Here is a 1,153,433-nt window from a genome sequence, read left to right as displayed (position 1 = left end):
AATGAAGAAAAAAAAAATAATAATAAAAAAAAAAAACAAAAACAAAAAAAAAAATATGTGTAAAAAAAAATTATTAATCAGTGGACTATTTTGTACACACCTCCCCTAGATGGGTAAATCAAATTCACAAAAAAAAAAAGAAAAAAAATAACCAATCAGTGGGCTATTTTGTACCCAACTCCCCTATACGGGCAAAATTGCACCGGGAGAGAGACAGAGGAGAAGCGAAAAACAACCTTGAACTCAACACTGTTGTTCGGAGATGCGAAAGCAATTCAATAGATAATGTATACTTATCCGTTCTACAGCAGGAGAACGTCCACGCGCCGTAGGTAGTAGACCGACCGGGTCGGCCTTCTGCCTTGTTGTTGTTCTCGGTGCGGGAGAAAAATCAATCACCGATAATTGATGATGGGCGATGATTTTATTGCGGTGGAACGATACTAGTTTCACTAGTTCGCTTCCTTCGCAAAGCGCAATCGTCTAAGCACTCACTTTGCACAAAACTGAAACTTGTTTAACTCACTAATTAAACCAAAAACCCACGCGGGCGGTGGGGAAAAAGGCCTAAATGAACTCTGCAAAAAGTGCCGTACGATGAGACCGGGATCCTGTCGACCGACTCGTTCAAGCGCTAAGCAAGGAATCTAAAGCAGCAGAATCATTAGCAAAATGCAAACAAAATTTAAATACAAATCCAAAGGTAAATCCAAAACCAAATTCTAAGTTTAGTCTAAGCCATATAGTTCAAATCCAAAGCAAGCCATATCAACAACCGAATCCTTGACTAAATCCAAAACCTCATTCAAAGTGAGATTCATAGCCAAAGCTAAACCCATGAACAAATCCAAAGACCAAGCACAAAGCTGAATTCGAAGCCACGTACACTACCCGTCATAAATACGGAGTCATTGAAATAAGTATTGCAACACTCAGCTGAATAACGAATCACCCCCAAAAAGTTTAGCATCACCTCAAAACAGGTTAATTCACATTGCTATATCTCGAGATCCTTACGACTTGCAAAGAAGCGATCTTCAGCAAAGTTGTTCAGGGGATCAAGGACATCTGGAAAGCAAACAGTTTGGTTTGCGAATTTGCCGCTAGGTAGCGCTAAATAGCATGCAAAAATGAGCATTTTGAACTAGTTCTAGCTTGTGATCCATTAGAGATAGAAAGTTCGAGTATTCGGCATAGTTGTTCAGAAGGTTAAGGACATCCGGAAGACAGACAGTTTGGTTCGAGATTTTGCCGCTAGGTGACGCTAGTGGGCATGTAAAACTGAGCATTTTGAATTAGTTCTAGCTTGTGATCCACAAGAGATAAAAGTTCGAGTCTTCGGCAAGTGAAGAACAGAAAAAAAGTAAAGGACATCCAAATATCAATTTGTTTGGTTCCTAATTTTGCCAATAAGTTGCACTAGTACGCATATTTAATTAAATATATGAAACAAATTCTATCTTTTGAGCCAGATGAGATAGAAAGTTTGAGTCTTCGGCAAAGTTGTTCGGAAAGTCAAGGGCATCCAGGAAACATTTTACTCTGGAGGGATGACTGTGCCTAAACATTATGAATTTGATAAGATAGAATTTCCAGAATGCTGTTCAGAAATCCTTTGGCATTTGGAAGTTGAAGTGATTAGGGACGGAATCATATTAAATTGAAGTGATTCAGGTCTGATCAAATGTATATTCAAGTGTATCATATCCGATTCATATTCGGGTGATTCTGGTATGAACTACTCCATGTGCGAGTGACTCAGCCCGGACTCATATTCATCATATTCAAATTATTTAAGTCAGAACCTCTTCAAGGTTCATGTTTGATGAAGTCAATCAAACATATCCAAGTGATTGATGTCTGATTCTCTTTATATTCATGTCTTTCGGGTGTGATTCACTCTATATTCAAGAAATTCAGGTTTGACTTGAATATGAAGTAAAGAACAATCATGTCAAATTCACTCCATGTTCAAGTGATTCTGGAATGGTTCATTTTATATTCAATAGATTCAAGTTTAGTTCTCTCCATACCCGCAAGTGTTTCACATCAGATTCACTTTATTATTAAGTGATTCAGAATTGATTCATTTAATATTCAAGTGATTCAGTTTGCTCCATATCCTTGTGATTTTTATCTGATTCACTCATATTCGAATGTTTTAGGTTTGATTCATTGATGTTCAAATGATTTCAAGTGATTCACTTCATTTTCAAATGTTTCAAGTTTGATTCACTTTATGTTCAAGTGATTCAGGTCTGATTGATTTTATATTCAAAAGATCTGGGATTTATTTCCAGTGATTTATGTTTGCTTCGCTTCATATCCAAATGATACATGTCGGATTCGCTCCATATTCAAGTGATTCAGGTTTGATCGCTTTATATTGAAGTGCTGCAGGTCTGAAGCACTTCATATTCACCTATTTCAAGTACGAATTACTTGATATTCAAGTAGTTCAGGTTTGATTCATCTAGAATTTTCCACTTCTACTGGTATGACTTGATGTTCAAGCAGGTTAGGGCTGATTCACTTAATTTTCAAGTGATTTATGCTTGAATCCAGGCATTGCATTTCATCTCATCTTTTGATCTTCTGAGAAAGATACGGATCGAATAATGAGATATCATCTAGAGCTCTAAGATCGATCTTTTATCAATATCTTTGGTTCATTTGATGCAAGATAATATCCTTTAAACTCAGCAGTCCACGCGCAATAAACCGTTGTGAAAAGCTGTCGAAAACAGTGACAGTGGTTGATGGCGGATTAATAGTGGATTACTTTGAAACCCAAAAAATGCAATTGAAAGTGAATCCATTGAAGTAAGTAAATGATACACTTTTAATAAGATCAAATAATCATTGGATTTTATTTTTAGATTTATAACCAACCAAAAGATGCCGTTGATGCCCGCTTCCTTCAGAATTTTACAACCTTGGCTGGTTCTCCGGAAATTCTGAGCGTAAGACTCCCGTTGGTTTTGAGAAGAAAAGATATGTGCAATACTAATGCCAAAAACTTCACCAAGAATTCTCATTCTTAAGCCCACGAATTTTTAAAATATATGCTATGATTGAAAAAAAAAACCAACAAATAGAATACTTTAAGATCCAGTCAAGATTTAAGGCACCAGCAAAAACTCGTCATTAATTCACTATCAAATCATCTCATTGAAAATAACTGAGAATGCACTGTGAATATTCTTCCTTCCACCAAATTCGTACAAGTAATCTGCACAAAAACTGGGTTAACATCCGCTAAATCTCTTGCAAATGTTCACCAACTAGCTCGTCAGGAATCTGCATACAGGTTCCCTTCAAGAATGTGTAGAAAATCTAAAATCGTCTCTCGATCCGCGTTCTTACCCCCAAATTAAACTACCAAACAAGTTGTAGAGAATAGAAACATTGTGTTTTTTTTTTTAACTACAGTAATTAATAACTGCACCAACATTCGCATTCGACATCACATTAATCTGAAATCACGCGTGCCTATTCTGCGCGGCGTGTGAGGTGACACAAGTCGAATGAGGTGACAATTGTCGACTCGCTCCCATTTGATTAACATTAGTCGTCTCACGTCACTCGCGGTGAGAGCGAGTCGTCTCGACTCACACGCCGCGCAGAATAAGCACAACGTTTAGAAGGAGTGTTCACATTTTTGCTTCGATTCACCGTGTAAGTAATCTGCAACGTATTTCTAGAAACCGAATATGTGATTTCGTTTTAAACATTTAGCAAGAAAACCATAGAAAATCTTAGAAAACATCCATGAAGAATTTTAAAAGTACCTCAACCTGCCTAATAATTCACTAGGGAATCGATTGAACTGTCTATATGATTATTTTAAGTATTTTGCCTAAATCCACATACCACATTGTCTGACTAACATTAGCTTTTCTTTCACCATTCATTTCTGTATAGTTTACCAAGCAATTAGAGAATCTGCTACTACTACTAAAAGTCTTGCAAAGAATACGTTTAAAATGCTCAAGCAACTGTCAAGAATATCTATTGAAGTATCAGATCGAAAGATGATATCACATCAAAGCGCTCTTGGATTGAGGATAATATCTCGCCACCATCTAAAGATGATCTTAGTGATCAGATGAGATTGTACCCAGACAACCAGAAGTCGCATAACAGTTTACGAACAAAGTCGTTTATTTATTCAAATTGCATCACACCCGCACTACATGGTGGATGAAATCGTTTGATTGATGGGTTTTCTCGCATAAAACGTTATTTTCTGAGTTCATATGTACATTTTGTTTCGTTCCGTATACTCGTACAAAGTTAGTCGGATCAATCCGTAGCAGCTGTCAAATGAACTTTGTTATCATAAATTAAGTCGCATAAGAGTACACATTGATTCGCAATAAAATCGATACACTCGCATTGCATGTTACTTTTCATCATATAAAAATGCACGCATATCGCCTCCACTTTTGTACGTATAAAGCCTTTTCGCACCATCTTATACGTGAAACTTTCCACATATAAGAATCGCATAACGCAAAAGGTGATTCCGTTATACGTACATTCTGGTTGTCTGGGTAATGCCTGCTTGAATCACTTTATGTACGTGTTTCAGGTTTGATTAGTTCAATATCCAAGTGATTGATGTTTGGTTTTTGAAGTAAATTTAAGGCATTCAGGTCTCATTCACTTTATATTCAAGTGTTTCAGATTTGATTAGATCCATATCCAAGAGACTCATGTCAAATTCACATCATATTCAAGTGTTTCAGGTGAAAATCCCTTCATGTTTGATTCACATCATAGTCAAGTGTTTAAGGTAATATTCACTTCATATACAAGTAATTCAGGACCGATTAACTTCTTGTTCAATTTATTCAGATATGATTCGCTTTATTTCTAAATGATTCATGTCATGTGACACTTCATTTTTTAAGAATGCAGTACTGATTCATTTTATATTCAAATGATTCAGGTCCGATTCACTTTATTTTCAAATGTTTCAGTTTTAATAAGCTCATATTCAAGGGATTCACATCTATAAGTTCATTCATTTTCATCTGATATCAAAATTCATGTTCATATTCAAGTGAATCGTGTCTGAGTTACTTCATATTCAATTGATTCAGGTGTCATACACTCAGACTACAATTATTCCGGTTTGTATCGTCTCGTTATTCATTTATTATGGTTTATTTTAATTCACGTCTCAGTACTTCAGAGCTTATTTACTCATTTTAAAGTGGTTTATGTCTGATTCATTTCATATTCAAGTACTTCAGATTTAGTTCACTTAATATTCAAGTGATTCAGGTCTGATTCACTTAATGTTGAACTAGCTTGAAATGCTCACTAGCGCCAAACCAAACTTTTTGTGTTCCGGATGTCCTTGATCTTCTGAACAACTTTGCCGAAGACTCGAACTTTTTATCTCTCATGGATCACAAGCTAGAACTAGTTTGAAATGCTCAATTTTGCATGCTCACTAACGCCACCTAGCGGCAAAATCGTGAAATAATCTGTTTGTCTAACTGTTTAAACCGGATGTCCTTGAACCCCTGAGAAACTTTGCCGAAGATCCGAACTTTTTATCTCTCAATTTTGCATGCTCACTAGCGCCACCTAGCGGCAAAATCGCGAACTAAACTGTTCCCTTTCCGGATGTCCTTGAACCCTCTGAGCAACGTTTCCGAACACCCGAACTTTCTATCTCTTATGGATCACAAGCTAGAACTAGTTTGAAATGCTCAATTTTGCATGCTCAATAGCGCCACCTAGCGGCAAAATCACAAACTAAACTGTTCCCTTTCCGGATGTCCTTGAACCCCTGAGAAACTTTGCCGAAGACCCGAACTTTCTATCTCTAATGGATCACAAGCTAGAACTAGTTTGAAATGCTCAATTTTGCATGCTCACTAGCGCCACCCAGCGGCAAAATCGCGAACTAAACTGTTCACTTTCCGGATGTCCTTGATCCCCTGAACAACTTTGCTGAAGATTGCTTCTTTGCAAGTCGTAAGGATCTCGAGATATAGCAATGTGAAATTACCTGTTTTGAGGTGATGCTAAACTTTTCAGGGTGATTCAATATTCAGCTGAGTGTTGCAATACTTATTTCAGTGAGTCCGTATTTATGACGGGTAGTGTATGTACTACGTTCCCAACATCCAAAGGCAAATCCATTGGAAAGCCCTAAGTCAAAACCAAATCCAATACAATCCAAATCCTATGAAAAGACATAGAATTTCTTTTGTTGTTAGAGCAGCCGTCAGTACTGTTTATGTGCATACTAAAGACCAAGGCGTTTATTTGTGAAAGATTATTTCACATTGAATTCATTCGCGTCTTGTGCTGTTTAATATGGAGCGTAATAATTCTTGAAAAACCAACTTACCATGTCGTAAATCTTCTCGAAAGCTAGAACCATCCCTGTAGGTATGCAGAAGATGCTATTCGATTCCAAAGCGAGCAGCGAATTGCATTTTCCAGCGATGCCAGCAAGTGGCACTCGTTCCATATGGCGAATGGAAAGCGCGACGTGATTTTGTGCACTATTTCTGTGGGCAAACAAAATTTAGTGTCTAATGGCACTGACACCAGCGTAAGTAAGCATGTGTCCGACGGTTTTTTGGTTCGGGGCTGAATGCTGCAGTCGGGGTCGGTTGTGGAACAATGAATGCAAATTCATTCATTCGCAGAAACTGGGGCGCAATCCTGCAATACAAAATACACATTGTCTCTCTATTTCTTGACAATTTATTTAAATGCAATGCATTTTTATGATGAATCGTTTTCTTCTATTTTCAGGTATGCCACTTAATGGAGTTTCTAATGATCTGAACATAAAGCGGTATTCCATTAGAGAAGTACTTATTTCTACTTGACATTCGCGATTGGTAAGTTTATCTTAATTCTTAGACTGATGACGTCAAAAACAGCTGGCAATTTCTCACATAGTTTTATTGAGCTGTTTCATTACATAATGATACCAAGGGTCTTATAATATGTATTCCATACAGTTGGACACAGTGAACCAAACCACAACGACATGGATCGGAACCGATACTAGATTGATAAATCTCTTAGAGCAAACCGATATATTCACAGCCACTTTAGCGTGACGATCCGATTATAGCCGAACAGAGGACCTTCATTAAGCCGGATATACAAACCCAGTAGACAGTAGACAACACTTCTAAATTAAGTGCCAAAATAAAACTCACCTCGAATACTGCAACAACCCAAATGAACGTGTCCGAGAAACATGTTAATCCAGTCCGAAAAATCCTCGCAACCCCAGGTTTTCATTCTTGACGGGAGTGCTTGCTGGTCGGGTCGGAACCGTTTCCCGAGAGCGAGTTAGTAGGTATGTGTCTGAGATTTTAAGAACTCGCAAGCACATGGCAGAGGACTGATTATATTGTTTCAACCCGGAGAGGGAAGTCGAAATCGGTGCCGGAGACGATGACTAAGCAAGGCGTGCTCGACCGAAGCTGAATTTCGTTCGTGTTGTGTCGTAAATCCCGACCTTATTCGATACCATGCCGGTTGAGATGGAGGCTATCGTCTATTTATAACTGCTTGTGGGTTCTCAACTATCAATTGCCCTAGATGGCTGAGTTTTTATACTACCGAATAACAGGTTCATATTACTCGAATGTTAGCGAAATGTTTTTTATCTTTATCAACGAGATTTTTAGCCCTGGGCTCAGTTCATCTCGGGATCAACGACTTGACTTCCCTTCCGAAGGAAGTCGTCATTATAAAGTTTCGTCATAAGTGGCTATCTTGGGATTCGATCCCAGATCCTCAGCGTGAGAGGCGTGTGTTCTAACTACTACACCAAACTCGTCCCCATTAGCGGAATGTTTAAACGACAATATTTACAATTACATATAAGACGTTTCAAACAAGAATTGGTGCTTACAATGAAGCAGTACGAAATTAATTATTTTTTCAGACAAAATGGATGGATGGTATCTTCAGCAAAGTTGTTAAAAAGCTCAAGAGCAGTCAAATATTTTTTTTTAATTCAGATTTCTTCCACTAAGTTGCGCTGTAAGTATACAATATTTTAATCTTTATGCCACGGTTCTCCCTTGACCATTATCATCAGAAAAAAATCTCTAACAAATCTGTGCTCACCAGTCGTTTTCTATAGCTAAGCTGCATGCCTGAGCAAAATAAAAAAAAATCGTAGGGCCTGTGAAGCTCAGAATCGATGTTGGCAAGCGGGAGCCCCACGAAAAACCTTTCATTCCATTCTGACGTTACTATAGGAGTGAGTGCGTCAAAGTTGTGCCATGCCTACTAGATCGTTTGATGTTCGATCCGCTGCTACATTCTCGGATATCTTTCAACAGGCTTTTGATTGTCAGCCATCATAACAGGGTTGGGAGACAAGATCTATGACAATGTTCATTCAGTACCACACATCCTCCCTCTTCTCAGGAAAAAAAAGTTTTAAGTGATGAGTTTTCACATCGTTTTCGTCATCACGAAAGCTTTTAGGAATTCAGGATATAGCTTTCACATCGCTAAGAACTTCCCCGATGTATACTGTCTCATATCTCAACTGTTCACTTGTACATGCGACTTGGAAACATTTTTTTCGCTGTAGGATACGGTGTTGAACTTATTGATCGGTTGAATGTCGTTCCATTCATTAGAAACGGCAAGCTAATTCTATGCAATGACATCTCTAAGACGAACTAATTTTGAACAAAATATTGCTATTAATAAACTGACATATACATGTTGAACAGAGTAGCATCAGCGTTTGACTCTCATCTTGTTGTACATTCAAACCACCGTACTTTCACGGAAATACTCACTCGAAGACTTATTTGGCTGTTGTTACTTGTTTTGATATAACATACCTTGATCTACTAAGTTACTAGACATCATTGGGCTTATATATATATATATTATTCTATAGATACATTTTCGACCGCCAGTCGCGCATGCATGTGAGCATCACTTTTATTAGGAACCAATTTGTGACCACTAGTCGCGATATCAAGTGTACACCACCATTGCTTAGAGCAAATATACGACCACTAGTCGAGCTTAAAACATCAATAATACTTGATAGGAACAAGTATACGACCACCAGTCGAGTTAACAACATTATTAGCAGTTACTAAGAACAAGTATGCGACCACCAGTCGCGGTAGCAAGTGTACACCCCCATTGCTTAGAACACATATACGACCACCAGTCGAGCTTACAACATCAATAATACTTGCTAAGAACAAGTATGCGACCACCAGTCGAGGTAGCAAGTGTACACCACCATTGCTTAGAACAAATATACGACCACCAGTCGAGTTAACAACATCAATAGCAGTTACTAAGAACAAATATGCGACCACCAGTCGCGGTAGCAAGTGTACACCACCATTGCTTAGAACAAATATACGACCACTAGTCGAGCTTAAAACATCAATAATACTTGCTAAGAACAAGTATGCGACCACCAGTCGAGGTAGCAAGTGTACACCACCATTGCTTAGAACAAATATACGACCACCAGTCGAGTTAACAACATTAATAGCAGTTACTAAGAACAAGTATGCGACCACCAGTCGCGGTAGCAAGTGTACACCACCATTGCTTAGAACAAATATACGACCACTAGTCGAGCTTAAAACATCAATAATACTTGATAGGAACAAGTATACGACCACCAGTCGAGTTAACAACATTATTAGCAGTTACTAAGAACAAGTATGCGACCACCAGTCGCGGTAGCAAGTGTACACCACCATTGCTTAGAACAAATATACGACCACCAGTCGAGTTAACAACATCAATAGCAGTTACTAAGAACAAATATGCGACCACCAGTCGCGGTAGCAAGTGTACACCACAATGGAACAAGTATGCGACCACCAGTCGAGTTAACAACATCAATAGCACTTCATAGAAACAACCATGCGACCACCAGTCGCGGAGGCAAGTGTACACCACCATTGCTTAGAACAAATATGCGACCACCAGTCGCGCTAGCAATATCAATAACATTGATTGATAGGAACAAGTTTGCGACCAACAGTCGCGTTAAGGACATATTTTGCAACCATTTGTCGCGTTAGACATTACTTTTATATTGCAACCACCAGTCGCTTTTAGGGACATTTTTTTTTTTTGCAAACTCCAATCGCGGCAAGAATATTTATTTTTATTGCAACCACCTGTCACGTTAAGGACATTTTTTTTTTTGCATTGCAAACACCAGTTGTGTTAAGGACATTTTTTCCATTGCAACTACCAGTCGTATTAAGGACATTTTTTTTGCATTCATACATGCTTTTTAACATGGCATTTATTTAGAACTAATAATGAATTGAACAGATTTGAATAGTTTGGATCTCACCGATTATCGACACAAAATTCGCAAAAAATTACCGATTCAGTATGCTTCACACTTAACTTGTAAACATTACTGGATACACAATGTACTGAAGCAAATAGGAAAGAAAACAATCATGTGCACTATTGGGCAAATTTGACCAAAACATCGATAATACTGAATCGATTCAAATTCGATGCGTCGAATCGTTTCGTTTATTCAATCGAATCCTTTGTACCCATTTTTTTTTTAAATCGATTCGATTTTTCCAATCGTAAGCAAATTTACAAGAACAACGGCTCAAATTAGGACCAAATCCCTTGAATTAGGATTTCATGTAGTGCCAACATAAAAAAATCGATTAATTGGAACGAAAAATCTACTTTTGGAACATCAATTCAAAATCGCCCATGGCTAGGAAAATTTGCACACACTAACATTCAAATATTTTCATCGAAGTAATCTGTTTGAATACAAAAGCAAAACAAAATATTCACTACAAAGCCTGCATCGCGCAACTCAAATAGTTGAGGTGATGCTGGTGTTCAATAAGAACAACAACAAGCACAGAGAGAAACATTGCTGCTTCAACGAGTAGTGAAGCGGCTAATACATATTCATGTCATATTTCCTCTTCAATCAGTTTTCTCTTGTTCATAGAAAAATACCACATTGCTGTTTACTTACAGATATATGCCTTTTTATCAGGTTCAAACTTCACTCCACAATCACTCTGAACACATATTTTCACACGCGGTTTAAGAAGCACTCGACACAAACACATTTTCTAGTGGACACTCCCGCTTGTTAACGAATCCAGGCACTCCAGGAACACGAAATATTATTTAAAATTCTGGCAGGATCGCCAAATGTGAAGCTCAGAATCGATGTTGGCAAGCGGGAGCCCCACGAAAAACCTTTCATTCCATTCTGACGTTACTATAGGAGTGAGTGCGTCAAAGTTGTGCCATGCCTACTAGATCGTTTGATGTTCGATCCGCTGCTACATTCTCGGATATCTTTCAACAGGCTTTTGATTGTCAGCCATCATAACAGGGTTGGGAGACAAGATCTATGACAATGTTCATTCAGTACCACACAGGGCCCCTTTTCGAAATTACGCCCTTTAGATTGTACAAGTCCACAAATTTAAAGGAAATCTTAAATAAATATAATAGTGAAAGAATTGTATAAATCAATCAAGTCATCCTCACGCCAACACGTTAAGAGTAAGTCTCAATAGTTGAAATGCGTTTAAGAAAAGTAAGAAATATTCGGTATCGTTTGAATTCATTGGTTTTAAAATCATAATACTTTCAGAGCTTAATTTTTCATGTCTTCCTTTAAAATAAATACTCAAATTAAATACTCTTGAAAAAGTTTCTACCCAATAACCCCGAATTTGATTTCTCCAAATGTAATTTATCCGAGAGTTATCACTCTGAATGCATCATTACGCTAAATTCTATTGTCCCGAATTTGTATTAACCTTGTTAACATTACCCCGTAATAATGGGATTCGAAGTAATATTATTATAGGAACTGAAATTCGAGGTTATGGTCTTCAGGTTTATGGTATTTGGGGTAATGAAATTCAGTGTTAGGGGTATTATTTTAAAAATATATACAACATATGATTAGAACATTGTTTGAATCCTACGCAAACTGAAGAGTTATACGTAAATCTTATTTTTTTTCGATCGCGAACTTGAGAACAAAGTTGAGACTCATCCGTTGAAATGGGAAGACATACGAAAATAAATCATACGTTAATTTTATCTTATTCCATACCATGCTACCCATAGCAAAAAAATGAATTCCGAAAGTAACATGAATGGCGTGTAAAATGGTCTGAATCGTGCTTAACCAAATTATCCAGTATATTGTTGTATAAAAACTAATTTGTTTGAATAATAAAATTTGCTCCGTAATGCTTTATGGCACTTGAGCCTATGGAAATTCAGTTAATTGTGAAAGACTTTTGAGGGATTCCACGGAGGCATGCAAGTCGATTCTGATCGACCATTTCAAAAATATCTGAAACTTTGCACAGTTTTTCAGTTCCATCTAAATCGTCATTTTCCGATATCAAATCTTCAAGTTGAGTCACGACTAACTTTTCAAAAGGGTGTATGAGAAAATGGTTCAAAAATATTCAAAAAGCTGCACAGCAAAAACGGTTCTTTCGATTGTTAGACAACTAAAGAAACAAAGTTAGACAACTAAATAAAGATTCCAAAAAAAATACACAGTAAAAAACTTTTTTTTTTGCATTAAAAAACATCATTTTTGTCACAAAAACTCAAATATCTCAAAACCCTATCGGAATACCAACGTAATTTTTTGAGGGAAAACGGTCTATTATATTAGCTATCTACCATAAAAAATTGGTGATGGTAAGCCAATAAACAAAAAAGTTATGACATTTCAAATATTTCACAAATTTGACACTTAGTGAAATTTTTTTTTTTCATTGTTAATTTTTTTTAGGACCGCAGTTTGTTGCTGAATTTTTTGTTAAGGGTACCACATGAGGTTAACAAGTTGTTTTCATGATATTTTATTTAATTATTCATAACTATTATAGCATCTATTAGAAAGTTAGACGCGATCCAGTGTTGTGATGTAAAGTCTTGATAGTGTCATATTTTTTATTGTACGTAACTGAAGAAAAATTCTCTCAATAGTGTTGAAACCTTTTGATAAAAGAAACCTATAAGAAATCTAATATTGAAGACAAAAGCTACAAAAAAGTTTTCTATACAGGTATACGACTAGTTTACCTGCAAAAAGTTTACCTAGTAGAGAACAAGGCGGGTCTATACCCAGGTGATCTAGTATACGTAAAGCAGGTCGGTTTTCTCGGCGCTGGTTTTCTCCACAAAGTTAAAATCTGATTACACCTGGGTATAGACCCGCCTTGGTAGAGAATAGACTTTGTTAATCATATTTGGGAGAAAGCGAGTAACTTCAACAACATCAAAAACATGATAGGTACATACCATGAACATACTCACGAAAAAGCTAAAAATATACTACCACTATGGTTATAACAGATTTAATTGTAAAATTTTTCTTCAGTCAAGCAAACGACACCAAACTAGTCAGTAAAAACTTAAAAGTGATTTTGTTTATTAAAATCTAACGAGCAACATGAGTAGTCGCTTTCTCAACTGTTGCAGGCCGTTTGCAGAAAAAAAGTGTTCGAAAGAGCTACGAAATCTCACCGAAAGCACCATAGATAAACTGAAAGCGGCTGGTTATGCTCCAATGTCTACATTGAATACAAATTTACGCATTTGTACGTTGACAAACGGGCAATCTGTACATCATCGGTGGATCAGGTTGCAGGAAGTTCGAAAACAACAACAACTGAGGAATTACTAGATGCACCGACAACAACTGAGGAGTTACCAGAAGTACCAAGTGCAGATAGTCTTGCCACGGTACCATCAGCGACATCTGTTTCAACAAATCAATCAGAAGATGAGTGCATCCAGAAGGTCAACATCGAACGCTTCAACGAAGGGATAGCTGGAATAAAAGTGACTCCGATTAAATGGACGAAGATGGGTTACGTCAATTATCCCGAGAAAAATACCGTGAAATCAACGAAGCTGTACGAAGAAACCTCTTCAAATTAGGACCTGAGGATGTGGAAAATACAGACTACGATGTGGTAATTATGAATATGAAGGAAAGGTTCTCGAATCTAGCCACGACAAGGAAAGAAAAATTATTGATTTTGTCGATGCTGCCAAGCTCCTGGTCTATTCAAGGCGCCATTGATGAGTTCAAAACCAATAGAAATACAGCAAAAGAGGCAAAACAATTCAAAAATAACTGTCTTGCAACCAAAAATGCTAGGTCGAGTACTTCATTAACAGATGAGACAAAAGAAAAAATAATTCAATATTTTGAAGACGATGAAGTAAGTAGAGCTATGCCTGTCCAAAAAGATTATGTATCTGTAAAAAAAGATGGAAAGCGTCAAGCAATCCAAAAACGATTAATGATGACTACTTTGAAAGAAGCGTAAACACGCTTCAAGGAAATTAACGAAAATATTAAGGTAGGTTTTTCCTCATTTGCAAGCCTTCGTCCAAGGCAATGCAAGCTTCTATCCAATTCAGGAACACATAATGTTTGTGTGTGCACAACACACGAAAATATTAACCTAATCTTACATAGTTTGAAAAGAATCAATTTATCAAAGGATATTAAAATGTTAACTGGTAGTCTTTTGTGTGAAAATACAACATCAAATTGCTATCTACGATCTTGTTCGGATTGTCCAGATTCTTCATCATTGGAAAATACTTTATTCGCTGAGTTTGAAGAAAATTATATTGATCAGTTATCATTTGAGCAATGGGTGACCACGGATAGGTGTGACCTAGAAACTATTGTAAAACCTGTAGATGAGTTTGTGTCATTTTTTTGCTTGAATTTAGAAAGTTTAATTCCTCACGACTTTATTAAAACAGAGCAATCCCGCTTTTTAAAAAATACGAAAAATACATTACAAGATGGTGAATTTTTAGTCATTTGTGATTTTTCTGAAAACTATAGCTTTGTATTGCAAGATGAAGTGCAGTCCCATCACTGGAACGTACAACAAGCTACAATTCATCCATTCGTTATTTATTTCAATGGAAGTACGCAAATTGAACATTTTAGTTTTATTGTAATTTCCGAAGATTTAAGACACGACTTAGTATCTGTAAATTTGTTCATTGCCAATATGATTAACTTTTTACGCGTTGATAAGGATAAAGAAATCAGAAAGATATATTTCATGTCTGATGGAGCAGCATCGCAGTACAAAAACCGTAAGAATTTTTCGAGCCTATGTCAATTTAAATCAAAGTACGGAATTGATGCAGAATGGCATTTCTTTGCTACGTCACATGGCAAAGGTCCTTGTGATGCTATTGGAGGAACCATAAAGCGCATGGCCACAAGAGCAAGTTTAGCCAAAGAACGTGAGCATCCAATTAAAACTGCAAATGAACTATGTGATTGGGCGAATCGCAGAAAAGAAGAAGATTTAACAAAATTATCATTTTGTTTTACTACTACTGAAGAGTACGAATTAACGGCATCAGAGCTCAGCGAGCAATATAATAACGCGAAAACGATCCAAGGAACCCAAAAATTTCACTGTTTCATTCCATTGTCAGAAAATAAAATTAAAGCAAAACTATACTCGAACTGTACTGATAATGATGCAAAAGTGTTCGATATTGTAAAAAAATTGAATAACAATAAATAAATAATTAAGTATTAATAAAATGTTTTCATGATCTCATAACGCATACCCAAATCCAAAACTTTTAAAGTTTATATATAACATTTAGAAACTCATCGATCATACTCTAAAAAAAAATATCCTGGTAAAAAAAAATATTTTCGTGTAATCTGTTAATTCATTTTAATTTATACATATATACATATACATATTATATTTATATATATACATAATATTTATACATATAATATACATAATACTAATGAATACATGAAAACGACTTGTTTAATTCACGCAAGGCCCTTAACAATAAAATCAGCAACAAACTGCGATTCCCGTAATAATTTACACCGAAAAACAAAATTTTTTTTCTACTAAATGTGAAAATTGTGACATGTTTGAAATGTCATAACTTTTTTGTTTATTGGTTTACCATCACCAAATTTTAATGGTAGATAGCTAATATAATGGACCGTTTTCCCTCAAAAAATTACGTTGGTATTCCGATAGGGTTTTGAGATATTTGAGTTTTTCAATGCAAAAAAAAATTTTTTTTTACTGTGTGTATTTTTTTTTTTGGAATCTTTATTTAGTTGTCTAACTTTGTTTCTTTAGTTGTCTAACAATCGAACGAACCGTTTTTGCTGTGCAGCTTTTTGAATATTTTTGAACCATTTTCACATACACCCTTTTGAAAAGTTAGTCGTGACTCAACTTGAAGATTTGATATCGGAAAATGACGATTTAGATGGAACTGGAAAACTGTGCAAAGTTTCAGCTCAATAGAAAAAAATGAATTAAAAAATTTACCAAATTTTGGTGCTGTTGCTTGGAATCACTCTTTTGCAGCATATGAGTACAACGTGTCATTGAAAATATTTGATCATGATAACGGCATAATGATGCCTAATTAATGTATTTAAAACTAGTGGTCCCGGTAAACTTCGTCTTGCCATCAAGTAGGCTGTTGAAAAACGCCATGGAACGCCCCGTGCAAAATGGAAGTTCCGTTCACTCCTGTTTTTTTCAACTTTCCCGTTAAATATCCTTTACTTTTTATATACACAAACACGTCGGAACACTTCAGGAACATAACTATTGAAGAATTTTCCAAATCCGTTAGCCCGTTCTCAAGCCATTTCGTGACATACAAATACCATTCCATTTTTATTTATATAGAAGATAAGTGTATTCAAAGAATACACCTCCAAAAGGGCGTAACTCCATATTTTGTTGATCTTCAAATTCAAAACTCCACCTAGAAATGACAAATAACTAAACTTACCACCTTTGAAACAAATTTAAATGGATTATTTTTTTATGATAGGTCAAAGAAAACCCGTTTAAATATCTCAAATTTCTTTTTAATTTGAAAACTTATAAAACCAAAGGGCATAACTTCAAAACAGGCCCTACGATTTTTTTTTTAAATTTTGAACAGGCATGCTGCTTTGCTATATAAATCGACTGGAATGGAATTTCATGGAGATTTTTTTTTTTTTGACAATAACGGTCAGAGGAGTTTATTCAACTGAAATAAGCTTTAGAGTGATATGTTCACCTCTTATTCCATTACAATGTTTGCTGGGTAGCACAGTGGTTTCAAAACTAAAAACACGATCATCAGTTTTTGCAGTGTCAAATAGTGAAAATATTGCCATACTTTGTTCGGTACATCCGGAAATTGTGATCCGCGACATGCAGTGACCATGATGGTCTTGTAGACATCCGTCCTCATCGTTATAGAGCTATTCATTGTAAAAAATCAGCTGATTTCATAATGCAAATTCACTTTTTCGAAAGTGGGCATTTCGAAACACTCATTTTGATTCCGGAATAACTCCGGAGCCAGGTGACCAATCCCAAAATTCTGTTCAAGCCCTCAAACTAGAAGGATATGCGCTTTTTGTGTCAAAATTTAGTTTAAAAATATCAAAAAAAAAAAAACAAAAAAGTTACAGAACAAAACGTGTTTTTTCCAACACTCGTTCAGGGGGGTTGGAAATAGAAGGGATAAGCTCGTCACCACTAGATCCGACGACTCTACCTTGCGATTAAGAAGATAAACTCTTGCATTTCCCATTATTTGTCTGTATTTTCATATAATAGGGTTTAAGAACTGTCAACGACCATTCTAAATTGAAGGAAGTATGGATTCAACGGTTTTTTTTTGCATAATTAGTATGGGTAATGGGTACACGTCAGAGAAGATTATGTGGTTGCTCTTACTATTGCAGCCTTATCAATTTTAATGTCTGATTGATGTCATATATGAGCATTAAAGGCACTGAAATACGTCATTTTGAAATATCAAAAACCTAATCAAGGGATATTAATCGTGCCGCTCTAAAGTTTGCTGCGGTATAGGTTGTAACATTTTTAAAGAGAATGAGGGCAAATAAGCGGACTTGTTAATTGAAGAAGCTTGTTAGTGGAACACCTCCAAAGAAACTAAACGGTGGAGATGGTTCCAAATCGAATCGAAATACTAATAGATAATAGATAAGTTTTTTTTTTAATATCTGGAATTTCAGTATTGGCATGATGTGCTAGCAGAAATGTGTCCATTTAGATAGCCTTTTATTATATCCAAAGATTGCAGAGATCACCTTGTCAAATAGCACCTGAGCAATAAAAGCAAGCTGTAGGTCCGTTAATAACAATGAAATACAGTGACTTTACATTGTGTCACTAGAAGGAAGTATAGTTAGATTGCTGCAAATATAAGGCACATTAGTTGACTCAAAAGTGACAAAAACACGGATGAGTCCACCTGGAAAACATAGTACACTAAAACCTCAATTTACAAAGCCTTTTTTTACGCTACCTCAATTTAAGTCACTTTTTTACAAAGTAAACTCAATTTAAGTCACTTTTTTTACGCAGTGCGTAAATTGAGTTTTGACAATTCTATGGGAAATTATTGACCTCCGGTTGAGGAAAACCGTTGGAAACCCATACAATATGGGTATTTTCGGAATGGGCACGATGAGGGGATGACGAAAATCGATGTCCGACGCCATTTTGGAATCCAAGATGGTGACCTCTGGTTTGGGAAAACCGTTGGAAACTCATACAATATGGGTATTTTCGGAATAGAAACGATGAGGGGATGACGAAAATCGATGTTCAACGCCATTTTGGAATCCAAGATGGCGACCTACGTTTGGAACCAAAACCTCAATCAACGAAGTCTGTTTTTACGCAAATTCAATTGACGTCACTTGTTTAACGAAGTAAATTCATGAACATCAGTACATTGATCAATTTGCTTATATTAAGGCGAAACAGGCCGTCATTGAAATTTGTACTGGGCATCGATGATTGTGACCAATCCGTCTCACGATTGCGAATTCAAGAAAATCACTAGGTTTTGCACTGACATTGCTGAAAATGTATCAGCATACTTTCTATATGTAAGCGCAAGTAGTGATACTTTTATGAATCAATGTTACTTAAGATGACTGAGTTTTATAACTTTGAAATTGGAATCTACAAAATCAACAAGGCTACCAAAATGAATGACGGACTACTTAGCCTTTAGAGTTTAGATTGTATGCTATAAATAAGTATCATCAATGTACAACTACTTAAGTTCTTAAGTTTGTAGATACTCAGGCCTATATATCGTGGAGTCCTCGGAAGTACAAAAACATCGACATAGCTCAATACAACATTTTGTTTGCTAATATGGACAGTAAGAGGCCTTTGCAATAATGAAGAACTATCGATTGTTGATTGGTTACGCTTGAATATCCTAATGCCCATATTCGAAAGAGATCTTAGAGGACCAAGGACATCCGCACACATTCATACAATAAAGTCAGTACAATGTCCCGATTTTGTCAGCCCCATGCTGCATTTAGGGTTGACAAAATTGGGAAAGAGCTTAAATCGGGAAAAATTTTTTCGGCAGGTTTCAAGTTTTATTTTAACTTTAGGACTTAGCTCTATTATTTCGTTAATATAAACATTGTTTTTTACTCTTATTTTCTATGTACCGTAATCCAAGGTATCATTGATGAGTTTTTTGGATAATTATTCAAAATTTCTGTCTTTAGATGATTGTCTACTACGAATTTCACCACTTGTCATATTAATAGAAATTACATCCTGTAGTATGTTGATGTCATTCATAAATCTAGCTGTAGGCTCATGCCGGGTGTAGTTTCTCGACCTCAATGGGGGATCAAACACCCTTCTGCGGCGAAGTGAAACTGGACTGGTGTTAAAACAAAGCCGATCGTTGAAAAGTGTACTCCTTATGCGTCCACTCAAAATATTGCAGAAAAATACAATGTCTGCGATCTGATGTCTGTTGCTTATGCTGTCGATATCTACAAGGCGGCATAGTTCATCGTTATCAGGCATTTGCTCTCTAGTCCATCCTAGGTTTCTCAGCGCAAATTTCACGAACTCTCTCTGGATTGCCTCAAGTCTCTGCACATGTATATCATATTGGGGACGCCACACAACGCTCACAAAATCAAGCTTAGTCCTAACTAGGTTGGTGTAGATTGTTAAAATAGCATGAGGATCATCGAAATCTCGGCCAAAACGTCGAGTCAGCGCGAATAGTTGAAGTGATTCCTTAACAACTGTGTTGATGTGGTCGTTAAACGTTAAGCATTGATCCATCGTCACACCTAGATCTCGAACAGTTTCTACGCGCCGCAAGATCGTGTGTCCCAAGCTGTAGTCAAATATAATTGGTTGAACTCTTCTTGCGTACTTTATTACAGAACATTTGCTTGGATTAATGCTCAGCCTATTCACGTCGACGAATCTTTCAAAGTTGCGTAGGTCATGTTGAAGCAGAAGCCAATCATCGATGAGCCAATCTTCACTGGCAGGAATATTTTTACATCGTCAGCATAGATCAGCACAATTTCCTTTGTCATAAACGAGGGTAGATCATTCATAACCATAACGAAAAGCACTGGACCAAGATGGCTACCTTGTGGAACTCCCGAATGCACACTAAACGATTCAGACGTATTATTGAGCACTCTAACGTACTGTATTCTGCCTTGTAAGTATGTCCTTATCCATTCGAACAGCATGCCGCTGATCCCGAAGTTGGTCACAGCGCGCATAATACTGTCTATTCCCACGACGTCAAAAGCCTTGCTCATATCTGTATATACACAGTCAACTTGGTATCCCTTGGAGACAAAGTCGGTGACCATGGAACTGAACACACACAACTGACTTACCTTTGAGAAAGCCATGCTGTGCAGCAGAAACACGTTCACTGACACGTTCGTAGAGATGGCAATACACTAATCGTTCGAACAATTGTGGTGTCGCGGACTGAAGTGCTATTCCCCGGTAGTTCTCAGTGTCTGAACGCGAGCCCTTTTTATGAACCGGAGTTATATGAGAGATTTCCCAGAGATGTGGAAAGTAGCCGGATGAGAGCGATGAGTTGATCAGAATGGATAGTGGTTCACAAAGCTCGTCCTTGAATTCTTTGAGAATCTTTGCTGGCAATTTGTCCGGACCTGCTGATTTGCTTGAATCTAGATCTGCCAAACCTTGATTCACTTCATCTTGAGATAATTCCATTATATCACCATGCGCGTTGATTGGAGGATTATAGTCGTTTGGAATATCGTCGCGATAAACACTCTTGAAATATTCGGCGAAAAGTTGAGCTGTGTCTAGTCCAAGATGAATTTGAGGAGGATCTGTTACCATACTTCATGACCTGTGGAACTCCTGCGTTCTTACGCCTACCATTTACGAATTTCCAGAATGATTTAGGATTAGCTTTGATCCCATTTTGAATCTTAGAGATGTAAACTTGATACGCTTCTCTGTGCAGCACCTTGAATGTTGCCAGAAGTTCTTTATACGAGGCAATGTTCTCTGGGGATGGATTACGACACTTTTTCTTAAGTATCTTCCGCTTATCTTTAAGGACTTGAATGAGGATCGGAGGGAACCATTCAGGATATCGGCTTTCCCGAATCGACCGACTCCTAGAGAATGGAGCAAACCGTGAAAAGATGCTGAACAACACGAAGTAAAACGGCAAAACGTTGAAGTCTATTATGTTGCTAACTATTGCGGAAAGTTCAAGTTCGCAATTCAAAAGTACTTACCCGATTTTGTCAGCCCCCGATTTTGTCAGCCCCCGATTTTGTCAGCTACACACACTTCGTAGTTTCTGCGTTTTATCTCTTCAAGGAACGTGTCTCTGGTGCCGACCTTCTGATACGTGATACTTATATTCTATCGAACGGCCTTCCTTAGCCGAGTGGTTAGAGTCCGCGGCTACAAAGCAACACCATGCTGAAGGTGTCTGGGTTCAATTCCCGGTCGGTCCAGGATCTTTTCGTAAAGAAAATTTTCTTGAATTCCCTGGGCATAGAGTATCATCGTATCTGCCACACAGCTAAAAATATGTTGTAAATTTAAGTTTATTTTCATGCACATATTTGGAGCATCAAAATAAACGTAAATTTCAACGACCAATCCATTATTTTTCAATTGAATTGACTTTAAATATACACGATCATGTAATATTTAACCATTTTTAGTTGAAAATTAAATGTATAATAATTTAAATTTACATCATACTGTAAAAACACACGAATTTGATTTATTTTTATAGTAGACTTCAGTTTACATCACATTGAAAATTAAATATTTTTTTCTGTGCACACGATATACGAATGCGAAAATGGCAACTTTGGCAAAGAAAGCTCTCAGTTAATAACTGTGGAAGTGATCATAAGAACACTAAGCTGAGAAGCCGGCTCTGTCCCAGTAGGGACGTTAATGCCAAGAAGAAGAAGATCAATAAACTAAGTTTGGTATTTTGCAAATATGAATCATTTAATTTTTTTCATGTAAACTTTCATGATTTTGAACGAATAAACTGTTATTAAAAATGCTCAAATTGATAACGCATCCAGCTCGCTTAAAGAATCCATCGGTGAAACTACGGATTCTTCACTTTTCCACAATCATATTCGTTTAAATTCATTCAGATTTGAACAATTCAAGTCAATCTAGAATCTACCAATAAGTTTGAAAACTTCTGTCGCTGAATTTCGACGCACACGTATTTCGAGTGTAGAAAATGTGCTGCAAATTTGCTTTCAATGACCGTTGTCGCAATCCCCCAGAAAGGATAACTGAAACGTCGTCCGGTAGTGTTCGTTCAGTGTTTCAGTGCGTGCTCTGTGTGGGAAAAATTGTTCTTTCCTTCGGCCGCCCCCACCTAATTGAATGTCTTTTAATATGTACCAAAGCCGTTCGGGTAGGCTCGATTCAGCTCTTTCCTTAGTATTTGGCAAAAAGGCTGGTTGCTAACCACACGTGTGCTAAACCGAGCAATGTTATGTTCCCAGATGCAATAATTTTTCTTCGGCTGATAGTTTCGATCCGGCAGACTAGCTTATTTCTGAAGGGTTCTTCTGTGGAGATATGGTGACACGCCCCGGCACAATCGGAAAGGAAAAATTGTTATGGCAAGCCGTTAAGAGGAATTGCCTTCTCGGAAAATGCGTCCTCTCAGCATAGTTGATTTGGGGGACGGAACCGAAAGCGAAACGATATCCCATTGCCATAATTTTACATTGAGGCACTTGCTGAACTTTTGTGTGCCTTTTGTTTGGAGCCAAGTACGGAGGAGTTATCTGTTTAGGAAAGGTTAAAAACAAGAACATACGGTTCATGGATTCTTTTAGCTTATCGAGCTGATATTATTGGAAGTGAGTTTGTTGTATACATAGGGTTTGCACTGTTCTGTTTAGAGTTGGCAAAACAAATGATAGAGGACACACTTTTAGAAACAACTTGTGGTTTACTGAATATTACGTTATACTCTTCTTTATTTGGAGATCTTTTGATTACATGACGTTGCCCGCGAAGTGAAAAAGCGTGTGCTGCAAATCTTCAACTTTTCGAAACAATGATTTCCATGATTATGAATGACAGTACTAATGATTCTTTGGCATATTTTCATTAATTGTACGAATTATTTGTACTTGACAGAATTTCGCGATTCAGTGACTTTACGAAATAATCGTAAGATGTACGATATACAGTTCGTAGATGTGCGTTATCGTGTTGTTCGTATTACGAATTGTTTAGTATTACGAAACTGATCATTTAATCTACGAAATCATTCGTTGTTTTCTGCAACGAAAGGTTTCGTAGACACATTTCGTAAAATACACCATGACACGACCGCAGCCAAGGGAGGTAAGAAGAAGCGCGTATAAATGTTCGTTCTGAATACGAAACAAATGAATTTCGATTACGAAATGTTTAGTAGATTATAACAATCATTGTTTGTTTTGATTTCGAGCTTGAATCATATAACGAAGCTGGTTGCATACATTTTAAGAAACTGTTTCGTTGCAAAAAACAACGAATAATTTCTTAGTTCAAGCGAACGATTTCGTAATATAAAACAATATTTATTTTCAGTGTATGCTCGTTCGAAAGTTCACATCGAGTAAATGAAGAACTGCATTTGAATATTCAAGTTAAAGAAATTCTCAGTGGGATTAATTTTCTTTTATGTCATCACACCCCCCAAAAAGTCGAAAATATTGAAAGGGAGAAAAAAGTTCTTTTGCTTTTGGGGATTTTTTTTTTTTAATTTTCGTACGGGTTTGGGCCGAAAGGTCTCAGATTTTCATGAAACTTTTTCCACACATCAATATATGAATAAAAAAATATTGAGAAAAATTCAGGGTCGCTTATTTTCCCGGAAAACTCAGTTAGATTTTTTTTTGTATTCCCCTGACACTACTTACTTTGGAAAATCATAACTCAAGAACGAAGCATCATAGAAACAAAGTTTTTTTTTATGAAAATGAAAGAAATTTTTCTCAAAAATAAAAAAAAATTATTAACTGGAAAAAGTTTTCCACAAAATTTTCAACCGTTGAGAAAATTCGTAAAAAAAAGCCGAAAAAACTATGCTCCAATCGTGGAAAATTTTCAAAAAAAATATTTTTGAGAAGATAATTTCAAAAGCTTTAATCGCTGAAATTTTTGAAATGTACTTTGTTTCGTTTTTGAGTTATGGCCAATTTTGTAAAAAATGTGCAAATGTGCCATTTTCAGCCTTTTCTTTGAAAAATTATGACCCAAGAAAGAAGCATCGTAGCTTAATGTTGCTACCGATACCATCACAAGGACCTTTTCCATGTGAGGTTGGGAAAAAGTAGGGGGAGATCCCCCAGTACCGGACAGTACCCAATACCGGACACAGTCGAAACATTGAGAAATCATGGTCCAATCAAGATGGTGTATTAGTAGTAATGGAAGCTATTCTGGAGACTAATGTTTGCGTAGAATAACACATCCCTGAAATATGCATGTCTTTTTAAAAAAGTACAAAAGATTGAAAATTTCAAAAAATTTGATGTATTGCCTTAACTTTGAGCCTATTTAGTAATTATTTTGAATATGAAAAAATACTTTGGATCATGCAAGCATATTCGAACATAATCCTAATTTGATAGTATGAATGTATTTTGAACCATAATTGGACTAAATATGGACAAATTACAATTTTGTTTAAGCACCTCATGTCCCCCAGTTTCGGACAGCCTGATTTGTTATATGATATCATTGTAATTATTGCACGAGTGTCTCAAAATACATTCATTTTACATGGATTCCGTCGATCATGGTATCAAACATGCAGTAAAATTAAGAAAAATGAACATTCAGTACAACATCGTGAAATGTGCTATTTTTCATCATATAAGAAAGAGGTTTTTGATGGACATCTTGCAAACTATGATATACTCAAATTTTACTTGTAAATGTTGCAAATGCATTGAATTGGCAATTATATACTATTCCTAAAGTAAACACATTCAATGATATTCAAATTTACAGAATTCGAGGCATTTCCAGATTGTGTCCGGTATTGGGTGCCACCTTTCAAGATCGATCAATTAGCTACTAGAATACATCATCAAAATGCAATGTCAAAATGCATACTTATATTTTCAAATTTATTTTTGTACACTATAAAAATGATAATATTTATCATAAATGGGTAACACGAGCACATAAAATCAATATTTTTCTAATTATGAATTTAGTGGCTTAAGTGTCCGGTACTGGGGGATCTCCCCCTACCATTTTGCTTTAATTTTAAAATAATTTTCATGGTTGCATACATTTTTGAAATTTGACATTATGCGAATGGATAGAGATGCTAGTATTAGAAAGTCATCAGAAATTAATAACGCAAAACAATTTTTCGTCTGGACTATATCGCAAAAGGTGAAGGACCAATTTTAAAAAGATTGGGAATTTATCTATGCAACTGAAAATGACTATTCAGAGGCTGAAAAATTTCTTCAGTAAAGATTTTCTAACCTTGTTCCAATTCCTGGAACAAAAAAATATCATTTATTTATACCAAAAGACGAACGAAGCATTTTCGCTAGTGAATTCTCAGATGCACATGAAAACCAAGAAAATACAGCATGCTTTGTTCTTAATAATGCAAAGAAACGAAGATCTTCTGGTGTTAGCAACCAAAAACAATCTTCCCGGATGAAAAAATAGATAGTATTAAGATGAAAATATAAGTTATATACTGAATAATTGAATAAATAAAATTAAAAAAAAAATCTTATTTGTTCCATAGAAAAGAAAGAATCCCTTTTAAGTGTAATGAAAAATTGAGGCAGAAACAGTTTTTTTTTTTCAGTTGTTCTTAGCGGTGTAATTTTTCATAAAAAATATCATCCATTCCGACTTATACTTCATTAAAACCAATCCCATATATTTTTTCAGATGTTTTAAAAAATTTGCAATTGCTTTGATAAAAAATCTTTGTTTATTCGATGCTTCGATTGAAATATGGGTTTTCAAAGAAAAGGCTTATATGGTCATTTTCCACAAAATTGGCCATAACTCAAAAACGAAAAAAAATAACATTTCGAAAATTTCAGCGATTAAAGCTTATGAAATTACCTTCTTTAAAATATATTTTTGAAAGTTTTCCACTAATTGGAACATAGTTTTTCCGGCTTTTCTTTACGAATTTTCTCAACGGTGGAAAATTTTGTGGAAAACTGTTTCCAGTTATTTTTTTTTAATTCCTGAGAAAATTTTCTTTCATTTTCATTAAAAAGATAAATTTTGTTTATATGATGCTTCTTTCTTGAGTTATGATTTTTCAACGAAAAGGCTCAAAATGGCACATTTGCAATTTTTTTACAAAATTGAAGAACTTTTTCCAGTTAATATTTTTTTTATTCTTGAGAAAATTTGATTTCATTTTAATAAAAAAAAAAAATTGTTTCTACGATGCTTCGTTCTTGAGTTATGATTTTTCAAAGTAAGTAGTGTCAGAGGAAAACAAAAAAAATCCAACTGTGTTTTCCGGAAAAATAAGCAACCCTGAATTTTTCTCATTTTTTTATTCATATATTGATGAGCACTGCCTGTGGAAAAAGTTTCATGAAAATCTGTGACCCTTCGGCCCACTTTGTACGGAAATAAAAAAAATCCCCTTTTGTTTGATTTTATAAGGTTTTGGAGGCGAAGACGATGAAATAACTATTCTATGGTAAACCGAAGTGAATGTCAATGTTTATTTATTGTTACCTTTTCAAAAAGTAGAGAAGGTGTACCGGTATTCGCCATGTACCAGTTATTCGCCACCCCAGATTATCTACCGTTTTACGACATATATGGTTGCCAATTGTTTAGTGTTCGCTAAATTGCTTTAAGATAATACGGAAACATGCTTATAAACCGCAAAATTTTCTCACCCTCCATAAGAAATCAACGTAAGTGGCGAATTCAGGAACCGAAATTAAAATCGTGACGAATACTGGTACACGTGGTCCAGTATTCGCCACCAACATTTTCAATACAAAAACAAAGTTTCTGATTAGTTTTTATATTTTCCCCACTGAGCATGGATTGAAAGCTTTCGTTTGATATATTGACAGTAACCTAAGGTCGTTTGAGTTACGTATAAACAATATTTTTCCTTAGGGTGGCCAAAACTGGTACACCTACCCTAATTAAACACAAAAAAAATGCGGATTTACCTTTTTTTTGCATTTTATATTATTTTTTGTTCCTTATTTATTTGTATCTCCCTCGTACCTTTCAAGTGTACGAGGGGGATACAAATCGGACATAAAAGAAAATAAATATGTGCATCAGCCTTATTATTATTATAGAGTTTTGGCACTTCTCAGCAAAAAAAAAATCTGTAAACTGTCACCTACCCCGGGCAATCTGTATGCCAAAGGGGATTAGGCTATGTGGATCTCATTTATCGGTTTACTTATCCAAATGAGTCTGCTGGATAAGCTTCTCAGCTGTGGTGGTTCAGGAATTGTCTAACTATGCTGCAAGTTCCAAGAATCACCGCTTTCTGGATGCTGTGTAGGTCTTTTTTCAATTCCAGCTCGTCTAGGGACCTCAGTTGCTGAGAGGACTACCGGAACTATACGGACGTCTTCTAGGTGCCACATCTGCTTCAACTCCTCCGCCAAGTCGTGGTACTTCGTTATCTTGTTAGAGGACGTTAGAGGACGTTGTGGTCCAGCGGTACAGCGATGTCGATTATTGTAACTCGTTTCATCCTTTTGTCGTAGACTACAATGTCGGGGCGGTTGGCATGGATGAGGACGTCCGTTTTGATCTCGCGATCCCAGTACAGCGTTATGCAACTATTTTCCAGAACTGGGTCAGGCAGGTACTTGTAGTAGGGCACAAATCGATCCACCAAGTTGTGCTTAAGGGCAAGCTGTTTTGGCAGCTTCGTTGTGACGATCGAGTTAGGCTGATCCAGCTATTACTGAACAGCCAGCAATGACATGCTCGATAGTCTCTCCTACTGAATTGCACTTCCTACAGCGGTCTTCTACATCTTTGTGCAATATGTAGTGCCGATAGTTTTTCGTCGCAATTACCCGGTTCTGGATGGCTACCATGAAACCTTATGTTTCTGAGAAGAAGTCACTCCGCCACGTGTTTGACGCCACCTTATCGATGTGTTCGAGCTCCAGTTGATGGGGGTGCGTTCCATGCAACTCCTTCTGCTTCCACGTTGCGATCATCTCATCGACGGTTTTGATGTCGCAGTTCAGCTGATAATCCTCCTACGCCAGATGCAGGGCGCTGAAACCGTGGTCAGCTTCGCATACAGTGCGGTAAATTTCGTGGCTGTTCTGGCTTTCTACGAAATATGCCCGCAGCTGCTGGATCTGGGAGATGCCTCTTCCTCCTGCTGCACGTGGCAGGGTGACTCTCTCAATGGACGATTTTGGGTGGCGCATTCGATGCTTGGTGAACGCTACTCGTACTGCTCGTTCGATCGCCTCCAAGTCAGTCTTGGTCCACTTTACCACCCCAAAACTATACGTCAACAGGGTCACAGCAAACGTGCTGATCGTCTTCACCTTGTCGCCGGCAGAAAGCTCTTCAAAATACAGTTGACACGAGATAAGAACTTTTCCTGCAGCTCCTTCTTGATCATCGTGTGGTGAATATCTCTAAGTTGCAGGAATCTGAGATATTTATACGTTTCGCCTTCAACCATATTCTGAATCTCCTCCTGCTCGTTGACGCGGAAACAGCTGGTATCCATAACTTGACCCCAACGTAGATGAATTGACCAGCATTTGTCCACACTAAACTCCTTCCGGATGTCGTTACTGAATGTCTTAACTAGCTACAACATCTGATGCAGCCTATGTACTGATTCCGCAAATAGCTTCAGGTCGTCTATATAGAAGGTGTGGGTAACTTTTGTACTCTTTTCCCCACTTTTCAGTTGGTAGCCATAGTTACATTGGTTGAGTGCTTTGCTGAGGGGGTTCATGACCAGGCAAAACCATAGCAGACTAAAGGTATCGCCTTGAAAAATCCCCCTTCTGATGCTGAGAGTCCTGGACCGTAACACAGCTGTACCGTCGGTAATGTATAGGGATAGAAAGTTCTGCAGTACCTTGCGAAGGTACGAGTGCGGTACTGAGTCGCATGCCTTTTTGTAGTCGATATACGTCATACTCAGGTTCCTTTGAAAAAGCTTACAATGGTCATCACGTTGTTGGCGTCGCAAAGGGCTTGCAACCTCCTCGCTATTTATTAACGACGATAGCACTTTATACATACTTGAAAGGCACGTTATTGGTCTGTACTACGCTGGGTCAGCTGTGTCTTGGTCCTTTGGCAGAAGAAATGCCATAATATATAATATACCAAAAATTGTGCACAAAATCAGGTCCTGGTTCAGCCCAATCCCTGGTGTGCCGGGTAGCTTCACGTGTATCCTGAGCGGTCACCACGATTGCGGCCATGTCTCCAATTCCATCACATTGTTTCTCTTCTTCTGCTAACCACATACCATCGCCGTTGTGTTCGGCGGAGTTCTCCCATAATTCGGCCCAAATCGGTCGACTTCGTCATTAAGGATGCGGTTGTAAAACTCCCTCTCGTTTATGTTGAACATCCGGTTTTGTTTCTTCCGCTTCGAACATTCTCCATGACGTCGCAATCGTTTCGCAACAGCACTCAACCGCTGCACATGGGTGTCGAGGAGCTCAGTAATGTCGACTTCTCTGAGATCTCGGAGCTCTGGGGCAGATCGCTGTATTCGACGGCCAGAAACTCTAGTGCTCAGGATACGCATCCTAGAGGTTTGGTGTCCTTGACAAAGTATTTTGGAATAACCTGCTTTTCAGCTTCGTGTCCTTATGAGCACTTCCACAGTTATTAACTTAGAGCTTTCTTTGCCAAGGCTGCCATTTTCGCATTCGTATATCGTGTGTTAGGTACGATTATACACTATGCCCAGGGAAGTCAAGGAAATTTCCATAACGAAAAGAGCCTGGACCGACCGGGAATCCAACCCAGACACCTCCACAGGCTTTGCATTGAAGCCGCGGATTCTAACCTTTCGGCTAAGGAAGGCCCCTCGGCTAAGGAAGACCCACCTGGAATAACCTCTACAACCTTTTGACTACTTAGGATTAAATCTAAGTAAATTGTAACTGATCTAGAACAGTTTTATCTTTTGATACCAGCGATCTCTCAAAAATCTTCCATCAGCAAAGTGGTTCATTAAGGTATTTTTGATACTTCTTTAGAAGACACTTATGCTGTATCTCTTTCGTGGATAGCGCTGTGTGGCACAAAGTACAACGCGCGACTACTCGCGTTACAAAAATTCGCGCGACGACCAAAAGGTTAATCAATGCACGGAATCTTTAATACAAAAGTAGATCTGTTTTGTGTTTCATAATGAGCTGCTGCTCCATCTCACATAAAAATAACTCTTGAGAAATTTATTTTTTTTTTTCAACAAAATTTATCAATTTTGAAATAAATAGCTGAATTTCTACTGTGTCATGGGTCAACATTTCTGTTAATATAATAAAACTAACGTTTTCCAATTTATTATCTTATTATGGTAAATCTCGAATGGGTGTATCGTTGCTTGAGCAGCGTTTCGTATGATAAAACTATAATTTTCAGAAAAGTCGCTAATTATCAGTATTTCACCTTGTTTGAAGGAGTCTTTTTTGTTTCGCAGAAAAGAAGACTATTCTTTGCAATTAAAATCATGAGTTATGAGCTTATCAACTTTCGCCACGAAATACGTAACAAATTCTTTAACAGGTTTTATTATAGTTTTTAAGTTACAGCGATCGGTGGTGAGCCATTGCTGAAAAACTACATCTTCTTTGTCGCTTTCCTCTAAAAGCGAGATTAGTTCTCCTGTAATATTTTCTTTAGAATAACAATTTTCACATTCTCAAAAAAAAAAAAAATAAACAATCAGTCCTTCTTACTAAAACATCGCATAACAATTTTTCACTAATTTCTGCCTGAGAGACGATTCCTAAACTGTTAAGCATTAATTTCACATTTTCATTAATTTTCTCATAGGCAGAGACGAAGTCCATTGATTGCCTTGATTTAAAGAACATAATCACTGTATAATTATTTTTTAAACTATTCTCAATAAAAAATACTATCTATTTTCTGATTCAATCTCATTTATCACTTGAAAACACGATCGTATTTGACGGTTTAGAACAAAATATTTGAAAAAAAAGTTTCAGGTTTGGACTAGAAAAATTCGTTGTTAGAAAAAAAATTTCCCTTAAATATGCCCAATTTGCAATGTATGGACGACTTTTAGTTAACTTAATTGCGAAACTTTTTGCCTAAGAGCGATCAAAATCTGAAATAGCCGTTTTTTTAAATCGATTTTATAATTTTGAATCATTGATTTTTCAGTGTAGAAAATGTTTTTTTTATTTTTTCAATATGTTTTTCTAAAACTTCAAGAAACTGCACGACAATCCCCCATACAACACTTTTTTGTAAGTCTTACCGTTTTCGAGTTATACTGGTTTATAAAAAAAAGTAAAAAAAAACTTTGACCCTTTCCAAATGCTAGTCTAGATCGATTTTGAAAAAACAAAGTATATGTAAAGTATCTTAGTTTCACATAGTCTTCACGCCCAGAAAGTTTCATGGAATTCTGAAGGGGTACTGCCAATCACGTGTCGAGTTGGCGTGAAATCCGTCATATCTGTTGCTGGCCAACTAAAACTGTCGTTTGGTGGCCGGATTTCGATTTGCACCATGGAGGGCTATGAGCGGCTTGATGTGATGGACGTACAAACATTTCCAAACACAATTATAGGACATAACGTAAAATTTTTATTGATCATGGGCATAAGCGTCATCAATAATGGGCATTGATCCGAAACATCTGTAAAAATTGTCATCTCGTGAAAAGCGACCACATATTTTGAATAACGTCAGAGTTTATAATTTACAAGCATATTGGATTCTTGGTATTGTTCATGTACAAAAATACCTGTCATGGTTTATTTTTATGAATTGTTTACAATCGGAGCCAATAATTCATCAACAAGTGTTTAATGGTCCCTTCACTAAACGGCTCCTGTCGGATAAGATTTTGTCACTGACCAACAAGTCTGTTGAAAACCCAGTTACCTAGGCACCAAAGATAAAAGTTGGTACATATAATTATTTCCTTCCACTAAAAGCCAAACATTTCATATATCAGTTGGAGCATTGCTGAGAACGAGCATTTTGGAAATTGTAGTTTCGTACTGGAATCTTCAATTTAAACTAACGTAACGCGACACTATGATGTCGCACCTAGTGTAACTATTCAAAAGATTGTACGAAAGTAGGTCCTTTTGTATAGACACACGTATTTTGACGAGTTCTAAGAGAATCCAAAATATAAGAGTTATTTAAGAAGAATCTATTTTACAAGGTCAAAAATTAGGCAGTTTTTGTAACGCCACACCATAATAATGCGACTATTTAAAAAAATCCATATAACCAATAATTCATTTGAAACAATTAAACCCGTACATGACAATGCCATCAAATACCCTTTTAGTTGATTGGTTCTTCTCCTTCTTCTTGACATTACGTCCTTACTGGGACAGAGCCTGCTTCTCAGCCTAATGTTCAATGAGCACTTTCACAGTTATTAACTGAGTGCTTTCTTTGCCATTTCCGCATTCGTATATCGTGTGGCAGGTACGATGGATCTCTATGCCCAGGGATGTCAAGGAAATTTACATTACAAAAAGATCCTGAACCGACCGGGAATCGAACCCAGACACCTTCAGCATAACTTTGTTTTGTAGCCGTGGATTCTAACCACACGTTTAAGGAAGGCCCCTAGTTAATTGATAAGACCGTCATTTAACGCATAAAACTATGATACAGGACTTTTATACATATGTTTCTAATTGTTTGAATTTCTCACCAATAAATTATAAGGTACCGTGGGGTAAGTAGATACAGAAAAATCAATAGTCAACTTCATTGTTATGTACAGTTAACGTTAATAATGTTAATCAAACTTTGTTCTGTGGATGACAAGTGAGGGACTTTTTTTTTTTTTTTTAATTTCTTTATTAGTATCATTCCAAACATTACATTCATTTCTTATATCTAGGTGTTCTGTGTTATTTGACAACACTATCATCCTAATTTGGTAAAACAAATTTAAGATTTTATTAACATTTTGTTAACAACATATTACATTTCATTTGCCGTAGCAGTTCAGTTTTTTTTACAGGTGAGTTGATTTCACCTGCTTATAAGAGAAAAAAAAACGTTTTTAATATACTTAACCTAACTTAACCTAAACATATAACGCATTAATCGTGGCAATAGAAGATTGTAACGATTTTTGCCTGAAATTATTAATGATTGTATTTGACATTTGTTCCAATGTTTCAACATTGGATATTCTATGTAACTCATTGGTACTATACCAGGGAGGAAGCCTCAGAATCATTTTCAAAATTTTATTTTGAATTCTCTGCAGAGCTTTCTTCCTGGTATTACAACAGCTAGTCCATATTGGTACAGCATACAACATGGCTGGCCTGAAAATTTGTTTGAATATCAACAGCTTGTTCTTAAGACAAAGTTTTGATTTTCTATTAATAAGGGGATAGAGACATTTTACATATTTATTACATTTGGCTTGAATGCCCTCAATGTGATTTTTGAAAGTTAAATTCTTATCTAGCATGAGCCCTAGATACTTAACTTCATCTGACCAATTTATTGGAACCCCTCTTATCGTGACAACATGTCTACTTGAAGGTTTCAAATAAAGAGCTTTTGGTTTATGTGGGAATATTATTAGTTGAGTTTTGGAAGCATTAGGAGAAATCTTCCATTTTTGTAAGTATGAAGAAAAAATATCCAAACTTTTTTGCAATCGACTACAGATGACACGCAGGCTTCGTCCTTTGGCGGAGAGGCCTGTGTCATCCGCAAACAAAGATTTTTGACATCCCTGAGGTAGCTCAGGTAAGTCAGATGTGAAAATATTGTATAATATTGGTCCCAAAATGCTGCCTTGAGGAACACCAGCTCTTACAGGAAGTCTTTCAGATCTGGAGTTCTGATAATTAACCTGAAGTGTACGATTTGACAGATAACTTTGAATTATTCTAACAATGTATGTTGGAAAATTAAAGTTTTTTAATTTTACAATCAAACCTTCATGCCAAACACTGTCGAATGCTTTTTCTATGTCTAGAAGAGCAAGACCAGTAGAATAGCCTTCAGATTTGTTGGAACGGATCAAATTTATTACACGTAAAAGTTGATGAGTGGTCGAATGTCCATGGCGGAATCCGAACTGTTCATTGGCAAAAATTGAATTTTCGTTGATGTGGGCCATCATTCTGTTCAAAATAACCTTTTCAAAAAGTTTACTGATGGAGGAAAGCAAACTGATTGGACGATAGCTAGAAGCTTCTGCAGGATTTTTGTCTGGTTTTAAAATTGGAACAACCTTAGCATTTTTCCATTTGTCAGGAAAATATGCTAATTGAAAACATTTGTTAAATATATCAACTAAAAATGATAAGCTACTTTCTGGAAGTTTCTTGATGAGGATGTAGAAAATTCCATCATCGCCAGGAGCTTTCATGTTTTTGAATTTTTTAATAATAGTTCTCACTTCTTCCAAATCAGTCTCCCAGGCATTTTCGAAAACGTTCTCTTGATTGAGAATATTTTCGAACTCCTGAGTAACTTCATTTTCAATTGGACTAGTAAGTCCTAAATTAAAATTGTGCGCACTTTCAAACTGCATAGCAAGTTTTTGAGCTTTTTCGCAATTAGTTATTAATAATTTGTTTTCCTCTTTCAATGCCGGTATTGGCTTCTGAGGTTTTTTCAAGATTTTCGATAATTTCCAAAAGGGCTTAGAGCCAGGGTCCAATTGAGAAATTTTATTTTCAAAATTTTTGTTTCTTAATTGAGCAAAACGTTTCTTGATTTCTTTCTGCAAATCCTGCCATATAATTTTCATAGCAGGATCGCGAGTGCGTTGAAATTGCCTTCTCCTCACGTTTTTAAGACGGATCAAGAGTTTAAGATCATCGTCTATAATCACGGATTCAAATTTTACTTCACATTTTGGAATTGCAATGCTCCGGGCTTCAACAATGGAATTTGTTAAAGTTTCAAGAGCATTGTCAATATCAAGTTTAGTTTCTAAAGAAATGTTAACATCAAGATTGGAGTCAACATACGTTTTATATATATTCCAGTCGGCTCGTAAATAATTGAAAGTGGAGCTGACAGGATTGAGAATCGCTTCTTGGGATATTTGAAATGTAACAGGGACATGATCAGAATCAAAATCAGCATGAGTAATCAGTTGGCTACAAAGATGACTAGAGTCGGTTAAGACCAAATCAATCGTAGATGGATTTCTAGAAGAGGAAAAACATGTGGGGCTATCAGGGTATTGAATTGAGAAATATCCTGAAGAGCACTCATCAAATAAAATTCTGCCGTTGGAATTACTTTGAGAATTATTCCATGACCGATGTTTGGCATTAAAGTCACCAATGACAAAAAATTTTGACTTATTGCGAGTCAATTTACGCAAGTCAGTTTGGAGCAAATTAACTTGCTGCCCAGAGCATTGAAAAGGCAAATAGGCAGCTATGAAAGTATATTTACCAAACTGTGTTTCAACAGAAACACCTAAAGTTTCAAAAACTTTAGTTTCAAATGATGAAAACAGTTGATGTTTTATACGCCTGTGAATGATGATTGCAACTCCCCCACATGCCCCATCAAGTCGATCATTACGATAAACAAAAAAGTTAGGATCTCTTTTGAGTTTAGATCCAGGATTTAAATACGTTTCGGTAATAACTGCTATATGCACGTTATTAACCGTAAGAAAATTAAACAGCTCGTCCTCTTTACCATTCAGAGAACGAGCATTCCAATTTAAAATATTTAAATTATTATTTGGATCCATTAGAAAAACGTAATCCAATAACAATTTGATTTGTAAATTTTACACCTACTTGGACTGCTTCAGTCATAGTGGTGGCTTTGAACATTGCATCAATCATTAGATTCAATTGTTCAGTTAAAAAATTAAAATCAGAGGCAGACATGTCATGTGATTTCCCATTGGAATTTCCGGTAGACGAAGAAGCGGAGTTACCTGTGGCGGTAGGGTTTTTCCATTTGATTTGAAACAAGTAGAATGGGTACCCATGGATCGAACAGGGGAGGAGTTCGAATTTCCTGCTACGATATCGGCAAAGGATTTACCGTGGGTAGATACATTCGAAATAGAAAGATTCGAACGGCTACCCGACGGATTAAAATTAGTTTGTGAATGAGCATGATTATGATCTTCCTGATGGGTATGATTCATGATCAAGCGATCGTTAACTGAAAAATGAGCATTGTTCGATACTCTACCAGGCAAATTCCGGAAACGACCGTTATCGTAACGGATATTATCTTTCATCTGCCTGGCACGAGCTTCAATGACCTTTTTGCGTGAAGGACAATTCCAAAAATTGGACTTATGGTTAGCCCCGCAATTACAACATATGAATTTGGTGGTATCTTCCTTCACTGGACAGACGTCTTTGGCGTGAGAAGAACCTCCGCAAATCATGCATTTAGCATCCATGCGACAATTTTTTGTACCATGACCCCACTTTTGGCACCGACGGCACTGAGTGGGGTTCTGGTAATTTCCTCCAGGTTTCTGGAAATGTTCCCATGTCACACGGACATCAAACATAAGTTTTGCTTTTTCTAAAGCTTTAATATTATTTAGTTCTTTTTTGTTAAAGTGAACTAAATAAAATTCTTGAGAAAGCCCTTTCCGAACAATGCCAGATTGGGTTCTCTTTTTCATAATGATTACTTGGACTGGGGAAAATCCAAGTAAATCATTTATTCCATTTTTGACCTCTTCAGGTGATTTATAGTCACTTGAGAGACCTTTCAAGACAACTTTGAACAAACGTTCAGTTTTGTCGTCATAAGTAAAAAATTTGTGCTTCTTCTCTTCAAGATGTCTGAGAAGAAGCTCACGATCTTTAAGAGTTTCCGGCAAAACGCGACAGTCTCCTTTCTTTGCGATTTGGAAGGAAACCTTGATTCCCCTAATGGAGTTCAAGATCTCCTGCCTAAATCCCCCAAATTCGGAACAACTGACCACGATAGGCGGCACTCTTTGCTTCCTCACTTGAATCAAAGAGCCTGGGCTAGAGGCTGCTTCGATTTGGTGTTCGGAAAATTTGTCTAGAGCATCGAACTGATTGCTCATTTCGATACAATTATTCATTTCACCCTTGGAAGAAAGTTCGCATTCCGGGGAAGCGTCCTTTCTTCCATTCTTGCCACGTGTAGTGACAGTTTTAAAACCCACTTTTTTGGAAGGAAGTAGTGAATTCAGAGATTCACCCTTCCTTTTGTTTGTTGTTGATACCATGTTTAATTAATAAACGAAAGAAGACGTGACCTTCGAAAGGTTTTTTCCCAAGACGGTGTCCAAGAAGGATTACCACCGCTAGCTTTCGCCAACGGGTCCAACGAAAAATCGAAGGCACGGGTCCAAACAAGGATCGTAAAGGGATCAATAGTAGAAAAAATAGTACTGAAAAGTACTGTTTTAGTAGCACTGAAAAGTACCGTTTTTAATTTTAGCACTGAAAAGTACTGTTTTTGTAGCACTGAAAAGTACTGTTTTATTGCTTTAGGTAGTTTTTAAGAAAACTTCCAAGAGCAGAGAGAATTCGTGTACGCACAGCACGAAGGTACGATGCGCACTACAAGTGAGGGACTAATATACTGCAAATCACCATTTATTTTGATTTTTTTATTGTTATGTAATGAGTATGATGAACTTGAAAATTTGCGCCAAATGATCCACTTGCCCCACCATGGTGGGGTAAGTGGATCACCAATAAAAAAAATCTATGAAAAAAAGTATGAATGACATTACTCTTGTTCTTGTTATTAGTGCTATTTATGTTACATTTTGATACCTTTAAAATTAAAAAGTAACTTTATTTTACCAAAATATTATGAAAAATATTTAAACATTAGTTTACACTAATTCGACCAAAAAAAATATTGTAACTAGAGAAATTTGGAGAAAATTCATCCATTTAATACTCATAAGTTGTACAGAAGTATTGTAGGATTATTCCCAACGATGTTTTTGAAAAACATTCATAGTTTAAAAATATTGGCCACTGAGACAAATTTAAGCTAGGAATGGACAAAGTTAAAGGAAAGCAACGTTTGCTGATATTGAAACTTGTTTAATTTCTTGTAAGTAGTCGGCCAACAAATGATAATAATACTTGATCCACTTACCCCACCCCATGAAGAAGTAGGGTAAGTGTACCATGTCCAATATATCTGTATTTATTTATAAATTCACATATTTTTCATCGATATTCATTAAATTAGAATTGAAATGCTCAACATGTGTTGAAAAAACTAATAGTATTCGAAACTTACACTTATATTGAGCTGTTCGGTAATCCAATCCGCATGGTTATTAAATTAATTAACTCATTACGCGTGGTAAAGATGGACAAATTATGGGTGAAATTATGAAAAAAATCCACGTGCTCGGCTGGGATTTGAACCCAGGACTCTTGTATGCTAGACGAGCGCTTTACCAACTAAGCTACCGAGCCACTTGGTGACCCAATAACTGAGTTGGTTACAAGTTTAGAATTCAAATCCCTACAGACCACGCGGACCCCTTTCATAACCAATATCCATCCATCTCTTGTTCCTACACACGCGGAGCGAGCGAGTGCGATTTATTTAGTGTTGAAACTGTTTGCCTATCGTACCTACATCGCTTCCACAACAACTGTATTGTGGAAGAGTAAAGATGTGGGAAGGCTATCAACGTGTCGTTCTCACTCAAGTGACGACATGACTACTACAGAGAGGCAGTACACTCTAATATAAACTTACACTTATATTGAGCTGTTCGGTAATCCAATCCGCATGGTTATTAAATTAATTAACTCATTACGCGTGGTAAAGATGGACAAATTATGGGTGAAATTATGAAAAAAAATCCACGTGCTCGGCTGGGATTTGAACCCAGGACTCTTGTATGCTAGACGAGCGCTTTACCAACTAAGCTACCGAGCCACTTGGTGACCCAATAACTGAGTTGGTTACAAGTTTAGAATTCAAATCCCTACAGACCACGCGGACCCCTTTCATAACCAATATCCATCCATCTCTTGTTCCTACACACGCGGAGCGAGCGAGTGCGATTTATTTAGTGTTGAAACTGTTTGCCTATCGTACCTACATCGCTTCCACAACAACTGTATTGTGGAAGAGTAAAGATGTGGGAAGGCTATCAACGTGTCGTTCTCACTCAAGTGACGACATGACTACTACAGAGAGGCAGTACACTCTAATATAAACTTACACTTATATTGAGCTGTTCGGTAATCCAATCCGCATGGTTATTAAATTAATTAACTCATTACGCGTGGTAAAGATGGACAAATTATGGGTGAAATTATGAAAAAAATCCACGTGCTCGGCTGGGATTTGAACCCAGGACTCTTGTATGCTAGACGAGCGCTTTACCAACTAAGCTACCGAGCCACTTGGTGACCCAATAACTGAGTTGGTTACAAGTTTAGAATTCAAATCCCTACAGACCACGCGGACCCCTTTCATAACCAATATCCATCCATCTCTTGTTCCTACACACGCGGAGCGAGCGAGTGCGATTTATTTAGTGTTGAAACTGTTTGCCTATCGTACCTACATCGCTTCCACAACAACTGTATTGTGGAAGAGTAAAGATGTGGGAAGGCTATCAACGTGTCGTTCTCACTCAAGTGACGACATGACTACTACAGAGAGGCAGTACACTCTAATATAAACTTACACTTATATTGAGCTGTTCGGTAATCCAATCCGCATGGTTATTAAATTAATTAACTCATTACGCGTGGTAAAGATGGACAAATTATGGGTGAAATTATGAAAAAAATCCACGTGCTCGGCTGGGATTTGAACCCAGGACTCTTGTATGCTAGACGAGCGCTTTACCAACTAAGCTACCGAGCCACTTGGTGACCCAATAACTGAGTTGGTTACAAGTTTAGAATTCAAATCCCTACAGACCACGCGGACCCCTTTCATAACCAATATCCATCCATCTCTTGTTCCTACACACGCGGTACGATGTAGGTACGATAGGCAAACAGTTTCAACACTAAATAAATCGCACTCGCTCGCTCCGCGTGTGTAGGAACAAGAGATGGATGGATATTGGTTATGAAAGGGGTCCGCGTGGTCTGTAGGGATTTGAATTCTAAACTTGTAACCAACTCAGTTATTGGGTCACCAAGTGGCTCGGTAGCTTAGTTGGTAAAGCGCTCGTCTAGCATACAAGAGTCCTGGGTTCAAATCCCAGCCGAGCACGTGGATTTTTTTCATAATTTCACCCATAATTTGTCCATCTTTACCACGCGTAATGAGTTAATTAATTTAATAACCATGCGGATTGGATTACCGAACAGCTCAATATAAGTGTAAGTTTATATTAGAGTGTACTGCCTCTCTGTAGTAGTCATGTCGTCACTTGAGTGAGAACGACACGTTGATAGCCTTCCCACATCTTTACTCTTCCACAATACAGTTGTTGTGGAAGCGATGTAGGTACGATAGGCAAACAGTTTCAACACTAAATAAATCGCACTCGCTCGCTCCGCGTGTGTAGGAACAAGAGATGGATGGATATTGGTTATGAAAGGGGTCCGCGTGGTCTGTAGGGATTTGAATTCTAAACTTGTAACCAACTCAGTTATTGGGTCACCAAGTGGCTCGGTAGCTTAGTTGGTAAAGCGCTCGTCTAGCATACAAGAGTCCTGGGTTCAAATCCCAGCCGAGCACGTGGATTTTTTTCATAATTTCACCCATAATTTGTCCATCTTTACCACGCGTAATGAGTTAATTAATTTAATAACCATGCGGATTGGATTACCGAACAGCTCAATATAAGTGTAAGTTTATATTAGAGTGTACTGCCTCTCTGTAGTAGTCATGTCGTCACTTGAGTGAGAACGACACGTTGATAGCCTTCCCACATCTTTACTCTTCCACAATACAGTTGTTGTGGAAGCGATGTAGGTACGATAGGCAAACAGTTTCAACACTAAATAAATCGCACTCGCTCGCTCCGCGTGTGTAGGAACAAGAGATGGATGGATATTGGTTATGAAAGGGGTCCGCGTGGTCTGTAGGGATTTGAATTCTAAACTTGTAACCAACTCAGTTATTGGGTCACCAAGTGGCTCGGTAGCTTAGTTGGTAAAGCGCTCGTCTAGCATACAAGAGTCCTGGGTTCAAATCCCAGCCGAGCACGTGGATTTTTTTCATAATTTCACCCATAATTTGTCCATCTTTACCACGCGTAATGAGTTAATTAATTTAATAGTATTCGATTTTAGACTGAGATACAATGGATTTTTGATTGGTAGAAAACAATTTTTAAACTAGTTGATTTTTGCTGCTAACAAGTTTGCTTGTGTTAGTGTATATGTAGTACCAGTTTTGCAATAGTATTAGTGTGGACGTAAGAATATAACCTAAAACGAAGCAATGGTGCGAAAACATTCAACATATTCAAGTATTTATGCTTAATATGGACAAATGATCCACTTACCCCACTGATACACTTCCCCCACTGTACCTTATCTACTTGGTATAACTATTCAGGTATGTTTTTTTGTGTTTCTTTAATTCTAAACACATTGTCTTTCATGTTTTGAGTAGCTTTGGAAATATTCCAGAGTTTGGAATTTTGATATCATGGCGAAGATCCAATACGATTCATGAAATATATGGGATACTATTGTGTTACGGTAAATTTTTCGTGAGTTGATATTGATGAGACCATCTACTGATAGAACTATCGGGTTATATAACAAACAAGCTTTGTGAATCTGATTGAGTGGGTCATAACAGTAAGCCAGAAAGTTTGATTTGAATAAGTACGGTACCATGAGTTGATATCGAATCATGGAAGGGTATGCTGTATCTTATGTTTTTTTTTTTCAATCAGGTATTTTCTGAATAACCTCTTTCAACAAGATAAAGTTTTGCCAACCCTCGTTCTCTAAGCTATAAGCTTTCATCCAATTGAATCACCCATATGGAATAAGGCAGAGAAAAGCAATGATAAGAATTTCTTATGATTGGATGTTGAAGCGCTGCCGAGTGTGAATGAGCTTTCGATAATGTTGTCAAAGAGGGGAACTTTGATCGTTTGCCTGTCTTCACCCCCCTTGTCGTCGTGTCGATCGTATCTTATGATTACCAAAAGCTCTGGCAGCTGATCCGGACTGCCGCCAGTAGTAATGTCAATTCCGTTAAATTGAATACAAAAACGAAAGCGAAAATAAAGTGGCAATCCAAAGATTGTGTCGAGTTCATGACAGTCCCCCCTCAGCCAGTAGAAGCTTACCGAGTGGGGAGAAATTGAGTTTCCTCTTCGTTGACAACTGATTATTCCGAGGAAGGTATCCATTTGTTCGAGAATAAATTCATATTTATTGCACAGTCAGCATCTGTTTACTATCCCTCTCCTCTGAGATTCTCGTGTAGGGCTTGCTTCCGGTTCGCCCGGTGTTCGATAGGAAAGGGTAGAAAAATCTCGGTCGATTTTCTTCTCTGGGAAAATCCTACAACTGGATTACACTGTTGCTAGCTAACAACCTTCCTTTAACTACGTCGCACGGAACAAAGACAAGACGATGGCAAAGACACCGACTCTTCGCTTCTCCGGTCGGAACAATTGCAAGGGTAGGTGTACCAGCAGGTTGTAGATTACATTAAGCCCATCCTGTGTGCTGTTCAGAGGAGGGAAGGAAATTAATCCCCTGAATTCCACTTCGCTTTCATTTGTGTGTTCCGCATTTCCCTTTCTTGGGTCAGCACGGGCGCCAAGAGCTTGGTTACAAAACTGATTTAAACTAGGATTTTATCTTTTCAAGCCCGTCGTCATCCGGCATGTTAATTGACACTTTTTGGCGCCATTGAAATTACTTTGAGGCGTCCGATTAGAACCTGAGCGTAGTGTAGTGGGATGGATGTCTCAGGTTGACGATGTACGAAAAGAAGACTGAGGCCGGTATCGTCTGATAGCAATAGCGACTCCTAGATGATGGACGATAATCTCTCCATCAACTGTAAATCCGGTCTCCTCCCGGCGTCAGAGAGCACCTGCTTCGTTTATTAATTTTAACCCGAATTTTAATCCCCGAAAGATCTACGAGTGTGAGAGAGCAGTTTTCGTAAACCCATTCAGACTTTTGGAGGTGGTCAGACGTTATGCAGGTTAGTTATCAGGTATGGAATATACTTCAGTTTGAAATTTGCAAATTGCAAATTATGAAGCAATTCTTTTTTGACGTTGGATAACGTCTTACGGCAACATACTGGGGTACAATTTCGAAAAACAAAAAATCGCTCGCGTCACGAAAAGTGGTTAGATTTTGACTGTTAATAACTTACTAACGCCCGGATAGATTTTCAAGATTCTTGCACCAATCGATTGGAAATCTTTCTACGAATCTACTCCAATAATGTAAACTATTGATTTTCATGACTGAACTATTGAAAAATTGGTTAATATTGAGGCATGTCTTATGTTTCATGGAGAAGCACATTTTTCTTGCTGTTGTTAGGTTTTGACGTTTCGAATTTTACATGTACCGTAAAACGGGGTAACTTTGATAACGCGGGTAACTTTGATAGTGCGAGACCCACAATATATTAAACGAAATAACGAAGTTTCTGTAAATCAGTTAAGCAAAACGAATGCAGAAATAAAGAGTACCGTAAAACGGGGTAACTTTGATGATGCGGGTAACTTTGATAGTACGAGACCCCCAACATATTAAACGAAATAACGAAGTTTCTGTCAATCAGTTAAGAAAAATGAATGCAAAAGTAAAGAGTATTAGTATGACACTTCATGTTAAAGCTATTTTCGTTAGAATCAAGTGCATTTGAGGATTTTTATGCAAATATTGAAAATTTACAAGATTTTAGCATTTTTACAACGCTTACAAACAATCTGTTCTACGACCTCTATTTGAGAAAGTCATAATGAGTTCGTCACTTACCCACGACAGCCTAGTTATAGTAGAACATGAATTCGGTCTCAAATCTTTAAGCGAAAATCATTTTTACAAACTGGGACCATTTTTGTAATCTAAGTCAGAAATTTCCATATAGCGTTAAACGCCTAGAGGTATGCAACACCCTATAAATGTTCCGTAATTCATTCAATCTTGTTCGATTTATACTCCATTATCAAAGTTACCCCAAAACGGACAACCGACTTTCGATTATATGAAAAATTATATATCCATTCAAAATAAATCCTATGGCAACCTATCTACTGCAATCTATAGCTATGATATCAGTACTTGTTTCAAAAATATAAATTGCAATTCTTTGAAACAGCATGCATAAATATTGAAGTTTTCTTCGAAAAAAACTATCAAAGTTACCCCGTTTTACGGTATTAGTACGACACTTTATGTCAAAGATATTTTCGTTTGAATCAAGTGCATTTGAGGATTTTTATGCGAATATTAAAAATTTACCAGATTTTACCATTTTTGCAACGCTTACAAACAATCTGTTTGGGCCCAGATAGCCGTAGCGGTAAACGCGCAGCTATTCAGCATGACCATGCTGAGGGTCGTGGGTTCGAATCCCGCTGGTCGAGGATCTTTTCGGGTTGGAAATTTTCTCGATTCCCAGGGCATAAAGTATCTTCGTACCTGCCACACGATATACGCATGCAAAAATGGTCAATTGGCAAAGAAAGCTCTCAGTTAATAACTGTGGAAGTGCTCATAAGAACACTAATCTGAGAAGCAGGCTTTGTCCCAGTTGGGACGTAACGCCAGAAAGAAGAAGACAAACAATCTGTTCTACGATCACTAATTGATGGAGTCATAATGAGTTCGTCGCTTATCCTTGACAGCCTAGTTATAGTAGAACATGAATTCGGCCTCAAATCTCTTATCGAAAGCCATTTTTACAAACTAGGACCATTTTTGTGATCTAAGTCAGAAATTTCCATATAGCGTTAAACGCCTAGAGGTATGCAACGCCCTATAAATGTTCCGGAATCCATTCAATTTTGTTCGATTTATACTCCACTATCAAAGTTACCCCAAAACAGAAATCCGACTTTCGATTATATGAAAAATAATATATCTATTCAGAATTAATATTTTAGCAATCTATCAAGTGCAATCGATAGCTAGGATGGCAGTACTTGTTTTAAAAATATAAATTGTAATTCTTTGCATCAGCATGCATAAATATTGAAGTTTTCTTCGAAAAAACTATCAAAGTTACCCCGTTTTACGGTACCGTAATTACCGTAATATCGGGTGAAATTGATCATTTTCATGTCTATTTTCTATAATGTTGAAAATGCCAAACAACTGATTGCAGGAAAACAAGTACGACGATCAGCCTCTTTGGCTCATGTGCCAAAAGTTTCTAACAAATGTGTTTTTAGTGCTAAAAATCGTCCTATAAATAAAAAATCGGGGAATCCCATTTCGGGGTGAAATTGATCACTTGTCAATGCGATTATTGTTATTTTATGAAACGACTCTACATAATAAACATGAGCTCCCTGAATCCAAATATGCTTACTAAATTCTTAATAATGCAATATTTAAAGAAATAATGAATAGTTAATTTCAAGAATTGCGATGAAAACGCCTAAATGTAGGCAATTTCCTAAGGAAATCCCAGATATCTAACCGAAATTTAATTATTTCAACCGTATGAGCTACGTGTTTAGAAGATGAAATCGGGCTTGGGGATATATTTTTAGCACCCTTACAAACTTTGAATAATTCCGTTGTCGACGTCGCTACCTACATGTAAATGCACACAGAGAAGACTGCAAAAAAGCTACCGCCGCCCGACCCGAGCGCCGGAAATTAAAACTTTGTTTACCATTTATCTCCATTGAAAACTAATCAAGCAAAATTATAATTGATAAATGAATAAATTAATTAATCAATTAATAGCAGTAGATGAAATGTCTCTGATTGTAACTCTTTTACGTTGCATGCATTGTTGTGACCCTGAAAAGGGCCGTTTTGTTTGAAATTCAATTTAAGCATGTTCTCCACGGATACGACGAGTCAGCTGGATGTCCTTCGGCATGATGCTGACACGCTTGGCGTGGATCGCGCATAGGTTGGTATCCTCAAACAAACCGATCAGCTAGGCCACTCACTTCCTGCAGGACCATGACGGCTGAGCTCTGGCATCGCAGATTTGCCTCTACGGATACCATCTTCATCGTGCGGAACTTCTTCGAGTATCAAAAAGAGGTCATGCCAATCATCGTCACTGGCAACTTTAACATCGATTTGAGCAAAGAGGAGAACATGGAGCTTGCGGACTTCATGGAGAAGTACCTCAACCTCAAACTGGCTTCAGAACCCACTAAAGCAACCATTCTTAGTGGACCACGCGTTGACCTAACGTTCAACCGGAATATTTGTTTGGGAAACAAGAGTTACCGCTCATGCTTCTTCTTCCATTAACCGATTCTATCGGTGTTGAAAGTGTTAACCGAACCAATAATTGACGTGCAACAAATAGTATGAAAATTGATTTAATTTTTATCAGTAGCAATCTTCCATAAGTTCCTGACGGTCTCAAGCCAGGCAATAGAAGAAGCTAACGTTATCCAACGTCAACTTGGCGGTTGTATCACGGAAACAACCTCTTACTTTTTTTTATAAGTTTTGTTCTTGGTCCACTCTGACTTAAGGTAATGATGAATCGGAGCCAAAACTCAAATTTTCAAGAGCACGGATCTGGAGAACTGAACACCCATTTGAGCTGAAAACTTAATCGATTGGTCACTTGCTGGTGATGACCAATCGATTAAGTTTGCAGGTCAAACGGATGTTCAGCTAACAAAAGTTAAAAGACTTGAAAGGAGAGTGTTCAAGATGGATGGAGTTGGTGATCGCCTCTACTTCATGAGATAAAGGTCATCAAGCATACCTGGAATCACGATATTATGAAACATGAATGAACCGTAAATTTGCCTTCTCAGGACGTGGCCTCAAAATATTCCACCAGTGAACAAATTAAATATTCGAGATTCAATATTTTATGTGAAAATGTTCTAGTGGACGACTCATCATACAGAGTAAGAGAATACCTTTCTTGACTCTTAGTTTTTATTATTTTTTTTAAGAAATCTATAACAATGCAAACAAAAAATCTATAACAATGCAAACAAAATCCTTAGTCAAGCATTTTATTACTTTTAACTGACAGTTAATGAAGCATTTAGCATTATAGAACCGAATAAGGTTCAAAATTATTTCTATTTTAATCTTTTCATCTTGGCTTTCTTTGTTAGTTAGACGTACAAAGAATATATACTACCTGTTTTTTTTTTCGAAACATATGCTATATCAAAGCGACAGTGAAATGCATTCCACTACATTTAATAGTTGTGTATGTTAGAAGAACATTTGATTGTTTTTTTATTGCAACATGTTACAGATTTGCAATGGAAAGTATTGCAATTAGAGAAATAGCGATGTTCTAATCTTCACTTAACTACAGAAACTATGATCATAGAAAACTACTTAAAAATTTGATAAATGGAATCTACGAAATAAAGAACCTAAAAATGATGTAATATTGCCTTAAAACTGACAAATTGGAAACGTTTATTTTGTATCATACGCTCTTCAAAACATTGGGATTGATCGTGATTATTTATTTTGTATCATAGGCAGCTCCAAACATTGTGATTGATCGTGATTTCAAAGCTATCGAAAGTTTGTGGCATAATTATTGTCATCATCGCTAACATTTTTAAAACATGATTGTAACTCAACAGAACATTCATAATTAGTTTTAGTAGCAAAATCTTTGACTTCAATTCCAAGTACTATTCCAAAACTCAGCAGGAATCGATGTGAGGATAAAAATATAATAATATTGTTGCATAAATTATCGCTGAATTGTAGACCAGATAAAATGTATGTATTCTATTACTGATTTTATAAATCGTAATAGTGATTTCCAATTATAGCTTTAATGCCCATGATGCAGTCAGAGCCGTAGCGTGGCCTCACGGCGCCCTTGGCAAACATTCCTTTGGGCGCCCCAAAGCCAATTTGGTTTTCATGATGCAAGTTTGAATGTGATTATATTTCGAGCTAATGTTATGAATTATTACATCACGCTGTCCCATTTTAAATCAACTTTTATTGTTCACAATTAAAAAAATGTTACATCGAGTTGCATGTAGCAAAATGACCTTCATCGCATTTACCACAACTTTCCATTTGTTTTTAAAATGAAGGCAAACTTAAATTAAATTAAATATAAATTTACACGTTCCAATACTATCAATACGGATCAATTCGATCAATGATTTTTTGACGACTATTTTATGAAATGATTTTCGAAACCCACATAAATATCATGTTCAGACTTAAGTATTGACTGTTGTCTTGGGTCGTGTTGAAAACTGAGTAGTCACTAGATTTTCTCGAGAACTGTTGAAGATTATCTAAAAGATGCTTTGAAAAAAGTCATAAGAAAATTATTGTTTATGAGATACGTTTTGCAGAGTTGTTTCTATGAGCATTGCATTACACAAATTCTTCTTGAATTCGCTGGATAATATATTTTAATCTCTTAAATACAATGTGCTAACCATATTTTCATTTGTTTCAAAAATATATTGAAGAAGCTTCTAGAAAAAATGTATAAGGATTATGCTCAGCAACTCCTTCCGAAAAAAAAAACACATGGAAAATTAGGAATTTGTTTTATTAATTAATAAAAAGCGCTTGGAAACAAGGACAGGATTCGCTTTTTCTTTGGCCGCTGCAATTGTTCTGGAACCCCCCGCATGAAATTCTCTGAAAATGTTATTCAGATTTCTGTGAGAGTTTTTGCCTGGTTCTGATTTTTTGAATGTTTTACCCAGCTGTAAAGATGATTCTAAAAGTAATCCGCCCTAAACTCAATTTTGCATCAGGCCTGTTCAGGGTTTTCTATGATAATTATGTATGGCGCTCTGACCCTGCGAAATATTCTGTGTTTTTATTTCTAGATTTTGTGAGAATTCAATTTGTAATTTACTGTGATTGTAGTTGTAAAATATATCTTTCAATAATAGACAATAACTTTCGTTCACGCTCAATAGATTTCTTGTTTGGTCTTCTCTTCTTTCTGGCATTACGTCCCCACAGTGACAGAGCCTGCTTCTCAGCTTAGTGTTCTTATGAGCACTTCTACAGTTATTAACTGAGTGCCAATGACCATTTTTGCATGCGTATATCGTGTGGCAGGTATGAAGATACTCTATGCCCTGGGAAGTCGAGAAAATTTCCAACCCGAAAAGATCCTCGACCGGTGGGATTCGAACCCACGACCCTCAGCTTGGTCTTGCTGAATAGCTGCGCGTTTACCGCTACGGCTATTTGGGCCCCTAAAATTCTTGTTTGGTGTTGTGTTTTCAAAAGTCTTTACAAACCTCACCAAGTTTATTTGAATATTTCCTTATTTCTTCTCAGTATGAACTTAAAATTGAACACCACAATCTAAATTTTAATAGCCGGTAAAACTGGCATTTTGGCGCCCCCAAAGTCTGGCGCCCTTGGCGGGTGCCAACCTGGCCAACCGCACGCTACGGCACTGCATGCAGTATACATTACAGGATGAATCAATTAAGCATTCATCACATTTTGAACAACTGTCAAAAATAAAAAAAAAAAACAAACAGCAATTATTGCTGCCATGTTAGGTAAATAAAACATCAATCACGTTATTTAACTCTGTTTAGAATACATGAAGTGGTAAAACAAACTTGGCTGTATAATGGCACTATTGTTTATTTATTTATTTTTGTGTTTTTTAAGAATTCCGGAACATTAGAGAATGTGAAACATTTGACTTGCATGGGTGATCCTAGCGCACACTGTGTACAACCTTATGCAAGGCAAAGGTCGTCACACAGCGTTGCAGCTGAGTGTGCATAAAATTCGCTAATTCCTCTAGTTTCTATCGTTTCAAAGGAGCAATAAGTCCACAATTTGTAATTCATCTGTTTTAAATTATTCAACAGAATGTTGATGAAAATCTTAATGTCGAGAAAAGGTTCAAAAACTGTTATCCATTTCAGTTTCTATTGAATCTTTTACCCAAACAAAAATACCGAGAACATTTTTCTATCCCATCCCTTTCCTCGTACTTTTTAGTAGTATCCTTTCAGTTGCTTCTATCTTCCACAATGCATCAAACTCAAACGAATTGTTCACAGCAAACGCTAGAATTAGAGACGGACAAGAAACCGTTTCCCCACGCATCCATTTTTCCAAAATTATAGCACGCCTTTGCTTACGCCTTATACATAGGCAGTCTGCTAACCAAACAGCAAGCCTCTCTGCTATAAAATTATACCTGCCCTACACCTTCCCGCGTGAACTGCCGTAGATGCAGGGGTAAATCCGGTGTACAGCTCAAGCTCCATAGTGGATACGAGTCACTTACACTGATGAAGACTACATGTAGTAATGGAAATACGCGTATCTGTCAAATAAAATCAATCATTGTGGAATTAAATGGTAAAAGGTACTCAATTCTTTTTTTTTATTCTCTTTTTTGATATTCTACTCAGAGGGTTCAAATACATAAAAAATAGTTAAAAATCTAGTTATTATTTTTAGGAAACTCACTGGTCGTTTTGAAAGAACTAGAAGTTCCTATTTCGGACATATTACACTCCTATTTCGTCATACATACGTGGTAATTTTGTTGCTTTCGATTTTTTTTTTACATTTTTTTTGTGTTTAAATTGTTTGATATCAATTATGTCTTAATGTTTAAACATTTAAAAGTTTAATTGTTTAAGTTTAGGTTTAAGTTTAATAGCCATAACTTATATACTATTCAAAATTTGTTTTGAAAATTGAAAACATTAAATTGTTTTCAAACTTGTCCCATCGGCAAGAAGGGCAACAGCCTCCTCATGTCCCCCGCTGGCTATGCCTATGATAGCAGCCGCAACCACCATCACCTTTCACCAGATCCAGATCTGGTTGTGGGAGAGAACATGACGAGGGCGATAGAGAGTTTATTGCAAGGCGTCACATTAATTATTCCGAGTAACGACTGCTGCTGCTGCTGAACATCTCGCATATTCCGGATTGTGCAAGCAGATGCATATGCAGAAGTATCTCATGTTTGAGGATGTTTTGCGAATGTGAACCGTCTCGGTATTTACATATCAGACAGGCAATCTTTATTGAGCCATGATACATATGGTCGTAGAGGATGCGTGTGCATAATCTTTTGCTTTGCCGTTGCGGGTCGTTGCATTGCAGTCTAGTGGCGTAACGTTATCTTGCAAATAATTCATCAGTCAGTGTTGTCTATAGAGTGACATAAAGATTGAATGTTGTGATATGATCCCTGATATAATGTGGCATACTCTATCCTGGGGCATGACAGGCATTTTTCAACAATCATGCACAAAAAAGCATCCAATGAATAAAAAGAGGTATGGGAAGTGGTGGTAAAATGAACAGGGGTGGTAAAATGAACACCGTTCCTTTTACCGAGAAAAAACAAATTTCGATGATTTTTTACCAAGCACGGACGATTGAGAGTATAAATCTGAGTGTTTGAGTTGATACAGAGGTCAATTGAAGTGAAAATATTCACGAAAACTAAGATTTTAGAATACCACGTTTGAAAATTAGAACTGACGTAACTTTAAGCTCAGAAGACTTGAGATTTTTCAGTGAGGTGAATATCGTTATGATATGATGTCAAATCTGATACCTTTAAAATTCTTTTTGAATGGGTTACAATCCTTAATGGATGTATTTTCGGTGGGTGTTGCTTGACTACCGGACCGCAGGGGGAATTCTTTCGTATTAATAACCTCCAGAGCAAATGTGGTTTAACTCTGTATTGGGAGATTATAAATTTCCTACATGAGAAAGTTTGGAATACATGGGATGGAATGGTATATAAGTTTTGTAGCCTAAATCCGTTATGCAACAGCATAAGTAGCATTCAGTCTTATTGGTCTATAGTCTTAGTATTTGTCACTTACGTTTAATATCCGTTTTAGTAATATATCCGTCAGTCCTGTCAAGTCTAATGTCGTTATGTGATCTGGGGCGGCTGTGAATGTTTTATAATTGTGTTTTAGAAGACATTCTACACATTTAGTCTTGGTAAAAATAGCAGCTCACCAACTTTGCAATGCACGAATTCTACAATTCAGGTTTGACACGCACTGTCACTTATTGCTCCCGAGTAGTTCGACTGCTAATCGAACTAAACAAACTATTTTCAATAATGTTAGGTTTCAATTCAATAGATTACTAATTACCTGGTATTTTATATCGATTTTAACAATTAGAATAATAAATTTAGGTAGAATAATAAATTTGATAATATAATTCACTTAGGATGTTTTGATGCCGTCTACATTCATCCGTTTCTCTCTTCAATTTTCGCTACTCACGGTTTATGACACCTGTCACTGTCGCTCTAATCCAGGGCCGTTGTTGGTTTTATTCAGTTGAAGTTCAAACTTACGAAAGGGCGCGTGCTGTCTAACAGGGGCAGCTTACAGTGGGGCAATGAAAATTTCAAAAAATATTTGATTTGCTCACGTTTTTTGCGTGGTGTACATTTTACCGCTGTTCATTTTACCCACATAGTGCAGGTAAAATGAATATTTGCATCGTTTTTTGATAGCGATGAAAATATGTGAAAATTTTGCTATTTTAGTCTGAATCCATGTCGCTACTATAGATTACATCCCTAGTTTTGAAGTTGTGCGATAGAACTATACAAATTCCTCGTTTTTCTATCAGAAACAAGATGATTTCCTTAAGGTGTTCATTTTATCACCCCTTTCCCTATGAATTGCACTAGCTCAATACGATGAAATGGATGGATAACAACAATTTAGGATATCAAAGCATTATGCAAAAATAAATAACAAAAGGTGAAATATTAATACCATTCGTTTTGCCGATTTACCTAGATAGCTGTGAAGCGTTGGTGCAGCTTAACCAAACACCAAGAGGAGTTAAAAACCTCTTTCCAGTCCTAAGGCTGAATAAAAATGGATTTTTTTTAAATCTGAATTGTGAATATATACTAGTAACACCTTACACAGTGTTTTAAGTACTTCTTTACCTCGGGCGACTTCCTAAAGATAAAGATCACATTTATTAGCTGATGTTCTTTTTGTTACAAAAAAAAGTAAGAGGTTGTTTCCGTGATACAACCGCCAAGTTGACGTTGGATAACGTTAGCTTCTTCTATTGCCTGGCTTGAGACCGTCAGGAACTTATGGAAGATTGCTACTGATAAAAATTAAATCAATTTTCATACTATTTGTTGCACGTCAATTATTGGTTCGGTTAACACTTTCAACACCGATAGAATCGGTTAATGGAAGAAGAAGCATGAGCGGTAACTCTTGTTTCCCAAACAAATATTCCGGTTGAACGTTAGGTCAACGCGTGGTCCACTAAGAATGGTTGCTTTAGTGGGTTCTGAAGCCAGTTTGAGGTTGAGGTACTTCTCCATGAAGTCCGCAAGCTCCATGTTCTCCTCTTTGCTCAAATCGATGTTAAAGTTGCCAGTGACGATGATTGGCATGACCTCTTTTTGATACTCGAAGAAGTTCCGCACGATGAAGATGGTATCCGTAGAGGCAAATCTGCGATGCCAGAGCTCAGCCGTCATGGTCCTGCAGGAAGTGAGTGGCCTAGCTGATCGGTTTGTTTGAGGATACCAACCTATGCGCGATCCACGCCAAGCGTGTCAGCATCATGCCGAAGGACATCCAGCTGACTCGTCGTATCCGTGGAGAACATGCTTAAATTGAATTTCAAACAAAACGGCCCTTTTCAGGGTCACAACAATGCATGCAACGTAAAAGAGTTACAATCAGAGACATTTCATCTACTGCTATTAATTGATTAATTAATTTATTCATTTATCAATTATAATTTTGCTTGATTAGTTTTCAATGGAGATAAATGGTAAACAAAGTTTTAATTTCCGGCGCTCGGGTCGGGCGGCGGTAGCTTTTTTGCAGTCTTCTCTGTGTGCATTTACATGTAGGTAGCGACGTCGACAACGGAATTATTCAAAGTTTGTAAGGGTGCTAAAAATATATCCCCAAGCCCGATTTCATCTTCTAAACACGTAGCTCATACGGTTGAAATAATTAAATTTCGGTTAGATATCTGGGATTTCCTTAGGAAATTGCCTACATTTAGGCGTTTTCATCGCAATTCTTGAAATTAACTATTCATTATTTCTTTAAATATTGCATTATTAAGAATTTAGTAAGCATATTTGGATTCAGGGAGCTCATGTTTATTATGTAGAGTCGTTTCATAAAATAACAATAATCGCATTGACAAGTGATCAATTTCACCCCGAAATGGGATTCCCCGATTTTTTATTTATAGGACGATTTTTAGCACTAAAAACACATTTGTTAGAAACTTTTGGCACATGAGCCAAAGAGGCTGATCGTCGTACTTGTTTTCCTGCAATCAGTTGTTTGGCATTTTCAACATTATAGAAAATAGACATGAAAATGATCAATTTCACCCGATATTACGGTAATTACGGTACCGTAAAACGGGGTAACTTTGATAGTTTTTTCGAAGAAAACTTCAATATTTATGCATGCTGATGCAAAGAATTACAATTTATATTTTTAAAACAAGTACTGCCATCCTAGCTATCGATTGCACTTGATAGATTGCTAAAATATTAATTCTGAATAGATATATTATTTTTCATATAATCGAAAGTCGGATTTCTGTTTTGGGGTAACTTTGATAGTGGAGTATAAATCGAACAAAATTGAATGGATTCCGGAACATTTATAGGGCGTTGCATACCTCTAGGCGTTTAACGCTATATGGAAATTTCTGACTTAGATCACAAAAATGGTCCTAGTTTGTAAAAATGGCTTTCGATAAGAGATTTGAGGCCGAATTCATGTTCTACTATAACTAGGCTGTCAAGGATAAGCGACGAACTCATTATGACTCCATCAATTAGTGATCGTAGAACAGATTGTTTGTCTTCTTCTTTCTGGCGTTACGTCCCAACTGGGACAAAGCCTGCTTCTCAGATTAGTGTTCTTATGAGCACTTCCACAGTTATTAACTGAGAGCTTTCTTTGCCAATTGACCATTTTTGCATGCGTATATCGTGTGGCAGGTACGAAGATACTTTATGCCCTGGGAATCGAGAAAATTTCCAACCCGAAAAGATCCTCGACCAGCGGGATTCGAACCCACGACCCTCAGCATGGTCATGCTGAATAGCTGCGCGTTTACCGCTACGGCTATCTGGGCCCAAACAGATTGTTTGTAAGCGTTGCAAAAATGGTAAAATCTGGTAAATTTTTAATATTCGCATAAAAATCCTCAAATGCACTTGATTCAAACGAAAATATCTTTGACATAAAGTGTCGTACTAATACCGTAAAACGGGGTAACTTTGATAGTTTTTTTCGAAGAAAACTTCAATATTTATGCATGCTGTTTCAAAGAATTGCAATTTATATTTTTGAAACAAGTACTGATATCATAGCTATAGATTGCAGTAGATAGGTTGCCATAGGATTTATTTTGAATGGATATATAATTTTTCATATAATCGAAAGTCGGTTGTCCGTTTTGGGGTAACTTTGATAATGGAGTATAAATCGAACAAGATTGAATGAATTACGGAACATTTATAGGGTGTTGCATACCTCTAGGCGTTTAACGCTATATGGAAATTTCTGACTTAGATTACAAAAATGGTCCCAGTTTGTAAAAATGATTTTCGCTTAAAGATTTGAGACCGAATTCATGTTCTACTATAACTAGGCTGTCGTGGGTAAGTGACGAACTCATTATGACTTTCTCAAATAGAGGTCGTAGAACAGATTGTTTGTAAGCGTTGTAAAAATGCTAAAATCTTGTAAATTTTCAATATTTGCATAAAAATCCTCAAATGCACTTGATTCTAACGAAAATAGCTTTAACATGAAGTGTCATACTAATACTCTTTACTTTTGCATTCATTTTTCTTAACTGATTGACAGAAACTTCGTTATTTCGTTTAATATGTTGGGGGTCTCGTACTATCAAAGTTACCCGCATCATCAAAGTTACCCCGTTTTACGGTACTCTTTATTTCTGCATTCGTTTTGCTTAACTGATTTACAGAAACTTCGTTATTTCGTTTAATATATTGTGGGTCTCGCACTATCAAAGTTACCCGCGTTATCAAAGTTACCCCGTTTTACGGTACATGTAAAATTCGAAACGTCAAAACCTAACAACAGCAAGAAAAATGTGCTTCTCCATGAAACATAAGACATGCCTCAATATTAACCAATTTTTCAATAGTTCAGTCATGAAAATCAATAGTTTACATTATTGGAGTAGATTCGTAGAAAGATTTCCAATCGATTGGTGCAAGAATCTTGAAAATCTATCCGGGCGTTAGTAAGTTATTAACAGTCAAAATCTAACCACTTTTCGTGACGCGAGCGATTTTTTGTTTTTCGAAATTGTACCCCAGTATGTTGCCGTAAGACGTTATCCAACGTCAAAAAGAAAATATAATCATTCTTTCATTACATGCGAAATTACCTTACCTCACTATCACTTTGATTAGATTCGATGAATGTTGTAAACTGCGAGAGATAAGTAGCAAATTTACTTTGGATGATCAATAAAAATCCATTAAAGTGTGCAGTCAGAGTGTACCAAGTGCTTACTACCATAACAGTAAAAATAAGCAGCGCATCAGTGCGAGAAAATGAAAGACATTTCAAGTGATTTGTCAATTTTTTTCACATCGAATGCTTCATCTTATCATCCATCGATTGAGATTGAATATTACCTAATTCGATGCATTTAATTTTGATTTGACCATAATTGGATGGGTAGTCTAAAATGGTTGGGTGACAAAACGTCAAAAGACAAAATGTCGAATGCCAAAACGTCGAAAGGACAAAACGTCGAAGGGACAAAACGTCGAAAAGACAAAACGTCGAATGCCAAAATGTCGAATGCCAAAACGTCGAATGCCAAAGCGTCAAAATCCAAAACGTTGAAAAATATGAGTAATGCCTAACAAAATGCCGACTTATTCGATTAATAAGAAAAACGATGAAAACCGATAAAACTGTAACGAAAAATCCAAAATCTAATCAATGTTTTGAGCAGTTACAGTAGTGAAAAATACAGTATTAGACAGATTAAAGTACAAATTGGCCATTTTTTCATACAAAATAGATAAATCTCGGCTTCCAATGGTCCTATTGACATGACATTTTCAGATCAGTTCGGAAATAACATGAATTTCACTGAATTGGAAAATCACAATAATTGAGCAACAAAATTTTTATTTTTTTAAAATCTCCCATTTTGGAAAGCAATCAACTTTACTCAAAAATCTTATGTTACAAACTTGTGTGGCTTATCAAATGAAACATTTTTTTTTTTGCAGAAAAGCATATTGCTCTGAGTATTTTCATTTAAAAATTATTTTTAATTCAAGACTTTTATCGTTTTTTTTTTAATTCCTGATTTGCGATTACTTAGAAAATTGATTATGAAAAGTTCTGAAATTTGAAGCTACGGTGAAAATTTCACAAGACTGTGCACTAGAAGCCGATATCCATGTCTCCAAACTTGCCCCTTTTGTATGAAAAGAATGCCCTATACTTAACTTTTAGCTAGACTCGGAAGCGACAATCAAAAATCAATTGAAAATTAGGCTCGTCGATTCAATTATTCTTTTTTGAGAGAAGAACGAGTAAATTCATAAAATCCAGTTGTTAATTTGTTAAAAGAATGAGTGTATATTAAAAGAATAAATAATACACTATTTATCAACAGATAGCTCAACCAGAAGCAAATCCAATTCACTTCACAATTCACAGATTCTGAATTTGAAAAATATTTTTAACTGAAAAACTTTTTTTGACCCGGGCCTTTCTACCCCACTCCCGCATGACGATCAAAGTTTTGAATGTTAATTTTTAAGGTGACAAAAAGACCATTTTCAGCTGGTAGAAACTTTACAAACCATTTTACACCTATCAAAGTGGAGGCTATCTAAGCACTTCGCACGACTATTCCACATCACATATATCAGACATATGATGTCACAAAAATTTGATGAAAATTAGAAAAAAAGATTTCACCTGGTCTCGAACACGTGACCTTTGGATTCAGAAGTCATCACCTTATCATTACACCACCAAGTAATGCATAGTGGAGTTGAGATTGTTCACCAATATAAATGCAAGCAATCTATACAGTAGCACATGCTCTGTTATTCTTTGAAGTCCATCGTCATCACAGCTCAATGAGTTACAGAACAGGTGGCGCAGTTCCGTATAATAGTGTGTGTGACAACTGTATAAAGTTGAAAATGACACCTAACACCAATACATCGCTGATCTTGCCTACGTCACTATTTGTGTTTACAATTTAAAATCCCTTGACGCGAAAGCAAAAAGTGCGCGAGTTCAGAAGTTTTTCCACTTTATTTCGTACAGTTTCAACAATTTCTGGTAAATTTTGATAGAATGCCACAGTGTGTATTCAATGTGTGCAAGATAACGACACAGGAAGCGAAGAACAGTGATATTTGCATAAGTTTTCACACTTTCCCCAAAGAACCTAGCAAGCGATCGAAATGGGTGAAATTTTGTGGGCTCATCAAAGATCCGGGTACATCGCTTTATGTATGCTCCCAGCATTTCACATCTGACGATTTTGTGTTCAATGCTTCGATCCGAAAATCGTTGACAGGTGCAGATCGAAATAGTCTGGTCCGAGGCGGCAAGATTTCTTTGTCCAGTACCAAGAAACGTAATGCCAATTACAGCTTTTCCCACCATTCGTACTCCGGAATCGTCATGCGTTGAGAGTAGAGGTCGTTCCCAACGTTATCAACGGAACGAGCGGAAGGAACTTGCGGCTAACCTTTTGCAAAATTACTGTTCACTGGAGGCGGAGAAATCGAAAAACGTTAATAGTTGAAAATGGATCATCTTGCGATGTTTCACCGTTCCAAAAGGAACAGAACAAACGTGATTTCGACTCAAACATGGATGTTTTGTTAGAGGCGATTGAGCTGGCCAATCCCTCTACCGCTGCGAAGTTCAGATGTTGATATCCTGAACGATTCCGGTTGGTCAGAGTTCGTCAGTCATGATGGGCTCAATCCTACTCATGTCAGATTGGTAATGCTGAAAACACTACGAACGCTGATTAAACGCAAGCAAGATATATAATCCAGCCAATGACAACCAAGTTTTTGTTTCTGAGCATTGTTTCACCACAGTGTTGTTTAATAACGTGTTAATCTATTCATCTGCTCAGAAACAACAAGCTACACACTTGGTTACTATTACTAATAGTTTTTACGGCGTCATCAAAAAGTATACATTAGTTATTTATACAGATGGAATACCCTATTTCGTGCTAGTCAAACCTCAATTAAATATATGATTATTTTGAATATTTTTATGTCTATTGTGTTGAAATAGTCCAACGATAAATACAATAATCAAAAATCATCTAGTTCGAATTAAATTTCATGGTATGCACCACAATTTTTTATGTTCATTCAATTTGTTTCAAATATCCCATATCTACTCGTGCTTGCAACCAAATAGTGACGTCACCACTTTTTTGGTTACCAATACATATGCAAAACATGGTCTTCTTCACCTGTACTGTAGCTCATTGATCACAGCTGAGCTACAGCAATTGCATTCGATGCTATTCGAGATTGACATATGATGTGTTACAACAGTATTATAATCCTATTGAAAAACATCTTGTGGTGAAATACAGTCATTATAAGGTTTGATGATTACAAGTTGCCTCACAACGTTCAATCAAAAAAAACATATGTTTCTGATGCGTTATTGATGATTTATGCATGTTATTTTTACGTCTTAAATACGTTGTTCAAACAAACTATACTAGTGCTTCAGTTGCCACGTGGCACGTACGAATGCAAAGTAAAAATTTGCCGGGGGCAACATTGACGGTCCAAAAAATTGCCACGGCACAGTATATAAAGTCGTTTGATTTATGCTGTCCGAATGCTAATTTGAGAAGTGAGCGCAATAAACACATTGTGATTATCCACAAGCAGTGTGTTATTCAGGGTAGTTCGATTGATATTAAAGTGGATGTTCTTAGTAACATGATTTTCATAAAATAGTTTAGAATATTTAATTGATAAAAATCCGAATATTTTTTGACGGCACTGCAGGCTTCGTGAGGAAGACACCATATTGTGTTTCTGACATTGGGAATTGATCCGATGAAAAATTCTATGATGACACACATATTTTTAGGATAGTTGGTTTTGTTTTTCCATTTCATTGAGGCGCATGGATTAACAATTAATAAAATTGTGCATTTCACAATAAATCTGGAGCCGCACACAGTTTGAGTACACTATTGGGAATCAATAGAAGAAAAGTTAATAATCACCATAAGCAATTCTCGAAGAGAAAAAAAACATTCGCTTTCATTATACCGTGATGCATCAATACCCGGACGCTTAAGGCGCCACAAATGTTTAAACTCTGATATGAGTGTGTTGTTTTAGGATATCATCAATGTAATATTGTTTCACAGATTGTTTCAAACCTGATCTTCACGAAAGTGATGAACTTTTTGGTAAAAAACATGATTTTAACATAAAATCAATCAAATTCTGAAGCATGTCTTGTCTATAAATCCGGACACCTCATGCAAATGATGTTTTTTAATCCGGACACTTTTGGATAGAAATCCGGACAACTGTGTTGATGCATCGAATATCCGTTTGATTTTAATGGAAATAATATCAACACGCAAATGAATAACAATCTTCAATAAACTAGATGTCCGCGTTTGCCCTACAGTGGCAAAAAATAGCACTTTTGTAATAATAGTAATTTGATTGCCTGAGTTGAAGCACATGTGGCTTAAAGTACATGAAATGCGGCTCGAACTGTTATTTTTGAAGATATAAACAATTTATTTAACAATAAATTGAATTCTGAAAACTCACTAAGCTCACTATAAGTTATTTTTTAAGTTTTCACTTATGTTTTCTTCCAGAAATCCCACTTACACTAGTTGAACGAGGGCCGTTATGGCGGTGTCCGGATTTTAAAACACTGTCTCTTATTCCCGGACAATCTTTTTGCACACCGATAAACGTATATTTCCCCATATTCAACAGTAGTGGAGTCACTGAACTTTCAAAATATCTCTTTGTAAACACTTTTGGTTAAAAAATTCTATGAAAATATACTTCACAAACTTTTTTTTTCCATTTTTCCTTGTTCGCGCGTTCATTGATCGTTCAACTTGAGTTGAAGTTGGACCGCGACGAAATGACGTCCAACATGAGCAAGTTATTTGTTTTTACTTTTATTAATTATTTGACAGTGGTTACTAGATTAGAAATGAATGTAAAACGATCATCAATGTTAATAGAAAAGGGAGTGAATAAAAATCAAACATATTATCACTTAATTTTAACTCTAATTAGTTAATATAATCAGAGTGTCCAGATATCGGTACCGTCTGGATTTTGATTCACCACGGTATTGATTTTGTTTCGAAATGATGCTATCAAAACACAAATAGATGTAATTTGTAAAACAATACATCTTCTTAGCTTCAATATAACAAGTAAGTATTAGTGATGCTATGTAGTACATCTTTAACACATAATTGTATGTTCTAATGATGTATTGGGAAACATCTTCTATGACATGAAAGATGTTTTATAAGCCGCCATTTTTTGCGCTGTTTCGGTGATACAAGTGTACAAAATAAAGTTATCCATATTCACCACAAAACATATCAATTTGTATGAATCAAGTATTTTATTCATTTATAAAACAAGTTGTGTCACTTGGGTATATGCACCCAGTTTGACCAAGCAAGCATTGAATGATTGTTATTTTCCTAGAAATTGTTCAGTCAGAGTGAACCAAATCACTTAACGATGGTATTTAGTTCAGTCAGAGTAGACCGAGTGAACATAATCCTTCGAAAAATTGTTCTAAAATAGGTTTCAACAGAGCTGGTTTATCCATTTTAATTTAGAAAGGAATTCCTATAGGATTTTCAGTCCCAAATGTTTTTTCTATAGCAAAACAAGAGGCATTTTTGAATATAACATGAAAATTCTGAATACTGTGAAACAAGGTAATATTGATCGGAATGACCCTCGTCGTAAAAAAATCGTATCAATATTTTTCGATGATACAATTTGAATATATAAATGATGCTTCTCTTTTCTATATTCATGAGCATGGTTGCGTGGGTAATTAATGTGACCCCATATCAGCTCAATTAAAAAATACTTTTCTTGAACATTTAACATTTTTCAAATAACAAAAAATATAGAACTTGCATCATTTGCATTTTCAAATAAAAATTTGAAGAAATATCCAGAAAACTTATCAATGTTACTCAGGATTATAGAAGGTACTAACCGAAAATATTGTCTGAATTTTAAAGCAATAATTTTCATGGAATACTTCGAAGAATTCTTGCCAACAGGAATACTTGAAAAAAATTCCCTACCTAATTTCTTCAGTAAATTTCTGTAGGATTCCTTTCAGTAATACTTAGAAAAACTCTACGAGGGACAAGATAAATCTGAAGTTATTTCTGGGAGGATGTACAGAAGAGGGTATGAAAGTTGTCAAAAAACATCGGTTTCGGATAAAAATTTGTCAATTTTCGTTTGATCGAGTATGCTTGCTCCCCCTGGCGGCGCCCTCGGTTGCTATCCATTGACTTCTGTTGCAATCTTGAGCCCAACACTCAACTTGGATGGGAAGGCTCAAATCGAATCCGCAAGTAAGTGATAGAAGTGAGGCGCACATTATGAGAAATGAGTCTGGCTCTCGATGGCAACTGGAGCTAACGAACGGTAAACTCCTTCATCCCAGGAAAAATGATATCATTCAGCTGCGAAGAACATGGAGAGGGCACACTGGTTGTTGTTTGTGGCTCCAACGGGAAGATGAGATGTCGTTCGATGATGGAGTGAATCTTGCTGCCTTGCTGTGTGGAGACCATTGCTGTATTAATATTTAGACTAACGCAGCACATTAAGGCTCCCTAACGAGATGCTCCTGTTTCAGATTCTTGTTCGTTCGCCTACACAGTTTTCGTTTGATAGACAGCCAACAGTCGTTGGGTTGTCCTGTCGCACGGACTATGACGTTGAGGTAGGTCATATAACGGCATTATATGGGACTGTTATGCATTCAAGAGGTGAAAATGTGCATTTATGGTTATAAGTAGAATCATTGTGTGCAGCCAAGTAACCAAAGGCACTGATAATAAGCCCCATATCAGCATCAAAAATGCATAAAGGCATTTTAACAGCAAAACAAATGCAGAAATGTGTAAAAACAGCAATTCCAATGCTTGAGGATCATATTAATGCATCATTAATGCGTCTAATCCTAATGCATACAGGCATTGAATAAACATCAAATTGATTCTATATTCGCATAGAGAACATCATTTAATGTTATCTTGAGCGTGGGTGAGCCATAATCTCAAACGCTATGGTAACGTTAAGTTAAGATTTGATGACTTCCATCTACAATTGATTTGGTCTTAACCGATTCTAGTCACCCTGGTAGCCTGGTTACTCATGCTGATTTTTATTCTGATCATGTCCCTGTTACATTTCAAATATCCCATAAAGCGATTCTCAAACTTATCAGCTTTAAATTCAATTGTTTTCTAACATATTGGAATACATATGGAACATACAGGTGATAGGCAAAATTTTGCTTAAATTTAAATAACTTTATGAAAAATTAATGAAATTGGAAGCATCTGGAAGCAGTCGACTCCAAATTTGGTCTAACTTCAGGAACTTGCTTGGCCATGCATATTGGCCACCGGACACCGGAGATGTTCCGGATTTCCCGAGGACATGTACAAATGTAATTTTTTTTGTCGCCTGTATTTTTGTGCGGTATAAAGTTTGATAGATGTTTACAATTTTCCTAGAAACTAGAACTAATAGGAAGTTGAATGCCCCTGGACGCATAAGGATTGGTTGGAAATCTTCAGAAATATGACCATTTCCGTAAAATGGTTCCGGAAAACATGGTCAGTCATGTTTGTATTTAAAATTATGTAAATATTAACCGGAACTATATCCAAGTGGGCATCAACTTTTAAAATTATGGTTCCAGTAGCATATTCAGAACCATTAGATGCACATACAACTCTATAGAAGGTTCCAGGTGCCCTGGGGGAAGTGGTCAATTAGGAACATATCTGGAACCATATCAATATGGACATCAAACTTCATGATTTTCAAAGGTTATGCTTTCCGAAGCACTTCCAGCACCACCAGCTGCCATGCCCACTCTATAGTAGGTTCCAGGTGCCCCCGGGGATGTGGCCATTTCCAACATGTCCGTTCACCATCGTACACTTCATGATTATTATCAAAATTCCAGGTCTGAAAGACTTCCTGTAAGAGCTGGTGTTCCTCAAGGAAGCATTTTGGGACCAATATTGTACAATATTTCCACATTTGACTTACCTGGGGGATATCAAAAATCTATGTTTGCGGATGACACAGGCCTCTCCTCCAAAGGACGAAGCCTGCGTGTCATCTATAGTCGATTGCAAAAAAGTTTGCATATTTTTTCTTCATACTTGCAATAATTGAAGATTTCTCCTAATGCTTCCAAAACTCAACTAATAATATTTCCACATAAACAAAAAGCCCTTTATTTAAAACCTTCAAGTAGACATGTTGTCACGATGAGAGGGGTTCCAAATTGGTCAGATGAAGTTAAGTATCTAGGGCTCATGCTAGATAAGAATTTAACTTTAATAAATCACATTGAGGGCATTCAAGCCAAATGTAACAAGTATGTAAAATGTCTCTATCCCCTTATTAACAGAAAATCCAAACTTTGTCTTCGATATTCAAACAAATTTTCAGGCCACCCATGTTGTATGCTGTACCAATATGGACTAGCTACCAGGAAGAAAGCTCTGCAAAGAATTAAAAAAAAAAATTGAAAACGATTCTGAAGCTTCCTTTCTGGTATAGTACCAATGAGTTACATAGAATATCCAATGTTGAAACATTGGAACAAATTTCAAATAAAATAATCAATAATTTCAGGCAAGAATCGCTAGAACTTTCTATTTCTACGATTAATGCGTTGTATATTTAGGTTATGTAAGGTTAAGTAAATTGAAAGCTTTTTTTTTCTCTTATAAGCAGGTGAAATCAACTCACCTGTAAAAAATCTGAACTGCTACGGCAAATGAAATGTAATATGTTGTTAACAAAATGTTAATAAAATCTTATTTTTTTGACGTTGGATAACGTCTTACGGCAACATACTGGGGTACAATTTCGAAAAACAAAAAATCGCTCGCGTCACGAAAAGTGGTTAGATTTTGACTGTTAATAACTTACTAACGCCCGGATAGATTTTCAAGATTCTTGCACCAATCGATTGGAAATCTTTCTACGAATCTACTCCAATAATGTAAACTATTGATTTTCATGACTGAACTATTGAAAAATTGGTTAATATTGAGGCATGTCTTATGTTTCATGGAGAAGCACATTTTTCTTGCTGTTGTTAGGTTTTGACGTTTCGAATTTTACATGTACCGTAAAACGGGGTAACTTTGATAACGCGGGTAACTTTGATAGTGCGAGACCCACAATATATTAAACGAAATAACGAAGTTTCTGTAAATCAGTTAAGCAAAACGAATGCAGAAATAAAGAGTACCGTAAAACGGGGTAACTTTGATGATGCGGGTAACTTTGATAGTACGAGACCCCCAACATATTAAACGAAATAACGAAGTTTCTGTCAATCAGTTAAGAAAAATGAATGCAAAAGTAAAGAGTATTAGTATGACACTTCATGTTAAAGCTATTTTCGTTAGAATCAAGTGCATTTGAGGATTTTTATGCAAATATTGAAAATTTACAAGATTTTAGCATTTTTACAACGCTTACAAACAATCTGTTCTACGACCTCTATTTGAGAAAGTCATAATGAGTTCGTCACTTACCCACGACAGCCTAGTTATAGTAGAACATGAATTCGGTCTCAAATCTTTAAGCGAAAATCATTTTTACAAACTGGGACCATTTTTGTAATCTAAGTCAGAAATTTCCATATAGCGTTAAACGCCTAGAGGTATGCAACACCCTATAAATGTTCCGTAATTCATTCAATCTTGTTCGATTTATACTCCATTATCAAAGTTACCCCAAAACGGACAACCGACTTTCGATTATATGAAAAATTATATATCCATTCAAAATAAATCCTATGGCAACCTATCTACTGCAATCTATAGCTATGATATCAGTACTTGTTTCAAAAATATAAATTGCAATTCTTTGAAACAGCATGCATAAATATTGAAGTTTTCTTCGAAAAAAACTATCAAAGTTACCCCGTTTTACGGTATTAGTACGACACTTTATGTCAAAGATATTTTCGTTTGAATCAAGTGCATTTGAGGATTTTTATGCGAATATTAAAAATTTACCAGATTTTACCATTTTTGCAACGCTTACAAACAATCTGTTTGGGCCCAGATAGCCGTAGCGGTAAACGCGCAGCTATTCAGCATGACCATGCTGAGGGTCGTGGGTTCGAATCCCGCTGGTCGAGGATCTTTTCGGGTTGGAAATTTTCTCGATTCCCAGGGCATAAAGTATCTTCGTACCTGCCACACGATATACGCATGCAAAAATGGTCAATTGGCAAAGAAAGCTCTCAGTTAATAACTGTGGAAGTGCTCATAAGAACACTAATCTGAGAAGCAGGCTTTGTCCCAGTTGGGACGTAACGCCAGAAAGAAGAAGACAAACAATCTGTTCTACGATCACTAATTGATGGAGTCATAATGAGTTCGTCGCTTATCCTTGACAGCCTAGTTATAGTAGAACATGAATTCGGCCTCAAATCTCTTATCGAAAGCCATTTTTACAAACTAGGACCATTTTTGTGATCTAAGTCAGAAATTTCCATATAGCGTTAAACGCCTAGAGGTATGCAACGCCCTATAAATGTTCCGGAATCCATTCAATTTTGTTCGATTTATACTCCACTATCAAAGTTACCCCAAAACAGAAATCCGACTTTCGATTATATGAAAAATAATATATCTATTCAGAATTAATATTTTAGCAATCTATCAAGTGCAATCGATAGCTAGGATGGCAGTACTTGTTTTAAAAATATAAATTGTAATTCTTTGCATCAGCATGCATAAATATTGAAGTTTTCTTCGAAAAAACTATCAAAGTTACCCCGTTTTACGGTACCGTAATTACCGTAATATCGGGTGAAATTGATCATTTTCATGTCTATTTTCTATAATGTTGAAAATGCCAAACAACTGATTGCAGGAAAACAAGTACGACGATCAGCCTCTTTGGCTCATGTGCCAAAAGTTTCTAACAAATGTGTTTTTAGTGCTAAAAATCGTCCTATAAATAAAAAATCGGGGAATCCCATTTCGGGGTGAAATTGATCACTTGTCAATGCGATTATTGTTATTTTATGAAACGACTCTACATAATAAACATGAGCTCCCTGAATCCAAATATGCTTACTAAATTCTTAATAATGCAATATTTAAAGAAATAATGAATAGTTAATTTCAAGAATTGCGATGAAAACGCCTAAATGTAGGCAATTTCCTAAGGAAATCCCAGATATCTAACCGAAATTTAATTATTTCAACCGTATGAGCTACGTGTTTAGAAGATGAAATCGGGCTTGGGGATATATTTTTAGCACCCTTACAAACTTTGAATAATTCCGTTGTCGACGTCGCTACCTACATGTAAATGCACACAGAGAAGACTGCAAAAAAGCTACCGCCGCCCGACCCGAGCGCCGGAAATTAAAACTTTGTTTACCATTTATCTCCATTGAAAACTAATCAAGCAAAATTATAATTGATAAATGAATAAATTAATTAATCAATTAATAGCAGTAGATGAAATGTCTCTGATTGTAACTCTTTTACGTTGCATGCATTGTTGTGACCCTGAAAAGGGCCGTTTTGTTTGAAATTCAATTTAAGCATGTTCTCCACGGATACGACGAGTCAGCTGGATGTCCTTCGGCATGATGCTGACACGCTTGGCGTGGATCGCGCATAGGTTGGTATCCTCAAACAAACCGATCAGCTAGGCCACTCACTTCCTGCAGGACCATGACGGCTGAGCTCTGGCATCGCAGATTTGCCTCTACGGATACCATCTTCATCGTGCGGAACTTCTTCGAGTATCAAAAAGAGGTCATGCCAATCATCGTCACTGGCAACTTTAACATCGATTTGAGCAAAGAGGAGAACATGGAGCTTGCGGACTTCATGGAGAAGTACCTCAACCTCAAACTGGCTTCAGAACCCACTAAAGCAACCATTCTTAGTGGACCACGCGTTGACCTAACGTTCAACCGGAATATTTGTTTGGGAAACAAGAGTTACCGCTCATGCTTCTTCTTCCATTAACCGATTCTATCGGTGTTGAAAGTGTTAACCGAACCAATAATTGACGTGCAACAAATAGTATGAAAATTGATTTAATTTTTATCAGTAGCAATCTTCCATAAGTTCCTGACGGTCTCAAGCCAGGCAATAGAAGAAGCTAACGTTATCCAACGTCAACTTGGCGGTTGTATCACGGAAACAACCTCTTACTTTTTTACCGAATAAGAATGAAATTGTTGTCTAACAACACAGAACATCTGGATATAATCGTTCATTTCAAAGGGTAAACAATGCTGCTGAACAGGGATCGAAAACACGAGGCACGATTAATTCTCCTAGGCATCAAAACATAATCTGCTAATGAACACGAACAACCGTTCGGGTCCTTCATTCGTTCGTGTTTCATTTTCGGATCGCTGTTTGTGATTGGGTGATTTGCCATCGCTTGGTAATGTGATCGGTACGATTCACGCTGCTTCGCGAAGAGCAAGAAAATATTCACTTCGATCATCTTCATGCGGGTTCGCAACAAGCTGATGCGCCATTAAAGACGTGGTTGTCAAAAAATATACATGGAAAAATATAAAAATTTCTAGTTTTTTGGAATTTTTTTTTCCAGTTTTATATTTTTTTTTTCTAAAAGTTGAATTCTTATGCTTTCATTCCATAAAAAAGATTGGAAATCAGTTAAGTTGTTCAAAAGTTATGATTTTTTTTAATTAAAAAATCTTATGCGTTGCACACTGTAGTGCTGATAAAAAATGACTGATATTTTATTAAAAAAAAATATATCTCAAAAACTGAAATTTGACAGAAAACGTAAATTTGTTTTAACTTTCAAGAACAACAGAGAACATCAATAGCCGTTCCGAGGCCATCAATACACGAAAAACGGAAATTTTTGATTTTTTTGCATGTAAAAATAAACAATTTTTGTGTTATTATATATTTTTTTGAAGAGGCAAAAAGAAAATCAAAAATCGGTTAAAAAGCTATGATATTTTAAATAATACAAATGTTGCAAAGTCGCGATTTTTCTGGTCATGCTATTTCGGAAATGGTCACCCTAATGAAACAAAAACACGTGAATCCTTATTTCGGATAAGGAACAAAATAGCAATTTTTTACGGAATTCGGTGACCCACTAGATCGTTTTTTCATGGAATGGCTGCTGTAGTTTATTTGAATGGTAGAAAACCTGCAATCACCCAGACCTCTTATGTTTTAGGTTAATTAAATTTAACTCAACTACATAATATTTTGACATTTCATCAAAGGTGACACAAATCGAATAGGAATCAAGCCATGCATATTTAAAAATACTGCCCCGATAGTTCACAGATAAACATATTTAAATGTCAATGAAGTGTAAACTGGAGAGTGCCGTAAAAAAATAATCATATTCTTGTATTGTCACAGCATCATGTAAACGTATTGGAATATACATTTAGTTTTCAACTGAGAAAGCACATAACATAAGTGGAACTCGAGCTCAAAAACTGGCACCCACTTTAATACTTGCATTCTGGTATAAGGGCATCAAATTGTCAAAAGAGTTATACCACCAATACATCAATCGACATGAACCAAAGATAACATATACCCAGAGTAGCAATGAAGGTAATGGAAATAATTATTTATGGTACAACTTTGAGATTCGATTTACACCGCTCGTACACAAGATTATTGAGTCAATTTATAAGGTATCTATGTTACTTCTAGCATATTGTATTTTATAGGTGAATGGATGGAGGGATTTTGTAAAGCAAAAGTTTTTTCAAGTTATGAAATAGGAAATTTTTTGATAGGAAATAATATTTTCGAAACGATTACATTCTGTGGTTATGAAACATGAGTATTAGATAGGGTAATTTACGACTTCGGCACCATTCGAATACTATCGGCAAATAAATTTCAAACGCTACATACACAGTGTTTTTCTATCAAAACACACCAATGAAAACATTCAGACGATTCTTTGTTCTATCAGCTTCCCGCTGACGAGATTTCCGAAATGGAACGAACAGTATCGCCAGAGATGTAATCAATTTAAATGAACACGCCTCAAAATGCGACTGATTTAGAGCTGCCGAAAAGATTCGCCTGCAGTTCTTATGGGAAAGCTGCCGAAGAAAACGAGGCTGACGACAGTAGTCACAATGACAAAAGATATTCGAAGATGTTGTAAAAACGTTTCTATAAAAAGCTTCTATCAAGTCTGTCGGTGTGAATCGATAGAGGATTGAGCAGCGCATAAATGTTAACAGAAAATCACGTATTTTTTCTGCTAATGTTCGAAAAAATAACAAAAGAAGCGCAGCATCAGCTTAGACTGCCGAGAATACGTAAATTCCCCTAGTATGACAGAAAACATTTACATTTTATGAAAAATAAATTTGTTTTATCTTCAGACATTGCTTCCCAACGTTGTCGACCGTCTTCCGATCTTAATGTATGTAATCTTCGCAGCAACTGGTCTACTGCTCGAATCATATGGGTTTTGTTTACCATTGGCAATGACAATTCTATGTCTTCTATACTAGATATACAACTTGCCGGCAGCTGGAAGTGGGTACAACTTTCCAACTCGCTTTCACTTTTAAGTTCCGCATATGTTATGTGCAGAATGCTTGGATGTTACATGATCGTGTAAGTTTCAATAAAATTCAATAGGGTAACGACTGTTTATTTCGCTCATAACCGCTAACAGTTGGCGCCAGCGGCAAAAAGTACAGACAATAACCTTTCGAACATTCGAAGAACATTTCAGACGCTGATGTTTGTATTCCACTCGCTGATCGCGCTACGCTGGATTCTCAAATTTCTCAAACTTCCAACACAAGCGCATGGAAGAATGTCAAAAAACGTATGGAAAATAATGAAAAACGTAAATTACTAGCAATTAGAAAACTGGATCGAAAAAGTAGTGATTAGAAATCAAGCGTAATGTAAATAGATAACTTTTTGTTTTAAGTTCATATTCCATGGTGCTCTCTTTGCTTTAGGATTTCGTTTTTACTACAACTGAAAAAGAGCCATTTATTGGCTTTTCAGTTTTGAATATCGCCCTATTGAAATACAATAGCTTGGTCGTTGAAATTTGCCTTTATTTTGATGTTCCAAATATGTGCATGAAAATAAACTTAAATTTACAACATGCTTTTAGCTGTGTACCTTCTATTATGATTATATATAAAGTAATGAAATACGCATCTTTTGGCTCGGTCCAATATAAATGAAAATTAAATGAAAAGAAAACTGTGGCCCTTTTCCCATGTTTGTCCAGGTCGAAGGTACACAACAAAAGAAAAGTAGAGATCATCATCAAGCCTGTCTTCAGTTGATAGTCTACACTCGTTTACGTCGGACGTCTACACTTTTGCTCGCGAGCTCCGTTTCGGTTGAAATGTTCAGTATTAGGAAGAATACACTAGTGGTGGACTTGAGCGTTCTTCCAGCGAGACCTGAAGCTGGAAAAGTTCATCAGTTTTTGGAGAACGAAATGAAGCTGCAACTTTCTGATGTTAGAAGTATTCAGCTTCATAATACTCGAAAGTGTGTGTTCATTGAAATGGTGGACAATGACACCGCGCTGCGCTATCAACAAGCGCACAATATAAAGCGGATTTTTGTTTGCAACAACAAAGCATTCAAAATTCCAATATACGTTGATAGTGAGGCTGTTACAGTAAGGGTACATGACCTCCCTCCCTCTGTACCTCACAAAACGGTAGGTGATTTCATGGCTAAATTTGGAGATGTAATATCAATCCAAAGCGAGAGATGGAGACATTTTTTTCCGGGTATACCCAATGGAGTGAGAGTGCTGCAAATGCGATTAAAGGGCTCGATTCCGTCGTACATCACGATCGAGAACGAGGTCTGCTTCGTTGAGCACAAAAACCAGCTTAAGACATGCAAATGGTGCTCCAAGGCGGTTCATCCCAAGCAGAAATGCCTGGAGGTAACCGCAGCTAAACACGCAAAAACAGCAACCACATCAGCCACACCATCATCACCAACCGAAAAGATGTTCTGCGACGCTGATTTCCCCCCGATCAGCAGTGACGGACTCGTCGAAATAATCAACTCGCTTGATGATCAAGAGCCACAAAACAACGAAGCACGTGACGATAAGGCAACCACCGACCCCATATCGATAATACTACCTACGGACGCAAAACATCATAGCACCAGGATCGATGACGACGCTGACAACGGGAGCGACTCTTCTTCACCATACGAGATGAACGATTCTACATACAAACGAAGGCTGTCAACTCGGCGTATGAAGGAGAACAAAAAGATGTGTGCAATCCAGGGTTCACATAATGGTTGTGATCCCAAGTAGTTTATTATATTTTGTGTAAAAGATTTACTAATCGAATTGAAAAAAAAGCCTGTCTTGAATGTCGTTAGCAAGCTGGAGTTATCTTGCAATTTGTGTCATATATCGTGTGTAATATCTGTGCCTCCCTCCCAGTGACGGACCAATGGATTACATACATGACCTAATTCGCTACTCGCCACATAGTAACGCACATGTGCTAGCGTCTATATGCACGAAATATCACTAAAAAGTAACGCGAAAAATATTTGTATTACGAAATGCATCCAACGAATTATTTCTCAAAATTCGGCGATATTCAAAAGTGAAAAGGCAATGATGGCTTTTTTTCAATGGTAGTAAAAACGAAATCCTGAAACAAAGAGAGCATGGAAGATAAACTAAAAACAAAATGTTATCTACAGTTGTGTTCAGAATAATAGTAGTGAAAGCCGATTTACATACAAAATGCTCAACTTTGGCATTCTGTAACTTTGTTTCCATATGAGCAATCGGAAGTGAACTAAAATTATACTCAATTCCATTATCACAAAATTTGAAAATTTTCACACTACCGGCTATAAAGTTAAGCACCAGGTGAAATCGCTCAAAATAATAGTAGTTTTTCTTTTGTAAATTTTTGTTCAGCAACAATTTTATAAAAAAATGGCTTGTTTATACATTTATAGCTTCGGTGCAAATGATTGAAACGATGAATAGAGAAAAATTCAAAAACTCAAAATACAGTAGATATTTAAATTGTTAAAACTACTATTATTTTGAGCGATTTCACCTGGTGCTAAATTTTTTAGCCGGTAGTGTGAAAATTTTCAAATCATGTGATAATAAAATTTAGTATATTTGTAGTTCGCTTTCATGTCGATTGCTCATATGGAAACAAAGTTACAGTATGCCAAAGTTGAGCATTTCGTATGAAAATTAGCTTTCACTACTATTATTCTGACCACAATTGTATTTACATTACGCTTGATTTCTAAACACTTCTTTTTCGATAATTGTTTATTGCTAGTAATTTACGTTTTTAAGTATTTTCCATACGATTTGACAGCTCTCGACTACCATTCTTCTATGCGCTTGTGTTGGAAGTTTGAGAAATTTGAGAATCCAGCGTAGCGCGATCAGTGAGTGGAATACAAACATCAGTGTCGTTACTCCGCGGCCAGTGAGAGAAACTGAATGTTTGATAGGTTATTGGCTGTACTTTTTGCCGCTGGGGTCAACTGTTAGCGGTTATAGTGGTTATAAGCCCTATTGGGAACTATTTTCAAAAAAATATTTGGTATCGATTGTGCGTAATGACGGAAACGACAACAGCAGACCCGCCTCTTTCGGGAGAAAAAATGCCGCCTGGAGGAGACGGAGTGCGAGGCGATGGAACAGCTGTGCCGGTCTCAGGAAACGCGTAGGTTCTATCGGTAGCTCAACGCATCCCGCAATGGCTTCGTGCCACGAGCCGAGATGTGCAGGGATAAGGATGGGAGCATTCTGACGGACGAGCATGAGGTGATCGAAAGGTGGAAGCAGCACTTCGACGAGCACCTGAATGGTGCTGAGAGCACAGGCAATGAAGGACGGGACAACGGAGGAAATGCCTTCGTCAGTACTGCGGAAGATGGAAACCAACCAGCCCCCACTTTGAGGGAGGTTAAGGATGCCATTCACCAGCTCAAGAACAATAAAGCTGCTGGTAAGGATGGTATCGGAGCTGAACTCATAAAGATGGGTCCGGAGAGGCTGGCCATTTGTCTGCACCAGCTGATAGGCACAATCTGGGAAACAGAACAGCTACCGGAGGAGTGGAAGGAAGGGGTAATCTGCCCCATCTACAAGAAAGGCGACAAGTTAGATTGTGAGAACTTTCGAGCGATCACCATTCTAAATGCGGCCTACAAAGTATTATCCCAGATCATCTTCCGTTGTCTGTCATCTGCAGTAAACGAGTTCGTGGGAAGTTATCAAGCCGGCTTCGTTGACGGCCGATCGACAGCGGACCAGATCTTTACTGTACTGCAAATCCTCCACAAATGTCGTGAATACCAGGTCCCAACGCATCACTTTTTCATCGATTTCAAGGCGGCATACGACAGTATCGACCGCGTAGAGCTATGGAAAATCATGGACGAGAACAGCTTTCCCGGGAAGCTCACGAGACTGATAAGAGCGACGATGGAAGGTGTGCAAAATTGTGTGAAGGTTTCAGGCAAACACTCCAGTTCGTTTGGATCCCACCGAGGACTACGATAAGGTGATGGACTTTCGTGCCTGTTGTTCAATATTGCGCTAGAAGGTGTTATGCGGAGAGCCGGGCTTAACAGCCTGGGTACGATTTTTACGAGATCCAGTCAATTTGTTTGCTTCGCGGATGATATGGACATCGTCGGCCGAACATTTGAAAAGGTGGCAGACCTGGACACCCGCCTGAAACGCGAGGCAGCAAAAGTTGGACTGGTGGTGAATGCGGCCAAGACAAAGTACATGCTAGCTGGTGGGGCCGAGCGCGACAGGGCTCGCCTAGGTAGCAGTGTTACGATAGACGGGGATACGTTCGAGGTGGTCGACGAGTTCGTCTTCCTTGGATCCTTGCTGACGGCTGACAATAACGTTAGCCGTGAAATACGAAGGCGCATCATCAGTGTAAGTCGGGCCTACTATGGCCTCCAGAAGAAACTGCGGTCAAAAAAGATTCACGCCCGCACCAAATGTACCATGTACAAAACGCTCATAAGGCCGGTAGTCCTCTACGGGCATGAAACGTGGACGATGCTCGAGGAGGACCTGCAAGCACTTAGAGTCTTCGAACGTCGGATGCTTAGGACGATCTTCGGCGGTGTGCAGGAGAACGGTGTGTGGCGGCGAAGGATGAACCACGAGCTCGCCCAACTCTATGGCGAACCCAGTATCCAGAAGGTGGCCAAAGCTGGAAGGATACGATGGGCAGGGCATGTTGCAAGAATGCCGGACAGTAACCCTGCAAAGATAGTGTTCGCTTCGGATCCGGTTGGTACAAGAAGGCGTGGAGCGCAGCGAGCTAGGTGGGCGGATCAAGTGCGTATCGATTTGGCGAGCGTGAGGCAGAACCGAGGATGGAGAGATGCGGCCACGAACCGAGTATTGTATCGTGAAATTGTTGATTGATTGTGTCGTGAAATTGTTGAAATTGTTGATTTTTATCTGTGTAGATGTTAACTAAATAAATGAATGTGCGTAATGATGTTGGCTATATTCTTCTTCTTCTTCTTCTTTCTGGCATTACGTCCCCTACTGGGGCAGAGCCTGCTTCTCAGCTTAGTGTTCTTATGAGCACTTCCACAGTTATTAACTGAGAGCTTACTGTGCCAATGACCATTTTTTGCATGCGTATATCGTGTGGCAGGTATGAAGATACTCTATGCCCAGGGAAGTCGAGAAAATTTCCAACCCGAAAAGATCCTCGATCGGTGGGATTCGAACTCACGACCCTCAGCTTGGTCTTGCTGAATAGCTGCGCCGCGTTTGGCTATCACGCCTACCAAATACTTTTTTCGATTGAATCTTTCATTAACAAGATATTTGAAATTAAATGCCTTTCTCTATACAAAACAAAATGAGAAAACTTCTGCTGAACAAAGGTGGGCAAGAGCAAAGCAGGTAATCCATTGTGTCCGGTTCACGTTCGAAACCAGGATCGTGTCTGGTAATGCACTATCGGTATTGGTCATCCGTGTTTATGCTCACGTATTCATTTCAATTATATCTTTATCGTTTACCAAAACGAATCCTCTCCCTTGTCCAAACTCACAGTTTTCTCTTGTGGTAGTGCAGAGGACTCCTCGGCTTCCATATAGCAAATAACACGTCAACAATTCCGTCCTATCCCCAAATTTACCTGCATTCGGACGCATCCAGCATCGTTATTGCTTGTTATAATAAGGAGAGCACTGCTGGTTCCCTGTAGCACAGCAGTTTGTGCAATAACGGAATAGCAACTGCTTTCATGCTCATAACAAAAACATGTAAAATGTTCTGCAAATCGAAGATAATCGAGTTTGGTGAGTGGCCGATTCGACAATTTGTCTAGAGAATTCAGGAAATTTCTAGGTTATGTCCGTTAATGGAGACTACCTTCCAAGATTTCTATATTTGGTTTTAAAATACATCATCAAAATGCTATATAAGGGAAATTGATTTTTGCATGCTACAGAAATGATAATGTTTAGATATCATAAATTGACAACAAGACCGCATGAAATTAACTATTTTTCAATTATGCATTAACCGACTTAGGTATCCGGCACTGAGGGATGTCCCCGATGTGCTTTTGGTTTTAATAACAGAAGTATGTCTTTTAAGCATCCTCCATCTTTCAGTGTTATTCAATCAATTAAAACATACCTCATCTAAGTTTGTGCACCGCTGCAGGAGAAACGCATAAAGATTGAACTGAAACTTTAGCCTCATTGCTAGCACACCTGCACTAAACTTTCCATCTGACGAATGCAGGTGGTCTTTATTGATTTTCTGTGATGATGTTATGTTTCTCGCTAAACTGTTCAAAAGGACCTGTCTAACATTGAGAGGCTTGGCAATGTTTTGTATATCTTTCTTTTAATACGAAGTCTAATACACGTACTAGGCGGTATTTCTGTATGGATCGCTAGCTAATTTAATTGCCATTCTTTGAGAAACATATCGAAAGTTTCATAAATGTACTGTAATAATTAGAAGAAAATGAAAATAAAAGAAGAAATATGTCATACCATTAAACAGGTCTGATTGAAAAGTACAGCAAGATTTGTTTCTTGCAGACACTGTGCATGCATAAGGTAAGGTTCTCCTGAAATTTATCAAACTCACTAACTACCCTCGCTGCGATTCTCTTCGTACATCCGAGCGTACCTCCAAACTCGATACAACTAATAATACCCCCATATTGGCTGTTTCTGGCGTACATGATACCGCCTCAAGGACCGAGAGACGCGTGTTTGGAAGATCTAGTGACATGCCTATTAGATTTCACAGGCACGTTTTCGGGTGGCATCTCATCAAGCCGAAGAGACGTCAGAAACATTCTCAGCCAGCATCTTGGCAGACCAGAGAGCGGCACCTACTTCTTGTCTCCGCAAGCACACGCAAGAAATATTTCGTCTTGACGAAACCTAATATGGTGTTGTCGTTGTCGGTTACTCTTGGAACAACCAAGGAGGGGGTGTGCGATGCAGTTGCTCCTGGAGCAATAGGAAACGTTTGCTCCGATTATCAAAGCAAGAATGTGTTTCTGTGGTGAAAGGATTCTACTGGTAGTGAAAATGTGCACCAGGGGTCCCAAATAGTCGCAGTAGTAAACGTTCAGCGTGATTATGCTGAAATGGGTTCGAATCCGGTCGAGGCTTATCATATGTGGGATTTCAACCCATAACCCTCAGATTGGTATTGCTGAATAGCTGCGCGTTTATCGCTACGCTATCTGGCTCCCCAGATGCAAATGTTACGTGGTTTTCGGGAGCATACTTTTTGTTATGGAAATTTTCTCGACTCAGAGAATCTCCTTACCTACCACACGATATACACGTGAGCGATTCCACAGAAAATGACGACTTTTTTCCCAAATTTCATTTTTATATATTTTGATTTGGATGAAATTTTGCACATGCTTTCTTTATGCCCAAAATTGCCTTTTTGCATCATCGGTTCGCCATTTTGACTCTAGCCTTACTTTTGAGAAGGGCCTAAGAAAAAATTCCTTAATAATTTTCAAAAAAATATTCCGTTTTGACTCATATTCCGAACACTTAAGGCCAACAGTGACTTCAAATGCATCTGATTGGTATAAATTGGCTGATATTTGTGTAAATTTTAATTTCTTCGCAAATTCTAACTATTAGTTGTTGGGTGTACCAGTAATAATGTTGATTTAATTAGTTTTCGTATTGTTTTCACGTAAAAGTATGAAACAACATTTTGATTCAAATGCCGAACACTGTGTTCATTCTGTCTCATATTCCGAACACCTTGATTCAAATTCCGAACAGCACGAATAAATCGTATTCAAATGAATAGTTTTGCAAATAAATTTATCTGAGCTTGTTCTCCTGATCTCAAATAAGAGAATCATCGCTACTCCCGCGGTGTAAATTTTATTGGAGTCGTTAAAATTGAATTGCAATTAATTACCGTTTCCTTGTTATTTGGTGACATATTTCAGCGAAAAATTTCAACCAAAATTGCCATACAAAAACCGAGTGTTCGGAATACGAGTCTGTTCGGAATTTGAGACAAAACGGTAACTTAGAAACGTTTTGTCCGATCAGTTTGGTGTCTTCTGCAAAGTTTTAGATTATTGTTGGGACTATCTGAAAAAAAATATACACTGTAAAAAAATGTAATTTTTTATGTTTCGAAAATAAAGCTTAAAAATCAATTTTCTCAAAAATCTTATTTTTGATTTTTTTTTATTTTTTTAAATGCTCAAGGAGATAAAAAATGAAGTCTTTTGCACAGTGGGTCAAGATGGAGACATCATGGACAAAAAAGTTATGATTTTTTAAAAGAGGTGAATTTTTGAAAATGGTCATAATAAAATTTTTAAATGTTTTTCAACTCGATTTTATGAAAGTACGCAAAATTTACAATAAAAAAAGGTATACGGGAAAATCAGGCTAACTTTTACCGTTTCAAAGATACAGCGATTTTAATACAAAATTATGATATAATTTTCAATTTTCGGTTATTTTCGAATGTTTTTCGAGGCTCATAAGCCTAGAAATTTGTTCATTGTCTGAAAGAGCAGATAATTTTTGACTAAAATGTTTGAAAAAGTATTGATTTGGTAATTTTTCATGGTACGAGGCGAAATGAAAAATGTGCCCTGTAAAATTGATTTATTTTTATTTTTTAACGAAACACAACTTCAACATTCAACATTGTGATATTTTGATATGTAATTATCAAGAAAATATGGAACAAAATGTCAAAAGTAAAAAAAATAACAAAATAACGAATATAAAGCAATCAATACGTGAAATGCATTTATATCGCTATAAGATAATGAAATATTTCCATTCGAAAACAATTATGAGTAGAGGAGTAACGTGCCCAGTTGTCTCACACAAATATACCTGATGTTTTCTTAAAGTACAGCACGTTGGTATATTTTTGTGGTCGGACAGAAACGTACCTAGTAGTTGATTCAAGTTGGTATAAAGAAGAGCTGATGCAGCAAAGACACAAGCAAGTGATAAACAAGCAAGTGATAATCAAGTGAAAAGTAAAAGATAGCTTAGAACAATGAGGTATAAAATGAACACCATCAACAAAGGTTGTGTAAATGTGTTTTCAAAAAAGTGTTCAAAAAGTTACCGAAATCTTACGGAAAGTAATATTGCCAAATTAGTTGAACTAGGATTTGCAGATGAAAATCAGCTTAATGAACAATTTTAAAATTTGCGATTCGTGTCGTTTACAATTGGCCAAAAGAACAGCATTATCAAGTAGTGAAGATGTTTGCATGGAAGAGGAAACAATAGAAGCATCAGCAACTTCAATACAGTCAACGGATTCCAATATGAATATTCCTACACACTAAGATCTTACGGTGAATTTCACCGTAATCTCAACAGCTGAACAGTTCGATGAGATAAAACACCGTAATTTCGTCGAAATTTTACGGATTCCGGTGATTTTTCACCGAATACTGTAAAAATTTACCGTACTCCGTTAATTTATTTCACCGAACTGTTCAGCTGTTGAGATTTTACAGGAATCCGTAAAATAATATAAGTGTGTAGTCAGGAGTCATTGGAAGCAACGTCAGCAACTTCAATAGAATCAACGAACTCCAACTTGAATGTTTCTAGTAAGGAGACATTAGAAGCAACGTCAGCAACATCGATTGAGACAACGGATTCCAACGTCCCTGAATACATCCTAGGCTAGTCTAACTAAAGAACGTGAACATCCCATCAAAAATGGCAAGGAGTTATTTGATTGGGCTCAAAAGCGAAAGGAGGAACAACTAACACAAATTTTCTTTTCTTATGCAACTACAACAGAGTATGAACATATCAAGGAGCAGCTTAATGAACAATATAAGAAAGCATTAACTATTGATGGAACACAAAAATACCATTCATTCATTCCAGTTTCCGTAGATAAAATAGAAGTTAGGCAATTTTCAAACTGTAATGATAATAAAAATATTGTAAACATTGTGAAAAAGTAAGAAATCTGTATCAAAATAGGACGCTCCATCATTGTATAAGAACATGAAATAAAATGCTTTCAGAAAAAAAATATTCTATATTTTCCGAAAACAACCAAAAGTTGTGAATTTTCAGTAAATTTAATTTTAAAATCGCTGTATCTCGGAAACGGTAGCAATTAGCAAAATTTTCTCATGCACCTTTTTTGTTGCAAATTTTGCGTACTTTCATAAAATCGAGTCGAAAAGCATTCAAAAAGTTTATTTAGACCAAATTGAAAAATCAACCTTTTTTAAAAAATCTTAACTTTTTTGTCCATGATTTCTCCATCTTGGCCCACTGTGCAAAAACTTCATTTTTTGTCTACTTTGAGGTGAAGATGAATCGAAGCCAAACTTCAAATTTTCAAGAGCACGGATCTGGAAAATCAAACATCCGTTTAAGTTGAAAACTTAATCGATTGGTCACTAGCTGGTGGTGACCAATCGATTAGGTTTTCAGCTCAAACGGATGTTTGGTTCTCCAGATCCGTGCTCTTGAAAATTTGTCCTTTGACTTCAATTCATCTTCAGCTTAAAATATAAAAAAAATAAAAAAAATCAAAAAAACGATTTTTGAGAAAATGGATTTTTAAGTGTTATTTTCGAAATAAAAAAAAATTACAACATTTTTTTTACAGTGTATATTTTTTTCCAGATAGTTCCAACAATAACCTAAAACTTTGCGGAAGACACCAAACCAATCAGACAAATAGTTTCTGAGTTTTAATTTTTTGAAAACTGTTAAGGCTTTTCTTAGGCCCTTCTTAAAAGTAACGCTAGGGTAAAAATGGCGAACCGATGATGCAAATAGGCATTTTTGGGCATAAAGAAAGCATACGCAAATTTTCAGCCAAATCAAAAAATACAAAAGTAAACCGACATTCGAATTCAAATGGAACTGCTCATGTACGAAATGATCAATTGGCAAGCAAAGCTCTCAGTTAATGACTTTGAAAGTGTTCATAAGAGCACTAAGTTGAAAATCAGGCTTTCCCAGTTGGGACGTAATACCAGAAAAAAAGAAAAATATAAGAACATGACCATTTTTTTTATTTGGATATCTTAAAGTGGACTTAAAGTGCACCGATTGATATAAAAACGTCCAATGCGTAATTAATTCTGTCCAGTACGCTAATTGAACAACTCTCAAAACAGGCTAATCTCTAAATCGATTTCCATCCATCGATTAGCATTTCCATCACGGTTAGTGCCATTCAACGTCAATCTTAACCGCAGACAAACGGTGAACAGAATACCGCGCCATTTGGAGCGCCGTGATTTGCACATCTAATCCCTTTGCGGACATCCGAAAACGAAGTGCCAGGCAATCGTAAGCGTGAGCCGTCTCCAATTATAAGCGCTTATAAATCATTAAACGCATAAACATCCTTCATTTCGAATCGCTCAATTCATAAATATTCATAACGACATCACGTCGTCGTAGCGATGTCAGCAAGCCAACAGACAACGGTCGTCACTCCTGGCCGGGCCGAAACACGAAACGGACGGTCTCTATGATAAGGAGTTGGGGAGGTTTTCCTATCCACCCACGCCCCCCCGGATTCGTAAGAACGTCAAAACGGAATCCAGGACAGTTTCGGTCCCACGCGCGCTCGTCTACAATTACCAATTGTCACGATGTTTATTTTCATGCGATTCTCATTCCTTTCCGACATTTTCCGGTCTGTGCCGGACGAGTTTGTCGGAATGTCAGTTTATGATATTATTTCGGGAGACTCAGTGACGTAGCAAGAGGTTTTCGAGGCCCTGTGCGGTGTTGAATTTGGTGGCCTCAAAAAAGGGATGTACTACGGGGACCACTGGGGACCTTCCTTTGACGAGTGGTTACACGCCGCGGCTACAAAGCAAAGCAATGCTGAATGTGTCTGGGTTCGATTTCCGGTCGGTCAAGGACCTTTTCGTAATGGAAAAATTTCCTTTACTTCCCTGGACATAAAGCATCATCGTACCTGACACACGAATACGAAAATGGCAACTTTGGCAAAGAAAACTCTCAGTCAATAACTGTGGAGGTGCTTATAAAAACACTAAGCTGAGAAGCCGGCTCTGTCCCTGCGTACACAATGCTAGGAAGAAGAAGAAAACCACTACGGCTACAGTACTGCCAAGAATACTCAATTGTCATGTTTGGAGACCTGCTTCTCTAGTTCTGGCAAATTCTATGCAAGAATTTTAAAATTATTATGAAAAAAACGTTTTGTCAAAAAATTACCAAATTAGTATTATTAAATGAGGGACCCAAATGCAAAGGGATTAAAGTGCCATTTTGGCCGTTTTTGAGTTGAGTATACTGGAAAACTCTACTGCTTCTAAGCTTTCCACCGGTAATTTTTCCGTCTAACAGAAAAAAATACATTATTTCTAGAACATTGGCTTGTTTTTTTGGGTTTAGTATAGAAAGGAAAATAATTGTAAAAGCTTCAAAGCTTTGACAAAGCTAAAAACTTCATCTAAGTAAACAATTTTGAAGAAGCATGTCTTCTTATATTCTTTTATTCTTCATCTTCTTCCAAAATATTTTAGTTTGAATATATCGGAAATTCGCAAAATATTTTTTATACTTCAAAACTACTGCATAGAATTCAATTAATTCATCATATTTAAAACTTCGAGTTTTGAATCAAAAAATAAACTAGCAACAATCTTAAGGTACTTTCCTCAAACTTGTTCATTTGGGGATTTGAATACTGTTGAAATTTCTAATAAAATCTCTCAGAGGGTCTAAACAAGTTTGAAGCATGTACCGTGCTGCATCAATACCCGGACGCTTAAGACGACATGAATGTTCAAACTCCGATTTCAATATGTTTAGTTAAAATTTTCTTGAAGTTATGAGACTCTTGAATTCAGTGGCCCGGAAACCACTGAGCTCCAGAAGGGAATAAACAAAAGCTCCAGACTACTGGTCTTAGCCACGGCAACCTATTGGGGTGGGTACCTTAAACCTCTTTTGGTTCCGGGTCTCAGGGCGTTTTTGGCGTGGGGAGGATTCGGATGCTCGGAGAGTGTGTGGAATACCTATCAATTGGATTTACCTTGTATTCGAGCTTTTGAGGATGATTGGATTGGGCAACGGATGTGGTAATGTACGTCGAGGAGCTGGGGGTTGATACTGCAGAAGAGATGCGACGGGTTGTAATTGCGGGCCCCCGACTGGTGTGGCGAGATGAGTACGGCCCTAGGCCCTTGATGATGCGAACTGCCGGTGGGATCGGCCCTGCGTGTTGCCGCGATATGCTGGCTGGTGTATCGAATGAATGCATTTTGGCCGCTGGCGGTGATGGTGGGCCCACCCGGAATGGAGCTTCTTTCGGGGCTGCCTGTCCGGCGTGACGGGGTGGAACTAGCGGCGTGGCGGTCAAAGCAAAGCCGCTTGTTGATTTTGTTTGGGTGCGGTGGCGACTCCGATCTTACAGGCTTCCAGGATCTACCAAAGATGTCAGCCAATGGGTATTCGGACCTTCGAAGCACTGTTAACCTACAACTGGGCGGTAGTTGTCGAGGTCTACACGACTACGATTGCTAGGCGGTCCGATGATTGTAATTCCCGGCGATCTTCTTCAGAATTGGGTCGAAAATGTGCTTTTGGAGATGCCGCGCGGTGACGAAAAACACTTCGGTCCTACGTTTTTACACAAGCCACTTAACATCTCGAGCTCTAAACCGCAACCGATCCCAGACCCTTGTCGACGATTTCGCACCTTTCCTTCGGTTTTTCTGTTTCCGCGAACATCTCAGCCAACTTCACGCGATCCAATTACCAGGCCATTCATCCCAAACGCAAATTTGCACAGTCGACAAACGATTTCAAATCCACCGTTGGCTGCTTAACAACTTAAATTCCGTAATTCCACACAAAAAAGGAGCAAACATATCGCAATGGTACCCGCCGGTAATAAAGTTTTATTGTTTAGCACATTCACATACTTTAGATCTTCATGAAAGTGATAGAGCTTTTGCGGTGGTTTTAGAAATATATCAATAAAATATTGGAGTCTATCTTATATTTAAATCCGCAAACTTGCAACAAACGATGTTTTCAAAACCGGGAACTTTCGGATCGAATTTCGGACATCGCAAACTTGTTTAAATCGTTCTTCTATTAATTCGATGTATGTATTCTTCCTATAATGCCACAAAGATTAAGACATAACTATTTTAAGTGTTTAAAATATCTGATATGAAACGCGTGAAGTTTGAGCTTATTTACATAGGTTTGATTCTGATAACCAAACATATGCACAATTCATTTAACACTGATCTGTCTTCTGAAAACTCAGAACGCTGCTCATGAATATTTTTCATCTTTTTAATTTCTAATATGTTTTGTTCACGAAGTGATAGTTAAACAGTTCCGTGGTATCACATTCCTGAAATATGCAGTAAATATCAGCTAAAATTGGAGAAAATTGTCTGTACGGTTTTGGAGCCAAGTGGTTTTAAATCCGGACATTGAATATAAATCGTGTATTGTAGGGGTATAAGAACATTATCTACGATAAAAGCGAAAAGGAAACTTCAAAAACTATCAATATATATGGAATAAGTGTTCAGAACAATGCGATGCTCCGTTTTGTGTAAAAAATGTTAGAATCGGTGATAGTTGCAGCGCGGATCACAGGCGTTTCAGTTCAGGTGAACAAATAATAAATTATTCCTATACTTCAAAACCATTTACTAGTACAGGATATATGCATTTCATAAATTTTAATACACAATTAAACTTCATAAAAATTACGTGATTCATTTTTATTATTCCATGTTAATATGCAGCTGTCCGGATTTTGATTCAAAAGTGTCCGGATTTATAGACATGATTTGCAACAGGTGTCCAGATTTTAAAACAAGACAACCCTAATTGTTTTAACAATTTTTAAGATAAAATCTCAACTTTTATTAGAAAGGTTATAAATTTTACTTAGATCTGGCATAAAATCGTTCGCTAGATGCAAAGATTTTATTTAAATATAAAAAAAAACTTAGAAATAACGGAGGTTGACGTTTTGTGCCTTCTTAAGCGTGGATATTGATGCACCACGGTAGTGTTATCCAATATTAAAATTATCTTTCTGGACTTATTGTGTTCAAAAAATCCACAAAAGTATGCATCAGATGTTTTTTATTCAACAAAACGTATTTGGCAATGTTAGCTTGATTCAAAATGATAGAAATTCATTTATTTGTTGATTAATTTTTATCTGTTTTAATGTTTATTACTAAACAGATAAAAATGAGTCAACAATTTCACTCCACAATACTCGGTTTATGGCCGCATCTCTCCATCCTCGGTTCTGCCCCGCGCTCGCCAAATCGATACGCTCCTAGCTCGCTGCGCTCCACGCCTTCTTGTACCAACCGGATCCGAAACGAACACCATATTTGCAGGGTTGCTGTCCGGCATTCTTGCAACATCTTTTTTGACCGCAGCTTCTTCTGGAGGTAGGCCCGACATCCACTGATGATGCGCCTCCGTATTTCACGGCTAACGTTATTGTCAGACAACAGCGAAGATAGACGAACTCGTCGACCACATCGAACGTATCCCCGTCTATCGTAACACTGCTACCTAGGCGAGCCCTGTCGCGCTCGGCCCCACCAGCAAGCATGTACTTTGTCTTAGCCGCAATCACCTTTGCTGCCGTTTCAGGCGGGTGTACAGTTCTGCCACCTTTTCAAATGTTCGGCCGACAATGTCCATATCATCTGCGAAGCAAACAAATTGACTGGATACCGTAAAAATCATACCCCGGCTATTACCCCTTCCTTCCACTCCTCCGGTAGCTGTTCTGTTTCCCAGATTGTGCTTATCAGCCGGTGCAGACAAATGGCCAGTCTCTCCGGACCCATCTTTATGAGTTCAGTTCCGATACCATCCTTACCAGCAGCTTTATTGTTCTTGAGCTGGCATCCTTAACCTCCCTCAAACTGGGGGCTGGTTTGTATCCATTGCCCGCAGTACTGACGAAGGCATTTCCTCCGTTGTATCGTCCTTCATTGCCTGTGCTCTTCTGATCTGATAGAACTTACCCGTTTCTTGAGACCGGCACAGCTGCTCCATCTCCTCGCACTCCGTCTCCTCCAGGCGGCGTTTTTTCTCCCGAAGGAAGCGGATCTGCTGTTGCCGTTTCCGTCTATAACATTCCACGTTCTGCCGGGTCCCTTGCTGCAGCATGACCGCCCGCGCTGCATTCTTCTCCTCCAGAATCTGTCTATATTCCTTGTCGAACCAATCATTCCGTCGACTCCTTCCCACGTACCCGACTTTGCTCTCAGCTGCACTGTTGATGGCTGCTTTTACTGTTCTCCAGCAGTCCTCAAGAGATGCTTCATCCAGCTCATTCTCTTCCGGTAATGCAGCTTCGAGGATCTGTGCGTATGCATCTGCGACACACACTGGGGCAGAATCGAAAAAACGCGGAAACAACTTGTAGTTCTTCTGAATGAAGAGTTAGATGTTTGGTGTCTTCAGCGAAAATGGTCCTTTCAATGAGACCGATTTTTTGACATCAAGTCATATATTTTTGTATTATTCGCATAAATGGCTCATGTGCCATTTCGGCCAAATGTCATTTTAGGTGTATAGTTTCTTCGGCAAAGTTGTTCATTGCTTTATGCTGAAAATTATTGCTGAATACGTCAAATTTCCAAGGCCTACTATTTTTAAAATATAGACAATTTTTGAGAAAATTTTGCTCAAAAACGTAATATTTAAGTTTTGCATGTATTTTTTTCAATTAAAATGCCATATATAGCCTATGACTATGAAATGTATTGGCATAAAGCAGGTCTGGTACAAATTTGATGGTAAAAATAAAATTTTGTTTGATTTTTCAAAGAATATTTCCAAAAAACAGAGATATTGCGAATAGGTCATTCTTGCGGTCGGGCAATTTCGGGCAGGTGTTTTCATCGCCATCCACTTACGAAAGGTCAGAGCATTATTGTCTATTATTTTCTAGGATATGATATTCGATATATTTTTTCTAAGCGATCTTAAGTATGCTAAGCTTATAAAAAGTTTTAAAATTATTATAGCAGTTTTCCAATGAGAACGAAAGTTCATAATAATAATTAACATCTTTGCGGTTTACTGGTGGTTACATTAACTTAAATATTTATTACATACATTGATTATGTATTTTCTATTCGCAAAAATGCCATAAGCACCAGATATACTATGCCAAACAATATCGTTCGATTCGATATATAAGTAGCTATATGATTTCTTCTGAAAAGTTGATCGTTATTTTATCCTGAAAATAATTGCTATAGATGTCAAATTTCCGAAGCCTACTACTTTTGACAAACAGACACAATTTTAAAAAATTTGTACAAAATATTTATTGTTTTGCTTGTAATTTTTCAGTTTTAATTCCATATTTCACCTAGGCCTATGTCATTTCTTGGCATGAAATAGAGCTGTTTGTTTGTTTGATTATTTTACGAAAGTTTCAATAAAAAAACAGGGTCGTTGTGTATAGGCTATTCTTGCGATCAGTCAAGTTCGGGCCGGTGTTTTATCGCTATCCACTTATCCATTTTTGCCAAGGGCATAATGTTTAATATATTTTTTCAATGCTATCTAGAAGTTGACGAAGCTATAAACATGCTTGAAGTAGAAGGTTTCCAATTTAAAAAGCTCCAAATAATGATGAATATTCTTGCAGTTAACTATGTCAAACCTTGCACAGCTTTCCTATGTTGGACAGTTATTCATACCGCGTGCATGAAGTAATCGTAGCATATTGGATTTCAGCTAATGATTCCAAAACGAAAACTTATCGCAATGCACAGATGCATTCACTCTAATCAAAGACGAAATAAAGACGATCATTTCGCTTCCATTTGCCTAAAATTTGATGGCAGGTTAGGTAATATACAAACATATAAAATACTGAGAGTGTAACGAACAAACGAGTGCAAGTGTAACACAAGTATGCCAAACTTCGGTACTGAGCGTAGTACGGAGAAACCGAATATAGTACTCAAAACAATTTTAACAGTTTTTCAAAAATAGTGGGCTTTAGAAATTTTACATCTTCAGCAATTAATGTCTTAAAATAACGATCAAATTTGCCGAAGAAATCATATAAGTACATACCTAAATTGCGTCTGGCGCTTAGGCCATTTTTGCGAATAGAGCAATGTAAAGGCAATGTATATAACACATATTTGAGTAAATTTAGCTACCAGTGAACCGCAAGAATGTTAATTATTATTTTGAACTTTTGTTTTCATTGGCAAACTGCTTCATTGTGATGTAGAATAATTTTTAACCTTTTTATAAGCTTAGCATACTTTCAGATCGCATAGAAAAAATATATCGAATATCATATCCTAGAAATTGAAAGACAATAATGCTCTGACCTTTCGTAAGTGGATGACGATGAAAACAACTGCCCTAACTTGCCCGATCGCAAGAATGGCCTATACGCAATATTCCTGTTTTTAGGAAATATTCTTTGAAAAATCAAATAAAATTTTATTTAAAACATTAAATTTTTACCAGACCTGCTTTATGCCAAGAAATGACATAGTCATAGGCGATATATGGCATTTTAATTGAAAAAATACATGCAAAACTTAAATATTACGTTTTTGAGCAACATTTTCTCAAAAATTGTCTATATTTTAAAAATAGTAGGCCTTGGAAATTTGACGTATTCAGCAATAATTTTCAGCATGAACAACTTTGCCGAAGAAACTATACACCTAAAATGTCATTTGGCCGAAATGGCACATGAGCCATTTATGTGAATAATACAAAAATATATGACTTGATGTCGAAAAATCGGTCTCATTGAAAGGACCATTTTCGCTGAAGACACCAAACATCTATCTCTTCATTCAGAAGAACTACAAGTTGTTTCCGCATTTTTTCGATTCTGCCCCAGTGTGCGACATCCGGTTACTTAAGCCGCTCTAGGTCATACCGGGGCGGCCGACGGTACCGTACGCTGTTAACGACGGAGAATTTTCGGCGCAGTTTGACCATCAGCAAATAGTGGTCAGAGTCGATGTTAGCGCCACGATAGATCCTGACGTTGATAATGTTGGAGAAGTGCCGTCTATCAATCAGAAAGTGGTCAATTTGTTATTCGGTCTGCTGTGGTGATCTCCAGGTGTATCAGTATGGAAGGCTGTGCTGGAAGTAGCTGCTACGGATGGCCATATTCTTGGAGGTGGCAAAATCTATCAGTCGTAGATTGTTTTCGTTTGTCAGCCGATAAGCGCTTTCCAATAGTCGATCTGAACTCCTCCTCCTGGCCAACCTGAGCGTTTAGATCTCTAATGATGATTTTGACGTCGTGGCTTGGGTAGCTGTCGTACTCGCGTTCGAGCTGCGCGTAAAAAAGCGTCTTTATCATCATCAGTGCTTCTGCACAGCCCTCAGCACGTTTATTATGCTGAAATTGAAAAAACCGGCCTTTGAACCTAAACTTGTACATTCTTTCATTGATCGACCACCACCAGATCACGCGCCTCTGCATATCACCCATCACTATAAAAGCTATTCCCAGCTCGTGTGTGTTGCCGCAGCTCTGGTAGATGGTAAAGTTACCTCTAAACGTTCGCACCATTGATCCCTTCAAACACACTTCCTGCAGCGATACGATGCTGAATCCGCGGTCCTCCAGCACGTCGGCGAGTATGCGTGTGCTTCCGTACCGAGCTTCCAATCGCTAGTCCCTTTACGTTGCTGGGGTCTTTTTCGATTGTTCCGGTTCGTATTCTCTCGTTGATTATTCGTTGCTTGATATTTTTACGGCTCGCTCGCCTGACACCAAGCCCCTAGATTTCCGGAGGACCATTCCCCCTAAATGTTCGGCAATAGTGCACAGTTTAGCTTAGAGTTCTTCTCTGATACTCGGAAGATAACGTTAAACGCCTAGAGGTATACAATGTCCTACAAATATCACTTATTCAATCAATTTTGTTCGATTTATACTCCATTTTCAAAGTTACCTCTAAACAGGAAACCAACTTTCGATTAGAGTAAGGTGGGGCAAAAGTTCGACCTTAGTGGTATAATCAAAGTTTCCAGGAAAACAATAGCAGTTAAAACAAAACAAATACCATACAGTGAACCGTCAAAATATTGGCTATAATTTTGCTGAACAAACTTGTGTCAAAATATTTACCCATTTTTAGTTATAACAGTTTCAAAATTAATTGTCTAATTCGAACTTTTGCCCCACCGGAGGGGCAAGAGTTCTAATCTAGTGTGGGGCAAAAGTTCGCTGGCTAAAACACAAAATATCGATCCTTTTATGATAGGCATACTTTACACCAGCCGTAAACTTAAGTTTGACGAAAAATACACATTAAATTTTCATCAAAAAATTGCCCAAAACCGGATTAATTGTAATTTACTTAAAAATAGCAGTTTTTCACAAAACTATGTGGAAATGTAAAATTTTGGTGACAATTTTCACACGATCAGACAAATTTAACTGAAATTGAAGATAATATGTGGATTTAAGGCAATTTGCAAATTTATCCATGATTTTATACATGGGTCGAACTTTTACCCCACTATGGGCCAAAAATTGTTTTCAAGCATCTATGCAAAAACTAATACACCTCAAAGCAACCTTACACACTTAAATTATTTTACGGATTCCTGTAAAATCTCAACAACTGAACAGTTCGGTGAAATAAATTAACGGAGTACGGTAAATTTTTACAGTATTCCGTTAAAAATCACCGTAATCCGTAAAATTTCGACGGAATTACGGTGTTTTATTTCACCGAACTATTCAGCTGTTGAGATTACGGTGAAATTCACCGTAAGAGCTTAGTGTGTATGATAGGCCTAGAAACGCACTTACATAAAATATTGAAAAAGATTTTATCTTTAATTGGTTCCATGCAACGAAAGTTTGACCAAAAATTACAATATTAACGTCGAAAAACAACAAATAGCCATAACTTTTCCAAATCTCAATAGATTTTTATGATATTTTGATTGAATGTCTCTTACTTGAATAGCATTCGAACCACCATGACATTTATAAGATTTGTTTTGAATTGAGCTGGAAATCATAAAAAGAAACTCTTACCCCACTCGAACTTTTGCCCCACTTTACTCTATATGAAAAATTATATATCCATTCAAAATATATTTTTTGGCAATCTATCAACTGCAATCGATAGCAAGGATGCCAGTACTTGTTTTTAAAATATAAATTATAATATTTTGAAACAGCATGCTTAAATATTCAAATTTTCTTCGAAAAAACTATCAAAGTTACCCCGTTTTACGGTACTTAGTATATTCAATTGCATACGAATAAAAGTTTTAATTTGTTTTCTTTGAAATTACTCAGTAAAATTCTGAAAACGAACAGACGTTAGAATATCCCGTTTCTCTGAAAAGTGATGATGTCCAAAAAGAAACACAACCCTGTAAGCTATCCTAGTTTCTAAGAAAATGAATTACCAGTGTTATGAAAAATTCTCACCCCTAATTTGGGGCTCTAGGAACCCGTGAGCCGGTGCACACCGCACCCCCCTCAGTACGCTACTGAGGAGACGTACCCCACTGGATATGGCCCGGAAAGCCTTTAATTTCGCCCCAGCCGAAGGAATGCCGGGTACGCCGTTGTCGTGAACCTAAAAGTTAAATTGCCTCCGGGCTACGTGCCATAATTCAAATCCGATGCGAATAGCTCTTAAGCTCGCGAAGTATGTGCGATGAATTGGGGGGTTGGGTTGGGTGGCTGCCTTTGCCTCGATTGACTGCTGTGTCCTTTTCCCTAATGAGGGGAGGGACACTTTTCGCGAACGCAGTTTTCGCCGCAGGTCATGAGGTGCCAGAGCGGAAGGATTTCATATTCTGTGTCAGGATGCTCGCTCTCCGGCTACACGTCCCCTGAGGGGTGATGATGGTATTCAAACGGAAACCGTGTCTCTGGCAGGATGACGACGCTGATGAAGCTGGGGATGACAACGGCAAGACAAGGGCGATGTGATAGTTAGTGATGGGAATGATGAGTGATGTCGTAAGGTATTTTCTCTAAAACCGTTGTTCGTTTAATTAGCGTATTGGAGATCGGGTTTGGGGTTTTGAGGGTGCTGAGTCGGCGACGGGTGAAAGACGGTGAGGATTTATTGCTCCCGGGATCCCGGAATTTCAAGCGCAAACATTAGATTGAGATTGGCCTTGGGAAATGTTTCTGTTCCATGTTGGATCGAGGGAAACACTTTATTAACTGCACCAAACTTTTCAAATATTTCATCTAGAGGTAAAATTATTTGTTGAAATCCTATTGTTATTTGGCAGTTTATAAAATTATATCCAATGAAGTGTTTGTTAAAGCCAACTCGCTAGGCATAGATTTTTAGATACATATTGAACCCTTTAAAGTAAATTTGAGGAGTCCCGGAGAACCCGAGAATAGTCATTAGTAATATGAATGAAATGCAAGAATTGTTTTCAAAATATTCACACTGATGCGTTTTTATAAAAATTCTTTGATATGGTGGCCAATTTTAGTTACTATTTGTGTCTTGAATTTGCTGACTTGCAGGAGTACAAAAGCACACCACTCCTTTATCCGACCTCACTCACGCAACAACAGGAACATTCCCGAGATCCTTTGGTCCCTTTTATCTTCTTTTTATCATTAGTATCATTCCAAACATTACATTCATTTCTTATATCTCAGTGTACTGTGTTAGGAAACACTATCATCCTGATTTGGTAAAGCTAAATTAGGCATTCATGTCATTTCAATGTTTCATATTCGTTATTTCATTATTGAGTTTTTTCTTCCTTTCTTATAAGCAGGGGCAATTGCTTATAAGAAAGAAAAAAAAAACTTCAATTTACTTAACCTTAATATATAACGCAATAATCATGGCAAATGAAGATTGCAACGATTTTTCTCTAAAATTTTTAATTATTTTTTTTTTTTTGACATTTGTACCAATGTTTCAACATTGGATATTCTTTGAATTGGTACTATAACAGGGAGGAAGCTTTTTGACGTTGGATAACGTCTTACGGCAACATACTGGGGTACAATTTCGAAAAACAAAAAATCGCTCGCGTCACGAAAAGTGGTTAGATTTTGACTGTTAATAACTTACTAACGCCCGGATAGATTTTCAAGATTCTTGCACCAATCGATTGGAAATCTTTCTACGAATCTACTCCAATAATGTAAACTATTGATTTTCATGACTGAACTATTGAAAAATTGGTTAATATTGAGGCATGTCTTATGTTTCATGGAGAAGCACATTTTTCTTGCTGTTGTTAGGTTTTGACGTTTCGAATTTTACATGTACCGTAAAACGGGGTAACTTTGATAACGCGGGTAACTTTGATAGTGCGAGACCCACAATATATTAAACGAAATAACGAAGTTTCTGTAAATCAGTTAAGCAAAACGAATGCAGAAATAAAGAGTACCGTAAAACGGGGTAACTTTGATGATGCGGGTAACTTTGATAGTACGAGACCCCCAACATATTAAACGAAATAACGAAGTTTCTGTCAATCAGTTAAGAAAAATGAATGCAAAAGTAAAGAGTATTAGTATGACACTTCATGTTAAAGCTATTTTCGTTAGAATCAAGTGCATTTGAGGATTTTTATGCAAATATTGAAAATTTACAAGATTTTAGCATTTTTACAACGCTTACAAACAATCTGTTCTACGACCTCTATTTGAGAAAGTCATAATGAGTTCGTCACTTACCCACGACAGCCTAGTTATAGTAGAACATGAATTCGGTCTCAAATCTTTAAGCGAAAATCATTTTTACAAACTGGGACCATTTTTGTAATCTAAGTCAGAAATTTCCATATAGCGTTAAACGCCTAGAGGTATGCAACACCCTATAAATGTTCCGTAATTCATTCAATCTTGTTCGATTTATACTCCATTATCAAAGTTACCCCAAAACGGACAACCGACTTTCGATTATATGAAAAATTATATATCCATTCAAAATAAATCCTATGGCAACCTATCTACTGCAATCTATAGCTATGATATCAGTACTTGTTTCAAAAATATAAATTGCAATTCTTTGAAACAGCATGCATAAATATTGAAGTTTTCTTCGAAAAAAACTATCAAAGTTACCCCGTTTTACGGTATTAGTACGACACTTTATGTCAAAGATATTTTCGTTTGAATCAAGTGCATTTGAGGATTTTTATGCGAATATTAAAAATTTACCAGATTTTACCATTTTTGCAACGCTTACAAACAATCTGTTTGGGCCCAGATAGCCGTAGCGGTAAACGCGCAGCTATTCAGCATGACCATGCTGAGGGTCGTGGGTTCGAATCCCGCTGGTCGAGGATCTTTTCGGGTTGGAAATTTTCTCGATTCCCAGGGCATAAAGTATCTTCGTACCTGCCACACGATATACGCATGCAAAAATGGTCAATTGGCAAAGAAAGCTCTCAGTTAATAACTGTGGAAGTGCTCATAAGAACACTAATCTGAGAAGCAGGCTTTGTCCCAGTTGGGACGTAACGCCAGAAAGAAGAAGACAAACAATCTGTTCTACGATCACTAATTGATGGAGTCATAATGAGTTCGTCGCTTATCCTTGACAGCCTAGTTATAGTAGAACATGAATTCGGCCTCAAATCTCTTATCGAAAGCCATTTTTACAAACTAGGACCATTTTTGTGATCTAAGTCAGAAATTTCCATATAGCGTTAAACGCCTAGAGGTATGCAACGCCCTATAAATGTTCCGGAATCCATTCAATTTTGTTCGATTTATACTCCTGTTACGACGAGACCCCCCGTTGCAGCTCAACTGTGGCGTAGAGATCTAGATAGGCCAACAACAGTACCGATCGCTGTCTTGCTGTCGCTGATGCGAGGAAACGTCTGTTGAACAATACCTAGTTAGAAATCAATAACAATGATCATGCATTCTTGAAATTCATTTCGATTGCCTAATACTATTCTTAAAGATAATAATTCAAACCTAAAAGTTAATATTCGTGATCTTAATCTACATCTATTTATGCTTAAAATTGAATTAGTGGCAAGTCACAAACGAATTTATTGAAATAGTACGGTTTATTATACATGCGAGAGTGAAATCAATGAATTAAAACTATGATCTTATGTATTCTTAACTCTAGGGTAAAAGGGAGGACATACAAAGCTACACATTAAAACTTAAGTTGACTACCCATTCGTGTACACAGGAAATTGAGTTGTAAGTACGATAAAATTATTGTAATAGCCATAGTTAAAAGAACTTCAAATTGATATAGTGATCCAGACCATTTGACCGACAAGTCGTGATACGATCTTGAGATCCAAGGTTCAGCTAAAAATGTAAGTCACAATTAACTCAAGTTCTACGAAAAATATTAATTAAACGATCGTTTTAGCTTAAAGCTTACTCTCACCAAGATACTGGTATTCGGTTTGCTGTTAAGAAGTTGAAGAATCTTCCCCACCACAACATCCTTTAAGATTTTTAGCTGAACCTTGGATCTCAAGATCGTATCACGACTGAGCTTCGAACTGCCTGGTTATCAAAAGACTCCAAGGAATGAGAAGTTGCGAGTTAAGGAGAAAACCATGGTTGTTCAAACACACTCATTCGGTGGTTCTTCTGTGACCAAACAAGTAACGTCGACGGGAAATTCGCGCAAAGCAGCTCGAACATGCGGATCTTGTGGTCAAGAAGGACACAAAATAGTCGAATGCACGAAATTTAAGCAGCTGAGTCTAGAGGAACGGTGGAAATTAGTTCAAGGCAATGGATTATGCAGGACATGTTTAAACAATCATGGAAAATGGCCGTGTAAGTCGTGGCAGGGATGTGGTTATGAAGGATGTCGTCTCAAGCACCACACACTCCTTCATTCCCCTCCTTCACCGCCGTCAACTTCACATTCTGTGAACGTTTCATCCAGTCAACTTTCTTCTGGTGAGGAACAAACGTTATTCCGCGTGCTGCCCGTTGTCCTATATGGAAAAGAGAAAAGCGTAACCATATTTGCTTTCGTCGATGAAGGTTCCCAAATCACTATGTTGGAAGAAAAGGTCGCTAAGGAACTTGGCGTTGCAGGCCCTAGGAAACCGCTCACTTTACAGTGGACTGGGAATGTGAAACGCGATGAGGCGAAGTCTCAAGAAATCGATCTGGAGATAGCGGGGAAAAACAGTAGCATCCGTTATAATCTGCGTCAGGCTCGCACGGTGAGTTGTCTGGTTCTGCCTGCTCAGCGGCTGAACTACGGAGAAATGAGCGCGCGTTTTCCGCATCTAAAAGGTCTTCCGATCGAGGACTACAATCAAATTCAACCGAAACTGTTAATTGGTTTGGACAATCTTCGCCTAGTTGTCCCATTGAAGCTACGTGAAGGAGGGTTGTACGACCCCATTGCCGCAAAGTGTCGTCTTGGCTGGGGAATTTACGGTAGCTCACCAAATCAGTCAGCACCAAGAGCTCTGGTTAACTTCCACACTGCTGCAGCAAAAAGTCAAGACGATTTGCTCAATGATCAGCTGCGAGATTACTTTACACTTGATGATTGTGATGTCTCCGCTGCTGGTAAAATATTGGATTCGGAGGACGACAAAAGAGCAAAGCAGCTACTTGCTGAGACAACTCGACGGACAACTGGTGGATTCGAAACCGGTCTGCTATGGAAGGAACAGGACTCAGATTTCCCTAATACCTACCCTATGGCAGTCCGACGGATGAAGTCTTTGGAGAGGAAGCTGCGTGGTAATTCGTCCTTGATGCAGAGAGTACAACAGCAAATAAGTGAATTTGAAAGGAAAGGTTATATACGAAAAGCCAGTGAAGCAGAAATCTCCTCCGTTGATACGCGGAAAACCTGGTTCCTTCCCCTTGGAGTTGTCATCAATCCGAAGAAACCAGAAAAGATCAGGCTCATCTGGGATGCCGCAGCGAAAGTTGACGGAGTTTCATTCAACTCTCACCTGCTAAAGGGCCCCGACCTACTAACTCCCTTGCCGAAAGTGCTCAGTGGTTTTCGTCTGTTCCCTGTTGCGGTCTCGGGCGACATAAGGGAGATGTTTCTTCAAATTAAATTGCAAGAACGAGACCGAAGGGCGCAGATGTTTGTCTTCCGTAGTAATCCTGATGAACCATTGCAAACCTACGTTATCAACGTCACTATGTTCGGATCCACTTGTTCACCGTCATCAGCCCAATACGTGAAGAATCTGAACGCTGAAGAGTTTGCCCAGGAGTACCCACGAGCTGCTATTGCCATAAAAGATCACCACTACGTTGATGACTACCTGGACAGCTTTAAATCTATCGACGAAGCTGTTGACGTAGTCAACGAAGTAAAATATGTCCACTCCAAGGCAGGGTTTGAAATCCGAAACTTCCTTTCCAATGAAGAAGTTGTGCTGCGAAAAATAGGAGAATCTGAACGAGAATTATCGAAGGATCTCGCACTTGTCCGCGCGGAAATAACCGAATCTGTTCTCGGCATGAAGTGGGTGCCAAACTACGACGTTTTCACCTATACCTTTGCGATGCGAAATGATTTGCAGCCGATTCTTGATGAGTACCATACACCAACGAAACGAGAGGTTCTGAAGGTGATAATGAGTTTGTTCGACCCTTTAGGCTTTGTATCGTTCTTTCTCGTGCATGGTAAAGTGCTGATGCAGGATGTATGGGCCGCCGGGACTAATTGGGACGAACAAATCAACGATGAATTGTGTCTGCGTTGGCGCCGATGGATCCAGTACTTCCCACAGCTAGACACAGTGCGAATCCCGCGATGTTACTTTAGCACGCCTTTCCCCACAAGCTTCGATCGACTAGAGATTCACGTACTTGTCGATGCTAGTGACGCTGCTTACGCATGCGTAGCCTATTACCGCATTGAAACCGAAAGCGGTATACAGGTGGCGCTCATTTGTTCCAAAACTAAAGTAGCTCCACTTAAGGTTTTGTCAATCCCCCGATTGGAATTGAAAGCGGCAGTTCTAGGAACCCGTCTTCTCGAATCTATTCAAGGCTACCACACCTATCCAATTAGCAGGAGAGTTATCTGGAGTGATTCCAGCACTGTATTAGCCTGGATACGGTCGGAACATCGGCGGTACAACAAGTTTGTTGCAGTACGTATTGGCGAAATTCTCACAACAACCAATGCCCGGGAGTGGAAGTGGGTCCCATCTAAGCTGAACGTAGCTGATATTGGCACGAAATGGAAAAACGGGCCTGATTTCTCACCTGCTAATCCATGGTTTTTTGGCCCTTCATTTCTTCATGAGCCAGAAGAAAACTGGCCTCAACAAACTCCGAGTACAACTACGATAGAAGAACTTCGAGAGAGTCACACTCACATGGCTGTCTCACCGTTTATCGATACTACAAAATTTAGCTCTTGGTCACGACTTCATCGCGCAATGGCATTTGCGCTTCGATTCGTGGACAATATACGCCTCAAACAAAAAGGATCGATGCTTCGCTTAGGAGCACTTCATCAGGATGAGTTGAAGCGAGCCGAAGAAGCCCTCTGGAAAATGGCACAAGCTGAAGTCTTTCCTGAAGAGATAGCCGTCCTTTCTGCAACGCAAGGGTCATCAGAAGCTTATCACGGGCGTATTGCAAAGTCAAGTCCGATTTACAAAACCTGGCCGTATCTTGACCAAAGAGGAGTACTTCGAATGCGTGGCCGAATTGGTGCTGCTCCCTTTGCGCCGTTTGAAGCGAAGTACCCTGCCATCCTTCCAAGGCAACACTTTATGACGTTTCTGATAGCAGACTGGTACCACCGTCTTTATCGCCATGCTAACCGTGAGACCGTCGCAAATGAAATGCGTCAACGATTCGAGATCTCAAAACTACGCTCTTTGATTGAAAAGGTGTCTAAGAAATGTATGATGTGTCGATTGAGAAAAGCAAAGCCAAGCCCCCCTGTGATGGCACCACTTCCTATAGCCCGACTTCAGCCGTTTATCCGTCCTTTCACTTACGTTGGACTTGACTATTTCGGACCTGTACTGGTAAAAGTCGGACGTAGTCAGGTAAAAAGATGGATAGCTTTATTCACGTGTCTTACTATCCGTGCTGTGCATTTAGAGGTCGTTCACAGTCTATCCACCCAATCATGTATTATGGCTGTACGTCGTTTCATCGCCCGCCGCGGCTCCCCAGCTGAGTTCTACACGGACAATGGTACTTGCTTCCAGGGTGCCAGTAGGGAATTAGTACGAGAACAAGTTCTAGCCAGGAACGACGCTCTAGCTACCGTTTTCACGAACGCCAATACAAAATGGCGTTTTATACCGCCAGCAGCCCCACATATGGGAGGAGCATGGGAACGATTGGTACGATCGGTAAAAGTAGCGGTAGGAGCTATTACTGATGCCCCTCGCAGACCAGATGACGAGACTCTAGAGACGATTATGCTGGAAGCCGAATCGATGATCAATACCCGACCGCTCACGTACATCCCTCTCGAATCAGCGGACCAAGAGGCGCTGACTCCCAACCACTTTTTGTTGGGGTCTTCCAATGGGCACAAAATTCAACCAGACGGTGTAATCGAAGGACAGACGGCTTTGCGAAGTAGCTGGAAGCTAGCACAAGCCATCACCAGTGGATTTTGGACTAGATGGATCAAGGAGTATCTTCCCGTAATTACACGAAGAGGAAAGTGGGTCGAAGAAGCGCGGGACTTAGTTGTCGGAGATCTGGTCCTTATAGTTGGCGGATCAACAAGGGACCAGTGGATTCGAGGCCGCGTAGAGGAAGTCATTCCTGGACGGGATGGAAGAGTTCGGCAAGCAGTCGTTCGGACAGCTTCAGGGATTCTACGACGACCAGCTGCAAAACTAGCGTTGCTCGACGTTACGGCGAGTAGTAAACCCGACCAGAGTTCCAGAGAACCAGGAAGTTCACCAGGGTTTACGGGAGGGGGGATGTTACGACGAGACCCCCCGTTGCAGCTCAACTGTGGCGTAGAGATCTAGATAGGCCAACAACAGTACCGATCGCTGTCTTGCTGTCGCTGATGCGAGGAAACGTCTGTTGAACAATACCTAGTTAGAAATCAATAACAATGATCATGCATTCTTGAAATTCATTTCGATTGCCTAATACTATTCTTAAAGATAATAATTCAAACCTAAAAGTTAATATTCGTGATCTTAATCTACATCTATTTATGCTTAAAATTGAATTAGTGGCAAGTCACAAACGAATTTATTGAAATAGTACGGTTTATTATACATGCGAGAGTGAAATCAATGAATTAAAACTATGATCTTATGTATTCTTAACTCTAGGGTAAAAGGGAGGACATACAAAGCTACACATTAAAACTTAAGTTGACTACCCATTCGTGTACACAGGAAATTGAGTTGTAAGTACGATAAAATTATTGTAATAGCCATAGTTAAAAGAACTTCAAATTGATATAGTGATCCAGACCATTTGACCGACAAGTCGTGATACGATCTTGAGATCCAAGGTTCAGCTAAAAATGTAAGTCACAATTAACTCAAGTTCTACGAAAAATATTAATTAAACGATCGTTTTAGCTTAAAGCTTACTCTCACCAAGATACTGGTATTCGGTTTGCTGTTAAGAAGTTGAAGAATCTTCCCCACCACAACAACTCCACTATCAAAGTTACCCCAAAACAGAAATCCGACTTTCGATTATATGAAAAATAATATATCTATTCAGAATTAATATTTTAGCAATCTATCAAGTGCAATCGATAGCTAGGATGGCAGTACTTGTTTTAAAAATATAAATTGTAATTCTTTGCATCAGCATGCATAAATATTGAAGTTTTCTTCGAAAAAACTATCAAAGTTACCCCGTTTTACGGTACCGTAATTACCGTAATATCGGGTGAAATTGATCATTTTCATGTCTATTTTCTATAATGTTGAAAATGCCAAACAACTGATTGCAGGAAAACAAGTACGACGATCAGCCTCTTTGGCTCATGTGCCAAAAGTTTCTAACAAATGTGTTTTTAGTGCTAAAAATCGTCCTATAAATAAAAAATCGGGGAATCCCATTTCGGGGTGAAATTGATCACTTGTCAATGCGATTATTGTTATTTTATGAAACGACTCTACATAATAAACATGAGCTCCCTGAATCCAAATATGCTTACTAAATTCTTAATAATGCAATATTTAAAGAAATAATGAATAGTTAATTTCAAGAATTGCGATGAAAACGCCTAAATGTAGGCAATTTCCTAAGGAAATCCCAGATATCTAACCGAAATTTAATTATTTCAACCGTATGAGCTACGTGTTTAGAAGATGAAATCGGGCTTGGGGATATATTTTTAGCACCCTTACAAACTTTGAATAATTCCGTTGTCGACGTCGCTACCTACATGTAAATGCACACAGAGAAGACTGCAAAAAAGCTACCGCCGCCCGACCCGAGCGCCGGAAATTAAAACTTTGTTTACCATTTATCTCCATTGAAAACTAATCAAGCAAAATTATAATTGATAAATGAATAAATTAATTAATCAATTAATAGCAGTAGATGAAATGTCTCTGATTGTAACTCTTTTACGTTGCATGCATTGTTGTGACCCTGAAAAGGGCCGTTTTGTTTGAAATTCAATTTAAGCATGTTCTCCACGGATACGACGAGTCAGCTGGATGTCCTTCGGCATGATGCTGACACGCTTGGCGTGGATCGCGCATAGGTTGGTATCCTCAAACAAACCGATCAGCTAGGCCACTCACTTCCTGCAGGACCATGACGGCTGAGCTCTGGCATCGCAGATTTGCCTCTACGGATACCATCTTCATCGTGCGGAACTTCTTCGAGTATCAAAAAGAGGTCATGCCAATCATCGTCACTGGCAACTTTAACATCGATTTGAGCAAAGAGGAGAACATGGAGCTTGCGGACTTCATGGAGAAGTACCTCAACCTCAAACTGGCTTCAGAACCCACTAAAGCAACCATTCTTAGTGGACCACGCGTTGACCTAACGTTCAACCGGAATATTTGTTTGGGAAACAAGAGTTACCGCTCATGCTTCTTCTTCCATTAACCGATTCTATCGGTGTTGAAAGTGTTAACCGAACCAATAATTGACGTGCAACAAATAGTATGAAAATTGATTTAATTTTTATCAGTAGCAATCTTCCATAAGTTCCTGACGGTCTCAAGCCAGGCAATAGAAGAAGCTAACGTTATCCAACGTCAACTTGGCGGTTGTATCACGGAAACAACCTCTTACTTTTTCAAAATTTTATTTCTTCCTGGAATTACAACAGCTAGTTCATATTGGTACAGCATACAGCATGGCTGGCCTGAAAATTTGTTTGAATATCAATAGCTTGTTCTTAAGACAAAGTTTTGATTTTCTATTAACAAGGGGATAGAGACATTTTACATATTTGTTACATTTGGCTTGAATGCCCTCAATGTGATTTTTGAATGTTAAATTCTTATCTAGCATGAGCCCTAGATACTTAACTGCATAAAGAGCTTTTGGTTTATGTGGGAATATTATTAGTTAAGTTTTGGAAACATTAAATTTTACATTTTTGCAAGTATGAAGAAAAAATGTCCAAAGTTTTAAGCAAGGTACAACAGAAAACATAAAGAGAAGCTGTGTCATCCGCAAACAAAGTCCAAGACAGTCTCCGAGGAATCTATAACTAATTACTGTGGTGTCCGATTTGAAAAAGGTCTTCGGCATAGTTGTAATTGATGATGGGCTATGACTGATTGAACGAATTGCTCGCTTTCCCCATAGTAATTCCCATATAAACTTTGAAGGTCTTGTACAGTTTCAGTTTTCATCCGAATCAGCTCAAATTTTGGGAGGGCACTCAGAATTTGATCTAGAATCGAATGAGCGGTGTGGAGCAAAAACGAATTTTTGAACCACTCTAATGCACACGGCATTAGAAAAAAAACACATAGCTAGGTCTTCTTCGAGCATTGTCTACATTTTGTGCCCGTAGCGGACAGCCAGCTTTATTAAGGATAAGAGCACATGGTACGATATGAAGATGAAGTTTTTCAGAAATCAAGGATTTGATCAATAGTAAGCATGAATTCTGGCGATAATGCGCCTCTTTGCTGCAGTTTTTATCCGAAGTCATCAATGATCCTAGATATACAAATTCGTCCATAACTTTGGAATCATCGCCGTTGGTTGTCACACTTCTGTCAATACGACCTCTGTCGCGCTTGGCTCCTCTTAATAGCAGATAATTTTTATCGTTCTTACAACCAATCTCAACTTTTCTGATTCCAATTTCAGCTTAACGAATAAAAATGGGGCACTCAACCAGAAGAGTCATGATTTTGGAAAAAAAAATGTATTTTCATGTTATGAAAAAACACCATGATCAAAAGTTATGAATTCATGAATTATTTTACCGTAACGCCACCTGTACGTTACGTTTCCAATTTTTAGCAAAGACAAGTGACAGTTTGAATCATTAAATCATTAAACTTGTATTCTCGAACCATTCATAAAATTCATGAAAGCAGAAGCACTACTCATGATTTATGATTCCTATTTTTAATATTAAAAGAAGAAATTTTGGCCATGAAATCATGAAGCAGGATCTGTAATAAAATAACACATGAAGTGGATTAGTTCCGGCTATTGCGCCGGTAGTTTCGGTATAAACCGTGAAAACATTCAAAATGTCAACCTAATTAGTGCCACATTACTGGCACAACCTCGAATATCCGTTGGTTAAACGCAAATTGTCCCTGGGCTCACGAAATACCGGTGGATTCATGGACGTATCCAGGATTCTCGTCAGTGAGGGGCAAGCGATCTTGAAAATCAATTCACGATTTCAAAGCAAAAGTACAACCTCTGCATCCTTTTTGCATGAAATGTTAAACTATGAATGACATATATCGCCCTTTTTCATTCACAGTTAGAAAATTGTAGTCAAAAACACGTATTGGTTCAAATTATTTTCTGAGCAACACGTTCATTGAAAGTTTAAAAAAAATTCTAACATAAATTCCAGAAACACTTCATCCAAAACTAACCTCCGAGTTTTTTTAGACATCCGTAAAATAGTTTTTTGAAGTTGGCTCTAAGAAATCCGTTTGAAATTTGTGTTGGGATTCCTGTAGTGCTTTCTTCAGAATTTGATTTTAGTTTGCCTCTGGTTATGTTGTCAATCAAATGAAAAAATCCGAAAACACGAAGCATGATATTTATTCTTACAATAGTTGAACCCTGGGAGGGAGAAACCGATACAAAATTGATGTACGTCATAGTGAGCCGAGATTCTGCTGTCACGAACTGTCACTGTGAGCCCAGATCTTAAAAAATGGACAAACATGAAAAAAGCGCGTAATTGATCTAAACATATTTTTGCATTTCAACAAAGTTGACAACAATCGATTAAAAATCAAATCCTGCACACCCAAAAGCAATGCCACGATAGCACATTTTAATTTGATCGAATATAAAGTATTGAAACACGCATCTTTTTACTCTTTTCCAATCAAAATTATAATAAAATGCACATAAAACTATGGCCCTTTTTCCAAGTTTCTCCAGAAAAATCAAAGGTACACACAACCAAAGAAAACTAGTCGTTGGTGAGCGGGAGTTATCTTGCAATTTGGAAAAGTGTTGTTCAATATTTCGTGTGTAGTATCTGTGCCTCCCTCCCAGGTTGAACCCACAAACCTTGTTTTGTCACACAGTAGGCTGGTTAATAATACGAAATTAATTCAACATTTAATGTCCAAATTTTCTTCCTCTGCATCGCATTTTTCTTGGGAAGTTCTTCGACATTTGTGCACACAATCACTTCGAAACACGCCAAGAATCTAACTGTGAAAGAATAAGGTGATTCCGTTGACTGGTTCTAAAACCATATCGTGCCATACAAACACCATTCCTTTTTTATTTATTTATACAGAGAGATAGATATATTGCAAAGATTTCTTTGTTAACTACTCGTAAGGTTTCTCGAGTATTTTTTCCTGGATTCCTCATAGTATTTTTCAAAGAGTTTTTTTTTATAAATTCTATCAGTTATCAGTTATTAAGTCAAGATATTTATTTCGACATTATTCCAAGTATCTTTACTGGGACCCTGCCATACATGTTCCACAATTCTATCAAGAATTCTGTAATCGAATTCTTTGGAGGTATTTCATTAGAGATGTTTGGTGAAAAACATCTAAAGATTTAATTAATAGTTTTTTTCAGTGATATAATTAAAAAACTGTACAAAATCTTTTGATATTTTTTTTTCAGGTTATTCTTCTAGAATTCTTTTAGAATGAACCCTAAAAGTATATAATAAATTTTTACTAGATCACCAAAATTTCTAAAGAGATCCATACAAGAGCTACTCTGTGGACACCCCTAACAGTTACTTTCTCATAAGCTCTCCTTAATATTTCTTAGAGCATAATTTAACACATACCTCCAGAATTGTATCCATAAATTCCTTCATAATTTTTCACAAGAATTCCTGAAAAATCCATCCAAAAACTACTTCGTTCATAAATAATCAGTTTTTTTTTCAGCAAGGTTTCGTAGATTTTTGTTCTGAGCATAATCCAGGAATTAATATCTAAAGAAATTTTCTTTGTATTTTGTTGACAATTTTGGTATTTTCTCAGGGAAAATCATAGATTTATTATATATTTTGCTTAGAGAGGCTTTACGCGGAAGGGGCATTTGGCTCTAATAAATTATAACATCACAAATTAAACCCAAATGACTCATCGAATGAAGTCCTGAGAAAGTCTATTTTTCCAAGGATCGCTGAAAAAAACATCCAGAAGTTTTTACGTACGTTTTTTTCCTAAAAGGCCACATAATTTTTACAGAATGTCCTTCAAGGATTTATCCCGGATGATTTCTTAGAGAAAATAACTTCTTGAGAAATATTCTTTGGATTCTGCAGATTAATTTTTGGTAGGGATTCTAGAAATAGTCATAGATAAATTATAATAACAAAAATAAAATCCAAATGAAATTTGAAAAATCTTGTTATCTGCGATCTATGTTCTAATGTTAACTTGGAAGTATTGCTGTTTCAATATTTGTAGGAATTCTAAAAAATATTCAATGAATTTATTGCTGGAGAAACCAATATGAGATATTTGAGATGAGCTTTTTTGTATAAGCTGGCAGAAATCAAAACAAAATACTTTAGGAAGTCCACCATTTCTGTTGAAATTGCACGGATAATATCTGGAAACTACTTAGACAAATTACTGAAAAATATTTTTTGAAGAATCCCTGCTATGACAATGTTGGAAATATTTTCCATGGAATTCCTGGTTAATTATGAATGTTGTTTAGATTCTAGAAAAATAACAGGAATTTTAGAAGGATTTTCAAAAGAGTTCTTGATGGAAATCTTACACGTTATTCAGAACAAGCTTTTTGAATAATCGCAGGTTGTATTTCATTGTGAATTTCAGAAGACAATGAATTTTCGAAGGACTTTATGGAGTCATTAAATCCAGAGGAGTTATCTTAATCAATTTATAAAGAGAAAAGGCGAACTAATTCGAGAATTTATTTTCAAAAAAATGGTGACGAATTCTTGGATGTAGGATCTTAGATTAATAATTGTAGGAATCTCTACAAACTTTCCAGTATACTCTTTCCTAGAATAACTGAAACATTTCCTGCAGTAATTCCTTACGCTTATCTTTATCAGGATCCCATAGTAGAATTTTTGGAAGTTTTTTGAGATAAATCCGTGTGAACTATATGTCGACATTCTATAGAAATTCTCTAATGCAAACAAAACAACTTCCATGAAAAAAAATTAGAGCCCAAAATTTTATTTGAGATATTGCTGAGAACTTGATGGAGAAGTTCGAGCTAATCTCAAGAAGAATTTGTGGAATAAATTATTAGAATGTTTATTGAAGAAATATGGGGCCCAGATAGTCGTAGCGGTAAATGCGCAGCTATTCATCAAGACCAAGCTGAGGGTCTTGGGTTCGAATCCCAACGGTCGAGCATCTTTTCGGGTTGGAAATTTTCTCGACTTTCCTGGGCATAGAGAATCTTCGTACCTGCCACACGATATACGCATGCAAAAAATGGTCATTGGCACAGTAAGCTTTCAGTTAATAACTGTGGAAGTGCTCATAAGAACACTAAGCTGAGAAGCAGGCTCTGTCCCTGTAGGGGATGTAATGCCAGAAAGAAGAAGATTGAAGAAATATTTTGAACCATCTAAAAAATGCATAATGTTTAAAACTAAAAGGAATCCCAAACAGAATTCCTGGCGAATATGTGGAGTATTCCCTTTAAATAAGTAAAGCAGATGCTTCACAAGATACATAACATTTTGATAAAACGTTCAGCAGAAGTATGATTTTAATCGAAATCCTAGAGTAGTTCAAAAAGTTTTTCATGACAAAATTTTACGTTAACATGAATTCTGAAGACCATCTCCTAAAATTTAAAAGATCTATTTTGCAACGAGTTGAATTTGTTTGTTTTTTTTTTTTGTTAGCCAAAAGGGGAGTACGACCATGAGTGAATTATATTGGTGATGGAACAGTCCCTAACGGTTCTTCGGATATGCAAAATGGAACTGTAAAATCCAGTTTCCTGGTACTACATAAACAGGATGAAAGCTTGCAAGTTCTTCTTCTTCTTGGCATTAACGTCCTCACTGGGACTGAGCCTGCTTCTCAGCTTAGTGTTCTTGTGAGCACTTCCACAGTTATTAACTAAGAGCTTTCTTTGCCGAAATTGTCATTTTCGCATTCGTATATCGTGTGGCAGGTACGATTATACTCTATGCCCAGGGTAGTCAAGGAAATTTCCATTACGAAAAGATCCTGGACCGACCGGGAATCAAACCCAGACACCTTCAGCATGGCTTTGCTTTGTAGCCGCGGACTCTAACCACTCGGCTAAGGGAGGCTGGGGATCATCACCGATTGCTAATAAAACGTCGACAAGGAAAAAACAAGTGAAAATTAGATTTATGTTCCGCTCTGAGCATATAAATTGAATAATAGTCATGGTTTCATGACTCGTAGTCATGCTGTGTACTGTTTGGCAGCCGGCTGAAGCATCTTTCCGATGATCGTCAGCGTAGCAAATGACTGGCTGGACCTATTGAAAATCGTACTTAGCTAGTTGAAGCAATTCATGAAATTGACAAATAATTGCGGTTTAACACAGTATTTTGAAGCCAACAGCCGACTTAACAATACTGGCTAAATTATCGTCAGCGTCAATTCTTTCACTCTGCCATGATTCTTTTTGAACATTCAGGGTAACCGTTGGCAAAAAAAAAATAATTCCAAGTTACAGTGTACAATAAATTTACCTATTCCTCAAAATGGAATCGATACCACTTTTCACTACACCTTACAGCGCAATGTTGAACAGGAGGCAAGGCAGACCATCGCATTGTTGTTATCCTACGCAAGTTTACAACGAGTACGATAGCGTACTCAAAATCTTCACACAACACAGCACGCCATCCATCGTAACCGGAATTAATCTTGTCAGTTAACCTGAAAACCCGTTTCCGTACATAATCTTCCATAGCTTATCACGATCGAATGTATCGTATGCGGCATTCAAATCATTGAATTAATAGTGTGTAGAAACCCCACACATTTATTTTAACGCGAAACTTTTTTTTTACCTTTTTAACTTGTTCTGACTTCCGTTTTAACCTTCCAGTCGTCGCGCGGTTTGCCACGGTCAGAACCACCGCGCTGCTGTTGTGAACGAAAAGCGAGGTTTTTTCAGCAGTGTTGTGCAAAATACAACAGCGTGACGACTAAAGTGTTAAGGCGAAGTAGGCCGTCATTGAAATTTGTACGCGTCGTTGATGATTGTTTCTAATTCATCTCACGATTTCGAGTCAAAGAAAATCATTTGGTTTTGCACTGACACAGCTGAAAAAGTATCAGCATACTTTATGTATGTTAGCGCGTACAGTGATACTTTTTCTAGTCAATATAAGCTATCAAAACTGAGTTTTATCACTTTGAAATGCAAGTTGAAAAGTCAACATTGTTGCCAAAACGAATAACGGGCTACTTAGCCTTAATACTATCTTTTCCAGCTGGCATATCGATCTTGTTCACCATACGGATATAGCTATGCCTTCTGCAATCGTGGTGTTCTACCTTAACGCCATTCAGGTTGTCATCGTAGTGCTGCTTCCACCTTTCAATCACGTCACGATCATCCGTCAAGATACCTTCACCTCCATTCTTATCCTGACGCATTTCTTTTCGCGCCATGAAGTCTTTGGGGGATACGTTGAGTTTCTTGTAATATTTGTGGGTTTCCTGAGAGCAACACACAAATGGAGCAATTTCTTCACAATTCATCTATTCCAAGCGGCGTCCTTTATCCCGTAAAAATAGGGTTTGCCTTTCTTCTTTCTCTTCTTTTTCTTGGCATTACATCCTCACTTGGACAAAGCCGCTTCTCAGCTCAGTAAGATTCTAAGAGTACTTCCACAGTTATTAACTGAAGGATGTCTTTACCAAAATTGCCATAATCGCATTCGAATATCGTATGGCCGGAACAATAATACTTCATGCGCCGGGGATACCAAGAAAAATTCAATTACAAAAAGATCCCTGACCGACAGGGAATCGAACCCATTTCTTAAGCTTGGCTTTGTCATAGCCTGCTATAGCCACTAAATTTACCACTAGCTAAGAAATGCATGTCTAAACCCTATAAATTCTCTCCATTGCCATTGATGGAGAAAGTGACATGGAATGACCACCAACTGCAGACATAACCTTTGCACCCCCAATTTCACAAACACGAGAATGATGACGAGTCGGGAGCACAGGATTAGCATCTAACAATGAAAACAGCAGCGCATCCGCGAGCAGGACATAGAAGGCCATAGATCCGAAAGAGGGACATCCGCTTTATTATTCATTGGATGGGGTAACATGTGTCATAAAACTTATTTGGCCTCCCTCAAGCCATGAAAAGATAATTTACTGCCTTCGGAGTGTCGCCTGCGACGACAATTGTGCCACCATCGACGACCAACCGACTGATTTACGTACGATCAGTCCAATGGGAAAGGGCACCTGCTCTAACTCTAAACAGATCTGCGATGCTGGAGTGTACTGTACACTTCCGCGCAAAAGTAAGGGGTGACTTGAAAAAAAAAAGAGCAACTCTGTATGCCTTATTCGAAAAGCAATATTCTTACATGGTTTAAATGTTGATAAAAACACATTTCTGTATTTTGTTTACTAAATTTATGCATAAGGTTGTGTTATTTCTTAAAGCTGCACTGGTCAATGTGGCTTTTTTCTCATCATCCAATGCTAAGAAAATCAAACATGTTGTTAGTGTAATTTAAAAAAAAAAAGAAAATCAATTTAAAGTACAAATTTAGTCAATAAATTTACAAAAATGTGTTTGTCAAGATACACATGAAATAAGACTCTACCATTGCCTTCTGAATGAGCCATAGACGGTTTCAATTGGACGTGTACTCGCAGAAGTTTGAAGACAACGTTTTTGCATGTTTCTTAGGGGGTGACCCGAAACTTTTGCACGGGACTGTGCATCCCGCATAGAAGCAATAAACATCCCCGGGAATACAACGGAAACTGGAGTGAGATACGGTTCTCGGCCTCGGACGAGAATCAGTCGCTTAACCGAGCCAAGCAGCTGAGAGGTCTATAAAAATAAAAGTTGGTGAGTGCGATGACGCCGGGGTCGCCGCAAAGTTCTCAATCGCCTGATTCGAGGGTTCTCTCTTGCTCACAGTGTCGATTGTGTAAACTCTCTGCGGTCAGGAATTCATTTGTTATTAATGAGCACAACATTGTTACTGCGGCAGTTTTCCGGATAAGTTCCGTCGTAAAAGCCGGCCATTTCGGCGGCAATTGTCATATATTTCAATGGAGATCGAGGATTTAGTACGGAGACTTTATGAACTTCATTTGGCACAACATAGATAAGCTTATGGTGGGTTTAGCGGTTAATGAACGTCTGGAAAGAAAGTCGACTAAACGCTTTCGCATTTCGTCTTTGAAGGTATTCCTTTATTATATACAACGAAGTGGTTCAAAAATAAAGTCAGGGGCCAGTTTACATTTCAATGTAAACTGTTGTTCCTTGTACAACAGTTGTAATTTATATGTAATTTTTGTTTACAATGTGGCCCTTCAGCATTAAACCATAGAGCAATTCCACCGAACATGACGATATATTTTTAAAATTTATTTGTATTTTTCAAATCGCCTGAAAATTTGCATACAGATTCTTTATGACCAAAAATGCCATTTTGAACCTTCAGACCGCCATTTTGAATTTCACCTTATTTTTGAGAAGGGCGTATCGGAAAATGCATAGCAAATCTTTAAAAAACTGTAACTCGAAAACGGTTTGTCCGATCGATTTGAGATCTTCTACAAAGTTGTAGGTATTGTTTAGGACTAAATATTAATATGGAGAAAAATATGCACGGTAAAAAAATGTTACATTTTATTTTAAAAACAAAATTTTAAAATCGATTTTCTCCAGAAACGCAGTTTCGATTATTTTTATTTTTGGATATGTTTTAGAGGACAACTTATGTGATTTATTGCACAATATTTCAAAATGGAAGAACTATGGACAAAAAAGTTATGAATTTTTTAAAAATTACAGATTTTGAAAAAAAAATCGAAATAGAGGAAAACAATATTGTTTTATGTGATTATTTGAAAGCACAGAAAAATTGCAATCGAAAAGTACTTAAGTAAATTTTTTCTAGGTTGCATCAATTTCGAGATATACTCATATTTATATAAAATTTTCAAATAAAAACAGTAAAATAGGCCCTTTTCAAACATATTTAGTGTTTCTCCATTCCAGAAATATTTTATTTTGATTGAGTGAATTGTAGCTGAATTGTTTATTGTTTGATCAAAACCTATATACTAAAGTATTTAAAAAAACATGCAAAATTTGAAGTTCATTGTTCTTAAAAACCGCAAAATTGATGTTTTTAATTTTTGGATATGTTTTGCAGCATATTGTTTGTAATTTCTTGCACAATGCCTCAAAACGGAAAATTTTTGGATAAAAAATAAATTATTTAAAAAAATAAATAAAACGAATTTATGTAAAACGATATTTTTGGTGCATTTTTTTGAGTACAGAAAAATAACTATACATTTTTAAATATGAAAAATTTCTATCGAAAAATACTCAAGTAAAATTTAGCTGAGATGCATCACTTCCGAGATATACACGGTAAATCTAAACGTGGCATTAAAAATGTGATTCTATCACAACGGTGTACCTTTGGTCCCCAGGGCTAAGCCCGGCTAATGGGTAAAGCCCTCTCATCGCGGCAAGATCGTACAACCATGGAAAAGGAGTTTGTTTTTTTCTTGTTTTTTGTTATTTTTGTGTTCTTTTTTGTTTTTTTTTTTGTTTTTTATTTCTTATTTATTTTATTTCTTAATTATATCAACTACTTTCTTGTTATCGTCACAGCTCGAAAATTGTCTAACTTCAATTTGTGTTTCAGAGATAGAGATAAACGAGTGATATTTCTGAGTGCCTTGAACTGTTTTTGCACTTGAAAATAGTTGGTTAAGTTCTTGTGCAATGACATCATATTCCTCAGTAGTTGAATAACAAAAGAAGATTTGTGTAAGCTGCTCTTCTTTCCGATTTTGAGCCCAATCATATAGTTCCTTAGCATTTTTTATCGGATGTTCACGTTCTTTGGCAAGACTGGCTCTGGTAGCCATATGTTTTCGTGTCCCTCTTATGGCATCGCATGGCCCTTTTCCATGTGACGTTGCAAAAAAATGCCATTCAACTTCTATATCATATTTGATTTTAAATTGCCAAAGAGTTGAAAAGTTCTTCCTATTTTTATACTGTGATGCAGCTCCGTCAGACATAAAATATATCTTGTTGACAGTTAATTTGTGATCCAATCCAATATGAATAAGTTGACAGATACAGAATCGTGGCGCAAATCTTCTGAAATAACAACAAAACTTAAATGATTGACTTTGCCATCTTGACGATAATACATTACAAACGGATGCAAAGTAGCTTGCTGAGCATTTCAATGATGGCTTTGAACTTCATCTTGAAGAATAAATGTGTAGTTTTCCGAAAAATCACAAATTACCGCAAATTCACCTTCTGTCAAATTGTTTTTTGTGTTATTTAAAAATGTAGCTTGCTCTTTTTTGATGAAATCATGAGGTATTAGTTTTTCCAATTTACGAGTAAAATATGATACAAATTCATCAGGCTGCTTTGAAAAAGTTTCAATATCACACCTGTCGGTTGTGACCCACTGTTCAAATTGTAATTCGTCAATGCCATTCTCGTCGATTTCTGATAACAAGCTTCGTTCAAAGGTTGTAGAATCTGAACATTTTTCACAACAACGTAAGGTGCAATCCACTGTTTTTGTTTCACATAATAAACTATCAGTAAAAAAATTTAAATCATGCAGTAAATTATATTTCTTTAAACTATGGATTATCAAATTAACATTTAGTGAATAGTACATACGCACACATTGTGTGTTCCAGAGCTAGTTAACAATTTACAATTCTTCGGTCTCAATTTTGCAAAAGATGAAAATCCTATTTGAACACCACTATGTTATTCAGTAAATCAATTAAACGACTCTCTTATGGTGGTAAGCACCATCGAAGTTAAAACGCCAATAGCGTATCATCCTCGATTTTACTATAATAAAATCGAGGATAATACGCGATTGGCGTATTAACTTCGATGGAGCTTACTACTATTAATGTAGTCATCATTAACCTTTTTTGAATTGCCAGCCGCTTTCCTTCTCTCATTACAGAAACATAATCACGTTGGCCAGGCATCACTCGGCTAGTTTCATCATCTTCGTAAAAGTTTACTACAATTTCTTTTGCTACATTACTTAGCCTGAAAGATGTACGAGATTTACTTGTTCCTTCTAATGACTGTTTAGCTTATGTTGCCAAATACCTGGATGTATTAAATGTATCCATTATTTTCTGAACCGTCCATGTCCTCGGCAATATTGAAAGTAGTTGGAGTTTTTCGTTCCTGGTGATACCGTCTTTAGAAAATTTATCTTTAATTTGTGCAATCATTTCATCAAACTCGTTAACCTTATCTCTGTCAATTTCATCAATTGTATTTAACTTGAATATTTCTCTTCTTATTTTTTTATTAACTTCTTCATATTTTCGCTTTACATAATTTATTGAATTCATTATTATTGTTTTCCTCTATTTCTATTTTTTTTTCAAAATCTGTATTCTTTAAAAAAATCATAACTTTTTTGTCCATAATTCTTCCATTTTGAAACATTGTGCAATAAATCACATAAGTTGTCCCCTAAAACATATCCAAAAATAAAAAAAATCAAAACTGCGTTTCTGGAGAAAATCGATTTTAAAATTTGTTTTTGAAATAAACAATAATCTGTAACATTTTTACCGTGCATATTTTTCTCCATAAAGTCCTAAGCAATACCTACAACTTTGTAGAAGATCTTAAATCGATCGGACAAACCGTTTTCGAGTTACAGTTTTTTAAAGATTTGCCATGCATTTTCCAATACGCCTTTCTCAAAAATAAGGCGAGGTTCAAAATGGCGGTCTGAAAGTGCATAATGGCATTTTTGGTCATAAAGAATCTGTATGCAAATTTTCAGGCGATTCAAAATATACAAAAATAATCGGGTTTTCGAAACGGCGTGGAACCGCCCCATAGAGGTCGCATAATAATGAACACACTGCACACTATATACGATTCGAGTAGGCCACAATTTGGTATATATCAAAATCCAGATAATTTCATAACTTGGGGTAATTTAATGCGGAATTGGACCGCTAGGTGGCACAAGTGCGCATGAAGCTTTTTCTTCTGTTCTGCGAATATCTCAAGACAGGTTATTAACCTTCGGGCTGTCGCGCTGTTGTACTTTGTACAACAGTTGTGATTTATATGCTACCATTTTGCAACAAAGATATCTATCGACACCAAACCAAAATGTATTTCTCAAAAGTCTTCTTAAGAACAATATTCGAAGTATTTATGTACAGTATGACATAAAAAATGCGAAAATCGTCAGATCATGTTAAATGGTAGTTTTTATATAAAAAATGGAAATCAATCAAAATTGTTATTTATTATATGGATTGCTTAATCTGGTTAGACTTTGTTTTTCGCTTTGGACATATATTTTATCTATTACTTTTTCCTTACAAGAGAGGAATTGGAAGCATACCTTCAAAGTTCATTATGCAGACATTTAGAACAATATCTTTGTGATGAAAGCTTTTAAAACATCAACAATAGAGTGAGATCCTTCACAGGCTTTGTCTCGAGCATTCGCCCTTTCAAATGATAGAATGGAATTATATCTGGAACACAGGAGCCTTAAAAATATAATCCTGGGTTTGCTGGCGGTTCGGGCTTTTTCACAAACACTCAACTGATTTTCCTCACTAAATCACTTTATTACTTAAGCCGAAACGCAATGAAACACGGATAAAAATAAACTGAACACCGGTCACGGTCAGTCCGGTGATTTTGTAAAATTGAACTGCTGACCTAGCAATTCCGGCTGTTGGGCATAAAGGTGTTGACGTTGCATAGCACGTGGCAGTGGTCCGATCCAAAGTTGGTGATGGTGTATGTGACGTTACACCTGTAATGGCCGGTTCATGTCCTGACTATATATTTGTATAAACGGCTTATTCTGGACAGCCATGGTTGACCCTACATATACAGTGCTGTTCTGAATAATAGCAGCGCATGTCGATTTTCATATAAAATGCTCATCTTTGACATGCTGTAGTTTTGTTCCCTTTCAAGCAATCGAGCTGAAATTTGCTCCACAGAACTACAAATATGCCCAACTTTGTAAACACAAAATTTCAAAATTTTCTAAGCCCCTGCCGGAAAGTGAGAGGTGAAATTGTTCGAAAAAATAGCAGTTTTAAAATTTTGAATTTCGGCTTGACATTATAGTTTTAAATTGTATATCACTTACCATTGGAACAATCTCCTCTTACTTATCAAACCTACACCTAAACCGAAAATGTTTAAAATATTTGTAGAAGAAAAATTTTGAAATGAAAAACTGCTATTTTTTCGAAAAATTTCACCTAGTGTCTCACTTTCCGGCAGGGATTCAGAAAAAACTGAAATTTTGTAGTTACAAAATTGATCATATTTGTAGTTCTGTGGAGAAAATTTCAGCTCGATTGCTTGAAAGGGAACAAAACTACAGCATGCCAAAGTTGAGCATTTTGTATGAAAATTGACATGCGCTGATATTAATCAGAACAGCACTGTAAGTGCTCCGTTTTGCTAAAAGCCTGTGAGTTAGTGTTCATTTAAGTTGTCTACAACCAAATGAACAAACTTCTTCCTCAAAAATCTCTTATAGCCCTCTGCGTTAATTTATTATTATATTGTGCTCTACAAGATAAATCCACGTAATGCGATTATCTGAATATGTCAATATACCGTCGCAGTGGTAATGGAAATCACCAAATGTTTCAGATTTAGCAAATTTGAAACATTTGTGTCCTTGAAGGACAAAAAAATCCAAGCCTACTTGAATTTTGACGTTGCGTTTGAATTGCGCGCATATCTTCTGCGCGTTACCGCCGCCGCTGGATGTGGATTTAATATGAGCGCCGCAATAATTTAACAAAAAATAAAGACACGTCAAACCCATAAGACACAAATGCTCACAAAACCATGACCCTGGTAAAATATATTATCGTGAATATGAAAAACACGTTGTCTAAGAACTTCTTGATCCTCTGAAACCAAACAAACTAATATTTTAAACAATTAAGTTTGATTTTCGTCGTATATGACGGACAAATGCTTTTTCTAATTTTTAAAAAACAAACTCTTTTCTGCTTCAGTACATTATTTAAGTTTTTATAAAATTATAATACAATTTGTTCTATACAGCGAAGTAATGTCGAAATATTCTACAGAAATCAGAAATTACTTACACTCATGAAAACAATGAAAATAACGCATGCGAAATTCACGATCAAAAAATTTTCGCATTTTTATGGGCCATACTGTAGATGTCGCATAATAACGAACGCACTATATGGTTCGATTAGACCACAGTTTGATATCCGTATATCTCAAAATCCAGATAATTTAGAAACTTTGAGTCTTCAGTGGAATTGTTCTGGTGCTTACATAAGATTTTTTGCCAGATTTGAAAATGGGAACAAGGTATGAGCTTTTCCACAGTTTTGGAAATACTCCAGACTCCAGTGACATATTGAAGAACCAAAATAAAGGAGTAGTTAATTCAGTTGCAAAAGTCTTCATTAAGATTGGTCGAACTCCATCCGGTCCATTTCCTTTGGTTGCTTCCAGGTTTTTAAAACCATTCAATATCTCATGCACATTTATATGACTGATACCAACAAACGCCACTACCCCGAACGCCATTACCCCGAATGCATAACATTTTGAGATTAATTCTGATTAGAAGGCAAGATGATAATTGTACGTTTCTTATGAGGTCAAACGACTTTGACTTAAACAATTAACTTTTCAAATACTAGAAGATAAGAAAGGCGCTAGGGTTTCAGCAAATAATACTTAAATACTATGTTTTATTCGGCATTGTCCTTAATTTTTTGTAAGATTCGCACAGATAAAATGCAATGCTCTGAAGAACAGCCTATTTCAAAAAGATGGGTGAATTTATTATGAAATATATCAAAAGATTTTGTTTTTATAACGATTGCAGTGGATCACCCACATATTATCGCTGCGAGTGTTTTTCTACGGGACCCGCTTAAGGTGACGATGCATTTAAGCCAAACCTCGAATTTTCAAGTGCACAAATCCAGAGAACCTGACCTGACAACCGTTCGCGCTAAAGATTTGATCGATTGGTCACCAAAACCAGCGAGTTACATTTTCAGCACAATTGTCTGATTCTCTAGATTCGTGATCTTGAAAATTCTAGGATTGGCTTTTGGCCTCAAAATTCGAGGTTTGAAGATGGCATCTTCATCTTAGAGACTATCCTGATAGGCAACCGTTCAGCTGTTGCATAGTTGAAACAAGGCGGTCTCTGATCGTCGCAACAAAAAAATATTCGTTGGTTTATGGGATAATTTTGCTGGTTTCGATGAGATAACCAAAAAAAATTGCTGTTTTTGATTCAAGACAATGGAGAAATGATGATGTTAGAAAAGTGGTGAGCAGTTCCAAAAGAGACCTGACTGATTTAGCAAGTTTTCTCCCGAACAGCCAAAAATTCTAGAAAAATTAAACCGTCCGTTTCTTCATTTTGTCAATTATGATACACGGACTTCTTGTTTTTTTTATTTGTTAATCAACCAGGAAAAACGGGTTTTTCAGTTTTGACACATAATTGATTTTAACTAGAGCTTCAACTTTAATGAAAACTGTAAAGATATCCTGCTTTTAAAAGAATTTTCTGTTTCATATGACAATATTAGTAACTGGGTTTTCCAATGACAACTTGAAAGAACAGATTATTTAAGAAAGAAGGGCAAATTACTGATAAAATGCTTGAAGTCATGGCGTCAATAATCACTTTAACTCGTCATTGTATGGCGCAATCTTTGATCATAAGAAAGTATTAGTTGAAAAATAAATAGAAATATGGTCCACCGTCAAGGAGCCAAAATAACGGTGAACACGCTGCAGTTCAGCAAGAACAAATTGAGGGTTATGGGTTAATTTCCCTGGGCAGAAACAGGACTTACCCCAGAAAATAAAAGAAGATAGTTGCTAACAGGATACTTTGAAAGAAAAGCTGACATATGGAAGAAGGAAATATTTTCGTTGATTTTTTTTCCGTCAAATTTTACGAACCATTAATTACTTGTTTGCATCATTATAGTGTCGTCAACAATTTTTGGCCGCAAAACAAGATACTGCGCTATATTTCATACTATTCGGGGTAGTGCCGGTCGGGGTAATGACTTTCGGGCGCTCACATCTGCGGCTTCCAAGCAACGTCATGCTGAAAGTATTCGGATTCTTCTCCCGGTCGATCCAGATTCCCTTGATTTCTCTGGGCATAGACTATCATCGTACTTACCACACGATATACGAATGTGAAAATGGCAACTTTGGCAAAGAAAGCTCTCAGTTAATAACTGTAGTAGTACTCATGTGAACACAAGCTGAGAAGCAGGCTCTGTCTCAGTGAGGACGTAATGCCAATAAGAAGAAGAAGACAAATTGTATGGTGGTGAACTGACCGATAAACATGCTTTGTACATGTTAAATCGAATAACCAGAAAGACAGCAAAGGACTTCTAATTCACGTTTGGTTTTAAAAATTCAGCGAAGTGCTTTAAAAAGATCTTTCTATGGCAAAATGACATCTTTTCTGCCAAAACTGCATTCTCTGCACGTAATCCATCGAAACGGTCCCTCATATAAAGAAAGGTAATTTAATCCCCCAAACGGCAGCAGAAGCAGCAGCAGCATCGAGTATATTTGTTTGCCCGTTGGGAAACCCCGCAGATATTAGGTAGATATAACCGCATGCGGGGTCTGCCGTCCAAACCTCGCTGAGCCACCGCAATAATGAAGAGGTTAAAATATTCACCGAAAAAGTGGCTCGGCCTTTATAAATTTTTAAACTACAAACCTCTTTTATTCGGTGCAGCTCTCACTCGGACCTCGTGCCTCTAACTATATGGCCAGTATTATGGGAGCATGTGTGTGGCATGGCACATCAAAACTCCCAATTTATTTCCCTGCACAGACCATATGTGTAGGCAGGAGGGCGATGCCTCTCCTAGCAATGAAAAAAAAATCACTTTTTAATTTAATCAAAAGAGCTGATGTTTCGTATTTTCTTTTTTTTTCAATAATTCAACATAATAATTCAAAATTCATATATTTCTATAAAATTGTATCACAACAAAGTTTTTGATAATTATCAAAGTCAAACTAAGCATTAAACTTTTGCCAAGCATCTTTCCTAGTCAAACGTTTGAAGCAAAAATGGTGCATGTGGTGTGTTAATATTCGTTTTTGCGTGAAAGCCATAAATGGACTTTTAAGGTCGCTCGTTTCTTTCCCTAGATGGAAATCCTAGCTACGCCCATGCAGACGGCCGTGAAACTTGCAGGGGTTTTGGATGGGGAAGATGCAAGCGCTGGTTCTCTTCTAACCGGCCGGTTGTTCTGTTCAGCGCCGAGTAGGTCACTCTCTATCCAGACGATACGATGTGGTTTTCCAGAGTTCGGATGAGTTCGGAGAAGAAAGGATGATTGTCAACGAGAACCAGATTCTCACAACCGCAAGTAGGCAGGACGGGAAGGGAGAGAGGCAGGCTTAACGATGGTTTTCAACATTCTTGTTTTATTTCATTTTGGTTTGGGTTTTTTATGATTATGTCTCGTCTTCTTTGCTTGAAGGAGCGGTATATGGATACAACATCTTCATTATCTTTTGCTGTTCGCCTGAAGAAAACTTTTGCTTTTATCGTTTCAAGTATTGAAGAACACTTACGCTATTTGAGATCAGAGTATGATTTCGTGTTTATTTTAACTTGAACGACATGTTTTGTGTTTGCTAAGCTTGAAACAAAAACATTTATATCACAATCATAATATGTCAAACCTATTTGAAGCTTAATATACTTTTGCTAAAGCAAATATACAAACTGAAGTTAATGGAACTATTACCATTCCTTTCAATTAGGTTACATAATATACAACTAGTCATCAACTTTTGCAATCATATATTACAATTAATGCCCAAACAGCTGTAGCGGTGAACGCACTACTACACAGTTCGACAAAAAAGTCGATCTGAATGCACAGAGACCGGACACCCCGGGCTTGAAAGTATAAAAATAAACAAAAATAATGGCGCTTTCAGAATGTTCGTGTCTGCTCCAGGTCACTTTTAAAATATACTTGAACATTTTTCATTTTTTTATTTTAAAATCTAATCTAATCAATAAACCGACACAGTGTTTTATATTCAGGACAGCGGAATTCATGTGCCATATTATATTTTAAATACAACATGAAGAGTTGTACTAAGATTTGCATAATGATTACGTAGACCCTGGAAAATCCAAGTAGATCATATACACCGTATTTGATCTCTTCAAGTGTCTTATAGTCACTTGAGAGACCTTCCAACTCAACCTTGAACAAACGTTCAGTTTTGTCGTCATATTTGAAAAAAATGCGCTTATTCTCATCAAGATGTTTGAGAAAAAGTTCACGATCTCTCAGAGTTTCCGACAAAACGCGACCATTTTCTTTCTTTGCGATTTGGAAGGGGACCTTCATTCCCCAAATGGAGTTCAAGATTTCCTGCCTAAATCCCCCAAATTCGGAAGAACTGATCACGATTGGCGGCACTCTTTGCCTCCTTCACATGAATCAAAGAGCTTGGGTTAAAGACTGCTTCGATTTGGTGTACGGAAAATTTGTCTAGAGCATCGAACTGATTGCTCATTTCGATGTAATTATCAACATTACACATTTCACCTTTGAAAGAAAGCGCTCAATCTAACCATTTCTTCCATTTATTCCACGCTTAGTGACAGTTTTAAATCCAACTTTTTTGGAAGGAACATGTGAATTCAGAAATTCTCCCTTCCTTTTGTGCGGGGTAGCAACCATATTTATATCCATGAAGGCTTTCGCTAACGAAATGGTATTAAGGCTCCTCCAGATCTAAACAACTTTTTACGGCGACAGCAACAAATAATCGTCGCGTTTTCGCTTATGTTTCGCTGCGAGCACTGTTTGATAAGCGCGTTCAACTTCGTAACGATTCGCGTCACGTCAGTCAAGATGGTTCCATAGAAGAGCGCTTGCAGCGACACAACAACGGAATCGCAACGATTTTTTGTCGTTGTCGCCGTAAAAAGTCGCGTAGATTTGGAGGAGCCTTTAATCGATATAATAAGTAGTACAGAAAAATACTGTGTAATTGCTTTAGATAGTTTTAAAAGCTCAGGAGAGCAAAAAGAATCTGTGTACGCACAGCTCAAGGTTACGATGCGCACTGAGTTTAAGTTCAATATAAAGACGTTTCTCTATTCTCTTATATATTTCTTATAATGCTTATAATGTGAGTTTTATCTGCAAGAAGTTGAACTTTATTTTTTTTTCCTATGTCCGCTGGAAATATGTATTTACCCTATTGTGCTTGCTTCTAGGGTTATTCCGTATCCGTCAGCATATGATTCCCAAACGCGAAATTTGCACAATTTTCCGAAAAAGTTTTTTTTTTCGTTTTTCTATCACGTTCCCGTACACCATACAAGCTGCTAACACCACACGAAGATTAGGCAGGGACTGCATGCTGCTAAAAACAAAGAAATCGAGAGTGCACAACTCCTGTTCACTGCTATCAAAATACGCTCAACGAAACTCCGGTTGCACGCGGATGAAATCCCAAAACCAGATGTAGGATCGTTTCAACCGCGGCTTCACATGATAAATTCTGAAACCGTCGAAGCACGTAGAGTTCGTTTTTTTAGTTTCTCATCTTCGCTTCAGACAGACACTCGCTCGAGAAATTCAACCACGTGGAGATTTGAGAGAATTTCAGGCTTAAATGAAACCGTAATTAGGCGTAGAGAGGCGCGACGACGATGAAGAAGATGTGTGGGATGCTGGTGGAAGGATTTAAACATCGGCAGTGAGAGCTCTCGGGCGGCGGCGGGGCCGTGACCGATTGGATCGTTGCTCCGGCGCACAGGGGAGTAGCTAGAACAAATTCAAATTTAAACTCAGCAAACCAAGCTGAGGGTCGTGGGTTCTAATACCACAGGTCGAGGATCTTATCGTAAAGGAAATTTTCTCGTCTTCACAAGGCATCCCCATAAACCAAAATCTCTTTGAAACCTGCAAGTAGGCATTTTGTCACGATGAGAGGGGTTCCAATAGAATGATCAGATAAAGTCAAGTATCTAGGGCTCATGCTAGATAAGAATTTGACTCTCAAAAATCACATTGAGGGTATTTAAGCCAAAAAAAAAAATAAATATACAAAATCTCAGTATTAACGTATTAACAGAAAATCGAAACTGTGTTTGAAAAACAAGCTTTAGATCTTCAAACAAATTTTCAGACCAGCCATGTTGTATGCTGTACCATCGTTTTCTATCACCACGATTAATGAGTTATATATTTAGGTAAAGTTAGGTTAAGTATATTGAAAGCGTTAACATTATTTTTTAATTCAATATTAGGGTAAAAGAAGAACAAGAAAGGTAGAAATTCTTTTTGGCCAAGATAGAACCCAATTACTCCTGTGTGTCAGCGGCTCTGATGTTGGGCCTCGTGGTGATGATTGCGATGGTGGCGGCGTTGAATGATTTTTTTTTCTCTCGTAGTCATAGGTACGTGTGGAAAGAGGATTGAAAGTAAATAATGCTGAAGATATTTGAATGGATGTGCCCAACTTGAGGGACGAGACGGGTAAAACGAACGGGGTTTGTTTGCTTGATTCTGTTGGGCTGATGAACTAGATCTCTTGTGCTCTGAGTTGATGAAATTCGATGGCAGGGAAGGGAGGCAACGTGTGTGAGGAGGAAGGAAGATGCTACTCATTTCACGCTGATTTGAAAAGAGTTTTTGCTGAGATTTGTTTAATTTGATTTCGGTTTCCTTTCTTTTCAGAAATGAGAATAGCACTTTGATGGGATTGCATTTGAGTCGATCTCTAGAGTCAATAAAATGCTTTTTTAGTGTACTGGATAAAAAGGCAGGACGGTAAGAGCGGTCTTCTGCGAAAACTTTCAATGTTTTGCGTAATGGAAGCTGAATTTCTATCTTTTTATTCTAGAAAAAGATGAATAAAGTGGTTCAGCTGAAAACAGTGCAAACTGTTATGAGCAAGAAACTTTCTGATTTATGATTTCTGGAAAAATGATGGTTTTAATTTATTTTGTCTAATTAGTTCATCTATGCAAATAAGCTGAGCAGCAAGGGCGAAATACCAGGGGCTTCTCGAGCAAAGTCAAATAACAACCCTTTGTGTCAAAGAGGACGAACTGTTTAATTTTCACAGCTAATAAAATACATATAGTAAATATTACTGAAACTTATTTGAAACCAGGAACTAAGCTAAGCGTAATGATCGATTTGATGGGGCATGTGGGGGAGTTGCAATCATCATCCATAGGCGTATAAAACATCAACTGTTTTCGTCATTTGAAACAAAAGTTTTTGAAATTTTGGCTATTTTTTGTTGAAACACAGCTTGGTAAATATACTTCCATAGCTGCCAATTTTTTGTTTCAATACTCTGGGCAGCAAGTTTAATAGCTTTCCTTACCTAATCTAGCGTTGGAGGTTCCACAGCCGGTCCGTCGTCATCAATTTGCACAGGTAACCAGACAGCACTTTAATTCGCCTTGCGTGCCAATGTAGAGCTATAATCAGAGTTGCTCGCTGATAAGTTGAAACTATTTGTTGGTCACTGAAAAACAGTAATAGCATGGATAATTACTTCGTGGTCACTCATTCCACAGTGATTATGATCTAGAGTGCGATGTCGCATCACTGCTGTTGGTTGTCAAATCAAAATGATATTGATGGCTCGCAAGTGATGGTGATAGTTTTAGACCATCAGCCATCAGCTGATATGATGGATATTAAGCAATTCTGGCTATAATAAAGCTGACATGCCCTATATTAGCCGTATAATTGGCCAAAGAAGCAAATTAGCTAGTGGTTACTTGGGTGAATTCTGCTACCAGATCCACTTCCGTTATCTTCAACAATGTCTGTTCCACCTGGCGGCCACCATTGTTTGCCCGTCAGCAAGTTTCCTTCGCGGTCGTTACACATGGCGAGAGACGGCGCCGTTTTTTCCGCACACCATTAATAGATTCGTAGAACTGTCACATTTCGTTCTGTTCCATAACTTCTTGCGCCTGAGCAATTACTGCCTCTTTATGCTCCTTTTTCTTTATATGATGTATCCATTTTTGGGCTGCCCTTGCTTCTGTGTACCGTTCTCTGCTCTGACGGGTACTAGACACCAGCATCCGGCTTCGAGCCACGATCTTCTCGTCCGTTATTCTCTGGTACTCCTCGTCGAACAACCGTTCCTTGGTCTTCGTTGAGCATTACCTACCACTGCTCGCGCTACTGTGCACACCGCTCCGTGGATACTCCCACACGCTCGTCGAGCTTTTGATGACAGTATGCTGCTACACCATCTGCTGACAGTCGTTGAATATTGGAACGCACATGCCGATTTATAGAACTCAGAACGGTTGACACCCAAGCTCGAATTTTGCTTACAACGAGATAGTGATCTGAGTGGATATTATGACCGGTGACAGTTCTAACATCAATGACATCGGAAAAATGTCGCGCGTGTACCAGAACATGATCCTATTGATTGCAAAGATCGCCATTTGGGTCTCGACAGGTGTGCTTACGGATATCCTTGCGTGCAAAGTCGATGCTGCTGATGCAATGTCGTATAGAACAGGTCCGGTTCTTAGTATGTGTTTACTTGTATTATTTACGAAAAAAAAAATTAAAAAAATGATCACCTGATGAAAACGACAAGCCTGTTAAAAATTTCTTACGTGAATTGCCAATATGACGTCATATTCGGCAACTTCGAGAGCTTTCGGCCTGCCGAAGTTGGCATTGCACAACTACCACTTCAAAACTGAAGTTACCACAAATACCTATTTGAAGCCGCACCTCCAAATACCTCATATTGCTGCTGATGGCCACCCAGGGTTCAAATGAAATATTCATAACTTGTTTGTCTCAATTCAGAAAAATGATTTTCAAAATGTTTTGCATATCTTGCCATATATATATATATTTTTTAGCAGCAACAGAAGCAGGGGCCCAGATAGTCTGCTATTCAGCAAGACCAAGCTGAGGGTCGTGGGTTCGAATCCCACCGGTCGAGGATCTTTTCGGGTTGGAAATGTTCTCAACTTCCCAGGGCATAGAGTATCATCGTACCTGCCACACGATATACGCATGCAAAAATGGTCATTGGCAAAGTAAGCTCTCAGTTAATAACTGTGGAAGTGCTCATAAGAACATTAAGCTGAGAAGCAGGCTCTGTCCTAGTAGAGACGTAACGCCAGAAAGAAGAAAGAAGAAGAAGCAGAGCCACTTGCTTCAATGATTAAATGAAATTTTGTTTCTAAATAAACATTATTGGCAAGATTACCAACGATGTATGTTGTAAACATATTCTAGTGGGCTCTCTGTTAAAAAACGGAACTGTTGGGATTGAAAATCGCTTCATTTGTTTGTTCATCTTAGAGCGTAAATGCGTTTTCGATTCAAACAAAACATGAATATAAATGTTTCCCCATTTATACCACACCCACAACTAAATTCCAAATTATTCAAGGAAAAAAATGTAATCACATAACGGACAAGCGTAAAATATCCAAAACGAGACCAAAACGCTGAAAACCACAACCAGAAAAACGACACCAAATTTCACATCCTTAGGCAAAACCACCACTTGTGCTTCATTCTTCACGTCCTTCATAGAGCCAAAACGACGGCATTGGTATGCAATTTCACGGTCTCCGTCGCCTTCCGTCGCCATCTGTCACTCCGGATATGGGAAGTAGGAATTTGTACGCCTGTGTCGGGCTTCGACTCCCCCTCCCGCCCCCAAACCTCGTGTCGCATGAAATTCAAAACAAATTAGATTATTAAACATATCATAACACCACTCACTCATTTCGCCTTCAGAACAAGGAACACAAACCATAAGTCTAAGCGGAGTGGTGGACACCGGAAGGGGGTGGAAATGGAGCCCTACAAATCGAGGTAGTTTTGCATTGGTTTTGAGCGTCCACCCCCCTGAAGCACTCTGGCTGTTGTGAGACGAGTGGTAAATGCAGGAAAAAGCAAAACAGCAAAAAAGACAGCGGCGGCGGTGTTGATTTCAGCTCAGCAGAAACCATTTCCAAGCCAGCCAACAGCAGCGGCAGCAGAAGAAATTGGAACGCAACGACGATGGCGATGACGGTGACGAAGAAAAATGAACAGCAGTCATGTAAATAAGAATTATGGCTGGCAGCTAGCTAGGTTTGCACTAACCACAATCGGGACAGACGATGCACATTTTATAATGCATGATACAATAAAAAGAAAATAAGGAGAGCTAAGGTATTTATAAGGAATTAAATAACACTTCTCCCTCCCACCTAACCGAAAAAAAATCGAGATCAATTGTTATGCTAAAAAACCTAATGAATTTTTTTTTTCGAAAATTGTCGACAGCATTTATATTTCATTAAACCATTGCGTCTTCATCTTCTTGGAATTACGTTCTCACTGAGACAGAGCCTGCTTCTCAGCCTAGTATTCAATGAGCACATCCACAGTTAATTACTGAGAGGTTTCTTGGCCAAATTTTCCATTTTCGCATTCATATATCTGTACCGTGATGAATCAAAATCCGGACGGTACCAATATCCGGACACTCCGATAATATTCATTAATTAAACAAAAAATTAAATTTAATTCTGCCTGTTTTTAAGCCTATTAACTTTTTATGATACTTCTGATCATTTTACTGATAGTTGTAATCTAGTTATCATTGCCAAATAATTAATAAAAATTAAAAACCAAATATGCCTCTCTGTCTTAACGTCATTTTTTCGTATCGTTCGTTTATTTGGTATAAGTGTTAACAAGTGTTTACAAGTGATGTGGAATTTGAATTCAATATAGTTTTCGTGAATTTTGTGCAAATAGTTCAAGTTATAACAATTGTCCGGATTTCGATTCAAAAGTGTCCGGATTTAAAGACAACACTTACTTCGGGTGTCCGGATTTAAGGACAAGACATGCTTCATTATTTTAACGATTGTCATGATAAAATCGTAAATTTTAAAGCAAAATTTATCACCTACATTAAAATCTGATTAGAAGTTGTTCATTTAGTAACAGAACTTTGATTGTTTACCCATGATTCTCACCAAAAATATAATTTGAACATTTATCGTTGCTTAAGTGTCCGGGTATTGATGCATCACGGTAGTAGGTATGATGATACTCTATGCCCAAGGAAGCCAAGGAAATTTCCATTACGAAAAAATCTTGGACCGACCGGGGATCGAACCCAGACACCTTCAGCATGGCTTTGCTTTGTAGCCGTGGATTCTAACCACTCGACTAAGGATGGTCCCAAAATGAACTATGTACAAGACATAAAATGCTTGCTCGTGCACTATTTTCCCAAATGTGGAAACAATATTACTCTAGCATTATAACCCATATTCTAAAACTTCCAAGATCGTTTGCTTCACGGAAGACACTGTCAGAAGCTCCCACCGGATGGCACGAAGAGAATCCTGTGTCAACGAAAGCGTTCCGATATGCTTAACGGTTCATTAAATTCCGCTCAACAGCACTAAATTTCGAACTTAAGTTACCGTGCCTGCCTTCGTTAGAATACTAATCTATAATTCCTTTCGTTCTCGTTCGCAGGTACGTGCTGTAGTTATGGTGTGCCTTTGCAGGCAATTCAAAGACAACGTCTATCGTAAGTACACAGCCTCCTCCACCAGCTGGAGCGTTAAATTTCCAGATCCATAGGCAAAGCACCAGCATTCCGTCTCTACGGTAGCTAATTTGAAATGCATCGCTAGTTGCGCTGCTGAACACACCGTAAAACTTCTCGGGAACCAAACAAAATTCTCACATGTTCCAGCTGTGGGGTGCTAAACTTTACCTCGCAACGGAACACTTGTTCAAGCTACGCAGTTTTCGGAAATTCCTGTTGGTGCTTTTCGGGGAAACCTGGGAGAGAGAAACCAATACAAAATTTCTGTACGTCATAATGAGCCGGGATTCCGCTGTCACGAACTGTCACTGTGAGCCCAGATTTCAAACATTGGACTAACATGGAAAAAGCGCGTAACTGATTAAAACACATTTTCGCATTTCATCAAAAGTGACAAAAATTGAATGAAAATCAATTCATGCACATAATGCAAGTAATGTCACGTGAGCACCTTTCAACTGATTGAATATAAAGTATTGAAAAACACATGGTTTTACTTTTTCCAATGAAAATTAATATTTGGTGCATAGAAAACTGTAGCCCTTTTTCCATGTTTGTCAGAAAAGATCGAAAATACACAACAAAAGAAAACTAGCGATTTTTCCCAAGCCTGCCTTGATTGTTGTTGGCAAGCTGGAGTTATCTTGCAGTTCAAACAAACTTTGTTCTATATTTCGTGTGTAGTATCGGTGCCTCCCTCCCAGGGAAAACCAGCTTCGTCCCAGATAAGGCTTAGTCCATAAATTACGTTACGCTGACAGGGGTAAGGTTAAAGCGTAACGGTGAGGGGTGCAGTTTACAATTTACGTTACGTAATAAATTGAAGCTGTTTAAATAGCATGTGCATACATATAGCCACGGCATAAAAATTAACAAGGCAGGCACTTTACTGATGTAAATATCAAGTTTAATGGAAACATGTGACGTCACTTCTATCGTACCATAGGCGGCGTCCATTTATAACGTAACGCTAAAATTGGAAATTTTCGAAATTTTTTTCCCTTAACGATCCTACCCGTGCCTTCGATTTTTCGTTGGACCCGTTGGCGAAAGCTGGCGGTGGCAATCCTTCTTGGATACCGTCTTGGGGACAAAAACTCTTAGGAGGTCACTTCTTCTTTCGTTTATTCATAACAAACAAAAGGAAGGGTGAATCTATGAATTCACAACTTCCTTCCAAAAAAGTGGGATTTAAAACTGTCACTACACGTGGCAAGAATGGAAGAAAGGACGTTTGAAAAGACGTGAAATGAATAATTGTATCGAAATGAGCAATCAGTTCGATGCTCTAGACAAATTTTCCGAACACCAAATCGAAGCAGCCTCTAGCCCAGGCTCTTTGATTCAAGTGAGGAAGCAAAGAGTGCCGCCTATCGTGGTCAGTTGTTCCGAATTTGAGGGATGTAGGCAGAAGATCTTGAACTCCATTAGGGGAATCAAGGTCTCCTTTCAAATAGCAAAGAAAGGAGACTGTCGCGTTTTGCCGGAAATTCTTAAAGATCACAAACTTCTTCTCAAACATCTTGAAGAGAAGAAGCACAATTTTTTTACCTATGACGACAAAATTGAACGTTTGTTCAAAGTCGTCTTGAAAGGTCTCTCACCTGAAGTCACCTGAAGAGATCAAAAATGGAATAAATGATTTACTTGGATTTTCCCCAGTCAAAGTAATCATTATAAAAAAAAACCAATCTGGCATTATTCGGAAAAAGCTTTCTCAAGAACATAATTTAGTTCACTTTAACAAAAAAGATTTATATAATATTGAAGCTCTAGAAAAAGCTAGACTTATGTTCGATGTCCGTGTGACATGGGAACATTTCCAGAAACTTGGAGGAACTTACTAGAACCCCACTCAGTGCCGTCGGTGCCAAAATGCATGGTTTGCGGAGATTCTTCTCACGCCAAGGACATCTGTCCAGTGAAAGAAGATACCGATAAGTTCTTATGCGCCAATTGCAAGGGCAATCATAAGTCAAATTTTTGGTCTTGCCCTTCGCGCAAGAGAGTCGTTGAGGCTCGTGCCAGGCAGATGAAAGATAATATCCGTTACGATAACGGTCGTTTCCGGAATTTGCGTGGTAAAGTATCGAACAATGCTCATTTTTCATTTAACGATCGCTTGATCATGAATCATACCAATCAGGAAGATCATAATCATGCTCATTCACAAACTAATTTTCTTCCGTCGGCGACCCGAATCTTTCAATTTCGAATGTATCTACCCACGGTAAATCCTTTGCCGATATCGTAGCAGGTAATTTGAACTCTTCCCCTATTCGTTCCATGAGTACCCATTCAACTTGTTTCAAATCAAATGGAAAAACCCCTACCGCCACAGGTAACTCCTACTCCGCTTCTTCGTCTACCGAAAATTCTAATGGGAAATCATCAGACAATGTACCCACTTCAAGTGATATGTCTGCCTCTGATTTTAATTTTCTAACTGGAAAATTGAATCTAATGATTGATGCAATGTTCTGAAGCAGTCCAAGTTGGTGTAAAATTTACTAATGGAATTGTTATTGGATTACGTTTTTCTAATGGATCCAATAAATAATAATTTAAATATTTTAAATTGGAATGCTCGTTCTTTGAATGGTAGAGAGGACGAGCTGTTTAATTTTCTTACGGTAAATAACGTGCATATAGCAGTTATGACCGAAACGTATTTAAAACCTGGATCTAAACTCAAAAGGGATCCTAACTTTTTTGTTTATCGTAATGATCGACTTGATGGGGCATGTGGGGGAGTTGCAATCATCATTCATAGGCGTATAAAACATCAACTGTTTTCGTCATTTGAAACTAAAGTTTTTGAAACTTTAGGTATTTCTGTTGAAACACAGCTTGGTAAATAGACTTTCATAGATGCCTATTTGCCTTTTCAATGCTCTGGACAGCAAGTTAATTTGCTCCAAACTGACTCGCGAAAATTTACTCGCAATAAGTCAAAAAATTTTGTCATTGGTGACTTTAATGCCAAACATCGGTCATGGAATAATTCTCAAAGCAATTCCAACGGCAGAATTTTATTTGATGAGTGCTCTTCAGGATATTTCTCAATTCAATACCCTGATAGCCCTACATATTTTTTCTCTTCTAGAAATCCTTCTACGATTGATTTGGTCTTAACCGACTCTAGTCATCTTTGTAGCCAATTGGTTACTTATGCTGATTTTGATTCTGATCATGTCCCTGTAACATTTCAAATATCCCATGAAGCGATTCTCAATCCTATCAGCTCCACTTTCAATTATTTTCGAGCCGATTGGAATATATATGAAGCATATATTGACTCTAATCTTGATGTTAACATTTCTTTAAAAACAAAACTTGATATTGACAATGCTCTTGAAACTTTAACAAATTCCATTGTTGAAGCCAGGAGCATTGCAATTCCAAAATTTGAATCCGTGATTATAGACGATGATCTTAAACTCTTGATCCGCCTTAAAAACGTGAGGAGAAGGCAATTTCAACGCACTCGCGATCCTGCTATGAAAATTATATGGCAGGATTTGCAGAAATAAAACAAGACACGTTTTGCACAATTGAGAAACAAAAATTTTGAAAATCAGATTCATCAATTGGACCCTGGCTCTAAGCTCTTTTGGAAATTTTCTAATATTTTGAAAAAACCTCAGAAGCCAACACCGGCATTGAAAGAGGAAAACATATTATTACTAATCAATTGCGAAATAGCTCAAAAACTTGCTATGCAGTTTGAAAGCGCGCACAATTTTAATTTAGAACTTATTAGTCCAATTGACTATCAAGTAAGTCAGGAATTCGAAAATATTCTCAATCAAGTGAACGTTTTCGAAAATTCCTGGGAGACTGATTTGGAAGAAGTGAGAACTATTATTAAAAAATTCAAAAATATGAAAGCTCCTGGCGATGACGGAATTTTCTACATCCTCATCAAGAAACTTCCAGAAAGTAGCTTATCATTCTTAGTTGATATATTTAACAAATGTTTTCAATTAGCATATTTTCCTGACAAATGGAAAAATGCTAAGGTTGTTCCAATTTTAAAACCAGTCAAAAATCCTTCAGAAGCTTCTAGCTATCGTCCAATCAGCTTGCTTTCCCCCATCAGTAAACTTTTTGAAAAGTTCATTTTGAACAGAATGATGGTCCACATCAACGAAAATTCAATTTGTGCCAATGAACAATACGGATTCCGCCATGGACATTCGACTACTCATCAAATTTTACGTGTAACAAATTTGATCCGTTCCAACAAATCTGAAAGCTATTCTACTGGTCTTGCTCTTCTAGATAAAGAAAAAGCATTCGACAGTGTTTGGCATGAAGGTTTGATCGTAAAATTAAAAAAAAACTTTAATTTTCCAACATACATTGTTAGAATAATTCAAAGTTAACTGTAAAATCGTAAGCTTCAGGTTAATTATCAGAACTCCAAATCTGAAAGACTTCCTGTAAGAGCTGGTGTTTCTCAAGGCAGCATTTTGGGACCATATTAAACAATATTTTCCCATCTGACTTACCTGAGTTACCTCAGGGATGTCAAAAATCTTTGTTTGCGGATGACACAGGCCTCTCCGCCAAAGGACGAAGTCTGCGTGTCATCTGTAGTCGATTGCAAAAAAGTTTGGACATTTTTTCTTCATACTTGCAAAAATGGAAGATTTCTCCTAATGCTTCCAAAACTCAACTAATAATATTCCCACATAAACCAAAAGCTCTTTATTTGAAACCTTCAAGTAGACATGTTGTCACGATGAGAGGGGTTCCAATAAATTGGTCAGATGAAGTTAAGTATCTAGGGCTCATGCTAGATAAGAATTTAACTTTCAAAAATCACGTTGAGGGCATTAAAGCCAAATGTAATAAATATGTAAAATGTCTCTATCCACTTATTAATAGAAAATCAAAACTTTGTCTTAAGAACAAGCTTTTGATATTCAAACGAATTTTCAGGGCATCCATGTTGTATGCTGTACCAATATGGACTAGCTGTTGTAATACCAGGAAGAAAGCTCTGCAGAGAATTCAAAATAAAATTTTGAAAATGATTCTGAAACTTCCTTCCTGGTATATTACCAATGAGTTACATAGAATATCCATTGTTAAAATTGAAACAAATGTCAAATAAAATCAATAATAATTTCAGGCAAGAATCGCTGGAATCTTCTATTGCCACGATTAATGCGTTATATGTTTAGGTGAAGTTAGGTTAAGTATATTGAAAACGTTATTTTTTTCTCTTATAAGCAGGTGAAATCAACTCACCTGTAAAAAATCTGAACTGCTACGGCAAATGAAATGTAATAATGTTAACAAAATGTTAATAAAATCTTAACATTGTTATACCAAATTAGGATGATAGTGTTGTCTAATAACATAGAACACCTAGATATATGAAATGAATGTACCGTAATCCGGGGTATCATTGATCAGCGGGGTAACATTGATCGGAATGACTCATCTCATCAAAAGTTCGTGTTATCATTTATTGATAAAACATTTTCAAATTATGAATGGTGCTTCTCTTTCTCATATTCATGAGCTGATGAAAGTGCAGATTTTTGCAAAAAATGCGTTTACCTTATGCGTAAATTTATCAACTTTTCGAAACAATGATTTCAAAGGTTAAGGATGACACTAACGAAGAATCATGTCTCACATAAGTTCTGCAAACGATATTAACAAGAAAAATGTGATTCTTACTAAAAATGGCATCGCCGAAAAAGATTCCGTTGTCAAAACTTTTATAAGTATGCTCAATTAGGCAACATTACCGAATTAATATTAAGAATTTAAAATTCTCTTAGGAAATTGCCTACCTTTAGGCGTATTCCGTGGTTCGGGGTGTATTTAATTTTAAAATAACTCAAAAAGTAAATGACTTGCAAGCGTTTGGCCTTCATAATCGGCTTCAAGGGCCATGATTTAAGTAAGTAACGATATTCTCAGTATAACCGAAGGTTGTTTACGTAGGTAATCAATGTTACCCCATATGAGCTAAATCAAAAAATCGCTTAAAACATTTTTTTAAACATGCTTAAATCTTTCAATAAACAAAACACATTACTGTAAAATCGGGTGTAATTGATCAGTAGGGTGAAATTTATCATTAGACTGATGCAAATTTTGAAATTTTTGCTCCCCTATGCTTAAACGATGTCAATTATGATGAAAATGATCCTCCCAAAATTTGAAGTGATTCGGAAGAAATTTGGTTGTGCACACGCTATTTGAAGTTTATATGGAAATTACTATGGAAAAGGCAAATATTTTGTGTTCAGTCCTCTAACTGCTCGTCAAAATAATATATGGAAAAGTTAACACACTCATCTTATGTGAAAACTTCCCAGCTACAACTTTGCCGAAGACCACATTTCGATGGGACAACAAAGTGTAAATCATGCTGAGATGATCATTTAATTACTTTCAGAGCAACACTGCTTTTTTGCTGTAGAACATAGTAGCCTGGATTACTTTGATCTATTCTTTCCGCCAGGAGCACCACTGTTGCCTGCCGAACAGTTGATGAAGCATGCTACATGCAAACCAACTTTATGATGATGAATAACAATTTATCCTGAAGTCCAATCAAAAAGTGGTCTTCGGCAAAGTTGTAGCTGGGAGGATTTCACATTAGAAGAATTTGTTCACTTTTCCATAAAATATCATGACGAAGAGATAGAGGGCTGAACACAAAAGATTGGCATTTTCCATAGTAATCTCCATATAAACTTCGAATGGCGTGTGCACAGTCAAATTTCTTCCGAATCACTTCAAACTTTGGGAAGATGCTATTTACTATAATTAAAATCGTTTAAGTATAGGGGAGCAAACATTTCAAAATTTGCATCACTCTATTGATCATCGTATCACACGATTCTATTTATTCGTAATGGAGCACAAATATCAATGTAAATTGCAGTAAATGAACGTTGCTTGTCGTAACTATTGTCGAATTGTGTGTTGTGAAGTTTTTTGCGTTAAAGATTGTTTATTACTATGAAAATAAAATTTCAAAATCATGCACAGTGCAGTATTGACAAACACGTATGAACTTCTATTAATAAGCAAGGATTTGAACATGACATAAACCTGAAAGCTTGTGAGGATGCTTCAGATATATCTCCAAACCAGATTTCATCACCAAAACTCGTACCAATTTGCTCATATGGTTTAAATAATTGAATTTCTGTTAGATATCATTGAATTCCTTAGGAAATTGCAGACATTTAGGCGTTTTCCTCGTTGTTCTTGAAATTTAACTATTCGTTATTTATATAAATATTGCATTGTTAAGAATTTTACAAGCATATTCGGATTCAGGGAGCTCAAATTTATCATATAGAGTTGTTTTGGAAACTAACAATAATGGTATTGACAAGTGATCAATTTCACCCCGAAATGAGTTCCTCTGATTTTTTTATTTTAGAGGTATTTGTTAACACTAAAATGACATTTGTTAGAAAATTTCGGTACATAAGTCGATGAGGCTCACCTTCGTACTTGTTTTCCTGCATTTAGTTGTTTGGCATTGTTAACATTATAGAAAACAGACTAGAAGAACCGTGAAAAATGATCAATTTCACCCGAAATTACGGTATATAGTCTCGAGCTATAAGTGGCAGTAATTGTTTTAAAAATATAAAATTTGTAACATTTGCATTTTCAAACGAAATATTAAAGAAACACTCAGAAAAATGATCAAAGTTACCCCGGATTACGGTAATATTTAGAATAAAACTAATAAAGAAATTAAAAAAATGATAAATAAGGTGCGGCTATAGAAACTGGACAATGTGTAGAACAATTCACTCACGAAAATGTTTTAATCCTCTAATATACAACCCTGCCTTTAGACGGGTACCTTGGACTATAACAAACTTATCAGATTTTTTTGTGATTTTTGAATCATTCTTGTATTTTACAAAAATGTTTGTAAAAGTGACATTTTTTAACCTACAAATGCTTGATTTTCATATAAATCGTAATCCAAAAATTCAAACAGTTAATATTTTTTCACAATCAAACTGTCACATAAGTAGAGCTTGGTGGTTCTACTGACAATTTACTCCAAAACTGTTTTATTTCGTTAGTTAAACAAAAAATAAAATAGGCTTCAGAGAAAAACTGAGAAAATAATATTTTCAAAAGTATTGTTAAATCTCAAACTTCTAAAATTCTCTAGCCTGTCGACAATACCGACAATACGACAGGCTAAAAGTTTTAGGACAGAGCGATCATTTCTTTATCCCTGAGTAAGGTCCCAATCCATGACCGAATCGTCGGAGCGAGTTAAATTTAGCTCGCTTGATTTTTTAAATAAGACTGCCGAGCCAATCCACATGACACGTATGTCAAATAGAGATCGGAGAAAAGATTGTTTATAAGCGTTTAAACAATTCTAAAATCTCCCCAGTTTTAAACACTTGTACATAGATTAAGGTGCTTCAAAACTATCTTAAATTTTCCATGCTTTCAATGTTTCAATTCAATTTAGTTTGAATTATTGCTTTTATTACTTAAAATAGTCCAGAAATCCTAAATCAGCTGTTAATACCTCCAATACAAAATCAATAATCAATCTTTGCAATACATCCTGCTCAACCGACTGCCCCAGAATCCGCACAACATTCAATGACCACCTTCGGTGGTGATTGTGTTTGTTGATTTTCATGATTTCTTGGCCTCACTCGTTCGACCTAGGACAAATACTGGTGTGTCAGGCATCCACCGGACAGCATACCGGTCAGCCAACAAACCAACCAACCAAACGGACCGAACCGAGGAAGACACACAATCAGCAACATTTCCGGAACGATTACAACAGCTTTCGGGCCCTCCTTCCTGGACGGACGGACGCTTCCCTCCAAAGTGGGACACGGGGAGCACCAGAGTGTATCCAATCACCGTCATCGCCATGGTGCAGGCGCAGATAAACAGACGTAGCACTGGATGAAATTTTCATCAAACACGATTCAAAGGATCATTTTAAATTTACGCGCATTGTATTTCTTTACATTTTACATTTTACAATAGCACCTTCTGCAAGTCTTGTTGCCAGTGCTGTTAAATGTTATTAATGTCACGTGACTTTGACAATTTAATACAGTATTTATAGTAACTGTGAATATCTTCGATCTCCGTAGAAAATGTTTTTCCTGGTAATCATTTCAAAATCTCTCTCAGTTGGCTATATTTGCTGATGTGGAATATAGCATGGAAGAACGCTATGAGTATTTGCTTGTTGCACATTGTCACCAGAGGTCGATGGTCTGTAGTGGGTATATTTGTAAAAAAAATCGTGTAACGTCTTACGTCCGTTTGTCTGTGATGCAGTGTTTGTGTACGTTATGGATGATTCAGTTCAGTTTTCGTTGTCGGTGAGGTGAGCCTGACCTGGTCAGCAATCTGCTTGCTCGAGCGATGTTTGAATGTTCAATATTTGCCCGTACATTTATTTATTGACCAAAGGTCACCATTTTTCCTCGACGAACCGTCTGACTGACTGAGTGTTGGGGTTGATAGAGTGGGTTAAAGGGACGGTTGCATAATCGGTCCCGGATTTTCGCACATTCATAACAATTCTTGTTGGGGCAGCGCAAAAATGAAACTCCAATATGTTGAAGCTGCGAGAAATGGCATCCCGATTGGAGGATAATAACGCTTGAATAGGGCTTTCTTTAGTCGAGTGGTTAGCGTCCCAGCTACAAAGCAAAGCCATGCTGAAGGTGTCCGGGTTCGATTCCCGGTCGGTCCAGGATCTTTTCGTAATGGAAATTTCCTTGATTTCTCTGGACATAGAGTATCATCGTACCTGCCACACGATATACACATGCAAAAATGGTCAATCGGCAAAGAAAGCTCTCAGTTAATAACTGTGGAAGTGCTCATAAGAACACTAATCTGAGAAGCAGGCTTTGTCCCAGTTGGGACGTAACGCCAGAAAGAAGAAGAAGAATAAACTGGTCAGATGAAGTTAAGTATCTAGGGTTCATGCTAGATAAGAATTTAACTTTCAGAATCAAGCCAAATGTAACAAATATGTAAAATGTCTCTATCCCCTTAGTAATAGAAAATCAATCACATTGTAACAAATGTCGAATGAAACTATTAATGATTTTAGACAAAAATGAATGCGTTTTATATCTAGGTAAAGTTAATCGAAAGCATTTTTCATCTTATAAACAGGTGAAATTAACTCACCTGTAAAAAAATTGAACTGCTACGGGAAATGAAATGTTATATGTATGTTGTTGACAAAATGTTGAAAAATGCTGAATTTAGTTCTACCAAATTAGAATTTTAGTATTTTCTAACACAGAACACAGATATAAGAAATGAATGTAATGTTTGGAATGATACCAATTAACAATTTAAAAAAGAGAGTTAACCAAATTGATGGAAAGTAACCGGTAAATGAAACCTTCTTGAATCACTAAACAAGTAGCCTTGTATTTCCTAGGCACAAATCATTTGAAAAACATGCTCTCCTTCAGTGAGGACGTAATGTCAAGAAGATGAAGAACTAGAAACAAGAAGCACATGTAACCGACCAGGAACATGAATACACAGAATCCATCAATGCCAGTCCAATCGGAAATGTAATTCCCAACACACATTTTACCAGTTACAGTCGCCAGTTTGCGCTTAGTCCGACTCTCTCATCTAACAGACTATTATCATCGATTTTAATTAATTCCGTTAATTTCTATCATCGGTAATCATCAGCTGTTTGTGCTGACGCTGTTCATCCACTCGTATTCAGTCCATTCCAGCGAATGCAAACACCACAGACAGCTAGCGTGTATGTCAAGCCGGCCAAGCGTTGGAATCTATGGATAGCCCATTACGATGCTGTTCGACATTGTCATTTAAATACACGATCCAATGTAGTAAAATTTTATACTCAAATCGATTTCCTTTCCTTCTGTGCTTACGTATCCAATCCCCAACAATCCGCCGTCATCACCCGGGAAAGACCTCCGACATGGTTCTGGCTATTGGCAGGTGTAGTTGGTAATGACATCACTGACTGTGTAGAGATAGCTTCCCTTATTAAGCAAAGACCCCGGTCGATCTATCGTTTGAATGGTCATTCATTCCGAGGCGAACGGAGCATGCCGTCTGAGGTGGCCCATTTTTATATGGAAACAATCTTAATTTACAAAATTGGTATATTTGGACCTCAAAAAGCTCCTGTGAAAATTTGAGTAGAATCTGTCCCTTCTAAAGGGAGCTAATTGAGCTTGAAGTTTGTACGAAGAAAGTTGACCAAATATACAGGAAAAACTGTTCTAATTGCATTCCGATTATGGCATGGTTTGTCGATTTTATGCGCTTATATTACTTTTCATCAAGCAGATGATCTACATAAGAGCCTTCTTTTCCTACAAAAAGAAACAGTGCTGAAAAGCACTACTTTTCTACGTTTTGTTGAGGCTTAAGATATTTGTTGTTTGATGATTTTGAGCCACCCTAATCCCGTTTCTTCCCTGTCCTGGCCATCAACAGGCTGCATTGGTTTCAAGGAACAAACGAGACGACAGTTGGACGGAGAACAAGCAAGTAGAAAAAAAACTGTCATCGGCATAGATTGATGAGATAATGGGCCACGAAGGGCACAACGAGCGTCACTGTGAGTGTTTTTATGTCGCTTCACTTTCTTTGCCGGTGGTAACCAACCATTCCAACCATTCTCCGGGAACCAGCCATCGAGTTTAATTCCACCCGACTATTCGCTAATTAGATTAGTGGGCTGTGTCTGCGGTCGGTTCAGTGAGCAAGTTCTTTTTTTTTTCTTTTTCCACTCGCTGTTATATTGAAGGGAATTGGAGGAAAGGGTCACAGCGGAGGCAGCGTAATTAATTTGAAAAATTATCTCTGTTGACCCCAACAGCTTGTGTAAATTTGGTTTTGCGTTGACCCGGTGGGGGATGAAAAAAAAAACTATGAAGTTGTAGTGACCGCATGATTGCGCACTATTTTATAAAATGTTGACGGGCGAGGAAAATGTCACGCAGTTGATAACATTACCACGACTAGAAAAAAATGTACAAAGTTTAAAGTGACTTTACTGTTAAAATTATCGAACTAATAGCAGATAAACAGTGTAGTAAGAGCACGGCTAAATTTTATTTTAATTTCATTCATTAATATCGTTCCAATCTTTATATTCATTTATTACAACTAGGTGTTTTTTAAATTATAAGTATTCCAAATAATACATTACTTTTTATATCTATGTAATCTGTGTAAGAAAACACTATCATTATAATTTCGTAAAACTTAATTAAGCATTTATTAACATTTCGTTAACAACATATTACATTTTATTTGCCGTAGCAGTTCAGAATTTTTACAGATGAATTGCTTTCTCCTGTTTATAAGAGACAAACAAAAATTAAACTTAACCTAACTTAACCTAGATATACAACGCATTTTTCGTGTTAATAGATGTTAATGTCTGATATTTTTTAATGATTTTATTAATTTTATTCGACATCTGTAGCTTATTATTACTATACCAGGGAGGGAGCTTCAAAAGCAATTTCAAAATTTGATTTTTAATCCTTTCTGGTATTACAACAGCTAGTCCATATTGGTACAGCATACAACATGGCTGGCCTGAAAATTTGTTTGAATATCAAAAGCTTGTTTATAAGACAATGTTTTGATTTTCTATTAACACTTGTCCGCCTAAGATATTCGTCACTTACACGGACGACGAAGCCTCAAAATCAGTTGGAACGCTAAATTCAACCCACTATATCTCGGCTGTCCTAAGCCCGATTTACAAAATTTTGGCACCTACAGAAATGTATGGGCTTCTAGATTCATGTCAGATTTTTGAAATATTTTTGGGAACTACTGTTTGATTTGTAGTACTTAAAACACCGGAGCAAGTCCTAAAAAAATTTCTAACCGGCGGTAATTTGTAGATAACTTAGAATTTATCGCGATAACCTATAGATTTTTTTTATTGTATGATGATCGTATTAGTGTAGTCTAACAATTGGCATTGAATTTTTGATTGTTAGCCTTTCAAAGAACTACAATATATTCACAAAACTGCGTAGAATACAGAAAAAATACATTTTCAATTATAACTTGAAATTTATCGCGATGACCCAAACATTTTATGATCTTAAAATATACTCATATTTAAGGCCATTAAATTTGCAGAACACTGATAATGAATTTCTGTTGGAAAAACTACAATATTTTCACAAAATAGTGAAAAATACAGGAAAATACAGGTTTTCTACAGTAATTTCATATTTATCGCAATGACTCATCAGTTTCATAATTTTAACCTCTTTGTGTGTTCATGAGAAACAAATTTCCTGAACATTGTTGATCGCTGTTTGTTCAAAGAACTACAATATATTCACAAAACTGCGTAGAATACAGAAAAAAATACATATTCAACTATAACTTGATATTTATCCCGAAGACCCAAACGTTTTATGGTCTTAAAATATACTCATATTTAAGGCCATCAAATTTGCAGAACACTGATAATAAGCTTCTGTTAGAAACACTACAATATTTTCACAAAATAGTGAAAAATACAGGAAAATACAGGTTTTCTACAGTAATTTCATATTTATCGCAATGAGTCATCAGTTTTATAATTTTAAACTCTTTGTTTGTTCATGAGAAACAAATTTCCTGAACATTGTTGATCGTTGTTTGTTCAAAGAACTACAATATATTCACAAAACTGCGTAGAATACAGAAAAAAAATACATTTTCAACTATAACTTGAAATTTATTGCGATGCGCCAAACATTTTATGATCTTAAAATATACTCAAATTTGCAGAACACTGATAATAATTTTCTGTTGGAAAAACTACAATATTTTCACAAAATAGTGAAAAATACAGGAAAATACAGGTTTTCTACAGTTATTTCATATTTATCGCAATGAGTCATCAGTTTTATAATTTTAAACTCTTTGTTTGTTCATGAGAAACAAATTTCCTGTACATCGTTGATCGCTGTTTGTTCAAAGAACTACAATATATTCACAAAACTGCGTAGAATACAGAAAAATACATTTTCAATTATAACTTGAAATTTATCGCGATGACCCAAACGTTTGAAGATCTTAAAATATACTTATATTTAAGGTCATCAAATTTGCAGAACACTGATAATGAATTTCTGTTGGAAAAACTACAATATTTTCACAAAATAGTGAAAACTGCAGAAAAATACAGGTTTTCTACAATATTTTCATATTTGTCGCAATGAGTCATCAGTTTTATAATTTTGAACTCTTTGTGTGTTCATGACAAACAAATTTTCTGAACATCGTTGATAGCTGTTTGTTCAAAGAACTACAATACTTTCACAAAATCTTGTATAATACAGAAAAATCTTAAATTTCTGCTGCAATTTATTGATTGCCTCTAGATCAATTAAAAGATTTGAAGTATTTTTAGTTATGAAATATATTAAATATATTTACAGAACATTTTTGATGTTTTTAAAAGAACTACAACAGTTTCACAAAACTACGAATAATACAGGGAAATTACGATCCTAACAACAGTTTGAAATTCATTGCAATGATACATGTATTATGTGATTTTAAAATATTGTCATATTTAGGGTTATCAAGTTTTCACAATATAATCGATGAAATTTTATTGAAAGAACTACAATATTTTCACAAATTACCATATAATACAAAAATATTCTGTTGCTACCGAAGTTTGAAAATTTTATCATCTATATAATTTTCTAAATCGTTGTGTATTTTCAATAAAAATAAATGTGCTCAAAATTATAAGATGCTGTTTGTTTGTTTGTTCCTTTGGAGTATTGTAAAACTTCCCGAGCAAACACGGATAACTGGATGATATCAACATGATAACATCTTTTATTATCGCGGTTATCATTTTGATATTATGTTATCAATGATAACCGAATGATAACAACATTTGTTATCAGTGTATCAGTGACAGACATTTTTGATAACAGGTTGATAATAAAATATGTTATCACACATCTTTCCTATAACTTTTTAATAGAGCGTGTGTTATTAAACAAAGTTGACTTTTCGTCATACATAATTTTGTAAAATTATTTTAAGCGTAAGTTTATTCCAAAACACTCATCTCTCACAATTTTTCTTTTATTTAAGACCACAAAATTCAAAAATATATGATGATGCAAATTGAGTTATCAACTTGAACTCAGTGATTACACAATTTGCTATTGCTTTGTTATTTGACGAACAAATTTGAGTTCTCAGTTTTGTTATGGTGGCTGTTAATTCAGCCAAGGTGATAACAAAATCAGTTATCAAATGATGATAACCAGATAACAAAACCTGTTATCATTTTGCTATTCAACTTTGCTCGGGTTTCTAATTATGAAAACATAACCCAGTTACTGAACTGTAGCGGAAATAAATCCAAGGTACATTCGATTTGCATAATCTGCTGATTTAGACATAGCGTGATATATTCTAGCAATATTAACAACTTTCAAATGAAGTCGTCTGACTTTATTTTTATGTGGTTAAATTATTCTTTATATTAAAAACACAAGACGCCGTGAGCGGCTATTGGATCAGTTGGTATTTTTTATGTTTCAATAATCGCTCATTCAAAACTTATTATGTATACTAATTCTTTTGGCTGAAGTAGGTATAATTTGACCATAAAAAATAGCAGAAAAATAACACTTTCTAATTATGTAATGCTTTTTATCCAGTATGTTCGTCACGAAATCTGTTTACCGTGAGCGGAATAGGAACATTTAGATGCAGTAACGCTGATATTAATTAATATTAATATTAACGCTTATCATCTTTACTTGGAGCTACATTGTTACATAAAAAAAGTATTGATCGACTCAATAGTTATTTTAAAATGAACCTTCGAACACCTTACTTCCCTTAAATGAGGGGAATATGGTGCACAGATGGTACTCTATTTCTTTTCCCTGCGAAATAGGAAAACTACGGTGATAGTAAACAGTACGATGTGGTTAAACATTAAAATAACTGTAAGTTTTCCATAGCAATATGTAAAGAAAGTTTTTTACTGCATTCAACATTCTATTGTTTTTGTAGTTCTTTTAAGAATAAAATGATAGTATTTTGAAGCAGATTTTTTAAGATGTGTCGTGTTCAAATATTATTAAAGTAAAGCTGGTTGAATCGATTCTTACTGTTTAACTTACTACATGGTAGTTAAAAGTATATGCTATTAGTACAAAATAAAAATGGATCTGAAAAAGTGACATGAAAATGGGTTTTCAATCAAGCCCTAGCTGAGACAGTGATTAGGGTAACTGTATATTTGAAATATTTACCTTTATATTTTTATTCTTAATTATTATTATAGTTTATTAGTTAGATGGCATCAAACATGTTCTTGTTATTTTATGAGAAAGTTTTGAACCATAAAATATAGGTCATTGCGTAAAATTATTAAATTACAAAAGAGTTCTTAGTTTTGAATAAATTATAAATTATTTAATGAAAATATTTTAGTTCTTTGAACTAACACGTATCAATATTCATTTATATTCTTTTCTCGTGAACATGAAAATGGTTTGAATTAATAAAATCAATGCGTCATCGCAATGAATATCAGATATGAGAAAATTTATAATCATTAATTGCGTTATTATAAGTAAATTAAAAAATGATGTTATTGCGACAATAATGGATAAGCTACAATTTGTAATTGTAAGTCTCAAATATGAGAATAGTTTAAAACCACAAAATCTATGGGTCGTTGCGGTGAATATGAAGTAAGATTGTTGAAGGTATTTTGTCTGTATTATTTACAATTTTTTGAGAATGGTTTAATGCTTTGGAGAAACTATAAAATTTGCTCAGTTAATTATGGTTTATAATATGAAAAAATATAATAAAAACAAGAAAATGATAACTCTTTGCCAAAATTATTATATTACAACGGAAATCTGATATATTTCTGTTATAATACGTAATAATACATAGATATGATTTGTGCAAATATTATCAATAAATAGAAATTGTTATATTACCAATTTTTGTAAACTGTTTGTCGTGCTTTGAAAACAGAAATAATAACTGCTCCATTTTTTATATTTATTACGTTGAGAAAATTTCAAATCGTAAACACAACTACTATGAAAACGCAACCATAGTTGGAGACTGTTCTGTATTATTCATGATTTTGTGAAAATATTGTTAGTTCTTAGAGCAAGTAGACATTATAATTGTTGAGAAAGTTTTTTTTTTTTTCAAAACTTAATAACGGATTTGAATAATAAAATCAATTAGTCATCTTGAATAATATGAAACAAGAGCGGAAATAGTATATTCTTGTATAACATGGTATTTTGTGAAAATATTGAAGTTTTATAACGAAATTTCATCGGTTAATTTATACAAGCTTACCAACTCTAAATGATAACATTTTATTCAACATTTTCAAATAATAAAATCCATGGAACATTGTGGTCAATTTCAGGTTGTTATTACGATCTAACTTTTCTGGTATTTTCCACAGTTTTGTGTAAATGTTTTAGTTCTTCAGAAATCACCAAAAATGTTCTGTAGATATATTTACTTTTATATATAATTATGCTCCAAACCCTTAAAAGGATATGGTCTGGAGGCAATCAGTTATTTGCATTTGGCAGACAAAACGTCGAAAGGTGGGAATTAGAAGAGAACGAAATGATCTTGGAAGAATTAATCTCTTCCGAAAGAATAAATAATTCGATATTTTTTTCTTTTCGATGTGTTATTCCTTTCGACGTTTTGACATTCAATGTTTGTTGTGTTTTGATACGTTCTATCAATTTATATATGAATCTGAAAAATTTTAAGCCGTGGAGATTATAAGAAAATGCGGCAATTTCGAAATTATAGGAAAAATTTTAAATGTTTCTGTATTATACATGATTTTCGAGCACACTTATTTTTCTTGAAAATTTACAACAATTTAGAAAATTATACAGATGATAAAATGTTCAAACTTTGGTAGCAACAGAATATTTTTGTATTATAAGGTAATTTGTGAAAATATTGTAGTTCTTTCAATAAAATTTCATCGCTTGTGTTGTGCAAACTTGACAACCCTAAATATGACAATATTTTAAATAAAAAAACCCATGGATCATTGCAAAAAAATTCAAACTGTTGTTAGGATCGTATTTTTCCGATATTATTCACAGTTTTGCGAAAATGTTGTCGTTCTTAGAAAAACATAAAAAATGTTTTAAAATATGTTTATTTTTTATATCTCACAATTGAAGCATTGTCTTTAAATTGATAAGGTCTAGAGACAACCAATAAATTGTAGAAGAAATTTCAGAATTTAATACAGAAAATTACAATACAAGATTTTGTGAAAGTATTGTAGTTCTTTGAACAAACAGCTATCAACGATGTTCAGAAAATTTGTTCCTCATGAACATACAAAGAGTTTAAAATTATAAAACTGATGACTCATTGCGATAAACATGAAATTATTGTAGAAAACCTGTATTTTTCTGTATTTTTGACTATTTTGTGAAAATATTGTAGTTTTTCCAACAGAAATTCATTATCAGTGTTCTGCAAATTTGATGACCTTAAATATGTGTATATTTTAAGATCATAAAACGTTTGAGTCATCGCGATAAATTTCAAGTTATAGTTGAAAATGTATGTTTTCTGTATTCTACGCAGTTTTGTGAATATATTGTAGTTCTTTGAACAAACAGCGATCAACGATGTTCAGGAAATTTGTTTCTCATGAACAAACAAAGAGTTTAAAATTATAAAACTGATGACTCATTGCGATAAATATAAAATTACTGTAGAAAACCTGTATTTTCCTGTATTTTTCATTATTTTGTGAAAATATTGTAGCTTACCCAACAGAAATTCATTATCAGTGTTCTGCGAATGTGATGGCCTTAAATATGAGTATATTTTAAGATCATAAAATGTTTGGCGCATCGCAATAAATTTCAAGTTATAGTTGAATATGTATTTTTTCTGTATTCTACGCAGTTTTGTGAATATATTGTAGTTCTTTGAACAAACAGCGATCAACGATGTTCAAGAAATTTGTTTCTCATGAACACACAAAGAGTTTAAAATTATAAAACTGATGACTCATTGCGATAAATATGAAATTACTGTAGAAAACCTGTATTTTCCTGTATTTTTCACTATTTTGTGAAAATATTGTAGTTTTTCCAAAAGAAGCTTATTATCAGTGTTCTGCAAATTTGATGGCCTTAAATATGAGTATATTTTAAGAACATAAAACGTTTGGGTCATCGCGATAAATATCAAGTTATAGTTGAAAATGTATTTTTTTTTCAGTATTCTACGCAGTTTTGTGAATATATTGTAGTTCTTTGAATAAACAGCGATCAACGATGTTCAGGAAATTTGTTTCTCATGAACACACAAAGAGTTTGAAATTATAAAACTGATGAGTCATTGCAATAAATATGAAATTACTGTACAAAAACCTGTATTTTCCTGTATTTTTCACTAGTTTGTGAAAATATTGTAGTTTTTCCAACAGAAATTCATTATCAGTGTTCTGCAAATTTGATGGCCTTAAATATGAGTATATTTTAAGATCATAAAATGTTTGGGTCATCGCGATAAATTTCAAGTTATAATTGAAAATGTATTTTTTCTGTATTCTACGCAGTTTTGTGAATATGTTGTAGTTCTTTGAACAAACAGCGATCAACGATGTTCAGGAAATTTGTTTCTCATGAACAAACAAAGAGTTTAAAATTATAAAACTGATGACTCATTGCGATAAATATGAAATTACTGTAGAAAACCTGTATTTTCCTGTATTTTTCACTATTTTGTGAAAATATTGAGTTTTTCCAACAGAAATTTATTATCAGTGTTCTGCAAATTTGAGTATATTTTAAGATCATAAAATGTTTGGCGCATCGCAATAAATTTCAAGTTATAGTTGAAAATGTATTTTTTTTCTGTGTTCTACGCAGTTTTGTGAATATATTGTAGTTCTTTGAACAAACAGCGATCAACAATGTTCAGGTAATTTGTTTCTCATGAACAAACAAAGAGATTTAAATTATAAAACTGATGACTCATTGCGATAAATATGAAATTACTGTAGAAAACCTGTATTTTTCATTATTTTGTGAAAATATTGTAGTGTTTCTAACAGAAGCTTATTATCAGTGTTCTGCAAATTTGATGGCCTTAAATATGAGTATATTTTAAGACCATAAAACGTTTGGGTCATCGGGATAAATATCAAGTTATAGTTGAATATGTATTTTTTTCTGTATTCTACGCAGTTTTGTGAATATATTGTAGTTCTTTGAACAAACAGCGATCAACGATGTTCAGGAAATTTGTTTCTCATGAACACACAAAGAGTTTAAAATTATAAAACTGATGACTCATTGCAATAAATATGAAATTACTGTACAAAAACCTGTATTTTCCTGTATTTTTCACTATTTTGTGAAAATATTGTAGTTTTTCCAACAGAAATTTATTATCAGTGTTCTGCAAATTTGATGGCCTTAAATATGAGTATATTTTAAGATCATAAAATGTTTGGGTCATCGCGATAAATTTCAAGTTATAGTTGAAAATGTATTTTTTCTGTATTCTACGCAGTTTTGTGAATATATTGTAGTTCTTTGAAAGGCTAACAATCAAAAATTCAATGCCAATTGTTAGATTACACTAATACGATCATCATACAATAAAAAAATCTATAGGTTATCGCGATAAATTCTAAGTTATCTACAAATTACCGCCGGTTAGAATTTTTTTTAGGACTTGCTCCGGTGTTTTAAGTACTACAAATCAAACAGTAGTTCCCAAAAATATTTCAAAAATCTGACATGAATCTAGAAGCCCATACATTTCTGTAGGTGCCAAAATTTTGTAAATCGGGCTTATGACAGCCGAGATATAGTGGGTTGAATTTAGCGTTCCAACTGATTTTGAGGCTTCGTCCTCGGTGTGTTAATAAGGGGATAGAGACATTTTACATATTTATTACATTTGGCTTGAATGCCCTCAATGTGATTTTTGAAAGTTAAATTCTTATCTAGCATGAGCCCTAGATACTTAACTTCATCTGACCAATTTATTGGAACCCCCCTCATCGTGACAACATGTCTACTTGATGGTTTCAAATAAAGAGCTTTTGGTTTATGTGGGAATATTATAACTTGAGTTTTGGAAGCATTAGGAGAAATCTGCCATTTTTGTAGGCAGAGGCGTCGCGTGACCAAAATTACCACCTGTTCAACATGAAATATTTTTCACATAGCTTATTTAAACAGTAAATTGGTGATTAACTAGCTATAAAACTTATCAGAAAAAACTAAATGTATCAATGTGAGCAAATATGCATTTTTGCATTTATTATGATAACTGTGCGCTGCAGCGACCGTTTGTTTTTCAATTTCCTGTGAGTTAAGTAAAACAAACTTGGATATATTTTCAGCTACACATTAATTTTTGTGTATTCGGCAGAAATTATGTATATTAAATATATATAAAAAAAACGAATCATGCACACTATTTAATTCCATTAGTGTGTATCCATACGTGTATTTCGACCTCAACTGTAAGGCCGTCTTCAATGTCGTGTACTAGATTTGACTTATTTATTTTCCCTATTTTCAAATATATATTTCTCGTTCTGCAAGCACTGCAACTAATATATAAACATGCAGTGCACTGTGTACGTGGAAAATTTAAGAATACAGTGTCATACTTCAAACATGATTACAAATCAAGGCAAGTTCGAGCGCACAATTTTGTTCTGTTAATCCCTCTCCAATCAACAACATCGATCTCTCAATAATCTATAGAGAAAATAAAAAAGAATAATCATTCTATAATTCATTTATTGAATATTATACAAAACATGTTGGTCGGAGTAGTGCATGAAGAAAAAAATACGCTACCCTATTCAGTAGCGCAACCAGGATTTGGTTTTGGGGGGGGGGGTTTGAAAATTTGAATTTGAGGGAGTATTTTTAATTAGAAAAAAAATCAACTTGAAGATTTGAGTGAACTTCACTATTTTAACACGCATAGTAAAAATTTATTGAACAAGTCTACAATACATCGACACGACACCGTTTAGTCGACCATCTGTGTTGTTCTTCAAACATATTTTCATATTTTTAACGATGAGAAGGATCTTTAAGCGCAAACTTTTGCTTTAGAAATCATTGCAACTACTGTTACAGTCGGTCGAAAGCAAACCAGCATTGCAACATCTAACTTCCAGTGCGAGCATAACTGTCTCATATTAAATAATCGACGATTAAGAGGATCGATTCTAAAAGTCGAAAACGATTTTTGCTTTCACTGTTAAGATTGTATAACCAAATATGTGCGAACATCTTGTTTGTTTTCAATAGGACCATCAAATTTTATTTTTGGATGATTTTGTAGTCCTATTGGTTAACCCCTCTACTAGCAGCATCATTTTTTCACTACAAAAAATATATTCAAATTGCAATAACTTTTTTGTTTTTCTATGTTTAAGCACCATTTTTTCACAAGTTCTCAAAAAACTATTGATCAAATATTGATGATTGGTCATCTAGATCTAGAGATATACAGAAATTTCTTTGTGGACCGACGCGTAGCCATAACCCACTCATCGCAGGTCACAGATTTATTATGTTTTTTCGGATATTCGCTCTCCGAAATAATACATTTATGAGTGCCTGTTGTGAAAAAATAAGCAATTTTGTGCAGTCGTTTTTGAGTAATGAGCATTTATGTTTCTGGCACCACGTTGGCCAAATGAAGATCTTGAGAACTTCAAAGAACATTATATCGTAATTTTCAGATTTCCCTAAGAATACTTAACTGATTACTAAATATTTGACAAACTTCTCACACAAAGCCCTCAATTTGGTATTAGGAAAAAGCAAGAAAATTTCGTTATTTATGAGCTTGTTTAAAACAAATACTAATAAGAGTTGAAAAAAAAACACAATTTTGAAGATGTAACCTTAAAACCACTGAAACTCTTAGTGTTTGTAAGAACCAAACTGAGTTACTGCTGCGTGGTTGCACGAGATGTGTAGTAATGAGTTTCAAAAATATACTTGGTAATCCTTAATTTTTTTCGGCTCTGGGGGGGGGTTTTGACCCCCAAATCCCCCCCCTGGTTGCGCCACTGACCCTATTCAATGATATCATCAATGAGTTTTAATCATCTACCTCAGCCCGTTCACGCGGTTGGTTGAACGGTAGAGAGAAGCAGACGTCGTATTGCATAAAAGTTTGCATCAACCTTGCATGCTTTACACTCTAACAATTTTCTATTTTGGCAGTGCTAAGTTCGCCAAAGCCCAAAATTTGATTCTCTAACAATAGATGTAACATGTATATGGTATGCCTTTAATTATTGTTATCATTTTGATATTGATTATTAAATTACCTCTCAAGCTATAGGGAGCCGAATAATATTATTGGCACTTTTGATTCACTTCGAACATGGGTTTTTTTGGAAGCTACAGAGTTCATATTTGGCCACAATATGCGTCGTAATTAAGCGCCTCTTATAGCAAAGTTTCAGGCAATTCGGCAGAAAAAAAAACCATGCCAAAGTGAGTCATGGAAGTGCCCAAATAGCTCTGCACCATAATATCCTTCTAATATGGTGATCGAACACTTGATCTTTTTCGAACAAAATATATTTAATTAGGAATCTTTTAAGCGTGCACGAATCTGACAAAAAAGTGCAACCTGTGCAATTTATTCGTGGAAAAGGTTGGTTCCACACATGTATGCTTCAGAGCATATACGTATTACCAGGTTGTGAATGTATGGGGGAGCTTCGATGTATGGGATTTGGTTAAACAGGGGCAGTAGAACAGGTTGAACGCACAGAAGAACGGCATGTCTTTTCAGCTTTTGCGCTGCACCACGCTCGTACTATGGATATCAAGCAAGCTATTTTCATGATGGATGGAGAGAATTGCCGTGCTATTTTCTCTCTAGTGAATAAGAACCAGCAATCTTTTGAAAATCCTCGTGCTATTTTAAAATTATGTGTTGAATTGGAATGGGTTTTCTAATATATTTGCACACTTTAAATTCAAATGGTCTACCTGTTCTATGAACAGGTTAAACAGGCTGACGAGACGCCTCTGTTTGTAGGTATGAAGAACTTTTTTGCAATCTACTACAGATGACACGTGTAGTATATCTAGATAACTTATGGCAAATAGTATTTCCTTAAACAATAGTCCATTGCCAAACCAATAGTATTGTCCGATGCTATATAATTAATTATAGCAGTTAGGTTGCTCAGCACATGCTGACTTCCGCTCGGTCTCTTTCCTGACCGACCGTCGACCAGTGCAGACGCACAAGAAGAAACTATTAGAAAAATAAATTAATAAATTAGTAGTAACCGAACTATAGTCTCGCGTGTGTTTTTATTACTTCCTCCCAACATTTCAAGTTGGCGACGAGGATTAAAACGTGATTAGTTGCGCGTTGTGTGTAGGTAGTGAAAAAAATCAGTGGGGGTTGTGTACAAGACACGACCGCAAGACATTAACTACGTGTGATTTGCTGCATTTGAATTTAAGTCAATTGTCATTTTTGCAACCTTCCTTTAGATATAATTCAGAATGTAATGGTTTGTGAATTTAAGAATAGATATCGTCATCGCCACCGTAAATTTCAATTTGTCGTATAATCAATTCTTCTTCTTCTTCTTAGCATAACGTCCCTACTGTTACAGAGCCTGCTTCTCAGCTTAGTGTTCAATGAGCACTTCCACAGTTATTAACTAAGAGCTTTCTTTACCAAAGTTTCCATTTTCGCATTCGTACATCGTGTACGATGATACTTTATGCCCAGAAAATTTCCATTACGAAATTACCGACCGGGAATCGAAACCAGACACTTTCTACATGGCTTTGCTTTGTAGCCGCGGACTCTAACCACTCGGCTAAGGAAGGCCCCTATTGGCAATTATTCATAACATATCAGATATTTATGATGTTACGAGAAGAATTAAGTGATTATAGCAAGTATGTGGTATTAGGAAATATTACACAATTAACTCTTTAGTACACATTTGTTGGCCCTGAAAAAGACCGATTGAATTGTTTGATTCGAGTAACACACAGGCGTGACGGCGCACAGGCTGAAACCCTCCTTGTCTGATTAGGTTTGCGGTGCCGATGACGATGAGCGCTTCTACAGGCGGCTTTGGGTGATTTTCTTCAGTCATCTCGTACAAATCATGCGTTAGTGCACTGATCAAGGGCTAATTCTGGAAGCGCGATCTAAAATCTTGTTCGATTTCAGAAACCAAACGCTGGATTGGAAACTTGAAAATCTACATCTCAGCAGGCTTCTGGCTGCGAAGTTTTCCTCGCTGAGCAGGTTCGGAGCTCTCACCTGCTCGAAAGCGAAAATGGAATGAAACCGAATCCGACGAAGAAAGCATGTTTTATAACCTTAGAATAGCAAATGATGCTCCTCCCTTTCGTGTTCTTCAATTTCTGATCGACCAATCTGGGAAATGGGTATGTGCCAATGATGTGGGCTGAGAATTACTTGACAATCTCAGAAAATGCTAATGCGTGAGAAATGAATGATTTGTTGGAAGGGTTGACATTTACCAAATATTCAATACTAAGCTATTGATAATCAATAGTTTTATTTAATATGAAGGTTTGATCCATTATTACAATTGGCAAAATTATTACAATTGTGCAATTTGAAGTAGATTATTAAACCGAATTTAGTACTATACCATTAAATTCCACTAGAGTTTGTATCCTTTGACAGATACGCGTATTTCGACCTCAACTGTAAAGCCGTCTTCAGTGTCGTGTACTAGACTCGACTGTGAAATTTTGTTACATGCGTAATATAAGTGTTCCCATAAAATACAGGAAATCAAAGACGCTGTTTGAAATGCCACTCTATTTTACAATCGTTGTGAAATGTTGAGCACTCATCCCAATGGCACAGCAGCAGCGTCCTCGGAAACATTCTCAAATTGCCGTATTGTCAATTATTCGTAATAAACCAGTTATTGTATGATACTATGAGATGGAATCAGAGATTATAGCAAGTATGTGGTAAACACATTAGGGAATATTACACAAATAACTCTTTAAAAAACTGAAAAGGGCCGATTGGATTGTTGAATTTGCGTAACACGGACACATTTTGACGGCGCACTGGTTGCAATTCTCCTCGCCCGATGAGATGAGGTTTGCGGTGGGAATGACGATGGGCGCTTCAACAAGCGACTTTGGTCGATTTTCTTCAGCCATCTCATACAAATTGCCTTTGTGCCCTGATTCCTGCAGGGCCAATTCTGGAAGCACGCGTCCATTAAAAAATAGCGAGGAGCTGAGAAGATTTGGATGACCTCTTACCAGCTCGAAAGCGAAAACAGAATGAAACCGAATTCAACGAAGGAAGTATGCTCTATACACTTAGAATAGCAGATGCTGCTCCACCTTTCAAATTCTTCGTTTTCGTATCTGGGAAATAGGCTATATGAAACTGATGTCTTGGTAAAGGATATACAAGATGAGCATAATGCTGTAATTGCATCTCAACAGCACTGCAGCAGCGTCCTCGGAAACATCCTCAAATTGTGGTACTGTCAATTATTCGTAATAAATCAATTATTGTATGATGCTATGAGATGAATTAAGAGATTATAGCAAGTATGTGGTAAACACATTAGGGAATATTACACAAATAACTCTTTAAAACACATATATTGGCTCTGAAAAGCGCAGATTGAATTGTTGAATTTGCGTAACACGGACACATTTTGACGGCGCACTGGTTGCAATCCTCCTCGCCCGATGAGGTTTGCGGTGGCGATGACGATGAGCGCTTCAACAAGCGGCTTCAGTCGCGGCGGCGTGTTGTTGTTCCATTCGCGTCCCATTGAAAACTGAGCTGAGAATGCGAAAGGCACTTGAGACTTGCTCGCCAACCATGTTCACAGTCTGACGGCAAGAAGAAGAGTGAGCGAAGAAACAGGAATCGGTCTGCTTTTATAGTGCGAAGCGGAACGCAAAAAAAGCGTGGAAAACTGCTTGCACGTGATTGGTTGCGTAAGAAAGGGGTCAACATTTTCACAATTTTCAATAGTTTATTGTCGATAATCAATAGTTTTCTCCATTCGAGGAAATTGTTGTATACATTTCCGACCGATTGGTGGAAAAATATTGAAAATCTATCGATAAATGACTGAGTTTAGCGTTCAAAATCATACATAATTTCGTGACGGTTGCAAAATTTTAGATTTTCAATTGACACCCAGTATATTCCCGTAAGACGTAGTTAACGTCAAAACAAGTCGAAGTGAAGAACTGGTTGGAAACACGTGTTCGTGAACATAACCTCACAATCGATTAGTCGTCATGGCGAATGAGGCAGGTGAATCAAGTGGTGCAGTGAAAGTCGAAGCTGGCGGCGTAGTTCCTGTCGTTCGTGCTGGCATGTTTGGCCATGTCGTGGGTGAATATTTCGAGAAGTACATCAACCGGTTGGAGATGTTCTTCTTGGTGAACGACACGCAGGACAATCGAAAAGTCCCCGTGTTAGTCACAGTCGCTGGTCCCAGTCTGTACACGATCGCAACCCGATTGTGTGCTCCGGAAGATCCTCGTACAAAGTCGTACGCCGATCTAGTCAAGCTCCTAAAGGAACACCTTGGCCGCACTAACGTCGTCGCAGAGCGGTACAAGTTTAGGAAATGTGAGCAGCTTTCGTCCCAAAGCATCACCGATTTCATCATAAGCTTGCAAGCGACCGCGCAAACATGTGAGTTTGCTGCATTCCTGTCGGATGCACTGCGAGACCAGTTTGTCGCTGGTATTCGTGCCCAGAGTCTCCGGAAAAAGTTACTAACTGAACCGGGCCTAACTTCGACAAAGCATGTTCGCTAGCTCGAAGTTGGGAAGTGGCTCTGAGTCAAAACAAGGAGATGTCAACCCAATCGCCGTAGAAAATCGGAACGTTTCGGAAAGAAGTCCACCAGAAGCTTAAAGTCAAGCGAAGCAACCCAGGAAAGGAGGAGAGCAAAACAAGTCGTCCGTGTCAGCAACCATTGAAACCATGCTTTCGGTACAATCGTCTCCATGATCCAAACACGTTCCCAGTGCGGAGCTGGACGTGCTATTCGTGTGGAAAGGAAGGTCACGTGTCAACATGCTGTCGATCGAAGAATAAGCAAACCAAGAAGCCCGGAGGAAGTAATCGAGTCGCTGAGATGTCCGAGGCTGTCGAGATTCTACGCCTGAAAATGCTCGGTGGTCCAGTGGAAGCAGCAGCGTCCACGTTGTCGTCGTCGTTTGAAGCCAAATCAGTAGAGGAAAAATGTCAGTTTAACGTCAGTCTAGCAATCCTGGAGCAGACAAGCAGTGGTCCCACTCCCGGATCGTTGAACAAGATGGATTCACCGGAATTCGTGTCGCTGGAATGCAATGGTCGTCGAATTGAATTCGAAGCGGAGTGTGGCGCGTGCCGCATCGTAATTTCCGCAGATACGTATCGCAAATTCTTCCCATACCGTAAGATTAAAGGTACCTCATTGGAATTTGTATCCGTTTCAGGTCAGCGAATCAAACCGCAAGGTACGCTAGAGGTCAGCGTTACCGCTCCGTCTGGAGCTGGTAGTAATCCGGACCGACAGAGAAGTCAACCCGTTGCTTGGTCGTGACGGTCTCGATCTGGTGTTCCCGGACTGGAGAAGAATATTTTCTGGCAAGTCTGTGGGTAAGTTCGAACATTTCTTCGAATCAGAACTCGAGTCGCGTTTTCCGAGAATAGTTAGCAAGTCCGCGAATAACGTCATTACCGGGTTCACCGCGGAGATAGTTTTGAAGCCAGATACTAGTCCCGTTTTCCATAAAGCGTATCCAGTTCCATTCCTACTTCGTGAAAAAGTGGAGTGGGCTTCGTCCTTTGGCGGAGAGGCCTGTGTCATCCGCAAACAAAGATTTTCGACATTCCTGAGGTAACTCCGATAAGTCAGGTGTGAAAAGATTGTATAATATTGGCCCCAAAATACTGTCTTGAGGAACACCAGCTCTTACAGGAAGTCTTTCAGACTTGGAGTTCTGATAATTAACCTAAAGTGTACGATTTGACAGATAACTTTGGATTATTCTTACAATGTATGTTTGAACATTAAAGAGCAACGATTAGAGCCATAGCTTCGCTCGGTGATTAGCGGCGCAAGCAAACCGTCAACCGATGGAATTTGACACGATAGCCGGAGAGATGGATGAACAATGACAAATGAAGATATAAACAGAATTTATCAATTCTCCTCCATAAGTAATCTAAACATTTCTGATTTAGTTCACCCTAAATTTGGAAAACTAGATTGTAGGTATAATTTCTATTATTTAATAAATTGTTCGTAAAACTCACTACCCACAGCTTCATTTTTTACGACAATAAAAATTTTCAAACCTTGATAACTTCTTTGTTTCTCGATATTTTGTACCATTTTTTCACTAGTTCTCAAAAAAAACTCTTCTAGTTTAAGAATCCATGTCGATTATTTCGAAGTACTCGAGGTTTCACGATGAGGTCAATTTCGTGGAGAATCGCTAGACAGTATATTCTGTTTTGTAGAACGTCGGCGGCGAACATCGCTTTCGAGCTGTCTCTTCGTGTTCGAAGGGTCTCGATGTCGATCAACAAGCAACGGCTTTCATAACTCGGCAAACGGTAAGGATCTCGCCATGGTTATCTGCATAATGCGAATCGAATAAACCTCCGTTGAACCGATTCGATGCGTTTCGCATCATTAAGGTAAATTGGACTCCATACAGGTGAACTGAATTAAAGGATAGGACGCACTAACGAACAGTACAGCGATTTCAATCAATGGACATCGGTAAAATTTTTACATAATCGTGACATACATAATAAATGAAGCCTAATGTTCTCGAGGCCTTATCGACGATGTACACTACATGCTGTTTGAAGGTAAACTGGGAATCCATGATTACTCTTAAATCTTGCACATGGTTAACCCGGCATATCTCCACATCAGAAAAGGTGTACTTGAAACGAACAGGCTCTTTTTTTCCTGGAAAAATAAATCACCAAACACTTGTTTGGGTTCACTAGCATCCGATTTAGATCGCACCACCATGCGAAACGATCTTACTCATTTTGCAGCGTAATTGCGTCGGCGGTCGTGCGGATTTGCTGAAATATTTTCAGGTCGTCTGCGAACGAGAGCTTAGACCCTTACAACACATGATTTAAGTCATTGAAGTATATCGAGAAAAATAGAACTTCGATATGGCTTCCTTGTGGAGTTGCAGAAGTTCCTACGAAAACATCTGACTGAGAATCCCTTATGGATACGAGCATCCGTCGATCGGTGAGATAGGAGTCAATCTATCTCAGAAACGAACCATGTAGCCCAAGTCTCTGAAACTTAGTGAACATTATAGCGTGGTTTATCTTGTCGAAAGCGGCGGATAGGTCGGTGTAGATAACGTCTGTTTGATTTCGTTTTGCCAAACTTGTAGTGATATGGGACGAAAGACACAACAAGATTGTGGTAATCGATCGGCCTGGCATAAAACCGTGTTATTCTTCGCTCAAATAGTGTTTACAATGAGAAAAAAGTGGCTCCATAACGACAAAATCGAACAATTTTGATACTGCGCATAACGATGATATACCACGGTAATTGTTAATGTCATATCGGCGACCTTTCTTGTATACTGGGAACATATGAGCGAATTTCCAGCAAGATGGAAAGACGCCGTTCGCTTGCGATCTCTGGAATAAGTGGCGAAGAGGAGACAGAAACAGCTGATGTTATTTTTTAGAAGAATCGGCGGGGTATTCCATCAGGCCCAAGTTTACATGTAGACTTCAGTTGACGTGCTGCTCTGATGAGCATGGTGTCGTCCACGGTGAAAACTGCGAGTGACTGGTCTTGCATAGGAAAGATTCTTGCGGCGAGTGAAATTCGTTCTGTTGATAGTTGTTCATCGTTGAAAACGCTTGAGAATTTAACGACAAACAGTCGTCAGATATCGTCAACTTTGCATGCTGTTTCACCATTCAGTTCTAGCGACGATGGAAGGTCAGATTCTTTTCGTTGCTCGTTCACATACTTCCATAACGATTTTGGTCAGTGTTTCAATTTTCTTTGTACATTATTCTGATAGTTTAGGTAACAACGTTTACTGACTTTCTTGTATTGATTGTTGAGCCGCACGTAATTGGTTTTGGAAGATTGGTTGCGACGTTTCGTGTACTTCTTCAATGCTGCTCTTTTCGCTGTTTGAAAAGTTGTCGTTGAATGACAGATAGGCCTATTTCGCTTGCGATTTACAGACTTCTTCAGTGTCGAGTGCTCCCCTAAGAACCATCTCTCAAACTCAGTTTTCCTTCAAGAACTTGTCGAGAAGCTGCCGGGATCGCTTAAACTCAACTGGGCGGTCTACAAAAGGCAAGATCTAGTCTTCACTTTGGCTACCTTTGAAAGCTTTATGTCCGACCTAGTATCGGCTGCAAGAGAGGTAACAACGGAGATTCCCGTTTTCAGCGCATTTGCTGCCGTCCGGTTCCAGTACGGTGGTTATACAATGGTGTAAATATTGTTCAAAAGAAGGGCTTATGTAAGACGTGTCTAATCTGTCGCGGAAAATGGCCGTACAAATCTTGGAAAGGTTGTGAAGTAAGTGGGTGCACAATGAGACACCACACTTGGTTGCATACTCCAAACGTTAGTCCGCCAACGTTGAATGTTTCAGTTCCAATTGTGCAACACTTTCCTTGTTCCGAATCCAACCCGTGGTCCTGTTAGCAAATGGTCTTTCTTTAACCATTTTTGCCTTCATCGATGAAGGGTCGTCTTTAACATTGTAAGAACAACTAGGTGTATGCGGGTCAAAAGAACCTATAACGTTGCTGTGGACTAAAAATGTGAGCCGCGGAGAATCCAAATCTCAACGGATCGAAATCGAAATTGCTAGCTCTGTTTCGCGGTCTCCGTCGCATTTCATGTACACCCATACAGTCAACAGCCTGGTTCTTCCAACACAAACCTTGCGATATTATGATCTCTATGCTCGATTCCCACATTTGTGAGGGCTACTCATAGAAGAATATGAATATGTTCAATCGAAGTCTTATCAGTTCTTCTCAAAGTACGCGAAGGATCCAATCGCTGTGAAATGCCGGCTCGGTTGGGGTTAGTTTTTTCAAATTTCCCGGGATTTGATTTCCCGGGAAACGGGAAATAAAATTACCATTTCCCGGGAAATCTCGGGATCCCGGGAAATTAAAAATAAACGTGAAAATTAAGCAAATTTGGTGGAATTTTATTTTTCAAATTATTCGTATTTCGTGTAGGGTCGCCACTGGCTTTATTTTTCGATTTTATTTGAATATTTGTTCTTAGTCATGCGGCTTCATCGACCCTATATGTATTTTAATCCAGTAAATTTGTTGGTTGTTTCTCTTCTTTGTGAGTACTTTATTCATGTTCCTCTAAAGAAATGTTAGCTTCATTTCAAACGCTAGGTTTCAGAACAAGAAAAATTATAGCACTAAGCAAAAGTCCTCGTGGAGTTTATTCTTGATCCAACTAGAGTCTTTATATTAAAAATTGTGACTGTTTCATGGATGTGAAAACTTTATAAGGCTACTGAATTCATAGAAGAGATCCCTTGAAAATGTCTTTATTTTATATAGCAAAATTCGTCAAAAACGATATCTATTTTATGAACAACTTTACAAAACCAAAAAATCAGCATTGAAATATAACTAGTGATGTAGTCAGTTCATTAGTAAGAATAAGTAAATGGTGCGATGGTTTTGGTTTGAAAATAGATAGAAATTTCTTTTTTCATAGAGCTACTTGGGAAATATGAAAATCCCGGGAAATACGGGAATTCTGGGAAATACGGGAATCCCGGCAACAGAAAATCATTTCCCGGGAAACGGGAATCCCGGGAAATCTCAATTCCCGGGAATGAAAACTCTAGTTGGGTTATCTATGGATGTGTTCCATGATTTTCTACAAGGGTTGTTCTAATTAACTTTCATATTGTAGCTACTTCGGATCCGGATAGAGAGCTCAGCTCAATGAACAACTTTGAGACTATTACGCCGTGGAGTCAGTAGAGACTCCTAATTCTTCTACGCGTAGAACGTCTTGTGGATTCGAAACCGGACTTCTTTGGAGAACGGACGACGTGGAGTTTCCGAAAAGCAACTCGATGGCAGAACGTCGTCTCCATTCTCCTGAGTGAAAACTTGAGCAAGGTTTTACATTGATTCGTCTGAACTCAATTAGCAAACTTAAAAAAGATACGTAAATTGAATTAACATGAAAAATGACTTTGTTAATGAAGTGTTAAGTGCATTGTGTTAATAATGCCCTTACGACTGTAGATTTTTTTTCTGCCCTGAGTGGAAGCACGATGAAAAATTCTTGTCTTCATTCCATAATGATATGTATGCTTCATTGAAAATGAACACAGTATCTGATGATCTGAACACCCAGCACTTACGAACCAGGTATAACACACAGGTGAACCGCCATCGTTATCACTCAGCACGGGAAGGTAAATGATTGTGAATTCATCATTGTAACAACTCAGCGCGCCTCTTGAACGCATTACTGCAAACAGCGCCACATCCGAAGGTTCTATAACACTTCCCCGAATACCATTACCCCGAAAACCATCTCCCCGAAAACCAGTACCCCGAAAACCATTACCCCGAATGCAACGTTACCCCGAATGACACATTACCCCGAAAACCATTACCCCGAATGGTAAATTACCCCGAAAACCAGTTCCCCTAATTCTAATACGACACTTCCCCGAAAATCAGTGATGTATTTCAAGAAATTCTTCAAAGATGCTCGCGAATTTGAGCCTGAAAGTTTTCGGCTTAGTAACTATTACTATTCCCATTAGTGATTTTTTATTCTTTCAATCATCGGCTGTTCTTTCGAGGTTGTATAATGGCAGTGTAAAAATTTTAATCAATGATTTTCTCTTCATTGAGTTATAGGCTGTTCTTTCGAGTTGTACCGTTTGAGTTGAAGTTTAAGCGATAGCGGTAAAAAAAATCGACTGACAAAATTGTCTTGAGCGAAATTCAAAGTTGACAGTGACTTCAAGAAATAAATGAAAATAAGCCCCTGCATTACTTGTCTGTATTACATCTTGTCAGTATTACAATTTCCAACAAGAGATTTGTCCTTCTTTTAGTTATCGGCTTTTCTTTTGGAAGTTGCACTAGCAAAGTGATTGCCCCAGCAACACACATGTTATAATTGTGTATTATCAACTGATATATGACCAAAACTAGTCATATTTCAGTTGATAATACACAATTATAACAAGTGTGTTGCTCGGGTGTTGGCATCATAATTATTGACGCTTTCAACAGTGATTTTTTCTTCTTTTATCATAGGCTGTTCTTTAGATATGTACTTTTGAAATAGTGGTCAGTTTAATATCAGTTAACATTTTCATCTGACATTTTTCAAACCATAGTCTAATGACATTTTAGAATATGTTGAACTCGCATTGCCTCCAGCAATATAAAAATATAATTATGCATTACCAAATAATATAACGCTTTTGAAAGAGGGCGGAAGGGTCTCTAATATTAACATGTCAGCATTATCATCAGTTCGAAAAATGATTTATTGCTGTGAACACAATCATTCTCACAAAATCAAGTACACGCCTGTGAGTAAAATTTGGGTTCTCACTTGGCTCATGAAGAATAGCTGTTGATTAAAAGAATAATAAATCTTTGATAATATGAAGAACATGAATTCAAATGAAAATCAAAATTCTATGAAATAGGTATATGAGATTCATTTGTCGGATCTTCAATTTTTCGTGCTAAGAAAATTCGGGGTTATGGTCCATTCGGGGAAATGGTATTCGGGGTAACAGACTATTCGGGGTAACGGTTTTCGGGGTATTGGTTTTCGGGGTACTTGACCATTCGGGGTATTGACTTTCGGGGTGATGGTTTTCGGGGTAATGGTATTCGGGGAAATGTTATAGGATCCATCCGAATGGGAGCAAACCTGTGGAAATAGGTATTCCGGAACAAATGACCCTCATTTGGCATCGTTTGTGTTGTAGGCAATGTCCTGTCCGAATGCCGTGCGTAACTCTACGTATCGTTCCGGAACGGTATGTACGGTTCTATGTACTTTTCAATTTGCGCATTTCGTAATGATAGTTGATTTTAAGGGCGCTCTTCTTCCTTACTGTCGTTGTGGGCTTGCTTCTTTGCATAATAGAGCACAGGTAAACGGAACGCAACCGGAACTGACAAAACCGGTTAGACGATGCTGGATGATGGCTCTTTGGCAGGAAAAGCCCTCGGCACGTGCCTCGAATTCACAGCAGATTGGGTAATGCTCTCCGGAAGAAAACGTTGTAAACTTTGAACAAGAATTTGGAAATTCATAATTTTGAGAGCCTGTTGAACAGATAAAGTTTTTCTGTTTGTAAGAAACCCGTTATAATGTTTAAGCATCATGGACATCAGTATTTATGTGACGATAAATATTTTAATTGAAGTCATGAGCTCGATTCTAACCGAGAAGACGAATATTTTTTTTTTTTTTTTTTGAAAATTTCACTTAATTTTGTGTATATAACCCAACTGCAAAGTAAATGTAATGCTATGTTTTTCGGTAGCTGTTAAAACTTCCACTCGGATGATAAGCCGCAAAACGTTAAATCATAATTAAGAATTGAAAATATTTATAGTTAACATTTATGGCGACATGGGCAGAACCAAAATTTATATCAAGGGGACAAGTGACCTCGAACATTCTTTCATAAATCCGACACAAAAACGCAATAATTATACACAGTATTGGCACTCTTTTTGCATTCAACGTTAAACGATTAAGTATATCTACACCACTCATGCCACAGTTAGCAAAGTGAAGCTAAAAAAGAAGTAGTGTGTGGTCTTTTGATTCTGTTGCATGCTCTTTTGGGACGAGTGGCGGAGTTGCGTGGACGGTTTGTGTTACGCGAGTGTGAAAATATATTCGTGTTAAATTTACGATAGATTGCCAACAGGTGAGCTCGTTTCATGCTTATGATAACATAGGTATCACTGTGCTAATGTAGTTTTAAAACAAACTATGGATAGCTCAGATGCAGAGATATTCGCGGTCTCTAGAAGAAACAATAAGTATACACTACCATTCCATCTCTTCCAAACTGAGACATGGAAGACGGTAAAGGCTTGGCCGGCGTCATTATTGATCAAAAATATGAGAGATGCTAAAATGTGCACTTCAAGAGTAAGCGGAAAGACCTATCTCTTATTCACTTGAATAGAAGTGCAATTCATACCGGTTCCGATCTAATACGGAGTAGCAACCATTGGCATATACAGTCAGTCTATGATATGCTATGCTACTAAGCAAAGTGAAGACAAAAAAGCGTCTTGGTCTTGGTGTAGGTTGAGTATCGGATCCTTTTATTAGTTTGGGAAATTACAGAAAACTGCCCTATGCACCCAGTAAAATGGTATAGTATCCTTCGTTTCTTAATAGCGTTAGCGTTAGCGTAGTTACGGTATACTTCGTAGATTGGATACTAGCAACATTCTTAATGTACGCATACGTTGGATTTTCTGAAGATTTCATACAGTTCTTCCCAAAGGCGCCAAGTTCATAAGATCATTGAGGATGAAACGTTTGTTATTCGAGATGTTGAAGTTTTTTTATTGTTCAAGTTGAATGAGGGAAATTTACAAAGGAAATACCTTTGTAAGTATTTCTTTTTGAGACAGTGAGAGTTGAGAATCAAACAGTTTTAAAATTTTTCTTTAATAAGACCGGAACTTCAAAAACCGTAATTCTCCGTCACGGCATTTAATGACACACGTAATCCGATGAATGGGAGAATATGATTTTCCTATGAATGATCATAAATTCATATGATCCATTAGTTTAGCATTTCTACAATTTGATTTTTCTTAACAGTGCACCGCAAAGTTGGTGATGGAAACCCCTGTTCGACATATTCGAGCTTAGGGAATATTGCTTCTTGTAGTCATGTTTAGTTCCTTTCGTGCTGTCCCATACAACCAAAATGTACGTAAAACGAAATCAACTGGAGGCTTTGCATGTGAAAAATTTCACTTTTAAGATGTCGCGAAAAGTTCTTCGACGTACAAAAGTGGAGGCGATATACACTACCCGTTATAAATACGGACTCACTGAAATAAGTATTGCAACACTCGGCTGAATATTGAATCACCCTGAAAAGTATAGCATCACCTCAAAACCGGTAATTTCACATTACTATATCTCGAGATCCTTACGACTTGCAAAGAAGCGATCTTCAGCAAAGTTGTTCAGGGGATCAAGGACATTCGGAAAGTGAACAGTTTAGTTCGCGATTTTTCCCCTGGGTGGCGCTAGTGAGCATTTCAAACTAGTTCTAGCTTGATATTCAAGTAGTTCAGGTTTAATTCATCTAGAATTTTCCACTTCTACTGGTATGACTTGATGTTCAAGCAGGTTAGGGCTGATTCACTAAATTTTCAAGTGATTTATGCTTGAATCACTTTATGTACGTGTTTCAGGTTTGATTACAAGTGATTGATGTTTGATTTTTAAAGTAAATTTAAGGCATTCAGGTCTCATTCGCTTTATATTCAAGTGTTTCAGATTTGATTAGCTCCATATCCAAGAGACTCATGTCCAATTCACTTCATATTCAAGTGTTTCAGGTGAGAATCATTTCATGTGATTCATGTTTGATTCACTTCATAGTCAAGTGTTTAAGGTAATATTCACTTCATATACAAGTAATTCAAGACCGATTAACCTCTTGTTCAATTTATTCAGATATGATTCGTTTTATATCCAAATGATTCATGTCATGTGACACTTCATTTTTGAAGAAAGCAGTACTGATTCATTTTATATTCAAATGATTCAGGTCCGATTCACTTTATTTTCAAATGTTTCAGTTTTAATAAGCTTATATTCAAGGGATTCACATCTATAAGTTCATTCATTTTCATCTGATATCAAAAGTCATCTTCATATTCAAGTGAATCGTGTCTGAGTTACTTCATATTCAATTGATTCAGGTGTCATACACCCAGACTACAAATATTCTGGTTTGTTTCGTCTCGTTATTCATTTATTATGGTTTATTTTAATTCACGTCTCAGTACTTCAGAGCTTATTTACTCATTTTAAAGTGGTTCATGTCTGATTCATTTCATATTCAAGTACTTCAGGTTTCACTTAATATTCAAGTGATTCAGGTCTGATTCACATAATGTTGAACTCGTTTGAAATGCTCACTAGCGCCAAACCAAACTGTTTGTGTTCCGGATGTCCTTGACCTTCTGAACAACTTTGCCGAAGAAAACTTTCTATCTCTTGTGGATCACAAGCTAGAACTAGTTTGAAATGCTCAATTTTGCATGCTCACTAGTGCTACCTAGCGGCAAAATCGCGAACCAAACTGTTTGCTTTACGGATGTCCTTGATTCCCTGAACAACTTTGCTGAAGATCGCTTCTTTGCAAGTCGTAAGGATCTCGAGATAAAGCAATGTGAATTAACCTGTTTTGAGGTGATGCTAAAATATTTGGGGGTGATTCATTATTCAGCTGAGTGTTGCAATACTTATTTTAGTGAGTCCGTATTTATGACTGGTAGTGTACGTGCATATTTTATGTGGTGAATAATACCGTCGTTGGGGGTGACAATGGGTCAAAAAGGGATATGTGCGATTTATTTTTTGAATAACTATCGCAATTTAACTCCAATAAACTTCAAATTTACTACTTTGATGGTACATTAACAAATGTTCAAAAAATTAAAGACAAATATTTATTCACAGCGGCACCACAAGTGAATGAAAAATGACCCAATCTCACCCCATAGAGGGGGTGACATTGGGTCACTGTTATTGAAATAACTTGTTTTTGAGAATATGATTTCAAAACCATTCACAACTGAAAAATATTGACAAAAAACGATGCAAACAAGACAAAAAGATATCTAAGATGTTTCACAAGTATGATAAACCCACTTAAGAGCAAGATTACACTGAAAATTGAAGAGCTTTGAGAAAAAATAGGTAAACCCAACATTTATCGTCAAGTTTACATAAATTTTCTTGGTTTTTCCCTCAAATTGTCTTCAAAGTCTCATCCCCATTGCTATTAAGCCAATTCAGTTTCCCCAAAGGTGTACTGAAACAGTGACTGTTTTAAACCTTCGCAAATAGTTAAATTTCGGTGCGACATTCCACGATCAATAAATTTTAGGCAGAAGTTGACGTCATAATCCCAGTATTTCAGCGATCCAAATCATTTGTACTTCCGTGAGATGTTTCTATAATATGAAAACACTGATAAATAATCAAATTTAGAAAAAAAACATCCTTTTGATAAAATTTTACGATGTTGCTGCACACGAAACACAGTTGCTGGTTTGAGAAGTTGTCAAAATGCGTTGTATTGTTATTCAATGCACGAAATATTCAAGTAGATGTTTCAGAGATGCTGTATTTAGAAAGAATAAACACAGCTTAATGAAAAAAGAGAACACCTGGCACCGTAAAATGTCAAAAAAGTGGACTTGGAATTTCATTTACCATCGTTATTGCTTGACCCAATCTCACCCCCATTTTCAATGTTTTAGACATCGTACCGATAAAAATGTTTTTTTTTGTGGGAAAATCAAACAGATTCCGGAAAATACCTGGGATGTGTAATGAAAAGACTTTCAACATTCTACTAATACAACGATTGAGGCAAGAGTACATGCGTGATACTTTGTACAGGAGAAATTGAATGTTGTAAATTTTATCTAGTTTCAACATGCAAGTTTATTGATGTAGTAAACAAAAACTACTATTTCTAAAAATTTATATTGTTATGAATTATGTGTAATAATATGTTCCCTAACATATGAATTATTAATTTTAGTAATATCAGCGTTATTAGCTGAAATATTTCACAAAACATATTTTTCCGTTTTGACCCAATCTCACCCCCTAGACCCATTGTCACCCCCATCGACGGTAGCATACAATGCGAGTGGTTAAATTAGGGCTGCCCAACGTACGGCCCGCGGGCCGCATCCGACCCGCGACCTCATTTTGTGCGGCCCGCGGAGGATTCCATAATTTTTCTCATATTTGGCCCGTTAACTATTGTAACCACCGAGAGTAAAGCCTACCAAGACTAATTGTTTTAGGGGTCTATTTTATAACTCGAGTCGATCAAAATGACTCGACTGGAGTCACTGTCGACCAAAAAATTCACTCGACACGGCTCTGTCACCCGAGTTTCTCGACAGTTGTCACTCTATGTGACTGAATTACTATGGGAATCGACGGGTGACATCTGTAATAGACATGCTTACTTTGATCGACAGTGGTTACAGACGAGTCACATGAATCTGCTCGATTTACAAAATAGACCCCTTAGTTTTCAATTCATTTTTAAACTTATATTTTATCTTGGAAGTTATTTAAATTGTGTTTTGTTTTTGAGTCTTCGTGAATAATTTATTTTATGACTGATTCAAATTCCTGATCTTGTTTTGCAGCTAGATTTTAAGCAGCTTCGATTGCAATTTTAATAACGATTAAAATAGTTCTACGCGTAAATCTGTGTTGAGAAATAAAAAGTTACAAATATAAGATCAAGATAAGATATCACTGGGATTACGACAACAATGTTTCTACCATGACTTCTTCCCACACTCAATAAATGAAGCCTGAACAAAACTAATTGCCATTGTTGGCTCAATTTTCAAACTTAATTTCACTCAATTATGGGCTAATACTCTCACAGAATCCTGGAAATTAGTTTCCCTAACACGTGGCTATGATTGACATAGTACCCTTGGCAGGATTATAAAAAAAAACGAGACAATCTTTTAACAAAATCTTGAGTTGGTTCTTTGAGAATTCTGGAGACGACCTTCACCGATAAAATGAGCAGGATTCGCACAGAATCTTCAACAAAATTCCATGAGCTTCTTTTCAGGATTTTTTTCAACGTAATTTTCTAAAATCCTGGACACCGTTACAATATTACACTTTGTACGATTTTGAGAAGGTTTTTTTTAAGTACTGGTTAGCATTCTCAAGGATTTCAGGGAAGAATTACGAAATGATTATTGTGTGAGATTCTGAAGGAATCCTAGGCACAATTCTTACAAAATTCTGGACATTCCGACTATGATTTTTATTAAAGCTTTTTCAGGATTTAAACATATCCCGGATCATTCTAATAATACAAGGTCGGATTCTGACAGAATGCGGAGTATGATTTTTATAAAATCTTGGGCATTATTCTAACAGGTTCCGAAATTTCTGGGGTAAATTCATCAAAATAATCTGGGCAAGATTATCACATAATTTATAAAGGAACTCTTACAATATCCCCCAGGATGCTTTGCAGCTATTATATGTTTTTAGATTTCTCCAAATAAAATATGCTTCATTCACTGATTTTTGTTAGATTTCATTAACTTCATTTACTGCCTTTGTCAGATTTCATGCCAATATTTGCTATTAAAAATGTGGCCCGCCTCACAAAATTGAGTCTGCTATTTGGCCCGCGGGTCAAAAAGGTTGGGCAGGCCTGGATTAAATTTTGTACTGAGCTAACCTGTGATCTTATGCAACTCAACTTATGATAACAAATGTTGATTTGACAGCTGCTACGGATTGATTCTACTTACTTTGTACGAGTGTACGGGACGAATCAAAATGTACAAATGAACTCAGAATAAATGCGTTTAATGCAATGAAACTCATAAATCTGACGATTTTATCCACCGTGTTGTACGGGTTTGATATAATTGGTATGAATCAATGAGTTATTGCGTGAACTTTCATGCGATTTCTGGTTGTCTGGGGTTCCTATTCGCAATATGGGTGGTGGATCTCAATTCGTATTAGGGTACTGCTAATGTGTAATTTATTTGATAGTTTAGGTAATTCAGGCTTAAGGTGAAGATGAATCGAAGCCAAAGTTCGATTTTTCAAGAGCACGGATCTGGAGAATCAAACACCCGTTTGAGCTGAAAACCTAATCGATTGGTCACCACCAGCTAGTGATCAATCGATTAAGTTTTCAGCTTAAACGGATATTTGGTTCTCCAGATCCGTGCTCTTGAAAATTTGAAATTTGGCTTCGATCCATCTTCACCCTAAGTTAAGAAAATTCACTTCTCACCAATGCTCTTACGCAGGTAATTCAAGTAGGTTCACGAATGGTTTTTCTGCCTTGGAGTGATCTGGTTTGAAATGCAATCTAATACATATTCAATAATAAGCACATCATTCAACTAATCCAGTAAATTACGTCTTCTTACCGGTAAAATGGGATAGTACGATAATTAACTAATATCTTAGCACATGCGAAGACCTGGTTTAAAAAACACAATTATATTTGATGTAGGGTTGGTTTGAATACATTCTGCCTAGGGAAGATCCAAATATGACGTCCATCGTTTTTCAGGATTTCTAGACCCCCCTCCCCCCCTCTGTCACGCTTTTCCCAATACCTTTAACACGTTCTGTCACACTTTTGTAGACCACCCCCCCCCTCCCTCAAATTATGGACGTCATTTTTGAATGGTCCCCTACCTAATCTATGAATTTGTCACACGCAGCTTATTTGGCACTAAAAAAACTAAATTGGAACTTATTGTTTTACCGGACACTTTATATTTTAGCAAAAGATTTCACGCTACCAATGGCTTACTATTGGCTTATGCAGATTTATAATTTCTATCTTTCTATTAATTTTATCATCTTCTTGGCTTTGTTTACATCTAGTACCGAACCGGGTGGTAGCAGACACCCTTATCAGCATCCACTCACCGGTTGAAGAGTCCCAATTATTAAAGTTTGGTCGAAAGGTGCGCGAATGCCGCGTCAGCTAACAGACCTTTGTCACTCTGTAAAATGTGTGGGGGTGGGTCAAAAAGTGCTGCACCCTCTAAAGTTGGCGGCTGAGAGTTCCTCCAATAATTTTCTAAGATATATTGCATCAAAACTTTACCAAGGAACAACTCTCTAATTTATTTTTCAAATAGCTTTTCTTAGTGTTCCTTCAAAGAATCCAAAAGTAAAAAATCACAGGAATTTGTCAGGTAATTTCTGTCAAGATTCATTTAGGATATTTTAAGTTATTCCTCCAGGTACCTTGGACTATTCAAAGAATTCATAAGAAAAATCCTCAATGCATTCTTTCATACGTACTGATTTAAAAACACAAGCCATGAGTTTTACGTTATGATTTTCAGCAACAGCATAGATACTTCCATTGATATCTTTCTTGTGGAATTTCTCTGTATATTCATAAGTAAAAGCATCCAATGATTTTTCCAAAAGTTGTAGAAAGAAATGTCTCTGGGAAAGTATAATAAAATATATTAAATTTCCTCTAGAATCCTATCCAAATTGACCTTCTAAGATTCTTCTAGAATCAACATCAAAAATCTAAGAACTCTCTCATTATTGGGATGGAGAAGGAATGTTAGTGTGTTGCTTCTAGAGATCGAAAATACCTCTGCACGTGATGATTTGTGCGAGAAAGGAAACATATCTGGGAGTTACTCTTAATTGGTTATGCGATCCGTGGAGGAAAAATAAGATTCCTAGTTAAAACTAGTTTTGCATTTTTGTCTCTAGGTGAAAAGATATTGGGAGATATTCAAAGAAGATAAATAAAAATGTCAACATTAACCTTTCTTAGTTTCTAACAAAATGTTACAAATTGTGATAAAGGTTCGAAAAAAATAGTGTGTTGACCGAATTTAGTTCTGTTGGGCTTAAATGAAAGGCACACATGTCTAGTTTCAGAAACCCTCACGGAGATCCGGATTTGGTAACTGTGGCCACTGGGAACCTGCTACATCTGAAAAAAGTCCTTTTAGGGACCTAGAGGTGGTCCAGAAGAACCAAAGTGCCCATTTATCTATAATTGAACTAGCAGAGTCACAGGAATTCAAAATCATGAAGATTGAGTCGTCGTATGCCTACTTTTGGTGCTAAAACTTAGTGGTCCCATATTCCGAGTTTTTCGATGGCCATTCTGGAGCTCCAAAAGGACCAGAATAGCCATCCATTCATATTTGTGGCAAAAACATCCAAACAAAAAAGGGTAAAGAATTGGGCACAATTTATTTGGTTATTGGGTATACATTCGTGTAATTTCATCTAATTGTCCATATTGGCCACCTTACGGGACCCCAAGAACCGGTTCCGCATGGACCATACTGAACCAAATTTTTCAGGAGATATGCACCGGTAATTAGTTCCTAATTACAGAGAAATGTTATGCCATCCCGACCAGAACCACATAACAAGATTATAACACATTCCTATCAGCAGCAGTTAAAATAACAGAATTTGATATAATTTTGTTATCAAGATGAAGTTGTTCTCAATTTGTTATATTTTTAGAAACACATTTATAACAACATTTGTTATATTTTTGGCATCGCATTTGTAAGTTTGTTGCAAATACCATCCAATGTCATGAACAGTAACATAACTTGCAATAATTTTGTTATTTTGTAACATCATCGCAACACATTCGGTAATAATTTTGTTATAATTATAATAGGATTTGTTATATTTTAGTTTAGTTTGGTGCAAATTTTGTTATAATTTTTGTTATTTAAACTACTAACGGTACATGTTTTCAAAAAAAACTGGTGATATAAAAATCATATCGTTCCCCTGATTTCTGTTATAATCTTGTTTCTTCCGTCTGGTCGGGATAATATCCATCAGTACCGATGTGAAATACATATATAAAACTGCGATGGAAAGCCACTTTTCATTAATAACTAAGGGATTTGAGAATCTCTATCCACAGTCCACGTGAATACTTATTCAACAATATGAGGACGATTCAGATTACTTGTTTAGTTATGAAACTACAGGTTGTCAAAAAAAGGGTCTCTAAAGGGACTTGTTTCATATGTAACAGGTTACCGGTGGCCACAGTGACCAAATCCGGATCTCCGGGAGGGTTTCTGAAACTAGACATGTGTGCCTTTCATTTAAGCCCAACCGAAGTCGGTCAACACACTAAGTTTTGCGAGCTGCTTGAATTTTCGGGTCGAAAACGACCCTAAGTCACAAATTGCAACTTTTTTATGGAAGCTCCCCTAGGGGGCATTCAAAACATTTGTTTCCGCAATTATAAAATTTCCCACAAAACAATAATTGTCAGAAAATTCCAAATTGCTTGGTTATTTCAATCAAAAGTAACATTGATTTGAATTTTGAAATGGGTCGAAAAATACCCAAAATCCATACTAAGGTTATAATGTTGAACTATTCAAAGGAATCCCGTGTTTATCAAAATCATATGAAGCAGGAATAATGGTTCATGTCAACACTTCTAAAACCGTCCATAGTTTGTCTGAAAATTACATAAACGTAACGTTGCCATGATAAAAATCTATTACCATAAGCATGAAACGAGCTCACCAGTTGGTAGTCCATCCTCGATTTAGCACAATAGTTATTTATGGAACAAGTTGCAAAATGATGATTTTTTCAGCACGAGTCGTACATTTATCCAACGAGGCTCGCCGAGTTCAAGTTTGGGAAGCTATGAACTAGATAACTTTACTACATCATCTTCGTCTTGCTAGACGACCCGATGCCGAAACAGAATCGCCACACGAGTGGGATTCGGATCGTCCAATGGATGTAGGGCAAGCTGCTTGTCAATGTACGACTCGTGCTGAAAAAATCATCATTTTGCAACTTGTTGCATAAATAACTATTGTGCTAAATCGAGGATGGACTGCCAACTGGTGAGCTCGTTTCATGCTTATGGTAACAGATTTTTATCATAGCATCGTTACGTTTATGGTAAATACAAAACCATTCGAAAGATGGATGTAAAAGCCATTCAGATATTTAGTTGGCGATTCTCAAAAGAGTACTGAAAAGTGTTACTTTTCAGCACCCAAAACAGTGCTGAAAAGTAGCACTTTTCAGTTCTGTTTCTTTTGTTAGGAAAAGTAGGCCATTATGTTGCTCATTTAATTGATGAAAAGTAGACTTATAAGCAACGGAATAGCAAAAATATCCTTTTGCAATTTCTCATCGTAATAGGCTGTTTTTCTTCACGCCAATCTGTCATTAAACGGCCTACTTTCCTGTACTGACATATGCAGTGCGGGAATAATCATTACGCAACTGAAACCAGTGCTGTAATGATTCATTACGCAACGCTTTCTCATTACGCAACTGTTTTGAGTTTCGTAATGAATCATTACAAAACCATTTTTCATAAATTGTAAAATGATGGTGAATGCATTCCGATATTATTTCTGATACCCTCAAGTGGTCTTCTACGAAATAGCAAAAAATGTTGTACGTAACTCGTTGCAGAACTCGATTTTTACAGCACTGGTCGTAATTATCCTACGAGGCTTGCTGTAAAAATCATCATTCTGCAACTTGTTCCGTAAACTACTATTTCGCACTCACCCAACGCGAAACGAACACGATTGATCTTGATTTCGTCGCGCACCCGACAGAAGCGTGTAATGGAATCAAAATACCACACACTACTTTATTCGAAACAATAGATGTTCAGGGGAATAACTAAAAATGTTTAAAACATTCGGTTTTTGAAGGTTATCAAAATCAATGAATAATGAAGAGAGATTGACTGATGAAATTGGCTATGATTTTTTTTATTTTTCAAACGTCGGTCCAGGACCTTTTCGTAATGAAAATTTCCTTGACTTCCTTGTGCGTAGAGTCTCATCGTACCTGTCACACGAGATACGAATTAGCAAAATGGCAACTTTGACAAAAAAGGCTCTCAGTTTATAACTATGGAAGTGCTCATAAGAACACTAAGCTGAGAAGCAGGCTTTGTCCCAGTGAGGACGTTCTGCCAAGAAGAATAAAAAGAAGAAGATTTTAGTAAATATGCGGATATGTATAGAAAAGTACGAGATTTTCCAATAAAACGACCATGAAGAGCAAATTTCCCTGCTAGTCGTACCGGTAAACCCGCAGCTATTCAGTTAAACCAAGCTGAGGGTCGTTCGATCGAATCCCACCGATGCTCTTTTCGAAAATTTTCTCTACTTCCCAGGTCATAGAGTATCTTCCTTGCCACCACACGATACATACAAGCAAAAATGGTAATTTGTCAAAAAGAGCTCACAGTAATAACTGACCCATTTCGTACCGAATTTCGAGCTGTCAGAAGATTTTTTTTAAACTTTCTGGAAATGTAGACCTCGACTAGCTGGGCCACTTTGCATACTTATTTTTTCCAAAATTTATCTGAACTTTAATTTAAAAAAGGCCAAACTTTGTTACCCATTTTTTTCTCAAAATTGATTAAAAAAATGGCAGTTCCTACAAAAAGTGCTTTGCATTATTGTCTAAAGTTTTAATTAATAATATTTTTTAAATCATAAATCCGGAAAAATGGGGACGGACCTGGTGTTAACCACTACAACGCAACTCACGCCGAGGACCTGGGATCGAATCCCATCCCGAAGATACAGTAATGTCCCGATTTTGTCAGCCCCATACTGCATTTAAGGTTGACAAAAACGAGAATGAGTGAATATATGAAAAAAAAAATTCAATTGATTTCATATTTTATTTAACTTATTAGTTAAAATAAAATTAGTAGGAATTAGTTTCATGATTTTGTTAACAAAAACATTTTTTCTACTCTTATTTTTTATGTATCGTAATCCAAGGTAACATTGGTCAGTTTTTCGGATGATTATTTCGAATATCAAATTTCAAAATTTCGATCATTAAATGATTGTATAGACGTGGCTTATGTCATAATGCCCAATATTGCCAGTATAGACGTGTTTAGTCTGATTGAAATAAATATAAGTTTAAGGTTCGCAAAATCGGACATAAAAGGATGTTAAACTCGGGGGTAGACAAAATCGGGTCTTTGCTGTAGTCACTAAAAATATCAGTGATGAAAAACAAGTGACGACAAAAAAACCCTTTTGAGCTAATTTTGTTTGGGATTTTTGTAGATGTTTGCAGGGCAATAATCTCATATTGAGCTAAATAATAGCATACAAACCTCTTCTGCTATCCGTTGAATTGAATTTCTCTCTTCGGCTAATTTCTTTATTATGATTTGAAGAATGAATTTTTCATATGGGATAATAAGTTTGTACTTACATTACAGTACTAGCGTGTTTGAAACATTTCTCAAAATTTCTCCATAGTAATTTCCATATAAACCTACTTTGTCTCTGGGCCACCTTTAAATCACCACCTAGAAAGCTGAAAATTTCACAGAACTTTATTTTTATGGTAAGGATGGTAAGAAACATATGGGAGATTGGATTTTCAAACATTTTTAAATATTGAACCGCCCTAGTGTACCCGTCCGTAACTACCCACCCTTATGAAAAAAAAATATTAACCCAAGAAGGTCGCTTTAGGTAAATGATTTTCTTCGTTGCAAACGTGAAAATATCCCTTTTCCTTATCTAGCAAAAGCATTTTCTTAGGTATGTAAATTAGAAGTTTTCAATCGTTAAAATTTTTTACGTTACGGTCATTCTTAAATTCTTAAATTGAAACAAAGCCGAAACAATGTACAGAAAATCGTTAACGATTTCAGTGAATGCTCTCTTTATAATCAATGTATTATTTAAATTTGCAACTTTACCCACGACTCGTGTGTTTCAAAACTGGATGGCATTTAGGCATCATATAAAATGTGTTAATTCATATGCTTTTGGATCAATTTTAGATTTGACTGTTGCCTAGAGTGTCGGTAATATAAACTGAACATAAGGGCTGCATAGCGTTCTAGGTCAAGTTACAGTGCAGCCCAGTAACCATTGGAAGAATCGCCTTAAAAGCCCCAGTGATCGACTTATGCATGAACTCCCTCGTCCTCCCCTAACAATGCCATGTAATTCAAGTGTAGTTGTTCAACTTCTTCAAGGGGTATTGTAAACAAATAACTTGCAATCGTATCAACCCTTGGCGTAAGTTGGGAGCGAAAACTTTTACCCTTTATGACGCATCCAGTTCGATGGTAACTTTGCTTCTTATCCACTTGGATGCTTTTATTACGGGATTTTTACTCTCCCCCGGCTTAAGGCAACCAGCATGGAGGACCAATTGGCAGCGGTTAGGCTAGATGATGATGAAACCGGAAGAGGCAGTTGATGCGCAAGTGGGTTGTGACGGAGCGAAGAGAGAGAGAAAGTAAACTTTTCAACCTTTTTGCCGGTAGGTTCAACTTTCGGTTAAGGGTTTCTGTGTGCTGCATAAACAAGCAGGGGGAAAAAAGCTCCAACTACCATAGCTGGAAAAGTAAGTTCCTCGAAGAAGAACCAACCAACAGCTGCTGGAGAAGTTTACGGGAAACTTACGAACCAACAAAACTTACCATATAAAATGAACTCTCGAGCTGCAATTTCCGATGCTATTTTCCACAATTTTCTGGCTGATCCAGATCCATGCTGGTTGGTTGGCTTCCGAATTTTTCTCTCATTGATGCTGTTTGTTTTGTAACTTAAACTTTCGGAAAGAAGAACGTTCGGAAATTGAAAGCTTTTTAGAGCTAAGTTTGCTCTCTGCGTTAAATGCCACTGCAATATATTAAGGATTTCCTTGTTTCCCAGGGTGAAAGCATCGTAGCAGGGGATTTTTTATTATTATCGTACAAATTGGGCCGAAGGGTCTCAGATTTTCATGAAACTTTTTCCACAGGCAGGGCTCATGGATATATGAATAAAAAAAAAATGAGAAAAATTCAGGGTCGCCTATTTTTCCGGAAAACTCAGGTGGAAACTTTTTGTTTTCCCTTGACACTACTTACTTTGAAAAATCATAACTCAAGAACGAAGCATCGTAGAAACAAAGAATTTAAGCAAATTTTCTCAAAAATCCAAAAAAAATGTACTGGAAATTTTCATATAAAAACTTTGTTTCTACAATGTTTCGTTCTTGAGTTATGATTTTTCAAAGAAAAGTCTTATATGGCACATCTGGACATTTTTCACAAAATTGGCCATAACTCAAAAACGAAAAAAAAGTGCATTCCAAAAATTTCAGTGATTAAAGCTTATAAAATTACCTTCTCGAAAATATTGTTTTGAAAATTTTCCACGAGTTCGGGCATAGTTTTTCCGGCTTTTCTTTACGAATTTTCCCAACGGTGGAAAATTTTGTGGAAAACTTTTTCCAGTTCATATTTTTCAAGGGAAAACAAAAAATTTCCACCTGAGTTTTCCGGCATAGTTTTTCCGGCTTTTCTTTACGAATTTTCCCAACGGTAGAAAATTTTGTGGAAAACTTTTTCCAGTTCATATTTTTTTTGGATTTTTGAGAAAATTTGCTTAAATTCTTTGTTTCTACGATGCTTCGTTCTTGAGTTATGATTTTTCAGAGTAAGTAGTGCCAAGGGAAAACAAAAATTTCCACTTGAGTTTTCCGGAAAGGCGACCCTGAATTTTTCTCAAATTTTTTTATTCATATATCCATGAGCCCTGCCTGTGGAAAAAGTTTCATGAAAATCTGAGACCCTTCGGCCCAAACCCGTACGGTAATAAAAAAAAAAAAATCCCCAGCAGTGACTAAGATTTTTTCAGCTTTGTGATTCAATCACAATAACGATTATAGAGGTACTGCAAAAGTTGATGCATTTAAAAATTTTGTAATTTCCTCGAATGAGTACAACTTCATTTTGCTAAATTTCACGCTAAAAACCAATCGCTAGTTACAATTTGCTCAAAAAACCATGCCCTCCATAATCGTGTTTTCTAGTTTTTATTTCAAACAGATGAAATAGCTGAAATGGATTTTTATCAACACAATTATTCCATTTCAGGTATGGGCGAGGCATTGCTCGTCTTCTTCTGGTACCTAGAAAAGCCACTTCAAGGTTAGGCAAACCCTAGAAACCTGCAATCCGCTGGTAGTAAAAAATGGTTCGGACAAGCCATTGATTAATTTGAATCTGCTCTTTGCTCCTCTGAACGAAATTCGGGCAAAATAGGCGTAAGGGCACGTGCCCGGTATGACATCCGGTCTCTACCTACGCACTTTCCTTCGCAGATGGAGAGGATGGAAGGCATTTTGTTTCTTTTACAACGACCGGAAAGTTTTTCATCAACTGCAATGGAATGAATTGTTCATTAAGTAGATAAACTTCGGCACCGTAATAAACCAATCATGCGAACGGTTCCGGTCTCAGTGAATATTTTCAACGGTGCTAAAATTTGAAGTGGTGCTTTTGCAGAAATTTATTTTCAACGAGACATTAATTAATAAAATATTCATGTTTTGTGTAAGGCTATGCTATATGTAAATATTTCTCGTCGATACGAAATAAAACGATACACGAGCTTGGGAACCGAGTTTTACTTTCTGGCCTTAGCCTACGTCCGTTCTTCTTTTAACGCCTTGAACTGGAATGGCTAATACTGGAACGGAGATTCGAAATTTAGATGAGTTCGTAAAATGGTGAACCTAATTTGAAAGAACAAGTTTTGGATAATGCACCCAAGGAGTCACGGGGATTAACCAGCCTTGGGCTGAATTTCCCCATAATTAAGAGTACTCAAACCTAAGGAGTATCAAAAGTTCTCAAACGAAATTCAGATGTTCCCAAAGCATACTCACGGTTTTCCAAAACCTTCACAATGTGTTCCAAGGACTTCGTATCCTTCCAAGTAGTTACTTAAAGGTTATCATGGGCTTAAAACAGATTACTGGGGGTTTTCAAAGAGTTACCAAGAATTCCAAAATAATAGCTTAGCTTAGCTTAGCTTAGACTGACTACACATATCAATGGTTGCTATTCCGTGATTGACCGAAGTCAGTGAAAATGCACAAAGAATCAATTAGAAGTTCGGCTGGGATTGGCCATAATCTTCTTCAGTGTGCATAATTCAGTGCCTCTATTTATACATGGTCAATAACGGCGCCGGCCACGTCCTTGCAGTCAGGTGGGATTGGAGGAAGGAATGTTAGTGTGTAACCTTTGCTATTTGGAGACCGTGTTTGCCTCTGCATCTCCACAAAGGTTACTGGGAGGGATGTTTGTTAATGGGGAGGATCGTTGGGTCACAGGATTCACTTTGATAAGCGATTAGACCATGATAAATAATTTGTGAGATATAAACATGCTCATATTTAAATATAATATTTTCATTTGATATGAGCAATATCTATTTTGAGAAAAATTATGCCGACACTTGAGGTGACGAACCTTTCAAAGTTTGTTGAATAAAGTGAACCTTTTGTAAGCCTACACTTGTAGTGTCGAACCATTCAAAGTTGTTTTAATAAAAAAAATAAAGGTAAAAAGAAAAAGGAGTTTTGAAAAAAAAGTTTAGTCATAAATAATTTATGAATCAGAGTTTATATCGACACTCACAGTGACACAGTGAGTTTGTTGAAAAATCATATTTACGTCTCACCATTGTAACGATTAAAGGTGCAGTCAAACGTATTTTATAGATTAGAAATAGTAGCATGAAACGAGCTCACCAATTGATCCGTCATCCTTGAGCAGCAACAATCCACTTTCAGCTTCACTCGTTTGCTCGGCTATATAAAAGCACTCAGAGAAATTAGGCGCGCGACCCGAGAGGGAAAACAACTGACGACTGCTCAGGCTTTCTTGACGCACTGCCCAGGAGCAAGCGTCAACGTCGAAAGATCAAAAAGAACTAATCGAACGCGGCACTTTTTCACTTTACTCGACCGATGCGCGACATGTTTGATCTTGCCCTCATCGCTGCCCCCCGCAGGAGCAAGCGTCAAGGTCGAAGGATCAAACACAACTAAGCGATCACGCCACTTTTTCATTTTCACTCGACCGACGCGCGACATGTTTAATCCTGCCCTCATCGCCAGCCCCCGCAGGAGCAAGCGTCAAGGTCGAAGGATCAAACACAACTAAGCGATCGCGGTTTTTTTCACTTTCACTCGACCGACGCGCGACATGTTTGATCCTGCCCTCATCGCCAGCCCCCGCAAGAGCAAGCGCCAAGGTCGAAGGATCAAACACAACTAAGCGATCGTGGGTTTTTTCCACTTTCACTCGACCGACGCGCGACATGTTTGATACTGCCCTCATCGCCAGCCCCCGCAGGAGCAAGCGTCAAGGTCGAAGGATCAAACACAACTAAGCGATCACGCCACTTTTTCATTTTCACTCGACCGACGCGCGACATGTTTAATCCTGCCCTCATCGCCAGCCCCCGCAGGAGCAAGCGTCAAGGTCGAAGGATCAAACACAACTAAGCGATCGCGGTTTTTTTCACTTTCACTCGACGGACGCGCGACATGTTTGATCCTGCCCTCATCGCCAGCCCCCGCAAGAGCAAACGCCAAGGTCGAAGGATCAAACACAACTAAGCGATCGCGGTTTTTTTCACTTTCACTCGACCGACGCGCGACATGTTTGATCCTGCCCTCATCGCCAGCCCCCGCAAGAGCAAACGCCAAGGTCGAAGGATCAAACACAACTAAGCGATCGCGGTTTTTTTCACTTTCACTCGACCGACGCGCGACATGTTTGATCCTGCCCTCATCGCCAGCCCCCGCAGGAGCAAGCGTCAAGGTCGAAGGATCAAACACAACTCGAGTTACCAAGAATTCCAAAATAATCTACATAAACTCCAATTGGTTTTAAATGGGTTCCGAGTTAGTCTCGATATTTCTTTTAAGGATTTTCAGGTATTTTAAATAGGGTTTTACGTGTTTTCAGGGATTCAAAAGTTGTAAAGCCATTTAAATAGTGATTCAAAGCGATTTCACATTTTGTTAGCGATTTCCATGTGAAACAAAAGATTTATTAGGAATGTTTAAAGAGCTTCAAAGGCATGGTCAGTGATTGTCAAAGGCTTCAGTCAAACCAGTTTCGTTGTTACAAAGTGTGTCACATAAGATTTCGCACACAAATACTCTTCAGGTAGGAGCTTGGGATTCTTGCCTTTCCCAAGCGAAACTCATTCATACAACCGTATGGAATACCACCATTGGCACGTCCTACGGAAGAAGGCAGAGCTTCTGGTCCATTTGATAAAGAGCTCAAGCATTGTCTACCTAGGATGTAGAGGGGGTTCGTTGAGCTCTGTTGAATCTCTGCAAAAACCACATATCTCCAAGTAGGTCTGAACAAGTGACCTGATACTGATGTCAAAGTGCCTTAGCCCTTTGAAATGCCAATCGGCACATCAGGATGAATGCCAGTAAAATCCTGATTATGGTATACTGGCTGAAGCCAACAAGGAGACGATTACGGAATAGGGGAAATCAGGGTAAAACCGACGCTGTGGGTAAGATCGACCCTTTGATTTTTCATGATTTGAGCAGATTTTCATGCATCCACCACGCTCTATCTTAGCTCGTGAAATTTTGTATTTTGAATGACATTACAACTGATGCTCCCAATAAACTGCCAAAATAAACAACAAAATCATATTGGATGCAATATTTCGCTGTTATTCTTTAACGATTTCACATGTCATTTTGTTTAATGGTATTATTTAATCTGCGTCTACATCATCATTTACTATTATTTCGTTGATACAACATGAAGGAGAAATTATTTTTTGGTTTTTCGACAGCTGAAAACGATATTGAAAAATAAATGTCCACTCGGGGTAAGATCGACACTTCCATTTGGGGTAAAATAGACACTTTTCTTTGCTTCATAATCTAACTTCAGGGAATCTTTCTAATCGGAGGACTATTTCTGTAGGTTATGTGAGTCTTTATTTTCAAATTCCAGTGAAGTTCACGGATGGCAAACTTGTTAACATGTAAAATATGACACTATATGACTTGCCACAAGCTATCATTGAGTATTAAAAAAATATTTCTATGTTATCACGTTTCAACTTATTTGATGAAGCTTGAAGAAATTTCTCTCATTTAAAATTAAAGAATGAATGGAAATTGAAATATTTTCACATAAATTAATCTTATTGTTTATTAACAAATCGTGACAGTCGACAGTTTTTATTATCTAAAAATAATTACAATTTTCTGTTGTGTAGGAATAAAACAGTATTTATTTTCATTTATTTTGGTTGGTAAATGGCTGGACATGACGTACCATTGGTGCCTCGCGTACCTGAAGGAATGAAAAAGACCCCTCAGTGCGGTCCTTAGCCCAGCAACTCCTATCCCTACCTCCTCGCGGTACTGGCCGGGGTACGAGTAAACTTGGGGAAGATCGGGTAACCAACCCCCGGTGGGAACTTTGGTCGTATGCTGACAGGGAAAGAAGGGTTTGCTTTTGCTTTTGCTTCTGCACACTTGGAGCGTCAGTACTTTATGTTAGAAGCGGCTGTTCCCCATGCCAGAGGCGGCTGATCATCGTCCGAGTGCCAGAGAAGGACACTAAGCTAAACTGCACACTATGGCCCACCGAACATTTAGGGGGAATGGTCCTCCAGAAATCTAGGGGGTTAGTGTCAGGTCCTGCAAGCCAGCCGTAAAAACAACATTCAACGAATAATCAACGAGAGAATACGAACCGGGACAATCGGCGAAGACCACAGCGACGGAGAGGGACTAGCTATTGGAAGCTCGGTACGTGGAACTGTAAATCTCTCAACTTCGTCGGGAGCACACGCATACTCGCCGAAATGCTGAAGGACCGCGGATTCGGCATCGTAGCGTTGCAGGAAGTGTGTTGGAAGGGATCAATGGTGCGAACGTTTAGAGGTAACCATACCATCTACCAGAGCTGCGGCAACACACATGAGCTGGGAATAGCTTTAATAGTGATGGGTGATGTGCAGAGGCGCGTGAGAGGGTGGTGGTTGATCAATGAGAGAATGTACAAGTTTAGGCTCAAAGGCCGATTTTTCAACCTAAGCATAATAAACGTGCACAGCCCTCACTCTGGAAGCATTGATGATGATAAAGACGCTTTTTACGCGCAGCTCGAATGCGAGTACGACAGCTGCCCAAGCCACGGCGTCAAAATCATCACAGGCGATCTAAACGCTCAGGTTGGCCAGGAGGAGGAGTTCAGACCGACTATTGGAAAGTTCAGCGCCCAACGGCCCAACGAACGAAAACGGCCTACGACTAATTGATTTCACCGCCTCCAAGAAAATGGCCATTCATAGCACCTACTTCCAGCACAGCCTTCCATACCGATACACCTGGAGATCATCACAGCAGACAGAATCACAAATCGACCACGTTTTAATTGATGGACGGCACTTTTCCGAGATTATCGACGTCGTGGCGCTAACACCGACTCCGACCACTATCTGGTGATGGTCAAACTGCGCCCAAAACTCTCCGTCGTTAACAACGTACGGTACCAACGACCGCCCCGGTATGACCTAGAGCGGCTTAAGCAACCGAATGTCGCAGCTGCATACGCGCAGCACCTCGATGCTGCATTACCGGAAGAGGGTGAGCTGGATGAAGCCCCTCTTAATAAATGCAGGAGAACAGTGAAAGCAGCCATCAACAATGCAGCTGAGACCATCGTCGGGTACGTGGGAAGGAGTCGACGGAACGATTGGTTCGACGGGGAATGTGGGCAGATTTTGGAGGAGAAGAACGGAGCGCAGGCGGCCATGCATCAGCAAGGGACCCAGCATAACGTGGAGCATTAAAGACGGGAACGGCAACAGCAGACCCGCCTCTGTCGGGAGAAAAAACGCCGCCTGGAGGAGACGGAGTATGAGGAGATGGAACAGCTGTGCCGATCTCAAGAAACACGCAAGTTCTATCAGAGCTCAACGCATCCCGCAACGGTTTCGTGCTGCGAGCTGGGATGTGCAGGGATAAAGATGGGAGCATTCTGACGGACGAGCGTGAGGTGATCGAAAGGTGGAAGCAGCACTTCGACGAACATATGAATGGCGCTGAGAGCACAAGCAATGAAGGTCGAGACAACGAAGGAAATACCTCCGTCGCTACTGCGGAGGATGGAAACCAACCAGCCCCCACTTTGAGGGAGGTTAAGGATGCCTTTCATCAGCTCAAGAGCAATAAAGCTGCTGGTAAGGATGATATCGGAGCTTAACTCATAAAGAAGGGCCCGGAGAGGCTGGCCATTTGTCTGCACTGGCTGATAGGCACAATCTGGGAACCAGAACAGCTACCGGAGAAGTGGTAGGAAGTGGTAATATGTCCCATCTATAAGGAAGGCGACAAATTAGATTGTAAGAACTTTCGAGTGATCACCATTCTAAATGCGGCCTACAAAGTACTATCCCAGATCATCTTCCGTCGTCTATCACCTGTAGTAAGCGAGTTCGTGGGAAGTTATCAAGCCGGCTTCGTTGACGGCCGATTGGCAACGGACCAGATCTTTACTGTACGGCAAATCCTCCAAAAATGTCGTGAACACCAGGTCCCAACGCATCACCTTTTCATCGATTTTAAGGCGGCTTACGATAGTATCGACCGCGTAGAGCTATGGAACACCATGGACGAGAACAGCTTTTTTGGGAAGCTCACGAGACTGATAAGAGCGGCGGCAAAGGTTGGACTGGTGGTGAATGCGTGAACAAAGTACATGCTAACTGGTGGGGCCGAGATTGACAGGGCTCGCCTAGGTAGCAATGTTACGATAGACGGGTATACGTTCGAGGTAGTCGACGAGTTCGTCTTCCTTAGATCCTTGCTGACGGCTGACAATAACGTTAGCCGTGAAATACGGAGGCGCATCATCAGTGAAAGTCGGGCCTACTATGTCCTTCACAAGAAGCTGCGGTCAAAACAGATTCACATCCGCACACAACGCTCATTAGGCCCATGAAACGTGGTCGATGCTCGAGGAGGACTTGCAAGCACTTGGAGTCTTCGAACGTCGGGTGCTTAGGACGATCTTCGGCGGTGTGCAGGAAAACGGTGTGTGGCGGCGAAGGATGAACCACGAGCTCGCCCAACTCTACGGCAAACCCAGTATCCAGAAGGTGGCCAAAGCTGGAAGGATGCGATTGGCAGGGCATGTTTCAAGAATGCCGGACAGCAACTCTGCAAAGATGGTGTTTGCTTCGGATCCGGTTGGTACAAGAAGGCGTGGAGCGCAGCGAGCTAGGTAGGCGGATCAAGTGCGTATCGATTTGGAGAGCGTGGGGCAGAACCGAGGATGGAGGGATGCGGCCACGAACCAAGTTTTGTGGCGTGAAATTGTTGATTCAGTGTTATCTGTTTAGATGTTAACTAAATAAATGAAATGAATTATTTTCACAACCAATCATTCGCCACAACTTCATTTTCATAATCATTTGAAATATTTACATATATTTAGTGGATATTTGGTCTCCCCTCAATAATTTACGTAGTATGTGTATAATCCTTTAGAGGAAGGGGTCATTAATGTCGAAAGTCATGTTTAAAGCATTCTTTTTAATATGCAATGTGATGGTGATGTTCACAACGTATAAATTCTACTCAAAGTGCATGTGTCAGTTTACCCCAACAGGGGACTCAACGCACTCTCAATTGTCTAACCTAAGAATGATGAAATATAAATTTGATTTAAATCGCTATATAACCTTAATATATCATCCAGCGATTGCAAGGATTGATAGATATATAACCAATATGTGATTCTACAGTGAAACCTCCATGAGTCGATATTGAAGGGACCATCGACTCATGGAAATATCGAGTCATGGAACAGCAATCCTTTGAAAAGCTGCTTCTAGGGACCATCATAGTAACCTTGAAATTTTGTTTTTAGTATGGTTCCATGAGTCGATATCGAGTCATGGAACATTGACTCATGGAGGTATCACTGTACAACAGTTTTAGTTTCGTTTAACAAGCTAAAGTACACAAATTTTATCAATAAGCTTAGGGTGTCGGTTTTACCCCGAATTCTCCTACCATGGATACTGATGATGTAGAGCTGACAGCCGTTCTATTTCACTTCCCTAGTAAGGGTGCATGACACCCTCCTGAAACGTAGAGTAGGCTTATAGTGCGGTTGCCCTCGTCCCGTCAAAACTTTGACAAGCCTCCAAGTACGTTCCAAATCCACCACTTTAAACAGTGGAAGTAGGCACAGTTAAATATTTCTTGTCTTGCGCCGATCTGGCTCTGAACACGGTACTCCATGAAGGTCCGTGTCAACACTAGCATGGTTCTTACTGCTTGCAAAGATCACCATGGGATCACGAAAGCGGTTACTTACGATGGAATAAGATAGCGGCTCGGAGGGATGACTCATCCAAAAACGCCTAAACCCCCTAAGGCAGGTGCCAACAAGACGTCGAAGAAGTGTGAAAAGAGACTCGCCAGGAGAAGAAGCGGACTCGAAAAAAAAGAGAAACGAGCAGAGTAGCTATGTGCTGCACGGAGCAGAAAACGACGAAGAATGGCAAAGCGTCAGGGGCCCGGAGAAGAGAAGAAAGAAATACGGCGAATGAAGTGAAAAGAAAAAGGAGGGTACGAAGAAAGTGACTAGCCGCCCTCGGCGTGAATTATCGAAGGGGGACGACTAAACCACATACGCAGCGAATTTTCGTAAGATCAGAGATGATTCGAAGCTGATAGACGTCGGAGAGAATGTGGTCAGAACGAGGCATACTCAGAGAGGAGAGACGATCAGGTGATCAAGAGCTCGGCCTACTAGGGACCAGGGTTGTTAACGTTAATCAACGAGTAACGCCGTTAACGTTAATTTTTGTCGAGATCAACGTCAACGGCGTTTCGTTGATTTTCATGTTGGTTAACGTTAGCGTCAACGGGTTGCGTTGAATCAACGTCAACGAACAGCGGTAATTTTATCGTTGATTATGGGGCTCTGCACAAAAATCATCCTCTCTCTTTCACTCTTACATAAAATTTGTAAACAACAAGGCCAGTAAAAGTCAAAATCCCATACAAATTCAAAACAGTGCAGAGGCTTATTGGATGACCTGTGTAGCTAGGTCTTAGCTGTGTAGATGCAATGAAAATTTTATCTACTTGGATAAACAATTTGTTTCCATGCAAATGGCGAAACCAAGGAAGTTGATGCATAAAGAGAAATTAAAATTCTTGACCACTCACATCCCAGAACAAAGTGATTGAAAATGATGTTGCATGGGCTTGATCTCCTGAACACACGTATCAAGCAAAAGATCTGGTGGTCACGAAGCTACTTCCTAGAAGATTAGTTCATCTACAGTAAGTGACAATAGTAAGAAATAAAATGCTATTTTCGCATGCAAAAGTTCCAAGTTTGGGAATCTGTTAGTTTGAATTGGCTGAAAGTTGATCACGAATCACAAATAACTCGAAGTTTTAACAGAAGTGAATTCATTACATTTACCATTTAACAACGAGTTTTGGAGGATTTCCAAAGACAAAAGTAAGGCCGGAACAAATTTGAAATTCAGAAGGGGAAAATAAATAAATTATCTTATTCTCAGTGTTGATTTTCATTATTTTCCGTGTTTTTTGCTAGTTTTGTTTTTCGTCTTTACTGTATTACATGAGATAACATGTGTTATTGGATTACAAGTCCTCAATTTGTTTGTTTTACTGTAACAGTGTGGCCTATGACAACAGATTTTTTTATGATTTACATGAATTCATCTTCTTCTTAGCATTACGTCCCCACTGGAACAGAGCCTGCTTCTCAGCTTAGTGTTCTTATGGAGCACTTCCACAGTTATTAACTGAGAGCTTTCAGTGCCAAAGTTGCCATTTTCGCATTCGTATATCATGTGGCAGGTACGATGACCTTTAAAGGGCCAAATGCAATGATAGCGGAACGGCAACGGAAAGCGGTACCGGTTCACCAGCATGAACTATAACATGCTTGTCGATTCAGTATTGGTTCGCTTACGTTCGTTGACAGCTCAGTCGAAATGGTGTGGTTCATGCTGGCGAACCGGTTCCGCATTCCGTTGCCATTCCGCTATCATTGCGTTTGAGCCTTAACGCCCAGGAGAGTCAAGGAAATGTCCATAACGAAAAGACCGGGAATATTACATACATGTTGGACCAAATTGAAATAATCTAAATATGATTTCAAGTTGCATATAAGTGCAACATTTTCGCAGTCTTCTTAAAATTGTTAATAGCTAGAGTACAATTTGAGAGCCGTTTTATGAAAAATGTTATGCGATCGATGTTAAGAATAAAAAAATATCGTGTTTATTATTCAAACATTTTGATTTGACGGATATATGAATTGAAAAATGATGACTTTTCCTGAATTTCCATTTTATTATTTTTTGTCCCCCCCTTGACACATTTTGGTGGAAGGTGACAAAAGAAGATTTTAAGATTTGTTCCGGCCTAAGTAACCAAGAAATTTTTATCTTAATTATAAAACGGTAAATAGTGGGTGGTTGATTTCTACAGCAAAGTTGTTTACTTTTAGAAGTTACGTATCTTTGCAGTACACATCAACCATTAACAACTTACCTTTTTTAAATACAATTAAAATATATTGGTTACTTTCTTTTGTCATTGAACAACCAACTATTTTTTTTTATAAAACTGCAATGTAATGAAATCAGTGCATACAAAACTTTCGGTTTTGTCAGGTCATTCAAATTTCAACCAATTAGAATTACTAGAATCTGAGATACATTGACCCAAACTAGGACATTTTTAATGGTAATCTTTTATTTGATTATTAAATTTGTCACTGAATGTATAAAAAAAGCTAATTATAGTATCCAAAAATCCTTCACGTTTTGTTAAAAAGTAAATGACATAAAATACATGTGTTTTTAGTCTAAAAAAACAAAAAATAAATCAGCAACTTGTCATTTAGCTAAAAAGCTTAAAAACTGGGTTTATTTTTGCCACTCCGAGAAGGCCTTCTTGTTACATTACATAGTCTACTTCAGATAAACTAGGTCGGCGATCTGCTGGAAATTGAATGCACAAAGGCCATCATTAACGTAAAAATTAACGGAGTCGTTGACGTTAAATCAACGTCAAGCGTTAACGTTGATCAACGGCTCCAAAAAATCAACGGAAAATTCGTTGATCGTTACAGTTAACGTTAACGAATCAACGAAACGGCGTTGATCGTTGATTAACGTTAACAACCCTGCTAGAGACGATTCAAGTATGACGTCCATCATTTTTTAGGATTTCTAGACCCTTTCTTCCCCTCTCTGTCACGCTTTTTTCAATACCTAATACATGCACCGTCACACTTCCATATACCACCCCCCCCCCCTCTCCTAAATGATGGACGTCATTTTCGGATGACCCCCTGGGAGTTGATTACTGAGTCGTTGGCAAACAAGGCTAGCGTAAAAGCTTTCACTCAGGAGGCAGTGGTTGAGTTGCGATCACAGTGTGATATTGGAGATGTGGCTATGACAATCCGACTTTCAAAGTCGTACGATGGCACACAGTTAGCGACTGTTCGGCTATCAGTGGCCGCAGCCAAAAAATTGGTGGACAAGGAAAAAGTTAACATAAGATGGTCGGTTTGCCCGCTGAGACTCCTCTCCCGAGCCGAGAGGCCACCGATGAAATGCTTCAAGTGCATGGACTTCGGACATCAAAAGGCAATTGTAATAGTCCGGACAGATCCAAGTTGTGTAGGAAGTTGGGGTACAAAGGCCACTTCAGGAAAGATTGCACGAAGCGACTAACGTGTTTATACTGTAAACCGGAGGAAGGAAGCGACCATTTAACGGGTGGCTTTAAATGTCCTGTGTAAAGGCGATCGCATCACGGAAAGTAACGCAAATCAACTTGAATCACCGCACTGCAACTGTTGTGGCAATCAACAACGGAAGCAAAGTGAGACGTTTCGATTGAAGCTGATCGAGTATTGCTCGATAAGCCCAACTGGGTGGTAGACAGCACAGGAATACAGGTGCTGGGTAGTGTTCGATTAGTCAGGGAGGTCAGCAGAGCAATTTTTGTACACAAAACGTTTACGGTTCTTTCAGCACTCAATCAACCATTCTAAACACTTAGCACATAGATTTTAGACATTTAAGTTTATTGACAGACACTTATTTGTTGCATGCACTGTACATAACTTTTATTCTTAAACTATTTAATGTTTTGCTTAATCTAAGATTCAAGTAATCAAGTTTCACATAAAGACAAATGTTGCCGTCTCGCACGATAGATCGTATCGTATCTCTTGTTGTCCGATGTATAGCCTTTTGTGCACTGATCGCATGAAGTGATAGATCGTTCTTGCTCAGCCCCACAGTGTTGAATTGAAGCAGTATTGTGTTAGGCAGACAAATATGAGCAGTGATCGTGAAGGTGACTGATAAGATATTCCAATTCAAACATTACAATCGAACAGGTAGGTTCTCCATCCAAGAAGTGGTTTCTAGCACCAAAGAAAAATTTGTGATCGTGAATGTCAATGGTGTCTACGTAGGCAGCTGCTACGCTCATTCAAGGTGGACGCTCGACGAATTCAGTCGTATGTTAAAAGAATTGACTGATGAGCTTGTCGATCAGAAGCCAGTATTAATCAGAAGAGACTTCAGGGTCAGGGCAGGTGACATACCAATGCCGAGAAAACGGAAACCACTATTAAATCGGCATCCCATATACTGAGACACAAGGAAGTCCGAAAATAACGGAGAAATGTATTCCAACAAGCTAGAGCGGCTCTCAAACGAGAATTTAAGCTGATTAAGCCTAACTGCCTCAAAGAGCAATGCCAGCAACTGATGCTAATCCTTATGGAAATGCCTACCGAGTGATAATAGCGAAAACCAAGAAGAAGCGTGAGGCCAAACTGAGAGTCATCGTCTAGGATCTATTTCCAAAACATAACCCTACAATGTGGCAATGCAGAGGTAGGAAATGTCAATGCTGGCCAGATCTCCAACAATGAGCTTATAGCAGTGATGAAAGCGTTGAAACTGAACAAAGCCCTGGGTCCGTACGGAATCCCCAACGTGGCACTTAAAGCAGCGGATTTTGCATATCCAGATATGATAAAGAAGGTTATGCAGAAATGCCTGGACGAAGATCAATTCCCAGAAATAGAGAAAATTCAGAAACTGGTACTGATGCCGTAGCTTGGGTGATGAAATTCACAGAGAGAGAGAGAGCGAGATCGGACTATCAGAAAGACAGTTTGGATTCCTAAAAGGAAGGTCGACGGTGGACACAATTCGGACGGTGCTGTAAAGGGCCGAGAAATCATTGAAACAAAAACGTAGAGGGAGTCGTTACTGTGCCGTGGCCACGATAGATGTGAAGAATGCGTTCCACAGCGCCAGCTGGGAGGCCATTGCCACAGCGCTGCTCTGAATGCAGGTTCCCGACTACTTGTGCCAGATTTTGAAGAGCTACTTTCAAAAGCAAGTACTGAGGTATGAAACCGACGCTGACCCCAAGGAGTTAAAAATAACAGTTGGAGTCCCACAAGGTTCCATACTGGGTCCAACAACGAGGTCCTATCGCTGGAGCTACCCAAGGGGGTCGACTTCGCCGATGACGTCTTCCTAACGATAATAGGTGAGACGCAGGAGAAAGTAGAAATGCTGGTAACGGAGGCAAGCTGGAGATAGCCCACCATAAAACTACTATAGTTAGCAACTGCAGAGCAGTCATGCAGAGCTAGATCATTGTCGGGGGGCATGCCATAGCATCACAGCGAACACCAAAAAACACCTGTGCGTAATGCTAGACGATCGGCTGAACTTCAACAGTCATGTCGGTTATGCATTGAAGGCGGCGGAGGCGATTAATGCGCACAGGAATTATGTTGAGCATAGGTGGTCCTTGCAGCAGTAAGAGGTGTCTTCTGGCTGGCGTATCAACATCAGTACTAAGATGGAAGAGGAATGGGGAGAAGTTAAACAGCGCGCTCCGACTCATTATCATGTGAGTGGTGAGCCCGTACAGTAATCGTCGGAGGTGGCTCTGAGTGTATGGAGATTAAAGGAACGTCAGAACAGCTTGTCTTAAACTGCCCGAGGATCAACATAGTACGAAATACGATGGTGGCTGCTTTTGGTGAGTACTCCAGCTTAGAATATGAGGTGCACGGAATGATAAGCGATACCGATTATTGGAATCAGATGACCAACATGGTGGTGCCAATAATGTCTGACTTACAGCGCAACTGGCAAGCAGACGCAGAGAGCAGCGCTTAACGTCTTATCATCAAGGCGCCGATGAACCGAAATCGTTAGCCTGACTTGGGTACTCGACAAGTCAGTCTGTGAAAGAGATAACATAAAGGAGACCATCGGGTGCGATCAGAGTAAGCTAGATCCTCCGCCGGAGACTAGTTGAGTAGATCGCGAAACAGCACCGGCAAATGGTCGTCGGAGCGACTATGAACTGGAAGTTTTCCCTCACCAAAATCGCAAGATTGACCTCGGCATCTGTCCAGATAGCATCAGTTCGACAGATCTTCCACCGCCGGGAAAATCTTCGTCAGAGTAGGCTAGAAATCGCAGGACCGACTTTGGCACTCTACCGGCCAATGCTTAACGTTACCGGTTTCGAGAGATATTCCTCCGTTGGGGAACTCTCCATCGAAGTAGGCTAGCTTCACCATCGGGATCACGACGAATTGCCATATGATGCAAAGAGGATAATTAGGGTAGGTGTACCAGTTATGGCCATAGTGGTTCCCTATTTCGCCATACGTGATATCTTGTATGCTTTTACATTATGAAAAATCTTTTGTGTTTTAGCAGTAAAATTAAGGATAAATCTTGATGTTAAAACATTCAAAAAGATTAAAAATGTAAAAGTTATCCAAATTTTGCATATGGCCAAATAGGGAACCACTATGGCCATAACTGGTACACTTTCCCTATTATTAAAATTCATTGGCTTTTTTCGGTGAATACAATATCTATACTCAGAGTGAAAGGGAGTAACGAAAGTAATGAAATGACAAGATGGATAGAATCGCAAGCGAGCGACGAGAGAAATGAATAGAAGTTGAAAATTTGTTTCAACAGAGGGCCATATGTGTGAACAACACAATCGAAACGACAAATCGTTGCCTAACGTCCTGGTCTTGAACGGCTAGATGTTGTAGTGTTGGTCACTACTAACACTAGACAGGCAAAAATTTGTCGCCTCGACCTGTTAACTATATTGTTCGGCGTATGTAACAGTTCTATCGATCGTTGGCATATTTTTCGGAGATTTATACGAAATTGACGTTACTTATTGGATTTTTTTCGCGTCTAATATCGCATACCCCTAATTTGCCCAAGTGATCATTCAAACTGAAGTTAGATTTCTTTGCCAATTATATTCTACATTTATAAGGTTTAATCACCGCATGACTTTATTATTATTATTAAAATTCATTGGTTTTTTTTTTTGTTTTTGTTTTTTTTTTTTTTTTTAACCCGATACTTTCCCCCACACCAAAAAGCTCACGTGTAGCTTCCTGGTAGTGGACGCAACTATCTCAGCTCACTCTGTGCAGCACGTGAACAATAAAAAAACTAATGAAAAAACAAGCAAAACATGAGCTGAGATTGAAATTAACGTTAAACTAGATTTTAATTAATTTAAATAGAAGTACATGGCGTGACGTCCCAGTGGAACAAATGTTCCTTTTAAGGGACCCACTTATGATATAATTACTAATTAACTTTAAACAAAAAAAGAAAGATATTTAAGAAAAAAAGAATTTAATTAATCTATGATTGGTTTCTGGTAGTTGACATATTACTCAAAATACGAATATTATTTTTTATCCAAGAATGTCGTGAAGATTTAGTTTTAAGTATTGCTTTAGCTTTTGTTTGAAACTATTTCGATCGCTTATTTGTTTCAAGTAATCCGGTAATTGATTGTACAGATTAGGACCAATGATTGAAATTCTTTTTTGACCAAACATTGTAAGTGCTCTATTTTGATGCAAATTATGTGTACGTCTTGTACGATAGCCATGGGATATTGAAGGTAGTTGAATATTATGATGAAAAAGATTATTGTGCAGAGTGTCATGAACAAATATTAGAGTCTGAATTTTACAGAGACTGTGAATTGGAAGGATATTGTGAGAGACATCAGAGTAAAGTTGAAGAGTGGGAAATAAAAACGGTTTGCTAAATATCGTTTTCAAACATTTATTCTGGAGAGTTTGGAGCTTTTTCAAAGAAGACTTCGAGGCACGACCCCATGCTATAATTAGATAGCTCAGGCGTGAGTGAATATGAGCAAAATAGAAGTTTAAAAGTATTCTGCGCGATACAAAATGACTTACTCTTCGCATAATTCCACATAGCGATGATACCTTTTTTTCTACATTTTTAATGTGATTTGCCCAGCTTAGGGTAGAATCCAGCATCAAACCTTAGTATTTAAATGATGATACTTGTTCAATACAGGAAGAGTTGAGTAAGACTTGGTTTCGTTGTTGAAAAATCTTTCTAGATGAGTGAAACATCATATATTTGGTTTTCATTACATTTAAAGAAAGTAAATTAGAAGAAAAATATTGCGACAGAATACTCAAATCTTCGGTCATATGCTCCACTATTGCATCTGCATCTAAATGCGGATAGAACAGAGCTGTGTCATCAGCAAATAAACGTGGTGTTCCCTTTAATTGCAACCTTTTTAGGTCGTTCACGTACAACAGAAACAATAATGGACCAATATTGCTACCTTGAGGTACACCTACCCCTAAGGACTTTAACGAACTCTGTGAGTCACCAATTGTGACGAACTGTTTTCTATCTTGCAAATAGCTGCGCACAATTTCATTTGCTATACCTCTAATTCCGTAGGCCTCCAATTTATCTAAGAGTATTGCATGGTTCAATGTGTCAAAAGCCTTGCGTAAATCTAAGAAGAGTGCACCGACGATTTGCTTTTCATCAATCCCCTTTATTATATCGTCAAGCAATTCAACAGTCGCCGTAGCTGTACTGCTGCCTTGACGAAAACCATATTGAAAACTGTACAACACGTTGTGCTGTTTAAGAAAAGGAATAAACCTGTTAATAAGCAATTTTTCTAATATTTTATTAAATATGGATAGTGTTGAGATCGGTCGGTAGTTGCTTGTATCACATACATTACCAGATTTTAAAATAGGAATGACTCTAGCAATTTTTAAACAGTTGGGATATGAGCCAGTTTCAATAATTCTATTGAAACAATCAGATAGTATTCTGGAAAAGTGATCAGAATTGCTTTTGATGAGATCAACATTCATTTTATCGGGCCCCGGACTTTTTTACGCTCCAAATCATTAATAATCATTGTCACTTCATTAGCTGTAGCTGGATTCAAAAATATAGAACTAGACACACGTCTTACATTTGAAAGTGAGTTCACTCCAGCATCCATCTGAATGCTATCGGCTAATTTTTGGCCTATGCTCGAAAAATAATTGTTGAATATTTCACTAATTTGTTGATCGTCAGTGATTTTTGCACCATCTTCAATTAAGGTAATTTTATCAGTTTTAGCATCTTTCCCAAAAATGTTGTTTATGTGCTTCCACAACTTCGAGTGTGGTGTATTGTTTAAAATGTTGTTGAAATAAAATTTCTTGCATTGCTTCTTCGCTATGGTAACTTTGTTCGAGATGTGTTTTAGGAGATCTTTAAATGTATGTCTTGTGGGTTTCTTTTAACTCTTTTGATGGAGTTATTTTTAAGCTTTATTAACGACCACACATTGAAATTCATCCAAGGACAAAAACTGTTTTTAGTGCTTACATTCTTGGTAATAGTTTTGGAATATTTCACAAGTAAATTCTTATAAGTAGATACGATATTTTCAAAACAAAGGTTGACATCTGTTACTTCACAAACACTACCCAGAAAATTATTAAATTCGACAGCAATTTTTCGATGGTCTACAATTGTTTTTGAAATAGTTATTTTTTCTCTTTTGTCAGCTACTTTAAAGGAAGCGATGATCATAGAATGATCACTTTCACAGGTCGAGATTGTGTCATTCCTTGAGTTCTGAATGTCATTTAATCTACAAACTACATGATCAAGAATGTTCATGCTGATCGGTCTGGTAGGCATTGTATTTGTGCAAGCAAATCCATACGACTCGAGCAAGGACATGTATTTGACAACCACGTTATTATTTTTTGCATTAATAGGTATATTAACGTCACCAACAAAGAAACAAGAGCGGTTATGATTTGAATTATCAAGACAATCTTCTAATTTATTCATAAAAACATTGACATCAAATGACGGAGGACGATAGAAACCATGGACATCATACATACGGCCATTGATTGCAAGCTCGACAGAGATATGGTGAAATCCATCTGAATGAACGTTACGCACTAGAGTGAAGGTGATATCGGTCCTGATGAACATAGCCAATCCACCATTGGAGTTATCTCTGCATGAAAATACAGAATTAAAGCCAGGAATGTAATACAATTGTTTGTGTTCCTCCTTTACCCATGTTTCTCCTATAACGATAACATCGATTGGCACATTGCATTGGTCTAACGTTTCTAGAATTGTATCGAACTTCGCAAGGTCATTCATGCCTCTAATGTTCCACTGGAAAATACGTAAGTAATTGGTACTAGACTCCACGGTATGAATAGATTGATTGAATTCATCTATATTATTGTGAGAAAAGTTATCTACGAGAGCCATTTTGAATAAGAAGTAATAAAAAGAAATACATTAAAAGCTACACATATAGAACTCACATAAAATGTTTATCCTGTCTCTCGCTTCTTTTGCGCTTAGGAGATGGAGTTACGTGTGAAGATGAGTTGGATGCGCTCTCATTCACGAAACAAGCCAGGTCATTCCTATCCCTAATAACGCATGGTTTTGACTGCTCATCTTTTTTAACCAGAATTATTCCGTCCCTTCCAGCCCAGACGTATTTTAAATTTAGTTTATTTTGCAAACTCCTCAATTCATTGAGCATTTGTAGCGAAAGTGGTGTCAATTCATCCCGAATAGCAATATTCGTTGGCTTTCCGTTCATTACCATTGACTGGTCAATGGATGATGACAAAAGCTTTCCAAACTCTCTCTTTTTTGAAAAGAACGATTCCTTCACAGCATTATCTTTAAAAACGATTCGAATAGGCACAAGTTTGTTTAGAGCAGAACTAGAGACAGAAACTCGAGAAGCAGATATTATGGAATCTGATTCAAAATCAGCTCCGATGCATTCGGCTACTTTGGAGACCAATTCAGGTACACATTCATTGGCATGCACTGGAATGCCAAGAATAACCGCGTTGTTCGATAAGGACTCCTTGTTGGTCTTATCGCAATTGATTTCCAACTTATGAACAAGGGTCGTCAATGAAGTATGCGACTTCTGTAAATCTGCAACCTCAGACTTCAAACGATCATTATCTTTTTTCAAGTGCTGAACATCGGACACAATACCGTCGAATTTCGAGGATAGAAATTCTTGGGATTCTTCAATGGCTTTGACAATCGTATTAACTTCAACTTTTACATCTTGGAGCTGAGCGGATACAACGTTAATGACTGTTTTTTTCAATTCAAATTTCAGCTCATTAATCATTGTTGTGCGTTCATTTTGCATTTCCATGATTTTTTTGTAGATTTCAGAACATTTTGGCGAACAAAAGTACAAATTTTCTTTGATCTTACGAACAGCAAAACCAACTATGTTGCGGCATTTATAATGCGCGCTGGAAAAGCAATACAGGCATGTTGCAAGTTTGTTGATGTCATCTTCCTTCTTTTTGCATTCAACGCAATACATATCGTTGTCTAGATCATCCGTCATTCTTGAACTACACTGGTGACACAAGAAAAAATATATAAAAATAACAAAAATAAAAATAAATAAACAAATTTAATTAAACTACAACACAGCAGAAATTATGTACAGGTTAAAAAATACACATATCAGTAAATATAAGCGTGCACACGTTAAAACAGATTAAAATCAATTACTGAGACCCTTCAATACAACCGAAAAATGAGAACTATTCGCATGGATAATAAATATAAGCAAAGCATACGATAAGCGGTGATGTATGACTCTCAAAGATTCGCCCAGAGTGGCAAGGTTCACATAAATCTACTTGCGCAAGAGGAGTCGTTCATTCATCAAATCGTTCTTCCCAACTTCACCGAATTCTGCAATCCTATACCGCAACCACATGCATACCTACTCGCTATTTGAAAATAGGAGTAAACTGCGACGATGGCCCTTGCCGTAAACAAGCGAAACCACTATACAGTGTGCTACTGATGGATTTCTCCAACTTCGCCAAATTCTGCAGTACTAGATCGCGACCAACTTGCTTACCTACACGCTATGGATATAGATGCACTCAGCAATGGCCCTTGCCATAAACAAGCGAAACCACGAGTGTGTGCTACTGGAGGGCGTACTAGATCCACCTAAACAAATCAAACAAGAACTCTTGCACTTTCGTCTCACGGAACTAAGCACTGCCACTTAGACAAATAGTGAGTGACTCAGATCACAGTTTACCAGCACAGTACCAACACGAAATACGTTCATCAATATAAATAGCCAATTGAAGAGAATAAAGACAACTGATGATCACAACGGATTACAAATTTAATTTTTCACGTTCATGTGAGCACAAAACTCGTATTACTCGAATATGGTATAAAAGAACTAATATCTACTTGTTGACAAAAATAACAAATTAAAATCGAATTTATCACTACTAATTAATGAAATGAAATTCACAATATAGCACAATAGAACCAGCTACCAGAAACAGTGCTGCCTCGTCCTGTTAACTATATTGTTCGGCGTATGTAACAGTTCTATCGATCGTTGGCATATTTTTCGGAGATTGATACGAAATTGACGTTACTTATTGGATTTTTTTCGCGTCTAATATCGCATACCCCTAATTTGCCCAGTTCGAATGATCACTTGGGCAAATTAGGGGTATGCGATATTAGACGCGAAAAAAATCCAATAAGTAACGTCAATTTCGTATCAATCTCCGAAAAATATGCCAACGATCGATAGAACTGTTACATACGCCGAACAATATAGTTAACAGGTCGAGGCAGCACTGTTTCTGGTAGCTGGTTCTATTGTGCTATATTGTGAATTTCATTTCATTAATTAGTAGTGATAAATTCGATTTTAATTTGTTATTTTTGTCAACAAGTAGATATTAGTGCCGGTTCTTTTATACCATATTGCCTGTCTAGTGTTAGTAGTGACCAACACTACAACATCTAGCCGTTCAAGACCAGGACGTTAGGCAACGATTTGTCGTTTCGATTGTGTTGTTCACACATATGGCCCTCTGTTAAAACAAATTTTCAACTTCTATTCATTTCTCTCGTCGCTCGCTTGCGATTCTATCCATCTTGTCATTTCATTACTTTCGTTACTCCCTTTCACTCTGAGTATAGATATTGTATTCACCGAAAAAAGCCAATGAATTTTAATAATAATAAAGTCATGCGGTGATTAAACCTTATAAAAATAAAGAGGATAATTATCTATCACTGCCTAATATTGTATAGGGTGCCGGTGCCATTAGTGGACTACCTAAGGTATAAAAAATCATAACAAAATAACGAAGAGCCCTAACAGAGATCTTTTGGAGTCAACAGAAAGATTTCAACCTCTACTATATGGGAAAAATATAAAAAGAGTGATAAAACTATTTTTTTAACATAAAATCGCTTGAGCCACTATTGGTACACGTGTTCCAGTAGTTGCGCTAGTGCTCCAGTAGTAGACGTTTGCGAATGATACAAGTAATTTTAAACAAAATGGTAAATTTTTACATAGGTTTAACATTTTTCCCTAGGAACAGCAATTAATATCTTTCGAATGAAGCATAAAGATCATCTCTAGGGCTTTTCTTCATTTTTATACATCCATTTTAAAAACTGCTTCCATCCGTTGATCCACTACTGGAACACGACGGCTACTATTGGTGCAAGGGAGCCAATTTTTTACATAAATTTAATTATTTATATGACTTTTTGATAAGATAAAAAGCTGAAATTTGACAAATCGACTTAACTAGAGGCGATCTATCCACCAAAAATAGCACATGTCGTTTTTATCGAAAAATGTACGTTCTATTCCATAGTCCAATCTACTGGTACATTACAACCATTGGTACCGGCACCCTACATGGTTTAATTTAATTTTGCAAAGAAACCCGACCAGAACCACATATCAAGATTATAACACATTTATATCAGCAGCAGTTAAAATTAACAGAAATTGATAAAATTTTGTTATCTTTGTTACTTTGTTCTCAACTTGTTATATGTTTAGTAACACATTTATAACAACATTTGTTATATTTTTGACACCGCATATATAAGTTTGTTGCAAATAACATCCGATGTCATAAACAGTAACATAGTTTGCAATAATTTTGTTATTTTGTAACATCCTTGCAACACATTCTGTAATAATTTTGATATAATTGTAACAGCGTTTGTTATATTTTAGTTTAATTTGGTTCAAATTTTGTTACAATTTTTGTTATTTTAACTACTGTACCGTTAACATGTTTTATAACAACTGGTGATATAAAAAAATCATATCAGGGGAACACATTCTGTTAAAATCTTGTTTCTTCCTTCTAGTCGGGAAGCTTTCAGTCAGTAGTTGTGGAAGTGCTTATTGAACACTAAGCTGAGAAGCAGGCTCTGTCCTGGTGAAAACGTAATGCCTTGTAGAAGAAGAAGAAGGTTGCATATTATTTAGTGACATCTTTTGGTATACCAACTTTTTCCAGCATTACTGTCAAGATGTCACATATATCATAACTTCTTTTTCTATTCTTTTTTTTTCAGGTACGTCACTTTATACCAAATCGCTGTTTCCAGGATAACATTGTTATTGAAGTGGTAAGCCAAAACGTATTTCCAATGTCGATATTTTATACGTTTTCGCGAGAAATTTAATTGAAAGCAGTAGTAGTTCAGCAGTAATTGATATTGTATTTTTCCTGATCTTCCCCCACTAAAGAGTAAACCCATTATCATGCTTCCATCGCCGAACCTGAATGGTTTTTGAACGACTGTATCAATTTCAGCGAGCCCGAAATTCAAAGCACCCATTATTTCGATGGGATTCGGATCGTTACCAGGCAGGCAGCATCATCGACATCGTTCAGTGGAATTTAGTTTTCGAAGTAGACGGCTGATGGCGAAAAAAAATCGGAATCGGAAAACAATACAGTCCGAGTCGTGGAAAACCCCTTCAAAGATGGGGTAGTTTATTTAAATGATTATTACGATTGACATCGAAACAGTAGTGCTTCCACAAACAGGCAGAGGCCCTACCCGAGTAAGAAATTAGAACTAATTGAAATCGAGTTAACAACAATCATAATTTTGAATTAAAATTAACTGAATAAAAACAAAATTTTATAGCACTATATCAAAGCGAAAGCATAGGTAACAGTAGAAAAGTTGAATTAGAGAAAAATATCATCAAACCTTTACGAGTCAGTATTGTTGAATTCCTCGACTCATGAAAGTATTGAAGGAAATCATCGTTGTGTTCAACAAATGTTGTCTTTTGTATGGTCTCATGGAAATTTCGCTCTAGTATAATGGGTATAATTGGTTTTGGGAATATATATATTTTTTTAAAAATGATTCAGTTCCAGAAAATGGTTACCAAAATGTTATTAAAAACAATTTTTAATTTTATAAAGATGTATGAAGAATCAAGATTTAGAAATCAGATTCAGCTCGGGTAAACTCTCGAGTTTCCAACGCAACGAAGTGTTAGTCACAGAGAACCACCCCAAATGTTGTCACCAACGCCATCGAACTGAATCGTACCATTTTGAGCAGCAATGGAACGGGTTCAATCGAGTAAATAGCGATCCTAGTGAAGAGCGCAACAAAAAAAAAATGTCACATTGAGCTTTTCGGACCGATAGGCTTGGCTTCCATTTCATTCGAAGCATGGGTTGGATTATGTAGGCACTAGTGCATTTGATTTTGAAACCTCGACCCCAACGCAAACAGAGTTCGCTACTTTCTAACTGTAGTGTTAGTTTTTTTTTGTGTTCCGACACTTTTGCTTCGATTCAAACTGCAGAGGTTCCCAAGTGTAAATATCTTCATTTTTCTGCTACATATTTATTATTTGTTCTTTTATTGATATTATTATAGATATTATTTTTTTTCCATCAAACTGACCTTCTGTGCTAGACAATACTATCATTCTAATTAGTTAAAATCAAAAACGCTATTATTATTTTTTTTAAATAAACTTAACCTGAATGCTAATTAACTTGATCTGTGCCCAGCCTAGGGCTGAAAATCTCCTTAATAAAGCCATAATAATAATAATAAACTTGATCTAAATGCATACAGTCAATGACATAAGTTAGTAACCAAAGGCTGGTTTTCCATACAAAATGTCCAAGTTTGAGGTGCTGTATTTCAGCTTCTGGTAGTCTGAATTGGCTGAAATTTGGATGACGAACTATAAATAACTAGAAATTTTGTCTGTAAAGGAATTATTACATTGCAGTCATTTTACATAAAGTTCCAGAGGGTTGTTCAAAGACAAAAGTAGGTAACCGAGAGACTTTTTAATTTAATTCGAAAACTGTAAGTTGTGGGTTGTTAATCTGTTCCACAAAGTTGTTGAATTTCAGAAGTCAGACAAATTTGCAGAACACACCAACTTTCCACGTGCCGAAGCACTGGCAAAAACTGAATTTTTCGTAATGTGAACCATTCATTCCATTCAAAATGACCTTTTCAAAAAGTTTACTGATAAAGTAATGCAAGCTAATTGGACGATATCTGGAGCTTTGGCAGGATTTCTGTCCGGTTTTAAAATTTGTACAACGTTATTTGTCAGGAAAATATTCCAAATTAAAACATTTGCTGAACATAACAATCAGGAATGATTAACTATAAGCTAGATGTTATGATGAGTATGTGAAAAATTCCATCCTCGAAAGGGAATTTATTTTTAACAATAGTTCTCACTTCTTTCAAATCAGATCCCAGGAATTTATCGAAACGTTCTCTTTATTTAGAGCCCTGAGTAACTTGATTTTCAATTGGATTATAGAGTCCTTAATTAAAATTGTACCGCTATCAAGCTGCACAGAAAGTTTTTGAGCTTTTTCGCAATTATTAGTTATAGTTATTATAGTTTTCCTCTTTCACTGCCGGAATTGACTTCTGAGTTCTGAGTTGACGCCAAAAGTTTTGTTTCCAAAATGAGGTATAACGTTTTTAATTTCATTTTGCAGGTCCTGCCATATATTTTTCATAGCAAAATCGTGAGTGTGTTGGAATTTCCTATCCGTTCTCCTCACGTTTTGAAGAATTTGAGAGCATCGCCTGCATTAAAACCATTTGGTATAAAATTGTTTGGCATAATGGTCATTAGGTACAATGGCCGTTTGGCATAATGAGTGATTTAGAATATATATCGGCATTCTTTGAAGCTGTTACTGAGATCAACACCAACGAGCCCATAGCAAAAATTGTTGCCAGGTACTCAACATGCGTGGTGTAAGTTCAAAGATTTCCCAGGCCATGGATGTCAACAATTTTTGTGACATTAGAGAGCATAACCAAAATAGTGTATCTTTGAGCATGTTATACATACAGTACTGGACAGAATAGAGTACGTATTGGCAGTTTTTCATACAAAATGAAGAAGTTTGGAGGCCTGGATTACGGCTTCCAGTGCTTCGATTAACCTGAAATTTTAACCGCTGCTTAGAAATAACTTCAATTTTACTAAGCATAAAATTCATATTATTTTATGCACAAACTTTTAAATAATCGCGAATGTAAAAATTTGAAAAAAAAAAGATTTCTTTTATATAAAAATATTTTGAAAACAATAAATTTAACTGGAAGGTGTTATTTAAAAAAAAACTTTTCTGTCTTACCAAATTTGCAGAAGAGTATACCCGACTAGAGGCATATAATAAAGAAAAATATATCAGAACAAAATTAACATATCTTTTTATGATATAATTTTGTTAGAAACTGTTATCCACTGAAAATATTAAAACAAAAATATATCATATAAATTTGTTTTGACCAGTTTTATAATAAAATTGAACACATATCAGTGCAGTTCAATAAGATATATTTGGATTTTTTTTCCAGACTTACGATTGATTGGTTTTAAGATTTTTCATCCAATTTTTTTTTTAATCCTATCCTATTACCATATGGTAATATAATTTCATTATGTACCCATAGTCGGGTATTGCTTTAAATATGTTCATTTGAAAATTATTTCTTATTTAAAATATTGCTATTTTCGTAAAAATTGTAATTTTGTGATAACTCAGAAGTTTGTTTATGAAGTGATGTAAATTCACAACATAGCAAATTTCAACTTATTTAGAAGCAGTGGTGAAAATTTCAGGTCAATTGAAGCTCTAGAAGCCGCAATACTGTTCATAACTTTTTACTAAGATATTTAATATTTTTTATGTCTTCTTCAAAATTGTTAGATATCTTAAAAGGCGTGCTTTTTGCTGAACATCGCACCTCTCTATCCTTCGAAGTAAAGGAATTATCGATAGAAATCGTTTTAACAAGGCTTATTTGTTCGATAGTAAGAACCCATGAAAAGACGCTTATAGACAAATGTTTTTATCATCTGCCGACAGGGAAGATATGGTACTTTCATGATTTGTATGAGTTGTCTGCGCCATTTTGCGCCGAAGGCAGTTATAGGGACATAAACTACCCCTTGAAAAAAGAGTAATTCATAAATAACTTTGTTACTTCAAAAGATATCGTAATGGTTTGTTCAGCAAAAACACGGGTTTTTTCATGACAAATAACTTTGTAGAATACACAAAAAATGTCAAAATTCTCCGAAAAAAGTTATGATTTAAAATACGATTTCTAGGGGCCATTCACAAGTTGTTTCAAATTGCCAATTCTACAACTTTGCCGAAGACACCATATGTCTATCTGAATGTTTTGAAAAAAAAAATAATTTTTCTATCTCACTGCTAGGTGGATTGATCACATAACTTTTTTCATCGGAAGATGCGATTAAATATACCAAGAAACTTTCTCCGAACAAACTATATCGCTAAAATCAACGGTTTGGGCGCTATTCAAAAAGCGCATATAATCGACGAAATATAACATAGTGCAATCGTTTCATTTTAGGGGATAGGTAAGATCGTTGGAAGTGGCTTTGCTAAGAACGTTTGTGCACACTCCATTATTGCACGTTTTCCTTTTCTTGGGATGGAACAAATGTATTTTGGCCCTATGTCCTGGCTCTAGTGCCTTGGCTTAAGCGCCATTACTCGCTCTCTGAAACGAAACGAAAACTGTCCCTTTATCGTTGAGCAATGTTGTTGTAACATAGGCAGAATATCAATTGAGGCTTAGCATAAAGCAAGTACCAGAGCAATAGTGCTCCGAAAAAAAAACTACAGCAGCATATCCATACGATTTTAGTTCCGTACCAAAATTGAATAATTTTACTAATTTTTCAGATTTTGAAACTCTATTTAAACAATTTCTACAATTCAAAAATAAAATCTCTAAATGAAGCTCAACACTCAATATATGGAATATGTTGGAAAAATCTCACCATGACCATGACAAATGTGCTAATCCGATATACACCTATTTGATCTCCAACGCCGAATATTACCTCTCCACCGATTGCACCGTGTATTGAATACTGAACTTATTCGAAAACACTTGTAGAAATCATACCTGCAGCACACAGCACGTGCAAAGTGAGCCCTTAATGGCCGCGGACACGAATGATATTGAATCTTCTATATCCAATTTTTTTTTTCTTTACATTAAAATCAGAGTTTGCAAACCACTACACTTCTTCTATTGAATAAATCATAACACCATAAAACTATCTGTAATGTTTAAGCCACAGAATTATCACACTGCAGACTGAATTTCATCATAATAATATGTTTTATTTCACTATCTGTAATGTTCCGTAATAACGGAAAAGTTCTTCATCATTCTAAGAATTACTCCACAACAATCCCGTTCGGCTCACTGATTTCACCACGATAGTTTGGTAATTCTTTATCAGCCACTTAATCTTCAGCCAAAACTTCTTCACTCCAGCCGATTAACCTTTGAGAAAAACGTGACATTTTGCAAAACACACAACCGCACGTCACCAACGCTTGCTGCGATCTTTTTCACATTCGAAAATCTCTAAAGAAGGAAGACATTTCTCGAAAACTTATTCAAACAGACTCAAGTCAAAAGGGTATACAAAAAGACTATCGATTCTGCGTGTTTCGCAGACGAAATTCTACACGTTTCGCTCTGAACCACCTCTATTTTCCACTTTTAGAACGTTTAATTTCCGGATTTACAAAACGACGAAAGTGAGATTTTTAACTTTCACAACCTAACCACCAGTGTTGATAGACTCACATTCAAAATCTCAATCAATACGCTCTCCCGTGAGAGCAAACTCATTAGAGATCTGCTTCGCAAATCTCACGCTTGAGATTTTGATGCAAAATCAACTCAATCAACTCAAACCGTGAAAAATGATTCAGTCGCAAAACCCGGCAGAAACTCGTGGAACCCGAATGTTGTTGTTTACGTTAGAAAGAATTTACACAATTTTACCAGATTAACAAGAAATTATTGCCTTGTGTAAGTAAACTGTGGAAATACGAGACAATGAGTTAAAAAGGTGAGACAACTCATCCATGATTTTTTGACTGCTGAGTTGCATGATTGACAACTCACGCATGAAAAATCTCAAGCGTGAGTTGTGAGAAATTGAGTTATTCACAACACTGCTAACCACTACTTTCGCCGCTCCGCTGTGTGAAGAGACAAAGTGACTTAACCCCGAATCAAAACAAAACACTACATGAGTGGATTTCACACTGGTACAAGAACGTCGCAAGTAACTGAATAAATTGGCTTATCATTTGATCATATTTTTTTGAGGAAAATAATAGGAACTCCCTAGTTTTTGAACGTGAGTTCATTGTGTGCAAAATTTAAGCTAATGTACACGGCGAAAAAAATGTTGAAAAGGTGATTCATTTTAAAACAATTTTGGAAGACAGGTTGTGATTTTTCTGAATTAATTTTCTCAAAACCTTATGGAAGATACTTCGTCGATTTGAAAAAGTAATCAAGATTTATTTGAATATGAAATCAACAGTATTTATACTTATAATTATGGTTACATCATAGTTACGAAGAACATCCAATGTTTGAAAAAAGGGTAAATTTGTGCTAAATATATCTACATTTCTTCCAATAGCGCTTCTAAAAGAAGAATTAATGTTTGAAAGGAGGGTTATTTCTGGATATATAATAAAATACTATTGGTAGTAACTGTCCTAAAATGCATGGGTTTTTCCAAGAGCATATGATTGTTGAATGAAGTGTAATTTTTGTATCAATTGAATCAAAAAATTAGCCTGATGTCGTCATAAAGATTCAATAGAAATGTAAAAACGAATGTCATCTTAAGAAATCGTTGGTTTCGGACTCTTTCCTAAACATGGGCATATTACCCCCAGTTCCCCTACCTACAAACGTCTAACGCAACACTCCGAACAGGAGGCCGTTAACGGAGAATGTTTCAGAGGTGACCGGCCTGAAACTCCTAATCTTTGTCCGAGTCTTTCGAAACTACTACAAACCAATCAAGAACTAACTACTTCAATCCAAATAGAAATCATTCAAAATCACTTGCTTAAAACATTCATTATCAGGCACCATGTCCACAACTCAATTCAGAAATCTGTTTATTTGATTGCGCATTGTCTGGTTATTGAATTCAATCCATTCATGGATCATTCTAACTAATTCCATGGGTTTTTGAAGTACGAAATTCAAATGGAGCTCAATTTCTTATCCTACAGTGATCATTGACCTGTTTTAGACCCTTTCCGATCGTTCAGCTGCAAAGCTCCTTGACGACAAGACGGGATGACGAATTCGACACCTGTGGCTGGGTACTCGTTCCTCACTACGCGGTACGCCTGAGCGGCTCGCTCATTCTCTCGGCTTGACGAAGAGAGGTTAGGATCGATCGATTCGTAATCGGAATTTGGACTGAACAATTTTCCGACGAGGTATTTGGACACATCCAACGGAGTAGAAGCGTCTCCGAGTTCTTGGAGTGCGTTTGTAATGCTGTTTGCACTACAACTTGGTCGCTAGATTCGTCGCTCCGATCACAATAGAGAAGAAATTTTGCTCTGATACCAACTCAAACTTTATTGGGATACCTTGGTCTTTTTCACACAGTTACCAATCTAAACCTTTTCAACTTTAATCAGAGAATCTTCAATTTCTTCTCTTGTTCAGAATTCACCATATGTAGCTAAAAACGTGTTTTCCGCAATTAGCTTCAACTTTAGCTTTAAGGTGGCACATCTCGGAATCCAAACATGGCAGGCACAAAGTCAATCTTCTTATTTTAAGCTTTCTGCTAGTGCCAAGGATAAAATAGAAATGGCAATGAAGTTTGATGCTTCTTTCACGAGATTTGTGCCTTCAAAGTTTTGGTACATTATTGGATTTTGATTCCAAGCTGTTTCACCCAGTGCTGTAAAACGGCGAACAGAGTCTGTTCATGCACAACAGAAAAATGCTACCGCAACGGTGGTTCATTTTGTGCGATTGCGTTCTTGCTTTCTTTGCTCACGATCGCCCGAACACATATACTGTAGAGGGCATCGCATCGTTTTATTCTGACATGCACTCACGCATCCGATTCCCTGTGATATTTCCATAATAACACCATATATTGGTCAATTTCCTCAATACTGTCGTACATTAGTTTGTAATCTATCTATTATAATCATAATCCACCCAATTACAGGGTGTCCGCAAATTATCCGTACAAACTTTGAAAACCTGGCTCTATACAATCAAGCATAATAAATTCAATATTCTTTCATGGTTTCAAACATTGGCTTATTATATTCTTAAGAAATAAGTTTGACACATTTCCGATTTCAAATAATTGCAAAACCAACCCAAATGTATTAAGGTGTCTTAAAGGGAGCTGTTTTCCGAGCTTTATGACGGAAGAGAAATGTCCATAGAACTCACTGGAATTGAACCGCACAATTTTCTATTTCCAGTCTAACTTAATCCCACTAACGTGTAGATTACTTCAAATAATAATAGGACATTTGGATTCATCTCTTTTAGGTTTTAGGGATAACACATCCCCAGTATGACTAGCGGCCCTCAGGAAAAACGTCTCCGAAAAATTTAAATTTGCCTATCTCAGTAACAAGCAATCATTTCGAAATTTTTTAAAGTTATATTTTGTGTTAACATATAGATGTATTATAAAAGGTAAATGGACATTGATTTTTCATTGTTTTCAATATGAGATCATCTTTCCAATATTTTGCTGTTCGGATAATTTGCGGACACCCTGTATTCACAAAACTAGCTATGAACGGAAAAAAGAACGGCTGTGAGCAGCTGTTTACATTTTTTTTGTTCTGGTTCTCCAATGCAAGAATCTGTGAGCAAATCGGTCACTGTTGGTTCGTGAGCGTGTGAGCGTGGGTCCTGCTTAATATTGATTCATTTTGCGTAAACGGCATGATGCTTTCCACCACTGGTTTCACCTTAAATGATCTGATCAAAACAGGCACTCTAACCAAAGAGATCTGAGTTTGACATGACTTCATTTTTGTAGTCCCAAAACCTTAGAGTAGGCATTCAAATATATTTGCATCGCAAAACTAACAATATATGGTTATCTGCAGTGTCCTTGAGCAATACAATTGCAATACTTTACGACGTGGAGCATTTTAACTGTTTTCATCATTCTCGCCTACACATTTGTCTTTCAATTCGAGCAGTATGGATTGGACAATGTTGGTAGGCTTTCGAGTAGCTTAAGCTATTTTCAGATAGGCGAACACTTTAAAATATTCATTAGGGTTATCAAGTAAACGTTATTTAATTGAAGTGAACTTAATCATGTTCTTGGGAAAGTCCTTTTTGACGAATGCCAAATTGGGTTCTCTTCTTCATATTGATTTTTCGGACTGGAGAAAATCCAAGTAGGGTAGGTGTACCAATTATGGATGCAATATGTCAACAGGATAGATAAAAATAAAGTTTTAACCGCGTTTCTAAAACGTAGGCATGACTTGTTGGTGTTAATTACTAGTTTGAAGCCTTGCGAAACAGTTGAAATAAACAGTTTGTAACCGCTCGCGTAGCGAAGCCTTAGAAGTGGTCCGAAGCAATCCAGCTCAAAGCGCTTCATAACTCAATCTGGATTAATTGAGCGTTACCTCACGTAACGCATCCAAATTAGTCCGACTGTTATTCTAGCACGGACAGAAACCAAGCCACGCGAACCGTTTGCTTTTATTTTTGAGCACAGAAATGCTACTCTCAGAATTCTCTCAAATTAATTAACTGGATTAACCAATCAGGAGGCGACACACTTTGGCGCAATCCAGAGGTCTACTGAAACCTCAAAGGCAGGCACACGATCATTCCAAAATCGACCCTATAGTGAGTGAGTTCAAACAATAGAAAATATTCCAAATCTAAAATTCAATTGTGCGGTGTGATAGTTAAATTGCAACGGTAAATCACTTGTGAATTTGAATTAGAAAATTATATTAAATTTAATTCTTTTCCATAGTGGCACAGTGAGTGCATTTGCAAAGATAAAATATAAGCCAGCTAAAAAGTGAGCTTTAATAGTACAGGTAATATAGTGATACTAGTATCCACACAATGTGATTCTAAATCGAAAATGTGTTTCTGTTCGAAGGCCAAAACCTTCGAACGAAGGTTTTTATTACGGGCAGGTCCAAATCGGAAGTGGCCACGAGAAAAGACGGCACTCCCGTCGAACAAGCCGCCGCCTCGTGGGCGTTGGTCCCAAGCTCCATTTTGGACCACGCTCCCCATTCCACCCCATTGTTGGGGGAACAATACCGGTGCGTCGCCACATGCTTCGTAGGGGTCCCAGCAAACACCCTGAGTAAGTGAAGCCTATCATTCGCACATTTCTCGAATCGCCTGCAATTTTCCGCTAGACGTGACTGGCCCTACGCGATCCTTCACCGGCGCCGTCGCGCTAGCCCCGCTGCAATCAGGTGTGCAGTGAGACGTGTGAAGACCAGCGTTCATCCGATCTCGTGGTTCCGCTGACCACAGCCAGTCCGTTCACAGTCGAACGGCTTACAGTGACTCCACTGTAGCGGGTACCAACCGCTAGCCATTGTTCGGCCAGCTGGACCGAATTAAAGTCGCCATCTTCATCAACATCCTCAAGCCTCCGCCAGCGTCACTAGCGTCACCAGCGTCACCGACATTGCCTGACACCTGCAGCAACAGCATCGAGCAACCTAGTTGCGATTGAAGGTTAGACAAAATAGTTAATAAGTAAACCATTGTATGCACACTACTAACACCCTAATGAACACAACAAGTCGAATACAAAATCCCGATGAATACCGTACAAACTGTAGTGATTTGGTAAAGTCAGTTCCGTTAAATTGAGAGTCTTTTGAGTTTGGTTCCGCGATCGATAGACCCGCCCTGGGTAAGTTAGTCGGGCACATTTTAAAACGTGCACTGTCGCATCACGCTGCAAAGCGTGTTGGCGCTTAAGCGACAGTGTTTCTCAAATCCCTTAGGGTATTGGTTCACTCTGTCCGTAACAGAAGAGCAGTCTAGTTCGAATTGAGTTCCGTTTGAGTTGGTCGTTGAGAACTGCTCCTCTTCTGTTACCGAATCCGGTTCTCAGGATATCTACGGCGCAGGCGTACCGAAAACACAGGATTCGTATCGTTTCGTCTAGTTTTTGCATCTTTAAGGGTTTGCCCCGTATTTATCCTGTTACAAGTTTTAGTACTAAATTGACTTGAGGTTACTAAAAATGTGTTTTAAAAAGTGTTGTCTTTGTACCAATAATGGCAATAGCGTTCCTAGCATTCGACATAAAAGTGTACCAATTATGGATTATCGAATATTTGCACGAAATGAACTCAAACGCCATCCAAAGCGAATGATAATGCAACGCTCATATGTAATGAAGTGATTGCTCATATTTTTTTCCAAAAACATTGTGCTAAATAGATATTAAATCAATTTATTGCTATGGGTTCATGGGAGCAAATTGATTTTCGAAAAGGAGTCGAAATGTAGTGAAAATGCAGATTATGATACAAAACAGCATTAATGAACTCACATTACCTTTCCAGTGCATAGTTTTAACGAGAAAAGAGGGAAAATTCAAAAATCGAGAGTCTCTGAAAACCCCTCTCTACCATGAAATTAGCATCTTCCGCTTGCCAAAGTTTTCGAACGTGTAATTGAAAAATCTTAGTAATTGTGTACAAAACATGAAGATAATGCCTTACCGAACCGTCCCGTCGTGGAAGTCACCCGTAAAATAGCTTTACTTCTTTTATTTCACTGATCGAAATATGTAAACAAACCGCCTCCAGAGTATTGCCATAATTGGGCTCTCATACACTCTTTGTACCAGTTATCGACATAGTGGAAATATCACGATTTCCAACTTAAAACAGTAGATTTGATTGCTCACTACCTAAATTTATTCTTTTGTGCTCAGTAGGGAACATACATTTGTCGACTGAAGCAGTTTTTCGGGATGAAAACATAAATTTTGTAACGGGTGTTCTTTAGCAAACTGCTAAGAAGGTGACATATGTGTGAGGCAAATTTTTCAAATGTTCATTTTTCGAAGCTTATTGCACGAATGGTCTCATTATGGTTTAGTTACCATCAAATACAAATAGATTTATCATTCTTGTGAATATAAGCCGTTATGTTCTAGTGAAACAATAAGAAAAATCTCTTTTTGTTCCCACTATTGCCATAATTGGTGCTATAGCCATAATTGGTACTTCTACCCTAAATCATGTATTTAATTTTTGATCTATTCAGGTGAAATTCAATACGACCTTTCATAAACGTCCACTTATGAAAGTAAGACAATTTTTTTTTCTTATCAAAATGATTGAGAAGAAGTTCGCGATCTTTAAGGGATTCCGACAAAACGCGGCAGTATGCTTTCTGTGCTATCTGGAAGGAAACCTTGATTCCCCTAATGGAGTTCAGGATCTCCTGCCTACGACTGGCGGCACTCACATGACTCAAAGTGCCTGGGGTAGAGGCTACTTCGATTTAATGCTCGAAAACTTGTCTAGAGCATCGAACTGATTGCTCATTTCGATGCAATTATCAACATTACCCATTTCACCCTTGGAAGAAAGTGTACCTCTCGGAAAAACCATATATATTGAATATTATACGAGACCTTCTAAGAGTTTTTATTTTTCACTTAAAAATACTGTTTCTAATGAACTAAGAAGTATGGCTTCATTGCTTTAGAATGTTTAAAAACTTACGTCAGTAGAATGGACCTGTGTGCGCAACAGCACGAGAGTACGATGCGCACTGAGAACTTCTCTCTAGAAGTTTTGTCACGGTAAGGTGTTCCCAGCTACCGATAGCTTGGGAACCACTTCGCCAGGATAATGGATCCTATTGTCATGTTGGTTTCCCTCAAAAACCGGAACCGCATTGTTAGGCAGTTAGCTAAATGGCCCACACAGTTTCCTTCTCTCTTCATATGTTTCTGATGCTTTGAACTACTTCATGGCCATTTGGCGCGATGACGACGAGGACGGAAACCCAAGCTGTAATAACATTCACCAGTTAATGCCGAATAAAGACATTATTATTTTAGCATCCGCCTTTCTCCCTCGCTGTCGACGTGGCCCAACAACTGTCTCCGTTCCCTTCACCCGCGCCAAAAGGATACAGTGTGAGTCGCGTGTTGAGTTGACGCGCGTGAGGCTAGAAAAAGCCATTGGCCAGGGTTTTGATGATGGAAGACGGATGGCCCCGGCCAAAGTTGATGAGGACATTTTCCGGACTTGGACGGAACGTGACCGGATTTCCAACAGTAATTCCCAGCCAAGATTTATTGGCACTTTTCCACCACTTTGCACACGATTGGCCAGGAGAGCCAGACGGACTTGTGAAAGGGGGTGGGGAGGAGGGGGTTTTGGAGGTTTGTTTGATGGAGCGTGATGCGTGATGGTGTTCAAAGGCTTCCAAGTGGAATTGAGGAAGTGATGGCCAGATTAGGCTTCAAGGAAATTCGTCGTTTATTGCCAAGTAACAGAGTGACACATCAGTCAACTTCTCGGCTGGAACTGTTTGAGCTTTGTGTCAATACAGCTTAAAGGTTATGATTTCATTTTAAAGAGATTCGTGACAACTTCGTTTTTGCTTGACTTATTTATATTTCGTCAATCCGTTGATTCTTATACCAAATCTTATTTCTCAGATTTTAAATAACCATAAGAAATTGTTTCACTCACTTCGATCGAATACCAATCACACATTTCTAGTACATGGTGGAAAGAGAAGCCTAAAACGATAAGTGTAACGGCTTTGAGTAGGAATATAAATCAAGATTGGGCACAAATTATGATGATGGACACATTTTGGCAAGTGAGGTCGAACGTCGTCAGCACCGTGTTTGGCTGATTTCATATCAGTCACGACACGGTACACTCGCTGGTGTTGGCCTTGGATAGGTTCTATGGAGGAGAAAAATGGAAACCCGTGAACAAGTGAAACCACAAGGAAGCCATACACCGAGAATACCGTGGTTGTTGGTGGCGAAAGTGACTCTCCGCTCGAATTGGGTTGTGGAACTGATTTTAGTTTTTCTTTCTATGTCGTGACGTATTTTGCTTCGATTACAATTAGCTACGGTGGTTTTGCATACACATACCTCTAAAAGTGGAACACTTTTCGGTGTATTCGTCATAATTCCACATGCAATAAGCTATTTTGGGTTAGAAATTAGAATTTTAAGGTTCGTTCCTTAGCCTTCCAGGAAAATTTGTGTTCGGTACTAGATTTTCTAGACCGGTTTCGATAGGGCTCCAGAAATTCCTCCAGCAACCCGTTCAGGAATTTCGCCAGGACTCCTCCTGGGATTCCTCCTAGGATCATTCCAGGAATTTTTGCAGGGATATTTCTACAGGGATTGCTATAGCGATTTTGCCAGGAGTTTCTGTCTAAATGCCTCCAGCGATTCCATCATAAATTCATCCAATAAGTTTTTCATCAAATCAATGTATTCCACAGGAATCTTCTCCGGGACTTTTTTTTTATAACTTTATTTCTCCAGGGGTTCTTCAAATAATGTTGCAAGAAATTTCTCCGAAAAAATCTCTAGAGATTCCCTGAGGAAGAAATTAGAATTGCTAGACCAGTTCCGATAAAGCTTTATTCCGTTACTCCAGTGATTTTTTAAGATTTTTCCAATACACCACCGCGTGGGGTGACATTTGGTCTAAGGGGTGACTTTGACCGCCTCTTTCGATGCATCTCATGGCTAGTAGAAACGCCAAAAAACTAATCTATGACCATCTATTGGCTCTTTGTAACGTATTCTTGAAACACATTGTTTTTATTATTCTGGCATTAGCTTACTGTAAAAATATTGGCCCAAAGGCACCCTTATGGACCAATGTCATCCCGCACAACGGTACTCCAGGAATTTTCCAAAGATGTCTCCAAGAATTTATTTTGCAATTTACCCAGGTTATCCTCCATTTTATGGTTCCTATAAAAGTTGTACTTGGGATTTTTTTTTTCTGGAAATGCTCCAGAGATTTTTAAGGGTATTCCTTCAAAAACTCCGGCAAGAATTTCTGCAGGGATTTTTCCAGAGGTTTAACCAGAGATTCCTGCAGGATATTCCCCAGAAGTTTTTCTAGGAATTCTTCCGTGATTCCTTTAGTGATTTATTAATATTTTTTCTCTAGATTCCTCTTGGAATTGCTCCTAGAATTCTTCCAAGTAATTCTCCAGGAACTTATCTATGGATTTCTTCAAAAATTTCTTCTTGGAAGGAGTTTCTGTTAAAATTGTTGAAGGAATCCTTAAAAGAATTCTTCGGATTAAATGTGATAAAATTCCTAGAGGAATTAATGATGGAATCTCTGGAGTTTATTATGGAATCCTCTAGAAATCCCTTTAGAAATTCGTGAAGTAATCACATGTGATATCAACTTGAATATTAATAATGATGATTATCTTATGATGAAGTAATTACTTGTGCATTACTGTAATTACTAAGAAATTTATGGTGAAATCCCCACAGGAATTCCTGGTAGAATTTCTGGAGCAATCCGTTGAGAATTTTTGAAGAAATTTCCGGAATAATTAATTCAGGAATTTCGAGGGAACTACCTGTGGAATACACTGAATGCATCCTCGAAGGAATTTATGGAGAATCCTAAGAGAAATTGCCCTAGTGTAACCCCTGGAGGAATCCTTGCAGAAATCCTTGGGGACATCTCTGCAAGAATCACAGTAGATATTTTTGTAAATGAATGCTTGGAGAAGCCTCTGGAAGAATTTCTGAAGAAATCTCTGAAAAAAAACATCATAAGGAATCGCTTGAATAATACCTGGCAAAATCTCTGAGGAATCCGTGGACCAATCCTTGAAGTAGTTCATGAAGAAATTATTGGAGATTATCCTGGAGGAATCTTGAAATATTCCTTAGAGAATTCCCTGGAAGAATTCCAAGCATATTTTTTTGGAAGAATTGCTGAAGGTGGTAGTGGAGCTCTGTCTGATCTGGTCTTCAAAAATCTGGTTGCGATCAGAAATTTCTTCGAGAAAGAATCTCTGCCGAAATCGTTATATGGATCACTGTAGAGATTATCTTGAATAAATTTGTGGTAAAATACCTGGAGGAACCTTTAAAGAAAAATCCTGGAGAAATCTCTGGAAGAGCCTTTGAAGAAATATGCTTGTGGATCCACCGATCATAGGAGAGGTTAAAAAGGAGATCAGCAAGCTAAAGAACTGTAAGAACGCACATTGGTCAAGATTTTCAAAGAGCTGGCAAAAACCTTATTTCCAAACTTAGTTTTTAGTTGAAAAACCAAGTCAAACATTCATATACTTTATCAGATAGTTGAGAATACGTACGAGAAGTTAAAAATAATCATGTTTTTTTACATGTTCAGACGTTATGTAGCTGCATATGTCCAAAAACCTAAATTTTTGCTTTAAACCTCATCTTATCCATTTTTACCGAAACCATTGAAAAATTAGGGTTTCAGCATTTTTTTTTCTGGAACTCATTCTCATATACATTCATGTGATATGAGATAATGACGTTTCCCGCAAAGTGAAAATACATGTTGCGGATGCAAATAGGGATTACGTAATCATATTAGGTCCCGATACTTGCAAACAAATTTCACCCTGTATAAAACATTGATTCTTCCACGGACACGGAGCGTACAAAGAGCAATAACAATATCTTGACATCATCTGACGGTTTGTAAGAACTCATTCATTTGAAGACGCTTGCGTACCAAAAAAAGATAATATAAATATGGTGAAACAATTACGGAGCAGTACCTTGTCAAACCCAACCACGGCGCCTATTTGATTATTCTGTCACGTCAAAACTTCCCTTCGACGGCGACTGTCATGTGGGCTGTCAATAAAACGCGCCCCGTCCGAACGTGAACATTTGACGTCAATTTTCATTCAATTATCACTCCCCGCGACAGCAACAGGACCTTCCCAGGACGATGAAATTCGTGCGTGCCAACTAACCAAGCAACGTGCGTACAGACGACTGTTTTCCCCGCGCCCTTCCATTATCCTTATCCATTGTCGGTAACTCCGCTCGGGGACCAAATATGGCCTGGTTTATTGCGAAGATTGCCTCTTTGGAAAGAAAAATGGAAACCCAGAGAATGGAGTGGAGACGGCTTTCGTTTTCAACGGTTCGTGACCTGCCACGGTCGTATTTTTAGATCAATAAAGAAGAAATTACATTATTTAGATCAAACGACGGAGGAACAGGCACAGTTTCGGGCCCAAGAAGTTAGAAGAGTGATCGCAAATTTGAGCTCACTGTCGTCTTTCACTTTGGTGGCGTGACCAATAATAAAAATCATTAGCTATAAGTGTCCAAAGAAAAGGATAAGAAGTGAACGTGGCCTTTCATCTATTTTTATTGGAACAAAGGTTTGCAGTTTTAGGCCCGACGAAACCGAATGGACTGAAGTACCGCGTCAATTTTCGTTTATACGGCTCTAGAAGCTATGCACAGAAGAGTTACTGGAAAAATAAAATGGCCATCATATAAAGATTGAAAAAAAAATTGATTCCGCTATTTATTTTTTTAACATAGCTTAAAATTTCTTACATGTTGCGGTTCCATTGAGGAGACATTTAACAGGCAACAGTTGTCTCTTTTCGTTATAAATCTAGAGCAAGCCTGTCCAACTTTTTTTAGTCTTACCTGAAACTGTTTGAAAATTCTACGCCATAAGTTCCCAAACTTTTTCCATGTGCGACCCACTTATAATATTCATTATATTCGTGACCCCCCAGAGAAAATCTTCGAGTTTTTATAGAATAAGGCAACGGATTTTTTTCAGTTTCACATTTATTACTCATTTTTTCCCGAAAAGATCGAAAATAGATATATGTACGTTAAATGCGGGAGATTTTTTTTTACAATTCACAATTTAATCCAATTTTGAAAAGGTTTTAAAAAAGCTTGACAAGGCCATTTAAAAAATTGATTCAAAATAAAAGTAAAAGACAGTTATTCTATTTTTGATAAACAAAATAATATGGCGGACAGCGAGAGCGCACTTGGAAAAGATCTTTATAATGGTAAAGGGTCGAAAGCAATTACTATTTCCATTGAAAAACTACTAACTTTTCGTAAATTACTATGAAAACTGTATGTTCCACTACAATTTTTTTTTTAATTTTTGGAAGGGGTTATTTCTGACTCGAATTACTCCTTTGTGCTACAGTGCAAATTCAAAAGAAAAAAAAAAACAAACAAGTTCAAAGGGGTACCAAACAAAGTTTGAAATAACATGGGAATATAATTTAAATAAATACATTATAAAGGACTGGAATGTAATCTAATTTTATCCTAAAATAACCATTACGTCACAGTCTCGCAACCTGTCCAGTTCCCAAGCGCACGCCACGCGTCTAATTGCCACCAACCAAGCCTCGTGCCTGCTGCGCTTCCGAAAAGGGATGAACTTAAACCTCAAATGAAAACACCATGAATGCTTTATATGACAGCTGGATGGATGGAAATAACCTCGTACCACGAATTGAAATATAATCCAACCCTCGGCCTCTTTCGGCCAACAGTCAGTTCAGTGGTTTCCCTGTATAGCTGTGCATTTGCTTTTGCCATCGGCTGCCCGGCAAATGGTCGAGTCGAAACACATGATGCTGTAATGTAACACCGTAATTTAGATTGACAGTATAGATGAACTGGTGCGCGCTAATGGGGTAAATTGGACGGCCGCGGCGTGACTCGCGATTGATGCGTATCAGGTTGACCCTTCAATCAACCCTCTTTTCTGCTGCTAATGCGTGGCAATAATCCACCATCCGACTAAGCCAACCCAAAACCGACCCTCACCGGTTGTGACGGTTTTATTGGGGGGAAAATTGTGGAAATTAGACGCGATTTGGCGCGGTTTTGGGGGTGTCCTTTCGGGATTGAGGGGGTTGGACTCGCTTCCAGCTGTGTTGTTAAGGGTATGCGATGTGTGGTTTTTCCATATCGATACGAAACGAAACGATACACGGAGTTTCTAACACTGGTAAAAGCGAAACGAAATATGAAAAATGCATCATAAAGCCTACAAAATTCTATGCGACAATATTTTTTTTCGGAACAAACCAAAAGTGAAATCAGTTGCGTGGTGTCTTTCACGCAACGCTTCTTCAGTTACGACTGTTTTGAACAAAACAAATCCCTGCTGTTTTATGCATGTTTGTCCCGCGTTCACATAGAACATGGAATAAGTAGGTGCTCAAAATTTATGTTTTAAATCGTTCCTAATCTGAAACAAATTCTAATAATCGACTGCTATTGGCATAAAGGGTGTACGGAATCAAATTACACCACTTTTAAATGGCAGTAATTTTTAACCCGTCTATTGATATTGTTGCGACGTGGTTTGGACCGGTCTAATAAGTAAGTGAACCGGCCTAGTTGCGAGCATAACCACAACATGACAGTTCACGTTGTTTAGTGGTAGAAAGCGAAGAGAATAGGCAAGAGTACCGTTTTCTTTCATATTCCGAACAGACTCATATTCTGAACACTCTGTTGTTGTATGGCGATTTGGTTGAAATGTTTCGCTGAAATATGTCACCAAATAACAAGGAAATGGCAGTCAATTGCGATTCAATTTTAACGTTTCCAATATAATTTTTACCGCGGGAGTAGTGATGATTCTTTAGTTTTAGACCAGTAGAACAAGCTCAGATAAATTTATTTGCGAAATTATTCATTTAAATACGATTTATTCGTGCTGTTCGGAATTTGAATCAAGATGTTCGGAATATGAGACAGAAAGAACACAGTGTTCGGCATTTGAATCTTAATTTTGTTCCATACTTTTACGTTAAAATAATACTACAACAAACTATATCAACATTTTTATTGGTACACCCAAAAGCTAACAGTTAGACTTTGCGAAAAAAATACGATTTACACAAATATCATCCAATTTATGCCAATCAGATGCATTTGAAGTCACTGTAGTCCTTAAGTGCTCGGAATATGAGTCAAAACGGTAAACAAAATTCAAATGAGATCGGTAGGTTGAGATGAGCATTATTTTCGCCATTGCTTAGCTTAGCTTAGCTTAGCTTGGCTTAGACTGACTACACATATCACTGGTTGCTATTCCGTGATTGACCGAGGTCAGTGAAAATGCACAAAGAATCAACTAGAAGATCGGCTGGGATTGGCCATAATCTTCTTCAGTGTGCATAATTCAGCGCCTCTATTTATACATGGTCAATAACGGCGCCAGCCACGTCCTTGCAGTCAGGTGGGATTGGGGGAAGGAATGTTAGTGTGTAACCTTTGCTATTAGGAGACCGTGTTTGCCTCTGCATCTCCACAAAGGTTACTGGGAGGGATGTTTGTTAATGGGGAGGATCGTTGGGTCACAGGATTCACTTTGATAAGCGATTAGACCATGATAAATAATTATTTGTGAGCTATAAATATGCTTATATGTAAATATAATATTTTCATTTGGTACGAACAATATCTATGTAGAGAAAAATTATGCCGACACTTGAGGTGACGAACCATTCAAAGTTTATTAAATAAAGTGAACCTTTCGCAAGTCTACACTCGTAGTGTCGAACCATTCAAATTTTTTTTAATTACAAAAATAAAAGTAAAAGGAAAAAGGTGTTTTGAGAAAAAACAATTGGACATAAATTATTTATGAATCAGAGTTTATGTCGACACTCACAGTGACGAACCTTTCATAGTTTGTTGAAAAATCATATTTACGTCTCACCGTTGTAACGATTAAAGGTGCAATGTGCAATGTATTATTTTATAGATTAGAAATAGTAGCATGAAACGAGCTCACCAATTGATCCGTCATCCTTGAGCAGCAACAATCCACTTTCAGCTTCACTCGTTTGCTCGGCTATATAAAAATACACAGAGAAAATAGGCGCACGACCCGAGAGGGAAAACAACTGACGACTGCTCGGACTTTCTTGACGCACTGCCCAGGAGCAAGTGTCAACGTCGAAAGATCAAAAAGAACTTATCGAACGCGGCACTTTTTCACTTTACTCGACCGATGCGCGACATGTTTGATCCTGCCCTCATCGCCGGCCCCGCAGGAGCAAGCGTCAAGGTCGAAGGATCAAACACAACTAAATGATCACGCGACTTTTTCACTTTTCTGAGCATTATTTTCGCCATCGCAAATAAAAATTTGTTAGTCAATAATCAAAGTTTATTCTGGTGCTGAAAATTATTAATTTGCGCTGAAAGTAGTGGAGGCGTATCAAACATTTTAATTGAAAAGTGTATGTGGGAATAATATCCTAAACACCCCTACGTGTTCTCCCAGTTATGCACTGCAACCTGAGGAGCCTCCGATCAAGCAAAGGGAAGGCATACGAAACAGTTAGTGTTTGAATGTGAGAGCAATCGTTCGGTCGCGTTTAATTTGGTTCAATATACTTTTAAATTGATTCGCCGTCTTTAAAAAGGTTTCGATATCCGAAGTTGTCATCTGGAACGCGTATCTTTTCTTCTAGTGCGGGAAAAGTTGAGCTAGTAGTTAAGATTTACTACATGTATGTAATCCGTAAGTAGTTTTAAGAGAAAAAGGCTGTAATTAGTGCAACTGTATGTTGTTCATGAGATTGAGTTTAATTTGTATAATTTACAACCTTTCCAGTCACGGTGAATCCGATTGGGTGACATAAAAAGAGATCAGAAATCGATAACCCTTTCAGTTTTAGTTTTCCTTCGGGAACAGATATTTTGGGTGTTATTTGTTCAATTTGTATTCATTTATGCTGTGTTAGTTTCACTTGCAGATGTGCAATCGTTGTGAAGATGGAGTCGGAATAACAGCAGTGACGCAAATAAATTTTACGCACGATACCTCGAAAATCTGGATCTATCTCATTGTGTCATCAGCAGAAGGCTGGGAATGGTACATTCTACGGTGTCTCGTGTTTGGAATCGGTACAACGAACATTTAACAATCGATCGGAAAGAAAAAAAGCATCGGAAATAGATCTCCGTATAGTGTTAAGGATCGAAAACGGATAGTTCAAACTTTCAAGAGGAATCCCAGCATTTCAGTTCGAGATGCGTCAATATATCTAAAACTTTCGTGCGAATTGCGATAAAACGTATGTACAAAGTCCAAAAGGCAATTTACGGTAGGTAAAACATGTGCACGGAAGTTCTACACCCAGATGTTGACGAAACCACATTGCCTCGATAAGACGTATGTAAAAGCGCACTTTTGGCAGTTTCGAGGCTCCAGTTTTTCACTGCTCATCATAAATTCGAGAACAATGGGTTCTGTCAAAGTTTGCCAAAAATATATGATTTGGCAAGCAATTTGCCCGTATGGAAAGCGGAGCACCCCATTCGTGACAACTAGAACGCTCAATGGGCAGGTGTACCTAAAAGAATGCCTCCAAAAGCGTTTACTTCCTCTTCTGAGGTCACACGATGATACTACAATTTTTTGGCCGGATTTGGCTCCATTGCTCCATTGCTCGAAAGACGTTTTGGAGTGGTATAAGGCTAAGGATTTCAATTTCGTGCCGAAGCATCTTAACACATAAAAAAAATTGGTCCAAGTGTTGTATAGGACTTTATGAGTAGTGTGAAGAGAAAAGTTCGTGCTTATGGATATGGAATCAATTTCAACAAAACATGGAAAAATATTTATAACATGTTTTATTTTACTCCCTGTGAGTAAGAAGATGAATGGTTGAACGTGTGAATTTTGCCAAATATTTGTGTGTGTCGCAATTTGACTCCGTACACCCTCTAACACTGAATCAACAATTTCACGCCATAAAACTTGGCTCGTGGCTGCATCTCTCCATCGTCGGTTCTGCCCCTCGCTCGCCAAATCGATGCGCACTTGATCCGCCAACCTAGCTCGCTGCACTTCACGCCTTCTTATACCAAAAGGATCCGAAGCGAACATCCTGCCTATAGTATCCTTCCTGCTTTCGCTACCATCTGGATACTGGGTGCACCGAACAGATGGGCGAATTCGTGGTTCATCATTCGCAACCATACACCGTTTTTATGCATACCGCCAGAGATCGCCTTAAGCAACCAGCGTTCGAAGTGCTTGCGAGTCCTCCTCGAACATACCCTAGTAACATGATAGCACTTTAATTCGCCCTCCGAGATAATAAAGGGCTATTATAGAGCTGACAAGCCCTATGTTAGCCGAATAACAGCCCTAAAAGACCAAAAAGACGAATTAGCGGGCTAGTGGTTAATGGGTAGTCCACGTTTCATGCCCGTAGAGGACTACCAGCCTTATGAGCGTTTTGTACATGGTACATTTGGTGCGGGTGTGAATCTTTTTTGACCGCAGCTTCTTGTGGAGGCCATATACTTCCACTGATGATGCGCCTCCATATTTCACGGCTAACGTTATTGTCAGCCATCAGCAAGGATCCAAGGTAGACGAACTCGTCGACCATCTTGAACGTATCCCGTCTATCGTAACACTGCTACCTAGGCGAGCCCTGTCGCGCTCGGTCCCACCAGCTAGCATGTGCTCTGTCTGGGTTGCATTCACCACCAGTCCAACTTTCGCTGCCTCGCATTTCAGGCTGGTATGCAGGTCATCCAGCTTTTCAAATGTCTATATCATCCGCGAAGCAAACAAATTGACTGGATCTCGTAAAAATCGTATCCCGTAATCTGCCTGCATTCCTCGTCGAACCAATCGTTCCGTCGACTCCGTCCCACGTACCCGACGTTGCTCTCAGCTGCATTGTTGATGGCTGCTTTCACTGTTCTCCAGCAGTCCTCAGTCAGCTCCTCAGCAGTCAGCTCAGCCTCTTCCGGTAATGTAGCCTCGAGATACTGCGCGTATGCAGCAGCGACTTCCGGCTGCTAAAGCCACTCTAGGTCATACCGGGGCGGCCGTCGGTACCGTACGTTGTTGACGACGGAGAGTTTTGGGCGCAGTTTCACCATCATCAGATAGTGGTCAGAGTCGATGTTAGCGCCACGATAGGTCCTGACGTCGATAATGTCGGAGAAGTGCCGTCCATCAATCAGAACGTGGTCTATTTGTGATTCTGTCTGCTGTGGTGATCTCCAGGTGTATCGGTATGGTAGACTGTGCTGGATGTAGGCCATATTCTTGGAGGCGACGAAATCAATTAGTCGTAAGTCGTGTCCGTTTGTCAGCTGGTGGGCGCTGGCCTTTCCAATAGCACTGCGGAACATGTTTTTGTCTCAAGTACCAAAATATCAATATTCACTCAATTAAGGATTGCTAAATCCATAATTGTTTTGAAAAATATCGTAGCACGTTTGGTTTTTAAGATATTGGCTGTTGAAAATGCAAAAATTGACTATTTTAGCCAACTTGCATGCAAGTTTGTCAGCAAGTAAGGCAATTTATTTGCTGAAGAATTTAAACTTTATGTGTATAATAATACTTATCAACAAAGTTTATAATACATTCGATGCGGATAAGTTATTTTTTTTGCTTGTTTTTAATTTGAATCGTGGTTTACGGCTAACCAGCCAAGTGGAAGTTTAACAACAACCGAAAAGCTAAACATTACATATAATTTGCAATTGGATTAGATGGACAAATTGATGTGAAGATTTACGAAAAAGTTACACGTCTTCTCAGTGAGAATCGAACTCACGAGTCCCCGATCTCTAGTTGGGGCGCGTTAACCACTACGCCATGAGAGGACTCATGAACGCAGAAGTTAACCTGAATTCGATTTCAGCTCAATAATCACGTGGTTCTTTTTCGCAAAGTGCACCTCTTTCGGAAGAATTAGATGCCCATCCAAACACAACGCTTTCTATATATATCCAATGCTTAGCCCGAGAGCGCATTGTTTTTTAGGTATAGGAATAGCACACTACACTAGCCAGCAACTGTCGTACTCGCGAACTGTGTGTAAAAACCGTCTTCATCATTATTAGCGCTTCCGGAGTGACGACTGGGCATGTTTATTATTTTGAAGTTGAAGAATCGGCCGTTGATGCTCATTTTTCACATTCTTTCATTGATCGACCACCACCTGATCACGCACCTCTGCATATCACTCATCACTAAAAATGATGTTTCCAGCTCGTGTGTGTTGCCACAGCTCTGGTAGATGGTTACCTCTAAACGTTCGCACCATTGATCCCTTCCAGCACACTTCGTTGTGGTCTTTGCCGATTGTTCCGGTCCGTATTCTCTCGTAGATTATTCGTTGCTTGATTTTTTTAACGGCTGTCTTGCAGGGCCTGATACAAACCCCCTAGATTTCCAGAGGACCATTCCCCCAAAATGTTTGGAGTATCATAGTGCACAGTTTAGCTTAGAGTCCTTCTCTGGCACTCGAAAGATGATCAGCCGCCCCTGACATGGGGAACAGACGCTGTCGGGAGCCGCTCCTAACATGGAATACAGAAGCTCCAGGTATGTAGAAGCAAAACCCCCTATCCCTTTCAGCGTGCGACCAAAGTTTCCACCTAGGTTGGTTATCCGATATTTCTCAAGGTTGAATTTAAGTTTAACAATCAAAGCTTGTAAAACATAAATGTTTTTATTATTCTTTGTCAGGAATTCAGAATTTCGTTTTGAACTCTATTTGACGGAATCATTTGAAAAATCGCATATCCTTAGCTATTATGCTGCGTAATTCCATGCTTAGTTTCACGGCAATGGCTGACGAATACAATTCATATTTTGACGGTGGGTACCGAACCAAATTTAATTTGGGGGTTTTCCATTGCGCACATGTGTGTGTGTACAAGTTGATTGGAAAACAAATAATGATTAATAGTTTTTCGGAGGTAATCGATGTGATTGCTGGCCTGTGGTTGTTGACCAGCAATGGGTTATAAGTGACCAAAGCAGTATAAACCGCCGATCAATGTGTTTATATTTGGCTGCCTACAAACCTCGCAGTTAAGGCGATTCTCGGTGATATTAATATGTCAATCTGTGTCACATGGACATCAAACAGATTTGTACATCAAAATACAAATAACTTAAACATGACGTTGATTTGAAATTCATTTTAATTGTATTTAACATTGGTGTGCGATACTAAACAAAAGGATTGAAAATGATTTCGCTTGTAGGATTTCTATATATTTCTTCTACTATCTGGCGTTATTCCAACTGAGTCTGAGCTAGCTTCTCAGCTTAGTGATCAATGAGCACTTTCACAGTTGTTAACTGAGAGCTTTCTTTGTCGATTGGTTATTTTTGCATGTACATATCATGTGACAAGTATGAAGATACTCTATACACTGAAAAGTCGAGAAATTGTCCAACCCGAAAACATCCTAGACTGGTGGTCTTCGAGCCCACAACCCTTGACGCCTTGAAATACAACATGTTGAGTTCTTGAAAAGTGGAAATCTTGATGAGTTCTTGAAAAGTTCAAATCTTGATGGTAAAGAAAATCAAGAATTTTAGGTCAAGAAAATCAAGAAAATCAAGATGGCATCTACTTAAAAATTAGACCATGATTTAGAAAATCGTCCATTTTATAAGGTAGATATTATTGCTCACCTAGTTTTTGTAGCCTATCTCAGCTATGTTACAAGAGAAATATGAGACATATCGAGTGAAAAAAAATACACAAAGATTTATCAAAAAATGAGCTCCTTCGTAAATTGTATGAAAAATGTGATTGTTTCACATGTTAATAAAAATGTGAAAACAAAACACATGGGTTTATTTTAAGATTATTTCAATTTATTTATTCAGGTTGTAAGATTTCAGGAAAGTAACAGTCCACATTGTTCAGTAGGGAACCAGTAATAAATCGGCAAATTTTCAACAGTTCCACACTCCGGCTATCATTTAGTACCAGTCGACTTGAACGATCTGTTTCTTTGATCACGAAGGGAATGATCTTCATCTACCAGTACATGCTAAGAACTGGATCAAGCCGTTCAAAGAACAATCATTCTTCTCATACCTCTGGCAGAAACGCCCATAGCATCTCTCGAGAACAGCAAACACCATTATCTTCAGCTTGACGCCCGTCAGGTCAATTGGAATCAATTTCAACGTTCGATTGTTTCCATTCATCCTCGACAAACACTCGACTGGAGAGCACTTAGGCAGAGCCCAGATATCTGCAACTCACCTTCTTGAACTTTTGGTCGGACGCGAAAGAGTTTCCCGCGTTGAACTTGGCACGATCAATTGTTATGTAAATTAATGTTTTCATTCCTGATGTTCGTTTATGCGCAACAAAAAGGGGGTGAAAAAAAACGCAGCGTTTAAATGTTCTGTACTCTTCCGCCGGCACTTAAGCCGACACGACGTCATAGACGATCGATCAGAACGAATTTAAAAGCGAACCAATCCTAAAGCAAACCCAACGACGATTAAGGGCCTACATCTTGAGAATGTGTATCATTCTACCTATTCATTAGGATGTTCCAGAAAAAAAAAACAATGTTGGATAGTCATGATGCTCAACCCTATTATGAAATTCATGCCTGTTAATAACATTTCAAATTAACCTATAAAAACACTAATTTTTATAAGAATATACATAGGTTTTAAATACTCGTTTTTGGAGATTTGTGTGATAACATTTTTTAAAAATACAATCGTCTCCTTACATCTCGATGTTCTGTATCTCAATATCTCTCCCTATGTCGATCATTTCTTCGGTCCCTTCATTCTGAATACAGTTTCCCTCTCCATATCTCGATATCCACCTTATCTCGATATCTTCACAACTCGATATGATTTCCATTCCAGTGGTTCTCTCTTCATGTCGATATGTCCATTATCAAAGCATATTAGATTAGATTTTTGTTATTAAAAATAATTTAAGACAACGAATCTGTTTCTTCATTATTTTCGTTATTTTTCTAGCAACGGAACGGTTTTCTAACTAGTATTCATCATAAATACATTCTTGTCTCGATCTCTCCCTATCTCGATGATCCGTTCGATATCGAGATATGGAGAGTCGACTGTTGTGTTTACACATTTTTTTAAAATTCATAATCTTCAGGTCAAAAAGAAAAATGTTTTTCAAACATATTTGTAAAACAATATCGAAAATGTCATCGGAGTGAATGAGAAATATATCAGATTATACAAATGTATCATTGAAGAGTTCAGCTCAAACAAAAATAAACAATTTAATTTTTCCTGGGACACCCTTCTATCCATCCGTTTCTTCTGCCAGTGCGATTCTGCTCGCTTCAAGCCACTTAATCGCAGATGTATGTTTTCTGTCTGTTTTGTTGCGTATCGTTGAACTTATCGTAACCTTGTAACCGCCGTCTCAGCTTTGGCTGCTGGGTCGATATGAGTACCTATATGGCGATGGAACTAAACTGATCCAAAAAAGTCTACGCGAGAGCTGGAAGGGGTAAACGATTATTCTGCTTTTTGAATTTAATTTACAAACACACTACTAGCAGTTTCTATCCTTTTCTTCGCCATGGGAGAAGTTGTGCCAACTTATCCAACCCCGCATTCCCCACTGATTAATTTTAGCGTCTATTCTAAAGATTCCACGCTGCCGCAGTCGATGCGTATGTATATTTATGGCTAATTTCCTTCATCCGACCGTAAATCGCTTAGACCTGTGAGCCGTTGTATTTTTGATCGACTGCGGCGAAGTCATCATCCAAAACTGTGTACCTTTCACGGTAAACTTAAATAGTAGTTTAAAAAATCGAATCAGTACTTCCATTTAAAAATGTATTAGGCAGCAAAAAGTGATCAAGTCATTGCACGTGTATAAAGATGGACATTACAGCCACGCTCTCCAGTTCCTGTTGATAAAGCCACTTCGCTCACTGCGCTTCACGCCTTCATCTATCAACTGGATTCTACGTCAACAATAATATTGTAGGATTGTTATCCGGTAGTTTTGCAACATGCCCTGCCCAGCACACCCTTCCGGCTTTTGTCACCTTGTGGACGCTGAGCTCTTCGTAGAGCCTGGCGAGTTCATGGTTCATTTTTCGCCGCCTCACACCGTTCTCCTGCACATCTTCAAAGTTGGTCCCAAACAGTCGTTCAAAAACTCCAAGTCATTGCAGATCATTATCCAGCATGGTCCATGTTTCATGTCCATAGAGAACCACCGGTTTTATAAGTGTGTACCTGTTCAATATTATGAAATTAATCTAGGAGTCCTTCTCAAAATCAGATTTAAAATATCTTTCCAGAAATCATTTGGAGAATATGGCATTGTTTCTCTCTGGCCGATGAAAAAAAAACATGCCAAGGAAATTGAACTTGTGTTTGAACTTCTCAGAAGTTGTTTTCAGCATTCATATTTCAAAAATAATTGCGTTCTGATTGGCTTCTTGAGAATTCTTCAACTTCACCAAACTATTAGACTTGTGCTCAAGATCCCACCAGATATCATTTGAAGCCTTCAATACATCTTCTAATCTGTCAACAACATTTTAAAGAAGTAATCTTAAAACAAATTCTTCCAGGAATACATCGAAGAATATGTTGAAAAATTGGATAAGAGATAGCTCCACATATTCCCGACGAATATGCCTCCTCAGATTTTTCTAGATTTTTTTCTTTTGATTCTTCAAAGATTTCATATATAATACTGCGGAACACGTTTTTGTGTCAAGCACGATTATTTACTTAATCAAGGGGTGCCGAATCCATTGCCGTTTTCAAAAATACCATAACACGTCCAGTTTTTGAGGTATTGACTGTTGAAAATGTAGAATTTGACTGTTTCAGCTAAATTGTATGCAAGTTTGACAGCTTGTATGGTAATTTAATGGATAAATTTGCTACATAATTCAAACTTCATGTAGAGTAAAGTGGGGCAAAAGTTCGAGTGGGGTAAGAGTTTCTATTTGAGATTTCTAACTCAATTCAGAACAAAACTTATAAATGTCAAAATGATGGTTCAAATGCTGTTCATGTAGGAGACTTTCACTCCAAATATCATAAAAATCGGTTGAGATTTGGAAAAGTTATGGCTATTTGTTGATTTTTGACGTGAATATTGTATTTATTGGTCAAACTTTCGTTTCACGGAACCAAATAAAGATAACATCTTTTTCAATATTTTTTGTAAGGGCGTTTCTAGGCCTACCATAAGGATGCTTTGAGGTGTATTAGTTTTTGCAGAAATGCTTGGAAAATTTTTTGGCCCATAGTGGGGCAAAAGTTCGAATCAGCGGGGCAAAAGTTCGAGCCATGTATAAAATCAGGGGAAAAAATTCAAATTACCCAAAATCCACATATTATCTTTAAATTTAGCGAAATTTGCTTGATTTTGCGAAAAAAGTTACCAAAACTTCACATATCCACATAGTTTTGAGAAAAACTGCTTTTTTTGGGTATATTAAAATTAACCCTGTTTTGGGCAATTTTTTGATGAAAATTTAGTGTGTATTTTCCGGAAAACATAAGTTTACGGCTGGTATAAAGTATTCCGGTCATAAAAGTATCAATATTTAGTGTTTTAGCCAGCGAAATTTTGCCCCACACTAGATTCGAACTCTTCGTTTAAGACAATCAATTTTGAAACTGTTATAACTAAAAATGGGTAAATATTTTGACACAAGCATGTTCAGCAAAATTATAGCCAATATGTTGAAGGTTCACTGTATGGTGTTTATTTTGTTTCAACTGCTATTGTTTTTCTGGAAACTTTGATTATACCACTATGGTTGAACTTTTGCCCCACCTTACTCTACTTCTCAACAAAGTTCATAACACTTTCGATGCCCAAAAGTTATTTTTAATGGTTTAGAAGAGTATTGCGTTTTGCCATATAAGAGAAACAAAAAAACTTAAATGAAAACTGCAAGCACGTTGAAAAAATCAATTTAATCTGAATTAAATCGTTAATTTTCATAGATTTTTTTTGGAGTTACAAAGAACTTACAGGGAATTAATAAGGTTTCCTCGAATAATTCACCTAACATGATGCTTTCTGAAATTATACTGCACATTTTTGAAGAAATTTTTCATGCATTTGCTTTTGAACTTGGTCAGAAAATAAACCCGGAATTCTGCTTTAAAAATTATATATTTTTAGTAATCACTCATTTATTTTTTTTTTTCTTTTATTCCATAGTGGATTCAAGATATTCCTTAAGAAATTGCTTGAGATTTATGAATAACTTCATGAACTCCTACAAAAATTCATCGAAAAACTTCATTCTTTTTTTTTTAAATTTGTATATATATTCGCGCATGACGACTCACCATAGTAACATGTCCGAAAAAACTAGAAACTATTGAGAACTTGAGCTACAGGTAGATGGTTGTGATGGCTATGACCGTGGTCATCATGTAAAGAACAAACGAACAATGCTGTATCGTGTCAGCACCGAGGAAGCAGCCCTTCTAGCACGGTGTAGGTAGCGCAACCCTGGTTAGGTGGCCTATCGAAGACTCTTCACCAACCAAGAAAGGCAAAAGTAGAGCTAACGGATTGATTTTACGGCAACATACCCGGTAACGAATAAAGAACAACGATTGAAAAGTTGGATCTTGGAACATGAGAACTTTGAATGACCCGCGAATGTTGGGCTCCTGGCACTGCGGAATGTCGGCGTGAACGTGGCAGCCATCCAGGAAATACGCTGGCCGAGAACCGGAGAACGTGAATTCCGAGCGGTGGACCCCATCGCCAACACTTCATTCAAGTACCACATCTACTGAAGCTGTGGCGACCGAGCAGAACGTAGAGTCGGCTTCATAGTGATTGGGAAGCAGATGAAGCGAATTATTCGGTGGATACCGGTAAGCGACCAAATCTGTGTGTTGAGGATGAAGGGCAAGTTCTTCAACTACAGCCGGATCGGCATGCATGCGCCAACGAACGATAAGCCCGATGACATGAAGGATGAGTTCTATGAGAGCCTGGATAAGGCCTACGGAGAGTGCCCAAAACAAGATGTCAAGACAGTCATCGGCGACACAAATGCGCAGATCGGGAAAAAAGATTTCTTCCAACCCGTCATTGGAACGGAAAGCCTTCATTCCGTTACCAATGATAATGGCCTGCGGCTAGTAACCTTCGTTGCCGCTAGAGGGATGGCAATCAGCAGTACCTACTTCGCACGGAAGAACATCTGCAAACACACCTGGTGACACCCGAGTGGCGATACCTGCCCCCAAATAGACCACGTGCTGGTTGATGGGCGACATTTCTCAGATGTCATGGATGTCAGGACTTTCTGAGGCCTTAAGGTGAAGATGAATCGAAGCCAAACCTTAAGTTTTCAAGAGCACAAATCTAAAGAACGAAACATCCGTTTAAGCTAAAACTTAATCGATTGGTCACTAGCTGGTGGTGATCAGTCGATTAAGTTTTCATCTCAAACGGGTGTTCGGTTCTCCAGATTTGTGCTCTTGAAAATTTGAAGTTTGGCTTCGTTTCATATTCACCTTAATATCGACTCGGATCATTATCTCGTAGTAGGGCGCGGTAATCCAGCGTCATGAGTTCCACAACAAACAAACCGCTGCGCTTCAATATACAACGCTTGTTGACTGATGGGGTAGCTGCACAGCAGTTGGAAAGAATCAACGTTGCTATAGATGTCGATAGTTTGTGGGATCCTATCCTCAAAGCTTTGACAACAACGGCGCGGAAGTGATCGGCACTGGACAACGACGAATACGAAACACTGGTACGATGGCACTCAGAGAGTGACAGACCTGAAGAATGTCGCCAGAAGCCGTATGCTTGTGGCCGGTACCCGACAGAACAGAGAACGGTACAGGGCAGCGAGAGCCGAAGAAAAGAATCCACCGCAGAAAGAAAAGGCAGCACGAAGAAAGTGTGGTAGCTGACGCTCAAGAAAGCATGAACCGGAAAGATATGCGGAGATTCTATGCAACGGTCAATGGTGCGCGGCACAATACCGTACCAGTGCCCGCCATGTGCAATGATCGAGAAGGGAATTTGCTGACCGATAAAACGGCGGTGGCTTACAGGTAGAAGGAGCACTTTCAGCAATTGTTGAACGGTGAAAATGGAAATGTAGCAACGAACAGTATGAACATAGATAATGACGATCAAGCTGTGGACCCAACGACCAAAGGAGAGGTTAAAAAGACTATCAGCGAGCTGAAGAACTGTAAGGCTGCTGGGAAGGACGAGATCCCGGTCGAGCTTTTCAAGCATAGAAGTGAGCAGCTTTGTCAGTCGATCCACCGAGTACTTCTGAAGGTATGGGAGGACGAAGAATTGCCCACCGGCTGGTTGGATGGTCTCATACGCCCAATCTACAAGAAAGGGCACAGACTGCAGTGTGCCAATTACAGAGAAATTACCCTGCTGAATTCGGTGTACAAAATTCTGTCGCTCATCCTATTTAACAGACTGAGACCACTCGAGAAGTCCTTCGTCGGCGAACACCAAGCTGGTTTTTGGTGAGGCCATTCGACAACGGACCAGATGTTTGGCTTGCGTATGATTCTAGATAAATCCCGGAAGTATTACTTGCAGACTCACCATCTGTTTATTGATTTCAAGACGGCGTACGACTCAGTGAAAGAAATGAGCTTTGGCAGATAATGTCTGAAAATGGTTTTCCGGCGAAACTAATTAGGCTGATACGTGCTACGCTGGATGGTTCGAAATCAAGTGTTCGGATCGCAGACGAGGTGTCAACCTCGTTCGTGACGTTATACGGATTGAAGCAGGGAGACGCACTTTCAAATTAACTGTTCAACCTTGCACTGAAGGGTGCTATTAGGAGAGCTGGCGTGCAGAGAAATGGCACTATTATCACAAGGTCGCACATGCTCCTTGGCTTTGCGGACGATATAGACCTAATTGGAATTGATCGCAGGTCAGTGGAAGAGGCCTTCGTGCCTCTAAAGAGGGAGGCAGCGAGGATAGGCCTGACCATTAATTCTACCAAAACGAAGTACATGGTTGCAGGTAGAGATAGAGTCAGGCATGGTGGTGTAGGTGCTGAGGTAGTGTTTGATGGGGATGTGTTTGAAGTTGTTGAAGAATTTGTTTACCTTAGAAAACTTGTGGCATGTGACAACGACGTTTCCCGCGAAGTAAAAAAACGTGCTGCGGCTGCGAATAGAGCCTTTTGTGGACTACGTAACCAACTTAGATCCCGCAGCTGGCAAATGAATACAAAATTTGCCCTGTATAAAACATTGACTCTTCCAGTGATCCCTACGGGCACGAAGCGTGGACGTTAAAAGTGTTAGACCGGAAGAGCTCTCGGTGTTTTCGAACGTCAAGTGCTGTGGACAATACTCGGAGGGAAAATCGAAAATGGTGTGTGGCGCAGACACATGAATCACGAGTTGTACAAAGTGTACAAAGATGCGAATATTATTAAACGTGTAAAATACGGCAGACTTGAGTGGGCTGGTCACTTAGTGCGAATGTCGGGAGAAAGAATTGCGAAAATAATATTCAGCAGGGAACCAGGTAGAGGTCGGCGGCTTCGAGGAAGCCCACGAATACGCTGGCTGTACGCAGTGGAAAACGACCTGGCGACCCTAAACGCTCGGGGCAACTGGAGAAGTTTCGCTCAAGACCGACGAAGATGGAGCTCTATAATACGCCCGGCAATGGCGTGACGTTAGCCATCAAGGTACAAACCTCTTAGAACTTCTCGAAGAACTCTTTCACAGATTCCTCCAGAATTGTCCAATTCAAAGCAATTTATTAAATTGCTTGGATATAATTTCAGAAATTTCTCCCGAAATACCTATAGAGCCTCAAAAGTTTGCAGAGTACGTTCCGCAGTGTAGGTGTGTAGGTGGTGTAGGAATTTCTGCTGTATATATTTTCGCACATTTAATAAAAAAAAAATCAAAAACTATTTCTGCATGAAGTTTTCTATGCATTTTTTCGGAATTTCGTCAGATACTTCTACCTGCAGATCTTAGTTCACTTAAAAGTTTTTCGATAATCCTCAATGAGATTTCAAATTCTTTTAAGAGCCCCTTCAGAAAAATAATTTAAGAATTTATTCACCAAAAAATGAAAATGAAAGATTCCCTAGAAACAATCCAATGTTTTTTTTTAGGATTTCTTCAAATGAGCAAACAGGAATCATTCCACAGAAGCATTACAAGTTGTTTCAGAGATTTTTAAGGACTTTATCATATGCTTCAGGATCTACGAATGACTCTTAGAACACCAGAACTTCCTCTGCAGAATTCGTAGGATTTTTTTTCTTCAGAATATTGCTTTAACAAGAATCTGCAATGGATATTCTTAGGTTGGTTGGTTTGACTTTATTAACGAGATTTTTAGCCCTGGGCTAGTTCATCTCGGGACCAACGGCTTTACTTCCCTTCCGAAGGAAGTCGTCACTATAACTTTTTACGTCATAAGTGACTATGTCGGGGATGGGATTCGATCCCAGGTCCTCGGATATTCTTAGGGAAAAAAACTGTATAGATCATTGCAAGAGTTCCTTGACGTTCAACGCTCCGTCATCGTAATCATCCAAACTTCATAAGCAGTTTTTCTGTTTAAAACTAAAATTTAATTTATTTCGGTAGGAGAAAAGAATACAGTGAACACATTTTTATGTGAACTTACTTGATCTTGAACGAAAAAACTGCTTTTGAAAATTCCCAAGTTGATGACGGATCCTGCCCCCTTGAAGCATTTTTGTATTTGTATGAGGAATGCCATTAGAAATTTCTCGATGAGTTTTCGGAGTATTATTGGGAACATTTGTTTAGAAATCTGTATTCTGGGGAATTCAAATTATCTTTTTAAGTTTTAAGAAAAGTTCGTGAGGAATTTATTCTCACTATTTTAGAGAAGTTTCTAAAGAAATCAGTGAAGAAATTCTTGAATGATAAATGTGTGTAGTAATAATAGCGATCATAATTTTTTCTCAAAGATATCTTTTAAAGAAATTATGATAAATTCCTTGTATGAGTTTCATTAGGAATCTCAAGAAAAATCCCTCAGGGAAGAATTCGTTGAAAGATTGTTTTCGTAGAATTCATGAAAAGTTTTTGGCAGAGCTCCATCAAAATTACCGAAAGTAATGTTTTGGAAATTTTTTGAGTGTATCCCAAGAAAAGTGTTAGAAGAAATTTGAAAGAGTTCCTTGGAAAACCTTGAATCAATTCATAAAACACATTGAAAATAACCATAAATAAATTTCTAGAGGAATTTCTAGTGAAATTTCTGAATGAATTCGAGAGAAATTATTTGAATCCATTCTTTGGAAAATTAGATGCATTGTTAGTCAAACTCGCAAAAAATATAGGGTGGAATAAAAATAAAATAATTACGAAGGAATTTCTTGGTAAATGTTGGTAGCTAAAGAACCTTGAGGAGTTTCTGGAAAGACTTCTTGAAGATTACAAATTACTTAAAGGGAAAATCAAAATTTACGAGAGAGTTTCTGTCTAATTCCTTGATCTGATTGCTTGTAAATTTGGGAAATTTGGGTAGGCGCCTGAAAATGCGACTGATTTGGAGCTGCCGAACAGATTCGCCTGCAGTTGTTATGGGAAAGTTGCCGAAGAGAATGCGGCTGCCGACTATAGTCACACTGACAAGAGATGTTCGCAGCTGTCAATATAGTGTAACCTTCTGGGAGAAAGATCTGGTGCTGAGAATATTTTCGTGAGCTAATGCTGGATCAGTATACTCACTTGGTAGACACTGACCCGTTTTGCCGTTTGCCGAACTATTTATTGGTGTGAAAATGCCGAATGTTCGGATTGATTCTGACCGGCGTATGGCCCGTTGCCCAAACCTGTCCGGCATCGGCGTGAATAAAAAAAAGCCCTCGACGGCGCACAGGTCTAATACTGCGGCCAACGAAAAGTTCAGAACAGATACCCGCAACAGCACCGGGATGGAGCGGCGTACATGAGCCAGACACAACATTTTAATTTCGAAACGTAAATAAGTTGATCCGATTTCGTACGGTATGTAGATTTTGATCGGAAAGTTTCTCCCGAAGCGTTGAGTTATGTTGCTTTGGTCTTTGAACTGACTGCTTGACTGACTACCTGTCGGACGGAATCATCCACCTCACCGAAAGCTGGCTGCGGGTTCTGTGTGCCTGTCGTGTTTGAGAACGAAGTCAAATTTTATGGCGGCAATCCTACAAGCTGTGTGCGATGTGACGACGAGACGTTTGTGAACTGTTTGCTGTGCGTTTTGTGAGTCAGTCAGACGGAGTCAAAGCGCTTCCTTCCCCATTCCAACCAGTCAGTGCAGTGGTAGGGGTGGATTAAAAAGTTGTGAGTTGGGCTGCCATCCATTCAACCTGACGAACGGTTCGCGGCTTGGTTAAAATATTGTGAAAAGGATTAAGTTTGCTCAGGTTTCCCCCCTACTTGCTGAATTGGGTATCTTCTGCCGAGGAGCCGAGGAGTTGATTTGGTGTTCGTTGTCTGGCTGCGAATGGATGGCGTTGACGCGTTGATGCGGACCAATCGGATTAAATGCGGGACTTTGGACGTTCCAACTCTACTCCGTCTCAAGGTGTCGTCGGTAAGGTGCTAAAGTCTATGTTTTATTGGATTGCTGGTTTAATCCACTTGTTTTGGGGAGAACGACAAGTTCAGGTCGGTCCACTTGAGCCAAAAAAAATTAGTTGGCATTCACACTAGTCAAACTTTGTGTTCAACATTTCTGCCAAGGAAAGGAAATTGAGGCTAGAATTTGCCCACTGAGATAAATTTTCGATCTCGACCTGATAGTTAATTATCCGTTAAGAAAAAATAATGAGAATTACATAATTTATCACACATGAGACCCAAAATTTGCACATCAGATTGAATACCTTTTTTATTATAGTTTATAACTTTACAAACTAAAGTTGCATGGCAACTTATTTCAACTGAAGCTCTTGACCTCGAATTTGCACGAATGTTTGAAGTAAACAAGATAAACGGTATGGAAACATACCCAATATTGATGGCTTGTTCACATTTGAGTTACTAAAATAATGGGAAAACAACCAATCAGTCATAAATTCTAAATGTACGGCTGAAAACCACTGATTCCATAACGTTATGGAACTATACACCATCGATAGCTCGTCATCTATCTAAATAGAAGCAAGAATTATCTTTTTGTACAAGTAACGTCACTTCTTCTAACTACAGACTGTTCACGTCAGGGCTGCCAACGTACGGTTCACGGGTTACAATCGACTCGCGGGTTCGCTTTTTGCAGCCCGCGAGGAGTTGAAACGTTTATTAGGCCTGTTGAACGATCCACCAACTTAGAGTGTACCAAAGCTAGTTATTCAGATATTTGATTAAATTGCGAGCTAATATTTCAGTTTGATGATCCATTTCATTATATTTATTTAATCTTCTAAATTTATCTCATTGGAGAATGGATCCGAATTCATAATGAAATATATTTTTTATCAAGCTTGAACAAAATTGGTAGCAAATCGGTTGAATCAGCCAAACTCAATATCGATTCTATACCATTACCCGGAATACCATTACCCGGAATGCAATTTACCGGAAGACTATTTACCGGAATGTAACTTTATCCGGAAAAAACATTTACCGGAATGCACCATCTACTGGAATGCACCATTACCCAAATCTTCCATTTTCGACGATCTTTATTAGTACATTTGTATACAATTTTTATTCTCTTTCATTGATACTCAGCACAAATTATGTCACGCTAACCATGGACATTCTCGACTCCCTCGCTTTTCATAAACACTATTTACCATCTCCAAACAGCTATGGACCAAATATTTTGTTCTTATGGTGGTGTTACTGGAACAAAACCTGCTTCTCAGCTGTTGTAGGAGCATTTCTACAGTTAATAGCTGAGAGCCTATGTCAACAGACTATTTTTGCATTAGTTTGACAAATATGTAAGAACTAGCTCTGAAACGTCGTCAAATTTGCCAAACAGAAATAATTTTGAACAAGCGTTATTCAATTCTACCAACATCAGCTTGATCTTTCTGAATAGCTTCACTTGGTTGCAATCTAAGGTATAAAAAAATATAAGAAACGAACAAAAAAATTAAAATGAGGAAAATAAGTTTCAATATTTAACGTTAATTGTTGAACTTTTTTCAATCGTCTTCTGAATCGCCATTTGCCTTATTTTTGTGCCTTAAAAGATTTTAATATCTAACTGATTTCCAAAAAGTAATGATGGATCTTTGTTTTCTCCCCTCCAATATTTTGAACTGTTTGATGGGGGTGCTGACTTGACATAGAAGAAAATTAATATGTGTATCAGCCTCATACATATTTGATGCCAAATATTAACGAGGTCAATATATATCGAAAAAATCGCCTAACAAATAATGTAGGGTGAATTTGAGTAAATGGAACATCTCAGCAGGGGCCCAGATAGCCGTAGCGGTAAACGCGCAGCTATTCAGCAAGACCAAGCTGAGGGTCGTGGGTTCGAATCCCACCGGTCGAGGATCTTTTCGGGTTGGAAATTTTCTCGACTTCCCAGGGCATAGAGTATCTTCGTACCTGCCACACGATATACACATGAAAAATGGTCATTGGCATAGTAAGCTCTCAGTTAATAACTGCGGAAGTGCTCATAAGAACACTAAGCTGAGAAGCAGGCTCTGTCCCAGTGGGGACGTAACGCCAGAAAGAAGAAGAAGAAGAACATCTCAGCATTTAAAAATGTTTAAGGTTATGATGGTTTTCTTATTCCCTTAAGTTGAAACAGTTCAGTATTCAATTTTAATATTGTATCAAAACATTCAAAAACACCTATCTTGCAAGGGAAGCGACATACAGCAGTGCAATTCTCATTTCAGCTTTAAGGTTTGAGGAAAGCTAAAAAAAATCAAGACGAAAACTAAAAGTGCCTTGGTGATCGTGAGTGATTCGTGATTCGCCATTGTGACGTCCATCTTTGGATTTCGAAATATTGAACCTCAATAGATCTACTTTTCGTTTGAATTTGCTTGATTGTGCTATTTGTCTGTACCCCAAATTCAAGGCCAGGGTAATACACTAGAAAGAACAATAAGCAATCTAAAGAAGACGATATTTGGTCATTTTCGACTATACACATTTTGCCAAAAATGCCGAGATCGGTGGAACTTGAAATAACCGCCAACCAAATAAAGAAGGGTGCATATCAGATGACCCGTAATGGGTCGTTCTAGAAAAAGGTATGCACGGGGGATTTGCATTAGGTTGATTGACGTTTGCGAAAATGACATTCGGCGAAAAGTGATATAACAAATCGTGTTAAAAATTCTAATTATTGCTTGTTTATTAACATCTGGACACTTGGCGAACCAACGGTCGAATGTTAAAGTACAATAAAGTTACATAGCAATGAATTATGAACAATTTTGGAAGGAATTGTCTTACAAACCTGCGAGTGTTCTCATGAAGATTGGACAGATTATTTCACAAATTCTTGGGCAGAATTCTCACCAGTTTTTGGACATCATTGTTATGGAAAATGCAAGAAGATTCTCACATAATGTTGAGAGGCAATCCATTAATTACGTAAGACAATTTTCGGGGTTTTTCAACCCCCCCTCCCCCCAAGGTAATATTTTTTGTATGAAAATTAAAAATAAATTGTATGGCACGTAAGAAATCTCATTCCCCTGATTGATTTAATGGTTTTGGCAATTTTGGAATTGCTCGTACCGTAAAATGGGGTGAAGTTACTCACTTTTGAGCGATTCTGTTCTATAATCTCTTGTAGGATGCATGTATCTTCATCCAAATATTTTCAAAACATGTACTTTTTGGATGTTTATCGAATTATACAAACGACATTTATACGAAATGTTATCATAATAACAAGAGCATTTTTTTTTAAATCAAAAAGTGGAATTTTTTATTCCGAGGTGAAATTGATCAATTACTGCCACAATAAAGAGACCTGCCATTGGAATATAACTCTTCAACAGTTCATAGAACATTTCCTTAAAAATTTACCGTTAGAAAATTTAACAGCTTGTCTTTTTTACCATCCAAAGAACGAAAATTACTGTTTAAACCATATTTGGATCCGATGATTAACTATACTACATTTTTTTGTTAATTTCACGCTAATTTATTGTACTGCTTCAGCTAGACTTGTGATTCAAAACAATGCTTCACTCATTTGTAGCAATTGTTCAGATAGGAAATCGAAAGCAGTAGTAGACGTGAGACCAGATGTGGGTATACTTAGGACATTTCTTGGTGGAAAAGCGGCGCTGTTGAAATAATTTTTACTGGTGGCAACACTGGCACATGTGGCTTTTTGCGAACTGGCAAAATTCTTGATTGGTTTTAGTTTTTTGAAACAGCTCATTCAGGGCCGGGTTGTCATACACTCTCTTTTTGTCCTCAATGGGTCCTAGAGTCCTGTCCCAATTTTAGTGCCAAACGCTTAAGTTTGGGCCAAAAACACATGTGCCAATTGTTTATTGTTTTTCGTTTGTTTAAGCGAAAAAAAAAACATTTTTTTCTGTTTTTTTAGATTTTGGAACGCCCCTTGGCTCAAACTCAAATTTAGGGTAAATTTTGTTTTCCGTGTCTCTTCCGAAATGTCCGATAAGAACTACCCCAGTGTTAAAACTAAACCCATGTGGTGTTTTTGTCAACTAAGCAAACGTCAAACATGATCAAAAGTGTCAAGTTTCATTTAGAACCCCAATTTTTAATTAAAGTTTAAATATTATATGACCGTTATTTGTGCGAGAAACATTGTTTACGTAGCAGCAGTAATATGCTCTTTCGTGTTTTTGAATAAAAACAAGATTTTGTTGAACATTTTGGGACCCTATTCTCGATAGACAGTGGGTTACAATTCATAAAGAGTGCAATTTATTTTGGACAGCCTACAAAGAGGGTCAGTTTGTCTCAGTCACCATCTGATACTGACGGAGGATGGATGTGTTTCCCCAATACACGGTCCTTCGTGCGGCGTCTTCTGGTGACTGGACGGAGTTTTTTGTGAGGGAGGATTAGGAATCAAACCCATGACCTTCCGCTTACGAAGCGAAAGCGTAACCTCGAGGCTACGGGACCCCCCTACCCTTTACACTTATCAAAATAAATTTGACCACAAAGTTGAAAAATCTTCTGTCCCGATTGGGCTTTGTTTAGCATTCGGCAATTTTGAGTCCTTTACCATAAATCGATGTTTTTCTTTCTATTGTTCGATTTTTTGAATTGACGTTCAGTGCACAGAAAAATCGAGTAAATGTTATTTTGTAATTCGATGTATAGATACAAATCATATGACTGAATCAAAATCACAAGTTTTCAATCAAGTTAAAAATCGAATGCATCCGAAAACATTCATTCAAAGCATTGAATTTAACCAATCGAATCAATTCTTCAAACCAGTTTCGAATCAAACTGAAACAAAGCATTTCACGGAAAATTGGCGTAACGCCATGAACCTATCCCAGTGTCAAAATCCTTGCCAAAATATCTCCGACGATTTCTTGTTTTTATTTTGATGAGATGAACCAGCCTTTGACTGAAAATCTCTATAAAAAAGATAACAATAGTCATTCATTTTAATAACTTGTAGGGTATTAAACTTATTTCATTTTTCTGTTCAGGTGATTTATAACCCCTCGAAAAATCTGTCAATACTTTCTTCAAAAAACGTTCAATTTTTTCGTCGTGAAAGTAAAATTAAAAGACAGTTCGCAAACTCTCTAATGCTTTCTAGGAAAATGCGACTGTCTCCTTTATTTACGATTCTGAGAGAAACCTTCAATCTCTTATTGAATTTAAGATTCCCAGCCTAAGTCTAGCAATTTTAAAAATACTGTCAAGGGAAGGTCACGATGGTGTGACACAGTGTTTTCAACCGGACTATTTTTGTTAGATTCTACATGTCGAAATATGAAAAATCCCAAAGCCTTTCGGGGGCTCTACCCCATTTGGCATAAAGCCATTTGTCATAATGCCGTTTGGCATAATGGCATTTGACATAAAAGCCATTTGCAATAATTTAAAATAAATATTATTGTTCTTTCACATTTCATTTTAGTGCTTGAAATGTTTGTGTAAGACATATGAAGATTACTGGAAGAAGGTAAAAATTATGTCCATGACTTCCAATCCAAAAAAAAATGTGGAGTGCTAGGAAACACTTTAAAAGAGATTCGTTGTCACAAAGTGTGCATTTGAGTCTGATGACAAAAACTTTAGCAACATAAAGTCATATCTGAGGTTGAGTATATCGCTGTAGAGGTATCGTGCCATATGAAGATAGAAGCACGATAATTGATTTCAATGCAAGCTTTCAAGTTTGAGTGTGGTGAACCACAAACACCGAACTGGATCGTTGACCAAATTAAATAATGGGCTCCATTTTTTCAAAAAACTTCAATTGTGCATTGGTGCACAGTAATAAATTAAGATTAGTGAAATTTACCTTCTTTCAAACGTGAGCAGTTTTTTTGAGTTGACAGCTTAGTGAATCTTAACTTTTATACCGTGCTGCTTTGACTTGTTAGATGCTTTGAAAGTCGGAAAGTTGCCTGTTCAACGGTGTTTTCGGACTTAATTGCGACTTTTTTAGCGTGAATGCCTCTCACCCCAGTCGATCGGATATTAATACTCGTCGATGTCGTCAGGATTTTCATAACATAAGAGACATAAAATCCTTGATCATGACATCCTTCGGAAGGGAAGTGAAGTAGTTGGTCCTGGCCCAGGTGTTGATAGGTTCGATGTAGGGTCCCAGGTGCATGTGGCAGTCTCTCTGGGCGTCGGGATTTCAAGGCTTCGATCCTAGACCCACCCGACGTTTGTCCAAAAGTAACTTTTTTTCGTTTAATTGCGACGTTTTTCACATTGGAGCATAAAAATATGCATTTGATTAATTTAGTCAGGTGACATCGATCTTGGCGTGCCTATGATTCGTTACGTTGCAAACTAAGAAGAATAGCTTATGTTTGAAAGGAAGTAGAATATTCCAATATGCTTGCTAATTGGAAAACACGTCATTAGGAATTAAGTCTATGTTCAAAACTAGGCGATATTTTTTCGCCGATCAACAATAGGCGAATTATCCCTACTGAATTATTAACCGTGTATCAACTGGTCTTTGTAGAATTTAAGGCAGAGCATCTCTCTTGAGGTTTTCCTTCTCTAGAGCATTGGCTGTTATTCATGCTTAATTTCGGCTCCTTCATATAAAAATCAATATAATTTAGAGGCTAGGCTGTACGGTTTTATAAAACTGCGTTTCCAGCTACGACAGAATCGTGGTACCCAAGCCATGGTCAATCATTATAGGTACAACATTATCACAAATAAAGGAAGACAGACGTCAGAGAGCATTATAAGATTGATTAAAGCAAGCTGACTCTACGGTGCCAAATTTTATACTTTTCATATTACTCCTTCATGAAGCGATACCAATAAGTATTCGGAAGTGATTCAATTATAGAGTCGAAGATGACATTCATTGGATTTATCGAGTTTCAAATGTGTTCTCCAAATTATGCCAAATGGCCGTTATTCCAAATGGCTATTATGCCAAATGGCTTTTATGCCAATTGGCGTCATGCCAAACGGCATGTGAACGGAATATTGACACCAAAATGAACTGAGTTTTATTAGAATAGTATGGCAAGAAAAACCCATTCTAGATAAGCCTATGGCATAAAAAATGCAATATAAACATACATTAATGGCAACTCTGCTCATTACTATCACAATAAATACTGAGAAAACCCTTTTTTTTATTTTTAACTAGTGGTCCCCGCAAACTTCGTCTTGCCATCAAGTAGGCTGTTGAAAAACGCTATGCAAGTCCCGTGTAGAAAATGTCAGATTAGTTTTCTCCCGTTTTCCCCACTATTCCGAAGACTTTCTTAAATTTTTTCTTCGCACAAACACGTCGGAGTTCTGGACGAATTCAACAGTGAAAGAATCATGTAAAGCCAATCACCCGTGCTCACGTCATTTCATGACATACAAACATCTTTCCATTTTTATTTATATAGATGAGCTCAATAATATTATATAAGTACAAAATTGCCCTTTTCAGAGCCCCTCCTGGCTACAGAATCAACCATCACCCGAAAGTCTTTGCGATTTGTCATATTTCGTCATGTATTGTAGGTTGATTTCCTAATCAAACACGACCGTTCGTAACAGTCGTGTTTCGAATAGTCGTAGAAATAGCCCTTGTCAATTTTGACACCTCAATCTGTCAACTAGACCGACTCACACAAACAGCTTACCTCCGATATTTTCAAAACAGAGTTCCTCTTCGAAGGTAACGCGATACGATTACTGAAGTTCTACTTTCAACTAATTATTTTTTTATAAAAAATATAGCCAAATTGAACTGCTTGGAAGAAAATCTAATAATTCAAAATGTTCGGCACCAGCAAGCCAGCAGCAATACGAAATACCATTGTTTATATGGGTATTACTTTCTCGGATTATCACGGACGCAGTTGTCAACACTCTATCAGAAATGTAAATCAACGATAAATTCGTGGATTATTGATTATGAGCGAGACGGAGCCCTGAATTCCAGCAAGCGACAAATTGTTTTTCGGAAATTCAATCAAGAAAAACGGAACTGGTTAGCGGAACTGTACCTGAAGCATCCTATTTTGTACCTTGAAGAGGCTCGACAGCAGTTTACCATCCACTTTGGAACTTTAATCAGTGCTTCCTCTATCTATAAAATTCTCCATACGCATGGCATGGAAATCTTCGGAAAGAAGGGCCATGCAGATACGTAAATCCGACATCTTCATCAACTGATTTTTTTAGATGAAGTTGCGTTTGCCAATCGTGAGCTAACGAGAAACCGGGGTTATGGAATCAGAGGACAAACGCTTGTTTTTAGAGGGGAGTTTTGGGTTTCTTGTCTATGTTTTCTAGGGCAAAACGGGCTTGTCGAGTGCTTTGAAACCGATGGAACATTCACCCGGCAAAAGTTCTTTGAATGTTGCAGAAAAATGGCCCTTTCAAACGGTAACGTTCGGTCTTATCCGGGAAGGTACTCAATTTGGATAATGGATGGCGCCAAAATTCACTGCGACTCCAACATAATTCAATATTTACGATCCTTGGGTATATTACCCGTTTTCTTGCCAGCTTTTTTTCCATTTTATAACCCATTCGAAGTGGTATTTGGACTCGTAAAAAGATACTTGAAAAAAACTTACAAAGAAACAGATAAAACGCCACTTTCAGACACAATGGACCTATGCACGGGTTCACTGTCTGACGTTTTAGCGGTGCCGTGTTATTTATGGGACCATGGCAACCAGTGAATTCAACACCGCTCAAACGTCAAATAATGAACTCGTGCATTGGTCCATGGACCGATGCACGAGTTCACTAATTTGACGTTTGAGCGGTGCCGAATTCACTAGTTTCCATGGTCACGTAAATAACATGGCACCGCTCAAACGTCAAATAGTGAACACGTGCATTGGTCCATTCAGGCTGCTGTCACCAAATTCGCCACCTACGATTGTACTAAACTGTTCTCCAAATGCGGATATTCAGCCGGAGGTAAATACGATGCTTCAGTGAGTAACTTATAATAATACAAATGTTAAAAAATATATTTTAGAGTCCGCAGAAGATGGTCGTAGGCCAGTAAAACGACCGAAACGTCCGGACAATCTGGCAATTTATTTGTACGTTAATTCTCGCCGAAAACAAATCGATTATTCACTGACACATCAAGTCGCGGCGATTGAACCATTGATATCATATAATAAATAAAACAACGATTTGAGTACGGTAGTTCAGTTTTCATTTATTCAATCTTTATTAAGAATCTTCTCCCACAACTTTACTCAAAATCTTGTTGCAACTATTCTTAATGATCAATATCATCAACATCCACTACATTGGATGCCAACTTTCTATTAAACTCAGTCTCTTCTGGTGGTAAAGAAGCTTCCATTGCTTCCAGAAGGCATCGTGAAGATTTTACCTGTGACTTAAGCTCGTGGACATGTACTCGAATGTCTGAAATACTCGAAGCGATTGAGTCAATGCGCTCACACAGAATATCAATCGACGATGAAACGCTCTCCGTTATATTATACGCCACCTGCAAGCCCTGCCGTGTCACTCGAAGCTGATCTCCTTCCGAAAGTGGAACTAAGCGAAACAGGTGCAGATATTCATCTGGAGGCGCCTCCTTCATCAATTGGGTCCTAAAATTTATAATGAAATCTTGTTTTTATTGAATAACACGAAAGAGCATGTTACTGCAACTACTTTAGCAATTTTTCCCGCTCAAATAAGGGCTATATCATGTTTAAACTTTAATTTAAAAATTGGATCCATGAATGAACCTTGACACTTTTGATCATGTTTGACGTTCGCTTAGTCGACAAAAACACCACAGGGGTTTTAGTTTCAACACTGGGGTTGTTCCTATCTGACATTTCGGAAGGGACACGGAAAACAAAATATACCCAAAAATTTGAGTTTAAGCCAAGGGGTGCGACAAAATCTGAAGAAACATAAAAAAATGTTTTTCGGATTTAAACCAACGGAAAACAATGAAAAATTGAGTAAACATGTGTTTCTGGGCTAAACTTAAGCGTTTAGCACTGAAATTGGGACCGGGCTTTAGGACCCTATTCAGCACGTACATCTCCTGGTTGAGCATAAATGTAGTTTGCCCATTTCTCCCAAGATGCATACATAGCAGAAAAATGCGAATGGGTTGCTTTCAGTTGATTGATGCAACTAAATATTTCTTGGTTTGCCGGTGCACCAGTTTTATCTTTCAATTCCGGATGTAAAAGCTTCTTGTTAACCATTTCCCACAGAGTATGACTTGCAACAGCGATCAGCGAACAGAATCTAACAAAAACTAGTCTGGTTGAAAACCCCGTGTAACACCATCGTTACCTTCCCTTATGAGCACGGTTGACGGCACTGTTTGCTTTCTTACTTGGATTGAATACTCTTGACTAGAGGCTGATTCGATTTACTGCTCGGAATATTCTTCAGGCCTCAGGCAAATATATTATACAGTCAACTCTCCATAACTTGTCCATTCAAGTTCGAGTAACAAAAAACAAAACCAGTACAAATGAGATCCAAGGGGCCATTGAGTTAGCCATGAAATTCAACTTTTACTATGATTCTCTTACTCGATATCGAGATACGGAATATTGAGTAAGGGAGAGTTGACTGTATTAACTCTCTTCGAATTTCCCCATACAAACATTTGGCGACCCGTTTAGCCTTGCCAGCACCATCTATTCGTGATCAAACGTCAACATCCCACCGCAAAATCGCTAGTGTATGGAGGTGATTTTAACCTCCAAATTGCCAAATAACCTCCAAATCATCACCTCCAAATTTGTTCTAATAAACTCCGTTATATGAAATGTGGTGGCGCGTCGATCGTTGCAAGTTTATCGTTAAACAGTCAATTGCCGAGCAAGGTGATTAAAACATGCATTGGTTAATTCCATTTGATCGTGTACACTGGTTTGACGTCACCCCGGTGACATTTCTCACTGTTTTGATTTTTGTTTCCTAGAGTTCAAGCTCAACATTTGAAAACGTACTAGCGGCCTCTGAGGTGTATTGGTAAATCAGACAAAAATCAGTGAATGAAATAAATTTCTTCAAAAGAATTTGAAAATCAGATAATGGCTGCTAAGCATCCTGTTGGAGAGTCCCTTTCGAAATTATGTTTTAATCAAATCCAGAATACACAAAATGTTTGTATCCTGTGGGAATCATATCCAGAATTAAACTCAGAATTCCGCCAGATTCCGAGGTATAATTCTAAATTTTATTTGGCGTTTTGTAAATGTGTGAAAATCCTGAGTTTTTGCGAAAATCTTGTTCAGAATGTCTAGAATTATACCTATGATTCCTTCAGAATCTCATCTGATATATATATTGAAATCCTTACTAGAAATGTTTGAGAATGCTGTCCGGTATTTCAGAAGAAAAGTGCTCAAAACTCTTCTATAAATTCACCTAAGATTCTTTCAACATCTTGCATAGGGTTACTATTGAAATTTTACCAAATTTTTACTTGTGGATACATATGAAGGTGCAACTAATTCCCTTCACAAAACCGTTAACATTTTGAGAATTAGTCTATTGGGTCAAAACATATGATCAAAAACGTGAGACAAAGTCGTTAAAGTGTATTTAAATAAAATTTTTGGAGCACATTTGCATTAACCCCTTTACCGGCAGCTTTATTTTTACCGCTTAAAAAATATTCAAATCGCTATAATTTTTTTGTTTCTTTATATATTTGCACCATTTTTCACAAGCTTTTTTTGGTCATCTGGATCCGAAGATATTCCAAAATTCCTTGGGGGACCGACGCGTAGCCTTATCCCAAGTAATTATCTCAGGCTACAGATTTTTTATCGTATTCGGATATTCACTCCTCAGAATAAAGCAATTTGGTGCAGCCGTCTTTAAGTATTTATGTTTCTGGTACCACGCTGGACAAATAAAGATCTTGAAAACTCTAAAAAACCTCATATCGTCATTATCAGATTTCTTCAAGAATACTTAACCGATTTGAATGATTTTTTCAGAGTAGCTCCTTATTACCTGGCATTGGAATTAAGTACAATTTTTTTTTTTTTTTTTGATTAATTGACCAAACACAAAATGGCCGCCAAAGACATTTTATATGGAGAATGTCAGTCCCTCCAGGAACATCGGAATATCTTCAAAACTAGATCACCAATGATAAATATCGGTCATGGATTCAATTCCCAGCCCCTCCAAAAAAATAACCCGTCCAGCCACCAGAAGACGCCGCACGGAGGACCGTGCGGCGGGGAACACATCCATCCTCCGTCAGTATCAGATGGTGACTGAGACAAACTGACCCACTACGCAGGCAGCTAGCCTCAAACGACTCAGGAACACGGCAAAACGAACCACCGCAAGAGCAATTGACTATGGCTTATGGAAATCGATTGGACCAACAGCAGAGCACTCTCCTACCTGCTCGGTGTGAGAGCAAAAAGAGCAGAAGAGAGTGAAAGCAGATGTAAATATAGATTAGCTAAAAATAGAACTGTATCGGTAATGAAGATACAGATAAAACTGATTCCGGCACAGTAGTGGCCACAAGCGCGGAGTGCCTTTAAAAAAAAAAAAAAAAAAAAAAAAAAAAAAAAAAAAAAAAAAAAAAAAAAAAAAAAAATGATAAATATTGACACAGATTCTCAAACTAGAAGTTTTTTTTTTGAAGTCTTGTGAAAACATGGTGCAAAAATATTAAACAACAAAACAGTTATGGCGATTTGAATATTTTTTAGCGTTAAAAAAATGGAATTGCCAGTAGAGGGGTTAATAATGGTCAATTTTTCCCCTTTAGGAGAGTTTGATTATAGTTATTTATGCAACAAGTTGCAAAATGATCATTTTTTCAGCACGAGTTGTACATTTATCCAACGAGGCTCGCCGAGTTGGATAAATACAACGAGTGCTGAAAAAAACGAGTTTTGCAACGAGTTGTATACAACATTTTTTGCTATTTCGAAAAATGCCGTTTCAATTCGATGAACTCTAGAAGCACAAACAAACATTGCAATAGAACCCACATGGGCATACAGCCATGCGTAGTTTCAATTCAGTATTTTTCAATCACGTAGGCTGTGACACAGTAGTGCCCATAAAAGGCACAATTCTTCTCGTTCCCATCGGTATCATGCAGATCCATATTCCCTATTAGAGGAATGAACAGGTAAGAAAGCACAGTGACTACATATGCTGGACGATCCGACCCCGCATCAGTATCGCCAACCTGTGTCGGAGCCTGATCGCACAACAGATGTAGACTCTCGTGAAGTGACTCGCCATGTAAACCAAATGGAAAGTCACTTCACTCGATTCGAGAATTGTCACCTCGCTATAGGACACCGACAATTCTCACCTCACGCCAGACATAGAACAAACTCAAGAATCAGATGCAATTGTGCTTTTTCTGTGCGGCATGTAAGGCAAGACGAGTCGGTGAGGTGTCGACTCGCTTCCATTTGATAAACATTAGTCGCATCACGTCACCCGAGGTGAGAACGACTCATCTCGACTCACACGCCGCGCACAATAAGCATGGCATGAAGAGACTAGGCACTGGGTTGTTCGGTTGACGCCTACCAAAACAGTACTGAAAAGTGCTACTTTTCAGCACCGAAAAGAGTGCTGAAAAGTAGCACTTTTCAGCACTGTTTTATTTGGTAGGAAAAGTAGGCCGTTATGTTGATCAACTTCTCAATGAAAAGTTGATTGATTTGCAACGGAATTGCAAAAAATATATTTTAAACTTAAATTTCACCACCTTTCATGCCATTGTCTAATACTTCAATATTCGTATTTGACAAATAACTTTACTTTCATGTGTCGAATCGTTTTGTGGTATTTTATTTTTAAAATGAATTTTCCATAAAAGTGTTTTATTTCCCCAAATAACTTTCTTTCACTGCGCTCTTGTGAGGCAAATCACCATATAAATTGATGCTAGGTAACGACACAATCGCCAACCCACCTATCAACACATCACTTTTCCGGATGGTGGATCGATATAAGAGCACGGCAAGCCCTTTAACGATGACAGCGATGACGATGTCTGGCTGTGCGATCAAAAGTCTCAAGTTACTGTTACTGACGGCGCTCGGAAAGGCGTAAAATATGGTACGATCTTTTACGATTATGTCAACTGTCAATAATCTAGAAAGGTGGTCAAGCGTGAGATGGGGCTGCCATAACCGAGCAGCGTCGATTTCCTTCCACATGACCGAAGCGACGAGATCCGTGAGCTCCAAACTCTGCGGCATTATCTATTGGTCGGTCGTTACCTCGCTGGATCTTCCAACGACATAACGACGACAACGACGACGACGCCAAGCAACACGAACAATGCTAAATAACTTGGTAAATAAATTATACATATTGACAGAAGGACGTGTCCGCATACGCGAATCTACGGGGTGGCGGTCTGTGGGAGTCGGAGCTGGAATGTGTGAACGGAACGTTACTAGAACATGTCCTCTTCCTGGTATTCATGCCGACCGCAGTGCGAGGATGTTTCATCGCATACCAACACACACAAAACGGACATCGGAAGACAATGACCAAACGTCAGACCCGATCATTAGCATTTGACAAAATTATAGCAGCTTCGATAATTTATTTCAAATTTGGTTTCTGCTACAGCAAATGAAACGTAATATGTTGTTACCAAAATGTTAATAAAAGCTTAATTTTGTGTTACCAAATTAGGATTATTGTGTTGCCCGAAACAGAACATCTAGATATAGAAAAGAATGTAAATTTTAAACTTATATTAGTAAATAAGTTAAAAAAAAACAGTTGATTACATCATGTGTTATAATTGAGTTATCCAATTTTGATCGGGACACGGAAGGTCGTTCCTGCTGCAGATGATGATGATCCTGCCGATGGTTTCAACCTTCCTTTCCTTCCACATTGGGAACTTTTCCACCTACGGTGACCATGTGGGGTAATTGCGCATTGTAAATGGGGTTTGGCCGGTGAGTATGACGAAAAAAATCTAATCAAAATAAAGAATGTCCTTTTACACCGCTCGCTCTCTACCTTTTCTCGGTTATCCAGTTTTTATGCTTATGACGGTGGCCGTCCATTGGTCGTATTATCTCGTGAGAGAGAGCCCCCTTTGTAGAAGTCAATGCGATCCGATGGGCTCTGTTTTTGTCGTTTGCCGTTGAAACCGAAAGCGGACATCGAAAGGCAGCGATGGATCTCTGGTCTTCTTCCTAGGTGGTCGATGCTTGGTGTGGTCAGGGATTGGACGAGTGGAATGAGGGTCGTCCATGCTGACCCGACCAGACGGAAGAAACAAGATTAAACTTGAATGTATTTCTCTGATACGATTTTTTTTATTTCACCGATTGTTGTTAATCATGTACCGTAAGTAGTTAAAATAACATGAATTCCAACAAAGTTTGCATCAAAAAATACAAAAATATTATGATTACTTAAATCGAATTACTTTAAAATATGTTTCAATGCTGTTATGAAATAACAAAATTATTGCAAATCATAATGAAGTTCATAGCTTGGGATGTTGTTTACAACAAACGAAAAAAATCAAAAATAGTGTTATAAATCTGTCACATAAAATCTAACAAATTAAGAACAAAGCAATCTCAACAACAAAATTATATTAGCTTCTGTTATTTTAAGCTGTTGTTCATGAAATGAGTGATGATATTGTTATGTGATTCTGCTCGGGAAGAGGTACAGGTTGACGTCGTGTGGTGGGTATAATAATTTATTCAGATATATTTTGCCATTTTTGCCTTCTCTTGCGAGCTCAGTCCATCTGTCTGCTTGGAGTTGTAGATGGCCGTCGGCGATAAACTCGGTATATGGGTCCGTAAGTTGTATGGGAGACAGATAAGCATTCTACATTATGGGCAGCATGCTGAAAGTGATTGAGATAAAAGAACCATCCAAGGATCGGAATCAAAAGGGACTATCATTTATGGCAACCGTGACCTTCTCTACATTTCCACGGCGGATATGTTGACGAAAAATGGGATTTGATAAAATTTTTGTTATGAAAATTTCATTCAGTTACGACTGCAGTCTACATTCTATCTTCCCATATTACAGTTTATTGATACATATTATTAGGGCGATTCAAAATTTATAAAGGTTTAAAAAACCAATCCTCGATATGTTCCTTACCATCGTTACCATGAAAAAAGGTGTTCTGTGAAAGTTTCAGCTTTCTAGGTGGTGATTCAAAGGTGGCCCAAAGACAATGTAGGTTTATATGGAAATTACTATAGAGAAATTTTGTGAAATGTTCCAAATACGCTAGTACTGTAATGTAAGTAGAAACTTATCATCCCATATTGAAAACTTATTCTTCTAAACTTTATGAAGGATGTTGCATGTACATGTTTGCGGGGCTATAATTAATTCCATATTATGCTAAATAATAGCAAACAAACTCATGAATATCTCTTCTGCTATCCGTCGGATTGAATTTCTCTCTTCAGCAAATTTATTTATTATGGATGTGTGCATGTAATTTGATCATATTCCAATAGATTCTAGCTTATGATCCTGACTACCAAGAAAGTACGTGTTTTTGGCAAAGTTGATCAGAAACTTGAAAGCAATTTGGCCCAGCTTTGTTTAGTTAGAAATTTTGCCGCTACGTGGAGTGTATGTTATTTGGTCGTATTTCAAAAGACTTTAGCTCATGATCCTGATCATCTAGAAAGTTCTTCTCTTCAGCAAAGCTGTTTAGAAACTTGAAAGAAATTTGAGGCAGCACTGTTTTTAAGCTGTTTTGCCGCTAACTGGCGATTGTGGGCATGTGACTTTGGTCATATTCCAAACTCTAGCTCATGATCCCGACCTAGAAAGTTGTTCAAAAATAATTTGTAGGAACACTGTATGGTTTTGGTAAATATGATATACGCATATTTTGAAAACAAACAAATACATCATTTCATATTGTATTATATAATATTCCAGCATGTTTCGATTTTTTTCCTAAGTGTACAAGTTTTTGAAACATACTTTCTGGTAAACATTCGTGGTTCAAACATATTGCTATTAGAATACTTTGTTATTTCTCTCAAAATTATATTTTTCAATACCCTGTGGTGCTAACAGCAAAATTACTTACATAACAGCGCTGTCTCAAATTGCTTTCAAGCTATCAAATACTTTGTTGAAGACATGAGCTTTCTAGGTGTCCAGGATCAAAAGCTAGAGCATTCTAGAACATTACTTGCACACTAGCGCCACGTAGCGGAAAAATTGCTAACTAAACAGGGCTGCCTCAAATTGATTCTGAACGCTTCTGAACTACCTTGCTCAAGACACGAGCTTTCTAAGTTGTCGGGATCATGAGGGATGGTACACAAATTATGTCACGCTAAATTTCAACTGTTTTGAACCTCCCCCCCCTATGTCACGTTTTCTTGTATGAGTCCCCCCTAGGAGCGTTACGTAATTTGTGCATGATCCCTGAGCTAGAACTTGCTTTAATATTACTAAATTACATTCACACTACCACCACGCTGTCTTGCCATTTGGCCGAATGCCGTTTGGCCGAACGCCATTTACCCGAATTCCATCTGGCCGATTGGGTCATTTGGCAGAATTCAGTTTGGTTTGTGATTCGTGTTGAAAACTCAAACTGCAAATGGCTGTTCTTTCAAGAGAAACCGTAAACCGTTTTTGTTACTTTCAAAAGCTGACTGTAAACGTAATTCGAAAACCTCTGCTGGCTAGCAAAGAAATAAATAATTTCTAACTTATAGGATGTTCTTCTTTCTGCACTGACTGTTTCCTGAACTAACACTTTGAAGCTAATTGTTTGTATATCAATGATGATTTATCCTTCTTTCAGAATAAGCTGAAAATGAAAATTCATTACAAATGCATGCTAGCAGTATTTCACAATTGATTTTAAATTTCTGCCAGAATGGAATTCAGCCAAATGACCCGGAACCTCCGTCAGCGGCAAAATTGCGAACTAAACAGTGCTGCCTCGAATTGCTTTCAAGGTTCTGAACAACTTTGTTGAAGACACGAACTTTCTTGGTAGTCAGGATAATGAACTAGAGTCTACTGGAATATGACCAAAAAAATATGCAAACTAACGCCACGTATCGGCAAAATTGCGCATCTAAAACATCACTTAATGAACGCCATAAGGCTGCTGAACAACTTTGCTGAAGACCGCAACTTTGCAGGAAGTAAGGATTTCGAGATACTGCAGCATAAATATTATATTTTTAAGGTGATGCTAAACTTTTCGGAGTGCAATATTCAACGGGAGTGTTGCAATACTAAGTGATGCGATGCCATACTTATGGTGGCTAGTGTATACTTCAAATAAGTACATCAAATGAGAAAAATCACATGATAACATCAAGTCGTCACAAGCGAGGTTTTTTCACCAGTGTTGTACAAAATACAACAGCGTGACGACTGAAGTGTTAAAACATCATTCGTTAATTAAACTTGGCCCACACTATGTTTACTTCCATTCCTATCAAAGCAATGACATATTACATCACCGATAAGAAAAATCGATAAATGCAGGATTTTTATGGTTAGTGAATTGCACATTAATGTAAATACAATAACAATCTTAACGGCAAGAAAAGTCATAAAGTTGGATGATATTTTTTATCAGCATCGCGTTCTCATGAATCTAAAAGTTCACATCTATTAAACAGGTATAAATTAACCATCGCAAAATGTTTACACATGCACTGAATGAGCCTGGTTGGATCCACCATGTATCGCTTTCATTCGTTCAGAGGAAAATCTGACACAATTACATTGGATTTGCAGAACACGAATTGCGATTGCGCATCTAATAAATGGCGCAAGAATTATCAATCAGTAGAGCTCTAAGTTTCACCATAAATCTTAACCAGCACATTCAATCATGTATACTTTATGAGCTAAAGTTACCTTGTAATTAATGTATTCAAACTTGATTGAAATTCTAGTTTTCTCCATGATATCTGTGATTGATAAAATACTTGCAATTAAAATTGAAGATCAAACTTTTCGCGTTTGCTTTTTTTGAGCTGTCAAAATATTTCAAGCAAAGAAGTGTTAAATAAATATTTTAAAACATATCGTATACATATGAAGATGTAACAAAAACCTTCAGTTCTGCGCTATTTCGGTGGTAAATGGGTATGAAATTAAGTATTGTATATTCGAACTAAAACAGTGGCGATGTACGAAAGGTGTATTTTATGACCGGTTGTGTTACTTGGAAACAGCTGTGTCGGTCTCAAGAAACACGTATGTTCTATCAGAAGCTCAACGCATTCCGCAACGGCTTTGTGCCACGAGCCAAGACATGCAGAGATAAGGCTGGGAGCATTTTGAGGGACGAGCGTGAGGTAATTGAAAGGTGAAGCAGCACTTCGGCGAACACCTGAATGGCGCTGACAGCACAGGCAATGAAGGACAGGACAACGGAGGAAATGCCATCGTTAGCACTGCGGGCGATGGAAACCCACCAGCCCCCGCTTTGAGGGAGGTTAATGATGCCATTCACTAGCCCAAGAACAATAAAGCTGCTGGTAAGGATGGTATCGGAGCTGAACTCATAAAAATGGGCCTTCAGATGCTGGCTATTTGTCTGCACCGGAGGATAGGCACAATCTGGGAAACAGAACAACTAGCAGAGGTGTGGAAGGAATGGGTAATATTCCCCATCTACAAGAAAGGCGACAAGTTAGATTGTGAGAACCACAAGAAGCTGCGGTAAAAAAAGATTCACACCCGCATCAAATGTACCATGTACAAAACGCTCAAAAGGCCGGTAGTGCTCTACGGGCATGAAACGTGGACGATGCTCGAGAAGGAACTGCACTTAGAGTGTTCGGAAGTCGGATTCTTAGGACTATCTTAAGCGGTGTGCAGGAATATGGCGAAGAATGAACCACGAGCTCACCCAACTCTACGACGAATCCAGTATCCAGAAGATGGCCATTGGAGTGGTTCAAAAAATCGTTTTTACTCCACATTCAAGATTCAAGATCAAATTCCGAGTCTACTGCTACGTCGATACTGTGAGATACATTTATCAGCTACAAGTTTACCGAAGTAGGGACGTTCCGATATTGCGAAGTATCAATATTTGATTCGATATGATTATCGAATCAAAGTATCGATACCACCGATATATTGATTATAAAATATCGATATATCGTAATATCATATGATATATTTCAATGGAGCAAAATTTATTTATCCTAAAATTCGACAAACAAGATTTTGGAATACTCAAGATTGTTGCTGTTTTGACCGACATTGACATAAATATCTTCTGTTAATGTGCATTCTAGTACAATTTGAACGAAAACTTCTTTCTAAATACACACACACTTAATTTGGAATGCCGAATCTCGGCTAATTTTAACCAAGATTCGCGCAGCAAACAAATTTTCTGAGATCCCAGAAAATAAAAGCCGAGTATCACCCTACAATTGTTTTCACTTAGAGCATGTAGAGGTCTGTGAATCTCTCGTACAGCCAATCAGAGAACGTCAGATCGTTAAAAAAATTTATGCAAGCATATTTTGCGTATCAATCAGGCGAGTTTTCTGCTAGGTGTAAATATGTATCCAGGCAATTATATTTTCTTATCCCTCAGCTTTGGCAAGGGTATGGCCAACATAAATCCCGACTGCTAAAGAATGCGTCAATTTCGTCTAAGAGGGAGATTTATCTCAAATCGTTGTAACTGACGAGGCAACTCTGATACAGCGATTTAGGGATGTACCAGCTACGAATGTTTAATTATCATTATTTATTATAGAGGTTTTAACTGGTGTCATTCACCTCTGACGAATGTTTAATGCTTATGCTAATGTTAATGTTAAGTCCCTACAATTGTTTTCCATATATTAGTTTGCGATATATCGGAAGAAAATATCGATATCACCGATATATTGAACAGGAAATATCGATACCAAAATATCGAAAGCAAAATATCGATATTCCGATATATCGGAAGTATCGGAACGTCCCTATGCCGAAGACCGTTTTCAAATCGGACGCCTCAGTAATTAGTTATTAATTTGAATCCAATCGCAAATTCTTCAACAGTGCTCATGTATCTTCTGAACAGACAACATTGCTGCATCTGGCGCGAAAGATAGCACACAAAAATCAGGGCTACTATGTTTTACTGCATATATCCAGTGATGCCTGTAGATCAGCCCAATAATTATACCCACAGTTTTACAACTCATATAAAAATCAATAACTAATTACTGAGGCATCTGATTTGAAAACGGTCTTCGGCAAACTTGTAGCTGATAAATGTATCTCATTCAGGAGGGCACTCAGAATTTGAAATTGAATCGAATTAGTGATATGGAGCAAAAACGATTTTTTGAACCACTCGAATGGCCATAGCTGGAAGGATACGATGGGCAGGGAATGCTGTAAGAATACCGGACAGCAAACTTGCAAAGACAGTGTTCGCTTCGGATCCGGTTGCTACAAGAAAGCGTGGAGCGCAGCGTCCTAGGTAACCGGACTAGCGTGGGACAGAACCGAGGATTGGAAAATGCTGCCACGAACCGAGCATTGTGGCGTGAAATTGTCGATTTAGTGTCATATGAGACAAAAAAATGAAAGCAGAATTTGTTTCAATTATTTTATCCTTTAATAATATAATATTAATAATATCCTTTAATACTGTAATAACACGTACGAAATTGTTCGAATTACGTCGTTTCAAATGTTTGATTATATACATTTCAATGTCATTTTATGCAACATTGGCGAAACGAGTGAAAATATATGTAACTTGTATAATACGTCAAACATGGTAAGTCATTTTACTGTTTGCTTTTTATGAATTTCTTTAATACGAATGTACTTTCTTGACCAACTACATCTTACATCTCGTTAAGAGATACTTCATCATTTGGAGTTTCGACAAACCTGTATTAACAAATCTGTTGATAATGTTGTAGCAATCTTTCCTGTAAAAAAACTAATACGGCGGTATTGATGAAGCTGATATAGTTACGAACCCACGAACATCTTCCGCTTCCTGACATCACATTAATTGGTTCCCATCGCAAAGACTACTTTTGTTAACACCACTGACGAAAACAGACATCGTCCATAAGTTGTAAGCCGAGAATGACAAACGAAGGGGGTGGAGAAACCCAATAACATTTCTATTAGCAAGGCGTGACGCTCTCTAATCGAATGACGACGATCCTTAAATTACCCAACCGACATAAATCTTTTCCCTTTTCAAACTCGACTCGACCTCGCTGACAGATAGACCAAAATCGTTGAATGAGCCGGAATTAAATCACACACTCGCGCCAAGCTGTTCTCTAATGTAGAGATGGCAAAGGACGAAAAACCGAAATCAATGTCATTTGATCTCTTTATAACCCGGAGAGACCCCCGAATCTCGCAACCATAAACAAATGTTAAAAGATCAATAAGGGAAATATAAGTTTTTTGTTCGAATTTCGTTTGCGTCTGTTTCTTCGATTTCCAACTCGGCTCAGCGGAAGGACGGCTTAGAATCGTTTCTGGTCGATCGCATAGTGCGTGATGCCGGTTTTTTTTAGGTTAATTCACTTCTTCTAGGTATGCGATTCTGTTGCGTCTCCGAAAGAGTCACGTTTCCTCGCTCGTTCGTGGTTGATTAGTTCTTACGACGAACGGGGTGGAAACGGAGAGGGAATGCGGCAGAAATGCTCATCAGGTTTAGATCTCTCAATTTGACGTTGTTGGTCGGTGCGTGAAGGTTGTAGTTTAATTAATTATATGATTTTCTTAAACGGCTCTGGTAACTTATAAGCATTTAAATAAGACCAACAGGGGTTCTTATTCGTCTTGGCATTAACGTCCTCACTGGGACACTGGGCCTGCTTCTCAGCTTAGTATTCTTATGAGCACTTCCACAGTTATTAGCTTTCTTTGCCAAAGTTGCCATTTTCGCATTCGTATATCGCGTGGCAGGTTCGATGACACTTTATGCCCAGGGAAGTCAAGGAAACTACCACTACGAAAAGACCCTGAACTAACCGGGAATTGAGCCCAGACGCCTTCAGCATGGCTTTACTTTGTAGCCGCGGACTCCAACCACTCGGCTAAGGAAGGCCCCAGGGGTTGGATGATTGAAATAGGTAAAATTTTGTCTTAATTCGAATGCTTCAATTTTTTGAATTTATGACGACAAATCTGAACGTTTGTTTGAAAGGTCCCTAGATCCCTAACTACTTGGCTTTTTTCCATGCCCATTATAAAAAAGATAGTCCAATCTGGCATTCGTCGAACAGGGCTTTCTCTAAAACATCATTTAGTTCACCTAAACTAAATTGATTTAAGCAGTTTAAAGCTTTAAGAAAGCAAGACTTAGACTCGATGTCCGTCAGTGCTGGAAAAGTTCGCATCACGAAGCAGCTCACGCATAACAAACATCACAGACTCGGGAACTGGCTAGGTGTGAGTAAGTCCGCACCCGTCTGCTCGGGAGAACATGTCAAAAGAAGTAGCAACAAGCTCGGGAGCGTTTACTCGCGAGTAACCGAGAAAAGTGTGATTTATTATGGTTTTGGCAGACAAATTAATTGTATAATCATCATATCGACAGTAAACTACTAGGTTGTAGTAAAAAGCCTGTAAAAATTCCAATCTATTACGGCAAATGAAATGTAATATGTTGTTAATAAAATGTTAATATATGCTTAATTGTGTTTTATCTTATGAGGATAATAGTGTTTTCTTACACAGAAAACCTTAATATAAGAAATGAATGTAAAGTTTGGAATGATACTAATAAATAATGACAATAATAAAATAACAATTTAAAATAAAAAGGCCGGAAGCATCCCTCTCTAGGTTAAAACATGCAATGGATGAAGTTTAAATTTACCTCTCTAAAGTGTGAACCGCAGATCTCGTAGGTAGTCGCAACTGAACAATCTGTTTGACGCTCAAATATTAGTCTACTCCTATCCGACAATTAAAATCTCCGTCCTATTCTCCCACCATCCATCTCATTCAAAAGTTAGTTCCCACCGGATCAGCAAAAAAGAGCACGGTGCAGCGTCGAATTGACCGTATAAATTATGACAATATAAATTCCAAATGTATTTGAATTCCTTCGCTGCTTCCCCGGTCTGCCGTCAACCGTCGATGGAGTGGTATCTGGAGAATTCCGTCATTTAGTTTCCATTGCCTTCCGCAAAATTCGGCAATCCAAGCGAAGCAACCGGCCACCCACACCGACCTCTTTCTGATCCGCGGAGTTCCCCTCATTGTAGAGTAGCTTTATTCCGTACTGGCGTCATTCGAAAAAGGGTCTCGCCGTGCTCGGTTGCCAATGTCGTCCAAGCGTGGTCGCAGTTCTTGCCCCTGGAGGGGAACCAAGCGACGAAATGCCATCCTCAAAGGCCCGAGAGGAGGCGTTGACTGACCTTTGATTGTGTCGCAAGTCGCGCGTTGTCACGGACGGATGAAGAAGGCAAGGAAGGGTGGAGGTGCATTCATTGTGTTGAACGCAACTTGACACGGCTGTTTCGGAAAAAGTTGAAATCAAAGGAGAGCAAGAAATATGAATAATTCAGCTTGAGTTTAGACCGGACTGGCAGAGAAGGGATTCGCGAGTGATGAAATCATAATTTTTAATATTATCGCGCAAAATTTAGCAGCAAATTAGGCCTGGAAGAGACGCATCTCTTTTACGGCGATCTTAACTGTCATTAGCTGAGATGAAATGGACAGTGAGTTTCGTTCATGTTTCAGTGAACTTTTGAGCTGCTTTAGTTTCAGTGTTGAAACCTTTATTTACGTAGTAGGTCGGATGTACGCAAATAGAATTCTCACTCACTCACTCACGAAATACAGTTTACATGAAATGTTGTTGATTTGTATCAATCAGACTAAACATGGAACTTGTGTGACAAAACTAGTGAAAACCTGTCGGCTATATGGTCATTTTTCTTTATGTTTTCGATCAGCCACGAAATCTGCGGTAAATAAGGCTTGAGATCTACAACCGTAACTAGTAGCCTTCTGTAGAATTATTACTCTGGTTGATACCCATACAGACTCATTTAAAACAATGTCTGTTCAAAGTTATTCACTAATTCAGTACTTCCCAAACTGTGCGCCGTGGCGCCCTGGTGCGCCGTAGAACTTTTCTAGGGGCGCCGCGAGTTGATCCCTACCAAACTTGAAATTAGCTCATAAGCTAATACGTGCTCAATATTTTAGATATCAAAAATTGTTAAAACAATTGTAAAGATAATAAATCAGGTGCAAATGTACCTAACATTCAAATTATGTGATGACATCGGTACTGACCCCTTCATAGTTTTACTCATTGACTCTTATTGAACATTTCGATCATTTTTCTCATAGTATTGGCTTCCTTATTTGCTTTGAAAAAACCCTTTTATATTTCTAAGCAGTACGAGAAAGAAGGATAGTAGATTTAATCTTGTAATGTTGAATCATCATTTTTTTTTTCGAATGTCGACGACATATCATTTTTCTTCCTCAAGTTGGTTTCTGGAACAATGCATTTCCGTCAGGTCTGAGGACCACATTTTATATTTTTCTTACGAAAGTTTACCATTTTGATTGATTTTCTTAGACGGGGTACTTTTTGAAATTTTGTGTATTTTTTTTCGTAGCTCGGAAATCAAAATGATTTTATTTTTGGCTTAAACCTTGACTCATAACACGCATATAAGAAAAGATTTTTACGACTTTTGAAACTGTTTTTTATTTTTTTAAAATTGTTTGAAAAACTGTTTTCGTATATCTTCTTCTATATAAATAAAAATGGAATGGTGTTTGTATGTCACGAAATTGCTGGAGAACGGATTATCGGATTTTAAAATTTTTTCCGTAGTTATGTTCCTGAAGTGCTCCGACGTGTTTGTGTGTATAAAATGTTCACGATATTCACCATGATAGTCGAAACAGTGAGAGTGGACGGGATTGTCATTTTGTATGAGAAGTGACATGACGTTTTTTAACAGCCTACAAGACAAGACGAAGTTTGCCGGGACCACTAGTAACCTATAAATGCCTGAGGTGCATTTAACGTGTATTATAAAAAATCGTACCTTTTTTATTTTTCTACGACAAACCTATCACAGAAGAAGAGCATGATCGTTTTAAAATAATTTCAAATCTGTTTTTTCGTTAATTACACAGAACATAAAAAAATGCCAAAAAAATATAAAAAAATAATATTTTTAAGAGTACCGTAAAAATTTTTTATTATTGCTGAAAATCAGTAACTAGAGGAGGCTTCAAGAAAAAATGAAAAAGGATAGGGATGTTCAAAAATTAAAATGATACAAATCAAAAACCAAAATTCATAGTTTTTGAATAGAAATAAATCATTGCCCAAAACGTTTTTAAAACGATTTTAGGTAACTAAAATTATATTTAGATCAAAACTAAAAATTTGGGTATTAGAGGGTTAAATCAAATGTTATTTCACCTTTTCAACTTTCAATAATCCAAATTAAAATTGAACTGCATGTTAAAAAGTTGTACAAAAAATAAATAAAATTGATTTCTTCTTAAAAAAATATGAAATGTGGGTATGAAAACGACGTTTAGTTCATTGAAACATAAATTTAAACTTAATATAATGTTATTAATAATGTTTAAAGTGAGGATCAATCGAAGCCATACCTCTAATTTCCAGGAGCACAAAACTGGACATCAAGATATCCGTTTAAGCTGAAAACATGTTCGATTGATCACTCGCTGGTGGAACCAATCGATCAAATAATCAAATTCAATTTATGTCTGATTTTCCGGAAAATTTCTAGCTTTACTTCGATGCATCTTCACCTTAAAAGTGGAATATTCCCTTATAAAACACAGAAGCTTTACGTTTATTTTTTTTTTTTGCATTTCATCCTTTATATGTGAGACTAAATTCTAGGCTTAATATCAAGATATTATTCAAAGCTCAATATTAAAATTTTAATTTGTTCTGTAATTTAAAATATCACTCTTATTCTGTCAAATCAGCCTGAGAAAGCAAGCTAGCCATCATATAGAAATTCTGTTTTCAGTGATACTTCTTACCTCTAAGTTATTGTGATGTTGTTCTTGTAATAATACTTAAAACAATGAAATTCAAAAGAATTCAAAATAGCTTAAATTTATAAATAATTAAAATGTTTAACTTCCGCTTTTTTATACTGGTGCGCCGCGCCATTCCCAGAAAATTGTCAAGGGAGCCACGAACATAAAAAGTTTGGGAACCTCTGCACTAATTGAACAATTTTAATCAATTGAAGTCCAAGTCATCAGACTTACAAGCGTAACAAACGACGAATGACAAACATTTTAAAATGTGCGTGAACCGTGATCATTGAAAAAATCGCTGATCTCAAGTCTCATTTTTCATGTCTTCTACAAAGTTGTAAGATATCTTCAAACGCGTGTTTTTGCTAAACACTGCACCTCTCTACCTCCTAAAGTTATGGAATTCTCGGTCAAATTAGTTTTAATAAGGCTTATTTGTTAGATAGTAAAAACTCATTCAAAGACGCTAATAGACTAATAGAGTTTTTATCAACTGTCGAAAGGAAAGCTATGGTACTTTCATGGTTTGTAAGAGTTGTCTGCGCCATTTCGCGGCGAAGCCAGTTTTAGGGACCTAAACTAACCCTTGAGAAAAAAGTAATTCATGGATAAATTTGTTACTTCAAAAAATAGCACAATGATATTTTCCGCAAAAACACGACTTTTTTATGACAAACAACTTCGTAGAAAACACAAAAAAAATGAAAAAAAAAATATGATAAAAATATGTTTTTGATGGCTCCACATACAACGACATATATCTAAAAAAAATAAGATATAGAGATCGTGACTTTGATAAAGTTGTTTCAAATGGCCAATCCTACAACTTTACCAAAGACACCATATGTCTATCAAAATGTTATGACAAATATGTTTTTCTATCTCACTGCTCGGTGGATCAATCCTGTTTGCATCAAAAGATGCGCTCTAATATACCAAGAAACTTCTCCGAACAAACTATATCACTAAAACCATCGGTTTGGGCACTATTCAAAAAGCGCATGAAATCGAAAAAATCCAACACAGTGCATCGCAGGGTTTCGCTGAGATTCAGTTATGAATATCATTCATTGTATTAGGGGAACTGACGTAATTTCGGCCTTTTTGTTCTTTTCGCTCTGAGGGGTATTTGTCGACCAAATCGAGTAGTTGAGTGTTTGATCCGTTGAATCTGTTGCATGCTCCTTTGTGGGCGAGCGACGGAATCCGGATCAATTTTGTCCGGTTCACGTTGCGCGGAAGAAAAATCGAAGTGCGCCGGTGAAATACGAAAAAACGCGTCAGTAGAGTTGATACGTTGAACCTGTTGTATGCTCCTGTCGAGCGAGCAACGAAATCAATATCGGGTCCGGTTTGCGTAGTAACCGCACTATCGGTGTCGGTCATGTTCACATATTCATTTCGAATTATATACACAGTTCGAACGAAACGTGTAAATTTCTGAGACGTACTATGCACATAATTGGAGCGTGGAATATCATGGATATTTACATGATATGAGATGTAAACTTCAATTTTATGTCATGTAACCTAGCAGGATCCTGAGTGGTTACATGACATATAACACATTTTTACATGATTTCAAACTGAAATTTACATGACGTCATGTTTACATCGCATAAATGAAGTTTACATGACGTGTAATCTTCATTATTTTTAACTGTGTATTTATCGTTTACCAAAACGAATCCTTTCCCATATCCAAACTCCCAGTGTTTTCTTGTGGAAGTGCAGAGGACTCCTCGGCTTCTGTAGAGTAAGTAACACGTCAACATTTCCCTCCCATTCCCAAATTGAGCTGCATTCGGACGCAGCCGGCGCCGGTATTGTTTATTATAATAATGCGAGCACCGGTACTTACACATTGAGGATGCTACTGAACCCGAGTAGTGTCTGTTGGTTCCCTGTGTAAGTACAGCTGTTCTTGCAATAACGGAGTAGCAACTGCGGGCGGTCAATCATGCTCATGCTCTTTGTTCTGAGGGGTATTTGTCGACCAAATCTTCTGAAATTCGGCAGTAAGATGCGCATATTTACTAAAAGCATTGTTGCCACGGGGTAGATATGAGCTTGCATCTCTTTAATCAATCTCATTTGTGTGTATGAGTTAGCTTCAAGTTAAAACAATTAACCACAAGTAACCCAAGCTACCCAAGTAACCACAAGCATTAAGGTATTGCCGTATTTTAACTTTAATTCAACGATTGCAATGCATCATTGTTTTTATTCTGCAATATGCGTGCAATAATTCTTTAATTCCATTTTATGAATGCAATGCAGCATTGCTTTATTGTAGCAATGAAATGTGCATTAATGGGTGATATACGATCACCGCTCAATGCTTCATTGCTTCATCTTACTCAGTGCTTCATCGCAACAAAAACGGCAAAACTTCAATGCAGTATTTATCGTCGATCCTTCCCTCACTCAGGCAAATAGACTATAGAAATACTTAAATACACCCGATTCTGTTTTTGCACGGCCGTGTACGTGCAAAAAAAAGTTTCCATACATTTTTTTCCACCAAAACCTTATTTTTGCATGAAACGTCGAGAAATGGTGTTACTTTTTTTGCACGGTTTTTGAAATTTTGAACATCCCCCGTGCAAAAACAGAATCGGGTGTATCATTTATGAAAATTCGCCACAAGAAATGTGGATGAAATTCGTAGATTTGACTTATGAGAAACCAGAAATTGAAAAAAAAAAAAAAGTTGCAACAATCTGGAATTGAACCAAAAACTTTACGATTGATAGGACCGTGCGAACACCACACGGATATCGACGACTCAATGCGGCAAAATGCTAAAACTTCACCCCAAATTGGACTATCACGAAATTTGTAGAGTGCAGAAAAAGTGTGATAAGAGTGCACGCTTGTTCCTTGAACCACAAGTAATAAGTGCACTAAATACATTATCATGATTCGACGTAACCCTGAGCTGGGGTCACAATGTGAGGGAGCTTTCACACTTGTGACGGTCAAACTTGGAGTGAAATCGACAAAATTTACCACTGGCAACGAATGGGCGCTGCTTCAAGTTGCACAATTTTCCCGGCCAAGACATGCAGCATTCATGGTTTGTGAGCAATAGTTTAAACGAATTGTTCAATATAATCTTCAAACTTCAATATTTTGCAAATCCAACAACACGGTCACATTTTACCAACATGCTTGCTGGTGGGGATTTTTTTTTATTACCGTACGGGTTTGGGCCGAAGGGTCTCAGATTTTCATGAAACTTTTTCCACAGGCAGGGCTCATGGATATATGAATAAAAAAAAATGAGAAAAATTCAGGGTCGCCTATTTTTCCGGAAAACTCAGGTGGAAATTTTTTGTTTTCCCTTGACACTACTTACTTTAAAAAATCATAACTCAAGAACGAAGCATCGTAGAAACAAAGTTTTTATATGAAAATTTAAGCAAATTTTCTCAAAAATCCAAAAAAATATGAACTGGAAAAAGTTTTCCACAAAATTTTCCACCGTTGGGAAAATTCGTAAAGAAAAGCCGGAAAAACTATGCCCGAACTCGTGGAAAATTTTCAAAAAAATATTTTCGAGAAGGTAATTTTATAAGCCTTAATCACTGAAATTTTTGGAATGCACTTTTTTTTCGTTTTTGAGTTATGGCCAATTTTGTGAAAAATGTCCAGATGTGTCATATAAGACTTTTCTTTGAAAAATCATAACTCAAGAACGAAACATTGTAGAAACAAAGTTTTTATATGAAAATTTAAGCAAATTTTCTCAGAAATCCAAAAAAAAAATATGAACTGGAAAAAGTTTTCCACAAAATTTTCCACCGTTGGGGAAATTTATAAAGAAAAGCTGGAAAATCTATGCCCGAACTCGCGGAAATTTTTTAATAAAATATTTTTAAGAAAGAAACTTTATAAACTTCAATTCTGGTAACTTTTAGGATGTACTTTTCTTTAGTTCCTGATCTATGGTCAATTTTGTGAAAAATGCAAAGATTTGTTTTCAAAGAAAAGGCTAATATGGTCATTTTTCACAAAATTGACCATAACTCAGGAACAAAAAAAAAGTACATCCTAAAAGTTACTAGAATTGAAGTTTATAAAGTTTCCTTCTCAAAAATATTTTAATAAAAAATTTCCGCGAGATTTTCCAGCTTTTCTTTATGAATTTCCCTAACGGTGGAAAATTTTGTGGAAAACTTTATCCAGTTCATATTTTTTTTTTTGATTTCTGAGAAAATTTGCTTAAATTTTCATATGAAAACTTTGTTTCTACAATGTTTCGTTCTTGAGCTATGATTTTTCAAAGAAAAGTCTTATATGGCACATCTGGACATTTTTCACAAAATTGGCCATAACTCAAAAACGAAAAAAAAAGTGCATTCCAAAAATTTCAGTGATTAAGGCTTATAAAATTACCTTCTCGAAAATATTTTTTTGAAAATTTTCCACGAGTTCGGGCATAGTTTTTCCGGCTTTTCTTTACGAATTTTCCCAACGGTGGAAAATTTTGTGGAAAACTTTTTCCAGTTCATATTTTTTTTTAGATTTTTGAGAAAATTTGCTTAAATTTTCATATAAAAACTTTGTTTCTACGATGCTTCGTTCTTGAGTTATGATTTTTCAAAGTAAGTAGTGTCAAGGGAAAACAAAAAATTTCCACCTGAGTTTTCCGGAAAAATAGGCGACCCTGAATTTTTCTCAATTTTTTTTATTCATATATCCATGAGCCCTGCCTGTGGAAAAAGTTTCATGAAAATCTGAGACCCTTCGGCCCAATTTGTACGATAATAAAAAAAAATCCCCTGGTGTGTACATGAACGCCGTTACCTCACTAAACTGGGCACGGGGGGCCCATCTCGTTTCATGCGTCAATCCACATCAGTAAGTCAACCATTGTAACAATAGAGTTGACAAATCATATATATTTATTTTTGAATACATATTTTATGTAAATAAAGGATCAACCACAAAATACGTAACGATTATAAAACAAAACGTACATTTAATAGTAAGTCACATCGCACTAAATATTCCTCACTAATAATGTGAAGAGGAATGAAACATGTTCAAAATATATCATTTATAACTTATTGACTTAAAAGAAGCACGTCGACTTTCAATCATTGACGTAATTGTAAATGTGTTCCGTTAACGGCCTTTATTATTATTACGCATGGCCGAAAACCACTCAGTGGCATGGAATTGTTTTCCACCACTACATAATGTGATAGAAAAAGCAAATGAAGTTCAAAGAAAATAAAAAGGTAAAGGTTCTCATGATGCATTTCAATTTTCATCGCTGTCTTTGTTCAGTTTTGAATTCGTATTTATAAAAAAAAAACGGAAACAAAATGTATTTAAAAATGAGGCAATTTTCCTTCGTCTTGAACAATTACGTATTATGAGATTGATTTTTTTTATTTGATAAAATCATTTGTTTGAATTTTTTAGTGATGCCTGCTAGAAAAATATTTGAAACGTTTAGGAAAAGCTTCAATTCTGGTACTTGTTTAGATAGGTCCCACTTGCCCTGAGTACAAAGATATTTTAAGATAAGTAAGGCCATTGAAATTTTTATATGAAATTAAAACAAAATACCACTTTATCGTAGGCAGCTTTTAATTATACTTAAAACTGTAAATTACTGAAAGTAATGGAATTTATAATACATCACGTGTAACATGTCACAATTTATCATGCAAGTTGAAAATAGCGCTGAAGTGATAACTTCTTCGTGGAGCACATGGTAAAATAATATAATAATATTTTTCGTCCTCTTAAACAACTTCCGTATGACGGTATCCTCAACTTTCTAGAAGAACGTTTAGCTTAGAACAATGAAGTATAAAATGAACACCATCAACAAAGGTTGTGTAAATGTGTTTTCAAAAAATATTCTTTATTTTATCAACTCGAAAAACATTCGAAAACAACAAAATGTTGTGAATTTTCAGTAAATTTAATTTTAAAATCGCTGTATCTCGGAAACGGTAGCAATTAGCAAAATTTTCTCATGTACCTTTTTTGTTGCAAATTTTGCGTACTTTCATAACATCGGGTCGAAAAGCATTCAAAAAGTTTATTTAGACCATATTGAAAAATCAACTTTTTTTTAATCATAACTTTTTTGTCCATGATTTCTCCATCATGACCCACTGTGCAAAATACTCCATTTTTTGTCTACTTTAAAATATAATAAATAAAAAAAACGGTTTTTGAGAAAATGGATTTTAAGCTTTATTTTCGAAATATAAAAAATACAACATTTTTTACAGTGTATAGTTTTTCCAGATAGTTCCAAAAATAACCTAAAACTTTGCGGAAGACACCAAACCGATCAGACAAATAGTTTCTGAGTTTTAATTTGTTGAAAATTATTAAGGCTTATTTTTAGGCCCTCTCAAAAGTAACGCTAGGGTAAAAATGGCGAACCGATGATGCAAATAGGCATTTTTGGGTATAAAGAAAGCATATGCCAAATTTCAGCCAAATCAAAAAATACAAAAGTAAACCGACATTGGAATTCAAATGGAACCGCTCTACTAACGAAAAAAATAGTTCAAATTATTTTAACACCACCAGGCTCTTCTTCTGTGATGGGTTGATTGTAGTAAAATATGAAAGGTACGGCTGTTTGCATAACACGTTAAATAAACCCCAAGCATTCGTAGGTTATAAAATATACAATTTTCCAAAAATACAGAAAAGTTTCAAAAGTCATAAGAAACATTCCTTATATGCGTGTTATAAGCCAAGCATTAAGCAACAAATAATATCGTTTTGATTTCCAAGCTACGAAAAAATACACCAAATGCCAAAATGTACCCCGTTTTAAGGCGGGGTTGGGTATCAGCGGGTTAAATTGACCGATTAAGAGCTTTCTTCCTACGGTGACATAAGGTGATCCAAACAAAACTGGTTTTGTGGCTCTAGCGTTTTTGATTGAAATATCTCATCAAAGTAGTCTATGAAACACATTTAGAGCTTTGAAAAATGCGTAATTTGGTGAGTGAAGAAACTCGCTGTCTACTTCCGTTTGGGAGCTATTGTTGTTTTTTTCACAAAAACATGCCTACTCTGATTGTGAATATCTTTGATTGGGGAAATCATAAAAAATATCTTCTGACGGCATTCACAAGACAAAATAAAAAAGATTATTATGTTAAAAGAACAACAGATGTGTTATTTTTGTAACTCCAATAAAATGCATCGAAAAACTAAGGATTTTTATCACAAAAACTTTAATAACTTTAAACTAAAACAAAGTTATCCGGGGCAAGTGAGAATCCGGGGTAAGTGGGACGTTCCGTCATAGCTCACTTAGGGAAAGTTTTTCATGGGGGTATTGTTCTAGAAAGTTGAAGATACAATAACAAGGTATGTATTAAGTACAAAAAATATTGTTATTTTTATTACCTTGTGGTTCATGCAACAGTTATCAATTCAGTGCAATTTTCAACTTGCATGATAAACTGTGACACGTTTCACATCTTGCATTGACTAGCAATATATAAATGTGTTATAAATCGAATATCCATCAGTAAGCTACAATTTTAAGTATTATTACAAGCTGCTAACGATAAACCGGTATTTTGTTTTCATTTCATATTTAATTTTTGATGGTCCAATTACCCCAAAATATATAACGATAGGTGAGGCGGGGTAGGTGGGACCTATCACAAGAAGCATCAAAATCAAAACTTTTCTATACGTCTCAACCATTTTCTTATAGAGTAGCATTAAAACATTCAAACAAATGATTTTTATCAAAAAAAAAAATCAATCTCAAATTACGTAATTGCATAAAAGGGAGAAGAAATGTGCAATTCTTCTATATTTTTTATTCATTTTGTTATTTTTGAAATACGAATTCAAAATTGAACATAGACAAAGATGAAATTTGAAATACATCATGAGAACGGTAACTTTTCTATTTTAATTGAGCTTTATTTGTTTTTCCATCAAATTTAGTAGTTACGGAGAACAATTCCACCCCATTAAGTGGTTTTCTGCCATGCATATAAACAATAACAAAACAAAATTTATAATTTCGTCAATTATTGGAAGTTTATGTGATTCTTTTAATTTAAAACTTATAAATAATATATTTTGAACATGTTTCATTCCTTTTACGCTTTAATTGAGGAATTTCCAGTTAATAATAAGTGCGATGTGCCATACTATTAAACAAACGTTTTCTTCCCTAAGCGTTACGAAATTTATGGTTGATCCCTTATGTACATCAAAAATGTAGTCAAAATAGAAATCTATGATCTACCAATCCTATTATTGTACTGGATTGACGCATGAAACTGCATGTGTCCCACTTGCCCCGTTTAGCGAGGTAACTGCGTCTAATGGCTCATTCTAAAATTTTCTTCTAAAGTTTTTACAATTTCGAAAATATTCGATCAAATTCATGAACACACCAGCAAAGATGTTGCCAAAATGTGATTGTGTTGTTGGATATGTGAAAAATTGACATTTGAAAATTTTATTGAACAATTTGTTTGAACTATCGTTTTATTTGTCCCACTTGCCCCGGGGTACCTTAGATATAAACAATATTATGTCATGTAAATTTGCGTTCTCTTAAGCTTTAAAAGTCGTTCATGGACTACTTTGACGTGAATTTTTTTTTTGTTTGGAAAAACTAGAATTACGAAAATTTTAATTTGGCAGCAGCCTGGCTGCTTGTTAATTCTCAATTCACTCCCCCAGGTTAACACCTGGGAGGGAGAAACCGATACAAAATTTATGTACGTCATAGTGAGCCGAGATTCTGCTGTCACTGTGCGCCCAAATCTTAAAGAATTGGCAAACACGAAAAAAGCGCGTAATTGATCAAAACATATTTTTGCATTTCAACAAAGTTGACAACAATCGGTTGAAAATCAATTCATGCACAGCCAAAAGCAATGCCACGATAGTACCTTTTAATTTGATCGAATATAAAGTACTGAAACACACATCTTTTTACTCTTTTCCAATCAAAATAAAATTAAATGCACATACAACAATGGCCCTTTTTCCAAGATTGTCCAGAAAGATCGCAGGTACACATGAAAAGAAAACTAGCGTTTTTTCCCAAACCTGCCTTGATTGTCGTTGGTGAGCGGAAATCATCTTGCAATTTGGAAAAGTGTTGTTCAATATTTCGTGTGTAGTATCTGTGCCTCCCTCCCAGGTTAACACCATTCGTTGATGCCTTCCTTAGCCGAATGGTTAGAGTCCGCGGCTACAAAGCAAAGCCCTGCTGAATGTGTCTGAGTTTGATTCCTGGTCGGTCCAGGATCTTTTCGTAATGAAAATTTCCTTGACTTCCCTGGGCATAGAGTATCATCGTACTTCCCACACGATATACGAATGCGATAATGGCAACATTGGAAATGAAAGCTCTCAGTTAATAACTGGGAAGTGCTCATTGAACACTAAGCTGAGAAACAGGCTCTGTCCCAGTGAGGACGTAATGCAAAGTAGAAGAAGAACCATTTTTGTGAGATTGTGGTCCGGCGTTACATCGTACCCTTCCAGCTTTAACGACTTTTGGATACTGGATTCATCGTAGAGTTACGTAGGCTCGTGATTCATTCTTCTTTTCCTTACACCGTTGTCGCATACAGTGGGGGATGAAAATCCGTACAGGCTCAAAATCCGTACACTTCATACAAATAGTAGGCATTTTGTAGGTAGTGGACCAATTTAGATTCATTTCTTAGGTGTACGGATTTCGATCCCTCTCGGTACTCTGCCAAAGATCGTCCCAAGCAAACGTCGGTTCAAAACGCCCTTGAAGGTCCTCTTCGTCCTACACAGCAAAAAAAAATACAACCGCTGATGTAATTTTTGCCTTCACATCAAGAATTGGACCTAATTGAGTTCAATTTCATCGATTTTACAACAATGTTCCGCTCAAAACGTAATCGGTTTCGATCGACGAAAATGCCATTTCGAGTAGCAACACAAAACTCGTATCAAGTTCAACTAACTTCCTTCAGTATGGTGAGAAAACCGAGAGGTATCGTACACAAATCAAACTCTCTAGACCAGGGTGAAAATCCCGGTCAGACTTTCAGATCCCTGTGCCAATTTTCGGATTTTCATACAAGGTAGGCCAAAATCGTATGAATGGGTCGGTGCTAGGTCAAAAATTGGTGCTTTTCCCCTAATAGCACTATTTTCACGATGTAGACAAAAAAAAAACGAATCAAAATCGTGTTTTTTTAATTTTTTCTATAAAACATTGATCAAAATCATAACTCTTTCTGTATTTAGTTTGATAAAAAATAATAGGGGTATTCACTTAAAGCTGCGTATATAACAATCTGCGTAAAAAATAGCAAAGAAACATTTCATATGAAATAATACCTCTGAGCGTTGACAAATGGCAAATTGTTAATCTATTAACCAATCAAGAACATTTTCAGAATGTACTGCTACTGGAGGCTCACGTCAAATTTACTTTACAGTGGTCGTTTTCTTTGCGGCACCCAAAAACTTTTTCAATTCATCAACGAAAAGCGCTTATTTTCTATGTGACATAATTGCAGTTAGCACTGTTTCAGTAAGGGTAAATTTTGATTCCGAAAAATCAAATCACCACGGTCTTCACTCATCAAACAAAGTCCGGATTATTCAGCCCTGAAACCATTCTACTCAACTGTTTAGGGCCACAAAATACTGTTCAATAATGACCGAGGTATACCGTGCTGCATCAATATCCGGACGCTTAAGAGGCACCAAATGTTTCAGCTATATTTTTATCACTCAATTGACTGATCTAAGTATAAGATGGCTATCATACAATTAGTTCAGGCTCACATCCTAATGAAAACGACGAATACTCAAACAAAAATGGCAAGAATAGCATGTAAATCGCAGAAATTTTGAAACATGTTGTGTTCTTAAACCCGGACACTTGAATCAAATGCCGGACACTTATGAATCCAAATCCGGACAGCTTCATTGAAATTGAACGAAACTCATCTAATTAACTTTGTAAACTATAGAAAATGACTTTTCTGAGAACGTAATACTAGCATTTGCTATACAATATAATATCAAAGCACAACTTTCTATGAAATTTGATTTTTTTATCTGTATTCCTTGCTTGCGGATAGGAGCGGAATCCGTGTTTTAGCACTACTGAAATTATCATATTTTTAATAAGTTTTTCTGTATAGAACTAAAAAATTATCACTGACTATATTGGTTTTCAACTATAAAAATAATTTTTCGACTAATATTCTTGACCAATTATATTTACACTGCAGATGTATGGAAAAATCACGTTATGTCCGGCTAGAGAACAACTGTCTCGAAAAGCCGGACAGCATCTTTTTGCTGTTAAAACAATTAAGCTACACATAAAATCACCACTTTCATCATTTTAACTTTATAATCTATCATCACATCAACCATCCTGAACAAAAGAAGTAGAAAAAACTAACATTTATTCACATTTTCACGAATGAACCAATGCCGGTGAGTCAATGCAAAACTACACAACTGAAACTTGTACGACGCATGAAGAGTGCCAAACTGATGTTGCGAACTTGTTTTTATTTGTAATATATTTTGGCAAAGCCTACTTAATTGCAAATTATTGTTAAATGATGAAAAAATATTAAATTTAAGGATACGTGAAAACATCACTAGATAATTGTGGATTTACATCGTTAAATTAATGAATAATAATTCAGTGTCCGGATATTGGTGCCGTCCGAATTTTGATTCATCACGGTACAGCTTCGAACATTGGTAGAAAATTCGTCGAATCATGTTGGCCACAATAAATTGAACGCTCCAATTAGTTTTTTTTTTTTTTGTATTTAGCATAGTACCGTGGTGAATTAAAATCCGGACGGTACCAATATCCGGACACTTGGATAATATTGATTAATTTATGCATATTTAGAATGTTTTTTATGTTTGGGATTTTTTCATAGTCTATACTTTAAACCAGTGATTCCCAAAGTGGGCGAATTCGCCCCCCGGGGGGCGATTTTCAAGCTCAAGGGGGCAAAAATTTGTAAAACAGAATTTGGGGGGCGAAAAATCCAGGAAGGGGGCGAAAAAGCTAACACGGGAGCATTTGATAATAATTACTAATAACCTTTAGATGACACACATCTGAAGGATAATCAATTCCAAACTTGACTAATTCCAGGACTATTTTACCATAGATCGTTATATCTCTAATCATGGTCATTTTAAAGTTATCAAAGACATTACTTGATGATTGTCAAACACAAAATGTCAGTGTTATGCACGCAGGTTTTTTTTTAAATCATGTGCAATTTAAAGAATTATCGATATTTTAGGTTTTCAGAAGGTTGAACTTATTTTTCATAGATAACAATTAAAACGCCCAACATATTTTGGATGTACAAGACCTGCATCTGAGAATTTTTAGAAATTTTTGTAAATGATAAAATATTTTATAAAAGGATTTTTTTCTATGGGAAGCTTGAGGTTAGGAAGCTCACAGTATCCATTTTTAAGTTTCTGTTGCACTCATTCTTATATTTCTTATGGTATAAAACTAAATTAAAAAAAAAATGGCAGACACAAATCGGATTCCAACGATAAAACCACTCAATTTTGAAGACGAACAACACTCATATTGAAACCTTCGGAACGTCCGAAAAAATCTAAAACAAACTATTTTGGTATATTGCATTGAAAAATTAGTTGACAACCATTCTGGATTTTCAAATATTAGGGTTTTAGATTGGATGAAAAAGCGTACAAAGAAACGTTAAGCATTTATTATGCACAATTTCTGAAAATTATTGAAATAATCTTAGAAATATGTAGCAGATAAATCAGTATGAAATCACAATGAAAGAATACGGACCTTCCAAAAAAGCATAATTTCAAACAAACTCAATGCAGTTCACCCGAACTTGACATGCATAAGCGCGTTTGCTCGAAAAACATTGCATTTGGTTCAACTTTGAAGAGCTTCAACAGAAGTTGGCGCCTATGCATACATTACATTTAAATAGTTGATACTGAGCCGAACTTGTTACGAAAACTGATTGCTCTTATAAATTACAGTCCAGTAAATCATTCCTTATAATGGTGGGTTATCGATATTAAAGAATATATTTTCAAATGTACATTATAGTTGTTGTAATATGATTCTATGCGAATCGAAGACTTTTTTTTGGCGAGGACAAATATTTGAATCACATATCAGGGGGGCGATTTCAGATAAATATTGGCCTCAAGGGGGCGAAAGTTTAAAAAGTTTGGGAATCACTGCTTTAAACATTGAAGATTATTATACTATAATTTTCAATCTAGTTAACATTGCCAAATAATTAATAAAAATAACAACATCTTAATCGTTGCTGTCGGACGTCATTTCTTCGTGGTGGTGGTGGTGGTGAAGATTAACGATCTTTGAACGCACAATCCAAACCAAAGATTGAAGAAAGAGTGTGTGAAGTAGTGTAGTGGAGTGTTTTGAACACAATTTAAAACAGAGTTATATTTCTAATGTTTCGTAGCAAAGCTGTTGTGGATTATGAAGCAAATGTGTATTTAAAGGACTATAAAGAGACTGTCCGGGATTATGGGTCAGTGTTTTTAAACCCGGACATCGTGTGGAAGAACTACTTTTTACTGGTGTAAATGATGTTTTAGATATATGAAACAAGAGAAGACTTGAAATATATACCTACATATAAAGTGTTGTGAGTTATAAGAAAATGGTGTAATGTAAGATTAATTGTGTATATCTGAGATTCCAGTCACACGTTCACGAGTTCAAGCCACACGCGCTTCAGTTCAGGTAATGAAACCACTAATATTAGTTACGTGTTGTTCTCTGTGACATTATAGGGAAAAATATACGTCGAATTGATTAAAAAATATTATTTAGACGAGTTTGTATGATTTTCTTGAAAATATATGCAAAAATATCAAATAAAAACACAGGTGTCCAGATTTTGGTCCAAAAGTGTCCGGATTGAAAAACATCATTTGATGAGGTGTTCGGATTTAAAGACAAGACAGCCTCCAATATTTCGTTGATTTACTTGTAAAAATCATGAATAATATCGAAAATTTGGTCACTTTCATGCAGATCTGAAGTGTAAAAACATGTTGAATAATAGCACTTCAAGAATATTTTAACCAAACATACCTAAATTTAAGTTTGAGCATTTCTGTCGACTTAAGCGTCCGGGTATTGATGCAGCACGGTACTTTCAATGCGAACAATGGAAGTTTCGGAACATTCCGAAAATCATATCACCACGTACATGTAACAGGGAACAACTCATTCCTAGCCAGAAGCCTCCACGAAACAACCTTTTTTTAGGTGTCCTACTATGTATTTAATGCCATTTTATGTAAATTTTTCACAATTTTCTGTTTCGCATGTTTTTCCGGATATTATGGGTAATGAAGTAGGGAAAGTGTACCAGTTATGGCCATAGTGGTTCCCTATTTGGCCATATGTGAAATTCTGATTACTTTCACATTTTAAATTTTTTTGAATGTTTTAACATCAAGATATATCTTAAATCCAACTACTACAATACACAAAAGTTTTAAAAATTGAAGACATTAAAGTAATCACGTATGGAAAAATAGGGAACCACTATGTCCATAACTGGTACACCTACCCTATGTTTGTTTTGTTTTCAAATAATAGTTGTTACGACAACCAACGTGTACTTTGATCGATTTTTTGATGAATTCTGACAGTTTGAAATATTCCAATCTCAGTTTACACAGTGTCGTGAAAGATTTAAAATAATCAGTTTACCATGACTTACGCAGCATTTTACGCTGTTAAGTGAATACCTCTAATGTTTTCTAGAAGTGCTATTATTGTTATAATAATGTTGCTAACGTAGCATAGGAGGTAAAGTTTTAAAAATTCAATTATAGTAAAATATTATGAAATTTTTTTGACAAAATCAAGCTGTAAATTAACGATTCATAGCAAACCGGATTTAAAAAGCAACTAGTGTGAATAAAGGGGACTGTCTACCAAAATAACACTGACTTAAATAATACTTTAATTGATTTACATAATATGACGTTCCAGTGTATATCCCACAAGTCGTTTTACGGTTCTATTCATGTTAACTCAATTCTATGTTTTTTTTTTAAACAATATTCAGCTCAAAGTTTTTCAAATTTACTCTATTAAAGCATCGGTTTCTACCACTTGTTGGACTCGCCAAACGAGCTTTTTAAGTACCACCCAGAGGCACCGTTCAGCGTCCACATTATCTTCCTCCCCATTATCACCATCGCCATCGCTACTGCGTCTCCGCGTCCACGTGTGGAGTCTTCTGTTGCTCCTCTTCTTCCGCTCAAACATCGCGACGACGACGACAACGACAGTTGGGTCCGGAAATAGAATTTTCGATCGTTAGTGGCGTGTGCTTATCGTTTACTTCTGAGAAGAGCAAGACATCGATTCCGGGGCTTCGTCTTAGCCATCACCCAACACAGCATCAGTCCTAGTAGTGCCTTACGACGCAAAACAGCTCGCGGCCGCAGACAGTGTCTAGCATGTATTGAAACCAGTGGTGTTTCCAAGGAATTGAAACCATGGAAAAGCTGCTTAATAAAGTTTCTTGGAGTACCTGAAGATCTATAGGTGAAGGCGAGACATAGCTGCAGACATGTCTCGAAGCAATAGTAACGTTATTGTTATCAATGCTGCATTGTTTGAATAGAGATTATACTCTATTCAAATGGGTATTCAGTAGGTGAAGGTGAATTTTCAAGCAAGATGGAAGGTGAATTTTCAAGTTATAAAAAATAACCTTCAGTGAAGTAAACATAACTTTGTTAGTTTTCAAGCGATTATGAAACTTTTAGCATCAATACCTTCAAAATTCAATTTACAAAAACTTTGTAGAACATCAAATTTAACTAAAATCAAAAAAAGTTTTAGTTAAAAGTAATTCTTTCCAAATTTTTCCTCATTTTACTAAAAATTTCAACTTTGTTTGACAATAACTTCATGATTACTCAACCGATTCTAAATCTCTTTACATGCTTTTAAAGCTATTTTAATTGTTTTCAAACTGTTCATACAACACATTTCACTAAAAAATGTCTTGACCAAGTTATTCAGCAAAAACTGCACAAAAACATGATTTTTCAACGAAAAATGCCAGTTTTTTTCAAATTTTTGCCGATTAAATATTATCTCTAAGGTTGAAACTGGTTTTTCTCATTTAGAAACAAAATTATGTTTGCATATTTTAAAATAAATATGCACTATTAAACTCGTAATAAAGGCAAGATGCTTTATAAATTTAAGTTTTATAGAAAAAATGCAATTTCTGGCGAAAAAACTTAAATAATCAATAGAAATTTGATTTTTTCATTAAAAATCATGTTTTTGGAAAGTTTTGGTAAGAAACTTAGGCAAAACTATTTTTGAGAAAAATATGTTGTATGAACAGTTTGAAAACAATTAAATTTGCTTCAAAAACATGTAAAAAGATTCGGAATCGAGTGAGCATTGAAGAAGTTATGGTCCAACTAAGTTTAAATTTTTAGTAATATGAGGAAAAATTTGCATAAAAGTATTTTAAACTATGACTAATTTTGATTTTAGACAAATTTGATATTAAACAAAGTTTTCATAAATTTAATTTTGAAGATAATGATGCTAAAAGTTTTAAAATTGGTTGGAAACTAACAAAGTTATGTTTACTTCACTGAAGGTCATTTTTTATAACTTGAAAATTCACCTTCAAGACGCTTGCGCCACCCCTAAACGCTAATATTTTTGGCTCAGATTTTGAGGTTTCTCTTTTAATGTGATTAAAATTCAGCATACGAATTTTCGGTTTTGAGAACTTTTGAAAAATAAGCCGCACCCTAGCATTCAGCCATTCCATAAAAACCGATCTAGTGGGTCACCGGATTCCGTGCAAATTTGCTATTTTGTTCCTTATCCAAAATAAGGATACACGTATTTTTGGATTTTTTTATTAGGGTGACCATTTCCGAAATAGGGTGAGCAGAAAAATCGCGATTTTGCAAAGTGTGTTTTTCGGAACTCAATAGTTTCCGTTTTTTCGTGTTTTGAAGGCCTCGGGACCAAGGGGGCTAATGCTGTTCTCATTTTTTCTTGAAAGTTCAGAAAATTTTACGTCTACTTTCAAGTTTTCAGCGTTGTATGTTTTTTAGTTTTTGAGATATATTTTTTTGAAAATAAAAAATCAGTCATTTTTCATCGTCACACACTGTAGGTCTCAGCGCATTAGATTTTTTATTAAAAAAACATAACTTTTGAACAGCTCAACCGATTTCCAATCTTTTTTTTTATGGAATAAAAGCTTAAAATTTCAAATTTTCAGACAAAATTGAAAAATCTGATAAAAAATATGTTTAAACGTGGAAGAATATAAAAATTTCTAGTTTTTTTTAGAAATTTTCATATATTTTAACGTAAAAAAATACTTTTTCAAAATTTTCTATTTTTTATATTTTTTTTTTTTGAAAAGTTGAAATTTTAAGCTTTTATTCCATTAAAAAAGATTGGAAATCGGTTGAGCTGTTCAAAAGTTATGATTGTTTTTAAACATTAAAAATCTCATGCGCTGAGATTTACAGTGTGTGCCGATGAAAAATGACTGATTTTTTATTTTCAAAAAAATATATCTCAAAAACTAATAAACATACATCGCTGAAAATTTGAAAGTAAACGTAAAATTTTCTGAACTTTCAAGAAAAAATGAGAACAGCAATAGCCCCCTTGGTCCCGAGGCCTTCAAAACACGAAAAAACGGAAACTATTGAGTTCCGAAAAACACACTTTGCAAAATCGCGATTTTTCTGCTCACCCTATTTCGGAAATGGTCACCCTAATAAAAAAATCCAAAAATACGTGTATCCTTATTTTGGATAAGGAACAAAATAGCAAATTTGCACGGAATCCGGTGACCCACTAGATCGGTTTTTATGGAATGGCTCTTCGATCCCGAGGCCTTCAAAACATGAAAAAACGGAAACTATTGAGTTTTTTCATGTAAAAAACACACTTTTTGTGAAATTTTATATTTTTCCTGAAAAGTCAAAATCTTTAGCCTTCATTTCGCCCAAAAAGATTGAAAATCGGTCGAACGGTTCAAAAGTTATATTTTTTAAAAATGAAAATTTTTCAAAATCGCGATTTTTTTGGTCACCCTATTTCTAAAATGGTCACCCTAATCAAAAAATTCAAAAATACGTGTATCCTTATTTCGGATAAGGAACAAAATAGCGAATTTTCACGGAATTCGGTGACCCACTAGATCGGTTTTTCATGGAATGGCTGTATTATTGTTTATATTTAGCTCGACTAACTGATTTCCGTAATTTGAGATGTATTCAAGTTAAAGATTGTACTAGTCAGTATTGTCCCTATAATAGTAAGAAAACAATGGTGTAACTTTTCCTTCAGGGTACGTGGAAACGATATCATCACAACGATAAAGTATCATTTCAGACATAACATTTATTTCTTATGTCTAGGTGTTCTGTGTTAGGCAACACTATCATTGTAATTTGGTAAATCTAAATTAAGCTTTTATTAACATTTTGTTAATATTTCATTCAAAGTAGTAGTTCAAAACTTTTCACGTGTTTTGTTATCACCCGTTTATAAGCAAAAAACGCTTTTAATTTACTTAACCTAACTTAACCCAAATGTATAAAGCATAAATCGTGGTGATAGAAGACTGCAACAATTTTTGTCAAAAATTATTAGAAATTAATTTCATTCAACATTTGTTTCAATGTTTCAACATTGGATATTCTATGTAACTCATTAGTACTATACCAGGGAAGGAGCTACAGAATCATTTTCAAAATTTTAATTTGAATCCTCTGCAGAGCTTACTTCTTGGTATTACAGCAGCTATTCCACATTGGTACAACATACAACATTAGACTGATGCAAATTTTGAAGTTTTTGCTCCCCTATGCTTAAACGGTGTCAATTATGATGAAAATCATTCTCCCAAAATTTGAAGTGGTTTGGAAGAAATTTGGTTGTGCCCAGGCCATTTGAAGTTTCTTTGGAAATTACTATGGAAAAGACCTACCTTTTGTATTCAGCCCTTTAACCACGCGTAATAATAATTGATGGAAAACTGAACAAACTTTACTTATGTGAAATCTTCCCAGCTACAACTTTGCCGAAGACCAAATTTTGGTGGGACTTAAGGATAATTTGTTATTATTGATAACAAAGTGTAAATCATGCTGAGATGATCATTCAATTACTTTCAGAGCAACACTGCTTTTTGGCTGTAGAACATAGTAACCTGGATTACTTTGATCTATTCTACCCGCCAGGAGCACCACTGTTGCCTGCCGGGCAGTTAGTTGAGCATGCAAAATGTATACCCAGTTTATGATGATGAATACCAATTTATGCTTAAGTACTATCAAAATGTGGTCTTCAGCAAAGTTGTAGCTGAAAGGATTTCACATAAGTAGAGGTTGTTCACTTTTCCATAAAATATTATGTCGAAGAGATAGAGGCGTGAACACAAAAAGTTGGCGTTTTCCATAGTAATCTCCATATTGACTTCAAATGGCTTGTGCACAGTCAAATTTCTTCCGAATCATTTAAAACTTTGGGAGGATGCTGTTTACCATAATATAAATCGTTTAAGCATAGGGAAGCCAACATTTCAAAATTTGCATCACTCTAATACAACATGGCTGGCCTGAAAATTTGTTCGAAGATCCAAGACTTGTTCTTTAGACATAGTCTTGAATTTTCTGATAATAAGTGAATGAAGATATTTTTCATATTATTTCTATTTAGCTTGAATATCCTCAATGTGATTTTTTAAAGTAAATTTTGTATCTAGCATGAGCCCTAGATACTTAACTTTATCTGATAAATTTATTGGAATCTTCCGTTTTTGCAAGTATGAAAAACATTATCTCAACTTTTTTGCAAACTACTACAGATGACACGCAGGCTTCGTCATTTGGCGAAGAGGCCTTTGTCATCCACAAACAAATATTTTTGATGTAAAAATATTGTATAATATTGGTCCCAAAATGCTGTCTTGAGGAACACCAGCTCTTACAGGAAGTCGTTCAGACTTGGAGTTCTGATAACCTGAAGTGTACGATTACTTTGATACCTTTGGATTAATAGTACTGAGTTTAGGATGATAACGTTCTCTCAATAAATATGTAAAACTCGACTAGCAACGTCTGTGCTAAAGAATGAGGCACGTTAGAATACGCCTAACCATATGGAACGACACCCCAACCATTCATCCAAAATACGCTTCCCTTCACACGGCATTATCACATTCTACGGCAATCATCATGCGAAAATTATTGGCAAAAGAAAAACTGTTATCGAGTGAAATATTTGTGCTTCTGAGTCGGAGCTCCACGATAAGCGTACTTCAGTTTTTCTTCGGAATGAAACGATCAGCGCTAGGAACAGTCTAATTGATCCACCGAGAACCATTAGCCTGTAGGAGAGTCTGGTCGATACACATACCTGGTACCTATGGCAAATAAGAGCTTTCAGAAGGTGGAGAGATTATGTGTTTCGTTTATTGCCTGATGCGCCAAAGAGGATTAATGGGAGAATGCGGTTTGGTTGTTTGTCTTGGGTTTTAAGGAGAAATCGATGTGTTTGATGCGATTTGAAACGGTGCTTTCTCCATCTAGTATCGATTATGAAATCCTATGGAAGCTAGCTATATTTCACACCATGTACTTATAGCGTAAGAATCTAATAGACCACGTTTCTGAACCTTGACAGCGCGACTTCCTGGACAAACGCAACCCGACAAAATGACACTTTCGGTTCGAACCGTTAAGTCAGATTTGTTTTCCAGTTTCATTTGTCAGCACGCCACCGAACTGTGTCCAAGTGTCCGAAGTGAACAACGACGACAACGGCGACGGACATTGTGTGTCGAAAACGGAAATTGCCAGAAGCAAGTTGAGATGTTGTCCGGATGGGGTACTCTCACTATTGCTCTTCGTCCGTTACAGCATTCGAGGACATCACAGAGTTTCAGTTTTCCAAAAAGCTGGTGAAATTCCAATTTCCAAACATGGTTTCAAGTTCAAAATCAGAATCAAACATGCAAAATAATTAAGAACGTGTGCAAAAAACAGCAAAATAGCAGATCATCAATCCTAAAGCATGGTCCAGAGCACTTTTCATTTTCAAATTTGTAATATATTGAGAAAATCGAATTTCCGCCATGATATTTTTTAAAATCTGGACCACTGAGGGACAGCGATCCAACGATTTTTGATTCACCCGCAGACCGTCCCACTGCTCCAAATTTAACGTTACCAGCACAGTAATTTGGAGTGCACTCACTGTGACTGACAGGAGAATTGTTTGCTTTCGACAAGTGCTGCTGCCCTGAAGCTGCAACGGGGGCCGAGGCGCTACTTTCTACGCTGAAGGATTATTATCCAATCTGCAGCGGCGAAAGATTGTTTGCTCTATTGCCATAGCGTGCTCGGTGCTTCAGATAATGGATTTCGAGGATGTGGCCTCGTTAAAGCACGCATGGAAATATTCGCTGATAAGAACGCAAAATCATATTGAATTTAATAATTCTATTACAGTCACCCCACAGTTATGGATAGCACACAGATATGGATCAAAGTTGGCTTAAATGGAGAATATCTCATCAAATAGAGTTGCAATTACGCAGAACACATTTTATCTACGTGAACTATAAATCTGTACAGCATTGCAATCAATCACAACATCCTCTTGCATATTTTATTCGTTCGTATGAAATTAAAAGTTATCCCTATTCATAGAATCGTTGATTCATAACTGTGGGGCATTGAAACCCGTACCACAGTTATGAATCAGCGATAAGACGATTCCGAAAGAAATGCCGAAACGTATACTTTCACTAACACACCATTCGTTTACTTCACAGATAAATTGCTTTTATAGTGTTCTGGTCCATAATATGAGTCGATTTGATCCATAATAAGGACCCTCCTGTTCCACTGATCCACATCTGTGGGATGGACAACGTTTGAACTTTCTATCGAAATCGAAACTTTTTCGTAAATAGTTGCGATTTTTTATGTGTATTCTGGAAAACAACCATATTCCGCATTACCAGGCGGGTAATTTTGTTTTGTACAAGGCCACTATGATTTGTAATCGAATTTTATTGTAAAAAATGACCCTTAGCTGATCCATAACTGTGGGGTGACTGTACAAGCTGTATCTCACTACAATTACAAAAACGACAGTTTCTGATAAAAAAAATCTTCGAATTCTTCTTGAGTTTAGGTCGATATACGCGTATCTGGCAAAAGGATACAAACTCTAGTGGAATTAAATGACATAGTACTAAATTCGGTTTTTCGTTTATTGACATTTTTATACTCACCTGAGTTCTGTTTGATCTTTCGACCTTGACACTTGCTTTTGCCGGGGCGAGCGACGAGGGCAGGATCAAACATGTCGCGCGTTGGTCTAGTAAGTGAAAAAGTGGCGTGATCGGTGAGTTCGGTTGGAGTAACTGAAAAAGTGCCGCGATCGGTTAGTTCTGTTTGATCCTTCGACCTTGACGCTTGCTCCTGAGCAGTGCGTCAAGAAAGCCCGAACAGTTTTTTTTTATTCTTTTTGGGGCGCGCGCTTATTTTTTTTCCTGAGTGCTTTTTTATAGCCGAGCAAACGAGTGAAGCCGAAAGTGGATTGTGGCTGCTCAGTCAAGGATAACGGATCAATTGGTGAGCTCGTTTCATGTTACTATTTCTAATCTATAAAATATGTATGACTGCACATTCAATCGTTACAATGGTAGGATGTAAATATGATTTTTCAACAAACTATGGATGGTTCGTCACTGTGAGTGTCGACACAAACTCTGATTCATGATTTATTTATGTTTAACATTTTTTTCTTCAGAACACCTCTTATATACCTTTATTTTTGTAATTAAAAAAACTTTGAATGGTTCGACACTACAAGTGTAGACTTGCGAAAGGTTCACTTTATTCAACAAACTTTGGATGGTTCGCCACTGTAAGTGTCGGCATAAGAATAAGAGTGTTCTATGATGTCCCAACCAATCGAGTTTTTTGTTTCTTTCCAAATGAGTAAAATGCTTTCGTCCTGACAGCTGTAGGAATGTTACATTTAGGTATTTGTTCAACAAACTTTGAATGGTTCGTCACCTCAAGTGTCGGCATAATTTTCCTCTACATAGAAATTGTTCATATCAAATGAAAATATTATATTTACGTATAAGCATGTATATATCTCACAAATCATTGTTTATCATGGTCTAATCGCTAATCAAAGTGAATCCTATGACCCAACGATCCTCCCCATTAACAAACATCCCTCCCAGTAACCTTTGTGGAGATGCAGAGGCAAACACGGTCTCCAAAAAGCAAAGGTTACACACTAACATTCCTTCCCCCAATCCCACCTGACTGCAAGGACGTGGCCGGCGCCGTTATTGACCCTGTATAAAAAGAGGCACTGAATTATGCACACTGAAGAAGATTATGGCCAATCCCAGCCGAACTTCTAGTTGATTCTTTGTGCATTTTCACTGACTTCGGTCAATCACGGAATAGCAACCATTGATATGTGTAGTCAGTCTAAGCTAAGCTAAGCTAAGCTATTGACATTTTTATACTCACCTATTTACACACTTTTATGTCGCACTTTTTTTTCAGCTGATAGAGGCTAATATTGAAATCGATCCAGAGAACAACTTATTGTGCCTATACAAAGCAATCGAAATCTCTTTTCGGCAATTGATAGTCACGAAACCAACATGATTGGGCGGAAATTCCAGCACAACAATGATGATTCAACTCCCAACAGGCATCGCAAACTGGACCATTTTTGAATCACTCGCGTGACTTCAGTGCCCATCAATTTCCGTTTGGCAAAATCGCCCCTCTGCTGGTCCATGTTAGAACCTATATGCAACCATCAAACCGTCAGATTCGACGACGCATTCGCATATCAATTTAGGAAAAATCGTGAACCATCACGATAGGCCGTCTGTTTCGAGTTGGTCAGCCGAATTCGCTCTCATTCCCAAGCTCTTCTCCTGCCAGTTTCTACTCCCCAACATAGTATATCGGACGTAAGGGCATGCGATATGCTTAGTTTTCATGTCTATACGATGTGAAACGATACCCAGAATCTGTAGCATTCGTAATGAAGAAACGAGACGGAATATGGAAATGCTTCTTTGAACTCAATATACAAAAATGCGCGAAATTTGTTTGTACAATTATTTGTTAGTTTTGCAAAATGCATATTTTCATTTCTTTCTGTATAAGGCATGCGAAACCAACTAAAACGTCCTTATGGTATTTTATGGATCAAATAGGAAACAGAACAATACACCTTCAATATTTATCGTCTTGTCCTACAGGCTGTTTATGAATTAGATGAGCTTTTTTTTAGTACGTAACTCATATAATGTTTACAATATTGTTGCATTTGAACGCGTTCAGTTTGCGTTCCAGAACAGAACATTGATCAGTTCAAAAATTTGAACCCGCAGGAGGCGAAAATTGAACGCGCAATGAACATTGATATTATGGCAGATGCACAACATAGGTATTGCAATGCGAAAGCTTCACGAAAGATATTATGGAAAGTTTTGAATTCCATACATTTTGAGTGATTTGAATTCAATACAGTTTGATGAAGTTTTTTCGAGTTTTGAGCTCCATTGAGCATTTTGAAATCAACGGGTCGTTCATGAGCAATGTCAGAATTTTGCACGAGAGTTCAATGTTTACTGCATTCTTGTGCAAAATTAGAACGCGTTCAGTTCACTTTTGACTCGCGTTCAATTTGAAATGCATCACTGGTTTACAATACTGCACACCACCCAAGTAACAATTTCACGGCAATTTGGCATTCGTGAGGATTTATAAATGTTTCATGACAGCAGTGTTGTGAAAAACTCAATTTCTCATATTTCCACAGTTTACTCACAAACGGCAATAATTTTTTGTTAGTCTGGTAAAATTATAGTAATCCTTTCTATCGTAAACAACAACATTCGGGTTTCACGAGTTTTTGACGGATTTTGCTACTGAATAATTTTTTATGTATGATTCCTTGTATGACCTTGCATTGCTAATCCTTGGAGGTTATCGAATCCATCTTGCGACGAATCAAGCTTACATCGACCGGCTTCAAACTGCTCTGAAGTCACAATTGATTACTCCGGACTTTGTGGATGGAGTCGAAGTTGCAGTGACGAACTTCGCACAACTTTACGTTGATCCGAAATTCGTGAAGATGGTCTGTGGGATAGACATGTTTTTCTCAGTCTTTCCTCATCACCTACGTGCCAAACTCATATTCGGAACTTTGATCATGTCCCACAAAGACTGCACGGGACTGTCTGCCATCACATCAGGCTGTGAGTTAATGAATCACACCACCAAAGTATTCTCCCGATGGTTGATGACCCCGGTATTACGAGCGGATATGAACAGAATGACGGTTCCTGGACAGGAGATCTGTATTCCGTATTCCTATAGCCCCTACTTGTCTGGATTAGGAATTGTCGATAAAAGTCCTTACTCGGCCTCCCTAAACTGTGGACTTCACATGTTCACACACATGATCGGGTGCGCCGTCCCTATGGCCCGGTCGGTGAATGCAATCTATTTCCAACCGTCTGGACTTCAGTCAATAATCAATAATGCGATCTTATTCATATATGCGCACTCTTGTACCAGTTCTTTACAGATGCAGTTTTTCAGAGCTTCCGAAGTGGCAACAGTGAAGAAGGCGGAAGAAGAAGCCCGCCAATTCGTTGAAGAGATGCGAAAGTAGCTCCATCAGTTCCAAAATATCGAGGAAGATCCCAATCCAGAAGAGTCAAGAGATGATGAGCATTCCCAGGATGGGTCACGACCTAGCATACCGAGTATCATAGTGTTTGGAGGTGATGTTTACTTCAAAACTTCGAAATCATCATCTCCAACTTAGTTCGAATACCCTCTGTTATATAAATTATGGTGGCGCGTCGATCGTCGCAAGTTTCTCGTTAAGTAAACAATCCCGTAAATGATTGTATTTATTAAGCTTGATTACTTTTAGACGACAGCTTATCAGTTGCTGTCTTCTTTGTTAACATTTGTTGAAGGATTCCAACTCCCATAGGGTCCGCTTATGCACTGTCATAGTTTGCATTAAGTGCAATAAATATGTAAAATTTGACCTTAAAATAATAATCCAAGGACCATCTCGTGGGGGCAAACCCCCCCCTATTTCATAACACCAAAACATTTGTTGAATTCAAATTCTACCAAACGGATGCCACGCTGATGTAACGCGCAAACTAGAACCTTACAAATGTACATTTTCCGCAACAGCATGCATTTATTATTGAACCATAACATCAGAACAAACGCCTGTAGGTATGCAATATATATGCAAGCATGATTCAGTGCGTAAGTTTACTATACCATTAACCCGCATAAATAAACATAATCATTGTTTGGATTTCGATCAGAAAAAGCACTGATAGAAAAAATTGTGTTCAAATTGAATGACCAAAATGTTGGAGACCGCACCCTTCAGCTTTACACTTGCTATCTGAATTGCGTTGATAGATTTTTTAAAAGAGTTCTTAAAATTTGAACGAAAAACCTGGTTTTTCATTTTTGATGATTGCTGATGATTGAATGATGGATTCTTGAGCCGTAACCCTAGAAATATTCAAATGGATGGGTGTTGTTTCTAGTATTTGATAGAGCACATATTTGTATATCCGATCATAATTAAAAAAGAGCATGTTTTTCACATCTAAATCGCTACTTTCCTTATCATGGGCATATTACCCTCAGTGACTAATATTGGCACAAATTGATCAATTTCTAAATAATTTATTTGCCTTCTTTCGAGCTATTTGAGCACGTCACAAACCATGTGCTTTCTTGGATGGTTAATTTTCATACCTTTGTAAGGTTCCAGTTAATTGGCTTGGGGATTTTTGCACATTATTTAGTGATTTATCGCAAATCCATCGTTTTCCCATTAGAAGCAAGATGATATTCGTAAGGTGTTCATTTTAATACCCCTTCCCCTATTGACATCAGTGTCATTTATTGGCAGTTTCAGTATAGTTACACATCAATTTCAAAATAACAAAAGATTTCTGGGTAACTGATGTGTAACAAAAGAGTAACTTGCTGACAATGGTCAACACTACATGCCAAAAATGTTCATACGTATTGTGAATTTTGATATAAACACTTTATTATCCTATGACCAGTTATTGTTTTCTCAGATATTATTCCAGTGATGAATTAATTGTTGGACTCACAATATGCAGCCTCTTTAACAACTTTTTAATAGTTGTCAACATAAGGTCTTCAAACTGTTATTCGGAAGTGTAACTGCAGCAAGATGGAATTAAATGGCGGTTTATGATAGGCAATCAAGAAAATCCAACAGCGGGACACAAAAAAAAACATGTTTTTGGAATCACAAACAATAAAATACAAATGAGAAACACTGCTGATTTGAGTAACAGTGTTAATTTCCATTTTGTATGGCAGTTACAATGGCATATTATCTAAGCAATCCAGATATCATGTATAACTCAATTTAAAATTATGAGATATTTCATGAGCGCGTCAATTTTGAGCAAGTAGAATGATTGATTTCACGACAAATTCAAATCTGCATGTTAAATTTAATATGTACCGTAAAACGGGGTAGCTTTGATAGTTTTTTCGAAGAAAACATGAATATTTATGCATGCTGTTTCAAAGAATCATAATTTATATTTTTAAAACAAGTACTGGCATCCTAGCTTTCGATTGCAGTTGATAGATTGCCAAAAGATTTATTTTGAATGGATATACATATAATTTTTCATATTATCGAAAGTCGGTTTTCTGTTTTGGGGTTACTTTGATAATGGAGTATGAATCGAACAAAATTGAATGAATTACGAACATTTATAGGGCATTGCATACCTCTAGGCGTTTAACGTTATATGGATATTTCTGACTTAGATTACAAAAATGGTTCCAGTTTGTGAAAATGCTTTTTGCTAAGAGATGTGAGACCATATTCAAGTTCTATGATAACTAGGCTGTCAAAGATAAGTGACCAACTATTCAAAACTACAAATAGTGATCGTAGAACAGATTGTTTGTAAACGTTTCGAAAATGCTGAAATTGTGATAATTTTTAATATTCGTATAAAAAGCCTCAACTATTCTAGATTCAAATGATAACAGCTCCTCCAGGAAGTGTAATACTATTATTCTTTAGTTTTGCATTCGTTTTGCTTAACCGATTAACAGAAATTATGATATTTCGTTTAGTATGTGGTAGGTAACGCACTATCAAAGTTACCCGCAATATCAAAGATACCCCGTTTTACGGTACTTATGAATAATTACGCGTTCGAAGATCATACTTTTGTTGACATTAAACTCTATAATGGTTATTCGGTTTCTAAACTGTCAAAATGAAACAATAAATTCAACGCCGTTTTCATTATTTTGTCGCAGGAAAACCCATGCGTAACCAACAAATTGAATATCCGTCGCCAGCAAACTTCTTATGTAACGACCAACAAGTTACATAAGGCACGACTTTTTGCGCTTTTTCGGTTAGATAACAGTATTTTTTCATGTTACAATGTTTCGTAGTGTAACTATTGAACATGTTAAGTAGTCGTTGCTGTTACTTACTTGTAACTATGTGTGCTACTTGGGACCTGCTTCTGGTTACTTGGAATGCAATTATTGTTGTGCATTTGATAATTTTAATACATTTTAGTTTTTACTTCACTGACGAATATTACACACATACATACTTTTGTCAATGCCAGAATAATAAATCAGACATCCCTAGACTTTTGATATGAATTGAATTTTTAATATGAATGCAAATAGTGGATCAGAGGCGGAGCACAACTGATCGGTGTTGGTTGGGAGCAGTCGCGTTTCGATGACGCAATTTGTAATTGTCGAGGACTTAAGGTGAAACATCTCAGAATCCAAAGATGGCCGTCACAATGGCCGACTTATGCCCCTACTCACGTTTTCAAAGGCACTAAACGGGATAAATAGTTAGCAAACGTTTCTAATCTTCGTATTTTAAGCTTTCTGTTAGTGCACTAAGCCAAAATAAAAAGTTCACGGTTGTTGGATGCGTTCTTCGCGAGATTTGTGGCGATTGGCTTTCTCTCGGGTACGGCTGTTGTTTGCACGAATGGGAAGTGATTGCTTTCAAAATATTGAAAACTTGATAAAACAACCTTAAAAATACGTTATATATGGCGCAGTTATCCCGCTCGGCGGAGCAAAAGGGATAAATTCAATACAACTTGTTAATCTCAAAATATTGATCGTTACTATCATATGAATATTCAATCACAGTATTTCAAGTTCGACAAACATCTGATATAATTGAAGGTATCAATCATAAAATACGAGGCGCCTTTAGCAGAAAATCTTCGTTGGATGCAATAATATTTTTCAATGAAAATGAAAACGATTTTTTTTTTCATGATTCCTTATAAACGTTGTTTATTATGAGTAACATATAAATACTTTCTACTACTGCCACAATTGAAAAATGGCCTGTTATTGCTGTGATGTTTGACTGAACATCGCTTATTGGATTGAATTACTTTTGGCGGCTACTAAATATGGCTTAATTCAAAGGTAAGGTCTAGAACAGAAAAAAATCTCTTTTCAATTCACTTAAAACTTTAAGTAAATAGTGAAAATCTCAAAATATGTGTAATGGTATAAATAAATGCATAATTTGAGATCGTAGTAAGCCGTGCGTGCGGGTGGCTGCGTTTTGAATTTTGTGTCAGGTTTACCTCATTTCGCGTTGTTCTGTGGAAACATAATGTTCAAAGTGATAAAAATGTTTTTTTTTTTTTTCGGAGCAATTCTACTTACCTAAAGATGATTTGTGGAGTTTTGTTTTTTATCGATTTTTCGTGCGGTGCTTGCATTTTGGTGGGCAGTGCTAAGTTACGGCTCACGCTATTCTTTATTGTTAGAGGAGCGACGGATAGCAGAGGAGTTTTGAAAAAGAAATTTTATGAGTTTGTTTTGAAAGGTAGTGCATGCTCACAATGCGTAAATATAAACCATTTATTGACCAAAACGTTTACCAAATATAAAATGAAATCAATTTGTGTTTTTAACATGAGCTGCTTGAAACTTGTAGTTCCTTGTAATATTCGGATTTTATCACAATTATTTCATTTCGGGACAACACAAGACGTTAATCGTACAGCATTTACCTTGTAAGTTGAAAATTGTGCTATAATTACAACTCATGCGCAGTACACATGTTACAAAAAAATATTGAAAGAAACATTTTTTACGATGAGAGGAGTTCCACTAAAATGATCAGATAAAATTAAGCAAGACCATTCAAGCCAATAGGGGTGAGAATGGGTCAAAAAGGGATATGTACGATTTATTTATTGAATAACTATCGCAATTTAATTCCAACAAACTTCAAATTTGGAGTGTATGTACTTTGATGATACATTAAGAACTGTTCGAAAAATTAAAGAAAAATATTTGTTCACTGCGGCACCACAAGTGTATGAAAAATGACCTAATCTCACCCCATAGAGGGGGTGACATTGGGCCACTGTAATCGAAATAACTTGTTTTTGAGAATGTGATTGCAAAACCATTCATAGCTGAAAAATATTGATAAAATACAATGCAAACAAGTCAAAATGATATCTAATATTTTCTCAAGAATGATAAACTCACTTAAAAGAACGATTATACCAAAAAATTGAAGAGCTATGAGAAAAAAAATTGTAAACCCAACATTTATCGTCAAGTTTACATGATTTTCTTGTTTTTCCCTCAAATTGTCTATAAAGTCTCATCCCAATTGCCTTAAAGCCTATTCAGTTGCCCCAAAGGTGTACTGAAACAGTGACTAGTTTAAACCTTCTCAAATAGTTAAATTTCGGTGCGACTTTCCATGATCAATACATTTCAGGCAGATGATGACGTCATAATCCCGGTATTTCAGCGAACCAACTCAATTGTACTTCCGTGAGATGTTTTTATAATATGAAAACACTGATAAAACATTTAATTTAAAAAAAAAATCCATTTGATGAAATTTACGATGTTGCTGCGCGCGGAACACAGTTGCTGGTTTGAGAAGTCGCAAAAATGCGATGCATTGTTATTCAATGCACAGCATACTCAAGTAGACTTGATTGATGTTTGAGAGATGCTGTATTTAGAAACAATAAACACATCTTAATGAAAGAGAGATCACCCGGCACCGTAAAATGTCAAAAAAGTGGACTTGCAATTTCATTTACAATCGTTCTTGCTTGACTCAATCTCACCCCCATTTTTGATGTTTAAGACACCGTACCGAAAAAAATGAAATTTTTGTGGAAAAATCAAATAGATCCCGGAAAATACGTGTGAAGCGCCATGAAAAGACTTTCAACCTTCTACTACTACTACTAATATAACGATAAAGGTTAAAGTACATGCGTGATACTTTGAACAGGAGAAATTTAATGTTGTAAATTTTATCTAGTTTCAACATACAAGTTTATTGATATAGTAAACAAAAACTACTATTTCTAAAAATGTACATTGTGAAAAATTACGTGTAATAATATGTTCCCTAACATATGAATTAAAAATTTTAGTAATATCAGCGTTATTAGCTGAAATATTTCATAAATCATTTTTTTCCGTTTTGACTCAATCTCACCCTCTAGATCCATTGTCACCCCCATCGACGGTATATAAAATGTCTGTATTTATATATTAACAGTAAATCACAACTTTATCTTGAGAACAAGCTTCTAATCTTCAAACAAACATTCAGGCCAGCCATGTTGTATGATGTACCGAATTGGTATTAGAATTGGTACTACCAATATGAACTAGCTGTTGTAATACCAGGAAGAAAGCTCTGCAGAGGATTCAAAATAAAATCTTGAAATTGATTCTGAAGCTTCTACACTGGTATAGTACTAATGAAATAATAATTTTAGACAAAAATCGTTGCAATCTCCTATTGCCACGATTATGACGTTATATATTTAGGTTAAGTAAATTGAAAGCGTTTTTTTTCTGTTATAAGCAAGTGAAATCAACTTACCTGTAAAAACTCGGAACTGCTACGTAAAATGAAATGTAACATGTTGTTAACAAAATTTCAATACATGCTTAATTAAGTTTCACCAAATCAGGATGATAGTGTTGCCTAATACAGAACATCTAGATATGAGAAAAGAATGTAATGTTTAAAATAACACTAATAAAGAAATAAAAAAACTGCATTTTTTTTGTGTTTAATATATTTTTTTGTTATTATGGCTCCAAATTTCAAGAATATTATTCCCTTAAATCATAAATGAGCTATTCCTGGAATTCGCATTTACCCTGGATTCTCACTTGCCCTGGGGTACCTTATTCGAAATATCGCATACCCCTAATCGAACGTGTGATGACAAGCGGAAACCGTTTTTTATGGTTAGCCCTATTGTAAATTCTCGCATTTTCAATGATTCCTCCGGGAGTCTTTTTCAACCGCTCTTTGCCTCAACTAAATACGACGAACGACTGATTCGCAGCATCTTTGGTTCGTTGCGCCGGGCTCAAGAAAAAGGCGATCCATTCACGGAATTGTATTTAGACAAACACAATTTACATAATAGATGTTTTAGCGGTGTGATAGGTTATTTTTCGAATCTGGGGCTGTTCTCTATTTCCAGCATTGATAGCACCACTCCAGAGCGAAGAGGCATCATTAGCAGTATGATTTTCATCCGTCGTAAATTATTGTTTGTTTCGTCGGTTTTTTGATTGTGGATGACAGATTCGTTCGTTTGTGTGTTGGTTTTTTTTACGATGCTTTTAGATCCAACCTCCAATGGTTCCAGCAGTTTTGTGTGAAATCATTTAGGAGACAACAATCCAAAACAAAGAGCTTTTGAGGTGAAGTGGGTTCAAATGAGAATTCAACGACCCTCTGCTAAACACTTCAGTAATGATTGCGCGAAGAATGGAACGAAATAATCTCTCTCTTGTTTGGAACGGGGAAGCCTCCTGGAATGCGTCTCATCACCATCCAAAGCAGACCACTCAAAATGGAGCAATTTTTGAAAGTAATAAATTAATTAAAATAATAAATCTTACGCTGTCAGGAACGATAAGCGGTTCCATTAATTTCTCTTAAAAAGAAAAGAGACTTTGGCTTTTTCACAGGGCTCGTCAGGGAGAAAACTTGAACGCAGTGCGGAGTTGAGGTATCACGTCAGAGTGTGGAGGCCACATTGGACTGGAGATTATCACAAACCGCGCCGACGAGACGAAGGAAGTAAAACAGAAAAGTCAAGGAAGCCAAGATCCACTGCACCAGTTTTTGACACGATGCAGACAGAGTGGTGGAAGTGGGAAGGGTGCTCCTTCCAGGCAATCATTTAAGCATCAATCTTATATTTATTTCCTTTCGAGCCAGACGGCGATCTGTGTGCTTCTGGACAGTGTCAACCGTTAAGAGGGAGAGAAATGTGTGCGGATTTTCAGCCAATGAGGATGGACGTGATGCAATATCGAGGACAAGCTTTTCGAAATATATCCATTGGCGTAAATAGGGAGGGGCCAGGGGGGGGGGGCTGCCCCCCCCCCCCCCGAATCATGAGCTTGCCCCCCCCGAAAAAAATGGAGAAGAAATTACAATATAGTTACATTGTTGAAACATGTTTCAGAATTAGCAGAACTGGTTTGATCCATTTGTAGTTGTATTGTTAATTAGGCATGCAAATTAAATGACAGCAAAACTGTGAACATTGAAATCTCTTTACGTAGGGTAGGTGTACCAATTATGGATGCAGTATGTCAACTGGATGGATAAAAATCAAGTTTAAACCGCGTTTCTAAGACGTAATCATGACTTGTTGATGTTAATTACTAGTTTGAAGCCTTGCAAAACAGTTGAAATAAGCAGTTTTAGTACTAAATTGACTTTTAGCTTCTAAAAATTGGTTTTGAAAAACGTTGTCTTTGTACCAATTATGGCAATAGTGTTCCTAGCATTCGACATAAAAGTGTACCAATTATGGACTATCGAATGATTGCACGAAATGAACTCAAACGCCATCCAGAACGAATGATAATGCAACGCTAATATGTAATGAAGTGATTGCACATAAAATTTTCCAAAAAAAATTGTGTTTAATAGATGTTAAATCAATTTATTGCAATGGGTTCATGTGAGCAAATTATTTTTTGAAAATATGTCTAAATGCAGTGAAAATGCAAATTATTATTGTGGGGGATATTCGACCAAAGTCTCGATAGCAAACTCCGTATTTGTGTGATAGTAAGCTTCAAGCTGAAATTTTATTTAGATTAGTTCATAGTTTTTGGCTGTTGGTTGGTTTACTCACAAATTTTGGTGAATCTATGCAAGCACAGAGTGATTCTTTCGCTTCAGCCGGTCTACTAGTAAGCCTATCTAAAATTTAAGTCCAAATTTAGCAATATTTCATTGAATCTTCATATATCATACCTACTATTTGACTAATTCGTTAGGAATTACAAATTAGCGAATGATGGGACACCTTTTTAGGTTATTAGTGCAATCAATACAACTAAAATTTAGAAGTAAGTTATCTTGTACAGATTTAATAAATGATTCGGTCTTTACCTATATGCTTTCGAAACTATGGTGTGAATAAATATATATATAAAAGATTTCAATTCACTGATTTTCAATATAAACTAGAATAATTCAATAATTTGGAGTCTTCACTTCATGTGGTTTTTGAGCACATCACATTCTTCTCTTACGCCTTTCCATACAGTTCAGCAGTCGTTGACGTGGATGCTTGACGTTTCGTCGGTTTGCATGAATTTGACGGCACTGTTGTAGAGGCGCCGCTTCTACGAGGGGTCTCATCGTAACACTCCCCTTCCCGTAAACCTTGGTCAAGATCCGTATTGCTGACGTCATCCAGATCAGGTTTACTAGACTCCAAGATGTCCAGCACTGCTAGCTTCAATGCTGGCCTGCGTAGTATGCCGGTTGACGTACGTACCAGTGCCTGACGAACTCTATGGTCTTTACCGACGATCACCTGTTCCACTCTTCCGCGAATCCAATGGTTTCTAGTTGATTCGCCAACTATTAAAACAAGATCTCCGACTTTCACATCTTCGCATTCTTTAAACCATTTACACCGTCTTGTTATCACTGGTAGAAATTCCTTAATCCATCGGCACCAGAACTGATCCATAATGTGCTGCGCCAATTTCCAGCTACTTCGAAGCGTTCTACGGATGTCCACAGGTTCCGTAGGGAGCACCTTTGTCCCATTAGAACACCCAAAAATAAAATGATTTGGCGTTAAGGCCTCGTCGTCTGCTGATTCCAGGGGAACGTAAGTTAGAGGCCTTGAATTGACCATACATTCGGCTTCGTATAAAATGGTCAGTAGTGTTTCATCGTCTGGATTTCTTGGAGATTCAAGGAGAACATTAGTGGCTGATTTTATTGAACGAACTAATCGTTCCCATACGCCACCCATGTGGGGGGCGCTTGGTGGATTAAAAATCCAACGTGTTTGAGCGCTAGTAAAGGTTAGTGCCATTGCTTCGTTGGTTTCTCGCATCTGAAACTGCAGCTCCCGGTTTGCTCCGTGGAAGCAAGTTCCGTTGTCGCTGTATACTTCCGCCGGTGGTCCTCGGCGAGCTACAAATCTGCGTACCGCCATTATGCATGATTCCGTAGTTAGACTATGGACGACCTCTAGATGAACTGCTCTGATGGATAGACATGTAAAGAGCGCTACCCAACGTTTCACTTGACTCCTTCCGACTTTCACAGGGATTGGGCCGAAATAATCGAGACCAACTGATGTAAACGGTTTGATGTACGCCTCCAGTCTTGCACGTGGCAAAGGTGCCATTAATGGTGAACGGACAGACGCCTTCTTTATACGACATTTCATGCAGTCTTTTTCAACTCTTTCCACCACCGCTCGGAGTTTGGCTATTTCAAATCGCTGCCTCAGCTCGTTTACCACCGTTTCGCGATTTGCATGACGGTAATGGTGATGGTACCAATCAACGATCAGCTGTGTAATACGGTGTCTACGAGGCAAGATACAAGGAAATTTTGCTTCAAAGGATGCGAAGCGACAGGCAGCTATGCGGCCTCGCATTCGTAATATTCCTTGTTCATCGAGATAGGGACATATTTTGAACAGCGGGCTAGATTTCTTTACTGCTTCATGCCGTGCATCTGGTGGTCCTTGCGTCAACCGTAGAACCTTCATCTCATCAGAAAAGGCATCCTTCTGCGCAATTCTCCATAGTCCTATCTCAGCTAATTTCAGTTCATGTTGAGTCAACGGTCCCTTTTGAAGATGCTGACCATTTTTCTTCCGCCCTAGATTACCGATAAAGCGGTATACATAGGCCATCATACGGTGCAGTCTCGTCCACCGGCTGAATCTGAATATGTCAACTAGCGGTGCTGAGATCCAGTGAGAATGGTTTGGACGTAATTCTTCTCTAGTGGTGAATGGTTTGGGAAATTTCGGCCAATGTCCCTCCTCCATTCGCAAGAACAATGGACCGCGGAACCAAGAGTTGTCTACATTGAAGTCAGGACCGCCGTTCCATTTAGTTGCCTTATCAGCTGAGTTCATTTCAGAGGGCACCCAGCGCCACTCATCCTGGTCACTAAAACTTAGAATTTCTCCAATTCGTACGGCTACAAACTTCTGATATCGGCGATGATCAGAACGAATCCAAGCTAATACTGTTGAAGAATCAGTCCAGAAAATCCTGCGTGAAATTGAGAACTTATGATGACTCTGAACTGACTCCGTTAAACGAACTCCAAGAACTGCTGCTTTCAGTTCAAGTCGGGGAATAGACAGCGTTTTGATGGGAGCAACTTTAGTTTTTGCGGTAACTAGGGTTACCTGAATTCCAGTCTCGCTAGGCAGTCGAAAGTAGGCAGAGCATGCATACGCCGAAGAGCTTGCATCTACGAATACGTGAAGCTCTATTCCCTTCAAATCCTCTGGAAGTGGCTTATTGAAATAGCAGCGTGGAATTTTGATGCTCTGCAGCATTGGAAAAAGATTTATCCATTGTCGCCACTTAGCGTAGAGTTCATCTCCGATCGCTCCGTCCCATGAACAGCCAGCCGCCCAGATATCTTGTATTAGAACTTTCCCATGTACAAGGTAAAACGAGATCAGACCTAGTGGGTCAAATAGACTCATGACCACTTTTAGAACCTCCCTTTTGGTAGGTATGTGGTCATTTGCCAGTATCGGCTGAAGATCGTCTCGCATGTTGAACGTATAGGTGAACAAATCTTCCATAGGCAGCCATTGCATTCCAAGCACTGATTCTACCTCACCTCGCATAAGAACCAATGCTTTGCCCGTTCTATCAGGGGTTTCACCAATTCCTTGAAGCAACTTCTCGGAATTCGAAGAAAAATTTCGTAATTCGAATCCACCTCGGGAATGGATTAACCTCACATCGTTTGTCACTTCAATAGCTTCCTGGACAGTTCTGAAGCTGTCCAGGTAATCGTCCACATAGTGGTTGTCTACTATAGCAGCTGCAGCTCGGGGGAACTCCTTCGCAAATTCTTCAGCATTTCGGTTCTTGATGAACTGAGCAGATGTGGGGGAGCAAGTAGACCCGAATGTAGCAACATCCATGACATAGGTTTGGATTCGGTCTGTTGGTTCGTCACGCCAGAGAAAACATTGAGATGAACGATCTTGGGGTATGATGGAGATCTGATGAAACATCTCACGGATATCTCCACACACCGCCACCGGATATTGACGAAACCGACTCAATACTGCGACCAAGGGAGTCAATAGGTCTGGCCCCTTAAGTAGTTTTGAGTTGAAGGAAACTCCGTGAGATTTGGCAGCAGCATCCCAAATCAGCCTTATTTTTTGTGGCTTCTTTGGATTTCTAACGACACCCAGAGGTAGGAACCACATACGATTCGAATCCATGGAATCCAATTCACACATTGTAGCCTTATGTGCGTATCCCTTCCGTTCGTAATCCCAAATCAACTGTCGAACAGAATCCCGCAAGAAACTATCCTGCTCAAGCTTTCGCTCCAGCGACTGAAGACGGCGTACCGCCATCGAGTGGCTTTCCGGGAACTCCACGTCGTCCATTCTCCAAAGAAGTCCAGTTTCAAAACCAGAAGACGTTCGACGAGTTGTCTCTTCCATAATTGTTCGCGCTCTCCTATTCTCTTCTGATTCTAAAACGCAGGTAGAAGAATTCGGTGTTCCTATTGATTCCACGGCAAAATAATCTCGAAGTTGTTCGTTTAGCTCCCGGTCGGAATCTGAAGCAGCCGCAATATGGAAGTTAATTGGAACTACCCTAGGAGAACATCGTGGAGCACATCCATAGATGCCCCAACCGAGTCGGCATTTCGCAGCGATAGGATCCCTAGGCGCTCCTTCACGTATTTTGAGTGGAACTGATAAGTGCAAATTATTTATTCCTATGAGAAGCTTTGGTTGAACATTTTCATATTCTTCTATAGGCAATCCTCGCAGATGCGGGAATCGAGCGGACAGGTCTTGATATCGCAATGTTTGTGTTGGGAGAACCAGGCTATTGACTGTATGAGTTTGCATTAAATGCGATGGAGACTGCGAACCAGCGCTGGCAATTTCGAGTTCAATCCGTTGAGCCTTGGATTCTTCGCGACTCACATTTCCAGTCCACAGCAACGTTAGAGGCTCTTTAGGTCCGCATACACCTAGTTGTTCGGCTATGTCGGCCTCTAACAAAGTCAATGACGAACCTTCGTCGATGAAGGCAAAGACGGTTAACGAGAGCCCATTTGCAAAAAGGACCACGGGTTGAATTCGGAACAAGGGAAGTGCTTCACTATTGGAACTGAAATGACTAGTGGACACATTCACCGACGGCGGGCCAGCGCTTGGAATATGCAACGAGGTGTGGTGTTTCATGGTGCATCCGCTTACGCCGCAACCTTTCCAAGATTTGCACGGCCATTTACCGTGGTTATTGAGACATGTCCGACAGAGACCCTTTTTTTGAACAACTGACCACCTCTCTTCTACGGTCATCAAATTGTATTGTGTGCAGTCCCCAACGCGATGACCTTCTTTGGTGCATATGGAACACGTCTTACCTGGTTTTTGACCATCTTTACCATTGTTCACCGTCGTACTAGAACCCGATGGCAGCGTTCTTGAGGAATGTGTTTGAAGAAACCCTTTTTCTCGACTCCTTTGATGCTCATTTCGCGGCGCTCTGCTGAAGACGGGAATCTCCATTGTGACCTCACTTGCAGCCGATACTAATTCGGACATAAAGCTTCCGAAGGTGGCTAAGGTGACGATTACATCTTGTCTCTTGTAGACCGCCCAATTGAGTTTAAGTGATCCTGGTAGCTTCTCGACAAGCTCTTGAAGGAGAACTGGGTTTGAGAGATGATTCTCTTGTTGGGCCCCAACAAGATGATCGACGAGATTTTGCACAGCAAGGCCAAACTCCATCAGCGTTTCCAGTCGATCTTGACGGGGTGGTGGTACTCGTTGAATCTTCGCTAATAAGGAACGAATCAGCAACTCGGGTCGTCCGTATAACGTGCGCAGCGTTTGAATAACGTATGGCACATTTGTGGGTAACAGAAGGCGGCTTCGGACGGCCTCTAAGGCATGGCCTCGCAAACATCTTTGGAGGCGTATCAAATTCTCAGCATCCGTGTATCCACAAGCAATTGTGGATTGCTCGAAACTGCTCACGAAGAGTGGCCAGTCTTCAGGATTTCCGTTGAAAACTGGAAGCTCTTTTCCAAGCACCTGTCGAGCGGCGATCTGTTCTGACGTTAGTACTCTATGATGAATTGCTGCAGTCGTTTGGGGCTGTAGCGGCGACTGCCTTGCTTGAATATTCACTCCTTGTAATTGAACCGGCGGTTGAAGTCCCTGCTGTGGCAGCGCTTCCGGCGTTCGACGAGGGAATGTTAACCCACCGGCAGCACGAGGTGCTGGCTCTGTGTAGCTATTTTCCCTTGGATTCGAGACGACGTGCTCTCGAGGGTGTGGTGATGCAATATGACGTAGGGAGGCTGGGCCAATATTTGCTGCTTGTTGAAAAATATTAACGTTGTGCTCTTGTAAAGCTGGCTGCTGTTGATGTGCGTTTCCCGGCGGTAAACCCGTTTCATTCACCGACAATTGCTCTAGCGTAGCTTCGAGATGATGCATAGCGGGTAAAGAGGCAGGACCTGTCTGTCGGCGTGGTGATGGGAGTCGTTCTCCATGCTGATGCGGATTGCACGGAGGTGTTGACCGAATCGAATTGCTGGCCCTCCAGTCTTTGGATGCACGTTCAGGCCCCTCGGCTGCCGTTTCTAACCATTTCGTTACTTTATCATTGGAATTAGTAACCGAACCACCCAATGAACCACCTTTACTACTCGACTCAGCTATCTGACGAATCAACGCGGTTTTTTTCTCAAGGGATTCCTTCCTAATCTGTTGTTGGCGAGCACACACTTCTTTGTCCATAACCAGCTGTCTCTCTCTAAGCTGCCTTTCCGCTTCCAACAAACTTTTACGTTCTTCGAGGCGACGTTGCATCTCATCTATTTCACGCTGTTGAATCTCAGTCTGCTCTTTCAACTCCTGTTCCTCGAGCTGTTGTTGCTCCTCCACAACTTTCAGGTGTGCTTCGAGAACAGATCTTTCACTTGAGACGTGACTAGGAACGTTTACTCCTTTCTTAACGGAGGATCGTGTCGACCTGTCCGTAGGAGGGATTTTCCGAAGGGAAGAAATCTTCAACTTGCATCCATTGCAAGTAAATTTTAGATTAGCGTAGTTTTCGATAGTAGGATCAACTCCGGCGCAGCTCAGATGCTGCCATTTGCGGCAGTTGTCGCAGGCTATCATGCGAGGTTCTGCTTGATCAGGCTGATCGCAGGATTGGCAGGTATAGGTGAGCCCATCGTTGGTGCGAGATCTCTCCATTTTGCTTCCCACAAACAAAATTTCTTGAAGAATTGTGGGGGATATTCGACCAAAGTCTCGATAGCAAACTCCGTATTTGTGTGATAGTAAGCTTCAAGCTGAAATTTTATTTAGATTAGTTCATAGTTTTTGGCTGTTGGTTGGTTTACTCACAAATTTTGGTGAATCTATGCAAGCACAGAGTGATTCTTTCGCTTCAGCCGGTCTACTAGTAAGCCTATCTAAAATTTAAGTCCAAATTTAGCAATATTTCATTGAATCTTCATATATCATACCTACTATTTGACTAATTCGTTAGGAATTACAAATTAGCGAATGATGGGACACCTTTTTAGGTTATTAGTGCAATCAATACAACTAAAATTTAGAAGTAAGTTATCTTGTACAGATTTAATAAATGATTCGGTCTTTACCTATATGCTTTCGAAACTATGGTGTGAATAAATATATATATAAAAGATTTCAATTCACTGATTTTCAATATAAACTAGAATAATTCAATAATTTGGAGTCTTCACTTCATGTGGTTTTTGAGCACATCACATTCTTCTCTTACGCCTTTCCATACAGTTCAGCAGTCGTTGACGTGGATGCTTGACGTTTCGTCGGTTTGCATGAATTTGACGGCACTGTTGTAGAGGCGCCGCTTCTACGAGGGGTCTCATCGTAACAATTATACAAAACAGCATTAATGAACTCATATTACCTTTCCAGCGCCTAATTTGAACGAAAAAGTAAGGAAAAAATCAAAAATCGAGTGTCGCTGAAAACCCCTTTCTACCATGAAATTAACATCTTCCGCTTACGAACGTTTTCGAACGTGTGATTAAAAAATCTTAGTAATTGAGTACAAAATATGAAGATAATGCCTTACCGAACCATCCCGTCGTGGAAGTCACCCGTAAAATAGCTTTACTTCTTTTATTTTACTGATCAAAAAATGTAAACAAACCACCTCCAGAGTATAGCCATAATTGGGCTCTCATACACTCTTTGTACCAGTTATCGACATAGTTGAAATAACACGATTTCCAACTTAAAACAGTAGATTTGATTGCTCACCAGCTAAATCTATTCATTTGTTTTCACTAGGCAACATACGTTTATCGGCTGAAGCAGTTTTTCCGGATGAAATCATGAATTTCGTAACGGGTGTTCTTTAACAAACTGCTAAGAAGGTGTTATATGTGTGAGGTAAAATTTTCAAATGTTCATTTCTCGAAGCTTATTGCACGAATGATCTCATCAAGGTTTAGTTACCATCAAATACAAATAGATTTATCATTCCTGTGAATATTAGCCGTTATATTCTAGTGAAACAATAAGAAAAATTTCTTTTTGTTCCCACTATTGCCATAATTGGTGATATAGCCATAATTGGTACTTCTACCCTTTAGTAAAATAGTGGTGGATTCGTAAAAAAAAACATCGAACCGTGTAAAGTCGTAGATGTCGCAACATTTTTTTTTTAATGTTGTATTGACACCAATTTTCTGAAGTTTTTAGATTGATAAGATAATAAAACCATATTACTATTTGTTTTATGTAAAGCAAACCTAAAACCTTGTTTATACTGAAGATTTTTTTAGACATGATTATAACTCTTCTAGAAGCGCTTGTAATATGACTTTAGTTTTTATTTATTTTAATCACGCAACATTTTTTTTGGCGTGATATGGGATTCAATCCCAAGTTCTCGGTGTGTGTTCTAATCACTATACCAGGTCTGTCCCCAAATCAATCAGATGTTTTTTTCATGTAAAATTTCCGTAATTGGAAGACGTTGGACGTAAGAAAAAAAGATAATATTTGCTTCTAGATTGATGACAAGATAGTGATGAGTAATGCTTTTTTTATGTTTTTATTGCAATTTTGAACCAATCTAACTGCAAACAATTTTCTGTTTGTAACTCTAACATTAGAATTTTAAGCATACAAAATCACAACATTCCTTAATTTCTCTTGACCGTTTGTTAGGCGACCTTTTCTTACATCTATGTCAGTCTCCTGTATAAAAACTGATTGAATGAGCTCATGTATTTTTCGGTAAATATGTATTTATCAGTCGTACATTTATATTTTGAAACCGGTACGATTTCTTTTTCGTTTTTTAGTAGCCCAAAATTGAACAGTTCAGTAAAGTGGGGCAAAAGTTTGAGACAGGAGTTTCTTTTGAAGATTTCTAGCTCAATTCAAATCAAAGCATATACATACCATAGTGATTTTAATGCTATTCAAGTAAGATACTTTCACTACAAATATCATAAAAATCGTTTAAAATTTGGAAAAATTATGACTATTTGTTGCTTTCTGGTGTAAAAAAATGTATTTTTGGTCAAATAAATAAGGATAACATCTTTTCCTATTTCTTTTGTAAGGGCGTTCTTAGGCCTATTAATTACTTCATGAAAGCTTGGAATCAATTTTGGGCTCAAAGGGGGACATAAGTTCGACCAATACATAAACTCGCGGAAAAAAATACAAATAGCCCCAAATCCACATATTATCTTCCAGTTTAGCGAATTTTGCCTGATTGTACTAAAAAGTTACCAAAATTTCACATTTTCACTTAATTTTGTGAAAAAATTCTTTGGGTATATTACAATTAACCCTGATTTGGGATATTCTATTATGACAACTTAGTGTGTATTTTTATGTAAACATAAGTTTATGGCTGATATAAAGTATAACTGTCGCAAAAGTGTCGATATTTTGTGTATCGGCCAGCGAACTTTTACCCCATACACATACTAGATTCAAACTCTTGTCCGGTGGGGCAAAAATTCGTTTAAGACAATCAATTTTGAAACTGTAATAACTAAAAATGGGTAAATATGTTGATACAAGTTTGTTCGGCAAAATTGTAGCAAATATTATGAAGGCTCACAGTGTGGTATTTATTTATTTTCAACTGCAATTATTATTTTGAAAATTTTGATTAAACCTCTAAGGTCGAGCGTTTGTCCTACCTTACTCTAGTTGGATATTATTAAATCCTTGATCAAAATGCCTTCCATCTTGCTTTCTTCAAACAATTGTTTTCATACAAATTTGATGACGACAGCTTTTTTCAGAAAAAAAAAACTTTCAATCTTTTAATATTTATTTATTTATTTATTTATTTATTTATTTATTTCCGTATAATAATGTAGCGTAAGGAAAATCCTTTTAAATTACTACAAAAGATGAATTCATTTGTAAGAACAATCTAACAAAATCCGACGTAAAAACTCTTAGTTGAAAAAAAAGTGTTCGTCTTATTTTCATTGCTGATGTTGACCGCTGAAAAAGGCAAACCTCCCAAACTAGTTTTATTTTTAATTTCGATAGGAAGCTGATTCCAAAATATTATGCCCTGAACAAATAAAGTATTCCTATAATATGGTGATAGACAAGAAGTTTTAGAGTGTGAAGTCTTTAACTCTAACAAAAAAGGTATAATTTAATCTTATGTTCAAATTTTCGTTTCGAGAGGTTTAGAGAAATGAATCGCTCGCTACAGAGCAACAATAATTCAAATTAGCAAGCGTTTTTTCTTCAAAGGCTTGTTTTTTTTGCCTGTTTGGCTTTAAGAGGTTAGATTTTCATATTTATTTTGAACCTCAGTTGAATAGATACATTTAAAACTGTATCTTGCTTTCTAACTCTGCTAAAATTCGAGTTCAAATCGAATTGGAAAGGTAAATTTGTCTCGTGATTAGAGTCTGCTTTTAAATCTTTGTATTTTTTATTTTATTTATTTCTTCTTCATCAACAGGCTATTGAGCCCCAATGATGGTTATTAATAATTGGTTATAATACACAGACTACAAACAAAAAATATTTAAAAGTCACAACACTTAAAAACTATCTGAAAACAGTTAAAAATCTACCACGAAGCACGTCACGTGACACGTTAAAATCGAATTCTGCATCTACTCTGTTGAACGTCCTTTGTAGACCGGTTATGGCGCAGTTAACTCCGTAATTGGTGCGTTGAGTTTGCGGCCGAAGCATTGAGGTGATACGCAAAGCTCTTGGTCGTACGTATAAATTAACCTGCTGTAGGATTTCCGAGCAATCGACTCGGCCCTGCAAAACGTCAGCAACCAGAAGGGCCTTGGTAACATCTCTGCGTGTTCTGAGAGTGTCTAAGCCAATTAGGCGACATCGGCTTTCATAGCTCGGGAGGTGAAATGGGTCGCGCCACGGCAACCGGCGAAGAGCGAATCGAACGAAACGTCTTTGGACAGACTCTATCCTTTCAGCTCCATTTTGATAGTATGGACTCCATATAGTTGAACAATACTCCAAAATTGAACGAACCAACGCACAGTAGAGCGCCTTCAAACAGTGAATGTCAGTGAACGTCTTGGTCACTCGAAAAATAAATCCAAGGGATGCTGAAGCTTTGTGCAACATGTACGACAAGTGATGTCTAAAAGTCAGCTGACAGTCAAGTATCACTCCAAGATCCTTGATTCGATCAACTCTTTCCAGAATGACGCCAGAGAAGGTGTAGTTGTACAATTTCGGGTTTTTCAAACGGGAAAAGGTGATAATCGAGCATTTCTCTGGGTTTACGGTCATACGATTACTGTGACACCATTGAGCGAAAGCGTCTAACTGCTGTTGCAAAAACCAGGCATCGGCGTCAGAATTGATTTTAAAATACAGCTTGAAGTCATCAGCGAAAGAGAGTTTTGGTCCATCAAGAACGGTGTTGACGTCATTGAAATACAACAGGAATATCAACGGTCCAAGATGACTGCCTTGTGGAATACCAGATGGAATCGGAAAATATGCTGATTTAGACTCACCAATGACGACTTGTGAACGACGCCCATTAAGATAAGACTTAAACCAGCTTAAAAGTGCACCGTGAACACCAAACCTTTCGAGCTTCGCTACCGCGATTTCATGATTGATTTTGTCGAATGCTGCAGTTAGGTCCAAATATAGAACATCTGTTTGTGATCTTAGGCGCATGCTTTCAGCCACGTATGTGGTGAGACATAATAGATTAGAGGCGGTTGATCGTCCGGAAAAAATCCATGCTGATTAGGGCTGATGAATTGCTTGCAGTGAAAGAATAGTCGGTCTACTATGACCAGCTTGAAGAGTTTGGAAACAGCACACAGTGATGATATTCCACGATAATTTTCAATATTCTTCCTGTCTCCCTTTTTGTGAACTGGAAACATATACCGTAAAACGGGGTAACTTTGATAATGCGGGTAACTTTGATAATGCGAGACTCTCAACATACTAAACGAAATAACAAAGTTCCTGTTAATCTGTTAAGCAAAACGAATGCAAAAGTAAAGAACATTAGTATGACACTTCATTTTAAAGCTATTTCCGTTGGAATCAAGTACATTTGAGGATTTATATGCAAATATGGAAAATTTATAAGATTTTAGCAATTTTGAAATGCTCTCAAACAACCTGTTTTACGATCACTATTTGATGAAGTCATAATGAATTCGTCACTTATACTTAACAGCCTAGTTATAGTAGAACTCGAATTCGGTCTCAAAACTCTTAGCGAATACTATTTTTACAAGCTGGGGCCATTTTTGTAATCTTAGTCAGAAATTTCCATATAGCGTTAAACGCCTAAAGATATGCAACGCCCTACAAATGTTCTGTAATTCATTCAATTTTGTTCGAGTGATGCTCCATTATCAAAGTTACCCCAAAACAGAAAACCGACTTCCGATTATATGAAAAATTATATATCCATTAAGAATAAATCTTTTGGAAATCTATCAACTGGAATCGATAGTTAGGATACCAGTACTTGTTTTAAAAATATGAATTAAAATTCTTTGAAACAGCAGGCATAAATATTCAAAATTTCTTCGAAAAAACTATCAAAGTTACCCCGTTTTACGGTACGCATTTTTCCAGCACGCAGGAAACACTCCAGATGATAGAGATTTGTTGAAAATTGTTCGTAGGGGAACGAGTAAGCAGTCAATGCAGTTCTTCAAAAACAGGGAGGGAATTCCATCAGGTCCTAGACACGTTGAAGCTTTAAGCTTTAAACATTCCAGATATATGTGATTGGGTTGAATACGTCATCTTGGCAATATAAAACAAAAAAAAGATTTTTAAATACGTTTACTATTTTTCCATAAAAGTGACATTTGGTATCAAAGAAAGTTAATCAATCGATTTTGGGTGATTTTTAGGTTTTGATCTAGCTCTGTATGAAAGTGCGCCACTATCCAGCTTTTAACGAGCGCCAATGGCTGCCGCAAATGGCCTCGCTTTCTGGTAGGGATCAAACGATAAGCCATTAGCGGTTTTAAAAACCTGGATAATCGATTCACAAATATAATCGAAACAAACATTGTAAAGTTATATAAATCTTTCACGATTTTTATCTCTCATGAGAAAGGGCCGTGGCCCCCCTCAAGTCTGATGGCTATTTACGCCCATGAACATATCTGCCTCTTAAGATTTAGATTATCCCCCTTCTTCCGATTCAATTTATTTTGTTTTATTCATTAATATCATTTCACACATTACATTAATTGCTTATCACTATGTCACTATCATCGTTATTTTGTGAGGCAAAATTAAGGTTTTATTAATATTTTGTTAACAACATATTACATTTCAACTGCTACAGCAATTCAGAATTTTCACAGATGAGTTGATTTCACCAGTTTTTAGGAGGATAAAAACGCTTTCACTATCTTGCTGGTATTACAACAGCTAGTCCATATTGGTACAGCATACAACATGACTGGCCTCGAAATTGGTTTGAAGTTCAAAATCTTGTTTTGAAGACAAAGTTTCGATTTTCTATTAATATGTGGGTACATTACAGTTATATACATATATATATTTGTTACATTTGGCTTGAATGTGATTTATGGAAGGGTATTTTTTATCTAGCATGAGCCTTAGATCCTTGAGAAGAACCTCCGCAAATCGTACATTTATGTCGACTTCGTTTTTGAACCTAGGTTGGAACTGGCGCAACCCGTTCTGAATCACAGAAAAAATCCAATTACGTCCAGATGTTTGAGAAGAAGATCTTCAGAAGTTTTGTCAAAACGCGGCAGTCTTTAGTCTTCTTTCTTTGCGATATGGAAAGAAACCTTGATACCCGTCTTGCATAAATCCTCCAAATTCAAAACAACTGACCACGATTGGTGGCATTCTTTGTTTCTTCACTTGAATCTTAGAGCCTGGGCTAAAGGCTGCTTCGATTTGATGTTCGGAAAGTTTGTCTAAAGCATCGAACTGATTGCTCATTTCGATGCAATTCTCAACATTAACATTTCACCCTTGGAATTAAGCTCTCACTCCGGAGGAACGTCCTTTCCTTCATTTTTACCACGTCTTCAGAGATTCACCCTTTCTTTTGATCGTGATAGCAACCATATCCAGTGAATAACCGACGAGACTTTTTTTCTCTTTGCATAACATTTCCACCTACGCACTTAGGTTTCCTTAATTTAAAATACTTGATATGTGCCCTCGAGTCATTTGTCAATCTAACCAATGGGACCATTAATCGATTTAAAACCATTTAAGCTACATGACCAATGATGAACTTTTGAACAAAACTTCGTTTTATAAAAACCATATCCGTCACAGCAAATTTCGTGCAAGCAGGTGTCAAAAAATGCACCGACAAAAAACTGAAGAAGGAATTCAACGCAACAAAAAGAAAAGAAAACTTTGATGATATAATTTTCTAGTTCGCTCCCCATCACACGCAACTGTCACGCTTGATTGAAGTTCCCGGGCAGGGCAGGGCAAGGCATGGTCTCATTGCCTTTTTGGACGGTTTCCATTTCGTCCAGTTTTTGTCGGGATCAACGACTGCCGGACAACTACCAAAAACCGTCGTCTTGTCGGCCGAACAGAAGCCACTTTCAACGCAAAGGAAATTAAAACAGGTGAACCCCCGCAGCCCGATTTCGACAATGAACCGTTCAACCGGCCAAAAGATCGAGCGAAAGCAGCTGGCTTCTGTTTTTCCACGTGCGCTTTGACCTTTTTGCCACCGGGGGTTTTTCCTTCTTGTAACTTTGTTTTCAATAAATCGTTACTGTGAGAGGAAAGAAAACTCGAAAGCTCGAAAGTAAATTGGCAGAAGATTTTGTAATTGGGTCGTTCGATGAGCTGCTGGGAACCCATGGAAGGTTCGATTGGGAGTTTGGTTACATTTTTCGCAACCTTTTGCTCTTTATTAGTCCCTCTTGAGTAATTGTGTTTCACTTTTCATCTTTCTTTACAGGTAAGTTACCTTGAGGACAATATTTTAAGGATGGCACAAAAAGGTAATTATTTACTCTCAAAAAGTGTGAACGACTTTTGCAATCATCACATTAACTTCTTCCTGACCCAGTTTCTGTCAGGCCATGGATGCTTCCGGAAATATCTGCACAGATTCGGACACGCAGAATCTCCACATTGTCCGGCCTGTCCAAATATTGAGGAGACACCGGAGCACGTTATATTCGACTGCCCTCGATTCAGGGATATACGAAGCGAGATGATGCCAGAAACCGCAAGCGTTCTAAATCCGGACAACATCGTGCAGAACATGTGCCAGCATGAAAGCACCTGGAATGCGGTGAACAGGGGAATAACGGCGATTATGTCGTTGCTGCAAAGGAGATGGCGTGAAGACCAGAGAGCTCCGGGTCGCGATCGGAGTAGGCTAGATCCTCCGTCGGGGACTAGACCGAGTAGAGCGGGCGTAGCGTAGTATCGGTTAATAGTCGTCGGGGCGCCTGCAAACCGGAAGCCATCCTCCAACCGGAATTGCAGAACCGACCCTGGCACTTGGCCGACCAACGTCGAGTCGGAGTAGGCTGAGTCCACCGCCGGGGTCCAGCTGAGTAATTCGCGAAATAGCACCGGCAAATGGTCGTCGGGGCGCCTGTGAACCGGAAGTTTCCCTCCACCGGAATCGCAGGACCGACCTCGGCATCTGCCCGGCCAGCTTCGGAGTAGGCTAAGTCCACCGCCGGGGACTAGTTGAGTAGATCGCGTTGTTGCACCGGCAAATGATCGTCGGGGCGCCTGTGAACCGGAAGCTTCCCTCCACCGGAATCGCAGGACCGACCTCGGCATCTGCCCGGATAGCATCGGTTCGGGAGATCTTCCGCCGCCGGGGAAATCTTCGTCGGAGTAGGATAGATCCACCGCCGGGGACTACTCTGAGTAGTACGTAGCGTATCACCGGCTTGAGTCGTCGGAGCGCCAGCGAACCGGAAGCCATCCTCCAACCGGAATCGCTGGACCGACTTCGGCACTCCACCGGCCTGTATCGAATCATGAAGAAGCGCGTAGCCGGAGTAGGCTAGCTCCACCGTCGGGGACTAAGCCGAGTAGCATCGATCGTCACAAACCAGTTTTGGCTCGTCTGGGCGCCAGTGAACCGGAAGTCATCCTCCAACCGGAATCGCTGGACCGACCTCGGCATCCAACTGGTCAACAAGGAGAGCTCAAACAGCAGCAGCGGAGAACAAGTCGTCGTAGAGCAACGAAGTGCCAATTGGGCAAAACGCTCCAACAGCGAACTAGCAGAACAGTTAGAGGCTGAGATTGAAGAAGTGCATGAGCACAGAAGTGCATGAGCACAGCCCTCCCCCGATGAAGTAGCCTGATGTAGTTCCGGGGGAGATCGAGGCACAGGAGCAGTAGGGAAAGTTTTTTAGTGGTTAAGCACGCCTAACGTGAGTCCCACACCGTGCCAACACACAACAGGCCAGGCTTTTGAAGCTTTTTTTGAACCCTACAATAAAAAAAAAAAAAAAAAAAAAAAAAAAAAAAAAAAAAAAAAAAAAAAAAAAAAACCCCTTCAGAATCGATATACTTTTGTGGAAATGTATGGAGTTTGTAGTATAAAGTCATACAATCTCAAACGGAACTTTTAAGAATCAAAGTAATCAGTTGATCGATGAGAATCCTGCGAGGAATCCTATTAGAATTCTGACAGTATTCCAAAGAGATTTGTGAAAGGATTTCTCGCGTTCAGTATCATAAGGGCGTAACTGCATTGATCGATTTCTCTTCATCGATTTTCTCTTTAGCTAATTACTTGTCCAGGCTAGTGTTTTCGACTGTTATTTATAACTCAGTGGATAGTACTTATCGCCCTTCATCGAACTGCACCGTAAAATGTTTCAAAAACCTATAAAATTTCAAGTAATAATGCAAAGAAAAAATCGACGAAGAGAAATCGATCACTGCAGATACGCCTGTATGATACTCAACGCGAGATTTCATCCCAAGAGGATTCTCAACCTGAGAGAACTTCAATGAGAGTTCTGAGAGGATTCTGATGAGAGTCTTGAGCAGATTCTAGTACGTGAAAGGGTTTTGCGTGAATCGTGATAGAATTCTGACAAGATAATCTTGCGAGGATTCTAATGAGAATCCTTAGAGGATTCTGATTGAAACTCCTAAGAGTGATCTGATGAGAATCCTGAGAGAATTCTTAAGCCAATCCTGACTGGAGGAGGAAGATTTCGACAAGAATCCAGAGAGGATTCTGATGAGATACCTGAGAGTATTCTGATCAGAATCTTAAAAGGATTCTGATTAGATTCCTAAGAGTATTTTGATCAGAATCCCGATGAGATTTTTGAGAGTAATCTGATGAGATTTCAGAGAGTTTTTCGATGATATTACTGAGAAGAAACTGACGTGCATCCTAAAAGGATTCTGATAAGAATACTGAGAGGATTCTGATGAGAATCCTAAGAGAATTCTGATGTGAATCCTAAGAGGATTCTGATCAGAATCCCGATGGGAATTCAGAAAGGATTCTGATAAGATTTCAAAAGGATTTTGACAAGATTTTGGAGAGATTTCTGAGAGTTTTGATATTATATTCCTTAGAGGATCCTGATGAACATCCTGAGAAGATTCTGATGAGAATCCTGAGAGGGTTCTCATAAAAATGACTTAGTGGATACTAATGAGAATTCTAATGAGAATTCTGAGAGGATACTGATAAAATTTTCGAAGAGGATTCTGATGAGAATTCTAGGATGATTCTGGTGAGAAACCAAAGTGTATACTGATGAGAATTCTAAGAGGATTCTGATGAGATTTGAGAGTATTCTGAGAGTTTTTTGATTATATTTCTGAGAGAAATCTGATGAGAATCCTGAGAGGATTCTTATGAAAATCTTGAAAGAATTATGTCGTCAATACTGGAAAGATTCTGATGAGAAACCTTTGTGGGTTCTCATGAAAAATCCTTAATGGATTCTATTGAAAATCCTAATGTGATTTCTGAGAGGGTTGTGATAAGATTTCTGAGAGAATTCAAATAAGAATTCTGATGAGAATTCTAGGAACATTCTGGTGAGAATCCTGAGAAGATTCGATGAGAACTCGTTCGTCATTTAAAGTGTCGGCACCCAAGTAACCACTAGTCCGCTTATTCTCCTTTTTGGCCTTATAGGGCTATTACACGGCTAATATAGGGCATGTGAGCTGTATAATAGCAGTATATTGGCACGCAGGGCGAATTAAAGTGCTATTTGGTTACTTGGGCATACCTTTATTTTTATTCAATATAATTTTATGAGACATAGATTTTTCTTGTTATTACTAAAAATTAACCTCTTTTTTTCAATGTCGACGTATTTTGTTAATCTTCTGCCTTTGAATATTATTTCACCGTGAGATACCGTTTTGATTCATATTACGGACACTTAAGGCCTCAATAATGTATCATAGAGCATACAAAATAAATCATTCTGTATGATTTTTCAGCGTTATCAAGCGTCGAAAACCCTTAACTTTTGAATGGTGGGTAAAGAATACGCTTCCGCAACTTGAATAATTTTAAATAAATCGAAATGTGTGGCCTTTTCATGATTCTTATTCCGCACGCTTCCTCACTTTTGTCGCGTATACCGGACACTTTGATTCGAATTCCGGACAACTCATGGAAATCATTAATATAAAAGTCAAATCATCAATTGAAGTCGTCAAGCCACTAAAGAGACGTCTAAGGCAGTTGGACATTATAAGTTTGCATAGATGTTTATGGAAAAAGCTTTTTAAAAGGAACCTCGAAAATGAGAACTTTTGAACGGTAAAAAATGAAACATTTCGTGTGTAATCTTTCCCATACAAAGTAGACTGTCCGGAATTTGAAGCTTACCGTAATATGATCCAAAACGGTAAAATGCAATAATAGTTTTACGTAAAAGTCGTATTATTCCTCCTTATCCGTGGATCGCATCACCGACCAAATGTGACTCCCAGATCTATCTCCTTCCCCACAAATAAATACCCTTCTCATGGTAATTGTGGAAATGCAGAGGTATTCTCGGTCTCTAGAAGCAACAATCATTACACCCTAACATTCCTTCCCCATTCTAACTAACTGTAAGGACTTGGTCGGCGCGGTTATTGATCAATAATATGAGATCTGCTGATATTGCACTTCGAGAATAAGCGGAAACTCCCATACCTTATTCATTTGGATCAAAGTGCAATTCTTACCAGTTCCGATCAATCACGGAGTAGCAGCCATTGACAAGTACAGTCAGTCTATGCTATGCTTTAAAGCATTAACGACATCAATTTCATTGATTTGATCAAAGTAAAACCGATTTCTCTGGCACAGTAAATGGCTGGGCATGGTGTACCATTGGTACCTCGCGTAACTGCAGGAATAAAATAGACCCCTTTGTGTGGTCCTTTGCCTCTAGCCCAGCAACTCTTATCTCTACCTCCTCGTGGTACTTGCCGGGTGACATTGTCGATTTATTTATCTAAAAGAAATAAGACAATATCAACAGACTTCAAAAGCCCTAAAGGTAGAATGAACAAAAATTAAAATTAAAATTAAAAACATTTTAAAACTTAAATATACTATTCTGCGAAATGTGACACAAAGCGCCGACGCAAAGTTGACCGAGGTAGGTGAAAATCGAATGATGCAGAAACTCGGTTGAAAACGCGCTGTATTCCCCCAATCAAAATTATGGCTTGAACAGCGCATAATTAGTTCGATGAAGCGGCATTCTCAATATAACACTGTTACGCAGGGCTCGCGGTTGTACGTTTATATTGATCTGCTGTAGTATATAGCTGCAGTCTATTCGGCCTTCCAAAATGTCAGCAACCAGGAGAGCTCTTGACGTATCCCTACGACCTCGAAGCAGATCCAGACCAATCAGCCGGAAACGATCCTCATAACTTGGCAGACGGAACGGGTCACTCCAAGGCAGTTTGCGCAAGGCGAATCGAAGAAACCGTCGTTGGACCGATTCAACTCTTTCAACGCCGTTGTTATAATATGGATTCCAAACGGGAGAACAAAATTCCAGAATCGAGCGCACCAACGATCCATAAAGAGATTTCAGGCAATGAACATCGGAAAAATGTTTTGTCCTCCTAAAAATGAAGCCTAAAGCCCTAGATGCTTTAACTATGGCGTATGACATGTGTGTAGAAATCTTCCGTTGAAATAAACTGAACACCATTTTCATTTCTCACATTCACATTTATTATTTATCCTCCTCCGACGGGATTTTTTTTTAAGGTTTACACGCATCACAACTTTCTCAAACAACATCTATTTCCAAAACTGACTATTCGCTCCCAATACGACAATTCGTCCGGTGGGGTGTGCTGCTGTCGTCATGATGATGGTTGACGAGAGCAATGTTAAACTCATTCATGGTTTCAAAACATTCGGAACAAAATATTGATTTTCACCGCTTACTTCACTTATGTATGAAATAGAATTAGATCCAATGGTAGAGAATTCATTTATCTACCCAACTGTATTTTTAGGGGCAGCGAAGAATGTCCCGAAGCGTGTTTTCTTCAAGCGCAAAAATCGCTCAGGCGAAAGTTCCAATGAAACTAACCTCACATATCCTGGTTTTCCAACCTCAAACTAGTGATCCTACCAGCTGGATCTCAATTTTTATGAAAGTAGTGCAATAATACAAAAAAAACAAACGTATGTAGAACATAGAGAATGGATATTCCTACCTTTTCCGCCTAACTGTTTCACTGTGAACCGTCTTATATCAGGAAAATATAACATTTTTCCCCACAGCGGCATGTGATGGATGCGTGAAAAATCAAATCTCTCATCATCTGACTAGTTGCGCTACCAAAGTATAGATGGCTAACAGTATGTTGCGTTTTGCGATTGGAAGCGTATTCTAAACCGAACTGCATTTCAGCTCGTGCAAATCATATCTTCTGATTCTCTCCTGTTCTCTCTTTAATGTTCGTTTTGTACCTCTCTCTTTCATTCGGTCTGTACAATCGAAGTCCAAAAGATCACGAAATCGCTCCACCGCTTTCTTGATTGTTTTCACACTTCTGGTTTCTTCTCGCTCTCTCAGCATAGCAGGTACACCGAGCTAAAACGTACTATTTCGTTTTATGGATATTGATTTCGACTATTATTGACACGCTAGTAACACAAAATAATCATTATCATATAATATGCAATTCTGGTTCCTACAATGTGTTGTTTGTAGTTCAACTGCGAATGAAGGATAACTCCCAAGTCTTTTATGTAAGTTGTACGTTTAATTGTCATGTTTGACAGTGAAAAAGTAATCACCGAACATTTCTCTGGATTAACCAACATACGATTGATGCTGCACCAGTTCGCAAATATTCCGAGTTATCGTTGTAGGAAATGACAATCATTTACAGACTGGACTGGACTACTAGGTTAACATCGTTAAAATATAGCAGGAAGATTAAAGGTCCTAAATGGCTGCCTTGTGGTATTCCAGACGTGGCAGGAAAGGTTTCTGATGTGCAATCGATGGTGACTATCGGCTGGCGACCAGAGAAGTAGGATCGAAACCATTGAAGTAATGTACAGTCACCCCACAGTTATGGATAGCACACAGATATGGATCAAAGTTGGCTTAAACGGAGAATATCTCATCAAATAGAGTTGCAATTACGCAGAACACATTTTATCTACGTGAACCATAAATCTGTACAGCATCGCAATCAATCATAACATCTTCTAGCATATTTTATTCGTCCATATGAAATAAAATGTTATCCTTATTCATAGAATCGTTGATTCATAACTGTGGGGCATTGAAACCCGTACCACAGTTATGAATCAACGATAAGACGATTCCGAAAGAAACGCCGAAACGTATACTTTTACTAACACACCATTCGTTTGCTTCACTGATAAATTGCTTTTATAGTGTTGAGTCGATTTGATCCATAATAAGGACCCTCCTGTTCCACTGATCCACATCTGTGGGATGGATAAAGTATGAAATTTCTTTCGAAATCGACACTTTTTCGTAAATAATCGCGATTTTTTTATGTGTATTCTCGAAAACAATGATATTCGGCATTGCCAGGCGGGTAATTTTGTTATGTACAAGGTCACCATGATTTGTAATCATATTTTATTCTAAAAAATGACCCTTAGCTGATCCATAACTTTGGGGTGACTGTACCGCTCACCCCCAGTCTGTGTAGTTTAGCGATAGCAATATGTAGAGTAAAATGGGGCAAAAGTTCGACCTTAGTGGTATAATCAAAGTTTCCAGGAAAACAATAGCAGTTGAAAGAAAACCAATACCGTACATTGAATCTTCAACGTATTGGCTATAATTTTGCTGAACAAACTTGTGTCAAAATATGTACCCATTTTTAGTTATAACAGTTTCAAAATAAATTGTCTTATTCGAACTTTTGCCCCACCGGTGGGGCAAGAGTTCGAATCTAGTGTGGGGCAAAATTTCGCTGGCTAAAACACAAAATATCGATCCTTTTATGATAGGCATACTTTACACCAGCCGTAAACTTAAGTTTGACGAAAAATACACACTAAATTTTCATCAAAAAATTGCCCAAAACCGGGTTAATTGTAGTATACTCAAAAATAGCAGTTTTTTACAAAACTATGTGGAAATGAAAAAATTTGGTGACAATTTTCACACGATCAGACAAATTTAACTGAATTTGAAGATAATATGTGGATTTTAGGCAATTTGCAAATTTTTCCGTGATTTTATACATGGGTCGATTTTTTGCCCCGCTGATTCGAACTTTTGCCCCACTATGGACCAAAAATTGTTTTCAAGCATCTATGCAAAAACTAATACACCTCAAAGAAACCTTATGATAGGCCTAGAAACGCCCTTACATAAAATATTGAAAAAGATTTTATCTTCAATTGATTCCATGCAACGAAAGTTTGACCAAATATTACAATATTCACGTCAAAAAACAACAAATAGCCATAACTTTTCCAAATCTCAATCGATTTTTATGATATTTGGATTGAAAGTCTCTAACTTGAATAGCATTCGAACCACCATGACATTTATAAGATTTGTTTTGAATTGAGCTGAAAATCTTAAAAAGAAACTCTTACCCCACTCGAACTTTTGCCCCACTTTACTCTACTGTGGTTCAGCTTATCGAAAGCAGCTGAGAAGACGGTGTATATAACATCTGTTTGCATCGGTAGTAGGTCATTTGGCATAAAGTCGTTTGGCATAAAGCCGTTTGGCATAATGGTCATTTGGCATAAAGTCGTTTGCCATAATCGTCGTTTGGCATAATATTCGTTTGGCATAATGAGTCTGAAACCAATAATTGCTTAAGATGACATTCGTTTTTACGTTTCAATTGAATCTTTCTGATGACATCAGGCTTGCTGTGGGGTCAATTGATGCAAAATGTCACTTTATTGAACAATCATATGCTCTTGAATAAACTAAAGCATATTAGGAAAGTTATTGCCAATAGTATTTTATTATTTATCCAGAAATTACCCTTCCTTCTAATATTTTTTGAGTTCCGTTATTGGAATAGATTTTTGCACAGAAGATTTTGATATATGTAGCACAATATTACCCTTCTTTCGAACATTTTTTTTTTCTAAATATGATATAACCATAATTATAGATATAAAAACTGATTTGGAATTTAAATAAATTTCACTTCCTTTTATTCATAAGCTGTTCTTTGGAGCTAAATTTTTTAGACATTTCTTTGCTCCCAACTGACAAAATGGCGGTAATCGATAACATTGATCTGCTCAAGTTATCAGCGAAAAAAAATCAATAACTGCAGTTACTTAGATCAGTAGTGCTACTTTTCCCCGAATGTCGTTTCCCCGAACGCCAGATCCCCGAATGCCTGTTCCCCGAATATCCCGCTTCTGCCTGTGTTGGTAGCAAAGCTCAAAGCTTTGAGCCAACCCTTTTCCAGTAGAGAAGCTAGGCAAAATACAGGACGCTTCGATGCTTACTGACTTTAAAATGGCTTGCTCAATTTTCACCACCCAATTTAAAAAAATCAATCTTGTCGCTCCCTTGCGACGCCTATGCACCTATTCGCTTCCATCATTTGCTTCTATAGACTCCCTTTACCTTTGAGTCGCATGACCGCTACAGCCATAAAACAAAAATAATACAGAACAGAATATAGTGGCGTGAAATTCTTGATTCAGTGTTATCTATTTAGATTTTTACTTGAATGTAAGGAAGAACATTTTCTCCTAAAAAAATCGTTTAAGATACTGTTGTTCTCAGATTTATCACTACTATTTGTGAAGTAATTAGCAAAGTTGGCATTGATTTCATCTGATTTGAACAGAGCTATGGTTGATTTTGCTGGTTTAGTTACCGTTTTGATTCGAATCCCGGACAGCTTCAAATTCCGGACACTCTGCTTTGTATGGGAAAGATTTCACTCGAAATGTTTCAAAATGGGCCGTCAAAAAGTTCCCAATTTGAAAGATGATTTTTATAAACATTTTACATAGCAATCCATGAAAATTTACAATGTTCAACTAGTTTTGACGTCTTTCTAACGGATTAGTGCATTTAGTTAATGATTCGACTATTCTAATTGTGTTTTTCATGAGCTGTCCGGAATTCGAATCAATGTGTCCGGAATATGAAGCAAAAGTGTGGTTGTGTCCGGAATAAAAATCATGAAGAGGCCGAACATATTTGTTGATTAAAGTGAATTAAAGCTGTGGAATCCAAATCTTCACCCAGCATTCGAAATTTAAGTGTTTGCAAGGCCTGATTACACTTAAGTTGTATAGGGAACGATTCAATTCATATAAGTTTCGATTAGTTGAAGTTCACTGAAGCCTTAAGTGTCCGTAATATGAATCAAAACGGTACACCAATATTTTTTGATCTTTTCCATAGTTCTTTGGATGACAAACTATTATCCAGTTTTCTTTCATAACGTGACTTCAATTTTCATATAGACCGATTATCTGCAATGAGTTCAATTAAAAGAAAGGGTCGTAAGTTCGATCCTTTGACATTCAGGGTTCTTCACAAAATATACGGAATCACATGAGATATAATTTGAAATCCCTATCAAGCATGAGAATAAAATTAATATGTAGCTATAAAAGTAATATCAAAATTAACCAAACTCCTGAATTCATGTGAGCTTCCCACCAGGTAATTATGTATGAATTTAGTGGTATTCAGTAACGAAAAGTTGCATTAATTATCCCTCGTAAAAGCACAACTTCCCAACAGTCAATATAGCTTCATCGGAGACTTCAACCATTCATGCATCACTGGAATAATCCCCCACTTGATTGTTTTCCTCGACCAACAGTCGACACCAGACGATCATCCCCTCCAGGAGAAGTACCTAGTTGGTAGTGGCTTCAAACGGTGACGCCATGGGAGAGATTCATGGGTTTACCACTCGCTAATGATTGTTACGGAAAACTTCAGGATCCCGTTGTTCCATTGTTGCCATGTTGGGAGTCACAGTGCCAGAACCCATCCACAGTCCCTAAAGGATGCAGTAAGAGGCCCACTCAAAGGTGACGACGACGACGACGGAAACGGGTAAAGCTGGTCGAAAGCATCAATAACGAGCCAAAGCGCGCCAGCAACTGACGGCTAGATAAATCGGAAAACTTTTCCTGAATCGATTTTAATTTAAGTTGCTCGTTATCAACGTCAGGCGCCCGCTCTCCACCCACTTTTTTCCTGAAACTGACGAGTGATTTTGCTTGGTACATACAGTATTGGACAGTACATTTGAAGCTTTTTGGATTTTTCATGCAAGGCAAACCATTTTTTTTATCTTTGCTAAAGATGCAATGAAGCTATTTCCTCATTTTTTAAATTATGTCATTTAAAACAAGTAAAAACACTCAATTCAGACAAACTGTTATTGGGGCCTTCCTTAGCCGAGTGGTTAGAGTCCGCGACTACTAAGCAAAGCCATGCTGACCCGGACACCGGTTCGATTCCCAGTCGGTCCAGGATCTTTTCTTAATGCAAAATTTCCTTGACTTCCCTGGGCATAGAGTATCATCGTACCTTACACACGATATACGAATGCAAAAATGGCAACTTCTGCAAAGAAAGCTCTCAGATAATAACTGTGGAAGTACTAATAAGAACACTAAGCTGAGAAGCAGGCTCTGTCCCAGTGGGGACGTTAATGCCAAGAAGAAGAAGAAGTTATTGCTTTGAACCCTCTAATAGGTACTTTTTTACGCTTTTCGCTTTTCTACAAAATAATGTAATAGAAAAATGGAAACCCTTACAAAAATTGTTTGATGATTTGAAGATAATTGGGTAAATTTTCTAATAAAAATACATATCTCATTTGTGGTCCACACTGAAAATAAGAAATATAAAAAATTTGAAGTTGATTTAAAGAAAATGGGTTGGAGACCACTTGGCGTCCACGTACGGACTTCAAATTTTTACCTTATTGTTTTTTTTACCAAAACAAGCACTTCACAATGACGAACTTATATTTTTTCACATATTTTTAAATGTAAGGGTCGGCTTTTGAATGATTTTGTATGCAAAATCGAAAAAGTTACAAATGTTTTGCTCATTACTGTATTATATCCATTCGTAGACCGGGAAGGGTTATCATCGCCCGGTGTGCTCTCGCTTTGGTGCCGCTGATGGGATGTTGATTCTGAAACAGTAGACGTCAAAGAGATTGAATCAAAAAGTCCTGCGCGATCTCTGGAGGGAATTGTCATCGCCAAACGAGTGGGCCGCCATTCAAACGAAGGAGGACATAATGGAAGTTTATTACAATCATCAACGAGTGGATATGGTTGAATCTGAGACAGGCAATTCAAAATGAGTTTCGATCCTAAGGTTTGGGCTCTTTGAAGTATTGCTTGCCGATAGCAATTGATTTTGAGGACATTACATTCACTCATTGTGGATTTTAATTTTTCAAGAATGCAATGTAAGACACATTCAATGGCATATGAGTCATTTTATATGAAGTGCCAACAACAAAAATACAAATGTGTAATTGACTATTTTGACTTCTCCAAAGCTTTCGACAGAGTTCCACAAGATCTCGCTGTTGCGAAGCTGAACTATTTGGTATTTTCGCTGGAATACTGATTGACTCCATTCATATCTGACAAATCGCGAAACGTTCGTCAAAGTAAGTGGAGCAAAATCTCTAAGCTTTGTATTACTTCTGGCGTGCCCCAAGGTAGCGTACTCTGGCCACTGATTTTCGTGTTGTTCGTGAATGATCTCTGCTTCCGGATGAAATCAGCCAAAGTGCTGTTTGCCGACAATTTGAACATTTACTGAACCTTTTCGTCCCTTCTCGACTGCTGTGATGTCCAAGCCGATATTAACGAGATTCAACTGTGGTACGTCGAAAATGGGATGGAGCTGAATACCAAGAAGTGTACACACATTTCTTTCACCCGACGCCAGTCCCGAATCGACTTCGAATACTCGGTTGGCCCAGATATCTTGGAGCGCGTTGTATCTGTCCGCGACCTTGTTGTCACCATCGATCATAAACTGCAATTCAACGAGCATATCAGCATCGCCACTGCCAAAGGATTCTCTGCCCTCGGATTTATTCGACGTAATAGGTGAAGAGCATCAATTTTCGACCCAGCACTTAATGGGTGCTTTTTCCCAACTAAAAATTTTCGAGACATCTAAGCTTTGCAGTTGGTTATTTTCAACAGCTTTTGTTACAATACAAGAAATTTTGGAGGAATATCAGGAGGAGTCGCAGAAGCAATCTCTGGAAAAGTTCCCTGAGGAACCCTTGGTGAAATTTCTAGGGAAATCCTAGTTAAGATTCAACCGGATGAATCTATAGAGGAATCTGTGGAGGAATCTATGAAGGAATTCCTTCAAAAATTCCTGGAATAATCTTTGGAGGAAGAATTTCATGACAAATTCATAACATAAGGCTACAGCACGTGCACGTGTATACCTTCCTTACTCTGTGGTCCCTTCAATATAGTGTAGAGGAGAGTTGACTGTATAATCTTTTTTTCTAATTTAACTGTAACGGAAATGATATTCAAATATAGAGTAAAGTGGGGCAAAAGTTCGAGTGGGGTAAAAGTTTCTTTTTAAGATTTCTAGCTCAATTCAAAACAAATCTTATAAATGTCAAATGGTTCGAATGATATTCAAGTAAAAGACTTTCAATCCAAATATCATAGAAATCGATTGAGATATGGAAAAGTTATGGCTATTTGTTGTTTTTCGACGTGAATATTGTAATTTTTGGTCAAACTTTCGATGCATGGAACCAATTTAAGATAAAATCTTTTTCAATATTTTATGTAAGGGCGTTTCTAGGCCTATCATAAGGTTGCTTTGAGGTGTATTAGTTTTTGCATAAATGCTTGAAAACAATTGTTGGCCCATAGTGGGGCAAAAGTGCGAATCAGCGGAGTAAAAGTTCGACCCATGTATAAAATCATGGAAAAAATTGCAAATTGCCTAAAATCCACATATTATCTTGAAATTTAGTTAAATTTATCTGATCGTGTGAAAATTGCCACCAAAATTTTACATTTCCACTTAGTTTTGCGAAAAACTGCTTTTTTTTTGAGTATATTACAATTAACCCGGTTTTGGGCAATTTTTTGATGAAAATTTAGTGTGTATTTTTCGTCAAACTTAAGTTTACGGCTGGTGTAAAGTATGCCTGTCATAAAAGGATCGATATTTTGTGATTTAGCCAGCGAACTTTTGCCCCATACTAGATTCGAACTCTTGCCCACTGGTGGGGCAAAAGTTCGAATAAGACTATCAATTTTGAAACTGTTATAACTAAAAATGGGTAAATATTTTGACACAAGTTTGTTCAGCAAAATTATAACCAATGTGTTGAAGGTTCACTGTATGGTATTTGTTTTGTTTTAACTGCTATTGTTTTCCTGGAAACATTGATTATACCACTAAGGTCGAACTTTTGCCCCACCTTACTCTAATAATTTAATGTTTGGGAGGTCCGGCGGTAAACGCGCAGCATTTCAGCAAGACCAAACTGAAGGGCAAGGGATCGAATCCGTCGAGTATCTTTTTGGGTTGGAAATTTTCTCGACTTCCCTACATAAAGAATCTTCGTGCTTGCCAATCGATATACATAAACAAAAATGGTAAAATGCCAAAGTTCCCGTTAATAACTGTGAAAGTCAGACTTTGATTCAGTAGGGACGTAACGCCAGATGCTTGGGATGATGTCCATTTACATCTGGATGAAAAATCGTGTATTTTGAGCCATCGCATAATGGAACTATATGATGACTTTTTATGACTGAAACCAACAAAAATCTACTGAACTGCGTGGTACATCATATCTTTCAAGTATTCATGATTAGTAGACGGAAATTAATAGTATATTTATTTTCTAAATTCACAAAACAAATGATTTGAAGATTTCGATAAACACCATAGCAGGGCGAATACTACTGGGTTTTATATCAGATGTCGAAAGTTTACCTACCTTGATACCTTGATGGCTACAGCGTAGCGTCACGCCATTGCCGGGCGTATTGTAGAGCTCCATCTTCGTCGGTCTTGGGCGAAACTTCTCCAGTTGCCCCGAACGTTTAGAGTCGCCAGGTCCTCTTCCACTGCGTACAGCCAGCGTATTCGTGGTCTTCCCCGAAGCCGCCGACCTCTACCTGGTTCCCTGCTGAATATTATTTTCGCAATTCTTTCTTCCGACATTCGCACTTAGTGGCTAGCCCACTGAAGTCTGCCGTATTTTACACGCTTGATAATATTCGCATCTTTGTACACTTGATACAACTCATGATTAATGCGTCTGCGCCACACACCATTTTCGAGTTTCCAACCGAGTATTGTCCGCAGCACTTTACGCTCGAAAACACCATTTGCTTTCCGGTCTGACTCTTTCAACGTCCACGCTTCGTGCCCGTAGAGAGTCACCGAAGAATCAATGTTTTATACAGGTCGAATTTTGTATCCGTTGTATCCTAAGCTGGTTACGTAGTCCGTAAAAGGCCGTATTCGCAGCCGTAACACGTCTTTTCACTTCGCGGGAAACGTCGTTGTTACATGTCACAAGTGTTCCAAGGTAAACAAATTCTTCAACAACTTCAAACACATCCCCATCAAACACTACCTCAGCACCTACACCACCATGCCTGACTCTATCTCTACCTGCAACCATGTACTTCGTTTTGGTACAATTAATGATCAGGCCTATCCTCGCTGTCTCCCTCTTCAGAGGCACGAAGGCCTCTTGCACTGACCTGTGATCGATTCCAATCAGGTCTATATCGTCCGCAAAGCCAAGGAGCATGTGTGACCTTGTGGTAATAGTGCCATTTCTCTGCCAGATATCCTAATAGCACCCTCGAGTGCAATGTTGAACAGTAAATTCGAAAGTGCGTCTCCCTGCTTCAATCCGTCTAACGTCACGAACGAGGTTGACACCTCGTCTGCGATCCGAACACTTGATTTTGAAGCATCCAGCGTAGCACGAATCAGCCTAATTAGTTTCGCCGGAAAACCATTTTCAGACATTATCTGCCAAAGCTCATTTCTTTTCACTGAGTCGTACGCCGCCTTGAAATCAATAAACAGATGGTGAGTCTGCAAGTTATACTCCCGGAATTTGTCTAGGATCATTCGCAAGCTAAGCATCTGGTTCGTTGTCAAACGGCCCTCACGAAAACCAGCTTGGTATTCGCCGACGAAGGACTCTTCGAGCGGTCTCAGTCTGCTAAACAGAATTTTGTACGCCGACTTCAGCAGGGTAATTCCTCTGTAATAAGCACACTCCAGTCTGTACCCTTTCTTGTAGATAGGGCGGATGAGGCCTTCCAACCAGCCGGTGGGCAATTCTTCGTCATCCCATACTTTCAGCAGTGCTCGATGGATCGACTGGTAAAGCTGCTCGCTTCCGTGCTTGAGAAGTTCGACCGGGATCTCGTCCTCCCAGCAGCCTTACAGTTCTTCAGCTAGCTGATAGCCTTTTTAACCTCTCCTATGGTTGGTGGGTCCACAGCTTGATCGTCATCATCTATGTTCATCCTGTTCCTCGCTGCATTTCCATTCTCACCGTTCAACAATTGCTGAAAGTGCTCCTTCCACCTGGCAGCCACCGCCGTTTTCTCGGTCAGCAAATTCCCTTCTCGATCATTGCACATGGCGGGCACTGGTACGGTATTGTGCCGCGCACCATTGACCGTTGCATAGAATCTCCGCATATCATTCCGGTTCATGCTTTCTCAATCGTCAGCTACCACACTTTCTTCGTGCTGCCTTTTCTTTATGTGGTGGATTCGCTTTTCTTACGGCATACGGCTTCTGGCGACATTCTTCATGTCTGTCACCCTCTGGCACTCTTCATCGAAACAGCCGTTTCGTCTTCGTCGGTGACCAGTGCCGATCACTTCCCGCGCCGTTGTTGTCACAGCTTCGTGGATAGGGTCCCACAGGCTGTCGACGTCTCCAGCAACGTTGATTCTTCCCAACTGCTCGTCTAGTTGCTGACGGTATTGCGCAGCTACCCCATCAGTCGACAAGCGTTGTATATTGAAGCGCAGCGTTCTGTTGGTTGTGGAACTCGTGACGCTGGATAACCGGGACCGAATTTTAGCTACAACGAGATAATGATCTGAGTCGATATTAGGGCCTCGGAAGGTCCTGACATCACTGACATCTGAGAAATGTCGCCCATCAACCAGCACGTGGTCTATTTGGGAGCAGGCATCTCCACTCGGGTGTCGCCAGGTGTGTTTGCGGATATTCTTTCGTGCAAAGTAAGTACTGCTGATTGCCATCCCTCTAGCAGCAGCGAAGGTCACTAGCCGCAGGCCATTATCATTGGTAACGGAATGAAGGCTTTCCGTTCCAATGTCAGGTTGGAAGAAATCTTCTTTCCCGATCTGCGCATTTGCCTCGCCGATGGCTACCTTGACATCTTGTTTTGGGCACTCTCCGTAGGCCTTATCCAGGCTCTCATAGAACTCATCCTTCATGTCATCATGCGGCTTCGGGGAAGACCACTGATCAGGCTGTAGTTGAAGAACTTGCCCCTCATTCTCAACACACAGATTCGGTTGCTTACCGGTTTCCACCGAATAATTCGCTTCATCTGCTTCCCAATCACTGTGAAGCGAACTTCACTTTCTGCTCTGTCGCCATCGCTTTAGTAGATGTGGTACTTGAATGAAGTGTTGGCGATGTGGTCCACCGCTCGGAATTCACGTTCTCCGGTTCTCGGCCAGCGTATTTCCTGGATGGTTGCCACGTTCACGCCGACATTCCGCAGTTCACGAGCCAGGAGCCCAACACGCGCGGGTTCATTCAAAGTTTTCACGTTCCAAAATCCAACTTTCCAATCGTTGTCCTTTATTCGTTGCCGGGTCTGTTGCCGTAAAATCAATCCGTTTGCTCTACTTTTGCTTTTCTTGGTTGGTGAAGAGTCTTCGATAGGCCACCTAACCAGGGTTGCGCTACCTACATCGTGCTAGAGAGGCTGCCTCCTCGGTGCTGACACGATACAACAATGTCCGTTTGTTCTTTACATGATGACCACGGTCATAGCCATCGCAACCATCCACCTTTATCAGGGCTTTGGATCTGTAGCTCTGGTTCTCAATAGTTTCAAGTTCTTTCGGACATGCTACTATGGTGAGCCGTCATGCGCTAGCGGTGTTAGTTTACCAGAGAGAAATACAAAGACAGACATGGACAGCCATCCAAATGGCCACGGTCCAACGTTCCATCGATTCCGGAGTGTCAGTGAGATCTGCATTGATCATGAACCAGAATCCGAGAATCATACCGCAACCCGTTAAATTTGCAAGGTGTTCATATTACCCCCACTGCATGTTCATATTAAACCCGTTACATGTTCATTTTACCCACATGTTTAAACATTGACTCTGTGTAATATAATTTGCATTATTATAATAATGTTGATAAAATTATGTTTTCATCACAATATTTCAACTTGTTACATTGCATATACATCCTTCTTCAATTCTGAGCAATTTAGAAGGAATCTGACAGCTGAATAAGCAAGAAAATATGAAAATTGGTGTTCATTCTACCCTCAATTCCCCTATGCGCCAGTTCCTTCTGAAACAGGTTCCAGGTTCCATTGTTCCCAGAATGGCCATTATCACAAAAAAATCCAGAGTTCCACACTAGATTCCATATCATTCATATAAAGCTAAAAAAACAAAATCGGATTTTTTAGAGCGTTTCAAAGTCATGGGTCAGTGTTTGACCCTTGATGCAAAATGTGTCACTGTTTTTTTTTTGTAGCGCCCCTCTTAGTGGTTGCTGAAATCTTCTTTTAGCATGAAAATGTTAGTTTTCAGAAGCAAGGAAAAGTCAGAAATTTTCAGATTTCTATCTCATTTCTCTACAAAATTGCAACTCATTTACTGGTTGATTTGTTGGCCAAAAATGACCCCAACGCACAAGGAAGGTTAAACAAGATTGTATCAATAATTGTAGTGCCATATTGTAAGATAAAATGTGAACCGTAAATACCGAAATACATTTTCGATAGAAGATCTAGTTTGAATTACCTACAAGCTATCTTGTAAAATTTATATGAAATATAATATCACCATCTTCAGGAAAGCTTCTTCCAGTTACAAAGTCTCGCATAAAGTGGAGACCAAACTGCACGGAAAGTCGTTTAATCTGTACCACAAGAGCAGTCTCAAGTACCCCCGCGAAAGCATTATTTGCGCCGGTTGGAAACGGGGTTCTAATAAATTCATATAGCACCGAGAAGGATCTACAATCTCCGAGAATGGTTTGGAAGCTGGGTTGCCAAGCGACACGAAAGCGGATCTCGCATAATGGATGAATTTAATTAAAGACTCCGTACACCACACATCGCCTCGCGAGAAAGAGCTCCCACAAAGCTGGCCCCAAATGCGACCCTTTGCCGCTTCTCTTCTTCGGCAGCCTTGGAGCGTCGAATCTCTGGAGCACCAGCACTTTCCTCTTCATAAAATTTCAATTTTCATCTGCTGCGACATTCCGGCGTACATATATTATTCGAGACGGAAAACAAAAGTGGAATATTAAAATCAAACGACAACGGCACTCGTACACATACGCTCAACTGAGCGATGAGGCATCTAGGTCCCTTGATTGGGAGGGGGTCTAGCAAAGGAGGCCAACCCGATAATAAAAACATGACAAATAAATGTCAAATCACTCTAAATAAGGTGGGCCGTAGCAGTAAACACGCAGCTATTCTGCAATACCAAGGTCTTGGGTTCGAACCCCACTAGTTGAGGATCTCTTCGTAACAAACATGCTCTCGACTTCCCAGAGCATATAATATCTTCGTACCGAGTACACATACAGAAATGGTCAATAGGCATAGAAAACTCTCAGTTAATAACTGTTGAAGTTCTCATAAGAACACTAAACTGATAAGCAGGCTATCTGATTGGGGCAAATGTAAAAATATCTTTCAACGGCTTTACGAAGTTTCTTTTTCATAACAAAAAAATACAGACGTGTCATATCTGTATCTCTTATAAAAAATGCATTGAAAAACTGCATTCTTATCAGAAAAATATCAATAATTATAAAATAGATTGTTTGAAAAATTTAGCTAAAAACTTCAAATCAATATTTCAAGTAAAAACAAGTCTCAACATTATACCTCGGTTGGGTGTGTAATATTTAGTGATAGGTTTGCTATTTTCTTCTGATCGGGTAGGAGGAAAAAAAGCAAAGGGACAACGAACCATCATGGGAAATTGCAAGCCAATCCTTAATAGGTGCCTGACTGGGACTGGTGACGGCAAGGCAAAGCTTTCGTTCGTTGGCTGAACGGCTTCAGGCAAGAAAATCCCCAGAACATCATTACCAGACAGCATCCGACCGGCGATGCATTTCCTGGTTCCACTCTCCCTACTGCAGTGGGATATCCTCGACGGATCCCCACATATGATTATTATAACAGCAGGGCTCGAATGGATGATGCAGAATGGGGTCCCATTTTTATTTCGAAGTAAATAGAAAGGAAATGTTTGTGAATTTTCTGCATTCTTGTCGTGATGTTAAAAACAGTATAATGGCGAATTCGCACCTTTTTATATTTTTTACAGGTATAAGTATAGGGGAGCCTTACTTAGCCGAGTAGTAAGAGTCTGCCGCTACATAGCGAAGCCATACTGAAGGTGTCTGGATTCGATCCCGGTCAGTGCAGGATATTTTTGTACTGGAAATTTCCGTGACTTTCTTGGGGATGGAGTATCATCGTACCTTACACACGATATACGAATGCGAAACTGGCAACTTTGGCAAAGAAAACTCTCAGTCAATAACTGTGTAGGTACTTATTGAACACAAAGCTGAGAATCAGGCTCTGTCCCAATGAGGACGTAATTTAAAGAAAAAGAAGAAAAAGTATAAATGAAGGGTAAGATGAGGAATGGTACGAACACGTCAAAATCCCGGGCATATACAACAGCGTGGGCTTCGTAGCCATGCGGTTATCGGCGTCAGTCGTTTAGACGTATTGTGCTACGGAGTGTGGGTTCGATTCCCGCCCCAGTTGGAGAAAATTTTTCATCAAACGAAAAATTCTTCACTGGTCCACTGGTCGTTCCGTGTGTCCGTGGTCTAATGTGAGCTATGTTCAGTCTGTGCAGCCTATGGCTGAAGATATTTTTATAAGTCAGTGTCATTTTGAAACGTAGTTCAATTTCATTTGAAACTAGTGGTCGAAGTTTGCTGGCTTCGTTTTGCCATCAGGAAAGCTGTTAAAAAATGACATGCAATCTCCCATATAAAATGATCAGAGGCGTCGCGTCCACATGTGCAACATGTGCACTGCACAGGTGGCAAATCGTTCATCATAACAACCTACAATTTCTACTATTATTGAAGAACGATTCTTTAATTCTCTCAATAAAATTTAGCCTATTTCAATTATCTTTATCATTGATCATCGCAATTTTCACCTCTCAAAATATTTGTTGTTATATTTTTGCTATTCAAATTAAATGCAAAAGTTGTTTGGTGCGGCGTGAGATCTGTGCCCTAATTTTCCCTACGCGCTCAGTGCGATGCATGCTACGCAACACTTTGTTCCACGCTACAAGTTGCTGCTGTGACGATGAAACCCAACGTGTGCACTCTCATCGGGAGACGCGTTGCCTGTCGTCGTACACACAATTCTGTATTTGTGGTAGAATGTATTTTGCACTACAAATGCCAGTGTGTAAGTAACCAAAGCGTCAACTCTGGCCGGTGCACAAGAGACAAGAGACAAATCAATCCACGAGAGAGATCCATTTTGCTTGCTCTCTTTTTTCCTTCGCGCTTTCAACATCACCACGCTTGTGGTGCGGAGTACTGGCGTGATTTTTTAGACGGCTGACGGTAAGAAGTTTCTGTAAGTTTGAGACTCAGGGCCCGCGCGTTTTTTTTTTGTACAATACAGGTTGAGAACCTCGCTTCCAGCATACAGTATTAGCGCGGTGGTACTTGTGATGGTCAATCAGAAGACAATCAGAAAATGAATTCAAAAGCGGTCGTGCCCTCCGTATCGTCATCGTCTGTATAACGCTTGTGGTGTGGTTTAAAAGCGAGCAATTTTCTTGATGCGTGCACCAAGTACACGAAGCGAACGATCTTGTATTAATTCTATGTAAAAATATGTGGGTTATGATCACTAACTCTATATTGCAATATAAGTTAGAATCCAGTGCTTTATAAATCGAAACTGATGACCCGCATAATTTGAATTATTTTCATATGCAATTTAACAATTTCCCCATAATGATGACCAATCGTTAAAATTGAAAAAGTGAAAAAATAAAACTAAACAACCCGATTAGCATCTGCAATCATAAATGTTTTAATCAACTGAAAAACTAGAAAACAAATTTATTTGAAAACGAAGGTTAGTAAAGATTGATTACACATTTTATTACCTTAGAAAAAAAATGGTTTGAATTCAAGGTGTACCTGATAATGACATATATAAAATGACACTAATATTGTTTCCGTTTTTAGGAACTGGGTTGGTTATCAACAAATAAATAAACCAACGTCAAGCAAATTGTAGTTCGGTCGAGCTTGAATCGGGCTGGGGTTGAAACTGTGGTTCAGAACAGGTTGCGCCAGTTCCAACCTAGGTTCAAAAACGAATTCGACATAAATCGAAAGTGCACAGGTTGATAATTAGGCCAAGCGACGCCTCTAAATGACACATTAGTTTTCTCCCGTTTTAACGACTATTCTGAAGACTTTCCTAATTTTTTTCTTTGCACAAACACGTCGGAACTCTGGGCAAATACAACAGTAAAAGAGTTGTGGAAATCCGTTGAACTATTCCAAAGCCATTTCGTGACACATAAACATCTTTCCATTTTTTATTGATATAGATGAATAATGGATGACATACGTATATTTACTTGAGGGATACGTGATGGTTTTATTTATTGTTACGTTTTTAAGTTGTCAAAATCAATAATGTACAATTGCCATGTTGTTGAAATTGAGATTCAAAAACTGTTACAGGGACTTTCCGAATTTGGCAACACTCGTTTTTAGCAACAATATCTTTACTTCATGGCACGGTAAATGGCTGAACATGGCGTACCATTGCAATGATACCTCGCGTGCCTATAGGAATAAAATTAATCCCTTTGTGTGTTCCTTAGCCTCTTGCCCTGCAACTTCTATCCGTACCTCCTTCTCGGTACTGGCCGGGGTACGAGTAACCTTAGGGAAGATCTGTTAATTAACCCTGGTGGAAACTTTGGTCGTATGCAGACAGGGAAGGGGGGATTTGCTTTAGTTGTTGCATCAGCAAACCTGGCGCGTCTGTACTCCATGTTAGGAGCGGCTCACAACAGCGTACGTTCCTCATGTCAAGGGCGGCTGATCATCGTCCGAGTGCCAGAGAAGGACTCTGAGCTAAACTGCGCACTATGGTCCTCCGAAAATCTAGTGGGTAGGTGTCAGGACCTGCAAGACAGCCGTAAAAAATCAAGCAAAGAATAATCAGCAAGAGAATAGGAACCGGGACAATCGACGAAGACCAGAGCGACGTGAAAGGGACTAGCGATTGGAAGCTCAGTACGTGGAACTGTAAATCTCTCAACTTTATCGGGAGCACACGCATACTCGCCAACGTGCTGAAGGACCGCGGATTCAGCATTGTAGCGTTGCAGGAAGTGTGTTGGAAGGAATCAGTGGTGCGAACGTTTAGAGGTAATCATACCATCTACCAGAGCTGCGGCACTCCGGAAGCACTGATGATGATAAAGACGCTTTTTACGCGCAGCTCGAATGCGAGTACGACAGCTGCCCAAGCCACGACCAAGCACCTACTTCCAGCACAACCTTCCATACCGATACACCTGGAGATCACCACAGCGACAGAATCATAAATCGACCACGTTCTGATTGATGGACGGCACATCTCCGACATTATCGACGTCAGAACCTATCGTGGCGCTAACATCGACTCTGACCACTACCCAAGTAACACAACTTGTTTTATAAATGAATAAAATACTTGATTCATACAAATTGGTATGTTTTGTGGTGAATACGGATAACTTTATTTTGTACACTTATATCACCGAAACAGCGCAAAAAATGACGGCTTATAAAACATCTTTCATGTGATAGAAGATGTTTCCCAATACATCATTAGAACATACAATTATGTGTTAAAGATGTATTATAGCATTACTAATACTTACTTGTTATATTGAAGCTAAGAAGATGTATTGTTTTACAAATTACATCTATTTTTGTTTTGATAGCATCAGTTCAAAACAAAATCAAAATAATGAAAGAGATTTTTTTTTCTCTTCACTAATTGCTTATGGTGAATAAATAATGATGCAAAAGTGTTCGATATTGTAAAAAAATTGAATAACAATAAATAAATAAATAAGTATTAATAAAATGTTTTCATGATCTCATAACGCATACCCAAATCCAGAACTTTTAAAGTTTATATATAACATTTAGAAACTCATCGATCATACTCTAAAAAAAAATATCCTGGTAAAACATTTTTTATTTTCGTGTAATCTGTTAATTCATTTTAATTTATACATATATACATATACATATAATATTTATACATATACATAATATTTATACATATAATATACATAATACTAATGAATACATGAAAACGACTTGTTTAATTCACGCAAGGCCCTTAACAATAAAATCAGCAACAAACTGCGGTTCCCGTAATAATTTACACCGAAAAAAAAATTTTTTTTCTACTAAATGTGAAAATTGTGACATGTTTGAAATGTCATAACTTTTTTGTTTATTGGTTTACCATCACCAAATTTTTATGGTAGATAGCTAATATAATGGATCGTTTTCTCTCAAAAAATTACGTTGGTATTCCGATAGGGTTTTGAGATATTTGAGTTTTTGTGTCAAAAATTATGTTTTTTAATGCAAAAAAAAAATTTATTTTTACTGTGTGTATTTTTTTTGGAATCTTTATTTAGTTGTCTAACTTTGTTTCTTTAGTTGTCTAACAATCGAACGAACCGTTTTTGCTGTGCAGCTTTTTGAATATTTTTGAACCATTTTCATATACACCCTTTTGAAAAGTTAGTCGTGACTCAACTTGAAGATTTGATATCGGAAAATGACGATTTAGATGGAACTGGAAAACTGTGCAAAGTTTCAGCTCAATAGAAAAAAATGAATTAAAAAATTTACCAAATTTTGGTGCTGTTGCTTGGAATTACTCAATAATTGTTTCGATCGATCTAACTAAACAGAAAGGGAAATCGTATAAAAAACCACAACTTAGTCACTTCGCGGAAATCATTTGATAAAATTATCTTTTTATACATTTTTCACCAATTTGTAGTCGAACATTACAATGTTCCACCATCAATTCATGATAAATTTCTATTGTCTCTAATTGAACGATTTGAATAAAACTAAATCAACGTCCATTACCTTCCTGCCTTTTACAACAAAACCGTTCAAATTATCCCAAGGTTTAACCCATTCATTGCAGAAAACCATCAAAACAAATCACCGGCGTTTGAGAACTGGAGCAGCAATGATAATTACTCAGTACCGAGTGCACTCTTTATCGTTTATTCGCTTGATCCAAACCTCCCAACCCAATTACCGCCCATATTCAAATAATCGCCCATACACACGACAACAATGGCTTCATTGTTGCAGAAAATGGTTTATCATTTTGAGGGCTTTAAATTGAAACTACGGAACGACCATGTGCCATCGACATCAACGAAAGCCCATCCCTGCGTCGACTGCGAGTGAAGAATAGTGCGACCAATTCATTCACTCAACTTTATAGCGCATTTCGTTAAGCTACTTACCTGATGAACTGGAAAGTCTTTTTGCACCGCAGCTCGACTTACAACACCATCATCATCATTTTCACCATCGTCGCTTCGTTGTCGTCAGTCACCCAAGAAAAATGCACAAGTGTAAGCACAGAAAATGAAATTAAATTTCACTGTCTAACCTTGTCGCCTGCGTGTCTCGTCGGAGTTGAAGTACCATTTTGCCCCGTTTTGAAGAATCGTAACTCTGTAGACGACCCATACTCGAGTGAGTGCAGCACCTGTGCCTATAACGACGGCAAGCTCTGATTTCCACGCTCGGATTTCCTTTCTTTTGTGCTCTCGCTCAGGTGTTCCCCACCCTCCCCCTTTAGTCAAGAAGCTGTGCCAGACAATGGCCGGCTGGTTCCTCTTCGCGTTTTTCTCGCTTTTATTCGCGTTCTCAGGCTCATTAGTGGGGAGCTCGTGGTCTTGTGATGTCGTCGCGCTGATGCTCTAAGCCGATTGTCACACGGAACTACTTGTTCTACACAAGGGGGAAATGCAACATGAGACGATCAAACGTCTTTGAAAACGAGTGATTTAATTAGGGGAAAGTCTGATATTATTAAACATGCAAAAAAAAACAGTAGACAATAATTATATGAATGACTGAAAGTAAGAGGCCTGATAGTAATCCAAAGTTATCTAGAAAGTAAAAAATAAGAACAACTTAGACAATGCATTATGACAAGAAGGAAGATGTGAAAGGGTACGCCAACAATTTAAAACAAATTAAAAATTTGAAAACAAATGGTTAAGAATAGATTATTTTTGCATAAATACGAGAAAATTTATGTTTCCACAAATAAATACTTCCATTGCTATTAATTAAAAGCTTTTTATCAAAGTTTACATTCTTATATCTTGATATTAGCTGGGCATGTTATACTGCGTACATGCAAGGACTTCAAATTGACAACTCGGGAAAATTCTAGATCTCATTGGAAACGAACTCTCACAATTTGAGTACTGTTTTAATTCATAGCAACGTCCATAGGCTATCACATGGCCTTAGAAGGCCACTATTGTAATTATTATTTTCGATCGAACGGAAATTCACCTTGCCCTATCAAAATAATGATTTTGTTTGAAACACTGGTTCGATAGGCTCGACTCTCACGATCAAATTAGATTAGCTGGATTGGTTCGAAATACGGCTTATGTTCAACCAACATCATTCCATTCCATTCACCTCGATTTCCCCGTAGGCTATTTGTTCTGATAATTCATCAGCTCATGGATATGCCCTGGAGCACCAGTCAGCCAGCGTTGGTGCTTTTTTTTTCGGCCGAATGAATGATGAACTTTTTACACCTTGCGCAAGAAGGTGACCACGCTGAGATGTGATCATTTTTTTATGTTTCGCTCAAAGGTGGTAACGATTTCCTCCGTGGCGGAGTTGCGGCGATGGGCGTTATTTATTGTTGTGTAATTACATTTTTATTACCTTGCGGATGCTGAAAAGCTGCCGGTTTTGCAGTCGATGTTTGTAAGTAGCACTACCTGGTGAGAACTCCGACGGTGTAATGGCTCCCAGGGTGCTGTAGAAAACGTATGCAGCGGTGAGGCTCTGCGGGATCAATGTTTAGAATTTTGATGATGTTTTATCTTCTGAAATATGGGTTAAAATTTAATTTAGCAATAAATGGATATCGACTACAGAGTTTCGAAAACAATATCAGTGATTCAATCTTCTTCTTCTTTCTGGCGTTACGTCCCCACTGGGACAGAGCCTGCTTCTCAGCTTAGTGTTCTTATGAGCACTTCCACAGTTATTAACTGAGAGCTTACTATGCCAATGACCATATTTGTATGTGTATATCGTGTGGCAGGTACGAAGATACTCTAAACCCTGGGAAGTGAAGAAAATTTCCAACAAGAAAAGATCCTCGACCGGTGGGATTCGAACCCACGACCCTCAGCTTGGTCTTGCTGAATAGCTGCGCGTTTACCGCTACGGCTATGTGATTCAATATCACATGAAAATTCTTGTTCATCTCCTTGGCATGGCAGAAAGTTTTTCAGACTTGGAGTTCTGTTAATTATCCTGAAGTGTACGATTTTACAGTAAACTTCGGATTATTCTGATCATGTATGTTGGAAATTTATTATTTTTTTTAATTTTACAATCAAGCTTTTATGCCAAACACTGTCGAATTCTTTTTCTATGTCTAGAAGAGCAAGAGTAGTAGAATAGCTTTCAGATTTGTTGGAACGAATCAAATTTGTTACACGTAAAAGTTGATGAATGGTCGAATGTCCATGGTGGAATCCGAACTGTTCATTGGCAAAAATTGAATTTTCGTTGATGTGGGCCATACAACAAAGTCAGTTGGATTAAATACAAATACAAAATAACCTTTTCAAAAAGTTTACTGATGGAGGAAAGCAAACTGATTGGACGATAGCAGGAAGCTTCTGCAGGATTTTTTTCTGCTTTTAAAATTGGTACAACTCTGGCATTTTTCCTCTTGTAAGAAAAATATGCCAACTGAAAATATTTGTTAAATATATCAACCAAGAATGTAGTTGGTAATGATTTGTTGTCCTATTTCAAGGCCGGAATTGGCTTCTGAGGGTTTTTCCAAAATTGATACTTTCCAAAAGGGCTTATAGCTAAGGTCCAATTGAGAATTACAAATTTACAAATTTTCGTTTCCTAATTGAGAAAACCGTTTTTTAATTTTATTTTGTAGACCCTGTTATATCATTTTCATAGCAGGATCGCGAGTGCGTTGAAATAGCCTTCTTCTCACGTTTTTAAGACGGATCAAAAGTTCAAGATCATTGTTTCTAATCACGGATTCAAATTTTACTTCTCATTTTGGTATTGTAATGCCTCTTGTTTTTTTTATTGAAGAAAACAGTTCGTGTTTTACGAAATCATCTTAACCATTTTAGCAAACGTTCAAAAATTGTCCAAATTTCTTTGTGCACATAGTGCAATCTAATGTTTGCTTCCCCTGATTTGCACCATGCAATGCTATGCATGGCCAACCACAAAGCAGTGATTTCTTGTTCATTACTTATATTAATATTCCATTGCAAAAAAAACTTCGATTCTTTCATAATAAACTCTAACTCATTCGTTCAAAATTTTCTTCGTACATTGTCTCACTTCCAAGGAACTTTTACACTCTCTTATCCCACGCATATTTCTGTCTAGAACACCACAGATTTCACAGTTGCTACTTGTCAAGTTTCCGATACTGTATGCTAACAATTTTTCTTTGTTCGGGACTAAATCATTCATCAGTTGATGGACAACTGCCTTGTCAGATGACAGTATGACATTTACTCCTAAATTACTCCATAATATACTCCTAACTTAAAAGGTAGGCTTCTTCAGTATTATCATTCCCATCTGCCGTGTACAGAATGGTTTTGATAAAAACTGCTTTGCAATGTGATTCTGGATCAATTAGTTTGATTTCTCCCTTATCATAATCGAGATAAAGCTGATCTCGATCTACTTTGAATATATTTCCTTTCCATACAAATTTAACAACAGCCCGTTTAATTAACCCCTCTACAGGCAGCTTCATTTTTACCACCAAAAATATATTCAAATCGCGATCATTTTTTGTTTCTTGATATTACCATTTTTTTCACATGATCTCAAAAAACTCTTTTAGTTTAAGAAGCCGTGTCGATATTAATCATTGGTGATCTGGTTTTGAAAGTATTCCGATATTCCCTGGGGGACCGACATTTTCCATATAAAATGTCTTTGGCGGCCATTTTGTTTTTGGTCAATTTATCAAAAAACTAAAATATGTACTATATTATACCATGTAATAAGGAGCTACTCTGAAAAAATCATACAAATCGGTTCAGTATTCTTGGAGAAATCTCAAAATTACGATATGAGGTTTTTTAGAGTTTTCAAGATCTTTATTTGTGCAGGGTGGTATCTGACACATAAATGCTCATTACTCAAAGACGGCTGCTCCAAATTGCTTCATATTTTCACAACATACTCACATTAATGTATCATTTCGAGAAGTGAATATCCGAACACGATACAAATTTTGCAGCCTGATATATTTACGTGGGTTATCGCTACGCGTCGGTCCCTCAAGAAATTTTGGAATATCTCCGGATTCCGATAACCAATTATCAATATCGACACATATTTGAAAACAAGAAGAGTTTTTTGAGAACTTGTGAAAGAATGCACAATGGTCCGGCTCCATATAAAGGGGCGGCCAAAATTACAAAAAAAAATTTTGAAATTATCATGTTTTTTATCATTTAAAAACATACCAGCATCCTTAGATCTTTCAAAAAACGTTTAAATTTTTTGCAGAAATTTGCTGATTTCCAAGTTAGAGCACTTTGAATAATTCAATATTTACATATATTTGAACCATATTTTTCATACAAAGTTCATTTAAAATATATTCAACCACTCTTGTTTGAATTTCAGAAATAAAGAATCCATTAAACAGAATTCTAGATGAAACTTGTTCGTACAATTTTTTCATACAGTTAATGAAACCATCTAGAAATGAAAATTTGCCTAAAACATTCCACAGCCAACTGTGATTGACTTTATCGAATGCTTTTTCCAAATCAACCGTTTACAAAACCCTTTTAATGATTTAGACCCTACTGCACTACCGTGCTGCATCAATACCCGAACGCTTTAGTCAACAGAAATGCTCAAACTTAGATTTGGATATGTTTGGTTAAAATATTCTTGAAGTGTTTTTATTCAACAAATTTTTACACTGCAGATCTACATAAAACTGACCAAATTTTCGATACTATTCATGATTTTAACAAGTAAATCAACGAAATATTGGAGCGTGTCTTGTCTTTAAATCCGGACACCTGATCAAATGATGTTTTTAAATCTGGACATTTTTGGATCAAAATCCGGACACCAGTGTTTTTAAAGGAAATTTTTGCATATCTTTTCAAGAAAATTATACAAACTCGTCGAAACAATATTTTTTAATCAATTCGACGTACATTTCTCCCTATATTGTCACAGAGAACAACACGTAACTAATATTAGTGTTTTTTTTATTTCTTTATTAGTATCATTCCAACCATTACATTCATTTCTTATATCTAGATGTTCTGTGTTATTAGACAACACTATCATCCTAATTTGGTAAAACAAATATAAGATTTTATTAACATTTTGTTAACAACATATTACATTTCATTTGCCGTAGCAGTTCAGATAGTTTACAGGTGAGTTGATTTCACCTGCTTATAAGAGAAAAAAAACGCTTTGAATATACTTAACCTAACTTAACCTAAACATATAACGCATTAATCGTGGCAATAGAAGATTGCAACGATTTTTGCCTGAAATTATTATTTTTTTAATTTGAAATTTGTTTCAATGTTTCAACATTGGATATTCTATGTAACTCATTGGTACTATACCAGGTAGGAAGCTTCAGAATCATTTTCAAAATTTTATTTTGAATTCTCTGCAGAGCTTTCTTCCTGGTATTACAAAAACCAGTCCATATTGGTACAGCATACAATATGGCTGGCCTGAAAATTTGTTTGAATATCAAAAGCTTGTTCTTAAGACAAAGTTTTGGTTTTCTATTAATAAGTGGATAGAGACATTTTACACATTTGTTACATTTGGCTTGAATGCCCTCAATGTGATTTTTGAAAGTTAAATTCTTATCTAGAATAAGCCCTAGATACTTAACTTCATCTGACCAATTTATTGGAACCCCTCTCATCGTGACAACATGTCTACATGAAGGTTTCAAATAAAGAGCTTTGGGTTTATGTGGGAATATTATTAGTTGAGTTTTGGAAGCATTAGGAGAAATCTTCTATTTCTGCAAGTATGAAGAAAAAATATTCAAACTTTTTTGCAATCGACTACAGATGACACGCAGGCTTCGTCCTTTGGCGGAGAGGCCTGTGTCATCCGAAAACAAGGATTTTTGACATCCCTGAGGTAACTCAGGTAAGTCAGATGTGAAAATATTGTATAATATTGGTCCCAAAATGCTGCCTTGAGGAACACCAGCTCTTACAGGAAGTCTTTCAGATTTGGAGTTCTGATAATTAACCTGAAGTGTACGATTTGACAGATAACTTTGAATTATTCTTACAATGTTTGTTGGAAAATTAAAGTTTTTCAATTTTATGATCAAACCTTTAAGCCAAACACTGTCGAATGCTGTTTCGATGTCTAGAAGAGCAAGACCAGTAGAATAACCTTCAGATTTGTTGGAACGGATCAAATTTGTTACACGTAAAAGTTGATGAGTGGTCGAATGTCCATGGCGGAATCCGAACTGTTTATTGGCAAATATTGAATTTTGGTTGATGTGGGACATAATTATGTTGAAAATGACCTTTTCAAAAAGTTTACTGATGGAATAAAGCAAACTGAATGGACAATAGCTAAAAGCTTCTGCAGGATTTTTGTCTGGTTTTAAAATTGGAACAACCTTAGCATTTTTCCATTTGTCAGGAAAATATGCTAATTCAAAACATTTGTTAAATATACCAACTAAAAATGATAAGCTACTTTCTAGAAGTTTCTTGATTAGGATGTAGAAAATTCCATCATCGCCAGGAGCTTTCATATTTTTGATTTTTTTAATATCAGTTCTCACTTCTTCCAAATCAGTCTCCCAGGCATTTTTGAAGTCCTGAGTAACTTGATTTTCAATTGGACTAGTAAGTCCTTAATTAAAATTGTACGCGCTCTCAGACTGCATAGCAAGTTTTTGAGATTTTTCGCAATTAGTTAGTAATAATTTGTTTTCCTCTTTCAATGCCGGTATTGGCTTCTGAGGTTTTTTCAAAATTTTAGATAATTTCCAAAAGGGCTTAGAGCCAGGGTTCAATTGAGAAATCCTATTTTCAAAATTTTTGTTTCTTAATTGTGCAAAACGTTTCTTGATCTCTTTCTGCAAATCCTGCCATATAATTTTCATAGCAGGATCACGAGTGCGTTGAAATTGCCTTCCCCTTACGTTTTTAAGACGGATCAAGAGTTTAAGATCATTGTCTATAATCACGGATTCAAATTTTACTTCACATTTTGGAATTGTAATGCTCCTGGCTTCAACAATGGAATTTGTTGAAGTTTTAAGAGCGTTGTCAATATCAAGTTTAGTTTATTAAGAAATGTTAACATCAATATTAGAGTCAACATACTTTTCATATATATTCCAGTCGGCTCGAAAATAATTGAAAGTGGAGCTGATAGGATTGAGAATCGCTTCATGGGATATTTGAAATGTAAAAGGGACATGATCAGAATCAAAATCAGCATGAGTAACCAATTGGCTACAAAGATGACTAGAGTCGGTTAAGACCAAGTCAATGGTAGATGGATTTCTAGAAGTGGAAAAACATGTAGGGCTATCAGGGTATTGAATTGAGATATATCCTGAAGAGCACTCATCAAATAAAATTCTGCCGTTGGAATTACTTTGAGAATTATTCCATGATCGATGTTTGGCATTAAAGTCATCAATGACAAAAAAATTGACTTATTGCGAGTCAATTTTCGCAAGTCAGTTTGGAGCAAATTAACTTGCTGTCCAGAGCATTAAAAAGCCAAATAGAAAGCTATGAAAGTATATTTACCAAGCTGTGTTTCAACTGAAACACCTAAAGTTAAAATGACGAGAACAGTTGACGTTTTATACGCCTATGAATGATGATTGCAACTCCCCCACATGCCCCATCAAGTCGATCATTACGATAAACAAAAAAGTTAGGATCTCTTTTGAGTTTAGATCCAGGTTTTAAATACGTTTCGGTAATAACTGCTATATGCACGTTATTGACTGTAAGAAAATTAAACAGCTCGTCCTCTTTACCATTCAAAGAACGAGCATTCCAAGTTAAAATATTTAAATTTTTTATTGGATCCATTATAAAAACAAAATCCAATAACAATTTAATTCGTAAATTTTACACCAACTTGGACTGATTCAGTCATAGTAGTGGCTTTGAACATTGCATCAATCATTATTTATAATATTCAATTGTACAAATAGAAAATTAAAATCAGAGGCAGGACATATCACCCAAAAGTTAGACTTATGATTGCCCCCGCAATTGGCTCAAATGAACTTATCGGTATCTTCCTTCACTGGACAGACGTCCTTAACGTGATAAGAACCTCCGCAAATCATGCATTAAGCTTTCATGCGACAATTTTTTGTTCCATGGCCCCACTTTTGGCACCGACGGCACTGAGTGGGATTCTGGTAATTTCCTCCAGGTTTCTGAAAATGTTCCCATGTCACATGGGCATCGAACTTAAGTTTTGCTATTTCTAAAGCTTTTATATTGTTTTGTTCTTTTTTTGTTAAAGTGAACTAAATAATATTCTTGAGAAAGCCCTTTCCGAACAATGCCAGATTGGGTTCTCTTTTTCATAATGATTACTTGGACTGGGGAAAATCCAAGTAAATCATTTATTCCATTTTTGATCTCTTCAGGTGACTTATAGTCACTTGAGAGACCTTTCAAGACGACTTTGAACAAACGTTCAGTTTTGTCGTCATAAGTAAAACAATTTTGCTCCTTCTCTTCAAGATGTTTGAGAAGAAGTTCGCAATCTTTAAGAGTTTCCGGACAAACGCGACTTGTAAAGAAACCTTGATTCCCCTAATGGATTTCAAGATCTCCTTCCTAAATACTCCAAATTCAGAAATACTGACCACGATAGGCGGTACTCTTAGTTTCCATACTTGAATCAAAGAGCCTGGGTTAGTGGCTGCTTCGATTTGTTGTTCGGAAAATCTGTCAAAGTCATCGACCTATTGCTCATTTCGATGCAATTATCAACATTGATCATTTCTCCTTTGGAAGAAAGCGCATATTCCGGAGAAACGTCCTCTTCCATTTTTGCCACTGTTAATGACAGTTTGGAAGCCCATTTTTTTTTATTTAAAGATGTTGTGAATTCAGAGATTAACTCTTCCTTTTCCATGCTTGCAACCATGTTCAGGTATGAACGAAAAAAGGCGAGGCCTTCTGAAAGGCCTTTTTTTCTCAAAAAGGTGTTTAAAAAATTATTACAAATGTTAGATCAAACAGATTTACGGAACTATCGTGCTATGTATGATTGCATGTTTGTTATAGTTTTGTTCTGTTATAAATGGCCTAATTAATCTGTTTTCTTTTTCAGGTAAGCTGTATGATGAATGAGTTTTTCTTCTATTCTCAAGTAAGTGTTATGTGTGACATTTAAGAATAGAAACTAGAATACAACCTAGTCTCTTAATGGAAAGGCACGCATTTCAATGAATGTTGGAAGAACAGTTATGTTGACTTACGACGAACTATTCAAGTTTTGTTTGAAATACGTCCATAATCTTTTGGCTGCATTCCACCGTCAATTTATAGCAGTCCTGTGTTCTCGTTCGAAATGAAGTAATTAAAATAGTTTCACTATCCACTCAATCCGGATCAGCCATCCAAAAAGTTTAAACTCCATCAGACCCCAAAAAAGCGCCTACAATCAGCCCGATATTCTAACTGCCGTAAACAAACATAATTTCCCATAAATTATTTGAACTTTCTTCTTCTAAAGCAGCGGATTGGCCCTTCTTTTCGGTCTCCGCTGGATCTGTAGAGGTACGAAAGCAAGGTCAAGCCGACAGTCGGAGAGCGATAAGCGAAGAAAACAAAACACACAAAGCAATCTGCTTCCATTTTCACCTCTTATCACAAGCGGGGTCTCTTTCCGTTTTGGCCCGTCACCTATCTTACAGAGAAGGAGACCACGAAACCGCCGGCGGTGTTAAAGGCCATAAATATACCCAGCCGAAACCGATGCCGGGGTTGTTGTTGTTGCACTAGTTGATTTTAGTTCTCTTCCCCAATAATAGACGCATCCATGGATGCCGTGTTTGTGGAAAAGAGCATAAGATGATCAACGCTTACCGCGCTGCCAAGCTTGGATGTCTCGAAAAATAGCCTCTGGGGAACAAAGTTACTTTTTGGGACGGGACGGTGCAAATAAATATCCCTTCCGAATAGTGGACGTTAATCTTCTCGAAGCTATTGCTGTTGGCACTGTGAAAAATGCGGCTTGTATATGTTCGATAGATATCTAGTTAGTAGAAACCCTCGAATAATCAGAGTTCTACCATAATCTCAATCGAAATAATGAAAACTTCCAAACTTGTAGAATATCGCTTTGATTCACAAATTTTGTCAAACCAAACGAGATACTGTTTCTAATACTTTTGAAAACATATCTATTTTTGAACGTATTACTTATAAAATATGTTATTATTAAAAATTTCCATTTTCTCAGGTCCCTAAAAAAATTAAAAATTCTCTTACTTAAGAATTATGTATTGCAATAATCCTGGAAAGAATGGCACGGAATGTTTCTAACAAATTTGAATTGTTTGGAGAATTCAAAGATGAAATTATTGGACGAATTTTAGAATCATTTTTTATAATATTTATTATCGAGTTTTTTTTGGCTCTGGGCTAGTTTATTTCGGGATCAACGGCTTTACTTCTCAAATTAAGTCGTCACTATAACTTTTACATCGTAAGCGACAATCTCGGGGATAAGATTCGATCCCAGATACTCGGCGTGGGAGGCGTGTGAAAAAGTCCTAGAACAAATATTTGGAGAAATCCCTGGACGATTCTTTCAATAAATGTATTGAAATCTCTCAATTTCTTGACAAATGCTTCGATAAGTTCCTAGGAATATAACTTTAAGTACCGTCAAATGGGATAACTTCAATTAATGGTCAGGGGAGAGGGGTCTATATTTCACATTTATGGTTTCGTATTATGCTTTTTACACAGTGTATACTGTGATTTTCGACTTTGGCGACTTTCAATAGATATAATAGATTCAATAGATTTGTTTTTTTTTTGTTGCTGGCCTTTTTCGTGCTGAAATTCCAAAAAACTTAATCCCGCCTAGTTTGGGTTGTAGCTACGGTTTGAATAGCTCAGATCAATATTTAACATAGAAGAACAGCAACAATCATGCTTTGCAGACTCATACAAAATGGTTCAGCCCAAATTGCACTAATTTAAAAATCTTGCTTTCGTAAAAGGTACTTTCATCTAGGTTGCCTTGTGAGCCTAAATTTTGCTACTTTCAGCAAACATGAAATGGTAAACTCGCGTCCATACGTCATGCATGCGTGTTCGTTAATAACGCAATCGTTGCTACACTTATCTCCGAGCTAACTACCTGAGATGAATGTTGTCTACACCCAAGTAACCACTGATCCAATGAGGTCCTAAAGCTCAGTCCCAATTTCAATACCAAACGCATAATTTTAGGCCAAAAATACATGTTTACCCAATTTTTAAACGATTTTCGTTTGTTCAAGTCCAAAAAAATTTTTTAACGGTTTTTGTGAATTTTTCGCACCCCTTGCTTTAAACTCAAATTTTTGGGTATATTTTGTTTTTCGTGTCCCTTCCAAAATGTCACATAGGAACAACCCCAGTGTTAAATCTATATAAATAAAAATGGAGTGGTGTTTGTATGTCACGAAATGGCTTGCGAACAGGTCAACAGATTTGAATGATTCTTTCTCCGTTTTGTTCTTCAAGGGTTCCGACGTGTTTGTGTGTATAAAAATCCCAGGAAATTCACCGGGAAAATCGGAAAAACGAGTGTGAACGGAACTGTCATTTTATATGGGACGATCCATAGCGTTTTTTAACAGCCTACTTGATGGCAAGACGAAGTTTGCTGGGCCCACTAGTTTAAAATAAAGATATATTGTGTCTTCGAGAAAGTTTCTCCATATTTATTAGACATTTTTTCAGTGATGTTGTGAAATTAGAGTGGCCCTCAAGAATTACGAGATCAGAATACATACTTTTTTGCTGACGCATTTAGGGCTACACAATGCTTTACAATGTTTTAGAAATGCCTATTTGGAGCAACTTTGCCGAAGAACCCGAATTTCCTTCAACTTTTTTCTTAGATTCTGCTTACTGCGATCGATATTATATCAATAAAAGTGTATTCAATTTTTAATAGTTATTTCATTGTATATAAATTTTATGGTGAATATATCCTGAAGCGTTGATTTTTTATTAATACTTTGTATCGAACACTTTCAGAACTTTCAATTTTGTACATTTTTTGCTGAAGCTACCAGAAGAGCTATCTCGATTATTTTTCAAGTTATGGACGTTTTGCGTTTAAAAACAGACTATTTTCAAAATTGTGTTAGTCTCTTCAAACAGAAAACGTCCTCATAATTTCCCACCATTATTGGAGAAAAAGATAACCTTTCTAATGGCGATGAAAAATTTAAAATCCGTTTGCACCTTCCAGAGATATTGACATTTGAAAACATTTTTTTTTCGACGAAAATCTCTGATAACTCTGTAGTCATAAGAGATAGAAAAGGAGTTTCTTCGTCAAAAAGTTGTGCAATAACAAGTTCTAGAAGTGAACAAAATCGTAAAAAAAATATTAAGAAAAGTTTCCAAATTTTTGATTACACCCAAATCATAAAATACTGAAAAGAACTAAGAAATATATTTTTTTCTCATCTGTTAGCCTAACAACCAATATTCAAAGTACTGACATGTAGTGTTTTCAACATTAATTTGATTTCAGTTGTAAGAAGAACATTTTTGAATGGAAATTAAAATTCGAGATTAAACTCAAAACTTTCCCTAAAGTCAAATTTCAATGCAAAGACATGTATTTTTTTCCGAATCTATGACAAAAGGTCGAAAGACAAAAGGTCGAAAGGACAGAAGGTCGAAATACAAAAGGTCGAAAGGACAAAAGGTCGAAGAACAAAAAAAGGAGGGACATAAGGTCGAAAAATCTCCCACCATGCAAATCATTTTCGACCTTTTGTCCTTTCGACTTTTTGTCTTTCGACCTTTTGTCCTTTCGACGTTTTGTCTTTCGACTTTTTGTCCATAAACCATTTTTTCCAGCTTGTATATGTAAATGTTTGAGCAGCAATAGAAATATAGGATTACAATTAAAATTTCTTTTACTTAAAACCTACGAAGAATCCCAAATTTTCATCCTCTTTGCCTCTAAATCAATATTCAAAGAAATGACATGTACTTTTTGTTGTATGAATTCGCTTTTAAAAATTCAATGATTATTTATTTCGCAATAAACGTAACATAAATAGTAAGTTTTTGGATACACTCAAAAGCAGTTACTCTATATAAATTTCAATCATACCAAAACAGTGCGTACGATTGTATTACACTCGAAACTTCTTCTACTTAAAGAAAAATTGGTTTTGAACCTGATTGTCAGTAGATAATAATTACGCTACTTTGTTGAAGAAGTTCAGTGTGCATGTATGGGATAAAATATAAATTTTTGATTACACTCAAAAACATTTTTACAGAAAAAGAACTACGCAAAACCTTATTTTCTTAAACTATTTACCTGCAAATCCAAATTCGAAGAGACGATATAACTGTGTTCCGTTTTATCGTTAACATGCCAACAGCAGAGGCAGGTTTCGCCCGTTCTAGTATCTAACACGGGCGTAGAATCCGTAAAAAAAAGTGGCGCCAAACAGTCAAGTTCTACAACCCGGGTGGTTTTTCTTTTTTTTTCTTATTTTCTTATTTATACTTATTCTAAAATACTTTGTCAAAGATACCAAAACATCAGGAAGCATGCATATCTAGAGCACTAGAGATTTTAACTGTCGAAGTCAACGACCTACCCAAATTTGCCTCGTTGGATGTACTTGAAATATTTGTTTACAGGTACATATGTTTCTTATTATTCATGGTTACTCGAATCTGAAAAACTTAAAATAATAACTTTTTCGGTAAGATTTGAGGTGACTTTAATGCAGTTTCATTTCACAAAAATATGTGTTGATTTAATTGCCCTAAAAGAAAATCTGATCACCCCTAGGAACATCTTACACATCGTGAGGATATGGACATGAGATACGTGAAAGAATTTTGAAAATTGATTAGGCCGTTGCTGAGATACAGCGGATAATCCATATAGATGTGTTTGATCCAGAGGCTCCGCATTACTATTTGGATAAAAAAAATGTATGCATAAAAAAAGGAAAGACCTCTTTACCTTTGATTTTTCATTAAATTTTCATAATTTTATCTCATTATCCAATTTGTGAAAGGGCTTTCCGTCAAAAGATTTTAAACCGAATTCAAGTCCTATTATAACTAGGCAGGTCGTAGAACAGCTCCAAAAAGCTGAAATCTCATGATTTTTTCATATTTGAAACGTACTTGATTCTAACGGAAATAATCCTGCCATAAAGTGTTACACTAATGGACCTATGCACGGGTTCACTATTTGACGTTTTAGCGGTGTCGTGTTATTTATGTGACCATGGAAATCAGTGAATTCGGCACCGCTCAAACGTCAAATTAGTGAACTCGTGCATCCATTTTGCTTAATTGATGAACATCGTTGGTAGTTCGACTGTAGTTCCTTGTTGATGATAGATTGGCTGTTCAGTCTTGACAAAATTAAAAAATGTTATTTTATTTTGTCCAACATTTCGGTCCGTTTGGGACCTTCCTCAGGGACTCAATTGAACTGTAACAATTGAGTCCCTGAGGAAGGTCCCAAACGGACCGAAACGTTGGACATAATAAAATAAAAGTTTTCAATTTTGTCAAGACTGGCAAGCAATCTATCATCAATAATTGATGAACAAACAGATTTTTTTTTTATTTCGTTTCATAAGTTGTGAGAACCTTACATTCAAAGTGACTCGCATTATAAAACCTACCGTAAAACGGGGTAACTTTGATAGTTTTTTGGAAGAAAACTTCAACATTTATGCATACTGTTTCAAAGAATTACATTTTATATTTTTAAAACAAGTACTGGCATCCTATCTATCGATTGCACTTGATAGATTGCCAAAAGATTTATTCTGTATGGATATATTATTTTTCATATAATCGAAAGTCCGTTTTCTGTTTTGGGGTAACTTTGATAATCGAACAAAATTTATTGAATTACGGAACATTTATAGGGCGTTACATACCTCTAGGCGTTTAACGCTATATGGAAATTTCTGACTTAGATTACAAAAATGGCCCCAGTTTGTAAAAATGGATTTCGCTAAAAGATTTGAGACCGAATTCATGTTCTACTATAACTAGGCTGTCATGGATAAGTGACGAATTCATTATGACTTTATCAAATAGTGATCGTAGAACAGATTGTTTGTAAGCGGTGCAAAAACGCTAAAAACTTGTAAATTTTAAAAATTTGCATATAAATCCTCAAATGCACTTGATTCCAACGAAAATAGCTTTGACATGAAGTGTCATACTAATATTCTTTACTATTGCATTCGTTTTTCTTAACTGATTGACAGAAACTTCGTTTTTTCGTTTAATATGTTGTGTTTATAACTTTGTTATAAAAAGCAAAAATAGATTCGGTGTACCCTTGCTGCCAACTGTTCCCTATAATAGAACAAGTGGCTTTTATGGCTGTTTTTCTATCAATCGTTGCAAAATATTTTTCTACATGAAGGTCAGAAGCTTTTGTCTTTAAACCATTGATTCACAGCTTGATTCTGTTGGAAATCCGATTGAAATAAATTGTTTCGATTAGAATTTACGCTTCATTGCACATATAAAGACTGAAACGCGCAAAAATTGGTCGACTAAAAAATCGTTTCTGTCCGTCAAAATTCATAATTTTGACTGGAAGTAACTTCTTTTGGTAACTTAATTCATGTATTTCAAGGAAAACATGTTCGTTTAATATTTTGGTTTTCCAAATCCAAACTGCCGTGCCTCCAGGTTGACCCCTTCCGTTCGATAGGATGGAGTTCTGGGCTGTTGGGAGGGTTATGGTCTTTGGGTTCCACAACCACGTTTTTCGCATCGTACCACTCGATTGACATAGAGACAGCTCGCCAAATCTGGCCAGAACAGGAATTGTAGTAGCCGCTTTTCATGGCACTCCTGGACGTGGATCTCATGAATAATGGTACCCGTCACGGTGTACTATATTGAGAAGGTGGTATATTCCGAAAACTGACAGCTACTTGACGACGTCATTCCTATCCATCTCGAACATTTTTTTTGAAAAAAGAAGATCTAGTGATCCGGATGGTATATTGTACGATAGGAGTGACGTCACATGTTTACAACCAAATTCGATGTTTACACCAGTAAAGAGCCTGCCTTCATAATGTTTATGCCGTGGGTACCCGTTGTGAATAAAATGTCACTTTTTTGACCACACGAGCAAATGTCATGCCGCACGAGGTATTGTTTCGGGAATTTCGATAGTTTGAAGGATGTGCAATTTTCCCTTTCCCTGATGCGGTATAAAACTCCTGTCTCGAAAGCTGCATAAAATCCGTCTTCACGTAAGTTTCTTGCGAAAATTTTCTTGCTTCGCGAAAAAAATTTCGACACTTTGTTCCTCTTACTTGGACGTCATGTTTCAATGCATTTTCAATAGAAACATATCAATTTGAAGTTGACCAATTTTTGCGCGTTCCAGTCTTTAAAAGACCAATTGTACCTATAGTAGCACTACTTTTTACTACTATTTACATTACATTCATCAAAATAAAGGAGCAATTTGGAACATTTTTACATCAACCAAAAGCTTGGATTTTAAAGGAAAAATAAAAAAAGTTTTGTAAAAATACGATTTTGATTTGTCGTTTGCCTAGGTCGTGAAGCTAGTGCTATTATAGGAACAGAAATTAGAAATAGCGCTACTATAGGCGCATGAGTTCATATTATGGCACCAGCAATATTAAAAACGAAAATATAAGTTGTTGTTTTCATATTTTCTCCATAATAAAAAGCTTTCATATGAAGTAAAAATAATGCCGCTGGCTTTATTTTTTGATTTCATACGAGCATTAGTTCTTAGCTGTGCAACTATTGGTACATCAATCCTTAAGAGATTTTATTCTGAAAAACTACCACAGTTACCATAGTTACAGAATGCGTTTAGAAAATGGAAATATATACCGTTTTGACTCATATTCCGAACACTTAAGGCCAATAGTGACTTTAACTGCATCTGGATGCAAAAATGAGCTGATATTTGTGAAAATTTTAACTTCTTCACAAAGTCTAACGTTTAAGTGTTAAATGTGCCGGAAAACTGTTTATTCAAACTTGTTTGGTACTGTTTTTACGTTAAAGTATGGAACAATATATTGATATATAATGCCGAACACTGTGTTCATTGTGTTTTATCTGAGCAAGTTTTTCTGATCTCTAACTAGAGAATCATCACAACCCCCGAAATATAAAACATATTATAAGACGACAAAATTGAATAACAATTGACTGCCATTTCCAGGTAATTTGATGACATATTTCAGCGAAACATTTTTTCAACCATATTGTCAAAAACGAGTGTTCGGAATATGAGTCTGTTTGAAATTTGAGACAAAACGGTATGTTTAATTTTAACAATAGTAATGTACTGAACCTTCAAAAATGAATTGGGAATTTTTATGTCTCTATAAGCAGCGTAGCTAAAAAACTTAGCAATTAGAACAGAAGCCCTTACAAAAAATAAAACAGGTTCCGCTTGTTTCCGAATTTAAATCCTATTCAGCCTAGCTCCTTATGAATCACCACAATGACCTCTTCATTGGCCTATCCGCTCCCAATAATTATCTTTTGTTTGTATCTTCTGCTTTCCTTCCCATCCTTTTCAAACATCATCATCGTTCTTTTATTTTTCACCGTGCCCTCAATGTTTGTTTTCCCCGAACAACTGAATCAATTCTCACCTCACCCTCTCTTCTCACTCATTTATTGATGCTGGGCCGATCTATCATAATCCCCTGGTGCGCTCCAGTTCCAAGCATCATAAAGAAGAAATTGTTAAAAGGAAACCGCTGATAATCCAATCCCCTTTCTCGCCATCCCACACGCCACACGATGCTTCTGCTTCTGCAGAGCTGCATTCTGGTCACTCACTCTCATCGTAGTAGGTGGCGCACCACGCACGCGGTGCGGTTTCGTCGGCCACTCACTCTCTTTCGTTTTTCTCTCCATGCTGATCTGTTGCACGCGCAGCTAGACCTGGCCGTCCGGTAGGGCTCCGGAGAACCGTCCATCCGGCGATCCAGTTAGTCTGTGCTCGTGCGTAGTTCCGAGAGTACGCTAGAGGATTGCTTGCGCGCGCGCTCGATTTTCCGTTCCAAGCGAGGTGGACCACGTTCCGTCTGTTCAGTGGTAGCGTATCGAATCGATTGTTGTTTATACCGAACCGAAGAAGTATCTTGATTATCCCCGCGACCTTCTTCGCCGTCTTCGTCGGGTTCCGTCGCCGTCGGTTGGCGCGGAGTGATTTCGCTTTTCCGCCGTCTCCCGCTGCACGTGTAGTGTCTTCGCTGGTGCCGCCGTCGGGATGCATAGAAGCAATAGTGAATAGTGATTAAAATCTGTGAGTGAATAACAAGAGGGAAGCCCGTAGATAGCTGGCTTAGTGCAACGGAGGAGTGCCGAGAATATATTTCTCCTAGTGGATTACGACCCTTGGCCAAGGGTTCTGTGAAGTGAAACCAGAAGAGGGAGCCATGAAGCGGCGCTGGTGGTGGCGGCGTATATTTTTGGGTAAATATTTTGGTTCCACTCGCGCGCTCTGTGCCATTTTCGTCAATTATGGGTTACCGTCGGAATAATTACGTGGTATGAAGATGTAATGACGGGGAACTCGCGGAGTGATCCACGGCTGGGCTGGCTAAGAGGGAAAGTTTTTCAACTGATGGTGCTGCATTAGGGAGATGTGGAATTGATGTAACGGTGAACCGTGGAAAGGGCATTCAGCTTCTTTCAATCTTCGTCCAGATACGGGAGGAGGGCTGAGACGTGATGAGATGCCGAGGCCCATTGTTTTCGATGTTGTGCTACATAAAGTTCTGTGTGAGAGAGAGGTTTTGAATAATTATATCATTTTCTTCTTGTGTTGTTCGGTGGGATGGTCGGTTTTCTGAGACAAATGTCTAACCCCGGCTTTGTGGATGCGGGTGTGTATGAAGCATGAAGAGTGATCCAGCAGGGGGAAAAAAGGTTGCCGGTGCTTGAAATCTGAACCATGCATAAGCGGAATCGTGGGACTGTCGTTGGGCAACACATGGCGAACATAAGGATTTTCACGATCCGTCTTCGTTAACCAGTAATGGCAATTAACGCAACGAAAAGGACCCGAAGGATGGAAGAAACGCAAAGAAGGACGATATGTCGTTTTAGCAACGAGAGCAGCAGATCATTTACATAAATTTTCGAAAGAAAAAAGTATGCTAACAAGCGAAGAAGACACGGGAAACTGCATGTTAAGTGAAACTTGGGCTGGAGCCATCGGTACGGATGTGCTTTATGAGTGTATAAGATGCAAGCAGCCTATTTTAAGTGCCTTAAAAGTGAAGTTACTACAGAATCTGATTTAATAACACAATTTTCCGTTCGTGCATGCGCTCAAGTTTAGAAGGCACAAAATGAAGATTCTTCATGGTTAACAATGTTTGAGTTATAATCTTCAATATCTAAACTTAATTCATGTTTGTATGCATGCATTTGAATTGAATTATTGGAATTACTTGCTGCAAATATTGTCAGTAAGTACTTGGCGAAATTGACGGAAAGTGTGGAAGCTGTTTTGAAAGGTGAATTAGGAAACAAGTTACTAGTGCGTTTCTAAGTTGCATCAAAATTGTGGTCAATTTGGCTAACTAGAAAAATGTTGGAAGATTTGTCATCGATTGCAACACATGTGTTTGCAAAATGGGAAACCAAAAGTGAACAACGTTGTTAACATATGTGTTGTGTGTAGAAGAAATGCGAATTAGAAATGAGTTACTGTCGGAAAATTCATCATCGAAAAATAAAAGTTACATATTGTAAAACACCATGGAGGTCATTCGATTTTGTGCAGTATACATAAGGTTGGAAAAGTTGCGGAAAAGACCAAGATACAAGAGGAAATAAACTGGAAAATGAACCGTTTACTTTGAGAACGATAAAGCTGACTCGAAACACTGTGACCTTGATCGGAAAATTTGGTGAGATCAATCCAATTTTATTTACATTAAATGAAGCGTGCAAAACAAGGGCTGCTGCAAAACAGTCACATTCGACATTTTTGACAAAATGGAGTTAATACCATGGAGAGTCACCAAATGATAAATACTTTCGATCAACTTACTGAAATCTGTGAGATTGTTCTAGAAAATTCGAAAAAAATACCAAGTTGTTTTGTCACATTGATAATTATAATCGCATAGCAGTCACATTGAGATTATAAATGGGCCTAGTAATGTAATAGCAATGAAATTTCAATCAGAACTATTTTCTGACAATTCATCTAGTATGCAATATGAGTTGTACAAAAAATCAGCCTCAAATAAGCACTTTTGAGTAAATGGAAATTTTTAGAAATTTTAATTTCCTCCCTTACTGCCATAAAACGCACACTTGGTACTCCATTTACTCAATGCCTACTTTTGTCGAATGTTACAAATATGCAGTTACGGGCAGTGCAGACAGTGATATTAAGTTGTAAGCCTGGGCAAGCCTATTTTGGCACCTCCATGATTCACTTTGGCATGGGGAGGTTTCTCGGCCGAATTATCTGACACTTTGGAAGCACTTCAAAACGACGCATATTGTGGCTTAATATGAGCTCAGTGGCTTTCAAAAATAAAAAACCCACTGCCGAGGTGAATCAAAAGTGCCAAGAATAGGATCCAGCTCCCTACCGACCTTCAGTTGGCATTTTCAGTTTCAATGCTTTCAGACAAACCTGTGAAAACCTAGTCAATCATCTAACTTATCATTGGTTCATCAACATCTAAGATACTTTTGTCACTCAGACGGCGCATTATCCCTTTTTTATCCTTATTCTTTTCGGAAATGTAGTTTTACTAATATCAAAATTATACAAAATATGACACAGTCCGCTCATTTAAGTCATCGAGATATTGTTTTGGTTTATACGTACATTTTTGGTCCTACAAGTACTTTTTTGAATACAGGCCTTGGGATCTGCGAGCGTTACAAGTGATCTAAAGTTAATTTTCAAGTATTACAAAGGTCTCTAACCAATCGGTGTATTGTATTAGTTTATGCGGGTAATCTTTCTCCTCCAAGATCTCTATCGAATATAAACCTTAAGACCTACAAGCGTAACCAATTGTCTATTCTTATTAGAAAGCGAAGTATTGTATTGATTTGCTTCGACGTTTTTGGACACCACGGATTATAGGCCTTTGAATCTACAATCATAAGCACTTATGTATTGATGATATTCAGTTAGGGCAGGTCTAGTAGCGAGTCACTTTTTAGTGACTTGGTCACTTCTTTCGACCTGGTCACTTAAAAGTCACTATTTGCAACAAAAAGTCACTAAAGTCACTTTTTTCATTAAAGTCACATTTTTCGTGATCTGATGAAAAATCAACTATAATCTAGATCAGTTTCTTTAACTGAAATATCAGGACAGTAATGTTATACTGGTTTTTATTATTCTAATGCAATCAGTATACTCAAGTGCCTAGAAAGCCAGGGATTGTTTGCTTACTTTCTTAAAGAACTCAGGTGAATATAGTGCTGACATTTCGAACACAAAAATTGCAATTTATTTGTTGGGTTGTGTGATAAAAGTTCTGGTAAAGTTTTAAAATTTTAATTGCTGATAGACTAGCTGAGTTTATCTAGATGAAGTTTCTGGAGAAATCAACGGAGAATAGCCTGAAGGGATCTTTGATCTTGGAGGAAACTCAACAAAGAAAGAAGCCTAAAACTTCTCTAAATTTTAACCAAACATACCGTAAAATGGGGTGTTAAGGACTCGTGAGGTTTTAAGGAATTGAACTTCTCAACCAAGTTCGACAAATCACAGAAACCTAGAAAGTCGATATATAAGTCATCTGAAATGCTCGATTTGTTCAGAGGATTGTGAACTGCATTATGTAATAGGAGCTGTCTATTAATATGAAGTATAGTGGTTTCTAGAAATTGAAAACCTTTCAAGACATTTTTGTTCAAATTTTATGGTCTAAAAACATTTATCTACAAAACCACGAAATATATTTGAGAAAAATTCGCGAGTAAAGTAGAAGATATGAAAATTTAATTGAGATCATAGTACAGACAAAAACTTCTTAAAATTATGTCCGGGTTACGATTTTTAGAAACTTTTATGAAAAAGTCTTGTTTTGAAGATAAGTGGGGTGTTAAGGAATTATCTATTCTAAGTTTTCTAAGTAACTAAACTCATTAAATTTATGCCGTAATATATTTCAATATGGTTTCGAGCTGTTCCGTTAAGTTGAACTGCAACGTAAAGTTAAGGGATCTATTTAATAAGTCACTAAATATCACCAAAAATGACTTATTTCAAAATTTGGTAAAATTGGTAGGAAAATGTAGATAAAAACTGATTAATGTGAATATGGGTTTTTCATGATAATATTTTCAAAAGCTGTTCACATTGGTGAAAAGTTTGCATATAAGAATGATTATCTTATTTGAGATGGTTTTGGAGCTATTAATTATTTTATGCATTACCTAGGACCTAGATAAACAATTATAATATAAGGTTATTTCCGAGCTCTTTTTGGAAAATATATAGTGTGCGGTATAGTGTGAGAGATTTCCGCTCTATATTGTAAAATTTTCGTTAGGATTTTTCTCGATCATGCCACTGGGTGTTACATGCAAATCCGTTATTTAGTGCAGAGTTGCTCGCTGTCACTATCAACGCTTAAGGTGATTATAGAACGAAGCCACACCTCAAATTTTCAAGAGCACAAGACTTGAGAACCAAACAGCGCTCCGCGTAGAAAATCTATCCCATTGATCACCACCAGCAAGCAAGCAATTTGATTGGTTTTCAACGCGAACTGTTGTCAGATACTCTCGTCTTGTGCACTTGAAAATTCAAAGTTTGGCTTCGTTTTATAATCACCTTAAAATTTGCTGATTTGTACAGGCCGAATGCGATACAATTCGGATCATTCCATATCACATCAACATCATGCTGTCTACTTCATCACCAGTGCATTGATGGCGATAGACTATGGATATCACTGATGGGTTAAGTTTAGCCTAAAATTAGGCAAATAAAAAGGCAATTTATTAGTATGATTTTTTTGACAGTGCTGCAAACAGATTGAAATTACGTGTTGGTCACTGAAAAACCGTAAAAGCATGGATAATTACCACGTGATCACTCATTCTGCAGTGATTATGATCTAAATTGCTATGTCGCATCAATGCTGTTGGTTGCAAATCAAAGTGATATTGATAGCTCGCAAGTGATATTGATAGTTTTAGAGCATCAGCCATCAGCTGATACTTTTGATATTAAGAAACTCTGAATTTGGTGTGGTGCTTTATTTAAAAGGCAAATTGGACACTTACCCTATTCACACTTAAAGCTTGTTGAAATTATCCTTCTTTTCACATATCATGACAAGATTGCTCTGCACTGTTCTAGGATACGAATACTGCATACAATTTTAAAATCTTTTCAAGACAATTGTGCGATGCACTGATAGCTTGGCTGAAAATAGAATCAATAGGTATGAGAGATTTAGCAATTAAAATAAAACGGTTAGCGTTTTCAGGAGTTCCAACTTGAATTATATTGAAGTAATATCATCTTTAGATTGAACAAGACCTTTAGAGTTGTGGGGACACATCAACGATGTTGACCAAAATATTTTTGTTGCTGTTGGCAAAATATAGTTTTATATACAAAGCTCAAATTCCTTAACACCCCATTTTGCATTTTCGCCAAAAATCACACATTTTTATGATTTTCTCAGATATACACGCCGGGAGAACGGTAGGACTGTATTTTGTTCAATTATTGGCATACTAGAAGTTGCTCGAATTTTAAGTGAAATTTTTTTTTTTCATCCCTTAACACCCCATTTTACGGTGTTTATTGAATTTGTCTGAAATGACATAGTAGTGATGGCTATAGTTGTTCAGAACTAGTTCGCAAATTTCTTTCGGTCGAATTTTCCTATTTCAAAAATGCGTTAATATCTATAGTTTTGCATAACGTATAAAATCGTTCTCTAATTTCCATAGCACAATAATCTCTTGATTCAGTATTTTTTTGAATCTTGAGTTCTTCAAAAATAAATATTGCTTTGAAAAGTGAGGGCAAAATTCAACATGAATTCTTTTATAGGATTTATTCCTCTTTTATTATTAAATCATGGATTCTGCGAAGAATTCCACAACAATCTCCAGGAATTTATTTACAATTTTTGTAAGGATTTTGCTAAGCATCTTTCCTCTATAATTGTATATTTACTTTTGAACTCTCCCTGAAATTTCCCCAGAAATGCATAAAGAATTTTTTCGAGAAATTTGTTTCGCAACTCTGGCATATGAAAAAAAAACTTTAATGAGTTTTGCCTATTAATTTTGCCATTGATGTCAATGACTTTTGCCATAATTCAATTGTTTGAACTTGATGAATTTTCAATTTCTACAAGCCTCTCTCTACTGACTGGAATTTGAGATTTGAAGTTGTAGCGCATGCCTAGCTTTTATGCGTACAAGAATAAAATTTAGATTATAATGTGTAGGCTTGTTAATATTCTTGATTTTAAGTACCAAGTTTTGTTTTCTGAACTTATATTTTGGACTAATGTGTGTAGGTTTGAAGACACTTTTTTGTCACTCTTTGGTCACTTTTCTGATAATATTAGTCACTAAAGTCACTGTTATTTTGCTATTTGACCGCTACCACCTCTGTTATACCATATTTTCTTAACTCTTCATATAACTGAACGGAGTAATGTATTGATTTATACTGATGTTTTTGGTTCTTGGTTCTCGAAATACTCTATGTATTAGAGACATGAGCTTCTACAAGTATAATCAATACTCTTGCACTAGTTCTTAGTTATGGCATATAATCTTAACCCTTCATATGAGCGTGGATAACAGACGTTGAAGTCTGATTACCAAACTTAAGACAATTAACGTTCGCTTCAGATGGCAACACAAGAAGCAATAGTATGGTGGCGCTGGTATCGCTCAACTGTCATGGTGATGACAGTGGTGAATGGTTCACTTATCTATAGATATTCATATTCACCACTGATTGACGCAATACGTTGTATGGCGGCGCTAGTGATTTGAACGTATATATGTTTGAATATGCACACAGGTTTTCAAAAGATTTTTATTCTAGCATGAATATCTGTTATCTGTGATACGAGTACTCCGAGGACTCTATGAAATAAAGTCGTTAAAATCTACAAGGCGTAACCAATAGTTTTGGATTGTTGTTAAACACTTTTAAAGTCAAGAACTATGTATAAATGTAAACGACATATTGTATTATTTTCTTTCAGTGTTCTTTGTCATTTAAAGTCCCAATGGAATCAAGCCTTTAAAATCTACAAGCGTTAGCAGTTGTATTTTGATAGTATTTAGTTATGGAATAGAGTCTGAACCGTCATATAAGCTAATGGAGTATTGTATCGTTTTGTATGGATGATCTTGGCCCTCCTAGATCTCCATCTAATATAGACCATAGGATTTACGAGCGTTACTAGTGGTTGACATGTAATTTTTAATTATTGTAACGACCTCTTACCCTTCATACTAATAATCGTATCATTGCATTGATTCATTCAGATATCCTTTGTCCTTAAAAGACTTCATGTGGGCTTCGTGGTCGTGCGGTTAGTGTTACTAAGCATTTGACCGCATCGAATCAAGGGGTGTGGGTTCGATTCCCGCATAAGTCCGGGAAACTTTTCGTCAGAAATGTATTTCGACTGTGCCACTAGGCGTTGCATGCTAGTCCGTTGTCTAGTGTGGTGCTTCCTTCAACAAATCATATTGCGAAACTGGTTGCATACATTTTACGGAACTGTTTCGTTGCAGAAAACAACGAATAATTTCGCAGTTCAAACGAACGATTTCGTAATATAAAACAATATATATTTTCAGTGTGACTTATTATGAGCATATACTGTAGTGATAATTTACCAACATGTATGTAGATCTTACGACCTATTTTCCAGTATGTACTAGTATGGCTCAGAACATTTTTTGAATAGAACTCGAAATACTACAACAAACTCTAAGCAACATGTTGCTTTAACAAATTATAATTGAATGCTGCACAGCAAAAAAGTCTAAAATTTACATGACACGTAATTTTTTATGATAATCATGTAAAGCGAGTTGCAACTGAACATTCAACGATAATTAATGTAAACTGTCTCATTGCATTCGATAATGCTTGCAAACTTGAGTGAAACTGAAACATTTCATGATCTTCCATCCAACATTCGCCAATGTTGCATGCTTCCTTGCATCTTGAAAGTGAAATTGCAAACAAGAATTCTTGGTTTACATGATTCTACGATGAATATTCTGTCAAAAATAATGCACATGGATGGATCGACGGCTTGTCATTCCATGTGCATTATTTATGATTGAATTTTCAGCGTAAAAATCATGTAAACCGTGCCGTTTTGCATGCAACATTCTTCGAGAGAAGACGTTTCGCGTTCAATATTAAGGATTTTGGTAACAATGTTGTATATAATAGATGTGTTTATAGGTTTTATCATTGAATAATACATGAGAAATGGCTTTGCCTGATTGAGACTAATATTACGTTACGTGTAAATCTAAGATTTTTTTGGTGTGTGTATAAATCTATGATTCACGTAGATAAAATGTGTCCTGCGTAATTGTAACACTATTTGGTGAGATATTCTCAGTTTTAGAAGTTGAGTTGTTCAATCAACCATATGAAATCAACAGAAATTTGCAAGATCCCATCCCAAGAGCACGATAGAATTCTTCAGGTAGTCGTTCACAGGAACCCGCTCGGACTCTGAAATAGCTCGTTATTGAAGGGACCATGGCCCCGGGTTCCCACATTTTAAGGGCCTCCACAAACCTCAACAAACATATTTATAATTAGGTTGTTACGAACAATTAGAAAAATGCAATGGTACAAATCTTTTGGATTAACTTCATATGATTTGAAAGATTCAAGGTGATTCCATACATCCGGAATAATGGGCGCAATTTATGCAAATCTCTCAAATGAAATTACGTAAACAATATATTATAAAATTCAAAAGGGGATTTTGTAGACTTCACTAGAAACAAGAAGATAAAGAAAGATTCAAAAACGATTTGGATAAACATTGTCACCTGTCACAATCATTTTGCTTAAATTCCTAACTATTTTTAACGTGACTTTTCCAACTGAAACGAAAGCTTTCCCAAAGAAGTTTATGACTAAGATTGAATGCAATTTTATATCTGCAAATAAAGTTAGCATTAGCATTAAGCATTTCGCACAAATTCGTAGCCCGACTAGAGGCTTGTAATAAAAATATAATAAAATTTTATTTGAATATGATATACATATCATATTATGATATCATTTGTTAGGCTCCGTTATCCACAGAACATATTAAAACAAAAATATAACATGTTGTGTTTTATTTTCAAGATATTTTTTTGTTCAGTCTTAACAACTTTGTAGCAAAATTAAATAGATACTTATGCATTTCAATAATATACAATATTATCGTATATCGAACAGTATTATAATTTTGATACTTTGTATCAAACATTATAACTTGGTTTGATATGTTTTTGATATAAATAAACACATTATGTTATGTTTATGTTACTATTCATAAACTTTTTGTTATAATATTAGTTATTTTAACAACATCCTGCATCAAGTTTATAACAACCTATGTTCGAAAAAACCTTCTAACATAATAACATGTGCTGATATAATTTTGTTATGTACCTTTAGTCGGGAGGTGGTACATTCTTAGACCATTGTATGAGGGTTGCCTCCTTCCCTTCCGTTACCAAAGTCAGAAATTCGGGACTAACCTCTAACTCTTAGAAAAGATTGATGCATCCTCCAATAATCGAGAGCTGTCCTGGCCACGTTTTTGCGAAAGCTGGGGATTGTTTTCTTTGTCATGCACCCTTAGTCGTCAAGCCATCACAACAAACTTCGCTCCGCGATAAATGAATAGCTCGGCATGTGTGCTTAGGATCAATTGTTCGCAAACCGAATTCATAAATTTTGGAAGATTTTCACGCTTTCACTCTGCGATATGACTTCTAGCATACCATTTTTTATCCTAAAGCCAATCGTGCATGGAATGTGAGAAAGTTTATCGGTGAATTTTAAATTGATTCGCATTAATGGCAACTTGTTACAATATCCGACAAACCCTTTGTCCTACGACAAACAGTTTATCGGATGCTCGATATATGTATGATTAGCGCGCGTGGTGAGGTGTTGAAATCATGTTGCTGCAAGAGCGATGGCCCTCTTGGACCGTTCAAATACCGTGTTGTGTGTCGTTAGAGCTGATTTTTTTCCACCCTTGGTAGTGCCACAGGATACGTTCGGTAGACTTTCTGGCCGACAAATGGTTAATATTTAAGGAGAAGATGAATCGAAGCCAAAGATCAAATTTTCAAGAGCACGGATATGGAGATCCAAACATCCGTTTGAACTGAAAACCAAATCGATTGGTCACTAGCCGGTGGTGACCAATCGATTAGGTTTTCAGCTCAAACGGATGTTTGGTTCTCCAGATCCGTGCTCTTGAAAATTTGAAGTTTGGCTTCGATTCATCTTCATCTTAAGCATTGTAATCATGCGCTTCTGGTCAGAACAAATTCACCAAATTCCTTTTTCGAAACTCCTCTGAAATCTATCGCTGCTCTAATGATGAAGCACCGCTCGGAAAATCGACATTAAAACTTCAATTTTTGAATTAACACGCTCAACACACGTCGGAGATAAAAAAAAGGGTGGCGCTGAACGAATTCAATTGCTGAAGCCATCACAGAGCACTCTCGAACAAAACGCAAGCAAATCGAATAAAAGTAAAAAACACTTTAATCACTTTAAAAAATATATTTCCACAGAACATTTGCACGTGGCATAGCACACAATCCGCCGAATCTGATGAAAACCAGCCGAATTGAGAAAAAAAAAGCGTGGAACGAGGTAAAAGTGACACAAAAAACCAAACGCAGCCGCCCGCGAGCGCGGCTTGCTGCAGTCCTCAGGTACTTTGAAGATTTCTAGTCTGAATTAAGATACCAAAACGAGACCAGGAATTAAACAAAACGAAATCGAAAATGGAGCAAATAAGAAACAGAAAACTCAAACAAACCCTAACAGGAATCAGAAGATGAGAGTTTGATTCTTCATCAAAGATTCAGGCCGGACATTTAAATTTTCTTGTAATTCCTCATGACAAGATTTCATCAGGAATTTCTCCAACGATTCTTTTCGATATTTTTCAAGGAAGTCCCAAGACATCCAGGTCTTTGTCCAGTGCTTCTGTCACCGATTTTCTTAGTTTATTCTCCTAGATTTCCGATTAGAACATCATCAAAAACATTTTGCTAGATCTCCTACAGAATTTCGGAAATTAGTGAAAAAATATGTGAAGGAACTCCTATACAATCAAATCGAGGTAATCCATGTGAATATTACTGGAGGTACATAGTATTTATGGAGTGCTCAAAGAGAAAATCCTCTAAGCATTCTTTGAAAATTTTTTGGAAAAAAAATCTGGGAGAATTGGCAGACTTTAGAAACCATTTTGGTAGAAATAGAGACCTTCCATTAAAAATGAAGACTTTTTGCTGACTCGCATTAGAACAGAGAATATGTCTCTAGAAAGAGATATTAAATATTGAATATTAAAACAATAATAAAATAAGAATTACTTGAACTAAAGTACCATCAAGAAGAGAATCATCTAGTGGATTTTATTGTTGACGAATAAGCCCCAAAAATATAGAATTTATCTTGTAAACATAAAAAATCTACGAAGGTTGAAAAATATTGAAGAAAACATTAATTATATTAATTTTAATTGAAATGGTTTACGTTCATAAGAGAACTAAAGCATTTTTAGAACGTTATAAATAATTTGATTTCTGACAATTAAAACCATTAAAAGAATAAAAAGATATCTAGCGTATTCTCAAGTATCTAAATGTTTTTTTTTCTGGGAAAAGGCCCCCAATCAGACAATAGCCCCCAGGCTCCCACATTTGTAAATCCGGCCCTGTGTATGATACTTACATATTTCAGCAACATGCTTGATGTCAATGACAGGATGTACACTAGGTCGGTTCAAAATTAAAAAAAAAAAACAAATTAAAATTCCATCTCCTTACCAAGCTCAGGATACAAAATTTCAGCTTTCTCAGTGGTGATTGAAAGGCTGCACAAAGTCGATATTGGTTTATATGAGAGTTACTATAAAGAAACTTTGAAAAATGTTCCAAAAACGTTAGTATTGTAAGGTGGCCAAGGCAACTCTAGACAATGTTTGTAGATCGATTTCGCAGCACATCGTTTACATTGTAAATATATCGTAAAATTATATTGGAAAATTTGAAAGCTCACAGCAAAAAATAATTGTAATATCATGTCGTTTTCGCTGCACATCTCTCGCGCCATAACGTGCACGAAATGATGTGACTGGTCAATGTACATCATTTTATTTGTTTTATAAAAAAAAATCCAATGCAATTTTGTGAAATATTCACGGCTCGAGTGATATGCAACAAAAACGACGTGATATTAGAATATATGTTTTTGTTGTGTTTACTTTAATCTCGTTCAGTTTCTATGAAATTTAATTTTTCTACGAGAAAAAATAACGAAAATAATAAATGGATCAGTCGCCTATTTTAATACTGAAAGAGAACATCAATATTTCAAGGAAACGAATAGTTATTTTGGTCCTAGTATGTCAACATTGACTTCCTTCTCAATAGTACGTAGCCACTCGTAAAAGCATCCCTGAAGTCCAAGCTAGACGTCTGCCGAACGAAATAAATCCCAAGCTTCCCAGGAATCATTTGTTTCCGAGCCATTTGAATGAAACGCTTAACTTTGGTCGGATTATCTGGAAGACTGGCCTGGATGATCCACTTCTGCAGAATTCCACTCAAATCGGCCGCATCGCATTTTAACCAGTAATAATCCATATCCTTCGACCGTTCCAACTTTGGCACTCTGAGAAGGATAGTCTGCGGGGCGGGCGTTTTGCCAGTGCCAATCGCAAAAGCCATAACAAGTCCATTGCAGACGCGTTTGAAGTGATTGATTGCGTTTAATGTTTATATAAGACGGCTTGTTTATATATAATTTATCTTTCGCTCAATTCATACGCCGCCGTCCGAGTTCCCGGTTTGGCCGGCGGATGGTTGATCCAGGACCTTTCAACGAACCCGGAGAAGACGGAGAAGAAGAACTAGAAGAAAAACACTTCAGCTGTGTGAAGGAGGCTTCAACTTTATGCTTCAACGATGGTGAGGCAGATGTAGCAACAGCCTAGTCGAAAGCAGGACGAACGGTTAAATTGTAATGTATTGCTTCTCGCGGCAAACTCGGGCTCTGCTTGATAAGGGTGTGTGGTATTTAGAATGATTCCGTCAAGGAACAATTCTCGCTGAAGCAGACCACCATCGGCGTTCGCTACACATAGTTAGAAGTCTAATTTTATGTCACCAATCGCTAGTAAACTAAAGAGTCGTCGTTTCGGTTTTCTCAAATTGGTGAACCCCTCGTACGCCAGCCAGCTAAACAATTAGTGAAAAGGCTCATTTTTTTTTAAATATTTAGAAAAAAATGACAAATATTGTGAGTTTCATCCGAAATGATGTTTTATCTACAGAAATACTTAAGCAATTTTCACATTTAACATATTTTTGAAGAATAATGTAACTACATTTTACGAAACGATCTCAAATTTCGGTTTGCAATTCCGTGTATCGACACGAAAAAATTGCATATCACATACCCTTACTGCTTGGACGAACGGTGCCTTGTGGAAAAAGATTATTCTCGTTCTCGTGGCGTAAATTACTTTATTTTAGAACCACGCCGGAGAAGATAATAAGCCTCCCTGGGCTCGTTTGAGTTGGTCTTTTCCTTGATGGGCCAAATGGACAGGACGCAAATGGGGTTGTAATTCTGAACTTTTGACAAGCTGATTTATGAGTGGCAGGGGTGTTGAAGTTTCTTTGAATAAGACTGATAGTGACCTTTAAATGGAATTCAATCTATCGCTTTCAAGTCACAAAAAGCTATTTATAATACACGAGCAAATCATGGCTCAGTGAGCTGCAATATTGATTGATTTTTTAAGCCACCGTGAGATGACCGAAATAGGGTTTGCTTCCTTTCGCGATTAACTTCCACTTGAGCGCATGAATGGTTTTATAATTAACCAAATGAGCCCGGCAGCTGGAAACTTTCCCACAATCTGCATACTTTTTTACTACGCGCCTACCCAAATTGAATCCCGCTTTTCGCTAGAATGGCTCAAAATTGATTACAACTAAAATCGCATGTATCGAAGCCAAGGCGCGGAAAAACGAAAACCAGAAGCCAAAATTTACCCTACTTTGCTTCATGCCTCCTTCCGCAGGTTTCATGAGCCACGGATAGGCAAATTTCTTGCTCGCTACATTGCCGTTACACACCAAGACTAACCGACCAACCGACCGTGGATTGGTGATTGATCCGGAAAATGAACGACCTCCGATAATGACCGCCGCCTCGCCGCGCCACGCCTTGCCACTCTTCACCGTAGGCATCATCGATCGCAGTGAAATGGGAAAATCCAACGCCACTGGATATGAGGGGCAAGACCGGTGGCTGGGGAAAGTGCTTAATTTCAACTAACAGACCACTTCGCGGCAGAGTTCGACTTTTAAATGTTTGGTAGCGACCCGACGAAAAAAAATTTCCCCATCCGCTCCATTCCAACCGAGGGGGAATAAGATCCATTTTTGGTCGGGTTCCCGCTGAGACCAGCAGCGCGCCGACACGGAAAGGAAACATCAAGCTGTAGAAACGCCACTGCACATTATGCAAATTATCGCACACAAATCCTCCGCGCTTGGCATTCATAACTCACTCAACCATTCCTGGAGATGGGGGCCGGGGAAAATCTTACCAACGGGAGCAGTGAAGGCAAAAAGCTCTACACCACACCGCATCCCACAATACAGAAGCCGTCCGTTGACGTGATCAACAGGCTTACTCGTTGCCAAAATTGCTGGACCTCCAAACGAAGCTTTCGTTCCTCTCTGCCCTCAACATTTGAGTTCACGTGGATCATTTCCAGTAAGGCAGGGAAATAATTACTCGGTTCGTGATTTCAAAACAAAACATAGAGGGAACTATTTAGGGAAGTGGGTTTAGTTTGAGTTACGTACACAGTAGAAAAGTCTTTCTGTACCCTTTAACACTACAGGAAGTCTGAACTCTGGGAAACTCTGGAACATAGTCTCCAGATCTAAAAGCATATTCTAAAAACCATTGAAAAATTTTGCAAATACAAAGAAGATCGATGTAATAAATTGTTAAGAGTTCAACATTAGTTGATGTTTTCGAAAGTTTTCTAAGTTATCATGAAAAATCCTCTAATATGAGGCTTCAGATGTATTTGCGTAATAAGTATTCCACTCACCTTGTACCTTACCTTGATCGCTACAGCGTGGCGTCATGCCATTGCCGGGTGTATTGTAGAGCTCAATCTCCGTCGGTCTTGGGTGATACAGTTGTGTTCAGAATAATAGTAGTGAAAGCCGATTTTCATACAAAATACTCAACTTTGGCATGCTGTAACTTTGTTTCCATATGAGCAATCGGCATGAAATTTTGGCAGTGAACTACAAATATACTCAATTTCATTATCACAAGATTTGAAAATTTTTACACTACCCACTAAAAAGTTAAGCACCAGGTGGAATCGCCCAAAATAATGGTAGTTTTAACAAATTAAATATCTCTTGTATTTTGAGTTATTAAATTTTTCTTTATTCATTGTTTCAACCATTTCCAGCCAAGCTACAAATGTATAAACCAGCCAATTTTTTATAAAAATGTTGCTGAACAAAAATTTACAACAGAAAAACTACTATTATTTTGAGCAATTTCACCTAGTGCTTAACTTTTTAGCCGGTAGTGTGAAATTTTTCAAATTTTGTGATAATGAAATTGAGTATATTTGTAGTTCACTGCCAAAATTTCATGCCGATTGCTCATATGGAAACAAAGTTACAGCATGCCAAAGTTGAGCATTTTGTGTGAAAATCGGCTTTCACTACTATTATTCTGAACACAGCTGTACATCTCCAGTTGCCCCATATGTTTATGGTCGCCAGGTCCTCTTCCATTGCGTAAAACAAGCGTATTAGTCTTCTAACTTTCTTTGTTGAATATTATTTTCGTAATTCCTGCTTCTGACATTCACACTAAGTGACCAGCTAACTGAAGTCTGCCGTATTTTACACGCTTAATAATTTTCGCATCTTTATACACTTGATTAACTCGTGATTCGTGCGTATGCGTCACACCAGTTATCTACCGAGTATTGTCCGCAGCACTTTACGCTCGAAATCACAGAAGGCTTTCCGGTCTAAATCTTTCAACGTCCACGCTTCGTGCCCGTAGAAATCCACTTGAGAATCAATGTTTTATACATGGCGAATGTTGTTTCCATTTGCAACTTGCGGGACCTAAGTTGGTTACGTAGTCCGTAAAAAGCCCTATTCGAAGCCGCAATACGTCTTTTCACTATGCGAAAAACGTCATTGTCACATGCCACAAGTGTTCCAAGGTAAACAAATCTTCAAACACTTCCTTTTCAAAAAAATACCCCAGCCTCTACCTACACCAAGCCTTCCTCTAAATCTACATGCAATCATGTCCTTAGTTTTGGTAGGTAGCTTCTGAAAAGGATATCAGATATTTTTGTAAACGGTCCAAATCTTCCCTCCCATAGAATAAAATTCCACAGCGTTGCAGAAATATTTCCTGAGAGAGTTCCACCACCTGCCAAGTTTAAAAGAACCCATTATTAGACGTCTTCCAGTAAAAGTTTTTTGTAATAGGGACATTAATAAAGCGTACACTTCATTCACAGTGAGGTTTGCTTATTGGACGCAAGATTTTAATCCAAAAACCTGATTTTCGTTATTTTTGGATTTTTTTTTTTTTTTACTGTTGAAAACTTTTCAAAGAACATATATGATTTTTTCGCTCTCTACCGGTAGCTTTTTTTTACCTCAAGACAAAAATTCAAATCGCCATATTTTTTTTGTTTCTCGATATTTTTGCACCATTTTTTCACAAGTTCTCAAAAAACTCTTCTAGTTTAAGAATCCGTGTCGATATTGATGATTGGTGATCTGGTTTTGAAGATATTTCATTTTTCTTTGGAAACCGACATTTTCCATATAAAATGCTCTAGGCGGCCATTTTGTTTTATGGCAACTTATCGAAAACATAAAATTCTGAAAAAATCATACAAATTGGTTAAGTATTCTTAGAGATATCTGAATATTACGATATGAGGTTTTTTGAAGTTTTCAAGATCTTTACTTGGCCAGCGTGGTACCAACATAAATGTTCATTACTCAAAGATGGCTGCACCAAATTGCTTAATTTTTTCACAACATACTTCCATTAATGTAATGTTCTGATGAGTTAATATCCGATTACGATAAAAATTCTGTAGCCTGAGATATATACGTGGGTTATGGCTACGCGTCGTTTCCCCAAGGAATTTCGAAATATCTCTGGATCCAGATGACCTATGACACAGATTACAAAACTAGAAGAGTTTATTGAGAACTTGTAAAAAAATGGTGCAAAAATACCGAGAAACAAAAAAAATATCACAATTTGAATGCTTTTCTTGCGATGAAAAATTAAGCTGCAGGTAGAGGGGTTAAGATATGAAATCATTTTTACGTGTGAAAGTTATGTGGGGCCTATTGTCCCGTCGGAGTATATTACCCGAATTACCCTATATGACCTCCAAATTGGTGCGAATTCGTGAACAAAATTTTTGGCTCGGTAATTATTATTTCTAATGTATTATTATCAAATGAATCAAATCAATTCAATTGTCCTTTCCTGGAGCGAACTGACGTATACACGAAACGTACTAACAACAAATTCTCTTGAACATGAGTAGCAGTATGGATGGGATAGACGTACCTGCAAATGAGCGATACTGCTGGTTTTATATTTGCCAGATTTCCGTGCCATTCAATAATGACTGAATGGAACAGTTGTAGCCAATATGATTAGCGATATTAAGATCATTGCGTGCTCCTATTTGTTTTATCTTTTTAATTTTCTTTGTTAAATATTTTGTTAGCTTAGCTTAGCTTAGCTTAGACTGACTACACATATCAATGGTTGCTATTCCGTGATTGACCGAAGTCAGTGAAAATGCACAAAGAATCAACTAGAAGTTCGGCTGGGAAAGGCCATAATCTTCTTCAGTGTGCATTATTCAGTGCCTCTATTTATATATGGTCCATAACGGCGCCGGCCACGTCCTTGCAGTCAGGTGGGATTGGGGGAAGGAATGTTAGTGTGTAACCTTTGTCGTGTTTGCCTCTGCATCTCCACAAAGGTTACTGGGAGGGATGTTTGTTAATGGGGAGGATCGTTGGGTCACAGGATTCACTTTGATGAGCGATTAGACCATAAATAATTATTTGTGAGATATAAACATGCTTATATGTAAATATAATATAATATTTTCATTTGACATGAACAATATCTATGTAGAGAAAAATTATGCCGACACTTGAGGTGACGAACCTTTCAAAGTTTGTTGAAAAATCATATTTACGTCTCACCGTTGCAACGATTAAAGGTACAGTTATGCATATTTTATAGATTAGAAATAGTAGCATGAAACGAGCTCTTCAATTGATCCGTCATCCTTGAGCAGCAATAATACAATTTCAGCTTCACTCGTTTGCTCGGCTATTTAAAACCACTCAGAGAGAATAGACGCGCGACCCGAGAGGGAAAACAACTGACGACTTCTCGGGCTTTCTTGACGCACTGCCCAGGAGCAAGCGTCGGTCGAAGGATCAAACACTTCTAACGGACCGCGCACATTTTCACTCCTAACTACCGACGCGCGACATGTTTGATCCTGCCCTCATCGCCGGCCCCCGCAGGAGCAAGCCTCAAGGTCGAAGGATCAAACATAACTCTAAACCAAAGACAAATTAAAGACCTTCATGTCCCTTGCAAATGCCCAAAATTTTATGGCTCATAAGGTAATCTAGAATGCCGTGAAAAGTGTACTGCGATGTGTCAAACTTGGGTACCTTTTGCACCACCGAGGGACCAAATGCAGTACTAGAAGTGGTACCCAATCTGAGCCCGAGTGCGACGGACCTGTCTAAACTACTGAAAGCATACGCTTCTAGCAGAGAAATAGAAGATATTGAAGCAATCAGTGTAATTTTGTTTATATGGTATGACTGTATGTGCTGACAGATTAGGGCTACGTAGTGTGACAAATCCAGTCACTTTTCGATGTTAATACAACAGCTATTCTGACCGCTGGTCTTAATTCAATTGTCCAAGTTCAAGACACAGACGATCTTGCATTATTTGTTTTTCATTGCGTTTTCATCTATAGATCAATAATGATAAACACATTAGAGATAAATCATAACATACTTGCTTGCGATAATAGTCAATACTGATCAAGAGAAATTCCAAATAAGAAAATGACGGAAATTTTAAGGGAAGAAAATATTATCAATGCAGAATGAAACGAAGAGCTCTAAGAGTACGAAATGTATTGATTTCACAAAACCAAAGACCGCCTAAACAGAAGGCTGGTATTCAAAGATAATAAAATATCACGCTGCCAAACTTTGCAATCAGATAAAAAATAAGCCATACGTGAAAATTTCATGTAGACCATATTCTCCGTGAATATTATTGGTGCTATTATTTGGTTAACCAAAAATTCAGGTGAGTACGTCAGAAAGCAAGAACTCATTCACATGAGCTATGAGATTGGACCGCACAGACGCCTCTCAAATTAATATACCACCCACATTGCTTTGAGAATTTTAGCCACGGCTGACTGAAAAAGTTTGCCTGCATATTCTTCAACTACTTGGTCGTTTTTCTCATTAGCTCCTCCAATATCCGTTTCATTGCAGCTGTGTAAATGTAGAGGTATACGTCGGCACAGGCAACAATGGTTATTTAACTAACATTCCTCCCTTTCCCAATGGCCGTAAGAATGTTGAGCTCTTTGTAGTGCACATTGAGAATGGTAGGCATATCCCACTAATTGAATATTAATGCAGCTTCGAATGTTCTGTTGAATCACGAAGTGACAACTACGAATTGTACGGTATTGTTGTAGCTATAGACGTATTCCAATAAATATTTTATGTTTTTTAATGAAAAATTCAAAAATAAAACTTAAATTTTAAATTACACAAAAACCCCATTTTAATATTTATTTAATTTTCACCATAGAGTCTGTATAGTAAACAGATGTTTGAGACAAACTTTCACGATGAAGAAATTTTTAATAAAAAAGTTTTTCTAAGAACAACATTTGACCGATTTTCAAAATTTTATTTTCTTTTTGTCAAAATAATACGATCTGATGATACAATTAGAATCTTAAAGTGGTTTTGAACCATAATGAATATAAATAATTTCTCAAGAAGTAGTCATTTTCGAATTATATCGAGTTTAATGCAACAAATATTATTTAAATATTAACATAAGCCATTTTCATTAGTAATTCGCAATTCTACATCAATAATCGAGAGTTAAAACCTCATTTTTTCCACTTACTTTTTTTTCTTGATGGAGAATCACGAATAACTAATGAAAATGGCTTATTTTAATTTAATTTTTTTTTTTGCATAAAACTCGATATGATTTGAGAATGGCTACTTCTAGAGAAATTATTCATATGCTCATTATGGTTCAGAATCATTTCAAGATTCTCAATGTATCATCAGAACAAAAAATCAAAATTTTGATAATCGGCCAAAAATTGTTCTTAGAAAAACTTTTTCATAAAAAATTTCTCCATCATGAAACTTTGTCTCAAACATCTGTTTAATATCAAAATTCTATGGTGCACGCTATGTCTGAACTAGATGATTATAAAATTCGAATGTACATCGGATTTTTTCTCGCTCGAGATCAGTATTTGGTCTATATTTTCATAATCGGAGGGTTTTAAAATATTTTATCGGTGACATTTTTCCATACATTTTGTATGGGCTTAAATGTGTCGAAAAACGGGGTTTTCATGAGTTTTGGTATCAAAATCAGCCAAAAAGTGGAAACAAAAAAAAATTTCACCGATGGAATATTTTAAAACCTTCCAATTATGAAAATACAACCTAAATAATGAACTTTAGCGAGAAAAAACCCGATGTACATTCGATTTTTATAATCGTCTAGTTCATACATAGCGTGTGGTGAAAATTTGAAAAATATTTAAAATGGGGTTTTTGTGTAGTTTAAAATTAAAATTTAATTTTAGAATTTTTCATGAAAAAAACATTAAAAAAAATTTAGGGTATATTTTTTTTTTTTGTAGGCCAAACGGTTTCGGAGTTAGAATTTTTTTTAAATAAGTTGCATGCAAAATTTTATAGGCCATTTATGAAAGTTATTCTTGAGTCAAAATTATCAATTTTTATATGGAAAACACTTATTCTATCATATCAAAAACATGTGCAAAATTTAATCCAAATCGAAGACTATCGAGCACGATTTTTATTCTTTTCGACTCATTGGGGATGGAATTCGTCTATAGATAACTCTTCATAACTCGATGTCCTATATCTCGAGTTACGAAGAGTCACAAAACCGCAGTGAAAGTTTATTTTCATCCCTTCCACGATGGTTCCTGTAAGCGAATTTCCCTGTCTTTCAACAAATTCAACTCAACTTATCTAATATAATCGGTTTTTGAATTCCACAAGTTCACAAAATGTGAACGATTTGGTTTCGAACCATCCAGCGGAATGAAATAAAAAACTTCAAAATCTATTTTCTCAAAATAAGATTTTTACACCACTTTGCTTCTCATCCCCTCATATTGATTAATGATTAAGAAATCATCGTCTACAGCGCCACCTGTCGTCGCAAATGTATTTAAAATCAGTTTTCCCTATATACATATGTCGACCGACTTTCATCATACAAACTTCAAGCTAGTTTAGAGCTGATGGATTGCAAACAAACTTTTATAGTAGCTTCCAGGATTCCAGAAGAAAAAATTGGAGGATGTAACTTAAGATTTCTGTAGTTCGATCACTGTGGGTCATCCTATTGTAAATACAAATTTATTGGTATCTTCTTTCACAGGATAGACGTCCTTAGCGTGCGAAAAAACTTCACAAACTTTTGACATCGACAGCACTGAGTAGGGTACTGGAAATTACCTCCAGGCTTCTGAAAATGTTCCCATGTTACACTGACATCGTACATAATTCTCGCTTTTCTAAAGTTCTAATATTGAGATCACTTTTGGTTAAGTGAACCTTATAATATTCTTGAGAAACCCCTTACCGACAAATGCCCGATTAGATTTCCTTTTACAAAATGATTACATAGACTGGTGAAAATCCAATTAAATCATTTATTCCATTTTTGTTCTCATCTGAAGGCTTATGGTAACCTGAGAGACCTTAAGAGGCGACTTTGAATAAAGGTTCAGTTTTGTCGTCAAAAGTAAGAAATTTGTGACTGTTCTCTGCAAAATGTTCGAGAACAAGTTTGTGATCTCTAAGAGTATCCGGCAAAATACGGCAGTTTCCTTTTTTGCGATTTGGAAGGAAACCTTGATTCCCCTAAAGAGTTCAAAATCTTTTTCCTAAATCCTCCAAATTCGGAACAACTGACCACGATAGGCGGCACTGTTTGTTTCCTCACTTGAATCAAAGAGGCTGAGCTAGAGGCTGCTTCGATTTTATGCGTGGAAAACTTGCCCAAAGCATTGGACTGATTGCTCATTTCGATGCAATTATCAACATTGACCATTTTACTCTTGGAAGAAAGCATAATGATCCAAAAGTATGGGTCCAACGAATTTCTTGGATGTTATTTTTTTTTTACCAAAAACCAAGATCCACACAACTAAAAAAATGCATGTCCTCTGACTTATGGATGCCTCTAATAACTCACTACATCATATTTTTTATTTTCATCTCAAATAAAAAGACGACATATGCACCAGAATTTTCTCATATATTGAATACCATTGTAAAGATTTCCATAAAAAATGCATGTCGAATCCTGACATTTTATTTGAACAACCGCATCCATCACCGGTAGCAGAAAAGAATGTTAGATTAAGAAATTCAAAGACCATCTCGCTGCGGTTTACATTCATCAGGTTTGATGGTTGTATTCGCCGAGGGCTTCGGAAAAATGTTAATCTCTCGACATGAATCATGGCTTTGTGAAACAACTGCGCCCGTCCGAAGGTACATCGAGTACCAAAAGACCATCAATTTATCTCTCTCGGATCTATGTTCTTTTTTCTCCGCTGCGGTTGGGCCAGAGGAGCAATTCAATTGCACGAGTTTTAAAGGTCTTTTATGTCAATCATAGGGACGGGAGGTACGAAGACGAAGGAAAAAGTTGAAAACCACACGCTTTTATGGGTTGATTGAATCTCAGTGAAGCCGTCGTCGTCTTCGTCATCTTGGTTTTGACCATCGGAGTTCCACCTTTTTGATTGTCGTCATACAGTGAATCAATTTCATATTCGTACAGGTTCAGTGAATCACCTATGAGCTTCATATTTTATAAAGTATTATTATTTTGAAAGCTTTTACCAACTTGATGAGAAAACATACCTTGTTCGAATATCGTTTCGAGTCACTGTTTATCCGTCGAGGATAAAAAAAAACGAGGAAGACAAAAAATGGACTGTGTACCGACTCTTTGGCCATTGTGCTGTCATCACGTTTGGACAGAACTGGATCTTTTCGGTGTCTCGTCATCTTCGTTTCGTCGTCGTTGCCTGTCGTGTTTCAGTTTGTTTAGTCAGTCGGGGGTTCGATTGTCCGCCGCACGTTCCACACGTTTGAGTATGACAGTGATGCGGTCAGTCAGTCCCTTTCAATTAGGTGCTTTTAAAGGTTTGATTGGTCGGGAAAACGGACATAATCGGAAGAATTCAATTGGCTCAATCGATGGCTGGGTGGTGGAAGGGTGCAACGGATAAAGGAAGCGGTCAGGTGCGAAATGAGTTTGCAAGGCGGAAGGGTACTTTTGATTTGCTGATTGCATGATGTGAAGTAGTCGACTTATGGTTTACAGTCAGTGCTGGAAATGGAAGTGTGATAAAGTACAGTGGATTCCAGCAAAGAATCTTTCTGTTCATAACACAAAACCAAAATACTGCAAAGCTGTAAGGCGGGCTTGTTTTAGCTTTTTGAAACGCGGGCGAAATTCCAGAAACATTGTCAAACATTTTTTTTTTGCTGAAAATTGCTGCTCACCTTCTCCATAAGAATCCTGGATGAGACTGTGGACATTTTGCTCAGGATTACATCAAAATGTAGTCCGGGATGTTTTGAAGCTTCCATCTGTCTCACGATCTTGTCGCCGTCTGAATCACTACGCTTTAACTATGTACGATAAGCGTGGTTTCTCCACGTGTTGTTCAAAATACAACAGCGCACTGAAGCGTTCAAAATCCTTTCGGGGTTTTTGTAAGAATGATTTGCAGAATATTAAAGTTTTCGTTTTGAAACCCGAATTTGGTACCATACCATTTAATTCCACTAGAGTTTGTATCCTTTGACAGATACATGTATTTCGAGCACATCTGTATGGCTGTATACAGTGTCGATTTCGAGTGTAGTACACGACACTAAAGACGGCCTTACAATTGAGGTCGGAATACGCGTGTATGTCAAAGCATAAGCATAAACATTGTTGACCATACAATTCGTAGTTGCTTTTCCGTAAATTGATCAGAATAATCGAAGTTGCACAAGGAACCAACAGATGTAGCTTGGGAGTAGCTTTCCTTCTTCAATGTAAGCTTTCGAGAGCTACAAACATTACCTACCTTACCTTGATACAAGCGTAACGTTACACCATTGCCGGGCGTATTGTAGAGCTCCATCTTCGTCGGTCTTGGGCGACTTCTCCAGTTGCCCCGAACGTTTAGGGTCGCCAGGTCCTCTTCCACTGCGTACAACCAGCGCATACTTAATTTTCCACGAAGCCACCGACCTTTACCTGGTCCCATGCCGAATTTTTTTTTCAATTCTTTTTTTCCGACGTTCGCACTAAGTGACCAGCCCACTGAAGTGTGCCGTATGTCTGACGCATCTTTGTATATATGAAACAACTGATGATTCATGCATCTGCGCCACACACAATTTTCGAGTTTCTCACCGAGTATTGTCCGAAGTACTTTACGTACGAACGCCGAAGGCTTTCCGGTCTGCCTCTTTCAACGTCCACGCTTCGGCCTATAAAGAGCCACTGGAAGAATCTATGTTTTATATAGGGAAAATTTTGTTTCCGTTTGCAAGTTGCGGGACCTACACTGGTAACGTAATCCGTAGAGGCCCTGTTCGCAGCTTAAACACGTCTTTTCACTTCGCGGGAAACGTCGTTGTCACATATCACAAGTGTTCTAAACATTATAAAGTCAATAACGGCGCCGGCCATGTCCTTACGGTCATCGGGAACGAGAAGGAATGTTAGTGTGACATCCATTGTTACTAGAGATCGAGATACCCTCTGCATCTCCATGTTTGGCATGGTAAGGAGTTTTGTTAGTGGAGAGGGATCGGCTTTAGGACATTTGGTCGAATTATATTTAGTCGAAAGTACATTTAGTCAAAGGGACATTTGGTCGAATATCTTTAAAACTTTTCATTAGATGGCATTTGGTGGAATGACGTTTGGTTTGAGAAAATTTGGTGAGAGCTTATCTTGATATTATTTGTTGAAAGATCGTTTGATAAACAAGACATATTGCCGAAACACAAGGTATTTAGCGATCAAAAGGCACAGATTTCCCATTTGGCGGGTACATGCCTCTCAAATACTGAAAACATCTAAGATTTCAATGACTATCTTAATGAACTTTTTAAGACTATTATTTTGCACATTAAGAAATATTTCGCTTTATCTTTTTTTTTTAAATATCACCATTCTTTGAATAATTGTTCAACAAGTTATTAAATTACTCAACAATGTAAATATAATGATTTGTTGTATTCTTTCAAATGTCATCGTTCTTCGTAACTGCTGATCTTCATTTGATGAAAGCATTCAGAGAGGGCTCGGATCTTGAAGCATATGGACGTGCAATGCGGAAATTATACCTGCATCGTCAGGAAAAGTTTACGCAACTAGGATTGTCATATATATTACGGCTTAAACCAGCCGACGGTGTCTTGAAAAAAAAAACTGAAGTTCGTAGACACAAAAGTCAATTTGAACAAATTGAGATGTCAAATTATGAAAAATAATGGAATCGTTCTGGTGGGCTTCGATCCCACGACTCTCAAAACCCTAGTCTGCGCGCGTTAACCAACTACGCCACACAACGGGTAACGATTCGATAAGGATAACTCAAAAGTTTGTCGAAGTAAATCTTAAATCGTTTCTCTATTGTAATATCAATTGGCTTATTGAGACAGCTACAGTAAGCTTCATTCTTTTTAAACGCCAAAAGAATATTCAAACATCGATAACTTTCTTGTTTTTCAATAATTTTGCACCATATTCCTACAAGCCCTCAAAAAACTCTTCTTTTTTCAGAATCTGTGTCAATATTGATCATTGGCCATATGGTTTTGAAGATATTTAGATATTCCTAGGGGGACCGACATTCCCCATATAAAAATTCTTTGGACGCCATTTTGTTCTTAGTCAATTAAAAAAATAAAAATAAAATGTGGGCTATACAATGTCAGGTTATGAGAACCTTCTCTGAAAAAATCATGGAAATCGGTTGAGTTGGCTTCAAATCTGAAAATCACAAAATTATGTTTTTTTTTTGAAAATTTCAAGATTTTTATACGGCCGGATCAGTACCAGAAACGAGAACATTCATTACTCCAATTGATGTATTGTTTCGAGAAAAAAATGATCGTACGTAAGAAAAATTCTGTAGCCTGAGATATTTATCTGGGCTATGGAAAAACGCCGGTCTTCCAATAAGTTTTGGATTATCTCCGGAACCAAATGAACAATGATCAATACCGACATATATTTTTAAAATAGAAGAATTTTTTGAGGGCTTGTGAGAAAACGGTGCCAAAATATCGAAAAACAAAAAAGTTTTCGCTGTTTGAATACTTGTTTGTGGTGGAAAAAAGGAAGCTGCCGGTAGAGGAGTTAAAATAATTCCTAAAATAAATATATGGTTATGCTAACGGTGTTCATGTTGTCAGGTGAAAAACAGAGTTTACGGTAGAAGCTTGAATGAGAGCGCCTAGAAATAGTTTGATTTGAAAAACTATGAATTAAAATTGATTAAATGCTTATTCTGTATATCGGATGAGCTGACAAAACTCAGTTTGTTCCCATTTGAGATCAGCTCGTCTGACTCGCAGAACAAGCGTAGAAAAGCATATTAGTGATAAAATGCTACTCTCGACGATAATCGGACCACGGTGCTCCCCTAACCGTTATTACCAGAAAAAAAATGTCCATCGAATCTCTACTCACCAGTCGCTTTCTATATCTGAGCTGCAAGTCTGAGCAAAATTAAAATAAAATCGTAGGGCCCGTTTTGAAGTTACGCACTTTTGATTGTATAAGTCTACAAATTCAAAGGAAATCTGAGATATTTAAACGGATTTCTTTTTTTTTTCTTACTTTTATTTGATAGGCACTCCGTGCTCTTGGCCACTACTATGCCGAGTATCAATCTATTTATAGTTTATATTGCTATTTCTCTCATACCGAGCAGGTAGAGGAGAGTGCTGTCGTTCGTCCAATCCATATCCATATCGATGTCCATTGGTGTGCGGTGGTTCATTTTGCCATGTTTCCGTGTCGTGTGAGGCAACAGCCTACAAAGAGGGTCAGTGTGTCTCAGTCACCATCCGATACTGACGAAGGATGGTTGTGTTCCCCAATACACGGTCCTTCGTGCGGCGTCTTCTGGTGGCTGGACGGAGTTTTTGTGTGGGGGGATTGGGAATCGAACCCATGACCTTCCGCTTGGCGAAGCGAAAGCGTAACCTCGAGGCTACGGGACCCCCCTAAACGGATTTCATTGGCCGTAATTATTAGAAGAAATAAGCTATCAAAATTTGGTTCAAAGCAGATGTTTTTGGTTATTTGTAACTTCTAGGTAGAATTTTGAATGAGAAGATCAACAAAATATGCAGTTATGTCCTTTTGGAGGTGTAACCATTAAAGACACTAATTTTTAATATATTAATTAAGCATTAATTTATTAAGAATACCGTTAAGCATGATCGAATGTTTAAGCAATGACACATTGCTCTTAAAAAAACCTTTCACAATTAACTAATTTTTCATAGGCTCAAGTGCTTTAAGGCATTACGGGGCCAATTTCATCATGACTTCAAATAAGTTTTTATATAACAATATTCTGGATAGTTTGGTGATGCAATGAACTCACGATTCAGATTGTTTAACATGCAATTCATGTTTTATATCGAAACGCAAGTTGACGTCAAAAAATACTTTCGGACTTGAGTTTTCGATAATGGATGGGTAGCAGGGTATAGAATAAAATTAAATTAACAATAATGAAAGCGGCGATACAAAATGAAAAAAAAAAAAATAATTCGAGGTATATAAAATCCGTTATTATTTTTTAAATGGAATTTGAAATCGTAGCACTTACATCTTTATTTTAAATTTGTCTTTGTCACCTATGAATAGATTGCTTGACAAAGTGTGATTCATTATGGTTTGTCTTCACAGCGAGTGAGTCATAACTTCAAGTACCAAGAACCTGGAGACCATAGAATAGAAACATTTCGAATTCCATTATCATGGAGCAATGTCATTCAAGGTTATTATAAATTCGGGACAATAGCATTCAGCATAATGATGTGCTTAGGGTTATGACTCTGGGATTAATGAAATTCGGCATTATAGGGTAGAATCTTTTCAAGAGAGGTTTGATTTGAGTATTGATACTTAAGGAAGACATGTAAAATTATGCTCTGCAATTGTAATTATTTTAAAATCAATGAATCCAAACAATACTGAATATTTTTTACTTTTCATGAACGTATTTCAAGTATTGGGGCATACTCTTTACGAGTTGGCTTTAGAATGGGTTGATTGATTTAAACAATTCGTTCATTATTGTATTTGTCCAGGAATCTCACGTGTTTGTGAGATCTAAAAGGCCGACCACAGGTTAAATTAAAGATTTGTGAAAAATATATATATTGTAATGTGTACTACAAATAATCACAAAAGGATTGATAGTAGTATGTAGCATAGGGTCCAAAACTATTTGAGTGCACGACCCACCTAGCCGTCCGACATATTCTTCGCGAACCACCAGGTGAAAAATGTTAAGAAACTTGCTTTCCATTGGTTAAAATGTTAAAAAATTGAAAAAGTTTTAAGATGGAAAGTTACCATTTTTTATTTTTTCGGTAGTTAACAGCTAATTTTTGCTGAGCTGAAAATTTTAGCATTGAGAGTGCTGATTACCGCTGCACTTCCAGTGTTTGTGATAAATCCTCAATCCAAATCTACACCCGATTGTACTGCCAAGCCTGCTGAATAAAGCCTGATTTTCTACTGCTGTTCTCACTCCGATATCCGAAAACGACCCAGCATAAACCTGCCCTCCTGCCTATTCGCCGCATCGCCTGCATTCCCAACTGCATAGAAGGTAAACAAACATCATTCCGTCCCGCTCATCCCGTGCGTAGTTTGAGGCTGTGTGTGCACACTCATACATTACCCGATCAGATTGTGATTATCCGTCATCTCGCCAGTGCTGCCATTTGATGCGATTTTCCGAAGTTTTTTTTTGCGGTAAGAGCATCTCCACCCGCTGTTTCAATTTTCACCGATATGGAAATCTGCAACAGTTGTGCCGTCAACATGACTGCTCCCGAAGTCGTCTGTGGGGGTTTCTGCAAAGCAACTTTCCACTTCAAGTGCGCTAAAATATCGGATACGTTCTACAGTCAAATCGTAACTAACTCCGCTACCTTCTGGATGTGCCAGGGGTGTCGCGAGATTATGAGTAACGCACGTTTCAAGAATACTTTGAATTCAATGAACGCTGCTACTAAAGAAGTAAATGATATGTATCAAAAATTAGTCGACGATCTGAAAACCGAGATTAAGGACAGCTTGATTGCCGAGTTGAAACAGGAGATTCAAGGCGGCTTCAACAAGCTTTCTCCCGCTATCTTGTCTCCAGCGCCCGGCCGGTTTCAGTTCAACAACCGTTCTGCTTCGAAGAGATTACGTGATAGAGACGAGGTCACCTTTCAACTGCCTGACCAGCCTTCGAAAGTTTTCCGTGGAACAAATCAAGCCATCAATGCGTCTGAAGACTCCGCTGACAGGTCGGAAAACAGATTTTGGATATATCTGACGAAAATTTCGCCCGAAGTCACGGAAGACGACGTTGTCAACCTTGCAAAAAACTGCTTGCAGACCGAAAACGTGGTAGCAAAGGTTTTGGTGCCCAAAGGGCGGCCACTATCGTCGTTTTCATTCATATCGTTTAAGGTAGGTGTCAGTAACGATTTAAAATCAAGAGCATTGGATCCCTCTAACTGGCCCCGTGAAATTCAATTCCGAGAGTTCATCGAAACCAGTTCTAGCGTTCGACATTTTTGGAAACCAGGACAGGCTGCGGATCCGGGGGTTTCGAACAACCCAGAATTGCGTCCTGCTCCAGCGTCAACCTCGTATCAGCCTCATCAACAACTCACCGAATAGACAGTTCCGACAATCCTCTTATGTTATCCACACCGTACCTAATTCCGCATAATACGTCTCCGACTTGTTTTACGTCCGGTAGTCAAAGCTTCCCTACCGCACTGACAGTTTACTATCAGAACGTCCGTGGGTTGAGAACAAAAACAAACAACTTGCTTCTCTCTCTGCTTACTTGCGACTTCGACATAGTTGTGTTAACTGAAACCTGGCTCCACTCCGAAATTGCTTCCAGTGAACTAACCTGCAACTACGTAATCTATAGATGTGATCGTAATTCTTCCACCAGCAATCTTCGAAGAGGTGGCGGAGTTCTAATTGCAGTGAAATCTGAGCTGAATTGCAAAGCCGCTAATCTGACATCTCCTGTCGATTTGGAACAAACTATCGTGCAGATTGTTTTACCACATCTTTCCGTGTATATTTGTTGCGTTTATATTCGACCGAACAGTCATCCTGATATTTACACGAAACACGTCGAATCTGTTGATCAAGTACTGAAGGAAGTCAACGCCCACGATATTATTTTATGCCTTGGTGATTACAATCTACCTAATCTGACCTGGCGTTTTGATGAGGATCTTTCAGGGTTTTTACCAACCAACGTATCAACCGAACAGGAGATTGCCTTAGTTGAACCTATGTTGTCGACTGGTTTGTATCAAATCAATGACGTTCTGAACGTGAACGATAGGTTACTTGACTTGGTTTTCGTAAGTGATCCATGCATAATTGATCTCTTCGAGTCACCATCATCGCTTCTTAAAATTGACGCTCACCATAAGCCAATCATTTTATCGTTGGACGCCCGTTCTCGTCACGCAAGACTGCAATCATCTCCTGAGCTCAGTGCTGACTATGACTTCTCCCGTTGTGACTACCATGCTATTAACAACTTGATAGCTTCTCAGGACTGGAATCAGCTTCTTGACCAAGACTCTGTTGATAACTCAGTGGCTACTTTCTACCACGTTATTAATCGAATCATCAGCGAAACTGTTCCCGTCAAAGCTAAGCGGTCTACGAAATCGTTCAGGCAACCTTGGTGGACACCGCAGCTTCGTAACCTCCGCAACCGTTTACGAAAAGCCAGAAAAAGATTCTATCGTAACAGAAATCCCACAACGATCAGTAATCTTAAGACAGCGGTGGATGATTATTTGCGCCTACAACATAATCGTTTCCGGGAATACGTCAACAGCCTCCAATCGAATTTTAAGCAAGATCCATCATCCTTTTGGACGTACATAAATAAGCGAAAAAGTTCAGCCACAATCCCTGCCGAAGTTTCTTATCGCACGCGTAGTGCCGGCTCACCCGAAGAAAACGCAAATCTCTTTGCAGAGTTCTTTCGTTCAGTATACGTTGAAAATCCACCTCCAATATCTCAGGACTACGTAAACAGCCTTCCATCGTACAACATACAGCTCCATCGAGTCACGTTTGACGGTGATAGTATACGTGCAGCACTCAGCAAAGTAGATGCTTCAAAAGGTCCCGGACCCGACCTTATTCCGCCAAGCTTCATCAAACAATGCGCTCAATCGCTTGCGACGCCGATTGCATCGATTTTCAACCGTTCGTTGATCGAGGGAGTCTTCCCCGAAGCGTGGAAGCTCGCGTCTATCACTCCTATACATAAATCGGGGAGTGTACATGACGTGGAAAACTACCGACCAATATCTATTCTCTGCTGCTTGTCGAAGGTCTTCGAAACTTTGCTACACGATGCTTTGTATCCAGTTGTGCAGCCCGCTATATCTGAGTCTCAGCACGGATTCGTCAAAAAGCGATCTACGACGTCGAATCTGATGACGTTCACTCATGCTGTGTTCGACAAACTCGAGAAACGTAGCCAAGTTGATGCCATATATGTGGATTTCTCAAAAGCTTTCGACAAGGTACCTCACAATTTAGCCATCGCAAAACTGAACCGCCTTGGACTGCCTTGTTGGACCATCCAGTGGCTGAAATCTTATTTATCCTCCCGTAAAGCTTTTGTGAAAGTACAAGGAGCGAGATCTGATATATTTGGTATATCCTCCGGAGTTCCACAAGGAAGTCACCTAGGTCCACTTATTTTCGTGCTCTTCATAAACGATTTGTGTGATCAGCTGGACTGTGGCAAACTACTGTATGCAGATGATTTGAAGCTATTTCGTACGATCAAAACATTGCTGGACTGTTGCGCGCTACAAGCTGATGTCGATAGAGTTTCCAATTGGTGTGATATTAACGGTATGCAGATGAATGCTAACAAATGCAAAGTCATATCGTTCAGCCGTCGTCAGTCCACCACAGTTTTTGACTATTCTTTGAATAGCTCATCGCTGGAGAGAGTATCGTCCATCAAGGATCTTGGAGTAATCCTTGATTCCAAACTCCGATTCCATGAACATATCGCCACGATGACAGCCAAAGCCAATGCAATGCTTGGTTTTCTACGCCGCAATACACAGCTTTTCGACGATGCTTATGCACTTAAGTCACTTTATTGCGCCTTAGTTCGCAGTGTGCTTGAATACGGAGTGCAGATTTGGGCTCCGTATCATGCTGTTCATGTCGAAAATATCGAAAGAGTCCAAAAGCGTTTCATAAGGTACGCTCTTCGAGGTCTGCCATGGAATGATCCAGCTCACCTGCCTCCATATGAGCATCGCTGCGCGCTGATAGGTGTGCAGTCTTTGGCTAACCGTCGAACTCTGCTGCAGAGATTATTTGTCTTCGACGTTATCACCGGCAACATTGATTGCAGCAGTCTGCTGGCAAATGTGCAGTTTCACGCGCCAGCTCGTCAGCTCCGTAATCGACAATTGCTTTGGATACCTTCCCATCGCTCGCTCTATGGGTATAATAATCCGCTCGATTCATGTTGTAGATTGTTTAATGACGTTTGTGATGTTTTTGATTTTAATATTAGTAAATTTGTGTTTAAGAATAGAATTAAGTAAACCTAAGCTCAGTCTGTGCGGCATAATGTCGAAGATGTTGTAAATAAATAAATAAAAAAAAAATTTTCGAACAAGTATTTCACATTTCATTTTTGGCTAAATTTGGTGTACGTTTTATAAGTTTGACGCGGTAATTTAATATCTTAATCTTGACATCTATCAAAACTCCTTGTAAAATAGCGTTGATGTGAAATAGTTCACCGTATTATTGCAAACATTTTCTTTATGAGATATAAGGTTTGTTTTTTACTAAATGTTTTGACAACTGTGTTTCTAGCGTTGTTAGTTTCAATTTTCTAACATCTTTCCAAGAAAGTTTTGAATGCCACATCAATGTGTTTTCACCACTAAAACCTAATGGTTGTCAGGCAGTCTATAAGAAATGCTTAAATAATTTATAATTTCGCCCTAAAGGCGTTGGTAAACGAGTGTATAACTCGTTGTTTTCAAGCAAATAAATTGAACAATATAAAAACTATCACTACTGGTTGATAGAGAAGGAAATTCTCTCCATCGTAACATCAAATTACACGTTAAACCATTTGTTGGCTTAGTAACTACAAACTACACACTTAGTTACCAATGGCTCTTAGGGCGGAATCATAATTAAGCGAAAAATGAATAAATGAGATCAATTTCAAAATGTAAAAAAATAAAAAGTAATAAAATTAATACACATTGAGATTATTTTCACGAACTACCAAAGATCAGCTCACGACTCCCAGGGGTCGCGACCCACAGTTTAGGAAACTATGATCTAGAGTGCCATAGTTTGACCAATAAAGCATTATTCAGCAATTGAGGTTTAAGTTCTGGGGCAGTACAAAGTTAGCCAGAACAGTCGGAGGGCAGCTTGTTAAGTTATAACCTTATTTTATGACTATTAATAATACTACAATATTGGCTCCGTAATGCCTTATGTCCCTTGAGCCTATGAAAAATCAGTCAATTGTGATAGACTCTAATTGAATGTAGCTGCAATTTGTCATTGAAAACGTTTGAACATGCTTACCGGTATTAGAATGTCTAATTAATCTGACGGGCGCCCATAAGTTACAAATAACTAAAAACACCAACTCTGAACCAAATTTTGATGGTTTATTTCTTCTGATATTCACGGCCAACAAAAACCCGTTGAAATATCTCAGATTTACTTTGAATTTGTGAACTTATACAATCAAAAGGGCGTAACTTCAAAACGGGCCCTACGATTTTTTAAAAATATTCCTGGACATGCGACTTACGTATAGAAAACGACTACAGTGAGCACAGATTTGATGGCGATTTTTTTTCCTGATAATTACTATCAGGGGAGCACCGTGTGCACAAAACGTAAAACATCGTTTCAATATTATTTAGATTTGACCAAACGTATTTTCGACTTAATATCATTCCACCAAATGACTTTCGAGCAAATGTCATAAATTCTTGCTAGATTTAGGACACAAGGTCGACTGACATTTGGTCGAATGACGTCTGGTCGGAAGTAAATTTAGTCAAAGGGACATTTGGTCGTAAATCTTTAGAAATTTTTTCGGATAACATTTGGTCGGATGACTTTTCATCGAACGGAAATTTGGTTGACAGCTTATTTCAAAATAGTTTATTGAAATACTATATATATAATAAAACAAAAATACTTGTGACAGGTATGTAACTTCTGCCTAACGGTTTGCATGTTTTGATCTTTAATACATTTGATCAAATTTTTTTTTATTCGGGTAATCTGGAACAAGTCTCCCAACTGGCGGGGAGCTGCCTCCGAAAGTATGTGAAAAGCTAGGATTTCGTTAATTTTTTAAATGAACTGTTTAATAGTTATTTTTTTCATATCGACTAAAATATTTAGTTTTAATGAATTTATTATTTTTTTTAGCCTCATCATTCCTCATTGAAATGCTCATCAAATTATATCCTTACTCAACGATGTGAAAACAAATATTTTTTTTATATTTTATTTTATCAAAATGTCATCGTTCTTCACATTGCTAATCTTTATCAGATGAAAGCATTCGAAGAGAGTGCTCGGGATCTTTTTTGAATTCAGGGTCCGGGTCCGAATGTTGGTAATATTTTTGAATGTGGAAATCATACTTAAAACGAATTGCCGAATCTAAAGTGTCTGTATCAGAAAACATTTCTTTACTTATAGCCAACTAGCTTATTGAGACTATTAGCTTTATATCATTCCTTAAACAAACATATAGCTTTACTGACGGTTTTGGTTGTTGACTTCGAGTGAATAACAGAGTTTGTGGTAGAAGCTTTTTCTCGGTTTACATTCAATTGCGATATCCATACTATTAAAAATTCAACCAAATGTCATTTGTTTTCTATTCCAACGAAACTTTTTCGTCCAAATAACTATTCGACGATATGTCTGTTCGACTAAATGTACTTTAGACTAAACGCCATTCGACTAAATGTCGTTCTACCAGACTTCTTTCGACCTATTGTCATAGATTCTTGAAGTTGTAGAATCCTGCGGAATGATTTAGATGATGATGATGAGTTACTACCAGCTATTGTAGCAAGGCATCTACCTATGGCACTGTAATAATCTAAAAAGCGATTTGATCAAGATTGTACTGTTGTTTGCTGTGATCAGTAAGTCTCCTGTATGAAGGGCCAAACATGGTTGTACGGACCCACAAGCCGAGAGACTTGCACAAAACTCGCCTCAGGTGAAGAGAATCATGACATAATACTCGCAATATATGGGATCGAATAGCCCTTCCTCAATCCACGAAATGTTAACAATCATATGGATTAGATTTGTGTAAAATCAGAGGAATACGATCTGAATCCAGAAACTTGAAATTGACTTGTTAGTATTGACACACCTGAAATTCTTGCTTAACTTGTTTCGTGCCGTTCTAAAGAAAATGCATCTTGAAAATGAAATTCCGAAATTTCCACATACAATTACAAACATTATTGAATTTTAATGAAAAAAAAAAGTTTACAAAGTTTACTTCTCTGTTGATATGAACAAATAACTTTTCGAGCATGTAGTACATACTACTTTCGAACATAGAATTTGATTACATACGTTTAACAGAGAACTGTCAACTGATGTTGTATTCCGTGTTCGCCAGAGTCCATGTTAAGCTTCAAATCTTAATCTTCTATGGGGATTTTGAAACGGTATCAGTCAACCTAATAATCATATAACCATGCATATAAATTATAGGATTGTTGAAATTATTGTATGATTTTTGTAGAATTTTAAGGCTTCCAAGATTGCTGTGCAGCATTTTATGGTGATAAATATGGGTTTCTAGGCGTTCGGTTTTCAGTGGTCCATCCTGGGGTATCGGTTGCGGTCTTTAGCAATTCAGTGGGGTACCGGTTTTATTAGGATTCCATTAGACCATCTTAAAGTTTCTTAGCAATATTTCAAAGATTCCTACTGATGTACGACAATTCCTTTCCAGAAAATTCCTACGATATTCAAAAAGTTCAATTTAAAAAAAATCAATGTTAAATCACACAGCAATTTGAACTTCACTTTACTCTGCAATTAAGTATCATTTGAAAAAAAAAAAAATAAAAATACATTATATGTATTTAGTAAGATATTTTGAATTCTGCTAACGTTACAATACACAAATCAATGCAAATTTATTGATAACTCTTTTACTCTCTTACATCTACATACTCTACTTTTAAATTTCTGATTGGCTGATACTAGTCTCAAAAGGATATCTTTATTTCCTTTTATTTGTCACCTCGCTTAACATACTCAAGGAATGGGAAGCTTTTTATATTATAGTGGAATCGTACGAAAATGTATTTTCCACAATTACGTTTTGTAGGGCATGAATGAATCCTTTATTTGAGAAATCAAAATACAATTTCCTGCAAAATAAAAGTGGAATATGATACTCATTGCATTGAATATGCACCCATTTTCGCCAACCAAGCTTCGACGTTCAGCTAGGGAGCGAATATAGTGCAATAAACTTTGTTCTCTAGTAGCCTGTGGTTTGCCAAAAAATTACCCCAAATAATAGGCAGCAATCCAGAAGGAAGAAAATTGCCCCCTAAATCAACATTTCGTGCTTCTGTAGAGTTCAAACAGAACGACGAAAATAAAAACATTTCTTCGCAGTCAAAATGTGATGGGCACGAAATCGACCGACCGTCCATCCGCTCCTTTCTTCTACCACTACACCCTGCGGAAAACCTCAAGAAGCAAACATAAAATTGTACAAACAGCTAAATTAATAATGGAAAAATAACAAAGTAATGAAAGCCGCCGCCGCCGTCGCCGTCGATGGAATGGAATGAAAATAAATATTTTTCGAAGAAATTGAACTGAAAAATTGTCAAAGGTGTGGACGGACAGAGACGGACGGAAGAACGGAAGTGCATGGGAAAAAGGAGCGAAAAAACGAGAGGTCCGTCGACGACGTCGTCTTTGTCGTTATCGTTTCGTCGTTAAATGGGAAGTTCGTGCCATTTTACTCCTTTCTTTGCTTTTGATGGAATTACTTTTTGATGGTTTTCAATGTCGGATTCGATTCGTTGCCGTTCTTGTGGTACTAAATGTGCTGAAAGGATAGCATTTCCATCGAGGGAACAAGTTTTAGTTTAGAGCTCAGATCAACATTTTGTATGAATAATTTTACACGGTTATTACTGAAACTTATTTAAAACCTACAGCCTTTAGCTACCTACCTACAGCTTTAAATTCATCAGATAAAATTAGGTATCTAGGACATATCTAATGTTTTTAATCAAACTTATAAAGAATAAATAAAAGCTTGTTTTTTAGCCAAGAAAGAAATAAAAAATATAAAAAATAGTATACAACTTTTATCTATGACTACAATATGATAATTCATATTTAATTCGTTTGCGTTTTCTAATAGAGTACTGATTTTTATCCTGGTGATAAAAGGAAAATCTCATCATACCAATAGATGGATTGATCAGAAATGGTTATTTCGTTTTGTTGTTATGGCACTGAAAGTTTGCTTCGTGCTTTCAGCCAAAGTGAGACATATTTTCGTATCGAGAATGACGTTTCCCTTTGCAATTTGTTGGATTGCTGTTTCAACGTAATAATTGATGTTTTTATATCCTTCAACGATGAAGCGAGACCATTCGATACAAAACTCTTTGATATCAATTAGGGAATCATTCCTTCGCGCACTATCATTTAATTTGAACACAAGAAACGTGCAAACTAACTAACGGAAAGCTCTAAGCTTTCAGGCCTGAAATAACCATCATTATCCATTGGAAAATGCAAAATTGTTTAATCCCAAGCGTGGGGATATTAAGTACATTCCGGCTAAGCCTCACCCGTGCCGAACTTGATCCATTTAACGAAATCAATTCATCAAAACGGGGCACCCCTGCTGGCTCCCCGGGTTTTGATTTCAACGTTTTCCATCATTTGCCACTATCATCACCATCACCAGCGCCATCATCATCTCGATCCTGATTAGAAAGCCCCTCATTTACATATCAAATTAACCGCCTCGGAGTCCGGAGCCTAGCCAAGGTGTGCGGTCGTTAAGGGTATGCGATGTGCGTATTTTTCATTTTGTTTGTGAACATTCCTTTTTTCCTTCTTACTCATCCTTACAAATAAGACTATGCTTCTCGTAAGTTATGATTTTTTTTTTCATTAAAATTACGAACATATTTTGGTTAGCGGTGCCGTTATTGATCAATAATATGGGAGCTGCTCAAATGTGCACTTAGAGATAAAGCGGAAAGACCCATCCATGTTTTTTTTTGGATCGAAGTGTAGTACTTACCAGATCCGATCAATCACGGAGTAGCAACCATAGACATGTACATTGTACAATCAATCTACATTACGGAATTATTCGAAACATCGCATACCCTTAGCGATTAATCCAGAACTGACCTCGTTCATTCGGCTGCGCACCGATTCAGGAGTTAGGCCCAGTGGTGCGGAATTGTGTAGCTACAGCGATGTTGGCGTGACCTGGCCCAACTGGCCGGGATAAAGTTCGATCCGGCCGAAAAGTTACGCTTCGCCTCGGCACGGTCTTGACTGCCGCATACTGGACCAGATTTGGGAAATTGTGGCAAAAATTTCGTAAGTTTTGAACATGTCAATGCTGCCAACTATATTTGTAGAATTTTGGTGTTTATTAAACAATTGAGTTTTAAAACAAAAATGAAGGTTTGTGATATGTGCGCCTATTAATTGAACCCTTAAATGAAGAAAACCGATTTTCTTATGAAATTTTCCTATGTGTTCTTGACTATCTTATAAATGTAGGTATATGTTTGACATTGCTTCTCAACTAATAACATGATTAGATATTGGGATTTTGCCAGCTTTCTAGAAAACTGGACCCCTGTGTGCCGTCGTCGTCAGAAGCAACGACGGTGCAATTAGGCGTTACCCCTCTGCCTGTTGTTGGCGCTTCCTTGCTCCGACCCGTGTGAAATTGTTATTTTCTAATTCGGTTTTAATGAGATTTTGAATATTAACGAGCTCCACCCAGCGAACACCCGACCATCATCGGTCAGCTTGAGTTGAGGAATGAGGCGAGCTTTCAAACAGTTCTCGGATGGGATAAACATGAATGTTCCGCTTGAGGGGGGTTTATTTTGACGTAAACCCTAGAATTTGGTCTGCTTTGGAGCGTACAAACTTCTCATAACTAAATTATTTAAATATTTTGTTTTGTTGACGTCGAAATTATTTAACCCGTATATGTCTAAGTGAAAGCAAAAATACTAAACCCCTCAACGCTCAGCAAATGCTTGACGGATTCGAATATTTTTTTTTTTCGGTATACTGGTACACATATCTGTTTTCTAAAAGTGATCAGAGGAACTTGGAAATATTCTTGTGCTCGGAGTTATTCCGGTGGGTCACTGCCGATTCCAGAAACTATCCGGAACTTGAAGTTTGCCTACCTCCAAGGGCAGAAAAGCACAGCAACCTTTTCACCCGACCTGACCCAGTGACTTACGGAATAACTCCGGCTGCAGGAACATTCCCGAGATCCTTTGGTCACATTTAGAAGCTGGTTATGTGTACGAAGATACTGACAAAAAAACGATTGGAATCCTTTGAGAAACCACTGAACGGGAAGAGCTTTAGTATTTAAGCTCTCACGTAAACGTAAAGGACGTAATAGATTAGAAATGGAGATGAATTAGAGATTTCTTACGCGGCTGGCAACTTTTTTATATTTTCATACAAATAAGCTTGAAGTTTGAAGGAAAGGGGGGTTGAAAATTCCCAAAAAAATGTTTTACTGACAATATAAAAGTAACAATACCAATAAAATGTATTAAAGCAATGGTCAATTAGTGATAATGAATGTACCTACGAACAAAATGGTAAGCAATTGGAGAGCGGAGAGGCAGTTAAGTAATTCAAGAGTGTTAGAAGTGTAGGCCACATCTCATTCAAACCTCTTGAAGAACATCGTTCGATCTGCTCTTGAGTTTACATTTTTGAAAATATCATAACACATCAAGTTTTTGAGATATTGCGTGTTAAAATTGCATTAAGAAGTGTTTGATCTTTCGATCTTGACGCTTGCTCCTGGGCAGTGCGTCAGAAAAGTCCGAGCAGTCGTCAGTTGTTTTCCCTCTCGGTTCGCACGCCTATTTTCTCAGAGTGTTTTTATATAGCCGAGCAAACGAGTGAAGCTGAAAGTGGTTTATTGCTGCTCAGACACGGATGACGGATCAATTGGTGAGCTTGTTTCATGCTACTATTTCTAATCTATAAAATATGTATGACTGCACATTTAATCGTAACAACGGTGGGACGTAAATATGATTTTTCAACAAACTATGAATGGTTCGTCCATGTGAGTGTCGACATAAACTCTGATTCATGAATTATTTATGTTTTACATTTGTTTACCTTTATTTTCGTAATTATGAAAAACTTTGAATGGTTCGACACTACAAGTGTAGACTTGCGAAAGGTTCACTTTATTCCACAAACTTAAAATTATCTGGAAGAATCTTTGAAAGACATTTTGAAGTCTTCCACCGGGATATCCGAAATAAAATCTAAAGGTATACTAGAAGAATTTCCGAAAGAATCCTAGAAAGATACGCAACCAAAATCACAGTTTTCTTGAAAAATTCAGGATGCTCTTGGGAAGAGTTTCTGCAAGAATTCTCGTAAAAATTTAGCAAGAAAGATTTGGAGAATCCTCAGAAAAATTTCCATTCTTTTTTTTCCATTCCCCGAAGGTTTTCTGCAAGAATCCTTCAAAGATATCCGGAAGATTTTCAACATGATTTTTGGAAGAGCCCCAGCAGTATTTCTAGGATGTTAACGTACAAATCACTGTGGCATTTCTATTAAAATTTCAGAAAGATTTTTGGAATAATCTTCTAAAGATTTCCGAAAGCATCTCAGATTATTGCCGGAAGAATTCCAAAATTCCAAAAAAATTTAAGGAAGAATCCCAGAGGAATTTCCTTAAGGTGATTATAAAACGAAGACAAACTTCGAATTTTCAAGTGCACAAGACGAGAGTATCTGACATTAGATCGCGTTGAAAACCAATCAAATTGCTTGCTAGCTGGTGGTGACCAATGGGATAGATTTTCTACGCGTAGCGCTGTTTGGTTCTAAAGTCTTGTGCTCTTGAAAAATTGAGGTTTGGCTTAGTTCTATAATCACCTTAAGATTTCTAGAGTAATTGCAAGAGCAATAATTAAGGGTTTTGTCTTCATATAATATATATAAAAATACTTTGATTCAAATTGATTTCCTATGTAGCATTAAATTTCACAGCTCGTAATACAGCCATATTATGTATAACCGATCTAGTGGGTCACCGAAATTCGTGAAAATTTGATATTTTGTTCATTATTTGAAATAAGAATACCAAGTTTTTGGATTTTTTTATTAGGGTGACCATTTCCAAATCGCGACTTTGCAAAATTTTTATTTAAAAAATATGTAAAATTTCACAAAAATTGTATTTTTACATGTAAAAAAAATAAAAAAAATAAATCCTTTTTTTCGTGTTTTGAAGGCCTCGGGACCAGAGGGCTATTGCTGTTCTCATTTTTCTTGAAAGTTCAGAAAATTTTACGTTTACTGTCAAATTTTCAGCGATGTATGTTTTTTTTTGTTTTTTTAGATATATAGTTTTGAAAATAAAAAATCAGTCATTTTTTATCGGCACACAGGTCTCAGCGCATTAGACTTTTTATTTTTAAAAAATCATAACTTTTGAACAGCTCAACCGATTGCCAATCGGTTTTATGGAATGAAAGCTTAAAAATTCAACTTTTCAGAAAAAATATAAACCATGAAAAAAAAATTCACAAAAAAAAAAATATAGTTTCTAAGGCTTTTTTTCGTGTTTTGGTTTTTTTTCGGTTCTGGGACTAAAGAGATTATTAATGTTATAATTTTTTCTAGAACTTCAGAAAAATTTTACGTATACCCTCAAATTTTCAGCGATGTATGTTCTTTAGTTTTTGATATACATATTTTTAAATTTCAATATCACACACTAAGCTCTTACGGTGAATTTCACCGTAATCTCAACAGCTGAACAGTTCGGTGAAATAAAACACCGTAACATAGTCGGAATTTAACGGATTCCGGTGATTTTTCACTGAATACTGTAAAAAATTACCGTACTCCGTTAATTTATTTTACCGAACTGTTCAGCTGTTGAGATTTCACAGGAATCCGTAAAATAATTTAGGTGTGCAGGTATCCCTCAATCAGACAACCAACATTAATGTTTTTTTTTCCTCAATACCAGGTTCTTCATGCAGCTTTAGTTTTCATATTTGAGGGTACACGTAAATTTTTCTGAAGTTTCTAGAAAAAATGAGAACAGTAATACCCTCTTCGATCCCAGAACCGTAAAAACCCAAAAAAAAAGCCCAAAAAGTAGAATTTTTTATACTCTTAGGGGGAATTTGATTCTTTATCAAAAAAAAAAAATGAATGAAAATATCAAAAGTCTATTATAATAAAATACTTGTTGGAATTGCATGTCTTGTTATTCGCTTTTCGAAATAAGATTTGTTAAGCCGAACATGTTACTCCTTGGACATGAACAGCAACGAGCAATGCTTTGAGTAATGGGATTATTCTGTAATGCACAACCAACAAAAATATGGCACTTTGCTTGTAGACCTCTCATAGAGGATAAACACCTGTTGTCTGGACGAACATGGGGAAGTTCGTCAATGTCATGTTGTCTAGATTAAAATTAGTCTTAAAAATTTTCTAATATTTTTTTAAATTTAAAAATAATATTTAAAATTTGGTTTGGGAGTCAAGTCTATAGAATTTTAGCGGCATGTAGCCTAAAGTTAGAACGTGCTGCAACATATCCAAGCATGTGATTAAGCAAGCCCAAGTTTACTAGAGATAGGGGAATTATGAATGGTAATGAACATACGGGGTGAAATGGATACCCCCTCAATATCTGAGAATATGCAAACTTCATCAAAAGTTTATACACTGCATGAAATTTGTATTGCATTTGAAATGTTTGACGGTATAAAAGTTTATTTTTTGCTTCAGTTGTCCTTCAAAATTTGACTTTTTTTCAGTTTCTAATTGGCATATAAGCAAGGCCGTGGAAGAATCTAATATTTATGCAAAGTAACAAACCCAGAAAGGTTCTTTTAAGCTATTATTATTGAGGGAGAGCTCTTTTGCTTTTCTGACAGATGAATATGATATGATTTTTATCATCATCAATTAATGTACATCGTACTGACATCAAACTTCAAAACTAGCCGGGAGTAAATTGAAAATATTGGTCTTAAAACGAACAGTTGCTTAACGTGTCCATTATGCCCCTAATTCCCCTACATAATTTTATCTCAGATTCTCCGTCTATTCTGAGACGCACCAAGTAAGTTGAACAACAACTATGCGACGACCCGCGGAAGATGATGATCCAGATCTTGATTTGAGATAGTGCAAATCATACGTCAAACCCAAACGAAGATCAAGAGCAAACCGCACCAAATCAATTGCACACGTCAAGAAAAGGAAAAAAGAAGCACATAAATACACATTGAACCGTGACACAATTGAGCCAAATGAGCATTCCAGAATCCAGAAAAGGAAACAAAAAATCACTCCACAAGTCCGGCAGAGGAGTCACGACTCAGGATGGCTTGAAAAGCTTCGAGCCTAAGGTAAAAGCCGATTAGCAGAAGATCTGGGGGGGAGAAGTGCGCGGTTAATGTTTATACAGCATTCATCCGACCGGTAAAGGAGAGCAAAAAGTTGGAAAACGTGAACCAGACCACGATACATTAAGCTTCAATTTGGATTCTTGCTGCCACTGCGCACTCGTTCTTCGCCTCAATTCAGTCCCATTGGCGATTCTCGCGGTCGCGGTCATCGCCGAGAGTGGCGTGTCATCGTTTGGAAATGTTGGTCTTTTTTTGCCCTCAGACTGACAGACGGCCAGCCAGTCCTCAAACAGCATCTCTTCGGCTTTTGTTGGAATAGCTGACGACAGCTTTCGTCGACTCGGCTGCGATTTTTGTTTGTCTTGGAACTGGTGGACATTGCCGTCGTTAGTGACATTGCTTTTGGGACGCTGCTGCTTTGTGAAAAATGATTCGCGCATTTCCATTATTTGGTGTCGTTAATTTTGTTTGCTCCCTTGATTCGTTTTGCCGTGCCTGATTTGCAGGCCCTGCGAAAGATGACCCATGCCATGTAATAAGTGCTGCAATGTAATAAGTGCTGCAATGGTTGTGATTCAAGTTTTAAAAGGTTGCCGTATTTTTGCTTAGCCTCAGCTCTATTACACTTTTTCAAAATAAAGATGGACGGTTGGGTCATAGTGATAAATTCCGCTATAACTTTTTTACTCTACATCTACTAAGGCTTTCACTGTTTTTTTTTTAACAAGAGCCTATTTGCGGCACTGCCAATCCATTTTCTTGAATATTGTATGTCCTAGGACCTCTAAATCAACTTGAAGCTCTAATGCCCAACCTTTTAAAACCATCTGTGAACAAAATATGCGGTGGGTACAATCTAAATAAAGTCAATCAGTAAAAAAGTTTGTCTCTGAGAAATCGAAAAAAAAAAAAATTGTTCCAGACCATTTCCCTTAGAATTCTTCCTGCCCTCATCGCCCGCCCCCGCAGGAGCAAGCATCAAGGTCAAAGGATGAAACACTACTCTTCAATATATACTTTACTGTGCATATAAAAATTCACAAACTTTGTTTAAAAATTTGTGGTAGACATAGACCTATATGAACTTTCAACCAAAAAAGCAATTGCAAAACGGGAATTCTGTACAACTAAATATTTTTTCCTAATAATATGTGTGGTGCTAATCGAAAAAAGCATGCCGAAATGTACTAGAAAACAATGAATATAGGTATGGGAAGACAAACTTCAAACTTTTAGCGTATTTTTTTCAATGCCCACTTTTTGCATATGGAACAGTTATGCCTTTATGGGCTGTAAATCTTTCAGATATTATTGAGCAACAAGTCGCATTATCAAAGGTGGGTTTCGGGCAGATGTCTTCAAGAATCTCCATTTTCTAAAGCCGGTACAAATTCTTTCAGAATCCTGAGCAACATTGTTAAAAAAATTCATGACAGTGACAAGCAAACATAAGAAAAAGAATAGAACCAGGGTTGGGAACAATTTTAACTAAACATATCCACTGACCGATTGAATCGGTTGATTCTACAAAATTGTAGAATTGTAGAATGCCGACCAAAATGACGTTTCAAAAGCTTGGGGAAGCCTAGATTAGATTCGATGTCCGGTCATTTGGCCGAACGCTATTTGACCGAATGCCATCTGGCTGAACTGTCGTTTGGCCGAATAATGAACAAAATAAATCAAATTGCATCAACTTGAGGTACGTTATTTGGGACGCGACTTTCACAAATAACATGTGCGTATTCTTTTAGATTTTTACAGGATTATATGGTCGGTGTTCAGACAGACCGGACAAGATGATATTTTGGCGTTCTGAAGATAGTTTGAGGACTCCATCAGTTCTGATTTTTCAGATGGTATTTTGATACAGATATATCATGAAATAGATAAGTTCCATCATTCCAGCAAATAATGCAAATATTTTGGTATTTCGAATGGCCAGGGTACGTCTTCAAGAAACCTTTAAGAAACACTTGGTCCAGTCTGTCTGAACTCCGACCATATAGACTTCTAGCCAGGATTTTCAACGAATATAAATCGTATATTTTTGAAATACGACGCATGGTTACAATATAATAAAGCGAATTTATAATTGAATTTTGAATGTCTTTTTTTTTTTCGAAAAACTGTTTAAAATTCTCAATGATTTCAATGTCGGATTTGGAAACGATTATTGTATGGGATTCCGATGAAATTCTTGATACGGTTCTTGCATAATCCTGGCATTCTAGCCAAGATTGTTGTTAAAGCTTGATCAGGATCTTAACACATTCCGGGTCATTCTAATAATACTCGGGCGGCTTCTGACAGAACTGAGAGTATTATTTTTATAACATACTGGGCATTATTCTCACAGGCCTCAACATACTCTCTCAATATCCAGCAGAATGCTTACCAGCAATTATCTGTTTTTCGATTCGAAATTTGCTTAATTCACATTTTGTCATATATTTTGAACTTCATTATTATCAACTTTTGTCAGACTTCATGCGTATATTTGTGCATTTAAAAACGTGACCCGCCACACAAAATTGGTTCTGTGATTTTGCCCGCAGTTCAAAAAGAAAAGTCAGTAGAGTGGTGCAATTTTTTAAATATTTGTTCTCCTATACCTCAATTATTTTTATTATATGAATAGTATCATCCCAAAGTTGAAATGATTCGGAAGAATTTTGACTGAGCACACGCCATTTGAAGTTTATATGGAGATTACTATGGAAAACGTCAAACTTTTATGTTCAACGCTCTACCTTTTCGTCATAATATTTAATGAAAAAGTGATTCTATAAAAAAAAAACAAAAAATCTTCCCATGTGGAATCCTTTCAGCTACAACTTTTTCAAAGACCAGATTTTGATTCGACGTCAAGATAAATTGTTTTTCACCATTGTAAAGTGGGTTTCTATTATACATGCATCATCAAACTGTTCGTCAGGCTACAGTGATGCTCCTGGCGGGTAGAATAGATTAAAGTTATCCACACTCAGGCATATGGACCGTTAAAATATATAGGAACCCTCAATGAAAATTCGCCATAAGAAATCGGGTTGAAATTCATAGCTTTGTTTTATAAATTTGAAAATAAAAAATATTTCCGCGGCAACCTGGAATCGAACCAACAACCCTGCGATCGATAGGCCTGCGCGTACACCACGCGTCTATCGACGCCTTGATATAGGGTGATACTAAAACGATAGATAAAGCGTTCGTATTGCAATAATCGTTCCACCTTTCTTAAGAACCGATGAAGCTGAAAATTTATTGGGTTGTGCACTACTTATATAGAATCATAGTGATACATTTTTCGCATCGATATATGGGGTGGCTTTTGAGATTTGCTTCTTGAAATTGATAGGGTGATTATGATGACGTCCCATGCGGCCTTAATGCAAAATGTATGAATTTCGATAGTCACAGCTTGCAGGCTACTATGTTCTATAGCAAAAAGCAGAGTTGCTATAAAAGTTATTGAATGATCATCTCAGCATGATTAAGACTTTGTTATCAATAATAACAAATTATCCTTACGTCCCATTAACATGTGATCTTCGGTAAAGTTGTAGTTGGGAAGATTTCACAAGAGAGGAGTTTGTTTACTTTCCCATAGATTATTACGGCGAGCAGTTAGAGCACTGAGCATGAAAGGCATGCCTTTTACATAGTCATTTCCTTATATACTTCAAATGGCGTGTGCACAACCAAATTACTTACAAATCAGTTCAAATTTTTGGAGAATGGTTTTCATCATAATTGTCACCGTTTAAGCATAACTTCAAAATTTGCATCAGTCGTGGTCAGGCATGCTCTAAGATGATGGTTGGTACGTCTCTGGATCACCAATGGTGTGCTACAGTTTAGTGTTTTTGATAATTTCATTAAAAATGCTTCCTTTTTTGAAACATGGGCTATTCTTTTAAATTATGCTGGTTTCATAATTAGTCGCAATAATCTATCCTTTAATTTTAATTTTGCCTTCATTAAGTCATCGGCGCTTCTTTTTAGTTTTAAAATGACAATTAACGCCGTCTTCATCCAAAGGCTGCACAGACTGAACAATCACGAACATTAGGCAACGGACAACACAGAACACTCAGTAGCCCAGTGATGAATTTTCCGTTTGACAAAAAGTTTCCACCGACTGGAGTAGGAATCGAACCCACGCTTCGTAGCACAATGCGTCTAAACGACTGACGCTGTTGACCGCACGGCCACGAAGCCCACAGATGTACTGATATAACGTTTAATCGCATTACACTTGCTTAAATTTTACATGACAGATTTTTTCCTGTTTTGATCATAAGCTGTTCTTTCAAACGAACAGTATTTTTTTTAGTAAGACTGCATCCATTTATTACGTAACGCTAAAATTAAAATTTTTAGACCATCTCCACCCCCCCCTCCGTAACGCATTCCAAAAAATATATCTATTAATGATTGTAACCCATTCAAAAAGAATTCTAAAGGTATCCGATTTGACATCATATCATAACGATATTGACCTTATTGAAAAACCTTAAGACTCCCGAGCTATAAGTTACGTCAGTTCTAATTTTCAAACGTGGTTTTTTAAAATCTTAGTTTTCGTTGACATTTTTACTTCAATCGACCTCCGTATCAACCCGAACACTCCAATTTATGCTCTAAATCGTCCGTGCGTGATAAAAATTCAATCAAATTTGTGTTTTCTGGGTAAAAGGCACGGTGTTCATTTTACCACCACTTCCCCTACGTCACCCGAGGTGGAAAGAATAACTCGAAATAACTTATGCATACCATATTTTGGTATCATACCATAATTAGGTATTGTTCAGTTGTCAATACCTCATTTTGGTATTATAATGGTATTGGAAAAAAAATGTTTAGAACAATTTAAAATTCTTCATTCTGGTATTCGATAGCAAATGAGGACTGCTGGTGGTATTGAACTACTATTGAAAAATTTCACTTTTATATGAAAATCTATCATGTATTATTTAGGTATTACAATACCTGATCTAATTATCAGCTTGATATTTGTAGAATATGCAAAATGTATTATTTGAGGTATTATACCTCTTATGCAGGGCTCATTCATACCTCATTTAGGATGTAAGTATTGGAAATTGTCTGGTATGGAATACCTTAGTTTGGTATTCAGTAGTTATTTTATTCTGAACGGGCAGGATCGCACTACATCTCCGTTGTTAAAACTTGTAGTTGCTAGAACTATGAAATAATTTCCTTTTGTACGATTCGAGGGATCGAAGCAAACCGATCTAATAGGTAGAAGAAAGAATGACTACGAACGCAATGCAAAAACCTCTGCTGACAACTATTACCGCTAGCATAGAAGTGAATAATTGCTTACATTCAAGATGGCTGTTTTCAGCAATGAATCTTTCTTGAACTAACACGAAAAAGCTAATTATTTGTGTATCATTAATGATTTGCCTTTCTTTAGGAATAAGTAGGACTATTAAGTTCAGCTTTGAAATTCATTACAAATGCATGCTAACTGTAGTACACTATTATTCTCAATTTCGGCCAAATGACCTGGAATTATTGGATTATGATATTTCGATCGGTGCAAGTAGAATAAATTTGGGGAGTCCTCAAACAGTGTTTGTGTGATTGTCATTTTTTCAAAAAACTAAATAAATTAGAAAATGTTTATGGATGGATCATTTTCCTCTCCCACACATGAAATATGTTGGTAACATTCAGCATTTGGGCTTCTAAGATTTTGTAATTGAAAAGTAAAAAAACATTTGCCAAAATTTCCCCATATATTTTTTATGTGAAAACATTGGCTTTTCCTATATTCTTATACCTTAAAGTTGAAAAGATTCAAATTTCCACAACAGAATATTTTAAAGTTTTTAATAGTTTTTATAAGCCCTTGCCATTTTTGTGACACATGAAAATGTAGTAAGCCTATTGTTTTCCAGAGATTATAAAAAAAGTTCAGTGTATTCAATAAAACATTTCACAAAAAAAAAATCAAAGATTTTTTTGTGAACCTCAATTAGTTGTTTGTGCAGATGCGTCTCTTGGATAATTTTCTTGTGGATTTCTTCAAAACATTTCCTAAATAACTCCTAATAGTTCTCTAACAGTTTTTTTTAAAGAAGAGGTTTAAACTATTTTGTATTTGTATACTAATAGGTGATTTTGCATTTTAAGTGATAGCTTACCATATCTCGCGTTAAGTATTATAGAGGCGCATCTGCAATGATCGATTTCTTTTTTTCGATTTTGTCTTTTGATTGGCACACGAATTCAATCGATTTTCATATTTTTTTTCGGAACAGTAATACGAGGCACGATGAGTATTTTCTACTGAATCAAAAATAGTAGTTTAAACAGTCACCCGGACAAGTAATTAGCTAAAATGAAAATGGATAAAAATAAATCGATCACAGCAGATACTCCTTTATGATACTGAACGCGAGACATTTGATGTATTTTGAAATAGTAAATTACATGGTGAGACTTATAATATTTGTTGTTGATTTTGTTGAAAATTTCAAGTATTTGTCATGCTGGCATTTCTAATAGAATCTCTGAAGACATGTCTAATTTGTTTCACTTTGACTTTTTTCACATAAAAACTTGCGTAACGCAAAACAAACGAAACTTCTCACTGTCTAAGGGTCGCTTAAATGAAGGCTTCCCAAGGGTGCCATGAGGCCACGATACGGCTCTGACTAACATGCAACTTTTCAAACTTCATGATTTTGCAAACCAAATCCTAAAAACTTCAAGGAGAGTTCAAGTAAGGTTTTAAAACCGATTTAGTGCTCACTTCCCCCGAGGAAGTTAAGTTTCAGAGCCATACATATAGTGATCAATATTTTGAATCATTTTTTTGTGGATATGGTTTGCAGAATCATAAAATTTCATACGTCACAAGCCATATTAGGGCCTTGATATGAAAACGGCTATAAATCTGTGAAGGGACTGTGGGCTTCGTGGCCAGGGTTGCCACATTTAAATCTGTATTTTTTTCTCTCAATTATCTGTATTTCTGTATCCTGAACGAAATATCTGTATTTTTAATCTGCATGCTTCAAAATTTAGCTAGAAGTTGAAATTATGCAGAAAAAATCATGAAAATACCAATCATTTGTATCCACATTGCGGAATTGTCACATCAAAGGTTGAATTTCAAAGTTTTCAAAAATAGAAATTTTCGTTTCACTCAAAAATCTGTATAAATCTGTAAAATTTTGGCCAGTTTCTGTATACAGAATCTGTATATCTGTATTTCTACAAAAAATCTGTAATCTGTATGTACAGATTCTTGGTCACAAAATATTCGAGAAAATCTGTAAAATACAGATAAATCTGTATATGTGGCAACCCTGTTCGTGGTCGTGCGGTTAGTGTTACCAAGCGTTTTGCCATATCGATCCAAGGAGAGGAGTTTCGATTCCACTTCAGTCCGAAAAACTTTTCGTCGGGATTTGTATAATAGTTCGTTGCTTAGTGTGATGATTCCTTCAAAGGACATAATCATCCACTGGAAGCATTAACAATTCGGTTTCTTAAAAAAAAGGAAAGAGGTTATCATATAAGTGTCCTGCTAAAATATGATGATGATAGTGATGAACCCTAGTTGCAAAAAGGAGAACGAATTTTTGCTCCATTTTGAATATTGAACGGATTTTTTTTATTCCGTTATCGTTCAATTTTATAGTTTTCTAATACTTGTTAGAATATAAAAAAAAACATGTTGGAAAGTACGCTAGTGTTTTGCTTTGCATAAATTTTGTATAAAACGAACATTTTCAAATGCTCTCAAAACAGTCACTTGATCTATTTTGCTTCCACCTAGGCTTCTTTCCATATATGTACATATATACGCTGAATTTAAAAAAAATCTGGAGTCAATCTCTGTTTGGGTTATTAAACACCTCTTGCATGACATGAAGTCCACAGAATGATGTGCTTTGAAGGAATAATGCAAGATAGATGTTGATCTTTTAGAGAGAAACTAGAAATCTTCATTTATCTCGCAAATCGAGTCATCTGAACTCTAAAACACACTTCCAGGGTGTTTAGAGAGCAATGTTTGATCCATTGAAAAATTGATGTGTATAATGGTTAATAGATTTTTATTCTTGTTAACCATCGTAATTTTATATCGTAGGGAATTCTGTGACCCAACCAACTTTCGCACCAACAAATATCTCTTTCCGTGACCTTTGCAAAAAAAAAAGCGATTAGCAAGGGCTCCAAAAAGTAAAAGATACCAATTATCATTCCTTCCTTTATTGACCCAGTCTAAACTCAGTATGAATTATGACAACAAACAAAACAAAACAACAAAAGGCATGTGCAACAGGTCTAAACTATTATAGGCTTAGTTTATTTATAATGGAAGACCAACCTTTAGAACCTTTGAGCCAACTTGGACATGTTTTGATTCAATGGAACATCTTTGAAGTTTAAATTGCGCTTGTAGGTTGAAATAAATAAACTCGAGGATAATTTGGAGAACCTGAACATGATTTTTATCTTCCATAGGGTATCATACGTTGCAATTTGACGTAAAAAAGTTACAAGGAATTGTTTCTGAACGAAAAGGAAACTGTTGGAGTCTTGGCTAGTCTGGTAGATTGAAGGGGAATTTGAACTCAAAAACAATGGAAACTTACAATATCTTGATTACCGTCCAGGATTAGGTAAAATGACCCGTCCATCCTGAATGAGTAGATAAAGTATTCGGTACCATTCTGACAGTCACATTCCTTCTCATGATCTCGAATCTGAGTTTTCATTGAACTTTAACACCACCTTCATCACGCAACTTTTCTGACCACTATTTATCTTGTAACTGCAACATCCTTTTCAATCCGACGCGACGTGTAATCATCCTCTGCCCCACAAAGATCGTTCCAAATCCATAACGCACGAACTGCATGGACTCGATCTCGTTTCGAATTTCCTCCGTTTTTTTTTTTTACTTTTTTTCATCGGAGATACATTTCTCTCCCCACTCAGTCACGATCGAAACCGCACGCAATCGTTGTGCTTCGATCTTCAACTGGAAGATCGAAAATTACACTTAAACACATCCCAATTATTGGTTTTTCCTTTTGACCCTCTTGTAGACGCTTGCAGACTCTGCTTCGAAAGAGGTTCGGTTTCTTGCACGGCTTGCTGACGATCGAGTTCCCCTTCTCTCTCCACAGCCTCCAACCGGTCAGTTGACCTCGGAGCGATGTTTTCAATCCGAAAGCACGTACCGGAATTTTTTGTTCTTCCCTCCCGTAGTAGTCATCCTTTTTCTCGATCGTTTCGCTTAATTTGTTTAAAAGCCTAATAAACACGTTCGAGCTGTTATAAAACCGCGCCGAGGGGTTCCCTTCCCGAGTCACGCTGACCACTTTAAGTGGTCTCTACCTTGGTCCAGAAGTGTAGACGAGCAGAGGCACGGTTTCCAAATGTGAAGATTTCCTTTACGCAGATATTGGCTTCAGTATGGCCAGAGTGCTTCGAAAAAAATGACCAATTTGAGCATCGCATCTCTTGTCTGGACAGATCTCGCCGTTGACGGAGAACTTCTCACGTACATTAGGACTTGTGCGTGGTCTGAAGCTTTTAAAACGATTCCGATCGGTGATCGTGTCGTGAGAGAGAAGGAGCGACCAGGATGGGAAGGGATGGTGATTACATCCATTAGCATCTCACTTTGATATTGTTTAACTTTAAGTGAGAAACGATGTGACGAATGGTCAGCGGCAGTTTTGAAAATGATTCTGAAGCTCTCTCCCTGGTTTGGTAATAAGAAGTTACATAGAATATCTATTGTTGAAACATTGGGACAAAGTTCCAATGGAATTATTAATACTTCTAGACAAAAATCGTTGCAATCTTCTCGTGTCACGATTAAAGTGTTGTATGTTTAGGTTAAGTTAGGTAAATTGGTTGAATGTATCACCGTGAACTTCTTCTTAATATCATAAATTGGCTTTCCAATGTAAGTGTAAGTTACGCTAAGTTACTTGAAAGCAATTTTTTCTCTTATAATCAACTGTTAAAATTCTGAACTGCTACGGCAAATGAAATATGTTAATAAAAGCTTAAATTAGTTTTACAAAATTGTGATCATAGTGTTGTCTAACACGGAACACCTAGATATAAGAAATTAAGGTAATGTTCGAAATGATACTAATAAAGGAATTAAAAACAAAACTATTAGAACCATCGATCAAGAATGCAATATAGCACTAATCTAGTCAGTAAATATCAATCAATTCCCAGCATATCAATCTCTAAAATTGAAAAAAATCTTTTTAGGATCCATTTTTTTTTCCGAAATCTCAACATGAACTACTGAGCGGAATATTCATCGATATCCATTTCCATCGATGAGCAGCAATATCATCGGCTCAGGATTTAATTCAATGTGCAAAATCTAATTACTATCAGATACCAATAAAGTTCGGAATTTGATTCTAACGTTCATTGAATTTGCATTTTTGCCAACATTCATCCCATATCTCCATATCATTGCAGCAGGAGCAGCCCCAGCACTCGGTTTGATTTCAACAAACACAAACACCATCTCATCCAGCCATCATCGCAATTGCAATTCGATCACAGTTTAAAACTTTTGTTTTCCCAACTCGAGCCAAAGTGTTCTCCATCCATTCCCATGGGCGAGAATGAATGCGAGAGAAAGAGCGTCGATTCGATAGTCAAATATTTTCGGATCTTGTGTGTAAACTTAATTGTGGAACGCAATAGAATTCGTCCGGATTTGCTAGAATGTGGTAGCGCAAGAGTGTGGGTGATGGATTGTGTGTTATGTGCTCTCTAAGCTGCGTTCAAACATTTCCAAAACTATGGCGAATGGGAAAGGCAATCAAAAGTTTTTTTTCCCTGGTTGTGTTCGGGCTGTTTGCGATGCTTTGAGCTATGCCAATATGACAGATTGATGCTGGGAAAACTTTTTTGGAAAACCACATGTCTATCGTTGGCTGTTTACATTGATTTTTTTTTCTTTACACTGAGGAAAATGGACGTATGATTACCATAAGATACGCTTGTGGAATTAAGACAAAACAAAAATCTCCAAAATTCATGAGAGAATCGTATGAAGTTCAACAACTGCTCCGAGATGTTGATTCCATGACAGCCTTTAAAAAAATGCAATACACTCTCGTGCCAAACTTTGGGTTCACCCCCTAAAAAACATACAAAAATATGTTATCTATAGAGTGATTCCAAGCAACAGCACCAAAATTTGGTAAATTTTTTAATTCATTTTTTTCTATTGAGCTGAAACTTTGCACAGTTTTCCAGTTCCATCTAAATCGTCATTTTCCGATATCAAATCTTCAAGTTGAGTCACGACTAACTTTTCAAAAGGGTGTATGTCAAAATGGTTCAAAAATATTCAAAAAGCTGCACAGCAAAAACGGTTCGTTCGATTGTTAGACAACTAAAGAAACAAAGTTAGACAACTAAATAAAGATTCCAAAAAAAATACACACAGTAAAAAAAATATTTTTTTTTGCATTAAAAAACATAATTTTTGACACAAAAACTCAAATATCTCAAAACCCTATCGGAATACCAACGTAATTTTTTGAGGGAAAACGGTCCATTATAATAGCTATCTACCATAAAAATTTGGTGATGGTAAACCAATAACCATTTCAAACATGTCACAATTTTCACATTTAGTAGAAAAAAAATTTTTTTTTCGGTGTAAATTATTACGGGAACCGCAGTTTGTTGCTGATTTTATTGTTGAGGGCCTTGCGTGAATTAAACAAGTCGTTTTCATGTATTCATTAGTATTATGTATATTATATGTATAAATATTATGTATATGTATAAATATTATATGTATATGTATATATGTATAAATTAAAATGAATTAACAGATTACACGAAAATATTTTTTTTTTACCACGATATTTTTTTTAGAGTATGATCGATGAGTTTCTAAATGTTATATATAAACTTTAAAAGTTTTGGATTTGGGTATGCGTTATGAGATCATGAAAACATGTTATTAATACTTATTTATTTATTTATTGTTATTCAATTTTTTTACAATATCGAACACTTTTGCATCATTATCAGTACAGTTCGAGTATAGTTTTGCTTTAATTTTATTTTCTGACAATGGAATGAAACAGTGAAATTTTTTGGTTCCGTTTATCGTTTTCGCGTTATTATATTGCTCGCTGAGTTCTGATACCCGTTAATTCGTACTCTTCAGTAGTAGTAAAACAAAATGATAATTTTGTTAAATCTTCTTCTTTTCTGCGATTCGCCCAATCAAATAGTTCTTTTGCAGTTTTAATTGGATGCTCACGTTCTTTGGCTAAACTTGCTCTTGTGGCCATGCGCTTTATGGTTCCTCCAATAGCATCACAAGGACCTTTGCCATGTGACGTAGCAAAGAAATGCCATTCTGCATCAATTCCGTACTTTGATTTAAATTGACATTGGCTCGAAAAATTCTTACGGTTTTTGTACTGCGATGCTGCTCCATCAGACATGAAATATATCTTTCTGATTTCTTTATCCTTATCAACGCGTAAAAAGTTAATCATTTTGGCAATGAACAAATTTACAGATACTGAGTCGTGTCTTAAATCTTCGGAAATTACAATAAAACTAAAATGTTCAATTTGCGTACTTCCATTGAAATAAATAACGAATGGATGAATTGTAGCTTGTTGTACGTTCCAGTGATGGGACTGCACTTCATCTTGCAATACAAAGCTATAGTTTTCAGAAAAATCACAAATGACTAAAAGTTCACCATCTTGTAATGTATTTTTCGTATTTTTTAAAAAGCGGGATTGCTCTGTTTTAATAAAGTCGTGAGGAATTAAAGTTTCTAATTTCAAGCAAAAAAATGACACAAACTCATCTACAGGTTTTACAATAGTTTCTAGGTCACACCTATCCGTGGTCACTCATTGCTCAAATGATAACTGATCAATATAATTTTCTTCAAACTCAGCGAATAAAGTATTTTCCAATGATGAAGAATCTGGACAATCCGAACAAGATCGTAGATAGCAATTTGATGTTGTATTTTCACACAAAAGACTACCAGTTAACATTTTAATATCCTTTGATAAATTGATTCTTTTCAAACTATGTAAGATTAGGTTAATATTTTCGTGTGTTGTGCACACACAAACATTATGTGTTCCTGAATTGGATAGAAGCTTGCATTGCCTTGGACGAAGGCTTGCAAATGAGGAAAACCCTACCTTAATATTTTCGTTAATTTCCTTGAAGCGTGTATACGCTTCTTCCAAAGTAGTCATCATTAATCGTTTTTGGATTGCTTGACGCTTTCCAACTTTTTTTACAGATACATAATCTTTTTGGCCAGGCATAGCTCTACTTACTTCATCGTCTTCAAAATATTGAATTATTTTTTCTTTTGTCTCATCTGTTAATGAAGTACTCGATCTAGCATTTTTGGTTGCAAGACAGTTATTTTTGAATTGTTTTGCCTCTTTTGCTGTATTTCTATTGGTTTTGAACTCATCAATGGCGTCTTGAATAGACCACGGGCTTGGCAGCATCGACAAAATCAATAATTTTTCTTTCCTTGTCGTGGCTAGATTCGAGAGCCTTTCCTTCATATTCATAATTACCTCATCGTAGTCTGTATTTTCCACATCCTCAGGTCCTAATTTGAAGAGGTTTCTTCGTACAGTTTCGTTGATTTCACGGTATTTTTTCTCGGGATAATTGACGTAACCCATCTTCGTCCATTTAATCGGAGTCACTTTTATTCCAGCTATCCCTTCGTTGAAGCGTTCGATGTTGACCTTCTGGATGCACTCATCTTCTGATTGATTTGTTGAAACAGATGTCGCTGATGGTACCGTGGCAAGACTATCTGCACTTGGTACTTCTGGTAACTCCTCAGTTGTTGTCGGTGCATCTAGTAATTCCTCAGTTGTTGTTGTTTTCGAACTTCCTGCAACCTGATCCACCGATAATGTACAGATTGCCCGTTTGTCAACGTTTAAACGGCAGGACGTACAAATGCGTAAATTTGTATTCAATGTAGACATTGGAGCATAACCAGCCGCTTTCAGTTTATCTATGGTGCTTTCGGTGAGATTTCGTAGCTCTTTCGAACACTTTTTTCTGCAAACGGCCTGCAACAGTTGAGAAAGCGACTACTCATGTTGCTCGTTAGATTTTAATAAACAAAATCACTTTTAAGTTTTTACTGACTAGTGGTGTCGTTTGCTTGACTGAAGAAAAATTTTACAATTAAATCTTTTATAACCATAGTGGTAGTATATTTTTAGCTTTTTCGTGAGTATGTTCATGGTATGTACCTATCATGTTTTTGATGTTGTTGAAGTTACTCGCTTTCTCCCAAATATGATTAACAGAGTCTATTCTCTACCAAGGCGGGTCTATACCCAGGTGTAATCAGATTTTAACTTTGTGGAGAAAACCAGCGCCGAGAAAACCGACCTGCTTTACGTATACTAGATCACCTGGGTATAGACCCGCCTTGTTCTATACGAGGTAAACTTTTTGCAGGTAAACTAGTCGTACACCTGTATAGAAAACTTTTTTTGTAGCTTTTGTCTTCAATATTAGATTTCTTATAGGTTTCTTTTATCAAAAGGTTTCAACACTATTGAGAGAATTTTTCTTCAGTTCGTACAATAAAAAATATGACACTATCAAGACTTTAGATCACAACACTGGATCGCGTCTAACTTTCTAATAGATGCTATAATAGTTACAGTCGAAGCTCGTTATAGCGACAACTTTTATAGCGACAATAGCTCTCTATAGCGACATTTTTCGATCCCTTGAAAAATATTTTAATATTAAAACTATTCTCTATAGTGACATTTCTCTATTACGACGGTCCCTTGCGATGTCGTTATAACAAGCTTCGACTGTATGAATAATTAAATAAAATATCATGAAAACAACTTGTTAACCTCATGTGGTACCCTTAACAAAAAATTCAGCAACAAACTGCGGTCCTAAAAAAAATTAACAATGAAAAAAAAAAAAAAAATTCACTAAGTGTCAAATTTGTGAAATATTTGAAATGTCATAACTTTTTTGTTTATTGGCTTACCATCACCAAATTTTTATGGTAGATAGCTAATATAATGGACCGTTTTCCCTCACGTTGGTATTCCGATAGGGTTTTGAGATATTTGAGTTTTTGTGACAAAAATGATGTTTTTTAATGCAAAAAAAAATTTTTTTTTACTGTGTGTATTTTTTTTGGAATCTTTATTTAGTTGTCTAACTTTGTTTCTTTAGTTGTCTAACAATCGAACGAACCGTTTTTGCTGTGCAGCTTTTTGAATATTTTTGAACCATTTTCACATACACCCTTTTGAAAAGTTAGTCGTGACTCAACTTGAAGATTTGATATCGGAAAATGACGATTTAGATGGAACTGAAAAACTGTGCAAAGTTTCAGATATTTTTGAAATGGTCGATCAGAATCGACTTGCATGCCTCCGTGCAATCCCTCTATATCTCTGTGATCACACGTCTAATTGAAACTCTCGAAAGCCAATGAGTTATTCTTACTTCTTAGGTATATTTACATTTTTTTTTTTCAATATTGTTTACTCTAATTTTTACTTATGTTTTGACATTAAAAAAAAAAAAAACACTGATAAAACACGGATAATTTCCTCAGCATTGAATCAACTTAAATTTTGAATCAATAGATCCCGTATGAATCATTGGATGAAAAATGATCGTTCAGAAGTGTGATCTTATAAAAATCATCGTAGATTTTGGCCTCCGTGTAGGAATAGTGTGGGAGATTTGTTTTTTCAGCTAGAGGCACTTTCTGTTCGATTGAGGTCAAAACAGAAATAAACGATTCTTAAATATTTTATAAGAAAAAGAGAGCATTGCATGATGGACTTGTCTATTTGTAGCATTATGTTTAGCCCCAATTTATTTAAACAAGCAATCATATCAAATGGTTGACCGCAAAAATTGATGAAAACGGTACAACAGAGAACCGTTTGTAGAGACTTCAATACAAATAGTGCTTTCAATTACGTCCGAATCCCTTTGTCATTACCTGGAACGTGACCATTTACAAACAAAAACTGCCATTATCGTAAGCGGCATTTAAATTTCACTGCAAAGCTTTGTGGTTTCCATTGTCCTCTGCTAAGTTTCTAGCAGCACACGCAAAAACCCTCCCTGCGAACAAATTAAAACCCCCAAAGCAATTGTCATTCCCATCAAAACGATGGCCATTTGTTCTGCTTTCGGCACTGTTCTCCAAGGAGCGGAAAAAAAGTGTCCACCAGGCACCGTTGACAAGCGCGTGACTACTGTCCGAAATCATCACAATCACATCGGGGTTAGCGAGCAGCGAGAAATGAAAAAAAAAAACGAAGAAATATAAATGATATCTCTTCTGGTTCACCGCCATCAAAAACGACGACCTGAATAAACGAAAAAGAGCACATCAGAAAAACCATCATCTCCATTGAGTTGCTGCGGTCACTTCTAGTGCGTTGTGGACTCACGAAACGAAACCGCCATTATCAGATCCAGCTCGCGGCCAACAGAGTTCTTCCCTCTCCCCCTCCTCAAGAAGCGCGCGAACTCGTCTATTGCCAACGATAAGATCTAAACGATTCCAAATTCTATGTTTTCAGCGCTGTACTAATTTATTTCTGTTTTATTCTTTCTTTGCAGGTAAGTGATAGCGAACTGCCATCGAAGAGACGCGTACATTTTGTCGAACGGATCCCAGCAGCAGAAGAGCACCACGACTTACGACAACGAAGACGTGGTCTGCAAAGAAATACGCTTTTTTATCACCGATGGGAGATCTCTAGGCGCGAACAGTGGTTCTCAAATGGTGGGTCAAGGAATATTGGCGGTGTAAACTCGAACGGGTCATTGCTAATTGGAACTCTCAAGGTTATTGAAAGTTTCAACAAAGGATTCTTTTGGAGACCCATAAAAGCAAAATATTGGTTTCATCTGCTATAATTACATGATAAACAATCTCTCGCAAAATGTGTACTAACGTGATCCCAAAGAAAGTTGCTAAATTCTATTTTTTTTTTTGGCGTCATACACTTACAAAATGACACCTACACGTTAATGCTTCATGTGGATGATTTGCCCTTTGAAAGAAAATTCCACACTAGACAACGGACTAGCACGCAATGCCCAGTGGCACAGACGAAATACGTTCTTGACGAAAAGTTTTCCAGACTGAAGCGGGAATCGAGCTCACACTCTGCACGGCCACGAAACCCACTTCCATGCAAAAGTTTGGGGTCACTCCCTGAAAAACATCTAATAGTGTTTTGTTTAAATCAGTGTTGATAGACTCACACTCAAAAGCTCAATCAATACGCTCTCCCGTGAGAGCAAACTCAATATTTTCTTTAAGGAGCTTTTGCAATATTTTGGCGGGAAAATCTGAAACTTCTGTTGTACCATTGTTTTTCTCCATTCTGGAGCATAATATAGTATGGTGACGCTTTCTGTAAATCCCACAGGAGAGCTTGGGTTGCAAATCATTTGCCTTACGTCCTACACGAAAACAGTTTTGGCAAAGACCATTTGATTTCAGCAGTGAATCTCTGTCCGCCACGGATAGTTGATGGGGTGCATAACATTGGAATAGAAGGTGGCTATCCTTGCAAGTCACATATCTTCTTGGTATCTATTGGATAGAATTATAGCAGGTTTTCACTGCTGGTTGTTTGAGTTGTGTCGCAAGCGATTTGGTAACTGGCCTTGATGATCTTCAACGAATCAATCAGCGCTTTCGGCTCGCCTTGAAGACATCCCTTCAGGTAATGGAACTTCTCCACCTCAGGTAAGTCGGTCCTCCAATGAATCAATGAGGTAAGTAAATCCCGGAAACTTAACCAGTCATCGATTTCGCCACAGAACGTTTGGAGCTGGATCTGCGTTAACCGAACATGATCAAGAACACCCAACATTGATGGCTCATGGACTATTTGCTCCATATCAGTCGATTCATGAAGTGATTTTGCTTTATCATTATGAAACGTATTTCCTATCGTTATATCGTTCGCCGATATTGATTCGCAGTTTATCGTAGAAGGTCATGGGTTCGATTCCCAGCCCCTCCACAAAAAACCCGTCCAGCCACCAGAAGACGCCTCACGGAGAGAGTGATACTAGATGTAAATATAGATAAGTTGAAAATAGGTCTGTATTGATAAAGAAGCTACAGATCAACTGAGTCCGGCACAGTGGTGACCACGATCACGGAGTGCCTATAAAAAAAAGAAAAATAAAGAATGGTAGGCGTGTAGTATCTGTAGGACAAGCTTTGGTCTAATAACTCTGCAAAAGCAGATCCAACAGTGAAGAATGAAAACAGGGTTGGTTTTAGCAGACTTGCTGTAACAAGCATTTCAATATAAGGGCTTTCCTAGCAGTAAATGAAGAGGACACACAAAATTTCAATCAAAACGTGTATTATCTGCACTACTTGCTTCGGCAGTACAAAGGCTAAATGTTCACTCACCTTGAAGGTAGTAAGATGACGTTCCTAATGGCTTCCACCAGATCTAGGTACCCGTTGGTCCTCCGGTTATCCAAATAATCGCACAAGATGAACCAGTCTTAACCTCCACAATCATCCACGACTGAACGTTGAACGAACTCACGAATGCATCTAAATGTTACCATTAGTAACATGCAAAATATGCTTTGGCTAGACATATACCGAATTGATAAGTATTTATCTGGACAAACTGATACTCCGGCCTGTTCGGTATTCCTGTGCAAGATATCCAAAACCAACTCCCAATCTAACTTCATATTGTATTTCAGACTTCCAAACACAAAATTATGATGGTTTTGGCACAACGCGAACGGTGTGCAACTTTTCAACTCTGGTTAGCGTACTCATCGTTTTCTCCCTTTATTTGATGCTGTTTATGTAATCCCATACCCTCCTATTCCCATTCATGCAACGTACACCAAACCAACCCTTTCCCACCTGAACCTCGCACACTTCACGCAACCTGACCGACTTGCTTGAGCTCTCCATCATCTCGCCACCACCCGACGTTGCGCCAATTGTTGAGCGCTGATTTGCTTGCGTCCCTTTCCAATCGCCATTTAACGAAAAGTACATAGAAGAACACCTTCATTATAAATAGAGCACCAAGCGTCGTGCAGACGCCACCAAGGAAGAAAACGTAAGCAAGCGCGTGCTCAAACAAAACTAACCGGTTCGCAGTCCTCGCGGAAGACATGGAGAAAAAGGAACGGTGTTCACCGTTCTACATCAAGGGCTTTCCGGAAGATATCTACCCGAAGCTTGACTACTATGTCAAGCAAGGCCTACAAGTGACCCTCCGTCGGTGCACAAATGGATATAAAATCACCATCCCTTCTATCAAGCACTACCGTGTGATGGAGGCATCTCTGAACATCAACAAGGTGGAGTGCTACATCCATGACATGAAGGCCGACAAGTCCTTCATGGAGATCCTTCGGGGCCTTGATGACGTTGAGATCCGCAAACTGGAAGCAGAGCAGCAGGAAGCGGGTCTCAAGCCGGCGAAAATTTCGAAAATCAGGTGCCGTGACTTCAACAAGAGGTTCCGCGACCAGCTGTACCTATACCATTTCTCAAGGGTTCCACGTCCCTGAAGGAACTACATCGCATCCGTGCTCTCTTCTTCCACGTTGTCCAGTGGGAACGGTACAAGACAATCTACTGGGGTGTGACGCAGTGCTCTAACTGCTTGAACTTTGGCCACGGGGCCAAAAACTGCCACATCCAAAGCCGCTGCACCAACTGCGGGGATAATCATGCTTCGGCTGACTGCGCGGCCGAGGAACCGCCCATCTGCGTGAACTGCGGCCTAGGGTATGCGTCAATAAGCCGCTCCTGCTCGGAGTGAGCTGAATTTATTTAGTTGCGATGACAAGTGATCCAGCAAAACCGTCGTCCGAAAAAGCAAGAGCCATCGACCTCGGCAACTTCCCGGAGTTGGAGCCACCCATGGGAACCATCCTGGTCCCCGAATCTCAGCGGAAAAATAACACTGGATATCCTCCTGGTTTCTGAGCAAGCGCACCTGGAGCCGGGCCACCGAACTCGTCATTCCAGCAAGGGCAACCGCCGCCATCGCCTCCGGATGCCATGGCGCAAGTGCTGATCGAAATGACATCGCTGGAAATGCAGGAAATGCTCATGTAAATGATGCAGTTCTTCATGCGTTGCAATATTCAAGCCTCCAAGTCGGTCATTACGTCGTTCTCCATCCCGATTCGCCATCTTTCTTCGCGCCGGCCGGCGTAGGATCGACCCTGGACATCGTTCTCACCAACGTGGCTGAATTTTGCTCTCCCCTCCGCTCCGTGACCTACCTGTTATCGGAATACCTTCTGGCGGTGTTCGAATTGGACCACGCAACCAACCAGCGTCAACAATACCAGCGGCGCAACTACCATCTAGCGAACTGGCCCCAGATGCAGCGATTCATCGAGGACCGTGTTCATGAGGACCCTCCAATGGCGACGATGGAAGAAATCGACACCGTGCTACGGTGCCTCTCGGATGACATCGCTGAGGCGGATCAGAGGTTCATACCAACATCCCCGGCGACACGTAAATTCACAAATCTTGATGTAGATAAGAAAAAAAAACATTTTCTTCCGGAATGCCGTCAGACGGCCTGGCGCCTAGTAAAGGCATTGAAAAACAAAACTAAACCTGCTCCACCCTTCAAAAGTTCAGGTGAAACCGTGGTACACCTAACTTCTGAGGAGAACGCAAGCTCTATCTATATTCCAGTAATGATATTTTCAATATTACCGAACCTTGTTGTCATCACCCTTGAATGTTACGCCATATCAGCAAAATAAAAAATATAATTTAAAACAATTCTTCAGACATGCTTTAAAACTTCTGAAAACAAAATACAGTATAAAGACACGAGCAATGGGTGCCAGTACTTGTTTTAAAAATGTAAAACTGGCAATGTATGCATTTTCAAATGATATTTTTAAGAAACATCAGAAGAAATGATCAATGTAACCCTGGATTACGGTACCTGAAAACGATCTTTAATCTCTCTCCTAGGACGTGGACCACCGAAGCCCATCGGTTGGGAAACATCAAACCCATTGCAATGGGTGATGCATTGACCTGAGAATGGCCACAACAGATGAACTCCATGAGCAAGAAGCACGAATATCTAAGTTTGAGAGCATTAGATCTTTGTACCCATAAGGTTTAGTTAGGAATTAGTGTAAGGGAAATAAATAAACCAATATCAAATGAACTGTATCAAACAAGCTGCAGAAAGAAAATCACAATCTAAGATGAATAACTGTTCTACAGTTGAAACACTTAAAATGTAAAATATTGTAATAAAATCAAAAGCATATGAATAAAAATAATAATGTGAAATTATTTACGCTTTCTCAGTTTCTAGCCGTTGTATCGCACGTATAATAAATTGTCTAGTTCGAAATCGATCCAAAGCGTTTCCACAAATAATGTAGCAAAAACCTGAGTTGAATTCCAAAATGATTCCGCCAAATTTCATCCCAGATATCCACCTTGACTTGTGCTAAGAATTTCCCAAAAAACTTTAGAAAAATTCTTATGTGGAATCCTTTTAGAACTATCAGAACCATACAAGAAATATGCTCACATGACCATTCCTTCAAAATCCAAAAGTATGTTCCAACAAAACCGCAGTAGAATCTATGGAAAATTTCACCAAGAAGCTTGCCACGATTTGGTAAGGTACATCTGTACATACAAATGTACCGTGAATCCATTACAAAAGCTTAACAAAATATCACCAGAAGCTTGATGAAAGTTCCATACTTTTTCATGAAACCAATCACTTAAACTTTTAAATGAGATTGAGAACCCCTGTCGTGCAAAAGTTCTCCACTCGCTGCCTGTAAGCACATTGTTGAGGCAAACCAAACAGATTGAAATAAAGCCGGTCATTACATATTCGTTTGGCAAAGCGAGCCTGCCAAAAGATAGCAGCAGGACACCATCCTGCCAGCTTGAGTTCAGATCATTGACAAACTCAGGCCAGATAACAGCTTCAGTTTTTTCCCGAGCTGGCAGTTATCGATGACACAGATCAAAGTTCGCGAGTTTCACAAGGGTGACGGATTTCAGTAGGAATATTCATTCACATGCGAAGTTTTTACATGAACTTATTCGTGTGGTAAGATGGTTTATCCATCCGCTGGATAAATTGATATAAGAAAAGTTCCATGTCAAATCGGTCAGTCTCCTAATTTGACTATCTTCGATTTACACATGATTCATACCTGAAGGAACAAGTGTTTTCCTATCTTTATTGACTCAAGAGTAATTTTTGAAAAAAAGGATATGATTTTTTTAAATGAGATTTATCGATATATATTGAAAAATCGATCATCGAAACGGTTGCGGGTCATTTGGTCGAATGACAATTAGCCGAAAAATAATGAAGCTAATGTATCGTCTCGAGGAGTCCTTCGTCGGCGAATACCAAGCTGGTTTTCGTGAGGGTCGCTCGATAACGGACCAAATATTTACATTGTGAATGATCCTAGATAAATTTCGGTGATATAACTTGCATATTCCCCATCTGTTTATTGATTTCAAGGCGGCAGACATGGTTTTCCAGCGAAACTGATAGGGCTGATACGTGCAATGCTGGATGATTCGAAATCAAGTGTTTGGGTTGCAGATGAGGTGTCAGAAGCTGGGAGACGCACTTTCGAATTGACTGTTCAACATTGCACTTGAGGGTGCTATCAGCACCCAGAGAATATGCTCCTATGATTGGCAGACGATGTCGACCTTATTGGAATCTATCGCAGATCAGTGGAGAAGGCCGTCGTGCCTCTGGTGTCGGAAGCAGCGAGGATATGCCTGACCATAAATTCTACTAAAACGAAGTACATGGTTGCAGGTAGATACAGAGGTCATCTTGGTGGTATAGGTGCTGCGGTACTGTTTGATGGGGATGTGTTTGAAGTTGTTGAAGAATATGTTTACCTTGGAACACTTGTAACATGTGACAATGACGTTTCCCGCAAAGTGAGAAGACGTATTGCGGTTGAAAATAGGGCTTTTTATGGGCTCCGTAATTAGCTTAGGTCCCAGAACTTCGAACGGAAACATAGGGCGTATAGTACATTTGTTCTTCCGGTCGCGTGCATTTCTACGAAAAGCATTATTGGGCATACAGATTCCATTCCCTCACAACTACTAGCAGAAATGTTTTTAAATTGATCAGTTTCACTTTGAATTCCAGTGTAAACAGACAAAGTCCCCACAAAACACAAACCATCGCGAAAGCTCTCTTTTCAATTTCAATTTATTCCCAGCTTACTGCCCAAGATCCACTGAAGCTTCACCGCCATCAAAGCGCTGCAAAGAAACGACGATTTCAACGGACTAAGCGCGAACATTGTGCCATCATCGTAGTTTTCAAGCAGCGAGGGGTCACCAGGGAACAACAGATCCGAAAATTGAAAAACATACATAAAATAAAGCGTGTTACCCCTGACCATCCTCAAACGGGCCGTTTCCTTCCCACCCAAAATGCTTCAGGGAGCGCGGACAATGCCGCGTATCGTCACCGGAGGTCGCTCCCCGAGTAGAGGTGCATAACAAAAGAAATAAATTAATTAGTTAGAATACCCGCCTAGTGGATTTCAACAAAATTGGAGCACAATTAAATGAAGTTTTGCTACAAATAAAAATTTTTGTTAGAAGCACTTTGAATTATTACAACACATATTGTTATTATTATAACACAATTTGTTATTAAAACAATTGAGAGCATTATAACAAATTTTGTTATAATTCAGTTATGAAAAAAACAAACAAGGTTATATTTTTGTTTGATTTGCAACATAATGAGTTTGTATAAATTGTAACATATTTTGTTTCGATTTTGTTTAGTGCAGAGGAAGCTTTGTTATAATTTTTGTTATTGTAACTACTAATTAGCCCAAATTACAACATAGTTTGTTAGGGAAAGAAAACGCACTAACTGAGTAAGAAAATCTGTTTCAACTCTGTTGTAATCCACTGTTCGGGTATGATACGCACATCTTATCATGACAAAATTTTGTTAAGGATCATTTTCGAAGAAAAGTATTAAAACAAAAATATAAGATTATTGTGTTATATATTTTTTTGTAACACAATTTCATAAGCTGACATAATTTTATTATGTTCCCACAGTCGGGATCTTCTCTGGTTCACGATTCCTTTTCCGAACGACGATGGCGGCGCGATGGACACAAGAAAGTCAAAAGCGTCCGTACTAATTTCCATTATGATGATTATTTTGATTACAATATAATAGCGCATCAGAGTTTAACGTTTGCTACATATAATTTCCATTTAATGCAAACCGTCATCGCCATCGTCGCGGATCACGGCTCTCATTTAAGGCGGCTTGGGTCTCTTGGGTTCCGGCTAGGGCGACGAGGCGGGTTTCATTCGAAATGGATGGGAAAATTATTTCAGCTATATTGGAGTTTCTTTCATTCGACGGTTGCTTTTTTTTTGTTGCTCTCAAGTTCAACAGGAACTCTTCACTTCTTCAGAGCTGTGTAAATAGACTTGAGAGGTAGCCAGATCAAGTTCAAGTGCTGCTCTTACGATTCTTTTGTGCTCTGGAAAGATGTGGATTTGCTGCGCAGCGAATCGCTTGAAGACTAATTTTCAAAGTTTAAATATTTGAAGTTACGATTGACCGTGAACTGGCCGCGCAAGTACTGCATCGAAAAGTAAGAAAAGTAATTAATTACATTTTCAGCTGTTCTAGAAAACTTGGTTCGATTTTACAAACTTTTCCGTAGTTATAATTGCTGTTCATACTCTCATTACAATACAACGTCGCTATTTTTGAACTTTTTAGTTATAGTTATCATTTCCTCCAAATCAGTCCTCCTAGAATTTTCGAAAACGTTCTCTTGATTGAGAGTGCTTTCGAATGATTTTAAATTGAACTAGAGTCCTAAATAAAAAATGTGCACGCTTTTATACTGCATTGCAAGTTTTGAGTTTTTTCTCAATTATTTTGCAAGAATTTGTTCTTCTCTTTCAATGCCGGAATTGGTTCTTGAGATTTATTTTTTTCAAAGAGTGAAATTGTTACCAAAAGAGCTTACAGGCTGATTATTATGCAAGCAAGCGTTATCTAAAATATGAGAATTGTTGGAGATTCTGCCCGGGGAATTCCGGCTATGAAAAATGTTGCCAAGTTAGACTTACGGTTGGATCCGCAATTTGCACCTACAATCTTTTTGGTAATACTTACACTAATTTCGTGCTTTAAAAGCTTTTAAACGCACAAAGAACAATGTTCCAATGTTTTTTATCCGGTCAGATATTATTGAGACACAATAGGCAATTGAGAAAGAAACTTTCACCGTTAGACGAATTAACCCCTCTCATGTCTACATTTTAAAAAATCCACTCTGAATTCATGGAACGATTTGCTCCCTTTAGATTAATCCATTCATTCGTTTATCCTCTCTTACATAGTCGTACTATTATGCTAGCAAAGTGACTCTATTTTCCAGCTCCCTACCAGTAAAAACTGCGAAAGTCGTATTGAATATTGCAGAACGATCCGAGAGAAAAAGATGAAGAAAGTGGAGGATTCTTACTAAGGTTAAATAAAATGTTTCATTTCCCCAATTCAAAAGTGGAGCTGTTGAGAAGGAATAAAAAAAACGAGCAGTCAAAGCGCTTTCAAAATTGAACCGAGCTTTATCGTAGGTAATCGCTAGCTCTAGAGAAACGCCATGAAAGAACATGTGTATGATTTATACTTTTCGAGAAAATCTTTCCTCGCTTGCACACACAGCACACCACACGGAGCTTTCGGCACCAGGGAGATCGGGGTTTGGGCTCGCTTCAGCGGTAGAATGGCGAATAATTCGCCTTCATTGGAAAAGTTCTCCGGCTATGATCCGGCACGAACCAGACTCCGTACTCGGTGCCGTGTGGCAGATGCTTTTCGTGTGGTATAGTGCAAAAGCTGTGCAGTTAGTTACCTACTACTTTCGGAAGGGAACGCATGGAGTAGCAGGATTTTCTCTAACCATTCGTTGAAGTGAACTCTAGTCCTGACAGAAATGCACTCACCATGTTTAGGGATTTATGCACGGAGATAGATATTTACTGAAAATGTTAAAATTTACAGAAATTGTTTGAAATATTTGCTAAAATTTAAAGAATGTTAGACATAATGTTACAGGAATGCATAAAAACGTACAAAAAATTACAGTAAATAATTGTTATAAATTTTAACAAAAGTTTGCAGATTTTCTTTAGGAATATTTAATTTAATAAGACATGTAGGAGTTTTCCCAGTACCGAACACCTTTGCCGATAAGTTCATTATTAAAAAGTATTAGTTTTGTGCTTCCTTAGTGCATATTAATGACAAATATTATCATTTTTGTAGCAATTTCGATGATGTTATTTGGTATCAAATAGAGCAATCTTAAAAGGTGACACCCAATACCGGAAACGATTTTTAAACGCCTATAAATTTGTATGTCCTTGATTGTTTTTTGAACGTTATTTGAGTTTCCCTACAGAAACTACAGAAATTCACAGACATTCACAAAACATCATGGAAATACACAGAATTTTACAGAAGGTTACACACATTTTTGGAATTATATAGAAATTTACATAAAATTACAGAAATTTACGACAATTTATAAAATTTTTCAGAAATTTACAGAAAAATACAGTTATTTACTTAAATTTACACAAATTTACAAAAACGTACAATGATTTACAGAAATTAAAAAAAATACAGATATTTACTGAAATTTACCGAAATTTGCATAAATTTAATAAAATTCACAAAAAATTACTTCTATTTGGGTGTTATTCTTTTATGAATTTTATTTAAATTTTGTACACTGAATTACATGAAAATTGGTTTTATTTGCTTAATTTTCTCGTTTTTCATACTGATTATTTTTTTGAGATTGAATAATGAAAACAGTTGATGAAACAAGGAAATGCAGTAAGACGAGATTTTCCAATTGGTTCTCAATTTTCCAAACATTATCAGGTTTTAAGTATTCTCAAATAATTACAAAGAGATTCACAGAAATAAATTAAAAAAATACCGAAATTTACAGAAAATCACAGGAATTAACGTAAATTGACTAAATTTAACCGAAGTTTTCTGAAATTTACAACCAATAACAGAAATTTACCTAATTGCATAGAAATTAAGTGAAATTACTAAAATTTACTGAAATTTACCGAAATTAGTTAAAAACTGGCAGAAATTTACAGATTTATTTAAATTTACCGAATCTTACAGAACTTTGTCGAAATTACTTGAAAAACTAAAAATTCTCAGAAGTTCAAAGAAATTCGTAGAAATTTACAGAAATTGAATATAATTAAGTTTTTTACACAGAACCTTTGAATCACATAAAAAACTAATTTTACGTGCTATATTCTCTGGTTTCTTTACGTGAGGTGGAATAATATTCCATTAGTTAGTAAACTTGGAAATGAAGTTTGCAAGATGAGATTTTTCGTATGGTTGAATCCCATAGGAAAAATCTCGTTTCTCGTTTTCTCATTCTCGTTTCCAAAACACTATCAGGTGTGAAGCATTCCTAAATAATTATCAAGGTAACCCAAAGGAATTTAAAGAAAATTACCAAAATTTATACAGAAAATTACTGAAATTTACAGAAATTTACAGAAACTTGCAGAAATTTTACAGAAATTTATAGAAATGAGCAAAAATGTACAAATTTATGGATATTCACAGAAATTTAAGAAACATTACAAAAATTAAATTAAATTTCTCCAGGTATAAAGCTGCCAGGAAATCCTCAGATTTTTAAGCCTTTCAGAAATTCTTTCAGAGATTTCTTCTTGAACACTTGAAAAGATTTCTTAAGCTTCTTTTCAGGTATTTCCAAAAGTACTCTTATTATTACTGTGATAGTTGCAAGTGTTTCTTCAGGGATCTTTCTAGAATTTTCCCCCAAAATTCGTTCAGTTATTCATCCAGAAATTATTTCAGGTAATTCTCCAGAAATTCCTCTATGAATTACTCTGTGATTTGTTTTTCTAATCTATTGAAGAGTTCTTTCACGAATTTCTCTAGGTATTTTTCCGGAATTCTTCCAAAGATTCCATCAGATACTTATTTCTCTTAAAAACTTTTCCTGAAGTATTTCTGTGAGAATCGATCGTACAATAATTGTAATTCAAATTATTGTTGTAGGAATACCAAGAAGAATTGTTAAAGTAAGGCCTGGAGGATTACTTGAAGATATTTCTGGAATGATGTCTGGAGGAATACCTTCAAGAACACCATAATAAATCCCTGCAGAAATCGCAGGAAGAAACTCTGAAGGCATTCCAAGAATAATTCCAGGAGGAATAATTCCAGGGTAATTTTCGGAAATTTACAGAAAATTCCAGAAATTTACAAAAAATTACAGAAATTTACAGAAATTTACAGAAATTTACAAAAATTTACAGAAATTTACAGAAATTTACAGAAATTTGCAGAAATTTACAGAAATTTATAGAAATGAGCAAAAATTTAAAAATAATCACAAAAAATAATTTGCGAAATTTTACAGACAACTACAGAAATTTGTGGAAATTTACAGAAACTTACAAAAAATTACAGCAATTTACAGAAATTTATCGAAATTCATAAATATTTACAGAAATCAATTGGTAAAAATCCTCATAAATTAACAGAAATTAACTGAAACTTACAGAAACTCACAGCAATTTACAAGAAGAGTTTTACAGATATTAATATGGTCCCACATCTCTGTAAATTTAGAGACATACAAAAATCAACAGTATTTTACACAAATTTACACATATTTGTAGCAATTTATAGAAATTCGCAGAATAACTGAACTTTACGGAAATTCACAAAAACTTACAGATATTTACAGCCATTTACAGAAATTCATAAAAAATCATAGAAATTTACAAAAGTCTACAGAAATTATTAGAAACTCACAAAAATTTAGAGAAGCTTACAGAAATTAGCAGGATTTTAAAGAATTTTACACAAATTTGCAGAAATTAATAGAAATACACAGAAACTTACAGATATTTAGGGAAATTCACAAAAATTTACAGAACTTTCAAAAATTGGCGTATGTTAATAGAAATTTACAAAAAATAACATAAACTTACAGAAAACAAATATTTAGTAGCTAACAGAAATTTATACATTTGTATAAAAGAAATCAACAGAAATTAAGGTGAAGATGCATCGCCGCCAAATTTTGAATTTCAAAGAGCACAAATCCCGACAGCTGTTCGCGCTGAAAATTTGATCGATTGGTCATCACCAGCGAGTCACCATTGAGTTAAATTTTCAGCACAAACGGTTGTCTGGTTTCCTAGACTTGGGTTTTTGAAAATTCGAGATTTGGCTTCGGTGCACTTTACCCTCAACTAAGATTTACATAATTTTACAAAAATTTACAACAATTTAAGGAAATTTATAGAAATCTGAAGAAATTTACATAAATTTACACTATTTTACTCCAAATCACAGAAAAATACACAAATTTACAAATAATTACAGGAACTCGTTAATTTTTATAGAAAAATGTTAATTCTTACAGGAAATCACTGAAATTTTCAGAAAACTACAGTTTTTGTTTAACTTAAGCCATAGATTTTAATCAGTTGGTAAGTCAAGATATTAATGAAAAAAATACAGAGCTTACGAAGTGTTTCTAAAAGGTTTACAAGTTTTCCTGAGGGATTCGCAAGTGTTTTTCAGAGGATCCAAAACGATTATAATTGGTTTACAAAAACACAATAGTTCTCCAATCATTCTCAGGGGCTATAATGAGTAAACTGAGGATTTAAAGAGTTTGTTAAGGACTGCCTAGAAGTTATTTTCAAAATATTTACTGACAAAAAAATTTGAAACCTTATAAGTATTTACTGAACAGTAGGAGTTTTAGGTTTTTTGTTTTAAAGTGAAGATGAATCGAAGCCAAACCATTAATTTTGAAGAAGACACCAGCTAGTGACCAATCGATTAAGTTTTCAGCTCAAATGGATGTTCGGTTCTCCAGATTTGTGCTATTGAAAATTTGAGGTTTGGCTTCGATTCATCTTCATCTTAACTCTTATCTATATGAGATAACAATTAAATTGCTTTAGGAGTTGTAAAAATTATAGTTAAGCTGCTTCAGGTATTGTTCAAAAAATATCTCTAAGATTTCGGCCAGGTGTTATTTATTAAATTCCGACAAGGATTTATGTTTATTATAGGTATCTTCTGAATTTCTCCACATGCTCCTCCAATATTTCTTCTATGAAAACTGCTAAGAATTACTTCAGAAAAAAATTGGAATTTGTATATCTATGCATTATTCCCCAAAGAGGCGCAAAGTTATTTCCGCAAAGTATTACGATTTCTTGACAGGATTCCTCGATATTTTTTCCAGAGATAACTCCAAGATTTCTTTTAGTTTTACTTCCTACTTATTGATCAGGAATAATTATGATATAATAATATCTAGAAATGTATTATCCAGGAAATTCCCCATTACGTTTATAGTTAGGAACTCTATATCCTAAACATATTTTAATGCATATCTTCAGGAAAGGAATTCGAAGAGGCTCTGAAGAATTAGAAGGAATTACTACAAATTCTGTGAGGTATAGAGACGACTTCAGAATTTCGCCAATTTTACTGTAGGACTTCAATAAATCCATTCATGCGGTACTCCTGGAATCGTATTGGTTCAAGAAAGAATTTGTCAAGAAAAACCTTTCTTTGATTGTGTGGAGAGTTTTTGCTTAATAGTTCTTGAGGAATAGCTCCTAGGATTTCTTCCGAAATTCAAAGACTTCTGCGAGGACTTTTTGAGATATTCTTGCTACATTCTGTAAGGTGTCACTTAAATTTTATCAAAAATTTTATATGAAAAGAAAATTCCCAAGGATAGATTTCCTAGATTATTTTTCATTCTTAGGCCGCTCTTCTAGTATTCGCGATCAGGTCGATACCAATCAAAAAAACGACTTGTTCAGATTGATTTTTTTGGTGATTCTATCCCGTTAGGCCGGATGCCGTTAGGCCAAATGTCGTTAGCTCGAAAGCCATCAGGCCTAAAACCATTGGCACCATTAGGCGGAAAAAGTTGTTAGGCCGAAAGGGTCATTAGATTGAAAATGTTTGATAGTTCTAATCGGTTTTGAGGGCAAATGGGTTGTTAGATGGTTGTTGATGGCACAAATCTCCCAACTAGTGGGGAACGTGCCTTTGGAGCCGGCCTTCTGATAGATGGTTGTTTAGGTTAACTGCATTCTGTTTCTGTTCGGGATGAACCACTGCGACCAGTTTTCTTTGATCTTTTGTGGTAGGATTTGTTTAAAAGCAGGAAAAACATTGATAATGTATATACTGATATAGAATATATGTTCTAATATACTGATAATGTGTTATACATTTGAAACATTACTTTTATGTTTTATTTTAAATAGTCAAATGTTATTTCCACCTAACGACCCTTTCAGCCTAGCTACCATTTCAGCCTAATAATATTTTCGGCCCAACGACATTCGGCCTAACGACATTAGGCTTAACGCCATTTGGCCTAATGGACTGTATTCCCTCAAATGGCTTTCACCATAACCGAAGGGGATCCTAAGAAGTTTCACATGTGGAAGCCCACAAGCGTTTACAGAAGTTTCTAGGGATATCAAAGGAAATTAACGGGATTTGTAGATTTTTAAAGTATTTTTATGAGGTCTCAGGAGTTATTAGGATAGCCAAATAAAGTTTTAGAATGTATACTGATTAATTAAAGCTTTCCTTGTGTTTCTCAAAATGTTTGAAATGAAAAACCAGTTTATAATTCGCATTTAAGACTTAATATCAATGTTCCAAGCAGTTTGAGCACATTTCTATTTCAATAAAGGCTCTATGTCCACCGAGTCCCAATGATATTTCATTGGATTTGAAGAGGATTGGTGGATGAATTGAAAAACCAGTTTTCCCCGAGTGTCACATTGCATCGAAAGGTCCTTTGAAGGAAATTGAAAGGACAACTTACGCTGCGGTACCACCACCACCCAAACGAACCAACCAACCGACCGCTAAGCGCTTTCCATTTTCAACATCTTACTTTGGCTGCGAGAAGTTGGGTACCTTCCTAGTCCCTTGCAACTAATTCAGTCTCCAGTGCAGAATTGAAGTCGAAAGCTAGAAAAAATAAAAGAAGAAAATACGACAGTAGAAATGTTCATCGTCTTGTGAGTAATGTCGAACCTCGAGTGCCCTGCTTGTTTGCTTGGATTTACGTCACTAGTGGGGTTCAGACTGATTCTCAACTACTTATCTATTACGTATACACAGAGAGGTTCTTTGTTTTGAGATCTTGGAGCAATTATTACTTTTTAGCCTCGCATCTTCCCACTGAACCACGGAAGACCCCAAACACCTCCAGGACCCAAAAGGGCGGAAAACGTAACGGAAAGGAGATTTGCTCAAATTGATATGAAATTGTCGCTGCCAATAGCCATTGCTTACTGAAGGAGGGAGCTTTAAGATGGTGGGACGCGGGAAAAGGATTATTGTTTCCATCCGTGTGGATGTGCAATTGGTTCGGATGAGGGAGAGGGAGTCGAAACTCGTGAATGGATAATATTGATTCTTATGAAGAGCTGCCATTCATGATTGGAGAGCACGGTTCGAGAGTTTAAAAGTTTTTTATATTTAATACACATAATACTCAATGATAATGCTTTTGACATCTAATTAAGGTTTTGAGATATTTCCTTGCCTTGCAAGGAAATGTCAAATAATGTGAAGACAGTTACTCGTAATTGACTATTTTTATCACTTCGTTAGCAACATTTGGTAAATCATTTGTTTGCTTTTTAACAAACTAAACTTAACGAAAATCAAAAAAATATTGATAATTTATTTTACATTTGCTCTAATGTTTCTGCATTGGACATTCCATATAATTTGTGAGTACTATACCGAAAAGGAAACTTCAGAATCATCTTTTAGATTTTTGGTAGTATTTAGGTACAGATATTTTATATTTGTTTTATTTGTTTTTAGGGCCTAATTTTTGGCTAACATTTTTGCTACTTAATAACATCTCACCAATTTATTCTTCTTCTCTCTGGCGTTACGTCCCCACTGGGACAGAGCCTGCTTCTCAGCTTAAAGTTCTTATGAGCACTTCCACAGTTATGAACTGAGAGCTTACTATGCCAATGACCATTTTTGCATGCGTATATCGTGTGGCAGGTACGAAGATACTCTATGCCCTGGGAAGTCGAGAAAATTTCCAACCCGGAAAGATCCTCGACCGGTGGGATTCGAACCCACGACCCTCAGCTTGGTCTTGCTGAATAGCTGCGTTTTTAGCGCTACGGCTATCAGGGCCCTATTAACCAACCCTCACCAATTTATAGGAATCCCTTTTATAGTGACAGCATGACTTCTTTAAGGTGTCATTTGAAGGGTTTTTTGATTATGTGGGAGTACTAAAAGCTGAATTTCGCATTTCATTTTTTGACGTAGAAGTACGTCTTTCTTCTCTATACAGGAGTGAAATTGGAATTTCAAAACCAAGAGCGTTACGCTGGCATGAAATATTTTAAACGTTTATAACTTCTCGCTGGCTTAACGAAATTTCTTGATTAGCACCTCAATCGAAAGATAAAACATCAAAGCTTCATGTCGTTTACTCAATGAATCCCACATACCTGTCCAAATAGTTTAATAACTGTTTTAAAATAAAACATTGATTTCAAGCAAATCTATAAATAGGGGTGGCTAGAGAAAATTTGACGTCATTTGCTTTTCACTCTCCGATTGGCTCGCATCACAGCAGGCGACAGATCAGCTTGCTCTGACCGGGCGTGCTTCTCAGGCACAGACATCGATAGCGAAGGACGCCCCCGTTTGTCTTGCTTCGCTCAAATCAAACTGTCGAGCGAGCGAGAGAAGATGCCGTCCGAAGCTAAAGCCATCACCGATGCCGCCGCCTAGAAAAAGAAGAGGAAGCAGTCCACAGGTGAATTTGCGGTCGAACTGTGAACACGGTCGGGCGAGTCATTCTCGCTTTGTGGTTCACCGCTTGTTTGCGTTCACCCAGCCATCGTCATCGCCGCCGCAAATTTCATCGGCCGAGGAGCTGTTGACCCGCGCTTCAAAATTTCGACTCGTGATGAAATCATCATTGGTGGTCAAGAAGCAATCCCGTTAGGAGCAAATACCAGAAGCCCCCTGAGTTTTGCTGGTCCGAGCAGTGTTATTTATCCGTAACAACATCGAAGCTAACAAAGCCATCGGTTCTTTTCAGAGCCATCAAATTTATGGAAAAGAGTTACAAGAGGAATATTTCCGACTTTATTTATAACTTCGAACATTCCTAAATCAATTTCACGGCTTCATACAAAATTTAATTTGTCATGAATAATTTATGACTCAACCATTTGAGTTGTACGATTGTACTCGCGGACGCTGCTGCAGTACCGTCGGGGTGAGTGCTCAACATTTCACAACGTTTGTAAAATAGAGTGGCTTTTCCAACAGCGCCTTTTATGCTCCATATTTTATGAGAACACCTTGATTAGGAAAATTATCCCATGTAACAAAATTGCGACATATTTAGAATGCTTTTGATAAGACATTCTCATAGAACAATTGTAATAATTTTGGCACCCATGGATCCGAAATTTACCGTCATAATAAAGAAAACTATTGATTATCAATAGCTCGTATAGAATATTTAGGGAATGCCAATCATTCCAACAATTCATGTTCGACCAATTTCTCACGCATTAGCATTCTCCGCAATTTTCAAGTAATTCCAAGCAAAACACATCATTGGCACACACCCATTTCCCAGATTGGTCGATCAGAAAGCGAAGAGCACAAAAGGGAGGAGCATTATCTGCTATTCTAAGGTTATAAAATATGCTGCCATCGTTGGATTCAGTTTCATTCCAATTCTGCTTTCGAGCTGGTAAGAGCTCTTGCTTAGTGAGAAGTACCTCGCTGCTAGAAGCCTGCTGAGCTGTTAATCCAGAATCTGGTTTGTGAAATCGCTCAAGATTTCAAAATTGAGCTACGTTTCCAGATTTCAACTAAATCCCTGTGATCCGCTACCCTGTTGCTGTTGTGCACCCATGAAATATTTAGCTGGTTAGTCGAATAAACTGAGAACTTATTCACATCTTCTCATTCTTCTTCTTCTTCTTGGCAACGTCCTCACTAGGACAAAGCCTGCTTCTCAGCTTAGTGTTCTTATGACATTTCCACAGTTATTAACTGAGAGCTTTCTTTGCCAAAGTTTCCATTTTTGCATTCGTACATACTCTATGCCCAGGGAAGTCAAGAAAATTTCCATTACGAAAAGATCCTGAACCGACCGGGAATCGAACCCAGACACCTTCAGCATGGCTTTGCTTTGTAGCCGCGGACTCTAACCACTCGGCTAAGAAAGGCCCCAACTTATTCACATGCATTTGAAACTTTTTCAATTTTCCATACAAAATGACCAACTTTGGTAAGGTAGATCTCAGTTATTTATGGAAATTTTTTCGAATGAAACTTTCACAGAACATCAGATGTAACTTGAGTTTTAACATATATTTTTGAATAATTTTTCCAATCACAAGTTTATAAGTAATAACGGTTTGACTAAACTGTAATTTTCGACGAAAAATTCAAAACTTTTTATCTTAAAATCTGATAGCCTTACACAAAAACTGTCTTCAGCAAACTTATTCATTTCGTCAAAATCTACAACTTTGCTGAAGATACCATGAAGCTATTTCTTCATTATGTTTAGTTATGTCAATTATAAAAAAATCGTCAAAAAATTAACTTTAATCAAACTGCTTTTCAACGTGTGATTGGAAAAATCACTCAATAATATATGTTAAAATTCAAGTCATGTCTGATATTCTGTGAAAATTTCATTCAAATCGGTCCATAAATAACTGAGATATAGTTTATCAAAGTTGGTCATTTTGCATGAAAAATCAAAAGAGTTGCAGTTTTTTGACGTTGGATAACGTCCTTCGGCAACATATGGGGGTACAATTTCAAAAAACGAAAAATTGAGCATGGAACGAAAAATGGTCAGGTTTTGACCGCTAATAACTCAGCCATTTGTCGATAGATTTTCAATGTTTATACATCAATCGATCGGAAATTTATCTACGCGTCGATTCAAATGGAGGACACTATTGATTATTGGCAACAAACTATTGAAAAATTGTAAAATGTTGACCCCTTTCTTATCTAACCAATCACGTTCAAGCACATTTTTGGGTTCCGCATCCCACTATAAAAGCGCACCGGTCCTGCTTCTTCCCTCAGTCTTCTTTTTGCGGTCGGACTGTTCACACGGTCGGGCGAGTCATTTTCGCTTTGCGTTTGCTCCCGCCGTCACAGTTCAATTTGTGTCGTCGGAAGAGGAAGACGCAAGGTTTATTTGCGGCGGCGATGACGATGGCTTGGGCGCTTCTCCGAGCAGCGAACTACTGCCGCTCGGAAAAACGTCCAAGCCGTCGTCATCGCCGCCGCAAATTTATCCGCGCTTGCAGATTTCGACTTTGAATTCAGCATCGGTGGTCAAGAAGCAAGCCCGCTAGGAACGATATACCACAGGCCCTCTGAGTTGCTGATCCGAGGAGCTGCTTCTAATCAAGCGTCGGACTTGTGAAATCGCTCAAGATTTTAAAAGTGAGCATCGTTTGCAGATTTCGACTTATGCCCGGTAATCAACAATCCGTTGCTCTTGTGCGCCATCCACGTCACGTCATTTAGCTGGTTCGTCGTATAAGCAAATCGGCGCTTTTCAGGGCCATCAAATGTGTTGAAAAGAGTTGAAAGAATAATATTTTCGACCTTATTACATCTTATATTTCTCAATCAATCTCACAGCTTCATACAAAATTTAATTTGTCAAGAATAATTGATGGCACAACAATTTGATACTGTATTCGTGGACGCTGCTGCAGTGCCGTCACAACATTTCACAATGATTGCAAAATAGAATGGCATTTCCAACAGCTTCTTAGACTTGCCATATTTTATGAGAACATATGTAACAAAATTGCGACATATTTAGAACGCTTCTGAAAAGAAATTCTCATTGAACAATTTTCATCATTTTGGCACCCATGGATCAGAAATTTTCCTTCATACAAAAGAAAACTATTGATTATCAATAGCTAACCATTGAATATTAGAAATTTTTCTACGAATCGACTCCAATAATTAAAATTATTGATTTTCATGAATAAACTATTGAAAAATCGATAAATATCAAGGCATGTCTTATTTTCCATAGAAAAGCACATTTTTCTTGTGTGTTCCTAGCACAGACATCATTGCTCGATATCTTAGCCACTTACGTCATGCAAAGGGAAACGCCCCTTCGGCCTTCTTCTTACTCTTCTTTATTCTATCGTGTTCAGTCGAATCCAACCAAGCTTCAATGAGCCCCGCGCACATCAGTCAATCGTCGACCAGCAACCGGAGAAGGACTCCTATCGGAATAAATTTTACACATTCGTCGCTGCCGCTGCTTCTGCTCTTGTTTATTCCCAACCCAAGCTAAATGCTGCGGATTCCGTGAAATTGCTCATCATGGCCATGGGCATCCAGCTAGACCATCAAATTCGTGGAGAACTCGTCTAGAAACCTTGAAAATTGCCGTCGGAGAAGTGAGCAAACCAACGAAAACAAAGAAGCACAAAATTACCGACCGCATTTCGATTTAATCGTCTTCGGTAATCTTTTGCTGTGTTTCTGTCTAACAATGGATTGACAACCCAGTTCGATCGACGGTGATTAGCCCCAACCGTCCTTTTCAGGACGACAATTTCATTTTGAAAGAGTTGTGAGAATTTTCTACCGTGAAGAGTGACATTACTGGTGATTGGATGTGATTGATTCAGATTTTGGTCAGTAATTTGCATGCAATCATTTATCACGGCTAAATAATTCTTCTCGAGAGTCACAGTGTCAAGAAATTTTTATTTCTTCCCATTGTGCGCGCGGTCAGGTAAATCGCGAACGGCACTTGAATTAAGAATCCATCACGGTTTGCCTCGCAATTAGTGATGATTGAATGATGCCGTTGTCGTTGTCGCATGCTAGAGCGATCAGTATCAACTTGGCGAACAAAGAGCTAAAACTTATCAGCAACAGCTTTGTTGACGTTTTGATTTGGTAAGAAATTGTCGATCGAATCGAAATACACACACAGAGAAGACTGCAAAAATGCTACCGCCGCCCGACCCGAGCGACGGGAACCTAGATGAAACTTTGTTTGCCATTTATCTCCGTTGAAAACTTATCATTCAAAATTACAATTGATAACTATATATTAATTATTCAATAGTGGCCCTGTAAAGGGTTGTTATTTGAAATTGTGCTTCAATGCAATTTAAGCGCCTTCGCCACGGATACGACGATCCAGCTGGATGTACTTTGGCATAATGGTGACACGCTTGGCGTGGATCGCGTACAGGTTGGTATCCTCAAACAAACCTCTGGAATCGCAGATCGGTCTTAAGGTGAAACGGGAGACCGTGTTATTTTCCCTATCTTTTGTCTCACTCTAACAATTATCATCAAAACTTTGCAGAAGTAAATCTCTAGTTTTAGTGAACCAATTAAACTGAAAATGTAATGGGCTGTGCACTACATATATATAATGCTAGTGATACATTTTTCGCATCGATATATTGAGTGGTACTTGAGATTAACTTTTCAAATGGAGAGGGTGATTAAAACACCGTCCCCTGGCCTTAATCAAGAAGTCCTGATCGATTTCACCGCCAGCAACAACGATTCGCAAACTCTGCACCTGTTATGATGTGGATCTGGGCTTGTCAGATGATTATGGTGATATTTGCGCTGCCGAGATCACTATAATGAATTTTTTTATAATGAATTCTCCGGATACCACAATGAAGCAGAAGTAGTTCTTTATGGCGCGAAACTTCTTCGAGTATCAATAGGAGACCATGCCAATCATCGTGACAGGTAATTTCAACATCGATTTGAGCAAAGAGGAGAACACAGAGTTAGCGGACTTCATGGACCTGAGCCTCAACCTCAAACTGGCTTCGGAATCCACTAAAGCAACCAATCTTAGTGGATCATGAATGGACCTAACGTTCAACCGGTAGATTTGTTTGGAGAGCAAAAGTTACCGCTCATGCTTCATCTTCCATCGACCGGTTCTATCGGTGTTGAAGTGTTAACCGGACCAACCAAATAATAACACTCAATGTCCATCATAGATCAGAACTGACATGCAACAAATAGTTTGAACATTGATTAGAATTTTTGTCAGTACCTAGAAATCTTTCATAAGTTAAGCTAACGAAGAAGCTAACGTTATCCAACGTCAACTTGGCGGTCGTATCTCGGAAACAACCTCTTACTTTTTTTCTCAGCGAAGAATCACACCATCAACGAAAATAGCGCGAAAGCAATAACCAATCGCGTGCGAGTAGCGAACGGAATGACGAAACAACCAAGCGAGAACCCCACCACTCGCCATCGGTGAACGGAGCTCGAGCAAATAAAACCACTGGTTGTTCTGCTCCCAGCTCATTCACAAATCGAACGGCATAACGAACGGATCAAGCAGCGGAGCAGCAAAGAAGAGCGCGTGAAAGCCACAGCAGTGTGCGAGTAACGACGGAACCAGAGAGCAACGAAGCGAAAGCAACAACTGAAAAACATTCAGTGGACGGATTAGTAGTCAGCGTCAACCGGCGACCTGTTGGAAAGTAACGCCAGCGAAATATACACCATCTGCTTCTCATTACCATTCATATTCTTGTACTTGAAAAATTCAATGAAATGGTTTGGCGATGGAGCAAAGAGTTATTTAGGATGATTTTACTTAACAAAGAGTTGTTGATAAATATTCCAATCAATAAGAGTTGTTTTAAAAAAGTTCACTTTTACAATATTTTTAAGTTCCATCACGCCAAAGCAGCAATTCTCCCAAGAGGGTTGACTTGAGGAATGAGCTGCAGCGCTTAGGCAATCATCGATTAGTGACGCTTTGAGACGAACTGCGTGAAATACTGGATCATAGCGGCCCAGCCTGCATATTGATGAGTATCAATGTACAGAGCCTAAATGCTCATGCAATGGATATTGCTACAGACCAAAGCACTGGACCGATTCTATCGATTCTCACGATCGAAGCACCCGAGCTATCAAACATCTAATCTACTGGAGGATTTTGGCGAACTACAGCTGGAGCCAGAAACCGATCACCCAACCTAGCAACACAAGGAAGCAACGACCAAACAAACAAATTCAATCATCTGGCATTATTCCTGGAACACCAAACACTGGTTCTCGGAACCACAGAACGACAAATGGTGCTTTTCAGGACTACCAAAATGAGTCCAAAAAGAGTTAACTTCTGAAAACTTCATACGATCAATAACAACACAAAACTAGTATACTTACAAATTCATACACATGACAAATCAAATTATTAATCATCGTAGTTCTACGTCAACCCCGCGGTAATGTAATAGACATTACCCACCCCAAATTTTTCAGGTATGCAATATCTAAACTTTTTTTCTGCTGAAAAATGAATTACTTGAAGAGCAAAGATCTGACAGTAGATAGACTTGCGTTTTCAACTTCAAAAGAAACAAATGATTTACACTTCTCACACCCATTTGTCTAATTTACCCACATGTTTTATTCACCACGATGAGCTACAGTTTGCATTCCCACTCGCGGGATCTCGGAGCAGCGCTGCTGCGGCAATATCTACGTCTGAATTCCAAGCCTTCGTCCTGAACCTGCCACAGCGCTATGGTTTTCCAGATGAACGCCCCATGATGGGGGAGGAAAAATGCAGAAATGAGGAAAAATTGCACCCACCAGGATTAAAAACCTAATTGAGTTGGAACTGGATGCCGGCGGTGATCGCGCGGTGGGTTGGTGAAATAATGCGACTAGTTGACTGCCGGAAACCAGAGGAGAAAATTGAAAATGTGTATGAAATTATGAATTTTTGACGGAGAGATGTGTGAGTAAAGTGGGGCGGGGTGGTGTGTAATTTAATGTAGTTGTTTTATTGTTTTTCAACAGTCGGCGGTGATATGGCGTTCCAATGGTAACCACTCAGTTGTGGTTAAAAATGGGATATGTGGAAGTTGAAGTACTGTTGTGGGATGTTTGTATGCAGATTAACATTCCATTCGAACTTATTCGATGCTTCAAATTGATTTTTTCACGACAAAAATTTCCAAAAGGGCTTAGAACCAGGGTCCAATTGAGAAATTTCATTTTCAAAATTGATATTTTTTGACAAAGAAAAACGTTTTTCGATTTCCTCTTGCTGATACTTTCATAGCAGGATCGCAAGTGCGATGAAATTGCCTTCTCCTCACGTTTTTAAGACGGATCAAGAGTTCAAGATCATCGTCTATAATCACGGATTCAAATTTTACTTCACATTTTGGAATTGCAATGCTCCTGGCTTCAACAATGGATTTTGTTAACGTTTCAAGAGCATTGTCAATATCAAATTTTGTTTGTAACGAAATGTTAACATCAAGATTAGAGTCAATATATGTTTCATATATATTCCTGTCGGCTCGAAAAAAATGAAAGTGGAGCTGGATCCCATGGAGGATTCAGAATCGCTTCATTGGATATTTGAAACGTAACAGGGACATGATCAGACTCAAAATCAGCGTCAGTAAGTAATTGACTACAAAGATGACTAGAGTCGGTTAAGACCAAATCAATCGTAGATGGATTTCTATAAGAGGAATAACACGTAGGGCTATCAGGTTATTGAATTGAGAAATATCCTGAAGAGCACTCATCAAATAAAATTCTGCCTTTGGAATTACTTTGAGATTTATTTCATGACCAATGTTTGGCATTAAAGTCACTAATGACAAAAAATTGACTTATTGCGAGTCAATTTCCGCAAGTTATTTTTAAGCAACTTGCTGTCCAGTGTATTGAAAAGGCGAAATGGCAGCTATGAAAGTATATATATCAAGCTGTGTATCAATTGAAACACCTTAAGTTTCAAAAACTTTAGTTTCAAATGACGAAAACAGTTGATGTTTTATACGCCTATGAATGAGGATTGCAACTTCCCCACATGCCCCATCAAGTCGATCGTTACGATAAACAAAAAAGTTAGGATCTTTTTTAAGTTTGGATCCAGGTTTTAAATATGTTTCAGTAATAACTGCTAATATGCACGTTATAAGCTGTGAGAAAATTAAACAGCTTGCCCTTTTTAACAATCAAGGAACGAGCATTCCAATTTAAAATATTTAAATTATTATTTGTTGGATCCATTTGAAAAACGTAATTCAATAACAATTTTATTAGTAAATTTTACATCAACTTGGACTGCTTCAGTCATAGTGGTGGCTTTGAACATTGCATCGATCATTAGATTCAATTGTTCAGTTAGAAAATTAAAATCAGAGGCAGGCATATCTATGGAAGTGGGTACATTTGATTAGAGTAGAAGTTTCCTGTGCCGGCAGAGTTTTTCCATTTGATTTGAAACAAGTAGAATGGGTACTCATAGTATGAATAGGGGAGGAGTTCAAATTACCTGCTACGATACCGGCAAAGGATTTTCCTTGGGTAGATACATTCGAAATTAAAAGATACGAAAGGCTACCTGACGGATTAAAATTAGTTTATGAATGAGCATGATTATAATCCACCTGATGGGTATGACCCCTATTCAAGTGATCGTTAACTGAAAAATGAGCATTATTCGACACTCTACCAGGGGAATTCCGGAAACGACCGTTATCGTAACGGATATTACCGTTCATCTGCCTGGCACGAGCCTCGACGACTCCTCTATGCGAAAGGCCAGCCCAAAAATTTGACTTATGATTGCCCCCGCATTTTGCGCATATGATCCGTCTTCCTTCACAGGACAGACGTCCTTAGCGTGAGAAAAACCTCCGCAAATCATGCATAAGCATCTAGGGCTTTTTTTCTGCCATGACCCCAGTTTTGGCACTGACGGCACTGAGTGGGGTTCTGGTAATTTTCTCCAGGTTTTTGGAAATGTTCCCATGTCACAAGGACATCGAACATAAGTCTAGCTTTTTCTAAAGCTTTTATATTATTTAGATCTTTTTTGGTGAAGTGAACCACAGAAAGAAAAATCCATGTAAATTTCAGCGTACAATCATGCACATAAAGGGAATGCCAGATTTGTCGCAAATTTACATGTCACATCGTGTAAAATCATGTCATCAACATCAACATCATGTAAATTTATGCGAATTATCGTGTAACCGGTTAGAGCCCATGATAGATTACACGATGTATAGCGGAAACTTACATGATGTTATTATAATTTTACACGATATGACGTGTAAATTTGCGACATATCTGGCATTCCCTTCATGTGCATGATTTTACGCTGAAATTTACATGGATTTTTCTTTCTGTGAACTAAGTAATATTCTTGAGAAAGCCCTTTCTGAACAATGCCAGATTGTGTTCTCTTTTTCATAATGGTTACATGGGCTGGAGAATGCCAAGTACAGCCGATTTTGTTTTTGCACGGATTTTTTTGACACGGCCGTGCAAAATAAGTTTCCATACATTTTTCCTTCCAAAACCTTATTTTTGCACGAAACGTCGAGAAATGATGTTCATTGTTTTGCTCGGTTTTTGAAATTTTAAACTGAAAACTTTTTTTGCACGGTATGCATCCTTCCTGCAAAAACAGAATAATGGGTGTAAATTATTTATTCCATTTTTGATCCCTTCAGGTGACTTATGGTAACTTGAGAGACCTTTCAAGACGACTTTGAACAAACGTTCAATATTCGCTTCTTCTCTTCATGATGTTTGAGAAGAAGTTCGCGATCTTTAAGAGTTTCCAGCAAAAAGCGACAGTCTCCATGCGATTAGGAAGGAGATCTTAATTCCCCTAATGGAATTCAAGATCTCCTGCCTAAATCCCCCAAATTCGGAACAACTGACCACGATAGGCGGCTCTCTTTGCTTCCTCACTTGAATCAAAGAGCCTGGGCTAGAGGTTACTTCGATTTGGTGTTCGGAAAATTTGTCTAGAGCATCGAACTGATTGCTCATTTCGATACAATTATTCATTTCACCCTTGGAAGAAAGTTCGCATTCTGGGGAAACGTCCTTTCTTCCATTCTTGCCACGTTTAGTGACAGTTTTTAATCCCACTTTTTTGGAAGGAAGTTGTGAATTCAGAGATTCACCCTTCCTTCTGTTTGTAGTTGCAACCATATTTAGTGAATTAACGAAAAAAGGCGTGACCTTCGAGAGGTTTTTCCCAAGACGGTGTCCAAGAAGGATTACCACCGCTAGCTTTCGCTATCGGGTCCAACGAAAAGTAGTACTGAAAAGTATTGTGTTAGTTGCACTGAGAAGTGGAACACTTCTGATGCTTCAGGTAGTTTTGAAAAAAAAACTTCCAAGAGCAGAGATAATTCATGTATGCACAGCACGAAGGTACGATGCGCACTCGATTATAAAATATCTGATGGGTATGAACATTAAGCAAGCAATCATTAACTGAAAAATAAAAATTGTTGAAGATTCTGCCTTGGGAATCTCGGCTAAGAAAAAAATCTCGTTCTTCTGCCTAGTACGAGCCTCAACGACTTGTTTGCGCGAAGAACAATCCCAAAAGTTAGACTTATGGTTGCCTCCGCAATTTGCGCGTACAAACTTTTTGGTATCGTCCTTCACAGGACAGACGTCCTTAGCGTGAGTAAAACCTCCGCAAATCATGCATTTAGTAGAATCTATCCGGCAATGTTTTGTATCATGACCTTACTTTTGGCATCGACGATATTGAGTATCTCAGGATATTTCTTTTATTTTATCCAACGTTTCAATCCGTTTGGGACCTTTTTTTTTCCAGTGTCGGGGACATATTACCACTGCGACCATTTATTTGATCTTTTGTGGTGTCATCCTCTTTGTTTTTGCCGCGATGAGAGGACTCATCACTATAAAAAGTGACTATCCACCCATCAGTTGGCGTGTATCCCAATCAGGTACTGCATTTCGTATGAAACTTAGTACCTGTTTGGGATGAGAGTTCCAGATTTCCCAAGGCTCTAATAAGCCTTTTTCAAGATATCTACAACGCTTACGGTAAAGTGCAACACACTCGCACATTAAATGTTCAGAGCTCTCACTCTCCAACTTGCAGAAGCGACACTTATCCTCCTGCAACTTTCCAATTATTTTTAAGTGGTATTTACTAGGACAGTGACCTGTGATTAGTCCAGTATAAGTACTTAACTCATGTTTATTCAAGTTTATTAACCTTAGTGTTTTTCTGGCGTCCGGTTCTATGAATCGTTTCGCCTGACGGGAATCGGATGTATTGGTCCAGGTAAGTTTTATCTTTGTCCTTTCTAAATTCTTTAATTCTAGTTTAAAACCACATGGAGCTATTCCAAAATAAGGCTCAGGTCCAATAAATTGAGTGGATGACCCTATTTTAGCTAGCTGATCAGCTTTCTCGTTCCCTTCTATTCCGCAATGACCAGGAACCCAATAAAGATTGACCTTATTGCGACAGGACAACTGCTGCAGTAGCATGATGCATTCCCAGACCAGTTTAGATGTATAAACGTTCGACTTTAAAGCATTGAGAGCTGCCTTACTGTCCGAACAAATACAGATATTAGCATTTTTATAGCGCCTTTTTAGACAGATGTCGGCACATTCTAAGATGGCAAAAATTTCCGCCTGAAAAACTGTTGGCCAACAACCTAGTGGTAGTGAAACGTTTACTCCCGGGCCAGATATTCCCGCACCAACAAGGTTATCTTGCTTCGAGCCATCTGTAAAAAAGATTGTTGAGCCAGAACGGAAGTTCGGTTGTCCCACTTCCCAGTCCTGACGAGTTATATCAGGAACACAAAAGAGATGATCGAAAAAGTTTCGCTTCATCATGCAATCTTCGCTTATTGAAAATATTGGATTTATATTTAATGTTTTTACGATGCTCATATGTCCTTTGAGATCGCTATCATTAATAGTAGAGGACCTTCTGAGTCGTGAAGCATTTTTAACAGCATCCATTTGTACAAAATCTTGCAAAGGAGGTAGATTCAACATTGCGTCCAAAGCTTTAGAAGGAGTGCTACGCATCGCCCCAGTTAATGCAGCTGTAGCCAATCTTTGCAGCTTGTTCAATTTGGATTGAGTTGAGATTTGTTTGGTTTTTTCCCACCAAATAACAGATGCATATGTAATAGTCGGTCTCACAATGGCTGTATAAATCCAAAGTATCATCCTTGGTTTTAGTCCCTATTTTCTACCAAAAGTTCTTTTGCAGCCCCAGAAAGCATTTCTTGCTTTTTCTATCTGTTGTTCAACATGTCTGTTAAAACTGAGCTTACTATCTAAGATAACTCCAAGAAATTTTACTTCTGAAGACAGAGACAGTCTAACATCTCCTAGTTTTAGACTCGATATGGAGATTTTGCGTCTTTTAGTAAACGGTACAATTGTGGTTTTGTTAGGGTTAACGTTTAACCCTTCATTTTGGCACCACCTTAAAGTGTAGCTCAACGCAGATTGCATTCGATCAGAAACGATTGCATCATATTTTCCACGAACAATAATGATGATATCATCCGCGAATCCAATTACTTCAAACCCTTGATGCTGCAGTTTTATAAGAAGATCATCAACAACTAGGGACCAGAGGAGGGGAGAGATAACTCCACCTTGGGGACAGCCTTGAACAGCTCTTACCCTTACAACTGAATCACCAAGATATGCTGATATCTCTCTTTTTGACAGCATCTCTTCTATCCAATCAATAATACTTTTTGAAAAACCCCGACTTCTCATGGCTCTTCTCATCGATGTGAAGCGTTGTCAAACGCACCTTCAACATCAAGGAAAGCTGCCAAAAGTAGTTCTTTGTAATCAAAAGTTTTCTCTATTTTTGTAACTAAGGAATGGAGAGCCGTTGTCGTGGATTTGCCAGTCTGATAGGCAAATTGAGCTCTATTTGTTTGGGGACCTTGGGGGGAGTTTGGGACCTTTGTTACAGTTCTTTCGTTCAGTATGGTTCGGTTGAACCTGTAACTGTCTGGTGGATCGATTTTCCCGCACAATTGCAGCCAGTGGTGATCGATTTTCGACCAGGTTAGTTTCTGGATTCCGGTGCACAGCTTGAAATTCGATTTTCCAACCGAAAAATGCTTCCAAAACTGGCACCGTGTGAGGTAATCGTTGATCCCATTCCAATCGCCTTCCATCCTCGTTTTATACGGTCCACAAATGCTACATAAACACCAAAGCAGCTCATATGAAGCCTAGTGGATCGAAAAGAGTGGAAATGGTTGATAGAACCTTACGCTTGATCAAGGATTGTATGTCTTCCAATGCCGGAATCGTGAATTGGAATCGAAGAGTGTCGGTTCTGGGCATCGAAATTAACCTGAGAGTTTTTATCAACGGAGTCTAGGTTGATCTCATTGATAGGAATAGCTAAATCTTTTGTTAGAACTCCATCCAGTGCCACCGGATGGTTGGAAGCCCATTTACGAAGCCAGAATCCTCCGGCGTTCATGAGCTCCTGCAGCTGTACTCTAAATTGCACAGCTTCATCCACGTCGTTCGAACCAGTAATCATATCGTCCATGTTTGTATCTTCCCGAACTGCCTTAGCCGCCAGCGGAAATCTTCATTCATCATCATCCCAGAGCTGCTTCAGAGCACTGTCGCCAAAAAGGGTGCTGGGTTAGTTCCGTAGGTGACGGTGTTCAGCTCGTACGTGCTAATTTTTCCTCCTTCACGATCCAGGATTTGGTTTGACGTCCGCGACAAGCATCACCTGTTTCGTCCAGCTTCGCATGATGAATGATCGGTCCCACCAATAGGGCATCGTTCAACGTCACCCTTGTAGACGTTTCACTCGAAGCGTTGAATACTACGTGGATCCTGGTTGTAGTACTGGCTTCCTTCACTACTGGATGCTGTGGCAGATAGTTTGCTCATATGCCCAAGCTGAAGGTACTCCACCATGAAAGCGCAGTATTGCGTACAAAGATCGGCATTTTTCGCCAATCTACGCTCCGTAGCCTGAAGGCGTCGAACTGCGATCTCTTCTGATACACCAAAACGCTTCTAAACGTCTTCGTTCTTCGGTAGAGTGATAGTGTAACGTTCGTCCTCTCCCCTTTGTACGGTACGAACAAAAGCTCTTCGCAACGCGCTTCTTGTGGCGAATAGTTTACAGCCGACCCGACCTCGTTGCAGGACCAAAATCGTGCCATTAACTCCTCTAGACCTCCTGAAGCCATCACGTTGCAGCTAATGTTCAACGATTGATTAGGAACCGCAAACCATCCAACCAAATACAGATTCGTAGAGTGCTGGCAGTCGTTCTCCTAACGAAATCTGCCGTCCATTCTTGAAGAAATTGAAGAATTATTCGATTGGCAGAACCATATTAACCGTCATGGAAACATTGAACGATGGATCAGCCAAATCGATGCCATCTGGCAGCCTCCTGCTTGAGACGTTGATTGTAGATGTAGGTACATAGATTGACTGTCACCTTCGGTAGCACGAGGAAGTTCATCCGTCAGGAGAAATCCGAAATGCATTATCGAATGGAGGTTTCGCTCTGCTGCATAACGTTGGTTCTTGCCTGGCCGATTCCATGGGCTTGACATCTACCTTCCCGCGGGTCACCCTTAGCCGCTGGCTGAGCCTCTCCGTAACGAAATTGCTCTCTGACCCTGAGTCCAGCAGAGCGCATGCTAGATAACAATGCCAGCAGTACCCTTGAGTACTGGGCTGATCCGTGAGCCTCAACAGCATCGGTTGCATACTTGCGATGTAGAATTACCCGAAATGGTGGAACTTGAGGTATCCGTCTCCATAGAATCCTGTACTTCTCTTGAACTGTTGGACTTCGGCGGCTTCGTTGCCACCGCTAGTTTCTAAGAATTGTCTCTAAATTGGCCTGAAGCGCACCAGCGAATAATGACGCTTTTTGCAATAACGGCATTAGAACTTTGACTTTCAATCCTTAGCGTGATGACCGGATTTAAAGCAGTTTCTGCAGAGAGAATGATTATTGAGAATTGCTTCCCTTTCCGATTGCGGCATCCTTTGGAATAGGGGCTCCTGGGGTAATATGCACTGCCGAGGCAAAACGCACCCTGTCAGTTTCTCTGAAATAAACGAGTTTTGAGAGAAAAACACTATGCGGATCGATGAAACGTTGCAAATTGTTGACACCCTGAGAATTTGATACATTTTGGAAAACTTAGCAAGGAGATAGAGCAATAAATTCGAAAAGCACGATTCTGATGTAACTTTCAAGATCATTTCACTTGTTGTTTTGAAAGCGATGAATTGAGAATTTTCACCACATTTCACCATAAAACAGATGATTAGAGACTGGGTAAGTTGTCGATTACATGATTTGGCGAAATAACACAACGATTTTTATTTTACATAACATTTTCTGTTAAGCGCCCGGTTGGGGCAACATGCACTCCATCGGTTGGGGCAGAACGATCCAGTCCAAAATAAACTACAATCACGAAAGTTAGGTTATTTGAACTTTTTACCAACGTATTTATGCACAATTATATAATCTTATACACGAAAACTGTCAAAAACTCGTGTTTTTACGATAAATAAAATTACGTTTGAAACACGATGGTGCATCTTGCCCAGGCATTGCAGAATTCGCTATCATTTGAGTATGAAGCACGATCAAAGCAAGCAAAGAAAAACATCCCATCTGTTGCGGTCCACGATCGTCATTGTATCGCAAGGTGTAACAAGTCTGATAAATGAAAGCAGCGAGCGAGAGCCCCAAAGAGAGAGCGATGATAAAATCAATTTTTCGGTTCTCCGACATTACCCGGAAAACCATTACCCGGAATTCAATTTACCGGAAGACCATTACCCGGAAAACCATTTACCGGAATGAACCGTTTACCGGAAAACCATTACCCGGAAGGACCATTTACCGGAAAATTATTTCTCTATTTCTCGCCTTTTTCATTAACGTCCTTTAAACCGTTTTATTTATTTATTTATTTATTTATTTGATTACTTCCATCGGACATCATGGTCTTAATGAAATACTAATACTAACACAATAAAAAATGTAAACATAGTCAATTTATAAAACGTGTTCTGCTTAAGCGTTGTCTAAAAGTATTTGTCGTCAAGTTAAAATCAAATACACCATAAGCTTGTCGGAATTCATTGCAAATGGAATTTAACGGATCATTTGCTCCATAACCAGTATTCCTGGAAGCTATCTGGATCAGTTGCCTTGTCCGTAGTACGCGCTCTGGAGCATAAAATTGCACATGTTGAAGCAAAGCAGGACAATCAACCTCCGTACGAACAATTTTCGATCCATAAACAGCTCGGCTATTTTTGCGCCGGACGTGCAGCGGTTCCAGTCCCAGCAATCTGCAACGATGGTCGTAAGGAGGCAAGTTCAACGGATCACGCCACGGTAGATCCCTCAAAGCATGTCTCACAAACTTACGCTGAACTGCTTCTATTCTGGTTATCCAAACTGCCTCATAAGGTGACCATACTATAGAAGCAAATTCTAAAATGGATCTAACCAGAGAACAGTACAAGGAACGCAGACACATCGGGTCGTTGAATTCTTTTGTAATTTTTAAGATGAAGCCCAGTTGACGGTTCGCCTTGTCAATGATAGTGGCATAATGCAGTTTAAATGTCAATCTGTAATCCAACAAAACGCCCAGATCTTTGACCTTGTCGACACGTTCGAGTTCCTGACCATTTATATTGTAATCGTACAAAATTGGTGATTTACAGCGACGGTATGAAATCACACAGCATTTGGAAACGCTAACAGCCAGGAAATTCATGGTACACCAGCGTGCGAACTGGTTCAATAGCTCCTGGAGGTCTCTGCAGTCCGCTTCAGTTCTCACGACGAGGAAAATTTTTAGATCATCTGCGTAGATTAACAAACCACCATTTGCAAGAACGATAGTCACATCATTGAAGAACAGCGAAAACAGTAAGGGTCCCAGGTTGCTGCCCTGCGGTACCCCAGATGCAGGGTGAAAAGGATGCGATACAGTAGATCCAACCTTCACACAGAGACTCCTGTTTCTAAGGTACGATTGCAGCCAATTACACATTCGTGTTGAAACACCGAGTCGGAGTAATTTCGCCAACAGAATCTCGTGGTTCACAGTGTCAAAGGCAGCCTTGATATCCGTGTAAACAGCGTCTATTTGCGCTCCATTATCCATGGACCTAATGCAGGTCGAAGTAAAATCAACCAAGTTACTTTCTACCGACCGCCTAGGGAAGAAGCCGTGTTGAGCCTCACTAATATAGCAACAGAACGAGCTGAACATTACTTTATTAACAATGGTTTCCAAGCATTTCGCACCTGCTGAAAGGGATGTTATTCCACGGTAGTTGGCAAAATCGGTCTTATCGCCCTTCTTGAATACCGGCCGCATGTAGGATGTTTTCCAAGCAGTTGGAAACAGTTGCGATTGCAGCGATTTGTTAAAAATGCTTACCAGTGGAGCCACCAAAGAAGCACCGCATTTTCTAAAGATGCAGGACGGAATACCATCAGGTCCAGGGCAATTCGATAATTTAAGCTTCTGTAATGCAGCATAAACCATTGATTCATTGACATGAAAGATATCAAGGTCAACAACGTCACGTGGCACTATACAAGTGGCAGCTTCAGTATCCTGAACAGTAGGAATGCGGCCAACGAAAACGCTTGAAAATTGCTGTGCAAAAAGCGCACACTTTTCATCTTGACTGCTTGTGAAAACATCTCCTCGGTGCATTGTTGTTGGAAGGCCGTGCTCTTTCCGTTTTGAGTTGACAAAGTTCCAAAAACTCTTCGGATTCCGACGAAGATCATTCTGCTTCCTGGAGACATAATTTTTGTACAGAAAGCGATTGTATCCACGGTATATACGACTAGCCTCGTCCAACTGTCGTTTGAAATGTGCACATTTTTGACGATTGTATTGTTGAAGCAATTTATCACGTCGACGTCGGAGGACACCAAGATGTCGGTTAGACCAAGCCGGTTTTCTTGGTGGTCTGTTCAGCGGAACTGTTTCAGCAATGTAATTATGAATAATGGCATTAAAGCATGTTACTGCACTGTCTACATCAGAGCACTGGTGTACTTCGGACCAATCAACTTGGGAAAGAAGACTGTTTAGTGCATCAAAATTACAACGACGGAAGTCTCGTTCCGAAAGGTCGATGTCCTCGTAGAACGTCATTGATGATGGTATTTGCACGGAGAAATCAAGAGCAGGATGATATCGATCAAGTGGGACAACATGTTCTGTCGCTGGAGTTGCAAGTACACTTTTTTTACTGGAGTCATCGCTAAACACAAGGTCCAACACGCGGCCACTGGAATTACGGATCGAATTACGTTGTCGCAAGCCTTGGAATGCCGTGTTGTCGAGAAGAATTTGACTTGCCGATGAAATGTGGGAGTTTAGTGCATCAACGATAGCGTAACCGTTGCTCAATAGCCATGCCAAACGGGGTTGGTTGAAATCACCAAAAACTACAAGCGGACTTGCATCGCTGCGTGAACTGCAGACCTCGGAAATAACATCGAGATGAAGTTGCATAAAAGTTCCGTCTTGACTTTTGTCAGGAGGAATGTACAAAGCACCAATAAAAATATCAGTCACTTGAGTCGACATTTTAACCCACAGTTGTTCAATATTAGCTCGAGTAGAAACAACTGTCGTTCCAAACTTTTCTTTAACGGCGATAAGAACGCCACCACCACGACGGCGAGAACTGTTGGTAGCGCAACGATCAACCCGAAATACAGAATAATCCGGAGAAAACAGCTGACGAGATTCAATGCACTCATCAAGCCACGTCTCAGTGAAAACGTAGACATCGTAGTCTAATTCCGCCGTAGACAGGAACACATCATCAATTTTCGTTCGTAAGCCACGCACGTTCTGATAGTAAATTCGCAGATCGAATGGCATATCACTTGGGTTTTCACGGTACTTCAGGTCAGTATTTTGGCTTGAAATATTTTAAATGATCACCAACGATAATGAACAGGGGATATTCTTCCTTCAAAAAACATAAGCATTGAAGAGGAGTCTAAGATACTTCGTACTTGATCATGTCAATATGCACCATCTTAATATATTTGCATTTCATAGATAATTCACCCTTCTTTTAAAAATAGTCTGTTCTTTCAGCTTATCTTGGCTGAACTAGCTAAATTTAGCTACAACTATGTAACTTTACTTTCGACATTCGGCCGTCTATAAGGTTCACCAAGTGTCCAAATGTTAATAAATAAGCAATGGTTAGAATTTTTAACACGATTGGATGTGCTACTTTTCGCCGAGTGTCAATTCACCGAATGTTGTTTCTGTAAACGTCAATCAACCAAATGCAAATCCTTCGTATATCCCTTTTTCTAGTATAACCCATTTCGGGTCATCTGATATTCACCCTTCTTTATTTGGTTGGCGGTTCTTTCGAGTTCCACCGATCTCGGCATTTTTGGCAGCACAATCAAGGAAATTCAAAGGAAAAGTAGATCTATTGAGGTTCAATATCTCGGAATCCAGAGATGGACGTCACAATGGCGTTAAGTGTCCCTATTTTCGATCACCAAGGCACTCTTAGTTTCGTCTTGATTTTTTAGATTTCATCAAACCTAAAGACTCCCTTAAATCAAGGCGTTTTTTACGGCGACAGCGACATGCGCTGCATAGTGCATACACAGTTTGATGAGCGTGTCTAACCCACAGCGACGCAATTTCGCAGCGATTTTCGTCGTGTCAGTCTAGATGGTTCCATATAAGAGGGCTTGCAACGACTCAACAACGAAATCACGTCGATTTTTTGTCGAATTCGCTTATAAAATCGTGTTGATTTGGGGGAGTTTTAAAGCTAAAATGAGAATTGCACTGTACTGCACAGTTTTTGTTTTAATTTTTTGATGCAATATTTAAATTGGATTCTAAACTGTTTTAAGGCAAAGTAGGCCGTCATTGAAGTTTGTACGCGTCGTTGATGATTGATGCTAATTCATCTCACGATTTAGAATCGAAGAAAATCAGTAGTTTTTGCACTGACACACCTGAAAAAGTATCAGCATACATGCATGTTAGCGCGTACAGTGATACTTTTTCAAGTCAATATGAACTTTCAAGCCTGAGTTTTATCACTTTGAAATGCAAGCTGAAAAATCATCATTGTTGCCAAAACGAATGACGGGCTACTTAGCCTTAAATGAAGGGGATAAGGATACTATTATAAATCCAAACATTTTCATATGTTGGGATGTTCCATTTACTCCAATGCACCCTACCTTAATTGATAGGCATTTTTTTCGATTTATATTAACCTCGTTAATATTTGAAATACATATATATATATATATATATATATATATATATATATATATATATATATATATATATATATATATATATATATATATATATATATATATATATATATTTATATATATATATATATATATATATATATATATATATATATATATATATATATATATATATATATATATATATATATTTATATATATATATATATATATATATATATATATATATATATATATATATATATATATATATATATATATATATATATATATATATATATATATATATATATATATTTATATATATATATATATATATATATATATATATATATATATATATATACATGGTTCATATGAATATATATATATATATATATATTTTCATTATTTTTATCCTTGCCTTTAATTATTTTATTTTCATTATTTTTATCCTTGCCTTTAATGTTTAATTTTATCTATAGGGAGCCGGATCCTATTCTTGACATTTTTGATTCACTTCGGCAGTGGGTTTTTTTTTCGAAAGCTACTTAATTCATATTTGGCGACAATGTGCGTCGTACTGTAGAACTTCTTTGATTGATGCTAATTCATCTCACGATTTAGAATCGAAGAAAATCAGTAGTTTTTGCACTGACACACCTGAAAAAGTATCAGCATACATGCATGTTAGCGCGTACAGTGATACTTTTTCAAGTCAATATGAACTTTCAAGCCTGAGTTTTATCACTTTGAAATGCAAGCTGAAAAATCATCATTGTTGCCAAAACGAATGACGGGCTACTTAGCCTTAAATGAAGGGGATAAGGATACTATTATAAATCCAAACATTTTCATATGTTGGGATGTTCCATTTACTCCAATGCACCCTACCTTAATTGATAGGCATTTTTTTCGATTTATATTAACCTCGTTAATATTTGAAATACATATATATATATATATATATATATATATATATATATATATATATATATATATATATATATATATATATATATATATATATATATTATATATATATATATATATATATATATATATATATATATATATATATATATATATATATATATATATATATTATATATATATATATATATATATATATATATATATATATATATATATATATATATATATATATATATATATTTATATATATATATATATATATATATATATATATATATATATATATACATGGTTCATATGAATATATATATATATATATATATTTTCATTATTTTTATCCTTGCCTTTAATTATTTTATTTTCATTATTTTTATCCTTGCCTTTAATGTTTAATTTTATCTATAGGGAGCCGGATCCTATTCTTGACATTTTTGATTCACTTCGGCAGTGGGTTTTTTTTTCGAAAGCTACTTAATTCATATTTGGCGACAATGTGCGTCGTACTGTAGAACTTCTTTTTGCGGTTCAAAATTATTTCTGGTTGACAAACTTGACGACGTTTCAGAGCTGCAATACTTACATACTTGTCAAACTATGAACGAATGTAAAAGTGGTCGATTGACATAGGCTCTCAGTTATTAACTGTAGAAATGCTACTAGAATAGCTTTGTTCTAGTTGAGTCGCAACGTTGGCATAAAGAAACACATATTTGGTCCATAGCTGTTTGAAGATGACTTTTGAAAAAGTGTTTATGGAAACCGAGGCAAGAATGTCCATGGTTAGTGTGACATAATTTATGCTCAGCATCAATGAAAGAGAATAAATATTGTACACAAATGTACTGAAAAAGGTCGTCGAAAATGGGAAATTTGGCTCTCCGGGTAATGGTGCATTCCGGTAAATGGTACATTCCGGTAAGTGGTATTCCGGTAAATTGCATTCCGGGTAATGGTATTCCGAGTAATGGTATAGAATCCAATTTTTCTCGCTTGTTTACCGTTGGAGGAAGGTATTTTTCTTCACTGGCACGATAAACAATCCACGAACTTCCAATAGCAATAGTGTCCCTCAGGCTTGGAGCATGTTTAGAGGGGTTTTATCATGCACTACTATCCCCCCAATCTGATCAAAGTTGTAGCAGTATACGATAAACAGTCTTTCATAATGTGCAGCATGTTATGATAATTACAGAGAGCGATACTTGGGAGATTCTCTCAATTTTCTCAGGATTCAATCCCTGATCTCGCCTCATTGTTGTGGTGCATCATGCCCCTTTGTTTAGATGCGTCTTGCCTCAATGTTGTGGTGCGTTCTGCCCCAAAAAGCGGTGCATCGTGCCCCACATAAATCCTAATTCACGCAAAAGTAGTGTTTGGAAAAAGTTAAATTTTCCAACAATCTAAATTATTTATGATAAAAATTCGCTCAACACCATGTAGGGTGAACCCAAACCAACTAAATTCGTGTAATAAAACACTACATACATGTTGTTTAGTGTTCATTTCGGCACATTTTCCTTAAGTGGTGCATATAACCCCAGGAACCCCTACACTGCACTGGAACAGCTGGTGATTGGCACAGCGTTGGTGAACGTAGCTCCAAACATCGTTGAAGGTTTGTTGAACATCGCTCAGCTTCGCCATCAGGACCTTGTACGATGCCAGCGACATGATGACTCGTCGAAATCAATCGGTTGTTGAACGGATGGAAATGATGGTGTAGTGTACTGTGTATTATGCTCAAACTAACCTATGAGCCACCCTACGCAGTTGGCGGTGTTCGGCCACACAATGTTGTGGCAATCAACGTCGATTTTTCGGAATCTCAAGGGTAATTTGATGTAAAAATTAGGGAAAATTTTAGCGGTAGTATCCAAAAGTTTTAGGTTCGGCTGCATATATACTGTTCGACTCACCTAACCAAGTGAACAGCGTCTCGGGTGCAGCAATAGGGTAAAATCGTCCAACTTTGGTAGCAAAGCGTAGCCAGTTGTGGATCAAATCTAAATAAATTTTATCAAGTTGCGCAAAAAGGAGGGAAAATAACTGTAGCATCCAAAATATGGCTTCGACTGGACATATACCGTGCAACTCACCCGGAAAAAAACATCGATGCACCAATGCCCGTACCAAATTATGCCGAAAGTATCCGAAAAACGTATAATGCAGGGATTTATGGGTATAGATGTCGCAAACCAAGGAGGATAAATTTTAATCAAAATTGTGGAGCACCCAAACGCCAACGCTCGGCGGGGATACACAAAATGTTCACTAATCTTCAAATCGTTAACACTAGAATTGAATTTCATGGTTCTGTTTTACCTCCAAGGATGTATCTAATTATAACAAATCATGTTAATAAATTGCTTCCCAAATACGAAGTCACCAAACGCATTAATACCTAATTGTGCTTCCCGCGAAACGACGACAATCATAAAACTTTTGCACGTCCATCACTTTCCTACCGAAGAAATTAAGATGGACTTAAGGTCAAACAAAACGCCACTCGTCTTATTTGACGATGGGCGTTCTGCGCTGCAGAAACTTCAGACAATCATCGTGGACAAACTCTGAATCTGAAAACGTTTTCCGCGCCTGCCAACCAACGCAGACCTCCAACTTTGTTCTTGTTGTTTGAAGTTTGTTTCTCGGGGCATGTTTCCAGTTTTGAAGAATAAACGTTTCGCACCGTTGTCAAAGCAATGACATGAAGTAATTTCAGAGTTTGCTGGACGCATGTTTGATTGTTTCGGAGGAATGTTTTCTTGTCCGTGTCGAATCATTATTCCACCATGTAATTGACCGTCAATTGATCAATGCGGGACATCACTAATTTCACGTGAATTCACCCCCTTTGGATAATCATAATTCGCACGCGAGAATCGATCTCTCCTCCTACGCCAACCAGTCCCGAGCGAAAAGCTATTTGTTATTCCGAGTGGACGGTTACACAAATTGTTGCGGTGACACACAGCTGCCATTGGACAGAACCCCACAAAATGGCATTTATCATCAATCATCGTTCTTTTGGTCGAGGTCTCTCGCATTGTTCAGATTTTTGCGAAGCCACCCGCGTCAACGAAAAGTTTGTGACACTTTGCTGCCCCTCCACCCCCCTTGGCCAAAAAACTCTGACCGGGAGGAGTGAATAAATGGCGATGACGTGCTAACGTGTGAAGACAAGCCAAAGTGTCACAACACGTGCCGACGACATTGGCGTAGGGACCGGGAGGGCTGAGGGCAGGAATCCTGCAGGCCCGTTCGCGAATTCCTCAAAACAAAGCTTATCGAATTTTCTATAATGTACCCCGCAAGTGGGACCTATAAAACGATAGTTCAGAAAAAAATGTGCAATATAAATTTCAAATGTCAATATTGTTAAACCTTAGAAGAAAGTTCTAAGGCAAATGGGACCCATCAATCATTCCAATAATAGGATACATTTAATAGTATGTCACATCGCATTATATATTCATTGAAAATTCCACACAAAAACGTTAATATTAATAAACCATGTTCAAAATAAATCATTTATGAGCTATTCATTAAAAAGTAGCACGTAAACTTTCGATAATTGACGAAATTGTAAATATCTTCAGTTAGAATGGCATGGCATGGTAGGAAACCACTGAATGGGATGGAACTGTTTTCCGGTACTACTAAATTTGGTAGAAATATTTATTTATGTGTTTATTTAAAGAAGAAAATATAAAATCATTCAAATGATGCATTTCAAATTTCATCTATTTTTTTGTTGAATTTTGAATTCATATTTTAAAAATAAAAAAATATGTTGAAAAATGAGACATTTTCTCTCCCTCTTAAACAACGACGTAATTAGAGATTGATTTTTTTTTTTTTTTAATAAAAATCAATAATATGAATGTTTTAATACTACCCTTTAGAAAAATGTTTTAAACGTGTAGAAAATGTTCCAATTCTGGTGCTTGTTTTTATAGGTCCCACTTACTCCGGGTATAAGGATATTTTAGGGTAAGTTTGACCATAAAAATTGTCATATGAAATGGAAATGCTTGTTAAAATACCTAAAAATGTGATTTGATTTGTTACACTTTTTTTTGGTAGCTAATGCGTGAATCGTGTCACAATTAATAATGCTAGTTGAAATTGGCGCTGAGTTGACAACTGTTATATGGAGCACATGGTAATTATAATAACAACCCAGTGAACACACCATCGTATATGAAGGAATATAAGAGTACAAATGTGGAGGCGATATACGTACATTTTGCATGCAGCCTTATGGCGCATGTACGTATATCGCCTCCACATTTGTACTTTTATGCGCTATCGTATACGACTTTGTGTTTATTTGGGAATATTTGTAGTACTAAATACGTTCCGTATCGTTAGATTTCCAACTTTCTAGAAGCAAATTCCTTTGATTTTTTTTTCCAAATGAGCTATGACGGAAGGTTCCACTTACCCCGGATTCTCACTTGCCCGGGGTGTCTCTGCAGAGAGATTCTTCATGGAAACCCATCAGATGTTCCATAAGGAATTTTATTAGATTATCTTCTAGAAGTTTCGCCAAGTAGGTACCAAATTATTGAAGTATTGTATCGGTGATTTCAAAAATTACTATCTGTATCACTTCGGAGAGTTTTGAGAAATTCTACTAGAATTTCCTTCACAAATTTCATAAAATTTTCACCAGAAGTAAAGTCGACAACCTTCAAAAATCTATCCACAATTGCTCCAGAAATGAATGCAGAGATATTTTTTTGAATTCAAACCAGTACTTAAACTTCCGAAAAAAAAAATCCGTTAGATATACAGAACAAGTTTTCGCATGAATCATTCATGATGGTCAATAATTCAAAGCCTACAATGAATCGAATTTTTTTCTTAATAATTCGAAAAGATTCCTATTGAATACTACGGGAAATTTACAGCAAACGAGCTTTTTCCAGGTACTCGGTTAAAAATGCCACCCAAAAGTCACGTTAAAATTCTTACTGCAAGAAGTTAAGAATATAAATGCTGTCTTCAATCGGATTATGACAGATATTCATTATAAGGACAAGACAGAAGTTTTTAATGTTCAGTATTAGAAAATATATTTGCAACTTTTTCCGATTTTCCTTACAAAATTAATGATACTGATTGGTTAGATCTCCGTCAATTATGTACCGATCTGAATGAAAGTTTCAAAACATATCAAGCATAACTTGAATTTCGACGTTTAAATTTTGAGTAGTTTATTTTTCAATCACTGAAGTGAAATGCACGACGAATATTTATGAACGATTTTCTAAAAATATAAAAGCCTTACCCTTAAACAATATACTATTGTAATAGAACAGTAGCTTTTTTAAAGGGAAAACAAAAACAAATCAATAGTTAATTTGTTTATTCTATTTAGAATATGGTATTTGTTTGAGATATCATTTGTATCTGTCAATTTCTTCTAATCAGAGAGGATGGTTCCTTACATCGAGTTCAATTACTTTATGATGAAAGATTTTAAAACGTCAACTATCTAGTAAATTTCTTCACAGGCACCTGTCTAATAAGAGAAAGTTTACATATTTAGAGTGCAGGAGATATACAAAAAAATAGCTCATACACAGTATGAATTATGAACTGCGATAAACGGCTCTGTTTTAATAAAAAACTCATGAGCCGGTGTTAATCTAAGTCAAAGGAATAAATTTATTCTTAAAAAAGTTCGCACAAACCTTTGCATTTACGATTCATTACTCTTCGAAGAATAATTAAGGCGCATTTAACTTATAAGACGCAACTGCTTCCAAAACAATGATCCTACCAACATATTTTATAGTGATCATGTAAAAACAAGTATTCCATCCTCTGATTCGTTATTTCTTGAAGCTTCTTCTAGTTACTGCATTTTATCAATAATAAGAATTCAAGTTTTAACGGTACATTTAAACATATTAATGGTCCTCCGGAAATCTAGGGGATTAGTGTCAGGCCCTGCAAGCCAACCGTAAAACACATCAGCACAGGAACGTCAACGAGAGAATACGGACCGGAACAATCGGCAAAGACCACATCGACGGAAATGGACTTGCGATTGGAAACTCGGTACGTGGAACTGCAAATCTCTCAACTTCATCGGAAGCACACGCATACTCTCCGATGTACTGAAGATTCACGGTTTCGGCATCGTAACGCTGCAGGAGGTGTGCTGGACAGGTTCGATGGTGCGAACGTTTAGAGGTAATCATACCATCTACCAGAGCTGCGACAACACACACGACACATGAGCTGGGAACAGCTTTTATAGTGATGGGTGGCAAAGGCGTGTGATCGGGTGGTGGCCGATCAATGAAAGAATGATCATCATAGGAGATTTGAACGCTCAGGTTGGCCAGGAGGAGGAGTTCAGACCGACGATTGGAGAGTTCAACGCCCACCGGCTAACGAACGAGAACGACCTACGACTGATAGATTTTGCCGCCTCCAAGAACATGGCCATTCGTAGCACCTATTTCCTGCACAACCTCCCGTATCGGTACACCTGGAGATCACCTCAGCAGACAGAATCACAAATCGACCACGTTTTGATCGATGGACGGCACTTCTCCGACATAACCGACGTCAGAACCTATCGTTGCGCTAACATTGACTCCGACCACTACTTGGTGATGGTGAAACTGCGCCCAAAACTATGCGTCATCCATGATGTACGGTCCCGACGCCCGCCCCGGTCCAATCTCGAGCGGCTGAAACAACCGGATGTCGCCAATGCGTACGCATTGGCAGATGAGAGCGACCTCGATAGGGCCCATCTTGAGGACTGCTGGAGGACAGCCAAAGCAGCCATTAACGACGCTGCCGAAAGCATTGTCGGATATGTGGAACGGAGCTCAAGAAACGATTGGTTCGACAAGGAGTGCCAGGAGGTTTTAGAGGAGAAGAATGCAGAGCGGGCTACAATGCTGCAGCATGGTTCACGGCAAATCGTGGAACGATACAGACTGAAGCGGAAACAGCAAACTCGCCTATTTCGGGTCAATAAGCGCCGCCTGGAAGAGGTAGAATGCCAAGAGATAGAGTTGCTGTACCGTTCTCAAGAAACGCGGAAGTTCTATCAGAAGCTCAACACATCCCGCAAAGGCTTCGTGCCGCGAGCTGAAATGTGCCGGGATAGGGATGGGAACATCTTGACGGACGGACGCGAGGTGTTCGGAAGGTGGAAGCAGCACTACGATGAATACCTGAATGGCGCAGAGAACATAGGCACAGAAGGTCAGTGCAGCGAAGGCGATGGCTACGTCAGCGCAGCGGACAGTAGAAACCAACCAGCTCCCACGATGGGGGAAGTTAAGAATGCCATACAACAGCTCAAGAACAACAAGGCCGCTGGCAAGGATGGTGTCGGAGCCGAACTCATCAAGATGGGCCCGGACAGGTTGGCCGCTTGTCTGCATCGGCTGATAGTCAGAATCTGGGAAACGGAACAGCTACCGGAGGAGTGCAAGCAAGGCGTTATATGCCCTATCTACAAAAAGGGCGACAAACTGGAGTGTGAAAATTATCGTGCAATCACTTTCCTAAACGCCGCCTACAAAGTGCTATCCCAGATCATCTTCCGTCGTCTATCACCTATAGCAAACGAGTTCGTGGGAAGTTATCAAGCAGGTTTCATCGACGGCCGCTCGACAACGGACCAGATCTTTTCCGTGCAGCAAATCCTCCAGAAATGCCGTGAGTACCAGGTCTCTATGCACCATCTGTTCATCGATTTCAAGGCGGCATACGACAGTATTATCAAGTAGAGCTATGGAAGATCATAAACGAGGACAGCTTTCCCGGGAAGCTCACAAAATTGATTAGAGCAACGATAGACGGTGTACAAAACTGCGTGAAGATCTCGGGCAAACACTCCAGTTCGTTCGAGTCTCGGCGGGGACTACGACAGGGCGAAGGATTTTCGTGCCTGTTGTTCAATATTACGCTTGAAGGTGTCATGCGGAGAGCCGGACCTTACAGTCGAGGCACGATTTTCACAAGATCCGGACAATTTGTTTGCTTCGCGGACGACATGGACATTATTGGGCGAAAATATGAAACGCTGGCAGATTTGTTCACCCGCCTCAAACGCGAAGCAACAAGAGTCGTCCACCTCGGATCCTTGTTGACGGCTGACAACAACGTTAGTCGGGAAATACCAAGTGGAAGTCGTGCCTATTATGGGCTCCAGAAGAAACTGCGGTCAAGAAAGATTAACCCCCGCACCAAATGAACGATGTACAAAACGCTCATAAGACCAGTAGTTCTCTATGGGCATGAGTCGTGGACTATGAAAAATTACCATTAACTCAAAAGTGGTTTTTTGAGGCTGATATTTTGTACAACTCATATCGCATACTAGATGAATAGTCTGAAAATAATTCTGATAGATATTTCATTGCAATTACATTACGAGGCTCATTAATAATCTCAATGTGTTTGTTATGCAGTTATAATTACCAATGTGACAAAACAACTTGGTATTTTTTTCGAATTTTCTAGAACAATCATCTGTGCTTCATTAACTTGATTGAAAGTATTTATCACATGATGACTCTCCACGGTATTAACTTCAATTTGTCAAAAATGTTGAATGTTACTGTTATGCAGTTATGGGCACTGGGCAGTCTAGGTCTCAGCGCCTTTGATTTTTTTATAAAAAAAAATCATAACTTTTGAACAGATCAACCGATTTCCAATCTTGTTTTATGAAATGAAAGCTTAAGATTTCAACTTTTCATAAAAAATATAGAACCCCGAAGAAAAATGTAAAAAAATCCACAAAAACAAGAAATGTTTATATTTTTTCATGTGAAAATTATTCATTCCATAAAAAAAAGATTGGAAATTGGTTGAGCTGTTTGAAAGTTATGAATTTTTTATTGCTTGAAATATAGGAAATAAAGGAAGTATGGGTACGACTTTGATAACGAGAATCACAGTATATTTTCAAACTATCAAATATTTAAAAAATATTCTATTCAAAATTTTCCACCCCAGTCATTTATTCTTTGAAAATTTGATTTGATTTGAAAACATTTGACAAAGTGTAAATTTCTAAAAAAAATTACTAGTTTATCTCTCCACGTTAGACAACCCTACGAAATCGTACATTTGTAGTATTCTCAATATGAACAAACATTATTAATTTCAGATTAACTTGTGCCAAATTGCTATTATTTTGGATAGACAACAACTTTTTTTAATAATTCATGTTTTAATGGTAATATTAGGACTTGTTTTTACCCATTTTCAATTCGACCTCAGCTAAAATTAGATTTTTTGTTTCTGTTCTGCCATTTACTAAAGCTTATGATTTTCATCAAAATAGGTGGAAGTCTGATCAATAGTCGAATCGGCACAAATAAATAAATCTTTTTCAGATTTTTATTTCACGTACCGTCTGACCTAGCGCAAAATTCGTACAACAAAGACGCTTGAAAATAACGTGATTTTCGCAAAACTCGTAAGAGGTGCTTGTAAGAAATAAACGCCATCAACAAATATATAGGTAGTAGAATCAAAAATCTGCTTTTACCAGGTGAAAGAATCAAATATGTGAAAAACAAGATTTTTATCTGCACTGTTTTCGGAATGGCAGTATAGTAATGTCGTGCCTTTACTTTCTGGGACACCCTATAGTATACTGCACTACACGTTTTTGTCTCAGGCATCAAAACACTGCTCTTACTGAGTTTCAGGTTGCTGCGTACATTTCCATTTCCAAAAATATCATAGCACGTCTAGTTTTTGAGATATTCGCTGGTAAACTTACAGAATTTGACTTATCTCTAAGAGTTCATAATTCTTTTAATGCTCAAAAGTTATTTTTTTGAAAATTTATAACAATGCTGTATTTTGCAATATCAGAGAAGGAAAGAAATGGAGACTGCAAACATTTTAAAAAGGTTGATTTAATCTAAATTTAACCATGCAATTTGCACCAAAATGTATCTATAATTAAAGTTGAAGTTCTATTTAGCATGCTCAGTGGAATAGATCACTAGAAAGTTTGATCAATCATATTTAAAATTCCATGCAAACATCCATGAAACCAGTGTTTTATACAACTTTGGCGACCTGTTGCTCGAAATTGTGACGTGCTGGAACATTTCTGAAAACGGTTTTAGATTCAACAACAACAAAAAACTACTAAAGACTCATAATTTGATCTTTAGTCATCAAAAAATGTTATTTTTGTTTTGTTTTGTTTGGAATCTGCGTTCCGTACCACAGCATTCCATTTCACTTTACTCCATTCCATGAGCTAAATGATGTATGAACGATGTGCAAATTAGTGGGGTACAAATTAAAAAATGATCAGATTATTTATGGTAAAACCAACGCGGTACCTGGTAATTGAAAAGATCTGTCTTCAGGTAATTCGAGTAAAATTATGTCAGAATTTTTTTTAATGTTATTCTAAGGAGAAATTTCATTTATTTTTATCAAAATTCTGAAATAAAATTCATGTGCGGTTTCTTGACGAAAATTCCTCGTACTTCCTGGTATTTTGGAGAATCCAAAAGTAAACTTTATTGTTGGTGTTGTTAATAATATTGTTGGAGTAATGATTGGCAAATCATCTAAAGGAGATTCTGGTGGAACTTTTTGAGGAAATTATTGATAATGTTCTACTGAAATTGAAACATTCATACCTCATTCAGGTTGCTAGTATTAGAAGTTTTTTTAGTAATTTGTAATTTCAAAAAAAATTGCCGAAAAATTATTGAGGTGTTCCTAGATAAAAACTTATATGACTTATATGCGAAAACTTCCTCTATCCTCTACTGCCCATAACTGCATAACAGTCACATTCGACATTTTTGACAAATTGGAGTTAATACCGGGGAGAGTCCTCAAATGATAAATACTTTCGATCAACTTACTAAAATCTGTGAGTTTGTTCTAGAAAATTCGAAAAAAATACCAAGTTGTTTTGTCACATTGGCAATTGTAACCGCATAACAGTCACATTGAGATCATACATGAGCCTTATAATGTAGTAGCAACGAAATTTCTATCAGAATTATTTTCTGACTGTTCACCCAATATGCGATATGAGTTGTGCAAAATTTCAGACTTAAAGAAGCTCTTTTGAATTCTTAATGATTTTTTGAAATTTTAGTTTCCTCCCATACTGCAGTAAAATGCAAACTTGGTATCCCATTTACTCAATGCCTACTTTTGTCGAATGTTACAAATATGCAGTTATGGGCAGTCTATTAATATCAAACTAAAAAAAACAATGTTTTAAAAACCTCTTGAATAGACTCTTCGAAGGTAATTCTCAAGGAGCTTAACGCGCAAAATTTTTCATAATAAAACAGAAACTTGAGATTTGTTAAATGTGCATATGAGACAAAATAACATTGAATTTTAAAATCGTTATAAATGGTACGGTTAAAATTACATATCTGACATAAGAATATGCTAGGCCTTCCCCTAGAACCACCACCCTCATCTCCCAAAGGGTCCTAGCTTCGCCAATGGTCGTCGAACATCCAGTTCCCGCCAAGGACAATCCTGATGACGGATGCTTCACCGCGGCCGTTATAAGATTTATTTTCCCATCACAGTTTGTTAGCACCAACTGTTGTGCTGCTCCAACTCTCTCTCTCTCTCTCTCTCTCTCTCTCTCTCTCTCTCTCTCTCTCTCTCTCTCTCTCTCTCTCTCTCTCTCTCTCTCTCTCTCTCTCTCTCTCTCTCTCTCTCTCTCTCTCTCTCTCTCTCTCTCTCTCTCTCTCTCTCTCTCTCTCTCTCTCTCTCTCTCTCTCTCTCTCTCTCTCTCTCTCTCTCTCTCTCTCTCTCTCTCTCTCTCTCTCTCTCTCTCTCTCTCTCTCTCTCTCTCTCTCTCTCTCTCTCTCTCTCTCTCTCTCTCTCTCTCTCTCTCTCTCTCTCTCTCTCTCTCTCTCTCTCTCTCTCTCTCTCTCATCAAAAGTAGAAAACTTCGGACTCAATTTCTTATCGGTTCACCAGTTAAGAATCTGCCACAAAATTCAGGTTCAGATAAGACGCGCCCCTCCTCTACGGCAAGCCCACCGCGTTAAGTTTTGCTGCCAACCATATAAATGACGGATCGTTCCCGAATTCCGGCCGATTGCTGCAGGAGAAAACTTTGGAAATAAATCTAATCCACTCCCGGGGCCTGGGGCAGCTGAAATATCCCACTATATCAGGGGTGCCTAACTTATGGCCCACGGTTCCACATCTGGCTCGCGGCTTGAACAAATTTTCTTCGAGTTTGATAGAGATTAAGGTTGGTCTATGAAACACGAAAGAAAGTCATGTTCACTGCCATGAATATTTTTCATTCATACTTGCAAGCATGGAAGATTTCTTCCAATTTCTGCAAATCTCAACTTTTAATATTCCCACATAAATAAAAATCTCTTTGTTTGAAACCTTCAAGAAGCCATGTTGTCACGGGGTTCCTATAAATTGGTCAGATGAAGTTAAGTATCTAGTGTTCATGCTAGATACAAATTTAACTTTCAAAAACCACATTGAGGGCAAATAGATGTATTAAATGTTTGTATCCACTTTTAACAGAAAATCAAAACTTTATCTTAAGAACAAGCATTTGATCTCTAAACAAGTTTTCAGGCCGGCCATGTTGTATGCTGTACCAATATGGACTAGCTGTTGTAATACCAGAAAGTAAGCTCTGCAGAGGGTCCAACATAATATTTAAAAAATTATTCTGAACAGTGGCGCAACCATGGTGTGGATTTGGGGGTCAACCCCAACCCCCCCCCCCCCCCCAGAGCCGTAAAAAATTAGGAAAATCAAGTATATTTTTGAAACTCATCACTACACATCTTATGCAACTTCACAGCAGTAATTTAGTTCGGTTCAAATTAGCACTAAAATTTCAGTGATCTTTACAGTTATATCTTCGAAGTAATATCTCTCAGATCTCTGAAGAATTTATTAAAAAAGAGCTCATATGCAACAAAATTTTCTTGCCTTTTCGGAATAGGAAATAGGAAACTTTGTCAAATATTTAGATATATTGGAGACTTTTAGATACTTCAGTAGTGGCGCTTTTGTATTTTGTACAACATCGATCTATATTCGTACTCAGCATCAGCGCAGAGCTTGTGAAGTGTTCAACGGAAAATTAACATAAAATGCAGAATCCGGAGCATCAAAAATATTTCAGTTAGCTCAGTATTCAACCTAATTTTACAACTACTTTTAGAGCATATGAACTCCCGTATAAGCCATGCCTACAGAAAAAATAGTTTGCTATCGAAGTATGCAAAATCATCCAAAACCACAATTTGATGTTCCTACTTGAAAAAAAAAGTATAAAGGTGGTCACACATATTTGATTATCTAAATCTTCACAGTGAAAGAAAAGCTCGTTTTTGACTTTTTGACTCGATATTCTGGATTGTCGGTTCTTTAACATTAGATAATTATGTTCCCACTGAAAGTTAAGTTTTGCTATGCTGGTTTGCTTCCAACAATTCCGGCTGTAACAATAATTGCAATGATTCTATTGCAAAATTTTGCGCTAAAGATTCTCATCGTTGAAAGATTTGAAAAGACATTTAAAGTACACATATGGACGAACAAACGGTATCACGTCAATGCACTGTAAACTTGTTTTTACAATGTTATACTATGCGTGTTAAAATAGTGAAGTTAGTTTAAATCTTCAAGTCGATTTTATTCTATTAGAAAATACATTTTCAAACTCAAGTTTACAATACATCCCCAAGAACCAAATTCTGGTTGCGCTACTGATTCTGAAGCTCGGTTCTTGGTATAGTACTAATGAGTTACATAGAACATCCAATGGAGAAACATCGAAACGAATATCGATAAAATTATTAATAATTTTAGACTAAAATCGTTGCAATTTTATTGCCACGTTAATGTGTTAAATATCTAGGTTAAGTAAATTGAAAGCAATTTTTTTCTCTCATAAGCAGATGAAATGAACTTAAACTCAAATGTTTTCAATGAAATGTTAATGAGCTTGAGCTTGAGCTTGATTGGCCGCCCGTGGATGCTACTCCAGTATCGCCAGATCAGCTGCACTTACACAAGGAACCAATCGAATGACTGCTTGGGACTAACAGGCATCCTCAGTGTATAAGTGCTGGTGATCTTCTATTTTTAGGCGACAATGGTGCCTGCCACGTCAGAATGCAGACCAATGTGAGGAAGAGGGAGGAATTGATGATGCATTTATACTGGCTTCCACGTAGACCGTATATACCACTGCATCTACGCCAGAACATGCGGGAGTGTATGGATTGGGGGAAAGGCATGGCAGAGAGGTTTGCTTTTGTGGTTAGCAGACTGCCTTTGAATCAGGCGTAAGGAAGGCATGCGCGTGGAAGAATTGAAACGTTAGGGAAACGGTTACTTGTCCGTCTCTGGTTCTAGCGTTTGCTATGAACGAATAGTTTGAGTGTGATAGATTTAAAATGGAGGATAGATGCAAGTAGCAGATATACAACTACAAAGTACGAGGAAAGGGACGGGCCTGGGATTGAACCCATGACCTTCTGCTTATGAAGCAGTAGCGGTAACCATCAGACCACCAACCCCGTCCTGTTTTCAATGAAATGTTAATGAAAGCTAAATTTGGCTTTACCAAATAACGATGATAGTGTTGCGTAAGAGAATGCATAAGAAATGAATGTTATGTTCAAAATAATACTATGAAAAAACAAAAAAGATTAGACCCGCCACACAATTCTGTTCCTCAGCTGTTGGTTAGGCACCCCTGGACTAAACGACCAGGGCCGACCGTTTGTTTCTCGTGCTTCGCTGCCCGACTCGAAATGTGACAGTTTGCCTATGGTAGTGGTCGTCCGCAAATTGGACCGAAAACCAAGCTAAACGTTCCTTGTGGATGGGCCGAGCCAGTTCGATTTGGGTCATTCGAGAACCGGGGGTTCGCTCCGGTGAAATCAACCGCACAAAAGTTTATAATTTATTTCTGAGATCCTTTTAGTCGATTATCCCCACCGCAGGGCACACAGAGCAAAATTGACTTCTTTCCATTCTTGGCCGGGCGATGCGATGTCAGGGTGGTGTCGAGTCGAGAGCTGTGACCGCCCGAGAGAGCCCGGGAATGGGATGATTGAGATGTTCGCTGAAATGCACAATCTAATCAATCGTGTCCATTTGGTAAATAAGATTTGTGGAGGCGATAGGGCCGGGCATGTATCGGAAAATGGTCCCGATCGGGCTCCGAGATTGAGGCGGAAGCCAAAAGACAATTCGGACAGGGGTGAACTCTGCTGGATGATGTGATGTGGGTTAAAGGCACACGGAAATTTGTTTGATACACTTCTATAAAATTAATGGATGCCTATTTATAATACTAATCAGAGTACCAATATGGAGAAATTGCAAAAAGCACATGGTTTTCCAACAATATATTTTTTAAATCTTTTGTTTTAAAATTTTTGTCAGTGGATTGCTTTTTAACCTTTTATATCTGCGTGTTAACAGTAGCGCACTAACAATTTGTGTGATTTGTGCTAACGTAAGAACAACACGACATTCACGAAACGCGATGCAAGACAAGACATAACACTTATAGTTCTTAGTCAAGAAAGTTTAAAAAATTACCTTTCTGTTGACCGGTTTCGGGCACGATCTAGCCCATCTACGGGACAATGTCCGACTCCAAGTCCAAATCCAAGTCAGAAATTGTGATAGATACAACTATCACTTCATATTCACTCTTAATGTATCACATATAATCTATTCGTTCTTAGTAATCGTTAGAGCTAGAGACAGACAAGGAAACTTTTTCCTACGCTTCCATTCTTCATCATTATAGCACGCCTCTCTTTACGCCTGATGCATAGGCAGTCTACCAAACATTCCTAATTTTATTGGGCAACGTCAAACCTGTTTCTACTAGAATTATGAAGGATGCTTACTGTCACTGTCACGTTGACATCTGTCCTTCATTCGTATCGTACAAAATGACTATGTTCTTCAGGTTCTGGCACAGGTGATCGAGGATCTGTATTTCAGAGCAGTGTTTTAGCGGCGGTCTTCTAGCTGGAGCCGTCGAATGCGTTCTTTCTGTTTATCGTGACCAATGCGCAGAATCGATCTCCTCTTGGTTTTTTCCAGACGCCTTTTCGGCTCACTCGAGTACTGCTCGAATTGCGTCTACCGTTGATAAGCCTTTGCGGAATCCAAACTGTATTTGCGACAACCCGCCCTCACTCTCCGTACATTTTGTCAGTCTGTTATTTCCAAATGCTTTCCGAACGTCCAGTAGGCAAATGGGCCTAAAGGTAGGATCTCCCAGTGGCTTCCCTGGTTTTGGCAGTAGTACCAGAAAGGCACTTCTGCAACACCTTCCTGAACATGTCCGGATATGCCAGGATGGCAGCTTTCAGCGCCACGTTCGGTATTCCATCTGGACGAGGGGCTTTCTTCGCTTTTAGTCGTTTCGCCGCTTCTACAAGCTCGTCGTTAGACACTTGCCGTTTCTCAGCGATTGCTTCTTCACCGTACGGCATTGGTGGCCAGGGTGTTGGATCGTGCTCCACGATCAACTTCAGCTTGTTTGGGCACATCTCAGCTGGTGTCGAAGGGTTTCTGCATCTCGACACAGCTCCTTGTAGCAATTAGATTTACAAAGCTTGATCTCCCGTTTGAGTGCAGTCTTAGCTTCTCGAAAAGCCATCCTTCGCTCCCTTCTCTCCATTTCCGTTCCTGCTCTCTGAGCCCGCCTTATGGCTCTGAGACAAGTAGCGCGAAGTGTGCTGAGCGTGTCATTTCAGCAGTAAGCTGGTCGCCCGTTGTTCCTCGGCTAAAGTTTTCGCGGCATAGTTGCGTTACAAGCTGTTACCATCCTTTGTGTTAGCTCGGTGGCATCAATATCTTCGTTATCGCCGTCTTGACGAAGTGCCTCAATGAATAGTTCCTTGTTAAAGGCTTTTATCTTCCACTTCCGCTCGCTAGTAATTCTTCCCATTGTTGACGCAGGGTTGACCGATGCGATAGCGAATCGCTAGATGTTTGCTATGGGTGCACCCCTCACAAACTCACCAGTTCATAACGTCAATGATGGATTCTCTTCCGTTTCTCCGAAATATGCCAATGTAGCCTCCATTGCACAATCGTACAGTTTCACTAAGGCTTCCTGCAGGATATGTCTTCTTGCGTTGGTCACTCTGCTGCCCCACACCACAGCCCAGGCATTGAATTCTCCTACAATGAGTATCGGCTTCCTTCCGATCAAATTATCAGTTGGCTGATCTATCATCTGGCTGAACTGCTCCACTGTCCACCTCGGAGGTGCAGAACAACTGCATACATCAACACCGTTAATTTTGGCGTTGACGAAGCCCTCACATGATTTGTTCACCACTTCCTGGATAGGAAATCTGCCCATAATATGTATCGCAACCGTTCCCGTTCTATCCGCCACCCAGTTGCCGTTATCAGGTGGAACTTGATACGGCTCTGCAATAATCGCCACGTCCTACATATTTTCTGTCCTTGACTGAAGATGAAACGAAGCCAAACCTCAAATTTTCAAGAGCACAAATCTGGAGAACCAAACATCCGTTTAAGCTGAAAACTTAATCGATTGGTCACTCGCTGGTGGTGACCAATCGATTAAGTTTTCAGCTCAAATGGGTGTTCGGTTCTCCAGATTTGTGTTCTTGAAAATTTGAGGCTTGGCTTCGATTCATCTTCACCTCAATGTGGGCAGGTTATTTGAAGCCATCTTCTGGAGTGCATAGCATGCACTGTGGCTTCTCCGTGCACTCTTTGTCCCCTCTCAATTCAGCACTGCCTGCCCGGTGTCCAAAGTTGAAGCATTTTTTTTCACTTTTTGCATTCGTTCCTGAATAACTAAACTGCCAATTATAGGATTGTCCTTCAAACCTCGTTAACGATGTTACACCAATTTACTCGATCCATGGCTGTGTCCCTCAAACTTCGATTTTGGCCCACGCTCTCGCTGCTGATCTTCGGGTCTTCTCTGACGCATTTGAAAAGCGCTGCGTACGTCGTAGCATCGTTAGCCTTGACGAGTACGGCGTCCCTCTTCGGCGGCATCTGTCGAGGTAGAGGCTTTTCATTCTTCTTCTGCCCCATATGTTGTACTTCCGTCCGCTTTTGCTATCTCCCTTCTACCAACTACTTTTCTCTACTCATTCTTCCGTCGAGTGGCGTTCGTACTGCGCATCTCTCTTGAAGCGGCGTCCCTAGTATCCTGTCGCATCTGTTTCTTGGATCAGCCGGGTCTCCCATCTCGGTTTGCTTCTCTTTAGAGTCATGGAAACTGGTGTATTTTCCATCCCCACTGACCTCTCTTTCGTCCGCTTATCTATGTAACAGTGAGAGCAGCTTTAGCCGTCCCCTTTGCGTACTTCACTGTTTCGGCTCTCACCACTGCCGTATCGTACTCTTTCACCGCCGGAGAGAGGACCTTTCGGATCCCTATGATAATGAGTTTCATCTCGTTGTGGACGTTGTTCTAATTATCCACCTAATTGTGGAATTTCTCTGCAAGGCACTTCGCCACGGCTACCTTCAGCTTTTGTGGAACTACGTTCAACCCTCTGCACCCTGGATACTGTGGTACTGCTCTTTCTGTCGTTGCTGCTAAAGCTATTGCTGTACTACTGTTGCAACTGTTGCGACTGGTTCTTCTACTGCTGTCATCGTTGGAGTAAACCACTTCTTCTCCACTAAACGGATTCACCACATTCACTGCGTTGTTGTTGTTACCTCCTGTTATGCTGTAGGGTCCCCCCTCTTAACCGCTATCCCTACCCGCGATAAGTAGTCGCCCTCGTGATACCATGGTTGTCTATGCAAGCAGTGAGGTCATGCTAGGGTTGACAAGGTCCCTTATGGGATTCCATGTTCAGAGCAGGATCGGCGCTAGTCAGGAATTTGCATCTGAGCCTTTTTCCACCGACAGAAGTGGCGAGTTTTGATTTTGAACGTATTTGGAGGCCTGCCAAAATTTTCCGGGACGGAGGCAACCATACCATTACCGCATTTTTCGTTTCAGAGCGGTGTCATCCATTCTTACTAGGGTAGTGGAGTAGCACGGCAGTCAACTCTGTTGCGTCAAGTTACAATCTAGTATTCCAAAATTCAGTCTGGTTACTTATGCAGCCAGTATACCATACTTAGGACCTCAATGACATCGGTCCTAATGTGCAGGATGGCATTCCTGATGATGGGCTAGTGCTTTGAAAGCTACAAGAGTCGCTTGTACAGAGCTGCTTTTGGAACTGTTACAGATTCAACAGAGCCCAGCGTTAAACCCCCGCCATGTCTCCTAAGCAGATTCCGCTTGGGTTGACTGGAGGCCAGAAACCAGGCTCCAGGGCCCGGTCACCTGCCACACGATATAAGAATGCAAAAATGTCAACTTTGGCAAAGAAAACTCTCAGTTAATAACTGTGGAAGTGCTCATTGAACACTAAACTGATAATCAGACTCTGTACCAGTGAACACGTAATGCCAAGAAGAAGAATAAGTTTGTTAACCAGGTTTTCTTTGAAGGCAAAGCCGGCGAAGTTGAATTCAAGAGTTTAAAGAAATTGAAACGATAGTCAGATAATGATTCCTCGCCCGACACCAAGCGTTATGTTTGATACTTCTTCTTCATGAAGGTTGGATATGGCATATTAAGTAATCCAAGATTTGTACTTAATACCTACTTTAAGGGCCTCCCATATTTACATTATCTATCTATATATATATATAAATAAAAATGGAGTGGTGTTTGTATGTCACGAAATGGCTCACGAACGGATCAACGTATATGAATGATAATTGCTCCGTTTTGTTCCTCAAGGGTTCCGACGTGTTTGCATGTATAAAAATCCCAGGATATTCACCGGAAAAGTAGGGAAAACGAGAGTGCACGGAACTGTCATTTTGTATGGGACGATCCGAAGCGTTTTTCAATAGCCTACTTGATGGCAAGACGAAGTTTGCCGGGACCACTAGTAATAACTTAAATATTAGTTCTCAATACTTTTTCGAAATTATGGGACACATTCAGATAGTTTTCTGCATGTTGCAGGAATAAGACACTGGAATCTGTTGCAGCATCAACTATAATCAACCGATAGTTATCCATCGCCTGAAGGCACCTGTGACCAAATGGGACATCGTTTTTCGGTTCGTTTTTTCTTTCATCATCATCGTCGTCATCATCGTCATCATCATCCACTCCCTGACCCATAATGGCACACAGAAATCGTTCTCAGGTTTTTCTTCCCTTCGGATGCCAGGAAGAACAAAACTTTCCGTGTTCGGACAGCACAATTCTGGATAAACATTAGAGAAGGGCGCATCGGCGATGGTCAATAATGCCTCTGCAAGTCATTTTTGAGCCCAATTCATCATACTCATTAATAATTAAATCCATCTTCATGATAGTGGTGTTAACAACAACAACGTTTCCACAAAAACTCTTAAGAACTCTTGAGCCCTTCTCTAATGTTGATCCAGAATTCCTCGCGAGGATGGCGACTTCCCAAATTGACTTATCGTCGTGGTGGCATCACCAACTAATCAGGACGGATGATTGCTCTGCGGCGGCTGAACGGTGCTCTCTCCTTTTGCCGCTTGATTACTCGCCTGGTGACGCAACGGGATTCGGATAAATGGATGGATGGAGCAAAACCGACGACGACGAGATAAAATTAGAATTCTGATCAAATTGGGGATTTATTCGAGTTGCCCGATCCTTGAGGACCGATAATGGAATTTGAGTGTTGGTGAGAAATCGAATTAGTTACCACCACATTGCATGGTGGCTTTAGTCTTAAATGCCAATGAAAAGTTTATCGTTGAATAATCAGCTTCTACCTTTTTGAGAAGAGAAAAAACTGAAAACTTTACTTGGGGGAATAGTCCAAAACATTGCTAAAAGCATTAATCAAGCAGTCTACCAAAAGGTCAACGTTTCTCCCGCTCACCAACATCAATCGCATTCTCTGGAGTCCGGAATGTATGATACGTCCACGTTAATTAGAGTCAACTTCAAACATCAAACGTATAATTTACTAATAAACGACTGTCCTTCCATTAACCAGTTGTTTTTAACCCTCCTTGAGTCCGAAACGCTTCTCCAGGAGGGCGGAGATAGGAATTAACATTCGGTCTCAAAATTATACGTTCCTTGACATCGGGCGCTTCCTCCGTACGCTTCTATTACCAAAACTAATTCCGAAACCAATTCCAGAGCCATTAAAAACTGTATGCATATGAAATTCAGCTTTCCCTCTTATCCACTCCGGCAGAAAGCGGACAAATCCTCACGTGTTCGAAAAGAAGATAAACCCTGGTTCGGTTCGGAAGTCCGTCCGCTCCGTCCGGCCGTCCAGTGAACAATTAATATTCCTGCAATTTCCAGGAACCATTCTATCCAGCCCCATAAAATGTGATCATTTTTTACTATCGCCACAAAAACCACTCAATAAACGAGTTCATTTCGGCTCTCACTCCTTCTGCGAAGCCACCAGAATTGGGCAGCTCTCTGCTTGCAGCTGGTCGGTTAGGAACTATGCTGCGAAGAGAACAACCGCAACGACAAGCACTACGACTACACTGTTGGTTTGCTGGCTCCCGTTGACCGACCGCAGAGGTTCGAACCGATGGAGGCCTTTCAAAACGGAGAAACATCTTATGACGATGAAAAAGCCATTAATTACGGTCAACATGATAATTTACGGGACTGAATGGGCTGGTTGGGGGGCATGTCTTGTTTCGGTTACCGACTCTGAGTGTAGAAGCGTAAAAGCTTTTCGAAAAATCATCAAGCTCTTCGCCGTTGAAGACTTTTTGGTAATATGTTGTTACGTGCCCATGAGGATAGGAGCAAAGCAAGACTTAACAGTTTGTTTTTCATTACAACTTCTATGATCTGACTATCAATTTACCTGTTGAGGGTCATTAGTCACAAGATAAACCAGTTAGAATTGATTTTTTTTTTCAGGCACACTCTGCAAGTTCAATTCACAAACTTTCTCTTCAGTTCGTGAATTGCATTAGTTTGTAAAACAAGATTGTTCTGTTAAATATCTGTTCGCCAAAAAAAATCATTGAAGATAAGATTTTAAGAAACAAAAATATTGTAGGTCGAATAATTATAATGAGCATTGGACTATTGCAAATTTTGAAGTTTTTGCTCCCCTATGCTTAAACGATGTCAATTTTGTAGAAATTGATCGTCCCAAAATTTGAAGTGATTCTGAAGAAATTTGGTTGTGCACACGCCATTTGAAGTTTATATGGAAATTACTATGGAAAAGGCGAATCTTTTGTGTCCAGTCATTTAACTGCTCGTCATAATAATCTATGGAAAAGTGAACAAACTCTTCTTGTGTGAAATCTTCCCAGCTACAACATTGCCGAAGACCACATTTTGATGGGACGTGAGGATAATTTGTTTTTATTGATAATAAAGTCTATATCATGCTGAGATGATCATTCAATTACATTCAGAGCAACACTGCTTTTTTGCTGTTGAACATAGTAGCCAGGATTACTTTGATCTATTCTTCCCGCCAGGAGCACCACTGTTGCCTGCCGAATGGTTGGTGAAGCATGCAACATGCAAACCAACTTTATCATGATGAATAACAATTTATCCTGACGTCCAATCAAAACGTGATCTTCGGCAAAGTTGTAGCTGGGAGGATTTCACATAAGAAGAATTTGTTCACTTTTCCATAAAATTTTATGACGAAGAGATAGAGGGCTGAACACAAAAAATTGGCGTTTTCTATAGTAATCTCCATATAAATTTCAAATGGCGTGTGCACAGTCATTTTTTTTCCAAATCACTTCACACTTTGGGATGATGCTATTTACCATAATTAAAACCGTTTAAGCATAGGGGAGCAAAAGTTTCAAAACTTGCATCACTCTAATGAACATATTATTGATTTTTGTTGGTTTAAATCAGACAAAAATGTGAGCTGGTTTAGGCCCTCCAATAGTTTCATGGAGTTTAAGCATAGAAGGGGCCTTCCTAAGCTTAGTGAAGGTGTTTGGATTCGGCCCAGGATCTTTTCGCAATGGAAATTCTCAATATGATCGTGTCTACCACATGATATACGAATGCGAAAATGATTACTTTAGTAAAGAAGTCTCTCAGTCTACCTTTCAATTATTAACTATAAAAGTGCTCTAAGAACACTAAGCAGGTAAGCAGGCTATGTCTCAGTAGGAACGAAATGCCAATAAAAATAAGAAGCAGAAGAATAAATTCCGCTGTTCTTGCCACTAAGCAAATTGTTACCATTAGTAAAACAATTTTATACATCGAGATTCCTGCGGACAGGACTAGTTTGTTTGTTTGTTTTATTTTTGACATTTTACACTTGAAAAGTGCATTCTTATCGTATTTTGAATTCCATTATAATAAATTAAAAAAGGACTATAATTTCATATTTTTCTTCTTAGATCTAGTATAATGAACTTTCCATTCCGGATCAACTGTATTTCCGCTCTGCCCACACGACCGTTTTGGCTCTCCCTTCGATGAAATTGATGTTCCAGTTGACAACCGCCTTTTGCCGTATTCCAGGTCCGTAGCTGCTTCATTTTCACTGTCAGTATACTGTACGTCTGTTTCTTCATTGTTGTTCTCTGTATTGTCCTCATCTGATTCTGATTCACTGGTGTCGCTTCGCCTCGGTATTGGTGCAACAATGCTGCATTGGTTACCGTCATTCCTACTTTGCTTTTTCTCAGAGCTTTGTGGTGTGGGGAGATGTTGCTGCTTGTCATTATGAGATGACTGTTCGCTTGCCTTCGGATGAGTGACGAGTGTGGTTTGGTTGTCGATGACAATGAGACGGCACCGGTTTGTCTACCTTCATTTTTACCACTCATACGCCATTTGGTACTCCCGGAAAAAACTTCTTCCATACCTCATTATGGATGGACGGACAACACTCGGCCGTACTGTTGCATATGGTTCATTGTGACAGTATTAGACATTTGCGGAGGAAGATCGTGGATCCTCAACATCTACATACATTGGGACATGATAGTTGATACCTTCATGTGTGAACCAATGCCACAGATAGTGTTGTTTTTGTAGTCGTGGTGCGATGCCTGGGTCGTTCATTTCCATATAAACGCAGCTCTTCTGGTTGTGGATTTTGATGTTCTTCACATCGGCCATGTCAATTTTGAGAATGTCTTTTATGAATTCCTTGACCTGAGCACTTGCTGGCCGTCTTGGCAGGACATTGAAGTCCACGATAAGAGTATTTCTCCTGTGGGAAGACATTTTGCGTAAGCTACAAAACTCTTCCGCAACAGGTTTCACAGGTGATTCGACTAAAGGTTTGCAAGAGTAACGTGAAAAGGCGTCTGTCACGCACGGAGAGCGATTGTCAACTGATGGTCAATTGGCGGTCTAATGGCTGTTGCTTCTGCTTCAAAAGCAAAAAGTCATGGATTCAATCCCAGGCCCGTCCATTGCCTCGTACTTTGTAGTTGTATCTTTACTTGGATACTATCTTCTACTCTTAATCTATCGCACTCAAACTATTCGTTCATAGCAATCGTTAGAACCAGAGACGGACATGATACCGTTTCCCTACGATTTCATTCATCCATCATTATTAGTACATCTTTCCATACGCCTGATACATAGAAAGTTTGCTAACCAAAACAGCAAGCCTATCTGCCATGAAATTGCCTTTCCCTCGACCCATATGCTCCCACACGAATTGGCGTAGATGCAGCCGGACTCAATCTACAGTTGACCAGTTATAAATGCAACATAAATTCTGCCCCCTAGGGGCTCTCCTTAATCAAGTGGTTAGATTCCGCGGCTACAAAGTAAATCCATGCTGAAGGGTTCGATTCCTGGTCGGTCCCAGGATTTTCGGTTCCTTGTGTAAGTGCAGCTGATGTGGTAATACTGGAGGTACAACAACGGGCGGCTAATAAAGCTCCAAGCTAATACGTCGAGATCTATGCTTTAGCAACTTTGTGAGTACAATAGGTTTTCAACTTCCTGAGAGATAAACCTTGAACCTACTGGCGTAATTAATAATTAACCATTTATATAACTGTATTACTCTATATGTTAACGCCGACGTTCTTGGTGCTCCAAGCACTCCATGGAATATAGGACTCAGGATCAACAAGCGCAAGCAACTGCTTCACCAACTGACGAATTCAATGTCAAATGGGTCAGTTACAGAACTCGACCATCTTCGATTTGCAGTAAATTTTGCACATGTTTGATTTGAATTAAAATTTGAACATTTTTTGGCATGGTAGAATAAGTGTTTTCCATAGAAAAATCAATCATTTTGACTCAAAAATATCGAAGGGTCGTAGTGGTCCTCCAGGTTCAGATAAAAATTAAAGAAAGGTTCGCCAAGATCTACAATGGCCCGTGAAGGTCCATAACAGTGCATATGATTACAATATTTTGTAAGTCAGCAAACTGTTGCCTCACACTTGGTTCTAACTCTTGCCTCACCAATGGGTTAAAGTTTGTTGAAGACAATCAATTTTCAAACTGCTATAACTCAAAGTGATGAAATATGTTGACACAAGTTTGTTCAGCAAAATTGTACATTCCATTGTAGTGTTTTTTTTTTCAATCACTATAGTTTTCTGGAACCTTGTTACCATCATAAATCCACTAAGGTCGAGCTTTTGTCCAACCTTACCCTAATTGTGTTAAACCATATACCAACTTCGAAATTTTTCAAGAGTATAGTACTATGAACATGTTTTTGAAACTAGGAGAACGATCATTGGGGAAGGGAAGGAATATTAGTGTGATAATAGTTGTTACTAACGACCGATTATACTTCTGCGTCTTCATGGTTGTCACAGGAAGGAGTTTTTGTTAGTGGGAAGGATAAGGCTACACAATTTAGATTCACCTCGGTAAATGGTGTGTAATCTTAATTTTGAAACTTATCTATTTACATAGACTTCTTCTATTATATTCTTCTGAACTCATAATATGTCGAATGATGACAAACTGTATAAAGAGTTTGTAAATAAAATATAGTTGTTTGCATGGTGCTTCGTTTGGTAAGTGATCCGGTTCATGGAACATGAATTATAATAGTCTTCATTCATTCTATAAGAAAAGGTGGCACTTCTTGTGTCAAACCATTATTTTTTAACAACTACCGAAAAGCTAAACATTACATATAATTTGCAATTCGATTAGATGGACAAATTGATGTAAAGATTTGTGAAAAAGTTACATGTCTTCTCAGTGAGAATCGAACTCACGACTCCCCGATCTCTAGTTGGGGCGCGTTACCATTACGCCGTGAGTTCGATTCTCACTGAGAAGACGAGTAACTATTTCGCAAATCTTCACATTAATTTGTGCATCTAATCCAATTGCAAATTATATGTAATGTTTAGCTTTTCGGTAGTTGTTAAACTTCCACTCGGCTGGTTAGCCGTAAACCACGATTCATAATTAAAAACAAGCATTATTATTTTTTTAATTGCAAACATATAAGCCAGGATATGCGTCCTTCAATACGTATTATGTAATACATGGATTTTATTATGGTGACACTTGGAAAGTCGAACCAAACATTATCTTTTGAATAAATACATAAACACAACATTCATATAGTTTTCACGATGAAGAATTGTGGACATATTTTCCTCAATTGAAGTAGAATATGAAACAAGCTCACCAATTGATATTCCATCGTTGACAGGGTGACTCCAAATCACATTCAATTTCATTACGGGCTCAATGAATAACAAACTTTCTGGCTCGCCTCACAGAAATATGCAACAGAATGAAAATGCCACACACTACTCGAAACATCAAGCATCTCTCCAATTAAACAATAGTAGGGTACAAAAAAGCTTCAAAAGCCTGGCATGTTGTGTGTTGGCACGGTGTGGGACTCACGTTGGGCGTGCTTATCCACTAAAAAACTTTCCCTTCTGCTCCTGTGCCTCGATCCCCCCCGGAACTTCATCAGGCAACTTCATTGGGGGAGGGCTGTGCCCATGCACTTCGTCAATCTCTCTAGCTGTTCTGCTTGTTCGCTGTTGGAGCATACTCTACTCGGTCTAGTCCCTGACGGATGATCTAGCCTACTCCGATCGCGACCCGGAGCTCTCTGGTCTTCACGCCATCTCCTTTGCAGCAACGACATAATCGCCGTTATTCCCCTGTTCACCGCATTCCAGGTGCTTTCATGCTAGTACATGTTCTGCACGATGTTGTCCGGATTTAGAACGCTTGCGGTAAAAAATGTGTAACCAGTGGTGTGTCTGTCTGTCCGAAGATGTTGAGATTTTCGCGATGTAGTGTGTTTCGTGTATTGCTATACATAAAAAAAACAAGAAAATATGTGGGTAGATAGTAAAGTAAAGGTGTCGAGTAAAAGACAAGCAGAATGGGCGACCATTGAGGGGCGATGTAAAAGGAGCCATCATATCTGGATTCGCCCTAATCCAGATATGATTTTTTTGCCATTTTACACCAGAAGGTGAATTCGTATCGTGGGGAAAAAATCGGTCTTGGTTCAATGCATTTTTTCCGTTAAAAGGAAATTCCCTTTTTTGTATACAATCTGGTGTCTTGTAAATATTTTAATAGTGTTTCGCTGCTTTTTTAAGTTAGCACTTCTCTTAGGCTAACCGAGTCGATTTCGTAACTTTGCCTTTCCTGTTCGTACTTTCTACAGTGTAGTATAAGGTGACGTACATCCATTTAATTATTATATAACAACTTAGGCCATGGAGTTATCATTCTAAAAATAATTAATAACAAAAAAACATTAAAATTTACTATCAAATAAAGAATTTTCGAATATGTGAATGATTGTGTCATCTCAGCTTCATTTGAACAAAACCCATATTCTTTGGGATGGATAATCTCGTATCAGGTTGACGAAAGGACCCTTTGCAGCAGCAGTTCTTGAGCTTATTCCATACTCACACCAAACATATCCAGCTTTTCCATCTTCCAAGAACAATACACGTGTGCATTCGGCGGTGTGGTGTGCTTAGGCAAGAGAATTTCATCTCTGATTCCACCCCCTGATGAATCGTACCCATTGGAAGCTTTTCACTTACCGCAAAGTCTCATTCCCCCACATGGTGTTAGAGAGAATTTTGAATACATCTGTTTTTATTATATTGAAGGTAGCTACTAGCCCGGAGCCAACCGAAATCAATTTAATACGTGAGCAACATAAGCTCCCGTCGTTGCGTTGGAGACGTTTTCTCGGAAGATTTCACTTTCCCTATTCGAACAGGTTGTGTTGGTAAAAGAAGCTCTTAAATGTTAAAAAAAATTGAGGCAGCATTAAAAACAAATGGCGATATACTCAGCCATATCATGGAAAATTCACCCATTATGGTATGTTGTCCCGACTAGTGGATTACAACAAAATTGTAATAGTTTGCAATACACACCTTAGATTACAAAAACCAAACAAAATTGGTCATTTTTTTTCATAATTGAGAAATTATTTCGTAGCAATCTACTGGTCGAGGTTTCCAACCCGACCATACTTCTACGAACTTCTATATTCTTCCCCATTTATCAGCGCACGTTGTAATTCCAGCTCAGTACCAACGCACATGTCGGGCAAAATAAATCCATTCCTGGAAAATGTTTCCAACAGTAATTAATATTGGTTGACAAAGCATTTCGCGGAAATGGTGTACAGATTAGTTGGAAAACGATGCGACGGGCAGAGTTCGAACAGAAAGATCACACATTATTCGCACACAGAACCACACCAAAGCAAGTGTCAATATTTGTGCCGCGATGCATCCGAATTAATAGCATTTCTATACAAACAGGCCTGGTGTGTGCCAGTGTACCAAAATGTTTCAAACAGTTGACTTCTGCGAACTGGGGGGAATAGAACAAGTAGATATGATGTTCCATAAAATTTTCAGTGAATTTATAGAGCAAAAGGGTTGGATTGTCAATTCCTAGTTGGTGGTGGGTTCGATTAACTTTCTGATTGGAAATAATGTTAGTCAATTCCTCAAGCATGAATATTATTAGAAAGTTTTCAATAACGAGCCATGTAAATACGCACAATTTAAGGTACTTTACTAGCTATGAAAAGATAAATTAATGTCGGACCGTAAAACCATATTAAGAAGAAATGGTATACCACTCGCTGACACTGAATGATTGATCTGATATTTTCACAACGAACAATGTGCTTTAGACTAATGCTAATAGCTAATTAAAAAGATTATGTACGAACGATATGCTCCAGTTGCATTTTTCAAAATACACAGTTTGAACAACATTTAAAATCATTCATCAGCACACACAAAGCATACACTATCATTTATTCTGTTTTTTTTGTTCTCATTCCAGGTATGACATTGACCAACACTATCGATTGCGAGTTTGCGGTAAATGTACATAAATGGCACAGGTTTTTATCCCACTATTGAAATCGGATTTCAATAAAGTAATTATTGAAATATTCTATAAAGTACGTATAGGATTCTGATATTAATTTACCTTGTCTTAAACAATTCATGCCAAGATTTCTGACGTTTTTGCTGGTTGCTGATTTCTACGATAATAGAATTGTGAGTTTTACCTTTATTATGAACTACATACTATGAGAGATAGATTCATTATAAGTTTTTAAATCAACGAAAAATTTGCATGATAACATTGAATATAATCAAGTCTGGGTTTATTAACGTTTACGTCCCAACCCGCGACAAGGCATTTTTAGATATCTGTTATATTATCAATTTCCATTCAGTTTTTTAAACCACCCTCAGTGCACTTTAGATAGGTACATGTTATTTGCAATGAATGGACAATGCAGAATTCGTAAACACGTCGGAGTCATTCCGGGTTGTATTAGGGTGACCACGGTGCCTAATTTGAGAAATGAGATTATATTTTAATTTATTTCGATTACAAAACCGTAGTTTTAATGTAAAACATATGAAAATGGTTAATTGAGATCATTTGATCTTAAAATGAAATAATTGTCCGCTTCGGAAAACCGTGGCCGATTCCGCCAGGGCCCCTTTAAAATATTCGTGGCATCTACCGCTTCATGAGTTATCCAAGATTTTGTAAAATACTGTTTCGGACTGTTTTTACTTAAAGTTTACTTTAATATTGTTATATTATGGAAACTTATGGCAAAATATTTTTATCAAGTTTTTGTACGAAAAAATGATCAAAATCGATTTTGTGATTTGTATTACAGCGCCATCCACATCAGTGATAAAGTGTAAGTGTCAAAAATGCCTCGATGAACAACTTCGCAGAAGAAAGTTTTTTTTGCCAGCACGCTCCTATCAAAAGATAAAACTGATCTACAGTGACTCAATTTCATTTTCGTACGGGGCACTGTTTTCATATCAAGTTGGTATAAAACTATTAAATGGCGCATGGACTTCGATATACATTATCAATAATGAAGGTTATAGGTGTTATCTATTGTTTGGCAATGACAAACTATATTTATTTGCTTAAATCTTTGGAATAATGGAAAAGTATTGAGATTGTGTCTATAATTGACCCAATTCCATATTCGTACACCTAACAAAAAAGAAATATACAGCATTCAAAACTAATTTTGAATGGACTAGATGATTACTTAAGCTATTCGTTGTGTTGTTCAGATGCAGTAGAATACATTTGGAAAATTTATAAGCGGACACATTTGAAACTTAAGTAAATTTAAGAAAAATACCAGTTTTCCCATGTTTTTTGCTAAAATATTCGGTAAGTCGAACAATAAATTGCATTTTTTTCAACATCACTTCCTTAAGAATGATAGCTGCGAATATTGCACAAGTTTCAAAAAATTATAATCAGTTTTAAAGTAGCTAGGAGTGGATATCGACAACTTATACTTTTGAATCTAAGGTAATATAACATTTATAACAAATCCAAAATCAAAAATGTTAGTCAATTTCTTTATGTTTGGCTCCTAAATGTATATACATAATCCATAGTCAACGTTCCTATCAAAACATTGCGTAATTTTCATTTCACTACCAAACATGAGTATAGAGATTTATAGAATAAATATTATTGCCATAACCGCAACACAAACGTTTTTTAAAATGATGAAAACAACAGGATATATTCAATTAAATAGTATATTAATGCTCTCTGCTCATTCAAGTTATTTTGTATTTTTCTTATAAAATCAATAAATTGCAAAATAGGGTGCTATTTTGAATATAATTTGATTATTATTTCAAAGATAATTTAATATTATGATGACATCAATTATGTGGAGGTATGTACAGCGTGGTTTAGGGTACTTATTGTAAAACGAAGTTCGTTGTTCAAATTATTTTTACAGACAAATTCAAAATTAACTTTTACCTGTTGTTAAGCTTAGCTTAGCTTAGACTGACTACACATATCAATGGTTGCTATTCCGTGATTGACCGAAGTCAGTGAAAATGCACAAAGAATCAACTAGAAGTTCGGCTGGGATTGGCCAAAATCTTCTTCAGTGTGCATAATTCAGTGCCTCTATTTATACAGGGTCAATAACGGCGCCGGCCACGTCCTTGCAGTCAGGTGGGATTGGAGGAAGGAATGTTAGTGTGTAACCTTTGCTATATGGAGACCGTGTTTACCTCTGCATCTCCACAAAGGTTACTGGAAGGGATGTTTGTTAATGGGGAGGATCGTTGGGTCACAGGATTCACTTTGATAAGCGATTAGACCATGATAAATTATTTGACGCGAGCAAAGGATCGAACACTACCAACCTGCTTCGCGAACCGCGCCACTAATAAATCATGCCACGCGAGCGACGCGCGACACGATTGATCCTGCTCACATCACCCGCCCCCGCAGGAGCAAGCGACGCGAGCAAAGGATCAAACACAACTAACCTGCTTCGCGAACCGCGCCACTAATAGATCATGTCACGCGAGCGACGCGCGACACGATTGATCCTGCTCACATCACCCGCCCCCGCAGGAGCAAGTGACGCGAGCAAAGGATCAAACACTACTAACCTGCTTCGCGAACCGCGCCACTAATAAATCATGCCACGCGAGCGACGCGCGACACGATTGATCCTGCTCACATCACCCGCCCCCGCAGGAGCAAGTGACGCGAGCAAAGGATCAAACACTACTAACCTGCTTCGCGAACCGCGCCACTAATTGATCATGCCACGCGAGCGACGCGCGACACGATTGATCCTGCTCACATCACCCGCCCCCGCAGGAGCAAGTGACGCGAGCAAAGGATCAAACACTACTAACCTGCTTCGCGAACCGCGCCACTAATAGATCATGCCACGCGAGCGACGCGCGACACGATTGATCCTGCTCACATCACCCGCCCCCGCAGGAGCAAGTGACGCGAGCAAAGGATCAAACACAACTAACCTGCTTCGCGAACCGCGCCACTAATAGATCATGCCACGCGAGCGACGCGCGACACGATTGATCCTGCTCACATCACCCGCCCCCGCAGGAGCAAGCGACGCGAGCAAAGGATCAAACACAACTAACCTGCTTCGCGAACCGCGCCACTAATAGATCATGCCACGCGAGCGACGCGCGACACGATTGATCCTGCTCACATCACCCGCCCCCGCAGGAGCAAGTGACGCGAGCAAAGGATCAAACACTACTAACCTGCTTCGCGAACCGCGCCACTAATAGATCATGCCACGCGAGCGACGCGCGACACGATTGATCCTGCTCACATCACCCGCCCCCGCAGGAGCAAGCGACGCGAGCAAAGGATCAAACACAACTAACCTGCTTCGCGAACCGCGCCACTAATAGATCATGCCACGCGAGCGACGCGCGACACGATTGATCCTGCTCACATCACCCGCCCCCGCAGGAGCAAGTGACGCGAGCAAAGGATCAAACACTACTAACCTGCTTCGCGAACCGCGCCACTAATAAATCATGCCACGCGAGCGACGCGCGACACGATTGATCCTGCTCACATCACCCGCCCCCGCAGGAGCAAGTGACGCGAGCAAAGGATCAAACACAACTAACCTGCTTCGCGAACCGCGCCACTAATAGATCATGCCACGCGAGCGACGCGCGACACGATTGATCCTGCTCACATCACCCGCCCCCGCAGGAGCAAGCGACGCGAGCAAAGGATCAAACACAACTAACCTGCTTCGCGAACCGCGCCACTAATAGATCATGCCACGCGAGCGACGCGCGACACGATTGATCCTGCTCACATCACCCGCCCCCGCAGGAGCAAGTGACGCGAGCAAAGGATCAAACACTACTAACCTGCTTCGCGAACCGCGCCACTAATTGATCATGCCACGCGAGCGACGCGCGACACGATTGATCCTGCTCACATCACCCGCCCCCGCAGGAGCAAGTGACGCGAGCAAAGGATCAAACACTACTAACCTGCTTCGCGAACCGCGCCACTAATAAATCATGCCACGCGAGCGACGCGCGACACGATTGATCCTGCTCACATCACCCGCCCCCGCAGGAGCAAGTGACGCGAGCAAAGGATCAAACACAACTAACCTGCTTCGCGAACCGCGCCACTAATAGATCATGCCACGCGAGCGACGCGCGACACGATTGATCCTGCTCACATCACCCGCCCCCGCAGGAGCAAGTGACGCGAGCAAAGGATCAAACACTACTAACCTGCTTCGCGAACCGCGCCACTAATTGATCATGCCACGCGAGCGACGCGCGACACGATTGATCCTGCTCACATCACCCGCCCCCGCAGGAGCAAGTGACGCGAGCAAAGGATCAAACACTACTAACCTGCTTCGCGAACCGCGCCACTAATTGATCATGCCACGCGAGCGACGCGCGACACGATTGATCCTGCTCACATCACCCGCCCCCGCAGGAGCAAGTGACGCGAGCAAAGGATCAAACACTACTAACCTGCTTCGCGAACCGCGCCACTAATAAATCATGCCACGCGAGCGACGCGCGACACGATTGATCCTGCTCACATCACCCGCCCCCGCAGGAGCAAGCGACGCGAGCAAAGGATCAAACACAACTAACCTGCTTCGCGAACCGCGCCACTAATAGATCATGCCACGCGAGCGACGCGCGACACGATTGATCCTGCTCACATCACCCGCCCCCGCAGGAGCAAGTGACGCGAGCAAAGGATCAAACACTACTCTCAAAATTAACTTTTACCTGTTGTTTACAATGAAAATTTGGTTTACATTGATTAAAAATATCATTTTAGAAGAGTTTTGAATTTATGGCACAACAATTTTCTGAACTCAAAAGGGATAAAAACTGTTTAAGATTTCTGTAAACTGTATATATTTCATTTAAATTTCTATCAGAGCTTACGAGTATAATCTATAGATTGGATCCAATGACAAAAATAAACGTTATTGTTCGAATTATTGGATTTTATAGCAAAAATCAATGAAAAACTGGCATTTCTCATAATTTTACCTAAATTTCATACATGTCCACTAATAAATTGTCCAAATGTATTTCACTACATCTGAACATCATAATAAAGCACTTCAGTAATCAAATAGAGCTTCTAAATTTAGTTTTGAACGTTGTGCGTTTGAATTTTGGAAGGTGTACGAATATGGAATTGGGTGAATTTTAGACATCAATTCAATACTTTTCTATTAATCCAAAGATGAATGTAAATGGAAATATTTTGTGATTCGCAAACAATAGATGACACCTATTACCTTCAATATGGATAAAGTATTTGTACAGTATCCTGTACGAATATGAAATTGGGCCACTGTAGATCACTTTTAACTTATCTAGATTCAGATATGAGAAGTCGTAATATAGTCCAATTTACTACAAAATACTTTGTCAAAGCCACTAAACCTTTAGGATGTACAGTTAACTCTCCCTTACTCGATATTCCGTATCTCGATATCGAGTTAGAGAACCATAGTACAAGTTGGTTTTCATGGCTAACTCGATGGTCCCTTGGAACGCAGTTGCACTGCTTTCGTGTTCTGTAACTCGATACCTCCCTAACTTGATGGTCCCTTCAATATCGAGTAAGGGAGAGATGACTGTATGTTCAGAGTACTAGAGGTTTTAGCCGTCGAAAATAGCGTTCTGCCCCAGTTTGCGTGGTGAATATTCGACTGTCACTGGACTTAAGGACAAACATTTGAGTTTGAAATATATAAAATCCCAGAGTTGTCTGTCTGTCAGTAACGCTTTGAAATATTTCACCGAAAAGTTTCACTGAGAGCTACAACAGAAATTTTAGAGCACTACAGCAGTAAATTTGATTGTTTGAGCATTGTAATTTCAAATTGTAGAACACTTTAACAGTTATTTGACAGAATTTTCTAGAGTTTTATGGACCATGTTTCATCCCCATTCGTAGAATGTTTTAGACTTTTCATCGTTGTCGTGTTCATTTTTGGAAACTTCTCTTTTAAAAAAGTTAAGCAAAATCGAGCTCATCTGGACCAATATATCTATGTTCACTCAAGCTGCAAAAGCAATTTTGTGCAGATATATGCTTTTTTTCAAAAATTCCATGTTACATTGATAAGCCTAATATTTCAAAGCAAAAGAAATCAACAAAAAAGCTGTTTTTCATAATGTATTGACATAACACAAATGATGTGTTGGTTGAAATGCTCGATTTTGTGTGAATCGTTCTCAATTTTGTGTGATTTCAATAAATGTGTTTTTCGGTGATCTAATCGTAAATAAACCAACTTCAAGCAAATTGTAGTTCGGTCGAACTTGGATTGGGTTGGAGTTATATATGTGATTCAGAAGGAGTTTCAACAGTTCCAACCTAAAAACACAAGTTTTAATCAGATTATTGTCCGCCAAATAGTTTTTATTTTATTTACAGTGAAACTAAAAACAACATTTCATGTTTACTATGGTGGTCCCCCATAACAGCTTTGGAAATTCCTGTTCTATGAGTCGATAACATTACAACTGTGATTTTGAAAGACAACAATAAATTATGGAACACTGCAACAGCTATTCAGCAGAATGTTATTCTCTCTAATTCATAGAATGTTCTTGAATTTTCGAAATGTTTCACTGCTGAAGAAACACTACAACAGCATTAGGGCTGCAATTATTCCAAATTAGAACATTACAACAGCATTAAGGCCACGGGCTCAATAGAGTATGGTCTGAGCATAAATTTAGACGATTTGGCGGTCAATATCGAGTTATGTTAATAAAATTATAACCATTATCCTCTACTTATAACATTACACCTCCACTGGAACGGAGTATGCTTCTCAGCTTTTTATTTATACAGCACTATCACAGTTATGAACAGAAAAATTTATTAGTTCATGTTGTCATTTTGCAGTTAAACATAAACATTATCAATCTTTGAGAGATTATGCTTAGCTTTCAAATTTTGTTAGAGCGTGGCTAGCCAATTATTTTTTGATGATTTAGAGACATATAAGAGAAACGGAAAATTTTGTAGTGAGACTGCAAGCATGTTAAAATAATCGGTTTAATCGAAATTAAATCGTGCAATTTCAACCAAATTATATCTTGAATGAAAGTTCAAATTCTATTTTGCAAAATTTATGAATTAGATTACAAAAAAGTTTGATAAATTATACTTTAAATTTCATGTAAACATCAATAAAACCAGTCTTTTATACAACTTTGGCAACCTGTGGCAAAAAATTGCGACGTGCTGGAACATTTCTGAGAACGGCATTAGATTCAGCAACCCTAAATATACAAGAGACACATAAGTTGATCCTTGAGACACGCAAAAATGTAATTTTTGTTACGCTGTGTAATTGGTTGTGTTTTTACCGTTATAAGCATAAGCATAAGCAAAGATGAACTACAATTCAAAACAATCGAAGTTGCACAAAGATTTAATGAATGGGGCTTGGGATTAGCTTACCATTCTTCAATGTGCACAAATCTAGAGCTCAAATTTAAAAGCCAATAACGGCGCCGTCTACGTCCTTACGGTCATCGGGGAAGAGAAGGAATGTTAGTGGGACTACCGTTGGTACTAGAGACCGAGATCACCTCTGCATCTCCACGGTTGCCATGGAAAGGATATTGGGTTAGTGGGATAAGGTAGAGATCTGAGAGTCCCCAATGTTTGGTGATGTGATCCATGATATAATCACGCCTAACCGGATTCGCGGAAATTATTCGATAATCGCATTAACGCATTAATAATTATACGCCGAAGAAGTGTTCATCACTTGCCCCCGCAAGAGCAAGCGACACGATCAATAGATCAAACACTTATGACGATCCGCGGCGCTTTTTCATTTCTCTGAGCAAATGACGCGCGACAAGTTTGATCCTGCCCTCATTGTCCATCTCCGCAGGAGCAAGCGTCAAAGTCGAAGGATCAAACACTACTCTGGTTGTGTTATTACCGTTATAAGCTACTAACAAAACTATATGAAGTTTTGGTGCTTTTCTTTGAGATGGTGTTTCGATTGATTATGAATTTCATCTCACGATGTTCAATCCTGTACTGTCTGGCGGTAGAAAAATAAAATGAAATTTTGCGGCAATCGTATTAACCTTCGGGCTGTCGTGCTGTTGTACTTTGCACAACAGCTGTGATTGATATGCTATCATTTTAGAACGAAGATATCTATCGACACCAAACCAAAATGTGTTCCTCAAGAATCTTCTAAAGAACCATTCTTAACAGTTTTACACGGCCCTTCATAATGCGGTGAAATCAATAAATGAACATAGAAGTCGCAGAAAAATGAACGCCCTTTATATGGTTTGAGTAGACTACAATTTGAAATCGATATTTTTCAAAGTCCGAATAATTTTGAAACTGGGGGTTTTCAGTAATGTTGTTCTGGAGGTGTAGCGATATCTGATAATACCTCATTTAATTCGGAAATTGACCGCTAAGTGACACAAATATGCATGAAACTTGTTTTTTTTTTGTTTTGCAAATATCTCATGAGCCTGTCCATTTAGAAAGATGGCGTTTTCGACAAAGTTGTGCAGTAACTTGAGGGATATCATTGCTCGAGCAAGTTAATTAAAAATATTGCCACCAGGCGGTGCTTGTGAGCATGAAACTTTTGTTTCAGAGATATCTCAGGAGCCTGACCACTTAGAGAGATGACGTCTTCGGCATAGTAATTCAGTAGCTCAACAATCATTATTCTCGGCACGAGATTCGAAATTTTTCCACCAGGCGGTGCTAGTGGGCATGAAAGTTTTGTTTTGCGGATATTTCAGGATCCTGACTACTTAGAAAGACGCCATTTCAGCAAAATTGTTCAGTAATTCAAACGCTATCATTATTCAAACGAAGCGATTTAAGATCTTTTAAATAATGATAGCCCTTGAGCTACTGAACAACTTTGCCGAAGACGCCATCCTTCTAAGTGGCCAGGCTCCTGAGATATTTGGAAGTTGTTTGGCATTAAAATGAAAATCGGCAATTTCATAATATTTTGAGACAAAAAGTGACTTTCTTTTTTTTTTTTTAAAACAAAAATCGTTAATAACTTTGAAAGAAGATGAGACAGAAAGTTGGTGTCATCGAGAAAAATAATAATGTTTCTATTGCTGACAACTTTCCAGGAAAAACTGTTTTGCTAAAACTGTTTGAGAAAAAAATATTCTAGAAAAACTGGTTCTAGGGGTATTTTATACAAAATTATTTGAACAAAGTTGGGGTCTGAAAATAAAAAATATTATTATCTAAAACTATTTCAATTATCATTATTTGAAACTTTACTGATGACAACTACTCGATTTGAGCAAATAAAAAACATATTTTCACATAGCACTGCTAGGTGGATAGATCACAAATAAAGCTTGAGAGCTACCCTCCAATTCTTCAGAAGACACCTTTCTTAAACCATGTTCATCAACTAGCTTTTGATTCTCAATCCTTTGGACGATTCGAATTCGACTCACAGAAGGTTTCTGAAAATAGAAATACCGTTTTGTCTCAAATTCCGAACAGACTCATATTCCGAACACTCCGTTTTTGTATGACGATTCAGTTGAAATGTTTCGCTGAAATATGTCATCAAATTACAAGGAAATGGCAGTCAATTTTAACGTCTTCCGATTTATTTTATACATCGGGAGTGGTGATGATTCTCTAGTTCAAGACCAGTAGAACTAGCTTACATAAATTTATTTGCGAAATTATTTATTTAAATACGCTTTATTCGTGCTGTTCGGAATTTGAGTCAAGGTGTTCGGAATATGAGACAGAATGAACACAGTGTTCGGCATTTGAATCAAAATGTTGTTCCATACTTTTACGTAAAAACAATACTAAACAAGGTTAAATTAACAATTTTGTCGGCACACCCAACAGCTAACAGTAAGGCTTTGCGGAGAAATAAAAATTTGTACAAATATCAGCTAATTTATGCCTGACAGATGCATTTGAAGTCACTGTTGGCCTTAAGTGTTCGGAATATGAGTCAAAACAGTAATCCAATAACAACAATTATCGATAGATAAGTGAATTCGATCTAGATAAGTGAGATCAGTTTTAAATTTTGATAGGAGCATCCTAAAAGAAAACTTTCTTCTGCAAAGTTGTTCATTGAGGCAGTTTTGACATTTCTTCCGAAGACACTTACACTTTATTACTGACGTGGGTGGCACTGTATGAAATTGTAGTAAAAACAGTCAAAAATCGATTTTGACATTTTTTCATACAAAAATGAATAAAAATGTTTTGTCATCGAGTTTTGAAAGCTTAACATTAAGAAAGTAATGTAACCTTCCAGTCGTCGCGCGGTTTGTCACCTTAAGAACCACCGCGCTGCTGTTGTGAACGAAAAGCGAGGTTTTTTCAGCAGTGTTGTACAAAATACAACAGCGCGACGACTGAAGTGTTAACAACATTTACTAGCAAAATCTTCAGAGTTTTTGACACTTATAGTAACAACAGTCCAAAAATAGTGTTTCACAAAATCCTGGATAACTTATGAACCGGCAGATGGCGGCAGCTAGTTTTTTGTCCACGACTAGTCCAGAATATAAGTTTCATTTTCGTGAAGAAAACGAAGCGGGGCCGAGTGGGGCTTTTTAGCTAGAATAATTTTTGAATCGAAAAAAAAAAAGTTATATCAGTTTGTGATGATCAGATTTAGAGAATGATCAGATTTAGAAAACAAGTTATATGAACTTCTGAAAATTCAGACTTCTTCAAAACACTTTGTCGACATGCTATATATTTCTGAAATACATTTTAGAAATATAAATTCATGAAAAGCTTATCAAATATAAGCACTTTTTAACATATTTCCATCAAATTTTCAAACCGCCACAACAAAAAAGCCCCACGTGGCCCCACTTTTCTTTCATCGCGACAGTGAAACTAATGTTCTTGACTAGTCGTATACAACAAATTAGCTCCACCATCTGCCGGTTCATTAGCTATCCTGGATTTTGTTTAACACTTATTTTAGACTGTTTTTACTGAAAATATAATTAAATCTGAAAATTTTGCTAGAAAATGATGTTAATTTACTTGTCTATAGTTAAGTTTCTAAGACTTGATAACAAAATATTTTTTAACATTTTTTTTTGTGTGGAAAATGTTAAAAATCGATTTTTGACTGTTTTCACTAAAATGTCATACATCGCCATCCACGTCAGTGATAGAGTGTAAGTGTCTTCGGAAGAAATGTCAAAAATGCCTCAATGAACAACTTTACAGAAGAAAGTTTTTTGCTAGGACGCTCTTATCAAAAGCTAAAACTGAACAATTTTCACTTATCTAGATCAAATCTGAATGAGTCAAAATGTAGTAAAAATTATTCCACAATACTTTATCGAAGACATCAAACCTGTAGGATGCATATCCAGAGTACTAGAGGTTTTGGCCGTCGAAAACAGCGATCTGCTCCAGTGTGCGATGTTTTCTTCGCTTACTTAGATCGTGCTTCAAAATCAAATGAGAACAAAATCTGCAATGCCTGGTTAAAACTGTAACAAAACTTTTTTTAAACAGGAATAAATCCACTAACAATAGGCTCTTTAAACGTCATTTCTCGAAGAGTTATTCATACAGACTCAAGTCAGAAAATTTATCAAACTTACTTTATCAATCATACGTGTTTCTCAGATGAAATTCTACACGTTCCGCTTTAAACCAACTTGATTTTTCACTTTAAGAACGTTTAATTTCCGGATTTACAAAACGACGAATGTAAGATTCTCTTTTTTCGCAACCTAACCGCTACATTCGCCGCTCCGTTGTATTGGAGACAAAATGACCACGACAAATTAAAACAAAACACTACTTGAGTCGATTTTACACTGGTACGAAAACGTCGGAAGTAACTGATTGAAACGGCTTATCATTTTGTCATATATTTTTTGTGGGAAATGATAGGAACTAGCTGGTGCTTTAACGCGAGCTGATTGCATGCAAAATTTAAGGGATATACACAGTAAAAAATGTTAGAGAGGGGATTAATTTTCAAACAGTTTTAGAGAATAGGTTGTGATTCTCCTTAATTAACTTTCTCAAAACCGTATGGAAGATACTCACGTCGATTTGAAAAGTAATCGAGATTTGGTTTTGCAACCGTAAGCTGCATACGTTTTAATTTATTATTTTTAGATTCGTATTGACATTGTTTTGAATTTGTACTGCTTCACTGCAATAGCTGATTCATTCTTTCAATTTAAATATAGATCATACCCAATTTCCCTCTTGAGACGCTCCAGGGATTTGACTTTTGCTAGTTCCAACTTACCCATGGACCATTCCTCTAAATGCAATGTCCCTCCAAAACGATTTCACCGCCAGATGCTGAAAGAGGCAACGAGCGTTACCACCCACCAATGCACGTTTTGAGTGTGTGAATGTGTGGCTTCGTGTGCTTTCAACGGCTCAGAAGCTTCTTGCCCAGAAAAAAGGAAAATATGGAATAATTGAAATAAAATAATGGAACAGGAAAATGGAGCGCAGTGCGACGACGTGGGGGTCGTCAGATTGCTCCGGGAAAGGCGGGTAATGGACCCGCGGGAATGAATGCCAGCGAAAGGTTAGTTAGTTATGGCTCTGGAACAATTCTGCAAAGCTCAGACCCCAACCACTGCTGGTTGAGGTGGTTAGAGGAGAGGACTGGAACTGGAATGGATCGTCTGAAATCCAGTTCATTTTTTCACTGGAATTATTATTAGTTTTTACCCCAAGACAAAGTTCGAGAGACGAAGGAGGCTTGATGAGGCCCTCGCGCGAAGGAGGGAAAGAAGCTGTAAGTGAACAATGGGCCATGTTCTTGTTTTCAACGAGTTTGCTGCGCTGCGCTTCGGCTTCTTCCAGCCAGCGACGTACATTTCGAGAGCACATATGTCGCAGGGTTATCATAAATTAAAATTTACATGGTTGCTGGTCGTAGCGGTAGCGAGCGGGTTTTCTCGGTAAGAAAGTAAAACGAGTCTAAAAACCGGCCGAACGCGGGCTGTGCCTGTGACGCTCTTGTAGGTACCGTACAACAAAGTAACAATGGACAATTTTTTTTTATATTTATTAAAAAAAATTGTTGAAATATGCGAACTTTTTAAATGTATTAGTTTTAAACAATAACTTGCACTAATTTTTTTGGACTGTATACTCTATTTCGTTTTCTGAAAGTTTAAAGTATGTTTAGTTTTTTATATATCTGATATGGTGTAACTATGATCGCCCTTGAAAACAATAATCGGTTAAATTGAAAATGTCGTAACTGACTTTAATGTTAGTTCCTGTGTCAAATATAAAAACCAAACACTCACAATTTTTTTTTTTTTTGCGTTATTTCAAATTAAAAACTCGTTGAATCGCGAATTACCTCTAAAAGTAGGCAATTTTCCAAATACATTATGCATTCTCCAAAGTAGAAATCGCATTTTGCTTGCTTATATCATTTTCAGAACATATGTGTCATCCATAATCAAGGAAATAACTGTTTGGAAAAGTTGAAAAATTTAAAATTAACATAACTCGATTTTCACACAAAACTTTTTTATTAGCATAACAGTAAAAAAGAAGCACTATTCATGCATTAAAAATGTTCCACCGATAAATGTTGATTCGAACTTCTTACCAGGATAGACATTACGATCAATGTCACCCCGTTTTACGGTTTCTGTAGTTACCGATAACTGTGCAATGCTGTGCCGTGCTGCGGTATTGTAGTGCAACGTGTTGTAGGGCAAGGATTTTTTTCATTAAATTCTAACTTTACGTGAACGGTGGTACTGCTGCGGTTAAATTATGTTCGCTTTCATTTGTCAGATGACAAGTTTGTTGTCGGATGCAGGCTCGTAAATTATTCCTGAGGAAAAGCGGTGGAGCTGATTCGGTGTAGTTTATAGCACTGCTCTGGATAACGTGGAGTTGTGGTTTTGGGTTTAGTTAATTTGTCAATATCTGAAGTTTGGCGGTTCAAATTAAAACTATTTGTAAACTTTTTCTTATCATTATGTCTCTGAAAAAAAAAATGATGGAAGTGTCTGGAGGTTCAGTAAAAATAATCATTACAAAACAAAACCTTGCAAAAAACACAACAGTCTTTTTGAACAAAATAATAAAAAAGGATTTTTTTTAAATAATAAAAAAAAGATTAGAAAGAGTAGAGATTGATTATAGACTCCACATGATTATTCTGCCATTCCATAAAAAACCGATCTAGTGGATCACCGAATTCCGTGAAAATTTGCTATTTTGAAAATAAGGATATAGGTGTTTTTGGATTTTTTGATAGAGGTGACCATTTCCAAAATATGATGACCAAAAAATCGCGACTTTGCAAAATTTTTATTTTTTTGAAAATCACTTTTGGGCTGCTTGTCCGGTTTTGAATGTTCTTGGACAAATTGAAAGTAAAAGATTTTAACTTTTCAAGAAAGATATAAAAATTCCCAATTTATTTTTTACGTGAAGAAAAATATCAAAAATTAACGTTTTTTCGTGTTTTGCAGGCTTCGGGACCAAAGGGGCTATTGCTGAATTAAAATATGTTAAAAAATCTAGTTTTTGAGGAAATTTTCCAGAATTTTAAATTTTTGAAATCTTAAAGGTTTTCAAAGGTTGAAATCTTAAGCTTTCATTCCTTAAAAAAAGTTTGGAAATCGGTTGAGCTGTTCAAAAGTTATGATTTTTTGAACAATAAAAAATCTAATGCGCTGAGACCTACAGTATGTGCTGATAAAAAATTACTGATTTTTTTCCAAAAAATATATCTTAAAAACTAAAATTCATACATTCTGAAAAAAATGGAAAGTTTTGATTTTTTTTCATGTAACAAAAAAATATAAAATTTTATATTTTTCTTGAAATCTTTAGCTTTCATTTCGTCCAAGAAAAATGAAAATCGGGCATGGTTCAAAAATAATGATTTTTTTCAACAAACATTTTGCAAAGTCGCTATTTTTTCTGGTCACCCTTTTTTTGAAATGGTCACCATAACCAAAAAATCCAAAAACACATACATCTTAATTTCTGTTAAGGAACAAAATAGCAAATTTCCACGGAATTCAGTTAGCATTAGCATTAGCATTAAGCATTTCGCACAAATTCGTAGGTGGTACAGTCCTAGACCATTGTATGAGGGTTGTCCCCTTCAGGTCCGTTACCAAAGTCAGAAATTTGGGACAAACCTCTAACTCTTAGACAAGATTGACGCATCCTCCAATAGTCGAGAGCTGTCCTGGCCACGTCCTTGCGAAAGCTGGGAAATGGGAAAGGATGCTTGATTGAACACCTACTTAAGAAGAATGCAGAGAGCTCTACGACCTCTCATAGGTGTTACGGGATGTTGATGGAAAGGATAGTACCATAGGATACGTTCGGTAGACATTCTGGTCGACAAATGGTTAATATTTACGCATTGTAATCATGCGCTTCTGATCAGAACAAACTTACCAAATTCCTTTTTCGAAACTCCTCTGAAATCCATCGCTCCTTTAATAATGAAGCACGCTCGAAAAATCGCCATTGAAACTTCATTTTTTGAATTAACACGCTCAACACACGCCGGAGTTAAAAAAAACGAGTGGCGCGAAACGAATTCAATTGCTGAAGCCATCACAGAGCACTCTCGAGCAAAACGCAAGCAAATCGAATAAGAGTTAAAAAATACTTAAATCATTGTGAAAAATATGTTTCCACAGAACAATTGCACGTGGCATAGCCCCTATAACAAAATAGCAAATTTTCACGGAATTTAGTTACCCACTAAATCGTTTTTTCATAAATTATAAATAAATAAATAAATTCCTGGATTAACTACAAAAATATGTGCATAAATATCTGAATAAATTCCTGAAGAAGCGTTTGGAAAAATTCTAGCGGGGACGGACCTGGTGTAGTGGTTAGAACACACGCCTCTCACGCCGAGGACCTGGGATCGAATCCCATCCCCGAGATGGTCACTGACAGAAAAGTTGTAGTGACGACTTCCTTCGGAAGGGAAGTAAAGCCGTTGGTCCCGAGATGAACTAGCCTAGGGCCAAAAATCACGTTTATAATGTTGAAAAAAAAAAATCCTATCAAAATTTTACTCTGGATTTTTGTAAAACAGGCCTTATGAAGCTCTTCTGACAATCCATGTAAGGCTTGTTGGAGTTATATTTGAACTGATACTGGAGGACTTTCAAGAAATTCGTATATTGCTAAAAATAGCACTAATATGTTAAAAAAAATCATTCAAGTTTATTCGAGACCGGGTCCAATAAAAAGATTTCAACAGTAGACATATACTCAATGCAATATTGATGAATAGTTCCCCACCAAATATCAGTTGGGTTAGAATCGTATCGTTTTCACATTCTCATAGTTTTTGCATTCTGTTTCCAATTAATTAAAATGCCACGTGATGTTTTATTGAATGTACTTCAAACAAGTTTTGACCTTAAAATATTCCAGATTACGTTCCAAATCAAATTGAAAAATTATGACTTCCCGCGTCATTCCTAAAATATCCAACTGACGCAGAAGCCTAAAAAAAAAATCAAATTTCGGAATTCATCCCGGAGTTGACGGGAAAATTGAGATTGGATTGGATTTGTATTGCCTATCGATCAGCATCGATGGAATAAAAAAAAAACATCATCTGTATGTCTAGTTTTACAAGGCCCAACACGTCCATCAATTCACGGAACACGATTCGCAACTGCACCGTCACAGACTGGTTGGTGACCGCGGAGAATTACTTCTGCAAAACAAATAACATAAAATAAACCAACTGAATTGGTCAGTGAGCTGGGCGGGAGTGCCACTGCAATATTCGGGGAATGCACGGTCAAAAGTTCGACATTCAGAGCCAAAAGTGGCCTCCCGAGTTTTCCGGGAATGGATGGCAATATCGTGACTATGATGTTTTGGTGCCACCTGCCTGATCGGGTTAGGATTCAGATTTTGTCGAACCCAATGAAGGTTATTGTCGAGCTCGAACGGGTGAAAATGTTGTTATCATTGGATGTTTTGGTTCCAATGCCATCTATCTGATGACGATTAATTGATTGATATTTTCTTTTCGCAAAACCTTTCACACATTGAGAGCTTTTTGGAAACGGGCTTCCAATGAATTACAGTTTGTGCGATTTTATGGTAGTGGAACATTGAAGAAATTGTTCCAGTAGTCGATGCTTGTTGATTAAAATGTGAAGCATATACAGTAGGGTGCGGCATATTTTTTAACTCAATAGTTCTCAAAATTTCAAGTTCATGTGCTGTTGTGACCAAGCTGAGGGTCGTGGGTTCGAATCCCACCGGTCGAGGATCTTTTCGGGTTGGAAATTTTCTCGACTTCCCAGGGCATAGAGTATCTTCGTACCTGCCACACGATATACGCATGCAAAAATGGTCATTGGCATAGTAAGCTCTCAGTTAATAACTGTGGAAGTGCTCATAAGAACACGAAGCTGAGAAGCAGGCTCTGTCCCAGTGGGGACGTAATGCCAGAAAAAGTAGAAGAAGAAGAAGAAGAAGAAGTGCTGTTGTGAATTAAAATCACATAAAAAAACCTCATTGAGCATGAGCATAGATGATCGTACAATTCGTAGTTGCTACTCCGTGATTGACCAGAACAATCGAAGTTGCACAAGGAATTAACGAATGGGGCTTGGGTTTAGCTTACCATTCTTCAATGTGCATAAATCGAGAGCTCAAATTTAAAAGTCAATAACGGCGCCGGCCACGTCCTTACGGTCATCGGGGAAGGGAAGGAATGTAAGTTAGACAATCGTTGTTACTAGAGACCGAGATCACCTCTGCATCTCCACAGTTGTCATGGAAAGGATATTGGGTTAGTGGGATAAGATAAAGATCTGGGAGTCACCAATGGTTGGTGATGCGATTCATGATATAATCACGCCTAATCGGATTCGCGATATAATTCGATAAACGTATTGTACCCCGAACAAGTGTTCATCACTCGCCCACGCAAGAGCAAGTGACTCGATCAATAGATCAAACACTACTAACGATCGGCGGCGCTTTTTCATTTCACTACTCGACCTACGCTCGACATGTTTGATCCTGCCCTCGTCACCCGCCCCAGCAGGAGCAAGCGTCAAAATCGAAAGATCAATCACAACGCTACGGAGTTGGGGATTGGGAGGGGCATTAAGTCATCAGGATTCGCCTGAAAAGCCAGGGATGGACCAAGCGCATTTGTTGTTTACTTGTTTTTAATTTAATCTCTCGAATGCCGGCAATCAAAAGAGAAATTATTTATTATTTACTTTATTGATAATTATGTTTCCAGTAGTACTAATCTATTAGTATTATTAGTACTAATCGTTTTTTTTATGCTCAGTAGCAAGTATTTTTAGAATTATAAAAAAATACTGATGTCCGTTTATAAAGTATTGAATATTGATAAAACTTACCCAAAAAAATCACGGTGCTCCGCGTTTCAACTAAAATACGCATTGTATCATATCGTAATATTGCTATAAAAAGAGAGAGGTCACTAGAAAAAAAATGAAAGAAACAAAAACGTTAACAAATTTAAGAAAAAAAAAGTGGACGCGAGCTACGAGATTTTAGTGAAATTAAACCGGCGATACACAAATTTACAAACAAAACATACCCGATTCTTTCCCGTTGCTAGTAACAAGGTTTATCTATAGCTATTTAAAATATTGTTCGTTTTGTTGACGGATAGATTTTTCAACGTGGGGGAATACATACCTACACGATAGTTTAAAAGGCAGTTCAGCAGAAAAAGGGATTGACAAAATCGGGTCAGTACTGTAGTAAAAAAGCAACGAAAATTATTAAATTTCATACGAATAAATTTGCAGAAAAATTCCATATCTATATTTTTAATTTTCAACAAGGGCTTGCTGTGCAAATGCATCATCAATAAGCAGCTGCCTATATACTTCTCAATTTATTTTTGAAGCAACCATTTTCTAGACATCATAAAAACAATTTCCACTATTCTTTTTTTAAAGAAAAATATTTTGAATTTAAAAAGAAGTGAAATGAGTACAAAATTTAGGTTCGGCGTACGTCCTGACGAAATTACTAATTTAATATGAAAAATAAGCTACACAATCCCAAAAAAACATGTGATTTACGTCTTTTGGGATGCACATAAAAGAAGCGAGCCAAATAACGTGAATTCGTGTCGAATTTTTATTATGTAAGACTCTGATTCGTAAAATATCGATCACAGTTCCATCGTTCTCGTGTCTTTTAACATGTAAAATTACATTTTTTGTTCAACATATCTTCAAGGACACGTTTTTGTGTCGTTCCTTCACTTAAATCATGCGTCATTCAGACATAACGAGAATTAGGTGCAAAGTAATTTTCATTATTTTTAAGAGTGTATGCCTTTAAGTAGTTGCTTATTTGTCTCCAATTTTGAACACGCTTTTTACTTTACCTTTTTTGTTAAAAGAAAATAATGGTATTTTAGCAAACTTGGCCATAGGGTAATAGAGTGACCAAGTTTCCATTTTTTTGGGATATTATTGGTGGTTTTAAAGTTTTACCTTCAGAAGACCAGTAATGAACACTAACAAACAATTTGTTTATAAAAATGATGAATTTTGTTATGCCAAATATAAAGGTTCATTTTGAAGAACAGTTGTTCCTAGGAGTTTTTGTAAAATCAATTCAGTTCTTCAACCAGAAGCATTTTGTTAGACCTTATATTTCTATAACATCGTGGAATAGTTGTTGAATGACGCACAGAAAACCGATTACGATTTCATTATTAAATAAAAAACAAGATATAGTATGAAAAAGGTGTCTACTACAGTACTTATACAAACCTCGTCCAGCACGTCGTTAGTGAGCAGTGTATGGTCTTTCAAAACCTAATAAAAAATGCGCTCTTGCCTCTCGCCATTGTATATACAGGTCAGACTCGATTCTCCGGGATTCGATTATACGGTATTTTAGACTCGATTACCCGGAGTTTGTTTTTTGTTGTTCTAGTTTTTCAGTTTTTATGCATAAATTTGAGATAATTTGGTATTACAATATACAATATGATTGGTTTTGCAGTTTTGAACGTATGTTAGAGAAGGGGGATTAGAAAAAGGTGTTTCAATTTTTTTTCTCCTCAGGACCCCTTATGTTCGTAGAAATAATTTCTGCCTACGTCACCGCATCATATAAATAAAACAACGAAAATAGATAATATTTAAGTTCTTTTATCGCAAATTTTAATTTTTCTTCCAGTAATTCGATTATCCAGAGTGAAAAAAATCGATACTCCGGATAATCGAGTCCGACCTGTATTGTATTCTCTTCTGGATACACTCATGTTCTTCTTCTTCTTCTTGGCATCGACGTCCCCCTGGGACAGAGCCGGCTAATCAGCCTAGTGTTTTTATGACCACTTCCACAATTATTAACTGAGAGTGTTGACGCCGTAATAGACTGGCCGTACTCATGGCCGGGGATGGTAGCGAATTAAATTAAACACCGTGCATTACACTTATTTAACGTTTACTATATATACATATGTACACCGGTAATTAACTTAACGTGTATCACTCCACCCAAACCCAGTCTATGGGCGAAGGGTGCGACGGCGAAGTAGCGCGCGCGGAGCACACACAGAATGTGCTGTGGACCGTACTGATCGGTCGGCGATCAACTATCGAACTGGCTTGATCTGTTGTTGGTGATGGTTGTTGTCGCAGAAGAGAGATGGGGGGGGGATATCTGCTCTGCCTCGTATATTGTCGAATACGACTGGCTAGACGCAAATATCATTCTGCCTTCCCTGGCTCTGCGTTGTTGGGCTTATAGCGAAACAGAATCGAGAGAGTCGAGGACCATGGACTATTGTTTCCAACCTGTTTGCTATCCAATGATCGGGATGGTGCAACATACAGTGCACATCACTTTGCACAATGGGTGAGAGTTGTTGAGGATGATGACAAAAATGCAATTCAGTTCACGTTTGGCGTGAACAGAGAGCTTTATTTGCCTAAGTTGCCATTTTCTCATTCGTATATCGTGTGGCAGGTACGATTATACTCTATGCCCAGGGAAGTCAAGGAAACTTCCATTAAGATCCTGGGCCGACCGGGAATCGATCCCAGACACCTTCAGCATGGCTTTGTTTTGTAACCGCGGACTCTAACCACTCGCCTAAGGAAGGCCACTCATGTATCCATGGATCCATGGGATATCAGGAATCACATATGACACTCCATCCCTACAAACACGTAAAAAATATGTGTGAAATAAAAATTTATCTTTCCAAACAGTTCATCACCTTTAGGGAGAAAACGTAAAACCTTGCTCCTGGGATCCAGCAGTCCCAACCGTCTACGACTGTCATCCTATTTTCGTATCAGACCACCCACTCGTCCCACCCCACCCACTCAGTCAGGTAGTCAGTCGGCCATTCTGTCACCAGAAGGACCCTGTTGGGATTCGATATTCCGCATAAAGAAGATGCCTCCTCCCAGCTGCCTGAGATGCATGATAATATATCGTTCGGTTCCTTTTCCCTCTATCTCTCTCTCTCTCTCTTTCTGTTTTCCCTAGGGCTGCCATTTTTCCACGAGTTGTCATGCAAAGTCCTTCCAGTTGCGTTGGTCGTCTCGTTCGTGAATACGAAATAAGGGCTGACAAAAACATAAATAAAACTTAGGGATTTCATTTTGTCGACCATCTCCTTGTTTTCTCCCGGCGGAGGATTGGAACGTGCATATGATTGAGTGGAATTAGGACCTGGTGGAAGTATTTGGGTCATATGTGTTGAAAAGTGTAATAAATCTCAATCGGAAAAGTTCGAGCACGATTTGCAGTTTTTAAAGTTGACGTTGAATGAGTTGGCGTTTGGATTGAACGTGAAAGTGTATTTCTATACCGAGGCTCAATAAAACATTTATCACCTCATTTGTTAGAATTATTTTTTTGCCCCTGTGAATGTTTTGTTCGGTTGGAATCCATTTAACTGGTTTATTGTTGCCACATTGCGTTGGCTTTTATGAAGCTTCCATTTTTATAACAGCTTCTAATAAAGCTCACTTTTATGAAACCGTTTCAGTTGCTTTTGTTGTCACGGAGGGACTAACCTAATCAGGCGGGGCTCATTTGATATTGGGCTGGCCATCAGCGGAAATATCCGTGTCCAGTCCACGTGCCTTGCGATTGCAAGTTTAAGGACTTACTTAATGTGGCTCGTTATGTCGGTAGGCCAAAGTCATGCTAGAAAAATTTGGCGTGATAGCATCAAATTATGGCGCCAGCACAAAAACGCTTGGTCAGTTAAAAGTGTATCGGTCACATGGGATTCAAGGCATTTTACAAATTTTTTCACCTTGCGGAAAAATATCGCTGCGAAACAGACATGCCTTCTATTCGTAACCAATCCTGCAACCATTATCTTCCTCAAAAGATCAACAATACGTACTTTAGCATATTCCAAGTGATTCAACGAGAAATTTATTTTAAACTAGTGGTCCCGGCAAACTTCGTTTTGCCATCAAGTAGGCTGTTGAAAAACGCTATGCAAGTCCCGTGTAGAAAATGACAGATTAGTTTTCTCCCGTTTTCCCCACTACTCCGAAGACTTTCTTAATTTTTTTCTTCGCACAAACACGTCGGAGCTCTGGACGAATTCAACAATGAAAGAATCATGTAAGTCCAATCACCCGTTCTCCATCCATTTCGTGACATACAAACATCATTCCATTTTTATTTATATAGATTTTAGCATTGCCAACCGCACATTCATTTGCCACTGCAGTCAATTTCGAGCACTCCTGGGAAAAACTTTTAATTTTCAGTCTTTTGTGTTGGATGATGAAGAGCGGTTTTTCCCCAGTAAGCAGCTCTCAAAAACCGAAGTCCAGAACAACTCCGGATGCGTATTAAGAGACCGCACTCTTTTGGCTCCGGTGGGCAACGAGAATTTCTTATCCTCACCGAACACATAAAGTGACGATTTTCTCGTGTATAAATTTTATGGCTACGCTTGTTATTGCCAGCGACTGTACTTTGCAGTTTTATGGCCTCCCAAACAGTAAGGCACACGTTAAAAATGACCTTTTTATAAGGAGCGGCGAACAAGAGACGGGAAATGCTCGTGTAGCTGAAAAGCCGAATTCGGTATGATGCGTGCTGTTCATAGGAAATTTATTTAGTGAAATGATGTCTCTTTCTCCTCTCCGGTGAAAGTCCCCCAGCGGACTTAGCGATATCTGCAGGAAGAGAACTCTTATTTCCGATTCTAAAAAAAATGTGAAGAAAGAAATGTATGCCGAGATTTACCACATGATGCACGATAAACGGTTTGGCTTAGCGAAGCATTTTGTAAGCCAAAAATGTTCAACTTTTCTCGTTAGGCAGCGTCCATTTATTACGTAACGCTTAATTTGGTAATTTCCGACATCCTCTCTCTCATCCAAAATGCTTTTTGTATGAAAAAATTGAAATTTTTGTGTGAGTCGTAACGCTTGAACCTACTCTCCTCTCTTTCTAGAGCGTTGCGTAATTTGTGGACGGCGCCTTATTGACTTCAATGTCGGTCAATTTTGGAAGATACAGTCAACTCTCCCTTACTCGATATTGAAGGGACCATCGAGTTAGGGAGGTATCGAACACAAAATCAGTGCAACTGCGATCTAAGGGACCATCGAGTTAGCCATGAGAGCGGTTCCACGCCGTTTCGCAAACCCGATTATTTTTGTATTTTTTGAATCGCCTGAAAATTTGCATACAGATTCTTTATGACCAAAAATGCCATTATGCACTTTCAGACCGCCATTTTGAACCTCGCCTTATTTTTGAGAAGGGCGTATCGGAAAATGGATGGCAAATTTTAAAAAAACTGTAACTCGAAAACGGTTTGTCCGATCGATTTGAGATCTTCTACAAAGTTGTAGGTATCGCTTAGGACTATGTGGAGAAAAATATGCATGGTAAAAAAAAGTTACAGATTTTTTTTATTTCAAAAACTAATTTTTAAAATCGATTTTCTCCAGAAACGCAGTTTTGATTTTTTTTATTTTTGGATATGTTTTAGGGGACAACTTATGTGATTTATTGCACAATGTTTCAAAATGGAAGAATTATGGACAAAAAAGTTATGATTTTTTAAAAAATTACAGATTTTGAAATAAAATCGAAATAGAGGAAAGTAAGTAAATATTTTCTAGGTTGCATCAATTTCGAGATATACCCATATTTATATAAAATTTTCAAATAAAAATAGAAAAATAGCCCCTTTTCAAGCATATTTCGTGTTTCTCCATTCCAGAAAAAAATTATTTTGATTGAGCGAATCGTAGCTAAATCGTTTATCGTTTGATCAAAACATTTATGCTTAAGTATTGAAAAAAGAGTGCACGGTAAAAAATATAAACGATATTTTCAAATGAAAATTTTAAGCTAATAGTTCTTAAAAACCGTGACATTGATGTTTTTAATTTTTGGATATATTTTGCGGTTGTTGTAGGTATTGTTTAGGACTATTTGGGAAAAAATATGCACGGTAAAAAATAATGACAGATTTTTTTAATAAAACAAATTCAAATCGATTTTCTATGAAAATGCATCTGTGATTTTTATTATTTTTGGACATGTTTTAGGGGACAACTTATGTGATTTATTGCACAATGTTTCATAATGGAAGAATTATGGACAAAAAAGATATAATATTAGAACAAAAATTCAAATTTTGAAAATAATCGAAATAAAGGAAAACAATATCCAACTACTTTCAATATTGCCGAGGTCATGGACGGTTCAGAAAATAATGGATACATTCAATACATCCAGGTATTTGGCAACACAAGCTAAACAGTCATTAGAAGGAACAAGTAAATCTCGTACATCTTTCGGGCTAAGTAATGTAGCAAAAGAAATTGTAGTAAACTTTTATGAAGATGATGAAACTAGCCGAGTGATGCCTGGCCAACGTGATTATGTTTCTGTAATGAGAGACGAAAAGCGGCTGGCAATTCAAAAAAGGCGATGACTACATTAAGAGAGTCGTTTAATCGATTTACTGAATTACATAGTGGTGTTCAAATAGGATTTTCATCTTTTGCAAAATTGAGACCGAAGAATTGTAAATTGTTAACTAGCTCTGGAACACATAATGTGTGCGTATGTACTATTCACGAAAATGTTAATTTGATAATCCATAGTTTAAAGAAATATAATTTACTGCATGATTTAATTTTTTTTACTGATAGTTTATTATGTGAAACAAAAACAGTGACGTGGTTGTGAAAAATGTTCAGATTCTACTACCGATGAACGAAGCTTGTTATCAGAAATCGAAGAGAATGGCATTGACGAATTACAATTTGAACAGTGGGTCACAACCGACAGGTGTGATATTGAAACTTTTTTAAAGTAGCCTGATGAATTTGTATCATATTTTACTCGTAAATTGGATTAGTTTCTCCTCATGATTTCATCAAAAAAGAGAAAGCTACATTTTTAAATAACACAAAAAAACAATTTGATAGAAGGTGAATTTGTGGTAATTTGTGATTTTTCGGAAAACTACACATTTATTCTTCAAGATGAAGTTCAAAGCCATCATTGAAATGCTCAGTAAGCTACTTTGCATCCGTTTGTAATATATTATCGTCAAGATGGCAAAGTCAATCATTTAAGTTTTGTTGTAATTTCAGAAGATTTGCGCCACGATACTGTATCTGTCAACTTATTCATATCTAAAATGATAGATTTTTTGCGATTGGATCACAAATTAACTGTCAACAAGATATATTTTATGTCTAACGGAGCTGCATCACAGTATAAAAATAGGAAGAACTTTTCAACTATTTGGCAATTTAAAATCAAATATGATATAGAAGTTAAATGGCATTTTTTTGCAACATCACATGAAAAAGGGCCATGCGATGCCCTAGGAGGGACACTGAAACGTATGGCTACCAGAGCCATACCATCCGATAAAAAATGCTAAGGAACTATATGATTGGGCTCAAAATCGGAAAGAAGAGCAGCTTACACAAATCTTCTTTTGTTATTCAACTACTGAGGAATATGACATCATTGCACAAAAACTTAACCAACAGTTCAAGGCACTCAAAAATATCACTCGTTTATCCCTATCTCTGAAACACAAATTGAAGTTAGACAATTTTCGAGCTGTGACGATAACAAGAAAGTAGTTGATATAATTGAGAAATAAAATTGCAGTATATGGATATAAAAAAAAAACAAAAAAAAACAAGAAACAAACAAAAAAAAAACAAACTTCTTCTTCATGGTTGTACGATTTTGCCGCGATAAGAGGGCTTTACCCATTAGCCGGGCTTAGCCCTGGGGACCAAAGGTACACCGTTGTGATAGAATCACATTTTTAATGCCACGTTTAGATTTACCGTGTATATCTCGGAAGTGATGCATCTCAGCTAAATTTTACTTGAGTATTTTTCGATAGAAATTTTTCATATTTAAAAATATATAGTTATTTTTCTGTACTCAAAAAAACGCACCAAAAATATCGTGTAACATAAATTTGTTTTATATATTTTTTTAAATAATTTATTTTTTATCCAAAAATTTTCCGTTTTGAGGCATTGTGCAAGAAATTACAAACAATATGCTGCAAAACATATCCAAACATTAAAAACATCAATTTTGCGGTTTTTAAGAACAATGAACTTCAAATTTTCATTTGAAAATTTCGTTTATATATTTTTTCTACCGTGCATACTTTTTTAAATACTTTAGTATATAGGTTTTGATCAAACAATAAACAATTCAGCTACGATTCACTCAATCAAACTAAAATATTTCTGGAATGGAGAAACACGATATGTGTTTGAAAAGGGCCTATTTTACTATTTTTTATTTGAAAATTTTATATAAATAATCGTATATCTCGAAATTGATGCATCCTAGAAAAAATTTACTTAAGTACTTTTTGCTTGCAATTTTTCTGTACTTTCAAATAATCACATAAAAAATTATTGTTTTCCTCTATTTCGATTTTATTTCAAAATCTGTAATTTTTTAAAAAATCATAACTTTTTTGTCCATAATTCTTCCATTTTGAAACATTGTGCAATAAACATATCCAAAAATAAAAAAAATCAAAACTGCGTTTCTGGAGAAAATCGATTTTAAAATGTTGTTTTTGAAATAAAAAATAATCTGTAACTTTTTTTTACCATGCATATTTTTCTCCATATAGTCCTAAGCAATACCTACAACTTTGTAGAAGATCTCAAATCGATCGGACAAACCGTTTTCGAGTTACAGTTTTTTAAAGATTTGCTATGCATTTTCCGATACGCCCTTCTCAAAAATAAGGCGAGGTTCAAAATGGCGGTCTGAAGGTGCAAAATGGCATTTTTGGTCATAAAGAATCTGTATGCAAATTTTCAGGCGAATCAAAAAATACAAAAATAAAATTTAAAAAAAAATCGTCATGTTCGGTGGAATTGCTCATGAAAACAAACTTTTACTATGGTTCTCTGACTCGATATCGAGATACGGAATAACGAGTAAGGGAGAGTTAAATGTAATTAAAAGCAATGAGGTATTTTAAGTTATTCATGTTTTATTAGTATTTTCTAAAGCCGAATTTCATATTCATGGCTGTTGTAACCTCTTTTTATTGGGTTCGTTTGGGGGTTGAATGGTGCTCGATGATCCAACAGATTATAATTAAGTTGCTTAAGTTTGCATTACCGGAAAATATGGAAGTTAGTATTAATCTTATGCAAAACATAAATCATCCGAATGGCGTGATACCGCTGTAGTTCATGAGAGTAATTGCTCTTAAACGCTCTCTCGAGAGAGTGAATATCAACATTCATAAGGTTTTACGATTGCAATGAGTCACGAGCTGTTATGGTTTATGAACTGTTAGACTCTCTTCAATATGTTTCGATCGACTCGAAATCCAAACACTGATAAGTATGTTCAATTATGCTGAAATTGACAAATTACTATGAAAAATGCAGAATTTTCTTTGGAAATTGCCTACTTATAGGCGTATGCCGCGAATCATAGTATGTTCGATCGAAAAAGCATTCGAACGTAAACAAGAATAGGGGAGATTATCTCCTTAATTTCGGTAGTATCAGTACTTCGTTGATCTCTATCGTGTGCATTAATGAGTTTTGAAGAAATATTTTTTGAAAATAATCATTATGGTTAAAATGAATATGATGAAATTGATCACCATATAATGAAACAGGTTCAGGAATAAACAATATCCTTTATCTACTGAGTCAGTCCTCTGAATCAGAAAATAAGGACAAAATTGTTACAACTTAACCATTTTATTGCCAAGTAAAACTATGAAAATGATCATAATGATGATGATGAGGTTCTACCATCTACTCTAGCAAAGTATCTGCCTATAGCAGTGGAATAATTTGAAAAGCGATTTGATCAAGGTTGTATTGTTGTTTGAGATCAGTCAGTCTATGAAGGGTCACCACAAGCAGCAACACTTGCACGAAACCCTCCTTCCAGAAGAAAGTTTTCACAAACAACTATACAATCAAGCTCTCAATTGACAGAATACTCCCAATAGATGAAGTTGAAGAGCCCGCTCTAAATCCACGAGAGGTTAACAGAGAGGATGCAGTCTCAAGCTCTCTGTTCAAATCGCTTCAATCGGGTGTTCTGATGGCCCCATTAAACCCATTTATGTACATTGAAATATACTCAAATAAAATCTGGCATGTGAAGATCTCACCGGCTTTTCTTCATCCAAAATCATTTCGTCGAATCACAATCAAATTGGACTCTAATTCACCCACATGTTGCATGTACTCACATTTATCAATACAAGGTAACCAAAATGACGAGTGACGTCATTCTTTCGCTGTTTTTCTCTTATCTTTCACTAACTTATCACCACTAACACTTCATTAACTTCAAACGCTACAGACCAATGTTTTAATATGTGTTTGCTTGTATTAGTCACGAAAAAGATGTAAACAAAACGATCAGCTAATGGTGACAACAAGCCTGCCAAAAAATTTGTTCGCAGATTGCCAAACATGACGACATCTTCGGTAACTTCATGAACTTTCGGCTCACGAATGCTGGTATTGCACAACTACCACTTCTAAACTGATGTCATCACAAATACTAATTTGATGCTTCGACCGCACCTCTGGGGTATCACATCGGCTACAGACGCTCTGCTATAACATGAAGCACTACGGAAGGCATCGGTATCTTTCCCTACCTTCTTTTCCTGACGCCACCCAACGCTGTCACAAACGCTTTTTCTCTCGCATACAATAATCAAGCCAGACCTGCACCACTTCACACATTTTATTGCACTACAAACTGATCACGTTGCACGAAAACACCGTGCTTTTTGCATTCAGTAAATTCAACGTCGCCAGCATACTATAGAATCAAATCTGCTCATCGTATCCTTCCAGCATTGACCACCTTCTGGATACTGGGTTCGCCGTAGAGTTGGACGAGCTCTTGGTTCATCCTTCGTCGTCACACATCGCCAAAGATCGTACTAAGCAACCAACGTTCGAAGACTCCAAGTGCTTGCAAGTCCTCCTCGAGCATCGTCCACGGTTCATGCCCGTAGAAAACTACCGGCGTTATGAGCGTTTTGAGCGGGCGTGATTTTTTTTGACCTCAGTTTGTTCTGGAGGCTATAGTAGGCCACACTTCCGTCAGACTCCGTATTTCACGGCTAACGTTATTGTCAGCCATCAGCAAGGATCCAAGGTAGACGAACTCGTCGACCACCTCGAACGTATCCCCGTCCTGGGAGGGAGAAACCAATACAAAATTTCTGTACGTCATAGTGAGCCGGGATTCCGCTGTCACGAACTGTCACTGTGAGCCCAGATCTCAACATTGGACTAACATGAAAAAAGCGCGTAACTGATTAAAACACATGTTCGCATTTCATCAAAAGTGACAAAAATAGAATGAAAATCAATTCATGTACACAATGCAAGTAATGCTACGTGAGCACCTTTCAATCGGATTGATTGATTGATTTGATTTGGCTTTATTAACGAGATTTTTAGCCCTGGGCTAGTTCATCTCGGGACCAACGGCTTTACTTCCCTTCCGAAGGAAGTCGTCACTATAACTTTTTACGTCATAAGTGACTATGTCGGGGATGGGATTCGATCCCAGGTCCTCGGCGTGAGAGGCGAGTGTTCTAACCACTACACCAGGTCCGTCCCCCTCAATCGGATTGAATATAAAGCATTGAAAAACGCATAGTTTTACTTTTTCCAATAAAAATGAATATTTAGTGCATAGAAAACTGTGGCCCTTTTTCCATGTTTGTCAGGAAAAATCGAAAGTACACAACAAAAGGAAACTAGCGATTTTTCCCAAGCCTGCCTTGATTGTTGTTGGCAAGCTGGAGTTATCTTGCAGTTCAAACAAACATTGTTCTATATTTCGTGTGTAGTATCGGTGCCTCTCTCCCAGTCCCCGTCTATCGTAACACTGCTACCTAGGCGAGCCCTGTTGCGCTCGGCCCAACCAGCTAGCATGTACTTTGTCTTGGTCGCATTCACCACCAGTCCAACTTTTGCTGCCTTGCGTTTCAGGCGGGTGTACAGGTCTGCCACCTTTTCAAATGTTCGGCCGACGATGTCCATATCATCCGCGAAGCAAACAAATTGACTGGATCTCGTAAAAATCGTACCCCGGCTGTTAAGCCAGGCTCTCCGCATAACACCTTCAAGCGCAATATTGAACAACAGGCATGAAAGTCCATCACCTTGTCGTAGTCCCCAGCGGGAGTGCTTGAAACCTTCACTCAATTCGCTTACCATCGTCGCTCTTATCAGTCTCGTGAGCTTCCCGGGAAAGCTGTTCTCGTCCATGATTTTCCATAGCTCTACGCGGTCGATACTGTCGTATGCCGCCTTGAAATCGATGAAAAGGTGATGCGTTGGGACCTGGTATTCACGACATTTTTGGAGGATTTGCCGTACAGTAAATATCTGGTCCGTTATTGACCGGCTGTCAACGAAGCCGGCTTGATAACTTCCCACGAACTCGTTTACTACAGGTGACAGACGACGGAAGATGATCTGGAATAATACTTTGTAGGCTGCATTTAGAATGGTGATCGGCCGAAAGTTCTGACAATCTAACTTGTCACCTTTCTTGTAGATGGGGCATATTACCCCTTCCTTCCACTCCTCCGGTAGCTGTTCTGTTTTCCAGATTGTGCCTATCAGTCGGTGCAGACAAATGGCCAGCCTCTCCGGACCCATCTTAATGAGTTTAGCTCCGATACCATCCTTACCAGCAGCTTTATTGTTCTTGAGCTTGTGAATGGCATCCTAAATCTCCCTCAAGGTGGGGTCTGGTTGGTTTTTATCTTCCGCAGTACTGACGAAGGCATTTCCTCCGTTGTCCCGTCCTTCATTGCCTGTGCTCTCAGCGCTATTCAGGTGCTCGTCGAAGTGCTGCTTCCACTTTTCGATCATCTCACGCTCGTCCGTCAGAACGCTCCCATTATTATTCCTGCACATCTCGGCTCGCGACACGAAGCCGTTGCGGGATGCGTTGAGCTTCTGATAGAACTTACGCGTTTCTTGAGACCGGCACAGCTGTTCCATCTCCTCGCACTCCGTCTCCTCCAGGCGGCGTTTTTTCTCCGAAAGAGGCGGGTCTGCTGTTGCCGTTTCCGTTTATAGCGTTCCACGTTCTGGTGGGTCCCTTGCTGCAGCATGACCGCCCGCACTGCATTCTTCTCCTCCAAAACCTCCTGGCACTCCTCGTCGAACCAATCGTTCCGTCGACTCCGTCTCACGTACCCTACATTGCTCTCAGCTGCATCGTTGATGGCTGCTTTCACTGTTCTCCAGCAGTCCTCAAGAGGGGCTTCGTCCAGCTCACCCTCTTCCAGTAATGCAGCCTCGAGGTGCTGCGCGTATGCCGCTGCGACATCCGGTTGCTTGAGCCGCTCTAGGTCATACCGGGGCGGCCGTTGGTACCGTACGTTGTTACCGACGGAGAGTTTTGGGCGCAGTTTGACCATCACCAGATAGTGGTCAGAGTCGATGTTAGTGCCACCATAGGTCCTGACGTCGACAATGTCGGAGAAGTGCCGACCATCAATCAGAACGTGGTCGATTTGCGATTCTGTCTGCTGTGGTGATCTCCAGGAGTATCGGTATGGAAGGCTGGAAGTAGGTGCTACGAATGGCCATATTCTTGGAGGCGGCAAAATCAATTAGTCGTAGGCCGTTTTCGTTCGTCAGCCGGTGGGCGCTGAACTTTCCAATCGTCGGTCTGAACTCCTCCTCCTGGCCAACCTGAGCGTTCAAATCTCCTATGATGATTTTGACGTCGTGGCTTGGGCAGCTGTCGTACTCTCGCATTCTCTCGTTGATTATTCGTTGCTTGATTTTTTACGGCTGGCTTGCAGGGCCTGACACCAACCCCCTAGATTTCCGGAGGACCATAGTGGGCATTTTAGCTTAGAGTCCTTCTCTGGCACTCGGACGATGATCAGCCGCCCCTGACATGAGGAAAAGACGCTGTTGTGAGTCGCTCCTAACATGAAGTACAGACGCTCCAGGGTTGCTGGAGCAAAAGCTAATGCAACCCCCCCCTCCTTCCCTATTAGCATACGACCAAAGTTCCCACCGTGGTTGATTACCAGATCTTCCCTAAGGTTACTCGTACCCCGGCCAGTACCACGAGGAGGTAAGTATAGGAGTTGCGAAGGACCGCACAAAGGGGTCTATTTTATTCCTGCAGGCACGCGAGGTACCAATGGTACGCCATGTCCAGTCATTCACCAACCAACAGAACATCTAGATACAAGAAATAAATGTGTTTTGTGAATGAAGGAATTAAAAAATATCGACGGTCTGAAAATTTGAAAATTGTTGCTTTACATCTATAATACATTTCCAACTCCATCCGTTTCATTAGATATTGAACCACGACCCAATTCATTTCTGTTTTACGAAAAATCGTTCACTCTAATGCTATAGCATTTCCACGCAACTCCACCAAGGACAACGATATTCACGCTTAAAACACGCTCACTTCATTTTTAGAGCGCCAATCGCCCTTATCGCCAGGATTTTCGCAATCTGCCAAAATAACGACTGTCGACGACTTTATGTTTGTTTGCCGCTCTCCAATTGCATAAGCGCCAGTTCACCAGATTCACGGAAAATCACCAAGTATAACAATAAACGGAACCTTCATGGCGCTGTTCTCGTCGTTCTGGTACAGAGGCGGAACTGGCCTGTAAAAAGCGAAATGTTTCCGCAGTCAGAGCGTTTAAGTGGCCATGTCAATGTCGTTTTGGTGATGATGCAGTGGGATACAAAAAATGTCCTCATTGAGCCAATTTCTCCGGGAATGTTAATCAAAATTTACGACAAAAGTGTAATTTAGTGCCTTTTTTGAGTTCTATTCGCATGAATCTGTTTGAACCTTGGACAATACCAGTATTGGAATTTTTGCAGAAGAAGTAGTGTTCAAAAAAATCCTAGAACCCAGCGGCACCATTTGTTGAAGTTTCAATTTAAAAGTTGATGAAAGAATAGATTTGATCAAACTGTTTGTATTTAAAGTGTCCCCGACGATTCGTTTGAATTCTCGTCACGGTTTTGCTCTGCGGACGGAATTTTCCTTCCTCATATGTGCTTTGCAGAAATGTTAACTTGACCATCATCATCTACGCGCCCCGCCTGGAGAGCAAATATTTGCCAATCCACCTACATCCGGGGAACTGACTAACTATCGTCGTCTGGCCGTTCTTGAGTGGCTTCCGGTCAAGTCCAAGTCCGAGCTCAGGGTGCTCCTGTGTGCGGCGAATCTTAACACGTGTGTGATGTGATACTATATGGACGGCAGTGATTCCCAAATTTATAATTTGAGAGCGAAAAGGTTAGTAAGGGTGCGAAAATGTAGTGCAGAAACATATGAATCATACTTTCTCTTGCATTTGAATTTTTTGTAGGCATGGTAATTTTATGGCAGAGAGGCTTGCTGTCTGGTGAGCAGACTGCCTATGTATCAGTCGTACGGAAAGGCGTACTATAATGATGGAAGAACTAAAGCGTAGGGAAACGGTTTCTTGTCTGTCTTTAGTTCTAGCGATGGCTATGAGCGAATAGTTTAAGTAAGACGGATTAAGAGTTTGATGGATTTCAGTAGACAAATAATGAAATATTTGCCAATGTTTATGCCAAATTTCAGTAGACAGTATAACATTTAATACATTCAAGACCATTTTTCTTGGCCGTGTAGTTCCGGCGTCCAGAATAGAACTACGGACAACCCGTTCCGGTGGTAAGAGTCCACCAAACGGGGTAACCCCAATTCAAGGTGTGATGCGAAAAACCGTGCTGAGGAATGAATGGTCGAAGGGGTGAAAAAGATGTTCGGCCATTAACGGAGCCTGTGGGGCACCTGGGCACCCCTCACAGTATTTGTCCCTTACCGCGTTAATGCAGGGCTCTGGCGTGGTGGACCTCTTTTCCCGTGCTACTCGTGGGATTCAAAAATGAGTACAATATCTAATCAAAACAATAGTAGTAGTGCAGGTAGTAGCAGTAGTAGGGAAGCGAACCCCTTCGCAAGAAGTGGGCTAGCTAGATCTCCGTTGAGGAGAGTAGAAGCAGGAGGAGGCAGCAGTGCACGTAGTGCCAGTGCTGGAACCCATATTTCATCCCCGGCTAACGCATCGGGTGAAGTTATGGATGGAGCGTGGTTGATGAGGGCCATCAATAAAAGTAGAGATGGGCTCTCTGCGATGGAAGTGGCTGCACAGCAGCTCGACTCCATAATTGACTTTGCGTCCTCGAAGTCTAACATCAGCAAGGACCTCAAGCAGGCCTTGCTTAGACTTCGTAAGTCAATGTTGGCGGCCAAGCAGAACCATGCTGAACCCATGGTGACTGTGGCTGCGGCAGAACCCGTGGAACTGAAGGTGCCGAAGTCTACCCAGACGGAACCCTTCGTTTTCGCGGGCAGCCCCAAAAGCGTGGAAGCGAATGCTTACAGCAAGCAATCGCAGAAGCGCGCGAGGCAGCCGTCAGGGGAGGAGCTACCCGGCGGCGCTCGTAAGGCCAGGCGGATACTGACCCCGAAAACCGGCAGAAGTGCCGGAAAATCGGACCCCAGCCAGGCGTCCCGGAAAGCCGAGAAGGGTGGGCCCGAAAAGGCTGGCCCCTCACGGAGTGATGGGAACAGGGGGTTGCGACCTTTGAGAGGTCCTCCATCACCACAGGTCAGGGCGGAGCAGGGGGGGGACGCCCCCTGGACAACCGTAGTGAGGAAGAAGAAGAAGAAGAAACAGGAGAATCAGGAGCGCAGGGATACCAGACCTAAGAAAGGTAGGAGGGTAGGTGCCAAGCGCGAAAAGGGTGATGCGATCATCATCAAGACGGAAGAGTCCAAGTACTCGGAAGTCCTGAAGGCGATGCGCAGTGACGCGAAGCTTGCGGATCTAGGAGCCGACGTACGCAGTGTCAGACGCACTCGTACAGGTGAAATGATCCTCGAGCTTAAGCGCGACAAGGAGCGCAAGGGCGCCGCCTACAAAAGTTTGGCGGAAGAGGTCCTTGGCGCTGGTGTTGAAGTGAGGGCTCTGACGCAGTCAGTGACTCTGAAGGTGATGAACCTTGACGAGATCACTAACGCAGAAGAGCTCGTCACGGCACTGCGGCAACAGTGCGAAGTGCAGGTGCCCACCACCGCCGTTCAGCTACGGAAAGGTCCGGCAGGTACTCAGGTGGCCTTAGTACACCTACCTGTGGCAGACGCAAATAAGTCCGCTAAGGTAGGTAAGATCAAGGTTGGTTGGTCAGTTTGTTCACTGAACATACATGAGCAACCAGTGATCTGCTTTAGGTGCAGGGAACCTGGACACAAGTCCTGGGGCTGTAAAGGCCCTGATAGGACTAAGTTGTGCAGGCGTTGTGGTGAGGAAGGTCATAAGGCACTAGGCTGCAAGAACCCTCCCAAGTGCTTGATTTGTTCCGGCAAGTCCGTGAACAACAATCACCCAACGGGAGGCTCAAGGTGCCCGACCTTCAAACGAGCCATCAACGAAAAATCACAGTGCAGGTAACGCAGCTGAACCTGAACCACTGTGACGCAGCTCAGCAACTGCTGTACCAGTCAGTTGCTGAGTGGGGGACGGACATCGCCATCATATCGGACCCATACCGAGTACCCGCCGGCAACGGCAACTGGGTCGTGGATGGATCCGGAAAAATGGCGGCGATATGGACAACGGGTAAATACCCTGTCCAGCAGTTGGTGTCTACTACCTACGAGGGCTTCGTGATCGCCAAAGTAAACGGGGTCCTCTTCTGTAGCTGCTATGCGCCTCCGAGTTGGTCGACCGAGCGGTTCACGCAGATGCTGGACTGCTTGACGACCGCGCTGACAGGGCGAAGGCCAGTTGTAATAGCGGGTGACTTCAATGCCTGGGCCGTGGAATGGGGAAGCCGTAACACGAACCAGCGAGGTCAAATCCTGCTAGAGGCACTGGCCGTGCTAGATGTCGATCTGGCTAATGTTGGTGCCAAAAGTACCTTCAGCCGTAACGGAGCGGAGTCGATTATCGACGTTACTTTTTGTAGTCCTGGCCTAACGAGTAGTTCGAACTGGAGGGTAGACGATGCCTACACTCACAGCGACCACCTGGCGGTTCGCTACAGTATCGACTACAACAACAGCAGGCAGCGGGTTGAGGAAGCGGCTAGGTCAAGGCCAAGCCCTCGTAGGTGGAAGACATCGTACTTCAATGATGAAGTACTTAGGGAGGCGCTCCGCCGTGAGCGTAACCTACTCGGCCTAAGCGGGGACGAACTGGTAGCGGTGCTTACGCGTGCATGCGATGCGACCATGCCTAGAAAAGTCCACCCTAGGAATGGGAGACCACCGACATACTGGTGGACTCAAGCTATTGCGAACCTGCGCCGTGCCTGCCTACGGGCCAGGAGACGGATGCAGCGAGCACGTACCGAGCAGGAGCGTGAAGAACGACGGGCGGTGTTCACCGCTGCCAAAGTCGCGCTGAAGTCTGAGATAAGGGCAAGCAAAAAGGCCTGCTTCGAGGGACTCTGTCAGAGTGCCAACGCGAACCCGTGGGGTGATGCCTACAGGATCGTAATGGCGAAGACAAGAGGTGCAATTGCTCCTACGGAGCAGTCTCCACAGATGCTGGAGGGGATCATCGAGGGGCTCTTCCCGCGCCACAACCCTAGCCCATGGCCTCCTTTTGTAGGACAGCCGGGGATTGGGGCTGGTGATGAGGATAGAGTAACTGATGAGGAACTTGTAGGGATTGCAAAATCCCTAAGCATGGGGAAGGCACCAGGTCCGGACGGAGTTCCAAACCTGGCCCTCAAAGTCGCAATCTTGGAGGCTCCCGGTATGTTCAGATCTGCTATGCAGATATGCCTGGACGAGGGAGTATTTCCAGATGCGTGGAAGAGGCAGAGCCTGGTACTATTGCCAAAGGCGGGGAAACCACCCGGTGACCCGTCGGCGTATAGACCAATATGCTTGATTGACACGGTGGGGAAAGTGCTCGAGAAGATCATCCTCAACAGACTGTCGAGGTACACCGAGGGTGTAAATGGTCTCTCAGGCAACCAGTTCGGCTTCCGGAAAGGGAGGTCCACTGTAGACGCTATTCTGGCGGTTAAGAAAACCGCTGAGATAGCACTCCAGCGTAAGAGGAGGGGTATTCGCTACTGCGCAGTAGTGACTCTGGATGTAAGGAATGCATTTAATAGTGCCAGTTGGGCGGCTATTGCTGATGCGCTCCTGCGTCTGGGGATACCCGAGTACCTGTACAAGATTCTCGGAAGTTACTTCCAGAATCGGGTATTAGTCTATGACACAGAGGTGGGTCGGAAGTGCTTTCACATAACCTCAGGAGTCCCGCAAGGTTCCATCCTGGGTCCGGTGTTATGGAATGTCATGTACGACGAGGTGTTGAGATTAAAATTCCCGGCGGGTGTGGTCATCGTTGGCTTTGCCGACGATATTACGCTGGAGGTCAACGGTGAATCGATCGAAGAAGTGGAATTGACTGCAGCCCACTCGATCGCAATTGTGGAGGAGTGGATGAGCTCCAGGAAACTGGAATTGGCTCACCACAAAACGGAGGCTGTTGTTGTCAACAACCGAAAGTCGGTGCAGCAAGCGGTGATCAGTGTAGGCGACTGCACAATCACTTCGAAGCGCTCCGTCAAACACTTGGGGGTGATGATCGACGACAAGCTTACCTTCGGTAGCCATGTCGATTATGCCTGCAAGAGAGCCTCCACAGCTATTGTGGCACTGTCCCGGATGATGTCCAATAGCTCTGCGGTGTACGCCAGCAAGCGTAAGCTTCTGGCCAGTGTCGCCTCGTCCATACTGAGGTATGGTGGCCCGGCTTGGGGCACGGCTTTGAGTACCGATAGCTACCGTAGCAAGCTAGAGAGTACTTATAGGCTAATGTGCCTGAGGCTTGCGAGCGCGTACCGTACCGTGTCACACGATGCACTTTGTGTCATCACCGGTATGATGCCTATTGGTATCCTTATCATGGAAGACATAGAGTGTTTCGAAATGCGCGGCACAAGAGGCATACGCAGGACTGCCAGACTGGCCTCCATGGTCAAATGGCAGCGTGCGTGGGACAGTTCCACTAAGGGAGTGTGGACTCACAGGTTGATTCCGAGGTTAGATATCTGGGTCAATAGGCGCCATGGGGAACTAACATTCCACCTAACACAGGTCCTTTCGGGTCATGGATGCTTTACACAATATCTACACCGTTTCGGTCATGCGGGTTCTCCCGAATGTCCAGTTTGTGCAGGTTTAGAGGAAACGGCGGAACACGTTTTGTTCGTGTGCCCGCGTTTCCGCACAATGCGTGACCGCATGTTTGCCACATGCGGTCGGGACACGACTCCGGACAATTTGGTCCAGAGGATGTGTGCAGACGAGTTTGGCTGGAATGCCGTTTCATCGGCTATCACCCACATCGTCTCGGAACTCCAAAGGAGGTGGCGTGTGGACTCGAGGAGTGACTAGTGCAGACGCTAATCAACAGGTGGTCCAAGGGTTCGCAGTCGGCTACGTAGGTCATACCGGTGCCCTACGGTCGAAATCGACCCTTACAGCGATTAAGTGGCCGCGGGGAGAACATCCTGGTAGCGCTGCTGTCGTGGCGCCGGCCTACTGGGTGGGTACGAGCCTCTGGTTGTTCGGGGCAGGTGGAGGCCCCTTCGTCAGCAATCCCAGCTCGTGCTAGCTGATAGGGCCTGAGCCTTCAGTAGGTCAAATTGCGAAGCCCGCAGTATCAGTTCTTGATACCTGCGGTGCAGCTGGGCGCGGGCTTAGTGGTCGACCCTGCCCGCCTTCAGCGGACAACGGGAGGTGAGGACCACCCGGGAAGCTGGCAATGCGCCAGCATGCTACCTTGGTGGACCCCCATAAGCGTGTCATCGATGTTCGTTGCTGCATGGCTACGCAGCTAACCTGGAGGATGCGATGTGCAATAGCCCCTCTCCGAAGCAATGCCTTCTTGGTGGTCCCGGAGAGACGAAGGGTTTGGCGGCAATGGAAATGGTTTAGTGGGTCGGGGGTGTAGTCCTGTTTACTGCTTGTACGTAGTAAATGGTCCCCAACCCCACACTCCCGGACCTCGGTCCGGAGTCTGTTGAGCAGATTATCCCCCCATTGCTTAGAAGGAAAAAAAAAAAAAAAAAAAAAAAAGACCATTTTTCTGTCTAATGAAGACATCTTTGAACAAAAAAAAAATGATCTCAAGTGAGCGAAAATCCCAACAAGATTGGAAAACCACTGACATAGAGCTATGCGCTTGCAATCTATAGCTGGAGCGCACTGCAAACATACTTTACCTGATCCCGAAGTGAGTGGCAAAGTTGAAAGCTTTTTTTTACGAATCCGAGGAAGGGGAACGGGTGTTTGCTAAAAGCTCACAAGAAGCGCAACCTCCGGTGAACAGGGCGGATGTCCGGTCATGGTTATGGCTGCAGCTCGCTCAAAACTGTCACAAAAGGATTAAAATAAGATCTGAAAGGCGAAAACCCACCTACACGACCTGAGGAAGGAAGTGGAGGAGTGAAGGAAACACATACAAGGTCGGTGCTGCACCCACAAGTCAGACTTTGAGACGGTGGCAAATGCCGCGTAATCTAGTTCGAGAGACATAGATGGAAAGAGCCATTCTATGGTTTGTACCTGGGTTATGAGTACACACCTAGAGAGTCGTCACTTCGGTCGGTTACCGAACGAAGACTTCCATGTGTTGCACACGAGTGGGTGCAGGAAGATGAATTGAGGTTATTAAAATTAAAATTGAATCGTTAATCATGACAGACAGCTCTGTTAGATTGAGAAAGGGGAGAAAGAAAAACAAAAATCACGAAACGAGACTCGTCCATTGACGTTTTGTTAGCGAGCATATGGTGCTTTGATTTTGTACGTGGATGCATCATTTCATAAGCTCACATGAATGATTGCGGGTTAATCAATCATTGAGAGTCGTGCGCAAATGGAATGGACAGTACGTTGAATGTTATAGTGGGACATTTTTATCAGTTTTTTTATATTTGCATATCAGCATATCAGTATGTTATATTTTGATTTCTTAATATTTGTTCAGCGTTTTCCCAAAAAATTTCGTAAATCATCAAGTGATTTGAATAAAACTTCAAAACTGTTAGTAAGCTACATGTTATCAAGACTAACTTCGAGTATTTTTGGCTGCAACTTCTTGCACTGCTCAATTCTGTGAAGAAGACCTTTTCAAGTCACTTCACTTTGGAAAGGCCTCAAATAAAAAAATCTTGTTTTCTATATTTATGTTAATGATATGTTCACATTATTATTGCAACCGTAAACGCGACTTTCTTCATGTGTTGGAAGGTTATTCGCTGCTTTGCAATTTTCTCAAACGGGAATCAATCTCTGCACGCAATATTGAACAAATAATAGCTAACATATCTTCGACCTGTTTAGTAGAACGCTATAATTAAAAAAAATACTATAATCTCATCTTTTCATATATAAACCTTCAAAAGTTCTCGATCAAATTAAAATAGCTTTTACATCAAGAGTCATAATAATATTCTTTAGTTTTGCATTCGTTTAACTTAACCAATTAACACAAAACATGATACAGTCATCTCTCCCTTACTCGATATTGAAGGGACCATCGAGTTAGGGAGGTATCGAGTTACAGAACACAAAAGCAGTGCAACTGCGTTTCAAGGGATCATCGAGTTAGCCATGAAAACCAACTTTTGCTATGGTTCTCTAACTCGATATCGAGATACGGAATATCGAGTAAGGGAGAGTTAACTGTATTTCGTTTAGTATGTGGTGGGTAACGCACTATCAAAGTTACCCGCATTATCAAAAATACCTCGTTTTACCACATTTTTTTTATCTTCAAATGAAAGCTATATTCCTTCTCTATACGTTGCTACAAAGTTTGCTTTGTGTTTCGAAAAAATGTATGATATATGACGTTGAGAAATACCTTTATTTACTAAAAAATTAACTTTTTCTCAAACTGTTAAGCTAGCTGGCGATCGGTAATACTTATCGGTAAAAGAATATCGACTTGAAAAATTACAAACTATTGGAAAATCATAGTTTGTTCGTGAACTTTATGAGACAACGGACTTTAGACTTTAACTTAAGGTGGCCAAACTGCCAAACTATTTCCTAATTAGTTTGGCAGTTTGGCCACCTTAAAGCTGCACAGTGGGAGATTTTGTCATTTTAGCGCCATGGTTGATGTTTTACTGATAGATCGACTGTACGGTTGATTTTGGAAAAATGGCTTTTCAGTCTATTTTAACAATTTAAAACAACTGTATGGTTTGATGAATCAAAACTGTACGTTCTAATTTCATCCGGCAGTGTTAGATTATCATATCTTTATGCTCGAAGCCTTTAAGACTTCAAATATGGGATGAGAATCTTCGCAGGTTCAAAGGGATTCATATCTGTGGCGTTGGATATATAAATATATATTAGCTTAATCTGCTTAATTTGAAGAACCGTGGTTGAGGTTTCATGTAGGAGTGATATGCGGCTCTTTCTTGCTGGAAAACTATGAGCCGATGTTAATATAAATCTTGTCTAACTAAAAAAAAATCTTTTTGCTAAATGTTCAACCTCACTATTAACATTTTAATAAACTTGGACCAACAATGAAACAGATGAAATCCGTAAAACACGTATGCTCCCAGGGCAATACAAGGTCATGCAAATTTCTACCAAACCGAAATACCACAAGCTGATATTCAAATCCCTAAACTTGGGCATTTTGTATAAAAAACAGCATTTGGGTACTAACTTTTGTCACTGACTGCAAATGCGTTTTCTCAAGCTGTTTATCGTTTTTCATATGTGATATCCTGTTCTACTGCATACAAAAATTAGTGATAGAAGTATGAATGAATGTGAAATGTGCCTTTGCTATTGCATTAAAACATTGTAACTTATTTATTTATTTATTTATTTTATTTATTTGATTTATGTAACGTAAGAATAATTCCTTTATTTAATGTTACACTGTGGTGGATTTCAGTTTTACAAACAATTTATTTATTCACTCTAACTCAAAGTTTCCGAATTTGTTTATCAAATTATTAATTCATCTATCGCATGCGTTCAAGTTCTTCAAGCAGACCCTCTTTAAAGCTATTTAAACTATTGGTTAATTTAAAGTTTGATGACAATATATTCCAAAGTGAAATGCCCCTTAACAACATTGAATTACCATAGTATGATGTTGAATGCTGATGAAAAACTATTTGTTCTGGTATTCCTAAAAAAAATGCAGTTTATCAAATAAATATGGTGGCTCCTTAGACTTGACTAGTCTGTACATTTGTATACAACTTCTAAATGCATGGAACTTGGCAAAATTACATCCAATTAAAGAACTTTGAAATTGTGAAACACTGGAATACATTAATGAATGTTTGCCTTTTACTGGCATATACCAGCTTTGCTAGTATGTCTGAAACATAGTTTTAGGAACTTGCAATCAGAAGACACAGTGTGTTTGTTTGACAAATTGAGACATGAATTTGTGAAGAAATACGCGTTCTAGTGAGAGTCGAACTCACGACTCCGTGTACGTCAGACCGGCGCTTTAACCAACTAAGCTACAGAACACCTTATGATTTGCGGAAAAGAAAGCCAAACTGAATCCGAGTACTAACTATGAACACATCTCTTTTCGCAAATCCATGTCTCTTTCGTACTTAGATGCCAAACCCCCAACACGCTCAAATTCATGTCTTAATTTGTCAAACAAGCACACTGTGTCTTCTGATTGCAAGTTCCCAAAACACTGGAATACCTCGATAAATTATATACATATCTTATACGCGAATTTAATGCAACTCTTATTTTATAACTTAGCATATCCTTAGCGCAAAAAAAAAAAACAATATAGTGAGCTGGATTCTAGGAGAAATATAACAAAGAAATCAATATCTTTTTGTCTAGTTTATGTTTTCAAATTACGAGAAGTACCAGATATGCTTGTTGCTAATATTGTACATCAATAACGCGCAACACTTAATTTTTTAGCAGCAACTTAGCTGCTGAAGCTGGTCGTTAGTCTTATTTTTCTACAAATTTCCTTAAGGGGGCAGGATCCGTCATTGATATCGGAATTTTCAAAAGCAGTTATTTCGTTCAAAATCAATAAAATTTTCAGGAAAATGTGTTCACTGTACTCTATTCTCCAATCCAAACACAGTGAACACATTTTTATCGAATAATTTATAGTTTTGAACAGAAAAACTGCTTTTGAAATTTCGATGATGACGATGATTACGATGACGGAGCGTTGATCGTTAATAAATTCTACTTTTGAAAATAGTGAGCAAATATGTTCTTAAGTTTAAGGAGTTATCTATAAGTGTTTTATTTTATTTAGATCGATAAGGTTCTCCGACATTACCCGGAAAACCATTACCCGGAATGCAATTTACCGGAAGACCATTACCCGGAAAACCATTTACCGGAATGAACCATTTACCGGAAAACCATTACCCGGAAGGACCATTTACCGGAAAATTGTTTCTCTATTTCTCGTATTTTTCATTCATTTCAGGTCACTATTTTGACTTGAAATATTTTAAGTGATCATTAACTATAATGAACAGGGGATTTCTTCCTTCAAAAAACGTAAGCATCGAAGAGGAGTGTAAGATATCTTCGTACTTGATCATGTCAATATCATCCTCACATATTTGCATTTCATAGATAATTCACCCTTCTTTTAAAAATAAGCTGTTCTTTCAGCTTATCTTTTAGCTTGTCTTGGTTGAACTTGCTAAATTTGGCTGTAACTATGTAACTTTACTTTCGACATTCGACCGTCGGTTCTCCAAGTGTCCAAATGTTAATAAACAAGCAATGGTTAACACGATTGGTTGTGCTACTTTTCGTCGAGTGTCAATTCACCGAATGTCGTTTCTGTAAACGTCAATCAACCGAATGCAAATCCTCCGTATAGAATTACTCATTTCGGGTCATCTGATATTAACCCTTCTTTATTTGTTTGACGGTTCTTTCGAGTTCCACCGATCTCGGCATTTTTCCCAAAATGTGTTTAGTCGAAAATGACCAAATATATTCTTCTTATGATTGCTTACTATTCTTTCTAGTATATTATCCTGGATTTGCACAATCAAGGAAATTCAAAGGAAAAGTAGATCTATTGAAGTTCAATATTTCGGAATCCAGAGATGGACGTCACAATGGCGTAAAGTGTCCCTACTCTCGATCACCAAGGCACTCTTAGTTTCGTCTTGATGTTTTAGCTTTCCTCAAACCTAAAGACTCCCCTAAATCAACGCGTTTTTTTACGGCGACAGCGACATGTGCTGCAGGCACAGTTTGATGAGCGTGTCTAACCCACAGCGACGCTATTTCGCAGCGATTTTCGTCGTGTCGATCTAGATGGTTCCATATAAGAGTGCTTGCAACGACTCAACAACGAAATCACATCGATTTTTTGTCGAATTCGTTTAAAAAAATCGTGTTGATTTGGGAGACCTTTAAAACTAAAATGAGAATTGCACTGTACTGCACAGTTTTTTTTTACAATTTTTCGATACTATATTTAAATTGGATTCTAAACTGTTTTAACTGAAGGGGATAAGAAAACTATCATAAATCCAAACATTCTGAAATGCTGGGATGTTCCACTTACTCCAACGAACCCTACCTTAATTGATAGGCGGTTTTTTCGATTTATATTGACCTCGTTAATATTTGACATCAAATGTATATAATACAAAAAATCCTTTTCATTATTTTTATCCTTGCTTGTAATGTTTAGTTTTATAGCCTAAATTTCCCAGCAAACCAGAGATCATACAAGAATGTTTATTTCAAATTGTATAAATGTACAGTATACGTTGGAATCGGATACGATGCAAAATTGAATTGATTGAAATTGTTTATGGAGTAAGTAACATGATCTGATTTGAATTTGCATCTTATCAAATACAAATTTCATTTGACAAAATATGCAACTTCAAATTGTCATTTTTTTACGATTTGTGTTTTTCTTGATTTGCTTCTATTATAATCTTCAATGTGAGATTGGATATGAGTTCATCAGTTGTAAATATTATATCATACAGGGGAAGTTTACACATCGCCGGGTGCATCACAAAACCAGGCAGAAATCAAAAAATGAATAAAACTAACATAGTAGATCAACAACAAGAAATCAAAGTTTTATAGAAACACTATAACATCACTTTATATAAGCATTTCTGTATATTTTTCAACACTTCACTTCTCTTTGAGGAGGGGCGACTGAGGTCACAAATCGGTCCCAATTTGTTCCCCAGTCTTACAGAGCTGTCACAGCTGCATACTTACATTTGTTCGATGAAAATTTTAAATCACACAGGAAGAGGGACTATCACCCAACCATTTCACCAAATTGTAACAACGTTTATTGTTTTAATAAGATAACTGACGGTCAGAAATCTGCAGCTTGTCTCGCGATCTTCTACTCGTGTCCATTTTCTTTGTTTGTAAAAATTAAGTTATATAAACTGCAACACACAGTCATACACGAAATTATAGTAAACGCCAAATAAACTTGTCTGGAATTGTATTTCGGTCAATGTATGTACATATATGGCCTCCATATTTATGCGAATCATGGGAATTCATACATTTTCAATCATTCATTTTTACCGAATAAATGATCGTTTTATTGAGTCACCGTCAAATGAAGAACAAATCGATTGCTTCATAATATGTTTCAACTGTGTAATACTTGGAGATAATTGATGTAATTATGAAATATACCTATGGCAAATTCTCTTGCACATTGGTGGCAGTGCAGATGAACTATATTGTTGTATTTATATTTGCCAAATTTCCGTGTCATTTAATAATGACTCAACGGCACAGTGGTAGCTTGAATGATTAGCGATCTGAAGATCATTGCATGGAGGCTTACACCTACATGTTTTACCTTTTTTGTGTTTTGTTTGTTTGTAAAAACAAAGTTACATAAAATGCAAAACACTATTATATGCGAAGTTATACAAGGCATCAAACGCACTCGTCTGAAGTTGTATATACCGCACTGAATTTTCAGGAATGTACGTATATGGCCTCCACATTTGTTCACATAGAAGGAATCTATGCATTTTAAACAATCTATTATTTCCGAATAAGCGTTCACATTACTGAGTTGAAACTCTGCTGTGCGAACAAATTTGTTGGCTGGGTTGAAGACATAGTTTTTCGATCTATAGGGAGCCGGATCCTGTTCTTGACACTTTTGATTCACTTCAGCAGTGGGGTTTTTCGAAAGCTACTTAGTTCATATTTGGCCACAATGTGCATCGTACTGTAGTGCCTCTTTTTGCAAAATTTCAGATAATTCGATCGAGAAAAACCTCCCTCCCATGCCAAAGTGAATCATGGAAGTGTTCAAGTAGCTCTGCACCACATCAGGCGATTCTTTTCTAATTAAATCGGAAATAAATGACATGTGCAATTTAATTTTGGTATCATAATGTTCGTTGCGGCTAAGTGAAGCTATTCAGAATGATCAAGCTGAGGTTGGTAGTATTGAATAGAACGTTTCAGAGCTGGAGTACTTACATACTTGTCAAACTATGAACGAATGTAAAAGTGATCGACTGACATAGGCACTCAGTTATTAACTGTAGAAATGCTACTAGAATAGCTTTGTCCCAGTTGAGTCGTAACGCCGGCATAAAGAAATTTGGTCCATAGCTGTTTGAAAATGTCTTTTGAAAAAGTGTTTATGGAAACCGAGTTAAGAATGTTCATGGTTAGCGTGAAATAATTTGTGCTGAGCATCAATGAAGGAGAATTCTTTATTTAGAATTTATTAATAAATATTGTACACAAAACAAATGTACTGAAAAAGGTCGTCGAAAATGGAAAATTTGGCTTTCCGGGTAATAGAGCATTCCGGTAAATGATACATTCCGGTAAATGGTTTTTCCGGGTAATGGTACATTCCGGTAAGTGGTATTCCGGTAAATTGCATTCCGGGTAATGGTATTCCGGGTAATGGTATAGAATCGATCGATAAAGCAAAATCGGTTCTCCGACATTACCCGGAAAACCATTACCCGGAATGCAATTTACCGGAAGACCATTACCCGGAAACCCATTTACCGGAAAGAACCATTTACCGGAAAACCATTACCCGGAAGGACCATTTACCGGAAAATTATATCTCCATTTCTCGACATGTTTCATTAACGTCCATGTAACCGTTTTACGGTCATTCAGGTCAGTATGTTAACTTAAAAATTATTTAAAATGACTACCAACGATAAGGTTCTCATTTCAAAATACATAAACACCAGAGAGGAGTCTAAGATATCTTCATTATTGATCATGTCAATATGCACCATCTTCATATATTTGCATTTCATAAATGATTAACCCTTCTTTTAAAAATAAGCTGTTCTTTCAACTTATATTTTCAGCTTGTCTTGGCTGAACTGGCTAAATTTGGCTACAACTATGTAACTTTACGTTTAATATTCCACCGTCGATTCTCAAAGTGTCTTAATGTTAATAAATAAGCAATGATTAGAATTTGTAATACTTTTCGCCGAGTGTCAATACGCCGAATGTCGTTTCCGCAAACGTCAATCAACCGATTTTAAATCCCCCGTATATCCCTTTTTCTAGAATGACCTATTTCGGGTCATCTGTTATTCACCCTTCTTTATTTGATTGGCGATTATTTCGAGTTTCACCGATCTCGACATTTTTTGTAAAATGTGTTTAGTCGAAAATGACCAAATATCTTATTATTTTGATTGCTTATTGTTGTTTCTTGTTTACTGACAATGAATTCGGGGTACTGTTTTGTCGCAAATTCCGAACCGACTCATATTCCAAACACTCGGTTTTTGTATGGCAATTTAGTTGAAATGTTTCGCTGAAATATGTCATCAAATTGCAAGGAAATGGCAGTCAATTCAAATTCAATTTTAACATCTTCCAATCTATTTTATGCCTGGAGAGTAGAGATGGTTCTCTAGTTCGAGACCAGTAAAACCAGCTCAGATAAATTTATTTGCGAAATTATTCATTTGAATACGTTTTATTCGTGCTGTTCGAAATTTGAATCAAGGTGTTCTGAATATGATACAGGATGAACACGGTGTTCGGCATTTGAATCAAAATGTTGTTAAAAACTTTTACATAAAAACAAAATTAAACAAGTTTAAACAAACTTTTTTTTCGGCGCACCCAACAGCTAACGGTTAGACTTTGAGGAGAAATTTTAATTTTTAGAAAGATCAACTAGTTTATGCCTACCAGATATGTTTGAAGTCACTGTTGGCCTTAAGTGTTCGGAATATGAGTCAAAACGGTACAGACATTCAGAGTTATGACATTCGGAGAAAAATAGCATAATCAATCAGAATCAAAGGAAAAGTAGATCTATTGAGGTTCCAATGATGGACGTTACAATGGCGAATAGTGTCCCTACTTTAAATCACCAAGGCACTCCTAGTTTTCGTCTTTATTTTTTTAGCTTTCTCCAAACCATAAAGCTGACATGAGAATGGAACTGTTGTATGTTGCTTCCCTCGCAAGGTAAGTGTTTTTTTTAATATGATACAATATTGAAATTGGATTCTGATCTGTTTTAACGTAAGGAAATAAGAAAACCATCAAAACGCCAAACATTTTTAAATGCTGGGATGCTCGATTTACCGTTTTGACTCATATTCCGAACACTTAAGGCCAACAGTGATTTCAAACGCATCTGATAGGCATAAATTTGCTGATATGTGTAAAAATTTCAATTTCTACGCAAAGTCTAACTGTCAGCTGTTGGGTGTGCCGATAAAATTGTTTATTTTACCTTGTTTAGTATTATTTTTACGTAAAAGTATGAAACAACATTTCGATTCAAATGCCGAACACTGTGTTCATTCTGTCTCATATTCCAAACACTTTGACTCAAATTCCGAACAGCATGAATAAAACGTATTCAAGGGAATAATTTTGCAAATAAATTTATCTGAGCTAGTTTTACTGGTCTTGAACTAGAGAATCATCACTACTCCAAAGGTATAAAATAGATTGGAAGACGTTAAAAAAGAATTGCAATTAACTGCCATTTCCCTGTAATTTGATGACATATTTCAGCGAAACATTTAACCACATCGCCATACAAAAACCGAGTGTTTGGAATATGAGTCTGTTCGGAATTTGAGACAAAACGGTACTCAAATTCAACCTATCTTATTTGTTAGGCTTTTTTTTGATTTCGATTTATAATTATGATACCTTCCAAGTGGTCTCAGACTTAAAAGAAATTAGAAATTCTTTTCATTCTTTCTGTCCTTGCCGGTAATGTTTAGTTTTATAGCGTAAATTTGAAGACATAGTTTTCCGATCTATATCAGGCGATTCTTTGCTAATTAGGTCGCCACCAAAATTACATGGTCAATCAAATTTTGGTATCGTAATATTCGTTAATAGTTTAACGTTTACGTTGCGGCAAAGTGAAGTTATTTAGAAAGCTCAAGCTGAGGTTGGTAGAATTGAATACCACCGGTTCAAAATTATTTCTGGATGACGAATTTGACAACGTTTCAGGGCTAGAGTACTTACATACTTGTCAAACTATAAACGAATGCAAAAATGGTCGGTTGACATAGGCTCTCAGCTAATAACTGTAGAAATGCTCCTAGAACAGCTGAGAAGCAGGTTTTGTCCCAGTTGAGTCGTAACGCCGGCAAGAAGAAAAACATATTTGGTGCATAGCTGTTTGGAGATGTCTATTGAAATAGTATTTATGAAACCGAGGGAGTCGAGAGTGTCCATGGTTAGCGTGACATGATTTGTACTGCGCATCAATGAAAGGTCGTCGAAAATGGAAGATTTGGCTTTCCGGGTAATGGTGCATTCCGGTAAATGGTACATCCGGGTAAATGTTTTTTCCGGGTAATGGTACATTCCGGTAAATGGTCTTCCGGTAAATTTCATTCCGGGTAATGTTATTCCGGGTAATGGTATAGAATCAGCAAAATCATTTACCAATAATTCAGTGCAATTCATCTTATCATACTTAGAAACTTACATAAATTTAATCAGTCATAAAAGCAGACATACTGTCAGCTTGAGTAATGCAATCAAAACGAGTGATATATATTTTATCTGTTGAAACTATCTACATTCTAATTCAGGATCAAATATTACCTTGACAAACTGCTTGTGAGCCAAAAAATCAGAATTTGATTGTTTTCATTGTTCTATTGATTGTTGATGAAAAACTGTATTCGTCATATAAATTCAAAGTACTTCACTTTCCATCCCTACGATTCAAAATGCTACGTCCACTGATTAAAAACTTCCTACGCCTCGTCACACATTGTCAGTATTTCCCCAAATACTATGTAATTTATGGACAACCCCTAAGTAAAACAATAAATGATTTTTCAGAACTCTATTTTCATCACAAAAAGTGTATAGAAGGTATGAATTATTAATATTGCGTTTTTTTGTAATTAGAACTGGTCAAAATAATATAATTCTATATGATATCATTGTTGTAAAATTACCCTTTAACTGAATTCACAATAACTAATCTCATCAATTACCATTGTCTCTTCCCCTTTCCAGTACTGACAATTCTAGTGGCAGTGACAGTGGCAACGGCCCGGGCAGACGAAAACATGGACACCCGGGAAGGCGAAACCCTAACGCTGAAGTGCCGTTTCAGTGAACAACAACCGTCCAACGATTTCACCTACTACTGGGCCCGATGGACAACGGCCAACAAGTTCGACAATGTGGCCATCAACAACGTCCAGCTGAACACCAACTACAGGTAAGAGAGCATTCCATTATATTATTGATACCAGTGGATTATACTCATTGCTCTACGATGACAGCCGTTTCTAACTAATCGTCGAATCGGTGTGGTCAAGTGTTTTTCAACTGATTATATTAGAGTCTGTTTTGCTGCATTGAGTTTAATGGAATAGGATTTCAAATAGTGACATAAATAGCTTTTATTATGTATCATTACTAAGCTGATGGCCAAATCTATCACCTTTCTAGTGCGCATACGATATGCTATTATTCGTTGGGGAAAATATTAAAGTGCCCTTGGATAACCATCACGAATTTATCAAAAAGCAGTCAATAAAATGATTCGAATGATGCAATATATGGGCATATTTTTTTCTTGTCATTACGTCCTTACTGGAACAGAGTCTGCTTCTCAGCTTAGTGTTCTCATAAGCACTTCCACAGTTATTGACTGAGAGCTTTCTTTGACAAAATTGCCATTTTTACATTCGTATATCGTGTGGCTGGTACGATAATACTATAAAGCTGGGAAATCAAGGAAATTTTCATAACATAATGATCCTGCACCGACCGGGAATTGAACTCAGACATATTCAGCATGGCTTTGATTTGTAGCCGCGAACTCTAACCACTCGGCCAAAAAAAGCCCCAATAGGGCATATCTTATCAATTAATAACTCCATAATAGCACTTAAGAGTACATTTTTCGCTTATATAATCGTAAATAAAGTAAAAATAAATTAAAATACATGCTGAATAATTTAATATTCTTCAAGAAAAAAAACTGGAAATAATTGCTGCAATAATAAAAATTTTCAAAATAAAAATCAAAATTTGTAGTTTGAATCATAAAAATAGTAAAATAGGCTTCTACAGCTTTGCTAGCTTTTCGATTTCTAGTGTCTAGATTTTCAATAGGCGTTTAAAATTTAAAATTTTTAAAATTTTTAAATGCATAGTTCCAATTCCAATTCCAATTTAGGAGTCCAATTTTTTAAATGCTTGTTGATTTGCCTGCCATTATTGGTCTGAAAAGCGCTTTAATCGCTACAATGGCTATCAAAAGCAGAAATGCTATCACCCAACAATTCCTGCAATCGTTTTCCAACCCAACCCATTTAATGAGTGGTTCGCCATTATTGACCTGTGTCCAATAATCGAATATTCATTCCCCACAATAGGATATTCGAGAAACGGCACCATGGTGCGGTCCGAAAATAGCGACCAATTCGGAGAACGCAATCCAACATTGTTGTTATCAACAAAAGTGAAGGGCAGCGACCAGATTTCGGGGAAAAGCATGGGCTCGTGAAAACAAGCGAGCCGGAAATAAGTGACAATTAAAGCAATCCACCAAAATGGGCAGAACCGGAGGCAAACCTACACAACCCATTCCTCACACCTACCGGAGGTTGTCCACTCCACTTGAATGGCAATGTGTAGGTAATCCTTACCAAGGTTTCCCATTACACAGGGGAACCGTTGGAAATCGGATAAATCGGATTATTCCAAACTGTATGGCTTCTAATATGCAATTATTTTTGTACTGTTGATTTTCAGCAGCAATAGCACTGAATTTATATGTCTCTGTTAATTCTATATTTGCAATTCTATATTGCAAAGACCTTTTGTTCAACGTTTGAACACATCATGAATCGAATTTACGAAAGTTACTGAATATATCGATCATTATACGCAGTTTGTCAAAAGATGATTGTTGAGAGTACAGGCAACGACGGTTAGGACAACAGAAGAAATGTCTGCATCAGTACTGTGAATGATGCAAACCAACCAGCCTCAATATTGAAGGAGATCAAGTATGCTATTAATTATTTACGATGGGCAGGGCATGTAGGCATTTTGGACAGCAGCCATACAAAGATGTTTGCTTTGGTATTAGTTGGTACAAGATGTTTTTTTAATTTTAAAGTAAAGTACAAGATGCCTGTTGTATTAATAGTAGGATAAAAAAAATCCCACGGTGTGGGAATCACGTACATGTGATTCACCACTACACAAGTTTCCCTACTGCTCCAGTGCCTCGATCTCTCCCGGAATTACATCACGCTACTTCATCGGAGGAGGGAACTTCGTCAGTCTAAGCCTCTAGCTGTTCGCAGTTGAAGCTTAATATCGTCAAAAACGCTGCTCACTGCGACAGCGACTGCAGTATTTTGCCCAATTGGCGGTTGAAGATCTCGCCGAGGCTTTAGACAGCTTCCCTTGGGCCGGCCTCGCGTCAGAGCTCTGTTGAACCTCTACTGGACGCTCATGTGCACTTCGTTGCTCTATGACGACTCGTTCTTCGGTTTACCAGTTGGATTCCGAGGTCGGTCCAGCGATTCCGGTTGGAGGACAGCTTCCGGTTTACTGGCGCTTCAATGACACAAGCCGGTGATACGCTACGTACTACCGGCGGTGGATCTATCCTACTCCGACGAAGGTTTCTCCAGTGGCGAAAGATTTTCCGAACCAATGCTGTTCGGGCAGATGCCGAAGTCGGTAGTGGGAAGCTTCCGGTTCACAAGCTCCCCGACGACCGTTTGCCGGTGCTGTTTCGCGAATTACTCAGCTAGACCCCGTCGGTGGACTCAGCCTACTCCGACTCGACGTTGGCCGGCCAAGTGCCAGGATCGGTTCTGCAATTCCGATAGGAAGATGACTTGCGGTTTGCAGGCGCCCCGACGATTTATTACCTATACTACGCTACGCCCGCTCTACTTGGTCTAGACTCTGACGGAGGATCTAGCCTACTCCGATCGCTACCCGGATCTCTCTGGTCTTCACGCCATCTCATTTGTAGCAAAGACTTAATCTGCGTCATCCCTCTGTTCACCGCATTCCAAGTGCTTTCATGCTGACACATGTTCTGCATGATATTGTCCGGATTTAGGACACTTGCGGTTTCTGACATCATTTCGCTGTTTATAGCCCCGAATCGAGGGCAATCGAATATAACATGCTCCGGGGTCTCCACGAGATTTTTGACAGGCTTGACAATATGGAGACTCTGCGTGTCCAAATCTGTGCAGATATTCCGGGAAGCATCCATGGCCTGACAAAAACTGGGTCAGAAAAAAAAAACTTCTTCATGTTTCCTGGTCGTCCACACCGACACGTTAGGAATGAGCCTGATGGTATTCCTCACATTCCTTGTGCCCCTTTTCTGGTAGCATGATATGTCCTCAGCCAGAGTGATTTAGATGGGGATCATTCCGGCGATAACGCACACTGCCTCCGACGATATAGTGCGGTAGGCACTCGCCACCCGTATAGCCATGAGCTGAAACGTACCTGCCAGCTTCTCTCGATTGCGTTTGGTTGTCAATGCTGCAGCCCAAGCCAAGATGTTCCGTATCTCAGTATGGACAGTATGGACAGAATGGCGCCTCGTACTGCTGCTTGGTTCTCCAATGTTGGTTTTGATCCTAGCTACAGTGTTAGCTGCTTTTGCTTCCTTTTCACGTTCGATGAGATTGCGTGTCCTCCGACGTTGATCTCGAACTGCTGAACCGCCTTGCAGTTGCTGAACAGCGCCACCTCCGTTTTGTGATGAGCCATCTGCAGCTTAACTCCGGTCATCCATGATTCAATGGTGGCTTGCAATTCCGCCGTCAGCATCTCCATCACCTCCGCAGTCTCACCAGTTATAGCAAGAACAACGTCATCTGCGAACCAGACTATCTCGACTGCATTCGACAGTGTCAATGTAAGCACACCATCCCACTTCATATTTCATAGTGTTGCGCCAAGCTTGGATCCCTGTGGAACTCCTGCCGTTACTTCGGTAGAGATCCATCCCGGGTTTGTGTCGTAAACCAGTACCCGGTGCTTAAAGTAGCTTTGCAGAACTTTACACAGATATTCGGGAACCCGCATTTTGTGTAGAGCTGTGGCGATAGCCTCCCAACTGGCACTGTTGAACGCATTCTTAACATCTATCGTGTTACCACTGCGCAGTATCGATTGTCTCTCCTCTTCTGCTTAGACGCTTTCTCCTTGCACGCTAAGACTGCCCGAATAGTATCCACCGTCGAAGTCTTTCTACGGAATCCGAACTGCCTTTTCGACAATCCGTTCTCAGTTTCCGTGTAGTTTGCCAGCCTGTCGAGGATGACCTTCTCCAGAACGGTGTTGGTAGGAAAGAGACCGTCCACTATCAAACTCAGTTTGTCTGGACACATTTCAGCAAGTGTTATTTTCCATTTATTTAGTTAACATTCAAATAGATAACACTGAATCAACAATTCCACGCCACAGTACTCGGTTCGTGGCCGCATCTCTCCATCCTCGGTTCTGCCCCACGCTCGCCAAACCGATACGCACTTTATCCGCCCACCTAGCTCGCTGCGTTCCACGCCTTCTTGTACCAACCGGATCCGAAGCGAACACCATCTTTGCAGGGTTGCTGTCCGACATTCTTGCAACATGCCCTGCGCATCGTATCCTTCCAGCTTTGGTCACCTTCTGGATACTGGGTTCGCCGTAGAGTTGGGCGAGCTCGTGGTTCATCCTTCGCCGCCACACACCGTTTTCCTGCACACCGCCAAAGATCGTCCTAAGCACTCGACGTTCGAAGACTCCAAGTGCTTGCAAGTCCTCCTCGAGCATCGTCCACGTTTCATGCCCGTAGAGGACTACCGGCCTTATGAGCGTTTTGTACATGGTACATTTGGTGCAGGTGTGAAGCTGTTTTGACAGCAGCTTCTTGTGGAGGCCATAGTAGGCCCGACTTCCACTAATGATGTGCTTCCGTATTTCACGGATAACGTTATTGTCAGCCGTCAGCAAGGATGCAAGGTAGACGAACTCGTTGGTCATTTCGAATGTATCCCCGTCTATCATAACACTGCTACCTAGGCGAACTCTGTCGCACTCGGCCCAACCAGCTAGCATAGCATGTACTTTGTCTTGGACGCATTCTCCACCAGTCCAACCTTTGCTGCCTTGCGTTTCAGGCGGGTGTATAGGTCTGCCACCTTTTCAAATGTTCGGCCGACAATGTCCATATCATCCGCGAAGCAAACAAATTGACTGGATCTCGTAAAAATCGTACCCCGGCTGTTAAGCCCGGCTCTCCGCATAACACCTTCTAGCGCAATATTGAACAACAGGCGCAAAAGTCCATCACCTTGTCGTAGTCTCCGGCGGGATTCAAATGAACTGGAATGTTCGCCTTAAACCTTCACACAATTTTGCACACCTTCCATCGTCGCTCTTATCAGTCTCGTGAGCTTCCCGGGAAAGCTGTTCTCGTTTATGATTTTCCATAGCTCTAAGCGGTCGATACTATCCTATGCCGCCTTGCAATCGATGAAAAGGTGATGCGTTGGAACCTGGTATTCACGACACTTTTGGAGGATTTGCCGTACAGTAAATATTGGGTCCATTGTAGATCGGCCGTCAACGAAGCCGACTCGATAACTTCCCACGAACTCGTTTACTACAGATGACAGACGACTGAAGATGATCTGGGATAATACTTTGTAGGCCGCATATAGATTGGTGATCGCTCAAAAGTTCTCACAATCTAACTTATCGCCTTTCTTGTAGATGGGGCATATTACCCCTTCCTTCCACTCCTCCGGAAGCTGTTCTGTTTCCCAGATTGCGCCTATCAGCCGGTGCAAACAAATGGCCAGCCTATAGAACGAGCAGAAACCTAAAACGGTTTAAAAGCACGTATAGGACCATTGGTTAAGGCACTCAGAATCACCTGCGTGCCCCAAATGTGCTACTGTGGAGGAAACAGCAGAGCATTCTTCTTCTTTCTTGCGTTACATCCCAAATGGGGCTGAGCCAGCTTCTCAGCTCAATGTTCTTATGAGCAATTCTACAGTTATTGACTGAGAGTTTTTTTTTGTCAATAGACTATTTTTGTATGTGTATCTCGAGTGGTAGTACGAAGATACTCAATGAACAGGGAAGTCGAGAAAATTTCAATCACGAAAAGATCCTTAACTTGTGGGATTTTAACTCACGACCCTCAGCTGAGTTTCACCAGACACTGATTATTCCGGATGCCCTATGTGGTTATGAATCGTGGACTTGGAAGGAACACACATTAAACCTATTTTTGGGTTAAGTTAACCTCAAATTTTCAATTTCATTAGACAGCGAACTTGAACATATGAAATTTTCAATGAAAAACCAATAACCATACCGCACGATGTCTCCTCGTAAGCGAACACAATTGCTAATATGCTTCGGTCGATTGTCACCGCCAGCTCGAGCATCACCGAAATGTTCTAAATCATCCCAAAATGAACAATTTATTGCCATTCTTGTCAAGCAGCAGCACATCATCACAAATGGTCCCATATGCACATCCATTCCATTATTATGCTGCTCTGTGGAACGTGATGACCTCTGTGATAGCCGGATCCAAACCCCATATTCCGACCCAGCGCACATCCAACCGACCGACCGGGTGCACATGTTTTCCCTGTGATAAGTTTTCACCGTGACACGTTAAATTTCAATATTTATACAAAACGAATTTATCAAATCTGGCCAATATTGATTATGAAATTTATGTGCCGCCAAATTCGGACCGTCCGAGCGCATTATTATCGCCAACCAATGAGAATGATGATGCTGATGATGGTGGTGTTGGTGCACTCGTGGTGGTGGGCTCTGACATTATTGGCACCGGTGCGATGCCCGTGTCGTCCTGATGGGGTCAGTTGGTCAGCAGAGGAACCGGCCATCAGCCACACGGCCATTTCCTGCAACGACACCGCACTATCATCACCGGCCTAAGTGTTCCTCTGCGGGCACGTGAGCATCGAATTTGTTCACATTTGCAAAATTGTTTGCACTCAGTTTGCAGCTCGGTTGCGTTGTGCGGCGCACTATGGGGTTTTACGGCGAATCTAGCTGGCCAAAAGTCACTTTCGCTGGCTAAAAGCCAAGTTCGATCAGATTTTAAAATGATGCTCAGTTGTGGAATAATGCCTTAAACTCAGTTTTCTCTCAAAGCAATCGGACCCCAAACTTTTGTATGATATCCTGAAAGACTTTATTTGATTTGGAATAGTTTTCAAATATTTTTACCAAATTTCTGCAATCAATTAAATAAGTTTGGTGTTTCTTCCGTTTCCCGTATCGGTACTTCGATTTTTACACCAAAATACCATTCAAAACGTGTTTCGCTGCTAAAAAACATAAAGAATGCGGAAAATGTCTCATAATACTTTTGGCCAGCTATACTGTCCAAATACCCCTTAGTGCAACTTGCGGACGGGCAGGGGCAAGCAGAGGTCTGACGACGACGACGACATCACCATCCACTAACTAGCCGTTCCACCTTGATCAACTGTATCCGGAGCGGCTCGGGTAAATCGTGGGGACGACAGGACATCGAATTTGAAATGTTTTACCGAATCATGAGCGTCAAGCGAGTGCTCACGAAATATTTATTCGCACGAATTGCATCGATTGACTGCGGTTTTCCAGGTAGGCTAGGACCAATGACTGTGCTCCGTTATGCATTTCGTGGTAATTTGAATGATTGAACTTTTGCGGGCGGTCGGAATGCGGTGTTTATGTGATATCTTTTCACATGAGCACTTACATTTTGAATGATGGGCAAACAATGTAAGGGATGAAGCGAATTGAACCAGAACAAAAGTTTTCCCTGGAAGTTGGTCTGATTTCATGTGTGGTTGACACAAAAATCTTGCGGTATTTAAGGTATCTCCTATCCAGGACAGTTAATTGTGGTTTTGCGCTTTTCATGCAACTATGTTGCATCGAATGTCAATACTAAAGTTGAACACATTACCAACATGCTGAATTACGAATTGATAAAATATGTAATAGCGAAGGTATACCAGTTATGGACATAATGGTTCCCTATTTCGCCATACATGATAATTTGATTATTTTCAAATTTTTAATCATTCTGTGTATTTTAGTAGTTTGATATCAAATGAATCCAACATTAAAAAATATTAAAAATGTGAAAATTCTCGAGAAAACACATATGGCCAAATAGGGAACCACTATAGCCATAACTGGTACGCTTTTCCTATTTGTTGAAACATATAAAATAGTGAGCATTGGACTGGTGCAATTGATTTCCCTTATTAGTATCATTTCAGTTGTGTCTGTTCATTTTTTCTATCTAGGTGTTCTGTGTTAGGCAACACTAGCGATTAAAACCGATTCCATTCAGCAATCATTACGTAATCCTTGTTAATTGAAATGGGCATTTTGCACGTTCGTTTTATCATAAATCGCATCATCAAGCATGATACTTACATTATAAGGATGGTATACAAATTATGTCATTCTTAAATTCGACTTTTTTGGGACAAGGGTCCCGACTACTCCATACATTATATGACATCAACTTAAAACCAATAAAATCATGATCATAACAAAGTATCAAACAAATTTCCACATCAACATCCTTTACGATGCCCCATCCAATTTAAGCACTGGCGTCTGTAGTGATGTAGCCACCAACCTCATCAACGAATCAAATTGCCGAGTGGGCATATCCTTCCCCCTGGAAAAAGCGCTGAAAATCGAAAAAGTTATTTTTACTTTTCCATCGAGTGTTGAAAAATATCGAAAGAGAAAAAAAAAACGCATTCCATAACAGTTTCCAATCACGTGCTGAAACATAAGTAGATTTACACCAAATTCAATTTAACAACGGACTATCGAGGATTCCATTGAATGGCGATGGAATGGAAACCGCAGACGACAGACCGGCCCTATTTGGAGTGGAGGTGGAAGGACGCCTCCCACGGACTGATCTTGGATTCGGTTCGACATTATTGACTTACGGAGGAGCACAAATGTGCCAATTGCTCCGAATGCTTCCATTTTGTTTAAAGTTGGTCGTTTGCGTGCCCGTGCCAGGGTCGTCGGAGAAATTTGATTTCGGACAAACTTTGCCACCACCGCCGCCGCCGTCTTTAAGTGACGATGCGACGAGATTCCAAGACGACGACCCACGGTGCGTCTGCAAACGTTGTAACCAAAAAAAATATCCACCTATTCCGCACCCACCATTCGAAAGATATAGCGAATTTGAAAATATTTCATATCAAAAATTTGAAGAGAATGGGATTTATACCCATATAGGCTCATCAAAACATGTATGAAAGATCTCTAATTACTTCTTTAGATACGAAGTTCTTGTATCGCCGCAGTGCATCAAGTGGGAATTTCTTTTTTTTTGGCTGCAAACTGTAGGACCTTTTTTGTCCACTGGGTTGCGACGAGTTCTTCTTCCTCTTGGCATTACATCTTCACCGGGATAGAGCCTGCTTCTCAGCTTAGTGTTCTTATGAGCACTTCCACAGTTTTTAACTAAGAGCTTCCTTTGCCTATGTTGCCATTTTTCGCATTCGTATATCGTGTGGCAGGTACGATGATACTCTATGCCCAGAGAAGTCTAGGATATTTCCATAACGAACCGGGAATCGAACCCAGAAACCTTAAGCATGGCATTGCTTTGTAGTTGCAGATTCTAACAACTCTTCCAAGCAAGGTTGTGACAGGTGTGGGACTTGAATTCTTATCCAAAACTCCTCAGCATTGGTCGCTGGATGACACCTTGATTGACGTCCATTATTGTTTCCGGTCTCCACTTCCTTGAGGGGCGCATGATCGAGAACTGTAGTACTATGACTAACGCTATTCGATGACGGGCTTCCTGAGTTGGTGTCCTCATCAGTTGGTCTCGTCATGAAAGACAAGATGCTTCTCTGCTTAATCGACTCAGGGAGATGTTGCGTTGGCTAAGGCCTTCCTCTCTTTGGTTAATCTCCATAAGCCTGTTGGACAAACCAGTGTGCACTGCAGATATCGGCTAGCTCGCAATGACTGCCGGTGTGATGTGCCATTTTAGAAAAATTTCCGGGTTGTATGTTCATTCGACATTTTGCAAGTTCTTTCCAAGAGCTCCACATATTTCGAAGTTGGGCACTCCTTTCCGGTTCGACGAGTATGCAACAACTACTTCTAATCTCGAGTAAGTGAATAGCATCATCCGACTTGGTGATATCCACACAGTCGCTGGTGTTCGAAAGTCTCCTTCTTAGCAAGCTCAATCAGGTTGGTAGCTGCCGTAACACTCATTGGCTTTATTAACGACAGCCTGCCGTGCAATTCCTGAGCGAGCTCGAATTAGTTGGTTTGGATACGCCAACCTAGAGTTTTCCCCTGTAATGGGCTGCACTTGGTTGGCCACAGTTCCATCTCGCAGATTTACACTGGATGACAGGTAATGCTCTTCATGATCGATATCCGGTTGTACAGCAGATGACATTTTGTGTATACCTTTGTTGATCAGAAGGCTTCACTGATGCCGACCGTTTCGCAGACCGATAGATGCTTCTCTCTCCTTTGGTATCCATGCCGGCGGCAAGAATGTAGCGCTTTGTACCGATCTCGCTGATCGGCGAAATATCCTCTGGTCGCCTCTCGCCGTTCCCTTACGGTACCTATCCATCTAGTTTCATTGCTTTCTTCTCCATGCTCCCTCTTACTTCGAACAAAATAAACCGATATGCCGATAAACAAATTCAAAAATATGATTATCACGATCGATACCTTTGTACGTAACATAATTTTGTTATTTATCAACCAATTTCAAAACTTTTAGCATCATTCCCTTCAAAATTTATGAAAACTTTGTAGAACATCAAATTTGTCTAAAATCATAACTAGTTTTAGTTAAAAGTAGTTTACTTCAAATATCTCCTCATTTTACTAAAAAATCAATCTATAATCCTGGGTTTGCTGGCGGTTCGGGCTTTTTAAAAAACACTTAACTGATTTTCCTCACTAAATCACTTTATTACTTAAGCCGAAACGCAATGAAACACGGATAAAAATAAACTGAACACCGGTCACGGTCAGTCCGGTGGTTTTGTAGAATTGAACTGCTGACCTAGCAATTCCGGCTGTTGGGCATAAAGGTGTCGACGTTGCATAGCACGTGGCAGTGGTCCGATCCAAAGGTGATGACGGTGCATGTGACGTTGCACCTGTGGTGGCTGGTTCATGTCGTGACTCCTCCGGGGGGTGAAGAAGTGTCGTCCTCGATACTCAGCTCCTGGTTACCATGTCCTGGTGATTTGGTTTCAGGCTTCCTTTGGTGGGTTTTCCTCGATGTCCTTTTGTGGGTAAACCTTAAATGAATGAAGATAAGGTAAAGGGTGAAGAATAGTAGAGTCGACATCAGAGCGGTTCCTCCTAATAGACTCCATTTCCAAATCTGGTCGGTTTCGTGTTGAAGAGATACTTTTTCCAGTTTGCGTCTGTTCAGAAGGGTGGCTTTTTCTATTTTTGCAACGTCATGATTTTGCAAAATCTCGCTGTTTATCTGCAGATTGTGTAATGCTCCTTGAATAGACTCGCTTTCACTTATTTTTTCGGTAGATGTGAAATTTTGGTCCATAAATTCGATTGTACAATTTGAGAACGATACTATAAAATTTCCAGATAAGTATCTGTCGCTAGGACCGCAATTTGAGCGTAATTCTTGGTTTTTTGCATTTGAGATAAGAATTTTGTTATTGGTTATTAGTTTGGTTGTAGTTTCTGCGTTGATTTCCATGAGACATTGTGGCTCAGTTCCCATGATGAGTGGATAAATACACAGATCCTTGAATTCTTTGATAAAACTGTGTCTTTGGACGTAGTCGTCTGGTTTTGCAGTGGTGAAGAGTTGTTTTGCTTGTTTGATAAGGAATTGAGGGTAAGTCTTAATAATCGAATCATTTTGACTCAATGGGTGGATTCGCATGATTGTCGATTCTTCTGTCTCCAATTCTGGAACATGTAATATGTAGAGTAAAGTATTTTCGCTAGTTGCCATTTTTGGTGTAACAAAATTGAGTGCTTCTTCCGGGATGTCTAGCTGGACTCCTTGATTTCTGAGTATATCCTTGATCAGATGAATTTCTTTGCCAGATAACATTCTGCTGTTTGTGACGTGCATTTTAGAAAAGAGTATCGCTTCTTGAACGCTTGTTAGAATTTTGTTGAGTGTATCTATGTTCAGTATGGTGGTGATGACGTCAAGTTCATCGAGAATGATTTGATTGATTTGTTGTTTTTCGATTAGTTCGTTGATGGTGGTTGTAAGTTCCGAAATTCTTTTGCCGATTTGGTGATTAATTTTTACTTGATGATTATTTTCGTTGACAAGTTCATTGAGGCTTCTGTCGATTATCCGTAGGTCTTGAGCATCCGGGCTGCCCGCTATCCACTTCCACGCTGTGCCGATGATGTCCCATCTTTTGGACCGTTTGTGCGATATTGGTTTGATTTGCATAAAATTAGAGTACAATTCTCGTATCTTGTATTTACTAATTTCAAATAAAGCGTTATTATTTTGTTTACGATACACCAAATTTGTGAGTTGATTGATAGTAATTTCTATGTCTGTTAGGTTGATCGGGTGTACAACTCGGATATTTCCTGTCTGAATTCTACATAGGCTATTTTTTTGCATCATTATCAAATCATTATGAAGATTCCTGATAGTTAGGTCTTGACATGAGATGTTTGTGAGAATGAGGGTGAATGTGATAAAGTAGTGAAGCATCTGGAAGCAAAAAGTTATAAAAGTAAATGGTGTTACATTTTTTTCGGTCTTTTGATTTTGTTTTTATGTCTTTTAATGTGACGGTTGTTTTTGAATGTTCTGTCTGTGACTTCATTTGCATTTGTTTTATTGGCTCTGGGTTGAGTCTTTGTGCGAATATTTGGAATAACATAAACTTCTTGCCCATCATTTATAATTGGAGGGTCTTCCTTATTAGAATTTTGAGAAATCATTTGTTTTTGTGCTTTACCCATGTTCAATTTTGCTTTAAGGAATAGCTCTTGGGCGTCTCTTATAATTTCTTCCGGGTTAACAATATTATTCTGGTTGAACAATATTTCATTTGGAGTATATTTAGTTGAAGAGTGTACAGAGTTGTTATATAATGCAACGGATAATTTTACAATTGATTTTGTACCCATTCCTCTGAATTTGTGCTTGTTGGTATTAAAAATTTCTATTATAGTAGAATGTGTACGCTCTATTTGTCCATTCGATTCTGACGAAGCGGCGTAATGAATTTGTGCCCCTAGCTGGCTAAGGAAATTTCTTAGTTGAATTGATTTCATGATTTCATGGTCGGTGACAATTTCTCTGGGTACTCCAAAGGAGCTGAAATATTTTCCTAGTGCTTTCTGCACATGTACAAGATTTTTTGATTTCAAAACTATTAACTGTAAATGTTTAGAGAATGAATCTATTAGAGATAAGAAGCTGCATTTATCCATGATGAATATGTCCATGTGGACTCTATCTAATGGTTTTTCTGTTATTGGTCTGGGTGAAATTTTTATGTTAAATGGTCTGCGTTCATATTTGTGAGTATTGCATATTTCACATGAGTTTATAAAGGTTCTGATTTTTGAGTAAATATTTGGGAAAAAATATGATCTTTTAATTTTGGCTTCGACTTCAGTTATACCTCGGTGAGCTCTATTGTGTTCATTTATTATTATTTGATTCTGTCTTTCTTCATTTTGCACGTCTTCGACCATATTGTTAGTAAAAACGAAATGACCTTTTTGATTGAAGTTTTCTTTAAAGGACTCCTGTACCGTCTGGATAAGATTTTCTGGTGCCATAAGGGCTGTTTGTCTACCATTGTGGAAGGTTTTCAAAAGATGTGTGATATTTTCTTTTGTGTAGGTTTTCTGAGATACTATTGTTCTATGGTAGTTCTGGAAAAGGGTTTCTTGGATAATAGTATCTATACGGGAAATACGGAATATTATCTGATTTTTGAAATAATTTAAAGGGCGTTCCGTGAAATGAATATAGTTATTAGCTGAATCATCAGCTGAGTGAACAGTTTGGGAATCAAGGGAATCATGGGATTCAGGGGAGTTATTGGCAATGGAATCTGCATCATCTTCAAGATCTTCGGAACCTGAAAAATAAGGAATTTCATCATTATTGGTTTCATTAATATTTACTTCAACAGGCATTCTGCTTAGTGCATCTGCTACTACATTTGATTTGCCTTCTCTGTACTTGACTTCGTAGTCATAATCTTCCAGATCTAGGCGCCATCGCAAAATTTTTTGATTTTTCTCTGAACTTTTAATAAAAGTCAGAGGTTTATGGTCAGTTACTAAAGTAAATTTAGTCCCGTAAAGATATGGTCTGAATTTATTCACGGCCCATATGATTGCCAGCGCTTCCTTTTCGTTGGTAGCGTATCTGGTTTCTGCATCGTTTAGTGTTCTGGATGCAAAGGCGATTGGGCGTTCTATATTGTCTTGTATCTGAGATAGAACTGCACCTAATGCATATCCTGAAGCATCTGTTGTTACGATGAAAGGCTTATCAAACTGGGGATAGACTAAAACTTGATCTGTGGCAATTATCCCTTTGAGCGTATCAAATGCTGTGTGATACGATGAATCATTTATATTGATTGATGAATCTTTCTTGAGATATTTGGTCATAGGTCTAGTTATTTTTGAAAAATCCTTAATAAATCTTCTGTAATAACCTACTAAACCCAGAAACTGTTTAATCTCTTTCTGCGTTTTTGGTAGAGGCCACTTCAGAATTTTATCTATTTTTTCGGGGTTAGGTTTGACACCTTCATTTGAAATTATATGCCCTAGAAATTCGGTCTCTCGCTTGAGAAATTCACACTTATCGAGTTGGATTTTTAAGTTGAAATCCGATAAGCGTTTCAGGATAAGGCTAAGATTTTCTAAATGGTCTTTTAGATTATATCCGATAATAATTATGTCATCAAGATAGACATAACATTTGGTGCCGATATAATCTCCTAGGATATTGTTCATTGCTCTCTGGAATGTAGCAGGAGCATTCTTTAGGCCAAAGGGCATTCTCGTGAATTCAAAATGTCCTTTGTCCGGTGAAAAAGCTGTTTTTTCTATGTGGGCAGGATCCATCGGGATTTGATGGAAACCAGACTTTAAGTCGATCGTTGTGAAGTACGATGACTTTCCGAGGCTATCCAGAATATCCTCTATTTGAGGCATAGGGTATCTGTCGTCAATAGTGAGCTCGTTCAGCTTCCTATAATCTATTACGACGCGTACCTTTCTTTTGCCTGACGCGTCAAGTTTTTTCGGTACTACCCATATCGGTGAAGAGTATGGGCTTTTCGAAGGCCTAATGATGCCATTGTCTAGCATTTCTTCAATTTGCTGTTGGATATCGCCTTTAAAGTGGTGTGGGTAGCGATAGTTTTTTGTATAAATGGGAGAATCGTTTGTTGTTATAATTTTATGTTTTGTAGCTGACGTACATGAAAGTTTTTCTCCTTTCTTTTGGATCACTTCTTGGTGTTTGAAGAGAGTGCAAAGCAGTTCTTGTTTCTCTAGTTTCGAAAGATGATTTGTTCTAATTATAGACTCTATATCATTTTTGGAAATATGTTGAGAGTCAATCTTTTCTGGGAGAATTGTTTCAAAATTGTTTACTGTCAGTTGAAGTTTTGGAAGATTTTCTATGTTTTTGGTTGCAGAAATAACATGGATGGTCGATTTATTATTATGTGCTTTATATAGTCCTGGTTGAATGAAAACTTTTTTATGAAGTTTTTGGTATGTGGGTACCAACCAGTCTCCGTTGTTCATTGTATCAATAGTTATGAAATGATTGTAAAGTTTTTTTGCAGGGTAGAATTTTGAGTATGAAAATTGTTTATCCCTTAACGTAATGGTTTCATTCTCATAGTTGATTTGTGCTTTAAGTTTTGCAAGGGATTCTGACCCCAGAATTCCATCAAAGAAATAATGAAATTTCATTACGTAAAATTGCAAAGGTTTAAACGTATTTCCGAAAAGATCGAGTTCTCCTTTCGAAGTGACGTTGTTGACTCCGCAAACATTACTGATTTGTGTATTCGGTACGGTTTTAACGGATTCTATTATGTTTGGTGAAATAATATTTTTGTTTGCCCCAGTATCGATTAATATTTTTAACTGCTTTTTTGTTTTAGGATGATTCAGTTTCAAATATTGGAGGTAATTTAGGTTGTTTTTTGTGTGGGGTTGGCCAAGTGAAAATTTAGATCTAGATCTACTTCTTCATCAGATTCAGTTTCTGAATTTAAATGTGATTGAGTTTCCTCTTCTTCCGTTACATGATTATTTATGGTTAACCGACTCCGAGTAGTTTTTGTGTCCATTGGTTCAGTTGTATCTTTATGTTCGGTTTTTATAAAAGGTTTCTTATTTTGATTGAAATTTGATGATCCTTGGGATTTATTTTCAAATATTTTGTTTTTGTTGAATTTTTGGTCTTGATTCAGGTTTCGAGCTACAACTTGTTTAGATTTGAATTTGCATAAGAATGCGTATGCATCCTCAATATCCTTTGGTCGTGCAGCTTGTGCATAACCAAAGTACGGTTCTGAGAGTCCAGATATAAAGGCTGCTAGCGCATCCTCTTCAATGAACTCGTTAATGGCGTCCCAATGATTTTTGTATGTATCTTTTTGTTTTGCTAGAGTCTTTATATTTTGAATTATTTCTTTGGACTTTTTGTAGTAAATATGGATAGACATATCTTCGGTCATTTTACAATGCCATAATTGGCTCTTGTATGTTGACAATTCGTGTCTATCTCCCAACGCGTTCGTCAATATTTCTTTTAAATCTTCAAATTTGTCCGGATTTCCGGCTAAGCAAAGAATGTCTTTTGCTTTGCCTTGGACTTTATTAGATACCGCAGTAAAGTACATTCTAAACTGCTGAGCTGATACATGTGGTTTTAATACATTAAGGGTTTCTTCTGCTGTTTCCAGCCATGAACTTAATTGTTTTCTATTGCCGTCAAATATGGGGATCATTTTGATCGGGTCTGGAATTTTGAATAGCTGGTCGATGTTACTTATAGGTTGATGTGCGATAACGTTTTCTTGAGTTTGATTTGTTTGCGTTTGAATTTGACTGAAATACGTGGCATGTTCTGTTTGTTGTTTTGCCAGTGCCTCCATCATCTGCATCATCGTTTGCAGTTTGGCATTGACTTCTTCCATATTGTTGTTGTCGTTTAGAGAAAGGATTTCTAGTGAAGGGATGTTCTTTATTGGAATATGTGCTAAGTCTCCCGAATCGGTAGACTCAGAGCTGTCTGAATCTGAAGACACGCACGCGCTGTTTCTAATTTTAGATAACAAGTGGTGAGTTTGCTTCAGACTGTTTCTTACTTTATGCTCCTTTGGCATGACATGCACTTAGAAGATAGAAGCAAGCTATATTTTTGTTTGTTTTGAGCCGTACGATCTCTCGGAACTCGTATGACTCCCGAAATGTAATTCTCTTAGAACTTCACAATTTCGGTTGGAGGGGAAGCTCTCTTAGAACTCTTCTCACTCCAGGGGTTTAGCAAATTTTAATTTCTTAATGAGTTCGAGCCTTTCTCTTAGAACGGGCTTCAAACTCACGGAAAAATAAAACGCCAACCTAGGCGATGTTTTCACTTTCACTCGTATTTCGGTGTGGAATAGAGGATAAAGAAAAAAAACACTCACCTTGCAATCGTTGTGCGTGGGTTCTCTCGACGTCCAACTTCACGCGGTGGAACCTCAACTCCGCTGCACCCTCGATGTTAGCGAATGCTTTCGCGGGTTCACTTCGATTCTGGCTGGTAGACCAGAGTCACTACACTGTTTTTCGCGAAATTGTTTTTCGAGCACTGCACGGCTGCGCCAATCCTGGGTTTGCTGGCGGTTCGGGCTTTTTAAAAAACACTTAACTGATTTTCCTCACTAAATCACTTTATTACTTAAGCCGAAACGCAATGAAACACGGATAAAAATAAACTGAACACCGGTCACGGTCAGTCCGGTGGTTTTGTAGAATTGAACTGCTGACCTAGCAATTCCGGCTGTTGGGCATAAAGGTGTCGACGTTGCATAGCACGTGGCAGTGGTCCGATCCAAAGGTGATGACGGTGCATGTGACGTTGCACCTGTGGTGGCTGGTTCATGTCGTGACTCTATGTTTATCCATAACTTCATGAATATTCAACCGATTTCACATATTTTCAAATGCTTTAGAAGCTTATTTAATTGTTTCTAAACTATTCATACAACACCTTTCGATAAAAAAAATGCTTTAACAAAGTTTTTTCTCAAAAACTTCACAAAACATTATTATTTTTTAATTTAAAATGCCAGTTTTTCATTTTTTGTTTGTTTCAGTTAAACATTATCTCTAAAGCTGAAACTGGTTTTACTCATTTGTGAAACCTTTAAAATAGTTTTTGCAGCAATAATATTTTGCACATGTTAAAATATGTGTCCACTCTTTAACTCGTTATTAAAACAAAATGCATTATAAACTAAGGTTTTATAAAAAAAATGCTTGTTCAATCAAAAAAAACTTAAATAATTAAAAAAATGATGTTTTCATTTGAAAGTTATGTTTTTGAGTAGTTTTTGTTGAATGACTAAGTAAAAATCATTTTTGGAATAATTTTCTTCAAAACAATGTTAAAAGATTAAGAATCATTTGAGTATTTATAGAGTTATGGTCTTACAAAGATGATTTTTTTTTAGTAAAATGAGGAAACATTTGAAGAAAACTATTTTCAACTGAGTTTTTCGATTTTGAAACAAATTTGATGTTCTACAAAGATTACACAAATTTAATTAAAAAAATGGTGCTAAAAGTGTCAACATTGGTTGGAAAACAACGAAGTTATGAAAACTTCACTGAAGGCCATTTTTTATAACTTGAAAATTCACCTTCAAAACGCTTGCACCACCTCTAAGGTTTCTCTTTCAATGTAATTTGAATTAATAAGAGCACACGATTTTTTTGTTCTAAGAAGTTTTGAAAATTAAGCCACACCCTACTGTACAGCTTACACTACCCATCATAAGTATGGAATCGCATCACCTAGTATTGCAACACCCCAGTTGAATATTGTAGCATCTCCAAACAGGTTTAGCATCACCTACAAGCAATCATCTTTATGATGTAATATCTCGGAATCCTTACTTTCTACGCATTTGCGGCAAAGTTGTTGAGCAGCCTTATAGCATTTATGTGGTGAAAATTTTAATGCGTAATTTTGTCGCTACGTGGCGCTAATGTGCATGTAACTTGGTCAAATTTATTATTTTCTAGCTCATGATCCTGACTACCTAGAAAGTACGTGTCTTTGGCAAAGTTGTTCAGAAGCTGGAAAGCAATTTGAGGCAGCACAGTTTAGTTAGCAATTTTGCCACTACAAGACGGTGGTTCCGGGTCATTTAACCGAATGCCGTTTGGCCCAAATTGAAAATCAATTGTGAAATACAGTCAGCATGCATTTGTTATGAATTTATAAGCTGAATTTCAAAGAACTTATTCAGCTTATTCTGAAAGAACGATAAATTATCATTGAAAACAATAAGCTTCTACGTGTTAGTTCAAGAAACAGTCAGTGCTGAAAGAAGAGCATCCTAAATGTAAGCAATTATTCACTTCTCTGCTAGCGGTAATAGCTGCCAGCAGAGGCTTTCGCATTGCATTTTTAGTCAGCTTTTGACAGTAACAACAACGGCTTACGGCATCTCTCGAAAGAACAGCCATTTGCAATTTGAGTTTTAATGTGAACCACGATCCAAACGACATTCGGCCAAACGACCCGTTTGGCCAGATGGAATTCGGCCAAATGGCGTTCGGTCAAACTGCATTCAGCCAAATGGCCGGACTCCATGGCAGTAGTGTGAATGTAACTTGGCTATATTATAGCAAGTTCTAGCTCAATGGTCTTGCATAAATTACGTCACGCTCCAAGAGGAGAGGGTGATAAAGCCAAGCTAGAGTCTACTGGGATATGACCAAATAACAGGCACACTAGCGCCACATAGCGGCAAATTTTCGCATTCAAAATTCACCTAATGAACGCCATAAGGCTGCTGAACAACTTTGCTGAACACCGCTACTTTGCAGGATGTAAGTATTCCGAGATACTGCATCATTAATATTATAATTTTTAGGTGATGCTAAACTTTTCGGTGTGCTGCAATATTCAACTAGGGTGTTGCAATACTAGGTGATGCGATTCCATACTTATGGTGGGTGGATAGTGTATATAGCCCGACGAAAGACTTCTGGAACATTCGACAGAACTCTCGTATTCCATAAAATCTGAGTAAAATCCGCTCGTCTAGCCAGAGAGAGCCATTCACAAGTAGCTCATTCTGTGATTCGGTACACACCCTTGTTGAGTGCCGTCTGGATGACGTTCACTCACCGTCAATTGTCATTATCAGCTGATAGAGCCGCCGGTCGGCTTCGTAGCTGCTGCCTGTTTTGCTTACGTTCGATGGGTGGCAAAGTGGGTGATAAATCGTGCTCTATGAGACATCAGATTGTCAGTGTGGTTAGTTAGAGAAATCTACCGGAGTGGTCGATTCGGGCGCGAACAGTTCTTCCCTCAAAAATTGTTTTGGTCAACCATCTTTGATTTCGAAACATGATAGCACTTATTTCATTGAGCTTGTTTGGCTGTTATTCTTATTATTTAATGTCAGAATTGTTACAAGTTACGCTAGTTGGTTTGAAGGCCTTTACTTAAAAAAAGATCAATGATTACCGGAAAATGTTAACATTGATTTACCATAATTGTATGAGCCCCTATGAGTGTAAACCATGGCTTTTTATCGTCAAGAGATAACTGGTTACGTATGTTGATCTGAAGATTTAAGTTCAACGAAGTTCTTGGATAACCCTAGAAAGTCGTTGGAGTAAGTTATTTGTTAGAATATGTTTGCTTTAGTCTGCTTGGGGATAAACCTTATTCATAAACCATCCTGAGATCTCTGGTTAAGTTTGTAGATACTCACAGAAGAATTTGGAAAACCGTAAACAATAACTACCGAAAAGCTAAACATTACATATAATTTGCAATTGGATTTCATGGACAAATTGATGTGAAGATTTGCGAAAAAGTTACACGTCTTCTCAGTGAGAATCGAACTCACGACTCCCCGATCTCTAGTTGGGGCGCGTTACCACTACGCCATGAGAGGACTCATGAACGCAGAAGTTAACCTGAATTCGATTTCAGCTCAATAATCACGTGGTCCTTTTTCGCAAAGTGCACCTCTTTCGGAAGAATTAGATGCCCATCCAAACACAACGCTTGCTATATATATATATATCTAATGCCTAGCCCGAGAGCGCATTGTTTTTTTAGGTATAGGAATAGCAATGTAATGTTTAGCTTTTCGGTAGTTGTTAAACTTCCACTCGGCTGGTTAGCCATAAACCGCGATTCACCGTAAACAATAGTTGATTTTGAAACTTGATGGGACATATTTCATTGAGCCTGTTTGGCTGTAGATCTAAAAGCCTTTGCTCAAAGGAGTTCAATGATCACCGGGAAATTTTAAATTTAGTTGTATAAGCGTACATAAATGTCAATTTATTTGATTTATCGTCAAGCGATTACTGGTTTACGTTTTACGTTTGTTCATCTGAAGATCTTGGCTCAACGGAGTTCTTCGATGACCATAGAAAGCCGTTGAACACGTAACTTGACAGAATAAGTCTGTTTAAGTTTGCTTGGATATGAACCTTATTTATTAACCTTCGAAAGATGTCTGGTTACACGAGTAGATAAGAAAGCCTTCACTCAAAGACGTTCTTGAATACATGTTTACAACAGTGGAATGGATTTCTGAGATATTGTGCATTCTTGGGAATGGAATTCTAGAGAACATCATCCTGGGGAATCTCGTTTTTCTGGGTAATATACTACAACCCACAAAACATTCAAATCATGATTACTTTTTGAAATCTTTTCAATAGTAGGTGCCGAATCCGAGGACATTTTACCTTTAATAATACTCTAAGACACACCGTGGACCATTTCGATCACTGTAAGAATCGACGTCATTGTCGTGCTCTGTCTTTGGCATACAGTAGCAGAAGGAAGCACGAACGACGACGGACTGATGGGATGCTGCTGACTTGAGCTTTATGTTTGACAAATACACTTCACTCACCCCGTCATCGTCGTCGTTGGACTTTTCTGGGTCGCAAAATGTGTCCATCAGAGTTACTTTGAGAGGTCCTTTCTTCAACCGGGACGAAGAAGAGCAAATCAAAGCCTTCATTCTCCAAGAAGACGACGACGCTGAAGAACTTGATTCTGACTAAGTAGACACTTGGGACGTGTCGCCGTCGTCTTTGGCGGTTAGTTGGCTAAGACTGGGGCCAATTCGGATTGGGACGGTTGATCCATCGGCCCCCGAATCGAGCTGCAGTGAGAAGAGTGAGACAAGCTGCTCCAAAACGAAGACAACGACAAAGTTGTCGGAGAACTTTTGGCAACAGCTCGCCAATTAAATTATGCCCCGTTGCCACTTGGAGTCGTGTTTGAATTAGGTTTGGTCGTTTTTTATTCTGTCGAAGCTTGTTCTGTTCTTGAGCTTCTTTTCGGAGGGGAGCTTCGACTCGGGAATCGACTACATCTGCTTAGTGCATAATCTTTGGTAATGGACGTTCAACAAGATTTCGGTTGGGAAAGTAAGCAGGATTGGGTGCTTGAAGTTCTTCAATGCAATCAACTAACCTTTTCAAAATTCTTAGCCTATGTTCATGAATTTTGAGGAATATATGGTAAATATTCCAAGTCAAAGCACGAAAAAATAAGGACTGTATCGGAAAGTAGGTATCAACATGTTTAGCTTTCCTAGAAAAATTGGGTCGATTGTAGAATATTGGTTGAAAAATTCTGCCTTGAGGAACACCAGCACTTACAGGAAGTCTTTCAGACTAAGAGTTCTGATATTTAACCTGAAGTGTATGATTTGACAAATAACTTTGGATCATCCCTACAATGTATGTTGGAAAATTAATGTTTTTAGATTTTACAATCAAGCATTCAAGAGCAAGACCAGTAGAATAGCCTTCATATTTGTTACACGTAATAGTTGGTGAGTGGTCGAATGTCCATGTCGGAATCCGAACTGTTCATTGACAAACATTGAATTGTTATTGATGTGGATCATCATGCAGTTCAAAATTACCTTTTTCAAAAAGTTTACTGATGGCGGAGAGTAAACTAATTGGACTATAGCTAGAAGCTTCTGCAGGATTTATGTCCGGTTTTATAATTAGTACAACTTTGACATTTTTCCATTTGTCAGAAAAATAACAAGCATCTTTAATGTTGCAAATTATTTTTTCGATACAGTCCTTATGCACACGCTATCCTTGAACGGTTCAACAAATAGTTATCAGTCGAAACCATAGTGCATATTAATTTCGCTCCAATTACACAAAAAAGTTCTAATATGATTTATCACTTCGCACGCGCTTCACCAGCACAATATTTCATTATCACACAAAAGCACCTGTTGGTAATGTGACCACGAGACATCGCAAGTGCATTCCGTCCAAAAAAATGCAATTGAAAAAAAAAAGCAGTACGATACGCAAATAATTCATCCATGGTGTCGGCTGCCCTGTCGGTCCATAGGGGAATTAAAAATATGCCAGAGCACTGCAGAGAGCCCTTTACTACATTCCATAAAAAGTAAGCATTAAATATCACGATGAGTAGCACTTTTCCACTTTCCTCACCAGCATCAACCTCACCACCACCACACGAATTGCAGGAGTTTTTGTCGTTGACAAATTGGAAAATGTGAGTGATCGATGATGATGAGCCTCGTGGGGTGGATTAAAAAAGTGTAGTCGCAAAATAACTGCCCGTTCGGTTGTGCCTTCCGAGGGGGTGCGATTTTTTGTCGTCACCTGTTGTAGTTAATTGGATGGACGTGAATTCTTCTGCGTTTGTGGTATCTATGGACTTCTGTATGTTATTTTTCTTGTTTTCTTATACACAATATATATCTGTATTTTTACTGAAAAAAACAGCATTTTTGACATAGTTCTCGACAGTGAAGTAGTCTTCTCCAGCGAAAAGTTCACCTAAGGAGTATCTTCCAAATAGCTGTTAACGTTAGAGTGCCTAAGTCAACCCAGCGATTCCAGGCGGATGATGGCTTTCGGTGTTTCTATCTTACGATCTACTAGGATTAGATCTAGCCTGCTTCAAGTCCGTTCCGGCCGATAGATAGATACACTCGGCAAGTTACTGGAGACAATTATCCTTAAAAGGCAAATGAGAAAGAGACCATGAACTGTCTTTGATGCAGTCAGCATGAGTGAAGATTTCAGCATGAGCATGGATGACCACTCAGTAGATGCACAAAGATTTAATGAATGGGGCATAGGATTAGCTAACCATTCTCAAAGTTCAGAGTCGAGAGTTCAAAGTTTAACGGCACCCAGAGACACATAATATAACGGCTCCGGCCACACCCAATGCTGTCATCGGGGATGCGGAGGAATGTTAGATAGACAATCTTACCATAGACCGAATATACCTCTGAATCTCCACAGTTGTCATGGAAAGGATATTTATTCAGTGGAATAATTTGATGATAATGGTGTTGCGATTCATGATATAAACACGCCCAAACGTCACAATTGATGGACAAAATACTACTCTGTCTTCGATGCAGTCCGTATTTCGGGAGGAAAGTCAACGACAGTAGTCATCAAAATCCTATACGCCACAGCCGAAAAAGATAGGATGAAAAAATACATGATAATTGTATAGTTACAAGATTCGTTGTGACTATCCTTAAGACAGTATTTATTTACTTGTTTTTAATTTATGAATCGTGGTTTACGGCTAACCAGCCGAGTGGAAGTCTAACAACTACCGAAAGCTAAACATTGACGCGCCCTAACTAGAGATCAGGGAGTCGTGAGTTCGATTCTCACTGAGAAGACGTGTAACTTTTTCGCAAAAATTCACATCAATTTGTCCATTTAATCCAATTGCAAAATATATGTAATGTTTAGCTTTCGGTAGTTGTTAATATTTATTTATTTATTTAATTTCATCTGACCATTAGTCTTAATGAAATAAATGATGAGGAAAAGCCCCCTTAACATTTAAACCTTACTCAAAAAAAATAAAAACCATAGTATAGAATGTTTGTTAATGGAAGATGTGACGAGAGTTTGCGTTGAGTTGGAAGTTGATTTGACAATGCTGTTGATAACTAGAATAAAATTTGTAAAAACACATCAGATGGGATGTTACGGCACTCAGTTTTGATATGGTTTTATCAGGATTCTAAAGAACATTACTAGCACAGCGTAACAAAAATTACATTTTTGCTTGTCTCAAGCATTAAATTATGTGTCTCGAGTAGATTTGGGTTTGCTGTATCTGAAGCCGTTCTCAGAAATATTCCAGCACGTCACAATTTTTAGCCACAGGTCGCCAAAGTTGTATAAAACACTGTTTTCATTTATGTTTAATGTTTATATGAAATTCAAAGTATGATTTGTCCAACTTTTAGGTGATCTAAACCACCAAACATGTAAACTTTGACTTCAACCTTTATTTGAAATAAAATTTGGTCGTTTCTCTTATATGGCAAAAAACAATACTTCTCGAAACCATCAAAAAATGACTTTTGAGCATCGAAAGCATTACGAACGTGCCATACAAGCTGACAAACTTGCATGCAAGTTGGCTGAAATAGTTAATTTTTTATTTTTAAACAATAAATATCTTAAAAACTAGACGTGCTATGAGGAGATCCGTCACATCAAACTTGCTCGATTTCACCAGCACATGCATCTCACAGATTGAAACTAAAGCGCAGGTTGACGCTGTGTATACGGACTTGAAAGCCGCCTTCGACGTTATAGATCACCGTTTTCTTCTGTGTAAACTTTCTCGCATTGGCATATCTGATCGACTTTTGTCATGGTTGGAAAGCTTTTTATCTAACCGAATTCTGCGAGTTAAGCTTGATTCTGCTATTTCGCGTGCATTCAGCAATAGTTCAGGTGTCACACAAGGAAGAAACCTTGGCCCTCTGCTTTTCGCATTATTCTTTAACGATGTTGCACTTCTTCTGGGTTCCGAATACGTACTTATATATGCCGATGACCTGAAAATGTTTCTTACTGTCAAATCTGTTGAGGACTGTAGGCGGCTTCAAGGTCTGATAAATACTTTTGCAGACTGGTGTAGATTGAACAAGCTTTTAATAAGCGTTTCTAAATGCATGGTTATAACACTCCATCGATCAAAAAATCCCATCATCTTTGATTACACAGCGCATCAAAAATGACATTATTGCGTGTTTCAAGGATCAAATAATGTGTCTCTAGTAGATTTTGAGTTGCTGAATCTGATGGCATTCTCAGAAATGTTCCAGCACGTCACAATTTTTAGATACAGGTCACCAAAGTTGTATAAAACACTGGTTTTATTGATGTTTACATGAAATTTAAGGTAAAATTTATCAAACTTTTTTGTAATCTAATGCACCAAACATGCAAAATAGAACTTAAACTTTCATTTGAGATATAATTTCTTTGAAATCGCACGATTAAATTTCGATTAAACCAATTTTTTTTAACATGCTTGCAGTCTTCATACTAAATTCTTCGTTTCTTCTATATGGCAAAATACAACAATTTTCTAAACCATCAAAAAAAATAATTTTTCCGCATCGAAGTATTCATTTCATTTATTTAGTTAACATCTACACAGATAACACTGAATCAACAATTTCACGCCACAATACTCGGTTCGTGGCCGCATCTCTCCATCCTCGGTTCTGCCCCACACTCGCCAAATCGATACGCACTTGATCCGCCCACCTAGCTCGCTGCGCTCCACGCCTTCTTGTACCAACCGGATCCGAAGCGAATACCATCTTTGCAGGGTTGCTGTCCGGTATTCTTGCAACATGCCCTGCCCATCGTATCCTTCCAGCTTTGGCCACCTTCTGGATACTGGGTTCGCAGTAGTAGTTGGGCGAGCTCGTGGTTCATCCTTCGCCGCCACACACCGTTCTCCTGCACACCGCCAAAGGTCGTCCTAAGCACCCGACGTGTGAAGACTCCAAGTGCTTGCAGGTCCTCCTCGAGCATCATCCACGTTTCATGCCCGTAGAGGACTACCGGCCTTATGAGCGTTTTGTACATGGTACATTTGGTGCTATTTCACGGCTAACGTTATTGTCAGCCGTCAGCAAGGATCCAAGGTAGACGAACTCGTCGACCACCTCAAACGTATCCCCGTCTATCGTAACACTACTACCTAGGCGAGCCCTGTCGCGCTCGGCCCCACCAGCTAGCATGTACTTTGTCTTGGCCGCATTAAGGGTATGCGATATGGATTTTTCCATGTCGATACGAAACGAAACGATACGCGGAATATCTTGCGCTGATAATGACGAAACGAAACGAAATTTAAAAATGTTTCGTGTAACTCGATACGAAATCAAATATCTCACGGAATTTTTCGAAACGAAACGAAATTTTCGAATTTGTTTCGCGGAATACATGTTCAAGTTTTTTTTTCTTGTCAAAAGCTGGAAATACCATATGGAAACCTTAGTGTTGCTCAGCGGAATCCTTACATGTTCTGGTAAGACTCTTTTCTATTTGTTTGAAATTTTCTTAATAACTTTATAAGGTTTCATTTCAACATATCTGACATTCACACAAGGCAATGAGTGGGTTTAATTTAAGGTGCAAGAAAAATTGGCTCAAAAGGCAGAACTGAAAAAGCAGTTTTCTCCTTTTAAAACAATAAATTGATGAAAATACAGTTAACTCTCCCTTACTCAATATTCGGCATCTCGATATCGAGTTAGAGAACCATAGTAAAAGTTGGTTTTCATGGCTAACTTGATGGTCATTTGGATAGCAATTGCACTGATTTTGTGTTCTGTAACTCGATACCTCCCTAACTCGATGGTCCCTTCAATATCGAGTAAGGGAGAGTTAACTGTAAGAACAAACAGTTTTTTTTTTATTTGGCAAATAAAAGAGCTGTGTGTTTTGATTTTCTTCGATTTGTCTATTTAAAAAGAGAAAACTGCTTTTTCAGTTTTGAATTTTGCACCATTTTTACTTGGGCCTTAAATGTTACAACTAAGAAGTGGGTCCAAAAGCAGTTACACACATTTAAAACAATCTTAAAAATATTGAGAGGAGCCCAAAATTAATTTGATTTTTAGAAATGCCTTACAATTTTTTAATCATGTGGATGTGATGTTATGCTAATATATACCATAAAACATGCAATAATGATATTCATTTTATTTACTGTACTGTATGCTTTGTGGCATGAATGAATGAGATAGGGGACACAAGTCGATAAGTGATCATGAAAACACTAAACTGAGAAGCAGACTCTTTCCCAGTTGGAACATATCGCCAGAAAGAAGAAGAAAAACAAGTAGAACAGAGGAATCACTGGAATATTTGCTTTAGTATTTGCTGGAGTATTGATTTAAATTAAATTTTAAAGAATTCATCAACACATACCTATGAAATCAATCAAGATAAATTTAAAAGAATTGCAAAAATAATAAACTCCAAGAGTTATTGCGGCAGCAACTTTACCAGGATTGCCTGTTGGTGTTAATTTAGAAGTACCTCATAAATTTTCTGGAAAAGCCTTGAATAAGCTGTGAATTAATTTTTGGAGGGATCAAATTCGGACGAAAGCAAACTTTTAGAGTAAACCTTGTAGAAAATACTGAAGGTATTTCTATTATTAGTGGAGAAATGATCCTATTCCAAAATCTGTGAAGGAATTTCTGGACGATTTCTGGAAGAATTAAGGATTGATGATATTATCTCATTTTCAGATTCTTTGTTTAAAACTGACTACAAAATCACATTTTCACTAAATTTTGAGCCTCGAGAGTATTTTAAAAATATTTGAAAATTTCGAAAAAAAAAAGTTTTGAACCTGGATTACATAGCATAGAGGAACCGCAAATAAGGCTGACAAGATCACCCATGTTCTTTCAGACAATCCGTCTTTCAATGAGCTAAATTTAATGTTTGGCTCATTTTTTTTTTTCTCAAGATTTAGATGTGCGAAAATCGAAAAAAAAATGTTGCGCTTTTCCATTGTGAAATACCCTAGGTACCCCACCAAACTTGAATCTATATCCGGAACCAATTTTGATGGTGCATGCAATGCATGAATCAAATTTATAACTGGTTTGGCGAAACTAGAGACTTTTGAAACTTGATGTCGGTATTGAAAAGGTTAAGACTTTTGCCTTGCGGCATGTGGCTTCTAATACTTGTAATGATATATTATCAACTAGTGGTCCCGGCAAACTTCGTCTTGCCATCAAGTAGGCTGTTGTATACACTATGGGTCACTATACAAAATGACAGCTCGTTTTTTCGACTTTCCCGTTGAATATCCTGGAATTTAAATACGCACAAACACGTCGAAACCCGTGACGAACAAAACGGAGAAATAATCATTCAAATCCGTTAACCCGTTCGTAAGCCATTTCGTGACATACAAACACCATTCCATTTTTATTTATATAGATATTCGCATTTATTTTAATTGGGGGTCGTGAGGAAATTATCTCACGTTATAAGAGGAGAGAGGAGTTGGTGGTGTGGTACCGCGTGAATAAACCTAGATTCACTTTTCGATAAAAAAAAATAATGTATGCATCTTCCTTGTTTAAGGTGAATATAAATCGAAGGCATACCTCAGAATTTCAAGACCACAAATCTAACGCGGTTCAACCTGAACACTTGATCGATTGGCCATCGATAGAGTTTTCAGCTTGAATGGACGTCTGGTTCTTTAGATTTTTGCTCTTGAAGATTTGAGGTGTGGCTTTGGATCACCCAAATCAACGCGATTTTTTACGGCGACAGCGACAAACAATCGCTGCGATTTCGCTGCTACATGTAGAGTTTTATGACACAACAACGAAATTGCGGCGATTTTTTGTCGCCATCGCGGAAAAAATCGCGTTGATTTGGGAGAGCTGTTCTTATGCTGTGTTAAAAGTGACGTCATAGCGGGAAAGCAAGAGAGAGAACTAATGTGCGCATCAATAATCTGCACCACCTGAGCAAATCCAGAATATCAGGGACTCACGCTCCGCAGCTTTTTTTACATTTGTGTACAAACAGTTTTTGCGATATACCGTCGATGGGGGTGACAATGGGTCTGGGGGGTGAGATTGGGTCAAAACGGAAAAATATGATTTATGAAATATTTCACCTAATAACACTAATATTACTAAAATTAATAATTCATATGTTAGGGAACATATTTTTACACATAATTCATCACAATGCACATTTTTAGAAATAATAGTTTTTGTTCACTATATCTATAAACTTGTATGTTGAAATTAGATAAAATTTACAACATTAAATTTGTCCTGTGCAAAGTATTACGCATGTACTTTCACCTCTATCATTCTATTAGTAGAAGGTTTAAAGTCTTTTCATTACACGTCACACGTATTTTCCTGAATCTATTTGATTTTTCAACAAAATATTCATTTTTTTCGGTACGGTGTCTAAAACATCAAAAATGGGGGTGAGATTGGGTCAAGCAAGAACGACAGTAAATTAAATTGCAAGTCCACTTTTTTGACATTTTACGGTGCCGGTAGTTCGCTTTTTCATTAAGATGTGTTTATTCTTTCAAAATAACAATGCAACGCAGTTGTCAATTCTCAATCCAGCAACTGTGTTTCGTGCGCAGCAACATCGTAAAATTTTATCAAATGGATTGTTTTTTTTTTGAATTTGATTATTTATCAGTGTTTTCATATTATAGAAACATCTCCTGGAAGTACAAATGAGTTGGAACACTGAAATATCGTGATTATGGCGTCAACATCTGCCTGAAATGTATTGATCATGAAATGTCGCACCGAAATTCAACTATTTGCGAAGAATTAAAATAATCACTGTTTCAGTACGCCTTTGGGGAAACTGAATAGGCTTCAGGCAATGGGGATGAGATTTTGAAGACAATTCGAGAGGAAAAAAAATGAAAATTTATGTAAAATTGACGATGAATGTTGTGTTTACATATTTTTTCTCATAGCTCTTCAATTTTTTGGAATAATCGTTCTTTTAAGTGGGTTTATCATACTTGTGAATCATCTAAGATATCTTTTCACCTTGTTTGCATCGTATTTCATCAATATTCTTCAGCTGTAAATGGTTGTGCAACCATATTATCAAAAACAAGTTATTTCAATTACAGTGACCCAATGTCACCCCCTCTATGGGGTGAGATTGGGTCATTTTTCATTCACTTGTGGTGCCGCTGTGAATAAATATTTTTCTTCGATGTTTTGAACAGTTGTTAATGTACCATCAAAGTACATACACACCAAATTTGAAGTTTATTGGAGTTAATTGCGATAGTTATTCAATAAATAAATCGTACACATCCCTTTTTGACCCATTGTCACCCCAAACAACGGTATTAACGGATTTGCTCAACAGGACACGCGAAGTTTCCCGGAACTGAAACTTTACAACGGCAGTGCAGTTTATCATATCCTACGGACCAGTCAATACTACAGTCATCCAACAGTTATGGATAACACACAGATATGGATCAAAAGTGGATTAAACGGAGAATATCTCATCAAATATAATAGCAATTACGCAGAACTTATTTTACCTACGCGAACCATAAATCTATACATCATCGCAATCAACAATAACATGCTTAAACACTTTTGTTCCATTCGTAGGATATAAAATTTCATACATATGCCTAGCAGCGTCGATTCATATTTGTGGGGCATTGAAACCCATACCACAGTTGGTCGGTGTTCAGACAGACCGGACTAGATGATATTTTGTCTTTCTAAAGATACGTTAAGGACTCAATCAAATGTGATTTTTCCTATGCTATTTTTATACAGATGTATCATCAAATAGATAAGTTCCATTATTACAGCAAATAACAAAAATATTTGGATATTTCGCATGCCTGGGACACGTTTTTTTGGTACCATGAAAAAACACTTGGTTCAGTCTGTCTGAACACCGACCAGTTATGAATCTAAGATAAGACGATTCCTAAAGAAACGCCAAACGTATGCTTTCACTAGCACACCATTCGTTTGCCTCGCAGATAATTTGCTGTTATAGTGTTCTGATCCATGATATGAGTCGATTTGGTCCATAATACGGACCCATTTTTGACTGTAGCTAGGAGTAGAAGCGAACGCTTTTTTGTTCGAAATTAAACTCGGATTTCGCGAAATTCCGTTTTATTCCGTTTGTTTTCAATTTTCCGTGGAAATATTTTAACAACTTGGCGAAACGAAACGAAATAGCAAAATACAAATTTCGCCTGTGCGAGTTCCGTGGAATTCCGCGGAATTTCGTTTCGAAGCGTATTTGACGGAATCATTCGGTATTTCGCATACCCTTAGGCCGCATTCACCACCAGTCCAACTTTTGCTGCCTCGCGTATCAGGCGGGTGTACAGGTCTGCCACCTTTTCAAATGTTCGGCCGACGATGTCCATATCATCCGCGAAGCAAACAAATTGACTGGATCTCGTAAAAATCGTACCCCGGCTGTTAAGCCCGGCTCTCCGCATAACACCTTCTAGCGCAATATTGAACAACAGGCACGAAAGTCCATCACCTTGTCGTAGTCCCCGGTGGGATCCAAACGAACTGGAGTGTTCGCCTGAAACCTTCACACAATTTTGCACACCTTCCATCGTCGCTCTTATCAGTCTCGTGAGCTTCCCGGGAAAGCTGTTCTCGTCCATGATTTTCCATAGCTCTACGCGGTCGATACTGTCGTATGCCGCCTTGAAATCGATGAAAAGGTGATGCGTTGGGACCTGGTATTCACGACATTTTTGGAGGATTTGCCGTACAGTAAAGATCTGGTCCGTTGTCGATCGGCCTTCAACGAAGCAGGCTTGATAACTTCCCACGAACTCGTTTACTACGGGTGACAGACGACGGAAGATGATCTGGGATAATACTTTGTAGGCCGCATTTCGAATGGTGATCGCTCGAAAGTTCTCACAATCTAACTTGTCGCCTTTCTTGTAGATGGGGCAGATTGGAAGCGATGTAGGTACAATAGGCAAACAGTTTCAACACTAAATAAATCGCACTCGCTCGTGCCGCGTGTGTATGAACATGAGATGGATGGATAATGGTTATGAAAGGGGTCCGCGTGGTCTGTAGGGATTTGAATTCTAAACTTGTTACCAACTCGTTTATTGGGTCACCAAGTGGCTCGGTAGCTTAGTTGGTAAAGCGCTCGTCTAGCATACAAGAGTCCTGGGTTCGAATCCCAACCGAGCACGTGGATTTTTTTCATAATTTCACCCATAATTTGTCCATCTTTACCACGCGTAATGAGTTAATTAATTTAATTTGTCACGAATGTTTCCCGTGAGTTCACTGACCCGCACTGCCTCAAAACTCTCTACTATGCGTTAGTACGTCCAATACTCGAAAATGCTTCGATTAAATGGACTCCCTATCATCTGTCATGGAATATCAGAATCGAGCGTATTCAGTGCAGATTCGTTCGTATTGCGCTACGAAGTCTGCCTTGGCGAGATCCACAAAAACCTACCACCGTATAATGAGCGATGCCGGCTTCTAGGACTAGATTCACTGCAGCGACGGCGAAGTATCCAGCAATCTATTCTCGTTGCTAAACTGCTGAATGGAGAGATCGATGAACCTGCGCTTCTAACTCGTGTCAACTTCTGTACAATGGCCAGGCAATTGAGTTCTTCAACTATGTTGGCAACAAGATTTCACCGCATTTTTTATGGCTGTAACGAACCACTGACTGCATATTTGCGAACCTTTGTCTTTAGTTGAAGAGCTGTTTGACTTTGGAGAAACTTCTGGATGCTTTAAAAGGAGGGTGACTGGAGCAAGGATGCTACAATAACTATTAAGTATATTCATGTAGACAACTGTCAGATGAATTAATCGAATAGATATGTTTGAAAACGGCAATGGATTCAGCAATCCTTAGTTTAGTAAATTGCGGTATTTTGGTGCTTGAGACAAAAACGCGTTCTGCAGTGTAGCATACAATGGAACTTTTATCGATAGCATTATTAATTACCGCCATAAAACTCTCAAAGAACTTAAATAAATCAAAGCAGCTCAAAAAATATAACTTGAAATAACTCCGAATCGCACAATCTACCACCGAACTCTTTCTGTCTCCCAAGCTTCTTCTGGTTCTGAACTCTTCCAAGCTGCTAAACTTCTCTAAGCGTTTAGCTCTTCTTGATCAATACACTTGTTGATCAACTGCACCTTATACCAATCTTCTCCTGACTACCAAAATCTTTGCAGTATCGCCGAGTTCGTCCTTTGATCAATCAGCAACCGTATATCTCCAGCCTCATCTGTCGCATCCTGGCCTCAGATCTTGATTTTAAGTTTGACCTGCCTCCTCGTTCAGATCCCACTTCAACGCTCAGGCTATACCTTCTTTCCGAGGATCTGCCTCATCGTTCAGGTCCTGTCTCCTCGACCTCGTGCTTCTTAGTGGTCCCTCATCGCATCGACCTCAGCATCTCCTTATGGGCATTCATGGGCCCATAACCTATTGAAACAAGGAGGTTCCTACTTCACACCGCAGGTTACCTACTGATACCACTGATATACCAGCCAGGCTGTGCTGAATTCTTATAAGTTATTCCGACAAATGGACTTGGAGTTCAATCATGTGGTTGTTGTTCAATATCTGTGGAGAGCGGTATATAGTATTGCGATAAATTCAGCTGTATCCTGAATCCGGCACTTTGAAATACTAGCACGACAGAGTTGATCGTGGAGCTACACCAAAAGGTGTCGAAATTGTTAAATTCATAGTAGACATAACGTTGGTGGTAGTTGCCGAGTCACTGAAAAGAAATAAGATGCTTGCTAGCCAATGGAAACTGAGGTCATGCTCATCAGAACTTGTAAATGGTTAAGAAAGCTAGGCAACATACGCAGTAGCTTCAAAATATAAGTGGATAAATCTGAGCTGTACTGAGAAAACCGTTGGTTACCTTATAACATCTAGAGAATGATGGAGGATCGGAAGATTGATGAACCTGCGAGAGAGTACACGGAGCAAATGGGCAATAGCAGACTCTCTGGTGTAGCCACAGAAGCTGGCGGCATCCGATTTCTCCTTAGTATTTCACACCTCTTTTCCTCTTGATCTGCAAAAGATTGAACGCATTGCTCGAGTCGACAAACAGAGACCTGCCAGACCTGATAGTCGATCTGCTGCTACCCGAACGACATGGATATTATTGGAAGGAAGATTAAAACAATGACAGATTTATTTATCCGCCTGCGCAGCAATAAGGGTCGGATTGATGGTGAATGCGTCGAAAACAAAGTACATGCTGGTAGACGGAACTGAGCTCGGCAGGGCCCGCCCAGGAAGTAATGTCATGATAAACTTTCGAAGTGGGGGAGTTAAGGACGATCTTCGGCGGCATGCTGGAGAACTCTACGGCAACCCCAGTATCCAGAAGGTGGACGATTCAGAATATGGATTAGATAGCATGAAATACAAACAAACGTTCAAATCAGCGTGATTTTGATTAATACCCCATAGAATTCTTAATTGTAATCTTTCAAACTGAAACTGAAACTTTCGCGAATAAAACTGACATAACTGCCAGGAACGCATAGGCAAACGATTATGCTACCCCCAACATACCTAGAGTTAACTTCTCCCTCGCAAAATTATCCGATTGGAGCCAAAGTTTAGTGCCATTAAAACAAACAAGAGCTCTGATATTCTTTTTATTTCCTAAGACCACCACCATCATCATCAGCAGCAGCAGCATCAACTAGTAGTGCATTAAAAGCGAGGGGGGAGAACTCGAAAAATGCGAAAACCGGCATCCAAATCGGGGTCCCGGGAAAACTTGACTGGCATTCGGTCCCGTCCTGTCAGCTGAACCGCGGATTTTCAGAGCGTGGATGATGAAGTTTGGAGGGATTCCCAGTTTTCCACACGGATTCTTTAGGGGCTCCAAGAGCCCTGATGGTATCGGGTGGAGGAAAATAAAGCGGAACATAAATCAAAATTCCGACTGTTGGTGGCGTGTGCCGTGATTTATTTTATGATTACTTCTTTATTTCTTCGACTCTTTTTTTTTGCTGGGAGTTCTCACTTTTCTTAGCATAACCTTCCTGACGGTTGTTTTACGAGCGCCTAAAAAGCTTGGGAGGTAGTTATTCACTGATTTGGAGCTTTTGTGTGGGGCTTAATTTTTGTGTATTCAAATTAAGTTTCGTTGGGCCAAGGAAAGCAAAGATGGTAGCAGTGCTAATTAAAATCAAGAGTGCAAACGATTCCAGGTTAACAATAGTGAAAACATTTGGCAATTACTTGATGAATGGCTGGTGTTCCGGAATATTTTGAATAGTTTTTTTTGAGTGTTTGTGAATCTGAAAATTTTTTTGTCGCATTTGAGGTATCTCGTACAAATGTTTGGTTGTATCTTCTGAAAAACATACACAAGTTAGTTTGTCCATATCTCTGTTAATGAAAAAAAAGTCATTCAAGTCATCGTGCAAAAGTTTTAGTGAATGCTCAGTTTGATATGCGATTGTTATGAGATTTCTATTTACTCTGACAAAGTACACTGCGGAACACGTTTTTGTCTCAAGCACCAAAATACCGCTATTCACTCAATAAAGGTTTGCTGAATCCATTGCCGTTTTCAAAAATATCATAACACGTCTAGTTTTTGAGATATTGGCTGTTAAAAATGCAAAAATTGACTATATCAATTGACGCTTATATTGAGCTATTCGATAATCCAATCCGCATGGTTATTAACCCCTCTACCGGCAGCTTAATTTTTACCGCAAAATAAATATTCAAATCGTTATAACTTTTTTGTTTTTTAATATTTTTGCATCATTTTCTCACAAGTTCTCAAAAAACTCTTCTAGTTTAGGAATACGTGTCGATATTAATTATTGGTGATCTGGTTTTAAAGATATTCCGATGTTTCTTGGGGGACCGACATTTTCCATATAAAATGTCTTTGGCGGCCATTTAGTTTTTGACCAATTTATCAAAAAAATAAAATGTGGGCTATATAAGGCGGCGTCCATTTATTACGTAACGCTAAGATTGGAAATTTTCGACCCCCTCCCTCCCCTCCGTAACGCTTTTTGTATGAAAATTTTTCAAATTTTGTATGAGTCGTAACGCTTGAGCCTACTCCTCCCCTCCCCCTAGAATGTTACGTAATTTGTGGATGCCGCCTAATGCCAGGTAATAAGGAGCTTTTCTGAAAAAATCGTACAAATCGGTTCAGTATTCTTGGAGATATCTGAAAAATACCATATGATGTTTTTTTGAAGTTTTAAAGATCTTTATTTGGCCAGCGTGGTTCCAGAAATCTAAATGGTCATTACTTAAAGACGGCTGCACCAAATTGCTTCATTTTTTCACAACTTACTCTCAGTAATGTATTGTTCCGAAGAGTGAATATCCGAATACGATAAAAAATTCTGTTGCCTGAGAAATTAACGGGAGATTCTAGTTACGGGTCGGTCCCCCAAGGAATTTTGGAATATCTTCAAAACCAGATTACCAATGATCAATATCGACACAGATCCTAATATTAGAAGAGTTTTTTAAGGGCTTGTGACAAAATGGTGCAAAAATATTGAAAAACAAAAAAGTTATAACGATTTGAATTTGAACTTTGCAGTAAAAAATGAAGCTGCCGGTAGAGGGTTAAATTAATTAACTCATTACGCGTTGTAAAGATGGACAAATTATGGATGAAATTATGAAAATAAATCTAAAATTTTTCTTTTTTCATAATTTCACCCATAATTTGTCCATCTTTACAACGCATAATGAGTTAATTTATTTCATAACCATGCGGATTGGATTACCGAACAGCTCAATATAAGCGTCAATTTATATTAGAGTGTTACTGCCTCTCTGTAGTAGTCATGTCGTCACTTGAGTGAGAACGACACGTTGATAGCCTTCCCACATCTTTACTTTTCCACAATACAGTTGTTATGGAAACGATGTAAGTTCGATAGGCAAACAGTTTCAACAGTAAATAAATAGCACTCGCTCTTTCCTCGTGTGTAGGAACATGAGATGGATGGATATGGGTTATAAAAGGGGTCCGCGTGGTCTGTAGGGATTTGAGTTCTAAACTTGTAACCAACTCAGTTATTGGGTCATCAAGTAACTCGGTAGCTTAGTTGGTAAAGCGCTCGTCTAGCATACAAGAGTCCTGGGTTCAAATCCCAGCCGAGCACGTGGATTTTTTTTATAATTTCACTCATAATTTGACCATATTTACCACGCGTAATGAGTTAATTAATTTGACTATATCAGCCAACTTGCATGCAAGTTTACCAGCTTATATGGCAATTTATTTGCTTAATTTGCCGCAGAATTCAAACTTTGTGTGTATAACAATACTTATCGGCGAAGTTTATAATACTTTCGATGCGGAAAAGTTATTTTTTGATGGTTTAAAAAGGTATTGTATTTTCACATATAAGAGAAAAGAAAAATGTTGTATGGAGACAGCAAGCATGTCGAAAAAGTCGGTTTTATCTAAATTTAATCGCGCAATTTCAACCAAATTTAATTCAAAATGAAAATTCAAGTGCAAAATAGCATGCTTAGTGGATAAGATCACAAAAAAGTTTGTCAAATTATACTTTAAATATTATGTAAAAATCAATAAAACTAGTGTTTTATACAACTTCGGCGACCTGTAGCTAAAAATTGTGACGTGCTGGAACATTTCTGAAAATGGCATCAAATTCAGCAACCCCAAATCTACTCGAGACACGCAAAAATGTCGTTTTTGTTACGCTGTGGTATTGGCCAGTTCAAAGTACACAAGTTGAAACAAGCTTGATGTTTTTTTTATCATGCCAGTGGGACCATCCCTGAAGGTCTTATAGCAACAAATTGCATAATACATTCTAGTGTCCCCTGGGTTAAAAAGCTTTTAAAGATTGGACTCGGGAAAAAATGCGACACTTTGTTGTGGGTACAACTTTTCATTACGGGGTTAAAAATCAAATTTTGGGTAATACAAGTTTAGAGTGAAATGTTTATGTTTATTCGATCGATATTCGTTTTATCGCGATCTGTCAAGAAGTTTTTAAGATGCATTCGAAACAAGAAGAGCTACGCCAGCAAATTTTGAACGCGATGATCGATAATCCTGGTCAGTCGCACAGATGGATCAGCAAAAGGCTTGGAATCCACCAATTCACCGTGTCCCGCGTTGTGAAGATGACGCAGGAGACAAAGATCATAGAGCAGCGCGCTGGAAGCGGCCGAAAACCGAAAACGAAATACCGAAACTGGAATAAAGAAGGCGCGGAAGATAAGGCAGTACGTTCTAGGTTATGGCTTTCAGTCTGTTATGCTCAAAAACGGATTTTACGTTTTCTTGAGAGCTGAGAGCCATAGAAGATAAGGCAGTACTTCAAGAATAACCCGAAACTTTCCACCCGTAGCCGAAAAGTTCAAATCGTCGAAGTGATTCGTCCAGCAGACCATGAAGCGGGCTGGGCTACGTGTTTTTAAGGTCAGGAAGGCGCCAAACCGGACTGACAAGCAAAACACGGTGGCCAAATTGCGTGCGCGGAAGCTGTATCGTGAGTGGCTGGTCAAGCCAGGCTGTCTCGTCATGAACGTCGAGACATACATCAAGGCAGGCACCAAACAAATCCCCGGCCTCGAGTTTTTTTTGTTGGTACGTCCCGCATGGAGGTTCCGGAAAAGTTTCGGACGAGAAAGATGGACAAATTCGCGAAGAAATACCTGTTGTAGCAGGCGATCTACGAGTGCGGATGGTACAGCAAGCCGTTCAGTACAACTAGCACCATAAACGAGCAGGTTTATCGAGAGGAATGCCTTTAGCGCTTGCTGCCCTTCTTTCGCTCTCACCGTGGTCCCACACTGTTCTGGCCGGATCTCGCTTCGTGCCATTAAGCCAAGCCTGTAATGGTACGAAGTGACGGGCGTTAATATGGTCCCGAAAGAGGCAAACCCGCCAAATACACCAGAACTTCGTCCGATCGAAAAGTTTAAGGCGATAATGGAGTAGTGTTTGATCCTTCGACCTGGTTGCTTGCTCTTGCGGGGGCGGGCGACGAGGGCAGGATCAAACATGTCGCGCGTCGTTCTGTGGAATAGTATCGCGGATCGCGTTAGTATTTAGTGTTTGATCCTTTGATCTTGTTGCTTGCTCCTGTGGGGGCGGGCGACGAACACTTGTTGGGCGTTCAATGCTTTTATCGAGTAATATCGCGAATCCGGTTAGGCACATTAATTTCAAATTACATACTTATCGTTTACGAAAACGGATCCTTTACCCAACCCTTTCCCATATCCAAACTCCCAGTGTCTACTTGTGGAAGTGCAGAGGACTCCTCGGCTTCTATAAAGCAAGTAACACGTCAACATTTCCCTCCCATCTCCAAATTGACCTGCATTCGGACACAGCCGACGCCGTTATTGTTTGTTATAATAATGAGAGCACCAGTACTTACACATTGAGGATGCTCCTGATCTCGAGTAGTGTCTGTTGGTTCCCTGTGGAAGTTCAGCTGTTCTTACAATAACGGAAGTAGCATCTGCGAGCGGTCAATCATGCTCATGCTCATGCTCATGCTTGAAAAGTTTAAGACGATAATGAAGAAAAAGTTGAAGAAAAGCGGAAAAAACATTCAAAACCGATGAAGCTTTGAAGAAAAACTGGGAGAAATTGTGTAAGAAAAATGGGCAAAGCCTCGCCCAAGATCTCATGAGCAGTGCTAAGAGAAATGTACGAGCATTCAGTTTGGGGAGGACATTAAGTAAACAAATTATGTCAAAACATAGCTAAAATATAGTTACCGTCAAGCTTCCATTCACCGTGCATTTAAGAAAAAATTGCACTTCAAAAATATGTATAATTTTTCGAAACAATTTGAAGCGTACTAGAATATCACTACGTAGCGTGCAATTATATAATAATTCAGGGAAAAATCTAAAACTAGTGATGCATAAAAAAATTACTCATGCGTATAGTTTTCGTCATGATTTAATTTTGTATCTTGAAGAAACGTTATTGATGTAGCAATTATGTTGCTAATGATGTGCGCAATCATTTTTAAGAGTACTCAAATCTTTATTTGCAATATAAAACATAAAAAGTTTAAAAATTGGCAAAATAATTATTTTTTCATTAAAATCGTTATAGGAGGTTTGACTGTATTGTCCAAACCGTTCCATATTCACTCAAAAACTAAATATGAAGTAGTTTAATGACGACATAACAATAAATCTAATATTACCGAATAATTTCAAGAATTTTACACTAATGCACGGTAATAGGAACCGAATAAATTTAAAAGTATCCATTCACCGTGCATTTGGGTTTCGACTTAAACACAATAAAAATTCTAATTTGCCTAAAATCTTATTGCTCATACGATGAAATACATCTTACTAATACTATCCACAGTGAAAACTTACTGAAATTGTGAAAAATTTCATACCCTATCGTTAAAATGAAAAATGTGAATTCTTGGCGTTTCTACTAAGAGTGTTGAAAAATCTCATTATCAAACAGAATTCACATGATTTTGACTACATAAACTAGGTTTTTTAAATGCTTTGTGACAAAAACTACTTCATTTCATCATTTTTGTCTAATTTAGCTGACCAAAGAATAATTTGTGAAAATTGTATGAATATTCTGTAGGAATTTGTATGTGTGCACGGTGAACGGAGGCCGCACGGTGACTGGTGGCTTAACGGTATTTAATCCCTGAAAATTTGAGAAGTATCCGATCTAAAATTGATTTTTGGTGATCATTTTTGTTTCTCATTTTTTCCGAGTCCAGTCTTTATAGGAGGAATTTTGTTACAGAGATCGATATGTGAGAGATACCCGACCAGTGGATTGCATCAAAATTGTGGCACAATTATATCAAGATTTGTTACAAATAACAAATTTTGTTTTATTTTGTTAGGAGCACATTGCGCTGATAGATGAATTCATAATATAATTAAAACAAAATTAGTTCACTCTAGTTAAAATTCGTTTCAATTTAAAACATAATTATGACACAATTTTGTTTTAAACATTTGAAATCAATTGCGTATAACAAATTTCGTTATAATTCTGTTGTGGAAAATAACAAAATGAATTATATTTGTGCTCGATTTGAAACATAATGAGTAACATTTTTGTATCAATTATAACATATTTTGTTTCAATTTTGTTTAGTGTAGTGGAAATCGAGTTATAATGTTTGTCACTTTATCTACTAACCAGCAAAAATTAAAACATATTTTGTTTGAAAAAAACGCGCTAACTGAGCAACACAATCTGTTACAGCTCTGTTGAAATTCACTGGTCGGGTATGCCATTTTTTTTCATTCCTGCTCCTGCCTAAATCCAGCAAATTTGGAAATACGGATCACGATTGGCGGCACTCCTTGCTTCCTCATTTGAATCGAGTGTACGGGAGAACAATATAAATTTATCTCATAAGATAACTTCGTTGGCTGAATTCGATTGGTTTTATTAAATTGAGTCAATTCTCAGATTGATTTAATAAAAAACCAAGTTTGGAGTATTTTTTTTTATCAAAACTGGGCTATGTTACTGTAAACGACATATTCTACAAGTATTTCCATCTTAGAACAGAGGTAATCAAACAAGCAATGATTTTGCCATGTCAAAGTTCCTATCATACCAATAGCGCACCGACATTCCATCACAAATCATATCCGGGTGAAGCAATCAAATTTCTTCCATTCTACCATCTTGCAAAAAGCACACGCCTCTAGTCGAGAAGACGACGACGCCGAAAATCGAATGAGATTTCTTTGTTTTCACGTCACGAGCAGCGAAACCATCAAAAATTCCATAAAATCTGATTTACAAATGCAACTTTGGGAAATCAACCTACATATTTTTTTTTCTACTGTTGCTAGTTCATCGCGTGGCAATGCTGGCTCGTGAATACATTTTGATTTCCCCGCGCTGTCACTGGAATGAAATGGAACGGATGGAATGTCGATTCGACGATGATTGGATTGCTCTGCGGCTTCGGATGGATATTAATGCTTTTCTGAATAAATATTATAAGTTTCATTCCCAAAAGGTTTCCACTGGGTTGGTGCTCTTGATAAATAAACTATGTGATAACAAAAGATTACACGACGGAATCCTTGTAATTGTTGGTTTCCCTTTTACGCAGCACTACTTTCCAGAAGAATTATTAATAAACTACCGTTGGTGAGCCACCCAAGATGAGTTCTCCCATTTAAACGATGAAACAAGGTTGAAATTTGTTTATTATTTCACGAAATTACATGTGTTTCCTGTCAGATTTTATTCAGCCGCACCACCCCTTTTGGAAGTCGGCAATGGACGCTTGCTGGAAAGTCGTAAATCATAACAAACTAAGCAACGAATGGACTTTCCTTCGAAGACTGCTAGCTAACAGTCTGGCTTTTGCTTACTTTTCTCACAGTGCAACGGTAGGTACAAGATTACTCAACTGAAACGTCTAATTCACTAGATGTAGGAAACTTATTCATGACCACTGTAAGCATATTGGTTCTGTGGTTGTTTCCCTATCAAAGTCGAATTACAACCACATAACATAACAATAACAAAATTTATTATCATGAATTCATTTCGTTATGTTTTGTTGTAAATGGAAAGATACTTGTTATCATCGAATTTGAGCTGTTGGATCTAGAATGCCATCGACGGGCACATAGGCTAAACAATATTGGCATATTAAAAATATCAACTATCAAGTAAGGCACTTTTTATCAATGGCTTCGTGAACGAATAGTCGTCCACGTAGCACCTTTTGACAAAATCTAAGTAAAGTAAGATACTTATTTATGACCACTGTAAGCAAATTGGATGCACTTTCTAATTCAATGTAAAATCGTGAATTGATCTTTACTAACATTTCCTTTTCCTTACAATTTCAGAATTGACTTCCGACCCGATAAAGGCGTCTACGATTTGCACATCACCAACACCTCGTACAGCCGGGACAATGGCCGGTTTGAGTGTCGGATTAAAGCTAGCGGCACTGGAGCCGATGTACACCAGCAGTACTACAACCTGACGGTACTGACGCCTCCTCAACCGCCACTGGTTGCTCCCGGAACGATAGCCGTTGCCACCGAAGACAAGAAACTGGATTTGACCTGCAGCAGTATAGGCGGATCACCGGATCCGACGATAACGTGAGTTTTTTTCGACAAGTGTCCCATATATGTTTCAACTGTTGATTCCTATCTTCTTTTCGAAAGGTGGTACCGAGTGGGATCCAATAGCCCACTGGCCGGCACCGATCAACAGGGGTGGCTCAAAGGATCTGCAGACAACGAGCACGCTCTCGGTACTGCCCCGACGGGAAGATGACGGGGCCAAGTACCGGTGCGTGGTGTGGAACCGAGCCATGCCGGAGGGACACCGCCTGGAGACAATCGTCACGCTGTCCGTTAACTGTGAGTAGTTGTTTGATTACACAACTCTTGTACTACTGAATCAGTCATATCGAAACCCGGAATATCAACGGAATGATTTACCTGTTACTATTTAAATCTGATATAAATTGGATATGGAATGATTCGTAATAAAATTTCTGAAGAAATCTCTAAAAATTATTGAGGTATTCCTTGGGTACTTTTTGAACAAATTATAGAGAGTGGACAGTTTTTTCGATGTTGTCTGTGTAAGAATCCCTGGATTGAAATTCGGAAAAAAATATGGAGTAATTTTTAGAACAGGTATGCTGATGGAATTTTTTAGGAGTTTTTCTAAAAGCTCAAGAATGAATTGAATAATACTCAAGTGAATCTTTTGAAAAGATACTTTTAAAAATTTCCAGAAATATTCCATAAAACGTGAAAAATTCCTAGAAAATACTAGGATGGATCTCCGGTGAATTTTTTGGAAGAATCCTAGGACGACTTCCCAGATGAAACAGTATTATAATTCTCCAAAAAAAAAATCCCTGAACAAATTGCTCGGGAAATTTTTGAGTATTTTCGCGGAAGAGTTTTTGAAAGGATAGTTGATTTTTTTTTAACAAATTTCAAAATATTATATTCGACAGAAAGTTTTCAACAAACGCGGGGAGAAGAACCAATTTTATTTTGGATAAATCTTAAGAAACAATAAGAATTTTCTGTGGAAAAATAATGATAGGTCTGTGAAGAACCTTTTTGAGAAATTGAGGAGAACATTTCTCCTAATGAATCCTGTTTCATAGTTTATGAAAATCTTGTGGAATATTAGAAGGAATCCTTAGAGTAACCTGAAAGCATCTTTTTTTTGCAGGAAGTCAGGCTTTGGTTTTTACAAGCAATCCTTGAAGAATTTTCGAGAGATTTTTTGAAAGATTTGTTTAGGTTCCCTCAACAAATCTTTCAGAAAATTAGGAAGAATCTCAAAAGCAAAGTTGAAAAAACTGTAGGTACACTCTCTACCAGGGGGGCAGATAGCCGTAGCGGTAAACGCGCAGCTATTCAGCAAGACCAACCTGAGGGTTGTGGGTTCGAATCCCACCGGTCGAGGATCTTTTCGGGTTGGAAATTTTCTCGACTTCCCAGGGCATAGAGTATCTTCGTACCTGCCACACGATATATGCATGCAAAAATGGTCATTGGCATAGTAAGCTCTCAGTTAACAACTGTGGAAGTGCTCATAAGAACACTAAGCTGAGAAGCAGGCTCTGTCCCAGTAGGGACATAACGCCAGAAAGAAGAATAAGAAGAAGGCATACTCTCTGAAGGATTTGTGGAAAGAATCTCTGCTTGGTGATCTTGAAGACAATTTTGAAGAATTGAGAATTTCTCATACTATTTCTTGGAGAAATCCTTCAGTAATTTAAGAAATACCTGAACAAATTAATAATTAACAAGTGGATGATATTTTAAACTAATAATTGGAATTCATGTGTAATAAGCAGGTGCAGGACCTTCTTGGAGGAATGTTTCATTCCGTTGAAATGAATTTCAAAATCATTCTGTGGCGCAATTCTTTAAGAGATTTTTAAGGTAATTTAATAGAGATTCTTCGAGAAATTTTGTGAAAAGATCAGAAAGCCTATAAACTTCAGGAAAAAATCTGTTGAATAAAAGTTACTAATCTTGGGAATGATTTTCCGTGTGAATCGCAGGATGAACCCAGTGATTACTGATAAAGAAGTTCTTTGAGAATTGACTGGAAAATTACGGGAATAATTCATAAAGAGATCACCGTGGGAATTATCAGAGAAATCTCTTCAAAACAGACGGTTGAATACCTTAATGTGCGCATAACGGAATCACCTTTTGCAGTATACGATGCTAACATGTGCAAATTTTAACGCATAAGACGTCGCTAAAAGGCCTTATCTGTACCAAATTGGAGGCGATATACGTGCATATTTTATATGATAAAAAAATGCATACAATACGAGATTGTAAATTTTCTTGCGGAATAATATGTAATCTTATGATTTTGGAATTCCATCACGACTGTCAGTGTTTATTTGGCGAAAAGGAGGGATATTCTCGGCTTTAGCAGTCCATATGGTAGCCAATACAGGGTTTTGTCTTTAATCCGACGGTTTCGGTTTTTATTTAACCTTTTTCAAGGATTAATGATAACGTTTTGTTGTTAAGTGAAGTATTCTATATACTAGTATCGGCATTGAGAAATGGCGTCCACTTAGGTGCTCCAGTGCCACAATTTTTTTTTTTTTTTTGAGTCTCACTGTACTGTTTTCTGGAGCTTTTGCGGTTGAAAGTGCGCTTTTTCGATTCGCGGTTCAATCGGTTTTCTGTTTTTATCGCCTACGCCTTTTATCGCTTTTCGATGTTGATCGGATACTCTAACTAGCTGTTTTCACTAGTATATACAATACTTCACTTAACAACAAAATGTTATCTTTAATCCTTGAAAAAGGTTAAATAATAACCGAAACCGTCGGTTTAAAAGACAAAACCCTGTTTTGGTTACCATATAGGCCTGCTAAGGCCGAGAATATTCCCCCTTTTCGCCATGTAATCTTATGTGATTTTATTTATGGTAACAAATGTTGTTCAACATCTGCGGCGGATTGATTCGATTTACTTTTAACAAGTATACGGAACAAAACCTAAATGTACAAACGAACTCTATAAGTAACATGTTATGCGAGAAAACTCATCAATCGGCCGATTTCATCGACCGTGTAGTGCGGATGTGATGAAATTTGTATGAATAAACGAGTGATTACGTAAACTGTAATGTGACTTATGGTTGTCAGGGATTCCTCGTGAGTCCTTCGAATGAATTTGACAAGGATTGTTTTTACTTGAATAAAGCATGAATGTTTTCAATACTCAAAATTGAAATTTACAATTATTATTCATGTACAGCCATATGACACAAAATACCAAACTAACAAAAACACAAAAATTCTATGCAAACTACGAAATTTGTGAAAATCATGATTATTGCAATCGACATTACTTCGGTAAACCAAGAATGTCTTATTCAAAAAGCTCGTATAGATCGCGGTATGTATATTTTATAAACCTTTGGCACATTTAACCCTTAAGACGCAACTGCTCCGAAAACCATGACTCAGCCTATATATTTGACAATGGCCACAAAAACACGATCTTTGAGATCTCCTTTATCCTTCGAGGCCAAATAAACCTGTATTTAATTTTGAAAGTTGGGAAGTTTATCAGCATTTATTCTCATAAACTTTAATGATTCAGGACCTGAAAATCTGGCAACACTGCTTTTCTCCTGTCGGGGAGATGATTCCAATTAATTCAAAAAGGAAAGTGGTCAGACTTGTTCTACTACAAAGATTGAAAGTTACGAAAAGTTTGCGTCTGAACAATATTTGCCAAAAATGTTCATTATACATATCCATTCTCTAATTTTTAATAAAACAATTCTCATTTCACTATTCTTATCATAAATAATTATCAGATTATTCCAACTTCATTGATATTTTCCTTATACTAAAAATATGGGTAACCACTTACATTACTTTCCATCGATAAAAACTATGGACTAGAATCTTAAACATTTCCTAGAAATTTTCTCAGTGGTTCATTTAACATTTCAATGAAAGGTTTAATTAAAACCTCTAGAGATTCATTTCAAGGGGCCTACCTTAGCTGATTGGTTAGAATCTGCGGCTACAAAGCAAAGCTATGCTGAAGGTGTCTGTGTTCGATTCCCGGTTGGTACAGGATCTTTTTGTAATGGAAATTTCATTGACTTCCCTGGACATAACGTATCATCGTACCTGCCACACGATAAATGAATGCGCAAATGGCAACATTGACAAAGAAAGCTCTCAGTTAATAACTTGGGAAGTGCTCATATGAACACATAGCTGAGAAGCAGGCTTTGCCCCAGTGAGGACGTTAATGCCAAGAAGAAGAAGATATGAAACAAATTTAAACCCTTTCGAGATTCATTTGTAATTTTTCCAGATGTTCTCAATACAAACCCTTGAGTAACCCTCTCATAACACTTTCAATTCCTTTCAAGAATGTTCCGGTGAATCTTCAACGGTTCATGTCAAGCATTGTCAGGCAGTGTGGGTTCGAGTCTTGCTTTATTCTAAAAAGTATTTCAAAAATATTGGTTTTTCGTTAGAGTTACATATATTCAAAATAAAGTAAATGCAAAAGATTAACAATTTTCTGAATCCTGAAGCTGTCTTTAGATTTCTTCTCATAAGTTACAAAAAAACTTCGATGATTCATCCACGACAATCAATTCAACGCTTTAGAATCAACGCTGCATCCTACCGAGACCACAGCTAAGCCCGTTGTCAACATGGCCGGGTACTAACTTTACAACAGCAATTCATTAAAATTGCGGCGACTAACTCCACCCGTCCCCTTCCCTCATTTTCAAGCCACGCGCTCGTAAAACACAATTAGGAAATGTCCAGCAAACAAAGCAATTCAATTAGACCAAATAATGGTCGCCAAATATGATCAACTATTTTGGTGTGCTCGTGTCCATGCGGTTTGAGCCAAATTGAAAGTGTACCTTGGTAAGCCGCAAAACCGCATCAGACACGGTGGCTACGGATCACATAGTTTCCCGATTGGGAACGGCACAGTGGCCTGTCGACAAAATTTCCAACACAACCTCCAACCTCGACCGATGATATTCGAACACTTAACCCTCTGATGGATCTTGCTGTACATTTACCGCTGCGGCTATCTGGGCTCTCTTCGACAGTAATGTTTGGTAAATAAATAAGGATTGTTGTACGCTTTGAGTCAGATTTGTACTAATGACCAGCATTTTTGTGTAGTGCGGCCACTATGGGACGGAGAAGTTGATGGTTTGTCGGGTAGGGGCTAAATTTTGGATATCCAAACACAACGCTATTGGGTTAGTTTAGGGTTCCATATTGGAGCAAATTAGCTGTTGATTTGGGTGTATGGCGGCGCTTCCAGTGGGGTCGGAAGGGGATTCTTCCTTCCATTGGTTGGATATCGAAATTAAAAGCGGGGCGGTGTAGATGATGTTTTCAGAGTTCGTTTATACACGAAATTATTAATTGATGCAAATGCTATTAGCGGCATTGTTTCAATTTAGACCTCGCACCACAAACAGGTCGGATTACATGCTAGGACAACGCTATATATTGGTGGTTGTAAATTGCGTTCAACGCACAATTTCACAGAACTAAACGAATGTTCTGCAGCAGTTGATTTCCGATCCATCATTCAATTTTAATACACTGTGAAAAACACATTCAAGATAGTTAATTTCATACATGATCCATATCAGGTTTCATGTTTTCAACAGCCGGCACACATTCAAACGCGTGCAGTTAAATGTCAACACGCATTCCCTTCGAGCAGTCTCTTGTCGTAATAAACCACCAAATGATTTATGCCAAGTGCGTGTTTGGTGCCCTAGGAGGACTTATGCTGGGTCACATCGTCGAAGTTGAAGTCACTGCGAGGAGAATGGTTGATAAATGTTTTCTCTCCTAATTCATCACACTGACTGAGGTTCTCCGAGGTTGGGCTCAACCCAAAAGGGAAATAAGTTCTGCCGAGACTCCGTCAGTCGGAAGGGACTCTTTCGGAAGACGGTAATAATTACCACATAAATGCGGAAATTTATATCTCCATTCTAATGTTTATCTTTAATGGGCACGCATTGGGTCGCAAAATTATTATAGTTCTGCTACCAAAGGACCGTATCTCAGCCGAGGCTGCTCATTTTGTAATTTTATGGCGGTTGCAGTGGTTTGTCCGATGTTTTATTACGTGTTTAAGACGGTTTCAAGGTTTGCTTGTTAACTGGAACAACGATTTTCTAGGTGTTCTGCAGTGTGCAATTTGTTCTTTTGTTAGCCAAACAATTCAAGTTCAATGTCGGTTGATTGTTTCAGTTCGAGTTCGCAGCTATGGTGTTTATATCTTATTACGAATAGTTTCGCACCTTAAATTTTGCCTTGAACATACCAAACGAACTATTCTGTACAGATCGGTATTCTTTGTGCAAAGAGGCACAGAAATTGTTTGGCCAGTGTGGAGGTGTTTGTTACACACGATGGAAGCAGTTATCTTCCCTTGGATAAATGTTAATAAGGCACCGAAATTGTAAGTAGGCTATATTTAGATGGAATAGTTTTAGAAATAAAATATTATTTTAGCTCTTTAGCTGATGAATGACAATTTCCTTGTCCTGCTCTGCTGTAAGCGTCGGTCCGAAAATGTCATCCAACACCGATTTTTGTGCCCTAAAGTGACCAATTGCCATGCAGTCTTTACTTATTATGTGCACATGTAGATATGTACAACATATTTGTACATTTCTTACAAATTATAATTTTGTTGGTTAAATAAAGTAAAACTGCTGTTTTTCTTGAAAAAATCAGACTTTGGTCCAAATGGCGGAAAAAGTTGATGTTATATACCCTTGAACCAGTGCAGAAGCCTGTGATGATAGCAACACCTCCATATACTCCATCCAGGCGATCATGAGAGCTCGCTACAGCTTGGAGCCGCCCGTGATTGCTGCTCCAGTATCGTCAGATCAGCTGCATTAACACAAGGAATCAACTAGATGACCGGTGGGGCAAGAGTTCGAATCTAGTGTGGGGCAAAAGTTCGCTGGCTAAACACAAAATATCGATAGTTTTATGACAGGCATACTTTATACGTATGTTTGTCGAAAAATACACACTTGATTTTTATTAAAAAAAATTGCCCAACATTCCTTGTTTTCCTTTGCTGGTAGCATTCTATATCTTCAGCCAGAGTGATGCAGATGGGGATCATTCTGGCGATAAGGCACACTACCTCCGACGATATAGTGTGGTAGGCTCTCGCCACCCATGTAGCCATGTGTCGGAACGTTCCTGTCAGCTTCGTTTCTGTGTACCCTGTTCTGTCCAGTACTGTATGTATGTTATTAGCACTGTTATCACTTGAAAGAAAAAACATGAAAACAAATATATGAACAAGAATTGAACTTCCGACCTCAAGCCTGTAAATCATCTCTCCTACTAACTACTCCACTAGCTCTTCAAACTATTTCTTCGCCAATGCACTTCAACAGCCACTACAATACCTATAAGTAAGAGCTTGTCATTAATTACTTAACTGCACTCTTTAGAATACAAGTTCGTAGTTTTACAAAAACTTTCGCGCTACATACGAGATATGCCATTCGAACAAACAAACTGTTGCTAGAACATGTCTTCGTTGTTACATGGTACGTAAGGTGCTACTCAACTATATTACGACTTAATTGAAACAACAAACTTCTAGCTGACAAACACGTAGTTAAATAGAATGAATCGATTCAATATGTCAATTACATTACGATTTTTTTGGGGAAATGGTACCGTGAAATGGGGTGTTAGGGACTCCTGGTGTGTTACGGGATTGAACTTCTCCATCAAGTTTGACAAGTCACATAAACGTCGAAATTCGATATATCATCTGAAATGTTTCATTTGTTCGGAGGATTGTGAGCTGCATTATGTGATAGGGGATGTCTATTAAATTGAGGTATTGCGGAGTCTAGATATTGAAAACGTTTCAAAACATTTTTGTTCGAAATTTATAGGCTAGATACATTTAACTACAAAACTATGAAACAATATTAAAAAAATTATGTGAGTAACTTAGTAGATACGAATTAAGATCGCAACGCAGACAAAAACTTTTCAAAATGTTATCTAGATTTCGACTTTTTATATTTTTTATGAAAAAAGTCTCTTTTTGAAAATAAGTGGGGTGTTAAGGGATTAATTATTTTACTTTTTGCAAGTTACTAAACTCATTCAATGTATGCCGTAAAATATTCCAATATACTGCAAAAGCTGCATTATAAAATTTAAGGGGTCTATTTTATTTGTTACCAAATATCACCAAAAATGTCTAATATCGAAAATCATTGAAACTGGTAGGATAATCTTGATAACAACGTAATGTTTGGATGTTTGGAAAGTTGTAATAATTCTTTTATTTTTTAATGGTTTTGAATCCACTAATCCTTTTATTGGTAATCTTATGAACTGGCAGTGATGGCATTTCACCAGTGTGTAGCACTAGCGTGTAAGTGAATCTGTCTCACTGAGGAGCATCCAGTCGCTCCACATACGAGAAAATACATACACTCACTATGGTGAACCACGCATTCAAGAGCGCGCGAGTTCGAGTGTGGTGAGCGCAAAGAGAAATCAGAAACTCACCACACTGGTGAAATGAATTTTGCGCGCGCTCTAGATCTCTCACTCCGGCGAACTCATAAGTGTTATCCACGCCAGTGCGGCACTGCAGTGCATGGCATGGCTGGTGAGCGCACTATTCTATGCTTGGTGATATGTAAATTCCCTGCTGGGCGCGAACAATATTTCGTGTTAATGTGAAGTACGGAAACTGCAACGTGTAACCTGTTTTGTTCCCAAACGCAAGGTGCGTTGCATTTACCGAAAGAGGAGTTTCTTCACTCAATGTTGGCTTACGATGGTTTATTATTATTACATTAAATATCTCTTTGAACGCATCCTCAGCATAGGGTCTCATACGAAATGTTGAGCTCTGTTTTTAAAATTCGGTTTGAAAGATAACAAACATGAAGGAACAAATTATGCTCTATAAGATGCATGACGGCATAGAAATAATAGAGATGTCATTTTAGGGGTCGTCCATAAAATGCGCTTACTAGTAAGCACCGCGGCCTTCCCCTTCATTTTTATATGAGTTAATATTGAGGTGCTTAATCAAACTCAAATTGTTCTTTTCTGAAGCATTTGCAGATTGAAAATTAGGGCGATTGTGCGATTATGGGAACTTATACCGTCGACGGGGTGACAATGATCTGAGGGGCGAGAATGGCTCAAAGCATAATTGAATTTATTTTATTTTTTTATTTATTTTATTTATACCATATCACAATTATGTATTGTTCAGTTATCAATACCTCATGTTGGTATTATAATGGCATTTGAAAGAAATGTTTAAAGCACTTAAAAATACTTCATTTTGGTATTCGATAGCTATTGAGGACTGCTGGAGGTATTGAAATATTATTGAATAATTTCACTTTTATAAGAAAATCCATCAAGTATTAAGTTTGGTATTTGTAGAATATGCAGAAGGTATTATTTGAGGTATTTTACCTCTTATGCAGGGCTCATTCATACCTCATTCAGGCTGTAAGTATTGGAAATTATCTGGAATGGAATACCTCAACTTGGTATTCAGTAGTTATTTTCTTCTGCCCGGGTACCATAACAAATTGAGATCTCTTGGACAAGCAATTAATTTTATACAAATCTTCAAAAAAAACTTGAACATAACGCCATTTAACATTGTTCATAGAAAAGCAAACTTTTTGAAGTGTTATCACTATTTTAAAATTATATGATGAATTGTCTATAATGTATACAGCCTTCTTAGCTGTACAAAAAGCGGGAACTCATGCATTATAAACCATTTGTTTTTATCCAGTAAGCGATCACTCTATTGAAATCTAAGCTATGTAAACATAATTTTGCTGGGTAATAATTATAATTGCTAATGTATCATTATCAAATGAGGAACAAACAGATAACTTGAAAACATATCAAAACTGCATCAAGAATTGGAGCTAACTGATGTATTTCCGAAATGTGCCTACGGCAAATTCTGATGAACATGGGTGACACTGCCACCGTGGCAGTATGGATAGGTACCCGAGGAGGAACGAATAACTCTCACGTAACGATGCATACCATATATACCATAATCAGGTATTTTTCAGTAGTCAATGCAACTTGGTATAATTATGATATTGAAAAAATGTTGAAAACGATTAAAAATGTCTCATTGCGGTTTTTGACAGCTATTAAGGACGGCTTGAGGTATTGAACTACTATTGAAAATTTTCTCTCCTATATAAAAAAACCTCTATGCATTATGATTTAATTATCAGTTTGATATTTGTAGAATATGCATGGGATATTATTTGTGGTATTTTATCTCTTATGCAGAGCTGTTTCATACCTCATTCAGTTTGTGAATTTTGGAAATTATCTGATATGGAATACCTTAGTTTGGTGTTTAGTAGCAATTTCCTCTTCTGCTCGGGTAAAAGTACGTACAGATATTGTTGGATTTATATGACACATTTCCGTGTCATTCAAGAGTGACTAAATAGCAGAGTGGTAGCCTATGTGATTAGCTATTTGATGATCATTGCGTGGAAATATATATCTACTTGTTTTATCTAAATTATCGAAATTATAGAAAGCATCAAACGAACTCGTCTGAACTGGAATATACGAATATGGCCTCCAGTTTTGTACACATAGAGCAGTTCTGCCTAATAATGTTTGAACCGTGGGCAAGATTTCAGAAATAATTTTTTGCGGCGGACCAAAGCATTTCCAGCATATTTGTTAAACGATTAAGAAAAATAAAATTTCTGTTGGAAAAATTGATAAGATCAATCGTTTTTGAGTATCCTCCAGTGAGAATCCGTCTCATTTTCTATAAAAATTTTACAAAGCAGTTGTATTCAAGACTGCGTCAGAATTTCGTCCAGGAATCGTTAAAAAATTGCCTTAAATTTTATATTGGAATCTTGGACATGATTCCAATATAACATTTAAGGCAATGTTATAAGATACTTACTATAAAAATGTCACAATTCAACCCAATATTATTTGATGATTCTGCAGAGAGATATGTGAGAATCCTAAGTGACATTTAGGAATAATCCAGGATTCTGTAAGAATTGTAGGATACGCGAGATAGTTAAGTTTGACTGAAAATCACTTTTTCTCATCCAATATCGAAGAAAAAAACATGACATGAGTGTTCTTGCAATCTTCATAAAATTATTTGATAAGTATGGTTTCTCATTATGAACTTCAAATTGATTACTTTGATTGCCTATTAACCTCAATGAAGGGTGCCAAATTTTTCAGTACATATTTTCAAAATTTGAAATTCTATCATTTGAGGGATTTATAAGCAAAGGGGTGGAAGTGATAAAAATTTGTTTTTAAGAAAAACGAGTTTTAAGTGTATGCAGAAATTTCTCATTCCATACAAATTTATGAGAGCCAAAAATAAAATCTACGAATTATGTTGTTTTTTTTCTGTTTAACGAAAAAATCATCTAAAACACCGCAAAAAAAGCTTGAAAACAGTAACCTAAAATCAAAATCGATCAAATTGCCACTAACACCCTTTACACTTGCGTTTGGGCCCCTCATTTCCATCATTCAGAGACAGAGTGTTTTTTTAACATTAAATAAATAGAACAAACAACGGGACAGCTATGAGAAGAATCTTCAAACTCTTCACGGGCTGTACAAAATGACGTCGCGGGCCGTACGTTCGGCAGTCCTGACATGGAACTTTTATTAATCGTATTTTTGATCTTAGAAGCATAATAAAGGATGATCGTAATTCAAATGATTGAATATTACATGGGTAATATTCAAACATTTGAGTTATGATTGTCCTTTGTTATGCTTGTAAGATCAAAATTATGTTTGATTATTAAAATTTGTGTTCAGAATTATAGTAGTGAAAGTCAATTTTCAAACGAAATGCTCTATTTTGGCATGTTGTAACCAAGTTTTCCTATGAGTGATCGGTATAAATTTTTGGCGAAGAACTTCAAACATTCTCAATTCCATTATCACAAAGTTTAAAAAAAAATCATCGTAGTGATAAAAAAGCACCAGGTAAAATACTCAAAATAATAGTTCCTTTTTGTAAATTTCTGTTCAGCAACATTTTTATAAAAATTGGTTTGTTTATAAGTGTATAGTTAGGGTGAAAATTGCTTAAACGATGAGTAAAGAAAAATTCAATAACTCATAATACTGCAAATATTATTATTGTTAAAAACTACTTGTATTTTGAGCTATTTCACTGTGCTTAACTTCTTAATCAATACTGTAAAAAAAAATATTTTGTGATAATGAAATTGATGATATTTGTAGTACTTTGCCAAAATTTCATACCGATTGCTCATAGGGAAACAATGTTACAACATGCCAAAGTTGAGCATTTTGTATGAAAATCGACTTTCACTACTATTATTCTGAACACAACTGTAAATGTTTAAAATTCTTTTTCCTGGAAACATTCAAAGAGGTACAAATTCATATTATCTTGGAACATTTACTTCGAGAAGCTTCATTATGTTGTCTGGTATTGGAGCATACCTTTTAACATTGGTAGTATTGATACTAAAATACAGCGGAAAAAATCTCAACAATAATCTCAGATTTATTATTGTGGTAACAATGCCGAAAAACTTGCAAATATATCTAATAAACATTTCACATTAGAACATTGATTTCTCGCGTTCAGTATCATAAGGGCGTAACTGCAGTTTCGAAGAAACCGAGACATTGAAGTTTTGAACAAACAAAAAATTGATGTAATTTTTGTTTCAAAGTGAATTTAACTGAAAATTTGTACAAATACTATCACGACATTAGAGTATCCGGTGCCATATGAAGTGCACGTAAAATATGCTGGAAAATGAGATAAATTGTAGTTACGCCGGTGTGTCGTATTGGCAAAAGTTACGCCACGAAGCAAAATCATTAGTTTTTGATAAATTTACAATTTTAATAACACTAAACAGACTCTGAGAGTCTCTAATAATGTTTTGTTAAAATTTCATACCTACTGGAATCGAACCAGCTTCTCTAGTACGTACACTTTGGACATATTTACAATCAATGAAACACAACTTTTTCGATAATATCATTTTGGTGTTCATGTATCGCTTACGACTAAGATATAGGTAAAGGTAGTAAATTTTCAACTAGAATTTGTTCGAAGTATTTTGTACACTGGTTCCAAGTAGTCCTTTTCTGTTCCTACAACATTGCCTGTACGGGAATCTGCTGTGCTGTGTTCAATGATGGTAACACAAATTTACTGAAAACTGTTATTTTAACATCACTTGCATATCTTGTGAAAAATGAAGAAATAATACGGTGCAGCAAATATTTTCTGTTAGCCATTTTGTAAACACGGAACAGTATCACTGTTGGCGCAACTTCAACAGAAGATGACCAGAAAAGTTACGCCTGACGTATCTTTGTTCCCATTGCAGTTTTGTAGTTACGTCAAATAATGTTTTTGAAAATATGATATTTCTAGAATGTTTAAGTAATAATTTTTGGTAGGGTTATAGTTTCGGACCTATAGAATTCAAATATAACGAAATCTCATTTCCCGCCAAAACTGTAGATACGCCCTTATAATACTGAACGCGAGATTTGATTTTTCATGTTATTTTTATTTGGCTCAACTTTCGTACAAGGAACTATAATTATAATAGCTTGGAATGTGCCGAAGATTGGGCGGGCATCAAATCGTCTACTGTAAGTAGTAACACTTCAGTAGTTGCGATGTTGTATTTTGTACAATGCATTGGCGCGGGAAGCGGGTAGGACAGGTAGGACATGTACACGTACAAAAATACCTGGGTAGTCAACGGGTTGTCCTACCCACGATTCAACAACAAAAAAAAACCAGATCAGCAGAAAGCATGAAAAATAAATTAAATTTTTCATCATCTGTTCAATATACATACAAATTCGATCAATGTCGTATTCATTCTTTTAGAGGATAGAAGAAACGATATGGTTTTTCATTGTATTCTTGTGAGAATTGACAATATCTATAGTGAAAACCCTGGGAAACTAACTAAAATAATTACTACAAGAAACGTTGTTAGCCAGTTAAAACATAAATAGAGAAATCCTCTATGGAATTTTTAATCAATGAATAGTTTCTTAAAAACATCTACGGCCAATCCTGTATGTGTTCTGTGACAACTTACCTTGAACATTCCTCGAAGTAATTCTTGAGAAGTTTCTGGAAAATCCTTAGAGAATTATCGAAAGATTATTGAAAAATCTTTGGATATAGTAATGGAATATTCTAATACCAGTCGCATCGTGTTATACACATCACGAGTGTGACAGTGCTAGCAATTTCTGAACGTTCGATTACTCTTGATGTAATCCTTCAAAGCATTGCTGAATCTCTTGATGATTTTCAGAGCAATTCAAGTAAAATTCTCGCAGCACACTCTCTAGAAGCTTTTGGCTGATTCAGGATTGCCGTGAAAATTACTGGAAGAAGTTATTAGGTAATTTCTAGAAATTATTTGATTAAATTCCTATCGATATTTTGTGGCATCATTTATAAATCCATTTGGTAATTATTCGTGTTACTTCCGTACAAAGATAAATAAACTTCACAAATTCACGTAAATTTTGCTGTTGATCCATTTGTTATTAAGAATTAGTTGAGCGAATAAGAACAACCTCACGGGTTGTAAAGGCAAGCAGTTTAATTTATTGTTGTCAAATTTGTTTACTAAAATTGATTTAAAAAGTTTAAAAAGGATGAAGTTGGTATTGACTTAAAAAGTTTAAAAGTTGGAATTACTTTAATTTTCCTCTAGATATTTTTTCACTAATTCTCCCAGTACTTGCTCTAGCAGATCTTGCAAAGATTTTTACAGAATTTCTTCCGAGGAAATGCACAAAGAATTATTACAGAGTTTAAAAAAACTAGCTTTTTTCTAGAAACTCTGCAAGAAATTCTCTGCTTGTTCATGTGGATTCATTCAAGAATTCATCTATGCTTCCTCCCAGGTAACCCACAATTCATTGAGATTTCTTCTAACAAATCTATTTTTTCTAGGAACTTTTCGACCATTTCACCCAAATGTCACTCCTGCAGTTACTCCAAACATTTTCAAAAAGTTTCTCAAAAAAATCCCATGCAATCTTCAAGAGTTTATTTAAGTTTTCACACCAGTTAATACTAGACACTTACACAAACACACTCTCTTGAAAAATTTTTAAAAGATTTTTTTTGAGAAATTCAGATAATTTCTGAAAATATTTTCGGAGAAATTTAATTTCTGTGGCCCTCCTTGGGAAAATCCAAGTATAAATCTTTTGGAAGCCAAAACAAAATTCTTTGAGAAATTTCTTAGGAAAATTATCGGAGAAATTCCTCGGGCAAAAATTACTTAAAGAACGCCTTTAAAAATTTCCGGAGTAATAACTTAACACTAATACTTGAATAAATTTTGTGATGAATTTTTAGAGAAAATTATGGAAAAAAAACACATCCAGTAATGCTTATCGTCACAAGGAATTCTCAAAAAAATCTTAGATCTAAGAGAAATGTCTGCTCTGATGCTAAGAAGAATTAAACACTTATCTCCTGACTCCTATTAGGTTTCGTTTGATTTTATTGGATCCTATTTGGTATCACTTCAGTCTCGGTTTTGGTCCGTTTAAGGCTCTTTTTTCATGTACTCACTTGCTACTAGCCCTGTCTTATATTATTTTTCTGTTGAGCAAAAAAATCACATGAAAATATCGTTAGAACGCTTGGAAATAGTAGATTCCCTCAACTCACCTAAAATCCGACCAAAATATCACTAACTTCCCTTTGCGTTTGCGCCCCTCAAATAAAGTAACTTTCAATTTCCAGTCTAGGATTCCATGGGATTAAATTTTATCTTAGTTCCATGTGCTCAAAATATTTTCTATCATTTGTCCTACCCATGGTTTCGAACGTGGCCGCGGTTCTGGTACAATGCATGTGGTAAAGCTCGCTTAAACAGCATAGACGCGGTGGAGCTTCAACCTACTGCGCGACAACCGGAAGGATAACAACAAAACATGATGCTATTAACATTGACTTATCCGCATTTTCCCCAAATTCCTTGCGGTGAATGATAAAACATCTCCCATAAAGATTTACTTAAAAGTGAGCAAAACTTCGGTTGTTCCATATCTTAGGAGACGGCTGCGTGTCCGCAAATTTCTAAACTTCCGGTGCCGCGCGCTGTCATAAGGATTTATTCACAAATTTCATAACGCCAAAAATGGTCATTTTTGACACCCAGCCACCCCCTCGTAACGCATTTTGTATGAGTATGTTTTAATTTTGTATGAGCTGTAACATCTTAAGGACACCCACCCACCCCCTTCAGCATTATGATATTTGTGAATGGACCTTAAAAACTGCATCGCTAAAGAGAGAGACTCTATCGATGTACAACACTTTCGGGGGTGTTTTAGATAATGTACGCATGTACATGCATCTATATCATAACACCCATTCAATATTTAATAAATATAATAGGTATCTAATCATTCCAATGATGTTTTAAATCCATCACATCAGTGAACACTCCAGTGCAAAAGGTAGAGCTCGCTCTGCAGTGCTCACCTCGGTGCTCACTGTGGTGAACAAAATACGCTCACCGTAGAGAATCGTCGGTGCTCTTTAATTACACCCTAGTGCATGCTAGTATTGAGTGATACAAGTGATCATCTCTTCTCCCTTAGTCAGTGCGCTCACCATATCAGCGGTGGTGAATATTAACTTGTGAGTGTGCTCTCACTCTGAAATCAAGAGTGCGTGTAACAAAACGCACCGCTCTCCCTCACACTGAGGAAAATGCCATCACTGCTGAACTGGTACACAATAATATTATTTAGTCTTTTATCAGCTCATTTTGAGAAACTTCTCGGCCACGTCGGGCACTTATATAGCACTGTTATAGAGTGTGCGTTAGATTTCCGCTCCATACCGGAACACTTTTCTTCAGTATTTTTTTCGACCATGCCACTGTGTGTTGCATGTAAATACGTTGTTTAGTGTAGTGTTTTATTTACAGGGCAAATTGAACATTTCCCCTATTTAAACTAAAAGCTTATTGAAGTTATCCTTATACGTAAATATATATAAATATTATATGCTGAAATTAGCCTTACTTGTAAACTGTAAATATATAGGTTATGATCCTTTTGCATATAAGTATAATAGTACATTTTTTTGGCAATTTCTGAATAATTGTTGTGTAATGGTTCATTACGAAACTCAAAACAGTTGCGTAATGAATCATTACAGCAAAGATTTCAGTTGCGTAATGACTATTGCCGCACTGCATACTCCAGTGTAGGCAAGTAGGCCGTTTCATGACCGATTGGCGTGATGAAAAACAGCCTAGTACGATAAAAAAATAGCAAAAAAATCATTTCAAGACTATTTTACGATGAAATGATAGTTCCCAAATAGTATTAGTAACTATGAAAGATTTAGCAGTTTAAAATAAAACGGTTTGCATCTGCAGAAGCTTCAAGTTTAATAATATTGATGTATTATCTGATTGAGGTTCAACATAACCTATAATATTTAATGAAAGCATCAAAGTTATTGACCAAACAGATTATGTCTTGTTGTTGGCAAAATATGGTTTTATTTACGAAACTCAAATATCTTAACACCCCATTTTATATTTCCGTCAAAAATCACACATTTTCAGAGGTTGCTACTAATGCTTTGAGATTGTTAAATTGAATGAAATAATTAAAATCTGAGTAAATATCACTAAAAAATATTGTCAGCTTTGATATTTCGAAAGATATTTTGAGGTTTTCTTAAAAAATCTGAGTTTTTTATTGTAGGAATTTTGAATTTACGTGTGAATTTTGGCTATTCAGGTATTATGGATCCAGTGCTAGTAATGTACCACTTAGTAGCTGAGATTAATTCTCGACGTTTTTTGCAATGATATCTTAGATTGATGTACGTTTTGTGCAGCCTTTCAACAAGTTCCATGTCTTGACTTCCTAGTATCCTAGTGTGTGTTTTAAAAACACAAAAAAAAATCTATTTAACCCGTGAAATACTCATTTGGAAAAGTGTTGTCCTTATGCCTATTATAGACCCTCCCAGAGTCTATAATATGAATGTTTACAAATTTGACGTTTCCTACTATGGACCCTCCAATTGATTCCCATGTAATTCGGCTCGCTGCCGAGGTGCCTATTATGGACCCATTTGGAAATGCCTATTATGGACCCTCTTGCGTGATTTCATTTACAAAACTGTTCAAATTTCTGTATTTATGCACCTTGTAAGACCAAATATTTTGCCTGGAACTGCCGACCAACAATGCAATCGAAGCTCCCCGGTGAATTTTCATAGGTATTAAGTTGCTTTGAGTTTTAATTTTATGTGTTTCTTTAGGGGTTCCATAATACGTAAGGGGTCCATAACCGGCAAAGACTCCCTATAAAGTAAAACTGAACTTTACGTGAAAATAGTCAATAGACATTCAAAATGTTCAGATTTCTTTTGGAATTGCAGATTTTTTTTTTTAAATTCTGGGATTCCGATAGACATTCTAGATTTGTTATAACAATTCTGGGATTACGTTCAGCATTTGATTCGGTATTTGTTCTTCTGAAATTATTTTGGTATCTTTGAGAAAGTAATTCTGAGATTTTTGGATTTTACATCAGAATCTCAGTACTGGAATCCAAAAAAATCTAGGAACTTCATAATTTTATGTGGCTGTGATCTCTTCATATGATTTCTAGCTAAAATTCCAAAATTCTCAGAAAAATCTTTATTGTCAAGTCATTTAACTTTAAATTGTGTAAAATTACATAATTTACATAAACTCGGTTAAAATTTAATATGTACATGTAAATATTTTAAAAGCCACCATTCTTAAAGGTTCTTAAAGAATTACCATCGCTTCGAAGACTTTACTTCCTTCAACAGATCCAACGAAAAATTTAAGGCATGGGTCCTAAAAAGGATCAGAAAAAAACCAACAGGTATAAAAATAGTACTTCTGAAAAGTACTGGTTTTGTAGCACTAGGTAACGACATTTGAGCTCATCTATGCTCATGATCATGCTCATTAAACTACCATTTCAATTAAAACTCCGCTTTCAAGCTAATCAGAAAGTACAGCTGATGATGTGTTACATAACATTAAAACTAACTCCACGATAATCTATTTCCGCAAAATTATTTTGATTTAAAGTTTAGACACATTCCGACGCAAGACCCCCACCTAAGAACCGCCATCTCCACAAGAAGTTGAGTTCACCTCTCAAGCGCTCGAAACAGATGTCGCAATGGGAAAAAGTTGTTTGAAAAGCACTTTCTTCGATATCATCTCGCACACGCACAAACATGTGCGAAAAGGAAAAAAAAACTTCACCCACTTATTGCGAAATCTGTCGAGGTAGAGCACAGCCATGATGACAAGTGCGGTTTGGGGAGTGAGAGCTATGAACCGAAAAAAAGAAATGAACTCTTAAATTAAATGTGACACATCCATTTCAATTTTAATATCATTCTTGCTGCTGAAGCTCCTTTCGCCTGCTTTCCAATCAAGCACCTCCGGCATTGTGTTCGTCTCCCGGTTGGAAGCGGATTTTTACGAGGACTTAAAATTTTATAAACGACAAAAAGTGTTAAATTCAGTAAACATGCACACAAGCCGCTTTTGAATTTGCTGAAAGCATTGGATTCGGCTTCGCGGAGCAGAGTGCCGGATTTCTGGCAAGCCGTGGGTTGATATGTGTTTATTTTTCGCACTTCCCAATTGAGTTCCGTTCTAAACACAATGGGCCTGGCAGGAGACGACAAAAGGCACGCGACTTCCGGTGGATCTGCTCACACCGTACGGCACGCGATTAAATTAATAATGCATATTGAAGCAGGGTTTGGCGGAATTTTTGACTAAAATTGAGTCGATGATTTCGATAGGAAATTGGCGGATTGTTCTAGGAAAAGTTTACAAAAAAAGCTCACATGTTGCAGTTTCCGTTTTAAGAAGAAACTTTATAAAATCTTTAAGATTCAGCTTGGACATTGTGTGGACCAACTCAAATATATTCAAAAAAAGATTTACGTTTTACACAAATATTCCTAATGAACCTCTGAAGGTTTTCAGATATACATTAATGGTTTTCCGAGGATGCTACTCTGGTTTCAGAAGCCCCTTTATCAGTTATAAGAGACGTTGAAATTGTTACCATGGAATCTCATTTGAAACATCAGAAAACCTCTCGAGAACACTGGAAACCCATGATAAATTCTTAAAACCATTTCTTTTTGTTTATGTATTTTCAAGTGTGCTTCATTTAAATTACATATACATCATTGGAGCTACTTACATATGAAATGAAAATCGGTTTTCAAGTTCTTACATGTTGTGAATCTAGATTTTACGTAAACCGTACAATTCCGTCAATGAAAACTCACCACATGTTTATCAATAAAATAAAACTTCCCATCAGCTGCCAACACGATCATCCGTTCAATCTTTTCATTTCACTGCAAATTAATTTCGATGGCTGGTCTTCCTGTGTAGCATCGCATCGTGTTACCGCGGCTCGAGCAACCCAGCGATAAACCCATCAAATAATCATAAAATGAGATTTCCTTCAATTTTATTGTTTTCCTCATTAAATTGATAGTTTCCACAACCGTCGCATCACCAACCGTTTCTGAAAAAGATCTCCATCTGAGGCCATCCATTCTTGGACATTTCAATATCCAATTCCGATTGCAGTTTCCCAACCAGATCCCCCTCAATCGATTTAAAAAGATTCCGTTCCTTGCAGCATCCTTTTCCCAAAACTCTCCACTCAAACCATATAGGCATCGTGCAAAAATCACGTGTAAAAACTAGAACATTCAATGGATGTAATTCCGGGTTGGGTTTCCGAGCGCAATTCGACTCTTGGCTAGGAAAATTGAGTGGGTTCTTGAGTGTGCAGCTCGAGGGCCCTTTTGGCGACTCGGCGAGGAAGAACACGTCTGTTTTTATGACCACTTTCCGGGCTTCGGGTTCCGAAGCGCTGTCCGAGCGGTTGAAAAACGTGGGCGGGCGTCACTTTTATATCCATCATTTCGGTCGAATTGAAACGAGAAACGGAGGGCGCAACGAGGCCCCGGTAGATATAAATACTTGACCCACTCGTGCCTCAAGTAAGGTTAGCTCTTGCTGCTCCACGGTGCTAATCAGATCGTTATTATCGGAAATATCACCATCAACGGCTTGCCTCTTTACATAAGTAATCTTGTTGCAAAAAATATTTTGAACTTAATGATAGTTCACATCAAACCAAATTCAATGTTTGACACTCATCATCTTTTATTGTGATGAATTTGATTAGTTTCAACAAAATTCGAAGGCTATTTAACTTGTATTGTACTTTTGGACATTCAAAATGAATTCAGAAAATTTTGGTGTGAAGGTTTGATTGAAAAATAAAAAACTTTAATTTTCCAACATACATTCTTAACCCTAACTTATCAGTGAAATTGTACACTTTAGGTTGATTATCTTATCTCCAAGTGTGAAAGACTACTTGTGAGAGCTGGTGCTCCTCAAGGCAGTATCCTGGGACCAATATTGTGCAACATTTTCACATCGGACTTACCTGAGTTACCTCAGGGATGTCAAAAATCCTTGAGGTAGATTTTTTCCGATAATAACGATCCAAGTAGCACCGCGGCTGCCTAGATTCTAATGGATGCACGAAAGAAGCGTTCTCCGACGACAGGGGTTTACATGGAAAGGTCGTGTGACTGTTGACTGTTGAAACGGGAAACGGAACGAGTCTTTTATTCGGGCAATGGTGGAGCCATTAACATGGAATAGCATTTTTCCACCGCTTTGGAATGTTTTGAATTAGTTTTGCTGCTTTCATGAGCGAGAACAAGAAATTCTAAGCAATCGAGTCAATTGCTGTACATTTTTGTGCTAATTTGAAGCCGGGATGGGTTAGATATCTCCGGTGGACGATGGTTTTAATGATGCTTTGTTGAACTTATGGGGGTTCTTCAGTTTTTGATTTCACGGTGAGAAATTCTTGGTTAAATTATATATTCCGTCGGGGTCTTCATTTTCAACAGTGTTTTTCGAATTTGTATCTATTGTTCAATGAAAAAAAATATCCAGATTTTTTTGCCTTCAATTTTATTCTCTCTTTTAAATTTAGTTTCGGAGCCTTCCTTAGCCTAGTGTTCAGAGTCCGCGGCTACAATACAAGGTCATGCTTGAGGTGTCTGAGTTCGAATCCCGGTTGGTCCAGGACCTTTTCGTAATGAAAATTTCCTTGACTTTCCTGGGCATAAAGCATCATCGTACCTGCCACAAGATATACGAATGCGAAAATAGAAATTTTGGCAAAGAAAGTTCTCAGTTAAAGTTCATCGTAATCATCGAAGCTTCAAAAGCAGTTTTTCTGTTCAAAACTAAACATTATTCGATGAAAATGTGTGCACTGTGTTTGGGTTGGAGAATAGAATACAGTGAACACATTTTCTTGTAAACTTTCTTAATTTTGAACTAAAAAACTGCTTTTGAAAATTTCGAAATCAATGACGGATCCTGCCCCCTTAATAACTGTGGAAGGGCTCAAAGAACACTTAGCTGTCCCGGTGAAGACGTAATGTCAAGAAGAATAAAAAGAAGATTTTGTTCAACAGATAAACCGACTAAGCTATATGCGTTTCTCAGCTAAATCTTGAATCATTCTGTCAATTAACGGTTGACCCCTTTCGACGTTAACACTAATGTCTGCAGTATTCGACCAAATCCTTCAAGAATAACTTGTTTCATTCGTTTTGGCAATAATGATGATAATAAATCTTCGAGCTGTTTAGTAGAATACCTATAAGTAGATGAAAAAACCGAATTTAGTACTATACCATTTAATTCCACTAGAGTTTGTATCCTTTGACAGATACGCGTATTTCGACCTCAACTGTAAGGCCGTCTTCAGTGTCGTGTACTAGACTCGACTTGAAGAAAACCATCGTATGCACACATTATATATTAACACTAGGTATAAACGTATTTCCCTACCCATTATTATTTTTTAAACTTAAAATTTATGAGCTTTAGGTACATTCCATCCCTCTTTTGTTGAAACTTTAAATGCTGAAAGGTACATCACGGGAACGATTAGTAGGTACCAAGTTGAATAGCCATGTATTGCCGTTGCCGTTGTCTCTGTTGAGTAGCGTCGTAGGTACCTGTTTGCAAATTTCCAGACTCTCCGCCACATCCAGTTTCCAAGGAGAAGAAACATTTCTCAAAATTTTGATATCGGCCGTCGTAATTGTATGTCCTTCTGAAAAGATATGTTCTGCCACCTTAGATTTGAAATCGTATGTCATCCCCTTGTCTATCGTCTTCTGAGCTTTTCCTATTTCCGATAAGTGTTCCTTGAATCTAACCTCGAGAGACCGCTTTGTTTGACCAACGTAGACCTTGCTGCAGTGGGAACAGCTGATTTTGTAAACACCAGCCTTGTTTAGTGTGTTTACCGGATCCTTGGTAGAGCCTAACGAAGTTCTAAGTTGGTTGTCTCTGCTGGAAAATACCAAATCGATTCCGAAATTCCTTAGCTTTGGGCGGAGCTGTTTGCTGATGTGTACGTCGTATGGGATGGAGACTCTCTTCATGGGTTCGGTGATCGGGGTTAGTGTCGTCAAAGCATTCCGAATTCGCTGTCTTTCCTTTTTGTCGATGATAGCTTTTATCGTCCTTTCCTTGTATCCGTTGATTCTTGCCGTCTCGTAGATATATTCCAGTTCCTTGGTCTTTCCGTGTTCGCTGAGGGGTAGAGTCTGCATCCTGTGGATCATGTGGTGAAACGCTGCCATCTTATGCTGGAACGAATGATTCGATGTGTAAGGGATAACTCGCTGGGTGTTTGTAGGCTTCCTGTAGATTTCGAAATTGTAAGTTGAACTTTCTTCCCTGGTGACAAGTAGATCCAAAAATGATAGTTTTCCATCCTTCTCCTCCTCGTGGGTGAACTTGATATCCTTGTGTACGCTGTTGATTGTATCCAAAATTTTAGCCAGATCGTTCCGCTTGATAACGCTGAAAATGTCGTCGACATATCTCCACCATTTATCCGGTAATACTCCTTGTTTCTTTAAATTTTCTTCAAAATTCGCCATGAATAGTTCGCACAAAAACGGGGAGAGAGGGTTTCCCATGGGGGCTCCTTTCGTCTGTTTGTAGAAATTTCCTCGAAATTGAAAGTAGTTTTCGTCCATGCACAATCTTGCCAACCTCATGTATGTCCTGACCTTTCCTTTCCATGCTGCATCCGTCCTTTGGGGTAATAACCAGTCCTCGAGAAGATTTAGGGAATCCTTTACTGGAACGCTGGGGAAAAGAGCCGCTACGTCGAAAGAAACCATCATCTCGTCATCCTCGATGTGTCCTGACTCTAATAGTTTCTGGGAGAACTCCTGGGTGTTTTTAACTGACCTAGTGGGGAATGGATTCGGCATACTCTGGAATTCCTTGACTAACCATTTCGCCAGTTTATGAGTGGGGGATCCGTCGGCCGAGATGATTTCTCGCATTTCCTTTCCTGGTTTGTGAATCTTCGGTAGTCCTTTAATCCGTGGAAGAATGGGGTTTGACTCTTTCAAACGAGCCTCGCCAATAATTGCCTTGCAGTCCTTCAGGGTTTTGTCCGTGAGTTTGATGAGTCCGGGTAGTGGATCCACTCTCAAATGTCGGTAGGGGCCTTCGTTGATCTTTTTCGCCATTTGTTCGTCGTAATCCGTCTTGTCCATGATGACGACTGCGTTGCCTTTATCCGCCTTGATGTAGAATACTGGTTTATCCTTGAGTTCTTTCACGATCCTCGTCTCGTCCTTGTCTGCCTTGCTTCGTTGTCCTGTTGTAATGGCCTTTGCTACGATGTTCCTCGTTGTGTTCTGGTCCTTTATTGGTATGTTTTGGATGATTGCTGTTTCCATGTCTACGATTATTTTCTCCACATCAGGCTTCGTAGTCACCGCATATCCTAACCCCTTGTTGAGGTGTGTCAATTGCTCTACTGTGAACTGCTGCGTCGAACGGTTAACTACGAAATCTTCAATGGGTTCTATAATCGGAGCAGGAACGCAGTTAACTTCCGTCGTCTTGGATCGCATGGAGGCTAGTTTTTTCCGATGTAGCCTGTTCTTCCTGTCGGCTTCGCATTCTTCCGCTCGTTTAACCTTGGTCAGGAATAATGGGAATCCTTCCGGATATTCCTGAGCCAATTTTAAATGCAGAAAATAACACCTCGTCGTCAGCTTGTCCAGTTTCGCATAGTGCGAATTAATCGATGCCGTGATGTACTCTTTCTCTGCTGTCTTCTTGATATGTTGTGGGATATGGGGGCCCATCTTAATCCTATGGCTAACGGGTGTTAGCTTTTCCTTCAGACATTTCTTCAGAAATGCCACGTCCTTTTGGGTGCTTACGATAGATCTCTTCAGGTCGATGAATATACTGTGCTCCGTCCGCTTGGTAGCCATGATGATAATAAATCTTCGAGCTGTTTAGTAGAATACCTATAAGTAGATGAAAAAACCGAATTTAGTACTATACCATTTAATTCCACTAGAGTTTGTATCCTTTGACAGATACGCGTATTTCGACCTCAACTGTAAGGCCGTCTTCAGTGTCGTGTACTAGACTCGACTTGAAGAAAAATGATGACTTTTCAGCTTGCATTTCAAAGTGATAAAACTCAGTCTTGATGGATTGTATTGACTTGAAAAAGTATCATTGTACGCTCTAACATACATAAAGTATGCTGATACTTTTTCAGCTGTGTCAGTGCAAAACCAACTGATTTTCTTTAATTCTTAATCGTGAGATGAATTAGCAACAATCATCAACGACGCGTACAAATTTTAATGACGGCCTACTTCGCCTTAACTCTTTCTCGAGTTCACTACTGCTTTGCCTTCCCACCAACCACTAGTACCAAGTCGGCAGCTTTAATATTCTTGGCATCTTGTTTCTATTTACAGCTTCGCGTGATGATCGACAGAGGTTAGGGGTCGTCCAATTATTACGTAATGGTTTTGTGGGGGGAGCTGGGATGGGGAATTCTTATGTACCATAACAATTATATTTAATTTTTGTACAAAAAATCTTACCAGGGCCAGGGTAATCAAAAGACAACCCCTTAATTCAGCCGATGGTAACAGAATTCGCTGGAGGTGTACCTGAACCTTCCAATCGCCACGGAGAAACGAACGGGTGCACAATGTCTCCGGAGGCAAGAATATCAAGCCAGACTGCATAATAACTGATGGTCAAGTTTCCATGATCTGCAGACTTTCATACTAAGCTGAATCATTTGGTACAGGTATTGAATACTAAGAAAATTGAGAGTTCCTCTCACTTATCGCCAACTGTAACAAACATGATCCGCAACACATTATGAGAACCCGTTTAAAAAACACCTACCCCCAATGGTAAATAAGCGAGAAAAATTAATTTTGTCGTCGCTATCTCTTCGGGGCTCTCATTCGTTGCTGGTATATATAAAGCTTGTTACAACTTGTAAAACATTGTCGATCGTGGATCGATAGAGATGGGATTTTTTCTTCGCTTGCTTTGATCGTGCTCTGAGAACCTATTTTGCAGTGACTGTTTCGACATTAGGCGATGGATCCATCTACCTCTAGTGGCATTATCCCATACACATACTTGCTGTTTACCTTTAAGCTTATCGATTAAAGCCCATTTTGAGTAAATATCGCAAGTCTACCACGAAGTGACGATGATCGGACGAATCTTAAAATTTGTGGAAACGCGTGTGATCATGGAAGCGAATCTGGCTTCGATGAATAAATGAACATTGAGACTGCCTTGACCAGGATGGGAAAGGCGTGCACCGCAATAGGGTCCTAAAGCCCTGTCCCAATTTTAGTGCCAAACGCTTAAGTTTATGCCAAAAAAACACGTTTACTCATTTTTTTAAATGTTTTTCGTTTGTTTAAGTCCAAAAAAACATTTTGTTATGTTTATTTTTAGATTTTGTCATGCCCCTTGTTTTAAACTCAAATTTTGGGTGTATTATGTTTTCCGTGTCCCTTCCGAAATGTCAGACGGAAGGGATTTGGAGATTAACCCTCTAATACCCAACCCCGCCTTTAGGTACACTTTGGAATTTTGTGTATTTTTTCGTAGCTTGGAAATCAAAATGATTTTATTTTTGGCTCAAACCTTGACTCATAACACTAATATTAGAAACGTTTTTCATGACTTTTGAAACTTTTTTGTATTTTTGAAAATTGTTTGAAAAAAAGTATTCTTATATAAACTACAAATGCCAGGATGAACGTATAATATAAAAATCGTACCTTTTATATTTTTCTACTATCAACCTATAACAGAAGAAGAGCTTGGTGATATTAAAATAATTTCAAACCTGTTTTTCAGTTAATTACACGGAAAATAAAAATATGTCCAGAAAAATATTAAAAATTTATTATTTTCAAAAGTATTGTAAAAACTTGAATTTTTATTATTGCCAAAAATCAGTAACTAGAAGAGGCTTCAAGAAAAAATGAAAAAAGATAGGGATGTTCAAAAATAAAAATTATAAAAATCAAAAATCAAATTTCATAGATTGGCGAATAAAAATAAATCATTGCCCAAAACGTGTTTTGAACGATTTTAGATAACTAAAAATGATATTTAGGTCGAAAATAAAAATTTGGATATTAGAGGGTTAAATATGATAAAGCCGTTATTTGAGCTGGAAAAATCGCTGAATTACAGTAACATGCTCTTTGTTATTTATATAAATAAAAATGGAGTGGTGTTTGTATGTCACGAAATGACTTGAGAACGGATGAACGGATTGGCGTCAGTTTTTCACAGTTGCACACGGCAAGTGATGCAACGTGTTTGTATGAAAAAAAAGTTTGAGAAAATCTCCGGAATAATCGAGAAAACCGGGAAAGACTAATGTGCCATTTTGTATGAGGGATTACATCACGTTTTACAACAGCCTACGTGATGGCAAGACGAAGTTTTCCGGAACCATTAAACACTTTATGTCCCAATTCTACTATCAACGGTATTGTACAACAGCTCGAAGAGCTTTGACTACTGGCTCCAGCACTCAATCAATTCCTGCGGCATCTACTGTTAAATGTCTTGTAGCACCGTTTACGATGAAAAAGGTGACAAAATCAAGAACGTCGAACAAGCTCATCACAATTGTGACGATCCCTCACTTAGTAAGAATGTGATCTTCGGCGAGTATGGGCTGCAAATGTTCTCTCATCCCGAATGTGTACATGAAGATTTTTCGATTCAACATCACATGTTGCCACGTTTCCTTCGAAAAAATCGGTGTTGTTCGCCAAGAAATGGCTTAAGCTAAGTATGCTGCTTTGATCAAGAAAAGTAAAAAAATTCCTTGACTGAATGGGTCAATTAATTTCCTACAGAGAGCCCCCTTTGAAATGACATTTCGTTTCAACTGCGTACTGCGATCAGAAAAATGTGGTTTTCTGGAGCATTTCTGTGGAAAAATTTTCCACGCATCGAGATAGGCGATTCCTTTTCTTGTCAGTAGCAAATCAGCCTTTAACATGAAATTATAGAGTGAATCAGCTTGACCTCGGTGACGACTTTGTTTTAAGGAGAAGGTTTGTAGGAGAAAAAGCAATTTCATGGAACACGTTTATTCAGCATGGAGGTTCAAGTAAAACTGATGTCGTGGTGATGGAGGAGTGACGAGGTCCTAAGCTAGCTTTACAAATGTGTGCTGTTTTTCTACGGCAGTGCATATGTGTTAGTAATTTAAGTTGCAACATGGAACCATATATTAACAGATGAATATTATTACATGCTTCCTAACGGAGCTCTCGATAGACAATCAGCAACCACATATCTTTTCCCGCAGTTCAGTAGGCGAATTCTGGCGCGTATTTTCTTCGAAGAAAAGAAAATTTTTTTGCTGGTGGATTATGGAAGAAAATTTCTTCTCTTCGAAGAAAATGTGCGCCGGAATTCACCTGCAGGATATTTAAGTAGCTTCAAAAACATACCGTTTTGTCTCAAATTCCGAACAGACTCATATTCCGAACACTCGGTTTTTGTATGGCGATTTGGTTGAATTGTTTCGTTGAAATATGTCACCAAATAACAAGGAAATGGCAGTCAATTGCAATTCAATTTAACCGTCTCCAATATAATTTATATCGCCGGAGTAGTGATGATTCTCTAGTTTGAGACCAGTAGAACAAGCTCAGATAAATTAATTTGTGAAATTATTCATTTGAATACGATTTATTCGTGCTGTTCGGAATTTGAATCAAGGTGTTCGGAATATGAGACAGCATTAACACAGTGTTCGGCATTTGAATCAAAATGTTGTTCCATTCTTTTGTATAAAAACAATACAAAAACTAATTAAATCAACATTATTATCGGTACATCCAACAGCTAACAGTTAGGCTTTGTGAGGAAATTAAAATTTACACGAATATCAGCTATTTTTTGCCAATCAGATGCATTTGAAGTCACTGTTGGCCTTAAGTGTTCGGAATATGAGTCAAAACGGTACGCTGTAGTCGTGAAGATAATTCATCGATGTCCCGTTTAATAAGTACCTCAAGGAGTTTGTGGTCAGACTGCACTTGAAAATCACGACCATACAAGAAATAATGGAAACCCAAGCAGGCAAAAACAACAGCAAGAAGCTTTGTGCCCATTTTTGCTCATTACGAGACTAAGTGCGTGAAGCAAATGCAACTGGTCCATGATCCTGAAGTAAGACACATCCAAGCCCATCTTTAGAACTATCAGTCTGTTAAATGCATGGTTTTGTTGGGTTGAATATAACTAGAACCTAAGGGGTACGAGCTCGAACATTTAGGTCGTTCAAATTGAACATAATCTTTTTCACGAGTGCTAACCATTCAAAGCGCACACCTAACATATTTCACACAACGCTTCATAAGTTAAATTCAGACAAAAACAACAAATAAATAAACTTAATCAGAAAGTTTCTGGCTGTATGTAAGTTAGAAATATATTTTAGAATAGTTGTAAAGACTTATCCATAATTTGGACCAATCTCAACTTCTCTTTAACAGTTGGCAGTCTTTGGGTTACATACACACTAAGCTCATTTTACCGGAAATCAGTGAACTTCACCGTAATCTCAACAGCTGAACAGTTGGGTGAAATAAAACACCGTAGCTTCGTCGGAATTTGACGGATTCCGATGTTTTTTTTACCGAATACTGTAAAAATTTACCGTACTCCGTTAATTTATTTCACCGAACTGTTCAGCTGTTGAGATTTCACAGGAATCCGTAAAGTAATTTAAGTGTGTAAATTGTATAATAAGTTTTAGCGTGACGAAATCATGACTAGGCATACTCCGATCATTTTTACGAAAATTTTAGTTTGACAGCAACCTGGCTGATTCAGATCGCATCCCCCAGGCTAGAACTGGTGCTTTGGTTATAGACTGAGAGAGAGGAGACAGCTGGCTTACATTGCGAGCTCCGTAAAGTCACGGGAACCGACAATCAACTGTCACTGGAAAACCGGCACATTCGAAGGGCAAAGCGTGAAAAACCGTCAAAATTCAAGTAAAATAAATTAAAATTTCTAGGTGATTTTCGATGATTTCACATTTCAAAAAATTCAAAACCTAAATATAGTTGTGTTTTGCTAAACTGCTATTGATTTTTTTATATTCATATCCTTTTTCATGGTGAACAACAAGAAGGGAATAAGATTTTGACCAAAATAAGTTCATCTGACCGTTGTGCACAACCCAAGAATTTAAAAAAGAAGTGAAAGAAGGCAAGAAAACATGCCAACTGTCGGTGAGCTGGCTCCTCTCTCTCAGGTTATAGACGAGAGAAGATCCTCCAATTCCTTATCGTGCTCGGCGACCACTTCCATTCGGCAATATTGTAACTTATTTTTACTCATTATGACAGACTGGATAATCCAAAACTGTGGAGCTGCACAAAGGAGGACTAAAGGATCCAATAGAATTTGAATGTAGGCAAGGCGAAGTAAGTAAAGCTGTATATAAGATCAATCATTTCAAAATGTAATGCCAAAACAGACTACCGCGATCGGTAGTGGAACAAACAATTTCAATCTGTAGGATTCACTGTCAACATCAACATCAACATCAACATCAGCATCATGGTTTTAGAGCGGAACTTATTAAAATGGGCCCTGACTGGTTGGTTTCTTGTATACACCGTTTGATGGCCAGGATCTGGGATTAGGGTGGGGCTTATTTCCAAAAATCTTCCGTAGTCAGGATTTACAAAAGTGGAAAATGATCACCGGTCCCAAAATAACATCCTGTGAAAAAATGAGATTTTTTGGTGAAGGTTTAGAGGTGGCGCAAAGCGCGTAAGTGCAATTTTCCCATTTTAGTGAATTCTGAAAAAAAATGCTTTTAGCTTTAGGTATGCTTTTCAGCTTGTTTTGGTGATTTTAGGACCCTTAAGGACAAAAAATCACCTCAAAATTGCGATATCTCCACTCCTTTAGATGATATTTGACGAAATATATTTATACATGCGATTTTCGGCCCTTGTATAGGTTATGCTGACTGATTACTATGAACCCGAATAAGCATATGGATAGCTGGGGAGGATTCCTATGCAAGTAGAATGGAACAAAGAGCAAAGAAGGATGAGAGAAAGAACAAAGGACACAGAAGAATGTAAAGTGGAGTGAGTTAAACAAGGGAAGGTGTAACTGATGATATTATATTAGAATGAACTACGGAACCATGAAAATATCTCGGTTGGATGTATGAGATGTGATTATATGCAAGATCAACATTAATTTTGTATTTTAGAATGCCCGTTTTATATAACTCCAGCAATTGCTTTTATAAACTGAAAAAAAATACAGAGGGGCCTAAACCAATACAGGCTCAAAATCCGTACACTTCATACAAATAGAAGGAGTTTTATATGAAGTGGAAGGGTTTAGATTCATTTCATAGGTGTAATCCTTATAAGATAAATTCATAAACGATTTCTGCTTTCTAGCAGTAACACTTCCTCTTTGAATTTCCACAGGAATTTCTGGATTATGATGCCATTTCAACAATTAATTGCGTTTGGGCTTCCAATACTTCACTTTTGCCACAACACCTTCAACATAACTTCGGACAAACGAAAATGCAATTGAAGTTCAATACATCGTTCTACATCTGTATGAAATCGATGTATATAAACAACAACAGAAGGAAAAAATCGGTAGTCAAAATTCAAATTACAGCACGAGCTTCTATAGGGTGCAAGAGATAAAGCAGTTCAGGTTGAAAACCTCTCGAATTAAAACAAAATTTAAGCTTCACAGTTCTGAAACATATTTTTTTTAGGAATTGCGACAGAGCTATATGAAGGCATTTTTACAGGATGTCCTATGTATATATAAATGCTTATATAAATTTGTTATGAATTTAATTAATACTGTGTGAGGCTGAATTTCCAGGATGTATATTTTGCAACGGTCATTTCGATAAATTGCTATCAACATCCAGGAAAAAAACCGAACGATTATTGAACTAAAGCAGTGAAGTGGACATGCATTTATCTACACCTACCAGGAGAATAATGATGAAACTTCGCATGGAGTTGAGGACATTTTAGCCGTTACTGCAATTTTTCTATTAAGAGTAATCTAAAATCGTATGCATGGGTCGAAAACTAGAGATGGGTCAAAAATTGGTGCTCTTCCCCTACTTGAAGAAACATTGCTCGAAATATTTCTGAAGTAGGTTATATTAAATAGAAGTCAATATAATCATCGTTTTCTACTGGAACTTTTCTCCATTGCGTAAAACCGAGATTTTACAAGATTCCTCAGTTACACTCAACACATCACTAGTTTCACCCTCCCAACTGTTTAACCCACCCACCTTACATTCTTCTGTGTTCTTTGTTCTTTCTCTCATTCTTCTTTGCTCTTCGCTCCATTTTACTAGCATAGGAATTCTCCCCAGCTAATCATATGCTTATTCGGGTTTATAGTAATCAGTCAGCGTAACCTATACAAAGGTCAAAAATCGCATGCATAAATAAATTTCGCCAAATATCATCTAAAGGAGTAGCTATATCGCAATTTTGAGGTGATTTTTCGCCCTTAACGGTCCTAAAATCACCAAAACGAGCTGAAAAGCATACCAAATTTTTTCAGAGAGCACTAAAATGGGAAAATTGCACTTACGTCCTTTGCGTCACCTCTGAACCTTCACCGAAAATTCTCATTTTTTCACAGGATGTTATTTTGGGACCCATGATCATTTTCCACTTTGTAAATCCAGACTACGGAAGAAGTATCTGCTGACTAAAGGAACCAAGCGCCATAGAGTTTGCATTGGCAGACGTGTGACGATCGACGAAGATGAGTTCGAGGTGGTGGATGAATTTGTGCACCTCGTATTATTGGCTAGGTCGGATAACAACTGTAGCTGAGAAATTCTAAGGGTAACGGGCATGAGATGTAGACAATGCTCGAACAGGATATGCTAGCGCTAAAAGTTGTTGAAAAACGTGTGCTTAAGGTGTGGCCCGTTTAGAATTGGAACATAGACAAATTGGAATAATTTGGATATAATTCAACAAAAATTAAGTCTGTTTTAAACCAAATATAGCATTACATGTAAGCTTAAAAAAACTATAAATAAAAAATTCATTCCCTTTTGCAAGAAATTTTTGGACTTTATCCGGCATACGGTTTAATAATTTTCACACGCTATTTTCATCCATGTTTTAACGCGTTCATCCTATTTAGTTTACAGTTCGTCGATGTTTTAGTGATACTTCCATTCGCTCTCAGCTTCCGCTTCATAACAGCCTATTATCTCCAAATTAGGCTGAATTGGGGTCAATTTGGAGGGTATCACGCATTATGAAAAAAAATCTTAAATTTCTTAAACATTTTATCAAACAGCTTCATGGTACACATGATACACATGACAGATGCGGTATGATCGTAGGCTTCAATATTCGAAGACGAATCTATTGCACGGTACTGCGTGCAGCACCGAACGTTTTGTTTTTTGTTTAATGGCTGTCTGGAATGTTTGGATTTGAATCGATGGTCCTGACTTTGATCCACATCTGACGGTGCAAAGTTACTGCCCGATACTTCGTTTGTGGCTTGCGATCCGTCGAAATAGTTTCTCCGTACTTATTCAGTACAAAACCTAACGTTTTTTGCAATTTCTATTCCTGATCAAGATGGATTCTCCACCGACCAGAGGTGACTCCCAGATCTTTTCCTCCCTCACTAATAAACACCCTTCCCGTGGTGGTTGTGGAGATGCAGAGGTATTCTCGGTCTCTAGAAGCAACAATCATTACACCCTAAGATTACTTCCCCATTCCAACTGACTGTAAGGACTTGGCCGGCGCCGTTATTGATCAATAATATTAGATCTGCTAAAATTGCACTTCGAGAGTAAGCGGAAACTCCCATCCCTTATTCATTTGGATCGTAGTGCAATTCTTACCAGTTCCGATCAATCACGGAGTAGCAACCATTGACATGTACAGTCAGTTTATGCTATGCTATGCATGCTATGTGTTGTAATTAGATCGCTTTTGTTGCTGTTGATGGTGGCAATATTGTACTTTTTGGAATTCAAAAGAAAGTGAAGAACGTATCAGCTGTTCTGTGAACATGTAGAGATCCAAACAGTGCTGCGTCTATATAGATATGGGTGTTACTTTCATACTGTTTCCTTGAAATGTCGACAAAATTTTCATTGTTTTCATCAAAATTATAACTCATCAGTGTTTTTTTTTACTGAACATTTAATCGAAATCCATCAACTTATAGTGCAGTAACTAAATTTTGAAACTCTGATTTTGGCATCCAGTACTGTAAAGGTTTGAGGTGACTGTGAATGAAAATTATTCATTCAATATTTAATTCAAGAAGCTAGATAGAACACTCATTGCAACTGGTTGAAATGGAATGAAAATTTTCCGATGATAGGCTAGCGAAGTAGTCTGATTCCAGCTACCAAAGTTCCCAATAGATGCAACGTTTGAATTGAATGTATTTCTACGAATCACAATCGCATGAGCTGTAGTTTGATGTCTAGCTGCCTTTTGATGTATCTTCCACACGCTTGCAATCAAACCGACAAACTCAATTATTTCGTTAAAATGTGATTTCACATGAAACATTTTTGACTTGAAGTAAAAAACGCTCAATATGACGCTCCACATGACATAAATTTCCTACCGAAAAAAAAAACCAGCTGCTCACGTTCCGACAAAATCATTGACGTTTTGGCTGGCAGATATGGATATCTCCGGGGTTTTTATGACTTGTAGGCATCACCGAAGCTTATTCAACCATGGAACGAGGGATTTTTTTTTTGTTGCTGAGCCATTGACAAATATATCAGCTTCTCTGTTTAGGGGAACAAGCTGACCACAATTTGGGACCTTCCATGGCTTAGCGAAGATGGAAAAATTTGCTTCTGATATTCGAAGGTCATAATGGTAAGATTCGCAATCAGCTATCTGATCAAGCATTGAACTCTAAAACGAGCAGCAGGATTCGTTCCGTTTGGGAAGCTATACCAAGAAGAAGCCGTGAGCACAAAATTGACTCACGCAGAACATGTCGCAAAATTCAGTGTCAGTGAAATTGCTTTTGAAATTCTCACCGTCCTGAGGCTAGACCGCCGGGACGCAATGCGGTTTGGGTTCACACCATCCTGCTTCAATCAATCGCTGGCGCCACCTATCGTCGTCGTCGTCCTTACCGAAAAACCGCCAACTGACCCAACTAGGCCGGATTTCACAATCCGGTTTCGTATCGGATCAGATAAATCATCAACCAGTGTAGCAATAAAGTACGACATTGGCCAGCTTCTGCAAATGTCACGCTGCCAAACATGATGAACGGAAAAAAAGAGGGAAGTACATATGCTGTGCAAAAAATAGCCGGCCACACATTTTGGGTGAAAAATATAATAATTTCTCATTTGCGACATCCAATCATCCAACATCACACTCCGGTTTGGATCCTGTGGCCGGAGGAGCGATGATTTCGTTTAATGTGGAGAACCTGGATTGGGCGACCAATGTTGGCAAGGACGGTGGTTCACAGTTTTCAGGTGTCACAGTGAGGATTGAAAATTTAAAGAGTGCATCATACTGTCTTGCTACGCGTACACCAACTCTATCTGCAATGGGATGTGTTTCGTCCAGGGTTGACCAGGCCCTACGTTGTGAATTACTTTGGTCCCGGAGGGGCAGACGAATAACGACAACTTCTTCTATTACGATGATTTATTGCCCACCACCGAGAGGCAGTGCTCCTGCTCGGTGGGGGATACGAAATGTAACGATCACAACTTACAACTAAATATCACAGCTTTGAGAGTCGCTTATATATGCGAGAGGTAGCGAAGCAAACATTTACAGATATCATTGTTACATCGCTGTAATGCGCCAACAGGCTAGCATCACGCAGCCCAAAGCAACAGCATGAAAGCAATTGGGCTGCTTGCTGCTAGCTGGGGCAGATAAGGTGAAATTGAATATAAACTGCTGCGCTGCTGCTCTATCTTACTGCGCCTTGCAGTGAATGGGAAGTCGGTGCGGTGAGACCGAACAGGATATTTTCAAAACTACCTTAAGAAATAAAACAGTACCTACTTTTCATTCCTAAAAAAAACAAAACTTTCCAGTGCCAAAATTAAAAGCGGTACTTTTCAGTACTATTTTTTCTACTATTGATCTCTTTATGATCCTTGTTTGAACCCGTGCCTTCGATTTTTCGTTAGACCCGTTGGCGGAAGCTAGCGATGCACAGTGGCCGCATCCCATACAAATGCTGACCAAAAGTACAATTCTCACTCAAAACGTTCAAAAATGGTAATTTTTTGACAAAACATGATTTTCAGAGGTAATTTGATAGAAATAGTCGCTGAAACAGAAAATCGATATTTCTGGTACATTTGACAGAATTTGTTTAAAATAGCACATTTTTATAATCAATGAAATCCGTATCCAGATCAAAATCAGATGAAACGTCATTATTTTAATGCCAATTTGAAGTTAAATATCGTGGGAAAGCTCGAGGTGGTTTCTGAATCTATTCGGGAGCTTATAAAGGTAAAAAATGAGATATTTATATCAAGTGTGATGGTCTAATGGGCTGATTCGTATTGTAACTAAAACATAATTTGTCTTATCTTGGCGCATAAAAGCGCAAGTGTAGCCATAGTACATCGAATACTATGGAACATTTGCCACACATTGAGGGGTAAATGATCATTTTAGAGCGTTTCCCAGATATCCTGCACTACCTTTGAAAAAATGCCTTATTTTTGAAGAAGCTCTATGTTATACACTTCTTGACGTTCTTAAATGGTAAACATGTCAAATATGGTTTGAAGTATCCCCAAAACAATGCTTAAGGTATATTCTTTCGAATGAGACCGGTTGAGAAAGGTTTGGTCATGATTGAGTACAGAAACTGCAATTTCTATAGAACAACCTTCACGAAATTTGAAAAATTCAAAAGAGTCAATTTCAGCTGACACCTCTCCAAGACACATACTGTGAAAAATCAAAATAAACACCGATCAATCTGAAACTTTGGGGAATTGTTATTCAATACTGATGAAATCAAGAAAATATTCGAGAAGGAATTTGCAAACTTCATTTTTTTACTTTTGGCCAGCTCTGGGCAACTGTGCGGTGGTAGTCCTTCTTGGACACCGTCTTGAAAAAAAACCTCGTCTCGTCTTCTTTCGTTTATTCGCTAAACATGGTTGCAACTACAAACAAAAGGAAGGGTGAATCTCTGAATTTACAACTTCCTTTAAAAAAAGTGGGATTTACAACTGTCACTAAACGTGGCAAGAATGGAAGAAAGGACGTTTCTCCGGAATGCGAACTTTCTTCCAAGGGTGAAATGGATAATGTTGATATTTGCATCGAAATGAGCAATCAGTTCGATGCTCTAGTCAAATTTTCCGAACACCAAATCGAAACAGCCTCTAGCCCAGGCTCTTTGATTCAAGCGAGGAAGCAAAGAGTGCCGCCTATCGTGGTCAGTTGTTCCGAATTTGCGGGATTTAGGCAGGAGATCTTGAACTCCATTAGGGAAATCAAGGTTTCCTTCCAAATCGCAAAGAAAGGAGACTGTCGCGTTTTGCCGGAAACTGTTAAAGATCGTGAACTTCTTCTCAGACATCTTGAAGAGAAGAAGCACAATTTTTCTACTTATGACGACAAAACTGACCGTTTGTTCAAAATCGTCATGAAAGGTCTCTCAAGTGACTATAAGTCACCTGAAAAGATCAAAAATGGATTAAATGATTTACTTGGATTTTTCCCAGTCCAAGTAATCATTATAAAAGAGAGAACCCAATCTGGCATTGTTCGGAAAGGACTTTCTCAAGAATATTATTTAGTTCACTTTAACAAAACTAAATAATATTAAAGCTTTAGAAAAAGCAAAACTTATGTTCGATGTCCGTGTGACATAGGAACATTCCCAGAAACCTGGAGGAAATTACCAGAACCCCACCCAGTTCCGTCGGTGCTTTGAAAGTGCGCACAATTTTAATTTAGGACTTACTAGTCCAATTTAAAATCAAGTTACTCAGACTTCGAAAATATTCTCAATCAAGAGAACGTTTTCAAAAATACCTGTGAGACTTATTTGGAAGAAGTAAAAAAAATCAAAAATATGAAAGTTCCTGACGATGATGGAATTTTCTACATCCTCATCAAGAAACTTCCAGAAAGTAGCTTATCATTTTTAGTTGATATATTGAACAAATGTTTTCAATTAGCATATTTTCCTGACAAATGGAAAAATGCTAAGGTTGTTCCAATATTAAAACCAGACAAAAATCCTGCAGAAGCTTCTAGCTATCGTCCAATCAGTTTGCTTCGCTCCATCAGTAAACTTTTTGAAAAGATTATTTTGAACAGAATGATGGCCCACATCAACGAAAATTCAATTTTTAACAATGAACAGTTCGGATTCCGCCATGGACATTCGACCACTCATCAACTTTTACGTGTAACAAATTTGATACGTTCCAACAAATCTGAAGGTTATTCTACTGGTCTTGCTCTTCTAGACATAGAAAAAGCATTTGACAGTGTTTGGCTGAAGGCTTGATGGTAAAATTGAAAAAAAAACTTTAATATTCCAACATACATTGTTAGAATAATCCTAAGTTATCTGTCAAATAGTACACTTCAGGTTAATTATCAGAACTCCAAGTCGGAAACACTTATTGTTAGAGCTGATGGTACTCAAAGCAGAATTTATGAATCAATATTATACAATGTTTTCACATCTGACTTACTTGAATTACCTCAGGGATGTCAAAAATCTTTATTTGCAGATGACACAGGCCTCTTCGTCAAAGGTTGAAGGCCGCATGTCATCTGTAGTAGGTTGCAAAAAAAAGTTTTTTTATTTTTTCTTCATACTTGCAAAATTGAAAGATTTCTCCTAATGTTCCTAAAACTCTACTAATAATATTTCCACATAAACCAAAAGCTCTTTATTTGAAACCTTCAAGTAGATATATTGTCACGATGAGAGGGGTTCCAATAAATTGGTCAGATGAAGTTAAGTATTTAAGAATTTAACTTTCAAAATCATATTGAGGGCATTCAAGCCAAATGTAACAAATATATAAAATGTCTGTATCCACTTACTAAAGAATATCGAAACTTTGTCTTAAGAACTAGCTTTTGATCTTCAAACAAATGTTTCAGGCCAGCCCTGTTGTATGCTGTACCAATATGGACTAGCTGTTGTGATACAGGTATGTTCCGTTTTTATCACGTTCCGATTTCGTCAACAAATTATTCCATTTATATCAACACACAAAAAATGTTTTTTTTTAAATTTCCAAAAAAATTTGAATACGAACTAAATACTCATTTTGAAGCAACTTAAATGCTTCAAATAGCTTCAGACTTAAATTTTTGACATAATGTTAATGTTGAGCACCTACGATATATGGTAGGTGTCAAGTCATATACGATTCAATAACATGACATCATAAAATTTTCTATGTAAATTTAATAGACATAGGTGCTGTCCATTAATTACGTAAATCTATTTTGGTGGTTTTTCTACTGAAAATAATTTGTATGACACGTAAGATATCTCAAACCTCCATCCTCACATAATCCCTTACGTGATTAATGGACGATCCCATATACTTTCAGTTCTTTTTATAAGGGATGCACTTGAGAATGAACTCAAGAATGTTTGGATAACGGCAACAGACATTATCGATTTTATTTTATTTTTGATAAGACTGTCGACCCCGTCATATTTTGGACATTATCTTCTATCTCTCCATTCCGATAGAATTGCACAAACTATAGCAAACAGCAATTGATTAGATCCTGTTCAAAGGGGTAGGGGAAGAGGTTCAGCTTAACTAAGCAATCTTTAGGAAATTTCAGAATCTCCTTATAATTAGTTTGTTTCGAGGAAGAGGGTAAAAGGCTGAAACGGCTGACAATTTGAGAAACTGATGATACTGAACGTTCCCAAATTTGCTGGGATCTTTGAGCAGACATGAATCCCTTCCCCAAATGGAGACTAAAAAGTTAATTAGGAGTCCTATACCAACAGCCATTCACTTATTCATAAAAATTTACGAAAGAGTTCATTACCAAAACGATCTTATTTGGTGTTTCTTGTTCTAGAGTTTGTACACTTTTGTGTTTTGATGAAGTTCTATATAAATAAAAATGGCATGGTGTTTGTATGTCCCGAAATGGCTGAAAATCGATTATTTCACTGTTGCATTGGTCAAGTGTTCCAACGTGTTTGAGTAAAGGAAACGATTTGAAAAATTCTCTGGAATAACTGAAAACCCAACTGAACACTAATCTGTCGTTTTGTATGGGAGATTGCATGCCATTTTTCAGCAGCATACTTGATGGCAAAACGAAGTTTGACGGGCCCACTAGTATTTAATATTATTATTACTAAACAAAAACTAGAACTTCAGGTTAGTTAGACTGGCATAGTCGTGATCTAACGTAAAGCTAAAAGGTGATGCTGGAGCTGTTCTAGATTTGCGATTATCGCATCTCTGTCGAAGTTGTTGGTAATAACTTTAGAAGGAAGATCACCACAATCATTTTACTGATAAGATTTCGGTTATTCAAAGCACAGGAAACCGTGCATATTCATTTCAGTTTGCAAAACTTTTGCAACATACATATATCCACATTTAATCGCCAATCGGGTGTGGCCAAAAATGCAAAAAATGTACCTTGGCAAAAAATCCCCCAGTTGGTTACTGCGGAAGGCTTTTTCTCAGTTGGGATGTAATGCCATAATGAAGAAGAAAAAGCAGGAGGATGAGGTTGAACAGTAGAAAATAAGTTGAAAACCCCAATGATACGCTTGACCCACTTTCTTGTAGTTATTTTTACAAATACGACCCATCTGATGAAGCAAATTTTATTATGAGAGTATCGTTTTAATATTCCATATTCCATTTATTGACATTCTGACTAAGAAAACTATAGCAATTAATGATTTATCGCAGAAACATATTGATTGATAGGATTTGCAATTTACTTTCATTGCGAATCAATAAGAATGAACAATATAAATGTTCCTCACAACTCCTAAACATCTATATTGTGCATTTCTTTGATGAAAGTGTGTGTTATCCTGACAAAACTGCATTTTTTTTTTTCAAATTTGTAAAATATTTTGACTAAGAAAATTATTCCGTTTTTGTCACGGTTCCGTTATTGTCAACTGAAAATTGCTTGAAAAACTCCCGTGCAAAAGTTTGGGTTCACCCCCTCAAAAACATACAAAAGTGTTCTTTCCATATCTCTGTGATTACACGTCCAATTGAAACTCTTTAAGCCGCATTCAAAAGGCAAAGAGTTATTCTTACTTCGTATGTATATTTCCAAAAACTTTTTTGAATTTTGTATACTAAGATTTTATTTAAAGTTGTGACATTTTTCAAAAAACACACTGAAAAATCATATTTAATTTCCTCAGCATTGGGTCGACCAAAATTTTAAATCAAAGTGTCATTAGAATCGTAATCTTATATTCTTTGAAGCCTCATGAAGACCCCATGAAATTTTGGCGGAAAAATCTGGAAAGTATTCAAAATCAATGAAACAGTCAGTCAAGTCATCGTGCAAAAGTTTGGGTTCACCCCTCAGTATGATGCAAATCGTGCACAAGTTTGGGTTCACCTGAGCCGCACGCACATCATTTTTGTCGATATCTCTGCCATTTTTCAATCGATGTTAATAGTTTAAAGCTTTTTTGAGCGCAAATAATGGCGCGTACATGATTGGTTTGAGATTTCACAGATTTAAGTAAGTTCAGGTGAACCCAAACTTTTGCACTATACACCATACTGAGGGGTGAACCCAAACTTTTGCACGAAGACTTGACTGACTGTTTCATTGATTTTGAATACTTTTCAGATTTTTAAAGAATATAAGATTACGTCTCTTTAAAGAATATAAGATTACGAATCTAATAACACTTTGATTTAAAATTTTGGTTGACCCAATGCTGAGGAAATTAGATATGATTTTTCAGTATGTTTTTTGAAAAATGTCACAACTTCAAGTAAAAATTTAGTATACAAAGTTCAAAGAATGTTTTTGGAGAATTACATACGAAGCAAGAATAAGTCTATGGACAGAACACTTTTGCATGTTTTTTAGGGGGTGAACCCAAACTTATGCACGGGAGTGTACCTGTACCAGAAAGAAAGTTCTGCAGAGGATTCAAAATGAAATTTTGCAAGTGGTTGCCTAACACAAAACACATTGATATAAGATATTAATGAAATCTTCAAAATTATACTCATTGAATCAAATAAAAATAAAATTGAAAAAATGTGTTGAAACATGAGATGATTTGTGTGAGAATTTCTCCACTTCATTAAGCAAGAATAATATTTTCCCATTCTTTTGGGGTTACAATCATCGGGCCGATTTTCACTTCAAAACTCGTACCACTTACCGAACTTTTCTCTGCAGCAACGAAATAATCATTCCTTCATCCGAGATCTTAAGAGCAATCCATAAAACTTGCGAATTGCTGTTATAAATTCTCGCTAAAGTAGCCGTCCTGTTACTTCCCCGCGTCTCTTTCGCCATCTCGCTAGGCCAAAAGCTGATCCCGAAGTCCACTGAAAAAAGGAGCACACAAATCTGCAGGGCACCGTTTATTATTTCGCTTGGCATTTTTATATTAAAATGGAGCACGGGAGATGAAAGGCATATCTTTTTCTCGTCTTGACTTTCATCTGTCTGCAACTTCAGGACCCCGTCTTCGACTTTCAGCCTTGCCATGGTGGATGATTTGACCAATTGCATCGTTCAGCTGTAGAAGTAGAATTGCAAAGCTCCAGTAAACTACCGCCAGGGGATAGGAATAAAATTGTGTTTCCTGGTACTCGCGCTCGTTGTGCAAGTATACAACCGTTGATGGAGGACCTCTATTGGAGGTGGGATTTGAAGCACGATTAGTGTTTTCCAATTATGGATTGATACGCTCTCGAAATTCCGAATGCCGGTGCGTAAGTGCCGAAGGAGAAACCTATTCCGAATGATAAGCTCCTGCATATTTCCGATGATTGGAATTGGAAACGGAGAAACTTTTCCCAACTAAAGCACAAGAGGGATTTGCCCATAAGTATATACATTGGGGTGTCCCAAAATTGCAATTTTGTCAGAAAAATTGGAGGCTCAACCTCCAAGCAGAACATGTTAATAACTAACTTATGTATGTATGGCCGTCCCTGGTTGATACTCCAGTATTGATAGATCAGCTGCACTTAAACAATGAACCAACCAGATGACTGCTTGGGACTAACAGACACGCTAAGTGTATAAGTGTTGCTGATCTTCTACTTTTAGGCAACAATTGCGCCTGTCACGTCAAAATGCTGACTAATAAGGGCAAGGGGGAGGAATCGATGTTGCATTTTTAAAACTGGCCCGCAGTAAACCGGATATACCCATATGGTAACTACGCCAGTTCATGTAGGAAGGTATGAGGGATGGTACACAAATTATGTCACGCTAAATTTCAACTATTTTGACTTTTATATATATTTCTTTTTTAAATCTCAACGGGGCTACCTCTTAAGCGTCCTTTTTCAGAGTACCCATCCATACAAAAGCTCAATTTTAAAGTCATCAGCTACCATTTGAACGTTGAACCCCCAAGCTTTCCGACAAATTATACCTGTTGGGACACCCTGCTAAACATTCTGTATTTCCGCAACGTTTGGTTGCCGGCGTGAGATTGATCATATTTTGATTAGTCGTGAAATGAAACAGAAATGTAATGCCTCATTTCGGCAGATGTATCGAAATCGAGTGTGGGCCGAAAATACCGATGGATGGATCTTTCCGCAGGAGTGACGGATGTCGCACAAATCCAACCTGCTGATCCATCATGTTCTGGGAGATACCGACAGCTGTTCCGGTGATAGAGATGGGAATAATTTATCCTAGTTGTGTTTGCTAGTGCTAAATGGCAACATGGGGGAACATATTGCCATATCCACTGAATGGTGGTATGATTTTGTTTGTCAGATTGATTCGTTGAATTGGATTCGCAAACAAGCTTATTGCAAACATTGTTCTAGGAAGCAGTTTTGATGGTGCAATTACTGAACACTCGTTATTAAAATAGCAGGAAAAATATTCAATCAATTCCTATCTAGAAACGCTTGTTATTCACCCAATCCACAATATTTCCAAGCCTTAAAAAACAGTAATACAAAATTTTGATGCCTTCAGCTTGAACACCATTTTAAGAAGATTTCATCCCGCCACCACCTCGAAATCAGTTAATTTACATCGCTGCCTCCTGGATGTAAACCGATGTAAACAATGTAACAAAGCGAAAACCGCTGATCGAATAAAACTTTTTACGAGCATAATTACCCGCCGATATGCCCGCCAAAGATGGGTAAATTGTGCCCTCACACCTTTCCCCTTTTACCCATCGTCGGTCCAACTCGGGTAATAAAACTTAGGTGAAAAGAAACAGAATCATCCGTGTTGTAATTTGGGATGTAAACATATTTTATTCCGCGCACTTGGAGTGAGACTTCTTCCATCACTTTGCCAGTTTTACGGAGTCGTGGTTCGTAGTCCTCCGCAGCATCCAGCTTTGGAAAGCATAAAATTTACGTACCCTATTGAAGGTATTCATCAAAACAGCTGCTAACCCAGCAAATGAGCATCAAACATAATCGCTGGCGTCGCAATAAGATTTACTAGGGTCGATGCACCAATAGCCGCACCAATAGCTAAGACCAAATATTCGTATAAAATCGAAAAATAAAGTTAGTGGCATTATTTTTACATCATCTGACAGCTTTTTATCTTGGTTTTGAAGAAAAAATATAAAAACAACGAAAAATCATATTTTTGTATTTATTATCACTATAGGAATACATGTGCCTATAGTAGCACTATTTCTTTTTTCTGTTCCTATAGTAGCACTAATGCTCGTGATTTTTACCGCTAGTTATACTGTCGTGAATCGCAAGTCAGTCCCATCTGTAAAAAGTAGGCATTGAAAAAATTGGCTGTGAAACTTCCAAATTCGTTTTCCATACGAATATTCAAAAAATTCCAGAGGATTGGAACATGTTCAAATCATAACAGAACTTTCACAATTTGCTTTCTACTACAGCATCTTTCCGAGAAAAATATAAAGATGGCCAAAAAACGGCTCATTTTTATGTTATAGGGTGCGAAAATCTGTAGTGGGACTGATATGCGGTTACTTTTCAGTATGGGACAATTTGACCTGCTGTTTTTTCTCATTTTTCCCGAACAAATCGTATTATCCCATTAGTGCAGCTGAAAGAGCATTTGAAGATATATTGAAAACTGAGCTCAACTCAATTTTGACGAAAATGCAGATGGGACTGACTTGCGATTCACGGCAGTATTTTCAAGTGAAACGAAATGCAAACATGAGCAACGGATGAAGAGGAATGCAGAAATCCTTGAAATCCAGTCTTGAACATCTACAGTAAAACTAAACATTCACAATTGGACGAAATAGAAAAATTAATGTGGAATTAGCGAAAAAGATACACGTCTTCTCGGTGAGAATCGAACACACGACTTCCTGTTCACTAAACAGGGCGCATTACGATAAATCACGATCAAAATTATTCTCAGTCTTGACCAAATGAAAGAAAAGAGTGCTTTATCATCCCATTGTTCTCGCTTATAATTCATTGGGATGTCACTTAACTGACATAATGAACAATCCCCGAACATCCTATAACAATTAGCGCCTCCCAGGTTTGGAGCTTGTTTAGATGGGTTTTTATCATGCACTGTTAATGTTATGTGTAGCGGATCTTTATTGTTACAGAGAGCGAAAAATAAATGAGAGATACTCTCAATTTACTCAGAACTCAAGACGTAATTTCTATTATTCAATTAGCAGTTGTCAAATAGTAGTTTAGGGAATAAGTTGCAGAATGATGATTTTTACAGCACGAGTTGTAAATTTATCCTACGAGGCTTGCCGAATAGGATAATTACGACGAGTGCTGTAAAAATCGAGTTCTGCATCGAGTTACGTACATTTTTGCAATTTCGTAGAAGACCACTTGAGGGTATCAGAAATAATATCGGAATGCATTCACCATCATTTTATAATTTCTGAGAAATGGTTGAGTAATAATTCATTACGTAACTCAAAACAGTTGCGTAATGAGAAAGCGTTGCGTAATGAATCATTAACACTGGTATCATTTGCGTAATGACTATTCCCGCACAGCATACTTCAGTGCAGGAAAATATGCCGTTTCATGACAGATTGGCGTGATGAAAATCAGCCTGTTGCGATGAGAAACAGCAAAAACTAGTTACTTGAGGAGTGGCGCTAAAGCCACGTATAGCAAGCATTTGATAACATAGTTTGCTTCAATTTTGGTTGAATAAGCAGGCAACATAACAAACGTACTAACAAAAGTTTATACAAAAGATATCATGTTAATATCTCATTGTGTTATCATTTGAATCAGATCGATTACAAGTTTTGTTATTCATCCCATTAGTTATAGAGATCGAATCATGATAACAAACATTAGACGTCATTCAACCGTCGATGGCATCCTCGATCCGACAGCTAAAAATTCGTTGATAACTGGAGTCTTTCTAATGATTACAATAAAAAAAAAACAAAATGTATTCATGATGTATATCTTGTTATCACTATGTTATGCGGTTGTTATTCGGCTTTACTCAGGATGCTAGCTACAACATCAACGCCTCAACTAGGATTTTAAAGCAGGTTAATTTAGCTGATTAAACAAGAATTACACGTCGGAATCCAGAACGAATACAACAGATAAAATAATATACAAATCCGTTGGAACGTTCTCAAACCAACTCATGACATACCATTCTATTTTTATTTTTATTTTTATAAATAAATTAACCAAATAGATTATTGATCATGACACCATCCCGGTATGACAAATATGCAAATTATAAAATAATTTGAAAACTAATTAACTTATTTCTTTTTTCTTTACAGGTAAGTCAAAATGGCTAACAAATGGTTCTTATTACAATCAAATATATTGATATCAGGTATGAAAACTATATTAGAAGTCCAAGTAGACCAACAAAATGCTTGGGGTAAGATGGGGCAAAAGTTCGACCTTAGTGGTATAATCAAAGTTTCCAGGAAAACAATAGCAGTTAAAACAAAACAAATACCATACAGTGAACTTTCAACATATTGGCTATAATTTTGCTGAACAAACTTGTGTCAAAATATTTACCCATTTTTAGTTATAACAGTTTCAAAATTGATTGTCTTAAATGAACTTTTGCCCCACCGATGGGGCAAGAGTTCGAATCTAGTGTGGGGCAAAAGTTCGCTGGCTAAAACACAAAATATCGATTCTTTTATGACAGGCATACTTCACACCAGCCGTAAACTTATGTTTGACGAAAAATACACACTAAATTTTCATCAAAAATTGCCCAAAACCGGGTTAATTGTAATATACTCAAAAATAGCAGTTTTTTACAAAACTAAGTGGAAATGTAAAATTTTGGTGACTGTTTTCACACGATCAGACAAATTCAACTGAATTTGAAGAAAATATGTGGATTTTAGGCAATTTGCAAATTTTTCCGTGATTTTATACATAGGTCGAACTGTTGCCCCACTGATTCGAACTTTTGCCCCACTATGCTTAGCTTAGCTTAGCTTAGACTGACTACACATATCAATGGTTGCTATTCCGTGATTGACCGAAGGCAGTGAAAATGCACAAAGAATCAACTAGAAGTTCGGCTGGGATTGGCCATAATCTTCTTCAGTGTGCATAATTCAGTGCCTCTATTTATACAAGGTCAATAACGGCGCCGGCCACGTCCTTGCAGTCAGGTGGGATTGGGGGAAGGAATGTTAGTGTGTAACCTTTGCTATTTGGAGACCGTGTTTGCCTCTGCATCTCCACAAAGGTTACTGGGAGGGATGTTTGTTAATGGGAAGGATCGTTGGGTCACAGGATTCACTTTGATAAGCGATTAGACCATGATAAATAATTATTGGTGAGATATAAACATGCTTAAATGCAAATACAATATTTTCATTTGATATGAACAATATCTATGTAGAGAAAAAATTTGCCGACACTTGACGTGACGAACCTTTCAAAGTTTGTTGAATAAAGTGAACCTTTCGCAAGTCTACACTCGTAGTGTCGAACCATTCAAAGTTTTTTTTAATTACAAAAATAAAGGTAAAAGGAAAAAAGTGTTTTGAAAAAATAAATTAGACATAGATAATTTATGAATCAGAGTTTATGTCGACACTCACAGTGACGAACCTTTCAAAGTTTGTTGACAAATCATATTTACGTCTCACCGTTGTAACGATTAAAGCTGCAGTCATACATATTTTATAAATTAGAAATACTAGCATGAAACGAGCTCACCAATTGATCCGTCATCCTCAGTAACAACCACTTTCAGCTTCACTCGTTTGCTCGGCTATATAAAAGCACTCAGAGAAAATAGGCGCGCGACCCGAGAGGGAAAACGACTGACGACTGCTCAGGCTTTCTTGACGCACTGCCCAGGAGCAAGCGTCAACGTCGAAAGATCAAAAAGAACTATTCGAACGCGGCACTTTTTCACTTTACTCGACCGACGCGCGACATGTTTGATCCTGCCCTCATCGCCAGCCCCCGCAGGAGCAAGCGTCAAGGTCGAAGGATCAAACACAACTCGGCACGGTCAAAGGATCACACACTACTAAATAATTCCGCGAATCACGCCACTTTTCTCCCCCCCCCCCCCCAATGCACTGCGCGCGAAACACGATTAATCCTGCTTGGCCGCTTCACCCGCCCCCGCAGGAGCAAGCGGCACGGTCAAAGGATCACACACCTGATTCGAACTTTTGCCCCACTATGGGCCAAAAATTGTTTCCAAGCATTTATGCAAAAACTAATACACCTTAAAGCAACCTTATGATAGGCCTAGAAACGCCCTTACATAAAATATTGAAAAAGATTTTATCTTCAATTGGTTCCATGCAACGAAAGCTTGACCAAATATTACAATATTGACGTCGAAAAACAACAAATAGCCATAACTTTTCCAAATCTCAATCGATTTTCTTACTTGAATAGCATTCGAACCACCAGGACATTTATAAGATTTGTTTTGAATTGAGCTAGAAATCTTAAAAAGAAACTCTTACCCCACTCAAACTTTTGCCTCACTTTACTCTAATATGCAAAATGCTGTCGTAATTTTAAATAGATTGCCTTGGTTTTAGCTCCATTGAAATAATATGGATGTTTAAAAATATTATATTATTGTATATGTAAAACAAATTTTCTCGCACCCTTCGTGATTTCAACTGTGAAAGAATCATGGCAATCCGTTAGCCCGTTCTCGAGCTAAATCGTGGTATAAAAACAATTTCTGGTTCGACTTAAACAATTTATTGAACGATTTTTCCAGAATTTATTTAAAAAAAACGAATCCTTACTCTTACTTTTTATGTGAGCTCCCCTTGGATTTTCAATTCCCAAAAAATGTTATAGCAATGCTATAGTAATTAACACATAATGTGTTCATTTTCAAAGTACGCATTTTTGCAATTCATAATTTTGTTCTATAATATCTGTTTTTCAATAAACGGCATGTTTTATATCGAACAATGTTTTGACATGTTTTAATCACAATAGACTTCAGTCACTTGAGTGTTTAAATGAATTGAGCATCACATTTATCTGCACTTTCAAATTAAATTCATTTCATATTTTTTGTAGGTTTTAAGACAAAAAGTCATAAGGACAAAATGTAGTTTAATGGGAAGTTTCCCCATCTTGGAATAAGAAGAATCGCCCGTTTGTCCCTTTAAGAATCGTGCTCGATAATCTTCGATTTAGATTAAATTTAACTCAAGTTCCCAGAATGGTAGATACTGCATAAGAGTACAGAGGTGAAGGCGAAATACGTACATTATGCTTGCAGCATTATGGCACATGTACGTATATCGCCCACACGTTTGTACTCCTATGCAGTATCATATACGATTTTGTGTCTACTGGGAAGTGTTTTACATATATAAATCGATCATTTTAACTCAATAATAACTTTTGAAAATGGTGTCTGAGTTTTTGCATACAATTTATTTGAAGAATTCTAATTTCGAAACAGTTTATTTTTAGAGAAATTTATTCTATGGAGATATGGAAGTTAACCATTTGAACTACAAGAAATAATAAACATTGAAAAAATAAGGAAACATGATCCAATTCGGACCAAGTAATAAATGTTCTGCCAGATATTTTCAGCACGATGAACAGCATGGAAAGTTTTATGTTTTCATGAAAGCTTGATTCAGCGCGCCGACTTTTCGCTCACAGAGTTTTGTGCTATCTCCTTTAAGATTCCTACTGACTAGACATGTTTGAACAAAATTCTTCAGACCCTGTTCCAATTCGGACCCACCATATTCTAATTCGGATCACCCTATATTTATTCGTTTTTTGCTATGGTAGTAATAAAATAAAACTCCGATTTGTTTGGTATCAAAGCTTATTGAATTTCTTTTGTAAACGCAATCATAAAAAAACTCATTGTTTGAAAAATTTCAATTCAATTCGAATTAAAACTAGTTTAAGTCATATGTGAATTTTATTTTAAAAAACGGTGGGTGAAATCCGAGCTGTTTCAGAAATGGGTACTGTCTACCTAACACGATACTGTATGGACCATAGTGTATGGGATATATCGAGATAAAAAACACTTCTTCTTCTTCTTAATCTTCTTTTTGGCATTAACGTTTCCCACTGGGACAGAGCCTGCTTCTCAGTTTAGTGTTCTTATGAGTACTTCCACTGAGAGCTTTTTTTGCCAAAGTTACCATTTTCGCATTCGTATATCGTGTGCCAGGTACAATGATATTCTATGCCCAGAGAAGTCAAGGAAATTTCCATTACGAAAAGATCCTGGACCGACCGAAAATCAAACCCAGACAAATTCCTCATGGCTTTGCTTTGTAGCAGCGGACTCTAACCGGTCGGCTAAGGAAGGCCCCTAAGATAGTTTTGAATTTTGGAGCTTCTTGGTATATTGACACAATACATTCGAAAAGGTCATTTAATTTTTAAATTATAGTAACATTTCAACACATTGAAACTTTGCATGAAAATATCGGGTCAAAACGATGAGCAGCATCGAGTCTCGGGACATCAAATTGAGAAAGTATCAACTTATATATAGGGTTCAAAACACGTTTGAAAACCCGAGACCCGACCATTTCTAATACATAATAATGTCTGTGTGTAGAGGAAAGTATAAGTTTTATTGTAAAATTTCAAACTTGTTTCTTTAGCAGTTGACTGTTCAGAGCTTCAACATAAATGTGCTGTAAAGCTTTTGAACCTCGAAAAAATAATCCAAACTCATATTCCTCATGAGAATGCCCAGATTCATTTTCTCCAAACAGTACCCATAACAACCCGACTGGCCAACAATTTTATGGCACCCAGATGAAAAAAGCTAGCTGCTGACCAAACTGGCACTCTTGAAATAAATCAACACCAAACTTTCAACAGCGCCGTCCACTGAATGACCAGTTGGACCTCGGATCATCGCATTACCACTGACCATCAGGGCTTCCCTCACTGGACATCCGAGCGCCCCATGATATGCCTGCCGGAGAGAAGAAGTTGCCACCCCAAAAGTTACGACCGACCGCATCATCGACCAGAGACCTGCCAAGAGGCTATACGTGATGCTTGGCTATTTAGTAAACCTCTACTCTCGTCTAACGAAATTGTGCCTGGAAATTTGTAGTCGGGTGGTAATAATCGTGAAGTTGGCCAGTAAAATTTAAACTACAACAACCGCCCAGCAAAAAAAAAAAACAAGAAGGTTTGAGTAATTATGAAACGGTCCGTAAAAGTCACAAGCGCTACGCCGGATGATTTACTGATGTGAAATAGGATGTTGTTATTTTTGCGATGATCGCCGAAGTTAACTTTGAGGTGCAATGTTTTCTCGTAAATGGGGTCAATTTGATGAAATAACGTGAGCTAGGGTATGCAATGTCTATGTTTAAGCATGTGGTAGTTTTTTGATCGAAACGAGTTGAATTCATCACAGAAAATTTCCGCCCAATGTCCCTGAGTGGAAATATTGTACGTTACTTCAGTTTCATGATTGCAACGAAATTTCCATATCAAAAGAGGAAACTTTTCCGTGCCAGAGATGCACAAAACAGTCTTTCAAAAAACGATGGTCGTCATCGTCCTTGTCAAACCGATGCCAGCTCGACTTCATATACGTGGCTGAGTGGAGCCGGAATACATTTTCCAGTGCATACAAACAATTTCCCAAACTTATGCTGCATTTAACTCGAACCACGTTCAACCATACCCAGCTACTGTGTGTCGTCAGAATGGATTTTCATTGCTGGTTCTTCCGGCACAGTTCCCAGGAGTATCGTCATCATGGTCATTGTGAAAAATACTACCATCATGGTACACCACCGTGTGTGGGACAACTTGACTAGCTTCCGTGTGTAGTCGAAGGAAATTCGAGGAAAATTATTATGGAATTCCCGACAGAGGTAACCTAATTGGTTGCCTGTTGGATGCTGCAATCTTTTGTAACAATCTCAGCAGGGAAGATTTGATAAGTAATGCCTTGACTGAAGAATATGTCTATGTTGGGTTGTTTTTTTTAGGAATAGTGCATCACTACAACTTTTATTTAGCAATGCGCTTCAAGAGTATCAAAGGGTACCATGGGGTTTTAGCATTTATTATGATTTCTAGGTGTTCCTAAGCAGTTATCAAAGATACCCAGGAACTTTCAAGTAGATCCCAAAGAGTTCTCAGAGAATTCCAAGCTTTTCACAGAGGTTCTCAGAGATTCGTGAAAGGTTCACATAATACTCAGCAGTTTCAAAATAGATTTCAAGTTTCTAAAGGGTTCACATCATAGATATTCAAAAGCTTCAGAAGATACCTTAGCGATAAAAACGAATTTCAGAGGTTTCAAAAGAGTAGCTACGATTACCAAATGCTTCAATTAAATGTCAGGAGGGTTTGTTCCCAAAATTTTCATAAGGGTTCTTAGATTTGCTAAGGGCTGTTTCCAAAGAATTTTCAAAAAATCAAAAGAAAGTTTCTAAAATTCCCTAAATGTGTAGCAGTTTCCAAGGGTTTCGCAAAGAATCTCTTAAAGTTTTCAGGAGTACCTGAATGGTCATCGAAGAGCACACAGGACTATTCAGAAGCTTCTGGGGCGTAAACCCGAGCAGAAGAAAATAACTACTGAATACCAAATTGAGGTATTCCATACCAGATAATTTCCAATACTACATACCTGAATGAGGTATGAATTAGCCCTGCATAAGAGGTAAAATACCTCAAATAATATCTCAAGCATATTCTACGAACACCAAACTGATAACTAGATCAGGTATTGTAATACCTCAATAATACTTGATGGATTTTCATATAAAAATGAAATTTTTCAATTGTAGTTCAATACCTCCAGCAGACCTCAATAGCTGTTTAATACCTCAATGAAGTATTTTTAATTGTTTTAAAGATTTTTTTCAATACCATTATAATAACAAATTAAGGTATTGATAACTGAACAATACCTAATTTTGGTATGATACCAAAAAATGGTATGCATAAGTTATTGGGAAGTTATTTGTTCCTCCTCGGGAAGCTCCTCCCCCCTCACAATTCAAAAATTCTGGAACAAATTGTTGCTACAAGCCCTTCAAAATTAAAAATATTTCGGCTCTACCGCTTTTGACAGCCTATTTGGCTTATTCCACCATCTGGATGTCCATTTAACGTCATTAATCAGTATAGAATACTTATTTCTGGTCTAAACCGATATATGAAACTATCTGAGTTCAAAAACAATCATAGGATTGCAGGAAAATTAAACTCAGTGTATTCTGGACTGATGCAAATTTTGAAGTTTTGTGTCCCCTATGCTTAAACGATAACAATTATTGTAAAAATAATCCTTCCAAAGTGCGAGGTGATTTGAATGACACATTTATTTAAAATTCACACCGCATTTAAAATTCTTGTGGAGATTACTACAGAAAAGACAAACCTTTTGCGTTCAGCTCGCTAACTCTGCATCATATTATTCTATGATGAGGTAAACAAATACTTCTGAAGTAACATCTTCCTAGCTACAACTTTGTGGAATACCTAATTTTGGTAGGACGTCAGGATGAATTGGTATTCATTTTTATAAAGTAGCGTAGTTGCCTCTAAAACAGACCTGCCCAATTTCTTGAACCACGGACCGAAGGGCAAAAAAAAATTGCGTGGCGGGCCACTTTTTTTTAAAACAAAATATTGACTTTGCATGAAATCTGGCAAAGTCAGCAAACGAAGTATATGAAATCTGACAAAAATCAGTGAATGGCAATTTTTTTTTTTTGGGAAAAATCATAAGCCGATTATCCCTGCTAAGTATCCTGCAGTATTTTTAAAGAATCCCTTTCAAAAAAATGTAATTATCTAGCCCAGAATATTTTGAAGAATTTACCTCAGAAATTTTTATTCCTGTAAGAATGATGGTCAACATTTTATGAGAATCTAACTCAAAGTTCAACCTCGGATTTGAAATCCTGTATAGATTTTTGTGAGAATCATGACACAGAGTGTGTGAAAATCCTGCTCTATCTAAAAGTTTGGTCAAAATTTCAGTAAGAATTATGTGCTGGATTCTGTGTATGAATGAGATTTGTGCCTAAAATTTCATGCCAAATCTCGCCCAACATTCATTTCCAAAATCTACCTTGAAATCATTGAAAATATACTTCGAAAGAACATTATTTTATAAATTTGCAAAATATTCTGTGAAAATCCTACATTATATTGCATCCTTGTGCAGTAGCGTGCGGCTTATTTTTCGAAATGTCTCAAAACCAAAAATTCGTGTGCTCTTCTGAATTCAAATCACATAAAAATGGAAACCTCAGAAATATTAAGATTTAGAGATGGCGCAAGCGACTTGAAGATGAGTTTTCATGCTATCATTCTCTTTAAAATTTAATTGAAGGAAAGTTTTTAGAACATCAAATTTGTCTAAAATTAAAACTTGTCTTAGTTAAAAGTAGTTTTCTCCCAATTTTTCTTCTTTTTTCTAAAAAAAATGTTTGGTTGACCATAATTTCATTGCATGCACGGAGTATAAAAGCTCTACGTGTTTTGAATGTATATAGTACCGTCGTGCGGCGTGACATCGGGCCAATATTTTTACAGCAAGCTAATGACAGAACTATGAAAACAATGTGTCAAGCTTCAAGAATACATTATAAAAAACCAATAGATGGTCATAAGTTAGTTTTACGACTTTCCTACTTGCATCGAGAGAGTCGGTGAAAGTCACCCTCAGGCCCAATGCCACCCGCACGGCGGTAAGTATATTTCAAGGTCTCTATGCTGCTTCGTGTGTAGTTTTTTTGTAGTGTAGCATAGCTTACTGGGTAGTCTGCCCGAATCTGACTCTTGGGACAGTTCTTTAGTTTTCTGTGAACTGGGACGGGTGAACTGTTTGGACTAGACTTCTTCTTCTTTTCTGGCGTTACGTCCCCACTGGGACAGAGCCTGCTTCTCAGCCCTGGGAAGTCGAGAAAATTTCCAACCCGAAAAGATCCTCGACCTGTGCGATTCGAACCCACGACCCTCAGCTTGGTCTTGCTGAATAGCTGCGCGTTGACCGCTTAGGCTATCTGGGCCCCTCCTAGACTAGACCTGTGAGGAAAAACCTCGCCTTTAGAACTTGTCTTCGGCCGTTCATCGGAGGAATTCAATTGTAAGCGTTCCTGGAGTTGATGTGTCTGCTCGGAATCGTGAAGTACGACGGACTATTTGAGTCAGCTAAGCTCGACAGGCTGGCCCGTTTTATTATGCTTCAGGTCAGCCAAATTTCATAGCTTTACAAACAGCGTAGATTGGCAAACAGAATGTCACTGGCTCAATCCTAGGGTTCCACTTGTAGATAGACTTCTTTGTAACTGAGTTTAGGCTGACGGCTGTTAATAGCTGATTGGCTCTTAGATAAACGCATTGTTCAACAGTCAAGAGCTGTATTGGCCACGTCCTTGCTCAAGCTGGGAATGGGAAGGAATAAATAGTTGGATACCTTCCAAAGAGTGTACTTCACATCATCCTGTAAACATCACGGAACATACGATATTGTTAGGGGAAGGTAACCACCAAATGAAATGTTTAGTTAAAATTTTAACTTTTAAAGCTTCAAAATTTAAGATGCTATGAAGTTAATGGTTGATAAATGCTGAGCAGTGGTAAGTGGTGCTCTATTAGTAACAAATAACATCCTGTGACACGGAGATAAATTTCACCCGAATTTACGGTACTCGATATTCTCGTTTGAATAACTAAGGTGAATTCCACATAACGTAAGTTGTAAGCCACCTCTTCTTTTTTCCAATGTGGATTCAGTTCTGCCTACAGCCCCACGCTGTGATGCGGTAAAACCACATAATGTTTTCAAAACGACTAGGCGTCCCTGTTTATATGAATATGATTGAACCTTTCGGCAATCCATTTTCGATAAACACGATTGGGTATTCGCCTACGCATTTCCCAAGAAATCTCTAATTTAGTACAAATATTCCATTGTTTCACCATGTTTGATACTCGAAATTCTCGTTTTCAAAAATTAAGGTCAATTTCACACAACCACCGTAATGCAAGTTGTAAACCGTCTCTACTTTTTCCAATGTGGGTTCAATTCAGCCTACAGCCCCACGCTGTGATGCGGTAAAGAGCATCTCAATTTAAATGATGAATTGCCAATTGACCACCCGCAGACACGTGCGGATGGCTCGCTGCTGTGCTCTAAGATTTTGTTCGTCTTCTTTCCCTCTTGCGATTGGTCTCGCAGAGTCCCATGCTGGAGCAAGATAAATGAGGTTTTATTCGCAATAGGTAGGTAACTGAATCTATACGCGAAAGTTATTTTCAGCTTTGATGCAGTTACGGCTACGTTGTTTTGGATTTTTAAAACATTTGATTTTTTAAGATTAGATTACATGCAGCTTAGGTAGGATTTATCTAGCTTTTTAGTGATCTAATGCACCAAGCATGCTAAATAAGACTTTAACTTTTATTCAAGAAATAATAGTTTCAAATTGTACGATTAAATTTAGATTAAACCAACTTTTCCAGCATGCTTGCAGTCTCCATACAAAATTCTTCATTTCTCCTATATGGCAAAATACAATACTTTTCTAAGCCATAAACAAAATTGAGCATCGAAAATATGATGACCTTTGTTGAAAAGAATCGTTTTACACATAGAAGCGGGTGAACTTGCATGCAAGTAAATAGTGCTAAATAGTAAAATTTTTCATTTTCAACAGCCAATATCTCAAAACCTAGACGTTCTATGATGTTCTTTTTAAAACGGTGATGAATTCAGCAACCCTCATATAAGTATATAACGGTATTTTGGTGCTTGAGACAAAATTGTGTTTCAAAGTGTAATGGGGACAAAAGCTCGCACTGAATAAACGACATGGTTTTTATGTGCAAATTGCTTGTGACGGCTCTATTTGCTGAATTCCTGTCTACAGAACATTAAGAAGAAACTCTTGACATTACGTCTCAAAAAACTCACAGGCAGTTTTTCGGCCGTTTCCCACGTTTCAGATGATTTTCTGAAAATTATTACTGTTTTATCTCTCAGTATTGTACATTTCATCCGTATGTAGTGGCCTTCTTACATTATAGTATCAAATTGAACCATTGAAGGTATTTTGTTTATTTTGTTTTCAACACTTCAGTCGTCGCAATGTTGTATTTTGTACAACACTATTGAAAAAACCTCGCTTTTTGTCCACAACAGCAGCGTGGTGGCTTTGACGGTAACGAACCGCGTGATGACTGGAAGGTTAAAAATCTATGCACTATGCACTTTTGGCTCACGGACCCTGCACGCTATGTCTAAACCAGCAGATTATGCAAATAGAATGTACCTCGGAATTGGGTTATATTTTCATAACTGAAAGATTTTAAAATATTCTATCGGTGAAATTTTTATTTTATCCACTTTTTAGCTGTTTTATCATATACAGGCTATGAAAATCAATAAAAATCACGTTTTCCTACACATTTCAGCCCATACAAAATGTATGGGAAAAATTTCACCGATAGAATATTTTATAACCTTCCGGTTATGGAACATTAGACCAAATCCTGATTTCTAGTGGGAAAAAATCCGAGATACATTCTATTTGCATAATCTGCTGGTTTAGACATAGCGTGCCCTGTGAACCATTGCACACTGGGCCAGGGGCAGAATTTAGCCAGACAAAACCTCTAGCGCTTCAGGAGTGCATTTTTTCGGATTGGTGTCAAAGGAGACTTATCTTGAATTTATTTGTTATTTAATTTGATGATTAAAGTTAGTTGGAAATATTGTCGCATAGGTGGCGCTGCGATGCAAACTTTTTTATTTCGCTTCCTAGAGCTTTTGCGCCTTCGGAAAAGTTTAAGAACGTAAAAAATATGACAAGTTGTCGAAGACACCACAGTTCTAGGACTTCAAATAACTAAATTATGGTAAAAAATGTGTGAATCACTTAAATTCTACGTTTTCCATACTTTCCACGTTAAAATCGTAGAATGTTCCATTCTTAACACCACGCGTCGCTTAAATTCGATATGCATGTACTGTATAAAAAATCGATTTTTGAACAAATTATTGTAAAGATATCTTAATTTTCAACAAAATTTTACTCAAAAAGTTGCAAGTTTTTGCAAAAACTTATCAATGTTCCGATATACGCTATATTTCATCTACCAAATGTAAAAGTTTGCCGGGTGTATATTTTGATATATTTGATATAAGTATCTTAATTTTAATAATTTCAATAATAAATTTAAATAATAAATAATTTTGTCTTCTTATAATGAACTATAAGCATGGGCACGAGCATATCTGTTGGTTACCTGTGCAATAACAAAATAGCATCTGTAGACGGTAAATTATGCTCATGCCCATGCTTATTCTATTTAATATGAAAAAGGTGGTTATTTTGAAATCAGATATCTCAAATATATCAAGATATATATCCGGCAAACTTTGACATTTGATATATGAAATGAAGGGTATTTTTCAACATTGACAATTTTTTGCAAAAACATGCTACTTTTTGAGAAAAAAATATGTAAAAAATTATGATATTTTTACAATGATTTGCTCAAAAATTAAAATATTTCAATAAAAACAGGTTTTTTTCGTACATTACATGCATGTTGTCGAATATAAATGACGCATGGTGTTTAAAATGATAACGATTTTGATGGTAAAAGTATGAAACAACGTAAAATTTAAGTGATTGACACATATTTTTTCCATAACTTTATTATTTGAAGTCGTAGAACTTTGGTGTCTTCCTTTTTGCATCGCAGCACCACCTATGCGGCGGAATTTCAAACTAACTATTGTCATCAAATTGAAGAACAAATGAATTCAAGATAAGTCTCCTTTGGCACCAACCCGAAAAAATAAACTGTTAAAGCGCTAGAGATTTCGTCTGGCTAAATTCTGATCCTTGCCCAGTGTATTCCTAAGCCGAGGGAACAACAAAAACTGCTGCCACAAAAAGAAAAAAAGTTTTTACGTCCAATAGAATGCACTCTAAAATTAATAATAATAATATAGGACTTTAAAAGTTACCATAATCCGGGGGCAAATTGACCACTATTTTGCTATTTTGTGTTGTGTTTTCCTTCGGAATTCAAATATTGTCAAATAAATTCCGACAAAATCAGTACTCCATTGAATTTTATCAGTTTGTGTAATCGACTTTTCATGAAATAATATTCAACATATCATAAAAATAGTTTTGAAATTAAAAAAATTAAAATGAAACACTGGAGTTAAATTGATCGCCATATAACAAAGCAGGTATAAGAATTTCAAAATTTCCCTATCTACTAAATGATGGTCTCCTGAATCTGAAAAAAAGATGTTAAAATTCTTGCAACTTGAGTATTTCATCATTTTGTTGCAAAATTAAACTTTGAAAATCTGCCCAATACGCCTAAATATATGCAATTTCTCTTGAAATAAGCACATTATTTGAAAATAAAATAGTAAACATGGAATACCTATGGTGCAAACGAAACCTTCAGCACCTTTGGTAGGAAATGTTTTTGGTACCGACCTGATCAAATTCACCCCAGTGATCAATTTGCCCCCGGATTACGGTACTAGTGTTTCTTCGATGTTTTCGGACTTTTAACATCCTCAATTTTTATTGAACACTTATTCAATATTAGTACAAAACACTACTTCATTTATAGCTTCGTGAATGTGAAAATGTGTTTGTTTATATTTGTGAACAGCTGACCTAATGAGATGTCAAACCCGTACAGTGTAGCCAGGATTTCTGTTGAATGAGCCGAAAAAAAACCCTGCGAGCTTTTGCCTCGCATTACTCTATGTGTGATTTACTATTATTTGTTTGAATTTATCTTGATTCTAGAAATTTTCTAAAGTTTTGATTTATTGGCGCAAAAATCTCATTTGCCTTGCAACCTTTTATTGTAAATGCAGTTCAATTCTTTGGCTTCTTCAATAATTATTGGGTCACCAAGTGGCTCGGTAGCTTAGTTGGAAAAGCTTTACCACGCGTATTGAGTTAATTAAGTTAATGGAATAGTTGTTTGACCAAAGCGATTGAACGGAACTGAATTTACAGTTGTATTTCAAGTGGTGCTATTTTTAATTTGCAGCCAGTTTTTTAATGAATCTATGCTGAAATGTTGATAGTCCGCACAAATCAATTCGGTATTGCTCTAGTATATGTGAATGATATTCCAAATGGTTTTTGCATTGATGCTATTTTGAATTTACTGAGTGTAAATCTTTCTCAGATATCTACTGAAAGCATTATATTTCAATAGTACAATTTTAGCATTTATCACTATTAACCAGAAGCAGGTATCATCATCAGAGGTCTATGATGGATTGCAATTATAATATTAATTTAGTAACTCGGGGATAGAAAGTTCATAATGATGGTATAATATTCTTTATGCAGTTAATTTCATTTGAATATTGAGGAGCTAAATAAGCAGAACTGGATCAGGACGCATCAACGATCAGTGGCTCATATTTCTCACCACCGAATGCACAAATAGCTTATTGCAAAATTTTTGCCCTATTTTTATAAGAATGAAACGCTCTGAAAACATTGCAAACAGCAAACCGCCAGAGATAAATTCGCCGACCTTGTGCTTCGCAGTGCATTTGACTACGTTCCGAAGTACGCAGTCTACTCCAATATGCTCTGTTCGAGATTTGCCTGCTTGTTTGGTGGGGAGCCCGACTTCCGAGGGGGAGTGTCCAAACCCAAGACATATCGCCATTTCGCAGGGGACACCATTTCTTCGCTCCAGCCACTTTATGATTTATGTCCGTTATTGGGTGGGACCCTGGGGGGTGGTGGGCCAGTTTCCCGGCTGCAAAGCCATTGCAGAATCTAGGAAGTGTTTCCGAACTTCGACAATGCAATGGTTGCTGCGTTGCGACAAATAGACGGCACGGAAGCGAGAGACAAAGTTCCTGAGATTTTATTCCACATCGGTTTTTACGATCCTGGTTGGTCCCGGGGAGGATCCTGCTTTAGATGGTCTATCGGAGCCCAGGTAGAGCGATGGAGGAAAGGGAAGAAGCTAGGACAGGACTTGGGGATTTTATTATCATGTTGCATTAGCGAAAATATGGTTTATGGACATAAAATTCTCCCGTTTGCTACCGCTTTTCGGTTGAATCCGTAGGAAGAAAAAATAAGCCAGGCACTTTTATGTGCTTCATCAAATAATTTATAACTCTCTGTCCCCGGTTCTTGGACCTACCAGCTTCGTTTTCTTCGGTGAATTCGACTTTCAAGACACCTGCCTGTCGAAAGCTTATTCCGCTTTGTAGGAGTTGTTATTCATCAAACGCAACGTATTCTTGATGGGTGATATGATAGGAGCTAATAGCGTTGTAAGCTGAGAAGTATTACAAAGCTATTGTGTTGTTTTTGATAGGAAATTGTGCTGCAGTCAGAGACCAGTACCATCAGGGGCCTAGACCAAGCAAGACCAAACTGAGGATCGTGGGTTCGAATTGTACCAGTCAAGTATCTTTTCGGATTCGAAATTTTCTCGACTTCCCAGGGTATATAGTATTTTCGTACCTGTCACACTATATACACAAGCAAAATGGATTAACTAGCAAAGATAGATTTAGATTAATAAGTGTGAAAGTGCACTCAAGAACGTTAAGCTGAGAATCAGGCTCTGTCCAAGTTGGGACGTTACACCAGAAAAAAAGAAAAAAGAGCCTTAATTTATGCTCTAAACACAGTTGCTAGATACTGTTATAAGGATCTAATCTAACCTTGAATGCTCAACATTTCAGAAGTTCCAGAACATTCTACGAACTACGGAGAAGAGTAGTACCGAAAACTCACGAATATTCCGCAGAATAAATCATGTAGTGTATTTTCGACTTTTAAAATGGCAATTGTTGTGTTCTAGTATTTTAATAAACTGTTGTAGTGTTTTAAAGTTAATGTCGTAGCGCTTAGTGAAACTTTTCGATGAGGCATTATAATTCTCCGTTTAACTAACGGAAACACAGTTTTTCTTGCTCAGTAGGTTGATTGTGAAAATATATAAAATACCCTTTTATGTTTTATTATAAACATTATCACTTCCATTGCCGGCGACAAAGCGCATCTAATTGAAAATTTTGGAATGGTAGACCAAAAACATCGTTTTTCCCATAACGGTGAAACACTTCAACTCCCAATAGAATAATAAATCATGTGCTCAGCACTAGAACTTTCCGGAAATGTTGAAAATGGCAAACCTACGCCATGCCAATTCAATCATCGCCATCATTCGACTTTTGCCAGGTCAAGCATCAATTTACTACTGCTGCTACTGGGTGGTAAACACACTCAGCACTCGCAGAGATCAATCCGTTTCCGTACGGTTTCAAGAGTTGGCAAAGCGACTAGATTCCGGCTCCGGGAAAAACCACAAACTATAAACATTGAATATTGCTTTCGGGACTCTCTCGGGAACACACGCCCCTGTGCAGTTTGTCTATCCATATGGTAGTTCCACTAAATGGGGTAAGTGTACTAGTTTTGGTCAGAGCGGTTCCCTAATTCGTCATATGTAATAATTGAATTATATCCAAATTTTGAATTTCTTCATGTAATGTCAAGCATATTTCAATACTAAAATACTCAAAATAATCTAAAAAATCCTAAATTTGCCTAAATTTTTAATATGACTAAATTGAACACCGACCGAAATCGGTACCCATCCCCCCAGAACATTAAACCGAACCTGGCTTCCTGTTTGTGTGCCAAACAGAAAGCAACTCAAGTGATCAAACCACCACTGGAAAGTGTATCATTTTTTTTTTATTCTGCCACAGAAAGCTTTCGAGAGGCCTCTCGCCCAGGAGCACTTCCTAGTTCAATTTATTAACCCATCCTAGATGGGTAAACTGGCAAGAATACTCGAACGTTAATAGAAATTGGAAAGCAGAAATGTTTAGGGTTTTCGCTGGAGATTTGTGTGAAAGGGACTTGCACTTGCCGATTCGAACATCCTTGAGGTTGTAGGGTGCTTGGTTGAAGTTGTTGGCGGCGAGGGAGGGGAGGAAGGAATAATCTGATTAAAGAGGCAACACTTGAGAAGGCAAGTCGAAGCTCTTTGTTGAAGGCCAGAGCAATAATTTCCTATAGTCGTTCTGCATGGAAAGCGCAATGCTGCAATGGATTTGCGGAAAATAAGTTTCTGAGAAGAATTCAAATTATTAGCTTCCAGTGATAAGTGAAACAGTCCCTTCCTCTACAAGCTTTATTCACCACGCTCGATTCATCTTAAATAACTGAACTCTCTTAGTTTCTTTTTTCTATGCAATTTTTGGACTCATAAGAAAATCAGTTAAGTTAAGGTTATTGCTCAATCCAAAATCCAAATCCCAACCAGCTTTAAGAAGAGTCCCCAACAAAAACTTCCGCTCGCCATCGACTGAAACAAATGACATCTCATTAGTCATTGGCTCGACGCATTAATACCCGGTTTGAAGGACCCAACCCACACTAACGTCGTTAACTCTGTTTACGCATCAGAGGCCCCAGATTAAACGGAGCCTTTGGCAGGAGTGCCCCTTATTGTCACCATGAGGCCGGTCGTCGTCGGAATGTGTACCTTGCTCATTTGCAACGTAACACATTTCTTTCCTCAGTGAGGTGCTATTCCCGGAATGACACTTTTCGGAGCGGCAATGTTTGTCGTGTCCTCACACCATCTGAAACTCCTCATCTCGATAAGCCAGAGGATCCCAAACAAAACTTTTTGGATCTCATCAGCTTAATTGGGTTACATTGGATTCATTGTTATGTTGTGATTTAACTACTTCATATTTAGTTTTTGTGCAAATATGAAATGGTTTGGACAATACAGTCAAACAAAATTTTGGAGTAATTTTTTGTTTTTTTTTTTAAAGATTTTTCCTTGAATTATTATATAATTGCACGCTTCATAGTGGTATTCTGGTTCGCTTTAAATTATTCGGAAAGAATATATAAATTTTTGAAATGCAGATTTTTTTTGAATGCTCGGTGAATGGTAGCTTGACTAGCTGAATATTGAATCACCCTGAAAAGTTTAGCATCACCTCAAACAGGAACATTCATGATGCTATATCACGAGATGCTGATGATCTATAATGGTGCGGTCTTCAGCAAAGTTGTTCAGCATACCATGGGCATTCGAAAAACAAATAGTTTGGTTTGCTCTTTTACCGCTAGGTGGCACCAGTGAGTATGTCAAAATTGAGCTTTTTAAGCAAGTTCTATCACATGATCCATATGAGATAGAAAGTTGAAGTCTTCGGCAAAGTTATTCCGACTATCAAGGATATTCGGAAAACAGGTAATTTGATTCAAAATTTACCCGCTAGGTAGCGCCAGGTATCTCATCATCCAGATAAGATAGAAAGTTCGAGTCTTCGACAAGGTTGATTATAAGTTCAAGGACACCGAATTCTAAACAGTTTCCGGAATTTTGCTGCTAGGTGGCGCTAGTAAACATGTGAACATGAGCACTCGTAACTAGTTTTACAGTGAAACCTCCATGAGTCGATTTCGACTCAGGGAACCATACTAGAAACCAAATTTTATGGTTACTATGATGGTCTGCGGAAAAATTGTTCAGAAAGTCAAGGAAATCCGAAAAGCAAACCGTTTGGTACTTAATTTTGCCGTTAGGTGGCACTATTAAGCATATTTAATCAAATAAATTCTATCTTGGGAACCAGATGAAATTGAAAGCTCGAGTCTTCGGCAAATTTGTGTAGAAAGTCAAGTGCATCTGGAAAACAGATTGATTTATATGGTTTTCATTGCATACAAGTTCGATCTCTCAATTTTGATAAGGAAGAATGTTCAAATTTTTGGCAAAAATTGTTAGAAGGTCAAGGTAATCCCGAACGGCAAACAGTTTAGCTAGTTTGTCACTAGGTGGTGGTAGTGAACATGTTAAATCAACAATTTTAAGCTAGTTCTGTATTGTGATCCTACTGAAATAGCAAGTTCGAGTCTTCGACAAAGCTGTAACTCTGATTCTTCAACACTTTGTCGATATGTGGAACATCAAGTGATGGAAAGTTGACCGTTATTAAATCTCATGATTTAATTAGATAGAATGTCAATAATGTTGTTCAGAGAGCCTTTGGCATTCGGAAGTGGAAGTGAGTAAGGTCACAATTAAATCATATTCAAGTGATTCAGGTCTGATCCATTGGGGCAAAAGCTCGACCTTAGTGGTATAACCAAAAATTACATAAACACAAAAGCAGTTGGAGAGAAATAAATACCACACAGTGAACCTTCAACATATTGCCTATAATTTTGCTAAACAAACTTGTGTCAAAATATTTACCCATTTTTAGTTATAACAGTTTTAAAATTAACGAAACTTAACGAACTTATGCTCGCCCGGTGGGGCAACAGTTCGAATCTAGTGTGGGGCAAAAGTTCGCTGGCCGAAATACAAAATATCGACATTTTTACGACAGACATCCTTTATATCAGCCTTAAACTTATGTTAACAGATATATACAAACTAAATTTTGATCAAAAAATTACCCAAAACAAGGTTAATTGTAATATACCCAAAAATAGCAGTTTTACGCCAAAGTAAGTTAAAATATGACTTTTTTCGCACGATCAGGCATATTTCGCTAAATTTGATGATAATATGTGAATTTGGGGAAATTTGTGAATATTTGTAAAAACTAATACACCTAGAAGCATCCTCAAAATAGGGCAAGAAACGCCCTTACATAAAAAAATAATAAGATTTTGACCGAAAATTACAATTTTTACGTCAAAAAACAACAAATAGCCATAACTCTTCCAAATTTCAATCGATTCCTATGAAATTTGTAGTGAAAGTTTCTTACTCGAACAGCATTTGAACCAGCATGATATTTATAAGTTTTGTTTTTAATTGAGCTAGAAATCTCAATAAGAAACTTTTGCCTCACTTTACTCTATTCCAGTGTTTCAGATCAGATGCATCTTTTAAGGATTCGGGTATGATTTACTTCATGTGCGAGTGATTCATGTCTGACGCACATCATATTTAAATTATTCAAGTGAGAAACTCTTTCAGTGATTCAGGGTTGATTGTATTTATATTCAAGTGATCCATGTTGAATCATTCCATCTCCTAGTGATTAATGTCTGATCCTCTTTATATTCATGTGTTTCCCCGAGCAACCAAAAATTCGGATAGAAGGTCATGTTTTGGCTTAATCAGCTCACTTTTTAAATAGTTAACCAAACTTTACCGTTAACATAAAGTTCAATAAAATTTGATTTTTACCTTCGAGTATAAAAGAAGTTCAATTCAAACTTGTTCTAAACTTTCAAGTTGTTGATGAGTTCATAAGTTACTCTTCTGAGAATGTAGTTCATTTAATATCCATAGTGTGCTCTTAATCAGCAAAAAGTTTTACTGGAACTAGATTTATACCAAAAGTGAACTATCGAGTTCACTACTTAGGTACAATCCGAACTATTGGTTGCTTGGGTCAGGTTTGATTCACTTCATAATCAAGTAATTCAGGTTTGATTTTCTCCATATTAATAAATCATGTCAGATACACTCCATGATCAAGTGACTCATGACTGATTTACTTCATATTCAAGTGATTCCTGTTTGATTCCCTTCATAACCAAGTGATTCACGTTGATTCAATTCATTTTCAAGTGATCCAGAATTGATTCAATTCATATTCAAATGATTTATTTCTAAGTGATTCAATTCGCTCCATATTCAAGTGATTCATGCCTGATTCACTTCATATTCAAATGATCAATGATTGATCCACTTCAAATTTAAGTGATTTAGGATTGATGCACTTCATAATCCAGTGATCAATGGCCAGTTATATCATCAGATCTGATTCACTTGACATTCAAGTAATGTAGGTCTGAATTACAGTCGACTCTCCACAACTCGATGTTCTATAACTCGATATATTCTATAACTCGATGAATTTTGCGGTCCCTTCAAATCCCTATACATCATGCTCTCCATAAGTCGATATTTCTATAACTCGATATCTCCACTAGTCGATGTCACGTGGGATGAAAATTTCCCTCCATAACTCGATATCCATCTAAAAACGCTTTTTTATACAGGGAAACACTGACCATTTCTGGTTTGGCAGTGAATAAAGGACTTGCAAGATGTAATAAAAGTTAAAAAACATAAAAATAAAAAAAATATTTTTTTAGCAAAAGAAGGGATTTTTCGAGCATTTTGAAATAAGTTCCCAAAGATATTATTTCAAAATGCTATCAACAAAATAGTATTGTTTGCTTACAGAAATAGTCATAAAAGTATTGGAAATATAGAAATTTTAACCTTTGATTTTAGAATTTTTGGTATCGGTATGTTCTATAACTCGATAATTCTATAAGTCGATTGTCCCTTGAATATCGAGTTATGGAGAGTGGACTGTACTTCATATTCACCTGTTTCAAGTATGAAATACTAAATATTCAAGTAGGGGGATTAGGGGCATAATGAACACACGGGGTGTAATGGACACCCCTTCAAACTCTGAGAATATGCCAACTTCATCAAAAAAAAAATATACACTGCATAAAATCTGTATTGCATTTGAAACGTTTGACGATATAAAAAAATAATTTTTGCTTCAGTGTCCAGTTTTTCTCAGTTTCAAATTGGCATATAAGCAAGGTCAAAGAGCAAAGTAACAAACCCAGAAAGGTTCTTTTCAGCTATTATGATTGAGGGAGAACCCTTTTACATATCGGAACGATTGACAGTCATTAAATATATTGAAATTAATAAATTTCACGCAAGTGCTCATTTCGCCCCGATACCTTTTTACCAGTGTTGTTTTCGACTCAATTTTCTACCTTGCTTTTCTGACATATGATATGATTTTTATTACCATGAATGAATGTAGCACGTCGTACTAACATCAAACTTGAGAACTAGCCGGGGGTAAATTGAAAACATTGCCATTTTATGGTCTTAAAATGAAGATTTGCTTAACGTGTCCATTATGCCCCTAATTCCCCTAGTTCAGGTCTTATTCACCTAAAATTTAGATCATTTAGTTTTGTTTAACTGCATTTTCCAGTTGATCAGATATGATTCACTTCATGTTCAAGCAGTTTAGGGCTGTTTCACTTAATTTTCAAGTGAATTATGCCTGGTTCACTTTATATTCAAGTGTTTAAAGTTTGATTATATTTATAATTTAGTTATTTGGATCTGATTTGCCTAATTTTTGAGGAATTCAGGACAGATTTACCAATTTCCATGTGATTCAGGTTTGATTTACTTCATGGTATTAAGTTATGTTATAATATTTGTTCAAGTGACTCAGGTCTGATGCGCTTAATTTTTGAATGATTTAAATTTAAATCTCTTCATAATCGAAACTGATTCACTATATTCAAATGTTTCAGGTCGGTCATACTTCATATTTCAGTGATTCAGGTCTGATTTATTTTATTTTCTTGTGATTCAGGACAAATTCACTTTATTAGCTCAGGACTGTTTCACTTCATACTCAAGTGATTCATGTTAGATTCACTCCACGTCCAAGTGCATAGATCTAAATTACTTCAAATTAACGTGATTCAGGTCTGAATTAATACATATTCAAATAATCCAGGTCTGATTCATTTCGAGTTTTTGTTATTCATTTTTGATTCACTGCATTTTCCAGTTATTATTGTCTTCCAAACAGTTTAGGACTAATACACTTCTTTTTGTAATGATTCAGGTCTAATTCACTTCATGCCTAAACAATTTGAGACCAATTTATTTGTCAGGTGTAAATTCACCTGATATTAAAGAGATTCAGGTATGACATCATATTCAATAGTTTCAGGTCTGATTCATTTCATACTCCTGATTCACTTTATTTCCTAGTGATTCGGGATTAAATTAGTGGATGTTTAAGAATCCATTTTTCTATTTTATCTGGATCAGAAGATGTTACTCGCTCGAAATTCTAAATTTCATTTGCTTAGTAGTGGACCGAATTTTTTTTATAAGGAGGTACCATGCTTATGTCCATGATACTTGCAGATAATGTCTATCTCTTGTGGATCACAAGAGAGAAATAGTTTAGCTCGTTCAATTTAACATGCTCACTAGGCCACCTAGCGGCAAAATTGCGAACCAAACTTTCTGTCTTCCGAATGTCCTTGACCTGTTGAACAACTTTGCCGAAGACTCGAACTTTCTATCTCATGTGGAGTACATGATAGAACTTGCGTAAAATGCTCAGATGCTCACTAGCGCCACCTAGTGGCAAAATTGCGAACCAAACTTTTTGCCTGCGGGATATCCCTGATCCGCTGAACAACTTTACTGAAGGTCGGATCTTCGCATACCATAATGATCTCGAGATTTAGCAATGTAAATTTACCTTTTTTGAGATGATGCTAAATTTTTACGGGGGTGATTCAATATTCAACTGGGTGTTGCAATACTTATTTTAGTGAGTTCGTACTAGGAGCTAGTTTAAAATCATATGCTGGTTCAAAATCATTCAAAATATATCTTATTGCTGTGAAGGTCCAAAAAGCGTTGAATTGATAAGTAAGCAGTCAAATTTCGTTTGTTGCCCTAGGTTTAATTGCACTGCTTTTCAATTGGGCAATAACCCACCTATAACGAAGCAAACGTCACTTTCTGACAAAATTAACTTTGTCAATGTTGGTTGCCCTGAATTTCTTTTGTTATAGATTATTTGACAGTCCAAAACTTAGCCCGATTAGTGAAAGTTATTCTCTAGGTGGTCTACAGCTTTAGTACAACCAACGAAAGATTATTGTAGTAGTTTTAACGCAGCATAGCACCAACAATTTGTGTGGTGATTATTTCTAAAGCTTTTCAAATAAGTGATTCATTAGTGAATGAAAAACCAAATTAAGTACTATACCATTTAGTTTCACTTACAAATCCTATGATATATACGCGAATTTCTAACTCCACTGTTAGTCCGTCTTCAGTGTCGTGTACTGGACTTGTCTTGAAAAAATCCATAGTATTCATACAATCTATATTTAATCTAGGTGTAGTCATACTTCACTTCCCTTTTTTGTAGAAACTTAAAATTCAAAAGCTGTCAAGTACACCTACCAAACGTTTCTGTGATGTACCTAACATCTTAAATTAAGGTTAGCCATAAATTTAAGATTTCCTTAGATAATGTACTAATTTCAGTTAGCTAAGTGAGTTTTAAATTAATGTATGGTGTCTCTGGAGGGGATACCGTGGCACAAAGTTTGGGAAGTACTGCGATAAGCCATCCAAAGCGCTGGGGTTGCCCAGGTGCGGACGGTTGGACGGTCCCCAAATCTGTGTGTGCGATAACGAAAGAAAAAGGTGCGAGATTCACGCCTCGAGACCTCTCACAAAAGGAGCGCAAATATTGACATGGATGCTCCCTCTTCTCGCTCAGGTTCGCGGAGTTTATCTTTACCGAGTAGAATGCGATGTCAAGCCGTTTCAATGCTTAAGGCTTAACGCGGGCTGGTTCTGATGGTCCAGAGATGCAGAGTCTCTCTGCATCCAGGAAACGGCGCACGAACGGGTGATGAATAAACAATCAAACCGTAGACAGTTACAATTTGTTTATGCGTAAAGTACGTGCACTGTTTACATTTGGGGAACTGCGCTGACCAGAATCGGACCAGAACCTCGCATGCATTTCCTAGAAACTAGAAACTCTTCTTATGCACCACAGCACAGTGGTTCGTCCTAGAACAAATGTCAGCCAAACCTCAAAGTCTCATTTATATGGTAAATATTGTTGTATTTACAAAAAAAATGAGACTTTTGACTTATTTTTTTTTCATATTCAAGCAATATGGACTTTTTTCAAGTACTTGTGTTGGTCTATAATAACACAGCAAAACAGAGTTAAAATTTTGTGTGTCCCAAGGATCAAATTGGCTCCAGTAAATTTGAGGTAGCGGAAACCGATGCTGCCCTCAGAAATGGTCATTATTTTGTGGTTTCGTGGAATTTTCAATCAAATTCAAACTATTTGATTTTTTTATTCTTTATTAGTATTATTCCAAAAATTACAAAGGTGTGCTGTGTTAGACAACACTATCATCCAAATTTGGTCAAACTAAATTAGGCTTTTATTAACATGTTAAAAACATATTACATTTTATTTGTCGTAGCAGTTAAGATTTTTTACATGTGAGTTAATTTCACCTAATAGTGGCAATAGAGAATTGTAACGATTTTTGCCTGATATTATTGATAATTTTATTTGACATTTGTTCCAATGTTTTAACATTGGATATTCTATGTAACCCAATAGTACTATACCAGGGAGGAAGGTTCAGAATCATTTGCAAAATTTTATTTCAAATCCTTTGCAGAGCTTTCTTCCTGGTATTACAACAGCTAGTCAATATTGGTACAGCATACAACATGGCTGGCCTGGAAATTTGTTTGAATATCAAAAGCTTGTTCTTAAGACAAACTTTTGATTTTCTATTAATAAGGGGATTAGAGACATTTTACATATTTGTTTCATTTTTTTTGGAAGCATTCAATTTCAATGTGATTTTTGAGGTAATTTTTTTATCTAGCATAAGCCCTAGATGCTTAACTTCATCCGACCAATTTATTGGAACCCCTCTCATCGTAACAGCATGTGTTTTTGACGGTTTCAACTGAAGATCTTTTGGTTTATGTGGGAATATTATAAGTTGAGTTTTGGAAGCAGAAGAAGAAATCTTCCATTTTTGAAAAAAACATATCCAAACTTTTTTGCCATCTACTGTAGATGACACGCAGGCCACGTCCTCATATTTTTTACGGTTTTGTTCATCTCTGAACCACTGTGCCCGGCGGTGTGGTGCATTGAGCGTGCACGTGCATTATGGATGAATGCGGTCAAAATCGCCATAGTAGTCATCGTCGTCGTCGTCGGGATCCGGTGAACCCGCCAACATGTTCTGTTCCTGAATGCATTCAAAAACACATCTGGATCGGAGTGATTACCATTCCGATCCAAGAGGGAAAACGGACACGGACAAAGCCAAACAGCTGCGGACCATTTTTCCGGTCCTATTGTAAATGCAGCAGCAGCAGCAGCCAGTTGGTATTTTTAGGCGTATTTACAGTTTCGTGCAGTGCCCTGATGTGCCTTTGGTCCCGTGTATTGTGCTCTGCAGTGGCCGGCATCTAGTTTTCTCCGCGATCTTTACGGTTAGCATTACTTTCCCGGCGACGGCTAAACAAGGTTTAGGATTTTTTGTTCCCTTAGAGGCGTGTAAAAACCATTTAGACAATGTAAACAAATACAAGAAATGGAAGGTACGCGAAAAAGAATGCTCCCATTTGGTTGGAATAGTGAGTGCACGGAGGAAAAGTCGACGTAAAGTCAATAAAGGAAAATATAAATTACTCTTCCAAAATAAACATGAAAGCAGTGTGAGTTGAGATGGGGAAAACCATTGGAACATACCGACATATCTATCACGATCACGTTCATAGTATCAAAGCAATGAACTGAAGTGAAAGTATGTCCGCTAAAGGAAGTCGTTTTGATTTTGATTGTGGAATTTTTGTTTCAATCGACATTACGCGGAATGGAAATTCCTTCCATTCAACTGATGTTCGTGAAGTTTGTTCTCTCTACAATAATGGGTAACCGTTGAACGGGGTATCTTCGATAATGTATATTACCTCCGAATAGTATTCTGGACTCAAAGTAACATCTTTATATACCTATAACAAACAACATAAGTATGGAATCGTATCATAAAGTATTGCAACACCCAAGTTGAATATTGTAGCCCTCCTGTGGGCGAGTGATGGAGTCCGTTCGGCGGTTGTGAAATTATATTGGTCACCTATGTTTATAATTATGCATTAATTTCAAATTATTTATATTGTTTACCAAAACGAATACCTCAAATAACCATTTTCCATACTTAAATTCCCTGTGTTTTTTTATGGAAGTGCAATCGAATCGGGAATCGGTTTGAAAAACGAAATGAGAGAGTTTCTGATTTGTCATGAGCAATTCCGGTGATGAAAACCTTATTGAACATTTCCAGCAAAAGCTCTGGAGGAATTCTTGATAACCGTCGAGAATCCTTGTTGATATTCCGGAAAAAATTAGTTAATGTGAAACATCTCGGAATCAGAAGATGGCCGACATGTGCCCCTACTCACGTTTTCAAAGGCACTAAACTGGAGAAATATTAGGCAAACGTTCTTGATCTTCTTAGTTTAAGCTTTCTGCTAGTACATAAAGCCAAAATTAAAAGTGCACTGCTGTTAGATACTTCCTTCGCGAGATTGATGCCTTAGAAGTTTTAGTGCAATCTTAGAAGTTTGATTCAAAACTGTTCAGTGGCGCGGGAAGTGGGCAGGACAGGTAGGATATTTACTACGTACCTGGGTAGGACAATTCTTTTGACTCTCCTACCCACGATTCAACAAAAAAAAATGATCAGCAGATAGCTTGAAAAATAAATTAAACTATTTATCATCTGTTCAATATGCAAACATAAACGTCGTACTTATTATTATGAAGAATGGAATACACGATAAGGTTTAATATGGTATTCTCATGTCTAGTAAAGCGTTACATGGTTTGTACATGACCCCCAAAATTTATGGATTGTGAGAAGAACGATTGAGAATATTTATAGTTAAAATCCTTGGGAACTGATAATTGCTACAAGAAACTTCTTTAATCGTTAGAAAAATCAATTGGAGCAATCTCCAATGGCATTTCTGAATGAAATAATGGATAGTTTCTTTTAAATATCTACTGCCAACCCTGTATATGTTCTTGACCAAATTACCGTGAGCATTTTTGGAAGTATATTTTGAGATGTTTCTGGAATGTTTATAGAGAATTATCAGATAATTGAAGAATATTTGGAATAATTCGAAACTAAGACTAGTGTGATTGTGCTGGCGGTTTCTGAACGTGAAATCACTCTTTGTATAATGGACCAAAGAATAGCTGAATCCCTTGACAATGTTCAGCGCAATTCCTATAGAACCCCTACAGAAAACTTTCTAGAAATTCTCCTGAAATTTGTTTAATAAAATCGATTTAAAAAGGATATGAATTTAGAGATTTTTTTTAAATGACCAATAACAAAAGTGATCCAATAAATAATACTCAAGACAGGATTAATAGTACGTTTCTTTATAGAGACTAAGTCTCTATTTTAATACAGTCTCGTTTATAATGAAAGGTTGCAGTGTCTATTTTAACTAAAATGGTCTCTAAAGTATTTTTTCATATTCTGCTTCCATTGAATCCTGATGCAAAATTGTATAAGCTCCAAAGAAACCTTTGAATGACTATAACGATTTCAACGGGCTCTTCAATAATTTTGTCTTAGATTCCCGATGCTTTTCTTCAGAGATTTTATTAGGAATACTTTCAGGGTCTCCTACAGGGATCTCTTCAGAAATCTTCTAGAATCTAGATTACCAAATCTCCCAGAAATTCTTCCAGCATTTTTTAAGATGCTTAGAAGCATTTCTCCAGAATTTGCTTCAAGAAATCCATCAGAATTCCGAAGAAACCACCTCTAGTAAGTTCCTCAGATATTGCTTGATTTTTTTTTTTCAAAATTATCCTAGAGTTTACAGTTGTTAGTGTAGGAGATCTTCCAAATATTTCTGAAGAATTTCTTCCAAAGAAATCCACAAAGGTATATTCCAGAGTTTAAAAAAAACACCTTTAGAGGTTTTTTAGAAACCCTGCAAAAGTCCCCTCGGACTGTTCGTGTAGATTCCTTCATCAATTCATCCACGTTTCCTCCAAGAAATACAAAATTACTAGAGGGTTTATTCGTAAAAATCTACTTTTTTCTAGATATTTCTTCACTATTTCATCCAAGTATTACTTCTTCGCTTTGCCCAAACATTTCTTAAAAAAATTCTCAAGCAATCTTCAAAAGATGATTTAATTTTTTACACCACGTGATCCTACAGTATTTTATCCAATTTTCCCAAATTTCTATAGAGATTCTGTCCAATGATTTAGAAGATATTACTTTAGAAAGTCCGGTGGAATACTATCTTGACTCGATTAATTTTTTTTCTTCTTCTAAAACTTCTTCAAAAGTCCAGGAATTATTTTCGAAATCCTTATTCATTAAGGGTGACTTTAAAACTAACATAAGCTTTATTAATGGTAGCCTTAGGATTTTCCTTAGAAATACCTCACGGATTTATTTTTCTGGAAAATTTTCTTTACTTTCTCTGGAGACATTCCTGGAAAAATTCCCGTCGAAAAACTTTCTATACTTACTCAAAAGAAAGTCTCAAAAAATTACTGGAGGAATTTCTGTACAAATCTTGTGAGCAATTGCTGAAAGTATCTTTAGAGAAATCTCTAGTTGAAATCTAATATTAATCCAGAAAGACAATTTTACTGGAAATCCCTTGAAATTGTTAGAGAAGTTAAAGATTGAATTATAGAAGATGTTTGGACCGGGAATCTTGGAGGACATGCCATGGAAATTGATAGGTAGTTCACTCAATAAAATCATGGAGGAAATATGAAAAAAATATCTCAAAACATTTTTGAAGGAATTGAGATGTTTTTCTAAATAATCTTTGGATAACTTTAATTTCAAGGATTTGCCTTGCAAAACTTCAGGTTGAAAAACTTGAACAAAATTCGTGTAGAAATTCCTTAGGGAATTATCATTTAATGAACACTTTAAGAAATTTCTGTAGTGATATCTGAACATTTGGGCAAAACCCTGAATAAATTTCTGATAAAATTCCTAGAGAAAAACATGAACACAAAAAGTAATACTTGTCATAATGACACGAGGAATTCTCATAAAAAGTTTTAGATCTTAGAGTACTGCTTGCTCTGATGCTATGAAGGATCAAACTCTTATCTCATGGCTTCTGTTAGATTTCATATTGTTTTCTTGGTAAATGTTGTGTTTCTTTTGGCCTCTTATTGATTCCTTTTAGGTCTCTTTTTTTTTCAAGGCAACAGGTCCTATTTTTAAGGCACTCAATTGCTACCAGAGCTTTCTTAGTCTTGTGGCAACGACAGCACAGGGGTGTCTGTGAAAAACATCTAGTTTTGAGAAAATCTACTTCGAAGTTTGTTTTGCAATTTTTCATTCTACATATATTGTATGTAAGTCAAAAAAACATGCCAATCTTCTAAGAATTATGTTATTTTTCTGTTGAGCGGAAAAAATCACCTGGAAATATAGTTCGAACGCTTGGCAACATAAGAATTTCCTCAACTCAAAACCGTCTAAAATGTCACTAACACCCTTTTGTGTTTGAGTCCTTCGAATATAGTAACTTCCAATTTCCAGATTATGGCACAAATCTCCCAGATGGAGGGGAACGTGCCTTTGGAGCCGGCCTTCTGATACCTGAACTTCCAATTTCCAGCCTAGGTTTCCATAGGATTTTCTTAGCCTCACTGCTCACCAAATTTTTGCCAACATTTGTCCTACCCATGATTTCGAACGTGGACGCGCCTCTGAAACTGTTTCACCTTAAGGCATTTCAAGATTAATTTCTTGAGGAATTTTAGAAGACATCTCTTGATTAATTCAGGGAGAAATTTCTTGAGCAATCCCGGGAGAACTCCCTTCAAAGATCCCTAGAGGAATATTTTAAAGAAATCCCTAAAGAAACCCATGGAAGAAAATTCTGGTAGAATCCCTTAATAAATTCCAGGAGAAATCCGTATTGATTAGTCTGGTAGAACCCAGAATAACCCTAGAGGAAATCCTGAAAGCATCTTTAGAAGAATTCTTGATAGAATCCATTACAGAACTTCTGATAGAATCCCAGAAGGTGTCCATAATGGAATCAAAGGGGGATTTTATAATGAAGTCTTAAAAGTGTTTCTAATCGAATCCATGGAAGAATTTGTGATGGAATCCCTGCAGAAACTCCTAATGCAATCTATTGAAGAACTCCTGATAAAATCCCACTTCTAATGGATACCCTGAAGGAATTCCTGATGCAATCTGCGAAGGAACTCCTGATGGAATCCCTAGAGAAACTTCTGGAAAACCCCTGTAGGAATTCCAGGTGGAATCACTGAAGGAACTCGATCTCTTGATAGAATCCCTGTAGTAACTCCTGACGAAATCCCGGGAGAGTTCCTAATTGAATCCCTTGAGGACGAAGAAATCCATGAATAAATTCCTAATTACATCCCTATAGGAACTGCTGGTGCAATCCCAGGAGGGACTCCTGAAGAAATCCCTAGTAGAACTCCGTTGGAAAGATTTAAAGGAGCTTCAGATGGAACCCCTACTGAAACTTTTGATAAAATGCCTGGTAAAAATCCAGGTGAAATATCTAAAGGAGTTGCTGATAAAATCTCTAACAGGACTCCTGATGTAATTCCTAGAAGAACTTCCCTGGAGGAGTTCCAGCTGAAATCTCTGAAGAAATTACTGACAAGAATCCTGAAGGAATTAGAGGTGGAATTTCTAAAGGAAATTCTGATGGAATTTTTTAGAGAAATTTCTCATGGAATCCTTATAGGAAATCCTGATGAAATCCCAGGAGGAATTCCTGATACGATTCCTGATGCCACTCCTGATAGAATCCCTGATGGAAACCTTGGAGGAACTTCTGATAGAATCCTTCGTGGAATTCATAACAGAATCTTTAAAAGTACTTCTGATGGAATTCCCTACAATAACTCCTTATCGAAGCCTTCCTTAGCCGAGTGGTTAGAGTCCACGGCTACAAAGCAAAGTCATGCTCAAGGTATCTGGGTTCGATTCCTGGTCGGATCAGAATATTTTCGTAATGGAAATTTCCTTGATTTACCTGGGCATAAAGTACCATCGTACCTACCACACGATGTACGAATGCGAAAATGGCAACTTTGGCAAAAAAGCTCTCAGTTGATAGCTGTGGAAGTGCTCATAAAAACACTAAGCTGAGAAGTAGGCTTTGTCCCAATGAGGACGTAATGCCAAGAAGAAGAATAAGAACTCCTAATCCCTAGAGAAACTACTGATGGAATGCTGTAGGAACTCCTGATGGAATCCCTGGGGGAAATTTTGTTGGAGTTCCTTGTGGAATCCTTACAATAACAGCTAATGGAAACTTTTGAAGTTCTTCTGATGGAATCCCTGGAAGACCTTTTAAAGGAATCCCCTGAGGAGTTCTTGATGGAATCCCTTGAGGAACTTGATTTAACTTTTGAAGGAACATTTGGTGGAATTATGAAGTAATTACCGATGGAATCCATGGAGAAATTTTGGTAAAATTCCCCAATAAATTCTTGCAGCATTGCCTGGAGGAATTCCTTATTGAACTTTCTATGGAATTACAGGTAGAACTGCTGGTGGATTTGCTAAAGAAATAGGTTTAAGATTGTGGGAAAACTTCAACAAATTTCCTCTAGAAAACATACACAAAATGGCAGATATTACTTCAATATAAATGAAAATGGAATGGTGCTTGTATATCACGAGTTCGCTTGAGAACGGGTTAATGGAATTTGGAAATTCTCTTTTAATTATGTTAGGAAGGGTTAAATGAATTTGAATAACAATCAAACCAGGGAAATAGTTCGTCTTTATGTTGTAAAAATTGTTATTGAAATTGTACTCCATCCTTGAAGCACTCCTAACCCCCTCTCAAAACCAACCTTTGTTTACAGGTAAGAGATATTGGAATGCAAAGTACTAGTCAAAACCCTTCTTCTAGTTACGTACATCCATAGGAATATCTTTGCCAGCCCAGCACCCCTCATAAACAACATTCATCATTCATCCGCACGCTCATCCCCATATGACCGGCTCGAGATAGCATAAAAGTATTAATTAGGGCTTAAAAGCTTCCTTCCTTCGACTGTCTTCTAGACATACAGGTTGTATCAACCATGCGGCAGACAGCAGACGGTTTGAAGCACTTAACACTTTGCACCTCAATATTTACGACCCGTTTCCATTATGGAGCGACGATTGGCACCGAAGAAGACGACGTGGCGGGACGGCTCCAACACCGGCCCGGACATGACTTGTCACATTTCAACTCTTTGCCAAACATCACACCTCTGTACTGAAGGATCGACTTTTAAATTCCCAGCTCAAATAGTCCCAACACCTTGTTCTTCAAAACTCCGGTCCCATCTTCAAATCCCCGGTCATCATCCCGGGAAGAAGTTTGCTGTGTGCGTGAGTACCCAACCGGGTTGGGGCCAAACGCAGCCACAAATCTCCCCATTCGGGAAAACACTTCGAAAGAGTTGTAATTACACTTTTCCCCTTCCTGGGAGGTCTCCGCACTAGAACCACTCCAGTGGCACCTTTCGCTTCTTCGAGGTAGGATGTTTCCGGGGAAATATACAACTTTCCCACTCATTTCTCACGACAACTGCTGCAAAAAGTGCAAAACACAAAACTCCTCTAAATTGCGCCCACCCGAGGACGGGAAAGGTGTTGTTCCGTTCTTACCTGATAGCACATGAATCTTGGCAGCCGGTCGGCTTTGGGAGCTACCTCGCTGAGGAAAATTAAATCATGTTCTTAGAAAGGGATCACCATCACTTCTTTATACAAAAGAGGCAATAAAAAATCGAAACGTGCAAGAATTTGGTATAAATTAGCAATTGGACAACATAGGTATAAGAATTGAATGTATTCCTCGAAAACAGAGAGTAGTATTTAAAATTTAACAAAAAAAAAAATTCAAATAGTTTTCAAAATCTAGGTATTTTAGTTTTTACAGTTTTTATTGTCAACTTTTTGATATTTAGTGTTTGTTTCCATTTTCCACTAACGTCTTCCGATTTTTAAAAAACCTATTCAATTTTTCATTCGAAATTCTTGTTAGTTATTGCTTAGAATATTTTTAACTTTGCAGAACTTATTTTATTCTTGGGTGTATTTGCAATTTATATCTACCTTTCAAGCTACTTTTTGATATAGCATAGAATATCCTTTTCTTTAAATGCTTGTCAATTTGGCTGCCTCACCAACCGAGTAGAAATATCATGCCTCCAGCCGATTACGGCACGGCGGCTTGCACTTGCTGGCTTTATCCAAACCGTTTCGGGTAGGAAGGTGAGGCCACCTGCAGCAAGTAAGGTATCACGAAACGAAGCAGCATGATTTATGTGTGAAAGCAGCGGCGAAAATCCTGCCGGCCTCAAGACTTGCTAACTTGCTTCCTTCGCAGAGGGAAAAATCCCTCCACAGTGATTTCCGTGCCTTTCTCGGTGGGATTCCTTGACAGTGTCGGGACGGAGGTTGCTTAAGCTATCGGTGAGAAGTTAGAGGCGAGATTTTCAGTTTGGAGCTGTTCTAGGTTTATGTCTTTGCAAGTTGAAAACTACATGAACTTGGAAGGAGCGTTCCACATCAGGTTATTCTTCTTCCTGATTTTACGTCTAAACAGGATCAGAAACTTCTTCTGTAAGTTGGATGCTTTCGACTGTTATAAGTTGCACCGGGGATTTTCTTAGCGGCTTTCAGTCTCAACGGCAATCAGAACTAAAATATAACTAACTAAAAACGTTTCGATTGTATTTTCAATCTTTCTAACCTTTTTTCTAACCCTTGAAAAAAAATTAAAATATAATCGAAACGTTGAGCGTAGAAGAAATATTTTAGTTCTGATTGCCGTTGAGACTGAAAGCCGCTAAGAAAATCCCCGGTGCTTCTTCTGTAACTAAAAGCTTATCATTGTTGAATGATCTTTCTATCAATTCTATCTAGACATTCAAATCTATCGCGAGCTTGGGCTTGAGCTTGATTGGCCGCCCGTAGTTGGTACTTCAGTATAGCCAAATCAGCTACAATTAAACAAGCAACCAATCAAATCATATGTTTTTTTTATAGATTTTTTGAACTTTTCGAAATGCTAGAAAAATGTACCAACCCCGGCTATCTGGGATGCTAATGGGGTTTCGACTCTGTGGTTCTCACTCAATGGTCTATTATTCAACGATATATTACGGATCCACGTCTCGGGTGTGGTACAGAGAATAAAAAGAAGAAAACAACTCTGTACCACGCCACCTTTATTTGGTTTGGGCTACAAGTCCGATGTCCCCATGGAACTATCTCATGGTATTACTTCAGGGGGCTCGGGGGCTTGTTGATGTCTCTATGTCATTTCGTTACCTTTGGTTCTATTCTATTTTTCTCTGCTCCGTCCGGGACCGGCCACACGTCTGGGCCATGTGAGACTTTTCATGATAAATGCTCCTGTGCTTTTTGATTATCTGGACTTTATTGCGCTGCTCGTCATGCTATTCGGGCGAACCGGTTGCATACCGAGGTCAGTCTTTCGATTCCGCTTGAGGGGTGACTTCCGGTTCGCAAGCGCCCCGAAGACCCAATGCCGGCGATTCGTCGTGATCGATACTACTCGGCTTAGTTCCCGAAGGTGAAGCTAGCCTACTCCAATGAAGATTTCCCGGAAAGAGGTAACGTTACGCGTTGTTCTTATTCTGTTGTTGGTCGATAGAGTGCCGAAGTCAGCCCAGTGATTCCGGTTGGAGGATGGCTTCCGGTTCACTGGCGTTCCGACGACTCAAGCCGATGAAGTGCTACGGACTACCCAGAATAGTCCCCGACGGTAGATCCATCCTACACAGAAGAAGATGTCCCCGACGGCGGAAGATGACCTGAACCGACGCTATCCAGGCAGATGCCGAGGTCGGTCCTGCGATTCCGATGGAGGGACACTTCCGGTACACTGGCGCTCCGACGACCATTTTCCGGTGCAACACTCGGCTTAGTCCCAAGCTTAGGATCTAGCCTACTTCGATCGCAGCCAGACGCCCTCTGGTCTTCTCGCCATTTCTATTACAGCGACGACATGATTTGCGTTATTGCTCTATTTACCGCGCGCCACGTACTTACGTGTTGACACATTTCTGCACGATGCTGTCGGAGTTTAAATGTCCGCCGGTGCTTCCGAGCATTTCGTTCTGCACTTCCGCGTATCTTGGGCAGTTAAAAAGTACATGTTGCGGTGTCTCCTCGATGTTTGGGCAGTCTGGGAAGTGTGGCGACTCTGCGTGCCCAAATCTATGGAGATACTTTCTGAAACATCCATGACCTGATAGGAACTGGGTCAGGTAGAAGTTCACCTCTCCATGCTTCCTATTCATCCACGTCGACAGGTTTGGGATGAGCTGGTGGGTCCATCTTCCTTTCTCCGCGCAATCCTACTCGTGCTGCCACCTCGCCATAGATCCGACTCTGGCCAACTTTCGTATGTTTCTGGTGTCTCTTCGTTGGTAGCACTCGATATCCAGCAAATGGGGATCATACCGGCTATAACGCAGCATCTGACGATATCTTTCTATACGCACTCGCGACCCGCACTGCCATCAGCCGAAACGATCTGTTCAGCATTCCGCGGTTCCGTTTCGTTCCTAGTGCCTTGCCCCAAACAGGAATTACATACCTTAGTATCGATGACGAGAGTTTAGCCAGCAGACGCCTCGTACTTGAACCGCCTAAGTTGGGCATGATTTTCCCTATTGCGTTCATTGCCTTTTCGCATTTGTAATCAACGGGGCTTTTCCTGAGATGAGTAGCGCGAAGCGTGCTGAGTGTGTCATTCCACCAGTAAGCTGGTCGTTGCTTGTTCCTCGGCTCGTTTTCAGCGGCTTGACGAAGTACCTCAACGAATAATTCCTTGTTAAAGGCTTCCGCTCGCTAGTTATTCTTCCTATTGTTGACGCAGGGTCCCATTGACCGATGCGATAGCGCAACGTTAGATGGTCGCTATGGGTGTACCCCTCACAAACTCTCCAGTTCATATTCGCTGACAGTGCAGGATTACAAAATGTTATGTCAATGATGGATTTCCTACCGGACGTCGCACGTCGCCTAAGTTACACTGTTACTTAAATGCACCACACGGCTCGTCTTCTGACGTAATTTCGTCCAGATCCTTGCAGACAAGTACAATCTCCTGGCATGGCTCCCGAATAGCCAAGCTGTCAATTGAAGGATTGTCCTTCAACTCAAAGAACATCTCACTTTTTTAAGCACATTTGGCTTTGACTACGTTTTCGCTCAGATCCCTCAACACCGGGGCTTCTCTGGCGGTTTTGAGAAGCGCTGCGTACGTCGTAACATCGTTAGACTTGACGAGTACGGCGTCCCTCTTCGGCGGAATCTACCGAGGTAAAGGCTTTTTTTTTCTTCTTCTGCTCCATTTTCTGTACCTCCGTTCGCTTTTGCTGGTTTTTCTCCCTTCTACCAACGACTTTTCTCCACTCGTTCGCCTGTGGAGTGGCATTCGTACTGCGCATCTCTCTTGGAGTGGCGTTCCTAATATCCTGTCGCGTCTGCTTCTTGGATCCACCTGGTCTGTACTCCATGTTAGGAGCGGCTCACAACAGCGTCTGTTCCCCATGTCAGGGGCGGCCGATCATCGTCCGAGTGCCAGGACTCTAAGCTAAACTGCGCACTATGGTCCTCCGAACATTTAGGGGAAATGGTCCTCCAGAAATCTAGCGGGTTTGTGTCAGGCCCTGCAAGCCAGCCGTAAATAAATCAAGCAACGAATAATCAACGAGAGAATACGAACCGAACGATCGGCGAAGACCACAGCAACGTAAAGGGACTAGCGATTGGAAGCTCGGTACGTGTACTGTAAATCTCTCAACTTCATCGGGAGCACACGCATACTCACCGACGTGCTGAAGGACCGCGGATTCAGCATCGTAGCGTTGCAGGAAGTGTGTTGGGATGGATCAATGGTGCGAACGTTTAGAGGTATGTAACCATAGCATCTACCAGAGCTGGGGCAGCGCACACGAGCTGGGAACAGCTTATATAGTGATGGGTGATATGCAGAGGCGCGTGATCGGGTAGTGGCCGAACAATGAGAGAATGTGCAAGTTGAGGATCAAAGGCCGGTTCTTCAACTTCAGCATAATAAACGTGCATAGCCCTGATTACGGAAGTACTGATGATGATAAAGACGCTTTTTACGCGCAGCTGCCCAAGCCACGACGTCAAAATTGTCATAGGACATCTAAACGCTCAGGTTGGCCAGAAGGATGAGTCCAGACCGACTATTGGAAAGTTTGGCGCCCACCGGCTGACGAACGAAAACGGTCTACGACTAATTGATTCCGCCGCCTCCATAGAATAGGGCCATTTGTAGCACCTACTTCCAGCACAGCCTTCCATATCGATACAACTGGAGATCACCACAGCAGACAGAAACAAAAATAGACCACGTTCTGATTGATGGACGGCACTTCTCCGACATTATCGACGTCAGAACCTATCGTGGCGCTAACATTGACTCTGACCACTATTTGGTGATGGTGAAAATGCGCCCAAAACTCTCCGTCCGATGTTGCAACTGATTGTGCTACTTTTCCCCGAATGTCGGTTCCCCAAACGCTAGTTCCCCGAATGACCAGTTTCCCCGAAAAAAGTAGCAGTTCAAATAGGCACAATAATAGTTTTCAGAGACAGGATGGTGAATTAGAAAGAACGATACGCAATCAAAAGAAGGAGGTATATGGACATTCTTGGCTATGCACATGTTCCCAAAATGCTGAGGACGGAAAAACTCGTAAGAATCGCCAATCAAATAAAGAAGGGTGCATATCAGATGACCAGTACGTTCACCACCCTGAAATATATAAATATATGAACATTATGAGTTCCAAAAACTTTTCCGGGAAGTGGGTTATTCGGAGAAACGGGATATTCGGGGAACTGGCGTTCTGGGAAACGACATTCGGGGAAAGGTAGCACAACCGTCGCAACTGCGTACGCGCAGCACCTCGAGGCTGCACTACCAGAAAAGGGTGAGCTGGATGAAGCCCCTCTTGACGACTACTGGAGAACAGTGAAAACAGCTATCAACGATGCAGCTGGAAGCAGCACTTCGACGAACACCTGAATGGCGCTGAGAGCACAGACAATGAAGGACAGGACAACGGAGGAAATGCCTCCGTCAGTACTGTGGACGATGGAAACCAACCAGCCCCCACTTTGAGGGAGGTTAAGGATGCCATTCACCAGCTCAAGAACAGTAAATCTGCTGGTAAGAATGGTTTCGGAGCTAAACTCATAAATATGGGCCCAAAGAGGCTGCCCATTTGTCTGCATCGGCTGATCTGGGAAACAGTACAGCTACCGGAGGAGTGGAAGGAAGGGGTAATATTTGACCAAAGGCGAAAAGTTAGATTGTGAGAACTTCTGAGTAATCATCATTCTACATGCGGCCTACAATGTATTATCCCAGATCATCTTCCGTCGTCTGTCACCTCTATTGTAAACGAGTTCGTGGGAAGTTGTTGGCTTCGTTGACGGCCGATCAACAACTGACCAGATCTTTACTGACAACAAAAATGTCGTGAAAACCAGGTCATAACGCATCACCTTTCCATAGATTTCAAGGTGGCATACGATAATATCGACCGTGTAGAGCTATGGAAAATCATGGGCGAGAACAGCTTTCCCGGGAAGACCACGAGACTGATAAGAGCGACGATGGAAGGTCTGCAAAATTGTGTGAAGGTTTCAGGCGAACACTCCAATTCGTTTGGATTCCGCCGGGGACTACGACAAGATTATGGACTTTCTTGCCTTTGTTCAATATTGCGCTAGAAGGCGTTATGCGGAGAGCCGGGCTTCACAGCCCAGGTACGATTTTTACGAGATCCAGTCAATTTGTTTGCTTTGCGGATGATATGGACATTGTCGGCCGTACACTTAAAAAGGTTGCAGACCTGTACACCCACCTGAAACGCGAGGCAGTAAAAGTTGGACTGGTGGTGAATGCAACCAACACAAAGTACACGCTAGCTGGTGGAGCGGAGCGTGACAGGGCTCGCCTAGGTAGCAGTGTTACGGTAGACGGGTATACGTTCGAGGTGGTTGACGAGTTCGTCTTCTCGGTTACTAATAACGTTAGCCGTGAAATTCAAAGGCGCATCATCAGTGGAAGTCGGGCCTACTATGGCCTCCACAAGAAGTTGCGGTCAAAAAAGATTCATACCCGCACCAAATGTACCATGTACAAAACGCTCATAAGACCGGTAATCTTCTACGGGCATGAAAAGTTGGCCAAAGCTGGAAGGATACGATGGGCAAGGCTTGTTGCAAGAATACCGTACAGCAACCCTGCAAAGATGGTGTTTGCTTCGGATCTGGTTGGTACAAGAAGGCGTAGAGCGCAGCAAGCTAGACGGGCGGATCAAGTGCGTATCAATTTGGCGAGCGTGGGCCAGGACCAAGGATGGAGAGATGCGACCACGAACCGAGATTGTGGCGTGAAATTGTTGATTCAGTGTTATCTGTTTAGATGTTAACTAAATAAATGAAACGAACTTTATGGAGACGCTTGTTTGATGGTTAGCAGACTATGCATCAGGCATTAGGAAAGGCGTGAATGGAAGAAGGGAATGGTAGCGCGGGAACGGGTTTTCCTTCGTCTCTGGTTTTAGCAAGTGCTATGAACGAATAGATCAACTGTGATAGAATAAGAGTGGAAGATAGAAGCAAGTGAAAGATGCAACTAACAACACGAGGACAAAGACGGGCCTGGGATTGAACCCATGACCTTCTGCTTATGAAGGAGAAGCGGTAACCCCGTCAGGTGCTCCACGATTTGATTACCCTTCTACCGACAGCTTCGTTTTTTACCGCAAAGTTCAAATTCAAATCGTTATAACTTTTTTGTTTTCCAATATTTTTGCACTATTTTTTCACAAGTTCTCAAAAAACTCTTCTAGTTTTAGGATCTGTGTAGATATTTATCATTGATCATCAGTTTTTGAAGATATTCCAAAGTTCCTTGGGCTACAGGCTACAGGCTACAGAATTTTAATCGTATTCGGATATTCACTCTTCGGAACAATACATTAATGAGAGTATGTTGTGAAAAAAATGAAGCAATTTGGTGTACCCGTTTTAAAGTAATGAGCATTTAGGTTTCTGGAACCACGCTGGCCAAATAAAGATCTTAACAAAATTAAAAAACATCATATCGTAATTTCCAGATATCTTCAAAAATTCTTAATCGATTTGTATTTATTTCAGAGTAGCTCCTTATTACTTGGCATTAGCCCACATTTTATTTTTTTATTTTTTGATAAACTGACTAAAAACAAAATGGCCGCCAAAGACATTTTATATGGAAAATGTCGGTCCCCCAAGGAACATCGGAATATTTTGAAACCTGATCACCAATGATTAATATCGACACGGATTCCTTAATTAGAAGAGTTGTTTGAGAACTTGTGAAAAAATTGTGCAAAAATATAGAAAAACAAAAAATTTATAACGATTTGAATATTCATTTTGCGGTAAAAAATGAAGCTGCCGGTAGAGGGGTTAGAGGGCTGCTAGTTTTTCCATCTTTGGTGTGTCAATTGAAGAATATCATCAATTATTTCAAAATTAAAATTACCATATAAATTCCAATATCCTTATCATGAGCACTTTCTTCAAATCTTATAACACTAAACCGAAAATCAATGAATCAGCATCTAAACTGGACTTCAATAAATCAAAAGATAATACCAATCAATATTTCCAATAGATATATTTTTCATGCTATATCACTGTTTTTCGCAGTATACCTATCTCCATTCAGCCGAACCGCCTTCCATATAACTCCAAGAAAAGCAAGAACTCGCACAGTTCACCCCACAGCCACCCCCTTCGCCCAAGTGTTGGCAGGCAGCGAAAAGGTGTGGATGCAAAAATGAGCTTTCCTATGATAAATAACGGAAATCTCACCGAGCGCTCCCAGCCGGATTCCGAACGCGCTGGCTTTTCCACCCCTAGAGACAAGAATAATTATTTTGCAGCAACAGACACACATACCTACTCGGAGGAGCACAACCGACCACACGGCTAGCGAGCTAGCAAACACTTGAGAGGCTTCCTGCCCGGCTGGCACTTCAGCGAACTCCCGAGGCTTAGGCAGGCAGGCAGCCAGTCAGCAGTGCAGCCAACACTCGCCTGCTCGGCCAGGGAATTCGCCGTTAGAGGTTTGCGCCGCCCAAGATTTCTAGTAATATTTTAGCGAATTTCATGCAATATTTACAATGAAAGTACGCATTGTACATTTTTCCATATAAAGTACAATATATATTGCTCTTCTGGGCATATAAAAAGCATACAACAGTGTTTGTCATCTAGGCTTGATTGTAAAATTAAAAAAAAACTTTATTTTCCAACAGACATTGTTATAATAATCCAAAGTTATCTGTCAAGTCGTACACTTCAGGTTGATTATCAGAACTCCAAGTCTGAAAGACTTCCTGTAAGAGCTGGTGTTCCTCAAGGCAGCATTTTGGAACCAATATTATACAATATTTTCACATCTGGCTTACCTGAGTTACCTCAGGGATTTCAAAAATCTTTGTTCGCGGATGACACAGGCCTCTTCGCCAAAGGACGAAGCCTGCGTGTCATCTGAGTAGATTTCAAAAAAGTTTGGATATTTTTTCTTCATACTTGCAAAAATGGTAGATTTCTCCTGATGCTTCTAAAACTCAACATAAAGCAAAAGCTGTTTATTTGAAACCTTGAAGTAGAAATGTTGTCACGATAAGAGGGGTTCCTATAAGAAGATAAGAAGGGAATAAAAATTTAACTTTCAAAAACCACATTGCAGCTAAGTACAGCAAATAAATAAAATGTGTGTATCCACTCATTAACAGAAAATCTAAACTTTGTTTTATGAACAAGCTTTTGAACTTTAAACAAATTTTCAGGCAAGCTATACATCGTGCTTTGCCCTGTTAAAACAACTGTCTACGCCGCCACCGATAAAATACCACTCGGCGCACCGCTCTATTCACCATCACTACGTGAGCTCCACAGGGGAAACGGACTAGTTCTGGTTACTATCACTTTCCCTCCTGGCTGGAACCGGAACATCCATCCCCACCATAGTAGCTGTATCAGCATAGGAAACGCCAGTACTAGGTAGTAATAGTAGCGTGCCGACTCCACATAATTTAAATTCGTGCTCGCTGCTGCTTTGTCAGTTTCTCTCGCTTCCCTACATACAGGAAAAACGGCAACAGCAAAACATAATACCCAAACAACGCAACGCAACGCCGAGTCGGGAAAAGGAAAGGAAAATTTAGTACTTATCTACCTGGCGTGATTTGACGTAATTTGGTCGGTTCAGTGGATCTTAATAATTAATAACAGGAAGAGAAGAGCTGATGGAGGACGAACATCGGGAAAAGTGGTTGGGAACGCAGCAGATACCTACAACCCAGTGGGAAAAGCACAATATAGAGGAGGCAGTACAGGATCACGGAGAAAAATGGCCTTAGTTGAAATTCAACGTAGAATTTTGGTTGTTTCCAACTGCATTTTTGTTGGCCTTGGTTGAAATTCAACGTAGAATTTTGGTTGTTTCCAACTGCATTTTTGTTGAATTAAATCCCATATTTTTATTAAAACAAAATTGATTTATAGTTGATTGTAACCTAAGAAATTATGTTGTGTTCAATAAAATTTTGTTTGTTTCAAACTAATACTTTACATGTTTTTAACCAATGTTTACTTTATTTTTAACAAAGTGTAGGTTGTTGTTTTTCACTGCCACCAAAATTGAATATTGCTTTGTTTGTGCTCAGTATCAACGGAATTCAGTGCATTGTGTTATTGGTGAGTGATTATTTTAAATCTACAGATGAAACCAGGCAATGCTAAACTATAATAGATTTCTATTTGTTTTAACTGCTCAAAGATATAACATTTTGAATTTGGATTCTAAAATCAAACTACGTATTGTTAACAGGATTCAAGTTTAACATCATAGTACGCTGTCAACGAAGCAACACGATCTTAACCACCATTTTAAAGATGCATTTCATTCAAGATGATGAAAGGTATTTATGCATTAAGTATTGAAAATTTGATACAGAGATATTGAAAATTATGTTTTATTCACAGAAACACATTGATATGGCTTCAATATCCAATATTTAGGCCCAAATAAGCAGGATCGTTGTACGAAAACCAAGAAATCTGTCGGCCGCGGGATGTAAATGTAAATGTGGATCAACATCATTACATGTTTGTACAAATTTGCAAGCTAATTAAATATATACACATTTTTCAAAGGCAGCGTTTATTAATTTCATTATCTTTATATCTAATATAAATTAACAACAAACGAAAAACAGCAAACCTAACTTCAAGCAACGATTTGTTTATTTCAAACAAGAGATTTGTTCGAAACAAACTCAAAATTGGTAATTTCAAAATAATTGTCTTGGTTTAAAACAACCTAAAGCGTTGGTTGTTTTTACAAATGTCAAAATAAACAAACAATTTCTTGTTTGTTTAGAACAAATTTTGGTTGATTTTATATGTCAAACCATGTAAAAAACAACTAAAATATTGGTTTGTTTTAACCAGCGTAAAAGGCTGAATCAAACTAAAATTTTGTTTGTGCAAAATTCAACCTAAACTTTAGTTTGAAAATAGCTAAAATTTGGTTGTGTTTACCATATTTTTTTCTCCGTGATGCAAAACGGCGGAATTCTCTTTGGAGCGTAAATCTGATACCGCACACAGGGGTTTCCTTTTTACCTGTTCGCGATTGCATTTACTTCGGGTTGCTAGAGTGGAGAATAGATGAGGTATGGGCAGCTGAAAACCACTTATTCCTATTGTGCATATTGTATGGATAATTGAATTTTTTATTCATTGATTTCTATAACTATTCTACTGCGCGGGAATTCCTGTGTAAAGGACTTCAGTTGCCCACAGTCTGTGGTTTGAAACATGAACACAAGTTGGTACGATATACACTTCTCTTTTTTTCACTAGCTAACGAATTTTTCAATAAAGTTTGTGCAGTTACTGTAAAATTTCAGTTATATCATCGAATGTATTGTACTTCTGCATATGTTTATGACAGTTTCTGATTTTCTTGTTTAGTTTATTTGATAAGGGGTCGTACACAACTTATGCCACGCTCCAGGAAAGGGGGGTTTGTAAGGCATAGCGTAACAAGCTTTACATTTTTTTTAGTGGGGTCATACAAAAAGCGTAACAAAGGGAGGGGGTCGAAAATGCACATTATTAACCAAGGTTTCGTTTTCAATTATTATTTAAGCTATTTTTCTGGAGAATAACCAAAGACCTCTTGAAAGAACCAGTAGTTTATCCAAAGGTCCTAGCAGAAGTTGTCTCATGCAAAAGTTTTTCATGTATTTCTTCAGGATCATCAATAGGATTTTCTTCAGGAAAACAGAACCTCTAAAACTAATTGAAAAGTTTCCGTTACAATGCCATGGAGAAATTATCTAAACAATTTTTTGTTTCAATTTGGGAAATTTCTCAAAGAATGTGTTAAGAATTTTCTTACGAAATCTTTGGATGAATGTCTAGAGTCATTTTTGAAGTTGTCCTTAGAAGAAATCATAAGAAATTCTGAAGCAATTTTTGAGCAATCCTATGATAAATTTATTGTGGATTTCTTCAGAAAATTCAAATAAAAAATCTTCGAGTAAATGTTCAGGTGAATTTCTAAAGGGAAAATTTTGGAAAAACCTTCAAAGGAATTCCTCAACAAATCTCTTAGAAATTCCATACACATACCTCTAAAGTTGACCTAGAGTGCTGGGATTCTTTTCAAATGACTTACAGTGATAAGCAGTGATCTCGAATGACTATTTCTTAAATCTCCGGAAAATCCAGAACATTCGTAGAAATTGACATGTGCTGGCAATTGACTCACAGAACTGCGTTTTGTTCCAAAAAAATTGCATGCGTGGTTACAGAATCGTATCAATGTCATCACCGTCGTTTGTTCTGACCACTTCATGGGGCTCCGGATTATCCGTAAAAGTGGGCATATCCTGAAAGTTGACCTTTGCAATTGATACCTGTTCAAGATCGTACAAAGGCAACGATAATATAACGTAGCTTATCACCGCAAGTTATTCGGAAAAAAGGGACTTGCTTGGTCAATTTTCAGAAGATGCCCGCTTTTCCGGATAAAAACTTGTGAATCAAATCTTGAAATGAATTTGACCTGACAGTGCATGAGCCTGTTTCATTAATATAAAAGAAGGAAAAAAAAAAACGTTTAAAGGAAATCGCAGCTCTCAAAGTCAATTTTCAAGAAATGTCAACTCTTTCGGATCTTTCGGAGGACCATAGCATTGCCATTCAGGACCAGATAACAGTGACGACATTAATATGATTCTGAAATCACGCATGCAAATTATTTGGAAGAAATCGCAGCTCTGTGGATCAACTGCCACGTATGTCCATTAGCCTGGGACACGGTTATATGAAAAATTTAGATTCACGCTCCAGTCCACTTTTTGGATTGCATTTAGGTCCCTAAACAACTGTGCAAAATTTCGGCTCGATCGGAGAAACTATATTTTAGTGCCAGCCGTGCAAAGTTTGTATGGGATTTACTATGGGAAAACTTACTTTTGCAAAGAAAAATCGCCAGAGGCTGCCCATTGACCTCTATAAAAATTCTGAATACAGATCTCGATAGGTATTTCTACGATGTACAACATTGCCGAAGACTGCAAAGCAATTCGATGCTTGTGAAAAAAGTTATTAAGCATAGACTATTCGGAAATTTTGCCCGATTTTGTTATTATTGTTATTCCTTTACATGTTAATCAACGTCGCGTTGTTTTCAATGAATAACTTTTTTCACAAGTGTCGGATTGTTTCGCGGTCTTCGGCAATATTCTTCATCGTAAAAATACCTATCGAGGTCTGTGTTCAGAATTTTTATAGAGATCAATGGGCGACCTCTGGCGATTTTTCTTTGCAAAAGTAAGTTTTCCCATAGTAAATCCCATACAATCTTTGAACGGCTGGCGCTAAAATATAGTTTCTCTGATCGAGCTGAAATTTTGCAGATGACGGCAATGACATTGATACAATTCTGACACCGCACATGCACTGGAACGGTTTTAAAACCATGCATGGAAGAGTACACAGCTCTTTGGGTCAAATGTCAGCATTTGTCCGTTTCTACAAATGTTCTGGGTCTTCCGGACATTCAAGAAATGGCCAATTGAGATCATACCGAGGCAATGATGGTATTGCATATAGAGCAAAGTGGGGTTAAAGTTCGAGTGGGGCAAGAGTTTCTTTTTAAGATTTCTAGCTCAATTCAAAACAAAACTTATGAATGTCATGGTGGCCCGAATTATATTCAAGTAAGAGACTTTCACTCCAAATATCATAAAAATTGATTGATATTTGGAAAAGTTATGGCTATTTGTTGATTTTTTACGTGAATATTGTAATTTTCGGCCAAACTTTCGTTGCATGAAACCAAATGTAGATAAAAATTTTTCAATATTTTATATACGGGCTTTTCTAGGCCTATCATAAGGATGCTTTGAGGTGTATTAGTTTTTGCATAAATTCTTGGTAACAATTGTTGGCCCATAGTGGGGCAACGACAAATTTTCTTCAATTCTCTCTATCTCAAGATCCTGATGAGCTAAAAGGTAGGCGTCTTTGACAATGTTGTTAAGCAGATCAAGGGCTTTCTGACAGTGATTGGGTATTTAACCATTAGGTGGCGGTAGTAACAAATATTTTTCAATCTTCTATATCATTAGATTCTGAACAGCTTTGGTTGGTGTTTTCGCTAAAGTGATTAAGCTTATTATTATTTATTTATTTATTTATTTATTTATTTTTTATCAACAATTTTGAAACAGGGAAAACCCCTTTGAGTGATTTATTTTAGGAAATCTTTCTCAAAGAGGCACAAAACCTCTTTATCTTTTCAAAAAACGTTATAAAACACACTTAAAACTAAAGGCTCACACTGTAACGAACCATAACATTGTCTTGAGAGGGATGTCAATCAGGTATGGAATAAGGGAATCAATTCAGTCGAATAAAAACCAGTCAGGGAACGAAGCACAACCTTATTGATATCTGAAAACAAATTGAAAATAAAAAAGCAACAACGAAGTATCAAACAAAATATGAGGTTTCATTCAAGAAATTGAACAATAATTTTAAAATTGGATAACATTTTGCACCTAGTATGTCACGCACAGACACAGGAACTGAGATACCAAAATTAGTTATGCTGTTCATTAATTTGTTTCTTGGAGAAATATAAAATAAAATACTATATGATCAATGTCTTCATAGGATTTCCCACAGTCGCACAAATTGGAATCTGTAATGTTGATACGATACAAATGGCTGTTGCAAGTATAATGGTTTGACATTAACCTCGAAAATGAGCAAATAAAATTTCTACTAACTGACATATTATTAAACCATGGAAAGTGACTTGCTTTAGGACAAATCGAATGACACCAACGTCCCTTAGCACTAGAGTTCCAACAATTTTGCCAATTGGAAAGCGATATTTTTTTAAATTTTGAATAATATTCAGAAGGCGAAATATCACGAATGAAAATCACGCCACGATTCACACCTAATTTAGCTAAAGAACATATATATATATATATATTATATATATATATATATATATATATATATATATATATATATATATATATATATATATATATATATATATATATATATATATATATATATATATATATATATATATATATATATATATATATATATATATATATATATATATATATATATATATATATATATATATATATATATATATATATCAGCCATTCCATGAAAAACCGATGCAAATTTGCTATTTTGTTCCTTATCCGAAATAAGGATACACGTATTTTTGGATTTTTTGATTAGGGTGACCATTTCCGAAATAGGGTGACCAGAAAAATCGCGATTTTGCAAAATTTTTATTTTTAAAAAAAATTATAACTTTTGAACCGTTCGACCGATTTTCAATCTTTTTGGACGAAATGAAGGCTAAAGATTTTGACTTTTCAGGAAAAATATAAAATTTCACAAAAATTGTGTTTACATGAAAAAACCTCAATAGTTTCCTTTTTTTCGTGTTTTGAAGGCGTTTTTGAAGGTGTTTGACCACCTGATAGATTCGTTCTAATCCGCAATGACCAAACCTAGTATTTGAACTGACAGTATTAAAACCAAGCTCATCCACAACTCGTACCAACCACCCACATGATATCTGTAAGATACTTAAAGCTTAATTTTTTCAAATGTATCCCAACTACCAACCTCCATGTACTACAATAGTCAATAGATTGTTTGAGTTTGTATTAAAAATAAAAATAGGCCCTGAAAAAGGTCTGATCCAAGGACCGGAACGTCAGCAAAGATTGAATGAAAATCAACGCATTTTATAAAAACTGCACAACCGAAAACAAAAGTTACCGTTGTATAAAAACCAGTGGAATCCAATAGTTTTGATCGGTTACATTTGATAAATTTCCTGCATACAAACTCCAAACTTGTAACTTGTACTTGATGGATTCTATTCACTTGGACCCCTCCCCAAACGCGGGGAGCAGCTTCTGGGGGTCCGAGTTAAAAACAAAATGAGTAGTTTCTGGTAAATTAAAGTTTAAGTTTTTGTATTTCGATGCTTATGCGTCACCCAAATGGCATGCTGATGTCAATCGAGAGAGATGCGTTGAAATACCGTTAAAAATGTTTCGTTTAAGAAATGTGAAAGAGACTTCGAAATAATTTCAGCTAGCTACATTTGTTGTACTTCCCATAGTGCTACAAGTACGTTCACATTCTCATAAGCTCTAATAAAATAATGTATTCCCATTAGAACTAGACAAACAGTGCCAGCGTGCCGTGAATTTGGTGTTGATTGGTGATGATTTTTTCGATGTTAACTTTCACGGCAATCACTTCGTACTAGCACGCGAAATGTAACTGGAGTACAGAAATCACCCATTAGTGCAGCAAGTAAATAAATTTGTTATTCGTCGGATTAGTTGTACAACTACAAGAGTCAACAACGATTAGCGCTCGGTATACAACGAAACATTCGCCCAGAAAGCAGCTCGGTTAGTTGGATAGCCACCGAGCAATTGTGATGGTGAAATAGCGGAAACCGCACTGTTTGAGGGATTCATGTATTTGATGTTGTGGTAGCATCCTTCCGTTTCGTGTTAATGGCGGTAGTGTTTCGAGTGGTTTGCTTGGCGGTTCCGATGGATGTGGTGTTCCTTGTTGATTGATATAGATATCGCGCACGCAAACATGGTCGGCTAATACTAATGAAATCATTGTACTTCTTCTCATTTCAGGTAAGTGTGATTGGTCCGATGATTTGTTCATGTGGCTTATATGACTAGGCGTTGTGAGTATATTGTTATTATTCTTGACATAACGTCTACATTGCGACAGAGCCTGTATCTCAGCTAAATGTTGTTATGAGCACTTCCACTGTTATCAAGTGATAGCTTTCTTGGGAATTTGATTATTTTTGCATTCGTATATCACGAAGATAGCCCTTGCTCTGGAAAGTCGAATAAATTACCAACCCAAGAAAATCTTTTAAATCAACGACCCATAGGTATGGCTGAATTTTGCGCATTTCCCGCTTCGGCTATCTGGACTAAATTATATGGTTTAAGGTGGTGAAGGCACCGATTTTACAAATCTGTCAATTGAAAGCCCATTTGCCAAATAACTTGTAACATTGTTTCAAATTATATTATATCAACTCGTCTCCTGAACGTTCTTGTCATCAAGTAAGATTTAAGCGGACAAAAACGAACAACACTCCGACTCCCCGACGCCTTTCCTCCGAGGTAACGATGAAATGAGCGACAGGTAACGCTGCGCTTGACACTTTTCATATCTCGTAATCCCTTCCACAGACAGGTTTATGCTTCGCTCCCAACAAGTATAATTCCTTTCCACATGCTTCCTAGCCATCTCCACGATTCACCGTTTGATATGTTGGGACCCTAGATGACGTGGATTGGATACGGGCAAAACAATTGTGTGTGCGGTGAAACCCATCTGCCAAGGCCGAGAATAGTCAACTTGTTAGAACACCCGCAATAGGGTGGCCTACAACGATCAGACTACAAAACTCTGAAGTTACAACTTCCAATTAGAATTCGACGTTTTGTCACCCAGCCGTTCTTTATAGGACTGATATTTTTGTCGCACTTTTTCAAGTATGAAGTACGTTGTTGTTAATTATTATTGCTTTTGTTATTTTCTGCATGTGATACGTAAACATGAATTTAAAAATTAAATTATTAACGCAAAACTGCTTCCAGTTTATTTCGACAGATTCTGCTCCACACTTCCTCAGTCGCTTCTGGAGGTCAAAATGATCGAAGTTTAAGGGTGTAACTTAAGATTTTCACGAGTTGATTTTTCTGATACACAAAACGGACCACCTTAACCCGCATCCACTCGCGAGGCATATCCTTCCTCTTGTGATGGCGAGACGAACAAGAATCAAATCATCACCGTCGGAGCTTTTTGCGGTGCGGCACTTTCAATGAAGGTGTAATTCAAGACACCTCTTCTCGGTTGGCTTCTCAGTCGGCAAACGAGACCGAACGAAACCTTAAGCTTCCCATCAAGCGCATGGCAAATTAAATTGTTTGTGAAAAATTCATGGTCCACTTCGGAGTATGTTCCTCTGAGCTTGTTGCTCCCAATATGGTGTACTCTCCGGTTTCGGAATTTCAATTTGCTCCGATGGATGGAAGGAAGTGTACGAGATGCGTGTCCCATTTTTACACCCCATCCGATGCGTGATGTGAATGTCAATTTCCCAGGTAGCGATGGCGTAACATGGGCAAGAGAATCTGTTGCACGTCACTCTGAAGGGCGTTTGGGGAGGGGTCCAAGTGAAGGAAATTGGATTCGTCCGGTTTGCTCTGAAATATAGCTAACATTGTACGAAATGGATACCGCAAGCTAGATCCCAAAGTGAGCCTGTTCATGCATTAGTTTGTGGTTTGGAATCTAGAATTCTAGATGTTTTTGAGTGCCATTTCCAAGTTGGACTTCAATTTGATAAAGTGCATTCGGAAACACACAATTCAAATCTCGTTACTGAAGCATCATGCGTAAATATTGCAAATGTCTTGTTTCCCTTAATAATTTTTGTTACATTGTTAGAATTTGTAGGAGAAATCTATGCCGTACGAAACAAATACCAGACCAAACCTCAAAACATATTTTTCTTGTTTCTGGCGTTACGTCTCATTTTCGGAAGAGCCTACTTCTCTCTTAATGTTCTTATGAGCTCTTCCACAGTATTAAACTACTGTGCAGAAAATTTTTGCACAGTGAACATTTGCACACCTCACACTTACACTCACATTACAGTTTTACAGCATGCTTCGATACTAACCTTTATCGTCTTTGTTTTGATTTTGAGCGAATGATTATCATTAGCGATGGAACACAAACTGTGCCACGCTTAATTTTAACGTTTTCGAATCCCCCTCTGCACCCACACGTTTTTGTCTCGCTTTTTTGTATGGACTCTCCAAAAATTTTGTACGAACTGCCCCCTCTCTTGGAGCGTTACATAATTTGTGACTCCCAACATTATTGACTTATCCACTGGTAAACTAAATTCCCTTTGTCTAGGTATTCAATCCGAACATTGCCAGAAACGCCATCGGAAGAATGCTCCAGTGCCGGTGCAGAATCAACACCTCTAGACTCTAGATGAAGGATTCAGACAACGACTAAGGTTATGTTATTGTAAGTTCTTCCATTAGGAGGAATGCCGAATCGCTAATCGATTACGTCTTGAATCTGCGGAAACGGATCTGATTCCGAAGACGATGATTCTATCATTTTAGATCCAGTGTTTCCCGATGCGCTTTACCAGCTGGCTATTGGTTGCCGTCAACGGTTTTAAAACCCATTCGTCGGGAAAATGAGTCTGTTGGTGGGCTGCAGTTGGCAATACGGTGGATAATTTTTACATAAATTCTGGTTGCTTTCAAATTAACATGACAATGACAAGGTTTTGATGCAATCTTTGACTGCTTTGATCAGCTTTGAACTATTTTTGAAAGCTCTCGGCTGCGTTGTTGATGGCTGCTTTTATGTTGCTCCAGCAGTCCTCTAGAGGGGCTTCGTCAAGCTCGCCCTCTTTCGGCAACGCTACCTCGAGATGCTGCGCGTATGCGGCAGCGACGTTCGGTGTGGCCAGTCGCGCTAGGTTATACCAAGGCGGGCGTCGGTGTTAATGACGGATAGTTTTTGGCGCAGTTTCAACATCACCATCCATCGATCAAAACGTAGTCGATTTGTGATTTCGTCTGCAGTGGTGATCTTCAGGTGTATCGATACGGGAGGCTGGTCTGGAAGTAGGTGCTGCGAATGGCCATGTTCTTGGAGGCGGCAAAATCTATCAGTCATAGGCCGTTCTCGTTCGTCAGCCGGTGGGCGCGGAACTTTCCAATCGTCGGTCTGAACTCCTCCTCCTGGCCAACCTGAGCGTTTAAGTCTCCTATGATGATCTTGACGTCGTGGCTTGGGCAGCGGTCGTACTCGCGTTCGAGCTGCGCGTAAAATGCGTCCTTGTCATCATCAGTGCTTCCGGAGTGAGGGCTATGCACGTTTATGATGCTGAAGTTGAAGAACCGGCCTTTGAGCCTCAACATTCTTTCGTTGATCGGCCACCACCCGATCACGAGCCTCTGCATATCACCCATCACTATAAAAGCTGTTCCCAGCTCACGTGTGTTGCCGCAGCTCTGGTAGATGGTATGATTACCTCTAAACGTTCGCACCATCGAACCTGTCCAGCACACCTCCTGCAGCGCTACGATGTCGAAACCACGGATCTTCAGTACATCGGAGAGTATGCGTGTGCTTCCGATGAAGTTGAGAGATTTGCATTTCCACGTACCGAGTTTCCAATCGCTAGTCCATTTTCGTCGCTGTGGTCTTTGTTGATTGTTTCGGTCCGTATTCTCTCGTTGACGTTCCTGTGCTGGTGTATTTTTACGGCTGGCTTGCAGGGCCTGACACCAATCCCCTAGATTTCCGGAGGACCATTCCCCCTAAATGTTCGGAGGGCCATAGTGCGCAGTTTAGCTTAGTGTCCTTCTCTGACACTCGGACGATGTTCAGCCGCCCCTAACATGGGGAACAGACGCTGTTGAAAGCCGCTCCTAACATGGAGTACAGACGCTCTTCCCTGTCAGCATACGACCAAAGTTCCCACCGGGGGTTGGTTACCCGATCTTCCCCAAGCTTACTCGTACCCCAGCCAGTACCACGAGGAGGTAGGGATAGGAGTTGCTGGGCAAGAGGCTAAGGACCACACAATGGGGTCCATTTTATTCCTGTAGGTACACGAGGTACCAATGGTACGCCATGCCCAGCCATTTACCGTGCCACCAGTCTCAAAAGCGGTTTTTAAATGGTACATTTTGGGCAGGATGAATCTTTCTCGACCAAACAGTTAATGATGGGTGCTTTGACTGTCCTCCATCAGTCCTCAAGAGGGGCAATATCGAGCTCGCCCTCACCCGACAATGCTGTCTTAAAATGTTGCGCATACTTACTTTACTTTTGATGGCTCTACTTCAAGACATGACCTGCGCCACAATGTTACGCCAACTAACTCGATCCATGACTGCTAACCTCCAGTTTCTCGATCGTCCCACACTTCCAAGATCCTGCTCCATTTAATCAAACCACCTCGTTGCTCTCCCTTTCGTTTTTTTTTTTTTTTTTTTTTAATCCACTGCGACCATGAATTTGATCTATTGTGGTATCTACCTTCGTCTTTTACCGGCCGGATTTGAGGTGAACACCATTTTTGCGGGATTGTTGTCCGTCATTCTCACAACGTGTCCCGCCCATCGTACCCTCCAAGCTTTGGCGACTTTATGGGTACTGGGTTCACCGTAGAGTTGCACAAACTCGTGGTTCATTCTTCTCCTCCATTCTCGTTCAAAACCTCCTAGCGCTTGCAGGTCCTCTTCGAGCGTTGTCCACGTCTCATACCCGTAGAGGACTACCGGTCTTATTAGCGTCTTGTACATTAGACTGGCCCAGCTCAGTATGGGAGAAAAATAAAGTTGTATAATTCCACGGGGCACCCCCCAGGATTATTCCATAGGGTTAGAGGAAGACTTCCTGAAAATTTCAGCTCATTTGGTCGTTCCATGAGCTGGCGCAATTGAATTGAAGTTAATATGGGAATTTCAGCTCAAACATATGGGAAATAGAACATCGTCTCCTGTTCGGGTCAGGAAAATTGTTGATCGTGTTCAATTGAACTCAGAATGTCAAAAACACTACTTGATACTATAGTGAACAATATTGTAGAAGATTGTATGATGATTAACATTGAGAAAGTTGGTTTTTTAGCCATCTGAAGTAGATTTGCAATACTGCTTAGTATTTCTGCAACATAGCTGGGTGGTAGCCACTAAGCGCATCATAGCCACCTATGACGTTGGGCGAGCTGCGGTACAAGGTGCATGCATTTAAGTGATTGTACGGGAGTGCTGATCTTAGCCTCACTTTCAACAACTGAAAGGTCAATGAAAATGAGCTTAAATCCAGATACAACCTTCTGCAACTATGTTCATTAGGGTTTCAACTAGTGAATTCGTCATTCTGGGCTCAATTGAACGCGAACAACTAGTATACGGAACGAAACAGTGACATAGGGTCAATTTACAATATATTCGAAATGTATATTCCATACAAATTTCGAATTGAATGCGCCAGCTGGGGGAGCAACCAAATGAGTTGAAATTTTGAGAGAACATTTTTCATACCCTAAGGCACATATCTAGGGGGTGCCCCGTCGAGTTTTACAACTTTTTTGTTTAAGGGCCAGTCTATTGTACATGGTACACTTAGTATGAAAGTGAAGTTTACCAGACCGCAAGGTCTTGTGGAGTCCGTAGTAAGCACGACTCTGCTGCAGTTGTTATCCGACGTTATCAATAATCCGAGGTAGACAAATTTGTCCACCACCTCTACCTCATCCCAGTCGATCATCACCCGTCTGCTCTGTTCCTCCAACCAGCAGATATTTCGTCTTCCACGTACCTTCAATCCAACCCGATCTGCTTCACGTTTCAGCCTGGTATACTGTTCAGAAACCACATGGAACGTTCTTCCGAACGCACCTGTCGAATGAACGGCCGACTGCGGTACTCGTAAGACCCTCCAAGTGTTTCATCAATTCGTGAGTAGACAAAATCATGCATGATAGAGAATAAGTCCATGCGCATGGTTCAGTTTTGACCCGCTACCGTAGCTTATGAGTCGGTAGCGTGGCTATACAAGAAATTCACGTGGCTACTCTTAGATTCCACGCTTGCGCCGGTAGTCACCCTGAGCACACACACGCACACCCCATCAATGAACATTTGCACATGAGCACTCAACCCACATGACAACGAAGGTAGAATAAAATAGAAGGGAAAGCAAGAATAGGCCTAGGCTAGAGTAGTATGAAGAGCGGAGAGAGAATAAAGTAAGCGGATGAATATTAATGTTATGTTGTATGTATACTGTTGAGTAAAAAGGGAAGAATAAATGTAGGCGAAATTTATAGTAAAGTTTAAGTTGGTGAGAGTCAGAAGAGTCGTCAAAAATGTTTGCGTAAAGATTTTGCATGTTAATTTGTTCGTAGCGTTTCTTTATTTAATTTATTTTACTTTACTGGGGTGGTTCACCGAAACAACCACGGATGCTCCCTATTTTTTCTCTGGTTGGATCGATGATTGGTCAGGTCGGCCAGTTATGAGAACTTAGCGAGTTTAGTTTGCGGTATCAAATCGTTTGTATGTTTCACGAAACCCCAAATCCTTTTCTTCCCTTTGATTGTTCTTTCCAAAGTTGGACGTCAGCCGACTCGTAGCTATCTTTGATCGAGAGTAATAAGACCCATTCCCTGTGGGTCTCTACGGCCGGGCAAGCCCTAAACTCGTAGGTGGTCTCCGAAAGGAGTGGCGCACAAGCCACCTTACTTTAAACTCCGAAACGCGCAGGTTGGCGTGGTACACCTTTTTAATCCCGGCACATTTCAGCTTTTCTTGTAGAACTTACGCGTTTCTTAAGAAAGATACAGCTGCTCCATCTCTTCGCACTCCAACTCTTCCAGGCGGTGCTTTTTATCCCGGAATAGATGGGTTTGCTGTCTTCGCTTCTGTTTGTATCGTTCCACGTATTGAAGGATGCCTTGCTACAGCATAATCGCCCGCGCTGCATTCTTCTTGTCCAAAACCGTCTGACACTCATCGTCGATTTCCTTCCTCGAACCCAATGGCACCCTCCGCTGCGTTGTTAATGACTGCTTGGACACTACTTCAGCACTTCAGCAGTCCTCAAGAGAGGCTTCGGTGAGCTCTCCCTTTTCCGGCAACGCTGCTTTAAGGCTTTGCGCGTAATCAGTTGCGACTTCGGGTAGCTTGAGTCGTTCCAGATTGTACCGTGGCGGGCGTCGGTACCGAATGTTGTTCACAACGGAAAGTCTTTGGCGCATTTTAATCATCACAAGGTAGTAGTCCGAATCGAGCGATAGGTTCTGACGTCGATAATGTCCGAGAAGTGTCTTCCATCAATCAAAATGTCGATTTGCGATTCAGTCTGTTGGGCGTTTGCATTCATTTGAGAGTTTTTGTTTCGCATTTATTCAAGGCTCATATTTGATTTCACATAGATTTTGTGGAGTTTTCAATGAGCTCCTCCTAGAATTACTGCATCAATTCTTCTTATATTGCTTTCAGAGTTTTTCGCAGAGCTTTCTTAATGATGTTTCTGGAATTCTTCTTGTAGATTTTTGTTGAAATTCTTTCTACACCTCTCTTATGGAGCATTTCAAGAACAAAATGCAATTCACGTAGACGCTACCTTTTCCGAATTTCCGAACGAGACTTTGCACATGTTTTAGTGGCAGTTCTATTTGAAATTGAAAATAAAGGGTGTACGGAATCAAATTGCACCACGTTCAAATTACTGTACCTTTTTACCCGTTGGGTATTTTCTATTAAAATTTTGGTTGTTATTTGGTCAATGTGTAAGTTTCACCAGCAAATAAGATAATATGCATGATTCAAAATTTGGAGAGGTTAAAAAGACTATCAGCGAGCTGAAGAACTTTAAGGTTGCTGGGGAGGACGAGAAGGAAGTGAGCAGCTTTATCAGTCGATCCACCAAGTACTTCTGAAGGAATGGGAGGATGAAGAAATGTCCACCGGCTGGTTGAATGGCGTCATACGCCCAATCTTTGAGTAAAATGTACAAATCACAGAGGGATGACCCCGCTGAATGCGGCGTACAAAATTCTGTCGCGCATCCTTTTTAACAGACTGAGACCGCTCGAGGAGTCCTTCGTCGGCGAATACCAAGCTGGTTTTCGTGAGGGCCATTCGAAACGGACCAGATGTTTAACTTTTCGAATGAACCTAGATAAAATCCTGGAGTATAACTTGCAGACTTACCATCTGTTTATTGATTTCAAGGCGGCGTACGACTCAGTGAAAAGAAATGAGCTGTGGCAGATAATGTCTGAACATGGTCCCGGCGAACTTGTAAGACTGATACGTGCAACGCTGGATGGTTCGAAATCAAGTGTTCGGATCGCAGACGAGGTGTCAACCTTGTTCGTGACGTCAGACGTATTTAAGCAGGGAGACGCTATTAGGAGATCTGGCGTGCAGAGAAATGGCATTATCACAAGGTCACACATGCTCCTTGGCTTTGTGGACGATATAAACCTAATTGGAATCGATCGCAGGCCAGTGGAAGAGGCCTTCGTGCCTCTGAAGAGGGAGACAGCGAGGATAGGCCTGACCATTAATTCTACCAAAACGAAGTACATGGTTTCAGGTAGAGATAGAGTCAGGCATGATGGTGTAGGTGCTGAGGTAGTGTTTGATGGGGATGTGTTTGAAGTTGTTGAAGAATTTGTTTACCTTGGAACACTTGTGACATGTGACAACGACAATTCCCGCAAATTTGCGGCTGCGAATAGGGCCTTTTACGGACTACGTAACCAGCTTAGGTCCCGCAGCTTGCAAACGGAGACAACATTCGCCCTGTATAAAACATTGATTCTTCAGGTGGCTCTCTACGGGCATGAAGCGTGGACGTTGAATGAGGCAGACTGGAAAGCTTTCGGTGTTTTCGAGCGTAAAGTGCTGCGGACAATACTCGATGGGAATCTCGAAAATGGTGTGTGGTGCTGACGCATAAATCAGTTGTATCAAGTGTTCAAAGATGCGAATCCTATCAAGCGTGTGAAATGCGGCAGACTTCAGTGGGGTAGCCACTTAGTGCAAATGTCGCAAAAATATTATTCAGCATGGAACCAGGTAGAGGAAGGCGACTTTGTGGAAGACCACGCTCGCTGTACGCAGTGCAAGAGGACCTGGCGATCCTAAACGTTCGGGGCAACTGAAGAAGTATCGCTCAAGACTGGCGAAGATGGAGCTCAATATACAATACACCCGGCAATGGCATAACGCTAGGCTGTAGCAATCAAGGTATCAAGGTAGGTATAACAAGACCTGAAGATCGTGTTAAACTTTGTTTTACCTTGAAAGGAGTACAGTCTTGGATGAATGCTACAGTGAAAGAATAATGTAAAACCGTTGACCCATTTGGAACATTTTAAAAAGAAATGCGTTAGACTAAGCGTACATCCCTAGAATGGTGAATTTATGAAGGCATGTGCTCTTACAAATGAAAAATCACTTGTTTGAAACATACTTAGCTAGCGAATTTTCCACACCAGAAAACTTGCATGCCATATTCTCGGATTTACGCTAAATTATTCTCAAACAATCCTCTTGGCTAGATTAAATTCTTGCCTTTTTTCAACGCCAAACGTAGCGCATGCAGTGGAGAGCTCAAAACTCAGTTTGCTCATCCTCATGCTCTACATAGTTATTTGTCCGTTCGCTGCGGTAGCTTTGTGCAAACTTTAGAAGAAAAAGAGTTTCCACAGGACTTTCTACAAGTTTTGAACTAGCGTCCGATTATTTTAACTTTTTGTGGCACTTTTTAGCACAATATTCAATCCGTTGAAGGAAGTTATGGGCGCTTTGAATAAAATGTCGAACAAAGATTATTTGAATAATAAATTTTCGTTTTTCAAAATAATTGTAATGATGAGTAAGTTCATGAATGCGATTCTATTTCAAAGATCGATAACTTTAGTGGACATGCCCAATACTACACGAATCTCAGCTTTCACTAGTTATATCGCCTCCCGAATCCGCTTTGTGCAGGAGTTTTTTAATGCTTCTCTCGGTCCAAAAGAAGATTGTTAACAGCTGCAGAATTCTTTCTCTCTGTACCGCAGCGTAGTGTTTCCTTTTCCCTTCCGCTCCCATCCAAGTTCATCCCGAACAAACGAGCAAGCAAAAAATATGTTTTTAGAAAATATGAAATGTTTCATGTTTTTCCCGCTGGCTGAAGCGGAGCGCAGTTGCAATTCTTGTTGTGCTCTGCTTTTGAAAACAGAACTAAATTAATTCTCGACGGTGTTGCTGTGGCAGAAGAAGTGCCCGGTAAACGGAGAGAAAGTACGGAAAAAGCTTACTGGTGCACAGTGGTTCGGATTTAAAATTTCGTGGAAAGAATTCCGCTTTCGCAATATTTTACTTATTTCAACCATAAAAGTGTTTTGTAACATGATTTAGGGTTGAAGTCTCTGTTTTGGGTAAAGCATTTATTTTCTGGTTCTCAAAGACAAAATTCTAACAAAATGGCTGTTTTTCATACATTTCGGTGCCTCCAACTTAAAAAAATCGTTTTAGCAAACTTAGGCGAGAGGAATCTTCTTCAATCAATTTCTCAATTTTAAAAGTTTGTTTGTGCAAGATATCTCCACGGGGAGTGGTGAGTAGCGATTTTTACGGTATAAAGAATGAATTAATTATTTGATATATTTTCAACAAAACTGACAGTTCAATAAGCTTGAACATAAATTTGCTGCTAGGGACGCTGAATCTAAGTAAAGATGAATTTTTCATTACAAAAAAATATGCTGAATTTCTATTTTTTGAATATCTGGACTTCTGTGTCGTGGTGGTGGTTTCTGTTGTGTTTGTTGGGTGTGGTGTGCAGCTTCGGGAAGAGCATCTGTACACCTTACCCAGTGCCATTTCCGGCAACAAAGTAGAGTTGAGAAAAGAAGTGAATTCCTTAGTGCTCTGCGGTTGCGAAAGTCTTATTTAATATGTTTTTTAAGCGCTGTGTAACTTCTTTGCTGTGCTTCCATGCACAGGTTGAATAATGTTTCCGGAATGGGTTTGCATTTTGATTCTCGGGATTTGCTGAGCTCTAATTGGAACCTCATATGAAGAAGTAGTTTAAAGACTGTGCAGCAAAATTCACTGTAGACTGCGACTGGTGAATGAATAATCCCAAAGCACAGTTGGGTGGAGGTTATAGTTATGTCAGAGATTTTCACGCATTAGATATATAATTTCTTCTCTTTGAAGTATCACACCAAAATTTATGCCTTACTGCATCTCGGGTCAAACTAAACTTGTGTAGAAAAAAATAACAAAGATTTTTAATATGAAGTTATTTTCTTCTTCTTCTTCTTCTACTACTTTACATTACGTCCTTACTGGGACAGAGCCTCCTTCTTAGCTTAGTGTTCTTATGAGCACTTCCACAATTATTAACTGAAAGCTTTCTTTGCTCAATTTGCCATTTTCGCATTCGTAAATCGTATGTCAGGTACGATTATACTCTATGCCCATGAAAGTCAAGGAAACTTCCATTACGAAAAGATCCTGAACCGACCGGGATTCGAACCCAGACACCTTCAGCATGGCTTGTAGCCGCGGACTCTAACCACTCGGCTAATGTATCATTTGGGAAATTAACTTTGGAAATTTACACAGCAGGAAAAAAAACCTTTTCGCGTGTATCAAACATCAAATCAGGTGTCTGGGTTGCTGAATTCTTTGCTTCTCTCAGAAATTTTGCAGTAACCCAGTGAACCACGTATCGTATAAGAATGAGCGCCAAAAATCTCATATTCATACGTCAAAAATCAGAATCGCACAATATGTCAAATCAAAACGAATAAATGTTAACACAAATTGTATATAATTCTCCACTACGATTCATTGTCGACAAACTTTGTTGACAACAAACCATGCCGTAAATAGTATAATCTAGAATCGCATCAAGTTGTATAAACTGACAGATCATATATCAATGCAGCCTAGCATCAAATGAAATCGCAATAACTTAGTAAAATTTGACACCCGAGGTTTGTATTTTCTGGCGGTGGGCTTCAAAGAACAACAAAGCGTGTGTGCTGTATCCCGAGGAGGAACAAATAACTCCCCAATAACTTATGCATACCATTTTTTGGTATCATACCAAAATTAGGTATTGTTCAGTTGTCAATATCTCAATTTGGTATTATAATGGTATTGAAAAAAATCTTTAAAACAATTAAAAATACTTCATTGAGGTATTAAACAGCTATTGAGGTCTGCTGGAGGTATTGAAATACAATTGAAAAATTTCATTTTTATATGAAAATCCATCAAGTATTATTGAGGTATTACAATACCTAATCTAGTTATCAGTTTGGTGTTCGTAGAATATGCTTGAGATATTATTTGAGGTATTTTACCTCTTATGCAGGGCTAATTCATACCTCATTCAGGTATGTAGTATTGGAAATTATCTGGTATGGAATACCTCAATTTGGTATTCAGTAGTTATTTTCTTCTGCTCGGGATAGCAAACTTCCTTTCATGTTGGCATATAATCACACCTGTTCGGGCTCACCGCAACGACATCTCCCATTCGATGAATGCTAGGCGCACTCAGCAATAGCAGCAGCGCTGCAGTGTGCATTCAATTTCTCTACTTTTGCCCCTGCTAGCAGCAAGCAGCCCATTTGCTTTGATGCTCTTGCGTTGGGCTGCGTGATGCTAGCTTGCCGGCGCAGCACATTATTGTATATCAATTTCTCAGCCGTACTACCTCTCGCATATATAAGCGACACCGTTTCGATGTAACATTAGTTGTAAGTTGTTATCGTTACGTTTCATATCCCCCACCGAGCAGGAGCACTGCCTCTCGGTGGTGGGCAATAAATCAATTATCGTGATAGTAGTTTGCGTAGTTCGTTCATTCGTCTGCCCCTTCGGGACCAATTCAAATAACACAACGTAGGGCCTGGTCAACCCTGGACGAAGCATTGATCCTGGTCACGGCTAGCGTTGGGCAAAATTGTCTATAACATCGATGTTACTGAATCGATTCACATTTGAACTGCTGAATCGATTCACCGATTTAATCGAATCTCTTGAATCGATGTTTTTGAATGGATTCGAATCGAATTCAAATTTAAAATATAGTTTGAAATGAGACCGAATGCAATTACATTCAATTTTAATATACCTCAATTAAATCAGTTCTGAAACTCAATAGAACAGATTTACTATTGCAAAAGGCTTATTAAAAATTTGATTTTTTTTTCATCATGCCATTAAGAAATATTCATAATTTTCAACAAAATGAATCGAATCAAAAAATCGAATAAAGAGAATCGATTCACTCGATTTCAGATGCCCCAAACATCGATTCAAAAAATCGATTAATCGGAATGAAAACATCGATTTTCGGAAAATCGATTCAAAATCGCCCATCGCTAGTCACGGCACCAAACATGTTCGCGCACGGGCAGGACCCAACAATCGTTGTGTTTTTGGGGATAACAGTGATATTGAACAAGACGGAGTACGGTGGCGTCTTTACATGGCCATGGTCAAAGATAAACTGTTTATTCGTCTTATAAATACATATACAAACACATATAAAGGGAAGGACACATACTTATCATTCATTTGCACAAACAACACCTTATCCATAGAGTTCTGTGGTGTGGTGGTATGGTACCGGGTTAGGGATTCAAAGGTCCGGTGTCCGAGTCTCATTAAATATTTTTGTTTTTTATTTTTATCGGAATTTTGTGGCATCGTATTGTTGACCATGGAAAGTCTGAAAAAGTCGTGGGAAGTGCGTATATGGCCTCCACTTTGGTGTGTATATAGCGTTTTCATGCATTTTATACGAGAAATTTGATTCATATATAATGATGTATAGCAAAAAATATACCAACCAAAATGTTGACTGGGAAGTCACCAGTTCGTCACCAGGTCGTCAAAATTCAGTAGAAGACCGGTTTTATAGATTTTCAAATTAAAATCCAAACTATGATGTATTAAATTTTTTGGAAATTTAATTCACCTATCTTGCACAATAGGACTTGAACTTCGTAAATTGCAAGATTTTATATCTTTTAAATCGAATTTTCAACATTCTTGCATCCTGCTCAAATTACGTAAAAAGCGGTATTTTGGTGCTTTAAACAAAAACGAACTTCGCTATGTAATTTCTTTCCGTGTAATATCTTCGTATACAACCATTCCATGAAAAACCAATCTAGTGGGTCACCGAATTCCGTGAAAATTTGCTATTTTGTTCCTTATCCGAAATAAGGATACACGTGTTTTTGGATTTTTTTCTATTAGGGTGACCATTGAACTAATGCAAATTTTGAAGTTTTTGCTCCCCTATGCTTAAACGATGCCAATTATGATAAAAACCACTCTCCCAAAAAATGAAGTGATTCAGAATAAATTTGGTTGTGCACACGCCATTTGATGTTTATATGGAGATTACAACAAACAAACTACAGTCCAAAAAATCATTAGTTTTGACGAGGTTTGCTTACCAGGCACATAGGTTGACTAGTTTTTTTTTTCAATTTCACTATTTTCTCTCTTTTCCATTATTCATTCCTGCAGCGGGCGTTATAAAGTATAAACCATTTATTTTCCACTCACACATAGGTACACGTTTCCGGCATTCCTTTGCCAACTTTTTTGACTTGTGGTAACACTAAACCGAACACTGAACAGTATATCCTTCTTCTAGTGTTCTGAATGAAAACATCTTTCACTTAAATATTTTTAACGCCGGAATAAATGTATTTTTTAATTAAAGACATTTTAACACCGGCACACAGGGTAATGGACGCAGGAGAAAATTTTCACTTCAACCTGTTTGTTGTCAACAATCCCTAACAACCCCATAGAAACGGTAGAGTGAAAACCAGTAAAAACAAACTCGCCAGCCTGCTAGCTCGTCAGCTGTCACTTCCACCTTCCCCGCTGCTAACCACACCTCGCACCCACTGACTGCTTAGATTGCTTCTTCTTCTTTCTGGCTTCACGTCCTCACTGGGACAGAGCCTGCTTCTCAGCCGGTGGAATTCAAACCCACGACCCACAGCTTGGTCTTGCTGAATAGCTGCGCGTTTACCGCTTCGGCTATCTGGGCCCCAGCTTAGATTGCTAAACCTGTCATTATAAAAACCTTGGTTCTACCCACCAGGAGCACCACTGTTGCCTGCCGAGCGGTTGGTTAATCATTCAAAATGCAAACCCACTTTATGATTATCAATAGTAATTTATCCTGACGTCCAATCGAAATGTGGTCTTAGGCTAAGTTGTTGCTGAAAAGATTTCACATGAGTAGAGTTTGTTCACTTTTCCATAAAATATTATGACGACGAGATAGAGGGCTGAACACAAATGGTTGGCGTTTTCCATACAAGCCTCCACATTAACTTCAAATGGCGTGTGCACAGTCGAATTTCTTCCGAATCACTTCAAACTTTGGGAGGATGCTATTTACCATAATAAAAATCGTTTAAGCAAAGGGAAGCCAAAGTTTCAAAATTTACATCACTCTAGTGACCATTTCCAAAATAAAGTAACCAGAAAAATCACGATTTTGTTATTTTTTAAATCATAACTTTTGAACTGCTTGACCGATTTTCAATTTTCTTGGACAAAATGAAAGCTAAGGAAAAATATATAAAATTTTACAAAAATTGTTGTTTTTTTACATAAAAAAATATCAACAATTTTCGTTTTTTCGTGTTTTGAAGGCCTCGAGACCATTGAGGCCATGTTCTCATTTTTTCTTGAAAGTTCAGTTAATTTTATGTTTAAGGCCGGTTTGCTACTGACAAGAAAAGGAATCGCCTATCTCGATGCGTGGAAAATTTCTCCCAAGAAATGGTCAAGAAAATCACTTTTTTCTGATCGCAGTACGCAGTTGAGAAGAAATGTCACTTCAAAGGGGGCTCTCTGTAGGAAATTTCTTGACCCTTTCAGTCAAGGAATTTCTTTACTTTTCTTGAGCGAAACAGCATACTTAGCTTTACTGTCAAATTTTCAGCGATGTATATTTTCATGTTTTGAGATATATTTTTTTGAAAGTAAAAATTTCAGTTACACTGTAGGTCTCAGCGGAATAGATTTTTTATTAAACAAAAAATCATAACTTTTAAACAGCTAAACCGATTTTCAATCTTTTTTTATGGAATGAAAGCTTAAGATTTCAATTTTTCAGAAAAAATATAAAACTCAAAAAATTTTCTTCACGTGAAAAAATATAAAACAAAACCAGATTTTTTTATGTATTTTCATGTGAAAAAAATTGTCAAGCTGTTCAAAAATTATGATTTTTTGAAAATAAAAAAAATGCAAAACCTTGCTTTACTGGTCATTCTATTTTGAAAATGGTTACACTAATAAAAAATCCAAAAACACGTGTATCCTTATTTTGGATAAGGAACAAAATAACAAATTTTCATGGAATTTGGTGATCCACTAGATCGGTTTTTCATGGAATGGCTGTATAAGAGCAAGACAGATTCAAATAATTTATTACGAACTTTAAAAGTAAAGCTGAAACAATTTTGAAAGAGTTTCCGCAAATAGTACAAGAGTACTCGTAGGAATTCCATGAAAAAAAAATCATAAAAACTCGTAGAAATTCCAAAAAATTAAAACTAATTCGTAGGAAAATTTTAGACACAATTGAAAAAAAACTCTAGGCTATTTAAGATCAGTTCGTATTCAAGCACCGGGGAGGAAAGACGTGCAATCTACTGCGTGCAATCAAGAGTGAGTTTTATTGTTCAGCGGAGGCAGTGCTCAGCTGTCTATTGTGTGTTCGACCTTGAGTCAGTTTATCGTTCCCGATACGAAAAAAAGAACAATGGAATCCCGCAATGTTCACGCCAACTGTGTCAAGGTCCAGTTTGGACCAAAGTCGAAAATGTCAACGGACAAGGAGGTATTTGACTTCTTTCGGAAACGCGGGTAGACATCGGACTCGCTGTATGCGATGTTCCGAGACCCCAGGGAATACAGCGTGTACGTAGAGTTTCAGTCAGAGGAGCTGATGAAAGCGGCGTTGCTGAAGTGTCCACCGAGTGACACGTTCGCTTATGACAACGGCGAGTCAGCGCAAGTTTGTTTTGCAACGGCCAGGGGTGACTTCCGGTATGGGCGTATTTTCGGGCTGCCAATCGAGGTCGACGGGAAGCACGTGGCAACTGAACTTTCAGAATACGGCAGGATCTAAGATTGGTTCGGGAACGCTACGGCAGTCCAGACCACGTCAAGGTAAACTGTCCAAAGAGAACGTCGATTTCCAACCGTTTGAGAACGAACGATTCAGCATCAGTGTCGTATGCTGCAGTGTTAAGTGGAGCCTCTGCTAGTCCGAGACAATCCCCGGTCAAAGTCCAGGCTAAACAAGTGCAGGAAGAAGTGAAACCGCATGAGGAGGTAACAGCAACGATGACGACTGTCAAAGAAACCGCACCGCCTGTGGCTATATTTGCTGAAACAGCTAATGGTGCAGAGGGAATGTCTCATCGAGAAGTCAATCCGCAATTACCAGAGGCGTCGCGCACTCATCTGAGGAAAACGACGCAATCGAAAATGAGGAGGAACGGTCAACTGGGGATGCTGAGTGGACTGCGACAAAGAAGCGTGGGCGCAAATAACGAATTGATTATTCGGCAGTGGTCATCGGTTCAGATTCATCGGAACCAAAGTCGCCGAAGCAAAGATTGCTTGAGAAGCAATCTCTACGCACAAGATCACGTAGCCAACGAAAAAAAAGTTAGTGAATATTGTAAAACTGTGAAATGCATTTTACGTTAAGTATAGCAACGCTCAACTTAAATGACACAAACACGGAGATCAACAACAAATCTATCTTAAAATACTTTTTCAGAAATCAAGATATTGATATAATGTTTTTGCAAGAGGTTTGTTTCGAGAATTTCTCGTCTTTTGGTTCACATAACGCACTTGTTAATATCAGTGAGGATATGAAGGGAACAGGGATTTTGACGAGAAAAAACTTAAACTATAGTTCTCAAATATTCGACCTTCTGGAAAGCTCACTTCAGTAATTATTATATTAATATTTATGCCCATTCAGGAACCAATAAGAAAAAAGATAGAGATAATCTGTTTCTTAACCGAATGTCCGTTCATATCAGTAAAATGAACTGCGAATATGCTGTGCCAGTAGGAGATTTCAATTGTATATGCAACAATAATTCAATGCATAAAATCACTATATAAAAAAGCTACTTCGAAAGTTCTATTAAACGGGCTCTGGACATCAGAAATCAACATTTTATCATCAGTGCGACAAGGATGCCCGCTCAGTATGATCCTTTTCGTGCTTTACGTAAAGCCATTGACCACGAACTTATTTGCCAGCTCTAGCGGTACCTTGTATTGTATTGGTATTCTTGTTTACGGCAAATTTCTGAAGGTGATAGCATATGCTGATGACATTACCATTTTTGTCAAAAGCCAGGACGAAATACATTTGATCATGTTCGATTTTGGTAGAAATTGCAAACGATGTCCACCCCGCAGATGTGGATCAGTGGGAGAGGAGGATCCTTATTATGGATCAAATCGACTCATATTATGGATCGAAACACTATAACAGCAGTTTATCTGCGAGGTAAACGAATGGTGTGCTAGTGAAAGCATACGTTTTGGCGTTTGTTTCGGAATCGTCTTATCTTTGATTCATAACTGTGGTATGGGTTTCAATGCCCCACAGTTACGAATCAACGCTTCTGGGAATACGATTGACATTTTATTTCCTACGGACGGAAAAAATATGCTTAAGCATGTTACAATTTATTGCGATGCTGTACAGATTTATGGTTTACGTATGTAAAATGTGTTCTACGTAATTGCAACTCTATTTTATGAGATATTCCCGTTTCAATCCAACTCTGATCCATATTTGTGTGCTATCCATAACTGTGGGGTGACTATATTGTTAAACAAAAATATTTTGAAAGCATTTCTTAAGGCAATTTATTTGGATATCCTGAAGGAGAAATACGAGAAAGTTATTCAGAATTTCAGAAGAAAATCACGGAGATGTTTCATAAAAAAAAAATTCTTCAAAGAGTACAAAAAAAAATCCATACTTGTAAAAGTTTAGATCCAATTTCATAAGCAATTCCTTGGTGTGATTTATATGAATATCCTGAAGGAAATTCATAACGATGGATCATTTAGAGGATCACGAATTTATGGATAGACTTCAAGAAGCATTCACAATACATTTTATTTCTTTTTCTTGGCATTACATCCCCATTAGGACAGATCCTGCTCCAGGTTTGTTTTATGAGCAATTCCATGGTGTTCATTGGATTCGTATATTGCGTGATACATTCCAAACCGTCCGGACACTTTGAGCATCGTTTTTTTTAATAGCCAAGAATTTTATAAAAAAAAAAGTTTAAAAATGCTCCCAAATAAAAATCATAAAATTATTTCATGAGGAAATTCTGGAAAATTTTATTACAGATTTTTTGGGAGAGTTCTGCGAAGGAATTCAAAATTAATACATAAAGCTGTTACCGGAATGTTCTAGGAAGTATTAATAACGAAATCCAACTTGAGTATCTAATGAAACTTTAGTTAACTATCCTGGAGTTATTTCATGTAAGGTCTAGAATTCAGTTCATTAGAAATTCTTGAAAGAAAGCTACTTTTAGAGAAATTTATGTTCATGCTTATGAAACTTTTTATGTGTACAAATTCAATATTTGCGTCTGACGTCATTATCTTTGCTTCCAGTGTAATTTATGTCTACCTATACGAGTTAAAGGAATAGGTACTAAGTCAATCTTATCTTTTTAAGTGAATTCAAATTAAAAAAAATGGTGCAAATTTGGATCCCCTTCCAAACAGCACACACAACACATGAAAGCTCTTGTTCGACTATACGGCGAGAAAGATGATCGTTCTCGCTCCATTTCGCAGAAAAAGGGAGTGGAATGAGGCAACTGTTATCTCCATCATTTGATCTAATTTGCATAATAAACTACTTTTATAGCAACGAATTTAAAACTTCCTTCACTTCCGGTTGGTGCGGTGCAATGGAGAAGCTCCTCAGTATAGTTGTGCGATAGCTAACCTAACCATTCCACAGTGACAACGTCGAGGACGACTCGGCAACGGGAATGACTTTGCCTTCGGTAGACGAAAAACCCTACACTGTGATAACAACAGCTGCGCGATACACATAAAAAAAATTCGAATCGATTCACTTACGGGGATATATGATCATAAGAAATCTCGCATGTTGAGTTATTTTAAAATTTTCTGATCTTGACGTTAACATTTCATTAGAATATGTTATGGACAACGGTGTGTCTTAAAAACGTAAGAAGAAGGCAATGTAGTCACGATCTTGCTATGAATATTATATGTCAGGATCTGCAATACGAAATTAAAAACCCGTTTTTTAGAATTTAGAAATAAAAATAAATAAAAGTCAAATATATGTAAGCTCCTGGTGATGATAGAAACTCTATCAAGAAACTTCCAGAGAGCAGCTTACCATTCTTGGTTGATATATTTGACAAATGTTTTCAGTTGGCATATTGTTCTGATAAATGAGAAATGCCTAGATTGTACCTATTTTAAAACCGAACGAAATTCCTGCAGAACCATCAAGCTATCGTCCAATCAGATTACTTTCCTCCACCAGTAATTTTTTTTGAAAAAGTCGATTTGAACAGAATGAAAATTCAATTTTTGCCAATGAACATATCGAATTCCGACATGGACATTCGACCACTCACCAATTTTCACGTGTAACAAATTTGATACGTTCCAACAAATCTGAAGGCTATTCTACTGGTCTTGCTCTTCTAAACATAGAAAAAGCATTCGACAGTGTTTTGCATGAAAGTATGACTGTAAAATTGAAAAACTTTAATTTTCAAACAAACATTAATAGTATATTCCAAAGTTATCTGTCCAATCGTACACCTCTGTTTAATTATAAGAACTCCAGCTCTGAAATATTTGCTATAAGAGCTGGTGCTCTTCATGACAGCATTTCGGGATCAATACTATACAAAATTTTCACATCTGGCTTACCTGAGTTACAGAAAGGATGTCAAAAATCTTTGTTTGCGAATGACACAGGCCTCTTAGCCAAAGGACGAATCATCTTTAGTAAATTGCAAAAAAAAAGACATGATTCCTTCATACTTGTAAACATGGAAGATTTCCGGAGTATCGGAAATTTGAAGCTGTCTGGATTTTGTATCAGAACGAAGAAGTTTTATTCAATTGATTTTAGAACATGAAATTATTGCTCAGACACTCAGTAGACTTGAACAATTGGAAACAATTAACAGTTTAATTCTATGTTTTTTGCAAAAATGCAAGATTCCAATACTTTTTGCATCATGTTTGAAAATTCCATAAACTGCACCAAAAAGAGGTATCTTTTCCCGTTCGCATATTTGTTCGAAGTGCAATATTTTTGCCACCTCCGGTTGGCTGCAGCTCCTAATACATACACGCTCTACCCAAGTGTATTTTTAGTGCACCAAGTAGACGAGAACAGGAGGACTTTGCTTCCGCCGAGACAAAATTGCACACAATTGAGCTGGTTGGCTGTGGCGAAGGAATTTCTTCGAGTGTGCAGTCAGTGATAAGGAAAAGGGGGGGTGAAGCGAAGGCAGTTCAGTTGGACCGGAAAATCCACCGGGAAAACAAGCGGAATTTTTTCCCTATCCAACAATAGTTGATCAAAAGAGAATTTGTGAGGAGAAAAAATACACAAGGAAAATTTTGCTTATGTGAGCAAGTTTCAGTCTGCCGGTGTAGAGTTGCAGCAGCGAGGAATGACGAAATGGGAATTTGTTAGCGAACAGGAAAAACAAGCGAAAATCCTCGTTTTGCAAGCTCAAACACTGATGAGGAAAGCCGGGTTTTGGAATGTTTCCGTTCTTCGGTTCGGCGAACCAAAGACAGAATTCTAAATGGATGACGAGTTGGGAGCGAATGAATGGTGCGGCTTGTCAAAATAGAGAAGCTTTCGTAGATCGTTATTGTTCTGAAAAAGACTGCTGTTCCACTGGAAAAGTACGCTTTCTTCATCATAAAAGTTTATCCAAAACTAAGCTGATGCTTATTATTATTATTATTACCTTATTTTCTTTTCTTTTTTTTTTCTTCTAGGTAAGTACAACGAAGATTAACGATTGGAAGCAGAATATGGAGTTATTTGTAAGTAATAATAGTTCGATTCAGTAGGCGTTTGAAAAGCTAAACATTACTAATGCATATCGAAGCAAGACACGAGAGTGAATGCAAATGGAATTTTAACCAGTTTTTTAGCCTTAAAACCCCTAATATGAAATAATTTCTTTACCACAAATCATCGAGTGACGAAACTTGAATTCAGTTTGAAATCGAACGTACAAACAGCTGCTGCAAAGCAACCCCTTTTCCCACAGAGGGTCGGAAAAGTTCGTTTATTTTTATTACTTACGAACTTTTCAACCCGGTGAGTGTAAGAATAGAGGATGTAATGATAAATGCCCTTATTAAGCTCCGTCCTTCTGTTCACTTCTATCGATTGATCAGAAAACTTGAGAACTGAGGAATTTTTTTCTGTCGTCTGGCAAACAGAGAAGTTTTCATCGATTCCGTTTCCAGCAAAAAAGCACTGGTTTTGTGCCAACATTCCGTAAGTCAGTGATAGAGGGCACCGTCGATTTCCGGTAGGGAATTGTCCTGGGGCAGTAAACTTCGGTGTCACTATCCAGAGTATCAGTTCTCAACCGTTTCCTGGGGCTGGTTCGTTTGGTGTGGAACCATAGATACAAAAATAACAAAAATTCTCAGAATTTGAAAAAATCATGAAATTTAGCAGATAATTAAACATACCAAATCTATCCAACTATACTTAGTTTACGATATTTTTCTCAATTAATCAAATTTTCCAAGATTACAAAATTAACCAAATGTAAGTGTACCAAATTTACAAAATTTACCAAATGTATCAAACATACAGTAAGGGACCGAAATCCATTCAAGCTCAAAATCTGTACATTTCATACAAATAGTAGGCGTTTTGTATGAAGTGGACTGATTTAGACTTTGTCCTTACGTGCACAGTAGGTGCTACTGATGGCCATCCCCCTGATGGCAACAAAGTTCACTAAACGTAGGCCGTTGTCGTTGGTAACAGAGTGAAGGCTCTCTGTAGCGGACTTTGGGGCAAGTGTGCCACCCCTGCTTTTTATAAAAACTACAATATATATTTTTTCTTTGAGCTTAACAATATGTTCCTTCATAGTTCACAATACAATGATCAAAATATGATCATCATTGCTCTATTTTACACGAATTTACATCGATTTTTGCAAAGACAACCTAATTTGAGTGGATTTTTATGAGATTTCGTTGTTTCTAAATAGCATGGTAAAAGGTAAATTATTACCAGATTTTTCTAACGTTCTGTACATCGTGGAACTATTCATATGTGTAAGTTATTTTGGCATTTGAACGAAGAAATATTTAGTTTTACATACGAAATCCAGTTTGGTTGAAATGTATACTTATTGGGGCAAGTGTGCCACCTATTTGGTAAACAAAAATTGTTGAAGTGAAATTTATAAAAATGTAAACATCATCAACAATATCATAATAATAAACTAAAATGAGGCACCGGTGGTGGTTTCTGAAGTATAGTAGGGTAATAATCAACATGTTTGCCCCCCAAAGTGATTTTATCTCAAAATATTCAATAATAACATGTTTTTTCGGCTTATTAAGTACCGTTTTTCATATCTACATCAATATTTTACCGTTATTTAGTGCTGATCTAGTGTAATATTATACATATTTGCCGTAATATAAGGGTACTACTTATATTGTATTGAATGGAGACAAAAATAACCATTTTAGTTATTCGAATGAGTAATAGAGAGTTACGCATGTTTTGAACCTTGTTATAAAGCACCACCTTATTACGGTTAACCTAAAATTATTTTTAAAATTATCGATTAGCGTCTGCTGTGTAGGTAATATTAATAGGAAATAAAGAAAATTTCATTCAAAGTAGAATTACATGCGATGTTCATTCGGTGGCCGTCTTGCCCCATATGGGTGGCACACTTGCCCCATGGTGTCGAAAAATAGGTTATTTTGGATGATATTTGAGAAGCTCCAAAACTAATACTTTTTGAAATTATTTTCATTTCAAATGGTACAGTGGTTATGAAAAGAAGTGAAACTATCATCATGAGGCTAAATTGGTGGATTTTATAAGCTTTGGGCAAAGTTAGAGAACAATTTGCTTAAGGTGGCACACTTGCCCCAAATTCCGCTATCAATGATAGGACGAAAGAAGTCCTCTCTTCCGACCTGCGCATTAGCGTCGCCGATGACAATTTCCACGTCGTGTTTTGGGCATTCTCCATAGGTCTTATCGAGACATTCATAAAACGCGTCCTTCACGTCATCGGGTTTGTCGTTAGTCGGTGCATAGACGTTGATCAGGCTGTAGTTGAAGAACTTGCCCCAAATCCTCAATACGGAGATCCACTCGTTGATCGGCCTCCACCTAATAACGCGCTTCATCTGCTTCCCGATCACTATGAAACCGACTCCGTGTTCAGCTTTATCGCCACCGCTGTGGTAGATGTTGTATTTGAATGCGGTGTTAGTGACGGGGTCTACTGCTCTGAATTCTTGTTTTCCAGATATAGCAACCACGCCCACGCCAAATGTTCGCAATTCACGAGGCTCACTCGTCCAGGTTCATTTAAGGTCTTGACATTCCAGGTACCGAGTTTCCAATCAAAGTCCTTATTTCGTTGCCAGGTCGGTTGCCGAAAATAACGTTCGTTTCTTCTTCTTTCTCCATTTTTCGTGGTGGTTAATGAATTCGGTATGCCACCTTACCGGGGTCGCGCTACCTACATCACGTTGATGGGACTGCCATCTTAGGTGTAGCTGACGTGATACAGCATTTCATACTCAGCCGCTAGATGCCAGAACAGACGCTGTTTGAGCCACACCTCCTGATGTACAGACGCTCAAAACGTACCTACTCACTCTAGCTGATGTCAGAAGGACAACAGTACCCAGGTTGCACTACCAGCTAAGTACACAACCTTTAGCTGGCGGTCTTTGTCATCATTTGACCCGTGGAAGCGCGAGGTAGGAACTTGTGAGGAGCTGTGTTGGTCGCTCCTTCCTGATTGTCGACTCACCATTTTGAAGTCCTTATATTTTTTGCTGTTTTATGCATATGATGCGGTGGCGTAGCCAGAAATTATTTCGAGGGACATTAGAGGTCTTGAGAAGAAAACCCTTTTTTTACCAGCATACACAAAAAACTCCTTTTTCAAATTTCCTTTTTCTTATCTACGTCCAAAACTTCTAAACCATTCATATTGTACATTACAAAACAACTGGGCTTCGTGGCCGTGCGGTTAGTGTTACCAAGCATTTAGCCGCATTGATTCAAGGAGTGTGGGTTCAATTCCCACTGCAGTCCGAAAAACTTTTCGTCAGCAAATTATTTTGACTGTGCCACTGGGCGTTGCATGCTGGTCCGTTGTCTAGTGTGGTGCTTCCTTCAAAGGACATAACCGTCCACTGGAAGCATTAACGTATCCGTGTCTTTAAAAAAACTAAACTATGTCAAATTTATGCATAAAAACTGGAAAACTAGAATATCAAATAACATACTCTGGATAATCAAGTCTAAAATTCCGAATGATAGAATCCCGGATAATCGTGTCGCTGTATAATCGAGTCTCCGGATAAATAAGTCCGACCTGTTTACATCTTCTCGATTACCCCTCTCAATCCCTACATTCTCCTCCTGATCTACTCTTATAATAGTAAGATCTTTTTCTTCTATTAGATTTCAATGAACAAATAAATTAAGAATATCAAAAATGTGAGAACATTTTGTTCCAACATCATCATCATCATTTCTCACTCCACACTCCTCGTTTCTCATTCCGCATTCCACACTCCTATCTCCTCACTTCTCAACATCATCATCATTCCTTATTCCTCATTCCTCATTTCTCACTCCTTATTTATTGCTCCTCGCTCCTTATTCCTAATTCTTCAATCCTCATTCTTCACTCCTCATTCTTCATTCCCCATTCCTCATTCTTCACTCCCCATTTCTCATTCCTCACTTCCTTCTTCTCATTGCTCATTCCTTATTCATCACTGCTCAATCCTCATTCATTACTCCTCCTCATTCCTCATTTCTCACTTCTCACTTCTCACTCCTCATTTCTCATTCCTTACTCTTCATTCATCATTCTTCACTTCTTCTCCTCACTCATCATTCCCTACTCCTCATACCTCACTCCTCACTTTTTACTACTCACTGGTCATTCCTCACTCTCAACTCCTCACTCCTTACTCTTTTAACCTCACTTATCAATCCTCACTCCTCACTCCTCATTTCTCATTCCCTACTCCTCATTCCTCGTTCTTTACTTTTCATTTCCCATTTTTAACTCTTCATTCCTTATTCCTCATTCTTTACCCCTCATTCCTTATGTCACATTTCTCACTCCTCATTCCTCATTCCGCATTCCTTACTCCTCTTACTTCATTACTCACTCTTCACTTCTCATTCCTCATATCCTACTCCTTACTCTTCACTCCTCATTGCTCATTCCTAGCGCCTCACTCCTCATTTATCATTCCTCACCCTTCACTCCTCATTCTTTACTCCACATTCCTCACTCTTCATCCCTCTTTCCTCATTACTCACTTTACTCCTCACTCCTCATTCTTCATTCCTTACAGCTCAATTTTCTTTTCCTTCTCATCACTTCAACTCCTCATTCCTCACTCCTCATACCGCATTCCTCATTCTAATGATATTCGACTTGGTTTATGCTCTTAAGAACTCGTTTCTGGCTTGCAGTCTTATAAAGGCTCAGGAATTTACTACCAAATACATTTTACCTGAGCTTTCGTCGCATTATAAAAAATGGGGTTTTAATTTGGTAATTTAGTACTATCATCTTTACGCCTCTACTTGTCTAAGCTTTCGCCCAAAATTCACCGTATAATAGGCACTATCTAGCCTCATTCCTCATTCATTGTCCCCCATTTCTCATTTCTCACTCCTCATTCCTCATTCCTTTCTCCTCATTCCACTCTCTTCATTCCTCATTCCTTATTCTTCAATCCTCACTCATTTCTCTTTACTAACTTCTTACCCCTCATGCCTCCTTCATCATTTTACACTTCTCACTACTCACTCCTCATTCCTCATTCCTCACTTCTTATTACTCACTCATCATTCCTCACTCCTTATTCCTTACTCCTCATCCCTTACACCTCATTCTTCATTCCCTCTCGGGGGATTGATTCACCCTCTCAGGAGAGTTCATGCATTGCCTTGATGTATTTCACCACATAATGTTCATGTCTTTAAGCATAATGATGCGTGTCCTGTAGAACTTTCCACCGCTGAAGACTTTTCGAATTTTAGCTCGAACTCCGGCACATCATCCAGTGCTTATCGATCGAACTTCAGCCAAACAGTCTCCACGTCAAAGTACAACACCTCCCGCCCGATTGCGCCCAATCCTCTTACGATATTCTACCAAAATGTCCGTGGGTTGAGAACCAAGACTACCGATCTTCGTCTAGCGATCTCGTCCTGTAATTATGATGTCATCGCGTTAACTGAAACGTGGCTCGGTATTGACATACTAAACTCCGATTATGTCATATATCGCTAAGATCGAAATCCAGCCACTTCTCAACTGCTGATCGGCGTTATTTATTATTATATTATATTTTATCGTTTATTATCAAACTTGAATCATACAAGATCGCTGTTAATTTCTACTCTGGACGCGTGATTTCAACTCTTGCAACGAAGATTCAATTCATGCTCGATTAAGATCGATTGATTGGGACACGTTTTTGTCGGACTGTGACGTTGACGACGCAGTTTCTCGGTTTTATAGCACACTCTACGATGTCATCCACGAATACACTCCCATTCGACGACGAAGACATCGCATCTACTTCAAGCAGCCTAGGTGGACTCCTGAACTCCGCAACCTCCGAAACAGATTACGCAAAGTTAGGAAACACTTTGTCAAGAATCGTACAGAAGAAAATAGGCAATCACTTCATGCCGCCGAAGGACAATAGGTATAACAATACTTATCGGCAAAGTTTATTATACTTTCGATGCGGAAACAATATTTTTTGATGGTTCAAAAAAGTATTATTTTTTCCCATATAAGAGAAACGAAGAATTATGTATGGAGACAGCAAACATCTCGAAAAAATCTAAATCTAATTGTGCAATTTCATCCAAATTTAATTCAAAATGAAGGTTTACGTGCAAAATAGCATGCTTGGTGGATTAGATCACAAAAAAGTTTGATAAATTATACTTTAAATTTAAATCAATAAAATCAGTGTTTTATACAACTTTGGCGACCTGTAGCTAAAAATTGTGACGTGCTGGATCATTTCTGAAAATGGCATCAGATTCAGCAATCCCAAATCATCTTGAGGCACATAATTTGATCCTTGAGACATGCAAAAATGTCATTTTTGTTAAGCTGTGTTATTGATCACAGCTGCTCGGGCGACTTCTCTTGGGGCGATATCGCACATTTCAAGTGTGTGCTAGAATAAGGGGGTGTGTGTGTGTGTGTGTGTGAATAAAGTTGACAATATGCGGGTTAATAAGCATTTTTTCACCTCAAGACGCAAGATTGCATCGCTACCTCGCGTCCTGAAGTAAAAAAATGCTAACAAACTCGCATCTTGTCACCTTCATTCACAGAAGAGAGGATCGATGAAGAGAAATCGATCATGCGACTTACGCCCGCATTCTAGTACACGTTTGCAAAGCATTCCCGTTTTCCACTCTTGATTTTCTTTTTGAAAGCTACCATTGTCTCTTTGAATGCTGCATAGCGTTCTTCTCTTTGCATGGTTTGCTCTTAAACATGCTTAGAACATTAAAAAAATAGTATATAGTCACTAAGGACGGGTGCTAGTTCTTCTTCCTCTTGGCAGTAGTCCTCACTGGAACAAAGCATGCTTCTTAGCTTTGTGATCTTATAAACAGTTCCACTGGAAATCAAAGAAATGTCCATTGCGAAAAGATCTTGGACCAATTGGAAATTGAATCCAGACACCTTCAAGCCTGGCTTTGCTTTTTAAGCCGCGGACTCTAACCACTCGGCTAAGGAAGGATGGGTGCTAGTATTTGTACTAAAAATAAAAAAAAACTAGCAATATATGCATTTTCAAATGAAATTTATAATACATAGGTAAAATAATGATCAATGTTACCCCGGTTTGCGGTGAGTGATATGCATTTAAAGCTGGAAAAACTCCAACTATCCAAATCCTATTCTTCCTATCATTCTTGAAAGTACCCTGTTTGCTTTGCTGTTTTGCAAGAAACAATATTTGTCGGAAACGTTCAACCTATACGCAATAACGAAAGGCACCAGCAATCGAAGAATTCAAAAACTTTTGAAATTTGTTTCTCTTTCCGTTGAAATCACTACAACACCACAATGAGGAAGTTGTTGGAGATTTGCCGATAGGTACAATATTTTGATACAATAACCTTCATTATGAAGCTATAAAATTGAATTTGCAATTTATTACATCTAAAAGTACGTAGCAAATTTAATAAAAGTAATTGCGTTTATATTAGAATTTTCTTATGAATAAATGACTCTGTCACAAAAGTCTCATAAAGATATTGTCAACAGGAAATATACGAGAAGCACCTCTCCAATCAGATAAATAACTGATGAAATATACTCTTATCGAGTTGGCACACAGTATCGCAACAAAAACGTATCGAAAAGTAGCTACAGATAACGACAACCGAACTATAATCGAAAACATTATTGCTACTGCTTTCTTTCCTCGAAATTACCTACAAACCTGCATTGGTCTTCCTTGCTCCCGAAAAGAAGCATCGAAACCTTTCCTGTTTCTTACGGAGCTGACTGGAATGAATAACTGGTTGCAACCGTTAGCTACTCCGGAATGGCACTCTGTGTAGGCCATTGAAATGCTTCGAAGGATCAAACCACCTCCCGAACCGAAGCTTCCACCCACATGCAAACCCTGAGATCCCGAAAAATGTTGGCAGAATGGGATGGCACCAGTGATTTTCCTTCCCCATTTGGAGGCTGCTGTGGTTTTCGTTTCTTGTTTTTTCGTCGTCTTCACCAGAGCTGCAGCCGGGGCAAAAAAGCTTCCCAGTAGCAAAGTATCATATATAAACTTTTAAATAAATATTCTCCTCGATGGCAGAGCACGACGATGACGGTGGAATGGAGTGGGGAACCTAAAATTGGGTTTTCATTGCCCTTCTCACATCGGTACTGTGCTGGGAAAAGGTTGCGCACCATCCTAACAGGGTGGCTTGATAAATTAGATTATGGTGGAGTGTCTGTGAAAATTGATATGAATTTTAATAATTCGTTGCTTGCTTAAGCTGATTTTAATTCAAGACGACGTGAAGCATCTACCTAGTAAAATTGTAAATCTGAATTTTGGTTTTGGTTCGATCAGATATCATACTTTGTGGTCTTCTATCCACACAAAAAAACTGTAAGGACCTTGGTCTTTGGCCAGACCGATTCCTGAAGGATTCCTCCAAGGAATTTTTGGAGGATTTCTAGATTGAATTCTTAAAAGAATTCCGGGTGAAATTCCAGGAAGCATTCAGGTAGCAGGAATTTCAGGAGGAACCTTCAAGAGAAATACCAGGAAAGAGACGGAATTCCGGGAGGAATTACTGAAGCAATTCTAAGAGGAATTTCAGAGGAATTTTCAAGTGGAAATCCAGGAGAAATTTAAGGAAAAATTCCAAGAGGAATTCCAGTAGGTATCTCAAGAGAAATTCAAGGAAGAATCTCAGGAAGAATCCCAGGAGGAATTCCAGGAGGAATTCTTAGAGGAATTTTCCAGAGGAAATCCAGGAGGAATTCCTGGAGCAATTCCATAAAAAATACCGGGAAGAATATTAGGAGGAATTCCAAGAGGATACTTCACACTGTAACACTGTAACTGTAACTTTATCTTATTCACATCTTAATTTTTCAGGTATCAAAGGGGCTGTCAATAAACCACTTTTTAAGACATCACTCCTTGGTTTTTGACTAGAAAAATTCCTGGAAAATTCCTGTAGGAGTTTCTGTAGGAGTTCCTGGATTCCTGGAGGAAAATCTGAAGGAACTCCTGGGGGGAAGACTCTTGCAATTCCTAGAGGAAATTTTGTAAAAATTCCTGGATGACTCTAGAAGGAGTCACTGAAGGAATCTCTGAAAGAATTTCTGGAGGAATCTTTGGAGAAATCCCTGCAGAAGTTCCTCGAGAAATCCATGGAGGAGTTGTCTGGAGGACTCCCTGGAGGAATTCCAGGAGGATTTCCAGGAAAAATTCCAGTAGGTTTTCCAGGAGGAATTCCAGGAGGAATTCCAGGAATAATTTAACAAAGAATTCCAAGAGGAATTCCAGAAAAAAATCAAGGAGAAATTTCAGAAGGAATTTTACGAGGAATTCCGGGGAGGAATCCATGGAGGAATTCCAAAAGAGTTTCAGTAGGACTTCCAGAAAAAAATCAGGAGGAATTCCAGGACGAAATACAGGAGTAATTCTGGGAGGAATTATTGGAGAAATTGTAGGAGGAATCCCAGGATGAATTTTAGAAGGAATCTATAGAAGAATTCGTCAAAGAAAACCTTTAGGAATTCCTTGGATATAATCTGTACCAATTTCTGGATGAACATACGGGGACTCTTGTAGTCTTGGGGAATTCCAGGAGTAATCTCTTGTGGAGTTTCTGGAGGAATTCCTAGAGAAATGACTGGGGGCATTCCTGGAGAATTTCCTGAATGAAGCCCTGGAAGAATCACTGAAGGAATTCCAGGAAGAATCCCTGGAGGAATTCCAACAGAAATTCTAACTGGAATTCCAGTAATAAATCCTGAAGGAATTCCAGTAAGACTTCCAGGAGAAATTCCAGGACGAATTCCAGGTCTATTTCCAGGTCTTATTCCAGGACGAAAACCAGGTCAAATTCCAGGACGAATTCCAGGACGAATTCCAGAAGGAATTCTAGGAAGAATTCCAGAAGAAATTCTAGGAAGAATTCTAGGAGGGATTCTAGGAAGAATTTCAGGAGATATCCCATGAGAACTCTCATGCAGAATCCAAGGTGGAATTCCAGATGGAATTCCAGCAATAATTCCTGGAGGAATTCTAAGTAAATTATAGAAAGATTTCAAGAACGAATTCCAAGAGACAATCCAGATGGAAATTCAGGAAGAATTTCAGGAGAAATTCCAGGAGGAACTGTAGAAAGAATTCCAGGAAGAATTCCAGGAGGAATTTCAAGAGGATTTCCAGAAGAAAAACCAAGAAGAATTTCAGTAGGATTTCCAGGAGGAATTTCAGATAAAATACCAGAAGGAATTCTAGTAGGAATTCCAGAAGACATTCCTGTAGGAATTCCAGATGGAATTCCAGTAGGAATTCACGAAGGAATTCCAGAAGGAATTCACGTAGGAATTCCAGAAGGAATTCACGTAGGAATTCCAGAAGAAACTCCAGTAGGAATTCCAGAAGGAATTCTAGTAGTAACTCCAGAAGCAATTGCAATAGGAAATACAGAAGGAATTCCAGAAAGAATTTTAGGAGGAATTCCAAAAGGAATTTCAGGAGGAATTCCAGGAGGAATTCCAGAAGAAATTCCAGGAGTAATTCCAAAAGGAATTCCAAAAGAAATTCCAGGATAAATCCCAGGAGGAATTCTAGGAGGAATTCCAGAAAGAACTCCAGGAGTTATCCCAATCAACAATTTACTCGTATAAAATGATTTTACACAAATAAAAAATCAACCCTTCGACCATATATTGAATCACCCTATGAATTCTTATTCAGACGTCCCCCGCCTAAGAGACAGGGCGCTTATTCGGATCAAGTTTTCAGCACTACTGCAGAAGAAAAACTCGAAACCGCAAGCCTTTAGTTATCTAGCGGGGAAACTGCTTCCAAACGCCGCACCTTCATTGTGTCTTATGGCCGAAATGAGAACCCGTATGTATGTTAGTTGCGGTAAGATCTACATTCCAAGCTAGAGAGCTCGAGAATGAAGCTTGGAGGAGCTTAGAACAGGTGTGGACGTCGATAAAGCTAGGTGATCGTACGTTATTTCTGTGCGCCTTGTACATTCCGCCTGATCGTGTACGCGATCGAGCCCTTGTCGAAACTCATTGTCAGTCAGTTCTTTCTGTTATTGAAATGGCTAATGCAACCGATGAACTCTTCGTGATCGGTGACTTCAACCTACCTGGCATATCATGGAAAACGTCTCATAGCGGCTTTCTTTTTCCGGATGTGGATCACTCGGTTATACATGCCAACGCCTCGTTTCTCCTGGATAATTACAGTTCAGCTACTCTCTCTCAAATCAACCACGTCACCAATCAAAATCAACGCAGTTTAGACCTCTGCTTTGTGAGTGCTCAGGATACAGCCCCGTTTATATGTGAAGCTCCTTCTCCTCTAGTAAAAACAGCTCTTCATCATCCTCCTCTGCAGCTTTCCATCAAAACTTCGCTGTTACATGACTTTAATATATCGCCCGCTGCAGTGTCATACGATTTTCGCAAAGCTGACCACCGTAACATCGCCAACTTGCTCTCCAGTTTCAATTGGGACGACATTCTCGGCAATTCTGATATCGATACAGCTGCACAGACTTTTTCTAACATTTTGAATTACGTCATTGACCGACACGTCCCTAAAAAGTCTCATCATCCTCCATCTCGTTCCCCTTGGCAAACGAATGAACTGCGTCGTCTGAAATCGAAAAAAAGAGCAGCCCTTAGGAAGTACACGAAGCATCGAACAACATCTCTTCGTCGTAGCTATGTCCAAATCAATCACGAATATAAACGAGTGGCGAAGCGATGTTTTCTGCAGTATCAGCAAGGAATACAGAGAAAACTTAAAGCATGTCCTAAGCAATTTTGGAAATTCGTGAACGAACAACGTCGTGAAGCTGGCCTGCCGTCCTCCATGATGCTCAATGGCAACGTAGCTTCTACCCCGAATGACATTTGTCAACATTTTGCACGAAAATTTGCTAGCGTCTTTACCGAAGATAGATTGACAGAGGACGATATTCAGCTCGCCGCCAATAGTGTTCCTCTTCTCAGTGAAAACATGGACGCTATCGATATTGACAGAAACGCGATTGCTAGAGCATGCTCAAAGCTAAAAAAATCCTTCAATCCTGGGCCCGATGGTATTCCTTCTGCGTTCCTGAAAGAGCATTTAGACAGTTTGCTGACTCCATTGCTCCTTGTTTTTCAGCGGTCAGTGACCGTCGGTATCTTCCCGTCATGTTGGAAGCTAGCGTATATGTTTCCTGTTCACAAAAAAGGGAATAAGCGGGACTGCAACAATTATCGCGGGATTACCTCATTAAGTGCTATCGCCAAACTGTTCGAGCTGATTATCATGGAGCCCCTGTTTTCGCACTGTAAGCCGTACATTAGTACCGATCAGCATGGTTTCTTGACTGGCCGATCCACGGCTACTAACCTCTTATGCCTAACATCGTATATCACGAACAGCATATCTGAACGTGCGCAAACAGACGTTATTTATACGGATTTGACAGCTGCTTTCGACAAATTAAATCACCGCATAGCCATTGCAAAGCTAGATAGGCTGGGAATCAACGGCAGCCTCTTACAATGGCTTCAATCGTACCTGACCGGTCGTCGTCTGTTCGTCGATTTGGGAGACTGCCAGTCACCTACTTTTGCTGTCTCATCTGGAATCCCTCAGGGAAGTCACCTGGGGCCTCTGTTATTCCTGATTTACTTCAACGATGTCAACCTGGTGATCAAAGGACCACGGCTTTCTTACGCAGATGACTTGAAGCTCTTTCTTCGAATCCGCTCAACTGATGACTGCAGATTTCTTCAACTTCAGCTGAACGCTTTTGCTGACTGGTGCCATTTAAACCAGATGGATGTTAACCCTTTAAAATGCTCGGTGATATCGTTCTCACGCAAAAAAGAGACAATTGTCGATAAGTATGCCTTATTTGGTCAAGACATAGAGCGCGTTATCCAAATTAAGGACCTGGGAGTTATCTTGGATATCCAACTCTCCTTTAAGCAGCACATCTCGTTCGTCGTTGACAAAGCTTCCAAAATTCTAGGACTTATCTTTAGAATTTCTAAACATTTCTCGGATATCTACTGTCTTAAATCGCTCTATTGCTCCCTGTCTCGTTCCGTCTTAGAGTACTGCTCGGTAGTTTGGACGCCTCACTACAACAATGGAGTTGAGAGAGTTGAATCCGTTCAAAGGAGATTTTTGAGATTTGCACTACGAAGACTTCCGTGGTCTGATCCCTATCGGCTGCCGAGCTATGAAAGCCGTTGCCAACTTATTCGTCTGCAACCCCTGTCCGTCCGCAGAGATACAGCTAGAGCTTTGTTTATTGCCGATATTCTGCAAGGACACATAGATTGCCCTGCCCTGTTGGAGCAAGTCAACATAAATGTGCAGCCCCGAGCCCTTCGGAATAACGTGACGCTGAGATTACCTGTTCAACGAACTAATTATAGCATGTTTGGCGCTATTTACGGTCTGCAAAGGCTTTTTAATAGAGTTGCGGCTCTCTTTGATTTCAACTTGTCTCGACAACTACTTCGACGAAGATTCAGTTTGTTTTTTGATAGATCGTAAGAATGACAATTTTTAATATGTTTAGTTTTAAGATGACTTCATTGGGGCTTTGAAGCCTGTTGGTGGTACAAATAAATAAATAAATAAATAAATGTCTGGCCCTCAAATGTGTGTCCTCTGTCTGCGGTTGGTGAAAAACGTTAGGTGCCAGTCCATAAACCATTTTGCCGTTTTTTTCTAGATCTCGTGGTCAGTACAAATTTTTAAAATTTGTATGAACCCTAGTCTTAATCTAAACCAAATAGATGACCACGTGCTTTACGGGCGGCCCCCCAGTCGCCTCCCGTGCTCAAGGATCTGATCAACAAGGAAGAGGGCAACATCCCACCCGATTTCGAGAGGGCGTGCGTTCGGGAAGTGACAAGCGCGGAGATAAGATTGCGGAGTGAAACTTTATTACAGTTTATTAAATGTTTCATTTTATTGCCACGACACTTCAGTGCAAGGGTGAGGTGGGGTTTTCGAGGAACGGATGTCATTGAGAAGTGAATCTTGCACTTTTCGCCATCAAGAAATCAAGCGCAAAAGGTGGATGGCTTCGTGATGTTGCACATCGGGACTTTGGGTGGTAGTGAAGAGATGCATGGTGTATTTTTATTTGACGGAACTACATTTGGGTTTGGGCTTACAATTCAATAAAGAATAATTGAGAAATCAATTGATCCCATCAGGCCTACATAATTGTTTCATACATAGGTGAGCTAAAGTCAATTTACCGGGAGCTCACAAAAACAAAGTGCAAATAAGGCCCTAGTAAATTGGGAGCAAATGTCAAAACTGAGAAGGCAGTTTTCTCCGTAACAATCGACAAATCTTGAAAAATAAAAAAAACAGAGTGAACAAAGCAACTAGTGAAATTGGTGCTGATAGTTATTTTGACCATGCAAATATGGCAGTTTAGCTCTGTGTTAGTTTGTCTTGGAACCAACTTCCCTTCTGATGAAAGTCGTCACTATAAGTTCAATGTCATAGAAGACTATCTCGAAAATGGAATTCGGCGTAAGAGGCTTGTGTTCTAACCACTACAGCAGGTTCGTCGGTCCAGGTAGTCAATTCCACACGAAAAATGAAATTCATAATTTGATTGGGTCATGATATTAGGACCACAAATCATGGTTCCTGGAGTCACAATCATGATTCCTCATAAGCGTAACATCCAGACTGACGAGGTGCATTGCATAATTTCATTCGTTTCGATCACCTTCATTTCAACAAGATAAAGTGGTAGTATAATATGATATAAGTTTCTCAAACAGAGAACTCTTGGATCAAATCTCGCTCCTAGCTATTATTTTTTATATTGTCGATCATAAACGAATCCGCAACAAAAACATAACGCGTGTGTTACGTTACGGCAATCTGACTCATGATATCATGAGTCCAAATCAAGGTATATTTTCATAGGCTGAAAACACTGATATCATAAAATCATGAGTCATAATCTTTTTTATCGATTCTGATTTCTACCCGTGTACTTCTTTGATAGTTGAAAATATAGGATTAAAATCACTTCTTATCATCATTTAGAAGACCTTACAAAACATCCTTGGTCATTTTGTTATCATCATTGAATTTGTCTTTTCTCTTCAATATGTTTTGGAAGTACATCCGATTCTGTTTTTGCACGGATTGTTTTTACACGGCCGTACAAAACAAGTTTCCATGCATTTTTTTTCCGCCAAAACCTTATTTTTACATGAAACGTCGAAATATTGTGTTACTTGTTTTGCACAGTTTTTGAAATTTTGAACTGAAAACTTTTTTTTGCACGGTACGCATCCCCCGTGCAAAAGCAGAATCGGGTGTAGGTAGTTCGCAATCTTCAGGGGCGTTCCGTTAAAATACGTCATTATTCTTTTCCACTTTTTGGAAGTGAATCTTGATTTCCTTTATTGAGTTCAAGAGTTGCGCTTATTCAGTGAATATGGAAACACTGACGATTGGCCAAATTCTTTGTTTCTTCTTTTGAACCGTAGAATCTTTGCTCGAGGCTGCTCGAATGTGTTGCTTGCGAAATTTGCATCGAATGGATTTTTTTTGCAGTAGTAACCTGCGATCCAGGTAGGGTAAGTGTTCCCTTAGTTGTGGGTGTTCCTATAGTTGCGGTAGTGCCGTTTTCACTGATTTTATTACATTAGCCACAGATTCGACACTGCCAATCGACGTATTGGTTTGTTGAAACACAGAATAGTTGAAAAGAGCTTTCGAATTGCTTCAAAACTGATGAAATATCACAAAATTTGCTAAAACTTTTCTTGCTTGTACCAATAGTTGCGGTAAAGTGTTCCTATAGTGGAGGATCCTATAAGAAAACAACGGATACCGCAACTATAGGAACGCAAATTAAAAATATACCGCAACTAAAGGAACAGTATACCAATAGTGGAGGTATTATTTTTCACTGACATGCCGTGGGTTACTGCGATGAAATCATTTTTCTATTAAGTCAATGGTCGTTACTTCCCGTTACAACATTAACATGTACATTAATTGCGCTTCTTGAATTTAGGCGATTAAATGGAAGTTCAATCGTGCTTAGTACCTCCACTATTGGTACATCTACCCTAATACCGTATCTAAGAGCAACCTTAGTAACCGTTGTATTCCTGGATGAATAGATGTAATAAATTTTCATTCCTTATGCAGACTTTAAGGCTCAAGAATCCATCATTCAATCATCGACAATCATCGGAAACGAAAAACCAGTTTTTTCGTTCAAATTTAAAGAAATCCTCATAAAAATCTATCAGTGCAATTCAGATAGCAAGTGTAACGCAATGATAGATTGTCTTGAACATTGCTTAAATTTTTAGCAAAAAAACTGGTTTTGAAAATTTGTAAAACGATGATGGTTATTTTCCTCTTAACCACTACGCAAGTGTTTTATTTCCATTCACAAGTGGTTATGGGCCCAGAGTTGGTTTGAAAAGTACGAGAAGCGCATTTTTTCGATTTGGAAGCCATGATCCTGAGAGGCGATGAGCAAACCGTTGGTTCTGAAAGCGGCACGAGCGGAAGTATGAGGACGGCATCTAGTGGCGTAGGATTACCGACTGGTGGTGATGGCCTGCGGCCCGGAAGTGTTGTGCGTTCCTACGGAAACCTTGTGAACCTTTCAAACACGGAGAAGCTACACGGACGGGAAAACTACGCATCATAGGCCTTCGCTATGATATGGATCCTGGCCTTCGCTATGGGAAGGATCCTGGCGAGCTGTGAAGCCATTAGGGGGGCAGGCAGTTGATCCGGAGACGACAATCTGCCTGAGCATAAAGAAGAACATCTACAGCTTGGTAAAAAACGTTAAAACAGCGAAAGAAGCATGGGAAAAGCATCAGAAGGCGTTTCAGAATAACGGACTGCTTCGACGTTTTGGGATGCTGGACAAGTTGACGTCAGCAAAGTTGGAGGAAATCGGTTCTGTTGAAGATTACGTCGACGAGCTGGTAACCACGGCGCAGAACCTGAGCGAATTTGGTTTCGAGGTAAACGACCAGTGGTTAGCATCGAACTTATTGTAGGGTTTGCCGGAGATTAAAACCCCATGATAATGGGAATGGAAGCTTCGGGCAGCGAGTTGACGGCTGACATTGTGAAAGCAAAAATACTTCAAGGGCCCATTAAAAGGATCCGGAGCGAGGGGGGGGGGCCTGTCCACCAAGCAGATTCACAAAATGAGGCATGCGAAAACTGATAAGAATACCGGAACATGTTTCAATTGCAAGAAACCTGGACACTTTGCTGCACAATGTCCACAGAAGTAGCAAACGAAAGGCAAAGGTTAGGCGTTGTGCGCAATGATGGCTGTGGGCAGAGGAAAAGAAGAAGATTGGTACTTTGACTCAGCTGCAAGCAGCCATATGACCAGAAGCAAAGAATGCTTTAAGAAGCATGAAACTGTGATGAATTCGATAGATACGGTAAGGAAGCATCGAAGTACAGATCGTGCTGCTTGTTCCTGATTTGACCACAAACTTGTTATCAATCAGCCAAATTTGCAAGAAAAGATTAAAAGTTGTTTTCACGGCGTCGAAATGTGAAGTTCTGGACAATGATGGCAAGGTAATCGCGTCTGGAACAGAAGAAGATGGACTATATCGGATGAATCTGAGAACAGAGGAGTCGTTTCTAACGGTGGATTCCAACATTTGGCACAAGCGATTAGGACACCTGAATCAGCAGTGTATGGCGAAGCTTTTGTCGATGGCAGATGGAATCGTGCTGAAGAAGGAAGCTCTTCAAGATTGTATCGCTTCTCTTCAAGGTAAGCATGCTCGAGACATGTTTCGTTCTAGTTCCTCAAGAGCATTCGGATGTCTGCGAACCGGTTGAAGTTCCATCGGTTGGAGGAAACTGTCACTTTTATCGATGATGCAACTCGGAAGGTTTTCGTGTATTGTTTGGAGTCCAAAGGTTAAATCACAGAGATATACGAGCAGTTAAAGTCACTAGTCGAACGGTAAATTGGCAGGAAGTTGAAGGTATTGCGGACGGATAATGGTACGGAATATGTCAATTCGAATCTACAGAACTTGAAAGTATTTGGATCTCATGCAATGCACCATGTCCCAAAGCAGAAGAGGAGGAAATTCAATGGGAAATGCATCGAAGGCATTTTCGTTGGGAATGCAGATAACTCGAAAGGATTTCGTTTTTCAACCCGGATTCTGGCGACGAGATCATCACTAGAGATGTAGTCATTGTGGATGGAGGACGACCAGCCAAGTTTCTGAGAAAGCCAGAATTAGTTGAATTCACAGAATTGTCCTCCAAGGTTGAAACAACTGAAGATAATCTTCAAGCTGGCAGTCCATCAAGCGTCCAAGAAGAAGCAATGGTACCGGCTGATCAAGCCAACGAAGATGTTTCCAATGAGGCCAACATTTTCGGTCGTTCTTCTAGCAACGTGGTCTGATCTTGCTCTCCCACCGCAACTTACAAGACCAGCTGATGAGCAGCAAGGGTTGAGCCGCAGCGGTCGGGTGCGCGTATTCCTGGGCAAGTATTCTGATTTGGTATGTTTTAGTTCAACTGCTGTCCACAATCAATTCAAGGCAATGGTATTGGCATCAATTCAAAGAGTAGTAACCTGCGATCCAAATAATACCGTATGTAGGAGCAACCTTAGTAACCGTTGTATTCCTGGATAAATAGATGTCATAAATTTTCATTCTTTGTTCAGACTTTGACCACTACGCAATTGTTTTATTTCCATTCACAAGTATTTTATATTTCAACAGACTTTTTTTCCACGTTAAATAGTAGGTTAGAACCATCTTTTTTAAGGCTAAGAAACCCGTCATTGGTTTTGGCAGCCATGTTGACATATCAGCTCCCAAATTCAAAGTGATAAATCTCAGTCCTCATGGATCATATTGAACCGGAAAAATATTACTATATGCGCTGACATTCAGAAAGTATGCTGATACTTTTTCAGATGCATCAGTGCAATTCCAATTGATTTTTTTAATTCGAAATTGTGACATGATTCAGCAACAATCGTCAACGACACGTACAAATTTCAATAACGGCCTACTTCGCCTTAAAAAAAGTTGTTAAACCGGGGATCCACACATTGTAAGAGTTTTTTTAAGGCACTATCCAACAATGATTACCAATGCAAATAAAATTTTGGCATCCGTCAAAGGGACCAACGAGAAATTGGATCCTAACAAGAACCACAGGGGATCAATAGGTTTAAAAACTAGCACTGAAAAGTTTTACTAAACCTTCACTCAAAAAATGAAACATATGTATGCAAAAAAAGAATGTATAGGTAGTGAGCACTTCAAATTGGTTACTCTAGATTCTATGAAGCTTTTGTCGTTTGAGATGTAGCGGAGATAATTGCAAGACTTATCATTCTTTCTTAAACCTTTAAAGTAGTGAGAAGAAAGTGAACACCACGAAGACACCATATAAATATTCTTCCAAACCACTGCATCGCATAATAGTAAGTGCATTCGCGTGCAGCTTCGGCACTCCGCATCCATGCGGCGAGCGTTGGAAATGCTGGAAATTGAGTGATAAAATAAAGTAAATTGAGCCATAAGAGAAATAAAAGAATTGACGGCGGCGACGACGACGACATTCTCCAAGAAGCGCTCACGAGGGAATCATCATCGTCGTCGTCATGCATTGCAGTGTAAAAACCTCGCCACTGTGTGCTGATAAGAGCGCACTCGATGATGGTCGCAAGCTCGCCTGTCGTCGTCGGTGGGAGTTTGTCCCTTTACGCTTTGTGCTTTGTCCATTTTTATTATGGTTTGGAGTTGAGATTTTAATGATGCTATAATTGCCGCACTAATGGGTTCCAATTCCGGAGAAAAGTTGCTCCTATTATTGGACAGTCCCACCCCGACAGTAGGGCGATTGGTGCAAGGTGCTGAGATTTGAGGTGAAACTTTATCCGGATAACACATTCCCGCTGTGGTCCTCCCCTTTTAATGGGCTCTGGTCTCGTCTCATTGTTGGGTCACGGTTCAGAAATGTAAGGGTATGCGATATGAATTTGGTCATGTAAAATTAAACTACGGTTTCGAAAGCGTACTAAAAAGTTTCCGACTCATCAGAGGCTAAAAAAGAGGTAAAAGTGTTCCCAAAGATTTCAAACGGATTTACCAAGATTCTCAGATGTTCCTGGATGTTTTCAAAAATGCATAAAAGCATTTCATGGGATTTTAAGGAGCTTTCGAGGGATTCTCAAGCGTTCTCAAAGTATTTTTGGACCGCCAAAAGTGCTTCAAAGGGATACCAGAGTTTCTCAGAGGTTTCCGATAGGTTTCCACAAGTTATTTTAGGTAACACCAGCTCTTATAAGATAAAATAGTTATTGAAAGATGAAATACCTGAAGTTCTGATAATAAACTTGAAGTATTTGATATGACATTACTTTAAATTATTCCAACATTGTATGTTGAACTACTATTTTTTTTTTAAATTTGACGATTAAACCTTCATGCCAAACACTGTCGCATGCTTTTTCTATCTAGTAGATTAGGACCGGTTGAATAGCCTCAGATTTTTTGGAATGATTGACACATATTTGACACGAATTTGATATTCGTTACATGTAAAAAACGATGAGTGGTCGAATGTTCATTGCAGAATCTGAACTGTTCATTGACAATAATTGAATTGTCAATCGTGGTTCATCCTTCGCCGCCACACACTGTTTTCCTGCACACCGCCAAAGATCGTCCTAAGCACCCGACGTTCGAAGACTAATTTTATGTCCTCATCGAGTATCGTCCACGTTTCATGCCCGTATACCGGCCTTATTAGCGCTTTGTACATGATACATTTGGTGCGGCTATGAATCTTTTTTGACCGCAGCTGCTTGTGGAGGCCATAGTAGGCCCGACTTCCACTGATGATGGGCCTCCTTATTTCACGGCTAACGTCATTGTCAGCCGTCAGCAAGGATCCAAGGTAGACGAAATCGTCGACCACCTCGAACGTATCCCCGTCTATCGTAACACTGCTACCTAGGCGAGCCCTGTCGCGCTCGGCCCCACCAGCTAGCATGTACTTTGTCTTGGCCGTATTCACCACCAGTCCAACTTTTGCTGCCTCGCGTTTCAGGCGGGTGTACAGGTCTGCCACCTTTTCAAATGTTCGGCCGACGATGTCCATATCATCCGCGAAGCAAACAAATTGACTGGATCTCGTAAAAATCGTACCCCGGCTGTTGAGCCCGGCTCTCCGTATAACACCTTCTAGCGCAATATTGAACAACAGGCATAAAAGCCCATCACTTTGTCGTAGTCCCCGGCGGGATGCAAACGACGTCACTCTTATTAATCTCGTGAACTTACCGGGAAAGCTGTTCCCGTCCATGATTTTCCATAGCTCTACGCGGTCGATACTACCCGAGCAGAAGAAAATAACTACTGAATACCAAATTGAGGTATTCCATACCAGATAATTTCCAATACTTACAACCTGAATAAGGTATGAATGAGCCCTGCATAAGAGGTAAAATACCTCAAATAATAACTTCTGCATATTCTACAAATACCAAGCTGATAATTAGATCAGGTATTGTAATACCTAAATAATACTTGATGGATTTTCATATAAAAGTGAAATTTTCCAATACAAGTTCAATACCTCCAGCAGTCCTCAGTAGCTGTCGAATACCAAAATGAAGTATTTTTATTTGTTTTAAACATTTTTTTCAAATACCAGTATAATACCAAAATGAGGTATTGATAACTGAAAAATACCTAATTTTGGTATGATACCAAAATATGGTATGCACAAGTTATTTGCGAGTTATTCTTTCCTCCTCGGGCCCGAGCAGAAGAAAATAACTGCTGAATACCAAACTCAGGTATATCATACCAGATAATTTCCAATACTTACAACCTGAATGAGGTATGAATGAGCCCTGCATAAGAGGTAAAATACCTCAAATAATATCTCAATCATATTCTACAAACACCAAACTAATAATTAGATCAGGTATTGTAATACCTCAATAATACTTGATGGATTTTCATATAAAAGTGAATTTTTTCAATAATAGTTCAATATCTCCAGCAGACCTAAATAGCTGTTTAATACCTCAATGAAGTATTTTTATTTGTTTTAAAGATTTTTTTAAATACCATTATAATACCAAATTGAGGTATTGACAAGTGAACAATACATAATTTTGGTAGGATACCAAAATATGGTATGCATAAGTTATTGGGGAGTTATTTGTTCCTCCTCGGGTTGTTGCCTTTCTTGTAGATGGGTCATATTACCCCTTCCTTCCACTCCTCCGGTAGCTGTTCTGTTTCCCAGATTGCCGGTGCAGACAAATGGTCAGCCTCTTTGGGCCCATCTTTATGAGTTCAGCTCCGATACCATCCTTACCTGCAGCTTTACTGTTCTTGAGCTGATGAATGACATCCTTAACCTCCCTCAAAATGGGGATTGGTTGGTTTCCATCGCCCGCAGTACTGACAAAGGCATTTCCTCCGTTGTCCCGACCCTTACTACCTGTGCTCTCAGCACCATTCAGGTGCTCGTCGAAGTGCTGCTTCCACCTTTCGATCACCTCACGCTCATCCGTCAGAATGCTCCCATCCTTATCCAAGAAGCCATTGCGGGATGCGCTGAGCTCCTGATAGAGCTTACGTGTTTCTTGAAACCGGCATAGCTGTTCCATCTCCTCGCACTCCGTCTCCTCCAGGCGGCGTTTTTTCTCCCGGAAGAGGTGGATCTGCTGTTGCCGTTTCCGTCTATAACGCTGCCGGATCCCTTGCTGCCGTATGACCGCCCGCGCTGCATTCTTCTCCTCCAGAATCTGCCTACATTCCTCGTCGAACCAATCGTTCCGTCGACTCCGTCCCACGTACACGACGTTGCTCTCAGCTGCATTGTTAATGGCTGCCTTCACTGTTCTCCAGCAGTCCTGAAGAGGGGCTTCATCCAGCTCACCCTCTTCCGGCAATGCAGCCACGAGGTGCTGCGCGTATGCCGCTGAGACATCTAGTTGCTTGAGCCGATCTGTGTCATATCGGGGCGGCCATCGGTACCGTACGTTGTTAACGACGGAGAGTTTTGGGTGCAGTTTGACCATCACCAGGTAGTGGTCAGAGTCAATGTTAGCGCCACGATGATTTCTGACGTCGATAATGTCGGAGAAGTGCCATCCATCAATCAGAACGTGGTCGATTTGGGATTCTGTCTGCTATGGTGATCTCCAGGTATCAGTAGGAAAGGCTGTGCTGGAAGTGGTGCTACGAATGGCCATATTCTTGGAGGCGGCGAAATCAATTAGTCGTAGGCCGTTTCCGTTCGTCAGCCGGTGGGCGCTGAACTTTCCAATAGTCGGTCTGAATTCCTCCTCCTGGCCAACCTGAGCGTTTAGATCTCCTATGACGACTTTGACGTCGTGGCTTGGGTAGCTGTCGTACTCGCGTTCGAGCTGCGCGTAAAACGCGTGTTTATCATCATCAGTGCTTCCGAGTGTGAGGGCTGTGCACGTTTTTTATGCTGAAGTTGAAAAACAGGCTTTTGCGCCTCAACTTACACATTCTTTAATTGATCGGTCCCTACCCGATAACGCGCCACTGTATATCGCCCATCACTATAAAAGCTGTTCCCAGCTCGTGTGTGTTGCCGCAGCTCTAGTAGATGGTATGGTTACCTGTAAACGTTCGCACAATTGATCCCTTCCAACACACTTTCTGCAACGCTACGATGCCGAATCCGCGGTCCTTCAGCACATCGGCGAGTATGCGTGTGCTCCCGATGAAGTTGAGAAATTTGCAGTTCCACGTTCCGAGCTTCCAATCACTAGTCTCCTTAGGTCGCTGTGATCTTCGCCGATTGTTCCGGTTCGTATTCTCTCGCTGATTATTCGTTGCTTGATTTTTTTTATGGATGGCTTGCAGGGCCTGACACTAACTCCTTAGATTTCCGGAGGACCATTCCCCCTAAATTTTCGGAGGACCATAGTGCGCATTTTAGCTTAGAGTCCTTCTCTGGCACTTGGGCGATGATCAACCGCCCTTGACATGGGGAACAAACGCTGTTGTGAGCCACTCCTAACATGGAGTACAGACGCTCCAGGTTTGCAGAAGCAAAAGCAAAATCAAACCCCCCTTTCCTGTCAGCATACGACCAGTGTTCCCACCGGGGTTGGTTACCCGATCTTCCCTAACGTTACTCGTACCCCGGCCAATACCGTGAGGAGGTAGGTGTAGAGCAAGAGGCTAAGAACCGCACAGAGGGGTCTATTTTTTTTTCCTTCAGGCACGTGAGGTACTAATGGTACGCCACGCCCAGCCATTTACCAACCAATTTTCACTGATGTCCATATCTTTTTGGGCCGAAAAATATCGGTGAAATATTTTTTTAACGATGAAATACAGCACAAAAGATAATGTCGTTGAATTCCGTGGAACTCAGCGGAATTATTCAAAATATCGCATACCCTTACAGAATGTTGATGCTTTCGAGAGCTGCACTAAATGGTCACGGTTTGAGCAAATGGGTTCATTATTTCTATTGCCTAATGGATCCAGGCGAAGGCCAAAGATTTCCGCACGATGGGATCACGTTTGTCACTCTGTCAAGATGAGCTACGATAAATCGGTCGGAATGATTCCCCCTCCCTCTCAACCCATAGCAAAAGAGCATCCAACAAGTGTTACATCCTCCAGCAGGAGAGTCACGTGTCGATATGGGGGCAAATTTCTATCGGAAACACTTGGCAGAGCATGGCCTTTATCTCGTCGGTATTAAACATCTACGGCGACGACGAGGACGACGATGGGATCGATCACGATGTACGCCACTTGATGCTTCCAAGCTACTCAAGAAAAGTGGATAAAAGATATATAATCAATAAAAGTCCTTCCACTACGCGTCCTGGGTCTTGTCCCAGAATCAGCCTCATGTTTCTCCCCCTTCTGATTGGAGTGACTTGAATGGAGCAGCACAAGCAAGCAAGTCAACTGGTTTCATAAAATTGAATCGATCTGACGTGAGATGCATCACCAAAGTCACCAAGGATTGAAGCTCTCACTCTCAGAAGGGTTGATTGGACGCTTAAAGTTCCATTCAAGTGCGTCGGATAGAGTTTTACTGACTTTTTAAAAGTTGTGTAACATCCCTTCGGCAAATGCTCGGAACGGTTTTGTAAAGGTAATCAAAAATTCGATTTCACTGAAATCCTACCTTTTCGTTAATTTTAGCATTTCAAGCTCAGAATGCAAATGATGTTGACGTTATCGTTTAGAAATAATATGAAATTTTGTGCATGCAGTTGTAGCTATCCGATTGAAATTTCCTATCAAAATTTAGAATAATTTCCTAGATAAAGTTTTGAAAAAAGAAATGATTTTAAATTGCATATATTTTGTTTAAAATAACGTTTGCTATGAACTTTCAGAAAATAACAAAAGCTATCAGTAAAATAATACACCGAAAGGAAAAAAAAATCATAATAAATCCCCAAGTTATATGAAAAGCCATTTTTTTAAACCATAAAATTCGATTCTTCATATTTTTCTTGAGAAAACTGAAGTTTAACTATAATTTATACCATAAAGCCTTCGATAATCAAATGCATAAAATATTGTTTTACGTTATTTTATAATATTTTATGATGCCATTTCTATTTGCGTGTTTAGCTGTATAATTAGAGTTCCTTCCGCGAAGACGAAATTGAAATTCCCGTTGGTACAAGGCACGATAATTCGCCGGATGTTTCCTTAAATTCAACCTCCCACATACATTTTTTGAATACCAAAATAGGTTACCTTCAAGTGACTCTGACATTTCATTACACATGTCATATTTTTGGCTCCTCAGTTACATTCCATGGATGTTAATTTCTATGATGAATTCCACTGAACACACTGACTGGGACAAGGAACCAATTTTTCCTTTCTTTCTCAGCAAATTGAGTTGAGTGGTTACCGCTTCGACTTTACTGGATTTACAATCTCACTCAAATGTGCTTTCGTTCTGACGAAACATATTTTCTTTTCCCAGAATAGAAAATAAGATCGAATCGGAAGCCCGCTTCTATGAAAACCTTCCACAAACGTGTATGTGTGTTTGTGCGCATTTTACTAGACTTCCTTAGAAGTAAAGTACAACTGCTTTTATTGGATCGGGTGGCTTGCAGGGTGGGGTTCCATTGTGATGCTGATTATGGCTCCTATTGAGAACAGCAAACAAGCTTCTTACGAGAGAGGTGAAAATTGTTGTACTTTTCCGCATTCTTTTGCAATCCCGCTTCGTAATAGCTCAACAAAAGGCAGTTTTTTTTATCGTACTGGCTCTGGTTGTTCCTACTAGAAATATTGATAAAATAGCATTTTTTTATTTTCTATCGATGTTTATGAACACATTTTATCCAATTGTTAATTCGGTTTCTTTTGCTAAGGAACATTGCAATGAACAACGACGTTGATAAATGAATATTGCGAGTGGAAGGGCTTCTTAGGCGTTGCTTCCGTTCGAATTTTGCTTTGCTCTTCGTCATACAAAAATAATTGTTTTTTATTATATGTTGACAAATGTTGGATCGTGAATATGCATATATTATCGTTCACGAAGAAGATCCATCGCAACACTGAGGATTATATCCGGATAACATAGCATTGAGGAACTGCAAATTTGATTGAAAAGATCATTATGTTTGTTAAGCTCGAAGATTTATTATTTAGAAGATTTCGTTATTATAATAAACTTACTTAAAACCTAATACGAGCCAACCGCGAGTCTTGCGAAGCATAATTAAAATATCACCAGGAATAATCACCTCTGATATACTGCAGAAACGTTGCAAGATTAACACATGTTTCTACAACTTTATACACATTCCCAACTAGCATAACATCATCACCATGATGCCTCCAACGCGGAATTTTGTTTTGATCCTGACGTTAGTAAAAAGAAAACCGTGGCACAAACACGTCTGTCAACCACCATTAGCGCCCTCTTCGTCACGACCTTTGTCATTTTGATGCATTTCACCCCGGGGGCAACCCCCCCCCCCTCCCCCCTTTCTGTCAGTGAGATGAAGAACGTGGAAAGTTTTTCGCAAGGAAATAATCTGCACGCTGGTAAAACTAATGAAAATTATGGAAATGTTCCTTCATTAGCATTAATAGAATAAAGTTATGACACTAGAGAGGTACCAGCTACTGAGTGTGCATCCTTGAATCCACTACATTCATTGAGTTCCGGAGATGCTACTTCCGCTGCCGCTCCTTACTCGTTAACTGGCATTCCCAGCTGTGTAATTTCTATTTTTCCTTCGTGTCTTCGCTGAGGTCTTTTTTTTTGTTCTTCTCATCCGAATGAAGCCGCACTCGCAGCGTTTGTGCAACGATACAGTCCAAATTCTGAAACTTTTTCTTCTCGTTAACAAGATTGCCACTGCCACTGCCTCTGACGCATTCATATGCAACTCAGTGGAAAATTACGCCCAAGCTTCCATTTTGATCCAAAAGTGCAAATTAATTCCTTTACATGCCTTTTGACTTTGTCGGAGGGAGTTTTTCCGCTAGGGAGCTGTCACCCCCCGTTCCCATCCCTCTACGTGGGGTAAAGTTTTTCAATTTTCTTCACGATTGCAAGCGCAGACGCCGAGGCGGACTAAATACGGAAGCAAATCTCGGTGGCCCGGTTTTCCATCAATAGAATGCTGATTACTCGCTTGGCAGAAACAATCATGTTCAACCGCAGCTCTAGATCACGTCGGTCGTTTTTGCGGTTAGTCCTCGGAACCAGAGCAGCAGCAGAAGCAGTAGCAATGTTAGCTAGTGAAAGAATTTAATTTCAACTTGTGCTCCCAGCGGAACACAAGTGTAATTCCGCTTGCTTCCTAGCATAAGCTTCTGGATCATTGGTTCCCAAACTTTTCGGATGCACGACCCAGCATATGCTAGAACAACATGATAGAGTGCAACAACAAACTTCAAGCCTTCAATATGCGACGTGCGATCTATTGGGATTGCAGTTGATCATCCAGACTTCCCCACAAAACCGATTGATCCCTTGCCTTGTTGACGTGATGTCATTTTGATTTTGATGAACCGGAAGCCAAGCTCCCTCCGGAATTGTCTGGATAACCTCGACACTCCATAAGTAAGTCTGTTGATGAGAGGAGACCATCGGGCGCGATCGTAGTAGGCCAGAACCGGCAAATGATCGTCGGAGCGCCAGTGAACCGGAAGCCATCCTCCAACCGGAATCTCTGGACCGACTTCGGCACTCTTCCGGCCAACAACAGAGTATGAACAACGCGTAACGTTACTGGTTTCGGGAGATATTCCTCCGTCGAGGTACTCTCCGTCGGAGTAGGCTAGCTTCACCGTCGGGAACTATGCCGAGTAATATCGATCACGACGAACCACCGGCTTTGGGTTGTCGGGGCGCTTATAAACCGGAAGTTACCCCTCAAGAAGAATCGTAAGACTGACCTCGGCATCCAACCGGTCCACCAGTAGAGCATGACGAGCAGAAAAAATGAGTCAAGCGCACCAAGGAAACACAGCAGCATCCATCGAAAAATTCTCACATGGCCCAGGTGTGTGGTCGGCCCCAAAATGTGAGTGACGTTGAAGAGACAAACTGCAGCCAGATCGAATAGAGCAAGAGGTGACGCAAAGGCGTATAGGCATCAACAAGCCCTCTGCCTCCTGAAGTAATACCATGAGGTAGTTCCAGGAGGACATCGAACTTGTATCCCAAGCCAAAGAAAAGTGACGTGGTATAGAGTTGTTTTTCCCCTTTTTTCTCTGTTACCGCACTCGAGACGTGCATCCGCAGTTACCGTTAAGTGAGAACCATAGAGCCTAAACCCCATGTGCTCCCCAGACAAGAATGACAAGAATAATTCATGATATAAAGACACTAGTACATATTCTAATCACGATGTAAAGCGTAACTATTAATTATCATGTTCATAGATTCGCTATTGACTTCTGATAAAAAGTATGTTTGCCCAAAATAAACTAAAGATCATCCATTGTGCAACGAATTTTGTTCGGTTTCATATCTGTTGATCCAAACGATTTTTCAATCAACCATTACAAAATATTCTTTCAACGAAATGGTCTGAAGAAATTCGATCAAACGTCCAAAAGACTAAACGTTTAATAGACCAAATGTAATTTCAACTAAATTTATTTAACCAAATTTCCTAAAGCCAGGAAAACAATAATATTGAAGTTTTTTGTAGAACAAGGATATGGGTTTCAATATTTTGGATATTAACATTCTTTCCCAAAACAAGTGAAAATAAGAAAGATATACATGGAATTGAGATTTGAATCGAATTGAATTCGAAAAATTAATCACTAGTCCAACTAAAAATGTTCTGTCAGAGATCTCACCAGATATCATTCAAAGGTTTTATCAAAAGTTCACAATGGATCTTGCAAGAAACTTGACAAACATCTATTCAGCCATTCCATGAAAAACCGATCTAGTGGGTCTCCGAATTCCGTGAAAATTTGCTATTTTGTTCCTTATCCGAAATAAGGATACATGTAGTTTTGTATTTTTTGATTAGGGTGACCATTTCCGAAATTAATCGCGATTTTGCAAAAAAAATTATTTTTAAAAATATTATAACTTTTGAACCGTTCGACCGAGTTTCAATCTTTTTGGACGAAATGAAGGCTAAAAATTTTGACTTTTCGGGAAAAATATAAAATTTCACAAAAATTGTGTTTTTTACATGAAAAAACTCAATAGTTTCCGTTTTTTCGTGTTTTGAAGGCCTCGGGACCAAAGAGGCTATTGCTGTTCTCATTTTTTCTTGAAAGTTCAGAAAATTTTACGTATACTGTCAAATTTTCAGCGATGTATGTTTTTTAATTTTTGAGCTATATTTTTTTGAAAATAAAAAATCAGTCATTTTTTATCGGCACACACTGTAGGTCTCAGCGCATTAGATTTGTAATGTTTAAAAAAAAATATAACTTTTGAACAGCTTAACAGATTTCCAATATTTTTGTATGGAATGAAAGCTTGAAATTTCAACTATTCAGACAATATTGAAAAATCTGATAAAAATATGTTTAAACGTGAAAAAATATAAAAACTTCTAGTTTTTTTTAGAAATTTTCGTATAATTTAATGTGAAGAATTTGTTTTTTCAAAGTTTACTATTTTTTTCTATTTTTTCTGAATAGTTGAGACCTTAAGCTTTCATTCCATAAAAAAAGATTGGAAATCGGTTGAGTTGTTCAAAAGTTATGATTTTTTAACATTGCAAATCTAATGCGCTGAGATCTACAGTGTGTGCCGATGAAAAATGACTGATTTTTATTTTCAAAAAAAAGCATATCTCAAAAACTAAAAAACATACATCGCTGAAAATTTGACAGTTTACGTAAAATTTTCTGAACTTTTAAGAAAAAATGAGAGCAGCAATAGCCTCTTTGGTTCCGAGGCCTTCAAAACACGAAAAAACGGAAACTATTGAGTTTTTTCATGTAAAAAACACAATTTTTGTGAAATTTTATATTTTTCCCGAAAAGTCAGAATTTTTAGCCTTCATTTCGTCCAAAAAAATTGAAAATTGGTCAAACGGTTCAAAAGTTATAATTTTTTTTAAAATAAAAATTTTGCAAAATCGCGATTTTTCTGGTCACTTTATTTCGGAAATGGTCACCCTAATCAAAAAATAAAAAAATACGTGTATCCTTATTTCGGATAAGGAACAAAATAGCAAATTTGCACGGAATTCGGAGACCCACTAGATCGGTTTTTCATGGAATGGCTGTATTATGAACATAAAACATTTTTGCCAGGCATCTGTTAAATTCCCGCATGAAATGAATCCATTCGAAAACTTTTCGAAGTATTCGTCAAGGAATCCAATTAGGAATAACTCCACACATACACCAGCAATGATTTTTATGATACTTTTTTTGTTTTCCAACAGATGTATTTCTTTAGATCCTTCAAGGAATTTCTTCGATAACCATAACTCTGATTTTTTCCATCTTGTTCTCATCAATATCTCAAGATAGAATTTTTCCTTGATTTCACCCGCAAATTTCTATAAGATTTAACAAAAACATAAATGATTTCTCTCTAGACACCTTTAAGAGTTCGTCTATGAAATTTTCGAAAGCTTACAATTAAACCAAAAGCACAAACCAGAGATTTTTCAGGGCTTCATTCTATGATTTATTTGAGTTTTATTTTTATAGTTATAATTTTATTTTGAATATTTCAAAGAACAGTACCACAAATAAAGCTACTGAATTCAAAGGAAATTCTTGATTTTCATATATTACTGTAAAAGATACACTAAGAAAAAATCCTGAATACGCACTTAAACATTTTTAAAGTGTTTTAAGAAGAAATTCCTGAAGAACTTTCCACCAATTATTTAGAAATTTATATAGAAATGTTTGGATAAAATCTGCTGAATGGAATGCCAAGAAAAGAAGAGCAACTGCATAAATCACTGTTGGGGAATTTTAAAACTAATACACAGAAAAGTTTTTTTTTATGAAACACTGCAGGAACATTGGTGATATAAGAATAATCTTGATTCTTGGAGCAGTTGTTTGTGGTAATTCTGAAAACATCCTGGAAAGTATGTGTAGATGAAAAACCGAAATTAGTACTAAACCGTTTCATTCAAATTGAGTTTGTATCCTTTAACAGATACGCGTACTTCGACGTCAACTGTAAGGCCGTCTTCAGTGTTGTGTACTAGACTAGACTAGACTAGACTGGAAAATATGTCAGTAAGAAGTGCTAAACATATTGAGAGAATTTTATTTTTCTTAATTAAGAAAAAAATGGAGAAAGGCTAAGATGTATTGCATTAAGAATCTTTCAAAAACTTCCTCCAATTAGATAAATGGAAGAATCCTTGATATGCATGGCAGATTTTCAGAATTTTTGAAGTAAAGACTGGACTTGGAAATAGAGTTATTGTGCACGTGCTGTAGCATTAGGTGCACGAGGCCTCATTGCTTGCAAGCACACGGGCGCGCTGTACATTGTGAGACCTTTTTTGCTGCACCTCATTTTTCTTGAGATGCGTCTCACTGCGGTCTCATGCGCTTCGCCACATGTGCTGTTTAAATTTCAGCGTAATAATTTAGGGGAACTTACGTATTCTCAGCAGCCTAAGCCGATGTTACGCTTCTTTTGTTATTTTTTTTCGGACATCAGCAGCCAAATTAGGGGTGGTCCATTAATTACGTAAGGGGTTATGGGAGGAGGGGGGGCGTTGAGATTTCTTACGCGCCATGCAAATTGTTTTCAATTTTCATACAAAAAATCTTATCATGAGGGGAGGGGGGGTCTAAAAACCGCCAATATTGCCTTAAGTAATTAATGGACCGCCCCTTACGTGTTTGTTTGTTTACATTCGTGCACTGCTCAATCCTCTATCGATTCACACTGACAGACTTGTAAAAATCATTCTGGAAACCAAGGTATCCAGAAGGGAGGTACTTCAATGTGTCAGAATGTTGAATTCGCCATTTTGAAATACCAGGTGTCAGCTGGCGGGTTTGTTTTGGTTAGAAGGTGCTAACTCAAGACGTACCTCCAAACATTTTTCACAGCCACACTCCATCTCGTTTCGTTCGGTTTTTAATTTCACTAGTCATAGAAGAAATGTAGCTTTCTAGTAGCTTTTTCTCACTTTAATTAATACAACACTTCCATTTTACATCCTTTAAAACACACAAAGAAGGTAAACGTAACTCATAAATGCGAGAGAAAATTTTCATTTGCCGGTAGGATTTGTTTTCTGTGGTAAACAATCCCTAACATTCCCATAGAAACGATACATGAAAATATACTCGCCAGCTAGCCAGCTCACCAGCTGTCACTTTCACCTCCCCTGTAGCTGACCTCACTTCACACCCACTGACTGCTTAGATCACTGAACCTCCCTTCAATCAATCTTGCTGGAAACGTTTTAACAACGCTGCGAACATCTCTTGTCAGTGTGACTATTGTCGGCAGCTTCATTCTCTTCGGCAACTTTCCCATAAGCGCTGCAGGCAAATCTGTTCGGCAGCTCCAAATCAGTCGCATTTTGAGGCGTGTTCATTTGAATTGATGACATCTCTGGCAAAATTGTTTGTTATGTCTCGGAAATCTCGTCAGCGGGAAGCTGACAGAGAAAAGAATCATCTGAATATTTTCATTGGTGTGTTTTGATAGAAAAATACTATGTATTTGGCGTTTGAAAATTGGTTGCCGATAATAGTCGAATGGTACCGAAGCCGTAAGCCTCCCTAAGTGATTACAAAAGTTTTCAATGAGGATTGAAATTGTAACTCTTGGATCGTGAGTCTTCGATCATATCATGTAGGCCATCTAGGCACCTGAACAATAGGGCGAAAATAGTTGTAGAGGTTCTTGGTTACTAAGCAGTCGTTTCACAACTTGGATACCGATTACGAGCCGTAGCGCCGAGCAGCGCATGAGACGAGTCTCCCCGAGAGCACATCAGCTAGCGCGCGCTTTTAGAATTTTCGTGAGCCTCTGGCTAGCGCAGCACATTAGGATTCCGATGAGCTGAGAGACGGTTTGGTTGGAGGCACGTCAGTGCATTGATGTGTTCCTGAGAAATATGTAACTCTACTCGGAAAGAATAAGACACACAAAAAATGATCACCAAAAATTCAGTCACGGAGTTTAGTTCCGAGTCTATCAACACTGGTCATCAGGTTTTGAAGATATTCCTATGTTCCTTGGGTGACCGATATTCACCATATAAAATTTCTTTGATCGCCATTTCGGTTGAGTTGTGCACAAGAAATGTTAAAATTATAATTTGATGTTTCTATGTTTCTCCTACGGCCATAGTTTTACCACAAACACGAATGCTCATGTTTAAAAGACGGTTGTACCAAATCGTTTCATTTTTCCACAACAGACTCTCATCAAAATATTATTTCGAAAAGTGAATAACCGAACACAAGATAAAATGTGTAGCCTAAGATATCAAAGGGTCTTGCAACGAATTTTAGAATATATCCGTATCTAGACGACCAATCATTAAAATTGACACAGAATTAAAAGAATGAGAGTTTTTTGATGATCTTTGAAAAAAAGGTGAAAAAATATTGAAGAACAAAAAAAGTTATCGCGATGTGAATATAATTTGTTATTGAAAAATGATACTACTAGTAGAGGGGTTAATATTTGGAGGTTCTCAAAGATTATTCAATTATTGATCAACCTTTCGGGGATCTCTCCCAGAATACTGCAGCCTACAACACGTTGTAAACGTTCAATATTTTTGTTGTTTTACCTATTAAAACAACAAATCCTGATAGCTAGCTTGTCTTTTGAGAACCTGAACACTCGATGCCTCAGGTGGAATGCGGAAGAATCTCTGGAGACCAACCAGCTATCAGGATTTGTAGAGTGTTGGTAATTATTGTAAAAAAGTTCACAAGTTTCAACGAAGCATTTTACAATATAGGCGAAAAAACGAAGTTAGTTTTTTCTTCGTGATCTCTCTGATACTGGCTAATGCTGAAGCCGCAATCCACAGTTTGGGAAACCATGTTCTAGAATAAACCCTCCCCTTATGTTAGTTATGTGAAGGCAGCGAGAAAGAGTCGCCAGAGAATGGCGGGGTGTTTCCGAGTTCCGTTTTGTTACTCGTTGCTGGTTCTCGGATGAGCCGGGGCTTGAACTATCACTACTGACTAACAGTTGTTCGTAGCGGGTCGAGCAGCAGCTCCTGTGCCTCTGTTCTGCTTCTTTGAGAAAAGCTTCCGGTTGGGATTGGGAGTGTGAAAACTATTGGGGAATTAGCTTTGACCTGATCTGACAGAGCAGAGTTATGAAGTATGTACATAATTGCATAGTTATCTTAGCCGTAGCCACGGCCAAGCAAGATGTCTCGGTTCGATTCCCTGATGATCCCGAATCTTATCGTTAAAAATTTAAAATGAAATAGTATCACTCCGGCAAAAAAGGGAAAAAACGCTTTCAATTTACTTGACTTTACTTAACCTAAATATAAAACGCATTTATCTTGGCAATAGAAGGTTGCAACGATTTTTGTCTAAAATTATGAATCATTTTATTCGACATTTCTTCCAACACTTCAACATTGGATATTCTATGCAACTCATTAGTACTATACCAGGTAGAAAGCTTCAGAATAATTTTCAAAATTTTATTCTAAATCCTCTGCAGAGCTTTCTTCCTGGTATTACAACAGCTAGTCCATCCTGGTACAGCATACAACTTGACTGGCCTGAAAATTTGTTTGAAGATCAAAAGCTTGTTCTTTAGACAAAGCTTTGATTTTATATTAATAAGGGGATAAAAACATTTTACATATTTGTGACATTTGGCTTGAATGCACTCAATGTGATTTTTGAAAGTTAATTTTTGTATCTAGCATGATCCTTATATACTACGACCAATTTGGTGGAACCCCTCTCATCCTAACAACATGTCTATTTAATAGTGCTCAAAATTTTGACTTATTTTGAGTCAGCAGCAAATTAACTTGCTGCCCTGTGCATCGAAAAGTCAACTAGGCGTTATGCTTATATATAGGGACAATGAAAATTCGCGATTTCGCGGAAGCCGCGAATTCCGCGAAATTTATGAAATTCCGTGAAATGCCGCGAAATAAGTATAATTTGGCGAATTGATATGATAACCACAGTGAATTCCAAATTTGTGCGAGTTGTTGTGTGTATTGGTGTCTTGTCACACACAACAAAACGCAGCCTCTAAACTCTTTAAGAAGGCGAAATATACGCTGAAACGTCGGAGAAGTAGAAGCAAACGTCGTTTTAGCTGCCTTAAGACTGATAGAGCCGATAAAACATAGAAAGAACTCAGTCATCACAGTCGAAAGCATTCATCAAACATAAAATAAAAACTACATTTAATTAAAATCTGCAAAATTTACACATATCAAGGCTATTTTCACTGAAAATGTGTATTTTTGTGTAAAATATAGTCAAATTTTGGTACCGCGACAGAGCCGCGAAATTTTGAATTTATCGCTTTGGTCAAACGTGAAATTTCAGGAATTTTGCCGCGAATTTCCATTGTCCCTACTTATATAATTAAACAAACCGATACTCTATCTTGGAACAACCGAGAAAAAGTAATATTCCCTCATATCTCATTTAGTTGAATCTAATTGCGTATGTCCTATTGAATCCTGTATCTATAAATATAAAATTATTTTTAAATGCAGTTAGGTGTCCATAGAAAACACACATCCTATCCATTATAGCATAGCAAACATCACACACCTCTCATGAGTCTCCCCTCTAGACCATGGATTTATCCATGCAGTCGAAGTTAGCATTTACCAGAAAATTGACAAAGTGTGTAAATTTATCATCATTCAGCCACTCTGCCAAGATCAAAAGCTCCATAAATAACTAATCTGGGCAACAAGATGTCGTCAGCTGAGTGAGTGAGGAGATATGTTTTTTTTTTCATGCCCAGGACCAAGTACACTCAGAGTTTGTCGGTCGTTATCATAACAGAGAGCATTTTCTTTGATTCCATCTCTTGGGGAACGGGGCGGCATACCTCAACGACGACCATAGAGCACCTTTACCTCAAGGACGCCGAGGACGACACAGAAAAATGTCTGTTTCTCGTATTTTTATATTTATCTTTCTCCTACCGCATTGGCTGACTTTTTCTTTTGCGCTGCTCTTTCCTTACACGCATATCGAGTCTCATAAATAAACATCATGGATAAGAACTAGGACATTGTGGAGCAGCTCCCGGTATCTACCTGTATCTCTGCGGACGGAAATGGGCCATGTGGTGACAACCCCCCCGTAGGGAAACTTCTTCGACAGTTATGCTGGTAGTTGTAGGACTAAAGTAGGTACGAGTCCTCCCACTAGAGAGTCTGCCAGCGGGAGATTCCTTGCGATGTATCGCTTTATGTGTTGTTCTTATAATTCTGTCTCTACTGATGCAGCAACGACATCGCCTTGGAAAGACAACACTGTGCCCCCACTGTGAGCGAAATCAACTTTTTCTTCCGAGCTTGATACTTTGCCATGCTGACTTTTGGGGGTGGTTTCCAAGGAAAACATACAACATTAAAGTGTCTTTAGTAGGAATATTTGATGGAGCTGTTTGAAGCGGATTCTAACGTCAGGTTCCGATTCAAACCGATGCAAAGTTGGTCAGTTTTAAGCTTTAAACACTAAATCCTCAATTTACGAAGTTTACGAATTTACGATAAATCTGCCTACATATCTAAATTTATCTCTATTAAGAATACTTTACTTTAGATTTCATTCGAATTGCAAGTTCTGAAATAACCTCTCTCTTTTTCTCTTTCATTTTAGGTAAGTGTCATTCAAAATTCATCATTTTAACAACTTCAGATAAGTATGTGCTGGTAGAATATATGTATCAATCCAAGATTTACCACCAACGATGAGCAGGAAATCTCTCCACTAAAGCAAATAACTCAAGTTAATCCCGTCTTTCACCAATTGCAGTATGCTATCGAACGCTCTGAAGCATGCTTCGAATAACTTATCAGGAGATAATTTCGTGGCTTCTGCAGTAAATTGCTCCTCACACTCCCTCATTCGTGTGCCTAACGACAGAAGCCATCCATGTGCCACCGGATAGACTAACTGTGCAGCAACTGGGATAAATAAATGCGATTATTTCAAATTTATTTTCTCACCGACATCATCTTACACTTTCATCACGTTCCTAACTCGCACTTAGGGGGGTCTAAGGATCGCTCATGAATCGTGTCGAGCCCCACGCAAGAGTGTATGCAAATTAGGATGGCCCAAAATGATCGAACTACAAAAATGGTTTATTTATTTGGACTACCAGAACCAGAATTAGGAACAAACATGTTCGATTTTCTTCGTACAAACTTCAAGCACGTTTGTCCCTTCTTAAAGTTCATGAATTACTTCAAAATTGTCACAGTAGCTTCTATGGGTCCAAATAAAGAAGTTTGGGGTCTAACATTTCATTTTTAAATAAAAATGAGCCACCTTCATGCACATGCGTTCTTTCCATGGGAAAGTGCCACCTTATTATTCTGCTCTTGCTCATCGCTATGGAGGCGGAAGAGACTTGATGGCACGGCGCTAATATTCCGCTTCGATAAACTCGTTTGCGATTAAAGCGACTAGCAGACATAGGGTCAAATGGTCTAAAATGCCACTTTAAGGATTTGTGTCGTTTTCTCCTAACGAGATCCACATTTTCACGCCATTTGAAGTCCTAACAGTAAATTTACAATATTTGCTAGCTACCATCATGAAAACATTCTCCAAATTTGCGTTTTTTAACGGGTTTAAATCGTGTAGAAAAGTAGGTTGAAAAATGGGGGTGGTTCAAAATGACCAAATGGATGGGGTAGAATGCCATTTAGTATGGAGAGCTAGTAGATAGCAACCATGTTTCTCCATGAGTTTGCTCTGTGGTATGGAAACACTTATTCCTTAATGAAATCATCGGAAAACCTTAATGTTTAGGCAAAAAAGAAAAAAAAAATGTTGAATTTCACCGGAAAATTAAGGAAAAATCTATGAGTTTATGTCCAAGGGTTGCGGCGGCAACTCTTGGGTAAACATATTTTAACATTCGTTTGGCAAAGCATACAAATTGAAACGTTCTAGGAATGATTTAATACGGTGGACCATTTTACCCCATCAGTGCGTCTTAGACCATGTTCCCCTATATCTAAGCTCTTTTCAATCACGCTTTAACCGACAGACAGAGGAGCAGCGCGCGTAGCCTTTGAGTCGTTTTCTTGCGAAACGAAGGATTTTACTAGAACACATCAACCGATCGTTATCGTCTTCCACGCTAAAGAGGGGAGCACTACAATGTCTGTCCCAGTACGCAATTGGCGACTTTCCTTCACTTACTCACGCAGGGCTGGTAGCGAGACACTTTTTAGTACCTTGGTAGGTTTTATGAAGCCAGTCACTATAAAGTCAATATTATGAATACTTTTCCACCAAAGTGACTTTTTCAACAATAAGTCTCAATTTTCAACTCATTGTGAGCAAACATTCCAAAATAAAATTATGAATCGGCCTGTTTTTTTAAAGCTTGGCCAAGTTTTAGGTAAGGTCATCCTTATCAACTTCATGATATTCAAAATATTTCTTCAAGTTTCTCCTGCAAGAAAATTATTGCTTATCTGAACAACTAATGTTTTAAATCTATAATATATTAGTGGAATTTACGTATTTCCGGCAGACTATGCCGATGTTGTGTTACTTTTGTAATTTTCTCGGATATCAGCAAATTACGTGTTTGTCTATTTACATTTATACACTGTTCAATCCTCTATCGATTCACACCGACAGACTTATTAAGAGCTTTTTGGAAACGTTTTGACAACGTTTCAAACATCTCTTGTCAGTGTGACTATTGTCGGCTGCTTCATTCTTTACGGCAGCTTTCCCATAAAAACTGCAAGCAAATCTGTTCTCCAAATCTTTCGCGTTTTGATGCGTATTCTTTTGAGTTTATGACGTCTTTGGCAAAATTGTTGATTTAGTTTCGGATATCTCGTCAGCGGGAAGCTGACAGAACAAAGAATCATCTGAATGTTTTCATTGGTGTCTTTTGATAGAAAAATACTGCTTATTTCACGTTTGAAATTTGATTGCCGTAAATAGTCGAATGCTGCCAAAGCCGTAAATTATCCTATATGAATATTTTGTGATATTTACTACCTTAACATGAATTTGGATTTCTCAATATGGATAATGGGACATTAATTTTCTGTTTTGTTCTATTGCCAAACTCATTTGTAAATAATGCGAAACAACTTAAAATTATAGCAAAGCATTGAAAGCTTATTGCCAATAATAATTCTAACAGTTGAACTCAAAAGATGCTTTGACCAGTTTTCATAATAAATTCACTTTTTGACACATTTTATATGTTTTGAACTGGTTACTAATTTAACTAAACATTTGAGAGTGGGGAAAGATATTCAAAATCATCGTAAAGAAGTTTCAGAAGAAATGTTTCCAAAGTATTTTCCAATTATAGCTCCAAAGTTTCTATAAGCAATTGGTAAAAGTTTATTCGAAAGTTTCCTTCAAAAATATCTATTGAGAACGGGTTAGTTTATGAGATTTCCACATAGCATTCTTTCAGATGTTCCTGCAGAGACTTGAGACGCACGCTATGTCTGAACCAGACGATTATTAAAATCGTATGTACATCGGATTTTTTCTCGCAAGAGATCAGTATCTGGTCTATATTTTCATAATCAGAAGGTTTTAAAACATTCTATCGGTGAAATTTTTTCCATACATTTTGTATGGGCGGAATTGCGTCGAAAACTTGATTTTCATGGGATTTAGTATGAAAAATGGCTAAAAAGTGGAAAAAATCAAAATTTCACCGATGGAATATTTTAAAACTTTCCGATTATGAAAATTTAACTTGAATACTAAACTCTAGCGAGAAAAAATCCGATGTACATTCGATTTTTATAATCGTCTGGTTCAGACATAGCGTTAGGTGTTAGGTGTTTTTCCCTAAAACTTTCACATTTTGAAAGTTTCTGAATGTTTTAACATCAAGATTCATTTGATATCAAACTACTAAAACACACAGAATAATTCAATATTTGAAAATAATCAAAATATCACGTATGGCGAAATAGGGAACCTTGATGTCCATAAATGGTACACCAACCTTACTTCAAGATTGTTTTAACCCATTAACGTCCAATGATTAATTTTGAGATCAATGAAAACAATTCATTTTTTAGACAAAATGGATGGATAGTATCTTCAGCAAAGTTGTTCATGCGAAGAATGATTCATTATTTATGAATGTATTACAAAATGTTCGACTGTATTTGAATTAGAATCTCAAAAAGCTGAAAAAATCTGTTTTCTAAGTATAATTGAGGGATAGTTCAAAACACATGCATTTGAGAAAATCGAAAATCACTATTACCAAAGTTTCTTAAAATATACTTTAAGATATGCTTATTCAAGTAACGGGAAAAGTTTTTGAATTTCCTTGCGCCATTTTGAAAAGTTACGCTTGGAAAAGTGGATGAAAAAACTACAAAAACGCTTATATCTTTTCATATGAAAATTTTAGAGGTATGACGTCTTCAGAGAAAATGTGTATTTTGCTTATATCTAAAACTCTTAAGAATATAGTAGGCCTGAAAATTAATATTTTCGTTAGTATTGAGGAAAAACCGATTTATCACCATAAAGTTCTAAAGTGACCTATATCTCTAAAACTATCAGATATAGAAAAAATGATGTTCCAAAAAGTTCAATATTGTAGAACATTTTGTTGCGCTATCTTTTGAAACAAAAAAGTTTGAGAGAGAATTTCGAAAGCTATGAAATTTGGCGCTTAGGACGCTTTTGCGTATAACGCGCCTTGACCACACAAACAAATGTTCAGAAACCCTATCTCTTTTATTTTTCAAGTTATTAATTTATTCCACTTAATTTTGTTCCGTTGACCAATGTGCAATGATCAGTGTGGGGTGGGTTTCGGGATTCCAGTGCGAATTCTAGGATTTCAGGATGGATCCTGGGATTGCAGTGTGGATGCTGGTATTTCAATGTGGAACCTGAGATTGTTTTGTGGATCGTAGGATTTCAGTGTAGATCCTGGGGTAGTAGTGTAGATCTTTGGATTACAGTGTAGATCCCAGAATAACAGTATCAATCCTGGGATTCCATTGTGGATCCTAGAGTTTCGGTGTGAGTCCTTGGACTCCAATGTGAATCCTGATATTTTAGTTTGGATCCTTTGATACCAGTATGAATACTGATATTGGAGTGTAGATCCTAGGATTTCAACATCGACTCTGGGATTCTAGAGTTAATCCTGGAATTCAAGTGTGAATGCCGGGATACAAGTGAAGATCCGGGATTTCCAGCGTGGATCTTGGTCTTACAGTATGGATACTGGTATTCCAGAGTGGAATCTAGGATTCCAGTGTGAATCCTGATGTTCTAGTGTGAATCCTGGGATATCAGTTTCGATCCTAGGATTTCAGTGTGGATGTTGGGAATCCAGTGTGGAACCTGAGATTCTAATGATTTCAGTGTGAGTATTGCGATTATGGAATTTCAATGTGGATCTTGGTGTATATATCCTGGATATCTAGTGTAGGTTCTGGAATTGCAGTGTAAATCCTGGGAAACTAATGTGAACCTTTGTGGATCCTGGGACTCCAGTGTGTATCTTGGAACTCCAGTGTGGGTGCTGTGATTTCAGTATTCAGTACTATTCCATTGTAAATCCTAGGATTCCAGTGTGAATTTTGGTATTTTAATATGGATCCATGATTTTCAATGTGGATATTGGAATTCCAGTGTTATTTCTAGGATTGCAGTATGAATCCTGGATTTTCAGTGTTGTTCTTGGGATTGCAATATAGGTCCTGGATTTCCAGTGTGCATTCTGGAATCTTAGTGTGGATGCTGGGAATCGAATGTGGATCCTGGGATTGCAATGTGGACCCTGGTGTTTAAATTTGAATCCTTATGTTTTAGTGTGGAACTTGAGATTCTGATGTGGATTGTGTTACTCCATTCTGGATCCTAGGCTTCTAATGTGGATACTGGGGTTACAGTGTAGGATTGTTACGTGGGTCTTAGGATTCCAGTATGGTACCTGAGATTTCAGTGAAGATATTTTAGTGTGAAACTTGAGATTTCATAGATTTTAAATTCTAGCGTTGATATTGAAATTCCAGTGCGGATCTTGCAATTTCAGCGTGGATTCTGGGATTGAAACATGGATCCTGGGTTTCCAAGGTTAATCCTGGGATTCAAGCGTGTATCCTAGGATTCCGATGTGAATTCTCGGATTCCAGTGTAGGTCCTGGGATTCCAGTATGAGTTCTGGATTTCCGGTGTGGTTCCTAGGATTTCAGTGTGGATACTGGGATTTGGAGTTTCCAGTGTGTATCTTTGGATTACAGTGTGAATCCCGGATTTTTAGTGTGGATTTTTGAATTCCATTGTTGATCATGGGATCACAGCGAGGATACTGATATGCCGGAGTGGATGCTGGTATTCCAGTGAGGAATCTAGCATTCTAGTGCGAATGGCCAAATAGTAATCCGAGGATTCCTTTGAAAATACTGGGCTATCAGTGGCAAAACTGAGGGATTTCTGTGAGTGTTATGATGTGCAAATGTTGTGGAAATCCCGCTGAAAAAGGGAAGAAATCAGCTACCAAATGAGTTCATATTATGTCTCAGTGACAAAATGAAAATACGTTTCATCCAATTCAAAATTCCAGAATTTCTTTGTTTTATTTTATAGCGAAACCTTTATGCGAGGATATCCGAAAGGACCATCAACTCATGAAAATATCGAGTCATAGAACAGAGATGCATTGGAAAGCTTTTTTAGGGAACCATCAATAAATCTTGTTTTTAGTATGATTCCATGAGTCGATATCGCGCCCCCCCTGGGGACAAAAATGTGAGGAGTTCAATTTGGGAAGAGCAAACCTTTTTCAACGGAGCGAAATTGCTAGTATGGAAGACATAGCTCAAAACACCTACGGTAGAGGCACCGGTTTGGACACAGCACCAATTGAGGCTAGGTGACGAAGATAAGTTTCAAAGAATGAAAAATGTTGGTATTTCTTTATTCTTATTTCAAGATTTTAAGAATTTGCTAGTTTAGATTTTGAGATTCAAAAGTATTTTGAATGCTTGATTGTGTGTGATTTTGTAGTTATTAATTTAGCAAACTTGGAGAAAAATATATGGTAATAAACGAATTTAGTTTTCATGTTACTTCAATGAGAACTTTAGGTCACTATTTGGATACTATTTTCTCAAAAAATTGACCATATTTGAGAAAATAATAACTAAAAATAACTGTTTCGACATTATGCTTCCCAGCCCTGCGTAAGCCTCGCATTCCGTCATCTTCCAAAGGAGTCTCATCAACCCCAAAGAGAGATGATGCCACTCTTCAATTCTCCTACAAAATGACACACATTATAAGCTTACGAACGCGTTCGACTTTCCACATTGTGTATTTCTCATTTCATTCTTTTGTATAACATTTCTATTTTCGTCGTGGGCAGACATTTCCGCGAGACACGCGTTGGTGGCAGAAAAAAAAGAAACTGCGTTTCGACGGATGGAGCTTTTCCTTCAGCTTTCTGGTCCATAAATCCTTACGATCGGCTTCGGCTGGCTGCCTCACATCGCTGACAGTTCAAGACATATAAAAATGTTCCCGACACAAGACTCTCCGGCTCGAGCCGATTCTCACAAGGCGTGTGAAGTCAGTTGCTAACACTCCATTCACGCTTAAACGAAGTTACAAAAAATTGAGTACGATTCGCACTAAATCGCGCTCTTCCGAATCAATACATTGTGTGTGTAGTTTTAACACATGCTGAAAAATCTGCGTATTAAAAATTTAACAAAAAATAGAACAATATCAATTTTTCAGGATGTCGAGAATAGTCCGATTTCGTGTAACTTTATTTTAGAGTGTGGCTGGATGCGTATGTTTCGCCGGGGAAAATAAGACAAATTGCTGTTTGATATCGCGGATGCCGCCCGTTATACGCCGAAACGGGGTGAATATTTCTTGGCAGCTCTCATCTTCAGTGACAACTGAATCAAGAACGTGCCGTGTGATGTGGAAAAAATATTTCTTCAGGCTGAGTGGCGCTTGAGAAAGGGGGTTTGAATCTGAGTACAATTCTGTGCAAATGCAATAAAATAATTCAGCAAACGGAGTACTTTTTCTATTCTCTTCAAACATTTTTTTATTGTTATAGTATACAATATGACAGGCCTGAGAATTTGTTTGAAGATCAAAACCTTGTTCTTAAGACAAAGTTTCGATTTTCTGTTAATAATTGGATACAGACATTTTATATATTTGTTACATTTGGCTTGAATGCCCTCAATGTGATTTTTGAAAGTTAAATTCTTATCTAGCATGAGCCCTAGATACTTAACTTCATCTGAGCAATTTATGGGGTTCTAATAATCTCATCGAGACAACATGTCACTTGAAGGTTTCAAATAATGAGCTCTTGGTTTATGTGGGAACATTATTAGTTCAGTTTGTAACAGTTTTTGACAGCAGGGCGGAAAAGAATGCAAACCAGCAAGTAAATCCCTCAAACGTAGATGTTTTACTGCCAAATGTTTCGAACTATGTCCGCAAAATTGGCAAGTTCTTCAATGAACTACCCTTTCGAAAACTCTCCCGCTTAAGCGCCAGTACGAGAGCTCGTACTGCGGAAGAGCGTGTTCAATCACCGTACCCGGCTAGTCCTCTCAGGGCAGGTCAGGTAAAGACTACTATATAAAGGCTAAAACCCAAACTACACGGAAATCGAACCGAATAAATCTGATAACAGCTAACAGTACTGTTTTATTGCTTTAGGTAGTTTTTAAACAGCTGCCAAAAGCAGAGAGAATTCGTGTACGCACAGCACGAAGGTACGATGCGCACTGATTACCACCCCTGTTCATTTTGCCACCACTTCCCCTATAGGGCAAAATGGTCCAAAATGCCACTTTAAGGATTTGTGTCGTTTTCTCCTAATGAGATCCACATTTTAACGCCATTCGAAGTCCTAACAGTAACTTTACAATATATGCTAACTACCATCATGAAAACATTTCCCAAATTTGAGTTTCTTAACGGGTTTAAATCGTGTAGAAAAGTTGGTTGAAAAATGGGGGTGGTTCAAAATGACCAAATGGATGGGGTAGAATGCCATTTAGTATGGAGAATTACTAGTTAGCAACCATGTTTCTCCATGAGTTTGCTCTGTGGTATGGAAACGCTTATTCCTTTATGAAATCATCGGAAAACCTTAATGTTTAGGCAAAAAAGGGAAAAATGTTGAATTTCACCGGAAAATTGAGGAAAAATCTATAAGTTTTTGTCCAAGGGTTGTGGCGGCAACTCTTAGCTAAACATATTTTAACTTCGTTTGGCAAAGAATACAAATTGAAACGATCTAGGAATGATTTAATGACGTGGGCCATTTTACCCCATCAGTGCGTCTTGGACCATGTTCCCCTACTTGCTTCACTGCGTGCTCTTAACTTAAACTAAAGTAAGCAACCATGCGTCTCCATCAGTATCGAAGTACATATAAAGATATCACAGAAAAATGAAAACCATTTCCCAACACAGTTCACTCTATATCGACAACGCCTTCATCCGTTATCTCGCGCATAGAAGCATTGGCGCCCTTAGCTTCCCCATTCTCTGCTACCAGTTCGAAATAATGCATATTAAATTATTATTTCATTAAAAATAAACTCTTTTTATGGCTTCCTTCCCATAAATTATGTATCCAGAAAACGGGTATGAGTACAGTATCCCGTCCCTTAGCGATTGGGTGCGACGACTACCGGATGGTAGGGCGGTTGAAAGATGATTTATATATTGGCTTCGGCTTGTTGTGGCATTTCGCTTTCTTCGTCTCCTCCGTCAACCATTCATCGGGATTTTCGGGGCTTGCCAAAAAATAAAGCAACCAGGAACCTGGTCCGCGGCCGCCCTTGGTTGCTTCCGTGCTCCATATTGGCTGGCATGGGCGAAGCCATCTTCCTTGAAATCATTCAGAGAATTTGGTACTGAAACGCTCTTTTTTCCTTTCTCGGCTACCTTTTTGCGACGGAAAACAAGTTCAGTTTGAGTTTCTCAAAGATTTTTATCCACTTTTATCTATAAAAGATTGATTGATTGATTTATTCAAGACTGTTTTGAATTAACGAATTAACCAAATAATAAAACTACTGCCAAAGATATAAGCAAAAATCACTCAAAGTGTTCATCAATAGTCCGCAAAGTATTTTGCAAGAAATTCGTCAAGAAATAGCTCCACATATTTCTTCAGCAAATCTATATATTAGTCTTTTGATTATTTAAGAATGTTCCCTAATGATCACTCCAGAGTTTGAATTCGTTCCTGAGAAATTCTCGCCGAGACCGGCCCACTATTTTCACTTTGTGGCATTGGGGAACGAACTTCTGAGGTCGCGCCACAATCCTCCTCCTGATGAAGATCCTGGCTACGCTCATGCCAGACGATACTAACCGACGGGAAGGCCCTTGCCTGGATGAGGGCTCCTGGGAAAACTGGAGTTCCTTGCTCCGGGTATTATTTATTTAACGACTTTGACACGGAATGTGCAAGCGAGGCAAGTCTTCGTCATCGCCCCATCCTCTCGACGACGACGTCTCTCTCACTTCGTGCTGACAGACAACCAAATGTGAGAGGCGGGGGTAACAATGAGCAACTGGGTGAAGAAATTGTAATAATGTTATTTGAAATTAATAAAGCCGGAAAACATGGGACGCCTTCGAGAGTTCCTGGCAGAATGGCGTCGCGAAGGGTGAGCCGTTTCTTCGTCCTTCCTAAGCTTTGGAAGTCGCTCACCAGGCAGACACCATCAACACTCCAACTGGCTGGAAAGTCATTTAGGGCGGTAAAATATGGATGTAAGGTCGTGTAAAGAATTATGTGATCGTCGGTCTTCCGGCATGTGAGGAAATTTGTGTGCGGTGATGTGTGAGTTGGGTTGAAATTTATGCTGATTTCGTATAATGGTTCGGTTGATAGGCGGTTGAAGTGGAAGCGATATGCAAATTAGGAGCCTAAGGATCTTTAAGGGGGCAACTTTTGATATTTTGGTCAGTATAAAGCAACGGGATTGTTTCGGAAAAAATGTTTCCGTGAGAGTGAGTCGTAGAAAATGGTTATGGCACTTGCACATTCATCAGCGCTGGCAATAGAAGATTGAAACGATTTGAGCCTAAAATTCAACTTATATATTTTGTACATCATTAGTGCTAAACCAGCGAGAGAAAGCGTTAGAACCAGCTTTAGGAAAATCCTTCTGGTTTTACATTACTTTTATAGTATCATTTAAACTTTCAATTAGTTTCTAAAAGCTAAGTGTTATGTGTTCGATGTATGTTTTATATTTATTCCAATCAGCTCTTAAATAATTGACTGGACTGGACCTGATAGGATTGAGAATCGCTTCAAGGATATTTGAAATGTAACAGGTTCATGTTCGGAATCAAAATAAGCAAGAGTATCCAGTTGGCTACACAGAGAGACTAGAGTCGGTTAAGCCCCAAGGCTACTAGAAGAAAAAAAAAACAAGTAGGGCTACCAGAGTACTAAATTGAAAAATATCCTGAAGAGCTCTTGTGATATTAAAATCTGCCGTAGAAACTGATTAAATTGTTCCACGAGCGATGTTTTGTGTTAAGTACTTTTTCAATGCTTCATATAGTTTATTATCCAAAATTTCGTCAGCAATAACATTCGTGTGCGCAATTTTTTTATTTTTGAATTTCAAATCAATACAATTTACCACTAAACTCATAGTCCAATCCAGATTCACCTTGCAATGCTCCTTAGCGAAAATGGCACCTAAAAAAAGAAATCGTTGAACATCCGGACCGCTGCTGAGCTGAAAAATGGTCAACCGCACCCACCGTCCCAGCAAACAAACGCAATCCATGCGAGAAGCTCAAATGAATATCAATTTGTTTTCCCAGTTGTAGCTTTTAATCAAGATCCTCCTTGGGAAAGTTGTCCCCAAATGGTGCAGCAAAATACGGTCGAGATCGTCGTCGGCATCGGTTCGGTATCGGGTGGGGAGCGAAAAACGGTTCAATCAGTTGCCTCCGTCGTCGTTCGTTGTCGTTCGTCATTGTCTTCGGCCAGATCCTTGGTGCGCTTGTTCTGAAAAGGAGACCCAAGTGAAACTGCGGTGTGGTGCGGTTCACAGAATTAATTACGAAACATCCTCGGCAAGGTCCGGTTTCGGATCCGACGGAAGTTGCTCAGTTGTGACATTTTCCTCTTCTTTGTTCAACTGGCGATGCCTTAACCCTCTCCTTCACCCCATTTGGAAAACCTACAAATGATGTCAAGAGCTTCGTTTTCCAGATCGATGATTTGCGTGTCTGTGGCCGGAACAATCAAGTGAATGCCATTGGAGTTTTTTTGCTGGTTTTCCTCCTGTTGATTCTAGAAGTTTTGTGCTCGATTGTAATCCCCTTACCTGGCGGTCCTCAACCGTTTCGCTACGAAGCTTCTAAACTAAACGGTCCCTTGGGAGGGGAGGGGAGAAGGGTAGGTCAGGATTTCCCTCCATTGATTTATTTGTTTGCTTAAATCAAGTTGCAAGAAACCTGGCTACGTCCTGAATGAGAAGAATGCCACAACGTCAATGGGAGACGAACAACGATAATAAGATTTTGTTTGCGAACGATGTCGGATGTCGAAGGAAAAGGTGGAAAACTTTTATCCTGAATGGACATTGGTCGGTTTCCTTTTGTCATTGTGTCGTTTGATTCCAGGTTGGGCGGGATGGCTTTTGTCTTTCGCTAATGATGCTGCTAGAACGGTCAGCCATTGATTGTGGACCAAAGCAAACCTAATTTGCAGCTACTTTTGAGCTTTGGTTCCCTAGCACAGGTAGTTAGCTTGAAGGCAATGTTCTATTCAAAATGGTTGTATTCAAGCAAAATGTGGTGTGCATAGAGTGCTTTTAGTATTTTGTATTAAACTGGACGATGATTTCAATGTGGAAATACAGTTGCCGTAGAAATAAAGTGCTTAATTCTTTGTGTTCCAAGTAAACTGATGAATATCTTACGTAGGCACGGAAATTTTTGTCGTTTAAATATGTGCGCTTCATAATAAACAAATGATCTTTGAGAATTCAAGTCTTAAGAACAACAATGTATGAGATTTGTTATAAAAATGTGCTCAATTGCTCCTTCTCCTAAAAAAATGTAATTAATGAATGATCCATTTGAAAATATTGATTATTAAAATGTTCGTCTACAAGCCTGTAGGAGAATTTCTAAATGTAAAGAAAAAGATTAGATTATTGTGCTTGTTCAAATATGTTTCACACACCATTTATATTTATAAAATATGGATACAGCGGGGATTTGCTGGTTGGAACACGTCTGCCTTCCAACTAGCGAATCCGACCCGTTAGTTGGGAAAGCTGATGAAAATACTCCACACTCACGTTTCTGGAGAGCAAATTGTCACGAAACGCAAATATACATGCACATTTGTTCTATATACAGAGACTTCAATGCTGCAACAGTGCTCAGTCAGTCAAAGTCAGTTTAACATGTTCTTTTCACATTCGAGTGCTTTATAGTTGGAATTTTTGCCAATCAACGAACATCCAACCATGTAGCAGAACCCCAACGAGCGAATTTCCACTGTAATTTATATCAAAGAAATTGAAGGTAATTTATAGAATATTAAATTGAAACAAAATCACTTCACAACTCATTTACAAGACACCGTCCACATATGTCGTAACGCTTAAAGGAGAAGGTAGAAACTAGCTCAAATATTACGATTTGAACGAAAACTTTTATATTTAAAAAAAAAACTATGTACATAAAATATATCATTGTTTTGGGACTCAAATAGCCGTAGTGGCAAACGCACAGACTTTCAGCAAGACCATACTAAAGGTCCGGTCTGGTAAACTTCACCTCCGTACTAAGCGTACCATGTACAAGACGCTAATAAAACCGGTAGTCATCTACGGGCATAAGACGTGGACAATGCTCGGAGAGGACCTGCAATCGCTAGGAGTTTTTGAACGACGTGTGCTTAGTAGTGAGTATGTGAGAACGGCGTATAGAGAAGAATAACGAACCACGAGCTTATGCAACTCTACGGTGAACCCAGTATCCAGAAAGTCTCCAAAGCTGGTAGGGTACGATGGGCGGGGCACGTTGTGAGAATGCCGGACAAAATTCCCTAGGCTAGGTGGTTTGACCAAGAGAACCAGGATCTTGGAAGTGTGAGGCGATCGTGAAAATGGAGGCTAGCAGCCGTGAACCGAGTTCACAGAAAAAAAAAATTTAATTTTCAATGTGATGTAAACTGAAGCCTACTGTAAAAATAAATCAAATTCGTGTATTGTTACAGCATCATGTAAATTTAAATGAATATAAATAACATTTTCAACTAAAAATGGTTGAATGATCGTGTAAATTTAAAGTGAATTCGATTAAAAAAATGGATTGGTCGTTGAAATTTAGATTTATTTTGATGCTCCAAATATGTGCATGAAAATAAACTTAAATTGACAACATTTTTTTAGCTGTGTAGTTGGCGTAACATTGTGGCGCAGGTCATGTCCTGAAGGAAGTAGTGCCATAAAATAAGTAATGCTGAAGATCGTGGGTTCAAATCCTACGGGTTGAGGATCTTTTCGTCATGAGAAAATTTTCTCGATTTCCCAGGGCAAATAGTATCTTCGAGCTTCCCACACATGCTTAAATGATGTATTGGTCAAGAAAGCTTTCAGTTAATAACTGTGGAAGTGCTCATAAGAATTCAAACCTGAGAAGCAGACTCTGTCCTAGTTAGGACGCAGCACCAGAATAAACAAAAGACTTATGAATTGATGTGGAGATTTCTGTAGAGACATCTATTCATCTCGCGAGATTTATAGTAATAAATATTAGGTGACCCACATCTGCATCGTATCATCATTTCTTCATATTTTGTTTCACATTTCTCTAAAAAGTGGTGTATGTAAAAGTTGTAGATCTAGTTAAATTCTACAACTTTGCTAAAGACAGCTCGCCGTTAACTTTGAAATCTTGTGAGTTACAAGCAAATTTAGAGTTTTTAAGTGTATTTTTGAAGTTAATTTTCTCAATTTAAAAAAATTACGTTCTCGCAGTTTTTGCAGCAAAAGTTGCCTATCGTATGGCCTTTCGATTGCCACTAAAAGAAAAATTTTATCGAACCAACTCCATGAGTTATGGGCATCTAAAGATTTCATAGTTTTATGTTTTCCACTCATGCAGTCAAAAATGATTCAATCATAAAACTCATCGGAATCTGTCAAAGTCCAATTTGATTGTCTATATTACACAGGTTTGGAATATTTCTATCAGGATAACAAAGAATAAGTGCATTGCGTGAATTGCGCATGAACCAACTCATCCATAATGTTTTGGCTGTAGAGTTTCGTGAGGTACAACTCGAGCGCAAGTGGGAAACACTCACTCAGTTTTTGCGTTTCCTTCACTCGCTTTCACGCACAGTCTGGAGTGAGACTACCGTTTCTTTAACCCATATCCGCCCAGCGCACAGTGCGTTGAATGTATGGAGTTGCGGGACAAAAATCGAAACTATAAGATTAAGCCATTTGAGCACCTTGGTATGGAAGGGAAAGTTGTTTCTGGTCAAAAGAGCTACAATTTGCATAAATGACATATAATTTACGCATAATCGCAAAACTGTCCCAAGCGCCAATTCATATTTTTTCCAAGAAAAACCATGCCATTTGTACTTTTATTGCTCATAATGATGTAAGAAGTTGTTTGCAAATATGTCTCTTATCACTCGTAGCTGCAAAAGTGGCTTATACGCCTTTATGCAGAAAATCGCATTTTTTTTTAAATGTTTCAGTTTTTATATGAAATTTGATTAAAACCTTGGAAGCTACATTTGAAATATATTATTTTAAGCATAAACTTGCTCTGGTGTAATGTATGGTTGAGCCGAGACCACATAGTGTTGCAAGATTTTCGGATTTTCCATCACAAACAACTCATTTTCATACTTGTGCTGGTTAAGGAATACCCCTAAAAATAGTCAAAAATCTCGAAGAGTTGCAGGGAGTTGCAGCTGTATCTTTCAGACCTTTTACATGACACTCTAAAAAACATGTCTGTGAGTGATTTAGAGTGGAACTCGGTGGAACTTTTTTTGAATCGATTATCAAAGTTGCATGTTAGTATTTCATAAGTTTGATTTCATAGCCAACTCGACGTGTCGATTTCTCATATTCAAAGTAAAAATTGGTGTTATTATCCCATCAAATATACTTTACCAACCTCCAGCCATGTTCTCTTATGGGTTTTGGTTAAATACATTGGTTTCAAAACTCTCCGTACTAGTTGAAAAGAATGCTGAAAACATGCGACAAAATTTAGTTTTTCTGCTACTCCGACAATGGATGCTTTCGAAGCTTGTTGTAGTAGTTTTTGTGCTTTGTATGTCTTATAAATACTTGTTTCAATAGCGGATGCTATCTATAAACACTTGTGGATACTTATTATCGCAGAATAAAATAAATTGAAATTTGATTTTTGTCTATGGAGCAACGCACTGTGCAACGTCCTTAAAATAGGACAGACGCCCCGAACGCCTAGCGTCCTATAAATAGGACAGTATTTGTAGTGCAAATATCTTGAAAATAAAGAGGTTTACGAGAAAACTGTCTTCTGCAAAGTTGATCACAAGACTGCTGACTTCCACTTGGTAACTATTTTAATTCAGAATTAACGCACCAGGTGGCGCACAGACGCCAACAAATGTTGCATATATAAGCAACATATGGAACAACTGTCCGACGTACAAATATTTGCTTCGTTTATATCTCTGTCCAGCGATGAGATACAAAATTGATGTCTTCGACAAAGTTGAACAACTAAATGATACCTATTTGCATAAAACCTTATAAATTTGGAAAACACTCCCAAGATGGCGCTTGTGAGCCTAAACTTTATTTGCTTATATCTCAGTCCAGTTATGAGATACAAAATTGGTGTCTTCGACAAACGTGTGCAACTGAATGAGATCTATTCACCCGAAAACTTATTAGTTTGGAAAACATTCACTAGATGGCGATAGTGGGCAAAGTATACTAAATCTTACAATCGTCGGAAAAATCTATTTTAAAAATTTCACTTAGTTGAGTTTAACCAAAATTATCTAGACAATAGGGGAGCTGGCAAAAGGCAAAACTTATGCTTACAGCAAACTTAGCAGTAGTAGCATTGATGTAAAATGTCTGAATATTATTGTTGTAGATAGTTTATGAAGCACACTTCCTTAAAAGAGCTTGAGCTTACTGGAAGGTGCACACTTGTAATAATGAATGAAAAGATGAGGGGAGAAACTGCAGTCTCAGAGAAAAAGATAAATAAATCAATAAATAAAAAAATAATAAAACTTATGCTCTATGTCCAAGCAGCATGGATACATGTACGGAAGTCTGGATAAAGCTTCCAGAAGCACACACAAATACAATCCTTCGAATGACGCTGTCTAGAATTATGTTGCTGCGAGTATACACAATCAAGTCTCTTCATCAAATGTGCCTGCTGCAGGTAACAATTCTGCATCTAAACAATTGTAACCACATCTCAAATTTTTAAAAGCACTAATCTGGAGAACCAGATATTAGTTCAATCTGAAAATTTGATCGATTGGTCACTCTGTAATGGTGACCAATCGATCAAATTTTCAGCTTGATCGGTTTGGTAGTTTTTCAAATTTGTGCGCTGAATATTTGATGTTTGGCTTTTGTTCATCTTCCTCTTAAGGTGAAACATCTCAGAATTCAAAAAAAGGCCGCCAAAATGGCCGATTAGTGCCTCTACTCACGTTTTCAAAGTTTGAAGTTGATTCCAAACTGTTTCACCTTAAGCAAACATGTCGCGCGTCGGTCGAGTAAAGTGAAAAAGTTCCGCGATCGGTTAGCTCTGTTTGATATTTCGCCGTGACCAGCCTATGGACATGCCCTATGTCAACCGCAGCGATTTGCAGTAGACAGGATGTCCCGGGCCCGATCCAACTGACAAGCCAATCGAGCCTTCTGTCACCATAGAAGATGGTGTCTCCATCGATGTCGATAGTTTGATCTTCGACCTTGACGCTTGCTCCTTGGCAGTGCGTCAAGAAAGCCCGAGCAATCGTCAGTTGTTTTCCCTCTCGAGTCGTGCGCATATTTTCTCTGAGTGCTTTTATATAGCCGAGCAAACGAGTTGAGCTGAAAGTGGATTGTTGCTGCTCAGTCAAGGATGACGGATCAATTGATGAGCTCGTTTCATGCTACTACTTCTAATCCATAAAATAGGTATGACTGCACATTTAATCGATACAACAGTAGGACGTATATATGATTTTTCAACAATTTATGAATGGTTCGTCACTGTGAGTGTCGACATAAACTATGATTCATGAATTATTTATGTTTAACTTTTTTTTTTCAAACACCCCTTTCTTTTTATCTTTATTTTTGTAATTAAAAAAAACTATGAATGGTTCGACACTTAAAGTGTAAACTTGCGAAAGGTTCACTTTATTCAACAAACTTAGGATGGTTCGCCACTGTAAGTGTCGGCATAAGAATAAGAGCGTTCTATGATGTTCCAGCCAATCAAGTCTTTTGTTTCTTTTCAAAAAAGTAAAATATAATAACACATGCTTTCGTCCTGACAGCTGTAGGAATGTTACATTTAGGTATTTGTTCAACAAACTTTGAATGGTTCGTCACCTCAAGTGTCGACATAATTTTCCTCTACATAGAAATTGTTCATATCAAATGAAAATATTATATTTTCATAAAAGCATATTTATATTTGACAAATAACTATTTATCATGGTCTAATCACTTATCAAAGTGAATCCTGTGACCTAACGATCCTCCCGATTAACAAACATCCCTCCCAGTAACCTTTGTGGAGAGGCAGAGGCAACACGGTCTCCAAATAGAAAAGGTTATACACTAAAATTCCTTCCCCCAATCCCACCGGACTGGAAGGACGTGGCCGGCGCCGTTATTGACCTTGTATACATAGAGGCACTGAATTATGCACACTGAAGAAGATTATGGCCAATCCCAGCCGAACTTCTAGTTGATTCTTTGTGCATTTTCACTGACTTCGGTCAATCACGGAATAGCAACCATCGATATGTGTAGTCAGTCTAAGCTAAGCTAAGCTAAGATTCCAAACTGTTTCACCTTAATGCAATATTCAGAACCGCATATACGACTGAAACAGTCCATGCTATTACGAAGTGCAAAAAAATAATATCTTTTACTGCTGGGACAAGCCGAGAAAAGACAATTGCCAAAGTCAAACTTTGACATGATAATTCATTTTGAGCATTGTGCATTCATGCATCATAAATTTATCCTTAAAGCCAACAGATCAGTAACACTTAGTTCACGAATTAGTAATTCCATCTATTTCCCCAACTTTAAAGAACAACAAGCTACTGGGTTAGCCAAACATACATTCACCCTCCGTAGGTGATGTAGTATGAAGTTGCCCGAAGACGAGGAGCAACTTTCCCGATCAGGCAATTAGAGTTATTCCTCAGGTGCAACAATATTTGCGTAGTAATAATTCCCCTGAAATTCGTGTGTAAACCGAGCATCGGGCACTCTACAAGCAATCATTCGCACTTGGGATTGTTTCCATCGAAATGCCACCGGGCTATACGGACGATTCCTCGGCAGGTTCCTTTCCGAGGATGTTTGTCAGCCTCGGGTGTTAGCGTAATAAGTTTGCTTGCATAGTTAGCTCGGTGGAATTGGTCTGCGCCATGTGTTGCCTTTAAGAGCGTGGAAAAGTAGCAAGCAATTCAAGCCACTCAATTGCTCATTTGCGTTTCTACAGAATTGATCCAATAGAATGGATTCTTCTTTTCTTGGCATTACGTTGCTATTGGGACATAGCCTGCTACTTAGCTTAGCTACTTAGTGTTCAATGAGCACTTCCATTGTTATTAACTGATAGCTCTCTTTGCTAAAGTTTCCATTTTCGCATTCGTATATGGTGTGGCCGGTACGATTATACTCTATGCCCAGGGAAGTCGAGGAAATTTACATTACGAAAAGATCCTGGACTGACCGGGAATCGAACCAAGACACTTTCAGCATGGCATTGCGTACGTTACCACGAGGCTAAACAAAGGCCTAATAGGATGGCTTCGGATTTTGAATCTGGATTTATTGAGCTATTTGCAATAACTGTGTTGTTAGTCACACAGTTATTGCACAAAGCTTTAATTTTCACTAACTTTTCGAAAAATACATTCAAGTTATGTTCGAAATTTGTGATCATCCTTCCTCATACTGCTTCAAGGGTGCTGAGTGTTTTTTTACAGCAGAAATATATTTTGGTTACGTGCGGCCACACGCTAACGACAATAAGCATCGACATAACATTACCTATTTGGCAATAAAAACAATATATTGAGACACTAATTGAGGCAATACCATTGGCTGCCATCGTCAAGCTTCGAACCTGCCTTGTGACCCTGTTTCGCCGAATCATAGATTTTGGGCTAAGCTGAGAGCGTTTAATGTCCTTGTGACGTGGCGGACCATGGAAGTGAGGAGAACAATCCTTTTCCGGTCGGACGTAGGATTTGTTGTCGTAAAAGATTTAGATTTTTTTTTCTGTTCCGTTTACCCATAGGGCATTCTTCGAAGGACAGGTTGGTACAAGTGTGCAACCCGCCCAAGTCGGAAATCAATGTCAGAAACCTTCTGGTGCTCAAATGATGCAATGCGGTGTGGGGCATCCCGAGCAGAAGACAATTTCTTAAGAATACCAAAATGAGATATTGCGTACCAGATCATTTCCGAAACTTACCACATGAATGAGGTATGAAAGAGCCACTTCAAATAATATCTCATGTATATTTTACAAACACCAAAATGATAGTTGGATCAGATATTGTAGTCCTCAATAGATTTAGAATACCTCAATGAGGTATTTCTATTTGTTTCAAACAATATAATCAATGCCAAATTTAGGAGTGGACAATACCTGGACAACTGAACAATACCTAATTATGATACAATTTCAAAATATGATATGCATAGATTGGTGCGAATTACTCGTTCTTGCACGGGATATGACCGCTTTCAATAGCTATGACTGGAAAAAAGGTAAATCCTACTCCAGCATACGGACGATGGTACAGTGGCAATGACATGGGTTCCGGCTTTTTTAGAGCCGTAAAGGATGCCGGCTGCAGGCTAGCGATAAAAGTATGTCGTTTGTACATATCTATGTATGTGTTTCTTTTTGGGGTGTAGGGAAAATATTTTGACGGATGTCTGTGATAGCAATATATCGGTTGGTTTGCAGAAGGGATAGATCTTTGGATATGGCAATAAACAAAAGATAACCAGTAGTTCAGGGTTACATGTCAAATACCTCAAACACGTGTCCATGTTTAAACGATACGAAATTAAAGTTTAGAATTCATATTCGAAATTTTTCATGAAATGTTTTTTATGTAATTGTAACACAAACCAGTAAAACAACAAAAACAAAATTATAAATGACGAAAAGTTTTGCAGAATAAGTGCCTATCTGCTTAAAATATTTGGTTGCAAGCCTGGCTTTTGGCTTTGGCTTTTTTTTTGAATTTGATTCGGATTTTGATATGGATTTTCATATGGATTAAAATTTTAACTGGGACTCGGATTTTACTTTAGATTTGGTTTGGATTATGATTTGTACGCGGGTATGAATTGGGATTTTGGTTTGGATTTAGAATGAGAAAATTTGGGTTGCACTTGTTGTACTTGATATTCAGCTTGGAAATTAGACTTGTATTGGAATTTGGATATGGATTTGGATTCAAATTGTGATTCGTAATTTGATTTGGATTTGTATTCGTTTACAAATTAGGGTTTAAATTCGTTTTTGATTGACATTAGTATTTGGATACTTATTCATATTTTGGGTTAGATTGCGATTAAAATTTAAATTTGGGTTGCACATGTTTGGATTAATGTTTGGAGTTGAATTAGAATTTGGTTTCAGGTTTGGGACTTCGAATTTGGATTTAGGTGCATCAAAATTTGAATTTAAATTTGAGTTTTCTCATTGAAATTAAGATTCTGTTTGGGATTGATATTCTTATGAGTTCAGATCTAATCAATTTATTTATCAAAACTTCCCTTTGTAATAAATTAACGAACATTTATTATTCTTTTTTCTTTCAGGTGAGTTCTCCAATAACTGTATCCTATGAAACCAGATAAGTGAAACTTAGTTTGAAATGCATCTAACAGAAGAAGTATCCGAAGAAGCAGTGTGAAACTTTTAAGTGATTTCTAGGTATATTATTGGAATCTTCCTCCAAGTTCAGAGCGAAAATGAATTACAGATTTGTTTTTCAAGTTAGATATTTTCAAATCTTGTTTGGACGCTTAGAGATCTACTTTATTCAATTTTAATTTTCGAACTCATTTGTGCAAAGAGATTTATTGAATTTGATATTCGTGTCGGAATAATTGAACGAAATATTTTACATCAAAACTATAATTTTACAAACCTTTCAATGAACCTCTCTACCGGCAGCTTTTTTTCCCCTATCAAAAAAATATTCAAACCGCGATAAATTTTTTGTTCCTCAATATTTTTGCACCATTTTTTCTAAAGTTCTCAAAAAAACTCGTCTATTTTTAGAATTTATGACGCCGTTGAATATTAGTCATATGGTTTTGAAGATATTCCAATATTCCTCGGGGACCGACATTTCACATACTAATTTTCTTTGGCTGCTTTTTTTGTCTTGAGTCAATTTATCAAAAAAATAAAATGTGGGCTTTACAATGTCAGGTCATGAGAAGTTTTTCAGAAAAATCATGCAAATCAGATGAGTTGTCTCCATCAATTCTTCTTGACTTTTATGTCCTCAATGGGACAGAGCAGCCTTCTCAGCGTAGTGTTCTTATGCGCACTTCCACAGTTGATAACTGAGAGCTTTCTTTGCCAAAGTTGCCATTTTCGCATTCGTATATCGTGTGACAGGTACGATGATACTCTATGCCCAGGGAAGTCAACGAAATTTCCATTACGAAAAGAACCTGGACCGACCAGGAATTAAGCCCAGACACCTTCAGCATGGCTTTGCTTTATAGCCGCGGACTCTAACCACACGCCTAAGGAAGGCCCCAATATAGGGACCATCACAAAAACTTTTTTTTTCGTTTCTAGTATGATTCCATGACTCGATATCGAGTAAAGCACATATTTAGACTCATAAAAATACCCTTAAACCGTCTTCAGGCATGTAGCTGCACAGACTGCAACTTAACACTAGCCAACGGACAATCATGCTCCAATAACACAGCTGAGAAAGATCCCAAACGAAACGTTCCATTGACTGGAACGCTAGACCACGAAGTCCACAATATCGAGTCATGGAACATAGACACCTAGAGGTTTGATTGTAACTAACAGCCGATTCCAGTATCCAAGGCTGGTAGCAAGTCACTTTTTAGTTGCTTTGTCGATTGTCCGACATTTCCCCGAAAACCATTTCCCAGAATAAACTGTTTCCCCGAATGTACCATTTCCCCGAATGTTTTTTTCCAAAGACATTTTCATTTTTTTTAAATTATTGGTGTAATAGACTATATTCAATAAGTTTGATAACCGTTTTGAAAGAATGATTCTCTTATGAATGATTTGAACCGAAAAAATGTGATATTTGGATTGGTAATCGATGACAGTTATTACTGGCATGTCTGCTTTCAAAAATATGTTATAAATGAAGTTCGGTGCTCAAACTTTATATATTATAAATCGTAATAAAAATGCATAAAATGTAAAAGGAAGGTTTTGAAAGAATATTCAAGAGATGAACATATCTGATGCTTAATGTCATTTGTCCGAACAAAATTCATCTGAATGACATCTTGCTGAACTGGCAACGGCAGAGTTATAAAATAAAGTTTGACTGATTGAAAACAGTTTGCAGGATTCAATGACGAGACACATATGAGATGAAGTTTCTGTTTCTTAAAATAAAAGCAGATGTTTCATTTTTCTTAACTACATTTTATAACGTAAAAATGGATTGTTTTCAATTATATAAATATCCCCTCTTTATAACATAGGTTTTTCTCCATTATATAACTGGTCCAATAATTGTTGGGTTAAAAATAGTTGATAATGTTAAAGCTAGTTTTGCCTTCTTATCATCGTAGGCAGTTCTTTGAAGCTTTGGTGTATTGATATTGTTCTGCTTGCATCTGCTACTCTGCCGTGAATCGCAAGTCTGTAAGAAGTAGGCATTGAGAAAAAGGGTTGCGAAGCTTCCATACAAAGATTCGAAAAATTCCAGAGGATTGGAACATGATCAAATCTCAATGAAACCTTCATAATTTGCTTTTCACTACAATATCTTTCCGAGAAAAATATAGAGATGATCAAAACACCGTTCTTTTTTGTGTTACACGGTGCGAAAATTTGTAGTGGGAGTGATTTGCGATTACTTGTCATTATGGGACAATATAGCTTGGTGTTTTTTTTTTCCTAATTTTACAGAGCAAATCATATTATCTCATTAGCGCAGCTGGAAGTGCATTTAAAGATATGTTGAAATCTGAAATCAACTTAATTTTGACGAAAATGCAAATGGGACTGACTTGCGATTCACAGCAGTACTGATTTTATCCGAAATTTGCCCTTCTTTTATTAGAATGCTGTTCTTTATACATAAATATATCAATACAAATTAACAGAGCTACAGAAACTTTAATCAATTTTTTCCTGGTTATTATATTTTTTTTCTATCTTTATTAACGAGATTTTTAGCCCTGGGCTAGTTTATCTCGGGACCAACGGCATTACTTCCCTTCCGAAGGAAGTCGTCACTGAATTTTTTTATGACTTTCTTGGGGATGGGATTCGATCCCAGGTCCTCGGCGTGAGAGGCGTGTGTTCTAAACACAACACTAGGTCCGTCCCCCCTGGTTATTATATGCTATTGCTTCAAATGTCGTTGTAGGAACGAATACTACAGATTTTTTTATATTTTGATCATACATTTTCAACGCTTTCGATCTAATCCTATTTTTATTTTTTTCAAATAGGCATTTTTTTCTATTGAATTAGTGATTATTAGCATTTTTAGTTTTCATTACTAACATGTATTTGACGTTTTCGAATAGATGATGAACATTTCGGAAAAAAATACGTTTGGCTTCTATCCAAAACAAAAAAAGGTTTTAATATTTTTTTTTTTATCTGGAAAACAGATATTGATTGTCAGTAAATCAATAAAAAAGCATGTTGACTTTTAAAAATGTCTAGAAGGATGATTCAAGGTTTAAGTATGTTAAATAACCCTTAAACTTTAAAATATCAAATTTTCTCCGACCGAATATTTTCAAACATTCAGGGTAGAAACAAAATTGGAGATACATGCAACATCGATTATAATCGAAATAATGATCCTGTGTAATTCCGTGAGTCAATATTCAGAAATGGAACATCGACTCATGGAAATTTGACTTAGTCAGAAAGTTTTGCGGGTATATAACCAATTCTATGGTATTTTGATGGATGTAGAAACATTCAAACAATTCTTAATGTTTCTATAAGAGTTTTTTATGTTGATATTTTCATCTTGTAGCAAGCAGTTGTGAGTAAAAAAAAGATTTTTATTCACTGCAGTTTTAACCTAGCATACTGCATGTCAATGTCAATTACGTCTTGTGCTCAAATCCCATTCCCAACAAAGCAATAAGTGACCTCAAAGCTTCAGTACGAAACTTGTCCCTGGATAATATTTTATTGGTGGGTCGCAAGGAATACGCTTGTTGGCTAGGTGGGTTGCACAACCAAAAAGTTTGGGAACCTATAGGTTATGTTAATATATACATAGAACGTATTTTCGTAGTCATTTTTATGACTACGAAATTATTTGTAGTCACTTTTATGTCACTTTTTGTTCGCTATTTTGATCATTTTGGTCACTAAAATAATTATTATTTTGCCGTTACCAGCCCTGAGTATCGATACAAGTAGGATCAGTAGTGATCAACTTCAGTCTGAATTGGGTTTTTGAATTTTTCCATGAGGTCTCAAATTTTGTTTCCACATTATTTAAATAGTAGTTTACGCAACAAGTTGCAGAATTATGATTTTTACAGCACGAGTTGTACATTAGGGTGCGTTTTTTTCAAAACTTCTCAAAATAAACATTCGTGTGTTCTTATAAATTCAAATCACATTAAGAAATAAACCTCAAAGTTCGAGCTAAAGATATTAAGATTAAAAGGTGGCGCTAACGTCTAGAAGATAAACTTTCAGGTTATGAAAAATGGTCTTCAGTGATGTTACCATAACTTAAATTTTTTTTTTCAAGCAATTTTAAAACATTTAGCAGCAATATCTTCAAAAATCAATTTATGAAAACTTTGTAGAACATTAAATTTGTCTAAAATCGATACTAGTCTTAGTACAAATTAGTTTTCACTAAATTTTTGTTCATTTTGCTGAAAAATCTTTCTAAAAATATTTAACTAAATCACTGTTTGACCATAAATTCATAAGTACTCAACCGATTGCAAATCTGTTTACATGTTTTTGAAGAAAATTTAGTTGATCGAGAATTCAATTGTTTTCAAACTGTTCATACAACACATTTTTCTAAAAAATAGTTTTGTCTTAGTTATTCAATGAAAACTACCCAATAACATGATTTTTTAATGAAAAAAATCAAATTTGTTTGGATTATTTAAGTTTTTTCGTAGGAAATTTCATGTTTTCTATAAAACTTAAGTTTATAAAGCATCTTGTTTTAATTATGGGTTGAATAGTGCATATATTTTTCAACCTGTTCAGAAATTTTTTGTTTCAAAATTGTTGTCAAAACAATTTTTAAGTGAAATGTGTTGTATGAACAGTTTGAAAACAATTGAATAATTAGCTTCAAAAGCATGTAAAAGATTTGGAATCGGTTGAGTATTCATAAAGTTATGGTCAAGCAAAGATATTTTTTAGTACAATGAGGAAAAATTAGCAGTAAGCTTCTTTTAACCAGAACTAGTTTTGATTTTAGACAAATCTGGTGTTGTACAAAGGTTTTATAAATTTTGAAGGGAATGATGCTAAAATTTTCAAAATTGGTTGTAAAATAACAAGGTTATGTATACTTCACTGAAGGTCACTTTTTAGAATTTAGAAAATTCACCTTCAAGTCACTTGCGCCACTTCTAAATGTTAATATTTTTGGCTTAAATGTTTAGGTTTGTCTTTTTATGTGTTTAGAATTCGTAAGAGCATACGAATTTACGGTTTTGAGAACTTTTGAAAAATAAGCCGTACCCTATTGTACATTTATCCAATGAGGCTTGTCGAGGCTCAATAATAGTTTACGGTACAAGATTAAGAATGATGAGTTTAACAGCACGAGTCGTAAATTTACGATGCTTGCCGAGTAGGATAATAACGACGAGTGCTGTAAAAATCGAGTTCTGCAACGTACAACAATTTTTGCAATTTCGTAGAAGACCACTTGAGGGTATCAGAAATTATATCGGAATGCATTCACCATTATTTTGAAATTTCTGAAAAATGAATTGCAAAGGTTGCAGTTCGTTAATGTTACGCTGACTAGATTAAGAAATTCCTTCAAAATTTAAATAGTAGAATTACGATTTTAACAACACCAGTTATACATTTATCCAACGAGGCTTGCCGAGGCTCAAAACTCAATAACAATTTGATTTTGGGACCAACGGCGACAAATGGAATTTTGACTTTCACTAGCCTTGTTATTTATAAAAGAGTGTAAGAGATAAGAATTGTTTTGTGCCGAGTCGTATAACATAAATTAAACTGATTCTATGGTTACTTTGATCTTATTTTATCATCACGTAGTAACAATTTTCTTGCAATCTCAGATAGGAAACAAAGATAAGCAAAGGTTTCTAAGGAACTCAGCACCTTCATCTGGGAATAATTGATTTTGTATCAAGTCCTTGCAACAACAGCAGATGAATCATTGGCTCACGTAACGTTGTTTCTTGTTTCCAACCGGTAACACCCATTGCCAAGAAAGATACAAACATGCATCTCAAACGAAGTAAGAAAAGCTGCCTTAAATTTAATCCTCTCCGAAACCTGACCCATTCAGACATACCCAGAGGAGATATATTCTGTCCCGTCCTACCACAACTTCTTTTCCTTCTTGATAAACAAAGATTCCATTTGCAGTAAATATTACGCAAATAGATATTCACCACCAGATCGACTCGCTCAACCGTATCAGTAGTTCCGACTCGCTCCACTTGTGTTTGTCCGCACATGTGTTTGTGTAAGAGTTCTTTCTCCCTAGATCCACCACCCACCCCAACCGTCTATCTGAAGCAACACTGTGCATAAATAAGATCTCTTCTTTAAACAAGGAAGTCTCAGTTTTTGCGCCTTCTTCCCAAACATAGAAGATTTACTCTGATTCGTCCCCCAGTAGTCCCCCATTCCCCTCAAAAGCTCTTCTCTAATGCAAGCATATCAACAGATTCGCTGCAATGCTAAGTTATTTGCCTACATTAAGGGTATGCGATATTTTCATTTTTTTTTCCACGTCGCAACTCGATGCTCTGTAGCTGTATCTTCAATGCTTGTTTCTCATCTAAGGGTTCTTACTACTTCCACTTCCTCAATTATTAATTCAGAACTTTCTTTACCAATTGACCATTTTTGCATGGTATATCGTGTGGCAGGTACAAAGCTACTCTACGCCCGTGGAAGTCGAGAAAATTTCCAACAACAAATTTCAACAGGTGGGATTTGAAACCACGACCCTCAGCTTGGTCTTGATGAAAATCTGTGCGTATACCGCTACGGTTATCTGGGCTCCTTCATCTCTTGGACGTATTAAACGGTTATTTATCATTATCCGTGTATCGCTTCGTTTCATATCAACACGGGTCGCATACCTTTAGCCCACATTTCATCCCATATGTACCCCACATAAGTAAGTGTATGTAAGCAACCTTTTTCCACTAGGGCGTGATGACGACGGGATGGAAGCGCCACGACTTTGGGGGGACTGTCGGAACGTGGAACCGGTCCCGGAGTCCGCCACCGCTTTGGGATATTGTTTCCTTTTTTCGGTCCAAAGCTGCTGCCTTTCACTCCTCAAACTGAAACGACGACGACGAGCGGCGCAAAGACAGAGACGGGCAGCATCAGACAATATGTTGAAGCGTTACACAAACGACAGACAGGGCGCATTGTCTGGATGCTGATATGTTAACAGCTCCTCGAATCTGGTCCACGTTTCTGCCTAATGCTATGGGATTCATATTTTCTGCCACTTTACGGGTTGATATTTGTGTACAATGGGCGGCTGTACGTATCTGTATACTGGAACGTCGCTCTGGTATGGAAAAGGATCCATTATTGTTACGCCGAAGCAACTGAAGGTTCATACAAACGCGAGCATGCATTATTTGGAATGATAAGACACTAAAAAGAAACAGGGACATGGGAGCCAAGCATTAGAAATATTACCGGCGGAATTTATGTACAACATGCTGATGATAAATGTGACATATGACGCCTTTTTAAAGTAAAATTGGAGTTTGTTAAATATGATCGCATGTCGACGAGTAACAATTATTTGCCAATTCACATATAGCTTGAGCTTGAGCTTGATTGGCCGCCCGTGGATGCACTCCAGTATCGCCAGATCAGCTGCACTTACACAAGGAACCAACCGAATGACTGCTTGGGACTAACAAGCATCCTCAGTGTATAAGTGCTGGTGATCTTCTATTTTTAGGCAACAATGGCACCTGCCACGTCAGAATGCAGACCAATGAGGGGAAGGGGGAGGAATTGATGATGCATTGAACTGACTCCCACGTAGACCGTATATACCACTGCATCTAAGCCAGTACATGCGGGAGTGTATGGATTGAGGGAAAGGCATGGCAGAGAGGTTTGCTTTTGTGGTTAGCAGACTGCCTATGTATCAGGCGTAAGAAAGGCGTGCGCGTGGAAGTTAGGGAAACGGTTTCTTGTCCGTCTCTGGTTCTAGCGTTTGCTATGAACGAATAGTTTGAGTGTGATATATTTAGAATGGAAGATAGAAGCAAGTGAGAGATATACAACTACAAAGCACGAGGAAAGGGACGGGCCAAGGATTGAACCCATGACCTTCTGCATATGAAGCAGAAGCGGTAGCCATCAGACCACCAACCCCGCCAATTCACATATAAATACAAACATTTAAAAGACTTCGTCCTTTGGCGGAGAGGCCTGTGTCATATGTAAACAAAGATTTTTGACACCAACATTGTACAATATTGGTCCCAAAATGCTGCCTTGAGGAACACCAGCTCTTACAGGAAGTCTTTTAGACTTGGAGTTCTGATAATTATAATTAACTTGAGGTGTACGATTTGACAGATCACTTTGGATTATTCTAACAATCTATGTTGGAATATTTAAGTTTTTTTAATTTTACGATCAAACCTTCATGCCAAACACTGTCGAATGCTTTTTTCTATGTCTAGAAGAGCAAGACCAGCAGAATCAAATTTTTTACACGTAAAAGTTGATGAGTGGTCGAATGTCCATGGCGGAATCCGAACTGTTCATTGGCAAAAATTGAATTTTCGATGGGGGAAAGCAAGCTGATTGGACGATAGCTAGAAGCTTCTGCAGAATTTTTAACCGGTTTCAATATTGGAACAACCTTGGCACTTTTTCATTTGTCTGGAAAATATGCCAACTGAAAACATTTGTTAAATTATCAACGAAGAATTATTAGATACTCTCTAGAAGTTTCTTGATAAAGATGTATAAAACTCTATCATCGCCATGGGATTTTATATTTTTGAATTTTTCAATAATAGCTCTCACATACTCCAAATTAGTCTCCCTGGAATTTTGATTGAGAATATTTTTGAAGCCCTCAGTAGCTCGATTTTCAATTGGATTAGTGAGTCCTAACTTAAAATTATGCGCGCTTTCAAACTGCAAAGCAAGTTTTTGAGATGTTTTGCAATAAGTTAGTAATAATTTGTTTTCCTCTTTCAAGACCGAAATTGGCTTTTCAGGTTTTTTTTAATATTCGATAGTTTCTTAGACGGTTAAGTGCCAGGGTCTAAAATTTTTGTTTCTTCATTGAGAAACCCGCCTTTTAATTTCTTTTTGCAGATCCTGCCATATTATCTTCAAAGCAAGATCGCAAGTACGTTGAAATTGCCTTCTCCTCACGTTTTTAAGACGGATCAATAGTTTAAATTTACACAGCGTAGCAAAAGTAACATTTTTGCGTGTCTTTAGAATCAACATATGTGTCTCTATTAGACTTAGGGTTGCTGTATCTGATGCTGTTCTCAGAAATGTTCTAACACGTAACAATTCATAGCACATGTTTCGGCGTTAACTCAATGAATTCTCCAAGAAGATTTATTTTATTGTAATCGTATAGAATGCGCTACTCAGACCAACGAAACAAGAAACCCTGGCTTTTTGCGCAAACTTGATATTTTAGAAATAGTTCCATACACTGAACAGAGCGATAAAAGTATAAAAACATTCACATTACAAAAAAACATTATCCACTTTCGCTTATAATTCGTCACAAAGTAAATTACCTTTACCATAATTTAAGTCACAAAGAACGGTTGTTTTTTGAAAATTTGCACATTTTCCTCGTTCTGTAGTAAACCGGGAATGATTTGTTATAAATCGCTTTTTAAATTGTGTACCTTTGGCAGCAGCTTTGTGTCTAGAATCTCATTTAGATCTCAAAATGATTTACAACATACTTACAAGGTATTTCCATAATTACCACTAGTTCCAAATCTTGTCACTCAGACAAGATCCTCTCTGTTTATCTCTGTACTGGAGTTCAATTCGCTCCAAGGAGACTGAAGAAAGTCCAATTTTTTAACACGTTCCACTTTTGCCAATCCTAATTCTATGACTTTGATGATTTCTCCTAGTAACCAAAAATAATTTTATAACTAAATTTACACAAGAAAGATCAAAATTTTACTTGTTTCACAATCCTATTCATCTCTCGTCGCCATTGTAGAGACGCCAAACTATTATTTCTTCAGTGCTGTTCAGACCTGAGAGAGACTCGCGAAGAGGAAAAATATCAACGTCATATGCAGCTCAGATTCCCCTCTCACGAAACGTCAAATGCAGCCCACCGTTTTTATGGCTGAAAAAGTGAAAAGTATTGTGTTCAAAGTAAATTATTATTGAAAATCTCAGTTAGCGGAGCAGTTTTTTTCCAAAGTTGCTGATAAATCTAAGCAGAAGATTAATTATTTCTAATGTCTGTTACATTTGCTGGCATAAAATTTCACTCAAACAGCTATTTATGATTCGATGTGATGCAAACTCAATCATTTTCTGCTGAGAGCTTCATGTGAGGATTTGAACGGCTTGTGCATAATTGGTATAAACACAAAGTGGAATAAGAAAAAAACTCAGCAATCACAGAAAAAGAAAACCGTCTTCGCGAGTCTCGTCTCAGGTTCAGACTAGCGGGGAGTGGGGCAAGTGTGCCACCTTAAGCAAATTGTTCTCTAACTTTGTCTAAAGCGTAAAAAAACCCGCCAATTCAGCCTCACGATGTTAGTTTCACATCTTTTTATAAGCACTGTGCCATTTAAAAAGAAAATAATTTCAAAAAGTATAAGTTTTGGAGCTCCTCAAATAACATCCAAAATACCCTGATTTTCAACACTATGGGGCAAGTCTGCCACCCGTATGGGGCAAGACGGCCATCGAATGAACATTCATGTAATTCTACTTGTAATAAACTTTTCTTTATTTCCTGTTAATATTGCTACCAAAGCAGAGCCTAATTGAGAATTTTTAAAAATATTTTTAGGTTTACCGTCATGAGGGGATGCTTTATAACAAGGTTCATCACATGTGGAACTCTCTGCTAGTCAATTCGAATAACTTAAATCGGTTTTTTTTGTCTCCATTCAATGCGATATATGAATTACTCTTTCATTTTGGAGGATCTGTATAATATTGCACTAGATCAGCACTAAATAAAGGTAAAATATTGATGGAAATAAGTAAAATAGTTCTTAAAACGCCTAAAACCATGTTATTATCGAATATTTGGAGAAAAAAAAATCATTGTGGGAGCAAAAATGTTCGCTATTCCTTTTCTACACTTCAAAAACCACTACTGGTGCCTCATTTTGGTTCATTATCATGATTTTGTTGATGATGTTTACATTTTTATGAATTTCACCCCAACCATTTTTGTTTACCAAATAGGTGGCACACTTGCCCCAAAAAGTATAGATTTCAACCAAAATGGATTTTCTATGTAAAAATAAATATTTTTTCGTTCAAATGCCACAATTACTTATACATTTGAATAGCTTCACACTGTACAGTACGTTTGAAAAATTCGTTATTAATTTACCTCTCACCATGCTATTTAGAAACAACGAAATCGTATAAAAAATCACTGAAATTTTATGGTTTTCACAAAAGTCGATGTACATACGTGAAAAATAGAGCAATTCGTGTCATATTTTGACCATTGTATTATGGACTATAAGGGAACATATTGTAAAGCTCAAATAAAAATATAGTTTGTAGTTTTTACAAAAGTCAGGGGTGGCACATTTGCCCCTATGGCACACTTGCCCCAAATTCCGCTACCAGTGACGTTTCTTATCCGCCTAGCGACCCTCGTTTACCAGCCTACTATAAATACCAAGCTTTAATCCTGATGTCGTGAAGAATGTGCTGTTCAATAAGATCAACCACTTTTGCTGATAACGGTTGCAGACAGTAGAAACATTAACCTAAGAATGCTAATGTCGCTGCTGTTCGTGTTACCAACATCTAGTTTGCCACGAACTGACAGCGTGAGTACCGGGCCTCAAAGTGTCAGATTAATTTTAAGAACCAAAACAACATCATGGTATAGAACAAACAATGAAAAACCATAATTTAGGGTAATAAAAATTGAAATCAGTTTGGTGACAATATACTAATATTTCTATTTTGCAGACACTGCTTCTTCAAACACAGTACGCAAACCTTCGAACGATTATCGTCGTGGCTTTTCGGTTTCATGTTTCAGGTCTCCTTACAGAGTTTAGTGTAAATAAATATTTATAAATATGTGCAAAATTGTGATATTTTTTTTCAGTTATTAACAGACATACCTACCTCTAATCAGCAAACCAAAATGTTGACACAAGCAATAAAAGTATAACATGCACGAGAAACAAGCACTAATGCTTCGCTATACAACCTTAGAACGCGACAGCTCAAGCAACACTGCCAAAACAAAAACAAATTTGTATCATGGAAATATTTGTCATGGCCTTCTACGATTCGATTGAGTTGTCATCATATGACACAAGCGATTCGTAGAATTATTCTATTGCTGAATGAAGATCACCTATGGTACCTACCACTTATTAAAATAAAAAAAAATCAGGACCCCGATAGAATATTTCCAAACCAGTATCAAATGAAAGGGGAACCTCTAAGCTTTCATTTGGTAGGTGTTTTAGCGATATTTTTTTATATTAATGACACCGTGTGTTTTATATGTATTCCAGTCGGTTCAAAAATAATTGAAAGTGGAGCTGACAATATTGAAAAACGCTTCATGGAATATTTGAAATGTAACAGGGACATGATCAGAATCAAAATCAGCGTGAGTGACCAGTTGGCTAGAAAAGAGACTAGAGTCGGTTAGATATTTAATCAAAGTTTCACATACTCCTAAGAAACTTTTCAACTGTGTTGCAATATTTACTGAAACACATAATTTTCATAGAATTGAATGATGATTGTCAATGCATCTAATTCTATACCATTATATTTTTTCTCTGAGTTCACTTACCTTTTCATCCTATATCGTTCACATAGCTAATAATTTTATTTTATTAATCAAAATCTACTATTCTTTCGCAACTAATATGAATCAAGCTTTAATATGCCCCTATCAGCAATATTAATTACTAAAATCTTTAAAATTTTAAAGTTATCCTGATATAGGTCAGTTGCATGCATTTGATACCGCTTTCTTAAAACCCCTACAAAAATTAGATAATATTGTTCGACGGCCAAACTTAACCTCATTAATCTAGCATCCAATAGTCTATTTTAAATATTTTCGAAAAAAAAAGTAAAAAAAAAATATAAACCACGGTCTTATTCTATAAAAAATATTTTTGTCAGTTTTCTCTGGTGGGTCGCGAATATTATGCTTGACGGCTAGGAGGGTCGTGCATCCAAAAAGTTTGAGAACCTATGGTCCAGAGCATTGAAAAGGCGAATAGGCAGCTATGAAAATATATTTACCAAGCCGTGTTTCAACAAAAACACCTAAAGTTTCAAAAACTTTAGTTTCAAATGACGAAAACAGTTGATGTTGTAAACGCCTATTAATGATGACTGCATCTCCCCCACATGCCTATTACGATAAACAAAAAAGTTAGGATCTCTTTTGAGTTTGGATCCAGGTTTCAAATACGTTTCAGTAATAACTGCTACATACACGTTATTAGCTGTAAGAAAATTAAACAGCTCGTCCTCTTTACCATTCAAAGAACGAGCATTCCAGTTTAAAAATTTTAAATTATTATTTATTGAGTCCATTAGGAAAACCTAATCCAATAACAATTTGATCAATTGATTCGAACGGCTACCCGACGGATTACAATTAGTTTGTGAATGAGTATGATTATTTTCAACCTAATGGGTATGATTCCTAATCAAGCGATCGTTAACTAAAAAAATAGCATTGTTCGACCGTTATCGTAACGGATATTACTGTTCATCTGCCTGGCACGAGCCTCGACGACACGCCTACGCGAAGGGCAAGCACAAAAATTTGACTTATGATTGTCCCGCATTGTCGGCGCATATGAACTTATCGGTATTTTCCTTCACTGGACAGACGTTCTTGGCGTGAGAAGAACCTCCGCAAATCATGCATTTAGCATGCATGCGGCAATTTTTTGTACTATGACCCCACTTTTGGCACCGACGGCACTGAGTGGGGTTCTGGTAATTTCCTCCAGGTTTCTGGAAATGTTTCCATGTCACATGGACATCGAACATAAGTCTAGCTTTTTTGTTAAACTGAACTAAATAATATTCTTGAGAAAGCCCTCTCCGAACAATGCAAGATCAGGGTTTCTTTTTCATAATGATTACTTGGACTGGGGTAAGTCCAAGTTAATCATTTATTCCATTTTTGATCTCTTCCGGTGACTAATAGTCACTTGAGAGACCTTTCAAGACGACATTAAACAAACGTTCAGTCGTCATAAGTAAAAAAATTGTGCTTCTTCTCTTCAAAAAACGCGTTAGTCTCCTTTCTTTGTGGTTTGGAAGGAGACCATGATTCCCCTAATTAGGTAGTTTTTGAAAAACTTCCAAGAGCAGAGAGAACTCGTGTACACACAGCACGGAGGGACGATGCGCACTGTAAATGAAAAAAATGTGCTTCTTTTTTTCAAGGTGTTTGACGAGAAGTTCGCGATCTTTAAGGGTTTTCGGCAATATGCGACAGTCTCCTTTCTTTGCGATTTGGAATGAAACCTTTTGTCCCCATAATGGAGTTCAAGATCTTCTGCATAAATCTTCCAAAATCTACGTTGAATCAGAGAGCCTGGGCTATAGACTGTTTCGATGTGGTGTTCGCAAAATTTGTCTAAAATATCGAACTGATTGCTCATTTCGATGCTATAATCAACATTAACTATTACACTCTTGGAAGGAATTTCGGACAAACGTCCTTTCTTCCATTTTTGCCACGTATTTTGACAGTTTTTAATCCTGCTTTTTGGAAGGAAGTTGTAAATTCAGAGATTCACCCTTTTCTATGTTCGTGGTTGCAACCATGTTCATTAGATTGATGCAAATTTTGAAGTTTATGCTCCCCTATGCCTAAACGATGTCAATTATGATGAAAATGATCCTCCAAAATTTGAAGCGATTTGGAAGAAATTTGGTTGTGCACACGCTATTTGAAATTTATATGGAAATTACTATGAAAAAGGCAAACCTTTTGTGTTCAGTCATCCAACTGCTCGTCATAATAATCTATGGAAAAGTGAACACACTCATCTCAAGTGAAAACATCTCAGCTACAACTTTGCCCAAGACCACATTTTGATTGGATGTCTGGATATTTTGTTATTCTTGATTCCAAAGTCCAAACCACGCTGAGATGATCATTCAATTACTTTCAGAGCAACACTGCTTTTTTGCTGTAGGACATAGTAGCCTGGATTACTTTGATCTATTCTACCCGCCAGGAGCACCACTATTGCCTGCCGAGCAGTTGGTTAAGCATGTAAAATGCAAACCCACTTTATGATGATGAATAACAATTTATCCTGACGTCCAATCAAAAAGTGGTCTTCGGCAAAATTATAGCTGGGAAGAATTTACATTAGATGAATTTATTCAATTTTCCATAAAATATTATGACGAAAAGATAGAGGGATGAACTCAAAATATTGGCGTTTTCCATAGTAATCTCCACGAAAGTAAAAAAGTCTTTCTAAGAGGGTTTTTCCCAAGACAGTGTCCAAGAAGGATTACGATTTCGCTAATGGGTCCAACGAAAAATCGAAGACACGTGTCCAAACAAGGATCGTTAAGGGATCAATAGTAGAAATACAGTACTGAAAAGTACTATTTTTGTAGCACTGAGAAGTACTGTTTCATTGATTTAGGTAGTTTAAAAAACTTCCAAGACCAGAGAGAATTTGTGTACGCACAGCACGAAGGACCGACGCGCACTCTTGAAAATTTTCCCTTATTAAAGTTATACTCGTGCATAATTACGGACAGCTTATGTTCAGGATAACCAACTTTTTTGCACATCTTCAGCCACAAAATTATGTTAATTGTATTAATGCTCTGTATTTAAAATCGGTTTCCGATCCTTCCTGATCTAACCAAACAGAAAGGAAACGAATCGGAAATTGATTCCATAAATTAATTGAATTGGATACATCCGTCCAACAGCAGCGTGGAACGACGTGAAAAGTATTGCTTAGTTAGTTCTGTAATACTTCTGTTCCGCTGTTCAACTGGGCATCAGTTGTGAACATTTCCTTGCTCTATTCTAGGTAAATATTGGTCCTCTTGGCACCAGGATGGATTCGTCTTACAGTAAAACCCATAAATCATGGGGGCGAGAGCGGGTATCTTCTGTTTGCATTTTAAATCAATCATTTCGCATGTGCTGCTGCTGCTGCTGCTAAGACTGCATCAAGTGACGGATTGGCTGAGAAGTACGATAGAGTGGAAAACTGCTGCTAGCTGTTGAAAGAATTGTAATGCCAACAAAGGATGGTTCCATACGGTTGCAGGGAACGATGATGGAGCAATTTTACGCTTTCTTTGCTCTACATCAAACTGCTGCGATGGATTCTAGTGTCGACGTCCGACATTGACCAGAGTGGACACGAGCTAATCCTTTTGCACTAGTTTTTGAACGAAGAACCTTACTCAAGTCGATGCAATATGATCTCAAAGTCAATATGATCTCAAAGTGGTAGTAATCCATCATCAACGGAGTAACGTTGACACGGTGAATATTTGCGACAATTTGCGTTTCAGAAAATATATTTTATTACCTAATAATTTTGTACTTAGAAAACCGTACTAAACTCTAGCTACAGCTTCTTCATGATCAATGTAGATTAAACAAAATCCATAAAAAGTTACAAGGATTTATCGCATTATCCTATAGCTAATCAAAAAAAGGGAAGGAGGTTATTAATGGGAAAAGGGCGATGAAATCAGATTTACTTTGATGAGTAGAGGAATCCAACACACTCGTATTCAAAAGCAGCTGCTTCAAAAATAATTAATAATAATTTATATTCATCCCCAATTTTTTAACATATCCAACCAGAGGGCTCTGCAAAACTTCCGTTACTAAAGCCTTCTTGCATTGCCTACCTGATAAGATAATTAGTTCGCAGAATAAACCAACTTTGTAATTAAATGTTTAGACTTTAAGCAAAAATAAATTACACTCCACCTGTAAGCCGCAGAAAGTGGAAAACAATTTGCGGTCTTATTCAAGAGGAAATCCTACATCGCATATTCATGCTGGCACCTTTGCTTTCACCTGAGCCCGACAGGGGATTCTATCCTTCCATCAAAGTCTGCTAAAAGTACCTCCCGAGGGGGGAAATCCAAAAAACGAGTCAGATCTCACGTTAATTCGCCGGGGCAGGGTTTCTTCTTCTTTTCGCCGTGCCACCTTTTGCGAACTACGGGGAGGGATCGCATCATACGCGCTTCAAATAATTAAGCCGTTTTGGGGGTTAGGCTGACGGAGAAATCTCTGCGGTGAAATTTATAATAACATAATCCTTCCCCCATTCCGTACCCCCTTATGGCGAGTGGATAGACGAAAAAAAAGTTGAACTCTCAAACGCATACACGAGCCGCAAAGTGAAAAATGCCGGAGAGAATCAAAATATTAGCATATTGCACGAGCCGACTCTTCTAGGAAAAACGAGGAGGACGATGTTCTAGGATCTTGAGAGTTGGTTTTCTTTTCTTGCCGGTATGATCTCATCCAGAGAGCAGCGTGTCCCAAATTATGGACTCAGTTTAATGTTAATATCATCCGTTTCTGAAGGTTTTGGTTAATATCGTACTAATACATCGTCGGAAACGTTTGGGTATACTTCCGTTGGAAAATAACGGAAACTTTATTTACGAATTTATCTATAATTTTTAAACTAAACAATCTTATTGAACTATGGCAAAAATTGATGTGTTAAAATAATATATCCAAAATCAAAATAAAAATCAAAATAGCATCACCCTGCATTCCACTTATTTCGTACCTTGATCTCTACAGCGTAGCTTTAAGCCATTGCCTGGTATTGTAGAGCTGAATCTTCGTCGGTTTTGGGCGATACGTCTCCAGTTGTCCCGAACGTTAACGGATGGCAGGTCCTCTTCCATTGTGTATAGCCAGCGTATTTGTGGCTCTCCACGAAGTCGCCTACCTCTATCAGATACCCTGTTGAATATTATTTTCGCAATTATTTCTTCCGACATTCGCACTGAGTGACCAGCCCACTGAAGTCTGCCGTATTTCACACGCTTAACTATATTCGCATCTTTGTACACTTGATACAACTCGTGAGTCGAGATGCATGCATCTGTACATCATAATCGAGTTTTCCAACGAGTATTGTCCACAGTAAAGTGCTCTAAAACACCGAAGGCCTTCTGGTCTTCCTCTTTCAACGTCCACGCTTCGTGCCTATATAGCGCCACCGAAAGAATCAATGTTTTATTACAAGGCGAATTTTGTTTCCGTTGGCAAGTTTCAGGACCAAAGCTGATTCCGTAGTCCATAAAAGGCCCTATTGGCAGCCGCAACACGCCTTTTCACTTTGCGGGAAACGTCGTTGTCACATGTCACAAAAGTTCCAAGGTAAACAAATTCTTCCACAACTTCAAACACATCCTCATCAAACACTACCTCAGCACTTACACCACAAAGCCTACCTCCAATCCACGCTGTCTACCTCTTCAGAAGCACGAAGGCCTTCTCCACTGACCTGCGATCGATTCCAATATGGTCGATACCGTCCGCAAAGCCAAGGAGCATATGCGACCGAGTGATGATAGTGCCCTTTCTCTGCACGCCAAATATTTTAATAGCACCCTTGAGTGCAACAGTGAACAGTGAATTCTAAAGTGCGTCTCCTCGCTTCAATCCATCTAAAGTCACAAACGAGGTTGACACCTCGTCTGCAATCCGAACTAGTGATCCTTCATAGAGAGATAAGCGGAAGTAAAATGGAATGATTTGGCAACAAACCAGCAGTGCTGATTTTGCTCGGCGTCGAGAATAATATTGTAACACGGACATGACTTCCTCATTGCTATAAAGTGTATTCTTTTTCATTATAGATCTTTGAGCTACATATCATAACTAATAAACAGCCGAAAAAATCAAAAAATAAAAATCGCATTGACAAAAATTCAAAAAAATAAAACATTTCATTTTATTGCTTGATGCAAAATTAATTTTACCGAAATAATTTCAAGCGCATTACATTACTCCTCAAGAAAAGTTCAAAACAAACATAACGCATGTTCGTTTGGCACACACTTTGACAGCTCTCGCTGCTCGATTGGCTCACACGTTGACAGAAATGTCAGCTTCCGCGAATCTCTCTTATAATCCGAACCATTAGGCGTAGCTCGTATCAGCCTAATTAGTTTCGCCGGAAAACCATGTTCTGACATTATCTGTCACAGCTCATTTCTGCTTTTCAACGCTACGTTAAAACTGTTTGGAAAATAATTCAGATGTCCATTATAAAATGAGCGCATATCAGTTTCACAAAGTTGTACAAGAGCAAAATTGGATTAAATTGTGAGGACTATTAACATTTCAGATAAAATTCGTGAACGAAATGGAGGCAAAATAAAAATAACATCGCTTGAGAACTTATTGAAAATTTAGTTCTGCTCTATTACTTTGACTATGAATTATTATTGAGTTAACTATTAATAGTGAGAGGTTTTATAGCTTGTTAGTGAGTTATGTGATTTTATTGCGAAATTTTTCTCTAAAACCGATAAAATTAAAATTTCAGCAAGTCTCCAGAAAAAAAGATTTAAACAAATATTAGTCATTCTTATATATTAACAAAATTGAGGTCAGTAGATTCCAAGCAAATTTTGTACCAAAAATGTATTAAAAACTGAAACATATTCTCATTTTATCATGAAACTAGCATTTCAGACTTGGTTTCATGATTTTTATTGTACCTACTTCTTGATTTTGGAAGCTGTCCATTAATTACAAAAAAAAACAGTTTTCCGAGCTTTCCAGCCCTCCCTCCCTCTATTGTAGAATTTCATGTATGAAAATTTAAAATTAATCGTATGACGCGTAAGAAATCTTTTTTTTGTTATTTGCACCCATTTTTCATTAATCTGAACTTATATGTACTTAGTTCTCAAAATACAACTTTACTACGCTCTAATCTAGCGTACATTGCACATTGGTCCCAAAGCCATATCAAGGAAGACAAAAATGATTGCGCCTAAACCGTCAATTTTAGATACATGGTGTCTTCGATAAAGTTTCTCCATATTTTTCAGACATTTTTCAGTGATGTAAAATTAGGGTGGCCCACATGGTTTACGAGATCAGCACATAAACTTTTTTGCTGACGCATTTAGGACTACACAATGTTCTACAATGTTTCAGAACATCCTAATTTGGAGCAATTTTGCCGAAGAATCCAAATTTCTATCTCTTATGGTTCGCGAGTTATGATTTTTTTTTATAACAAAAAAGTTAAGGTGGTACTGAAAAATCAGTTTTTTCTTGATAACTTTTTCTACGATAATTTCTCGCAAAAGCTTTGTTCCGAGCACATTTAGAACTTTTGATTGCGCAACTTTTTGCAGAAAAAACTACTATTCTATCTCTTATGGTTACAGAGTTATCAGGAATTTTCTTCGAAACAATTTTTGTTTTCAAATGCCAATATCTCCGAAAGGCGCCAACGAATTTTAAATCTTTTGTCGCCATCAGAAAGATTATCTCTTTCTCTGTTCATAGTGAAAAAGCCGTTTTTTGTTTGAAAAGATTGACAAAATTTGGAAAATAATATGTTATTTAACCAAAAATTGTCCATAACTTGAAAAATATTCGAGATAGCTCTTTGGTGCCTTCAGCAAAATTGAAAGTTCTGAAAGTGTTCCTTACAAAGCATTCATAAAAAATCAACGCCTTTGAAATCCATTAGGACAGAGAAAACACCTGTTTCCTGCTAGACCATTGCACAGTGGTCCTGGAATCAGTTTCACGCGGAAAGATGCATTTTGAGCTTTAGAATGAAACATTAGACAAAAACGGTCTTCTACAAAGTTGTTAGTATTAGTTGAGCCCTTTGTTTGGTTTTATTGAAAATTAGGGTGGACCCAAAGCAAAGTTATTGATCATTCAATTTCAAGCAACTTAGCCAAAAAAGTTTTTTTGTATCTCTTAAATTGACCGATTTAGAGCTTTTTTCCTGCAGCGACATAGGGTGGTCCGAACAAAATTGGTTTTCTGGCTCTAGAGTTTTCAATTCAAATTTCTCATCAAAGTAGTCTATGAAACACTTTTAGAGCTTTAAAAAATGCATAATTTGGTGAGTGATGAAACTCGTTATCTCCTTCCGTTTAGGAGTTATTGTTGTTTTTCTCTCAAAAACATGCCTACTTTTATTGTGAATATTTCTGATTGGGGAAAATATAAAAAACATCTTTTGACGGCATTCAAAACACAAAATATAATTGTATATTATATCAAAAACTTACAGATGTGTTATATTTTGTAACTCTAATAAAATGCCTTAATGATTATATGAATAATTTCTCTAGAAGTAGCCATTTTCAAATTATACCAAGTTTAATGCAAAAAATATTTTTTAAATATTAAAATAGGCCATTTTCATAAGTTATTCATGCTTACTGTATCATCAGAACGTATTTATTTTGACAAAAAATCAAAATTTTGAAAATCGACCAAAAGTTGTTCTTTGAAAAACTTTTTTATTAAAAATTTCTCCATCGTGAAACTTTGTTCCAAACATCTGTATACTACCGAGATTCTATGGTGAAAATTAAAAAAAATGAGTTTTTGTGTAATTTAAAATTTAAGTTTAATTTTTGAATTTTATATGAAAATAAATGAAATGTTTTTTCGGTGTACATTTTTTTCCTATAGTTCAAACGGTTCACTACAACTTCTTCATAGAACATTTTTCTCTAAAATCATTGGTTTCAGAGTTAGAATTTTTTAAATAAGTTGCATGCAAAAATTTATAGGCCATTTTCAAATGTTACACTTGAGTCAAAATGATCAAATTTTCTATGGAAAACGCTTATTCTATCATACCAAAAACATGTGCAAAATTTAATCCAAATCGAAGATGGTCGAGTTCTGTGACTGACCGATTTGACATGGAATTCGTCTCATACATCCTACGTGAAGATTAAACAGTGTAACTATCGATAAACAATCAAATGACTATAATTTGCAATCAAAACTTATTTACAAATTAAAAACAAATAAACAATTTACAACAACTTTTGGTGAATCAAATTTTGCTTAGAGCATTTTTCCCATTAAAAACATTATAAGAAGTCGTGGACAGGAAGGGGTAAACGAGATAGGAAAAAATAGGCAGCTCCTTGATCTTTGCACAAACGTAAGATAGGGGCCTATCGACACTGGCTTTGCAAGGCGCTGTGAAGCCCATTTCAACTCGATCCCGCTCACCAACACCTTTATCAAGAAAAGCTAACACTTATCTTTCTGAAAAGGGTTTGAACCCGAATGCCGATTTCACTGGTTTCCATGGTCACATAAGGGCTGTTGTTAACCCAACCTATCGTTTTCTGGTGAGTTGCAATCTTGGTTGCAATGATGATGTCACGCTACATGATAAGTGTTTATCAGCAACAATCAGACAGCTCACCAATCCATCCCTAGGTGGATCGTGGTGAGTTGTTGAGTTGTGAAGGAAAGCGAAAGAAGGAAGGCACAAAAGTCTGTTTTGACAACTCTGCAGAGAGTGCGCGCCCACGGAAAAAGACTGGCGCTCGTTTTGAAATGATCGATTATTACTATTTTTCCGCTATTGGATGTCCTATGGTTTGGTTGATCAATGAAGAAGTTTGCATTAAAAGCACTTACACATATTTTACAACATGTTGCCGTGTACTGTGGTAGACAAAATAACTAATTCTATTGGAATGATTTGAAATTATCATTATTTCAAAACAAAAGCGGGAGAATGTTGCGATGCTGGTTGTGCATTATAAAAAAATGTCAGAACTTAAATCAATCCTTGTTGTTGGTTCATGTCGAAGGATTAATATGTTCGGCTTAACAAATCTTATTTTAAATATCGAATAAGAAGACATGCAATTCAACAATAATTTTATTACAATAAGTAAATGGAAAACCTAGTACTAAAATACCATTTGATCCTACTAGAGTTTGTATCTTTTTAAAAGATACGCGCAATTCGATCTCAACTGTAGGGCCGTTTTCAGTGTCGTGTACTAGACTCGACTAACAAAAGACTTATGATATTTTCAATTCTAAATCACAGCGAAACGAATATTTATAGAGAATCATATTCCTCCTGAGAGGTACGATGTAGAGGATACTCATTCTAATTAAAACTGTCGTTCAATAATTTGGAGAATTGATACAACATAATTCAAGTTTTTGTATAGCAAACAACAAGCATATTTTTACCGTCGAAAACTTATGACAATGGGTTTTTCTCTTTGAAATTTTATTCAATTATAATGTGCTAGGATTTATCTGAATCTAGATTTATAAATTAAATTTAATATTGATGTTACGAACAGTGTCTCCAGTGAAATTCAATGCTACACAAAAAATTCATTTGAATCAAAGTAATTTGAAAACATGTTATATGAAATGCTCTTAATTATTGTTCCAGAAAAATATATGAAATTATTTGGGAAATTTCCTTAGGATTCTTCTTTAGATTACTCATGAATCCTTCAAAACCCCTCTGGAATAGCTCTGGAAATCTTGAGATTATTTCGAATGTCTCTCTAAATTCTTCTAGAAATCAGAATGCTTCCAGATATCGCTCTGAAATTCTTTCAAAAGAAAAAAAAATCGTTATCCTTCCGGTATAACTTCTGAGATTCTTCCTGAAATTCGTTTGTGATTTTTCTGGACATCCTTTTGGAATTCTTGTAAAATTCATCCGTGAATTTTGCGTGTATCTCTTTAAGGATTACTTTTAAAATCCTGGAAATTAAAGGCATCAAAATTGAAAAAAAGTAAAAATAGCTGACTGCAAAAGTAAAAAATGAAAAAAAAGAAGAATTGAAAAAAACAATGTAGCTCCTTAGGAAATACTGTGAAAGATTCTAACAAAAATGCTGATGCAATTGTTCCTGATATTTCAAGAGGATTTTTCCAAAAAATCTACTTGTACTCTACAGATTCTTCTGGAATTCCTCCGAAATTAAATATGTTTTTTTTTTTCGGAAATACTTCTGGGATTCTTATAAAAATCCTTCTGGTATACTTTCGGATATCTTCTTTTTGAAATTCTTCTAGAAATGCCACTGTAATTTTTACGTCGATACCCTTCAGGTACTTCTAGGTCCCTTAAAAAAATCCTTCTGGATTTTTTCCGGATATCTTTGAAGGATTTTTGGAAGACCTTCTGAGATTCTGTCGGAAATTTTCTGAGGATCCTCAAAATCCTTCTCACTAGATTTTTAGGAAATTCTTCTGGAATACCCCTATATTTCTTTCGGAAATCCTGCTGAAAGGCTTCAAAATATCTTTGGAATAATTTTCAAAACATTGCTTGGAATTTTTCAAGAAACTGCTTGGATTCTTTCGTAAAACTTTCTGAAATTCATCCAAAAATACTGGAATTCTTCCCGATGTAATTCAAGGATTCTACCGAAAGCTTTCTTGAGATACTACCGTAAATCGTTTTGATATTTTTCCAGAAAATACCATTGGGATTCTGGGACCTAAGATTCTAAGATTCTTCAAAATATCTTTCTGAAATTTTTTCTGAAAATTCCTTTGGGAATATAGAAGGATTTCCAAAGCATATCATAGGAATTTTTGGATGAGTTTTGGAGGGATTTCTATAATAAAGATTTTCAAATAAATCTCCAAGAAACTTGAAGTTTTTCAACAAGATTTCCGAAAGTATTCCACATGGATTTTTAAAAGAATTCAATAGGGATTTGCGATAGAATGCCAGAGAAAAAAAAAACGGAAAAATCCCAAGAATTCAAACGGTAGAATCTGGCAGTGAAAAAAAAAGGATTTTTAATTATAGTCTCAAGCAGATTTCCAAGAGAATCCCAGATGAATCGGAAAAATCCAAGACATTTTTCTGGAAGAATCTTAGAGGGGTATTCGAATAAGTTCCAAGGAAGTTTTACATCCAACTGGAAGCCACCACTGTTTTATCAGTCATCAAAACATCATTTTGGACATTGCGCATTAGACTGGCCCAGCTCAGTCGGGTAGAAAAATAAAGTTACATTATTCCACGGGGCACCCCCTAAGGTTATTCTTTAGGGTTAGAGGAAAACTGCCTAAAAATTTCATCTCATTTGGTCGTTCCAATTTTATCGTTGAACATTCAGTTATAACTCGTTTTACATGATTATCATAAAAGTTAACGTGTCACGTAAATTTAAGATTTTTTGCTGTGTAGGGAGTGCCCCGTTGAGCTTCACAACTTTTTTGTTTAAGGGTCAGTCTATTGCACATAGCAGGCACTAACAGTCTTATACCACGCGCAGTTATCTGTTAGAGTAAGGTGGGGCAAAAGTTCGACCTTAGTGGTATAATCAAAGTTTCCATGAAAATAATAGCAGATGAAACAAAACAAATACCATACAACGAACCTTCAACATATTGGCTATAACTTTGCTGAACAAACTTGTGTCAAAATATTTACCCATTTTTAGTTATAACAATTTCAAAATTGATTGTCTTAAACGAACTTTTGCCCCACCGGTGGGGCAAAAGTTCGAATCTAGTGTGGGGCAAAAGTTCATTGGCTAAAACACAAAATATCAATACTTTTATGAAAGGCATACTTTAAACCAGCCGTAAACTTATGTTTGCCGAAAAATACACACTAAATTTTCATCAAAAAATGCCCAAAACAGGGTTAATTGTAATACACCCAAAAAATAGCAGTTTTTCGCCAAACTAAGTGAAAATGTAAAATTTTTGTGACATTTTTCGCTCGATCAGGCAAATTTCGCTAAATTTAAAGATAATATGTAGATTTTAGGAAATTTGAAAAATTTTCCGTGGGTTTATACATGGGTCGAACTTTTGCCCCGCAGATTCGAACTTTTGCCCCGCTATGGGCCAAAAATTGATTCCAACTATTTATGGAAAAACTAATACACGTTAAAGCATCCTTAAGATAGGCCTAGAAACGCTCTTACATAAAATATTGAAAAATATTTTATCTTCATTTGGTTCCATGCACCGAAAGTTTGACCAAATATTACAATATTTACGTCGAAAAACAACAAATAGCCATAACTTTTCCAAATCTCAATCGATTTTTATGATATTTGGAGTGAAAGTCTCTTACTTGAAAAGCATTCGAACCACCATGACATTTCTAAGTTTTGATTTGATTTGAGCTAGAAATCTTAAAAAGAAACTCTTGCCCCACTCGAACTTTTGCCCCACTTTACTCTATATAAAATCTCCGCATATTATTCAGATCCACGCTTTCTTGCGCTTTTGCCATCAAACTTTCTTTGTACTGGCGTTTCAATGGATGCGCTTTTTTATACCTTTCTTACCATCTACACAGCAAAAAAATCTCAAATTTACGTGACACGTAAACTTTTATGATAATCATGTTAAACCTGAATATTCAATGATAAATATTGTAAACTGTCTCATTACATTCGAAAATGCTTGCAATCTTGAGTGAAACTGAAACATTACATGAACTTCTATCCAACATACGCCAATATTGCATGCTTTCTTGCATTTAGAAAGTGAAATTGCAAACAAGAATGCTCGGTTTACATGATTCTACGCTGAATATTCTGTCATATATAATGCACATGGATGAATCGACGGCCTGTCATTCGATGTGCATTATATATGATTGAATTTTCAGCGTGAAAATCATGTAAACCGTACCATTTTGCATGCAACATTATTTAAGAGAAGACGTTTCGTGTTCAATATTAAGGATTTTGCTAGCAATGTTGGCTATAATAGATGTGTTTGTAGGTTTTATCATTGAATAATACATGCGAAATGGCTTTGCATGATTGAAGCTAAAATTACGTTACGTGTAAATCTAAGATTTTTTGGTGTGTACCGCTCTCTGTTCAGCCGGTTCAGCCGGGTATCGTCCACAATTATTTTTCACGTCTGTTACTTTGTGACATTCTCTTTATCAATTAAGCCATTTTGTCTTCATCGTTGGTCAGTTTACATAACGTCCTGGATCGTTTTGGTTAAATACATACCCAAACAGTAATTTTTGGTACAGTAGCTTTTAAAAATTTATTATTAACACCTCTTTTGAAAACTTAAAAGCAAGTCATCGACAAATTTCCTGTTGAGAGTCCATACGCTTTCTTTATAGATGTTTTTTTTTATTTATGAAAATAAAAATAAAAGTATTCAGAAATTCAAAAAATCAATTCACAATGAACGATAGGAAAACTTGAATCAGCAGATACGAAATTGTTAACCACTGCTCCCTTTCCTCGCAGTGCCACACTTCAGTGTTATGCTTCACTAAAAGTTTGAGAATTTCGCTCGCTCATAAATTTTAAGAGATTTTCGAATAAATTTACGGCAAAAAAAAACATCATCCTTAACTGGAATCATATCCGTAGAAGAAAACCCGTGCCTCCTATTTTTTACACCTTCATACTCTCAAATCCGTGCTCAGTCACTGGGTGGATTTGACTGCCACGGAATCCTCCCAGAAGTTTCGGGGAACGTTGAGCTTCTTCCCCGGATCGTGCATGGAAAAGCTTCGCGTGACTTCCCGAGGGGCTAAAAGCTTGTTGTCGCGGCCAATTTTTTCTTTGGCGCCGTACAATTTTTGCACTCCGTCGCCGCCCGTAAGGTCCATGTCGTGGATTCTCGCAGTACTGATTTCGTAATTAGGACTTTCAGTGCTAGTGGCACGCAAAAAACAAGAGAGAAGTTGACGAACTGCACATAAACGGAAGGAAAATGTCGCAGCGTTCCAGAAAGAAAAGGGTTAATTATCTTTGGTTTATGTAGATGGGTGGTGGTGAAATGTGCACTGCTTCCGGGCTACTTTCGGTTGTTCTCATTTTCTGGCAAGAGCGTGTCAAAAAAAGTTTGCGGAAGTGAGCAGCTCACGTGACTGACTGAACACTTGGAAATTAAAGCAGTTGACCTTTTGCCCTGGAAAATTGAAATGGTATAGGGAGCTTTGAAGGAACATATAAAAAAGTGTCTGAGAAATTGTATTGAAGTGATTGTTCAAGACTTTTTCACCTGTAGGCTTAATATCAAAAATTTTATTGTCGAACAGATTTTTTTTTGTGTACTCACTCAGTTATCGAAAAATCAATACACTGCCTGTCACCAATATACTTTTTTTAATAAAACATCATACTGATGTTTTGAGCTGTAGTTCGCACTCCTGTATGAGCATTTAATTCTACGATACTGTAAAACCATGATCTATTATCATTGAATGCAAATCCTTAGTATTTAAAAGACATTACTCCAGCCATTCTAATAATTATTCATGTAGCAAACAAAATCAATAAATTTCCCTTTTTAACTATTCTCTAAGTACTTTGATACCTCTATTCACTCCGAACCATTTGCACAACAAATATACGATGGCCACGGCAACAACCGGTTCAATAGCATTCGTGTGCCCCGACTAAGCTGCAGTGCTTGAAAACATTCTGCAAAGCTTTACCTCATCCCCTCTCCAACCCAGACCCTATCGATAACCCCGCCGTTGACCGCCAAATCCGCAATCCACTTTAAGCCAGCTCCACTATTTTCCCTTCCCGGTCACAACAGCCACATACCAATTCTCCGCCATGCACCGTGGAAAGCAGAAAATATAGCCATTGAATGCGAAGTGCAGTGCTGGAGAGCAACAGCAGCAGAAAAAAAGTAGCAACCAAAACGAAAACACACTCTTTATCGTCCTAGATTTGAATTGCGAAAATGCTTTGTTGTAGTGATTATATGCATACAGAAGAAGGCAATAAAATGGTTTTATGTCCCGGTCCTCGTTCTCGATCCAATACGCGTTTTTCCCGGGACTCCTTCTCGCTCCTTCTCACAATATTCTGCTTTGCTGTCCGCCCACTCGAACCGGGGCTTGGATGCGGAGAGAATTGGATAAACCATTGGCGAAGATCTGCACTCTTCGCAGCAGGCAGCTGACCGAAGCATTTTTCCTCGCTTTTGTACGTCGGTCATTGCATTGTGCGATTTCTAGTGGACAAAAATACGTTTTTTGTAATCAGAGCAGTCACCTAATGATTCTTCTTCTTTTTATCCTTCTACTTCTATCTCTTCTTCTTTTATTTTATTTTATTATTCTACTTCTTCTTCTCCCCCTTCTTCTTCTTCTTCATGTTCTTTTCTCTCTTCTTCTTCTTCCTTCTTGTGTAACGTTTCTATTGGGTAGAGCCTGATAGTTTTCTTTGACTAATGACCATTTTCACATTTTTACATATCGTGCAGCAGTGTCTTCGGTCACTCCGAAGTTTACAGCAGGTCAACCCAGATCAACCCGAAGCTTTGGCGGAATTCCAAGCAGCAAAAGCAGAGGCGCGAAAGACGATAAAAGAAGCAAAGGAGCTATTAGAAACAGCAACGAAGGGCACCGATCTTTCAGCAGGGCATTAATAAAGCAATGTTGTTTGCACTGCCACATGTTATAAAGCTATAATTTTATTATTAATTACAGTAAATCTTTAAAATCATTACATTTAGTTACTTACAACTTCGGTGATTTTGCCTCGGAACAGGAAAGTTAGTTCCATTGCACCCGTGCTGTTTCTTGTATATTTATTTCTGTTGTCAAACAACACGCAATGCAAGCAAAACCACCGAAGAGTATAACATTCACATACTTGCTCACATATAGTAACTCCGACACATTGCCAGGGGTTCGCATAAACGTTCTCACGTAACACTCCCCCCCGTAACACTTCGAACTAAGTGCATATCGAAGTTCTACAAAATTTTAAACGTTACGGATGAATGTAACCGCGTGAGAATGTTGGGTTCACTGCATTGAACAAACGAGTCACTAACACACTAGATGGTTCCTTTGCCACTTCAACCTTTGGGACGTGCTTTAGCGCTAATCTTCATATAGCCTTACGGTGCAAATAATATGACTTGTAGAACGGCATGCAGAAGCTAGCTGCGCGTTGTCCAGTCGATGGTGGAAGCACCTGTCTATGTAAGATGTCCTCTGGTTCTGCAATAACCGGTCTCTGCGAAACTTAACATTGAATATCCCACAGCATGTAGCAAAGAACAAACAAATCCACCGAAATGATGCTGTTGACACTGAAACCTTTGGGACATGCTCACTAGTCCGCGTTCGATCCTACGATGCACATTTCATGGCTTGTAAACGATCATTTGCTTCTAGCTCCACGTTGTCCAATTTCCACCATTCGCATTATTTCGATGTAGATGCTCTTTGCTGCCGTATTAATTAAATTTGTTCTACCGTATTTGCAACGTTCGGCAGTCCTCCATGATGGAACGAAGTTCTTTATAGTATTAGAAACAGCAACGAAGGGCACCGATCTTTCAGCAGGGCATTAATAAAGCAATGTTGTTTGCACTGCCACATGTTATAAAGCTAAAGTTTTATTATTAATTACAGTAAATCTTTAAAATCATTACATTTAGTTACTTACAACTTCGGTGATTTTGCCTCGGAACAGGAAAGTTAGTTCCATTGCACCCGTGCTGTTTCTTGTATATTTATTTCTGTTGTCAAACAACACGCAATGCAAGCAAAACCACCGAAGAGTATAACATTCACATACTTGCTCACATATAGTAACTCCGACACATTGCCAGGGGTTCGCATAAACGTTCTCACGTAACAGGAGCATTCGTGGGAATGCTTTGTATAGAAAATCTCTCCGCACAGCACAACGACAGTACTGCGTGGAAATCGGCAGAACAGCTCAGTTATCCTCAAACGGCCTAACGGTTTCACGGACAACCCCGAAGAAGTAGCGGAAGAACTGGCGACGTACTACGGCGAAAATCGATGACGTCTAACTACCCTCCATCGTTTAAAATGGCGAAAATGGCAGCTGAGAGAGGGTCCATAGATGTTTCGTCTAATACCGGCGACGCGTACAACATTGAGATTACCCTAACCGAACTTCTGTGGGCTCTCGACAAAGGGCGAGGTGGCTCGACAGGTACTGACATGATAGGGTACCCGCCGCTTCAACGCCTTCCCGTATACGTTAAGTTTGTGCTGCTGGAACTGCTGAACAAAACCGTGCGCAGCGGCGAGTTTCCCGCCAGCTGGCGGAATGACCGCATTGTTCCACCTGGTCCTGCTGCCTTCCGTCCTATCTCGCTTACTAGTTGCATGGTGAAGCTACTTGAGCGAATTGTTAACCGTCGTCTAACCATGGAACTGGAGTCGAACGGACGACTTGACAAGCGTCAGCACGCCTTTCGTGTGGGACGCGGTACCGATACGTACTTCGCCGTGCTGGAGAGGTCGATACCGAACGCCGACGAGCACTGTTTGATAGCGTCTCTGGATCTGTCAAAGACATACGACCAGGGATGGGAAATGTACTGTAGCAAACATTTACCACCTCGACATTCACATTTTTCTACACGACCATCAAAATCCAAAGCAAACCATGACCGTTCAAAACAAAAAAAACATCACGGCTCTTGAAAACTGTAATCTTCTTCCTCCCAACGTTTTTTCAAACCCGAATGCGAAATGACTCAAGCACAGTGGTGACACGATTTTGCCGGTTTTCGGGGTTTTGCACATATCGTAGCATATCGTTTTGCTCCATAAAGGCAGCATGAAATTGAGCTTGTTTATATGTATCGCAACCAAGATCGCAACAGTATGATTGTGCTCTTGCTATTAGCGCTAATAAATTTCAATTAGTTGAAAACACAAGCGAAATATTAGCGATTGAATGATTTAACATTTTTTCAATCATTCACCTCGAGATGGCTGCCCGAAAACGATCATAGTGGAGAGACAAAAACAGTCAAGCAGTGTGTGAACCGTTGGCAGCGCAGCACCTGATGCTATTGATGCTGCTGCTGCTTTGTGTTTTGGTTGACTGGCAGAATCGATGAACTGTGGTAAATAGTGGTCACAGTTCCCAAGCCTGCATAGGCCTTTTCATGTGACAGATCCGTCTATGCATTTGTTTACATCGGTGGAGGACCGGTGCTAACACGGGCCTGTCATTTTCATAGAAGAAATGTCAAAGTGCTTCCCGATCAGCTGATTTGAGACGTCATTTGAATAGGCCTATACGACACCACCTGGCGACACGTTATACTTCGCACCCTGAAATCATGGCGGATACGTAGTCGGATGACGAACCTTCTTCAAAGCTTCCTCTTGGAGCGAACGTTCCAGGTGTCGTTAGGTGGTTACACGTCTAGTGAACACAATGCTGGAAAATGGTGTGCCGCAGGGATCAGTGTTATCAGTAACGCTGTTCCTGGTGGCGATGCAGCTTATCTTCCGAGTACTGCCGGATGGAGTCGACATACTCTTGTACGCCGACGACACCATCATCATTGTTAAAAGGGCTAAAAGCGAAGGGCTACACACGAAATTGCAGGCCGCCGTGAAGGCTGTCTGTAAGTGGTCGAAGAGTGCTGGATTTGTCATGTCAGCTGCCAAGTCGCATGTTTTCTACTGCAGGCTGAACGCACGTCGGGATCCGGCGCGGAACATCATGGTTGACCAAGTCTCCATCCCGAAAAAAGTATTAAATCATTCAATCGCTAATATTTCGCTTGTGTTTTCAACTAATTGAAATCTATTAGCTCTAACAGAAAGAGCACACTTATTCCGTTGCGATACATATAAACAAGTTCAATTGCATGCTGCCTTTATCGATTAAAAATGCAAAACCCAGAAAAGCGGAAAAATCGTGTTACCACTGTGCTCGAGTCATTTCGCATTCGCGGTTGAAAAACGTTAGGAAGAAGAAGATTACAGTTTTGAAGAGCCGTGACGTTTTTTTTTTGTTTTGAACGGTCATGGTTTGCTTTGGATTTTGATGGTGGTGTAGAAAGATGTAAATGTAGAGGCGGTAAATGTTTGCTCCAGTACTTTTCTCAAGCCTGGTCATGGCTGAAGCGGTCACCATACCATTTGAACTACTAGTAGTTCAGTGTGTAGCGCGGACAGCCATCCGTATTCTGGCAAAGAAAAGCCGTAACAACACCCTTTCCTTGATTTGGCGCGTTCCAGATCGTTGGGAAGAACTGACAGGCACGGCACCAACCTGCTGTCGGCCATCTTCATCTTGTGATACTAGGCGATTGTACGTGGAATGGACGAAAACCCTCGATTGTATGGGACGAGAAGAGGGATTTTTGAGCCGGTGACCCACCGGAGATAATCCGCCCAGTCGTCCAACAACTTCTATCGACTCCCTTCCTCAACTCGATTATCGTCTATACTGACGGGTCAAGTGCGAAGACACGGTTGAAGCCGCATTTTACAATAACGGTATTTCCAGGATGTTCAGTCTACCGAAAGAATGCAGCATTTTCTCTGCATAGGCGTATGCGATTGAAATGGCGGTTTCTATCCCCAAGATCCGAAACGATATGGCGATACTCACGGACTCGGCTAGCTGCCCTGGAGGCAGGATCTTCCAAGCACCCATGGATTCAAGAGATCGAGCACATTGTACGAAACAAAAAAGTTCAGTTCTGTTGTATCCCGGGACATGCCGGCATAACCGGCAATAATGAGGCAGATTGCTTGGCCAACGTAGCAAGACAGCAACCTACTATCGACACACCCATTCCCGGAGGTGATGCTCTGAGAGCGATAAAGGTAGTTATTCGGCACCAATGGGATAGCCAATGGTTTGGAATAAGAGACAACAAGCTGAGAGATAAAGCACGATACTAAAAGATGGACAGAATTCGGCAATGTGGCCAACCAACGCGTGTTAACAAGGCTGAGAATCGGCCACACGCACACTTTCCTCCTAAAATAGGAATCTCGTCTATACGCAACAATTGATTTCGAACCATCCAGCGTTTCACGTATAAGCTAAAATAGTTAGTCAAAAACATATTCAGGCATCACTGATAGTGAATCTGCATGTTGTACAGTGACCCCACGCAGTTGAATCACCCACAATTTATGAATCAGCAGACTCCAAAAGACAAAATTATTATCAAACTTGTCACAAAACATCACAGAATTATTTTTACTGATAAGAAACTAAGTGTAAAAGTAATTCTGTGATGTTTTGTGACAAATTTGACAATAATTTTGTCTTTTGAAATCAGCTGATTCATAAATTGTGGGTGATTCAACTGCGTGGGGCACTGTACTTCCAAAATAACCTACAATAATTCGCAAGTTGTAACACGCACTGTAATCTGTGTCCTTTCTGATAAGGCCATCTAGGCTTTAGAAGTTCTCGATTGGTTAACACGACCGGGATCTCGCCATTCTCAGTAGCATAACTCGCTTATAGCTTTTTTGATGTGTTCGATGTTGGTTGGATCAACAGTTCACCATGAACTTTCTTCATGCTGTATTTTCTTTCTGTAGTGAGTTCGTTTTCGATACCCTGTACCGGCTCTACCCCATTTGGCATAATGCCATTTGGCATAATGGCATTGGCATAATTAAAAAAAATGTATTTTTCTCACACATTTCACATTTAACGTTCAACGCTTCGTCATTATAATCATCGTCATCATCGATACTTCCAAAACAGTTTTTCTGTTCAAAACTGAAAATTATTCGATGAAAATGTGTTCACAGTGTATCAGTTGGAGAATAGAATACAGTGAACACATTTTCCTGTAAATTTTCTTGAATATTGAACGAAAAAACTGCTCTTGAAAATTCCGAAATCAATGACGGATCCTGCCCCCTTAAAGTGCTTGAAATGTTTGTCTAGGACAAGTCAAATTGACTGGAAAAAGGTACTTATATTGACAATGATTTTTAGTCCAAAGAAGTTAATGTGAAGTAAGTACGAGGAAATACTTTAAGATAGGCTCGTCCAAATAGTGCGTTTGAGGCTGATGATAATAATATTAACAACATTATTACTTGTCACATCTGTGGTTGAGCATATCGCTGGAGAGGCATCCCATAACATATGGGGTAATTAATTTAGATTAGGGGTCGTCCATGAACCATGTGGTCATTTATGGGCGGAAGGGTGGTTTGGCCGAAGACCACAGTCCACACAAATTTTAAAATTTTTGTGTGGACAACTGACCACAGGGGAGGAAACAAGTCGGTCTGAAATTCCGAAAAAATTACCATGGGTTAATGGGCAGCTCCTTAGTAAAATTCACCTTCTTTCAAACATGAGCTGTTCTTTTGAGTTTGCAGTTTAGCGAGTCATAACGAACTGTGGACGCTGCGAATGCCAGACAGTGGCCTTTTCGCGATGTTTTTAGACTAAATTGCGACTTTTTCGTCTAAAGTTCATAATTACCACGTCCTTCACATTCTCCATGCATAAAGTAGAAGAAAAATGACTTTTGGGTGAATTAGGGGCAGTGTCTGGGATTGAGTAGTGTTTAGTCCATTGGATGTGTCGCTTGCTCCAGCGGGAGCGAGCGATGGGACCAGAAACATACTCGTTTGGCATGCAATGCGTAACCGAGTAATATCGGAAATCCGGTTAGTCGTAATCATATCATGGATCTTACCACTGAGTCGTGCTCATTCAATTAAGATGAGTTTCCGGAATTTGAAGCGTCCGGGAAATTTGAATCAACACGGTACCAAAGGCATCCGATGTAATAAAAAATCGATCATGGCGTGCCTATGATTCACTACGCTGCATACTAAAAGAACAGCTTATGTTTGAAAGCAGGTAAAATTTCTGCTCGCTAATTGTTGAACATTTCGTTAGGAACACACATATTCTTCAGTAATAGGCGAGATTTAAGGCCGCTCAGCAATAGGCGAAATATTCTGCTTAACTAATAACCGTGTATCAACTGATTGTTGTAGCATTTAAAGCAAAGCATCTCTCTTGAGATTTTCCTACTTTGGAACATTGGATGTTCTTCATATTTAACTTCTGTGCCCTCAAAATAAAATCAATGTAAAATCATGCCACCCAAGCGACGGCCAGAAATCGAGCTAATGCTTTAAAAATAATTAAAGACAGATGTTCAAAGAGCATAACAAGAATGATAAAAGCCGGCTCACTCTATGGTGCCAAATTTTTACTCCTCATAAAACTTCTTTATGAAGCTACGTGAATAAAATCTCACAGCTGCAAGTGTGACTTGAAGGGCACTGGTCGAAAATCGAAAATGATTATATTATGTTGTCTAGAATGGACATGTATTTCATTTAGGCTGATCATTATCAGGCCAAAAGTTGAGGACAATAATTTGAGGAAATGTATTCTTCAAATTATGCCAAATGGCCGTTATGCCAAATGGCCATTATACCAATTGGCATTATGGGTGTTAAAGCTGGGCTTCTTAACTTCGCCATTGCAACTCTGTAGGTGTCACCCCACGGGTTTGAATTGACAGAACTCCTCCAGACAGGCTTTCTTGCTGAGCGTGATTTCCCTGTTGAGAGCGGTTTTTGCCGCCTTGTACGTGATCTTCGATCTGGTCTTTCAGCGTCGTTACGGGCTCTCTGCATCCTTTTTCTAGCCCGAAAGCAGCTTGCAAGCAGATCGGCAACCGTCGAGTTCCACCAGTAAGCTGGACGGCGACTATGTCTCGGTTTAGCCTCCCTCGGCACGACGATATGGATATGAGCATGACCATGAACATTGATAATCCTACAATTCGTAGTTGCTGCTTCGTGATTGACCAGAACAATCGAAGTTGCAGGGAGACTCAATAAATGAGGTTAGGGATTGGTATACCATTCTCAATGTGCACAACTTGAGAGCATGAGTTAAATCTGACCCCGTCACCCACCCCCGCAGAAGCAAGTGATAAGGCCAAAGATTCAAACACTAATCCATATGGCGCAGACATGGATGTGGAAGTTTAGCAGGTCATTGACCATCGCAAATGCTCCAAAGAACGCTTCAATGAGATTACGTGTCCTCCGACGGTGGCCTCGGATATCAGAGTCACTGTAAAATTGCTGACTAGCGTTACACCTCCGTTAACAATCATCTCCAATCCATTATGTTGTACCACCATGATGTGCAATATTCAGGAAATAGCTTTGCAGAACTGCACTATTTGCTAGGGTATGGCGATAGCCTCTCAAACGGGACTGTAAAACGTATTTGTATCATAAGGAAACCAGAAGTAGAACGATGTCAACGAACACTTATAAAGGCAAAGGACATGAAACTTGCAGTAGAAGTAAGAAGATTTTTTTATTTGACTAAAGGTTCTCATTGACTGGAGCGAGAACCAAACCCTCACTTCAGGACGCTTACAATATGTCCACTACTTTATGAACGTTTCGCCATGAATATCGCCAGTAATTCTTCAATGTGCTTGAAAATAGATTGTGCGATATTTGCCAGAAAACCATTCGCCAGAAAACTATTCGCCAGAATGACATCCGCCAGAAAGTACCATATGCCAGAAAACCATTTGCCAGAAAGTACCATTCGCCAGAAAACCATTCGCCAGAATGTACCATTCCCCAGAATGGAACATCCCCTATATTTATTTATTTATTTATTTTTCAAGTTTGCAATTGTAGGATAAATAATCGAGCCAGAGCTTCGTTATTTTTGTTAATATACTCAAAAAAGTACAGGATCTCTTAGACACCTTAGACAGCTTCAAATATCCGTTTTGGGTATTGTGGTTCTAGTATTCTAATTGTTGGACTAGGTACACATGACTTCCTTACGGTTCAAAAAAATGTCGATTTTTCGAGCATTCAACGATCAACATCAACATTTCAAGCTTTATAAATATGAATTTAAAAAACAGCACTTATTCCTGAGGGAACGTGGAACTAGAAAGAAGAAAACATAAAATAAAATAACAATTGAATTAATTAAAAGCTGCTCCACTATGTATGAGAGATACTGCTAACTGATGTAAAGATTTGATATTCAACATGACGGATAATAGAGTAAGGATTTTTAAATATATGTTGTCCCAGTAAAATGGTATTATTGTTTGGAAGACTTCACAAGAGATTCTACCTTCTTTTCAGCATAAGCTGTTCTTCAAAGTTTTGTTGCTTCTTAAGGACTTATTCATTGAATATATACGAGATATCAATATACATTGCAACTATTGTTATACAGATATAGATGAGATAATCTTATTTTATAATTAGTAAATTCCAATTATTTCTGAATTTTTCAGTTTCAATTGAAATCAATTCAATTCAATTTAAAGTTTTACTTGGAATTGTGGTTTGGAATATTTCACAAGTTTTTTTTTCATCATAAGCTGTTCTTTAAAGTTTTGTTGCTTCTTAAGGGCCAGTTTATTGGATATTTACAAAATTTCGATATACGTTGCAAATATTTGTGCCATCTGTTGGATGAAGTTCGATAATTAATGCCTCTACTCTCGAACCAAAGTTACATTTACTATTACAACTTTCAGGAGCTGTCAGACAAATAAGACAGTTTAAATTTTAATAACAACATCCTTTATATGAAGAATGGAGAATTCTTATTCGCCCCGAACCATATCGAGTAGCGATAGGCAATTACTCTATTTTGAATACTTTTTCATGTACTGAAATGTAGGTGACCATTATCACTAAAAACCTTTTGGTCTATTCTTACCGGAATGTCGTTCCCTCGAATATCATTTCCGCGAACGCCAGTTATCCGAATGAGACTTTTCCCTGCATTCCCTTCTGCCGAATGACCCGAAATTTGTATGGATCGTGGTATTAGGATAGAACCACCCCCTTATACACCCCCCCCTTGAACGATCACGTGGTTTATGGACGGACCCAAAATAGATGCAGAAATGGATAAGAAACAATCTTCAGAGACAGAGTGGTGAACTAGCAAGTACGATAAAGAAAACAAGAAAAAATGCTGAGTTCGGAAAAACTTTAAAGAACCGCTGATCAAAAAAGAAGGGTACATATCATATGAACCGTTCATCACCCTAAAATATACAATAAGTTATGATAATTATGAGAGCCAACACATTTTCGAGGAAATAGGCCACTTGAGAAAACGGGGTATTCAGGGAACTGGTGTTCGGGGAGACGACATTCGGGGTATCGATATTCGGGAGAAACTAGCACAACCTCAAAAAACTTCCCATTGAAAAGCAAAAATTATCTGGTACTTGTATGAGAAATTCAGTACAACACAATATTCTGACGAAGAACAGCTCGTGGTGAAAGGAAATGCAATTTTCTCGAAGTTTAAACTGTGTAAAACAGCTTAGAATATTGTATCAAAATCTCATAGGCAAAAATCTCGCAAGAGATGTAGAATAACAGTATGCTAGCAGAAAGCTTAAAATGAGAAGAACGAGATTTTTACCGTACTATTAATTCAATTTAATGCTCTTGAAGATGTGAAAAGTCGCACAAGTCGAATATTTTGACGGCCATCTTTGGATTCCGAGATATTGCCCCATGAATAAGATGATCAAAATCGACAAGAAAAATAATTCTGGGGAATGGTACTTTCTGGCGAATGGTACATTCTGGCAAAAGGTTTTCTGGTAAATGGTACATTCTGGCGAATGGTTTTCTGGCAGATGTCATTCTGGCGAATAGTTTTCTGGCGAATGGTTTTCTGGCAAATATCGCACAATCTGAAAATAGCATGAACCCATCTAGGATCTCGTCAGGCTATTTGGGCAAAACCTCCAAAATATGTTAGAATATCAATTAAGCCACAATAATGGCCGATTTCAGAATTATTTCATCCCCTTGTGCAGCTTCAAGTCCGGCCAGTTGTGTTCCGGTACAGAACAAAACTTGAAAATAAAAACCGAGAGCACTCTAGTGGCCAATCTCGGTGAAGATTTAGTATGCTAGATATCGTCGCAAAACACTCCATAAATCAGTTTATTAGTATAAATATTGATTTCCGGAAGTGAGCCGTACGTAAGCGCACTCTGCTCTTTGTCCCAAACGGCTCGGAATCTGGTCCACTTCGCATAGCACTAAAATCGGGTGGAGAATTTTATTGGCTCTGCATCTCATAAGTTATTAATTAAAGCGTAAGTCGATACTGCACAGAACACGGAGCACGCTTTTAGGCCGGGTTATTATTTTTTCGCACAGCAGCTTCTTCCCCTTCCCGTCGTCAGGTCAAATCCGTCTGAAGGTCACGCTGTGCCTGTTTGCGTTGTAGATGTTGAAATGCAGGTCATCGGCGATGGCGGCTTGTTGTCGTTCGGTCTGTTCTGTGGAAGGTCGGTTTATCGCTTTTTAATGGCCGACCAAAGTGTGCACAACCATCGTAGATTCGCAAGGCCAGTTAGCTGCAGAAATCCTCGTCCAGTAGGAAGAGACCGCTTGCACATTGGCCGCTAATCACGATTCCGGGAGGTGGCTGTGGTTCGTCGTGGATATCTAGAGTGTCGTTGTTTCTACTATCAAGCTCACGCTGGCAACGGCTGCAATTAATCGTTGGTGCAAAATGGAATTTTCGTGCTAGACCACGTTTCGACGATAAAGAAGCAATGCTCTGCCTATGGGGAGCTGGGCGCAACAGCTTTGTGTCTACAGTGGTCCGGCTTCGGCATGATGGCCTGGCCAATCACCGGATGGAATGGACGATTTTTGCCGACTGACTGCAGGGATGAACACCCACAATTACGGGTTCACAAATGCACGTAGTAGAAAATTAGATCACCGTCAAAATCTTGTACGGCGTAGATTTTCTGTCATATTTTGTTCACTTCAGTGGTTCATATTTGGACGTTAATTGCGCACAACAAGCAGATGAAAGCTAATTTGTTGTGGTCAGGCTAGGCGATAATTCAGTTCATAGCCGATGTCGCAGCTTCAGAAATAACCTGTTTAAATGGTGCTTAGAGTGTAACAACTTTATTTAACGGGGAATCATGTTTTCAAACTGCATTGCATGAGTTTCGGTGTATTTTTATTCATTTACAGTTTGTGACAAAAGTTAGTAATCAAATGTTGTCTTTCCATACAAAATGTCCAAGTTTGGTGATCTATATCTATGCTTCCGAATTTACTGAAAAACGAATGACGAACAATAACAGGACAAAAAAACAAAGAGGGTAATTGAACTGAAGTTATTTATCGAAATACAGTACTTATATTTTGGTGTACAAGTGGACGAACCATAACAGCTTTTACAAAATTACACCTGGAAAATGAATCTATATTGTAGGTAAGCCGTAGTGGAACATTTTTTTCTGAGGTTTCCGTCAAATATTTTTCCTGATATTCTTTCGTTTGTTTAATATCAGTTTCCACTTCAATTTCACTAAGGATTTTATGTTTTAGGGGATTCTCTGGGTAACAGTTTCCCCAAAAAGTTCTCAACGGATTTTTGCAGGAGTTGCATCATTTAGTATTTTACAAGTTTTATTTTCATCAGGGATACTTCCAACAATTATTGAAGCATTCATCCAGAGTTTTCAAAGAACTCCGCCAAGGATTCCTTCTCGAGTTCCACCAGGATTTTAATTACCAGATTTTCTTCAGATATAACTAGATAAATTGCTCAAGTATTCATCCGAAGATTCCTCCTGGAATTCCGACAAGGATGAACCAATCACGTTCAAACAGTTTTCCACGCTTCGCACTATAAAAGCAGACCAATTCCTTCTTCGCTCATTCTTCTTGTTGCCGTCAGACTGTGCTCACAGTTGGGCAAGTTATTTTCGTTTTACGTTTGAACACGCTTCTCAGTTCTGTTTGAGACCAAAGTAATTTAAAACGCAGGTACTGGATTCCCGAAAATTGACTCACCAACACATCCACGTTAGTAATGAAATATTTTTATTTTTATTCTGTGGTTCGTTATTTCAGCAAAATGTGCTCAGATCAACAATTCTTTACATATTAAAATTGATAATCTTGCGTTTGAAACTAATTTGAAACAAAAACCACCTAACGTGAAATGTGCGGGTTACGAAAAGAATAATGTAACTACAACTATGATAAACTACTTGCTTAAAGTTCTTGAAAATTATTTGAAGAAGTAATACTCCCATACAATATGAAGCAAACTTTATAGCTATTGTTTGCTTGTTTCTTTTCTCAATGATATACAAACATTTTCAGAAATCCAGTACCTGTGTTTTAAGGTACTTTGATTTGGGTGGGGCCTATAACGCGGAGGACGCAAGGCTCGTATAGAGCGATTCTCTTCAGGGCGATAATTCTCAATTTTCTCAATTTTGCCATTCTTAAATAATAGAGAATATTTCTGACTACGAGGGCATATCTTGCCTGAAAAGTAAAAAAAAATCTACATTCTGAAGAAATAATGGATCGACACGGAATTTAAACCAGAAACTATCAACATGCAAAAAATAATATGGCGTAGTTAACGTCAAACGGCCATGTCTTGTACACAACACAGTTTAGACATATTTTGCGCGTGCCACTCTAGAATTACGCTAGAAATCATGGATTACTCTACAAGAATTGTTCCAAAAATGATTTCTTCTTCTTCTGGATTTTTCCAATGATGTTTCTGTACATTTATTTAAGAATTCTGGACTTCGTGACCGTGCAGTTAGTGTCTTTAGGTAGTTGATTGCATCGTGTCGTGAGGTGTGTTTCCGATTCCCATTACAACCATGAATCTTTCTTGCATTATTGTCTGTTGTAAACTGTTAAGTTACAGTCTGTGCAGCTAAATGGCTGAAGACGGTCTCCGTTTCTTTTTTATTAACCCTTCTACCAGCAGCATAATTTTTTATCGAAAAAGAATCAAACCGTGTTAACTTTTTTGTGTCTCGATATTTGTTTTTAGTTCTAAAAAAACTCTTCTAGTTTTAAAATCTTTGTGAATATTGATCATTGGTCATCCAGATTCGGGTTCACATTTTATTTATTGGAAAAATTGATAAAAAGCAAATGGTCGCCAAAAATATGTTATATAAAGGATGTCTGTCCCCCAAGGAACATTTGAATATCTTCAAAATCAGATCACCGTCACAGATTCTTAAACTAGAAGAGATTTTTTAGAGTTGGTGAAAAAAAATGGTGCAAACATATTGAGAAACAAAAAAATTATCGTGAATTGAATTTTTATTTTGCGGTTAAAATGAAGCTGCTGGTAGAGGCTAATCAATAATTTGTCTAGAGATTACTCTATGCGTACCTCCAGGGATTCTCGAAGTAAATGCTCCTGTTGTTCCAAATCTTCTTAGGTACAGGGCTGGTAGCAGTCAGACAGCAAAATAATAGTGACTTTAGTGACCAAAATGATCAAAATAGTGACCTGAAAGTGACTTCAAAACTAAGTATTAATCATAAAAATGACTATAAATGGAAATACGTTCTATGTGGATATTAATAGTGGGTGAATTTAGAATCAAGAGAAGCGCAGTAATTTGAATTTTTCAACAGCCAACTATCCAGGATATTGATTTGATTGCCATAAACGGTGCAAATTACAGTTTTCATTCTAAAATTTATAATTTCAGTCGGAAGAAAACACGTAAAACTCAAACACATGAACTCCGAAAAACAAACTTTAAATTTAAATTTTTCGAAGATTTTGAAGTAAAGTTACAAAACAATTTAATACAATTTAAGCATTTTTAACAAATCTGTGTAATGAACCGAAGGTAAATTTTAAATTGTAGACAGCATTGCGGCGGATTTCTCAGAAAAATCGTGTATGAATTGGCTTGTTATGAGTTTCCAGTTATTCACGTATTCTAAATCTACGTTGGAAATTGAATCAGAATCCAAAGTTTCAATATTTTCTGTTCCCTGGATTTTTTTTTATATTAGTATGGAAATTACTTTTGAATCATCCCTAGGCAAATTTTACTCCAGGACGAGCTGTCATTATGTAAATTGAAATGTAATTGAGTCAAGAGTTTTAAATCTTTTCAACCATTTATATAATGATCATTAAGATATTGATGTGCAATAAAATATGTAGTACTTAGAAAAATATGCCTTTTCGGGATAGTTGAAAAAAAACTGTACATTTTTCATCACTAAACAACCAAATTTCAGAAAATCCTGGCGGAATCCAAATCTAAAAAAAAGATAAAATATAATTTCAAGCTAAATTTGTGGCAATATTTCTGTAAAATTAAACCATTTTTTCCACGAACTCGAGACAAATCAAATTGGATGTATGTGTTGCATAAATAATTAGAAAATGATTCCATGCATACTTAAAATATCTACATTTCAACTGAACCTTTCAATTAATTCATTAGATGCATATTTGTTGCTGAAATTCATGAACAAATTGATTTGACGTTAGGGAATCGTCACAGATCTTTTTTTATTTTTGGCATTACGTCGTCACTAGGATAGAGCTTGCTTCTCAGCTTATTACACGAGAGCTTTCATGGCCAAAGTTGCCATTTCGCATTCGTATATCGTGTGGCAGGTACGATGATACTCTATGCCCAGGGAAGTCAAGGGAATTTCCATTACGGAAAGATCCTGCACCGACCAGGAATCGAACCGGGAATGGCTTTGCTTTGTAGCCGTGGACTCTAACCACTCGGCTAAGGAAATCCCCATCGCCACAGATATCACTATTGTTTAATTAGAATAGAAATAAATTTAAATATTGTTATAGCTTCAGGAGATAAAAGAAATAAAGAAGAGAAAATGTTAAAATACTTAGAGGATGCTGGATTTTATAGTTTACTTTGAGCAAAACTTGAATTTAATAAGCGGTAAATTAATTGTAAATTTGAAGCTTCTATAAAAATAAGGCAAAAAAAATAATTGTTCAAAAATGTTCATGCATTCATTATAGAAACGTGTTTTTGTATTGAAATAGTTGACAAAAGTCGTTTTAAAATCAGTATCATTTCCATTGAATGATGCCATAGGTTATTTGTTGGAATTTCTAATCTAAGTGCTAAATTGATGTTCAGCAAAATTAATATTTACTTCTGACGTTCATGACAAATTTCTGCCGAACTCTTTGAATTTTTGGGTTGTCATTCCTAAGCGTTTCTGGATTATCTTCCAGAGGAGTTTCGATGAGGTTCTTTAAGAAAGCCGGCTTATATAAAAGCAGATTACTGCAGAAAGCTCACTAGTAATTTATTTAGCAAGTCTGTGACAGGACCATTTCCGTCAAAATTTATTCAAATATTTCAGCCAAAATCGCTTTCTAATTTTTGTTAGAATTTTCTACAAAACTTCCGTCTGGAAATTTTACATTTTTCGTTGGAAATTCACCTGAATTCTTCCAAAAAGTTAGCCGGAAATTCATATTCTTGATACTTAGATTTCCAAATCATACCATATTTGTCTTTATAATAGCAAATTTCTCTTGCTGTTTGCGTTTGAACAGCTGTCCCAGCTTAAAATTGTATTATCAGCGGATCACGACGAAAATAGTGACTTTAGTGACCATTTTTCTGAAAAAAAAAAGTGACTTGCTACCAGCCCTGTAGATATGCTATTTGTATTCACCTCAAACTTTCTCAGTAATGCTCATAAGAGTTTTCCTAGAACTTCTGGGATAATCTTCACGGATTCCTTTAAGGATGTCTACATTGATTCATCCATGGCCTCTCATAGGGGCTTCTACATATATTCATATATTTTCTTAAAAAATTACTGCAAATATGTCCTTTTTTATTATTTTCCAATAATTTTTCCAGGAACTGCTGAAGATATTGTACTATAATTACTTCAGGATTTCCTCCCAAGGCTCCTACAAGTACTCCTCAAATATATGTTCCAGGTTTTCTGCATGGGATACTCCAGAAATACTCCTACGATTTTTTCACAGTACTTTTCTAGGATTTTTCTTGCAATCCTTTTGTAGAAACCAATCAACTCAATTCCCATATGCTATGAGTACTCCATCTACGCGATATCAATTACCATTTCAAGTGTGAATCAAGTCAAATTGATTTCAGAATCCTGAATCTTCAGGACATTCTTATGTATTTAACCCGTTTTGGTAGGTTGTGCTACTTTTCCCTGAACGCCAGCTCCTCAATTATCTCGTTTCCTCGTAGTCCACTTCCCCGAAAAAGTTTGGCTCGTAATTGTCATAACTTCATGCATTGTAGGGTATTGAATAACCTGAAGATTTTTTTATGCACTTTTCTTTATTTGATAGGCGATTCTTCAGAGTTTCACCGTCGCCTGCAATTTTGACAATATGTGTATAGCCTAAAATTATCAAATAGGAGAACATGGTCCAATACGCACTGATGGGGTAAAATGGCTCACCTCATTAAATCAATCCTACAACGTTTCAATTTATATTCTTTGCCAAACGATGTTGAAATATGTTTACCCAAGAGTTGCCGCTACAACCCTTGGACATAAACTCATAGATTATTCCTTAAATTCCCGGTGAAATTTAACATTTTTCACTTTTTTACCTAAATATTAGGGTTTTCCGATGGTTTTATTAACGAATAAGCGTTTCCTTGCCACAGAGCAAACTCATGGAGAAACATGATTGCTTACTCCTAGTTATCCATACTAAATGGCATTCTACCCTACCCATTTGGTCATTTTGAACCACCCCCATTTTTCAACCAACTTTTCTACACGATTTAAAACCATAAAAAAACTCAAATTTGGGAAATGTTTTCAAAGTGGTAGCTAGTAAAAATTGTAAAGTTACTGTTAGGACTTCGAATGACGTTAAAATATAGATCTAATTAAGATAGAAAAGACACAAATCCTCAAAATGGCATTTCGGACCATTTTGCCCTACCTTATTCTTTTGATTGCCTCATCGTTCACACTAGTTTATCATCCTGCCAGTGAAGACTATTATAGCACCTATTTATTCTACATTTGCTGAAACTACATTCGGAGAAAAGTAGCACAATCGTTTTGGCAAAAGGCTTATTACGCACATTCGTTTTGTAGTACTTTTTGAGCTCTGTTCAAACCCGTTATGGTGATTGCCCAGACAACCAGAAGTCGCATGAAAGTTCACTAAATAATTCGTTTATTCATGCAAATTACAACAAAACCGCTAAACACGGTGGATAAAATCGTCAAATTGATGAGTTTCCTTGTATAAATCGCTTTTTTCTGAGTTCATTTATACATTTTGTTTCGTCTCGTACACTCGTACAAAGTAGGTCGAATCAATCCGTAGCAGCTGTCAAATCAACATTTATTATCATAGGATAAGTCGCATGAGATTACAGGTTAGTTCGGTAGAAAATTTACACTCTCGCATAGTATTCTATTATTCATCACATAATATATGCACGTATATCGCCTCCACTTTTTTACGTAGAAGGCCTTCTCGCGACATCTTATAAGTGAAACTTTGCACATACAAAGCCTCCAGGTGATTTCGGTATAGGTACATTTTGGTTGTCTGAGTGGTGTGTCCTGGTCAGATTTCAGAAGCCTTTCACTAGAATCGGCCTTTTAATATTCGGTAGCCGATACATAAATTGCAACAGAAATGACATTATTTCAAAAATTTGCTTGTATTTTAAAATATATGTCAATTTCTCTTTGCAAACTATTTTCAAATTATTTAATGACACTTCCGTCAATTTTGTGTATTAATTAGGAATATTAATTATTACAAATGAACAATAGACATGGTCATTGATTATGAAACACTAAACAGTAAAGTAACATCTACTCAAGAGATAAAACTAGGTACCGGTAAAACGGGGTATCTTTGATAATGCGGGTAACTTTGATAGTGCGTAACCCACCACATACTAAACGAAATATCATAATTTCTGTTAATCAGTTAAGCAAAAAGAATGCAAAACTAAATAATATTAGTATGACACTTTATGTAAGAGTGGTTTTCATTTGAATCAAGAACATTTGAGGCTTTTTATACGAATATTTAAAATTGACACAATTTTCGCATTTTCGAAACGTTTACAAACAATCTGTTCTACGATAACTATCTGGTGTAGTTTTGATAGTTAGCCACTTATCTTTGACAGCCTAGCTATCATAGAACTTGAATATGGTCTCAAATCTCTTAGCGAAGAGCATTTTCACAAACTGGGAGCATTTTTGTAATCTAAGTCAAAAATTTCCATATAACGTTAAACGCCTTGAGGTATGCAATGCCCTACAAATGTTCGTTATTCATTCAATTTTGTTCGTCTCATACTCCATTATCAAAGTTACCCCAAAACAGAAAACCAACTTTCGATTTTATGAAAAATTATATCATCCATTCAAAACAAATCTTTTTGATGCAATCATAGGATGCCAGTACTTGTTTTAAAAATATAAATTATAATTCTTTGAAATAGCTTGCATAAATATTCAAGTTTTCTTCGAAAAAACTATCAAAGTTACCCGTTTTACGGTACCATAATTGAATCCGTTACAAAACCGCTGGCACATCCCGTCGATATGTTGAAATCTCCTGACCAGTTGATCTAGATAACCGCTCAAGAAAAATGTCACCGGAAATCGCCAGCAGAAAGTGGATTAACAAGCAGCAAACAAACGGTCCCCTTTCGATCTGTATAGCACAGCACCACCAGCCATACACAGCACACAACCGGTTGCGGTTGATCATCTTAGCCCTAAGAAGCTCATAACAGCGGATGGGCTATCCGTTCGAGAGCGGCAGTGAACTAATTTCCATCACATTGAACCGCACCACTTTAGTCACATTACCACGGCTGATGCATAAGATGTGTATTGCCTACACGACTTGCTGAATGCAAACCAGTTTTGCAGCGCAATCACAAATGATTGCGCGTGTGGCACGAGCTCGATTCGACTCTGATGGCGCTCGACCAACGGCAACTAACCGACGCGATGGTTGGTCGTTTTGCTTCATCTTGCAGTCCAGAAGTGCTCCAGAATGTCGCTGCTTGAAAAGAGGGGAGGAAGGGGGAGATGCATCTTGTGTTTCAATCAGGGTGCCCAGGCCTACCGATTTTTAGCCTACCTTAGGCTTCAGTCAATAGACTACCAATTATTTAAATTTCTTACCGGAAAAGTACTGCCCATAACTGCATATCAGTCACATTCGACATTTTTGACAATTTCGAATTAATACCGTGGAGAGTAATCAAATGATGTATACTTTCGGTCAACTTACTAAAATCTGTGATTTTGTTCTAGAAAATTTGAAAAAAAAACACCGAGTTGTTTTGTCACATTGGCAATTGTTACCGCATAACAGTCACATTGAGATTATGCATGAGCCTCGTGATGTTGTAGCAAACAAATTTATATCAGAATTGTTTTCTGACTATTCACCCCCCCCCTTTTTTCAGTTTATTGAGTTTATGTTATGTTCACCCTAACTACATGGCAACCCTGGCTCCAATCCCACCAACAATCGGTGACTCTGGTCGGTGGTGCAATGAACTGTAACGAAGAAAGGTTATTGTTGCAGGCGTCCGTTTCAACCGGAGAAGCTCGGAATGTGATGAAGAGCAGTTGCCCCCCAGTAGTTGTTGTTGTGGGGACAATGCCGTGCCCAAGTTCAAGTGGGTCATCGGATGTGACGCCGTTGCAAGTATTCTGTTCGGACTACATCCCTGAGCCCCCTGAAAGCTTGCTGCTCTCGTTTTAATTTCTTTCTGCATTTTCCGCGCTCCAGAGTCGATTCTTTGTTCTGTGGAAATGGCTGCAACTCTTGTTTGTCATCCTGCCAACGAATGGTGGCGGAGAATGGGTTTGAAGGGGCTTCCATTGCCAAGTGGCGCAAAAATTCCGACCGAAAGCAGAGCCTCAAATCGAGGGGTATGCGTATGTTTTACAGAGCTCATTTTCTCATCAATATAACATCCGATATTGCACGGAATTTTTGTTCTTGTGGAATAGGGGACGCTCGGGTCCAGTTAGATGTAGCGGTAAACGCGCAACTATTCAGCAAAATTAGGCTGAGGATCGTGGGTTCAATTATCACCGATCGAGGATCTCTTCGGGTTGGAAATCTTCTCAACTTTCCAGAGCATAGAGTATCTCCGTACCTGCCACACGATATACACAATCAAAAAAATGGTCAATTGGCAAGCAAGGCTCTCAGATAATAACTGTGGAAGTGCTCATAAGAATATAGCAGGCTCTGTCCCGATTGAGACGCAATGCCAGAAAAAAGAAGAAAAAGAAGAATCTGATAAAATAGAGAATAGCTTCAAGGAAAATTTTATACATCACATACCCCTACTCAGATCGACGACGGTGATGAGGACTGCAGCAGAAGCTAGGGGCAATGGGTGGTTTCGTCGCCGGTCGTTTGGTTCAAGATATCGCTGTTACCGTTTTGGGGTCTTACATTTTCCCTTTTTTCTGTGCCATATAGCCAGTTGGGCTCTAGCGTTGCCAACCAACAAAACGCCCCGATGCCGAAGAGAAAAGTGTGCTGCAAGGGCAATGTCAGCGCGACAATTCCCCAGCCAAGGGAGGTCATGTTCTGTTCGTACAATTTTTGTGGCATCCACCGACAGACGTTGCATTCGAGAGGAACCATTTTCGTCGTAATGCTCTTGTTTATGCAATCGCAAAAGTTGATCTGTGCTTTGAGGCAGACTTGCGAAACGTAGTCATGGGTGGAACTCAGCGAAGTGCCGTGAGTTCCGAACGACCAGCTTTGTGTTCAACATAACTCACTGAAGCTTTGGGGTCGGTCGTTGCTGGTCGTGTTCGACGATAACAAGCTACGAAATCGGGGAGGAGACGTAAATTGAACGGGAAAGTCGACGCGGAAGAAGTTATTCTCGCTATCAACATCATGTTTTGAATGCACGGATAAAGTTTGAGGTCGGTGGATAGTAGATGGCGAAGAATGGCCAAAATTTCCGGATGTTTTCAGTCAGGAGAAGCAACTTTGAAGCTGTAATCGGGTTCAATTGGAAACATGGAAAGAGATTAATTTGATGGCAATTTTTGCAAGTAAGTTTGACAGAAGGTTATATTGACTCTCGATTTAGTATTTTTGATGTCAATTAATAATATACTGGCATAGGTAATAAATGAATTAAATGAGACATTTACTTTCCTCTTTTTCTTATTGAAGTTATATCTCTACTTACACAGACACCGATTCTTGACTTCTAGGTACTAATTCCTGAGAGTTTCGTTAACATTTTTACAAATTTACTTCAAAACACTCAAAAAAAAGATGCTTGCACATCAGCACACTGAATTTTTAAGAACGGCAAATAAGACGTTACTGAATGATATCTTTTGTTTTAATTGAAAATTCAGTGAGTTAGACTACAGTTAATTAGACTCTGAATCTTATATTTCCATATTTCAAACTAAGTAGAGATCAGGAGAGGTGGAAATGCATTCTATTTCAGTTATCAGAGATTCTGGTTACGTATGTAGAAATATTAGCCTGCCCAAGATTTCAGTCTGTGCTGTTTGTAACTTCTGTCTTCTAGTTTCTAGCTCCTGGTTTCTTACTTGTAGCTCCCAGCTTCTAGCTTCTAGTTTCTAGTTTTTTTGCTTCTAGCTGCTAGCTTTTAGCTTATAACTTCTAACTACTAGCTTCAAGCTTCTAGGTTCTAACTTCTAGCTTCCAGTTTCTAACTTCTAGCTTCTACTTAGTTTCTAGTTACTTGCTTCTGGCTTCTAACTTCTAGCATTTAGCTTTTGGCTTTTAGCTTCTAACTTCTAGCTTTTGGCTTCTAGCTTCTAGCTTCTAGCTTCTGACTTCTGGTTTCTTAGTTTCCTACTTTTGGATTCTGACTTCTAGCTTCTAGCTTCTAGATTTTAGTTTCTAACTTCTAGCTTCAAGCTTCCAGTTTCGAGCCTCTAGTTTCTAGCTTCTAGCTTCTAATTTATAGTTTATTGCTTCTGCCTTCTAACTTCTTGCTTCGAGCTTCAAACTTCTAGCTTCCAGTTTCAAGCTTCTAGTTTCTAGCTTCTAGGTTACAGCTTCTAGCTTCTAGCTTCTAGTTTTTAGCTTCTGGCTTCTAACTTCTAGCTTCTAGCTTCTAGTTTCTTAGTTTCCTGCTTCTGGATTCTTGCTTCTAACTTCTAGCTCCTAGCATTTAGCTTCTAACTTCTAGCTTCCAGTTTCGAGCATCTAGTATCTAGCTCCTAGTTTCTAGTTTATTGCTTCTGCCTTTTAACTTCTTGCTTCTAACTTCTAGCTCCTAGCTTTTAGCTTCTAACTTCTAGCTTCAAGCTTCTAGTTTCTTGCTTCTAGCTTCTAGCTTCTAACTTCTAGCTCCTAGTTTTTAGCTTCTAGCTTCTAGCTTCCCGTTTCGAGCACCTAGTTTCTAGCTCCTATTTTCTAGTTTATTGCTTCTGCCTTCTAACTTATTGCTTCGAGCTTCTATTTTCTAGCTTTTAGCTTTTAGCTTCAAGCTTCTAGGTTCTAACTTCTAGTTTCTAACTTCAGTTTCGAGCTATATGTTTTTTTCCACGAAGTGGCGGTTCAACCAAATGTCCATTCGACGAAATGTCCATTCGACGAAATGTCCGTTCGACCAAATGTACTTTTGATCAGATGTCATTCGACTAAATGTCGTTCGACCAAATGTCTTTCGACCAAATGTCATAGATTTCTTTCATGTCATAGAAGATGTTCCCCAATACATCATTAGAACATACAATTATATGTTAAAGTTGTACTACAAAGCATCACTAATACGAATCTATGACATATAATTGTATGTTCTAATGATGTATTGGGGAACATCTTCTATGACATGAAAGATGTATTATAAGGGCTTTAGGACATTTCGTCGAATGACATTTGGTCGAATGACGTTTGGTCGAATGACATTTGGTCGAAAGTACATTTGGTCGAAAGGACATTTGGTCGAATGGACATTTGGTCGAAGGGCTTTGGAAAATTATTTTGGTCGAATGATGTTTAGTTGAACGGAATCATTTAGCGAAATTGATGATGGTTTCCTAAGTTTTGCAAAATTGATAGGGCCCATTCACAAATTTCATAACGCTCTGGGGGGTGAATGGTTGTCCTTGAGATGTTACAGTGCATACAAAATTGGTAGAATATTCATACAAAAATCGTTACAAGGGGGTTGGTGGGTGTCAAAAATGACAATTTTTGGCATTATGAAATTTATGAATAAACCCATAAGATAACGTATTCTTTTGAATAATCTGAATTATTAACTGTTGTTTAATAAATAATGGGACATTTTATGTGTTCTTATTTTCAAGGTCAATTTTTATTTGTAATTTGAAGTTATGCCAAAATCAAGGATTTCAATGATTATTCAAATGTACTTCAAAGTAGTTTTTTTGTACATTGATTGAAATATTTAGCTCTAGTGAATTTATTATTCTTTTAAAATATCATTATTAATTGAAAAACGGCTCAACAAGTTATGTTATTCTTCAACGATGTGAACATCATGGTTTCTTCATTTATTATTCTTTTGAAATATCATCGATCTTCGTAATGAAGATCAGCTCATCTGATGGAAACAATCAGAGAGAATGCTCGGGACCTTTCTTTGAAATCCAGGTTTTGCAGCTCACGGACGTGGGTAAGAAATTGGAATGCTTAAATCAGAACCTTACTTATGACAAATTGGCTTATTGTGACTTCCAGTTTAATAACATTCCTCAAGCAAATATATGGCTTTGCTGACAGTGTTGATGATCTTGGGTGAATAACAGAGTTTGCAGTAGAAGCTTTGGATTATTAAAAATGAAAACTATGCTTATTCTATGTACCGGGTAAGAGAAGACGAGTTGATTGAGGAGGAAAAAGTTGACTTGTTTCCATTTAAGATCTCGAATAGTCGAATATTTGAACATGCCTGAACAAAAAAGCAGCATAAAACATTAAAAAACGAAAGAGGTAGAATAATACATTGGAATCAAAGTTACACTCATCGCAATAATTTTCGGTATAATGGCTGATACTTTTTCAATTATTCAATCTCTTGCATTAGCTACAAAATGCTACATACTATTTAGACTCCAGCACTATTTTTTCCACGAAATGTCGGTTCGACCAAATACATTTGCTTTCTGTTTCAACTTAAACTTTTCGACCAAATTTCTATGCGACGAAATGTCCGTTCGACCAAATGTACTTTCGACCAAACGTCATTCGACTAAATGTCATTCGACCAAATGTCTTTCGACCAAATGTCATAGATTCATTATAAGCCTCCATTTTTTGCGCTGTTTCGGTGATATAAATGTACAAAATAAGGTTATCCATATTCACCACAAAACATACCGATTTGTATGAAACATGTATTTCATACAATTATAAAACAAATTGTGTTACTTGGGCAGCTTCTGGTTTCTAGCTAGACATCGCCCCACGATAATGGAATTCGGAGTAATGTCTTTCGGGGTTATGGGTTGTTCGTTGATATGGAATTCGGGGTGACGGCATTCGGGTTAATGACAATCGGGTAATGGGGTAGATTCGTGTATTATTAGGTAAAGAATGTAAGCAATTGGGCAGATGTTGTCTTCTTCTTCTTTCTGGCATTACGTCCCAACTGGGACAGAGCCTGCTTCTCAGATTAGTGTTCTTATGAGCACTTCCACAGTTATTAACTGAGAGCTTTCTTTGCCGATTGACCATTTTTGCATGTGTATATCGTGTGGCAGGTACGAAGATACTCTATGCCCTGGGAATCGAGAAAATTTCCTTTACTGAAGAGATCCTCGACCAGCGGGATCCAAACCCACGACCCTCAGCATGGTCATGCTGAATAGCTGCGCGTTTACTGCTACGGCTATCTGGGCCCCCCATGTTGTACAAACGACAAAAAGTTAAAAATTGCAAAAACATCTCTCGACTTATACAGTACTGGACAGAATAAAGTACGCATTGGCCTTTTTTCCATACAAAATGATCAAGTTTGGAGTCTTATATCTCGGTTTCTAGTTGTCCGATTGACCTGAAATTTTCACCGCAGCTTGAAAGTAACCTCAAATTTGCTAGGCTAGAAATTCATAGTTTTTCATTAACGAACTTTTAAGTTATCGCAAATCTCAAATTTCGATCAAAATGACAAAATTTTAAAGTAAAAATAATTTTTAAATGAAAATATTTAGAGCAATATGTCCTTTTGCAAAAATGTACAATTTGATAAGACACACAAGTTTGCAGAACAACATTTTTCGGTAAAACTGATTGTTTTCAAAATATTTTCAAAATTAAATTTTGCAATTTTTTGCAAATTGAGAGATATTCAATAATTTAAAAGATTGGGTTTCAAATGCAGTGATATTTAAATTGAGTGAAATCTATGTTATATCTAGGCTGTGGTGAAAATTTCAGATCAATCGGACCACTAAAAGCTGAGATTCAGATCTCCAAACTTGACCATTTTGTATGGAAAAACGGCCAATGCGTACTTTATTCTGACCAGTACTGTACGTTAAAATCTGGTATTCAGAGCTTTTATCAGTACAAATTAGATGTTTTTTTTAGGTACTCCACTAATGGTACATTTACCTTAGTCTACATAGCTTTTCTCAGAAATCTCTCGAAAAATTGCTTCTGGGAATCAATCCCTGAATTTTTCCTGATTAGTCTAAGAATTTGAAACGAAATCTCAATAAAAGTTTCTCAAAGAATCCATTTCAATTTCTTAGAATAAAATCATGAAAATTTTGTAAGAATAATTGTCGTATAAATTTGTATGAAAGTACTAGTGAGTTTCGTCTCGGTAAATCCCAAAATATAACGCTTAAAAGATCCATGAACACATTTCTGCCGAAATCAAATTTATTTGACTTTGCGTGCATAACGTCACATCAAATTCTTGGCACTCAGCAAGCAACATTGTTTGCCATTCGAGGTATCTCGTCATCCATTTCCCAAATATCCACGTCAGCTGTGTTACAAAATGTGTACACGTGAACTATCCCGTCACTTTGCGAGCAAAGTAACTGACACAGAAAGGAAGAATGTCACAATACATGCACTACATGGGAAGCACTTTGCCTATATGTGCAGGCTAAGGAGAGTCAACTAGCCGAAAACCCCGTCGCCGTAACGCTCCTTTCTCGTAAATGGATCAGGCTAGAGCATCCCGAGCAAAAGAAATATGTAAAAGGCTTCTTTAGCCGGTTAAATCTGCAAACCAATATGTCACACTAAAATATTTCCTTCACTGAAATGTTCGTTACTTCCGATGATCAACTTCTTAACATTGCTTCCTAGCAATGTTTGCTATTAGTTTTTTCGGAATTGTTACTTTATGCCAAGGATCGGATTTTCTGTGTAGCGATTAGAGATCATAGAAAATATCACCTTCACGATTTCTGGATTTCAGATGATTACTCCATACAATCTTAACCTGAATAACAGTATTAGAAGCTATAAGGTATCACCCCAATAGTCGGGCTGCCTCTTCCTGTGCCAACAAACTTTTATGTTCGTTAGCTCAGGTTTCATAATCTCTTTCAAGTGATCTCGTGTCTCTTTAATTTTGACAAAACACTGCTTTTTGCTCGTAGCTACCGAAATGTGAAGTGGATACAGGGATGCTACCATCCCTCACTGTTTCGCCGGCCCTGGTCTCAAATTGAAGCACGTTAGAAGATTGTCTTTCTGTGAGGGATTTGGCCGGGACTAGAAGTGTGTGGCAATGCATCAGAGCAAACGTGTAAGAAGTTTGCATATTGCACACTCTTAGCCTTGTTTGGGTGTGTCAACATGTGTAGACACCCCCTAGTGCCCTCAAGAACTGGAAAAGGGGGGTGAATTCAAGAGCGTTATAAGGGTGTGGTTGTCAAATGTAACCATCAGAATTTCAACAATTTTGTTCCTTTTATTTTTTAGCAACTAAACTAAATGTTACTAATTAAATTTTATTTTATTTTATTTATTTTTTATTTTTTTTTTTTGCAAACCCGAAGCAAAATTGCCTTGATAAGTATACCGAGTATATTTCAAAATTTAAAATACGGTCTAAACAACAAGAGTGTTTACCTTAGACAAGGAAAACATGGAAGCCAAGAAAGACAAGAAATACAAGGAAGACAAAGAAGACAAGCAGGACAGGGAAGACAAGGAAAACAAGAAAGGCAAGATAGACGCGATAGACAAGGAAGACAAGAAATACACGGAAAATTAAAAAAAAAAAACAAGGAAGACCGGGAAGACAAAGAGAACAAGGGTGCCAAGGAAGACAAGAATACTATATTTTCTAAAAATACCTTACTACGCCTTTGTATACCCAAGGCACGAACCTTGTTCCATCTCGGAGCTTTGCTGCATGCCTGTATGAAGATATGGTGCAATTTAATCAAGCCAAAGTACGAAATCAAACAGAGGCACAGATCTGCTGCACCGGTTTCGGTTCTACTGCACTCTGTGGCTGCGGCCTGAGAGAAAGAGGATTGCCTTTGCCACATAATCCGTCTTTAATCTACATGGTAAAATGTAATAAACTGGCACTTCAGAAAGACGCAGGCGGGATGAGTGTTGTCAAATGCCACTTCACAATTGCTTCGGCTCTGCGCTGCCGCATATTGTCGGTTCGTTACCACTGCTGCTGCTAAAGGCTGCAGGCTGCCAAGTCGACAGGAAGTAGGAGTTCTGCAATATATTTCTTCTGTGGGTCTTAAAAGTTGAAGCATTCATTTTCTGGCGCACTGAAATCCGAGACTATGTCACAAGAATGAATTGTAGCGAGAAGAAAGTTGGAAGCCTTATCCGGAGCAGATCAAAGCATTCTTCGAAGTTGGAATGTTCGGTTCTTGTGATGAAAAAAGTTTTGCATTTTATGACATTGTGGGTATATAGAATTAACATTATCCTGGAATATACCTACAGTTGATTTACTGCGGGAACTGAGAGCAAGAGACCAAGGATGGGATTGAGTGCAACTTTTCGTAAATATCAAAACAGCATACATGGTGTAGGAATAAATAATGCAGTGCACTTTTCCGAGCACTTTGGTTGCTAAAAGTGTATGCCAAGAAGATTGAATTCGTAATCGTGATGGCTGTGCGATGGATTCGTGCTAATCCCACAACATAGTAATTCAATGTCAAGTGCCACATTTTAGTTATTTTCATATTTCTTTTTGGTGTTGCGTCCCAACTGAGACAGAGCCTGCTTCTCAGCTTGTCATTGTCCTCTCCCATTCTCGTTGCAACAATTTTATTCTGCAACAGCAACTTATCCCAGCTTTAACAGAATATGACAATGATCGCTCACCGCGTGCGTAACAATTTTCTAGGCTTGCGTTGTAATTTTCGAGAACATGCCCTGTGTTGGTAATCATTGCCACATTTAAGAACAACAACCATTAAACAAATTTGATATTGTGTTTAAAATAAGTGATTAATCCCTAGTTGCAAAGATTGCAGCAATATTGCATCCTGTGATTGTCATGACATTTTATTTAGATTGTTTCGCAATCTGCGAAAGTTGGGACAAACGCTTGTGAGCGCGCTTGCTTTTCTGTTTGTTTTCTATCTGTTTCGATGACAATTTGATTTACTGACTGAGAGCTTTCTTTGTCGATTGACCATTTTTACATGTGTATATCGTGTTCCAGATACGAAGATACTCTGTGCCTTAAGTCTACAGAATTTCAAACATGATCCGAATTTCCATTCTTCTCATTTTTATTAAACGTGCAATAGAAAGGAAAAGAATGGAAATCAATTAAATGTTAACGTATCTTGAGGCATTGATACGAAAGTATTATACATAACACTGTTATTCGAAACTCGAATAGCTCATGAAAACCATAAAAAGAAAAGTCAAATCATCAATTGAAATCGTCGAACCACTAAAGAGACATCTAGGTTAGTTGAGCATTATAAATTTGCAAAGATATTTATGGAAAATGCTTATTAATATCAAATAAAAATAAAATAAATAATATTGATATTCAAAAAATCTATTCTTCAATACATCTCGGAGTCCTCTCGCTCCGGCTTTTCTCGTTTTTTTTTTAATTTATCATTTTTTTTTTTAACAGAGACCTCTCGCTCTATTCTTCGTTCTGCCTTTGAGACCTCTCGCTCCGGCTTCATAATTTCCACACTTCATTTTCCGAAAAAATCGATGTTTTAAAACTTCACATCCCAATTTTCTTGTTAACTATTTCCAGTTTTTCAAATAACTCAAATCAATATTTTGTCCTAAACCAATCATTTTTCCACGCTTTCAATTTTTCCGCCATCAAAATCACAACCGCAAATTAACCACCATTTTGTATAGCATTCTCATTTTCTGTAGTAATATTTTTTTTTTTTTTCAAGTTCAAGTTCGCTTACCACACTTATTAAAACAGGAGCGTATACTGCGCCATTGTCGTAACGCTTGTTTTTTTTTCCAACATAACATCCGAAAACCACTAAAAACTTTATTGCAAACACGTGCAATGATTTCTCCACGAATTAGGGACGACCGACAAACACGTCTTATCGCGGTAACATTAGTCAATAGAATGATCTTTTTAGAAGCATCGTGAGGGCTCCGAACCTACATGCTTGTTCGCAGCTTCGTGTTCTTAGATTCTCTATCTGTCTGTTCGGGTCTTTGTCGTTTCGATTTCGTTCCGACGTGGAGTGGTAACAAATATCATACTCTCCTTTTCTAGCACATCTTCGATGGTCGCATGCCATACGGTCGTGTGCACGTTGCGTCGGTACTAACCCGAAGTACCGAACAATTTCGCGCCTATCTTCCTTATTCTACTTGTCACGCCGAACTTTCCATTTCCACCCGAACGCAAGCCGATCAAACATTTCACGCGGTTCATTTCTTTGGCTCATTTGGTTCATTTATATTTTTTCGAAATTATAGCAAATCATGATCTAGCCAAGTGTTTTTTTTTTCAAGTATTTTATGTCAATCATTTCTTATGGAAGCTTTATCCACTACACTTTTGACATCGACTCTTTCAGCAGAAATTAACACCAGTAGATTTGTCTTCAGTCAGCTTCAAAGCAATATATAACATTTATTATAAAATATATAACATTTATTATAAAATATATCTATTTACATTAAGTTTTACTTAATGTTGTGTATTTGTTCTTTGTGAATGCTAACTGTCAATATGCGTATTGCGATAAATGCTATATTATAAAATGCGCTATTGTGCGCAACGATAAGCATGTAAGTTTAAAGAAAACAAAAACAAGATTATCAAAATGCACGTCTGCTGTTTGGTAGTGATTAGTAATTACCAAAGCAAGCGAGACCGTTTTTCGTTTCCACGTCATCTGAGTGCTCTTATTCGGTTTGCGCGTTATTTGACCCAAGCAAACAAGAGTTTGAATTAATTAACCTTTTACACGTGGAAAAAATAGACAAATTATGAGTGAAATTATGAAAAAAAAAATCCACGTGCTCGGCTGGGATTTGAACCCAGGACTCTTGCATGCTAGACGAGCGTTACCGAGCCACTTGGTGACCCAAGAACTGAGTTGGTTACAAGTTTAGAATTCAAATCCCCACAGACCACGCAGACCCTTTCCATAATCCACATCCACATGTGTAGTAACGTGAGATGGATGGATGTGGTAAAAATGTAAAAATGTGAAGTTAAATCACTCGAAATTATCAAAATCGGTTTCGCGAGTAGTTTCTGTGATATTCTTATTGGAGACAAGATGCATATCCTAGTTTTTACAGAGTAAGTGATTCTGAAACTAAAACTAAAACATTGGCTTGGGTTGATAGAATCTCACCACTGATTGTAAGACCATACATATTAAACATATCTCCCTTTCTCATGTTATCTTGTTCAACATTCTAAGGCTTTTGCATCATTAAGATGAATTTAACATAAGTGATTCAATAGCGAAAAAGAGTAAATCAAGAAAATTGAGTTTGTCAACAATTCATAGGGATAAAAACCAACCGTTAACGTATGTTTTTTATTACATCGACTTATTAACGTTCTTTTTACATTACATTTTCTCAATTCCATGAACATTTGTGTCTACACACTTGATTTAGAATGCCGAATCTCGGCTAATTCGCACAGCCGAGTAGTCGGAAAACAAACTTGCTGAGATCTCAAGCAATAAAAGCCGAGTGTCAGTAAATCGTGCTTTATTGCTAAGCAACCGAACAATTTGTTAGGTGATAGTTGGTTAAAATTGGGAAAAAAGATACCGTGGTGAATGAAAATCCGGACGGCACCAATATGCGGGCATTCTGAATATATTAGAAAATTAAAGTTAGAATTAAGTGACAATATGTTTGTTTTTTATTCCCTAGTAATATTAACCATGCTAATCATTTTACATTTCATTTTAATCTAGTAACCATCGTCAAATAATTAATAAAAATAAAAACAAATAATGTGTTCGAGTCGGACGTCTTTTCGTAGCGGCCCAGCTCTAACTCAAGTTTGACTATCGATGAACGCGCGAACATCGTTTTATTGAAAAAAGTTCGTGAAGTGTATTTTAAGAGCAAGTTTTAATCATAAGTGTTTGAGAAAATTTATTTTAAAAGTTAGGTGAGTGCTTCGTTGTTGAATAATCTGGAAATAAACATTTATTGGTGTGTGAAAAGACTGTCCGGGATTACGAGCCAGTGTTTCAAGATCTGGACATCGTCTAAAAGAGCCACGTGTAACTAGTGTAAGTAAGCCTCAAGCAAGACAAAATAAGAGAAAACTTGAAAAATAACTATAGGAAGCGTAGTGAGTAAACAAAATCCGATTGATTATGAAATAAATAGTGTATAACTTTAACAATATCAGCTCGAGCCACGTCGACTACAGTTCCAGCCACATGCACTTCGGCTCAGGTAATCAAACCACTAATAATTCAGACGCGCTATTCTTTTTGACATTGTAGGGCAAACGCAAACATCAAGCTTATTTAATATTTATATTTGACTGTGTGTTGATATGGCTTTCATTAAAATTAAACGAATTTTACATGCTACAATACAGATGTCCGGATTTCGATTCAAAAGTGTCCGGATTTATAGACAAGACATGTTCTAATATTTGAATCATTTTCATGTTAAAATCATGATTTTTACAAAAAAGCTCATCACTTTCGTGAAGATCCTATTGGAAATAATGTTTCAAATAATATCACATTAGGGCTTTTATAAAACAACAGACTCATATTCGAATTAGAAGATTCGCGTCCACTTAAGCGTCCGGGTATTGATGCATCACGGTACGCACAGCCGAGCTGGTGAAAAAAATCTAAGTGTTTACATCAATTTCAAACGATTTTCGACGTAAATGATGTGCATCTAAAATGACGTGATAAAACACTTTTTTTTTTTTGCTGTGCTAGTGTTGGCATTTATTTTCTTACATTTGATTTTTTTCATTTTGACTAAATTATTATATTTACTAGCATATTTATATCTCACAAATAATTGTTTGTCATGATCTAATCATTTATCAAAGTGAATCCTATGTCCCAACGATCCACCCTATTAACAAACATCCCTCCCTGTCACCTTTGAAGTAAACACAGTCTCCATATAACAAGGGTTACACACTAGCATTCCTTCCCTCAATCCCACATGACTGCAAGGACGTAGCCGGTGCAATTATTCACCCTGTATAAAAAAAAGCACTGGATTATGCACATTGAAGAAGATCAAGGCCAAACCCAGCCAAACTTCTAGTTGTTTCTTTATGCATCTTCACTGACCTTGGTCTATTCCACATTGGAGATATGTTAAGTCAGTCTAAGCTAAGTCAATCTATATAAATTCCTTATTATGAGTATAGTAGCATTTAGTAATCCAACTTCCGCATACCGCAAAAAAAAGGTAATTAAGCCATGGTGAAGTATGGGATCATCACTAGTTAATTGAGCACATATTTTAAGAATCATTCTGAACAAAAAAAATACAAATCGCGATAGAACCAAATTTTGCTCATTTAATGGATGCCCTCTAAGCTAAACTTTATTCCACACATATTTTGTAGTTTTTATCCGTCGATTGTTGGCAAAAAAGAAGGAATTTAAATGAAGTGCCCTTCCACGATCCATTTTTCTATTCGTGTAACCATGGAACCCCCCAAGGAATTCACACTTTCTCGTTGCCCAGTACCGTCGGATGGTAGAAAATATCGTGTGCACCGATTGCACTGATTTTGCATCGTAAATTTGCTATTTCAAATGGTTTGGTGCTTAACGTGCTGCTGATTTTGCTTTTGCACGTGGTTGGTCAGTCCCTCGCCAGGGTGGCGCAATCCCGATCGGAAATGCATGACACAATTATATCACCAATTGTAATTGATATCAACGCTTGATATATTTTGTTATTTGGCTTCTGAATGGTCTTGAAATATAACATCGAAATCATTACAAAGTCAGTGTTGTGTATAAAAAATATGATTATTTGTTATTTCAATTGATTTATATGTAAATAACATAAACTTTGGTTGAATACTTTTTTTATTTTGTGAAACTCAATAGATTGTATCTTATTTAGTTGTAAATCTGTAACAATACCAGTGAAATTCATTCAGTTACATTTTTTGTTATTTTGACATCTTAACAGCTAATTTCACTACACTTTCTTTTATTGAAAGCTGAAAAAATATGTCAGACTGTTATAATTTTGTATAACACTTATAATCGGGATGTTGGAGCTGAACGGCGAGAGAAAAAAAAGACGATGACCAAGCATTCGCCCAGCAGAGTCCAATCCACGGTCGTCGATTGGTAATGTCGTTGCGCGCGAAGCAAGAAGAGAAGCTCGTTAAGAACAAACGACAACGAGGCAATTGCAATACATTAACGCCATTATCGGCGGCCATCTGGTGCAAAGTTATTGTTGCCTGACTGTCAATTGAAAGGATTTTAAATGGTTTTTATTGCCGAGATCGGACAAGGCTCTTTAATGACAATCAGTGAGTCGACACTTTTTCTGGGAATTATTTTTTTTAATTCCTGGGTTGCGTCGCACTGAGGGGTATTTGGGGGAAATCATCGCTGTCATCCATATTACTTGCGGGATCGTGAACTGAGTGTCGCAGGTCTCGTTGATGGCCCACAAGGAGCCCGCTCAAGACAATCAGATCAAGATTGAATCGTTTCCCAGATTATGAAAACATCGTAAAAAAGGAAGAAATCAGTCCCACACTGTCATCAGACAGAGGCGTAAAAGATCCACCACAAGATGAAGGATAAGATGTGCTGGGAAACTACCCACTTCCGTGCGACGGTAGAATTTTCCGCTCAAGTGGTGCCGAAATTACGTGCAAGCGGTTAGAAGTTCGTTTCTGAGCTTGGTGCGAAATGGAAGCAAACAGCCCTCGGGGGAAATTCACCATCGACAGTTCTCTTGGCACATCTTTCTTCGCACCCACCAGACTGCGAGTAATGTTTGAGTGAGCTGCTTGTTCTTCACAGCGCCGTACATATTCATCAACATCAATTGGGCCGCCGACGACGATGAAGGGCTGGGAATCGGGGCAAAAGGTTTTTTGCGCCATGTAGAGCTTTATTCCTGATTTGTTTGGAGATCAAAAACTCATTCTTAAGACAAAATTTCGGCTTCTTGTTAATAAGTACATACAAACATTTTGTATACTTGTTACATTTGGCTTGAATGCCCTCAGTGTGATTTTTGAAAGTAAAATTTGTCAGTCCCTCGCCAGAAGCCTGACCAATTTATTGGAACCCGTAACGTTTCAAATAAAGAACTTTTGGTTTATGTAGGAATATCATTAGTAGAGTTTGTGATGTTGAACAGTTTTTATTATGGAGCAGTTTTAAATATATCTTTTAGCTTTTTCATTTTTTATTGGTGCATTAAATACGCTACCCTTGGAATCGGGAGGGAAAGCTTATTCACGGATCTTTCGCACTCGGTAAATGTGAATGAAGGAGGTATACGTGACAAACCCGTCAACGCAATCATTCTGAGTTAGTGGCGGAAAAAACACACTCGTCGTCGTCGGCACTAAGGAGGGATGGGACCGATGCGCTGAGATGATGGGATTCACACCCTTCACCAAAGGTATTGCAAAATATATTTTTTTCCGCTAAGGAGCTTTTCACACCTCCATAGCTTTTGCCACGATTTCACTGAGCCGATCAATCAGGTGTGAAGTTGTTTGCTTTGGGTTTTGACTGAAACTTCGAATTGCGATGCAAGAGAAGGGATCAAGGCAAATTGGGTTGGTGAGAGAATTGGGGCCAATTTTGCATTGGTTGGGAATCGAACCGTCAATGTTCGTTACTTATTCATCACCGTTTGATGCTAAATAAAGCAATAAAACAACCTTTACACTAGTGGACTGATTGCTATAATTAAGAAACTGGAATATTGAATTATTTGTTTTATACTCACTCTAGAAATCAGAATCGGTCCAAGTAACCACAAGCACGAATATTCAGCTCCAAATCAGCGTCAGTAATGCATTTGGGCGTTCTATTCCCAGGTAACAATTTGATGCTGTTTAAACGTTTCATCAGCTTTTCTAAACTAGCTTTCATTTGAACAAAAGCTGTTCATTGGAGCTACAACCTTTTGTTCAGCTCCTAAGCATCTAATTTGGCGATTTTATTGTCATGTTATTCAGTAAATGACACCTTTAACCAAGCAGTGTTCAGCAAATGCTCTCACTGTTCATCTTTCATTGTTACTTGGGTTACCTCTACAAAAGCAGACACCTTCAATGACAGCATTTCAACCGCTTAGCCTGATGCGTACAGGCATTAAATAAGCAATATATTAGTTCGATATTCGCATATAGAGTATCTTTCAATGCCATCCAGTGTTTTAACAAATATTCCACGTGACTATTATTTGCAAATAGAGGGAATTACGGCTTCGGCATTATTCGACTATTATCGGCAACCAAATTTTAAACGCCAAATGGAGTAAAGTGGGTCAAAGTTCGAGTGGGCAAGAATTTCCTTTTAAGAATTCAAGCTCAATTCAAAACAAAACTTATAAATGGCATGATAGTTCGAATGCTATTTTGTGGGGCCCGTGGCCGTGCGGTTAGTGTCGTGAGGCATTTAAGCGCATCGTGTCATGGAGTGTGGGTTCGATTACCGCTTCAGCCATTGAAACTTTTCGCCAGGAATGTTTCTCGGCTGTGCGACTGGAGCATGCTTGTCCGTTGTCTAGTGTTAAGTAACAGTCTGTGCAGCTAAATGGCTGAAGACGGTGTCCGTGTCTTTTAAAGTAAGAGACTTTTACTCATTCGAATTCTTGCCCCACAATTCAGAGCGATTACATATATTTTTTGGCATTTATTTGCTTAGGGTAGATGTATCAATTATGGACATAATGGTTCCCTACTTCGCCATTCATGATAGTTTATTTATCTTCGATTTTTTAATCATTCTGTGTGTTTACGTAGTTTGATATCGAAAATAACTCGATGTTAAAAAATTCAAAAATGTTCAAAATGTGAAATATTCCGAGAAAACACCTATGGCCAAATAGGGAACCACTAAAGCCATAACTGGTACACTTTCCCTAAGTCTAGTAAACATGTTCAGGGTACAATAAAAAATTCAGATTACACTCAAAACTAACTTTGCTTAAAAATACAAGAAACCCTCATTGTTTTAAATTATTTGCTAGTTACTCCAAACTTGAGGCGATAACATTCAATTTTTTCGACATAAATTTCATTCTAGAAGTCGAAAAAATACATATGATGATGATTTGGTTCTACCATCTATTGTAGCAAGGCATCTGCCTATAGCACTGGAATAATCTGAAAAGCGATTTGATCAAGATTGTGCTGTTGTTCGTAAGCAGCCAGTCTCCTGTATGAAGGGCCAAAAACGGATGTGCGGACCCGCAAGCAGAGACACTTGCACGAAACCCGCGGTAGGGGAAAAGAATCTCCTTCCAGAAGAAAGTTTTCACGAACAATTGTACAATCAAGCCCTCGATTGACAGAATACTCCCAATAGATGGGGTCGAAGAGCCCGCCCTCAATCCACGAAATGTTAACAACAGGGAGGAGGCAGTCCCAAGCTCCCTGTCCAAGTCGCTTCATTCGGGTGCCCTGGTGGTCCCTCCCAACCCAGTTATATATGATATAAAAAGATAAATAAATACAATATAAATTAGAACAATCTCACCAAGTTAGTTGGAACCCCATGCAGATTTGTAACACTCGAGGAACTGGATGAACTCTCCGATGATCAATGATGGTTTGATTTTTCTTATGGTTTCCAATTTACACTATATGCTATACTGCACTTGCGAAACCTTTCATTAATGATTGTGTTTACTTCACGCAAAATTTAATAAGATTGAAATTTCTTACGCGCCATACAATATTTTTTTTTTAATTTTCATACAGAAAATGGTCACAAAAATGTGTTACGTAAATAATGGACAGTCCCTTAATGGTAGGAAATGTAGATCTAATACTGCAAAATATTAATTTTGCATTTATTTTCTTCCGGATATCCTGTAATGTGGTTACGACCCACGCGTTTCAACAAGGCGTCACAATGTCACATATATGCTTAAATGCAAATCGCACGATGAACGCCTCACGCCCCCCTTGACGCGCCGCATTACTATGTCGTCGGCCTACAGCTTTAGGTTGCTCCACTTCTAACACCACTTTTCGTCGTTGTCATGACAACATAATGCTTGATGCGCTAAGTTTCACGCACACACACTTACTGATCCGAAGTACCCATGCTTCCAGAAAATTCGATGCTCACTTCAGCCACATGATTTTACATAAATTCTTGAATAAAACGACCATATCACGAAATATTTATGAAATGCTGTAAATGACAACTGACAGCAATTCATTCAACACCATTGAACCCCATTACAACAACATCATTCAAGCTTCAAATAAAGAAACCCCTCACTTCACTCCACCCACACGATAACACCAATACATTGACTATGCCAGATTTTTTTTCACTTCACATCGGCCAAGCCATTACAAAATTGATTGAAAATACCATAATTTCACAATTTTTCACTATACACTATGAAAATTCATTCCTATATCCACCTATCTATCCTATTTTTTAGAAATTTCTTCCATATTAACAAGAACAATGCATTTAAAAGTGGAACCGCTTTCGCGCACGTCTTCGCCGCCCTTCTAGAAGTCGAGAAAATACATATGAGCAAAAATATAAATATTGGAAAAGACTCAAAATTTATTTTACCCTTAAACTACTTAAAATCATTTTTTAAACTGTTCAAAATTCATGGTAAGTACATGTATTTTCTTCGACAATACACTGATTGTAGAACTCTAGTCAAAGCGTCAGTGCAGAAATATAGCTTTTTGTTAAGACTTGCTTTTTAACCTAAACAGCTATTAAAAACTCAAGGTTTTAGCCTGTTAATCAAACTGCATAGCAATTATATGTGTTTTACGATACTTTGCTTCTAAATATCTAGTGGGCATGTTTGAGCAAGAATTGAATTTTAGATAACACTCAAAATTTATTTTACTTGACATACTAGGAAACATCTAACTATTTAACCCCTTTTTACCTTAAATCAAAGCTCAAAGCGATGACATGTTTTTTTTTTCGACTTAAATTTGTTTGCATGTGACAAACGTTACAAGTCTTTGTTTTATTTATGTAATAGAATGACATAAACAGGAAATCTAGATCACAATGATGTATAACAAATTCTAGTTTAATAATTTTACCAGCTACAAACTAAAACACAATTCATGACAAAAATACAAACACAGTTTAATTGTTCGACAAGACATGAAAGAAAAAAAGCTTCAAACTTTCTTCGGATCTTTCGTCGAGAAACGTAGTTGTCGAATAAATTGTTTATATTTTTTTATTTGCCGGCAGAAAGTTTAAAAAGGGGCTTTTCGTAGTTTTTGATATCAAATAAGTTTTAAATGAACTAAAAAACTATATTTTCTGGACAAATATGTTAACCAGACTTCCATAATAAAATTTATAGCGACAAAACAAGATGTCAATTATTAAATATATTCAATAGACATCAGCAATTATGTTTCAATCGCGAAATCCACCATTTGATTTTTGATTTATCGGCAAATAGTGTATAAAAATATCCATTTTTCATAGATTTTTAATTGAAAGATATTTTGAGTGTAATCAAAAACTAATATTACTTTTTGCTGGGTTTCTACAATCTAATTCATGTAGAAAAAGTACATGTCACAGGGTTAAATTTTGATTTACAGGTAAGAAGATTAAAAAAACAGGGTTTTTCTGGGATTTTTAACTAAAACAAATTTTGAATGTAATCAAAAAAAATTCATTTTCACCAAGGAAACTATAATTTACATCTTAAATATTGTAACATTGCTTAATTTGTGCCACAAATCCATACCAGATAACACTAAGCAGAAAATTTTGTTTATAAAAATTTATTGAATATTTTAATTAAATTTTAATGGATATTGATCTTTTATCCCCATTGGTACAAAAAAAAATGAAAATTGCTCAGAAAACGACGGAGATAGTTGGACTTTTAACTTTTTCTGGACCCTTTGTTGTAAGCGTAAGTTTTCTCCCGCGTGGTAGTAAAATAGTTGAATGTTTCCAACCGAAAATATTTTTTACAAAGCTTACTGTTTATATAGGATCAACTAGCATTAATTTTGTTTTAAATGCAAAATTAATTCTATAGTGCTATCAGATATCAACGACATACTTTTAAGAATTTTTGGATCTTTACCATAGACTTCAATTTTTGTGCTGAAACTGTGTTTATTTTATGGGAACCTAACTATCAATAACAATTTCGGGACTTAAGCATAATTGGGGCATACCTTAGGAATTAACGGGTTATTTTTTGTCACATCCTTATACGTCTTCAATTATACAACCCTCAACGTGTACGCCTCACCAATGACAGTTCCTTTGTTGAATACGATCAGTACATGATACAATAGTCTCATGAAATTCTAGTTCAATTTACCAGTATTTTCAAATTACCAGAATGCCGATTCCCACAAGAGATATTAGACTGACCTTTATTGATGGATCCACTGATTTCGGTTTCTTTAAGGCAAAGTGTCCCATTATTCGTTCTGGCAGCCATGTTGACATTGCAGCTCGCAATTTCAAAGGGATAAAACTCAGTCCTCGTAGTTCATATCGATATGGCAAATATATCACTATATGCGCTTTCATGCAGAAAGTATGCTGATACTTTTTCAGATGCGCCAGGTCAATATCAATTGGTTTTCATTGATTTTGAATTGTGACATGATTTCGCAACAATCATCAACGAAGCGTACAAATTTCAATGACAGCTTACTAGGCCTTAATAAAAACTTTTCCGCCTTCCGCAAACTTCAGGCACTTTCCACGGTTCATGTTGCTGAGCTGGCAGCAATCAACTCCGCATGATCTCCAAAATGCTCGTAGACCACTTCTACATCTTTTCGGAAAACTTCAGTTCTATTGATGCACACCAACCGATGAAACTCGTATTTTCTTATAAACTTATTTTCTTTCAAAAATAGGAAAACAGATGTGCACTGTTCAAAAAAAAAATAGACTACCTTTTTGTTGGTCCCCTTAAATCGCTTAATTTATAGCAATTATAAGGCGGACACTTTCCCAAAAATGGGTGCTAAGAAAGGTGAAATTCATAATAGGAGAATTTCACACGATATTTTTTTATTTTAATTTAGTTCGTCAAACTATTCATCGCGGTTTGCAAAACAATAGCAAAATGTCGAATTGAGGTGCACCGCCCAGTTCAGAGTCCAAAAAACATAATCGCCGTCACTATCAACACTTGAAAATTGCTGATTTGTACAGGCTGACTGCGATACAATTCGGATCTTTCCATATCACATCAACATCATGCTGTCTACTTCATCACTAGACTATGGATATTACCGATGGGTTAAATTTAGCCTTAAATTAAGCAAATAAAATGGCAATTCATTAGCACGATATTATTAACAGTGCTGCAGATGAATTGAAACTGTGTGTTGATCACTGAAAATTGCTGAAGCGTGGATAATTATCACGTGATCACTCATTCTGCAGTGATTATGATGCGATGTCGCATCACTGCTGTAGGTTGTCAGATCAAAGTGATATTGATAGTTCGCAACTGATATTGATAGTTTTAGTACATCAGCCATGAGTTGTTATGACTGATATTATGAAACTCTGATCTAAACATGATTTAAGAAGGATGATGTTTTCTGAAGGGTTGAAGCCTATCTCATAATATATATTTTGATATCAACATATTTGTGATCTATCCACCTAGCAGTCTAGAGTGAAAATATTGTTTTCTATAATTGCTCAAATAGAGTAGCTTTCTTCAGCAAACTTGTAGATAATGATAATTGAAAACCTTTCTTCTCAGACACCAACTTCAAGAGTTACATAGCATTTTGTATAAAATACTCCTAAAACCACGTTTTTAAGAAAAGCTTTTTCTAACGCAGTATCAGCAAAAATGTTTATTCTAGAATTTGTTCAAATTAAAAAATATGTTGTATTTTTCGAAGACACCAACTTTCTATTTCGTCTTCTTCTAAAGTTATTAACGATTTTAGTTGAAAACTAGACACTTGTTATCTCAAAGTAACATGGAAAGCGGCAATAAGCGTCAAACTAAACAACGTCCATCTGGAAGATACTCGTTTAGGCAAACGATTAGTCATTGTTTCATTTTGTTTCGTACTATACTGTGGCTCTCAATCAGAATATTTTTTGTTTGAAATTCGCTGTAACATTTAAATGTTTCATGGAACGGAACTTGAATGCAATAAACTCAAGTTGTGGATGCTTTAATTGAAAGTAATTTGAAACATAATATTGAAATAGGCTTTTTGGGAGAAGTTGCAAGAGTTTGTTTGTAAAGTTACTGAATGCATCTTGGTAAACTTGACTTCATTGCTGTTTGCAGAGAACATTTGCAGCAAATCTCGTGGTTTCTAAAGTTATACGTCAAGCAAGGGGTAAAATGCAAGCTTATTGGAACGATAATGAAACTATATGAGCTTTTAATATTAATATGCCACGGAACTAGAACTAGGTGAGTTACAGATGCTTTATTGATATATATTTGAAACCATTTTCAGAATGCATCTCTTTGAAAGTTTTGCTTGTTACTTGGGTTACTATTATTTTTTTTTGTTCATATTTAGTCTATCATAAACGGAAGGACGGGTCATGCTTTTAGGAATTTGATTCATGATTCTGAGCAAACAGCTATACAAAACATAACGCGTGTGTTGCCTTATGGCAATCCGGCTTATGGTATCATCGATCCCAAGTATGGTGTGGTGTATTGTCATATGAAAACACGCTCGAATCATAATATTATGAATCATAATCTTTATTTGGGATTCTGATTTCTACCCTTGTAACATTCAATAATTTTTAGATATTCCTTGCGAGCGTGGCGAAAAGGCTTGTATGAAAGTCGATATATCATTCGCGTTATGTCAGGATTCATGTCCAACCATTACTCACTAGATGCATAATATGATTAACCACGAGGTTAACCTGAGCAATATTTGTAATAGGGGTGGTTCTGGTTATGATGACATCGATCATCGTGCCTACAACACGATTTACGAATACAAAAATGACGAAGAAATGCTCTCGATTAATAGCAGTAGAAGTGCTCTTAGAACATGAAGCTAAGAAGCAGGCTCCGTTCCAGTAAAGATGTAATGCCTAGAACAAGAATTGATCATTCTTGAACATCGCAATGATAAAGACATTAATAGAAAATCAAGTTTTTTGAAAAGGATATAGGGTAAAATGGTCCAAAATGCCACCTTAAGTATTTGTGTTGTTTAATCGAAGTAAGATTTTAAGGCCATGCGAAGTCTTAACAGTAACTTCACGATATTTGCTAACTTTCATCATGAAAACATTTCCCAAATTTATGAGTTTTTATGAGTTTATGTCCAAGGGTTGTAGCGACAACTCTAGAATAAACATATTTTAACATTGTTTGGCAAATAACTTAAATTGAAACGTTCTAGGAATGATCCAATGAGTCGAGCCATTTTACTCCATCTTTTTGGGACCATGTTCCCCTATGAATGCCCAGATGGTCAAAGCGGTAAACGCGCAGCTATTCCGCACGGCCAAGCTGGTCATGGTTCGAATCCCACAAGTCGAGAATGTTTCCGGTTTGGAAATTTCCTGGACTTAGAGTGTCTCCCAGACAACCAAATTGTACGTGTAACGAAATCACCATTTGAGTCATGCGATGCTTATATGTGCAACGTTTACATATAAGATGTCGTCAAAAGGCCTTATGCATACAAAAATGGAGGTGATACATGTGCATATTTTATATGATGAAAGTTGGCATGCAATGCGAGTGTAAAGATTTTATTGCAAACTATACTGTACTTTTATGCGACTTAATTTGTAATAACAAAGCTGATTTGACAGCTGCAACGGATTTTTTCGTACATACTTTGTACGTGTATACGGAAAGAAACAAACTGCACTGATGAACTCGGAAAACAGCGCTTTATGCGAGGAAACCCGTCACTCAAACGATTTCCGACAGCGTTTTGTGCGGGTGTGATGTTATTTGTACAAGTAAACGAGTATTTACGTTAATTCTTGTGCGACTTTTGGTTGTCTGGGCTTCCACACCATATACACAGGCACAAATGGTCAATTGTCTCAGTTATTATCTATGTCCCAGTTGGGATGTAACACCGGAAAGAAGAAGACGAATACGAATGAACAACTACCTTTCAAAAACGTAGGTATCAAAACTATTTATGACACATTCATTTTTGACAATGGTCGCAGGATTTGTCCTTTATAATAAATATCACTTTGGATTATGGAACACCCTTGCAAGTTTTCGCTTCTGATTCGTATAAATACACTTCGCAATGTAAACGAGTCAAGTGCCTTTGATCTTTCAAAAACCGAACGTATTTGCAGTAAATCACTTCTACTACAACTGCGCCCCCTAAACATATGGCAATCCCCTTTTTCAACACCTGCTCGTCGTAATCATCGCCGAATCACTGATTGCTCCATCGCCATTCCTCACCATGGTCCCACGGAACGCTCCCAATCTTCGTTGACATGATAGTAGCAACACTTTTGCTGATTACAGAAACTGTGTGCGCTGCACAAAAAACAGCAACACGGTGTTTATTTATATTACAAATTAAATTCATTAAAACTTTTCAGCCGCCATCGCTGGCTTACCGGGTTGCCTTTTGCAACAAGGTAACGGCAGGCAGCAGCGCGAATCTGTCCCACTGCACTGGGTTGAGAGGGCTGAAGTCTGAAGTTCATTTGGAGTGAAACGAAAAAAAAAAACAGTCAAAACAGCTTGGAAAACTGGGAGGTGAAACCTACAGTTGATTACTTACACTTTCGGAGGTTACTCCTGGCTGTAGTGTCGCTTTTCATTACTTGTAACAACATTGCACTCTCTCTTGATCTGCTGGGACCGATAATCAGGTAACGACGGATTTGATTTGAAGGAGTTCAAAATTTCTGTCCTAATCTTGTACTGTATCGCTGCGATCTGTTTGCTTTTTACGTTTATTTAGATTCGAGTATCGGATGTTTCCAAGTTAATTTTAATTTGCTTCTGCTTCTCAGCATTTTCGCAGTCGTATACCGTGTGGCAGTTACGATGATACTATATGCCCAGGGAAGTCAAGGAAATTTCCATTACGAAAAGATCCTGGACCGATCGGGAATCGAACCCAGATATTTTCAGCATGGCTTTGCTTTGTAGCCGTGGACTCTAGCCACTCGGCTATGGTAGGATTCTCTAGGCTGGTCCTCTTGGCTGGAATTTGCTGAAAAGTTTACTTCTTTTACTACTATTTTGACAAGACAGTATGCACGTATCATGCGTCTATGATTTCCGACTTGAATGTATTTCAACGATCCCTTGCAATCTGGAATGATTCCCAAAATTCATATTACACTTACCGTTTTGACTCATATTCCGAACACTTAAGGCCAACAATGGCTTAAAATGCACCTGATAGGCATACTTTAGCTGATATTTGGGAAAATTTTAATTTCTCCGCAAAGTCCAACTGTTAGCTGTTGGGTGTGCTGAATTTTTTTTTTTTTTTAACTTGTTCAGCACTGTTCTTACGTAAAAGTATGGAACAACATTTTGATTCAAATGCCAAACACTGTGTTCATTCTGTCTCATATTCCGAACACCTTGATTTAAATTCCGAACAGCACGAAAAAATCGTATTCAAATGAATATTTTCGCAAATAAATTTGTCTGAGCTAGTTTTACTGGTCTCGAACAAAAGAATCATCACTACTCCAGAGGTATAAAATAGATTGGAAGACGTTAAAATTGAATTGCAGATGACTGCCATTTCCTTGTAATTAGATGACAAATTTCAGCGAACCATTTCAACCACATCGCCATACAAAAACCGAGTGTTCGGAATATGAGTCTGTTCGGAATTTGAGACAAAACGATATCTTGTTCGGGTTAAGGCAGAAACTTCATAAGCCAAGATAAGTGGATAACAGTGAATCACTTCATATCTCCAGCTTTTTTTGTTGGCAATTTTTCATTTCGAATAACCCCAACAAAAAAATTCGAACACACTCGCCAACAAGCCACCTCTCTCTCTAGTTGGTGGCCAACAGAAGCAAGCACCACAAGGATACAGCAGCAATCGAAATCGGTTCGGAATAATCAATCATCATTGGCTATCTTGTTGCTCCAATCTTGACTTCGACTCGCTCGAAACCAATCCCGAAGAAGTGTGGCAGCTATAACAATGAATCAAATCCGGAGTTATTACGGCGGCCAGCAGGAGCAGCAGGTCTTTTGAACTTTTCGGGTGGGTCAATCTTCTACTCATTTTTGGAATTACGTGCCCAACGGGACAGAGCCGGTTTCTCACCTTAGTTTTCTTATGAGCACTTTCACAGTAATTAACTAAGAGCTTTCTTTGGCAAAGTTACTATTTTCACATTCGTATGTCGTGTGTCACGTACGATGATACTTTATGCCCGAGAAATTCAGGCAAATTTCCATAACGAAAAGATCCTGCGCCGACCGTGAATCGAACCCAGTCATCATCACCATGACTTTGCTTTGTAGCTGCGTATGTTACCACTAAACTAAACAAGCCTTACCTAGGCGGGTCAATCACGTAAGCCAAATAAAAAGGACCGGATTCCCCGGGGGCCTTCTACTGACAGACCGACCCAGCAAGCATTTCTCTTCATTCTCCCTGGGTGATAATCGTTTTCTAATATCACTTTCAATTTTTCCATCGCAAAACGTCGACATGTGGTTTGCTCCCACTGAATGCTATCACATTGACACTCGTTCGGTGGAGAAACGATCGATTACTTACTTTGATGGGAGTTGGAGAGCAAGTGGCAGAGTCTCGCCGGAGTTGACTTTGTGTGGTAATTTGATAAATTGTTTTGATACAGCTTTTTCTTTCGCGAGAGAGAGAGAAGTAGGGTAAAGTGGTTCTAAATGCAGCCATGGGGTAAATGAACCAATTTACATTTCAATGAAAATGAAAGTATTTACAGTAGAGTGAAATAAGCATGAGCATGGAGGACCGCTTCGTGAATGCACTCCGTTATTGACTTACGGATATCCAGGATTGCATCTCCAACTCCCAGATCCTTACCTTATTCCAACATCTTTTTATACTTTTCATGACAACTGTGGAGTGCAGAGGTATTCTCGGTCTCTAGTAACAGTGGTTGTTTAACTAACATTCCTTCCTTTCCTCGATGACCGTAAGGACGTGGCCGATGCCGTTATTGGATTTGCAAAGTTGAAGCCCAATTCATTGAATCTCTGTGCAACTTCGATTGTTCTGGTCAATCACAGAGTAGCAACTACAAAATGTACGGTAATCTATGCTCATGCTCAATACTGTTTTTCAATTCTTCATAAAAATTATAATGTTACGTTATCCCAACTGTTTTGCTGAAATATACTCGTTTTTTTTTTTTTTTTTTTTTTTTGATTTATAGAGTTTAATAAGCTCTTCTGCGATACGTTAGAAAATTATTGTATTTCTTTTATTCTCTGTAAAATTGCGATTGGGCTTAAGTTGTCATTTTAAGCCACATTCCCCTAGTCTGTTACGCGGTCACAGGACTAATGGAGCTGTCGTACGAAAATCGGTCGGTAGTCAACCGTGGAGAATGGGTGATTTGTAAGTGGCCCGACTTGAGTTTGTGAACTCATTAGCAAACATAAAATTGGCTGCAGCAGAGATTGGGAGGTCTGCTTTTTTTCCGGCAAGAAAACACGACACGCGGCTTAGCGCGATGATTAATTGACGATATGGAGAGGGCTTCTGCTTTCGATTATGCTGTGGTCGTGAGAGCGATTAGCCATGTAAAAGCATTTCAATCAAAGGCAGTGAAGTGAACAGTTTTCAATGTATTCAAAGAACGACAGCCACAAAATTCCATATACAATGTTAATTAATTAAGAAATACTCCAAATTTGACAATTGAAGTGTAGAAAGCTTAAAACACGAATATCCAATCTCTTCGATCAAACTTCAATCAAGTTTCGCACGAATAGTTTAAAATGTTCGTCAAAAAATAGAACATCCCTTTCTGTCAAAAGAGCACAACGAACTCTCCTAATTCCCAGTGCACTTTTGAAGTCACAATAGAACCCACCGAGAGCACCACACGGCTGGTATTTATTTATGTAATTTACATTCTCGGAAACAAGTGAGCAAAAGCTTTCTATCTGATTGCAACTTTCGGCTACAAATTGCTACCGTTTTATTGCTTGTAGGTTCGTAGCAGCCGGTACGGATGCTAGACACCGTTGCTCCTCTACTAACTATACAGTGTGACTGGGTGCAAAGTTTCGATTAAAATTATAACTCTTGCTACCGACCTACCATTTCATTGCTGGGTTGCTCCTAGTTGCACGTTTGTACAGCGATTAGCATCTGAAATCTCGGGATGAAAATTGTTTCCAAAAATGATACAGTAGGTAGCAAGAGTTACGCAGTAGCACCCGGAAGCGGGGATTAGAATCGGGACGGCCATATTTCACGTGGTGGCCTTTGTGCGTAGTTATCCGAGGATGTAGCACAATTTGCTTCTGTAGCAAAAACCGAGCCGTTAGAGGTTTTTCATGATTTAGATAGCAAGTTCGAGTCTAGGTTTTTCAGATGTAATTAAGATATTTGAATTGTAGGGAGCAAAAAAGGCAGATAGCAAGTGAATTTAAATTGATGCTTGCAATTTGTTTTCATACAATTCCAAACCCCCTCTCTCTTTTTCTTCTTTTTGGCTTTACGTCCTCACTATGACAGAGCCGGCTTCTCAGCCTAGTGTTCAAAAAGCACTTCCACTAAACAAGAGCTTCTTTAGGAAAAGTTTTCATTTACGCATTCCTATATTGTATGACAGATACGATGATAAATTTCCATTACGAAATGATCCTGGACCAACCGGGAATCAAACCCAGACACCTTCAGTAAGGCTTGGCTTTTAAGCCACGGACTCTAACCACTCGGCTAAGAAAGGCCCGAAGATTTATTATCATCATAAATTAAACAATTTCTGGGCTCAAAACTCATTATGGGTCAATTTTTTAACGAAGAATTAAAATAATCTCAACACCCCTCAAAACACCAATTCATGGCAAAAATTATGTCGTGCTTGAATTTTGGCACACAAGATCATCTCCAAAATGATTTTATGTGAAATTACGATTTGCCAGTACCTAATAAACTTCAAATCACCTCTGTTTTCAGTGTGTCTGTATTTTCATCCTTTGCTCGATACACCACTATTATTGCCAATCATCGACCGATTTGGTGGCATTATTCTCGCGTTTCCCAATACAAAATCCCTCCCAGAGGTATCCCTTGGTGAATTGCTGGTCTCCTGTGTCGTCTCGTCAACAACTACTGCTGCTGCTGCTGGTGGCAAACCTTTCCGGAGCTTTTCCGGTGAACCACTCCGGCCATCAGTTGTACATCGCCCTAATGCGCGCCAATCAAGTCTTTAGCTCACCATGAGCACAAATACCATGCCATCGAACAGAGCAGCCCTGCCTCCGTCGGGAACGTAATCGTAATTGTTTGTCGGTCATCTGCCGCTTCTGGTGGTCCACTCACTGCTCGCTGTCGCAGCAAAGCCTCGGCGAACCCTGTGGGACTCCTAGAGGGGATCTAGGTGTAAAATGCGCCACCGCAATATCTCCAAGGCCAACGGTGTTTTGGTCAAATTCCTTTCTTTCAAATGACACTATTATGAATTTAAACTCCTCTCACGGAAATACATTACACAATTCTAGGATTGAAAAATAAATAAATTAAAAACGCTTTAAGCTACCGTGGGAGTATATTACGTGGGGCAAAATGCGCCATATTTATGGTTGCTCAGAAACTTTCGGTGAAATTCAAACTATGCCGCAAAAACCCAAACTCACATGAGGCATAAAATTGCATACCGTAATCCGGGGTATCATTGATCAGCGGGGTTACATTGGTCGGAATGACTCATCTTATCAAAAGTTCGTATTATCATTTATTGATGAAACATGTCCAAATCAAAAATGGTGCTTCTCTTTCTTATATTCATAAGCTAACCGTATGCGTAAATTTGGCAACTTTTCGAAATATTGATTTTAATTGTTAGGGATGACTCTACCGAAGATTCATGTCTCACATATTTTCTGCAAACGATATAAGCAAGGAAAATGTGGTTCTCACAAAAAATGACATCGCCGAAAACGATTCCGTTGTCAAAACTTCCATAAGTATGCTCAATTTGGAAATATTACCCAATTACTGTTAAGAATGTAAAATTTCCTTAGGAAATTTCCTACCTTTAGGCGTATCCCGTGGTTCAAAGTGTTTTTAATTTTGAAATAACTCAAAAAGTAAATGACTTGTAAGCGTTTGGCCTTCATATTCGGCTTCAGGGGCCATGATTTAAGTAAGTAACGACATTTTCAGTGTTACCGAACCTTGTTTACATATGTGATCAATGTTACCCCATATCAGCAAAATCAAAAAATCGCCTTAAACATTTTTTTTAACATGCTTCAAACTTTCAATAAACAAAATACTGTATACAGTCTTGAGCTATGGGTGGCAGTACTTGTTTTAAAATTACAAAATTTACAACATTTGCATTTTCAAAGAAAAAAAAAGAAACATTCAGAAAAATGATCAATGTTACCCCGGATTACGGTACATAATAATTTAGAAAATAGGTCGATTTTGCAAAAAAAAAGGATGTATTTCAAACTCGATGGCACGTTATACCACGCAGTTTTGAAAAACGTTGCAATGGTATCATTTCTTTCAAATATAATTTGTTAGATATGATTTCCTCAGTCCAATGATCGTTTTTAATTATTGAGAGCTTATTTATACGACTTCCCTGTTAACCCAATTAGAATATTGTTTTCCACAAAATTAGCAATTAAAATTTAGTTTTATTCAAAGGGTGCTTATTACCCCGCATTCCCTTACCCCTCCCAAACGAAAAGCACCAGTAGTGGAAAGCGATCGGATCGTTATTTAGCAGAATCCAGCTGTTGCAGAGCACTTATATCGATTGTTAATTGATTGTTTGCCCGCCATTCGAACGAACGCACGGCGCTAATGGGGCAGAAGTGTCTGTCTTGGCCAAGGAGTGGATTGCCCATTAAGCGATTGGAACTCGTCCCCACTATACGAATGGGAGGGATGGCAGATATTGTTCGAAAGCGAAAAGTAATTCCAGGGATTGCTGTCATTGTTTTTTCCATTCTAAGATGATGGTTTTTAATGATGTTGGTTTCGTTATTGGATGTCGGATCTGACATACGATAAGGAGTGCTTACGGTCTTTCTTGGCGATATTATGAAACATATGATGAAAATGTTTCTTCTATCACAAATGTTTGTCTAGGTTGGATAAATCTCAAACGACTTTTTTCAATCTTCAATTCATATATAACAGTAATACAGGTATGTTCCGTTTTTATCAACACGATCGGCAATTTTCAGTTGACAAAAAGGAATAATTTCCTTAAGCAAAATATTGTACAAACTAGAAAACAAAATTGCAGTTTTGTCAGGATATTACACATTTTCATAATATTAATGCACAGTTTTGATTTTTAGGAGCTCTGAGGAGCATTTAGATTGTTCATTCTCCTAGGTTCGTAATGAAAGTTGATTGCAGACTCATATCAATCAATATGATTTTGGTTATAAATCATTGATAGTTTTAGTTTTCTGGGTTAGAGTTTGAATATATGTAATTAAAAATATTAAAACGATAGTCACATAAATGCCCTTTGCATCATGAGGTGCGTCATATTTTTAAAAATAACTACAAGGAAGTGGGTCAAGCTAATCAATTTTATTAAGAATTAACAAGTAACAACTTCTTTTTCATCCTCGTCCTTCTGCTGCTTCTTCTTCTTCTTCTCTATGGCATTACATCCCAGCTGAGAAAAATCCTTTTCCTCATCTTAGTGTTCTTATAAACACAACCACTAACCACTAAATCAACTAAGAGCTATCTCTGCCAAGGAACATTTTTTGCATTGTTTTGGCCATATCCGATTGGCGATTAATTGTGGAGTTATGTTGCGAACGTTTTGAATTGCCAAAATCTTATCAGTTAAATGATTGTGGTGATCTTCCTTCTAAAGTTATTACTATTAACTTCGACAGGGATACACTAATCGCCAATCTAGAACAGCGCCATCATCACATTTCAGCTCTACGTTAGATCACAAATAGATTGGACGTAAACTATAATAATATTGCTTTTTGCGTTTGACATGCAAATCCAGTCTAGCTGCGATTCAAATGCGGTAACAAAAAAAATCTGTTTATTCTGTTTATTTCGTCAATATTGAGGATTTTTCCCTCCAATAGACTCACACCTAAAAAATTTTGTCACACAAAAATATTCTCCCACCATGTTTGCCATATATTGGATGGCGTCGTAGCTAACAAAACCAACAAGTAACGCACATGTAACGCATTATGTTGGATTGTACATTGAATACAAGGTGCGTGCTTCTATGAAAGTGCCATATGAACTGACGTGTGAGTATTTATTTTTCCACGTTGAAAATGTGCACGAGAATCTATTCCTCAACTAAACGAACAATAATTTGTGGACTACATAGTTACATAGTTTCTTATATTCTAAGATTTCCTAGTGAGTTAAAATATGATTTCAATTTGGTCCGGGGCATACTTAGATCAATCATTTCACAGTGCTCATTGTAAACAGACATCATTTGATTTAGAGGACTAAGTTTAGCGTAGTTTGTACGATAACGATCTAAAGTAAACAAATTTCTGTGACGCAATTGTCGATAAGGAGCAAACAAGTTTAATTTGAATAATAGCTCAGTTGAGTCAATACGTTGTTAAACGATATCGTTAACAAATGCGACCATGGCATTTTCCCGTCGCTGTTTTAATGTCTAAATGTTTATCAACATGCATCGTGCTTTATATGACGGAAGAGAAAATACAGTCCAAAGTTAGCAAAGGATACTTAGCAACCATGATCCATATTACCGCCAACCTAGAAAATAAACCCAATCTTTGACTTCGCCTTCCTTGTTAAAAATCTTATCGCGTTTAAGGTTACCGCATTTGATATTTGCGTTTCAAACGCACACAGCCATATTAAATGCTAGTGACCCCGTTGAACTTTGTTTTTCCATCAAGTAGGCTGCTGAAAAATAGCGTGCTGTTCTTCCAGTTATTTCAGAGAATTTTCCAAATCCTTTTCTTCACTCAATCACGTTAGAACACTTGACCAATGCAACATTGAAATTATAATGTAATAATTTATGGACAGTCCCTATCTATCAAATTTACATATAAAATTATTTTATAACATGTAATATAAGAAAAAGAGAGGTCTCTCCAACTCTCTTAAATGCGTATTCAACTAATCAGAAATTCCAGTTGTTACTAGGACATGGCCAAAGCAACTCTCGATTGCTGAAGGATGAGTCAATCTCGTCCAACAGACCATGCTAAGTATGAAAACTCCAATTGATTAGTGGATAGAAGGACTCAAACCTTATTGAATTGTATCGTAGGTGCTCAAGATTACCATATTGTCGAAAATTCAACTCTGAGGCTATTGAAAAGCATTTAAATTGCTTCAAAATAAGTATATTTAGTTATTATTCTAAAAATTTTGAAAATTAAAAAAAAGATAATTTTTTGTGTGTTGATAAAAACGGAATACGACGAAATCCGAACGTGACAAAATCGGAGCGTGTGTTTTCCTGATTTTGTTTATTTTTCAGATTTTTTTTTTTGACATTTCATCTCTATTAGAATAGAGAGTACTTCTCAGTCTAGAACATTAAATACAAGCTCTTCCATAGATGGAGGATGTGTTGATAGTGTAGGAACAATACTTCGACAACTATTTCAAAATCCTTCCATTATACCTACTTTGTACCTTGATGGCTAGAGCTTAGCATCCCGCCATTGCCATGCGTATTGTAGAGCTCCTTCTTCGTCGGTCGTGGGCGATACTTCTCCAGTTGCCCTGAATGTTTAGAGACGCAAGGTACGCGTCCACTGCGTACAGTCAGCATACTCGTGGTCTTCCACGAAGTCACTGACCTCTACTTGCTTCCCTGCTGAGTATTATTTTCGCATTATTTTCTTCCGGCATTTGCAGCCCACTGAAGTCTGCCGCATTTCGCACGCCTATTAATATACGCATTTTTGTATGCTTGGTACAACTCATGAATCATGCGTCTGCGCCACACACCGTTTTCTAGATTCCCACCGAGTATTGTCCGCAGCACTTTTCGCTCGAAAACACCGAAGGCGTTCGGGTCTGCCTTTTTCAACCTCCACGCTTCGTGCCCGCAGAGAGCCACCGGAAGAATAATACGAATTTTGTTTCCGTTTCCAAGTTGCTGGATCCACGCGGGTGTCGCAGCCGCAACACGTCTTCCACTTTGCGAGAAATGTCGTCACGTGTAACAAGTGTTCCGAGGTAAATAAATTCTTCAACAACTTCAAACACATTCCCATCAAACACCAATCCTACCTCTATCTCTATCTGCAACCATATATTCCGTTTTGGTAGAATTGATGGTCAGGCCTATTCTCGCTATCTCCCTCTTCAGAGGCACGAAGGCCTCCTCCGCTGACCTGCGATCGATTCCAATAAGGTCGATACCGTCCGGAAAGACAAGGAGCATGTGCGACCGTTTCTCTGCACGCCTGATCTCCTAATAGCACTCTCGAGTGCATTGTTGAACAGTAAATTCGAAAGCGCGTCTCCCTGCTTCAATCCTTCTAACTTCACAAACAAGGTTGACACCTCGTCTGCATTTCGTCAGTCTAATTAGATTCACCGGAAAACCATGTTCAGACAATATCTGCCACAGCTCATTTCTTTTCACTGAATCGTACGCCGCCTTGAAATCAATAAACAGATGGTGAGACTGCAAGTTACACTCCCGGAATTTATCTAAGATCATTCGCAAAGTACACATCTACTCCGCCAAGATAGCCGTAGCGGTAAACGCGCAGCTATTCAGCAAGACCAAGCTGAGGGTCGTGGGTTTGAATCCTACCAGTCGAGGATCTTTTCGGGTTGGAAATTTTCTCGACTTCCCAGGGCATAGAGTATCTCCGCACCTGCCACACGATATACGCATTCAAAAATGGTCATTGGCACAGTAAGCTCTCAGTTAATAACTGTGGAAGTGCTCATAAGAACACTAAGCTGATAAGCAGGCTCTGTCCCAGTGGGGGCTCTGTCTCAGCAAGAAGAAGAAGACATCTACTCCGTTGTCGAGCGGTCCTCACGAAAACCTGCTTGGTACTTGCCGACGAAGGACTCTTCTGTCTCAGTCTGTTTAAGGCGGCAGGATCCGTCATTGATTTTGGAATGTTCAGAAGGACAGGATGCGCGACAGTATTTTGTATGCCGAATTCAACAGGGTAATTTCTCTGTAATAAACTTACTCCGGTTTGTGCACCTTCTTGTAGGTTGAGCGTATGAGGCCGTCCAACCATCCGACGGGCATTTCTTCGTCTTCCCATACCTTCAGAAACACTCGGTGGATCGACTAGTAAAGCTGCTCACTTCCGTGCTTGACAAGCTCGACCGGGATCTGTCATTCCCAACAGCCTTAAGGCCCAAACGCAATGATAGCGGAACGGCAACGGAAAGCGGAACCGGTTCGCCAGCATGAACTATAACATGCTTAACGATTCAATATTGGTTCACTTTCGTTCATTGACAGCTCAGTTCAGATGGTGTGATTCATGCTGACGAACCGGTTCCTCGTTCCGTTGCCGTTCCGCTATAATTGCGTTTGGGCTTTTACTGTTCTTCAGCTCGCTGATAGCCTTTTTTGTGGGCCTTGTGGACGTGCGGTTAGCGGCGTCAGTTGTTTAGGCGTATTGTGTCATGGGGTGTGAGTTCGATTCCCGCTTCGGTCGGTGGAAACTTTTTGTCAAACGAAAAATTCATCACTGGGCTACTGGGTGTTATGTGTTGTCCATTGCCTAATGTTAGTGATAGTTCAATCTGTGCAGCCTTTGGCTGAAGACGGTGTAAATTGTCTTTTATTTAAACTCCTTTGGTAGGTGTGTCCACAGCTTGGTCGTCATCATCAATATGTATCCTATTTCTCGCTACATTTCCATTTTCACCATTCAACAATTGCTGAAAGTGCTCTTTCCACCTGGCAGCCACCGCCGTTTTATCGGTCAGCAAATTTCCTTCTCGATCATTGCACTTAGCGGGCACTGGTACGGTATTGTGCCTAGCAATGGGCGATTTTGAATCGATGTTCCGAAAATCGATTTTCTCGTTTCGATGAATCGATTTTCTGAATCGATGTTAGGAGCACTCTAAATCGAGTAAATCAATTTTTTTCATTCGATGTTTGTTTCGATTTTAGAAAATGAATTTCCTCTCGCTGCCCTGTACCGTTATATGTTCTGTCGGGTACCGTCCACAAGCATATGGCTTCTGACGACACTCTTCACGTCTGCCATTTTCTGGCACTCTTCATCGAACCAGTCGTATCGTCTTCGTCGTTGACCAGTGCCAATCACTTCCTGCACCGTTGTTGTCACAGCTTCGTGGAAAGGGTCCCACAGGCTGTCAACATCTTCAGAAACGTTGATTCTTCCCAACTGTTCAGACAGAATGCAACGCGATGAAACTGAGCAGTAATATAATCGAGAAAGTACTATGATTAATAATTTAGCCAACCCTCCGTTTGTTGATATTCCATTACTCGATGTCGACTCATGACCATACTAAAAATTATATTTCATGTTTACTATGATGGTTAGCGTTAGCGTAAGCGTAGTTACGGTATACTACGTAAATTGGATACGAGCTATATTCATGTTTTTTTTCTCATCTAGACTGCTTTCAGGAACAAGGCTTGGGAGTTAACCTTGATCTAATCTGAGACAAGAATACCAAAGCCATGAATATCGCTATTCCCGGCCACCGTAGCTTGGGATTGGGGAAGGAAATGTTGATGTAGCACTTACTCTACGGGTTAAATTGTTTTTAATTTAATCTTTTGAATGCCGGCAATCAAAAGAAAGAAACAATGATTTATTTAAAACTAGAAAACTAGCGATATTGAAAAAAAAAACAATTAAAATGATTACGCGTTTGACGATTATAACCTTCTTCTGCTCGGTAAATAGCAAAACCGATTCCTCCAAGGTTATTGGAACTATCCGAAAGAAAAAAAAAGAAAAAATGCATGCCCACCGATTCGGAAAAAGACTACGACAAGCGACCAATTGATCATTGACTCCGTGTTTTGCCCCAGTAGGAGCAAGCAACACAATTGAGTAACAAAACACTACCGACACACTTCGCGATACTTTGCCGTAACCGCACTAAGCAAAACCGAACAGGATTGGTCACAATTCTGTCTCCCGCTCCCATCTCCCGTTTTAGATCTCCAAACGCAAAATAATCCAATCTTCAATAACCAAAATAATATAGGGAAAAAGGAAATCTCTCACCAAGTTTCTCAAATTTCAATTTCATAGTAAAGTAGAAATCTGCTACAAATCCTTCGATGCATGAGCCACAAAAACACATTCCATAGTCTTGTTTGTGCACAATCACACTAACTAGTCCTCAGCAATTCTTAACGCTACAGATAACAAACTAACAAGCACATTTTGCAAGCTACTTTTAGTCACTTTAAAAATGAAAAATACTACTGAAAATCTATTTTTTTATACATCACGAGCAAAAACTTGACAGACGCTATTTCATGTTTACTATGATGGTCCCCTCAAACAGCTTTCCACATTATTCTTGTTCCATGAACTGTTTTCGGTGCTGAAAAGTAGCACTTTTCAGTATTGTTTGGGAGACGTCAAACAAATATTCCAGTCTATTCTGCTATAGCATCTGATTCTATAGCTGATGCGTGATACAGATGCAAGACTGGTAATATTGTCGACGCGATAAAAAGTTAGAATCGGTTTCTCTCCGGAGTTGGAATTTTCTCGGAAACTATGCGAGATACCTAACTTCGGAAGTGTTGCATTCGATTCACATCCGGATATGCACTAATTGACCCTACTTCCGATGCAGAGTATCTAGCATGGATACCGAGAAAAATCAGTTACCGGCGAACTGCATTTTCAAACGATTGATCGACAATACTGGTTTGGGAACGGATCGGGAACTCGTAAAGGTGGTAGCAGTATCCACTACTGTTCGCGTCGTTTTACCTGTTCTGTCCTTCAATAGGGAATATAGGTCTGTGAACGAGAAAATTTGTGACATTCGTAGATACTACCATGTCGCAGCCTACGCGATGGAAAAAATACTGAAATGATACTACGCGTGGATGTATGCCCACGTGGTTTCTGTTGAAATGTTTGTTTGTGCTTTTGGAAATGATCCAGCTTACACGGAGTTTCTCGTAATAGCAAAAAATGTTGTATGCAACTCGTTGCAAAACTCGATTTTTTCAGCACTCGTTGTATTTATCCAACTCGGCGAGCCTCGTTGGATAAATGTACAACTCGTGCTGAAAAAATCATCATTTTGCAACTTGTTGCATAAATAACTATTTACATATCCTTCTTCTTCTTCTTCTTCTTGGCATTGACTTACTGGGACAGAGCCTGTTTCTCCACTTAGTGTTCTTATGAGCACTTCCACAGTTATTAACTGAGAGCTTTCTTTGCCAAAGTTGTCATTTTCGCAATCGTATATCGTGACAGGTACGATGATACTCTATGCCCAGGGAAGTCAATGAAATATCCATTACGAAAAGGTCCTGGACCGAACGGGAATCGAACCCAGACATCTTCAGCATGGCTTTGCAGCCGCGGACTTTAACCAATCGGCTAAGGAAGGCCCCAGATCCTGCTTTATCATTTACACAGCAGCATCGCAAGTATATTGCAATTCCCTTCTCTTCACCTTTTAAATACAGATCAAGAGTATAAGATCGTTGTCTGTAATGACAGATTAGAAATTTAAAATAAAATAAAATCGGATATAAATTTGAGTATTTGGCTACATTCAATCATCAAATTTTACATTCATATGTTAATTGAAAATCCGATCACCATTCCCCGATCCCTCAATGTGCATTATATTTTGCAAACGCACACTATCCCATGACATCTTCATGTCCCACCGCCGGAAGCACTTTCCATCGCAAAGCAGCTCCAATCACATTTCCGGTCACGTTCGCACGTGGATAGTCCCAATTTTTTTTCGCACCAGCAACCAGATCCCAAAACAGCGGGCAGGTGTATTTCCCAGCCCAGCCCATCCAACGCATGTACAACGCACGTTGAAACATGTGTACGGCTCCTTAACCTCGTCGGTTTCCTTCAACGGGGCCACGTTTTCATTGTACCGTTTTGTGTCAAATTCCGATCAAAACTACTATTCCAAACAATGGCAAAAGTTAATAATTTCAAAAAAAATTTAAATTGACTCATAGAAGGATTGATCATTCTGTGAAAAGATTTAGGTGGTTTTATTGAAAACTCGTAAAAAAAAGTCGAGTACTCTGATTATGAGTCATGTTCGGAACTTGAGATAAAAACGGTGACGGTCTGATCCGATGTTGTTGATTAGGCTTGACGTAGCAATCGTTTTGGCCGGATATACGTCTCGTTTGCCACTTATCCGGAGAAAGGAGGGGCAGTCAGCTTCCGGTTGTCCGATAGCCTTCATGTTGGCCACGTAATCGGTTCAATCCTGCTACGTAACGACAACGACGATGCGTCCCTCTGGAGGCCCCCCTGATGGTGAAAGGACTTTTTTCTTATTTAATTTAAGTTCCCCTCTTTCAAGTGGATAGAAGAGCGTGGTGTGAATGCTCAGAAAAGGATCGTTTTCTTCGTTCTAGGAATAAGTAATTGAATTGCTGCGTCAACAACGGAACCAGCTGCCACCCGCGATGTTTCATTACAAGTTTAAATCATAGGATTTCTTGGGTGGGTTGGGGAAAGTGTCACACACGACACAGATTAAGCAGTCCAGTAAATGTCGGGAGAAAATGAGAATAGAATAGATAACCAATGATAAGGTCTACGTCATTAGAAACTGCTTGGAGAATCTTCTTCTTCTTCGTGGCATTACGTCCTCACTGGGACAGAGCCTGCTTCTCAGCTTAGTGTTCCCAGTTGCCATTTTTGCATTAGCATATCGTGTGGCAAGTACGATGATACTCTATGCCCAAGGAAGTCAAGGAAACTTCCATTACGAAAAGATCCTGGATCGACCGGGAAACGAACACAGACACCTTTAGCATGGCTTTGCTTTGTAGCCGCGGACTCTAACCACACGGCTAAGGAAGGTCCCTGCTTGGAGAATGCCAGGATCAAATTTATTGTTAGGAGTACATCAAGAATCTTACCAAAAATTCAATCGTAAAATATAGCTTTAATTTCCTCTAATCTATCGTTCTGGGTTTCCTCTGGAAACACAAAAAAATAAAGAAAATGCCGTTTGGCTGCAAGGACTCTTATAGAGTTACCAGGCTAATAGAAAGCAAACCGTTTTACCGAAAACCTTAAGATGGAGCGCAACGTGGCGCTTTTAAGACCGATTCTTGGTCGAAAAAGTCATAAGATTACAAGCATCTTAAAACTGAAAAGACTGTTTAAGGGTTGTGATGGTACGTTTACAACCGCCTAATGGTATATAAAGGCAAAGCCGAAATAAGGATAAAGTCCTCGGATTCAAACTGGGTACCCGTCCTATACTAAATTCGTTTCATCGGTACCTAAGTTTGACAGATTGCAGCTCACTTTTCTCAGCATTCTCAATTTTCCTATATTACTACATGTATAATTTCTTGGGCTACTGCACGGCAAAATGTCTTTATTTGCCATAATTGTGGTTAAATTAAAAGTCAAGGGCGCTAGGCTGCTTGGATAGATGAGCTATATTTTTTACTTTAGGTATATATTTTAGTATTTAATTATTGTAAATCGATTGCATAAGTATCTCTAAGAAAACTTCCAAGAATTTTCAAGGGGTTGAAACCCCCATAAGGAACTTTCTGAAAATTCTTGGCTTAGGAATTTGGCCTTTTTTTTTCTTCAGGGATGTCTTTTTCGCATTCTGAGACTTAGTACAGGAATAACTCGGAGGAATATCTTCTATCTACCGTTTTGACTCATATTCCGCACATTTAAGGCCAATAGTGACTGCAAATGTAACTGGTAGGCATACATAAGGTCATATTTGTGAAAAATTTTAATTACTTTCCAAAATCTAACTTTTAGCTGTTTTGTGTGACTATAAAAAATATTTATTTAAACTAGATTATATGGTTATGTTTGTCTCTCTCGTATTCCGAAAACCATTATTCAAATTCCGAACAGCACGCATAAATCGTATTCAAATGAATAATTTTGCAAATAAATTTACCTGAGCTAGTTTTACTGGAATCTTCTTCTTCTTCTTCTTCTTCTTCTTCTTCTTCTTCTTCTTCTTCTTCTTCTTCTTCTTCTTCTTCTTCTTCTTCTTCTTCTTCTTCTTCTTCTTCTTCTTCTTCTTCTTCTTCTTCTTCTTCTTCTTCTTCTTCTTCTTCTTCTTCTTCTTCTTCTTCTTCTTCTTCTTCTTCTTCTTCTTCTTCTTCTTCTTTTTCTTCTTCTTCTTCTTCTTCCTGGTATTATGTTCCCATTGGGACAGATCCTGCTACTCAGCATAATGTTCTCATGAGCTCTTCCCTATTATTTGCCCTAACCTATTTGCCATTCAAAAATGAGTGATCGGAATATGAGTCTGTCTGTTCAGAATTTGAGACAGAACCCGAGCAAAGTTGAATAGCAAAATGATAACAAATCTTGTTACCTGGTTATCATCATTTGATAACTGATTTTGTTATCAGCTTGGCTGAATTAACAGCCAACATAACAAAAATGAGAACTCAAATTTGCTTGTCGAATAACAAAGTGATAGTAAATTATGTTATCATTGAGATCAAGTTGATAACTAAATTTGCATCATCATATAATTTTGAATTTTATGGTCATAAATCAGGGAAAAATGTTGAGAGATGAGTGTTTTGGATTAAACTAACGCTCCAAATAATTTTACAGAATTTTTTATGACGAAAAGTCAACTTTGTTTAATAACACACGCTTTTCAAAAATGTTATAGAAAAGATGTCTGATAACATATTTTGTTATCAATCTGTTGTCAAAAATGTCAGTCACGGATACAATGATAACAAATGTTGTTATCATTCGGTTATCATTGATAATATAATATTAAAACGATAACAGCGATAATAAAAGTTATTATCAATTTGATATCATCCAGTTATCCGACTTTGCTCGGGAATCGTATCTATTTTCTATTTTATGAATAAAATGGATTGTTGTTTATATGTCACGAAATGAGTTGATAACGGATCAACGGATTGATGTAAATTTTTAACAGTTTAACGACAAGGGATGCGACGTGATTATTCGAGTAAAAAGAACGGGCATGTTTCCGGACAAATCGGGAAATCGGGGGAACACTAATGTATCATTTTGTATGGGGCATTACATTACATTACATGACATGCCTACTTGATGGCAAGACAAAGTTTGCCGGGATCACTAGTTTTAAATAGTTTCAGAATGGCTTATGGGGATTACATGTGAATTTATTTCAAGAATATTTGTTACGGACAGCATAAATTGGTCATTTTTTGCGTTTTTTTTTTGTGTATTATTGTTTTGGTTGATTTGGGTTTTGTTTTTTCTTCTCTTGAGACCACCCCCAGATTTGGATTTTGATATTCATTGGTTTTGTTTGTGTTTTGTTCAAACTCGCTTTAATTTTTTTCAACAGTCGGCCGTTATTTTTATTACGGGCAGATTGAAAGAATTGTGTTTCACGTGTTTTTTGTTTTTTATTATTTTTGTTGGATTTGTTTGTCGGTTTTGCTTTGTAATTGCTATTGAGCAAAAAAAAATGTATCATACAAACAACAGGCATTAAGCGAAATACTATTCATGAAATAAATAAAATACTGTTTTCTCTTTTGATTGCCGGCATTCAAAAGATTAGTTAAAACTCACTTAAAAAGCAAATGCTCTTGGTCTATCGCCAGCTTTTAAAGCGAATCCTAACCTAATACATCTCCTAATCTCCAACTTCATAGCACTTATGAGAATGTCGCTGAATCGGTGGCCTCTCGTTAGGGCTGATCCATTAATTATGTAAGACAGTTTTCGGGCTTTTTCAACCCCCCTCCCCCCATGGTAAGATTTTTTGTATGAAAACTTAAGATAAATTGTATGGGCTGTAAAAAATCCCCCTCCCCCATAAAGCCTTACGTTATTAATGGACGACCCCTTAAGTATGTGCTACATCAACATATCCTCCACCTATCCCAAATTACGGTAAAGATGGGCGTGGCCGCGAATGGTGATATTTATGCTTTCAATATTCTTTTTCAAGATTGGAACAAGGTTGTTGGCCTTGTTTTTGAAAGCTGTCTGGATGTGATTCACAAAACTATCATGAATGTTGCTGGTATCCAATCTACGAAGTATACCGTAACTACGCTAACGCTACATGTAAATTTATTTCAAGAATATACTGCCCTTCTACGCCTACTTGTCCCATGTTCTATGTAAACCTGCTAGACAAATGTGCGTTGAATGGCAGTATATTAATGAAACAATTCTAGACATTTACTAAAAGTTTAAATCTTTTTTTCTGGTAATTATTCCATTATTTTTTTATGGAACTCCTTCGAGAACTGGAGATTGTTCAGGATTTATTCTACAAGTTTCCTAAAATTTCTTAATACGTTTCTGCAAAAATTTTCCCAATGATTTCACAAAAAATCCTTAGTGATTTAATGGAGGTACTCCTGGAGAATGTACTAGAAGATTTCATGCTGAAATTTCTTAGGAAATCTTTGACGAAGCTCCTTTAGAAATAATTAGTTAAATGTATATAATTTTATATTTAATTTATATTTACTTTACTAATAATTACTGCGTAATTTATACATATACAAGCATGTCAAATCAAAACTCATTTTTTTTGTTTCGTCCTAATCGGTTCCCAACCAATGGATTAAAACAAAGTTGTTACAAATTTTGTTACTCAGTAAGGGCCTCTTGACTAACAAAATATGTTATGATATTGATAATTAATCTTTGAGTTGTTTAGTAGAATATCTATAAGTAGAGGAAAACCCGAATTTAGTACTATACCATTTAATTCCACTAGAGTTTGTATCTTTTGACAGATATGCATATTACCTCAACTGTAAGGCCATCTTCAGTGTCGTGTACTAGACTCATCTACTCATAATATTGGTTGTTTAGTAGTTGAAATAACAAAAAAATATAATATAATTTCTTCTACACTGAACAAAATTGAAACAAAATATGTTATAATTTAAACTTAAGTGTAACTCATTATGTTTCAAATCAAACAAAAATATTACTCGTTTTGTCGTTTTCCATAACTGAATTATAACACAATTAGTTATATTCTTTAAATGAATAAAAGCGCACATGTATAAGTAATTGCTCTCAGATATTTTCTAACAAATTGGGTTTTGATTGTTTTGAATTTAAACATATTTTAAACTGCATTTGTTATAATAACTGATTTTGTTTCAATTATGCTATAATTTCCTCAATCAAATCAAAGTGCTTCTAACAAAAAGAAAATTTGTAATTTGAAACAAATCTTGAAATAATCGTGATATTATTTTGTTGTAATTCACTAATCGGGTTTAAAAGGTTCCATTGCTAGTAATGGACACGTTAGCTGCTATAATTCATTCTCGACGCTTTTTGCAATAATATCTTTGACAGATATGTGATTTGTGAAGCCCATCTACTAGTTTCACGTCTTAACTTGTGCGGTTTTTTATTATTACATATTATATTACATCGAAAATGAGTTAAAATTTACTAAATTAGTTTTTTACCCAAAATCTCAGACAAAACAAAATGTGTTATAATTTTGAAATAATTGTTTCAATATTCGTTGTCATATTGTTAAAGTCAGTGTATATTTTTCTATAATATTTGTAACTTTCAACAAATTATAAGCTTATTTAATAACACACTCTGTTACAAAAACATTTGAAGTAAACAATGCCGTTTATTATTATTCAGGTTTACTCTACTGATCGTACTGCGACCTTAATAGCAATGTTAACGAATTTGACGTTTCCTATTATGCAGCTTCCATTTGATTCTTATGTTATCCACCTAACTGCTTACGTTGCCTCTTAAGGACTCATCTAATTATAGACCCTCTTGTGCGTTTTTCTTTACAAAACTGCTGAAATAACTGTATTTGCCCACTTTACGCCCATTAAGACATATTATCGAAACATTTTATTGACTTTGGTAAACAGCTTGCTACATAGTTGTATCAAAACGGAATAGAAACATTAGTTATATAACGTGTTAACCATTTTTCATACTTTGGTATTTTACTTTTTATGTTTTTAAAATGAGAGTTTTATTTTAGGCAAACTTTTTTTTGGTTGTAAGCTAAGCTCGAGCAAATGAATAAAACGTAAGTAAAACCTTTTGTAAATAATTTTGATGCTTTGTACTGATGGTGGCTCAAGAAAAATTCCCTCTAAACACCAATACATTGTTTTGATAAAATATACTATCTCCCTCATTTTAAAATATAGCAACCATTGACATGTACAGTCAGTCTATGCTATGCTATGTTATGCTATGCTATCTCGCTCATTTTAAAATATAATTCTTAAATTTAAAAAATTACACATTCCAGTGTATAAAAATCTCATGTTCTAAATTTTTACAACAGTGATTATAACCTGTCTTTCTATTGGATGCTTTTAGATTCCAGGAGTAAATTTAAATTGATTTAAGTATTTTTGAAGAGAGGTCTAAAATTTCAAAGCACGATAGTTTCGTTTTCCTTCGATAAAATATTGCCAATTTTTCAGGGCACATACTCAAATACTATATATTCTGAATACCGAATGAAAAACCTTGCATTCAACGTATGCGTATTAATTTAACCTTAAAATAAAGCACGCTTAAATACACAAATTACTAGGACTGCTGATTCAAGCAACGAAATGTCTTAGATTGATATCACATATTGTAAATGGTAAATAGAAATCTGTTGATTAAGTATCTGGCTTGTTTTTGAATGGTGTTAAGTGCAGTATTCGAGATTTTATTGCACTTGAAAATATCCTTCGAAAATGATCCTTAAATTCAATGAGAATTGTGCTAAAAAATATATGAGTACAAGTATATGACAATTCTTTCTCAAAAGTTCACACATTTTTCAACCTTTCATTTCTGATATGTGTGCAAGGTGTTTATCTTCATGTGCTAGTTATTTTAAATATAGTGGTACAAACGCCATTTTCTTGAGATAATATCACCACAACACCAACATTAAAACACATAATTCTTAATAATAAAAAAATCTTCTTGAGTTGAACCTTAATATTTCTGATATTGTGAAAAATGTTAGTTGAGGCCCAAATGTGTTAAACGCTCAGCTATTCAGCAAGACCATGCTGAGGGTAGTGGGTTTGATTCGCGAAGGTCATGGATCTCTCTTAGAAATTCCTTTAGTTAGAAATTCCTTCTATTTACAGTCTGCCTATAACTGCATATTTGTCATATTCGTCATATTTTTGACAATTTCGAGTTAACTCGTATAGGCCTGAGTGAAAGAAAAATTACTAAAACTCTCACCGCTCAGCGAATACTCAACGGATTTCAATTATTTTTGTCAGTATACTGGTATACCTATCTAGTTTCTGAAAGTGGTAAAAGGATCTATCTAGTAGATAGTAGTGACATTTACCAGACAGGACAAGAAGTAAAATATTTAAATTTGAAGATCATTTCACACGATAACTGTACTAAGATAATCCAAATCTTTTCAAACTGACACTTATATTGAGCTGTTCGGTAATCCAATCCGCATGGTTATTAAATTTCACCCATAATTTGTCCATCTTTACCACGCGTAATGAGTTAATTAATTCAAATCTTTTCGCTAATTTGCTTGTATGACCCCGAAACTTTAGTGTTCCACGTCCAGTTCTTCGGAAGCAAGCACTTCATTTAAACCCGATAAACAACCCACCTTTTCGGAGGTCATAAACTAGCAATCGCGATTTACGAACAAACCAGAGAGAAAGGCAACAATAACGTTTTCCAGCAAGTTATGAATTTCAATGGAGAAAAACACGCGAAAAACAACCCCTCCCAGCGTTCTGTACCAACCTTGCTAGCTACCATCACTATTCTTCGATGCCATTCAAGCTTAAAATCGCAATTTCCTCGAGCAAATTCTCATCGCACCTCACCCATTTTTTCCCAGAATTTTTCCGATTCTGGTCCCGAAGAGAGGAGGTTCGCCCCATAAACTACCGTCCACGGCAGCTTCAGCCCGCCGGCCATATTAAGCGTGGGAAGATGGGGCAAAATATGATCCACAGGATTTCGAGTCATAGAAAATGAGGTAAAACACAATTTGAAACTATAGATTGAATATCTTTTGAGTCTCATATTTCTGAAAACGAATACAAAAATTATCCCGCCGGTGCATTTGGACTGCTCTTCCCATATGCGAGGGAAAACAGCGAGCGCTGAAAGAAATACGACTCCAGTCAGGTCCAGTCGTAGAGTGTAATTCGATTGCATTGTATTTCCAATTTGGCACTGTATTTTCCCTTATCCGCTCTGGTTCTTATTGGTGATTCCCGACGAGAACGAAGCTATTTTTGCCGCAAGTCCCGGGAAAATGGTCCCTTATCTCTTTTTATTTCAAACCGATTCGGATACCGTGAACTGGGGAGAAATTTACTACTATTCTACAACTTTTAGTTTTATTGTGCTTAGCAATAAAGATATTGTTATCTTAGTTTCAACAAAACCAGTACCATCGCATTGTTTAATACAGATTTTCTACAGTACCTTCTAAATTTATGAATGTTTCTATACAAAACATACCTTATCATCTGTATGTAAATGAAAATGGAATGGTGTTTGTATGTCACGAGATGGTTTGAGAACGGTTCAACGGTTGTATTCGTACAAGAGTCCAAAATGTTCGTGGGGAGAAAAAGTTTAGGAAAGCTTTAGAAATAGTCAGAAAAACGAGAGAAAACAAACCTATCATTTTGTATGAGAAATTCAAAAGTCTATTAAACATAGATTGTATGTTGTGTCAACGAGACAGTATTCTTTCAAGGAATTACTATTTGGTACAAATCTCATCAAATTCGAGTGTTCAATTGGACCCCGAATTACGGTACTGAACAACGTGTGTATGGACTGTTACGGGATTTCGTTAGTCGGTTGGTACGCCGTCGTGGAAACATCATTATTTTCCAAATCCATTTTTCATTAGGGGTTTTCGCTTGGCTGTGTGTCTTAGTACGTGTCCGTGTGTGCGTGGTGATTTCGATGGCGGTTGGATGCTCAAAACGGTCAATGAATAGCTTTCTGGAATCGCTCCAGAAGCAGAAGAAATGCAATCCAGTCCGTGGATAGTTGGACCACAGACAAACGTCCCAATCAAGTTTTCAGCTGAATTACCTTAAAGCTACAATAGACCTTTACAAATACGGAACTTTATTCAACAAAATGGCAATCTGAGCGTTTGGAATACAAAGCAAGGATAACACTAAAAACTTTTGAAAGTTTCAATGAGCGTGCAGTTTTACATCTTCCTATCTGTGGTCAATCTTTTAGAGCGTATATCCTTATGAGAATTTAAGGAGAGGGATTAGTGCGATATTTGGACATATGTGTGGATGGCTTCCGATGGGAGGAATTGAGTAGGCTAAATGAAGACGGACGGACGGACGCGTGAAACAGTTTTCTTTTCCGGGAAATTTTATTTCTTTTCGAAAGTTGAGAAGGATTTAGATAACTGTTTCCGGAAAGAACTTTGGTTTGTTTGAAAGCGGCGAAACTATAAGTATACACAGATGATGAAATTATTGAGTAGGGTATAATTGATGAACTTGTCATAACATTTTCACATTTATTTAGATTACATTTAACAAATAACACCGAATCAATTTCACGCCACTGCGGCTTAAGGCCGCATCTCTCCACTATATCACCTTTATAAAATCTTCTTCCTGTTGGCATTACGTCCTCACTGGGACAGAGCCTGCTTCTCAGCTTAGTGTTCTTATGAGCACTTCCACAGTTATTAACTGAGAGCTTTCTTTGCCAAAGTTGTCATTTGCGCATTCGTATATCGTGTGGCAGGTTCGATTATACTCTATGCCCAGGGAAGTCAAGAAAATTTCCATTACGAAAATATCCTGGACCGACCAGGAATCGAACCCAGACACCTTTAACATGGACTTGCTTTATAGTGGTGGACTCTAACCACTCGGCTAAAGAAGGCCCCTGCGCTCCTTAAAACCTCAGTTGTCCATAAACTCTATCTAATTTTACATAGAACCAAGTGTGAAGAACTAGAATAACTTCGACATTAGACTGGCCCTTAAACAAAAAAGTTGTAAAACTTAACGAGGCACCCCCTAGATATGAGCCTTAGGGTAAGAAAAACGCTCTCTCAAAATTTCAACTCAATTGGTTGCTCCACCAGCTGGCGCAATCGTTATGAAGTTTGTATGGGATATTGGTCTCAAATATATTGAAAAATGACCCTATGTAACTGTTTCGTTTCGTATACAAATTGTTCGCGTTCAAATAAGCCCAGAATGACAAATACACTACTTGACACCCATAATTACAGAAGGTTGTATCTGGATTTAATCTCATTTTCATTACTTTTTCGGTTGTTGAAAGTTAAAATTAGATCAGCACTCACGTACAGTCACTTATATGCATGTGACATGTGCCTCAGCTCGCCGAGCGTCATAGGTGGCTATGATGCGCTTAGTGGTTACCTCCTGGGAGGGAGGCACCGATACTACACACGAAATATAGAACAACGTTTGTTTGAACTGCAAGATAACTCCAGCTTGCCAACAACAATCAAGGCAGCCTTGGAGAAAACCGCTAGTTTTCTTTTGTTGTGTACTTTCGATCTTTCCTGAAAAACATGGAAAAAGGGCCACAGTTTTCTATGCACCAAATATTAATTTTCATTGGAAATAGTAAAACGATACGTTTTTCAATGCTTTATATTCAATCAGTTGAAAGGTGCTCACGTGACATTACTTGCATTATGTGCATGAATTGATTTTCATTCAATTTTTGTCACTTTTTATGAAAGGCGAAAATATGTTTTAATCAGTTACGTGCTTTTTCCATGTTAGTCCAATGTTTGAGATCTGGGCTCACAGTGACAGATCGTGACAGCGGAATCCCGGCTAACTATGACGTACAGAAATTTTGTATTGGTTTCTCCCTCCCTGGTTACCTCCAAGCTATGTTGAAGACGTACAAGCAGTATTGCATGATATACTTCAGATGGTTAAAACACCAACTTTATTAATATTGATCGTGGTACAATCTTCTACAATATTCTTCGCTATTATATCAAGTAGTGTTTTTGACATTCTGGGTGCAATTGAACGCGATCATCAATTTTTCTGAACCAAACAGTAGATGATGTGCTGTTGCTCATATTTTTGAGCTGAAAATCCCATATTAACTTCAATTCAAATGCGCCAGCTCATGGAACGACCAAATGAGCTGAATTTTTCAGAAAGGCTTCCTCTAACCCCTAGAAATAATCCTGGGGGGTGCCCCGTGGAATCATACAACTTTATTTTTCTCCCATACTGAGCTGGGCCAGTCTATTCGACATCTATCAAAAAGAAACCAAACGGTAATTTTGATTTTAATCAAAATAAATCATTCAACTTCATACATTCATTATCATGTGGAATGATATCTTGTAGAACCATAAAACACCCGATAACGCCATTATCTGAGCTCAAAAACAGCATCTCTCCATCGTGCTTCACTTCAGCAACCTATCTCGTTTCACAAACACAAATCATCACGACAATATTTTAATTGAGCTTAATTTATGTTCGACAGATCCCGAGACAAGCGTTTAACTTTCTTTTCCAAATTCAATTATCGAAGTCAAAGCGGAGCTTTCCGTTCATCCGGTAGCATCCCTGGGCTGGGCTGCATGAAGGGTTGAACGGTGCAAAATATACTCACAGCAGTAGAGGAACATCATTTATTGATTCCTTCTTCCTTCAGGCATCCCAACTTCCACAGAACCTACATTATTTCATGTATGAGCACTTAAAACTTATTAGCTCAATACAGTGAGAATTCATTTTTCACAGCGCAATGGATATTTTCCGTTGCTAAAAATGGAACTATGCCAAAATTAGAACCCATTTGTTCTGATTTTTTGCAATACTTGGCTTTAAAAACATCATTATTATTTTCTACAGACATTTTCATAGAACAATATGATATTCAGACTTCGGAATAATCATTTTGAAGCATATTTCCGTAGAACAAAGCACTGATTGGGATGTATAAACCCGTGATTTTGATTACTTTACATACTTTTTATATATTTTATTTTTGACCATATGCAGTGTATTGAACTCAATCGTGGAAAATTTACGTAGTAAATCAAAGAATAATCTAAAAAAAAATCACAAGACCATAAGCGTAGCTAGGATTTTTTTTTCTGGAAGGGGCCTGGGGGCCTAGAAAAATCTTGTTTTACAAAAGTAATGTCTGTCGCAAAAATCACGATTTCAACAAGTTTCGTATTTTGCATAGATTTGTATTGATTTTGTTTGTTTGTGATATTGTCGAGTCAATTTTCACTTATTCATTTTTTTGTCTAGTAAATAAATCCTTCAAAAATTCTTCCCAAGAGCTCGCGAGGAGTATCCTTTGTGATACTCTTACGATATTTTCTTGTAGTCAAACATATTTTTTTAAGAGATTCCTCTAAGAATTTTCACGGGATTTCTTTATGAATTATGTCCGTACTTTTTCAGCGCTCCAAGAACTCCTTTACCAGTTTTCTCTGAGTTCCTCCTGGTATGCTCACGGACAATCATTCCCAGGATTAATAGTTTTCATTATTTATTCATCAGATTTTACCTGAAGTTTCTGCAGGATTTCTCGGAGAAAGTCTATCGAATTGCTCGAAGAATCTCTACCCAATTGATTAAACAAAATCTTTCCATGTGAGAATTTTACCAAATAATTCTTTCAAACATTTCTCAAGGAATGTTTCTCTACGTTCTTAATAATTAGAAATCCCAGTTCTGGAATAACTGAGGATTTCTCCAAGAAACGGTACCAAATGGTGCAAGAAATTCTAAGAGTCACCAAACATGGATTATTTCTACAAATTCTTCGAGAAGTCATCAACAGTATTACCAACTTTGTCTCATTATAAGTTTTTTCTTATAAGTTTCTCTTCATATTCATTCAACAAAACTTTCAAAAAATCTCTCGAATTTTGACAACAAAGAATATCCAGGACTTCCTGTACAAAAAACATTGTATTTTTATTATTCTACCTTATGTTACTCTAAAGTTTCTTCCTCATATTTTACAAAACTTAAGCTAATTAAGAGGATTCAATTGGCAAAATGTTCTTAGAGATTTGTCAGAGAAGGTGAATTTTTCACAAAAAAATCTCTAAGTGATATTTTTCATTTTCTCTTAAAACCAATTTGATGTTACTTCCCGCATTCTTTCAGGACTCACTCGAAATAATTATTTTGAAATTTCCTCAAAAATGCCCACCTTGGAAAATAAAGAAAAAATGAGCCTAATTTTTTAAGAACTTCTTAAGAAATTTATTTGATAATTTCAGCTGAATTTGAATTCGGAAAAAAATACTGAATTTCTGTTAAAAATGTTATGCATTCAGAGCAAAATTTCTGATTTTTTTAACAAAATTCCCAACGATCTACCACACAGAAAAGCTTAGGTAGTTTTTGTAGGAATTACTGAAAAAATCAAAAAATCCAAAAATCCATTACTAAAAAAGCTCTACGTCTCTTACAATGGGCAATTGGCGTTGATGGGATGGAATTTTTGCCGAAGGTATTTGAGCTCCGAATTCTATGGCGATAAGATGGATGTAGAAACTATTTATTTTTCTTCTTGTATAAATTCCAAATAAACTTTTTGGAAGGACTATTTTAGAAGTTTAAAACGAATAAATTGGCGGCATTTAAAATAACATTGTCTAAGGTGTCTCATGGTAAAAGTCGTAATGTTAGATTTTGCTAAATTGAAATCTTGGAAAAGATTTTAGTAATAGTTTGAAAATTTGAGGAATGGCTTATGGACTTTCAGAAATAAGGAGCTATACGTAAGACAACTCTGAAATTTTAAAAACAAATATGGTTAACTTTGAATGTACAATTTTCTTCAGATTATTTGAAGTATTGCTTTTAGAACAGATGGGCAACGGAACAACAAGAGATAAGTAATAGCTGATTCCAAGATAACTAAAGCCTCTCTGAAGGGATAAAAAATATTTTTCCCAAGAAGTTTTCTCAAAATCTTCTTAAGAAGTTATTCTCTAAATCTAGCAGACTTCCTTCTTTGCCTTCTGGATTACCAGAATTCTTCCAGAAAGTCTCTAGGAAGTCTGGCCTGGATTTGCACAAGGTTTGAATCCCTGAACACGGATTCTTCCAATAATTGACAAAAGTATTTCTAAAGAAGCAAAAGTTTTTCTGGAATGTTTCAAGTAATTTCCTCTGAAGATTCGAAGCCAAGACATGTCCAAAAAACATTTTTGATAAAAAAAATATTTTGAATCAGAATTTCCGAAAAAAAAACAACATGGAAGAATATTTGACGCATTTTCTGTTTCATATATATTTCTAAAGCCCTTTTGATGAACTTCGTGAAAAATCTATATACAGTTAACTCTTCTTTATTCGATATTCTGTATATCGAGTTAGAGAACCATAGTGAAAGTTGGTTTTCATGGCTACCTCGATGGTCCCTTGAATCGCGTTTGCACTGGTTTTGTGTTCTATAACTCGATACCTCCCTAGCTCGATGGTCTCTTCAATATCGAGTAATGGAGAGTGGACTGTAAATAAAAATGAAGTGGTATTTTTATGCCACAAAATGACTTGAGAACGGATTGACACAAATTTTTCACTGTTGTACTCGACAACGAATGCGACGTGATAGTGCGAAGGATTGGGGATGTATCGGGGATTACACGACGTTTTACAACAGCCTACTCAATGGCAAGACGAAGTTTGCCGGGCCACTAGTTTGTAATAAAAAAATTGGGAAAACTATTTGAAGTTATTCACAGAGGAATTTCTAGTAGAACCTGTTGCGAAATTTCCAAATATAAAATTTGACATAATCAATATTTTTTGGAGGAATTTCGAGGGAGAAATTTAAACTTTTGAAAGGTTAAGTAATTTTAAATTTGAATAAATTTGTGGATAATATAAAAATTGGTTGTCCTCCAAGAGGAATTCACGTTGAAAGTATGAACGCATTCCGCAACTACTTTCCAAGAGATTTGTAGCAAAAGTTCTGAAACGTCTCTTTGATATTCCTTGAAGAATTTGATTATACTAAAAATTTTCATGGAATATCGAATGATTTTTTTTAAAAAATGCTACTAATCTTTTGGAAGTTTGAAAAATATTTTTTGGAGTTTCTTAAGAATTTGAAACAAAATTAGTTTTCTTGGAAATTGTAGTTTATATTTTAGGCTATAAATTTATGCATGCGAAATTACTTTAAAAATGAAGCAAAATCAAAGAAATAATTTAATGCTGAAAAAATACGGAAGATTTTGTTGTACTTTTTCAAACCAGGTTAAATTTCTACCTTCCATCTAAAGAAAGCTTAGCCAGAACTGTTAAGTATTATAGCTTATTTTTCACCAAAAAATTCCGCCCTTTATTGTCTAAGAAATGCCTTTAGTAATTTTGCCTTTTTTTTGTCGGACATTATATGAGTTTTAGTTAATGTATGAATTATTTAATGAATTTGGATATCATCACCAACACCTCGAGCAAGGCATCTTCCAAAAACATGAGGAATCGTAATGCAGTGAATATGCTGCTCTAAGCCAAAACATTTGAAACATTTGTTTGCATATTGTTTGCATTATTCAGAAAATACGAATTTTGGAAATCGTATTTGGAGGATATTGAGGTTTTTTGTACCACGGATTTTTTGCAATGCACGTGTCGAAAAATTCCACTTATCGCACACCTATCGAGCGACAGTCGGACGGTTGTCGCGCGATTCATCAAAGTTAGAACCGCCATGCATGCTGATGATGTGTACGACAAGCGCGGATTTCCACTATTGCCTTATAAAATAAAAGAACGTAACTACGTATTGAATAGTTTTTTTTTGTCATTAAAAAGAGTTAGGTAAAGTGATTCAGAAGATTTTTCTTCACGGTGGATTCATGTATTTTTTTTTTATTTTTCATGCATCATCTAAAATTCTGGAGGGGGCCTGGATGACTCTGGGGGAGAGCCTAACCCCCCTGGCCCCCCTTGTTCCTACGCTAATGCAAGACTTTCATCCTTCAAACAGACCATCAAGATCAAGATAAAGATCTTTGGATCCAAAAAGGTAATCCCAGTTTACACTGCCAACTGGTTGCAACGCTTGGCCCTTACCTTGCTCCTGTACGATATTGAAATCCAGCTAGTATTGATCGACAAGTTTGGTTGTGCCGATATCCTATCAAGGTTAATGTCTTTCCAAAGCCAGTCGGATAAAGATTACGTTCTTGCAGCTATATATTTAGAAAAAAAAAAACAAGTCAAAGCTATTGTCGCAGATACTGTAAGCAAACTTCTTGTGAGGTTCAAGATAATCGTTACTGAGACTAATGAACATGAAGTTCTTTAGCAAGTCAAGCAGTTCCTGAAGGACTGTTGGCCCGTGAATAGTAAGATGATTACTGACCCTGCTTTTAGAAAATTCATTGTCCGGTGTGATGGATTGCAGATTCTTGACTGTTGCCTGATATTTGGTGATTGTATCGTAACAAGTTACTGCAAAAATTCAGAAGCAAATACTTTGTCAGCTCCACAAGGTACAGGTGCTCAACCAGCAAAGGTGCCAATAAAACCACTTTGAAATCTTGGTCAATGTGTAATCAACCTTGTTATAGTAGACGTCTATTCCAAATGGTCAGCAACCTTGTTGATGAGCAACCTCAACCTAATCCCGATGTCGAACAGTACCCAGCAATTCCTGTGGTTGATTCTACAGCTCCTGTGCCAGGTACATTGTAAGTTTCCGTTGAGCCTGATGCTATACCTGATCCTAAAGTATAGCCAGTAGAAACAACGAGACAAGAGCTACCTCCAAAGAAGTTACCGACCTGGTTGGACCCGTTCGACATGTTTCAAAGGGGAGATGTAGCAGAGCAGTAGGATGTGCTAAAACTAAATAGTTCTGACAAATACTTTTCATCGTTATTCGTAGTTAGACCTCCAAAAAAGAAGTACACAATAAATCTACACGGAGAAATCAGACTACCCAAAAAATAAAATCTTTCAACTCAAATTTGGGTAAACTGCATTTAGTGTTTACCCATGGTTGGGTTGTTTTGTTGCTCTCGCAATAGCAATGTTGTCAAAAACAGAGTGTTGGGTTGTTTCGAGCTTACCTAACTTTTAGTTGTTTTAACCTGGGAGGGAGGCACCGATACTACACACGAAATATAGAACAACGTTTGTTTGAACTGCAAGATAACTCCAGCTTGCCAACAAAAATCAAGGCAGGCTTGGGGAAAACCGCTAGTTTTTTTTTGTTGTGTACTTTCAATCATTCCTGACAAACATGGAAAAAGGGCCACAGTTTTCTATGCAATATATAATAATTTTCATTGGAAAAAGTAAAACGATGCGTTTTTCAATGCTTTATATTCAATCAGTTGGAAGGTGCTCACGTGACATTACTTACATTTTGTGTATGAATTGATTTTCATTCAATTTTTGTCACTTTTGATGAAATGCGAAAATGTGTTTTAATCAGTTACGCGCTTTTTCCATATTAGTCCAATGTTTGAGATCTGGGCTCACAGTGACAGTTCGTGACAGCTGAATCTCGGCTCACTATGACGTACAGAAATTTTGTATTGGTTTCTCTCTCCCAGGTTTTAACCCACTACGGAGATTTCGAAAGCTAGGCAGATTTTTTTGCACTGAGTTGGTTTTTTCGCTGTTGTCAAACGAAAACTACCTAATGATGTCAGCTAACCCTAATATACACTCAGGCAAATGGACTGTCGATAAACATAGGAACCCCTTATGAAAATTCGCCACAAGAAATCGGATTGAAATTCATAAATTTGCCTTATGAAACCGAAATTTGAAAACAAAAATAGTTTTCGCGGCAACCTGGAATCGAACCAAGAACCTTGCGATCGATAGGCTCGTGCGTATACCCCGCGCCTATCGACGCCTTGATGTGGGGTGATGCTGAAACGATACATAAAGCGTTCGTATTGCAAAAATCGTTCCACCTTTCATAAGGCAAAATGTATGAAATTCGATAGTCCAGTTCGCTGCGTGTAGTTATTCCACGAAAGAGCCGAATTGAGTCAAAAAAAAGTCAAAGTTGGGTTGATTTGTGGCTCCGTGTAGTACACAACTTACCCTTCACATACGCTGTCCATAACTGCATATTTGGCACACACATCTGACAATTTAGAGTTGATACCGTGGAGCGCCTTCAAAAGATAATCACTTTCGATCAACATACTAATGTGAGATTGCTCTTAAAAATTCGAAAAAAAAATAATGCCATGAAATGCACACTTAGTATTCAATTTACTCAATGTCTACTTTTGTCGAATGTTACAAATATGCAGTTATGGGCAGTACTCTTCTTCCTTCAATTCGGAGTCTACGATACAAAGTATGTTTGTAATTTCTGAAAATCATCTCCAGACCTTTGCTCCCGAAAATCCGAGGTTCAGCGTCGATGCATCTCCATTTTCTGCTTGGGTTTCAACGAATCACTGCCCAGCAGAACGCGTACAGAATAAACCGTTTTATTTCCGTTATTTACACATTTTTCGGTTATTTTTTTTCCAAAAACTGCACCAGCCGAATCTAATAATTTGCGGAGACAATGAAAACGTGACAGATCAATTTTCAATACATGCAATACTGTGATCCTCACTCAATGGAAATCAATGTTGATGACGAATTTATTAATCGAAAATAAAAACATGACGAATACTGATGCAGTTGATCCAGTATTCGCCATCCCTATTTTCAATACAAAAACTAAGTTTCTGATCAGTTCTTATATAGGGTAGGGGTAACGCGCCCAAACTAGAGATCAGGAAGTCGTGAGTTCAATTCTCACTGAGAAGACGTGTAACTTTTTGGCAAAAGTTCACATCAATTTGTCCATTTAATCCAATTGCAAAATATATGTAATGCTTAGCTTTTCGGTAGTTGTTAAACTTCCACTCGACTGGTTAGCCGTAAACCACGATACATAATTAAAAACAAGCTGTAAATCATGGCTCGAAAGCTTTTGTTTAGCATATTAAGAGTATTCGAAAGTCTTCCGATTGATTTATAAAAAGTATATTTCCTTAGGGTGGTGAATACTGGTATCCTATTCCTATAACATACATCAAAAGTCCATTTTACGAGACGTTTTTGAATAGATGATCGCTTATTTAATGAATTAAATTTTAACAGGAGGCGATGTCGTAAGGTGTGAAAGTTACAGCAATACCATCAGTGTTGTCGTTTCGTAAAATGAATTATGGTGCATTATATATACAAGGTACTAACAGCAAAGTGTCCTGTTTGTAGAAATAATCAACATTTCGATGGTATTTACTGCAAGAATCGTGTATATGATTATTCGGCGCAACATAAAAGTTATCTAAATATATGGATTTAAAGCTTATGCACGGTTCATTCTGTAACTTTCTCCCCTACCCGTCAATCACTCTACCCTGGTTGCATAAGTTCTTTTCGCCTGAATCTAACCCAGCCGACTTCTGCATCCGCTTCCGGCGCAAAGAAAGCCAACCATCGAAACGAACAGTGGCAGAAACGAAACCAACGGACGATTGCAAATGAAGAATCTTGATCGGCTGTAGTAGTCGCGCGCTGGTGGTGGTGATGAGGCGAACTGGCCCTCCCCCTACCCCATGATTGCCACAAACCAATCTTTTTCCAGCAATGGGAACAGCGAACAGATGACGAAGGGCTTGCCGTTCATGTTGATTTGAACTTTTTAAATTAAATTGAAATAACTTTATGCTAAAGCAATGATCTATGTTTTCCGGAAGATGCTCTTCATCGCCTGGCCTTCCGTGGCACTTGGCTTTTCCTCATTTAACACCGGAGGGTCGAGTTCCCGAGCAGGAACGAATACCTCGTTTCTTTCTATGCATACCATATTTTGACATTATACATTAACCCTCAAATACCCAACCCCGCCTTTAGACGGGGTACACTTTGGAATTTTGTGTATTTTTTCGTAGCTCGGAAATCAAAATGATTTTATTTTTGGCTTAAACCTTGATGATGACTTTTGAAACTTTTTTGTATTTTTGAAAATTGTTTGAAAAATTGTACCGTAAATTCGGGTGAAATTGATCAGTAGGGTGAAATTGATCACCGTGTCACTCGATTTTATTTCTTCCTAAAGGAGCACAAATATCAATTTTACCTGCAGTGAATGAACGTTGTTTGTTGTAACTATTGTTAAATTGTGTGTTGTTAAGGTTTTTGCGTTGAAAAATGTTTATTTCTATGAAAATAATGTAAAATTCCAAAATCATGTGCGGTGCAATATTGACAAACATTCATAAACTTCTAGTTCTAAACAATGATATGAACATGGTATAAACCTGAAAGTTTGTGAGGATGCTTGAGATATATCCCCAAACCAAATTTCATAGCCAAAACTCGTACCAATTTGGTCATTTGGTGAAAATCATTGAATTTCTGTTAGATATCGAGAAATTCCCAATGAAATTGCATACATTTAGGCGTTTTTCGCGTAATTATTGAAATTTAACTATTCATTATTTCTATAATTATTGTATTGTTAAGAATTTAGCAAGCATATTCGGATTCAGGGACCTCAAATTTATTATATAGAGTTGGTTTGAAAACTAACAATAATCGCATTGACAAGTGATCAATTTCACCCCGAAATGGGATTCCCCGATTTTTTATTTAGAGATATTTCTTAGCACTAAAATGACATTTGTAGAAAAATGTCGGTACATGAGTCAATGAGACTCACCTTCGTACTTGTTTTCCTGCATTCAATTGTTTGGCATTGTCAACATTTTAGAAAACGGACAAGAAAAACCGTGAAAAATGATCAATTTCACCCGAAATTACGGTATTCTTATATAACCTACAAATGCCTGGGGTTTATTTAACGTGTAATATTGAAAATCGTACCTTTTATATTTTTCTACTATTAACCTATAACAGAAGAAGGGCTTGGTGGTATTAAAATAATTGCAAACCTGTGTTTCCGTTACTTACACGGAAAATAAGAATATTTTCAGAACAATATATGAGATTTATTATTTTTAAAAGTACCGTGAAAACTTGAATTTTTATTGTTGCCAAAAATCAGTAACTAGAAGAGGCTTCAAGAAAAAATGAAAAAGGATAGGGATGTTCAAAAATAAAAATTATAAAAATTAAAAACCAAAATTCATAGATTTGCGAATAAAAATAAAGCATTGCCCAAAACGTGTTTAAAACGATTTTAGATAACTAAAAATGCTATTTAGATCGAAAATAAAAATTTGGGTATTAGAGGGTTAATTGGGTGTTGTTCTGTAGTTCAAGTATTATCCACACCTGAATTTGGTATTCGGTAGTGATAATATTGTTTAGAAAAATTCAAAATACTTCATCGAGATACTCGAAAGCTTCAGGACTGCTTTAGGTATTCATATTGACCCACTATTGAAAAAATCACTTCTTCATGAAACTTGATCTTGTATTATTTAGGCCTAGGTATTCTGCAGCAATTTCGTTCAACTCGGGTTGTTATGCAGAGTTTTCCGGCAGATGCGCTTTCTCCACCCCCACCATAGAATGGTGGGGAACCTTCACGTGTTCGTCACGTCTGCCGACAGAAGTCCGCCACTTGAGAGGAGCGTGTCCGTTGGTGGACTGATTGAAGGAAGGGTGGAATCCCGGGAGAAGGGGAAATATATAGCAGTTTTCGATGCAAATTGGCAACTGCAAAGTGTTTCTCATTTTGGCAGGGCATTTAATTGGTTGACCAGATTTGTCGCAATGAAATGGCAGTTTTTTCGCTAAATTGAAGCAATTAGTGAGAGTCGTTCTGTGAATTTGTCGATGATTGAAATGATGGTGAAAACAACAAGTATTTTACATTGATTTCAGTTTTACATTGAATTGATGAGTTTCTTTTGAAGCATACAATATGTACATAAATACTAATAGAATATTTCATTTTCTTTTCTTTACAGGTACGTTCCTTGAAATTCTATATATGACATGAAGTACTACGGTAAGACTAGGAAATTCGATGAATTCCCTTCCCTATCATCCGACTCCTTGACATTTATGAAGGCGTCGGTGAGTTGCTTATCTCTCTTTGAGGTGTCATATCATAATTATTATTAAAAGATGGGCGTGATCGGCAATGAAAATTATCATGTCTTTTCATCTCTGCCTTCCGATTGTTCATTCATTCATTTATTTAGTTAACATCTACACAGATAACACTGAATCAACAATTTCACGCCACAATACTCGGTTCGTGGCCGCATCTCTCCATCCTCGGTTCTACCCCACGCTCGCCAAATCGATACGCACTTGATCCGCCCACCTAGCTCGCTGCGCTCCACGCCTTCTTGTACCAACCGGATCCGAAGCGAATACCATCTTTGCAGGGTTGCTGTCCGGCATTCTTGCAACATGCCCTGCCCATCGTATCCTTCCAGCTTTGGCCACCTTCTGGATACTGGGTTCGCCGTAGAGTTGGGCGAGCTCGTGATTCATCCTTCGCCGCCACACACCGTTCTCCTGCACACCGCCGAAGATCGTCCTAATCACCCGGCGTTTGAAGACTCCAAGTGCTTGCAGGTGCTCCTCGAGCATCGTCCACGTTTCATGCCCGTAGAGGACTACCGGCCTTATGAGCGTTTTGTACATGGTACATTTGGTGCGGGCGTGAATCTTTTTTGACCGCAGCTTCTTCTGGAGGCCATAGTAGGCCCGACTTCCACTGATGATGCGCCTCCGTATTTCACGGCTAACGTTATTGTCAGCCGTCATCAAGGATCCAAGGTAGACGAACTCGTCGACCACTTCGAACGTATCCCCGTCTATCGTAACACTGCTACCTAGGCGAGCCCTGTCGCGCTCGGCCCCACCAGCTAGCATGTACTTTGTCTTGGCCGCATTCACCACCAGTCCAACTTTTGCTGCCTCGTGTTTCAGGCGGGTGTACAGTTCTGCCACCTTTTCAAATGTTCGGCCGACGATGTCCATATCATCCGCGAAGCAAACAAATTGACTGGATCTCGTAAAAATCGTACCCCGGCTGTTAAGCCCGGCTCTCCGCATAACACCTTCTAGCGCAATATTGAACAACAGGCACGAAAGTCCATCACCTTGTCGTAGTCCCCGGTGGGATCCAAACGAACTGGAGTGTTCGCCTGAAACCTTCACACAATTTTGCACACCTTCCATCGTCGCTCTTATCAGTCTCGTGAGCTTCCCGGGAAAACTGTTCTCGTCCATGATTTTCCATAGCTCTACGCGGTCGATACTGTCGTATGCCGCCTTGAAATCGATGAAAAGGTGATGCATTGGGACCTGGTATTCACGACATTTTTGGAGGATTTGCCGTACAGTGAAGATCTGGTCCGTTGTCGATCGGCCGTCAACGAAGCCGGCTTGATAACTTCCCACGAACTGGTTAACTACGGGTGACAGACGACGGAAGATGATCTAGGATAATACTTTGTAGGCCGCATTTAGAATGGTGATCGCTCGAAAGTTCTCACAATCTAACTTGTCGCCTTTCTTGTAGATGGGGCACCCCTTCCTTCCACTCCTCCGGTAGCTGTTCTGTTTCCCAGATTGTGCCTATCAGCCGGTGCAGACAAATGGCCAGCCTTTCCGGACCCATCTTTATGAGTTCAGCTCCGATACCATCCTTACCAGCAGCTTTATTGTTCTTGAGCTGGTGAATGGCATCCTTAACCTCCCTCAAAGTGAGGGCTGGTTGGTTTCCATCTTCCACAGTATTGACGAAGGCATTTCCTCTGTTGTCCCGTCCTTCATTGCCTGTGCTCTCAGCACCATTCAGGTGCTCGTCGAAGTGCTGCTTCCACCTTTCGATCACCTCACGCTCGTCCGTCAGAATGCTCCCATCCTTATCCCTGCACATCTCGGCTCGCGGCACGAAGCCGTTGCGGGATGCGTTGAGCTTCTGATAGAACCTACGCGTTTCCTGAGACCTGCACAGCTGTTCCATCGCCTCGCACTCCGTCTCCTACAGGCGGCGTTTTTTCTCCCGAAAGAGACGGGTCTGCTGTAGCCGTTTCCGTTTATAGCGTTCCACGTTCTGCCGGGTCCCTTGCTGCAGCATGACCGCCCGTCGACTCCGTCCCACGTACCCGACGTTGCTCTCAGCTGCATCGTTGATGGCAGCTTTTAATGTTCTCCAGCAGTCCTCAAGAGGGGCTTCGTCCAGCTCACCCTCTTCCGGTAATGCAGCCTCGAGTTGCTGCGCGTATGCCGCTGCGACATCCGGTTGCTTGAGCCGCTCTAGGTCATACCGGGGCGGCCGTCGGTACCGTACGTTGTTAACGACGAAAAGTTTTGGGCGCAGTTTGACCATCACCAGATAGTGGTCGGAGTCGATGTTAGCGGCACGATAGGTCCTGACGTCGATAATGTCGGAGAAGTGCCGACCATCTATCAGAACGTGGTCGATTTGCGATTCTGTCTGCTGTGATGATCTCCATGTGTATCGGTACGGAAGGCTGTGCTGGAAGTAGGTGCTACGAATGGCCATATTCTTGGAGGCGGCAAAATCAATTAGTCGTAGGCCGTTTTCGTTCGTCAGCCGGTGGGCGCTGAACTTTCCAATCGTCGGTCTGAATTCCTCCTCCTGGCCAACCTGAGCGTTTAGATCTCCTATGATGATTTTGACGTCGTGGCTTGGGCAACTGTCGTACTCGCGTTCAAGCTGCGCGTAAAAAGCGTCTTTATCATCATCAGTGCTTCCGGAGTGAGGGCTGTGCACGTTTATTATGCTGAAGTTGAAGAACCGGCCTTTGATCCTCAACTTACACATTCTCTCATTGATCGGCCACCACCCGATCACGCGCCTCTGCATATCACCCATCACTATAAAAGCTGTTCCCAGCTCATGTGTATTGCCGCAGCTCTGGTAGATGGTATGGTTACCTCTAAACGTTCGCACCATTGATTCCTTCCAACACACTTCCTACAACGCTACGATGCCGAATCCACGGTCCTTCAGCACGTCGGCGAGTATGCGTGTGCTCCTGATGAAGTTGAGAGATTTACAGTTCCACGTACCGAGCTTCCAATCGCTAGTCCCTTTACGTCGCTGTGGTCTTCGCCGATTGTCCCGGTTCGTATTCTCTCGTTGATTATTCGTTGCTTGATTTTTTTACGGCTGGCTTGCAGGGCCTGACACCAACCCCCTAGATTTCCGGAGGACCATTCCCCCTAAATGTTCGGAGGACCATAGTGCGCAGTTTAGCTTAGAGTCCTTCTCTGGCACTCGGACGATGATCAGCCGCCCCTGACATGGGGAACAGACGCTGTTGTGAGCCGCTCCTTACATGGAGTACAGACGCTCAAGGTTTGCAGAAGCAAAAGCAAAAGCAAACCCCCCCTTCCCTGTCAGCATACGACCAAAGTTCCCACCGGGGGTTGGTTACCCGATCTTCCCTAAGGTTACTCGTACCCCGGCCAGTACCGCGAGGAGGTAGGGATAGGAGTTGCTGGGCAAGAGGCTAAGGACCGCACAAAGGGGTCTATTTTATTCCTTCAATCCCAGGCCCGAGATAGGCTAGCAACTCGTCAGCAGTGATCTCCAACTCCTCCGAGAAGTCGTTGGGAGATCGGTGTAGGTTAGCTGCGTGTTCGAAAGCAGCAGCTTCGTGTGGGCTACGAATGTCTAGCCCTTGATTGTGGGAGCTGACGAAATGCCGACCTATCTCAGCAGCCTTCTCCGCAGAGGTTATCAAGCGATCCTTAGAGTCGGTGTTGTCTAATGGGATCAACGTTGGAATTGGTCTGGGTTTGTTTTAAGAATTTTGGTCATCTTCCAGAATTGCCTAGCACAATCTGGGAGATAGCGGATCCCCGTTGCGCAATTCGGCCCTTACTTTTATAGCACCATGATTCGGTGTCGGATCATCATCGTTGTCGTTGTCATCGGTTGGATGGGCGGAGCTCTCGTTGTGCATAGTGCCGCTGCCACTGATAAACGAAGCTGCTTTAGTTTCGGAACGACTGTTGTCGAACTGAACATAGCTCTTGGCGAAAGCAATAAGCAATGAAAAAGTAGGAACATAATTAATGAATAATCCTCATGTAAATTATTTGAGAAATCTCTTAAAAGAACACGGTCTAATATCTGAAAAGATCGCGGAAGAATCGTGAGGGATTTTCTTAAGATCTTTGGTTTTTTTACTGGATTAGACAAATAATGATCATTTTCCATGGTGAAACTTTAAATTTTCAAATATCTCTAATGTGCATATATGAGTAAAATAGGAATTTGCTAGGCCCCCTCCAGAAACAAAAATCCTAGCTACACCAATGACTGTGAAAGAAGATACCAAAAACATTACAAGCGCAAATTGCGGGGGCAAGCATAAGTCTAACTTTTGGTATTGCCCTTTGCGTAAACGATTTGTCGAGGCTCATACCAGGCAGATGAACGGTAACATTTTTCGTTCCCAGAATTCTCCAGGAAAAATCTCCAATCATGCTCATTTTTCAGTAAACGATCGATTGCTTAAGAAACATACCCTTCAGACAAATTATAATCATATTCATTCACAATCAGTTTTTTTTCGTCGGTTAGCCATTCTAATAATTTAATTTCGAAGGGAACTCATATGCCGATATTAAAGCAGGCAGCTTCAGCTCCTCCCCTTCAAATTGTCTTCCTATGGATAACCATTCTCATTGCTTCATATCATATGGAAAACCCCTGCCGCTGCAGGTAACTCCCATTCTGACTCTGCATTAACGTGGATAATTCCAACAAAAAATCATCAAGGCAGCAATTTAGAACCATGTTTGGAATTCAAAAAGCAAACCTTACACGTATTAACCGTTCATGTGTAATCATCCGTTTGGAAATGCATATATCCACGACTTAGGCAATCTTCTTCGTGATTCCATTATCCTGTCGAACCCCCAAAAAAAGCAAAAAATTATCTCTCCCATTCACTATGCACACCGTTCACTACTGTTCTTGTGCAGTCATTCGTCTTCATCGGCAAAGTGGGCAATGCATATTCTCATATACGAATGTGTGCCCGGCTATACGATAGGTATCCACCATTCAAGTACATACGACCGAAAACATGGATCTCCTGCTCCTGCTGCTCGAGAAATCCAATCCGAAATGCAATCGAGCGACTGGAGACACCATTCATTGAGTTTGACGGTGAATCCTTTCGTTGGTCGTCCTCTCCCAATGCAATGCAATGGCAAGAGACAAGCAAAACATCGGTGGCATCGAACAATAATGGATTGAAAGCAGATCACCAAAGCGTTGATTGTATTTTACGGTTTTGACCATCTCACCAGTCAACCGAGCGTATGGGGAATGTATCGTCCTTGTCGTTGCACAGTGGCCTAAAGGTGGTCAAAAGTTTGACAAATTGAGTTTACAAATTCTCTCACTTAAGGTACCGCGGGGCAAGTGGGAACGAAAAAAACGATAGTTCAAACAAATTGTTCAATAAAATTTTCAAATGTCAATATTTTTCAAATCCAACAACACAATCACGTTCTGGTAACATATTTGCAGGTGTGTGCATGAAACTAACTGAATAATTTCGAAATTGTGAAAACCTTGGAAGAAAGTTTTAAAATGAGCCAAAGGACGCAGTTACCTCGCTAAGCGGGGCAAGTGGGACACATCCAGTTTCATGCGTCAATCCACATCAGTAAGTCAACCATTACAATAATAGGATTGATAAGTCATAGATTTTTAATTTCAAGTACATATTTGATGTACATAAGGGATCAACCATAAAATACTTTACGTTTTAGGAAGAAACCCTTTATTTAATAGTATGTCACCTCACATTTAATATTAACTGAAAATTCCTCAATAAAAGCGTAAAGAGGAATTAAACATGTTCAAAATATATCATTTATAAGTTGTTAATTAAAATGAAGCACATAAACAATCATTAATTGACGAAATTATTTATATGTTTTGTTATTATTTATATGCATGGCAGAAAACCACCTTATGGGATGGAATTGTTTTCCATCACTACTTATTTTGGTAGAAATAACAAATAAAGTTCAAATAACATAGAAAAGTAATCGTTCACATGATGCATTTCAAATTTCAACTGTGTGTTTGTTCAATTTTGAAGTCGTATTTCAAAAATAAAAAAATAATTAAAAAATAAAGAATAATAACACTTTTCATCTCCCTCTTATGCAATTACGTAATTTGAGGTTGATCTTTTTTGATAAAAATCACTTGTTTGAATGTTTTAGTGCTAATCTCTAGCAAAATGTATGAAACGTGTACGAAAAGTTTTGATTTTGGTTTTTGTTTTGATAGGTCCCACTTACCCCAGGTACAAATATATTTTGGGGTAAAATAGACCATCGAAAATTTCATATGAAATGAAAACAAAATACTGGTTTATCGTTAGCAGCTTGCAATAATACTAAAAATCATAGCTTACTGATGGAAATTCGATTTAAAACACATTTATTTATTGCGAGTCAATGCAAGACGTGAAACGTATCACAATTTGTCATGCAAGTTGAAAATGGCGCTGAACTGACAACTGTTACATGAACCACATGGTAATAAAAATAACAATATGTTTAGTACTAAATACATGCCTTGTCATTGTATCTTCAACTTTCTAGAAGAATACCCCCATGAAAAACTTTTTCTAGTTGAGCTATGACGAAACGCCCCACTTACCCCGTATTCTCACTTGCCCCGGGGTACCTTATATAGTTTCTAGCTTTCTTTAGCAGTCAATAGCATTTCCCCAAAGTTTCAGATCGATTGGAGTATATTTTGATTTGTGAAACATGTGAACTCTAGCGTCGTCAGCCAAAAATGACCCTTTTTAGCCTTCCTAATGCATTACGAAAAAGTTACACATTGTCCATTATGAGTGAACAATGGGCCTATGCACGAGTTCACTGATTTGACGTTTGAGCGGTGCCGAATTCACTCGTTGCCATGGTCACATAAATAACACGGCACCGCTAAAACGTCAAACGATGAACTCGTGCATAGGTCCATAACCCACCACTTATTAACAGAAAATCGAAACTTTATCTTAAGAACAAGCTCTTGATCTACAAACAAATTTGCAGGGCAGTCATGTTGTATGCTGTACAAATATGGACTAGCTGTTGTAAATGTTGAAAATAATTCTGAAATTGCCTTCAAATGTCATGTTTTGTCAACAAATTGGAATTTTCGAACGATTTGTGTGATATTTGAACTTTAGGCCAAAATTTGCATGGAGTTCGGCTACTGTCCTTCTGTAGGACACCGGGAAAGAGATCGAATCTATTGTCCTTCACGCTAGACTCTTAGGGCCGATATGCAGAAGGAAATAGAGATACACTACAACGCTTAATCTGTTTGTTTTCAGCTCAGCTTCCCTCCTCACTCCCACCCACATCAGGAAGCTTCCTGATGGCAGGTAATGGGCGATTTGGTGGCCATCTTGGAGTTTTTCAAATTCTTCGGATAGATATTCATTTTTACGACAGTGCAAACACACGGTCGACAGCCAATGGGTTTTCAGACATTCTGCAGAAAGATGAAGAAATCACACAGCATCTAAAAATGGATTAATCCCCCTAGTAAATTCGCCAACCAAAACCTCCATGCCTTCACTTCTTTGAAAGTCAACGGGTTTCCTTATCCCCCATGAATATGCCAGAATGGTAAAAATCTACAATGCTCGAAATAAAAACAGTGATGCAGCAAAATCGACCTCGATTCATGCCACCAGACGACGATATACGACGACATCGACCGGAAGAGAGCGAATGGAGCTTGTAGTCCTGAGGGAGGACTTTCTCCCACGTTCCGTATTCAATTTTTCTAGCCATCAATTTTTTTTCCTACTCTATATGCTTGGCTACTTCTGCCTAGATGTTTCCATGCATTTTCTTCGGCGGTCCTTTGTTTTCGGAAGGTGGTTTTTGTGTTTCATGCCATCCATTGGAACGATGTTTTGTATACGGTTCTATATTCGAGAAAAGGAAGAAGGTATACAATGCTCTTGTTAACTGTAGAGCAATTCCAGCTTGAATCGCGAATGAGAATTCCATTTTCAGACCAATCCCTTCCAATGCAAATTAAGCTTTGTGTATGTGTAAGTTGCTAGCGCCGTGCGGGTTGACATTCAGTGTAGTCAGTTTCCCGGGAAATTCCATAATTTTCATAGGTCTTTGCGGTCGATGGTAGGACTCTTTAAAATCGATGAATAGGCGGTGTGTAGGAACTTGATATTCGTGACACTTCTAGAGGATCTGATTCGTTGTAGATCGCCCGTCCGCATCCACTCAACCGGTTTGATAACTTCCCACAAGAGGATTTGGGAAAGCACTATATAGACTGCGTTAAGAATAGTGATCGCTCGATAGTTCTCACATTCTAACACGTCACCCTTTTGTATATTGGGAGTATTACTCCATCCGTCCACCTGTCCAGTATCTGTTCTGAATCCCAGAGCCGAGCTATCAATCGGTGCAGACAAGTAGCCAACCAGTCCGGGCCCATTTTAATAAGTTCCGCTCCAATATCATCCCTTCTCAGCTGCTTTGTTGCTCTTGAGCTGTTTGAAAGTTTTAACTTCAGTTATTGTGGGAGTGGGCGTATCCCTCATTTGCCGCACCGATGAAGCCAATCCTCCTGATGCCTTTTTTTTCCTTCTTAGCAATGGGGGCTAATCTGCTCAACGGACTCCGGATCAAGGTCCGGGAGTGTGGGGTTGGGGACCATTTACTACATGCAAGCAGTAAACAGGACTACACCCCCGACCCACTAAACCATTCCCATTGCCGCCAAACCCTTCGTCTCTCCGGGACCACCAAGAAGGCATTGCTTCGGAGAGGGACTATTGCACATCGCAACCTCCAGGTTGGCTGCGTAACCATGCAGCATCGAACATCGATGACACGCTTAGCATGCTGGTGCTTTGCCAGCTTCCCAGGTCGTCCTTACCTCCCATTGTACGCTGAAGGCGGGCAGGGTTGACCACAACACCCGCGCCCAGCTGCACCGCAGGTATCAAGAACTGATACTGCGGGCTTCGCAATTTGATCTACTGAAGGCTCAGGCCCTAACAGCTAGCACCAGTTGGGATTACTAACGAAGGGGCCTCCACCTGCCCCGAACAACCAGAGGCTCGTATCCAACCCAGTAGGCCAGCGCCACGACAGCAGCGCTACCAGGATGTTCTCCCCGCGGCCACTTAATCGCTGTATGAGTCGATTTCGACCGTAGGGCACCGGTATGACCTACGTAGCTGACTGCGAACCCTTGGACCACCTGATGTTTAGCGTCTGCACTAGCCACTCCTCGAGTCCACTTGCCACCTCCTTTGTAGTTCCGAGACGATGTGGGTGACAGCCGATGAAACGGCATTCCAGCCAAACTCGTCTTCACACATCCACACATCATTGTCCGGAGTCGTGTCCCGACCGCATGTGGCAAACTTGCGGTCACGCATTGTGCGGAAACGCGGGCACACGAACAAAACGTGTTCCGCCGTTTCCTCTAAACCTGCACAAACTGGACATTCGGGAGAACCCGCATGACCGAAATGGTGTAGATACTGTCTAAAGCAACCATGGCCCGGAAGGACCTGTGTCAGGTGGAATGTTAGTTCCCCATGGCGCCTATTGACCCAGTTATCTAACCTCGGAATCAACCTGTGAGTCCACACTCCCTTGGTGGAACTGTCCCACGCACGCCGCCATTTGACCATAGAGGCCAGTCTGGCAGTCCTGAGTATGCCTCTTGTGTCGCGCCTTTCGAAGCACTCTATGTCCTCCATGATAAGGGTACCAATAGGCACCATACCGGTGATGACGCAGAGTGCATCGTGTGACACGGTACGGTACGCGCTCGCAACCCTCAGGCATATTAGCCAATAAGTACTTTCCAGCTTGCTACGGTAGCTCTCGGTACTTAAAGCCGTGCCTAAGCCGGGCCACTATACCTCAGTATGGACGAGGCGACACTGGCCAGAAGCTTACGCTTACTGGCGTACACCGCAGAGCTATTGGACATCATCCGGGACAGTGCCACAATAGCTGTGGAGGCTCTCTTGCAGGCATAATAGACGTGGCTACCATTAGACCACCAACCCCGTCCAGCTCCAATAAGGCTATCCATGACAGACAGCTAAAAGTGTGCATGCAACTGAAAAGTAAGGGTAAACAAAACATGCGAGTGTTATCAGGGCTTAACATTTTCCTTTATAATCGAACGGTCAATCCGATCGCGAAACGCCAAAGGTTATGGTAAAAAAACAACTGATCACAGCTGTCTAATGGAATGCCTTATATAACCTTCTTAAACATGATATTTCAAATATCATAATAAAAACTGCATGAATATACTACTCGAACGCAAATTGGCAGCAACCCTGCGGGAATTTGACAGAAATGTTATTGCGAATGTTTGTTTCCATTCTGATACTGATTTTGTTTTCTTCCTGAATGGCCGGAACGGTTGAACCAGTTGAAAGAGGAATCTGGGACCGCAGGAAGTGAGCTGGAACTATCTTGACCGAGTGAGCTGGAGGTGGATCGACGAAAAAACATGGATGTAATGAGGATGGAGAAATGTTTTTTTTTTTTACTGTGAATTTTATTGAGAAATTTTCTTTTATCTGACCGGCCATAGTGGGTAAACGGCAAAGTGTCGTAAAATTTGTGCCCAATTATATTCAATTAATACTATGATGACTTTCTTGGCAGTTCGGTGAGGGTGAGAATTGATATTTAGTTCTGGACAACTATACTGAGAGTTTTCTCCAGATATTCCTCTATAAAATTATCCGAAAACTACTCAGGTCATTCCTTAAGGAAATTCCTGGAATTATTCCAGAAATTCTTGCAGGAAAAGCTCCGTAAATGCTTGTAGGAATTGTTCCGGGAATGAATTTTTTTTCTTTGGGAATTTATTCAGGACTTTCTCCAGAGATTTCTCAATATATTGTTCGAAAAATTCTTCAACGAATAATTCTCCTTTCTGCAGAAAACTTCCTGTGATTTTTTCTAAGAATTCCTCAAAAACTATTCCGGAATTTTCTCCTGCAATTCCTGTGAGGATTCCTCCAAGACTTCATCTTGGATTTTCTCAATGCATTATTCCTAAAACATTTCACAGCGCCCGGGTGAAACTTTTTGACAAGAGAAACTGCTGTATGCATTTTTCATGATCTTGTCTTCAAATTCCGTCAAAAAATAACTCAATTATTTGATATTTTTAGGAATTTATTTCGAGATTATTTCCTAGGGAATTGAAAAAGCTTCTTTGAAAAATTTAATTTCGACGCCTCAAAGATACAACCTGGGTTCTTCTAAAGATAACCAGAAATAATCCTGAATATTCTGTAAGGAATTCTTCCAAAAAATCTTTTAGGGATTTTTTAAGAAAATTCAAAGATTTTATCAGCTGATTCTTCCGCAGGTTTCTTTAGAACGTCCTCAAAAACTCTCGTTTAGAACATCTTTGATAATTCGAGAAACTTCTCCAGCCATGCCTTCAGGGATTTCCTACAAAAAAAATGTCTTCAAATTTCAATTATTTGAATAAAATAATAATTCTTTGAGATATTTCTCAACGAAGTCTTTAAAGTTTTGTCCAGGCATTCTTTCAGGGGACATCTCAGAGATTTTCCAGGGAAATGTCAAGGAAATTTTCAGAATTTAACCTCCGATGAAGCTTGCGTATGTTCTAATGTCACCCTTGATGAATAAGAATTTCTGAAATAATTCACGGACCTTTGAGGAAGTTTTGCTATATAAATTTCTAAGTTTATTGAAAAAAAAACTAGAGGAAGTAGATTGTGACAATTCTTGGGAGTAACTGTGAATGGAAAAAAAGTATACGGTGTATATATTTCTGTGGGAATTCTTGTAGGTTTTCTTTGAAAAATAAAATCCTGGACGTATCTCCTCAAAAACTGGAATAAACCTTCGTGTTTTTTTTTATTATTTTTGTAGGTGTCTGCAATATCTTCTAAAGTAATATCTGGAGAATTCGGTCAAAGGATTAGTGGAATAATATCTGGAGAAAATCTTAGGATAGCCTTTGGAAGAAACAAAATCAAAGTAATCCCTGAGCAAAATACTAGATGAAGGTGGTAGCTTTGGGGTGCTCATGGATTTTCTGAAGCCAATTGTGGGGAAATTCCGCTATTAAAAAACGTAAAAAGGGCTTCTGAGGGAGTTGGTAGAGAACTGTTTCGAAGAAATTGTGAGATTTCTGTAGGATTCCCTGAAAATATGAGCATGAGCATGAGCATGAGCATAGATGACCGTACAATTCGTAGTTGCTACTCCGTGATTGACCAGAACAATCGAAGTTGCACAGGGAATTAATGAATGGGGCTTGGGATTAGCTTACCATTCTTCAATGTGCACAAATCGAGAGCTCAAAATTTAAAAGTCAATAACGGCGCCGGCCACGTCCTTACGGTCATCGGGGAAGGGAAGGAATGTTAGTTAGACAACCGTTGCTTCTAGAGACCGAGTATACCTCTGCATCTCCACAGTTGTCATGGAAAGGATATTGGGTTAGTGGGATAAGGTAAAGATCTGGGAGTCACCAGTGGTTGGTGATACGATCCATGATATAATCACGCCTAATCGGATTCGCGATATAATTCGATAATCGTATTGTACCCCGAACAAGTGTTCATCACTCGCCCACGCAAAAGCAAGCAACGCGATCAATAGATCAAACACTACTAACGATCCGCGGCACTTCGTCATTTCATTATACGACCGATGCGCGACATATTTGATCTTGCCCCCATAACTCGCCCCCGCAGGAGCAAGCGTCAAGGTCGGAAGATCAAACACAACTAACCGATCATTTCACTTTTTCACTTACCTCGACCGACGCGCGACATGTTTGATCTTGCCCTCATCGCCAGCCCCGCAGAAGCAAGCGTTAAGGTCGGAAGATCAAACACAACTAACCAATCACGTCGCTTTTTCACTTATCTCGACCGACGCGCGACATGTTTGATCCTGCCCTCATCGCCAGCCCCGCAGGAGCAAGCGTCAAGGTCGGAAGATCAAACACAACTATAGGATTCCCTGAAAATATTACAGATGAAAACTCTGTAGAAATCACCAGGATAATTCCTGAAGCTTTAACTCGAGAAATTTGTGAACAAAATTCTTGAGGAGTTGAATAGCAGCGTAATAGTCTTTGGGAAATTTTCAGGAGCCTTAGGAATTCCTCAAGAGAGTTTCTCCAAGAGTCCTTCAGGTAATCACTCTCAGAATTCCTCTAAGAACTCTCAAGGATTTTTTAGAACTAGGTTAGAGCATCCTCCAAAAATTCTTCCACGATTCCTTGTAGATTTGTTCCAGGAAATCCAGATTTTTTATGAAGGAAACTTGTCAGTAAATTTCACTAGGAAATCACTGTGAATCGTTTTAGAATTCTCCGAGATTTTGTCCTGAGAATATTCAATCAAGAAATTCCTGAAGATATCATTGGAGGTATTGTTATAGGATTTTTTTTAAAGAATCCCTGGAGAAATCGAAGTAACATTTTCAGCTGAATGACAGTTTATACAACTAAAATAAACTCATTTCAGCTGTCTAAGCTGATACTTAGCTACTAAAATTACTTGGGAATCCCTCAAAGAGTTCCTGAAGATTATCAAGATTATCTCTAGAGCAATACCATAAGGGATTCCTGGAAGAATTTTAGGTGGAATTTGTGGAGCAATCTTCCGTAGAAATTTCTAGAAGAATTATTGAAGTAGTTTCAAGATAAATTTCTGGGAAAATTTTACGAGGAATATTCGTAGAAAATGCTGGTATAATTTCATTTAACCAGTAAATTTAGAAGGAAATCACGAAGGAACTTTCTGAAAGATCTTCCCGAATAAACTTCCTGACGAAGTTTTTTGAAGGAGCTTCTCAAAAGAATTTCCCGAAGGAAATTAGCAAAGGAACTTCCTGGAGGAAATTTGAACGGAAGGACTTCTTCTGAGGACCTTCGTAGGAATTTCATGGATAAACAACCAGAAGGAACTTACTGAGAAACTACATTGAAGAACTTGCGGATGGAATCACCTGAACAAACTATTCCGATGAAAATCTGGAAATTTGGTAAGCATAAGGTGAAGTTGAAATATATCAGCAGCCAAACAATATCACCGTGTGAACGGGTTTCGTGATACAGTTATATCACGTTGCATGTATCATGATGTAACTCCGTAGTCTGAACAAAGCATAACATGGGGACCAGACGCTCTGATGGAGCTACACATCTGAAGAGATAAGCCCCCCTTCCCTGTCCTCACACGATCAAAGTCCCACCGGGGTGTGTTACCCGATCTTTCCTATGGTAACTCGTACCCATATATGGATATAATTGTTGTTCATAAATTTCCGAGAGATCACCTTTTACGCTTGTAGATCTCAAGATTCAACGGCTATTGGAGGTTGTGACCAACCTTCAATAGCCGTTGGCCTGAAAACTTGGTAATACCTTGGAAATATGAGCCTGTATGGATGGGAGTTGCCCATTTCGCATAAGGACGTTTCACCTACGGACGATTGGCAAAATGGACGTTTCGCATAAAACAGTTCCATACTTGCATACTGGTAGTATTTTGAAGAAGGAATGTAATTCTCTATATGCCGAACGTCCGTATGCGAAACGTCCTTATGCGAAATGTTCCACTCTGGATATCATCCTAGTTTGCAAGATTCTGAAAAGTAATTCGTTACTCTTGTAGATCTGATGAACTGTACTCCAAATAGTTCTTGGATAACCTTCAAAATCTTTGAACTCAAACCATAGTACAGTATAATTATACAAGCTCATATCAACATTGTTCATAATCCTCCTAAAGATAACTGGTTACGCTAGTATATCTGAGTGCCTGTATTCAATGAAGTGCTTGTACAGTCAGTGACATAAGTTAGTAACCAAATGCTGGTTTTCCATACAAAATGCCCAAGTTTTGGGTGCTGTATCTCAGCTTCTGGTAGTCCGAATTGGCTGAAATTTGGATGACGAACTACAAATAACTTAAAATTTTGCCTGTAAGGGAAATATTACATTGCAGTCATTTTACATAGAGTTTCAGAGGGTTGTTCAAAGACAAAAGTAAGTAACCGAGAGACTTTTTAATTTAATTCGAAAACGATAAGTCGTGGAAATTTTGTGTGTTCTACAAATTTGTGTGACATGTAAAAGTGAGCAACTTGTAGAACAGACCAACTTTCCATGACTTACCGTTTTAGAATTAAATTACAAAGTTTCTCTGTTACTTACTTTTGTCTTTGGGCAACCCACTAAAACTCTATGTAAAGTGACTGCAATGTAATGTTTCCCTTACAGACAAAACTTCAAGTTATTTGTACTTCATCATCCAAATTTTAGCCAATTCGGACTACCAGAAGCTGACATACAGCACCCCAAACTTGAGCATTTTGTATGGAAAAACAGCATTTGGTTACTAACTTATGTCACTGACTGTATAACCTTAAAACTTAACACGATACATCAGCATTATATTATACAGGCATAAATGTTGTTCATAAACCTTCGAGGGATCACGAGTTACGCTTGTAGATCTGAAGACTTAAAGGTACTTAGAGGTATTAGTTAGCCTTCAATATACGTTGAACTCAAAACTTGGTACTGCCTAACTGTACGAGCCTGCAGAAACCCAGATAGCCATAGGAGTAAACGCGCAGCTATCCAAAAAGACTAAGTTGAGGGTCTCGACTACCCGGAGCATAGAGTAGTTTCGTACCTGCCACACGATATACACATGCAAAACTGGTCAATTGAAAAAGAAAGCTCTCAGATAATAACTGTGGAAGTACTTATAAGAACACTAAGCAGAGAAGCATACTCTATCCCAATTGGGACGTAAGAAGAAGATGACCCTCTATGGACATTATCTTAGTTTGCAAGGTTCTGAGAGGTCGCTCGTGATCACTAGTTACAGTTTATTGTGTACGATGATACTCTATTTCAATTGTCTGTCCTAGAAGATCTACGTTTAGACCAAAATTTTGACTCTTCCACATTCAGAATAGTTCTGCTTTTATTTGCTAAACTAAAAATAATTTGTTTTAACATAATTTCGTAAAAAAGGAATACTTCATTGTGCCATTTTGATGAACCACCCAAATGTTTTGCAGAACATTAATTTCCCGAAAACATCCTCCAAAATAATTAAGTGCCGCCTGTCAAAAAATAAAACACAGTCCAACAGCTCAATCCACTGGGCATTTCCCACAAAACCATTAAATGATGCTTCGAGCGTGTAGCCGATGACACAATTCTCTCAAACCGAATCCCAAACTGTGCCGCATTCTGCCTCTGCAGACGATGACACAAATGACGAGCAGACGACAAGCTTTTACCACCCTTTCAAAGAACTTTCACATCGATTCGACATCATCATCATTATCACCTCCTCATCATCATAGTCATCATCATCGGTGCGATCATCGCCATGTCACGAAAGGTTTCCATCCTGCTCTCGGTGTTTGAATATTTAATGTGGTTTCCGATTGTGTGATGTCTGCAACCTCCCGACAGACTGCTGCTGCAGACGCAAACTATATCTATCTATTAGGGAAGGCGAGTTGATATGCGCCCCCTTAGGAAAAACTCAATTTTAACTGAGATTTTCATCGTTCTAATTTCATTCTAATTAGGTTTATGGAGAGACCCATAAATATGCTTGCAATTACTAAAAACAGTAATTTAATTCAGGCAATCACATCTTAGAAATTAAATTTTGAATAAATTAAACCATAATTAAAAATATTTATAACACCGGTGTAAAACGCGCTGCTCAGTTCCATTCAGGCTTTTCATAGCAAACTCGAGTTATTTTCCAAATTTCAATGTACGCAGCAGATACTAAACACTTCCATGTATCGTATGAGTTTGTATTTTTGTGGCATAATTTGAATTTCTCCTGTGGTTGCTGAACAATTATTGTGTATGACACATTTTGCTCCACGTCATGTACCTCCAAGGTTATGAACAGCGTTTTTGTTTTTTTTTTCTCATATTTAAATTGAGATATGTTTTTTTGGCGAGAGACTTTATAATTGATGGAGACATCGTATTCAATTACTGAATTTGTCTAAACTACCTTTTATCTTGGAGATATTGTGGTTGAGCGTTCTACACCTAGTCCCCCTACTCACATTTATCGACAGCCAGTCAAGCCAAACACCGACCCGATTGGAAGCATCCGACACGTTCCACTCTCTGTCTTTCTCTCAGTCTCTCTGCCTTCGGTTCGGATAATTGATAAATAATCCCCTGTGGTAGCATTTTAATCTCCTGTCAATAATCCAAAAGCTCAAGCTTTCTGCCATGGCCACCAAACCCGGTCTCGGCAGCTCAAAACCCATCAACGTCAAAATGATCTCGTCAGACGGACGGTTTCTATAGCGTTTCGATAGCTCCGAGCGTCTAGTCGCTAGGCTTTCCAACGGACCGACCGGCTGGCGTGTGGCATTTCATATCAAAGCATACCTACTAGTTAAGTCGAATAAGGTTGGGATGTGCTGCATTGGCTCACAGAACTGTAGTTTAACTTAACCTTTCAGTCGTCGCGCGGTTCGACACCGTCAGAACCAGCACGCTGCTGTTTTGAGCGAAAAGCGAGCTTTTTTCACCAGTGTTGTACAAAATACAACAGCGCGACGACTGAAGTGTTAAATAGATATTGAGTGCGAAAAAGAAAATATCATAGAACAGAAGCTACATACAAATATGAATCGACAGAGTCTATCCAAGTACTTTCGACAAATTCTTGGAGTAACAGATCCAAGCAGTCTCTTGGATTTGTTACTCCGACACGGTGTCTTTTTCATGTAACTTTATAACAAAAAAATTGGCATGTCTCAAATTTGGACCGATGAAAGGCAAGACCTTCCTCTTTCATTTGCTGCTAAAATCAAAATAATCCATCGGGGGGTCTAGTGCAACTTTTTTTTTTGAAGTTTTGTTGTTTGTAATATCATTTTACATGCACCGTAAATTAATAAATTTTGATGAGGTGAACTGTTGTAACGGATTTAGATGAAAATGGTGCAAAAATTTAGTATCAATATCTTGTAGATTATATTCTAGACTGCTCTACACCTAAAAATTTACAGGCATGGGTCCGAGTTGTCTCTTCTTTGCTTCATTCATTGTTGAAATTTGCATTGCTTTTACAACTAAGTATGTCAAACAACCTTTTTTCAATTTTAATTTGTAACTCAAGAGCAATATTCATCTTTCTGACTTGATTTAGGAACAAACGATCAAAAGACAAAAAGTTGAAAGGACAAAAAGTCGAAAAACAAATGGTCGAAAACGCAAAAGGTCAAAAGGACAAAAGGATGAAAGTGATTTACGTTATGGAAAATTTAATCATTTTTGAAAGAAGTTTTTTGACCTTTTATCCCCTCTTTATTCCTCTTCGATCTCAATAAGATGCTTTAATGTTCAGTTTTAGCATAGTTTTATTAGAGTTGTACGGAATTCAATAGTAATACATAAAACAAATAAATTCAACCAGCATTGAAAATGTTAGTCAGTAATTTTTCGATTTTGCTAGCTTAATAAAGAAATCATACGAAGCTTTAACAAAAATCTCAGGCAAATCATAAGAGTATCCGATTACTCCAAAAAGGAGCCAAAAACGGTGATCTTTAGTGCATACAAATTTGTTTGCCATTTATATCCAGCAGATCTCAAGAACTATGTTTCGTATATATGTTGTGTTCGAAACTTATGAAAGCGCCAACTCGAACGACCTTTGATGCTAATGTTCCATCAAAAGACGTTCGAGTTGGTGCTATAATTGAATTAGAAGAGTCACAGAATTCAAAATCATGAAGTTTGAGCCGTCGCATGCAGTTTTGGTGCTAAAACTTAGTGGTTCCATGAGTTGGGCACAATTCATTTGGTTTTGGGGCATAAATTCGAGTAATTTCATCGAATTGTCCAGATTTACTACCTTCCGGGACTCCAGGAACCGGTTCCGCATGAACCAGACTGGACCGAAATTTTCAAGGGGTTTGTGCGGGTAATTAATTCCTTATTACAGAGAAATTTTATGCTAAAATGTCCATCAACCGAATAGTACCGATATGAATTACATATTCAAAACTGAGATGGAAACTTACTTTTCGGATGTTCCGGGTTTCCAGAACCGGGTATGAATAAGTAAATGATTTGAGAATCTTTAATCATAGTTCAATTGAATACCTATTCAACCATATGAGAACGGTTCAGATTACTTCTTTAGTTACGAAACTACAGGTCGTCAAAGTAAGGGTCTCTTAAGGGACTGTTTTCAGATGTATCAGGTTTCCGGTGCCCAAAGCGACCCAATTCCGGATCTCCGGAAGGGTTTCTTATACTAGACATGTGTACCTTTCATATAAGCTCAACAGAACTTAATTCGGTCAACACACTGATTTTTTCAAGCTGTTTAAATTTCCGTGTCGAAAACGACCCTATATAAGTCACAGTATGTACCTTTTTTTATAGAAGCTCCCCTAGGGGTCATTCAAAACTTTTGTTTCCGCAAAAATATAATCCCTCAAAAAATAATAAATTATTTCAATCAAAAGCTACAATGATTTGAATTTTTAAATAGGTCGAAAAAGACCCTAGGTGCTTACTAAGGTAAAGTTATAACCCAAACTCCGTAAAAAATATTGAAAAAAAATATTGCTCCAGACCCCCGACCGATTATTTTCGTTTTAGTTGCAAATTAAAGGGGACAATCATGGCTTTCTTGTGTCAAAATTTCAGACATGCCGAATTTTTTGTTTTGATATTGCTCTATGAAACACACCGTGCCGACACTTCGATGAAGTGAGGAAGCAAGAGGTGCCACAAATCATGGTCAGTATTTCAGAATTTGAAGGATTTAGGCAGGAGATATTGAACTCCATCGAAGAAATCAAGGATTTTTTACAAATCATAAATGAAGGAAAAAAAACATAATTTACTTACAAATGTGAATTGACGAGAATCAAACCAAAATCATATTATTATAAAATGCACAAATCTTACTTGAGCCTTTATATTTATCCTATCCTAATTATACACACAGTATCAACTCGATTGGTTGCAAATAGCATAGAAACTGCGATGACTTTTTTGAGGAAACCATATACTTCTGGTGAGTTGATCTAACATCAGATGACGAAATGCCCACTAGCTTCCAAGAGTCTAGAAGTTAAAATAAAGCTAGTTGAGAGCTTATGCGTTAGTGAATCTGAATTGTAGTTCACAACAGGTAGATCCACTTTCGATTGGCAACCGGTGCCTGGTCAAACTGAATCATCCCGAAGCGGTTATTAATTATAGAAGCCTGGCATTGCTCTCGGCCGTCTGTGAAATGACCGAGATGGAAGACCTGCCGCACTCTCCCCAGATGAAGCCCAAAGGCATCCTATGACCGAAACAAGTGGCCTTCACAGCTTCTAGGGGTTCCCAGCCTGCCTGAAGGTAATTGCATCCGGAGGGAATTTCGATCGGAAAATATGTTTGGGTTTTTCATAATGGCCAATTCGACTGGGCATCGGGGAGAAGTCCTTCGGCAAACGTATCTACATGTACATATGTGTAGAGGCCCAGAGTGGACACAAATCAATTGCATCTGTTTTGCATTTCAATCGCCGCATCAATTGTGGTAATGGATAAATTCGTGGACATGTACTACACAACTGTTACTGTTCAACTATGCAGCAGCAGTCATGTATAAAGGGGCATTTCTTGCAATTGACTGAGTTTGGCATAGTGGGATGATATTCATGAACGTTAGGTCACTCTAATTGGATGGTTTTAAATTGGATAGATTACACATTGTACCGAAATTTTTACTTTTATTCAAATTTGAGTTCGTTTTAAGATGTTTGATAGATTCAAACCTAGAAACTTAGTATTTCAGTATTCTAAATAATAATTATTGAGTTATTTAAACAAAATATACAATATGGAATATTTTGAAAGAGATGCCGAGGACATATTAGTGGAATAAGTTCCAATTTTGCTTACGGATTGCGCCTGAATCGGAACTTGAAGTGGACTACAAGTTTAACTGTTTTCAGAAGCAATGTTTTCTTTTATTGACTTATTCTCACCGTTTCAGAGGCAAGTATCAATTAATTTTGTATTATTTTTTACTCATATGTTTATAAAATCTAAATCTATAAGGCCAAGTATTTCATTTATTTTCATTTAATATGGCATATAGCACATATATCATATGACAGCCAAAACCCATGTCGTTTTCTGACATACAAAATATAAATACTTTATAAAAACTTTCCTTTTTTTTAAGATTATTTCATTAGATGAGAAAGTTGAAGTTGAAGTCTCACAAACAACTGTAGGTATTTTTGATAAGAATCAAAAAAACATCCCAATGAGTAACTAAAATGCAACTCACAGACAAAAAAAATATTACTTATTTTCAAACTTTCGGTTTTTATCCAACCGTTGCGTCAAAAATGAAAAAAAAAAATCATTGATTATAGTGTCACTCATCGTTGAAAATGTAATTGGTAGTATAATTGGAATAATAATAATTGAATTGGTGAACTTTTATCATACAAACTTCAGGTTCGTTGAGCTTCTTTGTATCTTTCTTACATAATGTACTCTGCTCAGATTTCCGATTTTTTTTTTCTATGTAAAAGTGGGTCACCTCAATCTTCTTTTTATATCACATGTTAGCATTTTCTAAGCAATAACGCCAATGTAATGGTCAAAATTATGCCCTTCCTTCTTTGCGTTAAAGCCCAAAAACTTTTGGCATGATTGAAATTTGAAAAAAAAAAATCAGTTAGTTTACGCCTTTTGCATGCCGATTTAGTGGAGAGTCCACGACTACAAAGCAAAGCCATGCTGAAGATGTCTGGGTTCGATTTCCGGTCGGTCCAGGATCGTTTCGTAATGGAAATTTCCTTGACCTCCCTGGGAGTATCGTCGTACTTGCCACACGATATACGCATGCGAAAATGGCAACTTTGTCAACGAAAGCTCTCAGTTAATAACTGTGAAAGTCCTCATAAGAACACTAAATAACACCAACTTTCTGTCTGATCTACTTGCAAAACTTATTAACGATTTGAGTTGAAAAATAGTCACTTTTTGCCTCAAAATATCACGGAAAGCGGCAAAGAGCGACAAACCAAACAACATCCATTAGAAAGATACTCTTTTTGGCTTGCAATCACGCATTGTTTCATTTTGTTCCGCCATGTTCCAATTAAATGTTAATTGAGAACTACTTATTTTGGATTTCCATGCCGAATAATTATTAGTTCATCTCCAAAAAAAAAAAAATATTGATGCGAATGTCTAAGAATATCTCCAGGATTCAACCATCGAGAATCCTTCTGTTCAATTTTTCTGAGATGCCTCCTAGAATGTGTACAGTGGTTCAACAAATATTTTTTTCTGGGTTCAGTCCTTAAATGCCTACATGGCCTGCCATGAAGACCTCCAGAGTTCTTAACAGCCTTCAGGGATTCTTAAGGAATTCTGTGGAAAACAAAAATATTTCCAGAAAAATATTAAAAATTTAATATTTTTTTGAATACTGTTAAAACTTGTTTTTTTTTATAATTGCCAAAAATCAGTAACAAGAAGAGGCTTCAAGAAAAAATGAAAAAGGATAGGGATGTTCAAAAATAAAAATTATAAAAATCAAAAACCAAAATTCATAGATTTGTGAATAAAAACAAACCATTGCCCAAAACGTGTTTAGAACGTTTTTATATAACTAAAAATGATATTTAAATCGAAAATAAAAATTTGGGTATTAGAGGGTTAATGCTCAGTTGAAATATCCAGACATTTGCTGTAAAAATGTACAGGGACTCCTTTTTTATTTATTTTTCCAGAGCTTAATATAAAGAGATTGGAAAAGATTTGTTCATATATTTCTACCGTAGTTTGTTTTTGTCAGATTTTCCTTGATCACCTTGCGGGATACACCCTTGATTTTTTTTTCCGAAAATTTCTGAAAGGATCCTTCTGGTTTTTTTTTCAGGTAGTCCTGCAAATGGTTCCAGCAAATTCTCCAAAGATTTCTTGAAAAATGCCCATAAATATTCATGGGAAGATATCTCATGGTTATAACATGAGTGTTCGCACCCGCCACGGAAATTCCTTCGGACACTAACTAAAAATCGTTTATCACGGTCGAATCAAACACTTTATTCTAACGCGAGCACAAACTGTACTTATTTATTGAGAAACGGACGGTTTATTTTAACTGAGATGCTTCTGCTGCTCTTAACTAAATCTACATCAACTTTTACAAAGTACATAACACAGCTGACTCATGCAATATATATACTCGATCGATCGAGGGCTAGTTGTACCTAACTACATACAACCTGACTTCTCGCTCTAACAATAAGTTTTCCAAAATTCTTTCCAAGTATTATTTCCTTATTTTTATGAATGATTGAAGGGATTGAAGGCTTCCAACATGAATCTCTCATATAATGCTGAAAATAATAATATAATTTGTCAATGATATTGTTCCAAGTGTTGGTCTTTGATTTTTCTAGAAATATTTATCTATATAAGTGTTTTTCATGATAACGCATTTCCTCTAGTTACTTCACCAATCATTTCTTCAAGAATTCTTTCAGGATTTGCTGCAAAAATTCATTCGAAAATTTTGCGGAAAATCCAGAAGGAATAATTTAAGAAACTTCAATAAAAAATTCTCCAAGCATTCTTTTAGGGATTTTTCAAAATAAACAATGACAAGAAAACATTTCCAATCACTGCATTTTGCATTTTGTTCTGATTGAAATGTTATCTTTTTATGAAAATTTGCAGCTTTAGCCTCGTTCAAAAAAACAAACATGCAGGGTAATTTACGACTTTGACACCATTTGACTAAAGCAGGCAACCAAAAGTGAAACGGTAAATTCACAGTATTTTTCTATTAAAACACTCCGATGCTTTGAGAAGCCATGAGCAATCGGGTTATATACCAGTCTTGGTGCGTAGGCGCGATGATGACAAAGTTGCGACTGATCAAGTTGAGGATGGATTACCTATTGGTGAGCTCGTTTCATGCTTATAGTATCACACATTTTGATCATGGAAATTTTATACGTTAATGTATTTATTGAACAAACCATGGATGGTAAACCCTTCTTTATGTTTTATACAATATTTTGTTACACATACCATTCCATGTATCTATTTTGAAACTTTTTAATTTTTGAATAGTTCGACTCTAAAAATGACGACGCACTATGAAAATAAATTTTCTCTAAAGACTGATAGATGGTTTTTTTTTCAGCTAAGGTTACATGAATAATTTACCAATGTGAATCAAGACCATGTAGTTTATCTACCCTCGCCCTAACAGCAGCTCCTTCCTGGAAAAACATAGAAATGCAGAGGTGATCTCGGTCCCTCACACAAAACATTAGCCCCATTCACAAATTTCATAACGCTGAAGGGGGTAGGTGGGAGTCTTCATGACGTTACAGTTCATACATAGTTTGTAAAAAAAATCGTACAAAAAGCGTCCTTCCCGAATGATCATATGGACGTGGACAGCGCCATTATTGACTTTACAATGTTTGGAGTACTCGAAAATGTACACCGAAGATGGCATGCCACTTCGAAGCCACAAATGCCACTGCATGCTCAAACACTCCTGATCATGCCAATCACAAAAAATTCAGCCCGCAGGCCTAGTTACGAAAAGCATTAGGAAATAAACAGTTTTTTTAACAGTGGGCCTTAAGTCGATTGAAGCTTAAATCGAAAATATCGATTTATGGTGGTTCTCAAAATGTTTACCACAAATACTTGAGAATGACAAACTGATTTAAACAAATTTTTACCAAAGCGCAAGACCTGAAAAAAATAAAAAAAATTGAAATTTTCTATTACATTTGGATTTTTTTTTTTTGTCCAAGCAATGTTGTTATTTTTCGACAAACTGCTCCTTTCTTTTAAAACAATTGAAAAGGAACTGTACATACACAACGTGTACATTTACTTTAAATTCTCAGACCCTCACCCCTCATTCCTCGTGGTATTTTGTCCATACATTTTTTTTATTTGTATGTATCGTGGTCTTTGACCCTCCCTCCTCTCTTAATAAACACGTGAATATTAAACGATCCCAAAGATCGTCGGGCAATTTTGATACTATTTACTACAATCACTTTCGCAAAAGTAGGCAGATAGAACTATCGGAATCAATAGAACATGACAGGTAGAAAGTGCTTGAATCTGAGGGCAGTATTTTGAACGTAGATATATTTAAATCAAAGAATAATTAGAAATAATTCGCATTCAAGGACAAATAACCAAAGTGCAGCTGAACTGTCTTCCGCTTCGGCGAAATTTGACCTTAATGAAACTCATTGATTAATCGAGAAAAAATATTATCTTGTCATTATTCATCCAAGAAGGTCACTTGGAGGCTTATACTTTTGCTTAGTTGCCAGTGGTTTTAGTGACATTATCACGTAGCCAATTCTTGGGATTTTCTATTCGCCAGACTGTGAATAGAGTGACTGTACTACTTACTACTAAGAATTTGAACGCCATCTTTGAGCAGGCCAACCCATTTCACATAATGGTCGTTTCGCATAAAGCAGCTTCATAAAAGAACAGGTAGCATTTTAAAGAAGGCATATAAGTCGTATTATGCCAAATGCTCATCATGTCAAACGTCCGTATGCGAAACGTCTTTATGCGAAATGTCTCATCATTGAGATTGAGCCAAAACAGCGTATGACATAATTATTTTGGAATAATTTTCGTAATCTAAATTAAAATCTTCTAAATATGAGAATACGTTCATGGGTACAAAAAATATTAGTAATTCGTTTATATTTATATTAACCTTCTAATATATTAGGAAAATATCGCTTATAGAAGCCCATGTAAAATTGGCTAAATATGACAGAAATACACTGAGAGGGTTAATGGAAAGCGCATGAAAATTGGACCATTTTACCCCTTCGAGTGAATGACATTAAGTCAAACAAACAAAAATTGATTCATTGAAGGACATAAATGCATTCAATATCAGTTTATATGAAGGATATGAATGCGAGATATCAAAAAAGTGTTTATCTACCTTAAATCGAGATTTTTTAAACTTAGTTTTACTAATTCGTTTGATTTATGCTCAATCGTTTGCTCTAACCTTAACTAGAAACTGTTGGAAAAGCCTCAATAACAAGCGTTTTGCAATGATTTATATAAATCAAACTCCTTCTTTCTATATCTCTTTTTTTCTTTTATATTTTATAATACGGCAGAATCATCGCTTTTGGCTAGCCCAAGAGAAAATTTAGAAAACAAATGTTTGGGTAGCCCTACATGTACGTGATTATGCGTTTGAAAGCTTTCAATCCATATAATGTATGGAAACTATCGCAACTGAGTGGGAATCTTTTTTTTTTTCACATTGAGCTGGTCTATATAAGTCACTAGAACCAGTTTCAATCAAACTTTTAACTTCGGTTCCTAAGCTGGTCAATCATTGATTTCTTATGAGAATGGCTAAATTGAGAATACCCTGGCTCAATTGTAAGTGAGTTAAGTTTATAAGAAAAAACTATTTCATTGATTTTTCGAATCTGTTCGGAAAAAAACATAATGAAGATAGCTCTACCACGTGAATGTGATCTGCAAAACACGAAATATTCTATGCTAATGTGCTGTGTAGAACGGTGAATAATCCATTATGGATACAATTGGCTCTGTGGCCAAAATAGTTGCTTCTACTTCAATATTTCAAACATTTACTGAGATATTTCAGATTGTTACCTTCAACGCAGGAGACACAAGAATGCGTGGTTTTGAAATAGTGTTAATCAAATTAAAAGTGTCGTGCTCTATGAACTTCCAAAAATTATATATATTTTTTTAATGATTCAATGTTGCTAAGATGCATGCACAAATGCATTTTTAAAATTTAGCAAAGGAAATTTGCTAAACAAATCTGTTACAGTCAGGTCTACTTTAAAACGCTACCTACTACCTGCAATATAATGGGAGACCTGACTGTACTGTGACCCTAGTCTGTATAGTTGCACATTGGATCAAGATATGCTCACCAACGTTCGATGTATTATTAACCAATGGTTTAAAAAAATTGAACGCCATTCATGGTTGTAAAACCAAACCCTCTGATAAAACGCAACAAAAACCACCAAAACCATCCACTCCCATTGTGCGCAGTGCTAACCACTGGATCTATAGGGAAGTGAATACACACTCGAGAGGTTCATATGAAAACGATTTGCCAAAATCCACCGTCTCCAATGCCGACCCCAAACCATCCAGCCGTCCATTCGAGCTATCTAATCTTCTACGTCTACTGGCAAGGGAAGACGGGGCAATATGCGCCCCGCTTTGGAAAAACTCAATTTCAACTAGGAATTTCGTCGAAAACTTTATTCTATTCGAGTTTACAGCGAAAAAAGTTCGCATTTATTCTAGAACTAAATGTTAAGAATAGGTACGTTAAATGTTAAGAATAGGAACGATTTTCATAACGCGCTACTCAGTTCAAAACAACTCTATTTTGTGACAAAATCAAGGTATTTTCCCAAATCTACATTATGCATACAGCAGATACTTTAATTTTGGGTTTTGTGACATGATTTGACATTTACGATGACTTCTGAGCAACAATTCAGTATGGCGCAATTCGCCCCACGTCATTTGCTCCCAAACATTCAAAAGTCGTTTTTGACTATTTTGTTGTTTTATATGAAGATTGGGGAATGTTTTCCATGAAAAGTTTTCAAACTGAAAGAGATATTGTATGAAATGATCTAATTTGACTAGAATGCCCTTTATCCTGAAAATATATCGCTTTCTACCTCGATAACGCATTTGGCACCTGGTTCCCCTATTTCTCATCCTCCCTCCCCAACTCCGTTATCCGTTGTCGACGTAAATGTTCTACACACATAATACCACCGCTTCCGAATGCTAAACTCTTCCAAAAGCCTCGTACGACCGACAGCAGGAACAACCTTCCTATGCAAATATGAATGTTATTCCATTTTATTGCGGTTTGTTTTCGGAATCGATGCAAAATTGCTCTATGTGAAAGTTTATCGTTATTTAACTTGCTCCCCTCCCCGTCTCGGCCCGATCACGCCTGTCAGTTCGTCTCGCTCTAATGCAGAGGCCCCTCCGGTTGTGGTTCCTCCTGTAGGTTTTAGGACCGATGCCACCGACCGATCATCCTTTCGTTCGAGCTTTCATCCCATCAGCGTGTCCTCGCATATTGTCGCCTCGTTGAACTTTACGAGGTGGAGAGCAATTCCTGGCAATCGGTGTTGCGTGTGGGAAAGTTTTAATGCCCGAGCCGGATGTGGGAATCCCGAGCAAAATTGTGTGTGGGTACCTGACTAGTGATTATTAAATTCCAGACGATTTCACCTTTCGACGTCAGGAAACAGATATTAATCATACGGGGTCCGTAATTACTGGAAAAGCTGTATTCACTACAATACTGTTATATGCAGTGTGGCTATTTAGAGATTTGTTCTATAAGCACTTTGTGTTTTGCAATTCCAACATACGAGGCAGGTCTGCTGTTGGCGTTTCCGTCTATAACGTTTCACGCTCTGCCATGTCCCTTGCTGCAGTATGTCCGTCCGCGTTGTATTCTTCTTCTCCAGAATCTGCCTAATTCATCGTCGAACCAATCAATCTACCAGTAAAATGTCTCTAGGATACTTACTTTTACTTTTGCTGGCTCTACGTCCTTCAAGACATGACCAACTAACTCGGTGCATGGCTGCAAACCTCCAATTTCTCGATCGCCCCACACTTCCAAGATCCTGCTCCACTTGGTCAAACCACCTAGGTCGTTGTGCTCCCCTTCGTCTTGTACCGGCCGGATTTGAGGTGAACACCATTTTTGCGGGATTGTTGTTCGCCATTCTCACAACGTGTCCCGCCCACCGTACCCTTCCAGCTTTGGCGACCTTCTGGATACTGGGTTCACCGTAGAGTTGCGCAAGTACGTGGTTCATCCTTCTCCTGCATACACCGTTCTCACATACTCCGCCGAAGATCGTCCTAAGCACCCTAGCGCTTGCAGGTCCTCTTCGAGCGTTGTCCACGTCTCATGTCCGTAGAGGACTACCGTCTTGTACATGGTACACTTAGTATGGAAGTGAAGTTAACCAGACCGCAAGGTCTTGTGGAGTCCGTAGCAAGCACGACTTTCAGCAATGATACGTCTTCGAATTTCTCTGCTGCAGTTGTTATCCGACGTTATCAATGATCCGAGGTAGACAAATTCGTCCACCACCTCGAACTCATCCCCGTCGATCATCACCCGTCTGCCAATGCGAGCTCTATAGCGGTCGGTCCCTCCAGCCAGCAGATATTTCGTCTTCGACGTATTTACCTTCAATCCAACCCGATCTGCTTCACGTTTCAGCCTGATATACTGTTCAGAAACCACCTGGAACGTTCTTCCGACAATGTCCACGTCGTCAGCAAAGCAGATGAACTGGCTGGATTTATTGAAGATCGTGCCCCGCATGTTGATGCCCGCCCGTTTCATAACGCCTGCTAGCGAAATATTAAATAGGAGGCAGGAAAGACCATCGCCTTGTCGAAGTCCTTTGCGTGTTTCAAACGGGTCCGATAATGCACCCGATATCTTCACACAACACTGTACACTATCCATCGTTGCTTTGATCAGTCTTGTCAGTTTCCCGGGAAAACCATTCTCGTCCATAATCTTCCATAGCTCTTCGTGGTCGATGGAATCATAGGCCGCTTTGAAATCGATGAATAGGTGGTGCGTAGGGACTTGATATTCGCGACACTTTTGGAGGATCTTGCCGATGCATTGAGTTTCTTGTAGAACTTACGTGTTTCTTGAAAACGCTACAGCTGCTCCATCTCTTCGCACTCCAACTCTTCAAGGCGGCGCTTTTTATCTCGGAATAGATGGGTTTGCTGTCTTCGCTTCTGTTTGTATCGTTCCACGTTTTGACGGATGCCATGCTGCAACATCATCGCCCGCACTGCATTCTTCTCGTCCAAAACCTTCTCTAGGATACGGGTATTATTTTTTGCTGGAAGACCTAAACATGTTTCAAAATAAAAAAAGATATGAAAAAATAGTTGAAGTCGTCGGAGTAGTGAAGAATTAGAAATCAGTAGAAGAGCCTGTCAAACAATTCGGTTAGGAATCGTTGAAATATTTCCAAAAAATGAACGCAAATTATGTTGAAATAATTATTGAAAATTCATCAAGATGCCACCAAAATTTATCGAAAGAGCCAAAAAAAAATAGGGAATAAATTCATAATTTCAAATCAATAAAGCATTTTATATGCAATCTACCAAAAAGTTCAAAAGTCCATAAAAAAACTTAAATTTGCCTCGTTTTTTGTAGTTTTCTACTGATAGCCCCGAGAACAATTCGTTAGAGCATTGCCAATGCAAATATTAGAGTGGAAGCATTCAAAAACCACAGAAATAAAATAAAAAGAATTTCGTAAAACTTGATCTATCTATCTTCTTCTTCTATATAAATAAAAATGAAGTGGTGTTTGTATGTCACGAAATAACTTGAGAACGGATGAACGGATTGACGTAAGGTTTTCACTGTCGCACTCGACAAGGGATGCGACGTGATCGTGTGAGGTAAAAGTATGAGAAAGTCTCCGGGATAATCTGGAAAACGGAAGAAGCCTTATGTGTAATATTGTATGGTATGTCGTTTTAAAACAGCCTACTTGATGGCAAGACGAATTTAAATAAATGTAAAGAGAACAACGCTGCTCCGAAGAAAGAAATCCAGTGAATATTTATTATTACCAGATTTTCATAGGGAACTACCTTGTTGGTATTGAACGAGAAGTTGATATTGATTTCATTTAGCTTAAAAATGATTATTTTAATAATAATTTTGGTAAGTTGATAGCTATTATTTATAACGTAATGAATTTTCATCAAAATTAACTTTTTTGCTGCAATGGCTTCGCGGATCCCCGTTTGGGAAACTATGTCATAAAGTAAAATTTGTTGATAATAAATTTTTATAACCTAATTTTGCTTATAATTTATCTTAAAAATATTCGATTCATATTTTTAATAGAAGTGATCATGGTTATCGATTCATTTTAGAATGAGCTATGATTTTTCGTGTACAGAATATCCCAGAAAGTACGGGCACGACTTTATCATACTGTCATTTCAAGACTAATGCAGATAAAAAACAAATTTTCACACATTTTATTTTTGCATCTATCAAGAGCAGATTTTAAATTTTGAGCGATTTTGTTGTACGAAATTGGTGCTAGGTCATGTAATTAAAATCTGAAAAAATATATTTATCATTGTCGATACGTTAAATAATCAGACTATTACTTATTTCATTGGAAATTATAAATTTAAGTAAATTAAATTTAAATTGAAACTTAAAATCTGATTTCAGCTGTGTTCGATTTTCAAAAGGGTCAAAACAAAATCCTTGTATATACGTTAAAATATTTAAAAACCAAAAATATTGGTTGTCTATCCAAAAGTATAGATATTTGATATAAGTAAATTTTAAATTAATAATTTTTATTTATATTGAAAATACCTGAAAAGCTAAGATTTCTTGAAGTTATCTTATGCGGAGCAAGAAACTAGCGATATTTTTAGAATTTTACCATTTCGTCAAATAGTAAAGCCAAATAAAATTTTAAACAAAAATTCTTGTGGAACAGCCTTGGGAACATCTTGGATACAATGTACTTGAACTCACCACATCAAAAGATTTTGATAAACATACTCATTACCAGTCAAGCTCCAACAAAACACAGAAGTTGGGTCTGTGCTGTCTAGATAATAATTGATTTCCTTAAGAAAAACACAGGCTGCATTTAAAGTGCCTCAATAAAAAATATAAAAATATTTATTAGTTTGGAAAATATTGTGATTCTCGTTATCAAGCCCGAGCCCATACTTTCTGGAACACCCTATATTTCAAAGTTACTTTTTAGTATTTGGGTAAATTTGGTTTGTACACTCCCGTGCATAAGTTTGGGTTCACCCCCTAAAAAACATGCAAAAGTGTTCAGTCCATATCTCTGTGATTACACGTCCAATTCAAAGGCAAAGAGCTATACTTACTTCGTATGTATTTTTCCAAAAACATTTTTTGAACTTTGTATACTAAATATGTACTTAAAATTGTGACATTTTTCAAAAAACACACTGAAAAAACATTACCTATTTCCTCAGCATTGGATCAACCAGAATTTTAAAACAAGGTGTCTTTAGAATCGCAATCTTATATTCTTTGAAGAGTACTCATGAATTTTTTGCGGAAAAATCTGGAAAGTATTCAAAATCAATGAAACAGTCAGTCAAGTCATCGTGCAAAAGTTTGGGTTCACCCCTCAGTATGGTGTATCGTGCAAAAGTTTGGGTTCACAAATTTGGCCGTTTGGCCGAAAGCCATTTGTTCGAAATGGTCGAATGCCGATTGGCCGACATTAAAAAAAAGAATAAACTGAAGTATGCATGTTACCAATGTGTTTCAAAACTTAATTGCATAGGACAGCTATTTATTAAAGAAGGACTTCATCATTAAAATACAAAAAAAAACTTTATCTTCAGTATAAGTTTAAAAATAACTACTGCTGAAGGTGCTGAAAGAAGGCGAAATTTCGAAATGTTACAACAGTGTTAACTTTAAAGACAGAAAACGAAAGAAAACGAATTTTGATGTTAAGAGCATCAATGTAAAAAATTATGAAAAACAAAGTTTTGAAATTACAACCTATGATCAAAAGATGGAACACTCTTTTGAAAAAGAAATGCTAATGATTTAAAGATGTTGAAATTGCCAATTAAAATAGCAATCTGATTACATTTTAGTTCACAATTTGGCAAACAGCTTGACACCTTTTGCGGATTCCTTTGAAAACAGCAGAACATTTCGGTAAAATCAATTAAGGACCTATGATTTTTATTAGTTTTTGGTAAAAACAAAAATACCGGAATCTGAGAAATTTTTACAGAACTAAGGTATTTTATCTAATCTTGCTGTTCAGCTGTTGAGAATACGGTAAAATTCACCGCTTTGAGCGTAGAATGTAAATTATCTAATTGGCAATAATATAAAATTTTAACAAAAAAAAACGGCATAGAACCAGATTTTCGTTGAAAAATTGAACAAAAACATACAAAGCATATTTAAAAAATTACACTTTTAAAGATTTAACTTGTATTTTGAAGATTGATTCCTATTTTTTTTTAAATTGATTTCAAATTCACTCAATTGTGATGGGATTGATATTATAATAACTGAAAGAAATATATTATGTACATCTCGTTGTATGATCCAACGAGATTATAGAGCTCTGTCACTCGAGTTTTTCGACAGTTGTCAATCTATGTGACTGGAATACTATGAGAATCGACAGGTGACATTTTAAATATGCATGCTTACTTTGATCGACAATGAATACAGACGAGTCACATGAATCAGTATTGCTCACACCTTCAAAAACTGTGAATATTTTTGTGTAAAACTGACCTTAATAAAAATGAAATATTTTAATATCATCATAAGACATCTATAAACTAGAAAACATGGAATGTCTGTGATGCCAACGAAGTATCCTTGAACGGAAATGGTTTTTGGTATCGACCTGATCAAATTCACCCCAGTGATCAATTTGCCCCCGGATTGAACCCATAAATTCCAAAACTATATCAAATTCGTCGAATGATCTATATTGTACCAAGTGCATTATCTTCTAAACAGGCAAAGACTTGGAAAGATATAGAAACGCGTACAATTAGCAGACATGCATATTCTGTCCCAGCTGGCACATATCGTCACAGAGAAGAAAGTGAATAGAATGTCGTGATAAAATAACTTAGGCTTGCCGCACGGTAAACAAATGCAATAATGAAAACTTTTCAAGCAAGGTTTGTCGAAGTGGGATTGAATTTTCAACAATACGAAATGATAGATGAAAAAAATTAAATATCTATCATTAATCGATGTTTGCAAGGCTGGTAGCGAGTCACTTTTTAGTGACTTGGTCACTTTTTTTAAGCCAGTCACTTTAAAGTCTCTTTTTTAAGCCGTTTCAACTAAAGTCACTTTTTTTCGTCAAAATGTCACTTTTTTCAACTATTTTGAGCTACATTTTCATAAGAAAATTATGAATCGGATTTTTTTAATTTAGGCTATGCTTTAAGTAAGGTCATCATCAGATAAATTTCATTTCAGTATCAGAATTTTGGTCATGGTTTTCCTGTGAAAAAGCTTGGAATAAAGTTAATCTTCCATAGAGTTCCACGTAATTTGTAATAGTATCTATGATATTATTAGTATGGTGTAGGTTCATTGTCATAAAAGTAAAGGTTTAAATGTTTAGTTTTTTTAGTAGCTCGTGCATTTCCTTTTAATAGTACCGTAAAACGGGGTAACTTTGATAATGCGGGTAACTTTGATAGTGCGAGACTCTCAACATACTAAACGAAATAACAAAGTTTTTGTAAATTTGTTAGGCAAAACGAATGCAAAAGTAAAGAGTATTAGTATGACACTACATGTTAAAGCTATTTTCAATGGAATCAAGTACATTTGAGGATTGATATGCAAATATTGAAAATTTAAAGGATTTTAGCAATTTTGAAACGCTTTCAAACAATCTGTTCTACGATCACTATTTGATGAAGTCATAATGAATTCGTCACTTATACTTGACAGCCTAGTTATAGTAGAACATGAATTCGGTCTTAAAACTCTAAGCGAAAACTATTTTTACAAACTGGGACCATTTTTGTAATCTAAGTCAGAAATTTCCATATAGCGTTAAACGCCTTGAGGTATGCAACGCCCTAAAAATGCTCCGTAATTCATTCAATTTTGTTCGATTGATGCTCCATTATCAAAGTTACCCCAAAACAGAAAACCGACTTTCGATTATGTGAAAAAATTATATGCCCATTCAGAATAAATCTTTTGGCAATCTATCAACTGCAATCGATAGTTAGGATACCAGTACTTGTTTTGAAATATGAGTTATAATTCTTTGAAACAGCATGCATAAATATTCAAGTTTTCTTCGAAAAAACTATCAAAGTTACCCCGTTTTACGGTATTTTTGTACCTTGTGGTGGATAATTAGACGTTTATCTTCCATTATCGAACACTTCGTTTTAAAGTTAATTCAGCACGTGTGCTGCTGGGCAGTGCTTCATCAATGCCCAAGCAGAAGGTGAAGATGCATCGATACCAAACCCCAAATTTTCAGGAGCACGGGTCTGGAGAGGCGAACAGCGGATCGGACTGAGAGCTCTATCGATCAGGTTTTCAGCTTGAACCGCTGTCTGGTTCTCTAGTTTTGTGCTCTTGAGGGCTTGTGTTATGGCTTCGTTTCATCTTCACCAGAAAAAAAAACTTTTTTTTGTGTCGTCGCGCGCCGAATTTTTTTTTCTCGTTTTTTGCACGCGCTCTGAGTGCAAACGAGTTCAGGTTTTCACGTCGCCGGAGTGATATTTTACTTATGTGAAATGAGCATGCTGAATAAACAGCTGCTCAATCAGGGATGGATGATCAATCTGGTTAGCTCGTTCCATGCTTTTATTTTAAATATACAATATATTCTGATATGCATTTTGTCATGACAACGGTGGACAGGTTACTCAAATGAATTGGTTTATCGAAATATGAACAGTTCGTCACTGAAAGTGTCCACATAAACTCTTGTACATTAACATTAAAACTACTAATTGAACTTTATCACTTCATTTTTTTGCAAAAAAAAATAAAATAAAATAATAAAATTACTAGTAATTAGTATTTTTATTTTTTGCAAAAAGTGAAGTGTTAAAGTTCAATTAGTAGTTTTAAACATACTCTGATAATCCCTCCCCTAAATTTAATAAAAAAGTGTAACATTAAAACCCCATACCTTTCCTTTTACCTGATTTTTATCATTATAGAAAATCAACTTTGAATGACCGACGCTATTGACCTTACTTGGTAGAAGCGTTAAAAAAGAATATAATAAGCTAAATAGAAAGCTTTCTTCTCTGAATATTACATTTGACGGAACTTCATCTATGCGCTTATAATGTTTCTAAACTGAATCTCAAATTCTTATCGACTTGAAGTCATAGAAAAGTTTTGGGATCTACACAGTTAAAATTGAATTCAATTTGAGCGGTTTTTAAGATGTATTTTTTTATGCGAGTTTGGATGTACATTTCCAAATGATAAAAAAATTGTTTTCACAAATTTTCCAAATTCTTATTGAAATTTGCGAAATAAAATTTTTGGGTGATATAAAAGACATACAATTCTGAAAAGAATGAAAATCTTCTAAAAAAGAATTGTTTACGTACCTAAATGTTAATATTCCTGTTTGAAAAATATTTAGGCAATATCTTGAAATTTTGGAAGTACAATAAAAATGTCCAAATATGATACTCAACTAGACCTATACTACCTGCAGTAGATCATATTGAATATTCCCTATCATATTAGATATTGATCGTAAAACAGTATAATAGAATTGAAATAAAACTAATTATGGTTTGATTTTCAAGTCACTTTTAGTCACTTTTTCGAGAATCGAAAGTCACTTTTTAGTCACTTATTTCTCAAATCTGGTCACTAAAATAACTTTTTTCGGTACCACTTTTTGCTACCAGCCCTGTGTTTGAAATACAATTCAAGTTCGTGTTTATGAAACAATGAATTCCTTTTGTTTGGCAAGTACGTCCCATTCAAAGAAAAAATCATCAAACGATTAAACAAACCGAGCAAAACTAAAGCGAAATATAAATACGCAGAAACGTAAGCCCAACATTTTTGTAGACACATGCACTCATTTCAAACAGTAAGTCATCCAATCCGGCCGGATAAAGTTTACATGTAGCGCTTTTGGATAGTGTTTGTGCTGTTAATTGAAATAGATTGGTTGCATAAGTCTATTACCCGGTAGGTGATTGGAAAAACAGATTATGGTGCAGCGCGTAGGTAAATTTCCAATCAGGATTTCGCGTTTGTCTATAAACATTTACCACGGATTCGCCCGTTGGGAGTGCGATTGTGTTTTATTCAGTATTTTTTATGTTTGGCACTTACATTACCAGCAATGTTTCAACCAACAGCGAGCAATAGTTCCCGATGATGATGTGGAGAGCTTTGAAAATGTTTTTGCATGTACAAACCATCAAAAAATCAGCTTCCTCCCTTTGACAACTGTAGCGAAATTGCAATGAGAGGAAAGTGGGTGGCAGAGTCTTATAGGAGATTCTATTGCTTTTCACTTCCCTGGAGCTGCTGATTTTTATGTGATCTCAATTTAACGGACAATTGCATTGTTGATTTGTGCATTGCTTCTGAATTCTACAAAATTAAACAGATGCAGAGATGTTGAAACTTCGTCACCTCCATGACGATTTGGATTCATACGAAACGTGTTTAAATTTATTTAATACCTATACTACATTTAAGGTACACGCTATTTCCTCAATACCAGCAACCAGGTTCCTTTGCGCTTCAACAAGTTCCAACAGCAAACTTACGCGTCTAATTTGCAACCAATTTTATTTCAGTTCGCCACAAGCCATTTGTTGTACGCTGTAACTGAAATACCTACATCGACAACGGTGCTTTACTCCTGTAAGATGGGGAGGGTGGGTGAATTCAGGGAGCTACCACCAGGAATACTAATAAACTTGCAGGTTTATGCTTTGTTGCATACATTGAGAACATTAGAGCAGGAAGCTGTGAAACTACATCTGCGCTCGCTTTTCCAATGCTTATTTTGCATTCCAGCGCCATCATCGTCGCGTTTCCTGCATCTGCATTTCTACCACGGAGAAGAATCTTTGTTCTACTGAACTGAACCCATCTCCAGTCGTGCCAATGCCTGGTTGTCTAGTCGTCGCTACATACTTATTAGTTTTCTCGCGGTGCAGTACAGGAAACACGTTCGCTCTATATACACTTCACATCTGATTGGTTGTTCTATTAGACTGATGCAAATTTTGAAAATTTTGCTCCCCTATACTTAAACGGTGTCAATTATGATAAAAATCATTCTTCCCAAAATTATGAATAGCAATTTATCCTGACGTCCAATCAAAATGTGGTCTTCGGCAAAGTTGTAGCTGAAAAGATTTCACATGAGAAGATTGTCTTCACTTTTCCATAAAACATGATGACGAAGAGATAGAGAGCTGAACATAAAATGATGGCGTTTTCCATAATATTCTCCATATAAACTTCAAATGGCCTGTGCACAGTCAAATTTCTTCCGATTCATTTCAAACTTTGGGAGGATGCTATTTAGTATAATATAAGTCGTTTAAGCATAGGGGAGCCAAATTGAAATAAATATTTGTACGGTGTTAAAACAGCCATCTAGCTATTCAGCAAGCCCAAACAGAGAGTGATAGGTTCCAATCCCATCTTGTCGAAGATCTTTTCGGATTGAACGTTGTTTCGATTCCAGAGCTTAAAGCAGGCTTCCCAATCTTTCTTAATCGAACTTTTTTGGACTATCAATGTTAACTTTTTTTTCCGATCAATCAATATTGCTGTGTAATGGCTGTTGGTATCAGTTAGTTCTAGCGTGTGCTATAATAAGGGCGTAAGTCGCATGATCGATTTCTCTTCATCGATCCTCTCTTCTGCGAATAAAGGTAACAAGATGTGGGTTGTTAGCACTTTTTCACTTCAAACCGCTTGGCAGTGATGCGATCTTGTGTCTTGAACTGAAAAATGCTGACAAACTTGCGTCTTGTCACCTTTATTCGCAGAAGAGAGGATCGAATGTTTACAGGCATACCGGTCTGTTTGCTCAATATTTGCTGGGAAACCTCTCTTAATTTTTCGGCGAGGTTTCATGTTGATTTTTCCAAAACTAACGAGTTTCACGATTTTCCAGAGCAAGCTATTTGAATACATCCAGGAATTATTCTAAGGCTTCTTATTGATATTCCAGGAGATTTCTCTGATATATATTTTTATTTACAAACTTTCTTATACATTACTCGATAATATTCCTCCTTAATTGGATTATCAATCAATTCTATAATAGATTCTTTCTACCAAGAAATATTTGAAATATTGAAATATTGTGTTCTTCAAACTGTTCTTCCGAAGTATGGGATTTTTTACAAAGTGACGATTAGTTCATGAGATCCTCCGTCAATAACTTCTGGGATTCCATCAGAAATACTACCTTTTTGAAATTTAGCAATTAATCCAGTTGTTTCTTCAAGAAACGCTCTAGGAAATTCTCTTCTAAATTCTTTTTAGATTTTTTCTTGTTGGATTTATCCAGGAATCATTCCTTTCATGTTTCCCGATAATCCTATAGAGTTTTTTTCTGGATATTTGTATAATGGGCTAATCTAAGGTAATAATCCAAATTTTCCATTTGGGAAATCCCAATAAAGCACAATAATTTGTAATGTCCACAGGAATTACGATGAGAGCAATCATGTTGTGAAGAAATTAGCAGTTTGCAATAGAATTTCTGGAGATTTGTTTTCATTTTCTTGCATAAATATATATTTAATAATATAAAGTTTGAATATAATTCATTACGAAATTTATTGGAGAGATATTTATTTTATCCTTTAGCAGTAGCTAGTGGTTTGAGACGGGGTTGGTGGTCTAATGGCTATCGCTTCTACTTTGCAAGCAGAAGGTCGTGGGTTCAATCCTAGGCCCGTATATCGACTTAACCGCTTACCACAGTGATATCCATACGGTCGAATAGGGGGGCTGGGGGCAAGAAGGACACCTTAAGATATATAGGTTCAAATCATGGTTGATTAGTACAATTTTTGAAGATTATTCCAGTGTAGGGGCAAGCTCACTTTCTAAATGATGTTATGATCACGGAGTAGAAACTACGAAGTGTATATTCCATCAGTTGATCGTTTGATCGTTTTTATTAAGCAGTAACTAGTGGTTTGATTTGAGCTGATCTAGTAGCTGTTTAGTAGAATACCTATAAGTAGATGAAAAATCAAATTTAGTACTATACCATTTAATTCCACTAGAGTTTGTATCTGTCAAAGAATACAAACTCTAGTGGAATTAAATTGTATAGCTATAGCAGTTTACTTGTATATTTTGTATATATTTTATATTAAATAATTGGTGGTTATTCTGTACCACTTCCCCTAATATAAAAATCTTAAATTTTGCGAAATAACTTCTTTTATATACAAAAACAACTCCTGTAAATTTCAGCTCGATCGGAGAACGTCAATACAACCTCTCTATGCAAGGGGGTTGCGGTAATCGCAAAATAGCTCAAGTTCAATCCTATCCAGAAAAAAAAATCGAGAATGTTTGAAACGGCATATCTGGATTACACCAGCCCATGAAAACCCATGAGTTGCCCTACAATATGTCATATTTAGATTTTTGACCTAGTTCGGTTGGCAAGAGAAAAATCGATTTGAAAATCACTAAATTTTTTATGAAAAACTCAATTTTCTCGAATTAGGGTACTTTCAAAATCCATATACCATGCCAATCTTGAAGTTTATATAACGTAGAGTAATAATGCCAAATTTCAACATAATCCGTGCACTTTTACTATAGTTATATCAGTTTTTGTGATTTTGCATGTTTAGTGACATGAAATCATTGGGGGTCATTTTGTCCCACTCCCCCCTAACATAAAAATCTTAAATTTTGCAAAACATCTTCTTTTATATAGAAGAGCAATTCCTGAAAATTTCAGCCTGATCGGAGAACATCAATACAATTTCCCTTGGAAAGGGGGTTGCGGTTCTCGCGAACTGGCTCCATTGTAACCATTGTAAATGGCAACACTGATTGCCTAGTAATCGCCCTGCTACACAAAAGTCTTCTCCACCACTGGAGAAGAGACACTTGATTTTGTGATTTAATCTCAACCGTCCCAAGAAACGATGACATAACCCTGATACTTATATTTCTTATTTAATTTGCTATAAATGGGCAGCTACATCACAAATCATTGTGCAAATTTGACTAAAATTTATTTCAATCCTGAAATATCAACAATATTTTATTTTACATATAGTTTGCACGTACCACCAAAACATTCAAAAGAAAATGTTGGAAACCAGCTTATAGTGAACCTAATAAGAGAAGATCTACGCTCAACTTAGAAAGAACAAGCCGCATTATAGGGTTAACTGGACAAACAAGCACCATCCTTTGTTCCCTTGCTCACTTTTCGCCCAACGGTTATCAGCCGGAATCAGGAAATTTCGTTCATTTCCGCACGAAATTCGCAGACCACTCCGAAACGTGACATGCATGTTCTGAGAACTTTTGCTCGCCAGCCAAAATGAGCACCTCGTCTTCCGATTTGGACAACCCGCAAGACGTTCGCCCATTGCCCATTGCCGCTGGATTTCCGTGATCAGATGAAATAACTTTTCGTCGGAAATTTTCTTTTGGTATAGCAAAGAAAAATACCAACAAATAGTACCGAAAACATTCGATTGCTCGTCTCTAGGCCAGTTCACCACCCACCGCAACAAGGGGGGCCTGGGGTAAAATGCACTAGCTATGGAAGATGCAAAGAAATGCAGACCAAACAACATGTATGAAGTGCTACAACACACGAAACTAGTTGATATATGTACAACCTACATGTTGAGCGAATTGTATCCTACTTCTGCTTCTTGACATTACGTTCTCATTGGGACAGAGCCTGCTTCTCAGCTTAGTGTTCTTATGAACACTTTCACAGTTATTCACTAAGAGCTTTCTTTGCCAAGTTGCCATTTTCGCATTCGTATAACGCGTGGCAGGTACGATTATACTCTATGTCCAGGGATGTTAGGGAAATTTCCTTTACGAAAAGATCCAGGACCGACCGGGAATTGAATCCAAACACCTTCAGCATGGCTTTGCTTTGTAGCCGCGGCCTTTAACCACTCAGCTAAAGAAAGGTTTTTGATCCTGCTTACTTTATAGTAGATATTTTGAAAATTCAAACATTTTTCAAACACTTATTTTGCGAAAACAATTGTTTATGCGGTGCAAATTGAAACTGACAAAAGGCGTTTTACGCCAGGTACCCCTACCGAATTTGGTGGCTAGAGGAATTAACATTTGCGATGCTTGGTTCTGCAACTGGTCGTGCTGAAATAAGGAAAAAAAAAAGAACCCAAAACTCAGTAAAGGGTGTGCTTCTTTCGCCGGATGATTCGGCCACTTGCTGCCCGAGGAGATCTTCGCTGCTGAACGACGAAATTATCCCTAATTTCTTCATTACATTATTCAGACTGCGTAATTGCTTGTTTACCGAAGCTCCTTCAGCAGCGAGAACATTTTCACAGTGCCGTGTACATTTCTCATGGTGGAAAAGTTTACGCTATCGCAAACGGTTTGTTAGCTTCATCCTGGAGTGCAAACTTTTTTTTCCGGGAAACACGAACGAAAAATAAGATGAAAGTGAAGCCATGCCAACCGGACATCATCGTTCGTGGATTTCGGGTTTGCTGAGCACAGAACTTGGAACATCATAGTCGTGAGGCCGTAGGGAAGGTTTGAGCAGCCTTAATTTAAATTTGAATCGTACAAATATGCACAGCACGCAAAAATGATCAAAATATGTTTCATACAAAACATTAAGGTGAAAATAAATCGAAACCAAACCTCAAATTTTCAAGATCACAAATCTGGAGAACCGAACATCCGTTTAAGCTGAAAACTCAATCGCTGGTGGTGACCAATCGATAAAGTTTTCAGCTTAATCGGGTGTTCGGTTCTCCAGATTCGTGCTCTTGAAAATTTGAAGTTTGGCTTCGATTCATCTTCACGTTAAATCCTGTTTTTGCATGCTTCTTGGATTTAACTACCAAAAAATAATAAATAATAGTGTACCAAAAATAATAAATAATAGTGACGTGTTGGAACACTCCTGAAAACGGCAAAAGAATCAAAAACCTTGAGGAGACTTGATCCCACCAATTTTCTTGAATTCTGTAACAGTTTTATTGCAAATAACTTTGTGCAATAGTTCGTCTATATGAAAGAGAAATTCAGAGCTGTAAATTCTACGGATACTATAGAGAATAATATTTAAAGAGCAGTTCATTTGCACAACTTGAAAAAATCAACTAATATCTTTTGATCGGCATTTCATCAGAGATAAAAACTGTTATCTCCATTGATTTTGTGTGAAGCTAAACTAGAAATTGCAGAAAAACTTCCATAAGATTTTTAGGAAATTAGAAACAATGGCTCCCAATGTTCGCCTCCACCGTAGATTGAATTGCTTCTTTGATGCTGGTTACACATTCGGTGCCTTGCATTGGCCTTAAGTAAATACGGTTGCGAAATCAACCAATAACGGATACCAACTCCGTTCGGATCGCATATCAACTTCGAAACCAATCTGCCAAAGAGCATCATCATTCTTGCAGTTAAGGCAGAGTTGCAGCTGCTTTGGCCGAGCAGGTCCTATTTGTCATTGTCGTTTTCTGGCTCAGCTGGCACAGGTTCGTGTCTATCTATCGACCGATTGAGCCTCGGTTTGGATTGATGGTACATCAGCCAGAACCGAAGAATGCCGGGATGGTTCATCTTTCACCAGTAATGATTCTTCTTCGTTAAAAGCGGTGAAGTTCCAATTTAAACGATACCATTCGCTTTGATGCTTGATTGAGATTAGACGGTAAAATAAGGAGCAGCTTGGGCGATGCATCCCATGGGCTGTGTACACGTCCATCTCTAGATACCAACCACCACCAGATTCTAAATGAAGGGGCTTAAAGATTTCATTTCACCGGAAAAGCTTCAACCCATGCGCTGTTGAGTGCTTTCATCATTTCAAAGCATCCAGTGCGCTCACAGGTGATGTGAAGGTATCCCAACTGTACTTATTGAGGGGAGAGCACCTGGAAGTGAGAATTACAAGTGGATGGAAAATGCATCGAACGGATTGTGGATGAATCGTCTGCAACTTGCAATGACTCGATCCCAGTTTGATTGATAGTACCGTGAAATGGAATAGCTTTTATAGTTTCTCAGAAGTAAATCGTCTAAGATTTGATTTTTTTTTTTTTCAATTTAGTAAAGCAAGTTCTTTTTTTAAACATTTAAATTTTAAAATGGTTACGAGGCTCATTTTTAATTCCTAATCAGTAATAAAACCATAACAAAACTAAAAAATAGCATTCAGCTTATTCTATTATGGAAATCGTGGGTTCAAGTCCCCTCGGCTACATATTCTTTAAGCATTATTTTTATATTACCCTTAATGAATCTCAATGCGCCAATATTCAATACCTTTAATATTGATAAAAAATATCTATGTACTCGTTTTGCTTGAATAAAGAAATGTTTGTTCAAACATGGAGAACAATATCCAAATCCCATCATCGGAGGTGCCCGAATTATCAAAGACACCCCATTTAACGGTACCACGAATTCGGCTGCATGATAGGTAGACCGGGCTGTTTAACGTGTTGATTCGAACAACACTGGCAGGATCAACTCAGTTTATCGACTGAATTGAATCTCGAATACTTCAATAGTGCATTTAAAAGTTTATTCGAACAGTTTAACGACTAAGCTGACATGGGCAGCAATGAACAGCTTCGGTGCTGAGAGATTTGTTGCCAAAGGACCTTCCTTTTTGCATTCGTATTATCGTGTGGAAAGCAGATATTCTATGTTCTGGGAAGTCAAGACCATTTTCTTCAAGAAAACATTCCGACCTGTTGGATTCAAACCCACACATTTATCCGGGCCCTCAATCCCAGGAAACGGAAATCAAATAAAAATTTTGGTTTTATTATGATTTTGAAAACTAAATTGTAGATCAACTTCTCTAACACCAGCATAATTCTTGTCACAGAAAGAAAATACGATTCAATATGTTACATACTTAGAAAATATCCATGAAATTTACGTCATATGTGCCCGTCATTCACGACGCGAATTCAAGTCACCGATGACGTAATTTTCCGTCACATTGAACTGAAAATTGTTCACATCACAAAAAACCAATCGCATTGGACATAGTTTTACAGGAACGACTTAAAAATTAAGCTCAATTACCATCAAATTTACGTAATTTCGTTTTTACATTGAGTATTCTGCTTCCTATGAAATTTACGTTATGTGTAATATTAGTTTTTTCTTCGGTGTACGTCCACTAGTCAAAAACATCTTCCTACCCAATTACATACATTATTACAAATTTGAATTGATTTAAAAAAAAAACACAAAAATGCTTTTTATTTAAGACCAGTGGTCCCAGCAAACTTCATATTGTCATCCAGTAGGCTGTTGAAAAACAGCATTTACTCTCCCATACATATTGACATCTTAATTTTCTCCCGTTGTTTCGGCTATTCTAGAGACTTTTCCATTTTTTTCTACTCACGAACACGTTGGAACCCTATATGAATACAGTAAAAGAATTGTGCAAATCCGTGGACCCGTTCAGGTGCCATTTCGTGACATACAAACACCATTCCATTTTTATTTATATAGGTTTTGTCACTAGTTCACTATAGAGAGCATCATCCTGTTTTTGACACTTACGATTCACTTGGGCAAACTAACTATTTCCAAAAAATTATCAATTGATTGAACGCATTCTGAAATAAAGTATCATGGAAAACACCATTTTCAATTTTACACACATCGGAAACAAGACCAAATACAAAAATTGTATAATGTCCTTGCATATACACAAAATATCATGTTTTCTTACAGAAAATGTAAGATTTCAATACACATACTGTAAAAGAACGTTGCATTTTCTGTGCACCCCAACCTTTTTATACGACTGTTGTAGGGAGGGGGGGTCGTAAATAGAATCGGTCGTTTGTTTCTTGAAAAATGTGACGTCTAAATGTAGAAATGCTGATTTGAGATATTCGGCTAAATTGAAGTATGAAGTTTTTTATATTCTGTTAGTAGATGGCAACACTGCTCGATTGTAATTGAAAGGTGTTATATGCATATACCAATAACATTTAAGGATAACGATACCGAATGTTTACCAAAGTTACAGGAAGTGTTGCATGTCATACATTCGGCTGAAGCACAAATATTATTATGGCTGGCAACACTGTTTAAGAAGAGCTAAGATCAAAATTATAAACCTTCAGCGGAATAGAAAAATAGAATGCTTAACAACATAGGAACACTCTTCAACTGCAATCCACTTTTTCATAAAGGGTTCAAAATTGTGTCGTACCTGGCAATACTGTTCGAGTGAAATCAATAAAAAACAATATGTCATACTTCTTCTTCTTCTTCTTATTTCTGGCATTACGTCCCAACTAGTACAGAGCCTGCTTCTCAGCTTAGTGTTCTTATGAGCACTTTCACAGTTATTAACTGAGAGCTTACTATGCCAATGACCATTTTTGCATGCGTATATCGTGTGGCAGGTACGAAGATACTCTATGCCCTGGGAAGTCGAGAAAATTTCCAACCCGAAAAGATCCTCGACCGGTGGGATTCGAACCCGCGACCCTCAGCTTGGTCTTGCTGAACAGCTGCGCGTTTACCGCTACGTCTATCTGGCCCCATTTTTGCACTTATTTAAGTCGAATCTTGAGCAAAGTAGAAGCATGTATTTTGTGTTACACAGCGTTCAGGAAAATGAAACACAAACATTTTTTTTACGCTGGCAACACGCGTTCGAATAAGCTAAATACAGTCAGGTCCCCTATAAAACACATGAATGGGGGCGTTATAGGAGACCCAGGGCTTATGGGATATCATTAATTTGGGGGTATTTTTGAATATCTCGTGCGCAGAGTACTCAGTACGATCTAGCTTGTAGCTGAGAACTTGGCCGGTAGGGGCGCTTTTTCGAACTTGCACTATATAAACCTTAAGGGAACATAATGTAACCTTTGGTACATATGATATTCCTAGATCCTAGATTTGTTTTGCTTTGCATATCTCAGGATCCTGACCACTTAGAAAGATGGTGTTGTTCAGTCTTCGCTGAGTTGACAGCTTTTATAGCTGATTTTTTTTTAGTATGTTTCTCCGACTAACCCTCGTTAATTTGAACGGTACCTCATGCAAACCATCGGGGTTCATTTTTAATTTGAACATCTAGTCACCCTAGAAACGTGTTTCTGGTTACCTCTTTCTCTGTTACACAGCGTTCCATTTCACTTTACTCCGTTCCATTTCACTTTACTTCGTTCCATGAGCTAAATGACGTTTGAACCATTTTTAATCTTAACGATGTGCAAATTAGCGGGGTACAAATTTAAAAGTGTTCAGATTAGATGTGGTCAAACTAACGGGGGTACCCGGTACTGCGATTGCGTTTTATGCTACCCCTGGCAACACAGCAAGGAGAGCTACCACCTTTGTAGAAAAATAATGATTTCCCGCGCGATGCCGAAGAAGATTATTGTAACGCGATAGGTCGCCGAGTGAAGTGACGAAGTTTTTGTTAAGTTTTCAAAACGTGTTTTTCTTTCCACCGGAAGAAACGAAAAAGTGTCCGTAGTGGTTGGAGTGGATCCAGTCCGCCGGTGAAGTGTCCACCTCGAACAATTTGTGTTGGCATCCTTCGGATGAGCAACATTTTGGTCCCATCGAACAATCGGCCATTTTGGAAGCCAGCAATATGGTCCAGCGATATGGCCCAGAAACTTGGAAAGCGGCCGAGGTCTACTAACACGGAGGTGGTAGGCGTAACAGGTAGAAAGTGTGCCAGCCAAGAAGTTGGGGTTTGTTCATAAATTTCATAACGCTAAAAATGGCCATTTTCGACACCCACCCACCCCCTCGTAACGCTTTTTGTATGAATGTTTTACAAATTTTGTATGAGCCGTAACAGCACGAGGACACCCTCCCACCCCCTTCAGCGTTATGAAATTTGTGAATGGGGCCTTGTCATTTCTGTTGCCTCCACAGGCTTGAGAACTGTGACCACTATTGACCACAGTTCTCCGATTCTGCCAGTCAACCAAAATACGAAGCAGCAGCAGCATCAATACCATCAGGCGTTGCGCTGCCAACGGTTCACACACTGCCTGACTGTTTTTGTCTCTCCACTATGACCGTTTTCGGGCAGCCATTCCAAGGGAAAAAAGTTTTAAATCATTCAATCGCTAATATTTCGCTTGTGTTTTCAACTAATTGAAATCTATTAGCTCTAACAGAAAGAGCACACTCATTCCGTTGCGATACATATAAACAAGTTCAATTTCATGCTGCCTTTATCGAGCAAAAATGCAAAACCCCGAAAACCGCAAAAATCGTGTCACCACTGTGCTCGAGTCATTTCGCTTTCGGGGTTGAAAAACGTTAGGAAGAAGAAGATTACAGTTGAGGGATTCCACGGAGGCATGCAAGTCGATTCTGATCGACCATTTCAAAAATATCTGAAACTTTGCACAGTTTTTCAGTTCCATCTAAATCGTCATTTTCCGATATCAAATCTTCAAGTTGAGTCACGACTAACTTTTCAAAAGGGTGTATGTGAAAATGGTTCAAAAATATTCAAAAAGCTGCACAGCAAAAACGGTTCGTTCGATTGTTAGACAACTAAAGAAACAAAGTTAGACAACTAAATAAAGATTCCAAAAAAACATACACACAGTAAAAAAAATTTTTTTTTGCATTAAAAAACATCATTTTTGTCACAAAAACTCAAATATCTCAAAACCCTATCGGAATACCAACGTAATTTTTTGAGGGAAAACGGTCCATTATATTAGCTATCTACCATAAAAATTTGGTGATGGTAAGCCAATAAACAAAAAAGTTATGACATTTCAAATATTTCACAAATCTGACACTTAGTGAAAAAAAAAATTTTGTTTTTCATTGTTAATTTTTTTTAGGACCGCAGTTTGTTGCTGAATTTTTTGTTAAGGGTACCACATGAGGTTAACAAGTTGTTTTCATGATATTTTATTTAATTATTCATAACTATTATAGCATCTATTAGAAAGTTAGACGCGATCCAGTGTTGTGATCTAAAGTCTTGATAGTGTCATATTTTTTATTGTACGTAACTGAAGAAAAATTATCTCAATAGTGTTGAAACCTTTTGATAAAAGAAACCTATAAGAAATCTAATATTGAAGACAAAAGCTACAAAAAAAGTTTTCTATACAGGTATACGACTAGTTTACCTGCAAAAAGTTTACCTCGTAGAGAACAAGGCGGGTTTATACCCAGGTGATCTAGTATACGTAAAGCAGGTCGGTTTTCTCGGCGCTGGTTTTCTCCACAAAGTTAAAATCTGATTACACCTGGGTATAGACCCGCCTTGGTAGAGAATAGACTTTGTTAATCATATTTGGGAGAAAGCGAGTAACTTCAACAACATCAAAAACATGATAGGTACATACCATGAACATACTCACGAAAAAGCTAAAAATATACTACCACTATGGTTATAAAAGATTTAATTGTAAAATTTTATTAAAATCTAACGAGCAACATGAGTAGTCGCTTTCTCAACTGTTGCAGGCCGTTTGCAGAAAAAAAGTGTTCGAAAGAGCTACGAAATCTCACCGAATGCACCATAGATAAACTGAAAGCGGCTGGTTATGCTCCAATGTCTACATTGAATACAAATTTACGCATTTGTACGTCCTGCCGTTTAAACGTTGACAAACGGGCAATCTGTACATCATCGGTGGATCAGGTTGCAGGAAGTTCGAACACAACAACAACTGAGGAATTACTAGATGCACCGACAACAACTGAGGAGTTACCAGAAGTACCAAGTGCAGATAGTCTGGCCACGGTACCATCAGCGACATCTGTTTCAACAAATTAATCAGAAGATGAGTGCATCCAGAAGGTCAACATCGAACGCTTCAACGAAGGGATAGCTGGAATAAAAGTGACTCCGATTAAATGGACGAAGATGGGTTACGTCAATTATCCCGAGAAAAAATACCGTGAAATCAACGAAGCTGTACGAAGAAACCTCTTCAAATTAGGACCTGAGGATGTGGAAAATACAGACTACGATGAGGTAATTATGAATATGAAGGAAAGGTTCCCGAATCTAGCCACGACAAGGAAAGAAAAATTATTGATTTTGTCGATGCTGCCAAGCTCGTGGTCTATTCAAGACGCCATTGATGAGTTCAAAACGAATAGAAATACAGCAAAAGAGGCAAAACAATTCAAAGATAACTGTCTTGCAACCAAAAATGCTAGGTCGAGTACTTCATTAACAGATGAGACAAAAGAAAAAATAATTCAATATTTTGAAGACGATGAAGTAAGTAGAGCTATGCCTGGCCAAAAAGATTATGTATCTGTAAAAAAAGATGGAAAGCGTCAAGCACTCCAAAAACGATTAATGATGACTACTTTGAAAGAAGCGTATACACGCTTCAAGGAAATTAACGAAAATATTAAGGTAGGTTTTTCCTCATTTGCAAGGTTTCGTCCAAGGCAATGCAAGCTTCTATCCAATTCAGGAACACATAATGTTTGTGTGTGCACAACACACGAAAATATTAACCTAATCTTACATAGTTTGAAAAGAATCAATTTATCAAAGGATATTAAAATGTTAACTGGTAGTCTTTTGTGTGAAAATACAACATCAAATTGCTATCTACGATCTTGTTCGGATTGTCCAGATTCTTCATCATTGGAAAATACTTTATTCGCTGAGTTTGAAGAAAATTATATTGATCAGTTATCATTTGAGCAATGGGTGACCACGGATAGGTGTGACCTAGAAACTATTGTAAAACCTGTAGATGAGTTTGTGTCATTTTTTGCTTGAAATTAGAAAGTTTAATTCCTCACGACTTTATTAAAACAGAGCAATCCCGCTTTTTAAAAAATACGAAAAATACATTACAAGATGGTGAATTTTTAGTCATTTGTGATTTTTCTGAATACTGGAACGTACAACAAGCTACAATTCATCCATTCGTTATTTATTTCAATGGAAGTACGCAAATTGAACATTTTAGTTTTATTGTAATTTCCGAAGATTTAAGACACGACTCAGTATCTGTAAATTTGTTCATTGCCAAAATGATTAACTTTTTACGCGTTGATAAGGATAAAGAAATCAGAAAGATATATTTCATGTCTGATGGAGCAGCATCGCAGTACAAAAACCGTATGAATTTTTCGAGCCTATGTCAATTTAAATCAAAGTAAGGAATTGATGCAGAATGGCATTTCTTTGCTACGTCACATGGCAAAGGTCCTTGTGATGCTATTGGAGGAACCATAAAGCGCATGGCCACAAGAGCAAGTTAAGCCAAAGAACGTGAGCATCCAATTAAAACTGCAAAAGAACTATTTGATTGGGCGAATCGCAGAAAAGAAGAAGATTTAACAAAATTATCATTTTGTTTTACTACTACTGAAGAGTACGAATTAACGGCATCAGAGCTCAGTGAGCAATATAATAACGCGAAAACGATCCAAGGAACCCAAAAATTTCACTGTTTCATTCCATTGTCAGAAAATAAAATTAAAGCAAAACTATACTCGAACTGTACTGATAATGATGCAAAAGTGTTCGATATTGTAAAAAAATTGAATAACAATAAATAAATAAATAAGTATTAATAAAATGTTGTCATGATCTCATAACGCATACCCAAATCCAAAACTTTTAAAGTTTATATATAACATTTAGAAACTCATCGATCATACTCTAAAAAAAATATCCTGGTAAAAAAAAAATATTTTCGTGTAATCTGTTAATTCATTTTTAATTTATACATATATACATATACATATAATATTTATACATATACATAATATTTATACATATAATATACATAATACTAATGAATACATGAAAACGACTTGTTTAATTCACGCAAGGCCCTTAACAATAAAATCAGCAACAAACTGCGGTTCCCGTAATAATTTACACAAAAAAAAATTTTTTTTTTCTACTAAATGTGAAAATTGTGACATGTTTGAAATGTCATAACTTTTTTGTTTATTGGTTTACCATCACCAAATTTTTATGGTAGATAGCTAATATAATGGACCGTTTTCCCTCAAAAAATTACGTTGGTATTCCGATAGGGTTTTGAGATATTTGAGTTTTTGTGTCAAAAATTATGTTTTTTTAGGCAAAAAAAAATTTTTTTTAACTGTGTGTATTTTTTTTGGAATCTTTATTTAGTTGTCTAACTTGTTTCTTTAGTTGTCTAACAATCGAACGAACCGTTTTTGCTGTGCAGCTTTTTGAATATTTTTGAACCATTTTCACATACACCCTTTTGAAAAGTTAGTCGTGACTCAACTTGAAGATTTGATATCGGAAAATGACGATTTAGATGGAACTGGAAAACTGTGCAAAGTTTCAGCTCAATAGAAAAAAATGAATTAAAAAATTTACCAAATTTTGGTGCTGTTGCTTGGAATCACTCAGTTTTGAAGAGCCGCGACATTTTTTTGTTTTGAACGGTCATGTGTGGTGAACCGTCGCGAATAATTGTTCCGTGGATTTCGGATGATACACATCTGTCTCGGTTTGAAGTTAAAACACAAGTGTCGTTTATTTTATCCATTAGTTCTGTCGTTACATATTGATGGAATGTGGATTAGGTGAGACTCGAAAAATACTATATTCCCACGTATGGTTTTCTACTACGTAAGCATTCTTAGCGCAACTAGAATGGCGCGTGTAGACTGTGAAACTGGAGACATTTTCCGTTGAAGACTTATGGTCGTGAGAAAGCTTCAAAACGTAGAATTCTATGGAAATGATAAAGTGCTGATTTAATGAAAAATGGTTGAGCGTTGCTAAGCGTAAGCGATTTGATTTAATAATGTTGTGGGGATGTTAAGGTTAAATAATTACACTACACCTTCCCCGTTAGCGGAGAACAACGTAATACAATGAGTTGTTCTTTTGTATTGATTTTGGGAACTAGCATTGTTCGAGCCTTTACAAACAATTTAAAAAATACACTTTTATTCTTAACATGATCTTTCGCTTCTGATGTTGTGATTTAACATTTTTGTCTTTTCCTATTTTTTTTTTTATTTTTTTTTCTTTTATTTTTTTTTTAGTTTGTTCGTATAAATTTCTCATTCATACCTTATCCTTCCCCCTCTCGGGAACGTTGGAGTCAAATATTTGAAATAATTAACGTTTAATTAATCTTGATCTGTGGACTGTAGATATTTTATTACCAATTTTTATTACTGCATTAGACTCGGTTAAATCTAAAATTTTGAAAGGACCTGCATTTAGTGAATCTAATTTTTGTCTATTTTCCAATTTTAGGTAAACGGTATCGTTGACTTGAAGTGGTGTTGTATGTAAATTTTCGTTTAAAAATTTTGTTCTATTGCTCTTTGTTTTCTGGATTTCCACTAAGACTCTTGTATGTGCTACTTGCATTCTGTATTTTAGTTCCTTTTCGTATGAGTCAAAGTTGTATAAAGGTTGAATTTTAGTATCAGTTGATTGTAAAGTATTACATTTCCTTCCAAAAACTAATTCGAAGGGAGTATGATCATGATCTACGTTAGGAGTGGTATTGTAAGAGAACGCATAATAAGGCATCCATGTATCCCAGTCATTTCTCGCTTCATTGGAAAAAATCCGAAGGTATTCATTCAAACACCTATGGTTTCTTTCCAATGCACCAATAGTCTGTGGGTGGTATGCCGTAGAGCATGTGTGGTCAATTTTAAGAAGATCGCAAATTTCATCGAATACTCCTTTATATTCGGTACCTTGATCCGTTTTGATACTTTTCATGGGACCGAATTGAAGGATACAATTATTTATGACAGTTCTAGCTACGGTATTCGCTGATTTATCTGGTATTGGGGCAATTATCACATATTTTGTGAAATCGCATTGCATGGTAATCGCATATCGGTTTCCGTTTTCGGTCATTGTAAACGGTCTAACGGTGTCTATAGACACAACGTCAAACGGTTTCATTGGGGTTGTTGTTACTAATTGTTTTGTTTTCACATTAGGAAAGTGTTTATTGTGTTTACATAATGTGCATGCATTGACAAATTCAACAATGCATTTTTTCATATTAAGCCATGTATACATAGATTTCACCTTTCGGTATAACCGGTTAATACCTAAGTGTCCTCCTGTTGACAAGTTATGAAATTGTTGTAGTATATTATTTACCTGGTCTCGACTTGTCAAGACCTTGGGTTTTTTAAATAATAATACGGTAGTATTCCTTAGAATACAATTACCGATTTTCTTAAATAGATCCATGCTTAGATATTTGAATATTATGTCACTTTTTGCCATGGCTATCTTATTGGGTATGTATGTATGTTGAAAAAATGACATTTCTGAGGATTGAGTTTCAGATTAAATTTTCTTAGTTGGTCAAAAACTTTTTGTAGATTCAATATATGGTGTTTTATCGAGCATCCTACTACGATGATATCATCAATGTAAAGGAATGCACATTCAGATGGAAGGCCACTCAACGCAATCGACATCATGCGTTGGAAGCTATTAGGACTTATATTAAGACCGAATGGCAGTCTATTAAATTCAAAATGTCCAGTGCCAGTTGAGAAGGCAGTGAACTTTTTGCTTTCGTCTTCCAGTGGGATTTGGTGAAATCCTGACATTAAGTCAAGCGTCGAAAAATATTTCGCTCGGCCTAAATTATCAAGGATTTCATCAACTCGTGGTAATGGAAATTTGTCCGGAAGGATTTTCTTATTCAATTGGCGGAAGTCCACTACTAATCGCCATTTCTTATCTCCTTCCGATGTTTTTTTAGGGACTAGCAAAACCGGAGAGTTAAATGAAGAATATGAATTGCGGATTATACCATCATCTAGCATTTTCTTTACTTGTCGTTCAATTTCAGCCTTGTGGCACTCCGGTATTCTGTAATTTTTAATGTATACCGAAGTTGGCTCATTTAGTTTGATCTCTTGCTTGTAAAAATTGTTCGTAGACAATTTGTCGTCATCGAGTGAAAAAATGTCATTATACTGCGTACAAAGCTGTTCTACATTGGCTTTTAAGCTGGGTTCTAAATGATCAAGCTTTAATTCATTCAATAATTTTCGTTTTCTATTTTTCGTCGACTTATTGGCCTTTAGATTGCCGTTTACATCATATTTGGTTAGTGGGAATATTTGCGGGTTGAAATTACTTGGAACCGCGACAGAATCGTCCGTTGTATTTAAAAATTTTGCAAACGAACTAGTTTTACTGATAATTGAATTTGCGTAATTCACCTGAATTTCACCTGCTATTATTACACTGTCTTCAACGATTTGTGGTAAGTGCATTAATTTTATTATTTCGCACCGTGGCGGAATAATGTTTCTGTTATTCCTGTCATTGATTGGAATAGTAATTATATCATCATTGACATTAATCGACAGTAGCCAACTGTCATAATCTATACAGCACCGGTACCTGGTTAGAAAATCTCTTCCTAGGATGCCGTCTGCTGGTATTGGAAAATTATCATTTACAATGTGGAATGATTGATTAAATCTAATGTTATCATAATTAATATATGTTGAAGTGTTTCCAAGAGTTTCGGTAACACCACTTCCTATTCCAGATATTTTACATTTATCAAAAGGATTGTATATTTGATTTGTTCTAATTTTATTAGACTTAATTAGAGAAATTTCAGAGCCAGAATCAACAATGAGTTGACATTGCGAATCTGAAAACTCTGCATTTATATGTACATAACTAGGCGAGGACAAGTTAACAGTAAAAACTGTCCTCGATGGATTTATAAAAAATGTTGTGTTTGTCCAATTGGTACTTGTTGCTGTTGGGGATGAGCATGATGATTATTTCTATTTTGTTCAGGCGCATGCGGATTCGCACTATTATTCTGCTGCCCTGGTTGAGCCTGATTGTTTTGTGCATAGTAAACCGTATTTCTATTAAAAGGTCTGTTAAAACCTCTTTGTGGTCGGCTGTAGTTCTGTTGTGGGTATGCATAGCGTTGGGAATGCTGATGTGGTGGTGAAGATCGGAAATTTTGCTTTAAGGCATCTACAAGTTCGTTTAATGTGGCGTTTTCTGGTACTGCCTGTCTTGCAGCACCAGCGAGACGTGTTTTGATAAAACGAATCGCGACAGCTTTAGCTGCTGCTTGTGCCGCTGGTGTAGATTCTGCGTTTGCGCTGTCGACTAAGTCAACGAAAAGCGCTACTGAATCAAGAAAATTGTCCAACTTTTCCGGGTTACCTTCATATATTTCAATGAGTGAGGTACCCGTTTTGATATCTATTTTTGCCATTTTTGGTTGTATTACAGGCTTCACAAGTTTGGATTTTTGTTTTAATTTGTTTATAAAAAGAATTGCATATGTTATCGAAAACAAACTAATTTTGTGTGTTCCAGCCCATTCCAACTTGGACGATATTAAGACATGTATATTACCGTATACTTGTCGAGAGCATTTGTTGAGAAAATTGAATTCTGATTCATCAAGATCAGCTTCTACCTCAGCTAGAGTGTTTATAATTTTATTGTAAGTCAATTTAGCTTTATTCAATTTTAATTCTAGCGTTAATCTTCTGTATCTCCTATTTGGAGCTTTATTCAAATTTTTTAAGATTGAATTTAACACTTTTATTCCTTCTTCAATGATTAACTTATTGTGTGTCACACCCATTGATAGGTCATGATTATACGATTATACTTTTTACAAAGATAAGAAAACTTAAAGTAACTTACATTATGATTCGTCTCGACATGCTGGTTGGGATCCTTCTTCTGGGTTCATCTTTCTGGTGTACGGCTTCTCTCATGAATCTTTTAGTAAGTATTTTTTTCACATGTCACTGTTTTCAGCTGTTCAATGTTTCATAAAAAGGTTCACTTATTTTCTGATGGAGCAACAGTCTGCGTCAATATCATTTTTAAAAACGAATTCACTCAACACTGTTTGAATTTATTAGCATTGAATTGAACTTGAACTATTCTCTATTGAAGGGATTTTCTGCTGTTGATTCACAACATTCGTACCTTCAGTTCTGAACATGTTGAATGCACACTGTTGTTTTTTTTTCAGTTAGGCACTGTTTTTTTTTCGCAAATCATTGCCACTGTTAGAAGTCACTAGTTTTGCCATTCAAAACTTTCGCAGAACCAGTTCGAAACATTATGGATGCTTTCACTGTGCTGGATATTTTAACTGTTTTTGTCACTCATTATTCATTCCGACTGAAACCAAACACAACGCATTCCGTCGGCCCATTTTAGTATTTTTCACACATGTTGCAACTGGGCCACACTTCGCGCTGCTTTGAGCGCTTGCTTGCGGGAATGTTTTTTTAATAATAGGTAGCAAATGAGCAGAAATTGAAGTACCACCGCTACCAGAATCACTGTCAGTTTTAGGTCGTGCGCAGTGTGGTGTTCCGAGTGTTCTTCTAATTGGTTAATTATCACATTTTGTGGATCACCGCTGTTGTTCACTATCTTGGAGTTTGACTTTCCCATTTTCAGTATTGATTGGTTCAAAGTTCGTATCACAAAAATCACTGCTCACAGGTCGCCATGTGGTGAACCGTCGCGAATAATTGTTCCTTGGATTTCGGATGATACACATCTGTCTCGGTTTGAAGTTAAAACACAAGTGTCGTTTATTTTATCCATTAGTTCTGTCGTTACATATTGATGGAATGTGGATTAGGTGAGACTCGAAAAATACTATATTCCCACGTATGGTTTTCTACTACGTAAGCATTCTTAGCGCAACTAGAATGGCGCGTGTAGACTGTGAAACTGGAGACATTTTCCGTTGAAGACTTATGGTCGTGAGAAAGCTTCAAAACGTAGAATTCTATGGAAATGATAAAGTGCTGATTTAATGAAAAATGGTTGAGCGTTGCTAAGCGTAAGCGATTTGATTTAATAATGTTGTGGGGATGTTTCATTTCATTTTCATTTTGCAGCGTTTGGTGGGGCAATGAGAGCGCAAGTCAGTCCAAAGCCGGGGTAAGGGATAGGTAATGGCCGTAATAGTCTATGCGGACCACTTGAACACCATCGGAAAGGATAAGAAGGGTTGGGGTAGGGTATAGGGAATGGAGAAGACTTGACACAGTAATGCGATTAATGCTGCAAAATGTAAATGTGCTGAAAGCAATTTAATTTGAGTTTTGAAGTTTGATTTGACTTATTAAAATCCCGCATAACTAAGTACCATATTTATACTGTTTCCCGAACCATCCACAACCAATTGGGACAGTATCAGAGTTACATCGTATAACATCCAAATTAACAATAAACCCACGATACCCCGAACGGTTCTGACTGTCTATTGAATGGTAACTGGGAAAATTACAATGTGGGGAATAGGCGGTTAAGTTATGTAACCATTCTAAAACGCCAATTTTCTCGAACAAAATTTTTCGTTCACAATTTGCGGAATAGTTGAAATATTATCCATTTTTTGCTCATTCTACTGTTACGCAAATAGTTTTGATTTGGTTCGACAATAAGCTAGATAAAAAATAATAATGTATGTGGAATAATTGGTTTACAATTAAAAGTAGTTTTCTAACCCCAGACGTTACTGTTCCTTTAAATTCAACCCATATGAAATAAAATTATGCAGAAATTTAATAAGAGATATCAAAATAAGTGAATATGCGTAGAATAATCTTACTGAGATGTGCATATCAATATTTAATCACTTATTTACTCTAGTGAACATAGTACTTGAGTAAATAAATAAGTTGGTATTTGATAGTTTCTATATACAGTAAGTTAGTACTACACATATTCCTTATTAATTCGTAAACAAGATTTGCAGTTTCTCATTTTTTTTTACACTCATACATTTGCGTTTGATTCTAAGAATATATAATTGGCTTAAAGATTATTTGATATGAAATTCTAGAACGTTGCAAAAAATATTTGTATTATGTTTTTTTTTTTTCCTAAATAAAACAAGCAAAACTCAATTGCATTTCGCATCGCTGCATAAAATAGATTCTTCATAAGACTGTCGAAATTGAAATTTATACTTCAGGCGTGAATAAGGGCGTAAGTATTTATAAAGGTGACAAGTATCTTCGCAGATTTTCACCTTAGGATGTTAGATTGCATTCCTGCTAAGCGTCCTTATGTGAAAAAGTGCTATCAATTGAAGAGAGGTTCAACGAAGAGAAATCAATTATATCACTTACGTCCTTATTCAAAAACACGCTCAACAACATCACAAGCACATGCCAGGATGTGACTCCAGGATTGATTCCGCTTGTCCTATTTTGGATTCATCAGGGGAGGAACACTTGCCGGATGCAGGATGGTTTCTTGAACAGAAAAGGTCGTGACAATCGATGCACTGGTTGCGTTGGATGTTGGATGCGGCTAACTTTCGGCACTTCAATTCGTCAAGAACCTTCATCTTTTATCCTTCCTTTTAGGTCCAAATTGATTCACGCACTGGATGTTAATATTTTTGTCTGCTGTTTTGGTTTTCATCCCGGTCACTTTGTGGAGCGGTTAGCGAAATGCCGAAGAAGTACTTCCGGATGGTATCCCCGGACAACAAACAACTTTACAAGCTGTTTTGGAAAACGTATTAACTTAACTTTCCTTTGGGTTGGACGGCATTCGGCATCACTCCGGCGACCGGATCAACAATTGCGATTGTCATGGCACTTTCTTGAACTTGCTGCAACTGTTACTCTTGTCGATTGTGCGCTAGCGCTATTAGGGATACGGTGGAAGTAGATTCCATATAGTTGACGATATCGTTTCCGGCTTTTTGCTGGTTGGCTAGACTAATCTGATAATATTTTTCTGATTCCTCCGTAGCTGAAGGCACGGGATGACTGGAAGAAAAAAATCGGCAGCGGAAATCTGATTAATGAATTTTTTTTTTCACTTTTTACGGCACGGAAAAGAAAAAAAAATAATACTCACGTAATAAACATTGCGACCTTAATTTTTCTATACCATATATCACCAGTTTTTACGTTAATAAATATTTCACAAGACGACAGTGTGTACTAATTTTATTGAGAGAATTAAAATGGCAGAAAAAATTATGAAAACTTTGCAAGGCCGTATCGTTTACATATACCATCACATAAAACAATTTACCAAACTGTGTATATTGGGTAGTGTATGGTAAAATACTCATGTGAATGTGTGTTGCACCAAAATGAACACGAAGAATTTGATAGAGGGTAACCAAATTGTGCAACTATTAAACACACATTTTTAAATCCGTATAGTTTAACATTTCTTGGACAGTTTCAGAAATGTTCACTGTTCAACATAGATTACTCAGACAGTTCTTTATAGTGTGAATCTTTGGGGTTTCATATTGTTGAACTGAAAAGAAACTATTCGTTATACATTAACCTCAACAGATACAAGAATTTTACTGTTTGGAAAATAAGGCAAATTGTATTTTTCTATGCGGGATTCCAAATAGATCGGCCATTGTACAAGTAAGAAAGAATATGCTGATCGCTTTTTAGAAATTTTATAAACAACAAAATAATAACAATATGAGAGTGATGCTAAGGGCTGCTGATGGCACAATGCGACGCTTTAGGAGATTTTGATACTGAATGAACATTACTATACAGAGCGCAATTTAATCGATGGTGATAACTTTACAAACTTTATCTGTTTTTACACTGATTGACGATGCTGATTTATATAAAAATATTTAAAAAATATTTGATATTAGTTCATTTGTTTGTGTGATCTAGGTGTTAATAATGGAAAAATTTTACATACCCTTGATGAAATACTTCCCTGACCAGAAATATTATATTTTGAGCGCCCTTTTCGAAGCTATTCTATCCAGGTATCCATGTACTGCTTTCAATCCTGAAATTATTCTTATTGTGCATGCTCATGCATTATATTAGTGATGCTCATAATCATGCAACAGATAAGAAGGAGAGAAAAAGAGAATATAGGAACAGTGATTAGTAATGAGTTAATTATGTAGTTTTGTTAGAATTATAAACAATTAAACAGCAGTAATGAAAATAAAAAATAACTTATAAAATTACTTTGCAGCATAGCTGAGCCTTTCGGAACGTAAGACCGATGTATAAAAATAATTTGTTTCGAAATTGTCCGCGTGGTCTTCTAGTGCCCCTATTAGATCAGAATCAGTCATAGACATACATATCGAATGCTCGCCATGACCCTATGACCAACATTTGTATATGTATAGACTTAGCTGATGTGGCTTTTCTAATAGGTAGTTCTTTCACTCATTGATTGTCTTCAAAACCTTGTCAAGTATAGAAAATTGATTTTATTTCATATTACTACATTAAAGCTACATTGTACTTATTAAGTATTAGGTATTATTTTATGTTTTTATCACTATTGATATTATCAAGGCCAGAATTCCCAGTGAGTGAAGAATTTTATAGTACTAGAACACCATAGAAGATCGCTTAACATTACCTAATCATGGAACGGCTTTTTGCTCTATTATTTTAGGTAGATGCTATTGATCTCCCTTTGCTCCTATCCGCAACCCGGTGCACGCGCCCTGTTGGTTTTCGAAAACCTCGTAGAAGATTACAAACCGTCAATGGCATTCCCAATTACTACCCCACATTGCACATTCAAGGGTCTGATTGTGCTCCTAACCCACCCTCAGTCTGTAATCTTCTCGCCAGTTTGAAATTATATTTTCCCGAAGTGAAAGTAATTTTGATGAGTGATAGCGTAGTGCAGCCCAACTGCATAGTACAGTAGTTTAACCAGAATCTTTAGGTCAGAAGATAAAATCTAAATTTTGTAATAAAAAGGTTGCCATTGCTTTGAAATTTACCCAACATCTAATCAAAACTACTAACAACAGCGATCAATTATCAAAATTCATCGCTCCCTGGAAAATATAATCCCAAGCCCAGGGATTTAATAATGTTGTGGGGATGTTAAGGTTAAATAATTACACTACACATGGTTTGCTTTGGATTTTGATTGTGGTGTAGAAAGATGTAAATGTAGAGGCGGTAAATGTTTGCTCCAGTACTTTTCTCATCCCTGGCCTCCAACGTCGGTGAGTACAAGTGGTGTGCTAATTCCAATGCGGTTTTGGAAAACGTTCCTGAGGAGAAGGAAAAGTTCGTTAAAATCGACGACTACGAAAACACTGTTCACACGCTGGGATTACTGTGGGATCCTAAAAATGATCATTTCCGATTTATCGTTCCGTCCGACGAAGACACACTGCAACCTGTCATCAAGAGATTTGTCTCATCTCGTATATCAAGATAGTTCGATCCGCTTGGTTTTGTTTCACCAGTTGTACTGTTAGCGAAGTTGTTTATGCAGCCGCTTTGGGTTCAAAAATTGGAGTGGGATGAAAAGATACCAGGTGATCTGCTTGCCCAATGTTTGAAATTCAGTAAGTCCTTGAAGTTTCTTAACGAAATCAAAATTCTGAGATGTGTTATTCCTCAAGACTTCACAGTCTTGAGGAATAACACATCTCAGAATTTTGAACTCCATGGATTTGCAAACGCTTCGTCATCGGTGTACGGGGCATATTTGTATTTAAGAACTGTGGACAAAAACGGTGATATAAACTGTAATCTTCTGACCAGTAAGTCACGGGTTGCTCCGCTCTCAGAAATGACCGTACACCTCGTAAAGAATTGTGTGCTGCACTCCTGTTGTCACGTTTATTGGATAAAGTTTTTTCCGCCTTGAGGCTTCCTATTTCCAAGATTATTCTGTGGTCAGACAACCAGATCGTGCTTTCGTGGTTCAAGAAGGCACCAAAGCGTTTGGAAGTTTTTGTGCGCAACCGGTTCTTGAGGTTCTGGACAAAAATGCATTATGGTGGTTTGGTCTCCCAGGTTTGGACCAGAATTTCTGCGGCAGATGCATTATGAACCAGCAGTTGAAGAGATTCCTGATAGCGATACACCTGAGATGAAATCTGAAGTGATTGTCAACTTGGCAACGATTGAGCAGCTACCCGTTTTTACATCCTATGATTCATTTCAAAAACTCCAACGAATGGTTGCATTGGTTCTACGCTTTATTAATAATACCAGGATGAAGGATATGGCAAAACTCCACCTATCACGTTCAAATCGGTTGCTGAAATGAGAGCATCATTAGTTACGATTGTTCGCGTTATCCAGCATACCGAGCTACCTGATGAGGTTATCAGTCAGCATGCGGCAGAATCTTCAAAAAACTTACCCGTCTATGTCCAGTATCGGATGAAGTGAATGGCGTGCTCAGAGTAGGAGGACGTCTGGAAAAATCTGCTCTATAATTCGATGCGAAGCACCAAATGATCCTTCCAGACCACCACCCTGCTACGAAGTTGTTGATTCGATCACTGCACGAAGAAAACATGCATGCCGGTCCATCAAACCTGCTGGCTATACTTCGACAAAAGTTTTGGTTGTTGAGGGCCAGGTCTACCATTCGAGGAGTCATCAGATCATGCGTTTCCTGTTTCAGGGCTAGCCCTCGAAGGGTGGAACCAAGATTATTATAATGACAGGTTTACCGATCTTAGCAGTCAGTGGGTGCGCGGTGTGGTTAGCTGCGGGGAAGGCGGAAGTGGCAGCTGGCGAGTTGGCTAGCTGGCGGGTTTGTGTACTCAACCGTTTCTATAAGGTTGTTAGGGAATGTTTATTCCAACAAACATAAACACAGTGAAGTGAAAATTTTCTCCAGCATTTTGTCGCGAATCAAATTTTCGTCTTTAATGTAGTATTCCGATGTTTTGTGTCGAAGAAAAGAAGATTATTTGAAAAATTGGTTTACAATTGCATGTAATGCATGTAAATGTGGAAATTTCGAATAGTGCAGCGGGTGAGAGCCACCCACCACCGATGGTCTACCGATGAGAGAGAGGATGCGCCACGTTGTCGCCGTCTGACGATGACGGTTGTATTCTTGTAACTTTATCTCGTAAGTTAAGTCATTCTACTATCAGTGCATTACACAGTGAAGTAAATTCAGATACTTTGCTGCTTATACCACACAGATGTGGGTGTAAAAGAAACATTCAATGAGCCTCTGCGAGTGCCAGAAATTCTTTTGTTCTCTTGACTTTTACTGTACGCCGTGTGTTGGTGCTATCTCGCTCTCTCTCACGGGCAACTTGAAAACAGGGCGCACAGTAAAAGTCAAACGTTTTATAGCATGCGTAGGCTCATACCTACTTTGTCACGCCATGCATCTGAAATCCAAACAACCAAAACAAACTCGCCAGCTGTCACTTGGCATTTCAAAATGGCGGAATGGGAAATCTGACACATTGGGCTACCTTCCTTCTAGATACCTTGGGTGGAACAGTTGATGGGTACACGGAGAAATATTTTTACCTAATTTTTGAGTTTACTTTACCCAAAATTAAGTATATCGATTATAGTTTCAACCCAAAATCTCTCGGTTTTCTCTTTCTCCCACACGAATGTTGTCAAACATAGAGAGAGCTGCATCTACCCAATGGGGGTACTTTGGCCCAATAAGCCAAATTTGGGTAAATGCAACTTTTCTTATGTTTGGGTCGAAAGAACTCAATTTTGCGTTAAATCAACCCAAAATTGAGTATATTTTTCTAATGGAATTAAAGCCAAACTACCTAGTGGGGACCTTAGAAATTTAGCCAAAATTGAGTTATTGGGCTCAACTACGGAATTGCGTTGAAACAACCCAAAATTGAGTTGAATTCCGTCTCCGTGTAACCTTCCTGACTTTCGGGTGAATCCTGCCATGCCATTTGAATACACTAGAGTTGACTATGCAGGACCTATAATGGTAAAGGAAGGAAAATACCGACCGAAAATGATTAAGGGTTATAAAGCAGTCTTCGTGTGTTTGGTCACCAAGAACGTGCACTTGGAATTATGTCCAGTCTCACCACCGAAGCGTTCCTTGCTGCGCTTGACCGTTTCGTTAATCATCATGGGTTGGCGAAGAGAATCCTGTCAGATAATGCAACAAATTTTACCGGGGCTACTGTGTCCAAAATCAGCGACTTCCTGCTCCCACGAGAAGTTGGATGGCATTTCATACCACCACGAGCTCCCAATTTCGCTGGTTTAATGGAATCTGGTGTAAAAAGTGTGAAAACGCATCTTAAGCGTACGTTGCAGAATGCTACACTCAATTTAGAGGAATTCGCTACCGTGCTGACGCACATACAAGCAATCGAATAATATACATGGAATTCAATCGTAAAGCTATTTAAAGCAATTGTTTTATGGGCCGGAGGGTCCCTTAAGAAATCAATTGTTTTCGCCATTAAAGGAACCATTCTAAAACATACCTACTAAAGAACAGTGATCCTATTATTGATGAGAGGTTTCTTGCTTTGAAATATTAAATGAATCGTGATTTTCATACATTAGAATGATTGGAATCGACTGATACGTTAAAATCATATGTTTCATGATTGTATCACCATATTTTAACAGTATTTTTTCTTAGGTGCACCACTAATGGTACATTTGCCCTAGTATTGAAGCCTAATTTATTGATCGTGTTTCGGGACTGTTTCCCATTCACGCTTATTTTTTTTTACTCATACTATTTTTCGAAGTTATTACTTTTGTTTTGCTCTAGTGGGCCAAAGTTTCACCAAGGTCACCAAATGGACCAGGGCACCAACCAGTGCATAAATGAATTAAACAAATATGGGCGAGAGAAAGAGTATACTAAATGTAGTAGTTTCTTCCACAATTCATCCCATTAACCCCATCCAGTCCCCATTCATCTCCTTCTATCAGCACTTTCTGGTGAGAATGTCGTTTTCCGTAGCCTTTCTTTCACACGATCCAAAGTGCAAACTTCTTCACGTCATGCGAGCACAAATCGCTACAGTTTCGCCTCATTTAAATGTCACCCAATTATCTTAAACGAGCAGCACGCGCTCGCCTCATGTCCTCACACCGCCGACATCGTCTTTCACGCTGCGCTCAGCACAATGGTCGGGCTCCATACGAAGAAGAGACCAAAACTACCAGAAATTATTTTGAGATTTTTAATTATTTTCAGAAATGTTTTATTCATTATTTCACCGCCATTTTGGGAAAGATTCCTTATTTTACATGTATTTTGACGATATTGTTTAATATTAATTACAGTGGTCACACTATTATGGGTCACCTTGTCACGATTATTAGTCACTTTGTTTCACATTCAATGTAAATGGAAATGACCCATATTAGTAAGTGACCCTTAATAGTGTAACCACTGTAATTAAAAAAAAATTCCCTCTAGTTCGCATACAAAGAAATAAGACAAGTTTTGGCCAAACTTATTTTTTCCGACCGTTGTGCTTCTTCAGCAGATGCACCTCTCGCGTGATCTCAGGGAGTATCGGGCAGCGAATGCACACTCCGGATGATCCGTAGGAAGCTAACATCCGAGCGGCGCTATGTAGCACGCGATAATGCGTCGCGCGGGAAATGAAGAACTTGATGAATTGGCGTACATTACTAGTGTACCTTCATTCAGTCACTCACTCGTTCGTCTGCCCAGAGTCCCGCTCCACCAGCTTAGCTACTACATTGCTGACTGAGTGATGCCACCATGGACCGGTCGCGAACTGACGACGAGAGGTTAGGACATAACGTGCAAGGGTTGCCTTGCCACGACCAGCTGTGATGACGACCGCACTTTGCCGTTTGTACCCGATGCGATGATGATGGCGGTGAGGGCACATCGCGTACCCGCCTTCTCGGAGGTTGATTGTGGAGGTGGCAGAGCACAAAGGCAATGGCAAACCGCTGCTGCTGCGTTGTCGTCGTTGGTGTCGTCCGTCCTTCCGTTCTCGTTTGTCAACGCCGACTGTTGGTTGGTTGGTGTCGTCGTTGTCGCGGCACGCTCTGCGTATGGCAAATGACGGGTACGAGTGGTATCTCGTATAAATCTTCAACCACTGCCATCAATCACGCGCCTAGAGGAGAGACTTTACCCACCGAGTGCGAAATGGTTGTGGGAGTTACTCAAGAGATACAATGTAGAGATTACTCGGACGAGCGAATCGGGGGAATCGGATATAATTTGATCTGGCCACACAACACCTGATAAATGGAAGTTGTATGTATCAGTTAAATTTGATATGCTAATTGTATTGCTGTGCAGTGAGGACCTCGTAACCTTGAAACCACAAATAAGATGGAACCATTATCGAGAACGTTTGCAGATAAGGATTCGTTAGTTTGAATCAGCTAGCAATAAAAACCTCCAGGCGAAGTTAAGCAGTTATCACCGTTTCATTTGGTTTTTGGCCAGAAAACTTTTACTTCTCTGGCAAGCATTCGAGTATTGTTTGCACGCCAATAACAGGATGTTCCACCCAAGGCTGCAATAGTCGCTTTATTCCGAGTCTTGGCTAATGTTGGGCAATGACATTGGACGAAAACTGAGGAAAAGCTTTTTGTCAAGCAGACGTCTTCAGATGTAGGTAGATACCATATTACGAAAATGCTTACGATAGTTTTATCGGTAGTGGTTTCCATAGGAGAGCGAAAATAAGTGTATTTGAAATGTGATTGTACACAATGGGTGATTAGCCAAAGAATGATGGTTTTATATTTTACTGTTCTTTGGTGAGATTTTTGGAATGGCAAAATTTCGCTGCACTTTAGTAGATTATCGTCCCTCTCGCTCTCTTTCGATTATGACAGAGTAATACTAAAACTCAAGAGTTTTTTTTTCTGCTTATTAAAAGACAATATCATTGGCTAGCGATTGATAAGAAAAGCGCTTCAGAAAAGGTATACGTGCCTAAGTTATTAATCCTTCTACTAGCAGCTCCAGTTTTTTCCGCAACAAAAATATTCAAATCGCGAAGACTTTTCGTTCCTCAAAATTTTTGCACCATTTTTTCACAAGTTATCACAAACTCTTCTAGTTTAAGATTCTTCGATATTGATCATTGGCCATCTGGATCCGGAGATATTCCAAAACTCCTTGGGAAACCGACACGCACCCATCACCCACGTAAATTTATTGTGAAAAATTGAAGCAATCTCGTGCAACAGTCTTTGAGCAATGAGTATTTAAGTTTTTAGTACCACGCTGGCCAAATAAAGATTTTGAAGACTTCAAAAACATCATATGGTAATTTTCAGATATCTCCAAGATTTTTTTTTTTTATGAATTGGCCAATAATAATTGATATTTTATATGCAGAATGTCGGTCCACCAAGTGACATCAGAGTGTCTTCAAAGCCAGATTACCAATAATTAATATCGACACGGATCTTTAAACTAGAAGAGTTTTTTGAGAACTTGTGAAAAAATGGTGCAAAAATATCAAGATTCTCGTTCATAATCTTAGCTCTTTGCGGTCGATAGTAGTAAAAATTTGGCCTGTCGTCGATCGCCCGTCCAAAAAACCGGCTTTATAACTTCCCACAAATCTGCTTGCCAGTGGCGATAGACGGTGGAAGATAATCTGGGATCCCTCCTTCCACTCCTCCGGGCCCATTTTAATAAGATCCGCTCGAATACCATCGGTTCCAGCTGCTTTGTTGTTCTTGAGCTGTTTGATAGCATCCTTAACTGCACCTATTGTGAGAGTCGGCAAGTCTTCCTCATCCGCCGTACTGGTGAAGCCGTTCCTTTCCGCCATTTAGGTGTTCATCGTAGTGTTGCTTCCACCTTTCAATCACGTTACATTCGTCCGTCAAGATACCTCCATCCTTATCCCGGCACATTTCGACTAGCGGCACAAAGCCTTTGCGGGATGCTTTGAGTTTTTTGTAGAACTTACGCGTTTCTTGAGAACGCTACAGCTGCCCCATCTCTTCGCACTACAACTCATCCAGGCAGCGCTTTATATCCCGGAATAAATAGCTTTGCTGTCTTCGCTTCTGTTTGTATCGTTCCACGTTTTAACGGGTGCCTTGCTGCAGCATAATCGCCAGCGCTCCTCGTCGAACCAACCGTTCCATCGTATCCCTCCACGAACCCAATGGCACGTTCCGCTGCGTTGTTAGCGGCTGCTTTGCCACAACTCCAGCAGTCCTCAAGAGGGGCTTCGGTGAGCTCTCCCTTTTCCGGCAACGCTGCTTAAAGGCTTTGCGCGTAATCAGTTGCAACTTCGGGTAGCTTGAGTCGTTTCAGATTGTACCGTGGCGGGCGTCGGTACCGAATGTTGTTTACAATGGAAAGTCTTTGGCGCACTTTAACCGTCGAAAGACGTAGCACACCCGCCCCCCCTCACAAATTACGTAACACTCTATGGGAAGGGGTGTAGGCTCAGGCGTTACAGTTCATACAAAATAACATGCCTAAAGCGTTACAAGGGTGGGGGAGTGGAGTGATTTGAAAATTGTTAATTTTTGCGTTACGTAATAAATTATTGCGGAAGCCGATTAGTATTTTCCTATTGGTTTTCCGTTGCTTGATTATTTTTTGAAAGTAGAACTACAACCTCCTTAATACCCGAAAGACCATGGTGTACAGTAAGCCGTCCATTATTTTTCGAAAATGCGAAATGTTATAAGTTCGTCATTGTAAAGTGCTAGTTTTGGTAAGAAAAAAATCAGGTAAAAATTTGAAGTCCGTGCGTGGACACTAAGTGGTCCCCCAACGACCTTGAAGGTATCAGGTGTAGATGACTCCCGAGCGCAAATCGAGCTCGCTGCTCTAGTGCACGCTTCGTGAGCACGGAAAGCCACTAGTTACAAATTACCGTGCGCGCGTTGATAGTCAGCAAAGAAGTTTATTTTCTTTGTAGTTGTAATTTTATGTCAACGTGCACTGTTATAAAGATGTACACAGTATAAAATAATATTTTAGTTTTGGCTAGTACTAACCTGAGAGAGACTCGCGAAGAGGAAAAATATCAACGTCATATGCAGCCCAGATTCCCCTCTCACGAAACGTCAAATGCAGCCCACCATTTTTGTGGCTGAAAAAGTGAAAAGTATTGTGTTCAAAGTAAACTGTTATTAAAAACCTCAGTCGGCGGAGCAGTTTTTTCCAAAGTTACTGATAAATCTAAGCAGAAGATTAATTATGTCTAATGTCTGCTACATTTGCTGGCAGGAAATTTCACTCAAATGGCTATTTATGATTCGATGTGTTGCAAACTCAATCATTTTTTGCTGAGAGGTTCATGTGAGGTGAACAGCATGTGCATAATTGGTATAAACACAAAGTGGAATAAGAAAAACTCAGCAATCACAGAAAAAGAAGACCATCTTCGCGAGTCTCGTCTCAGGTACTAACGGATAAGGGGCCTTCATTAGCCGAGTGGTTAGAGTCCGCGGCAACAAAGCAAAGCCGTGCTGAAGGTGTCTGGGATCAATTCCCGGTCGGTCCAGGATCTTTTCGTAATGGAAATTTCCTTGACTTCCCTGGGCCTAGAGTATCTTCGTACTTGCCACACGATATACGAATGCGAAAATGGCAACTCTGGCAAAGAAAACTCTCAGTTGATAACTGTGGAAGTGCTCATAAGAACACTAAGCTGAGAAGCCGGCTCTGTCCCAGTGGGGACGTTAATGCCAAATAGAAGAAGTAACGGGTAAAAATAACCTATTTTTTCCTCTATCGTCAACATTTACCCAACTATGTGACACTGGCCAATCTAATAACGTGTTTCAAACATCGAAAATCTATTGAACAAAGCTAGTTGATATAACATTCATAATTAGAAAGTAAATACATTTTTATAATGACAATTAACGCGCGCAGGAGAATGTGTAACTAGTGGTGTTTCGGACTCACGAAGCGTGCACTAGAGCAGCGAGCTCAATTTGCGCTCGGGGGTCATCTACAGCTGATACCTTCAAGGCCGTTGGGGAACCACTTAGCGTCCACGTACGGACTTCAAATTTTTACCTGATTTTTTTCTTACCTAAACGAGCACTTTACAATGACGAACTTATAACATTTCGCATTTTCGAAAAACAAGGGACGGCCTAGTGTACAGTTTAGCTTCGAGTCGATCGCTGGTAATTGGACGGTGATCAGCAGCCTCTGACATGTGGATTATACACTGGTGTGAGCCAGTCCTAACATGGAGATTACCCGCTATAACTTTGCAGATGCAAATCTTCCCTTCCCTATAAAAAAAACCGGATTTGGATACCCGGATTTCTCTAAGGTTGCTTGTGCCTCGGCCAGCGCCATGAAGAGGTAGGAATAGGAGATGCTTGACAAAACGTTATGAACTACACAAAGGGATCGATTTTTTTCCTTCAGCTTAGCTTAGCTTAGGTTAGACTGACTACACATAACAATGGTTACTATTCCGTGATTGACCGAAGTCAGTGAAATTGCACAAAGAATCAACCAGAAGTTCGGCTGGGATTGGCCATAATCTTCTTCAGTGTGCATAATTTAGTGCCTCTATTTATACAGGGTCAATAACGGCGCCGGCCACGTCCTTGCAGTCAGGTGGGATTGGGGGAAGGAATGTTAGTGTGTAACCTTTGCTATTTGGGGACCGTGTTTGCCTCTGCATCTCCACAAAGGTCACTGGGAAGGATGTTTGTTAATGGGAAGGATCGTTGGGTCACAGGATTCACTTTGATAAGCAACTAGACCATGATATACATTTTTTTGTGAGATATAAACATGCTTTTAAATATAATATTGCAATTGATATGAAAAATTTTAGAGTAGAAGAAAAAAAATAATGTCCACACTTGAAGTGACGAACCACTCAAAGCTTATTAAACAAAAAGCTAAACACAACATTCCTACAGTTGTGTGGGCGAAAGCATGTGCTACCACATTTCACTGATAAGAAAAGAAATAGAAACTCAACTGGCTGGACCATCATTGAACACGCTTATGCCGACACTTACAGTGGCGAACCATTAAAAGTTTTGTTTTAATTACAAAGAAATCTTACTTCTTAATTACAAGTTATTAATTATGAAAGAAATAAAAAATCAGTAAAACTTAAATAATTTATGAATAAGAGTTTATGCCGACACATACAATGACGAACCATTCATAGTTTGTTGAAAAATCATATTTACGGTCCACCATTGAAACGATTGTACATTAAAAAAGTCCTACATATTTTACAGTTTATGAATAAAAGCATGAAACGAGCTCACCAATTGATCCTTCATCCTCGATTGAGCAGCCACAATCCACTTTCAGCTTTAGTTACTGCATACGGACTAACTGAGAAACGCGATTCTTTTTTCGCACTCGTACTACGCGGACCGAACACGGCTGGTCCTGATTCCGTCGCTCACCCACAGGAGCATGCAATGGAATCAAATGACCACACATAACTCCGGACCGCGCACTTTCTAACTTTTAACTACTAACTACCGACGCGCGATATGTTTGATCCTGTTCTCGTCGCCCGCCCCCGCAGGAGCAAGCGTCAAGGTTGAAGGATCAAACACTACTCAGACGCGCGCAAACCGAAAGAACGTAAAAACACTAACACAGCACGAAACCGACTCGTTTGCTCGGGCTATATACCAAAGGGGTCAATTTTATTCCTTCAGGTATACGAAGTAAAATGGTATGTCATGTTCAGCATTTACTTACAAAGTCTGCTAGGGATCTTTACAACAAAAGTGCAAGTAATTTCATAACAAACTATCGTTATTTCGTGTGAAATTGGTCATTTTTCATGGTTTTTCTAATCTGTTTTTTTTTTTTATAATGTTGTCGATGCCAAACAACTACATGCAGGAAAATAAATACGATGGTGAACCTTATTGACTCATGTTTTCTAACAAGTTTGATTTTAGTGATACAAATCATCTCTAAAGTAAAAAAATCGGGAGGTCCCATTTCGGGGTGTAATTGATCACAATAAACAATACAACATTTTTGAAAATTATAAGAAATTAAATTTAAAGAATACTGCAGAAAAGCCTAAATGTACCAGGCGATTTCCTAAGGAAATTCCTGATATCTGACAAAAATTGATGTCTGTCAATACCACGCCGAACGTGATTCTGAAATTTTACTTATTTTCACAGAAATATAAAAAATGATTATGACACGAAAAACTTCACAACTCAAGAATAGTTAAGACAAACAATGTTTATTTACTACAAGTTACATCAATATTAAGATATACAATCGTGCAACACGGTGATCAATTTTAGCCAAATTTACGGTAATTCAGTAATTATTCAAAGGACTTGACCAGTTATCTTTTAGAGAGTCCTCTAGAGATTTCTCACGATTTCCCAAGAGTTATCTCAATAGGGGAAAAACACTAATTTTCGACCCACAAGGATTCTGTGTCAATTTTAGGATTTTCATACAAATTTTACTAAAATCGTATGAAAGGATCAAATATAATTGATGGGTCCAATATTGGTGCTTTTGCCCTGATCTCTTCAAGAATTCACCTCAAGATTCCATGAATTATTCTTAGGGATTTTTGGAAAAGCAATACAAATATTTGGCAAAGAATTTTTTTTGAAAACTCACGATCAGGGTTCCTTATACAAGGTTTTGAAAATAAATCAAATTATAAAGTTGTTTCAAACGATATACTTGGAAAAAAAAAATCCTAAAGAAATTATTGTTAATCTTTGGATGAGATTTCTTCTGTAGTGACTGCAGATATTTTTAGATAAACTCCCAGAAATGCCCCCCTTTAGCAATAGCTACAAAAATCCTTGACTAAATCATGAATACACATAGTAACTTCTAAATGGAAAAAATCAAAGGAATCTTTGCAGTTATTCCAAGACGCGTCTTTTATGTAATTCCTTGATCAATTTTTGGTTGAATTGTTATGGATATCTCTGTAAGAACCAGAGGCAGAAAAAGTACAAGGCTTACTAAGTATAACTACGGAGCAGTAACTCAGTTTCGGTCGTACAGTGCTTCCAGCTAATTTGAACAATACCTCATACATATCCACTAAGAATCTAAGAGTCTAAAAGTCGTAAGAAATGTGTTTGATGAATATTAGAAGACCTTAAAAGAACTTATAAAAGAATTCTTAGAGAAAAGCTCAACTGAAACCGTTAAAAAATTCCCACAAAAATCGATAAATCAATGCCTGAATTAAGCTCTTCAAAAATTCGAGAAAGCTATAAAACATTCAGTAGAAATGAAAAAAAAAAACAACCGGGTAGTAATCTTTATAGTCCTGGAGCAACATTAAAAATATTTCTTAAGTACGAATCAGAATCATCGAAATTAAAAAATCGAGAAAATTTCATGGCAGTAATTCACGATAAATCTTTCTTTATATATCATTTTCATATAGGTGTTCTTAGTGGATATCTTACATGAATATTTCAAAGACCTCTTGAAAAATTCTCGGGTAAATCCGTTGTGTAGTTAATGTAGGAAAATTCCGGATCGAACAATGAAGTAATTGGTCATGTTTAAAAGCAATATCTTTGAAACAAATATTACCCAGAACTTGCGACGTTTTACCTTGATGAAAACTGAATTGTTCATGCTATGAGTGTAGCTTATCTTCAATAAATAGTCTCAAGTCCGTAAGAGTATCAAAGCTCAGCAGTAAACTTGCAACTTACTTTTAAAAAAAGCAATCAACTAAACCCAATCAACGAGCACTCCACCGCTAAAGCATTTCATCAGACAATTAATCCTCTCGAACCAGAAACTCAATTACCATCAAAGACATTGAGATTAATGATATCTTTTCCACTCTCTCTCCCGGCAAGCGGAAAGCTGTAAGAACGTTTCGTCTGACTTTGGCTATCATTCGAACCGCACTCGCCTCCATTTCCTCGAGTTCTACATGTATAGCCCCAAAGTCTCGCACTTGACGGAAAACTTTTTTTCGCACCATTCCGGCAACGATAACCTTCGGTGCTGGGCCATAAACTGCCACCGCATATTCGTTTCCGTCGTGCCTGACCAGACCCACTGCCGGTGACCTTCCGTGTCTGGGCACGAAGTAAGAAACCAAGAACTAACCAAGAAGTAAGACGGAAAGTTCCGGAATTTCTGCCACAGTTAACGATGCAACTTCAAGACTCGGTCCAATTGAACCCAAGGAAAAACTGAAAGAACCGGGCGCAAAACTTTTCCTCCACTTACTCGTGCTGGCTGAGTGCCGATATGGTGTAAAAGAAAATCGCTCACAATCCTCTGCCAAGAAAACAACAACAGGGAGAACTAGTTTTACTGCTTCCTTCGGCAAATACACAGCATCGAAAAAAAAAATTGCTCCACATTCAACTATGTGTTCGGCAACCGACGTCTTACATTGCACCGAAATGGGGCAACTACGACGTACAACTCCATTTGCTTTGTTGTGCTCGAGATATAGACAAAAAGCCACGTGACTTGTTGAAACTTTTCGCATTGTACCGACCGACTCCGGCAATGCTGACTGACTATGTCTCACACGTGTTGCAACAAATAGGACTCATTTAACGACGATAAAAACCAGTCTGACATTTCTCCGAGGATGAAACTTTTCCCCCAAAAGCTACTCGCTATTATCGTTTTACTATAATGCGCTTCCTGTTTCTTATTTCGTTTCAGATTATCCAAGAGTGGAAATCGGACCGGAAAATCCGCTACGAGTGGAGCGCGACACAACTGCCAAGCTCGAATGCTCCGTCGATGCCAAGCCAAATGTTCCAAATGTTCGGTGGACTCGGAATGGACGCTTCATCAGTTCCTCCCGGACACATGCCATCCAGCGAGTGTCCGTTCAAGACGCCGGAGAGTACGGCTGCTCGGCAGACAACGGCTTGGGAAAGGTTGGCGAACAGCTCATCACTCTGGACGTCCAGTACGCTCCGGTAGTGGTTATTGAGTCCAAGACATGGGAAGCCGAAGAACGAGAAACTGTCAGCATTCGGTGTAATGTTACGTCGAACCCTCCACCAATCTCGATTGAATGGTTCAAGGAGGGTAGTCCGGACTTCCGATATGCTGGCGATATACTACAGCTCCGTGAGGTGAAGGCAGAACATGCGGGAACTTACGTGTGTCGTGCAGTCAACATGATCAAACCATACGGAGGAAAAATAGCTGAGCGGATCGGAAACTCAACCGTTGCTCTGCTAGTTCGACATCGACCTGGACAAGCGTACATCAATCCCAGTAAACCAGTTGTACACGTGGGCAGTGGCGTAACGCTGACGTGTTCGGCAAACCCTCCCGGATGGCCTGTTCCGCAGTTTCGGTGGTTTAAGGACGCCGTCGGAGAAGTATCATCCAATACGATACTTGCTCAAGGGCCTCAATATGTGATTCCCAGGGCTCATCTAGGGAGTGAAGGTAGCTACCACTGTCATGCAGTCAACGAACTTGGCCATGGGCCGATGGCTACTATCAAACTTGAAGTGCATCAACCTCCTCAATTTATCGGCAAAATGCAACAACATATGACAAAACGTGTCGGAGACACGGATTTCTCCGCAAGCTGCCGTGCCAAAGGCAAGCCTCGTCCTACGGTTCGATGGTTGAAAGATGGACGAGACATCACAACTGATGCCAACATGTACCGCATCAGTACCAGCAACAACGACGATTTAAGTGGAATGGTAATTGTTCAAAGCATGCTCGTATTCCAGGGTAAAGCACGTCCACATAAAACACAGCTTCTACCCAGCGATCGAGGAACTTATACCTGTTTGTATGAGAATGAAGTGGCTTCAGCTAACGCCAGTATGCACCTTCGTATTGAACATGGACCGATTGTATTGCATCAATACAACAAGGTTGCCTATGAAATCAAAGAATCCGCCGAGGTTATCTGTAGAGTTCAAGCCTACCCGAAACCGGAGTTCCAATGGCACTTTGGAACCAATACAGCTGCTCTATCTATGTCCTCCGATGGACACTACGAAATCAACACAACCACCGATAATAACGACGTCTATACCAGTGTTCTGAAGATCAACAATCTCAAGCACCAAGACTATGGAGATTACACATGCCGCGTGGGTAACTCAATTGAAACCATCCGTGCTCCGATCAGGCTCCAACCGAAGGGACCTCCAGAGAAACCCACCAATCTGCACGCAGCCGACGTAGGATCCAACTACGTTTCTTTAGTTTGGGATCCTGGATTCGACGGTGGTATCAGTAATACGAAATTCTTTGTATCCTACCGCAAGGTAGCCATCCCTCATCATGATCAGATGAACGGCGACTGTGGCATCGTTCAGCAAACCAGCTCCGAGTGGATGGAGTTCGACTGTCAGCGGGATGTTCCCTGTAGCGTAACTCCTCTAGATCAACATCAGAGCTACGTGTTCAAGGTTAAAGCCTTCAATGCAAAGGGCCACTCTGAACCGTCGAATGAAATCGCCACAACTACCAAGGTAAGCAAAGTCCCGGTGCCACTGCATGTTGGATTCGACCCGGAAACACGACAACTTGGAGTAAACGTGGGCGCTACTTGTCTCTCATTGATTGCCATCGTCGAGTCGATCGGATATCACGACAGCCCCATATCTACGTGGCAAGTGGTACAAACGGTTCCGCTAGCAGCATCCGGAAGCAAGCCAACGTACAAGGAAGAGATCATGGATAATATGATTTCTGCCAGGAGGAGTAGTGCCCGCTCGCTGGGTGAAGATGACCTACCGATGGCCCTGGAAGAGGAAATTCCTCCACGAGTAAGGGTAAAGCTGTGTCTAAAGTCAAACCACGAGCACTGCGGAGACTACGTAGATGCAGAGAGTAAGTATTTCGTGTTGGAGATTAAGGTGATGAAATTTTATCTATTTTTCCTTCCGCAGTTGGTCCAGCGTATGTCCACGACTCCGCCTTCATGGCCACGCCCACGTTGATCGCCATCATAGTGTCCTGCGTGGTGTTCGCTCTGTTCGTAGGACTTCTACTGATGTTCTGCCGATGCAAACGAAAGCATACCAAAAAATCTTCCACCGCCAAAGACTACGAAATGGACTCGGTGCGACCATCGATTGTCGCTCAGCAAAGTCAAGCCCCTCCTCCATACTACCCGACGACAGGGCTCGACAACAAAGCCCTGGAACACTCAATGGATCTAGCTCTGGCAATGGAAGACCAGAAGACTTCTGTCTATGCAACGCAAAATGGCTACGGTTATCACACGAGTACGAGTTTACAAGTACCAAATCACACCATCGTTGGCCAAGAATGTAAGTCCGTTTGATCTTCAAAGGGTTGTTGGGAAAACTAAATTAGTTTACAGTTCGTAATTAGTTCTCTAACAAAAAGCTATGGCTTGTTGAATTAAAAACTCTTCATTTTCAGTTGGTTAATCAGCAGTAGACAGAAACATATGTTCTATAATCAACAACTTTCCTATTCCGATAAAACCTCTCATTTTATGTTGGCAATTACTACCCATGCTACCGAAGCCAGTTCCTATCGATATTCCAATTCCAATTCCAGCGTTGAATAATCACTAAAGAGTAAACATGCAATTTGTAACATTCGTATCATGTAATATCGAATGAATTATTTATATTTCCTTCTCGCTTTGAACATTACATGCAGGACTAGCAAGCGCTCTTACAGTTCCAGCAGGTAAATAGAACCCAGAAAAAAGCTAGTTATTAGACACAAAGAGAGCATTTTCCGCTTTCCACCTACTCTTCCCCCCCGAAAAAATCCCCACCGGCACCGGTCGATATCACACACTGAAATTCGAATCCGAAGCAACAGCGTTATGTGTGTAATGAATGTTAGCAATTGCATCCTTTCTCGCACCGTATTCACCTTTTCTCCCCGCCCCCAAACACGAAACAACACCCAGTTAAGCCCGCATGTGAATGTATTTATACGTGTAGAGATGTGTAGTCATTCATTTATTACAAGTGCTCTCACCTGTCGGATACTCTCTAATGCTTTTCCACTCTGCTTCGCCCACTCTTGGGGCATTTTTTGTTCATCATAAGTAAGCATCGCTATACATGCATTTAACAAATGTAGCACTTTAGATCTCTATAGGTTCTTACAGGAAGGAATTGTATTTGTGGGGCAGAACACTCAATTAAATTTTGGGCTAGTATTTATCACATGTCACAAGTGTTCCAAGGTATATAAATTGTTCAAAAAAATCAAATACAGCCCCATCGACCACTATCTCAGAACCAACAGTTTTAGGTCAGTTTCTTTCTCTATCTGCAACCTTGTATTTCTATTTACAACCATATATTTCGTTAAAATAGAGTTAATGGTCAAGTCTATCCTTGCTGTCCCTCTCTCCAGGAACCAAAAGCCTCGTCTACTATTCAGCGAACGATTCCAATAAGTTCGATATCAGCCCCAAAGCTGAGAAACATATGCGATCGACAATTTGCCACATCTCTCAGAATCACACCCTCAAGTGCACTGTTAAACAATCAATATGAAAGTCCATCTCCATGCTTCACTCCATCTAGCTTAACCAACGAAGTTAACACCTCGTCTACAATTCTAACAACCTTATATCAAAGCATCCAGTCGTTGCACGTATCAGTCTAATAAGTTTCGCCGAAAACTCATGTTTTGTTGAATTATATGCTACATTGCAATCAATGAACAGATGGCTAGTCTTCAAGTTATATTGTCTAGCATTCTACGCAATGTTGTTAATCGGCCCTCACGGAACTCAGCTTGCAATTCGCCGACGTCAAACTTGTATAGCTATTTCAAACTTATAAACAATATTGTATATGTCAAATTCACTGTGAATAGGTTTATGGACAAAAGGTCGAAAGACAAAAGGTCGTAGAGTTGTGTTTGATCCTTCGACCTTGACGCTTGCTCCTGCGGGGGCCGGCAATGAGGGCAGGATCAAACATGTCGCGCATCGGTCGAGTAAAGTGAAAAAGTGCCGCGTTCGATAAGTTCTTTTTGATCTTTCGACGTTGACGCTTGCTCCTTGGCTGTGCGTCAAGAAAGCCCGAGCAGTCGTCAGTTGTTTTCCCTCTCGGGTCGCGCGCCTATTTTCTCTGTGTGTTTTTATATAGCCGAGCAAACGAGTGAAGCTGAAAGGGGATTGTTGCTGCTCAAGGATGACGGATCAATTGGTGAGCTCGTTTCATGCTACTATATCTAATCTATAAAATATGTATGATTGCACCTTTAATCGTTACAACGGTGAGACGTAAATATGATTTTTCAACAAACTATGAAAGGTTCGTCACTGTGAGTGTCGACATAAACTCTGATTCATAAATTATTTACGTCCAATTTTTTTTTCTCAAAACACCTTTTTCCTTTTACTTTTTTTTTTTTGTTATTAAAAAAAACTTTGAATGGTTCGACACTACGAGTGTAGACTTGCGAAAGGTTCACTTTATTCAACAAACTTCGATAGGTTCGTCACCTCAAGTGTCTGCATAATTTTTCTCTGCATAGATATTGTTCACACCAAATGAAAATATTATATTTACATATAAGCATATTTATAGCTCACAAATGATTATTTATCATGGTCTAATCGCTTATCAAAGTGAATCCTGTGACCCAACGATCCTCCCCATTAACAAACATCCCTCCCAGTAACCTTTGTGGAGATGCAGAGGCAAACACGGTCTCCAAATAGCAAAGGTTACACACTAACATTCCTTCCCCCAATCCCACCTGACTGCAAGGACGTGGCCGGCGCCGTTATTGACCCTGTATAAATAGAGGCACTGAATTATGCACACTGAAGAAGATTATGGCCAATCCCAGCCGATCTTCTAGTTGATTCTTTGTGCATTTTCACTGACCTCGGTCAATCACGGAATAGCAACCATTGATATGTGTAGTCAGTCTAAGCTAAGCTAAGCTAAAAGGTCGAAAGACAAAAGGTCGTAATTACAAAAGGTCTAAAAGACAAAGGGTCGAAAATGATTTGCTTGGTGGAAAATTTTTCATTCTTTAAAAAAAAGTATTCGACCTTTTGCCCCTTCTTATTTTGTTCTTCGACATTTTGTCCTTTCGACCTTTTGTCTTTCAACATTTTGTTTCCCGACCTTCTGTCCTTTCGATCTTTTGTCTTTCGACCTTTTTTCATAGATTTTGAGCCGTTTTTCTGTGAAGTAAAAACTGAACTCAAAATATTCAACACAAATCCTCAAGCAATTCGAGTGAGAGTGCAAAAAATGCGAGGATTTTTTCTGGTACTCTCTCTATCTCTGTTGTTGCAATGCTCACCTATACTCACGCTTCAAAAGAACTCTTGAGTATTCCGCCCGAACATGACAGTTCTCGAGGAGTTGTGAGAGCACTGTTTTTTATGGAATTTTACTCTGTTGTGTTTTCTGCTGCTATATTTCTCGCTCATTTTTCGTTGCCTCTTTGCTTAGCTTTTTTTGCTCCCTCGCAGAGGCAAAGGCAGCCCGCTGCTCTAGAGTATGTCACCGAACTCTGCTGATATTGAGGAGTGTTATCAAGCCTGCCCATACTCAGTGGATTGAAAAAAAAGCTCGACTTCTTCTTTCCTAGCCGTTTTAGATTTCTTCGACTAACTTAGGGGTCTATTTTATGTCTTATCGAACAAAATGACTCGACTGGAGTCACTGTCGACCGAAAAATTCGCTCGACTCAGCTCTGTCACTCAAGTTTTTCGACAGTTATCATTATGTGACTGGATTACTATGGACCAATGCACGAATTCACTATTTGACGTTTTAGCGGTGCCGTGTTATTTAAGTGACCATGACAACGAGTGAATTAGGCACCGCTCAAACGTCAAATTAGTGAACTCGTGCATTGGTTCATGGACCGATGCACGAGTTCACTAATTTGACGTTTGAGCGGTACCGAATTCACTAGTTTCCATGGTCACCTAAATAACACGGCACCGCTAAAACGTCAAATAGTGAACCCGTGCATAGGTCCATGGGAGTCGACGGATGACATCTGAAATATGCATGCTTGCTTTGATCGACAATGAATATAGACGAGTCGCATGAATCTGCTCGATTTACAAAATTGACCCCTTAAAGTCTTACACCTCGTCCACGGTCGGTAGGTACACTTGCTTGACCATCACTATGCTTCTGAATGTATTTACAATTTCAATATTCAACGCTTTTTCAAAATGTTGCCTCCACTTGGTAGCCTCGTGGCATAGAACACCCGCTTTTCGTTTTCAAATCATGCTTTCGACCACTTCGGAACTTACTTTGTATGCCTTTTTTTCTTAGGGCCCAATTTTATAAGTCGAGTCGACCAAATGACTCGACTGGAGTCACTGTCGACCAAAAACTTCGCTCGACACGACTCTATCACTCGAGTTTCTCAACAGTTGTCACTCTATGTGACTGGATTACTATGGGAGTCGACGGGTGACATCTGAAATATGCATGCTTACTTTGATCGACAGTGATTACAGACGAGTCACATGCATCTGCTCGATTTACAAAATAGACCCCTTAATTTCTAGTACTTCAGCACTTACTTCGTGACCCAATACCTAATTACTAGCCCTTTCTTTGGAATAATAGGATGGATAATAGGACGCCTCCGTATTTCACGGCTAATATTATTATCAGCCATCAGCAAGGATCCAAGGTAGACGAACTCGTCGACCACTTCTAACGTATCCCCGTCTATCGTAACACTGCTACCTAGGCGAGCCCTGTCGCGCTTGGCTCCACCAACTAGCATGTACTTTGTCTTGGATGCATTCACCTCCAGACCAACTTTTGCTGCCTCGCGTTTCAGACGGGTGTACAGGTGTGTCACCTTTTCAAATGCCGACAATCTCCATATCATTCGTAAAGCAAACAAATTGACTGGATCTCGTGAAAGTCGTATAACGGCTGTAAAGCCCGGCTCTCCGCATAACACCTTCTAGCGCAATATTGAACAACAGGCACGAAAGTCTATCACCTTGTCGTAGCCCCGGCGGGATCCAAATGAACTGGAATGTTCGCCTGAAACCTTCACACAATCTTGCACAGCTTCCATCGTTGCTCTTATCAGTTTCGTGAGCTTCCCGGGAAAGCTGTTCTCATCCATGCTTTTCCATTGCTCTACGCGGTCGATACTATCATGATGATCTGGGATAATACTTTTTAGGCCGCATTTAAATTGGTGATCGCTCGAAAGCTCTCACATTCTAATTTGTCGCCTTTCTTTTAGATGAGACCCCTTCCTTCCAATCCTCCGGTAGTTATTCTGTTTTCCAGATTATGTCTATAAGTCGGTTCAGACAATTGGCCAGCCTCTCTGGGCCCATCTTTATGAGTTCAGCTTTGATACCATCCTTAACAGCAGCTCTATAGTTCTTGAGCAGTTGTATGGCATCCTTAACCTCCCTCAAAGTGGGGGCTGGTTGGTTTCCATAGTCCGCAGCTGAGACGAGACTCGCGAAGACGGTCTTCTTTTTCTGTGATTGCTGAGTTTTTTTCTTATTCCAGTTTGTGTTTATAACAATTATGCGCAAGCCGTTCAAATCCTCACATGAACCTCTCAGCAAAAAATGATTGATTTTGCATCACACCGAATCATAAATAGCCATTTGAGTGAAATTTCATGCCAGCAAACGTAGCAGACATTAGAAATAATTAATCTTCTGCTTAGATTTATCAGCAACTTAGGAAAAAACTGCTCCGCTGACTGAGGTTTTCAATAACAATTTACTTTGAACACAATACTTTTCACTTTTTCAGCCACAAAAATGGTGGGCTGCATTTGACGTTTCGTGAGAGGGGAATCTGGGCTGCATATGACGTTGATATTTTTCCTCTTCGCGAGTCTCTCTCAGGTCCGCAGTACTGACGTAGCCATTTACTCCGTTGTCTCAACCTTCATTATCTGTGCTATTAGCACCATTCAGGTGTTCGTCGAAGTGCTGCTTCCACCTTTCGAGGTGCTGCGCGTATGCAGTTGCGACATTCGGTTTCTTAGGCTGCCCTAGGTCATACCGGGGTGGCTGTTGGTACCGTACGCTGTTAACGACGTAGAGTTTTGGGCGCCATCACCAGGTAATGGTCAGAGTCGATGTTAGCGCCACGATAGGAACTGACAAGGTTGTGTTGAAAGTAGGTGCTACTAATGGCCATATTTTTGAAGGCTGCGAAATCAATCAGTCGTAGATCGTTTTCGTTTGTCAGCCGATAAGCGCTTTCCAATAGTCGATCTGAACTCCTCCTCCTGGCTAACCTGAGCGTTTAGATCTCCTATGATGATTTTGACGTCGTAGCTTGGGCAGCTGTCGTACTCGCGTTCGAGCTGCGCGTAAAAAGCGTCTTTATCATCATTAGTGCTTCCGGAGTGAGGGCTGTGCACGTTTATTATGCTGAAGTTGAAGAACCGTCCTTTGAGCCTCAACTTGCACATTCTTTCATTGATCGTCCACCACCCGATCACGCGCCTCTGCATATCACCGATCACTATAGAAGCTGTTCTCAGCTCATGTGTATTACCACAGTTCTGGTAGATGGTATGGTTATCTTTAAACGTTCGCACCATTGATCCCTTCCAACACACTTCCTGCAACGCTACGATGCCGAATCCGTGGTCTTTCAGCACGTCGGCGAGTATGCGTGTGCTCCCGATGAAAAAAACAGATTTACAGTTCCACGTACCGAGCTTCCAATCGTTAGTCCCTTTACGTCGCTGTGGTCCTTGCCGATTGTCCCAGTTCGTATTCGCTCGTTGATTATTTATTGCTTGTTTTTTTAACGGCTGGCTTGCTAGATTTCCGGAGGACCATTTCCCCTAAATGTTCGGAGGGCCATAATGCAAAGTTTAGCTTAGAGTCCTTCTCTGGCACTCGGACGATGATCAGCCGCCCTTGACATGAGAAACAGACGCTGTTGTGAGCCACTCCTAACATGGAGTACAGAAGCTCCAGGTTTGCAGAAGCAAAAGCAAAAGCAAACCCCCTTTCCCTGTCAGCATACGGCCAGAGTTCCCACCGGAGTTGGTTACCCGATCTTCCCTAAGGTTACACGAACCCCGGCCTGTACCGCGAGGAGGTAGGGATAGGAGTTGCTGGGCAGGTGACTAAGGACCGCACAGAGGGGTCTATTGCGTACCAATGGTACGCCATGCCCAGCCATTTACCGACCAACGGCAGCTTGGATATCAGTACTCGTTCCGGTACACCTGGACCAAATGTGACCAGAACAAAATCCTCCACAACTATCAAAATCAGCGGTTTTCACGCAGTTGCTATCGTCCAACATTCCGACGAAGCTTTTTCTCCCGCTTATAAGTGTTCATCGTAATACTGCTACCGCCTTTCAACCACCTCGCGTTCATCCGACAAAATGCTCCCATCTTCATCCCTGTCAAAACCGTCAGGAAGGAAGGATAGGAGTTGCTGGGCGTGAGGCTAAGGACCACACAAACGGGTTTATTTTATTCCTGCGGGTACGTGAGATACCAATGGTACGCCATGCCTCGCGATGCTACACAATTACCCCGAATGCATTGCAATGCACAATATCGGAACACCGCATCGATCATAAGTTGACTGTTATTCTAAGGTCAAAGGAAACGAAATTCATTTAAATAATATTTTTGTCGGAATTAACAGAAGCCATACAAATCTACATTGGCATAACTAAAAAGGACAAGTCAGACCCCTCCCTAGACAGTTTTCATGTAAGTTTTAAATGCAAAACTCCTAGATTTTAGTTCAAGTTACGCTAATGGAATTGCTTCTTTTAATATCGATTGTGACACTAAAACGCTTCAAAGCCAATTCTCCAATTTGACAAAGGCCACTGTTTTAATTACAGTCAAATTATCCCAAATTTATTCCTTAATTGCTTTCAACATGCTCAAAAAAACAATTAGTTCTTATCCCTCACACGACTCAGCACTCCAATTTGTCACTAAACTGCTTAGTAAAAACTGGACTCGCCTTATGGCCGCACAACAATTGCCACCATTCAACTCCATCCTCTCTCATTAGAAAGCTCGGCAAAAGCAAGCAAAAAGTGGTGACATTACTTAGCATGTAAAAAATATTCAGTTCATAAATAAAATCACCCAAAGTGACCATCAAGCGCTCGCACCATAACATCACCCGCCCCACCAGCATAAGCGGACACGGATCGACCAACCGCCGGTAACCAACGCCAACTATAAGGCTTCGCCGTGATGTTCCATCTACTTCCGTCCCTCAGAGTCCAACTACGCTCTCGGGATAAGCAAAGCAATTAAACTGTACGAGAAATGCATAACTAATCTTCCTTTTTCCTCCGGACCTGGATCCGGCCCCTATCTTAGTAGTCGTCATTATTCTTGCCTAATGGACGGCGAAGGAATTGTGGACTCGGATGGAACCAATGAGGGAATAGTACAGTGGCTCCCAATCTTTTGTAATCTTCTTTGAATGTGTTCAAAATTCCGGAAGTAAAAATTCTCGAAATCGAAAGTTTTGAAAAAATAATTGTCCAATTTTTCACCACTGTGGGCCCAGATAGCCGTAGCGGTGAACGCACAGCTATTCAGCAAGACCATGCTGAGGGTCGTGGGTTCGAATCCCACCGGTCGAGGATCTTTTCGAGTTGGAAATTTTCTCGACTTCCCTGGGCATAGAGTTTCATCGTACTTGCCACACGATATACGCATGCAAAAATGGTCAATCGGCATAGAAAGCTCTCAGTTAATAACTGTGGAAGTGCCCATAAGAACACTAAGCTGATGAGCAGGCTCTGTCCCAGTTGGGATGTAACGCCAGAAAGAAGAAGAAGAAGCTGAGGGTCGTGGGCTCGAACCCCACAGGTCGAGGATCTTTTCGGGTTGTTTTTTTTCCAGGGCATAGAATATCTTCGTACCTGCCACACGATATACACATGCAAACATGGTCAATAGGCAGAGAAAGGTCTCAGTTTAATAATAACTCTGAAAGTGCTCATAAAAAGCTACCAAGCTGAGAAGCAGGCTCTGTCCCAGTTGGACGTCACGTTAGAAAGTGGAGGAAGCAGTGAGATAAATTGAGTATTTAAAATGACCAATATCAACAGATTAACATTACTACATGATTGTAAGAAATATCTTTCTAGGTCCTTTCTAAAAATTGAATAGGAATGTTACAAAGAACCATCAAGATCTTAAGTGTGCTCCAAATTATCCATACAAACATTGACGGCATGGCTCTATGCGATCAAGAGGAATAAATTCAGTATTGCTGCATGGTTTTTTTTTATTATTATTTATTATTTATGATCATTCTTCAAAGCAATAAGAATAATACTCACAATCCCTATCGAACTAGTGTTCCTTAAAAGGGACGTTAGAGCTTATTGAAATAGCTATTTAAATTAGTCGAGTTACATTATTGAATTCAGTTTAGAGAAAGTTCTACATAAATACTATCGAACAATGAATTGATCAATATTAGATTTTATATAAAGTATAAGGTTACGCCTGAATTGTTGAATCGTTCGAGCACTCTTGATTTCTTCTGGTAATCGATTGTATGTTGCCGGCCCTAAATTTTGAAATCTTCTTCTTCCAACTTCCGTTCTAAAGCCAGTTCTGTGCAGCAAATGAGCATATCGAGTCTGATGGTGATGTGCAGCAGCATTAAAGTTCCAGTTATGATGCAGATTGAGATTGTTTAGGATTTTAAACATTATCGTGGCTGTTCGCATGATGTACAGTCCTTGTATTGGCAGAATATTATGTTCAGTGGTGCTGTAAAGCTGATTTGTTGGGTGCAGGTAATCCAATTTGAATATTGCTTCAACACATCTGTTTTGCTGAACTTGGATGTCTTTAAGGTATGTGTTGAAGGTTGTACCCCAAGTCGTTATACCATATTGATACCGACTATGGATAAAAGCGAAATATATTTTTAGTAGAACATGTTGTGGCACATATTTCGACAGCTTTCTTAGAATTCCACACAACGATGCGCAGTTATCAACAGTATTTCGTATATGGCAATCCCAACGTAGCTTGTTGTCAATGTAGATGCCCAAGTATTTATAATACGAAACTTCTTCAATCGTTACGCCATTTACTGTCAATGTTGGATGAGGTGCAGCATGGTTCTCTCTAACTCCAAAGACCATTAATTTTGTTTTGTGCAGATTTAATGACAGTAAATTGTTCTCTAGATACGCCGTTACCAGACGCAAATCGTTTGACATGTCTGCAAATAGTTCTGTTACGGAGTTGCTCTTATACATGATTGCAGTATCATCGGCGAACAGTCTAGGGTGTCCTTTAATTTGGAGCTTTGCAATATCGTTGATGTAGATAAGAAACAGCAGAGGTCCAAGATTGCTGCCCTGAGGCACTCCACAGTTACTGCTACGGTACTCACTACTAATCCCGGAGACTCTTACTTTTTGTTGACGATTCAGCAGATAACTTCGCAACAGATCATTAGCAACGCCACGTATGCCATATGCGTCTAGTTTTTTTAGAAGAATCGAATGGTTAATCGTATCGAAGGCCTTTGAGAAATCCAAGAACACTACCCCAGCTGCCGATTTTTTATCCATACAATTCGCAATATCGTCGACTAACTCCAAAACAGCTACTTCTGTTGAAGATCCATGTCTGAATCCAAATTGTTTGGGATTGAGTAGAGCAGTACTATCCAAAAAGCTTTGGAGACGCGCAGACAGAAGCTTCTCGAATACTTTGTTGATAGCAGGAAGAACAGATATAGGTCGATAGTTGCTGGTATTTTTAGGGTCACCACCTTTGAAAATAGGGTAAACGAGCGCCTTTTTCAAACAGTCGGGATAGATTCCAGAAGTAAGGCTATCGTTGAAGCTGGTGCATATAATTGGGGAGAGGACATCACTGTATTTCTTAAGCGCTGATACTGGGAATCCATCAACTCCAGTTGCTTTAGAGCTGTTTAACACTCGTATGATGTTGGATACTTCGGTTGGTGAGGCAGGTCGCAGGAATATAGATTGACCGCAAGTGTCCATAGTATTGAATTTGTTAATATTACCGTCTGAATTAAGGCAGCTAGCAGTACTATTTCCAATAGATGAAAAGAAGTTGTTGAACACATCTCCAAGATCTTCGGGCTTAGTAATCTCAGTATCATCCACTATAAGCGTTTGTTGCTTAGTTGAATCAAGTTGATTTCCTAGCATATTGTTAATCCGGTTTCATAACTGCTTGGGATTGTTGGTCGAAAAAAGTTGTTGGTAGTATGCAGATTTGGCACGACGTTTAGCATCTGCCAGTTTTTTATTTGCATGAGTTAACAGATCTTTGACGTGCTCATCTTGGCGATTTCTCTTCCACCTTTGAAAAAGGTTGTTGGAGATTCTACCCAACTTCCAAATGTCTAGATTAAGCCAAGGGCATACATTCCTCTTGACTTTGACATTTACCGATATCTGCGTAGTAAACGATTGCTTCAGCTGCATGAAACGATCCGTAACTGCCAACAGTCGTTCGTTAGGTTGCAAGCATGAGAAGTCAGTGGCTTCCAGAAACATGCGGAAGTGCAGGTCTATTTGCTGGTGGTGTACGATAGACTTGGTAAGTTTTTGACTGACTTTCATAGTTGCAGTTTCAAAATGAGTCAAAATATAACAATGATCACTGAGTTCGCAATCCATTTGCGAAATTTGTTATTCGTCCAGATACATCTGAAGGACAAACCACATGATCAAGCACGTTGTTACTTATTGGACGAGTACTGTGAGTATTAGTTACAACCATGTTGTAAGACGCCAATAGCTGCAAATATTTTTGAACTCCACGTGATTCTGTGTTATTTATGGCAAGATTCATATCTCCGAATATCAAACAAGGAGTATCCAGGTCTGCAGACGATATCACACGTTCAAGAATAGAGATAAATCTATCGGTTTCAAATCCAGGAGGACGATAGATTCCATGAACCTTGATGCCAGTCTCCAAAATAACAATTTTAATATGATGCAATCCGTTATCCTCCATGTTGGATATCACTTCGAAGCTGATTCCATCTCTGATGAAGATAGCAAGCCCAAGGGTGGAACTGGCGGCTCTTTATTGCTACCCCGACGTGTCGCTGGTTCTAAAATGTAAACAACCATACAAAATAACGACCAAACAATGGTGACGGCGTAATCAATTTTCTCGCAAACATCTTTTTGGGAATTTAGCAGAATTTTCTGATTAAATTGCCAACAGCGCACTGCTGTAGCACGTAGCAAATAACTGCTTGCAAACAATTTCTTTCAAGCGCATTGATTACCTGTAATTTTGCGAAGAATGATTTTTACTTTTCCGCGTTAAGCCTTAAAACTGGTTCTGGACTTAGGTTGGCGGCTTTTCAATTTTACTCCCAGTTGACAGCCGCCCTCCACCCTTGAGCAAGCCCTCCAGATGAGCTGCTTCGAGAAGAAAAAGTACTCTTAAATCCAGGAATGTTATAGTACTTGCTTCTGTCACTTCTTATCCAGGTCTCTCCAATTATAAGGATATCAATGACAACGGGAAGATTTTGCAGAAAAAGGTAAAGAGAATCCAGCTTTTCCATTCGGTTGATTCCGCGAATGTTAATTTGCAACGTATTGAGGCCATTGAGAGTGGCAGGTGTAAAAATTGCATCCAAAGAATTAGTGCGATGATTTTTTGCAAGGTTGTTCGAATTCATTGTAGGAATATTTTTTATATGAAACTGTTAGTGTTATCAGCAGCTTCAATTTTGGGCACTTAAAATAAGTTTCCTCAGGTCATCACGTGATCGAACTTTAACCGGGTAAGAATCCTCATGAAACTTCACGAATATTACGCCATCACGTCCAGGCCAGACGTAACGGAATTTATGCAAAGGTTGTAGCGTTTTGAGCTCACGAAAGATTTCCATCGCGAGTGGGGAAAGATCGTCTCTGATGAAAATCTTATTGGTCCAACCATTGGGCCACCGAATTCCGGATATCATCGATGCAGTCAAGGGAGCAAATTTTTGCTTTTTTTCCATTAGACGTTCCTTAGCATGCACGTCTTTGAATACGATTCTGATTGGGTTGATCTCAGTTTTAGATGAAGGTAATCTAGTACACGAAACAATAGAATTGGCCTCATCGATACCAAGAGTATTGCATGTCATGGTAACAAGAGTTCTGGTATTCTCGTTTGGCACCCGAGGTATCCCTAACAGAATGGCGTTTGACGACAATTCTAATCTTCGCCGGAGGTCTAATGCAGTTTCCTGTTTTTCGACCACATTCGAAACTGTATCTGTTTTTGACGAAATTAACGCTAAGTCTTTCCTCAAACAATCATTTTCATTTTTTAGCTTGCTAATTTCTGCCTTAAGCTTCAAAATCTGATCGCCGAAATCGTCCAACTTATCGGACAAAAATTGTTGGCTGTGCTCGATATTCGCTAGCAGACGATTAGCATGTTCGGTTAGAGCTTTCGAAAGCAAGTCTGGCAAGTCTTTCAGACTGATATGAGTCATAGTTTTAGTGTCGGCCAAAAGATGGCGCTATACTAAATGTATACGTGCGTGCGGTTGTATCGAATGGCTTAGACGTGCCCTATCAGCAATATAGCTAATTATTACTCACACTGAGCCGGAACGCCAATAGCAACGAGCAGCGCTGGATTATCCTGGTGGTGGTGGTCGTGATGTGTTGATGGATGTTTGGTATTGATCTTCCATACAGATCCTCCGATAGGGAAAAGGATTGACAGCAGGACTTAATTATAGGCGATGGCGGGCGGGTGTCGGTGATGGGCGAAATGAAAACAACCAGCAGAAAAGATCCTTTATTCTCGCAGATTGGATACAGTCACAAGTAGATATGAGCGATTAATGGTGGAGATTAATTGCAGCACATTAGAAGCACTTTTACAGCAACAGCAGCATATGATCGATAGAATACAACAGCAGATTTGATGAAGCTTGTTTGTACAATGGCGCAAGGGTGGAGGTTTGAGGCAGCGGGTCAGCAACAGCAGCAATAGATATGGCAGGCAGAATTTACAGCAGCAGTATCACAGCAATTTTCAAGCCTGATTTTCTCAGATGTTTCTACTTACATCGAGGTACATATATGTCCAATGACAAAGCAGCAACAGCGAGTTTTCTTTAATATACAGCAGTCAGCAATTCTGTTTTGGTTTCGGTTTAATTTTTGCAAAAAAAGCAGAGCACAAAGTTCAACAGCTATTTCACAGCAGTGATGCCAGAGATATCTTTACCTATTATGTTCCTTATTGGTTAGTTTCACACATTTCCGGTTTTAAATATTTGTAAAACAAAGCCAAACCATTCGGAGTGATGCAATTCTGGGTAATGGTATATTCGGGGAAAATGAATTCGGGGTAATGTGCCAAAATGATGATATAGCTCAATAATAGGCGTACATGAGGGGATAGGCCCGGTGTACGGCTTATGATTAGGGGGTCCGAGAACCACCGATTGCGAATCCCTGAAATAATAGAAAAGAAAAAGCGAGGTGGCAACTCGCCATACCTAACCCACATAGTTCTCGGAGAATGGATTCCACGGGGACATAAAAATGGGCAGAAATCAAGAGAAAACGGAACGAGCTCGGAAAACGACCGGCAAACTCGGCTCGGGAAATTGGATTTTATGATTTAATGTTAACAACACGGCTATAATACGGGAAAGACTAATTGTGTTTTATAGTTGTTGGCCATAGGAATACGCTTAAACCGTTTTTCACTTTCCTTCCTCCTTCCGCTTAGCGCCTGCCTTTGGGAATAGTTTAGTGCGCATGAATAGAAAAGAAAGGATATTTTCCCCGTTTGTGTAGAATTAATCGTAATGCCGTTGTCGTGTAGCTATTTGTCGAAATCTGTCCAATCGCTCGGAAAATAACGAACCTGACGAACTAATTGCTGTACCGTTGTGTTTTATCGTTTCGCTTTCCTCCGATTTTCCCACAGGGGTCACAATGGGTTATGCGGAAAACAACTACGCCAATTCAAACAACGGAGGCAGCGTCAATTCACAGGATTCTATCTGGCAGCTTAAAATGTCGGCAGCCCAAGCAGCTGCTGCCGCAAATAGTGGAACTCTAATGTCGGCCCAGCATTACGCAGAGCGGCCAACACCGGTCACGGCCACTGCCAGTAGTAGTGGCGCGGCCATGTCCTACGGGTACGACCCACTCACCCATCCCGCCTATGGCACGGTCGAAGACTATGCCAGCTATCCGCACCTGGCGACGACACCTAGTCAGCATGGCGCCGAAGACGAGTACCAGCACACGCTTCGCCAGAGTCAAAACCCATCGCGGCAGGAACTTTGCGGAGATTCCTACGCGTCTGTACATAAACCGAAGAAGCGGTTAGACCAGCCCCATTTAGGTGAGTGATTTTGATTTCAAACGTAACGAAGACACTTGTCGATACCCTTGATATTATGGAACCAGCCCATGGAGACGCATGATTGCTCATTCATTTAGCATACCGTCAAACGGGGAGACTTGCAACACTTTTCAACTTCAATCAGCCAAAACAATGATCTAAACATCATCTAAAAATCTAAATTCCTTTTTGAACTTTTAATGGCCGGCTCGCCTACAGAATGAGATGACAGAAGATTGAATCGAGTTATTTTATCATATCAAACATAATAAAAAAGATGATTTTTTTTAATGTCCTCGTGCGGTGTGACTTGCAACACTCAATGCTAATTTAGATTTTGGTAACAAAATGCTGAAATTTTTTGTCAGTCGCACTTATTAACTATTGTTATTCATGTATTTAAAACATTCGAACCAAGAGCCTTTTGATTACTTATTTGTAAGAAAATGATTGAAATATTTTTGTATGGGAAAATTAGGTGTTAAATCATCAAGGTCCAATATCTGAAGCAAACAATATTTTTAACGAATGTTTGTAGTTGATTGATGAAATATTACTTTTTTGATTATAAAGTAGACCTAACACAAAACTTTTCCACTTCTATAAAACTCAAAATTGTTTGAAAATTAAGTGTTGCAAGTCACCCCGCTTAGGTATATTCTTATAAAAAGTATTTTTATTCTAAAGTTGTTGCTACAATTTCGTAAAATAAAATGCGTCGTATTATCACTTATTAGTTATAGTAATACCATGTAGAGTATTAGTTTTGTAAATTAAATCTACCTCATATTTTCAGGTCACGATTTGGACCTTCCATCAATAATCAGTTTTCAAGACACTTAAAACAATAATGTTTAATTTGTAAAAATATTTCTAATAACTGCTTTAACTGTGGCCTCTACTTGAATTGTGAGTCACACGTATAGTAGCACCGATTTACAACAAATATTCTTTTGATATTTGAGTTTTATAGCTAAATTCTGTTGTAAATTGCAATGTGTTGCAAGTCACCCCGCCGTTGCAAGTCATCCCGTTTGACGGTAGGTACAGTAGTTAGCAGAATAAAGTACGCATTTGAAAATAGTTAGTTTTACAGAAAAAAAAATGCATAGAATAGCAGCTTTTATGGCTTACATGGTGTCAAAATTACGATTATTATAGAAGCTGGATGTACCTCTGATATTTTTCGGCGAAGATAAGTCGCCCGACAAAACATTCACATTCTGAAAATTTAAAAATATTCTTTTGGGAAACATTGTTTTTTTTTCAATTTTATCGGATAGTTTTCATACTAAATTAAATAAAGGCCTAAAGCAGTTAAAACTGTGCCATAGAAAATGCATGGGGAAATTTTCGTCGACATAATATGTTTTAACCTTCCAATTAAAAAATCATGGCTCAAATGCTGAACGTTTCCGTAAACTTTTCTGATGTACATGAAAGGTTGATAACCAAACCTGATCAAATTGAACCATTTTGTGGAAGGGCACATTGGCCCAAGTATTACAATTTAAAAATTATTTCTAATTCAAAATTTTATCATTTTTGTCAATATTAGTAATTTGCGAAAGTTGGATAGTTTCAGAAGTTTTTTTGATGAAAACCTCTGAATTTGCAGATAAGCTAATCTAGTTAATCATTCGGAGCATAGGAAGCCAAGAATCAAGCCTCCGAACTTGACTATTTTGTAGGGAAAAATAGCCAATGCGTATTCTGTCCAATACTGTACTTAAATTCGAATTGCCAATTTAACCCTCTAACCCAAATTTTTATTTTCGATCTCAATATCATTTTTCGTTATTTAAAATCGTTCTAAACACGTTTTGGGCAATTATTAATTTTTATTCACGTATTTATGAATTTCGGTTTTTTATTTTTATTTCTATTTTTGAACATCCCTATTCTTTTTCATTTTTTCTTGAAGTCTCTTCTTGTTACTGATTTTTGTTAATAATACCAATTTGAATGTTTACCCCGAGTAACACACATGTTATAATTGATGCATATTAACTCTTATATGACAAAATCTAGTCATATAAGAGTTAATATGCATCAATTATAACATGTGTGTTCCTTGGGACGGTACTTTTAAAAATATTCAATGTTTTTTCCGGAACTTTTTTTTTATTTTCCGTGTAATTTATGGGAAAACAGGTTTAAAATTATATAAATACCATCAGGTTTTTCTTCTGTGATAGTTTGATTGTAGAAAAATATAAAAGATACGATTTTTTTTGTATCACACATTAAATGAACCCCAGGCATTTGTGAGTTATAAATGAAAACAATGCTTCAAACATTTTTCAAAAATACATAAATGTTGCAAAAGTCATAAAACCTTTCCTTATATGCATTTTATGGTCCAAGGTTTAAGCTAAAAACAAGTATCAAGTTCCACTCCACATATGGATGGATGGAAAATGTATCACTCTAATTCTTTATACGTAGTGCACAGCCTAATATATTTTCAGCTTCTTCGCTCCACTAAAACTCGAGATTTGCTTTGGCTAAGTTTTGATGATACCGTCGTTGGAGGTGACAATAGGCCAAAGCGTGATCTGCATTGAGAATATTGATATAAAATTTGATTGAAGTATTCATTTGTGTTATCAGCAGCGACCTGCAAAAATTGAAGCACCAGTTGGGAATTTTCTCGTCTTCTCAGGGCATAGCGTATCTTTCTACCTGCCACACGATCTACACGTGCAAAAATGGTCAATGGCCTAAAAACTCTCAGTTAATGACTGTGGAAGTGCTCATTTGAACACTAAGTTAAGAAGCGGGTTCTGTACCGGTATGGATGTTACGCCAGGAAGAGGAAAAAAAGAGGAATCAAGATGCTCTGTATACTCAAATAATTTTATCGAAATAAATTGATGCAAAGTGAATGATGTTAACATGTTAACTGCAAATAATCAGACATATAGGGGAAGAAGAACTTAAAGTTTTTGTATTTCTCCGCAAAATAAAACATTCCAGAAAAAATATAATAATAATTAAATAATTTTGAGTTAATGAATGACTTTGATTTAATGAAACCTAATATGAATGATTGCCAAAAATATGGATTGTATGACATTTCCTAGAAAGTCGTTTGCCAGAATGGATCATTTGCCTGAAAACCATTTCCCAGAAAAAATATTACTTAGTTTGGTATGCAAAGTAATACTTAAACGTGTAAAATCCTTCAAATCATTATGGTTTTCAGCACACGGTATATAAATATATGTAAAATAATTATTTCGTACGATTTTCGCCTTTATGTTTGATAAAATGTTTCCGAATGGTATTATAGACTTTCGAGCTTTTCATATTTTCAATGAAATGACTATATTTTCAATGTTATGAAATTAAGTTCTAGATTATTTCACACAAGCCATTAATATTGCATTTTCAGCTTTCGATTCATGATTTTCTCTTGTTGGAATGTTATGCTGTTGTTTAGTGTTAACCAATATAATGACTTATATGATTCATAGGAGATTTACCCTTATTTAATTGTACTGAAAAGGTGTTTTGCTACATGTAGCAAACATTTTTATACAAAGTAGGCCAAAATCGGAAGAATATGTCGAAAATTAGTGCTAGGTTGAAAATTTGTGCTTTTACCTAAAAACATTGTGTCATCCAAATTTTCAATAATTACAGTTATTAAAAAAAATCAAAGAAAGACAGGCTGTGGTAATAAAAATTTCCGCAAAAAGTATTGAAGAAAAAAAAATGCGAGATTCAATGCATTTCCCTAATTGAAGAAGTCATATTGAAAGTCAGTCGATAATGAAATTTTATCCCTAACGAATACTGATTTGAAAACTTCTATGGCCCGAGAGATTTCAAACACATAAATCTCCATTATTCACTTGTTTCGCATAGCAAGTAACTCAATCTAAAAAAATTGTGGCCTGAGGTTTCCACCGCGGATCACGTGGCGGCCCTTCGAGGGATTTTTGAATATCTCCCGTACAAGAAAGTTAAAACTAACAATCAGGGCAAATACTTAAAAATTAAATTTTTTTCGACAGCCTGTTGCAAATGGTGTAAAACTACCTTGAAACAAAAAAAAAAACAAATTATGTTTATCAAAAAGTTTAACGTTCTTTTCAAGGACTAAATGGTCGGCGTTAAGTCAAAGTGAACCAAGCGACATTTTTCTTATTTTGAGAAAAATGAGCTTCAAGTTTAAACACTTGCAATTTTTAAACTCACGATGAATTTGGTTCAATATTGTCACACATCTTTGTCTTAACTCCAAACAGTATAATGCGAAGAGATAATACGGAAAAACATATTCAGACCTCTAATTGAATGATTCTTTTATGGACTAAGGGTACTTAGTCCACACTGACTGAACTAAAGAACATCGTTCAGTGAATTGGTTCACTCTTACTGAACAGTTTCTTGGAAAATAACAATCATTCAATGTGTGCATCTGGGTTCAGTTTTAAGATAAACATAACAATCCAGATATAGGGGCCCAGATAGCCGTAGCGGTAAACGCGCAGCTATTCAGCATGACCATGCTGAGGGTCGTGGGTTCGAATCCCGCTGGTCGAGGATCTTTTCGTGAAGGAAATTTTCTCGATTCCCAGGGCATAGAGTATCTTCGTACCTGCCACACGATATACATATGCAAAAATGGTCAATCGGCAAAGAAAGCTCTCAGTTAATAACTGTGGAAGTGCTCATAAGAACACTAATCTGAGAAGCAGGCTTTGTCCCAGTGGGGACGTAACGCCAGAAAGAAGAAGAAGATAACAATCCATATCTTCAATTCCGAAATTAGTGAATTTACGATAGGTTGAAAATAAAATTTCGTTGGTTCATGGCCTAAAAAACCAGAAATATTCAAATACACGTTCAATAAGAGTGAAACAAGTGAAAATCTTGAGTACCGGCCAAAACAAACCGTTCCAATAAACAGGATCGAAAGGACGTTTGGCTGAATTTTTCCTTCAGGCTCTTTATTTGAGTTTGTTAAAATAATTATTGGTGCTAAACAGATTGTTCGTAATTCAAACATAGTTTTCCCTTCTTTCAATGAAGGGATGTTCTTTTGAGTTGTTTTACGGCAGGCCTGCCCAACCTTTTTGAACCACGGGCCAAATCGCAGAAATAATTTTGTGTCGCGGGCCACATTTTTAAACGCACAAATTTCCCCATGAAGTCTAACAAAAGTCAGTAAATGATGTTCAAAAAATCTGACAAAAATCAGTGAATGGAGTAAATTTTTTTTTAAAGAAATCGAAAAAAAGAGTCCCTCTCGAAATTATATGATAATCAGGTCCAGAATATTTTTAAGAATCTGCACCACAAATTTTGATTCTGTGAGAATACTCAGGATTTTTTTTTTAAATCGTATTCCGAATTCTGTCAGAATCCGACCTAATATTATTAGCATGAATAGGAATGTGCTAAAATCCTGATCAAACTTTTATAAAAAAAAAATTGGTCAGAATGTCCAAGATTCTACAAGAATCGTGCCTAGGATTCCTTCAGAATCTCACTCAAACATTGTTTTGAAATGCTACCTAAAAATCATTGAAAATGCTGAAAAGAATTTCAAAAGAAACCAGCTCAAAATTTTATTATAAATTCGTTTAGTGTTCTGGCAAAAGGTTACATAGCATTACGTTGGATTCTAGAAAATTATGTATTGGATTCGTTAAAAATCCTGGCTTTGGAATCATGGTAAAAAAAAATCTGTGAGTATCTGGCTAACATTCGCTAAGGTCTTATTTGCTGCTGACAAGAAAAGTAATTGCCAATCTCGATACGTGGGAAATTATTTACATGAAATGGTCAAGAAAATCACATTTCTTTGATCCCAATACGCACTTGAGTAGAAATGTCATTTCAAATGGGACTATCTGTAGGAAATTTGTTGCCTCATTCAGTCTTTTCTTTAACGATACAGCATATTTAGCTTTATCCGTAAAAGCCATGTCCAGAATTTCTTGTAAAATGCCACCCTTGCTTATAATCCTGTCAAGAATAAATGTCGAAGGAGTTCATGGTAGAAACATTGTTGAAACACCCAGAATTTGAGATTTAGAATTTGAATCATTCATAAAATTGAAATATGTAAGAAGCATAAAAAAAAAAAAAACAATTTAAATAATGACTAACCTAGAATATTAGTTTGAAACTAATTGTAAATTAAATATGCTTGGTATGTTCTAACTTCGGGTTCGTAGAATATTCAACGGGTAAAATATGAGAAGAATCTTCGAAGCCTCCGCGGGCCGCACAAAATGACGTCGCGGGCCGTACGTTGGGCAGCCCTGTTTTACGGTATCTCGCAAAGATACACTGTACAGCTTAATATCCATTCGATTGAACGTGTTCATCCCAAATGTTTCAGCTCCTCATGTCTACTATGTAGCAAAAAATGGTAATTTTACGTCAGTTACACCACCCATCTTCCACGTTGCAAAATTTCACAAAATTGAACGCATTTTTTTTAATAAACTAGATTTCATAGATTGACCAATTACGTTGTTCTATAATGGTGTAATATTACAATAATTTCAATGTTATTTGGCGCAACATTAACGACGCGAGTGATGTGCTGCATAAGTGCTATCGCTATGGACTGTTAGTAGTCCACTCTTCTTGATGAAATACCCTAAAATTTGGCTATACAATTTTTCGTGCTATAATATGAATATAATTAAAATATCAAATGACGAATTTCTAAAAAATCGTTAGCCTCATGTTTCCCATAAATTTGTCGATCAATCGATTTCACATAGAGGTTGAAAAATAATTACAAAAAACGATTCTGGGGTATGTTTTTTTGCAAATGGTCCATTCTGGGAAATGGCTCTCTGGGAAACGGTTTTCTGGCGAAAATCATTGTGGAGAATTCATTCTGGCAAATGATTTCCATGCAAATGCCATACAATCATCAAATATAAACAAAATCAAATATGAGTTCAAAATGGGATGGAACATTTTCCAGATCAAAGTTTGGCATCAGCGATCTGTTCAACTAATAAATTATTACAGTTCAGTGAATACACAGTCCAATGATTTTGAATGTATGGCAAACCTTTATTAATGAGCTCACTGAGACTTGCTTGCTGTTAAGAACTCAGTAAAAAATCGACGAGATAGAAAATTAAATCTTAGTGTGTACATGGTTCAAATATTTTGTATAACTGACTGATCATGAATCGATTTTAATTCAATCAATCATATTTTTTATTGATTTGGTGTAGCTTAACCTAAACAGACCTTCTTATTGATGCTGTGGTAATGCTGAAACAGGGGGCGAATAATTATACTTAGCAACATGGTTTTAAAGTTTGTTTTGTCAATATTTCACTTTATAAAAATAGTATGGGAGTAAAAAACAAGTACTTTTTTATTTTGTGATTATTGATTGTGAACGATAAAACACTGGAAATACTGTAGAGAAATATTATTTTTCAGTGTACACCACAGAAAAACCAATCAAAATTGCACTTAAACCCCGTTGCTTTAGGGTAACTTAAAAATCTGAAAGCTCAATTACTCAGTTACTATCTCGGGAACAATAAGGTTATTTTATTTAAGGTTTCTCATATTTCAAATTATATGGTTAAAGCCAAGGCATTTCATGGCCTAAGCAACTAAGGTTAAGCTTAAGCACAATCCATTTTATTTACAGGTTAAAACACTCATCTTTAAAAAACAAATGTGAGATTGTAATGTAATAATCAACTGATTGATTGTTCAAAGTTAGAATAATTGACTACCACTAGCGTGGACTTTTTTGTACCCTCTTTCCCCCTTCTTAATAGTCCACGTGGTATGGGACACTTGATCAACATGAAGTACAGAACTTGTAAAAAAAGAGATTATTGAATACAAAATTACCTTAGTTCAATTTCAACTTGATCAGATGTGGTGTATGTTTGAAATTGTGTGAGAGATATATAGCAAATTTGCTTTGGATGATCAATAAAACTTTATAAAAAAAATGCAGTCAGAGTGGATCAAGTGGTTTTGTCATAAAAAAAACGAAAACAATCAGCGCGTTGAAGAATCCGAGAAAATGCAAGACATTGCGAGTGGTTTGCACACTTAAATGAAGTTACACAACATTGAGTATGATACGGACAAAATCAACGTATCATGGACGAACACATCAGGCGTGTAATTTTAACACATGCTAATAAAACTGCTTCTTCATCTTTTTCGCATAAAGAAGCTCCGTAACACTAAGCATCTATGTGCGTCGCACAGTGATGCGAGGACGGAAAAAAGTCTAGAAACTGACTTTCACTAGGGTCGATGTACCAATAGCCGCATAGCTAAGAACAAAAATTCGTATAAAATCGAAAAATAACGCTATCGTCATTATTTTTTCATCATCTGAAAGCTTTTTATCTTGGTTTTGTGGTAAAAATATGAAAACAACGAAAACTAAAATGTTTGCATTTATTATCTCGTGTGCCACTATAGGAATACATGTGCCTATAGTAGCACTATTTCTAATTTCTGTTCCTATAGTAGCACTAGCATCGCGGCGTTGGCAAAATACTTATCAAAACCGTATTTTTACAAAACTTTCATACTTTTCCTACAAAGTGTGGATCAAAAGCTTTCGTTTGATGTAAAAAAAGTTCTTAATTCATCAATTATTTTGTGAAATAAAAAATAGTTTCTCTCAGTAGTGCTACTATAGGAACAATAGGTTTACTATAGGCGCAAGAGAGCTCAAATTTTAAGCAAAAATAATTATTTCGATCATTTTTTTGAACAAAACCAAGCTGTGTATCAATGGTACTTAGATAAAAAGCTCCTGACCTTCATGTCAAAAAATGTTTTGGAAAGGTTTATAGCAAAACGGCCGTAAAAAGCCACTAGTGCGACTATAGGGGACTGTCCACTAAGGGAACATCGACCCTATTTATTCCCAAAATATGTTTATATTTTTATACGATAGTTGAATAATCTTTTCCAAGATTTTAAGAAGATTGAATGGAAATTAATTTTTTAGAGCCATTTGAAGAACATGACCAACGTAATTCTATTTTTTTTCTCCTTTGTGAAATGTATGGAGAAACACAAATGAAATTCAACTTAGTTTATAAATATGAGCACACACTTGCACACATATCTCATGAGTCTTAATTTGAAGATTTTTCTATCAAGTTTTGGTAAATCTTAACTTGAGCAACATAGGTTTTATGCCGTTTGACTAACCAGATTAGATGCAACAATACTGCTAAGGTCATATCATCCTCTTAATGCTACAACTAGATAACTCGAAATTGCGATTTTTAGAGTTCAATTTATCGAAACATAAATCTTAATTCAATCTGCCAGATATTCACAGATCATTAGCATGTGATTCAAAGTAAACAAATCAAAAATTACTTTTCAATAATATTCTCTGTGATTAACCATCACCTTGTGAAACGGTTAAACTTTCAATGTTGAATAGTTCGAAACTTAAAATAATGATACTAAAGGAATCCATTTTCAAACCATTCACTTCTGGGCTCAAGTGCGCTCACTGTTGTTATCTGAATTCTATGATAACATAGAATTCTGATAAAAAAAAAGTCGCCTAACCATGCGATGATGATAAATAGTTTCAAAAAAACGCACAATCTTGACTATCAGAGTAAAGAAACTTCATTAGAATATGATAAATCAATTTCAATACTTTTTTTCAACTTTCGTATGGAGAGGAATCACTGTGCGTCGTGAAGTTTGAGAAAATCAAACAGAAATTAGTACAAAATCGATTTTTCAAGATGTCTGAAAATAACATCATTTCCTACCTTTTGTCTTTTGACTTTTTGTCCTTTCGACCTTTTGTCCCTAATCTTGTCGAACATTTGATGCGCAACTAAAGTTCAATATATAATACCATATCAAATTCTTTATTTCCAGATTCATCATCATATCACGACGTCAGTGGGTTACCTGATCCCTACCTTGAGCACCACCACCAATTACACCATCACCAGGACCAGGAGGACAGCGCATCGCTTCTACAGCAGCAACAGCAGCAGCACTTACAAATCCAACAACAGCACCTTCAGCAGCAGCAGCAGCAGCAGCAACAAATGTCCCTCAACTACGATGAGACTATGGAAAGTGGCTACTCGACACCCAACTCACGGAATCGACGCGTGATACGAGAGATCATTGTCTGAGAACAGCCTAGGGTACGTTTCGCCAACGGAACGTGCCTGTGAATCGTCAACCACCACCAATCCACATCATCCTTACCACCTTGAATCTAGGGCCGAAGGGCAGGAAAGTCCTTAATGAACACTAATCTGGATAGGGCGGTGTCCTCCTCGGAAACAGAAAGGATTTTTTTTTTTTGCTAAATTAGAATTGAACCATTGAATTCATATCAACAAGATTGGGATACAGTACTGTGCTTCTGTCGCTCTTCCGTTTGTCAGTCTCGTTGATATGATGTCTTCGACGGAGAAAGGTGGGAACTAAGCAAAATCCAAGCCAACCGAGCGTGATGGTTTTCTTAAGAATTTAATGAGCGCCCCATCCGCGATTCGCGGTCCGAGTAGGAAAATTATTTTAGCAAATAACCCCCACAGTAAAACAAACACTCGCGCTCGTAGAATAGAACCGAAGACGAGGAGGGACGCGGCATGATTGTCCAGGTACCTGCACTTGCGAAACAGACGGCGAAGTTTTATAGAGGTTGTATAATTAGAGTGATTTGACGAGTCGATATTTACCAATTGGAATGGCGTTTTTGCTCTCGAAAGGTTTATCTCTTTTTGATTATTACTTCAATTATGATAATAAACGTATTGAGATGTTTCCTTTGCTAAAAAGCTACTTTTGTGAGCAATTTCTCTGAAAAACATGGCAAGATTGGCGAGTTTGATTAAGATTATATCCCAAAACGTCAGGGGTTGTAAAAAGATGGTAAGAAAATCAAGGTTTCAATGGTTTGAATAACGGATAGATGCGAAAATACAGATCCAAGATATTAGCCATAGTCAAAGCATAGATTGAGAACTCTTAAAAATGGTCATTTTTGTTTTCAAATTCTGATTTTAGATGGCAACACTACTCGATTGTTATCAAAAGAGCCACTTATATGGGGGTATCTGAATGTAAAATCAGATACCATTAAATTTTTACGATGACCATATCGAATGTTCACTAAAGCTGAAGTATTTTTTTCATGCCAGTCTACCGATACACAAATGTTCATATAGCTGGCAACACTGCTTAACAATAATTAAGGAAAGTTTAAAATCTTAAATTTACAGTAAGATAGAAAAATAAAAACGTTCAGCAAAGCAACACTACTCAAGGAAAATCGATACAGCTCAACACATACAGTATTGGACAAACAATTTGCAACATTTTCGATCTTCCATAAAAAAATGATATTTGACGCAGTTCATGTATGAAATATTGACCAGTTTAACGTGTAGTTAGGCTGGTTTATGTTTATTCACCAAAATGAACCAAATTTAAATAGTATGAATCATTAGAACTAATTGATTTAATGCCTCATAGATCATTCTGAAAGTTTTATTGAAGTTTGAGCAATTCCAATTTTGTTAATGACTAATAGTTAATATAAGTGACCATCCGTTTACCAAACACCAGCTCTGAAGCGATTTCAATCGACCCATCGCAACGCATTGTGCCTCGGTTAATTATTATTCCATATAAACCCGGGAGCGATGGGGCAAAATTTATTGAATCCCACGCCATGCGTAATCTGTTGGTAGGTATGCGACATAAAATCGAAAATTACTTCCTCGCATTCGCTCGTCGGCCGTCGTCGACGAGAGGCCTCCCCATACCCATAAGCCCGCCGTCTGTCCCGCAAGAATATGTAACATTTCACGCGTTTTATATTTTTAATTAAATTGTATTATTACATAAAAATACGTGCCCTTAAACGAAGTATATTTAATTGTGAATTACGAGCGAACGAAAAACAATGCAGGACGGTGCTCTCACCCCATTCGAGTCGAATGGGACCGAGCGAGATTCGGCATACTGCAGCTTAAGGGAGTGAAAGAGACAGCAAAAAAAATCGCGTTTGTGTGTGTGCGTGTATGTGAGCCGCAAGTTGTTGGAATCAAGAACGCGTGGAAAATGTTTTATATACATAATTAACGGTATTATAAATATTTGCACAAACAAGTAAATCTGTAAAAACCCAGTCACAGAAAATGGGGGAGAAAAACACGTAAAAATAGATATATCAAATTTCGAGAAGTACGATTAACTTTTACACACACACTCAGCCGAGGGGTTAAACCAAACAGGAGATTACTTATTTTATAACTGATGCGGCATACACGGAAATCCCGATCAAACGGGGGCAAGGCAAGGAGCAACGTTTGGTGGGAAAATGTTTGAAAATCGAATTTACCTTGGATCGAAGTGAGAAGAAAACTTATCCCCTAACCTTAAATGACATAGCCGTATTTTATCTCAAACAAATTATTTAAAATTCACGCAAAACCAGCTGTTTAAAACAAAGGAACCATGTTAAAACAAAATGCATATAAAAAAAAGTGCAGAGAAGCTACATCCTGCTTGCTTGGACTGGGTTTCTCTGTGTCGTTGTGAATCGTCGTCGTGTGTGATAAAACCAAAATTCAAAAGCAAGCGCGGTGCGGTTACCATGGGTACCCGACCAATCCACGCGTCGTCAGTTTGTTCGCCTACTATAGATACCGCCGAAAATTCAAATTGTTTTTGATATGATTCAGAACACAAGTGCTTGTAGGAATTGGCAGCGTTGATAGTAAACCGAGAAGCGTATTTCTGTTGACTATTATACAATTATAAGTTAGTTAGTGCTTATTACGTTATCGCTCGATGTCATCCCGCTTGTTTTGTGTTTAGTTAACTTTAGTGATTAATGTGATAAATGTTTTGTAATCTTGTGTAGTATATTTTGAACAGTACTTGCCTAAAATTATAGCAACCGAAGATTGCCATTATTACATTAGAAGCGAGATAGCTTTCCCGCGGAAAGTTTTTTTTACCAGAGTCATGAGCAAAACCGAAGCAAAGCAAGAGAGGAAAACGAAGCGTTTGGCTATCAAATTGGAAACGAGCCCATACTGGAAAAACGGAAGCAAGGTTTATGTACTGGGAAGCGTTCCTGTGAACGCTTCGGAGTTAAATTCAACATAATCAACGAATGTGAACGCAAGGCTACTGTGTAGTTGAGCGGATTTACTTTCACTTAGCTAAGATGATTACTAGATTTTGGTTTGAGCTGATTAATTCTATTTCTTTTAAACTGCACGTAGAGAAAATTTTTATTCAAAACGACATGCCATTGACAAGCTGCACCATGTTCATCCTCGTCCCATAGTCTCCTTTGCAATTCGTAAACAAACTGTGTACTATAAACCCAAACCACAGACAAACAAACGTAACACTGACGAAATTTCCATCGACCACTTATTCAACCATCATTTCAAATTCGCTATGTTACAAATCTCACAACCAGAAGCGCGCGCATCGTTTTTCTTTGCGTTTGACGTTTCACACTACCGCCATCTTCCGGTCTTGTTGCACGAAACACCTTGTCACACAACATGCTCACCAGATGATGATGGGCGATGGATTTTGAAGAAATTGATTCTAAGTGTTACGTCCGTTTGTCTGTGCCCAAACTACTCAAAGTTATGGTAAAATGCACAGAAAAACAGACGTCACACTCTCATCATTGTCTATCGAACACCTTTTTAACGGTCGATTCAAAAATATGGTAGGTGGCCAATTGTCACGCCGCTCGCATCGTTTTTGTTCGCGTTTGACGTTTACACACTACCGTTATCTGTTGGCCCGTCGACCAAATACACTAATTTTAACATTCGGCGCAGTGTCGTAGAAATTCAGCCGAATGTTTCCCGATCAGTGCGAAAACGAACAAAAACAAACTCCGCTAGTACGAAGCCATTCTGACTATGAGAGCGAATGCGACGAGAAAGAGGATGGGTGCAATACACGCACACATTCAGTTTCACCTACTATTGAGAATTGAATATAAAAACTACAAATGAATTCTATATTACTGGTGTAAGAAAACGGCAATGTGATGCCTCCAGTTGATGAATCATGATTTTCTTTTAAGAAAATAATACAAATTTTTCAATTTTCGGATGTTTGTGTGAGGTATTCAGATGGAAATGATTTTTTTTTTCACAAGGGAAACTGAATTTGCTGTCACCGAATGTCAGTAGGTGGATAAGAATCAGTGTAGAAAAAGTAGAGTAACTCGGTGTAATACTCTCCAACGGGGCAATACGCCTCCCTCCAATTTCACGGGATTGAGGCTTTTTTACACGTAAATATGATTACATATCTTAAGTATTCGAAAAAAATAATGTTGAGCATATATTTATTTTCTTTGAAAAGTACAGACAATCAATAGAAATTCTAAAAATATTGAATATTCTGTTTTTGTTTTAAAATTTTGCTTCTGATAAGCAAGCCTCAAGGTGAATGAAGCCCATTCTTACTATTATACTTATAACAAAAACTTTTACCGGAAAACGAATGCTAAAAGACCCTTTTAAGCTTAGCAAGTGATGGAATTTTCCTTGGAAACATTTCTACAACACTGTGAACCTTTTTTCTATGGAAGGGGCATATTGCCCGGCCTGTTTTTTTGGAGCAACCTGGAAAGAGAAAGCTGCGTGCAGAACATGACCAACATAAGCAACATATTGACATAAAAAAAAAACTTTAGAAATTATGCTTTTGCTGCTGCGATAGAGTAGTGTTTCCTTAAGGGGGGGGCGTACTACACCTTTTTACCTTAATTGAAAAACTGAATGCACGAACCAGGTAGTTCGTGCATGTATTGTCAAAAAAACATTCACACAAAGAAGAAAACAAAGATGACGGATCCTACTGAGAGTCGGCGTTGTTGACTGAATATTGAAATATGCAGACACTGACACACGCTCGTCCATGTCCTCGTGACTATGATTTGGATCCAGATTTGTTCTAAGTGTTACGTTTGTTTGTCTGTGGTAAACAGTGAGCTGTCATTGTGTTATCCGTCTTTCAATGAACGATATTTTGTTTTTACGATTTATGTTTTCTTTCTCGTGATTGCGAAAAATCTGAAAAAATATACGTTAAACTACCATCTGAAAACAAAATTTGACATCCTTTGGAATCAAGATCCCAATTGATGCGTCTCGTTGTCTAAAATTGTCAATAACCAAAGTTTAACTATTTTATAAGTTGAGTGAATCAAAACAGCTCATCTGGATTCACTTCCGTTAAAAAAATTCACTCCAAGTGACTGTTTCACTCGTTTCACTCGAATTTATAGCCAGCTATCGCCTTAATGTGACTTGCTTACTCGCCTCTGAAGTACTCACCTTTTACCTTAGTGTTCTAAAAGCACTTCCATTATAGCCCAAAGTCAACATGAAGGACTCATGAACAACTTATTTCGTAGATGGGACATATAACCCCTTGTCTTTCTCTTTCCTGTTGGTGTTTCGTCTCCCAGATTCTTATCCCTTCGCATTGATAATCGGTTTATGGACAAACGATCAAAATACAAAACGTCTAAAGGACAAATGGTCGAAAGACAAAAGGTCGAAAGGACAAAAGGTCGAAAATGATTTGCACTGTGGGAAACGTTCCATATTTCGAACATCCTAAGTCAAACCTTGAAAATCATCCACAGGCTAGGACCTAAGAGAAGACGTGTCAGGTCAAGTACAAAAACGAAACCAATTGCCGGTCATAACAGATCACTTCTCATTGGTCGTTTTGGCAAACGCCTACTTTCACATCGTTGAGTTGGAATGCAACAGGGCACTTTGTTACTAGCCCGTCGGTGTTGCTAGTTCATAAATTAGAATTTTTATCAAAAGTTTGAAATTTTTTCAATCTATTCACATTCAATGTTAAGTTTACCGCATGTGCTCCTACAATGCTCGAATAAAAAAAAATAAATTGAGTGCAATATAATGGAAGTTGTGTCATTTTTCTCTAAAAATGTCGCAGATTTTGAATATAAACCTGATTTTTTAAAATGCTAGTACCCATCATTGCTCTAAATGAATTGAGCGTACCAGAAACAACCAAATTTTGAGCTTTGATATTTGAATTTGTTCACAAAATTTGCCTAAAAAGAATACTGGTAGCACTGGCTTTTGTATCTTCAAGGTTATCGACTGAAAAGTCAATAGTTGAGCCTTCACGTCCTGTCCTAGATTAGGACCAAAAGATAAAGTTTGCAAATATTTAATCTAAGCTGGTTGAACTGCTCTCTAACTATGCATATGTTTATCGTTGAGTACCGTTTTGAGTATTAGCAAAGTTTCTATTAAAACATTTAAACAAATACTTCGTATAAAATTAGGTGTTTTAGTGATGAAAAAGTTACAAATTTCCATAGCTTATTCGGAAGAGCACATTTTTTAAGGTACAACACTATTTTATTGTGTTTAAATATATTTATTTTGACCTCATAATTTAGTTATGAAGATTTAAGTCTGTAGACTCAATGACATTCCAATTTACTAAATGACAGCTTGTTCTGTACTAAATTTGTCGATGGGTGACTCAAAAGTAATTTCCATATAAACTTCAAACGTGTTTTAAAAATTGTTCCAGGGCACGGAAATAAATGTAATTTTGGGTTCTGGCTCAATTTTTAACGTAGAATTAGTATATGTATAAAGCTGGATACCCCTAAAGAAGCCAATTGAATGTTTGATTAATGAGTAGGATGTGGCTTATTTTTTGAAAGTTCTCAAAACCAAAGCTTCGTGTGCTCTACTGAATTTAATTTACATAAAATGGGAAACCTTAGAGTTGGCACAAGTGGCTTGAAGGTGAAAATTCATGTAATAAAATATGACTTTCAGTGAAGTCTACATAACATGGTTATTTTCTAACCAGTTGTGAAACTTTTAGTATCATACTCTTCCAATTGAATTTTATGAAACCGTCACATCCGTATAAAACTAATACTAGTCTTAGTTAAAAGCAGTTTTTTTTTTTTTTCCTTTTTTAGTAAACTTTATTTGACCATAATTTCATTCCAAACATTTTTAAATGGTTTTAAAAAAATTAAAAAATGGTTTTAAGGACATATTTTGGCTATTTTTCAAATGTGTGAAGATCAGGTAAAGTTTTAAAATTGTATTGGCTTAGTTATTTGACAAAAACCCGCCAAAACACAAAATTTTGAAGAAATATACAAACAATTTCAACCACCACGCGTAAAAACTAAATCTGAAACTTGTTTACCCGTGTTTTGAACTTTTAGATAGGACTTGGCACACTTTTTAAATTATTTTTTATAACAAAAATATTTTAGCATTTATCAAAAAATAAAGACGTTAGAGAAAAATCACTTATTTTCGACCTACAACAATTCTGTGCCAATTTTCGGATTCCCATACATAATAGGCCTAAATCGTCTAAATGGAACAAAAATTAGTGCTATGTCTGAAATTGGTGCTTTCCCCCATTCAACTCGTAGGTATAACAAAATACTTAATAAACTTCAGTTGAATATCAAATATTTCATTTCCGGCAAAAAAAAACTTGTACAATCCTGAGAAATTCGATTTTTTACCAAACAAAAAAACCTTGTTTATGGGAAGTTTTTGTTAAATAACTAAGTTAAACTAATTTTTATTAAATGTGTTGTGTACACATTTTAAATAACTTAAACAGCTCAAAAGAATGAGATTTGAAATCGGTAGAAACCGATTTGGAATCGGTTATTGTCAAACAAGGATGATCTTTTGGGATAAAAAAGGAAAATCTTGGACTAAGACTAGTTTCGATTAAAGAATAAAAATGGTGTTCTATAAACTCTTCATTTATTTGGAAGAGAGAGAATACAAGTTTCAAAATTGATTGGAAAATATCGAAGTTATGAAAACTACACTGAACTGCCATAAAGGCATAAATGTCCCATATAAAAAAGAAGGCATCGAGAAAACAGCGCTCCAAGTTTGAAGTTTTTCTTCTCATACAAATTCTTATAATTTTCTACTGTTTTTTTGCATGCCACATTCAATTAGCACCACTATACATTTTGCTGTAATTATAAGCCAAAATTATATAAACTTGAACACAATTTACGTTTCGCAGTTGCTATTTGGGTTGAAAGTTCATATAGAACCTATTATGCCTTATTATGTTTTTCAATATGGGTCTTCATAAACTTCATAATTTTCTAGAAAATAACAAAAAAGTGTTAATCTTTATAGGCATTGTAAAGTGTACATTAAAATATGTATGTTGCGATGAAAATAGATGTTGGTCCGAAAATCCATATGGAACATGCTTTTATGGACAGTGAAGGTCATATTTTATAATTTGAAAATTCACCTTCAAGTCGCCACTCTTGAATCTCAATATTTTTGGCTCAGAATCGGAGGTTTCTCTTTTTATGTAATTTGAATACAGAGCACTTGTCAAACTCAGAGGAAGACAATATGCACTCTATCTCGAAAAACACCCAAAATCTGGGTATCCAGCAATTTTGACATTTCTTGCTTATAGATTTTACAGTTGAGTCTTAGCAGGCACTGATTTTATGTTGTTGACCAACCAATATATTTCAGATCAAACCAAAATCCAAAATACTCAAAACATTGAGTAATCGATTATCTACTACTTCTTAAACAGTTGTTCAGCTATTAAATAAAATTACAATGACAAATGAATGTCGGTTTCTTGCCTCATAACTCCTTATCCAACATACTTAATATATTTAGGTCTTCCTTCCCCATTGCAATACGATCCGTTATAAATCCAAAACGAGAGTTATTCCTAAGTTTTACCCACGTTATTTATTGATCTCGCACAAATTATTTTATCTTAATGTTTTAACCCTAAACAATACTCATTCACATATTGAGAACAATTTTAACTTTCTTTTTGTAGCGCAAACTGAAAGGCGACGTTGACCGCGTTCAAATGGTCCCAAAAAAGGTTTTCGTTATTGCCACGCTTTGCTACCACCACCATCCAGAATAGCAACAGTTTGAACATGCCTCCCACTGTACAGAACAAAAAAACAGCTTGCAAAGAGTGCAATTGAAGTGGTGGTAGCTCAGAATCGAAAATTAAATCCAATCGGAAGAAGAAAAGGAAAAAAATACGAAACTCTAATTTTAGATAGGTAGGCATCAGGTTTTATTTGATGGAGCCTTTATTAAACAAAAAAGATTTAAAGCCGAGACGCAAAGCCGAAAGTGGGCTTTGACGAAATATAAGAAGAAAAAAAACTTTTACAAAGATTAAAAGAGATATAAGTAAAAGCGCAATTCGGCGAATCTGTGCAAAGAGTTAGATGGTAAGCTTCACTTTGTGTAAAAAGAGTAAGGTAACACACTCCGGTAGCTTTAAGGATTCGTTAATTCTAACTGAAACATAGGATCTAGAGTTTTACTAAATTGACGACGAGAGAACAGATTTTCCTGTAAATATACGTTTAAGTTCAAGATGCAAATCGCGTGGAGAAAGTCCATCTTCCGGCGCACATCGGAAAACGCTGGGGAGACAGAAAAAAAGCGTGAGCTTCATTTGCCACGACACCGTGGAGGTGAAAATTAAATTTACATACGGTCCCATGGAGCATGGAAAAAAGGGAAAAGAACACTAATTAACATTGCAAGCGGAAGAAACTTATCACCTGAGCAAACCTCCACAACGTGGTCGATGGTAGATCATCGCACTTTTCCTTCCCGATGCGAACTGTGGCAGAACATTGTAGAAAAAAGATGAAGAAGAAAAACTAAGATGCGCGAAGATTAAAAACAAGAAATCAGCCGTACGGGAAAGACAGAGATGAAAAGGTAAAAGAAGCGTAAACAGTGCAAGCGATATGGAAAACTTTTAACCGATTAAGTAAAATTATGTACGCTACTAAACGGTGGCAAAGCACCTGGAAGCAGCTGAGAAACTATGAGAAATAAAAACTTTTTTAATGTAAATAATAATAAGTTTCTTTCATTTTTCTCTATCACCACCACCATGAGCATGACAAACTGTTAAGTTCTTCCCGGGCTTCGCTTGAAGCCAGAGAATTGAAGGTGAAAATTTATTAGAATACATCGCATTACCGAAGTTTAATGGAGGTATGGTTATTATTTTTCACCTATGCTCGGAACAATGGTAAGTAGACCCTAGATTTAAGGTAACTGATTCCTAGATGCCGTTCTGGTTCAAATTTAAAACAGCTTCAAATTCCGGACACTCGACTTTGTATGGGAAACAGGCTTATTTTAATCAGTTTAAAACACTCAACTGCCATGGACGTCTCTCTAATGCAGGGCTGCCCAACGCACGGCCCGCGGGCCGCATCCAGCCAGCGGTTTCATTTTGTGCGGCCCGCGAAGAGTTAAGAGCCGTCCCATATCTGACCGTTGATTGCTCTACCAACTTGAAATTTGAACATATCATGTCCAATTACTTTCTTTTCTATTAAAATAAAAAAAAAAAACAATTGTGAATTTTCAATTTTGATATTGAGTAAATGTTTGGTAACTGAATTCTAAGCACTTTTCTCCAAATTGGAATAATTGTTAGAACTGTTCTTCATTATAATTTGTTGTGTTAGGAATTTCTTACATAATCATTATCGATTCTATCACATTTCCCGGAATGCCGTTTCCCGCAAATCATTTCCCGGAATGACCCATTTCCCGGAAACCCATTTCCCGGAATGCCACTTCCCGAAATGTGCTAAATATAAACTTTCGCGGAACCCGAAAAATCGTAGCGATTAACGAACAGTTATTCAGCAAGACCGTAGCTAAGAATACCAGGATCCAATCCCGCCGGTCGAGGGTTTTTAGGATTGGAAAACTCTTCTATTTTTAAGGGCACAGAGTTTCTTTGTCAATTGGCGAAGGATATTCTCAGTTAATAACTGTGGGAGTGCTAATATGAACAAAGATCCGAGAAGCAGTTGAAACGTTATGCCAGAAAGAAAAACAAGAAGATGATACCAATTGAAACACTATCATATCATAAAGTTCAAGCTAGTGTCTCATTCAAAAGGTGCGGAAGGAGTTAAAGGAAGCGTCACAAGCCTTATAAAATTGATAAGAAGACAGTTGGTCCAATATGTCAACACTGTGCGTGACATAATTTGTGTATAATCCAGGATTGTAAAAAGTCATGGAATTCACGCTACAGTAGCCAAGCAGAGACGAAGCCAGTGGAATTTAGCCTATCGGTACTGTAGGCAAAATGCCTAGAATGTAGTAAAACACCCGTTGCTAAAGGCAACCAAAAGTAGGCCACTTGATGAGATTTACGATTTCAAACTACTGTAGTGCTACGTGAGTTTCGCGACATTCAAGCCTACTAATATTAACATTTCAAGCCTACTAATATTAACAGTAATAGTTATACCAGAATAACACGAAACTGTACAACGCAAAAACTTTTGCACAGGCTGCACAAAAATGGTATAGTCATAAAATGTCTTGAGCTTATTTAGTCTTAAAGTAAGTCTACAGATGGAAACCTTTCCAAGGGAAATGGAATCTAGAAAATTTGTCTATATGATATTTAAATAGACTTATCAAGCTTGTAATCAGATTGTTTGAAAAAAAAATTCAAACTGGTAAAAATTTCGATCCATTCAAAAAACTGAAAATATGGTGGATAGCATCATGATTATATATTATTTCAAATTATTTCAAAATTACTGTTGCAAAAAAAATTTCACGGCTTTCGCAGGAATATGTTTAATTAATGTGCTACTAAATTGGCCGGTTAAACTGCTTTTCAGATCAAAATATTAAATATAAGGACAAAAGCTAAAATCACGTTGCCTGTTGCTAAATTTTCAAGAAGTTTTATTCAACATAAAAATTAGGATGCTATTAAGCATTGAAATATCAATGCAATATTACCGCCATGCGGGGTGACGTTGGGCATAGGGGTGTTTTAAATCATCCTTTTCGATACATTTCGTGGCTGGTATGAACGTCGAAAAACTAATCTATGACAATCTAGTGGCCCTTTACAAAGTATTCTTTGAACTTGCCATATTGTTTTCATGATTCTTATATTACTTTGCTTTCAAATTTGGTATACAACCGGAAATTACTTATTTTATTTGCTTTCCGGGAAATGGGTTATTCTGGGAAATGGGTTATTCTGGTAAATGGTTTTCCGGGAGATGGGTAATTCCGGGTAATGTCTTTCCGGGAAATGGGGTATCCGGAAAATGATTTCCGGGAAACGTCCGGGAAATGGTATAGAACTTCATTATCAGTAGCAGTATAATAATAATTAAATCTGGAATACAATTATTATAAAATCATAAATGGTCAGGGCATTCACATTATCTTAGGTAGAATTCTGATAGATTTTTTTAGCAGGACTCATATCAAATCTTAAGAGAGAGATTAAATTTTCACTGAACCTGCACATGATTCTCATATGATTCCAGTCAAGGTTTTTGCAAAATATTAGCAATATTCTCACTAAATCCAGGACATTAGACACAGATGGCATTCTGATATAATACTGTGGATATCTGACAGATTTATGAGTAGGTTTCTTATAAAAACTTGGAGTCCATTTTCATGAAACTCAGGGCAAGTTTTAAAAACAACTGAACTAGATTGCATAAACCTGAGCAGAGTTCCCACAGAATCCTTGGTAAGATGCTCATCATTAATATTCTATCAAGAAGTTACCCAAGTAACCGTACAGCTGTATATAGTTGCATCAATATCACTTTATATGCTACTATAAAATATGGCATATAAAGTCATACTACATTACATGTCTCATTAATGCAGTATTAAAGTGGAAAAGGGCGCTATTAAAATGTAAATACGGCTACAATTCCTAGCTCTATGTTGGCAATTGCTAAAGTATAGTTACGGTCTGAACCGTATAAAAGCTTTAGCCAAAGTGTATTTAATGCTCAAAGGAAACCATTATTTTAAGACCCAAAATAGAAACACAAAAATATTATTGTACTCTTTTGTTCGTTTGATGTCAGGTCAGCGTTGCTTATTTGTCTGTCTATTTTTTTGTGATTAGTGGGGGATTCGAACCCAAATTAAGTGAGATGTTTTCGATGACTCGCCGCGCCTATCCTCCGGACCATGAATGCTGCATGTCTTGGCCGGGAAAATTGTACAACTTCAAGCAGCACCCTTTCGCTGCCGGTGGCAAATATTGTGGATTTCACTCGTCGGATACGTCGAATCATGATAATGTTTTTAGTGCACTTATTCCTTGTGGTTCAAGGAACAAGTGCACCAAATACGTTGAGATGATCCGTTTCTCTGCACTCTACAAATTTCGTGATAGTTCAATTGAGGGTGAAGTGCGCAATTAGTTTGGTGAACACGACTGTTGCACTTCCCAGTTAACCGCGGCTGTCGCTCTTTTGCTGTTGAGATTTTGTTTTGTTTTCATTATGTGGGGCTAAAACGGTTGCGCATCTTCACGCTTTATGTATCGTTTTAGCATCTTGCCACATTGAATCTGCGATAGGCGTGTGGTGTACGCACGGGCCTAACAATCGTAAGGTTTTTGGTTCAATTCCAGGTGGATGCACCTTTTTTTTTTGTTTTCAAATTCTGGTTTCTCATAAGACAAATCTACGAATTTCAACCAGATTTCTTGTGGCGAATTCTCATAAGGGATATTTAAGTATTTCTATAATCTATTTGCCTGAGTGAATGAAGGATCGACGATATATACTGCATTGAAGTCTTGCCGTTTTTGTTGCGATGAAGCATTGAGAAAGATGATGCAATGAAGCATTGAGCGGTGACCGTATATCACCCATTGATGCACATTTCATTGCTACAATAAAGCAATGCTACATTGCATTCATAAAATGGAATTAAAGCATTATTGCACGCATATTGCAGAATAAAAGCAATGATGCATTGCACTCGTTGAATTAAAGTTAAAATACGGTTATACATTAATGCTTGTGGTTACTTGGGTAGTTTTTAGATTGGCTTGAATTCACTTTTATGAAAAAAGGACTTTTTTGTTAACTATAAACAAATTTGGCCCGCCACCAAAACACTGACTTTACTAATTAAGCCACTTAGCATATTTAGTTTCTCCAAAATTTTATCTGGACTTTCATTTGGGGGCCGAACTTTTTTATAAGATTTTTTTCCAGAATAATGTAATCGAAAAAAGACAACTCTTGTATGGATAACTTGTAGATACTTATCTTAATGTTTAAATAAAAATACTACAAAAATCTCACTTATAACTTACAATGAAGAAAAAAAAATAAATTTAGGTCAATTAAAAAAAACTGGCCATTTTTTATTCGGATGAAATTTTGTTTCAAGATGTTTGATACCAAGCAGTGGGCCCTTTCTAATAGAAACTTTTCTTGTTTTAAATGAAATTTTAAGCGTGTCACTTTCAAACAAAACTAAACAAGTGAAGATAAGTACGGAACAGTCTACAGAACGAGCGGTAACAGGGTACGATTGAAACTGTTTTAGATGTCTTATCTACCAATTCGTCGCCCAACACACTTGTTGTCAACCACCAACGCGTTGCACTCACCCGAGTCCAGCCTCCAACACGACCCACCCTGCCAACGCTTCTGCGGTCGAGAGTTACCACAGCGAGCGGAGATCACTCGTGAGTTCCATTACCACGAATGAGCAACCATCGCGAGTATTCCACGTGCTTCTAGAAGCTTCCGCGTGCTTCTAGAACACGCGTCTCGTGCTGTAAATTCGGGATCCCGTCCCGTATTCGAGTTAGTCTTGATTTAACCGCCACGTAGTTTATATCGCTCGAATGTGTAAATTGTGAATAGTGAACAGTGTAGTGTATAGTAGTGCAAATAAAGTATAGTGACTAGTAGAATCAGTGGTGTTGTTCATTTCACCCGAAAAATACAGTCCACATCGTCTTGACCGGAGTTGGCTATGGTTAACACACCAACAGTCACAATCATCTCAGAACTAAATGAAACTCAATAAGCGAGCAAATTAGTAGTTTGATTAATCAAATTATTCAAAAAATTAATTCATAGGCGTTTACATCACTAAAAAATAATTTTATTTATTTGTTGTCTAATAATGAGGCAAACTTCGATACTGTGAGCCTGGTTGGTTAAAAAAAGGAATAATTAAGTCCAGTTTTAAGAGTACTTCATGGCATTCATGGTGAAACTTCTGGCACCAAAATGAACCTTTATTTTCAATAATTCTGACGTCAATAGTGTACTGTCTGACACCAATGTGGACTGATTTATGATTTTAAGTAAATTATTTTGGCGCCGAAAATTTAACTTCTGGCACTAAAATGAACTGATTTATGATTTTGTGTAAAATGTTTTTGCGCCAATAGTATAATTTCTGTGCAGCGAAGTGATCAAAACTAGGAAGAAAAATTTGGAGGTTAGGGGGACATTGACACGATATGAGTCCATTCAAAATTCAACAAATGTTGCATCCAATGTATTTATTTATTTATTTTATTTTATATGATAATCTTCATCTGACAAATATGTCTCTGCGTATGCATTTCAAAGCAACATTAGGGCGGTTCAAAATTTAAAAATGTTGGAAAATCCAATCTCCCATATCTTCCTTACCATCCTTACCATAAAAAAGAGTGTTCTGTAAAATATTTAGCAATTTTTAAAATTTAAATTTCTTCACAAAGTCTAACCGTTAGCTGCTGGGTTTGTCGATAAAAATATTTATTTAAACATGTTTAGAATTGTTTTTACGTTAAAGTATGGAACCACGTTTTGATTCAAGTGCCGAACACTGTGTTCATTCTGTCTCATATTCCAAAACTTTGACTCAAATTCCGAACAGCACGAATAAATCGTATTCAAATTAATAATTTCACAAATAAATTTATCTGAGCTAATTTAACTGACCTCAAACTAGAAAATCTTCACTACTCCCGAAATATAAAATTGATTAGAAGACAGTAAAATTGAATTGTAATTGACGGCCACTTCGTAGTAATTTGATGATATATTTCAGCGAAACATTTCTACCACGTCGCCATACAAAAACCGAGTGTTCGGAATATGAGTCTGTTCGGAATTAGAGACAAAACGGTGGATTGCTTTTAGGAGCAGGGCTAGGGATTGATCTGTGATCCAATCCTTAATAAGAATACCAAAACCATGAATATTGCTATTCCCGGTCACGCCCATCTTTACCATAACTTGGGAAAGAGAAAGGAAATGTTAATGTAGCACTTAGGGGTCGTCCATAAATGACGTAGCTTTTTAGGGGGGAGGGGGGCTTCACGAATTTGTGACGATGTGTGACGATGGGGAGGGAGGAGTCCTAGCTAGTGGACGTAGCATTTTGAATTATGTCGGTAAAAAGAGAGGCACTGAAAAAAATGGCATGCAATTATTTTTTATTAAACTTTTTTTTTGGTTGACTTACAGACTTGGGTTATAAAATGATAATTGAGCTTCAAAACATTCATATGACATGATTGAAAAAAATTAGATTAGATTTTCTTGATAAATGTAATCAAACAGATTCTTTTAAGTTTTAAATAATTATGTGAATATTATATTATATCCGTGTCTACCTGAATGATTTTTTAAATAAACAAAATAAAAGTTTAATAAATTAATAATAAATCAATACTTTAACGACTTGTAGAACATTGTTTTCCCATTTGTTAACAAGACATGAAGTCAACCGTTTTAGTTTTATTCATTTTTTCTGTTGGGGTTTATTTTTTTAAGAGAATGAATCATGCTCTTTTTGGCAAATATTACATGAAAAGAAGATTTTATTCCGTGAATTATGCATTCATCTCCACCCAATAAACTCATCTATTTGTTTTGATGTACCGTAATTTCGGGTAAAATTGATCATTTTTCACGTTTTTTCTAGTCTGTTTTCTATAATGTTAACAAAGCAAAACAACTAAATGCAGGAAAACAAGTACGAAGGTGAGCCTCATCGACTCATGTACCAAAAATTTCTAACAAATGTCATTTTAGTGTTAACAAATATATCTAAAATAAAAAATCAGGGGATCTCATTTCGGGGTGAAATTGATCACTTGTCTATGCCATTATTGCTAGTTTTTAAAACAACTCTACATGATAAATTTGAGCTTCCTGAATCCGAATATGCTTGTCAAATTCTTAACAATACAATATTTAAAGAAACAACGAATAGTTAAGGTGATTATAAAACGAAGCCAAACTTTGAATTTTCAAGTGCACAAGACTGGAGAATCTGACAACAGTTCGCGTTGTAAATCAATCAAATTACTTGCTTGCTGGTGGTGACCAATGGGATAAATTTTCAACGCGGAACGCTGTTTGGTTCTCAAGTCTTGTGCTCTTGAAAATTTGAGTTGTGGCTTCGTTCTATAATCATCTTAAATTTCAAGAATTACGCGGAAAACGCCTAAATGTATGCAATTTACTAAGGAATTCAATGATATCTAACAAAAATTCAATTATTTCAACCATATGAGCTAATTGGTACGAGTTTTGGTGATGAAATCTGGTTTGGGGATATATCTCAAGCATCCTCACAAACTTTCAGGTTTATACCATGTTCAAATCCTTGCTTAGAAATAGAAGTTCATAGGTGCTTGTCAATACTTCACCGTCCATGGTTTTGAAATTTTATATAATTTTCATATTAATAAACATCCTTTAACGCAAAAAACTTCACAACACACAATTCGACAATAGTTACGACAAACAACGTTCACTTACTGCAGCTTACATTGATATTTGTGCTCCATTACGAATAAATAAAATTGTGTGATACGATGATCAATTTCACCCTTCTGATCAATTACACCCGATTTTACGGTACACCCAAAAGTTAAAACCGTCATTATAGGCGTTTTCTGCGTCTATTGATGGCGGAAAAGTGTTCTTCTGAGCGACATGACGTTTTTAAGCGTCTATTGATAGGCAGATAATCCGGTCATTGAGTCGAGCAGTTTTTACGGTACAAATGGGAAAGTACAACTTGATATGCTTTTTGCACCACGTATACCAACAAGCAGGTTTAGTGCTGTGGTATAGTATTTGGTTCTCACGCTTATGACCATGGATCGATCCTGGTTGATGTCGCATGTGTATTTTTTTTCATGTGCGTGCATCACCAACACATGTATTAAAAAATAAAACTTCCACACATATGCCTCTTTTAAGTGCATGTATTGGAAGTATGGAAATTTCGCAAAAAACCGAGAGGGTGCAAACCAGATTCGAACCATAATCATCGGATCGACTAACACACTGTGTATCTACTGCTCCAAACTTACTACTGAAAAGAAATGTAACCAAAGTCGATGTGGTTTTACGTTTCATATGCATGATTGCTCATGCTGTTGATAAACATGTGAACATGTGTTATCCCCAGCAAAATAAAGATATACAGTCAAGTCTCCTTTAAAGCGTTAATCATCGTATGTTGAACAAGTTTAATGTATATTCATAATAATTTATCACCTACCAGAGTAGCCACATTCTCTATTGTAGAACTTACTTAAGGACTGTTCATTTTATAAAGTGGACACCTTGTGCATGCTATATCTTTATAATATATCAATAGAATCGTAATCGGTTTTCTGTATACAGTATCGTTCGACTATTATATTATTGCACGATGGTGTTATAACAAAAAAGCCATCAAAATAATTATAATTCACACGAATAAGGAACAATGTTTAGAATGGTCAAAGATTGGTAGGTCTGGAGCCAAGTATAATAGTTGAGTATACCAAAACACAATTCATTCATAAAAATTCGGATTTTTGGTATGTGAAAAATATTGTTTAAGTTTGAAGAACATCTTTTCTAGGAAGTTTTTGTCGAAACTTCTTTGTTCTTCTTTGTAAGATCTTATATTTCCATATAAGAGGAAAATAATAGTATTACGATGCACAGAAAACCGATTATGATTTCATTTGATAAACTAGCTAACCCAGCGTGGCTAGTCACGTTCCATAAGAATTTTCAAGCAAAAACCTTTTTCAAAGATTGATAATGTTTATGTTCAATTGCAAAATGATAACATGGACAGAGAAATTTCTCTGTTGATTAATATGCGATTGGTGTATGAATAATAAGCTGAGACACGCATGATATTTATGAACGCAAAATCGCCCAAATTTATGCTCTAACCATACTCCATTGTTATAGTGCCGTTATTCTGATCTGAAATAATTACAGCCTTAAATGCTGTTGTGAAATATTTCAAAAATTCCAGAAGCTTCTATAAATTAGAGAGAAGAATCTGACTGAAAATTCTAGAATATTCTATTGAATCCCGATTAACCAGTGCTACAATTTCTGTATAGATCTTTGTGCTGCGATGGCGATCGTCAACGATATACAACGAATCGAATTGTAATTAGGGGACTATTGACTAATGAATATATCGAGTCATCGAACAGGAATGCTTTGGAAAGCTCTTTTAGGGGACCATTATAGTTACCATAAAAAAATATTTTTATTTTGCCTTCATAAGTCGATATCGAACCATGGAATATCGACTCAAGAAGGTTGTGTAAATAAAAAAAAACTAGAATATTCGGCCCACAATCATGTTTATCTTACCTTTGCAAATATCTTATTTGTTTTTGAACCTTATATTGAAATGACGAAACCCGTAATGAATCACATTTTCAACTTGCATCGGAATTTAAGTGCGGTCGAACAGCATAAAGTTGGTTTGTTTACATTTTAATTACCGTCCAAGTTCATAAAACCGGAAAACTACAATGATAAAAAGATCGTGACTTTTATACGAATTAGGAAGGACAAAGCTCCGGAAAACTCTAGAACACCCTGTGCAATAGCTGTTATAGTGCTCCACAATTTGCAATAGGGTCCTAAAATGGTTAATTAAACCTTGTTTTCATTTAATAACACGAAAGATCATATTACTGCAACCAAGATTGATTGAAGGGAGGTTCAGTGATCTAAGCAGTCAGTGGGTGCGAAGTGAGGTCAGCTACAGGGGAGGTGAAAGTGACAGCTGGTGAGCTGGCTAGCTGGCGAGTATGTTTCCATGTATCGTTTCTATGGGAATGTTAGGGATTGTTTACCACAGAAAACAAATCCTACCGGTAAGTGAAAATTTTTTTGCCGCATTTCTGAGTTACGTTTACATTCTTCGTGTGTTTTAGAGGATGTAAAATGGAAGTGTTTTATTAATTAGGAAGTGAGGAAAGTGAGGAAGTGAGGAAAAGCTACTAGAAAGCTACATTTCTTCTATGACTAGTGAAATTAAAAGCCGAACGAAACGAGATGGAGTGTGGCTGTGAAAAATGTTTGGAGGTACGTCTTGAGTTAGCACCTTCTAACCAAAACAAACCCGCCAGCTCTCCCCTGTATTTCAAAATGGCGAATTCAACATTCTGACACATTAAAGTACCTCCCTTCTAGATACCTTGACTGCAACTACTTTAGCAATTTTTCTCGCTCAAATAACGGATATATCATATTTAAACTTTAATTTCAAAATTGGATCCATAAATGAACCTTGACACTTGAGATCATGTTTGACGTTCGCTTAGTCGACAAAAATATCACAGGGGTTTTAGTTTTAACACTGGGGTTGTTGCTATCTGACATTTCGGAAGGGACACGGAAAACAAAATACACCCGAAATTTGAGTTCAAATCAAGGAGTGTGACAAAATCTATAAAAACATAAAAAAAAATGTTTTTTGTACTTAAACAAATGAAAAACATTAAAAAATTGAGTAAACATGTGTTTTTGGCCTGAACGTAAGCGTTTGGCACTAAAATTGGGACAGGGCTTTAGGACCCTATTGTACACCCAAAATAATTCGGATGACGGATTTCCCTCCTAGCGTATTAGGTGCTAAATCCACCTATTGATGGTAAGATTCGCCTCCTAAGCGTAGACGGGCAAACCCGTCAATTGAAATCGAGCACATTGGACTTGAAAATTCGAGCAATCTAAATGTTTACGCCCGACCCACACAATTGCACAACCAATCCGAAGCCGAATGATGGCATCGGAAACGCACACTTAGGCAAATGGTCACGCGGCAAATGGATGGTGGACATGTCAGAGGAATGGAATGAATATTGCAATATAAAACGCTTTATATATTGTTTTTGTCACTGCTCCCAACAAGCTGACGATAGGTTCGTGGAGTTAGTACTGGATATATAAATTGGGAGGTCCTTGGTTCGATTCTGAATAAGCGCGAATATATATTTTGTTTTTATTTTTTGGTTCTTCAGGCAAATTTATGAAATTCAACCCGATTTCTTGTGGCGAATTATCATAATAGATTCCGGTCCCTGTATTTAGATAATCATTTTGCTTGAGTGACTATCGAAATAAGGTACCGTGTGACAAATGGGTAAAGGAAATCGTATAGAGAGGGTTCTTAAAAAAATAAAATGAATAAGATCTACTATATTTTTCAGATTGTTTGCCAAAGTTCAAGGTAAATATTGAAAATTTTGGAAACTAGTGGGACAAGTGAAAATATTGTCGTTTTAAATGACTGAACTGAAACTAAAAAAATAACAGTCAGATCTGTGATTTCAAATGGCCTCATTTGTTAGTGTATGAATACACAAAAAATCACACATAAATAATAAACATTTTGTTCTTTTAAAACAATTTCCTTGAGTAAAGTTATTTATTTATCAACAAAGTTACTTTTATTGAAAGTAATAACATCATCGAAAATCAAACACCATTCTATTTTACCGATTTTCTACTACTCATTTTATATAAAGTTAAGTTATCTCTTTTCTAAGTAATGTATTTATTGCCTTTATCGAGCGGATTTAACCCGGTCAAAAGTGTTAACATTCTTGTACCTACTGAATAAGTCATTATTTGAACCTAGTATCCAAATTCATGCGTCATCCGTTGAAGCCATTCAGAACATTACGATGTACATGTTTTTTTTTAATTTCTTTATTAGTATCATTCCAAACATTACATTCATTTTTTATATCTAGGTGATCTGTGTTAGACAACACTATCATCCTAATTTGGTAAAACAAATTTAAGATTTTATTAACATTTTGTTAACAACATACTACATCTCCCTGGCTCTTCAACCCGAAAGGCTTTGGGGTTTCACATATTTCGACATGTTGAATCCAACAAAAATAGTCCGGTTGAAAACCCCGTGTAACACATCGTGACCTTCCCTTGTTAGCTACCCCATATACCCGATTGCTCCAAGGCTCCGCCACAAGAAATTTGCCTTAGACACCAAAATATGAAAAACAAAAAAAAAATAACAGTAACTGGATTCGAAACCGCAACCTTCGGTTCCTGAAACATAAACCCACACCACTCGCCTATCACAATTCCTCATGTATGGAGTTCTCTACATCACACAAGATGGAACCATCTTGTCACGAAGGACAACCTGCAAGAGGAGCAAAATACAACACCCGTTGGACAGCCAAGTGCGAGAAGGGGTGAGATGATATGTTCTATAAATATATTTAAAGGTCCAACGCGGTGCTGCGGGAATTTCTTACTTATACCAGAGTCAAAATCTGAGGTTAATGAGACTCAGTTATTAATGAAAGAGAAAGTAAACAAAGAGAGCCTCTCAATGTTAGATAGGTCCTTTAGTAATGTTCCGCGAGATATGTTTGTATATCTTTATTATCGGCAATGACTTATACATTTGCAGTGGAAATAGAATTTCATGCCGTGCGTGTTGGATTGGGTAATATATTAGGGAGAAACAAATAAACACACTTGACTATAACAGTCGGGCGCTTTATAAGCAGAATTTTATCGTTGACGTTTGCTGATTGATTTACTTTTAATTTATTTACATTTTGGTCTCCTATTAGTCGCATGGTTGGGGACGGTATGAGACTCCTCGAAGTAGGAGACCCAGGGTTTGTGGGATTCGATTCATTTGACGATGTAATATTGTAATCAAACATCTAAGTGTGCATACAGCAAACTGGATTACCGTAATTCTTTTAACAATTACTTATCAAAATAGAGGCCGTTGATAAACTATGTTATCATTTAGCAGGGAGGGGGTATCTAGCCAAAGACCACGGTCCACCCATTTGTGTTTCAAAGAAAATTCCACCATCAACTAAACCTGAAAGGTTTCATTAGCAGTCGGATGGTTCAAATTAAAAAAAAAAGTTTTAAAATTCAATATTTCATATCTTCTTTACCAACAACGATTAGAAGACGATTAAGATTTCTATGGAAATTACTATGACAAAATTTGAAAAAAAAAATGTTCCCCACATGTTAGTACTGTAATGTTAATACAAAATTATCTCTAAGTGAAAACTAATTCCTCAAACAATAATAAGGAACACTGCAGTAGAAGCAAATCTTTTTTGAGCTAATTTTGTTAGGGATTTTTGCAGAAGTTTGTCACACTATAATCTCACATTTCGCTTAATAATAGCAAACCAATTCATAAATATCTCTTCTCCCATTTTTCAAATTTCTGTTTCATTCATGAACAAATGAAATACATGATCATTGGGCGAGCGGGGGGTTATTCGTTAAAACCACACAAAAGCACGAGGGGGGAGGAGGTGACTGAAAAGTCAGGAAAAATGTTCACGTGGTTTATGGACGACCCCTAAGAAAGATATGGGGATTGGAATTTCAAACTTTTTTTTTAAATTTAAAAACGCTCTTATTAGCAGTCATTTACATTTACCGTTATATTTTTTTTGTAAAGAAGATGCAATAGTACCTAATTGGAATTTACAGAAATTACAATAAGGTTTAATTATCGCACTCAACATTTTACACCAAAGCCAGATTTTCCATATTTTGGAATTGATATACATAAATAATAATTCTCAAAAAACTTATGTGCACAACATAATCGCAAAATAATGGTGAACGCGTCACGAAATGATTTCTTCAACCCTTAAGTGGATTTTTTGGTGTTGGTGTTCGTTCAGAGGTTTGCCAAGCCGCATAACTATATAAAACTCGTGAAGATCTTTTCCGAACAATATTTTTTTCTACATCCCAGAAAATTTACTTATAATAATAATGCTCAACATATTGTCGATTTAAAGTCATGCTTTAGAGCATTCATGATGTCAAAACTATGTATCATTGCTTGACAGTTATCGAATGAGTGCAATAAAACTTATTTTAATCTGCATTTTATTATGCATATAAAAATAAACACACATTGTTTGAAAATGTATTGGAAAATATGAAGTTGGTGCAGTCCCATATTGAAAAATAAAGGCATACCAGTCTTTATATGAACTTTTAATTTAAATTTCAGCTACAAACGTGAATTGTGTTCAAGTTTATTATTTGAATTATTAGAAGCAAAATTAGTAAGCTATGCGGTTGTGTTAAATATGTCAGGAAGAAATGTAAGGGGTCATCCATAAATGACGTAGCTATTTAGGGGGGAGGGGGATCTTTACGGGGCCCATATAGCCGTAGTGGTAAACGCGGAGCTATTCAGCATGATCAAGCTGAGGGTCGTGGGTTCGAATCCCACCGGTCGAGGATCTTTTCGGGTTGGAAATTTTCTCGACTTCCCAGAGCATAGAGTATCTTCGTTCCTGCCACAGCATAGCGTATAGCAAGCAAAAATGGTCATTGGCACAGTAAGCTTTCAGTTAATAACTGTGGAAGTGCTCATAAGAACACTGAGATGCAGGCTCTGTCCTCTGTTTTGTTTGACTTATAAACTTGGTTTATAAAATGATGATTCAGCTTCAAAACATTCATCAAGATTGAAAAGAAATCTGAGAAATTTTAGATTTTCTTGATAAATGCAATCAAACAGATTTTTCAAAGCTTTAAATGGTTATGTAAATATTATATTATATTCGTGTCTTAATTGATAAATTTATAAATAAACAAAATCAAAGTTTCATAAATAAATTAAAAATCAATGCTTTAACTACTTGGAGTACATTGTTTTCTCATTTGTTAACAAGTCATAAAGTCAGCCGTTTTCAAGACAATAAATTATGCTCTTTTCGGCAAATATTACATGAAACAAGATATTTATACCGTGTATTATGCATTCAATGTTGCAGGAGATCTCACTCAATCAACTCATCGATTTGTTTTGATGTATCAATGCTCTTGATGGAATAGCCTGAATATTAATGAGGACAACAGATTCGAGTGATATCGAAATTGCCCTATCATTCGATTTTATTGATAACTTGGTAATTTGATAATTTTTTATTATTTAACTGTTTCATTATAGGTTGTGTAGGTTTATTTTATTATGAAGAAAGATAATGAAGTTCAGCTGAAATATTAATAGAGATAAATAATTTGTATAATAATCGCAAAAATTTTCTAAACATTCCAAATATATCAAGTGTAATCTTTTCTATATCTGGCCACTGATTGCCAAATGGATTTGAATTTGGATAATAATTCATTTCGAATTAATATATTGTATTGTTCATTTTCATTGAAATCTATTTCCTAACAAAGAATAATTTAAAAAAAAACAATCCTTTAATAACGAAATTTTTGTTCCAACTAAAAATAAACTAAAAATATATTGTACCCTAACTCAACAATAACGAGCTTCATCAATCCAATCATTTTTTTTTCACATTTTCTATAGTAAACTTGTTTGGCTTGGTGACAACAGCAAAAGTAATACAATTTAGCCTATATGAAACTAGATACCAAAATTATGTAACAGGAACTGTGTTTATTTGAAACTGTTTTCCAAATTACTTTCGAGCGCTACTGTATATCATACTGTTAGATTAGATTATCCTTACATTTTAGTCAGTAATTAATATCAAATTTTGTATTGAACTTCTGAATTCTAATTTTTTGTTTCAACCCAATCACTGAGGAAAATTAATAAAAAATGCAAAGGGGGGGCCTTCCTTAGCCGAGTAGTTAGAGTCCGGGGCTACAAAGCAAAGCCATGCTGAAGGTGTGTGGGTTCGATTCCCGGTCGGTCCAGGATCTTTTCGGGTTGGAAATTTTCTCGACTTCCCTGGGCATAGAGTATCATCGTACCTGCCACACGATATACGAATGCGAAAATGGCAACTTTGGCATAGAAAGCTCTCAGTTAATAACTGTGGAAGTGCTCATAAGAACACTAAGCTGAGAAGCAGGCTCTGTCCCAGTGAGGACGTCAATGCCAAGAAGAAGAAGAAGAAGAAGAAGAAGGGGGGGGGTGCTTGATATGCTACGTATTTTCCAAGGGGAAGTATCAGCATTTGTGACGAAACGGTACGAGAGGGAAGGGGGGTGTAAAAAATCAGTGAAAAATGCTACGTTATTTATGGACGGCCCCTAATAGAAAATTATAAACATTTGTATGAAAGAAAAACTTCAAAGTTTGAGCGCTATTTTCTCAGTGCCTACTTTTTTCAATATGGGCCTTTATGGACAGCATAAGTTGTTCTTAGAAAAACTTTCTTATCGAAAATGTCTCTGAAATTTTGTCCTGAACGACTAATTCTTATTACAATTCATAGATAGTCAAAATTAAAAATGATAAAAAAGAGATTATTGCGTTATATAAAAATGAAATTTTGTTTTCATATTTTTCATGATAAAAAAAATCAGTATATATGTTCTCTTGACTTCTCCAAACGGTTTACTACAATCTCCCCACTGAACGTTCTGTTCTAAAATCAACATATCGATGTAATAATTCTTAAAATAAATTGCTTGCAAAAACTAATAGCCAATTTGCAGAAGTTGTTCTTGAGTCAAAATGATCGATTCATCTATAGAAAACTCTTTTACTATTATACTAAAACCATGGTTAAAATTTAATCCCATATATGGGGCACAATTTCTTATAATCGGCTCATTCTGGGTAGCATTCATCAGCATTGGATCGATATTTTTTTTTATCAATGTGAAAGTAGAACCGTGATCTTGTTTTCTTTGAATAGCACCAGCAAAAGATTCCACAGAGTTTTCATGTTTTAAAGACTATTCATTTTATAAAGAGGACACCTTGTTTATGCTATATCTTTTTTTATCATGTATATAAAATCTCAGAGTATTCTGTCTGTCAGTAACGCTTTGAAAGGTTTCATTGAGCAGCATACAACAGCAATTTAAGAGCACAACAACAGTCAAATTAAGAGCACTGCAAAAGTCCATTTGAATGTAACAACATTACAATAGGGTCCTAAAGCCCTGTCCCAATTTTAGTGCCAAACGCTTACGTTCAGGCCAAAAACACATGTTTACTCAATTTTTTAATGTTTTTCATTTGTTTAAGTACAAAAAACATTTTTTTATGTTTTTATAGATTTTGTCACACTCCTTGATTTGAACTCAAATTTCGGGTGTATTTTGTTTTCCGTGTCCCTTCCGAAATGTCAGATAGCAACAACCCCAGTGTTAAAACTAAAACCCCTGTGATATTTTTGTCGACTAAGCGAACGTCAAACATGATCTCAAGTGTCAAGGTTCATTTATGGATCCAATTTTGAAATTAAAGTTTAAATATGATATATCCGTTATTTGAGCGAGAAAAATTGCTAAAGTAGTTGCAGTAATATGATCTTTCGTGTTATTAAATGAAAACAAGGTTTAATTAACCATTTTAGGACCCTATTGCAAATTGTGGAGCACTATAACAGCTATTGCACAGGGTGTTCTAGAGTTTTCCGGAGCTTTGTCCTTCCTAATTCGTATAAAAGTCACGATCTTTTTATCATTGTAGTTTTCCGGTTTTATGAACTTGGACGGTAATCAAAATGTAAACAAACCAACTTTATGCTGTTCGACCGCACTTAAATTCCGATGCAAGTTGAAAATGTGATTCATTACGGGTTTCGTCATTTCAATATAAGGTTCAAAAACAAATAAGATATTTGCAAAGGTAAGATAAACATGATTGTGGGCCGAATATTCTAGTTTTTTTTTTATTTACACAACCTTCTTGAGTCGATATTCCATGGTTCGATATCGACTTATGAAGGCAAAATAAAAATATTTTTTTATGGTAACTATAATGGTCCCCTAAAAGAGCTTTCCAAAGCATTCCTGTTCGATGACTCGATATATTCATTAGTCAATAGTCCCCTAATTACAATTCGATTCGTTGTATATCGTTGACGATCGCCATCGCAGCACAAAGATCTATACAGAAATTGTAGCACTGGTTAATCGGGATTCAATAGAATATTCTAGAATTTTCAGTCAGATTCTTCTCTCTAATTTATAGAAGCTTCTGGAACTTTTGAAATATTTCACAACAGCATTTAAGGCTGTAATTATTTCAGATCAGAATAACGGCACTATAACAATGGAGTATGGTTAGAGCATAAATTTGGGCGATTTTGCGTTCATAAATATCATGCGTGTCTCAGCTTATTATTCATACACCAATGGCATATTAATCAACAGAGAAATTTCTCTGTCCATGTTATCATTTTGCAATTGAACATAAACATTATCAATCTTTGAAAAAGGTTTTTGCTTGAAAATTCTTATGGAACGTGACTAGCCACGCTGGGTTAGCTAGTTTATCAAATGAAATCATAATCGGTTTTCTGTGCATCGTAATACTATTATTTTCCTCTTATATGGAAATATAAGATCTTACAAAGAAGAACAAAGAAGTTTCGACAAAAACTTCCTAGAAAAGATGTTCTTCAAACTTAAACAATATTTTTCACATACCAAAAATCCGAATTTTTATGAATGAATTGTGTTTTGGTATACTCAACTATTATACTTGGCTCCAGACCTACCAATCTTTGACCATTCTAAACATTGTTCCTTATTCGTGTGAATTATAATTATTTTGATGGCTTTTTTGTTATAACACCATCGTGCAATAATATAATAGTCGAACGATACTGTATACAGAAAACCGATTACGATTCTATTGATATATTATAAAGATATAGCATGCACAAGGTGTCCACTTTATAAAATGAACAGTCCTTAAGTAAGTTCTACAATAGAGAATGTGGCTACTCTGGTAGGTGATAAATTATTATGAATATACATTAAACTTGTTCAACATACGATGATTAACGCTTTAAAGGAGACTTGACTGTATATCTTTATTTTGCTGGGGATAACACATGTTCACATGTTTATCAACAGCATGAGCAATCATGCATATGAAACGTAAAACCACATCGACTTTGGTTACATTTCTTTTCAGTAGTAAGTTTGGAGCAGTAGATACACAGTGTGCTAGTCGATCCGATGATTATGGTTCGAATCTGGTTTGCACCCTCTCGGTTTTTTGCGAAATTTCCATACTTCCAATACATGCACTTAAAAGAGGCATATGTGTGGAAGTTTTATTTTTTAATACATGTGTTGGTGATGCACGCACATGAAAAAAAATACACATGCGACATCAACCAGGATCGATCCATGGTCATAAGCGTGAGAACCAAATACTATACCACAGCACTAAACCTGCTTGTTGGTATGCATGGTGCAAAAAGCATATCAAGTTGTACTTTCCCATTTGTACCGTAAAAACTGCTCGACTCAATGACCGGATTATCTGCCTATCAATAGACGCTTAAAAACGTCATGTCGCTCAGAAGAACACTTTTCCGCCATCAATAGACGCAGAAAACGCCTATAATGACGGTTTCAACTTTTGGGTGTAATGTTGTTACATTCAAATGGACTTTTGCAGTGCTCTTAATTTGACTGTTGTTGTGCTCTTAAATTGCTGTTGTATGCTGCTCAATGAAACCTTTCAAAGCGTTACTGACAGACAGAATACTCTGAGATTTTATATACATGATAAAAAAAGATATAGCATAAACAAGGTGTCCTCTTTATAAAATGAATAGTCTTTAAAACATGAAAACTCTGTGGAATCTTTTGCTGGTGCTATTCAAAGAAAACAAGATCACGGTTCTACTTTCACATTGATAAAAAAAAATATCGATCCAATGCTGATGAATGCTACCCAGAATGAGCCGATTATAAGAAATTGTGCCCCATATATGGGATTAAATTTTAACCATGGTTTTAGTATAATAGTAAAAGAGTTTTCTATAGATGAATCGATCATTTTGACTCAAGAACAACTTCTGCAAATTGGCTATTAGTTTTTGCAAGCAATTTATTTTAAGAATTATTACATCGATATGTTGATTTTAGAACAGAACGTTCAGTGGGGAGATTGTAGTAAACCGTTTGGAGAAGTCAAGAGAACATATATACTGATTTTTTTTATCATGAAAAATATGAAAACAAAATTTCATTTTTATATAACGCAATAATCTCTTTTTTATCATTTTTAATTTTGACTATCTATGAATTGTAATAAGAATTAGTCGTTCAGGACAAAATTTCAGAGACATTTTCGATAAGAAAGTTTTTCTAAGAACAACTTATGCTGTCCATAAAGGCCCATATTGAAAAAAGTAGGCACTGAGAAAATAGCGCTCAAACTTTGAAGTTTTTCTTTCATACAAATGTTTATAATTTTCTATTAGGGGCCGTCCATAAATAACGTAGCATTTTTCACTGATTTTTTACACCCCCCTTCCCTCTCGTACCGTTTCGTCACAAATGCTGATACTTTCCCTTGGAAAATACGTAGCATATCAAGCACCCCCCCCCCTTCTTCTTCTTCTTCTTCTTCTTCTTCTTGGCATTGACGTCCTCACTGGGACAGAGCCTGCTTCTCAGCTTAGTGTTCTTATGAGCACTTCCACAGTTATTAACTGAGAGCTTTCTATGCCAAAGTTGCCATTTTCGCATTCGTATATCGTGTGGCAGGTACGATGATACTCTATGCCCAGGGAAGTCGAGAAAATTTCCAACCCGAAAAGATCCTGGACCGACCGGGAATCGAACCCAGACACCTTCAGCATGGCTTTGCTTTGTAGCCCCGGACTCTAACTACTCGGCTAAGGAAGGCCCCCCCTTTGCATTTTTTATTAATTTTCCTCAGTGATTGGGTTGAAACAAAAAATTAGAATTCAGAAGTTCAATACAAAATTTGATATTAATTACTGACTAAAATGTAAGGATAATCTAATCTAACAGTATGATATACAGTAGCGCTCGAAAGTAATTTGGAAAACAGTTTCAAATAAACACAGTTCCTGTTACATAATTTTGGTATCTAGTTTCATATAGGCTAAATTGTATTACTTTTGCTGTTGTCACCAAGCCAAACAAGTTTACTATAGAAAATGTGAAAAAAAAAAATGATTGGATTGATGAAGCTCGTTATTGTTGAGTTAGGGTACAATATATTTTTAGTTTATTTTTAGTTGGAACAAAAATTTCGTTATTAAAGGATTGTTTTTTTTTTTTTAAATTATTCTTTGTTAGGAAATAGATTTCAATGAAAATGAACAATACAATATATTAATTCGAAATGAATTATTATCCAAATTCAAATCCATTTGGCAATCAGTGGCCAGATATAGAAAAGATTACACTTGATATATTTGGAATGTTTAGAAAATTTTTGCGATTATTATACAAATTATTTATCTCTATTAATATTTCAGCTGAACTTCATTATCTTTCTTCATAATAAAATAAACCTACACAACCTATAATGAAACAGTTAAATAATAAAAAATTATCAAATTACCAAGTTATCAATAAAATCGAATGATAGGGCAATTTCGATATCACTCGAATCTGTTGTCCTCATTAATATTCAGGCTATTCCATCAAGAGCATTGATACATCAAAACAAATCGATGAGTTGATTGAGTGAGATCTCCTGCAACATTGAATGCATAATACACGGTATAAATATCTTGTTTCATGTAATATTTGCCGAAAAGAGCATAATTTATTGTCTTGAAAACGGCTGACTTTATGACTTGTTAACAAATGAGAAAACAATGTACTCCAAGTAGTTAAAGCATTGATTTTTAATTTATTTATGAAACTTTGATTTTGTTTATTTATAAATTTATCAATTAAGACACGAATATAATATAATATTTACATAACCATTTAAAGCTTTGAAAAATCTGTTTGATTGCATTTATCAAGAAAATCTAAAATTTCTCAGATTTCTTTTCAATCTTGATGAATGTTTTGAAGCTGAATCATCATTTTATAAACCAAGTTTATAAGTCAAACAAAACAGAGGACAGAGCCTGCATCTCAGTGTTCTTATGAGCACTTCCACAGTTATTAACTGAAAGCTTACTGTGCCAATGACCATTTTTGCTTGCGTATATCGTGTGGCAGGAACGAAGATACTCTATGCTCTGGGAAGTCGAGAAAATTTCCAACCCGAAAAGATCCTCGACCGGTGGGATTCGAACCCACGACCCTCAGCTTGATCATGCTGAATAGCTCCGCGTTTACCACTACGGCTATATGGGCCCCGTAAAGATCCCCCTCCCCCCTAAATAGCTACGTCATTTATGGATGACCCCTTACATTTCTTCCTGACATATTTAACACAACCGCATAGCTTACTAATTTTGCTTCTAATGATTCAAATAATAAACTTGAACACAATTCACGTTTGTAGCTGAAATTTAAATTAAAAGTTCATATAAAGACTGGTATGCCTTTATTTTTCAATATGGGACTGCACCAACTTCATATTTTCCAATACATTTTCAAACAATGTGTGTTTATTTTTATATGCATAATAAAATGCAGATTAAAATAAGTTTTATTGCACTCATTCGATAACTGTCAAGCAATGATACATAGTTTTGACATCATGAATGCTCTAAAGCATGACTTTAAATCGACAATATGTTGAGCATTATTATTATAAGTAAATTTTCTGGGATGTAGAAAAAATATTGTTCGGAAAAGATCTTCACGAGTTTTATATAGTTATGCGGCTTGGCAAACCTCTGAACGAACACCAACACCAAAAAATCCACTTAAGGGTTGAAGAAATCATTTCGTGACGCGTTCACCATTATTTTGCGATTATGTTGTGCACATAAGTTTTTTGAGAATTATTATTTATGTATATCAATTCCAAAAATATGGAAAATCTGGCTTTGGTGTAAAATGTTGAGTGCGATAATTAAACCTTATTGTAATTTCTGTAAATTCCAATTAGGTACTATTGCATCTTCTTTACAAAAAAAAATATAACGGTAAATGTAAATGACTGCTAATAAGAGCGTTTTTAAATTTAAAAAAAAAGTTTGAAATTCCAATCCCCATATCTTTCTTAGGGGTCGTCCATAAACCACGTGAACATTTTTCCTGACTTTTCAGTCACCTCCTCCCCCCTCGTGCTTTTGTGTGGTTTTAACGAATAACCCCCCGCTCGCCCAATGATCATGTATTTCATTTGTTCATGAATGAAACAGAAATTTGAAAAATGGGAGAAGAGATATTTATGAATTGGTTTGCTATTTTTAAGCGAAATGTGAGATTATAGTGTGACAAACTTCTGCAAAAATCCCTAACAAAATTAGCTCAAAAAAGATTTGCTTCTACTGCAGTGTTCCTTATTATTGTTTGAGGAATTAGTTTTCACTTAGAGATAATTTTGTATTAACATTACAGTACTAACATGTGGGGAACATTTTTTTTTTTCAAATTTTGTCATAGTAATTTCCATAGAAATCTTAATCGTCTTCTAATCGTTGTTGGTAAAGAAGATATGAAATATTGAATTTTAAAACTTTTTTTTTTAATTTGAACCATCCGACTGCTAATGAAACCTTTCAGGTTTAGTTGATGGTGGAATTTTCTTTGAAACACAAATGGGTGGACCGTGGTCTTTGGCTAGATACCCCCTCCCTGCTAAATGATAACATAGTTTATCAACGGCCTCTATTTTGATAAGTAATTGTTAAAAGAATTACGGTAATCCAGTTTGCTGTATGCACACTTAGATGTTTGATTACAATATTACATCGTCAAATGAATCGAATCCCACAAACCCTGGGTCTCCTACTTCGAGGAGTCTCATACCGTCCCCAACCATGCGACTAATAGGAGACCAAAATGTAAATAAATTAAAAGTAAATCAATCAGCAAACGTCAACGATAAAATTCTGCTTATAAAGCGCCCGACTGTTATAGTCAAGTGTGTTTATTTGTTTCTCCCTAATATATTACCCAATCCAACACGCACGGCATGAAATTCTATTTCCACTGCAAATGTATAAGTCATTGCCGATAATAAAGATATACAAACATATAGATTTTGACTCTGGTATAAGTAAGAAATTCCCGCAGCACCGCGTTGGACCTTTAAATATATTTATAGAACATATCATCTCACCCCTTCACGCACTTGGCTGTCCAACGGGTGTTGTATTTTGCTCCTCTTGCAGGTTGTCCTTCGTGACAAGATGGTTCCATCTTGTGTGATGTAGAGAACTCCATACATGAGGAATTGTGATAGGCGAGTGGTGTGGGTTTATGTTTCAGGATCCGAAGGTTGCGGTTTCGAATCCAGTTACTGTTATTTTTTTTTTGTTTTTCATATTTTGGTGTCTAAGGCAAATTTCTTGTGGCGGAGCCTTGGAGCAATCGGGTATATGGGGTAGCTAACAAGGGAAGGTCACGATGTGTTACACGGGGTTTTCAACCGGACTATTTTTGTTGGATTCAACATGTCGAAATATGTGAAACCCCAAAGCCTTTCGGGTGAAGAGCCAGGGAGATGTAGTATGTTGTTAACAAAATGTTAATAAAATCTTAAATTTGTTTTACCAAATTAGGATGATAGTGTTGTCTAACACAGATCACCTAGATATAAAAAATGAATGTAATGTTTGGAATGATACTAATAAAGAAATTAAAAAAAAAACATGTACATCGTAATGTTCTGAATGGCTTCAACGGATGACGCATGAATTTGGATACTAGGTTCAAATAATGACTTATTCAGTAGGTACAAGAATGTTAACACTTTTGACCGGGTTAAATCCGCTCGATAAAGGCAATAAATACATTACTTAGAAAAGAGATAACTTAACTTTATATAAAATGAGTAGTAGAAAATCGGTAAAATAGAATGGTGTTTGATTTTCGATGATGTTATTACTTTCAATAAAAGTAACATTGTTGATAAATAAATAACTTTACTCAAGGAAATTGTTTTAAAAGAACAAAATGTTTATTATTTATGTGTGATTTTTTGTGTATTCATACACTAACAAATGAGGCCATTTGAAATCACAGATCTGACTGTTATTTTTTTAGTTTCAGTTCAGTCATTTAAAACGACAATATTTTCACTTGTCCCACTAGTTTCCAAAATTTTCAATATTTACCTTGAACTTTGGCACAAACATTAAATTTAAATATAGCATAGATTTAGTAGGAAACAATCTGAAAAATATAGTAGATCTTATTCATTTTATTTTTTTAAGAACCCTCTCTATACGATTTCCTTTACCCATTTGTCACACGGTACCTTATTTCGATAGTCACTCAAGCAAAATGATTATCTAAATACAGGGACCGGAATCTATTATGATAATTCGCCACAAGAAATCGGGTTGAATTTCATAAATTTGCCTGAAGAACCAAAAAATAAAAACAAAATATATATTCGCGCTTATTCAGAATCGAACCAAGGATCTCCCAATTTATATATCCAGTACTAACTCCACGAACCTATCGACAGCTTGTTGGGAGCAGTGACAAAAACAATATATAAAGCGTTTTATATTGCAATATTCATTCCATTCCTCTGACATGTCCACCATCCATTTGCCGCGTGACCATTTGCCTAAGTGTGCGTTTCCGATGCCATCATTCGGCTTCGGATTGGTTGTGCAATTGTGTGGGTCGGGCGTAAACATTTAGATTGCTCGAATTTTCAAGTCCAATGTGCTCGATTTCAATTGACGGGTTTGCCCGTCTACGCTTAGGAGGCGAATCTTACCATCAATAGGTGGATTTAGCACCTATAATACGCTAGGAGGGAAATCCGTCATCCGAATTATTTTGGGTGTATCAATGCTCTTGGTGGAATAAGCCATTTTACGAAGCCTGGTCAAATGACAGGAGACCTGGGATTTTTCAATCATCGGCGTCAGTTTTCGCGATGATGATGGTTGATGACGGTGCGCATTTCTAGCGTAGCTTCCCAAGTAACCACAAGCATTAATGTATAACCGTATTTTAACTTTAATTCAACGAGTGCAATGCATCATTGCTTTTATTCTGCAATATGCGTGCAATAATGCTTTAATTCCATTTTATGAATGCAATGTAGCATTGCTTTATTGTAGCAATGAAATGTGCATCAATGGGTGATATACGGTCACCGCTCAATGCTTCATTGCATCATCTTTCTCAATGCTTCATCGCAACAAAAACGGCAAGACTTCAATGCAGTATATATCGTCGATCCTTCATTCACTCAGGCAAATAGATTATAGAAATACTTAAATATCCCTTATGAGAATTCGCCACAAGAAATCTGGTTGAAATTCGTAGATTTGTCTTATGAGAAACCAGAATTTGAAAACAAAAAAAAGGTGCATCCACCTGGAATTGAACCAAAAACCTTACGATTGTTAGGCCCGTGCGTACACCACACGCCTATCGCAGATTCAATGTGGCAAGATGCTAAAACGATACATAAAGCGTGAAGATGCGCAACCGTTTTAGCCCCACATAATGAAAACAAAACAAAATCTCAACAGCAAAAGAGCGACAGCCGCGGTTAACTGGGAAGTGCAACAGTCGTGTTCACCAAACTAATTGCGCACTTCACCCTCAATTGAACTATCACGAAATTTGTAGAGTGCAGAGAAACGGATCATCTCAACGTATTTGGTGCACTTGTTCCTTGAACCACAAGGAATAAGTGCACTAAAAACATTATCATGATTCGACGTATCCGACGAGTGAAATCCACAATATTTGCCACCGGCAGCGAAAGGGTGCTGCTTGAAGTTGTACAATTTTCCCGGCCAAGACATGCAGCATTCATGGTCCGGAGGATAGGCGCGGCGAGTCATCGAAAACATCTCACTTAATTTGGGTTCGAATCCCCCACTAATCACAAAAAAATAGACAGACAAATAAGCAACGCTGACCTGACATCAAACGAACAAAAGAGTACAATAATATTTTTGTGTTTCTATTTTGGGTCTTAAAATAATGGTTTCCTTTGAGCATTAAATACACTTTGGCTAAAGCTTTTATACGGTTCAGACCGTAACTATACTTTAGCAATTGCCAACATAGAGCTAGGAATTGTAGCCGTATTTACATTTTAATAGCGCCCTTTTCCACTTTAATACTGCATTAATGAGACATGTAATGTAGTATGACTTTATATGCCATATTTTATAGTAGCATATAAAGTGATATTGATGCAACTATATACAGCTGTACGGTTACTTGGGACTGATCCCAATAATGGGTTTCCACATTTTCCCGAGGTTCTCTTCGCGCGGAGAGAGCGCCTGCGCTTCGATCGATTCCAAAAAAGCGCGCAATTTTCCTGTGCTCAGGCTGTCGTAATGCTTCCGATCACGTTGGCGGTTGCTTTGCCTTTGACTTATTGACGGTGGCGTCGTCGACGTCGCGTCGCATCTTTGTTCGGTCGTTCGTGTTCGAACATCTCAGTCGTTTGCCGTGAAGTCTTTCTTTTTTGATTTTCTCTCCCTCTCTCGAGACGGTGATTCCATTTGTAGGATTTATGCACTTGTGATCACAGGCACAGGTGCAAAGATTTTTGATTTGGAATGTAGGTATCATGAGATATCTCGCATACTCTGAGATAACGCCCTAAAAGCCATTGGTAGCCACGTGTGTAGCTCGTTGTTTCTGATCAAAAGAAAGAATAAGCATCCAAACCAAAATCACGGGCAGGTAGATAATGATCCTTTCTTTCCCATAGCGTTGTTAAATGACATGAAAATCCATTCAAATGCTCAGAAACAACGAGCTACACACATGGTTACCAATGGCTTTTAGGGCGAGATCAGAAGTTATGCGAGATATGATTGATGCTGTATTCAAAATGTGATGTATTCAAAAATGCCTATTAGGGAAGTTTAAATTCATAAATTCTAAAAGTACAGTATTTTTTACATTGAATTTGTTGCTACAGTCACTGCCAAAATAAAGTTCTCACTTGGGTTTCCGGTACCGATCAGTTTTGCTGAGTACCGGTTCTACTATACTGAAGCAGTCAGCACCGGTAGGACCGGTACTGATACAATACACAACAAAATTTTGGGAAAATAATATTGTTTTAAAAACATGTAAGAATACTTATAACAATAGTTTTTCCGGCTGTACCACCAAAGCACCGTGATTCATACAGAAAAAATGTTATTCATTGATCTTTATGAGGTTTTTTTTTGGAAGATCTATTCTATTTAAAGGGTCCAGAAACAACTTATTCTTATTAGGATGCACTTTTTTCTTGCAAAAATATTAGCAGAAATAATTCGAAGGTTCTAGCAATAGTCCTCAATATACCTTTAAAGAAATCTAAAAAAAAATCTTATGTTGAATCAAGGTTAATGCCAAGGATGTGCCAAGTTATCTTGTAAAGTATTAATCCAGGAATTCTCCGCAGAATACATCCAAAAAATTGATAAGATATAACTTCACATATTATGCAGGAATTCCACCTGGGATTCCCCGTTAAAGCTTTTCGTCTTCAAGGAATTTCTTGAATAATCACTCTAAGGTTTATTTCCAGAAATCATTCCTCGAAAAACCTCGAATTTCTTCATAGGTTACACCCGGTTAGGAGTTACACTCGGAATTCCACTTCAGGAATTATATACTCTTAGGAATCATTTGAAAGCTTATTCAAAATGCTACCTAAGAAAATCGAAATTGAATAAAATTCGTAGTTTAGTGCAGGTAAATGTAAGGACTACACTAAAACAAAAATATAGGATTTTTATCGATACTTTAAACATCCCCTACTTTTTGGTCTCAAGTTGTCCCAGACAAAAATTTGTTTTAATGGTAGTTTTAGATGTAAACTAAATGGTGACGCATTTATCTGCACATATTTGATCTTTCTTTCATTTAGGGCTTGCTGATTTTTTTTTATTATTTTTAACTAATTTCTTCTAGAGGCCGCTAAAAATTGGTTAATTTGAATACCATAAAATGATTTATTTTATCATTACTATATATGTTCTAATATGTATAACGGTTTTCACGATATTTATCGCATAAGTGGCCTATGTTCACCATATGTGACCAAACTAATTATTTCACTATAGCCCTTTTTTGAAAGTTTGTCTTGAAAACATGGTTTTTGAAAATAAAATGTAGAATTTGTATCACGAAACTCATAAATATAACATAACACGGCAAAACTATTTTTGGCCTCCAGGTTTTATTGAATCCGCCCATAGTGCTAGTAAAACATGCATGCAATCTTTGATGAAATTCATGCAAAAATTAATGTCAGAGTTCCTGAAAAGTTACCCTGAGTAATGCCTTAGGAAATATCTTGACGAAAATCTCTAGAAAAAAGTTAGATGGAATTTCAACTAGTTGCTTGAAAATATCTTGTATTGGTGTTTTACCTAACTGAAGTAGATTTGCAATACTGTTATGTATTTCTTCAACAGAGTTTCGTGGTAGCCTCTAGGCGCATCATAGCCACCTTTGACGCTGGACGAGCTGCTGCACAAGGCGCATGCATTTATGCGATTGTACGGTAGTGACGATCTAAACCAAACTTTCAACAACTGAAAGGGTAATGAGAATGAGCTTAAATCCAGATACAACCTTCTGCAATTATGTTCATTAAGGTGTCAACTAGTGTATTTGTCATTCTGGGCTCAATTGAACGCGATCAACTAGTATACGGAACGAAACAGTGACATAAGGTCAGTTTTAAATGTATTTGAAACGAATATTCCATACAAACTTCAAATTGCATGCATCAGCTGGTGGAGCAACAAATCGTGTTGAAATTTTGGGAGAGCTGTTTTTTCTTACCCTATGGTCCATATCTAGGGAGTGCCCCGTATAATTTTACAACTTTTTTGTTTAAGGGTCAGTCTAATATAACATGCTGAACTATTCATTAGTGAATTCGAAAGCATATACAAAGTTTTATGCCTGAAACGATTTTTTAATCTACATTTCATACAAAACAGACCAATCGATAACAGCGTTTTTCATATTCGACTAGATCAACACCAAATAACGGTAAAAGCATAGTTTTCGCTATTTTGTAAATAATGGTTACGAACTTTTGTTCAAGGTATTTATTTGAGTTTTAGAATAACGTTTTACGCAACAAGTTGCAGAATTACGATTTTTGAAGCACGAGTTGTTCGAGGCTTGCCGAATTGGATAATTACAACGAGTGCTGTAAAATCGAGTTCTGCAACGAGTTGCGCACAGCATTTTTTTACAATCTCGTACAACACCACTTAAGGGTATCAGAAATCACATCTGAATGCATGCATGTTGCAATTTCTGAAAATAGCTGGGTAATGAAGCATTACGCAACTCAAAACAGTTGCGTAAGGAAAAACCGTTGCGTAATAGTCATAACGCAACTGATTTCAGTTAGGTAAAGAAAAAAGCATCGCGAAGTTTGTTTGTTTGTTTTATTTTCGACACTTTACACCAAAGTGGTGCATTCGTGTCGTATTGAAAATAACATAATAATTACATGTAAAAAAATCAAATATTCAATGATTTCATATTTTTCTTTCTAGATCTAGTGTTGTGCACCTTCCATTCCGCATCATTTATGTCGCTACTCAGCCCACACGATCGTTTTGGCTCGTTCTCTTCCCCTGTTCCACTCGTTGTTTCGGTTGACAACCGCCTTTTACCGCATTCCAAGTCCGTTGCCGTTTCATTTTGGTGTTCGCATTCGTCGGTTCGTTTTGAAAAATTCTCCCCTACTTCTGCGCCTTTGCTGTTGCTCACCGCCCTGTCGTCATCTGATTCCGATTCACTGGTGTAAGTCTTGTCGCTTTGACCCAGTGGTGGATCAACAATGCCGCATTGGTTGTTGTCGTTATTTTTATTTAGCTCATTTCCAGAGCTAAGTGGTGAGCGTTGTTGTTGCTGCTTATTGGTCTGGGTTGCGCTTGTTTTCGGGTATGTGACGAGTGTCGTTTGGTTCTCGACTACAATATGAGACGGCACCTGTTTCTCCAGCTTCATTTTCACCACTCGCACACCGTTTGGTACGCCCGGAAAGAATTTCTTCCACACTTCGTTGTGGATAGACAACACTCTGCCGTACTGTTGCATGTGGTCTATTATGACAGTGTTGGCCAATTGTGGTGAAAGATCGTGGATCCTCAGTGTTGTAGTTGGTCCATCTACATACACCGGGATATGGTAATTGACTCCTTCATGTACAAACCAATGCCGCAAATAATGCTGCTTCTGTAGTCGTGGCGCGACGCCCGGGTCGTTCATTTCAATGTAGACGCAGCTCTTAAGGTGAAGATAAATCGAAGCCAAGCTTCAAATTTTCAAGAGCACGGATCTGGAGAATCAAACATCCGTTCAAGCTGAAAACTTAATCGATTGGTCACTCGCTGGTGGCGACCAATTGATTAGGTTTTTAGCTCAAACAAATCTCGTTAATAAAGATAGAAAAAAAAATAAATTTTAAAGAAACCGCGAAAAAAGCCTAAATTTAGATAATTCCCAAAGAAATTTTCTATTTAATAATATTTTAACAAAATTAGCAAATTGGTACGGATTTTAGTGACGAAAACTGTTTTGAGGATATATTTTAAGACCCATCACAAATTTTCAGGCTGACAACATGGTAAAATTCTCGTTTAGTACTTGAAGTTTTCGGATAGCTGTCAATAACACCACCATTGAAATTAAGCATCATTTTTATACTTCATTTTTATTCTTCAATTTGAAAACTTTGCAACACATAAATTGATTTGAAATAAACAACGTTCATTTACTACACGTTACATCGATATTGAAATGATCGCGACCGTGAATATTTCGCATTTTATTCAGAATTTTCAAACACGATTGGTGTAAATCAAATTCAAGTACTGGATATTTTCCAGGGTCTAAAAAATTTAGATGCCTCTAAGGGTGCTAGTTCTGATGAGATTCCTCCATCATTTTTTTTAAAAATATTTGGCAAAGGAGCAGACAACTCCACTGTTTTGGCTTTTCAACATGTCACTCGATTCTGGATATCTCCATAAAACGTGGAAAAACTCTTTCTTAGTGTTTTTTTTACAAATCAGGCCGAAAATCGGACATACGTAATTATCGCGGTATAGCAATGATTTCTAGTGTTCGAAAACTCTTTGAATGAATTGTCAATGAAAAACTCTTTAGTCAAATTAAAAATAGCATAACTCACATGCAACATGGCTTCTTTAAAGGTTGATTAATAATTTAAAGGCTAATGATTAAATACCCGGAAGTGTGCACTAAACACCTTGAAGTATAAAATATACGAGTTATGCACTACACAATGATGAATTTTATCCTTGATTTACAATAAAACCGATGTTATAAATTTTTAACTTCGTTACAGCAAATTATTCACAATTTTTAATCACAAATCGTCTTTACTGATATCTAGATTCAATGAAAAAATCAAACAAGGTTAAAAATTCCTCTAAACATAGTTAAAAAAATCGTAGAGATCTGATAATAGTGCAAGCAAAATTTTTCGTAGTGTTTTTTTTCTGTTCGGATGCGCCACTGCGACCAGTATTTAGATCTATTGTGGTATTACCCGTATCCTTAGTGTATAGTGCATGTCGCATTACTCCATTTCCATTAATAGGTAATAAAGCATCGTTTTCTGTACAGTGCTTGTTTTGATTCCTCAGATATTGATATAAATCGACTATGATGAAAAGGTCCCGCTATTTACACCCTTCATAGAAATTTACATCTCAGCGAAGGCGCGCCCCTTAGCAAACATAATCGATTAAACTTCTGAGAAACCAAATCGGTACTACTGATATTTGATCAAATACTAGAAAAAAGGGGGCTTTATGCTAGCAGCAAAACCGAATCAAGCTAGAAAATTTGTTTAGTAATCAGAATTCACGTGAGTCCTTGAATTACCAGTACTTACAGTCCTTGTTGAGTTAATATCCCAAGTAACCACAAGCATTAATGTATAACCGTATTTTAACTTTAATTCAACGAGTGCAATGCATCATTGCTTTTATTCTGCAATATGCGTGCAATAATGCTTTAATTCCATTTTATGAATGCAATGTAGCATTGCTTTATTGTAGCAATGAAATGTGCATCAATGGGTGATATACGGTCACCGCTCAATGCTTCATTGCATCATCTTTCTCAATGCTTCATCGCAACAAAAACGGCAAGACTTCAATGCAGTATATATCGTCGATCCTTCATTCACTCAGGCAAATAGATTATAGAAATACTTAAATATCCCTTATGAGAATTCGCCACAAGAAATCTGGTTGAAATTCGTAGATTTGTCTTATGAGAAACCAGAATTTGAAAACAAAAAAAAAGGTGCATCCACCTGGAATTGAACCAAAAACCTTACGATTGTTAGGCCCGTGCGTACACCACACGCCTATCGCAGATTCAATGTGGCAAGATGCTAAAACGATACATAAAGCGTGAAGATGCGCAACCGTTTTAGCCCCACATAATGAAAACAAAACAAAATCTCAACAGCAAAAGAGCGACAGCCGCGGTTAACTGGGAAGTGCAACAGTCGTGTTCACCAAACTAATTGCGCACTTCACCCTCAATTGAACTATCACGAAATTTGTAGAGTGCAGAGAAACGGATCATCTCAACGTATTTGGTGCACTTGTTCCTTGAACCACAAGGAATAAGTGCACTAAAAACATTATCATGATTCGACGTATCCGACGAGTGAAATCCACAATATTTGCCACCGGCAGCGAAAGGGTGCTGCTTGAAGTTGTACAATTTTCCCGGCCAAGACATGCAGCATTCATGGTCCGGAGGATAGGCGCGGCGAGTCATCGAAAACATCTCACTTAATTTGGGTTCGAATCCCCCACTAATCACAAAAAAATAGACAGACAAATAAGCAACGCTGACCTGACATCAAACGAACAAAAGAGTACAATAATATTTTTGTGTTTCTATTTTGGGTCTTAAAATAATGGTTTCCTTTGAGCATTAAATACACTTTGGCTAAAGCTTTTATACGGTTCAGACCGTAACTATACTTTAGCAATTGCCAACATAGAGCTAGGAATTGTAGCCGTATTTACATTTTAATAGCGCCCTTTTCCACTTTAATACTGCATTAATGAGACATGTAATGTAGTATGACTTTATATGCCATATTTTATAGTAGCATATAAAGTGATATTGATGCAACTATATACAGCTGTACGGTTACTTGGGTAATGTCAAAACTAACAATAATTGCATTGATCAGTCCACCCCGAAGCGGAATCCACCGATTTTTTTTTTAATTTTAGGGATGATTTACCACTAAAATTATTTTTGTTAGAAAATGTCGGTACATAAGTCAATAAGTTTCAATATCGTACTTAGTTGCTTTCCTGTATTCAGTTGTTTGGCATTGATAGCATTATAGAAAATAAACCAGAATACTTTGAAAAATTATCAATATCATCCTAAATTTTGGGAGATCTCCACTAACGAAATTTTAAGAAAAGGAGCTAACACTATCTAACAATATTTTACACGCTTATTTTTTCTGCATAGTAAATCTGTTAAATTTACACACTTTCTATACATAAAAGTTAAGCGTGTACCATCCACGACCCTTGCAGCTACTGTATCATACATCTAATTGGTATAAGCCTGATTTGATGGCACTTAATACGCATATAAACGCATAGTACGTATATACTATGTACCAGCTCGCCGAGTGCCTACTCATGCTCATCAATTTAGGATGCACCTATTTAATGATCTTTCTATGTACTTCATCTAATTTTCCACCTCTTCTTTAACCCTTCGCGATCATCTTTACACTCTTCTTCTATTTCATATTTGAACCGACCAGGAGTACATGATGCCAAGCATAGTAGCGATAGTAATAATGGCCCTATCACGATTGCATTAGACACGACCGCTAGTATTCATAGTGATGCAATAACTGCCAACCGTGGACAGCAAAGCACAGTTTCACTACCGGCACCAACTGGAGGAAGCAACGGAGCAGCAACTATGACGACATCAACCTCCGCCACCGACAACAATAACAAAGCCCAGAAAGATCCCAAAACGGACAGCAAGTCGGTGACCCCCTTCGAAACGATCAACACAAACCATCATTCAGCACAAACAGCACAACCACCACGTAGAAAAAGCACCATAGCACCACCAACACAGCAACCCATGGGGAACAACAAATTGCCGGCTTCCTCGATCGCTGCTATAGCAACGAAGCCTAGCCCAAACAGCCCCAACGTCGTAGGTCTCAGTAGTGAACTGGTTCTGGGTGAGGGAACAACCAAACAGCTGCTGGATCACAAACTTTCATCGACCGGATCGCCGATCATAGTGACCACCGACTCGTGGAAAAGGGCCAAATCTTTGAGTGAAAACGTGACCACGGCGTACGGGATTCCCGCACAATCAGCAAAAGGTACGTCAATTAGATCAAATTTGGCTACAAAGTGCCCCCCTGCCCCTCATATTCCAACAGGTTTTCGATGCTGTGACCTATATACCACTGGGGGATCGGTGTAGACTGATCCTCCATTTTGCAATGGACCTACGGTTGCAAAGTTCGTATATGCACAGGGGTTCCACAATTATTTTTGCTCACTGCTTAAAAATTGAAAGTCATTGGGCTAACCTAATTTGACCAAGAACAACATTTTAGTCGAGCTCGAAATGGTTCCATTTCTAGTACCGTTGATCACTATATTACATTTTTGTATATTATCCGCCGAGGTTCAAATATTGTCAAATGAATTTTGATATCATTTTCTATCAATTTTTTATTTATTTATTTACCAACATCTTCAGTAAAAATACTGTACAGACTGTTCTTAAAAACTAAAAGCCAAACTATCAATGAATACAAAGAAAATCTAAACATAAGAGAACGCATGTTTCAACATTAAAAATTAATTCATACAAATTATACATATCAAATTCATTAAACAGCACACTATAAGAGTAGAATCGATCAAAAAACTGGACAAACTTAATTATTTAATTTCAAAAATGACTGCAACAAATTTCGTAAACACACTAAACCGTTTGAAACTAGAAATATCGGGATCAGCGGTCTGGTCGCCATGTTGTTACTGCGTGATCCTTGAATTCGCGGCATCTTATTCCTTTTGGCCAGCTGGATGAGTTCAAAGCCTCGCTGCGGTACTTTCTATCGATGACTACCTTGTACGATACGAAGTCCATAGTTGAAACGTCCCTCCAAGGAGGTTTGAGGCAATTGATGGCATGAATATTTTCCACAGATATTGCTTCACTGATCATTTGTATTACTTCTTCTTCGGTGACGTCATTTGCAATGTTCGAGATGTAAAGTTTGAAAGTTTTATTTTCTTCATCAGAACTATGCACACGTTGGGCAGTTGACACATCAGGCCGGACTTTAGTAGATGACAGAAGTGGAACTTTATCGGATACCGATGGCATTTCTGTATTCGATGTTGATTCGGATGTATTGAGCAATGATTCGATTGTTACATTCAGTTGATTCATCAAGTCGCTCATTTTGGCTATTTCGTTCGTAATACGATCAACACCTTTTTCAACGGGATTTTCTGGAACTCTCATTGAACTGACGATAGAACGAAAACGCACATTCTCTATTAACTCTCGACAGTCGTTAGCGTTAGCGTAGTTACGGTATACTTCGTAGAGCTCTATTAACTCTCGACAGTCGTCACACATAAACATAACATTAGTATGCAGACAAACGCCGGCTTCTTCATCGGTGAGTCCGGCGCAACTCGCATGGAACCTTCGAATGCTTTCGCAAAATCCTTCACAAACGACCAAGATTTCTCCAGAACCACAATCGTTTTTGCATTTATGACATACTTGTTCCATTTTGTCACACCCTGTTCACATGCAGTATTCCGCTTCACAAGTAGATGGCGTGCGCTTGTTTATTCAGGTATACTTTGGTGAGTATGACTGAAGAGCGATGATGATGATGATCGTTTGTCTCGATGAGCAATCCACCAGGAAAAAGTTTTTGACTTTCAAACGTTTTCAGCACAAATAAGCATCTATTGCGCAAACCTTCAACATCCAACGGTACTAAGGAGCATCGGTTGCCTCGGCGGAAGGTGAGATTTAGATAAAACGTTCGGAAACACGCAGAAAATCGAAGAACGATCGGTGGTAAACAACACAGTCAACTACATCACGGGCAAACGAACTAACGATTTTATTGATGTCTATCAGAATACGAAATCGATTTTTTATTTACATTTCATAAAATTTACTTCAATATAAAAAATTGAAAATGACACAATATGGCGAAAACCGGATTTAGAATAAAAAGAAAATCCATAATACTTTAAATTGCAATCTACTGCATCTAGAAATGATGTAAACAATTTTACAACTCGTGTTCTGAAACTCCATGAGTCGATGTTCCAGGACTCGATGTCGACTCATGAAACCATACTAAAATCAAAATTTCATGATTACTGTGACAACTCTAAAGGCTTTCCAAAGCATTTCTGTTCCATGACTCTATATTTCCATGTGTAGAATGACTGTAGTATAGACTGACTGTACATGTCATTGGTTGCTATTACACAAGCATTATTTTAAATAATGCGGGAACACCAAATGCGGTAAGATTTTCAACAAGAAAGGCGAAGTCAAAATTTTATTTTCTTTGCTAGGTTGGCGGTGATATGCATCATGGTTGCTAAGTATCCTTTGGTTACTTTGTGTTACCGCATTTGAAGCCCAATTAGCCTGGATTTGCACGTCAAATGTAGCATCTGTTTAATGGAGTACATTCTAGTACTTTGCTGTAGAGGACAATTTTTGATATATTTTTTTACTGACTTAAGTAATGTACTAAAGCGAAAAAGTTAGAAGGTTTTGTTCTTTAAAAGTCCGAAAAAGTGTTTGATCGTCGTATTCTCTATTGATGAACTTTCCACGTTCGAAAATCATACTTAATCGTTAAAAATATTAGTTTTCTTGGTGTAAGAGAATGGATGAAGTCTTAGAGAATGCGTTGCCCATGGTCACAATGAAATATTTGGCCAGGGTCATAGTTTAGGGAGCATTTGCATTCTAAGGGTTTGACATGCCTTTATTTTTTGTTGTAGCCTAACAAAAACCTTATACAAAGGTCTATAGGATTTTTTTGAAAAAGAAGTTTGTTCCTTTGGTAAGATACAACTTAGATCGATACTGGCTTATAGGCTTTTAGTCAAACAGAGCCGCTTATCACACTTATATGATGGTTTAACCATGGCTCTCCAAAATGAGTCGTTTTTTTCCAAAACATGTTCAAGTCTCCAGCACTCCAGATATAAATCCATTCTATTATTTGACATGGGCGAATGTTCGAGATAAAGCCTGTGTAGCATGTAGCCCCACCGTTGACTAAAAGCTTTCATAACAAAGTTATTGGACTCGATGTGCTTCCAATTCATATCTCGTAAGGAGAAAGTGACAGATAAAAATCATATTCAAAATGAAAAATAAGGTCTAAACAGATTAAGCAATACAAATATTAAATAACAATTCTGTTTAGTTTTCATTTTTCATATAGAAATTGTCATTAAACATGATATGATGATTTTCGCATTTTTTTATGGGCCATACTGTATAGTAAAACAGGCTACGATGGGGGAAAAGGGTGTCAAAAATCTGTCATAAAATGCTACTTCATTTGGGGACGTTCCCTAACGCGATTCTTTTTTCGCACTCGTACCACACGAACTGAACACGATTTGTCTTTATTCAGTCGCTTACTCTACATGAGCATGCAACGGAATCGAAAGACACAAAGAAATACACTACTCTCAACTTAACGAGGGTGATCAAAGTATTTTGGACAGACCGTTACGCGTATATAATTTGACCATTTACGGCAAAATCAAATGGAAGTGGCCAAATTATATGCGCGTAACGCTCTGTTCAAAATACATAAAACACCCTACTGTTGGAACAGGATTGAAGAATGTTACTAGAGATTCAATGGAATAAAATACAGAATTTATACGAAAAAGTTCAAATAATAATGACAAACACCCTTAGGCGTTGTCCACAAATTGCGTAACGCTCGAAGTGGGGGAGGAGCTCAAGTGTTACTAGTCATACAAAATTGAAAAAAAAACATACAAATATCGTTATGGAGGGGTCCAACATTCCCAATTCTAGCGTTAAGTAATAAATACACATACTGCCCATAAAGGCATAACTGTCCCTGTGGAACTGTGGAAAAAGTAGGCATTGAAAAAAAACGCTCAAAGTTTGAAGATTGCCTTTTCATACAAAACTTCATAATTTTCTAGTTCATTTCCTCATGCCATATTCATTCAGCAATACCATACAGATTACTCATGTTGCTGCTATTGATCAGTAAAAAATGTAAACTTGAACATAATTCAAGTTTTACAGCTGTTATTGGGGTTCATAGTTCATATAGAGACTGTTGTGCTTTTATTACACTAACTTCATAGTTTTCCACATCATTTTCAAACAAAGTGTGTTAATTTTTATATGCATAGAAAAATATATACTAAAACATGAATGTTGCAATGAAAAAAGGTGTTGGTTCGAAAATCAATATGGTATCACATGTCATAAATAATAGTATTATTATAAAAGTAACTTTTTGAATAAATGTCGATTGATTTTGATGTTGTTTGATTTTGATTACACTGTGCGACAGAATAAAAATTTTGGATGGATCAGGGACGCGTCTATATGGGTCTTGAAGTGCAAGGCAAGTGTAGAAATAGGCCCTTTTCAAATGATTTGCAGCAATTTTGGATTATTTTTTGACTATGTTTGAAAATTTTGCATTTTTGTTTCATTAAAATTTGAACAAGTTCCAATGAATATGAAAAACGGCTTTGAAAGCTCCAGAGCCCATTTTCTCAATGCCTACTGATATGACTGTCAGCGATTCACGGCAGTATACTGCCCATTAGTGGCGCAACCAGGGGGGGGGGGGATTTGGGGGTCAAACCCGCCCCCCCAGAGCCGAAAAAAATAGGAAAATCAAGTATATTTTTGAAACTCATCACTACACTGCCCATAACTGCATATTTGTAACATTCGACAAGAGTAGGCATTGAGTAAATGGAATACCAAGTTTGAATTTAATGACAGTATGGGAGGAAACTAAAATTAAAAAAAAAATACCAGAAACTCAAAAATGCTTATTTGAGGCTGATATTTTGTACAACTCATATCGCATACTAGGTGAAAAGTCAGAAAATAATTCTGATAGAAATTTCATTGCTATTACATTACGAGTCGCATTTATAATCTCAATGTGACTGTTATGCGGTTATAATTACCAATGTGACAAAACAACTTGGCATTTTTTTCGAATTTTCTAGAACAATCTCACAGATTTCATTAAGTTGATCGAAAGTATTTATCATTTGATGACTCTCCATTAGACCTATTCATATTTTCAAAAATGTCTGGAAACTCCCCAGTCAACCAATACTTTGATTTTTCATTGCGAAATGAACTTCTGGCCAAAATTTCACTCAATTTAGAGTAAATTTAGTTGTGCTTCAAATCAATTATGTGTTTTTGGGCTATTTTCAAGCTTTAAAAAATCATAACTACCGAACGAAACATCAAAATTTATCGGAAACACTTTTACATAGTAGTTTATTCAATTCTACGAACTTTTGCCGAACACGATTTTATGATTGGAGCAAGTTTTAACATAGTTTGGTTGAGGTTTGTATCTCGAGGTTCTTGAAAATCTCTTTTTTCGGGAATTGTTTTCACTGAACAGCATGCCTGCATGAAAATTTCGGATTTTTATTTCCAGACATGATGACAATGCATATCTAAAAGTCAATCCCGTTCAAAGTTACCATTTATCTTACGAAAATAAATTGTAAAAAATAGGTAATTATGAAGCACATTTGTAAATCCACTGTGGGTGAGCCAAGAGCACCACCGTGAGCTTCAATGAATACAAAAAATGAACATGTTAGCACTGCCTTTTCTCAGTCGATGATGATGATTGTTTTCAAATCGTTCTAAATGATCAGTGAAATGCGATCAAAACAGTCATCACTCGGAAAGAAAAAGCAATGCTAACTTGTTCAATTCATTCGTATCCGGTACATGTGTCATGCATGATTTAACTATCATCAGGTTGCGATGCGGTGCTCGATCTTTGGGCATTTATTGTAATTTATTGCCTTTAGCAACATGTAATCTGTTGATGGTCAATGAATTCATAAATGTATTATGTTTGATTCCCGTTGACTAGGGCCTGAAAAAATAATACCAATGCGTGTTTTATATACCATGTATATTGAGAAAACTGTAATTTCTGGGTACTGCGGAATACAAATTTGGATCAAACAATGTTAAAACTCAATTTAATCTTGTTATAGTGTTCGACAAACTTTAACAGAATAGAATTATCTTTCAAATAGTGGTGATAGCAAGTGGTTTTGATTTTTCACATGCTAGTTATGATTTTTCAAACCTTGAAATAAGCCCAAAAACACATTTTCAACTTGAAGCATACTAAAATCTTTATCAAATGAGCTAAAAATTTGACCAGACATTCTTCTTAGCAATAGAATTCCGAATACTGCTTGACCGGTAGATTTCCAGTCATTTTTTAAAATATGAACAGGTCTACTCTCCATGGTATTAACTCCAATTTGTCAAAAATGTCGAATGTGACTGTTATGCAGTTATGGGCAGTACACATCTTATGCAACTTCGCAGCAGTAATTTAGTTCGATTCAAATTAGCACTAAAATTTCAGTGATTTTTACAGTTACTGTTAATTCTCCCTTACTCGATATTACATATTTCGATATCGAGTTAGAGAACCATAGTAAAAGTTGTTTTTCATGGCTAACTCGATGGTCCCTTGGATCGCAGTTGCATTGGTTTTGTGTTCTGTAACACGATACCTCCCCAACTCGATGGTCCCTTCAATATCGAGTAAGGGAGAGATGACTGTATATCTTCGAAGTTATATCTCTCAGATCTCTGAAGAGTTTAATAAAAAAAAAAGCTCATAAGCAACAAAATTTTATTGCCTTTTTGGAATAGGAAATAGGAAACTTTGTGTGGGAAGTTTGTAAAATATTTAGATAATATTGGGGACTTTTAGATACTTCAGTAGTGGCGCTTTTGTATTTTGTACAACATCGATCTATATTCGTACTCAGCATCAGCGCGATACATGTGAAGTGTTCAATGGAAAATTAACATAAGATGCAGAATCCGAAGCATCAAAAATATTTCAGCCGACTCAGTATTTAACCAAATTTTACAACTATTTTTAGAGCATATGAACACCCATATAAGCCATGCCTACAGAAAAAATAGTTTGCTATCGAAGTATGCAAAATCATCCTAAACCACAATTTGATGTTCCTACTTGAAAAAAAAATTAAAAAGATTTTCACACATATTTGGTTATCTAAATCTTCACAGTGAAAGAAGAGCTCGTTTTCGACTTTTATACTCGATATTCTGGATTGACGGTTCTTTAACATTAGATAATTATGTTCCCACTGGAAGTTAACTTTTGCTATGCTGTTTGCTTCCAACAATTCCGGCTGTAACAATAATTGCAATGATTCTATTGCAAAATTTTGCGCTAGAGATGATTCTCATCGTTGAAAAATTTGAAAAGACATTTAAAGTACACATATGGACGAACAAACGTCAATGCATTGTAAACTTGTTTAACAATGTTATACTATGCGTGTTAAAATAGTGAAGTTTACTTAAATATTCAAGTCGATTTTATTCTATTAAAAAATACATTTTCAAACTCAAGTTTACAACCCCCCAGAACCGAATTCTGGTTACGCTACTGCTGCCCATAAAAGCATAACTGTCCCATATTGATTTTTGAACCAACTCCTTTAAGGTAACACGGGAGACTGAGTTATTTTCCCTATATTTTGTCTCACCCTAACAATTTTCATCAAAACTTTGCAAAAGCAGTCTCAAGTTTTTGTGAACCGATGAAAATTTAATGGGTTATGCACCTGAAAATTTAATGGGTTATGCACTACATATATACAAATATAGTAATAAATGTTTAAATCGATATACGGGATGTTACTTGAGATTTGCATCTTCAAATTGATAGGGTGAATGACGTCCCGTGCGGCCTTAACTAAGCATAGAAAAATTCACACACTTTGTTTGAAAATGTTTGTTTTATGGAAAAATATGAAGTTAGTGTAGTCATATATTGAAAAAATAAATGCATAACAGTCTATATATGAACTTAACATCCTAAGAGCAACGGTTAAACTTGAATTATTTTCAAGTTTATATTTTTTGCTGACCAATAATAGCAAAATGTGTAATCTGTGCGGGATTGTCAAATGTGTATGACATGCGGAAATGTTTTACAAAATTATAAACATTTGTATGAGAAGGCAAACTTCAAACTTTGAGCTTCAACTTCTCAATGCCTACTTTTTACATATGGAACTGTTATGCCTTTATGGGCAGTATAACACGTTTTGAAGCCACTTTGTATCGAATTATACGTTTCTACGCTAGAACTTCTATACTTCTTTGACTCAATCGAGTTAGAAATTTGTGAAATTTAGAAGTGTATTGAAATGATAGCATTAAAAAAGTTAGGAACGTCTGTCTCGCGACTTTATACCTTTCCCTGCCACCAATCTGGAAATACCTTTCTAAATAGTGAGCAGAGTACCTATACCTAGTACGGATAGAGAGTTACCTACACCCAGCAGGGCACAAAGCCCATCCAACCAATAAATCCACAAGCTTCAGAATATGCGCTTGCTGCGCAACGACCTCAAGGCAGACAACAGTCAGTGAAAGAGTAGGAAGCAAATCGTGTTGTGCTCTCTGTATAGGGGAGACTAGGTATTCTTGATCCCTTCCTATTTTCTCGGAATCTAAAACAGTTTTATTATTAGCAATTTTGTGCAATACGAAAGACAATGTTAGAGCTGAAAATCTATCATAAAATGTAAAGAATAAAGTATCAGGAGCGATTTGTTTGAATTTACTGTAGATCATTTGATCGACTTAGAAGAATCTTTATGACTTTGCGTATATGTTGAGAAATCGTCTCAAATTTTTAGAACTTGGAGATTCAAATAAGTAAAATCAAACGCCGAAATTCAAATTCTTTTTTTAGGTGTGTTTCTGTTATGTTATAGCATACAGACATTATATTTATGATACAATAAACATCTATTCTGATTCTCTTATAATTCTAATATTTCTGACAATAAAATGTGTCATAAAAAATTACTTCGCTTAACTTCGGTGTATATAGTAAAAAAGCGATATCAAGTCACCCCAAATTCACAAAGTAGTATTTGAGTAAATTTGATAAATCTTTTGAATATTTTAAACGTAGTTTAAAAATGTTTCATAATGTATGATTTTGCAAAGCATGTTCACCTAAGAGCCTGTGCAAAAATCTAGTTTAATTATGATTTCCCTGCAGAGCTGCAGTCGCATCAAGAAAAGGGAATCAAGTCTCCCCAGTGTCCCCTATACCGAGTGGAGATATTCATGAGGCCGAGTGGTTGTTGTTCTACGGTTTTTAACCTTGATCGTGCTCTGTTACCACTCTCTTTGCGCTGCGAAGCGAGGAATAACACTATTTTTTTAACGCTTCGGGCTCGCGGTTTGCCCTCCCGTTCAAGTGGTTTGGTTTGATTCGTTTCATTTTTCAAAATTCGGTGACAGAGTGAAGTACTGGATCGACTGACTAATCGTGCGTTGTTATCAGTGAACGGATTTGTTTGCACTATCACAACGAGAAGGGGATCGTCGGATCTGTTTAGTTGGCAAGTAGGTTCATTACAGTCAAATTTTTGAATGGAGGAAAACCTGTCTAACGGTGTTGGGAAAAGAGAGCACAAAAGTGACACTGGTTTATCATCATGGAGTGAAGTGAACTGCATTTATGATCCATTTAAGGGAGATCCATAAAGTTGCATTACAGTTAAGTGAAAATAGAACGTTTCTGAAGATAGTGAAAATGGTGATGGCCGAAAATGTTTGATTTTTCGCTGAACACAGTTTTACAGTTAATCACAGTTCAAAGAAATAAATAACGTTTGGCTAAAATCTTTTATGGTTTTCTTTCAATGAATCGTGTATTAATCTGATTAGACGACAAAAGGGAATTATGATTTTCTCCATAATAGAAGCGACAATTTCGACCGTTACTGAAAATTATAAACTAAAGGCAAATATATGCTGCAAATAGTTACGGCCCAAGCAGCATTTTGTGACATGAAAGGAACTGAAAAATAAGGATTATTTCGATAAATAAGCTTTTCTATTATATTTTACGAAATTGTAAATCTATTAAGAAAGCACTTCCCCGATTATTAGAACATGTTCCAATAATAGTGGTATTTGTTAACTTCTGTTCCTGTGATAGTAGTTTACATAGATTTCCCATAAATAAATTGTGGTTCGATCAAATTTACAAAATCCACGTCAATCATATCAATCAAACTGTTTATCAACATGGGTTGGTCTGGTCTTTTAACTCAAGAGCGGTCGCGCATTCAACCATTGCCGACACCACCTCGCTCGAGCTGTGTATGAAAAGCGAACTTTTTTCAGGGTGCGTGTACTCAGTACACGCATGCGACCGATCTTGGGTTAAATTATTGGGCTTACGATGTTTTATTACTCATATAACACATACCAAATATATGTAAACAAAGTAGGCTTTTTCATTTGGTGCTAAATAGCTAAATCCTTAGCCGAGTGGTTATAGGGTGACCCAGAAAGTATGGGCACGAGTTCACCATGCTGTTGTTTCAAGACTAGTGAAGATAAAAATCTGATTTTTACACATTTAATTACTGTATCCAACAAGAGTTGATTGCTATTTTTTTAATGAATAATTTAATTTTTAATGTGTTGATTACGAAACATTTCTTTGAAGCATCTCTTATCGGTCTTGCACAAATCACGTTATTATTAAGTGACTTTGTTTTACAAAACTTGTTCTATGTCAGAGAGTGGGTATAGTGAAAATCTGAAAAAATGTATTTATCTGCGATGATATGATAATTGATCGGACTATCACTTATTCAAGTTGAAATTTTAAACTTAAGCATGCAAAATTTGTATTGTAACTAAAATTTCGATTTGAAAATGTCAAAAAACAAATCCTTATATTTACGTAAAAACATGAATGAATCATAAATTAAAGTTGCCTTTGGGATTAACCTTTTATAAATCTGAAATGTATTATTTTTTTACTATTTAAAGTACTTGAGGAGTTATGATTTCGTGATATTGTCTTATACGGAGAGAAAAATACGAGATTTTTCAAATTTTACCATTTTTCCAAATGTTCTCTAACAAAGCCAAATAAAATTTCAAACAAAAATGTATGTGGAACATCCTTGATACAATGTACATGAACTCACCACGGCAAAAGATTTTGAAAAAACATATTTTACTAGATATTTTTTACAAAACCAAAACATAGGGTCTGTGCTATTACGATTATTATAATCAATTTAATGATTATTAGATCAAACAAATTTATTCCAGATGCTGGTTGAAATAGCCTATAGAAAAATAAAAAAATATTTGATTGTTTGGAACAATACCATGATTTTCATTGTCAAAGTCGTGCCCATACTTTCTGAGACACCCTGTAGAGTCCGCGGCTACAAAGTAAAGCCATGCTGAAGGTGTCTGGGCTAGATGCCCAGTCGTTCAAAGATTTTGTCGTAATGGAAATTTTCTTGACTTTCCTGGGCATAGAGTATAATCGTATTTGCCGCACGATATATGAATGCGAAAAATGGCAACTTTTGCAAAGAAAGTTCTCCGTTAATATAAATTTTATTTATATTGGTATCAATGGTAGCAAGGACTATCTAGTGATTCGTATGTATTTTTTCATAAGCATGCCAAAAAATATAAAAAACCGAGTCTTTGAACAAGTTTAATAATTTGAAAAGCTGTAAAAGTTCTCACCCCTAACGAATGTTATTTTAAAATTCCACTTACTAATCAGGAAAAGTAGACACATACTTATCACATATATGCAATATACATGCATTCATGATTAATTGAAAGCGAGACAATAGCGTCAAATAGCCACAATGGCTTATTTAAATAAAACCCTAGATCTATCACGGAGTATACTTTACATTCATAAAGAAAATAAAAGTGAATCATAGATAAAGATATTTACATACCCAACACAACACAAAGGGCTGTAAACGATGATGTTCGACCATAGTAGTTAAGTGTCTGCACGCAAGGGTCCAACAACTTGCACTTTTTCCATTCAAAAGCAAAAAAGATCATTGAAATTGTTACTTTTGTTTCGCATTCCAGGCGGTCCATCCGGTGGCGAGGTAATTCATCTCGTCGAGCACACCACATCATCCAGTTCGGATTCGATTTTTACGGACCCATGTACACCTGTTGGACCATTCGCCACCGAAATCAACGAGGCTTACTATTCGGAGGAGGATCTCATCGGGGCCCAAGAAGCAACACCCGTCCATTCGGTGGAAGCTATCATAGCGAAGAAATTGAAGCAACTTAGTGTTCATAAGGTGGAATCCATTGATTTGAATGCCAACAGTGTTAAAGACACCGAACAGTGGAGGGAAAAACTAACGGTCGCCAATGTTTCAAACATAAGTGTGAAAAGTAGCGTCGATCAGTGGTGGCTGGGAAAGTGTGCAGTGGAAAATGTGAACAATATCAGTTTGGATGGCCATCAGTGTGAAGTGGAAACCAGCGAAGTAGAGTCCCAAACTGTGCAAGGTGATGAAGAAGAAATGGCTCTCAACTTTCGGAATAATTCGGTTAACCCTTGCGGCACGGTACAGATCCAAACCACCGATGGACTCGGGACGCCTACTGATGAGTGCAAGGACAAGAGCATCTTCAATGTGGCACGTGTTAAGAAGGTCGAACTCTCCGAGATCAAAACACCCAATTCGTTCTACGGAACACCTTGTAAGTATGGGATTCCATTCCACCAAGCTTCAAATAACACCGCAGAACAGTTGTTTTTGAGTCAAGCACAAAAATAGCGCTATTTACTTAATTTAGGTTTGCTGAATCCATCGTCGTTTTCAAAAATATCATAGAACGTCGAGTTGTCGTCCAATATCTCTGTTGAAAATGCATTATTTAACGATTGCAGTCAACTTACAAGCAATTTTACCAGTATGGCGATTATTTATCACAGAAATCACACTTTATGTGTTGAAGAATAGGGGAGCTTACGTATTCTCGGCAGCCTAAGTCGATGTCGCGCTTCTTTTGCAATTTTCTCGGACATCAGCAGCCAAATTACTTGTTTGTTTGTTTACATTCATGCACTGCTCAATCCTCTATCGATTCACACCGACAGACTTGTTAAAGTCTTTCTGGAAACGTTTTTACAACGCTGCGAACATCTCTTGTCAGTGTGACTATTGCGGGGAAATTTGAAAATTTGGATAGGCTCGCGGAAATAACGCGCACCGAGCTATCTCCGCACAGAACAAAATTCACAAAGTGTGCTTTGCGTGCTGTTTGATAAAAGCATCATCAAATTAGTCATTAGCTGGGGATCCTCTCCTGTCACATCGCAGATTTCAAATAAATAGTGCATAAGAAATATTGCCGTCGGAACGTTTCAAAGATTTGCAATTCTGTTGATACATCCTCGATAAGGGACGTTGTTTAATATCGCATAATTCCCGTAAAAGGCAACCCGTATCTAATTTCGAGTGATTCACTCCAGTGTAAGAAGAAGAAACCAAATCGCATCGTGCTGAATTTCTATGGACGCGGTTCTGAATGAGTGGATGGTACTTATTCCAAACCTTTCCAGACCTTACCAAACAGAATAAGTGCGCTCCACAGCAGCTGTAATTGGGTCAAATGCCGTTTTTATGCGAGACATAGTAATGTTTCAGTTCCCATAGCATGCAATACACAGTCGTAACGATCATCCTTAAGATTTCTCAATGTCATCAATCAAACCAAACAATTAACAACCTAGTAACGAACATAGCTGTCTTTGATTTTTTGCCTGGAAAATTTCCTGCTCGATTTAGGTGAATTTTCCAGGAATCAAAATTTTTCTAGCAACGCGTAATATTGTCGGCAGCCTCATTCTCTTCGGTAACTTTCCCATAACCCGAGCAGAAGAAAATAACTACTGTATACCAAATTGAGGTATTCCATACCAGATAATTTCCAATATTTACAACCTGAATGAGGTATGAATGAGCCCTGCATAAGAGGTAAAATACCTCAAATAATACCTTCTGCATATTCTACAAATACCAAGCTGATAATTAGATCAGGTATTGCAATACCTCAATAATACTTGATGGATGTTCATATAAAAGTGAAATTTTTCAATAACAGTTCAATACCTCCAGCAGTCCTCAATACCTATCGAATACCAAAATGAAGTAATTGTTTTAATTATTTTTTTCAAATACCATTATAATACCAAAATGAGGTATTGATAACTGAACAATACCTAATTGGGGTATGATACCAAAATATGGTATGCATAAGTTATTGCCGAGTTATTCTTTCCTCCTCGGGAAGCGCTGCAGGCGAATCTGTTCGGCAGCTCCAAATCAGTCGCATTGTGAGGCGCTTTCATTTGAATTGATGACATCTCTGGCAAAATTGTTTATTCTGTCTCGGAAATCTCGTCAGCGGGAAGCTGACAGAGCAAAGAATCATCTAAATATTGTCATTAGTGTGTTTTGATAAAAAAATACTGTGTAGGGGAACTTACGTATTCTCGGCAGCTTAAGCCGATGCCGTGCTTCTTTTGTAATTTTCTCGGACATCAGCAAACAAATTCCGTGTTTGTCTATTTAAATTTATGCGTTGCTCAATCCTCTATCGATTCACACCGACAGACTTGTCAAAATGCTTTTAAAAACGTTTTTAGAACGCTGCGAACATCCCTTGTCAGTGTGACTATTGTCGGCAGCCTCAATCTCTTCGGCAACTTTCCCATAACAACTGCTGGTGAATCTCTTCGGCAGCTCCAAATCAGTCGCATTTTGAGGCGTGCTCATTTGAATTGATGACATCTCCGGCGATATCGTTTGTTCAGTCTCGGAAATCTCGCCAGCGGGAAGCGGGCAGAACAATGAATCATCTGAATGTTTCCACTGATGTGTTTTGATAGAAAAATACTGTATATTTGGTGTTTGAAATTTGGTTGCCGATAATAGTCGAATGGTGCCGAAGCCGTAAGTCTCCCTATTTGGCGTTTGAAAATTGGTTGCCGATAATAGTCGAATGGTGCCGAAGCCGTAGGTCTCCCTACTTACCAAAATATTTTCGATGAAGAGTTGTGCCAGCCTCTTTAGAAAAATAGAAAAGTATTGTACCTTGCAAGGGGTGGATCACTTTTCCAATGTACATTTAATGTGTATCAACTTGCATCAAATGCATTTTTTCTTCATTTGTTGCACATGTTGCTTATATTTTGATCCTGTTCAAACTTCAGTAATCAAACAATTAATGAATATTGCAGATGTTATTTCACATAAAATTCATTTCTTCTAGGTCTTCATTTCAATTTGAGCTGATATGATGTCACCCAGCCGATTTTTGCAGTATTTTGTTAAAGGCATGTCAACTTCAAAAGCTTTGTGAAGGACGGTCTAATTATTCGTATGGCGTTATACAGTTCCAAAGACAAGATTATTAACCAATCATAAATATGTATTTAAGAATAGCAACTTATCAACACAATTTCTTGAAAAATGTGCAATTATGTTTGAAACTTTCAATACTTAACTTGACTCTTTCCAACTCCCACATCTTACATGTAGCTGGTATTCTGATAAGCCATGTAGATTAACGTTTGCATGTAAGATATCTGCAAATATTCTGACCATAAATATTGTGTATTTCTTTCACTACCATTGGGCTGTGAAGTGCAGCACTTAAGGTAAAGATGAATCGAAGCCAAAGTTCAAATTTTCAAGAGCACGGATCTGGAGAACCGAACATCCGTTATAGCTGAAAACTTAATCGATTGGTCACTAGCTGGTGGTGACCAATCGATTAGGTTTTCAGCTCAAACGGATGCTTGGTTCTCCAGATCCGTGCTCTTAAAAATTTTAAATTTGGCTTCGATTCATCTTCACCTTAACCAAAGACAAATTAACCCTTAATTTGCAGATAATGAGTCCGCAAAAGACACCGACTCGGTTGGATGCAATCATGCATATTTTTTCGGATTCCCGTACTTGTAAAAACTACTCCAGTAATCCAGTGTTAAAAGAAATGTGCAACATTAAACAGGAAACTGAATGCCCTAAAGCTGTGAAAGCGAATTTCTCAGTCTATGAATCAGTTTTCCAATGTCGTTGTTCGCCATAGAAAAAGAAATGTTATTCGTAACAACCTTCGTTTTATGGATTGTTATCTGGTGTTCAACGTAAAATCACGTAAATTAATACTACAAAAATTGTTCATGATTCACTGTATATTTGAATCGTGTGTTATATTTAAGTTTACCCATACGTGAGGTGTGGGTCCTTAATCCAGGCTGTTAATTTTTGGTTGTTCACTGATCCTGTAATCCAGAATCTATCGGTCCTGCACCTCTATATAGCAGAATTGTAGCAAAATAGATCTTCTCTAAGAAATCAGCAATCACCATTCAACTCCCAAACGGCTGATGCCTCTCATCCCATGAATTGATTCATGACTTGAAAGCTGCAATAAAAATCAATTAGTTACTTATTACACAAAGGTACTACTCTTCTGATTCGATACGAAAATGTTTACAGAGAGGTTCAGTATTTCTCAAATAAATGCCGACACTGCACCGCCGATATCCAATTTCCAATAATTGCAGGAGAATTCAGGACCACGAATTTTGTGAGCTCCAACTCGGCAATAAATGGTAGATTGAGGTATTTACAACACTTTCACAGACTGTTGTAGTTTGCTGTTGGAGCAGTTTGACAGTTCAACAACGATAGCACTGAAGCATTGTAGCAATCCATGGATTGGTAAAAAAATGAGTACATTCAAATGCATTTGAATGCATTTATTTCTGCTGATATATTGAATGCATCAAGAGTGATCCACCCCTTGGTACCTTGTCATAAAAAAACAAAGAATTTTACATTAACCTTAGTAAGAACCTTGGGTCTTTTCCGACCCATTGCAAAATTCAAATCAATGTAACTTTTGATTGAAATAACGTAGCAATTTGAAATTTTCTGACAATTATTTATTGTGGGAAATTTCGTTTTTACAAAAATAAAAGTTTTGAATGGGAGCTTCCATAAAAAGTTACAAATTGTGATTTAGGGTCGTTTTCGACCCGAAAATTCAAAAAGCTCGCAAAAATGAGTGTGTTAACCGAATTTAGTTCTGTTGGGCTTAAATAAATGGCACACATGTCTAGTTTCAGAAACCATCCCAGAGATCCGGGTCACTGTGGCCACCGGGAAACTGCCATATCTGAAAAAAAAGTCCCTTTAGAGGCCCTTACTTTGACAATCTGTAGTTTCGTAACTAAACAGGTAATCTGAACCGTCCTCATATTGTTGAATAGGTATTCACGTGGACTGTGAATAGAGATTCTCAAATCACTTAGCTATTCATACCCGGTTCCGGAAACCCGGAACATCCGAAAAGTAAGTTTCCATCACGGTTTTGTATATGTAATTCACATCGGAACAATTCGGTTGATGTATATTTTGGCATACGATTTCTCTGTAATAAGGAATCAATTACCGGCGTACATCCCCTGAAAAATTTGGTCCGGTATGGTCCATGCGGTACCGGTTCCTGGAATCCCGGAAGGTGGCCAATCTGGACAAATTACTCAGATTTATGCCCCTAAACCAAATGAAATGTGCCCAATTCTTTACGATTTTTTATATTTGGATGTATTTTGCCAAGAGGATGAATGGATAGTTATTCTGGTCCTTTTAGAGCTACCTTTTGGCTTTTGAGAAACCCGTAATATGAGACCACAAAGTTTTAGCACCAAAAATAAGCATGCGACGGCTCAATCTTCATGATTTTGAAACCCTGTGACTCTGATAGTTCAATCATAGATAAATGACCACTTTGATTCTTCTGGGCTACTGAAATACCCAGGAATGACCACAATACCCGTATTGTGAGACATTTCTGTATTTGTACCAAAACTAGGCATGCAACGGCTCATTCTTGAGGATTTTTGATACCTGTGAATCTTCTAGTTCAATAACACTTATTGAACTAATCTTTATTGCCCTATGGTCAGGGGTTGAATTCTGAGAGAATTGAGAGTACCGTCTACTTATCGCTCTCTATAACAATCATGATCCGCAGCACATCATAAGAGCCCGTTTATTATCTACTGCTACAGGATCAGGGGATAACATTGCATGCATGATAAAACCTATCTAAACAATATCACAATCTAGAGGACAGTATTGCTTTCGGATGTTCGGGGATTGTTTATCATGTCACAAAACACCTACCAATGGTAAATAGTAGAGACCCGAAACCCGAACCGAACCCGATACCAACGGGTTCGGATTTAAAAATTTAAAATATTTCAGGTTCGGGTTCGGGTTGGGTTTGAAGGCTACAAAAGAATCAGGTATGGGTCAGGTTCGGGCTTATAAAAGTCGGGTTTGGGTCGGGCTTGATGAGAATTGTTAACAGAGTATCAACCTGAAACCTTCCTATGCATCATATTTCATATATTTCAGTTTATTTTGATGCTCCAAATATGTGCATGAAAATTAACTTAAATTTACAACATATTTTTAGCTGTGTAGAGGAACTCAATGATTAAATACACGGTCGAATTTGAAGAATAATTATTCTTTGGAAAGTTACTAAAAGATTTACTCGAATAACCCCTCGAAGAACTTTGGAAGAAATTCTTCGGAATTACCGTGGATGGAATGACATAGAAGCTCTTGTCGGCTTATGTACATTTTAATTTATAGATTTTACCTGTGCGGGTTTTCTTGGAAGACATTCTGTACAACATCTTTAAAATATCTCCTAGAGTAACAACTACAGTAGCGTTAGCGTAGTTACGGTATACTTCGTAGTTTGGATACTTGCAACATTCATGTTTCATTTGATAATCTCATCCAGACTGCTTTCAGGAACAAGACTGGGGAGTAAATCTTGGTCCAATAATGAACAATATTACCAAAAGCATGGATATTGCTATTTCTGGCCACGACCATCTTTACCAAACTTGGGATTGGAGAAGGATATGTTGATGTAGCACTTACCGTTTTGATTCATATTACGGACACTTAAGGCCTCAGTGAAGTATAACCCAACATGGACCATACAAAATAAATCATTCTGTATGATTTTTTAGCGTTATCGAGCGTCGGAAGCCCTTAACTTTCGGATGGTGGGTAAAGAATACGCGTCCGCAACTTGAATAATTTTAAATAGGGTTTCAATGCTAGTAATGGACCCCTTAGTAGCTGAAATTCATTCTAGACGCTTTTCCGCAATGATATCTCAGACGCATATACGTTTTGTGGAGTCTAACAACAAATTCAATGTCTTTACTTCATAGTAAGTCTATGAAACATACATAATCATTCAATTTTTCCAGCGAAATATGCATTTGAAAAACTGTTGTCCGAATGCCTATTATGGACCCTCCCGGGGTCCATAATAGGATTGTTTACAAATTTGACGTTGCGTATTATGGACCCTCCATTTGATTCCTATGTAATCCGGCTCGCTGCCGACGAGCCTATTATGGACCCACCTGGAAATGCGTATTATGGACCCTCTTGTGTGATTTCATTTACAAAACTGTTCAAATATATGTATTTATGCGTCTCAAACCAAATATTTTGCCTGAAACTATTGACTATTGATGTAATCGAAGTTCCCCCGGTGGATTTTCATAGGAATAAAGTTGCTTTGAGTGTTAATTTTATGTTTTTCTGTAGGGGGTCCATAATACGCCAAGGGTCCATAACCGGCATCGACTCCCTAAATCAAAACGTGTGGCCTTTTCATGATTCTTATTCCGGACGCTCCCTCACTTTTGCTTCATATTCCGGACGCTTGGATTCGAATTACGGACAGCTCATGATAATCATTAATGGAACAGTCAAATCATCAATTGAAATCGTTCAACCACTTAAGAGACGTCTAAGGTAGTTGGGCATTATAAATTTGCAATGATATTTATGGAAAAAACCTAATAAAACAAGCCTCGAAACTGAGAACTTTTGGACGGCGAAAATTGAAACATTTCGTGTGAAATGTTTCCCATACAAACGAGAGTATCCGGAATTTGAAGCTGTCCGTAATATGAATCAAAACGGTACTTAATGAGAGGCCACCGACTCAGCGACACCCTCATAAGTGCTACGGAGGTGGAGGTTGGGAGGGGTAAAAGGTCATAGGATTCGCCTAGAAAGCTAGCGATGGACCCAGGGCATTTGTGGTTTAAGTGTTGTAAAATTAATCTTTTGAATGCCGATAATCAAAAGACAAAACATATGTTTAATAATTTATATTGAGTGGTCCCGGCACTAGTGGTCGTCTTGCCATAAAGTAGGCTTTTGATAAACGTTGTGGATCGTTCCATACAAAATGACAGTTCCGTTCACGCTCGTTATTCCGACTTTCCCAGTGAATATCCTGGGATTTTTATACACACAAACACGTCGGAACACTTGTTAAACCAAACGAAGGATGATACATTTAAATCCGTTGACACGTTTGTACGTCATTTCGTGACATACAAACACCATTCCATTTTTATTTATATAGATTAGATTTTGCATTCTTTGATAGTGATGATTCATGCCTATTTTTCTGCTCAGAAGTGAATGCAAGCAGAACCGATCCCTCTAGGATCATCGAGTCATTTAAATAAGCAAAAAAACAACACGTTTTGAATCCGCGGACAAAAAACTAGCATAGTAACAATTATCCGATCATGCGTCCAAACCTAAAAAAATCTGATCTCCGCAAATGAGCGAAAAAAATAAAACCGATCGCCAGACGTTCGCATATCGACCCTATTTCTATAATAATGCAAAATTCATACAAATATGGAACAAACTCACCGGATTTGTTGAAATAATGTGCCGTCAGTGGCTTCCGGACGGAAAACTATGAATCGTCGTATACACTACGGTAGTCGAAATCCAGCTGAATCCCGATGCATGACACTCAAGTCACTATTTCACTTCTTTCCACTATAACTTTAATGAAATGAACAATAGCATATAATTGTACTATTAAATTGGACACATGCAAATCAAGGACAAAATAATAATTTTTGACGGCCGCGGTCCGACTTTTAGCACGGCACACTTTGATTCCTCTACTAGAATAACAACTACAGTAGATCAAATATTGGTCGCAGTGATTTATGTTTCGAACAGAATAAAAAAACAACTGGAACATTCGGTTGGAGGATTAGGAAAATATATGGAGGAAGAACTAGGATCGTGCTTGGGAAAATTTTCTTAAAGTAATCCCTGAGCAAATTACTGGAGATAGTAACGTTGAAGTGCTTGAGAATTCTAAAGATTACAAATTATCAAGATATCCATTGAAAAATTGTTGGAAGAATATCTAGGGCAGGCCTTCCCAACCTTTTTGGCACTTTTTTGATATAAATGGTTCACAATAATAGTCCGATCGGAGAAAATTTGTACCTCAAATGAATGCTGGGCATTATATCTGATTGATCCATGTATAACAATCCAAGTTTACATGAAACATTTTGATAGCGATGCAGTCAAAGGCAAAAAATCCAATCCGGCCCGCGGGCCGCACCAAATTTTTGATATAACTGCATCTGTAACGAAGAGCTTGATATAAAGTTATTCTTTTTGGATTAATCAGATATAATGCCAAGGTTTCATTTGAGGTACAAATTTCTCAGATTGGAATATTATTGCGATCGTGGGAACCGTTTTAGTAAAAAAAGATCCAAAAAGGTTGGGCAGGCCTGATCTAGGGAATTGGTACAAGAATTTTAAAAGAATTTCTGGAGAGATCCCTGTAGCAGTTTCTAAAAGATGAAATCTGGATTTAAATAATTTAAAGACCAAGTCTTTAAAAAGAGACCTGCTACCTGCTGAAATTAATAAATTGATTGTTTTGACTATTTAAATTTAGAATGGTTTGAATTACGAGTTATTTTCACAAAAACAGTATTCCAGTTTTTCAAATTTCGAATAGTTTTAAAGATCTCCATGAAGACATGTGAGTTTGTTCAATATTATCAAATATCAAAATCAGATATTCATAAAATCAAATCAGTCGATAAGTCGACAAATTATATACCCAGAAGAATCCTCACTATACAGCTCAAGGAGCGTTTTGATAGCGGCTCAGTCAAAATTTTGTTGGTGGTTTTGACGCGAAAATCCTTTGTCATGAACATATTCTACCATGAATTACCGCCTTAAAAAAATTCACTGATTATTATCGAAATTCCCTGAGAACTCCAGGTTTTTTACAGGTTCAATAAAATTCCTTGATAATTCCAGGTTTTCCAAGTTCCAGATTCCTTGACATTACGTTCGGGGACTCTAACCACTCGGCTAAGGCCCACTATAACTTTCAAGTGTACTGCCGTTATACGCATAATTGTCCCATGTTTCAAAATATGCAATCGAGAAAAAACGCGTATAAAGATTTTAACACATTTAGGCCTCGTATTGACCAGGTGTGTGGTAAATTTAATTAAAATCTTCACAATAGTATAAAGAATAGCGTGTTCGTTAGAGTCAAGAGTTTGTGTTATGGGAAAAAAGTAAATTTAGCTATGAAATTCAAAGTGGGACTATTGTGCCTAGAAATACGGGGTTTTAGGTGAATTTCTACGCATAACAGTCCCACTGATAGTAGTGACCAATTATGTGCTAAGCATACTGCTGTAGATGACCGTTCTTATGTATATATTGTAAAGAATGCAGAGGACGTATATCCTCAAGACTACGTTAAGGCACCTAATGAAGGCTCAAGTGACATGTGCCAAACGGAGCTACGTGTGACTACGGAAATTCGGAACAATCCGAAATATGGTCAAGTCATTCAAACACATCTGAACCACCTTTAGATTTGATTTGAAAATTCATGAAGTAGATTTGTCACATGCCAAGGTTCCAAAAACTAGAAGAATTTTGTGATTGACCCTGAAAATTCTACTGAAATTCATTGAAACACGGATGGGAAATAATATTTTGATATTGAAAATTTCAATCAAATATGACGTTGGGCTCGCATGAATGATGAATGCATCCCGATAGTACAAACACATAAAACAGGTTGTGTTCCACATGGGATGTAAAGCCAACGTAAGAAGATATTCAAAACGATTTTCTCAAACTCTCCTGCTGAATAAAACCTGCCTACTGAATATTTTTTTCGAGATCAGCACAGCGAATTGTATAGTGTGACAGTTATGCGTAGAAATACAGTAGTGGGACAGTTATGCATGGAAATTCATCAATGGGAAAAATTGACTTGGCTTGCTTTTCATTGAGTTTCCGAACAAAGTTAATTTTTGGTAAGTGTTTTCTAAAACTATACGTAAAAATAAACTGTTTGATGACAAAAAGTCAAAATGCACAAAAAGTAACATGGGACAATTATGCGTATAACGGCAGTGTAGTACAGGCAAACCTCCATGAGTCGATATCTGAAGGGACCATCGACTCATGGAAATATCGAGTCGTGGAAACAAATGCTTTGGAAAGCTGTTTGGTGGGACCATTGTAGTAATCATGAAATTTTGATTTTAGTATGGTTCCATGAGTCGATATCGAGTTATGGAACATCGACTCATGGAGGTATCACTGTAGATATAATTTTTTTTTTATCATATGACAAAATTTCATAATCAAAAATAGGGTTTTCATTCACCCCATCGAAAAAAATCGGCACAAAATTCTACATATTTTTAAATTGGTTCGTGAATTCTACAGGAAAAAAACCGAAGTTTCCATAACATTTTCAGCAGTTTTCTCAACTTTTCCTTAAGGCGGCTAAATTGCCCCACTTTTTCCTATTTGTAGTTCATCAAAATGTCATGCCGATTGCTACCAGCGAGATAAAGTTATGCCAAAGTTGAGCATTTTGTAGGAAAATCGGCTTTCATTACTATTATTCTGAACACCGCTTTAAATCTGTATAGAAATTTTGGGATCATTTTTAAATTTCTTATATTTCTTATAAAAATAAATTGTTTTTAAACATGTCTAATTCTTGACAAAAGGTCAAAAATTTCAAAGAAAAAGATGTGAAATAATCTCCAATCTTTCCGCAGCTGTTATATAAAACCAGTAAAAAAGTTTAAGCAGGAGAAACTAAAAATGAACAGAAGAGATGAAATAAATCAGTTAGGAATTATTCTAAGGAAGTTTTTTTGTGTATTTAATTCTTATAGAACCACACTGTGCGAAGAAAACCATTTAATGTTCAGTTTATAGAGTTCGTAAATAATTAATGATTTCTAAATTTCTTCACAATACAATTTGATTGTTTGACTTAAAAATGTCCCTCATTTTTATGGAAACAGTACAATACCAATGCTGTGATTGAGTTTACCAAAATCGGACGGATATGCATTTTTGCACAACCATTTAAAGTACCCAATGCGACCCGCTGATCAGAAAAAGATCTATTTGGCCCACAAAATACTGCAGCTTGAGCATCACTGGGTATGATCACTAAAAATGTCTTTAAAAAATAATGTATGTTCCATGTGCATATAAATAAAACCAGTATTGTATACAACTTTGAGGACCCATAGCTTAAAATTGTGATGTTTTTGAACATTTCTGAAAGCGGCATCAGATTCAGCAACCCAAAATTTACTAAAGACACATGATTTGATCCTTGAGACAAGCAAAAATGTTGTTCTTCTTATGCTGTTTAATCAATGCAATTGATAATCATTTTCAACTATTCCATTTCAGTATCAGTCACGCAAACACCCGACACAAGCAGAACCTGTCCCAATGAGCAATGGGCAACACCTAAGCTGCCGGTCGGTGAGGGAAATGTTCTGCGTAAAGTGGTCTCACTGTCGTCCGGGAAGGCTACCGAAAGTGCACCCTCGGGTAGTAAGATCCTGCGACCATCGTTTGTGCCGGAAAAGCTGAACTTCTCCGCGTATGAGAAATTTGAAGGTGAGCTCATTCTTTAATTTAATAATATTTCCAGAAGTGCAAATGGGCAATTTAGCATGAAGTAGAGAACATCAATTATTCACATCATGCTAAATTTAATCATATTAAACTTCCTCTCTATAATTTCACACTTTTTGTATGAAACTTCGAAAATTGTGTACGGATCGTCACGTTTCGTACGTATATTTATGTACTGCCGTGAATCGCAAGTCAGTCCCATCTGTAAAAAGTAGGCATAGAGAAAATGGGCTGTGAAGTTTTCAAACTCGTTTTCCATACGAATATTCAAAAAGTTCCAGAGGATTGGAACATGTTCAATATTAACAAGATTATTTTTTTAGTTATACGGTGCGGAAAACTATAGTGGTACTGATATGCGGTTACTTTCCATTATGGGACAAATTGACTTGAGGCTTTTTCCTAATTTTTCAAAACAAATCATATTATCTCAACAGTGCAACTGAAAGAGCACTGTAAGATATGTTGAAAACCGAGCTCAAATCAATTTTGTTGAAAATGTAGATGAGACTGAATTGCGATTCACTGCAGTGTACTCCTGAGAAATAATAATCTAATCAGGACCAGGGTTGGGAAAAATCTTGAAATTCACTCTACAGTAGCCAAGCAAAGCCAATCACAGTCAGCGAAGCCAGTGAAACTCACGCCCATCGCTGTTGTAGGCAAGCCTTGAAAATAGCAAAACACCCGTTGCTAAGGGCAACCCAGAATTACTGTAGAAAAATGATCTATTTCCCGCTGCATTTCCCGCATTTAGAGCCTTCAATGACATTCATGATTTAGAAAATTCGTGCACCCAACATAGGCTACTTGATGAGATTCACGTTTTTGAACTACCGTGAAGGCCCCTAACTCTGCGCAGCTCCTAACTTTGCGCACTTTCACCAAAATCCACCAAAATCTGGTAAAATACTTACATTTTTGTTCAAAATTTATTTTTCATATATTGCTACAATAGTAATAAAAAAGCACACGAAGAATTTTCTTGACAAATTTACGTTTGTTACTTTAATAAAAAATAAAATAGCTTTAAAAATATTGAAAAACTTCCAAATTGACTGCCCGTTAGAAAAAATGCTAAGGGAGTACCTCATTACTTAAGTCATTTGAAGCAAATTAAAGAGAATATATTTTCGATTTTTAGTACGTAGGCTCTAGTTTATTTATCGAGCAATCATCACTGATAAAGTGCAACTTATTTTCTCGCCATTTTCTTATTCTTCTTAAGTGCGCATAGTAAGGAAACATTTTTCAACTATGTTCCTTACTATGCGCAGCAGTTATAAAACGTTATTTTCAACATACAATCAACCCTCCAGAGGTCGATATTGAAGGGAACCATCGACTTGTCGACACCATCGAAATATGGAATAGAAATGCTTTGGAAAATTGTTTGAGGGGACCATCATGGTAAAAGAAGATTAAAAAATGACCTCCATCATATTTAAAGGATTTCTACACTCCGTCCCCTCAATCCCCTGTCGCGATTTTTACAGTACCTAATGCATGCATTGTCACATTTTCATAGACTCCACCTTCCAGTGAACGATGGACGTAATTTTTAAATGCTCCCAACCATGCAATAAAATAATTTTGATTTTTTGTATAGTTTCATGAGTCAATATCGAGTAATGGGACATCGAGGTTTAATCGCATTTGCAACATAGAAATGCCAATAAAGTGCTGTTATTGATCTGCAATAGGAATCGTTCATTAATTACGTCACGCTTATACAGAGCGGCGATACTTTTCGATTGAGTGATGAACACTACATTAATAATGGATATACCCTTTAGCCTAAACTATTTTTCGTATTTAGTAGAAATGTTCGGGTTTCACATATAACAAACCAGCACCAGGTTCTTATTTATTTTCTTCAAACCCGGATCCGACCCGAATCGAGACAGTAATTTGATACCAAACCCGGACCCGAACCGAACCAAAGAAATTTTTTGTTTTATATTTGCTAGTGAAAATACATAAACTGAGTTTTCGTTTCGCGGGTTTTGCTGGGCAGTGTTTTGGAAAGCCCAAACAAGACGCTTCATTTTCGGGACGCCGGGAGTTTGGTTTTAGTTTCGCGGGTTTTACTGTGCAGTGTTTTGCAAAGCCCAAACAAGACGCTTCGTTTTCGGGACGCCGGGAGTTTGGTTTTTGTTTCGCGTGTTGTGCTGGGCAGTGTTTTGGGAAGCCCAAGCAAGACGGTTCGTTTGAGTGCGAAAAGATATTCGTGTTCAGTCGAGGATGGACTACCAACTGGTGAGCTCGTTTCATGCTTTTAACAACACATTTTTTCATGAAAGCGTTACTTTTTTTGTAATATTCAATCAAACTTTGTATGGTTCGTCACTACAAGTGTCGGCATTATGCCTGTTTTATACAATTCTAATAAACAAATAAAATTTTTGATATTACTAAAAATAGTTTTTGAATTGTTCGACATTATGAATGTCGACGTTTATTTTAAAACTTCTACCAAAGACTTTTCTTCTTGAGGCATAAATGTTCAATAATACTTTTATGTAATTTTCAAACAAACTATGTATGGTTCGTCACTACAAGTGTCGGCATTATTCCTGTTTCATATAATTTCAAATAAACGCATATATTTTTCTCTTTTCGCCATTAATAAAAACTTCTTTTGAATGGTTCGACATTATAGATGTTGACGTTTATTTTAAATCTTCTACCAAAAACTTTTTGAGACAAAACTAAAAACTAGCTTAAAGTATAAATCGTATTTTTCCTCCTTATCCATGGATCGTCACTGTTTTCAATTAATTACAGCTGTTTGAAATTAGAAAAGCCTTAAGTGCGCAGAGTATGGGGCCTTCACGGTACTGTACTGGGAGAGCCACGTGATTTTCGCGAAAATTCAAGCCTACTACTATTACCATTCCCTGCACTGATCAGGACCTTATACGAAATCTAAGGGAATTTACGTATTCTCGGCAGTTCGACACACGAAGACATGGTTTCTGTCTATTTACATTTGTACGCTTGCGACAGAATCGGAACCTGTTTTGAAACATTTCTACAATGCTCCATATACAAACTACAAAAAAAAAATTCCATATATAAAGAAGTCAGATTTGAAAATTAGAGTCATTCGTTCAGTTCAGATGAATTTCAGCAGTGACTACATAAATCAATCTCGATAAATGGATGGAACTATCCATTAAAGCTACGAGATCATTGCATCAATAATATGATCAATTATGAGTTATTTTGAGTCAAACACTATTCAAAGCATGCAAACCACTCCAATTTATTTATTAGCAATGTATGTATACATCATCAAGCATTCGGCAAAACAATCTTCAGCTCAATATCCCCGCGACTACGCTCACACCTTCTTCCAGTCCGAACATCAATTAACACCCACTTATCGCGATTTTTTTGAAACGTACACACGAGGACAGCCGCCCAGCAATAGCCATGCGTTTGGTTCCATTTGTCACTGCTTCACTTTGCCAGTCATTTCGCGAAACTACCCCGAAGAACATCATCCAGTGGCTCGCGGTTGTCTCCGTTTTGCCAATTAATTTTACACCCAACAAATGGCCATGGAAATTGCCGCGGTGCAATCCAAAATTTTCAGCGAGCCACTTTTCGCGCACAAACTGTTTTGGCATGCCGTCAAATTCAACACAACCGAACATGAAGACGCCAATCGCAGAGAAAGGTTTCGGCAATTGCTGAGGCATCATCGAAACCGGAAAAAATCATCTGATGCCACCAGAGCACATCAATTGGAGTGGAAAAAATCCTCCCCGATCAGCTGCGAAACCTTCAATACCTTGATTCAATTTGCGGTCTATCGACGAAAGCTTGCTCTTGGTCAGCACCGCCAGGGCACGTGTTGGGTGTATCTGATCTACAAAACGCGTGAAGTGATCATAGTTTTCGATGACCAGCGTCCATGCTACAAATGGCATCGGCGAAAGTGTGGAATCAACAACGGCTCTTATCAGTTGTTGTTCGTTGAAGATAAGGACTCGGTGTCGTCACTGGATATGAGTATGTTTCTACGAGTGCCATCAATATCTGCTTCGAACAGATAAAACTCCCTTCCGGGCAATCCTACAATGCCGTTGACATTGAACTTACAGGTAAATATAAATGGGATTTTTTTTCTCCTACATCTTTCCCAGGTCAAATGTTGATGAATTGGCTAGCATCGACGCTTCAGACTTCGAACGTAACGGTCAACGAGCAGGAGTTGACCGTAGTGATGCTGCAGTACTGCACAAATCTGATGGTTGCAGGAGTGATCAAGCAAATACCGGACAAACTGGCGCCGATTCAGGAGACCTTTCGGGTAAGTCGAAAATTAAATCATTTTACACTCCAGTGCAAAAGTTTGGGTTCACCCAAAAAAAAACATACAAAAATGTTTTTCCCATTCTATCTGAATTATAGAGCTGGTAGTGAGTCACTTTTTAGTGACTTGGTAATTTTTTTCGACCTAGTCACTAAAAAGTCACTATTTGCAACAAAAAGTCACTAAAGTCTCTTTTTTCAGAAAAATGGTCACTAAAGTCACTATTTTCGTGATCTGACGATAAAGAAACTAAAAGCTGGATAAACTTTTCAAAGTCATACAGCAAGAAACACATGTTCTACAGACAAGCACAGTGTGATTTGGAAATCAAAGTGTCAAGAAAGATTCCAACGGAAAATGTGAAACATTCTTTGGTAAATTTTGAAGAAGTTAATAGCAAATGATGCCAAAATGGTTTGACAAAACTTAGAAAACAATTTTGGGCCAAAATCTGGCTAGATATTCGAATAAATTTTGACGAAATCTAGGACTAATATCTGATAGACCTGATTAGTGAAATGCTAGTGAACTTTCTGCAGTAATCCTCGACGTACAGGAATCAACTGTGATGGAGGTGATGTATGGGCTTTCGGCTTTCAGGGTCTATACTGCCGTGAATCGCAAGTCAGTCCCATATGTAAAAAGTAGACGTTGAGAAAATGGGCTGTGATGTTTTCAAACTCGATTTCCATACGAATATTCAAAAATTTTCAGAGGATTAGAATATGTTCCAATCCTTATGAAACTTTCACAACTTGCTTTTCACTACAATATCTCTCCGAGAAAAATATAAAAATCTTCAAAACAAGTTACATTGTTGTGTTCCATGGTGCGAAAGTCTGTAGTGGGACTGATATGCGGTTACTTTTCATTGTGGGACAATTTGACTTGCTGTTTTTTTCCTATTTTTTTCGAACAAATCATATTATTTCATTAGGGTAGTTGAAAGAGCATTGAAAGAGATGTTGAAAACTAAACTCAACTCTATTGTGACGAAAATGCAGATGGGACTGACTTGCGATTCACGGCAGTATACAGATTATAAAGGTGTAAACCGGAAATCCGTTTATGATCTGTATAGACTGAAAGCTGAAAACCAATCAAAAGATAATCTTCGACTAAAGTAGGAATCATAAACCTATCTTCTAAAAGAACCTCAACGTAACTCCTTCGGAAGGTAAGCCAGAAGTTCCAAATTAGTCAATCTTAGGTTCGAAGAACAGGTAAAACATTGCCTGTTAAGTGCCATTGCACACTGGTCCAGGAAGCTAATTTAGGCGGACATGAGGTTTTCGTCTCGATGTATTGATATTAGAGCCACAGTTGCTTCTGAGAATATGTTCAGAACTTTCAGTACTACAAAGTGTTCGCATCAAACAATTGTTTGCGATGATCGCAAGAGTAACGTATACGCCAACGAATCGTAAGTTGGTATGTTCAGCAAAGTTGTAACAAATGATCATAGGAAAAACTTTGCCGAACAAACTTTTTCTCGGTTTCACTTAAGATCCGAGATAATTAGGTATTTTAATAACAAATCGTTTTTTATTCCTAAGTGTTTTATGTTTTAGTTTTATTGGCCTACGAAGTTTGTATAATTATCATTTGCTACAATTTTGCTAAACATACCATAGTTGTATTTCTTATGGTTTTCATGTTATTTGTGTTTTTCATCTTAAAATTTACTACAAGGCATACAGTATCTCAATTATCAATTTGCTCAGAGGTACTCGAAAGACTGCAACATCATTAGGTGAAAATATGTATTTTTGAGGTGCTCATAGTAGAGATACAAGGCATACAAAATAGTAAATTGTAAGATGAAAAACTCAAATAACATAAAAACCATACGAAATACAACTATGGTATGTTGAGTAAAGTTGTAGCAAATTATAAGAAAAAAAAACTTTGTAGAACATAGTAGGTCAATAAAACTAAAATATAAAACACTTAGGAACAAAAATAAAATAAAACTAAAATATAAAACACTTAGGAACAAAAAACGGTTTTTATTCAAGAATACTTAATTATCTCGGCTCTTAAGCAAAACTGAGAAAAAGTTTGATCGGCAAAGTTGTTTCTATGATCATTTGCTACAACTTTGCTTAAAAAACCAACTAACGATTCGGTTAAATAAAAAAAAAGTTGGCATATACGTCACTCTTGCGATTACCGTAAAAGAAAGTTTGATGCGTACACTTTGTAATACTAAAAGTTCTGAACATCTTCTCAGAAGCAACTATGGCTCTAAAATCATCGAGACGAAAACCTCATGTCCGCCTAAACTAGCTTCCTGGACCAGTGTGCATTGAGTGCTGTAATTGTTATAAACAATCGCGATTTATTGAAACGTTCAGTTGAAATGTAAATATTTTAAGTGCGCATGGCTTCATTTTTTATTAACTAATGCACAATACTCAACTAATTTAGTTTACATCGAGTTCGTCAAAAATCAATGGCGTTCTAGAGTTAATTTTGCGGGGGAAAGGAAAGGTTTAATTACTCAGAAGTTCTGTCAAAGGTGTATTATGAGATTATTATTTTATTTGCTTTTGTTTGTTTTGTTTTGTTTGTGGTATTTTTCCTCGGATTATTGCACAAATTTATCCAAACATGCTTCATGAGACTTGTTTTGTACCTTGAAGGCATTTGAAAAATCTTCAACGAATTTCAGCCAGTCTTATACTATATTATTATTATTATTATTATTATTATTATTATATAATATTCTTCATGAACAGTCGATAAAACTTGATTGTGGATTTGATAAACTACGAGTTGTTTGAAAATATGAGGTGTAAAATCTTCAATGCACCACCTTTTTGACCATTGGCAATCAAGTCTTATCTCTAATATCTGCAGCCCACTACATTCTAAATTTCATAAATCTGTAGATTGGTTAATGTACATGCAGAACGTGTTTTCATTATTTGTTCATCCTTTTTTGACAAATGCTCAAAGTTGTGAAGTCACTTTTTAGTCACTATTTGGACACTTTTTTAATCATTTTAGTCACTAAAGTCACTATTATTTTGCTGTCTGACTGCTACCATTCGATTGACAATGAGGTAATCTTACTTCGTAGGTATTTTGACATGAACATTTTGTGGATTTTACCAGATTCTTAGGTTTACTGAATTTTTACTTATAGTTGTGAAATTCTCCATTGTTACTTAAAGTTGCTAAAATCTCCATAGAACACAGTTAAAAAATGGCTAATTTTCTCAGCATTGGATCGATCAACATTACAAAGCAATGCGTCACCATAAGCTTATATTCTTCGAAAAGAACTTATAAAATGTTGACGGATTGATCTAAAACAATTTATTAGTAAACTAGTCATTCCAGTCATCGTATAAAATTTTTGATTCATCCCTTAGTAGAATGTATGCATGATAGTGTTGGTGGAAAAATTGCGATTGCTTCAACAATTCAGTAATTCGGTAAAAGTGAACAGATTTTATATTTTATATCTCTGAAATAGTTGTATATAATATGAAACATTCTTCAGTGAAAATGTGCCGCAGGGAAAGAGCTGATATGTTACACATTCGTTAGTTGGTGAAAAATCGATTTTTCTAACAAAATTCAAGATGGCGGCCAAATTCAAAATGGCCGCCAATTTTTTTCAATTTTCAATGAAAGCTATATCCTTTCTCTATACGATGCCACTAAGTTTGCTATGTGTTCCAAGCGAAACGTAAGACATATCCCGTGAAGAAATACCCAAGATTTATCAAAAAATGGGCTTTTTCGCAAACTGTTCAGCTAGCTGGCATACGAGGGGTCAACCAATTTGAGAAAACAGAAAGGGCCACCCTTAAGTTTTATTGAAAACTAGCGATCAGTGACATAAAATTGGAACTCTAACGATGGGTGCCGATGGCGGTCTGGTTTTAGCGAGAATTGCTCATATCTTAAATTGAATGAGAAAGATTATTGCATTTTTGGAGACAAACCAGCGGCCACAGGCTGAAAGTCTCGATAATAAAAATAATTAGATTATTGCATTTCGAAAGCGACTAAAATGGGGCAAAAGTTTGAGACAAGAATTTCTTTTCAAGATTTCTAGCTCGATTCAAAACATATGTTATAAATGTCATGGTGGTTCGAATGATATTCAAATGTAGGACTATCACTCCAAACATTATAGAAATCGATTGAGATTTGCAAAAGTTATGGCCATTTGTTGTTTTTAGACGTAAAATTGTACACAATTTTCGATCGTACTTTCATTGCATACATCATAAAAATAAAATCTCATTCGATATTTTATGTAAGGGCGTTTTTAGGCCTATCAAAAGGGTGCTTGGAGGTTTATTGTTTTTTTTATAAATGCTTGGAATCCAAAGTTCGAATCAACGGGGCAAAAGTTGGAACCAGGGCTGGGAATGGTAATGGTAGTAGGCTTGAATTTCGCGATAATCACGTGGCTCTACCCAGTACAGTAGTTCGAAAACGTGAATCTCATCAAGTAGCCTATGTTGGGTGAATGAATTTCCTAAATCGTTAGTGTCATTGAAGGCTCTAAATGCGGGAAATGCAGCGGGAAATAGAACATTTTTTCTACGGTAATTTTGGGTTGCCCTTAGCAACGGGTGTTTTGCAATTTTCAAGGCTTTTTCCCTACAGCAGCGATGGGCGTGAGTTTCCTTGGCTTCGCTGACTGTGATTGGCTTTGTTTGGCTACTGTAGAGTGAATTTCAGATTTTTTCCCAACGCTGGTTGGAACCACATATTATCTCGTGGCTTCCCACGATTGCCTAAAATCCAAATGTTACCTTAGATTCTAGCAAAATATGCTTGATTACGCGAAAAAGACACCAAAATTTTGTTGTTTTCACTTATAAGTTATAAGCAATAGCTTGACGAAAAACTGCTATTTTTCGGTATATTTTTTACCCTGTTTTAGGCAACTTTTTGATCGAAATTGATCAATTTTTGCATGTGTGACAAGTAGGGGAAGAGCACCAATTTTCTACCCAGCACTATTTTTCGACCCTTTCATACATTCTAGGCCTACTTTGCATAAAAATCCGAAAATTGGCATAGATTTCTTGTGGGTCGAAAATTAGTGCTTTTTCCATACGAAGGTACTCTATGCCTTGGTAAGTGAAGAAAAAAAAATCCTTAACGAAAAGGTTCTCGACCAGTAAAATTGGAACCCACGACCAACAGCTGCGCTTTTACCGCTACGACTGTCTGGGCCCATGAGGTTACTACCGCTGGTCCTAACAAGGGATCAATAGATATAAACACACCACTGAAAAGTACTGATTTATTGCTTCAGCAGAATGAAAGAAGCGCTAGAGAACGATGGGCAAATCTAAATCGAAGAATTTCATAATCTTACAATGCACAATTGCATTTCAATGAAGAAATTTCGAATTTAAGGTGAAACATCTCGGAATCCAAAGATGGCCGTCACAATGGCCGACTTGTGCCCCTACTCACGTTTTCAAAGGCACAAAACTGGAAAAATAATTGGCAAACATGTCTGATCTTCTTATTTTAAGCTTTCTGCTAGTGCACAAAGCCAAAATAAAAAGTTCACTGGAGATGGATGCTTTCTTCGCGAGATTTGTGCCTTTGAAGTTTCAGTGAAATCTTAGAAATTGATTCCAAACTGTTTCACCTTAAACCACGTTAGAAAACGAATTGGCTAACTAATGAAAAAGTTCTCTCCTCTTCTACTTCCTCGGAGAATACGAAAATTATTTTAAAGTGATTTATTTGCTTGCCACCTACAACCCAAGCAGGTCCACAGTAACAATGCCTGTTTACGTCCGTTTATCTCCTATGTGTGATCATTACTCGTTTTCCAATGAGTATATCTATTCTGTGGCATTAGGTGAATAATATTTAACAACCTACGCGTATAAGAGCACTGCAGGGTAATAAAGCCGCATCGTTATTGTCGGCATGGCAAGTAGCGTTGCACACATGATCGAACCGTCGTCCGTTTTGGCTTTCGTCATTCTTAGAGCGCAATGTGAAGGCAAAGCGCCTCGAAATTGACTGCTTTCGAGCTCGTTTCCATCTCGTTCGATCAAACTAATATATGTATATGCCTCCGTCCACCAGCAGTCATCGGACCATGAAAACCACAAATTCTTCGATTCCACCCAACTGAGATATGTGATGAAGTAATACGAACTAACTCGAACATCTCTATCTTCATTCATTTCTACCCCGACAGCCTAACTTAATGTACCAGTGGACTCACACAGAGGTACCATCGCCGGCACCATTGACTCCTGGCCGATTGGAACCCCACGTGGTTTGGCCACACATTGTGCCGTCCTCTGAAGCGATCACCAAATCGGCAGCGCATTCTACTACTGGTCCACCGGAAGATACCGAAAGTGAAGAAGGCAAAATGACCATCACAAGCACACCGAAGGCGTTCAAACCCAAGGCCGATTCGAATCTTGAAGATCTGAAGAATAAAGTGAACAAATGTGAAAACTTAAGTGACGTCAGAAGACTTATCCAAACATTGCTAAGCGAAACGAATGGCACTGCAAATCAAGTGGAAATCATAGAAGCGAAAAATCGAACGTGTATACTTAGTGACCTACTCAATGAATCTGAAGTGACAGTTTATCCAATCGATGCACGAAATCAAGATGCAAAACAGATGGTGACACCTCCACAAGCACCGCCACTCGTTAGTTCTGCAGTGGAAGCTGAAACACCACGTATTAATGGAAACTTATCGACTGAATGTGATCCCAATATGATTAACGCAAGCTTGTCTAACAGTATTGATAAACGTAGTGATTGTTCCGCGCAAAATATTAACACAAGTGATAGTAATCTGACTAACGGCACCGTGTTCAATAACAATCTTAACGAAGCTCCATCTACCATTTATGTCTGCCGACACTGCTGCAAACGAACAGTGGCTACAAATGAGCAAAGTTCCTGCACCAGCAACAATGACCATCCAGAATCGATAGTTCTCGAAACTCCTAAGAAACTAGTAACGCAAGAAACTCAAACCGATCCCGAGAAACTCAACGATAATGTACCTGTTCCGGCTGCAGCTCCTCCCCCATTGCCCCCACCCCTTCCTCCTCCTCATCCCCCTCCACCACCACCCATGTTTAAAACAGCGGTTGCACCACCTGGACCACCCCCACTACCGCCACCTCCTCCTCCTCCTCCACCCCCACCACCAATATCATCAGTTTCAATTCCACCGAGCACTTCCGGTGGTCCACCAGCACCACCCTTGCCACCACCACCACCACCGCCAACGGCTCCTCTGGCCGTAGGATCCGGTCCACCGGCACCTCCTCCCCCCATGATGGCCATGGTCGCTCCGGTTACAACAGCTGCTACCCTGGGACCAGGTAAATTACCGTCAAGCGCTTCTCAGGGTGCTGCCCATTCCGGCCACGTGGCCACCAACGCAGGCCCTCCACCACCATTACCATTACCAATACCGACGCCCGGAGGATGGTATCAGGCAAATAGTAAGCGTTTTCGATCAATCCACACAGGACATTTTGTATAGCTTTAGTATTTTGCGTAGCCTCTCTCAGTTGTCTAATATTTTCTTTTGCTGGGAAGAATGGAACATTCCTTTGTGTGCAGTATTTTCAACGGGAAAAATCCGCACTGGATGATATACCTAGAGGCAGACGAAAAATAGTTAAGATTATGTGCTTTTTAACAGATTTTACCGCTTCTTCCGATTTATGTAGTAATCATCAACGCACGCTACATTGTTTAGAGTTCATTTTTCACAAGGAAGAAATCTACAACCTTACGAAATATGGGGATGCCGCACTGCCTGCAACCTCACCAAAACGACTAAGCCTATGACGGCATTTCGGTGTACAGAAGATACATACACTCCTTTTCTTATCCGTCTAAGCTCCGGAACAGACCTTTCATTTTCGATCAACTGGTGCTCAGAAACAAATAATTTAAATCGATTGCGGTTTTCACTAGGATCTATGGGAGGAATTTATATTCTTGCAAGTGGGGTTTTTAAACCGGAAGTTCAGGTCCGGACACGTTTTTACAATTAAAAAAAAGTGTTAACTTTTCGTCCAGATGGCTCGGCAAAAACCGGATTCTGAGTTTACTACCGGTGAACATGAATAAAATATAAAAAGAGGTGCACGGTTTTGAGCAAAATAACTGGTTTTGAAAAATCCTAAAACGATGATGATTATTTTCCTCTTAAGTAACATTTTAGTTTCACACCAAATCAAGGCGTCGATAAGCGCGTGGTGTCCAGTCACCACACAGTTATGGATCAACTAAGGGTCATTTTTCAGAATAAAATATGATTTAAGGTAAAACCAAACTTCAAATTTTGAAGAGCACGGATCTGGAGAACCAAACACCCGTTTAATCTGAAAACTTAATCGATTGGTCACTAGCTGGTTGAACCAATCGATTAGGTTTTCAGCTCAATCAATATCATATTATGGATCAGAACACAATATAAGCAATTTATCTGCGAGGTAAACGAATGGTGTGTTAGTGTAAGCATACGTTTTGGCGTTTCTTTCGGAATCATCTTATCCTTGATTCATAGCTGTGGCATGGGTTTTAATGCCCCACAGTTATGAATCAACGCTTCTAGGAATATGGTTGACATGTTATTTCCTACGGACGGAAAAAAATGCTTAAGGTTATTATTATTGATTGCGTATATGTATGGTTAACATACGGAAAATGTGTCCTGCGTATTAGCAACCTTTTTTGATGAGATATTCTCAGTTCAATCCGAATCTGATCCATAACTGTGGGGTGACTGTATGCATGGGCCTATCGATCGCAAGATTCTTAGTTCGATTCCGGGTTTACGCGATTTTTTTTTCAAATTTTGGTTTTATAAGGAAAATTTATGAATTTAAACCCGATTTCTTGTGACGAATTTTAATAAGGGTTTTCAATAGTCCATTTGCCTGAGTGTTGGAATTCAACATACTGTTAAAGTATCTTGAGAGCCTCTAAATTCATTTTATCAAAATCTACTACATGCTCAAAAGTATTTTTAATCTTAATAACAGAGAAATGAAATCTTTGGATTTTTTTAGAATAGATGCTATAGATCAGTAGCGTGGGAATACCTGAGAAGAACAGTCAATTGGTTGTCCTACCCACAGTGTGGGTCTACTGAATAGCTGAACCAAACGATTAATGTACACTCCTGTGCAAAAGTTTAGGTTCGTTCAATAAAAACATTCAAAAGTGTTTTGTACATATCTATGGGATTACACGCCCTATTGAAACTCACTACACTGCCGTGAATCGCAAGTCAGTCCCATCTGTAAAAAGTAGGCATTGAGAAAATGGGCTGTGAAGTTTTCAAAGTCGTTTTCTATAGGAATACCTATTCAAAAAATTCCAGAGGATTAGACATGTTGTTCAAATCATTATGAAACTCGATGAACTCGATATCAAGGTAGAGATAGAGAACCATAGTAAAAGTTGATTTTCATGGCTATCTCGATGGTCCTTTAGAACGCAGTTGCACTGCTTTTGTGTTCTATAACTCGATACCTCCCTAACTCGATGGGCCCTTCAATATTGAGTAAGGGAGAGATGACTGTATATCTTTCCGAGAAAAATAAAAAGATGTTCAAAAGACAGTTCTTTTTGTATTTGTATTTGTATTTAAAATAATCCATCTGACAAATTAGTCTTAATGAATAAAAACTTGAACATAACATACACTTAACACAGATTACTGAACTACAGATCGTATTCTATTAGCAAAATGCCTCGTCGGTTCATCGAACTCGAAAAACTCTTCGACAGCTGAGAATGCTCGGATGCACGCTGAGATGGGTTCGTTGTATCCAAATACGGTGCGATGGAAACTTGATTGGAGCAGTGTTGTACTCCGGAGAATTCGGTTAGGAACACGAAATTCTAGCAAACTAAGCAGTTCTGGAGCATCGACTTCGCCATTTAGCAACTTTGCTATAAGCAACGATTGCTGTACCTTTCTTCGTCGATCCAATGTTTCTAGTCCCAGGAGTCGGCATCTATCCGGATACGGTGGCAGGTTATCGGGGTCCCTCCATGGCAAGTTTCTTAGTGCCAAACGAATGAACCTCTTTTGAATCCGTTCAATTCTTAGACTCCAGGTGAGTTGGTGCGGATGCCAAACGACGGATGCATTTTCCAAGATAGGGCGTACCAGGGAACAATACAATGATTTCCAGCAGTGCGGGTCTGAAAAATCCTTGGCAACCTTGGAAATAAAGCCTAGCTGACGCGTTGCTTTTGAGATGATTGCAGAACGATGCAGCTCAAACGACATTTTCTCATCAAGCTGAACCCCTAAGTCAGTCACATGGTCAACTCTGTTGAGAATGATCCCATCAATTTCGTAGTGAAAAACAATTGGATGCATCTTGCGGTGAAAAGTGATCACCTGACATTTCTCTAACGCAGCTTTTAAGTCGGTATAAATTACGTCAACTTGTGCCTTTTCTTCCATGCTCTTCATGCATTTTGACGTAAAAGTCAACAAGTTTGTAGTAACCGATCGGCTAGGCATGAATCCGTGTTGCTCAACGGAGATGTAGCATTTTGTTGTTTCGAAGATAATTCCACACATTATTATTTCGAACAATTTCGAAACAGCTGACAGGCTTGTAATACCCCGATAGTTTTGTAACATCATGGCGATCACCGCGTTTGAAAACGGGTGTTATGAACGATTGTTTCCAGATGCGTGGGAATTTTGCTGCTGATTGAAAATATCGCACAATGGTTGTACCAATGCAGAAATACAACGACAAATAATAATTGCCGGTAGTCCATCAGGACCAGGAACATACGACCGTTTTAGCTTTTTCGCGGCCAATAAGACCATATCGGGATTTATGGTAAATGCACTAAGATCAACAACATCTGCAGGGACATCTCGAGTTGCGTCAGATACTTCCTGTATTGATGCGGTGTTTGCAGCAAATATAGCTTCAAAGTGCCTGGCGAATAATTGGCTTGATTCTACGGCAGTCCTAGCACATTGCTCGTTCATAAAGACGTTCGTTGGAATTGCAGAACTTTTTCGTTTGGAGTTGACGAAGCGCCAAAAACCACGAGGATTCCTTCTCAAATCTCTTTGTACACGCAATATGTACAACTTGTAAAGAGAGGCATTTTTAAAACGGTATGCATTGCTGGCTCGTTGAAATTTTCGTTTATTGCTTGGCGTGCGTTGACGACGTAGTTTACGTTGGCAAGCATTACGCACGGCAAGTGTTACACGATGCGAAAATGTGTAGTGGGACTGATATGCGGTTACTTTTCATTATGGGACAATTTGACTTGCTGTTTTTTTCCTAATTTTTCCGAACAAATAATATAAGTGCAGCTGAAATAGCATTGGAAGATATGTTTAAAACTGAACTCAGCTCAATTTTGACGAAAATGCAGATGGGACTAACTTGCGATTCACGGCAGTACAGCTTAAATTAAAGGTAATGACAATGAGTTCTCCGTACTACACAAAGAAAAAACTAATATGACATATGTCGTAAGCAAAAAAATCGATGCTAGAAAAAAATAGTCAGCAAAAAAATCGATGCAAGAAAAAAAAATGACGTAGAGGGTGCAGAATCACTTGGGCACTTCCATGATTCACTTTGGCATGGGGGTTTTTTCTCGGCCGAATTGTCTGAAACTTTGCAATAAGGAGCACTAAACAACGACGCATAGTGTGGCAAAATATGAGCTATGTGGCTTTCAAAAAACGCCACTGCCGAAGTGAATCAAAAGTGCCAAGAATTGGGCCCGGCTCCCTATTCAATGATATTTGAGCATAAAAATACGTCAGTTTTTTTTTAATTACGTCCAATGTGATTGAAAATGATTGTTATCCGAACAATATTAAGGTGAAGATGCATCGAAGCCAAACCACATATTTTCAAGAGCACAAATTTAGAGAACCAGACAGCGGTTTTAGCTGATAACTTTATTGATTGGTCACACGCTTGTGGTGACTATCAATCAGTTTTCAGCTTGAAAGGCTGTTTAGTTCTCTAGATTTCAAACTTAAATTTAGATAATTTTACTTGTTTTAATATTTGGGCGCATATGACGTAAATTGTAATGTTTTTTTTTCTAAGTGTACATGATTATAAATTACTTAAACTTTTCTCAAATACTCTCAAAAATTAGATTTGCCGGATTTGATCGGAATACTCCGGAATCGGTTGCTGTAGGGTATGAGAATTTTCAAATCATCATATAGTACTATCACGCGATAGCTCAACATCCATGATCTTTTATCCAGACCTAAACCTCCAAGGATTCCTTGAGGAATACATCCAAGTATTTCTTCAGGAATTACTCCTTAAATTCCTTCAGGAAATCCTGCATGGATCTCTGCAGAAAATTCTCAAGGGATTCCTTTTAAAATTCCACACGAATTTCTCCAATAATATTTCAATAGACTGCTCCAGAAATTCCTCCAGAGATATCCTTCAGAGATTTTGCCATAAATTCTTCAAAATGCCTACAGAAGCAATTTCACCAGGGATTTCTCCAACATTTTTTTCTGAAATTTCTCCAAGAGATTATCTAGGAATAACTTTTGATCGTTTTTTTGCGGGTTTTGAAGGGCTTAATTCCTTTCCTTCAGAGATTTTTTTCCGGGGATTCTTTCAGCAATTCCTCTAGGAATTATTAGAAAGACTCCGCAGGTGATTTCTCCAGGGATTCTATTATGAAAATCATTGCATGGATTTTCAACAAAAATCTCTTCATGAATTCCTGCAGTGATTTCTGCAAAAAAAATTTACAAGGATTATTCCAATACTTTCTCCACAAAAATCTCTATACGGATTTCTCCAGAGTTTTTTTTTAGGGACTAGTGATTCATCCAGCAAAATCTTTACACCGGAATAACTTCGACCACATGAATATTTCCGCGTTCCTCTGTCCACTTTTAGAAACTAGATATTTGTGCCAGTATACTGACAAAAAATCATTTGAATCCATTAAGAAATCGCTGAGCGGTGAGCGTTTTAGAATTTTTCGCTTTCACTCAGGCCTATACGGGTTAAGGCAAGATCATAAGTTATGCGAGAAGTAGCTATCTCTGAAGCCAATAACCGCAAATGCTACTTTGATTCACAACAACACGCTGCTCGTAGCAACACTACTTCTAAAGGAATTTTATTTATATCAAAATTGTAGTAAATTAACTCTATGGATTTGGTTTTCGAGACGATGCTATAAGTAGTAAAGGTAAAAGCTTTCTACTTAGACCGCCCAATAGGGTGCAGAGCTACTTGGGCACTTCATGATTCACTTTGGCATGGGTGGTTTTCCTCGGCCAAATTGTCTGAAACTTTGCAATAAGAAGCGCATTAGTACGACACACATTGTCACTAAATATGAGATCTGTAGCTTTCAAAAAAAAACCCACTGCCGAAGTGAATCAAAAGTGCCAAGAATAGGATCCGGCCCTAAGTTGCTATTGAAGTGATTCCAATGATTTTCGGTGGTCGCATTCAAAACGAATGTTTTCGATAAAGCGACTTTAGACAGGTAGTGTATATAGAATAATACCATCGAATGTTCCTTTCTCAATGTATTAAAATTTTCTGCAATTTTTCTCTCTGTGTGGTGTTTAGTAAAATCCAAAAAAAAAACAATCTATTAAACAATCTTTCCTTAGAAATCATTGCTTTTTGTAAATAGCCCTTCTATCAAAATAGTCTCTCTGTAGAGTAGATAAAATGTAACCATCCAGCTGTAAAGCAACTAAGAAAAAAAACTGTTATTCACGCTCACGTTTACTGTATAGATTCACACTCGGTGTTTAATTGATAGTTTTTAAATTTTCAACCTAAATATCTCGATCATTGCAGCCCTCCGTAAGAATGCCGTAAATCCCCCGAAACCAATGAAACCCCTCTACTGGACCCGAATTGTAGCACCGAAAACGAGCCCAGTCACAGAACCGGACGCCCCATGTGAACTTGCCGAAGACGGTAAACTTGCCCTCTGGCAAGAACTAGAGGAAACGAATCTAGACAATATGGACGAGTTTACCGAACTCTTCTCCCGGCAGGTGGTAGTGCCAAAAATAAAAGAAAAAGTTGAAAAACCGGATAAAACCGTAAAAGTGTTGGACAGCAAGCGTTCTCAAAATGTGGGCATTTTCGCCAAGAGTTTACACGTTCACTTCGATGAAATAGAGTTCGCCATCTATCATTGCGATACGTCGGTGGTCAGTTTAGAGGCACTGCAGAAGATTATGGAAATCAAGGCCACCGACGAAGAACTTGCCCAAATAAAGGAATGTGCCGAGGGAAATGTACCGTTGGATCCTCCTGAACAGTTTTTGTTACGAATTTCAGAGATTTCATCCTTTTCGGAAAGAATCTCATGCATCGTATTCCAGGCAGAGTTTGACGAACTGTACATTTCTGTAACGAGGAAACTCGAAACAGTCAAGCACACCTGCGAGTTTCTGATCGAAAGCGAACAGCTCAAACACCTATTTTCGATCATCTTGACCCTTGGAAACTACATGAATGGCGGTAATCGAACACGCGGCCAGGCTGATGGGTTCGGGCTGGAAATTCTTGGCAAACTGAAGGACGTAAAATCCAAAGACAATAACATCACGTTGCTGCATTTTATCATTAAGACCTACATAGCCCAGTGCCGGAAGCAGGGTGTGCTTCTGCATGAAGTGGTACTGCCAGTTCCGGATCCTGGCGATCTGGATCGAGCTGTACTGGTTGATTTTGACGATTGCCGCTCCCAGCTCAATATGCTCAAATCCAAAACTGATGGTGAGTAGATAGTTTGTTTCGAAGATCAACCAACCATCATTACTAGATTGAATCTATAAAAAAAACATTTTCCACTACACCTTATACCCAAATGGAGCGAATAAAGTAGTAAAATAATGATGTAGGGTAGGTGTACCAGTTATGGCCATAGTGGTTCCCTATTTGGCCATAAGTGAAATTTTGATAAGTTTCACATATTAAATCTTTTTGAATGTTTCAACATCATGATATATCTTAAATCTAACTACTACAACACACAAAAATGTTCAAAATTTGAAGACAATCAAGTAATTACGTATGGCGAAATAGGGAACCACTATGTCCATAACTGGTACACCTACCCTATATTATATAATAGGTATCCCAATTTCATAGATCTTTTGAGTATGCATTTCAAGATATTTGATGTTTTGCAACAAACTATGTTCGTAGCTATTGCAATAATTGATGAAGATATCGTCTGGACCTGTGTAAAACTTACTTGTACTGCTTAGAAAACTATATTTCAAATGGTTTTATTACAATTAGTTCACATCTAAACAGATAATACTAAATTAACCATTTCAAGGCGCAAACCTTATAAAAATACACCGACACGTTAATGCTTCCAGTGGACGATTTGCCCTTTGAAGGAAGCACCACACTAGACAACGGACTAGCATGCAACGCCCTGTGGCACAGTCGAAAAACCTTCCTGACGAAAAGTTTTCCGGACTGAAGCGGGAATCGAACCCACACCCCTTGACTCGATGCGACTGAATGCTTGGTAACACTAACCGCACGGCCACGAAGCCCACACCTTGGTTCGTGTCAGTATCTCTACATCCATGATTCTATCATAAATCGTGGCTCGCCTTCTGAAATATGACCTAACCATCGTGTATTTTAGCTTTCGCCAACTTTCGAGAACTAAGCTCGGCTTAGAGATGACAAGCTCTTGGTTCATCCTTCTCCGTCAAGACGAACGTTATCATTAGAATATTGTAACACTGATTCTAAGACTTTCGGTTCCAGCATTTCCTTTGACAATTTCACCACTAGTCCAACTTTTGCTTCCGGCGAAATTACAGGTCTTCTACCTTTTCAAATATTCATCCTACAATGTGCATATCATCCGCAAAGCAAGCAAATTGACTGAATTTGTTGAAAATCGTCTTCAGCAGTTCGCATAACATTTCCCCCCTTAATACCAGTGTTCCAGTTCTCCACAGTTCATCGTCACTGTTATCAATCTTGTGAGCTTCCTAGGAATGCTTTTCTCGTCATTTATTTTTCTTTGATATGTGGGATCTTAAATGCTCGGCAGGAAGGATTTACCGTACCTAAAAGATCTGGACCGTTGTCAAACTCTTGTCTATGAAGCCAGTTTGATAACTTCCTGGCTAATATGAGAGTCAATGGATGACTTCTGGAATATGCATGTCTATTGTTTTCAACATGGATAAAAACAAGTCAAAAAACGATCCGATTAATAAAATTGACCCTTATATCTTTCCCAAATTGGACCCGATGCATAAGGAAAGGCCACCAGTTTATCGATGTTCTTTATCAAAAAGATTTGAATTAAAAATGTTTACCCCTTTGCATTACAGAATGTCGGCGCACAACCGGAAACGTGATACTAGAATCGGCCGAGAGCAATATTCAACCATTCAAGGAAAAGATGGAGGCTTTCATCGAAGTTGCCAGCAAACGTATCGAAAAGCAGTACCGCAAACTGGACGAATGTCGGGAGATATTCCTCAAAACTATGGTGTTCTACAAATTCTCGCCGAAATCTGGCGTCATCGAGGAGTGCAAGCCGGAGCAATTTTTCGAACTTTGGGCGCCCTTTTCGCATGATTTGAAAAACATTTTCAAAAAAGAAATCCTCCATCTGTCCACTGAACTGTGAGAACAAAATTTTGAACGTTCAAAATCTATTCAATAATCTTCATCGTTTTTCAATTTCAGGTTGAAGAAAACTAAACGACCACCACCAGTTACGAACGGCACTAATAAGCAGTCATCGTCCAGCAAATTGAAGGCAAATTCTTTGAAGGAGAGATTGAAGCGGCTTAGTAATAAAAGCTAATTAGATGGCTCAATGAAATCTGGTTTGAGTTAGTTCATTTAGTAGAAGGTTTGTTACAATCAGCGTTGCCCAAGTCACAACATGATTATTATTCTATTTTTTAAATGGAATTAAACCTTTCTAAGAAGCAGTATAGGCGAATTCTCAGCGAAATTAGCGAAATTTTAAACGACATCACTACGCTGGTCCTATGCTGCATTCTATTACCTACTTTTGAATCATAGGATTCGCAATCATCAAAGTCAAAGCAATTGTTGTGGGGAATCATTGTCTTTAGTAAAATTCGTCTAATAGAAACTTTAGAAATTTGGGTGAAGTAATACTTGGGCATCACTTTGTCATGGATGGGTTTTGTCGGTCAAATTGTCTGAAAACCGAGCACAAAATGCTCTTTTATACGAAGAAGTTCATTTGCGAATGTAATTTGTGTTCAATAGCTTTTAGAATCCCATTACCTTCCTGACGAAGTGATTCAAAAGTATCAGTAATGAGCTCCTTTACGAAAAATAAGTGAACAAAAAGATCTTACGCTTACCCACGACCATAAAAGAGGCATCACATAAGTTTAAGGATATTTTTAATACTACTGTATCGTCATATTGATGAGAAACTATCAGAGATGTATTTATTAAAATCGAATATTTATTTATTGCGTAAATATATTACTGTTTTATCTGATTCGAACAAAAATATGATAGATTAGTACCTATATGTGGAGTCGAGCTGATTTGTTTTGGCCTACGGCTTTTCGACATCATCAAATGTAAATATAAAGAAATTAAAATTCTATTTACTAAAATGTATAAGCAATAAAAATATTACTTAATTCATGTATTGCACTTTCCGTGAAATATCCATGATTTCTGTCGACACTATTCTTGTTTACGTTCGAATGTTCTTTCGATAGAAGACCATTTTGCATTTCCGTTTACGCCAGCAAAATCAAGTGGGCCATGGATTCGGACAGGATTCGATCGAAAGTTTGGATCCGTCGTAAACGAGAATGAGGGTGTATGTTGTATATGACGCTATCCCAACCAAAGGAATATTTTCAAAGCTGTTTGGATGAACCGTAAAGTGCCGTAATTTAGCAATAGAAATATTAGTAGTAGAACGCTAGTAGCGCTGTTGTCACAAAACTGATTTTAATTATTCTTACCTTTAATTATGTTTTTTTTATTGTTTGTTCAATGCCTTGTCGTTGTTTATGTTTTTATAATTAATTTGACACTTTGATGCCCGGTACTCAGGCTGTCAGTTCGTGGCAAACTAGATGTTGGTAACACGAACAGCAGCGACATTAGCATTCTTAGGTTAATGCTTCTACTAATTTAGCACACCTAAGACCCTAATTCCGCGCATTTTGAAATAAATCTAATCAATTGGAAACGTTGTTCAATGATCATTTTAAGTGCAATTGTGATTAGAGTTACATATTTCTCAGGAATATACTGACAAGCCTCCAACCAAACCGTCTCTCAGCTCATCGGAATCCTAGTGTGCTGCGCTGGAGACTTTTTGCAATTTCTCATCGTAATAGGGTGTTTTTCATCACGACAATCTGTCATGAAACGGCCTATACTTTCCTGCACTAAAGCATGCGGTGCGGAAATAGTCATTACGCAACTAAAAACAGGGCTGTAATGATTCATTACGAAACGCTTTCTCATTACGCAACTGTTTTGAGTGGCGTAATGAATTATTACGGAACATTTTTTCAAAAATTGTAAAATGATGGTGATATAATTTCTGATACCCTCAAGTGGTCTTCTACGAAATTGCAAAAAATGTTGTACGTAACTCGTTGCAGAACTCGATTTTTACAGCACTCGTCGTATTCATTCACGACTCGTGCTGTAAAAATCATCATTCTGCAACTTGTTCCGTAAACTACTAATAGAGACTTGCATTGAAATAGTCACCTAATCGCTAATAGGAGACTTGCAATCAACACTGTATTTACCGCAAGAAAAAGCAATCGAAATCTCGTAGCAGCAAACATTTATTTAATCTTGTATTCAGTCTTTGTTAGCCTTCAATCCTATCTCATACTTCTTAATACGTTCCAGGCTTTCGACTTCCAGTCTTATTTTAGCTAATGCAACCCTTTCGTCACGCTCTATTGTGAGTCTTTTCAGCTCCGTCTCTTGTTGCAACTGTAGCCTTTTCATCTCCATATCAACGTGATTCTGCTCTCGCGCCAGGCATAGTTTTTCCCGCTCCAGATCTAGCTTCTGTCGCTCCAAGTCCAATTGCTGTTGCAGTTTTATAATTTCAAATTTCAGTTTCTTTTCCTGCAGGGCCACTAGCTGGTCAACGGAGGACGTGTCCGTCGCCGGCCTTTTTCTTGGCCTGTCCACAAGACCATGATATGCTTTGAAATCCGTTTCGCTATTGCTCGCCGTTGATGGTTCTGGAGTATATTCATGTGGGGCATGATTAGCAGTGTAATCTTCGACGGGAGCTGCATGGCTGCCAGTATGGTCCAATTCATGTAGTTCAGAGTGGATTGAAGGCTCAGGTATCTCGCATTTCGTTGTGAAGATTAGCATTAGATGTTGAATCCAGATCAGAGGAAAGCACGTCATTGGTAATCATTTCATCCATGTACTCGTCCAGATCGCTTGATGTTGCTGTCAATGTTGCCGATGCGTTTGATTCAACCAGATGACCATATAAACGTTCCAATAAGTCAAAATGTGGACAAACTCGTTTAATGTGATCTAAAATTAACGAACAAATTATGGTCGTTAAGTACAAATAGCTCACCTATACGCTTCATACCATGGTATAAACACTCTTTGCCTTCAGCTATGAATTTGGCGCCTTCATATGCCTTCCACGTGGCAGTAGCCAGGAAAGTGGTTTTCAAATTACGCATTTTGTTTTTTATTATCTGCCAGCTAATGCACCGTATAGCAGGAGACGCCTTCGCACAAATCTTAGCATAAAAAATCTGTGCCGTCGGTTTCTGAAATAAAAAAAAACTAGCTGTTCTAGAATATATTTTGGAGTTTTGATTAAATGAAAAACAAGAAATATCTTCTAAAATAAACGTTTACCATATATTTTACCAAAAATTTAATTTTTGAAATTAACGAATTCTAACAGGAATTATACTGCCATGAATCAGTAGCAAGAAGAGTTGGGAATGGTAATAGTAGCAGTCTTGAATTTTTGCGAAAATCACTTGGCTCTTCTAATACAGTAGTTCAAAATTGTGAATCTTATCAAGTAGTCTATGTTGGGTACATGAATTTTCTAAATCAGTTGTGTCATTGAAGGCTGTAAATGCGGGAAATGCAGCGGGAAATAGAACATTTCTCTATAGTAGTTTTAGGTTGCCGTTAGCAACGGGAGTTTTGCTATTTTCAAGGCATTCTGCCTACAGCAGCAATAGGCATGAGTTTCACTGGCTCCGCTGACTGTGATATGCTACCCTTGCCTACTCTGCCGTGAATCGCAAGTCAGTCCCATCTGCATTTTCGTCAAAATTGAGTTGAGTTCAGTTTTCAACATATTTTTCAATGCTCTTTCAACTCAACTCATAAGATAATATGATTTGTTCGGAAAAATTAGGAAAAAATAGCAAGTCATATTGTCCCATAATGAAAAGTAACCGCATATCAGTCCCACTACAGATTTCCACCCCGTGTAACACAAAAATAACCGTGTTTTGTTGATCTCTAAGAAAAGATATCGAGGTGAAAAGCAAATTGTGAAAGTTTCATTAAGATCTGATCATGTTTCAATCCTCTGGGATTTTTTGAACATTCGTATGGAAAACGAGTTTGGAAACTTCACAGTTTAATATGTTTGATTTCTTACTTACTTGGCTTGTCATCAGAATTGACAAACCGACTCATTGAAGTCTAAAACAAAAGTCATTTATTGATCCAAATTTAGATTACAAGATACCTTAAGTCTACAATTGAATTTTCTAACTCTACACAAAATATAACCTAGTGGGAGGTGCTTGGAGTTCCACTTGTTTAATAATTTTAGATATATTGAAAAGTAGCCACACAATCTTACAGTTAGTATACAACACGGTTCATGTACAGCTGTCCTATACATCGATGCGTAAGCAGGAAAAATCAACTCACCACTTGCGCCGTGGGAAACGATGCGCCTAGCACAATTAGTGAGATCGAATTGGATTTTGGATAGGTGTCGCAAACTGAAAGTTTACTGAAACTATCAGCAAGACAACTGTCAAAACTTATAGTTTTTTTTTCATCTAGCTAAATAAATAGTTATTCCATTTAACAACGGGCATTTGTAAGTATGCAAAATCCTTTTTAAAGTATAAAATCCGTATTCATTAGGAGAAATTTATTCAATTTTTCAGACATGGCTATGAAAAACCAAAGGATGATTCTAATTGCAGCAGAAACAAACAAAATATGCTGCAATCTTCGCCAGTTCCGCCAGTACCCGTTGGAAATGGATAATTTCAGATTCAAGGGGATTCACAGTGTTGAAATTCAGTGAAAAGACTAATATAGGAAGTGATAAAATTAAATATTATTTATAGCTAAAACGTGTGCCGCAATAAAGTTTTTACTTTAACATGGAATATTAAAACATCTGTTTTACTGAACCGAATTCATTGATTACTGGAAATAATTGAATTACTGGTTAATCAGCAAATGAGTTCACGCATTGTTGATCGTTCAGCATAAGAGCTGTCATTTTTCTGATAATCCAGTTTGCTGAACGATCAGCAAATTTTATTTTGCTGGATGGATTGCTGGAATCAGCACAAACAGTATCAGCAATTTTTTGCTGGTTGCCAGTAATTAAAATTTGGTGTGTAGGGATACAGAGAGATAGAGAAAGATAACTACATATTCGGAAATATGTTACAAATATGAGATCAACTCAGTATTGGGTCTAAAATCTCAAACATTTATGCAAGCACTAATAGAGGGACTGGGGGAAATAAGGACACCTCAAGATATATATTTTAATCAGTGCTGGGAATGGTAATAGTAGTAAGCTTGAGTTTTTGCGAAAATCACGTGGCTCTCCTAATACAGTAGTTCAAGAAGTGTCCTTATTAAATATGTAACTTGTAATTTCACCAAGTATGTCACGCATTTTGGCGCCCCCTAAAGGCTGGCGCCCTTGGCGGGTGCCAACCTGGCCAACCGCACGCTACGGCACTGCCTGTCCTATTTGTGAAACGTACGAAAAAAACACGTAACCACTACCGGATACATCAGTGCAATCGAAGAAGTCCAGCAGTTCATGCGTTCACTTTTATGATTACCTTTAATTCTCGTAAGAGCTACGTGAAAAGTGCGATGGAAAAACAACTACGTATGTTTTCACGTAGCCTTGACGTTTGGATTATTTTGAGTATAGAAAAAAAAATGCGAATGCGTGGTATGTCATAAACATTTATTTAAAAACAAACGCTATTTTCTGCGCTCTGGGGGAAAATCGTCTACCGTAACGGTAATGTTGCCACCTAGAAATAAACATTTTGATATTTATTGAACCATCAATATCATAGTGAATGTTTAGACTTACCAAATACGATATTACGAAAAATATACATAAATATATGAATGTTCGGGTAAACATTCTTTTAACTCCATGCTGATATCACAGAGAAACAGTCGTAACACTTAGAACAAATCGCGATCAAAATCATAGTCGCGAAAACATGTACGCCCAATGCTAAAAACACTGTAGGTGGCCGATGGACCAACAGGTGGCGGTAGTGTGTAAACGTCAAACACGAACAAAAACGACGCTGCGGGTGGTCGATTGACCACCTACCATATATTCGAAACGAACGTTAAAAGTTGGTCGATGGACAGCAGTGAGAGTGTGACGTCTGTTTGTCTGTGCTGATATTGTGAGAGAAACGAGTGGGATTTTTTTTTTAATTTTTCGGGTGACAGATAAAACAGTTTGCTGATACAAGCTCAGCAATAATGTTTGCTGGTTTACAGCAAAATTTCAACTGGATTGCTAATTATCAATCATGTGTCATATAAATTACTGAAAATCAGCAAAACTGATGGAGATGACAAGTATCCAGCAAGTTAGGTTGCTGAGCTACAGTAAATAATTTCAGAAATGGTGTATATCAGTAAAATAGTGTATTGCTGAATTGGTTTCAGCAAACGAAATTGCTGGAAGATTGATCGAAAATTTGGTGTGAAACGTGTAGCTTGTTGCTACTGAGAAAACGAATGGATTTACACGTAATTCAACAATGCTTCGATGAAGAGAAGATCCTCCTCTATTTTCCAGTGCTGATAGTTTTATCATGGTCCATTTATTTGCTTAAAAACAACGAGCTACACACTCGGTTACCAATGGCTTTTAGGGCAAGATCATAAGTTATGCGAGAATTGGGTTGTTTAGTAATGAAAAATTCACAGTTCATTGTAGCTTGATCGAAAGAGCACATTTTTCTAAGTGTAACACGATTTTATTGCGCTTCAATATCTTAATTTTGATTTAGTAAATGATTGAAAAAGATTTCATTACGTCGACTCATTGACATTTCAATTTACATAATGACAGCTCGTCCCGAAGTAAAATTTGCCGAGGGGTGATTCAAACGCGATTTCCCTACTTAATTCAAACGTGTTTTAAAAATAGTTCCAGGGCACGGAAAATTATGAAACTTTGGATTCTGGCTCAGTTTGTAACGTAGAATCAGAATATGTCAAAAACAGGATACCCCTAAACAAGCCAATTCTAAATGAATATTCCATGTCAAGCATATTGCCCCGCCTTACCTTATACCGTTTTAGCATAATGGTGTATCAAGGCGTCAATAAGCGCTTGGTGGCCGCGAAAACGTTAAGAAAATGTTAACAAACTTGCATCTCTTCATTCGGAGAAGTGAGGAGGATCGATAATGTTACTTGCGTCCTTATCATAGCACACACTTGAACTAAGATTTTAAAGGATACGTGTAGAAAATAATTACCTCGAATCGACCTGGATGAATGCCTACTTCCTGTGTCACACACTGAACCAAGTAATCATATCAGATTTATCTGAAAACACATATAGTTTTTTTCCATATAGCTTTTCATATGACGCTCATCAATTTATCACATAAACTTGTGCGATTTCAGCTTGATTAGATTCATCTGATAAAACACATACATTTCATGCAAACTGAAGATGAAAACCATTAGATGTTGTCAATAAATGTTATGAAAAATTCAGATGACAAATATTGGTATTGTCAGTGATTTCTATGTGATAGTATAATTAATTTTCGATGATTTTTAGTAGTATTGAAAAACAATAGAATTATAATTTAAAACTGTTTATTTAATAAATTATGTGCGTTGTCCTAAAAACTATATACAATCAATTGAGTTCGAATTGGGTTTGGTTTCTGGGAATTGGGAAATTGATTTCTGTTCCTCCCGTCCTTTATTCGTCATCTTCAGCTTCCAATCGAGGTGATGTTTCCTGTAAATTCAAGGCAAAAATTTATTTACATTTATATAATCCAATTTATTTAATAAATTCTCTACTAACCCTTGTTTCACATATAAGCTTACTATTTCATAATTTCAACTCATGTCACTTTAAATTAAAACATGTTCTAATCATCACAATGAAAGATTGAAAGCCAAATTCCGCCATCACGAAGGTACAAATAAAACACGAAAACAGTCTGAATTTTCACATCGGCAAATCACATAACATTCATTGGATTTGATACATGACTTTTGTTCATATAGAAACCACAGTGTTGGTAAATGAATTGTATCAAATATCATAATATGTTTTGTGTGTTATTTATATAAATATCAATGGATGCACATAACTTGAATCGGATTTCAATTATTGGTAGGGTATGTGAGGATTTTAATACTTTCTATGATATTTCTTGGTTCAGTGCATGCTCCAACAATTCCTGTGTCTGAACCTCGTTCCACCGAATGGTCGGATTTAATCGACGTCGAGTATGCTTCTGTTTGGCAAGCATTGACTAAAGAATAAAACATTTTCAATTGATTGTTGTTCAAAATAGGATCAAAATAACTTACCCCTTCCATTTCGTCCATGGTAAGTAGCCTTTGTGTAGTTGAACCAAGCTCAATTTTAGGCGCCAAATACTCGTAAACCTTGTAAACTTTAGCCTTGAATTTAAGTTGAATTTTTCATATAAAGTTTAAAAAGTTAAGTGAAAATCATATTAACCCATCGACATTATTATATGATTAATTTTGTCGTCCTAACATTGTTTACACACATCTTCCCTTCAGAAACGTTATTCTCCAGGTTTTTAAGGTCATTCCTTGCTGTGCGCTTGAACAAGCCAGTTCAGTTTTTGGCAGTCGGTAGTTTTTTGGTTTTTTCTTCCACCGCCCGTGTGGTTTTTACCAGTGCAGTATTGTACCGTAGTGCTTTAAACCGCGCATCGTGAAGGAAGCGAACCAGATTGGCAAGGGTCAACTGGTATCGTGCCACGAGAAGATATTGTCACCATCATCCCCTGGTGATTGGATTCCCCGTTTGCATCAGCAGCAAAACGACGACACGTTTTTTCTGCCTACCTACGGTGTAGAAGACCAGCTGCGGTCATCGAACGGGAACGGATAAGTATCAATTGTATACCTACTCCACATCCTTTTGAATTGCTTTCGCATCTCCGAACAAACAAGGTTGAGTTCAAGGTTGTTTTTCGGTTCACTTCTGTCTCTCTCCCGGTGCCAGTTTTGCCCGAATAGGGGAGGCTTGTACAAAACAGCCCTAATCGGTTAAGTTTTTTTTTCTCGATATATTTTTTTTTTTTTTGGTATTATTTTTTTTTTTGCCCGTATAGGGGAGGTGTGTACAAAATAGCCCACTGATAAGTTAACTTTAAGCATTTTTTGTTTTTTTTTTTTGTACTTTATTATTATTATTTTTCTTTTTTTTTTTTTTTTTACTTTATTGTTTTTTTTTTTATAATTATTTGGTTGCGGTTGATTTTATCCCGCATGGACGAATCGGATGGAGGCGATACGCCTCCTAAAGATCTCGTTGCTCGAACGCGGTTTTATCAACCGTCTTCGGCTGGGCCTTGGGTTGTCTATTTCCGGCGCAAAAATAAGATTTTGAATGTGCTCTCGATCTCTAGAGAGCTGACGCGTAAATATCCTGGGACCGTTATTCACCAAGTGAAGCAATCCAAGCTGCGTGTAACTGCACCTAGTTACAAAGCAGCGAATGAGATTGCTCAGCATGAGGCTTTTACTGTGGAGTATTTTATCTACATACCTGCCAGAGAGGTCGAGGTGGAAGGGAAAATTATCGACGCGAGTCTGACATGCGAAGACATTAAGACTGGCAAAGGTGTTTTTGAGAACCGGTCCATTCCTGATGTGGCTATACTGGATTGTAAACAATTACAATCAGTTTCCATGGAAGGAAATAAAAAAGTGTTTTCGCCGTCAGCCTCGTTTCGTGTAACTTTTCCTGGTTCCGTTCTCCCGAAATTTGTTTGCATTGATAGTGTTTTTTACCCAGTGCGCCTTTACGTGCCGAAGGTATTCAATTGTACCAACTGCAAACAGCTTGGTCATAGTGCTAGCTTTTGCGACAACAAGCCCCGTTGTGGCAAATGCAACCAAGCTCACTTGGAAGATGATTGCACACAGGAAGCTGAAAAATGCAGCTACTGTCGTGAGGATCTTCATGATTTGCAGAAGTGCCCGGCATACAAAAGGCGCATTCGAAATGAGAGTCGCTCCATTGTGAAGCGCTCCAAGAAGACGTATGCGGAAATGGTGAAAGCTTTAAATCCGCCTGCAAAAGAGTCTTCATCAGCCATCCCAGTTGGTAACTCTTTTCAAGAGTTGTCTTCCGACGAAGCGAACGACGACGAAACCGATGGGGGAGATTCTTCGGAGGTACACGCACCCGGAAAACGAAAGTCTCCATCTTCTCCGGGACTGCGCCGTAAGGTAATGAAATCTTCCCTCAAAAGTTTGCCGAATTCTAAAGGAGGTGGGGCAAATTTGAAAATCCCGAAGAAACAGGTCTTTGATGCTTCCGTTCCGTGTTGCAGCAAAGATCTGCCGCCCCCGCCTCCGCCGATTAAATATACTTCGAAAAGATGCTCTAGACAAGATAGCAAGAAAAAAGCTACTGAAGTTCCTCGCTCTTCCTCGAAAACCCCCCGGGCCAAGCGAGGACTGATAACTTTTACGGCCCTTGTGGATCGCATATGTGATGCCCTCGGAGTTTCAGACTTACGATGCATTAATTGATGCTCTTTCTCAGTATGATTGGAATGTCATGCTACTTGGCTTGACCACGGATGAAGCCGTATCGCGTTTTTACGATACGATCCACGACCTTCTTCGACGATTTGCTCCGCTCGCTCGTCGTCACACAACCCGCACAAACCGGAAACCCTGGTGGAACTCGGAACTTCAACATCTGAAAAACGTTCTTCGCAAGGCACGGAAACGCTTTTTTCGAAACAAAACTGTTCAAAATGGACTATCAGTTAGACGTTTGGAGGATGAACTCAAGAGTAAAATGGACTTGCAATACCGAATGTATTTAGGAAATTTGCAGGATGACCTAAAGGTGAACCCATCCAACTTTTGGAGATTCATCAAAAATAAACGTTGCGCCAATACCATTCCTTCCAACATCACATACCATGGACAAAGTTCGCACTCGACAGTTGAAGCCACCGAATTATTCGCTGAATTTTTCAAAACTGTATACAGTTCTCCTATCAGTACCATATCCGATGACTACCTTCACAGTTTACCGTCATACAATATTCATCTTCCTCCGATATCCGTGACTAGTAACGACGCACTCGCCTCATTGAAAAGATTGGACCCCAAGAAAGGCCCTGGCCCTGACGGTTTGCCGTCAGTTTTTCTAACACGTTGCGCTGTTCAATTAGCAACACCTGTTTCGCTCATTTTCAACAAGTCCATCGCGGAGGGAACTTTCCCTAGGGCATGGAAATCTGCCGCCGTTACACCGATCCACAAGACAGGAAGCATCCATTCTGCGGAAAATTACAGAGGGATTTCCATTCTGTGTCATTTATCGAAAGTTCTGGAATCGATTATCTACGATAAACTGTATGCAGCTGCTCAACCAATACTCTCAGAATTCCAGCACGGTTTCGTGAAAAAACGTTCGACGGTGACGAATCTGCTTTCATATATAAGCACGCTGAATAGTAGCTTGGAAAAGCGGTTACAAATCGACTCGATCTATATCGATTTCTCGAAAGCCTTCGACAAGGTTCCGCATGAATTAGCATTGAAAAAACTTGATCGTCTAGGATTTCCGGTATGGATTGTACAATGGCTTCGCTCTTATCTATCGGAAAGAACATCGTTCGTGAAAATAGGATGCCACAAGTCAGAATCGTTTCGCACGACATCGGGCGTGCCTCAAGGTAGTCACCTAGGGCCACTGATTTTCATAATTTTTGTCAATGACCTGTGCACTTATCTAGAGTCGTGCAAACTTATGTATGCTGACGACCTAAAACTGTACAGAATAGTAACCTCTGTGTTAGATTGCGTCGCTCTTCAATCAGATGTACAGCGGTTAGAAGAATGGTGCAGCTTGAACGGCATGGAGGTGAATGCCAGCAAATGTAAAATAATTCGATTCAACAGAACCCGATCCGATATAGTCTTTGACTACAAGCTGATGGACAAGACTCTAGAGAAGGTCACATCAATACGGGACCTAGGTCTGATTGTGGACAACAAACTACGCTTTTCTGAACACATTTCAGCAACAATCGCCAAAGCTTTCGTCGTACTCGGATTTGTGCGGCGTAACGCTGCTGACTTCGAAGATGTTTATACGCTGAAAGCTCTATATTGTTCGTTAGTACGCAGCATTTTGGAGTACGCGGTCCAAGTCTGGTCTCCCTATCATGCCATCCAAGCAAACAGGATTGAACGAGTCCAGAAGAAGTTCTTGCGATTTGCACTCAGGAGGCTGCCGTGGAATGACCCGTTGCGTCTACCACCGTATGAGCAAAGATGCCAACTTATCTCCCTTGAGACGCTTGCTTCGAGAAGGACACTTTCTGAGCGAATGTTCGTATTCGACGTGCTGTCTGGCAATTTGGATTGCCCAGAACTTCTCCAAAGGATTAATCTCTCCGTTCCGTCACGTTCGCTCCGTAGACATTCTGCACTGTGGCTGCCCAGGCATCGCACAAATTTCGGCGAGAATAATCCGATAGATCGCTGTTGTCGCAAATTCAATGAAATAGCTCATCTACATGAATTTGGCATATCCAAAAATGTTTTTAAATGTTGCATCCGTAATGTTTTATAGTTTTAAGCATCAGTCTGTAGAGTTTTTTTTAACTGAAGACGTAGAACAATAAATAAATAAATAAATAAATAGACTCATTCAGAGGCATACTCGACCTTTTTCTCCCCGCAATAGAAGAGTATCTCAGGGAATTGACTATCTCGTGGCCCCTCCTTGCTTCGATCATATCTTTCGATGGATAATTCATCGAGTGAGGTACAAGATATGATCACTGTGTTACAGTGGAACTGTCATAGTCTAAAACCTAAATTAGACACATTTAAGTTTTTGCTTCACAATTCAGATTGTGATATATTTGCACTTTGTGAAACATGGCTTTCTTCTGAAGATGATCTTAACTTCTACGATTTTAACATTATACGCCAGGATCGAGATGATAATTACGGGGGTGTGCTTTTAGGGATCAAAAAGTGCCATTCATTCTACAGAATCCCCATCCCGACTCATCCAGGCATAGAAATCGTTGCTTGCCAAATAAACGTAAAGGGTAAAGATCTTTGCGTAGCTTCTGTTTATATTCCTCCAAGAGTTTCAATAAACCGCCGTCATCTTTGGAATGCAGTCTCTATGCTTTCATCTCCAGTTTTAATACTGGGTGATATGAACTCACATGGTACTGGATGGGGCGAATCTTATGACGATTATAGAGCGGCTATTTTCTATGACTTATGCGACGATTTCAACTTGAACATTTTGAACACAGGTGAAGTGACACGTATTTCATCCGACGGCAAAGAAAGCCGTCTTGACCTGTCTTTAGGATCAAGTTCACTATCATTCGATTGCATGTGGAAGGTGATCGATGACCCCCATGGTAGTGATCACTTGCCCATAATAACCTCTATCAGAACTAATTGTGAAAGGTCAGAACAGTCAATTCAGGTTCCTTTTGACCTCACTAGGAATATCGATTGGCAAAAATTTGCATCAGCGGTAACTTTTGGTATCGAATCATTCAACACTCTCCCACCGTTGGATGAGTATCGATTCCTAACAGAATTGATTTATAAAAGTGCATTAGAATCCCAAAAGCAACGAGTTCCAAGTGCATCCTTCAAAAGACGACCAGCCACACCTGGTTGGGATGATGAATGCACTCAGTTGTATCGAGAAAAATCTAATGCCTTTAAAGCTTTTCGTAGATATGGTACCTCAGAACTTTATTTAGAGTACTCGAAGCTCGAAAAAAGACTGAAGAATCTTATTAAAGCGAAGAAGCGTAGCTATTGGCGGCGTTTCATCGATGGCCTCTCACGAGAAACTTCAATGACGACGCTTTGGAGAGTGGCTCGCAACATGCGAAACCGCTCATCCTCAAATGAGAGTGACGAATACTCCAATCGTTGGATATTCAACTTCGCAAAAAAGGTCTGTCCAGACTCAGTTCCAGCTCATCCGCCTTTTTGGGAAACTCCAAGAGACGATGCTTTGGATAGACCATTCACTATGCTGGAATTTTCTATGGCTCTTCTTTCATCAAACAACTCCTCTCCGGGAAGCGATATGATTAAGTTCAATCTTCTTAAAAATCTCCCTGATATCGCTAAAAGACGGTTGCTTGACCTGTTCAACTCATTCATGGAACACAACATTGTTCCACCTGAATGGAGACAGGTCAAAGTAATAGCTATTCAAAAGCCTGGGAAACCAGCGTCTGATCATAATTCGTACCGCCCGATCGCTATGTTATCATGTTTAAGGAAATTGTTAGAAAAAATGATCCTATCCCGACTCGATCACTGGGTCGAATCAAACAACATGCTTTCCAGTACACAATTTGGCTTTCGCAAGGGCAAAGGAACAAACGATTGTCTAGCGTTGCTTTCATCAGATATTCAACTAGCCTTTGCGGACAAGGAGCAATTGGCTTCGGTTTTCTTGGATATTAAGGGCGCTTTTGATTCAGTTTCCATAGAAATATTGTCAGAAAGCCTGCACAATAGTGGATTACCTGGAATATTGAATAATTTCTTGTACAATCTGTTGTCAGAAAAACACATGAGCTTCACTCTCGGTCAACTGACAACTTCCAGAATTAGCTATATGGGCCTTCCCCAAGGCTCATGTCTGAGTCCCTTGCTTTATAATTTTTATGTTAAAGATATTGACAACTGTTTGGAAGAACCATGCACGCTTAGACAACTTGCAGATGATGCTGTGGTCTCTATGAAGGGTCCACGAGCGGAAATCCTGCAAAGACCATTGCAAAATTCCCTTGATAATCTATCCACTTGGGCTAGAAACTTAGGGATCGAGTTTGCTCCGCAAAAAACTCAACTGGTTGTATTTTCTAGGAAGCGGAATCCTGCCCAACTGAAGCTTAAGCTTTTGGGAACAGACATCGACCAGTCTTTGACTTCAAAATACCTTGGGGTCTGGTTTGATTCAAAAGGCACTTGGCGAACCCATATTAGGCATTTAACGGAAAAATGCCAACAAAGGATCAATTTTCTACGAACAATTACCGGAACATGGTGGGGTGCTCACCCGGAAGACCTCATAAAACTCTATAAAACAACCATTCTCTCTGTTCTAGAGTATGGCTCTTTCTGTTTTCTCTCAGCAGCAAACTGCCACCTGATTAAATTGGAACGAATTCAATATCGTTGTTTGCGTATCGCCTTAGGGTGTATGCACTCAACACATAATGCGAGCCTAGAGGTTCTGGCAGGGGTTTTACCGCTACAGAACCGATTCTGGGAGCTCTCGCTAAGAATACTGATTAAGTGTGGAGTGAGCAACACACTCGTTATCGAAAATTTCGAAGAATTGCTCAAACTGAATGCTCAGTCAAAATTCATGAGAGTTTATCTCTACTACATGTCATCTGACATTAGCCTTCCATGTTACAACCCCCCACGTGTACGCTTCACCAATGACAGTTCCTCTGTTGAATATGATCTATCCATGAAACAAGCTATTCATGGAATTCCAGATCAACTTCGATGTATTACTATCCCACGTATTTTTAACGCAAAGTACCAGAATGTCGATTCCTACAGGAGATATTTCACTGACGGGTCCCGTATAAATGGATCCACTGGCTTCGGTGTCTTCAATGAAAACTCTTCCGCCTTCCGAAAACTTCAGGAACCTTGCACGGTTTATGTTGCTGAGCTGGCAGCAATCAACTTCGCTTTGGGGATGATCTCAAACATGCCCGCAGACCACTTCTTCATCTTCTCGGATAGTCTCAGTTCTATTGAGGCTCTCCGATCGATGAAACCTGTAAAGCATGCATCTTACTTTCTTACAAAAATAAGAGAGCAGATGTGTGCACTGGTCGAAAGATCATATAAGATTACCTTTGTATGGGTCCCCTCACATTGCTTAATTTATGGCAATGAGAAGGCGGACTCTCCCGCAAAGGTGGGCGCTGAGGAAGGTGAGATTTATGATAGACGAATTTCACACGATGAATTTTTTCATTTAGTACGTCAAAATTCTCTTCACGGTTGGCAAAGCGATTGGCTAAATGACCAACTGGGACGGTGGTTACATTCCATAATTCCTAGAGTTTCCTTGCGAGCCTGGTGGAAAGGTTTGGACATAAGTCGAGATTTCATTCGCGTGATGTCAAGACTTATGGCCAACCATTACTCGCTAGATGCACATCTACATAGGATTAACCTCGCGCTGAGCAATATTTGTAGTAGGTGTGGTTCCGGTTATGATGACATCGATCACGTAGTTTGGCAGTGCCCGGATATGGACGCCTCCAGAGCGCAACTTTTGGATACCCTTGCGGCCCGAGGTAGACAACCCTATGTTCCAGTTAGAGATGTGTTGGGCACCCGCGATTTCACTTATATGGTCGCAATTTACGATTTCCTTCGCTTGTCTTGTATAAAAGTTTAATTCTCTTGTGTTCTCTTCTCCAGTTTTTTTTTTCTCTGTGTTGTCCCTTTTGTGTTGGATTGAGGATCCTGGCCATCCGGCAGACGAATACCGGCAAGAAATTGGTACCAACGCCATGACACGATAATAGAGCTACCACGCTATACCTCCCGGATGAGCTGCAGAGAACCCTAAACCCAATCCTTACCATGTCCTTCCCTTTCAAAATTGTGACCATTAACCTCGAGTTGCCACGAGTACCCTGGCTCCATCCCATACTAACTTTGGTAATGAAAATGTAAATAAATTGTAAATAGTACAAAAATGAACTTCGGCTCCGTAAAGCGTTACACGCATTTGAGCCCCAAATAAACGAACTAGTAAAAAAAAAAAAAAAAAAGGTTTTTAAGGTGAAACAGGTTAGAATCCAAATTCAATAATGTACCAAAACTGAAGGCACAACAAATCTTGCGAAAGAAGCAACAAACAGAAGTGCGATTTCTATTTTATTTTTGTGCACTAGTAAAAGTTTAAATAAGAAGATCAACTTCGTGCTCTTTATTTCTTTATTTGAAATTGTGAGTAGTGTCACAAAGCTGGCCTTCGTGATAGCCATATTATGATTTGGATATGTTCCACCTTTACACTGAACCAAGAAATATCATAGAAAGTATTAAAATCCTCACATACCCTACCAATAATTGAAATCCGATTCAAGTTATGTGAATCCATTGATATTTATATAAATAACACACAAAACACATTATGATATTTGATACAATTCATTTACCAACACTGTGGTTTCTATATGAACAAAAGTCATGTATCAAATCCAATGAATGTTATGTGATTTGCCGATGTGAAAATTCAGACTGTTTTCGTGTTTTATTTGTACCTTCGTGATGGCGGAATTTGGCTTTCAATCTTTCATTGTGATGATTAGAACATGTTTTAATTTAAAATGACATGAGTTGAAATTATGAAATAGTAAGCTTATATGTGAAACAAGGGTTAGTAGAGAATTTATTAAATAAATTGGATTAAATAAATGAAAATAAATTTTTGCCTTGAATTTACAGGAAACATCACCTCGATTGGAAGCTGAAGATGACGAATAAAGGACGGGAGGAACAGAAATCAATTTCCCAATTCCCAGAAACCAAACCCAATTCGAACTCAATTGATTGTATATAGTTTTTAGGACAACGCACATAATTTATTAAATAAACAGTTTTAAATTATAATTCTATTGTTTTTCAATACTATTAAAAATCATCGAAAATTCATTATACTATCACATAGAAATCACTGACAATACCAATATTTGTCATCTGAATTTTTCATAACATTTATTGACAACATCTAATGGTTTTCATCTTCAGTTTTCATGAAATGTATGTGTTTTATCAGATGAATCTAATCAAGCTGAAATCGCACAAGTTTATGTGATAAATTGATGAGCGTCATATGAAAAGCTATATGGAAAAAAACTATATGTGTTTTCAGATAAATCTGATATGATTACTTGGTTCAGTGTAGGGATACAGAGCATCAGCAGCAGCAGCAGCAGTGTTGAATACAGTAGACGTTCGATAATGGCAACATATTTTACGTTAGCAAGTTAGCCAACGAAATTTGTTAATAATTATTTGATATTGAGTTTTCATGAGCGCTTACTTGCATTGATCGATTCCTTTTCATGATTATTCTCTTTCCATTAGGATAATTCGCTAATTGTTGAACGCTACCCAAATGTTGAACGATCTGTAGAAACCAAGTTAAAACAGGAAATTGAACCATTTTCAAACAGTTTCAATAAATTTTACAGATTATTTTGTAAGTTAGCTGTACTATTGGACACAATAAATTTAATTAGCACATTAATTTCCTAAACGAAATATTTATTGAAAATTTTTATCGGTAGGTGAAATGAAAATTTCAATTCTCTTAGAAAAAAACTTAAGCTGGGGCTGCTATGAAATAAGCTGTGTAGTAAAACACACTACGTATATGGGGTTAAGCACCTATTCACGATATCAGTAAAAGTCTACTTTAGTTATATTCTAAATATCCGTACAATTTACTCGTACCTTTTAATTACATAAAAACATTTTCAATTGCACTTTCGTTTCACGTACATTTTCCATTTGTTGAACACTAGTATAACATGACAGGCTTGGTTTCACCAACAGTATTGCTGTGTGCGTTTGAAATGCAAATATCAAATGCGGGAACACCAAACGCGGTAAGCTTTTTCACAAGAAATGCGATGTCAAAGATAGATTTTTCTTGCTAGGGCGGCGGTGATTTATATAATCGTTGCTAGGTGTCCTTTGATTGTTTTGTGTTACCGCATTTGGAAAATGTTTGGTCAAGATTTGCATCTCAAATGCAAACAGCAATATTGCCAGATTTTTTATTTTCCTAGCAAACACCTATATTGAAATGGAATATTGCATTACACAATATAGTAAGGTTTATTGCTTTAATTGTTTGTTGAATAATAGTTATTGAAAAAAATCCTATAATGGTGTCTGTTGCAATGATAAAAAACGCGATTCGGCAAAGTATAATTAATTGCATGTCTGGCTATATCCTGAATATTTTTCGAATTCCATTATCTTCACTATGGCATCAATGCCATCACCGTTTGTTTGTTTACATCATGATTGAAATTACGCATCGGCTGCCGATTTATCCGGAGTATAACCTCAATCTCGCGATTGATGCTGTAATGTCGAAGGTATTGTGCTCTGCTAGAAAAATCCACGGAATGCGATTATCCGAAAATGTCTATATATTACGGTTGTTAAGAAAATTTTCCAGTTTACGGTAGCCGCAGAGTTCTACCGCAGCTGTCAAAGTTCTACCACAAGGTTCGAAATCATTCCATCATTGAAGCAAACAATTCAATCATAGTATGCTTGAAAGAGAAAACGCTATGAAAAATACCAACAAACAACGATCATCAAGACGGCACCCAAGGTATCATTGAAGCCTACTGATGATTGACCAGTACAAATCAGTGATGTGACAGCTGCGGTAGCTTTTCGTTGCACCGTAAAACGGAAAGTTTTCCCTGAAATTGCAATACCGTCGCAGTAACAATAAAAATAAATCTGGTGAGATTTTTCAGATTTAGCAAATTCAGGACATTCGCGTCCATGAAGAACGAAAAAATCCAAGCCTACTTGAATTTTGACGTTGCGTTTGAATTGCACGCATATTATCTGCGCGTTACCGCCGCCGCAGAATGTGGATTTAAAATGAGCGCCGCAATAATGTACATTAGGAGAAGCCGCTAAAGTCTATGGAGTGCCGAAGGGGACGATTCACTTCCGTCTCAGCCCAGAGTGGTCAGGGAAAGTGCTTCGCGGACCTTACCCTGTCCTCACAACCGACGAAGAACCCGAACTTGCAAGTTGAATGAATGCGGGAGCAAAGCGGCCAACATTTAGCGACAATCGTTCAACATTTGGATAAGATGGGTTATGTATGTGTTCAACAATTGGGTATAGAACTATCTTTTTAAATATATATTTCAAAATGGACATTACTGTGCCAAAAATGTAACAGGAATAATGTTAAACAATCGCCTACAGTGTTGAATGCTTTTTTTAGCAACCTTTCTATCAGAATTTCCAATAAAATCAAATAACATAAAAACCATTCAACATTTGGCGATTTAGGCCATGAGGGCAGGATCAAACATGTCGCGCGTCGGTAGTACAGTAGTGAAAACGTGCGCGGTCCGTTAGTGTTTGATCTATTGATCGTGTCGATGGCTCCTGCGTGGGCGAGTGCCGAACACTTGTTCGGCGTACAATGCGATTATTGAATTATTTTGCGAATCCGGTTAGGCGTGATTATATCATGGATCGCATCACCAAACATTGGTGACTCCCAGATCTCTACCTTATCCCACTAACCCAATACTCTTTCCATGACAACTGTGGACAACTGTGGAGATGTGATCTCGGTCTCTAGTAACAACGGTTGTCAAACTAACATTCCTTCCCTTCCCCGATGACCGTAAGGACGTGGCCGGCGCCGTTATTGACTTATAAAATTTGAGCTCTCAATTTGTGCACATTGAGAATGGCTAGCTAATCCCAAGCCCCATTCATTAAATCTTTCTGCAACTTCGATTGTTCTAGTCAATCACGGAGTAGCAACTACGAATTGTACGGTCATCTATGCTTATGTTTTTTTTATTCTACTTTAAAAATTGGATCAGAACCCAAGTTTCACAATGTTTCCTGTCCCTATTCACTATTGATCATGTAATGTCAGGGTTTGTTGAAGGAAGTGAATACAGCCGACGATTGCGCCGGTCTATAGTTTATGCATCATTTGTAATGCTGGTACATAAGTAAACAAAGAGGGCATTGATCTATGTAACTTGTTATTGTTTTGATAGCTATAAATAGGCTCAGCAATAAAGACAGTAGAAGTCAGTTGAATCCCAGAAGCTAATAACTTTAGTGTTGTTTAGTGGTGATATCCGAACATATCAGTTGGCGACGAGGGAAAGCAAAAGTTGAGATATTGATTCGCGTGGATTAGTTGGCAGTGTTGTGTCGTAAGGCTGGAGTATAGTTCAGTGGTAGTTGGTGAAGTTGCTGTTGTTTGGTGGCTGTTGGAATGGTGAAAGCGTAAACTGCTATACGGAGAACATATTGTTTGACCAGGTGCAAATCGAACTCCTGCAAGCTGTGGTGATTCGCACAAGAAGGATACTTGTCTGGCGAATACAGTGGTAGAAAGCGCCGAGTGTAATAATTTTGAAGCGGCCATTACAATTTCATTAATTTGTGGTTTCTAGCCGGTCGGAAAAGCGACGCCAGATTTTACAAAAAAAACGGTTCGTGAGTGCCACAAAAGCAATAAGAACGGCGGAGTTGAAGTGTTGGGAATAGCGGGAGACTTGTAGTAAAAATAATCTGGAGGGGGAAGAAACATCTGGGGACAACATCGAAGATTGAGGACGTTGTTAGCAGTATCAAACAGTCAAAAATGGCGTTGATCGGCACAATCGATCCGTATGTGCCCGGCACTAGTTTTTCAAATTATGTGGAATTAATAGAATATTTTTTTTCGTCAAACAACATTGCTGAAGATCGTAAAAAAGATATATTTATGAGTTGTGCAGGATTGGCGGTATTTGAGGAGTTGAAGCTTCTGTACCCAGCTACAGACCTTAAAACATTGTCTTACGCCGAAATCACTAAAAAATTAAAGGAAAGGTTAGACAAAATTGACTCGGAGATAATGTTGAGGTACAAGTTTCGTTGTAGAAGACAGAGTCCAAGCGAGAGTGGAGAGAATTATATATTAGCAGTAAAGCATTTAGCAGAATCCTGTGATTTTGGCACATTTCGAGATTCCGCCATTCGAGACCAATTAGTGTTCGGGGTATACAATAGGGAATTACAAAAGCGTTTACTAAACGAAGAAGATTTGAATTTAAGGTCGGCTCAAAGGATTATTAAAGGTTTTGAAATGGCGAACAATAATACTCTCTATTTTGCTGAGACAGGAGCAGGAATAGGGGTTAATTCTGTCAAGCACCGCCTCGGAGGTAGACAGTCCAGGATAGACAGAATGGATCGTAGTCGATCTAGAGAAAGAAATTTCAGCAGAAATAGAAATTTACGAACTAATTTTAGAAAGTTTGAGGACGGTCAAGGTCGGGCCAACGAAATTCGAGCCGAGGTAGATACGCCAATTTTGTCTGTCATTTTTGTAGGAAGCGGGGTCATATCCAAAAGAATTGTTACCAATACAGAGATAATCAGGGCGAATCGGTGAACTCAGTGAAAGCAGAAACCAATCCTAAGGAAGTCCACGACTATTTCAAAAGGCTTCGTGTAGATTATGATTCGGAAAGTGAGGAAGAAGATCTCCATCGGGTCAACGCTCATCTCGGCCCACAAAGGGCAGGTGAAAATTCAGAGTAAGTCTGGACGAAGGCGTAATATAACGCTCCAGCTGCCTGCTGTGGAAGACGGTTCATCAAATACCGGACGAGCAAAGAAAAGGACGTTTTGTGAGCTAGATGAAAGCGATGAAGAATTCAGGGGGTTCAGTCCCGAACCACCCCTGCCTACAGCTCGTGAACCACACTCCAGGTTACTCCAAGGCAGTCAGAAGCCGGTTCGTGTACCTACTCCACAATGTCATCCGGTGCTCAGAAGATCGACTAGAGAGAAAAAGAAAAAAATTGATAAGGATTTTGTGTATAGAAAGTGAAGCATGTATTAATGGAATTTTAAAACGATCACTATTGAATTGAATCTAGTGAATACATTTATTACTTGAATTATTAATATTTCTGATTAAAAGGGGAAGGTATTGTAATGTCAGGGTTTGTTGAAGGAAGTGAATACAGCCGACGATTGCGCCGGTCTATAGTTTATGCATCATTTGTAATGCTGGTACATAAGTAAACAAAGAGGGCATTGATCTATGTAACTTGTTATTGTTTTGATAGCTATAAATAGGCTCAGCAATAAAGACAGTGGAAGTCAGTTGAATCCCAGAAGCTAATAACTTTAGTGTTGTTTAGTGGTGATATCCGAACATATCAGATCACTTATCGGCAAATTTTACTCTCTATTTTATTATGGGACGAACTATTGTTATGGGACTAGAAATGGCATTGGGTTAACAGATTGAAATCTAGTTTTAATCATTTATATTGTCCGTCTCAAGATAAATTCAATTATCGCGATTAACTGCCCATGTCTCCAAATATAAGCGCAAATACGCAAATATATGTATTGTGCTCTGCAAGATAAATCCACGTAATGCGATTATCTGAAAATGTCGGTATACCGTCGCAGTGATGATGAAAATCACCAAATGTTTCAGATCTAGCAAATTTGAAACATTAGTGTCCTTGAAGGGCGAAAAAATCTAAGCCTACTTGAATTTTGACGTTAGGTTTGAATTGCGCGCATATCTTCTGCGCGTTACCGCCGCCGCTGGATGTGGATTTAATATAAGCGCCGCAATAACTAATACACAGATACAGTGTCTGTCTTTCTGCGAAAACCACGAGCTTTCAATTTAGGCGGGAAAGTTTTTCCATTCATTCCACCCTGCGGGCACAGACAAACAGACGTAACACTTCGAACAAATCTTGATCAAAATCATAGTCACGAGGGCATGTACGCCCAATTCTAAAATTAGTGTGTTTGGCCGACAGGCCAACAGATGGCGGTAGTGTGTAAACGTCAAACGCGAACAAAAACGATGCAAGCGCTGCGGGTGGCGGATTGGCCACCTACCAAATTTTTGAATCGGACGTTAAAAAGGTGGTCGATGGACAATGATGAGAGTGTGACGTCTGTTTGTCTGTGCTGCGGGTGTCAGTTCGTCATAACGGCAGCGGGCGTACGACCGCCGCCGGACTCTAAAAAAACATAAGAAGATCAATAATATTGCGGCGCTCATTTTAAATCCACATCCAGCGGCGGCGGTAACGCGCAGAAGATATGCGCGCAATTCAAACGCAATGTCAAAATTCAAGTAGGCTTGGATTTTTTTGTTCTTCAAGGAGGCAAATGTTTAAAATTTGCTAAATCTGAAACATTTGGTGATTTTTATTATCACTGCGACGGTATATCGACATTTTCAGATAATCGCATTACGTGGATTTATCTTGCAGAGCACAATATTAAAATCAAGATATTGAAGCCCAATACAATTGTGTATTTTGCAACAAAAACTCATGCATGAGTTTTTCGAAGCAGATCTCAAATGGGTTTGCTCTACAGGGATAACTCAATCATTGAGATCTGAGCAGGCTTTACATTTCATCCCATCTTTCGATCTTCTAAGAATGATATGGATAGAAGAGAGAGAGCTCTGTGATCGATTTTTCGTTGATATCTTATGCTGATATGAGTCATCTTGAGCTCAGCAATCCACGCGTTTGATTTACTTGACGGAAATCCGCGTATTAGACAAAGAATTGTTAGTAGAAACTAAATACAGAGCTTACCAAGCGAATCCCCAATTAATACGGAAATTATCAATCACAACCACGATAAGTGTACAAAGCTTATTAAAATAAGATCTTGTTTTAAGTTTTAATTTACCTTTTTAGGGTTTGCAGAATTATTGTTTCACGTATGCTGGAAACTAGGAAGAAAAAATAAAATGAATCATATGAAGCAATACAGTTGTTGGAATCAATAAAAATAAGTTCAGTTGATAATCAAAAAGATTTCATATTTCTTGATCTCAACAAATCTACATAATTACACTTTGACCTTTTTGATTTATCCATTGATCATCGATACAGTTATTCCCATGTCGAACTCTGATTACCCGAGTATATTGAATACTCGGGGCACATGGTCAAGTGATGGTTCCAAGCGGTGACAAGTACAATGCTTTCACTCCAACTTTTGCATAAAATAAAATTTTATATAAAAGTTGGAGCTACGGATCATCGTTAAAGCGGTTCATCTCCTTTCAAAATCGTCTCACAAGGAAACCACGTAGATAAAGTTTACTTTGTATGGGGGGATAAACAAACTGTTCGTGAAACAAATGATCCCTGATAACTGGATAGTTGAAAACTCAGTTCATTGTATTCACTAAGTGGGGGAAGAGTCCAATATATTCGCTGAACAAATTCAAATGGAACTTCTCGGTCACTCTATGCCAAACACATTACGAGTTTTGTTCTTGTAAATACTTTTGTTTTATTAGAAAAATAATAGAAGCTTGACATTGTGTTACGAGGAAAGGGGTCATGCACAAATTACGTCACGCTCCGAGGGGGGGAGGGAGTCAAGTCAAGCGTGACAAGCCTTACAAAAATTTTGGAGGACTCATACAAAAAATGTGATAAAGGGGGAGGAGGGGGTAAAAAAAGTTGAAATTTAGCGTGACATAATTTGTGTACCATCCCAAAAGCGCTCTTGTTGATCAGAAATTGTAGTTTTCATCACTTAAAACCAATATTCCAAAACTGTTTCTCGCCAGTCTCGATTGCCAAATAAGACGATATATTTGAAGATCAAAATATCAGGGAAAACGATTGCACATTTTTAATTCTGCAAAGGAAGGGAATAGAGAAATATTACATTATCAGAATTAATTTATTAAATTTAACCCAATTAATAGTAAATTCACAGATAAGGTATAGTAACACTCGTTTGCGGTACCATGCAAGAGTAACGGTTCTACCATATTTGAACCTCAGTCAATTGTACAATAATTATTCATTTTGGTTACGTTATAATTTTACCACAGACAAACAGACGTAACACTTAGAACACAGACAAACAGACGTAACACTTCGAACAAATCTCGCATACTCTGAGATAACGCCCTAAAAGCCATTGGTAACCATGTGTGTAGCTCGTTGTTTCTGAGCAAATGAAAGAATAAGCATCCAAACCAACATCACGGGCAGGTAGATAATGACCCTTTCTTCCCCATAGCGTTGTTAAATAACATGAAAATCCATTCAAATGCTCAGAAACAACGAGCTACACACATGGTTACCAATGGCTTTTAGGGCGAGATCAGAAGTTATGCGAGAAATCTTGATCAAAATCATAGTCACGAGGGCATGTACGCCCAATTCTAAAATTAGTGTGTTTGGCCGACAGGCCAACAGATGGCGGTAGTGTGTAAACGTCAAACGCGAACAAAAACGATGCAAGCGCTGCGGGTGGCGGATTGGCCACCTACCAAATTTTTGAATCGGACGTTAAAAAGATGGTCGATGGACAATGATGAGAGTGTGACGTCTGTTTGTCTGTGCTTAGAACAAATCGCGATCCAAATCATAGTCGAGAGAACATGAACGCCCAATGCTAAAATCGTTGTTTGGCCGATGGGCCAACAGATGGCGGTAGTGTGTAAACGTCAAACGCGAACAAAAATGATGCGAGCACTGCGGGTGGAGGATTGGCCACCTACAATATTTGAATCGACCGTTAAAAAGATGGTCGATGGACAATGGTGAGAATGTGACATCTGTTTGTCTGTGATTTTACCATACTTCACGGAATGTTAATGTGTAACAATAATTGGGTTTATTCTACGACTGGGGTGAGGTGACAATTGTCGGTGTCATATAGCGAGGTGACAATTCTCGACTCGAGTGAAGTGACTCGCCGTGGAAATCAAATGGAGAGTCACTTCACTCGAGTCGAGAATTGTCACCTCGCTACACGACACCGACAATTGTTACCTCACGCCAGTCGTAGAATAAACCCGAATATGTATGTACGTTTCATATTAGCGAATATTTCTAGTGAGGTAAATGTCTATGCGGGGTTATTATTGCATAAAGATTAGCGATGCGGTACAAAGTTTTTACACCTCGATTTTGCAGTTCAATGTCATGCGGAATTAAATTCTATCGTCTGCTGTACCAATGTAAAAATCATCGCATATCCAACGCAAACACTGACAGACGTGACAGACAGCCTTTAGACAAAGCGATGATCTCCAGTCGCATCAAAACAAACACATCTCGCTTCGCGTGGTGATTCTTATCCTTTAATTTCTAAATGTTTTATAAGTTTTTCAAAAACTGCAAATTCATTATTTATCCCATCAAAATTTTATCATAGGTAGGTACTGTAATAATAACAATAAGATACATACAAACATACTCTTGTTCTCAGCAGCACAACTGAACTAGGAAGCATGTCTCGCGTCACTCGAATCAAACATGTCCTGAAGGAACAGGAAGCCAACGAATTCGACGTCCCGACGGATAACCAAACCATAGTCCGTGTGGTGGCCAGTAGGGGTAACAACCTTCACGAAGTGGAATCAGCAAACGAGGGGGAGGAACGCTTTCTCGTGTCGATGCCGGTAAAGTTTCGCAAGAACGTTTGGATCAAGCGGGGGGACTTTGTTCTGGTGGAACCTATTGAGGAGGGGAACAAGGTGAAGGCTGAAATTTGCCGCATCCTTACGCCAGAACACATTAAGGTGTTTGAGCAGGAGGGCGTGTGGCCCAAGCGATTCACCAAGAAACGTGAACACGATGACGATCTCGATGAGGACGGATTGGTGCGGAACACCAACCGGCAAATGGTCGAAGAAGATGATTCCAGCGATGACGAAGATGAGGAAAGTATGGATGATAGCGAGGAGGATGAACGAAATTAACGAATAAGAATGACTGCGTTGGATTTCTCTGGTAAATAATTCCCACAACTAAATATAAGAAATTTATTCTTGTACAGAGAGGCAGAAACAAGCTTCGGGTGTTTTGCTTTATTTTTTATATACACAGTCATTGTAACGGTTTCTTCTTTATGTAGAATAAATACAGTTCGAAAAAATGTTGCAATTCTTCCATATTTGGCATTGTCCAAAATGTGCATTTGTTTGCTCATAAAGTCATACCTAGTAGTTGATTCTGCGATATCGGAGTTCTTTGCGAAGCGAAACATGTTATTATCCTCCATATTTTCAGTGCGAATTTGTAATATTTCATAATATAGTTAATATTCGGTGCTGTCAGCGTCTTACTTTTACATTTTTTAAATCTTTATTTCATTCAATTTTACTACTATTATCATATTCTAGCATTGAATTTACTACGACCAGAGAAGAAGAGAGCACTTTTATATGGAATTCCCAAGCTTGAGATCTAATTTGTGTAAAACATATTTTTTTGTTGTAGCTAGCATAGCGTGTATCACGCTAAACGTTACACTGTTATGTGTAAATTATCAACATATCTACTAGGAATGTACTACACTCTTTTTCAAACGAAATACTTTAAAAAAAGTTGTACAGAATGCTACATATCTCAGAGTATTTCAGGGACCTTTTATACGCCTTGTATTTTATGAGAACACTAACATTCTGTATTATTCCGACTCATTAGTGAAGCAAGAATCAGACCAAGCGTGTAGGTACCAATCAGCTTGTGTTTCATTTAGGTGAAAACCCTCTGCTTTTCAATTCGAATTTCGTGAAACAGCTACACAATAGTCATTTGGCCATATGGTCGGTGTTAAGTCAAACTGGACATAGTGTTTTTTTTTTTCAAATGATTTTAGGAAACAAGTTTCAAGCGTTTTCTAGCATTCGAAGAGACATTTCATTAGTAACTGTAATATTGAAACTGTATCAAAATAGCATCGAAAGGATCGGAATCGATGGAGTACTTGCCTAATCTTTACAAAGCCACCAAATCGTTTCTCTGAACGCTGACCATATGTCGGATGAAAGATTTCATCAATGTAAAAATAAGTGGAACCTTTTAAGAGACAAGGAGGTAGTCATGCTAATTAACTTTTACCTACTAGTGTTCTATTACTCAATATCGAAACATATGCCATAACAAGTTACATACAGTTGACTGTACCAAATTATTTTAGACCTAATGGAATGATGTGAACGTTTATCTGCTATCGTTGTTCAAAAATTAATACGCAAGAGTCTGATAAACCCGTAGAAAGTTTAGATGAAATTTCGCAATTTCATCAAAATCTTAAGGATTTCGGTAAAACCTTCGCAGACAAATTAATTTCTTTATATCAGAGTACAAAATTATGTTAACTTGGGGCATACCAATATTTTTTTGGTTCGATTTTGCGCAGCAACACTGGTGACTCTTCGGCTATAGTATTTCACTATTGGTACTGACACCCTAGTGCCTTTTCTATTGTTTGCATGAAATCTTGCTTAACTTGACCCGGGAATGTCTATAAATAATTGAATAATATCTATTTCATAAAAAATGCCTTCGAAATTTAAGAGATCATTGTCCAAATGACAATCGCATTATATTCCTAAGAGATCCGATAACAGTAAAATTATAAAGTGAGTATCAATAGCATCCTTTTACATTTACACTTAAAATTAATTAACGCAATAAAATAAAACATTGTTTCAGTACACTTTGAACTGAACTGGAAGTCGAGCTGTAAAAGCAATCACATTCACAAATGAAACATACAGAGAGTAGTAGTAAGGATAGGAGCCGGCTACTATTCCACTAGACAACTACAAGTTCTATAAAGTTAGTTAACCACCTTCACCAGTTTACCTGTCTCCTCAAGTTCCTTTTCGTCGAGTTCCTTCTGTTCGCCGTCGTCGTTCTCTTCGGTATCACCTGGGTCGGCTTCGATTTCCATAACTACATCCTCCACAAGGTCTTCCTCCTTGGAGGCGCCTTCGTCTTCCTCGATTATCGGCTTACCCTCCTGGGAAGTTATCTTTGGCGACGTTTCTGAAGAACTGATCGGCAGAGACGAAGGCCTGGTCAGTTTACTGCTGGCGCTGCTTGCCGCCTTAAATGGAAACGCTGGCAATTGCTCGACCTGTGGCGTGTGAACTGCCACTATTTCCGTTTGCGTTTCGCAACTATCCTTCAGACTGCTGGACGACGTTTCCACCGTGCAAGCAGACATGTTGGCATTGGCAAAGAACTGCATACATGTTACAATGTCCTTCACGGAGGTTTGCAATTGTTGTACCTTTTAGAACAAAAGATAAAGCTTTCTATATTAGTAGGATGTTCCAAAATTTCACTTTTTTTTTAACGCACTCTGTGCTCGTAGCCACTACTGTGCCGGAATCAGTTGATCTGCTTCTTTACCGATACAGATTAACTTATCTATATTTACATCTACTTTCACTCTCTCATACTCTTTTACTCAAACACCGAGCAGGTAGGAGAGAGCTCTTGCTGTTAGTGAGGCTAGCTGCCTGCGAAGAGGGTCAGTTTGTCTCAGTCACCATCTGATGCTGACGGAGGATGGAAGCACGGTCCTCCGAGAGGCGTCTTCTGGTGGCTGGACGGGTTTTTTGTGGAGGGGCTGGGATTCGAACCCATGACCTTCCGCTTATGAAGCGAAAGCGTAACCTCAAGGCTACAGACCCCCCTAAAAATTACACGTTGTCAGAAAACTTTTGGGTTCAACTTCCAAAAAGTACCTACTTAGCCAAAGATGTTACAATCAAACTTTTGTATGGGTTGAACTCTATGCATCAGCTTAGGTCAAACTGCGATCCGCGTCGCGAGCCGCATGCGGCCCTTGACAAGGTTCTGTGCGGCCCGCGGACATTCACACGCTCGTTCAGATCTACTCACAAGTGAGTAGATTTCGACTCACTTCGGAACAAAGTGGAACTACTCAAAAGTGAGTAACACCATCGTTACTCACTTTAGAGTAACATTGTCAAATGTCAATATGGGAGTAACACTTACTCACTTCGTTTGATCTGAAATTTGCGAAAGTGAGTAGATGTCACTCACTTCAGGAAATGATATTTTTGGAAACAAATTTATTATGTTATTCATAAAATCAGGAGAAATATACAAAAAACATAACATTTATTCATTATCTCTTACATTACTATATGAATAATACATGATAACAAGTAAAAAAATTGATATTTGTGTTGAAAATTTCGCTGCTCTGGAATGGATCCCCGGATGTTATAAATCTCTGGGGGGTTGATGAAACCATGGAGGATGTAGTTTGACCGTGCCAGTAGCCTTCCCGGTTAGACTGTAAAAAATTGATAATTAGCCCAATAAAAAGTACGACGGTAAAACTTACTGTTTATATTTTTTTATTGCGGTTGTTCGATCAAAACCAGGACTTAGTCATTTTCACTCCGACCTCGCTTCACTTGATATCAGGATTATTGACTTCGCAGCACTAATCTGGAACTCGCCGGTTGGACTTCCGAAGCGAAGTTTCAAGCAAACTAACTACCATTGCTCTGCCGGCTCGGCTTTTGTCTCGACTGTTTTTGAAAACAGTCCGACATCACGTCGAAAGAAAAATTTTCACCACAACGCCTCCGTTTGTCAGTTCGAGCGCGCGAAATTTTCACAAGTCTTTGACGTTTACAAAGTGAGTCGAATATGTTTGTGTTTACGCGGTTTACTCAAAAGTGAGTAAGGTCGTTTTCTTTCATGGTTGAGTAAAAAGTTACTCACTTTGATAAAATAAGGTTACTCACTTTTGACAGCTAACTTGAAACTTCAAAAGTGAGTCAAAGTTACTCTCTTTTGAGTAGATTTGAACGAGCGTGCACATGTTTGAAATTTTGACTTTGTTTTCGTTGTATTGACATTTTTCCAATGATAATCTAATCTAAAATCAATGTAAATTCGATCTTTTTCATGCTTTCTGGATTCATAGAGCTCCTGAGAACGCAGAGATCCCATTTTCGTGCTCATACAAATAATAGATTTCCCGCCCCGCAGGAACAAGTGTCAAGGTCGAAGGATCAAACACTACTAACGAACCGATCGCTTTTTCACTACTTCACTACCGACGCGCGACATGTTCGATCCTGCCCTCATCGCCCGCCACCGCAGGAGCAAGCGTCAAGGTCGAAGGATCAAACACTACTAACGAACCGATTACTTTTTCACTACTTCACTACCGACGCGCGACATGTTCGATCCTGCCCTCATCGCTCGTCCCCGCAGGAGCAAGCGTGAAGGTTGAAGCACAGACAAACAGACGTAACACTTAGAACAAATCTTGATCAAAATCATAGTCACGAGGACATCTACGCCCAATGCTAAAATAAGTGTGATTGGCCGACAGGCCAACAGATGGCGGTAGTGTGTAAACGTCAAACGCGAACAAAAACGATGCGAGCGCTGCGGGTGGTGGATTGGCCACCTACCATATTTTTGAATCGACCGTTAAAAAGGTGGTCGATGGACAATGATGAGAGTGTGACGTCTGTTTGTCTGTGGTTGAAGGATCAAATACTACTCAATACCAAATTAGCCAAATTATCTCAAATTAATGCATAAAAACTGAAAAAAAAGAACATCCAAGAACAAGTTCCGGATAATCGAGTCTAAAATTCCGGATAATCGAATCCCGGTAATTGAGTCGCCGGATAATCGAGTCCGACCTGTATTTCTACAATAGTAATAAAAAAGTACGCGAGGAATTTTCTTGACAAATCTACTTTTTTATTAAAGTAATATATTGCTGTGTGAGTTTGAAACGCAAATATCAAATGCGGGAACACCAAACGCGGTAAGATTTTCCACATAGCAACTCGAAGTCAGCTTTTCTTTGCTAGGTTGGCGCTGAAGACGCCATTTCCAACTCAAAATGGATTCAACAGAAGAAGTTTTGGTTATGGACTTGAGAAAGTTAGTGACTGTTATTTTTTTGCTGAGTTTTGGACTCTAAGAAGAAATTATCAATCGTCTTCTGGGTAAGAAATTGTCTTGTTTCCATGTAACTATCTGATATAAAAACTTATACGCATTGTTCGATTGTTTCTCTCTAGAAAATCAATACTATCTTGAAATTCTGAAAATCCTGGAACGGAAGGAAACGCCGCCATTTCTGGTTGACCGGACGAATTGCATGCATAGATTGAATGTTTGGAGAATTTCACCAGGTATAAATAAACGGATGAAGTGTTTTAACAAAAGGAATAATAATTGTATTTTTCTATGTATCATAAGATTTCCACAGATTGTTATTCAACCGCATCACCGGTGGTAGGAGAAAGTAATCTGAATCCATCACTCGTGAACGGTGCACTGCAAATTACTTGCTGACTGCGTCTACAAAATGCATAATGTTTCTAGGTGTCCTTTGATTGTTTAGTCTTGCCGTCTTTTAGTCTTCATTTTCTTATCCTTCTTAAGTGCGCAGCGCATAGTAAGGAACCATTTTTCAACTATGTTCCTAGTTGTAAAACGTTATTTTCAACATAAAATCAACCCTCCAGGGGTTGATATTGAAGGAAACCATCGACTTGTCAACACCATCGATATATGGAATAGAAATGCTTTGCAAAATTGTTTGAGGGGACCATCATAGTAAGGGAAGATTGAAAAATGACGTCGATCATATTTTGAAGGTTTCTACACTCCGTTTCCTCAATCCCCTGTCGCGATTTTCACATTTTCGTAGACTCCTCCTTCCCTGAACGATGAACGTAATTGTTGAATGCTCCCTAACCATGCAATAAAATAATTCTGATTTTTTTTTTAATTTTTATAGTTTCATGAGTCAATATCGAGTAATGGAACATCGAGGTTTAATCATATTTGCTATATAGAAACGCCAATGAAGTATTTCTATATATTTGGTTTTGATATTTTCTAGTGAAAATACATAAACAGTCAAAGCTAATTCTCCTTTACACGCCAAGGGTTGAACGCAAAAAAGTCGTAGTTTGTACCCTTTTTGTATGTTGGTTTAGATTTTAGAAAACTAAGTTAATTACATGATTTCGATTATTTTGAGAGTTGCACTTAATGGCATTGAATTATAGATAAAATTCACTTCACTTAGTACACTTCTATGTTAAAGACATTCCACGTTCCACTGGGGACGTAAAGCCGTTAAAGCAAGAAAATGAAGATTAATTCAGAGTTTAAATGCTAGTAATGCTTTTAGTAAAACACTTCAACTGTTATAAATAATTTAACGAGTGCGCAGAATTAGGAACAAGGGTGTCTTTGAGAACAATTAAAAATTTGCAATAAAAATCATTACTTAGTGAAGCTTTTATATTTTTTCCTTATACATAAGATCAATAAGTATTTGCTTCCAAAATTTCAGAGTATTGTGTTTTGTTTTCAATATTACACCTGTTTGAAATTTGAAAAGCTTCAAGTGCGCAGAGTATGGGGCCTTCACGGTTGGGGAAGTCCTCTATGGCCGGACAGCCTCTATGCCCGGCCAGTTTAAATTTTCCAAAAACGAATAATGATATTAAGATTTTAGTATTCCAGGATTATACCAAAACACATTTTTGCAGTGTATTCAAACTATGACATTTTCATGTCCAAACGTAAAAAAAACAGCAGCTGTTAAAAGTTTCACTCGGATACAATCTACCAAAAAATGTGAAACTATAAGATTTCATACAAGTGTAGCCATAAATGTTTCTTATAATTTAAGCTGAATTTTCTCCGTACGTTGACTTCAGTAAGTTTCTCAATGCAAAATTTATTAGAAAATGTAGAATTTCAAAGAAAAGCAACCTTCTTGTAAACCATTGCAAAGAAATTATGAAGAACTATAAATTCCCGAAGACATTTTCATCTGAATACAAGCAACCGCTAATGCAACATAGACGGCGACATATGGCGAATCGATCTATGGCGCTGATCAAGATGGAGTTTATGGAACTGACCTATGATCTCGCTAATGTGCTTCATACGCTGTACATCATGCAAAGATTGAACACACAAGGCATGTGCTGACATACGAAGCACCCCTTGGCCTTTCTGTGGGTTTGGTGTAAACTTTGATGGTGAAAATCATAGTGTCTGAGCATAGAGGACAAATTTCAGTGCACACCATTTTTTGTACATAATGTAATCCACCATAAAAATGAATTGTAAAGGTTTATTTTTATTCTCATGTAAGTATTTACTTAAAATAATGTGATTTTTATATACTGTACAAAAAATAACGGTAAAACTAATGTAGATTTTGAAATATTACCAAAAAACAAAAAGTGTCCGGGCATAGAGGATTTCCCCCTACATGTAAACCCATTTTATGATGATGAATAACAATTTATCCTGACGTCCAATCAAAATAAGGTCTTCGACAAAGTAGTAGCTGGAAAGATTTCACATGAGTTTATTCACTTTTGCTGAATACAAAAGTTTGGCGATATCCATACTATTCTCCATATAAACCTCAAATGGCGTGAGCACAGTCAAATTTCCTCCAAGTCTCTTCAAATTTTGGGAGGATGCTATTTACCATAAAAAAAATCGTTAAGCATAGGGGAGCCAATATTTAAAAATTTGCATTTCTCTAGTGTACACTGTACATGTCCTCGTACCTATGATTTTGATAGTAATTTGTTCTTAGTTTTACGTCTGTATGTCTGTGCCATAAAAATCAATTTTTAGCGTTCCCCTTATACAGAAGTTGATTGTTACATCCTTAGCTACCATTTGAGAAACAAAGTTTTCTAACATAGCGAAATTGCTATATACATACATATACATACATATATTAGTAATTTAAAGAAGCATAATTTAAAACCCACCTGATTCATTAGCATCGAGCAAGTCTTCGTCAGGTCCTGAACGACAAGCACCGAGCTGTTTTCGTTGTTGATCACATCTAGCTTCATGGTGTCCGTCGTGCCGTTGGCCGCCTGTGACGGTTGCATGGCGGAAACCTTCTTCCACAAGGCATTGATAGCTTGCATCTGCAGCTGCTGTATTTTACGCTCGTTTTCCAGCGCAGTTTTGGTCATTTCCATATCTTTGGTCAATTTAAGGATGTAATCTTGCGTTCGCTTCTTCTGCAGAATATCCGCGATATTTTGGCCTCTCTTTCGGGTTCGGTAACCGCGCCAGATTTTTTGGATTAGTATGACTGAGTTTTCGGTGGTTTTGTTGTTGATAGTCGTGGCACCATTCACGCTTTCTTTTTCTTTGGCTTTGGCGAAGACTTGCCCACTTTGCTGGGCTGCCTTATTTCTGATGGTTTTCAACTTTTCGATATTGATAGCCTCGCTGTCTTCGTCCGAGCTAACGGCATTGCTGGAACCACCATCGGGGGGAGTGGCATGGGCGCCATGAGCCGAGCCTTTGGACTGAGCAGACAGTGCCCTAGAGTGGCTATTGCTAACGTTGGTCAGAGTCTTCCGAGGTGAAAGCGAAGGAGACGAACGCTCACTGCTAACACTGTTGCTGGTGCTATTGTTGGTAGAAGTGCTGCGCTTTGTAGGACGTGGACTCGAGCTCTTCGTGGTACTCGTAGGGATACCTGCGGCGCGGGTATTATCTGCAAAAAAAAAAAACAATTAGAACTAAGAAGGATTCAAAGCGATAGGTATAACTTGTCTTAACAGATCTTTACCATCTATCAAAATAGTGAATGTGAACATCATAAGAAAATCCAAACAGAAGAATAATACCATGACAATACAAAGGCAATAGGCAACTAGATGCAACTAATATTTAATAGCTCAGCCTCAAGAGTCAAGACGCGCAGCTGTAAACGAGATCAAGGACCAGTGCTGGGAATGGTAATAGTAGTAGGCTTGAATTTTCGCGAAAATCACGTGGCTCTCCCAATACAGTAGTTCGAAAACGTGAATTTCATCAAGTAGCCTCTGTTGGGTGCACGAATTTTCTAAATTATGAGTGTCATTGAAGGCTCTAAATGCGGGAAATGCAGCGGGAAATAGAACATTTTTCTACAGTAATTTTGGGTTGCCCTTAGCAACGGGTGTTTTGCAATTTTCAAGGCATTTTGCCTACAGCAGCGATGGTCGTGAGTTTCACTGGCTTCGCTGACTGTGATTGGCTTTGTTTGGCTACTGTAGAGTGAATTTCAGATTTTTTTTTTCCCAACCCTGATCAAGGATAATCCAAAGTATCTTCAAGATACCTTGGGGTAATCTAGATTCAATTTTGTTCGTTTCCGAAGACGTCTCATAAGTATATTAGCGTCAAAAAGGCTAACATATTCAAAGCTGAGACAGTCTTGTAGTGGATCATACGGATTAGGAAACATGTGTAAATAATCTGGAAAATCAGTATGAACAATAGGATCTACCAGGCAGGGAGGCACATATACTACATACGAAATATTAAACATAGTTTTTTTCAAACTGCAAGATAATTCCAGTTTGTCAACGACAATCAAGGTAGACTTGATGAAAATCGATAGTTTTATTTTGTTGTGTACCTTCGATCTTTCCGGACTAACATGGAAAAAGGGCCACAGTATTCTATGCTTTCAAAATTCATTTTTATTCGAAAATGTAAAAAGAAGCGTATTTCAACAATTTGTATTCAATTATAGAGTAAAGTGGGGCAAAAGTTCGAGTGGGGTAAGAGTTTCTTTTTAAGATTTCTAACTCAATTCAAAACAAATCTTATAAATGCCATGGTGGTTCGAATGCTATTCAAGTAAGAGACTTTCAATCCAAATATCATAAAAATCGATTGAGATTTGGAAAAGTTATGGCTATTTTTTGTTTTTTGACGTGAATATTGTAATTTTTGGTCAAACTTTCGTTGCATGGAACCAATTGAACACGCAGAGAAAACAATTTTGATATCAAATATATTCTGAATCATTACAACAAAATTTCTGTATTATTTGGTGGCTTATAAGAGCCTTTCATTGTTTCAATAACTATAAATGATTTAGTTCAAAAATATTTATTGTTGAATTTGACAGCTGGGTATAACGCGGTTCAACAAAAGAAATATTTGATTCAATGCGTTTTTCTTTTGAGACAACAATATTTTTGCATTAAAATGAAAATTTACTTTTTTTTTTTTTTTTTTTTTTTTTTTTTTTTAATTTCTTTATTAGTATCATTCCAAACATTACATTCATTATTTCTTATATCTAGGTGTTCTGTGTTATTAGACAACACTATCATCCTAATTTGGTAAAACAAATCTAAGATTTTATTAACATTTTGTTAACAACATATTACATTTCATTTGCCGTAGCAGTTCAGATTTTTTACAGGTGAGTTGATTTCACCTGCTTATAAGAGAAAAAAAAAAAGTTTTTAACATACTTAACCTAACTTAACCTAAACATATAACGCATTAATCGTGGCAATAGAAGATTGTAACGATTTTTGCCTGAAATTATTGATTATTTTATTTGACATTTGTTCCAATGTTTCAACATTGGATATCCTATGTAACTCATTGGTACTATACCAGGGAGGAAGCCTCAGAATCATTTTCAAAATTTTATTTTGAATTCTCTGCAGAGCTTTCTTTCTGGTATTACAACAGCTAGTCCATATTGGTACAGCATACAACATGGCTGGCCTGAAAATTTGTTTGAATATCAAAAGCTTGTTCTTAAGACAAAGTTTTGATTTTCTATTAATAAGGGGATAGAGACATTTTACATATTTGTTACATTTGGCTTGAATGCCCTCAATGTGATTTTTGAAAGTTAAATTCTTATCTAGCATGAGTCCTAGATACTTAACTTCATCTGACCAATTTATTGGAACCCCTCTCATCGTGACAACATGTCTACTTGAAGGTTTCAAATAAAGAGCTTTTGGTTTATGTGGGAATATTATTAGTTGAGTTTTGGAAGCATTAGGAGAAATCTTCCATTTTTGCAAGTATGAAGAAAAAATATCCAAACTTTTTTGCAATCGACTACAGATGACACGCAGGCTTCGTCCTTTGGCGGAGAGGCCTGTGTCATCCGCAAACAAAGATTTTTGACATCCCTGAGGTAACTCAGGTAAGTCAGATGTGAAAATATTGTATAATATTGGTCCCAAAATGCTGCCTTGAGGAACACCAGCTCTTACAGGAAGTCTTTCAGATCTGGAGTTCTGATAATTAACCTGAAGTGTACGATTTGACAGATAACTTTGAATTATTCTAACAATGTATGTTGGAAAATTAAAATTTTTCAATTTTACAATCAAACCTTCATGCCAAACACTGTCGAATGCTTTTTCTATGTCTAGAAGAGCAAGACCAGTAGAGTAGCCTTCAGATTTGTTGGAACGGATCAAATTTGTTACACGTAAAAGTTGATGAGTGGTCGAATGTCCATGGCGGAATCCGAACTGTTCATTGGCAAAAATTGAATTCTCGTTGATGTGGGCCATCATTCTGTTCAAAATAACCTTTTCAAAAAGTTTACTGATGGAGGAAAGCAAACTGATTGGACGATAGCTAGAAGCTTCTGCAGGATTTTTGTCTGGTTTTAAAATTGGAACAACCTTAGCATTTTTCCATTTGTCAGGAAAATATGTTAATTGAAAACATTTGTTAAATATATCAACTAAAAATGATAAGCTACTTTCTGGAAGTTTCTTGATGAGGATGTAGAAAATTCCATCATCGCCAGGAGCTTTCATATTTTTGAATTTTTTAATAATAGTTCTCACTTCTTCTCCCAGGCATTTTCGAAAACGTTCTCTTGATTGAGAATATTTTCGAACTCCTGAGTAACTTCATTTTCAATTGGACTAGTAAGTCCTAAATTAAAATTGTGCGCACTTTCAAACTGCATAGCAAGTTTTTGAGCTTTTTCGCAATTAGTTAGTAATAATTTGTTTTCCTCTTTCAATGCCGGTATAGGCTTCTGAGGTTTTTTCAAGATTTTAGATAATTTCCAAAAGGGCTTAGAGCCGGGGTCCAATTGAGAAATTTTATTTTCAAAATTTTTGTTTCTTAAATCTGCAAAACGTTTCTTGATTTCTTTCTGCAAATCCTGCCATATAATTTTCATAGCAGGATCACGAGTGCGTTGAAATTGCCTTCTCCTCACGTTTTTAAGACGGATCAAGAGTTTAAGATCATCGTCTATAATCACGGATTCAAATTTTACTTCACATTTTGGAATTGCAATGTTTCTGGCTTCAACAATGGAATTTGTTAAAGTTTCAAGAGCATTGTCAATATCAATTTTAGTTTCTAAAGAAATGTTAACATCAAGATTAGAGTCAACATACGTTTCATATATATTCCAGTCGGCTCGTAAATAATTGAAAGTGGAGCTGATAGGATTGAGAATCGCTTCATGCGATATTTGAAATGTAACAGGGACATGATCAGAATCAAAATCAGCATGAGTAACTAATTGGCTACAAAGATGACTAGAGTCGGTTAAGACCAAGTCAATCGTAGATGGATTTCTAGAAGAGGAAAAACATGTAGGGCTATCAGGGTATTGAATTGAGAAATATCCTGAAGAGCACTCATCAAATAAAATTCTGCCGTTGGAATTACTTTGAGAATTATTCCATGACCGATGTTTGGCATTAAAGTCACCAATGACAAAAAATTTTGACTTATTGCGAGTTAATTTTCGCAAGTCAGTTTGAAGCCAATTAACTTGCTGTCCAGAGCATTGAAAAGGCAAATAGGCAGCTATGAAAGTATATTTACCAAACTGTGTTTCAACAGAAACACCTAAAGTTTCAAAAACTTTAGTTTCAAATGACGAAAACAGTTGATGTTTTATACGCCTATGAATGATGATTGCAACTCCCCCACATGCCCCATCAAGTCGATCATTACGATAAACAAAAAAGTTAGGATCTTTTTTAAATTTGGATCCAGGTTTTAAATAAGTTTCGGTAATAACTGCTATATGCACGTTATTAGCTGTAAGAAAATTAAACAGCTCGTCCTCTTTACCATTCAGAGAACGAGCATTCCAATTTAAAATATTTAAATTATTATTTGGATCCATTAGAAAAACGTAATCCAATAACAATTTTATTTGTAAATTTTACACCTACTTGGACTGCTTCAGTCATAGTGGTGGCTTTGAACATTGCATCAATCATTAGATTCAATTGTTCAGTTAGAAAATTAAAATCAGAGGCAGACATATCATCTGATGATTTCCCATTGGAATTTTCGGTAGACGAAGAAGCGGGGTAGGAGTTACCTGTGGCGGTAGGGTTTTTTCCATTTGATTTGAAACAAGTAGAATGGGTACTCATGGAACGAACAGGGGAAGAGTTCAAATTACCTGCTACGATATCGGCAAAGGATTTACCGTGGGTAGATACATTCGAAATTGAAAGATTCGAACGGCTACCCGACGGATTAAAATTTGTTTGTGAATGAGCATGATTATGATCTTCCTGGTGGGTATGATTCATGATCAAGCGATCGTTAACTGAAAAATGAGCATTGTTCGATACTCTACCAGGCAAATTCCGGAAACGACCGTTATCGTAACGGATATTATCCTTCATCTGCTTGGCACGAGCCTCAACGACTCTTTTGCGTGAAATGCATTCCCAAAAGTTAGCTTTGTGAGGGCCCTTGCAATTGGCACATTGAAATTTTCTGGTATCTTCTTTCACAGGACAGTCGTCCTTAGCGTGAGAAGAACCTCCGCAAATCATGCATTTAGCATCCATGCGACAATTTTTTGTACCATGACCCCACTTTTGGCACCGACGGCACTGAGTGGGGTTCTGGTAATTTCCTCCAGGTTTCTGGAAATGTTCCCACGTCACACGGACATCGAACATAAGTTTAGCTTTTTCTAAAGCTTTAATATTATTTAGTTCTTTTTTGTTAAAGTGAACTAAATAATATTCTTGAGAAAGCCCTTTCCGAACAATGCCAGATTGGGTTCTCTTTTTCATAATGATTACTTGGACTGGGGAAAAACCAAGTAAATCATTTATTCCATTTTTGATCTCTTCAGGTGACTTATAGTCACTTGAGAGACCTTTCAAGACGACTTTGAACAAACGTTCAGTTTTGTCGTCATAAGTAAAAAATTTGTGCTTCTTCTCTTCAAGATATCTGAGAAGAAGTTCGCGATCTTTAAGAGTTTCCGGCAAAACGCGACAGTCTCCTTTCTTTGCGATTTGGAAGGAAACCTTGATTCCCCTAATGGAGTTCAAGATCTCCTGCCTAAATCCCCCAAATTCGGAACAACTGACCACGATAGGCGGCACTCTTTGCTTCCTCACTTGAATCAAAGAGCCTGGGCTAGAGGCTGCTTCGATTTGGTGTTCGGAAAATTTGTCTAGAGCATCGAACTGATTGCTCATTTCAATACAATTATTCATTTCACCCTTGGAAGAAACTTCGCATTCCGGGGAAGCGTCCTTTCTTCCATTCTTGCCACGTGTAGTGACAGTTTTAAAACCCACTTTTTTGGAAGGAAGTAGTGAATTCAGAGATTCACCCTTCCTTTTGTTAGTTGTTGATACCATGTTTAGTTAATAAACGAGAAAGACGTGACCTTCGAGAGGTTTTTTCCCTAGACGGTGTCCAAGAAGGATTACCACCGCTAGCTTTCGCCAACGGGTCCAACGAAAAATCGAAGGCACGGGTCCAAACAAGGATCGTAAAGGGATCAATAGTAGAAAAAATAGTACTGAAAAGTACTGTTAAAGTAGCACTGAAAAGTACCGTTTTTAATTTTAGCACTGAAAAGTACTGTTTGTGTAGCACTGAAAAGTACTGTTTTATTGCTTTAGGTAGTTTTTAAGAAAACTTCCAAGAGCAGAGAGAATTCGTGTACGCACAGCACGAAGGTACGATGCGCACTGAAATGAAAATTTACTGTTTTATATCAAAGCATAGCTGTTTTTTGATTTTATAATATATTTATTTGAAATAATAACATCTTTTTATTGGCCGCAGTCCCCTCTCTTTTCATTTTGTTTTTATTTTGGAATGAAGAAAAACGAGTATGGCTTTTTAATACTTAATTTATTTACATTTTACATTACTGCTGTACTTATCTGGGCCACTCTCCAAATGTATAATCATTGGATTCCTGCTCCGCAAGCGACGGCATGAAATTAGCAGTTCAACTTCCTTTTACTAAATTAGTATCAGCGTTTCAATCTTGTATTCCACTGCAATCATTAAACACATCTAATTAGAATAAATATTAACGAAATGGTCATAACTTACCAAGAATAGTTTTGATCGTTGTTTCATATGTTTCAAAACAATTGATTGAACCTTTCCTGAAGAACGAATAAATGTTTCCGCGCCAGACATTTTTACTTTTGTTTAGAGTAAAAAAAAACAAAATGGCGGGTCACTTAACACTCCAACAATGAAAATAATTGGAACAAATAAATCTTCCAGTTGAAATGAAACTAGGTTTTGTTGTTTCAAAAATATATCCGATTGAGAATGCTGTCCGTAATTTCAACAATATTACTGATTCGTTTAGATAAAAATAATTGTTGTTTCAACACAGTTTATTCAATTACAACAAATTGACAGTGCTTGTTAAAAATAACAAAAATAATCATTGTTTTAAATGGCTGTTAATTCTCTGCGTGTTCCGATTTATTTTTGTGACAAATAAGCTTTGTTTGTTACAAATAGCTTCCATTTTGGAAACTACTAATTCAGAAAGCGTTGTATGAAAACTATTAACTAATTTAAATGTAACAAATAAGCTAATCGGAGGCATGTCGGTCTATAGTCACGTAAAGGAATAACAATAATAACAAAATTGGGCAATATTTCCAAATAGTATTTGTTTAATAACTTTTTTCACAAGCATCGGACTGCTTTGCGGTCTTCGACAATGTTCTTCATCGTAGAAATACCTATCGAGGTTTGTATTCAGCATTTTTATAGAGGTCAATAGGCGATCTCTGGCGATTTTTCTTGGCAAAAGTAAGTTTTCCCATAGTAAATGCCATACAAATTTTGAATGGCTGACGCGTCAATCTAGTTTCACCGATCGAGCTGAAATTTTGCACAGTTGTTATGGGACCGAAATGCAATCCAAAAAGTGGACTGGAGCGAGAATCTAACTTTGATAGCGGATAAATTGAATTAGATGATCGAGTTGAATATCCTTCTTTTTGGCTAACATCCTCTATAAGAATGGCTAGGTGTTTAGTGTGTTTTACATTACCGAACATAACTTTTCTCTTACAAAAATAGGTATACCAAAATAAATTGCTTTCAAAAAACGAAGCTACCTTACCTTTGGTTTTGATCGCCTTGGGAATCTGTGGTGTCTGCGGCTGTGGCTGGTTAGCACAGTTTTGCATATTACGCTGTACAATCGTGGCCGGTGAAGTGGTTGGTCCGCAATCGGGACTCATCAACGATTCCGGCACGGGAACCATTTTCGATGCGGCTGCCAGCGGGCCACCCATAATGACCTGCCCGGCAGGTGGTTGATCTAAAATAATTCAAATCATGTTGAGGAGAATGTAATACTGTAGTTTAAAATGAACTAACCGTTGTAGAGATTGGCACCACTAGCACTGACTTGTTGCTTCGACAGAACGATGCTCTCATGCATTGAACTATTCATAGAGTTGACGTTGCTCGTGGGATTCAACATATTCGGGTCGAGACTTTGTGACATAATGTTGTCGGAAGTGATGTTGTCAATTAAAGATTTGGTGAGTTCAAACAGTTGATTACCACCGCTAGTGTTTTCGATAGTGCTGGAAGTCATCAAATTGGTAGAAGTGTTACCGTGATAACTACTGGACATGGTATCCGGCGAGTGCTGACGACCACTCAATCGAGTAACTGAAATATGAATAGTATCGTCATTAATTATCAGTATTATTATTTCATCTTTATAACGTGGCTTTTCGCACTTGGCGAGTTCGACACTTTACATCATGTTTTATGGAAAGATTGTTAAATGATTGTTACAAACCTCTAGGTGACTGTATTCGGCTTTGTCCTTTCCGCCTGAGTGATGAAGGTGAGTTATTCACAGGCGTGGTGGTTCCATCTCCTCCGCCACCGGAACTTTGTTCCTGCAACTGTCGCTGATGCTGTTGAGCTTTGCTTAGAATCAATCTCAACTTGCGTTCGTTTTCGTTCTCCAAAGCTTCACCGGACAGAGGACAAACCGTACTAAGGTACCGGGCTAAGGTAACTTGTTCGCCCACGCGAAACTGGCGACCACGTCCTTGGCTGTATAACCATTCGGCCTTCAAACTTTCAATAGCTGTTACAACGAACCCGTCAATCATTTTTACACTCATGCACCAATTCAGCACAAAAGGTCGGTAATCAAATCCGCTGCAAGGGATTAAGATTTTATACTGATCTACCTAGACCATAGGTTCCCAAACTTTTCTAGTGCACGACCCACCTAGCGATTAGGCATATTTTTTGCGACCCACCAGAAAGTGTGAGATTTTTACTTTAAACATTCAAGATCATTCGTAACTTCGTTATCGATCAGTATCGATCGAAAGTTGATATAGACAAACTCCACATAAAATTTCAAGGTGCGCGATGTTTTCAATATTCACAACTTATCAACTTTACTTACATTAAATTGATTTTTCCTAAATAATTAAATGCATTTAATAAAATCATTTAATTATGAAAAATACAATCGTTATCATAAAATAAAGATAACATATTTAGTTTTCTCGGAAAAAGCAAACTTCCAAGATAAAAGTTCAGTTCCAACATTTTTCGGAAAGCTCGTTTCAGTATTTTTGGCTTCTTAGGTTTAAGACTTACAGTAGAAAAATTGGCTTTAATGGCGACCTTATTTGAAATTAGTTAACTTGTTCCGAACGTAGCTCTACAATACATGTAATTTCGTCTTTAACTACGCTTTTTCGTTAGTTATTTGCCACGCGAAAATTTTCAGCACAAGGAGTGCAGATAGTTCGTTGAAATCCGATGAACCTTTGTGATGATATTAATTGAATTATTTTTCAAAGTTATCATGTGTGAAAATTCTAACTGTATCTTTAAGAAACAACATATTTTTGCAGAGTTTTTCAAATAAATAGCCGATTCTCTTGATAAAAATCTATTTCTCTTGGTCGTATTGCTGAAAAATCCAAAATCAGATATTATAGTTACAAATCATTTCAAGTAAAATGATCAATTCAATCTTGATCAAAAGTATTAACCAAAATATAAATGAGAACTGTTAAAAACCAGTTGCTAAAAATCGAGAGGACACTAAGAAACCTACAAAATAAATGAGAACAAAATTTTTTCGCGACCCACCAGAGATGAGCCCACGACCCCCCTGGGGGTCGCGACCCACAGTTTGGGAAACTATGACCTAGACAGATTGAACTTGAATACTCACATTGAATTCCCAGTCATCTGAACACAAGGATTATCCGCTATCGTGATGCTGTTGAGATTGTTCAAGTGACTTAATGTGCAAATTTCGTTCAAATCGGAAATGTTGTTCTTCGCCAACGTTAACGTTTCCAACGAATGGGGCAAATACTTGTCGCATTGTCTCAAGTGAGCGATCCTGTTTCCGTTTATGTACAGTTCCTAAAAGATGGAATTGAGTTAAGGGTTTATTCTTTAATTTATTTATTTGATGACTACTTCTATTGGACATCATGGTCTTAATGAAAAAAACTAATACTAACACATCTAGAAACCCATCTACGATTGATTTAGTCTTAACCGACTCTAGTCACCTTTATAGCCAACTGATTACTCATGCTGAAAGATCCCATGAAGCGATTCTCAATCTTGTCAGCACCACTTTCAATTATTTTCGAGCCGACTATAATATATATGAAACATATATTGACTCTAATATTGATGTTAACATTTATTTACAAACAAAACTTGATATTGACAATGTTCTTGAAACTTTAACAAATTCCATTGTTGAAGCCAGGAGCATTACAATTCCAGAATGTAAATCCGTGATTAGACGATGGTCTTAAACTTTTGATCCGTCTTAAAAACGTGAGGAGAAGGAAATTTTAACGCACTCGCGATCCTGCTATGAAAATTATATGGCAGGATTTGCAGAAAGAAATCAAGAAACGTTTTACCAATTAAGAAACAAAAATTTTGAAAATAAGATTTCTCAATTGGACCCTGACTCTAAGCCCTTTTGGAAATTATCTAAAATTTTGAAAAAACCTCGGTAGCCAATACCGGCATTGAAAGAGGAAAACAGATTATTACTAACTAATTGCGAAAAAGCTCAAAAACTTGCTATGCGCTATGCAGTTTGAAAGCGCCCACAATTTTAATTCAGGACTTACTAGTCCAATTGAAAATCAAGTTACGAAAATTCCTGGGATACTGATTTGGAAGAAGTGAGAACTATTATTAAAAAAAAAAAACAAAAATATGAAAGCTCCTGGCAATGATGGAATTTTCTACACCCTCATCAAGAAACTTCCAGTAAGTAGCTTATCATTCTTAGTTGATATATTTAACAAATGTTTTCAGTTGGCATATTTTCCTGGTAAATGCTAAGGTTGTATCAATTTTAAAATCAGACAAAAATTCTGCAGAAGCTTCTAGCTATTGTCCAATCAGTTTGCTTTCCTCCATCAGTAAACTTTTTGAAAAGGTAATGCCAACAGAATGAAGGTCCACATCAACGAAAAATCATTTTTGCCAATGAACAGTTCGGGTTCCGCCATGGACATTTGACCACTCATCAACTTTTACTTGTAACAAATTTGATCCGTATCAACAAATCTGGAGGCTATTCTACTGGTCTTGCTCTTCTAGACATAGAAAAAGCATTCGACAGTGTTTGTTTGGCATGAAGGTTTGATCGTAAAATTAAAAATCTTTAATTTTCCAACATACATTGTTAGAATAATTCAAAGTTATCTAGCAAATCGTACACTTCAGGTTAATTATCAGAACTCCAGGTCTGAAAGACTTCCTGTAAGAGCTGGTGTTCCTCAAGGCAGCATTTTGGAACCAATATTATACAATATTTTCACATCTGACTTACCTGAGTTACCTCAGGGATGTCAAAAATCTTTGTTTGCGGATGACACAGGCCTCTCCGCCAAAGGACGAAGCTTGCGTGTCATCTGTAGTCGATTGCAAAAAAGTTTGGATATTTTTTCTTCATACTTGCAAAAATGGAAGATTTCTCCTAATGCTTCCAAAACTCAACTAATAATATTCCCACATAAACCAGCTCTTTATTTGAAACCTTCAAGTAGACATGTTGTCACGATGAGAAGGGTTCCAATAAATTGGTCAGATGAAGTTAAGTATCTAGGGCTCATGCTAGATAAGAATTTACCTTTCAAAAATCACATTAAGGGCATTCAAGCCAAATGTAACAAATATGTAAAATGTCTCTATCCCCTTATTAATAGAAAATCAAAACTTTGTCTTAAGAACAAACTTTTGATATTCAAACAAATTTTCAGGCCAGCCATGTTGTATGCTGTACCAATATGGACTAGCTGTTGTAAAACCAGGAAGAAAGCTCTGCAGAGAATTCAAAATAAAATTTTGAAAATGATTCTGAGTAGTACCAATGAGACGATGATGGGATAAGTTGAGACTTGCTCTAAATTCTTGTGTTAGATACGTTTATAATTTGTCGAGATTTTCAAGAGTGTCTTATCTCCACAAAGAACTCATTGGTTGTAGTTTTTCAAACCTTTATAGATATAGGTCATGCATAACAATATTCAAAATTCTATTGTTGAAAAAGCCAGAATATTTGTTAACAAAACTTTCTCCTATGCGATCCGATAGAAATAGAAGCCTTTTAATTCCTCAACATCGTTCTGCATATTACAGTCAATCTTTGTTCGCAAGAGGTATTGTCTTCTGGAACCAATTGCCACTACATATTAAAACAAATGTCTCAATGGTGAATTTTAAAAGGGACCTAAAACAGTTGTTGGCAGCATTATTCAGGGATTTGATGAAGTATAGTTTGAATTAACATTGAAAATTAAATATTAGAATATCTTTGGCCTATTACTTTCTTATCAAGTGTAATGATTTACAAGGCTTTTAGCCTTATATTACATGAATTCACAAATAAATAAATAAATAAAATGAGTTACATAGAATATCCAATGCAAATTAAATAATTAATAATTTCAGGCAAAAATCGTTACAATCTTCTATTGCCACGATTAATGCGTTATATGTTTAGGTTAAGTTAGGTTAAGTATATTAAAAACGTTTTTTTTTCTCTCTTATAAGCAGGTGAAATCAACTCACAAAAAAAATGATTAGATTTTGATGATTCTTGCATATATTTAAGTTGTATATGTAAGCAACAAATGTGCAAAATATGAGGCAAATCCATCAAGGAATAACAAAAATGCTTGAATAACGAAAAAACGTGTCCTTCAAGACAAAAAAGGGGCTACTTTGGAGCCAGTCTTCCCATGAACCGAACCGATGTGCAACTTTGGTTTGAACCTTGCAACTTGTGTTGTACCACAAACGCGCTTCGTTTCTGTACCAGTGTATCAAACCGAACCCGGTACATGTGTACTTCGGTTCAAACTTGGATTGGCTCAAAGCAGGCAGGCAGAGAACGATTGAAATCCACGCGGATAAATTTCTACGATCATATATGGAACTTCTTGGTTCAAATCGCAAGACCTTCGAGGCTTGAATAAATGTTTCATTTAAGCAGATCAATTGAGATCAATACTTTGAATAACATTCAGAGGTAACTATAACTATATAACAAATTTCAGCGAAACCTAGTATTCACTATTTTTCGTTTGTTATATGAGACTTAAACTTTCAACTACCTCTTAAATGGAACTATCAGTTACGAATGCTTGATTTTTAAGTTTACATAAACGAACGATGTAACTACCAGGTACTGCGATAATTGATGAGTTATGTACAAAAACTGTCTTTTTTTATTCCTACTGTTATATGAACGATATACAGAGGGATCACATTAGTATCTGTACTTTAAAAGTAATTTTCATTATAAACGCAATTAATCTATGAAGTAAAGATCGTAAAGAAGTAAAAGTTTGCTTTTGTAATATGCTTTTAGTTTCTTAGCAGTTCAGAGCTGGCTTAAAAGTAGTTTATTTTAGCCATTGAACAATGCAATTGTTTTGTACTGCAAATTCATTCGAAATACGACGGAATTTTTTTTTATGAGATAATGTTATGATCTTGTCATTGGTACGTATTGAAATATGTGTATTCTATGTCTATTCACGTTTCCATATATTTTTTTTTTAATTTTTTAATGTTGTAAAATATACAAACCAAAACATTTTAATAAAATAAAAGTCGTAAAAATAAGACCTTTGATCAATTATTTTAATGAAACAACAATTTTAAGCAAAACAAATCACAAGATTTTTATGAAACATGACGATTTGATAGTTTTGTGATGCTCCCAATAACTTGCCACGACATGGAAAAAATTCATACAATGTTTCAATGTTTGTATAGTCAATGTTTTATACCTTGTGAATATTTATTCGGAATTTTTTGAAATGTTTTCTTGTTTAGCCTGTTATTGTTGATGTTGTTCCAAAAACAAGTCATGCCCAGTGGTAGAGCATACATTGGTTAATAAAAGTGCTGAAGACACAAAACTGCTCAGATTAATATTTACGGTGCAAATAAATACAAAAGGAAGAGTCGTCAAAAGTATTCCAAGAATTAAAGGATTTCTTTAGCTTTTGCGCAAGGTATCCGAGAAGAACTTCCTGAAGAACCTGTAAAATAATCGCGTAAGAGTATCTGAAGGTTTCCCTGGAATCTCTAGAACTTTGCACCAGGGTTCACTCCAAGGAAACCGGGAAAAAACAGTGACTTTAGAGACCATTTTAGTATAAAAAGATTCCTTTAAAAACCTTCCATTCCAAATAGACTAAGTATTCCTGGGGGTTTTAAAACTAGGTTTATGGAATGTGAACTATAGTGAAAAGGTTGAAGTTTGAGTATATTTTCTCCAATTGGGATTAAAGTTGCACATGAGAATTTCATTGATTATTTTCTCATTGCTATTGATTTGTCAGATAGACTCTTATCGTGAATCCCTCTTGACTCGCATTCAAATAGAGACCAAGACCTATCTAAAGAGACCTGCTACCAGCCCTGTTCTCGAGGAATATAAGAAGAAAAACCGGTGAAATAGTCGCGTAAGCATCTCTGGAGCCTCTAGATTTTTCCACCAGGACTCCAGCATAATGAGAAAAAGGAAAACAGTTACTTTAGAGCATTTCGGTGAAAAAAGAGACTTCAGAGACCTTCCATTAAAATAGAGATTTTTTAGAGACTTGTATTGATATAGTCACCAAGTCTCTAAAAAAGGCCAGCTACCAGCCCTGGATTCCCTACATTCCCGCACGAAGTGGCCTTACCTTCAAATTCTTCAGGAACGAGATATCCGAAATGATACCGATGCTATTCTCCGACAGATTCAAACATTCCAGACTGGTGTTGGTATTCAGATGCTCAATAGTTTTAATATTGTTCCCTTCCAGATTGAGATGCGTCAAATGAACCAAATCCTTCAGGCCCTCAATGGTCAGAATTCCGTTGTAGGCAAGGTTCAGCTCCCGCAGGCAATGCAACCGGCAAACGCCGTACATCCGGAGCAGTTGATTCTTACATAGCGATAACTGTGGGAAGGGTAAGGAAAAAAGGTCTCAAATAAACTGAATAATGGAACAAATTTAAATAATTTAGATCTACCTTTTCTATCTTAAGATACGAATCGATATTGTCAATCTTCTGCAGTTCATTGTCATCCAGGATCAACACTTTGTATTGCTGCGCGTCGTCCGTTTTGGGAATCTTTTTCAGGCATTTCTTCGACAGATCGAGAATCAGCTTTTGGGATTCGGCTTCAATTTCTACATCAATGAGAAAGAGTTTCAAAATTAGTGCCCTACAAAGAATTTTTCCAAGTCCAATCAGTGGGTAAGAAAATTAAATTTGCCGTTCATTTTCAAATCCAACCAATATATTTCCAACGGAAATCTCTTACCCATTATGAACGAAACGAATTAGCAAACATTTCAATGAAAAATTAAGAATATTTACCCATTTCTGTTGAATTTTACGCTTGCACAACACCTTTTTTACCGAAACTGTCAAAAGATATCCTTGTTTTTCACTTTTACTTTCCTCCTTGTAGTCTAATCCTTTTCCTTTTTGTGTTTCTGAACGCACGCTCACACACACGCACAAAGCGTCACTCTTTTACACGCGCGGGGGTGAGTTTTTTTTATCCGCCGAAGATGTTTGTTGGCTCTACTTTATCGATGTATGCCGGGTGGTGCACCCTTCAGAAACGACATTGAATGATCCAACCAAAATTATTCACCCTAATAAAACATCGCCGAAAAACAAAAACGGCAGAACGTCAAAAGTGGCGCTCAAAATCAAGCCATCGCCAAACAATCTGCATCTTCGCTCGTGCCGGCAATTGAATTTCAAGTTTTTTCCTGTAAATTTGCCGTAAATTTCAGTTCTTTAACTATTATCGCACTTTATTACTCTCGCTAAAACACACCACAATGGAGTTCGAACCCCGGTCAATCGTAAACGGTTCCTTGCTCAAGCGCCACTCGGGCCAATCGGTGAGCATCCATCTCTTTGTGGAGAAAGGCGACAAAGACGGGCGAAGTTTCGTGGGGAAATCTACTGACGGAATGCCGATTCAGGTGATGCTGAGCGCCCCCCTGAGTCAGATCCTTCACGGGTGGGTCGAAGTGATCGGAATGGCCGGCTCCAACGATAGCGTTCGATGCAAAGAGGTTGGCTATACTAGAGGAAAGTAGTTTAACATGCCATGTAAAAACAATATTTTGAATTTTTACAGATCATTACCTATACGGGAAGCGAAGACGGGGAGGAATTCGATACCGATGGACACAACATGCTTTGTAACTTCCTGGCAAACTGTCGCGACATGTACCGAATGGGATAAGCTTGATAACAAAAAAGTTCCGTAAGGTATTTAATCCATTTATTACTCGTACAAATATATGTTACTTTAATTATATTTCTTATGAAACTATAAGAGCAGCTAGAGCTGCTGGAAGTCTTGTAGATGTTTCCGAAAGCCTGCCGTCAAAGCCAAGTGCTTTGGATTGATTTGAGAATCGGTCATGCAAGCGAATCGAATCTCGTCGTTGAACTTCTGAACCGTGATCGATACGCTGGTATTCGACTGAGGTGGTCTGAAGTAGATGATGTCCTTGATCCCGTGGCCCAGCAGGTTTCGGTATTGTCCAACGTTTCGATTCTCAATCACTTCGGTCACCGTGACGGCAAAACGTCGCGACAGATAATTCATCAGTAGTTTCATCACCACCAGAGGCAATCCGTCCGTCAGGAAGTCATGCTTGAGCTGCGCTATGGTCAGAAAATTAAGCATAACTTGCTGCCGTCGTATTTGTGCGATGGACGATCGGATGTTTTGCAACAGCTGTTGATTGTTCTCAACAGCTATGGGGAGATTAAGCGATACAAATCCACTATTGCCAGTTTGATAGTTGGTGAGGCCGAAGAGGTAGTCCTCCAGCATGCAACGACCACTTATCTGAATCATAGAGGGTATTTTGCCGTCTCCTTCTTGGCATAGCGCTTTCAGTGATTTGGACATAACACCGAGCAAAACTTCGATATCACTTAGTGGCTTATTCCGTGCGGTACTCCGTAAGAATCCTGTAAGAAAATAGATCGAAAGAATGTTATGAATATAGTAAACCACATTGCCCGTACAGATATGGTCACGGAATGTCGTGTTGGTTTGGTTTAGTTTCTACGGTCTTAAAAAATATCAATCATAGAAATGTTAGAAAATTTATACTTTTTCCTGGCATAACTTCACTGGGACAGAGCCTGCTTCTCAGCTTAGTGTTCAATGATCACTTCCACAGTTATTAACTGAGAGCTTTCTTTGCCGCAGTTGTCATTTTCGCATTCGTATATCGTGTGGCAGGCGTGGCAGGTGGTTTGGTCGACCGGGTCTCGAACCCAGACACCTCCAGCATGGCTTTGCTTTGTAGTCGCGGACTCTAACCTCTCGGCTAAGGAAGGCCCCAAATTTATACAAGATCAGGAAAATGTTGCGCTAAATGGTACTATGTGCAAGACCCACACAATTAGGCTTACCAGAACAATTTTTCAGAAAGGAGGACATTTTGCATTATTGGTTTGAAAAAGGAGGACATTTCAAAGTTTTTCGACAACAGAAAACATAATGAATTTTTGATAAAAAGAAAAAAAATATTCTGAAATACCTACTGATAATTTATTCATTACTAAACCCTAACAAAAAGTGAACAAACATTCACCTAGGAAGAAATGCTACTTTAGTAAAGATAATAATAATACCTACCAAACTTTTATATCTACTTTCTTTGAAATAAAAGTTAAGTATAATCTTAGACGCTTGAGATGATTTTCGTATTCAACATTAAGGATAAAAGGTTTTGCTATAAGAGGGGCAATCAATTTTGATTGGCGTGTTTATTTTTTTCTCAATTGAATAAGGTCATTTTTAGACTTTTTCGTTCTGATAAAATTTGGCAAAGCAAATTTGGATAAGGAACTTTAATTTTAACAAATAAATAGACTCGTATTTTTTAGAAAACAAAAATGCTGAAAAGAACACGCATTCAACACGTGAACATTTTTTAATATCGATTGTTTCGAGATAAAATGAAGGGTGTTAATTTTATTGATGATCTTTTTTTTTTTTTTTATTCCGGTTGTTGGGGAGATTTTTCGGGACCTCTTAACAGAGAAGCACGATGGTTTTCAGTGCAGAATTCTTTAAGCTGTAAAGTGTTTATTTATAAGTTTAACTCGCAGGCAATAAATTCATGTTTACTTACAACTGGTCGCCTTAATTCGATTGATCCCCAACAAACTTGATTTCGATGCGTAACTAGAGGATCCCTATTGGAGTATTTAATTCAGTTTGCTTAGATCAAATTGTTAAATCAGAAGTAACTTACAGCCAAAGCACAATGGGTATTTCAGAAATCGGATCTGAGGACAATATCTGAGACGTAGTGCTCTTAATAACCTATACTAGAACAAATTTTTCTTAGTTTCAGGATTTTACTGTCTATCGTACTGCATATCATACTTATAGCGCAAAATACCGTAACAAATTCAGGGAATAACTGGCACAATCTAAATACTTTGATATAACTAGTAATTTTCAATAATTAGGAAGAAAGAATTCACATTATTCTTAGCATCTACTATGACTTGCGAAATGTATGTGGGTTTTGACGTTCGTTGGTCTCCCTGACGTTTCTTACGCATCGGTTCATATCACCCGTTGCGTGCATAGTCTCGTCGAGGGGTATCGCGTATCCATTCAATTCAAATCAGTGCTGCCAGTGGTGGCAACAGTCCCCGACCCGTGACGCAATTCCGGTTCTTCCGTTGTTTCTGCGTTACCATGGCCTTGCACCTGGAGCACTGCCAACTTGGTCACTGGGCGCCGGAACAACCCTCCTGTGGTCTGAACCATGGCTTGGCGAATTCGACCATCACTTCCTGGAATTATCGCTGCTATCCGCCCCCTCGTCCATCCGTTACGTTGGCCTTCATCCACGATCAGCACCAAATCGTCTACTTTGAGCTTCTCAGCTTCTTCGAGCCATTTACTTCTTCTTGCAATCGTCGGAAGATATTCTGCGATCCATCGTCGCCAGAACTGATCAACGAGCTTCCTAGCCAGGTCCCAGTTTGTCCGCGTTGCGCCTGTTAATTCCGCTAGCTTCGTAGGAGGTTGGACGACTCCGTTTGAGCTTAGCAGGATAAAATGATTTGGCGTTAACGCCTCCTGGCTAACGCTTTCAAGAGGAATGCTGGTTAACGGTCGAGAGTTAATTATGGACTCGGCCTCAGCAAGGACTGTCAGCAGCGTTTCATCGTCCGGGTTTCGATCGCCACATAGTGAACCAAGTGCCACCTTGACGGACCTTACTAATCGCTCCCATGAGCCACCAAAGTGCGGTGCAGAGGGTGGGTTGAAGACCCATCTTGTATTCGAGTTGGTGAACGTTTCAGCCAGGCCTTGACCAATCGTCGCGATTTGATCACGCAACTCACGACTAGCCCCCTGAAAATTGGTCCCATTATCGGAGCGAATTTCGACAGGTGATCCACGACGCGCCACAAACCGACGTACTGCCATCTTACATGATTCCGTAGATAACGAATGGGCGACTTCCAAGTGCACTGCTCTCACAGTGAGGCACGTGAACAACGCTACCCATCGTTTGACACAGCTACGCCCGATACGGACCTGTATGGGTCCGAAATAATCCAGCCCGACGTGGGAGAACGGTCTTTCTTTTGCCGCTAGACGTGACTCGGGAAGAGGAGCCATCTTCGGCGTGGTTGGTACTGTTTTGGAGATCTTGCAGGCCTGACATTCTTTTGTAACTTGTCGTACAACGGAGCGAAGATTAGAGACATGGAAGCGTTGGTGAACCTCATTCTGCACCGTCGCATGATTAGCGTGAAGATATCGGCGGTGATACCAGTCAACGACTAGTTTAGTGAGATGGTGATGTCTCGGCAGGATGATCGGAAACTTAAAGTCATATGTAACGTACGGAACTGCTCCGATGCGACTGTCTACCCGCATCACGCCGTATTCGTCTAAGAACGGCGACAGCTTGTAGACTGGACTAGTCTTATCGATAGCCTTCTTCGGGTTTCCGTTTCTTTGTTTCAGCACAGCGACTTCATCTGGGTACGCTGATAACTGCACTGTACGCCACAGGCTATTCTCTGCATTTTGCAACTCTTCCTGCTGTAGATGCCCCATGATCAGCAACCCTTTTCTCCATTTCCGCTTGCTGTTCTCGATGTAGCGGTGAACGTATGCGGCTGTTCTAAGCAAACGTTCCCACTTAGAAAATTTACAGATATTGTAGACATCCTCGAATGTTTTCTGACGATGTACCATGCAGGGTCTCAATTCTTCATCTGTTTCGAGCGTCTGTGTCGATCTTTGTTCCGGCCACTTTATTTCCGGCTGATAGAGGAAGTCGGGTCCTTGGAACCAGCGAGACGTTACATCCGTGCTGGGTCCCTTGCCCCATTTAGTTGCATCGTCAGCTGGGTTATGTTGTGTTGGGACGTATCTCCACTCGGTGGCTTCTGTCTTGTTTAGAATTTCTCCCACTCGAAAAGCCACAAACTGTCGGTACCGGCAATGCTGCGATTTAACCCACGCCAGCGTTGTTTTAGAGTCTGTCCACATTACTCGACGGCATATCGGAAGAGTATGATATTCCTTCACCGCTTTGGCCAGCCTTGCTCCCAGTAGTGCCCCCATCAACTCCAGACGAGGTACTGATAAAGATTTCAACGGTGCAACTTTCGCCTTAGCCATCACCAGCGTAACATATACCTTCCCCATTATAATGACCCGGAAGTAAGCTGTGCAAGCGTAAGCTTCCTCACTTGCATCCGTGAAAATATGCAGCTCTACTGAACCAATATCTGCAGCGGTGAATCCTGGAAAGTAGGCTCTGTGTAGTCTCATCTGTCCGACCTTCTTAAACAGCTCCGTCCATCGAAGCCAGCGTATACGAACTGATTCATCGACTTCGTCGTCCCATTGCGTCTGTTTTCGCCACGTATCCTGAATGATCATCCGTCCCTGTATTGTTATATGCGACAATATACCTTGTGAGTCAAACAGGCTCATGACACAACGTAGGATATTTCGCTTCGTCGGTATAATACCGTCAAACTGCTGGTCAGTGGCAAATGCGATTACATCTTCCTCCGGCAACCATAGGAGGCCCAAAACTCGTTCCGCATCGCCCTCTAAATCGATACTGATGACTTTCGACTGGATTCCTCTGGGCTCCCCGACCCGTCGCAGAAGGGCGTCCGAGTTAGAGTGCCAATTCCGGATCTCAAACCCTCCACGAGCATGAACTTCTTTAACTTCAAGAGCAACCTTGATTGCTTCCGCTTCTGTGTCGAAACTGTCAAGGTAATCATCGACATAGTGTTTTTCTACGATTGCCTTTGCTGCTTCGGGAAATTCTGTTTCGTGTTCCTTCGCGTTGCGGTTTTTAATATATTGGGCCTGACAGGGAGAGCATGTGGCCCCAAAGGTACCGACGTCCATAACGAACATTTTTACGGGTTGCGAGGGGTGTTCTCGGTACAGGAACCGCTGACTGTGTGCATCTTGTTGGCGAATTCTGAACTGGTGAAACATTTGCTTCAGGTCCCCGCAAACTGCCACCGGTCGTTCGCGAAATCTACAAAGCACCAAAGCCAAAGGTGTTAGTAAGTCGGGCCCTTTGAGAAGCATCGAGTTGAAAGACACTCCTCCCACTTTTGCCGCAGCATCCCAAACGAGCCTAGTTTTGCCCGGCTTCTTCGGGTTTCTTACGGCGCCCAACGGCAAGTACCACACCCTCCGAGGATCTATCGACTCCTTTTCATCTTGCGTCACCTCGTGTATATAATTGTTTTCCACATATTCGCCCATCAGTTGCTGTACGCTTGTACGCAGATCTGGATCCTTTTTCATCCTCCGCTCGAAACATTCCAGACGACGCATTGCCATGGGAAAACTATTAGGAAATTCCACATGGTCATGGCGCCACAGCAGCCCGGTCTCAAACTTGTTTGAAATGCGCTTCGTGGTGTCCTCTAAAATCTGACGAGCACGCTTGTCCTCCTCCGATTCTGGTGCCTTGTCCGCCGAAACGCCGATGCTCTCGAGCGTGAAATACTGCTTGACGAGATCGTGAAGATCTTGGCCTGCTTGGCATTCTCGTCGACACTCGCACACGTGCAGCGTGAAGTTGTTGACCTTCTCTCCATCCGCTGTATATCCGTAGATCGACCAACCGAGTCGAGTCTTACTGGCTAAGGGGTCCCCTAGCTGACCTTCGCGCAGACATAGCGTCGCAGTAAGACTGGCATTGTTCGAGCCAATCAAAATGCCTGGAGTTGCTGATTCATAGCTGGTTACTGGAAGACCACGAAGGTAATTGTATTGCCGAGCTAATTCAGCGTACTTCAACGTTTGCTTCGGAAGATTGAGGCTAGAAACTGTTCTTGTATCGTTTAAAGTGAACCGTTCACTTTTGCTGGCTCCGGAGATTTCTAGACGAATTCGTTGGGACTTGGGTTCCTGGCGAGTTACATTGCTGGTCCACGTTAAGCAAAGTGGGAGTGGTTCGCCGTCATCGATGCCTAATCGTTCTGCAATCGATTGCTCGACCAAAGTCATGTCCGAGCCGTCATCCAAAAACGCAAAGGTTTCTACAGTTTTACCTTTCCAAAACAGCTTCACGGGAAGGATGCGAAATAATGTCGATTTCTTGGTAGCATGGTGTGCATTTAGCCCTTCAGCAGGGTTATCGTTCTGCTTCACAGTTTTTTGCCCTTCTCTCATTGGGGCAGGACGTTTCTGACTGCCGGAGTGCAGTAACTGATGGTGACGTTGCTGACACCCATCAACACCACAAACAGCTTGCAGCTTACAAGGACGGCGCCCGTGCTTCCCTAAGCATGTGCGACAAAGATGATGATCTTGAATCGTCTTCCAGCGACTGTCCGGCTCCCACCTTTTGAACGTTGCACAATCTTTCACTTTGTGATTACGCCCATTGCATGCCAGGCACAGTACCTCCTTGACTTCTACTTTCTTTATCTCCCCGTCTTGACTCACTAGATTTGAGGCTGGTTCGCTGGCAGCATGAGCATTGAGAAAGTTTTTATCTCTGCCACGCTCTCCTCGTCCCAAGCGTGATTGCTTAGAATCCGTTGTGACTGTGACGTCCGAGGCGGCTGATACCAACATCGACATAAAACCAGCAAATGTGCGAAGATCAACCTCAGCGAACTGTTGTTTGTATAACGCCCAGTTTAGACGTTGTTGCGCAGGAATTTTGTCGACTAACTCTCGCAGTAAAACAGGGTTGCACAGGTGCGCTACTTGCCCCGTTGCCTCGATGTGGTCGCACAGATTTTGCACCGCCATACCAAAGGTGATCAACGTTTCCAGCCTGTCTGCCCTTGGTGCGGGAGTTTCCCGAACTTTGTCCAGCAATGTCTGGATGATCAACTCTGGCCTCCCGTACAGCATGTACAACGTGGAAATGACTTGTGGGACGCACGCTGGAAGAAGCAAACGGCTTTTTACTGCATCGAATGCCTTACCCTGTAGCGCACGTTGAAGCCGTGCCAAATTCTCCACGTTGGTGTATCCACATGCGGCTGTTGAATTAGTATATGCACTAAAAAATAGCGGCCAATCTTCCGGGTCGCCCCGAAACAGTGGAAGATCTCTCGGCATGACTTGTCGCGCTAACAATTGCTGCTGCGTAGGAAACGATGGAAAAGGTGACGCTTGTGGCAACGGAAGAGCTTGAGCTGCGTTAACCAAAGGATGGCTACCCAAAGAACCTTGTGGGGGAACGGGAATCGGATCCGTTCTGGGTATGCTTGAATTTGCTGGTAACCCTCCATAAACCGGCACCTGCGGTGGAATCGATGCGGTGGGAACTGTTGGGCAGGCGGTGACTACGTTCGTCAAATTAGCATTCCTCAGACTAATAGAGGAAACCGGGGTGCTAATTGGAAACACGCTGATTTGTTGGAACTGGTCTCGGCTCGGTTGTGAGTATCCATATAGAGGGGTAGATGGCATAGTAGTGTACTGGCATGCAGAAAATGAGTCTGTGGGAGCTCTCGACATACTACTAGGCACTCCAAGGAGAAGTGATGAGAAAGATGGATCGAACACGCTTCGGCTAGCAGAACCCGCAGTTGTCGGTGTGGAGTTGTTGTTGTGTACGGATATTACTGGTGCTGTCACCCTTGTCTCCGTGCACGCTGGTGTGAGCGACAGATTTTCCATCTCGCCGATCATCCTTCCCAGCCAGCCTCCTACGCTACTGGTTCCAACTGCAGCGGACTGCTCATTGATGCTATTCGATGTCACTCCAGTAATAACGCCTTGCATGGCATTATTCGCGAGTTGCCCCAACATGGCCTTCTTCCTCTCTAATTCCTTCTTGTGGCTCTCTTCCATTTGCCGCTCGAGGAATGCTCGATGTTCCTGCACCCATTGTAAACTCGCTCGTGCCTGCTCCGTCAATAGGGATTGGCCATAGTTAGTTGCACTTACAGCCGGGGTCGTTGTAGTTATCCAACCGGATGGTCCAGCAACTGCGGGTGGCATCAGACTAGCTGCAATCGACGTCACAGCTGGAGATACTGCAGTTGCCACTAGCGGTAGTGCAGCACTCGCCGCAGGTGATACCTCGGAAGAGGTTGAACCTACGATCGCCGATGATTCGGTGGCCCCTACTAACGATACGGTAGCGATGGTGGCCGGGAGTACCGGATCATTTCCAAAAAGCTCACCAATTCGTGTGGACGACGGTAGAGCCGCGCATCGTGCACACATCCAGCTTTCGTTTGCTACCGCTGATGTAACTCCCACGCACTGGTAATGATACCATTCTTGACATACCGCACAGAAGACCATATCATCAACGTTATTCGACCTCCGGCATAGTTTGCAGTTGTACAGATCCGTTTCAGGCATACTTCGCCTCTTCTTGCTGATCAAAGCAGTTCTTAAAGCTTTTGTTGGGGAGATTTTTCGGGACCTCTTAACAGAGAAGCACGATGGTTTTCAGTGCAGAATTCTTTAAGCTGTAAAGTGTTTATTTATAAGTTTAACTCGCAGGCAATAAATTCATGTTTACTTACAACTGGTCGCCTTAATTCGATTGATCCCCAACAAACTTGATTTCGATGCGTAACTAGAGGATCCCTATTGGAGTATTTAATTCAGTTTGCTTAGATCAAATTGTTAAATCAGAAGTAACTTACAGCCAAAGCACAATGGGTATTTCAGAAATCGGATCTGAGGACAATATCTGAGACGTAGTGCTCTTAATAACCTATACTAGAACAAATTTTTCTTAGTTTCAGGATTTTACTGTCTATCGTACTGCATATCATACTTATAGCGCAAAATACCGTAACAAATTCAGGGAATAACTGGCACAATCTAAATACTTTGATATAACTAGTAATTTTCAATAATTAGGAAGAAAGAATTCACATTATTCTTAGCATCTACTATGACTTGCGAAATGTATGTGGGTTTTGACGTTCGTTGGTCTCCCTGACGTTTCTTACGCATCGGTTCATATCACCCGTTGCGTGCATAGTCTCGTCGAGGGGTATCGCGTATCCATTCAATTCAAATCAGTGCTGCCAGTGGTGGCAACACCGGTGAAGAATTGGCAAACAAAATGTTTTCGAAAAATTCGAAGCATTTCAACCCTTGCATGGTCTCCAGACATCATTTAAAATGTCGCTGTTGACTGAACATGTTTAACAAGATGACTAAACCGAGGAAACGAAGGATACTTTCTCAGGGTTTATTAGAAACGAAACTTGTAGGAAAAAATGGTAAAAATTTGCAAAACTTAACATTGAGATTGAGGTTCAATCTTCTTTATCCCCATTCAAAACATTCTAATCAATAAGTGGAACTCAATTCAAATTTTCGGTTACTTTGAAAAAGGAGGACATTTTCAGTCCAAAGGAGGACGGGAGGACATATGATGAAAAAGGAGGACATGTCCTCCCAAGGGATACCATCTGGTAAGCCTACACACAATGCCAGTTGGAAAGAATAAAGTAAGAAGAAAACGGGAAACGGCGACCAATGAGAATGCTAAACTGAAGACAGAGAAACGTAGGAACTTTGCGAGGCCCTTGTTATCAAAAAGAAAAAGGCGTAATACACCGAGGTTCTGAAGACGATGCGAAGTACGGAGATGTTATCGTTATTGGGCGCAGAAGTGCGGAGCATAAGGCGGACTACGATTGGTAAAATGATCCTAGTCGTAAAGAAAGGTGCCAAGCAAAAGGGTGCAGCTTGTAAGCAACTAGCATTAGAAGTACTAGGCGACGAGTTCAATGTGAGCTCGCTGACTACAGAAGTGACTCCAGTGTAAAAATCTGGGTGAAATAACCGATGCAGCGGAGGTCTCGAAGGTCTCTGCCCTCAAAGAGTAACATCATTGCAGAGGCTAACAAAGCGAAGAACTTGGACATACTCAAGGTAGCCTGGTCGGTTTGCTGAGCATACAACAGCCTCCTGAAGTTTGCTTCAAGTGCTTCGAAAAGGGCCATAAGTCGTAGAAATGTAATTGTCCCGACAGAAGTGAACTGTATAGAAAATGCGGCACCGAAGGGCATAGGGCAAGCGATTGTAAGCAAATCGCTGAATGCCTAATACGTGTCGACAGACCAGACAACGGACACTTTACTGATAGACCCGAATGTCCGGGCACAGACGAAGTATCAAGGCAGTCAAAACGGAAGTAAAACAGTTGAATTTAAATCACTGTGATGCAGCCCAGAAGCTGCTGTGGCAGTCAGTCTCGGAAACGAAGGCCGATGTGGTGTTACTATCGGACCCATACAGCATACCAGCTAACAACGGGAACTGAGTGGCGGATAGGTATCAACCTCAACAGCAAGCAGCTATATAGACGACAGGACGATACCCAATTCGAGAAGTAGTCTCTATCCCAAATGACGGTTTTGCGATAGCAAAAATCAACGGCGTATTCTATTGCAGTTGTTACGCACCTTCAAGGTGGTCGATTGAGGAATTTTCCCACATGGTCGACAGGATGATAGCCGAACTAACTAATCGGCAGCCAGTAGTGATAGCTATTGACTTTAATGCATGGACAGTGGAGTGGGGTAGCCGCTGTACCATCCCAGGAGGCCAACTATTATTGGAATTCCTGGCCGCATTAAATGTAGAGCTGGCAAATGTAGGTACAGTGAGCACCTTCCGTAGAAATGATGCAGAATCGATTATCTGGCGCGTTGATGATGGTTATACTCATAGCGATCTTCAATCGATTCGCTATAGTGCGCATCGTACCTTCGTGCTGTGCGTACACGAATTCTCTCTGCTCTTGGAAGTTTTCTTAAAAACTACCTAAAGCAATAAAACAGTACTTTTCAGTGCTACAAAAACAGTACTTTTCAGTGCTAAAATTAAAAACGGTACTTTTCAGTGCTACTAAAACAGTACTTTTCAGTACTATTTTTTCTACTATTGATCCCTTTACGATCCTTGTTTGGACCCGTGCCTTCGATTTTTCGTTGGACCCGTTGGCGAAAGCTAGCGGTGGTAATCCTTCTTGGACACCGTCTAGGGAAAAAACCTTTCGAAGGTCACGTCTTCTTTCGTTTATTAATTAAACATGGTATCAACAACAAACAAAAGGAAGGGTGAATCTCTGAATTCACTACTTCCTTCCAAAAAAGTGGGTTTTAAAACTGTCACTACACGTGGCAAGAATGGAAGAAAGGACGCTTCCTCGGAATGCGAACTTTCTTCCAAGGGTGAAATGAATAATTGTATCGAAATGAGCAATCAGTTCGATGCTCTAGACAAATTTTCCGAACATCAAATCGAAGCAGCCTCTAGCCCAGGCTCTTTGATTCAAGTGAGGAAGCAAAGAGTGCCGCCTATCGTGGTCAGTTGTTCCGAATTTGGGGGATTTAGGCAGGAGATCTTGAACTCCATTAGGGGAATCAAGGTTTCCTTCCAAATCGCAAAGAAAGGAGACTGTCGCGTTTTGCCGGAAACTCTTAAAGATCGTGAGCTTCTTCTCAAACATCTTGAAGAGAAGAAGCACAAATTTTTTACTTATGACGACAAAACTGAACGTTTGTTCAAAGTTGTCTTGAAAGGTCTCTCAAGTGACTATAAATCACCTGAAGAGATCAAAAATGGAATAAATGATTTACTTGGATTTTCCCCAGTCCAAGTAATCATTATGAAAAAGAGAACCCAATCTGGCATTGTTCGGAAAGGGCTTTCTCAAGAATTTTATTTAGTTCACTTTAACAAAAAAGAACTAAATAATATTAAAGCTTTAGAAAAAGCAAAACTTTTGTTTGATGTCCGTGTGACATGGGAACATTTCCAGAAACCTGGAGGAAATTACCAGAACCCCACTCAGTGCCGTCGGTGCCAAAAGTGGGGTCATGGTACAAAAAATTGTCGCATGGATGCTAAATGCATGATTTGCGGAGGTTCTTCTCACGCCAAAGACGTCTGTCCAGTGAAGGAAGATACCACCAAATTCATATGTTGTAATTGCGGGGCTAACCATAAGTCCAATTTTTGGAATTGTCCTTCACGCAAAAAGGTCATTGAGGCTCGTGCCAGGCAGATGAAAGATAATATCCGTTACGATAACGGTCGTTTCCGGAATTTGCCTGGTAGAGTATCGAACAATGCTCATTTTTCAGTTAATGATCGCATGATCATGAATCATACCCATCAGGAAGATCATAATCATGCTCATTCACAAACTAATTTTAATCCGTCGGGTAGCCGTTCGAATCTTTCTATTTCGAATGTATCTACCCACGGTAAATCCTTTGCCGATATCGTAGCAGGAAATTCGAACTCCTCCCCTGTTCGATCCATGGGTACCCATTCTACTTGTTTCAAATCAAATGGAAAAAACCCTACCGCCACAGGTAACTCCGCTTCTTCGTCTACCGGAAATTCCAATGGGAAATCACATGACATGTCTGCCTCTGATTTTAATTTTCTAACTGAACAATTGAATCTAATGATTGATGCAATGTTCAAAGCCACCACTATGACTGAAGCAGTCCAAGTAGGTGTAAAATTTACAAATCAAATTGTTATTGGATTACGTTTTTCTAATGGATCCAAATAATAATTTAAATATTTTAAATTGGAATGCTCGTTCTCTGAATGGTAAAGAGGACGAGCTGTTTAATTTTCTTACGGTTAATAACGTGCATATAGCAATTATTACCGAAACGTATTTAAAACCTGGATCTAAACTCAAAAGAGATCCTAACTTTTTTGTTTATCGCAATGATCGACTTGATGGGGCATGTGGGGGAGTTGCAATCATCATTCATAGGCGTATAAAACATCAACTGTTTTCATCATTTGAAACTAAAGTTTTTGAAACTTTAGGTGTTTCTGTTGAAACACAGTTTGGTAAATATACTTTCATAGCTGCCTATTTGCCTTTTCAGTGCTCTGGGCAGCAAGTTAATTTGCTCCAAACTGACTTGCGTAAATTGACTCGCAATAAGTCAAAATTTTTTGTCATTGGTGACTTTAATGCCAAACATCGGTCATGGAATAATTCTCAAAGTAATCCCAACGGCAGAATTTTATTTGATGAGTGCTCTTCAGGATATTTCTCAATTCAATACCCTGATAGCCCCACATGTTTTTCCTCTTCTAGAAATCCATCTACGATTGACTTGGTCTTAATCGACTCTAGTCATCTTTGTAGCCAACTGATTACTCATGCTGATTTTGATTCTGATCATGTCCCTGTTACATTTCAAATATCCCAAGAAGCGATTCTCAATCCTATCAGCTCCACTTTCAATTATTTACGAGCCGACTGGAATATATATAAAACGTATGTTGATTCCAATCTTGATGTTAACATTTCTTTAGAAACTAAACTTGATATTGACAATGCTCTTGAAACTTTAACAAATTCCATTGTTGAAGCCCGGAGCATTGCAATTCCAAAATGTGAAGTAAAATTTGAATCCGTGATTATAGACGATGATCTTAAACTCTTGATCCGTCTTAAAAACGTGAGGAGAAGGCAATTTCAACGCACTCGCGATCCTGCTATGAAAATTATATGGCAGGATTTGCAGAAAGAAATCAAGAAACGTTTTGCTCAATTAAGAAACAAAAATTTTGAAAATAAAATTTCTCAATTGGACCCTGGCTCTAAGCCCTTTTGGAAATTATCGAAAATCTTGAAAAAACCTCAGAAGCCAATACCGGCATTGAACGAGGAAAACAAATTATTACTAACTAATTGCGAAAAAGCTCAAAAACTTGCTATGCAGTTTGAAAGTGCGCACAATTTTAATTTAGGACTTACTAGTCCAATTGAAAATGAAGTTACTCAGGAGTTCGAAAATATTCTCAATCAAGAGAACGTTTTCGAAAATGCCTGGGAGACTGATTTGGAAGAAGTGAGAACTATTATTAAAAAATTCAAAAACATGAAAGCTCCTGGCGATGATGGATTTTTTTACATCCTCATCAAGAAACTTCCAGAAAGTAGCTTATCATTTTTAGTTGATATATTTAACAAATGTTTTCAATTAGCATATTTTCCTGACAAATGGAAAAATGCTAAGGTTATTCCAATTTTAAAACCAGACAAAAATCCTGCTGAAGCTTCTAGCTACCGTCCAATCAGTTTGCTTTCCTCCATCAGTAAACTTTTTGAAAAGGTTATTTTGAACAGAATGATGGCCCACATAAACGAAAATTCAATTTTTGCCAATGAACAGTTCGGATTCCGCCATGGACATTCGACCACTCATCAACTTTTACGTGTAACAAATTTGATCCGTTCCAACAAATCTGAAGGTTTGGCATGAAGGTTTGATTGTAAAATTAAAAAACTTTAATTTTCCAGCATACATTGTTAGAATAATTCAAAGTTATCTGTCAAATCGTACACTTCAGGTTAATTATCAGAACTCCAGATCTGAAAGACTTCCTGTAAGAGCTGGTGTTCCTCAAGGCAGCATTTTGGGACCAATATTATACAATATTTTCACATCTGACTTACCTGAGCTACCTCAGGGATGTCAAAAATCTTTGTTTGCGGATGACACAGGCCTCTCTGCCAAAGGTCGAAGCCTGCGTGTCATCTGTAGTCGATTGCAAAAAAGTTTGGATATTTTTTCTTCATACTTGCAAAAATGGAAGATTTCTCCTAATGCTTCCAAAACTCAACTAATAATATTCCCACATAAACCAAAAGCTCTTTATTTGAAACCTTCAAGTAGACATGTTGTCACGATGAGAGAGGTTCCAATAAATTGGTCAGATGAAGTTAAGTATCTAGGGCTCATGCTAGATAAGAATTTAACTTTCAAAAATCACATTGAGGGCATTCAAGCCAAATGTAATAAATATGTAAAATGTCTCTATCCCCTTATTAATAGAAAATCAAAACTTTGTCTTAAGAACAAGCTGTTGATATTCAAACAAATTTTCAGGCCAGCCATGTTGTATGCTGTACCAATATGGACTAGCTGTTGTAATACCAGGAAGAAAGCTCTGCAGAGAATTCAAAATAAAATTTTGAAAATGATTCTGAGGCTTCCTCCCTGGTATAGTACCAATGAGTTACATAGAATATCCAATGTTGAAACATTGGAACAAATGTCAAATACAATCATTAATAATTTCAGGCAAAAATCGTTACAATCTTCTATTGCCACGATTAATGCGTTATATGTTTAGGTTAAGTTAGATTAAGTATATTAAAAACATTTTTTTTTTCTCTCTTATAAGCAGGTGAAATCAACTCACCTGTAAAAAAAACTGAACTGCTACGGCAAATGAAATGTAATATGTTGTTAACAAAATGTTAATTAAATCTTAAATTTGTTTTACCAAATTAGGATGATAGTGTTGTCAAATAACACAGAACACCTAGATATAAGAAATGAATGTAATGTTTGGAATGATACTAATAAAGAAATTAAAAAAAAAAAAAAAAAAAAAAAAAAAAAAAAAAAAAAAAAAAAAAAAAAAAAATTGATTCGCTATAGTATAATACCAGGCGGACGGATTGCAGTGCGATGTAAATCCACCCAAGTCCGAGGTGGGAAAGCAGCGCGCTTCGACGGCGAAGTACTCACTGAAGCCCTAAGGCGCAAACGGAACACTCTGGACCTAAACTGTGAAGAGCACAGTAACACTGAGCGTGTGATGCTTCCATGCCGAGAAAAGCCCCTCACAGAGAGAACAGGCCGCCAGTGTACTAGTGGTCCGAATCAATTGCAAATCTTCGAGCAATCTGCCTTCGGGCTAGACGAAGAATGTAACGTGCACGCACAGAAGCACAAAGAGAAGAACGCGGTGCAGCATTCAGAGAGGTAAAGTTAGCTCTCGAAAAGGAAACCAAGAGTTGAAAACGGGCATGCTTTGCTAGTCTATGCCAGAGTGCCAACTCGAGTCCGTGGGGTGACGCCTACAGAGCGGTAGTGATGGCTAAGAAAAGTCGCCTGAATTGCTGCAATCTATAATCGATGTACCCTTCCCGCATCATCCCACAAGCCCATCGCCCCTATCGCCGTATGCGGCAGATGAAGTAGAAGAAGACTGACGAACGAAGAGCTGGAAGAAGTCGTGAAATCATTCGCGAAAAAACAAGGCACCGGGACACGATGGTATCCCGAATGTTGCCTTAAAAGTTGCCTTAAAAGTTGCAAGGAATCTTCCCGGATATATGGAAGCGACAGAAATTGATGCTACTACCAAAGGCGGGGAAACCACCAGGTGACCCGTCGGCGTATAGACCTATCTGTCTACTAGATACGATGGGCAAGTTGTTGGAGAGGTTGATCCTCAACAGGCTAGTACCGTACACAGAAGGTGCGGATTAGGGTGCGGCTTATTTTTCAAAAGTTCTCAAAACCAAAAATTCGTGTGCTCTACTGAATTCAAATCACATTAAAAGAGAAACCTCAAAATCTGAGCCAAAAATATTAACATTTAGAGGTGGCGCAAGCGTCTTGAAGTTGAATTTTCAGGTTATAAAAAATGACCTTCAGTGAAGTACACATAACTTTGTTATTTTTCAACCGATTTCAAAACTTTTAGCATCAATACCTTCAAAATTAAATTTGTTAAAACTTTGTTGAACACTAAATTTGTCTAAAATCAAAACAAGTTTTAGTTAAAAGTAATTTATTCCAAATTTTTCCTCATTTTACTAAAAATTTCAACTTTGTTTGACGATAACTTCATGGTTACTCAACCGATTTCAAATCTTTTAACATGCTTTTGAAGCTAATTTAATTGTTTTCAAACCTTTCATATAGCACATTTCACTAAAAAAATGTCTTGACCAAGTTATTCAGAAAAAATTGCACAAAAACATGATTTTTTAACGAAAAATGCCAGTTTTGTCAAATCTTTGGCAGTTAAATATTGTCTCTCAAGCTGAAACTGATTTTTCTCATTTGTTAAACCTTTGGGAAGGACTTTGCAACAATTTTTAAATAATTTTGAAACAAAATTATGTTTGCATATGTTAAAAAATATGTGCACTATTCAACTCGTAATTAAGGCAAGATGCTTTACATATTTAAGTTTTATAAAAAAAATGCTTTTTTCGGCAAAAAAAACTTGAATAATCCAAAGAAATTTGATTTTTTCATTGAAAAATCATGTTTTTGGGTAGTTTTTGTTGAATACATAAGTCAAAAATATTTTATAGAAAAAAATTGTGTATGTACAGTTTAAAAACAAATAAATTTGCTTCAAAAGTATGTAAAAAGATTTGGAATCGATTGAGTTTTAATGAAGTTATGGTCAAACAAAAATGATTTTTGTAGTAAAATGAGGAAAAATATGGATAGAAATATTTTTAACTAAGACAAGTTTTGATTTTAGACAAATTTGATGTTCTACAAAAGTTTTACAAATTTAATTTGAAAGAAAATGGTGCTAAAAGTTTTGAAATCGGTTGAAAAATAACAAAGTTATGTTTACTTAACTGCAGGTCATTTTTTATAACTTGAAAATTCACCTTCAACACGCTTGCGCCACCTCTAAATGTTAATATTTTTGGCTCAGATTTTGAGGTTTCTCTTTTAATGCGATTTGAATTCAGTAGAGCACACGAATTTTTGGTTTTGAGAACTTTTGAAAAATAAGCCGCACCCTAGTGCGGATGGCCTGTCCAACAACCAGTTTGGATTCAGGAAAGATAAATCTACGCTGGACACCATCCAGTGGCAATCGAGCATAAAAGGAGCGGCATCCGTTACTGCGCGGTTGTCATTCTAGGTGTGAAGCATGCGTTCAACAACGCAACGCAAATTGTGAAGCGATAGCCCACGCACTTCATCACTTCAATGTACCAGTTCAGTTGTGTAAACTTCTAGAAAGCTATTTCGTTGGTAGGATTCTACCCGATTCTGACCGTGGGAGTACCTAAAGGTTCAATGCTGAACCCGATGTTATGAAATGCGATGTGCGATGACGTACTGAGGCTGCCTTCCGACGTGTGTTGAGATTGTTGGCTTCGCCGACAACATCACTTTAGTGGTCTTTGGCGAATCGTAGAGGAAGTAGAGTTGACAGCAGCGCACTCTATCTCCATAATTGAGGAATGGATGAAGTCCAGAAAATTACAACCGGCTCATCACAAGACTGAGGTAGTAATGGTCAACAACCGCAAGTCCGTGCAGCGGGCGCTTATCTCGGTAGATTATTGCAACATAGAGTCCAAGCGATCCCTTAGGCATCTTAGGGTAATGACCGACGACAAGCTCAGCTTCGCTAGCAACGTTGAATATGTTTGTAAAAAGGCATCTACGACTACAGCGGCGCTTTCGAGAATTATATCTAACAGCTCTGCTGTAGCTATAGGCAAACGCAAGCTCCTGGCAGGCGTGGCACTATCCAGACTGAGGTATAGAGGACCAATCTGGTCGAAAGCGCGTAGAACGAACAGAAACCTAAAGCTGTTGAACAGCACGTGTAGGATCATGTGCTTAAGAGTAACAATCGCATACCGAACGGTTTCTAAAGAAGCAGTGTGCATCATAGCCGGGATGACGCTTATCGGGCTCATCATCAAGGAAGATGTTCAATGCCTCTATTAAAGAGGTACCAGAGGGGTCCGCAAATTATGTCACGCTCCCAAGGGGGTGGGTGGGAGGTGGTCGAGCCAAGCGTGACAAGCCTTACAAAAATTTCGGAGGATTCATACAAAAAGTGTGACAAAGTGGGTCGAAAAAGTTGAAATTTAGCGTGACATAATTTGTGTACCATCCAGTGGCAGCAGGTATGGGATAACTCCACTAAAGGTAGATAGACTCATCGGCTTATACCAAATGTGTCAAATTGGTATAGAAGTAGCCAAGGGGAAGTGAATTTCCACCTGACGCAGTTTTTGTCAGGACATGGTTGCTATAGGCAGTATCTGCTTAGATTCGGGCACTCAGAATCTCTGCGTGCCCCAATTGTGCTAGTGTGGAGGAAACAGAGGAGCATATCGTGTTCCATTGCCCGCGTTTCATTTTTGTGTATGGATAAACCCTAAATGAAACATATAATTGCATATCCCGACTAAAAAGGAAAAACTGACGTTACCTGTTCGTTGAGCTGCAGGTTGATCCGAACGGGTCGCCTGAAGTTCAGTTGATCGAACTCTTTCCGACCAGGACACAACCTTTCTCCCGCATAGCGACACGTTCTGTAAGTAGTGTTCAGTGTTTGGCTTATGTTCGAACAGCTCTTCGAAGACTAGCTTAGGAGCTGAATAGAAAAGTTTCACTCCCTTCCAATACTCAAGGAATGCTCCGAAGCAAACCGGCAGATACTCCAGTGCGAATCCGATCAGCGTGATCCGTTTGATTTTCTTCATCAAAATGTAGATCCTTACGGCTTCCATTTCCTGGAACACGTACCAGGGCAGCATCAACGTTAGGGTAGCACCAACTTTCCAAAATAGAAATATTAATTCTTTTACAACATTGATTGGATCGATGGACATCATTATGGCATTCCAAATGGTACGCAGATTAAGATTCCTTCGTTGAATTTCACGATCAATTAGCGATTTGAGGTAGTCTATCTTCATCAACGGATTGCCCGGAACTTTGGAGAATCCTTTGGAGAAGTCTGACACCACTGTGACCACTGCTATCAAGACTACCGAAACGAGCTGTTGTACTCCGGCAATGTGCTTCTTCTCAATGTCAGGCGATTCCAAAGGATCGTGTTGGTAGATAAATTCGTTCCATTTGTTGCTGATGGTGGCACCTATGTCATTCCAAATTCGGGGCAGGTAGACTGGACGTTCCAGCAAATTGGCAAATATAGAGTCGCAATCAGAAATTCTCTTCTCGTTTTCAATTCGTCTGTCTATCAGAAGCAGGTCAGAGATTCTTAGGTTTTGTTGCTCTTCCAGAAGAAGATGATGAATACGGTACAACAGGTAATAGTAGGGAGCACTAGCGTCGCATTCTGCTGAACCACTGGCCGTTCCCCCGTATGCCATCGGAATGCAAAAAATCTGCCAAGGAGGTATCTCCGGTGGCATATATTTAGATATGATGTCGCTCACATAGTCTTGAAGGTTAGCCTCAGTTAAAGGACGACCTCGATGTAACGAAGGCGCAAGAATAATGTGATTGTCGATGTTGAAATCCCTAGAAAAGATGGTAGATGAAGCTGAATATGTACAGTTGACAAAATACTACTTACTTGGTTTTCTTCACAAACGCATATTGGCCCCAACAGGAAATCAGAGGGAACTTTAGCCTTGAAAAGCACGGTCTACCATAGTGATCACGCCGGGCCAGAACGTGATCGGTTATTTTAGCTCTGATCGCATGGATGTCCAACACTCCTAAAAAAAAATTCACGTATTGAAAATAATTCAATATAGAAGATGCTTGAATTTCATTTCGATGATACTTTCCTTCAACCTGCAAAAGTATATGAAAAACTCCTGGATTCCTAGAAGTATCCACTAAGCTTCGGATGTTATTTGTACGAGCGAACTTCAAGTACGGGTATCGATTCGCCAGAAATGCAATCCACAGTTTTCGAGTTGTCGAAACGGCTGGCAAAATAAAGTATTTATAAATTAAAATTAAATCTTGTGGGTAGAGGGACGGATCCTTGACTCGTATACAATATACAGTGACGGACAAAATTTAAAGACTAACTCACTTAAAAAGTATCTTCTTCTTCTTCTTGGCATTAACGTCCCCATTGGGACATAGCCGGTTACTCAGCGTAGTGTTCTTATGAGCACTTCCACAGTTCCCCATTAAACATTTGACAGTTCAACAGCCGACTAAATTGGTTGAAAAATCGGTCGATTGTTGCACCTACGCTTATGGAAGTTTGACACAGCGATCAACTGACTAATCGCCAGATTCAATCGGGTGGCCGACGAAATATGGTGTTTAGTAGGTCAACTTACTTGGATTTTACTTAAAATACCGATTTATCCACCTATTTAGTAGGATTACGTCGGCCCACCCTATTAAATCGGGTGATATTCGATTGATCCCTGTGTTAATCTTCCATAAGCGTCGGTGCAACAATCGACCGATTTTTCAACAAATTTAGTCGGCTGTTGAACTGTCAAATGTTTAATGGGGTTATTAACTGAGAGCTTTCTTTGCCAAAGTTGCCATTTTCGCATTCGTATATCGTGTGGCAGGTACGATGATACTCTATGTCCAGGGAAGTCAAGAAAATTTCCATTACGAAAAGATCCTGGACCGACCGGGATTCGAACCCAGACACCTTCAGCATGGCTTTGCTTTGTAGCCGCGGACTCTAACCACTAGGCTAAGAAGGCCCCACTTAAAAAGTATATTCAATGAATTTCTACATTTTTGGCATATTGTTAAGTAAATTTGTATTTATAGTTCCATTTAGATTAATTTCAACACTATAAATGATTATGGAGGTTTCGGTATATAGACTCAAGGACATTTCAATTTACATAAAGACAGTTCGTCCCGTAGTAAATTTTGTCGAGAAATGATTCAAAAGTGATTGTCATAATAATTTCAGACGTATTTTAAAAATAGTTCCAGCAGAGACGAATACAGACATAGTAGTCGGGTTCAGAATGGGTACGACTTCTAGTACTGCATTTGGTCCCTTGGTGCTGCTAAAGGTACCCAAGTTTTACAGATCCAGTGGCGCGGGAAGTTGGTAGTAGAGATGGTCTGGTTTCACAATTTTCAAACCCGAACCCGACCCGTACCCGACTTATTTTATTTCTGCAAACCCGGACCCGACCCGAACCCGAGACAGTAATTGAAAAGCAAACCCGGACCCGCCCAAGTAACCACGAAGCTTTATATGAATACTTTATGTTTGCTCTATAGTATGCTATCAGATTTTGTTTTAAAGTGACATAACCTTTAAGAGCTTTATAAAGCATAATTGAAGTGGGAAAGGGCCCCACAACAACCAAATTAATGCAATACTTGGTAAAGCAGTTTTAATGCACAAGCCCTACTAAAGCATTTATGTTTGTATATTTAGGGTTCATGATGTATATTAGCTTAAAACAATGTACACGCAGAGAATTAACAGCTATTCAAAATAATAAATATTTGTGTTGTTTTCAATAAACATTTTGAATTTGTTGCAATTGAATAAATGCGTTGGAACAACAATGTTTTTTATCAGAATAAATCGAAAATATTGTTGAATTTAATGGAAGCAATCCTAACTAGAAATTTGTTGAAACAACAAAAGAAAATCATTACGTCAAATGAAAGTTTTATTTGTTTCAATATCCTCCAATGTTGGTTCAATTAATCATGCGTATAGCATAAAAACTGTCCCGCCATTTTGGTTTTCATTTGAAACGTCAAGAAACTGGAAATATTATTTCGGTGCGTTGTATTAAATAAAAGTGAAAGACGTGCAAAAAACTTCTGTGTAATGAGTTCAGGTCATCGCTTTTTCATTACTGTTTCAGAGTAGCCATAGCCATAATCGAAGCTATTTTTGGTAAGTTTCGGCCATTCTTTCTAAATTATTGTTTCCACTAATGCATTTTAAATTATTGCAGTTAATTCCTACACGAGCTGATGATGTCATTCTTTTTTGTAGCGGAGCGGATAAAGTTCATTCGCCAGGAATATGGAGCAAGTTTCATAAACTTCTTACGTAAGGAAAAATAAAGTAGCCTATTCAGAACGATTATCGTTGTTTATTTTATAAAAAAAGAAAAAAAAACAAAGGGTTTAGTTAGTAAGACTAACAAAAATGAGTTTTTATTTCAAACAAAAACATTATCACATCAAAAAATAGTGCAACTTTGTTTTAAAAACTATAGGTTTCATTTTAAAGCAGAATGTTTGGGGCTTGCGTTAAAAATAAAACAAAACAATGAATCCATTGACTACCTTTCAATGGGTTTCTTTACCAGCTTAATGATTTTTTTTGTTGGAATCAGGATTCGAACCCACAACTAGGATGATGGTGTGCTGGATGCCTGGCGCGTTGGTTGGTGTCCTGTGCTAAAGCTGCTGATGTAATAAGGTAGGATAAAAGTTCCTTATAAACCAAGCCATTGTGTGTGTTAACATTACTATTCGCCCAGTTATTACGATTAGAAAGAATTCTCTTCGGCGATTGATTTCCTTTCCTCACCAAATGAAACATAAACAGAAATAATTTGATCACCATTCTTTCTCGTAGACAAAATAACAGAACTTAATCCACAAAACAAAGCCCTAGCGCATTAAACAGATTTCGGGGGAGAGAAATTGATCGACATTTCTTCTCGCTCCTTATGAATAAAAGAGTCTCATAGATAAAATACAACAATTTTGAATGAATAGGGGAACATCAGGTCCGTCACACTCGGGCTCAGATTGTGTACCACTTCTAGTACTGCATTTGGTCCCTCGGCAGTACAAAAGGTACCCAAGCTTGACAGATCGCAGTACACTTTAAACGGCATTCTAGTTTACCTTATGAGCCATAAAATTTTGGGCAACTGCAAGGGACATGGAGGTCTTTAATTTGTCTTTGGGAACATGGTCCAAGACACACTGATGGGGTAAAATGGCTCACCTCATTAAATCATTCCTACAGCGTTTCCATTTGTATTATTTGCCAAACGATGTTTAAATATGTTTACCCAAGAGTTGCCGCTACAACCCTTAAACATAAACTCATAGATTTTTCCTTAAATTCCCGGTGAAATTCAACATTTTTCACTTCTTTGCCTAAATATTAAGGTTTTTCGATGATTTTATTAACGAACAAGCGTTTCCATACCACAGAGCAAACTCATTGAGCAACATGGTTGTTTACTCCTGGTTCTCCATACTAAATGGCATTCTGCCCCACCCGTTTTGAACCACCCCCATTTTTCAACCAACTTTTCTACACGATTAAAGACCGTTAAAAAACTCAAATTTGAGAAATGTTTTCAATGTGGAAGCTAGCAAATATTGTAAAGATACTGTTTGGACTTAGAATGGTGTTAAAATGTAGATCTAATTGAGAGAAAACGACACAAATCCCTAAAGTGGCATTTTGGACCATTTTGCCCCTCATATATCCTTAGATCTTGAAATGGGGGTTCGAGATGAAAGAAAGTCATTTCATTATTCTTCCATATTCCACAAAACGTAATGAGCGAGTGCGAACGTGCTCGATCGTCTTACTTATTTATTACAGATTCGAAAGCGTTTAATGAGGTTATGTTATCTTGTATGACAGCATAACTGTATATTCACTCTAAACGCTTAGCATAATGCTATACTAAAATAATGCTACAAAGCATTTACAATGTTAATCAAATGCATCATTGCTTGACAGTTATTGAATAAATGCATGATAACATTATTAATGCAAAAAATGTTGACTTTCGACCAAATTAATGCAATAGTATAATGCTTGTGGTTACTTGGGCGACCCGAACCCGGAAAAATTCCGCAGTTCAAACCCGAACCCGAAAAAGTTTTCTAAGAAAAACCCGAATGAAACCCGAGTTCGAAAAGATGATAAATTCATCGGATCTGATGCATAGGGAAACTTTCAGGTTGTTACTATGTTCACAATGCTCACTAAACCCGAATCAAACCCGATTAAACCCGACTTTTTTCAAGCCCGAACCCGACTCGTACCCGATAATATTGTAGCTTTCAAACCCGACCGAACCCGAACCCGAAAGTTTTTCAATTTTCAAACCCGAACCCGTTTCAAAACCCGAGACCCGACTATCTCTAGTTGGTAGGACAGGTAGGACAGGTAGGACATGTACTACGCACAAAAACGACTGGGTAGGACAGCCAAAAGATTGTCCTACCCACAATTCAACAAAAAAATCAAAATCAGCAGAAAGCTTGAAAAATAAATTCAATAATTCACCATCTATTCAATATACATACAAACTCGATGAAAGTCGTACTTATTCTTGTATAGATTGGAAAATGCGATAAGATTTATCGTTATTGACATGCTCAGTAAAGCGTGACATGGTTTGTGCATGACTCCCAAAAGTCCTGGCTCGTGAGATGGAGAATATCTGTAGTGAAAATCGTGTAAAACTAACTGTAATAATTGTTGGGAAAAAACATTTTGTAAAATTGAGCAGTGTTAAAATTGCACAGGCTCCAAAGAAACCTTCAGAAACTATAACGTGTTCAACAGGCTCTAGAAGAATTTCGTCTCAGATTCCCCGGAGAAAAGCTTCATGAGTTATAAGAGTGTTTTTTTAGACTACTTTCGTGGTCTCTTACATGGATCTCTCCAGAAATGCTCTTGTTTAAACGCCTAAACATTCGGTTTGTGAAAACTTGAGAGCCTCTTAATGTATGGAAAACCGCAATTTTGTTAACATTTTGTTCTATGAACACCAAAATATGGTGAATATGCCTCTGCTACTCTGAAACATGTTCCACAACACTTGTAATGATCAAAACTTGTCAAATATTGAGAATGCGTAATTTTTGCCAATCATTTTTGAATCTGGACCACTGTGCGCCCGTTCGATTTTGGTAACATGCTGAAAAAAAAACAAGTATGCTAAATCGAACGGTTTAATTGTTAGAAAAAAACAAACGGGAACTGTACATCTTTCTGCCGACTATTAGATAAAAAAACGATGGCTCTAAGTGAATTATGAAGGTACCCAAGTAGTACTTTACCATAGGATATTTAAAAAATGCATGCTCATCTACGCTGACTACCAGCTGATCACTATCATGCCTTACACGTGGCGTCCCAAGCCGGTATATAGTGCATGGGTGTAAGATAATAACATTTTGTTTCCATTCTTCTCTAGTAAGGATGAGACAATCAGAATCAGCTTAATTCCGACTCAACATCCTACGGTATGTTTACGAAAAAGATGAAAGAAAGCCAAAACATACTCACTTGCATAGCTGATAACGAATGCTGGTAGGAGGGTACAGAACAAGACGAAAAACAGCAGTGTCTTCACAGCTGATTTGACTGATGCACACATTCCACCTCCCACAACCATTATTAGACGCGGTATTTCCTTTCCAAGCTTGGCTGGTGGTATTAGAGAATCACTAAACACATTTAGAGCGGAGAAATTAAAAAAAAAAAACGGAAATGAATTCGAAACTACGCGCACTGATTTTCTCGGTATCACTGAACTGCTCTCGTTGAGATGTATTCCAAGACTGATACAAGAGTTCGATGTTCACCGAATATATGGCGCTTTCAATCAACGGAAGATTGATGGATTATCGCATTAATTATTTTAATATTTTCGCCGTTTTGAATCGGTGTTTATTTCTGATAAGAACGCTGATTCGCATTTAGCCGGCGAAAAAAATAACCAGCAGTCGTGGCCGAGCGGTTAAGGCGTCTGACTAGAAATCAGATTCCCTCTGGGAGCGTAGGTTCGAATCCTACCGACTGCGTCTGAAATTTTTATTCTTTTTCGGGTGCTCCACAAAATATGTTTTCTTGTTTCTGGAATGACCGGCTTAAATGCATTAGAAACTTTAAAGCATACTATTGTGAGGGGATCTGTATGCGCACCAGTAACCATGGAGCTACACACTTAACTTTTTGGGCGGATAAATCACACATTTTTGTGTTAAAATTTAAGTCCCCATAAAAATGAGTTTGCCTGTGGACGAAAACGTGTGTAACTTCAGCACAATTTTTGGGTAAAACCAGTGTAACAGATTTTTAAAAAGAGTTCAAATCAGCGTTTCATAGGGTTACCATCCGTTCTGATTTGGCAGGACATGTCCTGATTTTATTATTATTTTGTGCTTCTCATAAATTTAAACTTGTTAAAAATTGATTTGGCACTTTAGAATACCATTGGTAATATAATAACTATATTATAACAACTTTCTTCTATTTATATTACAATGGTGATGTTCTTCTGATATGACACCCATATCATTCAATTGCATTTAAAAACGTATTTTGATTCCATTAGAAAATTAATATGAAAGTAATAAAACAATCGAAAAAAGTACATAATACGCAATTTGCTAGTTTTATTTTTCTTATTGTTTGCATTAACTTGTTAATACATTACATGTACATACGCAAACCTTCAAATCATTTTGGCAAAGCTGACTTTAAGTTGATTTTTTTTAATATATATTCGTTCGGAATAGTTCTTAGTTTTTATTAGACATATAATATAAATTTGCTCATTAACGATTGCTGTTGCTATTTGTGCTGTGAAAGATTTTTTAACAATATATTATTCGAAATTCAGGCTTGTTCGGGGAATGGACTCGCTCGCATTTGATTAACGTTAGTTGTTTCACACTCTCGGCTTGCAGAATAAGCCGGATAAATTAATTTTTTGTGCCAGCATTTTGAACTTTATATTTTTATATCGATTTAATACCCAACCCTGGCTTTAAATTGTATACCCCTTGGAATTTTGTGTATTTTTTGTGACTCGAAAATTAATATGATTTGTTTTTTGACTTTAAAGCCAAGTATGCTGTTTCGCTCAAGAAAAGTAAAAATTTCTGCTGAAGAAATGGTCAAGAAATTTTCTATAGTGAACTCCATTTGAAATGACATTTCTTTTTACTGCGTACTGCGATCGAACAAAAATGCTTTTCTTGAGCATTTCTCGCAAGAAATTTTTCACGCATCGAGATAGGCGATTACTTTTCTGTTGAATTGCATACTCCCCTTAACACGTGTAATTACGAAAAATGCCGTTTTAGTTGAATTATTTCTGGAAACACAATCAAAATTATCAAGAGAATCCACGTGGATATCCATGTTAAAAAGAGGCTCGGTATTTTCAATCAGGTAGGCTGTGATGAAAAAGTATCTGTGACCATAAACGGAGCGGCTTATTTTTCAAAAGTTCTTAAAACCCAAAATTCGTCTGCTCTACTGAATTCAAATCACATTAAAAGAGAAACCTCAAAATCTGAGCCAAAAATATTATCATTTAGAGGTAGCACAAGATTTATTTTTAGATTTTTAGTAGCTGTTTAATTTTGGGCTACTACCGTTTAATTTTGGGTTACTACACTCAAAATAATCCACATGTCGTAGTTACGTGAAAACATACGTGGTTTTTTTCCATCGCACTTTTCACGTAGCACTTACGTGGATCATAGGTTACACCGAATGAACGCATGAACTAATGAACCTCATCAGTTCCACCGAAGTTTCACGTAACAGCTACATGAATTTTCACGTAGCATTTACGAAGTGTTTTAATTGATCCCATGGGAATTTTCATTGAAAGCTATCGGCATCAATTCATAGAAACCTATTCTGTTATGCATGAGCTTTCTTTTTATTTTCAAATTGAAAGAAGGACAAAAAACTAAAGTATTGAACTTTTATACTCCATTAAAGCTGTCAAAGCACTGAATGGCCACCATCGTGGTATTCTTGTTCTGAAAGGTCCATGAAATGCACGTTCCTCGCAAATTTGTCCAGTGCCAGTTCTGTTCAAAACCATCAATGTTCTGTAAATTGATATGACACAAGGTAAAACGTATTAATTAATTTGGGATTCTACGGATTTAAACAAATATTTACCTTGAAATTGTTCCTAAAATTATTTCGAAGTCCAGCAGCAGCAGCTTCTTGGAAAAATATTGGCCACCATTTTGACATTTGAGTTCAACAGGGAATGAACGCGATGACCAAATGAATTCTGGTGCCTACGTGATTTTCACGTAAGTGCGATTGGTAGCTTCAGTAGCAATCACCGGGTCTCCATTTAGTGTTCATATATGCTCTGGTGATTATTACCTTAGTCAGGTGAATAGGAGGCAAAATGAATGCGGAATGATCTACGTGATTTTTCACGTAGCAATGACGTTTGGATTATTTTGAGTGTAGAGAGACTGGGACAAAAGTACGAGTGAGACAAGATTTTGTTTATAAGATTTCTAGCTCGATTCAAATCAAAGCTAATAAAATCCATAGTGTTCAAGAATAGATTGAGATTTGGAAAAATTATGGCTATTTGTTGTTTTTTAACGTAAAAATTAAATTTTTTGGTCAAACTTTCATTGCATGGAAATGAATACGGATAAAATCTTCTTTTATTATTTATGTAAAGCCGTTTTTTTTCATCATAAGGATGCTTTGAGGTGTATTGATTGCTACATAATTGCTTGGAATCAATTTTTGGCCTATAGTGTGGCAAAAGTTCGAATCAGCGGGGCAAAAGTTCAACTCATATAAGCTTAAAAAGAATTTTACAAATTACCCCAAATTCACATATTATCTTTAAGTTTAACGAAATTTGTCTGATCATGCAAAAAAAGTCACCAACATTTCACATTTTCACTTAGTTTTGCAAAAAACTGCTTTTTTTGGGCTTTGGGCAATTTTTCTTTTCAACTGCTATTGTTTTCCATCCTCCTTTCTTCAAACAACTGTTATCGTACGAATTTGCTGACAACAGCTTTATTTTAATACAAAAAAAAACTTTCAATTCTTCAATATGATGGTAGCCAAGCAGCTTTAGGTTTTAAAGTTTGAACCTTAATTGAACTGATACATTTAAATCTTTATCTTGTTTTATAACTTTGAGAAAGTTCTAGCTCAAATCTAATTGGAAAGGTAAATCCTGATTATAGTCTGTTTTTTAATTCTTGTATTCTATTCGAGATCATTAGATTGGTTTGAATTCGTCATCTTGGCAATATAAAACGATAAAATAGATTTAAAGATGAAAGTGACATTTGGTATCTAAGAAAGTTGTTCAATCGGTTTTTGACGATTTTTAGGTTTTGATCTACCTCTGTATGAAAGTGCGCGACTCGGTTCACAAATATTATCGAAACAAGTATTGTTAAGTTATCTAAATCCCTTATGACTTTTATCTCTCATGAGAAGGGGCCGTGGCCCCCCTCAAGTCTGATGGCTATTTACGCCCATTACACGGGACCAGGTAATTAATTACCTGGTCCCGTGTTCGAATATAGATCCATTTGAATTTGAATGAAGCGAAAGAATTCTTAAGACACCGCTTGCAGTTTCCGTCTGTGTTGCAGGTAGAGTTATTTGTTATATGCTAAACTTTTTACGCAAACCCTGTAGAAACACGAAGTCAAGACCAACAATTGAAAAGGCCTCAAGTCCAAAATGTAAACAAATCGGGTTTCTGCTGATTTAAGTGTATAAGAGCCTATTCTTACTGTATCATACAATAGTCATGCAAAAATATGCATGAAAGTTGAAAAAATATCATTTTTCTAAAAGGCCCCATCTCATTTCCCGATAATTAGGATATTAATCGCAAATGCGGCCTTTTCCCAAAAAGGCCCCATTTCTATATTTACTTGAAACCGAGTTGAGGCCTATTAAACAAACATCAAATTTGCAACTAAAATTACGAAAAAATGTTTCAAATTTACTAAGCAGATACAAGTTATACTTCAGCCGCTCCGCTCCATGTATTATTTTACACAGCGATAGTCTCAACAGCGAACATAATCAAATTTTTCGTCGGGTTCCTGTGGAGTGATGTATTTTGTATCATACTACCTAATAATACCTGTGTCAGCATGTCTGTACTTCACGACTTATTGATAACAACACGATTTCGTTACAATTACATGAAACATAACGTTCAATTGAAATATTACTTCAATTGAACAAATATTTCCATATAAATGCTCGACGACACTCTCGCTTAGCACATCCATTATGTTTATCGATGACGATGATTGAATAAATCACATACTTAATCGACCGCACGAATCTCCTCTTGCTGCAGAGATCCCATGTACCTTGCTTTACCACGTAACACTCTTCTACACTTCAATTATCGTATTTTATCATGAATATTGAATGATTTTCAAAAGGCCACATCTGAGGATGATGAAAAAAACAAGCCACAACTAGAAGGCCTCAACACATTTTAGAGTAAACAAAGGCGTCAACTCACAGGCCTCATCAGCGTCGGCCGGCGTCTATGGGCACAAATGAAAAGGGCTGCATAGCTTTTGGTGAAATAAAAGCCTCATTTCCTTTGACTCGTTTTTTTAGCAGGATTTTTTGCTAAAATGATAGTAATGAATATTCATAGCTATAAATCAGTTTATCCATCGACTTTCTGGACGATAAAATAACATAAAATGCCTAAACTCATAATTTAAATTTGATTTATTGTTTGACAAAACAAGATTGCATTTTTCTCATTGTTTACTTATTGGAGATGAGGCCTTTTGAATTGTTAGTCTTGAAGTTTCGGATATTTTGGACTAACTCAACAACTGCCTCCACACTCACTGCACGAATCGATTTCAAATCAGAATGGCTCACTTACGGTTACGGATCACGCAAAGGTTTTAAGGTGACACGGGAGACCGCGTTATTTTCCCTATCTTTTGTCTCACTCGAACAATCAAAACTTTGCAAAAGCAAATCTCGAGTTTTAGTGATCCGTTTCATTTATTTAGTTAACATCTACACAGATAACACTGAATCAACAATTTCACGCCACAATACTCGGTTCGTGGCCACATCTCTCCATCCTCGGTTCTGCCCCACGCTCGCCAAATCGATACGCACTTGATCCGCCCACCTAGCTCGCTGCGCTCCACGCCTTCTTGTACCAACCGGATCCGAAGCGAACACCATCTTTGCAGGGTTGCTGTCCGGCATTCTTGCAACATGCCCTGCCCATCGTATCCTTCCAGCTTTGGCCACCT

At 37.9% G+C, this 1,153,433-nt stretch overlaps 7 protein-coding genes, 5 long non-coding RNA genes and 1 other non-coding gene across 18 annotated transcripts; 7 read left to right on the top strand and 6 right to left on the bottom strand.

Annotated features, from left to right (window-relative positions):
- The first annotated feature begins 213,596 nt into the window (after window positions 1–213,596).
- On the top strand, window positions 213,597–214,883 carry LOC110675628. Its single transcript, XR_002499659.1, has 3 exons — window positions 213,597–213,725; window positions 213,784–213,850; window positions 213,916–214,883. It is a non-coding gene; the product is annotated as an uncharacterized LOC110675628 (long non-coding RNA).
- A 146,129-nt stretch (window positions 214,884–361,012) lies between these two features.
- LOC5577413 (contactin-2) lies at window positions 361,013–980,959 on the top strand. Its single transcript, XM_021844819.1, has 8 exons — window positions 361,013–361,501; window positions 541,788–541,995; window positions 585,891–586,151; window positions 586,218–586,415; window positions 950,302–952,455; window positions 952,515–952,898; window positions 967,534–967,956; window positions 977,845–980,959. The coding sequence occupies exons 4-8, from the start codon at window positions 586,367–586,369 to the stop codon at window positions 978,108–978,110; spliced, it is 3,276 nt and encodes a 1,091-aa protein (XP_021700511.1). The 5' UTR covers window positions 361,013–361,501; window positions 541,788–541,995; window positions 585,891–586,151; window positions 586,218–586,366; the 3' UTR covers window positions 978,111–980,959.
- On the bottom strand, window positions 933,795–935,159 carry LOC5567416. The gene is made up of 2 exons (XR_002500495.1): window positions 934,786–935,159; window positions 933,795–934,694 (listed from the first exon to the last, which is right to left on the bottom strand). It is a non-coding gene; the product is annotated as an uncharacterized LOC5567416 (long non-coding RNA).
- A 41,848-nt stretch (window positions 980,960–1,022,807) lies between the features above and the next one.
- LOC5577415 (protein cappuccino) lies at window positions 1,022,808–1,069,985 on the top strand. 3 transcript variants are annotated; one of them, XM_021844817.1, is made up of 8 exons: window positions 1,022,808–1,023,386; window positions 1,035,308–1,035,940; window positions 1,047,907–1,048,119; window positions 1,052,292–1,052,458; window positions 1,058,661–1,059,819; window positions 1,066,321–1,067,253; window positions 1,068,846–1,069,143; window positions 1,069,207–1,069,985. In XM_021844817.1, exons 1-8 carry the CDS (start codon window positions 1,022,966–1,022,968, stop codon window positions 1,069,325–1,069,327), a joined length of 3,945 nt encoding a protein of 1,314 aa, XP_021700509.1. In that variant the 5' UTR covers window positions 1,022,808–1,022,965; the 3' UTR covers window positions 1,069,328–1,069,985. The 3 variants fall into 3 exon arrangements, with proteins under 3 accessions (XP_021700509.1, XP_021700508.1, XP_021700510.1); XM_021844816.1 differs by having other exon boundaries at window positions 1,058,661–1,059,942; XM_021844818.1 differs by lacking the exons at window positions 1,022,808–1,023,386; window positions 1,035,308–1,035,940; window positions 1,047,907–1,048,119 and adding an exon at window positions 1,051,472–1,052,157 and having other exon boundaries at window positions 1,058,661–1,059,942.
- Window positions 1,069,986–1,071,311: 1,326 nt separating this feature from the next.
- Window positions 1,071,312–1,077,597, bottom strand: LOC5577416. 2 transcript variants are annotated; one of them, XM_021844815.1, is made up of 5 exons: window positions 1,077,367–1,077,597; window positions 1,077,218–1,077,308; window positions 1,076,286–1,076,323; window positions 1,072,112–1,072,298; window positions 1,071,312–1,072,050 (listed from the first exon to the last, which is right to left on the bottom strand). In XM_021844815.1, the coding sequence occupies exons 1-5, from the start codon at window positions 1,077,382–1,077,384 to the stop codon at window positions 1,071,845–1,071,847; spliced, it is 540 nt and encodes a 179-aa protein (XP_021700507.1). In that variant the 5' UTR covers window positions 1,077,385–1,077,597; the 3' UTR covers window positions 1,071,312–1,071,844. The 2 variants fall into 2 exon arrangements, 1 of the variants encoding a protein (XP_021700507.1); XR_002500493.1 differs by lacking the exon at window positions 1,076,286–1,076,323 and having other exon boundaries at window positions 1,077,192–1,077,308.
- LOC110676542 lies at window positions 1,076,618–1,077,070 on the bottom strand. The gene is made up of 2 exons (XR_002500494.1): window positions 1,076,852–1,077,070; window positions 1,076,618–1,076,782 (listed from the first exon to the last, which is right to left on the bottom strand). It is a non-coding gene; the product is annotated as an uncharacterized LOC110676542 (long non-coding RNA).
- An 8,652-nt stretch (window positions 1,077,598–1,086,249) lies between the features above and the next one.
- LOC110675625 lies at window positions 1,086,250–1,086,720 on the top strand. The gene is made up of 2 exons (XR_002499658.1): window positions 1,086,250–1,086,486; window positions 1,086,556–1,086,720. It is a non-coding gene; the product is annotated as an uncharacterized LOC110675625 (long non-coding RNA).
- A 9,206-nt stretch (window positions 1,086,721–1,095,926) lies between these two features.
- LOC5577422 (probable RNA-binding protein EIF1AD) lies at window positions 1,095,927–1,096,718 on the top strand. 2 transcript variants are annotated; one of them, XM_001656448.2, is made up of 2 exons: window positions 1,095,927–1,096,080; window positions 1,096,138–1,096,718. In XM_001656448.2, exon 2 carries the CDS (start codon window positions 1,096,157–1,096,159, stop codon window positions 1,096,625–1,096,627), a length of 471 nt encoding a protein of 156 aa, XP_001656498.1. In that variant the 5' UTR covers window positions 1,095,927–1,096,080; window positions 1,096,138–1,096,156; the 3' UTR covers window positions 1,096,628–1,096,718. The 2 variants fall into 2 exon arrangements, with proteins under 2 accessions (XP_001656498.1, XP_001656497.1); XM_001656447.2 differs by having other exon boundaries at window positions 1,095,932–1,096,080; window positions 1,096,135–1,096,718.
- Window positions 1,096,719–1,097,011: 293 nt separating this feature from the next.
- LOC5564446 lies at window positions 1,097,012–1,120,812 on the bottom strand. The gene is made up of 9 exons (XM_021844811.1): window positions 1,120,698–1,120,812; window positions 1,120,347–1,120,507; window positions 1,120,013–1,120,273; window positions 1,115,002–1,115,198; window positions 1,113,592–1,113,962; window positions 1,113,159–1,113,458; window positions 1,112,899–1,113,099; window positions 1,104,491–1,105,236; window positions 1,097,012–1,098,951 (listed from the first exon to the last, which is right to left on the bottom strand). Exons 1-9 carry the CDS (start codon window positions 1,120,699–1,120,701, stop codon window positions 1,098,496–1,098,498), a joined length of 2,697 nt encoding a protein of 898 aa, XP_021700503.1. The 5' UTR covers window positions 1,120,702–1,120,812; the 3' UTR covers window positions 1,097,012–1,098,495.
- A 203-nt stretch (window positions 1,120,813–1,121,015) lies between these two features.
- LOC5569011 lies at window positions 1,121,016–1,121,676 on the top strand. The gene is made up of 2 exons (XM_001652615.2): window positions 1,121,016–1,121,413; window positions 1,121,479–1,121,676. The coding sequence occupies exons 1-2, from the start codon at window positions 1,121,174–1,121,176 to the stop codon at window positions 1,121,584–1,121,586; spliced, it is 348 nt and encodes a 115-aa protein (XP_001652665.1). The 5' UTR covers window positions 1,121,016–1,121,173; the 3' UTR covers window positions 1,121,587–1,121,676.
- Window positions 1,121,609–1,147,961, bottom strand: LOC110676540. 2 transcript variants are annotated; one of them, XM_021844812.1, is made up of 6 exons: window positions 1,147,907–1,147,961; window positions 1,147,663–1,147,823; window positions 1,142,213–1,142,356; window positions 1,141,996–1,142,140; window positions 1,140,880–1,141,940; window positions 1,121,609–1,122,326 (listed from the first exon to the last, which is right to left on the bottom strand). In XM_021844812.1, exons 2-6 carry the CDS (start codon window positions 1,147,769–1,147,771, stop codon window positions 1,121,686–1,121,688), a joined length of 2,100 nt encoding a protein of 699 aa, XP_021700504.1. In that variant the 5' UTR covers window positions 1,147,772–1,147,823; window positions 1,147,907–1,147,961; the 3' UTR covers window positions 1,121,609–1,121,685. The 2 variants fall into 2 exon arrangements, with proteins under 2 accessions (XP_021700504.1, XP_021700505.1); XM_021844813.1 differs by having other exon boundaries at window positions 1,147,912–1,147,931.
- Window positions 1,123,408–1,123,664, bottom strand: LOC110676541. The gene is made up of 3 exons (XR_002500492.1): window positions 1,123,625–1,123,664; window positions 1,123,502–1,123,565; window positions 1,123,408–1,123,444 (listed from the first exon to the last, which is right to left on the bottom strand). It is a non-coding gene; the product is annotated as an uncharacterized LOC110676541 (long non-coding RNA).
- Window positions 1,147,962–1,148,098: 137 nt separating the features above from the next.
- Window positions 1,148,099–1,148,180, top strand: Trnas-aga. Its single transcript has one exon. It is a non-coding gene; the product is annotated as a tRNA-Ser (tRNA).
- Window positions 1,148,181–1,153,433: the final 5,253 nt, after the last annotated feature.

Source organism: Aedes aegypti, chromosome 2, assembly GCF_002204515.2.
Source record: "Aedes aegypti strain LVP_AGWG chromosome 2, AaegL5.0 Primary Assembly, whole genome shotgun sequence".
Classification (NCBI taxonomy): Eukaryota; Metazoa; Arthropoda; class Insecta; order Diptera; family Culicidae; genus Aedes; species Aedes aegypti.
Note: the sequence above shows the minus strand (reverse complement) of the source record. Positions and strands in the feature narration are given on the sequence as shown.

Coding starts and splice junctions, on each gene's coding strand:
- LOC5577416 (XM_021844815.1), bottom strand. Junction 1,072,299..1,076,285: donor TTCATCCAGGTCGATTCGAG/GTAATTATTTTC, acceptor TTTTTATTTCAG/AAACCGACGGCACAGATTTT. Junction 1,072,051..1,072,111: donor CAAAGAGTGTTTATACCATG/GTATGAAGCGTA, acceptor CGTTAATTTTAG/ATCACATTAAACGAGTTTGT.
- LOC5577413 (XM_021844819.1), top strand. CDS start 586,367: ATGCCGGAGGGACACCGCCTGGAGACAATCGTCACGCTGTCCGTTAAC. Junction 952,456..952,514: donor AGACTACGTAGATGCAGAGA/GTAAGTATTTCG, acceptor TTCCTTCCGCAG/TTGGTCCAGCGTATGTCCAC. Junction 967,957..977,844: donor GTTAGACCAGCCCCATTTAG/GTGAGTGATTTT, acceptor CTTTATTTCCAG/ATTCATCATCATATCACGAC.
- LOC5564446 (XM_021844811.1), bottom strand. Junction 1,115,199..1,120,012: donor CGTTCCTGAAGAATTTGAAG/GTAAGGCCACTT, acceptor TCCATCTTTTAG/GAACTGTACATAAACGGAAA. Junction 1,113,100..1,113,158: donor TGGTGCCAATCTCTACAACG/GTTAGTTCATTT, acceptor GAATTATTTTAG/ATCAACCACCTGCCGGGCAG.
- LOC5569011 (XM_001652615.2), top strand. CDS start 1,121,174: ATGGAGTTCGAACCCCGGTCAATCGTAAACGGTTCCTTGCTCAAGCGC. Junction 1,121,414..1,121,478: donor ATAGCGTTCGATGCAAAGAG/GTTGGCTATACT, acceptor GAATTTTTACAG/ATCATTACCTATACGGGAAG.
- LOC110676540 (XM_021844812.1), bottom strand. CDS start 1,147,771: ATGGTTGTGGGAGGTGGAATGTGTGCATCAGTCAAATCAGCTGTGAAG. Junction 1,142,357..1,147,662: donor ATTCGTTATCAGCTATGCAA/GTGAGTATGTTT, acceptor TTATTTTGCCAG/CCGTTTCGACAACTCGAAAA. Junction 1,141,941..1,141,995: donor GCGTTTGTGAAGAAAACCAA/GTAAGTAGTATT, acceptor CATCTTTTCTAG/GGATTTCAACATCGACAATC.
- LOC5577415 (XM_021844816.1), top strand. CDS start 1,022,966: ATGACGACATCAACCTCCGCCACCGACAACAATAACAAAGCCCAGAAA. Junction 1,035,941..1,047,906: donor TTCGTTCTACGGAACACCTT/GTAAGTATGGGA, acceptor ATTCCATTTCAG/TATCAGTCACGCAAACACCC. Junction 1,067,254..1,068,845: donor GCTCAAATCCAAAACTGATG/GTGAGTAGATAG, acceptor TTTGCATTACAG/AATGTCGGCGCACAACCGGA.
- LOC5577422 (XM_001656448.2), top strand. CDS start 1,096,157: ATGTCTCGCGTCACTCGAATCAAACATGTCCTGAAGGAACAGGAAGCC.